Below are 1,105,097 nucleotides of genomic sequence, written 5' to 3' on the forward strand. Positions count from 1 at the left end.
GCTGATGTCTATGGGGTCGCATAGAGTAGGACATGACTGAAGCAACTTGAGCACTGTTCATGGGGTTCTCAAGGCAAGAATATTGAAGCAGCTTGCCATTCCCTTCTCCAGTGGACCACATTCTGTCAGACCTCTCCACCATCACCCGCCCGTCTTGGGTTGCCCCGCGGGCATGGCTTAGTTTCATTGAGTTAGACAAGGCTGTGGTCCTAGTGTGATTAGATTGACTAGTTTTCCATGAGTGTGGTTTCAGTGTGTCTACCCTCTGATGCCCTCTTGCAGCACCTACCATCTTACTTGGGTTTCTCTTACCTTGGGCATGGGGTATCTCTTCATGGCTGCTCCAGCAAAGTGAAGCAGCTGCTCCTTATCTTGGATGAGAGGTATCTGCTCACTGCTGCCCTTCCTGACCTTCAACGTGGGATAGCTCCTGTAGGCCCTCCTGCGCCCGCGCAACCACTGCTCCTTCAATGTGGGGTTGCTCCTTCCAGCCACGGCCCCTGGCCTCAGGCATGGGGTGCCTCCTCCCAGCCGCCACCTGTGGCCTCAGGTGCGGGTGGCTTCTCTCGGCCATTCCTGTGCCGTGGCAGCCTGGCACTCTCAGCCGCTGCCCCTGACCTCCGATGTGGGGCAACTTCTCTTGGCTGCCACCCTTCGGGCATGGGGTCCTCCCGGCTTCTGCCCCTGACCTCCGACTGAGGTAGCTCCTCTCGCCCGCGTTTAGTGCACTGGTCGCAGCCGCCTGCGCTTAGTGCACTGGTCCTGAACAGTATGAAAAGGCAAAATGATAGGATAATGAAAGAGGAACTCCAGAGGTCTGTAAGTGCCCAATATGCTACTGGAGATCAGTGGAAGAATAACTTCAGAAAGAATTAAAGGATGGAGCCAAAGCAAAGCAATACCCAGTTGTGGATGTGACTGGTGATAGAAGCAAGGTCCAATGGCATAAAGCGCAATATTGCATAGGATCCTGGAATGTCAGGTCCATGAATCAAGGCAAATTAGAAGTGGTCAAACAGGAGATGGCAAGATTGAACGTCGACATTCTAGGAATCATTGAACTAAAATGGACTGGAATGGGTGAATTCAACTCAGGTGACCACTATATCTACTACTGCGGGCAGGAATCCCTCAGAAGAAATGGAGTAGCCATCATGGTCAACAAAAGAGTCTGAAATGCAGTATTGAATGCAATCTCAAAATGACAGAATGATCTCAGTTCGTTTCCAAGGCAAACCATTCAATATCACAGTAATCCAAGCCTATGCCCCAACCAGTAACACTGAAGAAGCTGAAGTTGAACGGTTCTATGAAGACCTACAACACCTTTTAGAACTAACACCCCCAAAATATGTCCTTTTCATTATAGGGGACTGGAATGCAAAAGTAGGAAGCCAAGAAACACCTGGAGTAACAGGCAAATTTGACCTTGAAGTACAGAACAAGGCAGGGCAAAGGCTAATAGTTTTGTCAAGAGAACGCACTGGTCATAGCAAACACCCTCTTCCAACAACACAAGAGAAGACTCTACACATGAATATCACCAGATGGTCAACACCAAAATCAGATTGATATATTCTTTGCAGCCAAAGATGGAGAAGCTCTATACAGTCAACAAAAACAAGACCAGGAGCTGACTGTGGCTCAGATCATGAATTCCTTACTGCCAAATTCAGACTGAAATTGAAGAAAGTAGGGAAAACCGCTAGACCATTCAGGTATGACCTAAATCAAATCCCTTATGATTATACAATGGAAGTGAGAAATATATTTAAGGGACTAGATCTGATAGACAGAGTGCCTGATGAACTATGGATGGAGGTTCATGACATTGTACAGGAGACAGGGATGAAGACCATCCCCAAGATAAAGAAATGCAAAAAAGCAAAATGGCTGTCTGGGGAGGCCGTACAAATAGCTGTGAAAAGAAGAAAAGTAAAGTAAAAGGAGAAAAGTAAAGATATAAGCATCTGAATGCAGATTTCCAAAAAATAGCAAGGAGAGATAAGAAAGCCTTCCTCAGTGATCAATGCAAAGAAATAGAGGAAAACAACAGAATAGGAAATACTAGAGATGTCTTCAAGAAAATTAGAGATACCAAGGGAACATTTCATGCAAAGATGGGCTCGATAAAGGACAGAAATTGTATGGACCTAAGAGAAGCACCACTCTAATGACAGAAAGTGAAGAGGAACTAAAAGGCCTCTTGATGAAAGTGAAAGTGGAGAGTGAAAAAAAAAAAAAAGTTTGTTGTTGACAAGGTCTTTGACGTTCTCCTTAGGCAATGTCAGCTTGTACACAAACGCAAGCTATTTTAAATAAACCTGAAGAACTTGGATTAAAAAAAAAAAAGTTGGCTTAAAGCTCAACATTCAGAAAATGAAGATCATGGTATCTGGTCCCATCACTTCATGGGAAATAGACGGGGAAATAGTGGAAACAGTGTCAAACTTTGTTTTTTGGGGCTCCAAAATCACTGCAGATGGTGACTGCAGCCATGAAATTAAAAGATGCTTACTCCTTGGAAGAAAAGCTATGACCAACCTAAATAGCATATTGAAAAGCAGAGACATTACTTTGCCAACAAAGGTCTGTCTAGTCAAGGCTATGGTTTTTCCTGTGGTCATGTATGGATTTGAGTGTTGAACTATGAAGAAAGCTGAGCGCCAAAGAATTGATGCTTTTGAACTGTGGTGTTGGAGAAGACTCTTGCAAGTCCCTTGGATTGCAAGGAGATCCAACCAGTCCATCCCAAAGGAGATCAGTCCTGGGTGTTCATTGGAAGGACTGATGCTAAAGCTGAAACTCCAATACTTTGGCCACTTCATGTGAAGATTTGACTGATTAGAAAAGACCCTGATGCTAGGAAGGATTGAGGGCAGGAGGAGAAGGGGATGACAGAGGATGAGATGGCTGGATGGCATCACTGATTCAATGGACATGAGTTTAAGTAAACTCTGGGAGTTGGTGATGGACAGGGAGGCCTGGTGTGCTGCGATTTATGGGGTTGCAAAGAGTCGGACAGGACTGAGCGACTGAACTGAACTGAACTGATAGAAAATACTGCATGGGGGCTTCCTTGGTGGCTCAGTGGGAAACAATCTGCCTACTGCACAAGAGATAGGTTTGATCCCTGATCTGGGAAGATCCCACACACAGCAGAACAATGAAGCCTATGCACCCCAGCTACTTAGCCTGTGTTCTTGAGCTCAAGGACTCACAATTACTTTAGACTGTGTGCCCTAGAGGCCATGCTCCACAAAAGAAGCCACCACAATGAGAAGCACCACAGCTAGAGAGTAGCCCCTATTCACAGCAACTAGAGAAATCCTGTGTGCTGCATTGAAGACCCAGCATGGCCAAAAATAGATAGGCTTTTTTTTTTTTTTAAGAAAACTGTGTGGACTGTTATTCGCAGCTCCACTGAACTCTCTGGAGTCATCTGAAGGCCAAGCACACCTGCCTGCTGGCAGATCAGCTCTGACCTAGTCGTATCTGCTGCTTCTTCAAAAGACAGGATGTTGGTGAAGGCCCTTCTGGGTGAAGTGTGGATGTGGTGGTTCATTTCTGCCTTTATGTCTGGAACAAGCTGTCCTTGGTGTCTGCTGAAAGTACAAGAGATAAAGAAGCATGTCTTCTGTCCACCTCCCAACCTAACTCATCTTTACAACTTACTTAAAAGAGGGCACTTGGGAAGGTTCTCAGGATTTCCTCCAGGCAAATGTGCTAGTACAGCCAGTGCTGAAAGATGTCTCACTCCAAATATGAACTTAGCATCAAATAGAAAAGTGCTTCTTAACTTTCCACTCCATGCAAAATTATATTCCAAACTCCATGAACCTTACTGGGATTTTTCATTTCTTTTTTCTTTCTTTCACTTTAACACAGTACATTCCCACTAAATTGACTGCCAGTGAATTAAAGAGAGGATGGCCAGAATGGGCAGTTTCCTCCTTCAGTCATTCATCTCATTCTCACATTTCCCGACCCTCTGTTTTGGCCTTCCTACTAGAAAAAAACCCAGGTCAGGAATTCTGTCTGCTAGGGCCCAGAGCAGAATGAACTGCTTCTCGAAGAATCCAGGGCCTGTGGCCTGAGCAGCAGCCTGCAGGGAAAAGGGTGGGGGCAGGAAGAGGGGCTGGGAAATGTAGCAGAAAAGTGGGTTAGGAAGGCGTCTTTAGAGTTCTCTTAGAAGCTAAAGTGCTGGAAATTGAATGTCAGAGCCCAACCAGGTTTCCTTCCCCAAGGGCACCTTTTCTCATCTGGAGAAATATTAAGTTCATTTCGACACTGCTCTCTTGAATTCACAATTGATATCAGTTCAGGAAACAGTACAAACCCGGGACAGGTCCCTCCTCTTCAGGGTCTTCCCGGGCGCCTCTCCAGGCAGGGTGCATCCTGCTTTGTCTCCCTAGCACAGACTCCGACACATTCTTGAGCCCTCAAGGTGCGTCTACATTCCACCCTACCTTTCCGTGCTCGGCCATGCCTCTGGCTGGATTACAGAAGTCTGCTCATAAGAATATATATAGTCAATAATGCGGTGATACCTTTGTATGGTAACAGATGGTAACTAGACTTATCGTGGTGATCATTTTGTAGTGTATAGAGGTATCAAATCACTATATTGTTCACCAAGAACTAACATAGTGTTGTAGGTCAATTACACTGTAAAAGAAACAGCCAAACAAACTCACAGAAAAAGAGATCATAAAGTCAGCCACTGTTTCCACTCTTTCCCCATCTATTTGCCATGAAGTGATGGGACCAGATGCCATGATCTTCGTTTTCTGAATGTTGAGCTTTAAGCCAACTTTTTCACTCTCCTCTTTCACTTTCATCAAGAGGCTCTTTAGTTCTTCTTCACTTTCTGCCATAAGGGTAGTGTCATCTGCATATCTGAGGTGATTGATATTTCTCCTGGCAATCTTGATACCAGCTTGTGCTTCCTCCAGCCCAGTGTTTCTCATGATAGCAAATAGATGGGGAAAGAGTGGGAACAGTGACAGCTTTATTTCAGGGGGCTCCAAAATCACTGCAGATGGTAGCTTCAGCCATGAAATTCAAAGACACTTGCTCCTTAGAAGGAAAGTTATGACCAACCTAGACAACATATTAAAAAGCAGAGACATTACTTTGCCAACAGTGGTCCATCTAGTCAAGGCTATGTTTTTTCCAGTAGTCATGTATGGATGTGAGAGTTGGACTATAAAGAAAGCTGAGTGCAGAAGAATTGATGCTTTTGAGCTGTGGTGTTGGAGAAGACTCTTGGGAGTCCCTTGGACCACAAGGAGATCCAACCAGTCCATCCTAAAGGAGACCAGTCCTGGGTGTTAATTGGAAGGACTGATGCTGAAGCTGAAATTCAGTACTTTGGCTACCCTGATGTGAAGAACTCCATTTGAAAAGACCCTGATGCTGAGAAAGATTGAAGACAGGAGGAGAAGGGGATGACAGAGTATGAGATGGTTGGATGGCATCACCAACTCAATGGACATGAGTTTGGGTGATGACACCACTCTGGGAGTTAGTGGTGGACAGGGAGTTCTGGTGTGTTGCAGTCCATGGGGTCGCAAAGAGTTGGACATGACTGAACTGAACTGATAATTGAATTTAAGCCAGTGAAATGCTGACAATTTTACCTCTGTTGTCTCGTGTGTTCCATATAGGAAACTGTATCTTATGAAGTAACTTTCTGTGGCTACTTAATCATTATGTAAGAGAGAAGAGATGTAACTCCAAGTCTCTGAGGCAGATCCTCTGAGTTTAACCATTATCAACTGCCTGGATATCAACTGTCTATAACCATTCTCTATAGAGTAGCCCCAATCAACCACAATAGAGTTCTTAGGGAGAGAATACAGGTTTCAAGTCTTGTTAATACTAGGTCTGATTTTCTTTTTAGTTTCTTCATGCAGAGGGGCATAAAAGAGAGAACAGTGAGGAAGATTTGGGGGTATGTAGAACTCAGTCTCAATTGTACAGGTCTTGAAATGAAGGCTAGTTCATCACCTCCTTAATTTGGGAAACAAAATCCATAATAATTCATTGCAGGCTCCCAAGGTGTTAAAATCCAGAGTAACATCTAAAATAATAATAATAATAATAATAAAAGATTCAAGCAACTGTTTTCCACCAGCTTCATTGCCAAAACAATGGTAGGGATACAAACAACTAGTAAGGGAGAGTTAAGTTGTCATTGTTCAGTGTTGTTCAGTTGCTGTGCCATGTCTGACTCTTTATGATCCCATGGACGGCAGCACAACAGGCTTCCCTGTCCTTTACTATCTCCCAGAGTTTGCTCAAACTCATGTCCATAGAGTCAGTGATGCCATCCAGTCGTCTCATCCTCTGCCATCCCCTTGTCCTCCTGCCCTTGATCTTTCCCATCATCAAAGTCTTTTCCAATGAGTCGGCTCTTCACACCAGGTGGCCAAAGTGTGATCTATTAAATTGATACAGTGTCATACAACCATGAAAACAGTAATTATGAAAACTAGGAAAAGGCACAAGAGACCATATAATGTTAGCTGATAAAATACCATGTCACGTGTACCTTATAATAACATCTGCTTAAAATATAAATATACATGCAAGTGAAATGCAAACGTTAATGTAAAATGAGTTAAATATTTGTGCTCTGTGTGATGGTAGGATTCTGGGTGATATTCCATAGATTTTTTTTTAAAGTCCTATTATTTTGACTGTCAAACTACAGAGTTAAATGTCCAAATACACTCTGGACACTGTCCTGGGGGAATTCCATGGAAGAAAAGGCAATGACTAAGCCTAGATAGCATACTTTAAAGCAGAGATATTACTTTGCTAACAAAGGTCCGTCTAGTCAAGGCTATGGTTTTTCCAGTAGTCATGTATGGATATGAGAGTTAGACTGTGAAGAAAGCTGAGCACTGAAGAATTGATGCTTTTGAACTGTGGTGTTGGAGAAGACTCTTGAGAGTCCCTTGGACCACAAGGAGATCCAACCAGTCCATCCTGAAGGAGATCAGTCCTGGGTGTTCATTGGAAGGACTGATGCTGAAGCTGAAACTCCAATACTTTGGCCATCTCATGCAAAGAGTTGACTCATTGGAAAAGACCCTGATGCTGGGAGGGATTGGGGGCAGGAGGAGAAGGGGATGACAGAGGATGAGATGGCTAGATGGCTTCACCAACTCAATGGACATGAGCTTGGGTGGACTCCAGGAGTTGGTGAGGGACAGGGAGGCCTGGTGTGCTGTGATTCATGGGGTTGCAAAGAGTCAGACACGACTGAGCAACTGAACTGAACTGAAGCACATGTATTTTTCCTCACCATTATTTCCCTACCCCATAGACACAAGGAAGACTAACAAAGAAAATCAGCACATGTAGTATTCAGAATAGGTTGCTCTGCTGCCCACATGACATATCTATATATTACGTTTATCTGATGCTTTCATAAGGCAGGCATGTGCTATATGTATCCTCACAACACTACTTTTCAAGACAAATGCAGATGACACAGGAGATGCAGGCTCAATTCCTGGGTTTTGAAGATCCCCTGGAGTAAGAAATGGCAACCCATTCCATGGACAGAGGAGCCTGGCAGGCTACAGTCCACAGGGTCACAAGGAGTTGGGCATGACTAAGCATACTCACACACATATTTAGGAATCTCTTGTTCACTGGGACAGGAACATAAAATTTGATGGGTCCCTGACTTGAACCAGACTCTTCACAGCTAGCCCAGCGTTCTTCTCACTGTACCAAACACTGTCTATACCCTGATGATAGCAAATACCAGCTTGTGCAATTGAAGCTATGACAAACCTAGACAACGTATGAAAAACGCAGACATTGCTTTGACTACAAGGGTCTGTATAGTCAAGGCTATGGTTTTTCCAGTAGTCATGTATGGATGTCAGAGTTGGACTGTAAAGAAAGCTGAGCACCGAAGAATTGATGTTTTGGAATTGTGGTGTTGGAGAAAACTTTTGAGAGTCCCTTGGACTGCCAGGAGATCAAACCAATCAATCCTAAGGAAATCAGTCCTGAATATTCATTGGAAGCACTGATGCTGAAGCTGAAACTCCAATACTTTGGCCACCTGATGTGAAGAGCCAACTCATTGGAAACGCCTCTGATGGTGGGAAAGATTGAAGGCAGGAAGAGAAGGGGGTGACAGAGGATGAGATGGTTGGATGACATTGTTGACTTGATGGACATGAGCTTGAGCAAGCTCCAGGAAGTAGTGAAGGACAGGAAAATCTGAAGTGCTGCAGTTCATGGGACCTCAAAGAGTCAGACATGACTTAGCAATTGAATAACAGCAGTCTGAAAAAAGGATGCCATCGGGGGACTTCTCTGGTACTCCAGTGGCTAAGACCCTGTGCTCCCAATGCAGGGGGCCCAGGTTCAATCCCTGCTCAGGGAACTAGATCCCACATGCGGCAAGTGATGATCCCATATGCCACAGAATATTGAAGATCCCGTGAGCAACAACTAAGATCCAGTGAAGTGAAATAAATAATAATAAAAAAGATGCTATCAGAAATGGGGAGGCATTTAGGGCAGAAATTATTTCCTTATTTACTGAGAGTTTTTTTCACTGAAACCACTTCTAAGCTGGCCCCAGTAAAGCCAAAGAGGATGCCCAGTTGTCACTTCCCTTCCTTTCTGCTGCACCTGCATCTACAGCCACCCTCTGTTCCTTTAAGCCCTTTCCCTTTTTCCCAGTGTCTCTCCTATTCCTCTGTCAGCCTCCTGTCTCTGAGCTAGGGAAGTTGGTCCTGATGCTCTCTCTCAGGCTGACTCAGATCTTTAGCCCTGATCTCTCTACAAAATTAAAGGCTTAAACTTCTGCATCAGAAAGTCGGACTGGGAAAAACATTTGGGAAATCATAAATTTACACACTTTTGTTCAATAGCCAAAACATCACTGCTCTCACCCTTACTGTCTGTGTACTTCTGGTCCTCAGAAGCAAAGGACCACAAGAGGGTGAGAGGGACACTTGATTTGTGCACAGCCCTGGGATAGACAGCTCTGAGAGGGAGGCTCTCTGCTTGATGTCTTCATAGCTTCACTGAGAGTAATAGATGCTCTATGTGATGGGGCCAACAGTGCATGCTACATGCTTCTTCATGACAGTACTGTTGCAAGATGGTGTGTGTGTGTGTTTGTGAGAGAGAGAGAGAGAGAATAATTCTGGGAAGTCCAGTTTGGGCCTTTTGAAATGTATCAAACATCTATGTCCACAGTAACCTAGGATTTAATTTTCCTGCCCCAGCCTCTCTTTTTAACAAAGGAAGAGCCTGCCTATCTCACAGAACTTTTCCTTTTATTCAAGTTAAGTCTTCCCTCCTGCTATGGTTGTAGGTCATGACCTTGGTTGCTCCCTGCAGATTGAAAAGTTTGACTCCTAGATCTATACGTGACCAGCTTAATTTTAGAGAGACTGTCTGAAGTACTTCACCGTGGTTGAGTTTCCACGTCATTTATCACCGACATCGTCTCATGCATGAAAGTGCAAGGAGATTTAAGGAGCTGGCATTTGCTCACAAGGTCTTCTTTGCAGGAATGGTCCCTAACATGCTACTTAACTCGCTTTGTCACTGAAACATAACTCCTCTCCCCAGCATTTCTGTCTTCCCACTGAATAGCAAAACCCTGAGTAAGTGGGGAGCTTTACTCAGAACTCGTAAGTCCTATTGTACTAAAATGTGCATGACACCCAAGGGGCAAGGTCACCACCTGTCTTTGCACTCTAAATCCCATGCCTCAAAAACAGCCAGAAAGAGCCTGGTTTTGTAAGAGCATGTTGCCTGAATAACCAAGAAGCCCTCTGACACCACCTAGAAGATAAATCAAGAAAACATCACTTTTCTGAGTTTGAAGAGAACTGGGTTTTGTTTTGATATCATCTGGAGTTTTGCTTCTTTGATTTATTTTCATTTTCCAAACCCACACCTTACTTTACTCTATTAAAACTGAAAAAAAAATTAAAATCAAGATAAAATCTTGATGAGTCTATAACTAATTTTATGGGATTCTTCATTTTAGCACTTTGGCCACTTGATGTGAAGAGCCGACTCATCGGAGAAGACCTTGATGATGGGAAGGATTGAGGGCAGGAGGCGAAGGGGGTGACAGAGGTTGAGATGGTTGAATGGCATCACTTACTCAATGAACATGAGTTTGAGAAAACTCCAGGAGATAGAGAGGGACAGGGAAGCCTGGTGTGTTGCAGTCCTTGGGGTCACAAAGAGTCAGACATGACTTAGTGACTAAACAACAAAATTTTAGAAATAGAATTTCTAGTTTCACAAAAACAAGCGACTATAATAGGAGAAACATTTTCTGGTAAGGGAGTCAATATTTAGGATTGTACAAGTGCAAGGAGTCAAACTGAGCTTGCAAAATCAGAAGTCACTCAGAATCGACATTTTCTCCAAAAAAACAGACACTGCATTCTGAAATATTAATACTCTATTCAGTTAACAGAATATCCTCTCACAGGTTCTGTACTCAGAGTTTGAAAGATCTAATATAGATCTACCCTGTTATATAGGCACTCCAAGGACCAGTCCCAACACACACACAGCCACACATACCCACACACATCCACAAATACCCACACACCCACACACCCACCCACCCACCTACATGCACACACACAGGCACACATACACACAGACAGATGGTTTCTGACATATGGTCCTACATTGCCTCAACTGAAGACATTTATTTATTTGAAAATTAGTATACTCTGAAGTTTTGATTAGTCCTTGAGAATGAGCCCCTCTCAGGAAAGGACATGTATTAAACTAGTATGAAAAGGCAAAAACTAGTAACAGAACAACTTATACCCTAGAGATAAAGCTTCTGTGACATTTATGTATTAGACTTACTGGATTATTTGAAAGCTTCTTGATGATTATAAGTGAAGATACATCCCATTTAATCTATTTGTATCTTAGCTACAGAGAACTAATGAGTCATTATTCAGTTTTGCCATATACTTAGATTTGTATTGCTGTTTGTTTCACAGTAGACCTGCTCATTTTGGTCAATGTGTAGTAGTAATATTGGTGAACATATAATGAGCGCTTACTAAGTTCTAGGTTCTTTACAAGAACTGTCTCATTTAATAGCAATGCTTTATTTTCCTCATTCACAGATGAGGAAAGTAAAACAAAGAGAGCCTAGGTTACCTGCCCAGGTGATACAGAGTCCGGGAGGTCTGACTCTCGATTTTCCAGACTTCACTAGTCTACTTTTTTGCCTTGCTGCTGGTATGGGAGCTAGCTAACCAAGCCTTGTCCTCAATGTCTGACCTTAAAGCAAATACTCCAGCAAATGTACATAAGGTGAGCCACAGGGAGGGACATCCTGTGCAGTTCCCTCCCCTTGAGTGCAGGCAGAACTTGAGATGGCTTCTAGATGATAGAATATAGCAAAGGTGATGGGATAGTCCCCCATGGTGATATTATGTTATATATGATTCTGTTATATAGTGAGCTGCCATGTTATGAGGGCCTGTGAGAAGGCCATGAGGTAAGGACTGTAGGCAGCCTCTTAAACTGAAAACTATCCCCACGAGACAGCCAGTAAGACAACGGGGACCTCAGTCTGAATTCTGATCTGAATCCTGCCAATAACCACTTTGGACAAAAACTCTGAGCTTTGGATGAGAACAGAGCCTGGCCAATACCTTGATTTCAGCTTATGAGTTGCAGAGCAAAGGGTTCAGCTAAAGCCTTGCCCAGACTCCTGACTCATGTTTTAAGTCACTGAATAGGGTAACTTGTTGACATTCCTGTTGTCCTGGACAGTGATCTGTTTCTCACTTACTGCAAACAAAAAACTCCTTAGAGCTCATTGGGTCTCCAGTTCTGGCTTCCTCCAAATTTGCCTGCTTTTTGGATAGCTTTTGAAAATGTGTAACTTGATATGTAATTCTTCATTATCAAATGTAGTATTAGCATCTAAAAATCTACAGAATGAAGTCATGGGATACTGTAAAAAGCCCTCCCCGGTTTGGTTCCGAATTACATATGTTCTAATCTCTTGCCACCCACTTCATGCACTATTCATTAATCTGTTTTTTCAATCAACCCACAGTTACATGCTGCCTATCTCTTATCAGAAAGTGTTCTATACACTGTGAATATAAAACCTAAATAACATTTCTTCTAAAATAGGCCTCTAAAATAGTTTAAGAAACAGACAACTTAATCAACTATCCATTCAACACAAAAAGGCCATATCTTGAAGAAATCAAATGGTATAACTCAACTCTATCACTTAGTATTGATGAGAATTTGGAGAAGTCAATGTTTGTCTCTGAACTTCAGTGTTCTCACTTGCAAATATTGGAAATAACACCTAACATCCCACAGCAAAATGGAGGGGGATAAAACTTGATGATACCAATAAATCTATTAGCATAAAACTAAATACAGAGAGAAGATCTAATAGGTATTTATTAAATTTTGATATTCAGTTTTGTTGTATTTGGTGTCACTTATCTTTCACATGAAGTAGAATAGGCCAAGGGTCAGGGCCGGGAGGTGGGAGAGACAGGATGTTCAGAGGAAACACGCCTTGGGGTGAGTCTAGAAGGATGGAGGACTTACCTCCAAACAAGGAAACTTTCCAGGTCAGGAGGACAACATGTGTGTGAAAACACAGATGCCTCAAACAGCAGGATGTGTTGCAGACGCAGTAGTTGGGCTTGTCTAAGAAAAAGATGCATGTAGGAGAGTTAATTTATAATCTCTCTCATTTATTTTTCCCAGTACCCATCTTTACTCCCTCACAAAACAAAAAGAAGAAAAATGTATCTGGCACTCATGAAGTACCAGACATTGCTTTAAGGACTTTATACTTAAGAAGCCCCTTTCTCTTCTGAACAATAGGTTGTGTAACTAGTAAATCATAGATCTGAGATCTGAACCCGAGGATGGGTGGTTCTGCACTCCAGTATGTATATATCTCCAAAGTCTAGCAAAACTAACAGAAGCAAGGAAACAAATGAGGAAAACACCTGGGTACACCAAATCATTAAAGCTTACCAAGTTTACCTTTTTTAGCACAAATGAGAAAAATGAAACTCAGGAGGCTAAGTGACTCTTCCTTCAATATTGAATGCAGTAAATGTAAGTTATAATGTTAGAATCCATATACCTTCAGCAACATAAAATTCCTACCATGTCCGTGAATGCATATCATGCATATATACATGTTTGTTGCATAGATTTATATGTATGCATGCATGTATGTTGGGAGTATCTGTTTAGTAGAGTGAGTAATTTAATGGTCTTAGCTCCATGAACTGTGTGCTTTGTGTTTAAAATCAATCAAATATTGACTGATTGACCTTCCAGTTGAAAACAGCACTGAGAAAGCAGCTTTTCATACCACTTTAGAACATGCACAAATAATATCAGATACAGAATTTCTTACAAGTATCTTAAGGTCTTTCTGGGAAAGGGGGTATTTCAAATGAATAAAATAGAAACTCCTAATGTACAAAAAAAAAAAAAACTACTCTTTTTAGAATGTGCTGTGTTCAGTCACTTTAATTGCATCCAACTCTATGCAACAGTCATAGTGTTTGCTGTAGCCAACCAGGCTTCTCAGTTCATGGGATTCTCCAGGCAAGAAAACTGGAATGTATTGCCATGCCCCCTCCAGGGAATCTTCCCCACCCTGGGATCAAACTCCAACCGCTTCTGTCTCCTGCATTGGCAGGCGGGTTCTCTACCACTAGCACCACCTGGGAAGCATTTTTAGAATTCAGGTTCAGTTCAGTTCAGTTCAGTTCAGTCGCTCAGTCGTGTCTGACATTTTGCGACCCCATGAATCGCAGCACACCAGGCCTCCCTGTCCATCACAATCTCCCGGAGTTCACTCAGACTCATGTCCATCGAGTCCGTGATGCCATCCAGCCATCGCATCCTCGGTTGTCCCCTTCTCCTCCTGCCCCCAATCCTTCCCAGAATCAGAGTCTTTTCCAATGAGTCAACTCTTCACATGAGGTGGCCAAAGTACTGGAGCTTCAGCTTTAGCATTATTCCTTCCAAAGAAATCCCAGGGCTGATCTCCTTTAGAATGGACTGGTTGGATCTCCTTGCAGTCCAAGGGACTCTCAAGAGTCTTCTCCAACACCACAGTTCAAAAGCATCAATTCTTCGGTGCTCAGCTTTCTTCACAGTCCAACTCTCACATCCATACATGACCACTGGAAAAACCATAGCCTTGACTAGATGGACGTTTGTTGGCAAAGTAATGTCTCTGCTTTTCAATATGCTATCTAGGTTGGTCATAACTTTTCATCCAAGGAGTAAGCGTCTTTTAATTTCATGGCTGCAGTCACCATCTGCAGTGATTTTGGAGCCCAAAAAATAAAGTCTGACACTGTTTCCACTGTTTCCCCATCTATTTCCCATGAAGGGATGGGACCGGATGCCATGATCTTCGTTTTCTGAATGTTGAGCTTTAAGCCAACTTTTTCATGCTCCTCTTTCACTTTCTTCAAGAGGCTTTTTAGCTCCTCTTCACTTTCTGCCATAAGGGTGGTGTCATCTGCATATCTGAGGTTACTGATATTTCTCCTGGCAATCTTCATTCCAGCCTGTGCTTCTTCCAACCCAGCGTTTCTCATAATGTACTCTGCATATAAGTTAAATAAGCAAGGTAACAATATACAGCCTTGACGTACTACTTTTCCTGTTTAGAGCCAGTCTGTTGTTCCATGTCCAGTTCTAACTGTTGCTTCCTGACCTGCATACAGATTCCTCAAGAAACTGGTTAAGTGGTCTGGTATTCCCATCTCTTTCAGAATTTTCCACAGTTTACTGTGGTCCACACAGTCAAAGGCTTTGGCTTAGTCAACAAAGCAGAAATAGATGTTTTTCAGGAACTCTCTTGCTTTTTCCATGATCCAACGGATGTTGGCAATTTGATCTCTGGTTCCTCTGCCTTTTCTAAAACCAGCTTGAACATCAGGGAGTTCACAGTTCACGTATTGCTGAAGCCTGGCTTGGAGAATTTTGAGCATTACTTTACTAGCACGTGAGCTGAGTGCAATTGTGCAGTAGTTTGAGCATTCTTTGGCATTGCCTTTCTTTGGAATTGGAATGAAAACTGCCCTTTTCCAGTCCTGTGGCCACTGCTGAGTTTTCCAAATTTGCTGTCATATTGAGTGCAGCACTTTCACAGCATCATCTTTCAGGATTTGAAACCCCTTAACTGGAATTCCATCACCTCCACTAGCTTTGTTCATAGTGATGCTTCCTAAGGCCCACTTGACTTCACATTCCAAGATGTCTGGCTCTAGATTAGTGATCACATTATCATGATTATCTTGGTTGTGAAGATCGTTTTTGTACAGTTCTTCCATGTATTCTTGCCACCTCTTCTTAATATCTTCTGCTTCTGTTAGGTCCATACCATTTCTGTCCTTCATCGAGCCCATCTTTGCATGAAATGTTCCCTTGGTATCTCTAATTTTCTTGAAGAGATCTATAGTCTTTCCCATTCTGTTGTTTTCCTCTATTTCTTTGCATTGATCGCTGAAGAAGGCTTTCTTATCTCTTCTTGGTATTCTCTGGAACTCTGCATTCAGATGCTTATATCTTTCCTTTTCTCCTTTGCTTTACACCTCTCTTCTTTTCATAGCTATTTGTGAGGCCTCCCCAGACAGCCATTTTGCTTTTTTGCATTTCTTTTCCATGGGGATGGTCTTGATCCCTGTCTCCTGTACAATGTCACGAACCTCATTCCATAGTTCATCAGGCACTCTATCTATCAGATCTAGACCCTTAAATCTATTTCTCACTTCCATTGTATAATCATAAGGCATTTGATTTAGGTCATACCTGAATGGTCTAGCGGTTTTCCCTACTTTCTTCAATTTCAGTCTGAATTTGGCAGTAAGGAGTTCATGATCTGAGCCACAGTCAGCTCCTGGTCTTGTTTTTGTTGACTGTATAGAGCTTCTCCATCTTTGGCTGCAAAGAATATAATCAATCTGATTTCGGTGTTGACCATCTGGTGATGTTCATGTATAGAGTCTTCTCTTGTGTTGTGGGAAGAGGGTGTTTGCTATGACCAGTGCATTTTCTTGGCTAAACTCTATTAGTCTTTGCCATGCTTCATTCTGCATTCCAAGGCCAAATTTGCCTGTTACTCCAGGTGTTTCTTGACTTCCTACTTTTGCATTCCAGTCCCCTATAATGAAAAGGACATCTTTTTTGGGTGTTAGTTCTAAAAGGTTTTGTAGGTCTTCATAAAACCATTCAACTTCAGTTTCTTCAGCGTTACTGGTTGGGGCATAGACTTGGATAACTGTGATATTGAATGGTTTGCCTTGGAAACGAACAGAGATCATTCTGTCATTTTTGAGATTGCATCCAAGTACTGCATTTCGGACTCTTGTTGACCATGATGGCTACTCCATTTCTTCTGAGGGACTCCTGCCTGCAGTAGTAGATATAATGTGGTCCACTGGAGAAGGGAATGGCAAGCCACTTCAGGATTCTTGCCTTGAGAACCCCATGAACAGTATGAAAAGGTAAAATGATACGATACCAAAAGAGGAACTCCCCAGGTCATTAGGTGCCCAATATGCTACTGGAGATCAGTGGAGAAATAACTCCAGAAAGAATGAAGGGATGGAGCCAAAGCAAAAACAATACCCAGCTGTGGATGTGACTGGTGATAGAAGCAAGATCTGATGCTGTAAAGAGCAATATTGCATAGGAACCTGGAATGTCAGGTCCATGAATCAAGGCAAATTGGAAGTGGTCAAACGAGATGGCAAGGGTGAACGTCGACATTCTAGGAATCAGCGAACTAAAATGGACTGGAATGGGTGAATTTAACTCAGAATACAGGTAATTCACTTAAACCTCCATGGTAGCTCAGATGGTACAGTGTCTGCCTACAATGCGGGAGACCTTATGGCAGAAAGTGAAGAGGAACTAAAAAGCCTCTTGTAGAAAGTGAAAGAGAAGAGTGAAAAAAGTTGGCTTAAAGCTCAACATTCAGAAAATTAAGATCATGAAATCTGGTCCCATCACTTCATGGGAAATACATGGGGAAACAGTGGAAACAGTGTCAGACTTTATCTTTTGGGGCTCCAAAGTCACTGCAGATGGTGACTGCAGCCATGAAATTAAAAGACGCTTACTTCTTGGAAGGAAAGTTATGACCAATCTAGATAGCATATTCAAAAGCAGAGACATTACTTTACCAACAAAGGTCTGTCTAGTCAAGGCTATGGTTTTTCCAATGGTCATGTATGGATGTGAGAGTTGGATGGTGAAGAAAGCTGAGCACCGAAGAATTGATGCTTTTGAACTATAGTGTTGGAGAAGACTCTTGAGAGTCCCTTGGACTGCAAGGAGATCCAACCAGTCCATTCTAAAGGAGATTAGTCCTGGGTGTTCTTTGGAAGGAATGATGCTGAAGCTGAAACTCTAATACTTTGGCCACCTCATGTGAAGTGTTGACTCAATGGAAAAGACTTTGATGCTGGGAGGGATTGGGGGCAGGAGGAGAAGGGGACAACAGAGGATGCGATGGCTGGATGGCATCACTGACTCAGTGGACATGAGTTTGGGTGAACTCCGGGAGTTGGTGATGGACAGGGAGGCCTGGCGTGCTGCAATTTATGGGGTTGCAGAGTCAGACACGATTGAGTGACTGAACTGAACTGAACTGAACTGAACTGAATTCATTCAAAAGACCCAAGGTCACCTAACAATTTTTTCTTAAAATACACTTCTAAATGTATCTAGTTTTTGTGCATAATTTCATTTCATTTAACAAATATTTCTTGAATGCTTACTGAATGTGATGTTCTATTCCTGGGATACAACACAGACATGACCCCAACCCTGGTGAAACTTCTGCTACAGCAGAGGAAAACAAACAATACATAAGATATTTAAGAAAAGCTATATAATATGTGATATAGTGGTAAGTTCCAGGGGAGAAGAGAATACAGATTCAGTTAAAGGAGAGCTAGAGGTAAGGGCTACAGTATTAAATACAGGAGTCAGATTAACCCTTTTAAAAAGATGACAATGGAAAAAACTTAAAAATGGTGAGAGAAGACAGATATCTGGAGAAGAGCTTTCCAGGCTGAGGAAATAACAAGAGCAAAGGCCCTGAGGCAGGAGTGTGTCTGGCTTAAGAAATGCCAGGGAGTCCTGCTGCTGCTGCTGCAAAGTCGCTTCAGTCGTGTCCGACTCTGTGCGACGCCACAGATGGCAGCCCACCAGGCTCCCCCGTCCATGGGATTTTCCAGGCAAGAGTACTGGAGGGGGTTGCCATTTCCTTCTCTAACCAGGGAGTCCAGTGGGATTCAAACAGCATGACTAAGGGTAGGACATAACAGAAGAGGTAACGGAGCCAGACCATGAGGAGAGTCCACTCTGCAATGGAAACCCACAAGGGATTTGAGCTGACACTCTCACTGTCTGACAAATGTTTAAAATGTTTCTTAGGGAGACTGTATAAAAACGACATAGTTATCCAAATGAGAATGCTGGTGACATGCTGTACAATGTTTCTGTCTCAGGGGACTTCCAACACAGTGCCATCAAGCAGTATGTTTCCTATAGATTTTTTTGAAACCTAATGACCTAACAATAGATTCTATTATTTTTCATTTTAACTATAAATTCCATTCCTAATCCCCTAAGTTATTGTAAAAATCATGTGTAAAGTTTATAATATGCCACTTTTGAGTCATGATTAATCGTCTTTAGTTTATATAATACATTACACTAACTGTTTTTCAAATGTTAGAATAATTTTGCATGCCTGTGGAAAATCCTCATGATGTTTTCTTTCTCTGATGCTTGGTTACTTCTGACTAGGTGCTGATTTTTTTCATGAAAAAAATTATTTGTAGTAATTATTTCAGTCCTAGAACAAATCTTTTTTCAAAGAAATTCTATGTTTGCTTGCCAACATTTGATATTGTCAAATTTCTGATTTTTTGACACTAATATAGTTTCTAATAGTGAGGTGGCCTCATGTTATTGACATAAAATCTATTTTGTCATAGTTTGTTATTAATTAGGATACAACTGAAGTTTATTTCTTGGCATTTATTTCAGATTTTTGGATCTCTAATCACTTCATGGGAAATAGATGGGGAAACAGTGGAAACAGTGGCAGACTTTATCTTTTGGGGCTCCAAAATTACTGCAGATGGTGACTGCAGCCATGAAATTAAAAGATGCTTACTCCTTGGAAGAAAAGTTATGACCAACCTAGATAGCATATTCAAAAGCAGAGACATTACTTTGCCAACAAAGGTCTGTCTAGTCAAGGCTATGGTTTTTCCAGTGGTCACGTATGGACGTGAGAGTTGGACTGTGAAGAAAGCTGAGCGCCGAAGAATTGATGCTTTTGAACTATGGTGTTGGAGAAGACTCTTGAGAGTCCCTTGGACTGCAAGGAGATCCAACCAGTCCATTCTAAAGGAGATCAGTCCTGTCTGTTCTTTGGAAGGACTGATACTAAAGCTGAAACTTCAGTACTTAGGCCACCTCATGCGAAGAGTTGACTCATTGGAAAAGACTGATGCTGGGAGGGATTGGGGGCAGGAGGAGAAGGGGACGACAGAGGATGAGATGGCTGGATGGCACAACCACCTCGATGGACATGAGTTTGAGTGAACTCCAGGAGTTGGTGATGGACCGGGAGGCCTGGCGTGCTGCCATTCATGGGGTCGCAAAGAGTCTGACATGACTGAGTGACTGAATTGAACTGAACTGAACTGAGCTGAACTGAATGAAAAGTGAAATTAGTCTATTTCTTTCTTTTTTTTTTTTTTTTTGTATTAGCCTTTCCTTGTTTTGGTATAATAGTTACAAAATTCTCATAGACATGTGAATTTTTCTTTTTTAATTTTCTTAAGTAAATTACATATTTATCATTGGAAACTTTTAAATTGAGTCATCATTTCTCTGTTTTATTTTTCCTGATTTCTGTTGCACTAATAAAGATTTATATAATCCATTTTATGAAGTCGCTCAGTTGTGTCTGACTCTTTGTGACCCGTGGACTCTAGCCCACCAAGCTCCTCTGTCCATGGGATTTTCCAGGCAAGAATACTGGAGTGTGTTGTCATTTCCTTCTCCAGGGGATCTTTCCGACCCAGGGATCGAACCCAGTCTCCCACATTGCAGGCAGACGCTTTAACCTCTGCACCACCAGGGAAGCCCTTTTCTCTACTGATATGAAGCTGTAAATTATATTATCAATCTTCAAATACTTTACCCAAATTTAACAACACATTTTTCTACTAAAGCTAAAGTTATTCAATGTTTTTTCCTGCCTTGCAAAACTTATCAAAAGTCTTAGCATGCCTTAAAAATTTATAGCACTCCCATTATGTTATTGCTGTCTGTATTTTTAGATTTACCTTTATACATTTGAAAAATTATTTTTACTTACAGACATAATTTTATTTTTCCTGTGTTCACTTGTTTCCATGCTCTGAATTCACATCTCCTCTACCTGAAGAGCATGCTGCAATAAATTTTTTTATATTATTCTGTAAATGGTTTAACAGTTTTTATGTAACTGAAAAATGTCTGTACTTTACCCTCACTCAGGAATGGAGATTTAGCTGAGTGTAAAGATCTAAGTTAACCGTGAGTTTCCCTCAGGATTTTGAATATATGATTCAATTGTCTTCTGGAAATTCTTCAGGGTGATATCTGTTCCCAGTCAAATTACAATTTATGTGTAGGTAATCTGTATTTTCTCTCTGCTAGCTTTTAAGATGTTTCACCTTCTCTGTAATGGTTTTCAATTTCACTCTTGCATGTCACAGTGTGAATCTGTTTTTGTTCTTCCAATATGGCATTTGTTGCATATTTTCTGAATGAGGAATCAGAATTTTTTGAAATCTGAAAAATCTCATTGCTTCTCTACCATCCCACCTTATCTTTTCTTCCAGAATTTGTACTAGATGTATGGTGGGGCTTATCCATCTACCATTCACTTAATGATTTTCCAGTTCTCACTTTTCTTTGTCACTGCTTAATTCTGCAATACAATCTTCTAATGGATCTTATTTCTTTGGGTCCATTCCACATGTCCTCTAACCTATTAAGCTCTTTAACTTCAACTTTCATAAATTCCAAGATTTCAATTGCACTTTGTTTTTTTCAGTTTACTTTTTCATAATCTCTTCATGTAATGGGTATTATCAAATTATTTACCATTTGAAATCCTAAACATATTTGAATTAATTATTTAGAATAATATTAAATCACTTCACAAGAGTGAATTGACACTGGAACCAATAGTTACGTTAGCCTTCTTTCTTAACACATGAGTCTTCATGTCCTTGAGAGTGGTATTTGCAGTCTCCTTTGAAATACAGGGACCCTCTCCCCTGTACTCAGTTTTCTCAGTGTAGAAGGTCAGACTTTGTCTCTTTCCAGGCCCCAGATCTAGATTTTGAGTGCTGTGCCTGGGCTTTGCCTCAGTGATTCTTGAGAGTATTACAGATTGAGCTGGTGTTCTTGCCATGAGGTTCTTTCTTTTTTCCCCTCTTAGCTCTAGCTCATAGTGTCCTCTAAAACCATGGGTCAAGCAGATTTTCTGCAGAACATTTTTATCCTCCCTTCACTGGCTGTGAAGGAGATACTGAGCCTGCCTTCTGTCTCTAATCTAACATGGAACACTTTTCCCCATGGTTAGTCCTCTGAACTGAACTTCCATCTATCACATCTTGCTTTCACATCAGCTTGGAGGATTAAGGCTTCAAACTATGAAAGGCCCATATTCTGATCAAGAACAGTTAGAAATAGCTGCTGCTGCTGCTGCTAAGTCACTTCAGTCGTGTCCGACTCTGTGCGACCCCATAGACGGCAGCCCACCAGGCTCCCCCATCCCTGGGATTCTCCAGGCAAGAACACTGGAGTGGGTTGCCAGTTCCTTCTCCAATGCATGAAAGTGAAAAGTGAAAGTGAAGTCACTCAGTCATGTCCGACTCTTAGCGACCCCATGGACTGCAGCCCACCAGGCTCCTCCGTCCATGGGATTTTCCAGGCAAGAGTACTGGAGTGGGGTGCCATTGCCTTCTCTAGATAAAAATTTTAAAACTTTGTTTTAGGCTTTGGAGTTATAAGAGGGCTGCTTGGACTTGAGGAACCTGATCCTACAGAAAAGGAGGCACATATATGTGGTCACAGTGTTCTGGAAGCCTTGTTTACCCCCGGGGATTTGCCTATTCTTGGCACAGGAGGTGAAGCTGAGATGCTTGGCAGAGACTAACTACTACAAGACAGAAAACTAGCAAAACTATTTAATACCTCCTGAGACTGAAAATTTAAAAAAAAAATAGGAAGTTTTGCAGCTGCCAAGGCAATCAAGTCTGGAGGAAATATGATCTATGAGAGATGAGAGAGAGGAAAGTAAACTGGACACTCAGTGCTATAGATCAGGGTTTCTCAACACACTATTGATGTGTGTTGCATGAGATAATTCTTTATGGTGGGAGGCTGTCCTGTGCATTACAGAATGTTGTGGGTAGAGGCTAAGCAACATCCTTAGCCTCTACCTACAAGATGTCAGTAGGAACCCACCCCCTACCCCCACCCCTAGAGTTGTGAACCTAAAATTTCTTCAGATATGGCCCAATATCTGCTGAGGAGAAAAATCATCCTGATTGATAATCAAGAATTTAGACTCTTCAAATATTTGCCAAATCCTTAAAGTTCACAGAGTAAGAGGTTAAGAAACCAAACAGGAAAAAAATAAAATCTGAAAACAGCAAAATGTTCACATCACAATGTACAGAGATTGAAAATTAGAATTTCTTTAGGGGGAAAGATCCTATCAAATGGTCCTACGTTGCAACTTTGATGGTACCTTCTAGTCTGAACTTGACAACAATGGTGACTCAGCCTTTAATAAGCTCAGTTCCTAATTAGAGATGATCTATTCTATGATAGTTATCTGACAGACAACAAAGGAATCATCACTGGAAGAAGATAATATCAATGAGAAATCGTATAATTTTTTAACACACAATGCCTTGTGCTCAATCAAAACTTTCTATACATAACAAGAAGTAGAGTCAGCCAATAGGAAATGAAACAGGTAATAAAGTAGATCCATAGTGATCAAGGTATTTGGGTTATCAAGTATGGATTCTGAATATTATTCAATAACCCAATATTATAAGGTCAAAAAATAGATGAAAAGATAAAAAATATAAAGTTTAAGTCTTCAAACAAATTTCTAAATGTAACTTTGAGAACTAAAATCTGTAATTATTAAAGAGAAGTTAAAACAGGGCTTTATAGTAGATACAATATATCTTGGCATGTGACCCTTCATCACATTTACCACTGCTTTCCTTGTCTCATCTTTTTCTCTCATACTTATAAATACCCTTGTGAGAACACCAGGCCCATGAAGCATAAACTTCTCTCTCTAGCTTTTTAATCTAATCATATCTGCAAAATTTAATAAGATTTTTTTAATTTAAGAAAAAAAGTGCAAAACTATACATTGAAAACTACAAAATGTCACTGGGAGAAACTAAAGGCTTCCAAAAATGGAGAGACATACCATGTTCATGGATCAGATGACTCAATATCTTTAAGATGTCAATTCTCCCTAAATTGGTCTAGAGTTTTTTGGCTTTTGCTTGGTTATTTTACTTTTGTGTGTGTGGAAATTGACTGTGGATTCTAATGCTTCCACAGAAATGCAAAGAACCTAGAATGGCCAAAACAATTTTGAAAAATGACAAGTTTGGAGAACCTAACTTGATTTAAAAATTTTCCATATAGCTAATATAATCAAGAGAGTGTTATCAGTTCAGTTCAGTTCAGTAGCTCAGTCATGTCCAACTCTTTGCGACCCCATGAGTCGCAGCACGCCAGGCCTCCCTGTCCATCACCAACTCCTGGAGTTCACTCAGACTCATGTCCATCGAGTCTGTGATGCCATCCAGCCATCTCATCCTCTGTCATCCCCTTCTCCTCCTGCCCCCAATCCCTCCCAGCATCAGAGTCTTTTCCAATGGGTCAACTCTTCCCATGAGGTGGCCAAAGTACTGGAGTTTCAGCTTTAGCATCATTCCCTCCAAAGAAATCCCAAGGTTGATCTCCTTCAGAATGGACTGGTTGGATCTCCTTGCAGTGCAACGGACTCTCAAGGGTCTTCTCCGACACCACAGTTCAAAAGCATCAATTCTTCCGCACTCAGCCTTCTTCACAGTCCAACTCTCACATCCATACATGACCACAGGAAAAACCATAGCCTTGACTAGACGGACCTTAGTCGGCAAAGTAATGTCTCTGCTTTTGAATATGCCATCTAGGTTGGTCATAACTTTTCTTCCAAGGAGTAAGTGTCTTTTAATTTCATGGCTGCAGTTACCATCTGCAGTGATTTTGGAGTGCCCAAAAATAAAGTCTGCCACTGTTTCCCCATCTATTTCCCATGAAGTGATGGGACCGGATGCCATGATCTTCGTTTTCTGAATGTTGAGCTTTAAGCCAACTTTTTCACTCTCCTCTTTCACTTTCATCAAGAGGCTTTTTAGCTCCTCTTCACTTTCTGCCACAAGGGTGGTGTCATCTGCATATCTGAGGTTATTGATATTTCTCCCGGCAATCTTGATTCCAGCTTGTGTTTCTTCCAGTCCAGCGTTTCTCATGATGTACTCTGCACAGAAGTTAAATAAGCAGGGTGACAATATACAGCCTTGAGAGTGTTATACTGGTGTGATTATATGTATATAATCTCTGGAAGAGAATAGAGCCCAGAAATGGAGCAATACATATACAGTTGATAAATTTTTAACAAAGGTACTAAGTTAATTATATGTGGGAAATAATTCTGAAACAATTAGATATGCAAAAAAATGAACTTTGACTCATTTCACATAATATACAAACATTAGGCTGAATGTGAACTATAGAACTATAAGAGCTAAAAATATAGCATTCTAGAGAATACATAAGATAAAAATCTTTGTAACCTTGAAGGTAAAGTTTCCTTAGATAGCAAACAAAAGGAAAAACACACACACGTAAATGATAGATTGGATGTTATCAAAATGAAAACCTTTTGCTGTTTTAAAGATACGTTTAAGAAAATAAAAAGACAAGTCAAAGATTAGAAGAAAATATTTCAAAACATAGGCCTCACATAGTATTGTATACAGAATATATCAAAAATTCAACTCAATAATAAAAATCCAAATAATTCAATGTTTAACTAAGCAAAATATTTGAACAGAAACTTTACCAAAGGTATATGAGTGATAAATAAGCACTTACATAGATATATAATGTCATTAGTCACCAGGAAGACACAAATTCAAAATCACCATGAGACACTGCTACACATATATTAAGGTAGATAAAATTATAAAGACTAACAATAGAAGGAGCTAGGAAATATCTGGGGAAACTATACTCTCACATATTGCTTACGGGTATACAAATAAAATAATCACATTGGAAAGTAGTTCAGCAATTCTTAACTATTTAAGCATATTTTAACCATATGACTCAGTACATTTACCAGTAGGCACATAAACAAGTATATGTGCCCACGCCAAGATTTTTACTGGAATGTTTACAGCAGGTTGTTTCTAAATAATCAAAAATTGGAAATAACCTATACATGTACATCTACTGGCGAAATAAGAAATTGTATCATATGCTTATAATTGAATGCATATGTAATTAAAAGGAACAAATTATTAATACATGTGACAATTGGGATGAATCAACGGCAAAATAACATAGTAAAAGGCATCAGATACTAATAATCACATGCTGTCAATATTAATGACATTCTAGAAAAGCTAAAAATATAAAAACAGGAAACAAGTTTGCCTGGGGTCCTGTGGGTGGTTTTGACTAGACAGGGTCACAAAGGTGATACCAGGTCACGAGTGTTTTACATATGTATTTACATATATATAGGCTTACCCAGTGGCTCAGTGATAAGGAATCTGCCTGAAATTCAGGAGACGCGGGAGAAACGAGTTCCATCCCTGGGCCGGGAAGATCCCCTCAGGAGGAAATGGCAACCCACTTCAGTATGCTTGACTGGGAAATCCCATGGACAGAGAAGCCTGACAGGCTACAGTCTGTGGGGTCGCAAAGAGACAGACATGACTGGGCAACTGAGGACATATATGCATGTATATATACTGACTGTGACTAATTACATGGTTAAATAGTATAAAACTTAATATAAAGTAAATCAAATTGTATGTTTTAATATAGTAAGTTTTATTATATAAAAATTGTTCAGTTCAGTTCAGTCGCTTAGTCATGTCCGACTCCTTGTGACCCCATGGACTGCAGCACGCCAGGCCTTTCTGTCCATCACCAACTCCTGGGCTTCCTCAAACTCATGTCTATTGAGTCAGTGATGACATCCAACCATCTCATCCTCTGTTGTCCCCTTCTCCTCTTGCCTTCATTCTGGCCCAGCATCAGGGTCTTTTCTAGTGAGTCAGTTCTTCGAATCAGGTAGCCAGAGTATTGGAGTTTCAGTTTCAGCATCAGTCCTTCCAATGAACATTCAGGACTGATTTCCTCCAGGACAGACTGGTTGGATCTCCTTGCAGTCCAAGGGACTTTCAAGAGTCTTCTCCAACACCACAGTTCAAAAGCATCAATTTTTCAGCGCTCAGCTTTCTTTACAGGCCAACTCTCACATCCATACATGACTACTGGAAAAACCATAGCTTTGACTAGATGGACCTTTGTTGGCAAAGTAATGTCTCTGCTCTTTAATATGTTTTCTAGGTTGGTCATAGCTTTTCTTCCAAGGAGCAAGCATCTTTTAATTTCATGGCTGCAGTCACCATCTGCAGTGATTTTGGAGCCCCCCAAAATAAATGTGTTAGTTGCTTAGTCGTGCCCAACTCTTGGCAACTCCATGGACTGCAGCCCACCAGGCTCCTCTTTCCATGAGATTTTCCAGGCAAGGATATTGGAGTAGGTTGCCATTTCCTTCTCCAGGGAATCTTTCCAACCCAGGGATCAAACCCGGGTCTCCTGCACTGCAGGCAGATTCTTTACCAACTGAGCTACAAGGGAAGCCCACAAAATAAATAAAGCCCACAAAAATAAAGTCTGTCACTATTTCCACTGTTTCCCCATCTATTTGCCATGAAGTGATGGGACCAGATGCCATGATCTTCGTTTTCTGAATGTTGAGCTTTAAGCCAACTTTTTCACTCTCCTCTTTCATTTTCATCAAGAGGCTCTTTAGTTCTTCTTGACTTTCTCATAAGGGTGGTGTCATCTGCATATCTGAGGTGATTGATATTTCTCCTGGCAATCTTGATTCCAACTTGTGCTTCATCCAGCCCAGCATTTCTCATGATGTACCCTGCATATAAGTTAGATAAGCAGGGTGACAATATACAACCTTGACATACTCCTTTTCCTATTTGGAACCAGCCTGTCGTTCCATGTCCAGTTCTAACTGTTGCTTCCTGACCTGCATACAGGTTTCTCAAAAGGCAGATCAGGTGGTCTGGTATTCCCAGCTCTTTAAGAATCTTTCACTGTTTGTTGTGATCCACACAGGCAAAGGCTTTTGCATAGCCAATAAAGCAGAAATAGATGTTTTCTGGAACTGTCTTGCTTTTTCAATGATCCAATGGAAGTTGACAATTTGATCTCTGGTTCCTCTCCCTTTTCTAAAACCAGCTTGAACATCTGGAAATTCACGGTTCATGTACTGTTGGAGCCTGGCCTGGACAGTTTTGAACATTACTTTGCTAGCGTGTGAGATGAGTGCAATTGTGTGGTAGTTTGAGCATTCTTTGGCATTGCTGTTCTTTGGGACTGGAAAAAAAACTAACCTTTTCCAGTCCTGTGGCCACTGCTGAGTTCTCCAAAGTTGCTGACGTTTTATTATATATAAATTGTACCATAATTTTTTTTAATGGAGAGGAAGTAAGTAGGTATTCATAGGGTAGTGCCCAATGCTATTCTTAAAATCCAGACAGATGAACTTGAACTTAGTGCTATGAATAATATCCATGCAAGATTAACACATTTGTGTGTCATAAATAGATGATTTTCTGAAATTTACAAAGAATTTGGATTGCTTTCTATACAAATCCCTTTTTTCTCTTCTAGTTGTAAGAAGTCCTAGGTAATTCCCTAGCAAAGGGAGCTATAAAAACATACTTATTCTACTTCTATAGTAAAACTCCGGTTGGTAACGCCAAGGGATGGAAGCAGGTGGAGGTAATTTTCCAAGGCTCATTGTGAGTTAATAGATTCCCTTAAAGGTGAAGTAAACTGTCTAAATTTTTACATCTGACATTCAAATAAGAGTAAAAGGAAAACGAACCAGCAAATATAATAGATATTCTCTGACTTAGTAGTCTGAAACAAATATTAGGTGAAAATTTTCAGCCTTGTACATTACGCTTAAGAGAATCTACTTGTAGTAGAATAATGAGGGTTCTGCTCATGCTAGATCAGATGCAGGCACAATTTGCAGGTGTGCAGCTTCTCTCCTGAAAGAAGTTGTTAAACCGTGAAGGGCATGTCAGAATCACTATCCTGATTTCAGAACACCATGGAGTTCACCAGGAGGAAAGCACCACATGCATATCATATCAGCCCAACCCAGAACACAATTTCATCAAATATTCAGCATCATGAGGAATTCCTTGTTTTACATATAGGATTTTATTCCCTTTGGGATACTGAGGTGGTGTGAAATCTTTGCTGCATAGCACAGTTGGGGATTGGAAGACCCTGGCTAATTCTTGTTGACACAGAAGTACCGTGCAAGGGACACACAACTATAAAGAACTTAGATTACATTGCCCAGTGGATCTTTATAAGAATTTTATCCAAAATCCTACTAAGTGATTGGGAGAAATAATTTACTTCATATACAATAGATGCAGAGTTAAAAATCTTTAATATAGCATGAAACAACTATGAATATAACAAGCACAAAGAAATTCCAAGAAATGATGATATGTATAAAATTATATTCTAGCTCACTGGTTATCTTATAAATAAAAATAAAAAAGTTTTTAATTCATAAAATTGACCCAAAAGAAAAGTTGAGATTGAAAATGTTCTATGTTGCCAATGGTAAGGGAAATGTCTATGATTGTGGAAGGCATTCTGGAAGGATCTATCAAAAGGTTAAAGCACATTTGCTTGGATCCATCAATTCTTCTTCTAAAAATTAGTTCTACATAAATATTGACTCATGTGTGCAAAGATATTTTTGAGCTAGTCTCTGAAAAGGAAAATATTGGAAACCATTTTAATATCAATTGACAGAAAAGTGAAAATTTAATTTATGCTCCACCCACACTACAGAATGATTTCCTGCTTTGGAAAAATAAATAGATCTATTGCATGACACCTTGCATATATTTTAAAGTAGAAAGACCAGAACATAATCCCATTTTTCTAAATTTTAATTCTGTATAATTCTGTTGATTATTTTATAATAATCATTTTTTCTTACTTTTATATTGTTTTAAATCCAAATAAAAAAGAAAGCTAGGAAAAATTACTCAACATGATTTGACCAAAAGATGATTTTCTTGCTTTTTCTCTTTTTCTTTGTTTCTTAGTCCTTTTGTCTCTTTTTCTCTCCCTTTCTTCTTTCAGATTTTATTGGATGGTTTTTGTAAACCAGTCGTTGTGCCAGGCAGTGAATACATATATGTTTACTGCATATTGGAAATACATAGAACAAATAAACAATAACAGTAGGTTATTATAGTGCCATAGTAGACGTCAAGCCTGTATATCATCATCCTGCTTGTTTAACTTACATGCAGAGTTCAGTTCAGTTCAGTTCAGTCTCTCAGTCATGTCTGACTCTTTGTGACCCGATGAACAGCAGCACGCCAGGCCTCCCTGTCCATCAGCAACTCCCAGAGTCTACCCAAACCCATGTCCATTGAGTTGGTGATGCCATCCAACCATCTCATACTCTGTCGTCCCCTTCTCCTCCTGCCCTCAATCTTTCCCAGCATCACAGTCTTTTCAAATGAGTCAGCTCTTCACATCAGGTGGCCAAAGTTTTGCAGTTTCAGCTTCGACATCAGTCCTTCCAATGAACACCCAGGACTGATCTCCTTTAGGATGGACTGGTTGGATCTCCTTGCAGTCCAAGGGACTCTCAAGAGTCTTTTCAAACACACAGTTCCAAACTAATACAGGCTGGTTGCAGCGACAACATGATCTCAAAAGAAGAGCAGAAGTCTGTGAAGAAAATGCTACTTTCCCTACTTACAGGTGAGAAAAAAAGACATCGTAAGTGGTTTGTCCAACATGAAACCATTCATGGTCTGAACTGAACTATTACCTGTGTGCCTGTGTGCTTTTTTGCCATCTCTGAGTGACCAGGAGTTCTTTAAAGCTCAAGATGGTGTCTTTTTCTGTTGTGAGGACAGGATCCATGTCCAAGATGTTTAACAGCACAAAGGAGAAAAATAATTCTTTACTGAATAAGTGGCAGTGACCACTGGTCACCAGTTAAGCCTACAATTATATTGGAATGGTTTTAAAATTATTTCTCTGCTCAAATACTGATGCAGTCTTTATGTTAAAGATGATTTTCTTAAAATGAGTTTAATAGGCAAGCATAAATAAGAGAACTGAAAACATTACCCTTTACCTCAAAAAAGAATGAAATATTAATTGCCCTCCTCCATATTTTAAGTATCACCCTTTTGGCATTTGACATACTCAACTTTATTCTTACTTCTGTGCTGTTTCTTGTTATATAGTCCAATAACTGCTTATGTCACCAACTTCATATTACTTAGCATCATGCCTTACCCTATGTATAATAATAACTTATAGAGTGAATTAGTGGAGGATTACATATCAAGGAATTTAACAAGCTAGACTTTCATACTAGATGTAAGGCAGGCTTGGAGGAACTCAGACGTACTTGTTGACTTCTGAAGAAAATTATGTTTTTATGTAATTAAATAAACACAATATTCATCTGTAATATCAAACTAAGTCTACATCAAAGGGACATGGAAAAACCTGGGGCAGTACAAGAACACAGACACACAATTATCTCAAGAAAAGAGAAAAGGATGGAAAAGTATTTGATACCCGGGGGGGGGGGCGGAATAAATGAGGAGCTACTCTCAGCAAAATATTTTAACATATGTTAAGTATTTATTTTGTAGTTAAAAACATGAAAAATCATAGTTCAAAATATTTTAAGACAATTGGCATCCGTCTCTGCAATCTTGTAGAGTTGCAGAGTTACTGAACTCACAGGGAAATCTCTTACACGGAGAATAAAAAGCTGACGCAGGATAAAGAGGCAATGAATGAATGTGGATCCAGCTTAACCTTGCTAGATACTGGGACTGACAGACAACCCGGGGACAGCAGTTCTAGAAAAACAGATTGGAAGCAGAATCCAGAATTTTGGATCCATTTTCACTTTCCCCTCGCCAGATGGGGCTCCTGCCTGTAGAACCAAGGTAGGGGATGAACCAGGAGTGGTGCTGGCATTTCGAATGATATGTCTGTAGGTCACTGGATCACAATCTGCCCAAGAATAGGTTGCCAGGAAGATGACACTGCCATTTGACATCCCAATAATTTCCTTGGTAACATATGCAATCAGTTCACAAACCCAGCCCAGCACAGTTGGCCAGAGTTGGGGAAATGGGTGGAGACTTATTGGCACTCCCAGGAAGACAGGTGGAAAAACTGAGGATTAAGCTGTTTTCTCAGCCAACAAAGAGAGACAGGTGTCAGAAGCTTCCACAGCCCTTCTCACACTGACCTAGATATATTACCTATTAAAGAGCCCTAGCCAACTATAGAAGAATGATCATTGTTTCACCTCTGTCTTTATCCTACCAAAGAGGAAACTTCTTGAAGGGGGAAAATCAATTTATTTTTATCTCCCTCCAATGAAGCTTTCTGAGCTATAGATGTGTGAACAATAGATTATGGCAATTATACTCCAATAAAAAAATTTTTTAATGAAAATAAAATTTAAATAACTATATATTACAAATAATATAAAGCTATTTAAATGTTTTTGTTTTATTAGAAAGAAATTAAGGGAGAAAAAAATGCAAGTTTTAAATTTAAAAAATTTTAAAAGGGAATTTCAGAATATCAATGTCATATCCCAGAAGTAAAGTTTTATACTCCATGATCATTCTTAATGCCCTCATGTTTTTCTGAGTACTCTCTTTTACCATTTTTTTAAATAAAAATTAAGTATGCCTTAGTGCTCTTGAGTCCTCTTGGGAACATATCTAGACTACAAGAGCCGTCATCAGGAGATCATGAAAATGTGAAATGGAAAAAAACGAATAGTGCATTGTTATTATCGTGAATGAATCCCAACATGTGGGAAGGCTCACAGCATACTTCATAAGCACAGGGTTAAAAGGATCCCACTCAGCTTTATGGAAATGCAAATCCATCAGAGTGATTTAGGTTCCCACAGAGCAGAAATGTGGAACAAAGCCAGCAGACCCAGGCTGGGTGAAGCACTTACATCTGCTTCTGTTAGAAAGTAAAGAGGAAGCTGGACTTATCAAGACATACCCAGGATTTAGTATACCTTCTAACTGGTCCAAGAAAACACCTACAGGCAAAGAATTATTGGATGTTCTCCCTGTCCTAGACAGAGGGCTAGAGCTGAGAAAGGGAACTGCACCCAGAGCTGGACAGAGGGGAAGAAATAGATACTACAAGAGTAATTTAGCAAGCAGGGCCTGGCAGGCCAGGAGCTGGCAAGGCTCCGGCAGCCTCTCTGGACAGGTTATTGGCTAAAAAGAAAAGACAGAAGCAGAGAAAATGGGAGGTGGGAAAGAACAAAGGATGGGAAAGAGATATTAGGAAAACTGTAAATAGATACTAAGATCTAACAAGTATTCCTCAGAGTTGGGTATGATTGGCCTGGGTTCACGATCTAGGAAATAAGCAGGTAGAGGCTTCTTAACTGACCTAGGAACCTTCAATTAAAACAAAAGGCTACTCACAAATATTAGAGAGAGAGAGAAGTTACCTGCCGGGAGGAAGAACAGGGAAGCTGGAATCCACTGATGCTGTAGGAAAAGAACTTGGGATGTAAGTATAGCAGTAATAGACTGTTTCAGAAGCTGAGAAAGCAGGCGTCAGAGAAGAAGAGTTAGAAGATGCTAAGCCTTCACTGAGGACTCAGAAAAGTATACACACAACAATAGGAATAAGAATATTTTTAATATAACAGCTAGTGAATTTTGCTTATATACCAGTCGCTGCACTAAGAGCTTTTCATAAACGTATTTAATCTTCACAACAAATCTAGGAGATGGATGCTACTCTTATTTCCATTTTATCAATAAAGACACTGAGGCTAAAGGAAGTTCAGTCACTTATATCTTGAATCAGGATTCAGTTAGGACTGTCTATCACCAAGTTCACTTGCTTTTTCTTTATAGAACAATGTAGCTTTGGGCCTGAGAAGAGAAGAGGACATTTGGAAGTCATGAGACTATCTTGCTGTGTGTAAGATTTTGAGGAGCTGGAGAAGTTTAAAATATTTGCAGTAACTAATTTTGGCTTTCCTAAGAGAATCATCATAACATACATCCAAATTCAGCTGACTTTTCCACCTCCATTATTTCAACCTGACGTAAGCTGTGATCATCTGGCTCCTAGGTTATTGCATTAGTCTCCCAGCTTCCTGCCTTACCCTTATTTGGTCTATTCTTATCTCAGTAGCTACAGTGATTCTTTTAAAATGAAACTCAGATTATGTCACCCTTTGTCTCAAAACCCATCCAGGGGCTTCATACATCACTTGCTGTAAAAGCTCAAGCCCTCATAATGGTCCACAAGATCCTACATGATCTAGCTTTCTACCTGGCCTCACCTTCAACCTTGCTCTCCTTTGTTCATCCCCCGCAGCCATGCTAACCTCCTACCTGTTCTCAGGCCCTTTATACTTGCTGTTCCTTCTGCCAGGGACACTCTTCCCCCAGATCCCTCTCACCTCCTTCAAGTTCCTGCTCAAGTGTCATAAGTGAGCAGATCATTCTAGATCATTCAAAATAAAATGCCACCTCCTCCCAGAACCTCCATCCCTCTGTCCCTATATTATTCTTTCCTAGAGCACTTATCACAGTCTGACCTTCTAATTATTTATGTTTGTTATCTGAACCCACCCCAGGAACATGAGCTTCACAAAAGCCTTTTCCATCAGTGATTTATTCCCATTGCCTGTAACAATGCCTAGTGTGGGTTCAATAAACATTTGTTTAATGAATCAATGCAAAATGGGTTCCGCTTCAGTGTTGGCATATCCTTGATAGTTTATTATGAATAATGAAAAGCCTAACTAATGACTGTGAGAGAAGGAAGCAGGACCTCTGGTGGGAAAGCAGAGAAGAGGATTCTAAGTTAGGAAACTGAAGGACAGCAGCAGATGGAGCAGGTTGATAAGCAACGAAGGAGATGCTAAAATCATTTTGTTCCATCATAAGAAGCTGAAAGCATAACTCTCAGGAAAAAGAGAGAAGCTGGGAGTGTAACTCTTAGGCCTCTTAGGGGTCTCTTCCGTCGGCTACTGACGTATGGAAGCCTAGAGACGTACTTTCCGAGAAAAATCGTATAACCCATCACTGTTCAATCAATTGGACCTTTGAGTAGAGGGAGGTGATAAAAAATCTGAACAATCCTGGGTTAGAAGTTATCCAATGATATTGCCAGGCACTGGGAAAAGGCGTGATGGCCCGGCACAGGCACTTATGTTAATGAATCTCATCATTTCTAGGTGTGTATTGGGAACATACACTTTCAGAAAATTGCTGCGTTACTTCTGAGAATTTAGCCATTTTTTCAATCTCCTTCAGTGAACCATATCAGCACGCGCTATCTGATGTAAGTTTTCACAAAGGTACTTCTCACAACTTCGAGGTGATTTTTAGGTTAAATATAACATGGTTAAGTATTAAAGTCCAATGATTGAAGTCCAATTTAAATCCAACAAAAAAGCTTTTTTTTTTTTTTTTCAAGAATACCAGGTGTGCTTTTTATAGTATTCATTGTACTAGAAGGCCCTGCTATTTTGGGGGAATCTCATTTTAGAGGTGTTGATTGTTTGCAGATGCTGAAGGTGAGACAACAGAAAAAAAGTTTTCAGAAGTTTTCTTTTTTTTTAAGTACTACTTTAAAAAAGTTTTTAAAGTATGAATAAAAAATTCAGGGACTTTCCTGGTGGCTCAGTGGTAGAGAATCCACCTGTCAATGCAGGAGACACAAGTTTAATCCCTGGTCCAGGAAGATCCCGCATGTTGCATAGCAACTGAGCCCATGCATCACAACTACTGAGCCCGTGCTCTAGAGCCCGGGAATTGTAACTACTGAGCCTACATGCTGCAACTATTGAAGCCCATCTGCCTCACAGCCTGTGCTGTGCAACAAAAGAAGCCACCACAATGAGAAGCCTGCACACCACAACCAGAGAGTACCCCTGCTTGCAGCAACTAGTGAAAACACTGTGCAGCAACCAAGACCCAGCACAGCCAAAAATAAATAAAATTATTCTAAAAAAGGATCCAAAGCTATGTAAGGACACAGAGTCTTATAAAGTTTGGATGTGTTTAAGAAAATGGGATTCTGGATTCAAAATTCAAAAGCTGATTCAGTTCCGTTCAGTTCAGTCTCTCAGTCGTGTCCGACTCTTTGTGACCCCATGGACTGCAGCACGCCAGGCCTCCCTGGCCATCACCAACTCCTGGAGCTTCCTCAAACTCATGTCCATTGAGTCAGTGATGCCATCCAACCATCTCATCCTCTGCCGTCCCCTTCTCCTGCCTTCACTCTTTCCCAGCATCAGAGTCTTTTCAAATGAGTCAGTTCTTCAAATCAGGTGGCCAAAGTGGGTTGGAGTTTCAGCTGCGGCATTAGTCCTTCCAATAAATATTCAGGACTGATTTCCTTTAGGATGGACTGGTTGGATCTCCTTGCAGTCCAAGGGACTTTCAAGAGTCTTCTCAACACCACACTTCAAAAGCTTATTGTGCAACATCATCTGGGGCAAATGATCCATCTCTCCAAGCTTCTACTTCTTCATCTTTAAAGATGAGAAATGACTCCCCAATTTAGAGACTAATTGTAAGCAGTGAATAAGATGGCTCATGAAAGGCAAGGCCATACATTGGCAAACACTCCATAGATGTTAATGCCCATCACCTGTTCCTTCTGCATATTTCCCCTAGTCATCTATCTGGCTTTTTCAGCTTTGTCAAAACTTAGTGGCAACCCACTCCAGTATTCTTACCTGGGAAATCCCATGGACAAAGGAGCCTGGCAGGCTACAGTCCCTGGGATGGCAAAAGAGTTGGACATGATTTAGTGACTAAAAAACAATAGTAATAGGTCTCATGCATCAAACATTTGCTATCAAGCACCCTGTACTGCTGGCCAATGCAGTGGGCTGAACTTTTGGGCTTCCCAGGTGGCCCTGGTGGTAAAGAACCCATCTGCCAACACAAGAAACATGAGACACGAGTTCGATCCCTGGGTGGGGAAGATGCCTTGACAAAGAGCATGGCAACCCTCTCCAGTATTCTTGCCTGGAGAATCCCATGGACAGAGGAGCCTGGCAGGCTATAGTCCATAGGGTCACAAAGAGTTGGACGCAACTAAAGTGACTTTGAGCCCACACATCCAGTAAAAGGAATCTTCAGACCTTGACTATCCAGTTTGGTTCTTTATTTATAAAAGGTATCAATTGCTTTAAAAATTGACTGAACTCTTAACACTTTAAAGTTCTTCCTTCACAGTCTATGTTTTACCAAGTATGTTTTCATGATCCCAAGGATCTGGCATCTCTATGCCAAATTCCTCCTACAATGACTGTCAAAATAAGCAAGCAACTGTAGACTCCCTCCAAAAAGATTCCAATTTTTTGTTTTTAATTTGTTTCTGGTGTCTATTATGGTATTATGGCCTCTGAATACACACTATCTTCTCCAGTTTAAATAAAACAAGTGGTGAAACCATGTAGCCTGGAAGGAAAAAAAAAAAGATTCCAGAACCATTTAATAGCATTTTTAATTTGATAAAACTTAACATATTAATGATATGTAATTTAACTTATGCAAACTGGGCCACTAGATAATCATATCTTGAATAATCCTTCTCCTTTATTAAAAAAATTAATAAAGTGAGAGTGTTATGAAGCCTAAAGCCTTCTTTTTCCCCTCCCAAATTATAACTGTGCTGCAACTGAAACATGTTTGGAAATAAAATCAATCCAACTCAGCTTTATCAAGGACAAATTGTACCTCTCGGAGGACTGATGTCGGCTCACCGGCAGAGGGTAGACAGCCCAAGCCTGACCCACAGAGAGTGTGTCTTTAGAAATCCTGACTGCAGAGGTCAGAGGCTCAGAGAAATGGAACAGTTGGCTTCTCATTGCCTCCCCAGTGTTTTCTCATCTTAGCTTATTTCATTTTCTTGGCAAATGTTAGTAGCATATCACTAAGTCTTTTTAACACTTCTTCATTCCTTATTATTTCAGTTTCAAGATCATTAATAAAACAGCAGCTTGAGAAGGCAGCACCCCAGGCAATCCACAGTGAGAGCAGGTAGGGTGGCTGCCTGATTTTCACATCCATTAGCATAGATGAAGTTGAATTTCATAAATAGGGTATAAACTTCATGGAAGGATAACTAAGGATAAATACTACCCTTTGCCCATATTGAATGCCAAACCAAAAATAAATTTATAAAAATTCCAGTTTCTTCTATTTTCATTAGCTTACTTTCCTGTTATCAAAGCAATTCAACTCATGTCAGAAAAAAAAATGGGAAAATATGGAAATTGTAGAGAAGACATTAACTAGCTTGCTGTTTCCTTTACTGACATTTTTATATATGGACTTTTAAAACTTTTTTTTTCTTGCTTTATGTCTTATATTTAAAATAATTTTGTATCCTGTTTTTCTCAAAATGCTTCTATATTTTCCCCTTTTGCTTTTTCCCCAACCTGACTATTTGGCTAGTGATATTTTTGTGACACAGAGTAAGTCCTCCAATGATCAAATTAATCATTGAATTTCTTCCCAAAACAGATTGCTCAGTGACAATCAGAATTTGTTTTCTTTAGTCATCCTTAAGTTTTCCTGAGCTGACAGGAATCCTCTCCTGTGAATTGCCTCCAGAAACAGCCCTCGTTGGAGGTACCTAATGTTTTCAGAATCCACAGTCCATCTGGGACACCAGCCCGAGATGGTGGGTATGAGACAACTCTTTCCATCTCTGCTGAAATTGAAGCATGTTTGGGAATTCAGTCAATCAAACCAAACTTTGTCAAGTATCAGGCATACCTCCCTGGAGTGAGTGAAAGTCGCTCAATCAGGTCTGACTCCTTGTGACCCCATGGACTACATAGTCCATGGAGTTCTCCATGCCAGAATACTGGAGTGGGTAGCCGTTCCTTCTCCAGGGGATCTTCCCAACCCAAGGATCGAACCCAGGTCTCCCCAGCTGCGGGAGGATTCTTTATCAGCTGAGCCACAAGGGAAGCCCTTTTGGAAATGAAACTAAATGCTCAAACTTTTCAGCCATTCTTATGTCATTTCCAGATACAAATATCTGGTTTCATTTTAGCCAGCACAAATGCCTCCAAGACACTGATGTTATTTTCAAATGCTGGAAATCATTGCTTAATAATCTATAGAAAATCCCAAAGCCTTTTAGCTGTAGTAATAAGGGATATTAGATATTAGTCTATTTGATACTAACTTTTAACCTTGCTTTTAAATTATTTTGTATTATTTAGGTATTCATTTGTATTGATTAGTCTTTAGATATTAATTTTTTTCTTGGATTCTGAGCCACTGTTCTCTCTTCTCTCTCCTCTTATCTCGCCAGCCACAAGCTTCCACACTTGGGGTTCCTGATAGCTCCATCTTTGAACCTCTCCTCTTCTGTCTCTACTGCTCTTTGGGTCTCATTTAGTCTCAGGACTCTAAATGCTTCCCTTAGGCTGACTATTCTGAAATATCCTAATCCAATCTTGAACTCCAGATTACTAATAGTTAGCTGCTGAACTGAAAATTCAACATTTATTTTTTAGGGTCCAAGCTTATTCTCAAAGTCTTTATTTGAATATCTAACTAATTTTTTAATTCACCTGCTCCAACCACTGACTCCTAAAATTCCAAGAGGCTTGTTGCCACTTTCTCCATGTTGTTAATACAATTGTTAGTTTACCAGAAAGGTCTTCCTGCTAAGGAGTAGCTATTTCCCTAATGCTCAAATCCTCTGCCCTTACCCTGGCCTGTTGTTCTGTGTAGGTGTTTTCATTATTTGATGTACTGTATAGTCACTTGTTTATTTGATATTGTTCTCCTCTGGAACACAAACTCTAGGAACAGGCACCATGTCAGGTCTGTTTAGTGCTGCATCCTGGTCCCTAGAGCAGCACCTCGTCCATGTAGGCCTGAATTAATGAAAGAATGTGAGACAATCCTATAGCAGCTATTTACACACATATTCCAACTCTGTCCCAGTGAAGCCAGCATGACTTAAGCTGCTTTTCTTTTTGTCACACTCTGGATCATTCTTCATGAAATTGTTTAAAGTCAAGCAGAGACAGATCATGGTCTTCCCTGCCAGCTCAGTGGTAGAGAATCTGCCTGTCAATGTAGGAGACACCTGGGTTGGGAAGCTCCCCTGGAAAAGCAAATGGCAACCCACTCTAGTATTCTTGCCTAGGAAGTCCCATGAACAGAGGAGCCTGGCAGGCTACAGTCCATAGGGTCACAAAAGAGTCAGACGTGACTTAGTAACTAAACAACAACAAAACAACAAACATAGACCAGCTAAAGCTTGAACCCCAATCACCAGCACTTCAGTCCACTAACATCATGGTTTTATACTCTAAGGAGAAGGCACCAGGGAAAATGAATCCAGGCATCTGTATGGTGGTATGGGTTTTACTTCTTAGTTCAAATGGGGAACTTTAAAAAGAAATCTAAGAAAAGTTCCAAAAGTCTTAATGTATTTCTTTTATTGATTCATTCTTTCACAAGAATGTCACAAGCACCTTCTACCGTCAAAGCTCCATAGCTGTGATCTTAGTGAAGCAGGTTAAACATTAAACAAACTTGTCCAAGCTCAAAAATGTTGATGTAAGGACAAGAACCCAGATTGTCTATCTCCTGTGTCCTTTATCTCTGGTTTCTTTCCAACAATACCAATATTTTCTTCATAGCTTCAGTCTTGACAGTTGTCTCCCTATGTCTGGCACTGTGCTCACCCCTGGGTCCTGTGTGAATGTAAGACATGGTGCCTATTCTCAAAGAATCACAGTTTTCCTAGAGAGGTAAAAATAACAGGAGTGAAAGAATTTGAGTTTTCTACCTTTTAAGGTAGGAGAATTTAGAAATCGGAGGGCTGGGACAGAAAGAGGATTCCTGGGAACAAGCGAGGTGCTTCTTATCTGTTTTTGTCTCACAGTCCCATCCTATATTTTCAGTATTTGATTTCCTTGCCAGAAATCACTCTGTGAGTATATACTGCTCTTTTGAAGTCATCAGCTGCAAGATAATGAAGTCACTAGGAAAGGTTAAACCAGCTGGAGAAAGGGTTGCCTGCAGGTCAAGTCTTGGACACTTCTGAGTACAGTATGAACTATTTTGCAAACGTGGACCCTTGTTTCCTAAACAGGGTTCCTCTGGGTTCTTTTCAGGCTTCCCTTGTGGCTCAGCTGGTAAAGAATCTTCCTGCAATGCAGGAGACCTGGGTTTGATCCCTGGGTTGGGAAGATCCCCTGGAGAAGGGAAAGGCTACCCACTCCTGTATTCTGGCCTGGAGAATTCCATGGACTGTATAGTCCATGGGGTCACAAAGAGTCATAGATGACTGAGCAACTTTCACTTTCACTGGGTTCTTTTCAAGCCTAGAGTTATGTTCGTTGTTTAAGAATCAATATGTATGAATGAAAGGCTTAAGAGACACCTTTCTGAAATTTGTAAGGTCACTGTTTCTTTAATGTACTGGCAAATATAAAAGCAATCCTTTCCCATAGCCTCATAACCACCCAGTTCATGAAATTACATTTTCCAATATTGTCAGTTTTAATATTGCCAGTTTCTGAATACCCTAAAGCAAGATGAGTCATTGAACTAAGAGAAGGAATAATAATAATAATAGACAATTTTATTAAGCACTTACTATGTATGAGGTCTGTTTGCAGATGCTTCATATGTTTTAAATCATCTAATCTTCACAATATATTAGAGCAGACTTGTCTGGAGCTTGCAAGTTTGGGTGTATATGAAAAACTCTTTTAACCCTCCCTAAAGTCTCATTCATCATAGGCTGCCTTCCAAACACACTGACATCTAAGAATTTTAGGGAAAATTTCTAACATTCTAATTGTCAAGAATATTTTGGACCACACTTAACAGAAGAATGCCTCCAGTCAGCCATTAATTATTTCAAATGCACTAATTTTTAGACCAGCTGTGATCCCAAAGTACAACATGTAAACTGAAATTTCTGTATCTCTTTTCAACAAATAGGGTGTGCTCCTGGGAGAAAACATTTACTGTTGAGTGCGTTTAGATGAAAACTGACATTTCTTATGGGAGTTCGTTAGCCTGGGCTAGTATGGTGTGAAACAAGACCACAAATTCATAATTTAACAGTTCTGTTTTCAGGAGAGGTGGTGACATGAACACTGAACGTTCATACTCAAAATCATTTCCAGCTCCATAAAGTGTTGCCTAAGATGGAGAACAGATTAGTTCAGAAGGAATAATGACAAGGGAATATAGCTTTGAAGGGGAGAAAAGAAAAATTAGAACTGAATAAAAGAAAAAAACAGAAATGTCTGTCCTTTAGAATAAGCATCTCTTTAACAGACAATGTTTCAAGCACATAACAACTTTAATTTTATGCAGATTACATATTTACACGCTAATAAAATGGAAACTAGCTTGGTAAAGACATTTAGTGCCTATGATAGAATTATTAATCAATATGTCTGTCTAAAGCTGTCACATCAATTACTTAAAGTCATGTAGGAAGTCAGATTTGCCCATTGTCATCCAAATTCTCTTCAGGACTATGCTTTACAATCAAAAAAATGAATGCGGTATAGCCAAACCCAGTAGTCAAGAGGGAAGGAAGAGGAAGAAGGAAAAGGAGAGAAGAAAGAATTCTCTGTATTTCTTCATGGAGTAGATACACAAACACATGCTCCTGGAACTATATCTGTCCACAGTATTGTGAGCACAACCTGCCTCAGAGTTTTGGAGGGCTGGCTTGACTTGTCATCGAAGACAATGCCCCCAGCAGGCAAATTTGGAGTGGCATTTTCTTACACCCTGATTGATTTTGATCCATCAAAGCCCCGTTCTGACCTTTCTTTTTTCTGTTAGCATAAGACAGATCACCAAAAAGAGCAGGATGTCTCTTGTGCACCTGTGGTCAGCTGTTCAGTCATGCCCGACTCTTTGTGACCCCATGGACTACAGCCTGCCTGGCTTCTCTGTTTATGGGATTTTCCAGACAAGAATACTGAAGCAGGTTGCCATTTCCTACTCCAGGGGATCTTCCTGACCCTAGGATCACACCTGAGTCTCTGGCATCTCCTGCACTGGCAGGCAGATTCTTTGCACTGTGCTACCTGGGAAGCTCTCAGGATGTCTATTACACCTTAACAAGTTTTAAAACTAATTTGGCTTTGAAGGTTTATCTATGACACCACTCTCAGCACTGATAAGTTGCTACCAAGCCCCTCCTCCCACTTCACACCTTTCTTGGGCTTTTCTTCTTTTTTCTTAAGACTTTATCTATACATTTAGGTAAAAGGAGGAAAGAATTGACCTCTAAATATCCTTGAAACTCTCAGACTTGGAATCAAGTTCTCTTTAGTTCATCTTCACAGAAGCTAGAATTTCCCTGTCTTGCACAGGAACTTGACCCTTTTTACACATGAGATGTGGTACCTTCATTACCAATTTCTCTCAGATATACGTTTTCTCCATGCCCCAACCCTAATAAGAAAAGACAAATCTCAAAGGAAGCTTAAAATATTTAATGACTTTGACTTTTAAACATAACCCAGATTAGATAATAATGTCAAGTGATAATTCAATACACCATAATATATGACGGAACAAAAACTTACTCTTTTAGAAAGTTTAACTCTAGTAAACTCACAGATTTAGGACATTCACAGTGAGAATGGAAAAGAGACTGTACAATTTGAGATTATGTTCAAATAAATACAATGCATAAATACAATTCTACCAAGTGAAATGTAATAAAAATGCATTAATTTAAAACTATATTAAATATTTAAGAATGCTTATCATGTAAATGGATAAAAACCACATGTGTGGAAGAATTGATCTAAATTATATAAATTGACCAAAATGGCCAAGAGATCTTTTTTTACCAATATAGTATACTAACGCATATATATGGAATTTAGAAAGATGTTCACAATAACCCTGTATGCGAGACAGCAAAAGAGACACAGATGTATAGAACAGTCTTTTGGTCTCTGTGGGAGAGGGAGAGGGATGGTTTGGGAGAATGGCATTGAAACATGTATAATATCATATATGAAATGAATCACCAGTCCAGGTTTGATCCATGATACTGGATGCTTGGAGCTGGTGCACTGGGATGATCCACAGGGGTGGTACGGGGAGGGAGGAGGGAGGGGGGTTCAGGATGGGGAACACGTGTATACCTGTGGCAGATTCATGTTGATGTATGGCAAAACCAATACAATATTGTAAAGTAATTAACCTCCAATTAAAATAAATAAATTTGTATTTAAAATAAATAAATAATTTTTCTGAGCTAAATTAAGAGAGTAGACAGGGCAAAAGTCAAGCCATAGGGAAAATATGGTTAGTATCCCACTGACTGACACCAGTGCCCTTCTCTTGCTGACAATGGATGTCACCACCACTAAAAAGAATTCTCAACAGTCGTTGTATCTCTGTGTCTTTGGGGCAGGGGCAGCCAACTGGTAAAAGTGTTAGTCTTATCTGACTATGTGACTCCATGGTCTATAGCCCACCAGTCCATCCATGGAATTCTCCAGGTAAAAACACTGGAGTGGTTAGCCATTCCCTTCCCCAGGGGATATTCTTGACCCAGGGATCAAACCTGGGTCTCTGGCATTACAGGCAGATTCTTTACCATCTGAGCCACCAGGGAAGTCCCAGCCAACTGGGAAAGCCTAGGACTTAAGATTGCACATTTTCAGCAGAGAGAATGGGGAAATGGAGCCTCTAGCTGCCTTTAAATTCCAGCCTTCTATCAAGATTCACAAAAGTGAAATACTCTCCAAAAAAGAAGGGTTTGAGATATTTAGGCAGACTAAATCTAACAAATGCCCCTACTTGAAATGAGCTTAAGTGCTCAGTGTGAAATTTTAGATTATTTAGAAGAGAAATTTCAATATATTCAAGTGGAGACAACTCATGAAAAGGGTCGCCTAGCAGAAACTTACTTGAACTTGCGTTAAGGAATATGAAAAATACACCTACTTGGCATACACAGATAATTTAGTCTAAGTCCTTGAAATTAATCTTGTCTTAGTCTGTTTTGGGTTCACACTAATCTAATTGTGATGCTAGATTTGTAAGACAAACTTTCAAGACTTGTACAAAGAAAACTACAAACAAGTTAAGATGAAATTACTTACTGTAGATTTTAGGGATGTATGTTGTGTGTATATGTGTATAAGAGAGAGAGATGCAGGGAAGAATAGCTTTCATTTGAGAATAAATGCAGTGGTTAGTCATGCCTGCATCAATGAATATGATTGTAAGGCAACTAACTTTACATGCTTTTGTTAGAATGTTTTAAGAGTTACCCCCAATACTAGACACTTTATTTTCTGCTTTGTTTTTGATGGATATAACTTCTGAATCTTGATTCAATCCAATACCTTACTTGATTTGATCTAAATGTTAATGAAAATCCTTAAATCAAGGATAGGTACTATATACAATATCTGAATAGAGTCAGAATCTCTGTCTTCAAGGGTACTAGGGTTGGGGATAAAGAAATAATAGAGAATTAAGATCATTTTATTTTTTATATTTATAATATTTTCAATAAAATTTTTTGGATCTCCCTGGTGGCTCAGACAGTAAAGCATCTGCCTGCCATGCAGGAGACCCAGGTTCGATCCCTGAGTTGGGAAGATCCACTGGAGAAGGAAATGGCAACCCACTCCAGTAATCTTGCCTGGAAAATTCCATGGACTGAGGATCCTGGTAGGCTACAGTCCATGGGGTCACAAAGAGTAGGACATGAGTCAGAATCTCTGTCTTCAAGGGTACTAGGGTTGGGGTGTAAAGAAATAATAGAGAATTAAGATCATTTTATTTTTTATATTTATAATATTTTCAATAAAATTTTTATTTTTACTTTTTCCCAAAATAGTTTAAAAATTATAACTGACATTAAAGGCACATGGATTGATGTGTGTTGCAGGAATCATGTATGTTTTAATATAGAGATGCTATCAGAAGCCAACTGGTCTTTACCACAGGTAGGACTCAAAGGAGAAATTTGAGCAAAGATTCACACCTGGACAGCAATCAACAGGACAGAAATAATTTGAAAGCAACAAGTTGTTTCTTATTTTCTCAAGGGAAATTTTTCCCCTGAAAATTCCAGTAGCTCCCAATACCAAATAGCTTCCCCACCTTATCACAAAGGCTCCAGGAGGCCCTACTCCCTCATATTTAATCCACATGCCTGCTTGCAAAGGAGCAGGTTCATCCCTAATTCCCTGGCCCTTCAGATAGCAAGCCATGCCTTTGCATTTGTACTTGAGTCTCACTGGCCTTTCCTATAAGTAGACCTCAACTCCTATTCTCAAAACAATCCTGGACACCAAACTGAGCTCATCTCTTGGAAATTAACCGTGACAATTTATGTAAAGCATCTTGATCCTGCCTCACATAAAGAAAGGAAACCATCAAAGGCCCTACTCATTGGTGAAAGATGTGGAATTTCTGGTCACTGTACTCTAACAACAGGTTACTTAGCCATAGTTTCATCAGCAAATAAGCTGATGCTCATTGATACAACACTCATGTCCATTAATTGGAGAAATTTACTCCACCGAAAGAAACTGAGAATTACTAAAATCTAGGTGCTGATCGATTTGTATTTATTTTTTTTTCATGTAGAAGCAAAACTCCTTATGTATTCTTGGCCTAACTGCTGAGTTCTAGTTGGTAAATACTGGGGAAGTATGTGTAGAATCAATATGCCTATAAAGGCATGAAATACAATTTAGGGAAGGTCACTAGACAGAATGATTCTAAGGGAATAATCCTTCCTTCAAAGGTGTAACAACATTTAGTCATATATTCTCTTGAAATAACAGATTCTGTTGCTGTCCCTCTAGGAAATGAGTTTATGTAAACTAGAGCATTCTGCTTTGTGCTGTTGAAGTCACAGAGTGCACCAGATGTTCACCATCGCAAAGCTCAGCTGCATAATGTTGGTGAGTATTTCATAAACCCTGATATTGGAAGGACTCAGCACCTACTGTTTTCTTTTCTCCCTCTGGGAAAAAAATTTATATATTTCATTGTACCAATTCTACTTAAAAAATGTAGCTGCCTTTATTTAAATGCCACAATTCATCTTATAATGGTATTTAAGGGGCTTTTGTGGCACTGTGCCAGATTTATATTATTAGAACCTAGGCGTTTGCAAATGAACCTCTTTCAATTAGTGTTTCAGGAAGCAATTAAACTGTCTAAAGTGTATTAATGAATACACTGGAATTGGGAAGCCGATCCTCCTAATACCCCCATTATTAATGCACCATCTGCTTTGCTGCCTTAGGAGCATCCAGGATCTCTAACCTCAGGTCCACAAAACCCAATCATTTATTCAGAAAGGTCACAGAAGCATAAGTTTGTATTCAGGCTCAATATTCTGTACAATATATAATATTATATTAAGTACTTATATTTTTCTTGGATTTTTTTTTACAGATGCATATGAGTTTTTTGTTTTTCTTTTATTCTGCGTTATGTGTCAAAACACAAATAGCTCTATGAATAAAATCCTGGATCTGCTATTCCTGTTCAAAGCATGATTCTGTACATACCCTCTATGATTTTTAAGGATATCATTAGGATCTCTGATGAGATAGTCTTTTTTTCATTAATGAAGGATGTTGAGACTTGCTACCTGCTACTGTGTTGCAGCCTTTTTCACAGGAGGTGGTCCAGATGCGGAGACATTTGCTGGTGCCTCTTTCCAAGGCTCTCCTCAGAGTCCCTGCTGCAGGACAAGGTTCTGGAGGAGCTCTGCTTCCTGAGATACTTCCTATTGGCTTTATGACCATGAGAAACCCAGGGCTACAGGAGATAGACTAGTGAGAAGACAGAAGTGCAGGCAGGGAAAGCTGGTGTTTGGCACCACTCTGCTCCATGCTGGAAAGGCACCAAGTCACCAATTCCAAAAAGCATGCTGGCTTTGGTGATTAATTGCTGTGGAGGCAGTCAAAAGGGGAGGAGAAGACACATTCTCAGCTTTTTCATAATTCAGAATCGAGTAGAGGAAAGAGAACAGAGGACCAAGGAGGGCTCGAGGGCTGAAGTGGGAAGGTTGCGGTGGAGTGGAGGAGTCTGGAAGGAGTCTGGGGAGGAGAAGGACCCTATGGAATATGTAGGATTTAGGAAAGGAGAGAGAAAAGAGAACTTTCCCACAGCACCTTGGACTTCTCCTACCTTGATTTTCACCTAGCATTGTTATGGATGAAAGTGTGTCCCCTCGAACTGATATGTTGAAGTCCCAGTACTTCAGAATGCACCATTTGGAAAAAGGGTTGTGCAGGTATAGTCGAATTAAAATGAGGTCATACTGGAGTAAGTGGGCCCCTGATCCAATATGACTGATGTCCTTATAAAATGGGGGAAATTTAGAGGTGCGCACACACAGGGAAAATCTTGTGTGAGGATGAAGGCAGAGATAGGGTGATGCAGCAGAAGTCAAGGGACAGCAGAGACTGCAGAAGCCACCAGAAGCTAGGCGAGAGCCATGGAACAGATCCTCCCCTAACACCATCAGAGGAGCGTGGCCCTTGACAACACCTGGACCTCACCCTTAGAGCCTGCAGAATTGTGAGTCACATTTCTGTTGCTTACACCACTCCATTTGTGTTATTTTGTTCCAGCAGCCCTAGAAATTAATGTGAGTGCTATCATGTATGTGTGTGTGTGTGCACTCGTGCATGTGTGTGTACGCTCAGTCATGTCCGTGCTCTTTGCAACCCCATAGACTGTAGTCCACCAGGCTCCTCTGTCCCTGGAATTTTCCAGGCAAGAATACTGAAGTGGGATGCCATTTCCTACTCCAAAGGAATCTTCTGACCCAGAGATTGAATCCACGTCTCTTGTGTCTCCTGCATTGGCAAGCAGGTTCTTTACCAGCTGAGCCACCAGGGAAGCCCCAAGTGCTATCACAATAAGTTATAAAATGTCTGACGCCCCTCTTGGATGATCAGCTCTTTGAAAATAAGAACAATGTTGGTTTTGTTTATATTTTTGTTGCAAGGACCTTATATAATACATCACTGGGTGTATAATGGGTTCAATAATTCTAGTTGAATGACTGAATTAGGATGAGCAAGTCATGGGGAAATTTGGAAAGTTTGTGGCAGAGAGAAATAGCCAGAGTCAGAAGGGCAGTCCTAACAACTCCCTGGATGGGAGTGAAGGGCCTTTAGAAGCATCTGTGGAATCTTGAAACTCTGTATTGGCTTCTTCAGTAGGGAAGAGGGAGGAAATAGGAAGGAAATAATCTGGTCACAGATCACCACCCATGTCCTCTGTGGGACATGACCTGTGGTCATGATGACCCTGTGGTCACATTACTCCTCCTCCCCCAGGGCAGGCTCTGTAAGACCTTATTCATGGGACATAGGAAGCACAATCACACACACACACACACACACACACACACACACACACACAAACACACATTCAGGTCCAGCTCTGCTAACCCATAAATATAATCAGGTCTCTGACATTTCTTCACCCACTGATGGCTCTTTCACTCAGTCAAGGGAGTTCCCTTAATACAAGAGATCTGCTTCCTTATTCACTTGTTCTTTTAGAACTGCACGTTTCTATCTTGGAAATGTGCAGTTCTACTTCCAAGAGTGGGCAAGAATGATGAAGTGAAAAAGCAGGTAGGAAGAAAAGCTCATTTGCTAAGCTGAAATCCTATTATGTGTTGGGCTCTGTGCTGGGAACCTCAACTCCATAAACTCACCTGGGTGGATATCATAAACCCCAGTTTATAAAGGAGAGAGGGAGGCTCAGAGAGGTACAATTATCTGCTCCAAGTTGTGCATCTAATAAGTAAGGTGGCGGAGGTTTCACCCAGGTCTATTTGATTCCAAAGCCTCTGTTCCTTTTCTACTTCATTAAATTGCCTCTTTTTTCTGGAAGCAGTATAAAATCAACACTCCTTTCTGTGCTCGTGCGTGTTCTCCTTTCATTCTTGTCTGTGCCAGGCTGGCCCTTTAAATGAGCTGGCCCATTCTTCCTCTGCCGAGCAGCCAGCACACACACACACAAATGCTGGCTTCAGACAATAGTGGCTTGCCAAGCAATTTCCCAGGTTATTTCTGTCTTGTATATTATCTATTAATCTGATTACTGTTCCCTGGTCCCTCACATTTTTGGCTGAGGTCCCTCAGCTCAACCCTATTCGAACTGGTTTACAGCCCATGGGCTCCCCACACTCCCTGGCCCTCCACTCGCTCTTCTAGATTTTGTGTTCCCTGCAGTCACAGAATAGAGATCCCCTTCTTCAACTCCATTCCTAGTTTCAGTGAATAATCCACCTCCATCCTCAACAACTAAACCTATTGTCTTCCCTTGAATGGATGAAGGACATTCAAAGGCTGCCCATCGATACGATGCTATGTGAGAGGAGAAGGATCCTAGAACATGACCCAGGTGAACTCACATTTAATACTGGCCTTATCACCAACCAGATATAGAGTGTGGAGAAAGGTACTAGTTTTCTGTTATAAAAATGAGGGTGTTACACAAAGGACTTATGAGGTTCCTTCTGGAGTTAACAATCTATAAGTCTGTTAAAACAAAGATAACACCATAACAGTTGTGTTTGCCCTTGGTCATCATTTTTTAAAAAGACATTGGTGACTTATAAAAGGAAAGCATCTCTTTTATATACTTGCTTGAACATTTAACAATCAACTTTAGGGAAGTAAATCATACTGCTCTGATAATTACAAGTCTGTACATTAGGAAATATAGTCTATCCTGGAAGCATTAAAGAGAAGAACAGGTAATGTAATACCGAGGCAATTCCTTCGAGAAGGAAACGGGAACCCGCTCCAGTATTCTTGCCTGGAAGATCCCATGGACAGAGGGGCCTGGTGGGCTATAGTCCATGGGGTCACAAAAAGCCAGATACCACTGAGCACACACACATATTTATTCATGTGCAAATAAATATCTCATTTCTTAAAAGTCAGATAGCTAATTCGTTATATAATATTTTGTCTTATAGGTTTATAGCATTTTTGCAGAAAATGTTTATTCTTTTTTAATAGTACTGGTCTGGAGAAAAGGTAGATAAAGAGTAAGTAAAATATATTCCACTTCTTCAACTTCAGTAAAACCAGTTCTCCAGTTATCAGTTTAGAAATTCCCCTTGGAATATCCAAACAGCCTGATATAACAGTTCAGTCATTGTCTGTGGAAGGCCTTGGGGAAAGTATACATAACCGCTTTGGGGTTATATCCTAATAGTTTCTCATTAATAGACTTGAAGGGATTAATGTCCCTGGTAATCTGCCTGGCAACTTGTATCACATCATATTCCCAATTCAATGTTGTTCTCAATTATTTTTTATCTCTAAAAAAAATCATTGCAATTATACTTCTTCCATAAGACTTTGCCTGAATAATAGGGAAAAAGTGACTTCCCTTCCATGTGAGGTGAACAACCATCTTGCTTTGCCAGGACCTTCCCAATGTTATCACTAAAAGCCCATGTTCTGGGAAACTTTTCAGTCTTGGGAACTGTTCATCACTGATAGGGACTGAATTGTGTCCCCTCCAAATCCTTATGTTGAAGCTGAACTCCCAATGTAATGATATTTGGAGATGGGGACTTAGGAGGTAATTAGGGCTAGAAGAGGTCATGAGGGTAGGGCTCTCACAATGGGATTAGTGTTCCGTATGCAGAGAGACACCAGGGAGCACTCGTGCCCTGGTCGGTGCATGGTCTCTCTCTCTTTGCTAAGTGAGGATACAGCAGGGTGCCTGCAAACCAGGGAAAGAGCCTTCATCAGGACCTGACCAGGCTTGTACACTGATCTTAGATTTCCAGCTTTGAGAATTGGAAGACATACATTTCAGGGGTTCAAGCTGCCCAGTCCGTGGTACTGTGTCGTGGCCTCTGAGCTGACTAATGTAGTTGCCCTACCTCCACGTCCCCCTATGAACATAAAACTTATAAGAAATATTCTTTCTGTATGAATTTTTATTACCACAAATACACTTGGCATCACATGTTCAGGAGTGTATCCTGAAAGCTGGAGAGGGGATTAGTTGTTTGCCTGTTCCTCTAAACAGTTTTAGATCCCAGGGTCCCTTGTCCTTTGGTTATGTTGGCCAGAGCACTTCTGACACACTCTGTACATTTTGCTAATCCAGAGACAGGTGCTTGTATTGGGTGGACCCAAGTGGAAGTGAAAGTCACTCAGTCCTGTTCCACTCTTTGGACCCCTATGCAGTCCATGGAATTCTCCAGGCCAGAATGCTGGAGTGGGTAGCCATTCCCTTGTCCAGGGGACCTTCCCATCTCAGGGATTGAACCCAGTCTCCTGCACAGCAGGTGGATTATTCACCAGCTGAGCTACCAGGGAAGCCCTGATGGACCAAAGAATGAGGCTTATTTCACAGCTACAGATTAGAAAAATGAAAAATCAGCAATATTTTCTAATTCTCAGACATTTCATTTATCTGGCATCAATCAAAAAACAAGTATTTACTGCAATTCCTTCGGTTGGCTTTTATAGTCAGGAGCTCAGGATTAATATTTTTTTTAAAGAATGGTTTCTAATCCAGCTTTGGCACTTCCTAGCTGTCTGAGCTGAATATTTGCTTAATCCCTCTGAGTTTCAGTTTCTTTATCTCTAAAATGGATATAATCATATCTTCATTACAAGAAAGCTATAAAAATTAAACAAGGACTGATGATTAGTGCATAGTGTTTTGTAAATATTAACTAAAGTATTATTAAATAAATAAAAAACATTGTAGAAGTAGCTATAGACAAGCATAGTATCTTGAAAATACTAATTAAACTTAATGAATGAAAGGCTTGTGCTCAGTATAATGAAGGGCACAGAAGGAGAATAGAAACCTCAAGGTCTAGTTAGACCTATAAACATTTCACCCTCCTTCCTAGGCATTGTTATCCACATCTGGATTCAGTTACCTTCTGCACATCTAAGCTTCCAACATGGATAACTCTGACCCATATGTTGAACTCCACTTGCGTGACTGAAAAATCTCAGCTGGTAAAGAATCCACCTGCAATGTGGGAGACCTGGGTTCAATCCCTGAGTTGGGAAGATCCCCTAGAGAAAGGAAAGGCTACCCACTCCAGTATTCTGGCCTGAAGAATTCCATGGACTGTATAGTCCATGGGGCCGAAAAGAGTCAGAAATGACTGAGCTACCTTCACTTTCACTTGCAACAGTATCAAGACCAAATCCATTACCCTTCCTCTCCAATATGGTTCTCTTTCGGTCTCTTCAGTGAATGACATCTCCTTCCAACTTGCTGCTGCTGCTGTCACTTCAGTCATGTCCAATTCTGTGTGACCTCATAGATGGCAGCCCACCAGGCTCCTCTGTCCCTGGGATTCTCCAGGCAAGAATACTGGAGTGGGTTGCCATTTCCTTCTCTAATGCATGCGTGCATGCCAAGTCACTTCAGTCATGTCCGACTCTGTGTGACCCTATGGACAGCAGCCCACCAGGCTCTTCTGTCCATGGGATTATAGAGGCAAGAATACTGGAGTGGGTTGCCATTTCCTTCTCCAACCTTCCAAATTGTGTGCATGCCAAACCCCTTGGAGCTACCCTTACCTGACTCTCCTTAAGCCCCATAGCCATGCTACAACAGTCTTGCTTATCTCACTTCCTACATCGTTCCACCCCCTCCATTGCCACTACTATCACCTTACCTGGAGCTGTCAACATTTCTTCCATGGACTACTGCTATAACTTTCTAAATGATTTTTATCCTTCAATTTGTTAATGTGGTATATCACATTGATTGATTTGTGAATACTAAAGAATCCTTGCATCCCTGGGATAAAGCCCACTTGGTTATGATGTATGATCTTTTTAATATATTGTTGAATTCTATTTGTAAGAATTGTGTGGAGGATTTTTGCACCTCTGTTCATCAGTGATATTGGCCTGTAGTTTTCTTTTTTTGTAGCATCTTTGTTTTGTTTTGCAGAGAAAGCCTTTGAAAAAATTCAACACCCATTTATGATAAAAAAAAAAAAAATACTTTCCAGAAAGTGGGGATAGAAGGAACACACCTCAACATAATAAAAGCCATCTATGATAAACCTACAGCAAACATCTTCAATGGTGAAAATTTGAAAGCATTTCCCCTAAAGTCAGGAAAAAGACAAGGGTGCCCACTCTCACCACTACTATTCAACATAGTTTTGGAAATTTCAGCCATAGCAATTAGAGAAAAAAAAAAAGAAATAAAAGGAATCCAAATTGGAAAAGAAGAAGTAAAACTCTCACTGTTTGCAGATGACATGATTCTCTACATAGAAAACCCTAAAGACACCACCAGAAAATTACTAAAGCTAATCAATGAATATAGTTGCAGGACATAAAATTAATGCACAGAAATCCCTTGCATTCCTATACACTAACAATGAGAAGACAAAAGAGAAATTAAGGAAGCAACCCCATTCACCATTGTGATGAAAAGAATAAAATACTTAGGAATAAATCTGCCTAAAGAAACAAAAGATCTGTCTATAGGAAACTATAAAAAACTGATAAAAGAAATCAAAGATGACATAAATAGATGGAGAAAAATACCATGTTCATGGATAGGAAAAATCAATATAGTGAAAATGAGTGTACTACCCAAAGCAACCTATAGATTCAATGTAAGCCATAGATTCAATGCAATCCATATCAACAGTATTTTTCACAGAACCAGAACAAATAATTTCACAATTTGTATGGAAATACAAAAAACTTCTAATAGCCAAAGCAATCTTGAGAAAGAACAGACTTGGAATGAAGCTGCCTGACTTCAGACTATACTGCAAAGCTACAGTCATCAGGAGAGGATGGTACTGGCACAAAAACAGAAATATAGATTAATGGAACAAGATAGGAAAACCAGAGATAAATCCATGCACCTATTGGCACCTTGGAGAAGGCAATGGCACCCCACTCCAGTACTCTTTCCTGGAAAATCCCATGGACAGAGGAGCCTGGTAGGCTGCAGTCCATGGGGTCACCAAGAGTCGGACATGACTGAGTGACTTCACTTTCACTTTTCACTTTCATACATTGGAGAAGGAAATGGCAGCCCCCTCCAGTGTTCTTGCTTGGAGAATCCCGGGAACAGGGGAGCCTGGTGGGCTGCCATCTATGGGGTTGCACAGAGTCAGACACGACTAAAGTGGCTTAGCAGTAGCAGTAGCAGTATGGGCACCTTATCTTTGACAAAGGAGGCAAAAATATGCAATGGAGAAAAGACAATCTCTTTAACAAGTGATGTTGGGAAAACTGGTCAACCACATGTAAAAGAATGAAACTAGAATACTTTCTAACACTATACACAAAAATAAACTTAAAATGGATTAAAGATATAAGAGCAGAAACTATAAAACTCCTAGAGGAAAACATAGACAAAACACTATCTGACATAAATCACAGCAAGATCCTCTATGATCCACCTCCTAGAGTAATAGAAATAAAAGCAAAAATTTTAAAAATGAGACCTAATTAAACTTAAAAGCTTTTGCACAACAAAGGAAACTACAACAAGGTGAAAATACAGCCTTCAGAGTGGGAGAAAATAATAGCAAAAGAAGCAACTGATGAATTAATTTCAACAATATACAAACCACTCATGCAGCTCAATACCAGAAAAATAAATGGCCCAATCAAAAAAAATGGGCCAAAGAACTAAACAGACATTTCTCCAAAGAAGACATACAGATGGCTAAGAAACACATGAAAGAAAATGCTCAAAATCACTCATTATCACAGAAATGCAAATCAAAACCACAATGACGTACCATCTCACACCGGTCAAAATGGCTGCTAGCAAAAAGTCTACAAACAATAAATGCTGGAGAGGGTGTAGAGAAAAGGGAACCCTTTCACATTGTTGGTGTAAATGCAAACTACTACAGCCACTATGGAGAACAGAGTGGAGATTCCTTTAAAGACTGAAAATAGAAGTGCCATATGACCCAGGAATCCCCCTGCTGGGCATACACACTGAGGAAACAGAGTTGAAAAAGACATGTGTACCCCAATGTTCATAACAGCACTGTTTACAATAGCTAGGACATGGAAGTAACCTAGATGTCCATCAGCAGATGAATGGATAAGAAAGTTGCGGTACATACACACAGTGGAATATTCAGTTCAGTTCAGTCTCTCAGTTGTGTCTGACTCTTTGCAACCCCATGAACTGCAGCTCTCCAGGCCTCCCTGTCCATCACCAACTCCTGGAATTTACTCAAACTCATGTCCATCAAGCTGGTGATTTCATCCAGTCATCTCATCCTCTGTTGTCCCCTTCTCCTCCTGCCCCCAATTCCTCCCAACATCAGAGTATTTTCCAATGAGTCAACTCTTCACATGAGGTGGCCAAAGTATTGGAGTTTCAGCATTAGCATCAGTCCTTCCAATGAACACCCAGGACTGATCTCCTTTAGGATGGACTGGATGGATCTCCTTGCAGTCCAAGGGACTCTCTCAAGAGTCTTCTCCAACACCATAGTTCAAAAGCATCAATTCTTCAGCACTCAGCTTTCTTCACAGTCCAACTCTCACATCCATACATTCCCACTGGAAAAACCATAGCCTTGACTAGACAGACCTTTGTTGGCAAAGTAATGTCTCTGCTTTTTAATATGCTGTCTAGGTTGGTCATAACTTTCCTTCCAAGGAGTAAGCATCTTTTAATTTCATGGCTGCAATCACCAGCTGCAGTGATTTTGGAGCCCAATATTACTCAGATATTAAAAAGAACACATTTGAATCAGTTCTAATGAGGTAGATGAAACTGCAGCCTATTATACAGAGTGAAGTAAGTCAGAAAGAAAAACACCAATACACTATATTAACGCATATATATGGAACTTAGATGGTAATAACAACCCTATATGCAAGATAGCAAAAAAGACACAGATATAAAGAACAGACTTTTGGACTCTGTGGGAGAAGGTGAGAGTGGGATGATTTGAAAGAACAGCATTGAAACATATATATTACCATATGTGAAACAAATCACCAGTCCAAGCTCAATGCATGGAACAGGACACTCAAAGCCAGTACACTTGGACAATCCAGAGGGATGGGATGGGGAAGGAGGTGGAAGGGGGTTTGGGGATGGAGGACACATGTACACTCATGGCTGATTCATGTCAATATATGGCAAAACCCACCACAATATTGTAAAGTTATTAGCCTCCAATTTAAATAAATAAATTATTTTTTAATTTAAAAAATAAAATAAAAAGCTTTCTAAATGACCTTCCTAAACTCTTCTCTTATTTGATCTTTTCTCAGATAGCCCCTCAGTAGCATTTACAAAATAAAACTAAGGCCAAGGGCTTGCCTGCTACAAGGCCTTTAATGGTTTCCTGTTGCTCATCGACTAAAGACCAAAATTGCTCACTCAGTCAACAAAACATGATCTGCTTGAGCCCTGCCATCTTTGCAGCCTTGTCTCACAGCTGCCCACACCCTACTCTCCAAATCACATTGATATTCTAGTTTCCATCATGAAATTTCATGTGTTTGCTGCTCCCCATAAGAATAGTCTACCTCTCCTCTACCCCTTCCTAAATAATTCTTGATCATCCTTTCAATTTCAACTCAAAAATTACTTTGTTAGGAAAAAAAATCCTATAAATACTTGAAGTAGTCACCATTTATCCTTGGAAAAGCATTTAAAATAGTTTTCGATTTTATACCACTCTCAATTACTTATGTCAGTGTCCTTCACTGGACCATAAGTTCTATGAGGGCAAGAGAACATTTGTTTTTGCTTCACTTTGTGACCCTATTCCAATCTATGACACATAGTAGAAGGCAATGGCAACCCACTCCAGTACTCTTGCCTGGAAAATCCCATGGACGGAGGAGCCTAGTAGGCTGCAGTCCATGGGGTCACTAAGAGTCGACACGACTGAGCGATTTCACTTTGACTTTCACTTTCATGCATTGGAGAAGGAACTGGCAACCCACACCAGTATTCTTGCCTGGAGAATCCCAGGGACGGGGGAGCCTGGTGGGCTGCCGTCTATGGGGTCGCACAGAGTCGGACATGACTGAAGCGACGCAGCAGCAGCAGCAGGTGTTCAATAATGATCTTTTGATGAGAGAGTGAACAGATGAGTGAGTGAATAAACAAAATAAATATTACAGCCAGATCATCACTAAGTGTCCTAGTACCTGGCAAAAGAGAATAAGAAAAAAGCTACGGAGGATGAAAGTATTTCCCAGAAAGTCAATGATCAGAGGAGGGAATGATAAGGAGGGTAGGATCAGAAACAGAACTGAGATAACTAAAGAAGTGTGGATGGGGAGATTGTTTTCCAGGTATTGACATCAAAGGTCAAAAGTCTTAGAGGCTGGAATAAGCCTTTCATATACAGAGAAGAGTGAAGAGATCCATAGCCAACCACAGGAGATGGAGTGTGTTAGTTAAAGGGACCAGAGCACAGGCAGGGTGCCCATTTCAAAGTCTGAGGAATGCACATCATTTGTCTTTATTTCCAGCTATGATTGGTGTTTCAAATGGATGGTTTAAATTAAAGCAAAAACTGAAAGTTTTCTGGATAGACAGGAATGAGCAAAAGTTTTTTTGCAGGGAAAGACTGTCATCTGTTTGTTTGGGTTGATACGGGCTTTTGTCTCACTCTATGGAGACAAATGACTCCATGTCTTTCCGCCAGTTACATTATTAACTGTACTGGCATTTTATTTCTAAGTCAAGGAATAATCTGAGGCCAAACAAAGAGGAAGCACTGAGAAGAGGGCTTGCCACGGTTGCTGACTACCTGACATTTCAGAATGAAGAATCATTGCCTCGAAAATATTCTGAGTGCTTCTTCTATACCCCAATCAGGGGACTGTTATAGTGAGACTCAAGGGTAAGTTTGTTCAATCTCCTATCCCACCACAGGTTTAAGGAATTACATCCAAGCATCTAAAATAATTAAAACCTACTCCTCTCATGATCACTGACAAAGATGCTCTGGTACATGGATGGACATCAAAATAGTATCTTATGCTGCCCTCCAAATGAACTTTAGGGGCTACATTTTAGGATATGAAGAGCACTATGAATTGAGTAGGAAGAAAAGTTACGGTGGAAACAGTCATGGCTAGAAATCATAAGATATCAAAGACAAGATGCAGAAGTTTTACTGTCAACATGGTCCACAGCACAAATTGCCAATGAAGAAAAAGACCCAATTAATTGAGGAGGATAAGAATGAAGGATCATAGGCTACAGTGAGAGTGATGGGGAGCAAGTGACATGTTCAAAAGGGGGAAATTAGGAGTTTGCTTTACACCAGTTTTAGTGACATTTGAAGTTCTCAGTGTAAGGAAAATTCACACGCGCTGGAGGCCTGACTCTGAGAAGAAAATATGAGTTCAATTAACAGAATTGCTTGGGTCAAAAATGTTACTGTAAATACCCATGCCTTTGTCCCAGAGTATGACAGGACTCAATATCTTTATTGTCTGTTCAATATCTTCACTGATGGTTGAGATGAAGGAATCGACAAGTGCTCATCAAATTTGCAGACTATACTAATTTGGGCAGATCTGCTAATACTTCCAAAGACAGGAATAAAATTCAAACTGATCTTAGCAAGGTGGAGTGACTCTACAGAGGGTCACTGTGGGGCAAGGAAAAACAAACAAGGGTTCCAAGATGCCCACAAGCTAAATACAAACCTCCCAGGCTCAGAAGTCACATTCCTCTCACCCTTTCTCTTTTCCAGAACTTCTTGAAAGCTCTAGATTACACTTTGAACACAAAAATCTTAAAAGGTATGTGAGTAAACCAGAAATGTTTAGAAAAGCACATTATACACTTAATCAAAGGGAAATGACCAGTTACAGCTAAGCATACAGGAGGTGCTTAGTAATTATGTGTTCGATGAATGAAGCAGGAAGAAGGAAGTGAAGGGAGGAGGGGAAAGGAAAGAAAGAAGTAGCACGGAAGAGAACAGTTGAGATTGCTATGGGTAAAAATCTCTGTAACCTTGAAGAGAAGAATCATTGCTGGGCACCGGAAAGAGTGGATATTCATCAGATGAAAGAGGAACCGCACCAACTGTTGTCTCTGAGTCCTTCTCAGCCCAGAAATGTTATGATGTCTGACTTTAGAGCTGGTATTGGTGGCACTGGGTATAAATGAGAATTGCACTCAGGATAGGCAACCCCAGTTAAGGAGAAGCACTAGGATCAGGTTTCTCCCCCTCTCCCTATGCTCCCCACATGTGCCTCCCCACTCCTACACTGCGTTTCTTTCTTCCAACAATTTCACATGCTGGCCACACCTTCTCCACATTCTGAACATTACTTCAGAGTTAAGAAAAACACAAATAAGGAGTCAAAAGTCTCACCTATGATCTGACTCAGAACTGAGAGCAGCCAATGTTCCACTGATGGCATTGGTTTCCAACCTTGGCTGCATAATATATTCATCTGCAAAGGCTGGAAACTTCTCTAAAACCAGACTAGAAATAAGACCATCAAAACTGGATTACCAGGCAGCAGGTCCTCTGTGGGGGCTCTGTGCTTTCCAAAGTCTGGTTTTCCTGGCTAAAACCAGGCTTTTCCATTGATGATGTCCAACTCCCTCAAAAGATACCAAAACAAGACTGAGAATGTCATAATAAAATTATATAACCCAACTCTCAAAGAGGAAGTTGCCATACACACTACTGGGGGATTATTTAATTAGAATTACACAGTTATACTCAATAAATAGCACTTACTGCAATTTTTTCTCATTGTTGTTATTGCTAAAAGTTAGATATTTTGGCCTCCAGGTTAAAATGTTTGTGGTGAGGATGTGAGTGCTGACAGATGAACCACACAGACTAGCTTATGGTCTTGGCAACCCCTCAGCATTCCCCTTGGTCACAAGAAGGCTTCTTGATGACACCTAGCTGAAGCCAATATGAACGAAGGCTCATAATACTGTCAGCAGTGTTTATTTGTCATTCATCACAGCATAAGTCATCAGAGAGTCAGGATCCAAGAATTGGTCAGAAGGGGCTCACGCAGAAGAAATCATGGTCCCAGGCTGCCAGTGAGACTAGCTGGCCTCAGCAGCTGTATTTCTCAGGCGCCAGAGAAGAACACACTGTTTGTGACGTCTCGATTGTTAATCACACAGCATGGGGAGCCTGTGCAACATGTAATGAGTTTAGTAACTGAGATTTGTGGTGACGACCCTAAACTAAAGCAGAAAATATCAAAGGCGGGTCAATAGTATAGATTTCTCCCTTTTTAACATTGTCTTAATGATCACAAAGCGGGCTGTTCTATTTTGATTTTTTTGTGTTACATTCCAGTTGGTGTTTCATGTTGACCTCAGAACAATTTATTTAATAGGAACATCCCTAGAAGTACAGATAATAAGTACAAGGGCTGATGTCCTCACAGGCTATTTCCAAAGGAGATGGAGGGGGTGTGTAAAGAAGTGACGGCCTCTCATCTTTTTCAGAAAAACAACCCATTGATTTTTGTCCCGAGTCAAATCAACATAATTCTGTCACAATGCTCTTGAAAATGTTTCATAGTCGCTCAGAAAAGAGAACAAATGCTTCTTTGTTCCAACTTTGGAATGCAAGCTGTGTGCTTAGGCACCACTGCACCCTGGGGTATATAAACACAAGAGGCTTCGGTTGGCTTTTCCACTTAAATTATTTCGTCTAAACTGAATGAAGTATGGCAAGTTCCTGGGAAGGAACTTAGAATGGGGAGGTCAAAGGTCATACCAAAGTCATCTTGTGTCCTTTTGGAAAAATGTAACCAGGAAGTTGGGAAGAATTCCCAAACGATCTCATCTTCCCCCAAGCCACTGCCCCCACCCCATGCAGCAAAATGCAGTTAGAAGAGGACTGGGGATCCAAGGGCCGTGGCCTCACTGTTTACCACATACTTAATTATGAAGCTCTTATTTTGTTGCGCAGTCAGGGAAAGCAAAACATCATTGACAAGAGACACTACCCAAAATGGTCATCCCAGAAAATGGATTGATGCATTCCCATGAGAAGACTCTCATTCCAAGCCTGTGGTTGATAAACACACTTATCTCACTCCCCATGGTGGAAACACACAGATTTCTGGACTCAGAGAAGTACCACAAACCAGGAGTGGGCTCCCCGAGGCCATGGACATGGCCAGTGGCACCGGGCAGAAGCCAAGCCTCCAGGTAGGGCTGCAGCCATTGCATCACAGGCCCATTAGGAAACTTGTCAGTGCTGTCACAGGGTGAGTGTCCTCAGAGGGACTGACACTCTCAGTCGCAGCCCCACACACAGACACACATGGTTCTGCCAGCACCCAGGGACCCCAGGTCAGAGGTGACAGCAGTGGAAACACCAGGACACTTCAAACCACCTTCCAGATTCAAGGAGTCATCCGTGCATTGAGGGGCTGATGGGAAAAACAGGGCTCCCTGCCCCTGCAGTTCTGTTTACAGAGTTTGAAACACTCTCATCTCTGCAAAATTCTTTGGCAAGATCAGGACCCAGCAGAATTATAGTAAGGATAAACCACCTCAGGCAGCTCTCTCTCCTCTGTGCCTGGGTCCCTGGTACTTGCAATTCCAAACTACAGGCTATGCAGCAGGAGGACTGAGCAGTCTGCTCAGTCAGTCTCCTCCTTTGCTGCAAACCCTTTAATGACTCCATGTCAGGGAAGTTTCTCAGGCTTAAGATTTTTAGTGCAACTGAACACAGCATCCCCAAAAACATTAAAAAGGCAACCAACTAACCCACAGTGAGCTAAGTATCTACCCTGAGAGCCTATATTTGCTTGTCTATGTGTTGTTAGTAGTTCATTCATGTCTGACTCTGTGTGACCCCATGGACTGTAGCCAGTCAGGCTCCTCTGTCCATGGGATTCTCAAGGCAAGGATACTGGAGTCTGTTGTCATTCCCTTCTCCAGAGGATCTTCCTAACCCAGAGATTGAACACACATCTCTTGTGTCTCCTGGATTGTAGGCAGATTCTTTACCATTTGAGCCATCTCCTATATTGAGAGATGAAAGGAGGGTAGAAGGAGAAAGACTATTCCAAAGTGTGGTCCAGCATCTCACACTCTAAAATGGAAGATGACAGTTTAGTCAATGAAATAATTTGGCCACTGATTCCCCTCTGGTTCCCACAGACATCATATCCAGTATGATCTCAATCATTCAATAAACACTTATTAGGCACCAGGTAATCAAATCAGAATAAAACAAACATTCTTCATCTACCAGTCAGGGCTCTTGGTTAATGACAACAAAAGTGACGGCTTATTAGAATACTAGGCAATCTGAACATGTAGATGAAGAGCCAGCCTTAGGAAATGGGCAGGAACCAGAACCAGAGGCAAGAGCACAGTACAGGGACAATCTAGACAGGACACTACTGATGTCACCAATGGAATTCAGAGGCCACTACCAAACCAGAGCAATGGTCCCACCATTCGATGGCCCCTATCATCACTATGGCTAGAACCAATCTCAACAGTCCCTACTAATGCTCCAAATTAAGGATATAAGTAGGATCATGCAATCAGGAATTTACATCATGTGTCCATGTCCCAGTGTTAGGAGCAGGAAAGGACGGTTTTCTATATATTTTGGCCTGTGTAGTCAGAAGCAGGACCTCTTGTGACATACATAATGATATATTCTACCAGAGAAAGAGTGTTAAGATTTCCAATGGTCAAGGAAAAAAAAAAAAAAAAGGAAAAGAGATGTCTGCTCAAAGCTTGAGAATGGAGTTGGAATTGGGGATGGAAACCTGATTATGTATAAATACACATAACTGTGACACCAGCAAAGTGCATGCTACACATGCAACATGCTCACATGATACAGGTGAGGTTCTAGGGACAGATCTTGGCACCTAAAGAAAAAATATACTACTCTGGGTAAGGGCTAGTAATTTGAATTATTTCAAATTTCACATTGAAATAATTTTTACCTGAAACTTGAATGAAAGATGGGCATTCAAAAGATTTAAAAAGATATTCCAGGGAAGAAATATCTCCTTGTAGTATTAGAATATAAAATAAAATTTTGTTGGGGAGAGGTGTGGATGAGTGGACAGATGCATTGTCTAGAGGTTGAGAGCTTCTGCCAACTTAACTTTTCAATAAATCAATGGTCTTTCTAAAACAACAGATTCGCATGATACTCAGGGAAAGTGATATTCATCATCAGGGCAAAAATAGAACGGGAAAAGTTATGCCTCATCAGGTTCATCTTAACTTCATTCATATCACAAACAGGACGTTAATAGAGGCAGAATACCTAGCCTCTTTGCTTTGCAACACACTAGGCACTTGTTTTGTCACCAGGAATAAACACAGATTGAACCAAATGCAAAAATGTTGCTTCCTGACTGAGTTTGGTTTCTAGGATGTTGAACAGGGTTGAGAAACTGCATACGATCAATTAAGTTGGAGTAATTAATCAATTTCACTAGGGCTGAAGGAAGATCTATTATAGAACTTTTCTGTGAAGGAAAGAAACTCTTTCCATAATGTGCCAAAATACATAACATGGCCATCAGCACTGGCATCTAATTGATTTTTTTCATCACATTTCTGTCTATAACTACTGTTAGAAGGGATCTGAAAATTCAAATTCAAGGCCAGGAACTTTCCTTACATAGAAATGTAAGAATTTCCCTGTCCTTGTCTAAAAGAGGGTGACCTAATGGCAAAAAGTAAAACATCAGGCACAAGAAATGTGTGGGGAACAGTATATGAAGAGTGAGATTACAAGGGCTAGAAGCTATGACTCAAGGGGAACATGGAATTTTTTTTCAAATAGCTGATGGATTATAAGATAAAACTGGCAGAAATTAAAATAATCCAGTAATGGATTCAGCTGTAAATAAGAATTGGGACCATTCAAGCAGAATTTGGATAATGATCTGTTGTTATGGTGATGACTACTGAAGTTCTTCAAATTTCAAAGCTGAAATGACCAGATGGGATGGCTACATGTCGCTTTGTCTAAATGTAAAGGTCAGCACAAGAACATTTATATAAATAATTTTGAAGAAAATAACTACTAGTTGACTAAATGAATGGATGACTCCTGTATAAAGAGCAGGCGAAAAGAGAGCAAAATCTGAGTTTCTTCTGATTTAACCATAGCTGTAAAAGTGTTTGTTGTCATTGTTTAGTTGCTAAGTCATGTCCCACTCTGCAACCCCATGGACTGTAGCCCGCTAAGTTCATCTGTCCATGGGATTTCCCAGGAAAGAATACCGGAGTGAGTTGCCATTTCCTTCTCCAGGAGATCTTCCTGACCCAGGGATTGAACCTGTGTCTCCTGCATTGGGAGGCAGATTCTTTACCACGGAGCCACCAGGCTCAAGGACCTAAAAGATCCTATGCTTTTGGGTCATGTGATTATTCCTAGAGGTCAAAATAAGGTCATTTCTATAAACAATTTCTGAAGAATAAAATGTTCTTTAGATAATTCTGCCATGAAGACCAGATACATATGCATCAAGATCTTTGTTTCCCTGGCTGTTATCTAAGCGGCATTAACTATCCTCTCTCATCTGCTCTTCTGCCTGCCCAGCCCTCAGTCACTCTTTCATAGTCACCTCAGCCTCTGAAGATACGTCAGGCACCATATTGCCTCAGAAATTTTGCACTGGATGTTCCCTTTGACAAGAAGCTCTCCCCCAGAGAAGAATCCCTTTTCTCTTAATCTCACCTTCTTGGGATGGCTTTCTCTGATCACTCTATTTAAAACTCCACACACACAACACATTCAACACATACACACACCTGCCACACCTCCCAAATATACATACACAGCAGAAACCAATCTCCTTATCTGCTTCTTAATTTACATATACTTCCCACCCTTTACTTTTACAAACTACAAATTGCATTGACTACTTCTCTCCCCAGTTTAGAATATAAGCTAATATAATTGAATATATTAAGAGTTTCTCTAGTTTATACATTAATGAAATCCTCACATCTGAAAGAATACCTTGGACACAGTAAACCTCAATAAATAATCATTGAATAAATTGACACATACAGATTTGATGATAATTTACTGAAGTGAGGATTTGATATCAGCATAATATCTGTAAAATACACTTGGGTAGCATGCATTAAAAGAATTATAATGAAAAGTAGACATGAGAAGTCAAAAACTGAAAGAAAGAAACTACTTGTTAAATGTAAAAGGAAAAGCTAGCACCGTGTTTAGAGAGAAGTGTATACCCTTACATTAGATAAGAGGAAAGGCTGAAAATGAATAGTCTAAATATTCATCTCAAGAAAGAAGATTAACATATTACAATAAGCTCAAATAACTTAGAAAAGAAATAATAGAAATAGAATTAGTCAAAACAGAAGATGAATATAGTTTTAGCAACATTAAAATTGGTTCTTTGAAAACACTAAATGTATTTTTTAAAGAAAAAAGAAATGTCTTTATTCAAAGTGATCAAGAAACCAAGGGAGAAGATACTAAAAATCAATATTCAATGAGGAGTACAGAATTCAATATGAAAGATGAAAAAGGGGAAGACTGAATAAACCTATACTAAAAAATCAAAGTTAGGCAAAATAACTATTTCCTTCAAAATACTATAAGAAATAGGAGCTAAAAATATGAACGACATAGACCAAAACTAAAAGATAAAATGTAAGTGAAGGCAAAGAAAGGAAATAAATTCAAAATAGAAAAGCAGAATTGAAATCCACCCAGAAGGCAGTAAAAAGCAGGATTGATTTTGTGAAAAATCAAATCAGACATTTAGAATCTGAGAATTTCCCTGATAATGAGGAGAAAAATAGAAAGGAGATGGAAAATAATGAAGAAATCGGTAGAAATACAGATTCACTATACCCAAATATGTATTCTAATTTTAAAAAGAATGTATTATAGTGAAGTCATAGTTAAAGTGATTTTTTTTTTAAGTCTTGAGTTGAAACTGATGATGTGTATTGATTAACAGGGCTCAGACTAAATTCTTGGTAAAAATCAATGAAAGGAAAGAGCCACATCTAGTAACCTGCTGGTAATGATCTTAAACTGGTAGAAAAAAAAAATTACTAAATTTTTAAGCAAATACATAGGAAAATGTATGTTACAAAGGGAGAGAAATCTGTTGATCTCTAACATTTTTTATGCTATGTCAAAAATATAAAATACCTCAAGTTTTCAGGAAAAAATATTGAAACCTAATGATTACATGCTAAGCTGTCTTTCATGTCTTAAAGAAATAGATAGAGGCAAATATTTGAGAGATTCAAATATACAGCACTGATGGGCCGAATCCCTTGGAAACAATTATGTAAAGACATACCTTAGTGACGCAAGGGAAAATCCAAATGAATAAATCTCAACTGAATGTGTACGTGTGCACTCAGTCATGTCTGACTCTTTGTGACCTCCATGGGCTGTAGCCCACCAGGCTCCTCTGTCCATGGGATTTCCCAGGCCAGAATCCTGGAGTGGGTTGCCATATCCTTTTCCAGGGGATCTTCCTGACCCAGCGATCAAACCAGCGTCTCTTGCAGTCAGGTTCTTTACCAGCCGAGCCACAAGGGAAGCTCCAAAACTAGGAAGGTTATAATATTTTTCAAAATGGCCACTTTTTGTTGCTTAGTTGGACCTCCATTTCAGAATCAGTTTATTTATGTGTCTAGATTTTGTATCCCATGTACAAAGCTGAACCTGCTTTGCTTCGTGGAACTACTCCTCAGCAGATTTCTTTCTTTTCCAAGAACCAGGTAATTTTCTGGAGACATACCCTTTCTAATGGTGACAAAGACCACTAACAATGGTTATGGTACTTAGGTTTTTCATCTACTACCAAGATAATTACAAGTCTTTCTCTTCCATCTGCAAAATCTTCCAACTACAAAGTCAGAGAAGCAGTTTTAATATCAAGATAATTAAATAACTGATTTTTATAATTTAAACTTCAGTTTAATAGCTAAAGTAATTTTTTAATATTATGACAGAGCAATAAAAACTAACCAGCAATCAATATTATACCAAGGTTCTCTTCATTTCCCCTTTGTTCTATGAATTATAACTGATCTGTATTCACCATGCTTTAAAATCACCACATAGTGTAAAGTAGAAGCTATATTAAACTCCAAAGAAAGAAAGATTTTTAAGAAAACACACAAAAAATTTCCAAGCTTGTCTTTAAGTAATAGAACTTTTGATTTTGTTGTCCTTTGTATTTTTTACATTCCAAATTTTTCTTTTTATATAAGAAATATTAATGTTTTAAAATATCACAAGGAGACTAAAATTATTCAAATAAAAGAATGGATATATGTATATGCATAACTGATTCACTTTACTGTATACCAGAAACTAACACAACACTGCAAATCAACTATAACCCAATAAAAATATCTTTAAATTTTTTTTTTTACATCTCACCAAAATGTTCCAGCAATTATTTAGTAGCACTGGGATTAAGAATGAACATTTTTCTTCCTTCAAGACTTTGTAGTTCCTAAATTTCTGTGAATAATGCATTCCATAAATTTATTTTCATAATGTGCAATTAATTTAATATTTATTTTAATAACAAAAGAATAATTCTATTTATGTGAGGAAGGGTCCCTGAAGGAAATAAGGGACACTTTCAAAAAGATTTACCTGAAAAACCTTTTTATGAAGAAAAGTGAAAAGTGAAAATCACCTAGTCATGTCTGACTCTTTGAGATCTGTATGTAGTCCATGGAATTCTCCAGGCCAGAATACTGGAGTGGATAGCCTTTCCCTTCTCCAGGGGATCTTTTCAACCCAGGGATCAAACCCAGGTCTCCCACATTGCAGGAGGATTCTTTACCAGCTGAGCCACAAGGGCAGCCCAAGAATATGGAGTGGGTAGCCTATCCCTTCTCCAGTGTATCTTTCTGACCCAGGAATAGAACCAGTCTCCTGCACTGCAGGCAGATTCTTTACCAACTGAGCTATTATAGGTTTATCTTAAAAGAGATTTTTTTCATAGGGATTATTTAAAGAGGTTTGGGCAGTTTTAGGAACATGGTAAAAATAGATGAAGGAACCACATCTAGTAACCCGCTGGAAATTACATTAAACTGTCAGTAAAAAAAAAAAGAACCCCCAAAATTTTAGCGAATATGCAGGAAAATATGTGTTACTCATCAAGGGACAAGAATCTGCTGATCTCTAACATCTTTTTTATGCTATGTCTAAAATATAAGATACCTAAAGTTTTGAAGACAAAAGAATATTGAAACCTAATGATTATAATGAATGCCGAGATACCCAGGGGTGGGGAACAGAAGAAAGCTGTTCACACTCATGATCCTGAGGGAGCAAGGAGAAGAAACAGTGTTTCTTAAACCCAGGGAGAGCTGAAACCAGGCAGTAAAGACAATTTGACATGTGCTGTGGATGGAGCAAAGTCACCACCAGTTGTGTAGTGGGGACGGGGAGTGCAGAAAAGACTCTGCCTACCCTCTCTTCACTTTGAGATCCTGCCCATGTTTCTGATTGCTTGAACCCACACAGAACAATGGGCAAGAAAGCCTACAAGATGCAAAGCATAGAAGTCAGGCTTCTGGAGTGCAGAGCAGGACACAGAGAGTGGAGAATGAACCTGGATGGGCAGGTGGGCAGAGGGAGCAAAATAACTGCTACAGTCCTCTGTGTCTACAGCACACCCACTGAGAGCATCCTGTACTTTTCACTTCATCCTCAGACCCCTAACTCAAAAACTAAATTAACTTTTGAACTCTAATCTCTTTTATCTCTATTGCACATAGACCTAGCTATTCTCTGCTGTTCAAAGAATAAGCTGCATTACAATTATCCAGATTCAAGCTAATGGCTTGACCAGAATGGCAGCAGTGGCATGGGTGAGAAGTAAACCAGCCCTGCATCTATTTCAGAAGTAGAGTCCATAGGGTTTGCTAACGGAAAGATGAAGACTATGAAACAGGAATGAGCCAAGGATGACAGCAAGCTCTGATGGCCTAAGCCATAGGGAAAACAGTCCCAGCACTAAAGGAGAGGAAGAGAAGATCACAAGCTTAGTCTTGAACATACTGGGATTTCTATTAGACATCCAAGTGGGAATATTGAGTAGTCAGATGGATATTTACATATACAAGTGTGGAACTCAGGGAGAAGGTCTGTGCTTGGAGTATAAATTTGGAAGTCACATTTTGTACTTGGTGTGTGAAAAAATGGAGTTGAATAAGATCATGAAGAACTTAAGCGGAAGACTGCCAAACCCTGCAACATTCTAACGTTAAGAAGGCAGGGAGAGGGACTTCCCTGGTGGTCCAGTGGCTAAGAATTCACCTTCCAATGCAAGGACGCAGGTTCAATCCCTGGTCAGAGATCTAAGATCCCACATGTCTCGACACAAACAAGACCATGCATCACAAATACTGAGTCACTTGCTCTGGAGCCTGCATGCTACAATGAAGATCCTGCATGCCACAGCTAAGATCTGACCCAGCCAATAAATAAATATTAAGAAAAAAAGAAGAAGAAGGCAGAGAGATAAGAACCAATAGTAAAGACTAAAAAGGAGCAGCTTGTGAGACTGGAGAAAAACTGGGAGGATGTGTTTTACATGGAAGCCAGTTTAAGAAAGGAATTATTCAGAATCCAGGAGGAAGGGGTAAATAACTGTAGATGTTGTTTTAAGTTCAGCAGGCTGAGGACTAGGAAGTAATTGTTGGATTTATTAAACAGAGGTTCTTCTTGAGCTTGTCAAGATCATTGCATTGCATTGATGAATGTGGGCTCAAAGAAGAACAGGAAGAGAAAAATTGGGGGTAGTGTATATCACAGACAATTCTTTTGAGATTTACTTTAAAAGGCTGTTGATGTGGAAAGTGGAAGGGCGGGGTCAAGGTTTACATGTTTATTTGTTCTAAAGGTGGAAAAAATAATGGGATGTTGGTCTATGGTTTGAAAATACCCCATTCTCTAGAGGGGTATATTCCTCAGGGTATCTGATATCTGACAGCATTTTCTGTGGAAAAAATATGTATACATACACATATTTATGCATAAATTCCCTTAAGATTTTGAGAGCTGGTCTGCAAGGAGCTGATTTTAATCTTTGCCATCTACAAATTAGACCTTAGAGGGTAGAGAGATAAATAATATCTCTGATGTCTTACAGCATCAATTGATGTTGGCCAGCACTGACAGTTCCTAGTAATTGAAGAAGCCGTGATTGACTTACTTCTGCCTCCTCTAACACTCTGTTTCTGAAACATGAGGGACTCCTGGAGCGAAGGAGGCTGAGCAGAGAGAGATGGGAGCGGAGGCCAAACATGACTTCCAGACAATTCCTACTTCAATGTCAAGTTGACTGCATTTTTTTGCTTTTGATGTGATCACTTTCCTACTTCCCAGTGAACATCTCCACTTCGTCTTCATGCAATGAGAATAAGAGGAAATGCAGTAAATCATGGTGGCTTCGGTTTCCCTCTATTTTTCTGAATTTTTTCATCACTGTCTGGGGATCAGGGGAAGAAAAAATCTTCCCTGCTTTCTGTCAGAGCCCCAGCTCCTTGTTCTCGACTGTGCTGCCCCTTTTTGACACCCCTCTAGCTGAATAGATTCTCTCCATTTCTCTACACAGCTACATTTCCTGGCGAAACACTAACTGAATCAGGAGCAAAATTGCAAGGAAGACATGGAGCTCAGTTTGGACAATGATTAAACTCAGATGTAATAACCAAGGAACCATGTAAGCCACGGGCAGGGAAACGAGGAGTTGATTAGTATGGTCCCAGGGTTAACAACGAGGGAAAATGAGAAAAATGATTAACAACAAGAAATCCTTGAGCAGTGCCATTCCCTGCTGGGTCCTGCCAGTCAACTAGCCCAGGAGCCTTCCCAGATTCCACTTTTCTCGGCGTCCTGCTTTCAGCCTGCCTCCAAATGTTGAAGCCGACAACCTCTGACTTTCCTTGAAACAGGTTTCTTTGGTATTTCTGCAGTCTTAGGAAAGCTGAGGACCTTTGAGCCCCATAGTTTAGTGCCTGTCTTTGCCTGGTGTCTGACTCTCACTCTCCAGATGACCTCCATCAAAGAAGTCTCTGCACTGCAGCAAGAATGAGCATTTATAATTTACTCTATTTCCAATGCTTCCAAAATCAAATTCAGAGTTCTGGTCTTACAGCTTTTGGATTCCCTGTCACTCTTTGTCCTTGTCATCAAGTTCCCTTTTAAAAACCCTTTCTCTTAACCCATTACTTGACCCCTACACCCACCTCCTCTCTTTTGGGGCTCCCATCTCAATGCTGACTATCTATATAGTATTCTTAGAGACCAGGTTCTTTTTCAACTTCAGTTTATATGAGTCTGTGATCATTTGATAATAACTCAATAAATGCTGAACACGCTAAGAAGACAGCAACCACTTCAGGAAAAAACATAATCCATAGGGTTTATCATTACAGCAAATTAATGGGTGGAACACGTTAGACATGACTCACCCACACAGGAGTGTGTCTTTATAAACCTTAGCACATCAGCATGCTGGGTTAAGGAGCTTAGTCTTAAGGAAAGAAACCTTAATCCCCTCTGCATAATAATAGAACAGCACTTGCCTTGGCTCAGTGAGAAAATTTATAGACTGTCTAGCGGGGAGTGAGCTGATGTGTTTTATAAGATCTGTTTAATCAAACACTCATTCTCTTGGCTGCATTTGTAGCAACTTTACAACATGGTGGGGGATTTCCTCCCTAGCCTGTCTCCTGACTACCTCTCCCTTCTCCCCACCCCGCTCAGAACTCCCCCACACTCAAACCAGCTCCCCAGGCTCTATGATCCTTCTAAATTGGTCACAGAGTTCTCTGTGCCTTGTTTTCCTTTAGACTCCTTTTTCACTTGGTAAACAACTATACCACTTTCAAATTTAAACTCAAATGTCTCTTCTGACTGCACATCTCCCAGCAAAGTAGCAAGTACCCACAACAGGCATCGAGTAGAGACTTACGGATTGACTGATTATATTTTAGACTTCGTTCCATTTATTTTTTCCCTAGGCCTCCAAGCTACAAAGGTTTTTTATTTCCCCCCCCCCGCAGAATTTATTCGAAACCAACTCCAAAATCAAAGTCCCAAACTAAATATATAGCAACAAATTTGACATTGTTTTGTGCAGGTATAAGAGCAACTTAGACCCATCACTGTGCACATAGACCTGGGTATTGGGACAAAAATCCAACTGTTAACTCGTGTTCTAATATTATTCAGTTCAGTTCAGTTCAGTCGCTCAGTCGTGTCCGACTCTTTGCGACCCCATGAATCGCAGCATGCCAGGCCTCCCTGTCCATCACCATCTCCCGGAGTAGGTAGGTATATTTCAACTTGTGCAATAGCTATATTTCTAAGACATCAAATCATGCTTTAAACGCACTGTTTGCCCCTACCAGTTTAAGAAAGTTAAATAAAAAAAAGACTTTTCTAAAATAAAACACTTCTGGTAGCTCATTTGGTAAAGTGTCTGCCTACAATGCAGGAGTCCCAGGTTCGATCCCTGGGTCTGGAAGATCCCCTGGAGAAGGAAATGGCAACCCACTTCAGTATTCTTGCCTGGAGAATTCCATGGACCGAGGAGCCTGGTAGACTACAATCCACGGGGTCGCAAAGAGTCGGACACTACTGAGCAACTTCACTCACTCACTCATATATAGTTAGCAAATTTAAAGTCTGACAAATCCCCCTTCTCCACGTTAGGACCAACCATCATTATTCCTTATCATTCAAAACAGAAATCTAAGTGTGCAAATTTACAAAAGATAAGAAAACAGGATAATCTGTAAGAAGATGTAAAACTTGGCAAAATATCCCTAGTTATTCTCATTTTTTCCCCTTAAAAACAAGAAAGCAAGAAAACATACATACAATTAAAGTATTAAAGCCCTCTCATATCATATACTACATAAATACTACAAATAAGCAAGGACATTTTTATAATTATAACTGTTTCATAAATGCAAAAGGTAGAGTCCAGAGAGAGGCAAAACAAAAATATCCCAAGTTATATTCTGTCTAAGCTAAAACTAAGTCAGGCCTAGGTACTTCCAGTCCTGTGCTCTTTGGAACTCTTCTATAGAGAAAAACAGCCAAGTCCTATAGTATAGCTAAAACATTTACAATTTGAGTTGATTTCTGAAGTCTTCATCACAATGAGTTTCAGTGCGTAAAAGTTTAATCTGTTAGTGGGAGAGAACTGTTTACCTGGGAAACCTTGATAAGAATAACATTATTATGAAAAGTGAAAGTGAAAGTCGCTCAGTCGTGTCCAACTCTCTGTACAGTCCATGGAATTCTCCAGGCCAGAATACTGGAGTGAGTAACCTTTCCTTTCTCCAGGGAATCTTCCCAACCCAAGGATCTAACCTAGGTCTCCTGCATTGAGGGAGGATTACTTACCAGCTGAACCACAAGGGAAGCCCAACATTATTGTAAGTCATTGTAAATATGTAGACTTCACTTAAAAAAAAGAAACTCATGGAACATGCAAATAGGATATTTTTCACATAATTATAATTCAAGATTTTTTAAAAAATTGATATATGCCAGAAACTGTATCCTTATTTCAACCTTCATGACAACTTGCACAGAGAGTAGTATCATTCATATTTTATAGATGAGAAATTGAGGCTGAGAGAAGTTACTAAATTATCCAGATTGCCATAGAAAATTCAAACTTGGCATTATGCCTGGGACAGGGAATGCTTTAGATAAATATTTTTGAATAAATGAATGGCTGAATAAATGAACAAATGAAGTGATAAAGCCATGGTGTGATTCAGATGTGTCTGCATCTGAAGGTCAAACGTTCTTCTTTGCGGCACACTCTTCACTTTATAAACAAATGTATTGCTGGGTCCTTTAAAAGAGAGAATGTCACATAAAAATTTTCAGATGATCTGCTATGTGGAGTCAGGGAGGCCTGGATGATAAGATGCACTCCATACTAGCAGCATTGAGACCTGCCAGGTCTGAGTTCCCCTCCTGCCTTTAATCACTGGGTTGGCTCATCTAGTTATGGATAAAACTTGGTTGGTAAGTTGGTAAGGCTGGTTGGTGAGTCACTCTAGCCCCTCCTTTCCTTCAGCTCCCCAGACTCTATCACACTCTCCAGAGCTCTACTTAACATTCAAATTAATGCATATGAGGACACCATGTCTATAGGCATCTCTGAAAGGAACATAGGCAGCTTCAACCAGATGGCTATTTCCAGCAAGGAGAGGTGGCCGGTGACAGATGAATGCAACTTCTTCGATCACATGAAGGACTAAAGATGCATACTTGTCATGAATGGAACAAAGATGGAAATGAAAAGTCTTTTCCAAATCATGAATTCCCAAAAGAAGATTGAGAGGTAAGCTTAAAGAGTAGCCTGCCTTTTTGGAGGCAAAAAAGATAAACAACCAGGACCTACTGTGTAGCACAGGGAGCTATATTCAGTATCTTGCAATAACTATAACGGAAAAGAATCTGAAAAAGAATATATATATATATATATATATATATATATATATATATATACACACACACACACATACAACTAAATCACGTTGCTATACACCTGAAACTAACATAACAATGTGAATTAACTATATTTCAATTTTTTTAAAATACCCAGCTATAGATTTTTTCAAAGTTGTTCTTGAATCACAATATACACATGCTGTCAGGGTACAGCTCAATGAGTTTTCACAAACTAAAAGCACTTATGCAATCAGCACCCAGGTCAAGAAGGAGAACCTGACTTGCATTCTAGCTCTCCGGGGTGTGCCTTCCAGTCACTATTTATCACCCCAGTCCCTCAATCATTATCCTTATTTCTAACAATAAAGGTTAGATTGTCTTGTTTCTATACTTTATAAAAATGGAATCATGCAGTAAAGTAAATAAATAATAAAGTCAGGAAATTTTCTTCCACATCCCTGGGCCCTTTGTTACAAATTATCAGTAAGCGATCAAAGACAAGTCCACAAACCAAGAGAAAATGGTGAGGGGGGCTGGAGACCATTGAAACATGTCAACATTGACCCTCACGGGGACAGTTTTCCCTCCTGCCAGCCTGTCCAGCAGGTAACCCTGCCTCCTCCCCATTTTCAGCAAGACTTTTCAAGTCTATTATTGTAAAGTACTCTCTGACTCTGCCTCCGAACCACACATGCTGTCAGAAGACAAAGAACCCCATGTGTTGGGAAGGCTCAGCTGAGGGGGCACAATTTAAAAAGACCAAGAGAGGCAAATGGGGACACAGGGCAAGGCTAACGAGGTAAAGAGAAGAGACATTCTGGCAGAGCAGCAGCTCAGCGGAAGACACACCAGAGACAACAGGTCATGAGTAGATAAAGTCACAGCACACAGCTGCATCCCCTAAGCCTTTTGGCTTCACACTCTTGCCGCAAAGCTTTTGCACCATAGACCATCTCTGACAGCCTGAAAGCACAGCCTATCCCATCACCATCATGACTTGGGTTTTCTCCAGAAAGAAGGCTGTAGCCATGCAATCTGGTGTTTGTATAGAAAACCCAACAGCAGAGGAAACGGGATGCACACCGCAGAACATCTGCTCAGAGACACTGCCTGAGAAGCAGTGGAGTGCTCGCAGGATGGAAACATCTGTACACAGCTCCACATTCCAGGAGCCTTAAGTTGCAGGAGAGGGTGATCTAGAGAGAGAAGAGGCTCCAACAAAAAGGAACTCAGAAATTAATAAATGATTAGGACAACATGGAGGCATAGGTTGAGAATAAAGACACAGAAGGTTGGGAAAGAGAAGTATCTCTGGACACAGGATTGGTAGTCTTCCAGCACAAAAGATGGATATGGCTTCTAAAGAGAAAGAGACATCACCCAGTGCCCTACAGAGCAACCATAAGGAGCAACCGAGACCCACAGTTTTCCTGCTAAATGGTTAGATAATTTGCCCAAAGTCATAGGTTGTAAGCAGTGTATGTATGCTAAGTTGCTTCAGTCATGTCCAACTCTTCACAAAGTAGAAACTAGGGTACATCCAGGTATCTCAGACCTAGAAACCAGAGCTTGAGCTCTTTGTAGCATTTACAGTAATTTTCTAATCCCTGAAAAGTTCTTCTCCATTGGCCTCCAGGGCTCTTCCCTCTCTAGGTTCTCCTTGTACACCTGACCAATTCTCCTCAGGATCCTTCTCCGTCTCTTCTTTATCCCTTAGGTATTCCCTGGTGACACAGTTGGTAAAGCACCTGCCTGCAATGCAGGAGACCCAGGTTCGATCTCTCGGTTGGGAAGATTTCCTGGAGAAGGAAATGGCAACCCACTCCAATATTCCTGCCTGGAGAATTCCATGGACAGAGGAGCCTGGTGGGCTGAAGTCCGTGGGGTTGCAAGAGTTGGACATAGCTTAGAGACTAAACCACCGCTACCACCACGTATTCCCTAGTTCTCTACACTTCCAATTTTTCCCGCATGTATATGAGTCAGACAGTTAATATTCTTGCTAGATGATATATCTCATCCACTTCTGCTTATACCTCCAGGCAGATAGCTCCTAAACTCCTCTATGAGATCAAACCTTTTCTTAGACCTCAATATATATAACCAACACCATTTCCAACTTCCTCACAGGAATTACAATCAGTATTTCCCAAACTAAGACCAGTTGGTCTACATCTCCAGAGGCACCACTTCCCATTTTACTCAAGCTGCATGAAATGCGCCATTGTGTTCCCATAATTTCCAAAGCATCACATTGTTACAGTTCTCATCACAGAACATTTTAGCTGTGTATTTGCCACTCTTCCCAAAGGACTTGAGCTGGTCAAGACGTGGGACTGTCTCATTCATATGGATCTAAATATCAGGTAGGCAGCTAATGCCTCTTCACAGAGTCCAGTCAGAGACACCACCATAGCATGTCGCACAAGAAGTCATTCTAAGCGTCTCCTTCCTTCCCACTCTGATATTCAGGTGACCAAGGTGTCCATTTACTTGCGTTCCATTAATACATGACTTGTAAACAATGTTCATTTCCATTTCTAACCAGTCTCTCCTCAACCCTACCCATCCTTTCACTAATCCCCACCCTGTTTCAACTTGGCAAGATCTAGAGGCAGTTAGTGAGTGGAAAAAGTGAATTAAAAATAATAATTGTAAAATATATAAAACCTCTCTTTCTATACAAGCCAACAGCCCAGAAAAGTCCCATGATGACAAGTCGTTCAGTTGTGTCCAACTCTTTGTGACCCCATAGACAGTAACATACCAGGCTCCTCTGTCCATGTGATTTCCCAAGCAAGAATACTGAGATGGGTTGCCATTTGTTTCTCTAAGGGATCTTCCCAATCCAGGAATTGAACCTAAATCTCCTGCATTTGTAAGCAAATTCTTTACTGCTGAGCCACCAGGGAAACCCACAGGTGTACAATATATAGTGATTCATATTTTTTAAGGGTTTACCCTATTTATAGTTATTATAAAATATCATCTATATTCTTTGTGTTGTACAATATATTCTTGTAGCTTATTTTATATCTAACAGCTTGTACCTCTTAACCTCCTACCTCTATACTATGCCTTCTCACTTTCCTCTCCCCACTGGTAACCAGTCATTTTTTTCTCTATATAAAGTTGCTTCTTTTCTTTTATATTCACTAGTTTGTTGTATTTTTTAGATTACACATATAAGTGATATCAAATTACATTTGCCTTTCACTGGTTGATTTATTTCACTTGCATAATGCCCTGCAGGCCCATCCAAGTGGCTGAAAATGACAAACTTTCTTTCTTTTTATGGCTGAGTAGTATTTCATTGTATGTGTACACACACATAATATATTTGTGTGTGTGCACACACATATACACATACCATCTTCTTTATCTATTCATCTATTGATGGACACATATGCCGGTTCCATATCTTGGCAACTGTAAATAACGCTGCTAAGGATTGGGGGTGCATGTATTTTTTCAAATTAGTGTTTTTGTATAAATACACACTCAGGTGTGGAATTGTGGGGTCATATGGTAGTTTTATTCTTACTTTGAGGGGAACTTAAATACTGTTTTCCACAGGGACTGCACCAGTTTACATTCCCACCAACAGTGTTCAAGGGTTTTCTTTTCACTACATCCTCGCCAACATTTGTGTGTTCTTTTCAATGATAACCATTCTGGCAAGAGTGAGATGACATCTCATCCTTGTTTTGAGTTGCATTTCCCTGATAATTAGCAATGTTGAGCATCTTTTCTTGTGCCTGTTGACCAGCTGCAACTCCTCTTTGGGTAAAATCTCTATTCAATTCTTTTGCCAATTTTTTATTGTGTTGTCTGTGTTCTGGTGTTGAGTTGTGTGAGCTGTGCATATATGATATTATCAGTTATATCAAATGCATATAGTTTCTCCCATTTCATAGTTTTCTTTTCATTTTGTCAATAGTTTCTTTCACTGTGCAAAACCTTTTAACCATTTGTTTAACTTTACTTTCATTTCCTTTGCTTTAAAAGACACATCCCCAAAATGCTACAATTTATGTCAAAAAGTGATCTTTCTAGGTTTTCTTCTAGGAATTTTATGATGCATGTCCTTACCAAGGCAGTCTAGAGATTCAAAGCAATCACTATCAAAATACCAATGGCATTTTTCATAGAACTAGAGCAAATAATTTTAAAATTTATATGAAAACATTAAAGACCTTGAATAGTGAAAACACTCTTGAGAAAGAAAAGGGATAAAGCAATCAGGTGCCCTAACTTCAGACTACATCACAATGCTACAATAATCAAGACAGTATGGTACTGGCACAAAAACAGACACACCGATCAGTGGAATGGAATGGAGAGCCCAGAAATACACTCACACACTTATGGTCAATTATTCTATGACAAAGGAGACAAGAATATACAGTAGAGAAAAGACAGTCTCTTCATTAAGTGGTGCTGGGAAAATGGGAAGCTACATGTAACAGAATATGATTAGAACATTCTCTAACACCATACATGAAAATGCAGTATTAGTAATAGTACTGGGCATTCTAGTTATTGAGCAAAAGCTGTTAGAGGGACTAGACCAACCATAAGAACTTTAGTTCCTAAAGAGTGACTGCAGAAGTCATAGGATTTTCCTCATATTGATACTTTTATCTAAAGAGAGACAGAAAGAACTCACCCACAGACTAGATTTGCAGGGAGAGTTCAGTTCAGTTCAGTCGCTCAGTCGTGTCCAACTCTTTGCAACCCCATGAATCGCAGCACACTAGGCCTCCCTGTCCATCACCATCTCCTGGAGTTCACTCAGACTCATGTCCATCGAGTCCATGATGCCATCCAGCCATCTCATCCTCGGTCGTCCCCTTCTCCTCCTGCCCCCAATCCTTCCCAGCATCAGAGTCTTTTCCAATGAGTCAGCTCTTCTCATGAGGTGGCCAAAGTTCTGGAACTTCAGCTTTAGCATCATTCCTTCCAAAGAAATCCCAAGGTTGATCTCCTTCAGAATGGACTGGTTGGATCTCCTTGCGAGGGGGAGCCTGCTGCTGCTGCTGCTGCTGCTGCTAAGTTGCTTCAGTCGTGTCTGACTCTGTGTGACCCCATAGACGGCAGCCCACCAGGCTCCCCCATCCCTGGGATTCTCCAGGCAAGAGTATTGGAGTGGGGTGCCATTGCCTTCTCCAGAGGGGGAGCCTAAATTCACCTTATTGTTGTGTTCTACAAGTTCTGCTTATTTGACACAACATTTCTCCAATTTGTATGAAAATATTTGAGTTTGAGCTGAAGTTAACATAATTCCATAGTTTATAGGCATTTAATCAAAATAATTTTTATTTCGACTTGGCAGTTTTCCAACTATGAAGCTAAGGTGTCTCCTCTCCCATGTCTCTCACAATTTGAGGACCCTCGTGTAGCTCCTGAGCCCTACATATCATGCCTGCAGAGTCAAAACAATAAAGCTGCGCTGACTCATTATACTCACTCAAGTGAAAGTGCACTTTTAAAACTGTAAATTGGATCATGTGTTTCCTCTATCTAAAATCCTTCCATTAATCCTAATCATCTACAGGACAAAGTCCAAATTCCTCAATGAGCCAGTATGATCTTTACAGCCTGACCTCAGTTTCCTGTCCAGCCTCATCTATTGCCACTACCTGCCACCATGTTTAACCATTGCGGGAATTTACGAAAATGCACACATGCAGCTACTTTGTACATGATTTACATTGTCGGAAATATTCTTTTCTGTATCATGCATCAAGTTCAAGTCTTTACCATTTTTTTAAGAGTTTAAGAATACCAGAAACTCTGAGCCCTTCCTGAATCTCCTTCCCCAGCCCTTTTCATAGCTTATCAGCCAGCTCTAGTCATAGCTTATTAACTATTCTCCTATTATTTTTTTATCACATGCACCTGGCTAAATACCTGTTACACGTCTGCCTTAGCATCCGGACTGGGGAGCAGAGGCTAAATTTTACCCAAGCTTGTTTCTCAAGGTTCAAACCTAAAACTTGACACATTAGTTATGAAAAAACTTTTCTTGAACTAATACATCAAACAATGTAGTAATATTGTAAATTATAATTATTTGGAGGCTATAAAGAAAAAACACATTAAAAGAAGGAAGCTTAGGCCAAATTAGGTAAAGAGACTTTAAGAAAAAAAGGACTTCAAGCATGTGATTATGTTATGTATTTGTTAACATAACGAGAACATGAAGAAGACACAGAAAAATCATAGAGAGCAAATATTACTTCAGGTTAAAGAGGAATAAGACTGATCCTGGAATCTAGAGATGGCTTGTCTTGACATCAACTCAAGATTCCATAAACTATTATTGAATTGATTATATATTATTCAATTAAATCTACAGAGGAAACATTACTATGAGCCAGTACTCTTCTTCTAGAAAAATAATCATGTCTAAAATCACAATTTTTGCTTTCTCAAAGTTATTAGTCTGATAATTCAGGACAATGATGTAGCTATAAATTTTAAAAATTGTCTAAAAATTCATTTGGATCATTACAGCATTTTCTTAAATAAGAAAAAGATGTACAAAAATATGAGCTAATGCAAGTACTTTGACATAAGAGAACCCATTCAACATCATAAATCTAACTTCAAGCAACAAGTATTCTACCACCTGGGCAAGATAAGGAGAGAGATAACCTCATGTAATGTGCTTGTATTAAGACCACTGAAAGCTGAAGGCTGAACAAGAGCACTGAGAAAAAAAAATCTTTCAACACCATTTTCTACCCAAAACACACAAAAAAGCAACTTATCACTAGATGATTTAAAAAGCTCCATTATACCAGAGGTAATTGTAGTATGAATAATTTCCAAAAACAAAACTTCAGTTGAAATATTACCAGACTGATTCAGTCCTTTGCACTAATGGCCTAACAGAAGATGTGCCTGTTTCCTTTAGTAAATAATATTTACTTTAGTTACTTCTGTTCTTCCATATACCATCTCTGCTAGTTAATCAAAAATGATGAGACAATGACCCAGCAATCCCACTCCTAGGCATATACACTGAGGAAACCGAAACTGAAAAAGACACATGTATCCCATTGTTCACTGCAGCACTATTTACAATAGCTAGAACATGGAAGCACCCTAGATGTCCATCAACAGATGAATGGATAAAGAAGTTGTGGTACATATATACAATGGAATATTACTCAGCCATAAAAAAGAACACATTTGAGTCAGTTCTAATGAGGTGGATGAACCTAGAACCTATTATACAGAGTGAAAGTGAAAGAAAGAAAAGAAAGTGAAGTTGCTCAGTCATGTCCAACTCTTTGTGACCTCATAGACTGCAGCCTACCAGGCTCCTCAGTCCATGGGATTCTCCAGGCAAGAATACTGGAGTGGGTTGCCATTTCCTTCTCCAGGGGATCTTCCCGACCCAGGGATCGAACCTAGGTCTCCCACATTGCAGGCAGACGCTTTAACCTCTGAGCCACCAGGAAAGCCCTATACAGAGTGAAGTGAGTCAGAAAGAGAAAGATGAATATCATATTCTAATTCACATATACAGAATCTAGAAAAATGGTACTGAAAAATCTATGTACAGGGAAACAATGAAGAAACAGGCATAGAGAATAGACTTAGGGACATGGGGAGAGGGGAGGAGAGGGAGGAGAGATGTATGGAAAGAGTAACATGGAAACTTACATTACCATATGCAAAATAGATAGCCAGTGGGAATTTGCTGTATGGCTCAGGAAACTCAAACAGGGGCTCTGTATCAACCCAGAGGGGTGGGATGGGAAGGGAGATGGGAGGGAGTTTCAAAAGGGAGGGGATATATGTATATCTGTGGCTGGTTCATGTTGAGGATTTGACAGAAAACAATAAAATTCTGTAAAACAATTTCCTTCAATAAAAAAAATAAATTAAAGAGGAAAAAAATGATGAGGCAAACAAAAAAAGCAAGGTAAATAACTCATTGTCAATTGATTAAGCAGTCAACATAAGCAGACTTAGGGACGATCAGAACTATCAGATAGGTTTATTAGAATAGCTATAATTAATACTTCAAATAATCTAGAGCAGGGGGTCAGCAAACCCTGGCCTTCAGGAAAAATTCAGCTTCTTCTTACCTTTGTAAAAAAAATTTAATTAACACAACCACATTCATTTATAATTATTGAGGGACAATTTTACACTAAAATGGCAGAGCTGTATAGTTGTGAGAGAGTTTGTAGATCCTACAAAGCTTAAAATATTTACTTTCTGCCCTTTGACCAAAAAACAATTTAAAATTTGCTGATCTTGAGCCTAATGGAAAAAAGTTGACAATAAGCATAAACAAATACAGAATACCAACAGAGAGATGAAAACTATAAAAGTCAAATAGAAATTCTGCCAATAGAAACTACATCAGAGATGAAGAATTTCTCTGATAGGCTCATCAGTAGCGTGAAAACAGCATAGCAATAAATTAGCTACTTGACAATGTGTCAGTGCCAGTAGAAACTATCCCAGTTGAGACACAAAGATGAAAAAGGGAAGGAAAAAATGAACAGAAAATATAAAAGGAGCGGGACATATCAAATATTCAGTGGAAATGTAGTTGAAGTCCCAGAAAGAGATAGAACAGAACAGAGGAAATATATAAAGTGATAATGAATAAGAATTTACCAAGCACTGTCACCTAAACCTGTGGTTGGTTAAATGACCAGTAATCTGGAGAGTTGAATTATGTTCTGACAGAACTTGGATTTCCTGGTGACTCAGATGGTAAAGAACCCACGTTCAGTGCAGAAGACTTGGGTTCAATTCCTCAGTCAGGAAGACTTCCTAGAGAAGAGAATGGCTACCCACTCCAATATTCTTGCCTGGAAAATTCCATGGACAGAGGAGCCTGGTGGACTATAGTCCATGAGTCCCAAAGAGTCGGGCATGACTGAGCAACTAACATGAACAGAACAGATTTATAATATAAAACATAGTTCTAACCTTCATCCTGTACTTTATATACTTCTGCTGATACTAATGTGAAAATACAGGTTTAGCACTCAAATTTTGGATGACATTGATTTAAGACACAAAACAAATAAAAATGGAAGAAGAGGAATTAATACCATCCAGATTAGCTTACTTGTACAAGGGCTAAACTATAAATATAACCACAAACTTCAAATACATAATATTACAAACCAGTAAAACAAGATGAAAGAGGCTTGGCTTAATTGCATATCCAAGGTATAAATGGATATACATGAAAGTGAGTCTTGTACAAACCAGTGTCTGTGTTTGATGAGACTCCTCAACAAATGGACATACTCCCAAGCGGCATTAGCAGAGGTGCAGAATTTAATGTGACCAAAGAAAGAACCGGACATGGAACAACAAACTGGTTCCAAGTTGGGAAAAGAGTATTTTGTCACCTTGCTTATTTATACATACTTAATGTATTTACACAGTATTTATACAAAATACATCAAGGCTGTAATTTGTCACCTTGCTTATTTAACTTATATGCAGAGTACATCATGTGAAATGCTGAGCTGGGTGAAGCACAAGCTGGAATCAAGATTGCCTGGAGAAATATCAATAACCTCAGCTACGTAGATGATACCACCCTTATGGCAGAAAGCAAAGAACTAAAGAGCCTCTTGATGAAAGTGAAATAGGAGAGTGAAAAAGCTGGTTTAAAACTCAACATTCAAAAAACTAAGATCATGGAAACTGATCCCATTACTGCATGGCAAATAGATGGGGAAACAATGGAAACAGTGACAGACTTTATTTTCGGGGGCTACAAAATCACTGCAGATGGTGACTACAGCCATGAAATTAAAAGACTCTTGCTCCTTGGAAGAAAAACTATGACAAACATAGACAGCATATTAAAAAGCAGACACATTACTTTGCTTACAAAGGGCTATCTAGTCAAAGCTATGGTTTTTCCAGTAGTCACATATGCAACTGAGAGTTGGACTATGAAGAAAGCTGAGCACCAAAGAATTGATGCTTCTGAACTGTGGTGTTGGAGAAGACTCTTGAGAGTCCCTTGTACTGCAAAGTGATCAAACCAGCCAATCCTAAAGGAAATCAGTTCTGAATATTCATTGGAAGGGCAGATGCTGAAGCTGAAACTCCAATACTTTGGCCACCTGATGCAAAGTACTGACTCATTGGAAAAGACCCTGATGCTGGAAAAGATTGAAGGCAGGAGGAGACGGGGACGACAGAGGATGAGGTGGTTGGATGACATCACTGACTCAATGAACATGAGTTTGAGTAGGCTCTGGGAGTTGGTGATGGACAGGGAAACCTGGCAAGCTGCAGTCCATGGGGTTGCAAAGGGTTGGACATGACTGAGCAACTGAACTGAACTGAACTGAAAGAAAGAACTCCTTTCCAGAAGTCTTCAGCTAGCCTATTGAAATCAGTGGACCATTTGACAACTACATTATTAATAAGTAGAAAAACAATACTGTATTCAAATGTAAGTGGCAAGAATGACTGAGAAGACCTGAAACCACAGCCCCTGAACAAGAAATGTTTAACTCAAGAAAAGTCAATGTAGTCAAGACATGAAACAATTCTCACAAGTAGAAAGGGAGTTAAACTTGTTTTGTATGGCTTCAGGAGACAGAAATAAAACATGATTAGAAATTCTGAGAAATCCAATTGTAGTGTGATATATTGGGAAACTTTCTAACAGAGCTGTCTACAATGAAATGTGCTGCCTTATAAGGAAATGAGCTTCCACTCACTACAGATGCCCACATAGAAATTTTATAATGCAGAGAAGACTTAACCATAGGATTGGCGGTCATGTGTAATACCTGGTCTTCCTACCTGGACATTCTACATGTCTATAATGCTTGAAGAAGGAAGCCATGTGGAGAAAAGAAAAAGGAAGTGTCACTAAAACAGGACTGGATTTAGGAGGAAAAATAAATCTCACCTTTCATGTTTCTTTTGAAACTCTTGTCAGATAACCTTGGGAAATGTTAAGTTGGAAATTAGTTACGTGGTCTGGAGTTTAAAGAAATCTGAGCTGGAGATAACTTCAGGTATGTTCATTGTACAAGTTTGGGTATGTTCATTGCACACCACTGGACAGAAACATAAAGTGAAACTTTTTAAATAGTATATTTTGCTTAATACAATGTATTCAAATATTACTGTTTTAGCAAGGATCAATATAAAAATTGTTAATGAGATAAAAATATTATTTTGTTGTTTGTAATAAGTCTCTGAAATCTGTTGTGTGTTTTACACTTCTATTGCATCTTAATTCAGATACCCACATTCCAAATGCTCAGTAGCCACAGCTGGTTAGTGATTATTTACCATAGTGGACAATATAGACAGAGATGATCATTAAATTCTTTAAAATCGATAAATACAAGGAAAAATGGCTGCAGTCACCAGCCATGAAATTAAGTGACTGCAGCCATGAAATTAAAAGACTCTTGCTTCTTGAAAGAAAAGCTATGACAATCCTAGATAGCATATTAAAAAGAAGAGACATTATTTTACCAACAAAGGTCCATCTAGTCAAAGCTATGGTTTTTCCAGTAGTCATGTTTGGATATGAGAATTGGACTATAAAGAAAACTGAGCACCAAAGAATTGATGCTTTTGAACTGTGGTGTTGGAGAAGACTCTTGAGAGTCCCTTGGATTGCAGGGAGATCTAACCAGTCAATCCTAAAGGAAATCAGTCCTGAATATTCATTGGAAGGACTGATGTTGAAGCTGAAACTCCAATACTTTGGCCACCTGATGTGAAGAACTGACTCATTTGCAAAGACCCTGATACTGGGAAGGATTGAAGGCAGGAGGAAAAGGGGACAACAGAGGATGAGATGGTTGGATGGCATCACCGACTCAATAGACATGAGTTTGAGTAGGCTCTGGGAGTTGGTGATGGACAGGGAAGCCTGGTGTGCTGCAGTTCATGGGGTTTCAAAGAGTTGGACCCAACTGTGTGACTGAACTGAGGGGAAAATGCTTTAGAATTAAGCGTTGAGAAAATCCAAATAAGGAAAGTAAGATATAGCCAACAGAGAGGACAAATCTGGGAAACTTTACTGATATGAGAGCCATGAATAAGGTGAAGGTGTGTGAGATCAGTTACGCTAAATTCTGCTTCAAATTCAGACTTTTTTTTTTTAATCTGTTAAATTTAAATTATGCAGCAGAACTAGGTGCCATTAGTGCCCTATAGACAGGGCTTAGAGCAGCTATATGGCAGTGGGTTGAATAAGGACAATTTGAACTCAGCTATTCTCAGAATAAGTAGTAATGTGCTCAGACACTGTGGTTCTCTGCCCAGTCAGCCAAGGGCTTTAGCTCTCTGTTGGTTGATCCATTAAAGGAAAAGAACAATGGGCATGCTTCAGGGCACCATCTCAGGAGACTCCTATGCAAAGCACAAAAATGAAACAGCTGCAATACCTCCCTTCTGTGCACTTCCCCTTCTTTTGTAGTGGATTCTTTCAGAAGATGTAAGCTTTCTTCCTATTCTTCGGTCACAGTCTGGGATTAAAATTGCTCAAAGCAAAAAATAAGGCATTTCCTCCTTTAAAGGAAGGATTCCCTGGATATCTTTGGGCAAGGAAGGGATGGAGAACATCTTCACACGTGGAGCTGAGATACTGATGGTAACTTCAGAACTGACAGGTAGGCACCAGGTGTGTGAGGCCCCTGTGGTGGCCACCAGGGAACAAAGCCATGTGTTTATATGACCTGGTCTCAGCTCCATTCAGGCAGATCTGCTCTAAGACCTGTCTATAAGGTGCCATTCAATAAACTGTACCTGCATGCTCTGCCAACCACAGCAAGAACAAAGCTAGGTCCCACAATACCCTCACTTAGGGGGCAAATCCAACATTCTTTATCATTGCTATCTACAGAGCTGCCTCCATTGGCCAGAGACTCCCAAACTACCGCTATTACAAGTGAGCATATTCCCTGGAAAAGAAATGGGACAGTTAATCAGCTATACTCTAATACAAAATAAAAAGCTTTTTCTTAAAAAAAAAAAAAGAAAGAAAGAAATGGGATGGGAAAAAATGATATTTTCAGAGACAACATGTCTTAGACCCAGATGCAGTCTCAGTCCTGAAGCATCAGACTATATCAACAAAACTTCACATTCAGGCCAATGGGCTCAAACGAAGAACACATAAAGGTCCTGTTATATGGCCTGTTTGCCTTCAGTTGACACATGGCAAGTCTGTGCTCATTCATTTACTTGTACATCATGGTACAGGAATAAAAGAGGGCTGAGTTCTAGCTCTGTGTGATGTTGAGCAAAGCCAGTCCCTTTTCTGGGCCTCAGTCATTTCATCCTTTTCGGTTCCGATATGATAAGATCCTGCTTCCATCTGTTCAATGCTCTCAGATTTCTCTGCTACTCCAGGTCCCCCTAGAATCTCTGTTCTCTTGAAAGCTGTTTTCTCCTGCCTGCTCACTCAGAGGATTCATGATGACTGTGGTTGCCATAGGAATGATTCATCTATCATAAAGGTGGCTGCATGAGCTCACAAATACTCAAAAGAGAGCTAGAAGGAGGGAGAGTGATATTCAGAACTAGGAAATAGATCCACACTGAACGTGGATGACAGCTTAATGAGAGGGGGAGAGAAAGTTCGTGCATCTTCTATAACTCTCTTGTGTGTTTGAACTTCTCTGAGAGCATAAGTGCAGATCCACTGTCTGATGTGTCTCCCATGACCCCTCCCATGCCCACTTGAGACACTTCCTCCACAAAAAATAGAATGAAGTGTGTAAGCTGCAAAGAGGCAGCCCCCAACGCCCACCAGCCACCTGATGAAAAGGGAAGGTCAGGATAGCCTGGGGTGATGCTTGACACCATGCCCTGGGCATCCACCTCTGGCTGCTTGTTTATGATCATTCACTTGTCATTTACAAGGAAGGGCTGAAGATGATTTTGAAAAGATTTAGTTTTCTACATAGGCTGTGTAATATTTGAACTCATTATTCTTGAGATAGACCATTTGTATTATATTATCCAGCTGCCAGGACTTGAGTGGTCATTTCCTTCTTGCCTCTCCTTAAAAGGACTTCACAACAGCCTACACTCTAATTCCCACCCCAGAATGAGTATTGAAACTCAGCTGCGAATTGAACATCCTCCCAATCCTGGTCATTGACTGAGCCCCCTGTTCCAGCCACAGACAGCCATCCTTCTAAGCCCAGCCATGGACAGACCCCTCATTCAGGCCACAGACAATCCTATGGCGGGCCAGGGAGTGGACACCTTTAACCTGAGCCAGTTATCTCACCATGACCCTGGAAGGGAGCAGAGGAGAGGAGAGGGGGTGGTCACTGCTGGCCAGTTCCACACGAGGCCACATCTGATTGCGCATGTCTCACCAAGGATGGGTTACAGGCATCTTTATTATGAAATACAACACATTCAATTTACAGTTTCCTAGCAACAGGATACCAATCAGGTGACTGTAATTCGAGGGTTCTAGGTCTTTGGTAGGAAGGAGCTGGGAGAAGCAGCGTAGGGAAGGAGGACTTCCCAGCAGGAGAAACAATTGACAGTGCAGTTTCAGGATGAGGAAACCAAGCCTGCAGAAAAAGGGACCTCAGAGAGTTTGCCTTTCTTCCTTCAGACTCTTTGAAGCAGGAATTTGCCCTACTGCTGCTGTTGCTGGCTTCTCACTTCTGCGTTCATCACTAGTATTGATGCATCCAATTCCAAATCATAAGGCATGTTCTCGAATTACACACGGAGCTTGCTCCACACACAAAACATTGGCAGTAGAAGACAAATCAGAAGAGGAACAATAAACTTTCTCAGGCTACTACCCCTAGCAAGTTGGCTAAGCTTTGGAAACGCTGCAGTCACCAAGTCAGGTGGTTAGGTCCTGAAACATTATCCTGTGGTTCATTCCCACTCTTTTTAGCACCTGCAAATTTATTACATAAGATATTATTTTGTACTCAATTTAATTAGTTATAACTATTTGTAGTCATTTGAAATACACTCCATGTTGATTAAAATAATTAGTGTAGGGCTACTAAATATTTACCTAAGATATGAACCCAAGGGGAATTTGATAAATTTAATTAGCAAGAACTAATTATTGTTATGATAGGAGTTAGGGTTTAATAAATATAATTACAGAGTACAAATGATGGTTTCTTAATTAATAGATACTAGTTGCAAACACAAGAGCCATTATCATATTTTCATGCAGGACATGCTATTCAGCACACCTTCCAGATGTCAACTCTAGCAGCCATGGTGACTTACAATAAGAGGAGCTAACACTCGTAAAGTGCTTCCACTGTCAGGCACAGTTCTAAGAGCTGTTACCACATAAGTTCATTTCATCCTTAAAACAACCCTACTGTTGTCCACACTGTAAGTATAGAAACTGAAGCACAGAAAAGTTAAGCAACTTGCCTAAGATTGCGTAGCTAGGAATTGGCAGGGCTGGCACTGAATCCCATGTGGTTTAGCTCTAGGGTTCATGCTGTTTTCTAGTGACAGTACCTAAGCCAACCAAACAACAAAAATAAAAATAAAAAGTGTGACTGTTCAAAAGACCAAGAACCAAAATCCTCAAGTCCGCTTTGCTAGTCAAATATGAGAGATGTGTGCTATTTGCTGATATCATTTACACAATAGTGGAGACTTTAAAGAGACCCTGAAGGCATCTGGCCTTGGGTCGTTTATGATTTTCCTGAGGCTCAGATATGGAATGGTTGAGGTGCTGAAATTGATGAAAATAAGAGAGCCAAGCTGCATGTTCAGAGCTGCATTCCAAGAATACTCTGTAGTGCTTCTTTGGCTCATTTAGCACATGCATTCTATTGGGAAACTTTCTAACCATCACGGCATTTGCAAGTTTGGAGAATTCAGATGGTATCAGGGATCTGCTGTTGTTCACTGTTGTTCAATCACTAATTATGTCCAACTCTTTGCAACCCCATTGTGGCAACACACCAGGCTTCCCTGTCTTTCATTATCTCCCAGAGTTTGCTCAAATTCATAGTCCATTGAGTTGGTGATGCTATCTAACCATCTCATCCTCTGCCGCCCTCTTCTTTTGCCTTCAATCTTTCCCAGCATCACTCTTTTCCAATGAGTTGACTCTTCACATCAGGTGGCCAAAGTATTGGAGCTTCAGCTTCAGCATCAGTCCTTCCATTGAATATTCAGGGTTGATTTCCTTTAGGATTGACTGATTTTATCTCCTTGTAGTCCAAGGGATTCTCATGAGTCATTTCCAGCACCACAGTTAGAAAGTATCAATTCTTCGGCACTCAGCCTTCTTTATGGTCCAACTCTCACATCCACACATGATTATAGGAGAAACCATAGCTTTGACTTTAGGGGCCTTTGTTGGCAAAGTGATGTCTCTGTTTTTTAATACTATTTTTTGGGGGCTCCAAAATCACTGCAGATAGTGATTGCAGCCATGAAATTAAAAGATGCTTACTCCTTGGAAGAAAAGTTATGACCAATATAGATAGCATATTCAAAAGCAGAGACATTACTTTGCCAACTAAGGTCCATCTAGTCAAGGCTATGGTTTTTCCAGTAGTCATGTATGGATGTGAGAGTTAAACTGTGAAGAAGGCTGAGCACTGAAGAACTGATGCTTTTGAACTGTGGTGTTTGAGAAGACTCTTGAGAGTCCCTTGGACTGCAAGGAGATCCAACCAGTCCATTCTGAAGGAGATCAGCCCTGGGATTTCTTTGGCAGGAATGATGCTAAAGCTGAAACTCCAGTACTTTGGCCACCTCATGCGAAGAGTTGACTCATTGGAAAAGACTCTGATGCTGGGAGGGATTGGGGGCAGGAGGAGAACGGGACGACTGAGGATGAGATGGCTGGATGGCATCACTGACTCGATGGACGTGAATCTGACCAGGGAGGCCTGGCATGCTGCGATTCATGGGGTTGCAAAGAGTCGGACATGACTGAGTGACTGAACTGAACTGAACTGAACTGAATAACTTTGTATTCCAACAACTCATGGACGTGTACCTCATTCAGTTGAGGATCTTTAAAGTCAAGAGTCATTTAGTTAAGGGCTTGGTTTGTTAATTTTTATTGGAGTATAGTTGCTTCTTTACACTGTTGTGTTAGTTTTTGCTGTGCAACAAAGTGAATCAGCCTTATGCATATGTAGATTTCATTGGATAAAGGGGAATGTGTGAGAGACAGCTAAAGAAGTATAATGAGTCAAAAAAGAGATTCTACCAAATGCTCTTTTGCATGATAGCTAAATCATGTGATACCTGGTGGGACATAAAAATAAAACTTTTTGTTGCTAGATGATAAAAATTTTTTTAAATTTTGAATAAAGTCAAGAGTCCTTTTACAGTTATCAAAATGGTCCTGAATCGCTGCTGCCTATATAACCACAGAGACGGCAGGTTCCACAGGATCAGGCCCTGAGCATTTATGCTCCTTATCAGGAAATGCCTTTCTTCAAGAGGGTCTGGCTTATCAGTGATATGATATCAGCATAGGACTCTGGTAATGTCCCTGCTGATGAATTCACAGGGAAAGTGCAGACCCATTATACTCCCCTTGGTGCCAAGGGTATTCTGTAAGGACAATGACTTTTGCCTGGGGACAATTACGTAAGGTAATCCATGTCAATGAGCTCACTACAGCCCTTGAGCTGTATCCAGTATGGGTTGTATATTTTCCTTTATTTGTAAGAAATGAAAATGTGAAGACTTTCAGAGTCAGTATCCAGGATCCCATTATAACAGACAAGTGTTTCAGGAAGCCCAGTGGAATAGCCTCGTGTGTGCTTATCCTTACCTATGGTTGGATGAGCTCCAAGTGAGCTAGATATGAAAATTATTGATCGCCAATCCCAGATGAAAGCCATGACGGGAGGAAATACAGAGCAGGGATTCCTCCCCGGCACATGCTCTGTGTGAGGAGCTGAAACTCATTGCTATGCCCACCTGTCTCTCAGTATTTCACAGAATGGTGCTGAGGATCCCTTGACTTGGCCTGTAAGGAAAGTCCTTGCTTTGCTCTTGAGACCAGGGACCTGACACAGTGTACACATCACTTGGGCCTCTGAGGACAGCCTGGCTTGCAGAGATCAGTTTCCTAAGTAGATTTGTTGACAGCAAGGTATATGGAGAGGAAGGCAAACAAGCAATGTTTGCCAGGTAGAGACATCACCTGCAAGTTTCATGCACTGCCCCTCTGCCCTCTGATCTGGTAGCAGCCTTCTGAATCAAGAGCTCCCTCAGAAGGTAGACCACATTTAGGGATAGATTGCTCCCCAAATGAATCCCTCAGAAATATCCAGGTTACATCTGTAGCTCACCTTACTTATAATTGAGAGACATGGCTATAAACTTCCCCTTGGTTCTGTGCCGAGTCATGCAGCAGTGACATTTTCCGTTGGTCACATGTTTCTGGGGCTTCCCTGGTGGAGATGGCTCAGTGGTAAAAAATCTGCTTGCCAATGCAGGTGATGCAGAAAATGCGGGCTTGATCCCTGGATTGGGGAGATCCCCTGGAGAAGGAAATAGCAACCCATTCCAGTATTCTAGCCTGGGAAATCCCATGGACAGAGGAGCCTGGCGGGCTAGAGTCCATGAGGTCACAGAGTTGGACATGACTTAGTGAGTAAACAGCAACAACATGCTTCTGGATTCTGTCCACTGTTCAGTGAGAGCTCTACTTAGAGAATGAGATCCTAGTGTGTCCCAGAATTGAGCTCATCACATTTTAATAGATAACTCTTCCTGCCCTTCATACTTGTTACATAACAGGTGACAAGTCAGTGCCTTATTCTGTGCCCCACTACACAGATGTTTTAGCCATCAAATATGACCCAAGAGTTTATCAAAATCGGTCATTTTGTTGTAATCAGAGAAACCACTGGGTATCAGTAAAGTGAGAACCAAGTGAGATCTGCACTGGGAACTTGACACTAACAGGGGCAGGCCTAGAACTCAAGCCTTCTGATCCCAGTTCAGTGCCCCTTGCACTGTGTGCAAAATGATGCCGAATGTCGTTCCAAGAACTCCTGTCCTATAGGCCTCACTATCTGCCATTTTGAAATCTGGACAGTGTTTGAAATGCAAGGTCTAACTTCTTCCAAAATGACTGAGTTATTCACATTAGCAATATGAAGCAAGACCATTAGATTCAACAAGTGCTTCTGAGAGCTTTTCTCTAGGAAGAAGATTGACTGGCTACTATCATAGACACCAATCCCCAGATCCCAGCTCATATTCTCGCCCAGCATCCATCCCATCAAGAATTCTTTCACCTATGCCTTTGGGACACTGGAGAGTGTCAGGGCTTCATTCATGGAGTAAATGGGTAATTGTTATCAATAATGCGAAAGGATGGCATTAAGAGGGGGTTGTAAAAACCCAGATTGTCTAAGGCCCAGGGCTTTCTATTCAGAGTGGAGCTCTGGAAGGTTTGGGTTGGTGCCAAAGAGCAAAACCAGCCTGGAGATCACCTCTCTTGGGCTCAGCTTTGTTTTGAAGAAATGGCATCTCTCCCTCCGGTCAATCCTGAAACACAGTTTAATCTAAGGGGAGCAACACGGGAGAGGGGAAAACAAGAAGATGAGAAAAACCAATAAATAGTAATAACAGGAAGCAGGAAAAGACAGGCCTGGATGTGCAATTCTTTTTGTGCCTGTTAAATGAACTCTGGTGGGGATGAGGAAAGAGAATTATCCTATTTATATATTGAAAGGAATTTTAAATATGCATAGGCAGGGAGAGAGGATCCACAGAGATTGAAATGCAAAACACAGCATGATCGGTGCATCTCCCCTTCTATCTCCCAGTACCACTAGCAAGTTCCTTGCACCAATTTCTGGAAAGCTCCTAAAACTCAGAGCTGTCCTTCTGCTTATTCAGCATTTCTGTCTTAGAAAAGCAATTCTGTTTTTATAAAGAAATGGGCCTTCACTTGCAAAACACCCTGCAAAGGAATTCAGACAGGAAAGGAGCTCATAATTATACACTGATGCACACAGGTCCAAGCAACCCATTCACACACAGAGACACAAGTACTCAAACATATATAACACACATACACACCTCCTTCTGCACCATAATCTCCTGGCTACTTGGCACTAAGGTTTTAGACATTGTAGGTTCGTAACATGCACATGGAAAAAACCCTTTTTGTCATCATGCAAGGAAACACAGGGGAGCATGGATTAAAGGGCAGGCGAATGTCACTATTGAACTGAGCAGTCATTTGGGGAACATGTAAAAGACAGAAAACTGGTCATAGTTCCTCATTAATATACTTCATCCACACTGCAAAAGCAATCCTTTGACCGACACAAATCTCTCCTACCTTACGAAAGCTTCCCACTCACCATCCCCACCAAGCACATGCTGCCTCTCCTAAAATAGCAGGAGCTACTGTCCTCACAGGCAAATAAATCCTAGAGTAGCTGCTCTGGCTTCACTTCCATGGACTAACACACCCTAAGTCCCAAACCAAAGCCCTTAAAGAAAGAGGAATGGCTAAATAAAAATCAGACCTTTGTCAACCATCTTACTAATTCCCCACCCACAATCTCCCCCTTCCTCTCTGTGTCTCACAAGTTCATACAATATGCCTGGCTGGCCCTGTTCAGGTCTGTAGACTTATAGAATTTATTCACTGACCTGGGTATTACTTTGGGAAAGTTGCCACTCTCTGGTTGCTTAGGACAGAATATTTTAAAACTAGGAAGTTTGCTGACAGAAAGTCAAGACCTTCAAGTTTTTATAATAGGCTTCCAATCAATAATTAAAACACAGAGAAGAAAGGGAAGAGAAGGAGGATGAATTGTGAGGGCACATTCAACAACCCAGTGTTGGCTCTCTGCTGGTTCTGCATGGATTCTTCCAGGAGGAGGACATCTTGAATGATTAGCCATGTAGCTTGACCATCCACCCAAGACCCAGGAAGGAGCCCTTTACCAAATGCCTGACCTACTTGCAGGCCCAATCACATTCTGCAGAGTTTGCCTGGCTAATATCTCTATACTTTACATTTAGCATCACTTCCTCTAGAAATCTGTCTCAGAATGCTTCCCCTTTGACATCTGAATCATTGCAGTTTGGAGAGAGAGTGCTGTGAGCATAGGAAAGAGGACTAATTCCATACTCAGGTACTGAGACCTCAGGATTTTGATTTCTATGGAGAGGCCAGGTGATGAGAAGCAGTGAACTGCTGGCTTTCTGGGCCTGGATATCAGAGCAGAAGACTGGTTCCAGAAGCAACCAGGAAGCACCCAGCATATGAATTGTCCTGAAGGCCTTGGTGTGAGGGTAGTCCCCAAGGGTAGCTGAGGCTCGAGGCCTCCCCCAGCAGCCTCCATGTAGAATGGAGATGTCAAACTTAGAGGAAAGAGATGAAGTCGGAGCTCTATGTGAAGAGTTTTCTGTAGGCCCAGATTCGTGATACCAGGGCCACGTGAATCATCATTGCTGTAATTGCGTTAATGTAACATCTCTCACTGAGAATCCAGGAAAGTGCTTACATCTACATTAAGCTTTCAGGCAATCAAAGACCAGATTTTTTTTTAAGCCTGAAAATGGTATTAATGTCTGAAAAACACTTAAAAAAAAACAAACCCACCAATATCTTATGAACAACTGGGAAGCATGTTTCACCAGGCTATCTACAATTCACAGCTCCAGCCTGAGCACAGGCTAGTAAAGACAGATAACAAAGGTGCCGCTCTCTCTGAGGAATTAGCACCTGAACATCCACCACCTTCAAGCATGACACCTACATAGAAGCAACTCACCCTTTGATTGCCATTAAAGGTCAGCATTTCTTAGTGTTGATGTGCAAGTGAGGGGCTGAGCGAACCCAGAACCAGGTCTCCCATTAGGCCTCATTACCACTAAGTGTGGATGAATGAAAACTACAACAGCCATCCCTCTGGGTGCCTTGATGCCTGTATCTTCCACCTTCCCTGTAGCCTTCCCTAAAGTGATCCAGGCTGAGATCGTGGTGCTAGGGGATCTCTTCTCCAATGGAAACAGAACTAGCACTTGGCGAAACATAAAACCATAGATGGCCAGTAAGAGGGAGGGAAGCTATGTAGGCTTTAAGCCTCTTCCCCCTAATTCCCATCATAAGGACATCTGTAGAGCGTTGCAGGCATCTGCTTCTGAGTTTTTGTGTCTGATGGTACTATCACAACCTTCTTGTACCTTTACATGCTGTCAGCCTGCCTATGGCTTTCCATCCTGCTCATTTTCCATGGTACAGATTAAGGACTACCTCTCCTATGATGGCTGACAATGTCAGTGAACTAGCACCACCTATTCATGAATGGGACTCTGCCTAGACTCTTCCTGTGGCCTCCCATCCAGGTACCATGTGTGTCCTAGAGGATACCACCCTTGACACATCACCCATAGCCCACCCTACTCTAGCTCAGAGCACTATCCTTTCTCATCAGAATGTGAAATTTCTTTGTCTTAGTTAATTCTCCCTTCAATCCTTCTCACATACAGAAAACAAAAGGAGCTTTCTCTAATAAGCATCAGACTTCTCCATTTCTCTGTTAAAAACTCTTTAGCTCCATCACTGGCTTCCCATGCATATAGTATCAAGTCCAAACTCCTGCCCATGGCTGGCAAGGCCCCCACAATCTAGCCCCTTCCCTTTCTTGCCAGATGTAACCCCCGTGCAGGACAAAATGTGCCAGACAACGAAGGAGGTGATTTTATTCAGGCCTCACAATAGGAAGAATGAATGAGAAACATATCAAAGAATAGGAAGGGGCCTTGAATCTGATAATAGACACAGGTAAACCAGGGAGTCATGGGTAAGGCAGAGAGAAGTCATGAAGAAGAAATGAGACTGCCCTATCTAGGCATATGAGAGATCAGGGTAGTGGTCTTTATAGTTAGATTTTATTGGAACACAGAAGGGTGGGAAGATCTCTTAACATTTACTGCCTCCAGGAACAGAGCGCTCAGGTAAATTGCATGTCTTCCCATTCCACTCCACCATGATGACCTCCAGCATAGACACACTCACCCGAGCTATGGTCACATGCCTGGGACAGGGCTCAATTTGCCCTCTGTGGATGAAAACCCCTTCTCTATCTTCTATGCCTAACCAGTTTTCAAGGTTCAGTTCAATATTTAGTTACCTTCCACATAAAATTTTAATCAGAAACCACTTTGTTATGGTAAATATTAAATAGGGTGATGTAATTGAAGTCCTCTGCACGGGGGACCCAGTGAGCCCTGAAATACAGACTTCTAAACATCTTTCCAGGCTGGGCCCTTCAGGTGGGGTTGCCTCCACTGTACCCCACTCAACTCATCTATCTTCACACCTGAGACTCCAGGACTCAGTGACTGCCGTGAGCTCCTTCTCACGCTTTCAACAAACATTTATTAATCCTCACTGGGTGAGCAAGACAGCCCCACTACCAGCTCATATGGAGATCACAGCCCCTGAGGCTACAATGAGTAAGTGAACAACTGCAGTGCAAAGGGGTGTGCAGGCACAAAAAAAAGCTACTAGGTACTCATGCTCTGGGGGCTAAAAGTAGATAGTTGACCCAGATCGGGGTTGGATGCAGGTGGGTTTCTGGGAGGATGTGATCAGTAAGCTTGGATGAGGGAAGGACTTCAAAACATAATTTGTAAAAGATCTAGACATGGGGAGGGGAAAGGAAGCTAGGAAGGGGGAAATGCTTCACTTAGGACAAGAGAACATGTCACAGCTTTCTTCACCATCCTAATCTACACACACACACACAAATAGACACAGGCTTTCACACACAGGCACACACGGACACTTCCCTCATGGTTTATCTTTGTTCTGCCTTTAAGCATCAAGGTGTGAAGAATGAACCTTTTATCCTACATTTTGGATGGATTGTTTGTGTCTGAATTTTTTTGTTTTGGTGCTGATAGTAATCTAAGTCATTAACCCCAATAAGCACCCTTTAATTTTTGTTTTTTTTTTTCCTTAAAAGGTAAATGGGACTAGAACTTTACTCAGAGGAAGAGCTAGGGAAGAGAGGAAGGAGGTCACATGATAAGCACTCCACAAACATCTCCTTCCCTTGTTCCTGAGCCAAACCTTTCCAGCAGCAAGTGGGATGAAACCTGTGCACTGTGTGTGTCGTGGCACTAGATATTGCCTCAAAGAAACCACCGTTTTAGAAAGCTTCTTCCAGGCAGCACACATGAGGATCCACTCCTGGGACTCTCAAGTGCTGGGAGCAGGGCTGCTGGTAGGTAAGTGGGGGTGGAGACCAGGGCCAAAGAAGCGGGTGGGGCAGTCAGTACAGTCCCAAATTGCCTCTCTGGGAGAAATGAATTCATTAACTTCAACTTCGAGTCCTCATTTGTATCCTGCATGGAGGGATTGCTGTAGATGGGCCGCTTAGTGACAACACCTACAACACCGGTGGCAGGCTGGGGACATGGCTGTTGCCAAGAGCCAGTTGCAGTTTGCATGCGACACCACCCTGAGCCACTGCAAGCTCTCCGTGAGCTCCGCTTCACCAGCCATTCATCTCCCCCTGTAGACACATCATGGACCCTCATCACCAGCCAGAAACACCCCTCTCTATGAAGCTCATTGCAATCCATTGCTCCATCACCCCTGCAGAAGGCAGTTCCAAGGCCAAGAACGCACAGAGAATTGTCAAGGATCTATAACGGAGCTGAGAAAAAAATGCATTGTCACAACAAGAAGAGCCCTTGGGAGACAAGATCAGCTTTATTTTACAGGGTGAAAAATGAAAACATGTGGCTCCTTGTTCGAAAATTATTAGCAATTTCAAGGTGGCAACAGCAGAGCATGAAACCAAACCTCAGACACTTCTGATCCCAGGGCCCTGTTTGACTGCACAGGTTGGACAAACAAAGTCAGCCCTGCTGAGAGGTCACATCATTCAAACCCCTTATTTTATGGGTGAGAAAATTAAAGCCTAGAAGCAGAAACCCTTCTCTTTTTCCAGTCCCCTGTCATTTACATGCGGTAGAAGGCCTCCGCACTGGCATTCCGTAGTCATGAATTGTTCATTTACAAATTGTGCAATCCCAGACAAATTACTTAATCTCTTTCTCTCTCAGGATCCTCATCGGTAAAATGGGGGTAATAATAGTACCAACCTCAAAGATCATTCCATAGACTTAAACACAATAAGATGCAGAGAATTTAGAACAGTTTATGATCTATGTGTGTGCTCAGTCGCTTCAGTTGTGTCCAACTCTTTGCAACGCTATGGACTGTAGCCCACCAGGCTCCTCTGTCCATGGGATTCTCCAGGTAAGAATACTGGAGTGGGTTGCTGTGCCCTCCTTCAGGGGATCTTCCCAAGCCAGGGATTGAACCCATGTCTCCTGCATCTCCTGCATTGCAGGCAGATTCTTTACCCACTGAGCCACCTGAGATGCCCATATGACCTATTGTGGCTCCCAGTAAACAACTGCAATGTTAAATATTGGTAATAGCAATAACGATGGTAGTATTTCAGTAGGCTCCTAGTTTTGTTTCCTTTGGGTGGCTTTACTTTTCTGTATCAGGGAGAGGACTCCTTTGACAACAGTAACTATGAACTACCTCACCACGGTTTGTAGGCCTAAGGAATTCAGGCCAGAGTAGGTACATCAGGTCTAGAGAAAGGCTGCTGCTGCTGCTTAAGTCGCTTCAGTCATGTCCGACTCTGTGCGACCCCATAGACGGCAGCCCACCAGGCCCCCCCGTCCCTGGGATTCTCCAGGCAAGAATATCGGAGTGGGTTGCCGTTCTAGAGAAAGGCTAGGCTCTATAAAAAGCTGACTCAAGCAGTCCTGCTCCTGGAACCATGTAGCATTTTCTCCCATCAAAGACTGGGCTGTCTAAAAAGAAGGAGAAAATTTGTGACAACATGGATAGATCTGGAGGGCATTATGCTGAGTGAAACACACAAGACACATACAGGAAAATACTGCATGGTCTCAGTTATATGTGCAATCCTAAACAAACTCATAGAACCAGAGCATAAAGTGGTGGCTGCCAGAAGTTGTGAGGAGTAGGTAATGGGAGATGATGGTTAGATGATACAAAGTATCAGTTATGTAGGATAAATAATTTCAGAGATCTGCTCTACAGCACAATGCCTATAGTTAACAATGCTGTATTGTGTGCCTAAAATCTGCTCGGTGGATAGATCTTAAGCATTCTCACCCAGAAATAAAAATAATCAATAAAAAAGGGGGTAGAAGGAGACTTTGGGAGGTGATACGGTTCTGGCCTTGGTGGTGATGGTATCACAGATGTATGCATGCGTGGCAAGACGCTTCCGTCGTGTCCAACTATCTGTGACTGCACGGACTGTAGCCCACCAGGTTCCTCTGTCCACAGGATTCGATAGGCAAGAATACTAGAGTGGGTTGCCATGCCCTCCACCAGGGGATCTTCCTGACCCAGGGATCAAACCCACGTCTGTATGTCTCCTGCATTGGCAGGCGGGTTCTTTACTACTAGCACCACCTGGGAAACCCCTATACATTAAATGTGTACAACATTTTATGTATCAATCTTATCTCAATAAAGTGGTTTTAAAAAGTAAAGTTCTTAGTAGATTAAAAGAAAAAAAATATAAGCTTGAGCTGCATAAATGCAGGGTTTCTCAAGCTGGCTTTATCTACTTACCAGCAGAATGTCCGGGTGTGCTTGCCAAAAGTTCACATTTCTAGATCCCAACTTGGACCCCATAATCCAAAATCTCCCAGGCTGGGATCCCGGAACTCAGTCTAACAAGAACCTGTAGAAACTCTTATTTCACATCAAGAGTGAGAACCACTGGCCAAGGCCAGCTGCAGGCACACTGTCACCCACAAAACTTCCAGGGTGCTGTGCCGGCATCAGGCATGGCATCGCCCTGGCTGCTTTGGGTTGTCTGTCCCCATGGTGATCTTGCACGGGCAGGGCACCCAGCAGGCACCAATTAGAGCATGTGGGTTGGCTGTCAGATGGTTCACTGAACACATCTCACATCTAACACACAAGAAAGGCAACCGCTGTGCCAGCTGGTCAGGCTGTTCCATCTGGGCCTGGTCCAGGGGAAGTCTGGCTGGGGTCCTGAGTGTGACCCAGAGAGGCCGAGCATGTCACTGCATACAGTGTCTTGCTCTTTGCAGCCTCCAACTGTGGGACATCTCGCCCAATTCTGAAATATCCGCAAGCCTCACAGCTTACTGCTAAAGCTCTTGAGCTATATAAAAAAAGAACAAGGGCCATTTTAAGCCTCCCTTTAAACAGACTTCAAAAGGATAAGGAGGTCAAAAGGTACAAACTTCCAATTATAAGATAAATAAGTTCTGGGGATGAAATTACAGCATGGTAACTGTAGTTAGCAATAATATTTTGTATATTTGAATGTTGCTAAAATAGTAGACCTTAAAAGTTCTCAACACACACGCCAAAAGTGTAATTAGCTGATATGATGGATGTTAACTAGATTTATCGTGGTGTTTATTTGTTGCTAAATGAATATACAGGGCTTCCTTGGTGACTCAGCCAGTAAAGAATCTGTCTGCAACCAGGTTCAATCTCTGGGTTGGGAAGATCCCCTGGAGAAGAGAATGGCTATCCGGCTATCTGCTCCAGTATTCTTGCCTGGAGAATTCCATGAACAGAGGAACCTGGCAGGCTACTGTCTATGGGATTGCAGAGTTAGACATGACTGAGCATGTCTGACTAACACATAACACACACACACACACACACACACAGACACACACACACACGCGCCATAATGCTATGCACTTTAACTAATACAAAGTTATATGTCAATTATAGCTCAATAAAATTGAAAAAAAAATGTCTGCCACCAGACACAAAAGGTCTTAAATAGCTTTAATATGATCAGTTATCTATCACACCAACTAGAGCAAGCAAATGGCAAACATGCCTCACTGCTCAAGATACCCTGCCTGGCCCTCTCTGTAGTCCCTCAGGAAAAGAGAGAGAAATTCATTTGAAATCAGGCTTGGGTCATCATGGGGATAGCAGGGGATTGCTTTATCATCCTGCCCTCAGCCTTCCTTTCTCTAGCACCCAAATTTACCTTCTTTCAAAGCACATAACTTGGACTTTCAGTTTATACCTCTTTGTCCAAAATTAAAGCTGACTTGCTCACTGTTTTGACTGGAAATGTAATGACCCCAAACACCGCTCACGGGGTGTTGCCTTTACCAGGAAAGCACAGGAGAAGCTCGAGGGCGTCCAGTACACCCAGGAGGAGCCCACCCTGCAGGGAAGGGAGAAGGGCTCTGAGCCGGTGAAGTGTGTACCCCGGGGGGGACCCTCACAGGGCCCTGGATGCCGAGGCGCCTGCCTCAGGGCACCCTTGAGAGTTGATATCTACTCAGCAAGCCTCTCAAAGAGCAGATTCAACCTTGTGCCCATCACCCATCCCCAACACAGCCCCCTACTGTGGTTCACAGCCACTCCTATAAGCCCATGTACTAACCCACCAGCACCACGTCTCCCCTACAGACCCTGGAGGCAGCCAACAAACACACTGATGGAAACAAGCACAGCACAAGAAAAGAAAAACCATAGGCCCACCCTCCCCAAAGCTGTATTTTTCATTATTTTGGTTCATAGCGCTTCTTACCAGATTTTGTTTTTAACTGTTGGTTTATACTGTCACTAAGCTCCATGAAGAAAGGACTGTGTGTTGTTTTTGTTGTTGCTGCTCACATTTTAAGAACTATAAAACATACAGGTACTTAAAATGTGGTTATTAAGCAAACGAATGAAGGAATGAGCTCACTTAGCCTAACAGTCTTGATGGACATCCCTCCCCCAGAGTCATATCATGTTATCTAGTTGAAATTTGTTGAAATTATTCTTTTTAAAAAAGTCAAAATATCCATAAGCCCATTCTTTAATTGTTCCATTGAAGAGACAGGCAAGAGTCTAAAATAGCAAACATAACAACAAAAAGAAATAAGCGTAACAACAACAAAAAATATTAGAAGAAACACACACAGGAGAATACAATGCAGTCATGAAAAAGAAGAAAATCATATTATTTGCAACAACACGTGTGGACCTTGAGGACATTATGCTAAGTGAAGTAAGTCTACAGAGAAAGACAAACACCACATGATCTCATGTGTGAAATCTAAAACAAACATGGGATTTCCCTGCTGGCCCAGTGGGTAAGACTTCAGTTTCCAGTGCAGGGCAAGTAGGTTCAATCCCTGGTTGGGGAGTTAAGATCTCACATGTCTTGCAGCCAAAACTGCAAAGAATGTAATGCCAAAATCATATTGTAACAAATTCAATTAAGATTTTAAAAATGGTCCACATCAAAAAAAATCTTCATTTAAAAAAATAATTTTAATAAACAAAAAACCACTCATGAGGGACAAGTGGCAACGTTCAGAGGAAGAAGACACAGGATCAAGGGAGAAGTGCTGAATGTGGATGGACTTGGAAGGAGGACAGCTCCTAAGTAATTAACTGAGAAGCTATCCTCTCTTCTAAGACTTCCTGACCTCACAGGTTGGGTGTCCACATAGCCCTGAAGACCATGCCAATCACGGCACTTGCCACCAGGTATTTTAACACCTGTGTACTTGTCCACGCACTCTTGAAAGACTACATTTTATTTGTCTCTGAATCCTTGGGCTCTAGCACCCAGTAGGTTTTCATTAAATGTTGGCTGAACAAATGTCTGAACAAATGAATTGGCAGACTTTTCTAGGTGGAAAGAATGGATTGAACAAAATCTTGTGGAAAGGAATGGTTTCAAAGTGTTAGATGCTCAGTCATGTCTGATTTCTTGTGATTCCATGGACTGTAGACCATCAGGCCCCTCCATCCATGGAATTCTCCAGGCAAGAATATTGGAGTGGGTTGCCATTCCCTTCTCCAGGGGATCTTCCTGACCCAGGGATCGAATCTGGGTCTCCTGCACTGCGGGCAGATCCTTTACTGTCTGAGCCACCAGGGAAGCCCGTAAGTAGAACAGGAGTGCATATTTGCTTGGTGCTAAAATCGTGGAGCTCTGGACAATTCAAAGTTACAGGAACAAATGCACTGAAGTCAGTAGTCTAAGCAAAAAGCTGCATTTAAAAACCATTCCTTCCAGCCTGAAGGTATCCTTGTTGTTGCACCCAGATCATTAAGCCATTCAGGCATTACTGTTTCCTCAGTGGTTTTGTAGGAAAAAAAAAATGAGTACCCAATGTCTCCCTCTCCCTCCCTGGGGCTTTCTCTACAGGTAGAAATAAAAGAGGGTTCCAGCTACAGGGAGGGGAAGAAAGATCCCACTTCAGATAATGAGATTCTTAGATGCATGTACACACCCTGTGTGTGTCTTAGTGCTCAGTCCTGCCCAACTCTTTGTGACCCTATGGGATGTAGCCCACTAGGCTCCTCTGTCCATGGGATTTTCCAGGGAAGAATACAGGAGTGAGTTGCCATTTCCTTCTCCAGGGGATCTTCCTGACCCACGGACTGAACCCAGGTCTCCTGCACTGCAGGCAGATTCTTTACCGTCTGAGTTACCAGGGAAGAGAATTACTACCAGCATGTCAGGTCAGGGATGGGGTGCTCACGGCACCTGCTCTTCCTCCTGCTCGCTCTTCCTCACAGGATTTCCAGAAGCATCAGACTCTTGTGCTTTCTAACAATAATCTAAACCAGAGGCATCTGCTTTCATTTTTCTCAGCTGAAAGGCCTTTTAAGCTCCCCACTGTTTGTTTTGGTTTATTACTGAAAGGCTAAAACCATAAAAAAAAATTATTGTTGTGGGTATTTTCCAGTTGAGATGAAATATTTAACAAGGGCAAGGTGGGGAGGAGGAAGTTTGCTGAAAATACCATTTTTTAAAGGTCAAAAAATGCATAAAGCCATTACTTTAATATTGTTTTTTCCCACGAGAGACAAAGTGTTTGCAGCCCTCCCCGCTTCCTCCCCCCAGACTTCTGTGCAGAAATGCACACACATTTCAGGTCCGTCCTCCAAAAGCACAGCTATGATCCTCTTACGGCTCTGCTTAGAATCTTCCTTGGCTCCACCCAGCCAAGAAAATGAGATATAGTCTCCTAGTCTAGCACAAAAATCCTACCACCATCTAGCTTGACCTAGTTGTGGATGCTCACAGCTCACAGGGTCCTTGCAGCCCCTCCCCACTACAGCCTGTCAAAAAGATACATCTTTGCACATATTTTCAGTGTATGGTTTTACCTCTCTGTGTCATCGAATCACGCCAGTCTCCGAAATAATCTCCGGCCTCTCCCTTCTCATCCATGGTGACACATCAAAACCCGACCCACGCTTTCCATACTTAGCCCGACTTCGCCTCCTCCAAGATGTCTCCCCATCGCCCCAGTTAGAGCCCTCGTGGAAGCACGTGGCCACGCTGAGCATCTTCTCCGGGCTCACCTCCCCTTTTGAGTTGTGAGTTTCCCGAGAACAGGAGCCAGGGTCCGTGCAACTTTGTGTCCCCCTTCACATAAAATTCTGCCACATATCCAGTGCTCTGTATGTCTTTTTTGAGTGACTGAATACATGAAGAAAGAAGCCAGCCCCTTCCTGTCTGCAGCATTTGCTCCACTATTTGTGCAAAAATTAAATTCTTAGAATATGCCAAAGCACTCTACATAATGGATGCATCTTCTGATTGGATTATAATTAAAATAAGATTTTTTTTTTTTTGGTAATAACATAGTTACCTCGATTGGCAGAAGGGAGATGGCAGATGTAATGGATAATTGATGAACAGTTTGAATGTTGCCATAATGTATATCCTATTATGTTTCCTGTTTCAAAAGAGAGCTTTAGAGGAGCATCCTGAGAACCTGCTGCTGAATTAACATCCCCAAGTGTAACCGGATTATATAGCATGAGAAAGCTGGAGGATTGAGAAGAACTGACGGAGGAGGAGGGCACAGAACAGGAAGACTCCAGGACCAAAAGGATGGGGCAGTTCACCAGGAGGCTGCAAAGTGGCATGAAGGTTGTTCCTAAGCAGCCTGAGAGGCAGGAGCTGCTCCACGTACATTCTAGACCAGCCTCGTCCAACAGAGCAGCCATCAAGCACTTGAAACATGGGTGGAGTGAACTAAGATGTAAGTGCAATAAAACCCATGCGTGTGTGCATGCTAAGTCGCTTCAGTTGTGTCTGACTGTTTGTGACCCATGGACTGTAGCCCACCAGGCTCCTCTGTCCATGGGATTCTCCAGGCAAGAATAGTAGAGTGGGTTCCCAGGGAATAAAACCCATACTGAATCTTAAAAGATTTAATATGAAAAAAATGGAAACTATTTCATTAATGAATTTTATATTGATTGCATATTGAAGTAATAAGACAGTAGATATATTGGGCTACATAAAATATATTTTTAATATTAAATTCAGCAGTTTCTTTTTACTTTTCAGTGTTGCTACTAGAATATTTAAAGTTACATATGGGGTGAGGAAATCATTCCTGAATATTCATTGGAAGGACTGATGCTGAAGCTGAAGCTCCAATACTTTAGCCACTTGATGCAAAGAAATGACTCATTTGAAAAGACCCTGATGCCGGGAAAGATTGAACATGGGAGGAGAAGGGGACGACAGAGGATGAGATGGCTGGATGGCATCACCAACTTGATGGACATGAGTTTGCACAAGCTCTGGGAGCTGGTGATGGACAGGGACGCCTGGTGTGATGCAGTCCATGGGGTCCCGAAGAGTCGGACATGACTGATTGGTTGAACTGAACTGAACTGATGGTGTGAGGGTTTGTGGCTTGGATATTTTTAATGGACAGCACAATTCTAGGCTGTTTTCTAGACTAAGTAGGATGTCAGTTTCTTCACCTCCAAGACAGAGAAAGAGCATCATTGATACTCAGAAAAAGAAAAAAAAGAAGGAAAGGAAAAGCAGGCACCAGAATCAGCTAGCTTTGTGGTAGCAGGAGGGTCATTTTCTATCGAGATGTCCACACAAATTTTTCCAGAGCTCCAAGGCCTGGGACTGCCATCTGAGTATAAAGAGTAATAAATTAACAGTATGACTATTACCACGGCCTCAGGATAGCTAACCATTCTAAGCCCTAAGCAGGAAAACTGCCAAGAAGTATTTATTATATTTGGATGTGGGAACAAAAAGAAAAGGTTCTTTAAAAAGGAGCTGTTATGCTTTCACTTGTATTTATTTCTTTCGTTGCAGGGCTCATTCATATTAGTGTCTTATTTAACCTGATGTTCCTAAATGTGATGGTAAGTGTGGCTTAGCTGATTCTTTATCAGCTTTGGGTACCGTTCACAGTAATGAAGTATGAAGTGAAAGTTGTTCGGTGTTGTCCGACTCTTTGCAACCGCATGGACTGTAGCCTGCCAGGCTCCTCTGATTATGGGATTTTTCTAAGCAAGAATACTGAAGTAGGTAGCCATTCCTTTCTCCAGGGGATCTTCCTAACCCAGGGATCAAATCCAGGTCTCCTGAACTGCAGCCAGATTCTTTACCATCTGAGCCTCAAGGGGAGCCCATTCACTGTAATAATTAGGCCTAATTTCTTACCAAAAAAACAGGTTTAAAATTAATGTATAATCAAAGGAGTCTTTAAAATCAATAACTTTAACCATTACTTTATCTCTTCAACCTCAGTAAACTAAGATGTGGCATAACAAACTGTCAGGGGCCATATGCAACCCTGGGCAGGTGAGGATGGGATGGGAAATGAGTTTGAATGTGAATATTTCTGGTGTCAACAGAAATCTCTTTGCTGTCACTGGCTTAGTCCCCAGCTGTAGTTATGCTTATCCAAAATCTTAGATGATATGTTAGTTATCCACTGATGTACAATAGGTCTTCCCTGGTAGTTCCACTGGTAGGTAATCTGCCTGCAATGCAAGAGACCCTGGTTTGATTCCTGGGTTGGGAAGATCCCCTGGAGAAGAGATAGTCTATCTACTCCAGTATTCTTGGGCTTCCTTGGTGGCTCAGATGGTAAAAAATCCATCTGCAATGCAGGAGACCTGGGTTCAATCCCTGGGTTGGGAAGACACCCTGGAGGAGAGCATGGCAACCCACTCCACTACAGTCCATAGGGTCACAAAGAGTCAGACACAACTGAAGCAAGTTAGCACACACCACGCACACACAGACAAATGACTTACCCTGCATTCATACCTGCCCACCACTCCTCCACCTTCTCTCCCTGCTCCCACCCCCTCCCCACATAGGCCATTAATCAAGGACAAATTTATTTCACAAAAGCAGCTTATCTAGAACCAGTCTCCCAGGTTCATATATAAGTTTTACCAAAAAATGGCTACAGTGCAATTCTTCGTGAGTTTTCACTTGCAATTGTACTAACAGATTAAAGACTAAAGAGGGAAAAGTCCCTTGCACAGCAGAATGCCAATGGCTTCTCAAAACCAAGCCATCTGTCTCTCAACAAACAGACATCCACCTTTTTGCCAACCAATTCGTCTTGCCCAAGAGACCACCTGAAGAGTAACTGGCCTGAACGTGACGTTGCAGCTTTTCAAATAACAAGGAAAGGCAAAGCCTCTTATGACAGGATGTGTTTCTGTTTGTTGAGACTCATCTATCCCCCACCTGCACCAGCCAGTGGACTGTGGGGGTGCGGCAGGGAAACTGCAGGGAGGAAAGCAAACAATGGCGGCAGCACCATTCAGGGCAGACCCTCTGCAGCTCGGCCCCTCACCTGGCAGGAGCCACAGGAGGCAGAAGGGCTACTCACAGAGGTCTGGGGCCCCAGCATGTGTGGTAGTCTTCCTCCCGTCCCCCCGCCCCCATTCCGGCCCCTTCGTCCAATCATGAGGGGACTCCAGTCAACATTTTCACTCCCCTGACAATGGCATCACAACGGAGTTTTACTGCAAACCTCTTTTATATCCTGATGATTTCCAAAACCGACCTATTAGGTCTCCACCTAATTAAACAACAGACCCGACCACCACATGTAACTTTTTAACCGATGACTCAGATAGCAGAGCTTCCCTGATAGCTCAGCTGGTAAAGAATCCACCTGCAATGCGGGAGAGCCTGCTTCAATCCCTGGGTTGGGAAGATCCCCTGGAGAAGGGAAAGGATACCCACTCCAGTATTCTGGCCTAGAGAATTCCATGGACTATATAGTACATGGGGTCGCAAAGAGTCAGTGACTTTCAGTTTCACAGATATCACATGCCAAGGACATCAAGACCACTGAGTGTGTCTGCTTTCTCTCGGTCAAAATGGCCCCAAATCTGTGTGCCTTTAAGTTCATATTTCCTATAGATTTACTCTCTCTCTTCCCTCAGAACTTGGCTTTAACAGTCATCTTTACATATGATTAACTGCCTGGCTGGAACTCTCCCTTGTGCATAAGTCAGAGCTCACCCTTATATACTCCTATTCCCCTCTAATGCAGGGTTTCTCATCCCGTGTGGGCTGGGGGAGAAAAATACAAGACAAAAGAATAGGATCTCTTTGTTTTCTGTAGGAAGAGAATGAGAATGAGGGAAAATGGAAAGGAGGATGCATAACATTTTTATATACATTGTTGGATTGTATCACTTGTTAAATGGGCATGTGTTCATCTCAAAATTTTTAAAAATGATTAAAAATGTTTAAATGACAAAAAATAACATCTATGCAAAATGAGCTAACTGGGTTCTGAGTTCAGTACATCATTTTTACCTTTATTATTAGTCTGCATAGGTCCAGTTTAACAGCTTTGTTCCTAATAGCTGCAAAGAATTGTGAACTCTGGGTAGATGATTACAGTTCAATTTATCCCTTAACTTTTATATATACATAATAGAAGTTGGTGTGTGTGTGTGTGTGTGTGTGTGTGTGTGTGTGCATTACGTTCCTCCTGCACATCACCCGCTCCATCATCTGGTGTAGGAATAACGAAAATATTATTGATGCATCATTCTTCTTTACTCCTCACATCTGATCAGTCAACCAAGTCCTTATAATTCCATATAAAATACTTCACGAATCCATCTGCTCTCATGCATTCCATTGGCTATTGCTATGTGTAACAGTTTGCTAGGATTGCTATGATGACTGATTCTACGTGTCAACACGACTGTGCCATAAGATGCCCACATATTTTGGCCAAACATTATTTTGGGGGTATCTGTGAGAGTGTTTTTGGATGAGACTAACCTGAATCATTAGACTCAGTAAAATGAATTGCCCTCCTTAAGGTGAGCTACCCTCATCCAATCAGCGGAAGGCCCAAATAGAACAGAGAGGCTGGCCCTTTCTCAAGTAAGAAGAAACTCATACCTGACTGCTTGAGCTGGGATATCAGTCTTTTTCTGCCTTTGATTTTGAACAAAAGCAGGTTCTTCTTGGGTCTCAAGCATGCCAGTTTTATGATTGGAACTTTACCTGGTCCTCTGGCCTCCAGACACAGAGTGGGACTATGCCGCGGGCTCTCCTGTGTCTCCAGGTTGACAGCTATAAGGACTTCTTAGTTTCCATAATTATCTGACCCAATTCCTTACAATAAATTGATAGATAAACAGGCAGATAGACATACCTGTTGGTTCTGTTTCTTGGGAAACTCTAATACAGTTACCATAGACCACAGATTGGGTGGCTTAACCAGCAGAAATTTATTCTGTCATAGCTCTGGAGGCTGGAAGCCCAAGATCAAGGTGTCAGCAAGTGTGGTTTCTTCTGGGGCCTCTTTCTTTGATTCACAGATGGCTTCCTTCTCTCTGTGTCCTCACATGTCCTTTTCTCTGTGCATGAACATCCCTGGTGTTTATCTTGTGTCCTGATCTCCTCTTTTTCTAAAGACACAAGTCAGATTGGACTGAACCCCACCCTAACAGCCTCATTTTAAGTTAATTACCTATCTAGAGGTTGCATCTCTAAATTCAGTCACATTCTGAGGTGCTAGGAGATAGGGCTTTAGGATAAGAATGTTTAGGAGACACAGTTAAATCCTTAACACTATGGCCATTGCCTTAGCTTATGGAAATATTCTATCATTTTTCTCCTTCCTCTACTATTGCCACTTTCCATTCCATCAATGATTGTTAAAGGAATTTTTCTAAAATCCAAATATGATCAGGCATTATCTATTTCATTTGGCCTCTTAAGTTCTTAATGCTTCATTGCTTATAGAACTGAAATTCTAGCCAGAAAATATCCAGATATTCTGGTTGTCACCCTTGACTATCCATCTCTAGCTTCCTCTCTCATTGTTCTTTCTCCTTTGCCCAACACCCTATTTGTAGCCATTCCAGACAACTCTCTGCAGAGATCATCCATCTTTTTGTTCAATTCAGAGGCTTTCTTAACCATATCCTTTGAGCTGTGCAGCCTCTTCTGAACACATACCTTCTGGCCATGGCTGCATAATTATCAGTGGGTCTGCATCTTCCTTTCCAGACAGAATAAAACTTCAGCACTTTGTGTCCAAATAAAAAGTGAATTAGTTAACCCATTAAATACCTGCTTTAGGTCCAGTCATTTCTTAGGGACCAAACTTCCTAGTCTGTGTTGGGAGGCGAGAAGTGTACATGACGTAAAAGAACAATCTAATCCATATTCTCTTGGCCTTCTCCCAAAGATGGCCAACACAGATAATTCATCTGCATCTATTGCTGAGGATTTGGTAGAATCAATGGTTTAAAATAAATTGAAACACATTGTCTAACAGAATAGCAGCTCTTCTTCTGGCATAACATATACAACAAACCAGTAATAGCCTGCTCCTGCACTCTAAGATTTGCCACCTAGAAATAGTCATATCCAGTCCAGAAATAACATAAGTATGACAGTCTAGACTCAGACCATCTATCAGGACAGTGATTTCAAAAGCTTAGTGCAGGTGGATTTATAAGACTAATAAGCCACCACTGCCATAATCTGTAATAAAGTAATATAGACCCCAGGGAAGCCTGGGTAGCTGAGGACGTTGCATGCACATGGTTGTGTAGGTAGGGGTGATGTGCTTGGGGCTACCCATTAGCTGAAGTCTACACACTGAAACTTACCGTACAACTTCAATACCTTAAGTTAAACTAGGCAGTTAAATGCCATCAGTCAATTTCTCCTTCCCTGTCAAAACAACAAGCCCCAGTATCACTGTTGTTAATTGTCCGAACAAGCTGCTTACATGAAGAAATCACACCATCACAAAAGAGATCCACAATGCCTTCCTTAGATTTCCAATTTTAATTTTTTTAAGATGTTAAGGTCAGGCGAGTAACATTTCATCAAAAGGAAACAGTCTTTTCTGGGTGTTAACTGACCTAAATAGAGCAAGCAAGCACAGGAAAGGGGAATCTATAGGGAGAAAATATGCAAAAAGATTTAAAGAGGTGCTATTGGTTGGCTAAACACTCAATCAGCCTGCAAATGAGGGAGACCTGGATTCAATCCCTGGGTTGGGAAGACCCCCTGGAGAAGGGAACAGCTACCCACTCCGTTATTCTGGCCTGGAGAATTCCATGGACAAAGGAGCCTGGCAAGCTATAGTCAATGGGGTCGCCAAGAGTTGGACACGACTGAGAGATTTTCACTTATAAGGTGCAGAGAAGTGATGAAGTCATGGGAGGAAAAAATCTTAATAATAATTCCCAAGCTGTCAGCACAGAGCCCATAACTACCATATACAGAGAAAGTATGCAGACATGATATATTAATTTCTAGACGAATGGCCAGATCACATAGCTCTGTGTGTCCTAAAATGTGAAGGCAGTTGTCGTCATAGCATTCTTGAAGTGGTAAGTCATGTAATGTCGCCCTGTTCAGGTGACGTTGGTGGCGGCTAAAATGGGAATAACATCTCCAGAAAGTCCCCCATGGTCCAGATGATGGCAGTACCTGTGACTTTTTCTGGTCTCTGGCTCAGCTATGGGGTCATTGTATTAAGCCTTCTGTTTTGAATGCATCCAGCCTTGAATATGAAATGATGGATCTCCTTAGATTTTAAGCCCCTAACACTCTATTCTATTAATAAATATTCATTTTCCTTTTCTCCCTCCAGTAGCATTTTCTCATCAATCATGACTGAAGTTGTAGCTCTGAAAGCCCTTTATCCATTATTGCACGTCTCTACATGATGCCGTGCATCCTTACAAAATTATGAAATTATTGAAGATTGGGCCCGAACCTTTTGTTTGGTGTTGTTTTTAATCGTCACCGCATCTGTGTTTATTCCCTGAATGAAACCACGTTGTTATTTTTTTCTTCATTTTCTTCTAGTACATGTATAAATCACTCCATTGGCTTCTACTGTCTTGTAAAAATAAAAACGATCCCCAGATGTTCAAGAATTACTCAGGGACTATTCAGTGTTCAATATGTCAAAGCAGCCAAGACAGACAGTCAGGAAGAAGATTAGAATCAATGAAGAAAAATCCATCCTGGGCACAAGTTGTCCTGCTGCCAGCACTGTCGGGGAAGGCCTGCTCACTCTACACTCTCATTACTGGGAGAAAAAGTCTTCAAGCCTGAGACCAGGGAGGAGGCTGCAATCTCTGCTGCCTGAGTTCTCAGGACAAATCCACAGTTTGCCAAAATGGATACTCCTATGGAGTGGCTGTCTGCTCTAAAGATCTCCTTTACCCCCCTGCTGCCTCCAGATGAGAACAGTTAGCAGGGTCACACCAAGGGGCTCGGAATAACCCCCAAAGCTGGGATGCTGCGATCTCCACTTATTTCCTGCTGATCTACCGACGTCAGAAGCTCTCTGCCTGTGACAGGCTTTCTGCTCAGTTCAGCCACACTTCTCATCCTTCCATCCAGAGCTGAATATCATCCTGTCTCCTCCAAATTCATTCCCAGCTGGGGGACTTGAAAAGGTTTGACATCTGCCTGGATTTCAAATATGAAAAGTTGCCCAGGTGTTGATAGAGTTGATAATAATAGATGATGATGGCAAAAATGGAATTGATGAGCACCTCACAAACTAATAGTCTGGGAGCTCCTTCTGCAGGCCTGGCTCCATACTGGGCTGGACATTTGCAAAAGCATCTCTGAAAACCACTGGGTGCCTATAAGCATTGACAGCAAGAAAGAAGAAGGGCAAAGAAATTGAGGCAAATGACCCAACTTCATTCCTTTCTATGGAAAGATTGAAGGCAAAAGGAGAAAGAGGGGGCAGAAGATGAGATCACTGGATAGCATCACCAACTCAATGGACATAAATTTGAGCAAACTCTAGGAGATAGTGGAAGATAGAGGAGGCTGGCGTGCTGCTGCCCATGGAGTCACAAAAAGTCAGACATGACTCAGCAACTGAACAACAACCAAGTATTCCATTGTATACATGTATCACAACCTCTTTACTCATTCATCTGTCTGTGGACAGCGAGGCTGCTTCCATGTCCTGGCTGTTGTAAATAGTGCTGCAGTGAGCATTAGGGTGCATGTGTCTTTCTGAATTATGGTTTTCTCACGGTATATACCTAGTAGTGGGATTTCTGGGTCATATGGTGGCTCTATTTTTAGGCTTTTTAAGAAACCTCTATTCTGTTCTCTTAGTGATTGTATCAATTTACATTCCCATTAACAGTGCAAGAGGGTTCTGTGGATAGATCTAGAGTTTGACACACAGAGTGAAATCAGTCAGAAAGAGAAAAAAAATTCATATATTAAAGCACATGTATAGAACCTAAAAAAAATGATACAGATAAACCTATCTGCAGGTCAGGGATGGAAATGCAGACACAGAGAATGGACGTGCGGACACAGAGAGGGGAACGGAGGGTGGGATGAATCGGGAGATTAGGATTGACATATACACACTGCTGTGTGTAAACCAGCTAGCTAGTGGGAAGCTGCAGGATAGCATAAGAAGCTCAGCTTGGTGCACTGCAATGACCTAGAGGGATGGGATGGGGGTGTGTGGGGGGGGGGAGGAGGGAGACCATGAGGGAGGGGACATATATATATATACACACATACGTTTGGCTAACTCACTTCATTGTACAGCAGAAACTAACACAACATTGTAAACCAACTATCACCCAATAAATAAAAAAGAGAAGTTGGGCAGACTGGCTCTGACAACAGTGAACACTTGGAGCAAACAGACTTTGTCCTTCTTTTCCATGGAAGATCTAGGAACATGCTGGAAAAGATGTCTACTAATGCATGGCTAGACTCACGTAATTGCAAAAGGAATCCCAGCCTCGGCATCTGTCTACATTGTCTCTAAAGGCCCTTCCAAACCACTGATGCTGAGACCTCCTGGTCTGGAAGGGAAGTAAATCCAGTTCTTCACGATGGAATATGGGGTCTGCTTGAACCTCCAACCCCAATCACAAACTCCAAATTTTTTAGAGCTGAGTGGAAAGGGAAATGTGTCAAGTCAACCTCCTCATTCATATTAGGAAACCTGTGGCCCAGGCATGAGAAACTGGCCCAAAGTCACGCATTCAGGTGGACATGTGACCAGGGCTGGAAGCCATGCCTAAGGGTTTCCATATCCAGACTCTTCCTTCACACACCTTAAGCGGCGGTGATATGGGCAGTGGGTTCCTCCTTCCTACTGAAAGCTGAATGTTGAGTATAGCTTCCATCAGCTTGAGAAATAGAGCCAGGATGGTCTTAGGACCCAATTAGAAGACCCTGTGGTATACAGTCACTGAGGCACAAGGCTTTTAACAAAGATCTCCACAGCTGTGTCTCAGGAAGTATCATCAATATCTACTGTGGTTTTGACTATCTGACTGGCAATCTTACCCTAGTTTCTTCATTTGTAAAATAATACAGAGACCCTCTGCTCTTGCAAAGATGTTGGAAGATCAAATTAATGATTATGAGCACATAGACTTTCACAAAAATTACTTTTCAATTTCACATTATGATTTTCAAAAAAACTGTTGTTATAATAACATGTCCAACAAATAAGACTAAATATTGGGAGAGCTTTTTTAAAAGATGACAAATTCAATATGAATAAAACAATTTAATACAGTAAAAGTTCAAAAAGCATTCCACAATTATGTTTGACATGCACAAATCTCCAATACCAGATGCCCTCTGTGACAAATTTCTGACATGCTTCCAGTCCACTATATCATGGCCAACAAGTACAAGGAGTTGGTACCCTCCCCAACCAATTATGAAGATGCCAGAAGAAAAAAAAAAAGGAAGCTTGCATATTTAAGAGAGGTACTCAAAAGCTAAGCAAAATGTGTATGAAATTTCTGGGGAGAGAGAACAGTGATGGTTAAGTTTGGGCTGTGGCCTAAAGTGGGCAGACCAGGGTTCAGTTGGGAGGTAGCTGGTATACCACTCTCAGTTCCAATATGGCCCCAACATATTATTTTTTGGCTTGCTTTAACCAAGGGCAGGAATGCAACTGTTTACATCTCCCCAACCACCCTATTCCCATTATCACAGAGGGGGATACACTGGAAGGGAGTATTGGGGAAATCTCTGGAAAAGGTACAAAAAATGCTTGAGCATTAATATCAACACCAGCATTTCCACATCACCAACAGGAAAAATCGAGGATCTAAGTTTTGCTTCTCCATTCTGATGGAACTAATCAGCCAAGACAGCTGGTTGTCCAGAGGGTATAAAAGGGAATTTCACAGGGAAAAGTAAGGCACCTGAAGTCAACATGGGCTATTTAAAAAAAAAAAAAAAAAGACAAATGAAATAGAGACAGAGGACAGACTATATACCAAAAGGAAGACAGTTAGGTCTTCAACCTGTGTAGAGTTTATTTTCTTAAAATATAAAAATGAGCTAATTTGTCTCCAAACTTGATTAATGGTCTATTCCTTCTACCCCTGATTTGTGATCTTGTGTCTGTCATATACAAAATTTAGATGTATTAAAAAGAAACATATTGTGAAAGGCAATACTATTAACAGAGGAAATATGGACAGGTGTTTACCTTATAGTGAGAGAGATTTATTAAACAAAATTCAAAATTTATAAATCATGAGAGAAAAAAATGAAACCAAAAAAGATTCCTGTGCCTCAAATGCCACTCAGTGTGAAGGCAATAATAAGAACAGCTTGGAAAATATTAATAAGGAATTACTACCTGGATATATGAAGCATTTCTGTAAATCATCTAGAAAAGATGAGAAACCCAATACAATATAGATAAAGGATAAGAATAGGTACCTCAGAGGGAATCCAAAAGGCTAATAATAGATGCTCAGAATTAGTAATCATTATTGCCATCATCTTATAAGCAAAATTAGAAAGTAGCCAAAACTAATGTTGGAAATAGAAGTGGTCGTAACTGCAGGGGCCTTTCTGGGAAGAATCTGGTAAAACTTAATGAAATTAAACATACACATAGAGATTCCCAGTCATCCCATTCATTAGAAAAGCCCCTCTCCTGGGCCCATAGGAGACATTTGTGAGGGTTTCTGCTGCTGCTGCTGCTGCTGCTAAGTCGCTTCAGTCGTGTCCGACTCTGTGCGACCCCATAGACAGCAGCAGGCTCCCCCGTCCCTGGGATTCTCCAGGCACGAACACTGGAGTGGGTTGCCATGTCCTTCTCCAATGCATGAAAGTGAAAAGTGAAAGTGAAGTCGCTCAGTCGTGCCCGACTCTTAGCGACCCCATGGACTGCAGCCCACCAGGCTTCTCCGTCCGTTGGATTTTCCAGGCAAGAGTACTGGAGTGGGGTGCCATTGCCTTCTCCGGTGAGGGTTTCTACATCCACATTATTGTGACAGCACGAAGCTGGACCCAACCTAGTTGCCCACACCTACAGAATAGAAACACAAAATGTGCTGTAAGTCTAACCCGAAACATCCCGCAGCAATTAGAAATCATCAACCAGTTTTGCAAAGAATAACAGGAACCTGTAAAGAGAGAAAGATTTAATCGCCCTCTCAATTGAAAGGACATCCTTTATATACACTGGTGAGAGTACCTAGGCAAGAAAGGAAATGGGGATTGCAGTTCTAAAGGAAAATAACTAAAATTAAATGAAACAAAAGAGGCACCTCGCATGAATACTGATGATATTACATATTCATTTCTGCACGCATTCACTTATTCATCTGGTAAATATATGCTGAGTGCCTGGCAAGCACACTAGGATTGCCAAGGTAAATTCCTGCCCTCAGGCAACTTCGTAAGAGTGAACTGAAAATAGAACTGATGATTGTGAGTAAATCAACTCTGGATTTCCATGATTCTAACAGAAATTGGAAATCTCCTCGGAAGAAAAGCTATGACAAACCTAGACAGCATATTAAAAAGCAGAGACATTATCTTGCTGGCAAAGTTCCGTCTAATCAAAGCGATGGCTTTTCCAGTAGTCATGTATGGGTGTGAGAGTTGGACTATAAAGAAGGCTGAGCACCAAAGAAGTGATGCTTTTGAACTGTGGTATTGGAGAAGACTCTTGAGAGTCCCTTGGACTGCAAGGAGATCCAACCAATCAATCCTAAAGGAAATCAGTCCTGAATATTCATTGGAAGGACTGATGCTGAAGATGAAATGCCAATACTTTGGTCCCCTGATGTGAAGAACTGACTCATTGGAAAAACCCTGATGCTGGGAAAGATTGAAGGCAGGAGGAGAAAGGGATGACAGAGGATGAGATGGTTGGATGGCATCACCAACTTGATGGACATGAGTTTGAGCAAGCTCCGGGAGTTGGTGATCCACAGGGAAGCCTGATGTGCTGCACCCATGGGGTTGCAGAGTCGGACATGACTGAGCAACTAAACTGAACTGAATAGAAATTGAAATGGCAGTGAAAATTATGACATGATGGTACCAACATTATATTTGAAGAGACATAGCCTAAGTTTAACGATTCCCAAACCTCACTAGCATATCGCTTAAAGGAAGTGAATTTAGGCAAACTGTATTTTAGTGCTTGGTGTTTCCTCTGGAAGACATTTGAGACTGCCTGGGCTTCCCAGGCAGCTCAGAGGTAAAGAAACTGCGTGCCAATACAGGAGACACAAAAGATGCAGGTTTGATCCTGGGTCGGGAAGATCCCCTGGAGGAGAAAATGGCAACCCACACCAGTATTCTTGCCTGGAGAATCCCATGGACAGAGGAGCCTGGTTGGCTACAGTCTATGGGGTCGCAAAGAGTCAGACATGACTGAGCAACTGGGCACACACTCGTGCATCATAGCAAAGAAATTCTCTGTGGGAGGACCTCAAGTTATCTGGTGCCCGGCAGCATTTCTCATGCCCTGCTCTGTCCCCTAGATGCACAAAGCACTCATATGGCAGATTTAGAAAAGAAACAAAACACCATCTGATTAGTCCTATTTTCTTAGTTTATCACTCATTGAGCTTTTCTCCTGGAGCCTAAATACAGCCCAGCCTCCAGTGCTGTACTGGATTCTGTTTCCTGTGAAAGGATCTGCCTCTAATCCAGGTGGCCAAAGGCAAAAAGCTGCTTCTGTCTGAAAAGCGAGAGTGCTGGTCGGTGCAAACTGGGTGCTTCACTCAAGTTCTTCCTACCCTGGGTCCTTCCTTCAACGTTAATCAGAAGAAATGAGTTTTGATGAAATCTTATTACGCAATCTGCATTTTCAGGGCAAAGCAATAGCTTTGTAGCCTCAGAAAGTAGCACAGAACTGTGGCGTTGTGTGCTTACAAGCAGTGGAGGTAGTGGGGTTGAGGGATAAAGAGGAAATTGCAATATCCCCCAGAGACAGCACCTAACCTCAAGTTCAGGGATCAGATATTTCAGCCTTACAGATCCTTCTCAGAAATTCAATTTCCCATGGAAAGGACTTATTTCCTTTAAGACTGTGCCACTTGCCATTTTTTAAACACTAAACAGCCTAGATCCCTTGTTCATCTGAGGCTCTTACTTTCTCTTCCCAGCACATCTTTCTGCTTCATCTGGATAGGAGACACAATCAAATACACTCAAATTATGGATGATAGCTGAGGCTGGAGGGAGGGAGAAATTTCCGGAACAAGACACGGATGCTTTCTCAGGGTCAGAGCACTTAAAAACCTTCAGACACAAGGTTTTTGAAACATCATAATACTCTCCAGTGTTGGCAAAGGTACAAGGAAATGAGCCCTGTCACAGCACTTGGCAATGCATTTCAAGGACTTTCTATATGTCCATAACCTCTGACCAGTAATTGCTCTTCTGGGAATTTATACATAGGGATTATCAGAAATATGGGCAAAGACTGACATTTAGGAATACTTAATGCAACATTTTGCTTGTGACCCACATTGGAGGACTTTCCGTCTTCTGAAAATTAAATAAAATTATCCTAAAACTCTGTCTTATATGCTATGGAAATTCCAAAGTCTTCCTCAAGATTTCTGATAATTTTCAGGGCTTAAGTTTTAAGCTCCTATGATGACTGAACCCCAAATCTTCCCAATATTAATCTAAATTCAGAGCTTTATGCCAACTGAGGTTGGAGATTCAGTCCTTTTTTCTTTTTTTTAACTTTCACAAACAAACATGTGGAATTTGTACATGTTTCAGTGTTTAGAGAGGAATCAGGAATATTGAGAGAATACAGACCCAGGAATACAAAGATTTAAAGTCTGAAAATTTAAAAATTTTATATTCTCAAAAAGTTCCTTCAGCCTTCCAGACTTTTGATTCAATGCCACCCTTTGCAATATTGCTCAGCTCACTGTCTTTTCTTGTTTTAATAATTTTATTTCTCTACTTGCCCCAAGCCCAAATTTTATCTAACATCATAAACAGAGCAATGTCGTCTCTCTATTTTCAGATAGATCTTGTTCTTGCCATCTTCAGATAGATCATGTTCTCATGACCACACCAAAAGGGTTATTGAGATATTTCCTAAAGAGAGCCAGTTATAAAGAATTTCTTTCTTAATAAGGACATGCAGAGAGTAAGCTCCCCTCTCTGTCAGCTGATAGCATCATGCTTTCATGTGATGTCTGGAACCATGGCAGTCATTTTATAGCCATGAGGAGAAAATATAAGGGCCAGAATGGAAGAGTGGGAAGGGTCTGGGGCTCTAATAATATTACTGAGCTGCAAAATTAGCCCTCAAAGGAATTACCACGAAAATCTTCTTGCAAGAAATAGTAAACATTCCTTTCCTATTGAAAACATTTTTATACAAGTGTATCAACTCAGTTTTGACACTATTCACCCAAAGATAGTTTAAGATCCCACAATCTAAGGACTCAGCCCCGCAAGACTGTTCCTATTACCCCAGTACTGCCATTTCAGACACCAGTTTCAATCCCTGGTTATCACCTGTGCTTCTGACCAACTGGCTACAGATAGAAGGTTCCAACCACCTCATCCTTCAGTTTGATTAATTTGCGAGAACAGCTCCAAGAACTTAGAGAAACACTTCAACTTAGGAGCTCTCCAAAACCCCTACTATGTGGCAGAAAGCAAAGAGGAACTAAAGAGCCTCTTGATGAAACTGTAAGAGAAGAGTGAAAAAGCTGGTTTAAAAGCCAGCATTCAAAAAACTAAGATCATGGCATCCAGTCCCATCAATTTATGGCAAATAAATGGGGAAACAATGGAAACAGTGAGAGACTTTATTTTCTTGGGCTCCAAAATCACTATAGCCATGAAATTAAAAGACTCTTCCTCCTTGAAAGAAAAGTTATGACAAACCTAGACAGCATAATAAAAAGCAGAGACATTACTTTTCCAACAAAGGTCCATCTAGTCAAAGCTATGGTTTTTCCAGTAGTCATGTATGGATGTGAGATTTGGAGTATAAAGAGAGCTGAGTGCCAAAGAATCGATGCTTTTGAACTGTGGTGTTTAAGACTCTTGAGAGTCCCTTGGAATGAAAGGTAATCAAACCAGTCCATCCTAAAGGAAATCAGTCCTGAATATTCCTTGGAAGGACTGATGCTGAAGCTGAAGCTCCAATACTTTGGCCACCTGATGCAAAAAACTGGCTCATTAGAAAAGACCCTGATGCTGAGAAAGACTGAAGGCAGGAGGAGAGGGGGATGACAGAGGATGAGATGGTTGGATGGCATCACCGACTTGATGGACATGAGTTTGAGCAAGCTCCAGCAGTTGTTGATGGACAGGGAAGCCTGGCCTGCAGCAGTCTATGGGGTCGCGAAGAGTCAGACACAACTGAGCAACTGAATTGAATTGATAGGCTTACTCACACAGGCATGATCAATTATGACTCCATTTGCAGCCCCTCCACTCTCTCTGGATAAGCTGGGAGTGAAGCTACAGCTAAAACCCTGGGGCATATAGACAGATAGATGATAGATAGATATAGATTTATTTCCTATTATCTCTCAACAAGTATGTTTTCACTTATAGCCAAAGTCATCTTTAACACATAGTACATCAAACTCTTAGCATCTCTACACCTCAGTTTTCCCATCTTTACTATTGATATAATAATAGCAATTTATTATATTGAATTCATGTAGAGATATAATAATCTAATGCATACATATAGAAAATAATTATACATATTATATATAACTATAAATATACATATGTATGTATATTCATTCTTCCCTGAATAATGACTAGGTGTCTAGTAAAAGAAATTCTGAAATGGAAAATATAGGTTTAAGTTTCTCTTTGTCTAGCAGTCTTTAAAAATCTGACCTTATCAGCCATAGTTTGTGTCAAATCCCACCTACAGCCTTTGCTCTGGATCCACTGTATTCACGTTGTATTCATATGTTATTTGCCTAGGAGGCTATTCTCCTTCCAGACTGTATTTGCTGTTTCTTCTGCCCAACTGCTTCCTCCCATGCTCAGGACCTAGAGAACTCATCTTTTCCTGATTTATCTACCTGCAGAATATATTGATCATTTTGTTTTCCTCGGTGACCCATAAAATGTGTGTGTGCGCTTCCATCGGCATGTTTTTTGAATACTGATGGAAATTTGATGATATTAAGGCAAGAATCCAAAAAAGAAAAAATTGAATCCTACTAATCAATGCTTCTCCCTGATGAGATTCTGATGAATCTAGTCTCAAGGAATAGTAGCCAAATGGGATACACATTACTATTCTGCTTTTAGTTCCAAGACTGTACCAGCGCTGAACCCTCCTAAAAATTGGGTGAGAGGAGTGGATTTGGCTCAGGGTCTAAATAGGGCCTCCTAATTCCTCCCTCCCACTGTGCATGAAGTCTAGAATTGGCCTTTCTCCACCACTTTAGTGCCCACATAGAAACAGGCAGACCAGAGCAAGGAGAAAAAGGAATAGTCAGGAACAAAAGGAGCTCTCTTGGAGTGCCAACTCTATCAAATACTGCAGAATATTTACCAAGGTGCGTGTGCATAGTTGATTCTGACTTTTTGAAACCCTATGGACTGTAGCCTGCCATGCTCCTCTGTCCATGGAATTCTCCAGACAAGAATACTAGAGGGGTTGCCATCTCCTCCTCCAGGGGATTTTCCCAACCCAGGGATTGAACTGGAATCTCCTGTGTCTCCGGCATTGGCAGGCAGACTCCCTCACCACTGAGCCATCTGAGAAGTCCATATACAGAGGGGCATGAACTAACTCTTTCCTAAGGGCAAGCACTATCCAGGTCTGTCTACCTCAGGGCAGCAGGAAGTGCCAAAGAGCACAATTAGTGCCTTAAACAACGATTAGTCGTATTAGCAAGCTTTTCTTGGGACATTTCTAATGAAGGGAGCTGAGACTAAAGTGTCCTTTCCCAGTGGTATGTGTATGATAAACTTCACATATTATGTGATAAACTACACTACTACTCAACATGCCCCCAACTACTACACCCTGCCCCTATACCTTCCCACTTTCCTATTTGTGACCCAGTGACTCTCTGGCCAATGAAGAACACATTTCTACCCAGGTGACAACACTTGTGGTCAGAAGCTTTAAGAGAAAGCCCTTTCTTCACCAGACTCTATTAATCTACTGCCCAGGTAGCCACCAAATTTCCAGAAAGTAGCCGCTCTATCATCCTGGGTCCCAAGATGAGAAAGGGGATGACTCAGAGCAGAGCCCCTGGCTAACATCAGCAGGTGAGTGGGGCATGTGAGTAATAACATGTGTTCTTTTGAAGTGACTGAGATGTTCCAGGTGCTTGTTACAGCAGCAGAGCCTGGTCTAATCCTGATGACCCTGGAAGTTCCTCTAGGAATGGATCCTTCCCTATATCATCAGTATAAGTACAGAGTCCAGCACAAATGCATGCTCAACAGATCTGCAAAAGAAACTGATGAATGTTCGTAATCAAAGCTATCACTTTCTTCACTGAGAGGCAATGTGGTTTAACAGAATAAATTAGACTTTGGAGTCACAGAGACCCGTTTAAGGGGCTTCCCTGGTAGCTCAGCTGGTAGAGAAGCCGCCTACCATGCAGGAGACCCCAGTTCAATTTCTGGGTCAGGAAGATCTTCTGGAGAAGGGATAGGCTACCCACTCCAGTATTCTTAGGCTTTCCTGCTGGCTCAACTGGTAAAGAATCTGCCTGGGTTTGATCCCTGGGTTGGGAAAAAAAACCCTGGAGAATGGGATGACTACTTACTCTAGAATTCTGTCCTGGAAAATCCCATGAATGGAGGAAACTGCGGGGCCACAGTTCATGGGGTCAAAAAGAATCGGACACAACTGAGCGGCTTTCACTTTCAGACCCATCTAAATACCATTTTGCCACTTACTAAGCGTGACATTTTAGGAAGTTCCAGTTTCTAAGACTCAGTCACCTGATTTAAGACAAATTTTGCTTGAAATGCTGTCCTTAGAAGGATTCTTGTTAGTGTTAAATGAGAAAACATCTACAAAGAACTTCTATGTTGTCAGAATTTGTATACACTTAATCCATTGAGTTTATTGTTAACAACATTGGCCACTTTTTTGTTTTATCCAAAAAACTGCACTCATACACTAGAGGTAAAGAAAAGGAGCAATATATTACAGCTATTTCTGCAGTGTAATCAACAGTACTGAATAATTGATCGGTTGAGCAGGATGGAGGGAAACAGTAAAGTGAAAGTGTTGCTCAGTCGTGTCCGACTCTTTGCAACCCCGTGGACTGTGGCCCACCAGGCTCCTGTGTTTATGGAATTTCCCAGGCAAGAACACTGGAGTGGGCTGCCATTTCCTTCTCCAGGGGATCTTCCTGACTCTGGGATTAGAACCCGGGTCTCCTGCATGGCAGGCAGATTCTTTACCATCTGAGCCACCAGGGAAGCCCCAGGAAGTAGAGGGGAAAGTAAAGTAGAGGATAATTACCAAGACTTGTGAAGGAGATGGTGTGAGCACTGCTATTTGGTTCATACTGAGTAGATGAACAGGTGTTGCTTTACATGGTTGCCCAGGGTTATGGGATTATAATTTCAGTTTTAGGTATCTTGAGTCCCAGGGGATTATGGGTCATCCACATGTGGTTTTTGAGTTGATAATGAATGTATATGTCTGAAAATTAGGAAAGATCTATATCTGTACATAAAAATGTTTATTGACTAAATGAATAGTTAAATTCAGGTCAAGAGGGGTAAGTTAACACTTGAGTTTTTGGTAAGCATATTTCATATTTCATGTGTACATTTTTGTATAACCACCAATTGCAGATAAAGGAAGTAGCCTACTTTGACCCTTATCTATGTATGTCCTATTCTGATGCAAAAATTTTGAAACTATTTTGAAATTTTAAATTTACATTAAGGAGAACCAGGTTTATTTACAGGCTTCCCTAGTGACTCATCTGGTAAAGAATCTGCCTGCAATGTGGGAGATCTGGGGTTCATCCCTGGGTCTGGAAGATCCTCTGGAGAAGGAAATGGCAACTCACTCCAGTGTTCTTCCCTGGAGAATCCCATGGACAGAAGCACCTGGCAGGCTACAGTCCTTGGGATCTAAGAGTCAGACCCAACTGAGAGACTAACACTTTCATTTTTCATGTTTATTTAACCAAATATTAAACCATTTGGGAAGTATAAAAATAATTAGCCTCATTAAGCAAAATCTTCAGAAAGCTTGCCATTTAGCACCAATTTTTGTGTCTCAAAAGTTTAGTCATTATTCTCTTAATTAGTACTAGTTTTTAGGCTCAGACAGTAAAATGTCTACCTACAATGCAGGAGAACCGGTTTCAATCCCTGGGTTGAGAAGATCCCTGGAGAAGGAAATGGCAACCAACTTCATTACCCTTGTCTGGAAAATCCCATGGAGGAGGAGCCTGGTGGGCTACAGTCCGTGGGGTCGCAAAGAGTCAGACACAACTGAGCGACTTCACTTTCACTTTCATTAACCACAGGTGGAGATGGTAGTTTGAAGACGATGGAGTGACTTTCCCCAAATCATTATTTTAAAAACTTATTTTCTTTTTTTAAAAGCATAAACTCTGAGAAAGGTACTGCCCTGGACAAATTGTGAGATGATAAAATCACAAGAGACCACAGCTTTAGACAAGGCAATGGTGAAAGGATTTGGCAAGGGGATGCCCAGGTTAGGTGCCATGGATGGCGGACTGGGGAGTGATAACTTCCATCTGTGCAGGTCAGGTGAGTTTGTGGGGAGTCTGTGATTTTTTAGATAGTTCTTAAAAATTAAGCAGATTATATAGGTGTGGGGTAAATGGTTTGAGGACAGCACTATAAAGAGGAGAATTATGGGAGTAAAGGTATAGAGGTAGGAAAGTGTTGGGTACATCCGAGTAAAACTTCAATTTGATTATAACTGAATATTTATAAAGTGGTGAGCAATGGGACTGAAAATGTAGATTAGGGCCAGGCCACGAGGGATACTGAATACAGGGCTAAGGAATGGGATCTTTATTCTGTAATAGATCCTAGGACTCCATTGAAAGAACTTAAGCAGAAGAGAGATTGACTCTTATAGGGAATTTCAAAAGAATGATATTTGGGGGCTTTCCTGGGGATAAATTTTCTCATTATAAAGGCAGGGAAATAATATTTACTGCACAAGGATGGTTTTAAATGAGATAACCTCTATAATGCCTTGGCTGGTAATAGGTTCCCTTCCCGGCCTCTTCCCTGAAAGTGACCTGATAATATCCACCTGCTCCTCATTAAGACCCCAAGGGCAGCAACTGCAACAATGAGGAGATATTAACATGGGCAGGTGCTATAAAGGCAGCTGGAGACCCACAAGCAGGGATTTAGCAGATAAAGTAAAGGCAAGCAATAAAAAGAAAAAGGGGGAAGAAATGTTTGCCAAGGGCTGTTGAAAAGAAATAAATTGGAAACCTGTTATGCATGTATCTGGGACACTGCTGTTAACTCAGGAAGGGAGGGAGGGCTCACAGAGGGAGCTCCAGTGGGTCCTAGAGCGCCAAGGAAACCAGACCCTCGGGCTGTGTGGGTGTGTGTGTATGTGTGTCTGCGTGTGTGTCTGCGTGCGTGTGGATACCACAGCCCATCCCAGCTGTACTGGCTGGCAGAAGGGAGCCGGAGCTAAATCACCAGAATTGTTTCAGTTAGGAAAATTGCTCTCATCAAGTCGCAATTGTGACACCACAGTAGTGTCTGCAGGCAAACTGGCACATACAAAGTTCCAGCAGAAAAATCTACAGGGAAGGGAGTGACAGTCCTCAGGGCACCACTAGGAACTACACATGGAGTGGAAACAGCTGAAGATGGGCCTCACTGCTGCTGGGGCTAAATTCTTACCTGGATAGCAAGCCCTAAAGGGAAGCTCAGGGTGTGAGCCAACAAGAGATGTCTGGCCAGCCATTTAAGTATCAAGAAGTCATCAGTGCCTTTGAAAAAATGCATTTACTATTGAATAGGAAGGGAGGGACTGCACTTGATGCTCTCCAACGAGGAGTCTAGCAGAAACCATATGCCTTCTATGAACTACGAAGCCCTCCAGGCCGCCATGAAATGTGCAGACAGATACTAATGGACAGAGATGCTCAGAGAGGCCATACATAGTCTGCTATAATCAAGGAGTATTCTGGAAGAGGCGCACGTGAGCTGAAGCTTGAAGAATGAGTAACAGGGAAACACAAGGGAAGTTAGCCAGGGTTGACCACACAGGGTAAATTACAAGGGTAGTTGCTAATGGCAAAACTAACTCAAAGACACAGTGACTATTCCTTCTGCTCAGTGCTTTCACACGTATTTGGCTGCGACCTACAAAACATCTACAGACAAGATTTAAAATGTCATGAATTATTGCCCTTCCTCCTAACATACCTCCTCCAGAGCAAACACTGACAGCCGTGCTTCTGGAAGACCCTGGGGGGCAAACCTCCACCTGCCTCTAGGAAGAGTTTACAGCTTAGGTTGTGTCCTAAGCAGTCACAAATCACCCCAGCTCCACACCTCTGACCCTGGGCAAAGAATCGTTAGTTCTTCTCTCCTAAAGGGTCTTGTATAAGAATGCAGGCTCCATAGGGCAGGAATGTTATTGAATCAATAAATGAGTGAACAAACAGGATAGGTAAATTGTCCAAAAGAACTTAAAGGGAGGGCTCCATACCTATCCTAGAAAGAAGGGTTGGCAGACTGTTTACACATATAAATATCTGTTGAATTACTGAATTAAATAATGCAAGAATCAGTGAATAAATGGATATGCTACTTTAGAAGTGATCAGAATTTTGATCCCTGAGAGAAGTCTTCCCCAAAGGTGTGCACTGGGCAAGTTTTATGACATTGTACACAGCATCATTTACCATAACAGCAGAAATGAAGTTTCCAGTTCCCCCTTCAGGGCCCTACAGGACACCAACCCCCATGCATACCCCACCCCAACTGCCCATGTACACCAAGCCCACCTTGTACAATGTCATAAGTTCCTATGACCACAAAACCTACTAAGTTAGCTAGTGAGCCCTTAGAGATGACAAATCAGTGCGCATTTTAGATGAGAAAAACAATATACCGATCCAGACGGCCTGAGCTGCAATAATTCGGCAGTTCTGTGATTTGGCAGGGGTGTGCGTTCTTCCTTGGTCAGAAGACTCGTGCCAAGACAGGGAGCAGTTTCAGTGTTACTATCCCCACCATCACTGGCAAAGCCCACGAACAATTTCCAGAAAACCAGAATAGAATCTGGGTAATAAAATAAAGTCAAACCTTTTGTTTTTCTTCTTCCATTGTGCTAGTCTACTTTTACTTGCTCACAGCATGCCACGTGCAGAGGACTTGTATCCTGCAGTCTTGGGATCAGAGTTTCCAGGGCCAATGGCTGCTCCCGACACTTAGGCTCAGCACCCGAACACGTGCAGAACCACTTCTCTTTATACCATGATTCCGCTGTGTGCCTGCTGTGCCGGGATATTCTGCACTGCCCAGTCGCCTTGCCGCCAACTCTCCAGAGCTGCACCAGCCCGGAGAACTCTGCCCCTCCCCAGACAGAACCCTGTAAAGCAGCCCCGCCCTTGGAGAGCCCTCCTACTTGAACCTAGGCTCGCACCACTCTAGTCTTTGGTCAAAGGGTAATACTTTTGCTTCTGAACCAAACTCCATTTCATTCTATCAGCCTGAATAGCATCAGGCAGAAAGATCCTTGTTGAGTACTTGGAAGGGTCAGTAATACTACTACCGCTTGGCTTAGATCACTTGTGATCTCCTTCCTAAACAGACCTAAGATGCTTTATTCTTACCCATGTAGGTCACCAAGTCCTCTGCGTTTATCCTTGTCATCAAGGTGTCATGGCCCCCAGTCTATGCATGCTCTGTGCACCTCATGTTGTTGTTGTTTAGTTGCTAAGTCAAGTCCAGCTCTTTGCAATCCCATGGACTATAGCCTGCCAGGCTCCTCTGTCCATGGGATTCTCCAGGCAAGAATACTGGAGTGGGTTGCCATTTTCTTCTCCAGGGGATCTTCCCAAACTCTCGTCTCCTGCATTGGCAGGCAGATTCTTTACCACTGAACCATCACGGTATACTTGACAGATTTCAGCCATGTGCTAGGAAGCAGAGTTCTCTGAGGGTGGCAAACATTTATTAAATTTTCTTTATAAACCTTCATATCCTAAGAACACACAAGTGGCTCCCCAAAGACAATTTGTAGACAGATTGAAGCTCCTATGAGAGCTTCAATTCTGAGACCCTAGGCAGATGGCAACTCTGTGCCCATCACCAAAATGTTAATGGATTTCTCCACAGTGACCCTGCCCAAATTCCCAGGGAATTACTTTCAGCTCAAACAACCAGCTCACCAGCAACATGGACAAGCTCAAGCTCTTTGTGGCATTTCATTTATTTAAGCTACATAAATTACTCGCTTTGATTTGGCTCCCAGTTGGTAGGTAGTTATCCTCCTTCACTCATAAACCAGTATTTAAAATGCTGAGGACTCACACTGTCTTCAGTGTCCTTAAGTTTCTGGCTGAATTGAGAGTTTTGTTTAGCTCAAAACTCTCGAGCCTTAGTCTTTGTCTTTTGAATATGGGTAGACTCTTTACCAGTGGAGATCTGTAGCTCTCTGAGAAATAAGCACAGATCCATGCTGCTGCTGCTGCTGCTGCTGCTAAGTCACTTCAGTCGTGTCCGACTCTGTGTGACCCCATAGACGGCAGCCCACTAGGCTCCCCCATCCCTGGGATCCTCCAGGCAAGAACACTGGAATGGGTTGCCATTTCCTTCTCCAATGCATAAAAGTGAAAAGTGAAAGTGAAGTCACTCAGTCATGTCTGACTCTTAGCGACCCCAATGACTGCAGCCTACCAGGCTCCTCCGTCCATGGGATTTTCCAGGCGAGAGTACTGGAGTGGGGTGCCATTGCCTTCTCCCCAGATCCATGCTAGGGAGTCATAAAAAACTCTCATCCCAGCAGAGAAAGACATTCCCATGAAATATTCTTCTCAGCCTTGGTGGCAGGCAGAGCTGGCAGCAAGCAGGGTACCAACTGCTATTGAAGGGAATGATGAGACATGATGGTTGTGACCAGAAGGTAATCTGGGTGAGGCAGTGGGTACCAGGAGAGCTGGGAGGTGGGCTGGCAGCCTGGAGCGCTCAGGCCTAATCCCCTCTACCTTCATGCTGTCACTCTTAGCCCTTTATGTAGCACCAATGTCATGCCACATCAGCTGCACCTGTGCCCGTGTGATGACTTTCAGACTCAGATAAATACCATCAACAGATGTCGGGATGATGGGCATCACGGAACATGCCGGTGATTGATCTGTTTGTTTCCATCCCAGAGCTCTGGGTCTATTAAATAAACACTGGTATTTTGAAGGAAAAGCAGGAGAAATGACGCTGAGGAGTGGCCTTTAAATTTCTTGTTTGCTTTGGATGTTGTTTGCTCTTCAGATTTTTTTTTTTTTTTGGTGGGATGGACTTTATTTATTTATTTATTTTTTTGATAAATAGATCTGGACACAAGCAGCAGGACTTCATTTGCCAGTCTCAGTTCCTCACTGAATATACTCCGCAGCTAGCAAGTTGTCAGTGATGAGCTGATTTCCCTGCTCTTTTGCAAAATTCTGTCCTATGGCCAGATTAGACACGAGAAATAGAGGGGCTTTGTGATATTTCTCAGAGGCCTTCCCCCCTGAATACTCCCAAGGCCAGTCCTCTTATTCCAGGCTGGGAGACAGAATCTGTGTGACACAAAAGACTCTTTTTCTCATTTTGCATGAAGCAAGTTTGGTTGTAAGGGCAATATTCCACCTGTCTGCTGCATGATCCATTGCATTTCTGGACCCTCTGTCCATGGAATCCTCCAGGCAAGAATACTGGAGTAGGTTGCCATTCCCTTCTCCAGGGGATCTTCCTGATCCCAGGGATCGAACCCCAGACTCCTGCACTGCAGTAGATTCTTTACCACCTGAGCCACCTGGGAAGCCCATATTTAATTTTAAAGAGAAATTATTTATAAGAAAAATATTTATAATTAGAATTGTTAAGAAATTCTAGGTCATGAAAAGTGACCCTCCTGCAAACCTTGAAACTAATTTTGTTTTCCAGTTTTTCAAATCCTGGGAAAAATATTCAAAATTTATATTTCTTTTCTTATCTGTTTACCCAAGAGAGTCCTTTACTTAGTATGCTACCATTTCTTTACCTGTAAAATTCAGATGCTATCACTGGGAATTTCGTAAGTGGAATAATGTAAAGCTATTTTGAGTCACTTTGTTCCTTGTACCCTCCTGGGTGGATACTCAACCTTAAAGAATCAGGATATCAGTATTAGGTACCTAAGAGCTTAGAATATTGCATGTTAACTCTGTCTGCATTTAGGGTCCTGAACTGGATAATCCTGGAACAATGTGAAAGAAGTCTGTATATCCTTGTGGAAGCAGCTAGACTCAAAGCGGTAAGGTGATATCTCCCAGTTTACCTTCTTAGCACTCCTATATCAACCTGGAATTAAAAAATAAGATGAGAGGGTGGGATGAATTGAGAAAGCAGCATTGAGATAGATAGATAGATAGATAGATAGATAGATAGATAGATAGATAGATAGATAGATAGATAGATATACACTACCATGTATAAAGCAGATGGCTAGTGGAAGAGGCTGTTTTAGCACAGGAAGCTCAGCTCGGTGCTCTGTGATGACATAGATGGGTCAGATGGGGGTGGAAAGGTGAAAGAGGGTAGCTCAAGATGGAGGGAATACATGTATATATATAGCTGATTTACTTCATTGTATGGCAGAAACTAACACAACATTGGAAAGCAATTATACTCCAATTAAAAACAAATTTTAAAAAATTAAAAATTAGAAGATAGAACATAAGAGTCATTTTGTGAAAAGATTCCTTCCTACTTTCTGTTTTTTGTGGGGTTTTTTTGAGAAATATGTGAAGAAGAGCAACTGACAACATGATATCCTCTTGTACTATTTCTCTATAGTTGTGTTACTCAAAGTGTGGTCTGTGGTCCAGGGCTAGATGGTGAACTATTTGTCAGTAATCGGCAGTGAGAGGAACAGGGACATTAAAAGCAAATATGTCACGACTTCCCTGATGGCCCAGTGGCTAAGACTCTGAGCTCCCAATGTAGGTGGCCTGGGTTTGATCCTGCATCAGGTAAGTAGACCCCACATGCTGCAACTAAGACCCAATGCAACCAAATGAATAATTTTTTTTTTTTAAGAAAAGCAAATATGTCAGTTCTTGAATAGCAATTTGACATTCCACAATTTCCATCCAATAACCTGTGGACTCAGCTTTTGTGAACAGCATACAAACTAGTCTGGGTATTATCAGATTTGGTGGTAAATCACAATGGCTCAAATTGTACTCAGTCATGTGAATAGGATATATCTATCTGTGACAGATGAGAAACCAAAAATGCTAGATAGGTGACTCATAGATAGAACTAACAGGTCCTTTACCACAGACAGTGAGAAGCACAGTATTATTTTAATCACCAAACTCATAAACTACCCACTCATTGTCCATCCTACTAGGTTGAATGAGGGCAGGAACTGTGCCTACCTTCTTCTGTGCTCTGTTTCCAGAACCTAATACTACAATCCCTGGTTTGTTGAATGAATTAATGAGGGATGTTTAGGGTTCCACCTTCCTCTCAGGTTTGGCAGCCATAAGATATCACAGCAACTACATTTCTATGTCAAGTCTAGAAAGGATTACTCAGACCTCTCACTCTCCTTACTTATCCACTCGTTAATGTCAAAATGTGACAGAAGATTCTGGAATACACCTCCAAATGCATAAGTCAGGTCTCTAGATAAATAGGATTTCCTCCATAGAATTCATCTTAACACCACCTTTTCAGGGTCACTGCTGTTCCAAAAGCACAGCGCAACTGATATTTCTTATTATAAGCACTTGCTGTTTGGAAGTCATCAGTGTCTCATAAACATGCCATGGTTCCTAATAAAATTTAGAGAGTAAACAAGGCTAAAGTTTTAGGATTCCTGGCAATATCCAAAAAACCATAGAAGGCATGGCCTTGCTCCCCTAGAGGACGGAGGAAAGACAGACAACACTCACCATCATCAAAAGTATCATAATATTTTGACTTAAAATACATTTTGTTGAAGAAATATATTTTGTAGTAGAAAGTGAAAAGCATTAGGCCAGAATCCATAGCGGCTCCCACTTGAGGGTGCTACAGCCCCTCAGCGGGACATGGAAAGGTATGGATGTTCCCATTATCACTGTATACAGTCCCACCAAGTGGAAATGCCACAAAACCACCATTTTATTATGCTCAAAGATTGTGTGGGTCAACAAGACAGAAGGAGGACAGTTTTGGTGTGTGTTCCACAACATCGAGGATCTCTGCTAGGAAGATTCAAGTAGCTGAAAAGTTCTCAAATATCTGTGGGCTGGAATCACTTGGCGACTTCTTCATTCACGAAATGTTTGGTATCTGGGCCAAAAGGACTCAAAGGCTGGGATTGTTGACCAACCCAACTATATATATATATTATACCGCTTCTCTATAAATTGATTGGGTCTCACCTCATAGCACCCCTTGGGGAAGTCACATGTTGTCTCAAGCCTCCAAGATGAAGATTTCCTGCAAACAAGGGGGAAGCTACATGGCCTTTTAGGACCACACCTCAGAAGTCACACAGTATCACTTTTCCTGTACTATATTGGTCAAATAGCTCAGTTGGTAAAGAGTCTGCCTGCAGTGCAGGAGACCCGGGTTTGATCCCTGTGTTGGGAAGATCCCCTGGAGAAGGAAATGGCAACTCATTCCAGTATCCTTGCCTGGAAATTCCTTGCCAAGAGTGACTAACATACACACACGCATTGGTCAAATTGGGCTCAGGTACATCCAGATTCAAGGGGAGGTAACATATGCCCCACCTCTTGTTAGGAGAGGTGTGAAAAAATGAACAGCCATATCTTAAAACCTTTCCAGTGCAGAAAACTTCTGGAGCCAGGGATGCTAAGGATCGTACAAAGCATCTGAGAACTTTGCATCTCTACAAACTGTCCTTCTGAAGATGCCAGCAGTACCCCTGTCTATAAACACTAGATCCTTGGATTCAGAGAAATCAGAAAGAAGTCATTTAGTCCAAGAATAAGATTATCTATAAAAAAAAAAAAAGTGGTGGGGATGGGTGGGGAAATCAAGGAGTGGGTTTGAAGGACTGAAATTAGACTCCAGATCTCTTTCTTCCAAGGTAGATAGTCCTAAGCATCTTCTTACGACAACATGCTTTCTTCAAGTAAATCTGTGCTAAAATTCCTAGTGTGTAAAATTTAACAACAGATGTTAAAACCGGTAGCAAAAAGCATGATGAGTAATAGGATACTGACATGGTCCCATAGTCTCTGCCCACACATTCACTAATTAATAGAGAAAAAGTATAACCTTGCATTGGAAAACGCTGGTGGATAACACCTTTATCCAATGATCCAAGCAACAAATGGGTATCACTAGACTCCTGATATAAGGCACTAAGAAGGCACAGCATCACTTTTACGACATTCCTGCTCAGATATATTACATAACCTGAATCAAATCACATTTTAGGAACATCCTATAAATAACTGGGCTATGTTTTTCCCAAAAGTGCAAAATCATAAAAGATAGTATCCTTACTCTCAAATAATTCAGATAAAAAGATTATATTCATAGACATACACATAATAGAGGAGAATGAGAAAATAAATGGACACAGCAGTCAGTAAATCTGGAAAGGGGGTTTGCAGAAGTTCCTGTACTACTCTTGTGACTTCTTTATAAGTTTTGTATAATTTTTAAATCATATCAAAATCAAAAGTTACACAATCAGCAACAATAACAAAACATTTAAGGGTGAACTTGTTGATAGTGTGTTCTCCCAGCTACTGCAATGAATTCTGTTTCTTAACTTTCCAAGGAGTCATAGTTTAAACAGACATGCAGCTCTGTCTAGTCTTCAGGGAGTAGATCGAGGCTTTGTGGGGAGATGTCAACCAGAATGTTTCAGGGCACAAATTGGCCTTTTGGTTAGGTTGTAGGAAAGCTGGTATAACAAAGAGACCCAAAATCCAGAAGTTTCAGTAAAAGAGAACTTCATTTCTCTCTCATTCAACAGTCCAGGGAGTTGAAGTAACTCTGCCATCCTCAATCAGAAGCTTCCATTTCTGGGTTCAAGGGAGCAGCTTTGATGGCCACTTCCTAATCAGATGGGAGGGGGAAAGAAGGAGAGAAAAGGACAGAGTTTCATTATAAAACTCAGTTTGGAAGTTTGCCTACATCACTTCTATCATCATCACTTTCTTGATCAAAGTTTAATCATAGGCCACAGCTAGACCATAGGGAAGCTGAGTAATCAGTCTCTGTCTCTGTAGATGTGGACATACTCCCAGCTAAAACTCAGAGTAGGGTAATGTTCTATTATTAAGAAGCAGAGAGTGAGAAGGGATCATGGTAGGTAATTTGATCCCCTGCCCATGGAACAGAGACTGGGGGCTTCTACAGGACAAGGAGAATATCTCAGTCATGTTTCCAACAGGGGTATGAGTTTCAGGAGTAGGTGGGAAATTCACGGATGAAATTGGTCTCCCAAAATAGAGATTGTCCAGTTTGGTGTCCATCTGAGACACTGTTATTTGAGTAGCTGTTAGATTTCCAGACTCAAGATGCTTTATTCTAGAGACAAAGACCAACATTTTTCTAGCCAAAGAGAGCATTGTCTTATCAAATTTATTTTCATTCTGTGGACAAAATAAAATATTTTTATACAAAGTGGACTTCATCCAAGCCCACATTCATATCCACATGCACACACACACACACACACACACACACGTGTACACTTGCAGACATGGTAGATGAAGTCACTCTGGAGTGCTCCCTGAGTCCTCCCTTAGTGACTCCATTGATTGGGAATGTGAGGTTTATTTACACTGTCAACTCTCACTTACATTTTATGGTCACTAAATGGCTGTCATAAAATAACTGGCAAATTATCCAACATTGCTTCTGAAGGGACCATGTCTTGACTTGTCAAATTTATCAGTGGCTGAACTGCTTTACGGGTATCTGAAAAAATAATGTATCCCAGAACAGGCAGGCTAACACATCTGTATTCTAGTTGATTAAAGCTCTGTTTAATTTTTGAGGGTTTTCCCTCAAAGTCGCATTCAAAATGTCACTTTCTCTTCCCTCCTTTCCTCTCACGTCTCCGTCGGACGCAGACATGTACATGGGCAGACTGCAATGTGCTCTGCTTTTTCTTTTCAGCTTCACTGTGCCCCTAGGGAGGCAGAGAGGAAGTTAACAAGGGTGTATGAGGATACCGTCTGATTTATTAGAACAGCCAGTTTGCCATGTTAAGCCAAGTTCTGAAGATATGAGGACCACCAACATTATTAGGCATTTATCTTCATCGCAAAGCCTGAAGACAGGAACACATGTGTATCAGGAAACCACAGATCCTAAAGCTCCCAAAGTGCCACAAAGAGGTTTTGAAATTCACCCCAGTTTCCCCAGAACCTCCCTCCTAACCCTGCCTATGCTGAAGATCTGGAGGAACTGACCCCTCCTTCCTCCTGGTGACTCACCCAAATGCCCAGCTAGGATCTCCTTGGCTCCCATTACAGTCTCTTCAGCCATCCCTTCCATACCTGCCTGGTCACAGCCCCAGACCAAAGACTCTCAGAAAGGCTGCCAACCTTGGCTCATTGGCAAACCTCTCAATACCAAGAGCAGGAGCATTCTCAGACTTTATTGCAACTCCACCGCTTTAACAACCCACAGTCACTTGGCTTTTCAATCCCCCATCTGCAACCAGGGACTGTCACTGAAAGCAATATCCAGGGACTTGCCTGATGGTTCATTGGTTAAGACTTTGCCTTCCAATGCAGGGATGTGGATTCAATTCCTGATCGGGGAGCTAAGATCCCACATGCCTCCTGGCAGAAGCAACAAAACATAAAAAAGGAAACAATATTGTAACAAATACAATAAAGACTTTAAAAATGGCCCCACATCAAAAATGCATAGATAAATAAAAAGAAATAATAAAAAAGAAAATAATATCCATATCTAGAGGGCCTCATCTAAATGTCATAGGTAGCTCAACCTGACGATTACAAGTGTACATTTGAGTATGAGTTCCTGGGTTTGTGTCTTGTCTCTGTTGCTTATAAATCTTGACCCAGGCAAGGGATAACTCTCTCTGCTGCAGTTTCCATACAGTTTCCATCTGTGTCGACCTGATGGATACTACTACCTATATCACAGGATAAAGTTAAGTGAGTTAATACAAATAAGTCACTTAGAAACATGCCTGACATAATGAAGGCTCAATAAACGTTAGCTATTCCCATTACTATTATTGTTACTATCATATAATCTGACAATTAGAAGATCATTAGTGGCCTTGCCAAAGTAATTTCAGTAAACCAATGAAGATGTATAAACCAGTGTGATGGGGAAAGATGAGTGAACGGGCTGGAGAGAAAGTGGAAACATGGGATTTTTGTCAAGAGAAGGAGAAGAGGTATGAGGTGGCAACTAAGAAAGATGGCAGGGTCAATAAAAAATCGATCCATACTTTAACCATAAAATACCTTGGCAGAAAAATTGTTATAAAGCTTTGATAATTCTGATAAATTGGTACAAATTACTGTCAATCTATTAACAAGAGTGAAACAAGCAAAGTACTTAAAAGTTTACCAAGCATTCTGTGTTTATCTCACTTGATTCTTAAGTCTGAGAATACAGAGTCCACCCTTGACCCCACTTTATACAAGAAGATTCAAGTCTCAGGTGAAATACCTTGTCCCAAGCCATATATCCATTCTGGCCACCCTTGTCTCTCATATCTAAATTCTTAATATTTCAGAAATGCTATTTATTATCCCTATTCTCATGTAGCTCAGAGAATCTCTATTAATGAGACCAAGTATATTTTCTTAGCTCAAAATTAGAGAGCTGCTATAAACTGCTGAGAGCCTGCTTGCCCAAGCTTCTCACTCAGGATAAGCCTTATAACAGAATCTTCTGCATTATTCCTTTTTGGTCAACCAGGGGTCAATTGAGCAAGTGTACGTGCTGACACTCAGACACCTGTCCAGAACCCTGAACATCTTCCTCTTCTGCTGATCTCCTTCCTTAACACTGGGCCACCAACATACACACACACAGATACACACACACATGCACATACTCACACACACACACACACACACACACACACATCCCTGAGCCAAGGGTGAAACTCCCTCCTTTAACTCCAAAACACTAACCACAAGGGTGCTCACTCAGGACTGAATTTCCACCACTGGTAAGTTGCTAGTCGCACACATATCTCATCTCTCTTGTATGTTGAGTTGAGGATAGCTCCACCTCTTTGCAGTCCTCAACAGGCCTTGCACCTGCCCTAAGATGTTTTGCTCCCTCCTTCTGGCTCCTCTGCTGGTTTGTATAAAGCCCCAGTGACTTAACAGTGGGTGTTCTCTTTACGTGTGTGTCTTCAGTCGTGTCTGACTCCTTGTGACCCCACGAACTGTAGCCTACCAGGTTCCTCTGTCCATGGGATTTCCCAGGCAAAAATTCTGGATGGGTTGACATTTCCTACTCCAGAGGATCTTCCAGACCCAGGATCAAACTCAGATCTCCTGTATCGGCAGGCAGATTCTTTACCATTAGCTCCACCTGGGAAACCTGTGTTCTTTTTTGGTGTTGCTTTTTCTTGCGACTCCCTGGAGCCTCACTGTCTAAATGGAAGAGGTTCTGTGCTGATAGACAGCACTGACCAAGATAAAGTTGGCCGTGACCGGTGTTTGCAAGGTCACTCTGGGGACCAATCCAGCTGAGCACAGCAGGGGATGCCAGCTGCCCTAGAGGCCCTCCCATCTCCAAACGGGGCCTGACACTCGCTCACCCAGGACTCTGGCTCATCAATCGTTGCACGTCACAGAGCACTTCATGCTCCCTGCTCTTCCTCCATCCATGACAGAGCTGCTATTTCAAAGTTCTCCTTGGATAGTCAAAGCGTTTCAAACATTTTGTTGCGAAGAGGTTTGGCCCTTTATTTTACATTCCTCTAGTCACAAGTAGCAGCTTTTGAACTGCTTTTAAACATAGTGGAGAGCAGGAAGGTTTGTAAAATGCAGAACTTACATTAAACAAATCCTGTAAATGTAATTTCCTTTATTAGGAAAGGGAAAGATGTCACAGAGGTAAGAAGACAGATGTACCAATCACCTATGCTGCTATAACAAAGAATGACAAATGTAGTGGCTTAAAAAAATGCAAACCAGGGACTTCCCTGGTGATCCAGTGGTTAAGAGTTCACCTTCCAATGCAGGGAGTGTGGGTTCAGCCCCTGGTCAGGAAGATCACACATGCCTCATGGCCAAAAAACCAAAATATAAAACAGAGGCAATATTGTAGTAAATTCAGTAAAGACTTTAAAAAGGATCCACATCCAAAAACAACAACAACAACAACAACAAACTTGAAAAGAACCACACAAACTTATTATCTTACAGTTTGGAGGTCAGAAGTCTGAGGCATGTCTCTCAAGGCCAAAATCAAGGTGTAGGCAGGACTGCATTTCTTTATACAGAGAATTCCTTTTTCTTGCCTTTTCTAGCTTCTAGAGGATACTCACAGTTCTTCGCTTATGGTCCTTTCCATACTCAGAGTTGACAATGGCAGGTTGAATCCTTCTGACTGAATTACTCTGAGCTTCTCCAGGTTTACAATTCCTTTCAACTCACTCTCTCCCACTTTTAAGGACACTTCTGGTTGCAACAGGCCCACCAGGATAATCTTCCTATTATTTTTAAGATACAGTGATGAGCAACATTAATTTCATTTGCAACCTTAACTTCCCTTTGTAACCTAATATATTCACAAGTTCTAAGGATTAGGATACAGACATTTATAGGGGAGGGGAAGCATTAGTAAACCCACCACAACAGATATCATTGGCGCTATGCTCAGTTCACAGTTTAGTGATGCTGGTATTGAACTCTGAAATTTGGAAAACAATTTTAGGGTAGTCTGAACCATCCCCACAACCTGCCAGCCTCCCACATCCAAAATGGATCTGCCGAGGTGCTAGCCACACACAGGCTAGTTAAGACTCAGGTCCCCGGGAGGCAAGCAGTGTCCTCTGTGATGCAGGGTTCTAATGACTCATCTTTGTAGAATTCATGGAAGTGCAAGCTCTCTGAGCTGCTCTCCATTAACCAACTGTTTAATAAATCCCCTCCATGTCTTTGGTGAATCATATTGACTGATGACACAGCATGCTGAAGCTCTCAGCTAGTTGGCTAATTTCTGATATATATTAACACTGTCACTTCCAACAATCGAGTGGGATGTGCAGCCACGTCAGCTGTGATTGTGTCCCAACTATTCATGCCTGAATGTAAGCTCTTGTAATGATGTAGTTTAATTAAACGTCACATAAACCAATGGAAGACAAACATGAAAAGAGAGGGTTGGTTTTTTTTTTAATGTATACCAAGTAGAATGCCTTACAAAGACTGGATAAAGATGAGTCATTTCAAAAAAAGAAGAGACAGGCAATTAGATGGTAAAACAACTGTTAGAGAGAGAAAATATAATCACAAAAATCAAGGATTTTGCGGAAAAGCAGAAGTGGAGCCAAAAGTGAGAACTAGCTACAGTCTTATAAGAAGGAGGCGGAAGTGGAATATGGTAAAGACAAGGTGGGAGAAAGCCTTGCTGATAAAAAGGCAGTGTTCAGTGAAGCTGAAGAGTGGGTGAGTTAGGGGAAGCACACTGACTGAAACCGCCCGCCCTGGCCAGGCACCATAGTAACCACTTGCATGAGCTGTTTTACAACAGGAGGTCCTGGTAAGGAACATGGAACTAATAAGCCACCACCTAACAGAAGAGTTTGGGAAAGGTAAAAAGGAGACACCACATGTCCAACCACCTCTCAGAATCCTTCTTGCTGGCATCCATCTTGGCTGAGCAATGTGTATGCCACCAGGAAGGACTCTGTGTCAGAGTGATTGGCCAAAGACAACCTGGAAACTAATCTTATCATCATAAAACCCGAGACTGTGAGTCACGTGGCAGAGTGGTTCTCCTGGGTTCCCTTACCTTACCGGTCTCTGCTCAGGCACCCTTTGCAAGTAAATCTCTTGTTTTGTCAGCTTCTGTGTCTCCTCAGACAATTCATTTCTGAGTGTTAGACAAGAGCCCACTCTTGGGTCCTGGAAGGGGGCCCCTTCCTGCAATAGGTGGGTTAGGTCTGACTAATGTGAACTTCCTATGTCATCGACCTGAAGATGGATTTGAGGATGATTCGAGAAGGGCTGTGCAGATATGAGGATTACTTCTGTAAGGGTGAAGAGGACAGCAGCTTCTCCATCACAATAGTTGCTGTTTCCCCCAAATCCTCCTGCCTTTCTGCCCAGAACTAGTAGGAGTATAGGAAAATCATTCTGTCTGAATAAAATCTGTCAACCTCTGCATGATCCCAGGCTGACAGATCAAGCCATTGAAATAATGCTTCTCTGAAAAACTACTTCCAGCAAGTCCCAGCCCTTTGCTTGGTGACCTTACCCTTTGGAAGACAGTTATTAATTGGGGAAATATTGAAGTGCATCTGATGACAGATCTTCTGACCTCATCCTCTGTCTTGCTCTTGAGCACATCTAAAGAAAAGGATAAATACTTTATTTATTCACCATCTTAAAGCCTCCATGGGCCTTGTGCCTGTACATGCAAATCTGGGTTCTAAATGAATTCAAGACAGTGGAAGGAGACAATCCAGGAGCCCTGGCTTACACATTTCTTCTGCTTTTCCTTTTCTGTGGGTTTTCTACCAGTTAGAACGCAGAGTCTGCTTTCAGTGACACTAGGGTCTATGGCTGCTCTAAAAGGAAGAGTTGAGTCATGGAATGAGTGAGAATCCTGGTCCATGTGTGCAAATACCATGCAAAACATATGGAACCTAGGTTCCTAACCCTTGGTCACCCCTAGCCCTCAAGGTGCAAAGCAATGTAATTGTATGTAGATGGGTCAAGAAGCAGATATTTATGGTAATGACAACCCTATATGTGAGACAGCAAAAGAGACACAGATATAAAGAACACAGTTGTGGACTCTGTGGGAGAAGGCAACGGGGGGGATAATTTGAGAAAACAGCATTGAAACATGTATATTACCATATGTGAAATAGATGGCCAGTACAGGTTCAATGCATGAAACAGGGCACTCAAAGCCAGTGTACTGGGACAACCCAGACGGATGGGATGGGGAGGGAGGTGAGAGGGGGATTTGGGATGGGGGACACATGTATACCTGTGGCTGATTCATGTCAATGTATGGCAAAAACCACCATAGTATTATAACGTAATTAGCCACCAGTTAAAATAAATAATTTTTTTAAAAAAAGAAACAGATATTTAATATAGTTTCAAAAGAAAATAAACCAATAGACAAAACTAAAATAAGATAATTGAAGATTGAAGGGAAAAGGAAGTTGTGTGACAGAAATATATCATACACTAAGCAAATCAACAAATGGTATTTTAAGTTGATAAATCATACCTAAATTATTAATACTATGAGAAGTATTAAAAAATGAAAGAGTTAAAAGAAGGTGTGGGACAGGGAAAGAACTGTTTCTTTCCATTGGATATTCCATTGGATACTTTGCAGAAAGTGAAGAAGAACTAAAGAGCTTCTTGATGAAAGTGAAGGAGGAGAGTAAAAAAGTTGGCTTTAAACTCAACATTCAAAAGAAGTATCAGGTCAGCTTGTGTACACTTCAAACTTACAAGATTATGGCTCAATGATTGCTCAATAAATTTTTTTTTCAAAAAAAAATAAATAAATAAACTCAACATTCAGAAAATTAAGATCATGGCATCCAGTCCCATCACGTCATGGCAAATAGATGGGGAACAATGGAAACAGGGAGAGACTTTAATTTGGGGGGGCTCCAAAATCACTGTAGTTGTTGACTGCAGCCATGAAATTAAAAGATGCTTGCTCCTTGGAAGAAAAGCTATGACCAAACTAGATAGCATATTAAGAAGCAGACACATTACTTTGCCAACAAAGGTTTGTCTAGTCAAAGCTATGGTTTTTCCAATAGTCATGTATGGATGTGAGAGTTGGACTATAAAGAAAGCTGAGCGCCAAAGAATTGATGCTTTTAAACTGTGGTGTTTGTTAGAGGAGACTCTTGAGAGTCCCTTGGACTGCAAGGAGAGCCAACTGGTCAATCCTAAAGGAAACCAGTCCTGAATATTCATTGGAAGGACTGATGCTGAATCTGAAACTTCAATATTTTGTCCATTTGATGAGAAGAATTGACTTACTGGAAAAGACCCTGATGCTGGGAAAGATTGAAGGTGGGAGGAGAAGGGGACGACAGAGGATGAGATGGTTGGATGGCATCACCGACTCGATGGACATAAGTTTGAGTAGGCTCTGAGAGTTGGTAAAGGACAGGGAAGCCTGGCGTGCTGCAGTCCATGGGGTTGCAAAGAGTTGGACACAACTAAGTAACTGAACTGAACTGATTGGATACTCTCTCGTACCATTTGAATATGTATGTAAACACTAAAATGTCTAGAAAAATGTACCATTAAACTTTTTAAAAATGTGTTCATTTAGAGAAGCAGAAAGTGAGAAGAGAATCCATTTACTTTTCAACCTCATGTTTGTATTATTCCCAATGAATCTGAAACTTGACAGTGACTGGTTATATAAAGCGGGATATTATAAAACTATTTAAAATATTGTTGCTGTGGAAGACACATGGCAAGGAAAATTGCTCATAATATATGACCAAACTGTTAAGAAGAGTCTTAATGTTATTCCCACGTGACCAAAATGAACTGACCATATTCAGAGCTTGTTTGATTTGGAGCTTAAAATATATTTTAGATTGCTTGTTCTGTCAGTTATAAAAATTTCAACTTGCTAGCAATAATCAAGCTAAGATAATAAAAGTACAAAAATTACAGCAAAATACTCATGTTGTCTATTCCCTAGAGAACATTCTAATGTAGAGTCTTTGGATTTTTTTCTATGAATTTAGAAATTTTTACTTTGTACATATATACCTATAGACACATACACATATATGATTTCATTAAACAAAATGGGATAACTCCTACTGTCCTACTAAAGTAATACAGAAGGTTAAAAAATAAGTGTATCATTAATGAATAGCCCCCTGTTAAATTAGTAATATGTTTGTTCTTTCACAAATAAATTTTCCCAGGAAAAAAAATGTGTATCATTCTTACACAAGGGCCTCGTTAGTTTTTTTCTGTATCCTTCTATATAGTATAGTATGAACTGCTACAACAAGGATAGCATTTAAAATATTATCAAAATTATAAAGACTTTGAATTTAAAATGAGTTCAAAGACAATTAGCTTAAAAAGCCCAAAAGGCTTTATTGAGTTAACAGTACATTTAAAAAATGAAATTAATTTTAAAGCATTGATTTTTTCTAAAAGAGGGAGACATTTAAATTGTTTTTTAATTCAGTGTTTCAACTCAAGAAATTGAAATTAACTCAATTTAGGTTTTCTATAGCATTTGCAAATAGGTCTTGGTATTCATATGGTCTAAATATCACTGCATGCCAACTTCTGGTAATTTGCCGTTTCCCAGAAAGCTGGATTCAGCAGTCAGCATGCTTGCACTGAACAACACTGCTTGGAAAATGGGGCTGGGAGAAACACCATTTAGTTCTAGAGTCTGTCAGAGAATCATTAAATGTGATGGTTCTATGCATGCAGCCTATGAAACAATGGCATTGAAGTTTTAGGCTAACCCTTGTGCTACAGAAATCTAGTTTGGAAAAGCTTAATTCACTAATTATTGTCATTCTCTGGAAAGTTCCCCCCCTGACCTTCATATCTGCTATCTTTTTCTTATTGCTTCCTCTTCGAGCCATACTACATGTCCATAATCCCTGTGACGAAGGCAAATGGAAAGACTGCTTTCACTGAAAACTGGAATTAGACGGCACTTCTTGAGTCCAGTGCCCTCTTTATCACACCAACACATCATGGTCTTGTATGACAAGAGGAAGGGCCAGACGCCTAAATGAGGCCACAGAGTGGGGAACTCAGGCTTCAGATTGGGTAGTATGATTCATGGAAGAATTTATTAACGCTCCCTTATATGTAAGGTAATGAACTGGGAGCATATCCATCAGCAAATCAGATTTTTGTGTTCTAACCCTAGGGGCCCTCTAGGAAATAATTAGATGAGCTTGGGTAAATGATCTAACCCTAATGTGACCCAGTTTCCTAAAGTAAAATGGGGACGATAAATAATACCTCTGTAAATTAGCTTTTAAGCACTTTCTTGACCCAATTTTGAGCACCTGACTAGAGGCCAGCCAGTTCCCCTTCTTGAGTAGCCAAGTAAGTCTACACTGCCAGCTACCTCCCTTATCAAATCCTCATACTTCAGGCCTCTATAAACCCATCTTAATCATCCTAGGGCCAAGTAACAGAATTCTTGACAGCCCTTATGGCGCAGAGTCTACTAAGATTATCCAAGTTAGCCAATTCTGCATCTGTTGGCCCTGCCTTGCTCTTTCCTTCCTGTGGAAACCCCAATGAAGGTGCTTACCCACAGTGTTCCCTTTGCTTCATTATCAACCCTGATGCTTCCCCTAGTGGCCCGGCATGGCATGCTGCATTTTCCCCGGGGAACTGTGGGAACAACAAAACTGTATCTTTCTGTTCTCTTTCTCTTGATCTGTGTTTGGCCTCACAAGATCTATCAAGGTTAAAATGACCTGCCCTGCACCACTCACAGATTGATTTGGAGACATATTAAGACAATGGATATGAAAGCCCTTCGAACGGTTTGGAGGCATTACAGACATGTGATGTGGTCAGAAGCACCCTGTTCAGTACTGGAGAGAAGCAAAAATAGCAGACGACAGACACATTGCGGTACCCATCACTGCATGTGGGCTCACTCAGTCATGTCCAGCTCTTTGTGGCCCCATGGACTGTAGCCTGTCAGGATGATAGTCTACAATAATATATTTGCAATACATACATCTGAAAAATGACTTGCATGTAGAATGTATACTGTAACTCCTACAACTCAATGACATGAAGACACAACCCTGGAGGGGGTCAAGGAAACCCACTCCAGTATTCTTGCTTGGAGAATCCCTTGGACAGAGGAGCCTGGTGGACTACAGACCATGAGGACTCAGTCGGACATGGCTGAAGCAACTTAGCTCACAGGAAATGTGAAAGTGAAAGCTAGTCACCCAGTCGTGTCCGACTCACTGTGAGCCTATGGACTACAGCCCGCCAGGCTCCTCTGTCCATGGAATTATCCAGGCAAGAATACTGGAGTGGATTGCCACTCCCTTCTCCAGGGGCTCTTCCTGACCCAGGGATCAAACTTGGGTCTCCTGCATCGCAGGCAGTGTTTTTTACCATCTGAGCCACCAGGGAAGCCTTAGCACACATGCTAAGACACAGTCCAGTTTTCCAAATGGATAGAATATTTAAAATGAAACATCAAAAAAGTTATATAAGCTCCTGAAAATATGCTTCAATAAATATCATCAGGAAATGCAAATAAAAATGATTGCACGCACTGGGATGGCCAATATTTTAAAAAACTGGCAATACTAAAAGTTGGTCAGATTAGTGAGAAACTGGAGCTCCACACAGGAGTGTATGAGAGATGCTGGTAAGAATATGCCCTTTGGCAAATAGCTGATAAGTTTCCTATAAGTTAGACATACCTTTATCATATTAACCAGCAATCCTATTTTGAAATATTTACTCCAGAGAAATAAAAGCACCTATTACAAAAATATATATTCAAAATATTCATAATAGCCCCAGAAGAAAATCCACCTCAATATCTACCAACAGGAGAATAGATAAATTGTGTTTGTGTGTATACAATATATACCACCCTCCTATAAAAAGAACCATGTATGATGGACACATGCATCAAAAAAGGTGTGTCTTGATGGATGGATAAAGAAGATATTTTATATATATATATCTTATATATATATATATTAGATAGATAGATAGGAATGTTACTCAGCCATAAAAAGAATAGAATGCTGCCAATTATAGCAATATAGAAGGACCTAGAGAATATTCTGCTTAATGAAATAAATCAGACAGGGACAGACAAATACTGTATGCTATCACTTATATGTGGAATCTAAAAAAAATACAAATACAAATGAATATGTAAAACAGAAGCAGGCAAAGATATAGACAACAAACCTGTGATTACCAAAGGGGCGAGAGAAAGGGGGAGAGATAAATTAGGATTATGGAATTAAAAGATATAATACAAACTACCATGTATATAATAGATAAGCAACAAGAGTTTACTGTATAGCATGGGGAATTATAGCCATTTTCTTGTAATAACTTATAATGGCATAAAACATGCAAAAATATTGAATCACTATGCTGTACATCTGAAACTAATATAATATTGAAAATCAACTATACTTCAATTTTTAAAAGGTAGAGTCTCAAAAATATTATTCTGAGAAGAAAAAAAAGGAGCACAAAGAGTATATTATGATTCCATTATATAAATTTCTTAACATGCAAATCTACTGTACAGTCACATAAAGAAGATGACTTGTCATGAGCTAAATATGCAATTATAGGGATGGACTATATACAGATTGGAAGGAACTTTCCAGAATGATGGAAATTTCTATCTTTGTTCCAGATTGGGAAAGGAGTATGTAAAAGCTGTATATTGTTACCCTGTTTATGTAACTTATATGCAGAGCACATCATGTGAAATGCTGGGTTGGATGAAGCACAAGCTGGAATCAAGATTGCCTGAAGAAATATCAATAACCTCAGATATGCAGATAACACCACCCTTATGGCTGAAACCAAGAAGAACTAAAGAGCTTCTTGAAGAAGGTGAAAGAAGAGCGTGAAAAAGCTGGCTTAAAACTCAACATTCAAAAACGAAGATCATGTCATCTAGTCCCAATGCTTCATGGCAAATAGATGGGGAAACAATGAAAACAGTGAGAGACATTATTTCGGGGGGCTCCAAAATCACTGCAGATGGTGACTGCAGCCATAAAGTGAAAAGACACTTGCTCCTTGGAAGAAAAGCTATGACAAACCTAGACAGCACATAAAAGGCAGAGACATTACTTTGCTGACAAAGGTATGTATAGTCCAGACTATGGTTTTTCCATTAGTCATGTATGGATGTGAGAGTTGGACCATGAAGAAGGCTGAGCACCGAAGAACTGATGCTTTTGAACTGTGGTGTTGGATAAAATTCTTGAGTCCCTTGGACTGCATGGAGGTCCAACCAGTCAATCTTAAAGGAAATCAGTCCTGAATATTCATTGGAAGGACTGATGCTGAAGCTGAAACTCCAACACTTTGGACACCTGATGTGAAGAACTGACTCATTGGAAAAGACCCTGATGCTGGGAAAGACTGAAGGCAAGAGGAGATGGGGACAGCAGAGGATGAGATGGTTGGATGGCATCACCGACTCGATGGACATGAGCTTGAGCAAGCTCTAAGAGCTGGTGATGGACAGGGAAGCCTGGTGTGCTACAGTCCATGGGGTTGCAGAGAGTTAGACACAACTGAGCAACTGAACAACAACAACTGTTTTTGTGGTTACATGGGTATGCATATTAACCCAAACTCAATGAATTGTACAGTTATAATGGGTTCATTTAAATGTATGTCAACTACATATCAATAAAGTTTATTTAATTTTTTAGGAAGGTAAATCAGTGAAAGGTCTAGAAGGTTTGACAATACAAAAACAAACAGGACCTGAAACGCATTTTAAATTTCTATTTCATGGTAGAAATACAGAGATAAAAGGATTCTAATCATGTTCAGATGCGTGTATCCATCTCTGAGTACTGTGTGTATAGAACCAAGTTAGTATGTGTGCCCTAGCCATCCCTTTAAAAGAATCATCTGAAATCGAAATATCAAAGACATCTATGAAACAAAAGCTTGAGCATATTCTTTTACCTAATCAACACAGACTTTCTGGAAGCAACAAAGAACTTGAAGAAGTTTTTTCACTGGCACCACCCAACCCCTTCAATAAAAAACAAACAGAAGAAATCAAAAGATGAGAATAGAGAGGCTTGTGTTTGAGACCCAGCTTTTCTACTTACCAGCATTGTGATTTTGGCAAGGTACTTAACCTTTTTCAGACTTGCTTTCCTTATCTGTTAAATGAGGACAGAAAATATAACTCACAAATTCTTTGTAAATATTAATAGAATACCATATGGAAAATGCTTAGCAAGGCTTGAAATATAATATACTTTCAGTAAATAATGGCTAGGGAAAAAAAGGTAGCTCTTGTTACATGAAGTTTTTGTCATGTATTCCTTTTTATTTTTTATCAGCATGTGTTCCCCAGAATTCCTGGGGCTTCAATAGCCTTTAAGGCACCAAAATTTCCACAGTTAGAATATATTCAAATTCCTTAGGAATAAGATAATATGTAAATGTTTTATATATTGTGTTATCATTTTTCTCTTGTTTGTTTCTTCTATAGGAAAATTTATGGAAATGCAAAAGGAATGTACAGATGACTAATTTCAGAAACCTAGGGAAATCAGAGGGGACAAATATGGCAGTTAAAATGTAGTCTGAATTTATTCTGCAAAGCATGGAAGGAAATGATGTCATCACTTGGAGTGTGGGAAAGTAGGAAATTCTTATCTGATGTGTGGATGAGGAGACATCTCAAAGTCATAAATGTCATGGCTGACTATCCTCAATGTTTAAATCTTACCCATCTTTCAGGCTTATTCAACTATTTATTTACAATTTCTAAATTTATTGAAATCTGTTCAACTGTTTTCAGGCAACAAACAGATGGAGTTTAGGATTGGTGAATTCAAATCATCAGGCTCACAAACAGAGAGAATGGACTCAGTCTAAGAACAGACTGCATTGTTGAAGATAAAATGAAAAGGTAACCTTTACACACCAGCATTTAACTGCTGGGAAGTTCCAAACACTGATGAAAACAGTTGGCTGTCCATCTGGAAGAGATACTTAAAATTAAGTTAAACACAGAGTGCTGTTTTAAGGTAACAATTGCTTCCTATAGATTCCCATTCTACTAAAGCCTCAAAGTCACAAAATATAACCTTGGAATCTGTTAAAGTATAAAACAAGGCATATTAAAATGTTTTTGAGCAAAAGTTGGTTTCAGTCAAGTAATGCCAAACCAGAAGTTCTCCAGCTAAAGCATAGATTTTTATGAAGTAAAGGCGGAAGCAAAGTAGAGAAATCATTGATTGGCTTGAGTTTAAATTCTAGTTGGATGTTTGCAATTGGTTGCCCTTCGGGTTCACTTTTGCAACCTTGAAGTCATGCTGACCTAAGGTTAGATTTGGGTTTGCTTACATACGTCACCATGACTTTAGAGCAATATTGGTCTAATGATCTCCTTGTTTAATTAACTTAAATGTTAGAAAGCATCACCAACTCAATGGACATGAATCTGTGCTCACTCCAGGAGATAGTAAAGGACAGGGGAGCCTGATGTGCTGCAGTGCTTGGGATTGAGAAGAGTTGGACACAACTTAGCAACTGAACAACAACAACAAAAATCTCAACAATCTCCATGCTGGGATATCTTCTGGAACTCTAAAAGTTACCATTGAATTACTCTAGTTTTTATATTTATTTATTTGGCTGTGCCAGGTCTTTGCATTTTCATTGTGATGGGTAGGATAGGTAAAGGAATCTATAGTTGCAGCAATATAGGATCCAGTTCCCTAATGAGGGAACCAACCCGGGCCCCTTGCACTGGGAGTGCAGAGTCCAAGCCACTGGATCACCAGGGAAGTCCCTGAATCACTTTAAAATTGAGAAAGGATGAAGGTAGTAACTAATGTCAGTAATTGATGATGAATTCAAACTCTGAAAATGCCAGATGTTAGGTTATAAGATATACATGATTGCATTTAACAAGTTTTTCTATTCACACAGTGATTCAAGGATTTTAATAAAGTGCTATTTTAATCAATAGCAAAATGCCTGACCAAAGCTATTAGCCTCAGCATTAGAAGGCTAAAAGGTAATGCTGTCCCAACTCTATCATAGCTACTGAGATAGTATGGCAGCAATTAGCCTGGAAATATGGTTAAATTACTTAAGTGTTACCCAGAATAAATAGGGAGCCGATACATCACTTTTCAGAATTAAAATCACAGTGGACCCACACAGCTCTACAGCTGGTTGGTAAGGTCCTTGGGGAATCTCGTCCTGCCCCCAGCTATGCAAGTCCATAATCCTGGCCACAGGCTTAGAGGGCACTGGAGCAGCATCGCAGCAGTCTACTCTCTTGCCTGACTACAAGGATCCCCTGTGTATTCATTAGCTGCTACTAACTTTATGAAAGGAGAGACAGACACAGACTCACCAAGATGTCTATGGACTCCTCCACAGGTCACAGCCTCCCTTGCCATTGGATAAAGGCCATGAAACGGGTTCTGAACAATGGAAAAGAGCAGAAGTGATAAACCTTTTGGTGGTCTTACTATTAAAAACATCTCATCATGGGATCCAGCCCTTTCTTCCCCTACTATGGCAATGCGAGAAGTCACAGAAGCCCCCCAGGACTCAGAACTCACTGTGTGGAATACAGACACAGGAGGAAAGCCCAAAACACAATAGGCCTTGCCTCAGAATGATATGAACATCCTCTTTTCTGCTACTGTTATGAAGCCAGTGGGATTGCTGGGTTTCTTTGTTATTGCATCATAGCCAACAATATGCTGACTAATATAAAATGACAAAAAGAATCTTTCTGTTTTGACTATAACACAGAAGAAAATACCTTTGATTCGTCTTATGCCTCATAGGTCCCTGGGAGATTTCTGTTACAAAAGATAGCTTTGTTTGATAATAAACCAGTAAGAAGGCTTAGATGTATAAAACAGTAATTTCAGCCACTTTCCAAAATTAAGAATCATATAACCTTCCATTTGTACAGCAATAGTAAATTTTTTCATAATGCTTTCATGCATACATCTTCACAACAGCCCTAGAACTTTTTTAAGTGTATAAAATCACAACTTTACAATTGAACAAAGTGAGTAATAGCAGGATTTTCAGTAAGATGTCCAGGAACTCAGTTAGTGAGAGCACAGACGAGATAGGCTGCCACCTTTGGTCCTTCTGTAATCAAGAAATGCTCCAAGCTTTCAGCCTTGTCGCAGATTTTTACAAGCTCTTCTTTTAATAACCGTTCTCCATTGTGTTCCTGACTTATTACCTCCCTGGCTCCCAGCACTCTTATTTATATGCAGACTCATTCCAGCTGAACATCTCAGTGTTTATGTTGTGTTTACTGTGTTGTTTCCTAACTAGAGTCCATTATCTGCTGAAACAAGAAGGATGTTCACAAATAAAACACAGCTTGCCTATGGCTGCCAGACCAGCCAAGCCCATCACAGGGGGCAAGGATGTATCTTTCCTGATGGGGAGAAACCTGCTGTTTTCATATGAGCTTCCCCTTGGGCGGTTCCAACGAGAGGAGAAGGACTAGAGAGCTGAACCAAACCAAGTGCCATTTCAAAATCTCACTTCCAGGCAAGCTTTGCCCTCTGACCGGGAACCAGGGTGCAGGGTAGACGGGCCACAGTCAGAGCTGCTGATGGACTGGAGGTCAGATAGGTGGCATCTGTAGTCAAATGGACTTAGAAGAAAGAAAGGCTATAGGAAGGTAGCTGGGAAATACTTGACCTAAATAGACTACTTGGAGTAGTGAACATAGCTCAAAGCCAGCTTCAAAAGCTGTTTCTATGCCTCTTGTCTGGATCACCCATCTGGCCTGTATACAGAACTAATAATTAGAGGTACCTAGCTTAGGTGGTGTCGGGAGGCCTGCAGGGAGGGGCTGAGCACTCTTACCGAGTGCCACAGGCCCCTCACTCCTCCCTTCTGCCTAGTACTAATGGCCATTATGGCAGGTGGTAAAATGTAGACTAATGTAGGTGCAATGTACTGCCTGCTGGCTTTGAAGTCAGACCATTATATTTTCAAAATCTGGCTCAGCCCTTAAGAGCTGAGTGACTTTGGTCAAGTGATTTCACCTGTCTGTGACTTGGTTTTCTGATACATAAAATAGGAAGAAAGAATAGCTACCTTTGTTAAGTTGTAAAGATTGGGAATTACATATATATATATATATATATATATATATATATATATATACAAACATTCATCTACACATATAATGTTTGGTGTGGCATAAGCCCTGGCATATGATCACCCCTCAGTAAATGGTAGCTTTTGTGTTGCTTTCATAACTGTGATTATTAAATGCAAAACTGCTTATTTGTGCTCTTGCTCTGATCTACCTCTCACCACCTCTACGAAAACCATCTGTGTCATATCAACCCCTAAAAGCAAACAAGCCCCTTTTGTATGAAAGAGAAAGCTGGCACAATGCCCAACACTTAGTACATACTCAATATACACTTCTTGAATTGAACTGAATTGTGTCCCAGATTTTAAATCCATAGGCAGGTTCCTTGGTTTGCTTTATTGGCTTCAATATTCCTTGAAAAATGAAGCTTGGCTTATTCCTGCCTGGAGCCTCTGAGTGTTTTGGCTGAAGTCAAGAAATATGTATGACTTTTTGTGTATGAAGAGCTTTATATCTGATCATGTGCTTTCACATAATTACATTAATACTCTGGTGCAATTAAATGAAAAAGAACAAAACTGATGGATCACATTTCTATCTGTATACCATCTATTTTGGACTGGTCTTCTAAAAATAAAGTAGAAGAGACCTACAAATAGGCTTTAGAATTATGGCTAGGGATGAGAGTTTAATATTGCAGAATATTAGTGTCATGGCTTCTAAGGCTGTGGCAGGGACTTAAGATTAGAAGGGAATATAGAGGTCATCTAGTCCTACCCCCACACCAGGCTACGTCTGCCAGCTCATATCTTGGAAACTGCGAACAGCACTGGCTCCACAGGCCCTGGCACCAACCCCAGTTCACACTGCCAGGCCCTGGGGCACCAGATGCCCACAGCTAAGAAGGGGCTAATAGGCCTGTGAGGATTGTGCTGACCACTGTATATCAAAGATTCTTGACTAGTGGTCTCCATCTTATGAAATTAAACAGGAATATGCAAGGTTTATTGAACCGAATATGCTTTGAAGGCGTAGAGCTCCAGAGTGTCAGTGTGTTCATGGGGGCACATATGCACATTTCAAGATCTAGATGTAGTTAATACTCAAGATGAGGACACACAGTGGGCACAAAGGACAGTGTGGTTCACACACAACCTTTTACTCCTGGAAGTCACGTATTACTTCTTAAAGAACATCTGATTTGCTTATTAACTGAGATTTCACTTAGTGCACACTTCCTTCATAAAACTGTATCAGGGTTTTCATTTGTAGTGCTTCCTTTATATCCCTGGGAGACAGGAGTGGAGGTGGAGTCTCAACCTGCAAATTTAGGTAAAGACCAGCCCATTCGTGCTATTTTTCCATTCTTCTATATTCCATATATATGCATTGACATACATCTTTTTCCTCTTTGACTTTCTTTACTCTGTAAAACAGGCAGGAGTAGAGACACAGATATGGGGAATGGACTTGTGGACACAGCAGGGGAAAGAAAGGATGGGAAGAAATGAGACGGTAGCGCTGACATATAGACACTATCACGTGCAAAACAGATAGCTAGTGGAAAGCTGCTCTGTAGCAAAGGGTGCTCAGCCTGGAGGGGTGGAATGGGGGAGGGGTCGGAAGGAGCTCAAAAGGTCAGGCGTGTGTGTGTGTGTGTGTGTGTGTGTGTGTGTGTGTATACATACACACACTTATAGCTGATTCACATCGTTGTATGGCAGAAACCAACACAACATTGTAAAGCAATTATCATCCAATTAAAAAAAGATGAAAGTGAAATTGGCTCATTCTTGTCCAACTCTTGGTGACTCCATGGACTATACAGTCCATGGAATTCTCCAGGCCAGAATACTGGAGTGGGTAGCCTTTCCCTTCTCCAGGGGATCTTCCCAACCCAGAAATCGAACCCAAGTCTCCCGCATTGCAGGCGGATTTTTTACCATCTGAGCCACAGACAATACCAAAAAGATTCAGTCCAAGCAGTACCCAGATGAGCTCATGAACCCCCTTCCTGTCCCTGCAAGGGCTAAGGTTCTACTGAGCTAGGCTTGGGTGGAGTTGGCTGGTCCCTTATCTGCATGCCCAAAGATCTAGTTGCATTTTAAATCACTGCTGTGTCCTTGGGTTACATTTTGATGGCTGCCAAGTAGTTAAGTTCAGAATTATCCCTTGGAACAGTAAACAGTTTACTTTTCAAATAGCATCATTTTTGAAGCTTTTATTCCTCACCATCACTGTGTTAAGAAAGCTGTCAAGTTTTGGAATTTCATGGAGAAATGTGAAGTGGCCTTTGTAAGTGCCAGATGAACCCTCTGAGGCCTGACATTCTCAATGTGATCGCTCTATTTACATATATATTGTCCTTCCTAGGAAATGCTGGAGGTTTGGATTTGGGATTACTGTATCTACAGTTCTGGCTGCCATAGGGGCCTCGTCTTTCTTATTTCATGTATGCATGCATGCATTCACTCAATCATTTATTTATTCACTCAAAAAAAATTTATCATTTCATCTTGGATATCTGGGGAGGTCTGGGCTCTTGCTCTGCCTTTAAGGAGGGTGACAGGAGTCAGGAATCATGCCCCTAGGTAGAGAACCCAAACACTCAGATTGATAAGAACATCAATCCTTAGCAATGTTTATCTTGCCCAAATAATTTTCAGTCAAATAAAGAAATTGTATTGCTGTTCCCCTATGGTTTGTTTGACTTCAACTATGAGTATCTGAGATCCTTCTAGAGGCCTTCTTAAGGAAACCAACTTGTATTTATCCTTTCATTAGACTAGTTTTCCCTTTGCTTCCCCTCTCCTTGACTTGAGTTTTCTGGAATTGGCTCATTAAGTCTTGCTGAGAAGGCAAATAAAGCTCCAGGCAGATTGTTCTTGCCCTTCAAAAATGGTTAAGGAAAGAGCAGAATTTCAGGGAGTACCACTCCTGTGAAGAAAAATTTATACCAGCTCCAGTACCTACGATGGTTGCTAATAACTCTTGCAAGACCAGCAGCCATGACATTAAATGCAATGAATGAGCTGAGCTGAGCTGTAATGACACTGCAGGCCCTGGGCTAAGAGCACACATATCTCAGTCCTCCAGTGGGATGCTCACCACCCTGAGAAGCAGACTCAGTGTCCCCTATTTGCTGATGGTAAAACCAAGAGAGCACAAAGGTCACAAAGGCTACCGAAGTCCCTCCTCAGTTATCAGGGGGCTGAGCTGGGATTCAAAGCAATCAATGTGCTACACTGCCTCCCTCAGCCAGGTACCATACTAAGAAGCCAAGGAATGGAATGGCAGACCTGGCTGGGCTTTCCTCGTGGCTCAGATGGTAAAGAAACTGCCTGCAGTGCAGGAGACCTGGGTTCCATCCCCCTGGGTTAGGAAGGTCCCCGGAGGAGGGAATAACAACCCACTCCAATAATCTTCCCTGGAGAATCCCCATAGACAGAGGAGCTTGGCGGGCTATAGTCCATGGGGTCATAAAGAATCGGACATGAGTGAGCTTCTAAGCACAGTGTGGCACATAATATCTCCATATTTATTATCTGTTTCCTCATTTCTCCTGTAGTGATAATCAGTAAGAGTCAAATGTTGTGGGAGAGATTATGCCTCTCACACTGAAGAACTGAAGAATTCCAGGAGATATCGGGGGAGGGAGGGTTTGATAAAAATGATTTATTCAGAGGAATAAAGGCTATACACATGTGTGTCAGGCATGGGAGACACAGGCAGTGGCCAAAATCTCATTAAGGCCATATTTATCCTGGGTGACCGAAGAGTAAGCACCCATCTTTGGCTTGGCAATGTGGTTCTCACACAAAGGAATGGAGAAAGCCAGAATACCTCCACCTGGGAGGAAGAGCTAGGGAGAGATGCTCAGAGCTTGCACCTGTCCCTGACAATGAGAAAGCAGCATGGAAGGCCGCCTCCAGACAAGCCACAGGGCCACAGATGTGGAAAGACGGAAATTCACACAACAGTAAGGTTATACATGTATTGGGCAATTGTGCTAACCTTTACACTTGTGTTCTCATTTTAAACAGCATAGAGTGACAATGGACGGGTGAGGTCTGGCAAGGGGTCAATAGAGTGATGATTGTTATTGTTGTTTCATTGCTAAGTCATGTCCAACTCTTTGCAACCCCATGGAGTACAGCCTGCCAGGGTCCTCTGTCCATAGGATTTCCCAGGCAAGAATACCAGAGTGGGTTGCCATTTCCTTCTCAAGGGAATCTTCCTGACCCAGGGACCGAACCCATGTTTCCTGCATTGGCAGGTGGATTCTTTACTCCTGAGCCACCAGAGCTTCCCAGGGTGATAATATTTGATATTAATATTAAAGGCTGGGAAAGAGTACATCAAGAGAAAAGGAAAAGCAGGGAATTCCAAATGTATGAAACAGTGTTTGCAAAGGTGAGGGGGAGCAGGGTGATTTGTCCTTCTGATGATGAGGGGTGGGCCTTTCTTCCACTTAGGGTCACTACAGGGAGGGAAAGATTCCAGCAGGAGTTGGTACCTTAAGGTATGTCCCCCACAGTTATATAGATAATAAAAGGCACATTATTTTTCTTTTGCATAGGACTGTATCCCAACCATCTAGTACCCAAAGGTGAAATTTAGACCAGTTATTTTTTAAATATTTATGGATGATATAAATGGGCCCTATGTCCATAAAAATTGATATAAGAGGGTGAAAATCTGGATGGGGCTCACAAAACTGATGTTATACTTTACAAGGTATCAAGTTAATGGTCCAGTAATATAGGCAGAAGGCACTCATATTTCTGAAAACACAGCAGCAGCTAACAGATATGAAGAGGTTAAAACAAGCCAGGTCCTTGAAGAGAGCAGGCCTTGAAGGAGAAAGATGCACTCTTTCTTTGCCAAATGAACTGAATGGCTGACAGGCAAGGAAGAGGTTATTGGGCATCCCAGGAACAGAGCATTATTACGTAGTAATGCAAAGAGCCACAAGTGTGGTATAAATTGGGGAATGATAAAAATTAAGTATATATTAGGGACTCCCAGAAAAGAAAAAAAATTAGAGCCAGATTCTAGACAGCCTTAAAAGCCAGGCTAAGCTGAACTTTTAGTGGACAATGGGGGACCCTTGAATTTTCTGAATCAAGACATATGACTTAAGAAGATAAACCTCCTGTGGAGCATGGAATAACTGGTGTCCAAGGAGCAGAGATTTCTAGTCTTTCCCATTCTGTTGTTTTCCTCTATTTCTTTGCATTGATCACTGAGGAAGGCTTTCTTATCTCTCCTTGCCATTCTTTGGAACTCTGCATTCAGATGCTTATATCTTTTCTTTTCTCCTTTGCTTTTCGCTTCTCTTCTTTTCACAGCTATTTGTAAAGCCTCCTCAGACAGCCATTTTGCTTTTTTGCATTTCTTTTCCATGGGGATGGTCTTGATCCCTGTCTCCTATACAATAGCAAGGGAACATTTCATGCAAAGATGGGCTTGATAAAGGACAGAAATGGTATGGACCTAACAGAAGCAGAAGATATTAAGAAGAGGTGGCAAGAATACACAGAAGAACTGTACAAAAAAGAGCTTCATGACCCAGATAATCACGATGGTGTGGTCACTCACCTAGAGCCAGACATCTTGGAATGTGAAGTCACATGGGCCTTAGAAAGCATCACTATGAACAAAGCTAGTGGAGGTGATGGAATTCCAGTTGAGCTATTTCAAATCCTAAAAGATGATGCTGTGAAAGTGCTGCACTCAATATGCCAGCAAATTTGGAAAACTCAGCAGTGGCCACAGGACTGGAAAAGGTCCATTTTCATTCCAATCCCAAAGAAAGGCAATGCCAACAAATGCTCAAACTACCACACAATTGCACTGACCTCACCCTCTAGTAAAGTAATGCTCAAAATTCTCCAAGCCAGGCTTCAGCAATACGTGAACTGTGAACTTCCAGATGTTCAAGCTGGTTTTAGAAAAGGCAGAGGAGCCAGAGATCAAATTGCCAATATCCGCTGGATCATCGAAAAAGCAAGAGAGTTCCAGAAAAACATCTATTTCTGCTTGATTGACTATGCCAAAGCCTTTGACTGTGTGGATCACAATAAACTGTGGAAAATTCTTCAAGAGATGGGAATACCAGACCACTTGATCTGCCTCTTGAGAAATCTGTATGCAGGTCAGGAAGCAACAGTTAGAACGGACATGGAACAACAGACTGGTTCCAAATAGGAAAAGGAGTACGTCAAGGCTGTATATTGTCACCCTGCCTCTTTAACTTCTATGCAGAGTACATCATGAGAAACGCTGGGCTGGAAGAAGCACAAGCTGGAATCAAGATTGCCGGGAGAAATGTCAATAACCTCAGATATGCAGATGACACCACCCTTATGGCAGGAAGTGAAGAGGAAATAAAAAGCCTCTTGATGAAAGTGGAAGAGGAGAGTGAAAAAGTTGCCTTAAAGCTCAACATTCAGAAAACAAAGATCATGGCATCTGGTCCCATCACTTCATGGGAAATAGATGGTGAAACAGTGGAAACAGTGTCAGACTTCATCTTTTTGGGCTTGAAAATCACTGCAGGTGGTGACTGCAGCCATGAAATTAAAAGACGCTTACTCCTTGGAAGAAAAGTTATGACCACCCTAGATAGTATATTGAAAAGCAGAGACATTACTTTGCCACAAAGGTCTGTCTAGTCAAGGCTATGGTTTTTCCTGTGGTCACATATGGATGTGAGAGTTGGAATGTGAAGAAAGCTGAGCATGGAAGAATTGATGCTTTTGAACTGTGGTGTTGGAGAAGACTCTTGAGAGTCCCTTGGACTGCAAGGAGATCCAAACAGTCCATCCTAAAGGAGATCAGTCCTGGGTGTTCATTGGAAGGACTGATGCTGAAGCTGAAACTCCAATACTTTGGCCACCTCAGGCGAAGAGTTGACTCATTGGAAAAGACCCTGATGCTGGGAGGGATTAGGGGCAGGAGGAGAAGGTGATAACAGAGGATAAGATGGCTGGATGGCATCACCGACTCAATGGACATGAGTCTGAGTGAACTCTGGGAGTTGGTAATGAATAGGGAGGCCTGGCGTGCTGCAATTCATGGGGTCACAAAGAGTCGGACATGACTGAGTGACTGAACTGAACCAAACTGAAGGAGCAGTGTGGAGAAGGAAATGGCAATACTCCAGTATTCTTGCCTGGGACATCCCATGGACACAGAAGCCTGATGGGCTATAGTCCATGGGGTCACAAAGAGTCAGACATGACTTATCCACTAAACAATAACAAGGAGAAAAGAGACAGAGTGTCCAGTTGAACCCCCATCATCTGAGTGTAAACAGATGACAACCATGTCTGCTGGTTGACATGGAGACAAGGGAAACAAATGGAGAGATGATTTGAGGTGGTGATTTACACTGTGCTTGAAACATTTAATCAAATAAAATGTGTGAAGAAAGGCATAATGTTATGGAGAAGGTGCTGAGGTGTAACATGGAAAAGGATACTCCCAACAATGGCTCACAATACTAAACAAGCGTGCGCTAAACAAGTTACGGAGAACGTGATTTTAGAAGCACTGGGAAAGCCACTCAGAAGTACACACAGCAACCCCAGGACAACCAGCACAGGGTGGCCACTGCTTTTCTACCAGGACACTTGCCACTTCCTCTTTCCTGACCTTATCCTTTCATCTTCTTTCCTACATACCTCCCAAGCCAGAAGGCGAAAAAAAAAGGCTAAACATGGGTATTCCCTGATAGTAAGGTGGTTAAGAATCCATGTGCCAATGCAGGCAGACATGGGTTAGATCCCTGGTCTAGGAAGATTCCACATGCTCGCGGGGTAACTAAGCCTGTGTGCCACAATTATTAAGCCTGCTTACTTAGAGCCTGTGATCTGCAACAAGAGAACCCACCCACCACAATGAGAAAGAAGCCTGCACGGCACAACAAAGAGTAGCCCCTGCTTGCCACAACTGGAGAAAGCCCGCACAGCAGCAAAGACCCAGCACAGCCATACAAAAATAAACAGAAAAGCTAAGCAATTAGTAGGATGTTTTCCATGGATAGCTTATTCAGGGTGCCCAGGAGAGTATGAGATGATATACCAGCTCATCCCAAACCTGCCCCTGAAATGGAAGAAAGAAAAAAACCCTCAGGCTATCCAGGGTTCTATGTGAAAGCAGGTAGGAAATACTTTGAGAAGTGAGGAACGGAGGGTAGGGGGTTGAAGTGTTAACCTCGCACCTGCTTCCTGGTGATTCATCTTCCTTATTATGGCTCTTTGGAGCCCTACTGAGGATCACAGAGATGGGCGGGGAGCCAGTGCTCCAGACAGAGTGCTCTGGGAAAGCAGAGCAGGTTGATGCGGTTCTGTTCTTTCTAAGAAAAGTAGGTTCCATCATCCATCACCCTTCCCCTGCCTCCTTTCCAAAGGCTAACCCCCCAAAACAATAATAGCCCACAGGAAGACTTGCAAAAGACCCTGCCCCTTTAAATTGAGTTCATCTCCTTGTGCTGAGCCAGCCACACGCTTGGAGTTAAATTCTGGTCCCTATTTTCAGCGGGAGCAGCATGCATCTGCCTTGCAGAGACCTAGTCCACCGCAGTCCACCTCAGTCCACTGCAGGAAGCAGCCTCCTATCTCCTTGTAAGTCAGGGAGATTCACTGACTTGAGGAGGATTCCTTGAAGATATTCTGAAGTCAATGAACCTGAGGACCTAAATAGTCAAATAATAGAGAAGGTTTTGTAAGTGGTTCTTTGCTGGGTCCCTCAAGTGATAATAAGACATCGGTCTTCAAATTGTCTCTCCATTACCTGGCATGGTGTATCTGCAGAGTCTTCATTGTAAATAAGTGGTTGCCTCTCTGAAGACCAGACTAGGAAGCAAAGGTTAAGAAGATCACATCAAGAGCCACACATTCTTGGAGGCTGATGCTTCTCTATGGACTATTGATATTTAAATCCCACAAAGTCTGTGGCCTATTTTAACTGAATCACCCCAGTTAATGAGTGCAACTGTTCATTTATTTAGGAGATGGTTTTCTTTAAACAATGACATTCAATTTCCCCTGAGGTGCACCATTCCGAAATCAATGAAGACCTGTGACATATTTATAAGCAATTCAGTAGGAGAGAGATTTTTGAATCTTTGTGGTCATGGATGTAATACTAGGTATCTTCAAGTCATTAATTGATTGTTCACATTAAATGGATGCTTATTATCTGCAGTATACTAATTGAAATGCCATGGAATTAAAATACATATTACTACTAGTTGATAAGTATTAATAATGTGTTTATATTAATAATATTATTTATATATTATATATATATACACACACAACCAATCTTTAAGAGGAGTAGATAAGCCTGCAATCTTGCAGGATATAATGATTAGGCAAAGAAAGAAGAACTGACTCAACAACAATAGGAGAGGAGAATTTGAAGTCATGCTAATAATAGCAATAATAACAATAAAATGTATAAACAGCATACAGCATAAGTCAAGCACTCTTCTAAGCATTCTGGATATCATAATTCAATTAATCATCTCAACAGCCCTGTGAGGTAGGTGAAATATTTATCTCCATTTTACAGACACGAAAACTTAGCTTATGGAAGTTAAGTAACTAACTTAAGGTGATAAAGCTAGTAAGTGGCAGGGCTGGGTTTGGAACCAGGTGTATACAGTTTAATTCCAAATGCCATGCTCTGAAACACTGAGTTATTGGAGTATGCTGCAGAATATTCAGGAAGGCTTCCTGTGGGGACCAGGTTGTAAGTTAGTCTTGAAAGATGAGCTAGGATTTAGAAGGTAAAGAAGAGGAAAAACAGCATTCCAGAGAGTACAAACCATCTGAGGCTAGTTTTGGGCACAGGAGTAACAGCACAGTGATTAAGTATGTGGTCCCTGGAACCAGAATTTGCAACTTCAAATCCTGGTGTCACCACTTACTAGCTGTGTGACTTTAGCCAAGTTCCCTGAGCTCTCTGTTGTCCTACGTTTTTTATGGTAAAATAGTTATAAAAAACAGAGCGTGTGTTCAGTCAGCTGGTCATATCCAACTTTTTGCAACCCCATGGACTGTAGCCCACCAGGCTCCTCTGTCCATGGGATTTCCCAGGCTAGAATACTGGAGTGGGTTGTCATTTCCTTCTCCAGGGGATCTTCTCAACCCAGGGATAGAACCTGCCTCTCCTGCATCTGCTGCAGGTGGATTCTTTACCACTGAGCCACTAGGGAAGCCTAGTACAGAATGGTAAAGTAATACAAAATGCTAAGTAGGTAAACATTTAGAAACCACTTAGAACCACCCCTCATGCATAGTAAGTCTCATATCAGGCCTTCTTGAGTGAGTAAATGTAAATCTGGGGCACTGAGAGACAGACCTGGCTAAAAAGTTAAATGATATTCAACTGCCTGTTGCTATGTGTCTTTCTTCATTTCCCTCATTTTTCAAGGACCATTTCCTTGGCATCCCAGCATAATGTTTTGCCTGGGGATAGGATTAGAGAAAGCTCTTGGCCAAACCCTGTGATAAAGGACACCAGTGCACATGACATCAAAATAACCACAAACGTTTACCCAGAGCCTACATGTGCAAGGGACTTTAAGGTGCAGTTGGTAATTTGAAAAAGAAAGAAAGAAGAAATTGCTGTTTGCATGCTTCCGGATGGAACCAGTTGCATGGAAAGCCGTGGCTGTATCTGGCCCATGGCTGGCTGCAGTACAGAGCTGATGCGGCTAGTTCCAATGTTCAGAGTGAGAGGAGTGAGAGGAGTGAGAGGCTGAGTCAAGGGGGTCAGCAGCCCTTACTAGCTCATTAGTGCTATCTGGATTTAAAAGAGAGATCCCCAAATCCCAGGAGGTGGCTCACTGCTTGGAACAAAACCCAGTGCATTAACATTGTCGTATTCCAAAATGATCCCCAAAGCCCTGCAGTTACGCTGATAGAATATGATTTATACCAAAGCAAGTGATGCCAAGGCAGCTGAGCAAAGGGATAATTGAGAATCTACAAATTTCTCTATCTGTGAATGTCCCAATTAAATAGAAGAAGTGCATCTCACATGTCCTGGGCCCCCAGCCCTAGACCCTACTGGCCTCTCTGCCATGTGCCTGTGGGCTGCAGACCTAGTCTGTCATCACAGATTTCTGCATCTCAGCTGAGCTCTGGGCATCCCAGAAGGGTTTGCAAAGTGCCACAGAGGCCATCTCTAAAAGCCTCCTCTCTTTGAGTTTGCTGCCTTCAGTCCAATGGTTACCCAGGAGATGATCCGAGATCCAGCCTCAAGGCTGCTTTCGTTTCTTCAGGGAAGATAGAGGATGAGACGGGAACATGCTGGTGAAATAAGGAGGGACACGATTTACACAGTGCAATGAAAATGGCTGTATGCACGTTTGATCATTTTTCTCGAGCTTAGGAATAGCACGAGTTAGGTTTTCTCTTACAGTCTTGCATAGCACCTGATGGTTTACACTGCAGCCCAGCCAGAGAATGTTCAAGAAGAAACAGATTGGGAGCATACTCTCTGGAGTCAGACAGGCCACGTTTTGCGTGCATAACTCTACTGTATTAGAAAATTGTCTACACATGTTCACAAGCTCCTATCTGAGGCCATGTTCAATTAGAGATCCAATGACTATTAGTTTCAACTTTGAGAGTCAGTGTACTAGTCTAGACAGGCAATTGTTGTAACAAAAACTTCCAGTTCTCAGTGACTTCACCACAATACAAGTTTATTTCTTACTCTTCTCACTGTCTAATGCAGTAGTGGGAAGAGGGGGCTCTGCTCCACGTACTCACTAAGGGATCCAGGCTTTTCAGATAGAGCAGATTCCACCATCTCCCAGGACCTTGGCATCTTACACTTTCTCCCTCTCCCACTGGCAGACAGGCAAAAGGTGAAAGCGTTAGAAGCCAAGTTTGGAAATGACATACATCACTCCCACCCACGTTTCATTGTCACATGGACCACATTGCCACAAAGGGGAGGTAGGAAAATGTAGTCTATCTTTATATGCAGGAGGAAAGAGAATTAATAGGGCTTAGTGAACACTTCCATTGTCTGAAATCAGGGAGGCTTCCTGGAGGGAGCAAGACCTGAGAGTTTTGAGGAAGAACATCCTTCCACCCTGTCTCTCAAGTTGGAAGTGACCGCAGAGGTCATTGCAGTCGCTATCTCGCCGTTCAGCAAAGCGTGGAGCTGAGTGCACAGTAATTGCTTGGACAACATTCGGTGTTTGATCTTAAATGGGATCTAAAGGAAAAGGCAGCAGACAGAGGGGCTGAGGGTGGAAGCTGGACCCGGGATCCAGAACTTGGCTGCTGATACGGCCTGAGTGGTAGTCAGAGAAACGTTGGGAGGATCCCTGGAAATTAACTCTGCTAATGGTGGGCAGGAGGGTGGACGAGGGAATTTGTCTGATGCTTTGCAGCTGTTGTACATATTAGAACTCTCTCCTCTGCAGTGAAAATATCTTGACAATTTCTGCTGAACATTGTGTATATTGACAGTTGCCTGATTTGGTTTCACTGAACAGTATCTGGAATATATAATCTGAGACAGGTAAATACTCATTGATAATTAGCCCATTTTTGCTCCTCTCTCTGGAAGTAAAAGATTTCTAATCTTGCAGTTTAAAAATCCCACTAAAACACATTCAATGATGAATCACTGTGTGTGTCCTTCCTATAGGTAGAGTCCCATGGCTACAAAGGCCGTCAGCGGTCCTTTTACCACCTTCCTGGAAAGACCCCAGCTAATGACGGGAAAATGTCTTGTTTTCAGGACCTCAGAACAGGATAAAGCACAGAATATCAGTGTGTGAAGAGCCCAGGGCTGTGCCATTCTGCTGAGACTCACAGATAGAGGCTACATGCCCCTCTGGAGTTTGCAACAAGAATCCAAGCCCCCTTTGCTTGGGCAATGCCCAAACTCTTTCTGCTCTTCCCTGGTTTGAGACTTCCAGCTCTATTCCTCTGCTCAGACTGTCATAACAAAACATCACAGACTGGGAGCCCTGAATGACAGAAATTTATTTTCTTACAGTTCTGGAGGCTAAAAGCCCAACATCAAGTGCCAGCAGCTTCCGCGTGATGCTCGTCTCCTTGGCTTTCTTATGATGTCTTGTGTCTGCACACGCTCTCTTCTCTGGGTGCATGTGTAGAGAGAGAACTCTGGTGTCACTATCCTTTCTCATAAGGACACTAGTCCAATCAGATTACAGCCCCATCCTTATGACCTCATTTAACCTTAATTACCTCTTGAAAGGACTTATCTCCAAATACAGGTTCAAGCTTCAGTGTATGACATTCAGAAAGGTGCAATCCTGCCTATGACCGCCACGCACTCGTGAACACCACCTCAAATCCTGATGCTGATGTGCAGAGCCAGGCGGAGCTAAGCATCACAGGTGGGAGGACTGCTCTGCCTCGGCATCCGGGCCCTGCCTGAGATCCTCAGGTTGTCTCTCAGTGGTCATCATCCCCTCAGTTAGTCCTAGATCCCTTCCTCTTTCCTCCCAAACTAATTGTAATCCCCTGGCTGTCCAAAGGCAGTCTTACCTGAGGAATCGATACTTCTCTGTTCTAGACACCCTCGATGGCAGCCTGCTTCCTGTCTTCTCCTCCACGATAGGCTCTGGCCCGGGAAAACAGGGCTGCAGCTCCCAGCTTCAGTCCACTTCGGGATTCTCACTGCAGCTCAGCGCTCCCTGGAGCGAACATCATCCATGGTCAGGTGGAAGGCCATGAATGTCATTGCTGAGTCCTGGTCTTCTTCACCACCTGGCAGAGGTCGTTTATTCCTCAACAGATTTTGGCTGATACTCACGGAACCCCCAGCTTGTGTCCGTGGCGTGGAGCCTGCTTTTGCTGTGGGCAGAAACGGAAGGGGAAGACAAGGCTTTGATCCTCCAGAGGAGTGTAAAGCCACTTCATAGGTGATGGAGGAATTGAAGATGCTTAGAGGTCATCCCAGGACTGTGGAATGAGAGACAAAGGAGGAAGGAGCTTGGAACAGGAGGCCAGGCTTCTGTTACCTGCTCCATCAGTTATTCTGTGTGGCTAGGTAACCGGCAGCCCCTGTTTGAGCCTCAGTCCCCTGAATAGTTGACCAGGAGCCTGAAGGTACTAGTAGTAAAGAGTCCACCTGCCAGTGCAGCAGATGCAAGAGGCCAGGGTTCGATCCCTGGGTTGGAAAGATCTCCTGGAGAAGGAAATGGCAACCCACTCCAATATTCTTGCCTAGAAAAATCCCATGGACAGCGGAGCCTGGTGGGCTACAGTCCATGGGGTGGCAGGGAGTTGGACATGACTGAGTACTAGCAGTTAGCAGCAACCAGTCCCCTCAGATGTGGCATGCCCTGCTGTTGCAACGTGCTCTCAGGTCCTCTGTCCTTTGCTTCCTGGCCTGAGACACCCAGGAGGATCTATTCTGGAAGGTTTAGTGGACTCCATGCAGATTCCTTGGGCCTCTCCTAATCAGACTCAGGGGCCTAGATTTCCCTGGATGGAACTGTGGCCCACCTACTTCATGCCAACGGCCTGTCTCATTTTCCAGGTCCAAGAAGATGAATGCTCAGCGTTTTCACCAAGAGAATGGAGTATTTCTTTTAGGAAGTTAATAAGATTGTATATTTTAGCCTTGGGGCACCAGAGAAGGGAAAAGAAAAATTCCCTGAAACAACATGTCTCTTGTTTAATAAAGTTTTATTATTATTATTATATATGAGTGTGCACGAACGAGAAATCTATATCTGTTCTTCGCCGTCACAGCTTTATTGGTTCTGAGCTTAAAAAAAAAATCAGTTTGGTGAATAACAAAATAAAGAACTGACTGACCAGTGATTTTTAATATTTGGCTCTTCCAAGAAGCAATCTAATATAGCAAGAGCTTATTGGAAAGTGTAGATGATGTGGGAATGAGCTATGCAGAAGGGTGGGCTGTCCTGGCTTGCACCTTGGGAAGGACAGGCAGATATGACAGGTGACAGGGCCTCTTTGATTGCTGGCTCTGCTAGCTCAGTGCAACACCTCTGTTTGGGGCAGTAAAATAAAGCTGAGGGTTTTGTTTTCCTCTGATTCTTATTGTCCTTGGTTGTTATTGTTTTGTTTTGTTTTTTAGTAAAATAAGTAAAATATTTATTGGGCTTCCCAAGTGGTGCTAGTGGTAAAGAATCTGCCTGCCACTGCAGGAGACATAATGAGACACAGGTTTGATCCCTGGGTTGGGAAGATCCACTGGAGGAGGGCATGGCAACCCACTCCAGTATTCTTGTCTGGAGAATTCCATGGACAGAGGAGCTTGGCAGGCTACAGTCCACAGGGTTGCAAAGAGCTGGACATGACTGAATAACTGAGCACGTGCACAGAAAGTATCAAGAGGAGAAAGAGTATAGTATGTTTGGATAGAGACATGGGCAGGCTCAGAGAAAGAGAGCGGCTGAGTCGCACCCTCGTAGCAGTTTCAATTACTCTTATGGGGCATTTCTTCCGGGTTTCCTTGGGCCAATCATTTTGATTTTCCTAATCCTGAGGCCGTGTTTGGTATATCTCAGGAACCTCCCATGTGTACTTGCTCATCCCTTAGCCAAGATGGAATATAGTGAAGAGGCCTATGGGCAGTTGCATCACATATTATGAGGTGACACCTCCTCCCTTTTGACTTCCAAGGAGTCTTTCTTCACATATTTAGTCAGTGAGGTATCCTTAAATTCAAGAATGAACTATATATGGCCTTTTATCTCTTATCTGGGCAGTGCCCAGCCTCCTCCATCATTCTGCTTTTATGAACCCTCCTTCCCCGGAGAGAATTTTTCTCCCCTGGGAAACCCTTTCGTTTAGACAGGTCTCAATCTTCCACCATTGTGTGTGTGTGTGTGTGTGTGTGTGTGCGTGTGTGTGTGTGTACCTATACTGAGCCTCTGTGCCCATCCACTAGGCTTTATCATCTCAGTCTGGACTTTCCCTGGGAGATAGTACACCTTACTTCCTGCTGGGTCAACTAAACCTGGGCCATCCTCAGAACTCTAGAATTCCTTATATTATATCCCAGATCTAGACTGAGTCTCTTCTCTGGCCTAGGAATGGGGGTAAATGACTCTTTAAGAAACGTCAAAAGCTGTTTCTGTTTTCCATAGTGGCTGCACCAGTTTACAATCCCACCAACAGTGTACTAGGCCTCCCTTTTCTCCACATCCTCACTAACATTTATTATTTGCAGTTGTTTTTTTTTTTCCACATGATTCAGCAGTTCCTCTGCTGAGTATATCCAAAACAAAAAAAAAGGGAAACACTAATTCAAAAAGATATATGCACCCCAGTGTTCATAGCTACACTGTTTATAATAACCAAAATATGGAAGCAAGCTAAGTGCCCATCAAATGGATAAAGAAGATGCATATATACACAACAGAATATTACTCAGCTATAAAAAAGAATGAAATTCTGTCATTTGCAACAACATGGATGGACAGAGAGTAGGCTTAGGGAAATATGTCAGAGAAACACAAATACTGCATTTTATCACTATCATGTGGAATCTAAATACAAAACAAAAGAATGAATATAACAAAACAAAAATAGATTCACAGTTATAGAGAAGAAACTAGTGTCTACCAGTGGAGAGAGGAAAGGGGGAGGGGCGTGATAGGGGTAGAAGATCACAACATATATACTACTATGTAAGCAATGCAGGGGACGCAGGTTCAATGCCCGGCCAGGGAACTAAGAGCCCACCTGCTGTGGAGCAACTAAGCCCCAGTGCCGCAACTACTGAGCCCCTGCACCACAGCTAGAGAGTCCACGCACCTCAACGAAAGATCCTGCAGGATGAAATGACAATCTGGCATGCAACTAAGATCTGATGCAGCCAAACAAACAAATAAATATTTTAGATAAATAAATAAGCTACAAGGACTTATTGTACGGCACTGGGAAGTACATCCATTATTTTATAACAACTTTAAATGAAGCATGTTATAAAAATATTGAATCACTATGTGCTATACTTGAAGCTAATATGATACTGTAAGCCAAGTATAGTTCCATGAAAAAAAAAAAAGCAAAATGTAAAACAAACAAACAAAAAACTGTGTCTGGAGCCTCCACTCTGGGGTCAGCCACTCTTCCCTTAATTTCTTGAGAGTCCTTGTTACTAGTCACAGCAATTGGCTTTTAAATGCCTGGACTAGATAAAACCTAATATATTTTAACTTTGGCTTTTCTGAGTAGAACAGCAGATATGAGTTTTTTTAGATGTTAAAGTAGTAAGTACTCTGAGATCAGGTGGCATATGGTAAACCAAACTCAGTGACCTTACTCCCCGCTAGAGACCATGATACCAGTTGCCTGGGTTGATGAGGGAGGGGGACTGGGCAGAAGTGAGATTCTGCATAGCATATTAGTCTCCTAGGGCCATGATAACAAAGTACCCCAGACTGGTGGTTTAAACAACAAAAGTGTGTTTTCGATCAGCTCTGGAGACTAGGAGTCTGACACCAAGGTGTAGGCATGGTGGCTTCTTCTAAAGCCTCTCTCCTTGGCCTGTAGATGGCCGTCTTCTCCCTGCATCATCTCACGGTCTTCCTTCTGCACGTGTTTATGTCCTAATCGCCTCTTCTCCTAAGGACTCTAGTCAGATGGAAGTAAGGCTCATTCTAATGACCTAATTTTAACTTCAGTACTGCTCCAAACACTATCTCCAAAAGAATCACATTCCGCATCACTGGGATGTAGGACCTCAACCCATGAATTTGGAGGGACACAACTCAGTTCATAACACACGGGGTAAAGGCATGGAACCCGAGTGAGACACGCATCAGAAACTGAGAATTAAACTGTGTCTGCTGGCATCAGCATTCCTCCTGCACTGGGGACTGCCTTCCTAGTTCTTAGTGCCAAGGGTCCCCATCTCCCCTACAACCCCTCCCTTTGTACATCTTTTCCCAGCACATGAACAGTGCCATGATTGCTGAGTTATATAAAGGTGAACCCAGCCAGGCAGCAGGAGAATAATCCTCTAGCTTATATGTGCTGTGTGCTGTGCTTAGTCACTCAGTCATGTCCAACTCTTTGAACATGAGGAAGTCATAAATACTAACCACAGAAAATAAACATGTATTTCATAAAGATGTCCATGTACCTGAGATCATGCACCAGAAGTAGAAGAAGCCACTCTCCCCACCTCTGCCCAAGATCCAGATGATAAGATTTATTTGGTTCCTGAATATTTGAACCAGTTACTCATGGCCTTATAGTCTTTTTCTCTCCAGCAGCAGAGAGTGAGAAACCAGCACTCCAAAAGCACAGAGGTGCTAAGAGGAGTCAACATAGGGCTGTTTAGACCCAGTGGCTGTCTTTCCTGCCTGGATATCAGAGACCAAAGTTTCACCTCCCAGAGAAAGTGAGTGTCCAGTTAGTGACATTCTGGGAGGGGCACCAAAAGTTATCAAGGAAATGCAAACCTGGATCTCTTTGGGGAAGGACACACAAAAATGCATCACAGTGACTGTCCCCAGTCTCAGAGCTATTCTGCTCAGTAGAGGGTTTAGGTAAGAGAGTGGACTGACCCTCTGAAGGGGAAGTGGCCCTCCTTCCATCAGGAGCCTTTATCCCCACCCCCCCAGAAGCTCTTCTACCTTCCAGGTTGAGTTTCCTGCAGGGACACCCATGATGCAGGACAACAAAGCGGTGGAGGGGGCCTCATCCATCTTTTCTTCCTCTGTTTTAGAATTGGTGTGTCCTGAGGATAACTATGAAAAGCTCCAACTCTTCTAACTTTTTCCACTGAGTTTTCATTACACTTTATACATTGCCATGGATGGAATTAATGAACAGAAACCTACTGGATATGCAGCCAGAATTCTCAGACCCCAGCAGTCTTGACTCTGAGAGCTCAGCACCACTTGGCACATAAAGTGAAAGAGAAATGAAATCGTTCAAGTTGTGTCCGACTCTTTGCGACCCCATGGACTGTAGCCCACCAGACTCCTCCATCCATGGGATTCTCCAGGCAAGAATACTGGAGTGGGGTGCCATTTCCTTCTCCAGGGGGAACTTCCTGACCCAGGGATCGAACCCAGGTCTCCCGCATTAGAGGCAGACGCTTTAACCTCTGAGCCACCAGGGAAGCTTAAATGATTGGCACTTGGCACTTAAATGATTGCTAATTTTGTTTCTGATTAGTACCAAGTGGCACCCCACTCCAGTACTCTTGACTGGAAAATCCCCTGGATGGAGGAGCCTGGTAGGCTGCAGTCCATGGGGTCGCTAAGAGTCAGGCACAACTGAGCAACTTCACTTTCACTTTTCACTTTCTTGCATTGGAGAAGGAAATGGCAACCCACTCCAGTGTTCTTGCCTGGAGAATCCCAGGGACGGCGGAGCCTGGTGGGCTGCCATCTCTGGGGTTGCACAGAGTCAGACACGACTGAAGTGACTTACCACCAGCACCAGCAGCAGCAGTACCTCAGTTACTCTGTGGACCATTTCACCTTCTGCTCAGCCAGGAGCATGTTTGACTCACTCTGCTATTTGTCCCCTGGACATGGTTCAGGCCCAGAGGGTCCCTCAGAGGTGGGAGTTGATGACTCCCAAGGACACGAGCTACTGCGACGATCACCCCTTTTACAGGACTATCTTCACACAAAGAAAAGCCCGGATGGTCTCTGCATGGATAACCAGAAAACATCCTCTGGCCCCTAAAATTTTCCTCCTGTGTTCTTAGTGTCTAGAATTATATTACCAGAACTCGACTCCCTTAGTATTATAAGACATTTTGGTCTTTTAAAGTCTTTTATAAAAATGCAAAGACATCTAGGAAGGATGAAAACTTGTAATATCAACAAGAATTTGAATTTGAAGTCGTTGAGGACAGAAAAGATGACTTAAGTGCCTTTCTTTATCTATTAGAGTCTTAGCTGCCCAGAACTCTCAGAAGGTTAAGTCATTCCATATAATCAAGGTGTTCAGCTTACTGAAGATTTACCTATTATATGTCTAATTTAAGGAATATGAAGTGTCTAGGATAGAGATGTGATCGAAAATGATCCATGCTACCCTAACTTCTTAAATGCAACCTACCAAATGCAAGGAAACATTTTCCTGATAATTCAAGGTCATCATTATGAACTCCCAATACTGCCCTCTGCATGGATTTTCTACACCAGGCTGGCTTGTTTGTACTTGCACGGCAATTCTTACATTTCTTTTTAAGCTTTCTGCCTTTTCCTCTCATGTAAGCTACTTTCGCTGCTTGCTCATGCTGAAGTGTTTGCCTTAGGCATTCTTTCTCTTTCTAACCTATCCTTTTAATCACCTGTGGGTAGGAAATAAGATACCCAAGCTTTTGGGGGTCTGTGAGTAAAAGAAGAGAAGATAGGCTTTGAATAAGAATGTTTCCCATAGACAAAGGCAAGAATTTTATTATAGGACCCATTAATTTTTACTACACACTTTTTTTTTTTTTTTTTTTTTTGCTTTTTCTCTGAGCCTTAGCTATTACTTGCATTAGTGAGGTGACCAAGATATCTTGTTACATGATCAGGCAGGTGAGATTTTTTATAAAGTTAGGGACAGAGGTGCCTGTTCTGTAGTGTAAGGGAAAGGACAGGAGTTGGTCATCTCATTGCTCAAACTTGCCTCAGTCTCATCAACAATCCCTGTCTAGTCTGACAGATTTCCTCAAAGTTAATTATTTTCCAAAGTGGGACACTTTTGAGAATGAAAGGATGCAATATCAATAGTTACTTCAAGACAACGGGCATACAGCAGGACTGTCCTGGGCAAATCAAGACCAAGGGTCTCCCTATTTCTAGGAAACTCTGCAGCCACAACAGCTGGTACAAAGGACTGAAGATGCTGTGGACTACAAGGACAACAAAGGGCTACTGCAAAGTTGGGTGTTCATCATGGAAGCAGGCATAGACTTTTCTTGGGCAAGCTCTCCATTTGGATTTATGCTTACAGATCATGGACTTTGACAAACAGCTAAGACTCACATCTTAGCAAGGCCAAAACCAGGATTTTATTATTGCTCTCATATTTTATGGGCTTCCCTGGTGGTGCAGTGGTAAAGAATCTGCCTGCAATACAGGCGACGTGGGTTTGATCCCTGGGTCAGGAAGATCCCCTGGAGAAGGAAATGGTAACCCACACCAGTATTCTTGCCTGGGAAATCCCATAGACAGAGGAGCCTGGTGGGCTACAGGCCATAGGGTCGAAGTGTCAGACATGACTTAGTAACTGAGCACACACGCATAGTTTCTAGGTTTGCCCTTCTGCTTCCACTAAGGCTCTTGGGTTGGCAAATAAAATGTGGTTCTGGATTAGTTTTCTTAAAGTATCTGCTCTAATAAGTATATGACTTCAGCTGAATCTGAGGCATTACAATCACTGAATCACATAATGTACCTAAAGGACTTAATCTAATACCTGGAGTATAGTAAGGGCTCAATTAATATTTAGTCAAAGCACATGTGCGTGTGTGAGTGTATACGCACACACATATAACTCTATTTTTCAACTAAAGCACAATCTGGCAATGGGTATCAATATTTAAAATATTTCTTCGCCTAGATATCCAACTTCTAAGAATTTGTCCTAAAGGAGAAGCACATTTATCACAATGTTGTTTATAAATTAGAATAATCCAAATCCATCAGTAGGATATTGGCTAAAATAATAACAGAGCATCTATACAATAGAATATGACATACAGCACTCAAAAATGATAAAGTAGAATTTTATTTATGATATGAAAAATACATACTATCAAATGAAAATGCAAACCAAAGTATATATTTTTTAAAAAATTAGTCATTTTCTCTGAATTATGGGATAACTGTTAATTTAGTTTTTTCCAAGGGGAGAGAGAAAGCCATCATTTTTATTTGTCGGCCTATTTGCCTGTAATTAGAAAGGTAGGAGGAAGCCTAACATTTCGCTAGTTATCACTGAATGAATACCTGTGATGCATTAGATCAAAATTCCCCAAACACCCACCTCCAGGCATCATATATTACTGTGTCCTGTATGCTAAGTCACTATGGTCGTGTCTCACTCTCTGCAACCCTATGGACTGTGGCCCGCCAGGCTCCTTTGTCCATGGGATTCTCCAGGCAAGGATACTAGAGTGGGTTGCCATGCTCTCCTCCAGGGATCTTCCTGACACAGGGATTGAATCCATGTCTCATGTTTCCTGCACTGGCAGGAGGGTTCTTTACCACTAGCGCCACCTAAGAAGCTCCATGTTACTACAGCTTTGCTAATTTACTCAGGGTAAATCAAGGAAAAAAAGAATAGTGATGAGAAATTCCTCAATTTATGGGATAATTGTTAACCTTTACTTTCTATTTTGACTGTTCTGAATTTTGTTTCATACAAATGTATTTTGCAATTATATATACATAATATATCCCATACATACATATGTATATATACAACTTTCATAAGCAGGATAAAGTAATACTATTTAAAAATAACTCTCACCTCAGCTCCCGGGCCCTCTGAGAGGTGTTCATTGGCTCCCTGGTCAGTGTTCAAAGATGCTGCCCCTTTGTGCTCTCAGTTCCCCGCACATGTAAAGTTATTTGCGTTGGTTTCTCTGGACTATAGTTTTCCTATAATATATCAGTCTCATCGACAAAACCATGTGAATCTGAGGGCAATCCCTTGACCTGATTCAACTTTGATTTTCCCTTAGATGCCACCTGGCTTATAGTTTATGCTCAGTCAATGTTTGTTGGATGAATAAATGCATAAATGAATAGGTCTCCTGGCTTCTAGAACTAAGGCAGTCTTCAAAGTTGAGTGAGAAAGAAGAGATACCCAACCTGCCCTTTGTCATCTGGCTGCTGCAGCACACAAGACCCACAGTCTGGCAACCCCTGAAGTGGTTCCCTTGCATGCACAGCATGTGCTTGATATTTTGGTTGAAAGGAAGAATAAAGAATTGAATGGACAATGAACAGAAGAGATTATAACAGAACCAGGTCTGGCAGAAGCAGAAGATCTAATAAGGACTGGCACCAAGATCTGAAAATCACTCTGAAATTCAAAGTCAGAGAAGTAAAAGAATCTTAGGGACCAAATAATCCATCTTCCTTATTTCACAGGTGAAGACAATGGCCCAAAGAGGAGAGATGATGTCCCAGAGACACAGGTTCCCAGCTGAACCTAGGCGGGACCCAGGGCTCTCACCACTCCCTGCAAAGCTGCCTCTATCTTCAACCAGCACCTGAGGTTTCTGTATATTTCAGCAGGCTCTGCTTTTCCAGTTGGACAAACAGAAGGCAAAATCAGGATGTTCCCTATTCATCTCTGTTTGTCTCTTTTCCCTTCTTCCATCCACTCTGTATGCTGTTTGAACCGAACCCTTTCTCAGAGCAACTAGCCCTCTGTCAGCAATCTGCATACATCCAGAGACCTAGCTGCCCTATGGGGTGAATCTCACCTACCAGGGTTTTGTTCTGTTGAATAAAAGCAAATCCTGCATCAGGCAACAAATACTTTCCGATTCTTGAATAATTGAAAGGCTGGGCCCCAAGCCGCAGCAGGCGAGGAACTGATTAGAAATGGAGAACGGGAGAACCAGCAGCCAGCATCACCCGGGTGAGTTTGGGCACTCCACAGGGACACTGCCTCCCTCAGGGCCCGCTGCCGGGGCTCAGGCCTGTTTGTGGGACAGCAGGAAGAACTTTGCAAGCATTAGCATCTTCATAATTCCATAGCAACCCTCTGTTTCTACTACCAAATTAATCTATATGGTGAGAGCAAGAAAGCAGGGATCACCATGCCTGTGAAAACTGATCAAAGGAATTGAAAGTATGACTCAAACAAATGTCTTTATATTATTTCCAGATGGATTATCAGGGAGAATAAGCCCATTTCTCAGCTCACATATGAGTACTGAGACAATGCAGGCCTTCTCCTCATTTCGAGGCTCTCCTTTCCCAGGTCAGGTGAAAAATATAAAACACACCTCACATTAACAGCATTTTGCAGCTGCCCTATAACCATGGCACCAGGCTTCACTGGTGGCTCAGTGGTAAAGAATCCACCTACAATGCAGGAGATGCAGGTTCAATCCCTGGGTTGGGAAGACCCCCTTGGGTTGGGAGAAGGAAATGGTAACCCACTCCAGTATTCTTGCCTGGGAAATCCCATGGACAGAGGAGCCTGGCGGTCTACAGTCCATGGGGTCATAAAGAGTCAGACACAGCTTGCCGCTAAACACAAACACAAAAGCATGGCACCTCTTAAATACACTTAATGAGGCAGACAGAATGGGGGTTGGACCCAGGTGCTGCAGCCTAAGCTTGTGTTACCCTCTGGGACCAGCTGTCTCCAGTCTTACATGCTTCCTGCCTACACTCTACATGGAACCAAAGCCCTTCCACAAATCTCAAGTATGACCAGATCACTTTTCTGTTTACATCTACATTTTTCAATAATTTCCGATCACCCTCAAGAGACCCAAGTGATATCTCAACCAGTCTGTCTTCTTCCACGTTCTCAGCATGCACTGTGCCCCCCTGCAATGGGCATGCCCCCAACCACAGCCACTTTGGCCCTCCTTCTATCCTCAGAAGTGCCAGAGTCTTGGCTCTGGTCCTTCATGTGTGTGTCTGCAAGGCCTGGAACATTCCTCACCCCCCAAGTCTTTGATTCCTGAGGATAGCTAATCCCTAAGCAGGAGAAAGTAGAAAGTAGTAAAGTCACTCAGTCATGTCCGACTCTTTGCGAACCCATGAACTAGCCCACCAGGCTCCTCCATCCATGGAATTTTCCAGGCAAGAGTACTGGATTGGGATGTCATTTCCTTCTCCTGGGGCTCTTCCCGACCCAGGGATTGAACCTGGGTCTCCTGCATTGCAGGCAGACGCTCCACCATCTGAGCCACCAGGGAAGCAGGGGAAGCCCTTGTGTAATACATCCCTACAGCTCCCTCCCCTCCCCTTTCATTCCCCTCATGATTCCCACTCCAGGGCCCTCTTTCCCATCAGACTGTGCGCCCCATATGATACTACAGGATCATGACTGCCTGGGCCACATCTTCGGAATAGCACCTATTGCAATGCCTGGTTCAAAGCAGGGCTTAGTCAACATGTGCTTAATAGACAATTTTTTTAAGGCAAATAAAAAGCAAAAACCAAAACAGAATCAAAATTAGGCTACTAAAAAGTCCTTACTGAGCATCTTTTCATTCTTTTTTTCTTCTTTTTTTGGTAATTGTTTAATGAATATTTATTTAGTATCTGCCATGTGGCAGGAACTGCTCTAGGCACAGGAAGACAACACTGAAGATCACAGGCAAAAATCCTTGCACTCAGGGGTGGCTTCTGTTAAAGGAGGCAAATAATGAAAAAAATAAACAAAAGGTATAGTTTGCTAAATGGCACTTATAATCATTGGAGAGGTGATATAGAGGAAAAGGGGATGTATAAACACAGGTGCTGACCACAGGTAGCTAAAGCTAATTCTCAAGCTACCTAAGAGGTCTCCCAAGTCTGTATTCCACTAAATTTCTTTTCCTTTTTATCCAATTCCCCTAATGGTGTACATTTAATTAGCTTTCTATTTTAATGCTATTTTAGCTCATTCTGGGATGATATATGGGTCAGGCATCATTTTTCTCCCATCAAATTATTTCCTTTGGATAAATTCCTAAATGGAGAATTATTTAATCAAATGTACATTTTTCAGATCTCGCAATGTACTTCCATTTTGTTACTGCAAATAATTTCAGAAATGTCTAAGGCCATGTGAGCAAAAAATTGATGTACCTATTTCTTCTTAGCATCCGCCTGACCGAGAACTGCTATTGTCTGTTTACATTTGTTACTTTAGTAGGTGTGGAGATGCTGTTTCAAGGTTCTTTTCATTTTTCTTCTTTGATTCTCTTATTTTTCCTTTTTAAATCTGATTGCCTAAACATTGGGTTGGCCAAAAAATTCTTTTGGGTTTTTCCATAAGATGTTACAGAAAAACCTGAATAAACCTTATCAACACAATACAAAGCAAGGTTTCTCTACCTTGTGCACAAACATGACTTTGTTCTCTAAACTCAGGATCTTTTCATTTTCAATGAGAGAACAGAGATGCCGCAAAAGGCCAAGACAGGGAAAGAGATTCCACAGAATGACCAGGCTTTCCCACTAGATCATGAAAACTACTAGAAATGAAATACAGCAAAGGTTGATAGGGCTCTGAGAGCAAACCTACCATGTTGGCACTGTGTCAAATATTTATGTATCAAACACTTTAGGCAAATAAGCCACAACCATATACATTATCAAGAACTGAAGTTGTGATGGGTCCCCAGGTTCACAGGGCATCTACTCCTTTTGACCAGTTAAAGAATAGCTTTCAAAGGTAATGGTTTTTGTTCTCTACTTGCCTTTTGTTGAGTAAAGATTTTCCAATTTACATCCTGGAGGCTTGTTTATTCAGATAATTTCTGTATAGCCAAATAAATGAGTAAGTTAAAGCTTTCACGGCTAATGATTTCATTTGAAATTAAATAGCTATGTAGATCACTCGTTGTTCTATTTCTTCCTTAGGTTATCATTAACATGTAGTTTTCAAAATTGTACACAGACTCTAACCAATCAGATGTTTGGTTCATTTTCACTTTCAAAGGTAGTAACTGGACATTTCAACTGCTAATTTAAGTTTACTGTCAAAAGATTCTGAGGACAATTTGAGTTTTTCTTATTGTCTGGCATATTTTATTTTTGACATCAACTAGTTTCATGTCTGACTTCAATAAGTTTTTATGGATTTACATTCCTTTTTAACACGGCTTACTTTACATATAACATTGGCCATTTATGATGTGCAATTCTAAGAGTTTGACACATAGATTACAACATAACAGCTACCAGGGTCAAGATGTAGATCTATTCCATCTCCTTGGGAAAATGTCCTTATGCCCCTTGGCAGCCAAGCTCTCCCTCTACTTTCAGCCCCTGGCAGAGACTGATTTGTTTTTGCATTTTTTCAGATTATTATATAAATAGAATCATAAAGTATGCAGCCTTCTGAGCTGGCTTCTTTCATTTGGCAGAATGCATTTGAGATTCATCCAGGGTATTACATGCTTCAGTGCTTTTCACTGCAGAATACTATTCCTTTATATGGATGTACCACAGTTTGTTTATCCACTTGCTAAAGTGCATTTTGAGTTGTTTTCAGTTTAAAGAAACTGTGAATAAAGCTGCTACTGAAATCCAGGCAAAGGCTCTTATGTGATCATATTTTCATTTCTGTTGGGTACATATACAGGAGTGGCATTTCCGGGCTATGCAGTGATTTGTTAATTTATTACTTTTGCATTCTCACCAGGAGGAAATGAGAATTCCAGTCATTTAACATGCTAATCATCTCTTGAAATATCAAGATATTTTTACTGATATTTGATATCAAATATCTGATATTTTTATTTAGCATTTGTATTAGGTGTGTGGGCTTCCAAGTTTGCTCAGCGGTATAGAATCTACCTGCAATATAGGAGATGCAAGATATGCAAGTTTGATCCCTGGGTTGGGAAGATCCCCCAGAGAATGGCATGGCAACCCACTCAAGTATGCTTGCCTGGAGAATCCCAAGGACAGAGGAATCGGGCAGGCTATAGTCCATAGGATCTCAAAGAGTTGGACACAACTGAAGTGACTAAGCATTAGGTGTGTAGTCGTATCTCATTGTAGTTTTCATTTGCATTTTTTGATGACTAATGAAGATGAGAAACTTCACCTGAGCTTATTTGTCATCCATATTTTTTGGTTAAGTGTCTTCAAATATTTTTCCATTGGTTGGATGTTAACCTATTAATGAATTTGGAGAGCATTTGAATACAAGTCCTTTCTATTTCACCATTATTTCCTGTTAGTCCATGGCTTGCCATTTCATTTTCTTGCAAGTGTCTTTTGCCAGACAGAAGTTTTAAATTGTGAAGAATTCCAATTTACATTCCTTTTTAACAGTGTGTGTGTGATTTAATCCTACCCTTTTTTCTCCGTGTACCACCATCGGTGATCATTGTACAATAGCTCTGTTTCGGTCTATCTCACAAAGCAGATGCAGTTCCCACTTTCTGTGCTTAGCATAAAGGGAACAAGCATGAGGACATGGGATGAACAGTGAACCGAGTGTCAGAATGTCTAGATTCCTATTTTGTCGTTGGTTTGCTATCAACTGTGAGTTTATTATTTAAATTCCTTTAGACTTCCATTTTTTCATCTCATATTAGAAAACTCTACTCGCTTAATTTCAGGAATGATGAGAATAAAATGAGATGAAAGGTACAGAAGTGCCTGTAAAGTGCTGGAAGGACGCTGCTGCTGCTGCAAGCTCTATATTTTCCTCTTCTAAGAACCTCCCATCAACTCTGACAGTCATGCTGGACTCCACATTACAAAGGTACTTCTGTAACTACAAATACAAAGCCCTAATAGATTTTGTGTATCTAGCACTTCTCTCTTTCCCTCCAGAATATCCTTCAGCAACTTCAAATGTTCTTTTCATGTGCTTATAACAATTTTTAAAATTCCATATATTTAATACTGGATAATCTTCAGATTTCATTTCAGAAACTTGCAATTTTTAATTTTTTCAAAAAGAAATGCTCTAACCAACAATAGAATTGAGTAAGATTCCTTCCCTTGGACATTTGGCAGAAACATCTTCTTTCATGAAATAGTAGTGTTATTCAACAATGGAGTGTGATTTTTTTTTCCTTCTCCCTCTCAAGGGAGGAAATTGAAACATAGCAGAAGATTAAACATTCTCTAGGACATACACAGTCCGTTTTCCAGGAAAACTAGATAAAGAAAAGGATATTTCTACGGACAGGAATATTTGTGGTTAGGAATTATAGCTGTAAGCTTCTTTTTAGAAGTATCTAGGAAAGGAATAAATTTGTTTAAAAGGTTTAGTCTATATAACCATAGAGAATTGAAATTTTTAAATATATTTAATAGATATTTAACACTTTGAATTTAAAAAATTTTAAAGGCTTCTTTATTAGTTATGTACTTTTGGTAAAATTGTTACTAGTTGATCTTTTGGAAATAGGTAAATCTTACACTGAACTTGTAATAACCAAAAAGGGCAAATCCAGGAAAAGTGCTTTAAAATGAAGGTCAGATTATGTCACCACTCTGGTCAATGGCTTTGCTATCTTACTCAGTTGTTCTTCAGTCACTAAGCCACATCCAACTCTTTGCAACCCCTTGGACTGCAGCACGCCAGGCTTCCCTGCCCTTCACTATCTCCTGTATTTTGCTCAAGCTCATCTCCACTGAGTTGGTGTTGCTGTCAAACCAGCTTATCCTCTGCTGCCCCCTTCTCGTTTTGCCTTTAATCTTTCCCAGCATCAGGTTTTTTTCCCAATGAGTCAGCTCTTTGCATCAGGTAGCCAAAGTATTGGAGCTTCAGCACCAGCCCTTCCAATGAATACTCAGGGTTGATTTCCTTTAGGATTATTCAGAGTGACAGCCAAGTACTTCCAAGGGGGTCCACCCTCCCCACCTCCCAGATGTCAGCTTCTGTCACTCTCCCCTCTTGCCTGCCCCACCCCAGCTGACTGGTCTTCTGTTCCTTGTTCATTTCAGTTGTTGTCACTGAGTCCTCCGCCTGAAGTGCTCTTCTCCCAACTATCACATGGCTCATTCTTAGTCCAGAACCAGCTACATAATTTGTCGGGCCCACTATAAAATGAAAATCTATTATGTTAAAAATTATTAAGAATCTCAAGATGGCAACAGCAGAGCATTAAATCAAGTGTGGCTATATAGGTAAGTACCTCCATAAAGCCTACCCTGCCTGGCTCCTTGATTCCTTCATATCTCTGTTTCAAAGTTGTCTTGTATTAGAGAAGTTGCCCCTCTGTCCATTCCTTCCTTGGCCCTTTTATTTTGATTGTATTTATTGATTAATTGGCTGACTACCTTTTCCTAGTGGGCTACAAACTACTTACATGCTATATCACCCACAGCATAAAACATGCCCAGCAAATATCATAGTAGCCACTCAAATATTTGTCAATTGAATAAAGGAGTAAATGAAAAATAAGAAAAATCCAAAGCCATATGAATAAAAAATCAAGAGATAAGTCAGATTTTAAAATAGTAAACACAGAAACTGTGTTTGCATGAGTGGGGAGAGGCTCAGATTTGGAAATTCCAATTTAGGAATAAGGAGAATGGATTCTGCCTCAGCCCTTACACTGACTTGCTCTGTGACTTTGGAAAGGTCTCTTGATCCCTCTGAATTCCAGACTGTCACATGTGCAGTAAGGGTCTTTCAGCACTTCATTCTGTGCCCTTATGGAACAGTCTCAAATGTGACACTGTGTATAGTAATCTAATTAGTTGATATTTTCTATACAGTTGGGTTTATAGAAACAAAAATGAGGTGCTCTTTGGATTACCAGTCTGGCATGTATCCAGTCTGCTCCTTCAATGTGACAGTCTACTTGCAGATATATATGGTATACAATATACACACATAGTCTATGATATATTGCGGCCTCACAAAACCATTTTTGTTGAGGCAAAAATAGCTCTGCTTTGAGAAGTAGCTAGAATTCTTATAAGTAGCTTATTATCCATCAGAGTTTGATTGTCTTGACCATTTAAACTCTACAGTTGGTCATATTCATGTGCTATTTGAACTCACAGACTGTCATATGTTACTTCTTTTTAAAAAAGGATGGAAATCTAAGTGTAGAGACTCCTGAATCCCTACAATTTTCCTCGCAGCTTTTTAGGATATCCTAGGGTATCTTGCTGAATCCATTGTGGGAAACAGAATCTTCATTTAATATGCCAAGCTCCTTTTTGATATTATTCATTTCAAAAATCATGAAGAAATGTTGTGATCATAAATTTTCTTGGCATAGATGATATTAAAAAAAAACTCACAAAACATTAAAATGCCTTCTGGCTCTGTATGTGTCTGTGTTGAAAAATATTTGTTTTCCAAATCTCGGCCTCTTTCCTTTTTGGTCAATAATTGTGCACAGCACTTGCTTTGCAGTTTGTTTTTCATGTCCATTTTGCTTGAGATAATGTCCTGTGTCTTTTTTATTCTTCTGATTCATTTTTCCTCTACTTATGGCGCTTTTTGAGCAAAGAAGCAAACTGATTTCTTCCCCCAGAATCTACATTAATCCTACCCACTGAAAGATTTCTGATGTGCTTTTATCACTGTTTTTAAATAATCCCCATATTCTAACTGATAGAATGAGAGCAAGATGGACCCCCATCACATAAGAATAGACAGAAGCAAAATGAACCAAAAGTGAAAGGCAATACAGATGCTGAGAGCACAGCTGTAAACTTGGTCAACTGAATAAGGAAGGGCTTAAGAGTTCTATAAAGCTCAGTACAAGGTTAGGATAGAACTTACTACCAGGCTCCACTGACACTGAAGCCTTGATATCCTCTTGATTATGAATCCTCTATCTAGGGGCAAGGATTATAGCTCCTTATTGGGCAGCCCAAGTTATAACAGTTAGGGATGTATGAATACAGGAAATTTGCTTCATCACCAGGAAAGCAGGTTAGGCAGAGAAGAGCTAAATGAATTAAATATGTTATAATTCAATACCTTGTTTCTTAGATAGCAAAGACAAAGTAAGAATGAAAAGCACTGTATGTACATATGATTCTCAGTTGTGCTACTAGCATGCAAGGAGCATCTGAGAAGCATGGAAGTCTGGAACACCCCATGGAGATCCCATGAATGAATCTACACAAATAGGTTCAGGGGTATCAGGTATGATTTGCTTACTATGACAGAAAACTCCTCCTTCTCTTCTACCCAAAGGTTTGGATAAAAGTATAAGAAATCTTTCCACAACTAAAAATTAAAAGATGAATCTGGCCACCTGAGATAATAGAAAAGACCTCTGTGGTAGGAACTGGAAGATCTGTTTCCAGTCCCAACCATTTTACTAACCAGCATGAGGAAGTTTCCCTCCATACCAACCTTTCTGTCAGCTAAATGCCATGGGTGGCACGGACCCAGGTGACGTCATGCGGAAGAGAAGCCTCACTCAGCTAAGCGCTTCTCAAATCTGTGAAGCACAACACTGTTTCAAAATTATACAATGATATATTCTATAATTATTATACATAAAAAGAGTTGCTGTTTGAAGCTACCAAATTTTGGAGTAACCTGTCACACAGTAATAGGTAGCTGAAACTGAATTTTATACTGGACGTAGGGGCTATGAGAACACAATCATAAAGCACATGGCACTGGCTTTGGAGTGGAGACTGGGTAAGAGGTAGAAGAGCTTGGAGGAGATCGCTGATAGTGTCAAGGGACAAAGGGAGAATGATTCCCTAGCCTGGAGGAAAGAGGTACTGGTAGAAATTTAGTGAAACTATTGCCTATAGTACTGTAGAAAATAGAAATATATATATAATGAACTGTTAGATATGGCTAAAGAGATTTCCAGACAACATCAAAAGTAGCAACTGGTCTACTTCGACTTTGTGTGATAGAAATGCCCATAGAGAGAAATCAGATTAAATGAGAAAATGCACAATTTTCCAACAGATTTTAGAGGTCATACAAAGAGGCCAAGACTTCCTGCTTTCAAAACAAAAAATGTTTCCCAGTCTCAGAATCTCTGGATGGTAAAATAATCTCAAAGTAAGAAAGGGGAAAGATTTTAAGGGTATTGCTTCTGAGATCTCTGTTGTGACTCAGAAAGATTTAAGGGTGTGCCTAGTAGGACTGATAAAAATCTTAAGGGATGCGTAGTGGATTCTCTTTGGTAAGAAAGGAGGCTTTAAGAATCTAAGGGTAAAATGTAAAATCTCTCACTAGATAAAAGGGCCTCAAGAATCTTGAAGGCTTTGTCCCATACCACTTCTGTGTCACCCATAAGTCAGAGAGGAGCTTACCTGGAAGATAATTTTGAGTGTGATTTTTATCTAATGGGATTGACCCCCAAAAAGAGGCCTGCAAAAACAGTAAGTTTTAAGGGAATTGTTCCACAGAAGCAGTTAGCTGAATAGTGACAGCCCAGAATGAAAAAAGACCTTTGTACCCATCAAGGAAGCAGACTGAGAAAGCCACTCAGCAGCAAGCATAGGCCATTTGTTACAGAAAAGAAAAGGACTCAGAGGGTAAAACCAAGAGCCCAAAGCAGACAGACAGGAGCCAAGGAGAGTCATTCCCAGGGAGAAAGATTGGGCCTAATCAATGAAGTGGCAACAGATGCCCAGGTCTATTTTATACATAGCTGGAGTTCTGAATTGGTGTGGACCAGTGATGGCTATCTGCCTCCTATTTCCACCTGTTTGGATGAGAATGTCTGTTATACTTGTCATCTTCCTATCACACCATTGTCTGTTGGCTGTGAAGGGGCAGATAACACGTCTCTTTACTCAACATACTAAAAACACAATAAACTTCTCAGTTCAGTTCAGTTCAGTCGCTCAGTCGTGTCCGACTCTCCGCGACCCCATGAATCTCAGCATGCCAGGCCTCCCTGTCCATCACCAACTCCCGGAGTTCACTCAGACTCTCGTCCATCGAGTCAGTGATGCCATCCAGCCATCTCATCCTCTGTCGTCCCCTTCTCCTCCTGCCCCCAATCCCTCCCAGCATCAAAGTCTTTTCCAATGAGTCAACTCTTCACATGAGGTGGCCAAAGTACTGAAGTTTCAGCTTTAGCATCATTCCTTCCAAAGAAATCCCAGGGTTGATCTCCTTCAGAATGGACTGGTTGGATCTCCTTGCAGTCCAAGGGACTCTCAAGAGTCTTCTCCAACACCACAGTTCAAACGCATCAATTCTTCAGTGCTCAGCCTTCTTCACAGTCCAACTCTCACATCCATACATGACCACTGGAAAAACCATAGCCTTGACTAGACGGACCTTAGTCGGCAAAGTAATGTCTCTGCTTTTGAATATACTATCTAGGTTGGTCATAACTTTTCTTCCAAGGAGTAAGCGTCTTTTAATTTCATGGCTGCAATCACCATCTGCAGTAATTTTGGAGCCCCCAAAAATAAAGTCTGACACTGTTTCCACTGTTTCCCCATCTATTTCCCATGAAGTGATGGGACCGGAAGCCATGATCTTCGTTTTCTGAATGTTGAGCTTTAAGCCAACTTTTTCACTCTCCTCTTTCACTTTCATCAAGAGGCTTTTTAGTTCCTCTTCACTTTCTGCCATAAGGGTGGTGTCATCTGCATATCTGAGGTTATTGATATTTCTCCCAGCAATCTTGATTCCAGCTTGTGTTTCTTCCAGCCCAGTATTTCTTATGATGTACTCTGCATAGAAGTTAAAGAAGCAGGGTGACAATATACAGCCTTGACGTGCTCCTTTTCCTATTTGGAACCAGTCTGTTGTTCCATGTCCAGTTCTAACTGTTGCTTCCTGGCCTGCATACAGATTTCTCAAGAGGCAGGTCAGGTGGTCTGGTATTCCCATCTCTTTCAGAATTTTCCACAGTTTATTGTGATCCACACAGTCAAAGGCTTTGGCATAGTCAATAAAGCAGAAATAGATGTTTTTCTGGAACTTTCTTGCTTTTTCCATAATTTACTTATAAAACAAGATGCTCAACTTCAGCTTGAGCCTGAAGCAAGAATGAGGTGAGAATTTTGCAGGTCTTGGGAGATGGTAAATGTTTTTGTGTGTGGAAGAAATATAAATGGTTTGCGGCCCAAAGGTGGACTGTGATAAATAAAAGATGGTCAGAATTTCTTTGATACCCTGGAAGGGTTGAGTCTAATATTCCTCCCTTCTAATCTGAGACAGCCTCCTTGACTTGTTTGATAGAATGCAGCAGAACTGACATTCTGGGATTTTGAGACTAGATCATAAAAAGTTTTGAAGCTTTCATCTGGGTGGCCTCTTGGGACACTTCCTGGGAAGCTGGAACCACCAGGCTGGAGAGCACACATGTAGGCCTCCAGGTGACACCTCCACTCAGCACAGTCCCCCATCTTCACACATTAAGGATCAGACATAGTATGGAGCTCTCGTGGACCTGTGGACCAGTTCATCCACCAACTGTGTATTACAGAGTGACTCCAGTCAGTGCTCTGTGGAATAGAAGAATCACCCAGCCAAGCCTTATTTGAATGTCTGACACGCAAAATTGTGAGAAAAAATAAAAATATTTTTAAATTTAAGCTGTTATGTTGTTGGGGGTGGGGGGAATGTTTTACAGCAGTAGATAAGAGGACAAGGTCTCTTTCTACTTCTGGGTCTTGGTTTCCTCACCAACAAAATGTGAGATTTGAATCAGATCTCTAAGTTTCTTCAAATTCTAAGAAAAATAGCAAAATAACACACAATAATTTTATTAAAATCCTATGATTTAACTTATAAAACCATTTACAGATAGTAAGCATTGCAAATTATGTCACTTCTGACTAAAATATCAGAGCTGGAGTTAAAACACTGGGGAATTATTGTCAATACATACTAAACACCATTCTAGCTGAAGATAGATTAGCAAGGTTAATGTTTTTATAGAGAGACAAACTGATTTCTTTTCAATGACTCTCCACAGGGGCTAGCTAAATGCACCCAAATTATTTAATATATAAAACAGCTAAGTCTTTCAAACAAAATTTCCCTTGAACAAGACATAAGGAAATTATCTAGAAAATTAATTCCTATGTGCAAACATATTGGTGACTATGTATATATGGGTAAATGCATATACTTCTATCTATTTAGTACAGGAGGCCTTAACTCAGAGTCTACGTACCCTCAAGTAGTCAATGGATAGAGTTCAGGTGGTTCATATACTTTCATGGGAAAAGAAAATGTTATTTATTTTCCCTGACCTTTAACTGAATTTAGCATTAACTTCAATTATGCATGCAGGTAGAAAGCCAGAGAAGTATTAGCAGGATCTGTGATTTTTGTCACTAGTAGCAATCACCAGTATTTTCATATCACATAACAGTTGTTGCAGATTTCTCAAATTATCATCTACATTCATCACAACTTTGAATGTAGGGTTATTAATCCCATGGAGAGAGTCATTATTTAATGCATTAATAAGAAACTAACACAACTATATGCCAATAAAAAAGCAACTATACTCCAATAAAAATTAATAAAATAAATAAACATTTAAAGGAAAAATATATGTTGTTAATATACAAATCCTACTATATTAAAATTCGCTTTTGATATTTTGATAATTTATCATAATTGGTTTCCTTTTTAATACTATGTTTTTAAATTCAAGTGTATTTAAGAAAACTATTCTGGAAAACGATCCATAGCCTTCTCTAAATCTAGAAAAGGGGTCCATGGCACCAAAAGGTTGCAAACCCCTTCCTAGACTCTCCAGCCAGCCAACGCACACCAAGTCTCTGCCACAGGCCCAGCGAGGTCCCAGAATTCAACATGCTAATACATTAGTTCTTTCTCACACTCTGCTTCCTCTTCCTGTCTCCTACCTTAATTGCTCTCATATCAGCCCCTCACATAGGCCCCCAATCTCACTTCTGACATCTTTGGTCACAGATGATTCTGCTGCATACTCCCTTACAGAGAAGCTGGAACTTCCTCCTTTTATCTGTGTCCAAAGATTCTACAGCTACCTATATGCTGTTCCCCCTCAAATGCATACATTTACAAATCTCATGCCACTTTTGAAATGGAAAGTCTAAATTTCCAACCGCCTCCTCATACTAAATATCCTCCACACACTTGAAATTAAACAGGATCGTTCTTTCCCTGTTCCTACCGTCAGCTGCTCTGACTCACTAACGCCAAGGAACACACAGTGACAGCACTTCTGTGCATCGGAATCTTTGGTGCCTCGTCTGGATTTAACTCCCTCTAGCTCATCCCCAAATTATCATATTTATATTGCCCTTTTAAATATTTCTGAAATCCATTTCTCTTACTTGACTCAGGGTCTGCTCAATTCTTGTCCTGACCATGAGAATAATCTTTTAGAGAATCTTCTAGTTTCTAGCATCTCATTGTCTTCCACTGGAATTATCCTTCTAGAACTCAAATTAGACCTTCTCAATTTCCACATGAGAAGCTATAATGACTAGACCCATGAGCCTCCCCTGGGTGATTTGTTAAAGCACAGATTGCTGGGCCTCCCTCTCAGGGTATCTGATTCAGGAAGTCTGTAGAGGGGCCTGGCAGTTTGCATTTCTAACCTGTTCCCAGGTGATGCTGATGCTGGTTAGGATATCACAGTGGAAAATTCCTGGCCTAGATCACTAGTCTAATCTACTTGTAAAATTTTTTATATGTTAAAAATTTTTTGGCTGTGCTGGATCTTCGTTGCTTTTGTTCAGGCTTTGTCTTGTTGCAGTGAGTGGGGGCTACTCTTTGTTGTGGTGCAAGGACTTCTCGTTGAAGTGGCTTCTCTTGTTGCAGAGCACAGGCTCTAGGCACACAAGTTTCATTAGTTGTGGCACTCAGGCTCGGTAGTTGTGACTCACAGGCTTAGTTGCTCCAAGACATGTGGAGTGTTCCTGGACCAGGGATCGAACCCCTGCTCCCTGCATGGGCAGGCAGATTCTTACCCACTACACCACCAGGGAAGTCCCAGACCACTAATCTTTAAACCTGCTTTATTTGTATCTCTTCCAGGAAAAATATTTCAGTGCAACTCCCTGAAATATATATGCCTATTTATTTATAACTGATATATTATGAAACATATTATATATTTATATCAATGGCACATGAGCATAGCAGCTGTGACAGCGTGGCCAAGAGGAGCTACCCCAATCCAAGGTCAGGAGCAGTGGCTGAGAGGAGTTACCCCACAACCAAGGTAAGGAGTGGCAGCTGCAGTTTGCTGGAGCAGCCGTGAAGAGAAACCCCACGTCCAAGGTAAGAGAAACCCAAGTAAGATGGTAGCTGCTAAGAGAGGGCATCAGAGGGCAAACAGACTGAAACCACAATCACAGACAATTAGCCAATCTGATCACACAAATCACAGCCTTGTCTAACTCAATGAAACTAAGCTATGCCATGTGGGGCCACCCAAGACGGACAGGTCATGGTGGAGAGGTCTAACAGAATGTGGTCCACTGGAGAAGGGAATGAAAAACCACTTCAGTATTCTTGCCTCGAGAACCCCATGAACAGTATGAAAAGGCAAAAAGATAGGACACTGAAAGATGAACTCCCCAGGTCGTAGGTGCCCAGTATGCTACTGGAGATCAGTGGAGAAATAACTCCAGAAAGAAGGAAGGGATGAAGCCAAAGCAAAAACACCACCCAGTTGTGGATGGGACTGGTAATAGAAGAAAGATTCAATGCTATAAAGAGCAATATGGCATAGGAACCTGGAATGTTAGGTCCATGAATCAAGGAAAATTGGAAGTGGTCACACAGGAGATGGCAAGAGTGAACATCAACATTCTAGGAATCAGCGAAAAAAGATAGACTGGAATGGGGGAATTTAACTCAGATGACCATTATATCTACTACTGTGAGCAGGAATCCCTTAGAAGAAATGGAGTAATCATCATAGTCAATGAAAGAGTCTGAAATGCAGTACTTGGATGCAATCTCAAAAACAACAGAATGATCTCTGTTTGTTACCAAAGCAAACCATTCAGTATCATGGTAATCCAAGTCTATGCCCCAACCAGGAATGCTGAAGAAGCTGAAGTTGAATGGTTCTATGAAGACCTACAAGACCTGCTAGAACTAAGGCCTGAAAAAGATGTCCTTTTCATTACAGGGGACTGGAATGCAAAAGTAGGAAGTCAAGAAACACCTGGAGTAACAGGCACATTTGGTCTTGGAATACAGAATGAATCAGGGCAAAGGCTAGCAGAATTCTTCCAAGAGAATGCACTGGTCATAGCAAACACCCTCTTCCAACAACACAGGAGAAGACTCTACACATGGACATCACCAGATGGTCAACACCAAAGTCAGATTGATTATATCCTTTGCAGCCAAAGATGGAGAAGCTCTATATAGTCAGCAAAAACAAGATTGGGAGCTGGCTGTGGCTCAGATCATGAATTCCTTATTGCCAAATTCAGATTTAAATTGAAGAAAGTGGGGAAAACTTTGGTTTTCCCCAACTAGACCATTCAGGTATGACCTAAATCAAATCACTTATGACTATACAGTGGAAATGAGAAATAGATTTAAGGGACTAGATCTGATAGATAGAGTGCCTGATGAACTATGGATGGAGGTTCATGACATCGTACAGGTGACAGGGAGCAAGACCATCCCCAAAGAAATGCAAAACAGCAAATGGCTGTCTGAGGTGGCCTTACAAACAGCTGTGAAAAGAAGAGAGGCAAAAAGCAAAGGAGGAAAGGAAACATATAAGCATCTGAATGCAGAGTTCCAAAGAATAGCAAGAAGAGATGAGAAAGCCTTCATTAGTGATCAATGCAATAAAATAGAGGAAAAGAACAGAATGGGAAAGACTAGAGATCTCTTCAAGAAAATTAGAGATAATGGGAACATTTCATGCAAAGATGGGCTCGATAAAGGACAGAAATGGTATGGACCTAACAGAAGCAGAAGATATTAACAAGAGGTGGCAAGAATACACAGAAGAACTATACAAAACAGATCTTCACGACCCAGATAATCATGAAGGTGTGATCACTCACACTCACCTAGAACCAGACATCCTGGAATGTGAAGTCAGGTGGGCCTTAAGAAGTATCACTATGAACAAAGCTAGTGGAGGTGATGGAATTCCAGTTGAGCTATTTCAAATTCTAAAAGATGATGCTGTGAAAGTGCTGCACTCAATATGCCAACAAGTTTGGAAAACTCAGCAGTGGCCACAGGACTGGAAAAGGTCCATTTTCATTCTAATCCCAAAGAAAGGTAATGCCAAAGAATGCTCAAACTACCGCACAATTGCACTCATCTCACATGCTAGTAAAGTAATGCTCAAAATTCTCCAAGCCAGGCTTCAGCAATACATGAACTGTGAACTTCCTGATGTTCAAGCTGGTTTTAGAGAAGGCAGAGGAACCAGAGATCGAATTGCCAACATTCATCAGCGAAAAAGCAAGAGAGCTCCAGAAAAACATCTATTTCTGCTTTATTGACTATGCCAAAGCCTTTGACTGTGTGGATCACAATAAACTGTGGAAGATTCTGAAAGAGATGGGAATACCAGACCACCTGACCTGCCTCTTGAGAAACCTATATGCAGGTCAGGAAGCAACAGTTAGAACTGGACATGAAACAACAGACTGGTTCCAAATAGGAAAAGGAGTACATCAAGGCTGTATATTGTCACCCTGCCTCTTTAACTTCTATGCAGAGTACATCATGAGAAATGCTGGGGTGGAAGAAGCACAAGCTGGAATCAAGATTGCCGGGAGAAATGTCAATAACCTCAGATATGCAGATGACACCACCCTTATGGCAGAAAGTGAAGAAGAACTAAAGAGCTTCTTGATGAAACTGAAAGAAGAGAGTGAAAAAGTTGGCTTAAAGCTCAACATTCAGAAAACGAAGATCATGGCATCTGGTCCCACACTTCATGGGAAATAGATGGGGAAACTGTGGAAACAGTATCAGACTTTATTTTTCTGGGCTCCAAAATTACTGCAGATGGTGATTGCAGCCATGAAATTACAAGACACTTACTCCTTGGAAGGAAAGTTATGACCAACCTAGACAGCATATTGAAAAGCAGAGACATTACTTTGCCAACAAAGGTCCGTCTAGTTAAGGCTATGGTTTTTCCAGTGGTCATGTATGGATGTGAGAGTTGGACTATAAAGAAAGCTAAGCGCCAAAGAATTGATGCTTTTGAACTGTGGTATTGGAGAAGACTCTTGGGAGTCCCTTGGACTGCAAGGAGATCCAGTCAGTCCATCCTAAAGGAGATCAGTCCTGGGTGATCATTGGAGGGACTGATGTTCAAGCTTAAAATCCAGTACTTTGGCCACCTGATGCAGAGAGCTGACTCATTTGAAAAGACCCTGATGCTGGGAAAGATTGAGGGCAGGAGGAGAAGGGGATGACAGAGGATGAGATGGTTTGATGGCATCACTGACTCAATGGACAGGGGTTTGGGTGGACTCTGGGAATTGGTGATGGACAGGAAGGCCTGGCAAGCTGTGGTTCATGGGGTCGCAAAGAGTTGGACACGACTGAGCTGAACAGAACTGATACATTAATACATGTTCTAATGTACTAACATAGTGGGTACATCATGAAACATACTAAAAATCATAAAAAGATGAGATAAAAATGAACAGAAAGTTCAAGGCTATTCTTCCTGCATCCAAGTGGACTGTGATGTATACCTTGCATTAGAGGACTCTGGGAGGGACAAAGATTAAGAAAGAGTGCATTACCTAAGATATACAGTCCTACTGTAATTTTCTAATCAATTACAGCCAGGCTGTGTGCTCTCTAATCCTGGCTCCAGGCCATAGGTTACAACCTTAAGAAATTTCCTTAACTTCTCTAAATTTTCTTAACCTCTCTCTGTCTTCCTTTTCTCCGGAAAGTGGAGATAACATTAGTAACTACCTCATGGGATTGTTCTTAGGATTAAATAAATTCACATGCATAAAAAAGCCCCTAGCATATAATAAATGTTTGATTAATGCTGACTATTATGATTGCTCCCTGTTAGACATCTTATGCCATAACCATACTGATCAAATTCACTGTTCCCTGAGTAAACATCTACAACTCAATGTCTCTGCTCATGTTGTATTCTCTACCTAGAACATACTTTCTTTGCCTCCAGTTGATAATATCTTTCTCATCTTTCACAGCCCAGCTGAAAATGTTATGTCCCCTGTGACAACTTACCCGAACCTCCTGGCATAATTAATTGCTCTCTCCTCTGTGTTCCTTTAGCACTTTTACAAGCTTCTGAATGTGGCTCTCCTCAATGTATCATGTAGAGTTGCTTACAAGCCATTACCTCCAATATTGTGGGGTCCTTGGTAATATGAACACTGTCTGGCTGCCCTCTATATCCATCATGCCACCCTCAGAAAGTGCTTGGCACATGGCAGATGGTAGATACTGATTGTGAAGGAGGGTGAGGACATGAGGGTGACAGTCTTATTCTAGCACCACATCCCGCCTGTGACCTTGTGTTCAGATGCAGATGGTATTTTCCCCAAGTGCCTCCCCACTTCAGCCTTACTTCCCCTGGTCCATAGGCTAATGAGGCTATGATATAACAAAAATGAATATGTGATCTTTGTCTAGCTTCCTGGCATACATCTAAAACCCTCAAAACCTTCAGAGTGATGAGTATCTTCTGCATATTAATGAGATGACTGGCTCTGGGGGTTCCTGGGCAGCATCAGAATGGGGATGTTCATTAGAAAGATAAACTCTTAATTAGAAACTTGGAACTTTTAGTCCCTTCCCCTACTTTATCAGGAGGGGAGAAGGGCTGGAGATTGAGTCCAATCACCAGTGGCCAGTGATTTAACCAACCATGCCTGCCTAGGGTAACTTTCATGAAAACCCTGAATAGTAGGGTTGAAAGGGATTCTGAATTGACAGATGCATTCATATTCTAGGGAAATCAGTTCACTTCAGTTCAGTTCAGTTCAGTCGCTCAGTCGTGTCCAACTCTGCGACCCCATGAATTGCAGCAGGTCAGGCCTCCCTGTCCATCACCAACTCCCGGAGTTCACTCAGACTCACGTCCATCAAGTCCGTGATGCCATCCAGCCATCTCCTCCTCTGTCGTCCCCTTCTCCTCCTGCCCCCAATCCCTCCCAGCACTAGAGTCTTTTCCAATGAGTCAACTCTTTGCATGAGGTGGCCAAAGTACTGAAGTTTCAGCTTTAGCATCATTCCTTCCAAAGAAATTCCAGGGCTATTCTCCTTCAGAATGGGCTGTTTGGATCTCCTTGCAGTCCAAGGGACCCTCAAGAGTCTTCTCCAACACCACAGTTCAAATGCATCAATTCTTCAGTGCTCAGCCTTCTTCACAGTCCAACTCTCACATCCATACATGACCACTGGAAAAACCATAGCCTTGACTAGACAGACCTTAGTCGGCAAAGTAATGTCTCTGCTTTTGAATATGCTATCTAGGTTGGTCATAACTTTTCTTCCAAGGAGTAAGCATCTTTTAATTTCATGGCTGCAGTCACCATCTGCAGTAATTTTGGAGCCCCAAAAGATAAAGTCTGACACTGTTTCCACTGTTTCCCCATCTATTTGCCATGAAGTGATGAGACCAGATGCCATGATCTTCATTTTCTGAATGTTGAGCTTTAAGCCAGCTTTTTCACTCTCCTCTTTCACTTTCATCAAGAGGCTTTTTAGTTCCTCTTCACTTTCTGCCAAAAGGGTGGTGTCATCTGCATATCTGAGGTTATTGGTATTTCTCCTGGCAATCTTGATTCCAGCTTGTGCTTCTTCCAGTCCAGCGTTTCTCATGATGTACTCTGCATAGAAGTTAAAGAAGCAGGGTGACAATATACAGCCTTGATGTACTCCTTTTCCTATTTGGAACCAGTCTGTCGTTCCATGTCCAGTTCTAACTGTTGCTTCCTGGCCTGCATACAGATTTCTCAAGAGGCAGGTCATGTGGTCTGGTATTCCCATCTCTTTCAGAATTTTCCACAGTTTATTGTGATCCACACAGTCAAAGGCTTTGGCATAGTCAATCAAGCAGAAATAGATGTTTTTCTGGAACTCTCTTGCTTTTTCCCTGATCCAGTGGATGTTGGCAATTTGATCTCTGGCTCCTCTGCCTTTTCTAAAACCAGCTTGAACATCAGGAAGTTCTTGGTTCACGTATTGCTTAAGCCTGTAGTGCATCCCAATTCCACAGGACAGAAGTTCCTGCACTCGGGACCTTTCTGGATCTCACCCTATGTACCTCTTCATTTGGCCATTCATTTCTATCTTTTATAATACTCTTTCAGATAAACCAGAAAACATAATAAGGCTTTTAAACTGTTATGGCTACTAATCGAATCTGAGCAGAAATTTGCAGGAATCTCAGATTTATAAGCAGTTGGTGTTGATCTGAGCTTGCAGCTGGCAAGGAGGCAGTCTTATGAGTGTGTGTACGTGTCTTATGAGTGTGTGTACGTGAAGCACAGGTGTCAATCTGAGCTTGCAACTGGAAAGAAGGCAGTCTTATGAGTGTGTGTATGTGCTTAGTTGCTGAGTTGTGTTCAACTCTTGCCACGCCCATGGACTATAGACCACCAGGCTCCTCTGTCCATAGAATTTGCCAAGCAAGAATCCTACAACAGGTTGATATTTCCTCCTCCAGGAGATCTTCCTGACCCAGGGATCAAACTTGCATCTCTTGAGTCTCCTGCATTGGCAGGCAGATTCTTTACCACTAGTGCCACCTGGGAAGCTCTATGGGACTGTGCCCTTAACTGGGCTGTTCGTGTCAGATTGAATTGAATTGTAGGCTAATCAGTTGATGTCCAGAGAGTTGAAGAATTGGTTGGTATGGAGAAAAATACAAAAAACACCCATTTGGTGGAGTGTGAGTAAAACCAGTTCAGAGAGGTCGATTAGGTTCATATGGAAATCTGCAGCCATCTACTAGAAATATGCTAGCTAAGAGGTACCATACATCAAACTATACCCTCACCAGTCTTGCATCCCATCCATTTGAATAGTATGTCCACAAAATGGTGACAGAAAAAAAAAACCTATTCAAATTGATATCTCAGTTCTTTTCCCTGGTTTCTATAATTTCACAGCCTTGGATATAAAAAATTGAATGCCTGTCCTCCCCAACTCCATTAATAAGGAAGTCCTGAAGGTTCTGGATTATGTTTCCCTTGACTCAACACTGGACCCTGTGTTACAGCATGTCCCGGTGCAGAGCCATATCCATTTGAACTGCAAGTCAAAAGTGTTAGAGGCTGTATTCCATGCTTATCAACATTGCCCTGGTGTCTGCAGTGCTCGTCTTCAAATCTTTCAGAATTGCTGCATGCTTCTCTGAGTAGACTCACTCTTTGTAAATCCCTGTTGCCCACTCCATGAAAAAAAATGGAATTAAATTACGCTAACATTTTAATAAACCATTCAAAGCCCATCTGCCATGCCATGCTAAGTCACTTCAGTTGTGTCTGATTCTTTGGGTCTGCCAGGCTCCTCTGTCCATGGTTTCTTCAAGCAAGAATACTGGAGTGGCTTGCTGTGCCATCCTTCAGGGATTGAATTGCCTCTATTATGTCTCCCTGCATTGGCAGGCAGATTCTTTACTGGATGGCATCACTGACTCACTGACTCAATGGACATGAGTTTGAGTAAACTCTGGGAGTTGGTGATGGACAGGGAGGCCTGGTGTACTGTAGTCCATGGGGTCGCAAAGAGTCAGACACAACTGGGCAATTGAACTGAACTGAAGTGCCACCTAGGCAGCCCCCAAAGCCTACATACCACCTGTTAATTAGGGTAACATTGTCACCTTCCCTCTGCCCAGGTTTGATGGAGCTCTGTTTACATGTAGCCCTGATATTGGGCTATTTTATTGTGAAAGAAAAGCTAGCTTCATGTCACAGAAAATATATTTTTAAACAATAGCACACAGCATAAGAGAGCCAGATATGTCCCTGTCAACCCTAATGAAAAAAGAATATCAGACCCATTAAAAGGCTAAAGTCCAATCACCCTTCAGTGATTTTTCTTCTCATCAGCAAAAATGCTCATTAATTCTAATATCTTTGCTTTCAGGCATGAACTATGAGATCTGAACAGAAATTTCATTTGTAATGAATACATTTTGACAGAAGTAGAATTATGATGATTCTATGGATGATAATAATAATAAACATATCACAGGAACCAGAGGATTCTCTGAGCTGGCAGGGGACCTGTGAGACCTCCCTGTCTGTGACATAGTCTTGTGATGCTCCAGAAGCATCTGTATAAATAGCATGACTATAAAATCATGAGGCTGATTCTTCTAGCCAATAGACCAGAATGCATATGTCCAGACAGTAACCATCCGTTACTGAATTAATCAACCATTGAGGATATGGACTGCTCTTTTGAAAAATCCTGAAAGCCTATTTGTTAGCCTGGATTTGGTGAATCTACAGGGATGCCTTTTCTGGGATGGGAGATTATTACAAGGATACTTGTATGTAGAAGGCCACAGAGTCACCTTGGAACCCAAACATTCCAAGTCTGGATTTTCCTAAAAGAGGAATACTCATTCTGTATGATTTAGACATCAATGAAATAAGATCTTCTTACTTGATATAGCAGGTATATTTCCCATCAGAAAAAAAAATCATTCTGCATACAGCAGGTACTTACAGATATTTGTTCAATGAGTACAAGAATAGGTTCATATCTGCCACTATCCACCACTGTCCAATTACTTCTCTAGTTTTTAAGGAATAAACCTGTCCAATCCTATAACCTAATCCCACAACCTCACCCCACAGCTACACTGAAGGCAGGGGAAAAGCCTCATGGAACAGCTCTACCAGTCCTAGGTTCCTCCCCCACAACATAATTTAACATACAAAAAAGAAAAAATAGACTATTACTTTTTTAAGCTCCTACTTGGGTTTCTGCTACCAATGGCCAAATGGAGTTTCTAATCCATCCTAGCATAATCTGCTGCTCCCATTTTGTAGGTAACCAAACTAGTTCAGAGAGATTAAGATTCTTGCACCAAATGACAGCTAGAAAGCATGAAGCCAGGCTTTCTCTCATAGCAAAATCTTGTTCTTCCTAATGTGCCCACCACTGTAGTGGCCATGAATCAATAGAGCAATTAGAATTGTTATGTCTATTGTAATATGGAGTCAGGAAAAGGATTTGGTTTCAATAGATCAAAGAGAAAAGAAATTAGAAAGAGAGCCTGTGGGGAAATGTGTATGTGGAGAGTTGCCAGAAGAGAGGCCAGCCAAAAAAGGATTTAACACAATTGCTTATCAAATGGGCAAAGGACAGGACAAGGAATTCACGAGTGAGGACACATAATTAGAAGACAAATGGGGAAAGCATTTAATTTCTGTAGATATCAAGGAAAGGCAAATTAAAACAGCAGCTTTATGCGTCCTAAAATAACAAAGAATGGTGGTGCTCAATGTTACCCATGTGGTGTGAAGGCTATACACAAATAGACCCTGGTGAAAATATAAAACACCTATTTGAAACGAATTTACCTGTGATTGTCAAGAGTCATGCAGTTGTTTATGCCCTTTATCTTAAAGCAAAATATCTAAGAGAAAGAAATGTATTTATATAGCTAAAGATGCAAACCATAGCAACATTCAAAACAGCAATAGTTTAAAATTAAGTAAATGCCCATAAACAAGAGGATGTTTGTGTTACATGGTGGATGGAATATTATGGCATTAGCTCAGTCTATCCCCTCTGGCCTGGACCACTGCAATAGACTTGTTCCTTGCCACCAGCATTGGTTGTCCTCTCCAATCCAGGCTCCACTCTGCCACCAGATGGGTCTTCTGAGTATGGCACTCCCATCACCAACCTGGTGAAGTTCCAAGTTCTGATATAGTCCCCTGGGGCCTCTACATGCTTTGTTCCACCTGCCTGACCAACTTCATTTCTCACACCTACCCCACCTGCAGGCTTGTGTTCCTAGTGTATTCAATACAATATAAACACATTCACTCCTGAATAAACATCTATAATCCAGTGGCCTTGCTTATGCTGTAGCCTCTACCTGGAATATCCTTCCCTTCATTTCCACTTGGTAAAATCCCTCACATACTTCACAACCCAGCCAAGAATGTTAGCTGGGCTTTGCTCACGTGTCTTTAGAATGAACAGGGCTATATTTGTGCAGTAATTCAACTTTGTCTTCAAGACTGAGCTAACTAACTGCCTCTTTGAAAATAATTTCTTAATTGTCTACACCATCATTGCCAGGTGAAATCAACCATGCTTTCCTTGGGACCTCAATGGATGGTTTGTCGTGATTAGATGGGTGTTTATCATGGCACCTATAGTTCCTCGTTGCATGTATGTTTATATATGTCTCTCTCTATTAAATTCCTTGAGGACATGGCATACCTAGTCAATCAGATCAACATCTTACTCATCAGCATTTACTTAATGCTTGTTATATGCCAAGAGCTGTGACATGCATTTTGCATTTAATCTCCATATCTCATTAAAATTTTATAACTTTGATAAAGTATGTTGTTTATTAGTGTCAATTCAAAATAATAATGGAAACTAAGGCTCAAAGAAGTTGAGTAACTTGCCCAGTGCACAGGATGAGCACAGCCAAGACGTGAACTCTCATCTAATATATTCCACCCACCATACTGTCTCATTCTCTTTTTTGATATGGTGAGTAAAAGTCACTCAGTCGTGTCTGACTCATTGAAACTCATGGACTATACAGTCCATGGAATTCTCCAGGCCAGAACACTGGAATGGGTAGCCTTTCCCTTCTCCAGGGGATCTTCCCAACCCAGGGATCAAACCCAGGTCTCCTGTATTGCAGGCGTAGCTGACACAGAATAGCCGCTCAATGATTGTCATAAAAAGAAAATTACCGTGGTAGCTGAATAAACGTTTACAACAGATAAACTAAAGTTAGAATATAGAAATGGATCTACTCACTGATTACAATCCAATAACAACTGTATGTGCATATTTGACAAAGACCTGTGAACCTGATAGCAGCAAAGGTCAGTTTATTAGAGAAATAGAATTCTGGCAATTTTAAAATTGATTTTTTCCCTTGCATGGTATTTTTAAATTGCTTACGAAGACTTTTGTTCATGAAAGACTAGCTTCATCACTGTTCCACCATCAGAGCTCCAGAAAACACAAAGGTATCAATTGACTAGAACACAGAAACCAGGGGTCTTAACTGGTTAGCTACTGAACATTTCTGGTGTAAACTGTACACATATCAGCAGGCTGGAAAAATGGATATACAAAAAGGGAGAAGAAATGCCAATTTCCTTTTGCTGAACTGCCAAACATAAAAAAGACTTGCACAAAACCTTGATTTTGCCTGGAAAGAAAATAAAAGCAGAAGTTGCCCGCACCATTTCATAGAAATGAATTCCAGAGATGGATCTTTTAAGTAAGTTCTCCACTTTATGCAAAGAATGTGTTGAAAGGGTAGAAGAGAAAGGGAAGAGAAAGGAGAAAAGAAAGGAAAGTGAGAGTCGAAGAAACAACATGAAATTTGACCAAGGGGAAAAAAAGAGGCAATTAAAACTCAAATACATCTACGTACTGGTTCTCTTAAAACTCCTTTCCCGAATTCTTGCATTTCACAATGTGATGTTGTTTAATTTCATCTAAGGAACAGAAAAAAAGAGGGTGCCGGTAACAGAAATGGGGAATCACAAGAAGGAGAGGCTTTGGGAAGGAGCAGAATTCTGTAAAGAGAACTCAATAAATGTTTGCATGCAGGCCATTAAAGCATCTTATTCGTTGTGTTTCAGTTTCCAATAGGACATCTTTCATGGCCTGCCAAAATAGGAACACCTCCTCTCAGGGGGCAAGACTACATTTCAGTTAATTTTCTATTTCAATAAGAGAAACTGCAAGTCAGCAAGAAAGAGAGACAGGCTGCATCATTCCCTTAGTCTTGTATTCCCAATCACACACAGGGCCCAGAAATAACCAGGATAGGCCTCATCACTCTTTTCTCTTTGCCTGAAAGTGACTAAAGATGAGGGTAAGCTGGGTGGTGGTGGTGGACGAAGAGCAGGTGAGGCTCCCCTGGGATTGAGGACCCCCTGAGGGCTGACAACACACACCCCTTTGCCAGGAGTGTAAGGGAACAGCATAGCTATTTCTTCCAAGCAGAGACTGACACTGAACCCATCCCTCAGCAAACACCACCTCTTCTTTTTCCTCCCTCTATAAGTCAACAGGAAAAATTACATTCCCCAAATAAGAGATTCATTTCTCATCAAAATAGAACCTTCTTTTATGTAGCTGCACAGAAGCTTCCTTACTGAAGCACCAAATTCAAAAGCAGCTATAAGTAAAAAGAATTTGCTCTTATCATAAATAAAAGATTGTATATGCGAACTTATTTGCAGTAAAATCTTACTATAAAAAATATAATTTATACCCTAGTTTCTCCTGTGTATTTTATGTAATATCCTAGTAAAATATTTCCATTTTACAACATGTACCTATTAAAACCATTCCTTATAAAACTGTCGGCATAAAATAAAATACAAAAACTGGAAGGAAAAGCAGAGGAAAAGAATATATATCAAAAAAAGAGGTGATGAAAGGAACAGAAAGATGCTTGTGGAAACCCTCCCAGCAAGACATAAATAACAGTAATATGGAGATAGTGGAGGCGCTAATAATTAAGTAGGATCTTTTAAGGTGAGAAATACTTAAATCCCCTTTGAATCCCATTCATTTCTCCGTGCTAACAAGGAATTCTCTCACACTAAAATCTGGAGACAGGACCTAAATAGTGAGATAGAATGAGTCTACAAAATAAGTCAATTAAAAAGAAAGTGTCCTGGAAGTGACAAATATTGTCTGTGAAAATGCAGCCCAATACGTGACTGAAGTTTACACTCAATTCAACAGATATGCCTCCCACCTATACAGGTGGACTTGCTGTCTGTGAGCCAGAGTCCTTAAAATCAACTAATCAAATCCATCAATCTTCGGGTGGTTGTCAGCACTTATTTTGAAATTGTTTCAAATATACAGAAAACTTGCAAGAATAATAAAAAGAACTTCAGATTCCTTTTTCTAGATTTTCTACAGCTGTTACATTATTACTTTTTCATATATCTATCTATATAAATTATATACATTCAAATTCCACATATAATTAAATATATATATGTATTTGATCATTTGAGAGTAAGTCGCCGATTTATTATACCCATTCACTCCTGAAACGTCAGTGTATATTATTTGGGGGCACTCTTTCACAAAATAGGGGAACATAAAAATCAGGAAAATAATGTTTAATATTATCTAATTTATAGACCTTATTCAAATTGGTTCAACTGCCCCAACAACAGCCCTTATATGTTTAAAAAATGAGATAGCTAAAAAAGGAAGAGAAATCAAAAGAAAATTTTAGTCCAGGGTGCAAGTCAGGATCACACATTGCATTTAGCTGTCATATCTCTTCCGTCTCCCTTAATCTGGAAGAGAACCACTATCTTTGTTTTCTTCTGACCTTCACTTTTTGAAAACAAGCCAGTATTTTGTAGAGTAGCTTAGTTTTGTCTCTATTTCCTCATGACTATGTTCAGATTGCACATTTTTGGCAGGAATGCCATGGAGGTGATCTGTCTTGGTATCAGGAGCATATGCTCATTTGTCTCATAAATGGTGATAATAACTTCGATCATCTCACTAAAGTGGCATCCATTGAAAAGTTACTATTTTTCCCTTTGTAATTCATAAGTGGAGATACTTTGAAATTAACCAAACATCCTCTTCCTCATCGAATTTTCACTCACCAGTTTCAACATCTGTTGATGACTCTTGTCTAAATTAATTATTATTGTGAATGGTTCGAAATGAGAAGGGATTCATGATCTATAGAAGGGGTGACTAGCAGCATCTCTGGGCAGTCAGATGGTTTAAGTTGTAACTTAGAAAAGAAAACAGTACCTATTTTTACTACAATCTCCCAGGTGGTTCTAGTGGTAAAGAACCCACCTGACCATGCATGAGACTTAAGAGACATGGGTTCGATCCCTGAGTCGGGAAGATCCCCTGGAGCACAGTAACCCACTTCAGTATTCTTGCTTGGAGAATTCCATGGACAGAGGACCCTGGTGGGCTACAGTCCATAGTGTTGCACAGAGTCGGACATGACTGAAGCAACTTAGTGCTCCCATAGAAAGTAAAGATCACAAAATTTTCCAAGTTGGTGGTGCATCCATTTCCTGTGCATCAATAATTCACAACAGAAGGCTATCAAACAAGTCACAGGTACAAAAGTTGAAAAATACTGTACTAGATGCTCTTCTTTCAAGAGAAATTAACCTCCAATTTAGAAAATGGAATGGCTGTTTTGCTCCTAAGTAATTTTTTTTCTTTTTATGCAAAGGCATTTTGAATTATGTAACTAACCAAGTTTTTCTTTTTGACAATACCTGCTAGAAAAGTTAGAACTTAAATAGTGTGTAGTTCATGGTGATTACCCTTTTAAGTTTGCATTTTGGAGTTTCATTTACTGTTTCCAACTTGTTTTGCTTTCTTCTTTTGCTCCAATTTGTTATCTATGCATCTTATTTTATTAGGTATTTTTGGTAGCCAAATTGAAACTCTGTGGACTGAGATAAGCATGCACACTAATTAATAAAATTGTCTATACTTTCTTTTTTCATCTAGCGCTCTGTCTCAAATCTCCAGATCAAATTTCTTATCAACTGGGGCTATCTTACTTTGTTCCACTTGACATGATATGTTGGAGAAGGAGAGTTGGTGAAAGAACCCATGAAAAACTTTAATTCAGTGTTATCAGTTAATTCAGTGACTTTTTGCTTTTCATTGCCCTGGAGATTGGTTACTGCTTGTCACATGAAATGGATCCTTCTCCGTGCAGGGAAAAGAGCAATGAACCAGGCATCAGAAGGCCCATCCACGGTATAATTCTATCTCGGCCATAGATGCGGTGTGACCTTGAATAAATCAATTCCAATCTCTGAACTTCAGCATCCTTGGGAAATAACTAGGAATAAAAGCACCTAAACTGCCTATCCCACCAACTTGTTGGAAAATCCCATAGGAAGGGCTTCAAGAACTGCAAGATCCAAGAATTCCATATCATCCTACCATCTGGTAAGAACATCAGACTGCAAACAGGCGGACAAATGTACAAATAATTTCAAATAAAGGTAAAATGCTATGAAAACAAAATATAAGAAAAGATTCAAGAAAGAAGGTGGGGAGGGTGATTTGAGATCAGATGGCTAAAGGGAGCTCTCTGTAAAGAGTGGATATTTAATCAGAGATTTGAAAAAGGGGAAGCAGAAAGTTATGCAGAGAAGACAAGAGCATTTGAAGCAGGGATAAAAACTTGAAGACAGGAAGGCGCTCGGTGGGCTCTAGTAACTACAAGAAACCAGTGTGTGGAGGGAAGAGTTACACACAGTGGGTGTGGCAGAGGAGAGATTAAAGATAGAGGTGCAGCCTTTGTAAACCAATCTCTCTGCAGCTTCAATGTTAAAAGCATGGGTTCTGCAAACCAACACATCTGGGTGCACCTCCTGGGTCTGACTCTCGCATTGTGATGGAGTTTTCTGCCACAGTTTTCTTTGTATGAGATGCTTAGTTGTTCAGTCATGTTCAACTCTTTGACCCCAAGGACTGCAGCCCATCAAGGTCCTCCGTCTATGAGTTTCCCCAGGCAAGAATACTGAAGTGGGTAGCCATTCCCTTCTCCGGGGGATTTTCCCGACCCAAGAATTGAACCCAGGTGTCCTGCATTGCAGGCAGATTCTTTACCATCTTAGCCACCAGGGAAGCCTTTCTTTGTATATAAAACAGAGATTATAGTAGCAGCTCCTTTATAAAATGGTATAAGAATCAAGTGGGCTGATGCTTAGCACCATGTTTAGTACAGGTGAACGCTTAGGAAGTTTCAGCTGTTACTTTCCAGTCCACTCCATCAATGGAATATCCATGGCCCTTACAGAAAAAATTGCACAATTCAGGGTTCAAGGATACAGGATAAAACTTTGTGTTAAGACGAATAGTAAACGTCTCAAGGACAGAGAGCCTGTCTGCTTCAGCTCCTCAGCTCCTGGCACAGAGCTGCATGCAGTAGGTGCTCAATAAGATATCTACCCTGAGTAAATATTTGTGAAAGGCAATTCCTGAGAGTAGTAGCAAGCCAGCCATGAAACACAGGCTGCAAATCATGCTCCTCTGTGCCCAATTCCGTACAAAATTCACAACAGGCACAACTTGTTTTTAAACTCAAGTTATGTGGACTGTTGTTAGATCATCCTAACATATTTGGAGGCATGCTCACCTTAAGTAATGGGTTGTTTCAGGTGTGAGTCCCTGGCTTGGCCATACTAGCTGATTCCTATCAACAATTAGGAAAAGAGGCATTTGTCTGATTACTCGGCCAATTGCTGAACAAATGGCTCCTTAGCCAACCATTGTGAATACGTCCCACCACCACCAGCATTTCCAGGTTCAGATTTCTCATTCTGATCATGCTAGGAATGTAATCAAGTCCCTCTGTGGAGATAAGTTAATTATGTCCTCAGGCTGTGAACAAACACAGGGGTTTGGTTTCTGACCATGTTGCCTAATGAGAGGGCACCCCCACAGGAGCCAGAGGGCTTGTCGGCTGCCACCCCAGGGCCCTTGATGGCATCTGGGAGTCCTGGTTCAAAATGGTCTGGCCTTTGGCCCCCGGGTCCCCCATCACACATGCTTCTAGCAATACAGCACTGAGCACAGAAACTGGCTCTCTCCAGTCTCCTCCGGCCAGCCCGGCCGTGCCCTGATGGCTAAGGGCTGGGCTCCCAGAGCTCCCCGGCACCTCCTGCAGCCCAGCACAGCCCCCAGCTCAGGTTGTCCCCCTGGAAAGCTGATCCGGCTTCGCTGAGCCTCCTGAGATAGATAAGGGAGCAAATCAGCTTTTCTGTCCTCCATCACTGGGCTGCCAGGGACAGCAGGACCCAAAGACTCAAACATAAATCACCTGCCTATCTCCATGTTTTAAACTTCAGCTTTAATCCAGCTCAGAGTGGGATTAGCTGCCTCAGAGACTGCTAATTGCCAGATGGCCGCTGATAGCCGACCAGGGAAACGTGTGTGTCAGAGCCTGCCATGAAGCCCTAGGAAGTCAGAACTGGAAGGGATCTTGGGGAGGCCAGCCAATCCTTCACTTCTTCACCATCGCAATGGGGACACAGGCAAGGTGGCTCACTCCTGGATGCACAGTGAGTTAACAGCACGTGTGGGGACCTTTCGCTGGGTTCTGTCTGGATTAAAGGGAGCAAGAGAGACAAGCACTGAGATACAGCAGTGCATCACTAGCTGATTATGTCCTGCAGCTCCTAGGCAGGGGCAGAAGCAAGAGGAAGGAAAAATCACATTACTGAATACCTCTTGTATTCCAGTTGTGATGTCAGCTGTCTTCATATCTAACACCTGGGTTCTAATCCCTGGTCTGCCACTGACCCTACACGGAATCTTGGGTAAATCGCTCTCCCTCTGGGGGAGTCGGAGAAGGCGATGGCACCCCACTCCAGTACTCTTGCCTGGAAAATCCCATGCATGGAAGAGCCTGGTGGGCTGCCATCTATGGGGTCGCACAGAGTCGGATATGACTGAAGTGACTTAGCAGCAGCAGCAGCAGCAGCTCTGGGGGAGTCTTAGTGCCTCAAGTGCAGGCTGAGAAAGGTAGAGAGGATTATCTTTAAGGCAGAGGTTCCCTTTCTTTAATGTCCCCTGGGGGATTTGTTAAAACACAGATTGCTGGGTGCTACCCTCAGTTTCTGATTCATGTCACTTGAGAATATGCATGTCAAACAAGCTCCCCAATGGGGCTGAGGCTGCTCGTCTGTGGACCACACCTAAAAGTGCATCGCTCTAAGATGCAGCCGCCAACTCTCCAGTTAAATAGCAGGCATGAGCTCATGAAAAAGAAATGCCATGCATACACACACACTCTCTCTTTCTCTCAGCACAAAGAGTAAGCATGAAGGACCCCCAAGCTAGGATCCAAGCCTATAACTTTTCTTAAATTCTTGAAAACAACTCAAACATTAACATGTAGTGAGTCAAATCTGAACTCAAGTTTATGTCTTGTGGCTCAAGTCCTTTCTCTGGGGAAAAATAAAGTGCTGCCTTACCCCTCAAGAAGCCTTCAAGACTGAATGAGAGGAGCTCATTAACACAGTCACACTCGGATGGAGGCCCGGATGGCATCCCTGGGAAGCATCTGAATGTCTTCAGTATCTGGTACATCCACACATTTTCTGGGTCCTCTACAAGGACTGCAACCAGCAGGGTTACCACTGGGATAGAGACAATGTAGAATGTTGGCTATCACTTCTGTGTCCACAGCCCTGAAATCCCTACCCAGAGCACTGCCAACCTCCCATCTGCAGATTGTTTCTGGGAAATTTCTCAAACATGTATCAACCCTATGAAAGGTGGGAAAGCATCCTGGATGCTCCCAGGAAAATGTTTTGACCTTTGACAAATTACACTCATAAGCCAAATATCTAAGCCCAAAGCTATGTTGGAAGGGTATTATGGTTTGTATAGAACAACAACAAAAATGGGCAGGAAGGAAACCCAGAGCAAGAGAGCCGGAGAACTTCCATGGGGCTCTGCCTCTCAGAAAAGATGTCTGATATGGCTACAATCCGGGAAAGCCATCCAATATTGGTATCATTTTTTACCTCTGGTACTATAGGCAGGTCCATTATCATTGCAGGCAGGGTAAGTGAAGTGGTCAAGGATGGGCGATGGGATGAAAGAAGAAATCTTTCCCAAGTCCCCAGTGAGCACCCAACAGGCTTAACAGTGGACTGAAGCCGGGTCTCTCACCCAGAATACCATCTAATGTTTTCTCTCCAGCCCTTTCCTTCCTGCCTTTCAACTGGAGGCACTAAAAGCATTTACACTAAAAAGCAATTCTATATAATGAGTTACTTTTACAAATGTGGTCACAAAACAGAATGCAAATGTCATAGTTAATCCTTCCAGCAGAATATACATAATGTTAAAAAAAATTCAATTTAGCTATAAGAAATTCAGTCAAAAGTAACAGTTTATCAGCACAAGCCCAGAGTGGTGATGGAGGGCCAGGTGCAGGGGAAACTGAAGAGAGGAGGGTAGAGTTAAAAATAAGAATCTCTCTTCATCTTAGACAACAGAGAGACATTCATAGATATACCTGGCACTGATAATAAGTGACATATAAGCTATTTAATGTAACCATGAATAGAATGTAAAAGGCTTTATAGCTCACAGAAACTGCCAAGAGGAAATCAGAAAACAAACCACATGGAAGAAGCAAGAAAATAGCAAAAAACCACCACCAACAACAAAACACCACCACCCCTTCAAAAAGGAGGGGGAAAAAAGAGAAAATAGAAAATAAGAGAGGAGGATTAAGACACACCATGCTTTCCTAAGGGGTTCCCTCATGGCTCAGACGGTAAAGAATCTGCCTGCAATGCAGGAGACCCAGGTTCGATCCCCGGGTTGGGAAGATCCCCTGGAGAAGGGAATGGCAACCCACTCCAGTAATCTTGCCAGGAGAATTCCATAGACAGAACAGCCCAGAGGCCTACAGTCCAAGGGGTCACAAAGAATCAGACACAACTGAGCCGCTAACACACACATGCTTTCCTAAAGGGCAAACCAAATGGAAAACAGCCACTGCTTCTGATGAATGTGTGGTGCATCATGCCCACTCCCTCTGGGCCCCAGGTCCCTTCATTTCTTCGCCTCGTCCTCTTCATCTCACTGACTTCTCTCTCCTCAGCTGCCATGGACACTATCACTCATTAGACCCTGTGATCCCTGCAGGCATCCCACCTCCGGGAGCAACCTAACCAATCACTGTGCTCACATCTCCTGACATTTCATCTGCAAAAGGAGGGAGGACAGGTTCAAGAGAAGGCTTTGGCTTCTTTGGGCTTTTAATAGAAGAAAATTAGATTCTGTTCCTTTTGTTTAAAAGAAAAGGCCATCTAGGTTGCATCCATGTCCTGGCTATTATAAACAGCGCTGCAATGAACATTGGGGTACATGTGTCTCTTTCAATTCTGGTTTCCTCGGTGTGTATGCCCAGCAGTGGGATTGCGGATTCATGTTGATATATGGTGAAACCAATACACTATTGTAAAGTAATTGGCCCCTAATTAAAATAAATAAATTTGTATTTTTAAAAAGGCCAATGGAAAGAGTCACAAAGTAAGAGGATGGACGAATAGGAAAGAAAAGGGAAATCAATAGTGGCAAGTTTTGAGGAGGACAGTTTTGAAGTTTTGAGGGAGAGACAGGATCAGGAAGCATGGAGCCACTGGCCTCAGCTGCTTCCTCAGCTGCATACCAAAGGATGGAATGAGACTGAAGTAGCACTCAGAGAAAAACTCTGAGACTCAATTTACTTGCTTCATAAAGAAATAAAATAGAGAAGCTAAGCATCTACCTCAAGGTGTCAGAAAGAGAACATAATAGGAGGAAAGGTTGTGTAAGAATGTGATAAAGATAATATTATAAATTATGTTTATTAGAAAGAAATCTCCAACAATGGGTAAATTACTCCAAGTACTGACTTAAAAGAAGCAGAAAAATATATAGTGGATACAATTAAGTGGAAAATGGTTAAGAATAAAAATGTGATTTAACCATAAATATGAAGTTTACTTTTTTAAGAGCTAAATGAGTACTATGTCAGCCCTGTTAGTATATTTGAAAATCACTAGGAGAGTTTCTAGAAAATCTATAAATCACCAAAATTGATTCATTAAACAAACAGTCCAAATAGTTCAATAATTATAAGCAAATCTTAAAGCGTTCAATAGGTTATATATATGTGTGTGTGTATATATGTATGCTGCTAAGTTGCTTCAATCGTGTCTGACTCTGTGCAACCCCACAGATGGCAGCCCACCAGGCTCCCCCATCCCTGGGATTCTCTAGGCAAGAATACTGGAGTGGGTGGCCATTTCCTTCTCCAATGCATGAAAGTGAAAAATCAAAGTGAAGTCGCTCAGTCATGTCCGACTCTTTGCGACCCCATGGACTGCAGCCCACCAGGCTCCTCCGTCCATGGGATTTTCCAGGCAAGAGTACTGGAATGGGGTGCCATTGCCTTCTCCAACATACATGTATATAATAATCATTCCAATTACTGTTTTCATGTCATGGTATGAAGTAGTACACGTGCTTTATTATGCTCTGATATCCCAGATCCCACTGGGTGTGACATGCAATACATGGAATATGTCATTTATCACCTTTCTAAAAAGCCAAAGGTTCTGAATTCTGAAATATATCTGGTCCCAAGGGTTTCAGAGCATTCCTTGTGGGCCTGTACAAACTAGTACACAGCATATTAAAAAAGATGAAAGTTTCTCAACTATTTGAAGAAGTTTGTTAACACTGATCTAAACTTTGGCAAAGGAGAATTCACTCAAAAAGAAAACTACAGTCTGATTTCATTTGACTATGGAAGCCAAAGGCTTTGATAAATGATTTTTTTTATGTTTTCAACTTGGTGATTAAAAAAAAAATAGTCTTGTTATATGCTGATGTGTCCCTCCAAATTCATATGTTGGAACCCTCAATACCTCAGAATTTGACTGTATTTGGACACAGGGTCTTTAAAGAGGTAATTAAGTTAAAATAAGGTTACAAGCGTGGGCCCTGATCCAAGATGACTGGTGTTCTGATAAGTACTGGGCTGGCCAAAAAGTTTGTTTAGGATTTTCCATCATGTCTTATGAAAATCCCAAATGAATTTTCTGGCCAACCAAGTATAAGACAAGAAGGTGTGAACACACAAACACACAGAGTAAAGTTTGCATGAGAACACAGTGAGGAGGGAGCCAAGGAAAGAAATCAGCTCTGCCAACACCTGGGTCTGAGACTGAGAACCTACACAACCGTAAGATAAATTTCTTTTGTTCTATCTACCCAGATGTGGGATTTGTTCTGACAGCCCTAGCAAACTAATACAGTTATGTTTCAATAGTCAAGGTTGAATCATTACTAAGTATTTATCCCCTCATGATAAAAATATCTCTTTTTCTTTCTCTCTGGGCAATACGTTCATGAAAATTCCAAGAAGCTTAAGGATACTTACTCCGTGCAAAGAGTCCTGGTTACTAGCTTTACAGAAAAAGTGCTAGGAAATCTGACCAGTCCACCAGAGGGCCAAGTGTACTGCTATTATTCTCAGATCACACAGATACAGAATTTGGCGGAAATGTGACCCAGAAACAGTTTATCCTTGGCCATGGACCAGAGCTCATCAATGGTCCAGATACCAACTAGTTGGTCCAGGAGCACCAACTGGTCCAAGCTCCTGGGCCACTGTCACAAGCATGGAAGTGCATGAGGCATGCACCACCCAGGCTAGTCCCCCAGGACTTCTCAGGATGCAGAGAAGGAAGGGGACACGGCTCTATCCCAGTATGATGTTTGCAGTTGTGGTTCCACATCATTCAACACTGAGCTCCCAAGGCTGCCATTTCTTTACGTGGTACGTTTCTCCTGCACTTGCTACTTTCCCTAAGGAACTTGCATGGGGCCCAGGTGACTGAGTCCAGGAGCCTCCAGACTCAGCTGCACACCCTGCCTGGACATCCTGCCCCACACACTCAGCTTCCTGGCCCTCAGGAGAAAAAGCAGTCCTTCTCTCACTCAGTCCGAGGCCCACCTGTGTCTGTCTACTATTATTAGTCATTCTGTTTTTCAAGGGAAAGTCTGACTTTGTGAAATGCAAGATGACCTGATGAAGTGAAACCAAAGCAAACCAAATCCTGCCAAGTAAAAAGAAGTGTGTTCCATCACTAAGTAATGATTATTTCAGGAATGCAGAGATAGCTAAATATTAGGGGAAATTTTAAAGCATCATATCACTAAACCAAAGGAGAAAAAATAACATAGCTTCTTAAAAAATGAGTAGGTGACTTCAATAGCATTTCTAATGTATATCACCAACCACCACAACAAAAATATTTCATAAGCTAGAAGTGGATGATTGTTCTTGATATGATAAAAAAAAATCGTCCCAAGCCAAATGGCAATGTGTGCATGTGTGATGTCATTCAGTCATACCCAACTCTTTTCGACTCCATAGCCTAGCCCACCAGGCTCCTCTGCCATGGGATTTTCCTGGCAAGAATACTGGAGTGGGTTTCCACTCCCTCCTCCAGGGCACCTTCCTAATTCAGGGATCGAATTCACTTCCACTGTGTCGCAGGCAGACTCTTTACCAGTGAGCCACCAGGGAACCCCAAGCCAAATGGCAATAATAGATAGTTATTAATAAATGATATTCCTATTCAACAGGAAATAATAAGACAAGGCTGCTTGCAACCGTGGTCACTGTTTATCATATTCTAGAAGTTCTAGACCGATCCAAAATGACAGCCATTAGCCACATATGGTTACTGAGCACTTGAAATAGGGCTCATCTGAATTGAGGTATTTTGTAACTATAAAATACATGCCAGAATTTGAACACTTAGTATTTTTTAAAGAGTGTAAAATAGCTAATTTTTAATTTTTATATTTATTTAGGTTTAAATTTTATTCTGGGTCGAAGAAACTGACAAGAAATTAATCTCTAAAACATAGAAATAGCTCATGCTGTTTAAGAACAACAAAAAAACCCTCAACAGCCCAATCAAATGGGTGGAAGATCTAAGTGGACATTTCTCCAAAGAACATACACAGATGGTTAAAAGTACATGAGGAGATGTTAAAATCACTTATTATTAAGAAGTGCAAATCAAAACTACAACGAGGTATCACTCCATACTGGTCAGAATGGCCGTCATCAAAAATCTACAAACAATGAATGCTGGAGAGGGTGTGGAGAAAAGGGAACCCTCCTACACTGTTGGTGGAAATGTAAACTGGTACAGCCACTATGGAGAACTGTATGGAGGTGCCTTCAAAAACTAAAAGTAGAACTACCATATGATCCAGCAATCCCAATCCTGGGCATATATCCAGAAAAAAACATACTGTGAAAAGATACATGCACCCCAGTGTTCACTGAAGCACTATTTGCAATACAATAGCCAGGACATGAAAGCAACCTAAATGACCATCAACAGAAGGATGGATAATTAGCCATTCTTACACAATGGAATCTTAGCCACAAAAAGAATGAAATAATACCATTCACAGCAACATAGACAGAACTAGGTTGTCATACTGAGTGAAGTAAGTCAGAGAGAGAAAGACAAATATCATGCGACATCACATATATAGAATCTGAGAAAAAAGGGTACAAATGAACTTATCTAATACAAAACAAACAGAGCTACAGATGTAGAAAATGAATTTATGATTATGAAGGGGTAAGGGTAAGGGGGGAACGATACATTGGGAGATTGGGATTGACATATATGCACTAATATATATAAATAGATCACTAATAAGGACTTAATAAGCACAGGGATCTCTACTCAATAATCTATAACAGTCTATGTTGGAAAAGAATCTTAAAAAATTGGATATACATGTAACAGATTCACTTTGCTGTACATCTGAAACTAATGCAACATTGTGAATCAACTATACCTCAACAAAACTTTTTTAAAAAAATAATGTATTATTGAAGTAATTTTTCATGTTTCTGTTTACTTTCTTTTACGAAGTGTTATATTTCTATTCGGTAGTGCTCTTCTAGACAGTGTAATATGGTAAAAGAAAAGAAAAAATCTTTAGTCACAAGAAATAAGACGGTGCAATTATTACTGTCTGAGGATTAGATGACTGTGTAGATGAGAAGTTATTAGACATTTTTAAAAATAATTATTTAGAAATTAATGACTACTTTCTATGCCAGCATCAGACAGAGAATAAAATGGGAAAATAAATCTCAAATGTCCACAAAATATATAATATACTCAAGAATAAATTGCACATAAAATGTAAGACATTTTTATAAACAAATAGTTTAAAGTGGTTTTAGCTTCTCCTTTGACAACCATTTAGGAAAGAAGCAAAGATGTTCTCAGAGAACACGGGTTTGCACTGGTGCCCATCTTGTCCATAACTAAACAAGTTGCAGGACTCACCAGACTGCTGGTCTGCAGTGGCTGCCGAGGACCCAATATCCACATCCATCAAGAATGGTGGAGCTCACAGCATAGAGGTTCAGCAATGACCTTGCTTCTGGCTCCATCTTAGGTTTCCTATCCTGATGTTTCTTTGCTTAATCATCCAAGCACTGAATTCAGTTCAGAAGTTCAGTCACTCAGTCATGTCTGACTGCAGCATGCCAGGCCTCCCTATCCATCGCCAACTCCTGGAGTTTACTCAAACTCATCTCAATTGAGTCGGTGATGCCGTCCAACGATCTCATCCTCTGGCGTCCCCTTATCCTCCTGCTTTCAATCCTTCCCAACATCAGGGTCTTTTCCAGTGACTCAGTTCTTTGCATCAGGTAGCCAAAGGATTGGAGTTTCAGCTTCAACATCAGTCCTTCCAAGGAACACTCAGGACTGACCTCCTTTAGGATGGACTGGTTGGATCTCCTTGCAGTCCAAGGGAATCTCAAGAGACTTCTCCAACACCACGGTTCAAAAGCATCAATTCTTCGGCACTCAGCTTTTTTTATAGTGCAACTCTCACATCCATACATGACTCCTGGAAAAACCATAGCCTTGACTAGACAGACCTTAGTTGGCAAAGTAATGTCTCTGCTTTTGAATACACTATCTAGGTTGGTCATAACTTTTCTTCCAAGGAGTAAGCGTCTTTTATTTCATGGCTGCAGTCACCATCTGCAGGGATTTTGGAGCCCAAAAAAACAAAGTCTGACACTGTTTCCACTGTTTCCCCATCTATTTCCCATGAAGTGATGATACCAGATGCCATGATCTTCATTTTCTAAATGTTGAGCTTTAAGCCAACTTTTTCACTCTCCTCTTTCACTTTCATCAAGAGGCTTTTTAGTTCCTCTTCACTTTCTGCCATGAGGGTGGTGTCATCTGCATATCTGAGGTGATTGATATTTCTCCCGGGAATCTTGATTCCAGCTTGTGTTTCTTCCACCCCAGCGTTTCTCATGATGTACTCTGCATATAAGTTAGATAAGCAGGGTGACAATATACAGCCTTGACGTACTCCTTTTCCTATTTGGAACCAGTCTGTTGTTCCATGTCCAGTACTAACTGTTGCTTCCTGACCTGCATACAGATTTCTCAAGAGGCAGGTTACGTGGTCTGGTATTCCCATCTCTTTCAGAATCTTCCACAGTTTATTGTGATCCACACAGTCAAAGGCTTTGGCATAGTCAATAAAGCAGAAATAGATGTTTTTCTGGAACTCTCTTGCTTTTTCCATGATCCAGCAGATGTTGGCAATTTGATCTCTGGTTCCTCTGCCTTTTCTAAAACCAGCTTGAACATCAGGGAGTTCACGGTTCACATATTGCTGAAGCCTGGCTTGGAGAATTTTGAGCATTACTTTACAAGCGTGTGAGATGAGTGCAATTGTGCAGTAGTTTGAGCATTCTTTGGCATTACCTTTCTTTGGAATTGGAATGAAAACTCACCTTTTCCAGTCCTGTGGCCACTGCTGAGTTTTCCAAACTTGCTGGCATATTGAGTGCAGCACTTTCACAGCATCATCTTTCAGGATTTGAAACAGCTCAACTGGAATTCCATCACCTCCACTAGCTTTGTTCGTAGTGATGCTTTCTAAGGCCCACTTGACTTCACATTCCAGGATGTCTGGTTCTAGATTAGTGATCACATCATCATGATTATCTGGGTCATGAAGATCTTTTTTGTACAGTTCTTCCGTGTATTCTTGCCACCTCTTCTTAATATCTTCTGCTTCTGTTAGGTCCATACCATTTTTGTCCTTTATCGAGCCCATCTTTGCATGAAATGTTCCCTTGGTATCTCTAACTTTCTTAAAGAGATCTCTAGTCTTTCCCATTCTGTTGTTTTCCTCTATTTCTTTGCATTGATCTCTGAAGAAGGCTTTCTTATCTCTTCCTGCTATTCTTTGGAACTCTGCATTCAGATGCTTATATCTTTCCTTTTCTCCTTTGCTTTTCGCCTCTCTTCTTTTCACAGCCATTTGTAAGCCCCCCCAGACAGCCATTTTGCGTTTTTGCATTTCTTTTTCATGGGGATGGTCTTGATCCCTGTCTCCTGTACAATGTCACGAACCTCATTCCATAGTTCATCAGGCACTCTATCTATCAGATCTAGACCCTTAAATCTATTTCTCACTTCCACTGTATAATTATAAGGGATTTGACTTAGGTCATACCTGAATGGTCTAGCAGTTTTCCCTGCTTTCTTCAATTTAAGTCTGAATTTGGCAATAAGGAGTTCATGATCTGAGCCACAGTCAGCTCCCAGTCTTGTTTTTGTTGACTGTATAGAGCTTCTCCATCTTTGGCTGCAAAGAATATATAAGGGTGGTGTTATCTGCATATCTTAGGTTACTGATATTTCTCCCAGCAATCTTGACTCCAACTTGTGCTTCATCCAGCCCAGCATTTTTCATGATGTACTCTGCATATAAGTTAAATAAGCAGGGTGACAATATACAGCCTTGACGTACTCCTTTTCCTATTTGGAACCAGTCTGTTGTTCCATGTCCAGTTACTCTTGCTTCCTGACCTGCATACAGATTTCTCAAGAGGCAGGTCAGGTGGCATTATAAAACACAATGCATGCATCCACTATAATTACACACTGACTTCATGATTTGTTTTTCTTCCATTTCTTTACCTTTTTAATGTAGAGCTGGTCCTTCCCCTTCTCTCAGATGACATTTCTCAGTCATCTTGTATCACTCTTGCAGGGAAATGCACGGCGTCTGTTTCTGCACCTCTGCCTTTTCATATCTGAAAAGATATACCCTTTTCATTAGAAGCATTTGACAATGCAACTGGTAGGACTCTTCATCTTGACAAATATTGCTGAGACAGAGGGGCATGTTAACCTATACCTGTCAAGGATGGTTGCACCTACACTGAGACTTTAAGGATGTGAGAATGTTCCCTATCAAATAAATCTTTTGGTAACTTTGGATGTTAACTTTAGTGTCATTTAATATAGGATGAAATTTGTATATAGTTTCTCTGAATTCTTAATAGCTTATAGATTTAATAGACTGGAAAGGCAAGGAAGGGAGTCACATATACCTGGCAGAGAATATAGGACTGCTTGGAACAAACCTGAGAAAAACCCTGAGAGCCTCCAGGACTCAATGCCTTTTCAATTTGTCTGGTTTATTATCCTGGCCTGGAGCTTCGGACTTTTTGCCTTCCAGATGAAAGAAGCATTTTGGCCCTGGAGATGAGGACAATGCCTCCACCACCCACCCACACCCCTGGAAGCCCAAGGGACAATTTACAAAGGCCCAGAGATTACAGATCCTTGCATTGTCTCTCTGCCCCAAACATAAAGTTGGGACTCTGATCTGAGGGCCATGCCAAGGGAACTTTTGGGAAGATGTGAGGATCTACAGTGATGAGGGTGGTGTGCCTTTTCTTAAGGCAAAAAAGAAGCAGTGGAGAAGTAGAAAATTATTTGGAAGATGAAGAGTTGAGTTTGGGACATTTTTATTTTGAAGGGTAACTACCAAGTAAAGATATATGAGCAGGCATTAGGGTCTGGAATTCCAGAAAGACATCAGCTATAGACACAGATGTTAACAACTATCAACCTAAGTCCAGGGGTATTTGTTGTTACTCTCCGGGAAATCACCTAGTTCTCATTTTCAAGAGTGCACAGAGGTCATGTCTCAGATGACAGACAGGAGGTTTCAGAGGAACAGCACTGAATTGCTCTCACAATGCATGTGGCCAGGAAATTCTGAGTGTGAGATATCCATTTTTAACAACTGCATAACATTATCACAAACTTGGCAACTTTAAACAGTATACATTTATTATCTGACTATTGCTGCAGGTCAAGAGTCTGGGTGTGGCTTAGCTGAGTCATCTGCTCAGGATCTCATAAGGCTGCATTTGAGGTTTTAACCAGGCAGTGTTCTCATCCAAAAGTTTGAATGGGGAAGAACCTGACTCCACGCTCAGATTACTAGGAGAATTTATTTCCTGTGGCTGTAGGACTGAGAGCCCCAATTTTTGATGGCTAATGGTTGGAGGCTGCCCTGAGCTCTTAAAGGTCGCCCACCATACAGAGAAGCCCATGAGGACTTTCCCAACATGACCACTTCCTTGATCAAAACAGTGAATGAATTCACTAGTAAGACAAAGTCTGGTATAATGCGATGTCATCATAGGAATTACATTCCTTATTTTGCCATATTCAATTGGTTAGAAGCTACTCTGGTCCCCCCACACTCAAAGGGAAGGTACAATACAGGACATGAATAGGAGACAGGGACCATGGAGGGTCATTTACCTCAGAATATGTCTTCCACATGCTGTGTGCATGGGAGAGGCATGGACACAGAGTTGAAAAGCCATCTATCTCCAAGCAGCTAACATACAGCAGAGTAGGGCACACTCACCACATATTCTGCCATGGCAAGCCACAAAAAAGATGCAAAAGACCACAGACTTTGGCAGTACAGTGAGGCAAGTAAGTGTACCAGCTGTGCATAGTAACCACTTATACATTCATTGGCATAATCCTGTTAGGAGGGTCCCTCTCCTGTATTTCAGAAGGGTTGAGAGTGAGAGACGGAGAAGGAAAACAGTGAGGCTGACAGTAACCCTCCAAATGCATTACCTGGGATATTCTTGGGACATCTAGTCACCGAATGGGCCACAGTGATTGGTCAAAGAATATTTTGGTTAATTTATTTCTCTACTTTCCCACCAGGAAGAATGAAGTTAATAAGACTCTACAAAGAGGAAATATTTGAAAACTTCTCAAGTCAGTAATAAAAACCCTCAAGAGGGAGGGGATACATATATACTTATCACTGATTCACACTGCTGTACAGCAGAAACTAACGCAATACTGTAAAGCAATTATACTCTAATTTTTAAAAATTAAAAAAATGACCAAAACCCACATGAAATATCAGATATATGCTAGGTGCCAGAAATCGGATCACAGATAACCAATTTATCCACAACCTGCTGAACACATGAAGCTCTGGCCTGGGTTGTTCTTCCTGTGCCCTAAGTGACCTCCCACCCCAGCACCTTCTCTGGAAGAGCTGGCAGAGACTTTCCAAAGCTGTCAAAATGAGGGGGTATGCGGTTTTATCTCCATCTTTTCTCCACCAGAAGCATGCCTGTGACACTGCCATCTGCTCAGCAATACGGCATCCCAGGCACCAGGGACCCTGGTTCGGGACATGAAACTGGGTACAGGGCCATTTCCTCTGAATACCTGAGAACTCCCCTCCCTTCTGAAACAATATGGACAGACATGCCTGATTTATCAGGGATCCAGAGAGCATGGCTGCAAATCTTTGTTCTCAGTAATTCTGAGACTTCAAGTGTATTTGGTAGCAACTGAACCTAGTCTGCCTGAGCAACTGTTTCTGTGACACTGAACTCCATGGGGTAGTTAATGGTGAGAAGGGACCCTTGCTTCATTGTAAACCAGCATAGGACATGTCAATTTCTGCTTCCCCCACAAAAAAACCCAAACAAATGTGGGAAATACAGCTCACCCAAAAGGGCATACAGGCAGCTTCTCACCTCTCCTGTCCCCACCGTTACCCCATCATAGACAAAGAGGACAGAGCCACAGGAGAAAACATTCAACCAGCCAGGGCAGGGGAGGTGATACATGGAGAGTTGGATAAAAATTTCATTTCTGACTTTGACGATGGACCCTTTGGGTGCTCCTTGTCCCTTGGTTTTGTTTGTTTGTGGGGTTGGTTTCTGAACGCACAGGTGTTTGTGGAAGCACGATGCCCTTTTTGCAAAAAAAAGACAGTATGGGATTTCTGAAAAGACGGCCTAGGTCTAAATGCTAGCTTTTCCACTTACTCTCTGCCCACCTTTCAATAGGACAGTCTAATCCCCTTAAATCTGTTTCCTCATCTTCTTAGAAGGGAACATTTAAAAGGCACTTAATCTCCCTGAGTTATTGCCACGGGAGCATGTTGGGACCTGGCATCACACAGAAGCATCCTGCACTCTAGAAGTGCAGAACTGAAGACAGCCCAGACCCATCACACCTATATTAAAACTCTGCACACCTGGAAACTAAAGCCCATGGTTCGATAGGGACTTGACCAAGGTCTCTCTGCCAGAAACACGCCATGTGGGGTACTGCCTCCTGCCCAGCCAGCCAGACAAGGGAGATGGAGATGAAAACTCAACTTCTCTGCCTTCCCCTGGGTGGGCCTGAAGAGGGTGGGGCTTAGAGCCAGCACACGACTAGCTGGGTGGTGAACCCCCCGCCCCAGTCGATGAGAGCTCCAATCTGGCCTGCAGCTACCCTAGGTCTGTTTGTGACTTCAGCGATGCCCCTGCTGCTGGGCATCCATCGTGCGATTGGCCCATCATCCCAGTCTCTCAGACTCTGTTCTGAAGGAGAGAGACGGTGACAGAGCCGGCTGAGCGGCAGTTTGAGCAGCTCCCACGCAGACCGGGGGGTCTGCATCTCTGTTCTGGGACAGGCCCATCTCTCCCAGCCCCGTCTCTCCACGCATCGGGAGGCTCCATGGACATATTTGTTTACTCCATTTGCCGATATGCAGTTTGCATAATATTGAATCTGGAAAGGACACTGCATCCACTGACAGGAGTTTTCCCAGCTGGAAAGAAAAAAAGAAAGAAAGAAACCAGCTTTACATTTTTTACATTTTGGAGTAGAAATAAAGACACTATACCATGCGCCAGGCTTCCTGATGGATGGTTCTCAGGGTGGGGAAGGCCACGTCTGTGGTCAGGCCACGCTCCCAGATCCAAAGTATTGTTGGATAGCTTTCTCGTAAACACTGTTGGCAGCTCCAGGGACCGCTCTTTTGGTAAAAAGGATGTGCTGGAACGAAACGTGGGCCTCCAGCCAAGACACATTTCTTCCTATAAAACAGAAAACATGCACGTGTCAGGATACAAGAAGCCAAGCCTCTTCAAGGGTGGAGGCCTCCTCCTCCTCTGTATCCCAAGAGGATGAGGAGGACCAGGCTGAGCTAGGCTTTGACCTGAGATGCCTGGTAGGGAGCAAAGGGCTGAGGATGTACTCCAGCCCCCTACCCCGCAGCTGGGCTTTCTATCAGATGCCTTCTGCCAGTTTGCTTATACTCTCAGATTGGTCTAAATGCCTAGCTCAGATGTGAGGTATAATGAGGCCCCTCCAGGGCTTCCCTGGTGGCTCAGAAGGTAAACAATCCACCTGCAATACAGACCCAGTTTGATTCCTGGGTGGGGAATATCCCCTCAAGAAGGGAATGGCAACCCACTCCAGTATTCTTGCGGGGAGAATTACATGGACAGAGGAGCCTGGTGGATCACAGTCCAGGGTATCACAAAGAGCTGACTGAGCTACTAACACTTGTACTTTTTCCTAATTTGTAAAAGCAAAGATGGAAAGCACAAAGTCAAGGTAAATAGATGGAGGCCCAAGAAGGGTGTTCTTCGCAGGCCCCGGGCAACCATCCTCCCGGACATTTTCTTCTTCCTGAGACGACACTCAGACCCTTCTCATCACAGATTCTTCCAGCCTCCATGGCAGGCTCTAGGGAGCTGCACAGAAGCACTGTTTGTCCAAATATCACTCCACTGGTGGCATGACCCATCGGACCCTCCTACTCAGGTGGGGTCCTCCGGGCAGCATCAACCTCACCAGGAGTTTAGTTAGAAATGCAGGATCTTTGGGCTTCCCTGGTGGCCAGTGGCAAAGAATCTGCCTGTCAGTGCAGGAGACATGGGTTCAATCCTTGATCTAAGAAGATCCCATACACCATGGAACAACTAAACCTGGGAACCACAACTACTGAGCCTGAGCTCCAGAGCCTGGGAGCCACAGCTACTGAGCTATGTGCTGCAACTACTGAAGCCCAAGTACCTAGAGCCCCTGCTCTGCAACAAGAGAAGCCACTGCAATGAGATGTCCACGCACTGCAAGAGCCCTTGCTCACCACAACTAGAGAAAAGCCCACCAACAGGGAAGATCCAGCATAGCCAATAAGTAAATAAATAGATTTTTTTAATATAAAAAGAAAGAAAGGCAGAATCTTGATACCCAGGTGTTTCATAGGTACATGGAAAGTTTTACAGGCACTGCCTGACAACTTCCTGGAGCATCCTCATAATTGGACACGTGTGTCTTCATGGTCCTGCCAGCAGAGAAGGATAGATGGACAGTGAATTACGAAGTGACAAAGGCCCTCTGTCTCATAGTAGCCCCCAGTCACAGCCTGGGTTTGGGTAAAAGGCACTTGGACTACAGATCCCACAGCCCCCAGGACTCAAGTTTTGCAGCCACCCAACCTCTACAGTGAGAGAGCATCTTCTCATATTCTCACTTCACCTTTTTTGGAAGAGCAAAATTGTAGAGCTCGATTCCAGGATGATTTAAGACACTGAAGTGAAGTAAAGGTCAGTCAGTCATATCTGACTCTTTGCAACCCCACAGATTGTAGACAGGTCAGCCTCCTCTGTCCAAGGAATTCTCCAGGCCAGAATACTGGAGTGGGTAGCACTTCCCTTCTTCAGGGGGTCTTCCCAACGTAGGAATTGAACACTAGTCTCCTGCATTGCAGGCAGATTCTTTACCATGAATCACCAAGGAAGCCCAAGACATCAATTGAGAGTAAATAAATAAATCAGATCTGGTTTCTTCATTGTGAATTTTTCACCCTTTAGCCAGGGTTTGGCTTTACCTGCTATAGGCACAAAGGAGCCAGGTCCCATGCAGCCTGGGTGAAGTTGGAAATTCAGGGTATCTGTGTCCCTTGGGTGGTGGCTACACAGGCTACACTGCGGGAGCACTGGCCCAAGTGAGGAGCCCAGACCTGTCTCAGCACTTGGTTCTCTCAATGCTGTTGGTCTGGTCACTAATCTAGAGCCATTATGAGCTCATTCCTGGGCAAATCACCAAGCTGTGCAGATGACTCATCACTAAAGACCCATCAGGAAGAAAGTTGCCATGCACACCATCCAGGCTCACAAACCTGGATTCTCCCGCAACATCTATCGTGATGGTGACATAACCACCCAGCCCCCATGATCTCTGAGTGCAACTGCAGACCTGTAGTTCTTCTCCAGGAGAATCAGGGACTACCCTTTCCTCCTGGCTTTGTCCCCCAGGACTTGGTCCATAAATATTACAAGTGTCTTACCTTATACAATGGACTTCCCAGGCGGCTTGTGGTAAAGCATCTGCCTGCAATGCAAGAATCATGGTTGAGAAGATCCTGTAGAGGAAATGGCAACCTACTCCAGAATTCTTACCTGAAAAATCCCATGGACAAAAGAGCTGGGTGGGCTACAGTCCATGGGGTAGCAAGAGCCGGACATGAAGTAGCAACTAAACCACCAACCGCCTTGGGTGATGTGTGTGGCACCTGGAAATGTTTGTTCTGCCACTATATCTGGTGCTTAGTGCTTACACCATGTAAGAACAATGGGGACAGAATTATAGTTCCTGTCGACATGCTACAGATGTGTGCATCAGAGAGTTTTTGTTTGGCGTTGTACACATAGATGATAAATTGCAGTTCTGGCCCACCACATACAGTTGTCATTGGTCATGCCTGCAAACTAGAGCCCAGAGTGAGAAGGAGACTTGGCCAAGGTGACTGTCCAAGTTCTGTTTTGTTTACAAGGGCTGCAGCAGTCAAAGGGTTATATAGCTGTTTAAATTTTTTTTCAGGTTAAAATTACAACAGATTACACTGTATGAAATCGTGCGGCCTTGGTTACCATTTTCACTGTGTGCTAAGGCAGATCCAAAGTGACTTTCTGAGGAGAATCTTGGTCTTACACACAGGTACATCCTGGCTTATCTCCAAAAAGAGATACAAGAGCTTTCTATTCAGGCAGGAGTTCTTGTAAGGTGACACAATTTTGACAAGAGTGTGTTCATCTTACTCCCACCTTGGGTGACTATTAAAACATAAGGTTTTACACCTACCCACTTCCCCGCAACAGAGAATATTTGCACTCTTAGTAGTTGTCAGGGAACATAACCTTGAACTTGGTGTCACTCAAACATTTCAACTCCTCTTGGTGCAGTGGAATTGTATTTAGAGAGCATTTCCCAAGGAGAACTGTTTTAGTTCAAATAATGCTAGTGACTCTAACAGACAAATCCAGACATCTTAGCGCCTTGACACAAGAGAAGTTGGTTCCTTGTGCAGATCACAGTCCAGGGAAGGTGTTCCGGTTGGGTGTCTTCCACCAGACCCTCAGTAGCCTGGGCTTCTTCCTCCCTGTGGCTCCATCTTCCTCTGGGCCCTTGTAGCCTTCATTTTTCAGCCAGCAGATGAGGATTATGGAAAGAATGCATTTACTTCCCAACCATTTCAGCTCAGAAGTGACGAATATCACTTTTGCTCAAGCTCAGGGTCAAGACAATGCCTGGCTGCAGAGAAGTCTGGGAAAAGTACCCATGCACCCAGGAGGGAAGGAAACATCCACTGATGAACCTTCCCTGCTGTGGAATGTGTGGCTCTCTCTAATCTCTTAAACAGACCCAAATTAAGCAGTCCATCTGACAGCCCAGTGTCAGGAGAGCATAAGGCGGGCTCTGCAGAATGGCTTCTCTGGAAAAGCAAGGAGGTGCGCCCTTAGTCTAACAGAGACAGAAGAGCAACACTTGGATTTACCCCCTTGAGTATGAGATGCTCCTGCTGAGGGTGGAAGCTCGGGCCTGATGAAGCTTCGTTTCAGGAATTCAGGAGAAACATGGCTCTGAGGATGTGACAGGATTTTGGTGTCACCGGTATGGTTTCCACTGTGCTCTGTCCTATGTCCTCACATTCTTGCCCAACAGTGTGACTTTGTGCCAACTCAGGCCCTGTTTGTTTTCATTTCCTGTGCTGTGATTCATGTCACTTACTGTGCCTTCCTTTGCCTTGACTGTTGAAAAGCTGAGGCTCAGATCAATATAGCCCATCTCTAGCAAATAGGTGAGCCATTCAGGGATGTATATTTTGAACCAACCTCACACCTAGTTCCATTCATCTTTCCTATCTTCCATCTATTATGCTTCGTTTTTTGTCATTTTTATGTCAACATGCCATAATCCAACTATCTTTGTGAACTGCGTCTAGTCTACTTGAGGAACACAGTGGAATACAAGCAAATAGGTAAACAACAGGATTATCAACCCAATACATGAGGAGCAATGACCCAGAAACTATTAGAGAAAGTTGGAGACACTGGCTTTTCCCTTCCCTGCCAAGGTCTTGGCATCATAGGTATGGCTGCTTCACCCACAGTATCTAAGAACGAGCAGATCTCTTGCCTGTGCTCCGGGCAGCCCTGTATGTGTCAGCCTTCAGGAAGACACCTTTCCAGGTCTCAGAGCATCTGAGCATCTCCAGGAGAAGCATCTCCGGGAGAAGCATCTTCCAATTCCTCAAGGGGATGGTAATCTCAAGTCACTCTCTTTTGTGAAAAAGGATTCATGCCATGGATGCTTCTGCCTTCCCGGGTCCTTGCATCGCACTGCACCTTTGTCTGGAGCCACTGTTCTAACAGGACGGATAACACCACCGATTCAATGGACTCGAACTTGGGCAAACTCCAGGAGACAGTGAGAGACAGGGAGGCCTGGCATGCTGTAGTCCATGGGGTTGCAAAGAGTTGGACACTACTTAGTGACCAAACTACAACAACAACATTGCTCTAACAGATAAACCTCTGAGACCCACAGACAGATTAGCCAGGGAGCGGCACACACAGCTCATGGTGAAAAGCAAGTCCCAGAGAAGAGCTCCCCACAGAACAGACAAACAGATTCTTAGCTACAGAGGACACGCTGGTGGATGCCAGAATGGAGGTGGGTAATAGGAGAAAATAGGCAAGGGGGATTTTGAGGCACAAACCTCCAGTTATATAAAAAGTAAGTCATGCTCAGTTGCTCAGTGATGTCCGACTCTTTGCAACCCCACAGACTGTGGCCTGCTAGGCTCCTCTGTCCATGGGATTTCCCCAGCAAGAACTCTGGAGTGGGTTGCCATTTCCTCCTGCAGGGGATCTTCCCGACCCAGGGATCAAATCCACATCTGCATTGGCAGGTGGATTCTTTACCACTGAGCCCCCTGGGAATCCCGTAAGTCACAGGGATGTAATATACATAAGGAATGTGGCCAATGGGCTTCCCTGGTGACTGAGGTGGTAAAGAATCTGCCTGCAACACAGGAGACCTGGGTTCAATCCCTAGGTCAGGAACATCCCCTGAAGAAGGGAATGGCTACCCACTCCAATATTCTTGCCTGGAGAAATCCATGGACAGAGGAGCCTGGCAGGCTACAGTCCAAAGGGTCACAAAGAGTCGGACATGACTGAGCAACTAACATTTTCACTTTTCACTATATGGTCAATAAAATTGTAATAACTTTGTACAGGGACAGTCGGATTACTAGACTTATTGTAATGGTCATTATGTAGTGTATACAGACGTCAAATCATTATGCGGTATACCTGAAACTAACATAATATTGTTATAATAATTTTATTACAGAGAGAGAAAGAGAGAGAGAGAGAAGCAGTATCCAGTGTGGCAGCCACTAACTACACATGACCACAAAACACTTGAAATGAGGCAAATCTCAACTAGGATGTGCTGTAAGTATAAAATGCATACCAAATTTTGAAGACTTTGTACAAAAATAATACAATATAACTAACATTCATTTTTTTCTGGCTGCGCGGGGGTCTTCATTGCTGCAAGCAGGCTTTTCTAGTTACAGCAAGCAGGTGCTACCCTCTAGTTGCAGTGCACAGGCTTCTCATTGGTCTCATTGCAGTGGTCTCTCTTGTGGAGCACAGGCCAAGTAGGTGCAGCACACTGATTTTAGTTTCTCTGCGGCGTGTATCTTCCCGGGTCAAGGATCAAACCCCTGTCCCCTGCGTTGGCAGTCGATTCTTAACCATTGACTACCAGGGAAGTCACAATAGTTTTTAATATGCAACAGGGATTCTCATCTATTCTCATCTCTCACCATGAGGTCTCCAGAGGGGCGCTTGATTGGCCTGGTATCTAGAAGAGCCTAGATTCATGTTAAAAGGTAGAGATTGGGATTCTATACCTCTGCCTACAAGTTTTAGCACCCTGTCTGATGCATTCAGCTCTGAGACTCAGCCCAGAGAACAAAGACTTCAAGGTATTATTCACCTGTATTGTGTCGGCTTTGTTTTCAAGGACAAAAACTATTAACTTAAGGGGAAAAGTCATTTTGGGATTTTTTCTTTAGTAAAATTAAACATTACCTGGAGCAACTTATCTTTCTCAAGTACAGAAGTTCAATGGCCTACCCCAGGCCCTCTGAATAGCAACTAAGACAGATAAAAATATTTTCCTGTTCAGAGATGATTTCAGTTATCATAGCACTGAATAGATGGCAAATGAGCAACCAGCTTACAAATGTTTGTTCATGAAGCCTGAATCTGGAAAAAGCTGCGGAGGAAGTCAATGACCTGTAGGTGAAAATGATTTATGTACACGTGATAATGCTGAAACCTGGCTCGTGGAGACCTTATGGAAGAGCAGGACTTCAAACCATGTGATTAGGTGCATCTGAGAGTCCATCTGCCTGCAACACGAGTCTACGTCCGTTATCCTGATGAGCTTAAGAGAGCCCCCAGTTTCCCACATCCCAAAGAGGTAGCCTACCTTGAAGAGCCAAGACCCACTCCCTGCACCCTGTCTAGCCTCACGCTACCTCCCTTTTGCCAATTCACCCCTTAAGCATCCAGGCTTCCCCTCTGGGAAGCATGTGCTCCTGCACCCTTCCTCGGCCATGCGCACGTCCACCCTCACCCCTCTGCTCACAGCACAGGCCACCAACCCAGCAATTCTTAACATGCACAAGTCATAGTGATGTTTCCCTTATCATCTCTGTCTTTTTGCTTCTCCAAGTCCTTAGCAACAACCCTCAGTGACACCTGACTCCAAGAAATCAATCCTTCATTTCCCCTTCAGAGAGGGACAAAGGACCCCCACAAGCAGAGGAATTTACAGGAGGACTCAATAGATGTCACCAATGTTTCCATCATTTTCCTAAGAAACCCATTTTTTCATCAGCAGAAACTCATCCAAAGGCCCATGGACAGAAGTCAGAAGGTCAATGAACTCAGATGGCGAAAATGTCTGTCTTCTTTTTCACTAGCCTCTAGTTGAACTACAGCATTTCCTTCAATGACAAAAGTGGGCAATAAACCACAGTTATTTTAGCAACGCTATGATTTGTGAACAGGTTTCCCAGGTGGTGCTAGCGGTAAAGAATCCACCTGCCAATGCAGGGGATGCAAGAGACTCAGGTTTGATCCCTGGGTCAGGAAGATGCCCTGGGGAAGGAAATGGCAACCCACTCCAGTCTTCTTGCCTGGGAAATCCCATGGACAGAGGAGCCTGGCAGACTGTAATCCATGGGGTCACAAAGAGTCAGACACGACTGAGGACACAAACACATGCACACAATTTGTCAACAGAAGAAATCAGTTATTTTAGTATGAGTGTTGCAGATTTCTCAAAATATTATTTATTTCTGACATGTCAGTTATTCAACCCATCAATAGATCTTGCTTTTCAATGAGTTAATAACAAAGAAGCACATATATGACTATACAACATATTTGTTTTATTTGCATTTTGATAACTGTATGTCATTATTATTCATTGCCTTTGTAATCCTATATATTTCATTTTGTGCATTTAAAAACACTCTGAGGATGAGTCCTGTCTTAGTCTGGGTTGTTATGACAAAATACCACAGACTGAATGGCTTAAACAACAGACACAGGTTTCTCACAGTTCTGCAGCCTGGAAGCTCAAGATCAAGGTCAGTGTCTAGTAAGGAAATGCTTGCAGATAGCTAACTTCCTGTTTTACACTCAGGTGGCAGAGAGAGATCATCTGGCTCATATCTCTTCTTTTTAAGGCACTAATTCCATTTGTGAGGGCTCCACCCTTGTGACCTAATTACCTCTCAAAGGCCTGTCTGCAAATGCCATTACACTGAGAATTAGGGTTAACGAATTTGGGAGACAAAAACATTCAGTCTATAGCAAGTCCACTGGCCTTACTAGATGCTGAAAGAGTGTATGGAAAAAAGGGAAAAGGTGGTTAGCCAACCTCTGCAATGACCCCCATGAAGCATGCCCCCACCATAAAGGTTCCTGTGACAATATCAGCCACAGAGTCTTCAAATACAGCCCTGCAACCCCTTTACATAGTTCCTCAAGAGGTGATAAATATCCACATTCATGTCAAAACTGGGAAATTGGTTTTTTGAATTCTATTCCCATATAGGCCACTACAGGGTATTGAGTAGAGTCCCCTGTGCTATACAGTAAGTCCTAATTAGTTATCTAATTATATACAATAATATGGATACATCAATCCCAATCTCCCAATTTATCCCTCCTTCACTCCTTATACCCTGGTAACCGTAAGTTTGTTTTCTACATTTTAACTCTATTTCTATTTTGTAGATAAGTTCATAAGTAGCCTTTTTTAAATGTTTAATTTTTTTTAATTGTGGTGGAAGTCACATAATACAAAACAGACTATTTTAACCATATTTGCACAGTGCAGTGGAACTAAGTACACTCAATTATTCTGTATCTCTCACCATCATCCATCACCTGAATTTTTCACCTTCCTGAGCTGCAACTCTGTCCCCATTAGACACTAACTCTCCATTCCCCCTCTTTTTCAGATTCAATATGTAAATGATATTGTATGATTATTTGTCTTTCTCTGTCTGACTTACTTCAACTTGTTTAGTTGCTAAATTATGTCTGACTCTTTGTGACCCCATGGACTACAGCATGCCAGGCTTCCCTGTCCTTCACTATCTCCCAGAGTTTGCTCAAACTCAAGTCCATTGAGTCAGTGATGCCATCTCATATTCTGTTATTCCCCTCTCCTCCTGCCTTCAGTCTTTACCAGCATCAACTTTACTCAGGATGAGAATCTTAAAAAGAGTGGATATACATATATCTATGGGCTTCCCTGGTAGCTCAGCTGGTAATCCTCCTGCAGTGCAGGAAACCTGGGTTCGACCCCTGGGTTGGGAAGATCCACTGGAGGAGGGCATGGCAACCCACTCCAGTATCCTTGCCTGGAGACTCCCCATGGACAGAGGAGCCTGCACTCCACGGGATCGCAAAGATTTGGACCTGACTGATCGACTAAGCACAGCATAAACATATATGTATAAGTGATTAACTTTGCTGCACACTTGAAACTAACACAACATTGTAAATCAACCCAAAAAAAACATTAAAAAAGAAAAGAAAGCAAGAACTCAGAGTTTAGATGCAGCGCATGGGCAGAAGGGTCTCCTCAGGGTCCATTTCTCCAGGAGAAGAACTGACTGGCCTCCCCCTCTTTCTGTAACGGCCCAGCTATGCCATGTACAAAGGTAGACATCGGGGGATGCAGCCGTAAGACCCCCTCCTCACAGGCAAAACCCCAGTCCCAAATGTGTCTCCAGCCGTGAGGCCCCTGCTGGTTCCAGACCAATGGGGTGACTCTCTCAAGTCTCTCGGGAAAGGAAGAGAAAATTCTTTCGCAAACGTAATGCCGCACTGGGTGAGGGATATTGTGAGCTGCTCAATTCCCTACCCCGCACACTAATTACACAGCGCTCTGGGTTAATTAATTTGTAGGAGCAGACCATATTGCTGAATGCACATTTTTTCTGGGTTTCAGCCGCTCTACTTCTCAAGTTGAAATTACTTTGCAGCAACTTTTCTTCCTTTCTCTCACCTTTAACTCTAAGTCTGTTTGCATGTTTTCCTTTTGCAGTTTGGGGGGAAAAAAATTAAAAGGGAGGAAAAAAAAGAAGGGTTATTTGATCCTTTGAAGAGAGAAATCCTGCTCATGGATTTTCTGCATTGAATTCATTGGAGAGAAAAGGAGCGATTGAGTGAACAGAATGGGAAAAAAAGGACGAGGAAGGACACAGGCAGCCTTGATCTCATCCGGGTGGAGGCAAGGCAGGAGCCCCCAGTATCCCAGAGCCATCATCCCCTCACCAAGCCCTTGGAGACCCTTCTGCAGCTAGGCCACCACACCCACCTGATTGGAGAACTCTGGGCTACAGGTTCTTCAAACAATGCTGAAGAGGGGCTCACGAGACTGGGCCAGAAATGCTCGGGCTCCCCTCCTGGTGCTCACCACCTCGGGCACTTTGATCAGAGGAAGAAAAGCTGAGAACTAAGAAATCACTCTGAGCGTGGGCTGAGAGAGGGAGAGCTGATAAACCAGAGAAATATTCTTTGTAACATGAGCTTGTATTTCTTCCCTCATCTCCAGGCACAAGGTGGAGAGGTGGAATACGTGGTCATCGATACTCAGTGATAAATGCTCAGAACTTCTGGGTCAGCTCAAGGGCTCACCCCAGTCTGAGAAAAAAGAAAACTCCTAACACCTAACTCACGGCAGGCATCAAGTTAAAAACAGACTTACTGCCGCTCCCCACTGTAGAGTCCTCTGGGGTGGGCTGTCACGTGTACAGAGTCAGGTGTACTCCTGACTCTGGGCAGATCCATGATGTCAAGGGATTGTGAGCACCACAGGGCAATCATTAGGACTCAGTTCCACTTAAAGAACAAAATCCTCAGCACTCAATAAGTGCTGGGCAGCATGCTAGAAAAATTTGGAGCCAAAAGATGAACGGGAGTTGGGGTGCTCGCTGTTTATCACAGTAAACTGATAATAACTAACTGAGAAGCACTATCAAAACGGCCTTCACAAGATCAGGGATAGAAAAGAGGGATTGGCGAGGATTCATCAGCTGGGACAAGTGATGTCTGGGAAGGCTTCTTCAGAGAGGTGAGAGGCAAGTTGGGTTTTAAGGAATGACTTGGAAGAAACCGTGGCATGAGAGCGATCTTCTAGACCAGAGCAAGGACTCATGGAAAGACGCAGAAAAGGTATGCTCAGCAGTCAGGGCTGGCTGGGGTCCAGTGTCTGGGGAGGCAGGAGTCTTGATAGATGTGCCTACCATCAGGTCTCAAAAGACCTATGCCCCACAACGTCTAGCTCTCCAGAGATTTTATCCTGGTGGAGTGGTTTTAAGAAAGTAACAGGATCCAGAAGGATGTGAGTGTGTGAATGTGTGGTGCACATATATCCGGCAGCAGGTGAACCGGGGGGTGTACAATACAGCAACTACTTCCCTCTTGCGTGTGCTGATTTTAAGGCACCTCCGGAGACACACGCAGAGAGCAGTGGGAGATGTGTTTCCATTGCTCAGGCAGGGAACCTGTGCTGAAGATGCAGATCTGTGAGCTGCCAGGAGAGAGGTGGTGGCTGAAGTCAAGAAGAGGAAGAAACAGATACAAGGCTGCCACCTCGGGACCCTGGTTCTGCCAAGTGGTTCCCTGCTTTAGAAATTCCTAGAACGTCAGACCTGAAGGGGTCAGAGATGAGCCCTCATCCCTCATTCTGCAGGTGAGGAAGCTGAAGATGGGAGACAGCTATGGCCCTAAGTTCTCTCGTCTCCAGATTCCCACCTCTTCGTCAGCATTGACCAGCTGGCCCACTGTGTCTAAAATGGGCCAGAGGTGGATGGAGAAGAGGGAGATGTGAAGGACTGAGATGGTAAAGGTCGGATTTAGAGGGAATCAATCCGTGACCAAGAAGGTGTGTGGGAGACCAGGATATTAGCAATAGAATGAGAAAGGGGCTGCAGGTTCCAGCGAGGTGCCTCCCTTCTCCCCACCTGGTGACTTTCTCCCAGCTCAAAGGCTGTCTCTTCCATGAAGCATCCCAACAAGCAGAGCCCAGGGTGACCTCTCCCTTCCCTCCTTGCATGGTGCACCCATATTTAGCCTTAAATCAGAACCATCCGTGGACAGGTCTCACGCCGCTCTGGACTGTGATGGGTGGATGGGTATCACTGTCTGAACCCCCAGAACTGAGCTGGGGCAGGCCTGTCACACAGTGGGGTCTCCAGAAACAGGGACTGGAGGAATCGAGGCTCACAGGGAGAACATAAGAGAGCAAGGCCAGCAGAACCAGATGCATGGATGAAAACCTGAGTAGATAGATGAGGAAAAGGAGAGCAGAGCTCAAGAGAAAGCAGAGGGGCTGCCAGCCTTCAGGAGGCCCGCCCAGCCCCCATCCCTTCCTGAGTCGCAAGCAGGAGAAAAGCACGTGTGATCTGACACGCGTCTGGCAGAGGCAGGACGGGACGATCTAATAGATACTTTGCAGCCTTTGTGCGTATTATCCCCAAACAAAATGACATGTGCTTCCCAGCAGCTCCTCTCTAGTTATGAGCACTATAATTAAGTACAAAGTACACACCCACCTCAGTCTGCACAGAGAGGGTGGGGAAGCCAATTACAGCCCAGCTCAGCTGCCTGGCTGAGGCAGAGGAGAATCCCAGCCTCAGATGGCTGGCCCTCAGTCTGGACAGTCCCATGCTGGCCTCGGTGAGCTCATAGTTCACTTAAGACCCCAGGGAGTCAAGGAAGAGGCAGTGGGCTGGAAGAGAGTGGCAGAAGTCTCTCCCCTGTGCTGCATTAAATGTGGGTCACTTTTCATTTTCAGTCTCCAGTTTTCCATCTAGCCTCCCCATCACAAGAGTCTAGGTCCCACCTTAGGGCTCTCCCAGCCAAGGTGAGTCCGGAGGCCTCACCAGCTACAACTCAGACAGCAGCCATGGCTCTAACAGGCCTGGGATGTTCCTTGAGGATTCTGGCTGTCCCCAGAGCCCCCATCACAGCCAGCCCAGTTCTGTTCAGTGGTGGCTTTGGTTATACCTGTCTGGATTCCACCAGGGGCATTAAGTAAGCTTGGAATCACAAGCAAGATTCCCCTACCAGACCCAGAGTCTGGTGCAGGCTAACGGCAAAGACTCTTGGGATGGACCACCAAGCACTGGGTTGCGTCTTATACACTCCCAAATTTTAGGGGCCCCTGAAGTATGACAGGGACTCCTAAAGTTTGGGGGTAACAGGGGCTTCCTTGGTGGCTCAGTTGTAAAGAATCTGCCTGCCAAACAAGAGACACAGCTTTGATCCCTAGATTGGGAAGATCCCCTGGAGAAGAAAATGGTAACCCACTCCAGTATTCTTGCCTGGAGAATCCCACGGACAGAGGGACCTGGCAGGCTACAGTCACACACAATTCTGGCTAGAGTCAGACATGACTGAGCGACTAAACAATGACAATAAAAAGCCAGATGGCAACAAGCCAAGGGACCCAGGCTAGTCAGATCCTTCCCTGGTGTCCTAGCCTACCCAAGCTGAACCTGTTGACTAGCAGGGCCTCAGACCTGCCCTGGGGCTTCTTTGCGGCACTGTAACTAGACCCCACATATAAAAAGCCTCCAAAGTCCTTTCTTGGCTGGTTTTCTAGAAATAGATCGCATGCATCTCCTATAGCCCCGGACTGACCCCAGATTTTCCTGCCAACGGACTGCCCCCGACTTCCCCAGGTCTGCTGGATCTGAGCTGTCCAAGTCTAAGCCAGACTCAGTGAAGGTGGAAATAGAAGCAGAGACTGGGAGGTGTATATGGCAGGCAGAGCACAAGACTCGACATCTGGAGAAATCCCCTGGGCACTCAGGTCTCTCCTCCCATCTTGGAGAGTTGCCACCTGCGCAGAGCAGTGAAACAGGATCCTGCAGGTCTTGCCAAAACCTAGACAATCAGCCTTGCCTGGAGGAAGCTGGAGCTCAGGCATCCAGTCCTGTGGTCCTTCCTCCCACTCTGCATCCAACCCCTCTCTCCATCCCACCATCACTGCCCTAGATCGTAGATGACTTCTTGCTCCAACACAACTCTCCTGTACCTGGCAGAAGGACCCTTTTATTTTCATTTTTTTTAAGAAATGTGCAAGTGGATACAGGCATCTTCTTTTAAACTTTTTATTTTCTATTGCAGTATAGCCAATTAACAATTTTGTGATAGTTTTAGGCAAACAGCTAAGGGACTCAGCCATAATATACATGTATCCATTCTCCCCAGAACTCCCTTCCCATCTAGGCTGCAGAGTTCCCTGTGCTACGCAATAGGTCCGTGTTGCTTATCCATTTTAAATGCAGCAGTGTGTACATGACTTTCCCAAACTCCCTAACTATTCCTTTCCCTCATTCTTCCTCCCAGGAACCATACATTTGTTCTCTAAGTCTGTGAGTCTCTTTCTGTTTTATAAATTCATTTGTATCATTTCTTTTTAGATTCCACATATAAAGGATGTCATATGATATTTCTCCTTCTCTGTCTGACTTACTTTACTCAGCATGACAATCTCTAGGTCCATCCACGTTTTTGCAAATGGCATTATTTCATTCTTTTTAGTGGGGCAATCTAAGTAGCTCAGACAGTAAAGAATATGCTTACAATGCAGCAGACCCAGGTTTGATCCCTGGGTCAGGAATATGCCCTGGAGAAGGGAATGGCTACCCACTCCAGTATTATTGCCTGAAGAATTCCATGGACAAAGGAACCTGGTAGGCTACAGTCCAAGGAGTCACACAGAGTCCTTCACAACTGATCATTAACAGCAAACTAAAGTAGTTCTTTTTAATGGATAAGTAATATTCCATTGTATTTATGTGCCGACATTCTGTAACTATTCAGAGGAACCTTTTTAAAGGTGGTTTCTTCCTGATATCATCCCCCAGCAGTAAACACAGGAAGCTCTCCATGCCTGGGAGATAAAGCCTGCTTAGTGGGTTCTTCATTGTGCCCCAACACTGCTTCTCAACTTCACCTTCTGTCTCATCCCTTTTTTCCTCCCCTCCCCCGTGCTGCTCCCTAGCCAACCAGGACTGTCTTTTTCAGCCTTCCTTCTGCCCTTTCCCCGAGGCCACATCCTCAGTGCCCAGCCCAGCCTTCCCTCTGTGGGGAGCTTTCCTTCCCCTGCCAAGCTTGCTCTGACCTCCCCAGCTCACGCCACAGCCCAGGCCTGGCCCCCAGGACCCTGCCTCTTGGGTACCTTTCACATGGTCTTGTGAACTGCAGTCCCCAACTCCATCCTCCTTCCACTTCACAGGGGGGTGGGGGGAGCAGGGGAAGGCTGGTGTGAGGGGTTGGCCCCGGGGAATCTTGTCACTGATCTTACAACTGCCCAAGAGTTCCTACCACTCTCTGACCAGAGAGAGCCCTGCACCCTCCTGTCTGCATTTTCTCCACTGCCCTTACCACTTTCTGACACAATATTTAATGTGTGTTCAATTTATGTTTCCTCCCCCTGCCAAAAGAAATATACACCAATAATAACTCTGTGAGGGGAGGTTTGTTTTTCTGGTTTTGTTCACAGCTCTATCCTATGTCCAGAACACTCGCTGGCCCATGGGAGGCACTCTATAACATGTGTTGAACAAATGAATGATGGGTGAATGAATGCTGTCATAAGTACCAACCACAGAGCATCCCTCTATAGGTAGATCCTTGCAATATAAACCCCTTGGAGAAGTCTGAGCTGAGGTAGAGGGATCCCCAGGCTGGGGCTTAGGTCCCGCAAGACCCAGCGGGGAGCAACTTTCCTGTCCACGACCTCGGTTTTCTCATGTGTAAAATGACAGGGCCAAGTGGTGCCCGCGGCCCAATCTGTCGCCTGGCACCTGCTGCCCACGTGCTGAGATCCCTCAGACCTCTCTCAAAAACTGCCTGTAGGCCTTGCCTGGAGCCCCACAGGCTCTAATTAAGAGCTGGTCTTATCATTTTTATCATTTAATTCTCTCTGGTCAACACCACTCTAATGACAAGCCTCTCAGTCCACATTGTGAAGGGCGAAGGCAATGGCTGGTGAGGCAGGGGCTCGGTGCCCGAGGATTGAGGGGTGTCCTGTATTCAGTGCGGCCACGGCACCACGTGGAAGCCCTGCCTCTCCAGGGACACAGCAGAGCACCCCCTCCAACCCTGACCCGTCTCCTGCCCTGGCCCCGACCCCCCACAACACTCACTTCTCCCCACGGCTCTCCCTTCTCACCCAGAACAGTGTTGGCCCTTTCTTGTCTGCCCTGTTGAAGGGACTTTAAGTGAGGCCTAGGCCCCAAAGGGGCCACCTGACCTGCCTTCTGAGAAATCTGTGTGCAGGTCAGGAAGCAACAGTTAGAACTGGATATGGAACAACAGACTGGTTCCAAATCAGGAAAGGAGTACGTCAAGGCTATTTATTGTCACCCTGCTTATTTAACTTCTATGCAGAGTACATTATAAGAAACACTGGTCTGGGTAAAGCACAAGCTAGAATCAAGATTGCCGGGAGAAATATCAATAACCTCAGATATGCAGATGACACCATGACACCACACTTACAGCAGAAAGCAAAGAAGAACTAAAGAACCTCTTGATGAAAGTGAAAGAGGAGAGTGAAAAAGTTGGCTTAAAGCTCAACATTCAGAAAACGAAGATCATGGCATCTAGTCCCATCCCTTCATGGCAAATAGATGGAGAAACAATGAAAACAGTGACAGACTTTATTTTTGAGGGCTCCCAAATCACTGCAGATGGTGATTACACCCATGAAATTAAAAGACGCTTGCTCCTTGAAAGAAAAGTTATGACCAGCCTAGACAACATATTAAAAAGCAGAGACACTACTTTGCCAACAAAGGTCCATCTAGTCAAAGCTATGGTTTTTCCAGTGGTCATGTATGGATGTGAGAGTTGGACTATAAAGAAAGCTGAGCACTGAAGAATTGATGCTTTTGAACTGCAGTGTTGGAAAAGACTCTTGAGAGTCCCTTGGACAGCAAAGAGATCCAAGCAGTCCATCCTAAAGGAAATCAGTTCTGAATATTCACTGGAAGGACTGATGCTGAATCTGAAATTCCAATACTTTGGCCACCTGATGTGAATAACTGACTCATTTGAAAAGACCCCAGTGCTGGAAAAGATTGAAGGTGGGAGGAGAAGCAAATGACAGAGGATGAGATGGTTGGATGACATCACTGATTCAATGGACATGAGTCTGAGTAAACTCCGGGAGTTGGTGATGGACAGGGAGGCCTGGCGTGCTGCAGTCCATGGTGTCACAAAGAGTCAGACCCGACTGAGTGACTGAACTGAACTGAGGCCCCAGAGGTGGGTTTGCCCTCACAAGGCTGCAGGGAGGATTCAAGACCGGCCCTCAGAAGTTGGTGTCTCTCCAGGTCTTCTCAGGGGACACGGACATCCCACCCACTTGTGGGACTGGAAGAGTTTTTTCATCTAGACTTGAGGTTTATGTTGTGATGACTACTGTGAATTCAGAGTCCTCTCCAGATCAAACTGAATCTTATTCCCAGAGCACCATCCTAGGAGGAGCTAGTCTTCCTCTCACTATCTTGCTGAGTCAGGGGGACAGGAGCTGAGCCTCCAAGGCCAGGAGGCAGGATCTGACTTGGCAAGAGGAGAGAGGTTGAAGGGCACTTGGGTAGGATGAAAGGTTTGAACAAGGCGCTGGGGAAACATCTTACGGAGATGGACGATCCTTGACACTGAGCTGCAGCAGCCTCCTAGAAAGTCTGTACTGGTATATATAGGACTGTGGGAAGCAGGGGTGGGGCTGGACCGCACTTTAGCCTGGAGAAAAGGACACAGTGTCAAGGCCCAGAGGCAGCTTAGGGACAGTGTCAGCATGAGCATGCGTGTATGCCTGCATGCTCAGACGTGTCCAACCCTTTGCAACCCCATGGACTATAGCCCAACAGGCTCCTCTGTCCATGGGATTTCCCAGGCAAGAGTACTGGAGTCGGTTGCCATTTCCTTCTCCAGAGGATCTTCCCGACCCAGGGATTGAACCTGCGTCTCTTATGTCCCCTACATTAGCAGGCAGACTCTTTACCACTCAGATCATCAATTTCCTCTCCGTCTCTCCCCGGGCCACATCTTCCTCCTTTTCAGAAACTGAGGTTAGAGCTCACCCAGAGCACCAGTAGTCTGTCCAGACCAATCAAGAATATGCCTCTTCCAGGGAAGACCAACTCCCCATCTCCAACCTCTAGTTCAGACAATGATTTCCACTGCCAAGAAAAAAAAAAAATTATCATGCAAATCGGGCCAAATTGAAAATCTGTTCATCACTTCTTCTGGTGTCTAGGGTCTCTCGTTGGGGAATTTTTAAATGGCTCAGCTCATCTGAAGCCAAAGAAGAGAGAGGAGACAGATGGAGTCATGCATTTTTACGGAGATTCTTAAGACTTGTCCTTGTGGAAATCCCCCCTGCCCATCCACACTGCAGTGGGGAAGTCTCATTCCGTGACCTACTCTTACTAAAGACATTTCTCCCCGCACCTGACAGCGCAGGCATGTTTCTGCGGGGACTCACTTGCACAGTGGGCTTCAGGAGGGTTGTTTCTCACACAGCTAGCTCAGAAAAATCCAAGGCCTGCTTGCCAAAAAAAAAGCAATCTTTTTGCTGCACAACAGAATGCAAGTGTCGGTTTTAACAAGAAAACGTCCACTGGTAGTGGGACTTTTTGTCAGTTAAAACCAACTCCATGCAAGAAGTGAAAAAACTGGGAGTGAGCCAGGCTCCACCCAGAATCCTTGTCACATTTCTGCATGGAAGCTCCAATTTAGAGTCCTTGGGATTCCCTTGTGTGAGCTCCTCTGGGCAGAGTCTCGTGGCCATGGAACCTGGTTGCAGAATCTGACTCAGTATCTAGTCCTCAAATACCTGGCAAATGGAGCCTGGCTCTCCAAAACTGCCCTTGGACTACAATCACTCCGCCAAGCCTGGCTCTGATTGGGGTGGTAGCCAGGGTGCTACAGAAAAACAAAAGGATCTAAGTGCATATATGGAGGGAAAGATTTATTTTAAGCAACTGGCTCATGGGACTGTGGGGAGGGCGGCTGGCAAGTCTGAAATTTGTAAGGCAGCCTGGTAGGCTGGTAATTAAGAATGGGTGCTTCAGTCTTGAGTCTGAATTCTGCAGGGCAGCAGGCTGGAAACACTGGCAGGCTGTCAGTGTGATGGTCTTGAGGAGAATCCCTTCTAAAAACTTTGGTCTTCACACTTAAAGCCTCAGCTGATTGGGTGAGGGTCATCCAATCAGTAATGGACAGTAATCTGCTTTACCAAAAATTTACTGATTAAAATAGTATCTAAAAATTACCTTGACAGCAGCATCTCCAGTGATGTTTGACCAAATAATTCGGCACCATAGCTTAGCCAGGATGACACATAAATGAACCATCATACTCAGCATACTCTGCTCTCCGACCATCACATTTAAGCCTGCCCACCTATACCTCTGGCAGTACCTGCTCCTTCTCCTTGGGCTTACTTACTCATCATCAGCTCTGTGCTCTGTCAAGCTACCCATCCCAGTGCTCTCCAAAGCATCCCTACCCCAGCTCTCTTCAAATCCTTCCTTCCTCCTTCAAGACCCAATTCCAGTCCCAATGCCTTGATAGAAGTCTTCCTAGCCTTTCTAGGCCACATGTGTCTCCCTCAGGACTCTTGAATCCCCAGGTGTCCACAGCACAAACCCAGCCTTGATCACATACTTCCTGAACTCCTCTTTTCCCTAGCCTCATTTTTTAGTTACAAGACCTCCACCTCCCACATAGCGGAGGGCTGGGAAAATTGCAATGGATACAAATATCCATCTGTTGGGGATTTTCTCTACAAAGAAGGTAGAGCAATGGTAAAGCATTGGGTTAAAACACAAAGCTAAAACAAAACAGAAAAGGCAGAGAAAACGTGGAAGTCTTTCTCTTTGAAGTGAGTCAAAACCAAAAATTGAAGGGGGGTGGGTAGGTTGAAGAAGGTGATGTCATTATAGATAAACACACCCTCTGGCTCTGGCCCCTGGCAACCTGTGAAAACTCAGGGTATTCTGGCCCTGCCACGGAGCTGCTCCTGAGCTGCAGATGGGGTCTCTGGCAGGCATCTGGACTGCATTAAAGGAGGACTGAGTGATTCACTCTACAGAGACCTCTCCAAACAGACAAGTTCAAAGTTCTGCTTTTAATCGATTCAGTGTGTGATATCACTGGGCAGCATTTCCTCCCAAGATAAGGGCAGCATTGATTATCAGATATGAAGTACAGCAGCCTTGAACAGCCAGGAGCCCCCTGCCAGAGCAAAAGGGCTGAAACCAGCTTCAGGAGGGGGCTGCAGGCTCCTACTTTGCCTGTATGAGTACAACTCCCAGCTCAGCTCCAAGCCTGGAGGTGGGAGGGGCCCAGAGCCTCCCCACTGTGAGTCAGGTCCCAGCCTCCCCACTGTGAGTCAGGCCCCAGCCTCCCCACTGTGAGTCAGGTCCCAGCTTGTGAGGAGAGAAGAGGAAGGGAGGCATAGAGAACTGAGTCTGCTGGTCACCCCCAGCAGTTGTAACTGGGCATTTCTGAAAGGCGAAGCGTGGCAAATCTCAATGCCTGCTCCATCTCACTTAATGTATTAATATCAGTTCAGTTCAATTCAGTCGCTAAGTCTGACTCTTTGCAACCCCATGGACTGCAGCATGCCAGCCTTCCCTGTCCTTTACTATCTCCCGGAGCTTGCTCAAACTCATGTCCATTGAGTCGGTGATGCCATCCAATCATCTCATCCTGTCATCCCTTCTCCTCCTGCCTTCAATCTTTCCCAGCATCAGGGTCTTTTCCAATGAGTCAGATCTTTACATCAGATGGCCAAAGTATTAAAATTAACAATGGCACCCCACTCCAGTACTCTTGCCTGGAAAATCCCATGGATGGAGAAGCCTGGTGGGCTGCAGTCCATGGGGTCGCTAAGACTCCGATACGACTGAGCGACTTCACTTTCACTTTTCACTTTCATGCATTGAAGAAGGAAATGGCAACCCACTCCAGTGTTCTTGCCTGGAGAATCCCAGGGACGGGGAAGCCTGGTGGGCTGCCGTCTATGGGATCGCACAGAGTCGGACACGACTGAAGTGACTTAGCAACTTAGCACGCCAAGTGCTATGGAGTAACTGACAGCCCTGAGCCCTGCCTATAGGGGGTGCCCATTTCAGCAGGGAAGAAAGATGACAATCACTAAGGGAAATTAGGCTGATCAATTTTTAAAAGGCAGAGTGACATCATGGGAGTGGAAGGTTTTTCTGGTTGGCCAGAGTTAGGGGAGTGTGAAGATTTTACCTCTAATTGCTCAGCTATAACCAAGGCTTCCAACACTGCCTTTACTCCTTAGCCTGTCCTGTCCTGGTCAGCTTCTAGAGGCTTGGCTCAGCCTGGGGAGGGCCAGTACCCAGATCTTAGACTGGATTAGAAGCCCTTCCTATATGCTCATCCTATGATCAGTGATACTTAGACATTGTATTAAAAAGCAGAGACATCCTTTTGCCTACAAAAGTCCGTATAGTCAAAGCTATGGTTTTTCCAGTAGTCATGTACGGATGTAAGAGTTGTACCATAAAGAATTGATGATTTTGAATTATGGTGTTAGAGAAGACTCTTAAGAGTCCCTTGGACTGTAAGGAGATCAAACCCATCAATCCTAAAGGAAATCAACCCTGAATATTCATTGGAAGGACTGATGCTGAAGCTGAAGCTCCAATACTTTGGCCACCTGATGTGAAGAGCCGACTACTGGAAGAGACCCCAGTGCAGGGAAAGACTGTGGGCATAAGAATAAGGGAATGACAAAGGACGAGATGGTTGGATGGCATCACTGAGTCAATGCACATGAGTTTGAGCAAGCTCCGGAGATGGTGAGGGACAGTGAGGCCTGGCGTCTATGATGTCACAAAGCATACGTGGTGTCTATGTCATGTCTGTGTCGCAAAGCAGATGTGACTGAGTGACTGAACAACAATGATCAGTGATCACCACCACCACCCACGTTACTTCTCATGCTGTATTTTAATTGCCTGTTTCACTTCCAGTCTCATCTGCTGAACTCTAAGTTCTTTGCTTTCATTGGAGCATTCATTGGAAGGACTGAGCCTGAAGCTGAAACTCCAATACTTTGGCCAGCTGACGCAAATAACTGACTCATTTGAAAAGACCCTGATACTGGGAAAGATTGAAGGCAGGAGGAGAAGGGGACAACAAAGGATGAGATGGTTGGATGGCATCACTGACTCAATGGATGTGTATCTGAGTAAACTCCAGAAGTTGGTAATGGACAGGGAGGTCTGGCATGCTGAGGTCCATGGGGTCACAAAGAGTTGGAAATGACTGAGCAACTGAATTGAACTGAAGTTCCTTGCAGGCAGGGGCATCTCAGTTTCACTCACCGTTTTACTCGTAGAGCCTACAGTTAACAGGGCACATAGCTGGCTACAGCTATAAGTACCCCCTGCTTAATAAGAATTTATGAAAACTTTGCTAATAATCATAGCTGGCATTGTTTGAACAGGCATTATGTGTCAGACACTGCTAAGCACTTGGCAAACATGGGCTCATTTAGTCCTTGCAATAATCTTTTGAGTGTGGCATTATTATCCCCCTCATGCAAATAAGGGGCCCGAAACCCAGAGAAACTAAGTAATCTGTCCAAGGTCACACAGCTTGGCTAGATTCAAACTCAGAGCTGTCTCTGGTCCCCACGGGTGCTGGCCTGAGTTCCCCTGGAGTGGAAGTGTGTTCTCTAAGTGTATAAGGAGCAGTAAGTGCTTCTAGCCAGATGTGGAAAAGATCCACAGTTTTGAGTGCCTGACAGACACATCCATGGATCTGCAGTTATCAGGATCTAAAGCTCCAGGGATGGTGCTCCTAAGCCCACAGCATCCTCAGTAAGGAGGTGAAAGCAGATACCAGACTCTACGAGGTTTCTCCCAGAAGAAGATAGAAGCCAAAGGCAGGTCCTAGGAAAGCGATGGGAGTGTCAAGCATCATTGCCCCCTGAGGTTCTTGGCTTCTCTCTCAGGATCATCTAGGCTTTCCCTGAAACTTGGGGTCTGATGCATGCAGGAAGCCTCAGAGCCAGTCTCAGACTGAGCTGGATCTGCGGCAAGAAGCAGAGGGATACAAAGAAAGCTTGTTGTCACTGTGAGGGTCAGGGCACCAACTAACACAGACAAGAAGTGCAGGCACAACCATGCCAGTGATTCACCTGCTGTCACAGGGCAAGCCCTAAGTGGGACGTGCTGAAACATCATAGACCGATCTGACTGCGGAGGTGTGCTTCTCCCCAAAGAGCTCCTTCCGCCTGCTGCTACTCCCTTGTGGAAAATTAAGACAGGAGCTTGTCATCACCGAAGGAAAGAAATGCAGCCTGCTCGTTTCATCACAAAACTCCTGCAAGCCTGTAGCAAATGGCCTCTATTCTTTCCTTCCACCTGATTTATACGGAAGCCATTGTTCACCCTGATGGTGCTCAATATATCACCAGAATGAACACTGTGCATCTCGGTATCTCACCCTCCAAAGCCTCATAGAAAAATGGATGCTAATGAAGAGACCTTCCATGTTTTCCTAAGAAGGCCATCACCTCTGATAATACAGAGGACTTCGGCAGTTCAATAAAGGCAATAAATCAACACAATTTATTAAACACAACAAGCACTTTCCTGGGCAAGTGCTCAGAAAGAGTCCAGAACAGCATGTCACCAGCCCTCAGAATGGGAAAAGGTTCTGGTAGCTACTTAGTATGAACAAAGTTTCAACAAATGCCTCAAGAGAGAGTTCAAACCAGGAACAGTGACGCTCATAATCACCCCATCCCAATCTCTAGCAGAGCTCTCCCTGTGGGATCCTCATCTGTGCTCTTTAGACAGAATCCAATTTACCATCCTTTCTACAGAAACACCCAGATCAGCTCCTGGGACAGAGCTAGAAAATGTTCAAGTGAACAAGGGCAAATTCTGCTGTGCAAATGAAAGCGTGAGTGAAGCGAGATCAAATGCAACGGGTCTCAAGGACACAGGAACCAGTTCTTGAATCTGCCCATTGTCTTCCTAGATACAGAACAGTGAATGGTCCCCCATCCGTGGCATGAAAGCACCCCAGAGGAGAGCCCACATCCCAAGTCTGAACATGTAGATAGAGCTGGTATAACAACCCATCAGAGCAGGCAGACCACAAGTATCTGCTTCCTCTGTGAGCAAGAGTTCCTAAAAGAACCCCTGCATTGATAAAGATGTGATCACACTTCTCCCCAGCAAAGGCAAGGCTGGGACTGCCACACCCTCACCTCAGCTCCAGTTCTGTTCTTATCTTTTCCCCCGAAGGCCATTGAAAGAGAGAAGGGCCATGGCAGGGCTGCTGTGGGGTGACGGCAGGGCCTGGCCTGAGAATGGACTCCTCCCTGGGCAGGGAGATTTTGTGAAAACACTGACTCTCGACATCATCCATCCTTCCATTCACCCATTCACCCATCTACCAACTCATTCATCCACGTATTCATCTATCCACCCATCTATTCATTTACCCCCAAATGTTTGCTGAAGGCCTCACTGCAGTCAGGATTCTGGAAATGCAGTGGGTCTCTCGAGGATTCAGGGCATATAAGAGAAGATAAAATAGCCTGCTGATCAGTGATATGATAGAAACAATATGAGCTCTGCAAGCACTATCCCTGGCCCTCATGTCAGCTGTGTCTTTGGGTAAATTTTGACACCTTCCTGCCTCCAATGCCAAACCTAGAAGACAGGGGTTACCAGGGTACCTACCTAATAGATTCTTTGTGAGGACTAAATGAAATCATCGATGTTTCCTAAAGAATGATAAGGCATACCATCAGGAGTAGAGAAAATTATTTTAGTTGGAGCAGGGGAAAACTTTGATCTAATATACATATATCTTTCAGTAAAAAATAATGTCAAATTCAATTTCACAAAGAAGATAAATCTTAAGTTTTATCCTTAAGATAAACCTAAAGTTTTTATCTTAAAATAAACCTAACATTTAAGTCTACACAGATCACGAAAGGTCTTTGCCATACATGTTACTGACAAAGGGACAAATGAGCTTGTATACAGAATATATAAAGAATTTCTACAAATCAATAAAAAGATTACAAAACAGATGAAATGGCACAATCATTGGAAGGCTGATTTGACACTATCTCCTGCAACTGAATGTCACAGTGCATAACCCAGCAATTATACTCCTAAATGTATCTTCAGCATACAGGTGTTTTAACAAGTATGTACAAAGAGATTACTACTACCATTATTTGCAATAGAAATTGGAAACAACACAAAAAAGGTTCACAAATAGCAGAATAAATAAATAAATAATAACAGCAGAATAAATACATAATGGTGCTGTACTCATGCAATGGGATCCTAGGCAGTAAGGAAAATGAAAGATTCCCAGTTGTACGCAATCACAGAGCCATGCTCTGAAATACCACACTGAATTAGAGCAATCAGAGGCACACAGGGCTTCCCCGGTGGTTCACTGGTTGAGAGTATGCTTGCCAATGCAGGGGACACAGGCTTGATCCCTGCTCCAGGAAGATTCGACACGCTTCGAGGCAACTAAGCCCGTGAGCCACAGCTACTGAGCCCTAGGTCTAGAGCCCGTGCTCTGCAATGAGAGAAGCCGCCGTGACGAGAAGCCTGCGCACTGCAACCAGAGAAGCACCCGCTTGCTGCAATTAGAAAAAGCCCATACCAATGAAGACTTAGCACAGCCAAAAATTCAATTAATAAAAGAAATCAGATACACACAAACACAGCGCACTCTCGGATTCCATATGTGTAACGAGCAAGCTAAACAAAAGAGTGAGAGTCGGAATAGACGTACCTCTGGCCAAACAGTCAGGGAGCATGAGGAGAGTGTCCGAGGCCCTTGCCCTGTTCTGCTTCTTGACATTTCGTGATTATTTCTTGATTTATGCTGTTTACACTTTTCAATATGTTATTTTCATAATTTTTAATATAAATTTATTTATTTTAATTGGAGGTTAATTACTTTACAATATTGTATTGGTTTTGCCATACATCAACATGAATCCGCCACAGGTATACACGTGTTCCCCATCCTGAACCCCCCCTCCCACCTCCCTCCCCGTACCATCCCTCTGGGTCATCCCAGCGCACCAGCCCCAAGCATCCAGTATCATGCATCGAACCTGGACTGGCGATTCATTTCATATATGATATTATGCATGTTTCAATGCCATTCTCCCAAATTATCCTACCCTCTCCCTCTCCCACAGAGTCCAAAAGACTGTTCTATACATCTGCGTCTCTTTTGCTATCTCTTCTACAGGGTTATCATTACCATCTTCCTAAATTCCATATTTATGCATTAGTATACTGTATGGGTGTTTTTCTTTCTGGCTTACTTCACTCTGTATAATAGGCTCCAGTTTCATCCACCTCATTAGAACTGATTCAAATGTATTCTTTTTAATGGCTGAGTAATACTCCATTGTGTATATGTACCACAGCTTTCTTATCCATTCATCTGCTGATGGACATCTAGGTTGCTTCCATGTCCTGGCTGTTATCAAGTAAATACATGGGTGTATGATTCTAGCAAAATTGTGAAGATAATGACGCTTAAAGATGGGGACATACTGAGGTGACAAAACTCACTAATCTTCCCAAGATACAGATCCTATTCTGTTTGCTTCACATAAATCGTGTCGCTTAGTTGCCACAGCAATCCCAGGGAGGAGGCAATACTGTTAGCCCCCATTTTACAGATGCAGGATCTCAGGCACAGGAAAGGTCAGCAACTTGCTCAAGGTCAGCCTACTAAGCTAGCAGCAAAGCTAAGCTTCAAAGCCAGGCCATCAAGCACCGAGTGATGATGGTCGTGCTCTCTACTGTCTCCCCATGCTGCCCTCACCAAAGGACCAGCACAACTAACACACAGTCATGCTCATTCTGTATTGACTCATGTTACTACAATTGACAGCCTTTCCTTTTGATTCCCTGCCATCTGCCCAGGGAACCTTCCCATCATCCATCATTCCTCTCCCAATTTATTCTGTGTTAAGGTTTTGATACTCTCCCCCATTCCCCAAATTTTGTGTCCACATTTCAAGAAGCCTAGTGAAACACTGCCTATGTGGAGCGCCTGCTTGTGCTGCTGCTAAGTCGCTTCAGTCGTGTCCGACTCTGTGCGACCCCATAGACAGCAGCCCACCAGGCTCCCCCGCCCCTGGGATTCTCCAGGCAAGAACACTGGAGTGGGTTGCCATTTCCTTCTCCAAGGCATAAAAGTGAAAAGTGAGAGGGAAGTCACTCAGTCGTGTCTGACTCTTAGCGACCCCATGGACTACAGCCTACCAGGCTCCTCCATCCTAAGGGATATCAAAGGCATAACAACCCAGCCTTCTGAAACATAAAAGCAAATAGCCAGGTGGGTATCCATGATATAATATGTTCACCACAAGCACACAAAATGGAATTTAGCCTCACCTGAGATGGCTGGCTGGTAAGACCACCAAAAGCAGTCCAGCATAAGGGCTGAGGTGTCCACGTGGGCTCTTCCTTGGGACCCTGCAGGAGTGTGGGCACTGATGGTGGCCGATCACAGGGAAATTCTACTGTGAACAGCAGGCCTCTTTACCTCCTAGAAAGAAGTCAGAGATGGATGATGCAAATGCATTCAGAAAGAAGCCGGGGGGAAATGGCTCACAAATAGAAAAAGCAAGGAGAGGCTCCCAGGGTCCCAGGGCTTGAGGATGTTGTCTGAAATAGACTCAAGATCCAGCTGTTCTCAGGAAGCATCGCCTTTTGAAAATGTGAGGTCATCCACCCGGGAGGAGACACCCCTCCCCTGAGCCCCCTCCAGAGCTGGAAAGCCTGGTGGATTTGTCGTCTGAAGGCCACCATTCTGGCTCTGAATATCCACACAGTCCTTTTGGTGCTAAATTTATTTGTCATCACTGCCGCAGCCTGTTTAACTATAACTAATGGGTGTACTCATACTAAGTGACATGCCATTGGAAATCCCCCTCCTCCAACTGGAAATATCTATAAAGATGCTGGGCCAGGAAGCAACAACGCTTAGGGAGAGCAAGCTATTATGGTTGAGGCCCCACTCGGATGGAGAAACTTCACTCAAGAAATGTCCCCCAGGACACTTGTGTGGACAGCCCCAGCCTTCAGGCAGTGGGGAGGGGATGTCCTATTTGTGAGCTCCATTTCTGAAAGCTTGATGACAGGGGCAGAGTCTCCCCCTCTCCTGGCCTCCTGGAGAGATGTGATTTCTCATGCACATTATTAATGAGCTTCATCCTCAAGTTATTCTGGCTGCATGTGGAGTTTAGAGGACTTGGGAGCACAGCTTGGCAGGCAAGAGAGGCTTTAAAATGCAGTACTTCCCCAGCCTGTTTTTTTAAAAAATGCAATATCAAAGAAGAAATCAGAGAGTATGGGGTGGGGGGGGGTGGGGAGGGGGCAGTAGCAAAAATGGGTTGAAAAGAGTAAAATGAGGAAAAAAACTAAAGAAGTTTTTAAAAGAAATATGTATGTATATTTGTATACATACATATCCAGCTCCCTTTCTGTTCTTCCCTGTTCCTCCCAGCCTTGGGGTCAGTCCTTTCTGGCCAGGAAAGCCCTCCTCTCTTCTCTGTCTGCTCATTCCCTGCAGGTCTTACAGGGCTACCCAATCATCAAATATTCTCTGTTGACTTTCCCAGATCTCAGAGCACTTTTCCTCCTGGAAATTCCTTCCTAGCAGCCATGTGGAACTTCTTTCATTTAATCATTCATCAAAATAGGTATGGATGCCTTGCTGTGAAGTAATTGTGGCAGACGCGAATCCTAGGTCTTAGATAAGGCAGTTTTCCCTGTGGGTATCCTGTCTTGTTAGAGAGGCTGAGAACCTGAAAGTAGGAAGCACGGTGGGTTCGTGGCCACGAAGCCCAGCGCCCGGCACATGTTGGCCCCTCAGGGAATGCCTGCTGGATAGCCAGTTGAACTCAGCATGATGGAGAGTGGCTTTGCTTGCTCTTTTCCAGAGACCCCCGAGAGGATGCTGTCAATAGCATCTTGGCTCATCTTCCCAGAGGGCAGCTTGGAGCAAGCACCCAGTCCCTCGAGAGGAAGGTTCTTGGATGTTAACTCAGCTTTGGCTTGTGGAAAGATAGAACCTCTGAAACCCCAAACATCATCCTACCCCCTCAGGTCTCCTGTCCAAAGACTCCGCATGCAAAGAACAGAGACAGTCATAGTGATGGGAGGGGAGGGGAGGAGCTATGCCTACCTGTGAGCTAAGTTGCTTCAGTTGTGTCCAACTCTGTGCAATCCTACGGACTGTAGCCTGCTAGGCTCCTCTGTCCGTGGGATTCTCCAGGCAAGAATACTAGAGTGGGTTGCCATGCCCTCCTCCAGGGCATCTTCCCGATCCAGGGATCAAACCCTGGTGTCTTATGTCTCCTGCATTGAAGGGGCGTTCTTTACCACTAGTGCCACCCAGGAAGTCCCTGATGGCCAAAGAAAGCTGGTTGCTTTCAGAAAGGACTAGACGCTTACCAGTGAAAAAGTAAGGACCACAAAGACTCCGATGAATGGGGAGCAGCTATATGGGAAGACGGGAGGGAGGCAGAGGTAGAAACCTGGGCTCTGCTCTACATGGGAAGTAGAGCAATGGAAGAAAAATCAATGTCCTGACCTCATTAGAAATGACATAGTTACCCCAACTCAAATTCAGGGAAGAATTCTGAAACCCCACTTCCCACTTGTTCCCCAAGGAGCCTGGTCTCACACAGTCATGGTCCACCCCAGTTCCCCTCCACATGCAAAAGCATTTTTAGCTAAGCCCCATCTTGGGTTATAGACACAAGAAAAAGGAAATCCTGTCATTTTTAAAGGTTCACACCACCATGATTGTGATGCTTCAGCTACTAAAAGATCTCACATTAGTACATATAAAATCAATTTTCCAAGATCAGAATATTTTCCAGAAGTTTCCAGGATGCATCAGTTATTCCCCAAGCTGCAAGGAGAGGCAGGCTAAATCAGCAGTCGCTTGCCTGGAATTTAGGATGCTGACCCTGGCTCGCCAGGTGCTCTAACAACAGAGGCTTTGGCCTCTGCTGCTCTTGAGACAGTCTGAGCTCCTGGGGTGTCTCCTGGCAGAAAAGCAAGTCAGAAGATCTCCTTGATCAGAGTCAAGGCGACACCATTGGCAACTTAATCACAAAAGAATGAAGTAAAATACAGATAGTCTAAATGTCTCACCACCTCAAGGAACAGGCCAGGCTTTGAGATTCTGGATGATGAGAAACTCTTTCCTATAAGCTCCCTGCTGTACCCAGATTTCCACAGTGCTCACTTCCCCACCTCAGGAGGGAGGGGCCAGCTAGCCATGTTCCTATGCCGAGATGTGCAAAACAGCAGTTTTCCAGCACCAACTGGGAGACCTCAGGCCATGATCCTCATTCCCTCCTCAATCACTGTATGGATCTGCGAGGGATGCCTCCCCCATTGAAAGACACCTTGTTCCCAACCCCAAGACAAAGTGACTTTCTCCAAGAGAAAATTTTGCCACACACATCACTGCATCAGGAAGTGCATCGAAATGAGACTCACCCCAGGGTTCATCTGTCTTGAGTCAGGATCTCCTAACTACACTCAACAAAAAATTTCTCTACATCACCCCCTGAGTTGGCTTAGGTCTAGATTCTTACATCCAGCAAAAACACCACTCTCCCTTTTTTTTTACGAAAATCTTCCTGTGTGCCCAGTACCACACTGTGTGATGAAGAGTCTTGCCATTCTCTCCTGTTCTTTCCCTACATGGAGAGATAGCACAATGGCTCAGATCTGCCAACTGGTCCTCTTTTTTTCCTGGAAAGTTTCCAGTCGAGGTTAAATAACAAGTGGTTATAAAGCAGCTTTCTCATTGAAATGAGAATTAATATTAATGCAATTATGCATTGATGGCTTCGGTGTTCTGTTGACATGGATCAACATTTAAACACTGTCACTTAACAAAAGTAAAACCATCCTACAAAGACTTCAACAGTAAAGCTAAGAGGCAGGAATGCACAAAGGACTCTACTGGGTACCATTTTTGCAGGACTTTTCTAAGAATTAGAGTAGAGGGGGAAGAACCACAATTCTCCCACTTGAAAATGTTTGTTCCCATAAAAGGTAAAAGTTGATTTATTTTTATGAAATACTACCAATACGCTCTTAAATTCACTGCGTTCCTCAGCTGCTTCACCCCAAATCATTGCTTTATGGGGCTTTTAGGGCTTTCAAAATACAGCACTGTAGCTAATAAACAGGATGTTAGAGGAAGAAAGGATTCTTTCAGAACCATGGAAAATTGCTGTCCATTTCCTGCAACCCAGATGGTGTGATCTGAGGGCAACTGAACAGCATAAGCCCCTCTGCTCAGAAACCCCTTTCCCCCCACCACTGTCTGAGCCTCACATTTAGAATCTCTGCCAGTTCACCATGAAAACTAATGGGCCACTCAAACCACAGAACCCTAGAGTAGAAGGGACCTCTGTGGCCATTCAGGTCAATATACCCACGTGACAGTGGGGAAAATACAGGTCCAGAAACTCAGGCAGCATCATACAACTGGTCATCAGTAGAACTTAGACCTAAGCCTCCGCCCTCAGTTGGCCAGCCTGGTGAAGTGAAAAAAGTGAAAGTGTTAGTTGCTCAGTCCCATCTGACTCTTTGTGACCCCATGGACTGTAGCCCACCAGGCTCCATGGTTCATGGGATTCTCCAGGCATGAATATTGGAGTGGGTTGCCATTCTCTTCTCCAGGGGATCTTCCTGACCCAGAGATCAAACCCTCATCTCCTGTGTTGGCAAGCAGATTCTTTATCACTGAGCCAGGTATTTGGTTTTTGTTTCACAATTTAGGTAACTCTAAACCTTGACTTCTTTAAAAGTGAAAAGACACAATTTCTCTGAAACGAACTTTTATCAATGCTGGCCTCTAAAAGGCACAACCTTGGTCAAAACCCAAGGCTAGGCCAACAACCCTGAAAGTGAAAGTGAAAGTTGCTCAGTCATGTCCGACTCTTTGCCACCCCATGGACTTTACAGTCCATGGAATTTTCCAGGCCAGAATACTGGAGTGGGTAGCCTTTCCCTTCTCCAGGGGATCTTCCCAACCCAGGGATCGAACCCAGGTCTCCCGCATTGCAGGCGGATTCTTTACCAGCTGACCCAGAAGGGAAGCCCAAGAATACTGGAATGGGTAGGCTATCCCTTATCCAGTGGATCTTCCTGACCCAGGAATTGAACCGAGGTCACCTGCATTGCAGGCAGATTCTTTACCAACTGAGCTATTAGGGAAGCCCTAACTAGATACTATGAGTAACTCCATTTTCGGATGAAGGCCCTCAGAGAGGTTGAAAAACTGCCAAAAATAAAAAATAAAAAACCCAACCAATGAGTAAGCAGCAGAGTAGACTTCAAACCCAACCCATTTAGTTCCAGAGCACAAGTTCCTGAGTAGTACACAGTACACAAGGTAGTGAGTATTCCATCACCAGAAGTGTTCAAGCAGAAGCAGAAGGCTACCAGTGAGAGATACTTTCCAAGGAATCCCTTCCCTTGAAGAAGAGTGAAGGTGAAGTGAACCTTAACCTCTTTTAAGGTTCCACCAGGCTTGAGCTGCCCTGATTACAATCCTATAGTTAACTGTTGGTTTGAGGATTCAAGAGAAGTTTCAAAGAGGAATGAAGATAAGAATGTGAATCAGGATTAGTATAGACAGAAAGGGAATTAGTGCTTTAAGGATGGGAGTGGAAGACTTCAGTAAACAGGAGGAGATTAGGAAGAATAGCAAGGGAGGCCTTAACGAGATTCATGTTCTAGGGCTTTCCTAGTTAGAATCTGCCCAGGTCTCCAGCCTCACCGATGTTTATGCTGCGTGTGGGATCACCAAAGCCTCTCAGTTGAGCCTCCATCCTGTGTGCAGCTGATTAAACTGAAGCGAACCCTTGCATCTTTAAAAGTCTCACAGTATTAAAAATTATGTTCTGAGCTCTTCATTTACCATTATTTGCAGCCCAAAGTTAACCACATACACACGCATAATGCTTCCACCAAGCTATGAGTTAAATTCTGCTGGTGTCCAAGTGCCCACGTATCTTATATCACCCTTAATGTCAGGCACCTGCACATGCAGTGGAAAGAGAGCTGGTCCTGGACCCCTCAGCTTCCAGGGCAGCTCCCAAAATTTATGCAGAGTCGGTTTTATTTATGCACAGGCGTTTGAAGGATGGCTTTCTCTCTCTGCCAGAGTTCAGGCAGCAGACGCGGGCTTCTGATGCAGCCGTCGCAGAACATAAAACTTGCATTTTCAAGCTAAGTTTTTATTTTCTCTGGTTTCAACAGGTTGCCGTGCAGAAGATCCACTCAGTAGGTGACATTTTCTCAGCTTGCTTCAGAAGAGGAAAGGCAGACTCTCAAAACCCTCAGAAAGGTTTTTCTAGGTCAGTGGGAGAGAAGAGTGGTTCAGAAGCCTGGGGCTGGCTCCCTGGAGGGGCTGTTAAGGGAGCCACTTAGAGTGGGGAAAGGAGCGTCTATCTTCAGGCTGTGAGGCATCAGTTAGGAAAAGCTGGACCAGAAGAGTCTCCAAGCTCACATGCAGTGTGGGTGCCCCAGAGCCAGGGGCTCAACACCTCCAGAAAGAAGGCACATGCTTTACATCCACCCCTACAGAGAGGAGACCCTGCTTACTTCTCCCACCTTCTAGAAAATGCTCAATGCAGACTTTAGTTCTATCAACCTTCATCAGTTTGTGAGACAGAGCTGTTCATTTCTGCCAAAAGAGAGAGGACTCTATGAGAGCAAAAATAAAGCCACAAGTAGAGTAACTTCAGTATCTTGCATCTTTACAGAAGTGTTGTTGGTGTTTGGTATTTTTAAATGCTCACTGCACCTCTTATGTAGGTGCCAGCAAACACCCACTCCCCAATCATGAAGGGCTCCTTCTGAGCATTGGATGGGGCTTTCCTTCTCTCAGGCAGCCAGGCAACTCAAAACTCTCCTTTGGTACTTCCCTGAAAAAGCTATTTTCTTCCTAGGTTTCTGGTGTATTTTTCACCCCAACACCGCCACCTATCAAATGACATTTGATCATTAATTGCCTTTTAATGACCATCTTGACCGCATCTCATATGGTAAGCTGACTCAAATCCTCTTTGGAAATAGCTGGTCATAAATAATAAGCACCATCACAAAGTATTTAAGACAAAATGGGCGGAAGGACTCAGACTTCAAGGAAAACACTTCCAGTGTTTTAGAGCAAAAAGAGAATGTCTGGCTCAATGTCTCATTCCTCCGACAGGAACACTGAGGTCAAGAAGGGGAATGAGACTTGCTCAAAGTCACACAGCTCATCAGCGGACAAATGGACTGAAACAGAGGCGCCTGATGACGACTCAGTGCTACCTCCCTCACAGTCACTGATCAGGGACATGTGGGGCTCTGGCCACCTCTACAGATTCTGTTGTGGCCACACCCACTGTGTCCAGCAAGACTAAGCAAGAGGAGTTTCTTTTTCCCCCTTTATTCTCTTTGTTTTCCTGCAGCCCTTGGTTAGACTGCAATGGAGTCTACTTTGCTTCTGAGAGTTACTATCGAGGGAGGGGGTGTAGCATCCTCAGAGTTAGTTGGAGTTGTGCAGCCTCGGACTTGCTGTGACCTCAACATTTTCCACGAAAACACGCAGGATGTAATTAAGCAAGAAGAGGACACCCATATGCCCTGCAGCAACATGCGGAATACACTGTTTGTCCCCAAAGTCCCAAATATCTTGATGTCAAGTTTCTTTCCTCCCACTCTGCAAGCAACACTTTGGGCAAAGCACAGATTTCCCTTGAGAATTTGTTGTTCTGCTTGTTCTCGGCTTGAAGTGACAATTCCTTGAGTGAAAATCCTGCGGCTGCGTGGAAATAAGGAGACAGAGCGTGTGCACCTGCCAACAGGGAACAAGGGCAATGAACCTTCGATGAACCGTGGCATGTCCCCACCTGACACCCTGCAAGACTTGCCATCCCCACCCGCTCAAAGGGTCAAGTTCAAACACCTTGCCTGGTCCACAGGGGCTTCCCTGGTCTGCCACTGCCCAGCTCTCCAGCCTCACCCCATCATGTTACTGCCTCCCCTTCATTCCACACCCCAGAAACACTCAGCTGGTTGTAGCAGCCCAAACACACAGAGTTTGGACTTAACCCCAGAACTCTGCTCAGTAGCCCCTCCTCTGTTCCTCCATCCTCTGATTTCTCCCTGATCCTCAACCTGGGCCCCAAGGGGCCACTTCCTCTCTTACCCACATGGCTTTTTTTTCCTTCTTGCAGTAGAATATTGTCCCAACCTTTAGGACGATCCATTTCACCCTAGACCCTTCATGTTCCCCTCAAAGTTCAGGGGTCCCAGAAACCACCCAAAAGGTTGACTCTTCCCTATAGGTCATGTGCTCTAGGGTCATCCCTGGTTTCCAAGGTCATGTCCTTTGTGGTCCCAGCAGGGAAGCTATTTAAATCCTCCTTCATCCTCAGGGGTGTGAGCCACTGGTCCTCTTTTTCTGCAACCACGGTGACCAGTAAAACACTTCACTTCTCTGGTGCTTGGGAAATATCCCATAATCATCAGTGCATACATCTTTCTCCTCCATCCTAGGAACTTTGGAGCCTCTTAAGTTCCTGAGGGGTCAGCTGGTCACAGCAAAACTAGAATGTGGATAAGAGGCAGAACTCAGGAGCCCCAAGAGTTCCTCCAAGTGTTAAGATAAACAAACATAAGTGGGAGGACATGACCCAGACATCTCCACGGACTGAGTCAAAATTCAAGGGTTACACTTGGTTCAGATGATCTTCACATGAATCACCTGAGAAGTATTTATTTAAAAATGCTGTGGCATAACTCTTTATGTAAGTATAGAATCACTGCTGTTGATTGATGCTAGGATACACAAGATCTTCAATCCGCCCAGCTTTTTCAGATGGGGTGACCAGGGCCAAGAGGGGAAAATTAAGGAATTTGAGTTTCTTTGCTGGGGCCAAGCCCCCTGTCCCCCAGCCCTACCTAGAGTCGCCTCACCCAGGGACCTCTTTCATAGGTCTGTAGATTGCACACAGGGAAGGAATCTCTGGCCCTGCCACATGCTCTGAGAGCAGCTTCACATCTCCCAACTGTGGCTGCTACAGTGTATGCCGTTATGAGCAAGTCTGCCTGACAACATCAATAGCAAAGTCTCCCTCTCTCCCCAAGGGACTAAGTGACTAGACACAGGTGTCCCGTTGTCTGTAAGGCTCTTGTCCCCATTCTTTCTCTGTCTTTGAGCCCATCTCCTGAAGCCAGACAAGAAGAGAGGGTCCTAGGGATCCTTCTTCTACTGTTTCCTGGTGGACAATCTCTTATAAATAGAGTCTTCTTTGGGATTAAAAGTCCATTGTGTATACAAAACCATACGTCAGACAGACAGCTAGTGGGGAGCTGCAGTCTAGCACAAGGAGCTCAGCAGGGTGCTCTGCGATGACCTAGAGGGGTGGGATAGGGGTCCAAGAGGGAGGGGATATACGTACATATAGAGCTGATTCACTTCACTGTACAGCAGACACCAACACAGCATTGTAAAGTAACTAGACCCCTATTTTTTTTTCAGTCTATCACATACAGCAATTTGGAAGTTTTTATAGTTCTACACAAGTTCCAGATTTGCTTCCCTTCATGTATAGTTGTCTCCCAACCTTGGATTCCTGAGACTCACTATGACTTCCCAGGGGCCCAGCACATTTTTCCGAGATTTTTTTAAGAGTAGTTTTAGGTTCAGAGCAAAATTGAGAGGAAGGTACAGAGACTTCCCATGTCCCACCACCCCCATACATGCACAGACCCTCCATTACTAACATCCCCAACAGAGTGGTATATTTGTTACAGTTGATGAACCTACATGATATAGCATCATCTAAAATTTAAGCTCCGGTATTTTGATCTTCTGATGTGAACAGATTCATTGGAAAAGTCCCTGATGCTAGGAGAGACTGAGGGCAGGAGAAGAAGGCATCAGAGAACGAGATGGCTTGATGGCATCACCAATGCAATGAGCACAAACTTGAGCAAACTCCAGGAGATGGTGAGGGACAGGGAGGCCTGGTATGCTTCAGTCCATGAGGTCACAAACAGTCAGACATGACTGGGCAATTGAACAACAACAAAATTTACACCAGGGTTCACTCTTGGTGTTATACATTCTACAGATTTGAATAAATGTGTAAGGACACGTATCCACTATTACAGTATGATACAGTCTTTTCACTATCCTAAAAATCTTCTGGGCTCTGCCTGTTCAGCCCCTTCCCCACCCACTCCTGGCAACCACTGATCTTTTTACCCTCTTCATAGTTTTACCTTTTCCAGAATGTCATATAATTGGAATCACATAGCATGGAGTCTTTTTACACTGGCTTCTTTAACTTAGTAATATGTATTTCAGATTTTCCCATATCTTTTTGTGACTTGACAGCTCATTTATTTTTAGTGCTGAATAATATTCAATTATCTGAATGTCCCAGTTTATTTATCCACTCATCTACAGAGGACATGGTGATTGCTTCCAAGTTTTTGGCAATTGTGAACAAAGCTGCTATAAACACCCATGTGCAGGTTTCTGTAGGACATAAATTTTCAACTTCTTTGGGTAAAGAGCAAGGAATGCAACTGCTAGATGCTACGATAAGAGTGTGTTAAAGTCTTCCAAAGTAGCCCTGCCATTCTGCATTCCCATCAACAATGAATGAAAGCTACTGTTGCTCTGCATTCTCTACAGTATTCGGGATGGTCAGTGTTCTGGATTTTGGCCATTCTAATAGGTATGTAGTGGTATCTTATTGTTGTTTTGATGCTGTTAGGGTTTGTTTTTGTTTTGTTTTTGTCTGCAAGGCATGCTGGATTCTAGTTCCCTGGCCAGGGACTGAACCCATGCCCTCTGCAGTGGAAGCTCGGAGTCTTAACCATTGGACCACCATGGAAGTCCCCTCATTGTTGTTTTAATTTGCATTTCCCTCATGGCCTATGATATAGCATCTTTTCTTATGTTTATTTGCCATCTATACATCTTCTTTGGTGAAGTGTCTGTTAAAGCCTTTGGCCCTTCTAAACTTGGGCTGGTGGTTTTCTTATTGCTGAATTGTAAGAGTTCTTTGTATATTTTGGATGACAGTCTTTTATCAGGTGTGTCTTTTGTGACCCAGAACTTTTAATTCTGTAATTCAGAGACAATTAAGACCCCTGTGATAGACTGGAGCTTTAGGATTCAGATTCCCAAAGAGATGGGTCTGAGCAAAGTGGAACCCCAGAGAGGACTCTAGTGAAGAGGAGTCTGATGAGCGGCTCTATTCCTACTGGGAAAAGGCAGTTCATTCTTAGGAGGCAACACCAATGAGACTTTAGGAGTCAGACATGTACAGTTCCCAGATGTCCACAGGGCACTCACTCTGTTCTAGGTACTAAATCTAACCATAGGCACAGGCATCACTGGTAGGAACAACAGAAATATCTAATATCTTTGGGTGCCAACCACTGCTTTCTGTGAAATATCTCATTTTATCTTCAAAATAATCTAATGAGGTAGTATGGTTGTGTGACTGCATAATACCTGAAATGTCCACAATGTGAACCCTGGAATCTATGAATATGCTACCATTTATGGCAAAAGGGACTTGGCAGTGTGATAAAGTTAAAGATCTTGGAGTGAGGAGATAATTCTGGATTATCTGGATGGGCCTAACATCATACAAGGATTCTTAAAGGAGGCAGGCAAGAGGGTCGGAGGCAGGATGGTCAGAGTCAGAGGAGATGAGATGATAGAAACAGAGGTCAGAGTGGTACAGAAGATGGATGATAATAAAGATGAGAGGGGATCATGAACCAAGGAATGCAGGTACCCCCAGCAGCCAGAGACAGCAAGGAAACAGACTCTCCTAAAGCCTCCAGAAGGAATGTAGCCCTGCCACAATGGATGTTAACCCAGTGAGACCCATTTCAGAGTCCTGATCTCCAGAACTCTAAGATGACACGTGCACAATGTTAAGCCACAAAGAATGTGGTAATTGCCACAGCAACAACATGAAACTAATCCAACTATCATCACTCCCATTTTACAAATGAAAAAAACAAAGATACAGGGAAGTAAAATAACTTGTCCTAAATTGTACATCTATTAAATAGCAACTGGCAGATACAGGACTTGAACCCTGGTAGTTTGATTCTGGAGCTAGGATTCTTAGTACTAAACTATAATGCTAACTACTAATTGAATGCATGAGTTAACAAAGAAATAAATAATGAAGATACATCCTTGAGGTGATAGAGCTTAGAATTAAGTTAAAAGATGATGTAGAGACAAAAATAGAGAACCCAGAAGGCATCTAACACAGATAAAACACACCAAAATTTTCTTTGTAGAAGAGTTCCTATGAGAAAAAACAATCAAGTTTTGCTGGTGGGAATGCAAAACAGTTTAACTGTTGGGGGAAAATAATTTACTGGATCCTCAAAAAGCTAAACATAAAACCATACAACCCAGGAGTTCTACTCCTACACTTACATCCAAAAGAAGATTAAAAAAAAAATTTACTGAAACAAATATTTGAGCAGATGTGTTAATGGCAGCACTGTTAACAATAGTCAAAAGTGAGAAATAATCCAAATGCCCCAGTAGATAAATGAATTGCAGTATGTACATATAATGGAAGGTTCAGTTCAGTTCAGTCGCTCAGTCGTGTCCGACTCTTTGCGACCCCATGAATCGCAGCACACCAGGCCTTCCTGTCCATCACCAACTCCCGGAGTTCACTCAGACTCACGTCCATCGCGTCAGTGATGCCATCCAGCCATCTCATCCTCTGTTGTCCCCTTCTCCTCCTGCCCCCAATCCCTCCCAGCATCAGAGTCTTTTCCAATGAGTCAACTCTTTGCATCAGGTGGCCAAAGTACAGGAGTTTCAGCTTTAGCATCATTCCTTCCAAAGAAATCCCAGGGCTGATCTCCTTTAGAATGGACTGGTTGGATCTCCTTGCAGTCCAAGGGACTCTCAAGAGTCTTCTCCAACACCACAGTTTAAAAGCATCAATTCTTTGGCGCTCAGCCTTCTTCACAGGTTATTCAACCATAAAAAAGGAATAAAGTACCAATACATGTAACATATATGAACTGAGAAAACATCATGCTAATTGAAAGATCGTGGCATCCGATTCCATCACTTCATGGCAAATAGATGGGGAAACAATGGAAACAGTGACAGACTTTATTTTCTCAGGTTCCAAAATCACTGCAGATGGTGACTGTAGCCATGAAATTAAAAGACACTTGCTCCTTGGGAGAAAAGTTATGAGCAACCTGCTAAGTCACTTCAGTCGTGTCCGACTCTGTGCGACCCCATAGATGGCAGCCCGCCAGGCTCCCCCGTCCCTGGGATTCTCCAGGCAGGAACACTGGAGTGGGTTGCCATTTCCTTCTCCAATGCATGAAAGTGAAAAGTGAAAGTGAAGTCGCTCAGTCGTGTCTGATGCTTAGTGACCCCATGGACTGCAGCCTACCAGGCTCCTCCGTCCATGGGATTTTCCAGGCAAGAGTACTGGAGTGGGTTGCATTGCCTTCTCTGATGATCAACCTAGACAGCATATTAAAAAGCAGAGATGTTACTTTGCCAACAAAGGTCGATCTAATCAAAGCTATGGTTTTTCCAGCAGTCATGTATGGATGTGAGAGTTGGACTATAAAGAAAGCTGAGCGCCAAAAAATTGATGCTTTTGAACTGTGGTGTTGGAGAAGACTCTTGAGAGTCCCTTGGACTGCAAGGAGATCCAAGCAGTCAATCCTAAAGGAAATCAACCCTGACTATTCATTGAAAGGACTGATGCTGAAGCTGAAGCTCCAATACTTTGGCCATCTGATGCAAAGAGCTGACTAATTAGAAAAAAAGCCCTGATGGTGGGAAAGATTGAAGGCAGGAGGAAAAGGGGGTGACAGAGGACAAGATGGTTGGATGGCATCACCGACTCGATGGACATGAGTTTGAGTAAGCTCTGGGAGTTGGTGAAGGACAGGGAAGCCTGGCGTGCTGCAGTCCATGAGGTCGCAAAGAGTTGGACACGACTGAGCAATTGAAGGGAACTGAATTGAAAGAAGCCAGGCACATACATTGCATGACTCTACTGATATGAAATAGCCAGAATAGGTAAATCCTTAGAGAGAAAAAGCAGACTGGTGGTTGCCAGCCTGAGAGGGGCGAGTATGTGTGTTAAGTCGTTTCAGTCGTGTCTGACTCATTGTGACCCTAGGGACTGTAGTCTTCCGAGTTCCTCTGTCCATGGGATTCTCCAGGCAAGAATACTGGAGTGGGTTGCCATGCCCTCCTCCAAGGGCTCTTCCCAACCCAGGGATCAAACTCGTGTCTCTTAGGCTCCTGCATTGGCAGTGCTAACTGGGAAGCCCCAGACTGAGAGGCAGTGGAAAATAACTGCTGAAAGAATACAGAGCTTCATCTGGGGGAGGGGTGATAAAAATGTTTTGAAACTAAATAGAGGTGGCACTTGCACAATGCTGTGAATCTATTAAATGCCAATAATGTTTAATTTTACATTACATAAATTTTGCCCCAATAAAAAATAAAAGAACACAGCCAAAAAAAAAAAAAAAAAAAGGCAAAACAAAGATCAAGGAATGCTTTCTAGAAGATGCAGAACTTAATCCAGGCCTTGAGAGATGACTGGGATTAGGCAAACTAGGAGAAGATGGAATAGTAAGCAGGGTGGAGTGTGGGGAGTGTCGGGGGTGTGGGGGTGGAGAACAATTTCCCATTAATTCCACACAGTAGACATTCTTGCAAATCTGCAAGTTCCTGCTCAGTCTTCCCCAGGCTTAGCTCACTTAATGCTTTCAAAGACTCCACCCAGCATGTGGAGATTCTGCAGGAATTACCAAGGGCACTCCACACATTTGCAGACAGTTTTATACAAATTGTGTGAAAAAGAAGCCTTACTGGAGAGCAATGTGCTAATGTCAGATAAACCGGAGTGAATTCAAAGTGATGTAGAAAGCTATAGAGCACCCTAGGTTAGTCCAAAGGCTTGTGGCCAGGAGGTCTGAGTGACTGACTGTGCATCACGTGATCCACCCTTTAACCCCAAAGGCACCAGCAGCTGTCAGGCAGCCCACCAGCCATGACCTACTTGGCCCTTCCCCACCATTACCTGCCCCCTCCCAGGATTCCTGCCAAAGGCACAGGTCAGGTGTCCCCAAAAATCTGCAGAATAAAAAGAAGCCCAGCTTTTCTCAGTCATCAGTCACACAGCCTAAGGGCAAAGAAAATGCCTATGGCCTCCCTGAAGGCAGAAGGCTGGATCTACCTTTCTTAGGAAGCAGAGCAGTTCAAGGACCCACATAAAGGAGGCTTGCTTTCACTGCCTGTCTCTCTAGGGGAGGATTTGAGGAGCTGCTTTGAAGAACTCCAGGAAGAACCCACATCCACACCCTGTGTTCTAACTCTGAGCTCTTGGTCACTTCTGTGGGAGTTTCCCAATGCTGTCTTCGGTCACACGTGGTCCTGTGGTTTCTCCCCTCATGCCCAGCTGTAGGGTGCAACAGGATGGGAGGTTGGTGAGGAGGAGAAATGAGATACATTTAGTTCCAAGTGCAAATGGCTTCAGCCCTCGAAAAAGAGAGTGCGTCTAAATATGAAGTGTTACTGCCATGCAAGGAGGATATGTGATTAACTGTTGCTGTTCAGTTGCTAAGTCGTTTTCTACTTTTTGTGACCCCATGGACTGCAGCACATCAGGCTTCCCTGTCCTTCACTATCTCCCAAAGTGTGCTCAAATTCCTGTTCATTGAGTTGTTGATACTGTCTACCCATTTCATCCTCTGCTGCCTGCTTTGCCTTTTGTCTTCACTCTTTCCTAGCATCAGGGTCTTTTCTAATGAGTTAGCCATTTGCATCAGGTGGCCAAAGTATTGGAGCTTCAGCTTCAGCTTCCTATGAATATTCAGGGTTGATTTCCTTCAGGATAGACTGGTTTGATCTTGCAGTCCAAGGGACTCCCAAGAATCTTCTCCAGCACCACAATACAAAAGCGTCAATTCTTTGGCATTCAGCTTTCTTTATGGCCCAATGCTCACATCTGTACATGAGTTCTGGAAAAACCATAGCTTTGAATAGATGGCCCTTTGTTGGCAAAGTGGGGCTGACAGCTTTGCCTGACACCTACCGAAGGTCAAGGCAAAGCCGCTGTCTCTGCCTGAGACCCCAGTTCCTCATGCAGAAACAGAGATGCTGGCCACAGACACTCTCATCTCCAGGCAAACACATCATCCTATCCAAGCCCAGAGATCTCTCCTCTGAACTCCTTCAATTCTCCCTATGCGCACACTCGCTGGGTATGGTATGTCATAGACAGCCTCATTCATTACCTTTTCATAGGTATGCCTTTCCTCTAGTACCAGCCTGGCAGTTCACTCAGGAGTGGTCTTCCTCCTGAACTCTCACTGAATGTGTCTTGGTGCCTGTGCATATATACGCTGGCTGACCAAATATCATGCATTTATATCTCTGCTCCTCTGTCACCTATACTTCAGACCTTTACGATCTCAAGATTTATGCAGACAAGTAGTAAAATTGTTAACACTTATCACATGCCTATTGTGTGCTAAGCACGATGGTGTGTGCTTTATACACACTGTCTCTCCAAACCCGGTAACTACCTGCAAATATTCTATCCTCAGGGGACAGTTAAGGGCAACGCCATCTTGACATCCTCAGCTCTTTCTCCCTGAGCCACGCCAACTAGTGTCCACTCCTAGCTTCTTGCCAATCCACCAAAACTGCCTTTAACCAATGTTCCCTGTCACCCCTGTGTTGCCATATCCGATGGCTACTCTTTGGAGCTCATCTTGTTGGACCTAAGCAACATGCATCCAGGCTGACCACTCCACCTGGAAACATTCTGCTCTTAGTTTCTAGGCATCATGCTGCTCGTTTTCCTTCTATCTCCTGATATCTCTGACTACTCTGTCTCAGGCTCCATGTGGGTTAAGGGAAAAGTTCTGATGCCAGACTGCTGGGTTCCTCCCTAAACTCTTCCAATGACTAACTGTGACCTTGGACATCTCAGTCAACTTCATAGGGTTATGGTGGAAATAAATAAATCCATGCAGCATGTTTAGAACAATGCCTAACCCACTGTAAGCCCTCCATGAATGCTAGGGCTTTGTAGGATCACTATGATAATCCATTATTATACTATCTCTAAATTTTGAAGTTCACAGAGCCATTCTGGGTCCTTGTCTCTTCTCACTCTTGCCTAAGGCAGCTTCATTCATCTCTGTGATTTCTGATGACATCTGTATGCTGGCATCTCCAAGTTCATATCTCCGACCCAGATCTCACTCAAGCTCCAGACTCATTTATCCAATCATGTACTTGACACATCCATTTGGACATCGTGTAGTCAGCTCAATTGACATGTCGAAAATTGTACATTCCTCTTCCACTTGGCCTTTCTGCTATCATCCTCATGCACCAATGGTGACTGAAGTCAGAGGCCACAGGATCGTCCCTGCCACTTCTCTTTCTCTCACCTCCCACACCCAATTCATTGTTGCAAGCTTCCAATTTCACCTTCAAATATCTCAACTCCCTTGTCTACGTTTCAATTGCCATCACCCTCCTCCAAGGTGCAAATCTCCCTGTTTTATCTCTACCAACCCAATATTCCTTTGCTCACTTGCAACAATGAGGAAGTTATTGGTGGTGGTGGTATCCTCATAATGCTTTAATGTAAGTCAAATCATGAAGTTGATCTGTGTTTAAAACTTTCTAATTGGTTCCCACATTGTCCAAATGCTTCAATGTGACCCTCAAGGCCCTTTGATCTTGTCACCTTGCCATCCTCTTCCTGGCTGACTCCACCCCTGCTCCACTGGTGCCTCCCTTCCCTTCCCATCTCAGAGCTTCAGGAGGCTGTGCCTGCTGCATTCTGCTCTCTTAACCCCTTCATGCTCTCGACTGCTTTGGCAGCCTGGGGAAGCCTCTGGGCCCCAGCTTGGGATGTTTGTCAGCGTATAAAATAAAACACAAAGGATTACCAAGGGAGCCAATTATATCAAAATATATTGGAATATTATTTTAAAAACTCATAAAATAATATTTTGAAATATAAAAACTCATTTGTGACATACCACTCCTGGTGAGGGATTTTGGTATGGGGGAAGCTGTGTGGATAAGGAGGAAGGGCAGAAGGTTTATGAAAAATCTAGCTTCTGCTCAGTTTTGCTGTCAACTTAAAAGCTGTTTAAAAAAAAAAAAGCTCTAAAAAATTCACTTGTGATGTAGCAGTAATACATGTTGTTCTTCATCAAGGCATTAACTAACAAGATCTAGCAATGGGTCTAGTAACTGCCATCATTTCAACATGATAAAATAGCTGCAATTTTCACTGGTGACAAAGTCACACACAGTTACCACTAACACTGCTGTGAAATAAGGCCAAATTCCCCTGCAGTTAAGAGCCTTATTCTTCGACTGAGTAACCCCTACTCATCTTTCAGCTCCAGAATTCCCTTCCTTGAATCCCATCAAACTGAGAACCCTCTTATGTCACCTTCTCTCTATACCCTATTTTTCATTTCAAAATTATAGTTTTATCTTAAATTATACTTGCGAATACACTTGCTTTCATGCTTACTACACGTGTCGCTAGATTGATAGCCCTGTGAGGACTGAATGATGCCTCCTCTGGTCAGTGATGGAGACGCAGGAGGGAAGGAATCAATGAGGGGAGGAATAAGTGGGCAACTCCTAACTGGTAGACAGTGGAGCAAGGATATAATAACTCTGAAGGGTTTCTTCTTTCCTTGTGCCATATTAAAACATGTTAAGAGATGCATTCTGATTCACACACATGTACCTTTTTTTATCATCTTCCACTGATCTCTCTGCTCAACAGAACAGTTTCCTGTGTCAGCCTTCAGAGAGGTTCTCTTTACCGAAAATATTTGTATCTCCAATGGTAGTTTTTGCTGAGAAGACCGCCAAAAAGTGGGTTTGTGATTTTAAGTTATTTTTGTGAAAATGTAAATGATTTCAGATCTATTCAGTTACTGAGAAATAGAATTGTGGTGATGATAATGATGAACATCTTCTGAGCATTCTAGGCACTTTTCATATATCTCCTGTGTGTTCAGTCGTATCTGACTCTTTCCAATCCCATGGACTGTAGCCCACCAGACCCCTCTGTCCATGGGATTTTCCAGGCAAGAATACTGGAGTGTGTTGCCATTTCCTACTCCAGGGGATCTTCCTGACCTAAGGATCGAACCTGTGTCTTCTGTGTCTCTTGCATTGCCAGGCAGATTCTTTACCACTGAGCCACCTGAGAAGTCCTTTCATGTATTAGCTCACTTAATCTTGACTGTATGTATCCCTACTTCACAGTTTAGAGAAGGGAGACAAAGAGACGTGACGAGCCCAGGCCAAAAGCTATACCTTGTTCCCCCTCCACCACCACATGTTTACAATTTTTCTCTCCATCCTCAAAGCCTGAGGCTTCATAACAGAGATTCTTAATGCAAATAGAGTTTGGAAGGGGTGGTACCTTAACCTAATGATCTCAGCTAATATACTACCCAGGACTAGTCTATCATCAATCAAGTCAGCAAGTCTTTCACCTTGGGAATCAAAAAGCAATGCCATGAGTTCAAAATTCAAGGCTCGAAACCCTGCCTGGAGGATAGAGGTCATCATATTAGGGATGCCCAGAGCAATAGATATGTGAATGGAAGGGTAAGTGGGGGAAGTATGCATAGGAAAACAGAACATGACACCCCAAAATAACCACTCTGACATAAGGATTATTTTGAGCTGAAAACAATCGAGAAAAAGTGAACACAAGATGAGCCCTCTACCATACCTGTGTCTACCTGAAATTAGATCCTAACATCCCCCTGGGAGGGTGTTCTCCCCAATCTACTTCCCATACCAGGAAAAGAATAACAGTCTTACCACCAGTGATGTGATGGCACAAAAAACAGTCTACAAGTCTGCCCACATCTTACTAATCTGTCTTTAACTACCATCTTTTGATTTTCAGTCACTCAGTGGTATCTGACTCTTTTTGACCCCATGGACTACAGCACACCAGGTTTCCCTATCCTTCACCATCTCTGGAGCTTTCTCAAACTCATGTCCATCGAGTTGGTGATGCCATCCAACCATCTTGTCCTCTGTTATCACCTTCTCCTCCTGCCTTCAATCTTTCCCAGTATCGGGGTCTTTTCTAATGAGTCAGCTCTTCGCATCAGGTAGCCAAAGTATTGGAGCTTCAGCTTCAGCATCAGTCCTTCCAGTGAATATTCAGGGTTGATTTCCTTTAGGATTGACTGGTTTGATCTCCTTGCAGTCCAAGGGACTCTAGAGAGTCTTCTCCAACACCACATTTCAAGCATCAACTCATTGGCACTCAGCCTTCTTTATGGTCCCACTCTCACAACCATACATGACTACTGGAAAAACCATAGCTTTGACTACATGGACCAGTTTCCCCATATATTTTCCTGCCTACAACTTGCTGACCCTCAAATCTCAAAATCCCCTTCCTTTGTCTTATCACTTCTCTTTAAATTTATCCTCTTTTCCCCAAATGGTTTTAAAGCCTTCGAGCCTAGCTTTTTCTTTGGGAGTTTTCTTTCTATGAAGCCCTCCTATGCAACATAAAACTTTTAATATCAAACACATTTGCACAGCTTTTCTCCTGCTAATCTGCCTGTTGCCAGGTTTTCCTTTTTTTGTTTTTGTTTTTGTTTTTTTCACAGACGTAGCCAGAAAAGAGAAGAGGATAGAGGAAAATTTTTCTCCTCTACAAGTGACAGATGAAAGTACCAAATTCCAGCTCAGAAGAGCCAGACCTTACAACCATTTTCTCACTGGGTTAGATTTTAAATTAGTATTTGAACCTACAGTGGAAAGTTTAGTTATAGGCAATGTCTAGACCAAGGTAAGGGTTGAAGTGAAAATGAGAGTGTTAGTTGCTTAATCCTATCTGACTCTTTTGACCCCATGGACACTAGCCTGTTAGGCTCCTCTGTCCATGAAATTCTCCAGGCAAGAATACTGGAATGGGTGGCCATGCCCTTCTCCAGGTGATCTTCTTGACCCAGGGATTGAACCTGAGTCTCCTGCATTGCAGGTGGATTCTTTACTGTCTGAGCCAGTAGGTAAGGGTTAGGATCAGTCTGTATGTTAGGAGGAGAACTTTGCTTCAAGTGAAGTTAGGTTCAGGCAGGGCAGAGCTATGACCTAGATTTTAGTGTTAGATAATGTAGTAGAAGTTGTTGAGATCTGGTTTGGGGTCAGTGTTAACAGTTTATTGTCAGAGTCCAAATCTCCACCAGGAAAAGAGCTTGGAGTTAGTAGTTAGGTCTGAATTCTGATCTTCAAGAATATTATCCTTCAGGTTGCTGATAATGCCCAGAGAAAGGATGTGCAACCAGCCCATGTTTTGGGTAGAGATATGAGACCAGTTTTTGCATGCTGGCAAGTGCAGATGACAGTCTGGGACTGCATCTGGTGTAGACACTTCCACACTCTAGAAGGTGTATGTTAGACATTACCACTGCCCACAGCAGCTTTGCCCCAGGTCCCTGGTGTTGCTGTCCCCATGAACAAGAATCCTAGGGTTCCATACCTCTCCCCACTGAGAGCCACTGCCAAACTAGCCCTCCGACCCTGTCTTACTAACACTTCCTACCCTCAAAACAGCAGCCCACATTCCTCAGGGAAAGTGTGGGATGCCTGAAGCCCCACAGCACAGCCCCAGTCCCAAACAGCCCTGATCATCCCTCATTCAAGCCTCTTCTCTCAGGCAGCTGAACTTGGAGCTGAACAAGTCAACCTGAAGGAAATGTGGGGGACAGTAAATAGCACTGAGTCCCCAACAAAAGCAATGAGCACATCAGATTCACGGAAGATTCTCAAGACAGAGCTAGCCTCACCCAGATATAACAACTGTCTCCACTCCAATGGCGATGGGTAAACTTCGTCCTGTGGAGAGACCATGGGAGCCTCATAAGTAGAACCAAAATGTGGAGTTTGATTCTGATCATCTAGCTGCTAATAACCACCAGGGGTTTGTTTCAGTCATTAGTGTAATAACAATGAGGAGACGTGGCCCCCATTAGGAAAGGACACGAAAAACAGCTACAATTTACAACACAGCTATGATACACAATACAGCAAAGATCGCAGAGAAATGCAGATCCTTTCAGGAGACCTCAAGCTTGCAGAAGCTCTTTTCCACTCCTTCCTGGGACACCAGGATCTGACTTGCACACCAATACCCACACTCTTTACAAAGCTACCCTGGGAACCATTTGAAAAAGCAATCAGAAAAGAAATCACCTTTTTCCATTGGGAAAACATTATAATTGGAGGTATGTTCCTCCCTCAAAGCCAGTACAAGACAAGAAGGAGGGTGAGGGGACCTGGGTTCTAACCGAGAAAATGTCACTCACCGGGCCACATTGAGAGACTGGCTCCTTGAGGACTTGGGCTGGCATCTGTAAAATGGGAGTTGCTCTGTGACCTCACCTCCTGGGGTACGGTGGCTACATTGGAAAGGAACAACACTGAAAAAGCCAGAGAGCTCAAGCAAACACATCTGTTACCTTCCGAGACTGCACGTGTGAAATGCTCAAAGAGCAATGACCTGGGGAAATAGCAGAGTGCAAACAAATCGGCAGCATGCCCTGGTCCTGCAGGAACAGCTCTGGAGGGGTGGGCCTCCTCCGAGGGGGGCTCCTTCCACTAATTGACCCCCCAGTCACCAAGTGCTCTCACCACGCGGACTGCATGTGTCCTTCCCTAATTTGGGGCCATTTCTCCTTGTTGTTCCTACACTGATGACTGAAATTAATCCCTGGCATTTCCCAACAGCTAAATCATCATAATCAAACTCTGCAGCTGCCAGATCCGCTGACTCAAACCCCCTATGTATTCATATGATATTTGCCGGGTAATTACAGAATAGAGGTAATTATATTCATGACTCCATTACTTTCATAATTTCAGAGACCCAGAAATCACTAAAAAAAATATTCTCATAGGACCCAGAAAAGAAATTCCTTCAATAACTACCCCCAATCCAGCTCTTATCGTGTTTGTCTCCTTGTAGAATTCCTTCTATAAAATCTTTCCACTCAACCATAATACCTCCTGAGCACCTCAATGAAGAGAGGAACTAGGAAGATCACTGCAGACCAGGACAGGGTGGCCCAGGCTTGGTTAAACCAAGAAGACTTAGAGTTGACAAGACCAATGTGTATTAGTTCTCGTAACATTAGCTATTACACTAGTTAAATTCTCGAGAGTTCTCACAGGTTAACACAATAAAAATGTACTTCCTGTTCATGACACAGTCCAATTCCAGTGCTTCTTGTCAAACCCCTCAGTGACCCAGGCTCCATCTATATTGTGGCTCTGCCCACTCTAAGTCCTTCAAAGGTTTCTCCAATTAGCTGACAAGTGGGAAGAGACTTTTGAACTTCCTTGGTCCAGAGATGACACGCAGTAACTCCGCTAACATTCCTATTGGCAACAGCTCATCACATCACTATCAAACACAAGGATGGTGAGTGTCGCCCTCACTGGGCAGCTCCTCCCAGTAACAGCTCTGTGCCATATCCTTGGTGATCAGTTGACCACTTCTGCCAGTGATGATCTTAACAGGGCACAGGTGAGAGAGGCCAAGGTGCTTGTGAAATGATGGACCTCTGCACGCTGCCATGAGATGCAAATTAAAACCATGAAACAAATAACCTAAAGAGACGGCAAAGAAAATTCACTGTCTTCTCCTGTTAGTGTAACATCTGGAAACTATCCTTCGGCTATTGTTTCCAAGTGGGACCCTGCAGCCCTTTCTGGGCATTTAGTGTCCCCTCTCCCTGGTGGTTCAGATGATAAAGAGTCCACCTGCAGTGCAGGAGATGCAGGTTCGAGCCCTGGGTCGGGAAGATCCCTGGAGAAGGAAATGGCAACTGCTCCAGTATTCTTGCCTGGAGGATTCCATGGACAGAATCCTCTGGCAGGCCATAGTCCACGGGGTCACAAAGAATGGGACAGAGCTGAGCAACATTCACTCTCACTTTCTCATCGCTCACTCCCCACCCTGCCTCTCTTGTATACTGTCACAGATGGCTTGATGGTGCAGCACCTCAACCAAGGATTCTGGAAACCGCTCAAGGGGCAGGCAGGATGACCCATGGAGCCTAGTGAGACTGGAGAAGGAGGCAGGCTGTGAAGCCGAAACTCAGGAGTCAGGATGCAGTCTTGTCTCACAGAGGTACCCCAAGGCTGTCCCTGGGAACATGTGGCCCAAGTTCGACGGCAGCCCAAGAGACCCAGAAGCAGAGACACAAGAGAGCAGAGGAGACTGACTAGGCCCTGGGCCCTGGAAAGCCACAGGAGGGGCCTTACAGCTGCTCGCAGACTAGGAGGGGATTCCCCCAGGACTGAGCCCGTGGGGGCAGCTGCAGGGAACTCACCTTTGAGCAGCTTGGGGTGGGGCCAGAGGGTGCTGGAATGAAGTCAGGACTGGCAACGAGGCCAAACAAAAGAGAAGTTCATGCAAAGAGCCTGTCACTCATGTCAGAACAGCCTGTGAGACCTCAGTCCATTGCCCAGCAGATGGGTGGCCCCCCGCCCTCTGTGCAAGCACATGGGACACTCGCAGGAATTCTTTCTCCTGTTTGAAACGCCGACCTAATGACTACCTTATATTTCCCATTCTGAATTTTCCACTTCAGCAGTTTTCTTTTTGTTTGTTCCAGAAAAAGGATAGAATTAAGTTTACTGGGCTTTTTACACTTGAAAACCTCTACTACAAAATATAGCTTTTCCCCAGAATTGCTCTTGTGACTGGTCAGAGAAACCCATCAACTGGGGCACCCCGTCAGCTTTCCAACCTGACAGCACCAAGCCCCATCTCCCAAGAGTCAAGGGTGAGCCCCTCTCCTCCACAGAGTCCTTCTCTGTGGGCAACAATGACTAGAGCAAGAATAAGAATCTTCCAATTAATAAGCCATCCTCCAAGGCCGTGAGTTGCCCCTGACAATTTTCTCACCTGGGATTTCCAAAACACTGGTGGGAAGCATACTGTGTGTGGTAGGTATCACAATATTTTTTTTAAGATGTCACATGTAGAAGCATGTATTAATCAGCAATCACAAAGAATAGGTGAGTTTCTTTGTGTTTTTTTAATCCTCTTCAAGTAGAAGGAGATGGACTGTCCACCACCCTCTTTTCTCTGGAGTCTCACCCTGTATGGACCACCTGTTTCTGCACTTACATTATGTGTCTTCATCCAGAACTCAAGTGTCCTAACCTCAGCCATTTGGAGCACAGCTGAGGAAAGAAAGGCATTAAAAGGGCAGCTAAGCGCCCAGGTGAGAGGCTCCACTATCCATGCAGACACACACGGGAGCCCTTCAGTCTCCTTGTCACACCTACGTTTTAGTAGCTCCGTGAGTTTCGCCTGTAGCCCATGGCACACACAGCAGCTAAACGGTAAGGGAACAGTAATTACCACAAAAGAGGTGGGAATATTGGGAGCATGGAGGTGAACAGTCTAAAAGCAGGTGACAAAAGCTCTAAAAGCACAGGCAGCTGGGTCTCTGATGCCTGAGCAAACAAGCCAAGCCTTGGCAGGAGCTGGAAGGTCCTGGAGGAGGGAGTCCTGCCTGAAGGGACAGAGGCAAGCAATCCAGTCTGGCAAAAAAAAAAAAAAAAAAAAGTGGAAGGAGCAGGTACTTATGTTAGGAGAAAAGGCAGAGGGAAAAGGCAAGGGTGAACAGCACACCTGGAAGGCAATGCACGGAGTTCAGGCCCCACTGGCCTCACATGGTCTGAACAGGGAGCCATCAGACCAAGCGGTACGTATAGAGGATGCGTGTGGGCCTGGGCCTGGGAATGGAGGTAGTGATGGGGGGACATACATATGGGCCATGAAGAGAGCTTCTGGGAGATGGGAGGTGTGGGCATTCCACAAGGACCAGGGAGCAGCCTGGGTTCTTCTGAGAAGGTATATCAAGGAGAGATACCAGGTTGGCCTGGGGAGTCCGGAATGTCAGATCCATCATCACACAGAACAGCAGAGCTGGGGAGGGGCTGCGGAACCTGACGCCTCATCAGATTTCCATCCCTGTCTTGCAGGCTCTAACTCTGAGACCCGGATGGGGGTGGTAACTGGTCCACGCTTTGACAATAGACCAGTGGGACACCTGGGGCTGGTCTGAGACCCCTGCCTCTCTGCCCAGTGTCCCCAGGTGGCCCAGAGCTCCCTCCCGGCCCCCATCCAAGCAGGGCTCCTAGTGTCTGTCCCTGTCCTACGCTGGGGTCAGCAGAATCTCCCATTACCCTGAGCTCACCCAGAGAGCTGGCCTCAACCATTTAGCCTTGACAGAAGCTGGCGGTGGGGCGTCTGCCCGGCTGGGGAGTTGGGAAGCTTCCTTAATCATGCTTTCAGAGCACTTTGCGATGCAGAGATGAAAGACGTCTGAACAGAGCAAAGTACAGCCATTACCATCTCCATCTTTCTAATTGAGGAAAATGAGGTTATTTCCAAGCCCTCGGTGATGCGATGGGAAAAGTACTCGATAGGCCTCGCTCTGCCAGCCTCCCCGCCACAGCTCCTAGGGGCGCAGAGCACCCAGCCACCCCGCTCCAAGTGAGGGCCCCACCGCGTGGACGCACCTCAGCTGCCCAGAACTGCTCCTGATGCATCAGCCCAGGGAAGGGCAGCCTCTATACAACATCAAAGTCAGCGCCTTTGTGCGGCGTCAAGTCCTCCTCCTCTGCACTGAGTAATTGGAACAAAACGACCCAGGTAGTCTTGCTGTAACATCAAAGCTGCGTATAATAACCTCACAGATGAATTCAAGAGTGAATACATTCACAGCCACTGCTCAAGTTTGAAGTATGCTGTGATTTTTTTTTTTTTCAGCTTCAAAACTGAGCAAGAGGGAAAGGAAAAATCACCAGCCTAGCTTTCTTTGTGAACCGGCTGCCTCCCCTTTCAGGGTGTGGTGACAGGTATGGGCTTATAGCCTTTAAGGAATGAAGAGTCAGTCCAGGAACACCAATAATGATGGGGAGACCAAGAAGAGGACTGGAGGTCAGGTGAGAGATCCGAGGTGGTACACAAATGCAAACCCTGGCCCACCAGCAAGGCCCCCCTGGCCACGGAGGGATGAGCAAGGTCAGAGGGATGAGCAAGGGTCCAGCACCTGCGATGACTTGACCATTAAGGTCACGGCGGAGGGGCTAGACATCCTATTGCCTCCAAGGAGTCATTTCCTTTCTTTAGGCTAGTACACTAGAGATTTATTTATAAATAACAGAGCCACAAAGAAAGGAATCCACACTTAGTAAACAGAGCTAATACAGGAAGCCTCAGAGGCTGAGCAGCTGAAGTCCTGGGACTTTCCAGAAGCAAGGCACATGCCTTCCCCCCATTCTGGGAGGGATCTCAGAGATCACAGCCAATGTGACCCAAGGACAGGACGGTGGCAGGCACTATGGCTGTAAAATAGCATGTGCAATATAATAGAAGATATATATTGGTCTCTGCCTCCAGTTCCTGGCACAGAGTTCCTGAAACTGTTGACATTTCCCAAGAAATAAGATTGTCAGGAGCATCTGTTGTTCTAATACAGGTCATTGACCTCTTTTCCCAACACAGGGTTCCTAAAACCCTTGTAACTGAGTAACTGACCTATGTTTCCAACATGGGGCTCCTAAAACCCTTGTAACTGAGTAATAGGAGCATCTTTTATTCTAATGAGGGAATGCTGGGTGGGCTTTTAGATGGGGACTGGTCACCAGAAACAACCAGCCATGATTAGAAGGTTGTGATTTTTAACTGCAACCCCTGTTCTCTTGAGAAAGGAGAAAGAATGAAAATGGAATGAATGATAAATCACGCCTACATGATGAAGCCTCCACAGTGTCAGAGTTGAGTTGAATCATAGGACACCCAGCTGGTGTCAGAGATTTGTTTGGTGGGGGTGAAAAACCCACACACCAGAACTAGTTGGCATCAGAATCCAGCATCATATGTTGTTTGGCTGCTGTCATGTCCAACCCTTTGCAACCCCATGAACTGCAGTACACCAGGCATCGTCTGGAATACAGCTGAAGGCAAGCTTATCTCCTGACTCCCTTCTGCTGCTCTCTGCCCAGCCTGAACCCCTCTATTCTGTGCCACCTCCCTTTCCTCACAGCCTAACCAAATCCCCTGAGGCTTCTATGCCTTGTTGATCTTAACTCCCCACCCCTCGTTCCAGACATGGCCTGCAGCCAACATGCGCATGGCCACCCTTTTCATAACTGCCATGTGGCAGGATTATGAGACCCACTGAATGCACTATTTATTCAACCCATTTCACAGCTGAGCAAACAAGGGGACTAAGAATAGAACCACCCTCTTCAGAGAGGAAACATATGGGTGGCACATTATTGCCCTAACAACTGACAAGTGCATGATCTCCAAATATCAAGGGGTCTTTAGACCCATTATCATCCTTACACCAACTTGGTGATACAGCATCTGGAAATTCTGATTTTACAACTAAGGACAAGCCCTGAATGACCCATCCAGCCCACAGGCTACAGGGCTGTCCCCTAGCCCATTCCTTAAACACATATCATCCCCAGATTTGGGGTTGACCAAAAAGTTCATTTGGATTTTATCATTATAACCATTGGAAAAACCCAAACAAATGTATTGGCCAACACAATATCTTATAGTCTAGGGGGCACCCTTGCCCCCTGCTATGGGTTGACTTCTGTCTTCTCAGAAAGATGCTTAAGTTCTAAACCCCAGTACCTGTGAATGTGACCTTCTTGGGAACAAATATTTGCAGATGATCAAGTCAAGATGAGGTCACTAGGGTAGGGCCTATTCCAGTATGACTGTATCCTATGAAAAGGAGAAATGTGGACACAGGGACAAATGTTGTCACCCTGGGGGAGCAGCAAGTGAAGAGTCAGAGACCTGGGTGATGCAGCGGCAAGCCCAGAAACAACAAAGATAACAGCATGCTAGGAAATGCTGGGGTACTCAAGGAGCAGACTCCCCCTCACAGCCTGTGAAAGGAGCTAGCCCTGCCAACACCTTGATCTTGGACCTCTAGCCTCCAGAATTGGGAGGCAACATGTTTCTGCTGTTTTAATTGTACAGTTTGTGGTTCTTTGTTCAGACAGCTATAGATGAATACAACCCAGTTATATCCATTTCAACCTTTGTGTTCTTATCACTGATGTGGATGCAACAGGCCTTCCTGAGCACAGGGCAGAATCAGGAGGAAAATGATAGCCTCCCTTATACTGAAAATGGGTGAGAAGTGATCAGGTTTCCAGGACTCTCATATATGCCCTCTTATTCCAAGTTCTGCCCATCCTCCCCTACCACCCGCCACACACACAGCAGCCTCCCCAGGCACACAGCAGAATCGAAGGGCCTAAGCTAACCTCAGCACATTGGGCAGAAGGTGGAATGACCAAGAGGCGTGCCCACTGCTACTTGAAGCCTCCGCCTCCCCTCTGCTGCTGAGCTCAGCAACCTCCAGGACAGGGCTGGCTCACACTCCTCAATCCCCTTACCTGCCCATCAAGGTGATGAACTGCTCCTGCCTGCCAAGGCTGACCATGGCCCCAGAGCCGCTGTATTGAGTGCGCGATGCTAGCTGACCCCAGCGGGCACTGACTTCCTGGTCCTCCTGTTCTTCAGAGGACCCATAGAGCATTGGCTCACACTCCTCAATCCCCTTACCTGCCCATCAAGGTGATGAACTGCTCCTGCCTGCCAAGGCTGAGCATGGCCCCAGAGCCATTGTATTGAGTGCCCAATGCTAGCTGACCCCAGAGAGCACTGACCTCCTGGTCCTCCTAGTCTTCAGAGGACCCACCAGCCATTTCCTGACTCCTGGCTCCTCTCCTGGAAACTCACTACTTCCCATGCCAGTGTTTTACAGAAGCTCATGGTTACTTTTAACCACAATTTTGCCTTCTCTGTACCCCAGAATTGGAGAATGCATGGGAACACCTGAGTCTCCCTCTATTCTGACCCTTCCTCTTTGCCAAGCAACACTGTGATGTCCTGACAGCTCCCAACCAGGCCCTCAGTGCATCAAGTGAAGAAGTGGTCACAATGGGGATGGGAGTTTTCACTGGCACAGCTCAGGATGGCTTATCAGACTAACTCTAGTGACTCCCACACCAGGACTGCCTCCCCTGGGTCCAAGCTTCTGAACACTCTCTGCAGGGTCTTCTGGGCTCTGGGCAGAGACAGGGGTGGAGGCTGGTAAACTCAAACAATGGAAAATCGCCTTTGACATAAAGTTACGACTCGGGAAACAATCAGGCAGAACGATTTCTACAAAAGTCCCTGACTCACCATGATTTTGACCTAGATGTTCAATTTTGGAATTTCCCTCTTGGTTCAAATTTTGTAACTTATTGTGAATAGCATAGCCTTATTGATATGATTTTATGTCACTATTATTTTCCCCATAAGGGGTGACTCTTTTAAACGTTCGCCAGTTAGGTAGGCTGATATTCTACATAAACCATAGTTACCTTTCATTTTTCCTCTGCTAATCCATATCTGATCTTATAGCACACTTAGTAGAAATTCCTGCATAGCTTACTCATCTTTCTGGGAAGTGAAGATTGGAGTTTTATTCGCATGGTGTTCCGTCAGTTCCTGCCCCCTGCACATGGGGTGTCAACATGCACATACACAGGAATTAAGTGAATTAAATGTAGGGGCGGATGATAGAAAAGCTCCTTCACTAGATGAAGTATTTGGAGATTTATCAGCATCTCCAGGGCACTCTGAGCCTCTCCGGGTTACCTCTGAAATGCACAGGATTTGAGAGGGATTAGGAGAAACTTGAAAATCTCTAAGAATGCAAGAAAACAATTAACAACTTGGAAAATAGGACTCCTTAAGGTAGGTTAGGAATGTGGGCATGCAGTTTGAACAAGAGCTGATTGAAGAGATAAGAATGGTTTAAGGAGCCTTTGAGTCCAGCAAGAAATCACCCACATCTAATCTACCTTTTCATTCTTTTATTATTAAAGTAAAGCAACTACTTCTTTCCCTTTGGCCTCCTCTTCCTTGATCTCTACTCAACGACCCCCATCCCTATCTTTGTCTACTTAGTATCTATCAGCTCTGAAAGATAATATTTTCGATAGCTTCTCAGTGGCTCTTTGGCTTATTTATCATAGCAAAGTACAAGTGGGAGGAGAAAGAGTTCAGGGGAACATGATCCAGTAATCAGGTGATAACTGTCCACCCACCCACCACTCAGGCTTCCCTCGTAACTCAGTCAGTAAAGAATCTGCCTGCAATGCAGGAAACTCAGGTTCAATTCCTGGGTCGGGAAGATCCACTGGAGAAGGAACTGGCAACCCACTCCAATAAGCTTGCCTGAGAAATCCCATGGACAGAGGAGCCTGGCAGGCTACAGTCCATGGAGTCGCAAGAGTCAGACATGACTTAGTGACTAAACCACCACCAACACTCCCCACCACTCACCCACACTTCCACCCAGTGCCTTCTAAGTGTCATGTTCTTATCATACAGCATCTGCAACACCCTCCCCATTGCAAACCCTGCAGTCAGGCCTCATGTATCACTGCTCTTTCACCACTCACCATAATATATAGTGCATCTGCCCAGAGGCATTACCTCTACCAAGGCCCCACCTCTATAAACATCCCCGTCCTGTAAGGCTTTGCTCAAGTCCCGGCTCTCCATGGATCCAGCCTCTTTCCAGCACATGTGGAACAATCTTTCCTCTAAGAGCCTGCCCAGATAGGCAACAGACTGGTGGCAAAGCATTTAGATGTATGTCAGTTCAGTTTAGTTCAGTTGCTCAGTCGTGTCCGACTCTTTGCGACCCCATGAATCGCAGCACGCCAGGTCTTCCTGTCCATCACCAACTCCTGGAGTTCACTCAAACTCACATCCATCGAGTCGGTGATGCCATCCAGCCATCTCATCCTCTGTTGTCCCCTTCTCCTCCTGCCCCCAATCCCTCCCAACATCAAAGTCTTTTCCAATGAGTCAACTCTTCGCATGAGGTGGCCAAAGTACTGGAGTTTCAGCTTTAGCATCATTCCTTCCAAAGAACACCCAGGGCTGATCTCCTTTAGGATGGACTGGTTGGATCTCCTTGCAGTCCAAGGGACTCTCAAGAGTCTTCTCCAACACCACAGTTCAAAAACATCAATTCTTCGGTGCTCAGGAACTCATATTTTCACATGGACATACTTATCCTCACAATTCGACTATAGGCTTCCCAGAAGTCCATGTTACATCTAGTTAACATTCAATAAGAATTATAGCCAAGGCGGAGATTTAGCCGCTAAGTGGGATATTACTCTTTGTGACGCCATGGACTGTAGCCTGCCAGGCTCCTCTGTCCATGGGATTTCTCGGGCAAGCATATTGGAGTGGGTTACCATTTCCTTCTCCAGGGGATCTTCCCAACCCAGGGATCAAATCCAGGTCTCCTGCATTGCAGGAGAAGTCATTAGGGTGGGCCCTGATCCAATATGACTGGTGGTCTTACAAGAAGAGGGAATTTGGACACAGACACACACAGAGAGAAGACCACGTAAAGCCGTAGGGAGAAGATGGCCATGGGTAAGCCAAGGAGAGAGGTCTCAGAAGAAACCAAGCCTGCTGATGCCTGGATCTTGGACTTCCAGCTTTCACAACTGTGAGGAAATTCTGTTGCTAACACTCCCCAGTCTGTGCTGCTTTCTTATGGCAGCCCCTGTCCATGAATACAAGTCCCTTCTAAGAGTCCAAGACCACAAAAAGACTTACACTGAGTTAATGACAAGACTTCAAGGTAGATCCTGACTACAGGAAATTGTGGAGACTTTTTTCCAGACCTAAGAGCACACAGGTATCTCTTTTCCTATCAGGAACACATTAGTTGGAGTCTCACTAGAAGGGAAAAAAAAAATTGTTTCTAAGAGCCCCCAGGTCACGTACATCCCCAGGGCCCTAAGAACACTAACTCTGTCCCCAAAGGGCCTTCCAGTTCCCTCCGAAGGACCAAGCTGTCCCTGGACCTTGATCTGCGTTCCCTGCCTGCCAGAGCCATCCCTCTTACTCTCAGAGCCGGTTTCCCATTCAGATTGTATTCTGAAGCTCCCTGTGTGGGGCGGAAAGTGCATGAATGCTCTCAAAGCAGAGTCTTTATCCCAGAGCCTGAAGCTGTGACAAAGAGGGCATCTTCACCTGTGAATTAGCTTGATTTTTCCAGCTGCCACTGCTGACTCCTCCATCAGAGGACCCATCCTCTACACCAATGACGTCTCTGAAACCTGGAGCAACATTTTCTAGATAATAGCAGGCTTCATTTTTTTTTTTTTTTCACCCAGCCAGGAAATGTCCTTTTTTAGCAGGCAGCTTGAAAAATACTCTTCTAAAGAACTGAGTTGTCAGTATAAACGTCTAAATGAACCTTTATTAGAACTATAAAAAAAGGCTGCTTAACATGTAATTGGAGCATTCTTCATGCTTAAACACATTGTTAAAATCATGTCAATAGCTAAGTTAGAAACCCACAGTAAAAACATTTTATCTGCAAGCTCCATTTTATAGCCTGGTAAGATGATATCACATCCACCTCTGTGCCTTTCAAGATGATAGAAAATTTGCCCAGGTACCTCTATGCCATTCAATCTTTTCTCTCAGATTTACTGAAATTAGCTAATGGAAAAGTCACTCTAACAAGCTCATTCCACCAAGGCTGCTCCAAGCTGGATGGAGAGATGAACTCAAGTCCCTCACACACCAGTGTGGTTCCATTTCCATTTCCTTCCCTAATCCTAATGTTCATAGGGTTGTTTATTATCAACCATTTTATAGATCTCTAGTTAATATTTGCTCAGGGCTTATGTTGATTTCTCAATACATGCAATTTTCTGGTTTCATCTTTATCTTTAAGGATTAGATTGGATCGAGCCGCCTTGTAGTAATTTAGTTTTTATCTTATGCCTTACAGTTTTATGTTCTTGTAATAGCACTTGCTTCTCCCTTTTTATTTAATTAAATATATCTTCTTTCATAACTACAGCATTTTTGTTTTGAGTTTATTTATTTAACAGCTGGCAGGGTGCTGGTGTTTTGTAGAGGGAACCACTCTGGGTATTTTTAGAAATTCAGAAGTTGGGGAATGCACCAGCTGAGAAGATGGAAGGAAAATCTGAACTTGGGAGATGAATGCTTAGAGATTAAACTTGGATCGCTTTGGTTGCATGATGGAGCACCATAGATTAAGTCCTTAAAACAAAAACAGAAACGAAAACAAACAACAACACAAATGGATTTAAAAGTTCGCTCAAGAAAAACACTCTAAGACTCTCGCCTTGTCCTTCTAGAGAACAGCTGGCTCCATTCATCAGCTCAGCTGGTACGGAATACAGGCCCTGGTAACACCTGAGGGCCACCTCCCCCAGCTGGAGAGGGTGGTAGAGATTTGCGAGGCTTTCCAGCCATATTTGTCTTCACTGACCAGCTCCATGCAAGTCCAGCAGACAGAAAATTTGGGTCCATACAAGACTGGGGTTAAGCCAGGTTTTACAACCCTGAGTCATACCACCTTTGATTTCGTGTTTTCCAGGAATAACATCCACGTGCTCAGTAACCATAGTGTTCTGTTGAAAGCATGCCCACAGCAGTGTTCAGAATCCTGAGAATGAGTTAACCATGAAAGAATAGTGAACAAGGCTGGAGTGGAAGAGGGATAACCATATGTTGAGAGCATGCCACTGGCCAACCCTGTTGATTAATTCCCTTACAATGTCTCATTGAACACTCACCAAAAGCCAAAACCAAACAAATAAAACACAAAACAAACAAACAAAAATAACCTGTGAAGGACTGATGAAAGCTGGGAGACCAGTGTGTCCAGGCCAAGAGTCTCTGGGGTAGAAAGTCCCCAGGGAATGTAGCCCCCAAGCTCCTCTGTCCATGAGATTTCCCAGGCAAGAATACTGGAATGGGTTGCCATTTCCTTCTCTAGAAGATTTTCCCAGCCAAGAGATAGAACCCGAGTCTCCTGTACTGCAGGCAGATTCTTTACCACTGTGCTATCAAGGAAGCTCTTACTCATACTAAGCCCAGTCCAAAGGCCAAAGTCTTCCTTCAGTGCCTTTCTAGGACACAAGCACCCAACAGCCAGTTAGGGCTCATCTTATAAATTCTTCATGCATTTCCTTTCCTTGCTGACTGTTGCTGAAACAAGAAGGAATGCTTGTCTTTGGCCCTTGATCTGAAGACCCTGATGCACCATTTGTGTTGAGTCAGGACAAGCAGAACTAGCCTCAGAAAGAACACAGGAGACATTAGGGCTGGCAGGATGTTGGGAGCATTGATGCTGGGAGCCCAGGTTCCCCAGCCACAGTTCTGCCCCTCATTCATCCTGTGACTTTACTTGAGGCAAAGTCCCACCTCAGGCACTGCTAGACCTAGGGACTAGCTTCTGTTTTGCTGAGTTTGCATGTAACCAGGTCACTGAATTAGCCTCTAAGGGCCCAAATGACGCTAGAGTCGGTGTCCAGCATATTGGTCAGGCAAATGCCCCCTGCCTCCAGGCATAATGAAGTGGTCAGCTGAAGATGCCGTAGCTACAGAAAAGCTGCCATTAAACCAACTTTCATATCCCAAGCCCGGCCAGGTGCCACCATCTGCTGCCAGAGTCTCTGCTGGAGCCTGGCATGAACCTTGCATCTCGGGTCAGCATGAGGAGGGGGCTGCTTTTGGATTTTTTGTTCTCATCATCTGAGGCTTTCAAGGGTATTTTGCCTTCCAGATTTATTTCAGCAAGTTGCTGTTAATTGTGTTTTCAATTAGTTATGCTTAAAACATCTTGAGGTTTGGGCAACTGAAATTGCAGTGCATTAATAATTATTAAACAGAGGTTCTAATCCATTATTTATTGAATAAATTTTTAATACTAATGCAGAATCCATTGTCACTGCCACCATGAGTTTGGCCATTAAGGAAAAAGCTGACGGAAGAAAACTGAAGCTCCAGGATCCTTAAACAAAGGCCCGTGGAGCAGAGCTTCCTGGAGTAAAGATTGGCAGCTGTTTCTCTTTCATGTCTGTTTAATCAAGGCTTTGTTGCCTAGAGAGAGAGAGCGAGTTCCCACGTAGTAGGTACTTAGTAAATGTTTGCGCAAGGAGCGAATGAATGAATGAGTAAATAAATGAATTTAAGAGGAATTAAACTAGGAGAGACTCTTTAAGATCTTTTTCTATTTTAACCATTAACAAACACTTAGAGCATTCAGCTAGGCAATGAAGTGTCCATGATGGATAAGACAGTAATCCCTTCCCTCTCAGTCTGACAGATCATCATAATACAAATTTAAATACAGTGATAATAAAATGTAGTAACCCCACGTGGCACGAAAACCCACGTGGGGGATGACCCTTGCTGGAGCAGTTAAAGAAGGCTTCAGTAAAGAGAGGGTGTGAGGCCCAGATGCTGAGTTTTCCAGATGTGGAAATGAGGAAAAGATACCATAGCCAGCATACTTTTGGGTACATGCAAAGACATGGATGTGGGTGAAGTCAAGACCATGAGGAGTTTTTGAGGAGCATAGGAAGTAAGACTGAGGAGGATGGAGGGGGAAATAAACCACACTGGGAAGCTGGTTTTCACTTGCAGACAAACCCGCAGGTGGGTGTCAAGCAATGGACTGCCTGGTCATATTTGCATTTCAGGGTAACTCATGCTCTACTGAATAATCTAAGCTCTATGCAGAGAGATCGTGGCTAAAACTGAGGGATAGATGAGGAGAAGGGGTGGGATGAAGAGCGATCTAGCAGCCTCGAGTGTAGAACCGAGACACCACCTCGTAGAAAGGGTGAGGGGGTAAGAGATGAATCCAGTGTTTTGGCTGTAGAGGTTTTGAGGAAGAAAGTCTAGGTTGAGCAGGTGCTCAGGGTGGGCCTGATAAAATACACCAGAAAGCTTCAGAAATGCTAACTCTGAAGTCTCTACAGGATATTCAGGTGGAAATCCAGCAAGTGAGTAGATACAGAGGTCTGGAAATCAGCAAAAGGTATGGGTTGAACTCTAGATGGAGATTCACATATATAAGGCGGCAGTTTGAAGCATTTGTTCAGAATATACTACATCCAACACTTGGCGAGATAAACCATTTGCTGAGGAGAGTCATTAAGAAGGATTATCTCTAGAATGCTTTAGTAAAATTAATGAAACATAAGGAGAGTCTAGCGTCCCTGTGTAGGGCAAAGAAAAGAAATATAGTAAGAAAGCAAAGCAGTGGAATGAAAAGAAATCTTTTTCAGAATTCACACCAGTCTTAGACTCAATTGAAAATGAATGGATCCATCAGTTAATATTACAAAGCAACACCTCTTACCTTAACCTTTAGGAATCCAGCAATACAAAGATGACATCATGCAGTCCCCTCCCACCCTTGCCAAAATCCCTCAGACACTTTGAGCCTCATCTTCACCTGTCTGCCCCACCTGCTTTCCAGAATCTTCTCTGACCACTGAAGACTAGAGAGCTTCAACATTTGAGCACCTTTAGCTTTGTCAACCTCTAATCCTCTGGAGGCTCTGAGCACGCACTGAACCTGTACACCTAAGGCTCCTGCAAGATCACAACCCATCTCACCCCTACCCACAGATTCCAACAAGACCCAGCACAGGGCTGAACATGTAACATTTTGTCCTGGTAATTTTTGGTCTCGCAGCAACACTGCCAGCCCTACAAGGTCTCTACTCTCCCACCTCTGCCCCACCTCTAGGGTGGTTCCATTTGGTCAACCACAGAGATGAGCTCCCATTAAACACCTCACATTAGGTGTTTAGGGAGAACTTGGGTGTAATGACCCATTGGATCTGGGTCCTCACACCTCCTCAGGCAATTTCCAGCACCAGCAGAACTCTGAGCCCCTGGCTTCTGCAACCTCACCAGCTGGAGGGAAGGGAGATGGAGACAGAGGGAGGTGAGATGGGTTAGATCCAGTCACCCTCTGCCCTCCTTCTCACTTAAATTCCTTCCTGGAAATACTTTAGAAGCCCTCAAGGCATGTGTGGTGCTCCGTCACTTCAGCTGTGTCCAGCTCTTTGTGACTCTATGGACCATCGCCCGCCAGGCTCCCCTGTCCATGGGATTCTCCAGGCAAGACTACTGGAGTGGGTTGCCACGCCCTCCTCTAGGGGATCTTCCCAACCCAGGGCTCCAACCTGGGTCTCCTGTACTACAAGCAGGTTCTTTGTCACTGAGCCCCTGGGGAAGCCCAGAATTCCTCAGTACTGATATCCAAAGGATATAAGACACAGTTCCTGTGACAGGGAAAGTGCAAATGAGAGGTACAACGTCAGAATGTAAGAGTGGCCAAGCCTACCTTCAGATGACATGAGCACAGGCAAGCAACCTCTGAAGTGAGGTCTATAAGTACTGCCAGAATCAGAGGTGTGGAAACAGAGCCCATGCAGGATGTGGAGCAGTGAGAAGTGAGCAAAGCCCAGAAGCCATCCCCATCCTTCCAGGCTAAACCCCTGACTCCTTCCTTCATCTTCTCACATTTTTTTATCTTTCTAGTCATTTTCCTACCCCCATCCTAGATATGAGCTCCTTGAGACCGGGAACATGAATTTCTCGCTTTTGTCTTCTCTACAATGTCTAGCAATGACTTGGCACATTGTAAACCCTCAAGAAATGGTTGATGCCTACAGGAATAAGTGAGCCCTATTTTTAAGAAAGTTTATTTACTATGCAAGAGTTGAGAATTTCATAAATGAGCTTCAGTTCCTTCTAATCCATCATCAAGTTGGCAAGAAAATATAAAACAATACAGTGTCAAACTCTACTACTAAATACTGTAATGTGACTTTCTGAATACATTCTGCATATCCAAGAGGAACAGAAAAAGCAGAGAGAAGTCGAAGGCCATTACATGACTGTGTGGGGTTTCAAACTGGGTCAGTGTCTTCCAGAAGGGACTGAAGATCCATTAATAACATTTGGATTTTAGGGGAAATCTTTTTAAAGGAAAATGTTGTGCCTTGCAAATATTCTGTGTCCTCAGGGAAAAGAAACCCAAGGAAAGAAAAACTGCAACCAGCCCACTCAGGAGGAATTGGGTTGAGGCCAGGAAATCAAAATGAGAATGAATTTAGCATTGGTGTTGCTGGAACTAATTATCAGGAAGATTCTTTATATACATATTTTTAAGGGCAGGAGGGAAGAAGGAGCAGTACTCTTCATTAAGATGACAGCCAATAAAAGGCAGGAGTGGGATATTCCTTTTTTAGCCACTGGATGTAGTATGATCATGCTACTGAGAGAGGCAGGCCACTGTCATATTCGACATATAAATCCAATGACTTTTTCAATAACAATGGCAACAACATAAGTAATAAAACATATTATGATCTCAAAGATTACATGATCTAATTTCTAAATACTACCTTCTAAATACAGCTACTACTGTCCCTTGTCCACAGGTGAGAAATTGAAAGTCCCAAAGTTAACCAGTGATAGATCTGAGACTCAAATGGATTTTTTCTGACTTCTATCTCTATGTGCTTTTTCCCCTATGTTTGGCTTGGAGAACTTCCCAAAAGCAAATTCCCTCTAGGTCCAGGAAATGGTGGTAGTTTTTAATTCCACATGAGAGCTGCAATGACTGAGGTCCCAGCTTACCCAGAAAACTGGAGCCATGGAGGCCCTGAGGTTTCTCCACCCAGTAGGACTTGAATTTCATAATTAGTCGCATGACATGTCCATTTTTCCCAGGCATGGATTCAGGATGGAGCCGGCCCCGCTTAGTAGCCTCAGAAGGTTTAGTTTAAAACAAGGCTGCCTAATGGCCCTATCAGAGGGCTGTTCATAGTTGAAACCCAAGGATCAGAGCAAGAAAGACACTTCAGAAATCATGAAACCTACAAGGGGGCGGCAGCTTCGGTGGCTTGTCCTTAGATTACACTTCCAACCCTGAGACCCCAGCTCCCCTAGCCTGCTGCTTCACCAGCACACTCACTGTGAAATAGGAATGGAAAGAGTTCACACATGGGCTTGTTGTGAGTATACACTAGAAAAAAAAGAGCATGAATGAGCTCTTGTTAATATACCCCATCCTAGCTGAGGAAGAGAAGTCTAGAGATGGGCACAACCAGCCTCTTTCTCCTTACTGCTCACCTTGACCCCAAGGACCAAATATGAGAGAAGACAGAGATTCAGGACTCAGTATACTGGTTAGGGTTCTCCAGAGAGACAGAACCAATAGGATTTATATAGAGAGATCTATCAGAGGAGACTGATTGTGGGGACTAGATAAGGTGGTCATAGAGATGGAGAAGCCCCACCACCTGCCTTCCATAAGATGGAAAATTAGGAAATCCAGTGTCATTATGAGTCCAAGGCCAAAAGCCTGAGGGCCAGGAGCTCCAGTGTCTGAGGGCTGGAGAAGATACAAGTCCCAGCTCAAAAGAAAAAAATGGTCGGGGAGAGAATTCACCATCCCTTACCTTTTTAATTCTATTTGGGTCCCCAACAGATCGGATTGGTGAGTGAGTGAGTGCGGATCTTCTTTACTCCATTCATAGAATCTAATGCTAGTCTCTTCCAGAAACATTCGCACAAACAAACCCAGGAACAACGTTTTACCAGCTACCTGAGCATCCCTTAAGCTAATCAAGTTGACACATATACTTAACCATCCCATTCAGGATACACTACAGCCTCAGAACAGAAGTCCAGCCTGGCTCTGTCCCCTGAGTGTGGTTCTGAAATAGAGAAGCATACCTGCTCACTGGTGCCGATGGCACAGTGTTCCAGGGCTAATTGTGCCCACCCTGCCCTATGCAGACAATGAAAACGTATCTTAAATGCAAACCCATCCCTTTTCCCTTGACCACACTAAACCTCCTAATTTCTCTTTCCCTCCTCTCCAGTTAGCAACTTAAGTCTGCTTGGAGCTAAATGACCCAGTTAATACAGCCTGGCTGGGAACATGGCTAACTGTCAAAGCACCATCCTGCCCTCACTGGGGAGGGACCCTCACAGCACAGGGGCTCATGCACACGCCACCATTTTCTATTCCATTCCAAGCTTAAGTTTCTAGGTCGAGAACTCAAGGGGCTAGCAGGTTCTGGACCCTCCCAAAGAGAGCCAACATCACCTAAATCTGACCTTGCCTGTCACACGGTTCATCTCCCACCAGGTCTGGATGGATGAGCACAGGGTTTATTTTGTTTATTAAAGGGGCAATGCTTTCTCTTTTAGAGAAATACACTGAGATATTTATGTAGAGGAAATGTGATTTATAAGATTTCCTTCAAAACAGCCTGGGGCGGGGCGGGGGGGGGTGGTAAAGAGGCTCCTGAAATAAGCTTTTGGGGGCCTCCAAGCCAGAGAAAGTCCTGTGTTCCCACTGAAGGGGTCAGATTACTCTTTCCAAGCTAAGTCACAGCAACCATGGTGAGCACTCCCACAGCTCTGTCGCTATGCACTAAACCAGCTTCCTCTGAAGCAAGCAAATCTCCTCATCCCCTCCAGATAATACAAAGCCACTCCAGGCTGCTGCTCTGCGGGCGTGGGACATGTACATAATACAATGGGTAACTGACTCTTACTACACTTCCTAAAGAAGGTGAGGGCCGGCATGACTACAAGAAAGAGCCAACTAGTGCATCTGAGACATGGCTTGAGATCATCCCCTGCTCCCAAGGCAGCTTGATCTAAATGAGCAGGAGGTTGGACTTTTTCCCCTGACTGTAAAAAATAAATAAATAAATTTCATTGGAGAAGAGTTGCTGGAGAAATAACCACAACCTCAGATGATACCATTCTAATGGCAAATTCAAAGAGGAACTAAAAAGCTGACTTAATGGACATGAGTTTAAGCAAACTCCAGGAAATAGTGAAGGACAGAGAAATCTGGCATGCTGCAGTCTATGGTGTTGCAAAGAGTGGGACATGACTTAGTGACTGAACAACAGTTGTTTTACAATGCTGTGTTACTTTCTACTGCACAGCAAAATGAATCAGCTCTATGTTATACACATATCCCCTGCTTTGGATTTCATTCTCATTTAGGTCACCAGGGAGCACTGAGTAGAGTTCCCTGAGCTATACAGCAGGTTCTCATTAGTTATCTATTTTATCCATAGTATCAACAGTGTGTATATATATCCATCCCAATCTCCCAATTCATCATACTTTCCCTTCCCCTCCTTGGTGCTCATATGTTTGTTCTCTCCATCTGTGTCTCTACTTCTGTTTTTCAAACATCTATACCATTTTTTCTAGATTCTACATATATGTGTTAATAACAAAACTTGTTTTTCTGACTTAGTTCACTCTGAATGACAGTCTCTAGGTCCATTCATGTCCTTGAATTTTTAGTGATATGGAGGCTGAGATTCAACCAATTAAATCATTTTAAATATTTTAAAAATAGTAGGTATTCAATAAATATTTACTTCAGTTCAGTCGCTCAGTCGTGTCCGACTCTTTTCGACCCCATGAATCGCAGCACGCACACCAACTTAACAAGTGAAAATAATCAGACTGATACATCAGACTGCAGCTTCTTCTTTCTTCTCCTCCAAGAGCCTCAACCTCTAGAGGTAAGGTAAGATCACAAAGAAATTACGTCACTGCACTGATTTCATTTAATCCTAAGAGAGGTTCTCCTTCTCCAAAGAAAAGACTCTGATATTGTGAAAGATTGAAGGCAGGAAGAGAAGGGGATGACAGAGGATGAGATGGTTGGATGGCATCACCGACTCGATGGACACGAGTTTGAGCAAGCTCCAGGAGATGGTGATGGACAGGAAAGCCCGGCGTGCTGCAGTCCATGGGGTCCCAAAGAGTCGTACATGACTGAGTGACTGAACTGAACTGAGGTACTACTTGTTTTTGAGAACTGTCACGTGTGTTCAGATTGAATCATAGATAGGGCTTCCCCATTCTCAGAGCTACTGGCTGGAGACACCCCCTTAAAAGTAGGATCCTAAGTTCCTGGTAGGGATGAATCCTTTCATTCTCACCTTCTTCTAATGAACCACCAAACCAGCTGCACAGGCAAGTTTTCTGCACATTTCTCCCACCTAATGGAACTGGGCTTAATAGAGAACAGACAGCAGCCACATCTGTTGTACTCAGAGGGGCAAACTATAGGTGTATCGCTAAACTGGAGATTAAGTGTGGGCCTATAAGTTATTAAAATTATTAAATTGGGCACTGATTCCAACTTAGCCCCAGCCTCACCAAGGTCTTCCACTGTGGTGCTGAGGAGTGACCCAAGAGATGAGAAACCTGGTCATTTCTGATGATCAGAATCTCGGTGTCACTTTGTGCATCTTAGTAAGACAGCTGGAATGTCATCTCAAATGTCACACAGTGTTCTTACATTTTTTCAAGGAGCTTTGTATCATGTTAATAGATCCTCAGGACAACTCCATGAGAACGGTGGGGTAGGGATTAGTATCCTCACTGTGTATAGGGCAATATACATCATTCAGCATCATTCAATAAGTCACCTGCTGTCAGACAGGAGTCACTGACAGAGTTGGGTCCAAATCCTGGGGGTGGCCTCCAACTCTCCCTACTGGTGACAGCAGTCACGCACTGTCACCATTTCTGGTGCTCAGAACACTCCTCTGGGCCCTCGACACACTGAGAGATCAGAAAGATATCTACCAGAAAATGTCTATCTTCCTCAACTTTTCTCTCTTTACCATCCTTCTCCTGAACATGGTGTGGAGCTCACAGGAATGAGGCCAGGTCTGCAAACATCAGCTCTTCCTTGAACCTTCTGGGGAGAGTGCCATATAACATATTCCCAGATTAATTTGGGGAAGGTATGACCTAAATCAAATCCCTTATGATTATATAGTGGAAGTGAGAAATAGATTTGAGGGCCTAGATCTGATACATAGAGTGGCTGATGAATTATGGATGGAGGTTCGTGATATTGTACAGGACACAGGGATCAAGACCATCCCCGTGGAAAAGAAATGCAAAAAAAGCAAAATGGCTGTCTGGGGAGGCCTTACAAAGCTGTGAAAAGAAGAGAAGTGAAAAGCAAAGGAGAAAAGGAAAGATATAAGCATCTGAATGCAGAGTTCCAAAGAATAGCAAGCAGAGATTTAAAAAAAAAAAGCCTTCCTCAGCAATCAATGCAAAGAAATAGAGGAAAACAACAGAATGGGAAAGACTAGAGATCTCTTCAAGAAAATTAGAGATAAAAAGGGAACATTTCTTGCAAAGACGGGCTCAATAAAGGACAGAAATGGTATGGACCTAACAGAAGAAGATATTAAGAAGAGGTGGCAAGAATATACAGAAGAACTGTACAAAAAAGATCTTCATGACCAAGATAATCACTATGGTGTGATCACTCTCCTAGAGGCAGACATCCCGGAATGTGAAGTCAAGTGGGCCTTAGAAAGCATCACTATGAACAAAGCTAGTGGAGGTGATGGAATTCCAGTTGAGCTGTTTCAAATCCTGAAAGATGATGCTGTGAAAGGGCTGCACTCAATATGCCAGCAAATTTGGAAAACTCAGCAGTGGCCACAGGACTGGAAAAGGTCCATTTTTATTTCAATCCCAAAGAAAGGCAATGCCAAAGAATGCTCAAACTACCGCACAATTGCACTAATCTCACATGCTAGTAAACTAATGCTCAAAATTCTCCAAGCCAGGCTTCAGCAATACATGAACTGTGAACTTCCAGATGTTCAAGCTGACTTTAGAAAAGGCAGAGGGACCAGAGATCAAATTGCCAACATCTGCTGGATCATCAAAAAAGCAAGAGAGTTCCAGGAAAACATCTATTTCTGCTTTATTGACTATGCCAAAGCCTTTGACTGTGTGGATCACAATAAACTGTGGAAAATTCTGAAAGAGATGGGAATACTAGACCATCTGACCTGCCTCTTGAGAAACCTATATGCAGGTCAGGAAGCAATAGTTAGAACAGGACATGGAACAACAGACTGGTTCCAAATAGGAAAAGGAGTACGTCAAGGCTGTATATTGTCACCCTGCTTCCTTAACTTCTATGCAGAGTACATCATGAGAAACGCTGGACTGGAAGAAGCACAAGCTGGAATCAAGATTGCTGGGAGAAATATCAATAACCTCAGATATGCAGATGACACCACCCTTATGGCAGAAAGTGAAGAGGAACTAAAAAGCCTCTTGATGAAAGTAAAAGAGGAGAGTGAAAAAGTTGGCTTAAAGCTCAACATTCAGAAAACGAAGATCATGGCATCTGGTCCCATCACTTCATGGGAAATAGATGGGGAAACAGTGGAAACAGTGGCAGACTATACTTTTGGGGGCTCAAAATCACTGCAGATGGTGATTGCAGTGATGAAATTAAAAGACGCTTACTCCTTGGAAGAAAAGTTATGACCAACCTAGATAGCATATTCAAAAGCAGAGATATTACTTTGCCGACAAAGGTCAGTCTAGTCAAGGCTATGGTTTTTCCAGGTGTCACATATGGATGTGAGAGTTGGACTGTGAAGAGAGCCGAGCATGGAAGAATTGATGCTTTTGAATTGTGGTGTTGGAGAAGACTCTTGAGAGTCCCTTGGACTGCAAGGAGATCCAACCAGTCCATTCTGAAGGAGATCAACCCTGGGATTTCTTTGGAAGGAATGATGCTAAAGCTGAAGCTCCAGTACTTTGGCCACCTCATGCGAAGACTTGACTCATTGGAAAAGACTCTGATGCTGGGAGGGATTGGGGCAGGAGGAGAAGGGGACGACAGAGGATGAGATGGCTGGATGGCATCACGGACTCGATGGACGTGAGTCTGAGTGAATTCCGGGAGTTGGTGATGGACAGGGAGGCCTGACCTGCTGCGATTCATGGGGTCGCAAAGAGTCGGACAAGACTGAGCGACTGAACTGAACTGGACTGTCATGAATGTCCTACTCATAAACAGAGCATATTTTTTTCTTTTTTAAAGGCTTAAATGTCCTTTAATATAGTATTTTCTACTTGTGTTTTATACATTCTTCATTAGATTGATCCTTACATATCCTGCAGGGTTTTCTTGATATTGTGAACGGCATTTTATACTCAGTTATGTCTTCAATTTTGTTACTTCTGATGTAGAGAGACACTATATACTTTTACATCATCTTGTTTCATAACTGAACTCTCCTACTCGTTCTAACAGTTTGTTGATTCTGATGGTTTTTATAAGAAGATAGTACCAGTCTTGTATCATCTTTTATAATTGTGTGTGTGTGTTTGTGTGTGTGTGTCTTTTTGTGTATGTGTTACTTCATTGACCAGGATCTCCATAATTCTGTGACTTAGAGTGATTTTTGTATTTTAAGTCATTATTTTTGCCTGGTCAGTTTAGCTAAAGGTTTGTCAATTATGTTGGTATTTTCAAAGAAACAACTTTTGCTTTTTTATATTCTCTATCATTTTCTATACTTCTATAATTTATGCTGAAATCTTGTTTCCTTCCTTCTGTTGGCTTTTTTATTAAATAGGAAAAAACTTGATCCTGGGAAAGATTGAAGGCAAGAGAAGGGGTTGACAGAGGATGAGATGGTTGGATAGCATCACTGACTCAATGGATATGAGTTTGAGCAAACTCTGGGAGATGGTGAAGGACAGGGAAGCCTGACATGCTGTGGTCCACAGGGTTGCAAAGAATTGGACATGACTGAGCGACTGAACAACAACAAAGGATAAATCTATTTCAGATTTTCACCAGTTTAGTTATACTGTGACATAGCAATGTTACTCCTATATAAACTTATACTTTCTTCTCCCCTGTTGTGCTATTATTGATATATGTATTGTATGTACATATTGTATATTGAGCTACAAACCTCAAAATATACTCTCATGGTATGACTTTATATAATTTTATGTCTGTTAAAGAAGTTTAGGCAATAGAGGAGAATTAATATTTATTTATAAAGTTTGTTGTATTTACCATCTTGTTTGCCATTTCTGGTTCTTTGTTCCTGTAAAAATTCAAGTTACCAACCAGTGTCATTTCTTTGTTCCAATACAGTTTTCTCCCAATATCTCCTGGTACTTGTATTGTCAAAAAATATCATTTCTCTTTGTTAAAATCCCAAACAATAGAATTTACACATATTGCTCAATAAATTAATTTTTAAACCATTTGAGAAAAAAAAAGAATATACTTTTATACTATCTTTTATAATAACATAATTATCTTTTAGTCTTTCTTTTTTTAATATGGTTTCAAATTACTGTCTGGAGTCATTTTTTTTTTAATCCTGAGAATTTCCTTTAGTATTTCTTGCAGACCTGCCAGCAATAAAAGCTCTCAGATTTTGTTTATATGGGAATGTTTTTATTTTATCTTCATTTTGAAAAGATTGTTGTGCTGGGTATATGAATCTTGGTTTGACAAGTTTGGGTTTTTTGTTGTTGTTGTTTATCCAGCACTTTGAGTATGTCAACACATTGCTTTCTGGGCTCTATTGTTTCCAATAAAAATTAGTTCACAATACTATTGAAGTCTCCTCATATATTATGAGTCACAGTCTCTTGCTGCTTGCAGCTCTTTTAAAGTGATATATCTGGGCATAAATCTGTTTATGGTCATCATTTGGAATTTGTTGAGCTTTCTGGTTGTGTAAATGAATGGCTTTCATCAAATTTAGAAAGCTTTCAGCCATAATTTCGTCAAATACATTTTTTTGCCCTTTTATCTTCTCCTTATGGTATTCTCATTACACATATGTAGCCCATATTTCTCTGAGTCTGCTCATTTTTCTTCATTTTTTTCTGTTATTCAGATTGCATAGTTTCTAATTGTGCCATTAAGTTCACTGATTCTTTCTTCTCCCAAATTAAACTTACAAGTAAGCCCCTCTAGTAAAATTTTAATTTTGGGTATTGTACTTTTCACCTTCATCATTTCCATCTTGTTCTTTATCATTTCTATTTCTTCATTATTATTCTCTATTTTATTAGACATAGTGATTATACTTCCCTTCCTCCCTTTACTTTAAAAACTGCATTTTCCTTTAGTTCTTTGAATAGATTTATAATACTGGCAGACTTCATTTTATTGCACTATACTTTATTGAACTTCAGAAACACTGCACTTTTTACAAATAGAAGGTTTGTATCAACCCTGCATCAATTAAGTTCATCAGCACTATTTCTTGACAGGATTTGCTTACTTCATGTCTCTGTGTCACATTTTGGTAATTCTCAATATTTTCCATAATTAAATTAATAACTTCTAAATTATTGTTATATTTATTATAGTGATCTTATCTGTGATCAGTGATCTTTAATGTTATTACTATAGTTGTTTGGGCATTTTTTAGCAATAAAGTATTTTTAAATTAAGATATGTATGCTTTTTAGACATAATGCTATTTCACACTCAACAGACTATCAGTTCTGTTCAGTCGCTCAGTCATGTCCGACTCTTTGCGACCCCGTGAATCACAGAACGCCAGGCCTCCCTGTCCATCACCAACTCCCGGAATTCACTCAGACTCATGTCCATTGAGTCAGTGATACCATCCAGCCATCTCATCTTCTATCATCCCCTTCTCCTTCTGCCCCCAATCCCTCCCAGCATCAGAGTCTTTTCCAATGAGTCAACTCTTTGCATGAGGTGGCCAAAGTACTGGAGTTTCAGCTTTAGCATCACTCCTTCCAAAGAAATCCCAGGACTTATCTCCTTCAGAATGGATTGGTTAGATCTCCTAGACTTTAGTACAGTGTAAACACAGCTTATATACACATTGTGAAATCAAAAACTTAGTGAGTCAGTTTGTTGTGATACATGCTTTATTGAAGTTGCCTGGAACCAGACCATTGCCTGGAACCAAACCTGCAATATCTCTGATGTATGCTGATAGTTGGGGCTTCCCTGGTGGCTCAGGGGTAAAGAATCTGCTTGCCAATGTATGGGTTCAATCCTTGGGTCAGGAAGAGCCTCCGGAGAGGAAATGGCAATTCACTCCAGTATCCTTCCCTGGGAAATCCCATTGACAGAGGAGCCTGGTGGACTACAGTACATGGGGTCGCAAAGAGTCAGACATGATTTAGCGACTTAACAACAACGCCTATAATTACTTTAAAGTCTCTGTCTGCTAAATCTGACATTTGATCCTTGACTGACAGTTCCTGTGGCCTGCTTTTTTCCCATCTGGGTCACCTTCTATTTCTTTGCATGTCTCATAATTATTGAAAACTGGACATTTTAGATAATGTACCTCTGTATGCTGATCTCCTCCTCTGGGGTTTGTTGTTGTTTGCTATTTGTTTGATGAGCTGGCTGGATTATTTTGTAGCTTATTTCTCCCTAAGAAAGCAGCCTCTGATATCCCTGCTCAGAGGGTTCAGCCTTGGGCATGCATATCGTCACTCTGGGATGGCAGTGATTTTATTAGTGATCTTTCTGTCTCTTTTGCTGATCTCTCTGTTGTCTGCCTCCATTGATACTGTGCCCAGCTATTAGCCTCCACTAATTGCTGACTGATTATTCTATTATTTTGACAATGCCCTGGGGCATAAATTGTTCCACAGTCTGTTGCAATTAAATGCAGGTCCCTTTGCAGGGGTAATCTTTGAGGACAGTCTTGGAGGTTTGTTTTAACCCCAGGAGGGTTCTTGTTAGCGATCTCTTTCTATAGTTCTCTCTGGTAAATTTGTATATGGTCTAATTTCTATATGGTTTAGCTTGTTGGTCCCATAGTACTACCAATTTCCTCTTAATTGGTTGTCACTATAATGTCCATTGGTTTGAAGAATACTCCTGGGTTTGAACTTCCTCGTACCATGGTACAAATAAAGTCAGTTCTCTCAGGGATAGCTTTAGAGCTCTAATTCTTATGGCCTGCCTCTCCTCTTGAGCAGCAAATCTGTACCATTGCTCCATAGCTGGGAGCAGGGACAATGACCTACTTCTCTCAGAGTCACCCCCCTGATCCTTGACCTTTAACAGTATCATGGGCTAGGACAGCAGCCTCATCTTTGCAGCTTGCATTTCCTGGAAAGGAGCCTTTGCCTTATAACCAAGCTAGGGTGAGGTGACTGGGTCCCTCTATATCTGGCCTTCCATGCCTGAAATATATTTTCCACCTTATAAGTGGGGACTGGGTAGAGGAAGAAAGCCCCAGACCTCTTAGTTATTCTTGCCAGGAATAAAGCCTCTGAAACACAGAGATGGGAGGGCTGGTAGGGTGAGACGTGCTGATGGCCTGTCCTTCCCTAAGAGACATCACAGCCCTTATCAGGGAACTGAGTGAAAAGGGAGTCCTGTGATCCTGGTTGCATTTGCCTGGAGTGGGTGTTATAGTAGCTGGGAGAGTGAGAAGGGAGGGACATGAATTGTAGCACAAATGTTTCACACTGTTAATGCTCTTATTGAGATTCAGTAAACTATCTTGAGTAAATATTTCATTTGCTGTATACCCTGAAGACAATTTCCAGAGACTCTGAATGGAGAGGGTCCATGGAGCACCTTATACCACCATTCCAGAAACTGTGTCACCACAAGTCATTTGGGGGGTGGTACTGGTGGTAAAGAACCCACCTGTCAATGCAGGAAACTAAGAGACATGAATTTGATGCCTGGGTTGGTAAGATCCCCTGGAGGAGGGCATAGCAACCCATTCCAGTATTTTTGCCTGGAGAATGCCATGGACAGAGGAGACTGGCAGGCTACAGTCCACAGAGTTGCAAAGAGTCAGACACGACTGACTTAGCACACATGCACAGAAGGTAATATGCACTGCAAGACACTGGTGGCAACTTGGATCCTGGACCAGTGAGAATGGAGACAAAAAGTAGAAGAGATAAAAAATGTAGAGTGTTGGGGAAGAGAGAGATAAAAAGGTGGAAGAGATGTCAAATCGTAAGTTTGAGCATATTGTAAGAACAAATAAAAATGAATCTAACTTCAGCCAGTGGCAACTCTGGACACAACTTGGAGGTGTGCATACATGGTCTTCGGCAGCTCTGCCTTCCATCTGTGAGCTTCTCCCCATTCTAGTAGCCTCCAGGTGAGGGGATTTGTATTCTGGACTTTTTTCTCCTTCATATGGTCTCTTTCCAGCTCTGCGTTTAAGTTCTAGAGGAAGTTGCCAGCTTTAATTCACACTAAGGGAGGTGTCACTGTCTGGGAACTGCTTAATGTGAGATCCTGCTATTGGAATTTGCCTTTTAACAGAGAAAAATCCTACTCATCCCAAATGCATAATCATCTAATTGGGAAATTTAAGGATTCATCACTAGATCAGCCCAGGAGAGATTAGGCCAGAGAAAAAGGGGTTTTTCTGGAACATTAACTGAGGCATGTTCACACTTTCCTGAGGCCTCTTGAGCCAGACATTCTGTCTGTGGAATTTCTAGCATGTCCACAAATCTGAGGAAGCACACTTTCTCAGTAAGCACAGCTGCTCTCCATTTGGTTAATGATAGCCTGTCTCAAATTTGGTGTATGCAAACAAAAGAGCTAGCAAGCCTAGCTCTATATAGGTTGCCCAGAAAGGCCTCTGTGCCTTAGGCTGCCACACAGTGTCTGGCAGAGACAGAAGTGTCTGTGTTGTGTCCAGTGCATCAAGGCTGGACTGTGTCAGGTGAGTGACAGGGATGAACACTGGGATATACTGTGATCTGCCAGCATTCAGTAGCAGACAGGGCAGTGAAGGGACTGCAGAAAGATATCAAGGGCTATGCTAGTAGCAATGACAAGAAGTTTCTAAGGGTAGTAGATTCCCAAATCTACACAAAAAGAAACTTGTTCTCAGAGAAGGTATCAGTCCAAAGTCATACACTTAGTAAATATTTAAAAAGTTAGAATTCAAGTTTTGATATTTTGATTCCAAATAACATGCTCTGTGTTTTGTGTTTTCTTTTTAACTGATTATTTTACTTTGGATGATTGTTTAGGGCAGCAAATGTGTCCTTAGTGAAGTTTCTGAACTCACAATGCATGTGTCTTTAAATAAAGTCATCCCTAAGAATTAAAAGTGGTCCCTTTGTGCCCTGCTAAACTTCCCCAGAGTGAGTTTTGCTCCAACCAGTCCCTGAGCTAATCGCCCCTGTCCATGGTGCTGACTTTAAAGAACCGCATAGTTGGCATAAAGCAAAAACAAAGTTATCTGAATCTGGGTTGTAAGGGACCTTGAATACTACTCTGAACCTGGCCATTGAAAATCAATAAAGGCTTTTCCAAATCCTCTGCTTTAGCCCACAAGTCTTTCCTTTTTTTCCCCAAATCATCAGGTTGAACTGGAGAGAATACGTGAGGCTTTCAATTAACAAGAATTGTTCAAACCAGTTATCTTTTCAGTTCCATAATTCCAAAGATTCTATTATCTGGGAATAAACTGATGAAAAGAGAACATGAGAAAATCTATTTCATAAACATCAACACAGATCTAACCAGAGTTCAAATGAAAAGAATCAGAAACTAGAAACCATCAAGTAGGACTGAAGCCACAGCACTGAGCTAACACAGGGTGCTGAAGCTGGTACTGAGAACAAAGGCTGGAGACAGAGTATGTCTTTATATCTGGTACAGAATTGATTTTCAAGCCATAAAAATGTTAGTTAAGGGACACTGACATGAACTAGGGCAGGGTGGGGGGAAAAAGTTGGAAAATAGCAAGTGCAATTTCAGGCTTATGAGAAACAGAATTAAAGTTAAGGGAAGGAAGGCAATCTATTGTTGTCCAGAAACTGGCAAACAGCACAGCCACTGCATCATTATAGTGGCAACAACCTGCTGTGTTCATTTGTCTCTGAGCTGTCTGACCTAGGAGCTGAGTGATTTATCTACTTTCCACAGCTTCAGCTGGACCAGGCCAAGAGGATAACTTGGAGAAAGGGGTGGTAGTGGGGGTGCTGACACTCAAGCACCAAGCCAATGAACTCCATATGTCTTGTGTTAGAGAGCATGCTCATAAATCAACCAATATCACACATTTATTTCACACCTACTATAAACAAATCTCTGTGCTAGAAAGATGCTGGTCATACAAAGATTGAAAAGGGCAGAGTCATTGGCCTTGGAGAGCTTAGAATCTAGTGGCAAAGATTAAACACTCAGAAAATAAATTAGTAACGTACATTAGGTCATGGCTAGAGACGACAAGAGCTATTAGAATACAGAGGAGGACTGTTCACTTTGATATCGTGGAAGGCTTCTGAGAAGAGATAGCACCTGGATTGAATTTAAAGAGCAGGAAGAATATGCATAGGCAGGGAAAATGGGGATGAGAACTTGAGAATAAAGTAATTATCAAAGCCTCAGAGGCAGGAATGAGTTGATTATGTTTGAAGAAGGGTCACACTGCTCATCCAAAGACAAATTCATCACCTATAATTTAGATACAAGACAGACAGTACCCAAGTTCTTCACAACAAGGCAGAGGGATGAGGCAGCAATGAATACTCAAGTCTCTGTACACTAATACTGGGCTGAAACACTTCGTCAAAAAGTGAATGACATCCAGTATGAAAATTAAATGTCTAGGTTTCTGGGCACAAGATATTCTGCTAAAGTATAGAAAAGCATCCAGACCAAGCATTGTTTCACCCCACGATCCTCCCAAAAGTTATCTGCAACCAGAATAGTGTATCTACCTCAAGCTAGTGTGCTTTTATCCTGGTAAATAAGAAAATTCAGTAATGAGGCTTAATTCTAGCAGGAAGAATAGAGAATCCATAAGAATTGTTAGAAGTTAAACAAATAACATTACGTTCACCTGTCTTGGGTTCAGCGACCTCATTGCAGACTTGCAACACCAGTTAAATATATCACATCCTCATTAGAAGTTGACGATCTCAAAGAGCAGCCATCACAGCATGACAATTTAGAGAGTCAGCAAACGGATTCGAGGGAGGAAGGAAGGCTGTGGAACCCTCAAGGTACAAGGAAGAAAATGTCATTTCTAATTCTAGACATATTTCTAGAACATACCTAATTTTTAATTCTAGCCCATGGAAGGAAAGGGAAGAAAGTCAAGATGAAAATTAAGATGCCAAATCTCAGAGATAGTGGTTTTAAAATAATAGTCTTGTTTGCATTACAACAAAGGGGACCTGGGTGTGTGAAGGGGGAGGCCAGAGCAAACATGTACTTTGGAGTTGCAAACAAATCTGCTACAGAGGACTCATCCTGAGGAAAGATCAAAGATATATGTCTTCAGGCAAAGAGAATTCAAACAAACAAAAGCAAATAAAAAGGTATCTAGCAATTTGGTGTTATTCAACTAATGGAAATTCTAGAGAAAAAAATACAAACCGCATTCAGAGAGAGTAGTTCACCTGGACAACTGAGGCCTGACCACACTATAGCACTGAGAACAGGCTCTAGAACATGCTCAGTGATCTCCCAATTGCCAACTTCTGCGCACTCACACGCATCAAGCCATCAGCTCCCTTGATGAGTTCACCTCTTGAGGCTCCCTGGTCCATTGACTTCTGCCACCAGCAACTTCTTAGTTCTCCTTCAGTGTTTCCTAGCAATCCAATTCAGCCTCCTTTTCAGGACACTCTTTCTTTTCTCTCCTCTGGATTGACGGTGTTCACCCTGAAATTCTTTCTCTACTTCTTTCCCATATTAAACTCAATGCCAGGAAGAGAAGGGCAAAAGGCTTAGAATTTAATCTTGAAGCGAAGTGAAGTGAAGTCACTCAGTCATGTCTGACTCTTTGCGACCCCATGGACTGTAGCCCACCAGGCTCCTCCGACCATGGGATTCTCCAGGCAAGAATACTGGAGTGGGTTGCCATTTCCTTCTCCAGGGGATCTTCCCAGCCCGGGGATCGAACCCCAGTCTCCCGCATTGCAGGCAGACGCTTTAACCACTGAGCTACCAGGGAAGCCCATAGAATTTAATCTTATGGATCTCCATGACTAGCTTTCCAATGTTGGCCAATATACTTCACCACTCTCAACTGGTTTCCTTACCAATAAAACACAGATAATAATCTCTTCTCAGTTTATGTCCATTGACTGTTTCAGAAATCACATGAGATGATCAAAGGGAGAGTGTTTTGAAGACTGTAAAGACTTTGTAAGTTGTTCACCTCTAAGATAAGATGGGTGATGAAAATTGTAGTGACTCCACTCTCATCTAGACTGCCTCTCCTACAGCTCCTTCACAGTTTCTCTTCCCACTAACTTGCTTTCAAACACAACCCTCAAGGTGTGCCCCAAACACGCTGATTGCTCCCCTCCCTTCCTTCTACCTCCATTTTATCACTCTTAAGACAATCACTTAAGAAAAAAAAAAAACCCTTAGTTTAGGACATGGATTAGGGAGAGAAGTGGGATCAACTTGGACAAGCCAGCAGCTGGTGTAACTGTAAAACACATTGTTGTTCTACCAAGAAACAGTATTGTGTTTAACCATGAGACTCTGAAGTTATACTTTCTGGGTTCAAATTCCAACTTCACCAATATGACTTGCTCTTTGACCTTGGGTCAACTGCTTGACCTTTCTGTGCCTCAAATTCTTCAGCTATAAAACAGGGATGTTATCTACCTCATGGGGCTCTTGTAATTTTTACATGAAATAAGACACATGTACTATCTGAGACATCATAAATATGGAATAAATACTCAGTCTAATTTCATATAGTTAGAGGGGGTAACAAGAACTTAATCATTCAACAAATATTCAAGGATTAATTAGAAATCTGTTTGCTGCAGGAACTGAAAATACAGGGAGAACAAAGCAGAGTTCTACTCAGATTTATGAGTCTAATGTGAAATATAAACAAGTAAATAAGAAATTGAAGCAGTGATAAGTGCTTTGATGGAAATATACAAGATGCTGTGAAAACACACAGAAAGGGCTTCTTGGAAGGACAGAAATGGGGGAAAAGCAATAAGGTGCTGTGGGCTAAATTTTGTCATCCTGAAAGTCATATTTTGAATTTCTAACTCCCAGTACTTCCCAATGTGAATGTACTGAGAAATAAGGATTTAAAGAGAAAATTAAGGTTAAATAAAGTCATTAGATCTGGTCCTAATGCAATGATGTCTTTATAGGAGGAAAAACCTTGGACACACACATAAAGGGCAGACCATGAAGACACGGGAGAAGATGGCCATCTATTAGCCAAAAAAGTGAGGCCTTCACAGGAAATCAACCCTGACAACATCGTCATCTTGGACTTTCAGCCTCCAGAACTGTGAGGACATAAACTTCTGCCACTGAAGCCACACAGTGGCCATACTTAGTTACAGCTGCCCTAGTGTACACAGTGAATTCTTGCCACCTCTGCTTAATATCTTCTGCTTCTGTTACATTCATACCGTTTCTGTCCTTTACTGAGCCCATCTTTGCATGAAATGTTCCCTTGGTATCTCTAACTTTCTTGAAGAGATCACTAGTCTTTCCCATTTTATTGTCTTCCTCTATTTCTTTGCATTGTTCCTTTAGGAAGGCTTTCTTGTCTCCCCTTGCTATTCTTTGGAACACTGCATTCAGATGGGTATATCTTTCCTAGACCTTTGCCTTTTGCTTCTCTTCTTTTCTCAACTATTTGTAAGGCCTCCTCAGACAAACATTTTGCCTTTTTGCTTTTCTTTTTCTTGGGGATGGTTTTGATCACCACTTCCCTGTATAAAATTACGAACCTCCATCCATAGTTCTTCAGGCAATTTGTCTATCAGAGTTAATCCCTTTAATCTGCTTGTCACTTCCACTGAATAATCGTAAGGAATTTGATTTAGGTCATACCCAAATAGTCTAGTGGTTTTCCCTACTTTCTTCAACTTAAGTCTGAATTTTGCAATAATGAGTTGATAATCTGAGCCACAGTCAGCTCCGGGTCTTGTTTTTGCTGACTGTATAGAGTTTCTCCTTCTTCAGCTGCAAAGAATATAATCAATATGATCTTGGTACTGACCATTTGGTGATGTCCATGTGTAGAGTCATCTCTTGTGTGTTAGAAGAGGGTATTTGCTATGACCAGTGTGTCTGTTAGCTTTTGCCCTGCTTCATTTTGTACTCCAAGGCCAAACTTCCCTGCTACTTCAGGTATCTCTTAACTTCCTACTTTTGCATTCCAGTCCCCTATGATGAAAAGGACATCTTTCTTTTCTTTTCTTTTCTTTTCTTTTTTTTTTTTTTTTTTTGGTGCTAGTTCTAGAAAATATCGTAGGTCTTCACAGAACCATTCAACTTTAGCTTCTTTGGCATTAGTGGTTGGGGCATAGATTTGGATTACTGTGATATTGAATGGTTTGCCTTGGAAATGAACTGAGACAAAGGTCCACATAGTTAAAGCTATGTTTTTTCTAGTAGTCATGTATGGATATGAGAGTAGGACCATAAAGAAGACTGAGCACTGAAGAATTGATGCTTTTGAAATGTGGTGTTGGAGAAGACTCAAGAGTCTCCAAGTCTGCAAGGAATTCAAAGCAGTCAGTCCTAAAAGAAATCAATCCTGAATATTCATTGGAAGGACTAATGCTGAAGCTGAAGCTCCAATACTTTGGCCGCCTGATGTGAAGAGCTGACTCATTGGAAAAGGCCCTGATGCTGGGAAAGATTGAAGGCAGGAGGAGAAGGGGATGGTAGAAGATGAGATGGTTGGATGGCATCACTGACTCAGTGGACATGAGTTTGAGCAAGCTTCGAGAGATGCAGGACAGGGAAGCCTGGCGTGCTGCAGTCCATAGGGCCACAGAGTCAGAGAGGACTGAGTCACTGAACAACAACAAGTGTACACAGGGTGTTTCAATGGGATCTTCAGAGAGACGTGACAACACATCTGAGACTGAGTATGCATAGGAGAGGGCCAGGGCAGAAGACATGAGAGAAAGGTCAATGCCACAACTGCTCATACTACCACCTTTCATCTCTATATATACCAATGAATATATATATACTCATATATATTTCAAGTACTTTGGAGCATATTATTAACTTCTTTTGTCCTCACAACAGCCTTGAGGTGGTTGGACACATATGATTCATAACTATCACTGATTTCCAGAGATCAAAACTAAGGTTCAGACAGACACATGATAAAGGCAGGCATGGGGCTGAACTTGACTCCCCCAAACTAGAGAAGCGCAAAACTGTAGGTCTTAGTAAAGAAATAGCAAAGCTTTCTCTTCCTTGTATTTGGTACTGAATATAGTTTATCTTTATTGATGTCATGGAGCAGGAAAAAATTTAATTCCAAGTATAATCTTATTCAGAAACAGCTAAATAATGTAAGATAATCAGTTTGGAGGCAGATAACAAGAAAACAATTTGAAAAAGAAAGAATGGTTGAAGATGGGCTTACAGATGAATTAGGCCAACAGATAAAAAGGGAAACTGAACACAACAAATGTTTTACAGGGGTTGTGGGCACTGGGTAAATTTGGTGAAATCTGTGTGCTATTCATTGAAGAAGAGAGGTGAATAGTGAATCAAAACTCCCCTAGTCCTCAAACATCTTCAGTGGTGATTTAAACAGTCTGCTCCCCACACCTAGCACATCTTCCTTGAGGTTAACAAACCTGAGTTTAGTGCTTTCAGATGAATCTGCACTGCATGAGGACTTCTAAAAAGTAACACAGTGGGACTTCCCTGGGGGCATAGTGGATGAGAATCCGGCTAATGCAAGGGATATGGGCTTACCCCACTTTGCACAGAGCAACTAAAGCCCATGCACCACAACTACTGAGCCTGCACTCTGCATTCCGTGAACCACAGCTACTGAGCCCAAGCGCTGCAACTACCGAAGCTCAAGAACCCTAGAGCCTTTGCTTTGCAAGAAAGGAGAAGTCACTGCAGTGAGAAGCCCACCCACTGCAATGAAGAGTAGCCCCTGCTCACTGCAACTGGAAAGCCCACACACAGCAACGAAGACCCAGCACAACCAGAAAATATTAATTAATTTAAAAAATTTAAAAAGTAGCAAAGGGAGGTGAACTTGGTGTTTCCACTGTTCTGACACAGTCCAGTGATGGGACGTTGACTGAGTCAACTAAGAAAGCATTCTTAAAGCATCCCCTCAGTTTCCTCACCTGTAAGATGTGTGCTAAGTCATGTCCGACTCTTTGCAACCCCATGGACTGTAGCCTGCCAGGCTCCTCTGTCCATGGGATTTTCCAGGAAAGAATGCTGGAGTTGCCATGCCCTCCTCCAGGGGATCTTCCCAATGCAGGCATCAAACCTGCATCTCCCGCATTTCCTGCATTGGCAGGCAGATACTTTACCACTAGCACCACCTGGGAATGGGGCCTCATTGAATGCGAGAGCTAAATGAAAGAATTAGGGGGGAGATCTAATGCTTGGTCTAAAGCATTGTGCCTGGTACAGAATAACAGTGCCAGGATAAACAGTAGGTCCTTATATAAAATTTTAGGAGAGAAAAGGAGCTGCTTCTAACTTGAGACTGAAGAATGTTTTAGATAGCACTAAGCTCCTTTCCATTCTGAACTTGACACTATTAAAATGCATCAGTTAAGGATTAACACTTCCATGGCCATGAGATCCCCAGAGCAGACAAACAACAACAGCTGACAGCACCCAGCATCACCTTCCTACTTTCTGAGATGAGCAAGCTAGAGTCAAAAGAACCTAGTGATGTCAAGTAAATATATGGGAGCCTGTCATTGAAAAGTTCCTAATAAGGTTTCCAGGTGATTCATTGGGTGACGGGAGGCGTCTGACTCACCCAGGCTGCCCTTCCTCACATCCGCAGATGTGATGGACACCTGGGCTCAGACAGTGCTTTTTCAGAGCAATCCAAGGTGTTCTTCAGGGGACATTGAAAATACAATTATTCCCCTGAGAAATGATGAGAACCAAAAATATCAACTATATTATCTTCACCAAGGTATGAGCACTGGAAAGATGAGAACCAAAATTTTCCAGGGAGAGTTGTTGTTCAGTGGCTAAGTTCTGTCTGACCCTTTGTGACCCCCATGAACTGCAGCACACCAGGCCTCCCTATCCTTCACTATCTCCCTGAGTTTGCTCAGACTCAGGTCCATTGAGTCAGTGACGCTATCCAACCATCTCATCTTCTGTAGCCCCTTTCTCCTCTTGCCCTTAGCCTTTCCTAGCATCAGGGTCTTTTTCAATGAGTCAGCTCTTCGCATCACGTGGAAAGAGAGGTGCTCTTTTTCAAGCCTATAAGGGGTCAACACGAGAACCGTCTGATTACCCCTGGAGCTCATGGTGGGCTGCACGTGTCTGTATAGTCACAAAGTGCCATATTATAGAAATGTCACTAAGCCAAAGGACTTCTAAGCTGAGCATCCCATAAATTCTGAGCAATGAATGAGGTCTCATCTGGCTGGACTCCAAAAGCAGAGCGTTGGGAATATGACCTTGCTACACAGAGCCTCCAGATAGTGAATGGAGGACAGCCTGCCAATCACCACTGAAAGATACTCCTGGACAGCCCTCTGCAAGTGTAAAACCTTCCGACCACATCCTCTTTGCTTCTCTCTACTCTCACACAATCTCCTGCACCCTTCAAGAATTCCTGATATGGATGTGTTATTTGATTTCTGCTAAAATAATGCTTTTAACATTGTTCAAATGTTCCACCTCCTCTCCTTAATCTTAACTTCTTCAAGGGCGACAAGAAGCCAGTCTCCAATTTTTCATGTTCCTGTTCTTTCTCCAAACCCTGCCTGCCCCAGACCTCACTTCAGCCCTAACCTCAGCACAGGCCCCACACTAATGCCTGTGCTATGACTTAAAGAACAGAACCCTGTTTGCTTCAACCTCAAAACACATAGAAATCCCAGGATACAGAATTCATATATGACATTGGTCAAGACAACTGCCATGTACCAGCATCATCACAGTGTTCATTCTTGCATAGCAAACTCCTTCTTAGACTAATTTTTAAGTTCCTTACAATGGCTTGTAATTTGCTTTCTAAACTATGCTATGTCTGTGATGGTTTGCAAGACATTATGAACAGGAAAACTCGGAAGATAGAATTGGTTTTCATCAGGGGCAGGTATTGAAGATGGTCATGATGGATTGGTGCTCTCTGTACATTTCCCTTCTCACTTAACACTGGCTTTGCTGAATGCAGAAGATTATGAGACTCTGAATGGGGAGGTAGAGGGATCTTTATAAAGATGCACAGCTTTCCTACCCACAATCAGACCCTGGAAAATTGTATAGACTCGGGCCTCTAAAAGGTTTAGAAACCAGGTTTTAAAGACCTCTGCACCTTAAGGCTCTGACCACTGCTTCTAATGTGTTTTCAGAATAGTGCTGTCCACAGGAAACGTCTTATGACCCAGGACACCCCTGTGCCCCTCCTAAGATATCCAGGAGGACCTGGAGACACATACGAAGAAAGATATCTTTTCTTCTCTCTTGCTTTCCATCTCTTCTAGCTAATTTCTCCTTTTCAAGCTCCACATACATATTCACATTCAATGCCCAGTTGGAAAGAATGAGAAATATCTCACCAACTGTGACCTTATTTTTGAATTATTTGCCCAAACAGAATAAAAGGCAGTAAACATCAGAAATTTTACATGTTAACATAAAATGAGTATCTATGAATTAACTATGATTTAGTTAACAATAAAATTAGTAAGTACTCTTAAAAAAATTAGAACAATTCAAACTGGAAAGTAAAAGTTTCCACATATATATGGTTTACAAAGATTATACAAATGAAAAAATCAACATTCCTGTTAGCATTTTGAGCTACAAGCTCTGATTTATCTTCTGAAAGATAGTATATGATTAGAACATTTGTGGAAAATCATACCAGAAAATGATAACTATAATTACTTCTTGAAATGGAGAAAAACTTACTTTTCATAACCTTTTATACTGTTTGAATTTTTCACTCTAAGCATGCATTGCCTTCTAACAGCAAAGATAAACAAATCAGACAATTAATCAATTGGCTAATTTTTAAAATTTGTTCTTGTTAAGAAGTCATCAAACCCAGTCCCTCAAATTAAAGTTCTTTTCTGGTTTGAGGATCTGAAAATAGAAGCTTTAGTCCCAGCCCTCTCCTTAATGTTTCTCATGACTGTGTTTCCAGTCCACGAACACAGAATTATTCCATTTATTGATTTCCATCTATTTCTTTTGTAAGTTTTGTAGTTTTCCCCATATATACCTTGTACATATTTGTTAAATTTATACCTAAACATTTCGGCTTCTGGTGCCATTGTAATTCTTTTAATTTCAATTGCTTATTACTGGTATATAAGAAAACATTTGACTTTTGAATATTAGGCTTTTGTCCTATGACCTTGCTATGTTCACTGATTAGTTCCTTGAGAGTTGTTTGTTTCTCAGTTCTTGGGGTTTTAGATAATCTTGTCATCTGTAAACAAAAAAAATTGTTTTCTAAATTATTTTTTGTTTATATGGGTGTTTTCAAAAACAGAAGTATAGTTAATTTACAATCTCTTATTAGTTTCAAGTGTACAGCAAAGTATTCATTATACACACACATATATATATACAGTTATATATATATATAATATACATATATAATACATATATACAGTTTCAGATTATTTTTTCCATTATAGATTATCATAAAATATTGACTATAGTTCCCTATGCTATATAGTAAGTTCTTGTCATTTACCTATTTTATATCTAGTAGAAGTGACTTAGCAGCAGCAGTGTGTATATGTTAATTCCAAACTCCTAATTTATCCCCCTACGACCACCAGCTATACCTCTTGGTAACTGTAAGTTTATTTTCTATGACTGTGAGTCCATTTCTGCTTTGTAAATAAGTTCACTCATACCTTTTTTGCAGATTCCACATATAAGTAGTATTAATATTATATATTTGTCTTTCTCAGACTTACTTCACTTTATACCATAATCTCTGTGTCCATCCATGTTGCTGTAAATGGTATTATTCCATTTTTTTTTATTGCTAGGCAATAGTCCATTGTATATACATATACATACATATATATGTGTGTCATACATATATATGTGTGTGTGTGTGTGTGTATACCATATCTTCTTTATCCATTCATCTGTCTATGGACATTTAGGTTGCTTCCAAGTCTTGGCTATTGTAAATAGTGCTGCAATAAACACTGGAATACATGTATCATATTGAATTAGAGTTTTCTCTGGATACATTGCCAGGAATTGGATTGCAGGATCATATGGTAACTATATTTTCAGTTTTTTAGGAACCTCCATACTGTCCTCCATAGTGGCTGTACCAATTTCCATTCCATCAACAGTGTAAGAGGGTTTCTTTTTCTCCACACCCTCTCTAGCATTTCTATACACTCATACTGAAACATCAGAAAGAGAAATTAAGGAAACAACCCCATTTGCCATGTATCAAAAGAATAAAATGCCTAAGAATAAATCTACCTAAGGAGGTAAAAGACCCATAATCCAAAAACTATAAGATGCTGGTGAAAGAAATTGAAGATGACATAGATGGAAAAATATACCATGTTTTTGGATTGGAATAATTAATATTGTTAAAGTGACTACACTACTCAAGTCAATCTATACATTCACTGAAATCCATATCAAACTACCAGTAGTATTTCTCACAGAAATAGAGAAAAAAAATTTTAAATTTGTATGGAAACACAGAAGACCCCTAATACCCAAGTAGCCAAAACACTCCTAAAGAAGAATGGAGCTGGAGGAATCATGCTCTCTGACTTCAGACTATAGTACAAAGCTATAGTAACAAAATCAGTATGGTAGTGGCACAAAAACAGACATATATTACATGAATGGAGGGAGATAGAAACCCCAGAAATAAATATATACACTTATGGTCAATTAATCTATGGCAAAGGAGGCAAGAATACACAATGAAAAAAAGACAGCCTCTTCAATAAGTTGTGCTGGAAAAATTGAACAGCTATATATAAAAGAATGACATTAGAACACTTCATAACATCATACACAAAAATAAACTTAAAAAAGGTTAAAGACCCAAATGTAAGACCAGATACTATAAACCTACTACAGAAAAACATAGGCCGAACACTCTGACATAAATCACAGCAATATTTTTTTGGCCACCTCCTAGAGTAATACAAAGAAAAACAAAGATAAATAAATGGAACCTAATTAAACTTAAAAGCTTTTTCACAGCAAAGGAAACCATGAACAAAATAAAAAGACAATTTACAGTCTAGGGAGAAAATATTTGCAAATGATGCTATCAACAAGGGATTAATTTTCAAAATAAACAAATAGCTCATTCAGCTCAATATAAAAAAGCAAATAAAATAAAATAAAAAAACAATTAAAAAATGAGCAGAAGACCTAAATAAACATTTATTTCTTCAAAGAAAACATACAGGTGGCCAACATGAAAAGATGCTCAATATTGCTAATTACTAGAGAAATGCAAATCAAAACTGCAATAAGATATCATCTCACAACAGTCAGAATGGCCATTATTTAAAAATATACAAATTACAAAGACAGTTTTATTTATTCCTGCCCAATTTGTATAATTGTTTTTATTATCTTTTTGCATTAGCTGGGACTCCAGCGTGATGGTGAATAGGAGTGGCAGGAGAGGGCATCTGAGACTTGTTCCCAATCTTAAGGAGTAAGTTCCTCATCACTAAACATAAAGTCAACTGGAGATTTTCTGTAGGTGTTCTTTATAAAACTAAGGAACTTCCCCTCTAATCCTAGTTTCCTGAGAGTTTTTATCATGAATGTATTTTGTCAAATGCCTTCTCTATACCGATTTCTATTATCATATGACTTTTCTTTTTAACATGTTAATGTGGTGGATTATACTGATTGATTTTCTGATGTTGAACTAGCCTTGCATACCTGGGATAAATTCTATTTGATTGTGCTGTATAATACTTTTGATATCATGTTTGACTCCATTAGTTAATATTTGTTGAAAACTTTTGCTTCTATGTTGATGTAGTTTTCCCTTCTTATAATGTCTTTATCTGATGTTTTTATCAGGTCAATGCTGGCTTCATAGAATGAATCAGGAAGTATTCCATCTGCTTCTCTTTTGCTGGAGGAGATTGTTGAAAATTAGTATCATTTCTTCTGTAAATACACAGCACAATCAACCAGTGAACTATCTGGGATTGATGCTTTCTTCTTTTGAAAGGTTAATTAATAATTAATTATTGATTTTACCTCTTTAATATATATTAAAGAGATTCATATAGGCTATTCATATAACCTATTTGAATATAATATAATATAATATAATATATACTATATAATATAACCTATTATCCTTGGGAGAGTTTGGCAGGTCATGTGTTTCAAGGAAGTGATCCATAAATCTAAATTATCAATTTATTGAGCATAGAATTATACATGGCATTCCTTTATTATCTTTTTACTGTCCACTGACTCAGTGGAGACATTCTTTCTTTATCTGGAAAGTTTTGTGTCTTCTCTCTTTTTTCCTTGGTTAGCCTGACTAAATGTTTATCAATTTTATTTTTATTTTCAAAGAATGAGATATTTGTCTTATTGACTTTCCCTATGACTTTATTTTCAGCTTCATTGACATTTGCTCTTATTTGTATTATATTTTGACTTGCTTTGGGCTTAAATTGCACTTCTTTCTCTAGTTTCCTAAGGTGGAAGGTAGGTTATTGATTTAAGATATTTTTTTTTTCCTATCATATGCACTAAACACATTAATTTCCTTCTAAGCACTGCACTTTCACTGCATTCCACAAATTTTGATGTTTTATTTTCATTTAGTTCAAAATAATGTTTAATTTCTCTTGAGATTTTTTTCTTTTATTCAAGTATTATTTAGAAGCGTTGTGTTCAATTTCCAAATATTTGAGTATCTTCCAGTTATCTTTTTGTTACTGATTTCTAGTTAATTTATGGTCTGAGAATATACTTAATAGGATTTCCATTATTTTTAATTTGTTAAGATGTGTTTTATGGCCCAGAATGTCACTATACCATGTGAACTTGAGAAAAATGTATATTCTGTTGTCATGGAATGGAATGTTGTACAAATGTAAATGAGGTCAAGTTGATTGATAATGCTATTTAGATCAAGTATATCATTTCTGATTCTGAAACTACTTATCTATCAATGACTGAAAGAAGTATTAAAGTCTGCAACCATAGCATGGATTTTTCTATTTCTCCTTGTAGTCCTGTCAGTTTTGTCTCATGTATTTTGGCACTCTTTTATTAGTTTGTTGTTTAGTGGCTAAGTCAAGTTCAACTCTTTTGCAACCCCATGGGCTGTAGCCCATCAGGCTCCTCTGTCTATGGGATTTCCCAGGGAAGAATATAGGAGTCAGTCGCCATGTTCTTCCCCAGGGACCTTCCCAACCCAGGAGTCAAACTCATATTTCCTGGATTGGCAGGCAGATTCTTTACCACTGAGCCACCAAGGAAGCCCTCATATACCCCCATATTTTAGGGGCCCCTGCCAGACTGAAGGGACTTCTAAAATTTAGGGGTGTACAAGACCCAACCCAGAGCTAGGTGTTCCCATCCCAAGAGTCTTTGCCTGTAGCCTGGGCAGGGCTCTGAGTCTGGGAGGGGAATCTTGCTGTGATTCAAAGCTTACTAAATGTCCCTGGTGGAATCCAGACAGGTGTAACCAAAGCTACCACTAAGCAGACCTGGACTGGCTGTGACGTGTTAGCTGCACATACATTAAGGATTATTATGTCTTCTTGGATAATTGATTCCTATGTTAATATATAATTATGACCCCAATATTATTATATAATTTCTTTATTCCTAATAATTTTCCTTGTCCTGAAGTCTGCTTTGTCTGAAATTAATACAGTAACTCCAGCTTTCTTTTGATTAATGTTAGCATTGTATATCTTTCACCATCCCTTTACTTTGAAAATATCTAAAACATTACATTTAAAGTGGTTTTCTTGTAGACAAAATATAATTGGCTCTTATATTTTTATTCCACTCTTACAATTTCTCTCTTTTAATTGGTGTATTTAGACTATTTGCATTAAAGGGATTACATATAGTTGGATTCAGTTCAGTTCAGTTGCTCAGTCGTGTCTGACTCTTTGTGACCCCATGAATCACAGCACACCAAACCTCCCTGTCCATCACCAACTCCCGAAGTTCACTCAGACTCGCCTCCATCGAGTCAGTGATACCATCCAGCTATCTCATCCTCTGTCGTCCCCTTCTCCTCCTGCTCCCAATCCCTCCCAGTATCAGAGTCTTTTCCAATGAGTCAATTCTTTAAAAAAAAAAAAAATTAGTGGTTGCCCTAGAGCTTGAAATATACATTTTAAATTAATCTGGGCCTACGTTCTGGAGAAGGCAATGGCGACCCACTCTAGTATTCTTGCCTGGAAAATCCATGGGTGGAGGAGCCTGATAGGCTGCAGTCCATGGGGTCGCTAAGAGTCAGACACGACTGAGCGACTTCCCTTTCACTTTTCACTTTCATGCATTGGAGAAGGACATGGCAACCGACTCCAGTGTTCTTGCCTGGAGAATCTCAGGGATGGAGGAGCCTGGTGGGCTGCCGTCTATGGGGTCGCACAGAGTTGGACACAACTGAAGCAACTTAGCAGCAGCAGCAGCAGTCCTACCTTGAAGTAAAGGCATACTGTTTCACATTTAGTAAAAGTGCCTTATAACAGAGTTTTCCCAATTCCTCCTCCCGGTCCCTTATGACACTTCTGTTAGTCATTTCACTTATCCATAAACCAAATAAAATAATTACATTATACAAGTAAATTATTACTATGATTACCTCAACAGTTATCTTTTAGATGAATTAAGAGTAAGAAATGTTAAAAAAAAAAAAACCTGTTTTACTTTTGTTCTCCAGGTAAGCATATTTCAGTGTGACTTTTCTATATTCACCTGTCTCTCTAGATTTCAAAGTGCTGGTTTGCTCCACAATATAATTCTCTGCTGGTCCAAGAAAAAGTTGGTTTTCAATTTGCTCAGCTTTTTTCTTTTTGTAAGAATGGCAGTGATGACTTCCAAGCTCTTCAAATGTAGGATTTAAAATTGAGAGTTCCTTTAGGCTTGTGTTTTAATATTCTCACCTACACAATGGAAATGATTCTGCCCTGAAGGCTTCAAGGTATTGAATCATACAAGGAGGGAGACTTTCCGGATAATCACAAACCAGGACATTCTGGTAGGAGATAATTTTTATCTTTTTATTTTTTGGCCTACTGTGTGGCATATGCCAGGATGTTCTATTTGATCTATCAGCCTGTCTTTCATTTTATCAATGTTGATTACTTTTTCATTCTACTCATTCAGAATTTCACAGACTTCGTGTATTTTTCCCCACAGGGATTTCTGAATTGTCATAAAATACTAGATTATGTATTCCTCTTAGCCTCTATATCCCTAACATTTTGCCCTACTCTGCATTTTCACAGTATAGACTCTACCAAAAATAGAATCAGACTCAAGTTAGGAATAACAATGGAGGAACTCAGGTGAGTTATAGATTTTGGATTTAGAGATTGTTGTACTAAGTGAAATAAGTGAAATAAGTCAGACAGAGAAAGACAAATATCATGTACCATTTATATGTGGAATCTATAAAAAGGGCTACAAATGAACTTATCTAATATAAACTGGAAACAAAGGTAGAGATGTAGAAAATAAACTTATGGTTTGTTTTGCTATATACCTGAAAATAACACAACATTGTAAATCAACTATACTCCATTAAAATTTTTTAAAAATTGTAATAGCCACTTTTTCTAGAATTCTAAAATACTCAGTATACAAGGAAGATGAGAATTCATGCAGTTCAGTCATCCATCCAAAGCAAGAATCTCTCCAAGCCCACTTACATTACTAAGATAGTAGTTCTTGCCCTCAGCCAAAACTCATCTTACAATTTTTTTTTCTCAATTTATTGTTCAAGACTTCAACTTCTGAAGGAATTATCAGAATCCCCCAGTTGAGAACCACCTGAAGGCTTCATTAACATTAAGGATTTACTCCCCACCTTACTATGAGCGGAATAAACTGCTGCCTGTCTCCTCCTCTGCTTTGGTCTTCTGGCCACTCTTAATCCATGTGACAAGGGCCCACAGAGCCAAGGTAGCTCAGCTTTGAAATAAATGATGTGAACCCCGGCGCCAAATGTGTAAGTAAAGTTCAAAGATTTATGCTATCTTTTAAAATTCGGCCAATTCCAGCACACAAGAAAAAAAATCAATTGTTGGGCCTGCTTTGTTCTTGAAAAAAATCAATCATGGTTCTTGCCAAGGATCCCATTACCCTCTGGATGCTGGGGTCCCTCCTTCACATCCCCCATTGTGTGTTGACATCAGCTCTATTGAACCGCATTTCCATAAGGTTTCTGTCTCGGTTTAAGATTGAAACCAACTTTTATACTCCCTTCTCCTCCAAGTATCCTTAGATCCCTATTACTTTTCCCCAGAATAGCTGTAAGTGTGTGAACTAATTAGCTTAGAGAGTGCAAGCTCCCTTAATGCCTTAGGAACCCTGCCATCCCACACTGATTTCTCTATATTCTGAGATACAAAATAGCCCCTCACTCGGTTTTGGCTTAATTATTCTTCAAGGTCATCGCTGTGTCACTCCTGTCCATGTTCCTTTTCTTCTCTGCTTCTGTTTTTAAGAGGATTTTTAAATAGGTTCAGCAGCTCAGCCGTTTTTGAGTCATTACTAGCTTCAATCCCCTTTTCCACTTATGACTTGTCCTATTTTTCTCTTGCCTCACCTCCTTCTCTGCTATATTTGCAAGAGTGTTTCTGATTCCCTCTGACCCCTTTGCAGGCTGGAATTGTTCTGTGTTTTTGTGGCCTGTACTTTCCCCCCGCACTTTGAACTAATCTCACATGGCCTTGATTTGGGAACTGGCCCTCCCCTTCCCTGTTTATAGCACAGACAGATCTTTCCTGTCACCTTTCAGTTGCTCCTTCAAGAAGAGGGACTGAATGTTCCCTCAATCATCAGGATGCCCACAGGACAGGCAAAAGCTCTAAGAAGACAACTTGCCTGTCCACGGTGGTTCAACAGCACCCCAGCCTTCTGGGTTTACAATCCACCTACCAATTTATATGTTCACCTTTGACAGAAACCAGAATCCTGAGGTGAGAATAATAAAAACAAATGCAACAATTATAATAATAATGCCACCTCCCACTGGAGAGCATGGAAGACTTTTCAAACACTTTCTTACAAATTATCCCATCCAGAAGACACATTACATAAGAGACTTTTTTTATTTCTTGCTTTCTCCTCATTATGATTCTGATTATTTTCTATTTTCCTCTAACCTCCTATTGTAATTTCTCTTTCCCACTCACTTTGCATTATCAAGCATCACCTTAAAGAACCGTGGAAGGCACTTCAGAGCTAAGTCTACACCAAGGAATTTTGAACTTTGTGAAGTAGCAGAACCCAAAGTTGACACTGAAGCCAGAGCTCACATCCTACAAGGAATGTGGAAGGATGATCAGAAAACCAATGATTAAAACCTCACAGCCAAGCACACCCAACAGAAACAGGACAGAAGACCCAAGCATCACTCAGTAACCCCAACCGCAGGTTCTGGGCAGCACCTCATTCTGGGTTTCACAGATCACATTGATAGAAATGGGTTCTTAAATGAGACTGAATCTGGTTGTCAAGTAGAACTAAGTCTGCAAGGTATGGGCCTCTGTGGATAGAAAGTCTGGGCAAGTAAGCAGAATAGTGTGCTAGGTAGAGACGTAAGAAAAAGAAATACCCAGCAACAAAGCAAGGCAGTAAACACAAAGACCAGGAAAACAGATCTTCAGAAGTCCACAGTGATGGCCCAAACTGGAGATAGGCCTTTAAAGAGGTGGTTAAGCTAAAATGCAAAAAAGCAAAATGGCTGTCTGGGGAGGCCTTACAAATTGCTGTGAAAAGAAGAGAACCGAAAAGCAAAGGAGGAAAGGAAAGATATAAGCATCTGAATGCAGAGTTTCAAAGAATAGCAAGAAGAGATAAGAAAGCCTTCCTCAGCGATCAATGCAAAGAAATAGAGGAAAACAACAGAATGGGAAAGACTAGAGATCTCTTCAAGAAAATTAGAGATAACAAGGGAACATTTCATGCAAAGATGGGCTCAATAAAGGACAGAAATGGTATGAATCTAACAGAAGCAGAAGATATTAGGAAGAGGTGGCAAGAATACACAGAACTGTACAAAAAAGACCTTCACGACCAAGGTAATCACGATGGTGTGATCACTCACCTAAAGCCAGACATCCTGGAATGTGAAGTCAAGTGGGCCTTAGAAAGTATCACTATGAACAAAGCTAGTGGAGGTGATGGAGTTCCAGTAGAGCTATCTCAAATCCTGAAAGATGATGCTGTGAAAGTGCTGCACTCAATATGCCAGCAAATTTTGAAAACTCAGCAGTGGCCACAGGACTGGAAAAGGTCAATTTTCATCCCAATCCCAAAGAAAGGCAATGCTAAAGAATGCTCAAACTACCGCACAATTGCACTCACATCACACGCTAGTAAAGTAAAGTCGCTCAGTCATGTCCGACTCTTTGTGACCTGATGACTGTAGCCCACCAAGCTCCTCCGTCCAAGGGATTCTCCAGGCAAGAATACTGGAGTGGCTAGTAAAGTAATGCTCAAAATTCTCCAAGCCAGGCTTCAACAATACGTGAACCATGAGCTTCCAGATGTTCAAGCTGGTTTTAGAAAAGGCAGAGGAACCAGAGATCAAATTGCCAACATCCGCTAGATCATGGAAAAAGCAAGAGAGTTCCAGAAAAACATCTATTTCTGCTTTATTGACTATGCCAAAGCCTTTGACTGTGTGGATCACAATAAACCGTGGAAAATTCTGAGACAGATGGGAATACCAGACCACCTGACCTGCCTCTTGAGAAACCTGTATGCAGGTCAGGAAGCAATAGTTAGAACTGGACATGGAACAACAGACTGGTTCCAAATAGGAAAAGGAGCACGTCAAGGCTGTATATTGTCACCCTGCTTATTTAACTTATATGCAGAGTACATCATGAGAAACGCTGGACTGGAAGAAACACAAGCTGGAATCAAGATTGCCAGGAGAAATATCAATAACCTCAGATATGCAGATGACACCACCCTTATGGCAGAAAGTGAAGAGGAACTAAAAAGCCTCTTGATGAACATGAAAGAGGAGAGTGAAAAAGTTGGCTTAAAGCTCAGCATTCAGAAAACGAAGATCATGGCATCTGGTCCCATCACTTCATGGCAAATAGATGGGGAAACAGTGGAAACAGTGGCAGACTTTATTTTTCTGGGCTCCAAAATCACTGCGGATGGTGACTGCAGCCATGATATTAAAAGATGCTTACTCCTTGGAAGAAAAGTTATGACCAACCTAGGTAGCATATCCAAAAGCAGAGACATTACTTTGCCAACAACAGTCAGTCTAGTCAAGGCTATGGTTTTTCCAGTGGTCATATATGGATGTGAGAGTTGGACTGTGAAGAAAGCTGAGTGCCGAAGAATTGATGCTTTTGAATTGTGGTGTTGGAGAAGACTCTTGAGAGTCCTTTGGACTGCAAGGAGATCCAACCGGTCCACTCTGAAGGAGATCAGCCCTGAGATTTCTTTGGAAGGAATGATGCTAAAGCTGAAACTCCAGTGTTTTGGCCACCTCATGCGAAGAGTTGACTCATTGGAAAAGACTCTGATGCTGGGAGGGATTGGGGACAGGAGGAGAAGGGGACGACAGAGGATGAGATGGCTGGATGGTATCACTGCCTCGATGGACGTGAGTCTGAGTGAACTCTGGGAGTTGGTGCTGGACAGGGAGGCCTGACCTGCTGCGATTCATGGCGTCGCAAAGAGTCAAACACGACTGAGCGACTGAACTGAACTGACTGAAGCTAAAATGAGGAGGCCATTAGTTTGCGCCCTAATCCAATCAGATTGATGCTATCACAAAAAGAGGAGATCTGGACACACGAAGAGAAAATAGGAGTGTATACACATTGAAGAAGGACCAGGTGAGGACACAGCAAGAAGGAGGCATTCTGCAGGCCAAGGAGAGAGGCTTCAGAAGACACCAAACCTACCCACACCTTGATGTTGGAATTCTAGCCTAAAAAAATAAATTCGTTACCTAACGAGCCAGGCAACTTGTACTGTTATGACAACCAAAGCAAACTAACATGGTCACCCATAGGATAAATTAAGCAGAAGACCCTCAAGTCAGATTCCGGGTTCAGATCTCACCTGACCACTTACTAGCTATGTGACCTTGGCCAACCAATCTGTGCCTCAGTTCTTTCATTCGTTTAACAAGGATGATAATGGTACCTAACTCACAAAGTTGTCATAAGGGTTAAATAAATTAGTCCTTGTGATGTACTTGGAAAACTATCTGGCACATGCTATATAAGTATTTGTTGCTACTAGTATTATTATTACTATTGTTGTCATCATCATCTAATGTGGTAGATTTTTCACGGATCTCCAAAAGGTAGAAGAAAATTGATGAGGGACTTCCTTAGTGGGCCAGTGGCTAAGATTTCTTGCTCCCAGTGCAGGGGTCCCAAGTTAGATCCCTAGTCGGGGAACTAGATCCCACAAGCCACAACTAAGAACCCACATGCTGCAACTAAAGATCCTGCAGGCCGCAACTGAAGAAAGATCCCACATGCCACGAGTAAAGATCCCATGTGCCACAACTAAGACTAGCACAGTCAAATACATAAATACACATTAAAGAAAAAAAAGAAAATTGATGAGCATAAAGAAAACATGTAAACAAATGGATTTTTGAGGCAGAAAGTTTGTGACCTTAAGCTTCTACCCGGCAAATATCAATAGCTAATTCTGGGAAGTAAAGACACGTCCAGAAGATGGAGTATGTCTCCCCTTTAATTCACACTCATTGTTGGAAGCCTGGGCTTCCCAGAGTTCAGAAGCATTTCAGCAATAAACATTAGCACCAACATTTTCATTAATATGAAGAAAAAACAACAATAAAGACAAATATCATCAGTGCTTATGTGCTGGGGGGCAGACTTTATGCCACCACAGTTCAAAATCAGAGTAAGAAATCTTCTGGAGTCACATCAGTTTCTGATGTTAAATTTCTGCATGCTTGAGTTTGTGCTAAGTCACTTCAGCTGTGTCCAACACTATGCAACCCTGTGGATTGTAGCCCACCAAGCTCTTCTGTCAATGGGATTCTCCAGGCAAGAATACTGGACTGGGTTGCCATGCCCTCCTCCAGGGAATCTTCCAGACCCAGGGATCGAACTCGCATCTCATGTTTCCTGTATTGGTAGGTGGATTCTTTACCACTAGCGCCACCTGGGAAGCCCAAATTTCTGCATACTCTTCTTTTATCTCATTGCATATGAGCAAACATAAATACTCCCTTTCCTTGATACAAAGATCCCCCTGTGACAAAAATGAGGTGGACAAGAGATAGAGTTCAAATAGTTTGATAGTGTTAGAGTCTTTTTTATGAATAAGCAATAATATCCACGTTTTTAGATGAAAAAATTGTCTGAAAAAGTAAGCACAGGCTTTGTGATGTGGTCATAACATGGAAAACTAAATATTTGGCCCTTTCAGGTTCTTTGGTCATCATTTCAGCCTGCCTAGGAAAAAGGAGATTGAAGCCACATTCCCAGAAATGTCATGTTTACTGACAATGATAAATTTCTCAGAATCTGAGGGACTCATCTGCACTTAGCAGCAAAGACTCAGAAAATGGGCAATCACTTCTCCAGCATGAAAAAAGTATCCAAGAGTTGAGCAATTGATTGGAAAAAATGAGCCTAAATTCAAAGATGAGAACTCTGGGAGATCATCCACGATCAGAGAAAGGATCCCAAGCATGGCTAAGAAAGGCAAGCTGACTAGTACAATGGAAGGGACTGGGTAGTGGCTGCTATTACAAACACAGGGAGTATAATTATGGTGAAACTGTTATTTTTTTCCATCACTTAGAAGACTGAGACCAAACTGCTTATCTCTGAGTTCTACTGGTCTACAAATCCATCTCAGAATCCCTGGTTTTAGTTTTGTTTTTCTAAGGCTCAAGAAAGACCACTGTTGGTTTCAAAAGAGATTATTTCAAACTATTTTATTCTGATCCCCTGAGAAATCAGATTTTTTTAAATATTTCAATTAGATTTGTACCCTCATGACCCTTCATCCCACAGCAACATCTCTAACAATGAAGTCCATGAGCTATAATTTCTGTGTCTGCCAAACAAAAAAGAGTGTTAATAAGACCAAATAAAGACTGAGCTCTTGGTAAGGCAGGTAGGGAAGAGAATGCATAGGCTGTTCATTGGTTTAGAGAGATTTTGAGGATAGTTGCCCTCGTAGCTGTGAATGACCGACCCCGTGAGCATCTTATTCTACTTACTGTATGATAGATTGGCGACTTCTAATCTATACAAACCTGGCTATCTGATGTAGCTAACACAACCTCTGTAGATGCTGAGGGCTGTTGGCATTACTTTTTTGCCCTTGTTTATTATTATGTGTTGACGTCCAAACAGATTCTCAGGCAGGTCCTGTAGATTTCAGATTTTCACAATATTACAATTTCAGCAAGCTGAATGTTAAAAAATGGAAATTGGACAGACTGTTATCAACTTTAATCGACCATTAGAGCATCGGAGCCTGAAGGCACAGTATTTAACGGTTGGAATGGGGTGGTCAAGTAAAATGCTGTCTCTTTCATTTGGAATCTGGGAATAAAGCCAACCCAGATAAAAAGGGGGGAAAAAGCCATTACTCTGACAGCTGTGGCAGAGCACAAGGATCAGTGTTGCAAAGGAGGCCAAGATGCAAATATTGCAGTACACTTGGGTGAGGTTTGTCTACGAATTCTGGTGTGCAGCTTTCATACATAATGCAGATAAATAAGCCAAGGAATGAGATGCTGACCTACCAGAATGAAGGCTATTATCTAATATCAAAAATGGATCCTGTGACATCATATTATATTGCCAGGCTTGGCCTCAATATGTCATCACCTTTCTGTGCAGAAATGGCTGTCTTCTCAGAAAGGCAAATAATTTGCTTCCTTGGTTAGGCTTCTCTGCCTCAGCCTCTGGGCATGGTACACTGTGAATGCTTCAGAGAATCAATCCAGAATTAAAGTTTTTAATTACACCTGACATTAGTGAGCTCTCACCTGTTGTCAGCCATTTTCTTAAAACCACCCATGGGACAAAATTATTTTGCTAGAAGTTAAGGTTCTTTTCTACTTTATGCCTCTGTTGGCCATGCCAGATTCCTTCCTGACACCATTTACTCTGCTAATGTGGTTTTGCCCATTATGAACTTTCAGAATGTTAAAGTGAGCACAGTTTTCTTTTAAACAAAATATATTGTTTATGTAAAGAGTCTAATGGCCCATAGCAATCCAATTTACATGTAAAGTACAAGATTTCATATTGAATCAGTTTTATTACTTCACATATAAAAGATATTGAGCAGTGGTAGGTATATTGTATTTGTATCAGAAAAATACAAGGGCAGATTTACTGGGTTTATGCTTAATAATATTAGAATTGATTAACTCAATGAGAAGTGAGACATCTGTTCATTATGGGAAGAAACATCATTTCCACCTCACCTCTGCTGTCCAATGAACCCTTTCCCCTCTTCACTCAATGAAATAACCATACTTAAAGGGTTAATAAAGCTTCCCAAAGTGATAACACTAACTGTTTCTCAGTAGCAAGGGAATATTGTTGATATCATTTAAAATTTATTAAGCATATTTGGTTTGCTGGGCATTGTACCAAACTGATAAAACATAAGATACTTGATCACTGGTTGCTTTTGTTATGATAACAATGTTGATTCTCTTGACCTCTCAAAAACTGGATTTAATTTTTTCCATATTTTCTACATTATGGAAACCCCACAACCTAGTTTTCTTTGTATTTTAACTTTTCTTCCTGTGAACTCCGGTCATTAGACAATCTCTTTGCAGAGTAAACTGTACTCTCATAAACTATAAGCTGTTTGAAATATTTTGGGAGAGAGCTAATCTTTTTTTTATTAAGCTGGAAGGTTGTTCTGTAAGTACTGCTGTTGAGACAGAAAGGTGAACCCTTTCGAATGTTCCTAATAAACAGATTCTCTAGATGACTCCTCTCCTTTTACCACAATAAATTTCCATTTGATGTAATTGAAAGCCTCAATTAATATTACTTAAATCAGAAGGGGTGAGAGCATATTCTTGAGTTAATAATAACTGAAACTAGCAGCCAACTAGCGACACACAATAACTTGAAATGGAACCAATAGAATAGGAAATTTGCTCATAATGTTCTTCTGGAAGTTTCGTTATATTTTTGGATACAAGATTTTGTTGTATAAATTTTCACTTGCAAACATTTTTTTTTTTTCCTTTCCATCATTTCAGGGTAGAAAGAACTTTCTTTTCCACCCCTATTTGCTTCCAGGAGTAAAAGATGGTCCTGACGGTCCATGTCTGAATTGATGTGATGTGCTTTGGGATTTAGTTAGAATGCATGCCTTTGCCCATGTCCCTCTAGCCTCCAGGCAAGCAGCAAAGTTCAAACACAACACTTTAAGTAAACAAAACTAAATTGAACAGCTAAAGCCTTCCTTCAAGGAAAGACATACAGATTAGTGAAGGCCAGACCACAGGGTGACTCTTGCTTATACCCCAGCAATAACTCAACCACACTCTGGAGAGAGAAAAAAAAGTGCATCTGCTGTGTGAGTGTGTGTGTGAATCCACACACAGTTTGCACTTCCTGTGCTCTGCACAACATGGCCTGTGGTACAGATTCGATCTAAGACCATCACACTGTGGACGTCAGTGCACTAGCCCTGCCTTCCTTCAGCAGAAAAAGAACTCTTCGCCAAAATACTGAGTTTACATTAAAAAAATGTTTTCTCCACAAGAAATCTTCCTCCCTGCAGGTTCTCAAGTCTAGACTTAGCTGCAAAATCCAACCTTTGCCAGCAGGAGTGTGCATCAAGCCGTGAGGGAGTTAAAGCAGGCGAACCTCTGTTCAGACAAGAAGCAGGCACCCAGGTGGGGCATGACTGCATGATGTCTGGGCTCCAAGGGTCACCAATAATATGCACCTGTCGAGTAAAGGAGCCCTCAGGTGCTCCTGTCTCCTCAGATCTCAGAGACTAGGATGCCAATGGGAGAAAACACACATTTATTAATAATCAGCTAATAAACTTACTTTTAAGAGGCTGTCCTAATGTCTGGACAGAGAACTTCTACCTTTTATGTGTTGCAATTTCTACTCTTAACCCCTTAGCTCCACCCTCTTTCACTGATGCATATATGCACACTAAGTCATTTCAGCCATGTCCAACTCTTTGCGATCCTACAGACTATAGCCCACCATGCTCATCTGTCCATGGGGATTCTCCAGGCAAGAATACTGGTGGTGGGCGGGGGGGATTGCCATGCTCTCCTCCAGGGGATCTTCCAGACCCGGGAATTGATCCCACATCTCTTACATCTCCTGTATTGGCAGGCATGTTCTTTACCACAAGCGCCACCTGGGAAGCCCCTTTCACTGATATGCATCCCTTATCTCAGGTGCCACTGGTGGTAAAGAATCCACCTGCCAATGCGGGAGACATAAGAGATGAGGGTTCGATTCCTGGATTGGGAAGATCCCCTGGAGAAGGAAATGGCAACACACTCCAGTATTCTTGCCTGGAGAATCCCATGGACAGAGAAGCCTGGTGGGCTACAGTCTATGGGGTTGCAAAGAGTCAGACACAACTGAAGCAACTTAGCACATTAAGCAAGCATCCATAGTACCTCACTCAACAGGAAATGGAAACGGCTGTCTTAGTCTGTTTGAACTGCTATAAGGAAATATCACAGACAGGGAAGCTTATGAACAGAAATTTGCTTCTCACAGTTCTGGAGGCGGGAAGTCCAGGATCATGCTGCCAGTATGATCAGGTGAGGGCCATCTTCTGGGCTGCAGACTTTTTGTGGCCTCACAATGTGAAAGGGACCAGGGAGCTCTCTAGTATCTCTTTTATAAGGGCACTGGTTCCATTCATGAGGACTCCACCCTCATGACTTAACCATCCCCCTAAAGGCCCCACCTTCTGATACCATCACCTTTGAGGCTAGCATTTCAACATTAATTCTGGAGGAATACAGATTTCAGACCATAGCAACTCCCAAAGGACTGGAGTTTCTTGATCAGTCCAGTTCTATTCACAGCTCTTCACAGGCTAATGTCCAAGCCAAGTGGCCAGGTTTTGTAGGAAAGATGAAGATTTAGGAAATATGTTCTGTTCTTTTAGAAATTCATAGACTCTGGAGAGTGTCTTAGTCCATTCAGGGGACTATAAGAAAGATAGCATGAACTGAATGGCTTGATAAGCCACCAGCATTTATTACTTATAGTTCCAGGGGCTGGGAAGTCCAAGATCATTGCACCAGTAGATTTGCTGTCTACTGAGACCACTTTTTGGTGCATAAATTATACTATTTTGCTGTGTGCTCGCATAATTCCAATCGTGAGGACTCTCCCTTGTGATCTAATCACCTCCCAAAGTACTCACCTCCTAATGCAATTATCTTGGGGGTTAAGATTTCAATATATAAATTAGGGGGAAGAGGGTAGAAACATTCAGAATATAACAGGGAGATAAGATTCTTATGTGATATAATTATTTTATATATCACAAAGAAATATGTGATTAAAACATTAAAATGTGAACTTGTTGAGGTTCAGGGAAACAAATACTCTGTTATTTCCACTATGCTCTATTACCAAGGCAAGAAAGTAGATTAACATATTCTTGAAATATTTCCAGTAGTAATTGAAATAATGAGTTCTCCTTTTGTTGCCTATAAGCAGACAAGTCAAGTAACCATATCACGTTGCTACTCTGTCATTCCATTTACTTAGTGAAGCAAAGGAAAAGCATCAACAATGCCACTATTTTTATAGAAATTGAAACGTCTTTGGTTCTACCTTACTTCCTTTCTTAATACAGAATGCATTTTTCCAGAGAGACAATGAAATGCATATGGCAATTAGTATTGCTTCTAGTCCAGACCTTTAAATGTACTTGCCAAACCCATGTCAGCTGTTAGGAGAAGCCATAAAAAAGTATTCCTTCCAGAACATCTCCAAGTCCCCTCCAGCCAACCAGTTCCAATTGTTCCCATACCATAGTTCTCAACCCTCTTCCACTGTCTTTGATACGGATTTGGGCTGTCAAACTCTATCAAGTTCGTTGACTTGGCTTTATCACCCCTTTGGAACATGACATACCTGCCTCTGTGCTCCACGTGTAGAAAGACCCTTTATCCCCTCACTCTACTCATGCCTCACCAGAACACACCCCTTCAAGACTTCAAGAGTGATGGTTGGTGCCGAAGGATCACCGTAAGAGCCAAAAGTATGAGCGTAAAAGACTATGTGCTGAAAAGAAGCAGAGCTCTCTCTGCCTAGAGAGCAGTATTATAAAATGTTTGTATATACCCCCCACTGGTGGATGAGTTCTTCAAAGCTGGGACAAGGCCTTCCTTATCTCTTCATTCTAACACCCTGAATAGAAAAATAACACACACATGGTTTTTTAATTAATTAATCCATGCTCCAAGGTTAATTAACTCCCCCAAACAAAGCTTCTATTTATTCAGTAGTCTCAACTAGAGTTTGGGAGGCAAGTGATCTAATTGAATTAATTCACTCTAGGGCTTCCCTGGTGGCTCAGAGGTTAAAGTGTCTGCCTCTAATGCGGGAGACCCAGGTTCGGTCCCTGGGTGGGGAAGATTCCCTGGAAAAGGAAATGGTAACCCACTCCACTATTCTTGCCTGGAGAATCCCATGGACGGAGAAGCCTGATGGGCTACAGTCCACGGGGTTGCAAAGAGTCGGACATGACTGAGTGACTTCACTTTCACTTTCAAGGCATAAATTATTAAAAATACGTCATTCTGATATGGGACTTGATGGCAAAGGTATTTTTTAATCTCCCCAGAAGATTTTCATGAGCAGCCTGTCTTGAGAGTTGACATAAAATGTCCTCAGTGCTCTGGCCCCAGCTTCTCCCGTCATGCACTGCCTGCAAGTGCCTCTCTGGCTGCACTGAAACAGCTGTCCTTCTTCATGAACACCATGTATACCCAGACCCCCAGATCTCTTTCACCATACTTGGAAAAATCTCAAACTACAGATGATGTTAGTGTTTCTTCTTCCAAGATCTCCCTATCTCTATTATTTGCCTCCTATGGTCTGAATGCTTATGTCCCTCTCCCACTCCAAATTCATACACTGAAATCCTAACCCCAAAAGATGATCATATTAAGAGATAGAGTCTTTGGGAGGTTCTTAGGTCATGAGTGTGGTGCACTCATGAATGGGATTAGCACCTTATAAAAGGCTCCAGAGAGATCCCTTGTTTCTCCCTCCATGTGAGGACACAGGGAGAAGGTGTCTACTGTGAATCAGGAAGAGATCCCTAACCAAATGCAACCACCTTGGTGCCTCCATCCTGGACTTCACAACCTCCATAATTGTGAGACACACATTTCTGCTATTTATAAGATTATCAATCTGTGGTATTTTGTTGTGAAAGTTGCTCAGTTGTATCCAACTCTGCGACCCCATGGAATTCAGACAGTCCGTGGAATTCTCCAGGCCAGACTACTAGAGGGGGTAGCTGTTCCCTTCTCCAGGGGATCTTCCTAACCCAGGGATTGAACCCAGGTCTCCCGTATCGCAGGTGGATTCTTTACCAGCTGAGCCACAAGGGAAGCCCGACAAAAACGTATTTTGTTATAGCAGCCCAAATAAACTAAGATATTGCCTTGCAAATCAGATTTTTGTTGCTGTTGTTGTTGTTGTTGTTGTTGTTCCTGGAAATGGATGTCAGAACTAATGTTTCATTTTGAACAAGAGTTAAATCACCAGAGTAAGGAAACCAAATCAAAAGCTACTATTGGGTTTGTGGGAAATTTGATGAATCTAAATGAGAAGAAAATACAGAGTGAAGATCTTTAAGATTCATCTGCAGCAGCTCATCTCCATGGTGGATAGATTGTGTTAGCATTGGTTTTCTTCATCTTAAGAGTAAAAGCCATTGTCTAACTACAGAAGAAGATTTATTGCAGTTGCCAGAGCTATGAAAGGGAATCATAATTCCTGACACCTCTTCCTATTCTTTCCTCATCCTCAGCATAAAATATCCAGACAATTTGTTTATGACTTAGTAGGTACTGATGGTAGAACTTAGAGTTTTATTTTGATGGATTCAAACCCAACCCATCCTGCAGGTCTTCAGTAATAATAGAGAAGATCTCAGAGACCACAGTGAGTTCAGGGCAGTTCTAAAGTACGTAAAAATGGGTGTTTCTCTTGAAGTCAACCTAGTCATATTAGGATGATGAATCTGCTACACTCGTGACTCCATCTGAAATATTTAGGGCTTGTTCTTTTAAGATGATCCTAAAACACCTCCTCCAGCTTGTCTTCCACAAACACATCTTTTCTGAGCAATTTAGATGTAGCAGGAGGGAAAAAAAAGGTAGGGGGATTTATCAGGATTAATTAATACACAAGAGGAAAGAGATGTATCTGATTAAACTAACCTCTCAGGTTCATTATAAATATTTTATGCACTTATGTGATTCTGAATTCTGTCTTTGTCATTTAGAAAATAGCCCTAAATATGAGACTTGAAGGCTCCTATGAGCAAAAATAAGGTGCTAGGATACTTATACCAGTCCTGCAGTTGGAAAGACTGAAAGAAAGAGCAGTAAGACTTCTGTCAGAAGGGGTAACACTGCCCAGGAAATAGGAAGGGACACACCATCACTGCCTGCCCTGTCTAACTCTGATTCTCTGGAGACCATATATGTAGGAAATACAGGGCAAAGCTTTGGTGAATGAAGGACAGCTCCCAAAGAAGTAGATGGCGGGGGCAACATCCGCAAACTCTCCTTTGCACCGGCCTCTCTACTGACCTCTGGAGATGCCCTGAGCTTTCCCTCCTCAGCACCTTACTATGGTTTTCTCCACACCACCCCCTAGGCCGCCTCCATGCAATGGCCTCCCTTTACTCTTCTGTCTGCCTGGCTTTTCATACTCAACCCTGGAAATGAGGCCCCAGTTCACTTCCATCATGAAGGCTACCATGACATTACACGTTCAGCATGATCTCCAATCCCCTAAACCAGAGGTTCTATTTCAGAGTGGGGCTGATTTCAAGAAGTTAAATTTGAACCACCCAAAGTAATTAAAAAGGAATTTCACTCTCTGCTCATATTTCTCAAAAGAGGTGAGAGAGTCTCCAAAAGCATAGTTTATAGTTATATTTATTAAACTCTTTCATCATTGTCCTTGCTATCCCCAAGCTACTCCCACAGTGGTCTTCATGATGGGGGAGGAGGATTGAAGTAGAGGACACGTGATTCTCTTTGTTGTTCTTGGGGAAGGGCAATGACTTTGAACATGTAGACCTCATGAATTTGTATCCTATCATATACTTATCACATATCCTTATGTTTTAGGCATTTTATCCTGTGAACCGATTTTCTCTTCCCAAATAAGCTGTGGCTCCTTTAAGAACTATATTTTAATCACCTTTGTATTTTAATACAATGTAGGTTATCAATAATAGTTTTAGGATGAGTGAAAGAATTAAAATATATGAAAGTAGAAGATTAAATTTCATATTTCACTAATACCTTCTGCAAATATCACACACTACATACTCAATTACTATTTGCTGATGATAATAAAATAGGAAGCAGTCCACTCAGGGTGCAGGGAGGGGGCTAAGGGCCAGCCCAACCCTGGAGTCTTTCATCCATAATGAGCTCAGTCAACCAAACCTCCAGGGTTTCTCCACCCTGGTACCTGTTATTCAGCCTCTTCTACCACAGACTTGCCCAATTCATTATATCAATGTTTTTCTTTTTTCTCTTAAAAAGAATTTGCTTTGATTTCATCTCTGCTAAAATTCATCTTATTAGATATGAATGTCCTTTCAGCTCTTTGCAACCTGTTTGGGTTTGCTACACACCATGATCTCTACTCTCTCAGGACTAACCCACATGGCTCTAGAGTCACCTTTTTATTTTTAGTTATTAATCACATCATGAGAGAAACTTATCTCCAGCACAAGGAACTGGAGGTTGTAATTTGAGCACCAGGTACACACATTCAGATGCATATTTATACACAACACACAGGGGAAGGTGCCCACCCCTCCCACTCCCAGCGGAGGCAAGAACTGTGTCCTTTTTCTGACAAACACCTCAATACAACATCAAAACGGGTCCAGAGCACAGGGTCAGCAGGAAGTAGTCTGCACTAGGTACTGCCTAGTTGGAGCTGAGAACACTTGCTGGGGCCATAAAGAGCAGGGTACAGGCCACAGTGAGGCAGGAGGAGGTATAGCTTCCCAAGGCGTGGCTTGAGCATCCTTGCCCTCAGGGAGACTCATGCACAAAAAGTTCTCAGGAGGAAAAGTAGGGCCCGTCTGCTGAGCTCTGATTAATATTACAGGCCAGTGCCTTCAGGTGCCTTTGCTTTTACTGTTACCAAATCAGTGACACAAATCTTCCACAAAAAATGTGAAATCATTAATTTGCAAAATATTATGTACAAAAAGGAACAGGAAATTACTTGCCAAATATTTAAACTACTGACAGGATGCTTCCTCACTATTTGCATTTAAATCTGCTGGCATTTCTGGAGAGTGAAATAAGTCAAAAGAAAGAATACAAAACAAACAACAGAAACACAAAAAATAAAATGTTAATGATTTGAAGACATTTTATGTGATTATCTAGAAAATTTAATATATTCTATGAACTCTTAGTTAATAAATGAATTGAGCAAGGTTCTCAGATGCAAAATTATTAAACATAAAATTAAGACTCAACTCAAATAGGCAATGTGTTATAAGGTCAGTAAGCACCAAAACCAGAACCAAAAGGTGATCTGATCCAGCAGCAACTGCTTGCTGCTCTGATCCAAGGCTCGTGCGTGTGTGCTCAGTCTTTGCAACCCTGTGGACTGTAGCCTGCCAGGCTCCTCTGTCCATGGGATTTTCCAGGCAAGAAATACTGGAGTGGGTTGCCATTTCCTCCTCCAGGGACCTTCCTGACCCAGGGATCAAAATCATGTCTCTTGCACCTCCTGTAATGGCAGGTGGAGTCTTTACCATTTGTACTACCTGGGAATAAGATACCTGTTGGTAAACCCACAACTTGCATCAACCCAGACCTCAGCAGTGGCCCCCTGCCACACGCGGCTGCGTCCATCGAGAGGAAAGCCCATAGCTTATAGAAGCGTCCATGCAAGTGTTTCCTCCTCACCTAGACCACAGGGCAAAGCCACTTCCTGCCCACAGTCAGCTCCCACTTCCTCTCCCACAGTGACAATGCCAGGTTTCCATCCTCCTCCTTAGGAAGCCCTACCTCACCCTGCCCCCTTTCCTACCAGAGGAGGAACCGAACTTCTTATTTACTTGGTTCACTTTTTACCAGCAACTTATGAATGGTGTTGTGGTTACAGAGCCCAACTGAGTCCAAAGTTGGATCCCCCTCCTTTCCAGTTGTATCATTTCAAGCACATTAGTTAGTCTCTCTGAGTCTCAGTTTCCTTATCTGTCAAGGAGGATAAGAAGAGTGTCTACTTACTGGGCAATCCCTGGGCAGTTTGAGCAAACTGATGAATACAAAGCAGTGAGAACAATGCACCCGGTGAGCACGAGATGCATTCTGGGTGACATACCTGTCAGCTCTGGGAGCCATGAAGATAAGATGGGCACAGCCCCTGCTATAACCCCAGCACTGGAGTCAGTGCTGAGCACGTTTTGGACAAATGATTCATTAGAACTGAGATGCGAGCTCTAAAGGAAAAGAACAAAGGGCAATAAGAGCATTTACAGAGGGTCAGGCTGAGTAGGAATCAGGGAGCTCAGGGGCCTGCAAACTATGGCTGGACAGTTTTAGTAAACAGAGTTTATTGGCACACAGCCTCTCCCCTCCATGGATGGACTGTCTGCGGCTACTTTGCACCACAGTTCTAGAGTCTAGGCAGAGACTGCGTGGCCCACAATGCCGAAACTAATGACTATCTGGCCCTTTAAGGAAAAAGTTTGCTGAATCCTTTGCTACCTGATGAGGGAAAGAGAGAGATGATCCCTACCAAGGATGTAGGCAGGCTGGCCTGGGGCTCAAGGACCTCCTGCTGTGCCTTCTTGCCTGTGGGAGAACTCTGACCTTCCCCATACCCCCATCTTTCAGGACTGAAGCTGCCAGTGCTCAAGATTTCCTCTCCTCTTCTAACCTGCCCTCCCAGGTTCATTGTTTCTTTCTCTCTCTCCTGCCACTTCCACTTTCCCCTCCCTCTCCACTCTCCCTCCAAATCCCCTCCTCTCTAAGTCTAGTCTTCCTACTTCCAGCCCTAATCTTTCCCACCATCCTCCCCACTCTGCCTTCAGGGTTATCAATCTAAAATGCAAATTGTACTATGTCACTCCCCTGCCTAAAACTCACTAGGGGCTCCCAACTGTCTATGGATAGGAGTCCAGACTTTAAAACAAGACATACAAATATCTATCTGCTCTTATCATATCTATAATTTTATCCCTGGCACATGAGGACCACCTATCTTATTGTAACCATCATCTTTCTTTCTTCTATACCACCTAACACCTTGGGATGCCCTCCCAACGTTTCACAAATTCCTCACCTCATTGGTTTTTTGAGAAGAGAACACAAACCAAATGCTCAGTTCCCAGCTTCCCTTGCAGCTACCGTCCATGTTGCCTGAGGTCACCTCAACTTCCCCAGTCAGATGAATGCAAGCCAGATTCTGAATGTGAGGCCAGAAGCATGAAGGAGGATGCAGAGCACTGAATTCATCCTGCTAAGGGTGGGGACAGCAATATCCAGGCTCTAGCGACAGCACTGTGGTATCAGTAATGAAAGCCACTATGGCTGTGTCCAGCAAAGGGGTAAAGACACCTCCTGTACTAAATACCAGACACTGCTCTAGTTCTGGAAATAGAGCAGAGGACAAGACAGAAAAGTTCTCCACCTTCATTGGGATTATATTTATAATAGCAATTATATTTATATTTAAGTAGCATCTGACTTGTATTTCTCTTCAGTGCCCCTCATAGTGCTGGACACAGACAATGTACTCAGTTCATGTTTGTCTTTTATGTTTCAAGCCACTCCCCTGGTTTCAGTTCAGCCCTCTGGCTAAGACCTCCTGGTGCCCGTGAACTTCATCCTGAAGGTTGTTGCCTCACCACCAGCACCATGGCTGTGGAAGTGGGGCAGACTCCACAATGGGCTCTGATCTTGTTGGCTTTTCACGAAATCCCGGGCATAACTATTGTATTCTGTTTAAGTGGCATGAAGCCGAAAGATGGCTCATTGCATGTTCCTATTGTTTGACCTATAGATCACTAAAGCTTTTTTTCTTTTTTTTTCCTCTTCCTCATGTCCCCATTAGCCTAAGCCATCCCAGGACTAGGAACACAGTAGGTGTATTCAACGAATTTAAGTTGAACCTGACTGAGTTGTTAAATGTGTGTGTATATGTTCTCCCAAACAGAGCCTGTGCAGAAACTCACAGAGTCTAATTTTTGCAGGAAAAATTCAGAACAGCTTCTGATTAGTGAGTTTGTTCCATTTCCCAAGAAATCATTTTAACCTTTAAACACAGAAGGTCAGTCTCTCATCTCTCTGTTCATGCATAATTCCCCCTGCCCTCTGCTCTTGGTGCCTCGGCAACCCACCTGAGAGAGAGGCTGAGTTGGCGGGAGGGAGAATAAGGGTGCTTGGAGGCTTGGGTGGCCTCTCTGGGACCAGCTAAGCCAACAGAATACGTGGCCTTACTTGCTACATTATTAATAAAATTGCAAGAAGTTTGGAAGAAAACTTTTTTCCCCCACCTAGAAAAATTAGCATTGATGCCACACGAGATGCAAACTCGGGAAGATGAACATCAATAAAACAGAAAATGTTCCCTTTGAATGTTTTTCTGGAGCTAGTGCCAATAGAGCACTTTGAAAGGGTAAAGGGACTGGGAGAGCTCAGGGTGAATAAATCAGGGTTGCCAGTTCTCTGGGCACCGAGGGTGGCCCCACATTCAGGCGAGAGGGGGCAGGGGAGTCCAGTTTGTCCCAAGTGTCTGCAACATTAATCACAAATCCTGGATGGCAGCATTGGAAATGGTCGGTGGTAGGATGGCCTGCCATGGGTAATGGTTCACAAGAGCCCAGATGATCCAGATTAACCAAAAAGAAGCCAAGATCAGGCAAGCTGGCTTGGTGATTTTCTGAAAACCCTGAACTGACCTTCAGGGCTGATGCTGCAGCTGGAGGAAGTCATGGGATCATAAGTAGGCTGAGGATTCCAAGCAGGTCACACTAATTAGTGGGAATAATTAGTCATAGAACCAGGGCTTTCAGTAGCTTTTTAGCAACCGTGTCAAACAGCTAACAGGCCAAGTGTTACCTCCTTGTAGGAGTCTTCCTTGCCCCTCATTTGAAACAGAACCCCATCATTCTATTTCCCATTGCTCAGCTTTCTCCTTTCCTCTCACCATCCTTTGCCAGCCTGTATCATATAACCTACTTATTTGTACCGCATATTGTGTATTATGCATTACGTTTTAATACCAGAATGTAAGCCATATGAGGATGATGTCATCTTGTTCGCTGCTGTGTCCCCAGCTCCTGGATCAGTGCCTGGTATCCAATTAATATTTATTGAACTCATAAATATATCCTGAACTAAAACTCTGAAGTATTTTCACTTGAACTGTTCATTGACTAGGTTTCTCTCATCTGTATTTGTACAAGTGCTAGTTTTTAATTTCAAAAATGCGGCACTTTATCTTTTGGGTTTTGGTTCATTTATTCAGCCTTTCAAGTTTAGTAAGTCTTGATTCCAACACAGTGATGGGTCCCCTTAATCTCATTTCAATGCCTCCAAAAGCCGAGCAGCATGCCATTGTCCTTCCATCCAAGTTGACATGCCAGTAGACACATCCCCTCAGCCTGGATTAATTGTTTTTTCACCATTTGCACCAGGAATCATTGAGATAGAGGCTCTCTGCTCTGGAAAGGGCCTTCGGGATCAAGTGATCAGAAGCTTTGATTTTACAGACTAGGGTTCCAGGACCACATGGGGAAGTGCGTGACAAATGGACAGCCTCTCTATGACATCAGAAAAAGTGCACTGATAGGTTCATAAAGCCTCAGCCACCCTGCATTGAGAAGGCACTTCCATAGCAACAAGCTCCCAGGGTGGCCTTGGACTGGCACCTGAACTCTCCATCATTCATGGAAGGCTGGTGGGATCCTTCCACAAAGCCTGTCTCTTCTTTATCTATTTCCATCCTGAGGGTGGTCCATGAGCGACAGCTGGAAGGACTCAGAAGCCAACCCAGGGCCCTGGCTTCTCCCCTCTTCACCCTGGCCTCCCTTCTCCCTCCTCCTGAGGTGGCAATGCTCTTCTTTTCTCTTCCTTTTCCACCCCATTGTGACATTTAAACTTATTTAGATGGGGTACAGTTGCTGAGAATACACTGATGAGCTACAGCCGACAGAAAGTCAAAGACAAAAGAGAGGTTTCTTGGCACATCCGAGAGCACAAAATTCTTTGGCTCTCAGTGACTAGTGCAGCATTTAAAACAAAATATGTCCTGAGACAGTCAGCAATACAAGAGTAGAGGGAAGAGCTGCTGTATATATTTGTTGAATGAATGAGTGAATGAATGAATGAATGAATGACTTCAGTATACGAAGTAAAGTAAATGGTCATAGTAACAGAACCACTGGTGACAACCCACTCCAATATTCTTGCCTAGAGCATCCCATGGACAGAGGAGCCTGGCAGGTCTACAGTCCAAGGGGTCGCAAAGAGTCCGACACAACTGAGCGGCTTAGCATTACACAGTCTGGCGACTTCTCAGACTTACTTTGGTCTAAGTGGGAAAATCACAAGGAATCAGAGCCGGTGCCCCCTGCCACTGCCTGGGAAAGGGCAGGCAAGACAAGTCCAACACTGGGGTTCAGTGAACCCTACAGAGGTCATTGTATGCACACCTGAGACCACATCCTTCTTTGGCCTCTATCCCTGCTCCATCCTTCTCTCAGTTCCTGACCTTCAGAGCCTTTCATCCATAAACCACTTTCTCAAGAATCCCCATTACAGGCTCTGCTTTGAGGAATGTAACCTAAGACACTGTATTTCTATAACACATGATAGAGTATTTTGAATTGAATCTGGCCCCTAAGAGGACTTTAAATTCCTCCCACCTGACTCCCCGCCCCACATCACTGGTTCCCAGAACTTTGTATCACCAGACTCTGACTTCAGCAGCCAGTTTGGGCTTATGGCTGTGACATTAATGGCGCTCATCACAACACAAAGACGCTCAGCAGTAAACTGTCTGGAGCCACAATTTTAGACACAAGGTGAGCAGTTCAGCTTGCAAAGTTTCAGAGTTGCCAAAAGGTGTCTTCAGTTATGGGAACAGAACCCGCTGTCACAGTCATTAATTATTTATGGAACAGACTTGGGGAGGAGGCAGGGGCAGGTGGCGAGGCAGGCAATACAGAAATGGAGACAGAAAGGTTTGCTTATCTTAAAAACTCCCGGGTGGGCTCCTCCCAACCTTTCACCCAGGAAAGCTGTAACTCAGGCTGTCCTCTGCCACGGCCACCTCTCCTCCCTCCCTCCCTTCTGGGAGGCTGAGAAGGAGGCAGGTGCCTTGGAGGAGACAGCTCTGATCTGCCCAGCCTGCTCAGTTTTAGATTTGGAAAAACTTCAAATTACAGGCCCAAGCTGGCCACGTGGTGCGGTCTGGAGGTGTCCCCTTGGTGCTGTGGCCTGTGCACAGAGACTCCCCAAGGCCACCGGAGAGGCTCCTGGCCAGCTCGCCCCTTCCCTCTCCTCGGGGCTCCTTCAGGCATCCCCCACTCACTCACCTGTTTCCCACCTTCCTCCTTCTCACACGAGCTTGCCTTCGACTTCACAGGAAATGCAGAGGCAGCAATGTGTGAAGTGCGGAACCTCTGGTTTCCACACACACACAACACAGACAACACAAAACAACACACAATTCACATGTAGCAGACACACAACACACAATGCACACACACACACCTGCTTCTCTACCCGCCCTTTCTTCCTGAAAGGTTAGAGGAATCCTGCTCCTCACATACCCCCAATCCACTGCTTCCTCTTCTCCCCCAGAACTTCAACCCCTCTCATTCTGCAGCCCTTTCCCATGAGCATTTACTGAGCTGCACTTGCATTTCTTAAAAAAAAAAAATGGGAAGAGTCATAAGCAACAGATTACCTCCCCTCCTACCTGCAGTGAAAATAGAAGCATCAGATGTGTGCCTCCCTTTCCCTCCACGTCTGCACACCTAGTGGGGGCCCCTGGGTGGCAGCCAGGCCCTCCCACCACAGCATCACCTGCGCTCCAGGCCCGCCCCTTCCCGCCTTACCAGCCAAGACACAGTTCCCTGAGTCAAACCTTCTCCTGAATATGCAACTTCTTCCATCGCCAGCTCCTTTCCTACTTGAAGCCCTGCCCTTCCGTGGGTTCCTTCACTTCCCAGCTTCTAGCGTCTGGGTGACAAATGATAACTCCACACCCACGTGTCCAGCCCAGCTCTCCTGCCTGGTTGGCCACAGGGGTGACAAGTTCCTAGCGGACAAGAGCCTCGAACAAAGCACGTCTAAACTTCTCAGAGCTCACCTCCCCACCCCACCGCCCCTTCTCTTGCTCCTTATCACTAATGTCTCATTTCAATAAAGCCCGTCAGTTGAACAAACCATTGCCCAAACTAGAGACCCGTATGTGGTCCTGAACCTTGGCCTTTAACCTCCTTCTCCCTTAACCAGTAATCTTTCATGACCTATCTCCATGTCCCCTAAGTCCATCTCCTTTCCCTGTTTCCTAACTGACCCCCTCCTATCACACCCTCTGACAATGGAAGAGCCTCTGTCCTTCGCATGGCCCACCTACCCCACCGACTGCAGCCACTGCTCTAAGAGGCAGACTGGAGCTTGCCACTCTCCCTTTAAGCCTTTTCCTGAATATCTGCCCTCCTTTACAGATCTCCTCCCAGAAGAAACAGACTCAGAGAAGAGATATTGAGCCGAATATAGCAAATCCAGGGGCCAGGAGATTATTGATTTGTGCATTTGTTCGTTCATTAAATTATACCTTCAGAACCTGGACTTAGTCCTTCTGGGCGTCTCTGGGCTGAAGCATTTAGTTTTCTTGTTTATTTCCTTCATAGCACTTGCCTCCATTTTGTTTTTAATTCACTACTTTTATACTTAAAAAAAAAACTATCTCCCCTTTTAATAAGTTCCTTACGTAAAAGGTACTCTCAGTCTGTTTGATACAGTATCCACAGCCCCTAGTCCCAGGCAGGGCATACGGTAGTCACTTAATAAATGTGTATGGGATAAATGATGGGATAAATGAATGACCACAATGACACGTGGTAGTTTCTGTCTAGAGTCAGTTCCGTCAACACTAGTTTGAGAACCAAATTCCCATCACCTGTCACCAAGCCTTCACCAAGTACCCGCCTTGTACAGGCGGAATGGAGTGGACGCCAGGGGCACAGAGACAGAAAGTATGATTTCCACACTCAGGTGCCTCTAAGAGAAGGATGAACTGGGTACAGCAGGCTAACTGTCAGCAATGCAGGAGCAGGACTCTCCCCCAGCTACTGGCCTCGCCTGGGGTGATGAACACAGACACCAGTCTTAGAGCAGGGACCGTTCCAGGCTGTCGAGGTGGGCCCTGGGGACTGTTTTCACTCCTCTGCCTTCTGTTTACCCAGATTCCAGACATGCATTCCATGTGCTTGGTCCCCAGCAGGAGGATGAATGGGCCGTCCATTCTGGTCCCGTGGGGCCAGAGCTAGAGAAGGGTGGGCAAATTTATCAAGAGAGAAGGAAGAAGAACAGGAACGGGTTTAAAAAAAAAAAAAAAAAAACAGGAAATGAGAAGGAAGGAAGTTGGGAAAAGGAAAGAGAAAAAGCCCAGTCAACACCTCTCGTATCTCCTGTGCACTCCTGGCCCCAGGTCCCAGCTGAACACACCCACCGCAGCTTCCAGGGAAATCCGAGCTCCAGCCAGGATCTGGAGTGAGCTTTTATAAACATTAAATCAGACTGCAGGTGTGTCACTCACTGCTTAAAGTCCTCCTTGGCTTCCCTCATGTTGAAAATATAATCCAAATTCCATGTTCAGCCACGGAAAGCCCTGCATGATTTGGTATCTCTCCCTGTAGACCGCGTGCAGCCACAAGAACCTGCGTTTTGCTGCACCTGAAAACACCAGGCTTATTGAAGCCACAGGGCCTTTACCTAGCTGTTCCCTCCTCCTGAACTGCTCGGGCCCCTGATCTCCAGCAAACCGGGTCCTCGATGACATTCACCTTAAACACCACCTCAGCGAACAGATGGTCCCTTGACTCCCCCTCCCGAAATAACGACAGGGTCCCCTCTCCATTACACATCTAGGGGTTATTCTTCTGCACAATCTTTGCTGTTGTTTAGTCGCTAAGTTGTGTCGGACTCTTTGAGACCCCATGGAGTGCGGCATGCCAAGCTCCTCTGTTATCCACTGTCTACTGGAGTTTGCTTAAATTCATGTTCGTTGAGTTGGTGATGCCATCCAACCATCTCATCCTCTGCCACTCCCTTCTCCTTGTGCCTTCAATCTTTCCCAGAGTTCCAATGAGTCGGCCCTTTGCATCAGGTGGCCAAAGTATTGGAGCCTCAGCTTCAGCATCAGTCCTTCCAACAATTATTCAGGATTGATTTCCTTTAAGATTGACTGGTTTGATCTTGCTGCAGTCCAAGAGACTCTCAAGAGTCTTTTCCAACACCACAGTTCAAAAGCATCAATTCTTTGGTGTTCAGCCTTCTTTATGGTCCAACTCTCACATCCATACATGACTACTGGAAAAACCATAGCTTTGACTAGACAGAGCAAAGATGCATAAACTGATGCGAAGAACTGACTCATTTGAAAAGACCCTGATGCTGGGAAATATTGAAGGTGGGAGGAGAAGGGGATGACAGAGGATGAGATGGTTGGATGGCATCAACCACCAACTCAATGGACATGAGTTTGAATAAGCTCTGGGAGTTGGTGATGGCCAGGGGAGTCTGGCATGCTGCAGTCCATGGGGTCGCAAAGAGTCAGACACAACTAAGTGATTGAACTGAACTGACTATACGGGACCTTTGTCAGCGAAGCGATGCCTCTGCTTTTTAATATGCTATCTAGGTTTGTCATAGGACAACAGTTACCGCTATTTGAATATTTTCCTGGACACATTTTTCTGCATTCCCCCATCTATTCATCTTGTACTGCTGCTTCTACTGATGCATATTCGTCTTCTACAAATTGCCACTTTTTTTTAAATTTAAATTTATTTATCTTAACTGGAGGCTAATTACTTTACAATATTGTATTGGTTTTGCCATACATCAACATGAATCCGCCACAGGTATACTTGTGTTCCCCATCCTGAACCCCCCTCCCTGTACCATCCCTCTGGGTCATCCCAGTGCACCAGCCCCAAGCATCCTGTATCCTGCATCAAACCTAGACTGGTGATTCATTTCATATATGATATTATACATGTTTCAATGCCATTCTCCCAAATCATTCCACCTTCTCCCTCTCCCACAGAGTCCAAAAGACTGTTCTATACATCTGTGTCTCTTTTGCTGTCTCGCATATAGGGTTATCATTACCATCTTTCTAAATTCCATATATATGCGTTAGTATACTGTATTGGTGTTTTACTTTCTGGCTTACTTCACTCTTTATAATCGGCTCCAGTTTCATCCACCTCATTAGAACTGATTCAAATGTATTCTTTTTAATGGCTGAGTAATACTCCATTGTGTATATGTACCACAGCTTTCTTATCCATTCATCTGCTGATGGACATCTAGGTTGCTTCCATGTCCTGGCTATTATAAACAGTGCTTCGATGAACATTGGGGTACACGTGTCCCTTTCAATTCTGATTTCCTCAGTGTGTATGCCCAGCAGTGGGATTGCTGGGTCATAAGGCAGTTCCATTTGCAGTTTTTTAAGGAATCTCCACACTGTTCTCCATAGTGGCTGTACTAGTTTGCATTTCCACCAACAGTGTAAGAGGGTTCCCTTTTCTCCACACCCTCTCCAGCATTTATTGCTTGTAGACTTTTGGATCACAGCCATTATCTCAACAGACGCAGAGAAAGCCTTTGACAAAATTCAACATCCATTTATGATTAAAAAAATAAAAACTCTCCAGAAAGCAGGAATAGAAGGAACATACCTCAACATAATAAAAGCTATATATGACAAACCTACAAATTACCATAGTCTTAAAAGCTTTTAAATCATTCCCCCCACCCCCCCGCCCCCACCACCATGTATTAGCTCACAGCCCTGTGGGTCTAAAGTCTAGGCACAGATGGACTGAGTTCTCTGCCCAGGGTCTCCCAAGGCTAAAATAGAGATGTCTGCCAGGCTGTGTTCTCATCGAGAGCTTGGGGTCCTTTTCCAGGCTTGTGTGGTTGTGTCAGGATTCAGGTCCTTCAATTGTAGGCTTACAGGTTCCATTTCCTTGCTGGCCACAAACCAAGCCCTGAGCTCCTGAAGGCTGCCCACATTCCTTGCCCTGGACCCCTCCAACTTCAAAGTCAGAAACAGTCTTCCTCACATTGAAACCCCCTCATGCTACAAATCTCTCCCATCAGGAAAAGCCCAGTCCCCATGAAGAGCTCACTGACTGAGTCAGGTGACCATCAACTCCACCTGTAACATAACCTAGTCCAGGGAAGGACAGCCCCATCACATTCATGGTCCACATCCGCACTCCAGGGGAGGGTGTTCCACAGGGCAGGAACGCCAGGGCGCAGGCATTTGGGAACTTAGAATCCTGCCTACCCTGCCTCACTTGAGCAGGACCTTGCCTGCTTTATCTCTGCACCCTATGGCCTAGGACAGGTCTTCCAACCACACAGAGAACAATGAAGACAGTGAAAACACTACACAGCACAATGTAGGAAAGCAACAGCATTGCTCAGAACTTAGAGGTGCCCAGGGCCCAGGAGCCCTGACCATCCCAGTCCTGCCCCTCCAGCCCAGGGACAAGTAAATCAGAATCCCACACCCTTGAACAAAGTCACGGCCACTAATATGCCACTGTATATAATAGATGCTCATTAATTTGTTTTTCATTTACTAATGGACTGAAAGGAAGAGGATTCTCTCTCCTGGAAACTAGTGTTAGTCACTCAGTCATGTCCGACTCTTTGTGACCCCATGGACTGTAGCCCGTCAGGCCCCTCTGTCCATGGGATTCTCCAGGTAAGAATACTGGAGTGAGTAGCTGTTCCCTTCTCAGGGGGATCTTCCCGACTCAGGGATTGAACCCAGGGCTCTTATACTGCAGGCAAATTCTTAACTATCTGTGCCACCAGAGAAGCCCTCTTGGAAACTAGAGATGCAAAGAACTGAAAGAACTGGGGTGCCGGGGAGCAAAGCAGAAGTCAGGAGCCAATTGAGTGCTTCCTATTTGCCTCTACTCTTCGCCTGTTCCTCACCCAGCTCACCTCCAACCCCCTTCTCCCCCAGGAAGCCTTCTCTGCCCCAGCCTGATGTCCTGTGCACTGAGTACCTTCCTACTTCATTAGACCCTTTTTTGAGGGTTGTCTTTGACCCCTTCTCTCCTGTTGTGGATACACAGGAGGTCAAGTCCTGCGTGCTATTTGCAATTCACCACACCTGTGTCTCAGGTCCTTGTCTCCCCTTCACTCTCCTTGAGGAAGGTGGCCATCTCACCCACCTTTGTTTCCACCCAGTGCAGAGGGAGTGTGTTTAGGCTGTGCAGACCCCTGGGACCACTTTCAGTTCAGTCGCTCAATCGTGTCTGATTCTGCGACCCCACGGACTGCAGCACGCCAGGCTTCCCTGTTCATCAACTCCTAGAGCTTACTCAAACTCATGTTCATTGAGTTGGTGATGCCATCCAACCATCTCATCCTCTGTTGTCCCCTTCTCCTCCCACCTTCCATCTTTCCCAGCATTGGGGTCTTTTCAAATGAGTCAGTTCTTCACATCAGGTGGCCAAAGGATTCAAGTTTCAGCTTCAGCATCAGTCCTTCCAGTGAACACCCAGGACTGATCTCCTTTGGGATCTCCTTGAAGTCCAAGGGACTCTTAAGAGTTTTCTCCAACACCATAGTTCAAAAGCATCAATTCTTCTGCGCTCAGCTTTCTTTATAATCCAACTCTCACATCCATACATGAGTACTGAAAAAACCATAGCTTTGAGACCTGCTGTGAACAGGAAATAGGAGATGGCCTGGGGAGGGGCAGTTGTAGGGTGAAGCATGCTGTGTGTGGGGGTGGGGGAGATCAGGCCCCAGGAACACAGTGGGAGGCCCTGGCATCTGTGAAAAGGTGACAGAGGTCAGGGAGAACACAGAAAAGGGGAGGAAGGAAAGCAACCAGACTGAGAGAGCCGGTCAACATCAGACTGGTATGAGGACCCGCATGCAACCAACAGACGTCTCTGCAGATACAGGCTACTTGTTTGTCTGATCCACCAGAAGAGCCAAAGGCACTGAGAATCGTCTGCATTCTCCTTTCTCCTTGCTTCCAGTAGTGGTCAGTTTTGGTGCAAGTAAAATGATGCAGTGATGCCCGTGTTGAACATGATATGCATGTGTGAATGCTGTCGCTTCAGTCGTGTCCGACTCTTTGTGACCCTGTGGACAGTAGCCCACAAGACTCTCCTTCCCATGGGGATCCTCCAGGCAAGAATGCTGGCTGGAGTGGGTTGCCATGCCCTCCTCCAGGGGATCTTCCCGACTCAGAGATTGAACCCATATACTCTGCAGGCAGATTCTTTACTGCTAAGCTACTGGGGAAGCCCAGGTGTGATATATTTTGCCCTTAACATCCAAGGAAGAAGAGAAAAATGATCTGGTACACTAGTATGCTGAAAGGTGACCATAAACCCATGAGTGAGACCATCACCAGCATGCAAGCCCCACTGGGGTACATGAACAGGAAGGTAACATTCATGCCACACGTTCAAGGAAGACTCTCATTGGAAGTAAGATAGGTCAGAACTTACTGGACTCCAAGTCCTGGATCTGGGCTCTTCTCCAGGGAGCCTGGCACTTAGCAAGGGATCAGAGGGCAGCCTCAGAGGTGATAAGCAGACCGGGCAGCAGGGCCTGGGAGGAAAAGCAGCTGGGATTATTCATTGGGGGAAGACAGGCAGGCGGGATTTAATACAATCTTCGGGTATCAGAAGAATTCTTAGGCAGTGCAGGCTGAGTCTTGGCAGTGGCTACTGAGGATAGAATGAGGAGAGAAACTTAATCCCCAGCATAAGGGATTTAGGATAGCTAAGGGGGAGAATTTCCTGATGGTGAAGGTTGTTAAAAGTTGCAATGAATGGTCTGGGGAGAGACTGGGGCCTGCTCTGGAAGCTTTTACAAGTAGAAGAGATTATCCTCTGGCAGGGCAGCTTATCTCTAATCCTGCCTGAAGGCAGGGGAATGGACGCAATGACCTCAGGGTCTCCTTCAGACTTGGAAAGCAGGCCTTCCCATCAGCAGGCCAGCCAACACTGCTGAGCAGGAGATGTGCTTTGAGGCAGGCCCAGAGTGTTCCCTGAAATAAGAAGAAGCCATGTGAGATCGCCTTCCCTTTGTCTATTTTTTAGCCATGGCTGCCTCATGGCAATGCCCAGGTACCTCTATAATCTCAGGTCTAATCAAGGGCACCTTAGACAAGAAAGCCAAGTACAGTCACAGGCTACACTGAGACAGATGACTCTCCACTCAACAGAGCACCCCATAGGGCAGAGCCTTGCTGTGGTCTTCTCCATGGAGGGCTTCACCTTCTAATGCAGGGGGGTGTGGGTTTGATCCCACCTGCCTTATGGGCAAAAAACCAAAACATAAAACAGAAGCAATATTGTAGCAAATTCAGGAAAGACTTTAAAATTGGTCCACATCAAAAAAGAAAAAAAAGTCGTGAAAAGTTTGCTGGCTCCCAGAAGTCACAACAGGGCATTCTCAGCTTGCTGCTACCAGATGAATGACCAAAAGGGGCTGCACTAGCTCTGGCTTTCCCTAAATCACACTTTCACTTCCTGCCTGTAAATAGACAAGCCTTCTGAGAACAATGGGCTATGCCCAGCTGTTCACCTTGGGGGCCAGGGAAGAAGAGCCCAAGACCCTGAGTGCACGGAGCCTCCATACAGGTTGAGAACAATGACAGGAACTCAGAGCACAAGCCAGAATGGCCTCAGAAGCCTTCTGTGCTTGGGGAAATCTCGAAGGAAGGGCGAGACTTGGGCAGAGAGGAGAACCCCGACATCTTCTGAAGTGGTTTTCCAAAGTGCCGCGCAGATACCTGAACAACACCCAGGGCCGTAGTTGATTCAATGTTTGCTGAAACCCAGAAAGCCAAAGACAAGATGACCTTTGGCTTTCTAGAACCTGGGGGGGATCTAACTCTGCCCAGTAGTCAGATAAATTTGGAAGTTGATATATATTTTATTTTCAGTTCTATTTCCCCAGTGAAGAAAGAATTATTTAGCCCTTAACCCTATACCTCCGCAGAACTGGATTCTTCATTCTTGCTATTTCCTTCTCACAAGTTAGCTGATGTCATTCCAGGGCTTTTCCTTTGTCTTCCCTATCTCTGATCCAACTCTTTTATAGGATTTACACCAGGCCCCTCTCTGTTTTCCACCTCTCAACACTTGATAAGTCAATCTATCCATCCCCTCCCACACACACAGAGCCCTGGGGCCAGTGTCTGCCCTTCAAGGACACCTTTCCTTCTGGAGGAGTAAACACCAGCCTTCCAGACTGTATCACCTTCAGTTAACACAGGTACAGGACTGGAACAAATGGTCCAGTATACTTAGGAGAAATAAGCATGTAAATGTATTATTCTGCCCATTGCACATGCCAGACACAGGCAGGAGCTGGTTGCAAAAAGCATATTAAGCATGCAGTCAGCTGCATCCTCATGCCCAAATAAAGCTATTTTCATTTCATAAAGCAAGAGAGCAAGTCAAGTCATTAGGGAAATAGAAATGGGGAGCTTAAACGCCTAATTGGAAGCTCTATTGCACTTGCAAAGTACCTTTGGTTTTTCTAAAAATTTAAGGGGAACACATTGAGCTTAGAATTGCAGATAGATCGATGCCACATCCATTCCTGCACTAGCACAGAAGGAACACCCCTTCCTGTGGGCTCATCCCAACCCCAGTCACACTGTGTAATTAGCAGTGAGGACCCAGAAGGAAGCAACGCGCTCCGAAAAGCAGGAAAATTGAAGGGACAGAGAAAGTCCTCTTGCTGTCCGTGGAGGGCAGAATCTCACGACCACAGCGCCTCTCTGGCTGCTTTAGTTTAACTCTTCCATCTCTCAGCTAGAATTTTAATGAATCTGATGTATTTCCTGGACATTTCCTATGTGCCTGGTGCAAACTGCAACTTCTCTGGAACTTCAGGGACCTCTTCCGTCAACATGCTTGGTGATTTAGCCCTGGAATTCCAAAGAAGTACCTGGAAGCCATGGAGGAGAGGGCTTCACACGGGAGATGTACAGACAAGGAGAAATCTACTCCCTCACATCCATGCCCACTTGTATCTGCTTAATATTTGGGGATTCTATATAGGATATTAGGTTGGCCAAAAAGTTCTTTCAGGATCATTCATAAGCTAAACTGAATGAACTTTTTGGCCAACCCAATAACATTTGGTGAGGGTGGGGGAGCAGGGTTTCTGTTGCTTAAATACACACACACACACACACACACACACACACAATCCACAATTGAGAGACTGCAGTCTCCTAATCTCACCACGCAGATGAGGGAAGTCCTCATTGACAAGATGGGTAGCTCAGTAATAGAATATAGTGGCTCATGGATTCTCTGGAGCATGTATTCCGGGAACTTAGAGCCCAAGAAAACAAGGATTGTGTTTCCTGCAAAGGTTAGGCTTGATCTGTTGGGTGATCTTGCCCATGTGGCTCCTACGTTACACACTTTTTCATAGAGAATTCATCTAAACCCATCTTTTGCCAACTCATCTAAACCATGTCTCTTACGAGGTGGAGAAACCAGGACACTAAGATTAACCCAGATGCCCATTTGGTCCTGGAGTCTTCTTATAGATAAGGTCTTTTTATCCAGGAAGTCTCTGGCTCAGGAGGATTGGGGTGTTTATCAACACAGATCTCTTCAATCAAGAGGAGCATGCAGGATCCACAGAAACACGGGAGGAATAGTCTTCTCAAGCCAACACCATCATGTTTCTGAAAATTTCCACAGAGCCCTGAACTGCAAAGGAATAAACTCTAACAGTTGAACATTGGGTACTCTTGAGTGCACATCAGTTCAGTTCAACCGCTCAGTCGTGTCCGACTCTTTGCGACCCCATGGACTGCAGCACGCCAGGCTTCCCTGGCCATCACCAACTCCCGGAGCCTACTCAAACTCATGACCATCGTGTCGGTGATGCCATCCAATCATCTCATCCTCTGTCATCCCCTTCTCCTCTCGCCTTCAATCTTTCCCAGCATCAGGGTATTGTCTAATGAGTCAGCTGTTCGCATCAGGTGGCCAAAGGATTGGAGCTTCAGTTTCAGCATCAGTCCTTCCAATGAATATTCAGGACTGATCTCCTTTAGGATTGACTGGTTGGATCTCCTTGGAGTCTAAGGGACTTTCAAGAGTCTTCTCCCCTCTGGGACAACTAACTGCCATGTCCCTTCAAGAGGCCAGCCCTGCCAACACATAAAGACTCAGTCCTTACTGTTTTCTTCTGATCTCTAAAACAGGCTCACACTGCAGTCTGATGGGCACCTCTCCAGCCCATGGAATGTCTGCTTGACACACACACAGCATGACAAGTGTGATTAGATTAGGTCATTACCTGCACTGGAAATGAAACCACAGGCATGTAACAGAGGACCTGCATCCAGGTATACCCAATCTTTCTGTGACATCACCAAGAGGGCACCCACTTCTGTCCTTCAGCACAGAGTTCACTAGGAGCCTCACAGAGCATGAAAGTCAACAGCTTTCCCAACTGAAGAAGCAGTTGGATTTTCACAGGCAGCAGGGACCATAAATACCAAACCTCTAGGTTCTCCCCAGATTCTAACCCCAAAGAGAAACAAGGTGTCCCTGGAGAAATGGAAGGATGTGGAAAGAGAAAGAGGAGAAGAGAGGAAATTGCAGAGAGAGTGATGAATGGCCAGTCTGCATTGCTGAACTAGTTATTACTGAGTTGTTTGCCATTTGGCCCCATGTATTTTTAAAGCGTATAGTTAAGGAGCATTTATTAAAATGTTTTCAAGTTGTCCTTCTAAAGAAGAGACCCTGACAGGCCACTCAGTATATTGCAAAGGTGGGTTAAATACTATTATCCGCGCTGCAGAGATAGGAAGACAACAGTATAATGGATTACCTTAATTTCCCAGAGACACGCAGTGCATTCATTACTGGCAGGGGGAAAAAAAAGAAAAAGACAATCAGATTAAAGAATCCTGAAACCTGGGCCGCCTTGCCAAGAAAGCCAACTGGTTTGAGGCAAGGAGAGGCGAGCCCCACACCTCCAAGGGAGCTGCTCCAAAAAACGGCAGTCCTTAGAAACACAGACACCTTCACCTTCCGGAGCTCTGAATTAAAATGCGCGACAGAAACAGATTCGCCATGCGCAGAACCGCGAGGGCTCACCAATCTGCCGTGTGAGGCAGATCGGGAGAGGAGGAAAAAATAATCCAGATCCTAATTTAGTTCGGGAGCTTGTTTTCTTACACCGACAAATCCTTCTAAAAATGATTTCCTGATTAGAGTCAAACGTTGGAGGCCCAAGCTCTCAGAGATTGTTGCGTCGTCAGCGTGTTAATGTGTTCCTTAGCAACTCTCTCCCTCCTCTTATAGGAAGAAACAACACCTCTGCCAGTAACTCAAAGCGGGAGAAGACTCAGCACCTCTGATGATTCACAGCCGGGGAGGGAGGCCCAGATACCTGAGGTCTCTGTGAGGGTGGGACTCTGGTCAGTAGCCAGACTCAGACAGCAAATGCCAACGCAGGTGCCAGGCTGTGTGGGGAAACTGCAAAAGGCGAGAAGAGGGGACTGCTGCATCTCTGTGTCTCTATGTACTTGCAGCCATCGACTGCCATCTCATAACTTGAAATGTGAATCCCAGTGCTTCCACAGAGCTAATATCTTTCTCTCACCAGGCTTAAAGATGCAGAAAGCCTCTAAGGAGAAGTCAAGTCAGTGAAGGTTAAGGAATAGGGTTTTCTGAACTGATTTTATCTTAAACTTTGGAATTTTCAGGATCAGCTCAGAAAGAACTGAAGATCAAAACTTTATTTATCCATTGATTAAGTATTTATTACTCATTGACAGTATGCCAGCTCTTGTTCTCTGTGATTTCAGATCAGTTCTTTTGGCAATGAACGCTATCAATGAACCCTGAAGCTAGCAGGGACCATCAACTCTAACCATCTCATTTTCCAGATGAGAAAACTGAGACCTCGTGAGGTTCTCCTCCCTGAGATATGAGTAATTTATTGACAAAGCTAGAGCATAAATACAAGTATTCCCACCATGACTACTAATTCTCAGACCAGATGCTTCAAAACCGGACTTGGATAGTCTCTGCCTGAGAAGGGGAGACGCGATATTCAATTTGCCAATATTCACAACCTTGGAGGAAGTGATATTCATCCTAAGCCAAAACATATTGGTAAATTCTCTAATTTAGTCAGATGATGTCTCACTTTACATGATAAATGTTTCTAAAAAGTTGCATGCAAATCAAATTTTTGTAAATTGAATTACTTCTTTAAAAGCACAAGACAGATTGCTTTGTAAAGGAACCCTGGGCTGAAAATGAGAAATATTTCTGCAATTTAAATAATAACTACCTCCATAATTTATCTCTTCTGTAATTCATAATTTAATATTTCTTGGTTTTGTTTAGCATCACTTGCTTAAAACAAGCAAGATCTATATTTATGCAGCTACTGTCACCAAGAAGTTTGTAGTACATTAATAATAACTAGTATTCAATACTTTCCTTCTACATACTCTTAAGAACTAATAAGGATTTGGTATTCCCATTTGGCAGACGGGAAAGAAGTTAAGGCATGCAGTAAGGATAGATCTAAGATCGCGGAGAAAGTCAATCAGGTAAACAGGATGTCTGCACGTTCTTGGCTATAAATCCTGCATTTTTGTCTACTGGGTTAGGACACTGTAGGCAACTATTGTGTTCAAGCTCTCCAGAGAAATAGACCCAATAGGATACATATGGATCTATAAGAGGAGTTTTATGGGAATTGGTTGATGTGACTGTGGAAACTGAGATATGCCATCATGGGCTGTCTGCATGCTGGAGAACCAAGAAACCCAGTGAAATAATTCAAGTTCAATGGTCTGAAAGGGGGGAGGGGCAATAGAAATGGAAGAGGGGCCACTGGTGTAACTCTCAGAATCCGAAGGCCAGAGAACCAGGAGCTCTGATATCTGAAAGTAAGAGAAGACAGATGTCCCAGCTGAAGATGAAACAGCGAAATGCCCATGTTCCACCTTTTTTTCCCATTCACACCCCCAGTGCACTGAATGGATGCAATGGTAAGGGAGGGTCTTCTTCACTCAGTCAGCTGATTCAAATGCTAATCTCTTCTGCAAACATCCTCACAGATAAGACTCAGAAATAACATTTCACTAGTTATCTGGGCAATCCCTTAGCCCAGTAAGTTGAAAGATTAACCATCACAACTACTGTCTCCCAGGGAGACATTCTCCACATCTCAGATATGTGGACTCCCAAGAAATTCATGAAGCATCTCAAAGATATATACTCTAGGAATCCAGGAGAGCCTCCTACCTTTCTCTCTACCCAATCACTCGACTCACCCAGGGCAACATGGAGACCAAAAAAGAGTCTCAATCAATTCATAACAATGTGTCTTACTGATTCCCCATCACAATGCATCCCTTTGACTGTTCAAAAGAAAACTGGAGAATGTACAGGCTCTGCCCCCAAGAACACTCATTCCACTGAAAGAGGCAAAATTCACACACAAAACTACATTCTAGTCTAAATGCACATGGGTCTCCTCCACTAAATGACAGAACCTTAAGGAGAGGGACCATCTTCATCTTTGCCTTGTTAGCACCTTGCCTTGGAAAATGTCAGTACCCAGTTGAATTTTTCATCATATTCCATTATGAAAACGCAGATGGATTGGGAAGGGTGTTATCTGCAAATATCAGGAGAGACGATATAGAAGGTATAAAATCAACATATTGTTTGTATCCCCAGAATGACTTCACCTCTTCTGTGGGAAGAATAATAATAACGCCAGCCTCAGAGAGTGGTGGTGACACTTGAGTGGCAAGATAGATCTAAAGCATTTAGCAAGTCTCAGGCATGCACTGAGCACTTAATAAGCACCGCCTATCATTTATATCGTAAGGATCACAGATGGTGGTGACAAAGGAATGGATGACAGATCCATGCAGGGAAGAATTTTCCCACAGTATCAAGGGCTGTTCACTCGTGGAAGCTGCTACGTGGATGAAGAGGCTGGACAGTCATCTCTCAATGATGTCACGAAAAGTCCTGCACTAGGTAGAAGCTGGCTGAAAGCACTGGTTCATTAACCTGGCTGGGAATTAGAACAATGTAGGCAGATTGCCAGGAGAAATATCAATAACCTCAGATATGCAGATGACACCACCCTTATGGCACAGAGAGAAGAACTAAAGAGCCTCTTGATGAAAATGAAAGAGGAGAGTGAAAAAGTTGGCTTAAAACTCAACATTCAGAAAACTAAGATCATGACATCTGGTCCCGTCATTTCATGGCAAATAGATGGAGAAACAATGGAAATAGTGACAGACTTTATTTTGGGGGGCTCCAAAATCACTGCAGATGGTGATTGAAGCCATGAAATTAAAAGATGCTTGCTCCTTGGAAGAAAAGTCATGACCAACCTAAACAACATATTAAAAAGCAGAGACATTACTTTGCCAACAAAGGTCCATCTAATCAAGGCTATGGTTTTTCCAGTAGTCATGTATGGATGTGAGAGTTGGACTATAAAGAGAGCTGAGTGCTGAAGAATTGATGCTTTTAAACTATGGTGTTGGAGAAGACTCTTGAGAGTCCCTTGGACTGCAAGGAGATCAAACCAGTCTTCCTTGAAGGAAATCAGTCCTGAATATTCATTGGAAGGACAGATGCTGAAGCTGAAACTCGAATCCTTTGGCCACCTGACGCGAAAACTAACTCATTGGAAAAGGCCCTGATACTGAGAAAGATTGAAGGCAGGAGGAGAAGGGGACAACAGAGGATGAGATGGTTGGATGGCATCACCAACTTGATGGACATGAGTTTGAGCAAGCTTCAGGAGTAGGTGATGGACAGGGAAGCCTGGCCTGCTGCAGTCCATGGGGTCACAAACAGTCTGACATTATTGAGCAACTGAACTGAACTGACTGAGTCAGTGATTAAAATACACACAGCTTTAGGCCCATCCAGACATCTTTAACAACTGTGGGAAGCACCAGGAATTTATATTTAAATAAGCATCCAAAGTGACTTTTAGGTAGTTCATCAAGCATGGATCTAATTATCTAAGTTTTGAGAACCACCTGTAGAAAGTTTATGATCCCATCTGGATTCTGAGGCTCTAGGAGTTCCTTCATCCATCCTTGATCTCCTTCAGGATAATGTCATGGAAAATCACACAGGTTGACACAGTCAGAAAGGTTGGCTTCAAATCCCTGTTCTGCCATTTCCTAGCTGTATGACTTAACACATATTCATTATTCTCCCAAAGCCTCAACTTCTCGTCTGTAAAATAGAGATAAAGATGACTACCTTGCATGGATGTCCTAGGAGGGGTTTCTGGCACATAGTAAGTGCTTGACAAATGTTTTATAAGAAAAGCACCTCTCATTGTACAAAAAAAATAAAAAGGACATAATAAACACCAATTCCTCTTCTCACTACCATCCCAAACTTACACATTATGTAGAGGAAATAGAGTTCACATAAACCAAGCAGACAACAAAAGATGAAAAAGTGAGACTGGAACATAGATGGAGATGCCAGAAGAACAGGAAAACAGCTTCAGTCCGTTTCAGTTCAGTCACTCAGTCGTGTCCGACTCTTTGCAACCCCATGCATGCCAGGCCTCCCTGTCCATCACCAACTCCCGGAGTTCACCCAAACTCATGTCCATCGAGTCAGTGATGCCATCCAGCCATCTCATCCTCTGTTGTCCCCTTCTCCTCCTGCCCTCAATCCCTCCCAGCATCAGAGTCTTTTCCAATGAGTCTAGTCTTCACATAAGCTAGCCAAAGTACTGGAGTTTCAGCTTTAGCATCATTCCTTCCAAAGAACACCCAGGGCTGATATCCTTTAAAATGGACTGGTTGGATCTCCTTGCAGTCCAAGGGACTCACAAGAGTCTTCTCTAGCACCACAGTTCAAAAGCATCAATTCTTCGGCGCTCAGCGTTCTTCACAGTACAACTCTCACATCCATACATGACCACTGGAAAAACCATAGCTTAGGAGATTCCAAAAGCCAAGTGGATTCTCAAAATCTGAAGTAAAGCAGGGAGAGAAAAAGCACAATGCATTACATTTCGGTGGGAAAGTAAAGGAGAGTGAAAGTGTCATAGATCTTTCTGGATTTTGTTGGGTGTTCTCAATCATTAAATCTGCATTTAGAAATATTTATATTTGCTGAAAACCAGGAGCCTTGGCGCACAGGGAGAATGAAAAGAGCAAGGGACAGGTCTAATTAATCATCAGGGGGCTGTCACATTGACAACTAGAAGAATTGGAAAGTTACAAAGTACCAGCACCAAACAGCATCAATCACCCAACGATGGTAAATAAATTAATCAAAAATCATTGGGTACCAAAAGGTCTGGGGGAAAAATAAAAGGCAGAAGAGAAAAAATGATCAGGAGCAGCTAGCAAGCAAAACAGCAGAGCCTGACCCTGTTAAAGCTAAAGCCATGTACCCTGGCAGATTGCCAGCTACTCTGCCTTCAAAGCCCTACCCACCCCCAAGCATGGTGCCAAGCACAACTGGGCACAAAAGCAGCTATGGATGCTGTTGTCTTTGTATCTATTACCCCTTTCATATTTAATGGGAGATTCGCTTAGGCTGCCTACTCTCTGAGCGAAGTTACTCAGTCGTGTCCGACTCTTTGCGACCCCATGGACTGTAGCCTACCAGGCTCCTCTGTCCATGGGATTTTCCAGGCAATAGTACTGGAATGGATTGCCATTTCCTTCTCCAGGGGAATCTTCCCGACCCAGGGATTGAACCCAGGTCTCCCTCATTGTAGACAGACGCTTTACCGCCTGAGCCACCAGGGAAGTAAAGGGGAAATACTGTCCTTGATAGGGCTTCCCAGGTGGCGATAGTGGTAAAGAATCTGCCTGCTGATACAGGAGACAAGGTAAGCAGGTTCGATCTCTGGGTGGGGAAGATCCCCTGGACTAGGAAATGGCAACCTGCTCCAGGATTCTTGCCTAGACAATTCCATGGACAGCAGAGCCTGGCGGGCTACAGTCCATGCAGTCATAAAGAGTCGGACATGACTGAGCAACTGTGCAGTCATGTCCAACTCTCTGCAACCCCATGGACTCTTGCTCACCAGGCTCCTTTACAAGTGTGTGTGCTCAGTGGCTTCAGTCATGTCCAAATCTTTGTGACCCCACAGACCTTAGCCTGCCAGGCTCCTCTGTTGATGGAATTTTCCAGGTAAGAACACTAGAGTGGGTTGCCATGCCCTCCTCCAGGGGATCTTCCAGACCCCATGTCTCTTGCATTGTAGGTGGATTCTTTACCACTGAACCACCAGGGAAGCCCCCCTTGATAAGTAGGTCACTCGAAATACTGCTTTGCTCAAAGCCATTCCCTGACTCATTACTGAGCTACCATATTTGTGTGTTTGAGTTCTCACAGCCCCAGGACTTGGGAGAATTCATGACTCTCTCCTTTGAAATAATATTGTATGTATGTATGCTTAGTTGCCCAGAGGTGTCTGACTCTTTGTGACCCCATGGACTGTAGCCTACCAGGTTCTTCTGTCCATGGGGATCCTCCAGGCAAGAATACTGGCTGTCATGCCCTTCTCCAGGGGATCTTCCCAACCCAGGGATCAAACCCAGGTCTCCCACATTGCAGGCAGATTCTTTACCATCTGAGCCACCAGGGAATAATATTAGGGGCCCTCTTTGACCTAGGGTTATATAACACCAGGCCCACTTTCCTCACCTGGGCCTCTAATCTGTTCATGTCCTCCCATCAGTTCATTTTTTTCTTCACGTGGCAAAAGAGTTGTTATGGAGGATATTAACCAGATCACCAACTTTCCCATTCTTTTCTAATCAGGATGCACACACCTACCCCTCTAGGTTCACACAGTCTTAGTGGTGAATTAAGAGAAATGAACACTTGGATTTTCTATGGATCCACACTGGTCACGAAATATTTCAGTAGAATTTAACATCTGCTAGGGCCTAAGCTCAACCTTTCTTTAAAATACATTTTTGACTTGCTAGATCACACATTCTTTATTTACAATTCCCTCACAAGTGATCATCTGCAATTTAATTCCACTTAACAGATATTTAGTGAGCACCCATATGGTTCTAGCAAAGATATAGAAATGAGGGGAGCCATGTCTCTGAGAACTCATAGATAAGTAAGAGAGACAAAACTATCATTAATGACATGCTCTAGGAACTATGACCACAGAGACATAAACCACGCACAGTAAGACTAAGGACAGAATTAACTCTCATACAAGACGATGGGAAAGACTTGCTAGGAGTGGGGAGTTCAGAAAGACAGGATCTGATATGACTTGGAAGAAGGTCAAGTCCTGGACGATGGAGAAGAGAGGATACTAAGGGCAGTGACAAACTTGAGAAAGGTCTTAGAAATATGTAAATGCAAAATGTAGGAGAGGAGTCGTGGAGAGGCGACCTTGCTGCACAGAGACAGTAGGGTCCTGAGTGGGAGAGAGTGGTGATGAGGGTCAGGAAGGGTCCTAAAAGTACAGGAGCAACCGCTGAACAATTCTGACTGTCTGTGTACACCATGCTCTCCCTTCTCCAGACATCCAGAGACATCACAAGGGTGTCCCCTGGATCTTGGGGGCTAGAGTCTCCAAATCTGAGAGCAGCAGCAGAAAACACCAGATGCTCCAAGGAACTAGTCCCCAGAAGGCGGTGCCCACGTGTGAGGCTCTGCACAGGAAATAGCAGCGCTTCCCAGATGGTACAGTGGTAAAGAAAGAATCTGCCTGCCACTGCAGGAGATGCAGGAGGTGTGGGTTCGATCCCTGGGTTGGGAAGATCCCCTGGAGTAGGCAATGGCAAACCACCCCACTATTCTTGCCTGGAAAATTCCATGAACAGAGAAGCCTGGTGGGCTACAGTCCATGGGGCCACAAAGAGTCAGACACAACTGAGCAACTGACACACAGACACACACAAAGGAAATAGCACATAAATAATGTCTGAGTACAAATAGGTTATATACCAATCACATGCACTCAACCAGGTGATAGACAGGTAGGTATCAAATTGATAATTTGATGGATGGATATATTTTCGGAAGTGAGACAATATACACGTGTGACTGATTCACTGAATGAACCAGACTCAATAGGTCCCAAGCCACAAGAATTGAATTTTTTGGTCACTTTTCAACCTGTGCTATGGGATCATGACTCCCTGCTCCTAAATTAATATCCAACAGTTTCATAATGTTTTTTGTTAACTTTCAAATAAAAATCACATTAGAAAGCTCCCAGTGCTAGGGAGCTCAGCTCAGTCCTCTATGATGACCTAAACGGGTGGGATGGGGAAGGGGTGGACAGGAGGGAGGCTCAAGGGGATATGTGTATACATATGAGTGATTCACACTGACGTACAGCAGAAACTAACACAAGATTGTAAAGCAATTATCATTGTTAGTGCTTAGTTGCTCAGTCATGTCCGACTCTTTGAGACCCCATGGACTGTAGCCCACCAGGCTCCTCTGTCCGTGGAATTTCCCAGGCAAGAATACTGGGGTGGGTTGCCATTTCCTCCTCCAGAGGATCTTCCTGACCCAGGGATTGAACCCACGTGTCCTGCATCTCGTGTACTGCAGGTGCATTCTTAACAGCTGAGTCACTGGAGAAGCCCAGACTCCAATAAATAAATATAAGTCCAGGGTTGTATAATATTAAAACTGTAAAAATCTCCTTTAATTTATGATTTCAGTGGTCAGGCCCATCACAGTCATGGAGGCCTGAGGGAAGAAGCAGAAAGAAAGAGAGTGAAGTCACTCAACTGTGTCTTTACTCTTAGCGACCCCATGGACTGCAGCCTACCAGGCTCCTCCGTCCATGGGATTTTCCAGACAAGAGTACTGGAGTGGGGTGCCATCATCTTCTCCAGGAGATCTTGAAGCAGAGCCTGTGTTCTGTTCTTCTGCTCCCTCCTCGCCACTCCGTAAGCTCTGACTTGTGGCTTCCCAGGGCTGAGTGGGGAGAGCCCTCCAGAATGGTGCAGAAACAATCCAGCATTAGTGCTCTTGGAACCCAGGGAATGTCATCCAACATTAATTATTTTCTTTATGGGGCGCTTTTATAAGAACCCCCATCTTGCATTTCTTGCCAAAACAATGCTTCCTATGGCCCACAGCCCTCCCTCAGTCCCTGGCACCTTGCAGTCCCCCACTCAACCCCTCATCTCTCCAGAGGGTCTCATGGGCAGCTGGACCCTGAGCCACTATCTTCCTCAGAGCATCCTCCACTCTACAAGAGGTACACATCCTAAATAAGCCTGGCTACAGCCCAGAAGGCCAGGCTATTCCCAGGGCAGTTCTGCTTCTTCCCTCTCTGCTGCAAGCTGACCAACAAAGTCCAGCCTCTGTGTCCACTAAAAGCCTGAGAACACAAGTAAGGCTTCTGAGCAGCCCCCTTGATGAGAGAGAGAGATTGCACTTCTCTTTCTGACTTGGGGTGTGGGAGGAACCCATCACCACCTGTTGACAACTTTCCCCAGAGGGATCCTTAATCCTCGCCTCCTACCTTCCACCTTTATACCCTGGAGGAGGCTGATGAGGTAATGCTGACAGTGAAGTATGGGGTCAATTCCTTTTAAAGTACTTTACATATGGGCTAGGCTACCAGTTTAAAATATGAGTGCACTTGGCAGATATTTTTCTCAGACTTTGGGCATCAGCTGAAATTTCAAGCAACCAAAAAAGTTTTGTGTAACATCTCCATACGTGACTATAAACCACAGACTTAGAGAGGTTCAAGAACCTTAGAGAAAACACAATATCCCTCCCTTAACTTCTACAGTAAAAAACTAACATTCTTTCCCTCACCTATCCTTGTATGTTTGTCTCCTATGGAGGGGGATACTGAGGCTGGAAAAAGACTGTACTTCACCCAGCAGAAATGGATCCTTCCATCTGCTCAGACAACATCTCTCAAAACCTGAACAGTCTTCTTTTTCCCAAGGGAAAGAGCCAGTGAGCAGAAAAGGCCACAGGGCAAGCTGAGACAGGCAAGCCTATGTATTGATCAGGGGAGGTTCATTTTTGCTGCAGTAACAAATGATCCCTGAAATCTCAACAACTTAACCACACAGTATAAGTTTATCTCTAACCCACTTCAAGTTCTGTGGAGATTGGTGGTGCTTTTGACCCACTCTCCTCTCTTCCACATAGTGATTCAGGGCCCCAGGTTGCTCATCCCTTTTGCTTCTCACTTATCATGAGTTTCAGATTGCCCTTCAAGTTTGTCCACAAGCTAGCAGATGGTGGAAAGGGAGCATAGGAAATCACACGATTATTTAACCGCCTTGGTCCATATTACTTCTGCTCACAGTTTCACCAGCTCTCAGAATTGGTTATGTAATGAATGTAAATCAAAGGAGACTGAGCGAGAAGTCCACAGAAATTTCCATCGGATCAAATCTGTACCACCTACTGAGCATCCACTTCATTCTGGGGACAAAGGTATTTCTCCTCTTTATTGTGTGCTGATCTCCACACTCGGCTCGTCTCATGTCTCTCCACGTTGTGATTTGATGAAGAAGAGGAATTTCACAATCAGAGGCTGAAGATCAATGAGATTCAGAGCACAGACTTGAGTCAGAATATTAGGGTTTAACTCCAAGCTCCACAACTGGCTCTCTCAGTGATTTGCAGTAAGTTACTTAACTTCTCTCACCAGTACCATGTATGCATGTGCTAAGTTGCTTAGTCATGTCTGACTCTTTGCAACCCTATGGACTATAGCCCTTCAGGTTCCTCTGTCCATGGGATTCTCCAGACAAGAATACTGGAGTGGGTTGCCATGCCCTTCTCCAGGGGATCTTCCCTACTCAGGGATTGAACCCATGTCTCTTACACATCCTTCATTGGCAGGTGGGTTCTTTTCCACTAGCACCACCTGGGAAACCCCCAGCAGTACCACAGGGATAATAATAATAATATATATTTCAAAAGATTGTTCAAGAAGTTAATATATCTAAAGAACTTAGAACATCCCTGACTTACAGTGACCCCTATAAAAAAAAGTTTGCTCTTAATATTGTTATTTTTATCCTCAATATTTATTTTCTTTGCCCTGTTAATTATAGTTGCTCTTGGTTAGACATAATTCCCTATTAGCAGACACCACCTCTCTGAAAGATGCCAGAGCACTGTAGCTCATTGCTTTAGAAAAGAAGAAAGATCCCATTGTCCACAAGGCTTCCTGGTCATTTTTTCAAAGCAATTTTCTAGGACCTGGCACAGTCAGAATAAAGTCTTCACAGTCACTTTCCAGACTAGTAGAAATGCGCCATGCTTCAGCAGCTCAATGGCCTCACACCAGCTCTCAGTGGCCTGCAGCCTCTGAAGAAGGAAGTACGTCCTAAGGGTGAAAAGTTATTTAGTTTCCCTGCCTGATATTCTAGCTGCAGGCCTTCTAGAAACAGAGAAGCTGTTGTCACGGTGCCAGGATGTGACAAATGACGTGGAGGGAGTGTGATGATACAGCCATCCATCCACCGTCAGAGGCCAGGACCACAAGGGGACAGAAAAGGGACAGGGAAACTGTTAATTGTGTAGCATTAAAGCTTCCCAAGAGAAGCGTCAGAGGGAAGTATGTTTTGCCTCCATCTAGAGAGGCTTCCCCAACGGCTCAGTGGTAAGGAATCTGCCTGCACTGCAGGAGTCGCAGGAGATGTGGGTTCGATCCCCTGAAGGAGGGCATGGCAACCCACTCCAGTATTCAGTATTCTTGCCTGGAGAATCTCATGGACAGAGGAGCCCAAGGGGCTACAGTCCACAGGGTCTCATCAAAGAGTCAGACACAACTGAAGCAGCTTAGCATGCAGAGAGGCATAATATGCTGAAAGGATTTAGATGACATGCTACCAGCTAGGGAGGAGACTAGCGGAGCTGGGGGTGGGGGGCAGGGGTAGGAAACCACCCCAGAGTCAGCGAAGAGCAAGAGAGGAACACTACAGAAAGAATCGTTGGAAACGCAGGTGTCTATTACAGGGAGAGAACTAGGGTTACTTTTTACATCACCCTGGATAAGTTACTTAACAGTCAGTGTTGGCAGAATTTATAAAGTGCAGAAGATATAGATTTTACTCACCTTAAGGCAGGTTTCTACTCTTGAGAACCCTCCAGAGTCTAAGATTGACTATGTGGTTCTTTAAGCATGGGATGTCCTTTCTTCTCTCCAATTTCTTTGCCTTTAGTATAGCATTATTTATTTGATAAGTGTAAAATGGAGGATTCCATGGCCCTACATTTAGTCTCACTTACAAAAAGATATAAGTGGAATGGAGACTAAATACAATATAACAAAAACTCCATTGCACAAATCACCTTCTCTTTCTGGAGAGTGGGTTCCACCATCACATACAAGTATCTGTGAGGTTCTAGTATATGGGCTGAATCTTTATGAAGAGAAATATGTAGTATATGTCCCATAGCCTTGATGTTTTCATTCCTCCAGTCCACAACAGAGACTCTCTTGAAAGGATTACACTTTGAATCCAACACGAAGCCTGCAGAATCCACATTAAAATGACAATGTGGAATTTCTGCTTTGCCCAAGATGGAGGAAGAGGAACCAGATTTACCTCCTGTTATGTTCGGTTACTAAGTTGTGTCCGACTCTTTATCCTCCCACCTGAAACCAAAGAAAAACTAGCAACATATATGAAGCAATAGTTTTCAGGACTCAGTGCATCAGAGAATGAAGGATGACGATCCCTGAAAGAGAAGATACAAATGAGAAGAGACTCAGAAGTGCCCCAGTTTACTGCTCTGAGAGAGTCCCCCATCCATGACCCAAGGAGAAGAAGCTTAGAATGAGCCCAGCACACAGCCTGAGTCAAGCAAGTAAAGTTGAAAGTCCGATGCCAGCTAACTTCTTGCCGAGATGAGTAAACAAAGGTCAGGGAGATCACGTGGGCAGTTTTGGGTTACTTGCTGGACCTTGCTTCTTTATTCTTACTTCCTTTGTGTTTGAGGTTTTTCTCAAGTGAAGGATCATAACAGAAACAGAAAGGACAGACCTTCCAACCCCTGATACTTGACGCGACAGGGAAAGGATCAACACAAGTTTTCCATGTTCTTCTACAGATGGTTTATGATCAAATTTCTCATCATTTGGTTAAAAATAATTTCTTCTTCACCACACACTCCCATCAACTGGGTTCTTTAAAAAATAAATAAATAAATAAAGTCAATAGGCTGACAGCCTGAAGTAGATAAAGATATTAGCTGGAGGCCTGCTGGTTCCAATGAGCAATAGACAAATAATGATCAATAGTTTTTATCTCCTAATGACTGGATGGCTGTTGGGTAGTTTCCAGCTAAGAACTTCATTGACAACTGCAGTGTTGCTTCTAAGAGGGAGAGGAAACCAATTTTTATGAGACCCAAGTAGAAGTGTACCTTTCAGCAACACCTGGATCTCAGTCACCATAATCCTAGCAGTCAAGCTGAACCAGATTCTTCCATCTACATCTCATAATCATCAAGTTCCTCTCTCAGACTACCCCCTTCATGCCCCTGCAGCCTCCACTCAGACCAGGTTGTTGTTGTTCAAGTCATGTCCAGCTCTTTGCGACTCCACAGACTGCAGCACACCAGGCTTCCCTATCTTTCACTGGCTCCCGGAGTTTGCTCCAATTCATGTCCATTGAGTCAGTGATGCTATTCATCTCATCCTCTGTTGCCCCCTTTTCCTCCTGGCCTCAGCATTTCCCAGTCTTTTCCCATAAGTCAGCTCTTCACATCAGGTGGCCAAAGTATTGGAGCTTCAGCATCAGTTCTTCCAGTGAATAATCAGGGTTGATTTCCTTTAGGATTGACCAGTTTGATCTCCTTACAGCCCAAGGGACTCAGGCCAGGAATCATCTCAAATACATCTGACAGCGGACAAAGGGGTCTTGGTCCATGAAAATTATTTGCATCCTATTTCCTCCCTGCAGATCTTTATGGGCGTCCCTAACATCACTCATGTCTACTTCAAACTCTGCAGTTTGGACTGAGTGCCCTTCATTAATTGTCCTCTGAGTTCTCCATCTCTGCCAGCAATCTCCCTCATGCATCAGCCAAGACATGAGCATATTTGCTGTCCACATGCTTTTAGTCCTGAATCCCTTTCACCTTGTCTTTGCCGAACTGCCTTCCTCTGGCTCATACGCTCTTTTCTAGTGACCCACATTAGCCATTTTCATAAATTTTCACTCAAAACCTCTCTAATACAGCATGATGATTAACTTCACCTAATCTTGATGCTATCTTTCCTTCCTGTTCTTCCCCATCTCCTGAAACAAACATCAGTGCCATCTCACTCGGGGACCACACTGCTATGGGGTTGGTGATATTCCCTGTGGAATGAATTCTCAAATTAATTCCCCAATGAGAGGCAAGAAAATGTCTCTTGGACAGCAGAGGCACATGATAGGATCTGGTGCATTTGTGAGTGAAAGCAAGAAGCATATTCATGAGGACGCCACATTGCTTAGCGAAAGCACTTCCTATTGTATGTCAAACAGAAGGCCAGTTCTTCAGGATGTTAATGGGAATGGTTTTCTTTACATGCAGTTCCATGAACAAATAAGCATGGTCAATGTTACATTAAAGCAAGTTGAAAAGACTGCTTTACTGCTGAAAGTCTCACAGTCTGCCACATCATCAGATGAAAAGTTCTCCCCAAGAGGGAGGCACATTATATATATATATATATCATGCTCAAATATACGATCATGGAGCCCTTTATCCCCAGAGCATTCCACAAAGTTACAGCATTCCATGAAGCAATCTTTGGAAATCATTTCCCTAAAACATTCAGTACACAGGCTCACTTAGTTCAGCTGAATGAGAATCTATTTTTTCCAGAGCCTCAGTTTGACAATTCAGACCAGCTTTTCTTTACCTAATTCTCACATGGCCCCAATGTACCATGTCAATCTGTTCCAGAGGCAGAAGAAGAAGAACGAGAAGGAGGAAAAGAAAGGGGGAGGAGGAGGAAATGAAACTCAAAACTACTGCAAGCACTGAAATCAGAATTATCCCACACCAAGATTATTGCATGAAACACCTTCCAGCAACAAGCCGAAAGGCAGAAAACGGAATTATATCTAAAACTTATATCTAAAAGCTGCACCCCTACCACCTGTTCAGCAATCAATACGCCATTACCCTGTCTGCAGAAGTGGTTTGCAAGTAACCATTCCCAGGCTACAAGAGATAAAAGCAGGATAGCAGATCTGCCTTGTATTGTTTAACATCCCAAGGCAGAAACTTAGGATTCAGACACAGACCTGGGGGAAGCCTGGGCTGCATTACCCATGCTGTAAGTAAATGTAATCACAGCATCCAATTAGACCATGAGAGCCAACTGAATCCTTTTCACAGCTGAGGGGAGCTGGGGACCAAGAAACCAAACTAGACCCTCCTCTTATATCTTTTGAAAATTATAGAGTTGCCAGTTCCTTTACATAAGAACTCTAGTCCAAATAAATGGCCGAGAAAACACACACTTATCAAGAGGTGGCCATAGAATAATGAGATATCTGTGTTACAGGCAAGAGTGCTATAGGAAATAGGAGGAGTTAGCCCCGAGAAGTGGAGAAGGCAATGGCACCCCACTCTAGTACTCTTGCCTGGAAAATCCCATGGACAGAGGAGCCTGGTGGGCTGCAGTCCATGGGGTCACTGAGAGTTGGACACGACTCAGTGACTTTACTTTCGCTTTTCACTTTCATGCATTGGAAAAGGAAATGGCAATCCACTCCAGTGTTCTTGCCTGGAGAATCCCAGGGATGGGGGAGCCTGGTGGGCTGCCGTCTATGGGGTTGCACAGAGTCAGACATGACTGAAGCGACTTAGCAGCAGCAGCAGCCCCAAGAAGAGAAAACTCAGAGCATAAAACTGAATGTCTTTCCACGTCTGAACAGCTATCATGTCAGAAGTATCATTTGTGTCATTATGGTGTCAGTTACAAGGAGGTCAATTTGGACTTGATAGTAAGAAAACTTTCTAACTGTGCAGATGTCAGCAAGGGTCATATTGCTCTTAGGATCTATCAAGATTGCCTTGGGCAACCATTCAGTGGGTTTTGAAAAATCCAATTGCCTTTCCAAGAATCACTAATGTGTATGCCCATGGGGGAAGGGAGGCTGGATTTAGACATCTCTGAGTTTCCTTCTGAAACTAAGACTACATGTGTCAATTGTGCCCTTTGTGCTCCAGCAAGAGAGGGAAATATACCAGAGAAGATTTTTACATGTGTGAAGTGCACTGAGAGGCATCCATAGGCATCAACTCACCTTGGAAAGTCTCCTGCATGGAGAGACAGGCAAGGTCTGACTTAGTCATGCATATGGGACTCTGCTATTCAGAGAGGGTGAAGACAAACATTCCGGGAAGCTCTGACCTGAGAATATACACCAGCAGCTTCTAGAAGTTCAGAAGTATCCCACTGGCATGTGACTTCTGTTTAATGGAAGGAAGAAACTTTCAATCAAAATAGCTCAGCAAGTTCACACTTGACAATACAACCCTGGTAATGTCAAACATGCAGCAGTGATCTACTTAAAACAACACAAAAACAGCACTGGGCTCAGAAACAAGTAAATGTCTTCATGGATGAGAAACAACAGCAATTCCAAAACAACAGTTCTGAAGTCACAGACCCAGACTAAGGCAATGGTAACCAGGAGTTCAGTGCCTCTGGGACAACAGAGAGCTAGAAGCAAACTCACATTTAAAGCTAAAGGGTAGACTGCCCCCCACATGCCCTGCAACACACAGCCTCATCACTTGAGAAAGGGAACTGCCTCCCAAATGCTACAGGAGGTATAGTAATACACATGCAAGATCAGAAACTAAGCAAGACAGCCACCAGCTTAGGAATAAATAATAATTTCCCTGATTGTACAACTGGGCTGGAAATAAGCATCACCCTTACAGGATCTGTTCAGGCTAAGATTAGGCTTTGGGGATGGTTACCACATAACCACTCAGACAGGAGTGAGCGTTAGCAGGAGAAAAGAGAGAGAATAACAAAGAATAAATAAGATCTCCTTTCAAAAGGAAGCTATAAACCTTGGGGACGGAGTTGGGAGGGGTTTCAAGATAGAGGAGACACATGTCTACCTATGGCTGATTCATATTTATATATGGCAAAAAACATCACAACATTGTAAACTGATTATCCTTCAATTAAAGTAAATAAATAATTTTTGAAAAAAAATATGCCAACTAGGTAAAGAAATATAACACTAGAGAAGAAAACAAACTTAAGGAGCCATTGAGACCAAAAAAAAAAAAGACCTATACCCCTTTGTTGAAGCAAGACAATAACTATGTTTAGGTGGATTAATGAAAGAATAATACCCATTAAATGAGCCAAAATCTATAGTAAAAGGCAAAAATGAAATAAGAAAAAGACGTGAAAATGAATGGGTGAGAAGTTTTAAAAATGAAAATTTACAATAATGGATATAAATGAATTTTTAAAGTAATAAATGAGATAAAATCCAGCCTGAAACAGACGAACGCAAGTTACTGAAGGAGAAGATGGTGCTGAGAGGTTATCTCAAAGCTGTGCAGAGAGAAAAAGGTGTAGGGAAGATCCATTAGGAAAGACAGAGTAAAAGTAAGAGGCACACACATGGGTTAAAAGATTCTTCCAGAAGAAAAGATGGAGGGAATGGCTCAGCAACAATATTTGAAAGCTGAGAATTTTCCAGAATTAGAGAAAGACAGAAATCTTGAGAATAAAGTTTCCCTGCCCTCCACTTAATCAGGAGGGGAAAAATAAAAATATTGGGTTAGCCAAAATGCTCGTTCGGGTTTCTTCATAACACCTCTATGGAAAAACCCAAATGAAATTTATTTGTTGTTGTTCAGTCCCCCAGCTGTGTCCAACTCTTTGAGACCCCACAGACTATAGCATGTCAGGCCTCCCCGTCCTTCACCATCTCTTGGAGCCTGTTCAAACTCATGTACAAGCAGCAATTCTTCGGTGCTCAGCCTCCTTTTTGCTCAAACTCTCACATTCATACATGACAACTGGAAAAACCATGGCTTTGACTATATGGAGCTTTGTTGGCAAAGTAATGTCTCTGTTTTTTAATATGCTGTCTAGGTTGGTCATAGCATTTCTTCCAAGGAGTTGCTGCTGCTGCTGCTAAGTCACATCAGTTGTGTCCGACTCTGTGCAACCCCACAGACGGCAGCCCACCAGGCTCCTCTGTCCCTGGGATTCTCCAAGCAAGAATACTGGAGTGGGTGTTGCCATTTCCTTCTCCCTTCAAGGAGCAAGTGTCTTTTAATTTCAGGGCTGCAGTCACTATATGCAGTGATTTTGGAGCATAAGAGAATAAAGTCTGTCACTGTTACCATTGTTTCCCCATCTATTTGCCCTGAAGTGATGGGCCCAAATGCCATGATCTTAGTTTTCTGAATGTTGAGTTTTAAGCCAGCTTTTTCACTCTCCTCTTTCACCTTCATCAAGGGGCTCTTTAGTTCCTCTTCACTTTCTGCCATCTGCATATCTGAGGTTATTGATATTTCTCCCCTCAATCTTGCTTCCAGTTTGTGCTTCATCGAGCCTAGCATTTTGCATGATGTACTCTGCATATAAGTTAAATAAGCAGGGTGATAATACACAGCCTTGACGTACTCCTTTCCCAATTTGGAACCAGTCTATTGTTCCATGTCTGGTTTGAACTGTTGTTTCTTGACCTGCATACAGGATTCTCAGGAGGCAGGTGAGGTGGTCTGGTATTCCTATCACTTTAAGAATTTTCCAGTTTGTTGTGATCCACATGTCAAAGGCTTTAGCATAGTCAGTGTAGCAGAAGATGATGTATTTCTGGAATTCTCTTGCTTTTTCTATGATCCAGTGGATGTTGGCAATATGGTCTCTTGTTCCTCTGCCTTTTCTAAATCCAGCTTTAACATCTGGAAGTTCTTGGTTCATGTACTGTTGAACCCTTGCTTGGAGAATTTGGAGCATTACTTTGCTATCATGTGAAACAAGTGCAATTGTTCAGTAGTTTCTCTAGTGGAGGCGATGGAATTCTAGCTGAGCTATTTCAAATCCTAAAAGATGATGCTGTTAAAGTGCTGCACTCAATACACTAGCAAATCTGGAAAACTCAGCAGTGGCCACAGGACTGGAAAAGGTCAGTTTCCATTCTAATCCCAAAGAATGAACTTTATGGCCAACCCAAGAAGTCTGTACCTAGACATATCACAGTGAAACTGCATTAAAGCTAATAAGAAGAATTTTTAAATCTACCTTCAAAAAGATAGCATCATTTTTTTTTAACAAGAGAAATATATACTCCTAACCATAAGTAGGACTCTTGAGAGTCACTTGGACTGCAAGGAGATCCAACCAGTCCATTCTAAAGATCAGCCCTGGGTGTTCTTTGGAAGGAATGATGCTAAAGCTGAAACTCCAGTACTTTGGACACCTTATGCGAAGAGTTGACTCATTGGAAAATACTCTGATGTTGGGAGGGATTGGGGGGAGGAGGAAAAGTGGATGACAGAGGATGAGATGTCTGGATGGCATCACCAACTTGATGGACATGAGTTTGAGTGAACTCCGGGAGTTGGTGATGGACAGGGAGGCGTGGTGTGCTGCAATTCATGGGGTTGCAAAGAGTCAGACACGACTGAGTAACTGAACTGAACTGAACTGTAAGTAAACAGAGAGGTTAAAGTAAATAATCCACAATAAAATACATAACTCAATATGTAAGGGATCATGCCTACACTGGAAGACATAAAGACATGAGATGCTCATACCCAGATCTGAAACAATCATCATCATGAAGGTGACACCTAAAAATACAGGCTGATTCAAGTGTTTTTATTTATGACATATTCTCTGAGCGCTGTTCTTATCAGTGAGTTTGTTTTTCAAAATGGTGAGCAATTCCTGGTAAAGGTTCTGAGCAAAACAAAGTACACGTTGACTTCATTTTACAATAGAATTGTTTTCTTAGGGGAAAAAAAGCAGCAGCAATTTAAACCATGCAAAGTGCTCAGTTGCTCAGTTGAGTCTGTCTTTGCCACCCATGGACTGTAGCCCACTAGACTCCTCTGTCCTTGCAATTTTCCAGGCAAGAAACTGGGTTGTCATTTCCTTCTCCAAAAACATGCAAAGGCAAACGCTCACACAATGCACTAACTAGAATGTCGTGGAAAAATACACAGGGAAGAATGTACAAAATAGCACTTCTTTCAATCTGTAAATGCTCAAGAGGATGACTAACTAGAAGACAGTGAAATGGCCAGATGCTTGCGTCTTTACATAGACTCACTGGGAATAAGAGAGCTGGGGCACAGATTGCTTACAGGTGTGTTAGGACAATTCTAACACCATGAGAGGCGTTGCCATTGGTGGTAATGATTTTCCCATGATGGGAAGGATGTGAATAGTTCCTGGTCAATTTTTGAACATCATAAAGTACAACCTTTTCTCAATTTTACATAGGAGATATAGAGAATCCCTGGGAAAGTCAGTACAGATCAGAGTTATGCACAGCACATTGGGTCATATGGAGAACAGCTAAGATCTAGGCACAACAAATTATCAAAAGGTTTTTCATCTACATCAACATTCATTGAAATATTTACAATTCACTTAGGACATGGGACAATGGGACACATAGGACAATGACTCAGGTACAGGATCCATGCTCCTCCTTTTGACCACATCACTGGATCAAACAGGGGCCCTTCATTCATTTCCAAATGCCCCTCAGAGGCAGAACTTCTCCAAAGGTCAAGGGGGCTTCATTAACAACCAACTAGGTGGGAACAGAATTATGAGTATGTGGTCTACAGGTTTTTAGACCCCCTGTTCCAGGTGATGCCAAGGCTAAGGGAGGCTGGACATCTGAGCTCAGAGCATTTGCTTTAAGCCCCTTCTGCAGTGATGCATCTACCACAGGCAACTGATAAAACTTTGTGAATGACTGAGCAGGTCACTGTTCTGATTTGTTGTAACAAGCAATACAGATGTTGTCTGCAAAGAGGTCAGCAGGATCAAGGAAAGCCAAGTGTAAATAAAAAAGGGAACATGCCCTTGGATGCACAGTTAGAAACAGCCGAGTGCCCCAAGTAGGGAGCAGAGCCAAGATTCAAAGGCCTCCTTGGAAGCTGTTGCAGTCACTTCTCTGCTATTAGGCAGCTCCAACATTCTCAGGTTTGAGGGTCAGTGCCAATTTTGCTGGCTTGCTGGAATGAGGTCCTCAGAACCTCTCTGTTTCAGCCATAAATAAAAAATTAAAGGTATTACAGGATTCTCCTCAAGGCAGGAAGGGGGGTGGTGAGGGGAGATCTTTCTGGAACTTTCTTCTAACTTAGCTGGATGGGCTTCAATGAGCACTGTAAGTGGTCACAGAGATTAGGCCCTTGGACTCAGAGTCGACAGGAACAGAAACACAGATTTGTTCGTCTTTGTCTTCTGAATTTGATGTCAAATCCTGAGTGCCTGACGTATTGTAGGTGTTCAAAAATTCATCACTGTGATTATTTCTTTTATTTTCTGTTCGTGGGCAAGCAAAAAATTAACAGCCTCTCAGCTATTTCCTGGGCCACTAGATTCAGTATTTACAAGGATGAACCTGGGTTTGGGGATGTGTGAAAATTATTTTCACCTGATACATATTTTACTGTCATCCTTCCACATATTTCTTCCCAGATTTTTAAAATGCAGAAAACCCACAGCAATTTAAGCAATTAAGTGTACTGAATAGAAGTAATTTCCCAAAGATAGAGCCAAACAGATTATGAGCATGAATAAAAGATCACAAACCAGGTACCCCTTCGAGATCCACCTCCAGTTGGGGAAGGGGAGATTCTTCGCTTCCTCTTCTACGACACTTGGATCCATCAAAACCACAGTCCATACAATTGGTCTCTTTTCTTTCCTATTTTTCAAATATCCTCCTCCCTCTGATGGAGCATGAGGGCCAGTGGAAAAGGCCCCAAATTGAAGTTACTTTTTCCTGATCACCTGGTGTGACTCAACCTGAGCTGAGGTTCAGTGAGAGACCATTGCCTCTCACACCAGACAAACATGTCTTTATGAATCAATGGGTGCTGAGTGCTGAGTCACTTCAGTTGTGTCCAACTGGAGGTTTGTGACCCTATGGACTTGTAGCCCACCAGGTTCCCCTGTCCATAGGATTCTCCAAGCAAGAATACTAGAGTGGGTGGCCATCTCCTCCTCCAGGGGATCTCCCCAACCCAGTGATCGAACACACATCTCCTGTGGCTCCTGCACTGCAGGCGGATTCTTCATGGCTGAGCCACCAGGGAAGCCCTCACAAATCAATAATAGATTTCAATTCAGTCCTCTGAGTAAGTCTCTCCTTCCTGACACCTCCCCACCTGTTAGTATCCCCACCAGGTGCAATCTGGGTAGAGCTGGGGCCTCTTTCAAATCCCTCCAAAGGTGGAGTCATTGGACACTGAGTACACAGATCTATTGCTTTTATTTCTGAAAAAAAAAAATGTTTATTTGCAGCAAATGCATCTCTTTTGGAGCCAGACCCTCAGAAACTACAGGAAAACATTCAAAAGGCATTTGACAAAGCATGTCTGGATCTTGTAACACTGATGCAAAACAAATGGGCCCCCATTTTCTCCATTCCATTCAGTATAAGCCAGGAGCAGCTCTTTTCTTTTGAGCAGATTTCAGCTCTCAGGTAGACCAGTTAGTCTTGTGAATGAATACTCTATCATGAGCTGGAGATTCTATCCTGGCAGTAGCCGGGGGTCAGTTTTTCAGACTTACAGCCCCCTGCCCCCAGCCTAATGAGCATCTGGGGTTGTGTGTCCCTCTCTCACGTCACTATTTTACTCTGAGGTGTGGGTGTGTTCCCAGACTTAAGAGCAGGGATGTTTTATAAAAATCTGTCTTCCCTACCCCCACAGCTCTCAAAATCAGGAATGACACACATTAGCAACTTAAATCATGTTAAACAAAGGAATGAATGAAATAAAGTACTTCTGGCTCCATTCCCAACCCTGGAAAAATAACTCCAAGCATATGTCCTCCCAGCACACTTGCTGAAACATCGCCATGAGCTTCAGATGCTCTCTGCTGAGCCCACAACCCTTGTGCCTCTCTCTCTCTCTGTACTGAATGGGAAGAAACCAGGTGTCCTCACTAATTGCCTCCAGCACCAGGAGACAAGGTGTGTGGTCTCCACAGATGTGCCCATTGACCCTGAGAGAGGGAGGAGAAACTGCTGAAATAAATGCCAGTTTTGAAAAGCATCCCACAAATGCAAAAATATTCTTATGTTACCCAGCAGGCTTCTGGGATATAGCAGGTGGCATACACTGTAATTACTGCAGACCACACACACACACACACACACACACACACACACACATCCATGATGCCAGGACAAATGATGAGCCTTGATACTATGGCCACATTAGTCCAAAATGAGTCACAAAGAGACTGGGAGACTGTATCTGGGATATGTCTTACTAAACCTGTTAGCTAGAGCAGGAAGTAATCTAAACAGTGTGTTGTGGGATGTTTCAGAGGGAACTATTGTGAGGAAGATACATCTATGGCTGCTGCTGCTAAGTTGCTTCAGTCATGTCTGACTCTGTGCGATCCCATAGACGGCAGCCCACCAGGCTCCCCCATCCCTGGGATTCTCCAGGCAAGAGTACTGGAGTGGGGTGCCATTTCCTTCTCCAATGCATGAAAGTGAAAAGTGAAAGTGAAGTCGCTCAGTCGTGTCCGACTCTTAGCGACCCCATGGACTGCAGCCCACCAGGCTTCTCCATCCATGGGATTTTCCAGGCAAGAGTACTGGAGTGGGGTGCCATTGCCTTCTCCTACATCTATGGCTACTTAGCATGAAACTTCCCATCAGAAGGGCACCCCATGGCTTGATCAACAGTCAGACCAAAGCCCAGGGAACACTCAGAGGCACTCCTCTCCCAGTTCTCACTTCACTACCACTTTCTATTCTGACCATGAGAAGAAAAGGGCTTGGAGCTCTAAGTGTTCAGCGATCCCAAGACGGGGCATGACTCCCAGAATCAGAGACCACAGAAAGAAATGAACAAATCTAGGGAAGAAGACAAGTTAAAAAGCATTCAAGCAGTCAGCCATCCAAAAGTAGCCAATAAACCAGAGAGGGCTTCTGTTTGACCCACCCTACCCATCAACCATGCATGCACAACAGCCTTGAATTCCACTGGTGAACACAGATGGTGCTCAAATCCCACCACACACCACAGTGCAACACTGGCTGTTGGGCACTGACCTGTAGCACCCAAACATCAGGCGCTCCACAGATACAAAATCATCCAAGTATGAATTGAGCTAAGACATTTGTAACAGGTGCAACTGACATTATAAGGTGCCTTAGTCACTGTTAACAACGAGCCGGCAAGTCAAGCCAACTATTGAGTTTATGCCAAATGACTGATTAGAAGTGAGATTTAAAGGGTAGAAGGTAAGGCTGGAAATGAAGTACAGTGAAGCCTGAAGTCTGTATCTGTGAGGAAATAGTGTTCAGCACCAACAGAACAATACTATCAAGACTGGTGTTTTGTTTTCCTGTTTGTTTTTTCACAAACCTGAGCAAGGCATCTTAGGAAACAGGTACCAAAGAATAGATGCGTCCTGAAGCAAACTCACTCATTACAGCCCATAGAGACCCTATGTGCTCTGAAGAGCAACTAAGCATGGGAGAGATTTAAATAGACCCTGGGAAGCCAGAGACCTGGTAAATAATGCTCAGAATTTCTATCAAACTCCAACATATAAAAGAACAACAGAAATGAAATGGAAGCATTCCATTAAAACTGCAACTAACCTGGAAGTTTCCCAGAGTTGATCAGGCTGCAAGAATGACCATTACTACAGCAATCCCAACACAGGAAGAGATATACGTGGGTAGATGTAGTCATGGATATGCAGGGCCTGTCTAGATGCATGCATGCATGAGAAACAAATGTAACCGGGATTGTGTCTGTTGCAAATAGGAATTCCATCCTTGAGTTCTAAGTGCTGCTAGCTCTTTTCCACAATTAGAACCACCAGATCCCCAGAAGGATTTGACAACCCCCCACAGAGATATCTGTTGGCAAAGAAGGGAACAGTTGAGGGCAGCGCAGGAAGGAACCCAGTGTGTACTATTTAATGAAGTGTGAACTACAGTGTCACTGCTAAATCACGTTTATCTTTTTCTTACTCTATTTTTAATTGGAGAATAATTGCTTTACAATGTTGTGTTGGTTTCTGCCGTACAATAACATGAATCAGCATATGTGTAATATATATATATATTATTATTATTATTATTTCACCCCTCTAGGTCATCACAGAGCACCAGGCTGAGCTCCCGGTGTTATAGCAACTTCTCACGAGCTATCTATTTTCTACAGGGCAATTTATATATGAATGACATTTATCTTTATCACCCAAGCCCTAAATACAATATGTCCACCAATGAAGTGTTTTACACAGAAATTCTCCCCCCGCCCCCACCACCCAGTGCCTCCTCAGGTTAGTTCTGGATATTTGGTTCTAAACGTTCACTTCTGTTGATTCCTGACACCCTCACCTCAAAAAATGAACCCTCTCCCAAGACATTGATAGGTCCCCCACACAAATAGATTTCTTGTTAATTGTGTCTCACCAGTCCACCACACCTCAAGCATATAGAATAAACCCCAACTTCATTGGTGAGCGCAGACCAAACTCAATCTACAGCTTGCCACATAGTATTTACTAAAGCTTGCTGAGTTCAGATCTGGGGCACAAGAAGAGGGGTAGATGAATGTGTCCTGAAGCAAGTCTGGGAAGGATAACCCACAGAGCCCAGATGTGTCCAGGAGAGACATAAGGTACAAGAGAAAGAAGTAGGAGAGGGGGTAGGGCCTCTGAACCATAAGAAATTCACAGAGCAATTAGGGGGGAAAGATGCACTCAAGTGACCAAAACAATTCAATGCTGAATACATGGTATAAAGAGGGGCTCTCTGCCTGGGCTGTACATTAGAGTCGTCAGAGAGCATTTAGAAAGTAGTTATCCTGGTCTCACCCTCAAAGATTCTATTTCAACTGTTCTGGGTGTTCTACTTCAACAGTATCATCGCACAGCTCTCTGGGTGTTTCTCACATGCAGCCGTGGTTGAAATGTATCGATGTTGACTACAGAATCTGTAAGAGCTCAGATGAGAAGGAGAATTTGGAGAGTAGCAGCCATCAGGAAAGCTTCCCAGAGGGATAGGTGGGGAAGGAAAAAAGAACCAGGCTTGCAGGGTAACAAGGGGTGGGGAGGTTTCAGTTCAGTCCTTCAGTCAGGTGGGGAGGTTTGGAACGTACCTAGTTATGAAAACCTTGAACACCAAACGTGATTTAATAGACAACAGAAAGAAGTGAGGGTCCCTAAGATGGGCTGTATATACATCCACATATACATGAAACGCTTTCTGTTTACAGGGCATGTTTCCATCCATGGGCTTGTTTGGCCTTTAATCAACAACACAAGGTAGAGAAGCAGGGAAAACATAAACATATCCATTTTACCAATGAGGAAATGGAGACTCAGAGAGCTTGAGTGACTCAATAAGAGTAGTATTTTCAGAAAATTAGTCCAGTGATGGCATGCAGTGTGAATTACAGTGCGGGAGAGAGAATTACAGGCGATCCTGGAGAACATGGATGGCCTTCCCATAAATGGGAGGTAATACCAGTCTGCCGCGGGACAGAAGCCTGGGGAAACACAGCAGAGAGGCAGTCTAAGAGCCGCCTTACTGCCAGACATCCTTCTATTTGTGTTTGGTGCATGGGCACTAATCTTCAACACAGTAGGTTAAAGCTGGAACAACTGCGTCTGCATTAAGAATGAGGGAAGTTGCGGAGCAGAGGTGATGGACTATGCTTGGGCAGACATGGTCGAGAACTTGGCCCCCAGGCAGACGAGCATTCCTACACGAGCTGACTTTCAAGACAGAGAAATCTTTTTCTCCATTCCTGAAGTTTCCTTTCAAATGGAGAGAACCCTACTGACAGAGAACTCTCTTTACAGACTCGGATCTGTCCCCATCTTCCAAAGCATCATTTATTTGACTGGTGAGTTGGAGAAAACTAAGTAAAGATGCTCACTCGAACTCTAACCTCACTACTTGTGGGAACCAGCCAGTCCAGCAGGGACAGGAGTTCTCCCAAAAATCTAGACTGGTCAGGCCTTTCCTGATGAAATGCTTCATTCTGTTTAGTGCTATCTGAGCTGAGTGGGTGGGCCTGTTCCATTCTGGGGCTTAGAAGTAACAAGTCCACTCAGCTAACAGAACTGTAAGGATGACCTCTATCTTAGCTGTTCTCAGTGATGTGTTTGGAGCCCATTCTTACTCTTCATTCAGTTCATAACTTCTTCAGAGTCAGGAAAGACAAGAGGAGAGGAGTATTCCTCAAAGGTAGCTTGCTCAGAAATCCCAGCAGTTGACAACATGACTGGAGCAAGAAAACAAAGACTCTTGGACCCCATGATAATGGCCACCCCAGGGTGGGTTTTCACCCCTTAATAGCCTTGAGAAGGAAGAGACTGCTGATGACATCTCAGAGGAGCCCAGAAACTTAATTGGTCCACCCACCTGCCTGGTGGAGGAAGCTACTTTTGGTTCTGTTCTTGAATCCACTCTGGGAAATACCATCAGGTCACCAGGGAGCCTAAATTTTGCAGACATCTTGTTTAGTTACAGACTGTTGCCTCCATCAAACTCCTTCATCCAAACAGCCAACCAGATGACTGACAGGCTCTATTCTCTGATTTTTACAACACTGACAAAATGCAGGAGCCAAGACAAATACTTTAATATTCTTTACCTCGTTAAACAGCCTGACAAGCCAGCTGATTATACAGTTTACCTTTAAAGGACAAGAATGGTATAAAGGATTTTTTTTTTTTCCTGAGATGAGATAATTTTGTAATTTTAGTTCCTTCAATAAGGCTAAAGTCTGTAACTTTCAGGGAGCGAGAGCCAATATTCATTCTCTATTTTTATAGGTCTTAGGATTAACTGATTAAGGTTCAATTATAAATATATGTATTATTTAAAGTGCAAGCTTTTTAGAAAGTCTTAGACTAAGTTGACCCTGATCATCTAAGAGCTGCAGGAAATATGTCCTCTGAGTTACAAGCTCCTTATCAATACTATCTCCTGTAAAAGGAGATCATTTTCTGCCCTGTAGAAGATATGTAATAAGTATACATCTTCAGCCCAAAATATAGTTAACTGATGCAATAAGTAGACAAAAAAGAAGTTTGAATTTTGGGGTTTGGTGAGGTTATTTTTTTACATTTGTTTCAGAATTTGCTTCCATTTACCCCAATTACATTTCTAAGACTCCATGTTATTAGCCTACATTGGTTACATAGCTAAATATGCTCTGCCATGATTCAAATTTATGACAATTTGTCAATTTCAGGTCCTTCTCTCCCTTCTTACTCCTTGGGGCAGGAAGCTGGGAGGGGTCGACGGATGCAAGGTTTTGGCAGAAGACTGAAATGTGGGCAGGAATTAGTGTTTACTAGACGTGTATTCTGAGAAGTGACACCTGAGTGGCTGTCCCTGTGAAGCGAGCGAGTTCACAAGACACTCAGTGCCAAGTAGAGGGTTGTTGTTGTTTAGTCACTAAGTCATGACCAACTCTTTTGCACCCCCACGGACTGTAGCCCACCAGGCTCCTCTGTCCATGGGACTTCCCAGGCAAGAACACTGGAGTGGGTTGTCACTTCCTTCTCCAGGGGATCTTCCCAACCCAGGGATCAAACCCAAGTCTCCTGTATCCTCTTTACCACTGAGCCACCAGGGAAGCCCAAGTAGAGGGGAGCTGCTGTCAATTTCCCCGCTTCTTACGTAAAATGAGACCTTCAGTTCAGTTCAGTTCAGTTCAGTTGCTCAGTCATGTCTGACTCTTTGCGACCCCATGAATTGCAGCACGCCAGGCCTCCCTGCCCATCACCATCTCCCGGAGTTCACTCAGACTCACGTCCATCGAGCCGTGATGCCATCCAGCCATCTCATCCTCTGTCGTCCCCTTCTCCTCCTGCCCCCAATCCCTCCCAACATCAGAGTCTTTTCCAATGAGTCAATTCTTCGCATGAGCTGGCCAAAGTACTTGAGTTTCAGCTTCAGCATCATTCCTTCCAAAGAAATACCAGAGCTGATCTCCTTGCAGTCCAAGGGACTCTCAAGAGTTTTCTCCAACGCCACAGTTCAAATGCATCAATTCTTCAGCACTCAGCTTTCTTCACAGTCCAACTCTCATATCCATACATGACCACTGGAAAAACCATAGCCTTGACTAGACGGACCTTTGTTGGCAAAGTAATGTCTCTGCTTTTAAATATGCTGTCTAGGTTGGTCATAACTTTTCTTCCAAGGAGTAAGTGTCTTTTAATTTCATGGCTGCAATCACCATCTGCAGTGATTTTGGAGCCCCCCAAAATAAAATCTGACACTGTTTCCACTGTTTCCCCATCTATTTCCCATGAGACCTTAAAGAGAGGATTTCCTTCATTGCAGGAAAGGTAGGAGGGAGTTATTGCCATTTCCAGGGTTCAGGTCCTTTGGCTGGTGCTATTACACTTAAATTTACTCCTTTCCTCTCTTTCCAAGTTTATCTCTTTGTCAATGTCATTTAAGTCTTGTCCCCTCCAGGAAGCCTTCCCTGACTACACCAGCTAAAAGCAATCACTTCTTCAAAAATAAAATCCAGGGACTTCCCTGGCAGCCCAGGAGTTACGAATCTGCCTGCCAATGCAGGGGACACAGGTTCCAACCCTGGTCTAGGAACTAAGATCCCACATGCGACAGGGTAACGAAGCCACAACTACTGAGCCCACACTCTAGAGCCCAGCTCTGCAGCAACAGAAGCCACTGCAATGAAAAGCCCACAAATCACAACTAGAGAGTAACCCCCACTTGTTGCAACTAGAGAAAGCCTGTATGCCACAATGAAGAGCCTGTGTGCTGCAGGACAGACCCAGCACAGCCCAAAATAGATAAATAATAATTCTAAAAAAGAATCAAGTCCAACCCAGCCAAGAAGCATTTACCACCAGTTCAGAGTCCAGAAGATCCCCTGGAGAAGGAAATGGCAATCCACTCCAGTATTCTTGCCTGGAAAATCCCATGGCAATCTACTCCAGTACTCTTGCCTGGAAAATCCCATGGACAGAGGAGCCTGGCAGACTACAGTCCATGGGGTCGCAAAAATTGGACCCGACTTAGTGACTGAACCACCACCACCACCAGCCCTATAGGTAAGCCAATATCTGATTTCGCTGTTTGGAGACCCTGTGTGTATTGGCATAAATAATACAAGAGTATTAAAAAAAAAAAAAAAGAACAAGAAGCAACGTGAGTTCAAACTGTGCTGCTTTCAGATGAAAATGAGGGACTAGATATGGCTGAGAACTGCAGAGGGACCTGCAGGTTCATCAGGGTTCATCTAACTCTGACTAAAAAACAAAAATATTTCCAATAAACTCTAACAAGACCCCCATACTGGTCCTACTTGAAATCTTGAAGAGGCAGGGAATACATTTCCTCTCCTTAGCTCACGGAGGCAACATCTCTGAAAACTGAGATCAATCCATGTGGGTTATGGTCTATTTCCTTGCGTGATAATGGAAATTATTAAGATGGACTCTTTCATTCTTTCTCTCACACTAACTCTGTCCATTATCAGTACAGGGTACCAGTACACTGATTCTATCAACTATCTATCTATCGCTCTACCTTTCTAGCACGTACTTAGTACAAATGCTCAACCGACTGGATGAAATTTCAGCGAGCTAAGTACCCCCAACACATTGCATGTAGCCTTATAATCAGACATGGAGGCTATTCATTCATTCACTCAACACTCTATTTGATAATGTCTATAATACATCAGAGGTCTTCCTGGTGGCTCAGTCGTAAAGAATCCGCCTGCAATGCAGGAGACACATTTGGGAAGATCCCCTGGAGAAGGAAATGGCAACCCACTCCAGTATTCTTGGACACAACTTCGCAACTAAATAACAATACACCAGGCACTGTTCTTAAAACTGAGTGTACAGCAGAAAACAAAACAAGCGAAGTTACCACCCTTTCAGAGTCTATGTTCTAATGAGGGAGATAAACTAACAAGAAATCATAACTATATGTATAAGATAATGTAGTGATAAGTGCTATGGAGAAAAATAAAGCGGTATCAAGGGATAGATGATGACTGAGGATGTGTTTTCAGGTGATAAAAGAAAGTCTGAGGAGGTGACATTTGGGCAGAGACTTAAATAAAGTGAAGAAATGAGCTGTGTTAATGTCTGAAAGAAGTTTCCATGGGGGTGGGGGAACACACAGAGCCAACACTGAGGTTAGATGAAGAACGAAGGCCGGTGCTGCTGGGACCATCAGCAAGGAGGAGGCGGGGAGGAACGACGCCAAGGACTAGACAGTGCTCCATCACGGGTGGTAAGCATGTCAGCACCACTCTTGATTCAATAGGAAGCTGTGGGAAAGTTTTGAGGAAAGTCACAGTCTGATGTAAGCCTTACAGTGTTCTTACTGGCTGCTCTTGGAGAACAGAACAGATGGTTCAGGGCCCAGAGGGGAGGCTGGGAACCCAGGCAGGAGTCTATCTTGTTCCTGCTGCTTCCCGTGTGTCGTCTTCCCAGCCCAGCTGCAATCTGTTCTAGGGCAGACTGTTCTGGTCTGTCTGAAAACCCCACTGTTTGACTCCAGGGAACCTTCCAGAGCACCAAACAGCTCCCTACATGCCCCTTAGGTGTTTTCCTTTCCTTTGCAAACCAACTAAATATGCCCATACCAGTTTCCCAGGCATCATACTCCTTCCCCAGATGCTCAATCTGCCCACATCCATGGCCACGTTCTGTTTCGATAGTGCTAGGGACCAACTAATAACCTCACACACTGGTTCTCTCTGGGGTGCAAATGGCCACTGAAATCTTAATGCAATGTCATCCAGGTCAGGTTGCATGCTCAGTGTGCTCAGGTGCTCAGTCATGTCTGACCCTTTATGACCTCATGGACTATAGCCCACAAGGTTCCTCTCTCCATGGGATTACCCAGGCAAGAACACTGGAGTGGGTTACCATTCCCTCCTCCGGGGATCTTCCTGACCCAGGGGTCAAGCCCACGTCTCCTATGTCTTCTGCACTGGCAGGTGGATTCTTTACCACTGAACCGCCTGGAAAGCCCCTGTGTCATATTACCTGGTGACATTTAAGAAAATATGTATTTTCTCAAAAGCAGCAGAGAAAGAGGGGAAACCTCCTTACTTTCCATTCCCTGGGATCAGGTATAGTTTGGGTGCTAGCTTTTCAAAGAACCCTGGTCACCTCCGAGAATTCTATTCTTCCAAACAGGGAAAGAAGAGTCCTATAGTCTAAAATCTGAGTGATGGTGACACCATTGAAGCAGCAGCTTAAATATTTTTGTGATGCCATAAGCAGAACACAAACTGCTCAGTGAATGACAGGCAGTGCACAGATGCCACCTATTAAATAATTAAAATAAAGTAGAAATTAAAAATAAACAGTGGGAAATGATTTAAAACACACACAAATGAAAGAAAGCAGAAAAAGTAACTTGGGAATGAAGAAGTAAGTAAAATTAGATTTGAGTAATTTCTAAATTCAGTTGCAGTTAGATTAACTGCCTGTCTTTCCCCCACTGTCAGTATGAAATAAACAATAGCTTAAACTGACAAATCCTAGAAGCAAGTGCAGTACGGAATGCAGGGGCCATGGTGCCTCTTTTGATGAGCAGAAAACTGCCCAGATTTTGCTGTTAAGGACAGAATGTGTAGATATAAAGTGAGATTCAATGGAAATGAAGAGAAAATAGAATTTGTAGTGGTCAGCAAATGCTGTGTAAGGAGCATTTACAAAACATTTGTAACACACAGAGGGAACATTTACCTTTCTCAGACTTGTGAGCCCACTGTGAATTTGCTGATCTATACTGATCTTGACTAGGTGGCTCTACCTCAAGCTGAAATTCAGGCTGGGGTTGTACCTCAATTCAAGTTTGTTCTCTGGTCTGTTCCACAGTGGTTAGTCTGGGAACCAGGTTGAAATAGCAACAGCTACCCAGAGGAAGCTGGTTCCATGACAGAAATTTCAAGAATGTAGGTGTAAACTCACAATTCCTCTGAAGCTACAACCTGAAATTCACCATTCCTACCTATATCCCACTACCCAGTACAAGTCTTATGGTCAAGCCCATGGTCAATGAGATGAGAAAATAGACTCTTTCCATCCTACTAACTGATTCTGCTAAGTCATATGGGAAAGGGTGTGAATGAGGAATTCTAATGCAGGAAGTCAGGAAGAACTGGAAACAATGGATCAGCCTACCAGGTGTTTTATTAGACAGGATATTTTTCAAAACCAGTTGTTTCTCAGGTCCTTCCAAATGATGTTCTAGACCATGGTTTGACAAACAGTGGTACACACCCAAATTCAGTCTCCCACCTGTTTTTGGAGGTTCTGCAAACTAAAAATGGTTTTTATTTATTTAAATGATGGGGGAGAAATAGTCAAATAATAATGTTTTGGGATGCATTAAAATTTTGTGACCTTCAAATATCAGTGTCTATAAATAAAGCTTTATTGTAACATTTTCATACTCTTCCATATATGTATTATTGATGCTGTGTTTGCACTAACACGGCAGAGTTGTGTAGCTGCAGCAGAGACCCTGTGACCTACATGTCCTACAATATTCATTAGCTGACCCTTTAAAGAAAATGTTTACTGACCTTTGGTCTAGATCACTTTTGTCCAGCAGAAAAATAACCTGACCTATATAAGTAATTTTACACTTTTTAATAAGTACATTGTAGCATTGTGATTTATAATAAGAACTATTTCCTCTCATCTTCCTCTCATTTCTAACACCAAGCTCCTAAAACCCTTGGAATTTCCTAAGTGATGAGAGCAATAAAGGTGACTTGATTTTCATAACAGACCCCTTTCAACCATACCTGAGTTTATGCTAATGAGGTAACCTCTGGAAAGAACTGTGGTGGTTAGTTGCCAGGGGAACCAGCTGTGTGATTGGAGGGTTGGAACCTTCCTTCCCACTCCCCTGACCTCTGGGGAGGAGAGAGGGCTTGGAGATGGAATTTATGGCCAGTGGCCAATGATTTAATCAATTGTTCCCATATAATGAAGCATCCACAAAAACCCAAAAGGACAGGGTTTAGAGAGCATCCAGGTTGGTGAACATATAGAGATTCTGGGAGAACAGGGACTCTCCCCACCATTTCTATATACTTTGCCCTATGAATCTCTTCCGCTTGGCTATTCCTAGGTTATAACATTTTATAATAATCTGGTAATCTATTAAGTAAAATGTTTCTCTGTTTTGTGAGTTACTGTAACAAATTAACTGACTCTAAAAAGGGGGTGATGGAAACCTCCAATCTACAGACGGTTGGTCAAAAGCACAAGTGACAACCTGGACTTCTGGTTAGCATCTGAATTGGGGTCAGTCTTGTGGCACTGAGCCTTTGACCCGTGGGATCTGCTGGTATCCAGATCGTGTCAGAATTGAATTAAATGTGTGGGACACCCAGCTTGTGTCAGAACTGTACATATGAAAAACTAAAAAGAAACAGGTGAAAGTAATTATAATTTTATCTATGTAACCAAATATATCCAAAAGAGTACATTATGGAAAAGTATTAATGAGATATTTCACATTTTTTCATACTGAGTTTAATGAGATCTGATGTGCATTTTATGCTTAAGGCACATTTCATTTCAGATTAATCACAATTCAAGTGGTCAATAGCCATCTGGACTAGTGAAGATCATACAGGAAAGCAAAAATGTACACAATTTTTATCTCTCCTTTGAAAAGCCTAATCCTGGGGTGGGAGGCAGGGGTGGGAGGGGGAGTTGTTTTCAGATCTCTTCTTGAATCAACTTATTCTAAATAATCTCTATTAGCTTGAATGACTATGCAGTGTGTATCTGTGACTATGGAATGTGTATCTACAGTCAACATTATGTTATCCTGTGCCAGGAGAAGAGCTCTGCCCACAATGGATGCTCAAAAATTTTTTGCTGGATAAACAAATACGAGAGTGAATGATGTACTTGCCCATATCATGTTTCTGGAGTCATTCTCTGGCTTCTCTCTGTGTCGCATTCCTGTCCCTCTTGTTAAGTGTGATGACCAGGTATCTCCTATTAGAGCAGCCCTCCTGTGGATAACAGCTATAAACAGTGGAGAATATTTTTAAAACAGCTACATGCACGTGTCAAAAACAAGAGGAAACTAAAGAGGAGACCACAATTGGAAGAAAGAAATGGCTCTCTGTTATTTCTCCATTTTCACATTTTGTTTTTAACCTAAAGGCAGACTTCAGTCAGCAGCAAGTGAACAGCTAGTGAACAGCAAGCGAACTGGATAGAAATCCAACTGTCTTACCAGCTTGCAGAGGCAGAAGACAGAATTCATAGTGCCTACAGTTGTTGAGAAACAGAGGGAATAATCTAAAAGGGAATAAGCCCAGGTGGGGGAGCCCTATATTCTGCTTGTAAATTCTGTCTAAATCTCTGGCTGTCCCCTGGAAAAAAACACGTGTGAGACAGACAGGAACCCGCCCAGCTGAGACTGAAAGAACAGAACAGAGAACTTTACTGCTCCTATAGTAAAGGAGACAGAATTCAGATTTTCAGTCCAGCCAACACTTTGCTGAGGAATATAACTGAATGACCCAGAGTATCTACAAAGTGTCATTTAGAACATGCCAGATATAACGTTAAATGACTAAACACTTCATTCATGCATATCTTCCTGAAGAATTCCTTCAAGACCCAAATACCAGTTTTATTAAGAAGCTCTTCCTGCCTGCATCCTCATCACTTCTTTGTCTGCCCAATCTCTGAACCTAGGCATTCCTCTCTGTCATACTATGCATTGCAGTTTAGGATAATTTAGTCCTTTTTTAATGAACTCATTATGCTACGAGCTGTGCAAAGGCATAAACCTAACTTAGTTCCTCTTGGTCTCTCCAAACCCCATAATAAAGGTCCCATAAATGTGACTCTCATTGGGATAACACAAAAATGCTTTTTTCCTGAAAATTAAAGGTCTGGGTGAGAGGGGTAAATTGGAAGGTTGAGACTGACATATACACACAACTATATACAAAACAGATAATTAATAAGAACCTACTTACTGTATAGCACAGGGAACTCTATTCAATACTCTGTAATGACCTAATGGGAACAGAATCTAAAAAAGAGTAGATATATGTGTGTATACATATATATGTAGGTATGTATAACTGGCTGACTGTGCTTTACAGCAGAAATGAACACAACATGGCAAATCAACTATACTCCAATAAAAATTTAATTAAAAAATAAAGGTCCAAAAATTGGACAAAATCCTTTTGATTCAGATGCAAGCTTTTTGTATGACTCACAAGACTAGAGTTTGAGATAACAATAACAGCTCTTCACATTTCTATAACATTTATAATTTACACAGCACCAGACATAATCTCACTTAATCCTTTTTGACAACCTGATTATGCATTCAGTTCAGTTCAGTTCAGTTCAGTCGCTCAGTCGTGTCTGACTCTCTGCAACCCCATGAATTGCAGCATGCCAGGCCTCCCTGTCTATCACCAACTCCCGGAGTTTACCCAAACTCATGTCTATCGAGTCAGTGCTGCCATCCAGACATCTCATCTTCTGGCGTCCCTTTCTCCTCCTACCCCAATCCCTCCCAGCATCAGAGTCTTTTCCAATGAGTCAACTCTTCACATGAGGTGGCCAAAGTACTGGAGTTTCAGCTTTAGCATCATTCCTTCCAAAGAACACTCAGGGCTGATCTCCTTTAGAATGGACTGGCTGGATCTCCTTGCAATCCAAGGGACTCTCAAGAGTCTTCTCCAACACCACAGTTCAAAAGCATCAATTCTTCAGGGCTCAGCTTTCTTCACAGTCCAACTCTCACATCCAGACATGACCACAGGAAAAACCATAGCCTTGACTAGACAGACCTTTGTTGGCAAAGTAATATCTCTGCTTTTGAATATGCTATCTAGGTTGGTCATAATTTTCCTTCCAAGGAGTAAGCGTCTTTTAATTTCATGGCTGCAGTCACCATCTACAGTGATTTTGGAGCCCCAAAAAAATAAAGTCTGACACCGTTTCCCCATCTATTTCCCATGAAGTGATGGGACCAGATGTCCCATTCTTTATTTTCTGAATGTTGAGCTTTAAGCCAACTTTTTCACTCTCCTCTTTCACTTTCATCAAGAGGCTTTTTAGTTCCTCTTCACTTTCTGCCAGAAGGGTGGTGTCATCTGCATATCTGACGTGATTGATATTTCTCCCGGCCATCTTGATTCCAGCTTGTGCTTCTTCCAGCCCAGCATTTCTCATGATGTACTCTGCATATAAGTTAAATAAGCAGGGTGGCAATATACAGCCTTGGCATACTCCTGTTCCTATTTAGAACCAGTCTGTTGTTCTATGTCCAGTTCTAACTGTTGCTTCCTGACCTGCATACAGGTTTCTCAAGAGGCAGGTCAGGTGGTCAGGTATTCCCATCTCTTTCAGAATTTTCCACAGTTTATTGTTATCCACACAGTCAAAGGCTTTGGCATAATCAATAAAGCAGAAATAGATGTTTTTCTGGAACTCTCTTGTTTTTTCAATGATCCAGCAGATGTTGGCAATTTGATCTCTGGTTCCTCCGCCTTTTCTAAAATCAGCTTGAACATGTGGAAGTTCAGGGTTCACGTGTTGCTGAAGCCTGGCTTAGAGAATTTTGAGCATTACTTTACTAAGCATGTGAGATGAGTGCAATTGTGCGGTAGTTTGAGCATTCTTTGGCATTGCCTTTCTTTAGGATTGGAATGAAAATGGACCTTTTCCAGTCCTGTGGCCACTGCCAAGTTTTCCAAATTTGCTGGCATATTGAGTGCAGCCCTTTCACAGCATCATCTTTTAGGAGTTGAAATAGCTCAACTGGAATTCCATCACCTCCACTAGCTTTGTTTGTAGTGATGCTTTCTAAGGCCCACTTGACTTCACATTCCAGGATGTCTGGCTCTAGGTGAGTGATCACACCATTGTGATTATCCTGGTCGTGAAGATCTTTTTTGTACCGTTCTTCTTTGTATTCTTGCCACCTCTTGTTAATATCTTCTGCTTCTGTTAGGTCCATACCATTTCTGTCCTTTTTTGAGTCCGTTTTTGCATGAAATGTTCCCTTGTTATCTCTAATTTTCTTGAAGAGATCTCTAGTCTTTCCCATTCTGTTGTTTTCCTCTATTTCTTTACATTGACTATGCATTAGTACTCAAATATTGCAGCTAAGAAGATAAAAAACATTGACTTCTCCAGCATCTCTGGCATATGACTGAAATTGAGCAGAACTCTGACCCAAACTTAACTCTTTGGATTTAAGGTTTGTTTTATTGTTTTTTTCATGACATACAATCCCTGAGGATAAATTAACATCCCCTCTTACCCCATCTCCTAGTGCAGGAGGAGCCTTAGTCACTCCCAGGGACATGCTAGTCATCGTCAGAGCTGAACACTCTACCAAGGCCAGCAGGGATGAGGGTACACGTGGGGGCATCCAGAGGTCCCAGTACCACCAGCTCCTAGCCTAAATCCAAAACCCGATAAAGACCAGCTACCATCTCCTGGGGCCCATACTGTCCTCAGGCTCAGCTATGCAGAGATGCCTGCTAATTTCCCTCTGACTCTTTCCACCACCCAGCTCCACACCTGATAGGGTTGCAAAAGGAAGCTTCATTGAAGATAGACTGGGAGATAAGCCTTCATGGAGGGCAAAATGGATACAGAGAGGGATGTGCAAAGTGCTTGATGCAGGAAGATTAAGTAAAACAACATTGCCAAAGCAAACACGTCTACAGTTTACTCCCAGAGTTTATAGAGATGGACACAAGAGGGGCTCTCATGGGTTGAAGAAGCCCCTACCACCACTGCCAACTCCACCATGGCTGCTTTCTTTCCAACCATATCTTCCAGTCACATTGGACATGAATCTGAACATGGCTTAACATTAGGCAGACAGCTGTGGGGAACACAGTGGCTGATCCAAAGGTAGACGTGGGCTTTGAGATCGCCCAGTCAGTCCCCTCCCACCCTTGAGCAAGAAGCTTCCTGTCACACCTGCACATATGCCTGTGGGAGGCCCCCAGTGAGTGCCAGTGTGCTTAATCGCAGGGAGCACCCCAAATACAATGCAGCATTTTGAAATGGCCAGCTGTTTTTGAAAATGTCTGAGTACTGGGACCTGTCTCCATTTGAACCACTGTGGGCAGCTTTTTAAAATAAATTTCCCCAATTCTCCTATGGTAATTCTGATGCCTAGGTATAGAATGGGTCTTTAACCATGATTCCTAGACCCTATGCCAGACCATCTAAATCAAAATTACCTAGGGAAGGCTGCGGGCACTGGTTCTTTAAAAAGAAAAAAAAAAAAAACTTCCCAAATAGTTGTTTAAAAATTCCTTCTCAAATGGATCTATAGCCAGGCTGGTTGGGAACTGCTGAATCGGAGTATTCTAATTTCCAGCCCAAATCTCCATCGGGTCCCTCTGCCTGTCTCCCCCTGCTCTGTCCCCTGCAGCCACCAAAGCTTTCAGGGCTTCCTCCTCGAGACACCTGCTCAGTGTTTAAAAAATAAAAGCCATCATCTTCCCCTAAGTCTTTTCTTTTTAAGACTAAAAAGAACATCACAGCAAGAAAAAGAGTGATTTGCCTGCTAGGAGCCTCCAGAAATTAGTCTCAAAATAGTATTTGCTTCAGGGACTTTTTTTTATTATTCAGAAACAAAGTGTTGAAAGTGTAGGGAAAATTCACACTGATTTGTTTCACCTATGTATCAATGTATTCAAAATGCTGAGGAATTTCTTTTCTCAGAGTCAGTTTTGTTACGGCAAGTGACCACATGGAAAATTAAAGGGAAGAATGATTCGGGCAGATCCTTGAATTGCCCCCACGTAAGGCCATCATACGAAGGGCTCTGGCCCCTGGCTCCTCTCAGCAGAGAAGGGACTCCATCCTTTGGAGGCAGCCTCCATGCAGAACCCCATGCGGCAAGAAGAGATGTCCAGCTTCATCGGGGTTGGACTCTGGTCTGAGAAAGGAACACCTGTAGATTCATGTCCTGGGAACCCAACTGAAGTGGAAAGCAGAGACGGACAGCCAGAGGCTGCAATGCACAAATCTCATGCCCCCATCAGAGCCCTGGCCTGTGAGAATTAGCTGGTTCTGGGAAGGGGGACTTAAAGGGCATAGTTGTCAAATGCAGTAGTGCAACATTAAGCACAGATGCTAAAACCTTAGACTGAATTTATCTTTTCACTGGTCACACATTGGTCCAGCCAGCCCCAGCTGGTGGGTGGGTTTCTCCAGTGGACATCATTTTTGCATGCTGACCATGTTTCTTCATGAAAAGTTTGATGTTTAGCAGAGGCTTACTACCAAATGTTGGAGAAATAAAGAAGGGTGCTGAAATGAATGCCCAAATGTAACTAATGTTGATCTATTCTTGGCAGGGACATTGGTCCAAAACTGCTGGGCCTCACAACAATGTTACTGCCTGAGATGAGGGGAAGGGATAGTTTCAAGAGTCCTGCCATGGAGGTAAATATCTTTCACCTAATATTTTCACAGCCCTCAAAAGTCCTTCTCATGATTTAATCCAGCTTTAGTGTCAAAAAAAAAAAAATCCAACTCAGTAAGCAATGTACCTACTATTATCCCGTTTTACAGAGTAAAAAGTTGAGGTTCAAAATTTATATCTCTACCAAAGGTAAAAGAGTAGAAAGTAGCAGAACTGGGACTCAACTTCTACTTCCAAGTCTAAGATCTTTCCAAAATATGACTTTCTTCATTGGAGGCTAAAGGAACTACATGCAGGACCTAGTAGAACCCAGGAGCCTCTGCCCTCAGCACTCAAGATGCCCATTCTAAAAATATTTCCTGTTTGGGGCATGGCTTTGTTAAGAACTCCCTTGAATTAGAAGGGTAGAGTCTAGGTGGGGCTTCCCTGGTGGCCCAGATGGTAAAGAATCCGCCTGTAATGCAGGAGACTTGGGTTCGATCCCTGGGTTGGGAGGATCCCCTGGAGGAGGGCATGGCAACCCACTCCAGTATTCTTCCCTGGAGAATCTCCATGGACAGAGGATCCTGGCAGGCTGCAGTCAATGGAATTGTAAAGAGTCAGACATGACTGAGCAACTAAGCACAGAGCCTAGATGATGGCAGAGTCCTAAAGAGAAAGAAGCTGGTGCTTCCTCTTGCCATCAGCCAATCTCCTCCAACATGTTTGGATCCACCGACCCAGCAAGAGGACTTACACAGTGAGAGTGCCACCCTCTCCTCTGCTGTCAGGGATAAGAGCTGCTGTACTACATAAGGAGATTGTGGGAGAGGAGACTAAGGTCCTTCAACTCCAGGAATATTTGACAATCAAGACTGGACAGGCAGGAAGCAGCGCTGGCTCCAAGAAACAAAAAGAGAGGGTTGCTAGTGAAAGCTATCAAGGAAGGGGCTCAGCCCACCTAACCCGGGAGGAAAATTGAGATGGGCACGTATTATAGCTACTTTGAGCTGTGTAGCCGCCTCCTGGCTGTTAATTTGTACCTGATTCCTGCAATTACTAAGTGAAAATCTCAGGGGTAAAATCAAGAGTAGGGGAGGAGGGAGGAGGAAAGATAATGTGGCTGGGGACCTGGAAGGGGGACACACGGAAGGCTGGAGAACAGATGGAGGCAGCAGAAGAGATGGAGAATCACAGACCCTTTAGTAACTAACATGGTGATCTTGCACACATTACAGAAGAAGAAATAGACCTTGCTTTCTCAAGACACGTTATGGCCATCTGCTGGAAAACTGGTCATGACAGTGCTATAAACTTAGGAGGACTAGGAATGCGAATGGTGTTCCCCAGGGTTATACACAGGCATGTGCATAACCAAGAAAGGACCCTTTACCTCTGTACCCTGCAGGGGTAAGGCACCACTGTCTTAATAATTAAGGGGACAGCACCCAGACCTGGGGAAGCTCCCCCTCCCCCTCTGCGGATTCCTCCAGTCCTCACTCAGATAAGGACACATGAACCACAGCAAAGAAGGGGATCCTGAGTCCTTCTCTCTTGCTGTTTTCCTTGGTTCTTGCCAACATCTTCCTCCCTCTGGCCTGGGCTGCTGATCAGACCCTTGCCTCTATGTTCACACTCAGCTTCTGCCACAAAGGGAGAGCACAGAGATGCTCTGAAGACTGGACACGCCATTGATATGAGATTCCCCGGGGCACACACCATGCAGTCACTCTTTCCTGGAGGCATATTCTTCTATACTAGAAGAATGGAAGAGACGGAGTCTCTGGGGTCCACAGTGGTAAGGAAAGTACAGACAAGAGAGACCCGAGATGCATAAGAACTTAGAAATCACGGCACCAACCTGTAGCAGAGCTGGGCGGGGATCTGAGTTTCATCCAGCCCAGCCAGAGAAGTCAGGATTAATTCAAGCCTCTTAGCTCAACCGGAGCTGCATTTCCAGGCTTCAGAGTACACCGTGTAGCCCAGTTGTTCCAAGAGAGACAGAAGCTGCGCTCAAAAGTTCATGGGAGCCATGAACAGGACCTGGCCAATTAAGCCTTCCCCGACCAGCCCTCAGGCACCTGCCCACAGACACATGTGCCATCCTCCAAATGCTCATAAAACACAAACAGACCAAAACCTAACTACCTGGATGCAAACAGCACGCAGGCAGGTCCACACAACACATATTCACATGGGTAAGTTAAAATAACACTAGTTCCCATTTACTGAACTTTTTCAATGTGTCAGCCTCTGTACTGGGTAATTTATATTCATTATCTCATTATCCTCCCAACAATGCCACTTGTTAACCTCACTCCACAGAACAAAAAATGAGGCTCAGAGACACTAAGTAACTCGCCAAAAATCCCACAAATGATGCCATATATAAATAGGTACACACATATTATAAACTATAGTATGTGAATTTTAGACTAATAATATCATGTAATGTTAGTAGAGATACTGATAATAAAAATGGGTAATATTAAAGATACTGTTGTTCAGTCGGTCAGTCATGTCCGACTCTGCGATCCCATGTACTGGAGCTCGCCAAGCCCTACTCTGTCCCTCACCAGCTCCTGAAGTTTGTCCAAGTTCGTGTCCATTGCATCGATGATGCCATCTAGCTGTCTCATCCTCTGATGCCCTCTTCTCCTGCCCTCAATCGTTCCCAGCATCAGGCACTTTTCCAATTGTAATACTGTATAAAAGGACAATATTAATGGTGGTGGTAATAATAATAGCTAACTGTGTTAGGTGCTGTTCTAAACCACTCATCGGCCCAAGCCCTTTCCACAAATTAGCTCGCTTCATCTTCTCAGTAACACTCTCAATTAGGTACCATTTTCTAGATGAGAAAACGACAGCGCTGGGAAACTAAGTGGATTTCCCGAGGCCCCCTAGCTGGTGAGCAGGAGAATCTGAATGTGAAGGCAGTCGCAGGCCTTTGTGCGGGTGAGGAGGGGAGGCTGGGGCCAGGTCCAGCCTGGCCCTGGATTCAGCCCTGAGGCTGACCCCTTTATCCTCCCAGGCGGGTGCCCTTGGAAGGAACCAGTCCCATCAGCCCGCTGTTGTCGGCCCCGGCTCACCTCTGCTGAATTGGCAGCTCCGGTCCGCCAGCTTCAGGGCTGAGCTCTGGGTCTCCTGGGAAAAGAGCGGTGAAGGCGGGCATCGAGGCCAGCCTGGAGGCTCAGCATCCCCAGGGGAGGGAATCAGGCTGCTTGTTCAACAGCTGGGAGCGCAGGCACCCCTGAGCACCAGGACACGAGGCCCTTTTCCAGGCGGCTACATCCAGGGCGGAGGGAAAACTGCGCTACTGACCCTGCGCGGCACCCGGGGCCGCCTCTCCCTCTCGCCCACCCTGGCTCGCACCTGGCCTCCCGAGCTGACTGTTCTCACGTGCTCCCTTTCCCACCAGAGTCGGCCCCTCTTCTAGCCCCTGTCTTTCAGCAGACCAATCCATTCTGTAAGAGCAGAAGAGTGAGGAAGAGATCAGGCTACAGAGACTGAATGCACGGCCCCGATAAGGAAGCGAAGAGCCTCCATCTGTGGCACAAGGGGCCAAGGAGGGGATAATAGCCCAGACCCTGTGTTCTGTTCTGCCGCACAATGGGCAGCTTTCAGCAAGCGCCCTCCTGGTCTCTAATCTAGCAGGAAGGGCATGTGTGCAGTCTATTAGCATTTATTTTCCCTTTCTGCATTATACTGATAACCCAGTTTCTGACCCAACCTCTAGCTTTCTTTTCATTCCACATTATAATTCTGCTTTCTTAAAATCCTATTCAGCTATATTAAAAAAAAGAAAGAAAGAAAGAAAAACCCTCTAACTCTCTCTACTTTTCTACCATTTGAAAGCACGTCAGTGTTTTTTTTTTTTTTTTTTTCCTCTGCTGAACCAAGGTGACTCCTACAAAGGATTTACCATTCTGGATGGTAATGATGGTTCAAAAGCTAAGGGACAGGTAGCATTCTTGAGGCTGTATTTATGAATTCACTAATAGACATAAAGGATGAACCTCAGAGGTAAAACACACAGCTGTCACAGAAACCGGACACCCAGGACAGGTAAAGGGTCTCCAACTCAGCTCTGCCATGCAAAGAGCCCGCAGTGAGACCAACGCAAGTAGACTCAGGGCATGCTACCCTGCGATCGCCCCGTGGACGACCCTGTTACTCACCCGGCTATTTGTTTTAAGCAAAATTCTTCCAAAGTAAAATTTAATCAATGGCTAGTGATTCTGAAAGCAGATATTTCGTGAAACTGTCTTGAGCTTGTCTTCTGAGAAAACTAGCAAATTGCCTGTGATCATGGAAAGTGGCACCTTTTGTAGCCAGTGCCTTTTGTTCATCACTGGGGCCTCCCTCTGAGACAGGAGTTAAACTTATGGATCATTGGAATGTCCCAAAACAACAACAGGATAAGTGGGAAGACTGCTGGGATGTGATCACCATGAGGAATGCAGAGGTCTGAGCCGGAGGTTTATGCCGCGCGTGTGCTGGTGTGGTGCTGTCTATTGTTATTTCTTCTGTGACTTAAAAATAACCCACCAACATAACAAAATGATTAGGCATTTCTAACCCAGGGGAAATCTCCTGGACTCCACGCTGATGCTGCCTGGTTGTGTAAATATTAAGAGAAATTCTGATTCACAACTTAATCTAAGGGAGTAATTTCTCACAGAAGCCTGACCTCCTGCCACCCTTGAAAAATATAAAACTCTCCAGAAAATTGGCCACATATACAAGGGGACAAGAACAGTGACACCCTGATTCTCACCCAGGCAGGCTCTTTCCTTTCCTGGAAGGACCACAGCTTGCTCAGCACAAGTGTGAGGAAGATGAAGGACTGGACTCCAAAGAATCTTCTGACTAACAGGAGTGCTGTGTTGTTCAAGATGAAGTGAAAGATAACACATTCCAATCGTGGGTGACAAGAAGGGCATGGCACTCAGATCAGGTCTGTAGGCGGATGACCCTACAGTCCAGATTCCAGCAGGACTTGAATTCTGAGTCATTTCCAAAGGAGTGGAGGCTCTGACTGACACGAGTACTCACCCTGTCTTTACCATGCTTTTACGAAAATGTCTGGGAAATAGCCAGAGAACAAGGAAGATGCTGGGTTGTGGAATGACACGACCAGGTCCAATTGGGGACCAGGCACTGACCCTCAAATCTCCTTGTGTCCATTAAGGGCTGGAGGCCAGTCCCAGGCTGGTGATAAGTGAAGGATGCTAGGGAAGTGTCGTCACCACATGTCTCCTCAGAAGGACAGTTTGTAGAAATCCAGAGTGGACAAGCTCTCAAACTCAGAGGCCTGCAGAGGCCAGGCAGGTGGTGCAAATGAGGGAAATGGGCTGAGAAAAAAACTTCTGTGGCATGCATGGAGAGCTTGCATCCTGTTTCAAGGACAGTCACTTCTCAGTTCAGTCTTATCAGTGTCTTGACCAGGAATGCAAGTCCTACCTTGACAGACAACCCAGACTTTCAAGACACACAGAAAATTGATTTCATTTTATGTTGTCAACTAATTCAAAAATTTTATAATATTATGCTGGCCAGATCTGGACCTCAGGCCATCAGTGGGCAACCTTGTTCTAAAGAACATTGAATCCATCATTTTTATCATTACCAGGCATCTCCCCACTATGTGTTTTTACCAAGAACTTGTTTCTCCAGTGAAATTCGATAAATAATCCTGCCTCTCTGGAGTTTGGTACCCTCTCAGTGTGGAAGATATTTTAATTTCTGACTGAAATTTCAGATGTTTTCTTTCAGGGTTCATTCGGGTATTTGGAGTGTACTTTGCCTGGAGAATCCCAGGGATGGGGGAGCCTGGTGAGCTGCCATCTATGGGGTCACACAGAGTCGGACACGACTGAAGTGACTTAGCAGCAGCAGCAAGCACAAAGGATGGAGAAGGCAATGGCACCCCACTCCAGTACTCTTGCCTGGAAAATCCCATGGATGGAGGAGCCTGGTGGGCTGCAGTCCATGGGGTCGCTAAGAGTCGGACACGACTGAGTGACTTCAGTTTCACTTTTCACTTTCACGCATTGGAGAAGGAAATGGCAACCCACTCCAGTGTTCTTGCCTGGAGAATCCCAGGGACAACGGAGCCTGGTGGGCTGCCGTCTATGGGGTCACACAGAGTTGGACACGACTGAACACGACTGAAGCGACTTAGCAGCAGCAGCAGCAGCAGCAAGCACAAAGGATACAAAAGTGATAGTCAAGATATTTTGTCTCCTGCAGCTCACATGCTAATTGGGAAGGTGGAAGAGAGGCAACATACATGTATATGCACACATGCATACATAAATGCAAATACACATATGTGCGTGCACACACGTACATGTATATACACATATACATTCACATTATAGATAGATATGTATTATAGATAAAGGCAATAGCATTTGCAATGATTTGAATATAGAGAATTTTAAAAAGAGAACATCAAAGATGGTGCTTAGATTTGTGGCTTTAAAAGAGATGGATAAGGAGGATTGAGGTGTGAGATTTACAGAAAAACCAAGAGTTCTGTAATTGAAGTTGTCAAATCTGAATCGCATATTAGACACCCAGGGGCAATATCCTGTATGACTCTGCAGACTAGAGCTGTGAAAAAAGAAACTTGCTTGATGGTTTCCTCAAGAACTCTCAGAAAGTCTGATGGAAGGAGATTGAAATCTACAAAGCTGCTTTGCATGATAATAACACTGACCATCACCACATTTAATGGTAACATTGACCTAGGAATCAGGGTCTACACTCAATATCACAAGGATCTTCATCATATTGCACACAACAGTTCCAGAACAAATATTTTCTTACAATTTTACACTAAAGTCATGAGAAACGTGCCACTTCAAGCTCTGATAAATCTGCTTAGATATCTTCCTAAAGATAGTGTTTCTATCCTTCACTAGAAACATGCCTTGCATTGTCATGGGCCAAACCCAAGCCACAGAGAGTGACCTTGACACTTGATGGAGCAGGAAAGTGTAAAGAGGGGCCTTTCCAGCCTGCCTGCCCCTAGACACACACGCTCCCAAGTGCATCAGGTCGTATGACCGCCTGTGAGCGTGGAGAACCATCTTCATTAATTAAACTTATTATTACCATACTTGGAGAAAATGGCTCATCAGCTCTGGTGCTGTAACCATGCCTACATTGTTTCCACCTACTGGAGCCCAGGGATTTACAGCAACTGCAGTACTCTGTGCAGTAGCTGTGATTTTTGACAAAGTGCACACTCACCACCTCCCCCCAACTGACTGAGCCCTTTTGCCCTCCAAGATTCCTTGTCAGCCTCTAGTGGTTTCTCAGCATTCCTTACAAGGGATGCTCTGGGATGTCAAGGTACCAGGAGGAGGAGGAGAGCCCTAGACCCAAAGCAAAGGCAGATTGAGCCTTGGGAAGATATTAGACCCAGGACAGAGCAGAAGGTGTTCTTTATGTCTAGCAGGTGGTGAATACTAGGGACCATTCAGAGCAGTCCTCCCTAATCACAGGAAAAATGAAAGCAGAGGAGGAACTGGATGGCTTGTCTACCTTGAGAGACTCCTCCTTTGCCCCCAGGCAACAGGCCTAGATCTAGCAGAGGGTGGGGCAGGGGTTGCAGGGGAGGCTCTGATCACTATTGTGCTGCAGAAGGTTGGAACCACTGCTCAAAGTCACAGAGAAAATATTTACTTTATTAAACCCCCCTAACAGAAACCAGCCCATTCAGATTAATATTGCTTCCCGATATTGCTTTCCAAATGTTAGGGGCAGTGACCTGGAAAAGTGAAAAGCTTTATTTAAGAGCGTCGATGTCTGCATCTAAATGGATGGGTCTTCGGATGTCAGAAGAACAAAACAGCCATTGGTTGGAGTCTAATAATCTTTGGCTGTCCAGATATGAAACTTGCTGTTGCCCCCAGTGAAGACTTGCAGAGAGCACAGCTATAAAACATGGATGTTTGCTTTCGAAAGCAGAAAGTCACAAGGGAGTGTCGCTTCCATGTTACCCTTAGAAGAAGCCAGATAAGCTGTAAAATTATAGCTTTTAAACTCATCAGAGAGCTGAGGATATCAATAAGCCTAAATGAATTAAATTCCAGAGAGCAATGAGCCCTTCCTTGGAGAGTAGAGACTCAGAGCTCCTGGCATCCTTGGTGGAGAGGTGAAAAAGGAATTCAATAGAGACAAAGGCATGGAGAAACCAGCCGAACAGTTCATAAATCTCCCACGGTCTGTGTGAGCTGGTGAGATAGAAAGCCCGTGGTAATCCTTCCAGAGAACAACTCAGCACCCCTGCTCCTATCTTTCCCATAGCCCTTCACTACAGGCGTGGTATATTAAAGGCTGGGGGCAGGGCAGAGACCTGATGGAGAGCCTCCCTCCCACAGTATATGAGACCTTCCCAAAGTGCAAGACAGGGACCCACTGCAAGAGAGCTGAGAAAGTCTCCCTGAGATCCCATGGGCTCATAGTAGGTGCCCGGGTACAACCCCTGAAGTCTGGCACTCGGGTGAGCAGAGGAGCCAGGAGCCAACCCTTCAAGGCTCTGAAGGTCTGTGTTGAATGCACTGGAGAAGCCCTCCAAAGGCTGGGAGCAGGGGAACAGGATGGAGAGAAGCTTCCCGAGGAATAGAAAATCAGGGAAATGCAGAAATAGAAAATCAGGGCATTGTTTCCTCATGCGAGATTTTAAAGCAAAACAAGGTCATAAGAGGGTATGAGTTGATCTGAGTAAAAGTGGGCCCCACATATCCCCTAGGCCTCACCTACCTGGTGCAGAACCTTGGACACCATTTCTCAAGCATCCCAAACACCTGCAGGGGTGAGGATATGCAGGGATGCCGGGGGGGGGGGGGGGGGGGGGGGGGGGGGGGGGGGCGCGGGGGGGGAGGGCGGCGCAGTAGTGGTAAAGCAGCACTGAAGAAAATAGAGAAGTCTCCAGGATAAAAAAAAGAAAACTGGCAGGTGGGCGATTAGAACAGAGCCTTCAATTGTCCAGAAAGCTATAAATCTTAAAGATCTCTTTAATCTCACCTCTGTTCAGATCCCTGGCCCTGCTGAAAGGGCAGTCTTGAGCATACACTCCGAATATTTAAAGCTAGAAGTGAACTGAATCTAACCCAAGACACCACAAAGCTCAGGCCCAGCTCAAAATACTGGATTAGCTCATCCTTCCGAATTACCAGCTTGACAGAGAAAGGGAGCTTTTTCATTTCTAGAGGTAAAGTGTATTTACTTCTCCCACGTTAGTCCTTTTCATATGTCTGATGTGGCACACAGTTTAAAAAAAAAAAAGGAAACACACAAAGAAGCAAGAAAATGTGACACATGGTCAAAAGAGAAAAAGAGCAATGGAATCAGAATAAGAGAAGATCCAAACATTGAATTTATCATACAGGGAACTCGCAGGGAAAAAAAGTCTATGATAAATATGCTAAAGGCAGTATGTGTGAAAAGATGAGGGATTTTATTAGAGAGTTGGAAATTACAAAAGAGAACAAAATGGAAATGCTATAAATAAGAAATACAATATCAGAAGTGAATAATTCATTTGACAGGGTTAAAGCAAACTGGACAAAGTAGAAAAGAGGATAAGTGAACTTCAAAACAGGATAATAGGAATTACTTTGAATGAGGGAAGTTTCTGGAAACATAGAGATGTTTTACATATTGTTTCAGTGGCAATTACACAAGTATATACAACTCTTGTGCGTGCCCAGTCGCTTAGTCTTGTGTGACTCTCTGTAACCCTATGGACTGCAGCCCGCCAGGCTCCTGTGTTCATGGGATTTCCCAGCCAAGAATACTGGGGTGGGTTGTCATTTCCTCCTCCAGGGGATCTTCCTCACCCAGGGATCGAACCTGCATCTCTTGCATTGGCCTACAGATTCTTTACCACTAGCATCACCTGAGAAGCCCATACAATTGTCAAAATTTGTCAAATTGAACTTCTAGGATCTGTTCATTTATGTAAATAATATCAATAAAACATGAATGGATGAAAATATGGAGGGACATTACACAGCATCTCTACTGAGCCTCTGTGTGTGTAGATCCTTTGGCACTAGGTGGGAATAAGATTGGATTCTCAGGGCAGCTCTTGCCTTTATAGGGTTTCCAGGCCCTGAAGGAGTCAAACAGCACCTTCCCTTCCAGGGAAAAAGCCAGGCGATTGCTTCTTCACATGTTTAAAACAAAAAAAGGTCATGGGAGGGTATGAGTTGACCTGAGTGACACTGGGCCACACGTATCCCCCAGGCCCCAACTACATGATCAGTAGGGAACCTTGGCCACCATTTCCCCAGCATCCTAAACACCTACTGGTGTGGGGGTGGTTGGGGATGGGGGTTGGTACAGCCTCCTGTTCACTGCCCAGGACAGAAGGCTCCAGAGCTCCAGCACCCAGCCCTAGAATGAGGAAAACACACAGGCCCTGATTCCCCACAGCTGCCAGGAGGGGCTGCATAACCTGGCCCAGAAATTCCAGGGACACAATGCCTCATGGCATTGGCTTCGGGGTGAACCTGAAGCAATCAGAGATAGGAGCTAGGAAGAATCCATAAATGAAGTCCTTCCCTTCCTCCTGCCCCCAACCCCAATCTCCAACACCCGCCCCTCGGACTTTTCACAAGTGTAGTCATTCCATGTAGTCCCCTGGAGAAATATGTTTTGGTGAAGATGGGGCAAGCTGGAGTCCCCACAAAAGGCCCCCTGGCATTTTCTCCCCTCCCTTCCCTGCCTCACTCCTCTTTACCCCTCACTCTTGACCTGGGATTAACGCTCCCTTCTTCCCAATAAACCAGGAGCACAGGAGCTTGGCCCCCGTCTCTATATTTTAGGTAGCCAGACTCATACAAACACAAATGTTTCAGAAAAAGAATAATACTAGTAATTTTAAATGAGTTTTAACATGTATGGACCTTCCCACTGCTGGTGGCTCAGACAGTAAAGCGTCTGTCTACAGTACAGGAGACCCAGGTTCGAGCCCTGGGTTGGAAAGATCCCTGGAGAAGGAAATGGCAATCTATTCCAGTACTATTGCCTGGAAAATCCCATGGACAGAGGAGCCTGGTAGGCTACAGTCCATGGGATCGCAAAAAGTCGGACACGACTGAGCAACTTCACTTCACTCACTTTAACCATGTACATTTTTTCCTCTTTTTTGAAGTCCAGTTGATTTACATATCAAGTTAGTTTCAGGTATACAGCAATGTGATTCAGTTGAACATATATATGTATGTATGGGCTTCCATGCTGGCGCAGTGGTAAAGAATCCACCTGCCAGTGCAGGAGACGCAGGAGACGTGGGTTCGATCCCTGGGTTGGGAAGACCCCTGGACAAGGAAATGGCAACCCACTCCAGCATTCTTGCCTGGGAAATCCTAGGGACAGAGGAGTCTGGTGGGCTGTAGTCTCCTGGGGTCGCAAAGAGTCATACATGACTTAGCAACTAAACAAAAATATACATATATATACACATATATTCTTTCCTTAATTCTTTTTCATAGCATGTGCTTTTTACATGCTTTACTTAACTCAACCCTGTCTAATCCTCACAATAACCCTAAGCAGAAATATTTCTTATGATCCTTATATTACAGATGAGAAAACAGAGACACAGATGAGTTAGTAACTTACCCAAGGCTATGCACTAAGTGGAAGAATGACTAAACTAATCCAAGCAACCTGGTTCACAAGCCCACTTCTTAACCACCATGTTACACTTCCTCCCTCCCAGTAAATGAACAGTGAACATGTCTGGGATGATACCTGTGACTGTGTGAGCTTATTAGAATCCAAACGTCTGCTAGGAAGCCAGAAATACAAATCTGCAGCTTGAACCAGGCCTGCGTATTCCAGCCAGGGGCCTGGAAGCATTTCACCTCATTTAAAGCAGCTTCATTAGACCCTGTGCAGGGGTGCGTACACACCCACGCACACTCTCGTGTGTGCAAGAGATTCAGTGAGGCACACCTGCCACGCGGGAGATGGAAACATAGGACACTTGTCCTCTGCTCACTCTCTACCCCTCCCCCGTCCCTGCAGTCCTTGCAAATGCTCTAAGAGACTTGTCACACGATAATGAAAACCTGAAATGTGACGGATTCAATTACAATTTATATTTTCACTTAACAATCAATTACCTTCCCGTTATTGGAGGAACATCATTAAGCCATGATACCAGGTCTGGAGAGAAAGGCTCTCAGGGAAAGAAGCCACTGGCCCAAGGAGATCTGAACAGGGCTGTTAGTCTCCCAGGAACCAAGGGAGGAGGGAGGAGAGGCCCTGAGCAGGAAGCGAGGGTGGGGAAGGGCTGGCTGGCTTCCCAGGCTGCACAGGTGTGAGCAGGGAGGCGTTCTCTGCCTGTCTGTGCTGAGAGAGGAAGATAAGGGGATGCCCTCCTTCCTCCTCCCCTGGTTCATGTGGGTGTTTCTAAAATGAACTAGAAAGATGAAGCCCCCTTTGCCTGTCACCGAGGAGCAGCTGATCTCTGAACTTCGATGTTTGCAAAGAAAGGGATGAAGGATGTGACTAGCAGCCAGCGCTGAGCAAGACAGACCAGCCAAGGACCAGGCCACGGTGCGTGGGGCAGAGGCACTTCTGCTGTGCAGCCTCTGCTAAGATCCTTTAAGAGGTTTGGGGCGATCGATGTGTGCTGGCTCCCCAGGTGGGCTTTGTAGAACTTAAGAGGCTCCCTGGGGTTCTGCGTCTTGGCAAGCCTCTGCGATAAGTCCTGCACAGATGCGGCGGCCTCCGAACAGCAGCCGTGCAGGAGGATAAAAATTGAAATCCCAGCTTTCCTTCGGGGAGAGGTAAAGAAGGGAAGGAATCCCAATGCAGCCTTCTTTCTCTTCCCCACAGGGCTGGAACCCAGATGGGGAAGGGTCTCTCTGCTTCCGGGGCTCTCCTCTTCTCAATCCCTCCCCACACTGCAGCCAGAAGGAGTTCTCAAGCACACAGATATGAACATGTTGCTTAAGGCTTGAAACCTCTCATCGGATAAAATAAAGCCCAAATTCTCAAGAGTGGCTTTTGAAGGGGATCAGAATATGCTACCCCCAAATATGCCACTTTGGAATAAGGATTATTGTGAATGTAAGGCAGCTGAGAATCAACAGATGTAGGGAGGGTTCGCTGGCCTCCCCTTATCTGCCTAAAAACAGGGCATACATTTCCCTTTGTGAAGGTGTTTTCCTCGGTACCAGGAAGGGAAGAGAAACTCTTATCGCTGGAGACGAAAGTCAACACTAAGATGAGTTTGCATAAACAGACCTCACTATAATAATCCTTATCTTCCATGAGTCGCCTCCTGTATTTCCTAGTTACTTCCCCACGATTTATTGTTCCTCGAAGCCCAAGCCCTCTTTCTGTTGCTAAAATGGTATATAAGCATCTAAGTCTAACCACTTCTTCGAGTTTAGCATCTTTCTATGAACTTCTATGCATATAAATATTAATAAAAATGATATGCCTTTTCCTCTATTAATCTGTCTTTTGTTAGTTTAATACACACACCCTCAGGAACTGAACATAACAGGTTACATTCAAAGTCCTTCCCAATCTTGCCTCTATTTCACACACCTTCCAGCTCCCCTGCCTAAACTTGGCCTGGTTCCCAAACCATTATTAGCTTGTAAGTGCCTCCTAGAATTTATATATACTCTTGCTTTTTCCCAGCTTCTCCATGTGACCCAACTCCTATGAAAACATTGAAATGTCTTCAAATAATTTCCTCTTCTGAAGCCTTCTTTCAGCATCATGAGGCAGTGGATGGCCCATTTGTCTTGCTCTCAAAACACTTTGCCCACGCTATTAGTTAACGAGCTTTTGTGATAATTATGATGTAACCATAGTAAGGAGAGACAGCATGAGAGCCCCAGGGGAAAACTGCTTGGATTCAAAGGACTTGCCTCTTCCTAGCTGAGGGCTCTCAGGCAAACTGGTTACCCGTTTAGTTCCTCAGTTTCCTCACTTGTAAAATGGAATTTATGTGAGCTACCTCATGAATAAGGGGGTTGGAAGGATTGAGCGCTGTATAACCGCCTCTGGATCAATGCATGACAGCTAGTAAGTGCTCAGTTGGGTTTCCCCAGTGGCACTAGTGGTAAAGAACCCATCTAGCAATGCAGGAGACTTAAGAGATAATGGGTTCAATCCCTAGGTTGGGAAGATCCCCCAGAAAAGGAAATGGCAACCCACTCCAGTATTTGTGCCTGAGAAATCTCATGGATAGAGGAGACTGGCTAGCTATACCTCAGGGTGCTGCAAAGAGTCAGACGCGACTGAGCGACTGAACTGAACTGAACTGAGAGATTGAGCACGCATAAATGCACGCAAGTGCTCAAAAAATGCTGGTTACATGCTAATTGATTTTTTGGTAAACTAAAAGATTTTTAGGAAAGTGTCAGTTAAATCTCAATCATCTTTGTAACCAATGTCAGCAAATGCCTATCACAGAGCCTGGTGTTTCATAAATTCTCAAAAAAAGAAAAAGCGTGCTGAATGAGCAGTCACTACACAGAGCTATTGTGAACACAGTAGCTGCTGGTATTCGAAACCATGAATACACAGTTTTGTGAAACATTTCAACTGCTGATCCTGTCAAATGTGCATACATGGAAGGATTGTGAAAACATTTTAAGGGCTGATACTGTCAATGCATTGAGGAACCACTGCGAATGTTGACACTGTCAAGTGGGGTGTCAAATATGGTTGTATGAAAACAATGCAACTGCAATATATATGACATATGGATCTATATTAAAGATGTTGTACCAAGAACGAGGTTAAACCAAAGCACAGTCGAAATAAAACACTAAGTCCTACCTTTTAGCTCATTGTCTTAAAACCATGATGGAGCCAGAAATCCATCACATGCTAATTCTTTTAAAAACACTATGTTTAACTTCCCTTCAAGGTCAGTGATTAAGAATCCACCTGCCAATGCCAGGGACACAGGTTCCATCCCTTGTCCGGGAAGACTGTACATGCCGCAGAGCAGCTAAATCCATGTGCTACAGCTACTGAGCCTGTGAATGTAGAGCCTGTGCTCTGCAACAAGAGAAGCCACCCCAGTGAGAAGCCCTCACATCTCAAAGAAGAGTAGCTCCCACTCGCCACAACTAGAGAAGGCACGTTCATAGCAACAAAGACCAAATGCAGCGCCCCCCCTACTCAAATTGTTTTAATTAAAAAAACATTATGTTGTCCTGAATGAGGGAGTGACACAACATGAAGGACCCCCTAAGGGAAAACGTCTCAGGAGGAGAAGCAAAAGGCATGCCTCTCCCACCCCCCACAGAGAGGAAAGCCTTTCCTAAGCCAGACTCCTGCACAGTCTTCTGCCTGATTTCCTGGAGCGAGAGGCAGTGTAAACCATGGTACAGGCGTGGCCAAGAAGCTCAGACTGCAAGCTCTTGGGTCCTAAATGTTGGAGTCTCGCATTACTCAAGCCGGCCCTGGTGAGGGTCGAAGATGAGATGCCCTCTGTCTCCATGGGGTCCTGACCTGGCAGGGACAGTGGGGCTCCTGTACAATGGGCTGCATGATACAGCCCAGACCCACACCTCACCCAGAGTTGCACTGCAATGCCATCGCATGTTCCCAGGAAATGGAACTGCCCCTTGCACATCACACCACTTCTGTTTCTGAAAGGTAGCCATTACCTTCTAGCTTAAAATCAAAACAAACACAAAATGATAAAAATACCTCTGTGTTTCTACTGCATTAACTTGTCTATTGTATCCTGGAAAGAGAAATCATAATTTTATTTCACATCTGCTGGTCACATCAGATCTGGAATTGAGTGTCCAGTTAAGGAAAGGGAATAATAGCATTACCCCAAGGTTTTCACACAGTGTCTCAAGAATCATAAAAATGGTAAATATGTTTTCATCCTTTGCTTCACTAGTTACAAATCTGGGAATCATGCACAATTTCTCACATTTTGACATTTTTGAAATTTGGATGCACACTTGCATTTGATATACACATGTAATGAAGTGTTTCTTTTTCTCTCCCCACCAAAGTGCTATTAAATTGATGGTGTGTCTTAAGTCAGTTGCATTCATAGGCTCGGTTGCCATAACAAAAATACCACGGACATGGTGGCTTAAACAACAGAAATTTATTTTCTCATAGTTTTGGAAGCTGGAATTTCAAGATCAAGGTGTGAGCAGGTCTGGTTTCTTCTGAGGCCTCTCTGCTTGGCTTGTTGATGATGCCTTCTCACTGCATCCTTCCACGGCCTTTTCTCTTGCACCCTTAACCCTTGGTCACTCTTCCCCTTCTTACAAAGACTCCAGTCACGTTGGATTAGGGCCCACCCCTCATGACCTCATTTAACCTTCATTACCTCTTCAAAGGTCCTATCTCCAAAGACAGTCACCCTGGGGCTTAGAGCTTTCACCTATGGATTTGGGAGGCACACCATTTTGTCCATAACATAGTATCTTAGGATCAAGGAAATACAGCATAACTTTCATCATACAAAAACAAGAAATGAGTGTTTATTGAAGTAAACAAGAGAATATCTCCATACCTTCTCTGGAAGCAGGAATGTTTTGGCAGTATGTCTGACCCATTGCTGACCACCTCAGAGGCCTGGGCTCAGCCACCTCGGAGAAGACAGGCCCTGCATCCTTCTCCACCCACACACTCATCCCCTGATTCAGGAGTGGCTCCTGCCACGCTCTCTACTGTCTCAATGATATTTTGGCCCCTCAAGCTGACACTGACAATTCCCACATGTTGGCAGGGTCTCACATTTTGTGCTGACCTTAACAAGCCTTATATTATAATTTAATCTTTCCTGAGTAAATCTTTTCCTTCTTTAACTACAGAATGAAGACCTACAAGACCTTCTAGAACTAACATCAAAAAAGATGTTCTTTTCATTGTAATGGATTGGAATGCAAGACTAGGAAGTCAGGGGATACCTGGGGTAACAAGCAAGTTTGGCCTTGGAGTACAAAATGAAGCAGAGCAAAGGCTAACAGAGTTTTTGTCAAGAGAACACATCGGTCATAGCAAACACCCTTTCCCAACAACACAAGAGATAACTCTACATACAGACATCACCAGATGGTCAATACCAAAATCAGATTAATGAATCTGATTGATTATGTTCTTTACAGCCGAAGATGGAGAAATTCTGTACTGTCAGCCAAAACAAGACCAGGAGCTTACTGTGGCTCAGATTGTGAACTCCTTATTGCAAAATCCAGACTTAAATTGAAAAAAGTAGGGAAAACCACTAGGCCATTCAGGTATGACCTAAATCAAATCCCTTATGATTATACAATAAAGATATAAAATGAAAAGATTCAGGAGACTAGATATGCCTGAAGAAGAAGTAGACATAATGCCTGAAAAACTATGGACCAAGGTTCATAACATTGTGCAGGAGGTAATGACCAAAACCATCCCAAAGAAAAAGAAATGCAAGAAGGCAAAGTGGTTGTCTGAGAAGGCTTTACAAATAGCTAAGGAAAGAAGAGAAGCAAAAAGCAAGAGAGAAAGGGGAAGATAGACCCAATTTAATGTAGAGTTCCAGAGAATAGCAAGGAAAGACAGGGTGTTCTTCAATAAACAATGGAAAGAAGTAGAGGAAAATAACAGAATGGGAAAGACTAGAGATCTCTTCAAGAAAATCTGAGATATCAAGAGAACATTTCATGCAAGGATGGCCATGATAAAGGACAGAAACAATAAGGAAATCAGAGAAGCAGAAGGGATTAAGGAGAAGTGGCAAGAAAACACAGAAGAACTCTACAAAAAAATATCTTGATGATCCAGATAACCACGATGGTGTGGTTACTCACCTACAGCAAGACATCCTGGAGTATAAAATCGAGCGGACCTTAGGAAATGTTACTACAAACAAAGATAGAGGAGGTAATGAAATTCCAGCTGAGCTACTTCAAATCTTTAAAAATGATGCTGTTAAAGTGCTGCACTCAATATGTCAGCATATTTGGAAAACTCAGCAGTGGCCACAGCACTGGAAAAGGTCAGTTTTCATTCCAATTGCAAAGAAGGGCAATGACAAAGAATGTGCAAACTTTAGGACAATTGTGGTCACTTCAGAGGCACATAAGGTTATGCTCAAAATCCTTCAAGCTAGGTTTCAGCAGTATGAGAATTGGGAAATTTCAGATGTATAAGTTGGGTTTAGAAAAGGCAGAGAAACCAGAGATCAAATTGCCAACATCTGTTGGCTCAAAAAAAAAAAAAAGCTAGAGAATTCCAGAAAAACATCTACTTCTGCTTCATTGACTCTGCTAAAGCCTTCAGCTGTATGGATGACAACAAACTGTGGAAAATTCTTAAAGAGACAGGAATACCAGATCACCTTACCAGTCTCCTGAGAAACGGGTATGTGGGTCAGGAAGCAACAGTTAGAACTGAACATGGAACAATGGACTGGTTCAAAATTGGAAAAGGAGTACATCAAGGCTGTATATTGTCACCCTACTTATTTAACTCATATGCAGAGTACATCATGTGAAATGCCAGGCTGGATGAAACACATGCTGGAAGCAAGGTTGCCAGGAGAAATATCAGCAACCTCAGATATGCATTTGATACCACCCTTCTGGCAGAAAGTGAAGAGGAACTAAAGAGCCTCTTGATGAGGGTGAAAGAGGAGAGTGAAAAAGCTGGCTTAAAACTCAACATTCAAAAAACAGAGATGATGGCATCTGGTCCCATCACTTCATGGCAAATAGAAGGGGAACAAGTAGATACAGTGACAGATTTTCTTTTCCTGGGCTCAAAAATCACCGTGGATGGTGACTGCAGCCGTGAAATTAAAAGACGCTTGCTCCTTGAAAGGAAAACTATGACAAACCTAGAGAACATATTAAAAAAGCAAAGACATCATTTTGCTGCCAAAGTCCATCTAGTCAAAGCTATGGTTTTTCCAGTAGTCATGTATGCATGTAAGAGTTGGACCATATAGAAGGCTGAGCACAGAAGAATTGTGCATATGAGAGTTGGTCCATAAAGAAGGCTGAGCACAGAAGAATTGGTTCTTTTGAACTGTGGAGTTGGAGAAGACTCTTGAGAGTCCCTTGGACTGCAGGGAGATCAAACCAGTAAATCCTAAAAAAAAAAAAAATCAACCCTGAATATTCATTGGAAGGACAGATGCTGAAGCTCCAATACTTTCGCCACCTGATGCAAAGAGCCAACTCACTGAAAAAGACTCTGATGCTGGGAAAGATTGAAGGCAGAAGGAGCAGGGGGTGACAGTGGATGAGATGGATTGACAGCATCACTGATTCAATGGACATGAATTTGAGCATTCTCTGGGAGACAATGAAGGACAGGGAAGCCTGGCACGCAGTCCATGGGATTGCAAAGAGTTGGACACAACTTAGTGACTGAGCAACAACAATCTCCTATTTACCTCCTATTCCTCCTTTCTTTCTCCACGTGCCACATCAAGCATGGGGTAGGTATCTCCTTCTGAGCTTTTGGTGCCACTACAAGGTTTGTCCAATCTATGTACCATCATATCACACACACATGCACAAACACACTCACACACATAGAGTGAGCCCCTTAGTGCTGGAATCTCTGTCTTAGTCAGCTCTCCACCTTCATGGCCCAATACAGTCACTTACTAGCTACATGCCCTCTATGCCTGGGTTTCTATCTCTGTAATTAGGAACAGTCAGCTAGGATTGATGTGAAGGTGAATGAGATGGTGAAATATAGACAGTGCTTGGCTCAGAGTCAGTGTTCATATGTGACTGATGATGAGAAGGGTTTTTACAATAGAGCAGCCCTCAGAGAATGTCAAGAGGAAGAAAGGGAGCTTTGTCTGAGTCATGGTTATGTGTTCTCCACGTTTCCTCCCCATGAGACCTAGCCATCTAAGTTTAGGCATAGGGTCCCTTCTTAAACTAGATTTAAGGTGAATAAATGACTTGGTACTGTCTAACCTGGGGCCATTAGGGTTTACAGTGACAAATAGTAAGTAGACTCTCAAGAGTTTAACCCATAATAATCATGGGTATAGGGTTAAACTCTTGAAAGCCTGCTTACTGTTTGTCAGACCAGATGAATAAGGCACAAAAAGTGAACTCAATCCCTTCAGTGCTCTTTATCCTGGTTCACAGGTTGCCTGCAAATATTCTAGCATTTCCTTCTCCTGTTGCATGTGGCTCTGCTTTGAGGTGTCCCTCATGGGGCAAACTGCTCACATCTCCAGGGAACACCCTAGTTAAACAGTGCGCCAGGTGTAAGTCAGGACCACCCACAGGAAAACATCACCAAAGGAAACCACAGCCACTCAATCTGATTCTGAAAGCCCACCTCTAGGAAGATCTCTCCAGACCATGATTCAAGAGGACAAAACTATCCGTATGAAGCTGTTCATATGCAGGAGCATATAAGACCTTAAAAATACTAATAAGCATATAAGAACAGTCCAATGTGCCCACACAGTGACTATAAAATATTCTATATCTTTGAAGAGGAATAGTTGGAAATCTCTGCTTACAGTTAAAGAACAGACCCAAGTTCCATCTGCACTACGATTACAGCTGTGTAAAAATATATATGTTGTGGCCAAAACACAACATATGCCATGAAGAAGGCAGATATTCTGTTAGGAAGGAAGGAATTGGGGGAATTATGAATGGGTTTTCCAAATGCATGAAAAAGTCCTCAGTGCTTATATAGGAAGGTTTATTCATAAGAATGCCCTTCATTAGCGAGTTCTCAGCTGTTGGGAATGCTCCCTGACTCAGGAGGATTAAGAATTCAGGCAGTCCCAGTGACTGTCATTGTTCCAAATAGTCCATAAAATTCACGATTGGGAAAAGTTGGCCAAGAACATTCTCAGCGTGGATGAGGCTTGTCTCAGATGGTGGCTGCCTGCTGCCTCCTTGGGGTTTTCCCAATTGCAAGATGTTTAGTAGAGACTTCCTTTTGTTTCCTCCTTGTTGTATATACTTTATTCATGCAATCAATTGGTGCTCACTAAATGTTTTTAAAGAGCTTCTGCGCTTGTTTCTGTGACATGGGTGGTGTTCAGTTCTTCACTTTGGCCAGAGAACTCCAGGGGCTCCACGTAGCCCACCCAGATGAGGGAATCCAGGCATGGCTGCCACATAGGTCGTTTGGCAGGGGTATGTTTGAATAACTGCTGGTGTTCTGATATTAGTTCTACTGTGATGAGATTTTTAAGTGTGTGCAACTCATTTATCGAGCAATCTCAACATGATGAGATATGAGTTTTCTCCATTCACTGCCTTTGATCATATCTCATCCAATCTCCCATTCCCATCCCTTAACAACACCCTCCTCAAATTTCATGACCCTCTGATCATTATTGATTATTAAAAGTCAGGTATGTTTAAAACTTCCATGTCAAATTTAATCTCATCTGCTCCTCTCCTTACAAGCAAGGCTGACAGGGGCCTTGATTGCTCACAATAGGGGGCTCTGGCTCCTTTGTCCTTCCAGCCCTTCAAGGTCTGGCTATCTGGTGCTGGAATGGGAAGACAGTAGATGAAGAATGCAAGCATCACTACTTCACTCTGCTGGTGAAACCAGAGCCCTACACTTGGACTTCTTTGAGATTACCCCCTCCCCTGAACACTTCTCGGTTCTAGCTCTTATCTCTCATGTGTGCTAAGGACTGAATGTCTGTATCGCCCCTTAAATTATACATGTTGAAACCCAACCCCTAATGGGAAGGTATTAGGAGATAAGCCATTGGGAGGTGATTAGATCATAGGATGGAGCCCTCATGAATGGGACTAGCGCTTTATAAAAGAGCACCCTCCCCCAAAAAATCTCCTTCATCCCTGCTATCACGTGAGGCCACAGGAAGAAGATAGCATCTATGGCTCTTCAGCAGACACCAAACCTGCCGGAGGACTTGATCTTGCATTTCCCGGGCTCCAGAACTGACAGAAATAAATGTTTGTTGTTTAAGCTGCCCAGCCCATCATGATTTTGTTATAGCAGCACTTATGGACGGAGACACTATACCACCACATACCACAGTTTCTGCTGTTGGGGGCTGCCACCCATCAGGCAACAGGCACAACAGGCAGAGTGTGGTCAACCCAGCCCTCTGCACCCTGTCTCCAGACTCAGGAAGAACTCAGACCCTCCTTGTATGAGGGTGTACACACAAGTACACTCAAGCAGGCTAGTTAGTCCCTGTCTGGCTCTGTGTTCATGCTGCGCTCTCTCCCTTGTATTCTCTTCTCCTGCTTTTCCAGGTATCAGGCAATCCAAGCAGATGTGTAATCTGGAGTTAGAATATGGGCTTCATCTTCTTATTGTAAGAGCTCCCTCTTTCAACTCCAGAAGTCAAGAATTCTCTTGACTTCCCACTCATTTGACTTGCAGATCATGTGGAAGGTGAGAGATTCACTTCTCGCAGTGACCCATGCGTGACAATAATCTCAGCCATGGTTTCCTTTCTTCTCAAACTGAGGAGATTCCCAGCCCAGAGCTGATGGCAGCAGTACTAGTGTTGATCCCAGATGTTACTGGTTCTCTCTTAGCCAAAACTTTATCCTTTGTTTCAGCCTTGGTCACCAATTTCTGGGTCAGTAGAAAAATCCATTCAATTTCCTATTGTGTGCACAAGTTTAGATTTGGGTCCAAACTGGGCTTCTATTTCTTTTGGACTTAATTCATAAAGGCTAGAATTGGGTTTTACTTGGTCCAGGCTTTGGTTAAAAAGTGAAGTTCAAGGGCCAGCCAAAACTACTACCAGGCAAACGAAGGCTGCTCAGGACACAGCTGCAGAGGGTGGGCCCAGCCCGAGTCCTGCAGGGAGTGAAGATAAGCACCAGGGGAATCCCCAGGCTGCTCCCTCACCCCAAACCATCTGCAGAACCACCTGATGTGGACATAACAGGAGACTTCCAGGGCTCTGTGAAGGCTCCATCTTTCAGACACTCCCAGCTGAGTCACAGCTAATGCTGACCTCATTCAGGCAAAGCACCAACACCATTCACTAGAACTGGAAATTGCCAAGCCTTCTTCAGTTTGGGGGAGGGAGAGGAGATCATTGCCAACAGGACACCCACTTCAGCCTTTTATATGCATTGTGGGCCAGTTAGTCACATCTTCAGGCTCTGACATCTTCCTTACAATAAGGCAAATCCCATCGACCTCATCAGGATGGCAGGGGATTAATGAGATGATGCTGTATGTGAAGCGCATATGACACTGTTGGCACAGAGCAGGGAGAATAAATTCCCAATCTACCCACCCTTCAGTGAGACCACAGTGACCAGAAGATACATGGTCCCTCCACCTTCAGGATGTGGAGAGATCCACAGTCCAGGCACTTCTCACCATGACCACTGCCTCACTCTGGTCCAAGCCATTATTGCCTCTTACCTGAGCCACTGCAGCAGCCCCAGAAGTGAACCCCTGCTCTCACCCTTGCTTCCTACAGTCTATCAGAATGATCCTAATAAAAGGTAAATGGATCATGATACTACGGAAACCCCTGCAATGACTCTTGTCCTCATTAGCGTGAACGTTAGTCCCCACGGTCACCTACAAGGCCTTCCACGTCCACCCCCAGTTGCTCTCCTGGCCTATCTCCAACCCCCTGGCCGACTCCCTGTTCTTCTGACACAGGTGGCCTGTTTCTGCCTCGGGGTCATTGTACTGAAGAGGAATATTCTTCCCCTTGACAGCCACATTACTGTTTCTTTCTTTCAGGTCCTGAATCAAATGTCACTCTCTCAGTGGTCTTCTCTGACCACTCTGTTTAACATGGCATCATTCCCCCATGTGCCTCAATCAATGGCTGTCCTGCCCCACTCCCCAGAGCATTTTATCTCCTAACATACCAGGTAATTTACTGATTTATATTACTGTCCATTTCCCCTTCCCCCTACACACACCAGAATGTAAATACCACACATGCAAGAATTAGTGTCTGCCCTGCTCATTGATGCACCTCAGGATCTAAGACAGTGCCTAGTACATGTGAGGTGCTCAGAAGTCCATTGAATGAATGACTAAGTGACTAAAAGGATAGGAGCACTCAGGAGGAGGAAGGGTAAGACCCAGTTAATGACTCAAAACTCAGGCTGCAGTCTAAGCTCAGTGTAGGGTAATGCTGAGAATGAATCAGAGGAAGGATGAAGTCAGCTCAGAAGAGGGTGTCCAGACTGACGAAGTGAGCTCCACCCCTGCCTCATCTCATTTGGGACCTAACACTGGAAACACATTTTGAAAGCATCCTCTTTAGTCATTCCAATCACTTGTTTCCTCTAAACTCCAACTTGTCTAGGGACCAAAGTCTGAAACTTTTGCAAGTAGAAGCTGTGTTAAGCAGAAGAAAAAAAAAAAAAAAAAGTTCAATGGCACTGTAACCATTTTGACTTCAGAGAGTGAGCCTGATGCCTCAAAGCCTCCCAGCTGCTCCCTGCAGCTCATCTCTCTCAGGTGCCTGCAGTCTCAGACTCTCTTTGCCCAGAACGTTGATTCACACCTTGAATTGAGGGACACGAGCCTTTCATGTGTGGGAATCTCTTCTTTTCACATGAATTGCAAGTAAAACAAAAACTAGGCATAGGACAGCTATAACTCACTGGCAAGCACTTGGCTCCATCTAAAGGCATTCAGACATGAATGAATGAATGAATGAATAATACCAGTCAAGTCAAACAAAACACTTAAGATCTGCAAACTGCCAGTCTGCAGTTCCAGTCTGGACTGCAAGCTTAGCCCCACAGCAGTGCAGAAATATAGTAGGCACTCAATAAATAGCTGATGACTGATCAATGCAGACGGTGACTGCAGCCATGAAATTAAAAGACACTTGCTCTTTGGAAGAAAAGTTATGACCAACCTAGACAGTATATTAAAAAGCAGAGACATTACTTTGCCAACAAAGGTCCTTCTAGTCAAAGCTTTGGTTTTTCCAGTAGTCATGTATGGATGTGAGAGTTGGACTGTAAATTAAGCTGAGCACTGAAGAATTTATGATTTTGAACTGTGGTGCTGGAGAAGACTCTTGAGAGTCCCTTGGACTGCAAGGGGATCCAACCAGTCCATCCTAAAAGAAATCAATCCTGAATATTCATTAGAAGGACTGATTCTTAAACTACAATACTTTGGCCACCTGATGCGAAGAACTGACTCATTTGAAAAGACTCTGATGCTGGGAAAGACTGAAGGCAGGAGGAGAAGGGGATGACAGAGGATGAGATGGTTGGATGTCATCACCAGTTCAATAGACATGAGTTTGAGTAAGCTCTGGGAGTTGGTGATGAAAGCCTGGCATGCTGCAGTCCATGGGGTCGCAAAGAGTTGGGCACAACTGAGTGATTGACTGAACTGCTGGCTGACTCTCGGTATAAAGCATGTGCATGCATGCTAAGACACTTCAGTTCAGGTCAGTCACTCAGTCATGTCCGACTCTTTGCAACCCCAATGACCTCAGCATGCCAGGCCTCCCTGTCCATCACCAACTCCCAGAGTTTACTCAAACTCATGTTCATTGAGTCAGTTATGTTATCCAATCATCTCATTCCTCTGTCGTCCCCTTCTCCTCCCGCCTTCAATCTTTCCCAGCATCAGGGTCTTTTCAGATAAGTCAGTTCTTCACATGAGGTGGCCAAAGTATTGGAGCTTCAGCTTCAACATCAGTCCTTCCAATGAACACCCAGGACTGATTTCCTTTAGGATGGACTGGCTGGATCCCCTTGCAGTCCAAGGAACTCTCAAGAGTCTTCTCCAACACTACAGTTCAAAAGCATAAATTCTTTGCTGCTCAGCTTTCTTTATAGTTCAGCTCTCACATTCATACACGACTACTGGAAAAACCATAGCTTTGACTAGACGGACCTTTGTTGGCAAAGCAATGTCTCTGCTTTTGAATATGCTATCTAGGTTGGTCATAATTTTCCTTCCGAGAAGTAAGCGTCTTTTAATTTCATGGCTGCAATCACCTTCTGCTGTGATTTGGGAGCCCAAAAAAATAGTCAGCCGCTGTTTTCACTGTTTCCCTGTCTATTTCCCATGAAGTGATGGGACCAGATGCCATGATCTTCGTTTTCTGAATGTTGAGCTTTAAGCCAACTTTTTCACTCTCCTCTTTCACTTTCATCAAGAGGCTTTTTAGTTCCTCTTCACTTTCTGCCAGAAGGGTGGTGTCATCTGCATATCTGAGGTTATTGATATTTCTCCCAGCAATCTTGATTCCAGCTTGTGCTTCATCCAGCCCAGCATATCTCATGATGTACTCTGCATATAAGTTAAATAAGCAGGGTGATGATATAATATAAACACTTCAGTCGTGTCCAGCTCTTTGTGGCCCCATGGCCCACGCTCTGCCAGGCTCCTCTGTCCATAGGGCTCTCCAAGCAAGAACACTGGAGTGGTTTCTGTGCCTTCCTCTGGCGGGTCTTCCCAACCCAGGGATCAAACCTGTATCCCTTACAATCTCCTGCATTGGCAGGCAGGTTCTTTAACACTAGTGCCACCTGGGAAGCCCATGTATAAATTACCAAATTCTAAGTCATAGAAAGTAATCTAGACCTGTATTAGAGAGTCTTCTTTCAGGCAGTGATTCTCTCCATTGGTAGAGGGAATATATGGAGTGTTCCATTTCTCATCCCTCTCTCTCCGTGGTCTCTGATCCAGAGCACATGTGTGGTATCAGTGGGGAGAAGCTCATACTCTCCGCACAGAGGCAATGCCAAACAAAAGGGTACAGAGGAGAGAACTGCTGGTGGGGAGAGAGAGTTGGGCAGGGACAAGACAGTGGTCCTTGCTCCGTTGTAGCCTCTGTGATATGCTGGGCTTTTAATTGGTGCTCAAAGCACTTCCACAAAGTCTGTCCAATCCACGCTTCCCACATTCATACACACACCCTCCCACTATCCTCTCTGACCCGCCTTCCCCCTCTCCTTTCCTAACTGCACTTTTGCTTAACCTACTCAGTAGCCTTTAGAAATCCTCAGGACATGTGCAGCGTTAAAACAAGTGTATCTCCATTTTATTGCACCTGTATTTCTTGTAAAGAGCAATTTCATTTTGTGTCTCCATTGTATTCAATCTGACTTTTGCACTCTGAAACTTCTTCAAACAAAGCTCTCCTTGTGAAGCAGGAAACACAGCTGACAGCCTCCTGCTCTCCCAGTATTTTTTCAGAATGAGGAAAAAAGAAAAAAAAAAGCACAGGGCTCAGCCCAGAGCATGCCAGCCGAGGAGCTGCTTCATCCCAGTGAAGAGAACAGAGAAGAGCCTTCACCAGCTATCAGCAGAAGCTACGAAGGCGCCGCAACCCCTCGCTCATTCCACCTACTCCCTACAGACCCAGGGAGGACACTTAGGAACTCGTGAGTGAGTGAGTGAATATTTGCATTATTGTAATAGCCCCTTAAATTGTCTTTTGACTCTAATCTCACCTCTATCCAAATCATTTTCCACATCCTTCCAGAGTAATCTTTCATGTCACTCTTGTTGACCTTAAACAAATAGGCTGCCAGTTATTTCTCCAGCAAAAATGGGTTTACTCAGGATCAGTAAAGAACTGCAACTGGGGGACCACAGCCATGGCAAGCCACATGCAAGTCTCATGCAACAAGGAGTGGAGAACTTTTTTATAGCGGGGTGAAAAATTGGGGGAGGCCTGCAGTTAACAAGCACCTATTGGAGGAGTGGAGAGTCTGAAGCTTTTCATTGGCTGAGCCCTTCCAGACATCTTCGAAGGGCATGAGAGCTCCCCCTTCCGGCCTCCCAACTCTATTCCGATTGAGGGTTTTATTAATTTTCACACTCGTATTTTAAGACCAGTGAAGGCAATGGCACCCCACTCCAGTACTCTTGCCTGGAAAATCCCATGGACGGAGGAGCCTGGTGGGCTACAGTCCATGGGGTCGCTAAGAGTCGGACACAACTGAGCGACTTCACTTTCACTTTTCACTCTCACGCATTGGAGAAGGAAATGGCAACCCACTCCAGTGTTCTTGCCTGGAGAATCCCAGGGATGGGGGAACCTGGTGGGCTGCCGTCTATGGGGTCGCACAGAGTCGGACACGACTGAAGCGACTTAGCAGCAGTAGCAGCAGCAGCAGCTCTCAGGATAATCCAATCGTCCCCCTGGAAGCTTTCCTGATGTGAGCGCCGACTATTTCTCCATTTGTTCTCTTACACTCACTCCCCTTCACCCTCCCCTCCAGCCAGATCCACCTTCTTTCATTTAAGCACAGGCCACATTCTCTATCACCTTTGACCTTTTGGCCATTTGTCTCTATGCCCAGAGCACTCTCACCTCCTCCACTCTACCTGTTTCACCCGTTTAAGCCAATCTTCTCCTTGGTGGAATGAAAAAAATGGTGAATAAATGATGAGATCAAATGGAAATAGAGTTTGAGAGTTCAGGAGAAATATCTGGGTCTCGGACTGAGTTTGGGGAATCACCTAAGACTTTCAGCCCACAACTGAAAAAAGCAGCCATTGCTGCTGGGTAGGGGAGACTCTGGAGGGTCCTCCAGGACCTAAAGCGTGTGTCCCAGAAAGAGGACATGGTGAGCACACAGTCAAGGGGAGCAGTGCTGGGGGCTAAGCACCTTCCCCTGTATCTCCTCCCTCTCCCACCCATCTTGTAGCCCATCCACTTGGGGAATAGGCAGCCTCAATTCTCCCAACAAAGCTTATCTTCCTTTCTCTCAGTAGTCACATCCCACCTAAGTCTGGGAAGAACATTTATTCCATCCAGGGGACCACATTACTTAGAGTAAAGCTTCTAATAGACCAATCAGCAGCAGCACTAGTTTGGCCAGAACTAGTCAAAGCATATCATCCATGCTGAGTGTTCTACCTGCAGAGTGCAGAAGATTCAGAACATTCTAATCAAAATAAAACCCACTAGAGAAGAAAACTCTGGGATCTGGTGGGAAGCACCTCAGATCACTAGGAAAGGAAAAGCACAGCCCCTGCCTGTGGTTTCCCTCCATCCAAAGGACAAGTCCTGGAGAAGCCCTTGGGATTGGAGGAAGATGTACCCAGTGGCTAGGGAGTTGCTTTCAATGATGATTAGGAGACAAGTCAGTTCAGAGGAGCGAGCACATGTCCACTTCATCTGGACCAGAAGTTGCAATACAGAAAAAAAGTCTTATAGCAAGAAACAGAAACAACAGAGATCTCCCTTAGACAGCTTTTCTCAGTTTCAAGGCTAGTATGAACACACTTGGTTATGGGTTGAATCTCATACCCCCACAAAATTCATAAGCTGAATTCTGAACACCCAGCACCCTACCACAGCAAGATGTGACCTAATTTGGAAGCAGGATTAATGAAGTTATAGTTAGTTAAGGTGAGGTAATCCAGGTGAGTCCTAATCCAATATGACTGGTGTCCTTATAAAAAAGAGAGAGTTGGACACCAAAAAATGTCCACAGGGAGTGTGCGTGTGTGCATGCTAAGTCACTTCAGTCATATCTAACTCTTTGTGACCCGATGGACTATAGCCCACTAGGCTCCTCTGTCCATGGGATTCTCCAGGCAAGGACACTGGAGTGGGTTTCCATGCCTTCCTCAGGAAGTCTTCCCAACCCAGGGACTGAACCCATGTCTCATACATCCCCTGCATTGGCAGGCAGGTTCTTGACCACTAGCGCCACCTGGGAAGCCCACAGGGAGAATGCCATATAAAGGTGAAGACAGTGATCTGGGTGATAATTTTACAAGCCAAGGAAGAGCGAAGATGGCCAGCAAGCCGCCAGAAGCTAGGATAGAAGCCTGGAACAGAATCTGCCTCACATCACTAAGGAGGGTACACCCCACTGACTACTGAATCTTGGACTTCAAGCCTCTGGAACCATGAAACAATAAATCTGTATTGTTTAAGCCAGCCAGTTTGTAGTATTTGTTATAGCAGCTCTAGTCAACTAATTCAAAAAGCAAGCAATATAGCTAGACAATAATATTGGGTTGGCCAAAAACTTGATTCAGGTTTTTCCACCACATCAAATGAACTTACTGACCAACCCAATATTTTTCCTATTCAATGTCTGTTTGCAAACACAGTGAACCCCCTCTGAAAGTTCTATGCCAATGCTACCACTGCACTGGCTACTAAATTCTTCTGAACCCTGCAGGTGCTTCACTCCTGGCCATCATGGAAATCCCTTGCCTGTCCCAGAGACAGAGGGACAATGCAAGACTGCTGTTATGAGCCAGGGCTTTGAAACCAAGCCGACCTGTGTTTGGATCCCTCTCTTGCCACCTGCGAGGTGTGTGGCTGGGTCACCCTTCCTTGTCAGTGGCCTGGAGCTAGCAGCCCTGCCAGTTTTGAGGGGCCATTGTGAAAAGCACCTGAGATCATTAGAGGTGCATCACAGGTCCTGGCGTGTAGTGAGCACCCAGAAATGGAAGCTGGTATGATGCTCGCCAAAGAGAATGGCATTCCATTAGCGGTCATTCCTTAGATCAGCTGATCCCTTAAAGTAAAAAGAAAAGATACCCAGATGCATCCAGGGCTGGTTCCTGACATGGCCCAGTGGACTCCTTGGCAGCGTATGCTGACCCAGCAGAGGGTCCGCACTGAGAGCAAGGAGGAGGAAGGAGCAGATGGCGGTGATCAGCTTCAGGGCCTGGATGGAGGAAAGAACAAGAGGAGCTGGAGGTCAGAGCAGCTCAGCACGTGTGTCTGACAAGCAGCACCAAGAGGAATCGCAGCCGTCATCTGAAGGTTGACCAGCTCTCTCCTGGCTGGCGGGACACAGAGTTCCTACCCTGCAGGGCGCACGGTGGCCGCCTGCTGCACACCTGTCAGAGCAGAGAGAAAAGAGACCCTTAGGTCACACCAAAGCTGGAGAGAGGTTGCCTGGAAGTCACTGATAGGAAACGTGTAAGTCACAGTACAGTCTGGGCATGTCAGCATCGGACAAAGAGAACACACCTTCTGGGGCGCCCTGTGGAGTGATGCACTGGTGTTTCACACCTGGGTGGAGTATGGTCAGTTTTCTCAATGTAAAAATTCCCACCATAGCCAATTGGAAACTATCAGGAAGATCTCAATCAATTCACCAAATTCCTGAAAATTGAACAACTGGCTCTCACCAGCCCAGAAGCTGACTGCGGCACACTGAGCCCAAAGTGACATCAGAGGGGACCCTTAATCCTAGATCAGCGTAAGTCAAGAGGCTATTCTCTGGCTGCCTTCCACACCTGCCCTCTCATCCCCAGCAGGTCTGCAGCAGCCTTTCTCTTCTGCTTGCTTTGGATCTGCTCCAGAACCTGGGAGTGCTACTCTCAGTCGTGTCTGACTCTTTGTGACCCCATGGACTGTGTAGCCTGCCAGGCTCCTCTGCCCATGGGATTTCCCAGGCAAGAATGGGAACTCTGGAGTGGGTTGCCACACCCTCCTCCAGGGGATCTTCCCAACCCAGGGAATGAACCTTGGTCTCCCACAATGCAGGCAGGTTCTTTACCATCTGAGCCACCAGGGAAGCTGGAATATGTATGTGTTGCTAAACAAGACCCCTCTATTTACTCCAGAAGGGGACTTGGTAGCTTGGGGTAAGGGACAGAGCCATTTCAGGCGTGCAAGTGGGTCCCAGCACTGCCACCCCCGGACACAGCCCTTCCCCACCACCACCTTCTAATAGGTCATGGGCTAGGACTCTAGCGCAGCACCCTACATGCTTCAAGCCAGTTCTGAGGATGCACATGAATGCAATGTGTTCTTCCATTCATTTCCACACTAGACATGTGGCCCAGGGGTGGAGCAATGCCCTCCAGCCGCCCCTGTCCGTCAGCCCATCTGGAGGTGCCCTGATATCACTGCACAAACTATACAGGCTGGAAGGTGCTGCTCTCTGGATTCATGAGAAACATACAGAACCCATATTCTGGCCCCACCCCATCAGCATCAGGTCATGCTTCATCAGACCATCCACCAGCACTTGGATTTTCCCCTCCTGGGGTAAGACCCAGCCTCATTGTACATCTGCCGGCAGGCTGCTTAGAGGGGAGTTCGAGGAATTTCCAAGAAATGTTCTTTTCTTCTCAGGTAATTAGGTCCAGAGGAACATGTGATCACCCGCCAGCCTGCCCAGACAGCAGGTGGAGAAAGCCTTTAGCTCTGACAAGGTTAAACAACCTGCAGTTGCCTGCAACCCACCCACTGGTTAGCGCTCATCAGCTGAGCAGGAGGCCCGGAGCCAGGTCAGGTACACCTCCAAGCCCTGAGTTAACTGAGGCGCTGGAGACCATGCCAGTGAGGGGCAAATGTCCCAGGTCAGAGCTGAGAGACTGGGATCCATCTGTGTCCACCCAACTCACGGCAACCTTCGTCCAGTCACCTGAATTCTCTGGGCTTCCTCTGGCACAAAGAGCCTGTCTTGCCTCCCATTAAAAAAAAAATTATTAGGGAGAGCAAATGGCATGAGGGATGTAAAGGTGCATTGGAGATGATTTACAATCAGCATCGCTTAAGATGTTGTTTACAAAGGCAAAGTAACGCTGGGAATTTGCTGGAGGCAAAAAATGGAGTTTTCTCTGAAATGCTTTATTGATCATCTGACCGTTGCTGACCTCAGTAAATCCCCAGCCCATACAGATGGAGCTGAAATGTTGAAGTAGCGAAGGCTTCCCCAAGTGCATCTCTCTGCTCAGTAATACCATGAGGACTACTACAAACGCCCTGGCGTGCCTGACACATCCCAACAGAAGCCTGGCAGTGAGTAAAAGTGGGGCGTGATGTAAAGTCCAAGTGAAGTCCTCCCACCCCAGCTCAGCCACTTAAGTAGAAAATGGCCACTCGACAGTCTTACAGGCAGGGAAACAGCTGAGCTCCATAGGAACGAGTGTTGTTTAAGAGGAGGCAGGATGCTTCACTCCTTTGATTTTAGGAATGAGCTTGGCAAGGACCAAATCCCTGTTATCTCTGTGCTGGAAGGTGAAGAATCCAGGGAAGCTGCCGCCTGGCCTCTGCAGACACACCGCCCAGATCCTACCCCATGGAGGCCACTGGTCCACCCAGGGCCCTGGCTGGCACAGCCTGACCATCAGACATTTGCATAGTGGGAATACCTCCTGTGCCCACTGCCAGGGGCACAAGCCAAGTCTCAAACCTGTGGACAGCTAGGACCACAGAAAATAATCATGCAGTCCCAGTCCCTCCACTCACCTGAATTTTCTTTGAGCCAGGTTACATAAAAGCTTTACCTTAATAGCTTGGTCCCAGCTGCTCTCTATAAGTTAGGAGGGGAAACTGTGTTGAAGCAAAAAGTCTTTCTCTCATAACAGAGCTCAGGCAGATGGCAATTACTTATTCTAATTAACAGTAAGAATAGATAAGCTTAGCAAGAATGTTCTATGGGCTAGACACCGTCCTAAGTGCTTTATGTGGATTGATCTTGTTTATCCATTATTACAACCCCATAAGATAATAAGTTTTATTCTCCCCCAATTTGTAGATGAAGAAACTGATGCCAGAATGGGTTAAGTGATTTCCTAAGATTATACAGTTAAAAAGTGATTATCTTCGTTAAGTAATACTAGTTGCTGTCATCAATAAACCTTGAAATCTTACAGCCTTAATATATTAAAAACTTGTGTCTTACTCATGAGAAGTCTGGAAAAGGAAATGGCAACCTACTCCAGTATTCTTGCTTGGGAAATCCCACAAACAGAGGAGCCCGGGGCTACAGTCCATGGGATGGCAAAGAGTCAGACACGACTTGGTGACTGAGCACAGAGGCAAGTACATGGAACGTCTCACTGGTGGGAGAAGTGGATGGTCAGCCCCACAGAGGCATTCAGGACCCACTGACAGAGGTGGCACCTGCCATCCTCGCCATGTGACATCCAGTGTTTCTCTGAACATTCACCTCCAGCCAGCAGATGGGGGATAGCAGACATGGAGAGTCATGGGTGGGCCATGCCCATCAACATGGGTCATATATCATCAACAAGGGTCATATATCACTTCTATCCACCTTCTAGGATCCAAGCTCAGACACACGGACCCACCTGGAGGCAAGTAAAGATGGAGATATATTGACCCTGGCTGGGCAGCCACTTCTGATCACCATTCTGCACTATAAGAGGGAAACACAAGCCTAAGTCAGCAAGACTCCTCTGCCATGGAGCTGAGATTCAAACCCAAGTAGTTTGGCTTCAGAATCTGTCCTCTTTATCATTCTGCTACCTGATTAGGAGCTTCTGAGGAGGTGATCACTGGTGGACCTGGGCTAAGATTGGAAAAAAGGAGGTGGCAGTCATCTCTCAGGTGTCCATCACTTAACTGCCTTCCTCCAGAATCTCCTCCCCACTCCTATCATAGGGTCTGAAATCCCATCATTAGCATGATGAGTCTCTGGGTCATGGGCTCATCAATATTTAGGAGTTCCTACAAAAAGGTAGGCTTCCCTGGTGGCTTAGACAGTAAAGAATCTGCCCATGATGTGGGTTGATCCCTGAGTCAGGGAGATCCCCTGGAGAAGGAAGTAGAAACCCACTCCAGTATTCTTGCCTGGAGAATTCCATGGACAGAGGAGCCTGGCAGGCTATAGTCCCTGGGGTTGCAAAGAGTCAGACATGACTGAGAGACACACACACACACGCACACACACACACGCACACTTACACACACACACTTACACACACGCACACAGTGGCAGATATCTCTAGGAAGGGCCACACTCCAGACCTTTTTCTTTTTTAATTTTATTTTACAAGTTCCCTGAGTGAGTTTATCAGATCTTTTCCAAAGGGGACCCATGGGTAAGTTGATAGTTCAGTGGAAATTGGAAGTCTGGAAGATGGAGTGAAAGTACTATGGGAAAGAGGGGTGGGGGAGTTCAAAATCTGGGAATATGCCTCAAGCAGCAGTGAAATTTCGATGTATTAACACAAAAAATGATTTGTTTTTCATTCATATCAAAATCCAGTGGGATCTTAGGAGGCTCTCCTTCAAGAAGTAACCCAACCTACCAAGGCCACTTCCATCTACTGTTCTTTCATCTTGCATTGGCTTTCTCTGGTAGCAGGTGGTAGAGGGAGAGAAATGAGACTCACACATGGAGATTTTACAACAAGATTTTATAACTTTATAATCTTGGAAATGCCTACATGCTATTGGCCAGAACAAGTCAAATGTTCCCATCTAACTGCAAGAGAGACTGGGAAACATAATCCAACCATAAGCCTGTGAAGATGAGAAAAGTGAACATAGGTAGCACGGGCAACATCTGTTCTCTGATATAACCCTGACTTTTCCTCTTTTAAGGCCCAATATTCAGGACCCAGACCTGGTGCAAGTCCACTGGTACAATCCCAGGAGAATCCATCATCAAAGAAACAGGCATTGTCTGGGGTCACTGGCTGATCATCAGGAAGAAGATGGAAGACAACACAGGACCCTTATCCATTATTTTTGCCTCTACAGTCAGCTATACAGGAGGCCTCATTACTCTTTGGTTCAGGAAAATAATTGAAGACCTAATGCTCCAACCACAGACCCAAATTAGTTAAGTTCCATTTACTAAAAGAACTCTATCAACCGCACTTGATCATGACTTTGTATCTCGGTTCTCGATTCCACATGAAAGATATTTTAACTTTAGATATTGTTCCAAAATGAGAAGCAAATCTGAAAGTTACTGCGTAAGTCAGCCGTCTCGAGTCCCTTTTGCCCTTAGCACTGGAATATTGTGTAGTGCCTTATAGCTCAGCTCAAAAGAAGGTATGTCTGAGCCCATGTAAAAGCTGAAAGCTCAGTCATTTGATTCAAAGGAGAAGCTCCAAAGGCGGGGGTTAAAGCTAAAAACAGAGTTCAACCGCACATCATTTATATACATATCTTTGACTACATATTTCATTGAAGATTTTTTTAACAGCCAATTCTATTTTCCCAATTTAAAATAGTCAAGTAAACACTACATTCTTGGGATAAAAATGAAGGCAGATCCATTTGACATGTGCCCTAAATGGAATCAAATCACCCCAGCCCAATTCTTGCCAGACTCTGTTCATGAAGTTTGAGTCAGGTTTCTTTTTCTCTGTTCCTCTCAGGCCTGAGAAGCCGCCCTCCCTGCTAGCTGTCACCCTGTGGGTGTGCTCTGTAATCCTGTCGAGCATTCTGGAATGCAGTTTCCATATAAGATGCTACAGGTAATAAAGTTTATCAGAATGGCTTGTCATTATTTTTGCATCATTATACAATTACTGGAGCTTTGGAAGGTAATAAATCATTACACAGGTGACAAATTGAGAAGCTATTGGACAGTTATTCTCATAGATAAAGCAACTGCTGCCACTAACGAGAAGTGGTGACTTGGTGCTCAACCTTTTAAAAAATGTCCTGTGATCCTGCAAGGTGCCAGTGGGAAAGCCATCCACATCTGAAAGCAGGCCAAACCCATTGCCAAGACCGCCAAAGAGCTTGACACTCCCAACAGCTCCAAAAATGAGGGTCCCAGAGGGAGCACCGTAAGACTGAGAACCAAACTCCTGCAAGACTACATTTCACTGGCTCAGCTGTAAATGCCCAGACAACCCACTCACTCATTATTCACTTTTTCTCTGAAAAAGCCTGTCATCATATGTGCATACGTGTGTATGAGCACACATGCTTTAAATTGTCTAAGCATTAAACTCTCTCTGCATAATTTCCTAGTACACTGTTTTGTTTTATTTTTCACACTTAGGTAACAAAAAAAATAGCAAAGCATATTTTCCACAGACTATAAAAAATAGATCTCTAGATTAAAATCAAGCAGGTGACATCTGAGTCCAAGAAAAAAATATTCTAGGAGACAATTATGAAGGCTATGAGGGGTTTAGAAAAGGAGAAATGGTTCAGCCCCACTCTGATGCTGATGGCTGAGCAGGTTCAGAGCTGCAGACCCACCACATTTATCAGTGGACCTGCAGAGGACAGGGAACTGCCGAGAAAAGAGCTAGAGGGACCCTCTTCCAGAAAGTTCCAGTAAGGCCAACTACTGGGGACCAACCTACACTGCTAAAATAAGAAAGCATCTTTGGTTTTAATGAACAATTCAGGTAATTAGTGCCTGGAGGAGGGAAAATCTGGGTACCATGATATAGTACCCAAACCAAGGGCATCATCACTTAGGAACTTATTAGAAATCCAATTTCTCGGGTCCCCACCTCAGACCTACTAACTCAGAAGCTCTAAACCACTAACCATAAATTACTAAATCAGAAACGATGCCCAGGCTAAGGCATTCTTCTGAAGCACTGGGTCACTCTATTATTATGTATTTTTCCTTCAATCAGGGCTGCCACATTTGGATGTACAAGTTGGGCACTGCACAAATTCTCCCTGATTGAGAGATAATCAGGGCTTAAAAATGGGCCATACTTGCTCCTAAGCCATGAGTTTAAAGTGCTACATATGCCAGGAAAGGGTACTTTTCTCTAATATATGTGAAGGCATCATATAGTCTAGCAGTTTATATTGCCTTCCTCTCTTTATTCAAATAAACCTAAACCTTCAGGAGATAAAAAAGATAAGCAGCAAGTGAAAATCAGAATCTTACTCTTCCAGATGGATAAATAAGTTAACCAAAATGGTGACTCCATTCCCCATAGTGACTTGAACTCATGAAAGCCAAGTTCTCATGCCCAATCTCAACTGAAACTAAAATGAGCTGCAAAGCAAAATCCTGAAGCTCAGAGCTTGCAAGACATTCTCTAACCTGCACTCATCCTATAGTCAAGGTTCTCCAAATAATTGAAGTAAATTTGGTTCTAATGAAACCAGCTAATTCCAGTATCAGGACCACTACAACGATGGGAACACGTAGGGTTTACCCAGAGCACATGTCAAAAGGTCCTTCCTCACATGGGGAAAGGCAACATGACATATTTTATAAGCCTTTGATATAAAGCATCAATCTTTTCACTCATACAGCTTCCCAAGGTCCCAGCATCTCCCAGGACAGGCAATTGTGGTTGTTCAGTTGCTAAGTCATATCCAATTCTTTGTGGCCCCATGGACTATAGCATGCCATGCTCCTCTGTCCTCTGCTATCTCCAGATTAAACCAGGTAAGTGCACACACTGAAAAGGGGCTGATCTTCCTCTGCCACCAACCCTTTCAGGGAAAAAGGCCACTGGGAGGTGGCCCAGTTTGTGCCTGTCACCTCTATGACTCCATAACATCACTGAGAAAACCCCATCAGATTAGGGGGATTGGAATAGATGGTTACTTCACTCCTATTGTTCACTATGTGCAGAAAAATTATGGTTTTGTATGTTACACGCTGGGTAATCAATTCCAGTCCCCTGGAGATTTCCTGGGTCTGCTAAGCACATTTATTCTCCTGTTTCTAATCTATTCCTCTGATTTGCACAACTTGAACCTACTGTCATCATTTTAAAGGAGAGGAGAGAAGAGGAAATGAGAAAGCAAGGGCAAAGAGAGGAGGAAAGAGGGAGGGAGAAGGGACTTGATCCTGTCATTCCTCAGCTGGAAATTCCCCTATGTCTACAGGACAAAATGCCTATACCCCCTATTCAAAACCTCAACAGTCGAGCCCCAGAGCTTGCCTGTGTATGTCTAGGCTGTTTTCAATGTTAAGTTTAATGACAATGACAATATAACAATATCATCATATCAGCAGAGCTGGGCAATCCAGACTAAATACTAGAATGAGCCTGACATTCAGCTTGAAGACTCACAATAATCACATGAGGTGAGTGGCTATAACAATCATTATCTCATTAGCCAATATGTGGAAAATCTTGGATTTTGGCCCCAGCTATCTGACCCCACATCCCCAGGTTCCTGGTCACTATGCTCAATGTTAAACTTTTCTTTATGTGGGACTCCTGGGCCCTTCTGTGCCCTGTTGCTCCTGGCAGCAGGAGGTCAAATGAAGCTTCAATTCATGAATGAAATTTCCTCCTGCAAGCCATGTCCGGTTACCCTCTTTCTCAGAAGAGACCTTGTATGTATAGAAACTGGATATAAACTGATCAAGAGATACACCCGCATACACAATCTCTGCTCCCAAGAATTCCCTGAATCCTGGCACCTACCATAAGGTTTCACAAACTAATTGTTCAGTAAATGATGTCTGTTGAATGAGTGTGTTCTCAGATTCGTGTTCTATAAATCACTACACAATCACATGGCAGGCAATATGCAAGATGATTTCTTGGAGCTACCTCACAGGAACTCAAGGAGGTATGTGCACCTCTGTTTTCAGATGAGAGCACTAGGCTACAGAAAGGTAAGTGGCTTCCATCTTGCCTGGAGGTTAAGACAATCTATGGGTTCATAACCAGAGGAAGGAAAGAGCTTGTGAAACACAGGACCTACTACTGAAGGAAGCCAGACTCTTGGTCAAAGTTAAGCTAATTACTTAAACCTCAAATGTCTCTCTCATTACCCAAAATTTTACTTCACTGCTGAATTTCAATTCTGCAAATGGAAATAACTTAAAAGGAAATACAGCCAGGATGTGTATAAGATGTTTTAGTGATATTGCTGCAAAATAAAACCACCCCCTCCAAAAAAAAATTAAAGACTCAAAATAACCATTTTATTTTACTAGCCATTCCATGGGTCAGGAAAGGACTTTCCAGGTGGCGCTAGTGGTAAAGAACCTGCCTGCCAATGCAGGAGGCACAAGAGACATGGATTCATTCCCTGGGTCGGGAAGATTCCCTAGAGTAGGAAATGGCAACCCACTCCAGTATTCTTGCCTGGGAAATCTCATGGACAGAGGAGCCTGGCAGGCTACAGCCCGTAGGATAGCAAAGAGTCAGACATGACTGAAAAAAGATAGCAAGCAAGCCATGGGTCAGGATTTGGGAAGGGCTTTTCTGAGGGATTCTCACTTGGGATCTCTCAGAAGGTTCAAGTTTGGGGTTGTAGAGAGATGTTGGTTAGGTTATCATATGAAAGCTCACTGGACTGAACAACAACAGCCAGACCTTTTACTAACGGCAAAGCCATCACATTCTTGAGACTGCTGCTGCTAAGTCGCTTCAGTCGTGTCCAACTCTGTGCATCCCCATAGACGGCAGCCCACCAGGATCCCCCGTCCCTGGGATTCTCCAGGCAAGAACACTGGAGTGGGTGGCCATTTCCTTCTCCAATGCATGAAAGTGAAAAGTGAAAGGGAAGTCGCTCAGTCGTGTCCGATTCTTAGCGACCTCATGGACTGCAGCCTACCAGGCTCCTCCATCCATGGGATTCTCCAGGCAAGAGTACTGGAGTGGGGTGCCATTGCCTTCTCCGATTCTCACGACTAGATATTTGCAAATGAACAGGTATCTTCCCAGCCGGTGCAGTGGTAAAGAGTCTTCCTGCCAATGAAGGAGATACTGAAGATATTTTCCATCCCTGGCTTGGAAAGGTCCTCTAGAGGAGGAAATGACAACCCGCTCTGTATTCTTGTGTGGAAAATTCCACGGACAGAGGAGCCTGGTGGGCTACAGTCCATGGGGTTGCAAAGAGTCAGACACAGCTGAGCGGCAGAGTGCGCGTGCGCATGCGCACACACACACGTACCTGATAGAAACAGCGCAGTGTGACCCACAGCAGGAGCGTCATTACGAGAGATGTTATGAGGCCTCTGGGATCTTCCATTGGCACCTCCAGATTCTCTCTCCATTCTCCTCTCCCTGGGAGGCTGAACTACGTGGATTATAAGAGGACTGCCTTGCTTCTAGCTTTCTATTGGGTTTGATCAGTGAGGGAACACCCACAGAAGATGAGAGAAGGGAGGAGAATGCAGTTCTGGTGTTTATCCTCTGGTACCCTCCCTGTGGAATCACTACCAACCAAAGCCTGAACTCCCACTAGACAGCAGTTCACACAGCCCTGCCTTTCCAAGGGTGAGGAACAGCTCCCCACCCTTGCTTTTTCAGGCCTGGGAGAGGTAAGGAGCCCCACTGTTCCTGCATTGGGAATCTGCATTATCCCTGTGCGTCCCCTTCATCCTGCCTCCACCTTTGCATAGTGAGTCTGTTAAAGTCCCATCTGATTGTCTCACTTGAGAATCCATCCTATTCCTGCTGGGAAAGTAACAACGCAGAAGGAAAGGAAAACCTCTTGGCACCCCACAACTCTTGCCACATCCCCTTTCTTGGACAGACGGACCCAGCTGGGAGCCACCAGTGACACAGGCAGAGTAGCCCTGTCTCCTGCCTGATCCAGGGATACACTCCTGAGGCCATTGCCAGCTTCACGTGCCCGGAGCCCTCTGCCCTTGGCTAGACCAGGTGTGAATGGTAAGCTGGGGGCTGCAAGTGAAGATACCCCCACATGCCTGGTCCCACCAAATGAAGTCACCCCTAATTCTGAGCACTTCTTCTAAGCTTTATGCTTCTTCATAAAAGGATAGGACGTATTATAAGCAAAATAGACTTGCTAAATATAGGCTATTCAGCCTGGGGAAGGCTAAATTATTCATAACCAGACCAGGATATACAATGCGCGCTAAACAGAAATCCATTTTTTATTTTGGTATTTTTTCTGGGGCCTGTATATTCAGCGCCCCAGCATTGATCTATAACCGCCCCCCTGATGCCTGCATTTGCTCAGGATGAAGATCTCAGCATCGGGGCCAATTACCAAGCTGTGAATAACCCCAGTCTCGCCCTCTGCAGGACAGCAGTGACCACAAGGTCATCGATTGTCCATCCTGTGCCACGGTCCTGGAGGCATGCGCATCCCGTGAAAGGATCATCAGCTCCCCGCAGAGGCCCAAGGATAAACAATCCCTAAAAGAGACATCATCGAAGCCAGCACAGCTCAGCGTCCATCGCACCATGAAAGGCAAGACGGGACAGTGTGACCGTGACAATTAAAACCACCGAGTCCTCAAAAATGATCAATGCCCAGGAAACAATGCACACGTCCCCTCCAAAGCAGAAGGCTCAGCCTGGGCTCCAGCTTTTCAAATTACTTTCAACCTGAGCTCTCTTCACACAGAAGCTGCTGATTAGATTTTTCTGTGCTATAAGAATCATTGTTGAAAATACAGTTGTCTCTGAGACATTCTTCTTTTCACTAGCAGTGTTTTCCAAATAAGACAAAGTAGAGCCATAAAAGAAAACATAAAAATCTCAGCTGTTTCTTCTGAGTGTCGCTCCAGGAGCTGAAGACTTAGGCAGCTGACCATGACCCTAGAGGCTTCCTGGACACCTCAGAATGTTCCATGGAAAAGTCGGGGAGGGTACAATGGAAAAGCTATAAGGAGGAATCCCTAGGCAACAATCTGCCAAGATATGGCATTTCTGTTCTAACAGAAAAGAGAAATCTGTCATAAATACATTATCTCTCTACTAAAATGGATACAGATTTTATGAACAGTACTTAGGAAGAAAGAGCTTTTATCTGAGGACAGAAACTGAAGTTTGGATTGTGATGAACAGTGATCTTGTAATTCATCTATTCCCAGGTACCCGCCATGACCTAAGGCCCATGGAGAGGGCAGTGACTTCTCCTTCCTGGATGAGGGCACAGCTGTATAGATTTAAAGGACAAACCTGCTGCAGCTGGATTCATGGGGCTGATTTGAGTGGCAGCTCTTGGTCTTCCTGAACCTGAGGTCAGGGAGATGTCACTGGTCAAGCGGCAGTGAGCAACAGCAAAACTCAGTAGGCCTCTTTGCTTTCCTGACATCACAGCTGCTGCTAACCACCCCAGAGACAGGCCCAAACTTCAGGGTATTTCACCTTGCAGATGATTGCCCGATTCAGTTTCCCATGTGAGAAGAGTATGCTTTATCGATCAAAGAAAGAGCCTGGGATGAGGGACTGCAAAACTAGTGGAGCAATCAGCCCTTCTGGAAGCCAGTGAACGTTTTGTTCCATCGTCTGCATCAATGGATGAAGAGTTCCTTGAAGATTCAAACCAACAGAACAAATTCCATCCAAAGAGAAAGTGCTTAGAGGCACTGGTGTGTGTAGGGAAGAGGCTGGGGCTCAAATCCCAGGTCCCCAGTTGTCAGCAGGGGGCCATCACTCAACCTCTCTATGATTAGAAATGGAACAACACCAATCCAGTCCCTTGCCTGGGGACTGGAATGAAAGAATGAAAGAATTTACAAGAAAGCATTTTGTAAAGCACTTACAGCTATAGGAGATAACTATCATCTTCACGTTGGAAGCCATCAGTCTCAAAACCATGACAGGCCCATATGATCTTTCCTTAAGCCAAAGTATAGTGCCCTCACGAGCATCACCTAGAAACTTGTTATCGACTACGAATGTGACAGTGCAAACGATGGAAGACCCAGACTCACTGAATCAGAAATCCAGGGGGGTGGGAGGGGGAGAGGAGGAAGGTGGAGAAGGCAGTGTTTAACCAGCCCTGCAGATGATTGTAATGGACCCTCAAGTGGGAGAACCACTGCTCAATGGAACTTGTAATTTGTCTGAAGTAGGTGTGTTTTCATCCCAAGATGATGGCTACTGCCTTGCTTAGCCTAGCAGGCCCTCTTTGACCTAGGACAGGCAAGAGGATGGCTGAGATAGAGAAAAGAGAAGAGCCCATCCTCTGACCTGGCCTTGGGGGAGTTCAAGTTAAACAGGAGCAAGAACGGCATCCACAAACATTTGGCAAAGGGTCAGAGATGACCAGAATGTGTGACTGGTTTTCTTGGCTCAGTGACTGGCACTGTGGGGATGGGAGAGCATGGGGCAGAAAGCAGTGGGTCTCCAGGGACCTAAGCTGGATATGAAAAGACAGAGGAGGAAGGGCATTCCTGTGTGTGGTTGGAGTGGGCAGTGGATCATAGGATGAGCACCCAAGCGGGAAGCAGGGTAGCTGTGAGGGGGCTGAAGAAGGACCAGCTCACTTGGTCCAGGTGATTCTCTTAAGGGTCCCCCGAACCCAAAGCTAGATTTCCCTATTCAGTTCAAATGAAGACTCTCTTAAATTAGTAAACCACAGGCCCTTCCAAGTTACACACTGTGCTTAATCCCCAAGCCTCTCCTAAATCTATCTTTTCCCCCCTGCCAACCACATCAGGGCTATAAATAGAGAAGCTTCATGTGAAGAAGTGGCTGAAATTGCATGGTTTATTAGGATGATTATATATTATTTATGTAATAATTACATACATGATTATATAGCATTATAATCATGCCTATATTCTAGCTTTATTAACCATAAAATATCATTTTTGCTAAAGGTTTTTTAAAAGATTTTAATTATTTGTAATTTTATTCAAATGCACCCTGAGGTTTTAGAATGAAGAATGCTACTCTAAAAATCTAACAGATAAGTAAATGTTTAGTCTCTACCATCATTTGAAGAGATTTAACCTAATATTAAAAGGTTTGGTAGTCCCAATGTGTGACTGAGAAGTGTATGGCTTGAGACCATCATGGATAAAATCATTCATTTGATCAGCAAAACCATATTGTCTCCACCATATGGCAGACACTGTGCAAAGAGTATCCTGGGATACACTTTCTTTGTACCCATGACAGACTGGGAGAGGCTCTGGGAAATGTTTCCAGAGGAGGAATTCTGGATTTCAGACGGGACTCTATCACTAGCTCTCTGTAGATTGTATTCTTTCTCCTCACACTAAAATAAGTGTGTTGTTAGGGTAAACTATGAGAATTTGCCCTCTTTATGAGAACTATATCAGTAACAGGTACTCTAATGTAGGTCACAAAACACAGCATAGAAATAGAAACTTAGATCAAGGGATTTGCCTCCTCTGACCCCTATCTGTGCAGGGACAGAAGCTCAGCCCCAGAGGTCTAAAATTCAAGGCCAGTGACTCCATATTGGGACCATCAGTGAAATTTTTCACTGTCTCCTCTGGACATTTCTCTCCCTCAATCCCCCTCCCATTTCATGCTTCACAGCCCTGATAAAACATCTATTAGCCAGTCTAAGCCAAAATCAAGGCACTGACAAAATAGAAGCACCAAATATATGTTCAAACAAATTTGATACTTGAAATACTTTGAAAATCATTCAAATAATCATTTGGTTGGAAATAAGCATTCTCCTACACTTTCTTATATTAAATATTTGCTTCATGGTTAACTGTTGATGCTTATTTCATTTTTAATTATATATTGAGGGTTCTCTTATCTATTAATATTTAGCATTTAGTATCCTAAAGGTATGGGCTTTCCAGGTGGCTCAGTGATAAAGAATCCGCCTGCCAATGCAGCAGATGCAGGAGATGTGAGTTCAGTCCCTGGGTTGGGAAGACCCCTTGGAGTAGGAAATAGTAACCTGCTCCAGTATGCTTGCCCGGAAAATTCCATGGGCAGAGGAGCCGGGCAGGCTACAGTCCGTGCAGTCACAAAGAGTCGAATACGACTAAGCAACTAAGCACACACATGTGCACACATGCATACACACCCCTGAAGGTTGCCTTGGAAGGAGAAAAGAACACAGCAACCTAACTCACACTAAGGTGTTCACGACTTCCTCCAGCTTAGGCCTCTGTCAAGCACAACTCTACTGAAAACAATGCCTATATTGTGGGACTCTGGGATACTTACAGAAAACCAATGGCAAAGATGGTCTTCATAGGAAGGTTGTCAGAATTACCCTCAAACATACCTTGGTGACAACTGCCTGTCTCATCCACCCAGGAGGCAGGAAGGGTATTTGGGTCAATGATTTCTGTGCCAAGGAAGAAAACTTTTCAAACCCACCCAACATGGAAGTTACTCTCCTCCCAAAATAATTGAGGGTCATCTGCACAACTTTTGTTTCTGCTGCAGCAAAACAAGAGATTCAGCAAATTAGAGGGTCAAAAGTCACTTCTAACTTATACAGCAGACACTATGATAGGTGTTTTACTGATCACTTACTGGAAAAAAGGAAACTTGGCTAGTGCCACCTGAATAGGACTAGTGTCTCTAGAGTTAACCAAGAGTAGCCAATAATGACAGAGTCCAGATATAACCCTGATATCATCACATAACAAAGGATGATAGCAAGGGAAGAAAAATGGGGAAAAAAAAAGAGCAAAACAGGAAATTATTAATGAAATTGCAATAGTTTAATCTTCATCTATTAATAATTATCTTACACATAAGTAGATTAAACTCCCTAATCAAAAGGTTTAGAGTGGCTGAATAGATAAAAGAGCAAGTCTAACAATTTGTTGCCCATAAATGCCCCGCTTTAGACTTAAGGACATATATAGGCTAAAAGCAAAGGGATGGAAAAGGTACTCTGTGCAAATGGTAATCAAAAGAAAGCAGGGATGGGTTTACCTATGCCAGAAAAACAGACTTTAGGTCAAAAACTGTCTAGAGATGAAGAAGGTCATTAATGATAAAAAGGTCAATTCAACAGGAAGATCAAACAATTACAAATGTATACACACCCAACATGAGAGCACCTAAATATTAAAACATATACTGACAGATCTAAAGGGAGAAATTGACAGCAATACAGTAGTAGCAGGAGACATGTATATCTACTTGCGATAAAAGATAAAACATCCAGACAGAAAATCAGTTAAAAAAAAAAAAAAGCAGCTGACTTGAACAGCAGTACAGACTGAGTGAGCCTAAAAGATATATTAAGAAGTTTCCACCCAACAGCAGAATGCATATTCTTCTCAAGTGCATTCAAAACATTCTCCTAGCTAAATTATAAGTTAAGTCACGAAACAAGTCTTAACAAGTTTAAGAAGATTGAATAAGTCCAACCTTTTCAGACCACAGTAGAATAAAACTAGAAATCAATAACAGTGAGAAAATGGGAAAATGCATAAATGCACAGAAACACACTCTTAAATAACCATTGAGTCACAGAGGAAATCAAAAGTAATTTTTTAAACATCTTGAGATAAATAAAGACAAAAAAAAATAACATACCAGAACTCATGGCATGTAGTAAAAGAAGTACTAAGGAAGTTTTATACAAAAAAAGAAAAAAAATGCATCTAAAAAAAAAAAGAAAAGGTTTTAAATAAATGGTCTAACTTTATACCTCAAGGAACTGGAAAAAGAAGAACTACTAAGTGCAAAAAAAAAATTTTAGAAAGAAGGAAGGAAATAATACAAGTTAGAGCAGAAATAAATCAAATAGAAAAACAGAGAAACAATAGGGAAAAAATTAAGAAAACTGATTTCATTTTTTAAAAAAATAAAACTAAATTGAAAGCCCTTAGCTAGACCGAGAAAAAAGAAAGCAGACTCATACTGAGTGAAGTAAGTCAAAGACAAATATCATATGATATTGCTTAAATGTGGAATCTAAAAAAAAAAATAGTGTTACACATGAACCTATTTACAAATAGAGTCACAGATATAGAAAACAAACACAGTTACCAAGGGGGATCTGCTGTGCTGAGTCCCTCAGTTGCATCCAACTCTTTGTGTCCCTATGGAATATAGCCCACCATGCTCCTTCACGCGTGGGAATTCTCCAGGCAAGAATACTGGAGTGGACTGCCATGCCCTCCTCCAGGGGATCTTCCTGACCCAGGAATGGAACCGGGGTCTCCTGAATTGCAGGCAGATTCTTTACCAGCTGAGCTACCAGGGCAGCCTCAAGGAGGAAAGGGGGAATAAACTGGGAGATTGAGATTGACATATACACACTACTGTAAGCAAAATAGGTAACTAATAAGAACCTATTGTATAGCACTGGTCCTGGAGAAAACTCTTGAGAGTTCCTTGGACTGCAAGGAGACCAAACAAGTCAATCCTAAAGGAAATCAACCCTGAATATTCATTGGAAGGACTGTTGCTGAAGCTGAAATTCCAATACTTTGGCTACCTGCTGCAAAGAGCTGTCTCACTGGAAAAGACCCTGATGAGGGGAAAGATTGAGTGCAGGAGGAGAAGGCAGCAGCAGAGGATGAGATGGTTAGATAGCATCACTGACTCAATGGACACGAATTTGAGCAAACTCCAGGAGATAGTGGAGGACAGAGAAGCCTGATGTGCTACAGTGCATGAGGTCACAAGAATCAGACACAACTTAGCAGCTGAACAGCAACAACAATTGTATAGTACAGAGAACTCAGCTAAATACTATGAAGTACCCTCTAAAAAGAGTGGATGGCAATGGCAACCCACTCCAGTACTCGTGCCTGGAAAACCCCATGGATGGAGGACCCTGGTAGGCTGCAGTCCATGGGGTCGCTGAGGGTCGGACACGACTGAGCGACTTCCCTTTCACTTTTCACTTTCATGCATTGGAGAAGGAAGTGGCAACCCACTCGTGTTCTTGCCTGGAGAATCCCAGGGACGGGGAGCCTGGTGGGCTGCCGTCTATGGGGTCGCACTGAGTTGGACACAACTGAAGCAACTTAGCAGCAGCAGCATGTATGTGTAACTGATTCACTTTGCTGTACGCCTGAAAATACCACAACATTGTAAATCAACTATACTCCAATTAAAATTAATAAGAAAAAAAGAAGACAAAGAAAATCAGAAATGAAAGAGGAGACATTACAAAGCTGCCTCAGAAGTAAAAAGGATCATAAAACACTATAAGAACAGTTATACATCAAGTTGGATAACCTAAAAGAAAGGGATAACCATCTGGAAACAGATAACCTATCAAACTAAATCAAGAAAAAGTAGAAAGCCTGAACAAACCAACAACAAATAAGGAGATTTAATCAGTATTTTAGAGTCTCTCCAAAATGAAAAACCCAGGACCAATATAATTGGCAGATTCAATACAGTCACTATCAAAACTGCAGTATTTCTGTAAAGATAGAAACCTCCCTGGTGGCTCAGACAGTCAAGAATCTGCCTGAATGTGGGAGGTCTTGTTTCGATCCCTGGGCAAAAGCAATCCTAAAATTCATTAAGAACCAAAAAGACTCTGAATAGTCAAAGCAGTCTTAAGAAAGAGGAACAAAGTTGACTGTATCACTGATTTCAAATTAACTACAGTAATCAAAATAGTATAGTACCAGCATAAAAACAGACACACAGGACAATGAAACAGGATTTAGAGCCTAGAAATAAACGCCTACACATACAGTCAACTAATCTTCAACAAAGGCATCAAAAAATAAACAATAGGAAAAGGATAGATTTTTTAATAAATAATTTGGGGAAGACTGAATATTCACATGCAAGCAAATGAAACTGGACTCTTACCTTACACCATATACAGGGATTAAATACTTAAATGTATGACCTGAAACTAAAAGTCTCCTAGAAGAAAACAAAAGGAAAAAGCTCCTTGATGTGGGTCTTGGCCATGATATATATATATTTTAATACGACACCAAATGCGCAAGCAACAGAAGCAAACCAAACAAGTGGGATTGTCTCGCTTGGACTTCAGACAGCAGTTGAAAGTCAAAGTCATTACCTCTACTTCTGACCAACTCTCTGTAAACCAGAGGTTCCTAAAACTCCCTCCTTGGGTTCAATTAACTTGCTAGAGCACCTGAGAAGTCAGAAACATTTTACTTGCTAGATTGCCATTTTATTGTAAAAGGATACAATTCAGGAACTGCCATCTGGAAGAGATGCCTGGGGCAAATTACCGGGAAATGGTAAGCTGCTCTCCCCAAATTCCCACATGTTAGCTAACCCGGAAGGTCTCTGGACCCTGTCCTCTTGGGTTTTATTGAGGCTTCATTCACAGTCATGACTGCTTATATCACTGGCCATAGGCAGTTGATTCAACCTCCAGGTCCTCCTCTTTCCAGGAGGTCAGGGGGTGAGGGCTGAAATTTCCAACCCTCCAATCACAAGGTTGGCTCCTCTGGCAACCAGCCCTCATCCTTAACTGCTTTTCCAAAAGTCACCTCATTAATACAACAAAAGATATCTGTATCACTCTCAACATTTAGGAAATTCCAAAGACTTTGGGAGCTCTGAGATAGGAACAGTGGAAGAAGATCAAATATATATGAAAAATATATTTTGGTAACCTGAATGATCAAACATATAGTTCGTATAAATCACAGGATTAATATCCAAAATTCATATATTTTAACCCAATTTAAAAATGGGCAAAGGATCTGAATATACATTTCTCAAAAGAAGACTTACAAACAGGCAATATATACATAAAAAGATGCTCAATATAACTAATTATCAGGAAAATGCAAATCAAAATTATATTGAGAAATCACATCACACCTGTTGGGATGGCGTTATCAGAAAGACAAAAGAGGTCGGCAATGAAGTGGACAAAAGAGAATCCTTGTGCACTGTTGGCAGGAATGTAAATTGGTACAATCATTATGGAAAATAATATGGAGGTTCCTCAAAAATTAAAAATAGTACTATATGATGCAGTCAGAGTAGGCGATGGCACCCCACTCCAGTCCTCTTGCCTGGAAAATCCCATGGACAGAGGAGCCTGGTGGGCTGCAGTCCATGGGGTCGCTAGGAGTCAGACACGACTGAATGACTTCCATTTCACTTTTCACTTTCACGCATTGGAGAAGGAAATGGCCACCCACTCCAGTGTTCTTGCCTGGAGAATCCCAGGGACGGGGGAGCCTGGTGGGCTGCCGTCTATGGGGTTGCACAGAGTCGGACACGACTGAGGCACCTTAGCAGCAGCAGCAGCATGTGATGCAGCAGTTCCACTTCTGGGTGTACATCCAAAGGAAATGAAATCAGCATCTCAAAGAGACGTTTGCATCCCCACACTCACTGCAGCATTAGTCACAATACCCAAAATAAGGAACAGCCCAAGTATCCGTCAACAGATGAGTAAAAAAATATTGCATCCATTTTATATATATATATACATGTTTATATATATATATATATATATATAATATACATGTATACACTTGCACACAGACACACATTCACTCTCAAAAAAAAGAAGAAAATTCTGACATTTGTGAGAGTATACAATGCTGGAGGACACTATGCTAAGTGAAAAAAGCCAGACACAGAAAGAAACATACTGCATTATAATTCACAGAAGCAGAGAGTGGAATAGTGGTTACCAGGGGCAAGGGTAGCAGTTGGGGGAAATGGGGAGATATTGGTCAAGAAATATAAAGGTTCAGTTTTGTAGGATGAATAAGTTCTAGAGATCAAACGTGTAACACAGGGACTATGGTTAATATTGTACCGTATGCTTGGAATTTGCTAGGAGAGTAGATCCTGTGTTCTCATCACACCCTCACGAAAAGGTAACTGTGAGATGATGAATATGTTAATGAGCTTGACTATAGAAATGATTTCACAGTGTATATGTAAACATTATGTATTTTTAAATATATATCATGTATACTTTTATTAAAACAAGAAAAACTTCAAGTAAAAAATTATAAACATTAAACAGGTGAAAGAGAGGAGAAAGTGCAAGCTGACTGAAATAATATGAAGCCTACTGGTAATTACATGCAATATAAATGCACACATTTTTAATTACTTTTTAATGGTTATGTGATGCATTCCATAGAATTGGTAATGCATTTTTTAACATTCCTTGACTGATGAACATTTAAACTGCTTCTAATTTTCCTTATTAAAACCAATGCAGGGAGTTCCCTGGTGGTTCAGGGGTTTAGGACTCAGCACTTTTACTTCCATGGCCCGAGTTCAATCCCTGGTCAGGGGACTAAGATCCCACAAGTTGTGCAGTGCAGCCAAAAATTTTTTTTTAATAAAATTTTTTTAAAAACCAATGTATCATTAGGATAAATACATAAAGAATTATATATAATTATAACAAGCTTATAGAGTAAACAATGTAATGATGAAACATTTAATTCAAATATAATAAAATATTATATATAATAGAATATATAATAATAAAATATCTAACTCAAACGTTTGAATTAAATGTACATATATCCCTAACAAATCATATTTGTTGACACCAAGAAGTTTAAGATGACTTTTCTGGCACAGACAAGCACAGAACATGGAGGAATAAAACCATGGCCCCAAAAGACAAAGTTGGAACCCTATGGGAGAGAGTTCACCTCATCAGATGTTTCCAAGAGAGTCATCAATTCCACCCCAAAAAGAAATGGAACGCTGTTGTCAAATCAGACCCCAAAGTGTACAGTAAATAGCATTACTTGCATGTGCTCAGGCTTGTGAACTCTACCTAGTTCTATACCATAGTGTGAGTATCCTCAATTAATCATTTTGTGGTCTTTATCTAGTTGGAGCTAAAGAACTGCTTTGGGAATTTCTATGAAAACAGAGAAACTCGGCAACTAGTCAAAATAATGAAGCCCCAAGCAGGCAGATCAACTAACTTAACTTGATTCTGTCCCTGAACAGGGTCTAAAGAAGGTCCAATTCTGCCTGAAAATGTCTGCTTCATACTTACTAGCCCCAGATCTTAAAGAAGGATTGAGATTCTAAGGGAAATCTCACCTCCGTTGTTTTTAGGAAAAGTTACCGAAAGATATTTATCGCCCCCAAAATATGCCACTTGCCTGCAAGGGCCCCATCCAGTTCTTCAGATCTGATGCTAGTTCAAGGCCATCCCTGTGTCCCGTCACCCTCACTGTTCTTAGAGGACATAGACCAGCACTGACCAATAGGAGAAGAAAGCAAGCCACATACAACTTTAAATTTTCTAGTAACCACACTAAAAAGGGGCTTCCCAAGTGGTGCTAGTGGTAAAGAACCTACCTGCCAATGAGATGTAAGAGATATGAGTTCAGTCCCTGGGTTGGGAAGATCCTCTGGAGGAGGGCATGTCAACCCACTCCAGTATTCTTGCCTAGAGGAGCCTGGCAAGCTACAGTTCACAGGGTTGCAAAGAGTCGGACAGGACTGAAGCAACTTAGCACGCACATTTTAAAAAGTTAAATGAAACAGGGGAAATTAATTTCAACAGTATGTTAGGGACTTCCTTGGTGGACCCATGGTTAGGACTGCATGCTTTCACTGCAGGAGGCGCATGTTCAATCCCTGGTTTAGGAACAAAGATCCCATATGTCATGGGATGCAGTCAAAAAAATAACTTTTTAAAAAAGATAGTATGTTTTGTTTAACCCAATATATCTAAAATATGATCATCTCAACATGTAATCAACATAAAAATTATTCAAGTGAATAATTATTCAATTATTCCGTAAACCAAGTCTTAGAAATCTGGTGTGTATGCATGCGTGTCTCAGTCTGTACCAGCCATGGGTCATATGCTCATCAGCCACACTTGGCTCCTGACCTTCCTTTGGAACATTGCAAATGAAATGACCACATTGAAAGTCCTCCATCCCCAAACATGATGTCCAAGACTAGGACCAGGAATCCAGCCTGGATGCTGGTACCCATCAGGGCATTTGTCCACGTGCTTTCACTCTCGAGTCTGAAATGTCCCAGAGAGAGCCAGCCTCTGTGTCCACAGAACCTGGCTGAGCATCAGGTACCAACTCTCCCCTAATCCCAGGAAGCCAGACCTCCCTTCTTATCTAGGCTCTACTCTCTGAGCAGCCACTCTGAATCCTGATGAAATAGTTAACTCCTTTTACAAAATTTCTGAGAGGATGCTTTACCTCTTCATGTGAATTAGGAAAGGCTATTTTTAAAATCAGAGAGAACAGTCTTTGGGGGGGGGGGGCGGGGAAGCGGATTCCTCTCCAGGGACCTGTGTGTGCTTCACCCTTAAGGAGCACTGGCCTCCAGAAGGAAAGTTCATCACTACCCGGGAAGGTGAATGTCAAGCCCTCTTGCAGCCAGCTAGCCATCCCCGGTCAGCGGGGGGGGCCACCAGAGAGCAAGGAGATGAAAGTGGGCTCCTGGAGGGGAATGTGGGAAAATGTGCTACAGACATTTCTTTAAAAATCTAATCCAAAAAAGTTAAGAATTTTTTTTAAAAGAAAATCTAATCCAGGCTGTGCAGGAGGCTCAGAACCTCCTAGACCAGGAAGCGATAAGGAGATAACACGTGGAATGATTTAGGGACCCCCATCACCTCCTCACAGTGCTCAGTAATGCCACTATTAGCACTCCCGCCTGACACTTCAGACACTCAGGAAAAGACAGTCATTGTCACCCCAGAGTGAGGAAAGAACCTGGGTGCAGATCCTGAAAAAAGAAAATCTAGGAAAGAATACAGAATGCCGACAGTGTGGGAGGCAAATGCCAGGCCCAATGCTCAGGACAAGACGTGTAAGAAAGGAACAGAGGGCTAAGGCAGTGACTTGGGCACTAATTCATTTTATGGGACTCTCTGGGCTCTCGCAGGGCAGGCTGCCAGCCAGCATTGGCTTGACCTCTCCAGCAGCCACCTCCTTAAGGCCAGCAGTGGATGCTAAGGGACACAGTGCTGATGGAGAGGTGAGCAAATCCTAGGGTTACTGGAGAGGTGAGCAAATCCTAGGGTTACCAGTCAAGCCATGCATTCTTCTGTTCAACAGATGTGTATTAAACACCAGGGTCCTCAAAAGCTTCTTAAAAAGATCATCTCAACGTGTAAACAACCCAAATGCTCATCAACAGGTGATTGGTTCAAGATGTGGTCAACATATACAATGGAATATTACTCAGCCATAAAAAAAGAGTAAAGTAACGCCATCTGCAACTACATGGATGGGCCTAGGGATTATCATACCGAGTGAAGTAAGTCAGACAGAGAAAGACAGTTATTTTATGATATATCTTATAATGTGGAATCTACAAAATAATGCAAATGAATCTATATACAAAACAGAAACAGACATGCAGACATAGAAAACAAGCTTAAAGTTACCAAAAGGGAAGGGGAGGGCAGGAGGGATAAATTAGGAGTATGAAATTAATAGATTAAAAACTACATTAAATAGATAAGCATCAAGGATTTACTACATAATACGGAGAACTATATTCAATATCATGTAATAATATAATGGAAAATAACCTGAAAAAATATTGTGTGTATATATATAACTTCACTTGCACACATCTGACTTCACATTACTTTTTTTTTAGACAAGCACAAAAATAATCTTTAAATTTGACATGCCCAGAGCTTCCTAACATCCCTAAGTCTGTGAACTATCCTTACAAACAACATAAGTGACTTCAACATTTCCCACCAACACAGCTGTAGCACTTTTAATGTTTACAATCCTGTATCACCCAGGGTCTGAGATACTCTTCCAATTAAACCCTGGTTACACTTCTCTTTCCAAGTGCGAAAGAATCCAATTAAAGTTAATGAAAGCGATCAGTCTGCAAGTCCCGGGGTGTTCTGCCCCATTTGTGAATACAGGTATTAACACCCACTGACCCTGAGGAGGGAGAGGAGGCACCATCGTTCTCTGCAGATGAGCCAGACCTGAGCCAGCCAGGGAAACCTGGAATTTAGGAGGTCAGCCTGTTTGGACTCCCATACAAGTTCAAGATTCCATTAAGCATTAACTGTAGGAATCTGTCCTTTAAGGAACTTCAGACTCATTTGGCTGCCATATGGCTGGGGTTTAGCAGTGCCTCCCATAAGCCTGAAATCCTGGGACACCCAACACTTATTTTCAAGAAGCTGTTCACTGCATTCCTCTTGATTTTCTATCTGGCTTCCAAGAGGCAGCTCCCAGTGAATAACACAGAGCAACAGAAGCCCGTGAGATGAAATCCGCTCAAGTCCTCCACCTGAGCTTGTATGACCTTCTCCAGCCACTGACTCTCAGAGCACCAGATGGACCTGCTGGGTGTCAGCTCAGAGGGTCAGCCTAGGACTCTTCAGGAAGCATCAGTGGGACTTGTATCCTCACGTCAGGGAAGCTGTGAGGACACCCCTTCCGACACTGGAGACTTGTCATGGGTGTTACTTGTCACCATTCATTCCCTCGGCACGCCTTCTGTTCATGTTCAGTTGAAAAACCGCACACCCACCGAAGCTGCATTTGTCCCTCACTGTCCTGCAATTGTTTAGAAGTCCCCATGCTTCCCGTACCTCAGATCACTGTTCTCAGATGTGAAAATCTGACCCCAGCCCTTTCTGACACCAGTGAAGCAGCCTGTCTCTGTTCTTGGGGAGGTTCTGCTCCGGCTGGGGAAACAAAGCTGGCACTTGTGAGCAGTTGGAAAACTGAACAAGGCAGTAAATAATTAAGTGCTACTCCATTACATAATTGATTAATTATAACTAATTGCTACTTAAATGAACTGCTCTAGTCCACATTGATCTTCCTTGGCTCTGACCTCATAGGGGCGGCCATGGTATAAACCGCTTACTTGGGCACTTACACACCACCCAGAACATTCCTCCCACCCCCTCATGGATGAGTCTCCTCTATCATGACTGGTAGTGTTCCCAAGGGCAGAACCAGGTCTTTTGAGATAAGAGCAGGCCCCAGGAGACTTCCTTGGTGGTCCAGTGATTAGGAGTCCACTGACTGATACAGGGGACATGGGTTCTATCCCTCGTCTGGGAAGATCCCATATGCCTCAGGAATCGGGCCCGTGAGACACAGCTACTGAGTCCACGTGCCACAGCTACTGAAGCCTGTGAGCCTAGAGCCTATGCTTGGCAACAAGGGAAGCCACCGCAGTAAGAAGCCTGTGCACCACAATGAAGAGTAGCCCCTGCTCACTGCAATTAGAGAAAAGCCCACAGCAGCAACAAAGACTTAGTACAGCCAAAAAACTGATTTTTAAAAAACTCTAAAAAAACGATTATCTATCATTAAAAAAAAGACCAGGCCCCGGTTTCTTCCTTCTGTCTCCCACAGCAGAGTCAGCCCATTCCAAGCAAGCATAAGGTTCTTTATTTAATAAACACTTGGTGACTGATGTCAAAAATGTGGACCAGTGTTCACACAACCAATGTGCCCCAGCTTCGTGCACCTGTGAGTATTAACTCAGGTCACAGAACCATAATCAACTTTGCTTCAGTAGCTTAGCCCCCTAAGCATGTCCTTGGGAATGTGCCACCTTACATTACTCTACTCTGCTTCATGAAGCCATCAGGACAGTGCGCAGTCCCTGGCCACGGCATCCTGCTGGGATCCAGCCTATAGCCACCACTCTGAAAGATGATGCAAGGGAGCTGCCCACCTACCTCCTTACACCTGTGCTCCTTTGGGGTTCCACATCCCCCGCTAGGCTCTGAGCAGCTTGAGGAGTCTGTGCATCACTGGGTCTCCACTACCTGGAAGAGACACAGTAATAGTCCGTGAGCGCTGCTGGAACAAAATACCACAGATAGGGCTACTTAACCAACAGAAGTATATTTTTACACAGTCCCAGAGTCTAGAAGTCCAAGATTAAAGTGTTTGATTTGGTTTGATCTCAATCTGAGGCCTCTCTTGTTGGCTAGCAGGTGAATGTCTTCTTGCATGGGTCTCCCTCTTCACCTGCTTCTGTCCTGATCTCCTCTTCTTATAAGGATTGGATTAAAGTCCACCCATATGAACCCTCTTTGCCTTAATTCTTTAAAGGCCCTGTCTCCAAAAACAGTCCCATCTGAGCTACAAGGGTTAAGACATCCACCTGTGAGTTGTGTGGAGGACACGATTCATCCCCAAACACCCACTGATAACCTAAGTGCTTAATAAATGCTTTATGCTTGATGGAACAGGGAGAGATAACAGATGGGCAGATGGATGGATAGAAAACAGAAAGACTGCTCAAAAGGTGTTTGATTCTGAGAAAAGTTGAGATTAACAGGTCGAGAGAGTCTCTCCTATCCTGGACCCTTTCTACTCCATCACATCTTTTCCTTTCTCCCAGGAAGAGATGGGCTGTCCAAGATGATAATTCCTCTGTCCCCTCCCCAGCCATAGGACAGGAACTCCACATTGTCTTGATGTAAATACATTGCAGGGTTGGGGGGGGGGGGGTGTCTGCTGTCCCCACACACACCCCTAGAGAGCCTTCTGGCTCTCTTTTGGGGGACAGAGCTCAGGCCATGGCTTCCCAAAGGATCTCAGAAATGCCAACTCACCACTGAAATGAAGACTCTGTAAACAACCAACATCTAAAAGGGAGACAAGACCCTGGAATCAGGGCCTTTTTCTTTTCATGTGCAGCGAAATCGTTATTGTTGTTGAACAGGAGCCGTGCTCCCAGAGGCGGGAGCTGTTGGATAATTACGGTGGGGCCAGGGGCACTCAGGGTCAGCAAAACAAAGAAGAGGAAATTGCCTGCACAGATTGGCTCAAATATCAGGTTCAACGAAGAAGAAAACACAATTTGTTCATTTGGAAAATGACTCTGGTGACGTGAAGGCCCTACACGTTGCTGGAATTCAGGGGGAAAGAGGACAAGAGTGAGAGGGCAGCCCCCTCCTTCCCCTGGAAGAAGAGACAGCTTGCCGCTTTTAGACCCCCAAACAATTTTGTGGGCCGAGCAAGCGGACAGCAGGAGAGACCCGCTGTAGCATGTATGAGTTTAGACGTTCAGGTCCAACATCAGCAGGGCTCCAAGGGGCTCTGGTCCGTGTCTGGGGCCAGTGTCTTGAAAAGTGCCTGGCCTGAGCTCCTAGAACAGACAGCACTGTCCGACGTGTCCAGGAAACAGGACCCTTTGAAGGAGAGGTGTGGGGTGTCACCAGTGGGGCCCCCTCACCACTAAGGTGGGGCCATGGGTGTGACCTCACAGCTGCATCTGCATCCATCAACCATTCCAGGTCCCTCTTGCAAGTTCCAATGCACAGTGTGGTACTGACACCCACAGCGACCCAGTACAGAGGACCCAGAGAGAGGCTGTGGATGGCATCACGCTAGGTGGCTTCTGGGTCAGGGGGCCACCCACCTAGCTTGTCCAGGACAGTCCAAGTTTACACCTCTGATCGCAGTATAATTGTTGCAGGAAGGGGGACCCCTTCCAGGGCCCCAAACTGGGCTCTTGTCTACCACTCAGAAATGAACTGTCCGAGGAGGCACACATGCTGACAAAGCAAGAGATTTTATTGGGAAAGGGTGCCCCAGCGGAGAGCAGTCGGGCAAGGGAAGCCAGGAGAACTGCCCTGCCACGTGGCTCACAATCTCAGGTTTTATGGTAATGGGATTTGTTTCCGGGTTGTCTTTAGCCAATCATTCTGACTCAGAGTCCTTCCTGGTGGTGCATGCCTTGTTCAGTCGAGATGGATGCCAGCAAGAAGGATTCTGGGAAGTGGTCAGACATGTGGTGTCTCCTTTTGACCTTTCCTGAACTCTTCCAGTTAGTGGACCTCCCATCATGAAACAGCTCATGCAAGTGGTTACTGTGGTGCCCGGCCAGGGTGGGCAGTGTCAGTGTGCTTCCCCTAACATAATCATTAACATCCAAAGTGTCCCCGCCTGAATACTAAATTAAACAGATTTCCTAACATACTGGAATTTCACAGCACCAGGTCCCCACCCTTCCATGACTTTCAGCCTGGACTCTCGTGATGGGTCCGAACTCCACCTGGATAAGACTTTCTGGATCAGAGGCCTTCACATAGTGAAAGGAGGCGTTCCCCCCCGGCCCCCCAGGAGTTATGAATAGAGGGCCAAGTAGGAGCTTATCATGGGTGTTGAACATCACTCAGCCTCCCATTGCTGTGCAACCAGTCACCCATACCAAGCACGTCTGCCACTGTCTCCATGGTCTGGGGTCCACTAGACTCCCAGCAACCCCTCACCCTCCCCATCAAGGCAGGGCCCAGCCAGCTTTCTGGAAATGAGCCCTGTCCTCTTTCTCCTAAGGTTTCCAAGAATTTGGGCAATTAAGTCCAACCTCAGAGGTAATCCTGACATGTCTCTACCTTTAAATCCTGCCTGGCCTGGGACTTAACAGATCCACCCTCAGATATAGAAATAAATCACTATTTCCAAAGTAAAATTGGGTTCTTATCATCACTGGGAGCTAGCAACCAGCAGGGGATAGGAGAAGGTTTGTGGGGGAATGTGATCTAGGCTCAAACTTAAAGAACAAGAAGATTTTAGATCTATGAGATGAGCAAGGGGTAGGCCCTAGGACGTTACAGCACTGATGTGGGCATGAGTGAGGAACTGGTTGTCGCCACCCAGGCAGTGGAGGACAGGAGAACAGGGGTCTCAGGCCGGACTCTGACCACACCTCCAAGGAGCCCAGGCCACCTCACGCCCGCTCTCCAGCTCCCGCAGATCCTGCTCTCTGCGCTACTGCTTTTAATGACACTGTCGGGCATTTAATTGACTCAAACATAATGCTAGCTATTGTGGACAAAGTTTAGTTGTTGCTAATTAAGTCATTGAAAATTAAAATAAAGAGCAAAGGCTTAACTGTTTGCAATAATCCAAGAAACAGAATGACTTTGTAATCTGTTTAAAAAAAAAAAAAATGGGATGCCCTTAGTCTCCTACCAGGTATTTCTCACCAGCCAGGCTGGGCGATTAATGGGTGCATGGGCTTTGCAGAGCTCAGCGAGGCCCATGATATCCAGTCCTGGGATCCTTCACTCATATATTTGACCTCACGGTTTCTGCTGTTTTCTCTTTGTTCAGAAACTGTGTGTTTGGGCCTTTAAAATTCCAATTTTTATTCTAATTCCCATTTTGTTTGTGAAAGGGTGCTTGCCAGCATAAAAATGAAGTTAGCTAAAGACAGTGTTTCTTTAGCCTACCTGGAGAAAGCACTAAAAAGTGTGTAATACCTACCACTTTAGAAATAGGAAGAAAACATAAAGGATTTTTTTTTTAATCCCAGCAGCTATTTAAAAGATAAACAATAAACACAAGTGGAATTATACCAACTAACCATATTACCAGCAGTCAATTGCTGGAGAATAAACATTCTTATTTCCAGGGCGTTCTAATATATTCAAAGACATGGAGAATGGCACCAGAAGAATTTATCACTGACATTTGCTAAATTAGATATTCTCGAGGTTTGCCTATATGGATGACAACATTTTTAGCACTTCAAGGTCCTTGCAAGAAAAAAGTCTCTATAAAAATTCAGGACGGTATTGTTATCATCAACACTTTCAAATTGACTGTGATTGTTATAGCAGTTTTAAAATCAAAGAGACCTAGAAAGAAGGGGAAAATTATATGTGTACTCTATATTTGAATTTTTATACATGAGATTTAAAGCATAATATTGTGATGTTTATTTCAGATAAATTTGTTTTCACCAAAGGTTTTTTTTTTTTTTTTTTTCTGAGCCAAAGTCAATGCAGAGTTTATCGGAGACCCACCAGCCAGGTAATAACCATCAATAACCCGCCATTAACCAGGGCGTCATGTTTGACAGTTCAGCTCTCAACCTGTTCAACTGCACTTTTCATTTTGGCTGCTGTCCTAATTAATGACTAATCTATAAAACAGGGATAATAAAACATACCTCATACATGCCACATACCTAATTATAAGGAGTGAATCATATCACACATGGTACCCGGCACAGTAGGGGCTTGGTAAATGTTTGAATTTTATGTTTCTCTTTACTTTTTCCTGGCATTTTGTTAACGTTTATGCTCTTTAGTCTGGGTTGCCAAGGCTATTTAGAAAGGAATAACAACAAAATAAAAGAGATCTTTTTGTACGATACAATCTCCTGATGTGGATCTTTCCCAGAGGCCGCTCAGAGAAAACAGAAGCTTTGGGTGTCAGTTTGAGGCTGTTTGGCTGAACCTTCTTCAGTGGCTCAAGACCAGACTTCCATGATCACCATGGTCCAGCCATATCCCAGAGGATAAGCAGATTCAAATCTAGAAATGAACTGAACTGCAAACACTTTTAAACTATTTTGCTAGACATACTTTTGTACTCCTGCATCATTTTTGCTTCTTTCCCTATTTTGGATTCTCAATCTTCCACTTTAGGAAAGTTCTCAAAATGATGATGGATGCCCCTAGCCTCCCTGCAGCACAGGTCTGGGCTTCCTGGTCATCTGTTCCTCACTCTTTCTCTCCCCTTCCTCCTCTAATGATTCATCAGCTGTACTTATTTCTCAACTGAGTCTGCTTACTGAAACTGTGCAACCTTCAGAATTCAGAAACAATAAAGTCCTTAGGTCAAGGGCTACAGCTGGCATTTGTTTCAAATCCTCTATATGTGCTCTCAGCTGCTGGTTCTCAACCAATAATCTATGAATGGCATTGATCTTTTCTGTTAACAGCAATCCTGCCAGCAGACAATAACAGAACTGAGATTTAGGGTCTAGATATGATGCTGGTGCCTCCAGTCAAGCTCACTTTCTGAAGATGAGCCTTGTTCAGACCATCTAGCTCCAGCCACAACTGGCCCTTCCAGTGCCATATGCAAACATGAGCCTGGGGCAGGGCATATGTAGCTTTAGGCAATGATCCAACCCTCCAGGGGTCAGGGACTACTGTTAAGGGGGACACAGTGAAATTTGTAAACCTGCTATAAAGCTTAAATAAGACCTTCAACCTTCTTTGTGTTTGAAGTTTTTTTTTTTCTCTCCCAAGTTTCATTGTATTTGCACTTACCATAAATATTTGTGTATACACATATACATGCCAACTTATATTACCTAGCATTTTGTAGACAGATGGAACCAGCTTGTATATAATTTTATTCTACATAACATTAAATATAAGGCACAGACATGGCCTTAGAACAACATGCGATAAACATATCACTCATATCCATCAAAGCTCCATTCATCAGGACACAGGGTAATTAGAATCATCAGTTAATGTTCTGATCTGTGGGTAATTCCTAACCACAATTTAAGTTTAACCAACCCCATAACTTCTTCAGCTTTCTTCAGCGGAAGACCCACAATGCATAAAAATAAAGTACCTCATCTTGGGTTTTCTCCTCTAGGGCATCTTTTATGTGAGGAGACAGTATATGCTTAGACCCATGAAAAATAGTAGAATTAGATTTCTGTGATCATTTTATGGGTTGAGGCCACAGATGCATCCTGAGAGGCCAAACTTTCTCCCGGCAAAATCTTGGGCTCTGACTGTGCTCACCATGTCAGGTTCTCGTCTTCCATGTCTTCCATCTCTCATGCTGTGATATCTCGCCACCTGCCCACCAGGCATGAATATGAAATTCTCTGTATGCTGTGGGTACTGGCCCTGAGTGCACCTTCGTAACTGTCTGTTGCAAACCAGACCTCCCAATAAAAAAGAAACCACAACCTGGCTCAGAAAGACTCCCCTGCTGAGTCTCCTCTGAAAATGAAAGTTGCTCAGTTGAGTCCGACTCTTTGCGATCCCATGGACCGTCCATGGAATTGTTCAGGCCAGAATACTGGAGTGGGTAGATTTTCCCTTCTCCAGGGGATCTTCCCAACCCAGGGATCGAACCCAGGTCCCCTGCATTGCAAGCAGATTCTTTACCAGCTGAGCCACAAGGGAAGCCCCAGTCTCTTACCCTCAACCATTTACCTATGGTATCTTGAATCACCTGTATCGTTTTTTCTCTTCTGCTCATTAATCCTCTTTCTAGCTGTGAACTTATTTTTGTATATAGTGAATAAAATAAATATGGCATTATTTTTTTCTGAAAAAAAAAAAAACAAAAAGAAAGAAACTATAAATCTCAGACACCTCACCACCCAATACTTCCTTTGGATTCTCAACTCTGGTGGTAGTTTAGTAGCTAAGTCGTGTCCGACTCTTGTGACACTATGAGCTGTAGCATACCAGGCTCCTTTGTCCATGAGATTCTCCAGGTAAGAATACTGGAGTGAGTTGCCATTTCCTTCTCCAGGGGATCTTCCCAACCCAGGGATCAGAACTGGGTCTCCTGAGTTGCAGGCAGATTCTTTACCGACTGAGCTACGAGGGAAGCCGTAGTTGTGGTTATTATACAAAGGCAATGTGTGACTTACCGTGTCTCACCATGATGAAATCATACCAGGGGAACCAAATACTTCAATTAAGTTTTCTTGAGTCACAAATATTATGCCTAGAAGAGCCTTTGGAGATCACCCAGGCAACCCCCTCACTTGACACAGAAGGACATGAAGGCACAAGTGTTTAAGAGACCTTTATGCTGCAGTACTATTTCCTGGACTCCTCCCCAGGAGGTCTCACACACCCGCCCCAATGCCAGTCACCCATGTAATCGATACATGCTCAAAGCTCTAATGTGCCAAAGTGATCTTTCAACACTGAGTCTCTTTTTTGCTTTGCCCAGCTCACTTCCCACCTCCCTTGATGAGTAGACATATATTAGAATTCTACGGTGCTAACTCTTTTATAAATTAATGCCTTTGTTAGATACTTCAAAATAGATGCTGGCAACATAACCACGAGGAACCCTCTACATTGTGCATTGCTCTGCATTTTACAAAACACTTCCACTGCCATTATCTCACTCGACCAAGTAAACAAACAAAAGGTTTCTTTGTATAAGGGAGAGAGGAATGGAAAATGCAGAGAGTGTTGAATGACAGATGGGTCCATAAAAAGAGACATGGGTTTCAGTGAAATATATATTTTTTCCTTTTTGGAGCTGGGAGCTGAAAGCCTACTTCCTTATCATGATCTCCCATTTGAGGAGCTCAAGCCTGAGAATCTGTCTGAAATAGAAATCACCTGACCTCTGGGTGAGGCACTGACCTCAGATCCATCAATATTCCCAGAGCTGGAGTCTGCAAACCAAGTTCCCAAGAACCCTGCAACACTCCCAGTGGGGTCTGGGCAAGGCAGGGTGTGTGTTTAGGCAGAAAGTGATGATTCTGATCACCAAGGCTGGAATCCAAGCAGAGGTCTGCTCTGGCCAGAAGCTAATTCCAGCCTCTTCTCACCCAGCTGGACTGACTGCTCCCTCAGGGCTGATTGGAGCTCATGGATATAAAGTCAAGGCATTTTTTTTTGGTCATTGATGATGAAAACATATTTATAATGTCAGGGGAAATTATGACACCAAAATCCCACTATCTAATCATATAGTTTACATTTCTCCATAATTCCTGGTCCTCCTTATCCACAAATACACAGATTTTTTACAGCCATAAAAGGAGGTCCCATAATAATTGTGTATGCCCTTTTCATGGTATTATTATCCATTTTGTAATTTTTCCAAGTTTCCATAGTTTGCATGTCATAATGGTCTTGATTTGTATGATCCCGGAGGGGGAAAGTTCAGATTATCCTTAAATTTGTAAATAAAGAGAGCTTCTGGATATAAAACTAAGTCAGTTTGCCAAGAAAGAGCTGAGCCAGCAACAAAAGGAAGCCAAGATCCTATCTGTTAGATGGAAACTAAGATGCTGCAGATAACTGACTTGACTGAGTATAGCCTCAGGGAGCCAGGGCTATGGAATGACAGGTCAAAGATCAGGCCGTGTGTCCAGCAGTGCCTGAGAGGCAGGCCCAGCATCTGGGGCTTGAGCATTTCACCACCAGGGAGGTGCCCTCCTCTGTGAGCTGAGAGTGGCTCATTGGATCCCACCAGGGCCCACATCAAGTCTCCCCCTTGGCTCTAATTCCCTGGTCACACAGAAGTTTGGGGTGATATCCTTCCAGAAATGCTATCCAGAGATGGGACAATGGGACTGCCCTGAGTGATGAGCTGAAGCATTTCAGTCACCATCCAGGAATTCTCACTGTAAACACATGATCTGGTCTCCTCCTACACAAGAGCTTCACATGGTTAGTGTCTTCGCCTCCAAGGACCTGGCCATCTGGTGTCCAGACACACATAACTGAAAAGCAGTGACTACGTCATACTGTATGACCCCAGTAAGGCCCTAGTCAAGGGAAGGTTAGCAACTCTCCAGGGTCAAGCCTTCTATGTCTACCAACTGGACCACACCACAGAGAAACTTAACCAGAGTATGGTTCCCTGGGGCTTGTTGTCTTGCTTGTTCAAAGCTGTATGGTCATCTAGAGAAGATTGACTTAAATGCCTTTGTGCCTTTGGCTTTTGGCTTCAAGGCACTGTGAGGATGGCTGAAGATAACAGTTCCCTGTCTCAGGAGCTTTTTGCCCACAGGGCTAAAAAATTTCAGGGTGGTGATTTACAGTGTGCCAGAGGAATCCAACAGGGAGAGCAGAGAGGGTTCATTTTTAATTCAGAAACTCAACCCAGTTCCTTGGGCTGTGCCTATGGTATCATGGCATGGTGCAGAATCCCTCCAGAACGCCATCCAGGTGAACCCCCGTGTCCTATCCCCCTGCCCCCAGACATGGCTGGCCCTAGCTCACAAGAAAGCTTGAACTGATGTAGCACAAACTGTGGCAATGTCCCTCACATCTTCAAATCTCTATTCCCTGTTAAATTTGAACTTGAATTATGTATTTGACTTGCCTCCAGATAACATTGTCTTATGCAATATGAAATTAGATGGAGGTGACAGGAATGATTGCTGAGTTGTTTGAATTTCAATCATTAGACACACACAAAAGAATGGTAACTCAACTAACTCTTCGTTAAAAGTATTATATTTCATCCAAGATAGAACATACCAGAATAAAAGGTTCTTGGGCACGTTTTTATGGTGCATGTAAGAATTCAAATTTTCCCAGTATATGTCACCTTTTAATAATATTAAAACTAATATGGCTGATTGCCCCAAGGAAAAAGGCATTCTTTTATATATCAGAGGCCAGCAGCCCATGACCAACCTGTCAAAGGTGACTTGTATGGGGATTCAGAGAGAAGCCAGAGAACGCATGATGCATTGATTTTCCTGACTTGACTCTCAGCATTACTAAGACTTTGGCTTGCTCGTTGCTCTGGCTCTCCTTCTGCTCCTGGATAACTCACAGAAGAAGCTGGAATCTCTGAGGAGCAACTGTCTGTCCAAGACTCCTGGCCCAAGGGAAGTTTGCGGCTGCACATGTCTCCAGTTTAATATATCAAAAATGGAATGCATAATTTTCACAGTCCCCTCTACGCAACACATAAATTACATGTCACACACACAAACACACACACTTATGGTAAACACACATGCACTCCTCTCCCTGAATTCTTGACTCAATGAATGGCCTCAGAAGCCTCCTAGATGCTTAAGCCAAAACTTGGATAATTCTCGAATCTCCCCTCCTCCATTCCCCAGTAGCCATGAACTCTAAGTACACTATCTATGCTGACCCCTGAATACCTTATTCTCTGCCTCATGACTAGAGTTCTCATATCTCTCATCTGAACTAACAGCTCAGTATCAGGAGTTGCTATAACTAAAGAGAGTCCACAACACCTTGAAAATTCAGACTGTTTATCAGTCACCAGGTGCACCATGAGGAGCATCACAGAAACACTCCTAACCTTGTCATTCACAGGCTTAGATATGTGCTGCCTGACCATGAGAAAATAAGGGAAGGAAGCAGAGTCACGATAAAGTGACAACCAAACATAATAACCCCCAAACAAATTCCCTGATGGGGTAGGAGCGATCAGGAAGGTTTGTTGGAAGAAGTAGGAACTTGAGTTAAGCCCCCAAGAAGGAGCAGAACTTGAATCTGGGAAGCAGAGGAACAATGAAGCAAAGTCTTGAGAGCCAGGTGGGCTGCACAGAGACAGAGCAGAGTTGACTCCACACAGAGGGTGGTCGCAAAGGGTCAGATACGACGGAGGGACTAAGCAAAGCACAGGACGCACAGAGGGTGGTAAGAAATGGAAAGAGCAGGATGAGTCAAAAATAAGGAGGCAGGTGCTTCTGAGCATGGGTGTTGGCTGTTACAAGAGTTGTTTAGTTGCTAAGTCATGTCCGACTCTCCCATGGACTGTGGTCCCCTAGATTCCTCTGTCCGTGGGCTTTCCCAGGCAAGAATGCTATTTCCTCCTCCAGGGGGATCTTCCTGACCCAGGGATTGAACCATGTTTCCTGCACTTACAGGTAGATTCTTTATCACTGAGCCAACAGGGAAGCCCAGGGATGAAAAGGCAGGGAGGCTAAAGTTCCTGGAGAAAGGGGGGAATGAGTGTGAGCTCTCTTCCTTGCTGAGTTCCAATAAGACAAAGTGGATGAGTGGCCATGGGACTGAAACTATTGCTTTGGTCTAAAGCCACCTCTTGTGGCTGAGTCTCCAAGGTCTTATTCTGTCTGCTGCTCAATCATGCCAGGGGGGTGTAGCTCTATTCCCCACCAGTGGCCAGTTTCTTCAAGGATCCAGAAAAGTAGCCACTTGGACTTCTAAAATCTATAAATTTCAAAGTCAATGGGACCACATTGGACATATGTACGGTTAACAGTGGAGAGCTCAGAAAGGAATTTCCAATGGAAAAGCTCTTTATTCACTGAAGAGAGAAACATGTGCCTCTTGCTGCCCAGGGAAGCAGAGACCTGAGCAGGGCACAGCATACCCCTTTGGGCTTGGAAACCAACTAAACCAGGCCAGGACATTCCAGTTACCAGCAAGCAACAGCAGAGGGAAATTAAGAATTCACTTTCTGGGGCCTGGAGAGAGTGAGCCAGTAACAGAGGCCATGTTTGTTTTTCAGAAGCAGATTCTTCTAACCCACTGGGTAGATAAGCCATGGGGAAGCACTGATGGCCTTCAGAGTCGTGTGCGAATCTCCAACCCAGAAAACAAGCAGCCAGAGGCAGCCAGGACAAGCTGCTGAAATCAGACAAGAGGAGGAGGGACCAGGAGAGCTCAGGCTGGAAACCCAGGTTTCAGGACTATTCCCACAGCCTTCAAAACAGTAGAATGAATCATGGCTGGCATATCTTGGGATATCTGTATTTTAACCCCTGCTCTGCTAACTTGCTAGTTGTGGTATTCACGGAAGTTGCTTGCCCAGTCCAGGCCTCAGAACCCTTCCCTGTAAAGAGGTTCTCAGACCTCCTGCACTATCACCACCACTACCCCAGAAGGTTTGCTAAAGGGATGACTGAACCAGCAGCCAAGGAAGCTGTTTGTCACTGTGGTCCCACGCGCAAATGAGGGTGTGCTATCATCATGGTGTGCTCACCATGGCCCTGGGCCAGAGAGCGGGGAACAGGATCACAGAGAGTCTGGTGCTGCCCTCAAGAAGTTCATAATCAGACTGGGAAGAGAGACACAACACCCAAAGACCATCATCAGACTGGTTTAAACTCCTATCCATACAGGTATGTGCCACAGAAAAGTGGTGGTAGATATAACCAGGAAAGATTATCCCAGGAGACTTTGAACATAAACTGGACCACAAAGGACAGACTCAAACTGGAAAGATGGAAAAGATGAGAATGGGAAAAAAAAAAAAAGCTACAAACATCAGAAATGTAAGCCGAACGTCCAACTTTAGAAATCATTCATGGCTAACGTGGCCTTCCTTGGTGACTCAAGGTGAATAATCTGTCTGCAATACAGGGATACGTGGGTTTGATCCCTGGGTCCAGAAGATCCCCTGGAAAAGGAAATGGCAACCCACTCCAGGATTCTTGCCTGGAGAATTCCATAGACAGAGAAGCCTGCTGGGCTACAGTCCACAGGACATGACTGAGTAACTAACACTTCCACTTTCATGGCTAATGTACAAGCAAGCATCTGGGACTGCAATCCTTTTTATTTATTTATTTTTCTTTATGAACAAAAGCAAGAAATCTGAGAATTCTGAAGAAGGAAAACCAAGAAGAAAATTAAGATTAACCACAATTTCATAACACTGGGGATAACCAGTGTTATTTTGATTCCTTAAAATCTTTTTCAAATTTTCTTCTCCATGATCATTTTTAAATGCTTGCATAAATTTTATTACAAAAATGTGAAATGGTTAACTCACTTCCCTATTGAGAAGATTTTAAGATATTTCCAAATCATGCAAACAATTTATTTCAAAGCTTGAGATTAGGAATGTAGAATGCTAGAGTAAATGTACCCAGGTTCAAATTTTATCTCCATCATTTATTATCTGAGTTACTTTGGGTGAATTTAGCTCTCTAGATTCTGTTTCCTATTTATCTATGGTGGTTTTGGTTTAGTCAGTAAGAAGTGTCCGACTCTTGCGATCCCATGGACTGTAGCCCACCAGGCTCCTCTGTCCTCGGCATTTTCCAGGTGAGAATACTGGACAGGGTTGCCATTTCCTCCTCCAGGGGATCTTCCCAGTTCAGGGATCAAACCTGCATCTCCTGCATTGCAGGCGGGTTCTTTACCACTGAGCCATCAGGGACACTTCTTAGGTGGTGCAGTGGTAAAAAAAAAATACACCTGTCAACGCAGGAGACACGAGACACAGGGTTCCATCACTGAATCGGGAAGATCCTCCAAGAGGAAGAAATGGCAACCTACCCTAGTATTCTTGCCTGGGAAATTCGAGGGGTAGAGGACCCTGGTGGGCTATATAGTCCATGGAGCTGCAAAGAGTCGGACACAGCCGAGTGCACACACACAAACTTTCCTGTTTTTATAAATGGGGATAAAAACAGAACTAATATGCAAAGTTTTTTTAAAATTGTGATAATATCATGTAATGGAAGGCCACTCGGCTATAAAAAGGAATTAATTATAGGCACATGCAATAACATGGATGAATCTCAAAATAATCATGCTGAATGAAAGAAGCCAGAACAAAAAAAGAGGGTACACAGGGTATGGTTCCACTTGTACAAAATTCTAGAAAATGCAACCTACATTGACTGAGAGCAGCTCAGTGGATGCCTGGGATGGGGTAGGATGTGGAGGAGCAGGAGGAAAGAATCCCAAAGGGTTGGAGGACACTGTGGAGGGTGACGGGTACATTCGTTATCTTGACAGTTGTGATAGCTGCTTGTGTCTATACGGACATCAAATGTTTTCTAATCAGACACTTTAAATAGAGCACGCCTTCCTATGCTAAGCACAGTGTGCTATGTGCAGCTTTCTGTGTTAATTAGGCCCCAATAAAGTTGTAAACAAAGCTTTTTTAAAAATCTGCGCTAAAATAAACCTCCATCAGGAATGTACAGGCATGCCTCTTGCCTTCTCCCTTGTGAACACTGGGTATTCCTTTATTCTAAACATTTTTGCCAAACTGATCACCAAAAATAAAGGCATTTCATTATCATTTTACATTATGTGATTACAAAGGGAGTATAAAATATTCACTCATCTTTATGTATTTGTGTTTCTTTTCTATGAATTATATGTTGATGCGTTTCACTCACTTCTGTTGGTATGTTTATCCTTTTCCTTATTTATCTGTTATTGTGATTATGCAAGCATGTCTTTCCAGAATTTTCCCATCCAAATACATAAACGTTTTTAAAACAAAAATCAGATCATACTTTATATCCTTTTCTGTAACCCACTTTTTTACACTAACATAATGCGAATATCTCTCAATGTCGATAAATGGGAGGCTACATCATAGTTTTAATGGCTAGAGCAGCAATTCTTAATGCTGCTCCTTAAATCATATTTCAGTTTCAGAAAATGAAATGAGGTTCTTCCTCATTTCAAAGGGAGTTGAGAGTAACTTCACAAATCACTTTTTTATTTGCTACGGCTTCATAGAAACTACAGCAAATTTTTCGATGAATGACAACCAAGAATCCTCTTCACCCTGAAAGGGAACTTTATGAAACCGACTCTCACTAACTTTTTTTTTAACAGTTCCCCTAGAACAGTGCTGATAATGAAATTTTCAGCTAGCTGCACTTCACTTGACAAATTATGAAGAGATCAATTTGTTCCCATTAGTCTCTACTTCATTAATACCCAAGATGAAGTCCACTCTAGTAAATAGTGAACAACCTTTGGCTCAAGTAGAGATGTCTCTTTGTCAAGGTCTTAAGAGAAGCTCTTCCTTAAAGTTCAAAAGGAAATATTTTGGTTAAAATTAAAAAGCTGTTACTCTTAAAGGTCAGACAAAAAATTGGTAACGTCCTATGAGAAATACAATTATTATTCAATGGGATACATTGCTATGACATTGGGGTTAAGAATTTAAAAGCAACACAGCTTAAGAATGAAGAGTTATGGTTTACCAGCAATAGTAATCTATCTGCTTTGCAAGTTACCTTTGAGTGACACTTAATATCCAGGTTCTATCATCCAATGGGCTGAAAGAATTATTTAAATCGGGGTCAGTAGAACCTGACTTAAAAACCATCATTCCATTCCCTTTTGTATTGTGCTTCAAACAAGTCAACCATATAAATGAGGAAATATTCAGTCTGAAGGTCAGACTGGCTGACTGACCACACTGACTGATATTTTCTGTTTTAAAACCACTGGTCAGAAACAAAGCATTATTTCTGAAGGGAGAAAACCAGGAATTGGGTTGCAGTAACCAGTCTATGGCACCCCAGGCGTTTCAAAAGGGCTTTATTCTACCTGATGATTAGGAAGGCATTATTCAGTAAACACTGGGGCCTTCCCTGGGCCCCACATAATTCTGGGTGCCAGTAAGAATACCATAAGACAAGTGGATGAAGAGATAGGCAGGCAAACAGCTCACTTCCTGATGAGGCCAATGGGGCTGGGTGTAATCAGACAGAAAAAAGTTTGCTATGAGCATAAGAAACCAGTGACTGAGGCCAAAAGGACAGAAGGCTCCCTGAGACAGAGGGCACTTCTTTAAAAAAAAAAAAATTTAATTTTATATTGGAGTATAGCTAATTAAGGGCTCCCCTGGTGGCTCAGACAGTAAGAAATCTGCCTGCAATGCAGGAGACTGGAGTTCGATCCCTGGGTCAGGACAATCCCCTGGAGAAGGCAATGGCAACCCACTCCAGTACTCTTGCCTGGAAAATCCCATGGGCGGAGGAGCCTGATAGGCTGCAGTCCATAGGGTCGCTAAGAGTCGGACAGGACTGAGCGACTTCACTTTCACTTTTCACTTTTATGCATTGGAGAAGGAAAAGGCAACCCACTCCAATGTTCTTGCCTGGAGAATCCCAGGGATGGGGGAGCCTGGTGGGTGCCATCTCTGGGGTCGCACAGAGTCAGACACGACTTAAGCGACTTAGTAGCAGCAGCAGCAGCAGCGAGTATTCTTGCCTGGAGAATTCCATGGATGGAGTAGCCTGGAGGGCTACAGTCCATAGGGTCACAAAGAGTCGGAGATAACTGAGTGTCTAACACTAACTAACTAATTATAGCCAATTAAACAATGTTGTGATAGTTCAGGTGCATAGCAAAGGGCCTCAGCCATACATACACATGTATCCATTCTCCTCCAAACTCCCCTCCCATCCAGGCTGGCACATAACACAGAGCCAAGTTCCCTGTGCGATACAGTAGGCCCTTGTTGGTTATCCATTTTAAATATAGCAGTGTGTACATGTCCATCCCAAACTCCCTAACTATCCCTTCCTCCTATTCATCCCCTGACAACTGTAAGTTCATTCAAGGGAGAGTACTTCTACCTGAGGAGGGAAGAAAATATGACTTTCTAAGCCCACCCATCCTACTTCCTTTGGGTGCATAAAACCAATGCTGGCACTAACAATTGCCATTTCAAAATCTCAATGATCCTTAAAATAAATGGAAGGAGGAAAAGTACATTGCAAACCAGCCTAATGAGCACTTTTTCCATAAAGGTGATAAAAGCAATTACACCTTAACAGAAAAGCTCTCTGTCAGAGGATGTTTCCTCTCTCAACACAACACTTTACCTAGTTTCATACAATATTTGGTGTTTCCAATAAACTGGAAACTCACAGCTCATTTGCAAGTGACAGGACTCTTCCACAGAGCATTAGCCGCCTAAAAGGAAACACCCTGATGAGTGAGGAACCAGGCGCCCTTCAGAGCAGGTGCCAAGGTGCATGGGCGGGTAGGGAACAGAACAGCACTCCTGGAGGCTCCCACCTTGGATGACAAGGACAGGTGCTTCCCAGGAACCAGGGCCACAGGGGTTGAGACTGGAGATGCGAGACAAATAGACTGCAAGGAATTGGGACGATGAGCAAGTCTGACCACCCAACCAACACGTGGGTGCAGTCAGTGGGTCCAGGAAAACCCCTCAACTCACTACAGCTTGGTCTGAGATCTGCAAACCCAGGGAAGTTTGGGACCTAAGAAACTAGAAGTGCAGCTTGGGAAAAGGGGGGCTTGGTGGTCAAGTGCTCAGTCACTCAGTCGTGTCCAACTCTTCGTGACCCCACGGACTGTAGCCCACCAGCCTCCTTTGTCCATGGGATTTTTCCCAGCAAGCATACCAGATCCTGTTCTGAGATCTGAGTTGGTATGAAAGAGGACAGAGCCTACGAGAAAGAAGAGCTGAAATGAAGGACTGAGAGACAAAGGGAAACCTGGCCAAACCTAGAGTGAGACTGTTGCTGCTGGGACTCTAAGCTGGTCTTAGAGTCTGAGCTGGTTCCCAGGAGCAGGAGCAGAGGTCTTGCCACAGACATGGTGATGCCCAAGCAGGATCTGATGCTTCTGCAGATCATTCTGGTCTGCAAGGCCTCCTATCAGAGGCCCTAGAGCACATACTAGAGAGACAAGCAGAGAGCTGGCGCCTGGGTACTTAGGATAAATGCATTAAAATAATTGCAAGATAATAGACATCTAGTGATGACAGTAAACAAAGGATAGCTGGTATCCTTGAAGTAGAGACACAACATAGTGGCATAAAATAAATGAAAGATATAATGGGGGGGTACTTTCCCTTACGTGAAGGAAGAACTAAATCTCCATAATTAAAAGCACATTCCAAGTAGACCATGTTGTAGAAAATTTGAGACAGAATGAGCACTACCAAAATCAATGCTGGTAAATTACTGAACATTAAAAAAAAGAGAGAGAGAGAGAATTTGTTAGGCATCTGCAAAGAGGAAGCAATTTTTTTTTTTTTTACTTAAAAGGCTCGTAAATAAGGCTAGCCTCATGTTTCTATATAGCAATATTAAAATACAGGGGGAAAAGGGAACAGCATATGTGAGCTTCTGAAGGAAAAAAGTGCGATCCAAAAATTGTAGGCCCAACAAAATGGTGTTCGAGTGTAAAGGTGTCAGACAGACATTCACAGATTCACAAGAACTCAGGATATACGCACCCAGTAATCCCCTAGGAGAAAAAATTTGATGACAAAATCTACTCATATAAGAATGAATAGAGAAGTTGTGGTTAAAAAAAAAAAAAAGGTCTCTACTAGGCAGTGAATCTATACATTTAAATGGAAGCTAAACAATTTTATATACACATATCTTTACATATACACGTGCACACATATGTTACAAATTGCAGAATTACTATAAAGGAAATAAATAATGTGATGCATATGGTTAACAGTGGGTATCTCTGAAGACAGAAGCAGTCAAAGGAGATAGGGAGAAGCAATTTTATTTCATCTTTTCCTCCCATACTGTTTTTAATTGAAGTGTAATTTACATGTAATAAAATGCATACATTCTAATTGTAAAATTTGACCAATTTTGACAAATGTGTAAGCCCACATCATCACTACTACAATCAAAAAAAAAAAAAGTTTAACATTTCTTCCACCCACTGGTAGCTCAGCTGGTAAAGAATCCACCTGCAATGCAGGAGATCCTGGTTCCATCCCTGGATTGGGAAGATGCCCTGGAGAAGGGAACGGCTACCCACTCCAGTATTCTGGCTTGAAGAATTCCATGGATTGTGTAGTCCATGGGGTTGCAAAGAGCTGGACACGACTGAATGACTTTCACTTCACTTCACACCACCCCCAGAAAGTTCCCTCAGGTCTCTCTCAGCCAACTCTCCAGACCCTAGAGGCAACCACCATTCTGATTTCCATTGCCTGTTCTAGAGCTTTATGTAAGTGGAGTCATATGTGTTTGGTTTCTTTCACTCACATGTTTTTAAGATTCACCCATGTTGTTGAGTATATGAGCAGTTTACACTTTATTGTCAAGTAATATTCCATGACTATTCCATGGTGTGGGCTTCCCTGGGGGTTCAGTCTTATGGGGAGGCCCAGGTTCAATCCCTGGGTTGGGAAGATGCCCTGGAGAAGGGAACGGCAACCCACTCCAATATTCTAGCCTGGAGAATTCCATAGGTAGAGGAGCCTGGCAGGCTACAGTCCATAGCGTCGCAAAGAGTCGGACACAGCTGAGCAACTAACACGCACACACACATATATACCATGGCGTGCTTCTACGTTCTCCTGTTGATGGATATTCAAGTTGTCTCCAGTTTTTGCCTATTACAAGCAAAGCCACTATACAAGACTTCCCTGGTCTCGCAGTGGTTAAGAATCTGCCTGCCAATGCAGGAGACATTGGTTCAACCCCTGGACCAGGAAGATTCCACACGCCTCAGAGCAGCTAATCCCCCGCAACACAACTACTGAGCCGAGTGTCGCGACTACTGAAACCGCTGTGCCTAGAGTTTGTTCTCTGCAACGAGAGAAGCCACCAAAATGAGAAGCCCAAGCATCACAATGTAGAGTAGCCCCCATTCACTGCAACTAGAGAAAGATCACATATAGCAACAAAGACCCAAACAAATAAATAATAAATAAATTATTTTTAAAAAAACCAAAGCCACTATACACATTTTTGGATAGAGTATTGTCATTCCTCTTGCATAAATACCTAGTAATGGATTAGCTGAGATATAATTCAGTTGAATAAATAACTCTATAATAAATGGCCTAACAGCTTTGAAAGTGACATATCATTTTACCGCCGAGTGCCAGATGTTCTGCATCCTCTCCAACATTGTTAGACTTTTCATTTTAACCATCTAAGTGGGTGTAAGGTGGTATCTCTTTGTGGTTTTAATGAATGCTTATCCGATTACTCTGATGCTAAGCTTTTCAAAATGTGTCATTAGCATTTCATATAGGTTTCTTTGGAAAGGGTCTGTTCAAAATTGTTTTTGCAGATATTTTCACCAAGCTTACAGTTTGGCTTTGAACTTTCTGAAGAGTGCCTTTTGAAGAGCAAATGTTTTTTTCACTTTCATAAAGTCCAATTTATCAATTTTTTCTCTCTTAGAGGCAGTGATTTTTAATATTCTTTAAACAAATTTTGCTTACTGGTCAAGAAGATATTCTCCAGCGTTTTCTTCTAGAAGCTCGATAGTTTTACCTTGTATATTTAGGTATGTACAGATCTTGAAAAATTTTTGTGCATAGAATAAATTAGAATTGAAAGTTTATGGAGTTTTTAAATATATAGATATCTAATTTTCCCTATATTGTTTATTAAAAACATTTTCTCTCCCCATTAAATCACACTGTCATTATTGTTGAAAATAAGTTGACTGTATTTGTGTAGATTTATTTTGAGATTTTTAAATCTATACCACTGATCCATTTGTCTACCCTAAAAGACTAACACACGGCTTTGATTACTACACCCTTATAATAAGTCTTAAAATCAAGTAGATGTCTTCCAGCGTTCTTTTTTTTTTTCATAAAGTTTTGACTATTTTAGATCCTTGTGTTAGTCACTCAATCATGTCTAACTCTTTGTAACCCCAAAGACATTAGCCTGCCAGTCTCCTCCATCCATGCAATTCTCCAGACAAGAATACTGGAGTGGGTAGCCATTTCCTTCTCCAGGGGATCTTCCTAATCCAGGGATCTAACCTGGGGTTTCTGCATTGAAGGCAGATTCTTAACTGTCTGTCTGAGCCACCAGGGAAGCCCTTAACATTTCCTTACAATTTTTTAGAATCAGCTTCTCAACCTTTTTAAAAAAAAAATGTTGGTGTAATTTTGATTGGGTTTATGATGAATATACAGGCCAATATAATAAGCATGAATATCTTAATAATGCTGAGTCTTTCAATGTATTAACATGGCATATCTCTCCATTTATTAGGTCTTCCTTAATTTCTGTTTCATATTTTATAGTAGTCAAAGAGGTAGGACATCTGATATTAAATATATTCCCATGTATTTTATGTTTTTAATTTAATTTTATGTAAATGATACTTTCAGAGAAGGCAATGGCAACCCACTCCAGTACTCTTGTCTGGAAAATCCCGCAGGTGGAGGAGCCTGGTAGGCTGCAGTCCATGGGGTCGCTAAGAAGCTGACACGACTGAGTGACTTCATTTTCACTTTTCACTTTCATGCATTGGAGAAGGAAATGGCAACCCACTCCAGTGTTCTTGCCTGGAGAATCCCAGGGACTGGGGAGCCTGGTGGGCTGCCATCTATGGGGTCGCACAGAGTCGGACACGACTGAAGCGATTTAACAGCAGCAGCAGCAAATAATATTTTCATCCCGTTTCATTTTTCACTGTTTGTTGCTAAAATATGCAAGTACAACTAATTTCTGCATATTAAATTTTGATCCGCAAAATTGCTAAATTCACTTATTTGCCCTAGTAGGGCTTCTTTTTCCAGTAAATTTTTTAGGATTTTCAACACGTATCATCATGCCATCTGAAAAGAAAATTTTACTTCTTCCTTTCCAACCTTTCTATTTTCTTACTTTCTTCAACCTTTTCTTACTTTATTGTACAGACTAGAACCTCTGGCATAAAGTAGACTTGAAATGTTAAGGGTAGATATCCTCAACTTGTTTCTTGGAGGTAAGTTAAGTATTTAATGTTTCACTCCATGATGTCTAAAGTTTTGTGTAGAATGTTGGCTGCAGGTTTTACATAGATTTTTTTTATCAAACTGACAAAATGCTCTTTAGTTTCCAGTTTTCAGTAGTTTTTGTGATGAAATGGGTGCCATTGATTCTCTGCATCATTGAGAGGACCCTGCACAGTTCTTTTACTCTGATGACATCATGACCAATATTGGTTAATTTTCTAATGTTAAAGAAACTTTGCATTCTTGGAATAAAGCAAAATTGGCTCTTTTTAGTACTTAGTTTTGATTCACTGATAACTTGCTGATGATTTTTGTGTCCTTGTATAAGGATGTGAGAGTTGGACTGTGAAGAAAGCTGAGCACCGAAGAATTGATGCTTTTGAACGGTGGTGTTGGAGAAGACTCTTGAGGGTCCCTTGGACTGCAAGAAGATCCAACCAGTCTATTCTAAAGGAGATCAGTCCTGGGTATACTTTGGAAGGAATGATGCTGAAGCTGAAACTCCAGTACTTTGGCCATCTCATGCGAAGAATTGACTGATTGGAAAAGACTCTGATTCTGGGAGGGATTGGGGGAAGGAGGAGAAGGGGACGACAGAGGATGAGATGGTTGGATGGCATCACTGACTCGATGGACGTGGGTTTGAGTGAACTCCAGGAGTTGGTGATGGACAGGGAGGCCTGGCGCGCTGCAGTTCATGGGGTCACAGAGTCGGACACAACTGAGCAACTGAACTGAACTGAACTGATATAAAGACATTGAAATTTTCTCTTATCATATACTTGCCAGGTTTTAGCTCTTTGGATAGTCTTTATTATTTGTTTTTTGTTTTGTTGATTTCTGCTTTTATCTCTTTTATGTTCTTTCTTCTTAGTTTGATTTAAGTTTAGTCATTTTCTGGTTTCTTTAGATGGAAGCTTATATAATTGATTTCAAACATTTCTTCATTTCTAATATGTGCATGTTCAGTTGCCAAGTCATGTCCAACTCTTTGCACTCTATTTTGTTAGGTTATATTTCCTTGGTGATTTTGTTTCACATACTTGCTTATTTTTCTTGTGATTTCTCTTTTGATTCTTTGGTCATTTATAAATACAGTTTTATTTCAAAAACATAGAGGATTTTCTATATATTTACTTTCAATCCTTTGAAATTTACTGAAAACAAGGAAAAAAGTTATGACCAAACAAGACAGCATGTTAAAAAGCAGAGACATTACTTTCCCAACAAAGGTCTGTCTCATCAAAGCTATGGTTTTTCCAGTAGTCATGTATGGATGTGAGAGTTGGACTACAAAGAAAGTTGAGTGCCAAAGAATTGATGCTTTGAACTGTGATGTTGGAGAAGACTATTGAGAGTCCCTTGGACAGCAAGGAGATCCAACCAGTCCCATCCTAAAGGAAATCAGTCCTAAATATTCATCGGAAGGATTGATGCTGAAGCTGAAATGCCAATACTGTGGCCACCTGATGCGAAGAACTGACTCATTTGAAAAGACCCTGATGCTGGGAAAGGTTGAAGGCAGGAGGAGAAGGGGACAACAGAGGATGAGATGGTTGGATGGGATCACTGACTCAATGGACATGAGTTTGAGTAAGCTCCAGGAGTTGGCAATGGACAAGGAGGCCTGGCATGCTGCAGTCCATGGGTTCACAAACAGTTGGACATGACTGAGTGACTGAACTGAACTGAGCTGAATACAAAACAAATTTACCGAATTACTGAAATTTACTGAAAACAAAACAAAATTTTGTTTTATGATCCAGAATCTGATCTGTCTTAGTGAATATTCCATGTGCTCTCCAAGAAGATGCAAGGATTTTTCTATGACCATCAAATAGGTGAATTTGGATAATGTTGTTCTAGCATCCTATACCCTTACTGATTTTTTGTCTCTTTGTTGTATCAATGACTACGTTATGGACATTAAAATCTCAATTTATAACTGTTGATTTGTCTATATCACGCTTTAATTTTATCAATTTTGGCTCAGATATTTTGTTTTCAGTTTGCCAATAGTAACTTGTTTTATTTACATTTCTTTTATGGTATAACCAAAGTACAGTAAGCAGGATGTATTTAACGTGTACAATTTTATAACTTTTGACATATGTGTACACATGGGACATGATTACCAAAATCAATGTAATGAACATATCATCCCCAAAAGTTTCTTCATAATCTTTTGTAATCCAGGCTTGCCTCATCCTCTCCCTATCTCAAGTTATCTATTGACCCTCTATCACTATAAATTTTCTAGAATTTGATACACATGGGGACAAATAGCATGTATCCATTCTATCCTGATGCTTTTGCTCTGGAAAATTATTTTGAAATTCACTGGTATTTTTACATGTACCAGTAGTTTATTCCTTTCTATTACTGATTATATTCTATGTGGATATACAATTTAGTTATTCACCTGGTAATGGACATTTCCTGGAGGAGGAAATGGCAACCCACTCCAGTATTCTTGCCTGGAGAATCCCATGGACAGAGGAGCCTGGAAGGCTACAGTCTATGGGATCACAAAGAGTTGGACACGACTTAGCAATTACACAAAGGACATTTGGCTTGTTCCTAGGTTTGAGTTATAACACAGAAAGCTTTTGGAGAGTTTTCTTATAAGTCTGTGTGGATATATGCTTTCATTTCTCTTGAGAAAATACCTATGAATAGAGTGACTGGGTTGCATAATAGTTGTATACTTAATAATAAAAAATTGTCAGTTTTTTGCAAGGGATTGTACTAGTACTAGAAGTTTATAAGAATTCCAGTTGCTCCACAACTTTGGTGACAATTAGTAGTCAGTCTTTCTATCTTTAGCCATTGTTCTCTGTGTTGTGATTGTCATGTGGTTCTACTTGTGTTTTCCTAATGACCAGTGATGTTAAGCATCTTTTCCTGTGTTTATTTGTCATCTATATATCACCTTTGGTGACGACTACATGCAAAATTTTGCCCCTTTCTTAAAATGTGTCATTTACATTTTTACAATTGAATGGGAGGGGGTTTTAAAAAATCTTCATAAAAGTTGTTTGTAAGATACACGTTATACAAATATCTTCTTACAGTCTATGGCTCGTCTTTTATTTTGAAGAAGTTTTTAGTTTTGATGACTTTTCATTATTGAACTTTTACATTGATAGTTTGTTCTTTTCGGACAAAAAGATTTATAAAATCTTTGTCAACCCCAAGTGCCCTAAGATTTTCTCTTATGTTTTCACCTAAAAGGTTTGTAGTTAACTCTTGCACTTAGGTCTGTGATCCATGTCAAGCTAATTTTTGAATATGATGTAAGCCAAAAAGGGTCCTCCTTGTTGAAAGTGAAAGTGAAAATGAAATCATGTCCCACTCTTTGCAACCCCATGGACTGTAGCCTACCAGGCTCCTCTGTCCATGGGATTCTCCAGGCAAGAGTACTGGAGTGGGTTGCCATTTCCTTCTCCAGGGCCCACATTCCAGGCAGATGCTTTAACCGCTGAGCCACCAAGGAAGACCCTTGTTGGCTCAGATGGTAAAGAATATGCCTGCAATGCAGGAGACCCAGGTTCGGTCCCTGGGTCAGGAAATTCCCCTGGAGAAGGGAATAGCTACCCACTCCAGTGGACAGAGACCAGTGATATTAAGCATCTTTTCATGTGTTTATTTGTCATCCATATATCATGTTTGGTGTAGACCACAAGCAAAATTTTGCCCCTTTCTTAAAATGGGTCATTTACCTTTTAACAATTGAATGGGAGGGGGTTTTCAACATTCTTCATAAAAATTCTTTTAAGATAAATGTTATGCAAATATCTTCTTACATTATGGCTTACAATCTATGGTATTAGAGATACCAGGGGAACACTTCATGCAAAGATGGGCACAATAAAGGACAGAAATAGTATGGACCTAAAAGAAGCTGAAGATATTAAGAAGAAGTGGCAAAAATACACAGAAAAACTGTACAAAAAAGATCTTCACAACCCAGATAATTACAATAGTATGATCACTCACCTAGAGCCAGACATCCTGGAATGTGAAGTCAAGTGGGCCTTAGGAAGCATCACTATGAACAAAGCTAGTGGGAGTGATGGAATTCCAGTTGAGCTATTTCAAATCCTAAAAGATGATGCTGTGAAAGGGCTGCACTCAATATGTCAGCAAATTTGGAAAACTCAGCAGTGGCCTTGGGACTGGAAAAAGTCAGTTTTCATTCCAATCCCAAAGAAAGGCAATGCCAAAGATTGCTCAAACTACTGCACAATTGCACTCATCTCACACACTAGCAAAGTAATGCTCAAAATTCTCCAAGCTAGGCTTCAGCAATACATGAACCATGAACTTCCAGACGTTCAAGCCAGATTTAGAAAAGGCAGAGGAACCAGAGATCAAATTGCCAGCATCCACTGGATGATAGAAAAACCAAGACAGTTCCAGAAAACCATCTATTTCTGCTTTATTGACTATGCCAAAGCCTTTGACTGTGTGGATCACAATAAACTGTGGAAAATTTCTGAAAGAGATGGGAATACCGGACCACCTGAATTGTCTCTTGAGAAACCTGTATGCAGGTCAGGAAGCAACAGTTAGAACTGGACATGGAACAACAGACTGGTTCCAAAAAGGAAAAGGAGTGTGTCAAGGCTGCATATTGTCACCCTGCTTATTTAACTTATATGCAGAGTACATCATGAGAAACGCTAGGCTGGAGGAAGCACAAGCTGGAATCAAGATTGCTGGGAGAAATATCAATAACCTCAGATATGCAGATGACACCACCATTATGACAGAAAGTGAAGAAGAACTAAAGAGCCTCTTGATGAAAGTGAAAGAGGAGAGTGAAAAAGTTGGCTTAAAGCTCAACATTCAGAAAACGAAGATCATGGCATCTGGTCCTGTCACTCCATGGCAAATAGATGGGGAAACAGTGGAAACAGTATCCAACTTTATTTTGGGGGGCTCCAAAATCACTGCAGATGGTGATTGCAGCCATGAAATTAAAAGACGCTTGCTCCTTGGAAGGAAAGTCATGACCAACCTAGAAAGCATATTAAAAAGCAGAGACATTACTTTTCCAACAAAGGTCAGTCTAGTCAAGGCTATGGTTTTTCCAGCGGTCATGTATGGATGTGAGAGTTGGACTGTGAAGAAAGCTGAGCACCGAAGAATTGATGCTTTTGAACTGTGGTGTTGGAGAAGACTCTTGAGAGTCCCTTGGACTGCAAGGAGATCCAACCAGTCCATCCTAAAAGAGATCAGTCCTGGGTGTTCATTGGAAGGACTGATGTTGAAGCTGAAACTCCAATACTTTGGCCACCTGATGCGAAGATCTGACTCATTCGAAAAGACCGTGATGCTGGGAAAGATTGAAGGCAGGAAGAGAAGAGGACAACAGAGGATGAGATGGTTGGATGGGATCACTGACTCAATGGACATGAGTTTGGGTAAACTCTGGGAGTTGGTGATGGACAGGGAGGCCTGGCATGCTGCTGTCCATGGGGTCGCAAAGAGTCGGACACAATTGAGTGACTGAACTGAACTGAACCCACTCCAGTATTCTTGCCTGGAAAATCCCATGGACAGAGGAGCCTGTCTGGCTATAGTCCATAGCATTTCAAAGAGTCAGACACAACTGAGCAACTAACAAGTTAAGGGTCAAGATCCATTTTTCTGCATATTGTGATTCCTCCAACAAAACTGATTGAAAAAGTCATTTCAACTTTAAATTGCATTGAGCTTTATAGAAAATCAATAGGTCAAATAAAGGTGCATCTATATCTTCAGTCTCTATTCTGTTCAATTAAACTGCACACATATATGTATGCCAATATTACATTTCCTTCATACTGGCACTTCAAAGCTCTGAAATCAAATTCTATTCCTTTCTTTCAAAGTTGTTTTGGTTATTTTGGATCCTATGCATTCCTATATAGACTTTATAATCTGCTTATAAATTTATAGAAAAAGAAGATTGCTAGGATTTAACTGAAATCTATGCATCAGTTTGGAGAGAACTGACTTCTTGACATTATTGTTTGTTGACATCCATGAACATAGTTCACATCTTCAGTTATCTTTAATGTTTTCAACAAAGCTCTTTCACTTTCCTTTTTTTTTTTTTTTTTTTTTTGTGCACCCATGGCGGATTCATGTTGATGTATGGCAAAACCAATACAGTATTGTAAAATAAAGTAAAATAAAATTAAAAAAGAAAAGCTCTTTTATTTTCAGAGTATAGCCTATACACGTATTGTCAAATTCATCCCAATGTATTTCACATTTATCTATTTTTAACATGGTTGTTTTTTAAATTTTCATTCTCTGGTTGCTAATGCTGTATATATCAATGTATAGAGTATACAGAACTGATTTTTGTGTCAATCATCAATCAAACCCTGCAACTTTGCTAAGTTCACTAATTAGTTCTTATGTTTTTTTTGTTCTGCAAATTCCTTAGAATTTTTTTACAAATTCCTTACAAATTTTTTACATGACAGGATAATCATGTCACCTGAAAATAAAGTACATTTATTTCCAGTTTGGAAGTTTTTAAATTTTTTCTTGCATTAATGCAGTTGCTAGCTCGTCCCAAACAATGTTGAATAGAACTGGGCAAAGCAGACACTCTTGCTCTCTTTCTGATCCTGGGTGGAAAGCATTCATTCTCTCAGGATTAAGAACACTGTTTGTTAGAGGTTATTCTTAGGTGCACTGTATTAGGTTAAGGAAGTCTAATTCTATTTATAGTTTGCTATAAGTTTTTATCACAAATATCACATGCTTTTGCTGTATCAATTGAGGTGAGCAAGAGGGTTTTTTTAGCCTGTTGATATGGTGAATTACACTGATTTTTCAAATGGTGAACCAGTCTTGTACTTGGGAGTTTAACTTCTTTCGTCATGATTCTTTTTTTGTGGTGTTAAATATAATTAGCTAAAACTCAAATTTTTTCATCTATTTTTTATAAGGAACACTGGTCTGTCAATTTTTTTTCTTGTAATACCTATCCCTCATTTCGGTATCAGAGTAATTCTGGCTGCATAGAATGAGTTGGTTTTTTTAAATTTCATTTTCTGGTTTTCTGAAAGAGTGTGCAGAATTGGTATCATTTCTTTTAAGTATTTCTAGAAGTCACCAGTGAAGTCATTTGAACCTAGAGTTTATTTGTGAGAATTTCTTTCACCTATGAATTCAATTTCTTTAATAGACATAGAAATTTTCAGGTTATCTAATTCTTTTAGAATAAATCTTAGTAGTTTGTGTCTTTTGAAGAGCCTGTCCATTTTATCTAAATTATCAAACTCGCAGTCATAAAATTGTTCATAATATTCCTGTATTATATTTTCATGCTGTTAGGATCTTCAGTGATGTTTCCTTTCCTATTTCTGATATTGGCAATTTGTTTTTATTTCCTGCTCTGTATGACTTGGGTTATCAATTTTACTGATCTTCTCCAAGCACCATATATTAGTTTCATTGATTATTCTCATTGTTTTTATTTTTTTTTGTTTATTGATTTCTACTCTATTATTTCTTTTCTTATGTATACTTTATGTTTCATTTGTCCTTTTTCAGTTTCTAAACTGAAGCTGAGATCAATGGCCAGCAAAATTTTTTCATAAAGACTCAGAGAATAATTATTTAGGGTTTTGAGATTCATATGACCTCTGTTGCAACCAATCAATTCTACTGTTATTGCATGAAAGAAGCCATAGATGATACATAAGAGAAAAAACATGTCAATTTTGCTCACCTTCCATAATTTGACAATTATTGGTTTACATTATCCATGTGAGACCTTTCATCTTTCTAATATAGGCACTTGGTGTTGTACAAAGTCCCAGACACTATTTTAGATGCATTCCACAAATTCGACTTGTTATATTTTTATTGGAAAATGGAGATTGTTTGGATTTCTGACTATGAATCTGGTCTTTACTATTCTCACCCACCACCACCCTTGTGGGCTCAGAGTGACTCCTTCCTATGATGTCACTGAATGCAGGCTGGGCATGAAACCTCCACCACTGTTGTTGAAGCTTCTGTATCTTCCTGTCTCTGGGCCCTGCATGTGATGCAGAGTCAGTTTCTAAAATTTTCAAAGATGTGCAAACCCTAGACCCCTTTCCAGTCTCCCTTCTCCAATTATTGCTCCTCTACCTCTTGAATAGAATGGCTTGATCCTTCACACCAGCATCTCTTGGTTCCATTATCGTAAAACACAAAGATTGTAGGTTTACTTACTCCTGAGTATGGATAGATTGGGCAAAGGACTGCATTCAGTTAGGTCCCTGAGAAGGGGAAGTCAAAACAGGAGTAGACATTCAAGAGATTGGTTAGAGAAGGGAGCAGGGGAATGGAGGGAGCAAGGCTTCATATTATGGTGCAGAGCTGATATTTCTGAAAGGAGAGAGGGAAGGAAGGAGGACTTAGGGGGAAGCACCTTGGACTGCAACACAGTTTCAAGACAGATTCTGCGATGCCACTGCAAATACTCAAGCCAGGGACTTCCACAGTGGTCCAGTGGTTAAGACTCTGCACTCTCAATGCAGTAGACACGAGTTTGATCCCTGGTCAGGGAACTAAGATCCTGCATGCCACACAGCTCAGCAAAAATAAATAAATAAATACTCAAGCCAAATTCACCTGCTGGGGCCATCCTGCACCTTGCTGAAATGGTTCTGTCTTAGCACCTATGCTATGCTTAGTCACTGGTTAGAAGCAGCCTTCAGGAAGTATGACCCTTGGGTGAATACAGTGGTAGAATCTATAAAGACCTTGAAAAGAACTTTCAAATTATCTACAGCTTCTGAACTCTATCTCTTGTCAATAAAGGAAATGGATGGAAAAAAGCAGATGCCTTTATTTCTCATTGGTTTAGGACTGCTGCAGTCATCGAGATCTCAGTCCTCTCACCATGAGTTACCGAGGGAACCACACACCATTGAAAGGCCTTCCCCACACTGACGATACCTGCCCTCCACAGCAGTGACACCTGGCAAGACAACACTTCCCAGATTTAGCTTGCCTTCTTCTGAGCTGCATGAACCACAGAAAAATATACCTGCGCCAATAAAAGAGTCCAGTGATATTATGAAGGCCACTAAATGTACTTCTGGGCACTTTATCAGCAGAACGTCCTGGCATTGTTGTATACTGTTATGTGCATCATGGCAATGAATTTCTTGACTGTAGCCCAATGGTAAGAACCACTGAAGCACTCGAGGATGTGACCCACGCAGTGATGGGTGGGCACAAATTCTGTGACTGTGTAGATGGCAACCGAGATTAGGTGATGTGTCTTTGAAAGGAAAGCAGATTCAGCCCAGTGGGCCCTTGAATCTGCGCTAAAGGATTAGTGAAGCCAGAGCGGCAGAGACTACACCAGCCAGAACACAGTAAACCTTGTGCAACTTCTTCAGGAGCAATTTTCTCATACACTACAGACAATCTCCTAGAGCCTCACAGGCAAAATGCCCCACTGGGTAAACAGAGGCAGGGAAGTAAAACCAAAACTTAGCACCACACTCCCAACACCCCCTCCCCGTCATGTACAAGTTATTGGGCCCCATCACCTTCTGTTTCAGCAGAGCTGTTATTATTTAGCTATGGCCTGCAATATTTGTTGAAGACCTAATTGGTTTTCATTTCTGGAAATAAACACTGCCTCTTGGTCATTCCAGTGCCTCAGAAGCAGCTTATGATGAAGGCTGTATAGCTCCCCTGCTGTGCGCCTGCTCCCTGAAGTTGGGCTCTCTGTAGGTGAAGGGTGAGGCAGAACCCACTCACACAGAAGATCAGCCCAGGGCTCTGACCAGCTTCTGGCAGAGGCCAGATTGCAGATCTAATTGAATAATTCCCAGGGCTAATATCAGTGATATCCCAGGAAGGCAGTCTTTCTTAGTGACTCAGCAAACAATCTGCCTGCAGTACAGGAGACTCAGGTTCAGTCCCTAGGTCAGGAAGGTCCCCTGTAGAAAGGAATGGCTATCCACTCCAGTATTCTTGCCTGGAGAATGCCATGGACAGAGGAGCCTAGGGGGTTATGGTCCCTGGGGTTGCAAAGAGTCGGACACGACTCAGCGACTAACACATTCACATTCATTCCCAGAGGCACTTTACCAAAGCACTCTAACCTGCAGAACTGACGGCATGCTATGTTAAAGACTGTTTTTCATATTTTTATTTAATTCCTTCATTTATTCATCATATGTTAATACCTACTGAGGTCCTGCTCTATGAAAACCCTCTTCTAGGCACCTAGGATACAACAAGGGACTGTGGAAATTGTCCAAAGAAGAAGTATGGTCCTGGATGAAGGTCATGGAAACGGAAAGGAAGAGATATGGGTGGATTTGAGAGATACCGAAGAAGAATAAGACCGAACCAAACCTGAGCACCTATCAGAGAGAGGCATACAGTTTGTCTTCAGCAAAGTACAGTTTGCAGGGCTCATTGCAACATGAAAATACAGGAAACACAGGGCCACTTGTTCTGAAAACAGGAAAAGCTGTTCCCTTCTTCCTTACTCTCTCCATCTCTCTAGACTGTAGCATCCTTCCAGAAGTTCAGCAAGGCTAGCAGAAGGCCTCAAACCAAAGCTTTGTATAGGAGAAGACCTGCATCTTACTGGCATGAAGCTGCCTTAGAGATACTCCCAGGGGAAGTGCAGTCCATCACAGGCCCTGCTCTGTGACTCAGAGCCACACCCTTGCCCAGGTCCCTTCTGGGAGCAGAGGGTGGCTGAGATGCTGGTCAAGGCAGAGGAGTGAGCAGCTAAGAACCTGTCCTGGGGATGTGGTGTGGGTGTGGGACCCCCAGCGCATCTCCATTGTTTCACTGGACTTCACTTATAAAACACAAGCTCAAAGACAATATTGCTAAGACTAATCCTTAAATATTCTGTGTCTGACTCTTTGTGACCCCATGCGACCCTGCCAGGCGCCTTTGTCTATGGGGCTTCTCCAAGCAAGAATGCTGGAATGGGTTGCCATGTCCTCCTCCAGGGGAATCTTCCAACTTAGGGATCGAACCCATGCCTCTTGTGTCTCCTGCATTAGCAAGTCCATTTTTTACCATTGTGCCACCTGGGAAATTGTGTCTTAGAGTAACCACAATGGAAATGGAGTGAGGGAAATGAGATTGGAGGGGTAAATGGGTAAGGGATCATGACAAAGTTGTTCAGAATGATTTTCTAATTTATCCTAAAGGCAAGGGGAAACAACCTAAAGTGTTTTAAGCTGAGACATGATCTAATTTGTATCTGTGCTTCAGAAATAAAGCTCTGGAGGTTAAATTGGAGCAGACTAGGTCTAGGAGTGAGGAATCTATCTCAGGTTAGGTGTATGATGCCAGGTGTGGCAACAGTCCAGGTGAGAGAAGTCACGGTAGCCTAGAGTAGTCGTGTAGTGAAAACTAAAAAGGAAATGTATCAATGCAGTGCACTATGGTAATTCCACAGAGGAGAAAGCACAGAGTGTCATGGAGTCTGAGAAGAGGGATCCCAGGTTGGCAGGTCAGGAAGCCAAGTCTATCCTGCCTCACAAGAAATGAGTCAATGTTTGTCAGGAAATGGGAGTCGGCCAGAGATAAAGGGCTCCTGGCAGAGGAAACTGTAGAGGTGGGAAGATAAGCACAGGCTGTCTTCTGAGGACTAAGCGTCCATGTGCCTAGAAGGGAGAGTGAAAGCAAGACTGGCCAGAGATGAGTATGGAGAAGTCTCCAGCAGTAAGACAATGATTCAAGGTCGGTCTCGGTGCTGGAGACAATGGGAAGCAAAGGTTTATGCAGATTTCTAACTATGGAAAGGTCGCTTCGCCACAGGAATAGGGTTGGGCAAGCCTGGAGGTAAGGAGCTCGGTTAGGAAATGGGTAACATAATCCAGGTCAAACACCCCAGAAGCCTGAGTTAGGCAAGTGGTACCAGGATTGGAGAGAGATCAAGGGGGCAGCTTTATAAGAGCAGGTGGACAACTGAACATTAATAGGTGAGAGAAGACGGGGTCCCAGGGGATGCCCACATTTCTGGAGACTGTGTAGACAGTGTGGATGGTGGTCCCCTGACCCAGTGGGAGAAGCAACCCAGGGAGGAAGGAGAAGAGCTCAGTTTTTCCCATGTTCTGCTGGAGCTGCTCATTAGCCATTCAGGTGAGATGTTTAGTAGACATTGAGATGTGGGGATCTGGCATCAGGTAAGGGTTCTGAGCTTGGCCATGAGGTGGTTTTCAATGAAACCATGAGTGGGTGTGATATCTTTGCTACAATTCTAATTCCTAACAGAGGGAACAGCAGCCTCTCTGGATAAGAAGCACCATCATTCATGCTTTCAAGAAAGCACTGGGATCCTGTGGCTGAGGGGGGGCTGGAATGCAAGACGTCAAAAATCCCTTCAGTTGAGCCATTGAGTTATCAGCCTTTTCTAGCACCTAACATTTATTTTCCCTTTCACATCATAAGAAAGTTCAATTTAACTTTAGAGTCAGACTCACTAATGCTCAGACATCAAATTACATTTCCTAGAAGACCGTGTGCTATCTCCTACTATCTTCCAGGCTTCTCCTCCTCTTGGGAACACCCTCCCCCCCTTAGGACTTTTCTCATTTTCTTTGTACCCCCAAAGATCTTCCAGCTTCTTCTATCTCCCTTCCCCACTAGCCTGCCTGCCCTCTCTCCTGCCTGCCCTGGTAATTCCCATCATATATCTCTGTGACTGATGAATAGGAAGTTAATCAGAGTGCAGTCAGCTGTACCTTTGAATCATGGACTCATTTTGAGTTGTCTTAATTGAACCATCTCCCTTCGAAAGATGAACTGTAGATAACAATCAGGAAGGCTTGTGCAAAGGATAAAGAGACGAGTCTTCTAAAATGAATATATGTCAAAGTCAGATGACAAGAACCTTAGGTTCACCTAAAATCATTCAGTCAGCTAGTCATCACTCAATAGGTTTTTACCATGTACCCCACACCCTGTTGGGATCTCCAGGAATTCAGGTTCGTGGCTGCCTCTGCCCTCAAGCTATTTCTCAGCCTTTGCCTAGAGACAGCTGAAGATTATTCAGGAAAGTATGTGCTTGAAGGTCAGCTTCCTTGAGATGCCAAGCAAAGAGATGATGAGCTGAGAAAGTGGCCCAGGTGTGAAAATCCTCTTAGTATGGGCTGATTTCATCTACTAGAAAGAAGCAAAAGGGATTTCAGCAGCTATTGGCTAGTTATTTTCCAAACTATTTCTCTTCTTTTGCCAGACAGAGCTGCCAGGCTACATTTCCCACCCTCCCTTGCGGCTGGATACATGAGAGTTCGGGCCACTTGGTTCCACTGGTGTCAGGCCAATCCTCCTCCAGTTAGGATCATGTGACCGACTCAGCACTCTAGCCAGTGTCTCCCTCTTATTGGCAGAAGCAGCGTCCAAGTGAAGCCAAACTGATCTGCAAATTCCATTCCCAACTGTTTCAAGGAGTGAATGAGCCCATTCCACTTCCTAGATAAAGCAAAGTTAAAAAAGCAGAGTCTTCAGGCAGTAGAGCCAGGACATAATCTTGGCTTTTCTCTCAAAGTACTGCTCAGAACTCTGATTATTCAAAATCAGAAACAACAAAGGCCAAATTCAACTGAAACTAAATTCCGGTCAGTGACTGCACTCAGGAAGAATAATTAGCAAAGACAATCAGGCACTGTTTATCCTTCTGTTGCAAGGAAAAATCATTGGTTACCTTCAGCAAGTCTATGTATCACCATTCCAGATGTCAGTTCCAGAGAATACTAATTTAGCTTGGGCCCCTGCTATGAATTGCAGCCCAGCTGATATTCAAACATGCATAAACATCATCATTTGCTAATAGTGGCTAATGGCTTTAATCACAGAATAAAACAAATCAATAATTAACCTTAGCAGTAGAAGTGCAAGTTGGATTCAAAAGTAATGAATTCACTAATGGTTCTTGCTGCTATTAGTACATACACATAAAGGTAAATATGCAGAAATGTGCCCATTTCCAAGCAGCTAATCTATTCATAAATGTTCAGATTATGACACCAATTTGGACATGAAGGTGGGCAATAAATAATACATCCACCAAGTTTCCTCTAATTTATTAAGAAAGCTATAAGCTTACATGTCAAACCATTTATTTATACCACCCCTACCCCATTATATACCAGGTCTGGGCCAGAAGCAGGTAGTAGAGAACAGCAGAGAGATATTAAAAGAAAATTAATGCTAATCCTTCTCAAACTCTTTCCAAAAAAAGAAAAAACTGAAGAGGTAGGAACACTCCAAAAATGCATCTCATAAGCCTATCATTACCCTGATAACAAAGCCAGATAAGGACATTACATTAGCCAAATCCCTGATGAATACAGATGCAAAAACTCTCAACAAAATACTAGCAAGCCAAATTCAACAGCACATTAAAAGGATCACACATCATGATCAGATGGAGTTTACCACTGGGATGCAAGAATGCTTCAGCTATACAAATCAATAAATGGGCTACACCACATTAACAGAATAAAAGAAAAGTCATGATCATCTCAACAAATGCAGAAAAAGCATTTAATGAAATTCATTATTCTTTCATGATGAAAACTCCCAACAAACTGGGTATAAAAAGAAGCATATTTCAACATAATAAAGGCTGTATGACATGTCCAGAGCTAACACTATACTCAACGGTGAAAAGCTGAAAACTTTTTCTCTAAGATCAAGAACAAAAGAAGGGCGTCCACTCTCACCAGTACGATTCACAATAGTATTTGAAGTCCTAGCCAGAGTAATCAGGCAAGAAAAAGAAATAAAAAGCATCCAAATAGGAAAGGAAGGATTAAAATTATCTCTGTTTGCAGATGACACGTGTGTGTGTGTGTATATATATATATGTCACATAAGGAACATATATGTATATATAACATATATAAATATATTTCTATATTATATACAGAAAAGACTAAAAGATTCTATTTTAAAAACTGTTAGAACTAATAAATAAATTCAGTAAAGTTGCAGAATAAAAAAACAACATAAAATAATCAGTTGTGTTTCTACATACTAACAACAAACCATCTGAAAGTGAAATAAGGAAAATAATATCATTTACAATACCATAATAAACAATAAAATACTTAAGAATAAGTTCATCCAAGGAAGTTAAAAATCTGTACATTGGAAACTATAAAACATTAATGAAAGAAACTGAATAAGACACAAAACAATGGAAGGATATTCTGTGTTCATAGATTGTAAGAATTAAAATTGTTAAAATGTCCACACAACCCAAAGCCAACATAAATTCAGTGCAATCCCTATCAAAACTCCAAACGCATTTTTCACAGAAACAACAACAAAAAAAAGAAATCCCAAAATTCATATGGAGTCACGAAATAGCCTGAATAACCAAAGCAATCCTGTGAAAGAACAAAGACAGAGGTATCATATCTCCTTATTTCAAAGTATGTGTAACACAAACCCATATTAATCAAGATGGTGTGATACTGACATACTAACAAACACACAGAACAATGGAACGAAATAAAGAGCCCATAAATAAACTCATACAAATATAGCTAACTGATATTTGGTGAGGAAGCCAAGAATACTCAATGAAGAAAGGATAGTCTCTTCAATAAATGGTGCTGGGAAAACTGGATTTTCACAAGCACAAGAGGAAAATTGGCTCCCTATCTTACTTTACTTAAAACATTAACTCAACAGAGACTTAAAAATTAAGACCCAAGACTGCAAAACATAAGCTGAAATCTCCTTGGCATTAATCTTGGCAATGATCTTTTTGGATATGACGCTGAAGTACAAGCAACAAAAGCAAAAATAAACAAGTGGAACCACGTCACACTAAAGTCTTCTGCATAGTAAAAGAGATAGTCAGCAAAATGAAAAGCCAGCCTACAAAATGGGCCAACATATTTGCAAATCATTTATCTGATAAAGGGTTGATATCCAAAACTCATGCAACTCAATAGGAAAAAAAGTAATCCAATTTAAAAATGGGCAAAGGATCTGAATAAATATTTTTTTCAAAGAAGACTTACAAATGACCAACAGATACATGAAGAGGTACTCAATAACACTAATCACCTGGGAAATGCAAAGCAAAACCACGATGAGACATTAATCACCTCACAGCTGTGAAAATGACTATTCTCAAAAAGACACGAGAGACTAGGTCCTGGCAAGGATGCTGAGAAAAGGAAACCTTTATGCCTTGTCGATGCAAATGTAAATTGCTACAACAGCTACAGAAAACAGTACGGAGATTGCTAAAAGAAAAAATTGCATGATTGAATAAAGAAAATGCAGTGTCTGCGTGTGTGTGTGTGTGTGTGTGTGTATGTGTGTGTATACAATGGAATATTACTCAATAACAAAAAAGTAGGAAATTCTACCACTTGTAACAATGTGGATGGACCTTGAGGGCATGAAGATAAGTGAAGTAGGTCAAATAAAGAAAGATAAGTACTGGGTAATCTCACTTAAATGTGGAATCTTAAAAAAACCAAACTCATAAAATTAGAAAATAGATTGTTGGTTACCATAGGCTGGAAGGTGGGGAAAAAAATGGGAAAATATTAGTCATAAGGTACAAATTTCTAATTATAATATAAATAAGTTCTTGGAATCAAATGATAACTATAGATAACTTAATGACAACTATAGACAACAATATTGTATTGTATACTTGAAAGTTGCTAAGAAAGTAGCAATGTTCTCACCACAAAATTATAAACAAACAAACAAACAAAAACAATTACTATGTAAAGTGACGGATGTGTTAATAAACCTTTCTGTGGTAATCACTTTGCAAGATACACATATATCAAATCATCACATTGGACATCTTAAATTAAACAGTGCTGAGGAACTGATGCTTTTGAACTGTGGTGCTGGAGAAGACTCTTGAGAGTCCCTTGGACTGCAAGGAGATCAAACTAGTCAGTCCTAATGGAAATCGATCCTGAATATTCATTAGAAGGACTGATGCTGAAGCTGAAGTTCCAGTGCTTTGGCCACCTGATGGGAAGAGCCAACTCATGAGAAAAGACCCTGATACTGGAAAAGATGGAAGGCAGGAGGAGAAGGGGACACAGGGGATGAGATGGTTAGATGGCATCACCAACTCAACGTGAGTTTGAGCAAACTCTGGGAGGTGATGAAGAACGGGGAAGCCTGGCATGCTACAGCCCGTGGAGTCAAAAAGAGTTGAACAGGACTGAGCAACTGAACAACAACAAAAACCTAGGGAAAAATTGGTTCGAACCAAATCCTGGAGAACCTAGAATGAGAGTGTGAGAATTTATTGTATTTGGAAAATATGAAGTACACTTACCTATTTAGGTCTTAGGAAAATGGCTGACATTACCAATCTGTGTCAGAGTGATCTTTCTGATGTAGAGCTGAGAATGGATTAACCAGGAGTCAGGGAGTTCAGAACCATAACTGTAACAGAAGCTGTGGGGATGGAAAGGAGGGGTCGGGCTAGAAGACATTCAGGAAGTGATGCCGTAAGACTTGGTGACTCACTGGTTACAGGGAGTGAGAAGGGGAGGTGCTCCTTTCTATATATGATAAGCCTATATATATGACAGGTATACCAGGTCACCATACCCGACATGCACTGTCCTCACGATGGAAAAAGACTACAATGACATCTTGGCAGACAGGTATCTCATGTCATCATGACAGGCACCGTCCCTTATGGTGACACACAAGTATACCAATTAGTATGTCGTGGACACCATGTCATAGTGACAGATATGACCTTTTTTGCACTCTTTATAGACAACCTGGGGCTTCCCTGCTGGCTCAGATGGTAAAGAATCTGCCTACAATGCAAGAGACTCAGGTTCAACACTTGGGTTGGGAAGATCCCCTGGAGAAGGGCATGGCTACCCACTCCAGTATTCTTGCCTAGAGAATTCCATGGACAGAGGAGCCTGGAGGGCTGCAGTCCATGAAGCAGCAAAGAGTCAGACACCACTGAGAGACTAACACCAGTTAGACAACTTACCACGGCATGGCCATGGCACTCATCGGTCACGCCTTCATCACACAGGGGTATTGATACAATGGGCCAACCTGAGAGAGAGAAATGGGCTGTGGTATGCAAGCAATATCGTAAGAACCAGAGACGCAGAGTGACAGACCTACTGTACTACCGTCACAAGCTTAACAGCGTCCACTCTTGATGAAAGTGATACTAGTCGTTAGTACTCAGTAAAACTGTGTACTATTCATGTACACAGTTATAAAGCTAACTGATGGTCCTGACTGATGGAGAAGTTTTGCATTTTGCTCAAAAACTCCTTATAATAAATGCTGAGAATTCTTCACTGAGAAGGTACTATCATCAGGTTCCACCTCTCGACAGAGGTGGCACCCAGAAGGGCAACTAAGCTTCTCTAGAATGGACACCAAGTATTTTTCACTGCTTCCTTACTCTTCTTGTTTTTTAGACATTATGTGGCATTTACTGGGCTTCCCTGGTGGCTCAGAGGGTAAATGTGCTAAGCGCCATTTTAAGTGCTTTTATATTCTAACTTGATTCTTATAACAATCTTCAGAAGAAATATTATATCCATTTTACTGATAGATAAAATGAGGCATGATAAGGCCATTGAAACTACTGGGCGGTGAAACTGAGATTCAAACCAAAGCAGCTGGTTCAAGCTCTTTCTTATTTCAGAATCTGAGCTCTTAACCTCTACAATCAGGGGTCCCCAACATCCAGGCCACAGAATAGTACCTCCTGTCAGATCAGTGGCAGCAATAAATTAGAAGGAAAGTGCACAGTAAATGTAATGTGCTTGAATCTTCCTTAAATCATCCCCCTTCCCCAGTCTATGGAAAAATTATCTTCCATGGAACCGGTCCTTAAAAGGCTGGGGAATGCTGCCTGCTTCTGCATCTGTTAGGATGCTTTTAGCTGTAAGTAACAGAACCCATCTCAAACTGGCTTGAACATTAAAAGGGATTTATTGGCCCCCATAACTGAATTAGGTGTGGCTTCAGGCAAAACTTGATTCAAAGGCTCAAGGGACATGACCAGGTCCAGAGTTCTAACTCTCAAATGCTCAGCTAAAGTTTTTCGGCCTTGGCCCTAACATAGCAGGCTCTCCCTGATCATTACCAGATGGCTATTCACACTCTCTTCATGTGCTTCCAGGTTCTTATACAGAGGAAGAGAGAGGTCCATATAAGTGATATCTCAAGCAACCATCTTTGGGTTGACTCCTGATGGCCTTAGATAACCTTATAAGGCCGAGGAGCCCTCATTAAATTAATCATTGTGACTAGCTGCTGAGAGGATGGTGTGGTGTCAGTGTAGTTCACTGATCCAGTTAATCTGAGTTACACCTATACTTGGAGATGGGCAATCCCTTTTAAACTACTTCCATGAAAAATTTCTTTTTGGCAGAAGAAATGAGGGTATTAAATCCTGAGGAGGAAACCAGGAAGTGTCCATTATATCATCTTCTCCCTACCACCTAGATTAGCACATGGCATAGAATAAGTGTTCAGGGTATGTTTGCTACTTGGATGGAAGGGGTAGATGGATGGGTGGATGGGATAAATGGATGGATGGATGGATGGATGGATGGATGGATGGAGGAATGGATGGAGCAGTGGATGGATGAACTGATGGATGGAAAAACTCATGATTAGGACAGAAAAGTTATACTGCAAGCTCCAAATCAGTTACCAGGAAGAGTTACATGGATCATGGAACCAGAGGGCAGAAGGGCTGAGATGTGTTTTCCTCCCAGAAGTCACAACTTGCCCAGTGTCTCTTCTGCTGTTATGATGAGGCTATTGATTCGGGTGACTTTTTTTTACTCTTGAACTTAAGAAAGAAAGATTTATTCGCATCTCTTTGAGGTTCTTAGTAAATCCAGCTCTTCTGGGTTTCATGGATTACAATGTAAGTCTCAACTGTCTTTACCCTTGAGCAATCCTGGCCCTCAAGTACATTCTATGGAGAAACTATTGCATTCCAACTCTACTTGAAAATCTCCTGGATCTGGCTAAAGTGTGTTTTAAATAATTCATTCTGGAACATTCGGCATTTCACTGAGGAAGGAAAACATACTGCTCATTAAAGGAAAATGGCAGATTTCCTCTTTTCTAGCAAGGAATGTGAAAGGTCAGGACTCACTCCATTTTCCATCCTGAACGAAATCAGCCCATGTGTGCAAATTGAGCCTAGAAATAATTAAAGCTCCCTGCAGGTGTGGGCATTGGAGAAGGAAATGGCAACCCACTCCAGTGTTCTTGCCTGGAGAATCCCAGGGACGGGGGAGCCTGGTGGGCTGCGGTCTATGGGGTCGCACAGAGTCGGACACGACTGAAGCGACTTAGCAGCAGCAGCAGCAGGTATGGACACTATAGTGGCCCTGCCTCCTTGATGTCCCTCTCCCATGCCCCAGCCCAACGAGGTACTGCCATGGTTTCCTATGAGCTAACTGACAGACAGCACATTTAGACTTAGATGGCAGCTTTGGCTCCAACACCCCCTACAAGAGATGACTTACCATATTGACACTTCCATTTCCACTCCCACTCTAGACTCAGAAGGACCTGAGATCTGGTCTCTGTCAACAGCTAACCTTTGCCGTATCAGCAGAGGCCAATAAGATAGGGAGAAAGATCCTTAGGATCATAGTAAGCCCCTGAAGATTGTACTGTTGAACACCTAATAGTACAGTTGAGAAATGTAAGAGGCAAAACGGAAAAGCACTTGCTCAGAGCCACACCGGAATAAAAACCAGGACCAGAACTGAGGCCTCCCAATCTCCCAGCCAGGGCTTTGTCACAACACTGCATTGACTTTACAGACCTGATTTTGCAAAATAGCCATCACAGTACTGAAATTATGTGCTTCTGGACCAAATGTGTCTGCGTGTGTATCTGAGCGTGTGCATAGACATACAGGAGTAAGACATGATAAAAAGATAAGACATGAGGACTTTCAAAGGACATGTACAGGAGCATAGCACCCACATCCCTTCCACCTGGCAATTTCCCACAGCAAAACCATTCATGGGGAGAACCGAAAATATGGCAGCCCACTTCTGTGACAGGTGGTGGTGGTTTAGTCACTAAGTCATGTCTGACTCTTTGAGATCCCATGGATGGTAGCCTGTCCATGGGATTCTCCAGGCAAAAATACTAGAGTGGGTTGCCATTCCCTTTTCCAGGGAATCTTCCCAACCCAGGGATCAAACCCAGGTCTCCTGCATTGCAGGCAGATTCTATTTCAACTGTGCTATAAGGGAAGCCCTCTGTGACAGGGACACATAGCTATTCCTACTGAAAACTAAAGAAATTCAAAGGGGGCAGGCAGGGGTGGGGAATGGATGGATTGGGAGTTGGGATTAGAAGGTGCAAATTTTTATAGAGAGAGTGGATAAACAGCAAGGCCCTACTGTATAGCACAAGGAACTGTATTCAGTATTCTATAATAAACCATAATAGAAAGGAATATGAAAAAATTTTATATGTATACCTGAAATCACTTTGCTGTATAGCAGAAATTAACACAACATTGTAAATCAACTATACTTCAACAAAATAATTTAAAAAAAAAACTAAAGAAAGTCACACTCACAATGCAAATTCCTAAAGTCTTGTCCCCTCTTGTTGCAGACAGTGCCTCCCTGTGCCCCCAGCAGTACTCCAGCGATCAGGCAAGGAAGGACCCATGGTTAATGGCTAGGGAGAAAAGGTGAAAATCTGCCATGCCCTTTTCTCTAGTGTCTCTGCACTTATTTAAAAGCCATTTCATTAAACGTAAAGCCCAAGACACTTGTAACTATATTGAAAAATCAAAGTCACTTAGGAACCTGGAAAATGGAAATGGCTAGAATCTGGTTTGGAGAAAGATACAAGGATGGAAAATGGTCTCCAAAGCTAAGGTGATTCTCAGTTTTGCCTGGTTGTTCCAGCTAGGTGTGGCTGGAAAAGGAGATGCAAATCTTTCTGGAAGTATCGTCATTTCCAGGGATCATTTGCCCACCATGATGTGGGAGGAACAGAGGACTGGGGCTAATTGGACAGTGCCAGCCCAGCCACAGCTCACAGTCTCAGGATTCACAGTGCCCTGCATGCACCTCCTCCCCTTCAATTGACTGTAAGTTTCTTAAAGCAGGAGATACCTTTCTCTGTCTGCCTTGGGCTCTGCAGAAGCTTTACCTAGTTAGTGCCCAGGATACATTGTATATCATGTTTGTTTCATTCCAAGCCATACTTCCTCCTCCTTCCCATGAACCCAGACACTTTGCTTGTGATAACTCACAGTTGTATACTGTTGGGAAATAACTTTTCTGTGAGTATGCGCATCTTATTTCACCTTCAGTTGAGACATCTAAAAGGTAGACTGTCTGTTCTTATTACCCACTTACTCTCTACTGCAGTGCCAGGACATAGGACACCCAAAAAATGAATGAACAAATGAAACTTTTGTCTAAATCTAGGCTCCACTTTATGGGCAGTGGTCTTGGCAGACCACTTTTGAGTATCTTCCATTAGGCAGTTATCTAATGAATGTCTGCCTATGAAAATGTTGGACCAGCCCTTTCTTTGAGAAACTCATACAATGGATTAATGTGCTTCCTTGCTCAGAGGCACATAGTCTGTCTATGGAAATCCAGGGCAGGGATGAGCAAAGGCAATATGAAGCCCCTTGTCTGTAAGAGCCACAGTCTATGTGTCCACATGCAAGGAAAAGGAAGCAGTAATGTCTGATCAATTCTAAAGTAACAGCAGGCAATTAAACTCAGGGGACCTCGTGAAAGGTCAGAAGTCAGCAAAGCTGAATTTCCAAACGGAGTTGGAATACATTTGAAGAAGTGCTTCAAGTCTCGCAAGATGAAAATAGCTGAAGAATGATGTTTCAGGAACTCAGATTTAACTAAGCAAGTGACAGTTCAGCAAGATGAGATGTGAGCTGGGCAGTGAGACAAGGGGGTGAGCTCATGCTCTGGCCACCCACAGCCTGACCCAACCTGCTGCGGGCAAGTGTGGTGCAGGCTCAGGCCGGCTTTTTAAACAGTGGAGAGAAATGGATGTGACTTGCCTGACCCCAGGGTCCAGAGCAAAGACTTACTTGGACATCTAATGCGGCTGGTTCCGGATAAGACATGGTTCTGAGATGAGGGGGAGGAAGCGAAAGAGGATGGATAGAAATGCAATTTGTAAAATCTTTGTATTGTGATAAAAATCCAATACAGTTGGATGGAGTAAGGGCTTGAAATTGCATCAGTTCTATGAACCATCCCCCGAGTGCAAGGAAGGGTCTGGGTTTTACCATGTCAAAAAGTCAGCAATGAAAGAACTGTCCTGCAGTCCAAGCAGAGCCAAGCTGACATTTCAGTCCAACTTGCATTCCTTTTAAGGGCCAGGATTTTAAAGAATGTGCTTTTCAGCCGCTCCCATGAGCTTACACAGGCGAAGCCGAGGCAGAAGGAGCCGTGTGCGCAGTGAGACGTGTTTTTCTCATTACCCTTAGATGCCTTTCAAGCCTTGCTCACCGACTCCTCCCTCCTGGCACTTTTCCCAGACAGTCAGGGCTTGGGTGGAGGGCTGTCCAGGGGAACACACTTTGGAAGGAAGGGGAAAGGAAATGTTTTCAGGTCTAGCTATCCTGAGGACTCACTGAATATCTCTGATCAGTTTTATGATGAGTGTGTACATCAAGGGGAGGGTGCTGTCCTGCCTCAGAAATCCACAGATCTACCTTCTGATGTATAAGAAGCTCAAGTCTGAATGTTGTTTGCCATGACTTGGCAGGCATGCATGCATTCACTCATTTGCCAAATTCACTTAACAAATAGTTCTCGGAAAACTTCTGTTTACCCAAATGCACACAAAGAAAATAGTGTCAGTCCTAAAGCCACATCTCAATCACAGAGCAATCACTTGTGATGTTTCCCTGGTCATGGGCTGCAATGCTTTGCTAAACTCTGCAATACAATCTCTTCATGGAGTAAAAGAAGCAGACTGGGCATTTGGAAGACTACAGATGACCCAGTCCATATTTTAGTGCTCTCAGCCAATCAATCAATCAATAGAATTGAACACTGCATATGGGTCTACTAATCAGAATATATTTCTGGTTAAACTGGAAACATGGGTTAGGGAAATGAGACTTGACTTTACAGACAAGTTGGACTGGTGTGTCCCAGTGCAGAATACTTACTGGTCATCAAAAAGCCAAGGCCATTTCAAACCATCGGGGCACAATAGAATCTTCAGAATGAGTTTAGTGGTGAACATTTACTTTTATTGCTCAGTTAAAACTGAACTTTTGCTGTATAACATAAGGGTCCACTTTATTTCAAGTATTACAATATTCAACCATGGAGATGAAAAAATCTCCAGGTTATTTGACAAGTGATTTCTGCATAGATACCAAAAGTACATACAAAAGTAAAGACTAATAAAGCATTGCAGCTAGCCAGAATGTCTTAGAAGCTCTTAATCTACTCAGCAGAAGTTCTGAAGAGGGACAGCATCCCAAGTATATGCACTTTTCCAGTATTTAAGTTATTTCATAAACATCATTTGGGGTGCAACAACAGTTGATACCAATACAGTAGTCATTCTCACTCAAGTCACATGGCTTTTGAGGCAAATGGTATACATTCTTTTGGCCTTTGTAAAGAGAATTTTGGATACCAAAAGACATAAATCATGCTTATGAACACATGTATTCACTCACATGCAACAAAAAATATCAGTTCTTCATGAGAACTCTGAGCAGAAACTCACAGTATTAGGAAGAATATCCAATGCCCACTGTTTTAAAACAAGCTCCCACCCAAATCAAGCATGAGTTGTTTTCTAAGCTATACTGTGAAGATATTAAGAAGTAGGAGATATTAATAGGTGTTAAGATTTAAAAGATATTCTACGACAGAAAGGTTCCATGGCCAACTAACTTTAGAAAAATGGTTTATTAAACAAAATAACTTGGCATTCTGTTTGTTGCTTGTTCATTTATTCGTGTTTACTACTGATCTTGAAGGAACTTTAATATGCTAACACACACCATGAATTCCAAGATGTGAATGGAGTATGAACCATTTTCTAAACTTAATTAACCAAAAACTCTTTTTTAAGGGATACCAGTCTTCTGCAGGAAATACTTCTATAGAGGACAATTATCTCTGGCTTGGCTGTAAATATTTTAAGAATCATCTTGGCCCTGAGGAATTTTCTTTGATCCACCCATGGAGAGATGAACACTCGCTCATACCCTCATAGCACTCCAAATAAAGTACAGTGAATCCTAAATACTCTTCTATCTTACACAAGCCTTTACATGTTTATCTACTCAAAGATTAATTATGCATTATTTATCCACATATGGGGCTTCCCAGCCCCATAGCTCAGTTGGTAAAGAATCCGCGTGCAATTCAGAGACCCCTGTTCGATTCCTGGATCAGGAAGATCCCCTTGACAAGGGATAGGCTACCCAATCCCTTGTGGCTCAGCAGATAACAAATCTGCCTGCAATATGGAAGATCTGGGTTTGATCCCTAGGTTGGAAAGATCCCCTGGAGAGGGGAAAGGTTACCCACTCCAGTATGCTGGCCTGGAGAATTCCTTGGACTGTATAGTCCATGGGATCACAAAGAATCAGACACAACTGAGCGACGTTCCCATCACTTCATCCACATGCCCTCAGTGCCTGGTCTACAGTCACTGCATTAGTCTTAGTAGAATCTTTGAATAAATAAATAAATGTTACTATTAAAAATAGCCTCCTTGAACAGGTGTATCAGTTTCTCTATTTGGATAATCTTATCAGCTACATGGGTAATACTGATCAATTCATTTTGCCACATAAATTGTCATCTATGACTCAATATGCAGTACACGTAGGTGCTCCGAAATAGTCTTTGAATAGTTTTTGTTGGGTTCTGTGCTGCCCAATAAGCTTCCTCCTGGTGGTATCCCAAGCCCTGGCATCAGCCCCTCACTCATGCTCCAACTTCCCACTGCTCCCTATCCCATAGCCTCCACTTCAGGTCAAACAGGAAAACTCCATCCTCTCTAAACCTAGCTGATCTTGCCTGTCCCATCCTCTCCATCTTCAGTCTTTTGACAAATGTTCAGCCAAAGTCTACTGATGCCTAGGCACTGCTCCGGGCACTGGGTTGCAAAGAGGAATAGATACAGGTGCTGCTCTTAAAGGGGTCACAGCAGACACAAAGACGTGTTGTGACAGAGCCCAGCACAAGTTACCATGTTAGACAGAAAGGGGATTGGCTAAGGCTTCAGAAGCAGGAGCTAGTCAAGCCAGATCATTCCTTGAACTACATATTACCAATGGGTACTGCTGCTGCTGCTGCTAAGTTGCTTCAGTCGTGTCCGACTCTGTGCGACCCCATAGACGGCAGCCCACCAGGCTCTGCCGTACCTGGGATTCTCCAGGCAAGAACACTGGAGTGGGTTGTCATTTCCTTATCCAATGCATGAAAGTGAAAAGTGAAAGTGAAGTCACTCAGTCGTGTTTAACTCGTCACGACCCCATAAACTGCAGCCTACCAGGCTCCTCCATCCATGGGATTTTCCAGGCAAGAGTACTGGAGTGGGATGCCATCACCTCCAACCAATGGGTACAGTCCTACCTATTACCAATGGGTCCTCAATGGCAAGAATCTATGCTTCACCCTCTCTTTGACTTCTCATTTCCATGGAATGAACTCACAGGGCATGGCCATGTACGATATCAGGCATCCTCACTCATTGCATTGGGTGAGTTGTATATCTGAGACTGTCCTACAAATAAAGGCTGAGATTCAGCAGGAAGGAATAAGAAAGCAATTTGCCAGGCAGCCCTCATGATGTTGGTGGTGACACCTTATAACTGCTGCTGAACAAGGTGGGGATGGCGTCACTGTCACATGAGCACACTCGGCTGTCGTTCCAGTGGCCAAGTTCACATAACTGCAAACCTTAGCCTTTCAGTCAACAAACCGCTTAAGGACCCCTGGATTCCCACCTCTGCTAAGATGAAGGGAGCACTAGCTCTATAACTTGTAAATAGACATCTGGGTTAGAAAACATCAGAACAGTAAGGTAGTGCTCTGGGATAGAAAAGCTCATCATTACTGCTCTCAGTGCAAGGGAGGGAGGTATAGAGAACCACAGACAGCAGCAACCCTAAGTCAGAGAGAGAGTCATTTGGAAGAGCCCATCTTGTGAAGACAGGTTAGCAATACTGCAGCCAATGTATTCTGCTTATATTTTCCTTTTGCTGTGCGCACTTAAGCCTTAAAGAGCTCTTTCAACAAGTATAAAATTACAATTCTAAGTCATCAAGCAATGTGGCCATAGTTTAATTTGGCAGCACTTTTTCTCCTCAGAGGTACATAAAACAATGGTGCATCTTACAGTCAATAGTGTCTTAGATACTTCGAAATACAGAGGCTACTTGTTTATCCAGTTAACCCACTGAATCCTAACTGTAATTAAGTTTTCCCTTTATGTATCGCTCCAGTTGAGTTGAAAGCTTCTCCAGTCCATTAGCTATCCACCTGAGCTCCGGAAAATATGTCAGTGTTCTTTGTGTCCTCTGGAAGAGAGCAGCAAAATGTGAAAAACTTTAATATTTAATATTGGCCTATTATCCTCATTTTTGGTTTCAGGAATTAGATGGGGATGACTTCATAGCTCTGCAGGCAACTGTATTGATGGAATGGGCCCCATTCTGTGCAACAGATGTGCTCCTGGAGAAGATGTGCTTAATTTAGATTTTTTTTTTTAATTCAATTGTGCTCCCACAGAAAAACAGTTTGCTTAAGACATCTTTCACACACATACACACACACACACACACACACAATTTCACTTGAGAATCCACAAACAAGGATCACAAGACTAGTTAGGAGCAGAGTCCAGGTCTGCAAGCCAAGTTTCCTGACCCTGGTGGCTGCTCCCACTCTTTTGAAGGATAATTATCTCTGTAGATTTACAAACCCAGAAAAAATTGAAAACGCTTTCCACATTACCTCTTAAACATGGGGCAACACAGTGTTACTAACAGGTATGTAATTCATATATCTACACGCCTTTGCTATAGGCTTTTGTGTCAAAAAAAAAAAAAATAGGAAAGTTAAAAGCCAGATGCTCAGCCTCGAGGAAGGGATTGCAATTGATGGGATTTTCAAAACGAGAAAATGGTCCAGGTCCAGGGAAATGGTGTTCGGTCACAGTATCCGAAGAGTGTTCACTGGAAGGATTTTCTCCTCCTGTCACTCTGAAAATCTTAATGGGTTTGAATGGATTCACTGAGCCATGCTGCTGAAAAAGAAGGGACATGTCAAGCTTTCATGTCTCCAGTCATGCTTTTGGGGGGCCAGCCCAAAAGGCACCTCAGACTTTCTAGGTCCAAATGTGTTTTCATCAAGGAAAAAAAAAATCACTGGAAGTCTTCCCAAGCACCTATTGCATTTCCTGTCTTCCCTGGGTCCCTTCCCCTGGCTCTCACTCTAAAGCAGTTGATGTGGGGATGGGGGGTTGGCCCCACACCTAAGGATAGGAAAGAGTCACCTAAGCAGCTTTACTTTTCCAAGGGGCCTGGTTGTAGGTACCATGGGACAAATGCGTCAGGCCATCACACCACAGTCTACACCACAGTGGGGAGATGGAGTCAAATTGTAGGAAGAATGTGGCCAGAGGCTGGCAATGGTAAGAATGCTTCCAGTACCCCTTACAGAAGTGAAGACCTCCTTCCAGCAGCTCAGACTGGCACCTGGAGGTTATAGGAGAGACATCACCACCACCCTAAGAGCTCTCTGCTGCCTGACAGCTACCATCTGGGTGCTCTCACTTCACTACACAAATTGCCACCATTCTGGAGGCCTCTGAGTGCCACTGGCTTTCTCTGATCAATCCCAGTAAGAACCAGAAGCAGGGAACCAGGGAAGTGAGTAGGGAAGCGTCCTGCTCTACAGGATGAAGCATCATCCCACTGAGAACTCACAACAGCCCCGCGGGCAATACAAAATGGTGTCATGATGTGCTCTGGAACTGAAGCCAATGGGCCGTCAGTTAAATCATGCACCTCAATATAAAACCAGAGGAGGAACACTTTTCTCATCCATTCTGTCTACAACCCCAAAAGCCTCCCTTCTTTCTCCTTATGGAAGGTTTTGTCTAAATAACTACAAGGATCTCCATGCAGGGAGGAAAATATGCCTTTAAAGAGAGGAAAAATGTTAGTGATTTGGTGGGGTAGGGAGCATGTGTGTGTGGGTGGTGGGGGGTGTGGAAAGCAGTGAGGCATTCTTCCAAGGACTGGGGACCATGAGCTCAAGTTCCCACCAATTAAAAAGGATGTCACTTTCCCATCTGCCCTGGAACAGGAGTGGAGCCCACACAGCTGAGCCTCACTTGCACCAGCTCCACCTTCCCAAGAAGAAATGAGGAAAGGAGAGAATACTGTGCACACAGGTATCAAACCCTGACCCTCTCCAACATTTCAGAACAGAGCTGGACAGGCCACCCCTGCAAGTCCACAGCTGCTATTCTCACCTCTGATGAACCCCTGGGAAGTGCCTTGTTTAAGCCACTCAGGTTTCAGAGTAGCGTAGCCAGGCTGAGAGCTCAGCTCTGAACGTGCCCCTGAAGTACACAGATCTCTAAGCCAGAGATGCTCCTCTTCAATGCTGGCAGATAAGAAAGTGGAGATCATCTCACATTCCTGATTTATAGATTGCCCAGGGAGTGTCCCAAAGTTGGGATGCTGAGTTCTATTAATTGGTTCCTTGGTCTGAGGTCAAACTACCAGGGAATGCTTCCTGCTAAGATGTTGGATTCTTCAACATAGAATTACTTATTCATGAAGTTATTTAGACCTAAATACGATTCAAGCTTTTTATTCCTTTATTTCCTCTAATAATCTATCACTGGAATTATACATTTGATTCTCAATTATAAGCTAAGACTTACCTCCATGGCCCTGATATTGTCTTAGAAAATGCAGAGTCAAACCCAAAACAAGGCCAACAGAGAAGGCATCTAAAATTCCTTGGCACCACCATGCAGTTTGAGTCTTATTTAAAAGACTCAAAGTCTTATTTAAAAACTATTCATTTTAATGACTGTTCAAGTTTATTTTCATAAAAATGTGTTCTACATAAGCCCCAAAGTTTCTCATACAATTAATTCCCTGCACAAAGAAACTGTGTTTCAAACCCAAAATGGTCATGCTGGTCTCCATGACCATGGAGCTTGTTTCTTTCAATTGCAGTTGACTTTTCAACACTGTAATTAAGCTTAGGGAAAAAAACCATAATGCAAACCAAATAAACCTGCCCTTCATACAATTATTATGGTATGTGGCAAGGGAAAAAAAATGATCTAGGCTTTGTTCATCTTAAAACACACTTGGCAGCCACTTCATTTAATAAGCTCCTTTCTCTTTCTGAGAACAAGAAAGTCATGAAGTCCAAGCAGTAAGGGCGGAATGCTGGCACCTCAGGAGGGGACAACTCGCGGGAGAGACCTGCTTCCAGAGGCTCTGAATGCTGCTCTGATCTGGGTTCTTCAGGATTACAAGTTCGTCTTTAAGTCTGTCTCTCTGGGTTTTACTTTTCTTATTGTTTCCGCTTTGGTAGAACTGATTATTTTTTAATTCGAACTCTGTATTTTATCTGGGAGTATAGTCGATTAACAATGTTGTAATAGTTTCAGGTGGACAGCGAATGGACTCAGCCATACATTTTACATGTATCCTTTCTCCCCCAAACTCCCCTCCCATCCAGGCTGCCACAAAACATTGAGCAGAGTTCCATGTGCTATACAGTAGGTCCTTGTTGGCTATCCATTTTAATTCTAGCTGTGCGTACATCATCCCAAACTTTCTAATTATCTCTTTCTCCCCTCTTTTCCTCCCCCCACTGGTAATCATAAGTTCGATGGTAGAACGTAATTTTTATATGATGAGACAAGGCCCAACAGAGAGAACTTCCAAGCCCTCGTGTTCCTACAAGACCCACTGGCCTCACTGAGCACCAGCCCACCTGCTCCAGTGTCTTCTTCTCTTACCAACCCTTCCATTCCCCAATCACACAGGACATAGCCTGAGATCCTACCCTCGGGAACCTCACAGCTCTGTCCCCCTGGGGCCTGCCTTCCATAGCCATGAGCTTCCTCTGCACCTACCTTGATCAGATCCCATCATGAGTAAGCGGTCCCCTGACTTTTCTTCCTGTGTTCACAGGACTTGGAGCACTGCTGGGGTGACCCCTGGAATCTACCCACTTCTCTATTCTTGCTTCCAACGCTGATAATCAGAACTTCTACCATGGACTAGTCCAAAGCTACCCAATATTTCTGTCTCCAAGCTCTGTGCCCTGCAACCCAGACAGTGATTATTCTAAAATACCCAGGACATACCATGGTAACCCATTCCAGTATTCTTGCCTGAAGAACCCCATGGGCAGAGGAGCCTGGAGGGCTATAGGCCATAGGAGTTGTAAACAGTTGGACATGACTGAAGTGACTTAGTATGCACACACCCAATACTCCTACTCTCTCCAAGCTCTGAGCCCAGCAACCCAGGCAGTGATTATTCTAAAATGCCCAGGACATAGCTCCTGCTTAGCAAAACTGTTTTGTTTTGTTTTGTTTTATTTTGCTTTTTTAAACATTTTTATTTTATGTTGGAGCATAGTTGATTAGCAATGTCATGTTAGTTTCAGATGTACAGCACAGTGATTTGGTTATACACATGCATGTATCATTTTCAAATTCTTTTCCCATTTAGGTTGCTACAGTGTATTGAGCAGCATTCTCTGTGCTATACAATAGGTCTTTGTTGGTTAATCTATTTTAAATATCTGCTCAGCAACTCCCATCAGCACTTTGTTGATCAAAGTGTGGACAGACCCTTACACTAACCATCAGGAGTCTGGATCCCACTTCTTCATCAAAGTTGATTTTTCCAGCATCTTTTTTTAAATTTTTCTTTCATTGAAGGATAATGGTTTTACAGAATTTTGTTTTCTGTCAAACTTCAACATCAATCAGCCATAGGTATAAATATATCCCCTCCCTTTTGAACTTCCCTCCCATCTCCCTCCGCATACCACCCCTCTAGGTTGATACAGAGCCCCTGTTTGAGTTTCCTGAGATATACAGCATATTCCTGTTGACTATCTATTTTACATATGGTAATGTAAATTCCCATGTTACTCTCTCCATTCATCTTACCCTCTTCTCCCCTCTCCCCATGTCCATAAGTCTATTCTCTATGTCTGTTTCTCCACTGCTACCCTGTAAATAAATTCTTCAGTACCATTTTTCTAGATTCCGTATATATGTGTTAGAATACGACATTTATCTTTCTCTTTCTGACTTACTCCACTCTGTATAATAGACTCAAGATTCATCCACCTCATTAGAACTGACTCAAATGCATTCCTTCTTATGGCTGAGTAAATCACTGCAGATGGTGATTGCAGCCATGAAGTTAAGAGACGCTTACTCCTTGGAAGGAAAGTTATGACCAACTTAGATAGCATATTCAAAAGCAGAGACATTACTTTGCCAACAAAGGTCCATCTAGTCAAGGCTATGGTTTTTCCAGTGGTCATGTATGGATGTGAGAGTTGGACTGTGAAGAAAGCTGAGCGCTGAAGAATTGATGCTTTTGAACTGTGGTGTTGGAGAAGACTCTTGAGAGTCCCTTAGACTGCAAGGAGATCCAACCAGTCCATTCTAAAGGAAATCAGTCCTGGGTGATCATTGGAAGGAATGATGCTAAAGCTGAAACTCCGGTACTTTGGCTACCCTGATGCAAAGAGGGGACTCATTGGAAAAGACTCTGATGCTGGGAGGGATTGGGGGCAGGAGGAGAAGGGGATGACAGAGGATGAGATGATTGGATGGCATCACCGACTCGATGAACATGAGTTTGGGTAATCTCTGGGAGTTGGTGATGGATAGGGAGGCCTGGCATGCTGTGATTCATGGGGTTGCAAATAGTCGTACACGACTGAGTGACTGAACTGAACTGAACCGAATATTCCACTGTGTATATGTACCACAACTTCTTTATCCATTCATCTGTCAATTGACATCTAGGTTGCTTCCATGTTCTAGCTATTGTAAATAGTGCTGCAATGTACAATGGGATACATATGTCTTTTTCAATTTTGCTTTCCTCAGGGTATGTGCCTAGGAGTGGGATTGCTGGATCATATCGTGGTTTCCAGCATTTTTATTCTCAAATACTATATAGGATACACTGGACTATTTGCTGATCACTGCAAACATCCATCCTTTGATTACCTGCCCTGTGCCTTTATTGGTGGCTATTTCTTCCACTTGGAAGGCTAGGGTAATATCTGTTTCTATCTTATGCTCTATTCAAGGCTTGGCTCAAATATCACCTCTTCCTCTTTACAATAAGTTTCTTCTTCTCCACATGAACCCCACTGGAGCGGGTTGCCATTTCCTTCTCCAGGGGATCTTCCCGACCCAGGGATTGAACCCGGGTCTCCTGCATTGCAGACAGACGCTTTACCCTCTGAGCCAGCAGGGAAGTCCCTCACGTAGCTCAATTAGAGCTCTTATTTTGTTTCAACAAGTAACAAACATCCCAAACCCCAACATCCATGTCCACTGTCTATGAGGATCTTAGTTGGCATCCGATCCGAAACCTCCTGGAAGGCTGAAGCCCCATCCGATTAATCTTCCTAATTCTCCTGCCTGGTAAAGTGGCTTGCATTGAATAGGCATTTAATATATATTTGTTGACAGAATAACTGAATGAAACACTTCCCAGGAGTTTTATATTATTTAAAAAAAAAGAAGAAGAAGCTTAGAGAAGGAAGGAGAGAAGTAAATTTGTTTAATTTGTTCTCAACTCCATTTGGCACTTTATCACATCAAAGGAAGTAGCAATCCTGTAAGTTTCAGATTAAATGCTACTTCCTACATGAGGTGACGCCTTCCACGGCCCTATACTGGGTTCGGTTCCTTGGGTGTGCAACGTCTCTCACACACACACAAACACACCCCTCCTGTGAGTGACAGTGTGGAGCAGAGGTGGACAGGGGAGGAGCTTCTTGCCAGCTGCTGATCTCTCCCTCCATATGATGTGTGCTTGCATCAGCATCACAATCCCGGCCTCTCTCCTCGCCCCTCACTCATGATGCTGAGTTTACACTGATTCCTCTAAAGAGGAAGGGGAAGAGGCACCTGAGCCTGGGGAACCCAGCCCTCCACCTCCCCCTCCTTCTCAGAAGCACCACTGCTCCCACCAGAGTGGACTTCACCTGGATGCCCTGACCCTGGCCCAGGCTGCCTCTGCCTGGAGGCCATGCTGGGCAAACTCTGTAACTCAGTGTCGGGCAGCCCACATGCCTGAAGAGATGACCTGAATTTGCCAACAGCAATTTCCCCATGAATTTCAGTATTATTTTGCTTTCCCATCTGCCTTAACCTTTCATCTTACTTCTCAGTCAGCCCAGAAATTGGGTGAGAAAGAGGAGAGTTATTCACTGGACCTCTGTCTTGTAGCAATTACTTATTTAATCATCAGTGTTCCACTCTCAGCTCTGTGAGCATCACCTCTTCTTTTTCAGTATGTCCCTGGGTACCCGGTGTGTGTTGAATGCCAGACCCTAATACAGGTTAGTTTAAAGAAGTCAGTAATTATTAATGCTATGGAGAAAAATTAGGAGAAGAAAAGAATGAAAAGGGGAGAGGAAAAAGGGAGAAAAGAAAGAGGAAACGGAAGGCGTTTTTTACAAGAAAGAGACTAGAGAGGAAGAGAAAGAGGAGGAAACAGAGAAACAATGAAAGAAGGAGAGAAGAAAAGAAAGAGCGGGGAGCTGAGAAGGGAAAAAAGAGAGAAAAATAAAGCACCAAGGCCAGGACCCCCACACCACAGCCAGAATGCCCGCTGGGAACCAGAGCCTGACCTTGGCCAAGTCCTTAGCCCTCACCTGTCCTCCCCCCAACTCAGGGGCCTTCCAGTCCCTACTTCCAGCTTCACTTTCCCACCCCCCTTCCTACTTCTGGCTCCAGCTGCTTCACCTGAGACGTGAGCATTCACTTTCCTGCCTCTGTTCCCAGGGTGCCTGGGAGGCAGTGCTAGGGAGGGTACAGGTGATGGTGCCTCAGAAGGGAGAAGCCTCACCAGAGAGACAGGTGATAAGTGTTGAGAAGGTGTCTCCAGGACACCCCAACCCTGCAGAAGTTAGGCCCCACTCAGGAAATGGAGAGTGGCCTCCCCGGAACCCCCCTCATCACACCAGGGCACCCTGCTTTCCTCCCTCCTGCCCTCCCCCTTGCTGTTCAATTCTCATTATCCTTCTGCTAATCGAGTAGAGCTGGGCACTTGATCAAAACTATTGGTTCTGTAACTCACCCAGACGCATCATGAGCTGAGACATTTATGACTGTCCCGGGGTATATATCTCTGTGATTGATCTCCTCCTCCATGAGCTCTCTGGCTGCCCCTGGAGTCTAGAAACATCTCATTGCAAAGGATGAGAGAGGGGCTGTTATAGTGCTTCCTGCTGGCACTTTCAGCCTTGCCCCCATAGCAAGGGGCCAGGGCCTTTCTTAGAAGATAAGCAGGTAAACTGAGGTTAACTATTTTGTATTTATCTGATCTATAGATGAACTAGTATCACTAGGTAGCAACTCACAACTGAATACTCCCTGGAACTTCATCACAGCCGAGATTTTTTTTTTAATCCCACTCTATTGATAAAAAATATATTACCCCATTTATATCCAAGCTTCAGATGATTTGAATGACACCCTGGGTCAGTCAGTTAGGGCTCCCATAACAATGTCGCACAGACTGAGTGGCTTAAACAACAAAATTTGTTTTCTCACAGTCATGAAGTCTGAGCATCTGAGTTTAAGCTATCAGCAAGTTTGGTTTCTTCCAAGGCCTCTCTCCTTGGCAGGTAGATGGTCATTTTCTCCCTGTATATCACCCAGTCTCCCCTTGATGTGTCTCTTCTTATACCAGTCACACGGGATTAGGGCCCACCCTAATGACCTCATTTTCATTTCATGACTTCTTGAAATTCTCCAAGTACAGTCACATTCTGAGGTCCTGCGGGTTGGGGCTTGAACATACAAATCTGGAAGGGGATATAATTCAGGCCATAACACATCCTGTCCCAAATTTCTTTCCTCAAGTCAAACCAGAGTGGCCAGGACAGAAAAATAAAGACCCAGCTTCCATCTCTCCCAAGAACAGGGAAATTGATCACATATATCTCAGGGGCACCCGAGTGCCACAACCACAGCCCTTTAGGGCAACAGACTTGGAAGCAACTGTCCACCCAAATACAAGGATGCCCAGTTTCAAGACACTGAAAAGGGATAAACAGCCACCACCAGAGACATGAGCTCAGCTGTCCAGGGCTTGTGAGGCAATGTGTTAGATCTTCAGGCTTCCAAAAGGAAAAGTTAACCCTGGAGGAAATGGCCGTAGAACCTCAGTCTCACTAGCTAACGTCCCTGACCCTATATCTCTTCATCTGTACATGGAGGAAAGAACTGGATCTACTTCATTTAATGTATGGAAATTAAATGAGAATATCCGTGTTCCTCTTAACACAGTGCCTAGCACGTAGTGAGTGCTCGAAACATCCAAACATACTAGCCAGAGCAGCGGTGGAAGCAGTGCTGGGAATCAGGGGTCGGATTTTGTCGTCCCCCAATCAGCTCATGCATTCCCACTTCCATGACTTTCCTTGCGCATGCTGCAATCCCTCCTCTTCTCCACCATCAGCCCAAGGCCAGCTCCAGCCCCGCTTGCTTGCAGATGGTTTTCCAGAACTCTCTAGCACGGAGTCTCTCCACCTAGGACCTCCAGGAGCTCAGTCCAGCAGGGTTCTCATTCAGCCCCCAGCACAGTCTTGTGCTCTTCTTAACTCCCATGAAACCCCTCCTGGCGTGAAGGTCCCACAGCTTCACCTCTTTGTATTCTCCTTGGGGATGTCCCTCTAACACACCCTGCATTTCCAGTCCTCTGTGCCTTTGCTCACATGATGCTTCCAAGGGCACCTCAACAGTGCAACCCACTCTGTGAGCCTGGCTAAAGCCCTCCTTGATGTCAGGAACAGGAAGGGAGCTCTTCAGCTTCTGTCCACACGTGGCAACAAACACATGACCCTTATGTCCTTTTGTAATCATCACCGCTACCCACTGAATGTCACCACATGCCTGTCACCATGCCACAGTTTTCCCCCATGCTGGCTCCTATCCTCACACCATGAGATAAGTGCTATGACCCCCCATTCTGCAAGTGAGGAAACCCAGGCTCCAGGAGAACTGACTTGCTCTGGGTCACGTGAAAATCAAGAAAGGAAGTTGGGACTTTCAAAGTGTATCTGGCTACATGGGCAGCCCTTGTTCTATGATACCAGAGATTCTCAAATGAGGAGAAGGGACACATAAACCATGTGGGGGTCACATGATGGAACACTACCCAGCAATAAACAAGTATAAGCCACTGCCACCTGCACCAACATGGAATATCAGCAAAGCAGCCAGATACGAATCCCAGTTGTAGGACTCATTTATATGAAGTTCAAGAACAAGCAAAGCTAATCTATGCTGATAAAGTGAAAGCAGTGGTTACTTCTGGGTTAGTGGGGTGGAGGGACTGACAAGGAAGGGGCCCGAGGGAGCTTCCTGGAGTGCTGGAAACAACCACGTCTCTCTGGGTGGTATTCATACCAATGCATATGTATGTAAAAATTCATGTGCTACACTATATACGCATGTTATACCTCAATAAAAAATTTTTTGAAAAACATCTCAGGGAGGACATGTGTAGTTTTTTAAATATATTCAATATTATAATTTCATATTTGGAAACCAAAAAAAAAAAAAACCCTACTCTATTGCTTTTGAAACATAAACTTTAGAGGAATTTTCAAGATTTATATGTTTCTCCACAGGAGACATATGTTGAAAGGCTGAGACACACTGCAATACACTGTTCACATTCTGCCTCAGTTCCCTGCATGCTTCCAGCTCCCCCGCTGGATTCAGCGCACCCTCCAGGGAAGGCATCGTCTTAGTACGTGGACAAAAAAACAGTGCAGGGTTTGCTCCAGCACACTGGAGGGGGTTTAGTAAGAGATTATCCCCCTACTGGCCATAGTGGGTCCCCAAAACTGACTGGCTGGCCATCCCTGCCCTCAGAACCCATAATATGCTGAAGCATTGGGGAATTCAAGTCCCAGACTGCTCTTCCCCACTCTGACCACCATTCAGCCACATTTTGCAATTCAGAAAAAAAAAAAAAATAAGAGAGAGAGAGAGAAGAAAACAAACACTGTGGATAGCCTTGCTCTCAACCAAGGGGTGGCTGCCCAGCAGGCCTGGCAGGGCGCCGAGCCGCTGAGGGTTCTTACTCCACCTCTCTAATCATATGAAATTTCCCTGACCAATGTCTCTGCCTCCTGTGGGCAGTTTGCTCTGCATGCAGACTCCGGGCACAGAGAAGCTGCTGGAAGTTGCTCTTGGAGGCAACAGCCTATGCTGTTCTTAGAACAAAGCCTTTAATTTGTGTGGTGAGAAGCTTAGTGTATTTCATGCTGCCATTGTCATCAAGAACTCCCAGGGAGGAGGGTTGATGTGAACCTCCCTGTATTGAACATTGGGCACATCAAGCCCTTAGCATGGGTCCTAGAATGTGATGGGCAAATACAGGTAAATTCACTGCCCCCTTCCCTGGGTGTGGCTCATGAGAAGGATAGAATTCAGGAAGGTTGCTGTTATCAGTCAACCAAGGCACAAATGTTTCTCGAGGACCTACCCTATGCCATGTGGTTGTCAAGAGCGTGAAGTATCTTTGATGGTTGACAATGCCCCTTGAATAGCTAGGCCATGCTGAGCACTGGAAAGAGAAGTGTGGAAGTTACTTTGCTCTCTGTTAATGGGACACCTTCCTACAGTCCTTACTCTGTATCAGATCTCATAAAGTTCCTAGAAATTTCCTGCTTGGCTGTCAGTTTTGGATTACAAGTAGATGACAAAGCATCCCTGGGTTTAGCGAGGCCCCAGACAGCACACGGAGAAGGCAATGGCACCCCACTTCAGAACTCTTGCCTGGAAAATCCCACGGACAGGGGAGCCTAGTAGGCTGCAGTCCATGGGGTCGCAAAGAGTCAGACACAACTGAGTGACTTCACTTTCACTTTTCACTTTCATGCATTGGAGAAGGAAATGGCAACCCACTCCAGTGTTCTTGCCTGGAGAATCCCAGGGACAGGGGAGCCTGGTGGGCTGCTGTCTATGGGGTCGCACAGGGTCGGGCATGACTGAAGCAACTGAACAGCAGCAGACAGCACAGGCCTTCACTGCAGAGATATCGCCTTATCTTTGTCAGATTCTGGAACAATCTCAGGTTTCCACTCCTTTGTGTTACTCCTTTGGAGAAGTTAGAGAAACTTTAGAAACTGATTATAGATCCATGAATGTCCAGCCTCTTGGTCTTTCTTCACTGGTACCAAATGGAGAGATTAATCTGATCCTCTCTGAATACCCAAAGAGGTGACAAATACAATCAATGGATCAAGTAATGGGAGGAAAGGGAGATGAGAGACAAGGTCCTGTCTGGAAAGACCCCAGAGACTGCTGGAGTGGAACATCACTCAGAGATCTTCTAGTCCATTCCTTCTTTCCTGGTGTCTGTAGATGTCCCAGAGAAGGACCGTGGCCAAAAATATCCTCTGGGAAATCTCATGGTGGGAGGGGACCTTGGACTGGGTCAGGTCTTATTCTCAGGCCAAGTCATCTTGGTAACCAAATTCAGAGGCTTCTCTCTTTTGCCATGAAGCTACAGGATTGTTTTCCCAACTAAGTCTCTCACTCCTTCTCAGCTCCCCAAGTTTCCAAAATAAGTTCTGTGGCCACCCAGCACAGGGCCCATTCCCACCCTAGGATTCACAGACACTGTACAGTATGTGTCCCCTCTGTCACCTCTGGGGCAACCAAGTAGCAGAGACAATTCTCATAATCCTTGACAATTTTTATATCGATGTAGGTGAAAGTCTCATTCACGTTTGTTCATGACCATGTGGGGTATCACCAGTGCATGAGGTACACTGAGTCACAGAGGTGAATCAGACATGTTCTTAGTCTGAGAGAAGGAACTTGTTTTCAATAACAAAATACAAGGTAACCACTAGAAGGTCCCATGGCTCTATGGGGCCATAAAGGAAGCAGATCCCTCCTAGCTGAAGGAAACAAGAAAAGGGAATCAGAGAAGAGAAGAAATGCGAGTTGGACATTGAAAGAGAGACATCTGGATATATGAGAAAATGGGAAGGAACAAGCCTGCCAGGGAGAGAGGACCAAAAAAGGAGAAGATGAGAAAATCCAGGGCATATTCAGAAAACAGCAAGTAGATGAATTTCACTAGGCAGTGTATGAGAAAAGGAGGAGTGAGAAGATCATTTAGGACATGGTCTAATTTAAGAAAAGGCTAAGTCTCAGAGGACTCTGAGTGTACAGGAAGTTATTGAAGAACATGATCAGGGCCAAGGTTAGAGTGGGGAGATTGGAAATAGCTTGAGTGAACTTTGACTTCAGATGAAAGATATGAAGAATCCAAGGCAGAAAACAGAATCCTCATCCCAGAGGAAAAGAAATTCTGCTTCTTTGTCAAGCTCTCTGCAATCTCTGTTTACTATGTTCCCATCTCCACTTATATGTTCAGACTCCCCTCTCTTCTAGGTCTTTCTTCATAGATCACAAAATGCCAAGCCTATCGCTTATGTTAAGAATATCAAATCTATGTAAACTATCCCCTCCTCAGCCTTTTCTTTACAGGCAAGCTTTTAAAGTGATACCAAGCTTCTCAAAATTGATGCTTCTGTGTACACTCCGTTTTTAAAGCCACGTGGTATTCACAAAATGACCTATATAGGAAGTAAGAGTAAAATGTTAGAATCTTAACTCTTCTTTATTTCATTTAAAATTATGTAAGTAAAACTATGTTTCAGTAATTCAGTGGAACTCTGCCATAATTCACTAAGACAAGAAATTTGTTCAGTCATATAAAACTAAGGGTAATGCTCTTGGATAGTCAATAAAAATAGTATTTGGGGGTCAGTTTATACTGTCATGAGTCAGTGACAGATGAAAAGTTTATATTATCTGCAAAGAATATCAGAAAATATATTAATAATTCCAACAGAAGACAGAAGACAATAGAATATTATTTTCAAAGACCTAAGAAAAAAGTAATGTTCCACTTATAATTTTCATACCCTGCTAAGTTATCACTGAAGAATAAAAATGAAGACTAAAAGTATTTACCTTTAACAGACTTTTGCTGAAAGAATAATTTTCCTCCTCCATTTTAAAGAATGAAAATTAGGAAGATGGAAATGGAAACTAGAGAAGCAAGATGCAAAAAGAAATGTTGAGCAAGAAATGAATAAGCTTGTGTATAAACCTAAAAAATAACAATATAAATGATTTTTAAAAAATCGTAGTTAACTAGGGGATCATAAAAATCAAGTTGGAACTGCAAATAGTGCACAAAAGAAATGTAACATAGTAGGTTATGATCAGAATTAAAACTTTTTAAATTCTTTGTATTTCTTCAGAGGATGATAGAGCCATTAATTAATTAGGTAAAGTATACATAAAATCATTGTTTAAGTGACCATTAAAAGTGAGAAATGGGTATGTAACTTTCAAATGAGTAGAAGGGATAAGAATAAAGAAAATTCTGTCTATCCAAAGAACACAGGAAAGAAGAGGGGAAAATTATAGCAAAGAAAAACAATAGAATAAATCCAAATAAATAAGTAATAAGAAGAAGTTAAATGATAAGCTCAGCCATTAAAACCCTGATTGTCAGACTGGATAGAAAAACTAAATCTAGTTACATGCTGTTTACAAGAAACTTGCTTAAAACAAAAGAGAGTTACTGCCTGTAAAAAGACAGAGAAAAGATACACCAGACAAATACTAATCAAAAGAAGCCTGACAAAATGGAGTTTAGGGGAAAAGCATTGTTACAAAGATGTTCACTAACCATTGATTTAAAAAAGTTTCCCTGGAAGATATCTCAATTCTAACACTAGACATACTTAAGAATATAACTGCAAAATATACAAAGCAAAGACTGGCAGAATTGACATGTGAAACTGACAAATCCGCAATCACAGTGGGAGATGTTAGCCCCTGTCTCAATAATTAATGCATTAAGGGGAGCAAAAACTAGCAAACATATAGATCTGAATATAGATCTGAATTAAACACCTGATCTAATGAACATCTATGGAGAGCTCTCAAGATATTCTCTGTCTACATTTCCTCGCTTCCCATACTTCCCATCCATTCTTCAACCAACTGCCTCTACTCCCAGCCCTCCTCTGAAACAGTTGCCCCAAGAGTAACCTTCAGCCTCCCAATTACCAACTCCTTATGCTTCTGCTTTTAAAACCATTGGTTACATTCTCCTTGAAACTGATAACCATCCTTCTACGACTAGATTCTCGTTTCTCCTTCTGCTTATTTGCTGTTTTCTTTATGTGTTTGACTTCATCTGTTGATTTTCACAAGGTTCTGTCCTCATCTCTTCTCATTCTACTCCACCAATCTCCCTGACAATCTTACTTCACACCAAGGGTTTATGTCAGAAATGTGAATTTAGGAGGCATGTGTTTAGTGCAGGAGCCAGCTTGGATGTGGGCAGAGCCCACAGGGTTCCTTGATGAGAATCCTGATGAAGGCCAGGGCATGGCAGTAGATGAAGGCTGGGAGGCCTGGAAGGGTGACAGTCTCCTTCTAAATTTGGAGCAGGGACCATGTACATCCTATTACCTCTCCACCTAGCTCGGGGCCTAGCCCCTAACAGACATTTGATAAAAGTGTATTACTTGGTGGAGCACACACTGAACTTTGCACATTCTCTAGAGAGCTCCAGAAATACAGTATGTTGAGGGATGGAAAGTTATCATCAATCTCCAAGCTTCCTCAAGGGCTCTGACTCAGGCCAGGAGCGCTAGCCCAAACAATAGCCAAGATCACAGTCAAGAGATCAATCTAAGCCAACCCCCAGTGAGGTCACTTCTTAGATGTTTGTACGTATTGCTTCATAAAGTCAGACCATGTCTTAAATCATAAAACCCGTATCCCTGCTCATTTCTTCCTGTCCCTCTTTTTTCTCCTTCCAGATAGAGAACATCCCTCCCTCCACCACCCACAGAGCTGTGAATATGCCCTCAGTCCCTGAGAGAGAAAGGACAAGGGGCACCCTTTGTATTTATGCCTATGGACCAGGGAAAGAGACTTATGGCAAAGCAAAGTGGCCATTTTCACAGACTTTCCCTAAGCACATAAGTAAGCCCCAAGCTGCTGAAAAATCGGTCTTCTGTCCTTTCACATTTTTGCAGCAATAGAAGTTCATTTTCTCATCATATGCTGTAAATTACAGGCTGAAAAGGTGGGTAGCATCTGACTCCAGCCTATAAATAGCCGATCTTCCTTTGCCTTCTCTGAGGGGCCATTCTCAACAGTGGCTCAGCTCAGTGCATCCCCGGCAGAGGAACAAAAACGCAGAAACCAGAAATCAAATCACCCTCCAGTGAACCCAGGGCAGAACCTGGACTTCCTCACACCTCGAAATCAAAGACCCTGCCCAGCACACACGTATTTTTCTATGAGGTAACATCTAGGTAAATCCACTCCCAGTCTCTCTTCATCTCTCTTACGTACCCCTTCTGCAAATAGCTCCCAGCACTGCCCCAGCATCTTGTAAAATAAAAATCAAAGCTGAGCAAATAATTTAAGACTCATGTTTAAACCTTTCCCAGGTTCCTGAATTCATTGCCTCTTAAAGTGGAAGTGCCTTTGCTACAGGCTCCTGAAGCTGTTCCAGATGACAGCATACCCCCCATCCCCACTGAAGAAATATTTTATTTAGCATTTAAGGAGCGCCTCACAGGGCACATGGAAGGCAGTTTTTAATCCAGCGACAATATTATTTATCACCAGCTGCCTGCCTGGCATGAAATAGATGTAAAGGTGAATGAAAAACACGAGTTTCGTTCTTAAGGAACACATAGTCAAGTGGAAGAGACACACAACGCTGAAACAACAGAGAAAAGGAGAACATTGGGATTCAGTGTTCAGTCGAGTGGGCTAGATAGAAAGCATGTTAGGAGTGCAAGGAGAGTGGTTTGTGAGGACCGAAGTCTTCCTGGTAGAGGTGAGGACTGAGCTGGAGGTTTTGGACATACTGAGAAGATTAAGAGGAGAAACTTAAGATGGGAGAACAATGTGAGCAAAGGCAAAAAAGCCAAATAAAAGTTTCATTTGGGGACACATGACCTGCATGTGTCAAATCAGAAACAGTTTGTGTTACGGGCTGAACTTGTCCCCCACCCCTAACATTTGCATGTTGAAGTCCTAGTCACTAAGATTTCAGAATGTGACTGCATTTGGAAATAAACGTTAAAGAGGTACTTAAGGTAAAATGAAGTCACATGAGTGGGCCAGCATCTAAGAGGACTGATGTCGTGATAAGAAAAGGAGACTAGGACAGACAGGTGCAGGGGGAGGACTGTGTGAGGACATCTGCCAGCCAAGACAAGAAGCTTTAGAAGAAACCAACCCTGCCAAGCCCTTAATCTTGGACTCCTGGGCTCTAGAACCGGGAGAAAATTAATTTCTGTTGGTTAAGCCCCTCAGTCTGTGGTACAGATTTGTTACAGCAGCCCCAGCAGCCTGATATAGTCAGTTCTCTTGGCAAGATCTCTCCAGAAGCAGCTGGAGGCTGTCCCAAGAGTCCAAGTACAAGGCCATCTTGGCCTGATCCAAGGCAGAGGCAATGAGAATGGATGTAAGGAATTAGAAGGTAATAGAAACCAGCCTTGGCCACTGGCTGCATGCAGAGATGAAGGATGCCTTTAACATCTGAGGAAGAAGGACCCCAAGGAAGCAAGCTGCCATTTTGGTTCTCAAGGGTGACCCTCTCTATAGAAACCCAGTGTCCTCGCCCTGGTCTCTCTCCACTCTGGTCTCTATGTGGCAGGAGACCCCTTTAGTGTGCAGGATGCTAAGAAGAGAAACCCCCTCAACATCCAATGCTTCATGCTGACTAGAGCTTGAAGCAACTTGGCAGGAAAAACTTTAAATCCTAACTTATATCCTCTTCAGTAGTCATGTACAGATGTGAAAATTGGACCATAATGAAGGCTGAATGCAGAAGAATTGATGCTTTCAAATTGTGGTGCTAGAAAAGACACTTGAGAGTTCCTTGCACAGCAAGGAGATCAAACCAGTCAATCCTAAAGGAAATCAGTCCTGAATATTCATTGCAAGGACTGATGCTGAAGCTGAAGCTTCAATACTTTGGCCACCTGACTAGAAGAGCCGACTCATTAGAAAACATCCTGATGCTGGAAAGATTGAAGGCAAAAGGAGAAGAGGGCAGCAGGGATGAGATGGTTGGATGGCATCACCAATTCAATGGACATGAACTTCGGCAAACTCCAGGAGATGGTGACGGGCAGGGAGACCTGGCATGCCACAGTTTGTGGGATTGCAAAGAGTTGGACACAACTGAGCAACTGAATAACAACACCTTCTCCAGAATGCCCCTGCCCAGCTCTTAGCTGGAACCAGGTAGGTAGTCGGGAACAAAATCTCTCCTGGGGGGCACCAATCATTAAGAGACTCTAGAGAGCAAAGTGCCTGTCTTATCGTTCAGTCACTGGGGATCCCAGACTCCTCGATCACTCAGTTTGGAGAATCTCAGCTGCCATCACTGACAACCTCAAACTCCAGACACCACAGCTCATTATGGAAGAAGGAAATCAGGACGTGTGCACCGTGACTCCTCGGGGACACCCTTAACCTCATGACACCTAACGAGCTTGGGTGCACGATGGCTCGTGCTCACTCTGCACCAACACCAAGGGCCTTTCATGCATTGACATATATAATTGTGCAAACTGTACCCCTGGTGAAGCACCACTATGTACCCACCAGAAGACCTACTGTGAATATCGCCAGTGTGGATGTGGACATAGGGCAGCTGAAAATCCCCATTACTCCTGGTTGTACAGCCACTGTGGCAAGCTGCTCAATAGGGTCTACCCATGGCGAATATACATACATCTCATGGTCCAGCCATTCCATTCTTAGGTACAGAAATTGTGGGCTTCCCTGGTGGCTTAGTGGTGAAGAATCCACCTGCCAAGGCAGGAGACATGGGTTCTATTCTTGATCTGGGAAGATTTCGTATGTGCAAAGCAGCTAAGTCCATGCGCCGCAACTGTTGAGCCCATGCTCTGCCACAAAGGAAGCCACTGCAACGAGAAGCCCATGCACCACAATGAAGAGATGCCCCTGCTAGCCGCAACTAGATAAAAGTCCACGCAGCAACAAAGAGCCAGCGCAGGCAAAAATAAATCAGTAAAATTACTCTTAAAAATAGAAAGTGTGAATATGTGCACCAAAGATGTGCACAATCACAGCACTACTGTTACCGGAACCCACCCCACCCAAACTGAATGGGGATGAATAAGTACAGTGCCACACAACACCATGAAGGAGTCTCAGAAGCATAGTAAGAAAAGGAGAGAGCACAGAATACCACCTATTGTATGATTCAATCTACGCAAAGTTCACAAACAGGCACAACTCACCAGCCTATGGAGTCAGAAGTCAGCCTGATGGTTATCCTCTCCTGCTCTGAGGAAGCATGAGGGAGGTTTCCAAGGTGTGGGTGACATTAAATCTCTTGAACTTGATGCTTCTTTTATGAGTATCTTTGCTCCATGAAAATTCAATCTGCCATACACTTATGCAATTTTTGTATGTATGTTATATTTCAATTAAAAGTTTTTAAAAATTAAAGCCCCATATGGTAGGAAAATGACTCTTTGCATTGAGGAAAACAAGGCACAGAGGACGTCAGTAACTCTCTCAGGGACAGATGGCCAGCACGAGCCAGAGCCAGGACTTGAAGCCAAGACGTCTGGCTCTAGAGTGAGCTGCTCCATCACTCCTCCACGTCTCCTCTTAGGAGAAGAGGGGGTCTTAGCTCACGTCCTGAATTGACTGCCTGTGTAAACCCTGTAGAACCTTACGGATAGTGCTTGGTCCTTAACGGGTGGCCAATATATGTCTTACGTGGATATAAATCGACCCTACCAAAAAACACTTGCAGTGGGTAACATGACTTGCACAAGCCACAATACGGCCATTCTGTATGAGCCAGACCATAAGGACAGACAATTAAAGTTGACTTCATACCGTGGACCACAGAAATGAGTCTTTAGACCTGGCAGCCATTTCTCACCAAGTCCCCCCACCACCGCCATCCCTCCTAAAGACCTCATAGGAGGAACTGGTCCAAGCTTGGGTTTCTTCTGGGTTGAACACTTTGGGCAACAATTGATGTTGAACTCTCCCTCCAGGCATCTTTGAAAACTTATTTGATTCTGGCATTTAGAGAGATATCTCAGAGCTTCAATGATCAGCTCACAGATCAAGAGGCTGCTCAAGGATTTGAAATGCAGAACATGAGATGCAAAACCAGTGTAGATCAAATTGGACGATTTTTTTTCTAGAGAAGTGTTGGCGTTTGACTTCGGTCCCTTCACTCATACACTCATTCATTCAACAGGCAATCTCTTCTGCCTGAAGACCATCCCCTCCTGCATCAGCCCCCCACTTCAGGCCTCACACTTGCTTAGCCCACAGGAAACAAGGGAAGCCAGGCCTAAGGATATTCAGGACACCTCTGTGCGGACATTCAAGGTTCCAGCCCTTGAGATTCAATGCACTACTCTTCAGAGAGCGCTGGCCCCTGACCTCACTGCCACTGCCCAAATGCTCATCTCACATCCCATGCAGAGCCTGCCACTGCCGCTGCCCACTCTTCCCACCAGTTCCCTCTCCTCCCACAATTACTGTGACTTTGCAGAGTCAGACTTGGATTTCAACTGAGAAGCTGATGCTGACCACCCCATGGCGCTGAGAACCCATCTCTGCCTCCAACTCACTCTCCCATCACCGCTTCCTAGGAGCCCAGCCCTAGCTCTTGGGGTTCCCCAAGGTCTGGGGCTGGTCTCTGAGAAGCTTCCCTGAGCCCCAGCAAGGCTTCACACCAGGGCATAGCCCCAAGCAAAAGCAGAACATCTGGGGAGACTGTCTCTCCACTCCTGACATCCCAGGGGAGGAAAAAAAAATGGTGCCTGTCAGAAATGTGATAGAACTGTCAAAAGTACATCAAAACAGCCATATACATTGTGATCTCTAAGTCACAGTTCCATTTGTTCTGTGACAGTGTAAAAATAACAAAATTTCCATCAAGATGGAAAATAAAAATGAAAGAACCACTTCAATGGTATGTGAAAACAATGTCTAAACAAAAGTCCCTTTTTTCCCTCTCAGTGGTGGCCTCTATTTACTGACATCTGTATCCCTCCCATTCTCCCTCTCAGTACACCCCTTCCTTCTCAGCTCATCTGTTTCTTTCTCTTCTACCTGGCCTTTTCCCCACACTGGGCGCAGACAGGGAGCAGGAGATTACAACCATCAGGACAGGTCCAGACAGTGCCCCAGAGTCACTCCCAAATCAGTTCTGCCAGCTCACATTCCTAGGACACCAACTCAGGAGGACACCTGGACCCTCCAACCACAGGGTTTCATATTTAAGTTGGCCTGAATGAAGATTGGAGCTGGAGTGGTGCCTGCATGGCACTGGAGCGGCTGTTAGGAGATACTCCATGTCCAAGGGCAAAGGAGAAGCCCCAGTAAGATGGTAGGAGGGGCAAAATCGTGTTTAGAATCAAACCCCATATCCACCAGAGACGCTCAGAGGGCTCAAACAAACCTCATGCACACCAGGAGAGAGACAACTGAGAGAGAACTGTGTTTGAGTGTCTCCTGAGGAGGTATGGTTGAGCAGGGGACTGCTGCAGGGGCAGGGGATCTGGGTGCAGCAGACTTGGGCGTGGCATAAGTCTTCTTGGAGGAGGTCACCATTAACCCCACCATAGAGTCGCCAGAACTTACACAGGACTGGGGATACAGATTCCTGGAGGGCAAAAACAGAACCTTGTACACACCAGGACCAGGAGAAAGGAACAGTGAACCCACAAGAGACTGACCCAGACTTGCCCGTGAGTGTCCAGGGGTCTCTGGCAGAAGTGTGTGCTGGCGGCGGCCTGCTGCAGGGTTAGGGGCACTAAGTGCAGCAGGATGTGCATGGGACCTTTTGAAGGAGGTAGCCATTATCTTCATCACCTCAACCATAGTTTGGCCCCAGCTAAATAACAGGGAGGGAACTCAGCCCCACCCATCAACAGAATATTGGATTAAAGATTTACTGAGCATGGCCCTGCCCATCAGAACAAGACCCAGTTTCCCCCTCAGTCCCTATCTCCCATCAGGAAGCTTCCATAAGCCTATTATCCTGATCACATGGACCCCAGCCTTGTCAAACTCAACAAAACTATGAGCCATGCAGTGTAGGGCCACCCAAGATGGACGGGTCATGGTGGAGAGTTCTGACAAAGCGTGGTCCACTGGAGAAGGGAATGGCAAACCTTTTCAGTATTCTTACCTTGAGAACCCCAAGAACAGTATGAAAAGGCAAAAAGATAGGACACTGAAAGACGAACTCGCCAGGTCAGTAGATGCCCAATATGCTACTGGAGATGAGTGGAGAAACAACTCCAGAAAGAATGAGGGGACAGAGCCAGAGCAACAACACTCAGTTGTGGATGTGACTGATGATGGAATAAAGTCCGATGCTGTAAAGAGCAATGTTGCATAGGAACCTGGAATGTTAGGTCCATGAATCAAGGCAAACTGGAAGTGGTCAAACAGGAGATGGCAAGAGTGAACATCGACATTTTAGGAATCAGGGAACTAAAATGGACTGCAATGGGCGAATTTAACTCAGCTGACCATTATATCTACTGCTATGGGCAAGAATCCCTTAGAAGAAATGGAGCAGCCATCACAGCCAACAGAATAGTCCAAAATGCAGTACTTGGATGCAATCTCAAAAATGACAGAATAATCTCTGTTCATTTCCAATGCAAGCCATTCAATATTACAGTAATCCAAGTCTATGCTCCAACCAGTAATGCTGAAGAAGCTAAAGTTGAAAGGTTCTGTGAAGACCTACAAGACCTTCTAGAATTAACACCTAAAAATGATTTCCTTTTCATTACAGGGGACTGGAATGCAAAACATGAAGTCAAGAAATACCTGAGGTAACAGGCAAATTTGGCCTTGGAGTACAGAATGTCAAATAGGCCTTAGGAACCATCACTACGAACAAAGCTAGTAGAGGTGATGGAATTCCAGTTGAGTTATTTCAAAATCCTAAAAGATGATGCTATGAAAGTGCTGCACTCAATATGCCAGCAAATTTGGAAACCTCAGCAGTGGCCACAGGACTGGAAAAGGTCAGTTTTTATTCCAGTCCCAAAAATAGGCAATGTCAAAGAATGCTCAAACTACTGCACAATTGCACTCACATCACATGCTAGCAAACTAATGCTCGAAATTCTCCAAGCCAGACTTCAACAGTACATGAACTGTAAACTTCCAGATGTTCAAGCTGGATTTAGAAAAGGCAGAGGAACCAGAGATCAAATTACCAACATCCATTGGATCATCGAAAAAGCAAGAAAGTTTCAGAAAACATCTACTGCTGCTTTATTGACTATGCCAAAGCCTTGGACTGTGTGGATCACAATAAACTCTGGAAAATTCTTCAAGAGATGGGAATACCAGACCAGCTGACCTGCCTCCTGAGAAATCTGTACACAGGTCAGAAAGAAACAGAACTGGACATGGAAAAACAGACTGGTTCCAAATAGGAAAGGGAAGTACATCAAGGCTGTATAATTGTTACCCTGCTTATTTAACTTATATGCAGAGTACACCATGAAAAACACTGGGCTGGAAGAAGCACAAGCCAGAATCAAGAATGCCGGGAGTAATATCAACTATCTCAGATATGTAGATGACACCACCCTTACTGCAGAAAGTGAAGAAGAAGTAACGAGCCTCTTGATGAAAGTGAAAGAGGAGAGTGAAAAAGTTGGCATAGAAGTCAACATTCAGAAAACTAAGATCATGGCATCTGGTCCCATCATTTCATGGCAAACAGATGGGGAAACAATGGAAATGGTGACAGACTTTATTTGGGGGGGCTCCAAAATCACTGCAGATGGTGACTGCAACCTTGAAATTAAAACACACTTGTTCCTGGGAAGAAAAGTTATGACCAACCTAGACAGCATATTAAAATAAAGAAACATTACTTTGCCAACAAGGGTCCATGTAGTCAAAGCTATGGTTTTTTCCAGTAGTCATGTATGGATGTGAGAGTTGGACTATAAAGAAAGCTGAGCGTGGAAGAATTGATGCTTTTGAACTGTGGTGTTGCAGAAGACTCTTGAGAGTCCCTTGGACTGCAGGAGATCCAACCAGTCCATCCTAAAGGAAATCAGTCCTGTATATTCATTGGAAGGACTGATGCTGAAGCTGAAACTCCAATACTTTGGCCACCTGATGCAAAGTACTGACTCATTTGAAAAGATCCTGATGCTGGAAAGATTGAGGGAAGGAGGAGAAGGGGATGACAGAGGATGAGATTGTTGGATGGCATTACTGACATGATGGACATGAGTTTGAGAAAACTCCAGGAGTCGGTGATGGACATGGAGGCCTGGTGTGCTGCAGTCCATGGGGTTGCAAACAGTTGGACACAACTGAGTGACTAAACTGAACAGAATTGAATGAAGACTGGGGATGTGGTACTCTTCCAGAAGGCACCAAGGGAAAACTGCCCAGAGCCGCTTGCTCTATTCTCAGCACTGAGCATCCTGGGTTGTCTGTTCTGCAGTTAAGCCTCAACCTCCATGAAGGCAAGAGACCACAGTCCTTTGCTTTCCCCCCATGCCCCAGCCCCAGCCCAATTTCTGCCTCAGAGGAGGAAAGAGCTGAAGATTTATTGAATGACTGAATAAATGAATAAAGGCTGGACCTGAATACATGAATACATGAATGTCTAGATCATAAAGAAAAGTGATTATAATATTTACTTTTAATTATGCTTGTTTGTATCCAAATAATACATGCACATGGTCTAAATAAAACACACTATAGAACTAACACTTAAAAGGGAGATAGAAATTTCCTTCTCCATCTCTGCTGATCCGCTAGTCCTGATGTCAAGAGACAGCACTCCCATGTCTTTTACCTCTTTGTCCTGATAGGTACCTTCATATATCGTGATTGTTAGACAGGAGGGGAAAGACACTACGGGATGTTACTACACACTCCAACAGGGAAATTCCAGTGCAGTGCCTGCAGTTCTGGAGCAAGGCTACCGTGGGGAACTATACACTACTCAAGAAAGGAGCTTCTGGAAGAATACTGGGCCCCGGCAGAGACCAAATCTGATCCTGAGGCATCAGAAGACCATGTGAGCAAAACCACTCCCCATAGATTGGTTCTTGTCAGACTCATTAGGTCACAAGGTCAGGTGGGCCCAGCAGCAATAAGATCAAAGTGGTACATCTGGGACGGGGCACAAGCAGAGACATAAGGCCCCAATAAGCTGCATGAACTCAAATCCTGTCACCCACTACTGTTGCAATGGGCACCTCTCTGTCAGCCCACGTCCATCCCTTATGACCTGCTGATGGAGGCAGAACAAAGCCAAGCCCTGTTTATAGGCTGGTATCTTGATATGTGGGTACCAACTGAAAATGGATTACAGCTGCACTAGGTCTTCACTCAGGGCCACGGTCACCCAGAACCCACCTCCCTCTGGCTCCATAAATGTTAGATTTATGGAAAATAAGTACAATTATTGAATTGTGGTAAAACACATAAAACATGAAATGTACAAGTTCGGTTATTTTTAAGTACATAGTTCAGTGGCATTAAATACATTTACACTGCTGCGGAGTCATCACCATGCAGTCCATCTATCTCCAGAACAATTTTCATCTTGTCAAACTGAAACACTGTACTTAGTTAACACAAACCCCCCATTTCCTCCTCCCCCAGCCCCCGGCAACCACCATTCTCCTTTCTGACTCTGTTAATCTGATAACTCTAGATATCTCACATTAGTAGAAATCATAGCGTATTTTTCCTTTTGTGACTAGTTTATTTCACTGAGCATAATGTATTCAAAGTTCATTGGTGGTGAACCATATTTCAGACCGTTCCTCTTTCTAGCGTGCAAAGTCACTTCAGTCATGTCCAACTCTTTGCCACTCTATGGACTGTAGCCTGCCAGGCTCCTCTGTCCATGGGACTCTCCAGGCAAGAATACTGGAGTGGGTTGCCGTTTCCTCCTCCAGGAGATCTTCCCGGCCCAGGGATCAAACCCACGTCTCTTCCGTCTCCTGCTTTGGCAGGTGGGTTCTTTACCACTAGCGCCACCTGGGAAGCCCTCCATTGTAGATAGCGTTTTAATTTCCATCACGAGGGTATCAATTTCTCCACACCCTCACCAACACATGTTTTTATTATAGCTGCCCTGGTGTGTTTGACATGATATCTCACTGTGGTTTTGTTTTTTCTTTGGTTGGTTGGCTTTGGGGTTTGGGTTTTTTTGCCACACCATGGTAAGTGAAATCTTAGTTCCCCAACCAGTGACCTGGGCCACTGCAGTGAAAGCTCTGAGTCATAACCACTGGACAGCCAGGGAATTCCCTATGTGGTGTGGTTTGGATTTGCATTTCCTGGATGATTAGCCCTGTGGAACATCTTTCCCTGTGTTTATTAGCCAAATATCTTCAGTTACCGGAAAGACTCAAGTTTACCAACTGATAACCAAATAGCCCTGTTTTCATTGCAGAGTGCTCCGTGCAAGCAGCCGCAATGCACTCACTTTGGAAAATAAATAATCAAGGATGTCTTTTATTAACCATTAATTCATAGTATCAAGAAGAAAAGGTTTTTCCATTCTCAGTCATAGGAGGACTTGGTCAGTGAATGCTGATTCAATAGTGCAATGATATAAGAAAACACAAGCTCAGCAAAGATGGCCTTACACCATGACTGGACCTTCTAAAAGAAAAAAAACAAAATGGAGTTTGGATAGTGCACGGTGGCACTAATTTACCCAAAAGAAGGGAGAAATCTTAACCCTACACATGCTACAGGTAAAACAAGACCAGCAAACCCTTAAAACCTATCTCTACATTCTCACAGCCTTGAGAACACCATTTGGCAGGCTCAAAATGTCATTGTGTGAAACCCCGATTTCTCACAATGTGAAAAAAAAAATAGAAATGGGGTCAGAGGAGAGACATAAGCAAGGATTTATATACAATAGACATTTTGATCTCCTTTCCACTCCAGAAAAAAACAGTTCTCTCCCTTCTTCCCTGGAGCTTGGCAAAAAAACTTCCTCTCTTCATCACACTCAGCATCCAATTACTCCCACAGGCCAGTGGACTGCACATTTGACACACACTTTCCTCTCTTTCTGTTCCTTCCACCTTGTCCCTCTCTCCCCACATCACATGAAAAGGAGAAACCATCATGATTGCAAAGGAGAAATTGGCTAAATGTTCATTAATCTCATTTTTCCTTCCTAGATCCATGGGAAAACTATACTTCCCAGACTTCCTTGCAATCACACTGGGGCCAGGCAATGTGGACTGGGGGCAGATATTACATATTGGATTTTCAGACATGACCATAAAAATCCTGAACAATTATGCACACTGTCTCTTGCCCTTCCATGGCAACCATGGAGGCCATGGATTAAAATGGCAACATGGGAAGACAGAAGAAGTCTGGAGGCGTCAGTCATTGCCTCCCAACCCACATCAGATACTGACATGAGAGAAAAATAAACCTGTTTTAGGTCAAGTCACTGACAGTTAAGGGCTGGTCATCATCATAGCATAGCACAGCCTATCCTGACCGACACAGACTTTCCCATCTTTCCATAATGTTCAGCTCAGTTCAGTCTCTCAGTCATGTCTCTTTGCAACCCCAAGCATTGCAGCATGCCAGGCTTCCCTGTTCATCACCAGCTCTCAGAGTTTACTCAGACTCATGTCCATCGAGTTGGTAATGCCATCTAGCCATCTGTTGTCCCCTTCTCCTCCCACCTTCAAACCTTCCCAGCATCAGGGTCTTTTCCAATGAGTCAATTCTTCGCATCAGGTGGCCAAAGTATTGGAGTTTCAGCTTCAGTATCAGTCCTTCCAATGAATATTAAGGACTGATTTCCTTTAGGATGGACTGGTTGGATCTCCTGCAGTCCAAGGGACTCTCAAGAGTCTTCTCCAACACTAGAGTTCAAAAGCATCAATTCTTTGGTATCCAGCTTTCTTTATAATCCAACTCTCACATCTACACATGACTACTGGAAAAACCATAGCTTTGACTAGACAGACCTGTGTTAACAAAGTAATGTCTCTGCTTTTTAAAGTCGCTAACTGTTTCCATTGTTTCCCCATCTATTTGCCATGAAGTGATGGGACCAGATGCCATGATCTTAGTTTTCTGTGTATTGAGTGTTAAGCCAGGTTTTTCACTCTTTTCTTTCACTTTCATCAAGAGGCTGTTTATTTCTTCACTTTCTGCCATAATGGTGGTGTCATCTGCATATCTGAGGTTATTGATATTTCTCCCGGCAATCTTAATTCCAACTTGTGCTTCATCCAGTATGGCATTTTGCATGATGTATTCTAAATATGTTAAATAAGGACGTTGACAACATACAGCCTTGACATACTCCTTTCCCTTTTTTGAACCAGTCCGTCGTTTCACGTCCAGTTCTAACTGTTGCTTCTTGATCTGCATACAGATTTCTCAGGAGGCAGGTCAGGTGGTCTGACATTCCCATCTCTTTAACAATTTTCCACAGTTTGTTGAGATCCACACAATCAAAGGCTTTGGTGTAGTCAATAAAGCAGAAATAGATGTTTTTCTGGAATTCTCCTGCTTTTTCAATGATCCAACAGATGTTGGAAATTTGAACTCTGGTTCCTCTGCCTTTTCTAAATCCAGCTTGAACATCTGGAAGTTTACAGTTCATGTACTGTTGAAGCCTGGCTTGGAGAATTTTGAGCATTACTTTGCTAGCATGTGAAATGAGGGCAATTGTGTGATAGTATGAACATTCTTTGGCATTGCCTCTCTTTGGGACTGGAATGAAAACTGACCTTTTCCAGTCCTGTGGCAACTGCTGAGTTTTCCAAATTCGCTGGCATATTGAGTGCAGCACTTTCATAGCATTATCTTTTAGGATTTGAAAAAGCTGAACTGGAATTCCATCATCTCCACTAGCTTTGTTCATAGTGATGCTTCCAAAGGCCCATTGACTTCGCATTCCAGGATGTCTGGCTCTAGGTGAGTGATCACACCATCGTGATTATCTGGGTCATGAAGTTCTTTTGTGTACAGTTCCTCTGTGTATTCTTGCCACTTCCTCTTAATATCTTCAGCTTCTGTTAGGTCCATACCATTTCTGTCCTTTATTGTGCCCATCTTTGCGTGAAATGTTCCCTCGGTATCTCTAATTTTCCCATTCTATTGTTTCCCTCTATTTCTTTCCACTGATCACTGAGAAAGGCTTTCTTATTTCTCCTTGCTATTCTTTGGAACTCTGCATTCAAATGGGTATATCTTTCCTTTTCTCCTTTGCCTTTCACTTCTCTTCTTTTCTCAGCTATTTGTAAGGCCTCCTCAGACATTTGCCTTTTTGCATTTCTTTTTCTTGGGGATGGTCTTAATCCCCGTCTCCTGTACCATGTCACGAACTTCTGTCCATAGTTCTTCAGCCACTCTATCAGGTCCAGTCCCTTAAATCTATTTCCCACTTCTACTGTATAATCATAAGGGATATGATTTAGGTCACACCTGAATGGTCCAGTGGTTTTCCCTACTTTCTTCAATTCAAGTCTGAATTTGGCAATAAGGAGTTCATGATCTGAACCACAGTCAGCTCCCAGTCTTGTTTCTGCTGACTATATAGAGCTTCTCCATCTTTGGCTGCAAAGAATTATAATCAATCTGATTTTGGTACTGACCATCTGGTGATGTCTATGTGTAGAATCTTCTCTTGTGTTGTTAGAAGAGGGTGTTTGCTATCACCAGTATATTTTCTTGGCAAAACTCTGTTAGCCTTTGCCCTGCTTCATTCTGTACTCCAAGGCCAAATTTGCCTGTTACTACAGGTATCTCTTGACTTCTTATTTTTGCTTCCATATAATGAATCAAATGAAAAGGACATCTTTTTTTGAGTATTAGTTCTAGAAGGTTTTGTAGGCCTTCATAGAACTGTTCAACTTCAGCTTCTTCAGCATTACTGGTTGGGGCATAGACTTAGATTACTGTGATATTGAATGGTTTGCCTTGGAAACAAACAGACATCATTCTGTAGTCTTTGAGACTGCACCCAAGAACTGAATTTTGGACTCTTTTATTGACTATGATGGCTGCTCCATTTCTTCAAAGGGATTCTTGCACACAGTAGTAGATATAATGGTCAGCTGAGTTAAAATTGCCTATTCCAGTCCATTTTATTTCCCTGATTCCTAAAATGTTGATGTTCACTCTTGCCATCTCCTGTGTAACCACTTCCAATTTGCCTTGATTCATGGACCTAACATTCCAGGTTCCTATGCAATATTGTTCTTTACAGCATCAGACTGTACTTCACTTTTCTTACAGACTTTACTTTCATTATCAGTCACATCCACAACTGCGTGTGGTTTTCCATAATTTTAGTTACCAACAAAAATTCCATCTCAGCTGACTCTGGACATTGGCTGGCTATATCAAGTAGGATTCCAAGAACATATGAAGTTCTGCCATAAAGCTGCTGCTGCTGCTGCTGCTAAATCACTTTGGTCGTGTCCAACTCTGTGTGACCCCATAGATGGCAGCCCACCAGGCTCTGCCATCCCTCGGATTCTCCAGGCAAGAACACTGGAGTGGGTTGCCATTTCCTTCTCCAATGAATGAAAGTGAAAAGTGAAAGTGAAGTCACTCAGTCGTGTCAGACTCATAGCGACCCCATGTACTGCAGCCCACCAAGCTCCTCCATCCATGGGATTTTCCAGGCAAGAGTACTGGAGTGGGGTGCCATTGCCTTCTCCGGCCATAAAGCTAGACTTCCCTAAACACCCTCCTGGTGAGAGGGAAGGCTAGGGGTCTCCAAAGGGAGGAAATAGGCTGCAAGTGGATCACAATAAACTGTGGAAAATTCTGAAAGAGATGGGAATACCAGACCACCTAACCTGCCTCTTGAGAAATCTGTATGTAGGTCAGAAAGCAACAGTTAGAACTGGACATGGAACAACAGACTGGTTCCAAATAGGAAAAGGAGTGTGTCAAGGCTGCATATTGTCACCCTGCTTATTTAACTTCTATGCAGAGTACGTCATGAGAAACGCTGGACTGGAAGAAACACAAACTGGAATCAAGATTGCTGGGAGAAATATCAATAACCTCAGATATGCAGATGGCACCACCCTTATGGCAGAAAGTGAAGAGGAACTCAAAAGCCTCTTGATGAAAGTGAAAGAGGAGAGTGAAAAAGTTGGCTTAAAGCTCAACATTCAGAAAACAAAGATCATGGCATCTGGTCCCATCACTTCATGGGAAATAGATGGGGAAACAGTGGAAACAGTGTCAGACTTTATTTTTGGGGGCTCCAAAATCACTGCAGATGGTGACTGCAGCCATGAAATTAAAAGATGCTTACTCCTTAGAAGAAAAGTTATGACCAACCTAGATAGTATATTCAAAAACAGAGACATTACTTTGCCGACTAAGGTCCATCTAGTCAAGGCTATGGTTTTTCCTGTGGTCATGTATGGATGTGAGAGTTGGACTGTGAAGAAGGCTGAGTGCCGAAGAATTGAAGCTTTTGAATTGTGATGTTGGAGAAGACTCTTGACAGTCCCTTGGACTGCAAGGAGATCCAACCAGTCCATTCTGAAGATCAGCCCTGGGATTTATTTGGAAGGAATGATGCTAAAGCTGAAACTCCAATACTTTGGCCACCTCATGTGAAGAGTTGACTCATTGGAAAAGACTCTGATGCTGGGAGGGATTGGGGGCAGGAGGAGAAGGGGACGACAGAGGATGAGATGGCTGCATGGCATCACCGACTCGATGGACGCGAGTTTGAGTGAATTCCGGGAGATAGTGATGAACAGGGAGGCCTGGCGTGCTGTGATTCATGGGGTCTCAAAGAGTGGGACATGACTGAGCGACTGAACTGAACTGAACTAAGAGGCAGGAAGAAACAACAAGTGTTAGATTTTTTCCCCTTCTCTATATAAATTTAAAAAGAGGTTTCTTAAAATTATGTGTTGCCATAATGACACCTGGCCACCTGAACTTTTCTCAAACCTTGAGCTAACCAATGCATTTTTCTTATGGAAATGTTTGTCTTAATTTATGTTAATGTACTATGTATTTAGACTCTGTCTTCAAGTGGGTTCTGCCTAAAGGCTCAGAACAGACTTGACAAACCAGTATGTTTTACTCATACATTGTTCTCCTAATCTATGTTAATGAAACTACATTTGTTTGGAAATCTGTCTTTCTTCAAGATTCAAGTCAATTGCTTTTTGGCCCAGGATGACTCACCTGGTGCCAATGTTATCTCAATGCAGGTTGTGGGTGAGGGGCCTGGTGTCATTCTCTGAGTTTTGAGGCATTTCCTTTCTCTAATTAGCAGACTGCTAGTAGCTAAAGACTAGCAGGGGGGCACACTTTCTGCCCTCTTCTGATATCTACGTCAGAAGCTTTCTCCATCTCTTTCATACTTTAATAAAACTTTATTACACAGAAGCTCTGAGCAATCAAGCCTCATCACTGGCCCCAGACTGAATTCTTCTCCTCCAGAGGCCAAGAATCCTGGCATCTTTCATGTTTCAGCAACAGCCTTTCACTGGCTTGACTATAAAATAAGAACACTGAGATGTGAACCCACAGAAGCAGAAAGCAGAGTCCTGGTTGCCAGCGGCTGTGGGGTGGGAAAAGGAGAAAGGCTGACCAAAGGGAAGTGACATTCAGTTACAAGAGGAATATAAGTTTTAAAGGAGCTAAGGCGCAGCCTGGTGACATATATGAAAACATCAAAACCTTCGATATATGTAATTAACCAAAAGGAGGTCCACAAAAAACACACAATATTAACATTTTATTTTATGTTCGGTGGCATTCTCTCTTGAGGTGGACATGCTCAATAATTTACCTAGAAAAAAATTAACATTATTTTGTCTTACTTAACAAAGATAATGTGCCCCCTTGATTTCACCAGAAGAATGGTTGCTATAACTTGTCCCTTTATGAATGTGTCTCTCCAACTGATGTTAAAATCAATCAATCTCCATGGAAATTCAACCAGTCAGAATTGGGCAGTCGTGAACCATTCACATTCAGAGTCTTTGTTCACCCTTATTTTCACAATGCAATAGCTTGGCTATAGCGTTAATTAACGACACACTTTGTAAGCAGCAAAAATCAATTGAAAAATTACCCATAATTTGTGGCTAATAATCAAATGTAACTCATCACAAAAATGCCAAGAGCATTTGAAAGATCACAGTGAGCCCAGAAACATGGGTTCAGATAGAGGAGCCACGGGAGGGAGAGAGGAGTGTGGTCCAGAGTGGTCGGGGAGTGGTCATGGAGAAAGCCAACTGAGCTGGCACTGAGTCAGACAGCAGAACAAGCATGCCGCAAAAACAAAGAAATATAAAGAGCTGTATGTGCTGTCCTCTTAATGGTGGGGCAGCAGATGGTAAAGCTGTAGAGATCAGAGGCTGAAAAGATGAAAGATGGAGACCCATGATACGCAATGGCAAAACATTCAAAATTGTCACCTGCCATTTCTTGGGAAGCAGACCAAGTACCTACTAAGCTATGGTTTAGAGGAAGTGGCTGCAGAGAGAAAGAATGTTACTATGTATTGGTTATTCCTCCCTGCATTTTACAAGGTATAACAAAAAGATATGCACTCAGGAGAAATACTGGCTGGTTTACAAGTGAAAAATGAAAAGGAATACAGAGAAGCTCGATAATAGGGCCCACCTACTACACCCTCAAAGTGTAAGAGAGAAGACGGGAAAATTCACTGGGCTACTAAACCCATTAGCATTTCTCAGTTAAACAGGAGGACTCAATCCTGTAGCAAAGAGTAAATTAAGGATTCCCACCCAAGCCTATTGATTGAGATGGTCTCAAGATAGACTGATGGATGAAAAAAACTAAGAAAATTAATAAGGATGGCTTAATAATTATATCTAAGAAAGAATTTTGGTGAAGTTATGGTGTTGACATGCGACTGTAAAAAGCAAGTCAGTCAGAAGTCTATCAAGTTTTTGACAAGACTGTATTGTCAAAGGAACTATCAGTGTAATCCTGGACTTTTACAAAAAGCTTGTGTTTAATAAATAATCTTCAAGCCCTTTCACCTTGCACCAGGAAGAAGCAAGCAAGGAGGGAACACTCTCCGAGTGCCCACTTCAGATGTGTTCAGGTAAAGGATGGTAGACAGGGACATAGCTTCCAGGGAACAGAGCTAGCAACCGTGGGAAGAGCAGACAAGCCACAGGAGCAGAACTGGGGCTCATCAAGGGACCTCCCCACAGCTGGGCAGGAATTCTCACCAGGGACCAGTGTCTGCTGTGTCTTCCATTCCTCCCTCTTGTGAACATGAGAGGTTATTATGCTGCCCCAACCCGCACATGGGTAGGCAGAAGGAGGGGGCAGATGGCATGTCTTTTTGTTTAGGTCACAATAAGCCATATACACTCCTGATGGTTTAAATTCCAGGAATTTGAGCTGGGTGCATGGATTTAACTTTGGGGACCAGTGAGAACAGTTGAAATGTGAGAATGAGGCTTTGCACAGGCTTTTGGTATCCAGGCACAGTCAGTGGCAATGACAGTTACTCATACTGCCCACCCCAACCCGCCTCCCCCATACCCCCTCTCCCCGACCCCATCCCCTGGTATGTGGACCTATCTCTGGGAGAGTGCTGTGGAGTCAGGGGCTGCATTTCTCAGCTCCTGCCTTGCATTTAGATGTGTTCCCATTCTTCCGAAAGAATGTGCGTGGAAGAGAGGTATATCACTTTCAAGCTGGGGGCGGGTTTCACCTTCACTCTTCTTTCCTTTTCTGGAGCTGGAAGCAGAAGACTCTGTGATCTTAGACCTCAGTGGAGTCTAAAGATGGAAAATATCTGGATCCCTGAAGCATCATTTGGAGAAACATCACCTGCCAACCAGGAACATTCAACGTAGACTGTTACAGGAGGGAGGAAATAAGCTTTTCTTGTGTTAAGCTTTTGACATTTCCACAGTATATGTCAAAAGCTAGAGTTAGCCTAACTAATATATTAGCAGAATATTTGAAGCAATATTCTCTAACTTCTCCATTTATGGCACACTTTCAAATGTTGGAATTTTTGCCAGTGCACTTGAAGAGACTACATTCTGTACAGATTCTCACTCTACTCACTTCGGCACTGTGTCACTGCCTAAGTAGATCAATTTAGTTCCTCTTTTCCATGTAAAGGAGGCAAAGCACTTGCAGTTTGCAGTGAAAATGTGATAGCCCTGCGGCACAGATGAGTCCTGATGCTATCATTCTTCACTGTATTCTATCATCTATTCTATCGTCTCTACGCTTTGTCACCATTCCATTCAGCTCAACATTCCATTCTGAGTGGGTTGTTACAGAAGTTCATTTTATGCGCTGCTCAATATTCTGGCTACTCATCTATGCACGTCTGCTCAGTTGATTCGGTCGTGTCCGACTCTCTGCGACCCCATGGACTGTAGCCCACCAGGTTTCTATGTCCATGGAATCCTCCAGGCAAGAATATTGGAGTGGGTGACCATGCCCTCCTCCAGGAGATCTTCCTGACATCTCCTGCATTGCAGACAGATTCTTTTACCACTGAGCCACCAGGGAAGCCCCTACTCACCTATAAGGATCCATAATTCCCTTTCTAAGGTGCAAGGGCATGCTGGTTCAAAAGTTGGAAATATTCACACACAAGATGCTTCAGTATAAGCATCCCTTGTGAGTTTCTCCAAGTCCAAAGACAGGATCTCAAGAAGTAGTTTCAGCTGGGGTAACTCCAGCTTTCATTCACACACAGAAGTATTTCTGTGAAAGTCAAATTTGACTTTACAGTTCAAGGTCAAAGGGGGCTGAAATTTGTTTCTGTTTCAAACTGTTTGGTATCTTTCAGGTGGGGGAGGGGAGTGCACTGCTATGCTGACAGCTACTATGAAACCTACTGTAGCCTATGGTGATGCAAGTACAAAACCCATAAATATCTAAAGATGAATAAAAACTAACTACTGCATAAATAACTAGATGCATGCATGCTAAGAATCAAACCATCCACAAGATTCCATCCACATTAACATGACTTCACTTCTCCAGGAGAATCTTGCTCAGGTAGGTAAAAGTTGTTTAAACCAGGAACTTTCTAAAAGATTCAACTCTTGACCAGAAAGCATCAAATGGCAGTTTATCCCCCAAGACCCTTTGAACTCATCTCTCAAACTCCTCACCTTTGTGTGTTCATCAATCCTACACCACCGAAGCATGATTCTTACCTGCTTCTCACCAAGCTTCTGCATTGAAAGATCCACCTTAAACCAGACTTGAAATTCTCAGTAAACATTCTTTGCTCTTGCCCCAGTGAGACCCAACTAGACTCTGTCAAGCTGAGTCTCTCTTATGGTAGGCAATAAACTCCACTTTGCTTGTCTACAGGTTGTCATGGTGATATTTTGGGATTCAGCATTCAGCAACACACTCATAGGTACATTCTAGTCTTGTTTCTATAACTCATTCACTGGGTGTCTCAGGACAAGTATCTTAACCTCTCTGTTTGCTCACAATAAAGCTGGAGATGCCAGATAAACACATCTGCCTAGTTATTTTAGACAAGGCTAAGCATGACCTGCTGTGGCCGGAGGCAGAGAAAAGAAAAAGAATCCATCAACAACAGGCACTTGTATCATTGAGACCAATCACTAAATCCTTTGAGGATTCTTGTAAACATTGTTACAAAACAGACATATGCGTTAACTCTGGGCAAGGAGGAAACAAAACTCATTTAAACAAAGAAAATCAAAATTGGGAAGAGGACTGGAGAAAGGAAATGAAAAATCAAAAATTATACTAAGACCAGAAATCCAGAATGAAAGAGCTGGAGCAGAAACATTGTTTCCACAGCTTTGTAAACTGAGCCATCTTTTTTTCCCCATGGTCAACATACTGAAGCTAATGGTAAAAGCATTAATTTATCATGAGAGTTTAAAGATCTCTCTTGTCAGTAATGAAATAAACACGTGACAGGGTAGCCAGAGAGTTATTGTTTATAGGAAGGTTATTATAATAATTAAGATTAATAGCAATTACTTGTTATGTTTGTGGATTTTTTTTTTCCTTGGGAAAGAACCGGAGCCATATTAAATGACTAATTAACACATCCTTATGTCAGGTTACGAATGCATGGATTCACAAGGTTTCCCATATTCCCCAGCCAGCCATAACCACCTAAATAACAAGCACGGAGACTTCAGAATTGAACCCATCACCAGATTGGTGACAGTGTCTAAAACGGAAACCCAGGCTTTCTCCAAGTCACACGCCTGAGACCCTCATGGAGCCCACTGATGGCTGACAAAATGTAGATTCTGGATCTCACTGCCTTTTTGTGTGTTTCTATGTAAGTACATACATGAATATATCTCTTGAGTGTTATATATTTTATATAATAACATGAATAATTTTATCTTCATACAAAATGGGATTTTTCACTCTTCAGTCACAGCCCTATAAGAGAAATCTTAGGCCTTAAGTATTAAAGCCTTAAAGCTATTTTGATTGAACATTTTCCAGAGTAGCATGAAAATGGATAGGAATGTTTTCTCATATGCGAATGCTTTTTTTTTTAAAGGGGAGGGGTTGCCATTTATATGGCTCAGTACTGACGGAGGGAGGAGGGTCAAGGAAATCACTTTTCCTCGCCTGGAGAATGCTTACAGCCTGTCACTACTCAGAAGCAAAGCATGTTTGTAAACAAAGACAGACTTGGTGGGAATGGAGAGAAGAAGTGTCTGCCCCCTCCCAAAGCAACCTTCTTCCCCATGGCAGCCCAGCACTCACAGCTGAGTCAGGATCACAGACCAGAAATGCAGACCCAGACTGAGGGCTGGGATGTGTCTGAAGGAGAAAGACAAACTGGAGGGTGAAGATTGCTGTGGTTCAAGGCAGCTGTGCTCCTCTCATCCCTAAAGTCCTCTTTTCTACCCTGCATCCTTCACACACACACAGATGGACACACACATGCACACACACAAACATGCTCACATACCAACACACAGGCAGACAGTCATCAACTGTAAAAATACAGAGACTTCCCAGTCTCCCCGAACCTTCATTGTGAAACTGGTAAACGATATTCATCCCACAATAATGATGTGGATTTGTAGTGGGAGGAGGAAGGAAAGATGGGAAGAAAAGAGGTATTCACAGGATCTGCCCTGAGAGCAGACTAGTGCTCAGGCTCTGGGCTCAGTTAAGATCACAAGGACTCAGCTCCAGATCTTCAGGAGCCTACCTCGATTCTGCTGTAAGGGAGTCACCATCTTTGGAACATTGATACAACACCTAGCACTTTGTGAATTCTGCTCCCAGAAAGGATCTTGGGAGGGGGTTGGTGTGAGAGATCTGGACCACTCACCACCTCTACCCTCCTCTGGGATACATATCTGTATCTGGCTCTGGACACATATCTCCCAGCACCAAGAAGCTACAGGTGTCACCAGAGCAGCAAAGGCAAATGATGTCTCCAGGCAGAGATAAAAAAAAGGATAGCATGTAAGGGAGAGATGAGGGATGAACAGAGGGATGGTGGTAGAAATGCAAGCAATGTTATCAAGTTTAAGGATCCACAAAGAAGGGGGAAATTCATGCAAGCTGGATACATCACGAGAGGAGCAAAGATGGGGCATCTTTTAAAACCGGAGTAGGTTTATCATAAAGTAAAATACTGATTCCTCCAGGGTGGCTTATAGGTGTGGATCCTGCATCCCTGTCAGTGAGGTTCCACAAGACAGTGGGCCAGGTAAATGCACAGCTGGGTACCCAAACTGGTGCACTCAGAGCAAAGTCTGGGCAGGAGATGGTGTGCTGCATGTCAACAGCACAGAGATGGTCACTGTGGCTGTGAAAGTAGAGGAGATTGCCAGGGAGAGTGTGCAGAATAAGAACATGATTAATCAGAGGGCGGGCTTCCCTGTGGCTCAGCTGGTAAAAATCATCTCACCTCCAGTGTGGGAGACCTGGGTTGGGAAGATCCCCTGGATAAGTGAAAGGCTACCCACTCAAGTATTCTGGCCTGGAGAATTCCACGGACAGTCCAGGGGTCGCAAAGAGTCAGACAGGACTGAACAACTTTCACTTCGCTTCATTTCAATCAGAGGGCAGAATCCTGGAGAACACTGATTCATAAGGGGCAGGCTAAACAGGTGAAGGGGACCAGGAGTCTGAGTGATAGAAAAAGGAGAAAAACAGCAGGCGGAGGAGTTCAAAGACTAAGAAAGGAGAAAGCTCAAGGCAAGAATGTCACCGGGACGTGGATGGTTCCAGTGCCCCCTCCATCCATCCTCCAATCCACCATCATATTAATCCTCAGAAAGTGCATTTGTGGCCAGGACCTCTGCCTACTCTGAGTGCAACAAAGATGCTACCATCTTATACTGCTAAGGTTCTCCATGAAGCGGTTCTTGCAAAACTCTCCACCCACATCCAGTAATTGCTCCCAGATACCCAGGACCTAGCTAAATCATTTCCTTGCTATTTATTTCCTCTACTGTTTTGCCGCCATGTCTTTTTTCATGCTGTTCCACCTTCTGGAATGCCTTTCCTGCCTGGACCATCTTGCCTGCCAGTGAAGTTAGTGAACATCTTCCCTAAGTCTGTCTTATGACTCCATCAAGTCACTCTTATGGGAAGGAAGTCCAAAAGGGAGGGGATACATATGTGTGTGTGTGTGTGTGTGTGTGTGTGTATGGCTGGTTGACTTTGCTGTACAATGGAAATTAACACAACATCCTATAGCAACTATACTCCAATAAGAATTCATTTTAAAAATCAATAAATAAACAATGGGACTGAATCAAACTTACAGACTTCTGCACAGCAAAGGAAACCATGAAAAATAAATAATAAGTCACCCAGAAGCTGACACATGTGTACAAGAAGCCATGCTGTGGACAGGCAGAGCCAGGTGGACCTGTCTTTCCTCCATCACTGTGGGTAGACATTGGCCGGCTGATGGTCAGTAGCCGCAATGTGCAATAGCTCACCTACCTGGACACTGAAATGTGTGGGTGAGTGTGAGTTCATGCCTACCAACCAAGGGAACCTGTGATCCCCTTCAGCCCCTGAACAGTGGTCCCCCAGCAGCTATTAAAAACCCAGTTGTCCTCTCTCTGGGTCTCCATTGTCTCTCCGGGTAGAAGATGCCTGTTTGGCATTTGCGAGAGCTGGCTCCTGGCTCCCCCAGCTCTCACCTGGAGAAACCAGAGCACTCCTACAGAGTGCCTGGAGCTCTCCCAAGACGAGGCCCAGTCTCCAAAGTAATAAAGAACAGGTACGACTGTGTTGCTACAGCTCTGACATTGCCTGAGAATCCTTATCAAACAAACCCCAGCGTGGGAAGAGAGGTCACTGTAGATATTCCAGTGCTAACAGTTGAACGTTAATAACTTTACCGTGTAGATTAATTTTAAATGTCAGACCACGTTGCTGGGTAAAGCTAAGGAGCCTGGGAAAACCATACATTTTCAGGCTTCCTGATGCCACCAGCACATTCTGTGTTTGATCACAAGTGGGGTGGGCAGGATCAGAGAAGAGGGTGTTTCCTTAACAGTTGCTGCCCCTGCAATGCAAACACGGCAAATAAATGGCATTTGAATGCATCCACGGCCTAGTTTCTCAACCAGGAAAACGGCCGGAATGACAGTAATGAGATTTCACACACAACCACAAGGCTGTGCAAGGGCCGAGACCCAGCCCGGGATGCCAGGTTCCAAGCCCAAACAAATGCACGTAACTTGGTTAAGAGCCCCTGGAAAATAGCATCTGTAAAGGAAACAGTGGTGCACTAGCTGCTGATTCCGCCTGGGGCGGCAGGCAGAGCTGGGTCGGGACTGCTGGGCTGCTGGGGGGGCAGGAATGAGAGTCAAGGGGCAGCCCCAGTCCAAGAAAAAGCTTGAAAGGAAAAGGGATGCAAGGCAGAAACTGCAGGAGGAGCATGGAGGAAGGAACAGATGCCACACACAAAACCCACCCAGGGCTGCCAGGATTGCAATTAAAAATTCACATATTTTGGACTGAAATTCTCATATTTTAAGAGAACTTGGGCAAAACTCCTCCTCCCACCAATATTAGCAATGCAAAACCAGCAGTCAAGACAGACTCAAATTATCATCCATTTTACAAAAAGGATGAAAATTGTAGAGCACGGAGTCCAAAATTCTTCAGCAAAAACCATCATTAGAACACACCTGGCAGCCTTGGTCCCACCCCATCCCCAGGCCCCGGGACAGAACGCCCGCCTTCTCCCCGCACAGAGCCCTGGGCTCCAGATCTGCGCCAGTCACAGCGGCCCCCAGTCGCCAGGGTCCTCAGGATTCTCACACAGTTTGAGAGGCCACCTTTATGGGGATTGATGTGCATGCTGAAGTCAAGAGGCGTTAATACTGCAGCAGGAGAAAAAGCAAGGGCAACCACAGAGCACACCAGCAGTTCCAACACAAACACGGCCCCAGGCCTGGCGCCCCTGGATCGGGCTTCTAATGTTCAAGCCAGCAAGTGGGATGGGAGAGAAGGAACGAGGGGGCCACGGTGGAAACGCAAGTTCCCAGAGGCCCAAGTCAAGTGAAATCCTCAACTAGCGGGGTCTTGCGTGGAGCCAAGCAACCGACAGTCACTAAGTTTCTAGCTAAAACCTTTGTGGTTCTCAGCTAGTAGGTACCAGTGGCAGGGGTGAGGGAGCAATATAGGGGTCAGGGAGTGAGAGATACAAATACTGGGGGTAATATAAGCTCAAGGATGTATTGTACAATACAGGGAATACAGCCAATATTTTGTAATAAGTGTAAGTGGAAAGTAACCTTTAAAATTATATTTAAAAATGTAAAAAATAAATAGACACTATGTATAAAATAGATCTGGAGAAGGGCATGGCAATCCACTCCAGGATTCTTGCCTAGAGAATACCACAGACAGAGAAGCCTGGCAGGTTACAACCCATCGCAAAGAATCGGACACGACTGAAGGGACTTAGCAGCAGTAGCAGCATAAAATAGATAACTAATGAGAACATACTGTATAGCACAAGGAACCCTATTTAATGCACTGTGGTTACCTGAGCAGGAAGGAAGTCCAAAAGGGATGAGATACATGTATATATAGAGCTTCCCTGGTGGCTCACATGATAAAAAAATCTACCTGCAATGCAGGAGACTGGGTTTGATCCCTGCGTCAGGAAGATCCCCTGGAGAAGAGAATCACAACCCACTCCAGTATTTTTGCCTGGAGAATTCCATGGACAGAGGAGCCTAGCAGGCTACAGTCCATGGGATCGCAAAGAGTTGGACACGACTGGGCAACTAACACTTTCACTTTCAGAGCTAATTCACTTTGCTGTACAGTAGAAACTAACACAACATTGTAAAGAAACTATACGCCAATAAAAATTAGTTTTAAAAAATCACTTTCAATTCTGGTTTCCTCGGTGTGTATGCGTGGTGGATTCAAGTCAATGTATGGCAAAACCAATACAGTATTGCCAAGTAAAATAAAGTAAAAATAAAAATTAAAAAAAAAAAAACAGACACTTTCACAATCATAAAAAAAAATCAAAAAAGAAAAAAGAATACATGCAACTATTAGAGGAAACAAAGTTAAATGAAATTAAAATTAAATCTTTGAGGTTCTACCTCCAAAATGAGTCTCAAATACATTTCCTGCCTTCTTCCCCATGTTTACCTGCCCTATTCCAAACTTCTTCCACACTGCCTCCAGGAACACTCCATAAACACCCATCTCATTATGTCAAGTGGCCACCACTGCAAACAGGACCAGTTTTCACCCTGGCAAGGTTCTCTGGGGGCTGGTCCAAGGTGGCAGTCCACACCTGGCAGGCTAGAACACAAAAGGCAGAATAGCAAGAGGCATGATTGTGGGGGCGGGGGGTGGGCGACAGGCTTACCAAATAGTAAAAATGTTTATACCTATAAATATTATGTGATTAAGGGGCTATAAACAGAAGTATAATATAAATGTCGGTAGATTCTGAACTCCAGCAGCATGCTGTAAGCCTAACAGGAGTCTCCACCCACTAGGCTGGACCTTTGCTGTGTCCATGGACCTGACCCAGGAAGCAGAAGTTGCTCCAATAGCATCAAGATTGGCAGCAACCCTCTCTTACTAATTAGCAGGTCTCCCAGGATGGCTGAGGAGTGGAGAGCAGAGGACTTCAGAGGATTGGCTCTAAACTCATACATCTCGGGTTCAAACCCAGTCCCTGGTTTCCCAGTCATTAGAACTCAGACAACTCATGCAATATTTCTGAGCCCGTTTTCTTACTTGGTCTGAGGCTAGCATGTCATCCACAGGTTCATTGGGAGATTTCAGTGAGATGCTCCATCTAATGCATTTAGCCCACAGCACCATGACTCAGGAAAAGTTCTTTGTTGTTTTTAGAACTAGGAGACCAAGGAAGAGTAAAATTCTACCAAAGTTCACGCAGTGAGCTGGAGGCAGAACTGGAACCACACTCTGGCCTCCTGATGCCCCATCCTGGCTCCTTGACACCAGCCTCCTTTCCTTTGCTTCCAAGTCCGCAGCATAAACATTACATCTGGAGCCAGAAGATAATCAGCCTAATTGGGCCATTAGGACCAGTCACTTCCCTCTACATTGAGCCTTTGGGGGATATTATGGGTGATCAATATAATAAATAATGTTGCATAGTCTGGAGCACTTCTCAAGGGAGCATCTTGGAAACCAAGAGGAGAACGAGATCGAAATCATCACAGGACATTCAGAGAGAAAGCAGGATCTCCGAGTATCATGGAGCTTCTCTCTTGCCTACCTTGCCTTGTTCTGTACCAGCTGCAAGAGGAGGGAGGTGGTGGTGGTGGTTTAGTTGCTGAGTCGTGTCCGACTTTTTGCGAACCTATGGACGGTGGCCTCCAGGCTCCTCTATCCATGGGATTTTCCAGGCAATGATACTGGAGTCGGTTGTCATTTCCTTCTCCAGGGTAACTTACTGACCCAGGGATCAAACCAGGGTCTCCTGCATTGCAGGCACTCTCCTGCATTGCAAGCGGATTCTTTACTGACTGAGCCACTAGGGAAGCCGAAGGAGAAGGAGGAGGTGTGCCAGAGACAGACAGGCAGCTCAGGTGCTTCATTCAGGTTTTGTGGTTCCAGGTGTTTGTTATGCATCGCCTAGTCATGTCACCAATGCATAGATATGGATCTCAAGTGATAGTGGTGAGGCTTTGGTGATCTTGGCCATAAACAGAAGCTTTCTTCTCCCTCCACAGAACCTTAAATGCCTGAGAAGACCTCACAGAGCCCAGGCACACCTTCAGTGGTAGCCCTCACCCCCAAGGGCATTTACCAGCTCACTGACATTCAGAATCATGTAAAAACATCTGTCCTGGATAAATGTTTCTCTGGTTCCTTAGGATATCGAAGTGTTCAAAGGGCACAATTTAGACTTATAGAACCAGTATGAAGAGAAGTATCTTTGGGGGATCCCTAGCAAATCAAAGACTTGACCAATGTCCCAGAAAATCGGAAGCGTCCATACCCTTCTGGTGTATTTCACTTCAAATCATGGCCATGATCTAAGGATATGTAAGGGGGTTTCTGAGAAGCTGGTCCACAGATAAACCCCAGTGGACCTGCAACCCAGGTGGTACTGGAAATGAAGTGATTGGCTGGACCAAAAATCTTTGTGTGTTGGATGCTAGTGAAGACAGCCAGTATATATACAATTGCTACAATGACCTTGTCTGCCAAAGGAGGAATGTTGTATAAGCTTAAACTCCCATCAACAGCTTACTTGAGTGTAGACATTTATTCAGTGATCACAGAGCCTTCAGGTGTGAGGTGTTGCAATATCAAACTACCAGGCAAAGAAGCCACTGTCCAGTCCTGGACAAGGCAAATCACAGTCCCCCGTGGAGGGTACTCAAGGGATGCACAGCTCCTCAGCAAGGTAACGACAAAGATGCAGTCCCTTCAAGACCTCTGAGCAAGTGCAGAAGTAGGGACAGAAAATTCTCTCCAGGTCAGGACTTTTAAAACCAGAACTGCTGGACACAGCAAGAGACACCCAGGAGCAACGTAGAATCTTTACTGAACCAGAGCAGAGATGATTATCTAAGTGAGAAGGAATTACAAACTAGTAACAACCCACCATATTATGTGTTAGTAGTACTAAACATGCTTATATTCCTGTCTGGCCATCTTTTCTAGATCTTTCTCATTATATTCTGCTCAACTCACCTCTATTAACGTTGTCATCGAGATGACTCCTCCACACACACTGTTGACAGACGTGTGGTTTGAGTGAGCCCTGACATCACTTCTGGACACTGTTCCCAGACTGAGCAAAGCCAGGGACGGTGCCTCCTTCGAGAAGCCACTTGAGCACGGCGGCTTTTCGTCTGAGAGCTCTCCACCACCTACTTACTAGGAGCCTGCTCACACACGCAAGAGCGCCGACAGCATTGATAACCACAGACAAAACTCCTCCCCACCACGTCTCACCTGGGCCCCTGCCCCTCCAAAAAGCGCCTGCCACCCATAATCGCTTGTCTCTGAAATCTCCACGCCTCCACACCTGCTGGAGTAAACTTGACGGCCTCCTGGGAGTCGGATGAAGACAGGGAGCCAGGAACAAGAGGCGGACCTGAAAGTGCTAGGTTTCCTTTGTTATTCTCCAGAATATAAAAAGACTCATTCCTCTGAAATATCAGCTCCCAACAGCATCAGGCAGGGAAGGTCCAGGGCAGTTTGGTTTCTGTGTCTGAGATGGCATCCATGTGTGTCTGCCTCCAAGGCTTTGTTCCTGCCGTTCTTCCATGCCTGAGGGACCTGTCCTGTCTGTGAGCAGTCAGCCAAGCCTCCATCCATGCTCTGGACCTCGCTTGTGCCTCCGGGCCAGGACTATCCAAGACTGACCATATCCGTGATCCTTCCTGTGACTTCCCAGGTCCAGAGCTACTACATCTGTGCATAATGATTTTCTGTTCCTAGAATTAGGGTTGTTTGAGTATACTTGTAGTTGTTCTGATTGTAACTGTCTTGGTGAATGTTTCCTGCCATTGTGATTACATCTGATTATGGGGGTGATATTGTTCCTTGGAAGAAAAGCTATGACAAACCTAGACAGCATATTAAAAAAGTAGAGACATTACTTTGCCAACAAAGGTCTGCATAGTCAAAGTTATGGTTTTTCCAGTAGTCATGTACAGATATGAGAGGTGGACCATAAAGAAGGCCGAGAACTGAAAACTGATGCTTTTGAACTGTGGTGCTGAAGAAGACTCTTGACAGTCCCTTGGACTGCAAGGAGATCAAACCAGTCAATCCTAAAGGAAATCAATCCTGAATATTCACTGGAAGGACTGATGCTAAAGCTGAAGCTCCAATACTTTGGCCACCTGATGCGAAGAGTCAACTCATTAGAAAAAAAAACCTGATGGTGGGAAGGATTGCTGGCAAGAGGAGAAGGGGATGACAGAGGATAAGATGGTTGGGTGGCATCACTGACCCAATGGACATGAGTTTGAGCAAGCTCCAGGAGATGGTGAAAGACAGGGAAGCCTGGCGTGCTGCAGTCCATGGGGTCACAAAGGGTCGGACACAACTGAGCGGCTAAACAACACTCAGGATATTCAGACTTCTCTGGTGGCTCAGGCAGTAAAGAACCTGCCTGCAATGCAGGAGACCTGGGTTTGATCCCTTGGTCAGGAAGATCCCCTGGAGAAGGGAATGGGAACCCACTCCAGTATTCTTGCCCGGAGAATTCCATGGACAGAAGAGCCTGGCGGGCTACAGTCCATGGGGTCACAAAGAGTCAGACACAATGAGCAACTAACACACACACACACCACCAACCAGTTAGGATAGATGTCCTCCAGAAACAACCAGTATGGCTATGCCAAGGCGTTTCAGCCAGACCATACACAGTTCATTGAGCAGTCTCAATCCGGTGATGCATAATCGCAAAAGTGCTGTATTTGTTCCATCGCTGTCTTCAGTCATGCTCTATCAAAACCCTCCCCCATCACGTAAAGACTTCTTGAGTGGATCCCACTGCTCCCCGGTCACTCTCAGTTACTGGAAGCCTGGTCCAGCCCTCAGGGTATGTCTGGTTTAAAGCCAGAGAAGACAGGATGCCAGGACTAGGAGGGGAGAGGGCATGGCCTCTCTCTCTCTCTCCTCCTCTCATCCCCTGTCTGGAGACAGAGGTCAGGAGGGCAGATGGCAGATGCCTCTTCACAGGACTGGTCTTCTAGGAGCTTGGGGGTGCAGGGTTCCTGACTTTGCCCTGGCTCCATCTGGCTTCACCAGTCACTGGTTGTGGCTGTAGTATGTGTCAGGTAAATGTGCTCGCAGCGTTCCAGGGTGTGTGACCCGTGTCCCCACTGCTCCCTTTGGCCCCATCTGCAAACCCCAGCCCAACAGCCCCTCAGAGGGGATCAACCAGCCCTGCAGCACTGCACAGTCACCCTCATGCTTCTTCTCAGGGAGCCACGGGAATCCCTGGGGCCTCCTCCTTGTTTCCAGGAAACCCAAAGCCAAGAGCCCCCCATCTCATGGTCTTCCTCAAATTCACTTGCTCCCCAGGTCCCTTCTTAGAACTCGCTGATTCCAGAAATCTTCAGGGGGTAAGCAGGCATCAGCCACTATGGTCAGGCCAGACCCTGAAACTCAAAGGGTCAGGTTCTCCCAAGACCTCTCCTATACCCTCTATAGGAGGTCTGATGACCACAACATCAGTGTCTCCAAGCCACCCTGTGGAGGACTCTCACATGGTGCCAGGTGGGGGAGGGGGTGGGCCACAGAAGAGATGCCTTGTCACAAACCCTGCACTGCTGTCAACTTGAGCAAGGGACCCTCTCTCCCAATCTGTCCCCTTTCTCGGAAAAGGAAGCTGGAGGCAGAGGGTCAGGTGAGAGTGCTGCCTGCCAGCATCAGGGCTCTGGGATAGATGTCTGGTCCCTGTTTTTGGCAAACTCCATTTTTAGAAAGTGAGGTACTCGGCCCCTCTTCCTCAATTTTGGACTAAGCTGAAAATTCAGGGACAGAGAAAAGCCCATTCCCATCCAGTTCCCGATGTCTTTGTCCCTCTGCCTGGACAGCTTTTGAGAGTTGTGTCTATTGCCTGTTGCTAGCTCCAGGCTCCCTCTGTGATCACACACCCAGGATTCTGAGTCTTCACATTACGTGTCTACGACCATCTCTGTCTGTCTATCTATGGGATGAGGGACTCTCTTTGTGCCTGCATCCATGGCTCAGGGACCACGCACCACAGCATATCCGTGACCGTGTCTTAGTGACAGCATTGCTGTGCCCAGGCCTGCACCTAGCCTGGCTGGGGGGCTCTGCCTCTGCGGCACCTTCTTGATCTGTGACTCAGCCTCTGAGCCTATGTTTTCTGCTTTACAGACAGTGTCCCTGTGTCTGGGCTTGAGCAGCGTGACTCCCAGCTGTCACTCTTGCTGCCGTGTTGTCTGTCTGTGTTGTGGCAGTGGCCAGCCTCTGAGGTCATGCGGAGTTGTTAAAGAGTTAAGCAAATGAGAGATGAGTGATGCCTCAGAACAGATGCTTCAAAGAGATACTTTGATGATGATGGAGGTAGGGAGGCCAGGCACGAGATGATGTTGGTCTGAACCAGAACAGTGGAAGGATGGGCTGGGGGAAGAATCAGAGCCCAGACTCCAGCATGGAGCCACACCCCCTTACGGAGCAACACCTGCTTATGGACTGAAGTTCTCCCCTCAGTGACCTGCCTCATTCCCATCCACCTCTGTAGATTTCCCCCTGCACATCCCTCACCTGTAACGCCCCCCACCCCTTCTTTCCTGCCTTTTTTAAACCATTCCTATCTTTCAACGTTGACTTGAGGAGCAGCCTTTTCTAACTGATGTATATGTTCTGGCCACTATTCTCTGAACTCAGCCCCTTAGACTAAAAAATTTAGACCCCAAAGATGTCCTAGTTTCCCTTCCCACCTAGGATTTCATGATTTTGAGGGGAGTGGGCGCATATGCAGGCACTCACATGTACAGATGTATATGTTTGTGAGGGCTTCCCTGGTGGCTAAGTGGTAAAGAATCCACCTGCAATGCAGGAGACGTGGGTTAGATCCCTGGGTCAGGAAGATCCCCTGGAGAAGGAAATGACACACCACTCCAGTACACGCGCCTGGAAAGTTCTATGGACAGAGGAGCCTGGCAGACTACAGTCGATGGGGTCACAAAAGAGTCAGACACAACTTAGCGACTAAAAAGCATGTACTTGTATAGAGGCGCATGTTTATGGAGCCTTCCCGTAAGTTCTTGGTGGGCAGGGGTCCTACCGGTGTTCCATTGGAACCCATTGTGTGTGCACACCCTGCAGATACTTCGCCAATACTTGTCAATACACAGGATCTAAACTGACTCTGTAACAGCGGCCCTAGTCATCTCAGTCCTTTGTCAGGGCCAGATCATGTGGACACACGAAGGGACAGCAGTAAGCTGTAGGTCACACCGTGTACCAGTGACCAGGTCAGGGCGGGGGTAAAAGGCAGCCCTCCAACCCGCCAGCAGGTGCTTTTCTCCCATTTCTCTCTCTTGTTTCTAACTGTGAAGACCAAAGGGAAAGCTTTAAAAAAAAAAAAAATCAGGTCAATATAAGTAGATTTTCCATCCTCTTTCACTGCTTTTTTTTTTTTTAAGAACAGGTAATATGACCCTTCCTTTCCTTTAGTTTACAGAGATTTTATTCCTAAATGAATTATGAATAATTAAAACTCCACTCCATTTGCTCTATATTGTTGTTAATTGAAAAAATTAAAGATGCATGTGCTGCAATGGCCGGGTGGCCCTGGGAGAAGCTGGTGGACAGACAGCTCACAGGGAAGATGAACCAACTCCCTGCAGGCTTGCTGCCCATGCTGCCTCCAGAGGGGCATCTGATCGACTGCAGTGAGCACTCCCCTTGCCTGTTCTCACCACTTCCCACCAAGCACACCAAGGGTAGAATGTCATTCCTCTCCTTATCCACGTTTCTCTTTGCCAGTGCAAAAGCCAGGAGGTGAAAGGACTGTATTTATCATTCAAAACATGGGGAAGCCACACTCATTTCTCTCCAGCGACTTGCAGGGTGATCCAGGCCCCAGGTGGCAGGGTGACCCGCTGGGTGTGGGATATGACATCTTCCAAGGGCACTGTATAAAGTCTGAAGTCTGATGGCCAAGCTAAACACACCACCCGCCTCTACCCATAGCCCCCAGCTGACAAGTACAGACCTGGAGCTGAATACAGCAAGGTTAATGTCTTTTCCCTGGGACCCCGGCCGGGTGTGTGCTAAGCCAGCTTGATGGGTTTCAGCCCTGTGCTTTTACTCTGAAGTTCTGTTTCTGTCCGCTTAGGCTCATCAGGCCACCACCACTGCCTGTTTAGCCCACGGCTGGTGCTCAAAAAGTGTTTGTGGGCTGAATGAGTCCTGACCCTGGGCTGGGCTAATGCTCGCAAAGTCAGAGCAGAGTTAGGCATTGTTATCAGGCAGGACATGCTAACTGTTCTCCCAAACAGCCCCAAACACAGTGGCTTCATGCAGTAAAAATCTGTCTCCCATGAGCCCTCATGCAGCATTGCTCTCCAGGGGCCTCTCTTAAGCAGCAACTCAGAGACCCAGGGTCCCTCTTTCCAGCATCAAAGCCTGCTCCATGCAAGTTCCCTGGAGTGTTCTCCACTTGACGATGGATGAGGAAAGAAAATGGCAGATTCCCTCCAAGCCTTGCCATCACTCCTGCCCTCTCCTCCCTTGAGAAATGAGGTGAACTCACTCAGTCATGTCCAGCTCTTAGAGATCCCATAGACTGTAGCCAACCACGCTCCTCCATCCAGGAGATTTTCCAAGCAAGAGTACTGGAGTGGGTTGCCATTTCCTTCTCCAAAGAATCTTCCTGACTCAGGGATGGAAAGAGGTCCTTGATAAGACTCCAGGGACTCCTTCCTCCGGGTCTTTACCACCTAGTCTTCCCCACCTAAATTAGCATGAGCTCCTGGTCTTCTGGGAGTCCTCAAGGACAATCTCCCATGATTCCAGGCCCACTGGAAGGAGGGCCTCTCCTGCATGCTCCATCTTAATTAAGTTCCCCTTGACATAAGATAAGCTGCTGGGCTTTAAACAAGACCCCAGGCTAGCAGGAGAGAAACTGGCTGGGGTTCCAGTCCTCTTGGCTAGTGCCCCTTTACTTGGAGGGCAGAACCTCCCACCACCAAGGCCAAACTGAAGTGACACTGCCCAGGGGAGCAACCTCCTCCCAGGCAGACACACAACAGGTGAGGCCAGTAAACCTGGCTGGTTCCCTAGGACCGTTACCCAGTTGGAGCTCTGCTTCCCTCTAGGCAGTCCTGTGGGAGCAGGGGAGATGCACACCCAGGAGCCCCACGGAGAGCCACCTTCTAACAAGTTGCTTTCCTCCTTGGTTTCTGAGCACCGCTGGCTCAAAGCCATGCCTTGCTGTGAGCTCTGCTTTCGGCATGTCGCTCCCCCACCTTTAATGTTCCCCTGATCCAATTTCCTTTGCGATAAATAAAGTATTTTCGCTGAATACAAACCTACTCACTGCAAGGGATTTGGGTGGCACAGAAACTATGAAAGATTCCCTCTCTTCGTTAAAGCAGTCAGTCCTTAATCTCCGCACTTTCTTCTTTCCCACAGTCTGCCTTGATCACACGGAAGTAAAACCACAGCCTCCTCTCCTTCGGGAGGGTGCTCACTCCCAGGGGAACGGATGCTAATAAACTCTAGCGCCAGCAGACCTCACAGGGGTCAGGCATCGCAAGCATTAAGAGCCAGCCCGGGGGGTCCAGAGAAAAACAGGCGGGGTGGGTCAGGCAGCTTCCTCCTGGAGTCTGGTTTTCTGTGTGTCTTGGCAGCCCAGGAAGTCAGCTGGAAGATGTTCCATTGGGGAGCACGCTGGCCTGTAAAAGGGGCAGGAAGCATGATACCTCTAATGACCGGAATCTATCAGCGGGCCCTGGGCTCCCAGCACCTGCTCTCAGTGAGAGTCGTTGTGGCCCGGACATGCTGCTGTGAGCGTGCGCCACACTGGCCCCGCCCCCAGTGCGCCTTACGCAAGCTCTCAGTACTGCCTATCTGATTGCGGGGAGGGCGCTGCTGCCTCCGGAAGTCCTACCCCGGCTCGAAGACTGGCAGGGCCATCACTCACTGCCAGGCTGATTCGTGCACGGATGCCGCAGCTCTGAATGCAACACTCTTCAGAACAGCACTGGGACTGTCCCCTACTCATCCCCTTCAGGGGACTGAGACCTACCTGTGTGCCCTTTCAGGACCCTGTGGGGAGAGGAGAGGCAAAGAAAAGAAGAAAGTGAAGTCACTCAGTTGTGTCTGACTCTGCGACCCCATGGACTGTAGCCTGTAATCACTGTCCCGTTCTGTGCAAATCCACCAGGCTTGGTTAATCAGAGTTGAATAGGAACTACCTGCATGTCTTCTTTAAACAATTACATATGGAGAGGGTGTTTTCTTATTGGTTTGACTGTCAGCCCCGCTAGTGAGTCCAAATGGCACACCCAGTCCTGCTGAGAACAGTGGGCTGAGGATGGAGATGAAGACTGCACTGCCCTGCCCTCCAAGAGCTCCATGTAGTTGAGTCAACCCGAGACACACACCTGAAAAATGAGATGAAGTAAGAGCAATTTAAGGCCAAATGAGACTGTTAAAGAGAGGCAGAAAGTAAAATTACAAGATCTACTATTCTCAGAATGCACGCCCACTCTGTGCTTCAAAGATCTTTAATCTTCACAACAATTTACTGAAATAGGTATTATTATTAGCACTGGTTGGCAACGTGAAAACTCGTGCACAGAGAGGTTAAGTGATCTTCCTGAGGTCACACAGCCAGTAAATGAAACAGAGGAAATTTAAGCTCCACTCTGTTAATTCCTAGAAGCCTGTAGTTTTACTCACCATGCAATCCCAGAGGACACAAGCCAGTGGAGAGAAGACCCAGAGGCAGAGCTCAGCTCAACATAAAGAATATATTGCTACTAGCCCAGTGATGGGCTAGGCTGTGATGAGTAAATGAGCCCCTTGCCCACTGGAGGTTCATAGGCCAGAGGGTCCCCTGGCAAGTAAAAAAGAATCTGGGCTTCAAAGGAGATTGGATGAATACATTTCAGATGGGAAATACTATAACTGTTGGGGAAGTGGGATTTGGAAAGGCTAGGATTTAAGAGCTGAAGAATTGATGCTTTTGAACTGTGGTGTTGGAGAAGACTCTTGAGAGTCCCTTGGACTTCAAGGAGATCCAACCAGTCCATCCTAAAGGAGATCAGCCCTGGGTGTTCTTTGGAAGGAATGATGCTAAAGCTGAAACTCCAGTACTTTGGCCACCTCATGCGAAGAGTTGACTCATTGGAAAAGACTCTGATGCTGGGAGGGATTGGGGGCAGGAGGAAAAGGGGACGACAGAGGATGAGATGGCTGGATGGCATCACCGACTCAATGGATGTGAGTCTGAGTGAATTCCGGGAGTTGGTGATGGACAGGGAGGCCTGGCGTGCTGCAATTCATGAGGTCGCAAAGAGTCAGACACAACTGAGTGACTGAACTGAACTGAGGATTTAAGAGACGGAGAAGGCAATGGCAACCCACTCCAGTACTCTTGCCTGGAAAATCCCATGGATGGAGGAGCCTGGTAGGCTGCAGTCCATGGGGTCATGAAGAGTCGGACACGACTGAGCGATTTCACTTTCACTTTTCACTTTCATGCATTGGAGAAGGAAATGGCAACCCACTCCAGTGTTCTTGCCTGGAGAATCCCAGGGATGGGGGAGCCTGGTGGGCTGCTGCCTATGGGGTCGCACAGAGTCGGACACGACTGAGGCGACTTAGCAGCAGCAGCAGCAGCGGCAGCAGCAGGATTTAAGAGAAACATCAGGACGGTGATAAAACTGTCAACCAAGATGCAGAGGTAGAGCTGGAGGGCTGTGAAGAAAAGGGAACCTTCTTACACTGTTGATGGGAATGTAAATTGATACAGCCACGATGAAAACATTATGGAGGCTCCTTAAAAACCTAAACATAGAACTACCATATGACGCAGCAGTCCCACTACTGAGCATAGACCCTGTTGCTCCTGCTGCTAAGTCGCTTCAGTCGTGTCCGCCTCTGTGCAACCCCATAGACAGCAGCCCACCAGGCTCCTCTGTCCCTGGGATTCTCCAGGCAAGAATATTAGTGTGGGGTGCCATTTCCTTCTCCAATGCATGAAAGTGAAAAGTGAAAGTGAAGTCACTCAGTCATGCCCGGCTCTTAGCGACCCCGTGGACTGCAGCCCACCAGGCTCCTCCGCCCATGGGATTTTCCAGGCAAGAGTACTGGAGTGGCGTGCCATTGCCTTCTCATGTACCCTGAGAAAACCATAATACAAAAAGACACATGTACCTCAGTGTTCGCTGCAGCAGTTTCCAGGCCATTGAAGCAACCTAGATCTCCAGTGACTGAGGAGTGAATAAAGAACATGTGGTACATACGTACAACTCTGTCATAAAAAAGAATGAAAGTGAATCATCTGCTGTGATGTGGATGAATCTAGAGTCTGTCATACAGAAGAACATCAGAGAAGAACAAAATCATATTTTAACATATATATGGAATCTAGAAATAGGCACCAATGGACCTATTTACAGGGTAGGAATAATAGAGATACAGATGTAAGGAACAGACTTGTGGACCCAGTGAGGGAAGGAGCGGGTAGGACAAACTGAGAGAGCAGCATTGACGTATATACACTATCGTGTGTAAAACAGATAGCTAGTGGGAAGCTGCTGTATAGGGCAGGGAGCTCAGCTCGGTGCTCTGTGATGACCTAGATGGTTGGGATGGGGTGGATGGGAGGGAGGCTCAAGAGCTACATATATGTATATATATAGCTGATTCATGGTTTTGTACAGCAGAAATTAACAACATTATAAAGCAATTATGCTCCAAGTTAAATAAATAAATGAAAAGGGGCTAAGGTAGGGATCACAGGTGTATCTGGGGGTAGTAAGTGAAGCTGATTGGCTGAAGCCAAGACCCTCTGTTGGCCAAATCTCCCCTTGCCATGGGTAAGGCCTAGCAAGGCGCTAGGGTTGGGTTAAGAGGACCAATGAATAGAAGTGGTCAGGGAGATCTGAGGAGGTGGGAGAGCTGGGGGAAAATGAGTGCCACGTTCTCAGTAGAGTCATGGCACAAAGATAGAAAACTCAGTTTCTGCCTTCAAGAGCCAGGAGCTGGCTATTTGCATCCAGAGACAAGAGATCAGGACACCATAGGATCAGTAACTGGAAACAAGAGCCAAGCTGGGGGTTGTTGGAAATGCTTCTGGCTGCAGCACCCAGACCTGGCTTTGATCCCTGGGTCAGGAAGATCCCCTGGAAAGGGGGAATAGCAACCCACTTCAGTAATCTTGCCTGAGAAATCGCATGGAGAGAGGAGCCTGGAGGGCTACAGTCCATGGGGTCACCAGGAGCCAGACATGACTGAACGACTGGGTATACACACAGTGCCCATGTCACAAGTGGCCGCCCTGCAGCCACATGGGTGAATGGTGCTGGGGGTTGGAGGCAAATGGTGTTGGGAGGAGTGGACCCACTCCTACCCACTGGAGCTAGCTAGCCTCGCAGCCACAGGTGACCTACTCACCTGCAAAGGGCCCCCACCTGTGAGACTTCAGAGGCCTCGGGGGATGAATGGAAAATCAGCCCCTAAGACCAGAACAGCCCTTGCAGTCCAGAGCATGGTGACATGGCGCCTGGCCCAGAACATCCATCTGGGCAGCAGCAAGGAAATTGCAGGTCTGAATCTGCTCTTGGCCATTTTCTAGAAATGGCTTCACTGGTTTCACTTGTTGTTTTTTATGTGTTTTTTTTTTTTTTTTTTAAAAAGGAAAGGAAGGAATATGGCCAATTCTGAGGGCTAATTGCCTTTGCTCTCAACAAGAGCCCATGCTTTTTCCGGCAAACACGCTCTCTCCTGTTGCCGTGCCGCCAGGCCCACTCTCCGTTTCCAATCAGCCCTGAAAATAGCCCTTGATAGAGATAATAGGAAGAACAAAGAGAAATTTAGAGGAGCAGAGAGAGGAAAGGAAAGTCCTGCCTAACTGGCAGCCCTAAAGTTGTTTTCATAAAGAGCTCTTCAGTCAGTCCCTGGTTTGTCTCCAAACAGCGAGGTGTTTGATAAATCCCAAGAAACAGACTTGGACCAAGCCCAAGGGTTCTTTGACTTTTTTAGGTCATGGACTCTTTTGAGACTCTGGTAAAGCACAGACCCTCTCTCTCACCAGGAAAATGCACATATGCCATATATTAATTCAGGGGCTCAGAGACTGCACTGGAAGCTCCAACCACAGACCCTACAGACCCTAATTAAGAACCTATGACATAGGCCACCTATATTTTAAAGACGTTCCTACTTATTTCCATCTCTCTCCCTCCATCCCTGTCTCTCTGCTCCTCTAAGTATCTGTCTGTTTATAAGGAAAAGGTTGAGCGACATTTCTTCAGGCACAGTCTAAGGGATTTTTAAAAATTCCTCCATTTGAAATTTGGAAGCCTTTGTGCAAATAAGTGAGTGTAGGGTCCAGAGTGGTGCAGGGTGGGGAGGCGTGAGGGTTGTTCTCTGTGACCCACTCTCAGCAAAAACATCACCTAGTTTTAGGTGGTCAATAGTCAGCCCTGGGACTCTCCCCTGCAGGCCTCAGCAAGGACAGGTGTATCACCTAAATGGCTGATAATGACCTCAGGCACTGGAGGGGTGATGGGAGCCTGGAGCCTCACACCTGGGGAGAATGGGCTATGCCAGGGCTTTCCAAACTTTACTGTGGATCCAAATCACCTGGAGGCCTTGTTAAAATGCAGATTCTGAGTCAGCAGGCCTGGGATAGGACAGACATCCTCATGTCTAACACATAAGGTAATGTTGATGCCGTTTTGAATAATGTGAGTTTATACAATAACCAATTCCATGCTGGGCCTAGGAGCAGAGGCAGAAGAGGGGCTGAGGGATATGAAGGAACTAGAATATCAAAGAACGATCTCTTAGAAATATTATAGTTCAATCCTACTGTTTTACAGATGGGGATACTGAGTCCCAGAAAGACTTGTTCAAGATTGAACAGCTGGTTGACAGCAGAGCCAGAATGAAGTACAGGACCGCTGATCTCCTGCCCATCTCCACCTTGTCCTGGGATATAATGAGAGCCGGGTAGGCTTCCTCTCTGGATTCCCAGGTCATCCTGGGCAGTCCTCTGCCTCAGGCCTGCCCTCCAGGAGGCCCCTGCACAGCCTGGCATGGGCCCAGGCACATGCAGGTGTTGGGAGGCATCTGTGATTGGTCCACGAGGGGCAGAGAGTGGCTTACCTGGGAGCAACACTAAGTCAGGGCCGCTCCCAGCCCACTACAGCCTGTCAGCCTAATAGGCCTGCACGAGCGCCTGGGGGAAAGTCAGTTGCAATCAGGCCGTGCTCTGTGGCCACAGACAAATGCAGGGTGAAGGCGGGAGAGCTGGCCTCTGCAAGAAGCCAGCCTGGCCCTGCTGCTCTCTCAAAGAGAGCTCACTCCTGGAGAAGGGAGAGATGAAAACCAGACTTTCCCACTGCCAGCACCAGGCCCCTCTTCTATCTTTGTGTCCAAAAACACCATTAAAAAAGATACTGCAGGTCTGCAGAGAGCCTGAGCTGCAGATGCACAGAGGACTGGCAGTCCGTAGCCAATGTAGCTCAGCCTTGAACTCCTGGCCTCTGGTCTGTGGTCACAGCCACTGAGTAAATCTGACAGATCCTTGCTGAAGCAAGAATCTCTCCTCACCCCTGCCGATCCTAGATCACAAACATCCATTTAAAAGCATCACATGAGAGACAGTTGAGGCCACACCATGCCCGAGAACATGGGGGAGCCACGCTGTCCTTAGAAACATACACACAGGGAGGCAGGTGTGTATCCCTAAGCAGGGACTCAAATTAATTCCATAGACAAGTAAGCACCTACTGTGTGCTGCTCTGCACTCTTTGCAGGTTCAGGGCAGAGGCAGCTGGCCTGAGTGGTCTCATCTCACATAAAATGAAACCACAACTTCTTTGGTCCATTTTCTGCATCCAAAACCCATGGCAGGGGTTTGGGGAGTGATGCGGCTAAATGTAAAAGCAAGCGCCTTCAACAGCCTTTCAGAAAACATGTAAAAATCATTTGGAACTCTTCAGTTTCCTCTGTCCCCCTGGAGACCATCCTCTCCACCTCTGGTTGCTCCCAACCATGGAAAGAAAAAGACGAAAGATATCAGCCTCTAGGCCACACTTCACAGAATCAGACCTCCATGCCCCCTTCCCTGAGGTGCATGCAAGAGTGACGAGGTCACTCTGAGTCCTCAAGGAGCCTCAGTTCCCTCTGATGTTACTAGTACCTACTTCTTAGGATTGGTGTGAAAGCCATGAGATCATTCAGGTAATATACTCAGCACAGGGCTGGCACACGGGAGGCTCTCAGGAAATGGCAGCTATTATGGCTGGGATCCTGATGGAGGGAGTAGAAGGCAAACGCAAGGACCCAAGAGCCACCATTGTTTCTGGACTCTGCCAGCCCCGTATGGCCCACAGAGACAGGCTATATTGGTGAACCACCCACTGTAGGAGGCGGGGAGACAAGGTGTGAGTGATGCCATTTGGCTGCAAAGGCTGCTGGTATGGATGGTGTGCTCTGGTTCATTAAGGCACAATAGAAATTACTTTGTCAATCATCCCTGAGGGAGGGGGTCTGGCAGAAGCTTAATACTTCATTGGTGCTGCCACTGGAGCTTCGTTTTTTGTACAGACTATTTTTAGCATAAAAAATGTACACTCTGTTATACTGTCAAAACTGACAGATAAGCATTCTCGTGGCACCCATAGACCACGCATTCAATTGGGAAAATGTTAAAAACATGTTAGATGAGCTTCTCCCAACCATGGCACAAAAGAGCTGCTACATATCACACACCATGGCCACTGATCTTCATGAGAGCTGCCTCTGCCCTCTACCCTCTGTCTTAGGTGTGCTGACCTCTGAACTCTGCAGCCAGGATTCAGACTTGATTCCATTGTGGGCACCTCTTAGCTGAAGACTCAGCCAGGAGTAACTGAATCCAGGGAGTCCATTGTGGCAAGTATTTGCAAAAAGTATACTACAATTAAGTCTCCTACATATGAACAAGTTCCATTCTGAGAGCATGTTTTAAAGTCCTTTTTGTTTGTTAAGTCTAACAAAGTTAGCCTAGGTATCCAATTAACACAATCAGCTATAAACCTCATGAACAGTATGAAAAGGCCAAAAGAACACTGAAAGATAAACTCCCCCAGTTGGTAGGTGCCCAATATGCTACTGGAGATCAGTGGAGAAATAACGCCAGAAAGAATGAAGAGACGGAGCCAAAGAAAAAACAATACCCAGTTGTGGATGTGACTGGTAATAGAAGTCAAGTCCAATGCTGTGAAGAGCAACATTACATAGGAACCTGGAATGTTAGGTCAATGAATCAAGGCAAATTGGAAGTGGTCAAATAGGAGATGGCAAGAGTGAACATCAACATTATAGGAATCAGGGAACTAAAATGGACTGGAATAGATGAATTTAACTCAGATGACTATTGTATCTACTACTGTGGACAAGAATCCCTTAGGAGAAATGGAGTAGCCCTCACAGTCAACAAAAGAAATGCAGTACTTGGGTGCAGTCTCAAAGACGACAGAATGATCTCTGTTCATTTGCAAGGCAAACCATTCAAAATCACAGTAATCCAAGTCTATGCCCCAACCAGTAATGCTGAAGAAGCTGAAGTTAAACAGTTCTATGAAGACCTACAAGACCTTCTAGAACTAACACCCCCCCCCCCCCAAATTTCCTTTTCATTATAGGGGACTGGAATGCAAAGGTAGAAAGTCAAGAAATACTTGGAGTAATAGGCAAATTTGGCCTTGGAGTACACAATGAAGCAGGGCAAAGGTTAATAGAGTTTTGCCAAAAGAACACACAGGTTATAGCAAACACCCTTTTCCAACAACACTAGAGAAGATTCTATACATGGACATCACCAGATGGTCAGTACCAAAATCAGATTGATTATATTTTTTGCAGCCAAAGATGGAGAAGCTCTGTACAGTCAACAAAAACAAGACTGGGAGCTAACTGTGGATCAGATCATGAACCCCTTATTACCAAATTCAGAGTTAAATTGAAGAAAGTAGGGAAAACCACTAGACCATCCAGGTGTGACCTAAATCAAATCCCTTATGATTATACAGTGGAAGTGACAAAGAGATTCAAGGGATTAGATCTGATAGACAGAGGGCCTGAAGAACTATGGACAGAGGTTCATGACATTGTATAGGAGGCAGGGATTAAGACCATGCCCATGAAAAAGAAATGCAAAAACCAAAATGGTTGTCAGATGAGGCCTTACAAATAGCTGTGAAAAGAGAGAAGTGAAAGGCAAAGGAGAAAAGGAAAGATATACCCATTTGAATGCACAGTTTCAGAGACTAGCAAGGAGAGATAAGAAAGCCTTCCTCAGTGATCAATGGAAAGAAATAGAGGAAAACAATAGAATGGGAAATACTAGAGATTTCTTTAAGAAAATTAGAGATACCAAGAGAACATTTCATGCAAAGATAGGCTCAATAAAGGACAGAAATGGTATGGACCTAACAGAACCTGAAGATATTAAGAAATGGCAAGAATACACAGAGGAACTGGACACAAAAGATCTTCGTGACCCAGATAATCACGATGGTGTGATCACTCACCTAAAGCCAGGCATCCTGGAATGCGAAGTCAAGTGGGCCTTTGGAAGCATCACTACGAACAAAGCTAGTGGAGGTGACAGAATTCCAGTTGACCTATTTCAAATCCTAAAAGATAATGCTATGAAAGTGCTGCACTCAATATGCCAGCAAATTTGGAAAACTGAGCAGTTGCCATAGGACTGGAAAAGGTCAGTTTTCATTCCAGTCCCAAAGAAAGGCAATGCCAAAGAATGCTCAAACTACTGCACAGTGCACTCATATCACACACTAGCAAAGTAATGCTCAGATTTTTCCAAGCCAGGTTTCAACAGTACATGAACTGTGAACTTCCAGATGTTCAGGCTGGATTTAGAAAAGGCAGAGGAACCAGAGATCAAATTGCCAACATCCGTTGATTCATCAAAAAAGCAACAGAGTTCCAGAAAAACATCTACTGCTATTTTATTGACTATGCCAAAGCCATTGACTGTGTGGATTACAATTAACTATGGAAAATTCTTCAAGAGATGAGAATACCAGACCACCTAACTCGCCTCCTGAGAAATCTGTATACAGGTCAGGAAGCAACAGTTAGAACTGGGCATGGAACAACAGACTGGTTCCAAATAGGGAAAGGAGTACACCAAGGCTGTAAATTATCACCCTGTTTATTTAACTTCTATGCAGAGTACATCATGAGAAACGTGAGGCTGGATGAAGCACAAGCTGGAATCGAGATTGCCGGGAGAAATATCAATAACCTCAGATATGCAGATTATACCACCCTTATGGCAGAAAGTGAAGAAGAACTAAAGAGTCTCTTGATGAAGGTGAAAGAGGAGAGTGAATAAGTTGGCCTAAAGCCCAACATTCATAAAACTAAGATCATGGCATCTGGTCTCATCACTTCATGGCAAATAGATGGAGAACCAATGAAAACAGTGAGAGACTATTTTGGGGGGGGTTCCAAAATCACTGCAGATGGTGACTGCAGCCATTAAATTAAAAGACACTTGCTCCTTGGAAGAAAAGTTATGACCAACCTAGTTAGTATATTAAAAAGCAGAGACATTACTTTGCCAAAAAATAATAGTCAAAGCTATTACTGTCTGGTCAAAGCTATGGTTTTTCCAGTAGTCACGTATGAAGGTGAGAGTTGGACTATAAAGAGAGCTGAGTGTAGAAGAATTGAGGCTTTTGAACTTTGCTGTTGGAGAAGACTCTAGAGAGTCTCTTGGATTGCAAGGAGATCCAACCAGTCCACCCTAAAGGAAATCAGTCCTGAATATTCATTGGAAGGACTGATGCTGAAGCTGAAATTCCAATATTTTGGCCACCTGATAGGAAGAACTGACTCATTGGAAAAGACCCTGATTGGGAAAGATTGAAGGCAGGAGGAGAAGGGGACAACAGGGGATGAGATGGTTGGACGGCATCACCGACTCAATAGACATGAGTTTGAGTAAACTCCAGGAGTCGGTGATGGACAGAGAGGCCTGGAATGCTGCAGTCCGTGGGGTCACAAAGAATCAGACATGACTGAGCAACTGAACTGACAATAGATTTATAATACTTTTCACACAAATAATACAGAAAAAGACAAACAGAAAAAATAAAACATTTTTAATCTTATAGTACAGCACCTTGAACAGTACAATAGCTGGCATACATATATTCGCATCTTTGAATGTTTCCAACTTGAAGGATCATACGCAAAGGACTTACTATTCAGGTAAGAGATGTGTACTATAGGTAAGATGGGCGAGTGGTGGAACTCCGTAGTCTCTGGAGGCTTGGCCAAGGACCTGTGATTTCCCATCATCCAGTCTCACAGCCCTGACCGCCCGCCCCTTCCACCCCACCCCGCCCTTGGTCTCACCCCATAGGAGCCACTGTATAGGGCAAGAAACTCAGTTCTTCTATCAAACAAGAAGATCTGAATCAGCCCATTTCTCAGATCCACTTGACGCAAAGGAATTCTTTGTTTGGTTAATTGTCTTGACATTTTCATTTTTTTCCCTCTCTTCCTCCACTCAGTATGTTCCTGTGACAAATCCTGGCATTAATTCTGTATTTTGCCCAAAATGCTTTTTCCCTTCTCAGTGTCCAGTAAGTTCTACTCACTCTCCAGAGCTCTGCAGGAATGTCACTTCCACAGCCAGACTATCTCTGGCCACCCAGCTGAAGACAGTTCTTGTAGGATTCACACTCAGAGAGCCCTGCACTTTTCCTGCAGGGATGGCTTATTTGTCTCCCTTGTTAGCTTGCAAGGTCCCTGAGAGTGGGGATATGCCTCTTCTCTTTGCTTCTGCTTACAAGGTCTGCCACAGAGTCTAGCATAGCGATTCATTAAGCGATGATCACTGAGTCAAATGTACGAAGGAAGGATGGCTGGCTAGATGAATGCAAAATGAAAACTTAAAGGGGCCCAACAACGATCCGTAAGAGACATAGGTTCAATCTCTGGGTCAGGAAAATCCCCTAGAGGAGGGAATGGCTACCCACTCCAGTATTCTTGCCTGGAGAATCCTATGGACAAAGAAGCCTGGCGGGCTACAGCCCATAGGGTCACAAAGAGTCAGACACGACTGAAGCGACTTAGCGCCCACACAAGGATGATTTGGTTTTCCCTGGTGACTCAGCAATAGTCTATCTGCAATGCAGGAGACACAGGAGATGAGGGTTCAGTCCCTGGGTCGGAAAGATCCCCTGGAGGAGCAAACAGCAATCCACTCCAGTATTCTTGCCTGGGAAAACCTATGGGCAGAGGAACCTGTCCATAAGGTTGCAGAATCGGACAGGACTGAGCAACTGGAGAGGAGCAAGTAAGGATGGTCTAGGCTGAAAGCCTCCAAAATTCTTCACATTCCTTAATCCATTCCTTTCATGCTAAAAGAGAAAGAATCTTTTATCATTTAAAACAGGTGAAATGCATGCCTATTTGTGGGGGTGGGGGGGTAGGGGTGGGGATGAATAAATGCAATCATCTGCCCTTTGGAATGATTTAAAAAGGGCCCAGAGAAGGGGAGGACCCCAAAATATCTTTTCAGACATGGAGGGGGTACAAGCCAATCCATGAGAGGCCACCTTAAGTCTTGACAACCTAATTCCTAGGATTTGCAGTCTGCTCCCGGGACTTCCCTGGTGGCTTAGATGGTAAAGCGTCTGTCTATAATGTGGGAGACCTGGGTTCGATCCCTGGGTCAGGAAGATCCCTTGGAGAAGGAAATGGCAATCCGCTCCAGTACTATTGCTTGGAAAATCCCATGGACAGAGGAGCCTGGTAGGCTACAGTCCATGGGGTCGCAAAGAGTCGGACATGACTGAGAGACTGAGCGACTTCACTTTCCTGACAAATGACCAATGCTGAGGGCTAGGTGGGCCCAGCAGAAGCCTCCCTCTTCTGGGCTCCGTCACATGTCAGGTGACTGTCACAGAGGGGACCTTCCCTTGCTTTTCCTCCTCACTCCCCCGCGAGGTGAGCCCCCAGCTCTCTCTAGCATGACCCTAACCAGATCCATGACTGAGCATCCTCAGTCAAGGCTCCTCAGTGTTTTTCTTGGCCATGGATTATAGGAATAGCATTTTTCAATGAGAGGGCAGATTAAGAAAGGTACCATCACATCACATAGTGAGAAGAATAAAGACGTGAGGAAAAGCAGAGGAGAAATAGTGAGGGGCAGCTCCAGCTGCCTGCTGCAGACGGCTTTGGACCTGGGCCCATTTATTTGTTCATCTGCGTCACTTTGCCTCCCCAAAGGGACCGGGCACAGTGATAGGTACCGGCTGGGGAGGAGGAGAGCTGCATCCTGGCTGACACTCTAAGGCAGGCCCTCATGTTACTGCAACCTCTGGTCAGCTGGCCTCACACTTGGAGCTCTCCAGCAAGTCTACTCCCAGGCCTGGCACCCCTGGAACATTCTGCTCTCTGAGATGGGGAAATTGCCAAATATGAGTGCCGTCAGGCATGCTAGCAAGTGGACCATCAAGGACTGGATTAGAAAGAAGAGAAGAAGCACCAGGCCACACCCGTATGAGAACAAAACAGGGAAGAGATGGGAGGGGGTGGGGTGGGGGTAGGGGGCGAAGGTCCAGAAACCTTGACAGCAACTGCTCCTTGTAGAGCAGAGGACGTCAGAACTTGTTGGAACCCAGAGATCCATCTCCAGGGAAAGGAGTGGAGGGGGATAAACCCCCAGTTATCTCATAAGTCCCCAAGATGCAGAAAACCCTGACAGGAAAAGGTGAAGGGAGGCCAAGAGACAAAGCAGCAGAGAGAACAGAGCCAGAGAGAGTCCAACAAGCAAAAGCTGCCACGCAGGTCGTCATCAGGATGATACTGGCCTCCTCCGAGTGGACACAGCCTTGCCCCGGCCCTGCACAGTCACCAGTCTCCTCCTGTGAGGCATTCACTATGAAGAGCTATAGAGGGTCCCAGATTTCATCCTCTTGCAAACTCACAATTTAGCCACAGTTGTACAGTTGTGGGTAGGAGACTCTTGGGCCAGAAAGAAAACTCTTTATCCCTCACAGTCGTTGAGCAGGCAGCATCAGTATCGCATTTGCATTGGTGCCTCTGGTCCACCCAAGGGGACAATGTGGGGTGGGGGGCGTCCAGGGAATGTGGCGCACACTGTGGGTTTGCTTCACACCTGATGGAATCTAAGCTTAGGAAACTTGTACCTTTTAAAACAGGCATAAACTTACCTGAGGGAGATATTATCTTTACTGGAAGTAAAAACACCTGCCATCTGCTCCTTACCCCAGGGGGAGACACTGTCTGCTTCTTCCAGTGCTGCCTGCTATATGAAAATCCCCGAAGACAGGATCTAGAACAAAGGCTGTCAGAGCCTCTGCTGACAAGACTTGCAGCAATGCAAGAAACTTCCCAGAGAATGGTCCATCCACACTCACAAACTGCAGAGACACAGAGCCCTACCCTCCCAGGATAGCTCTCATCTCGTCCCTAGAGAGAGCAGAGGCTGGAGCAGGCAGGGATGACTCAGGAAGGGGAAGTCCTTGAGCCTGGTCTTGAGGGATGGCCTGATCCCATTCTCTGGGGTGGCTTGTCCTGGAGAATGCCTCCTCCATTTTCCACTCTAAAACATGGATCAGCCAAGGTCCAGAGAAGCAAGGAACCACGGGTGAGCAAATAGAATTTCCCCTGTCCTCCCCCAGAACAAGAGATGTTCTGCGTACTCAGTTGCTTCAGTCATATCTGACTCTTTTGCGATCCTGTGAACTGTAGCCCACCCCACTCCTCTGTCCATGGGATTCTCCAGGCAAGAATACTGGAGTGGGTTGTTACGCACTCCTCTAGGGATCTTCCCAACCCAGGGATCGAAACCATGTCTCCTGTGTCTGCTGCTTTGGCAGGCAGATTCTTTACCACTAGCGCCACCTGGGAAGCCCAAGAGATGCTCTAGTTTTTTTTTAACTTTTTAATTTTATAGTGGTATATAGCTGATACGGAGAAGGCAATGGCACCCCACTCCAGTACTCTTGCCTGGAAAATCCCATGGATGGAGGAGCCTGGTAGGCTGGAGTCCATGGGGTCACGAAGAGTCGGACATGACTGAGCGACTTCACTTTCACTTTTCACTTTTATGCATTGGAGAAGGAAATGGCAACCCACTCCAGTGTGTGCTTGCCTGGAGAATCCCAGGGATGGGGGAGCCTGGTGGGCTGCCGTCTATGGGGTCGCACAGAGTCGGACACGGCCGACTTAGCAGCAGTAGCAGCATATAGCTGATAAACAATGTTGTGATAGTTTCAGGTAGATAGCAAAAGGACTCAGCCGTGCATATACAAGTATCCATTCTCCCCCAAACTCTCCTCCCATCCAGGCTGCCACATGACATTGGGCCTGTTCCCTGTGTTACACAGTGGACCCTTGCTGGTTACCCATTTTAAATACAGCAGTGTGTACATGTCCATCCCAAACCCCCTAACTATCCCTTCCCCCCATCCTCCCCCACCCCTTGGCAACCATAGAATTGCCTAGAATCTGAATCACATTCAAGGCCATTCTCTCGCCACTGAATGAACACCCCTTTACAGCTCTCGATCTCCTTCCACTCTGTCTGTGGCATACGGCACTCCACTCCCGAGTAATAGCATCTCCAGAGTTCTCCAAATATGGCCCCAAGGCTCCTGCTCTCCAGGTTCACCCACAGAAGCAGAAAGAGGGGGAAGGGGGCCTGCAAATGTGCCTTTCTCTTCACCACAGGCAAATGGTGAAATGTTTAGAACTGGGTCACCTGGCTTATCTTCTGCCCTCACTGAGATTAATTCACAAATGTCGCATTCAGAAGGCCGGCCAGATGCCATTTCAGTGCCTCTTTGGATCATTTCGCCTTTTCCTTACAGGGCCCACCCAGCAGCCGGGACCGTCACAGTCACTTATCTGAATTTTAAATAAGTCACAGCTCATTGCACCACCTGCCCTTTCTCCCCGAATTCAGAGCAGGGGTGCACAGGCCACGGCACAGGATCCCCGTCTGACCTGCCTGCTCCTAGGAGCTCCCTAGAGGTTTCCACAAGCCCCTAATCTTCTGTCCCTTGCCCCAGGATCTCTTAAACAAATGTTATATGATCAATTATTTCATTGGCCTATTTAATTGATTTATATGCACTTTTAAAAGCTTTACACTGCACAGGGAAACACATCTATCATAATCCTTGACTGAACTGGAAAAAGGAGAAGGGAGAGAGGGAATTAAAACTTATTGAGTGCTTATTATGTGCCAGGTAATACACAAGCTACTTTGCATACATTACTGAGTTTAATCCTCACAACTGCCTTGTGAAGTGAGTATTTTTTTTCCCTACTCAGTAGATGAGGAGACTGAGCCCTGCAGAGGTGAAAGGGCCTGCCCAGAGTTACAGAGCATCAGCTGGAAGAAGCAGGATTCAACTGCAGTTCTGAGTCCAAGCCAATATCTACCTCAGGATTTAAATATCAAATGTTTCTGTAAAAAGTTATGAATAAGAAACTTCACCCATTGTCGTAGCATGGTTTCACTGAGGAAATAAGATCCAGTTGGCATTGCTTCCCTGAACTACATCTTTAACTACAACTGAAGGTGCCCAAGTGCACCATTTCACACCAGTGCGGGGAGGCGAGGCAGGAGGAAGGGACGGCTCAGGGATAAGGTGGGTTGCCATTTCCTTATCCAGGGAATCTTCCCGACCCAGGGATCGAACCTAGGTCTCCCGCATTGTAGACAGCCACTTTGCCGTCTGAGCCACCAGGGAAGACTCTAGAAGCTAAAGTGGGGCTCAGAGCCTGAAAACAGCCAGTTAGGCACTGCCCTGAGCTGGCAGAACAGACGCAAGTGCTGGTGTCTGGGCAGGGTCCAGGGGAAGGGACAGCCGACCTGAGGCCCGAGTGATAAGAGGAGAAGCCCTTTACCTTCCTTTCTTGACACAGGTGAGCATCGCCAGTCCAATCATGTGGAGCCCCAAGACCAAAGTAAGGCTTGGTCTCCTAGTCTGGGTTCTCCAGAGAAGCAGGACCAATAGACATAGAGATGATACATAGACAGACAGACAGACAGACAGATAGATAGGATATATCTACAGAGAGAGGTTAAAAGGAATTATAAGGAATTGCTTAGTGACATTATAGAGGCTGACAAGGCCCAAGAACTACAAATTTACAAGCTGGAGATCCAGAGGAAAGCAATAGTAAAGTTCCGTTTCAAGTTCAAAGGCCCAAGAAGCAGAAGAGCCAATGGTGTAAATTCCAGTCTAGTCGAAAGGCAAGAGAAGGCCAATGTCCCGATTCACAGGCAGTCAGGAAGAAAAGCATTCCTTCTTATTCACAGGGAGGTCAGCCTTTTTGTTCTATTCAGACCTTCAACTGATTGGATGAGGCCCATTCACATCAGGGAGGGCAATCTGCTTTACTCAGTCTATCAACTCAAATGTCAGTCTCATTCAAAACACCTTCACATACCCAGAACACATCCAGAATATGGTCTGACTGAATATCTAAGCACCTCGTGGTCCATCAAGTTAACACATAAAATTAAACATCACACTTGGGAGAGTATTTACCCTTTTACTAAGTAGAATCAAACTGCTGAGTTTTTTGATGTCTGCATCTATTTTGTAGTTTTTCTGTCTCTTATTACCAGACTGTCACTGCTGATACCCATGGCCCCGGCCCATGGAAGGACCTCTCCTCACTTCTAATGCACTCTGGGTTTGAAAACAAGAGGGCTGCTCTAGCTGGAATTTAAGAACTTGAATGAATACACAGACTTGGAGGTAAAATGCTTGAGATGTAGAGCAAATATTTTGTGACATCTCTTTTATCTTCTCAAAGGGAACTTTTTTTCTATTCTGATTCTTAAAGCTGTGATCTAGATAAGGCAAGTTACCAGATAATATGAAGACTTTCTGTATAAGGACTGAAATAATAATAGAGGGCAAGTCATAGACAGCAATGTTTTGACAACTTCAGGGGGCAATTTGGTATTCAGGAATCACAAAACACAACAAATGTGAAAACAGGCAGCTAAACAGAACTGATCCTCCCAGCTTTTTTTGGTCTCTTTAAATTATCCCAGGAAGAATAATGTCTTCCAAAGCCAACAGAATGAATCTTCACTGTGACTTCTCAGGCAATAAGCTAGTCAGGTCCTAACCAAAGAGTTTCTGGAAACAATGGGTTTTACTCTTAAAAATAATCAGAATATTTAATACTTAACACACACACAAGAAGTAGCAACCATTCAGCTTGGCACCATTTTATCAAGTGTGAGTGTCAAATTTTTTATAGCTTCAAATTAACAACAAGGAACTGTAATTTTTGTGTTTGTTTGTTTAAAAGACCAGTGGAGATTTTTCTTTTTGCTTGTTTAAGCTTCATTTAATTCAAGCTCCAATCTGCCCCTCTTTGATTGCATTTCCAAATCCTAAATAAAAGTGATAACTCTTTCTGCCAATTGTAACAAACTGCTGGTGCCAGTTATTGCTTTTTGAAAAAAAAAAAAAGGCAAAAGCAAAAAAAAAAAAAAAATCTCTTAATACTTAGCTGACAGCTTTATCCAAAAGGGGGGAGAAAACCCTGGCCTTTCAAAGCCACCCGATATATTTGTAACAACCTCTTTACTGAGTTCATGTATCTTCTTTATTGTTCTTCATAAACAGGCTATTGGATCTCTCTAGCTTGCAATGTGAAAAATGAAAGAATTTCCTCCCATCCATGCCTCTCTCATCTCATAATTGTTTTGTTCTGAGAGGTAGGGGAGACCCGTATAAATGTCTCTGCTATTTTATTTGTCCTCTCCAAGCCCATTCATGCTTTTCTCCAGGGCTTTTGACTCCTGTTCTGTTTCTGCCTGAACCTCCATCTGCTTACTGTTCTCCGCATCAAACCCCACTAAAGTGTTTGAGATTTCATTTCAGAGGGTGATGTAAGAGAGATAAGAGTCAAAGGCATTTGAAAAGCCACTTTCCAGCGTGTCTGTGCTGGGTAGGTTGGAGGGGGAGGCACAGCTCACCTGACATCACAGAGAACATCCTGGCTCAGGTGTGCAGCATCCACTTCTCTTCTCTGTTCTTTCCAGAGGGCCCTGCGGCTGTGCCTTCTGCTCCTGCTGTTGCAGCTTCAGAGGCTTCTCCATCCCTCTGAGCTCCAGCCTCATCGCCGTCCCCCTGAAACTTAGGTCCGCCCACGACAAGAACAGCCCTTGTCAGGAACAGGCAGGTCTGACAGCCTGTGGAGCGGCTTGCTGGGGAAAAGGCAAAATTTTTCAATGTGGTACATTGTCCTATAAAGGTAGGAGATGCCCACTCCAGGAAGAGGTTGTGGAAAGGAGTCTGGAGTGGGTGGAAGCTCTTCACTAAACTTTGATTCCTTAATGATAGGCATCAGAGTCAGCATCTCAGACTTGAGTACTGGAGCAGTCCTATGTAAAGGAGAAAAAACCAAAACAAAACAAAACATGAATACTCATTAGTCAGGCTTGGCTGTGATACTGCTGTGTAACAAATAATCCTCAAATCTCAGTGGCTTACAACAGACATTTCTTTCTTTTCATGCTTGGATCCATAGGTTAGCTAGACTCGGCTGGACTTGGATTAGGTCTGCTCCATGTATGTCTCCATCATGGAACTGTGAATTACACAGGATATATGGATCTCATGGTGCAGACAGGAGCAGCAGAGGGCAAACTCAAACGTTCAAGCCTGGGCACACCCCCACTTCTGTACACTGGTTACATGGCCACACTGGAAGTGAGTGAGGCAAATATACCAATATACACTATCCTAAGGAGGAAGAGACGGAGAAGGCGATGGCACCCCATTCCAGTACTGTTGCCTGGAAAATCCCATGGATGGAGGAGCCTGGTGGGCTGCAGTCCATGGGGTCGCTAAGAGTCGGACACGACTGAGCAACTTCACTCTCACTTTTCACTTTCATGCACTGGAGAAGGAAATGGCAACCCACTCCAGTGTTCTTGCCTGGAGAATCCCAGGGACAGGGGAGCCTGGTGGGCTGCCGTCTATGGGGTCGCACAGAGTCAGACACGACTGAAGCGACTTAGCAACAGTAGCAGCAACAAGGAGGAAGAGAAAGGGATCCTGAGTGATGATTTGTTCAACAACAGTCCTCTCACCACAAATACACACACATAGACACAGGGTCAGAGAGAACTTCTTTCCAGGGAGGCAATAAATCCTGCAGAACAGAAGTTGCTTGCTTTTCCTATCTACCCATGGCTATTAGCAGCAGCTCAACAAAGATATTTCTGGATGTGGGACTGAAAGTAACTTTAAATGCCACTTAGTCCTACATCTTCACCAAGGGAAGTTTTTAGTAACAGTTCCCATGATGGGAGGCCACGTCCTTCAAAGAAATCCATTCCAAGCACACAAAATGAGCCTCTACGGTATGACAATGCCTCAGATGTTAGTGGCCAGCTCTTAGGGTATCACCTAAGCCTTTCCTTTTCTGAGTGAAAAGCCCTGCGTTTCTTTCCCTCAAGGGCCGTGGTTTGCAGTCGGGCTCCTCCAGGCACGTGCTCTTTGTTAACGCCTTTCTTATATTAAGAACACAGCCCAGAACTGCAGAACCACAACACTGTGTTGGCAGAGTGGGGTGATCCTTTTCCCCTTCCCAAAGACGGACCACTCAGGTTGAACTTAAAATCATCTCAAGTCAAGACACTCTTACAAGTGTTGCTAAATCACTCACTGGTCAACTGCATATGGATCGCTCATGACACGACCTGCTTCTGCAAGGTGCTGGGGACACAGCGGTCAACAAAGTTGACATACATGGTCCTGGCTCTCATGGAGGCTATTTGGACAGACAGAGAAGAAATAAGCAAAGAGACACACACACACACAAAAAAAAGAAGTAGAAAATGGAATAGACAGTGGGAGGAAGGAAAAGGGAAAGCTGTGTGAGATAGAATGGCAGGGGAAGGCCCCTCCAAAAAGGCGGATCCTGAAGCCCAGGAAGAGGGCCAACAGGAAGAGGGCAAAGAGGACCCCCTGGAAGCTGCCTGGGCAGGAGGTTGAAAGATGGAGAGGCGAAGGCAGTTGGAGGCAATGTGGAAGGTCCTGGTTGAAAGATGGAGAGGCGAGGGCAGTTGGAGGCAATGTGGCAGGCCCTGGTGAACAGGGGAGAGGCGCAAAGAGCAGGCCGAGGGTCAGCAGGTCTGTTTGGCCGCGAAGGCAGCAGGGTTAATTCTGAGAGATTGATGCTTTAAGCAGCAAAGGGCATGATGCGACAGGGATCTTGAACGAGGTCCCTGGCATTCCGAGTGTGTGCATCTGAGTGTGTGTATCTGTGCACGTGGATCCATGCAGTCCTTGGTGGAAAGAGGGCACAGCTGGAAAACTTGATGCCATCCCAACTGAGTTTCTCTTTATAAATATGTGTCCCATGATCCAGCCTGTTGGTCAATAGCCAGCTTTTTCTCATGTCTCTGTGCCTCCAACATGGGTCAGGCCAGGAGGAAATGTGTCTCAGGTGAGCAGCAGAGACCCTCAGGCACATCACCTGAGGTAGAAAAAGTACAAAATCCTGACAGAAGAACTTTAAAGCGGAACCTTCAGCAGCCGTGATTTTCAGGAACAAATGGTTCGCTTCTTCCTAAACAGCCAGCCCAGTGTCGAGGAACATATCCTGGGTGATGAGCAACAGGGGTACAAACCACACCCTCAGGAAACAGAAAGGCAAAGCACTATCCTAACCAGATGAGCCGGAGCCCACCTGCAGTTACCAGACACCCCTGGAGTCTTGTCCAACGGGGAGGTGGAGGGCTCTGTGCCGTATTTCTGCCAGACTCACCAGCGCGTGCATGTGACCCCCACTTGGTGGGCTGGTGCTCTGCCCTCCAGGGTAGCCCTGCTCCCACCTTCTCCACCAGGCATCACCACGGGCCACCACACAGGTCTGGACCACAGGGACAGGATGGGAGGAGACCAGAGGACCAGTGAGGAAGTAGGGGGCCCTTTGAGCAGAGCCCAGGGTGCAAGGACACTTGAGAATCTGACCTATGGGGATAAAGGAGTAGCTGTCAGCACCGATGAGACAGGCAGAGGAAGTGCTATGGGCAATCAGAGGCTGAAAGTTACAAGAGCCCACATGTAGGAGGGTTCTTATATATGCAGGAGATACCTGCTGATCTGTTAGGAGGCCAGGAAGACCTGGCAAGGCTCACCTGACCAAAAAAATATATATAGATGGATAGAGATATCAATAGATATAGATTATACAGATAGATAGAGATACTGATACAGGTGTACTTACCCCAGAAAGCACCTATTTTTTCAGTGAGTGACCTTCCCCAAGGAGAAAGGTACTCTGGAAAAGAGGGTAACGACTGAGACCCACACCTGGGGGTGGGCACAGCTTTTGTGGAGAACAGAGGTAAGTTCAGTTCAGTTCAGTTCAGTCGCTCAGTCACGTCCAACTCTTTGCAACCCCATGGACTGCAGCACGCCAAGCTTCCCTGTCCATCACCAACTCCCAGAGCTTACTCAAACTCATGTCCATCGAGTAGGTGGTACCATCCAACCATCTCATCCTCTGTAGCCCCTTATTCTCTGCCTTCAATCTTTCCCAGCATCAATGTCTTTTTCCAATGAGTCAGTTCTTTGCATCAAGTGGCCAAAGTATTGGAGTTTCAGCTTCAGCATCAGTCCTTCCAATGAATATCCAGGGTTGATTTCCATTAGGATTGATTGGTTTGATCTCCTTGCAGTCCAAGGGATTCTCAAGAGTCTTCTCCAGCATCACAGAGGTAAAGAGAGGACCAAAAGATGCTCTGTCTTATCCCTTGCTTTTCTCTGCCTCCTCCACTCCCCCCCCGCCCCAACAGCCTCAGGAAGATTCTGCCTTCATCTTGTCATGTCCTTCTTTACTTCAGCCTCCTGATCTTGCCTGAGTAATACAAAGACTTCAAGGGTCAAATCCAAGTAATCAAGAAGGAGGTATTTCAAACTTCTTATCCTCATTACACTTTTCAGAGAGAAAACAGGTTTTAAAGCAATATGTATGGTATAATCCTATCTTTAAAAATATATTCAGCCCAGTTCAGTTCAGTCACTCAGTCATGTATGACTCTTTGTGACCCCATGAACCGCAGCATGCCAGGCCTCCTTGTCCATCACCAACTCCTGGAGTCCACCCACACCATGTTCATTGAGTCAGTGATGCCGTCCAACCGTCTCATCCTCTGTCATCCCCTTCTCCTCCTGCCCTCAATCTTTCCCAGCATCAGGGTCTTTTCAAATGAGTCAGCTCTTCGCATCAGGTAGCCAAAGTATTGGAGTTTCAGCTTCAACATCAGTCCTTCCAATGAACACTCAGGACTGATCTCCTTTCGAATCCACTGGTTGGATCTCTTTGCAGTCCAAGGGACTCTCAATAGTCTTCTCCAGCACCACAGTTCAAAAGCATCAATTCTTCTGCACTCAGCTTTCTTTATAGTCCAACTCTCACATCCATACATGACTACTGGAAAAACCATAGCCTTGACTAGATGGACCTTTGTTGAAAGTAATGTCTCTGCTTTTTAATATGCTGTCTAGGTTGGTCATAACTTTCCTTCCAAGGAGTAAGAGTCTTTTAATTTCATGGCTGCAGTCACCATCTGCAGTGATTTTGGAGCCCAGAAAAATAAAGTCAGCCACTGTTTCCGCATCTATTTGCCATGAAGTGATGAGACCAGATGCCATATTAGATTTCCAAATATTGAGCTTTAAGCCAACTTTTTCACTCTCCTTTTTCACTTTCATCAAGAGGCTCTTTAGTTCTTCTTCACTTTCTGCCATAAGGGTGGCGTCATCTGCATATCTGAGGTTATTGATATTTCTCCCAGCGATCTCAATTCCAGCTTGTGCTTGTTCCAGCCCAGTGTTTCTCATGATGTACTCCGCATATAAGTTAAATAACCAGGGTGACAATATACAGCCTTGACGTACTCCTTATCCTATTTGGAACCAGTCTGTTGTTCCATGTCCAGTTCTAACTGTTGCTTCCTGACCTGCATACAGATTTCTCAAGAGGCAGGTCAGGTGGTCTGGTATCCCCATCTCTTTTAGAATTTTCCACAGTTTATTGTGATCCACACAGTCCAAGGCTTTGGCATAGTCAATAAAGCAGCAGTAGATGTTTTCCTGGAACTCTCTTGTCTTTTTGATGATCCAACGGATGTTTGTAATTTGATCTCTGGTTCCTCTGCCTTTTCTACATTATTTATTACTAAAATGGGCAGAGCATTTCTATGTGCTTATATAGAGACAGGGATGGAGAAGGCAATGGCACCCCACTCCAGTACTCTTGCCTGGAAACTCCCATGGATGGAGGAGCCTGGTAGGCTGCAGTCCCTGGGGTCTCTGAGAGTTGGACCCAACTCAGTGACTTCACTTTCACTTTTCACTTTCATGCATTGGAGAAGGAAATGGCAACCCACTCCAGTGTTCTTGCCTGGAGAATCCCAGGGACGGCGGAGCCTGGTGGGCTGCCATCTATGGGGTCGCACAGAGTCGGACACAACTGAAGCGATGCAGCAGCAGCAGCAGCAGAGACAGGGAAAAAAGTCTGATAGAAAACAGAGGATTTTTAGGGCAGTGAAACTGTATGGTGCTAGAAGAGTGGGCGTGTGTCATTCCGTTGTTGTTTAGTCACTAAGGCATGTCTGATGCTTTGTGACCCCACGGACTGTAGCCTGCCAGGCTCCTCTGTCCATGGGATTTCCCAGGCAAGAATACTAGAGTGTCTCCTTCCCCAGAGGATCTTCCCCACCCAGGGATTGAACCCAAGTCTCCTGCTTGGCAGGTGGATTCTTTACCACTGAGTCACCAGGAAAGCCCTGCGTGTCATTATGCATGTTTCCAAATCCGTAGAGTATATACCAGAAGTGAACCCCGATGTAAGTGAACCCATGGGCTCTGAGTGATAATGATGCATCAGGGTAGGTTCATCAACAGTAACACCTGTCCCCTCGGGGAGGTTGATTATGGGGGAGGCTGTGCATGTGCGGGGAGGGGGGCATGGAATATGTGGGAGCTCTCCGTACCTTCCTCTCCATTTAAGAGTGAACCGAAAATCACAGTAGCTTTTTTCTTTAAAAGTATAACCTTTTACATGGAATCTAGAAAAATGGGCCCGATGGACCTATTTGCAGGGCAGGAATAGAGAATGGAAACGTGGGCTTGGGGGGCGGGGAGAGCAGAGTAGGATGAATGAAGAGAATAGCACTGCTATACACACACTACCATGCAAAGCTAGCGGGGAGATGCTGTGTAGTTCAGGGAGCCCAGCTCAGTGCTCTGTGATGACCTAGATGGGTGGGATGGGGGGCGGGCAGCCAGAGGCACACTCCCGAGGAAGGGGATATGTGTGTGTGTGTGTGTGAAAGTCACTCAGTCGTGTCCAAGTCTTTGTGACCAGATGGACTATACAACCCATGGAATTCTCTAAGCCAGAATACTGGAGTGGGTAGCTGTTCCCTTCTCCAGGGGATCGAACCCAGGTTTCCCACATTACAGGCAGATTCTTTAGCAGCTAAGCCACCAGAGAAGCCCCGGATATATGTATACATATAGCTGATTCACTTTACTGTACAACAGAAACTAACACAACATTGTAAAGCAACTATACTTCAATAAAAAATAAAAATTACCTTATGTATTTAATATATACATACATAATTTTTATATTTGTAGAAGCTTAGCAGATATTTATCAGACAGATCACAGTCTTCTGAGTTCATTCACTCCCTTGGATATTTACAGGGACCTCCTATGAGAGTCACTTAACCAAAAGTGAGCATTAGAATTTAATTAATTTAATATAAGTGATTTTCTTTCTTCATTCTCTCTTTTTTGCTTATCTCCATTTTCTCATTTTTTAAGTCAACATGCAGTGATAATGAAAGTGAAAGTGTTAGTCACTCCATTGTGTCCAACTCTTTGCGACCCCATGGACTGTAGCCCGGCAGGCTCCTCTGTCCATGGAATTCTCCAGGCAAAAATACTGGAGCGGGTTGCCATTTCCTCCTCCAGGGGATCTTCCCAACCCAGGGATCGAACCCGGGTCTCCTAGCAGTGCAAGCAGAGTCTTTACCATCTGAGCCACCAGGGAAGCCCAACAGTGATAATGAACCAAAGCAAAAGAGCTTCAGAATGGTTCTCCTCCACCCTCTGCTCCTGCTTCCTTCTCCAGCTCTCATAGCCCAGGCTAGGCACCTGGTGGAGAGGCCTCAGACTTCTGCTATAGTGTTTGAATGGGAAGTCCCTGCTCCGCTTTTGGCCCTAGAATCCCCTTGTAGCTCAGAGGAAGCCCCACTCAGCCTCCCCAGCCCCCTCCAGGAACACCGAGGGCTAGGATTTGGGTGGCTGTGCAGAGCCCTGTCATCTCACCACGGTAATATGGTTCTCAGTTCATGCAGCACTGGAGAGGCAACAAAGGAGATAAATGGAATTTCTGCTCAGTGAGTTGATGATAATAATAAATAAGGCCTTTTCTCCAAAGGCTTGAAATCTGTTGGCTCATTTCAATGCACAAAATTATTCATTTAAAAAATCCTCCCCACAGACTTGAAGTAGGTGAGGGATTAGTAATCATTAACCCCATTTTGCAGATGGAGAAATCAGGACCCAGCAGGAGCTGGAGCTCATAACCACCGGCAGAGCAGGTGTCCTGCCTCCCTGGCCAGCACCCTATGTGAAGAGGGGGCGATTGTAGCCTCGATCTGGCACTGGAACCCAGGCCCAGAAAGTGATCCTTGCATCCCCGAGAGTCCAGGCTGCATTCTCCACCTCATCCTCTAAAGGCATCCCTCCTCAGACCCAGAGCTCCCGGAGGACCCAAAAACCATCTCTTCCTATCTCTTTGTCCTCCCAAGACTGAACAGACACAGGGCAGAGTCAACACACCCCTTCTGCCGCCCTGACACTGACTGTGCTCAGGACTGGGCCCCCTAGGCTCCCGATGCTTGGTGACGGATGCTGCACAGATCAGCTGAACAGTGGCAGAATATCTTCTCTGGTCCCGGCTCTTATATTTGACAGAACACCGCCCAGGGAGGCCGAGGCCGTCATGTGGCTCTGAGCAGGGAGAGGACATCCTTCTCCAGCTCTGCCTTTGCCTGTCAGAGCTTCCAGCCTCAGGTAACCATGGTAATCACCAGTATTAACCACGGCAGAGACAGGAGCCTCAGCAGGCCGGCTCTGACCTGCTCCCACAGCAGACGGTGCGCCGGCTCCCGGCAGCACGTCGGGTGCCCGATCGCCCCTCTGCTGCAGGTGTGTCTACTAAACCCAGGAGTCAGGGCTGGAGGGAGAGAACAGGCCCTAAACCTCTCCCACCGCCAGCAGAGCCGGAGTCAGCCAAAGGTCGAGGATGTGGCCTGAGGATGCAGCCACGAAGGTGGTGGCCAAGGACCAGGCCTTTGTGCCCTGCACTTCCTGTCCTGTCCCAGCCCTGCCTCCAGAGATGGCAGCTACCAGCCGTCACCATGGGAGGCCAGTCTGACCTGAACTCGTGGGAGAGCTTCGTGGCCGGAAATGAGGGGCATGCACAAGTAACCTTTTGCTGCCCTCGACCTGAGGGCCATGCCAAAAAGGCCACGGCGGAGCCATTCTTGCGAAACGTGGGTGCTGCCTCTCTGACCCACCCCCACGGTGCTCATCAGCTCCAGGGGCATCGCGTTTGCGACATTAGGAGACCCTATCCCCAGGTCTCTAACACCAGCTACTACTCATCCTCCCAGCCCAGCCTCAGCTTTTTCCTAAACCTGCTCTTCATCCTTCCCTCCTATGAAGCACTAAACGTCCCCCCTCGCCCCCGCCCCAGGTGGCAGAGAGCTGAGAATCTGCGCAGAACACGGGGCCTGTCCCTTGCAGCTCCGAGGGCCAGGGCAAGCTCCCCGCGGGGGACACAGGAGGCCTTTGCTGGGTCCTGGGACACGGGGAGCAAAGGACAGCTGAGGAGATCCGCCAGAATCCCCGCTGCAGCCCCCGACCCCCCCTCCACCACCACCACCAGGGTTTGCAACAGGCCTGAGGCCGCATCCCGTATACTCAAGGGCTCTGCAAATTCGCGACAAACAACACTGAGGATGTTTGAGTCCAGCTGCTTCTGAGAAATCGTTACATGGGAAAGGTCCAAGGAGCGCGTTTCCCAAAAATCCCCAAGCCCCGGCGGCCGCCAGGTCCGGCTGCAGCTGGGAGCCCAGCGCGGTGGCGGAGAACGATGCGGCGCTCCCTCTAGCGGCGAGCATCCCGTACTGCGCCCGGGGCTCGCCGGCGAGCCTTCCCGCCGGCGGACGCTCCCGCCTGGACCGCGCGCCTCGCCGGAGGGAGAAGTGGTGACCTGCTCACTTCTGGGGAGCAGGGCGACCGCACCCGGGCGAGGGAAAAAACCGTGCCTCAGCGGAGGAGCCCCTCCGGTCTCAAGCCGCTCCCAGCCAGAAGTTCGCAGCAGATCCCCTGCCCCGGGGCGGGGAGGACGCCGCCAAGCTGCCTTGGGGCGGCCAGGAAGGCTGTGTGACCCGCCCCAAACTAAGCCCCTGCAAGGTCTCTGGGCAGCTCTGCCAAGACGAGCAGTCTCATCTTTCTGGCACTGACTGCGTAGGAAGCCACTCAGGACCACCACCCCACAACCCTGCCCCTATCCACAGCAGCCCACTCCCAGCCCCTACCACAGTTGGGTCACATGGCCCACCCACCCCTTGGGCGCAGTCTTATTGGTCTGTTTCCTGAGTACCAGGCACAGCGACTGCTGAATTGGCATACCAATGAAGAACTAGACCAGCGTTTGCTCTGACCAAAAGCGCTCCTCCTCACAAAGACATCTCTCTTGCCAGAATCCCCAGGACACTCTATCGGTGCCCAGGAAGTTAGGTTCAGTCTTGACTGCAGCTCACCATTTCCGTATCTTCTTTCCACCCTGCTCTGTCCCCAGACAAAGCTCTCTGAGGATGAAGGGTCTGTCTACCTTATCTCTGGGTTGGGGGTCTCTAGAAGAATGCTGAGAAAAGAGTTAAGTGAAGAAGGGAAGGAGGAAGGGATGAAGAGAGAAGGAGAGAGAGATGGAGGACTTTTCATTCACATCCAGCCAAAGCTAGCCTTTTATTCACACCCACTCTGAATGGCCTGTTCAGTCATGCCACCATCAGAGAGTCAGGGGTACTCTTACTCTCGTTTAACTAATCAGTGTTAATAGCTTTATTGAAATGTAATTCACATTCCACACAATTCACCCATTTAAAGTGCAAGTCAGCGATTTTTTCCTGTATTCATAGACTTGTACATCCATCATCACCACTGTTTTCCTGGCCCCACGTAGAAACTCTACCGCCACTCACCGTCACTCATTCCCTCCCAACCCCTCAGCCCTCAGCAACAATCAAGCTACTCTTTTCATCTCCATGGATTTGCCCATGCTGGACATCTCATGTAAAAGCAATCATACAATCTGTGGTCTTTAGCGACTGGCTTCTTTCTCTTAGCATCATGCTCTCAAGGTTCATTGACATTGTAGCATGCGTCAGTACTTAATTTCTTTTTATAATAACATTCCATGGTATGGATATATACATTTTATCTATTTTATCAGTTGATGGACATTTGGGCTCTTTCCACTTTGGGCTGTGATGAATAATTTTACCTTTATAGTAAAAAAAAAAAAAAAAAAAAAAAAACAGAACAAAACCGCTTGATGTTTTCCCTGCCTCCAAAGAAGACAGAAAGTAGTTTATTCTGAAAAATGGCAAAGATACAGTCAAATCCCAGATGATTCACCTATGACTGTTTAATTTTGAGCAGCTTCCATGTTTCAGGCAGGGTGCTAGGTACTTTCACAAAACATTATCTGTTTTTAACAGAACAATTTTGAGCTAATTTTTGCATGACAATAGTCCCAATTTAGCTGTAAGGTTCTTAACAGCCAAGGCAAAGAGGAATATACATTATATTGCTGTCCTACTGGCATCACTGTTGGGTTGGAACCAGCTCTCAGATTCACTCTTCTCTTAGAAGAGCAAAGCAACTCTTTGGTTTTCCATCAAGCATAGAGCCTTATTCCTACACCTCATGCTTGCTATCCATGTGCTCAGTTAACCATTGATATCACCCATGCCTCTATTCAGTTTGCCCAGATCACTTTCATACCCATGATCTCTTTCAACCCAGTGGGGCAGTGCCTGAGTGGTGTTACTACTAGCCCTGCTCCGCATGTCTTCAGGGTTTCTTCAGCAAATGTTTGTTTTAAGTTGAGTACTGTGGGTCCAGGTGAACAAGATAGCTACAGCACTGCCACCCAGAACTCAGCTGAGAGGAAACCAGACACTAAACAAGGAGACAGCTAAGTCATCCCCAAAGCTAAAGTGCTGGGAACAAAACTATAAGGGGGCAGTGATGGAGAACATCCAAGTAGGCAAAGAAAAAACTCACCTGAATAGTCAGGAGCATCCTCCCTAAGATGGGGTTTTCAGCTGCAATTCTAAGAAGGAGCCAAGCCACGTGGTCAGAGGGAGTCTCTTCCCTGCAGAAGGAATGGCCTGAGCAAAGACTTTGGGGAGGAAAAGCCTGGTATGGTCCAGGAAGGGGTGGTGGAGGGGGAAGAGAAGCCACTCTGGCTGGAATGCAGAGATGGGGAAGGGGTACCAGACAGGACTGCAGAGGTGCCCAGGGGCAGATCAGGAAGGGCCTAACCAACCAAGATAAGGAGTTTGGGTTTTATTTTCAGTGCAATTAAATTCAGTGAAAAGTTTTAGAAAGGAAAGTGGTGGAATCCAATTTAAGTTTTAAAAAGACTGCTGTGTAGAGGATGAATTGCAGAGCAAGAGAAGTGGCAGGAAACTCTACGGGGAGGCTCTCAGGGGGCCTGAGAGGAGATGCCCGTCATGGACAAGGTGAAGAGAGTCACTTTGCAGAGAAGGCATAAAGAAGAGGGCTACATCACAGATGGCTCCTAGATCTGGATTTGTGTAACTAGGGAAAGGACAGTGCCATCTACTGAGGTGGAAGGGCGGGGAAGAAACGGGTTAGGGGAAATGTCAAGAGCTCTGTTAGAGACACAGTTGGTTTAAGATGCTTGCGTAACCCCCACCTGGAAAGGTCAAACCAGCAACTGGATAGGGGCCTGGAGCTCTGAGAAGAGGCCTTCTTAAGATGCAAATTAGGGACTGTCAGCTTGGAGGTGGCATTTAAAGGCATGGGTATGGATGAGATCACCTGGGGAGATCTTTGAAGCTTCTGAAGCTTTTCTCTATATCTGTGCTTCCCAAGTGTCAAAACAAGTCAATTCTGTCAGTTTAGAGAGGGAAAAAACTCACAGATGATACTAGCCATTTGGTCCCATGTAAATAAAACTTTGATTAAGCAACTTTTCTTATAGTCAACCACGGGTTTGATTCTGTGCATGCAGATGCACAAACCTGAGTGTATCCCACTGGTCAGGTGAGAGCAAAGGAAACTGGGACAGCAGGCCAGACTCATGACAGCAAGTGGGCTCACCCCTAAAACAGGGAAACATCCTCCTTCAGGCAGTCAGACTTCACATCGCTAGGTCACTGCTGCAGCAGAAATGTTACAACAGAGCCATCACTGACCGGCAACAAGACTGGGATGATGCTCTCGGGGTTAAAAACAAGAAACAGAAGCTCCATGTGTCCACACTCAGGTACAAAGGGGAAGGAACAAGTCCACCCAGTTTTGACCATCCATATACACCTCCATCACCGTCTTCACCATCATCACTCTGCTGATAGAAGAGACATCTTTTGTCCAGTATATGTCTGCAGGAAAAAAAAAATCAGCTCGTACTAAAAATATTTGCTCTGGGCCCATTAAGAAAAGATGGTATATTCCTGTATTTCTGAGAAACAATCACATTGTTGTCATGATTTTTCAGGAAAAGCTGGGTGAAAACAAAAGGCTTCTCAAGAATCCCTTCCCGGAGGCCAAGGCAACTCTTAACTTGCGCTGTTTATGAATGAGGTGACTCACTCTCATCTGTCCGCCACAGGCCCCACCACGGCGGCTATGGGTGCTGACAGTCTCAGGAAAGCAAGAATTAGCATGGGTTTGTTCAGTTTGCTCACTTTGTTCAGAAGCAGCTTTGTCCTGTCATTCCTGAATGATAAGGGTGATTCAGATATAAATGAACTAGTGTCAAGAGGAACAGAAAAATGTCACCAATCACCCGGTCATCAGTTCTTGATCGTGACGAGGGGCTGAAACCCAAGGTGGATAACGTCAGAGAGAGGAGAGGAAAATCCAGCCCCAGGCCACCTGATGCAAAGAGCCGACTTGTTGGAAAAGACCCTGATACTAGGGAAGACTGGAGGCAGGAGGAGAAGGGGACGACAGAGGACAAGATGGTTGGATGGCATCACTGACTCAGTGGACATGAGTTTGAGCAAGCTCTGGGAGATAGTGGAGGACAGGGAAGCCTGGCATGCTGCAGTCCATGGGGTCGCAAAGAGTCACACACGACTTAGCGACTGAACAAAGTCTCAGGAAAACCAAAGACAGGGGCACAGGCAAAGTTCACAGGAAAGCTAGTCTGCGTGCATCAAAGGCCAGGTAACTCAGAACTCTACCTTGCAGAAGCTCATGGGGAGGCAGTGCTGTGCAGAGGTGGTGGGGACAAGCACAGAGAGGAGAAGACCTTGAGCAGGGAGGGTCCCAGGGGACTCAGAGAGCACAGCCGAGAATGGGCACAAGCGCAGCTCCAAGTCTGGCAGGGAGGATGTGTTTGGCACTGGGGAGACCAGTGTAGATAAGAGGCAGAGAAGAAGAGTGGGGACCCAGTAGGCAGAGCGATGGGTGCGCATTGGAAGGCCAGCAGGAGCAAAGACTGTCTTCAGGCAGAATCTCACCTGACCTGAGTCATGTGTGGACATCTGCCTACCCCATGATTCCATGAAACCCTGAACAAGATCCACTGAACTCTGTCCTGACTCCATGTTCACTGCAAACACGTGGACCAATCAGCTTAAAATCGTAACACCGTTTATCAGAATGCATGTCTTGCCCTCCTACGCCAAGCTTTGAACCATATAGATATTTGGGGACAACGAGAGAGCAGCTTTACAAATCGTCCAAAATAAAGCATCAGCCCCCTTTTCCCCACGCCAGTTCCCCAGGCTAGCTGATTCTCATAAAGTCGCAGCATTTACTACCCACCCCTCATCTTTATTTTAAAAGATCATAAGGGGTGCAAAAATTGCAGGGTACAGACTGCCTCTGGCTCTATCTGTTTAGTGAAAGGTTAGTCCCTGAATTAACAAAAATGTGTTATTTTATTTAAAAGCCTATCTGGAGGGTGAACTTTTCCTGGTTTGAGAGCATACAAAGAGAGACACAGAAATCAAGATGGTAAACCTTATCTGCTTGCTGAAATGTGATTCAGAGTAATTGCCAGCCCAATTTTTGGCAAATCAGTCTGTTTTAAGTAGGCTGGGCCCATAAGGAAACCTGCGGATGGGAAAGGCCTTGTGAAAAGAGGATAGGGCCTGGGCAGGTAGAGCTGGGCTGTAGGAACTTGACTCAAAGAAGGTGACTGAATTACAGTGTCCAAAGGGCTCGGCAATCCATGGCGACATTGGTATTATGAAGCACCGAAATTTTCTGGAAGTGACTCCCAGTGTAATTTTATGGATCTGATTATTTTCTTTTACCAGGCTAGACAACCAAGTTTGTTGTCCAGTAAAGAGGGAAGAAGGCTACAAAGAAAGTCACAGAACAGAGAGGCAGGGTATGATGTAAAGATGTCCCCACTACCTGAAAACTCAAGTATTTAGAATGCCTTTCACAGCTAATGCAGAAACCCATAGAGAGAGGACCAGTACAGAGATGAGGTCACTGGCTCCCTCTAGTGGTTGAATTCTCTGGGGGCAGAAGAAAAATCGGTAGGGTCTCCAGACAGGACTAAAAAGCCTCTTGATGAAAGTGAAAGAGGAGAGTGAAAGAGCTGGCTTAAAACTCAACATTCAGAAAACTAAGATCATGGCATCTGGTCCCATCACTTCATGGCAAATAGGTGGGGAAACAACAGAAACAGTGACAGACTTTATTTTCTTGGGTCCACAATGACTGTAGCCATGAAATTAAAAGACGCTTGCTCTTCGGAAGAAAAGCTATGACCAGCCTAGACAGCATATTAGAAAGCAGAGACATTAGTTGGCTGACAAAGGTCCATCTAACCAAAGCTATGGTTTTCCCAGTAGTCATGTATGGACGTGAGAGTTGGACTATAAAGAAAGCTGAGCACCAAAGAATTGATGCTTTTGAACTGTGGTGTTAGAGAAGACTCTTGAGAGTCTCTTGGACTGCAAGGAGATCCAACCAGTCCCTCCTAAAGAAAATCAGTCCTGAATATTCATTGGAAAGTCCTTCCAATGCCAAAGCTGAAACTCCAATACTTTGGCCACCTGATGCAAAGAACCAACTCATTGGAAAAGCCCCTGATGCTGGGGAAGATTGAAGGTGGGAGAAGGCGACAGCAGAGGATGAGATGGTTGGATGGCATCACTGACACGATGGACATGAGTTTGAGTAAGCTCTGGGAGTTGGTGATGGACAGGGAAGCCTGGCGTGCTGCAGTCTATGGGGTTACAAAGAATCGGACATGACTGAGTGTCTAAACTGAACTGAACCAGACAGGAGTGCAGGGGAACCCTAGTATGCCATAGCTTACTCCTGACTTCCCAAGGGGGTATCTCAGGAAATCAGAGTGTCTGCAGGAAAAAAACAAAAAACCATCTCTCAGGCAAGTGGTGCACCACAGTACAGGGTGGGAAGCTAGAAGTGAGGAGTAAGGAAAGGTCTAGCAGCCCAGGATGGCCCTCACTTCGCATCTCCATCCTAGGAATGTTGCATCAGGATCCGAGAGGCTCCCCTGCACCAAGCCCCAGGACCCACCATCACACACTGCCTGTGCCCAGAACACAGACCACAAGCCCCCGCCCCCAGCAGCAGAGGTTTCAGTGGTGGAAACGCTGAGGCCAGAGGCTGCCCCAGGACAAGCGGGCAAGTGGGTCAGCCAGATGACCGTGCGTGGACCAGGCAAGCCCATCAAAGAGGGAGACATGAGATGTCCTGAACCCAGGCATCCTCCCAGGAAAGTGAGCAGGAGAAGGAAAGGGGAAAAAAAGCCTTCTTTAGGGAAGTCACAGACCTGAAGGAGAATGTGATTATAATTGATTTATTTACTGGGGTGGAGGGGCACTCTTTCAACCAGAAGAAAAATAACGTTACCTTTTTTGTAAAGGTTAAAGATGGCTTTTGGTGGTGTTGGTGGTGGTGGTAGTGGAGCTTCCTCAATGGATCAGTGGTAAAGAATCCACCTGCCAACGCAGGAGACACAGGTTCGATCCCTGGGTTGGGAAGATCCCGTGGAGGAGGAAATGGTAACCCACTCAAGCATGCTTGCCTGAGAAATTCCATGGACAGAAGAGCCTGGCGGGCTACAGTCCATAGGGTCGCAAAGAGTTGGACACGCCTGAGCAACTAAGCGTACAGCACGGTGGTAGTGGCGATATTTGTATTTTTGTGACTGCTGTCTTCCCTGCCATCATCAAGAAAGCAAGATGAGACTAGTTCTGGAAACATTTTCAAAGCTGAATTTTCCAGCACATACTACCACTTGCCAGTTACATTTCAGCCCCTCCACAGGTCACAGGAGGCATTAGGAATCTGGGGACTGTGGTGCTTGACAAAGTCCAACCAGGAGTAACAACTCTGCCCCCGTGGGGGTCCAGCTTTGTTGAAGGAGGAATCTACCCACAGCTACAGGCACAAAGTCAGAGCCCAGACCTCCTCGGAGCCAGAAAGCGTGCCCAGTATACCAGCCAAGCATTCAACTCAAGGATAAATGAAGCCCCAGGGAGGACAAGTGGAAGAGACTCCAGTTTATGGTCTGGAGAGAAACAGCTGTTCCTTGGGGAAACACAAACTCAGGGGGGTCACCCTAGACCGGACGTTCAGAGCAAGAATAACTTCAGCATCCACCCACCCACTGCAATAGCACCCACCCACCTGCCAGGCTGGACTCCGAGGGAAACAAAGGCTGCTAATTCCCCAAGGATGCCAGCCCTCCTGCTCCCACTCCCCAGTCTCCCACAGACACGCCGAGATGAGATAATGGATTCAAAAGCACGTCGTCAACTGCAAAGTGCTGTACAAAAGCTGGCATAATTATTAATATTAGCGGTGGGATTTTTTTTCTTTTCGAGAGAGATGCCAGAATCTGTGCATTCATAAATCATAAAACACTTCCTGCCTGAGCCTTCTTCCAACTTCTCTCTCTTTGCCTTGTCAAACTTCCCACTTCTACCAAATGAGCCCTTAGGATGGAGAGATCATTCATGATAGTGGACCAGGAGTTCACAGCTATCTCAGCACCGGGGCCACAGGAAGGCTTTGTCAACACACCTGCCTGTACTGAATGGAACTGGAAGAGACGCCAACCATGGGCCAATGTGGAAAAGATGGGTGAGCAGCAAGACCACGACAAGCACTGAAGGAGACTGCATCTCATCATTTATGTGAAAACCTCACCCCTGGAGGTTTCACGTTTCCAGCGGGCAGGGCCCCTTCCTTTCTGCATCTCTCAAACCTGCCAGTGTCCATCCTGAGGCCGCAGAGTTGCTGAGTGAAGGAGCGCTCGGCCGAAGAGCTAGTGATCACTTAACTAATGACACGCTCGTCAAAATTCATAAATCAATGCCTGAAACCCAAAGCCAGATCTTGCAGGGGAGATGCCAAACTAAGGGGCAGAGGGCCTGAGTTCTCGTTCTTAGTGGCCTCACGTCTCGTGCACAGCTCTGAAACAGTCCTTTCCTTTCTTTGGACTTAATTGTCTTCATCTGTTAAAGTTAGGAACGTGGGTGAAAATTTTTTGGAGTGTGTAAACTCACATTCTATGACTCTATCTATGCCTCTGCTCTCCTGGGCAGCACAAACAAAACAAAACCAGACAAAATAATCATCAACAATTTAGTGAAAAGAGCAGCCCTATCCTTAATGAGATCCCAATGAGGTTAAGACTGGTTTTTATTAGATTTTGCAATTATTTAATGCTATTAGGATGTTGTTTGTAGAATGCTTAAAAATTGTGAGTAAAATGTAAGTAAGTGATTCATTTAAATCTGAATCTAAAGAGATGATTGAGCCACAAGGAGGCCTGAGAGCAGGTCAAGCAGGGGAGCCAAGAGAGAAGCAGGAAAAATGGGTCCAGAGCCACATGCAGCCTCAAGGATGAGAACAAAGTAACAAAGCCAGGCCCTTTGAACTCTGACTACAGCCAACACCTGTGTGCCTCTAACTGGTATGACATACAAATTTTTAAAAACTCACAATACAGTTACTTCTGGAACCATATTCAGCCTAGCTTAATGTGAATCTTTGATGATTTGATGTCCTCAAATTTAAATTATTGTGACAGACGCAGATTTACATACACACATACATAGTCAAAGCCATGGTTTTTCCAGTAGTCATGTTCAGGCGTGAGAGTTGGACCATAAAGAAGGCTGAGCACCGAAGAATGGATACTTTTGAATTGTGGTGTTGGAGAAGACTCTTGAGAGTCCCATGGACTTCAAGGAGATAAAACCATTCAATCCTAAAGGAAATCAACCCCGAATATTCATTGGAAGGACTGATGCTAAAGCTGAAGCTCCAGCACTTTGGCCACCTGATATGAAGAGCCCACTCAGTGGAAAAGACCCTGATGCTGGGAAAGACTGAGGGTGGAAGGAAAAGGGGACGACAGAGGGTGAGATGGCTGGATGGCATCACCGACTCAACAGACATGAGTTTGAGCAAACTCCAAGAGATAGTGAAGGACAGGGAAGCCTGGCGTGCTGCAGTCCATGAGGTCACAAAGGGTTGGACGCGACTGCACGACAACACATACCTTTTGTCCCCCTCTGGAAACCACTGGAGGTTTCGGTCTCAATGATGAGAACTAACAAAACCACTGGAACTGACCCAGACTCTGCCATGAGAAGCCATAGCAGAACATCAGGAACACAGCGGGTGTCCCACTCAGCACACGTTAGTGGTGGTGCAACGATGTGATAAAGACAGTGAGGATGGTCACGATCACACAATGATGGGAAAAGCACGGAGAGACCCAGCCCAGACTAGAAGTCAGCGAGCCCTCCTTGGAGGTAGTGACACCTCGGTCAAGCAGAGAGGAAAAAAGGAACTCACTTTCAGGCGCATGCAGACCCCTGCAGCTCTGGCTTGGCTGCCTGCAGAAATCACCAAGGAAACAATTCCCACCCTATGACTCAGTGTCCCTCCTCCCAGCAATTGTCTTTATCCAAGCTTTGGATTTTATGCCTCCTTGTCGCATTTCACCTTTCCAACCTGACTCTCTGCAGTGCTGAATGTATGCTCCATGGAAGCTGCTTTTAAACTAAACCTTGATATGAGTTTGCTTGCTGGGCCTCTGTCTCTTTCTCCAATAGCAACCCATTTCATCACAAACAATCCTGTGAAACTAGTAGCATCAGTGTCCCCATGGAACACGTCAAGTGACTGTGAACTGGATAACTGAGTGCTCTTTTAAAGAGGAAACTGGGAGGTAAGGAGTCCCTTGCCTGCCTCATACAGCCTAGAGTTGAGGTCTGAGCCCAATTCTGTTTGTCTCCTAAGTCTGTACATTACAATAGTGTCTTATTCTCAACACACTCTGTACTAAGGATTCAAGACTGTCTTGTCCCCAAAGTTGTGAGTGCTTCAAGGCCAGAGACATTGTCTGCTTTGTTCACAGCTGTGTCCCTGAGCAGAATCCTTGGCTAGGTATTGAGGAGTGTCCTAGTAAATATTTATCGAAGGAATGACTAAGTGAATTCTGTCTGCCTTAGGAGGTGCTCAAGGAAATGAAGGTGAATGTGTTTCAGTGGTTCTTAAATTAGATACATAGGCAAGAAAAAGATGTTTGAGGAGAGATTTAGCAACTCAGTTGGTAGTAGTAGTCTAATTGCTAGGTCATGTGGGACTCCTGTGACTCCATGGAGTATAGCACACCAGGCTCCTCTGTCCATGGGATTTCCTAGGGAAGAATACTGGAGTGGGTTGCCATTTCCTTTTCCAGGGGATCTTCCTGACCCAGGGACCAAACCTGGGTCTCCTGCATTGCCGGCAGTCTCCTGCATTGCAGGCAGATTCTTTACCAGCTGAGCCATCAGGGCTTCCCTTAACAACTCAATTAGTTAGGATCTAAACAGGAAAGCTGCAAGTCCTCCTCGTAGTCATACACTGGGGATTTGATGACACATATTAGTATCCCACGTGAGAAAAGAGAACAGGAAGACAACAGGGGGTGGTAAGGGACCCTAGAGATGAGTGCAGTGGAAACTACAGCCACTCTTCAGCTGGAGGGATAAAGAAAAGCCACAGAGCTACTGAGATGGGGTCCCCCAGTAGATGCTGAAAACCACACTGAGCCAATGCATGAAGAACTGGGGATATGGAACTTGCAGCTTTCACCAAGGACATAATCAATCCAAGGCACAGAGAAAAGGAGAGAAATATGCCTGCTTCTCCCTTCTTCTTGCCCTCAGTTTCCCTCCAGGGCTTCTCACTGGCCAGAACCAGCCAGGAGCCTGCCAACAAAGGAGCCTGGAAGAGCAGCCATCATCACTGTCCCATGCACTGAACAGGAGAAGGGAGGAAACAGGCTCAGGTGCAGCCCAGGGACTGAGTCTAAAGTGAAGATTCTTAAACTATTATTAGGCAATGGAGAGGTCAGTCTTTTTCAGACATTTCTTACAAAACAGCATATTCAGAAAGAACAGGGTAAGGAACATTATGAACAAGTTTGAGAAGCAGTCACCTATAGATTTGAAATTCCTGGCTGAGATGGTTGAATGATGCAGGGCTGGGGGAGCGGGGCAGGGTGCAGCATGAGATGTTGTCTCTCATTCTGTCATTTACACAGGGGTACAGCTCCCAGGGAGGCCTATGGCCCAGGGTACCTGCTTGACCAGGAACACAGCCCCAGCCCAGTCCACTCAGCCCTCATGTCCCAGAGGGGACTGGCCCCACAGTCAAGAGACTGGCTGACTTGGGGAGTGAGTTCTCCGGTCCAAGTGAGGATCCATATCACTCAGAGCAGTCTAAGTGTCTGATTGTTCCACCAAGGAGTCCTCAAAACAAGGCAGAAAAGACAGACTGACCATCAGAGCCAGAAGGACCCTGTGACCTTGCCTGGTCCCACCACATTCCCCATCCTGACCTCATGTTCCAAATGAAGAAGCTGAGGACCGGGGTTGAAAGAGGCCTGGCCATAGGCACATGACGCTGTAACAGCAGGCTCAGAATATCAGCTCAGGTTAAGGTTTCCAGAGGGGCGGGAAGAGAAATGGGGTGTGTGTGTGTGTGTGTGTGTGTGTGTGTGTGTGTGTGTGTGTGTGTGTGTGTGGTTATAAACTGAACCATGGGAAACTTTATTTCATAGAGAATCAGCATTATAGTAAACGGAGTGATCTGGTTGAGAAAGACGATGCTTGGCATATTAATCTCAACTTCAAAATACTTACAAAATAGTTAATAATTATAACATGTATTAAGTAGAACTTAATAATTTATTATCAATGGTGTTGAAGATGCCAAAAGACCTTGCCAGTCCTCTGCTGGGGATGCTTCAAAGTAAAGAGGGAGACAGAGTTAAATGTGCAGTGGCCTCAGGACATGTCCTGGAAACCACTTTTAAAAATAAATACCTGGAGATGTTGGCTTCTGTCTTTGACAGAGTAGCTTGTATCAGGTTAACCATCCTGCTGAGAGCAACTATAAAAGCTAAATATATTGCAGAAAACAGCTGTTTGGAGTCATAGGAGAGTAACGAAAGCAGCCAGGACTTTAGGGGCCAAGATTCTGGAGAAAAGGGAAACGCAGTGAGTAAACCCTAAATGTCCCCCATGTTTTCCCTACAGGGCATTTGCCAGTTCTCAAGGGGCATCGCTGAAACAGAGAAGAAATATAAGCCTAGAACCACAGCAGTCTTGCTGGTCTGAGAAGACAAAAATTGGAATTCAAATGCTACCTAGGAAGCCAGAACATAGAGAACCCTTTTCTGGAGAAAGGGCCCATATAGAAATAAGTCAGGCATTTTGCATTTGAATTCCCCTCAAGGGATTTTCTCTAAGCTTTCCATGAGATAGGCAAGAGGCCAAAAAACTAAGTAGTAAACAGTTTCTAAAAGGCTGGGAAACCCGTCAGAGTTTGAGCAATCTCAAAGTGTTAGAAAGAAAAAATATTGATGTTCAGAGCCCACCAAGGAGGAAAAGTTTTGGTAAATAACCTAGATTTTCATTGAGACAGCTCAAGGATTAAACACTAAGAGAAAAGACAAAGCAGAGAGGGACTAGCCCTCACAAAGCCCAAAATCCAGCCTCAGTTTCTGACAGGATCAAGGTGAATTTCCCACTCTTTAACCACCTGCTAGGGAAAAAAGAAAACTCCTCTCTAAAGGAAAGTAACATCATTCAGACCCTCAACATTTTTTCATTCACAATATCCAATATTTAATCAAAAATTATCCAGCATTGCAGGACACAGAAAATAAAGCCAACATGTAAAAAAGACAAAGCCTTTAGAAAGATACATATAAGTGACCAAGATACTATAATTATCTAAGACTTTATCAAACTAGGATTAATATGTTCAAATATGAAAAGATAGAAAACTACAATCTATTTCAAAAGAAACAAATGAAATTCTAGAACTGAAAGATATTATAACAAAAATTAAATATTCAATAAATAGGTTATTCGTTAGTTCAGTAGCACAGTCATGTCCTTGAGTCTGTGACACTTTGTGACCCCATGGACCACAGCATACCAGGCTTCCCTGTGCATCACCAACTCCCGGAGCTTGCTCAAACTTATGTCCACTAAGTCAGTGTTGCAATCCAAACATCTCGTCCTCTGTCATCCCCTTCCCCTCCTGCCTTCAATCCTTCCCAGCATCAGGGTCCCTCCCAATGAGTCAGCTCTTCGCATCAGGTGGCCAAAGTATTGGAGCTTCAGCTTCAGCATCAGTCCTTCCAATCAATATTCAGGACTGATTTCCTTTAGGATGGACTGTTTCGATCTCCTTGCAGTCCAAGAGACTCTCAAGAGTCTTCTCCAACATCACAGTTCAAAAGCATCAATTTTCAGTGCTTAGCTTTCTTTATGGTCCAACTCTCACATCCATACGTGACTACTGGAAAAACCATAGCTTTAAATAGGTGTAATAGTGGGACCTCCTTGGTGGCTCAGATGGTAAAGAATCTGCCTGTGATGTGGGAAAACCAGGTTCAATCCCTGGTTGGGAAGATCCCTTAGAGAAGGGAATGGTTACCCACTCCAGTATTCCTGCCTGGAGAATTTTATGGACAGAGAAGCAGATTAGACACAGCAGAAAAGACAATCAGTATACTAGAAAACAACCAAATTGATGCAGGAAAGAAAAGATTACACACACACGTAGATGTATATACTCACACAAAGAGAGAGAGAGAAAGAGAGAGAAGAACATAAGAGAGACAGTGAAAATAACCACTGTGAAATCTGAATCCCAGAGACAGGGAAGAGAAGAAATGGGGAAAACTGAGTATTTGAAGAAATAAAGACCAAGTATGACATCAGTATACAGACTCAAGTAACTAACAAAATCCAACACATAAAAACAAAGAAAACTACACAAAAACACATCATAGTAAATCTTCAAAAAGCAAAAGACAAAAAGCAAAATCCTAAAATAGCCAGAGAAGGAAAAGGCATACATTAGGAGCAACTATAAGACCCACTCAACACAGACAGTAGGAGCCTGAAAACTAGAATGACAAGGCTAAAATAGGGAGAGAAGTTGAGTGTGGGGGAAGATGTTAGCCTAGAATTGTTCGTCTATCCAGTAGAAAGAGCCTTTAAAATTAAGACAAACATGTTGAGCAAATAAAAATTAAGAAAATGGATCATCAACAGATACATACTCTAAAAGAAATAGTAAAGGAAGTTATTCAGACAAAATAATCCAAGTTGGAAGAACAGTAATACAAAATGCAATAAATAGCACCAGAAATGGGAAGTTTAAAAGTAAACCAAAATTAATTACTGTCTATTTCAAACAGTAAAAGTAACAGTGTCTTGTGGGATTTTAAAGACATAGAGAAGTAAAACACATGCTCAAAATAGCATGAAAGGAAGAAGAAAAGTGGGTAAATGGAATTAAAGTGTTGGAAAGCCCATTTATTGTCCAGGAATTTGTAAAATTATTAATTGAAGAGTAGATTATATTGAAGGCCTGGGGTAAATCTCGAGCAGAGTTTGGTAGCCTATGCACTCATGTCCAAATCTGTTCCACAGCCTATTTTGTTCAGCTGAGGAGCTGAGAATGGTTTTCAAGAATAGTTAAGGAGAAGGTAAAGAAGGAGGAGGAGGAAAGGGAGGAGGACAAGGGGGAGGGGGAACAGGCTGGGGAGAGGGGGAGAGTCAGAGACTTGTGGGTGGCCCTCAACACCTGAAGTATTTACTATCTGTCCTTTTACAGAACAAGTATGCCAGCTCCTACCCTAGGCTAACACTAAAGAAACAATAAAAGAATTTAAAATTAAAACCTAATAAAGGGAGGAAATAGAGTAACAAAAAAAAAAAAAAAAACAAACCTATTTAAATAGAAAAAGAGAACAAAAATCAGGAAAACCTAATACAAAACAAATAACAAGATGACAGAATTAACAGCAAAAAATCAGGAATTGGTAAGTAGACTCCATAATCCAATCAAAATTTAAAAATGGGAAAATGATACAAAATAAGACCTAACTCTGCGTTCCTTATAACAGATAGATACAAAAAGGGTTTATATAAAACATCAGTTCAGTAGTTCAGTTCAGTTGCTCAGCTGTGTCCGACTCTGCAACCCCATGGACTGCAACATGCCAGGCCTCCCTGTCCATCACCAGCTCCCGGAGTTCACTCAAACTCATGTCCATTGAGTTGGTGATGCCATCCAACCATCTCATCCTCTGTCAACCCCTTCTCCTTCCGCCTTCAATCTTTCCCAGCATCAGGATCTTTTCAAATGAGTCAGTTCTTCCCATCAGGTGGCCAAAGAATTGAAAGTATAAAACATAACAGTATAAAACAATATGCCCTGAAGACACTAACCAAAAAATTATTGGCTTAGCCATACTGATATCAAAGAACGCAAGACTTAAGGCAAGAAGTATTCATAGAGATAAAGTGAAACATCTCACAATGGCAAAAATTCAATTCACAACGGCAAAAATTCAATTCAGCAGGAATATCTAATAATCTGAAACCTGTATGCACCTAAAACCAAAACCTAAAACATGCAGAGAAAAAAAAAAAAAAAGAACTAAAAGGAAAAACAAATCCAGTACAGTAGCTGAAGATTTCAAATACATCTTTCAGCAACTGATGGAGCAATCAGACAATAAATCAGTTAAGATACAGAAGCTTTGAATAACATGATAAACAAACTTGACCTTGTCAGCATATACAGAACACTGAACCCCAAAACAGTAGGATTACATTATTTTCAACTATGCATGGGACATTAAACAAAATAACCATATTCTGAAACACACAGTAGATTTTAACAAATTGCAAAGGGTTGAAATTAAACAGATACATCCTCTTACCAGAGTGGGAAAAGCCTGGAAATCAATAGGAAATACTTCTAAAATACTCAAATGTTTGGAAATTACTAAGTAACATTTCTAAGTAACCTGTGATTAAAAACACAATTCAGAACTTAGAAATCTGCATGGGAATTAGAAAAGACTCTCAACCGAGGAATAATAAAAAACCAACATGTTAAAAACTTGTAGCACAGAGCTTAAACTAGGCTTAAGAGGAAAATGCATAGCCTTAAGTGTATATTTCAGAAAAACAGAAAATCAGTGATTCAAAGACTATCTCAAGAAATTAGTAAAGAACATCAAATTTAAGGCAAATGAAGAAATAATAAAAATATAAGAAAAAACAGAACTATAGAATAGAAAAATATCCATTAAGCCAAATATTGGTTCTTTGAAAAGACTAACAAAATTTACAGATCCCTATGAAGATTGCTCAAGGAGAAAAAAAAAAGAAGAAGGAACTACTGATATTAGAGATTTTTTTTAAAAAGGTGCAATCACAGAATTCACACAAACATCAAAGGGGCAATGAGAAGATGTTATGACAATAAATTTGACAATTTAGATGAATTTTAGATTTTGACAATTTAGATTTTTTTATTTAAAAAAATCACAATCAGAAAATATTGACACAAGAAGAATTAGTAAAGTCTTAATTATTTTCCCTACTAAAGCTGAACACAGCATTACCATGAACCAGCAATTCTACTCTAACAGAAATGCCTATCTAGGTGCATGGAAAGATAAGGAATGTTCATAAAGACACTATTTCTATCAGGTAAACACTAGAAGCCACCAAATGTCCATCAATAATAGGAAAACTGACCATGTCGTGGTACAGTCATGTGATCAGTTCAGTCACTCAGTCATGTCCGACTCTTCAACCCCATGGACTGCAGCATGCCAGGTTTCCCTGTCCATCACCAACTCCTGGAGCTTGCTCAAACTCATGTCCATCAAGTTGATGATGCCATCCAACCATCTCACCCTCTGGCATCCCCTTCTCTTCCTGCCTTCAATCTTTCCCAGCATCAGGATCTTTTCCAGTGAATCAGTTCTTCACATGAGGTGGCCAAAGTATTGGAGTTTCAGCTTCAGCATCAGTCCTTCCAGTCAATATTCAGGACTGATTTCCTTTAGGATGGACTGGTTGAATCTCCTTGCAGTTCAAGGGACTCTCAAGAGTCTTCTCCAACATCACAGTTCAAAACATCAATTCTTCAGCACTCAGCTTTCTTTTAGTCCAACTTTCACAACCATACATGACTACTGAAAAAACCATAGCTTTGATTAGATGGACCTTTGTCAGCCAAGTAACGTCTCTGCTTTCTAATATGCTGTCTAGGCTGGTCATAGCTTTTCTTCCAAGGAGAAAGCATCTTTTAATTTTATGGCTGCAGTCACCATCTGCAGTGATTTTGGAGCCCAAGAAAATAAGGTCTGTCACTATTTCCATTGTTTCCCCATCTGTTTGCCATGAAGTGATGTGACCAGAAAAGCTGACTGTGTCATGGTACAGCCATGAAATAGAATATTATATACAACAGTGTAAAAGCTGAACTCCTACCACAGGCAACAACATGGATGAATTTCATAGACACTAATGTTGAGTGAAAAATTCAGATACAAAAAATATATATACTATGTTATCCCATTCATATGGCATCAAAGACAGATGCTGATTACTTTGTGGACGTAAGGACTGGGAGGTTGTACAGGAGACCCTGGGGTTGTGGGCAGTGTTCCCTCTATCCTGGTTACAGTATGCTCGCTATGTAAAATTTATCAGAATTCTTGAGATCATGCACTTCACTTAATGTAAGATGACTTAATTTTTCCAACTTAAAAATAAATACTAAATAAATTTCTGATACAAGTTTGTTCCCAGGCACCTGTTTCTTTCTCATAAACAGTAGATAGCAATACAGTCAGCTCAGTTCAGTTGCTCAGTTGTGTACAACTCTTTGCAGACTCTTACAAGGGCCTCCCCAGGTGGTGCTAGTGGTAAAGAACCTGTCTGCCAATGCAGGAGACATAGGAGATGTGGGTTCAATTCCTGGGTAAAGAACCCGCCTGCCAGTGCAGGAGACATAAGAGGTGCAGATTCAGCCCCTGGGTAGGGAAGATCCCCTGGAGGAGGGCATAGAAAATCCACTCCAGTATTCTTGCCTAGAGAATTCCACAGACAGAGAAGCCTGGCAAGCTACAGTCCATAGGTTCACAAAGAGTTGGACACGATTGAAGAGACTTAGCATGCATGCATGCCTACTTTTACAAATAGAACTGGAGAGTATTTTAAGGTCTTTCAACCTAGGATCAAGCTTTTCTTATACTTTTTTTTTTTTTTTTTTTTTTTTGTGGGCTTAATTTTTAGACATGCCATGCAGCATGAGGGATCTTACGTCCCTAACCAGGAGTCAAATCCATGCTCTCAACACTGGACCACCACGGATATCTCTTTTTATTTTTTTAAAGAATGATTCCCCTTCTGTTTGGGAATGAATGATTCTCTGTATTTGATGGATCTACAGCATAAGTATAAACTGTGGAAAATTCTGAAAGGATGGGAATACCAGACCACCTGACCTGCCTCTTGAAAAACCTATATACAGGTCAGGAAGCAACAGTTAGAACTGGATATGGAACAACAGACTGGTTCCAAATAGGAAAAGGAGTACGTCAAGGCTGTATATTGTAACCCTGCTTATTTAACTTCTATGCAGAGTACATCATGAGAAATGCTGGGCTGGAACAAGCACAAGCTGGAATCAAGATTGCCGGAAGAAATATCAATAACCTCAGATATGCAGATGACACCACCCTTATGGCAGAAAGTGAAGAGGAGCTAAAAAGCTTCTTGATGAAAGTGAAAGAGGAGAGTGAAAACGGTGGCTTAAAGCTCAACATTCAGAAAACGAAGATCATAGCATCTGGTCCCATCACTTCATGGCAAATAGATGGCGAAACAGTGTCAGACTTTATTTACTGGGGCTCCAAAATCACTGCAGATGGTGATTGCAGCCATGAAATTAAAAGACGTTTACTCCTTGGAAGAAAAGTTATGACCAACCTAGATAGCATATTCAAAAGCAGAGACATTACTTTGCCGACTAAGGTCCGTCTAGTCAAGGCTACGGTTTTTCCTGTGGTCGTGTATGGATGTGAGAGTTGGACTGTGAAGAAAGCTGAGAGCCGAAGAATTGATGCTTTTGAACTGTGGTGTTGGAGAAGACTCTTGAGAGTCCCTTGGACTGCAAGGAGATCCAACCAGTCCATTCTGAAGGAGATCAGTCCTGGGTGTTCATTGGAAGGACTGATGCTGAAGCTGAAACTCCAATACTCTGGCCACCTCATGCGAAGAGTTGACTCTTTGGAAAAGACTCTGATGCTGGGAGGGATTGGGGGCAGGAGAAGGGGACGACAGAGGATGAGATGGCTGGATGGCATCACCGACTCGATGGACATGAGTTTGAGTGAACTCCGAGAGTTGGTGATGGACAGGGAGGCCTGGCGTGCTGTGATTCATGGGGTCGCAAAGAGTCGAACACAACTGAGCGACTGAACTGAAATGAACTGAACAGCATAAGGAGGATGAAATGTGAGATGAGAAGGAATAGGCGCTGACCCCACCGATGAGCCCTATCAGAGGGACCAGCCCACATAAGCAATGGCGTAACTAACAGAGGAGCCAGCAACAGCTTCTGAAGGTTTTATTGGCTATTCTCCAGTGGGTATTTACAACGGAAATCATTCGAGCATCTGTTATTCAGTGCATTCCACCCTCGATGGTTTACTGAATGGTACCTTTTTTGCCAGAAAGTGGCCACTTTTGCAAAAGGATGGGATTCCCTAGACAAGCCCTTCCACCAATCAGAGAGTTCTGGAGAAGAAAGAAAACCTGACTGGAAACAAATTGGAAAGGTAAAAAGGTAAAGCTAGTTTTGCCATGGTAACTAAGGTTTGCCCATACCTAGATTTATTTCTTTGACTGAAGTAGTTTTGTGGATGTAAGTGATTTTTGAAGAGCAAATTAAAAAGACTTTTTATAAGTCCCAGTAGACAACAATGTAGTATTAGCTAATGGCAGTTGCCATCTCTAAAATAATTACTTTTATAATAATCTGTTTATTAATGAAGTGATCTGCAAAATGGATAATGGTTTCTTAAGATTTAAAGCACAGGGCTTCTTCCTTCCACTTCATTTTGCTTTTATTTTTTTTTTTTTGCAAAAGTATACTGTGAAGTGACTCAAAATTTGCTGACAGATTTTACATACAATAATTTCAGAAATGCATGTTCAAGTGGGTTGAATAAACCCACATTTCTTGTATTGTGCCCTTAAATTATTCCCTCTGGTAAGAAAAATGTTCTAAAATTGATTGTGGTGAGGCTTGCACGTCTCTGGATATTTACTAAAATCGCACACTTAACATGGGTAAATGTTTTGGTCTGTAAATTATAACTCAATGAAAGTGTTTTGGAAAAAAAGACAAGAAATAAAATCAACTGAACATTTAAAAAATTATTTTCTGTGTTGCCCTGATCTTGTCACAGAAATGCTGAGTGTTGAAAAGGGAAATGGTGACAACTGCACAAAAGCGAGATGCTGGCATGGGGAAAGGACGATCCAAGTCCTCGTGGACCACAGACTGAACGATGGACACAAGTTAGCAGCGCAATGTTATTTTTAAGGAATCGAGACTATTGAGAAACGTTCTAGAAGCAGCATCTCTCCTGCCTTAGCATCAGAGTTCTAGCAGAAGAACAGACCCTGGGGACTCCCCAACCCAGCACTTTCTAACTTACCACCCCTGCTACTTCCTCTTATATTCATTAATTACCACTTTGTTCAGTCCTTGTGTTGACTAGTCATAGACCTGTGGACTATGACCTCCCCAAGGGCAAGAATTGTGTTGCATTCTCCTAGTACCCAGAATCAGTGAAAACCCCTGTGACGAGCAGAAAATAAGTGCATAGTAAGGGCAGTTACTGCCATTAGCTGAGTGCCTGGCATAAACAAGGTGTTCAAATGAGAGTTTCCTTCCTTTCTAGACTCTCAGGTGCTCAATCAATTCTGACCTTATGACATAGGCTTGGTGAAGGCTGCCACGGCACTGCTGTATGAACCATCCAGAAACCACCTGCCAGGAGGGTGAACCAGGTCCTAGCAATTGAACAGGCACTGAACCCAACAGACCCAAGACCCTTCCCCTCCACTCCTACCATCCAGCCACTGCTCAGCATCACAGTCAGATCATAGCCTCCACTCCCAGCCTAGCCCCTCCTGTGCCCTGTGGACTCTGTTGCTGACAACTACATCCTCGTGTCACCAGTGATCACTGCCTCCCCACCGCGCCCCACCAACATGTGCTCCAGACTTCTCTCCAGCCAGGCTGTGCTCAACCCACATCCAGGTCTGCTCTGAGCCAGAGCCCAACCCAGACAATTCTGACATACTGTGGTTCCAAACAGTCAAGAGAGAACACACTGGAAGGATGACCAGAGAAAAGACATGATGTGTTCATTGTCATGCTCATGGTTCCACTGCAGCGGTGAATGGCAGAGCAAAGACTGAAACCCGGGCCCTTGACTTTGGGCCCAGTCTCTGCCATGAGTTGGTCATGTGACCGTGAGCACAGCTCTGAGCTTCAGGGTTGCCATCTGTGAAATGGGATACTGGCTTGTCTCTCACTCAGCTTTACAGATGCTGGAAGCAATGTTCCAGCGCAGAGGGTCTGGGCAGGAGACTCCCCCCCTGCCCACCTCAGTAGGGCCTGAACTCCAGTCTCTGGGGATATGGGCTTCAACTGGATGCTACCACTTTCATATCTGCCCTGGGACCCAAATGCCACTGTCACCATGGGGCTCCTGTTGCCTCATTGAATTGCTAGGTTTTTAGCCTGCATTTCTGAGATCTTTTTATACGCTCTGCCTGACAACTCTGTTACTTTGGGTTAAAAACAAACTTATACGGCTGTGTAACCTTTGGTCTACAAAGATTGTCAGATCTGAATTCAGAAAATAACACTGTTCTAAACTCCTGTTGCTGAGAAGGTGCAAGGTGACAAAATCCAGGAGGGGCAAAAGCTGTGAGCTGAGGATGCTAAGTATGATCGCAGGGGGAGGCCACTTAAATTTCATAGGTAGCCAGAAATGTCTGACTCGTATGACATTTTAGAAAAAAACAAGCTGCAATAATGTCACCACTAAATTAACACCATTAAAGAAAAGCGATTATTAGTGCTTAGAATCATGGGCTCTAAGAATAATAATAAACACGTGCAGTACAGCATCAGAGTGGTGAGAGTCCCAGTTCTTAAGAGTCAGAACCCAGTTTGATCCCAGCCTCACCATTTTTCCTGGTGGTGTGCTGTGTTTCGTAATTGTTCCATGGCTTCAATTCTCCACCTGTTAAGTGGAAATAATGCCCAACTCTTCAAGACAGTGAGGGATCAAATTAAATAAGGCAATATATAAAGGGCTTGAAGTAGACAGAATAACAACCCTCCCAAAGATGTCATCACTTAGTCCTCAAAGCCTGTGAATATGATACCTTACATGGCAAAAGGAACTTTGCAGGTGTGATAAAACTAAGGACCTTGCTAATGGGGAGATGAATCTAGATGGTCGAACCCAGTATAATCACAAGAGTCCTTCTGAGAGGGAAGTCATGGGATCCATGGGATCAGAGGCAGAGGAGATGTGATAACAGAAGCAGAGAGAAAGAGAGAAGACAGACTTAAGATGTTGCACTGCTAACCTGGAAGACAGAGGTAGGGACCTAAAGCCAAGGTATGCAGGCAGCCTCTTGAAACTGAAAAAGGATATTCTGCTAGAGCTTCCAGAAGGAATATAGGCCTGCAGACCTCTTGGTTTTACATTTCTGGGCCCCAGAACAGTAAGAAAGTAACCTTGTATTGAGTTATGTCACTAATGTTATAGTAATTTGTGTTGTTGTTCAGTCATAAAGTCATGTACGACTCTTTGTGACCCCACGAACTGTAGCACGCCAGGTTTCCCTGTCCTTCATTATCTCTTGGAGTTTGCTCAAACTCATGTCCATTGAGTCAGTGATGCCATTCAACCATCTCATCCTCTGTCACCCCCTTCTCCTCTTGCCCTCAGTCTTTCCCAGCATCAGGGTCTTTTCCAGTGAGTCGGTTCTTCACATCAGGTGACCAAAGTATTGGAGCTGTAGAAATAGTCTTTCCAGTGAATATTCAGGGTTGATTTCCTTTAGGATTGCCTGGTTTGATCTCCTTGCTGCCCAAGGGACTCTCAAGAGTCTTCTCCAACACCACAGTTCAAAACCATCAAAACCTGAGCACAACTTCGGTGCTCAGCCTTCTTTATGGTCCAACTGTCGCATCTGTACATGACTACTGGAAAAACCATATCTTTGACTATCAGGACCTTTGTCAGCAAAGTGACGTCTCTGCTTTTTAATATGCTGTCTAGGTTTTCCATAGCTTTTCTTCTAAGTAATCAGTGACAGCAGCCAAAAAGCTAATATAGGACTTTGGAGCTTTAACACTAACACTATGGCTGGCACCTGTTAAGTTATCACTAAATGGTGCCCATCATATAGCTACTAATACTTGGAGGGACTGTAGTGGTTTCTTTGTGGCCAAATACCCATTCAGACGTCTTCACCTTTTTCTTGAAGTCCCAATGCGGGATCTTCTCTCTCCACTTGGTCATGTCAATTGACAGTGATCTCTAAGCAGCCTATCATCTTGGGAAGCCCTGAAATGGCTGAAGAAAGTTCATTCTTATGTAAACCTGAAATCTTCCCATCTGGCCCTTTGAAATCTGCCAGGGTCCCTCTGCTCCTGAGATGCCTTCAGACAACTGCATATACGTCTCAGCTAAACCCAAGGCTTCACAGCTAACCTCAGAATTCATACAGGGCTTTGGGCAACTGAACAACATCTTTGATGTCCTGTTCCTGCATTTTTCTCTCAGAACACAGCTACTGCCTCTTAGCCCTGGGTTTGTACAGGGGTGGGCGGAGCCAAGGGGGCACTGTTTGAATCCACCTGCTCAATCCTATTGTTTGTCTGTTTCACTTCACATCATTACATTTAGATTAATATTTGAGCCTTTTCTTTGGGCCTTATTATGCCAATAAATGTACTCTCTACACATCATCTCAAGATTTCAGGATTAACTAAGTCATTTATGTCTGCCTTACTAATAAAAATATCAGATGGAACTATGACTGTGGCCTTTCACTAGAAATGTACTTTCATGCTGACAGTGATTAGCATCTTTGGGTGTGTATTACCCAAATACTAGTCTGCAGTTGAAATTACTTATCTTGCACACAAATTTATCATGAGATTCCTTGACAAATACCAACCTGAGGTATGCTTTGCTTCTACACAGCTAACACAATTCCCTGACATAATAATCTAGCAAGCCTATCACAAAACTGGGAATACAGTTTCCTTGTTGTGGCTTGCTCTTAAAAGAAGCCACACAGGCTTCTAGAGAATTCTCCATTTTTCCTATGCTCACAAATCAGCCTTCAGTAATCAACTTCATGAGGGTGAATAGGATATCCCCATTCTTGTAGACTGCAGAATCTCTCCCCATCTTTATTAATAAAAACTATATTTTCCCATCTCTTGTGTTCCATTTTCTTTCCCACTCTCCATGCTCCTTAAAGATTATCAGCAGAGACTCTCCAGCACCGGTGGTAAGTTCTCTCTACTCCCTGGGGTGTAATTTGTCCTGGCCAAGAGACTTGAGCTCATTTACAGCAGGTTGCTGCTTGTTATAATCTCTTTATTCATCTTGAACTTCAATTTTCTCTTACCAGTTTTCCTTTTCTTTTTAGTAAGTAGATTGTTCTCTGTGGCAAAGAAAAAGGAGGTAAAAGTCTGCTTTCTTGCTGTCATTCTAAAATGCAACAGCATCACATTACTAAGTCTACTCTAAACCCATGAGTGACTGGTTCCCCTTCGACTCCAGCAGTGCTTCTCAAACTCCTCTAAGGTACTTGTTAAAAATGCAGATTCTCCAGAGAATTCACCTCTCAGAGGCTCAGTTGATTGCTATATTAGTTAGGGTAACACTAGTCACAAAAACAAACAAACCAACATTAATAAAACAGCTCAAATATAATAGAATTTTATTTCCTGTTTTTGGAAGTCCCAAAACGGGTGTTCCAGATCAGTGAATGGCCCCCTCCGAACAATAAGTTAGAGAGCCAGAGCTTCCTGGGTTTTGTTTCACTGTCATCTTTAATTTGCAGCTTCCAAGATCTCCATGTTTGCCTGCATCAACATGGAGAGAGGGAAAGGAGCATGCAAAGTACAAGGGCAGATTTTAATGGGTTAGGTCTGAAAATGGCATGTATTACTTCCATGCATATTTCATTAACATGAGTGCATCTAACTGAAAAAGAAACTATGCAATATAGCCTAACTGCAAAGGAGGCTGGGAGATACAGTTCAACTGCAGGGGTGCTGGGAGATGTAGTCTAGCCCAGGAAAAAGATTAAAAGGTTACGGTGCACAATCTGCTGATGTGGATGTTGTTATTATTGTTCAGTCTATAAGTCATGTCTGATTCTTTGCTACCCCATGAACAGCAGTAAGCCAGACTTCCCTGTCCTTCAATATCTCTGGGAGTTTGCTCAAACTGGCATCCATTGAGTCCCCTGAGTCCATAGTGATGTCATCCAACTATCTCATGCTCTGTCGTCCCATTCTCCTGCATTCAAATTTCCCAGCATGGAGGTCTTTTCCAATGAGTCAGTTCATCAGTCATCAGGTAGCCAAAGTATCAGGGCTTCAGCTTCAGCATCAGTCTTTCCAATGAATATTCAGGGTTGATTTCCTTTAGGACTGACTGGTTTCATTGATCTCCTTGCAGTCCAAGGCACTCTCAAGAGTCTTCTCCAACACCACAATTTGAAGGCATCAATTGTTCAGCAGACTCAACCTTCTTTTTGGTCCAGTTCTCACATCCATACATGACTACTTGAAAAACCACAGCTTTGACTATATAGACCTTTGTTGGTAAAGTGATGTCTCTGCTTTTTCAGACACTGTCTAGACGTGTCGTACCTTTTCTTCCAAGGAGCAGGTATCTTTTCATTTCATGGCTGTAGTCACTTTTGACAGTGATTTTAGAGCCCAAGAAAATAAAATCTGCCACTGCTTTCACTTTTTCCCCATCTATTTGCCATGAAGCGATGGGACCAGATGCCATGATCTTAATGTGTTGAATGATGAGTTTTAAACCAGCTTTTTCACTCTCCTCTTTCACCTTCATCAAGACACTCTTTAGTTCCTCTTCAACTTCTGCCATTAGGGTGGTACCATCTGCATATCTGAGGCTGTTGATATTTCTCCCAGCAATCTTGATTCCAGCTGGTGTTTCATCCAGCCCAGCATTTTGCATGATGTACTATTCATATAAATTAAATAAGAAAGATGATAGTATACACCTTGTTGTACTCCTTTCCCAATTTTGAACCAGTCCATTGTTCCATGTCCTGTTCTAACTGTTGCTTCTTGACCTGCATACAGGTTTCCCAGGAGACAGGTAAGGTGGTCGGGTATTCCAAGCCACATCTCTGCAAGAATTTTCCACAGCTTGTTGTGATCCACACAGTCAAAGGCTTTAGCGTAGTCAATGAATCAAAAGTAGATGTTTTCCTGGAATTCGTTTGTTTTTTCTATGATCCAACGAAAGTTGGCAATTTGATTTTTGGTTTTTCTCCCTTTTCTACACCCACCTTGTATATCTGAAAGTTCTCGGTTCACATATTGCTAAAGCCTAGCCTGAAAGATTTTGAATATAATCTTACTAGCAAAATCAGCACAACTGTACAGTAGTGTGAACATTTTTTGGTGTTGCCTTACTTCGGGACTGGAATGAAAACTGACCTTTTCCAGTCATGAGGCCACTGCTGAGTTTTCCAAATTTGTTGGTGTATTGAGTGCAGCACTTTAACAGCATCATCTTTTAGTATTTGAAATAGCGCAGCTAGAATTCCATCACCTCCACTAGCTTTGTTCATAGTAATGCTTCCTAAAGCCCACTTGACTTCACACTCCAGGATGTCTGCCTCTAAGTGAGTGGCCACACCATCGTGGTTATCCAAGTTACTAAGACCTTTTTTGTGCATTTCTTCTGTGTATTCTTGCCACCTCTTCTTAATCTCTTCTGCTTGTTAGGTCCTCACCATTTCTGTCCTTTATTATGTCTATCTTTGCATGAAATGTTCCCTTGATATCTCTAATTTTCCTGACCAGATCTCTAGTCTAGCATTCTAATGCTAAGTTCTGGTTATTTCTAATAAAATTTTACCTTAGCCAAAACTCTGGCTAACTTTGAAATTGACCTGAAACTACACTAAAATTATCAAGGGTTTAGAGTTAAGCTGGAAGATACACACCTGTTGCTTTCTAGGAAAATTCACAGCAGCCTAAATGAAATGTGACCAATTTCCAACCCTCTTCCTGAATGGGCAATAAGTAAACCTATAAGGAACCGAAAATTTTTAATGACATCATCCGGTAAACATTTTTTAATGGTTTAGACATAGTGAAAAATGTTAACATAAAAACCTGCAGTGTTACACTTGTTGAGGATTAGCATTTGTCTGCAAAGTCTAAAGGAGAAATCTTTTATCTCAAAAATACTACATTCTTCCATTTGTAATAGCCTCTGATTTTTTAAACAGTTTCTATTTGAGACATCTTTAATGACCTGATACAAATGCGCCTTTCTTTATACAATCAGGTAACCTGGCACATTTGCCCTGCTTTCCCTTAGAGATCCTATCTGTAGAACCCATTCATCTTGTGTGCTTAATGCCTCTAACCCAGCTCCTCCCTTTGGGTTCTGTCTGTTCTATTTCATTCCTAAATGTCTCCTTTTGCCCCATGTTTTAACCTGTAAATTGTTTGAGACATCTTGAAAGCAGACAGGTCACAAGCCTTAAATAAATAAAAATAAATTAATGTGTTTCTGCCCAGTTGTATATGAATGGAATATCTAATAATTCAGCCACAGATTAAATATCAAAGGGAAAAGCTTCACTTATGGGCAGTTCATGCATCCTTTTATAATGTGAACTTTCAAATCCTTCTGTTTTATCATTTTGAATTTTCATATATCATATTTTCTTATAGTAAGAGATGGACCAGACGGTTACTTTTATCACAGACTCAGGCAATTATTAAGACCCTTAGTAAATATCTAGTAAGTACCCTGAGTTCAGGCCCTACTGCTTTCTCTTCCTTGTTGCCTCTGATTCCGTGGGGACAGGGCCTCTGGGGCCAGCATGTTGACAGTCGTGTTTCCCCAGAGCATGACCTCACAAATTCTTCCTCCCAGACCCACCGAACAGAAAGTGCATGCAGTTGCACAAATTCACGTAGGGATAAGCATTGAAGATGAAATACAGGGATACATATTCCAAAGGACCCAAAATAGCTGAAGTAACTAGATACTTCACCTGCAAACTGAGATTTATCTCAGAATCTGAGAGTGCCTGAAGCTCGATTCCCAACAACTCTGTCTTTGGGGAGAAGAGTGAACTTGTTCCCTTGGAGGAGGGGCTGCCTTTTGCTTGTGAACATGACAGGTAGCCTCAATTTGGGGACTTGAAATAAATGGGCTTCCCTGGTTGCTCAGATGGTAAGGAATCTGCCTGCAATGCAGGAGACCCAGGTTGGATCCCTGGGTCAGAAAGATCCCCTGGAAAAGGAAATGACAACTCATTCCAGTGTTCTTGCCTGGAAAATCCCATGGACAGAGGAGTCTGGTGGGCTACAGTCCATGGGGTCGCAGAGAGTTGGACACGACTCAGTGACCAACACACACATGGAAATAAATCATAACTCCTGAGACAGAGCCTTGGACCTGGCTGTCTTCATGAAACAGCTAATGAAAATGAGATTTGTGGCCAACGGCTCTGCATGGTGGCCCCTCTGCCTCCCACTGTGTTTCCCCCGCCCGCCACTGCCCATGTGGACTGCCACACTCCAGCGCAGCCTGAGTCCAGGCAGAAGGCAGAGAGCACAAGGGTCTCTGTCGTAGGGACAGAGAGGCTAGTCACCTGCCCTGGATGGTCTTGTTCCACTTCTGGTCCAATATAGGGCTTCGAAATGACCACACCCGTGACATGGTTTTGGCCCCAAGTCCTACTGAAATCTCAGAGAAAGAGGAAAGACACTGGCACCAGTGCATTCTGGAGTCAAACAGGGAACTGGCAGGACTGTAACCTCTTTATTCTTAAAAACAGCTTAAAAAATATGTATGCAAAGAACTACAAGGATTCAATCTTCTCTCAAAAGTCTCTTGAATTTTCCCTTTCATGAAAGCCTGCTTCCATGATCGAAAGACTACTCTAACACTCCAATAAAATGTTCCTTACAACTATCCTCCCAATCATTTGGGTCTTCTTTTTACACTGTCTCATAGAAAAGCATCAGACCCTTCTTAAACACCAAAGAAGTAAAATGAAATTTTGGTCAATATCAACAATTCAGCACCCAATAAATATGTATTGAGCAACTAGGAAACCCACTCTTTTGACCACCGTGTTTGAAGAATCGCTTTATCAGCAGGGAAAGAAGAATCTGCTCTCTTAAAATGCCCAAGCAGTGTTTCCTGTCGGTTTGGGAGTCAGAACCATCCAGGAAAATTGCTACTGGCTCTGTCTAATTAGCACTCCTGCCACCTGCAAACAACTGGTACTAAAAAAAGGTGCTGAATTCCTGCCATTGAAAATGCCAAAAAAGACACCACCACTTTCACTCTGAATCTTAGAATCTAATAGTTCACTGATTTGGGCAAAGAAAGAAAATACATTTTCATTTTCATACAAAGGAAATGACTGTTAACAATAAGCCATGTCCCAAAAACTAGCACACCTGGATGAGTTCCCCAATCCAAGGATCCAGCATACTCTGTCCTCCTGGCCCAAGGCTCCTCTGCTTCCCATGGAAACCTCCTCTCTCCTCAGGTCCAGCCTGAGACCTGTCTTCTCCAGGAAGCCCTCCTGACCAGCCCAGCTCTTACAGATCATCCCCTGGACCCCACAACACTTGGAGTCTTTTCCCCACATCTGAGCACTAAGGTATGTTTCTTGATAACAATTGTTTTTACCTCAGCCTCTGTCAAGAACAAAAACCAAGTACAGTAGTCCCACCTTATCTGCAGGGAATACCTCCCAAGACCTCCAGTGGATGCATGAAGCAGGGGATAGTACCAGACCCTACAGGCATTGTGTTTTTCCCTGTACTAACAGGCAGGTGGTGGATATGCTGGACAAAGAGCTGATTCATATCATGGGCTTCCCTGACGGCTCAGATGGTAGAGAATCTGCCTGCAATGCAAGAGACCTGGGTTTAATCCTTGGGTCAGGAAGATCCCCTGGAGAAGGGACTGGCTACTCACTCCAGCATTCTTGCCAAGAGAATTCCATGGACAGGAAGGCTATAGTCTTCCTACAGTCTTCCTCTGGAGTTGCAAAGAGTTGGAAACAACTGAACAATTAACACTTTCACTTTCAATGGGCAGGTAGTGGATACACAGGACAAAGAGGTGATTCACATCCTGGGCAGGATAGCATGAGATTTCATCACGCTACTCAGAATGGCATGCAATTGAAAACCTATGAATTGTTTGTTTCTGGAATTTTCCATTTAATATTTTCAGAGGTTGACCACAAGTAACTAAAACTGCAGATAAGGGTGGGGTGTGGCGGGGAAATTCTATATTGCATTTGAAACAGGCAGGATGAAGCTGAGCAGTGTGAGGCACCTTGCACCTTCCCTGTATTCCTGAGAGCACCCACCAAAAGGCTGGGCAGGAGGCCCTCCGCAGACCGCTGATTGCGGGACTAGCATGTGTCTTCACCACAGAGCAGGGTGGCCACAGCGAAAATACAGCAGCTGTGACTTCTTACTTCCTGCTCTAATCAACACCATGGGGCTGAAATGCAGGACACACAGTAGGTGCTAAATAGATTTTTATGGATTGATTAACCACTGGAGGGACAGTGACTTATGTAGGATTTATTCATGCTTTTGATGCCAAATGAGGGTGATTTTAGCAGAGCAGAATGTTAGAAAAACAAAACAGCAAACACAAAACCCACCCAGCAGCGAGGCTGGCTCCTGCTCTATTTATACCCACTGCGCTCCTCGAAACAGATGTCCTCTCAGACCTGAGGGTTTCTGACGAGGGGTCCACTCTTCCTAGTGACCTGTGCGTTCAGTAATCAGAGACATGGCTTTCCTCTTCCACACCAGCCCTCTGTGTGGCCAAATCAGCCTCTACTGTGTCTTCTCCAAGGGAAAAGACCTGGGTTAATGACAAAGGAAACTACATTTGTGTGCTGAGTATGATGAAAAGGACAAAGGCTTTGGAAATAACCAACCAGACTCCGTTTCCAGTTCTGCCACTCACTGGCTGTGTGATTTCAGATCACCCACCCTCTCTGGGCTTCCCTGATAGCTCAGCTGACAAAAAATCTGCCTGCAATGCAGGAGACACCAGTTGATTCCTGGGTCGGGAAGATCCGCTGGAGAAGGGATAGGCTACTCCAGTATTCTTGGGCTTCCCTTGTGGCTCAGCTGGTAAAGAGTCTGCATGTAACGCGAGAGACCTGGGTTTGATCCCTGAGTTGGGAAAATCCCCTGGAGAAGAGAAAGGTTACCCACTCCAGTATTCTGACCTGGAGAATTCCACGGACTATACAGTCCATGAGGTCGCAAAGAGTCAGACACGACTGAGTGACTTTCACTTTCACTCACCCCTCTAGGACACAGTACTTGAGGCTGAGAACACTAATTCTACAGTTTGCTATGATCATTGACCAGGTATTGTGGCTAGACTACCTGGTACAGTGCTTGGCATACTGCAACCACTGAGCAAATGAACGTTTTGTTGTGGTTATGACTTAAACAAACAAGGAGAGAAGTCCATCTCAGCCACAGTGGGCACTCCCAGACAGTCCTGCTGTGGCTTCTTTGGGTGAGGGCAGTAGCTTTTCCAGCACAAAGTCCTCATCTGACAGACTGCACAAAGGATGGTCTATGTTCTGAGCCGGGAATGCATGTTCTGGTTTATTCCAGTCTACCTCTCTGGGGACCACAAGTCCACTCCTTCACAATCCAGCCACTTGGAGCATAGTCCTGACCTCAGAGCTCAGCTTGGGGCATCTCTGTCAGGACAGGCAGGGCTGACTTTGGAAGCTCACTCCACATAGCTAGATCTGTGTTTCACGGAGGAATCTTTAACGGGAGCTGAAGAAGCTCTCGCGTCTAACACCCAACAAATCCCATTTACCACGAAGAGAGATCCATGCTAACCATGGAGCTTATCCCAAAACCACAGAGTAGGGCCCTGAATAACCCAGAACAGATCCCAGCTGCAGGCAAGGTCTATGCAGAAAGACAGATCTCTTACACAACACAAACCAGATCCAGTCACCGAGACCCTGGGGAAACAGGAACAGATGACACTCCAGCTGAAGTGGGAGTTCATGTCTAGACCAGAGGGGACCTTCCTGAGTCCAAACCAAACAGTCCCTAGCTGGATGGAGCCCCAGTGCAGGGGAAGATCTGGGCTTCAGACTCTGGAAATTCTTACTTGCATGCAGGCTCTGGGGATGAGAGAAGGGTGGTGTGAGGACAGGGGAGACGAGCCCACTGTGATTCTAATTCACACAGCTTTTCTCGTTCTTCTGACAAGCCGGCACCCCCGGTGAGCTGTTATCAAGATCCAACGCTGAAGGCTTTGCAACACTCCAGCATGGGCACCCTGGGCATCACCTGGGTGGATGCAGATTCAGCAGAGCCTCTCTTCTCTGATAACGCCCTCAGGGAAACTGGGAGAATCGTTACACCTTCACCCAGAGATGTAGCTGAAGAAGGATTCTTAGAGTGCTTATTTCCTACTTTCATTTGAGGATCACTGAAAATGATTTGTCAGATGTTATGATCGCCTCAAATGGCCAGCTCAGCCATATTTCCATAATGTCTACACCTGTCCTGTGTAGCCTGGTGGATCTCACAGCTCACAGCGGGTGAACCCACATAGATCATTTCAGAGGACAGCTTCCTACCACATGAAAGAACACTGACTCACCTGTGCCTTCCTTCTCCTCTTCGCTCTCAGTGCTTGAGGTGTTAATTGAGTCCTTCTTAAAACTCCCAAGTAATCCTTTCTCCTTTCTCCTCTCTACATTACCCTTCAATCACTTTGCATGTACCATGTTAAGAACTTAGCATTCAGACCACAGCTCGCATTCCCCTTCAGGTTGTTGGAGGAGCTTTCTTGCACGGGCTCCGACCTGCTCCCCCTCCAAGGCACCCTCCTGTCGCCCTCTCTTAAAAACACCCCCCTTTTCCGGGCTGATCCCCACCATCAAGGGTGGACTCCTTTACTCTGCGTCCTCTCCCCTCCCCTAGGCTTCACACACCAAAACTTCATCCTATTTTCTTTTCTTCTTCTTTTCAGGAAACGCAGTTACTCCATTCAGGAAACACCAATGGGGCCATTTCCCCAGGGTCCTCACTCCCTTTCACTGACAGTCCTCCGGCTACCCTCAGTAGATTATTATTATTTATTATTTATCAGCCGCCACACTGTACTCTGCTTCCCACAAGATATTAAAGAAGACACAATCCCTGAACTGAGTTCACAGCAGAGGAGAGCAGAGGCCTGGATTCAGACATCACAGGAGTGAGCTGAGCGAGAGAGATTTACCAATCACCCCTCCCCCGGCCCCGGCAGCAGGCGGGCGGGACCTGCAGAGCCCGCCCGGAGCTGGCTCCTCCCAGTTTCAGCCAAAGAACAAGCAGGCCCCCTACCTTCCACACCCCCCTCCCCAATTTCCACCCAGGCCTCAGGCCTCTGCGGCTTCGCCCTGGGGAGTAGGGGGGCAGAGGCTGCAGCCCAACAAGACGTTACATTCAGGCTGGAGATGGGGGATGGGGGGGGGATACATTTCCTCTGAAATCAAAACCAAATGAAGGGGTAAGGTAGGGGAGGGAAAGAGGTCAGGGAATGAAAACCAGATCTAGATCTACCAAGAAAGGGGAGACTGGTGCTGAAATTAAATGCTCTGACACAGTGGATAAGCCCGCAAAGGGGCTGCCACGGGCCTCTAGCCAAACCTCTCCTATGAAGGTGGAAGTTAGGGTCCGTGGAGACCGCACGTGGAGAGAGAGAAGTGATGGAACTAAGAAAGTCTGTGTAGACAGAACGGGAGTCAGTGAAGACATGGAAGGCTGGGGTGGCCAGGGCAGGGGCTGTCGAAACAGAGAGGGGTCCTGCGGACTCAAGAGGGTCGGTGTAGACAGGAAAGTCCGTGGACACCGAGGGGAGTCGAGCCTGCACGGACTAGAGAGGGTGGGTGGTCAGGATTTACCGGGCCGGCCGAGGTTCTTCAGGGACCTGGACAATTCCTCCTCCTTACCGTGGCTGAAGTGTCATAGGGAGGGCGGAAGCTGAAAGACGATTGGACTTTTCGTTCTCAAACTTTTCCGCCAGTTTCCTCAGGTGTTGAGCGCGGCCGGGGAGCTCGCCTCGGTCCCGTCCGCCAGCCCGGGGCCGGCGGGGCCGGGAGGCCCGGGGCGCAGGAGGCCGGGACCAAGCACCGAGCATCTGCCGGGCGCGGCCGCCGAGCTGGGCTAGCAGGGAGCCACCGCAGGGGGCGGGCGGGGGCGGCGGATGGACGGATGGACACACCCGCGAGCACTCCGCCCCGGGCCCCAGCGCGCGGCTGCCCGGGATCCCTCGGGCCCGAGGAGCAGCGCCGGGTGCCCGGCCGGGGGCGCCCCGCCTCCCCCACCCTCCGCCCCCGCCCACTCGGGCGCCCGTGATTGGCTCCGCCCGCCCCTGGCTGCGCGCCGAAGCCCGCCTCCCTCGCAGCTAAAGCAGACGGTACCCGGAGCGGAGCGAGCCAGAAGGGAGCATGGTCCCCGCGCCGCGGCCGCGCCAGCCCCCGCCGCCGCCGCTGCCGCCGCCGCGGATCTAGCTGCAGCCCCGGCCCCGGCTCCGCAGGGCCCGCCCGCAGTCCCCGCGGCCGCCGCGCCTGAGCGCAGCCCCCGCCCGGAGCGCGAGCCCCGAGCCCGGAGCCAACCCCAGCCCGGCGGCCGCCGCGGCTGCGGGGAGAGCCGGGGGGGGCGGGGGGAGCGATGCTGCCGGAGCCGCCGCCGCCGCCTCGGTGAGAGCCGGGCCGCGCCGCGCGTAGCCGCACAGGCTGACAGGCAGAAGGACTGACTTCCCTCTCTCGGGCATCCTCCCTGGGCTGCCGGGAGGCGGCGGCGGAGGAGGAGGAGAAGGAAAAGGGGGGAGAAAGCGGAGAGCAGGAACGCGAGGAGGAGGTGGACCTGGATCCGTTTCTCCCGGCCAGGACCCGAGCGGCCCCAGCCACCGCTGCCCGCCGGCGCCGTCCCCTATCCATCAGCCCTCCTGCGCCCAGTCGCGACCCCAGACTCTCTGCGCGTCGGGCCGGGGCCAGAGCCGCGCGGCCGGAGGTAAGACGCAGGCTAGGGCGCCAAGGATGCGGCGCCGGGGACCCAGGGTGCTGGAGGCTGCGTGGGGCCGGGCCGGGCTTGGGAGCGGGGCCGGAGAACGCGGAACGCTGGGCTCGGCTCCCGCGGCGGCGGCGGCGGCGGCCGGAGCCTCCCGCGTCTGGACTCGCAAGGCTGCAGGAGCCCTTGCGCCTGCGCTGCTCCAGGGGGAAAAAGGGGGGAAAAAAAACTTCCTGCCCCCGGGCGTGGATGCCCCCGGGCTGCCCGGGGCCAATGTTGCGGTAGTAGTGGGTGCTGGAAGCGAGTGTGACCACCCCCCACCCCCCACCCCCGCCGAAGCAGCCCCTCTCAGCTGGGCCCGAGAGCTTGCGTCCCTCTCCAAGCCACCTCCCTGGAGCGGCCCAGGGCCCGGGCCGGGCTGGGGGCCAGGAGGAGGCACCGGAGGGCAGGACTCTGGGGGCGGCCACGCGCCCGACCCTTTGGGGAGGTGCGCGCCTCTGTGCGGCGCGAAGCCAGGTTGGGGTTTCTGCCCCCACCCGTCCTCAGACCCCGCATTTGGGGACCGGGTCTCTTCACTCAATCCCAAGTAACTTTCGAGGCAGAGGAACGTGAAAACCACAGGGAGGAAACCCGCACAGACCTTCTGTAACCCCCTCCCCTTCCCTTAGCACCTTGTGGGTGCCAACATGTTTGGGGGGCGCGGAAACGAGGGCGTACCGGAATGGTGGGGCGGCGAGGATGTGGGGTTGGGTGGGGAGGGGTTGTTTATGTGCGGGATAGTGTGGACTGGGAGATGTGTGGTGTGGGAGTGTGGGCTTGCGCCCTGACTGCCGCGGGAGGTGCCGGCTGGCAGAGGGCTCACGTCCGGGTCTCTGTGGCCTGAAGCGGGCCGAGAGCGCGAGGGTCATCTGCGATCGCGGCGCGGGTTCGGACTCTAGGCAGTGCGGGCCCCGGACCCCGAGGGAGGGGAGCGCTCCCCCGGGGTCGAGAGAGCAGAGTCGAGATCCCAGATAGGTCCGAGGCAGCTCCCAGGTCCGAGGCAGCTCCCGGGCAGGTCAGGTCTGCGTCGGCCGGGGAAGGCGGGGACGCGCCGCCTTGCCTGCTTGCCTGCCTGCAGCCAACTGTGATGGGGCCAAAGCGCAAGTCTCGGATGCCTGGGTCCGCCAGCGGAGAAGCCAGTTGTGGTTCCTGGGCTCTGAAACCCAATGGCAGACACAGGGTCAGTTGGCGGGTCCCTAGGGATGCTGATGGGTGAGGAGCCGCCGCCTTTGCCATCCCTGCCGCTCTGCAAACGCTGTCCTGGCTCGCTACGGTGCTTGCGCCGCGGCTAGCCCGGGGCGAATCGTGGACGCAGGTATTTATGTAGAATTAGGGGAGACCTCAGCGCTGGAGGGACCGGACCGCTGAGGACGCCCAGCTGCAGCTGCCCGTGAAACTTCCACTTCGGCTCAGGGACATTCAGGCTCCACTATTGCAGGCGCCAGCCTCTCACCAGCCGAGCTTCGCTGGGATTCGGACTCCTCTTGCGGTGATAAATCTGTCCTGGTTACAGCTGTATTTACCCTAATTTCAGTCTCTTTAAAGTCATCTGTCTAGTCACTTCAGAGTTCCTTTTCTTGTTGTGTGGTCTTTTCTCCAACTCAGCCCTGGGACGGCAGATTTAAGGAATTATTTCGGTTGAGGATGAATGACAGCAGATTTAATTAGCCCGCCTCATTCCTGATGTTTTTTAAAAATTACAATGGAAAGTGCAAAGCTGCTCTTCTGGAGTGGGCATGATGAACAAATTTATCGATTGTTCCTCCCGACTCTAGGCCAAAACATTGTTGGATAATTCACAGGTGAATACTTTAAAGGCTGGTTGGCATGCCTGTGTTTGAGTAGTCACATATTTCAGGCATTTATACAAATATGAAGCTATGTGCCACTGATGAATAAAGTCTCCGTCCTGTACACTCTTCTGAGTGCACTTGATTTATCATCCTGCTATAAATCAGAGAATTACTAGCATATGTGCCCTTAAACTCTATATAAATTTAATGGCATTTAAATTGGTTTATGGGCTGATGCATTTAACCAATTTTAATAACTTTTCTGCACAAGCATCTTATAAACCATATTCGTCCATGATTAAGAAAAACATTTTCTTCTGTTCAGTCTCTCCATTTGTAGCAGTTAACGAAAATTTATAGGTCTCCAACTTTCATTTGCAAGCAACAATCCAAAGGAAATACCTAGAGTTGTACTGAAATAAAATACCCTATGGTAGCCATGGTAACAAATAGATTAAGGGTTATTGGTTTTCATCTGTATGTGATGGGAGGGAGGAATCTAGGTTGTATCTTTTTAATTATGCTTCTAATGAGTGGTGGTCATACTTCAAGTACTCAGTGCAGGAGATAAGCCAAACTGAGAATTCAGTTCTGTGAGAGGTTTATTGGAACAAAGACTAGTAGAGCCCTGGAGAATGACTTCTGCTAACTGCAGCTCCTCATATCCAGGAAGCAAATAGGTAAAACCTTTTTTATTTTTCAAGTAGCTAGATGAGAATTGAGTTAGTCCCTTTAAGAGCAGAAAATTTATTTTCCTTATGAGCTCTTACCAAAGGAACCTTTCAATCTGGCCCATGTTTTCTAGGAATAAACATGTTAGAAGTGTGGATGTTGGTGTGGATTGAGTGTCACAGTTGTTATCAACACCTGTCAGTCTAAGTGAGGCATATCATTAGTCTATTCAAATCTTGCTTATTTCAATATTCATGCATTTCCATGGTGATCCATTCCATTTTTGTTTACTTAGTCAACCTTATAAATCTTTGGCATCAATTTCAGTTGTACCATCTTTTTTTCTTTTATTTATCAATTGATTTGGCTGCAAATCATTCCCATTTTAAAATGTTTCTTTTTTCCCCCTTCTGCTAGTTCCCAAAAGTTTACACTATTGCTGATTGCATACAGATAAAATAACACCACTGATGCTAATGTAGTTTTTTGCATCTCATTTGATATGTGTGTATGCATGGGTTTTTTCTTCTTTTTTCTTCCAGCAGGCTTACCTTAAAGCTTTCTCACTTTATGGCCTGGAGATGTCAATCCAACCCACCAGAATTGACTAAAGTTTTCCCTCCCTTCTTCTCTCCTTCCCTCCTTCCTTCTTTCCTTTCTACCTTTCTTCCCCTCCTATCCTATTATGGTTCAGGGATTCTTTATGTCTTCAGTTATATCTAGCTCAAACAGACTTTTGGACTTTGTACATTAGAACGAGCCCGTCGTCCTAGGATCTTGTCTCATTCAGTAGTAGCCAAAGACAGAATGTTCTGGAGCATCAGATTATTTTTCCAAATATAGTATATGTTTACTCACAACGTATAGTATCTCTGGGATCACATAACATTGTAAGTTCACTGCACAGGCAGCTTTGCTTAAATGCAAGCGATGATTTTGCTCACCCGCTTTCAACTTTGCTTTCTAATGATGCAGTCCCATGCTAATCACACCCTGTATATTTCAGAAATATCAAGGCAAGCATTAGCACGCCACTGACTTATTAGGATCAGGAGAAATAATTGGAGCACTTAAGTTCAAAGTCAGATGGAGAAACGGAATTATAACCAATCTTGTGATTCTATAATCGGTCAACTAAGTGCTTACTTGTGGGGTAGGGGTAGGAATAAATACCATGAATAAGAAATCCAGCCTTTGGTTGGAGTGGGTGAGGCTAAACCAAGGCAGAAACTGTGTAGGTTTTACTAGAGAGTAAGAGATCTGTTTGCGGGGAATTCCCTGGTGATCCAATGCTTAGAACTTGGTGCTCTGACTGCCAAGGGCCCAGGGTTTGATCCTGGTTGGGGGATTACAATCCCACAAGCAGTGCAGCAAAAAAAAAAAAAAAAAAAAAACGGAGAAAGAAAGAAAAGAAATCTCTTTGTGGACAGATAAATCACATATAGACCCAAATGTTTAGAAACTGGGAGAATGTAGTTTGTACAGATGGTCTTTTGTTATTACTTAGGAAATCAGGATTTATCTCCTAATATGCTAAAAAAAAAATAGTCTTAATAATTTGGTTAAGCAGAAAAATGTGTCAGAATTCTTTACCTGCCTTCTGAGATCAGGATCACACTGAAAGCAAACTGATTCTTCCTACAACGGCTACCAGCTTACTTTCCTGAAATCCTAGGTCAGAAGGGAAATCACTTGAAAATAGGGAAATTGAAACTGCAGAAAAAGATGAGGTTTGTTGATCATTGGAAGGAGCAATACAATTAATTATTTGCGAAATGAACTTTACAGCTTGGGGCATCTCCACCTTTAGGAAGGGAAAGGGAAGAGTTCTCATTTACCACCACAGAGGATATTTGCATGAAATTCACATGGTTCAGACACTGGACTCTGTAGCAGTTGATGATTCAGAAGCTAGAACAGGAATGGCAGAGCGTTGTATACGGGATCAGGTTTGGGCCAAGAGGTCAGCTCCCCAAACATTTAAAGGCTGCCATTGGCCCCACTGGCATCAATTTTTATAATTCTTTTCTAGAGTTTTGATATATTAAAATCACTGACTCTTTTAACAATATCTTAATATATGTGTGTATAGGCTTTCCTGGTGGCTCAGCGGTAAAGAACTTGCCTGCAATGCAAGAGATGTGGGTTCAATCCCTGGGTCTGGAAGATCCCCTGGACACGGGAATGATAACCTACTCCAGTATTCTTGCCTGGGAAATTCCATGGACGGGGGGCCTGGTGGGCTATGGCAGCAGAAGTCAGACACGACTTAGCAACTAAACAACAACGACAATGTTTATGTGTGTGTGTGTGTATATATATAAAAATATACACATACATATATACAAATATATATTGTATAAAATGTGTATGTATACACACATATACAAATAAATATTTTACTACTTTACTTTTTAAAATAGGGGTAAAAGGAAATACATAACATAAATTATATCATCTTACCATTTTTAAGTGTACATTTCAATAGTGTTAATATTGTTGTGCAATGGATATCTAGAACTTTTTCATCGTGCAAAACTGACTCTGTATACCCATGAAGCGTCAACTGCCCACTCTCCTCCCCTACTTTCTGTTCCTATACATTTGACTACTTTGATGGCTCATATAAGGAGAAATCCTGCAGTGCATGTCTGTGAACATGGGTGAGCACACACCTCTTCACGATCCAGCTTTCAATCCTTTGGCGTATATACCCAGACAAGGGAGTGGTGGTTCTTCTACTTTTTCACAGATGTGTGACATTGATCCTCTGTTGAAGAGAGATGGTGAAAATGCAGTCCCCAGAAGACAGTCAGAGGGAGAATACAGTAGATTTGTTCTTCCCTTTCTGTGTGTACATTTCCTCACAAGTCTCTCCAGTCTCTTTTCTGTTTTGCTTTTAGGGCTGGTGTAAGTTGCAGCGATATGACATAGTGGCTAAAGGAATGGACTTAGTGTCAGAGTTGTAGTGACTGGTGCTTACTAGCTGTGTGACCTTGGAAAGATCCTTAATCTCAGTAAACCTCCGTTTTCTTTTATGAAACTGGAGGGAATCATCGTGGCCGAGATAACTGCTAAAACCTGCCTCACAGTGTCTAACCTCGAGAAGTACGCTAGAAAGGAGAGTTTCGGTGACAGAGGCAGTCATGATAGAGAAGGCAGCAGCAACCCCTGGAGCTCTCAGAAACCATAGACAGCTCTCCTGTTAAATTTGATCATAAACATTTTCGTAATATGCCAGGGTATATATAAATATGTTGTATTCTGTGAGTCTCACTACCAGAACTTATTCTGAAAAGAGATTTGCATCACAATTACAATCGTTAAAAATATCCTTGAGTGGATTTGATATGTGAACTTTTAATTCCATTTTTAGTATCATAATTTTAGAGTTGATGTGGATTTTAGAGGTCAACTAATCTGCCTATTATTCAATCATCAAACCTGTATCAAGCCCCAATAATATAATAATAACAGCTTCCAGTTATGGCTGCCCACTGTATTTTAGTACTTTACATACATTACCTCTAATCCTCATATCAATGCTGCAAGATAGGGATTATCCACATTTTTACAAGTGAAGATGAGGCTCAGAAAGGTAATCAACTGGCCCAAGGCCATGAATCTGGCTGCACTGTACATCCAAGTTTGAGCCTAGATCTATCAATTGCCAATCTGTCTTGTCTTGTCTTTTCAAGGGATGTGTGTGTGTGTCTGTGTGTCTGTGTGTGTTTGTGTGTGTTGGAGACTCCAGACTGTGTCTCGATGATTCACACCACTATGTGCATGCTAAGTTGCTTCAGTCGTGTCCAGCTCTTTGTGACCCTATGGACTCTGGCCTGCCAAGCTCCTCTGTCCGCGGGATTCTCCAGGCAAGAATACTGCAGTGGGTTGCCATTTCTTCTTCCAGGAGATCTCTATCCAGGGATCAAACGCACATCTCTTATGTCTCTTGCATTGGCTGGTGGGTCCTTTATCATTAGTGCTACCTGGGAAGCTCATTTGCACCACAGCACACTGCCTGTTATGTACCAGGTACCTCGTTGTCTGTGCCAATTAGCATTTTAAATGAAATAATTCTACTAGAGGGATTGTGAGCTTTAATAAGAATATTGACCAGGTCCAACATTTACAGTACTTTGGGATTTGCCTACCTGCTTTCATTTACTCTTACTCCTGCAATGCTGAGAAAAACTTTTAGATGCTTTTGAATGGCATCTGTTTCCATGCTGATCCAGTGTAATAAATGGCAAATTGAGGAGCAGAAACAATGTAGAAAGGATTCAGTTCAGTTCAGTTCAGTCGCTCAGTCATGTCCGACTCTTTGTGACCCCATGCCAGGCCTCCCTGTCCATCACCAGCTCCCAGAGTTCACTCAGACTCATGTCCATCGAGTCAGTGATGCCATTCAGCCATCTCATCCTCTGTCATCCCCTTCTTCTCCTGCCCCCAATCCCTCCCAGCATCAAAGTCTTTTCCAATGAGTCAACTCTTTGCATGAGGTGGCCAAAGTACTGGAGTTTTAGCTTTAGCATCATTCCTTCCAAGGAAATCCCAGGGCTGATCTCCTTCAGAATGGACTGGTTGGATCTCCTTGCAGTCCAAGGGACTCTCAAGAGTCTTCTCCAACACATTTAGGACCACCAAAGATTGATCTGGGCATGTTTGTTTTGAGTCCCAGTACTGAATACAGTGCCTGGCACAAAACGTGATAGAAAAACTATTTGCCTGGATCAGTTTATGCCCAGAGAAGGTGTCAGGTAATAGACATCAAAGGCTGCTTTTTGGATTACCTTTCACTCAGTCGCTGTGTAGCTGTATCTCCACAGTTTTACGTTGTGTGGAATCTTAGATGCTATATTTGGACATCTATCTATTAAATATGTTTGTTGATGAATTATAACTAATCTAAATGGAATCTTTAAGGATTTATGACTTGAGACTTTGAAGACTAATTTTCTTGGAACTTCTTCTTTCCAGTGCTAACTTGAATTTATTTGGCACTTGTTAGAATTGATGCAGAGTCCGTCCTAGTCCATCCTTCATGATACACTTACCTGTGAGGTATTGTCCCCACTGAGATTTTTAGTTTGTGGCATTTCATAAAAGTGTTGTTTTAAGGAAAAACAAAATGCCTCACAATCATAGAGACCACTGTAAAAGGGCAATAACACTATATTTTCCAACTTTTTCTGGCCTATTTTAATTCTTTATTTTAGTGGGGGCAAGGGTGAAGGATTTTTTTGTTGTTTGTTTGTTTTGGAAATGGATGAGAAGATTTGAATACAACCTTGGGTGTACACCACAAAAATGTGTTTTCTCCCTGTTTGAACTCTTCTAACCCTCACCCAGGCAAGAAATGACTTCTCCAGTTAGAGATTCACTGTGAGAAGACGTGGCTGCCATGCCGCTGATCAAACCTGTAACTGAGGAATCAGCAGGAAATGACGCTGGATGAGGAAGAGGCAGCAGGTGTTCTGGAGTGGCTGGGTACCGGCCTGACCAGCTCCACCACCTCCCCCTGCCTCACTCCTGGGCTTGTTTCTACCCTCAAGGAAAAATCAGGCAGGAGGCTTTCTTTTTCTTCAGGCATCCCTGTAAAGCTCTTCGAAGCAGGGTCAGAAATGGGGACAATGAGGCAAGAGCAAACAGAAGGGCTTTCTCTGTCTTGCGAAAAGCAAAAGCTAGTCAAAGGCTTAGACCAAACAGTTGCCAGGTCATCCGTGTTTTCCTTTTGGATATTTATAAACATTTTGAGAAGTGGTGGGGAAAGGGGAAACATGAATTTTAAAACAAAACAAAAACTTACCTTTCTCTTTTATCTCCTCTTTTCATATTTCCAGCTTTAAGCATATGCTTTTGAATCAAAACTGCAGCTGAACTTAGCTTCGTAAGGAAGCTTCTAAATGAGCATAGACTCGGTCTATTTACTGAGCAGGTATGATGGAGAGAACCATGCCTTTCACACGGCATCTCATTTGTTGCTTACCTTGTGATTTAGGTAGCGTTATTCCCATTCTGCAGATTAGTTCTGGAGAGACAAAGCATTTGCCTAATGGGTGCAAATATGGGTGGCTGGATGGGTTACAGCAATGCACAAGCCTAGCCTCCAGGTGACTACCAACCTCTGAAGAAGGGAGAGAGCCTGTGTTCCCTTTCATACAGAATATAAACTGATTATTAAAATAACAGAATATACACACACTTAGCCACATTTCTCATATTATTATACCTCAGTTGACATAATAAAGTGAGGTCCAGCTAATTTTATGTTAAGGCTTGAAATAAACTTGGAAGTGAGACCCATTAGTACAATTTCAGATTCCTTCACACTTAACCTCACTGCCATCATCATTTGTAAAACTCAACAAGCATTTGATTCTCAGTTTATCTTGAAGGCTTAGATCTAACTGACTACTTTTCTATGTGGTCAAAGGCTTCTTAGGGTGCCCCTGACTTACATGGATAAGAATCAATTATGTGAGGTTTCAATGGCTTCCTGTTTACAGCGCTCAGAACAATATCAAGCATGTTATAACTGTAGTCCATGTGAACATGTGGGTTGGTTTCTGCTCCAGATCATGTGAACAAGTGGCTCTTTCTGGATTCACTTGGGAATCACGACCTCCTTTTGGCTTTGGACTTGGCACATGTTGGGTTCTCACTGTTTGGATGCCCTGAGACATGACCCCGGCCATAAGTTCCAGTCTAACTCAGAAGCCTGTGGCATGTGGAAAGCAGGTGGAGAAAGACCAGTGAGGGGACAGTCCAGCATTTCTTTCGGAAGAGAGAAATTCTGAAAGACCACAGGAGAAGAACCTGATCATGAAGGCTGCCGCAGGCATCCACAACACGATTCCACGCAGCCGCTTAGATTGGTTGCCTCTGCCACTGTCCAGGCTGTCCAAGCCAGTAGATAATGATGCTCCAGGCCTGGTCCTCTGATCGGTGCTAGGTCACAGATTGGTTACCAGTCTGAGGCAAGGTATAATGGGAAGAAGCATTTAGAAACTTCTGTCGCACTTGGCACTCCCTTGACAGCGTAGCCTTCAGCTTCTCTCCCTGAAGGTGTGGACCAGTCTGGAGCCATGTCAGACTCCCTCGTGTATTGCCAGGAGAGCAGTGTGTGGTGAGAGCTGTGGGTAACCATTGCATGCTAAGACTGCCTTTCAGTTCTTAACAGATTGGCGATGCAAATAAAACCCAACATCTGGGGTCTTTCACCAGAGATAGGGGTGGAGGGCAACATAAGAGCCTAGATGTAGTTGTCCTGCCAACCCACAGGCAGTGATTTTCTTCTAAAGCTCCCACCTATTCATCAGTGAGGCCAGCCTTGCCTCCTTTGGGACAACAGGCAGACTGAATTGTACCGGTCTGACCGTGCTCACCGTAGCAGGAACAGCTGCCTGGTCTGTTCTGTCCTGTCCAGGGAATGATTGCCGTGTCGGGGGGTGCTGTGACGAGGGGCTCCTCCTCTGTGTTTATGTGCATCTCTCATCAGCTCCCTGATGCTGAGTGAGAGCTTGAGGGTCTTAGCACAGGAATCTCATCCACACATTCATATGAAGCCCTTTTGTTGCGGTTCTGCACTATTCTGACTTCTAAAGCCGTGCATAGGTGATTTTGCCATTGAATTCACTGATTTGGTTGCGGTAGGCTATTTTGCCATTGAATTCACTTGTTTGGTTGACCTGAAGAAGTATAAGATGACCATGCTCTGATTCTGGCTGTCCGAACCAACAGGTCAGGGCCACGGCATCTGGGAAGTGTAAGTGTTGCATTTTGGAAGGCGTGTCAGTGAGACCCGGAGGCTGCAGGCAGCCTGTGTGTCTGGCTGATCTTGCTAGCGAAGAGCCTGCTGTACGCAGAGTACTGTAATCTATTCGGTTCATGCTGCTCCAGCCAGCTTTAATCATCAAAACTTAAATAATATTCAAACTGTGAAAGGAACTTTTTTCTTGCTGAAACCTGGGTGTGCCAAGTAGAAGCTCCGAAGCTTCTCAACTTACCGATCTATGGCAAGACATTGCAGGAAAAGAAAAAAAAAAAAAAGAGCACCGGGTGGCTTCATGCACTGTGGGAAAAAATGCCTTTCTCCACAATTAAATGGCACTAGGATCTAAAATTTCCTCCTTTACCCCCGAGGAGAAAAAAAATGATTTTTATGGAAACCGTGGTTCATGGAAGTCCCTTTTTCCCTCTCCACAAAAGCACCACCTCTCTTTTTCACTGGCCCCAGGTCTCTATGAGGATCTGCTCTGGGACCCCTGGGGCAGAAGTCAGGGGTTTTCAGGAAGGGAGGGACATGGGGTGTGTGACATGCTGAAAGACACCAGTGACTGGGACGTGAGGGAAGGTCACCGGCAGCAGTGGAGAGACTAGTAAGAAAACAGCTGGTGCTACTGCCATGCTGAGATAAAGCCGCACGAACCGAACCATCCTCTGGTGGCAAGAGTTTCAGCCCTGGGTTTCCAGATGGGCTGTGGTGACAGCCCTTGCCTCTCCCCTGCGCTCTCCCTCACATCCCCAAGCGAAAAGGGCATTCCAGAGCCACCACCCTGCTCAGGCTCCTACCTCAGAATTTAAAGCTTCTCTCCCAGATTCTGCAGAAACCACACAAAGCCCTCTTTGTTGAGGAAGGCTCCCGGGGAGGCTGCGTGGGACGGGTGGGTACTCATTGGACTGTGAAATCGCAATTGGAGAGCTGTAGCTGTCAGCTGTTTTTATTCTAGGTAAGCCTCCCTGGACGTCTGATCTTCAGAAGCATTTTTTGATATCTGGAAGAGACACCTAGGCCAGGTATGGTCTCCTTGGTCCTAGGGAAAGGGTCCTAGGAAAAGCAGTTTGGCTGTCTGACCCTTGGCTCCTGTGCTGTGTTACCTAGGGGCCACCGGGGACAGGGACAGGGACGTGAGATTGACCTCTAGGGACTGAGCATGTGACAGTGGGGAGGACGAGACTGAATTCTCAGTCCTGCGTGCATGTGTGCTAAGTCGCTTCAGTCGTGTCCGAATCTTTGAGAACCCATGGACTGTAGCCCGCCAGGCTCCTCTGTCCATGGGATTCTCCAGGCAAGAATATTGGAGTGGGTTGCCATGCCCTCCTCACTCAGTCCTGCACATAGTTACAAATAAAACTTACTTTCAACTCAACAACAAGCGAACAGCTTGATTTTTAAAATGGGCAAAGGACTTGAACAGACATTTCTCCAAAGAAGATATACCAATAGCCAACCAGCCCATGAAAAGATGCTCGATATCACTAATCATTAGGAAAATGCAAATCAAAACCATGATGAGATACCATCTCACACCCATTAAGACAACTATAATCCTTTAAAAAATAGAAAATAAAAAGCATTGGTGAGGATGTGGAGAAATCAGAACCCTTATGCTTTGGTGGTGGCAATATAATGGTGTGACCACCAAGGAAAACAGAATAGAGGTTCCTCAAAAAATTAAACATAAAGTTGTCATACAATTCTGTAATTCTGCTCCTGGGTAAATACCCAAAAGAAGTGAAAGCAAGGACTCAGATATTTGTACACCCACACTCATAGCAGCATTATTCACAGTGGCCAAAAGGCAGACGCAACCCAAGTATTCATCAGTGGGTGAATGGATAAATAAAATGTGTTACACAATGGAGTATTAATCAGCCTTAAAAAGGGAGAAAAGTCTGACGCTTGCTGTGACTTGGTTGAACCTTAAAGGCATTATGCCAAGTGAAATAAGCCAGTCATAAAAATAAAAATATTGTTTGAGGATGAGATGGTTAAATAGCATCTCATGGGCATAAACTCTCATGGACTCAATGAACATAAACTTGAGCAAACTCCAAGTGATAGTGGAGAATAGGGAAAGCCTGGCGTGCTGCAGTCCATGGGGTCGCAAAGAGTCTGACACAGCTTAGTGACTTAACAGCGAATTGTATGATTCTACATATATGAGGTACTTAGTAGTCAAATTTAGAAAGACAGGACAGAGAATGGTGGTTGCCAGTGGCTAGGGGAGAGAAGAATAAAGACCTGTTGTTTGGTGGGCACAGTTTTAGTTTGGGAAGATAACTAAGTTCTGGAAATGGATGGTGATAATATTTGGACAACAGTGTGACTGTATTTAATGCTGCCGAACTATACACCTTACTGGTTAAAATGGTAAATTTTATGTTATATGTTTTTACCACAATAAAAAGAAGACATTCTAAACTGGCTCTCCTAATAAATTCTTTAAATCATTTGCTTAGAGGCAAAAAGTCACTCGCTTTAACAGTTCAACAATTTGTATACCTTAGCCTTTGCCGGGCATTGTATGTATTATTATATATGTATGTGTTTTATTTGAGGTGTAACAGTTGAGGCAGCACAATAAAATCCACAGACCATACATGTTCAGTTCACTGAGTTTTGATAACTGTATATACCTCTGGAGCCACCATCCAAAGGAAAATGTAAAACATTTCATCACCCCAAAAAGTTCCCGTGTGCCTCCTCTAAGTAAACTCCCTTCTTCTCCTGACCATTTTTTGATGTCAGTCACCAGAGATGAGTTCCAACTGCTGTGTGACTCCGTGTGAATGGAAGCATGTAGTATATACCCTGGTACCCACTGGTTTCACTCAACCAACCCCAGGCGCCATTTATCCATGTTGACATTCACCTCAGTAGTTCTTTCTTTATTGCTCAATAGGGTTCCATGGCATGTACCAGAGTTGGTGTGTCCACTCTCCTGTGGATGAACATTGGGTGTTGCAGTGTCTGGGGACAGCTGGCAGTGAGTGAGGATGTTAGCTGGCCAACTGGGAATATCCCCACGAGTTGGGGTTGTCACACAAGTTTTCCATGCAGGGAGTTTTCTGCAGGACTGGCAGCTTCCCCAGAGTTGAACCATCTCCAGGTCATGGCATTTGGGTGATTTACACTGCAAGCGTGGCACCCGGTAGACCAGATGCTCCTGTGGCTGCTGGACAAATTTCTCCCTTAAAGGCACATCATGCAGGAAGTTGAGTATCAGGAAACTGTGTAGTGACTCTGCTGTGAAGACAGGAGATTGGTGGATGGCCTTAAAGGTCAGTGTCTTTGAGCCATGATTGTACCTTCCCAGCCCAAGCAGCCACCTGTAGAATTGACCGGACCCCAGGGGTAGGGACAGGGAATAGGGCTGGACTGATCGGTCCCCAGCTCAGCCCCTTCCTCTCTGGTTTGCAGCCTCAGGGCTAGTTGACATGTTCTTTCTGCCACAGTGCGAAGGCCTTTAGTCTGAGAATGTCCTTAGGGTGACCTTGCCCTCTCTGCTGTGACCCATTCTCAAGTGAGTGTGCAGTCTGACTCTGAGATCAGTGTCGTCCCCCACATCCACATTTCTGGGCAGCATCTCGGCTCTTGAAGTAGTAGTGAGACCTTGTGCTCGAGAGCTGTGGCCTTCACTTCCATGTGGGTCTGAGCTCAGCGTCTTAGCAGGGCCACCCAGGAATGATGAAATCTTGGGCAGGTTACTTCATCTCTTGGAATAGAGCCACCTCGTATAATAACACTAATAATAGCTTTGCTGCTCTACGTACTGCCTCTAACAGGCCTGTAAGTGGGGGGGCAGGGTCATTCCTGCTTTGCAGGAATTCAGACAAAGTTCATCTGTGTGAAAGCTGAGTTCATTTGTCTCCCCTACGTCCACATTCCTGGGCAGTGCCTCATTGCATGATGTAGACGATGCAAGGATGGTGTGTAGGTGGCAACCGGGGCTATCGCCTCCAGGAAAGCACTGTTGGGACACAGGGCTGATAAGGGTGAGCATGGTCACTAGGAAGCACCACCCCACTCCCCCACCCCTCCACCCCCAAGCAGGCAGCTGGAGGACCTCCCAGGGCAGGTGTGCAGATGACGGTCACCCTCCCTCTGTTCAAGTGCCTCCCTCTGAACACCCAGGACCCCCATTCCCAATCTACCAGCTTACAAGCCCAGTACAGCTAATGAACCTACTCTGCCCTGTGAGGAGTAAGCCTAGATGGCCAGCCTAGGTCTGCACTGTGATTCCTAAAGGATGCATTGCTCTGAATTCACCTCTGAGAGATGTTGCTGCCACAGCTATGGGGTGCTTGGGCCCTGTGACTCTGTGGTCGGCTCCTTAGCCAGAACCCACAGGGCTCATGCTCCTGGGACAAGGGAATGGGGCCTGGAGCCTATCGCAGCAGGTCAAGGCCTGATGAGTCGTGCCCACCTACCCGTGGGTGCAGGGAGCTAGTCCCCCACATGGCTGGGGAGTAGGAAGATGCGTTGGAGACAGAGGGACTGTCAGCTGGCTCCAAGGAGCCACTCTGCCAGCCTGAGGCTGCCCTTGGCTCCCCACTCCCCTCTTCCATCTCTGGAAGGTTTGCCCATCTCTGCCCAGTTCAGATCCTGCCCGTCCTTCACAGCTTCCTCTAGGAGGAGCCTATGGCCCAGGTTCTCCGTGTAACCCCCTCTGAAGGGTCTCCAGCTTACTGCTCCTGGGGGATTGAGCACCTCCCCTTCTGTTTATATCCCTCTGTTGATTTTCCTCTAAGAGTGTAGGGCAGTGCTGGACACATGTCACAGTTTGATCACGTGAGGCCCAGAAAAGAGGAGTACCGTCTAAGACATGCCAGTGAGAGGCAAAGCTGGGACTGGAGCCCCAAATCCTAGAGCATGGAAACAGCATCACGAGTGTGGGAGGAGGGGTGGGAGCCTCGGGTCTGGGGCAGAGATCCCCTCCTGTGAATCCCGTGCTGCTTCAAGCCATGCTGGGTGACAGAGTGCAAACCCCGGGGAATTTTCTGTTTTGGTTTTTGTCACAAGCAAGCAGAAATGACTTCCTAAAACATGTGACTAGATAAGGGATCCCTTCTCCGGGATGTGAAATGACTGTGCATTCAGATCTGAGCCACGAAAGATGATCTTTGCTCCCGTTTTTCTGCACACCACCCACAGACCTTCCAGGATGCTAACTCACGTGCTCATCTTGAGGCCTCGGGCCTTGGGGTCGCTGGTGAAAGCCCAGTGTTTCCTGGCTGTTGCCGTGCACCCCCGCCCCACCCTCTTTCTTCTCCCCCGACCCGGGCTTGTGTCTCCCCTCTGCCCAACTATGAACCCAGACAGCCTGCTTTGTCTCAGGGAATATCTGTCTTCACAGTACGTATTTGAGTGCTGGGGTAGGGTTGGCAAAGAGATGGCATTAAAAAACATTCCTTGTGTTCAGATCAGGAGACAAGGGAAAATACAGAACACTTCTTTGGGCTTTGAGAACAAAATTCTTTAAGCGACTTATCGTGAGTTTGTTTAGCGTGAAAATCATTTTTTAAAAGGAAACTTTGTTAATGAAAAAGAAACCAAGGACATATGATATATATATACTATGATGTCAAGTATGTTAAAAAAAATAAAGAACATAGAACAAATGACTGAAAATGTGCCATAATGTTAACAGTAGTCATCTTTCTGCTTTTAAAATTCTACTTAAAATTTTTCCAGTTTAAAAATAGATTTTTAAAAAACCTGTCAGCATATTTATCATAAAATAAAAGCTTATTTAACAGGGGGAAGAAATTTAACTATACAAATAAGGTTAATTTTTGCCACCTGCCACTGTGAGCAATGTGTTTGTGTACATGCCCACACAAATACTGATGAAAACATGAAAAGGACAGGCCACAATGTGGAAGAGATTTTTAAACAACCGGTTTTTTTAAAGGGAGGAAGGACCAAAATAATTTCATATAATTCCATATGTAATAATCTTCACAGTGAATCTCAGACTCATCTTAAATGAACAATTCCCTCAAGGTTCTATTCCATCTTGGGGCTCCGGCAGGACCCAGGATTGGGGGTCTCTCTTCTCAGAGACAGCTAAGCTAAAGCAGATGCTAAACCCCAAAAGCCTGTCTTGTTGCCTGCAAGCCGAGTGCCAGGCTTCTCAAATAACTGTGCCCCCAAGTGGTCACTTGTACCTGTAAATTACATCCAGCAAAAGGGTTGCAATTAACCAAATCCTGAACCACAGGGTTTGTAATTTAATAATAACGATGATGTCAGTAACACAGGACAAAAAGGAGTGAAAAAGGAAGAAGAAACCCAGAAAGAGAGAGAGTGGGTGTGTGCCTGTAGAGTAAAAGACAGGGAATGATTTTCTTTATGTTTATCCCACATCCTTCCAGAAAGAGGTGTGTGGGGGAGTGAGTGTGTGTGTGAGCACGTGTGTGTGTCCACTAGCAGAGGAGACTGCCCAGAGGGGTGAGGGCAGCTGTGGGTGGAACCCTCCCAGAATTTAGGAGACTGCCCGTTTCTCAGGATGCTCCTCTAGGCCTTTGACGGCCTGCTTCTCTACAGCAGTGGTTCCCTGATCGTCTCCTTGGCAGTCTGCCAGAGGCTCTAAGTGTACTGAGAATTGTGTTTTAATAGAAGGCTTTACCTCTGATACAGATTTAAAATGAGGAAGAAACTTTCTGTTCCTCAGCCAAAGCGAAATGCATTTTGCTGCTTGTGAAATGCTGGTGATTACAAGCTCATCTTACATAATTTTATTATTTTCAATTGCTGCCTGTCAATCTCAGGTGATGGTTTCCTGGGAGCAGAAAGGAGGCAGATTCTGGGCGACGGTAAAAAAAAAAAAAAAAGCCACCCTGTCATTAGCAGATCGTACAGAAGTTTAGAAAGGAAAATAATTATCTTTGTGATGATGCTGTTCAAGATAATCAGAACCTGCATTGCTAAGTTAGACACGCAGAAGTGAGTCGAGTACTGTTTAATGGCCTTTTAGAAAATGCATTTTCACTTTAACAAAGGGTTGATATTTGGAATTTTTTTAAAAAATCTTTTAAGTCTGATGAAGGAGCTCTCTTCAACAGTCACATTTTCAGAGACTATTGAGGTGGTGGTCCACTGTCACGCCCACAAGAGGGCATTTTCTCATCAACTACAGTAAAAAAAAAAAAAAGATTTGTTTTTGAAGAGAAGCTGAGAGGCATTGGGGAAGGAAAGTGTTAATCAGAAACTGGGGATGGAGAGCTGCTTGCAATTGAGTTGTATGTATGTTTCCACTAAATATGTCCTGCCAGTGCTACTGGCCAGGAATCCTGCTCAGTGTGTTTACTCTGATTTTAATGTCTTATTCCCAGAATGACTGGGCACCAGAGGAAACCTTTATAAGAGGTTTCTCCGGATACAAGATAACCACATGCTAATATATAGCTAGTATGTAGCTAGAACTAATTCCAGAACTGGTATTTTACTCATCAATAACTCTAATACTAAATTTGATTTTCTAATATTTTATAACTCTGACCAAAGTCCTCCTCCACCCTTTCCCGCTCCAAGGTTCTTCCTTTATGTGTTTAAAAAATATTTATTGAGTGCCTACTGCATGCATCAACAATGAACCAGGCCAAGACCTTGTCTTCATGAGACATACATTCTCCACAGTGGGACAGCATTAAAAAAAAAAAAAAAAGCAAATGAATACTGGAATATAATCTAGATAATTATAAATTATATGAGGGAAAATAATTGGGAAAAGGAAAGCTATGTGAGATTGGGTAGTTAGGAATCCTTCTCTAAAGGGCAACAAATAATATTCTAGTTCTAAGGGCAACAAATAATATTCTAGTTCTGCTCAATGGATGCCAACACTGTTTAGATTACAAACGTAATAAAAATAAACTCCCTTCTTCAAAAAAGTTAGTTGCAATGTTTAGTATCTTATGGACCGTGAAATGTGATGAAAATAGGGAAAGCAACATGAAGTTGCCGGTTATGAGATTGTTAAACAAGTTTTTACAGTTACCGTCTACTCTTTACCCCATCTTTTCAAAAAAAAATGATGAATGTTTTACCACTGAAGAGTAGGAAGGGTATAATCCCAAAAGATGGGAGAGTTGAATATGCTTAGTGTTTTAGAAAATTCACTCTTGAGTTTTCTCATTTTCCATGGACTGTGAGGACTTCATCATAGACTAGTCCTGCTCATGGTCATTGTCTACCCTGTGCCAGACCGGCCCAGGCTACAGAAGGTACAGTAATGGCAGCTCTGTTGGCACCAGTGAACACGTGGAAGACTCAGGAACAGAAGATAGTGATGGCTTCCCACCCAGGGATTCTAGAATACTTGATAGGGAATTAAGCTCAAAACCTGTGATGTCCCAAGAGACCCATGATAATTTCTAAACCCAGGAGTCAAAGATCTACTTTGAAGACATGTTTTAAAAGGTCAGAGCAGAATGGACTGGGCAAATCAAGGAGGACTTCATGGGGGAGGTGAGCCTTCAACTTGGCCTTAGTGGGTAGATTGGTATGAGGAAGGGAGCCATAATGGGTGGCATGTTCTTTTTTTGTTGTTGTTCAGTTAATATGGAACATTTTTGGTAATAACAGCAACACCCATTATGTAATATTTTCAGGTATGATGAAGTAGGTTGTTGTACAGTGGCTAAGTCATGTACAACTCTTTGTGACCCTATGGACTGCAGCACGCCAGGGTTCACTGTCCTTCACTGTCTCCTGGAGTTTGCTCAAGCTCATGTCCATTGGATGAAGTAGGTAATAATCTCTAAAATCCTATTGTCTAGAGAGAGCTATTTTATCATATTTTCTTCAAGTCTTCCTTTTGTTTTGAATTTTTACCATAGCTGGGGCTGTGTTGCCAATGAATTTTGCATCTTGCATTTTTAAACTTTATAAAGCATCTTTCCATGTCATGAAAAGTGATTCCCTAACATCAGAATACCCTATGTGGTATTCTGTCATGTCTGCAAACTGGTTTACACAGCCATTCCACCCAGCAGGTGTACTTTTTTCCTATTATAACCCTCTGTGTATCATCTTGGTTCATAATTTTGGTGTCAGATAGATCTGACAAAGCCCAGAGTAACATTGGGCTCATCACGTTTTTCACCCAGGCCTCACCCTGACGTTTTTCACTTGTCACATGGAGATAATAGTATCGACCTCATGGCGTGGTTGTGAGAGTTACATGAGAGAATGTTTGGGGTATGATTCTAGAAATAGAATTACTGAGGTTTAATCTTTTAAAATTATATAACGTTCTAATTAAAAGAATAATGTTCTTTATGGAAAATTTTAGCTAAAAGAAAAGCCATGCCTAATCTCATCACTAAAAGATAAAAACAATTAACATTTTAGAATCCATTATTTATCACTTTGAGTAGAATTGGGATGTACTCTCTCTCTCTCTCTCTCTCTCTCTCTCTATATATATATATATATATATATATATGTATACATATATATAACTTTCCAATTAAAAGAATTATACACACACACACACACACACACGTGTGCATGCTAAGTCACTTCAGTTGTGTCCAACTCTTTGTGACCCCACGGGCTATAGCCTACCAGGCTCCTCTGTCCATGGGATTTTCCAAGCAAGAATACTAGACTGGGTTGCCATGCCCTCGTCCAGAGGATCTCGACCCAGAGATCGAACCCTCATCATTGTGTCTCCTGCATAGACAAGCGGGTTCTTTACCACTAGCGCCACCTGGGAAGCGTATATTTATATTTATTTATTTCCTGCTTTTTCCCATCTTAACCTTGTATTGATTTTCCATCATCATTACATATTCAGAAACATCTTAAAAGGCTGCATTTCATTATGTTCCATTATATTAATGTGCCATATTTTATTTAACTAACTTCCACTCGTTGGATATTTAGATAATGATTTGCTATTATAAATAACATAAAAATCAGCTGTTGTTAAACATAAAGACATTTTGCAGACATTTTGAATTATTTCCTTAAGATTACTTCATAGAACAGGTCAGATCAGAGGTAGGAACATACAGAACACATTGATCTGCACGGCCACATCGCCCCTACAAAGCCTGTTTACTCTCCCGTAAATAGCACATGAACACCTATTTTACTCCACGCTTACCTATTACAATTTTTAAACTATCTCAGTCTCTTGGAGCTGTGAGTGATGGTATCTCGTGGTCTCAATTTGCACTCCCTTGATTACCTGTGGGCTGGAGCATTTGTTTCTGTGTTTATTGACATTCCTGTCCTTTGCCTGTTCTTCTATTTATATTCATCTTTTTCTTATTGATTTGTAAGAGCTCTTTATGCATAAGAGGATATTAACCTTTTGGTGTCATGTTAGAAATATTTTTCCCAGTTCGTCATTTGTCTTTTAAATTCATTTATGGTTTCTTGATTGTATAGAAGCCTTTAATTTGTTTGTTGTCCTATTTGTCAGCCTTTTTCACTTTGATGTTTCCTCTCATTTTTTATGCTTGAAAAATCCTTTCCTCTCCCTGCTTTAGATATCTATTCATTCACATTTTTTTCTACCTGTGTCATTATTTCATTTTATAGATTCAAATTTTATCTGGTTCTAAGTTATCTGCTTTTGTTGTAAGATATAAGGTAGAAATTTAACTTTTTTCTTAGTAGTTATGTAAACCTTTCAGTTCTGTTTATTGAATGAGCTTTCTTTTCTCCCAGTTTGAAATGCTATTTCTCTTAAAGACTGAATTCTTATATTAGCGAGGGCATGTTTCCAGGCTGTTTATTCTGTTCCATTCTCTCTCTGACCTAGAACTATACCATGTTGTTATAATTCAGCTGCTTTTATATTATGTTTTAAAATCTGGTATGCAATCAACTACATTATTATTATTTTCCAAAATATTTTTAGCTACTATCTCCAACACATCTACTAGCCCAGGTAAACTTTAGAATCATTTTTAACAGGCTAAAAAATCTCCTGTTGACTCTTTTTACATGATACCATATGAATTAGATGTTGTCTATAAGTTGATTTATAAAGAATTGACATCCTGACTGCAATATTGAGTCTGCTCATTCAAGAACGTGCTATTCCATTTACTTTCTCTCTTTCTGTTTATTTAAGTTTACTTTCATATCTCTCTGTAAACATTTGTGGTTTTCTTCATATGCGCTCTGCCCTGTTCTTTAAAACTTCATATTTAGAGGCTACATACAGAGTGAGATCTTTCTATATTTTTCTAATGAGTTATTTATTGCTAAGAAAGCTGTTAATTTCTATGTATTTATTTTGTATCTTGCCAGGTTATTGAATTTTTTTTAAGGCTTTCCAAACATGCTTATCATTTTACCAAAAGACTGTATCTACCACCAGTAGTGTCTGGCAGAATTTATATTGTGTCCTATCTACCATTTCAATGAAATTTCTTTCTCAGATGCTGAGTCTGAGTCCACAGCAGAATTTGTTTGGGGTATACCATCTCGGCATGCAATGCTTGTAAGCCTCTCCTGAAGGATGGACAGCTTTAGTGACTCGGATGTGCTGAAAAGTTCAATGTTCAGCTGGGAGTTTGGGGTTCACAGCCCTGCCTTGTAGGGGGTGGGAGGGACTTGCCATAAAGATCAATGTAGGAGCCAGCAATGGACGTATGTCTCAGACCAATTGGGTAGAGTCTGCTGTTACTGATGTTAGTTTTAATTTCACCCTGGCGTACGCTCAGAGCCAGACAAACTGGAGTGAAAGAAACAATCGACACTACTTGCCCCATTGTTGAGCCCTGAAGGACACTCAAGATCTCCATTCACAGCACACAGACTGCCCCTCCAAGTGGGCAAAAACAGAATAATGCCGACCAGAAATATAACCGTCACATCCAGGCACTTGGTTCTCAGTAGCCCTACTGAACTTAACATTGTCATCTTCTCCAAATTAAGGCTTTCTGTCAGCTATGGGCAAGGAAAGGGTTTCTCCTCCCCGGCTTCTCCCGAGCATATGGCCGGGGGTGGGGGCGGAATCTCCCCACATCCCCACACAGACGGCTTGTGAATGTTCCGATGGTGTGCATTTCCTCCGTTGGACAACTCTTCTTTTGCTCTTTGATTTCTATGCCAGTTCCACAAGGTTGTTTTTCTCCCACTTGAAGATCTCCCTCCGAAGGAATATGTTGCCGTGAATGAGTCCTATATGTTGTAACTGTCTCCTGTGAAGCCAGACTGTAAAGCTTCCACAATAAACCCAGACCCATTGTTTGTGCTGCAGCAAATATCCGAGTGCTTTCTGCATTCCGGGCATTGTACTTGGTGTTGAAATTCAATGAGGAGCAAAAACAGACCTGAATCTTCCCCTCAAAGAGCTTCCAGTCCAGTGGGGGAGCCTGACATTTACCGGTAGTTCAGGCAGAAGGCACACTGGGCTGTAACAGCAAGCCTCACTGCAATTTGGGTTCAGGGAGCCGGTGATGACTGAGCTGAGATTTACAGGGATGGTTGACCTCAGGATTTAAAGGGCAGTTGAGCTAGGAGATGGGGGAAGAGGCAATGCAAGCAGTGGAGTCAGGTAGAATGTAGCCAGAAGAGGTGAGAGTATGACACTTTCCAGGAAAAATAGGAAAGTCAGAGAGGCTGGAGCTGAGAAAGCAAGAGGAAATGTGGTCCAGGAGGAGCCCAGAGAATTAGGCAGGGAGAGAGCAGGCTGGGTCTTGCTGGCCATATATGCAATCTCTGTCTTTATTGCAAGAGTGCTGCCTGACTTTGGTGGTTCTTAAGCAAGAGAATGGCATTTTCTAAACACTGGCCCTGCTGCCATGCAGGAACCTGCTGAAGAGTGCTGAGGAAGATTATGGAGTTCAGGTCCGGGATGGTTGCCAGAGTCCGAGTGAGAGCTGATGGTGCAGGGGGACAGAAGTGAATGAGTCTAAGACACTTAAAAGGTGGAGGTGGGTGACCTTGGTGGTAAGTGGGATGTGGGAAAATAAAGGAAACGGATGTCTTAAGGGTGACACCAAAATTTCTGTTCCTCAGCTTGTATTGATGGCGTTGGGAACACTGGGAGAGGACAGGTATATTGGAGAAGATTGAGGGTTTTTTTATTTTTTTAAGTGTGGGGGCAGCTGAGACATGGCAATGGTGGCAGGTAGGCAGTTAAACCAGAGAAGGCGATGGCACCCCACTCCAGTACTCTTGCCTGGAAGATCCCATGGACGGAGGATCCTGGTAGGCTGCAGTCCATGGGGTCGTGAAGAGTCAGACACGACTGAGCGACTTCACTTTCACCTTTCACTTTCATGCATTGGAGAAGGAAATGGCAACTCACTCCAGTGTTCTTGCCTGGAGAATCCCAGGGATGGGGGAGCCTGGTGGGCTGCTGTCTATGGGGTCACACAGAGTCGGACACAACTTAGCAGCAGCAGCAGCAGCAGCAAGCAGTTAAACATGTGGGTCTGGCTTTTGCTCAGAGGAGAGATCAGGTTCAGAGATGTCCATTTGGAGGGATGATGTGAATTAGATTCAGGAAGAAAAATCTTAGACCTAAGGGACAAGCTTGTGGTCAGACCCAGTCCTCTTGGGCCCTCCTGCCACTCCCATGCTCTGGCTTTCAGAGATGGTGCTTTCCTGGAGAAGATTTCCTATGTATCCTCCACCATGTGTTGGCTGAGTCAACACTGGAGATAATAAAAGGAGATAAATACAGAGAATCCACACCTGTCCACAGTCTGTGAACTTCCTTGCCTTCCAGGCTGATCGGTCCTACCTTGCAGGGTGAGGCTCTGAGTAACAAGACGGAACCAGGGTCTCTCCCGTCCCCTCCCTTTTTTGTCCTAAGCCTTCCTTTCCTCCCTGAAGTCCCTCCTGTCTGAATGATGAGCCTTAAAATACCTTGCCTGATCATGTTGCTGCATGAGCCAAGAAGAACATTAAGTTTGCTTCAATTTAAGATCACTTATGTAATCATACGTTCAATAAATATTTATGAAACACCTACTACCGGCATCCTCAGAGATACAGCGGGTTCAATTCCAGACCATCACAATAAAGAGAAATTGTAATAGAGTGAGTCACACGAATTCTTTGGTTTTTCCAGCGCAAATAAAAGTTTTATGCCACTCTTCACTGTAGTCTATTAAGTGTACAATAGCATTTTGCCTAAAAAGACAATGCACTTACCTTCATAACAAAATACTTGATTGTTAAAAAACGTCAAAACAGTTTTAATAGTCACATCAAAAGTCACTGGTCACAGATCACCAAAACAAATACAAGGCAAACTTTTGAGATATTGCAAGAATTACCAAAACGTGACACAGGGACTGAAAGGAAGCGAATAATGTTGGAGAAATGATTCTGAGAGACTTGCTGGCTCAGGGTTGCCACACAAACCTTCAATTTCTGAAAAATAAAACAGGAAAAGCAAAACACAACAAAACCCCCAGCATTTGTGAAGCACAATAAAGTACAATAAACGAGTTATGCCTGTGTGTGCCAGGTGCTGTAGCATAAATAAAAATGGTGAATAAAACACAGTCATACCCCTCCAAAGGAACTTCTAGTCTCAGGGAGGAGAGAAAGACAGAAGAGATGGGATTATCAAGTTGATGTAACAAATGCTCAAATGGAAGGATGTCCCACATCTCATATGAGGTCAGGAGAGGGAGGAGTCTATTCCATGGAGCCAGAAAAGGACTAGGGTGAGTGTGACTTGGCTACTGGGGTAGCCGAGGGCAGGGGTAGGGCAGGATTTGGGACCAGAGGAGGTATTTGGGGAACGTGAAACGGTTTCCTTGATTCGAACATGCCATATTTGTGTTAGGGGTGTGTGTGTGATTGGGGTGTTTGGGCCCAGGGAGTGGGCGTAGGGCCCGGGAGATGTGGTGTGATGACTAAGCTGTCCAGGTAAGCAGCATCCAGGTAACAGAGACCCTGGGGAAGAGAGTGGCGAGGTCGGCTGGATTTCCTTTTGTTGTGTGTGGCAGAAGAGTTTTCTCAGCTTCATCCGTTCCTGCTGTCAGGAGATGAGATGAGACAAAAATATCCTTATTCTTCTCGCATTGGGAAATGAAAGCCTGCACTGGAATCTTAACAGGTACTGCTGGTTCTGCCTCCTCTACTTCCCGGATGTGAAAATGGCAGCTCCCAGCATCCCCAGCATTGAGTGGTTTGCTCTTAGGGTCTCCTTGGGCTTTTTTTTTTTTTGGCAAATTTGAGAAAGTGAAGTTCCTGTCTGAGTCAGTTAAGCCCTGCGTACAGGCCCGATCTAATAACAAATAACCTTCCAGAGGCACCAAAATTTAAGTCATGGATGTTTTCTGACTCACATTCTCATCGGAATGACCTTTAGTTCCCTTTAGGCGTGTCTCACTTCCAGGCTTCTTAGGAAATGTCAGCGGGTCCGGCTGGACTTCCTCCAGCACCTCTGAACAGATCCCAGGGATCAGGGTGTCACAGGGTCATGGAGCAGGCCAGCTCACACACGGATCTGCTCAGAGCTTGTCAATAGCTGAGGAATTTCAGAGAAGGGATAGAAACAAATCCCTGCCATTGCTCTGACTTCAGGTCCCAAGCAGTATTTATGACTCCTGGACCAGGCTCTCATCTGCTGTTTATTGAGCACCCAGCCCAGTTGGTTATGGACACCATGGGGCAGAGGAAGGTGAGGACAGGAGTCAAGAGGCTCGCTGGAGATAAGGCAGATGGGGTCAGCATCACCGGCCCGTGGACTGCAGAGCCCAAAGCTTGACCAGCATATATAAATGTGGCTGTGTGGACTGGCTGCGTGGACTGAATCTGAATTGCCCTCCAAGGCTGGACAGAGGCTGTAGGACAGGAAGATCATTGTCTTGGGGGAAAGAGGGCCTGAAACCCCTATAGCTGGGGACAGCCCTGTGAGAATCAGAAGGGGTGGAGATTATGGTGGAATAGAAGTATATCAAGCTCTTTTGAGCACCTGGGACTGAATGAAAGGATTTCACAGCTTCTTTTGGAAGATAAGCATCCTGCATTTGGTAGAGAGAGAAGGTGGTGGGTAAACAGCCCTGGGCCACTGCATAAGCACCTGCCCAGGTGTCTTCTGCTCAGAGGTCAAAGGCAGTGCTGCAGAACTCTTCTGCTAGGTCTGACAGGGCTGAACGGGTGCATGTATTGCTCCAAGGATTACTGATCTCCCCCTCAAGAAGCTCGAGGCTTCAGTGCCCTTTCACAAATGGGAAAATGGGCAGGTGTTGGGCCTGTCGAGGGAGATGGCTGGTTCGGACTGGTCCAGGCATCTTTCTCCCTCCACTTCTGACTGTATGACTGTTTCTGAGTCATCTTTAATGCTGTAAACCACTGCTTGTCACCTTGCCAAATTCCTGTGCTCTTACTTAAACGTGATTCATGCACTGGATGTTTTTGACATTTGAAGATTACTTGGTTCTTTGGGCAATTTTCTTGTTTGCCTTCAAGAAAATGCCTGCAGTTCTCTATTTCATTTGGGGAAAGGTGAGACCCAGGATGCATGTAATGAAGTGTCTGAACTGCCAGGTGTCAGGCCCAGTGAACTTTCTCTAAGGCTTTCGTTTCTAAACAGATGAAGGCAACTCCTCAACCCTGGGTGAAGAATCATTTGTGAGTAAAAATTATTCATCTGCAGAATCACTTTCACCCTGAGTTGACCATAGAGGCCATCTCCGTGCAGAAGCCAGCCATGGGACCAGCCTGTGGGTGGGGGAGGCACCTGGGTGGCACTCAGCCTACTGCTTCTCTCGTAACAGTGCCCTCGTTCTGTGTGATCTTTTCCTCGGTGGCAAGGACCAGTCACTGCAGACCCATGGACATGGTGGTTGCAATATAGTCTTTCCACTTCACTGAGCTAGAACTGCCATTACTGGGGAGAGGTTACTAATCTGATTTCATGTAATTATCCACTTCCTTATTAAGATCCACCTTCCTCCCCCACAAAAGATACCACTCTCTTTCCAATGTCAAAACTGAGTTTATACCACTGAGGGAGACAGAAATCAAAACAGCCTGGTCCCCAACTTGAAAGAAACCATTGGCCTACCAGGGGAAAGCACAGGTTCATGGTCATGTACTACTGCTTGTCCCTAGATGCTTGCTAATTTCCCTATAGTTCCTCATTTAAATTACCCATTGTCCTCCACCAAAACCCCTTGCTCTGAACCTGGCATTCAAAGCCCTCAGTTTGTCCTAGCGAGCCTCCCACCCTTTATGTGGCTTCCCACTTTCCCACCCGTCCTTGTGGGTTCCAGGTGAGGATTGGATGCTCTGCTGTGGGGTAGGATGGCATCGGCCAAAGAGATAAGGAGTGGAGACTCTAAATGGCCAGGTGAGTTTACTTTGCAAGTGATCTGAGAAGACGCTGCTGCTCTCATAGATGCCTCCAAACCCCACATCTGAGCCCCGCAGCCCTCCCAGCTGTGGTGTTCCTCAGATGGACTCCACTCCATTAAAGTACTGGAAAACAGGGCTCTTGAAAATGGGGTAAAGGATTAGGGATAATTTCATTTCAGAAGAAAGAGGCTGAGGAGGGACTTAATTGTCTTTGAAGGATGCTCCTGAGGAGCACGGAGATGAGTTTATTCTCCATCTTGCCAAGAGAGAGAAGACAAAGTGGATCTCAAAGGAAGGAGCAGAGTTGCCAAGTAGCCCCCCAGCCTGGAGGATGCAGGGAGACACTGTGCTGGAGGGTGGGCAGCTCTGGAGGGGATGATGCAGGAGAAGGCAATGTCCCAGCCCTCTCTTCGAAAGAAAATCTTAAAAAGCAAGAAATTAACAGAAACAATGAAACTGTAAGACCATGGGAGGAGGAAAGATCTCCAAGGGCTGGGAAGCCGAGCTGCAGGAGGGCTGGAAAGATGAGCAGAACTTTTAAAAGCAGGAAACAAAGGGTGGGGAGCAAATTGCAGTATGAGTAGAGCTGAGAAGTGGGGATAGGCTGACTGTATCCTGCAGGCTGGGTGGAAACCATCTCAGCATCTCTGGAGGGAGAGCAGGAGGTGGAGAGATGGGGCTGGAGAGGTCAGTTGTGAGCTTTCCCTGCAGGCAGCGGGGACACACTGGTGATGCCTCAACCAGAGAGTGACCATTATAGGGCTCCTGGTTCTCATGTATGACCCCTTGAGGAAGGGTGGGGACACAGAAGAGTGCAGTCCCAAAATCCAGTCTAGAGGTCCCTCTTGCCCATCACAGACTGGTCTGCAGCAGAATGAAAACACAGACACTGGGTAGTGAGCCTTTCGTGGAGCTAAATGCACTCCATTTAAAATGTTGTCCTTTATTCTAAGATTGTGTTCTCTTAGTCAAGAGTCCAAGTAGAGGGATAAATTAGAAGTTTGGGGTTGGCTTCCCTGGTGGCTCAGGCAGTAACTGGGCTTCCCTTGTGGCTCAGCTGGTAAAGAATCCTCCTGCAATGCAGAAGACCTGAGTTTGATCCCTGGGTTGGGAAGATCCCCTGGAGAAGGGAAAGGCTACCCACTCCAGTATTCTGGCCTGGAGAATTCCATGGACTGTATAGTCCGTGGGATCACAAAGATTCAGACATGACTGAGCAACTTTCCCTTTCGCTTTCCCTGGTGGCTCAGACAGTAAAGAGTCTGCCTGCAATGCAGGAGACCCGGGTTCAATCTCTGGGTTGGGAAGATCCCCTGGAGAAGGACGTGACAACCCAGTATTCCTACATGGAGAATTCCATGGACAGAGGAGCCTGGTGGGCTACAGTCCATGAGGTGGCCAAGAGTTGGACATGACATAATGGCTAACACTTTCACTTTTCACTTTCTTGGGATTACATATACACATTCCTATGTATAAAATGGGGTTTCCCTGGTGGCTCAGCAGTAAAGAATCCACCTGTAGTTCAGGAGACTCCGGTTCAATCCCTGGGTCAGGAAGATCCCTTGGAGGAAGAAACAGCAACACACTCAATATTCTTGCCTGAAAAATTCTATGGACAGAGAAGCCTGGTAGGCTATAGTCCATGGGGTCACAAAGTGTCGTACATGACTGAAGCAACTGAACACACGTGCATAGATAAAATAGATAACCAACAAGGACCTACCTTAGAGCACAGGGAATTATACTCAATATTTTGTAGTAAACTATAAGGGAAGAGAATATGAAAAAGAATATGTGTGTGTGTGTGTGTGTGTGTGTGTGTGTGTGTATTCCCTGGTGGCTCAGATGATAAAGAATCTGCCTGTAATGCAGGAGACCCAGGTTCAGTCCCAGTCGGAAAGATCCCCTGGAGAAGCCAATGACAACGTACTCCAGTATTCTTGCCTGGAAAATCCCATAAACAGAGGAGCCTCATGGGCTACAGTCCATGGGGTCACAAAGAGCAGGACAAGACTGAGCGACTTTCACTTTCATATATTTATATATGTACGTATAATTGAATCACTTTGCTATATACCTGAAACTAACAACACTGTAAATCAGCTTTACATCAGTAAAAAAATAATAACTTTTAAATGGATTAAAGACTTAAATGTAAGACACAAAACCATGCATCTTACTGCTAGAAGAAAGTGCTAGAAGAAAACAAAGGCAGTGTGCTCTTTGACATCTTGCTTGTGACTACTTATTTGTGTGATCTTTTTATGAAAAATTTGAAAACAATATTTCAGAAGTGTCAGGAGTAAAATCCTTAATTTCAAAAAAGTCTAAGCAGCAAGCAACAGATACCAATTCTGGCTAATTGAAGCAGAAAAGGAATTTATTAAAAGGATATTAGGCAGCCGAGTCTCCAGGAGGGTGGAGAACCCGATTCAGAGGCTGCATGACCAGAAATGGCAACCTCCCATGCCCAGATCTGACCCAGCAAGGATCCCAGCTTCGGATCAGACCTCCAGTTGATACCCTCAGGACTGCCAGCTCCGAATGATGAGCACGGCTACTGCCTTAATTCTGCACCATCCTCACTTCTTTGCTCACTGGCTTCTGGTTGAAAGTGGATGTCGTTAAGGGTCTGATTGGTGGACAAAGAGAGGTCAGTGTGCTCACCATTTTCAGCTGCGTCAGTGGGAGGTGAGTTTCATCTCCTTAGGAAGGGGTTCAAGTTGAGCACCAGACAGAATGACGGGAGTGTCTTCTGTGTCTCTTCCTTCCTTGAGTGTATGTGCCTGTCTGCTCACACATACGTTTGGTAAAACTGGTGTTTCTTTTGTGAAGTGAAGGTGATTCATTTGTTTGCTATTTAAAGTATTGTTAATTGGCTTGATATGAAGTTGGCAACCTATTACTTGTTCCCAAATGTTTTGGAAGCTCAGTAACCCATGAAACTCGAAAGACTGAGAACTACGGGTTTAGATGAAGCACTTGGGCGCCAGACAGCCTGGGTCCAAATCCCAGGGCTCATGTGAGTGGCATCAGATTTCTCAGGCCTCACTTTCTTATATGTACAATAAAAGATCGTAATCCTCACTTCGAAGGATTGTGGTGAGCAGTGAATAAGAAAACATGGATAGAGTGCATAGCTGGCCGCCAACAAGGGATTGGTAAATACTGCTGGGTTGAAAGTGACCAGAGCAGTTTTCTAGAGAAAGATCCAAAGTAACCCTGGACCCCTGAGAATCTGTGTGCCCATTGGAGGTTCACCGTCACAATGACAGGTGCCTGGGGACATCCTTAACCCTCATTTCTTTCTTCTCTGCTAACACCTGTAGGCTGGAAGGAAGCTGTTGTGTTCCAAACACAGAAGGAGCCCAGGTTCAGAAGCCCTAACCCCACGGAGTCCCACCACTGGCAACACAGCCAGAGCAACCCAACCCCACCCCGACTCAGGGATTTAGTGTTTTGGGACTGTGAGCATCCTCTCCCTTTGTCTCCTTCCCTCTCCTTTTCTAGCCCTTGCCAGGATGAGGGACAGGACAGGTTGTGTTGTCCTCTCCAGGTACATGCCTCCGTTTCCTCGTTTGGCAGAAAGGCAAAGGGCCAGCCGAGGTCACCTGGCCAGTGAGTTGGAGGCAGAGCCCAGAAGGAAGTCCAGGCTCTATTCCTGCAAATAAAAGTGATGCTGCATAGTTACAGTTCTGGGTTGCAGAGTTACAGTTCATAGTTACTACAGTTCTGGGTTGCAGAGTTACAGTTCATAGAGTTACTACAGTCCTCTGCTGCCTGTGAGGTTCATGGCCCTGTGTCCTCTGGGGTGTCCTAATCTCTCCATCAGTAATACTGCAGAGAGCCATCCATTTACTGAACTCTTCCTGGAGAGGCTGCTGTTTCATCCACTGTGGCCTCTTAGGAGTCACAAGTGTCTCAGTCCATGACCAACCATGCACACAGTGACCCTCCCTGCCAGGTTCACTCCCCCAACCATTCAAGGGCTCTGCCTTTGTTCTTTTCCTCACTCTGCATAGTCTCCTTGAGTCATCCTCTAAACTGCCAGACACAATGGTTCCCAAATCCACATCTTCAGTACAGACCCCACAGCTGACCATAAGGTCTATAAAATCAGCTCACTGGGAATCATCTGCCCTGGCCCTCTCACACTGCCACCTTCTGAAACGGACACCAGCCTCTCTCCCCAACTCCACTCTGAAATCTCTTCCCTCTGGGTCTCCGTGGCCATCCACCCTATATGGGATGGTATGGATGCAGACTCTTGGGAGGATGTGTCCCAAGGCTGGTGCTCCCCCGTCGGGCCCAGGGGCACATCCTTTCTCCCTCCTGTCCCTTCCAGCCAACCTGTGGCCTGCAGGGGGACAGCGCAGGAAGCAGATGGGATGCCATGGTTTGGAAATGTTAGCCTTCAGCATGATTTAGTGCCCTGGCATTTCTGAGCTAGTTTACAGTAATCAGGCATTTGTTAATGTTCACTTTCTCCTCCACGGATTGTTGCTGACACAGGAACTTTCTTTGTTGACTAGATTTCAGCCTGTGCTAAACAGTAACCAGTGCGGGGTGGCGGGTGAAGCTGCGCTCCAGCAGCTGCAGTCCCATCACGGACACCTTCACTGTCACTCATTAACTTTGTTAGCAACTTCACCCTCCGCCTCTGCTGTTTCAGCTGTGAGGTGGGATAACCGTACCTTTCCCTTAGGGGTTATTGTGAGGATTCAAAGAGAAAGAATGTAACACACTGTGCTTGACTCATGATATGAGTTTAATAAATATTTATCCCCTTTGGATTGTCCTTAGTACCGTGTGACGTCTGACTTGTTGTAACATTGGCTCCCAAAGGTGCCTGATGATACTTTTCCGTGTAAAGAAATAGCTGTGTCATGAATAGACTTTCTTCTCTCCTACTAAGGTGTTTCTGTCTTTACCTCCTGCTATGTCATATTCCCCAGGAATATTTCTTAGAGTCTAAAGCTATAGTCGTAGTGGTTCTACTGGGTTCCCCGATGGCTCAAGTGGTATCTCTGCAATGCAGAAGATACAGGAGATGTGGGTTCAGTCCCTAGTTCAGGAAGATCTCCTGGAGAAGGAAATGGCAACCCACTCCAGTATTCTGGCCTGGAAAATCCCATGGACAGAGGAGCCTGGTGGGCTATAGCCCATGGGGGCACAAAGAGTCAAACACGACTTAGCACACATGGACCAGCACCAGCAGTTCTACTGGTAGTGAACTGTCCCACTGGCTAAATTAAAATGAGTCGGGTCAGAAGAAATGAGGCTTCTAGATTCCCAGGCCAGTATTGTTCACCCCCAAAGAAGAGAAGAAGTTGAATTTGTGACTTGAAGTTTTGACCCCTGCTGCTACTGGGTGGACCTTCCAGCCGGCTCAGAACCATCTCGCTCTTTTTTCCCCATTTCTCTCCCATCACTTTTTGCCATGCCGGAGGTCAGTGAACGTAGAGGCCGGGTGCTCCCAGCCTGGTGGGACCTGGCTGGGGTGGGAACCACCACAGCATGGACTGCTGGGTGGTCTGCTCACCCATGCTTTCTGGGGGAACCTGGTTGGACCCATGCCACCAGTGTGGCCACGTGACCTTATGGTAGTAGGCCTCCCTCCCCGACCCTCACTCACTGTGCCAGCTCTGGGCATGAGTGTGAGGAGGCTGGCAGTGTCCCTGGGGGACCCCAGGGCCATCCTTCCTGCAAATCCAGCGAGTGGCCGATTAGAAGGACTACTCAGAGCAGGGCAGCTGATTTATCACTTTTTAATCACTGAATTCAGATGGTTTATGTTATTTTCAGGGCGTCTTCTCAATTTCATTCTAAAAATATGTCTTCCTTCTGTTCAGAATAGATTTTTTAATTGCCCTTTCCCTTGAAAACGATGAGCAGAATTAGTCTTTGGGACACCCAGGGCTTTAATGAGGAGTCCGGTTTTCACTCAGCACCTGAGGCTGTACCTTCAGGCAGGGCCAAGGCAGCTCCCAGGAAGGACTTGGGGCCAGTCTGTCATCCCAGGACTGGGCTCCAGTCCCAGTGGCTCTGGACTGGCTGGGTGACAGCATGGCTGCCCTCTCCTCTCTGAGCCTCAGGGGCATTCCCCCTTAACACATCACAGAGGCGAGGTCAGCACTCCCCCATGTGTTCACCCATGGAACACGGGCGGAACAAAAAGTTCAGGCCACCAGCGGTGACCCACCAGGGATAAGGGCCTCTCTGGAAGTACGTGGTAACTGTCGCCTCTATGGGGCCCTTCTCCCTGGTCCACCACCGGGACAAGCTGGGCCAGTCACCTCAAGGAGGCCACCAGCTCTGATCAGCTCTCCCACTACCATCCACCCTGCCCATCGACCCTCGTGGACTGCCCTCATCTGTCAAACAACCACTCCCTCCTCAGCTGTCGAGGCTGTCCCCAACATTTTGCTTGCCTCTCCATCCCCATTCTCCTGCCTTTGCTGCCCTGAAACTGACTACATTGTCATTGCCTCTCTCCCTTCTAGCTACAAGGGTCAGAGGCTCCCTGCAGGGCGGCAGAACCCCACGGGAACTGAGGGCCACTGGCTCCAAGGACCAGGTGGCCCTGCTGTGTGCTCCCCACCGGCCAGGGGGTCCACACGTCTTCATCTCAGCTCTGCCCCCAGTAACGGCTGCCCGCCCAGGCCTGGGCTTTTCCCTCCTGTCTTTCTTCTTTTCCTCCCTGCAATCAGATGGTGCATCGTGCTAGCTTTCTGGTGAGAATTCCAAAGGAATGACATTCCAGGGGGCTTAGGTAATTGGCATTGCCCCATTGAGCCATCTCTGCAGAACACGTGCTGGACTGAGTGTGGACTGCCTTTGGGCAAGAGCCCACCTCTAGTCCCAACTGTGTCACCATCCTGCCAGGAATGGCCCTGCTGGGGTCCCCTCCCTCAGAGGAGCTCTGGGCAGGAGGGCCTGGTGAAAGAGCGTCTTGGGGACCGAGGGCATGTATAGACACATTTGTTGTTGTTTAGTCGCTGAGTCATGTCTGACTCTGTGACTCCATGGACCGTAGCCCGCCAGGCTCCTCTGTCCATGGGATTTCCCAGGCAAGAATACTGGAGTGTGTTGCTAGTCCTCCTACCGAAGCCCTCCCTACCCAGCCTTCACATCCCAGCACAGACCCTGGGCCCTGCAAGAGGCCCCTCTGGGTCCCTCCTTCTCTTCTCCAGTTGACAGAGACCCTACAGAGGCAGGGCCAATCCTGATGCTTTTAGCTACACTCCCTCCCTTAGCTCACTGCCCACCACAGCCTTCTGGAAGCTGCCTTCCCCTTTACAGACAGAAACTGAGGCCCCGAAAGCTGCAGTGATGCAGCCCAGTCTCGACTCCACCCCGTGACCCCCGTCCCACATTCTTTCCATCCTGAGCCCTCGCCTCTGAGGGCCGATGGTTGGAGCCAGCCTTGTGGCATCTCTGGTTGCCCATGTTGTGGTGATCTCTGGTTAGTCCACTGCCCACGGTGTGTCCGCTCCTCCGCAGGTTAAACGGTCGGGTCAGCACTGAGAAGGCAGGGCAGGGCACCATCCAGGCTCACATGTGGAATGTGCTGAACAGAGGTTGGGTTCCTGGCAGTCTCGGCCTCTCCTTGTCCCCGGCCTGATGTCTTCTCCTTAAGGGAGGAGGCTCAGGGTTTCCAGTGCAAAGTCTCTTCTGCTTGTCCTAAAGTCAGGAAGAAAGTTTTACCTGAATGTGTGTGTGTGTCTGAGTACACGCGCGTGTGTGTCTGTATATGTGTGTCTCTCTGTGTTTCAGTGGGTCTGTGTATGTCTCTCTCTGTATTAGTGTCTCTGCGAGTGTGTCTGTGTGTGACTATGTCTCTGTGAGTGTGTCTGTGCGTTTCTCTGTATGAGTGTGCATGTCTCTGAGTATGTGTGTCTCTGTGTATGAGCATGTGTGCCTGTGTTTGGCCTGGCAGTGTGTGTCTCTCTGTGAGTATGTCTGTGTGTATCTCTGTGTGTTGGTGTTTCTGTGAATGTGTCTGTGTGTGAGTGTGTCTCTGTGAGTATGCCTGTGTGTTTCTCTGTATGAGAGAGTGTCTTTGTGTGTCTGAGTGCATGAGTGTATATCTCTTTGTATGAGCATGTGTGTCTGTGTGTATGTGTTTGGTGTATGAGTGTGTGTCTTTCTGTATGAGTGTGTGTGTGTGTGTGTGTGTCTGTTTCTCTGTGTTCATGTCTCTGTGACTGTGTGTCTCTGTGAGTGTGTCTGTGTGTTTCTCTGTGTGAGTGTGTGTGTCTCTGTGACTGTGTGTCTCTGTGAGTGTGTCTGTGTGTTTCTCTGTATGAGTGTGTGTGTCTCTGTGACTGTGTGTCTCTGTGAGTGTGTCTGTGTGTTTCTCTGTATGAGTGTGTGTGTCTCTGTGACTGTGCGTCTCTGTGAGTGTGTCTGTGTGTGAGTGTGTCTCTGTTTCTGTGTGTTTCTCTGTATGAGTGTGTGTGTCTCTGTGACTGTGTGTCTCTGTGAGTGTGTCTGTGTGTTTCTCTGTATGAGTGTGTGTGTCTCTGTGACTGTGTGTCTCTGTGTGTCTGAGTGCATGAGTGTATATCTCTTTGTATGAGCATGTGTGTCTGTGTGTATGTATTTGGTGTATGAGTGTGTGTCTTTCTGTATGAGTGTGTGTGTGTGTCTGATTCTCTGTGTTCATGTCTCTGTGACTGTGTGTCTCTGTGAGTGTCTGTGTGTTTCTCCGTATGAGTGTGTGTGTCTCTGTGACTGTGTGTCTCTGTGAGTGTGTCTGTGTGTTTCTCTGTATGAGTGTGTGTGTCTCTGTGACTGTGTGTCTCTGTGTGTCTGAGTGCATGAGTGTATATCTCTTTGTATGAGCATGTGTGTCTGTGTGTATGTATTTGGTGTATGAGTGTGTGTCTTTCTGTATGAGTGTGTGTGTGTGTCTGATTCTCTGTGTTCATGTCTCTGTGACTGTGTGTCTCTGTGAGTGTCTGTGTGTTTCTCCGTATGAGTGTGTGTGTCTCTGTGACTGTGTGTCTCTGTGAGTGTGTCTGTGTGTTTCTCTGTATAAGTGTGTGTGTCTCTGTGACTGTGCGTCTCTGTGAGTGTGTCTGTGTGTTTCTCCGTATGAGTGTGTGTGTCTCTGTGCCTGTGTGTCTCTGTGTGTCTGAGTGCAGGAGTGCATATCTGTACTGGGAGCTGTGTTTGAGCATGTGTGTCTGTGTGCCTGTGTTTGGTGTGGGAGTGTGTATGTCTGTGTGTGTCTGTGTCCATCTGTGTGTCTGGATGTGAGAGTGTGTGTGCGCACACAAAGGCAGATGACACTGCACCCCCTCTCAGAGCCTCCGATTTCCCGTTCAGCACCAAGTGAGGGATCCAGTCACTCGCCCACACCTCTGTCGCTAAAATGCCAACAAGCCATTTATGTCCCTGTTTCTTAGAAAATGAAAAACTCAAGTCATTGAAGTGAAGCAGCCTATGAATGAGCCTGGCAGAGTCACCTCTTGGGACCCGGGGGCTGGCCTCTGACACCCAGAGGCTCTGCCAGAGCCCTGGCTGGTGCCCGGTGAGACCACAGGAGCCCAGTGGTCCTGCAGGCTCACCCAGGAGTGAATGCGAACCTTTGATGAACATCACCCTTCCCAGTGCCTGGCTGGTGGTGTCAGTGCTAAAGGCCGGGCAGGGACGTGGAGAGGACTCGAGAAGGCTCCCCGCTGAGCTGAAATAGTCCTGCCGATGGAAAGATGTACAGGAAACTGGTGAGAATGCCCCTTGAAGGTGTGTTTGGGAGTCATGAGTGGCCCTTCTTAGGGTGTTACTGATGCGTTGTTCTGGCATCGTCCAGGGCAGGGGGTCTCGGGGTGTGTGCAGAGGCTTGGGCTCCATCGCCCCCTTGGTCCAGAGCCGCTGGCCCTGGCTGAGCTACTGGTCTGACGGGGGTCCTCAGGTGGTCCCCAGAGAAGCTGCTGACATCCTGGGAAGTGGTTTTTGCCCACCTGCTTCTTGTTTCTCTTCTCTCTAGGGGTGTAAAAGCCTGTGAGTCTCCTAAAATGCCATTTGGGCTGGGGTGAGCGGGCCTCTTCTGGGCCTGCTGCTCAGGTGGTGTTTGTCCGTGTGGTCACCTCGCTGATGAGCTTCTCTGGCTACAGCTCCCCAAGCCTGGAGTCACCTCCCTTCACAGAAGGGGCTCCTCCTGCCCTCCTGGAGGCCCTCCAGTGGTCTGCCGGCCCATGCACACAAACCCTCCTTGAGAATTTCTCAAGCAACTGCAGAGTCAATGCTTTTGCCTCTCAAATTTCCCGACAGCCTGAGGAAGAACTCTGGAGTCCCATTTCCCTTGTAGGGAAATGGTCTCCGTGACTTCTGGAGTGTCTGATTCCCCCGTGGCCTGGTGGGTCTGTCAGAGTTTCTTCTCCCCCCAGGCCATGGCCTGTGCTCAGGGCCACCCTCTGAGCTCCTGTTCCAATCCGGACTGTCCCAGGCAGGTAGACCAAGCATAGCTACGCCCACACCTGCCCGTGGTCCAGGCTCCAGGGGTGACGTGTGTGTGTGTGTATGTGTGTGAAACCACAGCAGTGTCTTTTTCCCTGAAGAATAATGCCAAGATTTGTTACAGGTTTTCTCTAAAGCTCTGCATGGCAACCCGCGTTCGCACCACCAAGGTACCTTCTCCAAATCCTGTTTGGAGCCTCTGCCCTCCTGGAAGTTTCCCAACCAGACCACTGCTCAGACTCTCCCCTCCCCACCACTGCACCTCGCGTCTTTACTGACAGGCCCTTTCTCCTCACTCACCTGCCTCCCAGCCGTCCACCTTCACCCCAAGGGCCTGACTTGCTGTCCCCTTCTCACACAGCTCCTCACAGGACAGTCGTTGTCACTCTGGCTACTTTTTTTTTAAATTGGGGTATAATTGCTTTGCAATGTTGTGTTAATTTCTACTATACAACAAAGTGAATCAGCTGTAAGTATACATATATCCCCTCTCTACTGAACCTCCCTGCCGCCCCCATCCCATCCCTCTAGGTCATCGCAGGGATTAAACCACCCCCAAGCTGATGAGAAGCCTAAGAGTGATAGTTCTGCAAATTTGCCTTGGTCATTTTTCCAGTTTCACAAGCTGTGATCATCTGATCCAAGTCCTTAAATATGTGTTCTGAATGTCTCTAGAGCACCAGGTTGGGCTCCCTGTGTTACGTAGCAGCTTCCCACTAGCTAGCTAATTCACACACGCATGCATGTGTGTTAAGTCGCTTCAGTCATGTTTGACTCTTTGTGACCCCGTGGACTGTAGCCCACCATGCTCCTCTCTAACCATAGGATTCTCCAGGCAAGAATACTGGAGTAGGTTGCCATGCCCTCCTCAGGGGGTCTTCCTGACCGGGGGATTGAACCTGCATCTCCTATGTCTCCTTCATTGGCAGGCGGATTCTTTAACCTCTAGCGCCACCTGGGAAGCCCATTTTACACAAAGTAGTGAAAGTGAAGGCACTCAGTCATGTCCGACTCTGTGACCCCATGGACAGTAGCCTGCACCAGGCTCCTCCGTCCATGGGATTTTCTAGCCAGAGTACCAGAGGGGTTGCCATTTCCTTTTCCAAGAAATCTTCCTGACCCAGGGATCGAACCCAGGTCTCCCGCATCGTAGACAGATGCTTTACCATCTGAGCCACCAGGGAAGTCCCTCCCCGTTCATCCCGCCCTCTCCATCCCTCTCTGGGTCCACATAGCTGCTTCCTGCATCTGCAGTCTCTATTCCTGCCCTGCAGATAGATTCCTCTGTACCATATTTCTATATTCCACATGTATGCATTAATTACAATGTTTTTTCTTATGATAAAGCACCGCCCCTACTCCTCCAACTATGGATGGGTAGAGCCAATACTCCTAGAGCAAATGCTAGAACAGAGGTTTGCTGTCACTGAAGTGGTAAATGCATCTGTTTCAAATCATGTGTTTTTTTTTTAAATCTGTAAATGACTACTTACATAATTTTCCCTGAAATGGACCTTTGGGGACCTCCGAATGTGTGTGTGCCTGTGTGTAAATGTGTGTGTGCCTGTGTGTGTATCATGTGAGAATGCATGGCTAGCAAAGATCAGATGATCATGCTCATTTCTCAGTCACCAAATAGCTTATCACTTTGGATCAATTTGACTGCTGTATGCTCTTTACTAATTTTTTTGACACCAAAAGCATTTTGTATTGGGGTATAGCAGATTAACAATGTTGTGGTAGTTTCAGGTGAACAGCAAAGAGACTCAGCCATACAAATACATGTATCCATTCTTCCCTAAATCCCCCTAAATTGTTTTTTATTTGTCATATGTGATTTCATTTATAACCAAAACGTGGCTAAAAAAAGTGGCAAAGACAGAAAACATAAAGAACATTTATATTAAACCACCCCCAAGCTGATGAGAAGCCTAAGAGTGATAGTTCTGCAAATTTGCCTTGGTCATTTTTCCAGTTTCACAAGCTGTGATCATCTGATCCAAGTCCTTAAATATGTGTTCTGAATGTCTTTAGTATGCCAAATGAAGGGACAGAAAAGGATGGGGGTCCATAGAATAGACAGAGAAAATTTAACTAGCTTGTCTTGTTATTGACTGGAAAAAAAATATTACCTGCAATGTGTTATTTTGAAGAACTTACAAATCTCTCTCTGAATCCGGCTTTATCTTGTCATTTAGATAACACGTGAACATTGTAAAAATAATGCAGTTGATTTTTCTTAAGCTCAAAAGGCAAGAATTCTAAAGATCAGGTCACAAAACACAGTTTTTATCTATTTTTGAAGCTAGTGCATATAATCAAGTTTCAATTATGTTTCAAATATGCGTTGGTCTCAGCACCAAAATGTTGTGTTTTATTTGTCAACAAATCAGTCTTTCCTTGCACAACTAATTTAAAAGAACTGAAATGCTGGGTATAAATTGTTAAATGGAAAAACGTTAAAATGTATCCTTAGATATAATGAACATTATTAAAAATTGTCTTTTAATGCTCATTTAATATAATCTTTGAATAATATACTCATATAAAATATTTAACTAAAAAATTTTTTACCGTAAACCATGCAAAATTGATAAAATGATTTTTTTTAATTGTAGGGGGTTTGTAAAATTATAGATTACCATGAATGGAGTTCATTAGTCAAAAATGGGATTACAAATGCCAGTCTAAAGACACAAAACCCAGGAACTCACAGCAGCAAGCTGGAAGGAAGAAAGCAAGGCGAGCTTTGGTGTTGAAGATAAGGAGGGGCCAGCCCCGCCCGGATCAGCCAGCCAGCTTCAGCTTCGGCACTGGCAAAGACCCCTGTCACCCCTCACCCACCAGTGACCATGCCCACTGCAAATTCCAAAGCCTAGTCAGAGGTGAGGACACTTATCAATGTTACCTTGACCTCTTGTTTCCTGAAACTGAGTCACAATGAAAAGTACATCCTTCAAAGATCGAAACCCCAGGAGGCAGCAGAACACAACCCTGTTCCCACAGCCACTGAGGAAATACATATCTCCCCAAACAGCAGCCCCGGAAGGTGCACCCCGAGGCTAATCTCCAGCTAAGCTGCTTTGCTGGCCTGCCGTAGATTAGACTGGGTGGGCAGGGTGCAGGTGACATCATTTCCAAGAACCGGCTGTCAGGTGACTTGGCAGGAGGATAGCAGGGAGGCAGGATTCCATGCCCTGCACCATTTGCGAGAGCTGGAAGGACCACAGGACGCTGGCCCTGCAGACCAGTTCTCTTTCTGTAGAGGGGCCCCACCGAGCCCGAGATGGGAGGAGGCTGACACACAGCTTCCTGGTGGCCCAGGAGGGTCTCATGAGTGTATTTTTTCAGGGAATCTTCAAGAGTGATCTAGTTCAAAAGGATGTGCAATTTCAAAGATGCTGATCACAGGAGGACCGCACCCTCTCTGAGCCCTGGGAGATGGCCTCAGGGTCATGGGGAAATGCTCTCATGCAGGAGGACAGCAGGGTTCCAGGAGTGGCATCCACTGGGGAGAAGGCATATGTTTTGGGGACAGATGATTACCTCAAGCAACAAAGAAACCATCTACTGTGGTCGGGGCTCCATAGGTATTTTGTGACCCATCCTGCGGGAACATTTATTTGTATCTATTCCAGTTGGTTGACTTGCCACAGCCCATCTTCAAATGTATCAATCCCAGGTACTGTTATTTATAGAGTCATTGACTCAAGAGCTCCCCGAGGGCTCCCCTGCCAAGTGACTTTCCAGTCGCGGCTGGTCTCCTCCCAGGGGCAGGAGTGCGCTGCCCGCATGGCTGTCCATCCCTCTGGGCACAGCCTGGCAGAGCGAAGGCCCTGCTCCTCAAGCTGTTTACCTCCACCTCTGGTTCTTTCTGCCCCTTGGGGTCACCCAGAGGGCACCTGGCTCACCAGCCACAGGACAGGTGCAGATGGTGACCACACCCTCCCTGTGGCTGCAGATAAACACCAAGGCAGCAATAACATCTCCATCTCTTGCTCTTCACAGGGACGTTTCACACCCTCTTAGCATCGTGCTCACGCATCTCTAAATGGGCTGCAGTTTGTCCACATCCATGAAAAGCACAGCCTGAGAGCCAAATGCAGCGCTTGGAGCGATGACCAGGCAGCAAAGGGCAGGGCTGCCAGCTCTTTGGCCAAGATCTCATTGAGCAGCTGGGCCCAGTTATAGCTGACAGCTCTTCTGGAAGCTTCTGTTCTAGTAGGGGCCATGCAGTTTGGCACGGGGCTGAGGCATGCAGGAGGGGCAGTGGAATTTCACCTCTATCTACAAGGGCCACACGTGTCATTCAGAAAGCACGTCTCTTTCTAAGCTCTTTTTCTGTTCTACAGAAAAGTACTGTCACTTTTACAGAGTGATACAGACCTGAGATGTTCAGCAATTCATTTAATGATGCCCAGGCCTCTTGACCTGGATTTTCAAGAGCCAGGTGACCACCAGAGGCACCTCCGGATGTCTCTACTCTCTTTCCTGAGAACCTCATTGGAGCTCAAGGTCCCCCAAAACTTCCCAAGAAATGTGTGTGCTAAGTCAGTTCAGTCATGTTCGATTCTTTGTGACCCTATGGACTGTAGCCTGCCAGGCTCTTCTGTTCATGGAATTCTTCAGGCAAGAATACTGGAGTGGGTTGCCATGTCCTCCTCCTGACCCAGGGATTGAGCCCACATCTTTTATGTCTCCTACATTGGCAGGCAGGTTCTTTACCACTAGTGCCAGAAATTTCCCAAGAAAGCCCCTGCTAATTACACAACAGGATAATCGTGCAAGGGCCCCTTCTAAGAAGAATGGTACATCCAGTTGATTCTAGGCTGAGTATTTTTACAGCGTTCTGTGTTTACATGAAAATGGAGATGAACTTCACAATATGGCCATGATCACAGGAAATGAATGAATGTGTCAGCAATCACTCTTTACTGAATGACTTCTTTAACCTGAGTTGCCAGCCAAGTCTATTGCAATGGGAAGCTGTGCTCTGAATGAAGTGTCCTGAAGAAAAATTGATATTGGTGGAAATAACATTTTTAAACATTCTAGGTATGAACAGTAACTTTGGGTTCTGCGTTAGGCGCAGAAGGCATCAGTTTCTACATGTACGCATGCATGTTTATGAGTTTGTAACTTTCAGCTGCGGTGTTCCACCATCACAGCAAAATTGCGACCCTTCAGTGACTACAGGCTGTCACGTTACAATGGCTTTGAAGAGAGATGGCTCATGCGGTCACGCATTTTGGTCTCACACTCAATTGGCTAAGCATAGTCATTTGGGGTTCTATTATTGACTAATTTAGGTAATTCACCTACTGGGAAGTATTTAAAGATAAAAATGTAAAATCCTGTTGGTTCATGAGCGAGATCCTTGGTGTCAGTTCTGTGACATATTTTTAAACACAGGAAGCTGTTCAGAAGGAATATTCTGGCGTGTTGTAGTTAGGTAAAGCGGTGTTGGGAGCCCATCAGCTGACTGTCTGCCCATCTTCCTGGGCTCATGGAGATTCCTACCTGGGCAGCTATTTTATACCTGGGCGGCTCTAGTTTAATAGAGAATGCCATTAATAAGCGTGCCGGACTGTATCCCAGTCTGGAGCTTTGATGAGCCATCAGCATGCTCACAAGTTCGTCTCTTGATTATTGTTGAAATATGTCACACCCTGATGGAGCATTGCAGGCTGTCGCTGCTGATGGATTAATGACAGAACACCTGCCTCACCCACCACGAGCCATGTGGGTTTAGGGCTTTAGCTATAAGAGGCGATGCCTCCCTGGGCAACCTGTAGAGCCCTGCATGGGCACAAGTGGAGGGGAGCAGTGACTGCTGGACAGGTTGCTGTGTCTGTCCCCTACAGGTGAGGTTTGGGAGTCTGGGGCCCATGCTCCCCTAGAAATGTTTCTGAGATGCTTAGGGTCTGACATGGGCTTAGGGTTTTACTGGTTTTAGCCAACTTGCATTCTTCATTCTTTGCGTCCTGTAATCACTTTCACCTGTCTAACATTATGAGGTTGTCTGTGTCTCATCTCTTACCTGCCCATGCCAACAGTGAGCACACACCCACTGTGTGTAGCCACGGTGGCCAGGGTGCATCTGGGTTATATTCTCTTGGGGTCAAGAAGGGGAACCCATCCTGCCCCCAGGCCCCTCACATGTATCATGTTGTGTCACCTGGGCTGACTTGGGGTTGATCCTCAGTGTAAGTGACCGAAACGTGTCAAACAGGAATGCAAGGCTGAGTTGTGAGAAAGGGCCTTTCTCTCATGTCTAAATCCCAGGGGTGTAATCATGGCTCAGCACACCCTGAGATTTCACATGATGGAAGGAGGGATCTGACAGCTTTAGCTCCCCCAACAGAACCATCTGGGCCTCCAAATACTTCTTTGATATTCGCTGTCCAAATGCCGTACTCTTTCTCTTTAAGGCACCTTCCTAGACAACCCCTGGAAAGTTCTGGCCTCCCTATCTCAGCCGAGGCTAAAGTGAAGCTGGGCTCTGGGCTCCCTTCCTGACTCCTGCTAACTCAGGGTGTGACCTCAACTGAGCAAGTGCCTTCTCTCTGGGCCTCAGCTTCCCCACATGCCCAAGGCGGGGGCTTGAAACGAACTACCAGCTCTGAGTTCTGGTTATAAACATTTGCTTCTCACCACACAAGCCTGCACTTGGACATGTGCATACACGCACACATGTGTGCATATGTGTTCAGTTGGGTCCTGATCCCTCACCAATGAGCCCAAGGTCTGTCCTCTCCATGTGAGTCCCTTCTGTGAAGCAGTGGTTGCTGGTGGGGGGAAGGGCAGGGAGCTGGGTAGCCACATGTCCAGGGAGGGGCTGCAGCATGCAGCTGCCCCGTGCTCCTTGCCATGTCAACCATATCAGCCACCATTCAACCCCGAAGGATATAGTAGTGCTCCCACTGTGGGTTCTCACTGTGTCGTATAAATATTTCTCTTTGGCTTTATAACTCACATAACTGCCCTACCAAAAGTTTAGAGACTGGAGATGAGGGGAAGGGAAGTCACCTACACACCACTTCTCCGAGAGACACCACTATCATTTTGTAAATTTCCTTCTTAATTTTTCAGATGTGTATTTTTTTTCATGCATGGCACTGAACTGGGACGTTACATATATCAATGAGTTGAATCTTCACAGCACTCCTGCTGGTTAGGGGTTAACGGACCCCATTTTATGGCAGAGAAAGTGCCTAGAGCTTGAATAGATTGCTGAAGGTATTTAGCTGCTGGGCTGGGATTTGAACCCCTCCCTGTCTGTGACCCAGAACCTCTCACCTTCCCCAAGCACAGTGGTCCTCATATGTCGACTATATAAAAATCCCCAGCTTGCTGGGCCCAGCTCGAGTTCCTCATTCGGTAGGTCTGGACCTCAGAGCCTGCGTTTGTAATAAACTCCTAGATGATGCTGATACTGCTGGCCTGGGAACCACACTTTGAGAACCACCCTGCTGGTCTATACTGGCTCCCTGTGCAGACCTATTTCTGTGGCCCGATTGCCCTCCTCATTCTGAGATCATTCCCCTATGTTGCCATTCGGCTTCACAAACATCACTTTCAGCTGCTACGTGGTATAGTACATGTTCTTTAAAAGAAATCTACAGATTATTTGGTGCTTTGGAATTCACAGACTGTGTCTTCAGTTGAGAGCCCGGAAAAACCACCCACAGTTACATCCCTTCCTGAGAAGGATTCTGTGGGCCCTCCAGCTGGTCCAGAAGTGACAGTACCTTGGATCATTGCATCAGTCCCAATACTGTTTCCAGAGGTTAAGTCTGTTCCATTCTTTAAGGTATGATTCAGCTTTCACCTCCACCAGGAAGCCCACCCAGCCTGCACCAGCCCTTCGGTATCTTCTGTGCTGAGCACAGTAACATGGGTGTTACTGTGGTTAATTGTCTCATTTAGAACTGGGAATTAATTTTGTCTCTTCTAGAAAGTAATCCTCAGAACACAGACTGTCAGCCCTGCAAGGCCCAAGGACAATTGGGCCAGTCCCTTTGGGGTCTAAATGATGAAACTAAGGCCAGAGATGAAGAGACGTGTCCCAAGCCACACAGAGCACTGTCCCTATAAACTCTGTTTTGAATTAATTCATGACAACCATAGATTTATTTTTTACTTTCTAGTTGATTTACACTTACTGTTTAAAATGACTTCCCAGATATCCCTACACTGAGAGCATACAGACTTGAGACAGATGGGGTACAGCAGCTGTCCCCACCTCACCCCCAGCCCACACTGCCCCCTGTCATGCAGCCTCTGGGCCCATTGCCTCCGTCTCACCCGAGGGCCCTCTAGCACCTGTGTGGGTAGCCTCTGGAGGAAACGCTGGATCCTGGATCCTATACCAGAATTTTTACAAGGGGTCCACTGGAGCCCAGGCACCCTCAACTCCTCTGACTCCCCAGGGGCTCGGGCTGAGTTTACAGGAGCCAGAGTTTGCAGCTGGGCCCTTCATCTGAAAGTATAACCTGTTTGCCGAGCTCAGGATTGAGTGAATAATGTGGAAGGGAGCCACAGCTGCTCTTTCTCTGTGGGAAGGAAATATGCCTGGAGGCTTCTGTTTTTATTATCTAACAAGTGTATTTTCTCTGAAGCAGGCTCAAAATGGGTCAAGAATAATTATTCCCTGCAGTCCCACCTCTACCTTCTCCTCTCGGGGGACCGTGTGACAGGCCCTGGGCTGGCTCTGCTCCCCTGGTCCCTCCACCTGGATGGCAGAAGGCTATTCTTCATTTCAGATTTGCTCTTATATTTCTCTTGTTACAGAAGCAATATATATGCTCATTATTTAAAAATCAGAAAATATGAGCCAAAAAGAAATGAATGAAAATACCTCATAATACCAGCCACCCCAAAGATAAACACAGTCTAAAACTGTGGGTATCATTCCAGATCATCTTTCCTTTCTTCATTCTTTCATGTAAGATTTTTATGTACCTATTTGGGCTTCCCAGGGGGCTCAGTGGTAAAAAATCCACTAGCCAATGCAGGAGGCACGGATTCAATCCCTGGGTCGGGAAGATCCCTGGAGGAGGAAATGGCAACCCACTCCAGTATTCTTACCTGGACAATCCCATGGACAGAGAAGCCTAACAGGCTACAGTTCATGGGGCTGCAAAGAGTTGGACATGACTGAGCGACTAAGCAAGCAAGAAAACATTTGGTATTATGTTTGGTATTATAGAGCTTTTTTTTTTTTTTCACCATAAATAAAATCATGATTACATATATTTTCTTTCATAGGTTTCCTAACTCTTCTGCTGGTGGAGACTCAGGCCCAGCACTGACATCCTTCCTGCAAGGGGCAGGAAAGAAAGTAACATGCTTTATTCACTTAGAGCATCTTGGACACCTTTGCATGTCAGTGCTGAAAGATCCAATTCACCCTGGTTAAATGGGTTCTAGTCAGTCAGTCGTGTCCGACTCTTTGCGACCCCATGGACTGTAGCCTGCCAGGCTCCTTTGTCCATGGAATTCTCCAGGCAAGAATACTAGTGGTTTGCTGCTGCTGCTGCTAGTTCACTTCAGTCGTGTCTCTGGTTAAATGGGTTCTAGTCACTCAGTCGTGTCCGACTCTTTGCGACCCCATAGACGGCAGCCCACCAGGCTCCCCTGTCCCTGGGATTCTCCAGGCAAGAACACTGGAGTGGGTTGCCATTTCCTTCTCCAATGCATGAAAGTGAAAAGTGAAAGTGAAGTAGCTCAGTCGTGTCAGACTCCTAGCTACCGCATGGACTGCAGCCTACCAGGCTCCTCCGTCCATGGGATTTTCCAGGCAAGAGTACTGGAGTGGGGTGCCATTGCCTTCTCTGACTAGAGTGAGTTAGTGTCCAATAATTAATAATGCTGAAGCACTGATTTACTCCATCCTCTTTTGTTGGCTATTTAAATTATTTTCAAACTTTGCCCTATGAACAATGCATATATCTTTGTGTACTGCCCAGTTACCGCCAGTTAATTCACTAGGCATTTTAAAATTTTTTTTCCATTGGGCATTTTTTAATGGTGAAGCTTATTTATTCATTCATTCTAACAGGTGTTTACCATGCTCCTGCTGTGTGCCAGCATTGTGTCACAGGCAAGGGCTGAGATAGCACCCAAGATCTCTATCCTAGAACTTCTAGAAAGGGGACATGATTCATAAAGAAAAAGTAAATTTACAAAGTCACTGCAGATTGGGAGACAGACTCTGAAATTAACATGTGATGTGATGGAGAGATAGAAGGAGAAGGTGGGTACATGGGAGGTCACAGGAGATCTTGCTGATCAGGCGTGTTTGAGTTGAGACCTGCAAGAGAAGAAACCGGGCTGAGCAAGATGAATGAGGGTTGAGGCAGGAGGGGCTGCAGTGGTCGAGGAAGGGAGAGGAGGATGGGCAGATGAAGCAGAGGATCCCTGATCCAAGAAGAGGCTGGAGCTGTTGGCAGAGTCAGAGTGCTTGGGAGCCAAAGTCTGCAGACACTGTGTAGATTTCCTTCTGGGGACAATGTGACAGGTCAGTGGCAGGGGGATGGGGAGGAAAGGAAGGAACTGAGATTTATTTTGGAGTTGGAACCTATAGGACACGCTGATGCATCCTGGAAGGAAGATCAGGGAGAAAAATCAAAGGAAACTTCCAGTCCATGGGGTCGCAAAGAGCCAGGCACGACTGAGCACAGACACACAAGCTTCATCCACGAGGAGCCTGATGCCGCCTCCTCTCTGATTTCCAGAGTCAGTGCCCTGGGTTGTCTAGACGATGCCAAGGGAAGGTCTCCTGAACTGACCTGACCAGCTCCCTTGCTGGGGTTTCAGAGGACCCTCTAGTCCACCAGGCTTTGCCCTCCTGTTGGTCTCTCTAGCCCCTTGCAGGAAGGATGTCAGTGCTGGGCCTGAGTCTCCACCAGCAGAAGAGTTAGGAAACCTATGAAACACATACTGAAATCTCTTTACAGAGTTACCAGGGCACCTGAATTATGGAGGCAAGAGACTTACCAGGATGTTGCCCAGACCCTGTTTTTCTAGGACTATGTGCAGGGCTGTCCCCAGGAGTGAGTGTGGGGTCAGCTTGGGGTGGGGGTGGCCACAGGCTCACACATCGCTATGCGGTGCTGTTCAGGTGTCCTGGCACCTGTGGGAGGTGGGACTGGGAAGAAACAGCACCCACTGCATCCCTGGGAAGATGCTGGTGGGAGGCCCATTACGTAGGTGAACAGATTCCCAACGAGACTTCACAGAGCAGTAACAATATCTTTCTAAAAGATGAAAAATGCAGTCTTTAAAGTGCAGTAAGTTTTCTCCCTCTTGGAGGTTGTGTTGTATAGTGGGATGTGTGTGAGTGTGTGGTCTTTTTAAAAAGCTAGGCCCATGGGGCATGGTCCAAAGCCAGGAACTCTACGCTTTGACAAAGAGCAGAACCATGGTTTTGTTTTCTCTGTGGGAGAGAAAGGCCTTGCCTGAACCCCCCATCGGGTGAAGGCACCAGTCAAGAATGCAATCCTAATTAAAACTTTAGGCAGTCAATAAATTACCCTTGCAGAGTGGACTGACGTTCTCCTGATTTCATGCCTGGGCCTTTGAGAAGGGAAGGAAGAAAGAAAGAAACAGAAGAGATTAAGATTCCTTCCCCCAGGCTATTTCTGGTGATCCAGTTCCTGGGGTTTTATATACATTTTCAACAAAGGACAGATATGTGGGACAGATGAAGTGGCTTTGCAGGGGGGCTGGGTCTAACATGCTGGAAGTGGTTGTCCTTAATGGGGCGAGACTGGCTGCACTGAGCCATTACCAGGATGGAATCGTCCTCTTCCTCCGGGCTGAGAGCAGGACACAAGCATTTTGCCGCTGTGGTCTGGGCAGCCTGTGCCAGTCATGGAAGGACTAGGGATGGGAGGGTGAGGGGAAATTGAGTGACCCACAGATTGGGCTATCTTCCCACCTGCCTGAGGGTGGATCTGGGAAATGGGGAGAAGGCAGGGGCTGGAGCTGGCTGAGGTGTTGCCGTAAAGAAGACTTCACAGAGCTGATGGAAACATCATTCCATACTGCAGTGCAGCCCGGTAAGGGACTAGTATGAGGCACAGACTGGGTGTGATGGTGGGGTGAGGGGATTAATTCACTGGGGTACCCACCCTAATGGGGGCAGCCTTCGAAGGTGGATTGAGGCATCTCAGCAGCTTTGGCAAGATGGTGAGGTGCATCCCGGGGTGTGGGAATCACGTGACCAAAGGCATAGACATGAAAATGCATGGTGCGTGTCAAAGGCACAAGGAGGGGCGTTGGGATATGACACGGGAGGCAGACTGGGTCGGCTTCTGAGTGTTCCTGCAGGCTCTCCTGGGGTCTGTCTTCTATGTGTGTGAGTGATGACATCATCAGAAAGATGGTCAGTCGGGGAGGTCAGAGCCAGGCTGGATGGGAAAGAAGCTCCAGGCCACTGGGAGCCACACTGCCCTGGTGGACATGTCAGTCCTCAACAGGACGATCCTGGTGGCCTTGGCATAGAATCAGCAGGCCGTGGGAATCAGTTTGGGTGACAAGGTCAAGGAGACATCAAGCTTAATTCCCAAGTTTGGGAAATGAGCTGCTGCCGCTCGTAAATCAATTTTCTACTCCACTAAGTTTCTTCATTTAAGCATCCAAACTTACATTAAGTCTTCAAGGAAGACTCTCTAAACAGTGACCACTGAACACCACCCTCTGCCTTTTTCAGCAAAGAACTAGAACTCCCCAAAGAGGGGAATGTTTCTATGAGTAGTTGCAACTGACCTCATTGTCACAGGCCCTCTGTGCCTGTTGAGGTGTTTGGGACCCTTTGCCCCATCACCCAACGGCCCCAGGCTAGTGTCCTTAGCTAGTTCTGTGTCTTACCCAAAAATGGAGGAGCGGGGGGATCCATTGTTTCCTCCCCAATTTTTCTTTCTGTCTTTGCTCCCAGATGTCATTTCTCATTTGTAGAGCATTTAAGACTCTCACGCTCCTACTTCTAATCTGCCCCCAGCTTTTCAAATCTACAAATCTTCATACAATAAAGTATATGGCCACTCTGATGGCTGTTTCCCTTGTTCACTGGCTGGTTCCCTCCAGTTTCTCCCAGCTCCATAGCTTGACTGGGGATGATGAGCCCCAAAACCACGGGGATGGTTTTGTAGTCCTTTAATGTGACCTGCTGTGCCTGGCACTGTGCTGAACACGTTGTCTGCACTCAGAAAACATCGATGGGTTTAAGAGAGGTAGATAGGCTTCTATTTTTCCATCACCAGGGGAGTTTCCTTTTGGTCTCTGGTAGGCCAGTGTTTCAAAGCCACACTGCAGAACCAGTTTCTTCTCCCTTCCGTGTCATGTTACTCGTGTGGCAATTGCCCACAGCCCTGTGGACGCCTGCGCTTCTGGAAGAGACTCACCCTGCGTTCTGCGTTCCCTCATTGTGGATCTCAGCACCCAGTGCCGCCCAGAGGAAAGCGGCTGAGTCACACATGTGGATCTGCGGGGCAGCTCCAGTCGTTAGCGAGACAAAGCCACAGGTGTGCCCTCAGCGCTGGGAAGCAGGAACAGGAGTCGTGATGATTTTCTGGGTCTCGGATCAAGTTAGTTATGTGCAGACTTGAAAATGTTTTGGAGATGTAGCCAGGCTTCCACAGCCGTGGAGCAAATGAGAATGATTTCTGCTATTTGCTGTGCAGGGGGATGGCACCATTTAAGCCCATGCCTTGCTAGGTCAACGCTTTCATGCCCAGAGCTATAAATTAAAAACATGCCTTAGACTTGGTTACCGTCTCTCTGATGAAAAGCTGGGTCTGTTTATTCTCTTGCAGTTGCTAGGAGCATTACAGACTAGAAGGAAGGGGATGGAGGATGAATTATTTTTAAGCATATTTTCCAAGAGGAATAAAACAGCAAACACAAATTCCCACAATCAGGACAGTAACTGGTTTCCACCCAGTGTAGCAAAAGCTCATCGCAAGATCAAGACTCTGAAAAATCAATCCCCCGTGCTATGGTTTAGCTGGGTCACTGGCTTGATTGAAAGCCCTAGTTCAGCGGAATGTGAGGGCAAGGTGTAGCAAGTAGGCCAAGTCTATGCGAACCAGCCTCTGAATCGGTTACTTAAAACAACAGACTTGAGTGACATCAACAATCATCCTACTGTAGTTCATCTGGGAGCAGCAGTTAATCTCAGAATCTCATTTAATGCCACAAGATGAAGGTTGTTTTCTTGATACATCAGGTCCCAATTGCAAAAATCCTGCAGCATCCTGGTATTCTTGCCCTCTTTCATTTCAACGTGGTCCTTAATGACTCATTCCCACTTCCGGATGGTGCGCAGGCTTCACTTCTACTAGCAATAACTAGGATGAAAGGCCTGATTGTTTATGTGGATGACAGGGCTTTGCTTTCACAGATCCAGAACGGATCTGATAGAGGACAGGCTCTGCTAATTGTTATCTTAAAGACAGCTGCTGAATAATTATTCTAGATCCAAAGTCAACACTTTTGGTATATATTCTTCAGTGTTTCACTGGCTTAGAGCAAACATCCTGTCTCAGTTTATATACATTGCTGAGCAAAAATCCGTCATTAAAAGATCAACAGTCATTAATTTGTTCAGGATACTGCAGTTTAGTAAGTCTCAGTTCATCACTGCCTTTCATGATGGCAACTAGGACCAAGGCTGGAAGGTGCGTTTCCAAGATGGTGCATGGAACTGGCTGCTGGATGGGAGCTCAGCTGGGCTACTGATGAGAGAGAGCCTCAGTTGTGGTCTCCCCAGGTGGCTAGGGTGGGTTTTTCACAGCATGGTGGTTGGGTTCTGAGAGGAAGTATCTTAAAAGTTTCCAGAGGACAAGCCCCACAGTGCAAATACCTCTCAAGCCTCTGCTTGTATCATGCTTGCTTGTATCTCATTAGCTAAAACCAGTCACATGGTATGGTAGGCAATATAATGACCATCCCTTCTCAAGATGTTCACATTCTAATCCCTAAAAATTGTGAATGTTGTCTTGTACATGGCAATAGGGTTTTGTAGATGTGATTAAGGATCTTGAGATGGAGAGGCTGCTGTTTAGTTGCTAAGTCGTGTCTGACTCTTTGCAACCCCATGGACTGCAGAATGCCAGGCTTTCCTGTCCTTCACTATCTCCCAGAATTTGCTCAAATCCGTGTCCATTGAGTTGGTGATGCCATCCAACCATCTCATCTTCTGTTGCCATCTTCTCCTCCTGCTTTCAATCTATCCCAGCATCACAGTCTTTTCCAGTAAGTCAGTTCTTCACATCAGGTGGCCAAAGTATTCAGCTTCAGCATCAGTCCTACCAGTGAATATCCAGGGTTGATTTCCTTTAGGATTGACTGGTTTGATCTTGCAGTCCAAGGGACTCTCAAGAGTCTGCTCCAGCACCACAATTCGAAAGCATCAGTTCTTTGGCATTCAGCCTTTTTTTCTTTCTTCTTTCTGGAGAGATTATCCTGGATCATATGAACATCCCAATCTAACCACAAGGGTCCTTTCAAGTGAAAGAGGGAGGCAGAAGAGTCAGCGTCGGAAAAGAAGATGTGAGGAGAGAAGCAGAATCTGAAGTAACACAGAGGTCAGCTTTGCAGATAGAGGAAGTGGCCACAGGCAAAGGCTTGCAGGCAGCCTGCCAAAGCTAAAAAGGCAAGGAAATGGTTTCTTACCTAGACCCTGCAGAAGCCCTGGCTGATACCTTCATTTTAGCCCAGTGAAATTCATATCAGACTTCTGACTTCCAGAACCATAAGATAATAAATTTGTGGGGTTTTTTTAAGCCACTAAGTTTGTGGTAATTTGTCACAACAACAATAGGAAACTACTGCCAAGCCCGGAGTCAGTGTGGGAGGGATGTACAAAGATCACATATGGGAGCCTTGGTTCACTGGAGGTTCACCAAGGGAACAGTCTACCCTTAAATCAAGATACACTTTTACAAACCAGAATATCCTTGGGTTTTCATCATGTAGTTATCTTGCTCAAAATTAAATATTTTTGTGGGTGTGTATATGCTCAGTTGCTAAGTCATGTCTGACTCTTTGCAACTCCATGGACTGTAGTCTGCCAGGCTTCTCTGTCCATGGGATTTTCCAGGCAAGAATACTGGAGTGGGTTACCATTTCCTCCTCCAGAGGATCTTCCCAACCCAGGGATTGAACCCGCATCTCCCGAGTCTCTGGCATCTCCTTCATTGGCAGGTGGATTCTTTACCACTGTGGATGCCTTATCAATTTTCCTGGTCAAGATGCACAGTTCGTTATCTATGTTCTATAGTTGTTTCAAGCTAAAATTGTTATTGCCATGCTGAATGGGACAGCACTTTTAGACCTTAACTTATTTTGGAATTAATGTAATATTCTTTTTCCTTTCCCCAATTTTTATTATGAAAAATTTAAGCATAGAGAAAAGTTTAAAAAAAAAATACAATGAATTTCTGGATACCTACCACCTAGATTCAATCATTGTTAATATGCTGCCATATTTGCTTGATTTATATGTATATGCATATTTATCTATCTGTAGATATATTGAGATAGATAGACAGATAATAGATAGGGAGAGAGGTGTGGGTTTTTTATGTGGAAGTTTCAAACATCCCAACTCTTCATCCCTAAGTACTTTAATTTTAGTATATGTGTCCTAACTGTTAGGACATTCTCTGATATTACCACATTACCATTATCAGATAGTGAAAGAAAGTGAAGTCGTTCAGTCGTGTCCGCCTCTTTGCAACCCTGTGGACTGTAGCCCACCAGGCTCCTCTGTCCGTGGGATTCTCCAGGCAAGAATACTGGAGTGGGTTGCCATTTCCTTCTCCAATTATCACAGATACGAAAATTATTAATTCCCCACTATCATCTAATATTTGGTATACATTCAAATTTCCCCGGTGGATAAAGCATATGTTTTTTTAATAGCTTTTTAAGAATCCATTCATTCAGATCATTTTCTTAATGTCTCTGGAGTCTCTTACTCTAAAACAGCCCTACACCTTTTTTCTCTTTTCAGGACACTGACTTTTTGAAGAGGCCAGGCACCTTGGGTGGGGAACGTCCCACATCCAAGTTTTGCCCAGTTATTTCTTTCTGATGTTGTCTAACTTGTCCTCAATCCACTGTATTTTCTGTAAATTAGAAGTTGTGTTTCAAGGTTTGATTGGCTTTGTTGACATTTTTGTCAAGAAAACTTCATAGATGACGTGTGTCCTTCACGTGTCCTCATACCCAGAGGTACATAATGTCAGGCATCTGCTATTGGTGAAGTTATGTTTAATCACTGGGTTAGAAGTGATGACCATCAGGTCACATCATTGCTGAAGTAAGTTTCTCCTCTGTGCACACATGCATACTCAGTCTTGTCCAATTCTTTGTGACCCCATGGACTGTAGCCCACCAGGCTCCTCTGTCCATGGGATTTTCCAGGCAAGAATCCTGGAGTGGGTTGCAATTTCCTCCTCCAGGAGATCTTCCAGACCTCAGGATCGAATCCATGTCTCCTGTGTTTCCTACATTGGCAGGTGGATTCTTTACCACTGAGCCCCCTGGGAAGCCTTTTTCCTCTGTAATTGCAAATAATCTTTGGGGTGATATTTTGGCACTGGGTAGATATGCTGTTTCCAATAACTTTTCACCTAGTGGCTTTTGCGTACCTCAAGAACCCTTCAGTTCAGTTCAGTCGCTCAGTCGTGTCTAACTGTTTGCGACCCCATGAATCACAGCACGCCAGACCTCCCTGTCCATCACCAACTCCTGGAGTTCACTCAGACTCACGTCCATCAAGTCAGTGATGCCTTACCTGAGCCAATTATTTCAGGTATAGAATATGGATTTTTCTAATTCTATCATTCTTTCTACGTTTATTAGCTGAAATCAGCCCCTTCCCAGTTTTAGGCACAATATGTCCCAGACAGATCTCATATCTTCCTTGTTCCAGACCTAGAATCAGCCATTTTCCTGAGGCACCCTGGTTCTTTTTAGTGTGAAATTTAAAACTAACATCTAGGCCCTAGGGATGCTCATTCTAAGGCCATTTAGTGGGTAGAGCTAGGAAACTTATTTATTTAACAAATTAAGTGTTCACATTTGTATTTCCAATTCAAATACTTGTCTTTTTCTTAGTTTTATTTGTTTGTATCTCCTCAAATGGAAATCTTCAATCCATTTTCAAAACATCAACATATTTACTTTTTTGTACTAACACACATGTGAAATATTTTTCAACTTACAAAACCCATATTGTTACTAACAATAAAACTGCTGAGTGAAGTTTCTCTTTACGCTTCTTTTGACTTTAGACTATATCCTATTATGAAAGCACAGTCAGAGTGCTGTGTTCAAAATTCATTCTTTGTGTAATTGTGTTATCAATTTGATAACCAGCTTCATTTATTGACATTTGTCTTGGATTATAGGGTTTAAATTAAATTGTTGTTGTTTAGTTGCTTAGTCGTATCTGATTCTTTCATGACCCCGTGGACTGTAGCCCACCAGGCTCCTCTGTCCATGGAGTTTTCCAGGCAAGAATACTGGAGTGGGTTGCCATTTCTTTCTCCAGAGGATCTTCCCAACTCAGGGATTGAATTCACATCTCCTGCATTGGCAGGTGGATTCTTTACCACTGAGCCACCAGGGAAGTCCATAAGTTAAATTAATCCTTCTTAAATTAATTTTTTGGGGAAATGCAAAGCATTTACATGGTTTAAAAGTCAAATTGCATGCTGCAGTCCATAGGGTCACAAAGAGTCGGACATGACTGAGCGACTGAACTGGAACTGGGCTTAATAATAAGGTTGTTGTTTAGTCACTAAGTTGTGTCCAACTCTTTTGCAATCCCATGGACTGTAACCCAGCAGGCTGCTCTGTCCACGGTATTTCCCAGGCAAGAATACTGGAGTGGGCAACCGTTTCCTTCTCCAAGGGATCTTTCCAACCCAGAAATCAAACTTGCATCTCCTGCGTTGGCAGGTGGATTCTTAGCCACTGAGCCACCAGGGAAGCCCATTTAATAAGGTAACCTCAGAGAAATCATGATTCCATATCTGTCTTCTCCATCACATCCCTCACATCCCCCACTCCAGTGTTCTTGCCTGGAGAATCCCAGGGACGGGGGAGCCTGGTGGGCTCTGTCTATGGGGTCGCACAGAGTCGGACACGACTGAAGCGACTTAGCAGCAGTAGCAGCAGCATTATGAGTAAGGTTGGGCATGTGATGGAACCCTTGGGCATGTGTAGGAAGCCCTTTTGTTAGCTTTAGGTTCCTCTTTTTCGTACTCACTCTCATTTCCCCATCTTTCTTAGACTACGGTAGCACAGTGTCTGTACTCTTCTTCTCCTTGCTTTGTCCGCTTTTCAGTGCAGCCGGGAAGTCCCTCCATCAGCCCGTCCTCCTTCTCCCTAGCCATGCTGCTCCTCCTCGTCTCAGTGGATTCAGCCAGTTTCTATCCGTAGGTTGTTTCTGAGCTCTTCTTTTACCAGCAATGCCATAATCAGTCATCTCTAGCATATGCTTTCTCACACATGAGAAGGTGGGATGAATGGGTCAAAAGATAAAAACATACGTAATTTTGCCAGGGATCTCTGAATTCTTCTCTCTGAGAGTTGTACCATTCTGTATTCTCCCAGTGATATATGAGAAGGCCTGGGTCTCCACAGCCTTAACCACAAAATGCTTGCCACACTTTTGGATATTTGCCAATATGAGTAAGAGATGGAATTCCAGTTTAGTTTCATTTATATTTATCTTATTCGTGGGCTGTCATCTATGGTGGAGAAGGCAATGGCAACCCACTCCAGTACTCTTGCCTGGAAAATCCATGGACGGAGGAGCCTGGTAGGCTGCAGTCCATGGGGTCACTAGGAGTCGGACACGACTGAGCAACTTCACTTTCACTTTTCACTTTCCTGCATTGGAGAAGGAAATGGCACCCCACTCCAGTGTTCTTGCCTGGAGAATCCCAGGGACAGGGGAGCCTGGTGGGCTGCCGTCTATGGGGTCGCACAGAGTCAGACACGACTGAAGCGACTTAGCAACAGCAGCAGAAGCAGCAGCAGCAGCAGCAGCAGCAGCAGCAGCAGCATTATGAGTAAGATTGGGCATTTTTTCAGGTCTAAAGACCATTTCCCTTTCTCTCTCTCTGAACTGTGTACACACTGTCAGGCATTTGGCCTTTTTATTCTCAATTTTAAGAGCCTTTCCTAATATTATCAGAGATAAAGTTATCTCTGATAAGAGTTGCAGATGGCTTCCTTTCTGGGTTTTATTATGTCTTTTGGCTCCACTTGTACTTTTGCCATCCGTCTGTCTTATGTTTATGTAGACAAGTTTATCAATCTTATATTGCCTCTGGATTTTGATCGTAAATTAGAAAGGTCTCTCCTCTGCCAGGCTATCGGGGAATTCATCCATGTCATCTTCTAGTTCTAGTGTAACTCCATTGTCTATTTAGATCATTCAGTCCATCTAGAGTTTATTCCAGGGAGTGGTATGCGATAATGGATTCAAATCTAGGTTTTTCCAAAAGCCCGTGCATCTTTCCTCCACAGGTTTGAGATGCTACCTTTATCACATGCCAAATTTCTACATGTACTTGGGTCTACTTGCCCATTTTCTGTTCTGTTCAAGGATCTATCAGACCTGAGATTCATGTAGATCATCTTGACCCGCCTTTGGGAGGAAAGACCATGTGTCTCTGTCATGTCCTTCCATTGTCCAGGGTCAGCCCAGCTCCAGAGGATGAAAGCTCTTGACTGATCACTTAACCTCAGCATGGAGTAGCTGTGGTCCATACAATCAGACTGTGATGGACATCACAGCAGACTCTCAGCAACCCAAATTGTACCAACAGCTTTGCTAAGGACAACAGTACTTAGAGAGAAGGTCTAGGGAATGGTCAGTGCATGTAGTCCTCAGGAGTGGATGCTCTAAGAGCTCTTCCTGGGTCATGCTGGACACTTAGGTAATGTGTTCTAGTCTATACTAGGCTTCCCAGGTGACACAGTGGTAAAGAATCTGCCTGCCAATATAGGAGATGTGGGAGACAGGGATTTGATCCCTGGGTTGGAAGATCCCCTGGAGTAGGAAATGGCAACTCAGTCCAGTATTCTTGCCTGGAAAACTCCATGGACAGAGGAGCCTGGTGGACTACAGCCCCTGGAATTGCAGTCAGACATGACTGACCGCGCACACATACTCACACCCCAGTCTATACTATGTTGGCTCCCTGTGGAACTGCTTTTGGTAAACAACCCTCTGTTGACTCATATGGTCCTGTGCTGAGAGCTGTGTTAAGGAAAAAAAACTGTGTGAAACTCAAAGGTATTGTTGAGCATTTACTATACCATTCTTTCCCTCCAGTTTTATCTTTTTTTTTTTTTTTTTTGGGTATTTATCCTGATTTCTTGATTCTTTTTAATTTTACTTGTATATTTTTTCAGTGCATTTTTGCAGACTGTTTTGAAGTAGAGGGATATATTTTCGAAGGAGAAGGGAGGGAATCAAACCGCAAAAAGGATGGTTTGGCTCTGCTAAAATATGTAAACAATGTACCGTCCTTGATTTCAGGCTAGATTTACTGCACTTTGCAAAGGAACTTCTCTTTGACAGGTTTACCTAATGCAGAAAAACACCTTTGCTTCCAGGTCAAGCAGCTTTCATCCTTTAAATCTTACCGTTTTAGAACAGAGAGGAAAAAATGCAGACGGATTTTAAAGGCTGATACAGGTTCAGACAAGTGTTTTAGTGACTAAAGTCAGCTTGAGGCATTTGTGTCTGACTTGACTGAACACGTGTGCACCCTGACTCACCTTTGCCATCGGTGGCCCACCCGGGGTAAAAGCTGCATTGCCAGGTGGAGCAGACGCAGACCTTTCTGTTGGCCTGCGTCACCACGCTGTCACTGTCTCTCTCACTTCCTGGTCCTCCTCATTTGGTCCAGCAGCCCCTTTGAACCTTTGTGGAGACCACACCACAGCTAGGAAGTCTTGGCTGCCTCATTCCCTTTCAGTTCCTTCACTCCAGTCTCCCCAGCTCTGGGCTCAGCTTGTACCGTAGGTGACAAAATTGGCCTTTCCTGCTTCATAAGTTCATTCACCTTTCTCACAAGTGTGCCCAGAACCCCAGCTCTAGGGCAGCCCCCCCTGAGCAGCCTGTGATATCAGTCCTGCGGGGAGGAGCCTGAGTGGGTAGGACATGTCTTGCCCTTCAGTGCTGCTGAGAGAGATGGCCTGGGCACCAGCACTCACGTTGCAGGCTCTGCAGGAGGCACAGTGAGGGGGCCGTGTCTTGAGACTGTTCCGTGGGGAGGCCCAGGGCCATAGGTAAAATAAACCTCAGAGAAAAACGTGGTCTGAAAGGATACATGCACCCCAGCGTCCATTGCAGCACTGTTTACAATAGCCAAGACACGGAAGCAACTTAAGTGTCCATCGACAGAGGAATGAAGAAAGAAGATATGGTACATATATGCAGTGGAATACTACTCAGCCATAAAAAAGAACAAAACAGTGTCATCTGCAGCAACATGGATAGACCCAGACAGTGACATACTTACTGAGTGAAATAAGTCAGGCCAAGAAAGTCAAATGTTGTATGTATAGCTAATGTGCAAAATCTAAAAAAAATTATACAAATGAAGTTATTTACAAACCAGACTCACAGTCTTAGAAAACAAACTCATGGTTACCAGAAGGGAAGGGGGAGGCATAGCTAGAGAGTTTGAGATTGACATGTACACACTACTATATTTACAGTGGATAACCCACAAGGATCTACTGTAAGCACAGGGAACTCTGCCCAACATTATATAGCAACCTAAATGGGGAAAGCATTTGAAAAAGAACAGAGACATGTATATGGATAGCTGAATCACTTTGCTGTGCGCCTGAAACTAACACAGCATTGTTAATCAACTATACTCCAATATAACATAAGAAGGTAAAAAACAAACCTCAGAATGAAACCCCTGCCACCTAATTGGCTTCTGAACACTGGGGATTGCTAGTTCAAATCATGTGACTTCTGCCAGTATTCTGCTACACTCTTCATCTTTTTCCCAAAGTGATGACACTGCCCTCTGCTCCCCCAGAGGTGTCTTCCTTTGGTGTCTTGTCTTCCTGTTCTTTTAAATGTTTGAAAAGAGAAAATAGCTTTTCTGGAATCATTGCTTGGGAGGTGCCTGCATTTGTTGCATTCAGTCAAACATCCTTGCAAATATTTTAAAAAATCGCACAGCAGCCTGCCATGTCTTCTGAACACTACCAGCTGCCTTGGCTCAGACCCCGCTGACCCTTTGTGGCTGGCCATGCACCCCTCAGTCTCAGTACTTAGGCCTTTGTCATGTCATTATTCCTTATGCAAAAGCCCATCTTTCTTATCTGAAAATCTGAAATAGGGAAAGCTCTGGAAACAAGAAATCATTTGACAGCAAGTTCAGTTCAGTTTAGTCTCTCAGTCGTGTCTGACTCTTTGCAACCCCGTGGACTGCAGCACGCCAGGCTTCCTGTCCATAACCAACTCCCGGAGCTTACTCAAACTCATGTCCATTGAGTCAGTGATACCATCCAACCATCTCATCCTCTGTCATCCCCTTCTCCTCCTGCCTTCAATCTTTCCCAGCATCAGGGTCTTTTCCAATGATCCAGTTCTTCACATCAGGTGGCCAAAGTATTGAAGTTTCAGCTTCAGCATCAGTCCTTCCAGTGAATATTCAGGACTGATTTCCTTTAGGATTTGACAGCAAAACCTGACCTAAACTGCCATGAGGCCACTTGGAGTCCTTATTTATCCCAGTAAATGTAAATAGTCCTATCTTTTACTATAGAAATGCTAATATACCTGATTCTGGAGTACCGTTTCAGAACCTCCTGGAAGTATCATGAGGTATGACATTCATATTCTGAACTCCAAAGCGGATCTGGTCTCAGGGACTTGGGATAAGGGACTGTGACCTGCATAAAACCAGAGACTCGAAATGCCTATAATTTCACTCCATGTGACTGACAAAGTAATTCATGGAGACAAGTGACCCACACCAGGAAGACTAAAAGTATATGATATCCAAGACTCTGAAAATATCCAATGCAATCAGTATGCTAAGAGCTTCTTCATCCCTGAAATGTCCACAAGACGTGCATAAGGTTTAGAAAAATGTGCCCAAATCAGATGTAACTAGATGTCACACAGTCCCCATAATTTGTCAACGCTGGGTTCCCTGACACCAGCAAGTTTCTAGAAATCTAATAGTAAAAAGATTTTAGATGCTTTCCACATGCCAGCACTGTTCTAATTGCCTGATATGGATTAGCTAATCAAACTCTTTTGACAACCCTTCGAACTTAAACTATCTCTCTCTCCCTTTACAGATAAGGAAACTGAGATCCAGAGAGATGAAATGTATCCACTGCAGTTCAGAAGCCAGAAAACAGAAACTCTCTGGCTATTTAAGCTAAGGTTACCAGAGGGGATTAGGAGTTTCCAGGATCATTAGAAGGCAGGATCTAGGCTCAGTCTCCAGAAATACTCACGCTATAGACTGGACCGCCAGGCCTGCTACTTCCACAAGTGGGAAGGTTGGGAATCAGGACCCTGTTATGAGAACTAGTGACCTTAGAAACACCCACCGCCACCCACAGGCCACAAGGGGTCACAGAGGCTGTTGCTTCAGCTTTCTACCTGCTCCGTAGGTAGTCTGCTTGCCAACACACCCACAAAGCCAGTGACTGGTCTCCTCCCCCCTGCCTGGCAGGAGAACAGCCAAATCTATGATCATATGACCTCCCCTCATTTCCTTGCCCTCTCAGATCACATTCAAGCACATTTGCTTGGTAGAACCAAAAACACATCTCATCCCCTGGAGGTGCAAGGGAGTAGGCCATTTTAGCATTCCTGCCTTTGAAATAGAGGAGGAAACTTGAATGGATGTCAGCTGAGCCAATCTATGGTTTCATGCATTGACTAGCTTCTCAAAGATGACACAGGAGTGGTGCAACCAGGATTTGAAGCCAGACTGTCTGGTTCCAGAGTTTAAGTTCTGTAAATTCTGCCGCCTCTCCATGAGCTAACGCCTGGCTCCACTGGCCCCCTCATGACCTATCTTCTCCATGCTCTCTTCCTTCAGCAGGTCTACAAGTGGTCCAGATGTCCATATGGTTCACAGGGGCCTCCAGCCCTAGACTATGAATTTGGGGGGGCTGTGATTGATGATCTCCATCTACCCTGGATTATCCCCATCTGTCCTATACTGGCTGGCTGAATCAGTTCCCTAGTGACCCAATAGTACCATGCAACAAACCACCCCAAACCTCAGTGACTGAAGACAATAAATACCGAGTGTTGCTTATTTAGTCTGTAGAATAACATTCTTCTGGTTTTAGCTGGGTTCATTCATGCCTCTGCGGTCAGCTGCAGGTCACTTAGGTGGCTCTGTTATCTTGGCTGGCCTCTCACACTTGGGGTAGGCTGACCTATCTTTGGCTGGATAGGCTGATCTCTCATCCTCCAGCATGATCTTACAGTGGCTCTCGAGAAGTGAGAGAGGAAGTGGGAAAGCACATGTACGTTTCCAAACCAAACCCCATGGCCATGCTCAGGGTCATGGCGGAAAGGGTACTATGGATACAAAGCTCCAGGGCAAAGGGTGTGGATACAGGGAAGCCATTATGTCAACCTTAGACACAACATCTAACCTCTCAGATGAGCCCATTCACCTGGTGCCACAGAAAACACTGCTTAGAGGCTTTCTAGGGGAGGCATGGAGGGCCAAGGCTTCTGGAACCCCACAGCATCCAATCCAAAGCAGAGCTCAGCCCCCAGGGGCTATCTGGCAAGGTCCTGCATAAACTGAATCGTCGGTTCTTTTGGCTGGTTCCATTCTGTGCTCAGGCCAGACTGGCAGCTGACTCGGAGACACAGCCCCTCGACTCAGGGCTTCTGCTTAACAGGGCTGCTGCTCAACAAAGACAGTCTCTTGACATCTCAAGCGGCGCGTCTGCTCGCTCGCCAATTAAAAGGCTCATGTCCTCAATGTGGCAAATGCCAGGGAAAACAATTCTGCAATTCAGAACACAAGTGGGGAGAACACGAGCGAGGTAATCCTGAACCAAGCGCCGGCCTTGTCCTCGGCGTTCGTCTGGCTTCTCAGCGAGACGGCATGACTCTCCCAAGATTTCCTAGGTCACGCCAGCCACTGTGCCCACACTGCAGGATCATGTGAAGGGTCAGAGTTGTTTTTCCGTAGCTTAGATTTCGGCAGGCAGATCTTACGTTTTCTTAATCCATATTTAATAGCCTGACAGTGCTGCCGGGTGGCTGTGCTGTGAGGACAAAGTAGAGATGAGGTCCCTGAGCAGCTAAGCCCTTCTCTGCCTATCACGACAGGCTGCCCCAGGCCCGGGTCTGAGGGTCAGAGAGCAGCTCTGATATTGGAAGCCCATAAGGAAAGCAGGTGTTCCTCCCAGATTTTCTTCTGGATCAATTGTTGCCCTAGGTTCCCCCAGTGAAAGCAGAGTTGTATATTCCTTCGTTTATATCCAGGCTCCTCAGACCATGGGATTCTTCAGACAACAGTACTGAAGTGGGTTGCCATTTCCTTCTCCAGGAGATCTTCCCAACCCAGGGACTGAACCCAGGTCTCCTGCATTGCAGGCAGACTCTTTACCATCTGAGCCACAAGGGAAGGTTTAAGTTAAAAAAGAAAAAAGTAACAGCTTTATCGAGATATAACTCACCTCCCATGCAATTCACCCATTTAAGGTATACAATTCAATGTTTTCTAAAATATATTCACAGATACATGCATCCATCACCATGGTCAATATGTCCATCACCTCGAAAAGAAACCCATACACATTAGCAGTCTCTCCTCATTCCCCCCTCCCCGCAGGCCCCTGGGAACCATGAATCTGCTTTCTGTCTCTGTAGGTTTCCTTATTCTGGACATATCAAATGAATGGCATCATATAATATGTGGTCTTTTGTTATTGGATTCTTTCACCTAGCTTTAACCAAGTACATTTTTTGAAGTTTCATCTTTGAAGGCAGATGAGTAGGTTTGGATCCTGGGTCCACAGCCAGTTGGCTGTGTGGGATTAGGCAAATGGCTTGACCTCTCTGAGCTTCAGTTTCTCCATCTTAATATGGGGAGCGTTCCAGTAATAACACACATAAAAGGCTTTGAGCTGTGCCTGATGTACAGGCTATGGTCAATGGGAGTTTTTAACCATCTTTCTCATCCTGGCTGTCCCTGAATTCTGTTTGGGAGGCGGGGGGGCCCACCTCCTGTTTTCATTCCCTCAACAAACAATTTCTGCAGCCTGCACCACTCTCCCACTCAGGCTGCACCTGTCACCCTGCGTATGCCTTTTAAGTCCTCACAAATGTTCAGAGCCTTCTGCACACCACCCCCTCTTCCCAAGGCAGTCTCATGGCCCCTGCTTGGGCTCCAGTGTTCACAGTAGTTCAGGGAACATCATCCGGAGGGCCTCTGCTTTGTATCCTCAGTGTTTCTACTTGGCAACTGGGAGAGGGTGTCATCGCAGCCCTGGTGGAAAGGAACCTCCCTCCCTTTGCTCCTACTTGTCCATATGCCATGATATATTAATATTAATATTATAAACCATAAAGTGACACAGACACCTTTAGAAAGGTCACAGGGTAAAAGGAAAGGAAATCTATCCCTGCAGCCTGAACATGTACTGACTTCCTTCTGGAGTCTTTCCATCTCCAGGTGGGTAGAATTTTATGAGACCAGCAAACTCCACTGGGGGGACTCTGAGAAGACAGAGTTCCCCCATCCCAGGGAATTCCCTGGCAGTCCAGTGTTTAGAACTCTGTGTTTTCAAGGCTGAGCATGTGGGTTCAATCCCTGGTTGGGGAACTAAGATCCCACAAGCTGCATGGCCCCCCAAAAATTTCTTTTAAAGATTTCTCCACCCCAGAGCACTAGAGCAGCATTTCTGTGTCATCACCCCATTTATATTGGGACTGTGGTTTCTTTGTGTGTTTTTATATCTTTTCCATGTCTGGGTTTGTCTCCCCTGAGAGCCTGTAAACTTTTAAAGAACAAGAACTGTGTTGTCTCCCTTTATGGGAGTCTCTGTTTCATAAGAAAAATAAGTAAAAGAAAAAAGTTTTAAGGTTTCTTATCTATGCACACAACCTCCTCTTATTGACATAAGGATCCAGTGTCTCTAGAAATTGTCTTGCAAACACTTCCCCCTGTCCCCATGTTCACCCAGCGGTGTCTTCTGCCCCAGAACTGTGTTGTCCGTGCTGTATAAGGCAACAGGAAAATTCAGCCAGGGCCAGTGCTGCGTCAAGAGGTAGGATGTCTCTGAAGCTTTAGGATTTTGTTTGCTTATACTGCATATCCATACTGAGACTTTTCAGAAATACTATTGAAAATAAAAGTTTCCTTCCTGCCATATGGGAACTCTGGGAAAGAACCCACCCTCTATTCTGGGCCTTTGCTTTATTTCAGACACTGAGAGGATGAAGAAGGAAGCTTTTGGTATAGTAACCAAGGCATCGTTATGGCCTGAGAGAAGGCTGTAGTAAATATTATAATCAAGTGGCTCGCTTTTAATGCGTGCCTACTGAGTGCCAGGCCCTTTTCTAAACACCATATTCTCTCCTCCCACCTTTGCAAAACTCTGTAAAGAAGAGTTGCTCACTTGCCAGTAGGGAAACTGGGGCATCGACAAGAAACAACCTCAAAGCCCCACACTAGTCAACATGGCACCAGGATTCCTGCCATACCAGCCACACCTGAAAACACAGAATAACGACCTCACAGCTCAGTCCTTCTGGTTTCAGCCATCCTCCATGATGGGCAAAGCACGTGGCCCCATTTTCCCACCAGAGTCTCATAAACATCCTTGTGAGGTCAGGAGCAGGGTGTGCTCATGTGTGTGTTTCTACCCCATGGACTGTAGCCCACCAGGCCCCTCTGTCCATGGGATTTCCCATGCAAGAATACTGGAGTGGGTTGCCATTTCCTTCTCTAGGGGATCTTCCCAACCCAAGGATTGAACTGGTGCATTGGCAGGCAGATTCTTTACCACTGAGCCACCAGGGAAGCCCCAGGAGCAGGTCACAGGGCCCAGATCTCCAGGGGGTATAGGTCCAGGCCTTGGGTGCACCCACTCCTAATCTCTCACATCAATTGCTTCTTTTTTAACAAACAAAAATAAAGGGAAGGAACCTATTCAATCTGCACAACAGTCCCATGGAGTTCAAGTGTTAACGTCCCCAGAAATGTTAAGAGATACTCCAGATTAAATCAGGCTGGGAAGTAGCGTCCCTCCCTCAGAGCATTGCAGGGCACATTTGTTATTTTTTATACTTGGTCAAGCACAGGACATCTGTGGTGTGAATAGGGGAATATGTGGCTTTATTTTCCCAGTGAAAGCCGGCGCTCCCTTCAATTCATGAACGTAGGCGACAAACCACAGTAGTATGTGGCTCTGTCACCCGTGGGGATCACAGATATTTTCCTCCTTGTTGCACATGTCTCTAAGTATCATTTATATTCACCACTACTTGGAAGTTACAGTAGTTTTAAACACGACTCTTAAGACTTCCCTGGCGGTCTAGTGGTTAAGACTCCATGCTTTGCAGTGGGCGGGGGGCGGGGTGGGGGCGAGGCCGGGATGGGTTGTGTGTGTTCCATCCCTGGTTAGGGAACTGAGATCCTACATGCTGTGCAGCACAGTCAAAAAACCCAATTTATAAAAAATGACTCTAGACTTTATTATTTAATGCATTGATAGAGAAGGACATTTATGACATTAACATTTTGTTTTTAACATTTTGATAACTATGTTTAAATGTAACAGGTTTCTTGAATCATCCTATGCAATTTATTTTATGTATTTAAAAGCATTATTCTGAAAAGGAGTCTACGGGCTTTTCACCAGGCTGCCAAAGGTGTCCATGGCACCTGGCTACCCTCTACTCACAGTACCCAGAAAAGCACTTTGGAAGGACTGAAGATGGGAAATTCAGGGGGAGTGCCTTACACACACACACACTATCCTTGATCCTCACTGACACAGGAGGGTCTTTGCCCTGGAACCAGAGCCCCTGCCAGCTCCTGGCAGCCCGGTTCTCTGAGCATCTCCAGGAATGGAAACCACTCCTGACTCGCAGCAAAACACCACTTCGTTCAAGCCAGAGAAACACGATTTATTATTACCAGCATGTTTTCAGTTTCAGCATGTTTCAAGGCGATGCCTTGAAAAGGTCAGCTTATATGAATATTTAGAAAAAGCAGATCATAAAATGAGAGAGACTTGGTATTTTGGTTTGGTTTTGTTTTGTTTTCCCTTTGATGAAGAAAATTCAGGCTTGCTCTTACTCTGGGCAAACCATTGTACTTGTTACTCGACCTGCATTTACTCTTTAAGGAGGAAGATGTCCTAGGACAGCATTTGGGGAAAAGATGTATGTCGTGGGAATTGTACAGCACGCCCTGAACACGGGACCTACTTGTTATCTACTGTCCGTGAAGGCAGCACATGAGGAGAACATGTCTGCTTTGAGGGGCCTGTTCAGTGCCTAATTGTTTTGTATTTGTTTCAGCTGATGGCCACTCTTTTCATTAGGGGCTTTTAACCTGTGAGTCATCTTTTGAAAACACAAATCTGATGGGGCCAGTTCTTCTTTTAAAATCTCTTGGCTCCCCCTTGCCGGAGGAGAAAGTACAAAATCCTTAACCTCGAGGCCAGGCCTTCATGCTCTGACTGCAGATTTCCTGTTAGCCTCATGCATGACTCCCCTCTCCCTTCCTCCCATCCCTTTGCCTCCCATCCTCTCCCATTCACGCAGTGATGATTTACTGGATTATATTGTACAGTGAGCTTTGTAAAAAAGTAAGCTAGTATTTGTATTCTTCATTTCATGTAGTAACTTTTAAAAATAACTTTATTTTTATGCTTAGTAGGATGGATTTTCTTTAAAGCCTCAGGTTTTCAATCAGCCTCTAAAATGTAGTCTTGATGTTTTATGTAACCTTGATAAACATTCTTTACAAAATTCTGGGTTTATTTTTTGAAAAGATGCAGATTATACATTTTAAAGCAGTTATTTGTTCAGCTTTTTCTGCTCCCTTTTCTAATTTTATCAGACAACTGAATAGTGATTTACTTAGTTCATTTGCACAATCTCTGATGATGGTTAGGAGGCTCAGCTCATAGTGTCCCTGATTTTTGCTATCCCTCGATTCTTGCTTGTTTCTAGTCTTCCCTCTTTCCCAGATCTCATCCACAGTGATTATGCTCTTCAGATTCCATACGAGCACTATCTCTTGGTTCCCTACGGCCCACCAGACTCTATGCTGAGTGCCAAGTGTAGAATGTGGAAAAAACAGCCAGGCTGCCTCCCCCTTGACATCTCATTCCACAGAGCCTGACACTTAAAAAGAATGAAGGCTTTTATGCAGAGTTTGACAACTTGTAGAAACAGAAGGTGGGGGCATGTTTGTTTATTTTCTCATGTCCATACCCCAACGTGCAATCAGTTTGTAGTCTCTGGAGAAAACTCACTGTGAATTTAATAAGACCTCCCTTTGATGCCTCCAAAATAGACACTTCTCAGGTCTGGCTCCTTTGGGTAGTGTTTGCCTTTAGCCTCTTAAATAATCAGTAATAGCATTTTGTTTCACCTCTAAAATTAGACCACTTCACAAAGTTTGGCCTTTTACGACTGATTTACAGTGCTCTGTAAAAGGGTTAGCTAAATATATATTTTATAAATGCCATGTTATTCAGAGTTACAGTTCAGGTCTAAAACAAAGCTTGTCAACTTAACTTATTTTAACTTAAAAGTGTTTGTAGCTTTGCTTGGTTGTCTTCATCACCAGTTTAATTCATCTGTTTTCAGTGAAGGCTTTTGTTAAAGTCAAATAAATAAGTAGAAATCCAGTGAATGTAAGGTATTTTTGGATATGAATTGTATTCGTCTTTCTGCTCAAGAACATCCTAGGAGAGCAGATAAGTTTGCCATTGCGTGAAGCATCCAGGGAGGAATGGTATCCTGTTTTCCTTAATTCTACCATGACATAGTCAAGCATGTTCTTTAGCTCATTATTAGCCACTGTCATACACTGAACTGTGTATCCCCAAAATTGATATGTCAAAGCCCTAACCCCGAGACCTCTGAATGTGTCTTTATTTGAAGACAGAGCTTTTAAAGATGCCATTAAAATTAAGTGAGGTCATATGGGTGGACCCTAATCCAATCTGACCGGTATCCTTAGAAAAAGAGGAACCTTAGACTCACAAAGACACACTAGGGATGTGTGTGCACACAGAGGAAAGACTGTGAGGACACGGCGAGAAGGCTGCCATCTGCAAGCCAGGAGAAACCGAAGCTGCCGCACCTTGACCTTGGACTTCCAGCCTCCAGAACCGCGAGAAAACTAATTTCTCCTGTTTGAGCATCCCTATCTGTGGCATTTTATCTTGGTGGCCCCAGCTGACTGAGACAGCCACCAAGCCTATTTCAAAGGATCCCACTTCAGAGCAGAGTCCTGTGAGATGACATGAGCTGGCATCCTCTCTGCCTTTGTCAGTGGGGAAGTCGAGGCAGAGGAGACTGCAGGCTCTTGATGCAGTGGGGCAGCGGCAGGGCTGAGGAGAGCCACCTCTGCTGGACCCCCTGGCAGGGTCCCTACCTGGGGACCCAGTGCACCTAGAGCTGTGCCAGGGACCCAGGAGGATTCAGGGAGGAGGGCCTTCTAGAATCCTTGGAGCAGTGATCTGGGCTTCACCCGGGAGTGTTCCTTCTCTTTCCCCTGGATCTTAACAAAGCATCTGAGCACTAAATCTGAAACTCTTTCTCTAGTAGAACCACGTGGTGCCTGCGTCTAGCACCCACGAGTGAAGAGCCGGAAACGTTCTCCCACGCCAGCTCTGCGGGTTGCTGGCTACTTGTGCTTGGGTGTAAATGCTCACATCGCGTCTTCTGTTCCTGCCACATTTAACGCTTCAGCCTGGATGCAGCTTTTTCTCTGCTTTGGGAATTTTCTACATCTTATTTATGAGTATTAAAATTCTGGAGTCAACCCCCACTGGGATGGCAGCACCTGAAGAAGCCTGCATGGAGTCCAGGAACCTCCAGGCTGGCCTCTGGAGGCACCTCGGCTGGTCTGAAATGTGCTGACAGGGCCCAGCTGAGTCAGCATTGGATGGAGGGAGGTGGGAGGCAGGAGGCACGGTCACTCTAGGTCATGCAAGACACACAAGAAGCAGGCCTGGGCGGGAGGGAGCTGGGCGGTGGCCATCAGCATCTCAGGTGTCATGGGTGGTGCAGCTGGGATCCAGAGTGTTCTGAGGCCCTTCTGCCTTTCTTAGGTGTTTGCAAGACCCTGTGTGCTTTGTGCTATGCGTTCCTGACCCAGGGGTTGGAGTTGGGAGGGGTGGTGACAGAGATGGGAGAGGGTAAAGCACCCCTCCTCTGCGATGGCGCAGGGTAGAGAGGAAGGAAGGGCCCTCATGCAAATGCAGTGAGCAGTATAGGATAATGTTGGATGAAAGGCTGAACTCAAAGTGAGCTCTGAATGAGAAATGGCCAGGTCTCCGGGGGCTGGAGTAGGGAAGGTAATCTTATTCTGGACGGAAGCTGCAGTCTCCTGGAGGCCTTGGCAAGGTGGCAGGAGGAACAGCCAGGGGTGACCAGGTCTGTCCTTGGGTCTATCATGTTAGGGGTTTTGGGCTTCTGGGCTCCTTCCCCACCTAAGACCCCACTGTGTAGTTGAGACTTCTCATGGAGTCCCCACAGTGTCCCTAAAGTTGGGGGGTGGCCAGGGGAGGCACTCTGAAATTCCCTCTTCCTTCTTTAGGGCTGTCACAGGATTGTGACAGGGTCAGGCAGGTATGGGATGGCCAGGGAGAGTTCCCCTGGCTCAGAAGCAGCCAGGAGCAGGGGCCCCCATCATCAGATCAAAGACCCTTTCCTTACCCGTGGTGACCTGTTGGCTGGGAACCCAAAGAAAACTCAAGGAGCCCCACTCCTGGGCAGAAGAGTAGGGGTCGGCACGTCGGTAACAGCCCCCAGTATTCTCATGCAGGCCTGCAGCGGCCAGCGCTGTCCTAGAGAGGGCTCATTTGAGCCACTGAGCAGACAGCAAGGCACCTATTAGAAACTCATTTATTCCTTGCCCGTTTACGCTCCACTTAGCGAATTTGTTTGGAATTTCTGCTTTCTGTTAGACACTAGTGCTCCAGCCTAGGGCAGGGGATGGCAGCCTTTTTCTTTTCCTTTTGAAGTATGGAACACTTCACGTATTTGTGTGTCATCCTTGTGCAGGGGCCATGCCAGTCTACTCCGTATTGTTCCAGTTTTAATTTATGTGCTGCCAAAGTGAGTACAGGCTTTTTCTATAGATTAAATATTTGGGGGATTCCCAGGTGACTCAGTGGTAAAGAATCCGCCTGCCAATTAAGAAAACTCAGGAGATGTGGGTTTCATCCCTGGGTTAGGAAGATCCTCTGGAGAAGGAAATGGCAACCCACTCCAGTATTCTTGCCTGGGAAATCCCAGGGACAGAGAAGCCTGGCTGGCTACAGTCCATGGAGTTGCAGAGTCAGACACGACTGAGCGACTAAACAATAACGGCAAAAATACTTGAGCTTGGAGGGCCATGTTGTCTCGGTTGTACTCACCTCTTCTGCAGCAGAAGCAGCCACAGACAATACACAAGTGCATGGGTGTAGCTTTGTTCCGGTAAAACTTCATGGACAGGCACCGGCCTGGATTTGGCCCAGAGAGCACAGTTAGCTCTCCACCCTGGACTGGAAACACAGAGGTAAAAAAAGTAGACATGGGCTCTGTCTGTATGGAGCTTACACTCTAGGCAAGGAAGACAGGCGTTAACTCTATAATTATAAGCATAAATTATCAGTATGAACCCAGGTACTTGAAAGAAGAGAGACCCTCTCTATAAATAGGAGGGTGATACAGCCTCAGGTCAAGGCAGGCTTCCCTTGGGAGCTGATACTTGACTTGGGCTCTGAATCAGCATTAACAGGTGAAGAGAGAGGAAACAGTGCATGGAAGGGCCCTGTGGCAGGAGTGTGGAATATTCTGGAAACTGAACCATGGCCAGTGTGCAGGAGCATACCAGAGGACCAGGAGCAGGGGGATGAGGCAGGATGGAAAGTAGTCACCAGTCCAGGCACAGCCTGGAGCGGGGAGGCTTAAAGCAGGGGAGGAAGAGGATCAGATGTGCATTTTGAGAAAAGTCTCTCGGCTGCATCGGAGAAAAGCAAGCGAGGACTGTTGCAAGAGAGGGAAGCAGCTATGGAGGTAAAGAGAGTTGGATGGAGATAAAGATTTCAGAAGGAGTGTTGATGGGGTGGCGACGGAGGGAGAGGCTCCTAGGTGTCAGGTTTATCCATTCGATGGTTAGCGGTGCTGTCTGTCTACCGCAGCCCTGGGAAAGTCCCTGATGCTTTGCCTTGTTTGGGTCAGAGGAAGAGGTGTGGCACGTTGAGCTGCCTTTGAGACATCAGATTAGAGGCGGTGGACAAGCAGTGAGATGGACAGATCTGGGAGGCAGAGGAAAGGTAGGGGCTGAGACCATGTGTTTTCAGGAGCCATCAGCATATGGAAGGTAAGAAATGCCCTGAGCATGGATCATGTGGGGAAAGGAATAGAGTTAAAAAAAAAAAAAAGGAAGAGAGCCTAGAGAAAATCCTCAAGGAACTCTGATATTTAATAGCCAGAGAGAGAGGTGTTCCTGCAAAATAGAATGAAACAGCAACCAAGGGAGTGGGGGGGAACGTATGAGACTGGGAAGGCAGTGTTAAAGGTTTATGTTCAGCTTGTACACACTGACCACTGATGCGCAGAGACTATTCTGACTGGTCAGTGCATCCACGTGGCCAGTGCCCGTGCCATCCCAGTAGTTTATATCACGATTGTCATCCCTGCTTTTAAGGAATGATCATCAGCATGGAAGTCTTCTGGGGTGGCAAACAGGATGAAAAGTAGAAACCTTCTATTGCATTCAGCACAAGTAGTATATACTGGTGGGGGCTTCCCTGGTGGTTCTAGGAAAGAACCTGCCTGCCGGTGCAGGAGACATAAGAGACACAGGTTTGATCCCTGGGTCAAGGAAGATCCTCTGCAGGAGGGTATGGCAACCCACTCCAGTATTCTTGCCTGGAGAAGCCCATGGACAGAGGAGCCTGGCGAGCTGTGGCCCATAGGTTTGCAGAAAGTCAGACACAATTGAAGTGACTCAGCCCGCAAACACATATCGTTGGTGACCTTAATAGGAGAACTTGAGGGGCAGTGATGGGCTGAGGAGCGAGCTGAAGAAGGAATGGGAGGTGAGCTACTAGACAGGAGGCCCAGGAAACCCCTGAAGAATTTTCACTGGAATGCAAGGAAGCTGAGCAGGACAGGTAGAGGAGAATCCAGAAGGGGATGGAGGTGGGAAGCTGAATTTTTTTTTATAAGATGTTAAATGATGAGATGGATTTATTGGTTCAACACACCCTCTGTGTACTTAGTCACTAACCAAACTTGTATCTGTTTCATTTGTTGATTCATTATTTGAGCCAACATTCTCATCTCATCCTTGGTGGAGATATTTACTATGTCATGAGCACCAAATTCATTTTATTTCCTTCTTTGCTTTTCCACAGGCATTTGTTGAGCACTTACTATCTGTCAAGTATGGGACAAGGTCCACTGATAGAAAGATGAGTAAGTTAGGATCTGTGTGTTCAAGGGACTTATAGTTTCATGCAGTGGTTATCAACCAGGGATAATTGTATCCCTTCCCTTGCCTGAGGAACACTGGGCAATGTCTGGAGATATATTTTGTTGTCATAACTTGGGGTGGGCATGTGAGAAGGAATCTAGGAATGCTACCAGCACCTGGTGGGCGGGGCCAAGGATGCTGCTAAATATCCTCTAGTGCACAGGACAGTCCCCCATCCCCAAAATTAGTATCCAGCCCAAAATGTGAATAAAGCAAAAAGCACCTCAGTAAATGGTAACTGCAGGAGCTCAGAGGACAGGTATGTAGGCACCACCATGGAACTGGCCAGGCAGGAGATGAGGGACAGACATGAGGGGGCAAGGTTCCTGCTTGGAAACTTCTAGTAACGCAGTATGGGGCCACCATGGCCAGAAAGGCTAAAGTCACTGGAGTAGGGCTGAGGCCACAAATACCTTACCGAGTATTTTGGCATTTTTGTCTATTCAGTAGGAAGCCTCTAAAGGGTTTTCAATGAGAGAAAACCAGATTTGGGTCTTAGGAAGATCATTTGGGGGGACAGACAAGAGCAAGCAATAAGCACTAATATTTATTAAGAACCTACTGTGTGTCAGTAGGCTTCTGAGTACTTTCTTGAATGCTTCATTTAATCTCCCAGTAGCCCTATGGGTAGGTCCTTGTGTGCCAATTATACAGCTGAGGAGACTGAGGCAGAAGGTCAAAATGCTGATGAATGGGGAGGCAGTCCTTGACTGAGACTGAGCTTGTGCACAAGCCTGAGCCAGCCTGCGGTTTCTCCCACCTTCTGCTTTGGGTCTGGGCTCCCGGACCAGACTGGAGCATCCACGGGGTCTCAATTCATAACTCGTATGTTCCAGCTCTCCCTGCAGCTGCTCCCAAAGTCCCACACCTGCAGCTTTGAGGAGTGTGGAATCAAGGTAGCCAGTTTAATTCTTCCTGAATAGGAGTTCTCATGGAGCTGTTAATTTTTTAGCGACTTTGTGGCTGAGATGCCCCCATGGAAAGAGAAACACTTGCTTCTGGGAAATCGTATTCACTCTTTGCTGCCTGAGACCTCTACGTGGACCCCATTGACCTCATGTAGCTTCACTGTTAGGACACCCTGCCTCACTATCAGATGCACCTTTTCTCCTCTATTTTTGCTGGGGGTAAGGAGGGGGAAAGCGGGTTTGCATGACTTATAAAATTTAAAGTACGTCTCAGGACCCAAAGCCACATCATTAGCCAGCACAGATCTTGCTTTCCTGGGTTTTAATTACAGTGGCTCCTCCTCGCATTATCTGGGCTTCCCTGGTGACTCAGACGGTAAAGCGCTGGCCTGCAATGCAGGAGACCCAGGTTCAATCGCTGGATCAGAAAGATCCCCCTGGAGAAGGAATGGCAACCCACTCCAGTTCCCTTGCCTGGAAAATGCCATGGACGAAGAAACCTGGTAGGCTACCATCCATGGGGTCACAAAGAGTCGGACACGACTGCGTGACTTCACTTTCCTTTCCTTTTCCTCCTCCCACTGCTGCTGCTGCTAAGTCACTTTAGTCGTGTCCAACTCTGTGTGACCCCATAGACGGAAGCCCACCAGGCTCCCCCTCTCACTAGGAGGGATGATCTAATGTAACGGCCCCTGGCCCAGGACTGACAGAGAGAAAGAGCTGGAGGCTGGATTTGCCAACCAGGGGGCAGGGAGTGCTCCCCAGACAGAGGTGGGACCAGAGCACTCCCGCCTGGCACCTTTCAGCAGGGCATTTCCCCATCTGGAAAGAAGACTGGAGATGGATTTTCATGTTTACATACACTTTTCGATAAAAGTGTCTTCACTTTTTTAAAACAATGGCAGCATTCTGGCAGGGCTGAAGAAAAGCAAACTAGTCTGGGATCCAGAAGGAATACCCAACAGAAGAGTAGGCAGGGGTCAGTGTAGAGAAATAACCCACTACCAGGGGATTCTTGAGGTTGGCTCTGACCAGAGAGTTCACAGCCCCAAATTATCCCCAGCTGACACATGCAAAGCCTAGGCCGTCCGCTGTCACCTGGCGTGTTCATGCGAGAAGCCATATTCTGCACTGTTGGTGGGAGTGTTAAACTGGCTCAACCACTATGGAAAACAGTATGGAGGTTCCTTAAAAAGTTAAAAATAGAGCCACATATGACCCAACAATCTTACTCCTGGGCATGTATCTGGAAAAAACAAAAACTCTAATTCAATAAGATACATGCACCCCAATGTTCAAAGCAGCGTTATTTACAACAGCCAAGATTTGGAAGAAACCTAAGTATCCATCAGCAGATGAATGGATAAAGATGTGGTTTATATATGTGTGTGTGTGTGTGTGTGTGTGTGTGTGTGTGTGTGTACGTGCGTGTGTATGTGTGTGTGGGTGTGAGTGTGGGTCTGTATGTATATATGTGTATGTATAGTTATGTATATTCCATTAAACACAATGGAATACTATTCAGCCATAAAAAGAATGAAATTTTGCCATTTGCAGCAACATGGATAGACCTAGAGATTTCATACTGAGTAAAGTAAGTCAGGCAGAGAAAGGCAAATGTTTACAGTATCACTTACATGTGGAATCTAAAAAATACTACTATTTACAAAACGGAAACAGATTCATAGACATAGAAAACAAACTTATGGTTACCAAAGGAGAGGGAGAAGAGGGATAAATTAAGAGCATAGGGTGAACAGATATACACTATTACATATAAATTAGACAAGCCACAAAGATTTACTGTATAGCACAAGGAACTATATTCAACATCTTGTAAAAACCTGTAATGAAAAATCTGAAAATATATATCACTGAATCATTTTATTATACACCTGAAACTTACGCAATCTTATAAATCAACAAAGTTCATTTTTTAAAAAGCCATGTTCTTATTTTCAGGCTTCCTTCTGTTTCACTTCTTCCTTTAAGGATTCTGTGGTAGGACAGAAAATTCTCTAGGCTTCAGATTTCCTACCCAATGAAAGGGCAGTTGCAGTAAAGACCTGCTCGTGTGTCTAAGTGGGTTTGGGTTGTAGAGTAAACCAAGGCTTTGCCAGTAGGACAACTATACACCTATGGTGCTAAGGAAACTAACTTTGCACCCAAATGTAACACAGTTCCCCACATTCCCAAATAAAAGGGCTCCAAAAAAAATTTTAGTCGACCTGAATATATGGATATTTTTGGAATACAGTATAAATGAAACAACAAACTGTTTACTTATAATATGTAATTAATTACTTTAGTTACACATCTTTAAAATCACAAAATAAGTAAACTGTTAATTTTTAAATACTACTTTCTCCCCCTTTTATTAGATGAGTCATTCTCCAAACCTGTCAGGTGCAGTTCTCACTGCAGAGTGTCTTTTGTTCCCAGCGTATTTTTTTATCCCTAGCCTAGAGCAGCTTCTCAAGTCCTCTGACAGTTTTACAGAGCTCATGAGCCTCACTTCCATCTACATTTTCAAGACAGCACTTTTAGAATCAGTGGATTATGCCTTCCTTCAAAATTTTATCCAAGTCACAGGTCCCAATTCCCATAAGTTGAGGCAGGTTGCTTTTTTCTTTTTCATTTGCCTTATAGGTGACTATTCATGATCTCTTGCAGCAATTAACCATTGTTGGGTTTCTGTTTAAAGTGACTTTTAAAAGTGTTGTTTACAACAACCTCCAAACACTAAAATTATGAAATCATAATCCCAAGAGTAATTACCACATCTCTGTTAACTAAATCAGGTGGGAGAGTACATCTGAGAGATGAGACTTTTTACTGATACAGAATCCATCAAATTGGATATTGGATATATTGAATTTAATATATTTAATATATTATTAAATATATATATTTATATAAATATATGTAAATACAATTTATTTATATTAAATAAATTTTGATAAATTTATTATATATAAATAAATTTTATATAATAAATATATTTAAATAAATATGTATTTATAAATTTATATAAACAAAATTTGTATATATTAATATATTTAATACATATGTTGAATTAAATTCAGTAATATATTGAATTTATAATATTTAATAATTTAATATATAATACCCTTTTATTGAAGTACAGTTGATTTACAATGTTGTGTTAATTTCTGCTGTACAACAAAGTCACTGTACATATTATTTTTATACTCTATTCCATTATGACTTACCCTTTTTTCTGAGGGTTAAGGGGAGATTCAAGGGAACAACGGCCATATATTTGGGTGTAGACAAAAAGTTTTAACTTCTCAATTCTCCTCTAACACCCATCAGCTTATTACATTGCACACAGGAGCATTTCTTTACTGGCTATTCAGTAGTTAATGTCTGTCCACATAGGTGGACACGTGCAATGAATCCAGAGCACAGAAAATGGTGCTGAGTCCACTGGGCCCCACCAAGAGCTCTGGCCACCACCTTTCCCCACTTCCTAAACACCAGTAACTGCAAACCCCTTCTGCCAACCTGCCGCTGGGCTTTTGTGTGGTTTAATGAACATAGAGTCATTTGGAAATATGCACTGTGCTCCACAAAAGGAAACAGTAATATAATCAGAAATCATTATATTCCAGTACTTCAGCACTATTGCTACTATTAATGTCCATTATCAGTATATTACCTGAAATGTGTTTAACAGTCACAGGCACTAATCAAGTTGCCTGTCCTAGAGAATGTATATTCTCTCCATCTGGATCACACCATGTATTGTGCTGTGACTGTTTTAAACTTTTTTTTTTTTTTCAGATAATTGGAACCTGCTACTTCATATTCTGAAAAGTAATGTAGTGGGTGAAGCCCTGAGAGGTTCAAAGCCTAGGCTTCCATCAGGGAAATAATGCAATTTCCATGCAGAATGATTATAATATTATTCAGTGATTACATGAAAGTGGGGGGGTCTGTTTTTGTTAGACTTTTGAAAGTGGCAAATTGAATTCCATCCAAGTAATCAGAGGTTATGAGTTTCCAGCACAGTATGTTTGCACATGTTGGAGGCTTATTTTCCCAGAGTCCTCCTAGCCTGCTGCCCCCTGAGCCTTTGCTGGCCTTGAGGGACAGACCTGAAGTGCCTGGGAGTGAATTCGCTGATGAGAGCTCTCAGCCGATGAGAACTGGGAGCTGGCGGCAGAAGCTCCAGCCTCCTCATACCCTGGGTGGGGTAACTCTAAAACGTGTCCTTCTCCTTCCTCCCAGAGGTCCCCGGGGACACTGGCCCAGGTGCCCCCAGTGGCATCCTGCTTATCTTGGGCAACCTCTGTTGGCTTCCTTCACTTACCTGCCTCCGTTCCCCACTCACCGGCCTGAGCTTTCTGGCCTCACTCTCCAAGTAAACCACTTGCCTCAAAGCCTTGTCTGGGTTCTAGTTCCCAAGAGAGGCACACTTAGGCCCCCTAACCCTCCCCCTTCCTGTTTGGAGAGCACCCAGAGCCCTCTCGGGCTTCCCCAATGACTCAGTGGTAAAGAATCTGCCTGCCAATGCAGGAGACACAGGTTCAATCCCTGGGCTGGGAAGATCCCCTGGAGGAGGAAATGGCAACCCACTCCAGTATTCTTGCCTGAAAAATTCCACGGACTGAGGAGCCTGGCGGGCTACAGTCCATGGGGGTCACACCGAGTCAGACACGACTGCGTGACTGAGCACACAGATGCCTCGCTGGAGCCCTCTGTCCTTTAAACTGGCAGCACCCAGAATCTTCATGTTTCAAAGCATCATCCTCCTGAAAAATGAAAATTCTGAACTTTTCTTTTTAATCAGGAAAGTGATGGATATAATTTATTTCTCCCTCTTCTCTTAATTATTATTACCCCATTCAAGTGAGACAAGATGATTTCATCCAGGTTGTATTTTAAATGCCCATAATCGATGTCCTCATTCTGAGCATGAATCTATGTGCTCTTAGATAATTTATGTATAATTTTAATAGATTTGTCAACGGCAGCCTTTCCTTGTCTAAACAGGCTGCTTGCAGACAGATCGCTTAATTTGCTCCTCGATGCTATTTTTCATACATGGTTGCTGCGCAGCCGACAGATAGCAGATGATCCCATTACAAACACATTTGACAGGGCATGGGCTGTGGGGATGAGCAAACTCAAGGTCTCCTATGGTGGCGAGCAATGTGTGTCTCCCTCTCACTCAGAAGGGGAAGTTCCAGGGCCCAAGGCAAGGTGCTGGGGCTGCAGTCACCTGCAGCCCTCGGGAGCTGACGAGCACTCCCGCTTACTTGCCCTAAGAGAGGTTGTTGGTGCCCAGCGCATTCCCCACCCTGGGGATCACCTGTTGACAGTTCCTGCTTCCTGCCTCTCTCTGTGTGGGGGTGCCCAGCCCATTCATGGGGCAGGCTGTAAGTCTTTGGGGAGTGATGTCTCAAAAGCATTTGTCAATATCACTCAGCTATTAAAAAGAATGCATTTGAATCCATTCTAATGAGGTGGATGAAACTGGAGCCTATTACACAAGGTGAAGTAAGTCAGAAAGAAAAATACCAATACAGTATATTAATGCATACGTATGGAATTTAGAAAGATGGTAACAGTGACCCTATATGTGAGACAGCAAAAGAGACATAGATATAAAGAACAGACTTTTGGACTCTGTGGGAGATGGCAAGGGTGGGATGATTTGAGAGAATAGCATTGAAACATGTGTATTACCATATGTGGAAAAGATCACCAGTCCGGGTTTGATGAATGAAACAGGGCACTCAAAGCCGGTGCGCTGGGACAACCCTGAGGGATGGGGTGGGGAGGAAGGTGGGAGGGGGGCTCAGGATGGGGGACACATGTGTACCCGTGGCTGATTCATGTTGATGTATGGCAAAACCCACACAATACTGTAAATTAGCCTCCAATTAAAATAAATTAATTTTTTTAAAAAAAGCACTTGTCAGCCAATGAGAGGTGGGAGATGATGAATAAACACTGCAGCTTCCTCCTATGTCTCTTGGGAGGACAACTTTGAGATGGGTTCTCCCCAGCCTCTTGGAGCATCCTCAGTAGGAATGAGCCCCAACTGCCCAGGCGGAAACTGGTTGATGCTTCCTCAATTGACTTTTCCCCATCTCCTACCTCACATTCCCACTTCCTCATGGTGATTCCTTGGATCAACTTAAAGAAAAACAACCCTACTCACATCCAAATTGCTGTTTCAAGGGCCACTTTGGAGGGGAACTCAAACTAAGATGCTTGTCCTTCTGAATGTCTTCAGGTTGATCTTTTAGGCATGCTTGGCAAGGAGCTTCCTGTACCCCAGGAATTCTCCCTCCTCTGACCGCCTTCAGCCTCACCAGCAGAGTTAACTTAGCCCTCACCGTCTGCAGCCCTGGGACCTCCCCTGTTTCTGCACATGGGCGAGTGATGGAGTAGACACCGAGTCTGCCAGCTCCTTGCTGACCTGAGCGTCTGTCCGAGAGGTGGTGGTGCTCCAGTCACATCCTCAGTCAGGAGTGAAGACCAGAGGTGCCCAGCAGGGCAGAAGATGGGGTAGCCAGACAACACTAAGAGTGTACCTTTTAGGGGAAAAAAGTACAGAAACCTTTCCTTCCAAAGACTGACGTGAGCCCTGATGGATTATTTGCACCATTTCTGTCTGCTGGGGTAATTGCAAAGGCGAGTGTGCTGTGTTCCAAGGGAAAAGTGTTCCCTAGACGCGGTAATCCTTGCCATGTCAGCTTGTGACAGAGAGAACCACATCAATTTCTAAATTTTCTCAATGGAGTGAGATGTGTGTAATGTGGAATAAAATATAAACAAGTCTTAAGAAGCATCTATGTGTTTCTTTTTATCAACCTTTAGATGCATTAAAGCCAACCACAATTTCCTATGAATTCTAGATGATATGTAGTATTTTTATTTGCTACTTCATTGCTAAATGTTTCGTATAAAACTGAAGAGGGGGAAAAAAAAAACACAGTCCCACATATAATAGAAGCAGCAGATGGCTAAATGTGACCGTGGGAGAAAAGTAGAGAATGGAGTGGGCTCAGAACAGAGGCTCCCCAGTTGGGTACAGGCCCGAGATGAGGTGGAGGGAAATTCAGGTATGAGGTTACCTGTGCTCCTCAGCCATTTGCTTCCACTGTGTTTTAAGTAGCCCATTAGTATTCAGAAGAATCTACAGGTATCTTTGTTACATTTTTTTTTATCTTTTAAATGTACATATAAATGAGTATGTGTTATTTATAGATGTCTTTGGATTTAGAAACATCAAGCTTGAAAACTAATGCAGCGGGGAATGTTTGATTTATTGCTCGCTGGAGAGCAAGGACAGGGGTGGGGGACTTTCTGCAGGAAGGAAGACTGGGTTGGGATAAGCTGTTTAACCTTTCTAGGGGACTTTCCTGGCAGCTTCAGTTACAGTTAAACTGTGGAGAGATGACTGGGTGGGGAAAAAAAGAGCAGCGGCCAGGGAGTTTACAAGCCAACGTTGTTTCCCCAGCTCTCCTGCTAATCAGCTGTGAAACCTTCAGCTTGTCACACACCAGCTCTTAGCTTTGGTTTCCTGCCCATATCTGGACATCAAGCCGTGCCAGGCTGTGGCCCAGCGATTTGGTGCATTTGTACTAATGGCTGTGGGCTCTGGCCGGACTCATAGGTTGCAGAAGTGCCATGCGTGTGGTGAGCCATGGTTCCTCGTTTTTCAGATGGAACGTGAACCTCTGGTGCGATCAAGCCACTTGCCGTCACACTTTGGTAGAGACCAGGAAAACAGAATTAGCTTCTACTTCTATTTTCGTTCCTAGGCTGTTTCTATATTGGCCAAGAAAAGCAGAGAACTTAGAGAAATTCCTGGTAATGACTGCTTTCTGCCTGGGTATGGAGAAACTTGCCTGTCTGTGGTTTATTTTTAAATGGATAACTCATCATAACTGGATAAAAAGTACTGTAATCTCCAAAGACTTTTCTTTCACAATTTTTTTTTTTTTCCTCTCTGAGAGTAGAGAAACAAGGCTCAGGTCTACTCAAATAAAATCACTTTCTGCTCGGTGAGGAAGTGACGCCTCTCAGATCCACTTGGGGCTGGGAAGGGGTTTTCAGCCACTGGCCCTAAGGCTTAGATTCAGAGAAGAAGTGGAACAAGTAGGGGTTGAAGTCATGAAGGCATCTGTCCTCAGGCTTGGCGTCTAGTAGTTGCTGGGGAGGAGGATGAGGGGCTGGTAAGGGCTGAAAGTGTCCTCCTGGAGGAAATTCAGGGAGATGCAGTGAAGGGAGCGGGAAGTGGGAGCTGACCGGCATCAGATACACCCAGGAAAACTACATAGGTGGTCAGCCCATTGATCCACTAGCTCCTAAGGAAGATCCCTTCCCATCCATTTGTCCTCTGCGTGCTCACCTCCGCGGAGAGGTGATGGGAAGAAATGCACCACCTCCCCCTGGGTGAGGTAGGTGTTCCAGCCATACCTAGTCTGTGCTTTAGTTGGCAGGCATGGTAATAACAATGTTAGAGCCACCAGTTAATCTGTGCCATGGGCTATGCCAAGTGCCTTCCTTACACCCAAATATTTAACTCTCAGAACAACCACAGATGTCCAATAATGTCATCCCCTCTGGACAGGGAGGAGATTGGGTCAGAGGGTGGGAGTAGGGTGGACAGTCTGCCATTTAGAAGCAGGTCTAATTAGAGATTTGGACCCAGATCTCTCAGACTATAAATATCCCATGCTTTCGACCACCCCACAGGCTGAGCCAACCCTGAACCAGGTGTGTCAGGGCCTAAGATGAAAATCCAAGGTGAGGCTTGGATTGTGCCTTATAGGCTATGAGTGAGGCTGCGGGGTTCGGTCCCGGGAGAAGGGGCTCCAGAACCTCTCTGCAACTCCACCAGGAAATCAAAACCCACCGAGTCTGAAAGCTCACCTTGTCTTACTCTGTGGAGCTGCTTTTCCCCATCCCTTCTCTCTAAAGCTGTCAAGAGGCCAAGACCCAAAGGGTCAGCGGATGCTGAGTGACCTCGACCCTGCAGCCGTGGTGTCGGCCAGGACAGGCTCAGTCCAGACCCTGGCAGTGAGCAGACGCTGGACCCGTGAGCTTCCTTGGCCGTTGTGTCCTGTTCTCATGCTGTCTCCACCCCCCGACACGTACAGCTGTGGGCCTGACAGAGAGCTGATGTGGTGGTGACTTGAGTGCCTTGAACACAGGTCAAAGGCTCCCTTGAAGCATTGAAGCAGCCAGCCCCAGAGTCTACCACCATGAAAGGGACAAGCCTCAGAGAAGAAACTGGAACAGAGAAGGTGGGAGGGAAGGGGGAAATCCCAGTCTCTCTGGGCTCTACTGAGTGTCCAGACTTGAGGTGGGTTCTTCCTTCGGTGTGAATTCCAGTGTGGTTGGTCCTAAGATGGGGGTTGCCCCACATAGCCAGGATGGACCCTCCTGGAAAACAGCTTGGGAGGCCGAATTCTACTTCCTCTTTCCCCTACTCTCAACCCCCTCCTGGCCTATAATTCTGTTTTACTCCCCAAGAGTCGAGATAAGTCTTGTTCAAATGTTACAGCCTGGCCGCGGGAGTGCAGGGGGAACCAAAGGAAGAGCCTTGTTCACATTTGGGTCAGAGTTCTCAGTGGGCAGCAGGGTCACACAGGTGGAGCCTCCACAGTTGATCCACCCACCTAGCCACCTGGACAGAGCTGGAGAGGAGAGAACCCCATCCCTCAGCACCAAGAAGGAGGGAAGCACCCATTCGCACCGCAATCCAGCTCAGCAACACCAGCAGCTGGCCCTCCTGTCTCTGAATTAGGATGCCAGCCCCTGCCCTGCCTCCCATGGGGTCTGCGTGGCCGTCTAATGAGGGAGAGAAGATGCAGAAAACACTCCACCAAGCCCATGGCACCAGGCAAATGTGAAGCGTCATCATGAAAAGCTTCAATTTATGGGTCTGAAGGAGAAGCAACATCTGGGAAAGAATTATTGCAATTTAAAGGGAGGATGCAGGCCTGGTTTATAAGAGCGAAATCTGGAAGCCACGTCTGATTTTTTTTCTCAAACTGGTTTGTATTCCAATCATGAAGCTGTGGTGTGAACGTCCAGATGTTCGAAGTGAAATTGTAGAAAATGAGTGGAGTCTTGGAGGCATTCTCCCTCCTTCAGCAGAGCCTTACTGAGCATCTACTACGTGCCAGGTGCCACACATTCTGGCCGCAGCTTCCTGCCGCCGCGGGCCAGTCGGTGGAACAGGTTTGCTGGCGTCTCTGCCCTTCTCTCCGCAGCCCTCCGGAACTGCACGGTCATCCTGGCCCTGGATCCAGGCACAGGAAGACCTCTGTTAACTTGTGCAGGACTCTAAGTGGTGGCGCTGACTCAGGGAGTCCTAGTTAGTTGAAGCGGGTCGGCCATGCAACAAGAAAGTAGTTCGTGTGGGAGCAGTTGATTTGCAACTTTCTTTTACTGAATCGTTTCAGTCTGGGTTTCTGGCGAGCCCTGTTGTAGCAAGACTTCAAACCCAGCCAGTGCCTGGGCACCCCCTTTTCCCCATCTCCCCATTCTCCTTGCTCAAACCAGCCAAGCGGGACAGAAGAGGGGCTGCTGAGAAGCCTCCATTGGTGACACCGAGTTCTTATCTAACATTCCCAGTAATTCACTCCAGGAGGGTCTGTTCTTCAAGAGTGCAAAAGACCTACTGCAGAGGAGTTTTCAGCAGAAAGGGTGAATGAAGGCAGGAGGAGGAGGGCCAGGAAGGAGGAGCAGGTGTAGGTCTGGTCACAGTGGTGGAGGAGAGCTGATGCCATCAAGGACATGAGGCTGGACACGGCAGGACACTGGGAAGAGTCCAGACTGGCCTGGGTTCTCCAGGGCCCCTGCCATGGAGGGCTGCTGGCCGGGGAGGAATGTGACCTGTTTGGGGTTGAGCACAGTCCCTCTGGCAGCAGCAGAGCCATGTTGTGGGGGGTAAGAGGGGGTGCTGTGGCTATGATCCAGGTGTGAGAAGGGAAGGCCTCACCCCAGGTAGCCATGATGGAGACTGGAGAGAACTGTTCTGAGCAGTGACAGGGCAAGTGGCGGTGCCAGGCCCTGAGATGAGGGTCTGGTAGCACCGAGTGTGGGGGACGGTGCACTATCAGGTGGGCTGGGGGGGACTGACTGCTGGAGTGGAAGCTGCAAGGAAACCTCCGTGCAGTGGCTGTGAGCTACCAAACTCCACTCTGCCCAACAGCATCCGCCTCTTCAGAATGGAATTTCTCTCATAGGAAAGAATTTAAATTTCCTCTTGGGATGGGGGAGACTGACAATGAAAAAGGTTGAGAAACTCTGAGTTAATAGTAGCAAGAATCTGGATGAGCTACCTTCCTATTGACTGGGGTTGGGGGCGGAGGAGGGGACGCGTCTGTGATCTCTCTGCTGTGGGAAGGGTCTGTGCAAGGTGAGGGGGGTCACTTGGGAACCTGACCACCTCGAAGCATCCGGCATTGGCTGACAAGCTGGCAACAGGGATCGGGGGAGAGACCAGTTGGGTCATGGGGTTGGTTTGGGCTCACCAGGACCTGATTGGAATGTGATGTCCATTGACACCTGTGCTTTTTTCAGCCCAGGGTGATGACTTCAGAGAAAACACAAAACAACTCTAGGCTCCTCATTGACTGGGGTCCAAGGAACAAGTGGGCTGAAATTCAGAACAAAGACGTAGGGTGGGAGGACAAACCTAGAGCTCTAGTTCTAGCTCCCTCCCGCTTCCACTTGCTATGTGACTTTAGAGGATTCTTATTTTCCATGAGCCTCAGCTTCCTCATCTATAAAATGGGAATACTAATAGTAACGTATTCATAAGCTTATTAAAATGTACACGATAAACTGTGAACAGCTAGACATTGTAAATGTCAAATGTTATGAAAATATTGTTATTATGCTTCGGTGAGGAGTCATGGCCTCTGAAGATCCTGTCTTTCTTTGAAGAATATGTGCCCACAGAGTAACTCGCCAGGCAATACATCCCCATCGTGGGGAATATGTAATGGGTCTCATCAGTGGCCAATTCTGGCCCTTAATGGCAACAAGAAGCCTCCACATTGTGCTACATCTTTGCATCTTAATTCTCTCCTTGAAAAAGCAGTGCCTTCCAGACCCCGGTCCATAAACTGTCGAGAACCTGATAGATAAACACTCAGAGAGAGTGTTTATTAGGAGATTGGCAACACGCCTGCAAGCTTTGGTGAGCCATGGTTGATATTATTAATGGATGGCCTATTTTTCCCTCTTCTCAAATGCAGGAGAATGTGAATGAGTGTTCCCCTTGCAGGATACATTCAGAACCGCCATCCAAGCCTGTGCCAGGGGTGCCCAAGGGTCCTTCTCCAGGACTGATGGGAGGGTGGGTGTGGGAGCTGGTTTTCTTGCTCTAGTTTACAGCCTCCAGTTACTTTGCTCTTTTCCTTCTAAGGAAGAATCCTCATTTCCCAGTTGGCTGAGGGGTGGTGAGCTGCCTGGACACTGGAGTTGTAATTGGATAGCATGGTCAAGACCCAGGCAGAGCTGCTCTCTGATCCTGTATCAAATGGGAGCCTCCCTAATTGGTTTCTCCTCTCTTAAGGCAGCTTCTCTCCCCTTAAAAAATTGGTATCTTTTATAGGGAAGTAAAAATGAAATCCTGGGGCCTTTGTTTATTATTCTCTTGGCTATCAATTTGGTTCATGTCAGAAACCATCTTTATTTATAGACTTAGAGTTAGAATGGGTCTCAAAAATATCTCTGAGTTTAATTTTGAGGATCTCCCAGCATTTAGACAGTTATGTAACCCAAACAGCCCATCCATGGGTCTTGGTTTTATATTGGCCTTTATGCTCTGTCAAACTCAATCAGCATCTCATAAGGGCCTTGAGCGGAGAAGGCAATGGCAACCCACGCCAGTACTCTTGCCTGGGAAATCCCACGGGTGGAGGAGCCTGGTAGGCTGCAGTCCATGGGGTTGCAAAGAGTCGGACGTGACTGAGCGACTTCACTTTCACTTTTCACTTTCATGCATTGGAGAAGGAAATGGCAACCCACTCCAGCGATCTTGCCTGAAGAATCCCAGGGACGGGGGACCCTGGTGGAGTGCACAGAGTCAGAAATGATTGAAGTGACTTAGCAGCAGCAGCAAGAGCCTTGAGAAGGTGAAGGACTTAAGACCAATTTCACAGACATTGACTTATTACTTATTTTTAAAACTTAAGTTAAAAAAGTCCCTCATCCTTTGGCTTTTTAAATTTTCTTTTCCATAGGCCTGGAAGCTGTCCTTTGAGGATGAGATTAGTGGGAGAGAAAAGGTTGGTTTGACCAGAGAGGTCAGAAGTCAAGTCCAGAGGTTGAACCTTCATCTCCCTCAGGGATGAAAACTCATACCTGCTTCCCTGGAATTCCTAGTTTCTTTCCTGAGATTCATTTCCCCAGGCCATGATCTTTGGAAACTGAAGATTTTACAGTGTTATCTTGGGAATTATATTGTTACTAGAAATCGGTTTCTAGTCATTTATTTAAAAATCATTTTAAGTACCATGCATCTCATTAGAGTAGAATATGTTTAGGTAGATGGATGGAACTTACAGGCTTTCTAAGAAGAAAACATAGTGCATAATGAAGGGTCTATACATACCCCCATGTGATGGGTGCTGTGGGCCAGAGATTCAGACATTAAGATAATGTCTGTTCTCAGGATGCTCAGGATGCAAGAATTAGTGGTTGGGTGGGAGAAAGAAGAGCTAGAAGAGTTAAGAGATGAAATTACTGAGACATCAACTAATGCTAAATATGAGCCGAGAACAGCTAGAAACCCCTCAAGGGAGGGGCCTCTGGTCAGGGTGGGCAGAGGTGTCATGACGGAGGTGTGACTTGCCCTGGGACTGTGAGCAGGTGATGGCAATAGTGAGATGCTGATGCTTTTGCTGTGGATGATAATTATGTACCAGTTTCTCTGATACATTAATAAAGAGAAATGAGAGTTCATAGAAATTAACTGATTTAGTCAGTGTCACAAAACTAAGGGCCATGTTAGAATTCTAATTCAGATGTCTGATTTCCACAGTCTTGCTTCTAACTGTCTCTGAGAATGTATTCATTAGGGTCTTGACAGAAAACAGACACATCCAAATGTGTAATCTGAAGAGAGTTCAATGAAAGGGCTATTCACAAAGGTGTAAACACAGTGGGAAGAGAGCATAAAACAGGGCAGTACCCCAGGGCTCATAATCAGGGCAAGGGGAGGGAGCTGTTACTGGAAGGCAGAGAGAGCTGTGTCCTCCTCAACACCAGCCACCAGCCATGACCTTCAGCAGAAGGTCCCAGCCATCTCATGAAGACTCTGCAAGGAAGAAGGAGAGAGGGCAAATAAACACCCAGGCCACCCCAACCCCGGGTCTCCTGCTGGTGTCTGCATTGGCTGAACATAACTGGAAGTCCCAGGGTCCCAGAGCTGGAGAGGTACTCTCCATGCTGACTGGGTGAGCCTCCCACGACACAGAAATGGACGGGGAGCTGACCTGGAGGAGCGGACAGAAGATACCCAGCACAGCCTGTGATGTCTAACGTCAGCTCGCGCTAGGATCTTTTCAGAAGCACATTAGGGAACAGTGCCAGAGAACTCCACTCTGCATGTGGTTTATTTTTGTTCAGAACTTTATTTCAGTTATCTCCTCTACAAGTTGGCCTCTGGGGACCACAAAGGAGGAAGGAAGAGGCCATTGTCACAGAACAGTGTAGACAGCCCTGCTGGCTCACCCCCTGAACTGCCCCTCAGCTCCTGTCTGCCATATCCATCTGGCACAGCCCAGAGAGTCGAGCCGTCTAAGATGGAGAAAAGGGAAGCCAATAAACCTGACATTGGCAACCAAGAGTTTGTCTCGAGAGTGAGAGCTCTTTCTAAAGCTTTGTGGCCAGCGTCTTGGGCTTTCAGTTAGTTAGTAGGCTTTACAGTGGCTCAGCAGTGGCTCCTGCTCTCCAATGCAGGAGATGTGACTTCGATCCTTGGGTGGGGAAGATCCTCTGCAGAAGAAAGTGGCAACCTGTTCCGGTATTCTTGCCTAGGAAATCCCATGGACAGAAGAGCCTGGCAGGTTACAGTCCATGGGGTCGCAAGAGTCAGACACAACTTAGCAACTAAAAGGCCCCCACTCTTCCAGTGGCCTGCAAGGCCCCACACAAACTGAATTCTCACCTTTCCAGCTTAATGTCCTATGTGGCTGTCCCATGTCCAGCCACAGCAGAGGGTCCTTGCAGATCCAGGAACACGAGTCACTGATTCTTCCTCTGCTCTGAATACTCCCCTTCCCTGGACACCTGCACGGCCCATACCTGCGTCACTTTCCAGCATGCTCAAATGTCATACTCTCACGGGGCCTGTTGCCCCAACCACCCTCTCTAATCTGTACCACACCCTGCACTCATCTCTTGCTCCACTTCTTCTCTAACAGATAGTCCTGACTGCCTTCTAATTTACTGTACAATTTGTACTTATTTCTTAAGCTTATTGCTTATTCTGTGTTTCCATCCACTAGAAGATGAGCTCCAGGAGGGCAGGATTTTTTTCTTCTGTTTCTTTGTATTCCTAGTGCCTAGACACTGCCTGACGCATAACAGGGACTCCATTATGTACCGAATGAATGAATGGGTAAATAAATGAATGAGATCCTCAAGGATCTTAAAATGGACTGACCGCTGTCCCCTAGTCCTCTCTCTTCCCCAACACATATCTGCCAACGATCTTTCCCAGAAATACATCGATCGTTTGTTGTCACCAGTACTGTCGATACTTTGTGGCCAAAGTGTTCGATTTAACCGTGAGCTTCACGGAAGCTTGGTAGAGGAAATGTGTTCACGACTTTGGCTCCATGTCAGAGTTTAATGGTGACCTTGGCTTACTTTGCTTCCCTACAGAGGTTATTTCTTAATCATAAAGGGAACACACTATCCTTAGAAAAAATACTATTTTTGCCACTTTCAGCTTTAAAGTGGCTATTCAATATGGCCCACATGTCTGTCCACAGCAGCTGAAAAAGCTTAAGGTGAGAGGCTCAGAGAAAGACCCATTGTGTCATTGGAGCGAAGCGCATCGTAAGATGAAATTAGTTTACAATAACTTATTTACCTGTCCACATCCTTCATATCACATTAAAGCTTTGCCCAGCTAGCCAGGACTCTGGAGTGCTAAGAGGAAAAGGGAAAATCAATTGATAATGATATATTCAATTTAGAAAAATATATTGATCCCTAGTAATGACAGTTTGTGCATTTATTGCAGTGGAGGGTGATGTTGCCTGTCGTGAAGATGGTATTCACATATATTATATGTGAAAGGGGAAACTAGGAATAACCCTGCCTCCCCTTAATAGATAGTCTCTTTCTATGAGGTATTAATCTATATATTTCATAAAAACCTTCCTTCCGGGAACCCATCGTTTGCGTCCTCAAGGTCTTCTAGTCTATTGTCTAAAAGTAATGATATGTTTTGGTGATTCTCAAGTCTGTGTCCTGTTCTCTTTTCAGCATTAAATTAAAGATGTATATTTTTTATTTTTTCCCATCTCTGGAATTTCTTGGTTTGGATTAGATGGAAAGGAACACCGTGATTCTCATTGTTATTGAGTGATTATGGCTTTGCTGTGGGGATTAGAGCTTTGTGCATTGGGGAGTGGGGAACTGAGATCTCGTATCTGCCCCGTGGGGTTCTCTGCTACCCACTCAGACCCTCTTATCTTGGTGGCCAGGGCAGAGTTTGGGCATGGCCTGTGCGTGGTCATCCACACCAGAAAATCCAAGGTAGGGACAAGCTCCCATTTAGGGTGGGGACCACCTAAGATGCTGGAATTCCAAAAAGAGCTTTTCAAAAAAGATGCTATCTTTTCCCCACCGCACCCTCACTCTTCTCTTGTCTCTTTTTAGACAGCCTGGCCTCCTGGTGATGCTCACGTTGTGCTAAGTGTTGGTGGCTATCGAGGATTTTGCATCCTGGGGACGAATCCTGAGCTTGCCAGAGACGGACGGTGCAAGGTAGGTCAGCTCACCTAAAAGTCAGAAAGACTTTTCTCTGACAGTGATTACTTCGGGGAAGTGAGGTATAATAGATGTAGCTGGTCCTCTTGCCATATTGTTCATGCGATTTTTACCACAGACCTGAGATTCACTGGTACCCAGAGCCAAGCTCAGCCCTCGGGGGCCCCACCCTTCTGGAATCAATGCACAAGTGTGACTGGTACTCTTGATCACTCACTTGGGGCTCTGGCCCTGTAGGAATTTGGGTCTGGGGGCAGCTAGAAGCTACGTGACCCTTAAGCTCCTCAAAAATTGTAATTCTTCCTTTATAATTTAACTTTCTCTTATTATTAAAATAGTATTAAGTGTCATTAAAATGTTATTGATATTGTTAATATTAAAATAAACAATATTATAGTATTTGCTCATTGTAAAAATATTTTTAAAGATAGCACCTAAAATTATATAAATTATTTATAAGCATAGTCCTGAGAAATAACCATTTCAGTGTCCCTTTCCTGGCTGTTTTCCTTTACATAGAGGGTACACACACACATGTACACACACAGATGAGGTCACATGGTGTGTACTACTTGGTAACTCATTATGTCGACTTCACAGTCTGTCCCAGGTACCTTTCCAAGCCACTAAATACAATTCTATAACATCTTTTTTGGGGGGCCACGCCCTGAGGCATGTGGGATTCTAGTTCCCTGACCACGGATCAAACCTGCACCCCCTGCATTGGGAACATGGAGTTCCAACCACTGGACCACCTGGCAAGCCCCTCTAGCATTTGTAAAGGCTTCATATCGTATGGCTATAATAAGCTGTAAAGTTTACTTGCATGTGTGTTAGTCGCTCAGTCGTGTCCAACTCTTTGTGACCCCATGGATTGTAGCCCGCCAGGCTTCTCTGTCCATGGGATTCTCCAGGCAAGAGAACTGGAGTGGGCAGCCATTCCCTTCTCCAGCACATCTTTCTGACGCAGGGATCAAACCGGGGTCTCCCACATTACAGGCAGATTCTTCACCATCTGAGCCACCAGGGAAAGCCCCACAGCTTATTTAACCAGTGCCTTAATAATGGAAATTTAGTGCATTTTTGATACATCGCTCTTACCAATAACACTACAACAAACATTTTTGCGTATGGGTCTTTACATAGTCATTTGATTATTTTCTTGGATTAAACTTATAGAGCTCAGGCTTGAAGTTTTGATTCAGGAGCCTCCAACCTAGATGGTGAAGACCAGGCAGTCAGGGGAGTTGGGGCGGGGGGCGGTTCCCAAAATAATGAAGGTGGGAGCTGGGGGCACAGGCAGTGAGATTCAGGCCTGTTGAAGCTGAATGGCCTAGGCTAGCACGTCTCGATGACACTTGAGCCTTTAGAGGTCCAGGGGCTAGTGTCACCCAGCATCACTCCTGGGGCCTGGTGCTGGGGAGCTCAGGTGTGTGCTCTCCACAGGACCACGCCCTGGTGCCCACCGACCAAGAGCCTCAGGGCCTCTGCCTGGGGCCAGCCTGGAGTCTGAACCCCAACTTCCTTCCACATCAGGGGCCTTGGCAGCAGACCAGCCAGCTTCCTCCATGTCCCCATTGTCCACTGGTCAGAGAGCTTTCTCTCTGGACTCAGAGGCAGTGGGGCTGGGGTGCCTTCCACTCCCAGGGCCCTCACAAACGGAAGGGATCCCAAGGTGCAGCAGCCATGGCAGTCAGCAGGAAGCTGGAGGGGGCTCCAGGCCAGGCCTGAATCAGCTGCTGAAACAGAAGAAACCTCCAAGTGCATCCAGCCTGCTGCCACCCAGCACCCCAGTAAGGGTGGCCAGCGGGGGCAGATGGGCTCCTGACCTTGAGAGTTGTTCTCAGAGCACCACTGGCTGGCTGGACAGTTATCCGGCTACTCATCTTGGACACTAGGGAATGCTTTGCTTCTGCAACTGCCGGGCCAGAGAGGAGAGTTGGAAAACTAGCTTCAGTCGGAAAACTGAGCCTGTTGGAGCAGTGGTAAAGGACCCACCTGCCAATGCAGGAGACGCGAGTTCAATGTCTGGGTTGGGAAGATCTCCCAGAGAAGGAAATGGCAACCCATTCCAGTATTCTTGCCTGGAAAATGTCATGGACAGAGGAGCCTGGTGGGCTCCAGTCCATGGGATTACAAAGAGTCAACACAACTTAAGGATCAAACAACAAGAACAAGAAGCTTGGATTTGGTGACCACGGCTTTCAGTGTTTGAGAAAAGATTCAGGAGACGCTCTTCACTGAAGTCAGCCTTCCAAGAATATGTCTTCAAAGTCTAGGGTGAGTGTGGGTGGCAGAGAGGGGACAGAGAGACCCAGGCAATGGTTCTGATGGCCCTTATTTGGGAGTCTTCTCCTCCCCACCTCTGTTGCAGGGTGACACACGGCTCTTATTCATCCCAGCCTTGGAGAAGCCCGTATTTTAAGACTGGGAGGGCACTGAAGGTGACCTCACCAGGCATATCTGATAGGATACACTCCCTGTGGGCCTCACATCTCTGTACCCACTGTGAACGCCTGGTGATCTTCCCCACCACCTGGCCAGCCCTGGAGGACGGGAATCACATTGATTCTCTCTGTGTTCCCTTCCCCCATCCCACCTAGTGCCTGCTGGGCTTTCAATAAATATTCACCGGATACTCAGTCATAACCATTCCTTGGAGCACCACCTCAGCACGTGGCCCAGTGCTGGGCTGTCCATTTCCTTCACATGCGGGACTCCCACTGGTTCCCCAGAAGACAGGAAGTTTCCACAGCCCACTTTGGCCCCTTGGTGACCAGTGGTTGAACCATCACCTTCCTGCGGAAACTGGATCAAATTGCTTTGCTCTGTGTTTCCTGCTACAAAGCAGCGTCTGCTCAGATAAAGAACGTGGAGAGCTGCTCTCTGCTTGGCAGTGGTTTGATGAGAATCATCTGCGTAACCGAGAGGACAGTACCAGAACCAGCCAGGGGGAGGGAGATCTGAGGCCAGCACTGATCACACTCAGTGTGTGATCCTGGCTGCGGCAAGTTGGGGGTCAAGCTAAGGACCCAGTTTGTGTAAGACTGAGGGTTGAGCCAAGAATGGCATTAATAGACACCTAGGCAGAACTGATCAGGGGTAGGAACGCCCCTGAGTAGCATCCCCAGGCTCCATCCTGGGACTCTCAGTGCTGCCCACCCAGGCCCCATGTCCCTCTGTGAGCCCGGCATCCTGGGAGGACATTGCAAATGTCCCCAGGTCTAACGAGACCTGGAGTTGTTCCAGAAAGGACACCATGTGTTGCGCCCTGGACATTTGCACTCACAGCAGCTTCACCCTGCAAAGCCATCCCAAAGGCGCCCTTGCTGACCACACACATCCTCTCCTGCCTTCACTCCCTTGCTCTGCACAGCCTCTCTTCTATGGATCCCCAGTCCCTCCTCCCTCCTTCCCTTACTCATCCATCCCCTTTTGGCTTCCACCCTGAACCAACGGGCTGGGGCACAGATCCTTCAGTAGAGCCTTAGCCAAATCCTGAGCCCTGGCCGGGCATCCTTCATGCATCACTGGCCCATTCCCGGCCTGGTCCCTGCAGCTGATCCCTTCCTTCCCTCTTGTCCTCAAGACCTCCTGCCCACCCTGGACTCCTCAGTCAGGGTCCTTTTCTTTTCATGGAGAAATGGAGCCTCCCACCTTCAGCTTGGGCGGGCTGTATCTCCCTGTCTTTCTGGCCACTCCAGACCGTCTTTCCGGCCACTCCAGACCGTCTTTCCTTCTGCCTGTAAACGAGGGTGTTTGGGCTGCTGCATTTTCCTCAGCTTTTCTGTCTCTCAGCGGCCCCCCTACCCTCTCTGCTTTGGCTGTCCCCGGGGCTTGATTCTCAGGAAACATCTCTGTCCCAAGTTCCTGACCTCGTCTTTGTAGTTCTGAGAATCCATTACCCACCTGTCTGATTGCATCACAGACTCGGCCTGGCCAAGAGAAGCCACCTCACGGCTATGAAGTATCGCCTCTCCCTCAGCTCTCTGTGAACCTCTGTCTCCTTTGCCTTGAGCCTCTCATCCTCCTTTCTGGACCATGAGCTTCTAGAGGACAGGGATCATTTTCTTATCTCCCTGTTATGACATCAGATGATGTTATTCAGTTCAGAGATCACAAGACTGCAGGACAGAGTGACCTCACAGACAATGTATTGGATGGGACCCTGGAAGGAGAGACCACTGGGCTCTCATCCCAAACCCACCACTAGCTCCTGACAAGCCCCATGCAACTTTCTGGAGGGCATGGCTTCCCACTCCAGTAGACTCTCTGGAGAATTCCATGGAGAGAGGAGCCTGGTGGGCTATAGTCCATAGAGTCACAAAGAGTTGGACACAACTGAGTGACTAATACACACAAGCTGTCACAAGACCTTTTTTCCTATGGAGCATATGGATATGCCCACATTTAGGATTTTGTGGCAGTCAATGTCCATCCTGTCACCGTGACCCCTTGGCTGGGACCTTTGGGAGAAGTGTCTGATTTCAGGGCACACATATTCTACTGAGCCTTCATCATAGTATTTCATACTGGATCATGTTGTAACAGATCAGCTCCTTGTTTGCCTTTTGCAAGTCCAAACCATGGCTTTCAAACCCAATGGCATATTAAAATCATCTAGGGAAATTTTTACAGGTCCGATATCCAGGCAACACAATAGGTCAATTAGACCAAAATTTCTCTGGCTGAGACCCAGACATTCATATTCTTGTGACACACCCCAGGCCATTCCAGTAGAAGGCCAAGGTCAGAGGCACCACCAAGCATGGAGGCAAATCTGTGACCCACTTGTAGCAAATGCATGGGACTTCCTACGTGTAGTTTCATGGAGGCAGCATGCCTTGCACCATTGCCTGCCCCTACACTTGTTTGTCTTACAGTATCCTTGTAAGTCACCTTCAATCCTTTCTGAACTCAGTGAGGTGAAAACAAACAGAATAGAAAGCTTCCTACTCTTCCCTGGCTGGGCCCTGGGCACAGCTCCTGCCTCATTGGACCTCCCAGGAAAGAGGATTGCAGACGCCCTCCCCTACCCACAAGTGCCAGGCTAGAACGTTTGGTGCTGGTGATCCCACAGTGGGGAATTGCAGCCAGTCTTCCTAGAGCTCTTCCTAGAGTTCTCTGGGGACTGACAGGGTCATCCACCAGAGCAGCACTGTGCCCAGGATGGTGGCTGCACCCTCCTTGTCTGCCCTCCTTGGCCTGTGAGACTCAGCCCCATGCTGAACCATTGACTATCAATCAGCCAAAGGCAGGCAATGCCCCGGGAGTGGAAACCCCGTTTCCGGAGCTGAGTTGCTGAGGAACAGAATGCACACAAGGGGTGCAGTTCCCCTTAGCTAACAGGGATGGGGCGGGGCGCACACGGCAGTTTTCACTCCAGCTGCAAAACCTCGTTTGGCACCTGGGCTAGAAATAGCTTATCTGTAAACCTCAGAGTTTATTTTTTGGCCAAGTCTGATTTTCCAGGCAACCTGTCTCCTTCCTTACATTGCACCTGCCCCAGAGACCAGGGCTGATGACTCACAGTTGTGAGTCTGTGCCCTACAGGAGGGCACCTGGCCTGGGGGCCTGGGAGTTGACACCCAGCTTGCACTCTGCCAGCTTCATTTTGTACTGTGAGGGCTCAGAGGGAGGGCACCTCTTACTGATTTGCAGGAAAATGCCAAATAGACTGGTAGTAGGCCCTGCCAGAGTCCTGCTATGGGAGAGAACCATGCACACGTTTGTCCAGTAACCATGGAAGGATGCTCCTGAATTTGTGGCTTCTGTCTCTTATTGATTGTCTCGTATATTCACAGGTCACTCAGAACTTTTCAGATTTATCTTCTAATCATAAATTCTGTGTGTCTGTGTGAGTGTGTCTTGCAACATGACAGACAGAGCCAGAAGCACTGAGGCTGTAGGAGGAATACCCAGCCTGTGGTAAAACAAATGGGTATTCCAACATCCACTCATTCATTCACTGAAGCACTCACTGGGAGCCACACTGTATATGGTTCAAGGTACAGGGTCCAGTGAGGTCAGACAAAAACCTGTCCTCAAGGAGCTGGCAGTCCAGTGGGGAGACCAGCAATAAATACTTTCATATAACATGTGACAAATACAACAACAGGAATATAGACAGGAACTTACACAATGTGCGATGCAAGAACTCATTCAGTCAACAACTGTTTCTTAAGAGTGCCTGCTCTAGGCCAGGTATTATTGCAGCATGGGGGATATAGCAGTGATCATATGAGACCAAGTCCATGACCCAGAGCTCACGTTTGAGGCCATGAGAGTACTCAGCCGCTAACTTACTCTGGTCAAACCACAGGCTTCCAAGAAGAGGAAGCTTCAAGCTGGAAGTGTGTGTGTGTGTGTGTGTGTGTGTGTGTGTCTGTGTGTGAGTGAGTGCAGGCAGCATTTCAGGCAATAGGAACAGCTTGTGCAAAGGCCTGAAGGTATAAAAGGACAGGGGAGCCCAGAGTATAAGTGCTAAAGGTGACCTAAGAGGTGGGTGATGTGGCTGGAAAGGTAATTGGATCTCTGCCGTGATGGGCATTGAGTGCCATGCCAAGCCCCCAGAAGCCACCCTCTCAGATAATGGAAACACGGCTGAAGGCTCACAGAGCACTGGTTAGAGACCACTGTCGCAGCCAAGCTTCCTGTGCCCTCCCTGACCCCAAGACTCTTTGGCAGCCCTGTGCCCTGGGCAGCTGCTACCGAGCCTCCCTTCATTAGAATACCCAAGGCTAAGGTCATATGACTTATTCTACTCTTCCCACAGCCCAGTGCCTTCAGTTTGCAAAGTGTTTTCACATAATTTCATCTACTTGGTCATGAGGGAGACCCTAGGAGGTAGACAGAGAGTGATGATTGTTGCCATTGTTTATGCCGAGCAGCAGGCCGAGGCTCAGAGAGGGTCGGTGTCTTGCTCGAGGTCATACAGCCAATCAAAGCAGAGTAGGAACTGGAGTCCTTGTCTCTTGATTCCTAATCCAGAGCTCTTATCTCCACGTGAACTGCTACTCCATCGATTGAAACCTAAGAGCCCTGAGCAAGTGTCAATCTGCACCTGCCTGTCTTCCACAAACATTACTTGACCACCTACTGTGTGTCAATCCAGCATCAAATAACCATCCTCTGGGCCTCAGTGTCATCCCACCCATGGTAACGCAAGAAGCCCAAAGATTCCTGTCCGAGGCTCAGGCATCACCCACCTTCATCAAAGTGAACAGTGAATGGAATTACCCCTGCTGGCTGGAGACCACTCCACTCACTCACCGCGTCCTCTCATCCAGGCCACTCGGAGGCGCGCTCGTTACAGCTGCTGATGTGTTTTTGCCCTTCCTTGTAAGGGAGCTGGTTGCTAAAATTATAGCGGAGACTTAAGCCTCATTCACAGAGCAGGAGCTTCCCTGTGTAAGACAGACGCAGCCTAGCAACCCTCACGGGCCGTCTTTTGATTTGTAGCAACTCATTTAGATAAAAGCATCTGGTCCATGAGGTAGCAACAACAACGAAAAATCATTAAAAGCATGTTTCTGCTTTTACAAAGTAACCTAGTAACAGCACAGGAGGTAACAATTAACCCAGCCCCCCTCCTCCAGGTACACAGGCAGGTGCAGAAAATGGGGAAAAAGTCAGGACAGGGAGAGGGTGCATCCAGGATCCCTTCTCAGATCACTGCCCACGCTCACGGGTGTGACCAAGGCAACCCCCGCCAGCCTGCCAGAGAGCCTCGTCCTCCCATTAGCACATACAGGAGCCATCCTGCTTCTCCAACCCAGAATAAACAGTGTGATTATTTATTTAGCACCAGCTCAGGGTTTTCTAAAATGCATTCAAAGTGCTCTGCACCTTGCACAGGTGAGCACAGATCTGCACTATTGGCTTTGGGAATCGGATAAAGGAAGTCTGACCCTAAAACAGATAGCCAAGCTCGCCTCCCATGACATCCACCCCGGAACCCATGTATACACGTACACACAGCCTCTGCTCCCATCCAGACAGAACTTGTGCTCCTAACTGACCCTGCTTCTGTGCACCGCATCTCCAGGCACTTGTCCTGCTAAGCCTGCATCTCCCAGCAGAGCCTCTCCCATCCCTACCTATCTCCCAGCAAAGTGCTCCCAGGCCACCCACTCCTGGTGAAAATTTTCTCTTCTCCTCTGATTTCCTGATGCTGTTCGTCTCCCTGGCACCCTTTGGTTCTTCTTGGATCAAGGGCAGTCCTTTCACTGTCCAGTGTGCTCAAGGCTCATCCCCAGACTGTGAGCTCGGAGCTGATCACATGCTAACGCTGTAAAAGGACTGATCACAAGAGGTCAACTCACACGGCCTCTGGGGTCCCTTAGCCCCTCTGTCTCCCTTCCATCACAGAACCCTCTCACCTGGCACCTGACTGTTTTCTTGTCTGCTCTGGGAGACAGCTAGGAGTCCCCTGGGGCCAGGGGACTGGGTCTCAGTCCCTAGGTCCCTCCTCAAAGCCTGACCCAAAGAAGGCTCTGGAATATTTATAGGATGAGTCAGTGGCATGTGTGCCTCACTCAGAAGACTCTCTTAACCTGCTCACCTGCTCAGGATCCTGCCACGCCCATCAGAGCAGCTCCCATCACCCACCTCAGAGCGGCAAAGGCCATGCACTGACCAACCCTTCCAAGGCCACTGTCCCTGGGGACACCATGCACCGCCCCCCCAGGCCAGAGCTCATCTTTCTACTGTTTCAAGCTCAGTCCCCAGTCCAAGAGAAAGACAGGTTCCCCGGACCCTGCATAAACACAGGGTCTCAGTATTCTCAATTTAACATTTAAAACATTTTTGGTAAAGCGTGTCCCGTATTCAAAATGACCTCACAGCATTCACTCGTTCGTTCATTCATTTAGGGATAGCTCAGTTGGTAAGGAATCCACCCGCAATGCAGGAAACCCCAGTTCGATTCCTGGGTTGGGAAGATTCACTGGAGAAGGGATGGGCTACCCACCCCAGTATTCTGGCCTGGAGAATTCCATGGACTGTATAGTCCATAGGGTGGCAAAGAGTCGGACAACTGAGCGACTTTCACTTTCACAATAGTAAGCAGTGTGGTATAGCAGTCAAGCGCACAGACGGTGGAAGCGGACTGCCTGGATCCTAATCCCAGCCCTGCCCTCACCAGCTGTGTGACTTCAGCACATTATTGAACCTCCTCATGCCTGTTTCTTCACCTGAGGATTATAATCCTTATTATGAATACACGTATCTGATTTGTTTTGTTGTTGTTTAGTCCTAAGTCGTGTCTGACTCTTTGCCACCCCATGGACTGCAGCCACCAGGCTCCTCTGTCCATGGGATGACCCAGGCAAGAATACTGGAGTGAATTGCCATTTCCTTCTCCAGGGGATCTTCCCAAACCAGGGATCAAACCTGGGTCTCTGCATTGGCAGGTGGATTCTTTACCCCTGAGCCATCAGGAAAATCACCTACCTCACAGGGTTCATTTAATAGATAATAGCTGATTAAACAGTACCACACCTAGACTAACTCATGAAACAGTTTAATGCAAGGACTTGCTCCTATTAGCCTAAGGGCCAGGGCCCTGGCTGAGTCAGGGACTTAATTCATACTCTCTTCAGGACCAAATGCACCTTCAGCGAAGGTGTTGGATAGTATAGTCCACCCCTGCTCCCACCCCCATGTTAGTCACCCTGTGGCCTTTGCTTGCTGGATACACCCAGTCAGCATGGGACTTCTGCTCCCAGGGAGGTGGCCCTCCTTAGCCCACAGGGATCCCAGCCATCCGCTAGAGATATAAACAGATTCTCCAAGGCAACAGCAGACATCCTGGGGTCCCTCCTGCCCACTGCTGGTGGGGGATCCCCCAGCCCCCATCACAGAGGACTTGAACTCCTGCTCAGCCCACAGCTGCCCTATCCGCCCAAACCCGGACAGTGGAAGCCTGACCATCAGGCACTGGGGCCTGCCCCACCCAGGGCTGCCGCTGGCCAGCTTCGGAACCAGGAAGCACGTCCCTGCCCCTCTGTGGATCTCAGTTTCTTTATCTGTGTCACGAGGCAGGTGGGTTCAAAACTGATCCCCGAGGGCCAATCAGGCAACATACCTAAGAGTGACACTCTGGCTGCGGCCACATGGGGGCTTCGGGGACTCCACAGTTAGCACTTGTGACAGCTTGTCCTTGGGGCATCTGTCATTAACAATTATGAAGTCATTATCTGGTAAATAATTCATAACCCGAGAGATGGGATAAGCCGCCAATAAACAATAATCCATTTAGAACCAAGCTTGGCAGGGGCACGTGCGAGCGTGGAGACACGGCTCCCTCTCACCGCCCATGTCCCGCTGAGGAGCCCTCCCCCCATTCCCTCCCCTGGCTCATCAGGGTTTAGTGTCTGGAATAACAAGGATGAATATCAAGTGTTGACCAAAGGCCAAGGGCTATTTCTCCTCAAATCCTCCCAACAGCCCTGTGGACAGATGTGGGTGCCGTTATTGTCCCGCTTTCCAGAGAGGTAAACTGAGTCTCAAAGGCCAAAGTGGGCGAATGGGGTGGTAGAGCTGCCATCCTCGGCGTCGTGACGCTCTGGTGGACCTCTCCGTCGGCCCCCACAGGCCTCGGAGAACTCTTGGGAGCACTGGCTGCAGTTCCCCACTGCAGTGTCACCAGAGCCGAGGGTGCTGGCCTGGCTTCTGTGGGTGGGGAGGGGAGCCTGCAGCTCTCTCTCCTGGGAGGTCAGGTGGGGCAGGAGCTGCGCCCAGGGCCCAGCCGCGGAAAAGCAGGACGCTTTCTGTTCTGTTTGTGTTCACCTTACTGAGTTCAGAAAGGATAGACAGTGACTTAAAAGGATACCGTAAGACAAACAAGTGGGGGCAGGCAATGGTGCAGGGCGCGCTGCCTCCATGAAACCACACCTAGGAAGTCTCATGGATTTGCTACAAGCGGGTCATAGATTTGCCTCCATGCTTGGTGGTGCCTCTGACCTTGGCCTCCTATTGGAATCACCAGGGGATCCCGGTGACTGATGTTAAGACATCTCCCTTTTGCTCATCCCCAAAGAGTGCTTCCCTTGCATTCAGGCCCTTGTTCTGTGTGGCTGGTACCTCCTCTCCCTCTGGCAGCTCCAACTTGAGACCCACTGTACCAGGGAGGTCCCAGAAGCCCCCTCTTCTGGACCGGTTCCCCAACCCCATCAGGACGAGACTTTCCATGCAGGTTGTGGACTGAGTGACAGAAAACAGAGCTATCGCTTAGGAAGTGGGAGGGGGAGTTCTTAGCCCGGGGCCATCAAAGGAGTGAGAGAATTTGGCTTTTGTCACGAGGCAGAAAGCGTGGCATTTCCGTGGGCTCTGACAGATAGCCAGGGACAACCTCCGACAGTTCTCAAGAAATGATGCTATTAGGTGTGCGCTCACATGTAATTGGTCTTCTTGTTCTCGGTAAGCGGGAGCTTCGGGGCTGCTAAGAGATGCGCACAAAGGAGGCAGAGCCCGGGGACCTGCCAGTGAGCCTCATCCTCCAGTGAGCCCTGGGGATGGCTCAGCCCTCACACGAAAGCCTGCCCCCAGGTCTCCAGGGCAGGAAATTCCATCAGCTCCCAGAGTCCCTGCTCTGCTGGCTCCTATAGACCTTTTTTTTATCTGACCTAAATCTCCCTTGCTGCACCTGAAGCCCACTTTCCTTTGTTTGGCTTTGAGTGGAAACAGAGAACAGCTAGAACCCAGATGCCTCCTCAGCTGGATAAATCAGAAGTCCTTCAAACCTCCTGTCACAAGGAAGTGTTCTCAGAACCCTGCCCTGTTGAATACTGCCGCTAAGTCTTGAGAGAACTGCTTGCACAGAGATGCACAAGACGAGGCTCCATTCCCGGGGGCCAGGGGCTTGGTGGTGGCAGAGCCCCTCCTCCTTCGGCACAACAGAGGGGACCCCTGAGGCTGCTGAGTGAACTGAATAAACGGAGGTGAGGGAGAGAAGCAGAGGGGAGATGGGCGAGCGTGCAAATGGATCAGCCCCACACAGTGAAAATTGCAAGGATGGAATCTGGCCAGGGAACTGGGGAAGCTTCCAGAAGGAGGTGATACCCACCCACATTAAATGCTGAAGGAGGGAAGGAGTCCGCCGGGAAGGAAGAGACTGGCTTTCAGGCGGGTTCTCCTGCCCTCCAAGTCCCCGGTTGGGGGTTGAAAGCGTAGTTCCCTTAGTTACATTCCTCTTTACATTGGTCACACAAAGCTTCCCTGCTGGCTCAGATGATAAAGCGTCTGCCTTCAATGTGGGAGACTCAGGTTTGATCCCTGGGTTGGGAAGATCCCCTGGTGAAGGAAATGGCAACCCACTCTGGTACCTTTGCCTGGAAAATCCCATGGACAGAGGAGCCTGGTAGGCTGCAGTCCATGGAGTTGCAAGAGTTGGACACGACTAAGCAACTTCACTTTCTTTCTTACTCCAGAGCTTGAGCAGACTTTCTCCAGCCTGCCTCAGCTGGTGGTGGGTCCAGATCCTCACAGAGTCCTTCACTTTTCAGTGAGCTTGCAGGCTGGGAATTAGGCCAGGCCCCCTGGACGCGGTCATCCATGCAAACACACACGTTCTGGAGCGGTTCTGTTGGCCTTGGCATCTCCTAGGCCTCTAGATTTCTGTCTCATTTTTGTGCCTTTTTACCTCTGAGAACAAGCCACCCCTACTTGTTCAGCTATTTTTCAGGCCATTGAAGCCAGTTCCTGGAAGAGTTGGGTTCATAATTTTTTTTTTAATCAAATTTGCTTGGAAAGCAGTGGGTCGCAGCTCAGTTCTGAGTTTAAAAACAGTGATGCTGAGTGTCCCTGACAGCACTCGGGCAGGGTGCAGTGAACGCAAGAGAAGAATTTTTATTTTTCCTAGGTCAGTGGAATTAAAACCTTTCTACTCTGTCAGATGAATGGAGAGAAACTGAATCCCTTTTTCCTAAGCAGTTATCTAACTGTGATCCTGAGATGTGAGCCAGGTCATTTGACTTTCTTTTTACCCCCCTAAAAGCCCCCTAGAAACTATTCCCCCTCAATACAAAGAGACCAAAAAAATAAAAATAAAAATGCATTGATTGGATTTAAATAATAGAATTGCCATTAATATCTTCCATAAAAGATGATTGATTCTGACTTGGATTTATGGGAAGTTAGGAGCTGTAAAAGTAAACAGAGTGGTAGGCATTCAATATTAATGTATTGCTGTCCCACCTCCATGTTGGTTACTTGGATGGGCTCCTGGCCAAACCACCCCCATGCCAGTGGCTGGGTCATGGGGACCTCTGGAGGGTGGGGAAGGTTGCCTGGGCCCAGTCCAGTTCCCAGCTGAACCCCCTAGGAAGCCAGGCTGCACCCTTCCTTCCTTCTTTCACGTTAAATTCTAAGATGATCTCTGCCTTTTTTGTCAAGAAGCTGTGGGTGAGACCAGCCACTCTCTGCATTGCTCTGCAAAACCCACTGCTCCTAATAGAACTGAGGACCCCCTGATGGCCCAGAAAGTCCCTCCCTCCCTATCCCTGCATTCCCAAGAGCTCCCACCCTTCTGCAGACACACTCCCAGCCCCTTGCAGGTTTGGGGGAGGTGGGGGTTATGAGACACTGCAGCCTCTAGCTCTGCCATTCCCAGGCCAGGGGCTCAAGACCTTTAAGCTCAGGGACATGTGGGCTGGGGTGTCAGAAGGAGCTGCCCCAGGGACTCTTTGCTCCTGCTCGGAGAAGGTGGGGCGGGGGGGGGAGGCCCAGGTCCTCCAGGAAAGTGGTGGCAGGGTCCCATGGAGCCTTGTTTGGAAGGTGGTATGGTGTCAGCTGCATCAGGATGCTGAAGGCTCCCACTCGTGCCGGCGTCCCACCTAGCCAGGCCATTAGAGCCCTTCTAATCCTCTCACTCTGCCTCTTTCATCCCCATCCAAGCAGTTTGAAACCCTTATCACTCTCCTCCAGCCCTCAAGGTGCTATTGATCTCCTGTCCCTTGGCTATAAACTGGCATCTCCCAGACACGCCCCCAGAGTCTGTATCCCATGTCCCCCTGCCTTCCCCAGGATGACCTCAGATGCCGCAAGACCTCACAGCACTCATCTTTCCTCCAGCCCACTCCCCTTTCCATGTTCCCCACTTCTGGGAATAGCCACACTATCTAAGTCAGAAGTATGGGTGTACCCTCTCCCCATCACTCCCCACCCCCACGCCCAGGCTCTTAGCTCTGTCTCCTAACCCCTCCCCACCTATCCTTCCCTCCATCCCCGCTGCTTTTGACTCAGTTCAGCAGGGCCTCACCACTTCCAACCTGCAGGACCCCATGATTTCCTGCCTCATTCTTGCCCCTCCCTTCTTCTTTGTCCCCTTCCAGTTCTTGCACACTGGCCTCCAGCATGATCCTCCAGGGTGTAAACTGCACCTCCAGTCTCCCCAGTCCATGTAGGATGAGTCCCAGACATCTGCCTTTGGAGCCCCCACCCCCATGCTAACACCACCACCATAATCACACTCTGGACTTTACACCACAGTGCCTTTTCCATGCCATTCCTTCTGCCTGGAATGCTGTTCCCATTGCCCTGTCTGGACTTGCCCACCTAGACCTCCTCCCAAGGCAGAATCAGCCACTCTCTCCCTATGCTCACATGACATGCTGTTTATACCTTAAGTGCAGGAAAGGAAACGAACATTTAAGGGCCTTCTGTATCATACATGTTAGGGGCTGCCTGCCTTGCCCATCCCACCTTCTGGAAACATCTGTACCCACCCACAATCCCTCCTGCTGATAGCAGGTCATGCAACCCCAACCCTCCAGCCTCAGTTTCCTGGACGAGGGGCAGAGTTCTGAATTCAAGGGTATCCTTCCATCAGCTGGCCAGGACTGATTGTTCCTGACTTTTAAAAATTCACTAGACTAATAGGATCTCTCTCCAAAGAACCGGAGAGAGTTCCATCTGAGGCTGGGCACTTCAGCCAAATGATAATTTTGATGCAACACAAGAGCAGTTCTTCCAGAGCTCAATGCATGACTTGGTTCAGTCTCAGAGGCAGTGGTCTGAGGGTGGAAGGCAGGAAAAGGGAGATGATGGCTCAGGAGAAGCAGAACCTTGAGCAAGAGACAGAGCTCATTGTGGCTGGCCTCTGAAGCTCTTCCTGTTTTTGCCCACCTGTTGGCTCCCACAAAACCTCAAATAATCTCACAAGAGTCCTGCCTTTCACATGAGCTGGTGTGGGTGGCTTCTCTTTGGTCCTAGAATGTCTACTTTGGAGGGCCTTGTCATAATCCTGCCAAGTAGATACTATTACGATTGTTGTTTCTGCAGATGAGTGCATGGAGGCTCAAACATTTTAGGTAATATACTCAATCAAGGTCAGGGTGAGGAAGTGAGAGAGCTGAGAGGAGGGCCAGTCTTTCTCACGTATGGTAGCACCGCTCCCCCAGCACTGGCCACCAGCTTGTCTCCCACTCAAGGCTATCTGTTAGCTCCTGGAAGTTAGGGGCTGGACCTCATTCGCCAGGGTGCCCCCACGCCCACCAGGGCTCCAGCACCATGCAGGCATCAAGGGTCTGGTGGGTATAATTTAATATCTGTACTGCCCAGGAGAAAAGCACAGGACTCTGAGCCCAAAAGCCAGAATTCAGGTCCTGCCTCCCTCCACGATGGCTGTGTGATCTTGGGCAAATCACTTTCCTTCCTCCGGTGCCTGCAACAGTGAAAGCAGTCTAAGGTGAACAGACAGACCTCATGTTGTTGTGCTTTGCTTTACTGAGCTTTCCAAACACTGCATTTTTAACAAATTGAAGGTTTGTGGCAATGTCATGTCGAGCAAGGCGATAGCAGCACTATTTGTTCAAACAGCATTTGCTCACTTCATGTCTCTGTCTAATGTTTTGGTCATTATCTCAATGTTTCACACTTTATCATATTTATTCTATTTGTTATGGCGATCTGTCACCCCTGATCTTTGACATGACTGTTGCAAAAAGACCATGACTCACTTAATGTTCAGATGACGATTAGCATTTTTTAGCAATAAAGCATCTAAAAAAATTTTTATTGGAGTATAGCTGCTTTACAATATAGTGCTAGTTTTTGCTGTACAGCACAGTGAATCAACTCTCTTTTTTGTAATTAAGGTATGTGCCCTTTTTTTTCTGATGTAATGCTATTGCACACTTAATAGACTACAGTGTAATTCGAACATAACTTTTATATTCACTGGGAAACCAAAGAATCTGTGTGACTCGCTGTACTGAGATATTCACATTATTGTAGTGGTCTGGCACCAAACGCGAAATATCTCCCAGGTATTCCCATAATGGGACAGTTGGATGATTCTGGACGATTTCTTCTTTAAAAATTTTCTTTGGGCTGTGTCCAGCTGCAGTCCTCTGGATCTTTTGTTCCGGCATACAGACTTCTCTCTAGTTGTGGCACGCAGGCTCAGTTCATCCTCGGCAAATGGGATCTTCCCTGACCGGGAATCGAACCTGAGTCCGCTGCATTGGCAGGCAGATACTTACCCAGTGGACCACCAGGGAAGTCCCTCTGGATGATTTCTGAGGGCCTTTCCGGCTCTGAAATCCCATGGCCTTGTTATCTCTGCCCCGCCTACCTCACAGGAATGACTTAAAGTAGAACACTCCGCACACCTGGCCAGCTGGCTGTTCGCCGAAACCTGTCCTTGCAAATAGTGCTGCCCTTTTCCACTCCATCCCCTGGAGGCCCCTCTCCTTTTCTTTCATTGCTTGCTGTTTGCAAGGGATTTGTGCCATGGCCACGTGGACCACAATTTTCACGAACCCCTGATAGCAGCTTTATCTAATGAGGATGAGATGCTTACACATATTTTCATTCTTTAAAAAAAAATTGACTATTAATTTGTCAGAATTATTCATATTTTACTGATGATATTTTCCATGTATCTAATCAGGGAGCTCATGAATAGAAATGAAACTATTTAAATACAGAGATGGTGTACATTGTAAGAGCTTGTTTTCTCAAGCTGTTTCATAATGCAGTGAATACATTTATTTCTTCTAAAAACAGATTTTGTAACCATCAAAAAAAGTTTTTTAAACCTTTGATGAAATATGACTCTATTCATATTTATATGAAAAAATATGCTCAGTTGGTGTGAGTGGCGTACATATGAGTGTGTTTGCACACATGTGTGTGTCTGAGATGTGTGCTCATTAAAAGTGTGTTTCCTTGTTTTTACCATGGGGATGGAAGATAGTTTTCAGTGACAAAAATGGAAAAACACATTTGGATCAAATCTTTAGGATGGATGGATGATGGTGAAAGTGCAAATTGAAACGGGGCTGAATAACATTTGAGATAATTATTTGTACCATGTAGACTTTTAAACTGCTCAGAATTCCAGGAACACTTACCTACATTGAAAGAGGCTTAGAATCATTAAACAAAGCCAGATATTAAATATACTACTGCTATCTCTCGAAACATTAGCAAGTAATGTAAAACACATGGCATCTACTCAATGGAAAATCTGAGAATACAAATTATAATAGTTGTCTTATAAGACCTCTGGGAAACTTGAACTAAATTGCTTAATTCCATTAATAACAAACTATTACTCTAGCTATTAAAGTAACATAAGGTAATAGAGATCATGTCAGGAGATTGCACTGAGGCTCTTTCTTCACCTAGCACAAATTTATTCAGGGGCATTGATAGATTTTAATTGACTATGGCAACTGAATAGCAACAAAGGAAATTGAATGTCTTTTGAAAAGCTCCACATTTTGTAGAAGCAAATAGCAACACCAAAGTGAGGATTTGGGGTTGCTGGGAGAGGCGAGAAGGACACCAGAGAACATCTGTACCAGAAACACTTGCCTGTGATTGCCAGAAGTTTCTCAGGAACAGGCATGTCACCAGCCCAAGTATCTTTTCAGCTCCTACAGTCCAAATTGAAACAAAACCAATCCATACTGCTGTAATCCACATGCTTTGTCATGGGGCACTCTTCTAAGATATAAGAATGGAGGGGCTGAAGGCTGCTGAGTCTTCTCTGGAGAGTTCTGAGCACAGAGTTAGTTTTAGCCTAAGGGACTGGCAATGCTGTGAGTGACCCCTGATCCTGGGCCAGCAATGTTGTGACTGACCTGTCACCATGACCCTGAATGTGAGGACCAGAAAAGACTCTCTCAGTTCCCATCAGGTCCAGGAGAGAGTCTGGTGATCTGTCACCTACTTTTCTCTTCCACTTTTTACTTCTCATTGCCATTAGGATGTCATTCCTGCATCTCATACAGGCCTTGCTTTGCATGAAGTTATTTTCTGTTATAAGTCAGCTCTGGCTGCCATAATGAAATACCATTGGCAGAGTACAACAGAAACTTTGTTTCTCACAGTTCTGGAGGGTGGAAGTCCAAAATCAGAGTGTGTGCATACTCAAGGTCTGGTGAGGGCTCTCTTCCTTGGCTTGCAGAAGGCCTCCTTCTTGTCATGTCCTTATATGGCAGAGTGAGGGAGGGAGAAGACTCAGGCTTTCACAAGAGTCTCTGCTTGTAAGGACACTAATCCTAATGGATCAGGGCCCCACCCTTATGATTTCATTTAACCGTAATTCCATAAAACCTCTATTTCCAAATACAGTCACATTAGGGGGTAGGGCTTCAACATATGGATTTGAGAGGGACACAATTCAGTCCATAGCATCTTGTTTCCTCATTTCATCTTGTCGGGCTAACCTCTTCTTCTCCACTCACCCCCCAGCCCCAAGTAGTGTCTTAGTGCTGCCTCCGTTCTCTGTTTGAAGGAAAACACATTTTTAAATGAAATTGTAAAAAGATGTGAGGGGCTCCTGGAAGCATCTTTGTGGTGGTATTCTAGGAGGTGGTAGAGAGGCCTAAGAGCAATAGAGGACTTGTCAGCAAGGTCACCGAGTGCCCCCCCAGTCACCCCCTCACCATGCTTTTTTTAAACTGAAGTATAATTGATGTTCTAAGATCATGGCATCCAGTCCCATCACTTCATGGCAAATAGATGGGAAAACAGTGGAAACAGTGACTTTATTTTTTTGAGCTCCAAAATCACTGCAGATGATGACTGCCACCATGAAATTAAAAGATGCTTGCTCCTTGGAAGGAAAGTTATGACTAACCTAGACAGCATATTAAAAAGCAAAGACATTACTTTACCAACAAAGGTCGATCTAGTCAAAGCTATGGTTTTTCCAGGAGTCATGTATGGATGTGAGAGTTGGACTATAAAGAAAGCTGAGCACCAAAGAATTGATGCTTTTAAACTGTGGTGTTGGAGAAGACTCTTGGGAGTCCCTTGGACTGCAAGGAGATCCAACCAGTCCATCCTAATGGAAATCAGTCCTGAATATTCATTGGGAGGACTGATGTTGAAGCTGAAACTCCAATACTTTGGCCACCTGATGAGAAGAACCAACTCATTGGAAAAGACCCTGGTGCTAGGAAAGACTGTAGGTGGGAGGAGAAGAACACAACAGAGGAGATGGTTGGATGGCATCACCAACGCTACGGACACCAATGCTCTGGGAGTTGGTGATAGACAGGGAGGCCTGGCACACTGCAGTCCATGGAGTCACAAAGAGTCGGACATGACTAAGCAACTGAACTGAACTGATATTGATGTACACTAATATTAAAGTTACAGGTGTACAATATAGTGATTCATGATTTTAAAAGGTTATTCTCCATTTATGTGAGGTAAAAGTCGCTCAGTTGTGTCTGACTCTTTGCAACCCCAATGGACTACAGAGTCCATGGAATTCTGTAGGTGAGAATACTGGAGTGGGTAGCCTTTCCCCTCTCCAGGGGATCTTCCCCACCCAGGGATCAAACCTAGGTCTCCCGTATTGCAGGTGGATTCTTTACAAGCTGAGCCACACGGGACGCCCAAGAATACTGGAGTGGGTAGCTTATCCCTTTTCCAGCAGGTCTTCCTGACCCAGGAATTGAACTAGGGTCTCCTGAATTGCAGGTGGATTCTTTACCACCTGAGCTATCAGGGAAGCCCATTCTCCATCTACAGTTATTATAAAATATTGGCCACATTCCCCATGTTGTACAATACATCTTTGTTGCTTATTGTATACCTGTTTGTAGCTCTTAACCCCGTAGCCCCTCCCCTCCACCCCCTTACCATGTTTTTGCTGAGTTGTGTCCAAATCATTGCACCGCCTGGCCTGAGGCACGTGATAATATCACTCCACAGGTGCTTGAAGCTGTGCCTTTTGATGTCTGGGCTTTCCCCAGGCTTTTGTGTATGTCCTGAACCTCACCCCACTTCAGCCTGCAGGATACTCATAATCGTCTTAGTGGCAGCAAGTATAACGGTTAGCCCTGCTGTATCCACTTGGATCAGGGACATTCTCTCTCCCCCTGCCCATTGGTCCCAGCTTCTCTCCAGGGCATCAGAGGAGCGTTGGGGACTGACATGCTCCGCAGTATTCACTCTGTGTTCACAGCGCCAGTGAGGGGACCGGCCCTTCTCGGGTCCTGTCAGAGCCAGGCCCTGGGTGTGGTGCCCAGGAATGGGCACCGGTCCCGGCTGCGGGCGCCTGGCTTTCTGGCGCGGGGAGAATCTAATCCCGCCGCAACTGCAGCACATGCTTCTGTTTGAAAACCTCCTTGGCAGGCAGGACCTCCTAATTTTTTCCACTTCTTGTGATTAGCGTTGCAGACTAATCCTAGCACCAGACTCAACACCAGCTGTTCTTCCCCCACTGCTTGTTTTCACTTATAAACCGAATCCTGGAGCCGCTGTCACATCGGCTGGCCCTGCTCCTCCTCCAGTCCGAGCTGCAGCCGGTCACCTGCGGCATGACCTCAGGTGCGTTACCTTTCTGCCTGGCCGCCTGGGTCCTTCCCACAGCCCGGGCAGCACTGGCAGGTCCCAGAGGGCCAGCGAAGGCCACGCTCAGTCCCAGAGACCTTTGCTCACCTGCCAAGATGGTTTGATACCAGCGGTTCCCAGAGTCAGGCTCGTCTTAGAGATTTCATTTGGCATCCAGAGACATTAGACATCCCTGGGTACCACATACAATGTTTGATGCAATCAGAGAGATTCAAAATAGTGCTTGCAACATTTAGATAAGTTTTTATGACCTGACAGTAAAATGAACATACATGATCCCTCCTCTGAATGTACGAACTAAGATAGTGCCAGACTATTGAGATGACCTGTTTTCTCATACAGTTCTCTCTGCTGCTGTTGCTAAGTTGCTTCAGTCACGTCCGACTCTGTGCAACCCCATAGATGGCAGCCCACCAGGCTCCCCCGTCCCTGGGATTCTCCTGGCAAGAACACTGGAGTGGGTTGCCATTTCCTTCTCCAATGCATGAAAATGAAAAGTGAAAGTGAAGTCGCTCAGTCATGTCCGACTCTTGGCGACCCCATGGACTGCAGCCTACCAGGCTCCTTCACCCATGGGATTCTCCAGGCAAGAGTACTGGAGTGGAGTGCCCTAGCACCCCTTAAATTTGGAAAAGTATCGTCAGGAAGAGCACCTCTCTCCTCCCCGCCACCACCTTGTCGCCATACAGAGAACAGGGACTTCCCCTCAGGGAACCCTGAGTCTGTGGCAGTAGCACTGTCATCCTTCAGCAGGGACCCGGGCAGGAAGCAAGGACTCAGTGACTTCCAGCCCAGCAGCAGTGACCAGAGCTGTCCTGTAGAGTCCAGGGAGGGTGACCGGGCAGGATCTTATTCAGCTTTGCTGAACTCTCTGGCAACTCCCCTTCTTCTGATGACTTCCATGGCCTTGTTGGGGGAAGATTATTTACAGCAGGCAGTCCCAGGAGCTCAGACTTGTGCCTCCATAGAGGCCATCAATTTGCATTTCTATGAGAGTTTCTTGTGTACCTAGAAGGCCCTAAAGACAAATCAGAGAGTGTGTGTATGGGACATCTGCCCTCATAACATTCTAGCATCAAAAAGAATTGTGACTGTCAGAAATATCATATTCCTGTCGAAAGCTCATGAAATCAGCTCTGTAAATTGGGAAACATAAGTCACGGTTCTATTTGTTCTGCCACCGTATAAGAATCACGAGTTTCTCCTAGGGTAGGAATCAAAACAAAACAAAACCATGAGCCCTTTTAGAATGACTTAATGTCCAATCATAGCCACCTCTACCCGGCCGGGTTGTTTCTCTTGGTATGAAATTTCTGACTCCCTTCAATCCACACATATTTGAGGCAGGTTGGCTTTTTTTTCTTGGCAATTGAAATTTACTTGAAAACAGGATTAAAGTAAATCACTCATTTTTCCTCTCTGGAAATCTCTCCATGGTTTTCCCTCTCGAGTGGCTGCTGTCCATTCTCATCTCTCTCCTTCCTCTTTTCTCTCCATTTCTCCTTCAGATGATTTCCTGGGATAGAGCCATGCTCAGCACCTCAGGCAGTACACATGTACACATGCTCCCCCTAGTCTAGCTCCCCAAACATTTTAGATACGCAGACCTGTTGGGGGAGTACAATGCAGCAATAGCTTAACCAGGATGAGCGGAGGTGGCAGAAACAGACCAAAACTCACTTGTGCCCGGAGAGATAGGGCCAGGCAGAAAGGTACCATAGAGATCTCAGAGCAGGGAAGCAGACAGCTGGAAGAGTCAGGGGAGGTTTGTTAGCACCGAGCATCTTCCACTGTTTCCTAAAACAATAGAGCCTTGAGGTCAATGGAGAAGAGAAGAAATGCCAGCTGGGTAGACAGAGAAGGCTGAGCCAAGCCTGGTGTGTGTGTGCATCTGACCTGAGCCTGACTGTGGTCAGGAGTGCAGGCCAGGGGCTGTTTTCCTCACTGCTGTGGAAAACCAGCCCTGAGGATGCCGTTCGGAAAAAGAAGTCTGTGTTATATGAGCCCTGAGCAGAGAATGTCCAGGGGACAAAGATGGTCTGGGGCAGGGCTCTCCAACCTCTGGGATCTAATGCCTAATGGTCTGAGGTGGAGCTAAAGCAATAATAAGAGGAATGAAGTGTACAGTCAGTGTAATGTGCTTGAATCATCCTGAAACCACCCCTCTACCAAACCCGGTCTTTGGAAAAGTCATCTTCCACGAAACTGGTTCCTGGTGCCAAAAAAGGTTGGCGACCACTTGAGTGGGGGAATAGTTAACTCCAGATTTCAGGCCAGAATCCTAGGATTTTATACACTGGCAGTGAAAACAAGATCCTATATATATATATATTTTAAAAAAAAGATCCTATGAGTGCTCAAACTCAAATGCCAGGCATGAGAGTGTCTTGTCACCGTGGTTGTTTCTTTGAATGGAAAGTCATTGTCTGGAGAGTGGGCAAGGATTCCCCTGACAATCCAGAAGTCTAAGGGTTTGTGCAGCAGTAAATCTCCTTTCTCTGAGATGCCCCCCTCCCATCGGCTCCATGCTTCCACCTCGACCTTGACCTCAATGCCAGATGGGCTGGGGGCTGGAGTGCCAGTGAGGTGTCCTGACATCCAGGTGGATGTGCCGAATCAGAGCAGATGCTCAGCCAGGCAGGAGGGCTGCTGCCTGGGGCCTCAGTGTGCCCTGCAGAGCAGGGAGCTCCCGGCTTCTGGGTGGGAGAAGCCCCTCTGGGCAGGGTCAGGAAGGGCTGGGGATGGGGGCTGGGAAGAGGAGAACGAGCAGGCTAGCAGGAGAGCTTGAGCCTGCTGTAGCCATCACCCAGCCACACCACTGCCCTCTTGCTTGTTGCCTCCATCAGGAAATAGAGCAAGGTTAGGGTGGCGACTCCCTAGAACAGTACTGCCCACTGCCCAGAACTTCTACAGCCGAAGAGATAGTCTATACTGTGCTATCTCGTGCTTTTGAGCACTGAGGATGTCGTTCATATGACTGAATTTTTAAATCTATCGAAGTAAAATATTGTAACTGAAACAACCGCATTAACTAGTAGCCACAGAGTTAGCAACATGACCCTAGAAGGCCCAAGGCAGAGCCTGGGTGAGATTGCCCCGCACCTCCCAAGACTCCAGCAGATCTTTGACATTAAAAAAAAATTTTTTTACTTTATGTGTTTCTTAATTGAAGGATAATTGCTTTACAGAATTATGTTGGTTTCTGCCAAACATCAACATGAATCAACCATAGGTATACACATGTCCCCTCCCTCCTGAACCTCCTTCCTACCTCCCCCAGCCATCCCACCCCTCTAGGTTATTACACAGCAGAAGATCTTTGATTCTGTCCCTTTCTATTCCTCAAAGTGGCAGAGCAAACAGAGCTCTCAGAGAGAAGTCACCCTGAAAATCTGAACGGGCAGAACGCTTACAGAGGCCCCTATGACTGAGGTCTCCTTTCGTGGTTAAAATTGTATTAGGCGCAGGAGAAGATCCTATAGGTTTCCCAAAGCCATGTCTTTCTTTCTGCATGAACTTTCCTCTGTCAAAGGAGATGGTTTTGCAAGGCTTTATTATTTTTGGATTTGGGGCATATTCACTGAAGTCATACCCAGGTTCCCACTTACCATTGGATTTCTGGCTGCTGGGCATTCTCTCCTACCCAGGGTGGGGGGACCAGTTAGAGTTGCCCCCACCCCTTGCTTCTTTAGGGGGTTATTAGAGAGGGAGTCGAGGGGCTGGCTGCCACCACTTACAGAAAATGGGCAGATGGGATCAATTTGATAAACATTCCACTGGAAATGCCTGCCTTCTTAGCGTGTAAGTTAAGAATGCCTAGACAGATATTTATTTTCCTGCTCTAAAACTGTCAGGCCCAAGTAGTGGCTAGATTTTTGGTGATTTGGTGAAGTGCCCTGGCTCTGGGGTAACTGATAGAGTTGTCATAATCCCTGCCAGATTTTAGCAATCTTACTTCCCAGAGTTGGGGCTTACCTTATAGCTCAGTTGGTAAAGAATATGCCTGCAGTGCCAGAGACTGGGGTTCGATCCCTGGGTCAGAAAGATCCCCTGGAGAAAGAAATGGCAACCCATTCCAGTATTCTTGCCTGGAGAATTCCTGGTAGGCTACCGTCCATGGAGTCTCAAAAATTGGACACGACTTAGTCACTAAACCACCACCAGCACCTCCCAGAGCTGGGCAAGGATGCTAAGGATAAAAGGCATAGCTGGAGCAGGTCAGAGGTGATACATGGAGGCAGTCCCTGATCTTTGCCAACCCCTTTCCCAGAAGAAGTAAATCGTGGGGGAGGAGTGGGTTGAGAGGAACAGGACTTGAAGATTCAGAATTTCTGGATCCATGTGTGGTCTCAGGAAATAATGGAGGGGGGAGGGAACTAGCTCAGCAACCTTGTGTTTATGTCTTGTCTTTTCTCCTTGGACTGTTTAGGATTCTAAAAACTTTTTCTGTGAAGCTCATTTGCTAGAAATAGAGGCTTGTCCACTGGCTGAGTGGCTCAACTGGTAAAGAATCCACCTGCAATGTGGGAGACCTGGGTTCGATCCCTGGGTTGGGAAGATCCCCTGGAGAAGGGAAAGGCTACCCACTCCAGTATTCTGGCCTAGAGAATTCCATGAACTGCATAGGCCATGGGATCACAAAGAGTCGGATGACTGAGCGACTTTTACTTTCACCACTGGCTGAGAAGGGTGAAAACAGATGGTTGCTCTTCCTAGGGTTGTAGGCTTCGTGGCTTAAGGGCACTTGCTTTGGGTTTAATACTGTAGAAGTAATTAATTTATATGGGACTCTCCTTTTACCCATAAATATATATTGATGCCAACTGTACGGCAGGCCCTGTGCTGTCCCCCAGCAAGGGAACACTGAATGAGATCATTTCTGCCCTAAAGCAGAGGTTCCTTCCAGCATGGTCTAGGGGAGGAGGAGCAGGATATTCAGATAGTGTCAGGAAAGACTCAGGGTGATGTGATCATGCCAGATACTGGTATACAGAAAACAGCAAGTCCAGGAGGACTGCCTGGCAAGGGGAGAAACTTGAACTGAGCCTTGAAATGAATAGCAGACTTCAAATGTCTGGAAAGAATGCAGGGGCTTCTTCAGTAGTTGGAACAAAGATGTGGTGGTGGGAAAAGAAAAAAAAAACAGGTAAGTGATGGGAAGCCACAGAAAAAATTGTATTATTATTATTTTCAGTTCTTTGGGTATATAGTAACACTTGCTCTGTTTAAATTTTGAATTTACAAACCACCTGGTATTTTTTTTTTAGTAGATCCTGGTTTGTGATTCTAGCTGCTGGGACCAATGTTAGGGGAAAACTCTGCCCTTACTACCTAGAAACGCCCCCTGGCCATCACATGCCTCCTCCCAGGCCAGAAAGGTGTGGAAACAGTCAGGAGTCTGATTGCAATCATGTCACTGTGATGTCAATGTGACAATGTTTTATGTGATGGTCAATCAACTGTGACTCTGAAGCCACTTAGAACACATTTTCTCTGATTTAAAAACCTGTTTGGAGCTTTGGACGTTGATCTCTAGGTTTGTAAAATAACTAATCTATTTCGAGTTTAGAAACATAACTATTTCCTAGAAAAGAGTTTTAAAATCTGATTACTTTCCCCATCTCCACACCTCCTTGAGGCTATTAAAAAAAAAATCAGATTTCAAATCATGCGCCTGGAATGAGTCGCTTTTTTGAGTTTAGTTGACGAAGCTGCACTTTGACATGCTTTTCAAGATTTGAATATTTTTATAAATCATGATTATGCTACTGTTTAATGAGAACAAAAGTAGAAAGAGCATCTGCTTGTCTGCAGCAGAGCGCCTCCCAGCCTGTGTGTGCTGTCTGGAAAAGTGGAGGCCCAGTCTAGAGAGCTGATGAGCGCCTTGATTAGCTGAAATTGCTTCCTGCGGTAGTTTGGGGGTGTCAGTGTTGTGATGAACTGGGTCATTTCAGGGATCTGGGATGTAGCGCTGCTCTGAGACTCAGAGGGGCTGGTGGACCAGAGGCAAGTCCAAAATCCCCAACTCTTCCCAACGTGGATGAGTAGCCAGCTTCCCTTCCAATGCAGGTTGGGATCTTGGGGTCCATCCTTTGTGAGACCGTGAACTTCTCCAGGGCGTGACTAGGGGCTGAGACAAGTTGAACTGAACTAACTGAGAGGCGCGGGAGTGACTGCTGGCTGTGGGGAAGGAGGTTACAGGCGAGGGAGGCTGGCGTGATGTGACGCAGTGGCCACCGCGCCGCTGTGTGGGCAGGAGGGTAGCTTCGGGGCCAAACACGGAGTCCCATCTTCATTCAGCCCCATCATTGGCGTTCAGGTTGAAGAGCTTGTATCAACAGGATTTTAAATAATTCGGTGTCCTTTGTTTTCTAAGTTTTAGAACTTTGCAACACGCTCGTTTTCTTTCCAAATTGCGAAACCAAAAATATCTTTTATTTTTAAATTGTGACCATTTTTTATCTGAAAAAGTCATTGATCTGGAGTTCCTTACCACTACACCCCAGAAGTTCCTCTCTAAACAATGGTTTAATGTAACTCTATACAAGGAAATGCCTAGATCTTGGGTGTACTGTCCAACGGGTTATGCTCAGATGTCCAGGTAACCCACATCTCTGTCAACAAAAGGAACATTTCCACCAGGAAGTTCTTTGAACCTCTTCCCACTCAAGCTCCTTACTCCAGGAGCAGCCACTGAATGGCTTGTTTTTAACATGTATTTTCATTTGATGTTTTAATTTAAAACATTACTTGCATTTGGAAACTGGAAAGGGCTCTTTCTTTAGAAGAAGGTGGGTTGCTGGCTCCTGGGCACACGGTATATGTACTGGAAGGTAGCCAGACCAGGGGGACACATTCTTCAGAGATCACAGTGCCCCAGGCTCAGAAGGTGTCTGCAGTCTCTTCTCAACCCCACACCTGGAATCTCAGACATTCGCAATACCTGGAGAACAATGGACGGCAAGCGTATTCATTCTGTGCTTTTTCCAGGATCGCTTGCATGCAATTGTGCCTGCTGAGCAGGAAGACTCCAGATTAGAGGGAGAGAGAGAGAGAGGCCTACTCATCGGCTGCATAATCAGCAGTGAACAGATTTCTGCCCCAACAAAGAGAACAGTGTGTTCCTGAGACATTGCTGTGAGGCTCCTCGGCTCACTGGTGGGCGGCTCTCCTGGAAGGGAGTCGGGTATTTCAGCAGCTCCCCCCACGCCCACCACCCCTCCGTTTTTTGGCCCCAGACTTTCTGGCTCCTGAGCAGGGGGTGACTCCCATGGGACCTGGCAGAGGCTAGAGGTGGCTCTGGCTTCTGTTCCCCTTCCTCCCTCTGACCCTCAGGAAACAGGACTCCTGCAAACTCACCTGTCTGCCAGGTGGGTTCCCCGTCTGTGTTCAGCCCTCCTGGCTCTGGTCACTAGCCTCCCTTCTGGCCACATTGGTGCCTCTTTAGAGGCAGTGTGTGTCTCATTCCCTGATGCTGATATGGCCACTCCCCATTCTTATGGGGGCTGTGCTGGGCTCCCCGAACACCCCCTACTGTGTCACTCTTCCAGTGAGTTGTCATCGGGCTCTGTGAGGCACAGTGGACACTTCTAGCTAGAAGCAATCAGGCTGCCGGCTTGCAAGACACCATTGAACAAATAGCTGGGCTGTGATGTTCAGGTCATGCCCTTCAAGGTCAGGATTCTCCCCTACTCTCCTCTACGGTGGAACCCATTGGTTCATTAAAACCCCATTAGGATTCAGGTCTTTCTGGGGTGACCAAGCCTGGACAAATTCTTCCTTGCTGTCTTCCTTTTTGTTTGTTTTTTGTTTTCTTCTCTTGCCTATAATTGTATTTTCCTCTTTAATCATGAGGCTTCAAATCAGGAGACCTAACCTGAGAATGGATGTGATTTGTTTGAATGTCGCAGTCATGCCCTTTGTGAAATGACCCCCAGGCCTAAGAATTAAAGATGTGAATAATTAAGGTGCATGGGACTGCAGCAGGTGAAGACACAGTGTACCTGGAGATGCTCCCTTGAGGGGGAGCACAGGGCACAGCCCTGGACTGGGGTGCAGACGCCATGGCCTGGTCCTCACTCCACTTCTGTTGTCACTCTGACCTTGACCAAGCATTTCCTGGCCCAGGGATCAGAGACCCCACTTGAGTGAGGGTTGGATTAAAAGGCCACTTCCAACATGACCCCCTGAGGCTCTGTAATTTCTTTGATATCAGTGGTCACCTACATGTTTGCCGTGATCACTGCCAATTAGACACGTGAATGTTTAGCAGGTTCTAGAGACTCAGACCAGAAAATACAGAGGAGGTTATAGAAGATAGCACTATCCTATCGATGGCCATGGTTCATGCAAACTCTTCCTACATCACCACCACCACTCAGCAGCCGCCACCAACCACGCTCAGACAGTGCGGCCTTGGAAAGCCCATGCCTCCCAGTGGAAGGCCCATGGCCACAGGGATCCTTCACTTTATTTTGTAGGAGTGGACCCCAACCACACAAGGACATGGGTTAAAAATGAGGGCCCCAGCCCCACAAAGCAGCCCATGCCAGTGAAGGAGGAAGAATAAGCAGACAGGAGATCTTGGAGCATCACAATCTTCAGTTCAGTTGCTCATTCATGTCTGACCCTTTGCAACTCCATGGACCCCCAGCACGCCAGGCTTCTCTGTCCATCGCCAACTCCTGGAGCTTGCTCAAACTCATGTCCATCAAGTCAGTGATGCCATCCAGCCATCTCATCCTCTGTCTTTCCCTTCTCTTTACTGCCTTCAATCTTTCCCAGCATCAGGGTCTTTTCTAATGAGTCAGTTCTTCCCATCAGGTGGCCATAGTATTGGAGCTTCCGTTTCAGCATCAGTCCTTCCAATGAGTATTCAGGACTGATTTTCTTTAGGATTAGAAATTAAGATTAGTTCTAATTTCCAATTGGAAATTAAGATTAGTCCTGCACATGTTGCTTTCTTTGTTTAAAAGAAGAAGGAGCCAGCCTTTGAGGCCGTGTGAATTATAAACACTTCTGTATGCCCAAATCCTTCCCCCTCCTCCCCTGGGAGCCTCCTGTTCCAGCCCAAAGGGGTCCACCAAACTGGGAGCATCTCAGAACAGTACCTTCTGAACCAGCCAGGGAAGTTCCCAAGAGCAGGACCAAGCTGTACTCCTGTGGACTATCCCTTAGGGTCTTAAGGCCAGAGGTGCTATGGGGAGACCCAGGGAGCTTCATCCGGTGACAGCTCAGGCCAGCAATGAGTCTTCTGGACAGCAACTCCAGGTCATGGAGGGGAAAGCATGCCATATTCCATGTAGTCTGTCCAGGGCCAGACAAGTTGATAATACATGTCACAGTGGGTTTTAGTTTTCAGTCTTTCTAGAATTAATATTTTGTGCTTAAAGGGACAAATATCATTTCTCTGTAAAATTCACTCAGTTGGAAAAAGTTCAGAGAGTGATGCTTTGACAGCCCACCAGCCTGAACTTCCGGAGGAGGGCCCTCTGAGGGGAGCTGCAGGTGAATGAGGCAGCCGGCGTGGGGCATCCACAGGGTGCTTCCACTGCTCGCTGGGGGCAGAGGCCGCTCCTTCAGTCCTCCTCCAGCCCCAGGGGTAAAAGGCCTGTTGCTGTAGGCAAGGACTCAAAGGTGAATTTGGCCAGCTGTGGCCTTGGGAGCCCCAAGGGCAATTCCTAGGATTTCAGTCTGGGGGCCACCAGGTCTAGAAGGAGAAGACCAGAGGCAGAAGCCCAGCTTTTCCAGAACCAGGCTCAGGGACCTCCCTGAAAGGGGCACAACTTAGGCAGGCCCTATTTGGGCAGCAACAAGGGACTGGGCTCTGAATTTCTTCTATTTCTAGCGCAGGCTGGGCTCGGATTCAGCCTGTCGTTCTGTGCTCCCTGAAGGAAGACTGCCCTTGGGTCAGCATGAGCTCTTGGGCCAGCGGGCAGCTGTGTTCCTGAGAGTCCCGGCCTGTGGCCTGAAGCTCTGGCCTGTGGGTGTGCCCCCAGCCCTGCCCTCAAGCCCCCCTCCCCCCCCCCCCCGCATCCCCTGATGATCTCGGTAACCTCATCTGCACCCAGGCATCTAACTCAAACTTCCAGGGGCACAGGGTGGCCTTGATCTACTGACCTATCCCTAAAAGGAGATCATTTCAGAAGGCCCTTTTGCCTTTAATCTTCCCACAGGGAACCCTGCAACCCGAAACATGCTCTTGAAATCCCAGCTTGGACGGGTGGTCCTGTGGTTAAGAATCCACCTGCCAAGGCAGGGGACGTGGGTTCAATCCCTGGTGCAGGAAGATCCCACATGCTGAAGAGTCACTGAGCCCATGGGCCATAGCTACTGAAGTCCCGCAAACACGGGCCACAGCTAGAGAGTAGCCCCCACTCACTGCAACTAGAGAAAGCCCACGCACAGCAATGAAGACCCAGCATAGCCAAAAATAAATAAATTTTTTTGAAAAATGAAAAAAAAAAACAGCTTGGATCTGTTAACAGGGCTCCGTCATCCACAAAGCAATTTTCCCCAAACAGCACTCCCCAACCCCGACCTACCAGACAGATCTCTCCCACAGAGAGACCCAGAGAACAGGCAGCCTGGGTGATGAGAAGGAGACTTTTCAAGGCTGCACGCGTGCCCATCTAGAAATCTGCAGGTTTGTGAGTGCAGACACCATTTGTAGCTAAGACGAAAGGGAGGCTGGGTGCTGGGGCTGGTTATGAACACCTCTTCAGCATTTCCCTGGAGCCTGGGCATCCAAGCACTCCTGACCCAGTCTGAGAATGGCCTCTCAGCCCTGGGGTCTCTGAAGAGGACATTCTGTCTGTCACTGCCAAGGCCAGGCAGCTCCCAGCCAAGCTAATTAGGTCGCCTCCCCCTCCCCACGCAGCCCAGCCAGGCGGCGACCATGGGTCTGGCTCAGGGACGAAATGGCTTCATTACTCAGCCTCGCCTGGCCCTTGAAAGCCACGGGAGCGCTCTGCATCCTTTCATCTCCTCTTTCGAGAAAATGATGAGAAAACAGGCAGGTTTCCCTGGGAGCGGTGGGCATTGTCCAGACGTATTCCAGGTGGGCGTGATTCAGAGTCTTCCCCCGCCTCTGGTGGTTCGTTTTCAACAGGCTGGGCAGCTGGCCTTGTTAACAGGTCGTTTGTTAGAAGACAGAGCTGCTCGTGCACTTGAAGGACTGGGGAGGAGCCCGTCCTGACCTTCCAGCCACATGTTCAAGGTAGACCTATCATCCCGGGTGCCTTTGTCATGAGATTCCACCTCCCTTAGTAAAATAAGCCACAGACTCTCCAACTGGAGGCTAGAGAGAGTCCCTGCAGGGAGGCGCGGTAGGACCCCACAGCCCCACCCGCATCCCCAAGTCATCTGTCTCAGGAGCATCTCTATCAGTGTTTATTGCCCCACCCCCTTGTCAGGAAAGGACCCCAGGTACTTAACACCCTTTGTGCCACTCCGACCTGACTGCGGGTGTTCAGGGCCATTCTCTTCTCTGTGGTCCCTGCAATTGTGCTAGAACCAGGGCCCTCACCTGGAGCCATGGGAGAGCAACCAAGGAGCGAGACAAAGAGAATCACCTCACTGGACCATCCGGGCCCCTCCCCAGCATCTGCTGCTCCTCCAAGAACCACCAGCAGCTCCTTTCCTGGGTCCAGCCAAATAGCAGACACCATCATCTCACGAGAGGTCAAACTGGAGAAGTCCTTCTCAAAGGACCCCCAGGAGTAGGCGAGACAGAGGCCAAGCTCCCTGGAGGCCCACGCTCTGCATCTGGTCCCCATGTGCACTGCACACGCCCCCAGCCCCTGCAGGAAGGGTGCTGAAGGATCTTCAAGAACTGCACGGGAGCCCCGGAGTGGGGTTTGGGGAAGGGAGGCTTCTGAGTTCATGTCAGAGAAGCTTCCACACTCAAGTCTTCTAGGTTCTTTGTATACAGTGCAGAAAAGTCGTGACCGGAGCCAGAATGGGCCGACCCTGGGGTTCTGAACCAGGCAGTGAAAGTGCCCTTGCTGGGTGGGTCTGCACAGATAGGCCAGCTGTCTGCACGCACAAGTGCTCCTGCACATAGGGTCCCAGGCTTCTTGGTTCAGGATCCAAGCCCATGAGCGCTATAAGTGTCAGGATCCTACGACATAAGGGGCAGCAAAATAGCCAAGACTCACAGACACTTACCGTGAGGAAGAAATAACCTGGGAAGGAAAAGTGCATCTCTCAGAGGCCTGATTGCATGCTCTGACCCGCCGGATAACAGGATTGCACATCCCTTATCTCCGCTGTGACTGACTCAGGGCCAGCCCAGGTCCAGAGCAGTGTGACGGCGGGACTCACAGCCTTCCTTTCCAGCTCCCCACCCTGAACAGCAGCAATAGGAACAAATAGGATCCATTTTGGGGATCTGATGTCACCAGGGACTCAGGTTTCTGACTTGGTAGAGCCCCTGGGAAAAGTTTACATTTTTAAGCCTAAGATTTTAGCATTTGCTCGGCGTGTGAATTCACTCGTCTGTTTCTTTATGGATATACTATTTTATTAACATTTAAACTTCACTAGGAGTTCAATTCTTTACTAGCCTTATGTTCAGAATGTTGAAGTGAAGATTAAAAATGGACAAAGCTTTAAGAGTGCAACGTATGGAACGCTGCACAATATATTAACTAGACAACCAGGGGTTGGTGTAACTGTGTATTTAGGAGCAAAAGTATAGGGACAAGCCCTGGAATTGGATGAAAACCCCACCATTCAGGACTGAACAGAGGTCCTTGGCTGCTGACAGATCTCCCCTTGACTTCAGACTTGAAACAAACCAAGGGAGTCTGCCAGTGCACACAAACCATTGAATTCAGGACCAGCAGCAAGAGGAAAGGCCAGATCCAGTTCTGATTGTGGGACCAGCCTGAAGCAAACAGGGGTGGCCAGAGGCTGGAAATGCTGCAATTGAAGTCCAGGATCCGTAGCCATGAGCAGCTGTCTTCTAAAAATCATTGATTTCAACCCTAAGGTGGTTTTCCCAAACAGGGTCACCCATCTACCGATTTGAGAAACCCAGGCTGAGGACCCAGGCTGAACATCTCTGAGGGCAGTTCAGAGAAGCCACCCCCCTCAGGCCTGGCCTTTGGAAATTCACTCAGAGTAGCGCATTTGCTCCTGTGGTGCTGTCTGTCCATCTGTCCACCAGTCAGTCCATCCTTCCCCTACCCTCAGCTCCCCAGCAAGGCTCTGGACCACTCCCATGTGGCCTGATGCTGAGCACAGGAGGGAGCAGGGAATGGCAGGGACCAGGGAGACTGGGTGACCTGGTACCTATTCCGGCCACTGTTGCCAGGTAACCACTCCCAGACCTCAAGGTGTAAACAGGAGTCTTGTCATGTTCACAGAGTCTGTGGGTCAGGGCTTCAGACAGGGCATGGCAGGAAGAGTGTTTCTCTGCAATGCCTAGGACCTTGGGTGGGAACACTCAGGCTGGGCTATTCTACTGTGGGCCCTGAAATCAGCCCGGGACATCTCTCTGTTGGCTGGCGTGGAGGCTGGCTGCCCACAAACTCTGCTGGGCAATTGCAGCCTTTGTGCGTGACTTCTCCTCTCACGGTGTGGTGGCCCAGGAGGGTGCATTTCTTACATGGAAGGTCAGGGCTGGGGGAAAGGGGTTAATCCCTTTGATAACTTAGCCTCAGAAGGCACACCTTGTCACTTCTGCTCCATTCTGCCAGTTACCAGGGAATCACAAAGTCGTCCTGGATTCCAGAGGAGGAAACAGGGGAGGCTTTTAATGGGGGAGGGGTGGCTCCAGGTTCTAGAAGGGCTTGAGATTACAATCTGCCACCGCTTCTCTGCTGCAGGTCCCTCCCATATGGCAGATGGAAACCCACAGCCTTGACAAGGTTCTCATGCATCTGTTCTGAGCAGATTCCTTGAGCCTGACCACATTTGGGATTTCCACCCTGGGCTCCCCGTGGCCTGTGGTTTAATACAAGCAACTCTGCAAGCCAGTTCCCAGTGACAATGGCTTTTTTGTGGGGCCATTTAACATAAATCACAGCCTAGCACAGTAAAAGGCAGCTTCCGTGTAGTGGTAAAAGCAGAGACTCAAACTAGACTGCTGGTTCCAGGGCTGGCTCTGTCACTTACTGTGTGACCTTGGGCAAATTACTTAAGCTCTCTGAGCCTTTGTTCCCTTATCTATGAAACGGGGACAATAAAAAGTGGTACTTTCTGTGTTAGCTGAGGCTGCCATAATAGAATACTATAGACTGAGCGGTTAAACAAGAGAAATTTATTTTCTCACAGTTCCAGAGGCTGGAAGTCCAAAATTGCAGTGTCCCCTGGTCAGTTTACAACTCCAGTACTCTTGCCTGAAAAATCCCATGGACGGAGGAGCCTGGTAGGCTGCAGTCCATGGGGTCGCTAAGAGTGGGACACGACTGAGCTACTTCGCTTTCACTTCTCACTTTCATGCATTGGAGAAGGAAATGGCCACCCACTCCAGTGTTCTTGCCTGGAGAATCCCAGGGACAGGAGAGCCTGGTGGGCTGCTGTCTATGGGGTTGCACAGAGTTGGACACGACTGAAGTGACTTAGCAGCTTAGCAGCTGGTCAGTTTCTGGTGAGACTTCTCTTCTAGGCTTAAAGATGGCAGCCTTTTCCCTTTGTCCTCTCATTGTAGCCTCATGTGGCTGTCTGGCGTCTCTTCTTACAAGGACACTAATCACATCATCTCATTCCAGATCTTCCCAACCCAGGGATAGAACCCAGGTCTCCCGCATTGCAGGTGGATTCTTTACCAGCTGAGCCACAAGGGAAGCCCAAGAATACTGGAGTGGGTAGCCTATCCCTTCTCCAGCATATCTTCCCAAACCAGGAATCGAACCAGGATCTCCTGCATTGCAGGTGGATTCTTTACCAACTGAGCTATGAGGGAAGAAGCCTCATCTCACTCCAGGAGGCTCGAATCTCATGACCTCATCTAAACCTAACCACCTCCCAAAGGCCCCACCTCTGAACATATCACCTTGGGAGTTAGGGCTTCAGCTCATGAATTTGAGGGTACACTATAGGCACCTTCTTGTAGGAATTCCATGAGAATTAAAGGAGCCACTGGGACATGTCTAAAATGGTATTTGACCTGTGGTGGTGGTTGTTCAATCGCTGTCATGTCAGAATCTTCGACCCCATAGACTGCAGCATGCCAAGCTTCCCTGTCCTTCACCATCTCCCTGAGTTTGCTTAGATTCATGTCCATTGAGTCGGTGATGCCATCCAACCATCTCATCCTCTGTCATCCCCTTCCCCTCCTGCCTTCAGTCTTTCCCAGCATTAGGGTCTTTTCCAGTGAGTCAGTTCTTGGCATCAGGTGGCCATAGTATTGGAGTTTCAGTTTCTGCATCAGTCCTTCCAGTGAATATTCAGGACTGATTTCCTTTAGGATTGACTGGTTGGATCTCCTTGCAGTCCAAGGGACCCTCAAGAGTCATCTCCAACACCGCAATTCGAAAGCATCAATTCTTTGCCTTGTGGTAGCCACTACAAAATACAATGAAAATGATCAGGAGAGAAGCCCAGGGCAGGAAGCCACTGCTCTGAGTGGCTAGAAGGACTGTGGCTTGTAGAGTCTTAGGGACACAGGGCAGTTTCTATCTCTGCCTTGCAAGGACTCACATCTTTGATGAGAAAGCTGAATCATATCCACGTGGGCTGGGGAGTACAGTGCAGGGCGATGGGCCGGCCGCCAAGCCCAAGGTCTTGCATTGAACTTCACTGTGGAGATTTCACCTTTCTTCACCTTTGCGTGCATGTGGCTTTCTTTTTTTTCCAAGTTCATAACTTATTCTCGTCCATGGTTTTGGGAGAGAGTAGGGGAGAGGAACCAAAGATGTCTTTAATTAAATATCTCCACTCCCTCCTCCTTAAGGTCATTCACAGTCAATAAGGGGGAGGAGAAATATCATTTCAGAAGGCCTTGCAAATGGAAAATAAAAATGAATGAATGCAAAAATATTCCTATCTAGCCCACATCCTTCCTTGGGTTGTGATTTAGAATGTGCAGAGGGATGTATAGAAATACAAAGCAGCTTGGGAAAAAGTCTCAGCCCTGAGAATCTTATAGTATTAAAACTCAAGTAATCCCACACGAGAGAAAAATATAGCAAAGCCTGCGCTTGGCCCTTGCCAACTGGTGGGCTCCACCCTCTGTGACCCGGGGGGGTTGCAGGAGGTCCCCGGAGAGCCCAGCGCAGGCTGCTTTTGACAGCTGAATTTTATTAACTGTTTTTTCATTACTCCTGATGGGCCTAGCAATGAACTCTTATCAGTGTATTGTGGCAAGTACAAGTCAATTAATTTCTTTTAAATAACTTCAACTGAAATCCTATTTGATTTATATTCCAAAAATGATTTCCATTCCATTCCTTCCTGAGATTATCGTCCCAGCTGAGTTAATCACACTGGCTGCACAGTCACCCATACCCCAGGGAGAAAACAGGATCAGGGAGGGAAGGAAATGAGAAGAGGGTGGATCTGAGAGCATTCTAAAGACCCTTTATTCAGTGTGAGGCCATGTGCTCCGTGACAGGAGAGCTCGTTTAAATCTTGCCTGCAGAAAGGCTTATTTCTAGTCGTTGTGGCAAGGCGTGAATTGAGAAGCATACGAGATGTCCAGAAGGGGGAGGAGTTTTAACCAAGACGCAGTACTGGTGGCCCACCGTGGCTGCCAAGGTTTGGGGGTGTACCACACCCTCCTAGGATGCAGAGTTTACCATAGTTCCTGGGACCGGTGTCCCAGGACCACCCCCTGTTGTGAGCATCCAAGCTCTATGTGGGCTGCTCTGTGGGACCACCCCAGACATGGTGTGGGTGACAGTGAGCAGAGCTTCCACAGGCCTTGCTGTCTGCCAGACAGAGGCTGGCACGAGCCGATGTGCCACCTTCCTGAGGGTCTGCCCACCTGCCCCGGTCTGTCACCAGCCCATCTCCCCAGGTGACAACTCTGGGCTTTTCTGGGTGGCAGGGAGGACAGTCACACCCTCTCAGAAGAAGTGGCATCTGGCCCCAGAGAGCAGAGCTTAGCAAGCATCTGTTGTGACAGTGACAAGGAGCTCCAGGGGAGGGTAACCCGCGTTCTGGGAGAGGTGCTGTGGCTCGGTCCCAAGGCCGGGCAGGCATGGGGTGGGTGAGAGAAGCCTTCTCAAGCCATGTCCTGCCCCGATGCCAGGATGCTGAGTCGGGCCTGGCAGATGGTCAGGCGACAGCAAGTCACTGCCCTGGGGCAGGAATAGCTGATGAAGAACTCAGGGCAGTTCAGAAGTTTGACAGAGATGAGTTTGGGCCCCCCAAAAAAATGTCTCTGCAAAATATGTGCTATGGAAGTGAAAGTAAGTTGCTCAGTCATGTCCGACTCTTGGCCACCCCATGGACTATAGCCCGCCAGGCTCCCCCGTCCTACGGAATTTCCCAGGCAAGAATACTGGAGTGGGTTTCCTCCTCCAGGGGATCTTCCCTATGGATCCTATATTACTAGTTTGCCGGGCTGCCCTAACAAAGTACCACAGACTGGGCAGCTTACAAAACAGAACTTTATTTTCTCATAGTTCTCAAGGTCGGAAGTCCAAGATTAAGGTTCCTGAAGGTTTGGTTCCTACTGAGGACTCTGAGCGAAGGCTCTGTTCCAGCCCTCTCTCCTCGGCTTGTAGACAGCCATGTTTACACACACTTGCGTCTTCACACCCTCCTCCCTCCACGTCTGTCTGTGTTGATTTCCTCTTCCGAAAAGAACGCCCATCTGTTAGTTGGAGCCCACCCTAATGGCCTCATTTTAATTGAATTACCTTTGTATAATCCCTGTCTCTAAATTGGGTCCCCTTCTGAGTCACTGAGGGGCTAGAACCTCACCATGTTCTTTTGGGGAGGACACAGTTCAGCCCGTACAGCTGCTGTCCTGGGGTAGCAAGATAGCCGCATTCCCCAAACCGTGAGCCTGCCAGCCAACTTCAGAAGCATCTAGGGCACGGGCTTAAGATGTGAGTTACAAGCCAGAGTCACTGAATCTAAATCTCTAGAGGTGTGTCTCGGGATTCAACATTAAAATAGGCTCAGTTAGCTCTCCAGTTGGTTCTGGTCCCCTCTGAAGTTGGGGTGTGTGTGTGTGTGTGTGTGTGCATGCATGTGTGTGTGTGTGTGTGTGTGTGCAGGCAGGAAGGAGAGAGTGCCCATAAGGATGACACAGCTCAGCCTTCAAGGAGCTCCCTAGGCAAAGAAACAAGCCCTACATGAAATAATCAGAGGAAACAGAACGCAATATACTTAAACCAGTGACCAACTGAACAGCACAAAGTGCCCTGGTGACGAGAAGGAAGGCGGTTCCCCGAAGCGGGGCATGTCAGGGAAGGAGTCGCAGAGGTGATGTTTGTCTTCCTGCGCACAGAAGCAATTCAAGGCCGAGGACCAGAGATATGAAAGGACAGGGATGCTGGAAGATGTGAGGATATGTAGAAAGACCCGCCTGTCTGTTAAGCATACGTTTGAGCTGTATCGCTTTTGTCTTTATCAAAAAGCAAATATGGGTTTTTTTCTGGAATTCCTGTTTGCTGTCTTGGATTGTGATTGTCCGTGTCTGACACATGGACGCTCAGCAGAGGGCTGCTGACTTCAAGGTTCGGGGCATTCTGTGTGGTTTGTGGCCTGATGGCTTCATCTCTGGAGGGAGATGTATGGCTGGTGGGGTGACTCAGCTAGTGAACAAGACGGTTTGGTGTTTCTGACTCCAGCAGGTGGGTGTGGATGGTGTTGCTCTAAGTGACATTCATCCCACCTGTCTTCCTGTTTGTGTACTGTTCCTGGTCCACGAACTCATGACAGGAAACCACATGGAAAGAAATATGTCAGGCCTGGAAAAGATAGGAAGCACAGAGAGTCCTGCAGACCTGAGGCTGTGTTCACACTTCCTGGCTGGGTCACCCTGCAAGTCACCCTTCTCCCTGGGTCTAGTGTCCCTCATCGGTACCATAGGGAGAATAATAATACTTCTGGCATAGTTCTGTGGTGAGCACTAAGTAGGTTAATTATGAAAGGACTTTCGAATTGTGCTTGGAATGTAAGGATGCAATAAATGGTAGCAATCAATATATATATATTTTCTACCTGGGTGAGTGATGTTCTGAGATTTACTTCAAACAAGATATCAGGGTTGTGCTCTGGGGACTGGCTAGTCACTAACAAATCCATTTCCTTATCATGATCTCTATAGCTCAGTGATTTTTCTGCTCTCTGCTCCAAACGGAGGCAAGAGAACTTCGCCGCCCGGACTGAAATGAAGCATCAGCCATCTGTGCAGGTCTCAGCCTTCCTGCAAGAGGCTGGCCATGGACTGTGTGCATGCGTGTGTGTGCGTGCACATGTATATGTGTGTGCACGTGTGTGCACGAGTGCACATACATCTTCAATCCCAAGGTCACTGTGTGTTGGTTAATACTCCTGTTGCTGGAGATTCTGGGAATGGACAGCCTGCTCAGATGACTGATCTGTTCCTGCAGTAGGTGCTCTGCTTCCTGTGAGGCAGTGGCCCTGGTACACACCACCAGCTTTGCCTCAACTACCTTTAGAACCAAGCCCCAGTGCATGGGCTGTGGGCACAGCCCAGGCGGCTCACTGCAGGCCACTGCCGCTCACCCTTGGCGGGCTACGTGTGTGATGGACTCCGCTGCTCCTCCTGGGAGCACAGTACTTCTCAAGCATCTCCCTGTGACACTGGAGCAATTCTTCCCTGTGCCTGCACTTTCAACTCATGATGAAATGTTGAATTTGAGGAAGGCGGGTAGGTCCAAGTGTCAGAACTCCTTTACTCTTATTTGTGGATGAATTCTCAGTTGCTCAGTTGTGTCCAACTCTTTGTGACCCTGTAGACTATAGTCCACTTGGCTCCACTGTCCATGGGATTTTTCAGGCAGGAATACTGGAATGGGTTGCCATTTTCTCCTCCAAGGGATCTTCCCAACCCAAGGATCAGACCTGTATCTCTTGCGTCTCCTCCATTAGCAGGTGGATTCTTTACCATCCAGCCAGTTGGGAAGTCTATTGTAGATTAATTCTCTAATCTGATTTTTTTTGTGTGCAAACAATCTTAGGGAAACCCACCAGAGAAGACTGATAAAAGCAGAGCTCCCTGGTTAAGGTGGGGCTGCCCTCCTTCCAGATCCTCTGAAATTCCCATTCAGAATCCTAGGATGTCTCCTAACCTCCTGATCCTGCTCTGATCTGGGCATCCTCCTTGCCTTCTGCACTGGTCCCCTGCCACTGGTCTCCAGACAGTATCCTCAGCCCCTTCCCTGCAGAGTGGACAGGACAGGGTCCAGATGAGAAGGGACCACTCCCACCAGAACAGGACCAATGTCCTTTTGGATAATCCTTACAGACCTCTCCGCTCAAATGCGTTGTTTGAACCTGATTTTTCTGCACTCTCCCAGTATCAGACTACCAGCGCTAACTGGAGGGCTTGAGCTGGGAAATTGAACATGTGTTTATCCAGACTGTTCTTTGTCCCACTCTGGTTACTAGTCTCCTCCTCCCTCCCACGTCACTCAGGGGACAGGAGGACAGTGGGAGAAATCAGCAGTGCTGGGCATCCGGAAGTGAGAAGGCAGGACCCACGGAGGATGCATGGGCTGTGGCGGGGGAGCCTGCGAAGCCCAAATGGCCCTGTCTTCAGACTTTCACATCAGCCTACAGCCACCCTGATTTTTCTATTATTATTATTCGAACACCGCCTTGGCCCTATTTTTAAAATCTGCTGCACTTGAGCAATATTTTCTGACGTCAGCTGGCTGCCGGCAACTCTGCTTGAAAACAAGAATAACCAAATCTTCTAAGGAGTAATGCTGAACCTGCTTCAAACGCAATAAATCACAAAAACCATTGTTTACGATAAGTGGTATCTGATTGCTGTTAGAACCTGTGTTTATTGCTTTTGTGCATTATGGTCTCTTGTAATTTGGACAGCCAGAAATTGTATTCCTTTATGCCGCGCGTAGGCAGGGTTTGTAAGGAGGGAGGCATCTGTAATTATGCTGCCAGGGAGTGGGTTTGGGGAGCCTCGGAGGAGTGTGAAATGCAATCACCTGTTTTTCATCTGAGGACCGGTGGGTGCACCAGGCTTCCCACTTTCCCTGGCCTTGGAACCCTCCAGGCTCCTTCAGAGACCAAAGCGGAGGGCAACAAGCAGCAGGGGCCTTGCAGCCATGGTGCCCCGGACCAGAGAGCCCGAAAGTGGCCTCCAGGAGCCAAGCGAGGGTGGGCAGGCGGCCGCAGCCCCGCAGGAAGCTGGGCAGATGGTTTTCCCTGGAAATTGCCTCAGACGCCCCGGCAGATTTCTTGCCTTAGTTTCGCCCATCCTGACAAGTGCCCACTCGGCGTCATCAATGAGGCCTGACAGCGGGGGTCCAGGGCCAGACGCCGGTAGAATTCTTGGCGCCTCTGTCTGCAAAATTGGAAAAGAAGCTACTCGACCACGAAGCCTGGATCTCGACATGCAAGACACGCAGCGAATCAGTCAATCAGTGGATCACTGATGTGTCTTGATTTCTTTGAGACCCTGTTGGGGAGAGAGGCCTTGTCTGGGGTATGGTGGGTGGTCTCTCGTCCTCATGACTCCAACATCTGGACTCCTGGAAGAGGGTCGAGTTTCTCCTTGGTTGGAATGGACTACACTCCATCTGTCCACACTGTGTTCAATCTGTTGGCTCCTCCATCTGGAAGGCTCCATCCTGCTCACCTCACCTGGGTACAACCCGCCCAGCCTTGACATGCCTCGGCTTGCATCAAAATCATCCTTGAACTGGTTCCTCCTCCAATGTTCTCAATCTCAGTAGAATTTCACCACCATCCCCCAGTCTTTCCAACCTAAAAACTGGGATTCATCCCAGACACCACGCCCCCCTCCACCCCAGCAGTAGCTCAGCCCACAGAGCACTCTCGTGAATGAACTCAACAGCCAGTCAGTTGCCAAGTCTTACCAAAATCTCACTCTATTTCTCCACTTTCTCCCTCTTCCGCAGCTCGACCGTCATTGCCCTTAGCTGTTCTCAGCAGGAGCCCCTGCCAGTCGCCTGGTGCTCTAGGACCCAGTTGGTGTTTGGGGGCTATGTCTAGGTTTCTGCCTCCCGCCTCACCTCCTCCCTCCCCCTTGTCTGTTTTGCACCATTTACCCCAAGACCACCTCCATTCTCAACACACTAAGCAGCTTCTTGCCTGTTTTCATAACTAAGGTGGTTTTCTCTGCCTAAAACATCCACCTCCCCCTGGCTTCCCCGATTTGGAAATAACTCAGACACCATCTCCCCTGGAAGACTTTCTCCAGTTGTGCCCATGGGCATTGGGGTTCCTCATGGCTCCCCGTGTTTTCCCCTGGAATAACTCGTATCACAGTTACAATAAACTATGATTGTCCCCACTTAAAGGGAGAAACACTGATCTGTCTAACATCCCCGGCACAACGTCTGGCCCATAGCAAGGGTCGTTCTACATCGAACTTGCACCAAAGCTCAAAGAGCATGGGAAGGGCAGACAGCTCAAGTTAAGCCCTGATTGTACATGACTGCAGTTAGAGCAAGTTCACAGATGGCTCCTCAATGACGCTGCACCTCCGCACAGTTCCTTGCACAGCCCAGGAGTCAGGTGTCTTGCCCGCCTATTCCCCCAGGACCTGAGCACTCGCATGGGGCAAGGACTCCAGCCGCAGTGGGATCTGAACACAGAGCAGGTGTTCTCATGGAGGCTCCAAGTGAGCCAGCTCAGACGCCTGGCCTCATGTTAAGGACTGATATTTATCCCCCAAAAGCATGCTTTCTTGACAAGGTAAACGATCAGTTGCAAGCCTCAAACTATAAGCTGTGGCCTGACTGCCCAAGCCCTGGCCTTAACAGACACAGAGCTGAACAACACGGAGCTGGTCCCCCGTCACCCTTAGTGTTTTTATTCTTAAAATCATTAATGAAGTACAGTTGTTGTAGAGTATTATATTTACAGGTGTACAGTATAGTGATTCACAATATTTAAAGGCATACTCCTTTAAATATACAGGCTATGCAATATTGGCTATATCCTCCCTGCTGTACAATGTATTCTTACAGCTGATCTATACCTACTAGTTTGTGTCTCTTAATCCCTAACCCCTCTTTTGCCCCGCCGCCTCCTCTCTTCTCACTGGTAACCGCTGGTTTGTTCTCTATATCTGTGAGTCTGCTTCTTTTTTGTTATGTCCAGTAGTTTGTGGCATTGTTTTAGATTCCACACATAAGTGATATCATGCAGTATTTGTCTTTCTCTGACTTATTTCCTTTATTATGGGTGTGGTTTTGTTGAGTACCATCTGTGAACTTGCTCTAACATGCAGTCATGTCAATCAGGGCTTAAATGAGCTCTCTGCCCTTCGCGTGCTCTTCATTTTCTTATGATCTTATTTCTTTGTTTATTTTTGACTGGGCTGGGTCTTCACGGCTGTGCAGGCTTTCCTCTCGCTGCAGCGAATAGGAGCTAAGCTCTAGTTGTGGTGTGTGGGCTTCTCATTGAGGTGGCTCCTCTTGTTGAGAAGGGCCTCTAGAGCACACACTCAACAGTTGAGGTGCACACAGGCCTAGTTGCTCTGTGGCCTGTGGGGTCTTCCTGGATCGGGGTAGAACCTGCATCTCCTGCATTGGCAGGCAGATTCTTTACCACTGGGCCATCTGGGAAGCCCCCAAGTGCTCTTTCGATCTGTGTTTATTTCATTTAGCATAACTCCAAGGCTCCTGGACTTGGATTCAAGGTAACATATGGATCCCTCCTGTCCTGGCCAGCCTGGCCAGCAAAACAGTAGAGGAAGTGGGCAGAGAAGCCAAGGCAGGGTCCGCCTTCTGGGAGACCCTTGCTTCTAGGGCCATGGGCCACTGGCTGACCGGGAGCTGCTGGTCACAAGGCACCCCCTGCATGCAGCCTGGCAATTGCACTTATGAAGGCCGAGTGTCACTGTTTTCAGATTTGTTGATTTCAACAAGTCTACCTGTAGTTCACTTACACACACACACATACACACACACGAATGCAAATCTGGCCAAACTCATCACCAGCACCAAGAAACAAGGGGGACCTCTTCCCTCTCTTCGTCCACCCACCCAGCCTCCCCAGCACCTCCCCCCGGGCAGACCTGGGCTTTGATTCCCTCAGCGAGCTAGATTATGATCTTGGCCTCCCTGGTGGAGCCAGACAGGCCCACGATCACAGACAGCTTTGACTCTGCAGGCAAATACAACGTGAGTTACCAAGCACAGATCCCCAGTGGACTTTTTAGGACTCAAGCTGTTTATAAGCCGGGGCCTGGGAAGTAGGTAGATCCTGGGTCAGTTGGCCAATTAGCAAATCCACCAGGACCCTGGTCGGGGCCTGGCTTGGGCCCTGGGCAAGCTGGGGAGGAATTAGTGCACAGGACCCCCGCTTCCCAGGCCTTTACAGTCTGGTCTCGGGTGAAGCAGCAGGGCCTGGTCTCCTGACCTACAACCATCCGCACCTATGGCTCTGAGCATAGCGGATGGTAGGGCTTTAGGGAGCAAGAGGCAGAGTGGGCTGGAGGTCTGGGGACTGCCATGCCTCTGTCCATCTCAGTTCAGCTGCCTCGTGGGTCTGAGGCCACTGGGCCCGCAGGGAGGAGACATGCAGAGTATGCTGGGCATGTCTCCTGTGCTCTGGTGTCCGAGGACCAGGACGAGTAGCACCCTTTCTTAGCTTGTCTCTTCTAGTCCAGGGGCCTGCCATCTGCAGACTTCTTTTTTCTTTAAACTTAGCAAGATGAGCAGACTGACAGAAATTTTTAAAAAGAACTCAATATATAGAAAATTTGAAATCATCAGCCTTTCCAAGTTCTCCTCGCATCTCTTCCACATGCAGAGTGGATACCAGACTCGTAGTTTCCATTTTCCTCCTAACGGGACTCCACTGCCTCTCTCCGTCTCCTCCATCCCTGGGTGGGCTCCCCTCAGACCCAGCCCCCAGCTCAGCCCTCCTGGAGTGCCGTGCTGTGCACTTTGGCACCTCTGGGCCTGCACCGGAGGCTGGAAATCCTCTTAGCCCGCACCAGGCACTGTCTGTGCCCTGCTCTCACGCCCAGCCAGAGCTGCCCACCCAACCCATGGCTGTGGTCCTGGGCCCTGGAAACAGACTGCCCTCCGCGGTCACTCCCAGCTCAGTCCCACCCCACCCACAGCTGTTCCCCTCTCCTCTCCTGCCCCCAGATCCTGGATCCAGCAACTGTGCCCCAAGAGAGTGACCCTGGGTGGTGTGTGGAGCTGAGATGCTAAGAGCAGGATGGAAATCAAAGTGTCCCATCCCCTTCAGCTCCAACAGCCACGTTTTCTTTGATTAGTGGCTCCTGGGTGCAGGGAGAAGCCTCGCCTGTGAGCCCAGCGAGGGTCAGTACCAGCAGACAGCAAGTGAACTAGGAGCTTATCTCGGGGGTCCTGCGCACAGTGCCCTGAGATGGGTTTTCAGGGCCCAGGGCTGTTTAGAGGCTCCCAGCATCCTGTGCGCAGAGGCTCTGGGGGGAGCTGCAGTTGCCCAGGGGGACGGATGGACCCCCGCCCTGGGTCAGCTGACCTCACGCCCTGCTCCTGCCCTGCCATCAGGCCTCTTCCATCCATTCCCAAAGCTCCATCCAGTACCCTGTTGTAGCAAGCTCCTGCTCGCACCTCCTCAGTCTTTGAGATCCTCAGGGACCCTGTCCCCTCACCTCTCCCCAAACCTCCCCCTCCTCCTGGCCTAGGGCATTCCCACCTTCTAGCTGAGCCCCAGAAAATGCCTTCTGTTAACTCCCTGATGACCAGGGGGTCATGGCCTCTGGACAGCTGCTCAGCACCCAGCCAGCCCAGGCCAGCCCCATGACAGGACCAGGGTGTAACCCTGCCTGAGGGCCAAACAAACTACATCAACTTTCAAGGGACTTCCCTGCTGGTCCAGTGGTTGAGACTCTGAGCTTCCAGTGCAAGATGGACGGGTTCGATCCCTGGTCAAGGAGCTAAGATCCCGCATGCCACAGCCAAGAAGGAAAAATTCAATAAATAAAATTTTAAAACCACCTCTCAATATCTCCCACCTGGGAGAAAAACCGGGTAAGGGAGATGCAGGATGGAGCTTAAGGCCTTTACGTCTCACTAAAGGGGATCAGCGGCCACTCCAGGGGAGGGCAAAGCTCTCCATCAAACACATGTCAGCCTAGGGAGTGCCAGACCCACCCCCCTCGGAACTGGGTACTGGGTGAGGCTGTGCATTGTGGTGACTTTCTCAGGCTCTGCCTCTGCAGTTCATGGCATCTAGGCCAAGGGCCTGTGCCTCCCAGGGCCTCGGAGCCCTAATCTGTGAAATGGAAGCCTGGGGGGAGAGAAGCCTGCGGGGGCCTTTCAGCCTGCCCTTCTCTGATTCAATGACCACGTAAAGCCTATTAAAGCGTTGGATGTGGGTGATGGGGAGAGGACAAAGCATGCCTGTTTGCATGTGCTAGAATCCAAAGAGTGCACTCTCTAGCATACCCCCCACCCCTTGCTGGCGGTCAAGGCCATGTCACTGCCCTGACCCTGGATCCTGAGGAGACCGTGAGGCCATCAAGAGTGCACTGGGAAGCGTAGACACTGGTGATTAATTACACATCTTTTCTTTCAGTGAGCTATTTACATACCTCCACTCTTAAGGGAAACAAATTTCTGTATTATAGAATATAAAAGTTTTCCCATGCTAGTAAGGTCAATTTCTCACACTTTTTTTTTTTCCTTAGGACAACACAAATCCTCATTATAGAGATTTTCGTATTTTAGCAAAAGGAACGGGACTCATAGAAATAAGATCCCCAAATAAAGTTCAGTTCATTTTCATCTCTCTTTCCTCCCCAAATATTATTGCTGGAAATGTTACATTATCATAAACTAGAGTTCAGGCTGTATATAGGTTTTCACAATTATTATTTTTCTCTGGATACAAATTTTGATCACTGCCAGCATTTTACAAAGGTTCCTCTCCCTCATGCCAGCATTTTCTTTGTAGGTATGTCTCTTTGCTGGGTACATAATCCAGGTGATGAGAATTAGAAGAGTTTATGATGGAGGATTCCATCTGTCCTCTTCTCTGTCAGCCATCTGGGTCAAGGATCCTGGGGCTGGGATGTGTAGTGAAGGAGGGGGCTAAGCACGGGGCTCTCCCAGGTGACCCTTCTTTCTACAACCCAGAAGGACCCCTGGAGAAGGCTGTGGGCCTGAGACTTCCTGTCTGGCCCTACCTGCAGGAGGAAGAGAAAGGGCTTTTATAGAGCAGCCTTGGAGCTAAGAGGTTCATGTGTTGAAAGTTTCCAAGTGGACTTGCTTTCCCCTCAAACATGTCACAGGACTTCCCTCGTGGTCCAGTGGTTAAGAATCCACCTGACAATGCAGGGGATACCAGTTCAATCCCTGCTGCAAGATTCCACATGCCACTAGGTAAGAGAAGCCACTGCAATGAGCAGCCTGCACACCGGCACTAAAGAAAGAGAAAGCCATTGTGCAGCAACAGAGACCCAGTGCAACCAAAAATAATTAATTAATTAATTTTACAAAAAGATCACAAACCTCGGGCAGGACTGACACTCAGACGTCACAGGAGTTTGAGGATCAGGCCTTCTCCCTGGTGCACTGCCGCTGTCCGTGCCGCCTGCCATTTTCGCCTGTCACCAGCTGGGTGGTGGACTCAGGCCCAGCGGCTGCTCCTCTCTGCCTCTACCTCCTCCTAGGTGTCGGCAAATGCCTCCCCCCGCCCCCCATAGGCTTTCTGTGAAGCTCAGCATCCTCCCACCCCACTTCCTCCCTGTGCCTGGTAGGGGTTGAGAAACTGGCTTTGCACCCAGATAAATCTGTATTTGAATCCCACTGACCCAGCTTCCTAAGTTAGGAAAGTGTCTTCACTCCTGTATGACCTCCTTCATCTGTAAAGTGGAGTTTTGTAAGAGATACAGCCCAGGTGGGAGGATGGAATCTGGTCACACGTCAAGCACCTTATGCAGGGCCTGGCACCCATAAGGGATGGACGCGGATGCCTGTCTTCACGCCCACCCATGCTTCCTCTTGCTGTCCTCTGGGGCTTCTCTTTGCCACTTTCACTCCCAGTGAAACCCTAACTTTCTTTTTATCTTAACCACGTTGGGTAAATCCTTCTGAAGGGCGGGCTCATGCACTCCCCTCTTCCCAGGCCTGTTGCACATCAGTGCACACTCTCTGCATGGCCCACGCAGGGTCCTCAAAGCACCGGGCAGCAGTCACCTCCCCACAGCTGAGGGTGGGTGCTCCCCCTGCTTAGGAGGAGACAGAGGCTCCAAGAGCTCAAGCCAACTGCTCAAGGATACATAGATGATAAATGTCAGAGTCAGGACGCAGGCTCTGTTGAATTCCAGACTCTATGGCTTTAAGAATATCATTTAGACTGCAGTGATGCCATGATGCTCTGGGGTCCAGCCCATGGAAGCAGTTAGGAGATTTGTGCCTGAACTGAAGGCCCCAAGGCTGCTGTGCTTGCCTAGGTTGTGCCCCTGTTCTCCACGTTTCTGCCTCTCTTCTCATTCTAACCCATTAAACTTGCTCTGCTCCCTGTCTTACCTGAGGCAGCAGCACCCCCTCACCTGCTGAGGATCTGCTTATTCAAACCGTGTGCAGAGGAAGCATTCATAGGCTACAAACAAGGATGCTGGGATTTCCTGTGACCAGGGAACTTCTGCATTACACAGCCATCCACTTTGCTTGTTCTAAGGTTCTTGACTTGTGGCTATGTTGGAGATAAAGGAAGAATGGTTCTTCCTCATTTCTGGGTGGACTGGAATTTTCATGGTTTTGAAATTTGATTTTAAAAAATGCTTTTTTGCAGAAAAAAGATATGCTTTTTTGCAGGCTTGGATAATCAACCAAGTGGGTGGTATGTGAAGGTGAGGCAAGCCTTTCAGGTCCCCCTGGAGAGTGGGCTGGCTGCTTCCAGCAAATCCAAGGTCCTGGAGTGCAAGAGGAGGAACCTGAAGCCCAGACCCTGGCGGGGGGGGGCGGGGTCTGGTCTCCTCCAACCCCAGCCTTAAATCTGGACCCTCAGCTGACTCCAGTGTCAGCTCTCTCTGGGTAGTACAAGCTACCATCTCTAAGCACCAGGCTGCACACCTGTTAAAGGGGTATGTGGCTCTGCCCCCACCACCACCCAGAGGCAGCTAGTGCCGCATAGATGTGAGGACTTGTGGTGTGGCCTTGACTTTGTCACTGTCCTGATCATGGTCCTTAAAGAGCTGACCCCATGGCAGGCATTAGAGCTGTCTCAGAGCCTAGTGTTAGAACCCGGGTACCTGCCCCTCAGCGGTGGTTATGGACACTTGGTGGGAAAGGAGGATGGTTTCCCGAGCGTAGGGCAGGAGAGAGAGGGCAGAGGCACTTCAGACTGCCTGGCATTCTAACTTCCACTTGTTCCCTCCCCAGCCCCAATGTGCATTTCATTCCACAAACTCCAAACTGGGAAAGCTTGTCGCCTGGATCCAGAGCTCAGGACATCTGGGGAGGACCAGGGGCAGAGGACTCGCATTCCTCTGGGAGAGCTAAAAGGGTGCATACAGTTATTCTCCGGAGCAAGTTTTCAAATCCCTCCCGTGATCCTTCCTCCATTCTAAAGCAGAGGACAGAAATGCTAAACTATGGTTCTTGCCAGCGCTGATAAGGAAAACTAGTGAATGCAGGAGTCTCATTAAGAAAATCCTAAATTTTAGTCTTATCACTGCTGCAACATAATACAGTAAGTATGTTAATTCCATCCTCCCCCACCCCCCAAAATCCCTTTCAGCTATACGGCTGCAGAATGAACGGCCCCACCCTCTACAGCCTCAAGTCCTGTCTGATTTCGGATTTTCCCCTTGCCTCGAGTTACCGAGTGAGTCTCCAATTTGAATGGACAAGGCTTCGCCCTCTCACACTTCCAGCTGCCTCTGCAGTAATCAGCTCAACAAACGTTGTCTGAATCCCTACTGTGAGCAGGGTGTGTAGTGGGAACTGTGAAACGTCAGAATCTAGCTGAGTCCATCTCCCTGCGAGAGCCAATGAGCTGATTCACTGTGCTGATTTTCGGGCCAAGCTGTCAGCCGAACCTTGTGCCCAACAAAGACTCATTTCAACAGGCTTCTCTCATCCAAGTGATTATTTGCTGTTTGTACTGCTTGGACTTGGCAAGGATCCTGCAATTCCTGTTAGCAAAGAGGGAGCAGGAACCTTGAAGTAAGTACTTATCTCATAAAGAAAGGATTCGCTGTCCCTTGGGGGAGCTGGCCTGGACACCTTCAGCCCTGCTCTGTAACGATAATGAACTTTTTGACTAGCACTCTTCCGAATTTCTTCCCCACCTGGCATTTCTTTGGCTCCCAGCAACACCTCCGTGAGGTAGGTAGAGTGGCTCCAATTCTTCCCATTTTGCAGAGAAGGAAGTGATGCCAGAGAGTGGGTGAGGTGACGTGACCTGCTCCCCATCTCATGCATATACCAGGGAGTGGCAGCACCTGCCCAAACACAGTGCCCAGCTCCTCAGTGCCCGGATCCTCATCTACATCTCTTTCCACTCCTCTGAGCCCCGAGCTGGCCAGGAAGACAGGGGACACTGAGGTGGCATGGGTGCCAGCCAGGCCCGTCTGTGCTCCGTGCAGAAATGGGTGATCAGGGGGGCTGAGGAAACAGGAGACACTGACCCACCCAGGACGCGTAAGAGGCGCCAAGGGGCACAGCGGGGCTGCCGCTAGAGTCAGAGTGATAGACGTTCACGGCTTGCGCGTGGGGGGTTGCGGGGCCCTGGTGAGAGGGTGGCCGAGGAGCTGGCAGGTCAATGGGCCAAGCATCACATTTCAGCAATATGATCTTGGTACGGAGAGTGAGGGGGAAGCATGCTTGTGGTCTTCAGCCAGGAGAGGGGGGGCTTAGGGTCAAAAGGGACTGGGGGCTGAGATGGGCTGGGGGCCATCAGGAGGACAGGCAGTGTCGAGAATCCCTCTGGTTCTATCTGCTCCATTCCTTTGCTGGCCTTGCCAATATTTTCAGAATAAGCAATGCTCTGTATCCTTCCCAAGACCCGGTAAGAAAATCGTGCTTAAAAGAGTCTCCGAAGGACTTCACAGGGAGAGGAGCACCCTGGTATGAAAATGTTCCAGGAAACCACAGGCCTCCCAGTTTCCTTGCCTCTCACTAAAAGGATTAGAAAGGTGGTATTCCAACTGTGTGGGGTCGGTGAGGGGGACAGTTTATATTCACCAGGGATCTTTCTTGGAAGTAATTTTAGTCCCTATAATGTTTCACGTTAACCTTCTCAGACTGGTTCTCAGCTGGGTGACTTAGTGATCGCCAAAATGTGCTGCTGGCATTCTGGGCTCTGAGAATCCACACTGTGCCTTTTAATGAGTGGGATTTTTTTAAATTAATTTTTATTGCAATATAGTTGATTTACAACTTTGTGTTAATTTCTGCTGTTCAGCAAAATGAACCAGTTATCCATATACATCTACTCACTCTTTTTTAGATTCTTTGGTGGGATTTGTTTTTAAAAGATTTCCCTGAGCCAGCAGAGCACCCAGGTGCAGCCACAGTGCTGGTCTTGGGAACCAGAGGCCAAATGCACGACTTAAGGCTGCCAGGAGTATTCCGTCTAGACACGGAGGAGGGGGGAGGGACCAGAGGAGACAGCGCTGAGGAAGTGCAGAAGGCGCAGCCTGCCCCTGAAAGAAAAGAGTGCTCCCTTTGTTCCTCTGCCCACCGCTCGCCCCTCTGCCTGGCCCCACAGAGGAGACCTCTGGGGCTCAGCCCAGAGAATTCCTCTCTTCTTTTCTTGCTTCCTCCTACGCCACGTGGCTTCAGACCATGACATTTCTGTTCGATGCTGTCAGCGCCTTGGTTTGAGGAGAATGTCTCTGTACCCGGGTCGCCTGGCCAAGAAGAAACGGTGCCCGGAGCCTGCTGGCATCTGCCCTGGCCGGTCCGCCTTCATCCTTCCCCAGGCAATGGGGCAGGGCTATGCAGGAGGTGATGGGCAAGCCCAGGACCCCAGGGCCAAGCTTGCATGTCTGGCTTCAGCCTGGCAGGGAGGGCAAGGTAAAAAACCAGCTGAAACTTGCCTCGCTCCTCTGAAGTTTAGTGATCAAATAGCCACCAGCCCCTGCCCCTGCCCCTACCCAGAGGCCAGCCTGCGAAGCCAGGGCCCACCGCCTATTTTTAGAAAGCTATCAGGTGTGCAGGACACCCAGTTGCCTTTTTCCACCTGTTTGGGGTCATTATAGGGATCTAGTGTCTCTGCCACAAGGCCCTGCCTGTTCTGCCACAAGAGTCTCTCTGCGGCCGGGGCAGCGACTAAGCTCCCTCCCTGTGGAACCCAGCCATCTCTCCGGCCTTGCCCGGCTGTGGCAAGTGAGTCTTTGGGCCCGTGGTCGTTTTGTCATTGGAAGCACAGACATTGGACACTAAGGCTCAGCCTCCTCTGCTTCCTTGAGAGGGAGTTTTCAAAGGTCAGAGACTAACATCAGGCAGGAAGAACCTTGAATCGGGAGCCCACCATGAGGAGTGCGGATCCACTGAGCAACAGCAAGCCCAGAGTCCTTGCTCCACCAGGAAGGTGCACAGTGAGTGCCATCAGGCCGGGGAGTGCTGGGTGCACTCGGGGTTCACTGCCAACAGATGCGGGGAGCTGGGGGCTATCAGAAGGAGAGCTCAGGCAGGGCTTGATCAGGGAGTGCAGCAGGGTGGGGATGGGAGGGAGGTGTGCCAGGCAGAGGGAACCTGGTGAGCAGGATCATCCCAGGTGTGACTGGGAACCATGAGGAGACAGCAAGGCTGGCTCAGGGGGGCTTTGTGGGGACAGAGGGACAAGAGCCTGGAGTGCATGTTGAGGTGATGCCTGGTGCAAAAAGCCCTGGATGCCAGGTGAGGTGCTTGGACGTGATCTGATGGATCAAAGCCACTGGGGATCAGAGTAGGGAGAGATAGGGAGCAGCGGTGTGCTGGCCAGCTCTGCTCCCTGCTGTGTGATGGCGTGAGGTCTTCCTGGTCACAGAGCAGCAGCCTTGGAGCAGTATCTTTGTGGCCCCACCCTCCACACCCCATCCAGTCTGGTGTGTGTGATGAGCTCCGGCAGGCTTGGTGACTCCCAAGAGCCCAGCTCTCCATTCAGTGACATCCTGTTGGTAGCTTGAAGTTGAAGTAGGAATGTTTATTCAACAGAGACTCACAAACGCTAGGAGCCAGGGTCTAGCTGGTTCTGTTGTTTTGTCCCCCACTGCTGCCAGAACCGGCAGTTAAACCTTAACCAGCACAGCCCTGAGTAATGGCAAGACCCTGAAGGGGTTTACACCGAGGAACGAGTGTGGGGTCAGCAGTCACCACACTGAACTGGGAGAGCACATTGGTGGATGTGAACTGTGCCCCCTTCTTTGTTGAGGAGGCTGGAGGGTGGGCTTGGGTGCAGCCCTGTGCCAGGAGAGTTGAGCTGTCTTCACTCTCCATTGGCTGATTCTGAATCAGACTCCTTAACATGGACTAGGGAATATTTGACTCTCCTCACCCAGAGGAAACCGCTTCCTCACCGGAATAGGCTCTGTACCAGCCACAGTGAACTGCTTTCAGCATCTCAAAAGCAGACTGCTTCTCCCCCATCCAAACCTGGCACTGAGGGTTTCTGTTCATAGGTCTGTTCATAGATCTTCTGCTGCACGCTGGCTGAGCGTGCAGGCCAGGATGTGGTGGGGACCCGGGAAAAGCCACCTGGCTTTTCCAGGTGGACAGAGGAGCTCGCTGGCAGAGGAAGCATCTGAGAGGGGCTTTCTTTCTTAATGGTGGGTCTGATTAGTCTCAGCTACATGGTGAAAGCAGTAGGATTTGTTCAATGCTTCAGTCACAAAGCACTTTGCCCAGAGGATCCTCCCAGCAAGTCTGTAAGATGTAAATGGAAAATGTAAACTCCCATCTCAGAGATGAGGAAACTGAGGGCCAACTGGTCAACCCCAGGCCTTGACCCTGATTCCTGAGACCCTCTGTCCTGAGTTGGCTCTCTGATCCAGGGGCTTCAAATGATTCATCCCAAGTGATCTCCGGTGTTAGGAGCAGCCCAGCCTCCTCCAAGAGATCAAAGCCCAAGGCCTGACCCCAGAGACTTTATCACCACTACCACTCAAGGACTTGCCTCTTAAAAACGGGCATTAGTGCTGGCAGTGAATGCACTGTTGCTTTTGTTGCTCTTTTGGGAAAAAGAAAAACCTGGCTTCTTCGAGCTGTTGTATTTTATTTTTCTGTAAAGAGGAAATTAATTTTAGTCTTTCTTTTTGGTTTAAAATGTTGTTCTTTGCTTTTTCTGCCCTACAATTTAAAAGGAAACATTTGTCTGTTGAGAAAAGAAATGATAATTATAGACTAAAAATTGTTTCTATTCTGATTTGAAAAAGTGACAAAAAAAAAATTCCATTGCACAGATGGGGCCTTGCTGACTGGGGGTGTTTAACAATGAAGCCCCAGGCCGGCTGGGGGCTCAGAATGGCATTCGAGGTGGATTTGGGCTCCAGTGTTGCCTGGGAGAGGGGCTTTCTCCGAGGCTGGTCTCCACTTCTGATGCTGGGTCGTAGTCTCTGTGGGGTTTGGACGCGCTGATCCTCCATGTGGTCCAACAGTGGACAGCAGTTTACCTGTGGATGGTGTGGCCTCTGTTGGGTCAGCTGTGTGCTGAGGCCAGGCACTCCCTTGTGTGGCCCCGTGAGCTTGAGAGCCTCCTAGCCTTATTCCCTCAGCCAAGAGTTTTACAAAATTGCAATTGCTCCAAGTCCTCCAATCAATAATGCAGGAAACTGATTAGACTGTGAAATTAAACTAATAATGTCATGCTATTAACCCTCGATCAATAAGGAAAGAGCTCAGAGTGAAGGCTATTTCCTCAACCCATATTGCAAATGGCCATACATGTATTTACTTTTCGGAAGAACTCCTAGGCTCACGTGCATTCCCAGGACCCCTCTCTTTCCCACAGATCTGGCGTGATTCCCCCCTGCAGTGTCCCATTTAAGGGAAGAACAAACTGAGGCTGAGTGATTAATGCTGCATTGTCTCACAGCTAAAAAACAGATGAGCCTGGCTCTGGAGCCCTGATCCAGAGCCGTCTGGTGTCTGGAGTCCTCTCCCAGGGGCTACTCTGGAATTAGTGACAGTCTTTGTCCTCCCGTGGCCTTGCCACCAAGAGGAGGAGCGAGAACACCCTTCCCGTTGTGCCTCCCACGGCTGGTCCTCCGCCGGGACCTGTCAGTTCCATCACAGTGGAACGTTGCCAGGGATCAGACCCTCTCTCTAAAAGTGGTGATGGTATTTAATAACTAATTACTCTAATGATCCTACAGAAATTCTGGAGACCTGTTTTAGGAGAGATGTCAATTAGAGCCATCTGCACGGTGAATAAAGGAACCCTACCCCAGCTGTACTGTTGAAACATGTTAGCGTGTTCCTACCAGCGGCCATATGGTACTTAACGAAAGTGAATTGTTCACACTGCACAACCCGCGCCTCCTGATGAATACCAGCATTTTGTTTTGGAAAATAGTTCCTCAATCGTGTGGAATATTTGTCAATGCAATAAGTAGCAAGTTGGAAGCCGGCAAGCCCTTGAATGCAAAAAGACTTGCCTCACCTCAAGATGTTCTTCCTCCATCCTGGTGCATCCCCTGCCCCTGCCAACAGCCAAGCCCCGCTCCACCCCGGTCCCACATCCCACTTGGGCCCAGTCCTCAGCATCTGCTTCCAAATCTGCTCGGGAGAGCCGAGGACACGCAGGGTGCTGGCCCCATCCCCACTTGGCCTCTCTTTCCGTGTGAGAAACAGCAGCATGATGTCTGAAGCTATGCAGACTGGGAGCACGGGGCCTCTAGCTGGAAAGGCATGATGCATGGGGCAGAAGTCACCCAGGAGTTGAGGAGTGGGTGCAGGACATTTAACTGGGTGCGTAGCTTCAGGGAAGGGTTCGCTCTATGTTTGCAGCCTGTTTCTTTCAAGAGGTACAAAGCTCAGGTTGGTACCTGGATGCTCAGAGAGGTGGCGGAGAATGGTTTCTGGGGCTCAGCAGAAGCCTGCCTGAAGCCCCTTCCTTGTCACCAGCATGCCAGGGCCTGCAATCGGTAGTGACTTCAAATGATTGCCACCTGGTGGCCACTCCTGACCTGCACCCAGACAGCTGGGTCCAAGGTGCAGCCACCCTGTGAGTTCTGTTACCCACAGGCAGGTTTCCAAAGAAGACCAGAGCCAGGACCAGACTGGTGAGGTGTTCTGAGAGTTCCACCCCCACAACCCGCTGCCATGTGCTGGGCAAGGGGACACCCCCCACACACACACTGCCTTTAGGGGCTTTGTGCCCCCGACGAGCTGAAGGTCCTGCCGCCAGCGCCATAGGAGGAGGTTGTTTTATTGTAGTTGGCTCTGAGACCAACAAGATTTCACTTGCCAGCAACATGTATCTCAGAATTTTCCCTAGAACCAAAGTCACTTATTAACACTTAATAAAAGACAAAATTGGCTGCGGTTCGTGATACAGAAGATCTGCTGCAAATCCTGAAATCCGAGATGTTCTTTACAAAACCGTGGTCCCTTCAGTCTCATTTATTTCCAGCTCAGCAGCAACAGATTTCCCAGTTACAACAGTGATCCGAAGTCCAGCTGAACACATCCTTGAAGGAAACCCTTCTGGGTGAAAAATAGCAGGAATAAGCTTCCATCTGTCCCGTCCAGCAGACTTCGCCATTTGCTTTCCACGTCTGTGCCCTGCATGTGGCCCCATTCTCCTGACACCTCCCCTATCGCAGACATGGGTCTGAAAGAACCATGTCACAGTGACACCCCAGTAGCCACCTCAGCCCGGTGACTATGGCCTAGGGCAGCCTCCATCATGCTTGACCATGAAAGGTGCCCAGAGCATCTCAGATAAGTCACTAGCCTTTCCATGGGCTAGTTCCAGAATGACCCTGGCAGACCGGAGCTCATACTGCTGCCTTTCCACCCCGCCCCCCGCCCCATCTGGGGACAGTGCCTGGCAGTTACCCTAAAGAGTTCACCTTTCCTCATTTGAGGGTGGGGGCGGTGGGCGGTGGAAAGGGTGGAGGAAAGCTTGGGCCAGTTTGACATATGTTGCCTGGTCTGAACATGAATGCTGTGCTCAGATGCTGAATTTGATGAATTGCGTTATAAAATTTAAAAACAAATTTAAAACTCTATTAACTCCCCGTAATGGCCTCCTCCTGGAATACACAGACAGCAACGGCTCACTGACAAGGAGGAAAAATACTCTCGTTTGCAATGTGCTTCGCTTGCAGCAGAATGGAGGCGGGTGGGAGGCGGAGGCCACACACCCTCTGCACCCTACCGGCTTCCTGCTCCTAGGTCAAGAGCGAGGCCCTGGTGAGCAGGCCCTCAGGGGATCCACACGGCCAAGGCTAGACTTCATCTGGCTCCTGTGTCAGAAGCCACATTGCGCTTGCTTTCGAGGCTAAAACATTTCTTTCAAGACTGAACCGTGACAGTGATGAGCTCCCAAGATGTGGGGCAACCTGGAGGGGCGGGGTGGGAAGCCTATGGTTTGGGGGTCAGAATGTGATGTGGGGCTGGAGGAGGTGTGTCCCCAAGGTCACCCACCCCACCCTCTGCCCCGGGAGAAGGGGCAAGGCAAGGAGGTTGCTCATTGGTCACTGCTGGCCTCTGCAAATCCAGGAGCATTCGGGACAAAGGGCCTGGCTCCAGAAACCCAACTGGAGAGAGATGGACTTTTGTCGAGAAAGGAGGCAGCCTCATAGCCGTGTGTGCACGTGGGCCAAGGGAGGAGCATAGCTGGCCGGGAGGAGTCCCAGGGGAGAGCTCCTTCCGTGTCTCTGCAACTCAGAGACCCCAAGCTCAGAGAGGAGGGTGAAGGGCAGTGCTGCCTGGTCTTTGAGGAGTTCAAGAGGCTTTTTGCCAACCGGGGGCTTCTCCGTGTGATGGCAGCTCTGTCCCTCGGTGCACTTCAAGGGGTTTGGAGGTGTTTGGGGAGAATGAAGCATGGTGTGCACATGTGAGAGCCCTGGGTGTCCAGAGGCAGTGAAGAAACCATGTGTGTATGTGTGTGTAGGTTGAGGGTGTGTGTGCACACGCATACAGATCTGTATGTGTGCAAGAAGGCTGTGCCTTGTGACATGCCTGCCCTGGGGCTGCAGAGTGTGCATCAGGGACTGTGTGTTTCTGGGAGCACACTGCAAGGCAGTAGGGAAACAAGACTCACCTAAGAAGCCTGAGCCTCCCCTGCCCTCCAAGACTGCTGGCTGTTTCACCCGCTTTGGGGCTGGACTGGGGCACTGAGGGGGCGCGGCTGGACTCTGAACCCACAGCCTGTCCCGGGAGCTCAGAATTGGATGCAATGCAAAGATCTCTAGGTTGCGGCTGCAGCTTCTGTGTGGCCTCTCGGGAAGTCTTGACAAGGATAAAGGCCAGGTAGACCCAGGAGTTCCTGGAAACTTGCCCCCGTGGCAGCTCCAGGTGGGGTGGGGCATTTAGGGTAAAGAGAAGGGAGATGACATTTGTAATACTTTGAGTACCCCCCTCTCTCTATGGACTAACAGTATAAGTAAGAATGGAGGCTTCACCATAATGAAGAGAGCAGAAATTCCTCCTGCCAGCGTACTCTCTAGAAGGCCTGCTCCTGGACAGTCATGTTAATTACAGGCTAACTGTGCCTGCAACCTTTGTGGGCCTGCTTTGGGCCATTTTGTATAAATAAGACTGTTCATAGAGAAAAAATAATATTGCTAATTAGCCTCCATTGTTTTAAGTAAATGAGATTTTCCTACAGCAGTAAAAGAAAACAGAGGTGTGTGAGGACAGAGTTTGCAGAGCTCTTTCTGTGACTGTAATATTGCTCCTGCCGTCTCGGTTCAAATCTGAACCAAGGGAGGAACCACCCAAGTTCCCAGTCTTTGAAACACCACTCAAAGCAACACTGGTTCCTTTCTCGTTTCCCCTCTGTGCATGCGGCAGCCTGTGCTTCCATTTTTGTGTGTTTCTTCCCATAGTACAGTGAACAGCAGAACAACATGGCTTCAGAAACATCCAGACTCGGGTTGAGTCCAGATGCAATGCTTTGTGAACCTGGGCAATCACTCAGCCGTCCTGCACCTGATAGAACTTTGCTCATTAGGTCCTCCTCATCATCATTCTTTTATTTTTGTCAAACAAAATCCTGCATGTGAAATACCAAGCCCAGTGGTTTATACATAGTAATAAATTACATCATGCACGCGTGTGCTAAGTCACTTGAGTCGTGTCCAACTCTGTGCAACCCATGGACTGTAGCCCACCAGGTTCCTCTGTCCATGGGTTTCTCCAGGCAACAATACTGGAGTGGATTGCCATGCCTTCCTCCAGGGGCTCTTCCCCTGGGTCAAACCTGTGTCTCTTCCATCTCAATTCCATCTGGCATTGGCAAGCAGGTTCTTTACGACTAGGACCACCTAAGAAGCCCAAATTACATCACAAATGATAGTTTTTCTGTTTCGGTGCCCTTATTAACACACAATGTCCCCCAGCCTGGAATTGTCTTCTCTTTCATGCCTTCTATTGAAAAGCTGTGCATCCTTAAAAAGGCTGGCCTGAACGTCCCTACTTCTAAGAAGCCTTCCTGGCAGTCCCCCACCAGAATGACGCATCTCTGTGAAATCCCAAGACACAAACCTTGTGTTTCTACCCAGATGTCTTTCTTTCCATCCTGTTCAGTGTCTCCGCATCTGCCTGTCTCCCCATTCCTACCCCTGACCTGCCATGGCCACACCCAGCCCCAGGCCTGGCCAAAAGTGTGTGCGCAGGACACACTTGTAGAATGAATGGGGTTTGAATTGTTGAGTGAATCCAAGGAAATACAGTGTGCTTTGGGCTCCTGTGGTTCAGAATTTCCCTTGCCAGACTACTGGGGGAGTCTTTAGGCTGCAAAATTAGAAAGGAAAATAAGTGCCTTTTATGGTGACTCAGAGCCAAGGACATCTGGGTTTCACAGCCTAGAACCACCAACCCCAGCCCCTCCCCCAAGGCTTTTTCTAAGTTCCCTAACCCTGTTGATGCTGCAGCAATTTGACTCTGAAAGAAGCTGCTAACTTGCAGTTTGGCATGAAGGAACTTTCTGGGCTGATGGAAACAGTCTGTATCTTGATTGGGGTGGTGGTTATGTGGATGCATACATTTGTCAGAACTTGTCAAACTGCACATTTAACATCGGAGCAGTTGCTTTATGGAAATTATACCTCCATCAAATTAGTTAGTTCTTTTAAAAATGCAACCCAACCAGAAAGGCCAGTTGGAAAGTCCTATTCTTTTTTGAGACTTGTGGCTAAAGCCAGGAGGTCCTGGGATTGCTCTGGGAGGAAAGGAACAGAACAGCCTCTGCCTCTGTGAGACTGTCATCCTTTCAGTCCAGAGCTCAGCCTCAGTGCATGGGTACCTCCCCGCCCTCTCCCCTGGACCTCACCCCAATCTGCCTGCCACCAAAGAACTGCCAAACACTAGCTCTCAGCTTTGCAGCCTCACTCAGTCCCAAACTGGAGTCTCCCACCTCCCATCAGAGGAAGAAGAGTTAACATTATTGTGAATCCAAAGGCACCTCCAATGGATAGTCCCACACCCATGTTTATAGCTGCATTGTTCACAATAGCCAAAAAGTGGAAGCAACCCAAGTGTCCATGGATGGATGAATGGATACACAAAATGTGGTATTACACACAGAGGAATAGTGCTCAACCTTTAATGAGAAGGAATTCCTACATCCATGGATCTACGTTATAACATAGGCTTCCCAGGCAGCTCGGTGGTAAAGCATCTGCCTGCCAATGCAGGAGACGAGGGTTCCACCCTGGGTCGGCAAGATCCCCTGGAGAAGGAAACAGCCACCCACTCCAACATTCTTGCCTGGAAAATCCCATGGACAGAGGAGCCTGGCAGGCAATGGTCTGTGGGGGTCACAAAAGAGTTGTACACAACTCAGCAACTTAGCAACAATACTACAACAACGGTGAGCCTTGAAGGCATAATGCTAAATGAACCAGACCTCAAAGGACAAATATGAAAGGACTTCACTTACAGGAAGGACATAGAGTAGCTAAATTCATAGAGACAGAAAGGAGGAAGGGTGATTACAAGAGGTTGGAGAGAGGGGGAAACAGGGAGTTCGAGTTTAATGGGTGCAGAATTCTAGTTGGAGTTGGAAAGCATTCTGGAGATGGATGGTGGTGATGGTTACACAACAGTGTGAAAGTACGTAATACCATTGAAGAACACACTTAAAATGGTCAATTTTATCCTGTATATTCTACCATGATAAAGAAAATCTTTTAAGAACAACAACAATCCAAGGCCTACACCTGCCTTCTGAACCCACAAATTTCGATATCTGAGATTTCAGAGGCAATGCTTTGCTGATGATTGCATTTCTGATCCTGAAAACAGAGCAGCAGGAAACAGGCCATCTGACGCCTACCCCTTTCTTAAAACTCAGGCGCACACCCTCTGAGTGACAAGCCGGGGTGCCTTTGTCGAGACGACAGGCTCACACCCCTGGGTTAAGTTGATTTTCTCTTGTTGACTCTCTCAGGCAACACCCAGCCCCAACCTGACAGCTGAGGGGTGAATTTTCCTTTATCGCTCTGGAAACCCCCAGCTCCGTAATTGAGGTGACCCGGTCCTCGAAACCCAGGGGGCCCCCAGCTGCAGAAATTAGAACACACTTCATGGAAGGAGCCTGGCTGTCAGGGCGGTTGGGTCCTGGCCTGTAATGTGGAGTGACACTCAGCACTTGTCACAGCGGGGAGCCGGGCCGCAGACTGCCACCGGCTGAGGACTTCAGGAGGCCGGCTTCCCGCCTCTGCCTGGAGGGCCAGATTGGAGTTGTCCCATGAATGTCATAACCCTGCAGCCGTCACCACCTCAAACTCAGTCAGAGCTCACACTTTGCAGGCTTCCAGGAGAGACCGTCTCCTCACAGCGGCATCCTGCACGGGCTGCTGACCTCTTTGTTTGCAAAACTCACCCGGAATGTGGAGCCCTGATTCTCTAGTCAGGCCTTGAGGGGAACAAAGGGAGGGTTTGTCCAAAATGCCTGAGTCCCCTGGGTGGAAAGAAGCCGTATGCTGTTTACTCCGGATTGATATAAATAAATACCAGCTCCACGGGGTAAACAAGGATGGCGACACTGAGACAAAACTTCGAGGCTCTCCTCCTGCCTGATGATTTAGCGGAAACTAAAACACTCCACACACAGATACACACACACACATTCACAGACACACACATTCACAGACACACACATTCACAGACACACACGCACACACTGTCTCACATACACACACACAAACTCACAGACACACACACACATACATGCTGACACATACTCACATATGCACATAAACACACACACAGACATACACACTCACACAGACAGACACACAATGACACATAGACACACACGCACACACTGACACACACTCTCTCTCACATACACACACACAAACTCACAGACACACACTCACAGACACACTGACACACTCACATACACACACAGACACACACACACACACTGACGCACACTCTCTCATATACACACACAAAAACTCACAGACACACACACACACATACTCTCTCACATACGTGCACACACACACACAGACATACACACTCAGACACACATACACTCTCTCACATACACACACACAGACACATACACTCACACACACACAGACACACCCACACACACACCCTTCTCCAGGGACGGTGGGAAGGACTATCTGGACCTGCCTGGCCTCCCCTCTGTCTGCTGGGCTCCTGTTCTCTACAAAGCCTGGAGGAATATGTGTCACGCCCCGACCCACACCAGCCTCACCCTGTGATCACTTTTCTGCGATCTGCTTCTGCATTTGTTCTAAGGGCCCTGTGGGTGCCGTCCATGCGCACCTGGACCCGTGGGCAGCCTGCAGCCTCAGTGAACACTCAGTGGACTCGAGGAGAGGGTGGTCTGCTTTCCCTCCTTTGCCCTCTCCATCATGCCTTTGAGAAGGGAAGGGCATTTAAAGTCCTTTAGGAAGGAAGAGTCACTTCTCAGTTGGCTTTGAGCTTTAGATTCCTGCAGTGGGCAGAGACATGGAGTCTATGATACTTTATGTGGAATACAATTTAACACACACACACACTCACCTATAGCAGATCAAAAGGAGGCATCCTCTTAAACCACACATAACCAATATTATGTCAGCTGCATTAGTGCTTGGAATGCAGTTGTTTTAACTATAAAATATACCAGGATTCATTTGTCGGCAGAGTTCAGTGCACAGAACTACAGGGACTGAAGGAAGCAGGATACCCCATCTGGGTATTTGGGAAGGGATGATCCATGGCCTTTTTGTTGGGATTCTGGGCATTTGGGGATTGGCCACCTCCAGGAACAGAGAAGGCAATGGCACCCCACTCCAGTACTCTTGCCTGGAAAATCCCATGGATGGAGGAGCCTGGTAGGCTGCAGTCCATGGGATTGCAAAGAGTTGGACACGACTGAGCGACTTCACTTTCACTTTTCACTTTCATGCACTGGAGAAGGAAATGGCAACTCACTCCAGTGTTCTTGCCTGGAGAATCCCAGGGACAGAGGAGCCTGGTGGGCTGCTGTCTATGGGATCGCACAGAGTCAGACATGACTGAAGCGACTTAGCAGCAGTAGCAGCACCTCCAGGAAACTGCACTTTGAGGGGAAGCTGGAATGGAAGGTGTCAAGCCGGCCCAGCCCCTACATACACCCCTGATCAGGTAGAAGGGCTGAACTCTAATGACGCTGGCTCAGTTCAATATTCAGGGACTGATGGAAGCTTTGGAATGTGTCCGGAGGATGTCAGGATTTACGCCATAGCCTTTGTGACAGTAAGAAATGCTTCCCAAACCCCATGATGACATATCCATGAGGCAGGAGGAGGCCCTGGTCTGTAAATCAAAGTGCCTCTGTTGACACAAAGGGTACCTACAGGTCTCGCTTTGATGTTAGAACACAACTGTGATGCTGAGCCCATTGGACTGGACCCCAAATAGCATTTAGGAAAACAGAGACCAGAAAGGAGAAAGGACTTGTGCAAATTTACACTGCCCATAAGTGGCAGAACTGGGGCTGGGACCCAGGTTTCTCCTGACTCTCCATTCAGTTCTTTGACCACCTAAATGGATTCTGGGCTGGGTAAGGCAGCACTCTCAGGATGCAGTCAGTACTCCTGAGGACTTGTTAAAGGGCAGATTCTGATTCAGTAGGCTGCGGTCCTCACTGCATTCTGCATTACTAACAAGTGATGCTGGTGCTGTTGGTCCTAGGACCACACTTGGGGAGATAAAGATGCTGAAGGTCAGCTCACCTGGCAAGGAGGCTAGTGGTTGGGTGTGCCAAGCTGGAGTTCCTAATTCTGCATCCTATCTGCTTGGCTCCATTCTTATTCCATGTTTTTGTTTTTGTTTTTGTTTTTTTACCAAGAGGTCTAAAACCTTTTGGCTAAGACCCCCAACAAGTAGGTTATGCATCACCCTTAGTCAGCTCCTTGCTACCCAGACCCCTGGCTCTCTCTGGCCCGCAGGAAGCTGAGGTCACATCTGAAAGGTACATTCTCGTCCCAGACACTGGGAAGAGAATGCCCGTGGCTTTGAGGGACTGGGGTGAGAAATGATCTCTGGTTTGTGGAGGGGGGACACTTTGTGAGATGCATCACTTTGTGAGTTGCCTGGGCTGTAGCTTGCCTTGCTCTACTGTGCAGTGTCTGTCCTCCACATTTGTGACAATATGACAGTGTGCACCACTGTTCTCTATCAGAATAAGAGGTCCTCAGTGGCAAGATTGTCAGGGCCTCGGCTCTTTCCACCAATTCTCTCTTATCAGGAAGCCTCCTGCCCAGAGCCTAGATTGAGAAAAAGCCAGAAAGCAGCTCTGAAGAGTTGACAAAGCAAGTAGGGATCAACAAATATGTGCACCCAAATCTTTTCCTTTTGTTCTTCAGCCATTCCTAGGGCTTTAATTCAAATTGTTCTTTAAAAATATATAAATTGATTGTAAGATTGATTATTTGCATTCAAATTTCAAAGCAAATGTTGCAGATTCCCAATCTGGCAAGAGTAAGGAAGAGAAGTTGGAAAGATAACAGAAGCAAGAAATGTTTGCTAGAAGCTAATCAGAGATGTGTGCTCAATCATTTCCAGCTCTTTGCAATGCCATGGACTGTACAGCCCGCCAGGCTTCTCTGTCCATGGGATTTTCCAGGCAAGAATCCTAGAGTGGGTTGCCATTTCCTTCTCCAGGGGATCTTCCCACCCCAGGGATTGAACGCAGGTCTCCTGTATCGCCTGCATTGGCATGCAGATTCTTTACCACTATGCCAGAGAAGCCCAATCAGAGATGAAGCAACTGGAAAACTCTGGAAGCCCATGTGCACAGTTAAGGAAATACTGCAGTATGGACCCATCATTGTGAGGGCACCGGGTCCCATGGCAGTCTTTTAGTCCTAAACATGATGCTGTTGAATAGTCCGGTGTTTCTGTTATGTCCAGTTCTGTTCAGCTTATTGGGAAGTATGTAGTGTATTTCAGAATACTTTTTCCTTACAATGGCTAAAATATTTTATTCTTGTTCAAGATTGAAAGGACTCAATTTCAGTTATCTCAAAATGTGTCTGGACATCAGAAAAGTAAGACTTTCACCAGTAATCCCAGTGAGTGTGATGTGGTGGTGTGCTACACCACACTTATTCCACCTCCTGCCGGTTATTTCCTCAATCTCTTCCTTTCTCTCTTTCTTCTGACCTCTTAATGAGCATATTCTCCATAGTTCTAGCCATCTATATTTTTAATTTAACCAGTTACTCCCTAATTTAACAGTTTCACCAGTTACTCCCTAAACCCTAATGACTCCAAAAACATGTCTCCAATCTCCAACTTTCTATTAAACGACCCTCAGCCTGATGTCCTCCCACCTGAGAGTCCATAGATCGCAAGCCCAAATCCTCACTTCCCTGAAAAACCTCCATCCTCTTCTGCATTCCTCACTTCAGTGAAGGATCTCGCCATCCCCCAGTCCTGGACACCGGCTCTGATGTCTCCCCCGCTTTGTCACTGCTCACTGCAGCACCTCCCTGACTCCTCTGCTAAAGCTTAGCCCCCATCCTCTCATGGGTCCTCCCCTGGGCTGTTCGTATGCCTGTTTCTAGCTTTCCACCCTCCACTCTGTCTCCCTCATATCTACCTCTAGTCCCTCAGAACTGCTTCCTCTTCCTCATACTTCCTCCCCAGAGACCACAGCTGTGCTGTCCCATACAATAGCCATAAGCAATACACTCTTTAAATTCAAGTTAAATAAAATTTAAGATACATCCCTGGTGCTTAAGAATTCACCTTGCAATTGTAGGGGACGTGGGTTTGATCCCTGATCAGTTCAGTTCAGTTCAGTCGCTTAGCCGTGTCTGACTCTTTGCAACCTCATGGACAGCAGCACACCAGGCCTCCCTGTGCATCACCAGCTCCTGCAACTTACTCAAACTCATGTCCATTGAGTCATTTATGCCATCCAGCCATCTCATCCTCTGTCATCCCCTTCTCCTCCTGCCTTCAATCTTTCCCAGCATCAGGGTCTTTTCTAGTGAGTCAGTTCTTCGCATCAGGTGGCCAAAGTATTGGAGTTTCAGCTTCAGCATCAGTCCTTCCAGTGAATATTCAGGACTGATTTCCTTTAGGATAGACTAGTTGGATCTTCTTGCAGTTCAAGGGACTCTCAAGAGTCTTCTCCAACAACACAGTTCAAAACCATTAATTCTTTGGTGCCCAGCTTTCTTTATAGTCCAACTCACATCCATACATGACCACTGGAAAAACCATAGCCTTGACTAGATGGACCTTTGTTGGAAAAGTAATGCCTCTGCTTTTTAATATGTTGTCTAGGTTGGTCATAGCTTTTCTGCCAAGGAGCGAGCATCTTAATTTCATGGCTGCAGTCACCATCTGCAGTGATTTTGGAGCCCAAAAAAGAAATAAAGTCAGCCACTGTTTCCACTGTTTCCCCATCTATTTCCCATGAAGTGATGGGACCAGATGCCATGATCTTAGTTTTCCGAATGTTGAGTTTTAAGCCAACTTTTTCACTCTCCTCTTTCACTTTCATCAAGAGGCTTTTTAGTCCTTCTTTGCTTTCTGCCATAAGGGTGGTGTCATCTGCATATCTGAGGTTATTGATCCCTGATGGAGGAACTAAGATCTCACATGCTGCAGAGCATCTAAGCCCATGAGCCACAACCAGAGAGCCCACGTGCCACAACCACTGAGGCCTCAGCTGCTGAGCCCTGGTGCCACTACTAGGGAATCCATGTGCCACAATAAAAGACCCCACGTGACACAGCGAAGACACTGAGTGCCACAACTGAGACCGGATGCACCCAAATGCATTCTTTTTTTTAATTTTCAAATCAGTGCCTCAGTCACAGTAGCCAGTTTTCAAGTACTCAGTAGCCACACTCGGCTAGTGGTTGCCATGTTGGATAACACAGATTATAGAACGCTTCCATCATTGCAGAAAATTCTGTTGGACAGGGCTGGTCTACACTATTCTTTCTACTACACTATTCTTGAGCATCTTTATTTCCCTCTCCTTCCCTCTGAATCCTCTGAAAGATCCTCACAAGGAAGTTTCCTTATATTCCAAGCCTCATCTGGAGCAGCCCAGAGCTTAGTTCTACTGAGAACATATAAGGGCACGTTAGAACCCCTTTGACTGCAGCAGACAGGCTCCCAACTCAAACTAATCTAAGCAAAAATGGGAATGTGTTGGCTCTTGTAACTGAAAATTTCAGCACCAGGTTCCATCACAGCAAGACCCAGGAGTTCACATAATATCAGAACTCTCGTCAGGCTCTCATCTCTGCTTCTCTCTGTGGCTGGCTTCATTCTCCACTGTGCACAGGGCTTCCTCCCCATGATGGGGAGAGGCAGCCGGGAGCTATCCCAGCTCACAACCACCATACTCTTCAGGATTCCGAGGAAAGAGAGGCCGCAGGTTTCTGAGTTCACACAGCAGATCTAAGATATTTGGGTCTGTTTGGACAGATGGACCCTGAGTCAGCAATCATGGCCGGGAGGATAGAATACACTGGCCTGGTCATGTGCTCACCCCAGTGGTGGGTCAGAACACCCAAACCATATCTAATGAGCTCCACATGGGAAATCTATTATCACCTGAAGGTGGAAATGGATATCAGACAACAAAATTCACTGCTGAACTCTGCTCAGAACCTATCTCCCCTTCTCCACTTGACAGTCATCTTTCTGATGCCTGGCAAACATCTAAACAGACGCTCGACAAAGAGTTGACGCGTTAATGGATAGATAAAGAAATCGAAGGATGGAGGGGTGGATGAGTGAAGGGATGAATGGATGGATTCATACATGATTAGCTAATGCGTGTGAAAGGCCAGGGGAGAACACCACGTCCTGGAACTCAACAGGTTTCACACTCATGTCTGGCAGAAGCACCACTCTCTGTCTGCTGGTCTAAGATCCCCTTGAGAACTGGTCCAGCCCCTCAAGATGGGGGCTTCTTGAGAGCATCTCTGTACCCCTCATAGCCCCTGGCAGAGTGCTGAGTGCCAGCCAGGGCTGGCTGAGGGGCTGTAAGTCTGACAGCCGTCTGCGCATCTTCTGTTTTAGAGGGAGAATAAGACAGGAGCTGGCCAGTCATGCAGGGTTCTTCCAGCTTCTGAGGCGGCAACTCTCCCCAGAATCCTGGTCTCAGACGCTGTATCTTCACCTTTCTTACACAAGAAGGTGTGTATTGGTCTCTGCCCCCAGTTTCTGGCACAGAGCTCCTGAAACCCTTGGAATTTCCTAAGAGGTAAGAACACTAGGAGCATCTCTTGTTCTAATACAGGTCATTGACCTGTTCCCAACACAGGGCTCCTGAAACCCTTATAATTTCCTGGGTGATAGGAGTGTCTTCTGTTCTAGAGGGCAACTCTGGGTGGGCTCCTGGATGAGGACTGGTCAGTGGAAAGATCAAGCCACATGAATAGAAGCTTGGAATTTTCAGCCCTACCCCTCATTCCCTTGAGAAGGAAGAGGAGCTAATAATTGATCATGCTTATATGAGGAAGCCTCCATAAAACCGCAATCATACAGCGTTTGGGAAGCTTTCAGGTGGGCAAACACATCCCCACCTGAAGAGGACTGCACCCCAGCTCCATGGGGAGCCTCCCAGACTTCCCCCTGTAATAGTATCATGTGGCTGTTCATCTATAGCCTTTATCGTGTCCTTGAATAAACTGGTGAGTAGAAATGAGTGTTTTCCTAAGGTTAATGGGCTGCTCTAGAAAATTAATCAAGCCCGAGGAGAAGGTCATGGGAAACTCCATCCATTGCTGGTCAGTCAGAAGCACAGGTAATGACCTGTACTTGCAGCTGGCATCTAAACTGGGAGTGGGAGGTCAGTCTTGTAGGACCAAACTCTTAACCTATGAGACTTAAGTCTATCTCAAGGTAGACAGTGTCAGAACTGAGTTGAACAATAAGACACGTGGCTGCTGTTGGAGACTTGTGGGGGGAAAACCCCACACATTTGGTGACCAGCAGTGTCAGAAGTAAGTACTCTATGTAAAAGTACAGGAGACCCACAGGATAAAGACCCACAGTAGGGAAGAACTAGGTTTACCTCTATCTGGAAAAAAAATCAGAGTTTTTCCTGTACAATGTGTTTTTCTAAGAAAGTCCAAGCCAAAAAAAATTCACATAATTGGTGCTCCCAGCAGATAGCAGCAGAGCTGGTGTTTTGTTTTTTTTTTTTTTTCCTTGTGCTAAAGGAGGTGTGGGTTTTGGCCCAAAGTCCAGCTCCTGGGAAACAGTAGGTGTACCTTCCATCCAGAGCTCTTGTTTCTGGCACGGCTGTGGGAACTGTCTAGTAAACTGAAGAATTAATCCTGGCAAGTAATTAGCACCCCTGGGAGTGGTTGGGGTGTGGGCCGTGTGTTGTCAATAATGTCACCATGCTGGTGGCCTTGGGCAGCAGCACTAAGGAGCCTGAAAAGCTCAACCAGGGCCAGGCGGTGTTCTGCTTTGCTCTATTTTAATTTCCATCCCTTTAATCTGGTTTAAAATAGCCTCTCTGAATTCAGATAATGCTCCTTCCCTGGTCAGTTAGTCCTTTTTCCATCCTTCAGTCGCATCTTTTTCTGTGCACATGTTTGGCAATCCCCTCCAGTATTCTTGCCTGGAGAATCCAATGAACAGAGGAGACTGGCAGGCTACAGTCCATAGTGTTGCAAAGAGTCGGAGACGACTGAAACAACTTAGCATACACCACATTCATTAAGGAACAAAAATTTGATGGGCATCTAGGATACATACTTCAGCCTCAATAGAGCCATTTGTCTGGAGGCATGCATACCCAGGGGTGCTCCTGCAGACAGTATGGCCCGTCGGCTATAATCAGGTCTGCAGGGGAGGCACCCCTACTCTGCTGATGTGATCTCCTTCTGTTTCCATGAGGCACCTGTGCTCTGATGGGGAGGGCTACTCAGGGTTTGGCTATTTGGAGATTTGCCAAGTCTTGCTTTCTGGAGCTGACCTTTCCTACAAAGCATGTGCCGTGCACAGGGCTTGCCGGCATTTGGAAGAAGATGGTCCTGGGGAAGCCAGGGTGCAGCCTGTTTCCTTCCTGCCTTCCCTCCCCAGGATGGAGGCAGGTAGGGACCATGTCCCAGAGACAGTCTCCTGCCAGGATCCTCAGGGATTCTGCCTCAGAATTGGGCGTTGAACCTGGAAGGTGGGCTCAGAGAAGCTTCCTAGGCCTCTCACCAGGGATACCTTGGGGAGGAACCAGGTCGAGTTAGTGTTAACTAGACTAGTTAATGGGCTTCTCCAGTAGCTCAGAGGTAGAGAATCCACCTGCAATGCAGGAGCCGCAGGAGACACAGGTTTGACCCCTGGATCAGGAAGATCCCCTGGAGAAGGGCATGGCAACACCCTCCAGTATTCTTGTCTGGAGACTCTCATGGACAGAGGAACCTGGTGGGCTAGAGTCCATGGGGTCACAAAGAGTTGGACACAACTGAAGCGACTTAGCGCGCATGCATCAGACTAATTAACAGCTCCTGCTTGGCTGGATCCAGGCTCTTGGGAACCTGGGGCAAGTCTCTTTCAATTCTCTGAGCCTTTGTTTCCTCATCTGTAAAGTTAAGATTGCATTAGGGCAGGCTGATGACTGACCAGCCCCCAAATCATAGTGGCTTAATCCCATAGGAGCTTCTTTTTCTCTTGGTCACAGTTGGATTGGGTCTCCAGGAAGAAGCTTTGCTTGGTGACCCCGGCAGGAACCCAGGCTCCTTCCGTGGTATGTCTCTGATGGTGGGTCCTTATCCTGCCCTGACAAGGACAGGGACAAGGGGAGAAGGCAGTCCAGCTCATAACCACCTAGTTCTGGGGGGACCCAAATCACTCCGAAGCCGCAAGTAGAATCATGCAGAAACAGGTGGTGTTGTCCCACTATGAACCCCAAGAAAGAGGGGGTCACAGACGTGGGGCGCACCTGTGGCCTTTGCCAGGGAGACAGCAGTAAAGTGTTTCTCCCGGGGCTGCCGACGAGGGTTAAACGTGAGAAGTCATGGCTCTCCAAGCACAGGGCCTGGCCCAGGAGACGCAGAGATCTTGTTATTTTCCTTCTCTTTCCTCTACAGGTTATTCCCTTGAGGCTTATGCAAATAGCAGACCCAGGCAAGAAATTAAGTGTGTGTCCCTCACCTCTGCAGCTGCTTATTTCCTTGTTTCCTCGCGGTGTAACATTTCATTAGCCCTTCCAGATGGGGAAAGAGCAGGCAGATTAAAAGTCGGATAGTGCCTAGAAGCCTGCTTCCTTGGTTTCAGGGATGGCTGGTGCTTCAAAGCTATTTGGTGTTTCCACTGCCGAAAAGGCCTCCTCGGGAGCAGTTGTGTTTTAATAAATGGCTGCCTGAGTAATTTTCCTCGAAGGAATTGCTTCATGGATGTGGCTGCCCCCGGGGAGCTCTGGCTGTTCCTGACTGGTGCTTCTAGGGCCGGTGCCTTATGACAGGATGCTGGGGGCCAGGACCCCGTCCATAGACCCACCCCGCTGTCAAAATGGGACACCTCAGGCCCCACCAGTAGGCTCTCCAGGGACCTGTGGAGGGCACCAGACAGGGGAGAGGCATGGGACCCAAGCTGTGCCAAGTGTGGGTCTCGGCCACAGATCTGATCCTTCCTGGCAGCCATGGGCAGAAGGGAGCACCTTTAAGATGAGGGAAGATTTGTTCCCTTCACTAAGCTTGACCGCCGTAGCCCCCATTGGGGGTGGGAGACAGGTGAATGGGGCAGCATAGGAGGGGACAACAGGGGTCCCCATTTGGGGGACCGTAGGAGCCACTCCTTCATGGAATTGCAGTGTTTATTCATTCATGGACTCATTCTTTACAAAGCACCTACAAAGAGGCTGGGGCAACATCTGAGCCAAGGCCCAGCAGTGAATAGATTGGTTAGAGGGGCTTGGTGGCTGAGAGTCTCACTGCCTGGGTTTCAATCCTGCCTCTGCAACTGCCCAGCACATCCTGCCTCTGCAACTGGGCACATTGCTTGTCCTGTCTGTGTCTCTGCTTCCTCACCTGGAAAGGGGTGATGGCCATCATTATAACTGATTGCTATGTGGATTAAATGAATCAACGTTTGTCAGTTCTAGTGAGGTGAATGAATAAACCTAGAGCCTATTATACAGAGTGAATTCCATCAGAAAGAGAAAAACAAATATCGTATACATGTATATGGAATCTAGAGAAATGGTACTGATAAACCTACTCACAAGGCAGGAACAGAGACACAGACATAGACAACACACTTGTGGACACAGAGGGAAAAGGAGAGGGTGGGACCAACTGAGAGAGTAACATTGAAACATATGTGCCACCAAAGGTGAAATAGATAGCGAGTGGGAAGTTGCTGTATGACACAGGGAGCTCAACCAGTGTTCTCACAGCGACAACCTTGAGGGGTGGGAGGTGGGAAGGAGGGGACTTATATATACTTATGGCTGATTCACACTGGTGTGCAGCAGCAACTAACACATTGTAAAGCAATTATCCAATTAACAATAAAATTTTTAAAAAATGAATCGACATTTGTAAGGCACTGCCTTTATAGAACTTATATTCCAACGTGGAGGAAACAGAGAAATCTAAGTAACTTATGTAGTCTAAAAGAAATCAATAAGAGCTATCGAAAAATAAAACAGGGAAAGAGCTTGGTGAATTAAAATAAGATGGTTAGAGAAAGTCTCACAGAGAAGGTAATATTTAAGAAGAGACCAGAAGGGAAGCAGAGCCCCCAACAATGGGGCTAGTGGGCAAGAGGTAGCAAGTGCAAAGATCCTGGGGCAGGTGGGGGCTAAGGTGCTGGAAGAGCAGAAAGGAGGCCAGAGCCCTAGAGCAGAGCCATCGGGGGTACGGTGGGGAGGAAGATAAAGTAAAAGAAGGAAGTGGACCCCAGGCTTCACAGACCTTATAAAGGTCTGCCTTTTTCTCAAGGTAAGATGCAGGCCATTGCAGGAGCTTGAGCAGAAGAGAAAGATGGTCTGGCTTGGGTTTCATCAAGATCACTCCAGCAGCTATATGGAGGATACGCTGAATGAAGCAAGGGGCAAAGGAGGCAGTTGAGCTAGGAGGGTCGGGCAGAAACCCAGGTGAAAGACGATGGTGGCTCAGCCCAGGGCGGCCAGAGTGGAGATGGGAAGAAGTAGGTGGGCTCAGGGGTGGCCCATGGCTGTCAATCAAGGGAGCTGGACATAGAAGAAGTATCGTGAGTTTGAGGCAGAGGATCTGCAGGGCCAGGCTGGCAGGGAAAGTAATTCCAGAAGTGAGGGGATGTGGAGAGAGCACCAGCCTCAAAGCCAAATACAAGAACCTTTATCTTGGCATCACTTCCTCCCTTTGTGGCCCTGAGCAAATCACCTAATATTGGAGTCTGTTTCCGCCTCCCCAAAACAAAGGCAGCGCTAGGACTCGGCTAAAGTGGCTTGCAGAGTGACAGGCATGCTGCAGGAGCTCAATCAATGCTCCCTGTCACTCCACCCTGCTGTCTCCTTGCAGCTGGGTGAGGAAGGCTCAGCAGCAGAGAGGGGTCCCCGGTCAAGAGGTCCCCAACAGAGGCTCAGAGGTGTAGAGAGTGATCCCCAGGAAAGAACCAGGGGTGTTGCCATCTGTCTCTACTTCATGGTGTGAGTTACTAGGCACTTCCAGTGGCTGGCAGCCTCAGGTGAACACACTTCTGGGCGTAGGTCTTTTTCTGGGCAGCCAGGGAGTGGATGCCAGGTCAGTCCTTTTCTCTGGCATAAGCAACACTGAGCTGCTTTTATTCTAGCTCCAGAAGTCCATTCTGATGGTGCCAGGCTGGTATCTGACACCAGAGTTCCCCCAACCTCAGGCAAGAAGATCTCCCCACCCTCGCCCCTTCCCTATCCAAGCCCAGACCTCTGCAGCATCCTTTGTTGAACTCCAGACAGTGGAGCATCCGCCCCACCCTGGGTGCCGCTGCAGCCAGCCCTCTGTAAATAGACTGCTTGTGCCTGCAGACTGGGCTGGGCAGAGCCAGGGCCAGATGGTCGTCTCACTCCCTCTCCTGGGGCTGCTGCAGCTGAGATCTGGCCCGCAGACAGCTCCATTCAGTGGCCCTGACCCTGTTGTCCCCAATTGTCCTCAAGATGCCCACTCTTTTGCCCTCAGTAAACCCTGAGACTGAGCCCCATGCAGCTGGGTTCTGCGCGGATGTGACTGGCAGCAAAGGATGTGACTGATGGGTGTAAGTAGGGATTCCACCCAGGCTGCTGATGGGATGTGGCGGATAACTAAGTTTTCAGAGCTCAATATGTTGACCAGGCACAGGGGACCCTGCAGAACGAGGGCTGGAAGGAAGCAAGGCCAAAGGGTGAGCCCTCAGAGAAACCTGGCATCATGAGGAAGGCTTCCTTTTGGAGACAAGAACTGAGCTGGAGAAGAACTGAATCAGTTATTGTAGGATGTTTGATTTGACGGTTCCTATGTCTTGGAGTCTCAGATGAGGCACAAAACTGAGCATGAAAGGTACTCAGGACCACACATTGAAAGAGGAGTTGGGTAGCCCCAGGATCACCTCCACCTCCCCCAGCCCAGAAATTAGAAGTCTTCTGATGACTTTTCTCAGGAAGGGAACATCCTTCCCGAGAAGAGCGTTATCCAAGGGAGGAGTGGTGAAGATGTTCCTCCACTCCTGGAGAGACATCGCCACCAGCCATCTGCCCAAGCCTTTCCTTCATGTGACCTGGCACCGTCCTGAGCCTGGGGCATTTGGGAGAATGTGACCAGGCACCAGCACCGTGCCTGACTCTGCAAGACCAGAGGTGGCCGGTCAGGGCAACCTCATGGCCACGCTCTCCAGGTGGACACTGCATGAGGGAGTCAGGCTTGAGCCATCCTGGGAGAGCCCACCCAGGAGGACAGCCCAATGGAAGGTGAGCCAGCAGAGCCCTTCAGGGACCTCGCTGAGTACAGTCTGATCATCCAGTCTACTCCTGCCAAAGAACGCATAACGGTGCCCACTGGGTCTCTGCCCCCCGAGAAGCCGCCTCCACAGTTTTGCCATGCTCTGGGCACACCATGCCTTTGTCTCAGCCTTTGTCCTGGGCGCTCTGGGGAAGCCAGGAGCAGCAGTTAGTGAGTGACAAAGAGGCAGTACCTGGGGAGTGTCAACATGCCCACCCACCCCCCAACCCCCGCTCCTGTTACTGAATCCTGAGACTGGGTGAGTGGGGACTAGGCCCAGGGGAGAAACTTGGAACTGGGCATGAGATCAAAGTTCCAATAAGACATCAAACTTGGCAAAGGAGAAGCTTCTGTTGTTGTTCAGCCACTAAATTATTTCCAACTCTTTGTGACCCCGTGGACTACAGCACGCCAGGCTTCCCTGTCCTTCAGCATCTCTTGGAGTTTGCTCAAGCTCATGTCTATGGAGTTGGTGATGCCATCCTACCATCTCATCCTCTGTGGTCCCCTTTCTCCTCCAGCCTTCAACCATTCCCAGCATCAGGGTCTTTTCCAATGAGTCGACGCTTTGCATTAGGTGGCCAAGAAGAAGATAAGCATAAGATTGTTTTTAGAGCTGACCTTGCCAATGACTAGGTCTGTGACTACACACCCTACTTGAACCTCTCCATGCTTCAGTTTAGTAAATGTACCCTCCTCAGAGGTTTAAGAGAGCTGATGCATGCAGCCCTGATGCTCAGTAAGCAGTAGCTCTCAGTAATAGAAGTATCTGCAGCAATAGTAATAATAATAGAAGTGGCTCCCAAAAGTGATCAAAAAAAAAAAAAAAGCTGTTTGGGTTCAACAGGGTAGGTTTGAAGGGAAGTAGTGGGAGAAAAAATAATCTGTTTGCTGCTGATATCCCACTGAGTTCAGCCTGTTTAGTCAGCCTTTTACACAACTATCATTTTGCAAAATCTATAATAAGAGCAGGGCTGAGTGTAGGGGGAATCCCAGAGCACTATCCATGCCACTTGGATGACCCAGGAAGTCTTATGGGGAGAGGTGGCACAGAGTAAGGCCTCATGCCATGCAGCGGGGATACACCATTGGAAGAAGAAAGTGGTCTCAGGACCCTTGTCAATTTTATGTCCTCTTTGCTCAGAACACAACCCTTGAGACAGCTCAGCCCAGTAAACATCAGTGAGTCCTGTTGCACCCAGCCCACGAGGAGGGTGCCTGGGTCAGTGAGATGAGGAGGAGGCAGGCTTTGCACTCAGGGAGCTGCCAATCTCCTGGGATGGCAAGACAAAAATCGTAGCGTGTGAAGCAAATGTGGCTGTTGGTAAGATGGAGGGATTCAGGGATGCTGCAGGGTTCAGAGGAGGAAAGCTTAGCTTAGCCCAGGCACTCTATCAGCACACACACAGACACATACACACACACACACCTCCTTGGCTGTCTTTCCCTCAAAACCAGTTCTTCTACTAAGCACATAATAGACTGCACTCCTCTACCTACTTAAAGTTAAACATGGCCATGTGGCTTGCTTTGGCCAATAACATGAGAGCAGGAAGGACATGTGTCCCTTTTAAGGGACAGTTTTAAGAACCAGTGTGTGTGATCCCCCAAACCCTCTTTTGCTCTGCAACCACAGCCAGCAGCACCCAGGCAAGGGGCAACACTCTGCCTGTGTCTTGAAGAAGAAACACATGGAGCAAGGTCCCCAAGTGACCAGTGGTGAACAGGTAGTATGAATGAAAAGCACGTAGTTGTAGTTAAACCACTGAGACTGACGGTTAAGTATATTCAAGTCGTGTCCGACTCTTTGTGACCCCATGGACGATAGCCCACCAGGCTCTTCTGTCCGTGGAATTCTCCAGGCAGGAATAGTGGAGTGAATTACCATTTCCTTCTCCAGGGGATCTTCCTGAGCCAGGGATTGAACTTGGGTCTCCCACATTGCAGGCAGACTCTTTACCGACTGATCCACCAGGGAAGACCACTGAGACTGGGGGCTGTTTATCATCGTAGCCTAACTCATCTAGCCAGGTGGAAGCAAGCATCATTTTTCTAAGTAGTCCAGATAGAAAACTAAACCCTGAGAGACTCTTCAGAAACTCCTTTCTGAGTCCTGTAACCCTTCCCTCGTTGGAGCCACCTTGCCCAAGGAATGGCAGGACTGGATTATAGTTCCATCTCTGCCCTGACACTCTATCCTCAGCTAACACCATTGTCCAAGGGGGTGGCTGACCCAGAGTGACTGTGAGAGTCCAACATTGTAAGGATACAGTCTTCAGGGACCTGGGGCTTAAGGAACAGCCAACAGAGAGCCTGCATCCATCAGCTTCTCAGCCTTGTGCCCTGAGGGTCACTGTGAAGGTCAAACCCAGAGTTAGACACGGGACAAACCCAAGGGAGGGGGAGGGAACATGGTGGTCTTTGCTGCTGGTGGGCATGGGGCCAAGGGTCCCAGGCTGCCCGACGGGGTGGAAGTGACAGCCTAGAAGCCAAGTGTCCCTGCTTGGCTAATCTAAAAATAAACAGAAAGGCAACAAAAAAATCCATGTTTCAATTACTGCACACAAGCTGTTCAAACAGCCAGCTCTGCACTGGAGATGTGAACTTGTCAACAGAGCCTGCCTCGTTTGCATGCTCGGGTGGTGATAAAACACACAATCTCGCAACAGGCTGCCCTCTGGTCTGGGTAGGCTTTTTCCTTTTTAATTAAATTAAATTAAAAATACAGACATAGAATAAAGAGTGAAAATCTGAAGCAAGTGCATCAAGATAGATGTGCTCAGTCATGTCTGACTCTACAGCCCCATGGACTGTAGCCCACCAGGCTCCTCTGTCCATGGGATTCTCTAGGCAAGAAGACTGCAGTGGGTTGCATGCCCTCCTCCAGGGGCTCTTCCAGACCCAGGGATTGAACCCCTGTCTCTTACGTCTCCTGCACTGGCAGGCAGGTTCTTTATCACTAGGACCACCTGGGGAGTCTGCACATTGGACAGCAGCCCCCAAAACAGAGGCAGAGGAGGTTCTGAGGGCTAAGGTAAGCCACACCCTTGGGAGAGAGGTAAGCAGGAGAGTGGCCAACACAAAGGGTCAGTGACAGGACCAGGGGACAGAAGTCTCTTTCGAGTGACCCAAAACACTTCTCCCCTCCCCAGCGCTGATCATGGTGAAAACCCCAGTGAGCAGTGTGGGCCCTCAGCTCCCAAAGCCGAGGCGAAGACTGTTTAGGGACCTCTCCGTGGGAGAGAGGTTGTTACAACCCACCTCTGGGGTGAGCTTAGCGGGCCGGATGCATGGCGGACAGAGCTGCGACCCCATCCTTGGCATTTCTTTCCTCTCCCACATACCCTTCCTCACTGTCCTTGTTCAAACACAGTCTGTCCTCTGACATGAATGAAGCCCCAGGAAGCTGAGCTCCAGGGCCACCCACACCCACCCTGCCAGCTCCAGCCCAGACCAGCCACTGCCTACCCTGAGCCCAGGGGTGCTTGTGTCTCTCTATTGGGATAGCCGTAAAGTTCATTCAGTTCAGTCACTCAGTCGTGTCTGATTCTTTGCAACCCCATGGATTGCAGCACGCCAGGCTTCCTTGCCCATCAACAATTCCCAGAGTTTACTCAAACTCATGTCCATTGAGTCAGTGATGCCATCCAACCAATGATGGCATCTCATCCTCTGTCGTCCCCTTCTCCTCCCACCTTCAATCTTTCCCAGCATCAGGGTCTTTTGAAATGAGTCAGCTTTTTGCATAAGGTGGCCAAAGTATTGGAGTTTCAGCTTCAACATCAGTCCTTCCAGTGAATATCCAGGACTGACTTCCTTTACGATGGACTGGTTGTATCTCCTTGCAGTCCAAGGGACTCTCAAGAGTTCGTTCAGGGGCTCCATAAGATCTTATGAGAAGCCCAAAAAAACACTTTGGCCATCGTAATGTATCCTTACTGTGTGCTTTTCTCTTGCCAGCACTACTTTCCCCAAAAGCCAGAACCTTGCCCCATCCTCAAATGGTTTCAGGATCTTGCACCGAGTCATGCATTATGGCACAAGAGGCAGTTAGTACTGTTGATAAGACCTGACAAGGAAAGGGCAGGACATGTGTTCATCCAAGGCATGCCCGGGGGGTTGCTTAGGAGGGAAAGGGGGGGCAGAGCCCTGGCCCATGATGGTGGAGCCCCAGAAGAGGAAGCCGGCTGCCTCTTAATTTCCCAGGGAGGGGTTCTGGATAAAGAAGAGCCCTCCCCCGGAGATGGAGACGAGAGAGCAGCGGGCTCATGCCAACGCCAGTGAAGGCGCCACAAATCCTGCCGCTGAAGTGGCTGTTGGTTGTGTATTCACTCTGGACAGGGATTTTAATGTCCCCAGCCCTCGGAGCAATTCTGCAGCCATCAGCCCAGACACTACTTACTCACTGAAATAAAAAAGCAGTCGAGTCTCTCCCAAGGAAGATAATATCCTGTCACAGGCAGTATGATCTGCCGGCCATGTGACGGCCGTTCCCTAATGTTTCCAAATAGACTTTTGAATAGACTCTTGTCTAGAAGAAAGCAAATTGCAAGAGCATTTTTGGCAGCCAAATAGAGAGCGCGTATTCGTCTTTCTTCTGTGCAACTCTAGCTGCTGGTCTGGCTCCAGGCACCGAGGAGGATTCATCCATCAACTTGGGTCACTGATGAACACCATTTGCTGTGAAGAGAAATCTCGTCGAATTAGTCAGTTCTGCAAGATTCGGAATAATGAGGCGTGCCAGAGGCAGTCTGCGAGAGAGCGGGAGGCCCGCTTGGAGAAGGGAGGTAACTGTGAAGTCTAGCTCCCAAGTCTGCGAGTGTGTGTCTGCAGGACGGTGGGAAAGCAGGCTCCAGACTGTAGTGTTGCCATCCTCGGTGGAGCCACCCAGCGCAGGGAGTCAGAAGGAACCAGAGATGGTTACTTGTCCCAATTACTCTGGGTAATGATCCTCCAGGACATCAAACCATACCCTCTGCCACAGCTGCCTCGTCAATCCTGATGTTTACGAGCCCCTAACTTATACACGCCTCCCTTCTTCCCTCCGTTTATGCTGATATTATGCTGCCAACTGTCATTTCCAATATCTTTTTTATTTTTCATTATCACCATTATAATGATTTACACCAAGAGCAATAGCACAAATGCCTAGTCAATTAGTCCCATGAGAAAAGTCTCTGAATCATGTGCGCCTTTTTGAAAAAAATTACTACATCAAAACAGCCAAAATGTCTCAAAGCAAAGGTGCACATGAGCAGGGACAGAAATGGGAGCCTTGTTCTTTTAATATCATTTATCGTTCCTCTAACGCATATGCTAGATACCACCTTTCCGAGGAAGGGAGATTGCTTTTTGCACCAGAAATTGTGCCCAGAAAAGGGATCAGTGGCATTTTTTCTGGAAATCTATCATCACAAAAGCATTCTGAGACATTTGTCTTTTTAGGTCATGTATTAAGCTTCCCAGGTGGCACTCGTGGTGAATAATCTGCCTGCCAGCGCAGGCAACTAAGAGATATGAGTTCGATCCCTGAGTCCAGAAGATCCCCTGGAGGAGGAAATGGCAACCCACTCCAGTATTCTTGCCTAGAGAATCCCAGGGACGAGGAGCCTAGCAGGCTACTGTCATGGGGTTGCAAAGAGTTGGACACAACTGAAGTGGCTTAGCATGCAGGAAGCCCTGTAATTATGGAATATGGATTTTCTCCAGACACCTTTGCCCCACCCCTCAGGGCCATCCAGGGCAATCACAGTGCACTGGCAAGCACTGTAGGAGCATCAGAATGCCGGGGTCCTCAGGCCAACTCTGATCCTGCTAACAGCTGATCTTAGGCTAACGTGTCTCAAGCTCTGCTGCTGCTGCTGCTGCTAAGTCACTTCAGTCGTGTCCGACTGTGCGACCCCATAGACAGCAGCCCCCCAGGCTCCTCCGTCCATGAGATTTTCCAGGCAAGAGTACTGGATTGGGGTGCCATTGCCTTTTCCAGTCTCAAGCTCTACTTGCATTCAAGTCCTCCTGAGGGATCTTGTGAAAACAGTAGATTCTGACTCAGTGGTGCTGGGGCAGGGCCTGGGATTCTGCAATCTACAAGCCCCAAGGTGGTGCCAACACCACAGACATACAAGCTGCCCTTGGGTAGGGGGTGCTTAGGCCACCACGCAAGCCCTCTTCTCCATCCTCTCCTTTTCATTTTCCCCACTTATAAAAGCCAATGCCAACACATCCACAGTAAGCACTGCAGCCCTAGAAAGCCATGCTGTGGTTGCCATGACCGCCACTGAACCTTTAATGCAGGGGCTCCCTCCCCGCCCTGCTCTGAGCCAGTCCCCCCACTGGTCTCGAATCTGCCAGATTGTGTCTCCCTCAAAGTTTTTGGATGAGCTAAGACCTAGGAAAAGCAGGCGGTTTAACTGGCAGTGGAAAAAGTCCCTCTCTTCCTTTAGAGATAAAGATGACACCCTCAAGCCTTCTGTTACAGAGCTTCATGCCCCCTAGGGTCAGACGTCACTGCCCTGGTTTCTAATCTGAGCTGTCGCATCCCTGACGCCCCTCTCCCCCCAGGCTCGAGGGTCTGGTAGAGGCTGCTCATTTGGGTCCAGACCCTGAAGCTGCCAGCAGCTAAGCAGCAGTGCTGGGACAAGCCACCCAAGCCTGGCACCAGGGCTGGGCAACCGTCACACTTGCCCTGCTGAGTGATCAGTGATGGCTGGAAGTAGGGGGTATAAATAGGAGAGCGGTGATCCCTCCTGGCTGGACAGGCAGGTGGAAGGAAAATTCCCTTTCAGAGCAGGGGTGAAACGTGACAGCAGTGTCTGTGCTCAGTTCTCTGGGGCCTTGGTGTTTGAAAGGAAAGGACCTAATCATAAAACCATACCTAGGTTAATCCTGTGGCTGAGGACAGGGAGAGACTGGCGTTAGCCTGGGGATGTTCCAGAAGTTGCTTGGCTTTTGAGCTGGTCAGAGGATTTGAAACAGGGCCCTGGATCCAGTCTGGCCCCACGACTGGCACATCTTATGTCCACTTGAAGTCCTAAACACCTGCCCCTGCTGAGGAACACTGCACCCCCAGGAGCAGGGTGTGGGCTGGAAAAGCCATGAGGAGGCCACGCTTTCAAGACCAGACCTGAGATGGTGGCCTCCTCACATTTTTCACCCTGGGCACCTGTCTGGCCTCAGAGTGTGTTCCAAGCTGGAAAGGGCTTGCTGCCTTGATCTGGGAGTGTTTCCTATGCTCTATCTCTAGGTGTCCAGCCTACAGAGGGGTGGCCGGGATTCAAACACAAACCTCTTGACTCCCCATTGAGGATGAGTCCTGGAGCAATCACCAGAAGCTGAGCTGGCAGAGCAGAGGAGGGCCAGGCCCAGCACTCAGACCCAGGCAGCTGTGCCCAGTCAGTTCCATGGAGGAAACAGAGGGGGCCCTGTCTTTAGGGAGCGCACCCTCATAGGAGCAGCATTCACGGGGGAGTAGAATGTGCCAGCCCATTCCTGGGTTGTCAGCTAGCCTCTGTGAGCTAGGAGAAGGGAGGGCTGGTGGGAGGAGGCCTCCTGCAGGAGGGCTGGAGTGGGCCCAGCCCCCCAGACTCAGCCAGAACCAAGTTGTCTGAGTCGGTGGGGCCTTGGTGGAGACGGGGGGTCCTGGGAGCCGAGGCAGCCCCAGGGAGGCGTTTCCCAGTGGCATCCCCAGCTCCTGCTGATATCGGTGCCAAGTCACAAGACCAGGCCAGCTTCCCCAGAAGCACCCAGAGAATTCCTTTGTGCTGCACTTGCCAAGATGGTGTTCCGGCTGCCGTTTATTATTTTGCTCCAGAAGAAACACTAAAGATGCGGAGAGGGAAACGAAAATAAGAAAGATGGGCAGGGACTGTTCCAACCGACTTGGCAGCACATCTCCCCCAAACGAGGCAATCATACATTTTCCGATCGGGCTGGACGGGCCGCGGCTCATTCCTCAGCCCCCTGTCTGGAGGCAGTGCGGGCTCCCCACCGTCCTGTGGATTAATCGTGCCTTCGGGCCCTCACAGCCGGCACCCACTCCTCTGCATGCCTTAATGATAGGAAGGAGGGAAGGGTCATTAGTCACCTGTGATCTTGGGGCCAGTGTGCACACGGAGCGTGTCAATAGTTGGGGACACAGAGCACATCCCAGGACACAGAGAACCAAAGTCCTGCAGTGAATTTGGGGGTGCACAGAGCCCAGGTCGGCGAGCGCAGGAGTCTCAGGGACCAGTGCCATGGGCTCCTCGACAGTGGCCCCTGGGCCCCAGTCCCGCATGGACAACACAAAGCAAAGGACTGTGACATTCACAATGATTGATTATTTATTCATGAATTATTCATGTCGAGGCAAGTCTGTGGGACAAGATGCTGCTCTGGTATCCAGCAGGCAGACATGACACCAGGTTATAGAGACACGGTCCGGCCAACAGGGCTGAACCTGGTCCCCTCTGGTCCCCGCCTCCAGGCCACCCTTGGGCCTGGACCTGGTCTGTCATGGCGTCCCTGAGCTGCTGCAGAAGCCCGTCTATCAGGGCAGGCTCTGGGGTTTGTGATAGGAGATCCCCTTGAACACAGACGTTCTGCTGAAAATGACCTTCCTTCCACTACGCTGTGTTGTCCCCAGTGGCCCTGAGTGACAGAGCACCCCGAAAGGTCCCAGCCACCCAGCACAGGGGGTCTCAGGGAGTCCATGAGACACAGACCCACACAGCTCCGTAGTTCCCAGCCGCCTCCTTCATCATCATCCCGGAAACCTGCCTGCTTCCTGTTGACCTTGGGGGCCTAGCCTTGTCCTCCCTGTAATTCAGATCTGGTTGTTATCCAGGGATGGGGCTCTTTCTCATGCACAGTGGGCTCACGAGGCTTACAGCTTGGTCCTCACAGAGGCCCTGGGGGCAGGCAGAGCTGTCCGTTGCTGCTTTCCAGATGAATAACCCGCAGTATCCCTGAGTTCCTGGGGCTCGTGAGGGGTGGCAAAGTGAAAGTGAAAGTTGCTCAGTCATGTCTGACTCTTTGAGACCCCACGGACTATATACTCCATGGAATTCTCCAGGCCAGGATACTGGAGTGGGTAGTCTTTCCCTTCTCCAGGGGATCTTCCCAACCCTGGGATCAAACCCAGGTTTCCCACTTTGCAGGCAGATTCTTTACCAGCTAAGCCACAAGGGAAGCCCAAGAATATTGGAGTGGGTAGGCTATCTGTTCTCCAGCGGATCTTCCCTACCCAGGAATCGAACAGGGGTCTCCTGCATTGAAGGTGGTTTTTAACCAACTGAGCCATCAGGGAAGCCCAAGAAGTGGTGCTGGGGTTCAAATACGACCCTCTTGACACCGCACTTGGCTCCCTTTCCATTGTCTGGGGGCCCCAGGATGAGTCCTGGAGTGGTCAGCTGGGGCTGAGCTAGCAGAGCAGAGAGGGGGCAGACCCAGCATTCAAACTCAGGCAGCTAGTGGGGTGTGGCTTCTCCAAACAGAACAAAGAGTGTGGACCTTTGCAAGGAGACCCTGGAACCCAGCAGCTCAATGTCGAGTTGGCGAGGCAGGGTCCGAGAGGTGCCGAACACCTGGGGCCTGCCCAGCTCCTGGGGTCTGACTAGAGCATTGAGCATGAAATGGTCCAGCTCTGTGCATGTTTTCCAGAGTCTGAACCAGACCTTAAGCCAGGCACTGACTGGGATGGAGCCCATATTTCCCAGTGGGGAAGGATGGGTAGGCTCCGTAGTACCAGACTGGTTCTTATACAACTCTAAAGTTAAGACATTCATTTTCCATCATTATAAAGGTAATCTAACCACAAGGGGCTTCCCAGGTGGTGGTAGTGGTAAAGAACCCTCCTGGCAACACAGAAGACATAAGAAATGCGGGTTCAATCCCTGGGTTGGGAAAATCCCCTGGTGGAGGGCAGCAGTCTGATCCTCCAGCCCATTCCAGTATTCTTGTCTGGAGAATCCCATGGACAGAGGAGCCTTGGTGGGCTACAGTCCAGAGTCGGACATGGCTGAAGGGACTTAGCATGCATGCAGGCAACCACGGCAGAGAAAATGTAAAAATAAAATAAACAGCACCTAAAACTTTTGGTCAAATTCCAGACGGGCAGAATCACTTCTTTCAGTGGCTGCAGCAAAACTAAGATAAGCGAGGCTTGGTGCAGAGTGAAGGCCCAAGGTGCACTTTCCATTTGGGCATCAGGAGCCCAGAGAAGGAGAGAGGCTGGGAGATGAGCGTTCTAGGGGCAGGGGTTTGGGGCAGGAGCTGGAAGTCAGGGGCTGGGGCAATTGCATCATTTTGTTTTCATCCCAGTTAGTAACCCACCTCTGACTCCTCCAAGGGAAGAGAAAGAGACCCAGGACAAGGTGATGTCGCCTGCATCCCAGCACACCTGGTGCTCAGTGGTGATGACCAGAATGAGGGCTTGGCCCCAGTGCCCTGTAGGCAGGGAAGCCGACTTCTGACTTCCACTCACTCCAACTGAAGGGGAGCCCAAGCGTGGAGCGTGTGTGTGGAGGTCCCGGACCGAGGCCCCTGCTGGGGGAGCCCATACCCTTTCTGGTGAGCAAGTGAGTCATCATGGGAGCCAGCACCTTATCCCTCAAGAGTTGGGGGGCAGCAGGGAGGAGTCCTGGATGAGGAAGAAGGTCTTCCTCACAAGGGGGCTTGGATGCTACGGGCACACCAGGCTGACCCTGTAATACTTCTGAGGGATCATCTCAGCCCTGAGTTAGTTGGGCTGGAGGGTCATTGTTCTCCCTGGAGCCGGTCAGTGTGGGCCTCCTCCCCCTTTAGGGTGCTGGGGGGCTCTTTCCTTAGGCTTGGCATCTGCCTGTGTGTACTGAGCTCTAGTCTGTGTGGCTCTGAACGGGGAGGTAGGGGCAGGGCGTGGGGGAGGGGTGGTGCAGGGCCAATGGTTGTGCATCCACAGCAGCCGTTGGGCCCTTCAGGAGTGTCCCAGGGTTATGTGCTCACCCCATTCTTCCCCTCCACTGCGATTCTGTGAGCAGGGCCTCCCCTACCCTCACTCTCCCCAGGAGAGGGGAGGCGTGTGCAGAGAGAAGGTACTGGGAACCAGAGTCAGGGACCAGCTTCCCCAGTGGTGTGCTGGGGCCAGGCTGTCTGAATCTAGGTCTGGTTCTGGAAGAGTGGAAACCCAGTGTCTGCACATGGGGCCACCATGCAAGCTGGTGGTGGTGCATGCCTTTAGGGAGTTGGGAGGTGTGAGGCTTCCACCCGCCCCAGCTGGGGGCCCCATCCCCCTCCCGTTGTCTCTGCCAGCCCAGCATCCCTGGGATGGTGCAGAGGTCAACGCCCCTGGTGAAGGAGTGGGTCCCCTCCCAGCACCCCAGCAGCCAGAGCCAAGCCTCCCACGTAAAACCCCCACCTCTGAGAGGCTCTTCAGACTGAGCCTGGGACCTGCCCCTTAGGATCCCCTGGAGGAGGGTATGGCAATTCACTCCAATATTCTTGCCTGGAGAATCCCATGGACAGAGGAGCCTGGTGGGCTACAGCAATGGGTTGCAAAGAGTCGAACACAATTGAGTGATTAACACTCCTGGGAGACTCTTCAGATTGAACCCAGGACCGCCCCCTAAACATCTCTACCCTGGACCTTGGGCTAACCTGCCCCCACCCACAAATTAAGCCTTTTTAGATCCTAGAGATCTTTCTTCACACTTGCGTGTAATTTAAAAGATGCTAGCCACACAATCACCCCACCCAGGGGCAAGCCTGCTCCCTGATTAAGAGCCCCAGACCTGGGAATGACTGTGGCCAGATTCCCTCCTCTCTCTCGTGCCTGGGCCCCTGAGCCAGGCTCTGCCCATTCACAGGCCGCCTGCCGGGTGTGCACCTTGACAAGGAAGCGTTTCTGCATGTTTTGCCTATAATTGCTTGACCAGTTTCATCTGAGATGCCTTGTGCGCCTGGGGCCTCCCCCTGCCCAGGCAAACGCTTCCTCCAGCCCCAGATGCACGTGGGGGCCCACAGGCCGCAGCCCAGCAGGAAACACTGACATGGCCACCTCTGGCGCTGGCCCTCTGCCGTCTCACCCGGGTACACCGGGCAGCATGCGCCTTTCATTCCGTTTTGAGAGGGGAAATTAAACTGAGGGATGAAGTCGAGCCCAAACCTGCCGTGCAAATAGCTGACCTTTGTTTTGAATACACTTAACGAGGCCGAGACCAGACTGTGGGGCCTCCAGCTGCCTGAGTGTCCGTCTCCTCTCTGGTGTTTTCAGGAGACTCACAGGGATGCGCAGCAGGGTGGGGATGGGTAGAGGAACAGCTGCTGGGCTGGCTTTGCTGCCATGCACCAGGACTGTGAGGAGGAGAGAGCCACAGTGTGGTCCAAGGGGCCCCTCTCCTCCAAAGTAGCAAGCTGAGAGGTGTGATCGGCATCTGAGGTGTTGTTGGGGCCCAGGAGGGCCCTGTGACAGGATCCCAAACATGCTGTGCCAGCTCTGGGCTTGTCTCAGGGGTGCAGGCCACCTGAATGCCAGCCCGCCTGATCTCCATCCTCAGCAGCTGGAAGGAGATGGTTCCTTGACAATATGGGAGGTTGTGTTGTTCTGTAGGAAGTTAGGGGCTGATTTAGTGCCAATTAGGCCAGGTTAGACTTAGGTTACAAATAAACTGCCAATCTCAGGGCCTTAAAGATAAAGATTTATGTACCAATTGTGCCGAGTCTGGCAATGGGGTTGAGATGGGGGGCAACCCTCTTCCATCAGATAATGGCACTGGCTAGGAGATATGGCCTCTGAGGTCACCAGGGCAATCAGAGGGTCACACCAGATGTTTTTAAAGAGAGAATTCTGGAGATGGCCTTCATCCCTTCCCCACTCATTCTGTCTGCCTGAATTCAGATGCATGATCCCAATCAACTATGAGGGAGGATTCAGGGGTCTTTCTGGATGGGCAGAAAGAGGACATTGTGTTTTAAACTCGGAGCATCATGTCTGCCCCACTTAGGATCCAGCCTAGGGAGGCAGTCACCCTAAGGGTGCTGGTAATTAGCAAGAGCCCTGCCCTGACGGGTGAGCTTCAGGAGACCAGAGTCTAGGCCCTGGGCTTCAGCTGCCCCTGGACATGTAGAGCCTCCCTTCAGAGCTATCTTCAGAGGCTCCAGGTCTGCTTTCTTAGAAAGGACAATCCCTAGCTCCAGTGCCTTCAGGGAATTTCCAGCTGGAAGACTCAGGGTTTTATGTCTAAGGTTCTCCTTTTGTACAAATGTGTTTGTCCTTTCCTTAAACATTGAGCAATTAAGAAGAAATAAACATGTGTTTATTTATCCAGCAAATATCTCCTGAACACTCTTCTAAGCCAGGCATTGCTAGGTGCTGGGATTATAGAAACAATAAAGCCTGGAGTTTACTCTCAAGGGTAGCAAATGTACAACAGCCATCCACAGATGCTGGAATGATAGTGGGTACAGATGTTCAGGGGGACAGAGGAACTCTCTCACCTGATCTTGGGAAAGGAGTGGTTAATACAACCTCTGAGAAGAGTCAATGGCTGAGTTGGATCGTAACAGATACACAGGACTTAGCCAGACTCAGGGGAAGCCAGTTCTGGCAGAGGAACAGGGTGGACTTGTCCGCAGGCAGAGAGAAGGCGAGATAACCTTCAGAAACTAATGTGTTTGGAATGATAGCACCTCATCCCCAGGATGGGAAGAATGAGAAATGAAAATGAAAGTCACTCCGTCTTTGCTACCGCAATACAGTCCATGGAATTCTCCAGGCCAGAATACTTGAGTATGTAGCTTATCCTTCTCCAACAGATCTTCCCTACCCAGGAATTGAACCTGGGTCTCCTGCATTGCAGGTGAATTCTTTACCAACTGAGCTATCAGGGAAGCCCATTAATGAATGAATGATGATGCCAAAAGAGAAAGCCAACCCAGATGCTCAAGAGTCCCCTGGCTACCCTTAGGTGTCTGGATTGTTATCAGATTGTATTTAAAGCAGGAGAGAAAAGGGTGGTGACCAGACCTGTGCTTTAAAAAACCATAAGGGAGGGATTCTCTGGCGGTCCAGTAGTTGAGACTGCACACCACCAATGCAAGGGACTTGGTTTCAGTCCCTGGTTGAGGAACTAAGATCCCACACGCTACAAGGCACAGCCAAAAGATTCAAAAGGCAGTACTAATAAAATAAACAAAGTTTATTTAAAAAGCCACAAGGGCTGTTGGTGGAGGAGGGACAAGAAGGATGAAGCTGGGGGCAGAGGACCGGTTGAGATAATGTATGTGGGAGGCATGATTTTGGGGTGGATGTGCAGATGGAGGGAGGCAGATTTTGAGAAACAACTAGAGCAACAGACGCAAAAGCCCTGCTGTGAGTTACGGGGACAAACGTGGGGACAGGCAGATGGCTTTCTCTGAAAGAGGGAATTCCTGAGAATTCATGTCTGGGCAAAAGAACAATGCGTTGATTTAAGGATGTACCATGTTTAGGTACCTTCAGGCAGCAGGATGGTGGGCGTGGTGCAAGGCGAGGGAGGCTTCAGGAAACGTGGCTGAATGAGGTCATCCAGGGACAGCGTGGAGGGTGGGAAATGAAGAGGAAATAGGGGCCCTTGAAAATGAGCCAAGAAAGAGGAGCCTGCCGCACAGACAGGAGGAGGGGTGGCAGAGGAAGGAGGAAAAGTGAGAGAACGTCATGTCACCCAGGCTGCACAGAGGAGCTTTCCAGAAGGTCGGCTGTGCCAGGGAGGGTGGGGAGGGGGTTTAAGGAAGACATGGGCATAAACTTCCTATTGGATGGACCAAATAGGTCCTTCTCGACCTCAGTGAGAATGGCCCCAGACGAGTGACCAGAGCCGCACGGGAGCAGATGACAGAGCAGGAGCGGGGAGCATGACCCCAGGCGTAGCCAGCTCTCCTGAGAACATCAGTAGGAAAAGTTCGTGAGGATAATCAAAGGGAGGTTCATTTTTGTTTTGATGATGTTACTATTGAGTAGATGAAAAAACAACTTTTGTCACTATTGAATACAATTTTTGTGGCATGGTGTAAGCTATGAAGCATAGCAATGAAATTAAGTGAGCCCACCGTCCAACTTAACAAGGACAGTCATCTCTGCTTCAGGTGGACCTGCAGGCTTAGCCCAGGCTGTGAGGGGTTGAGTATCCAGCAGAGGGGACAGTGCCAAGGTAGGGGACAGCTGCTACCAGGGCCCTGTCCATCACAGCCTGGATTGGGTTGGCCCAGGCTCTGGCTCTGTGGCACTAGAATTTGGCACCTAGGTCTGGATGAGAAAGGACCAGAGTGGTATCAGGCTTAATATAAGTTTGTAAAATAAAGCAGTCCATTTAGTAGCCAGCAATTCCAGAGCCCCCAGCCCAAGCTGAGCTGGACTGGCAGGTTAGGAAGGTGAGCCAGGAGCTGTCCTTGACCTCCAGGAGCTCACATCCTAGACAGAAAGTGTGTGGAGAAAGGAAAAGAATCAAAGAGAACCACATCGTGCCTGAGCCGGGAGCAGAGCTGGGGATGTGATGTGCAGGGGGACAACACCTCAATCTGCCCCTGGCACCCTAGCACCAACTTTTCCCCCTCTGCCTGTGCCTCACTGAAGCCTCGCCCACTGGGACAGGTTTTCTTATACATTTACATCCTTCCTGACTGAGGGTGACTGGTGCAGAGCCAGGCAGGTCACGGTCGTGCTGAGCAAAATTCGATCCCTGGTGATACAGGAGGCCCTCGGGGTATCTGGTGTGTCTAGGTCTCCATGACAACACGGAGGGCCTTATGTTCGGATACTCGGGAAAGCTGCATGGAGACGGTCTGGTTCACAGAGGCTGGGGAGCCCGGGGGACTCTGGTGCCAGCAACTGAGTCGCAGGTTATAAAAGAAAACTCCCAACTCCCTAAAGCTTAACACATCGGACTTGAGTCCTACACTGAGTCACAGTCTGGAGGCCGGAGATCCTGGCCACATTCTCACCTTCTAGCTTTTGGACCTTGAGGGAATCGCTTATTCTTAATGAGTTCCCTGGCATAAAGTGAGGATGACCTTGCCAACTCACAGGCCACTCTAAGGATCAAATGAGATCTGTTGTCAAGGTCCTCGTTCACCGCAAAGTGAGTCTCCCGACATGGCTGTTTCCCCGTACCATAGGGTTGAGGATAACAGGGCCTGAGGGGTCCACAGGATCTTGTTTTCACAGCAGGGATCGGGAGATGAGTCCTAGTCGTGATTATCAGGCACACGTCTGCATCGTCCAGGGCAATGTGATGCCACCGAACAGAAGCATCACTTTAAACCATGACTGGGTTCAAATCTCATTGACTACACTTCTGCCACGTGATCCTGGACAAATCATATTCCTCATCTGTGATGGGGCTAATGATCCATGCTTTGTGGGCTTGCTGTGAATATGAAATGAGCTAACAGTTTTGTGCCCAGAGAAGACGTTTAATGGGTACTGACGGCCATGGCTGTCCTCGCATCCTGGCAAGGCTGCCCTTTGTTTAAACTGCCCTCCTCTCCACTCTGCGCCTGCAGGTCCAGCCTCTGTTTCCCCGCGAGGAGCAGCCACGGCCCAGCGAGATGTCCCGGCACCACAGCCGCTTCGAAAGAGATTACCGGGTGGGCTGGGACCGCCGAGAGTGGAGTGCCAACGGGACGCATGGGACCACCAGCATCTGCAGTGCCACCGCTGGGGCAGGGGGCAGCTCCGCCAGCAGCCTCAGCGCCCGGCCTGGCCTCCTGCCGCTGCCCGTGGTGCCCTCCCGACTGCCCACACCTGCCACGGCCCCCACGCCCTGCACCACCGGCAGTGGAGAGGCCATCACCAGCCTCGTGGCCAGCTCCGCCCCCGCCACCACCACCAAGGTAAGACCCTTCTGGTGTCTGCTGCAAGCAGGAGCCGGGCAGGGGGGCCCTGCTCCCCCACAGTCCCTGGCCAGATGCTTCCTTCTCGAGAGTACGGGTGTCCCTGGGGCTGCGCCAGGCAACTGTTAAAGTTCACGTGGTTTTAGTTTCCATAAAGCCTCTCTCTCTGTGACTAACTTGTGGGAAGACAAGCAGGTGCTGAGGCCATGTGTTGTCCTCTGTCACATGGACAAAAGGCATTTAACCAGCAAAAGGGCTGTGAAACTCCAAGGTGGTGTGATACAGGGTCTCTAAGTGGGTGACTGTAGATGGGTAAGACCCCTGGGGGCTCCGGTGACAAGTTTGCAAAAAGATTCTGCCCAGTAGTTGGTCCTAAATGGTCATAAAACTGCTGCAACCAGCGTTCGTATCAAGCGTGCGCACACCCAGGGTCCCCTCCAAGCCCCAGACAGCCCAGTGACATCAGTACTTTTCTCCAGTTGAGGACACGGAGGAACCAAGTCTATGGGAGAGGTCCAAGGGGCACCTTCCTGGAGGAACCCAGGCCTCAGGGGCGTCAGTTTCAGGTCATCTTTGCGTCTTCCAGAAGTGGCTCCAGCCCCCAGAAGCAACAGCAGAAAACCGTCTGGGTTACCAACCACAATCATCGAAGTGAAAATGTCGCCAAGGCTCCTGCCTGGCTTCCGGCCAAGCTGGTGCCCCTCAGGCCACTCAGAGCCCCTGGAGGGACGGGACCCAGGCTGGTGGCAGGAAGCCCATTCACGGCCATCCGGTGTCCTGGGCAAGCATGCACTCTGCAGGTCTCTTCACCTCTGCCAGGCATTCAGAGCTGCCTCCTAGGTGCCATCTCTGGGCCAGCGTGTGTGTGTGTGTGTGTGTGTGTGTGTGTGTGTATGTGTGTGTGTCTAGTCTTTTGTGCTTTCATAAAAGTTGCAGGAAAAGTTAAAGGCAGGGGAGCCCCAGCCCCAGCCATTGTGAGGTGGCGGTGGTGTTGGAAAGTGGCGCTCCAGGTGTGCTGAGCCTTTGTCTCGGTGATTTTCAAAGCTCCCTTTCAGCCCCGCTTCCCATTAATAACTGTGAGTGCTGCCAGCGCAGTGCCCTGCAGAGGCCCGAGACAATGGAGCCGTTGGAGGCCAGCTTGGAGCGCACTGACATCTTCGGCAGTGCCTTATTGATTTTATTTTCCTGTTATGAAAACACCACCCCACTGAGGTGGAAAGGGAAGGAATGTTGGACAGGGGAGAGGAGACGGAAGCTTAATGTGGGCACGAGGCCCCTGGACCAGCCAAACACATTCCTCCCCAGGCGCCAGCCCCCAGGACGGCTCCAGGGGCAGTGACCTCGGCCCAGGGGACCTAGCCAGCCGCCCTGAAGGCCGCATCTGGCAGCCGCTCAGCTAAGCCAGCTGTTGGCCATGTGGAGGATGGCAGCGTCTGGAGCTGACGGCCGGGATTCCAGGTGGGGAGGGAGGAGCTGGGCCCGGGAGCCCTCTTGATGGTTTCCACCCTCTCAGGGATGGAGGCCTTTTTAGGGACAGCGTCAGGCTGGGCCTCAGGCCGGGGTTTGGGCTCTGCCAAGCCAGGGAAGTCGAGGGGAAACTCAGGGAGGGCCTGCCCTGCCCACACAGCTCCTGCTTTGCTCTCAAGCAGCTTGATATTCATCATCTCTATCTGGCTGGGCCCCAAACCACAGCATACAGAGGAAAGGAACCCGGCCTCAGACAGAAAACAACAGCTGGGCAAGAAAAAGCTGGGCGGCTAGGAGGGGAGAGGGGCCAAAAGTTTACGCCTGTGTGGACAGCCAGCTCCTTGGCACACCTTCCCCCATAACCATCTCCAGCCCAGTTTCACACCTGCAGAGGCTTGTCCAGTCAAGCAAAGGTGCCTGACTGCACCCAGGATTCCTGGGTGCTCAGAAGAATGGGGCAAGGGGAGTGGGGGCGGGCAGGGACGACAAAATACAGCAGTGGCTTCTGTCCAGGGCCTTGGGGCTGAACTTGGGCTCTGGTTCCATTCTGCCATTCTGGACTAACTGCCGACTCCCCAGACTCCTGTCCCCAGCCTAATTGTCTAAGCCAAGACGGGACCACATCAAGTGACAGGCAAGCCAGTAGGAGGTATCCGTGGTTTCCCTGGTTGACCAATTGCGTCTTCACTGAGCAGCCAAGGTTTGGCTCTTGCCCTCAGGGAACTCACGGGCCAGGATATAACAAATCTGCGGCCTGGATGGTGCAACCGAGTGACCTGAGGATGCCTCTCCCATTGAGGCTGTTGGCAGAGGCCGCTTTGTGGAGTGGAGGAAGACAGACTCTGGAGCCAGACTGCCTGGATTTGAATTCCATCCTATCTCGTGCTGGCTGAGTGACCCTGGGCCAGTTGCATAACCTCCCTGGGCCTCACTTCTGTAACACGGGAATAAGTGGTCGTACCTGCCTGTCAGAGTTGTGAGGATCATGTGAGTTAAAACTCGTGTAAAGAGTTCAGAATCACGTCAAGCCTGGCACATGTCCTATAGAGCACTATGGGCATCATCTTTGTCCCCGTCTCCCAGGAGAGGCCTACGGGACAAGGCCACGCCCCTGTAAGGAAAGGTGAACATTTTCTGGCCTCACCAAGAGGAAAAGGTAAGGCTTCAGATGAGAAAACAAGAGCTAGGCCCCAAGCAGGCAGGGACAGGAACTGAGTTTGTGAGTGGTTAAGCCTCAAGCTGGGGCTCCCCACCGGGCAGTATAGAACCCGCCTATAAATGCAGAAGATATAAGAGACGCAGGTTCAGTCCCTAGGTCAGGAAGGTCCCCTGGAGGAGGGCATGGCAACCCACTCCAGTGTTCTTGCCTGGAGAATCCCATGGATGGGGAGCCTGGTGGGCTACAGTCCATAAGGTCGCAAGGAGTCGGCACAACTGAAGCGACTTAGCAAGCACACAGGCCTAAGCTGACCTTGTGACATGACCATGGAGACATGTCAGCAAGACGGGCTGGAGGGAAGGGGCCATCCAGTGGGCCTCAAACAGAGACTGAGTTAGCACCTTTTGTCAGCCATGGGCCCTTTCCTCCAAGAAAGCCCAGTGACTTTTTTTTTTTTTTTTTGGCTGCATCCAGTCTTCACTGGGTCATGAGGGATCTTTCGTTGTGATGCATGGACTCTAGATGTAACACGCAGGCTCAGTAGTTGTGGTACACCCGTGTAGTTGCTCCGTGCTATGGGGGAAATCTTACTTCTTAAGGATTGAACTTAGGGATTGAACCCAAGTGCTCTGAATTGGAAGGTGGATTCTTAACCACTGGACCACCAGGAAGGTCCTGAAAACCCAGTGTCTACAAAGGGCAGAGGCCCCCTCTGGTGGACGACCTGGGGAGGCAGGTAGCTGCATGGAAGCCAGAGCAGAGCTGTGGGTTTCACTTCCTTTTGTGTATTCCTACTGCCCTGCCCCACATGTGGCTCAGACAGTGGCCTGCAGTGCAGGAGACCTGAGTTTGATCCCTGGGTCAAGAAGATCCCCTGGAGAAGGAAATGGCAACCCACTCCAGTATTCTTGCCTAGGAAATTCCGTGGACAGAGGAGCCTGGTGGGGTAGAGTCCACAGGGTTGCAAAGAGTCAGACACGACTGAGCAACTAACACTTTCACCACTCCACTTTCACTTTCACCACCCCATATTGGTAAACGTTGCTTGAATGTCCTGGCCTGGCTTCCTCGGTAGAGGGTCTAGTGCTGCCTGAGCCAGAACCACCCCTGAGATGACAAATGTTGGCACTGTCAGGCCTTAGCATCTGCAGTGGGCTGGACGTGGAGCAGGGGGAGTGTCACACAGTCTGCGGGCTGCAGGCACCCCCATATCCCAGGCTGTCACCACCCACGTAGAGACGGCAGCCCCTTCATCTGCCCTGCCCAGTGTGGGGCTGCTTCTGCCCAGCGTTAGGGGCAGTCCTGGCTCTCCAGGGCGAGGAAGGCTGGCTGTGCTCCCAGCGGCTGCTCAGAGAAATGATGACAATTTTTCTGTCACTGCAGCCTCCAGGCCTGAGTTGATCTTTTGGTTTCTTCCTTTTTCCAGGGCCTGAAGATTTCTTGCATGTTTTAGATGCAAGGCCGAAAGGCCAGTTGGACAAACACAACTCCTGGGTAACTGAAGCATGGGGAGGGCTTAGCCAGATACACACCACACATACACACACACATACACTCACTTACACCACACACACACACACACACACACACACACACACTCAGTCACACACACAGTCCAACACACACACACATTCCTTGCTCAGACCCATAAACTGCTTCCCTGGGGCACAGGTCAGCTCTTAATCCTCTAGGACACAAGTTTCCAGAGCCCAAGAGAAGTAAGCCTGCAACCCAATCCCTGTATTTTGTAGGTCAGAAGAGTGAGACTTTGAGAAAAAAAAAAAAAAGACTTGCAGAGGTCACCTAGGGAGTGAGAAACAGAACCAGCCTGGGCTTGTTCCTTCCCCAGCCCAGGCTGCCTGGCACAATGTGTTCACCATGGTAACCAACATTGCAGCATTGTTATGATAACTTTTCCCCATCCCCTCATCCACCTAGCTGACAGCGGATGCTGAATTTTGGCAAGAAAATGGGTATATTTACCTTTTGCATTATAGGTAGAAAAAATCTAGGCTAAAGATTGGGTCAACTGAACACTGCACAGCTGGTGAGAACTTCAAGCCCTTGAGTCCAACAGAAATGGGTTTGAATCCTGTGTTTACCACATAGGAGCCAAGGACCTCTCCAAGCTTCAGTTTCTTTGTCTGTAAAATGGGAATGATAATGGTGTTTCTCATGGAAGTGTTGTGAGAATTGGTTAAACTAATATGTGCAGAAAAGCATAGACTAGTACCTGCCACTTGTTAAACACTCAATAAAAGTTCATTTTGAAAAGGTAAATGAGAAACTGAGTTCAACAGAGTATTCATATATTTGGGGGAGACCAATCCCACTGTTGTTGGGAGCCAGTACTCTGGCTCTAGGCTCCAGGCAGTCAAGGGCCCTGGGGGAGAGTGCTGCTGAGAAGCACAAAGGCTACCAGGCCTGTTTATGGGATAGAAAGGAAGCTCCACGGCCCTACAGTTGCTGCTGCATGAAATTTAAATTATTCTCAACAAACCTGCTTGACAGATGAAACAGAAAAGGGACGGCTTCATAAAATGCAATTTTGTTCCTGAAAGAATGGACTTTGCAGGATCCTCGCTGATGTCTGTGAAATGTATCGGGGGCCTTTTCTCCAAGTGGTCAGGAGCACTCATGCTGAAACATTCCCATCATTCCTCAGAGCTAAACCCTTGAAAATAAATCTAGGCCGGGAAGAGAGAGACTTCGCCTGTGTCCCAGGCCTAGGGAAAACCAAAAGAGGCCATGGAATCTGCAGGCTCTGTCCTCAGATTTTTTGACATTTATGGGCATTTGAGGCTTTCAGGGGGGACCTAATGACCCCAGAGACAATGACTTCCTCACATGACCTAAATTCTTTGGAGAAATGTTCCTCTTGTCGGGGGGATGATCTGGGGTTTCTATGGGGAATCATGAGAATGACCACAAGACCACCAGCAGAGGGGGCACCCTCTCCTGTGGTTCTGGGGGTCCAAGAATGGATAGAAAGGCAGCTTTTGCACAGTTGCAGAATGAGAAGTAGTCGTCTCTCTCCTCCTGTTTCCACGTTGAAAACCAAGGGCTACCTACAGAGTGGGCTCAGTAAGTTGGGAGAACCACTCAAGCCCCTTTTACGGCACATTTCCAGACTGTGTGTGCTTCCCCAGAAGGCCGTTTCTTGCCCCATGAACAAGGATTTGTGATCTCCCTTGTGATGCATTACCAGGCACTGATAACGCATCGTGAGACGACTTGCGCCTGTTCGTGCCCAGCTAATGGGTTTCGCCTGCACTTTAAGTGGCAGCCACAGTTTGGGTTGTATCCTCACTGACTTAAAATCCATCCATCAGTCACGAAGTGTGTGCAAAATTGAAAAATGTCATGATTGCCCAAGCATCTGTTCCGAAGCCTATAGTTCGGGCAGGGTAGATTTGAGTGGCTTGATTTCTTAGACTTTTGATGAAAGGGATAAAGAGAAGGGAGAAGGTTATATGTGTTACCATATTCGTAAGGGATGAACCATATCTATATAGAAGGCAGCTGTGGATCCTGAAGGCAGGTTGTGAGATGGGCTTGACTGGAGACAGTTGTATATAGAAGTTAGCTTTTGCTTCGTAACAACCATCCCAATATTTAGTGGCATGAAACCATCCCAGTTCTGTGGGTTCGTCGTCAGCTCTGGACTGGGCTCTCTCATTTGCCTGTGGCCAGCTGCATGGTGGCTGCTTGCTGGTGGCTCATTCTAGGATGGCCTCACTCACACATCTGTGCTTAGCGGACTGTCGGCCGAGACATCTCAGTTCTTCGTGTGGCCTGTCATCCTCTGTACAGCTATTGCAGGCTTGCACACTGGAAGGTCTCAGACTTCCGGGAGCAGTAAGAAGCCAAGGCTCAGGGCACAAGTGCCTCTGCTTGAGGAACTTTTGCTAAAATCCTGTTGGTCAAAGCAGTCACAAGGCCAAGTCAAATTCAAGTGGGAAAAAGGTCCTGCCTCTGGTTAGAAAGTGCTTCACCACATTGCAAAGAGGCAGACACAAAAGGACAGGAAGGCTTCGTGTTAATTTTTGCAATATGCAACCCCCACCCCCGTGCTGCCAGCACACTTGCTTAAACACGGTTATTCACTCTCTAGCTTCTGGCCAAGGCTTGCATTCCTCAAACAGAAGGAAGAGGACCAGTCCGACAAACCAATCTATGTGGCCTGGTGGACAAAATCAACAGGGAACCGGCATGACTTACACACACCTGGGCGACGCCCACGCCATCCACACCGAGAGCTGCCCTAGGGAGATCTGAAAGGAGACACCTGGTGCGGATGGTGTTGCCATGGAGAAGACAGTGCAGCTGGCCCCCAGGGAGCCTTGCCCGATGCAGTTACCTTGAGAAGGCCCCACTGGCAGGTCTTGGACCTCAGTCCTCAAGGCTCCAGTGCGTAATCCCATCACTGCCTCAGAGCTGGTGCGACTGAGACACTGCTCTTCCCAGAATATTCTCAAAGACAGAGGCTAACCTACTAATTCAGAATCAAAAATTCACCCCCAAGGAGACCAACTTCGTGGACTTTGCCCAGTGAGAATCCACATAAGAAAACAAATTTAGACCAGAAGACTTTCTGAGGAGCCTAAAATCAGGAAAGGGAGCCAGTTACATGGTGCAAATATACAATAACTGCGGATCGGACAGAGTCCAGGCTCTTTCTCCCTAATAGGATAAATCCCGCGCCATTCCCAAAAAAGCCCTTGGAAAGACCTCTTCTTAAATTAAATTAGGTTTTCTGCAAACAGCATCATTCAAGATGAACATAAATCTACTTCTTATTCAGTTTTAATGGTTTTCCTTGTTTCATTTAATTACTCATGTTGCAATTAAACAATTCTTTTTCATTGTAGAAGGACAGTATTTTAGCTACATTATGGGTTAAATAGGCTTTGGAGAACTAGCCTGGGAATCTCATCACCATTTATAACATTGTTTTTTTATAGGGAAAGTATGTTCCAAAATCTAAACAGCCAAATTACAAATGAACTTTCAGAACCCAGCCCATTTGTTAACTGGAAACTGTCTGTAATGCTAAAAATAACTCAGGGAAGCAAGCATAAAAAGGAGAGCTGATTGCCCCTTGGTCTCACTTGTTCACCATCAGCATCTATGGATTCAGTTTTGTTTCAATGAGGAGAATCGCATCCAGACTCAGACAGACCCTACCCCTGCTTCACCCACTGTTGTGCCACCGGTGGCCGCTTGGTCTTGAGTCCTCCCAGAGCTTCATGCCACCGTGAAGGGCCATTGTGGAGTCCCGGCAGAGTAACGCTGAGGTAACATAGCAGATTATCCATTTCCACACCGTATTCGCTGCCCTAAAATGAAGGCTTAGGGGAACTCTCTGTGTGGCTCTGCTGCCACGTCCAGAGGTCCAGGCACATTCACTTGCACTGGCAATCTATGCCTCTAGAACTCGTAGGCAGGAAACCTCATTTTCCTCTGGCGAATAAAGAGCCATGACTGGGACTTCCCTGGTGGTCCAGCGATTGAAGCTATGCTTCCACTGCAGGGGGCACAGGTTTGATCCCTGGTTGGGGAACTAAGATCCCAGCATGTCTTGCAGTACAGTTATAAATACATAAATATAAAAAATAAAGAACCATGAGAACCCAGCAGAGCATCAGTCTACGTTCAGAGAAGCCTGCCACACACCTTTCTTGATGATCAGGGTAGGAGTCCGGCCTTCTCAGCCTCCCCTCTCCTGATGTCTCATGAGATGATGGATGGGTGTTCTGCTCTCCCTGACACCATACAGGAGTCCTGGGGGCCCAGAAGGAAGCAAGGTGCCCACTCGAATTACAGAAGGCCAGTCATCAGCACCTCTCTCTAAACTAGCTGATGCCTACTACAGTCCCTTGAGGAAAGCACTGTCTGTTACCGCATGACCCCTTCCTTGCCAGACCTGCTCGGAGGCCCAGGCAGCTGGGTTAAGCTTGCTGTCCTCTTTTGTTTCTAGAAGGCCACAGGGGTTTCCCCATGCCCCCACCCTGTGGGGCTGCCAGCAGAGTGCTCCATGCTCTGCCCAACTCAGCACCAGACTAGCATCAAATAAGAAGCAGATTCTTGACCTGCTCCTTAAAGAACTCCTTCGCCAGCTGAGAAGTGGCCCTAAAGCCAGCAGGCTAGGGGATAGGAGGTAGAAATAGGGAAGTAGAATGGCCAAGCCTGTGAGTGGGTCGGGTGGCCCTTGCTGTGAGGGTGCAGAAGGTGGAGATACACACCAGACTTGACAATGTGCCCTTTGAGGTCTGTGGTGGGGGTTGCTGGCTGTCTACCCAGCCTCAGTTCTGTTCAGGCAGCCACCACTTCCCATACTTTGGGAAAGCAAACCCTGGTCCACACTGGGATTATGGTGGTTCAACACCAGGCGTGGCAATCCCATTTCCCTTCCCCATCATTGGTTCAGGAAGGGTCATGGACCCAGTGCTGGCCAGCGGAACACGAGGGTAATCCTATCTGGGGGCTTTGGGAAAGGTTTTCTTGCCTCTAAGGAAGAGTCACAGAAAAAAGAAATCCTTCCCCTGGACACGGTCATGTCTGGACATGATGCCTAGAACTGCTATAATCATCATGCTACAAGCCTGAGGGTGAAGCCAAACATACAAGGAAGAGAAAAACAAGAGAATTCCAGAAATCTGGCACCAGAGCCCGAATGCTGCAGCCCTGCTTGCCTCTGGGCTTTTGTTACCTGAACTAATACCTATACTGGTTGTATTTTAAAAATAAATTATTTTTAATACTGTCTCCGCAGCATAGACAGTTCCCAAGCAACAGTATAGATGTCTTATTCCACCTCCCAGACCTCGCCTGCCACACTGGCTGCTAAAGATGGCCGCAGTGGCCTTTGTGATGCTCTCTGCCTATTACTCATTGATTTCAGCTCTCTGCTGTGCGCAGGGCCTCTGCTGTCTGCTGCTTCCCTGAATGCCAGCACCAGGGCACAGCTTGCCGCCCCTATACTTCATGAGGCCGTGTTTCTGTCTGGGTGGAACCCAGCACCTTGGGTGCCTGAGCCACGGGATCATTTGAGAGCATCACCCCTTTCACCCACTTCAGCCACATGAGAGGCGCTCTCAGGCTCCAGGGCCTCTGCCACTTGCCACTTCCTCTTACCAGAATTTTCATTCCCTCTCTTGCCTGCCCAGAAACACTCTTATTAATCCTGCAACTGACACCCTGAATGTTAACACCTCTGGTGAAAAAAAAAAATGCTATGATTTCTTATTTCCCATGACACTTTTGTTTATGTCCATATAAATACCTATAATATATGGTACCTATCCATTTATTAATTTATCTCCTTACTAGGCAGTGAACTCCATAGGAGTAAGGTCCACATGATACCCAGTATATAAAGGTTCTCAATAAATGTTTGAGGACAGAAAGAATTTAGGCATGTGAATATTTATTCTTTCTGTTGTTCAGCTGCTAAGTCATGTCTGATTCTTTGCAACCCCATGGACTGCAACACGCCAGCCTTCCCTGTCCTTCATTATCTCTCGGAGTTTGCTCAAATTCACGTCCATTGAGTCAGTGATGCCATCCAACCATCTCATCCTGTCGCCCCTTTCTCCTCCTGCCCTCAACCTTTCCCAGGAACAGGGTCTTTTCCAATGAGCAGGCTCTTCGCATCAGGTGGCCAAAGTATTGGAGCTTCAGCTGCAGCTTTCAATAAATATTCAGGTTGATTTCCTTTAGGATTGACTTGTTTGATCTCTTTGCTGTCCAAGGGACTCTCAAGAGTTTTCTCCAGCACCACAGTTAGAAGGTATCAATTCTTTGGCACTCACCCTTTTTTATGATCCAACTCTTATATTCATACATAACTACTGGAAAAACCATAGCTTTGACTATTCTGACCCTTGTTGGCAAAGTGATGTCTCTGCTTTTTAATATACTCTCTAGGTTTGTCATATCTTTTCTTCCAAGGAATAAGCATCTTTTAATTTCATGGCTGCAGTCACCATCCACAGTGATTTTGGAGTGATTTATTCTTTTAATTAGCACCTATTGTGGGGGTAGGTAGGAATACATGCCTTTGACCTCATCTTTACCCACATCAGATCATGAACTCCTTATTGCCAAATTCAGACTCAAATTGAAGAAAGTAGGGAAAACCGCTAGACCATTCAGGCATGACCTAAATCAAATGCCTTATGATTATACAGTGGAAGTGAGAAATAGATTTAAGGGTCTAGATCTGATAGATAGAGTGCCCGATGAACTATGGAATGAGGTTCGTGACATTGTACAGGAGACAGGGATCAAGACCATCCCCATGGAAAATAAATGCAAAAAAGCAAAATGGCTGTCTGGGGAGGTCTTACAAATAGCTGTGAAAAGAAGAGAGGCGAAAAGCAAAGGAGAAAAGGAAAGATATAGGCATCTGAATATATAGGCAAGAAAGGAAAGATATAGGCATCCAAAGAATAGCAAGAAGAGACAAGAAAGCCTTCTTCAGCGATCAATGCAAAGAAATAGAGGAAAACAACAGAATGGGAAAGACTAGAGATCTCTTCAAGAAAATTAGAGATACCAAGGGAACATTTCATGCAAAGATGGGCTCAATAAAGGACAGAAATGGTCTGGACCTAACAGAAGCAGAAGATATTAAGAAGAGGTGGCAAGGATATACGGAAGAACTGTACAAAAAAGAGCTTCACAACCCAGATAATCATGATGATGTGATCACTAATCTAGAGCCAGACATCTTGGAATGTGAAGTCAAGTGGGCCTTAGAAAGCATCACTATGAACAAAGCTAGTGGAGGTGATGGAATTCCAGTTGAGCTGTTTCAAATCCTGAAAGATGATGCTGTCAAAGTGCTGCATTCAATATGCCAGCAAATTTGGAAAATTCAGCAGTGGCCACAAGACTGGAAAAGGTCAGTTTTCATTCCAATTCCAAAGAAAGGCAATGGAAAAGAATGCTCAAACTACCCCACAATTGCACTCATCTCACACGCTAGTAAAGTAATGCTCAAAATTCCCCAAGCCAGGCTTCAGCAATACGTGAACCATGAACTCCCTGATGTTCAAGCTGGTTTTAGAAAAGGCAGAGGAACCAGAGATCAAATTGCCAACATCCCCTGGATCATGAAAAAAGCAAGAGAGTTCCAGAAAAACATCTATTTCTGCTTCATTGACTATGCCAAAGCCTTTGACTGTGTGGATCACAATAAACTGTGGAAAATTCTGAAAGAGATGGGAATACCAGACCACCTAACCTGCCTCTTGAGAAATCTGTATGCAGGTGAGGAAGCAACAGTTAGAAGTGGACATGGAACAACAGACTGGTTCCAAATAGGAAAAGGCGTACGTCAAGGCTGTATATTGTCACCCTGCTTATTTAACTTATATGCAGAGTACATCATGAGAAACGCTGGACTGGAAGAAACACAAGCTGGAATCAAGATTGTGAGGAGAAATCCCAATAACCTCAGATATGCAGATGACACCACCCTTATGTCAGAAAGTGAAGAGGAGCTAAAAAGCCTCTTGATGAAAGTGAAAGAGAGTGAAGAAGTTGGCTTCAAGCTCAACATTCAGAAAACGAAGATCATGGCATCTGGTCCCATCACTTCATGGGAAATAGATGGGGAAACAGTGGAAACAGTGCCAGACTTTATTTTGGGGGGCTCCAAAATCACTGCAGATGGTGACTGCAGCCATGAAATTAAAAGACGCTTACTCCTTGGAAGAAAAGTTATGACCAACCTAGATAGTATATTCAAAAGCAGAGACATTACTTTGCCGACCAATGTCCGTCTAGTCAAGGCTATGGTTTTTCCTGTGGTCATGTATGGATGTGAGAGTTGGACTGTGAAGAAGGCTGAGTGCCGAAGAATTGATGCTTTTGAAATGTGGTGTTGGAGAAGACTCTTGAGGGTCCCTTGGACTGCAAGGAGATCCAACCAGTCCATTCTGAAGGAGATCAACCCTGGGATTTCTTTGGAAGGAATGATGCTAAAGCTGAAGCTCCAGTACTTTGGCCACCTCATGTGAAGAGTTGACTCCTTGGAAAAGACTCTGATGCTGGGGGGGATTGGGGGCAGGAGGAGAAGGGGACGACCCAGGATGAGATGGCTGGATGGCATCACTGACTTGATGGACGTGAGTCTGAGTGAACTCCAGGAGATGGTGATGGACAGGGAGGCCTGGCGTTGCTGTGATTCATGGGGTCGCAAAGAGTCAGACACGACTGAGTGACTGAACTGACTGAACTGAACTGATCTACATGATGGATGAGTCTTCAAAGAGGAGTAATTTCAGTGTCTGCCTGTGATGGGGATGAAGATGAGACCTGCATGTGAGCCACACTGAGGGTTGTGTGGGCTCACTCTTGGTATTGCAACTACCAAAGCCATGCTGGCTGTACAGATTCTACGCATCAAGGTCTTCACCCTGGGTTCCACACCTCTTCCCTTCTCTCATTTGGAGTCCTGGGATCAAAACCTCTTCTCTCAAGTATTCATACCTCCTTGAGATTTTTCTCCCATTTACCTCTAATTCCCTGCAGTTTACATTTGTTTCATTTAAAGCATTTGTGCAGTCATTATTTTGTACCAGGCACTGCTCAACATTAACTTTTAATTTCTTTACTTATTTATGTATTCGGCCGAGTCGGGCCTTAGTTGCGGCATGCAGGATCATCACTGCCTCATGCGGGATCCTTCGTTGCAGCACATGGACTCTCTAGTTGTGACTCAGGGGCTCCAGAAGGGGCAATCTCAGTAGTTTCAGCGCGTAGGCTTAGTTGCCCCAGAGCGCATGGGATCTTAGTTCTCTGGCCAGGGATCAAATTCACGTCCCCTGAATGGCAAGTCAGATTCTTAACCCCTGGACCACCAGGGAAGTCCCCAGGGAACAGGAATTTTTTAAATTCTCGTCGCAGGCCTCTGAGGTCATTATGATGACCTTCACTTAGAATGAGAAAGACCAGGGGACTTGTCCAAGATCAGCAGGGCTGGGAGTCAGCCCTGGGCAGTCCAACTCCAGGATCCAGGCATCTAGCTCTATATGGGCCCCCTTCGCACAGTCCTCAGTGAAATCTGTTAACGTGAGTAATTGGCTGAACATCTTTCCATGAACGTCTTCCCTGGAGTCAGCAGCATCTCCTAAAGAAATAGCATGGGCTCCCCACTGAAGCAGGTAAGCTCATCAACAGCTTGAAACAACCAGGGATGTCAGGACAGAAGCATGTGTAGGACTGCATAGTCCAGCCCCACACCTCCCAGGGGTGACAAGCCAAGCTGAACCAAGCTATGTGGGAGGTGCAGACACAGCTTAGACGCAGGGTCCTGGGGAATACTGAGCCTCGAGACCACCTCTTCTCTTTCTCAGGGTTTCTGTGTTGGTCCATGACATTGCGCACAGCTGGTGTCCACATTCATGCCTGTGTTCAGATTGCTCTGGCCTATTCCATCCCAGAAGGCTAGTCTAGATCATCAAAACTACCCACAGGCATTGCCGGGTAGGCTTGGAGCAACACCAGCAATACCCAAGCTCAAGGGGGCGCTCTTTCTTGGTGCCTCAGCTGTTCCCATGGATTTAAACCTGGGCTGGGCCCTGGAGATGCCATGGAATCCTGGCCTTTAACTTCAGATGGGATTGAAGCAGCCGTGACTTATGACTGCCTTCCCTGTAGGGTCAGCACTGCTTTGGGGGAACAGAAAAAAGAGCAGGAAAAGTTAACTGTTACCATCTCCCTTCTGGGAGGCATTCTTCCCAAGAATGAGGGGAAGACCACAAGTCAAAGGGAGGAGTTTGGGTTCAAGGCCCAAGTCCACGTTTCACTGGATGAGTGACCTCAAGGTGGGACACTTAAGCTCCGTTTCCTTACCTATAAGGTGGACACAACAGTGCCCACCTCACTGGACTGTTGTGAAGTCCACAAGAAAGAGCAAAGCAAAAACACTTTACAAAAATAAATGCCCTCATTCATAGAGACGGAAAGGAGCTCAGTGGAGGACGGGGAGTTACTATTTAATGGGTACACTTTCTGTTTAGGGTCATGAAAAAGGATTAGAATAGTGGTGGTGTTTGCACGGCATTATGAATGTGATGACTGCCACTAATTGTGTACTATAAAATGGTAAAAATGGCCAATTATGTGTCATACATATGCGACCACAGCAAAAAAAAAAATAGAAATAAAAGTGTCTGGCCATCAAAAGAGAGAGGAAATATCTGTGCAAATCCGGGCAGAGCTGACTCATCATGGAATTTCCTTTATGCAGAGAAATGAGAGCACCAGTCACAGGGTCTAGAATGGTGGACAATCGAATGAAGGTGCCTGACACAGACCCACGCAGGCTTGATTGACACGTGGGGAAGAACGCCCGAGGAACGGGCGGGCGGGCGGCCGGGCCTCCAGGAGGGGGGCCTGGGCGATGGCAGGGTCGGTGTCACAGAGGAGTCCTGTTCTGACTCACGAGGTGGCCTCGCTGCCTTGGGAGGATGCTCAGCCTTCCCACTCTCAGCAGGTGACTGCCAAGCATGGCGGGGAGCCACACCCTGAGGAAGGAGGGTCCTGGGGGATGATGGAGCCATTGGAAAGTGTATTTGTGATCATTTTCTCCAGCACCTCAAGACCTGGGGCTGCAGGTGAAGCCTCAGCTGTGTCGCGTTCAACAGCAACTAAAAATCTCGCCAGCTGTGTATTCTGCACATGACACATGACCTCCCTGGCACAAGCCTGCACTTTCCTCGTGAACTCAGAAGCCATCCTAGGATGCAATTCAGGACTGCTGGCCAGCCAGGGCCCCAGACATGTCCTTGAGGTCGCTAACGTTTGTTGAATGCTCTCTACTAGGGCCGGCCAGGGTTCTAAGTGTATGCACTCACTGCCTCCCACAATGACTGTACAAGGTGGGCACCGTGCTCACCCTCTCCATATAACCCAGCCAGGAGGTGCAGCACCCAGGCTCACCTTGTGAGCACCCTTCCAGCCAGCTTGCTGACTCTTCGTGTTGCTGCCATGATGTGGAGACACGGGCCTGCCGTGGGGCGGGCGCAACCTGGATCTGACGGTGCCTGGGGTCCCGAGAAGAGAGCAGAGGTTGGGGAAGCCTCAAGCCCTGCAGCTTACTCACCTCGACTGAGCTCAGGGGCCAGGGACCCCCCTCCCCAGCTCTGGCACCTCCACCCCAGCAGGAGCAGACAGAGTCTGTACCGCCATCGCCTCGTGCGTCAAGAATATGCTGAATGTATGATTTTTTATTCGCCCACAACATTAGGCTGAGGAGAGAGAGAATATTGGGCAAAATATATTGTACCCATAATTCATATTAATGGGAATTCAATAGTGGCAACTTGTCACGTGCTGAGATGAGAAGGGAATATTGTGAATACTGTGTTACAAAGGCATTAAAGAGGCATTATGAATTAGATTCCATTCCACCACATCGTGTTCCTTGTAAATAATTGAGGAAGACACTGGTGCTCGGAATTTGGGTGCATCATTTCTGAGATCCCAGCGGTTCTCTCCCCAGGCTGACGGGGCCCCTTGATCTGACAGCTCACATGGCTGTGGGAAAAGCCTGTGCACGGCCGGTCCAAAGGTTCCCTAAAATTAGCATCAGGCTTCCAAGAAAACCCTCCTTCCCAGGAGAGATAAGGAACTGTCGCATCCAACACCAGATGCTGGGGTTTTCTAGCAAAGTCCCCCAGAGTCTGGATATTCTATGTTGCTTTCCTCTGGTCTGTGGAACCCTGGCTTTGCAGCCAGGACCAGGTGGGCTCTGCTTGGCATCACAGGGTCAGCAGCACCCTTCCCACTACTTCTCACACCCACCTTTGCCTGTCTTAGGGGCAGAGATCTAAACACCCATACATCCAGGGACCGGGAGCTGGTCATGCATCGGCTGCTTTGGCCCTGGTAAAGCAAGCCCTGGCCGATGACACCCGTCTCCAGTGGGTCTCTTGGTCCTGCTCGGTGGTCCCGAAAGATCTGTTACCTGCTGGCTGTGCCAGCCTCCAGTGTCTCCACATGGCCCTGGCTAATGCCAGGTTCCATCTTTTGTCTTTGAAGTCAAGAACTTGGCTTGAAGCCGTGGCCTGGCTGCCCCCAAGAAAAATCTGAAAGGAGAATATGAGAGGGAGCCCCGAGCCTTTTTTGCCCCAAGTGCAGAGCTGGACAAAGCAGGTGGACACTCAGTCCCTGCCCCTGGCCTTGTTCAGAAGCCCTTCTGTCTAGGGACTCCAGGGGCTGAAAATTTTCCTGTGACCACTGCTAAATTTATGGGGCGTTCTGAAGCAGCTGGTCACTGGTAAGTTAGTGATTCCCCTTTATTATTAGAGAGGTTGTTCCAGGATTGCAACTTTGACGTCTACTGGGGAGAGCTCCTGGGGTGACTAGAGAGGAGGCGGGTGGGCAGTGCAAGAGGCGGTCAGGGTCAGAAGGTTTTTCACGTGGACTGTGGGACAATCAGTAGGTTAGCTGACCACGTTCATTCACCCTAGTGGGGACACCCAATGTGTAAACACACCAGCTATGAAGTACCAGCACGCCTCCACCCCAGCACAGCGATGGTACGAGGAAAGTTGACTTCAGTGTCAGCCTCACTGCTTTTAAACCCTGATGCTTCAGCTCTGCGTGTATGCATGCTAAGCCGCTTCAGTCGTGTCCAACCCTTTGCGACCCCATGGACTATAGCCTGCCAGGCTCCTCTGTTCATGAGGTTCTCCAGGCAAGAATACTGGAGTGGGTTGCCATTCCCTCCTCCAATTCAGCTTTCTAGCTGTGTGATTTTTAGCAAGTTGCTTAGCCTCTCAGAGCCTGGTTTCCCCTTCTATTAAAGGGGATAATAATATAATCTTCTCTATTGGGTTGTGAGGGCAATTAAATGAACTAGTAATGAAACGTCTGGTGTCTAGTACACAATCCATAGGCGTGATCTGTTATGATGGCCACGGCCTTCAAAATGTGGCCTCCCTTCCCTTGAGACAAAAGATTCTGTCCTCAGGTTTTGCATTGGTAGCATCTCACACTGGCCTGCTGTGTGCTCAGTAAGTATGTGTTGAATTATTAAACTGAAGTGTTAGAAGAAGGTGGAAATTCACTCGCTTTACAATAAAAAAATAGCTGTGCACTTTTGAAAATCATATTCTACCTTTCCGTGGTCATATATTCTCATTTCAGAGAAGTGCTGTGACTGCCTCGAGTTCTTCATGTGCCTCTCCGTGATTGTAGTCAATAGCTACAAATAAATTCACTTTTTGAAATACACTAGTTCTTCACTGATTCAAGGAGCCCCAAAGTAGGGCATTTTGCAAAGCAATTACTGTGCTTCCATGAAATGAAAAATCATCTCCTGCATTCGATGATCTCAAATTCAGGACTTGTGTCCTGAACAGTCAGTCCTGGGCTCCAACCCACATTCTGCTTGTGAGTGGTTGTGATGGTAGTTGTGTTTTTGCTGTTGTTTTGCTTTTTAAACCATTTATGGAGACCCAGGCACCGTGCCAAGAGTTTGCCATGTTCTGTTTCAGTTCTTACAACAACCTCATGTGAGCCCACAATTAACCCCATTTCACACACGAGGAGATAGTTTCAGAGCCTGGGCAACTTGTTCATAAGAGCTAGAAATGGCACTTGAACTCAGACCTTTCTTACTCCAAAGCCCATGCCTCTGACTCCCAATTCTTTTGCTTGGATGTCTCCCCTTAGATATCTGCCAGGACCCTCAAATAGAAAATGCCCAGAATTAAACCCTGCCACCTCAGCCTCAAACTGCTTCCTCCTTCTGGAACTCCTGGCTCAGGGCCAGGTCCACCACCCACACAGCTGTGTAAGGGACCGGGACTCTCCTTCTCTGTCTTCATCCCATCACCTCTCCTCACCATCTCCATCACCTCTCCTCAGCACCCCCGTCACTGCCCATCAGGTCCACCTTCAGATGTTTCTCAAGTCTACCCATTTCCTTGTTTCCACGTGACTACCATGGTCCAGACCACATCACCTGGGAAACAGAGGAAGCCTCCCTGCCCATCTCCCTGCCTCCAGTCTGCCCGCTCTGTCTCATCCATTCTCCCCATCTCTGAAAAACTGATCTTGCCACACCTGCTTTTAAAAGTGCAATTACTCCAAACTGAACATAAAGCAGCTTAGGGCCCTCAGTGATCCCATCTCTGCTCACTTTGTGTCCCATACTTTAGCCCAACTTCAGCTCCAAGCCCCAACTCTGACACAGGTGAACTCAGCCAGGGCATGTGTGGGAGCCCGTGGTACCACGCAAGGCAGAACATGAATTGGGAAGGACACAGGTCTTAAAGACAGATAGCCTTGGGCTCACATCATTGGTAAGCTGCTTAATCGTTCCATAGCCTCATTTTCCTCTGCTGTGAAATGGGGGCAACAACAATACTACCTTACAGGGACTATGTAAGAATTTTGGAATTTCTGGTTAAAAATTATTGCCCATCCTTGGGCAAACAGGAAGTGCTCAGTAATGCTGGAGGTGGAGTGTCAATGTGTAAAATATGGGTTTAGTTGTTTTTTAATTTAATCTTTTTTACTGAAGTATGGTTGATCTACAGTGTTGTGTCCATCTCTGCTGCACAGCAAAGTGACTCAGCTGTACACACAGAGACATTATTTTTTTTATTCTCTTCCATGATGGTTTATACAGGATGTTGAATGTAGTTCCCTGCACTCTATTTATCCGTTCTATATACAAGAGTCTGCATCTGCTGATCCCGAACTCCCAGGCCTTCTTTCCCCCACCCCCTGCCCCTTGGCAAGCACAAATCTGTTCTCCATGTCTGTGCGTCTGATAATATGGATTTAGTTTTATAGAGAAATTCCCTGGGGGGTAATTTTTTTTTTCAGATAAATGGACTCTTATCAGAGAGAACGCGAAGTGTGAGCATTTAAACACTGACGCCTTGCTGGTTTCTGCCTTGTTCTTCAGAAGCCTCTTGCCTCGTGGGACAGCTCTAGTGAAACTCTGGCCTTCTAGTGTGTGTGCGTGGTCCTCTCCTGGCCCCCACCATCCCGCCTGCCTGCCCTTCCAGCGTGGGGCACATTGCTGGAATTCTCTTATCCTTTAGTCATTCTGCAAATGTACTCACTTTGTTTACTGAGAAGGTTCTCTGGCCCGTCTGTTTGGTGTGGATGCTTTTTTTTTTTCTTCAATTTTTGGCTGTGCTGGGCCTTCGCTGCGTGCAGGCTTTCTCTAATTGCAATGAGCGGGAGCTACCCTCTAGTTGTGGTGCCGGGGCCTCTTACTGCAGTAGCTTCTCTTGTTGCAGAGCACAGACTCTCGAGCGTGGCTCACAGGCTTGGTCGCCCCAAGGCACGTGGGATCCTCCCCGACCAGGGATCAAACCTGTGTCCCCAACATCAGCAGGCGGGTGCTTAACCACTGGACCATCAGGAAGTCCCAGTATGGACTTTTGTGAAGGCAGTGTCCCTCCCCATCGTAGGCATCTCATTTGTGGTGAAGGACAAGCCAGTCACAGGCAGTGCCCACACATCAACCTCACTCTACAGCCACCCCCACCTAGCTCAGTGCTGCGGAGCCAACAGCATCGCTATGTTTAAGCGCTGGGGTTCACCTTGGGAAAACCCTCCCAAGACACAAGCACTCATTAAGTGGGTTGCGTTCTGATGACCTGAATGGTAGCTTGTCCTGAAGCCTCCCCCATCTGAGTCCAGCCCTCTGGCCGCTACACCAGCCTTGCTTCCCTCAGACACCCAGTCAGAGTCAGGAAACCAGAGGTCCCACCCAGAGGTTAACACCGCTGCCCTGGGCTCCCACCTCCCGTAGTCTGCTCACCAGGGTGGGCCACAAAACAAGGAAGAAAAATCTTTTGCGACTGGAAAAATAGGGCTGCTGCTGTTTTATGGTGGTGTGGTTTATGGTTTTCAAACATTTTAATTAGTTTCATTTTTTAATATAAATGCACCCTGATGTTTTGTGCAGGAAGGGCACAGTTCTTAAAATCTCAGGAATAAAGTAGGAAAATGACAGATTGGCTATTAAAGCGTCACACTCAGACGTGTTATTATTATTATTGTTATTTAACATTTCTAAGCACCAGCCCAGAGCCGGGAAAGGTGGTGGAGGTGGAGGGCGAGAAGGCCTGGTGGTGTCTCAGGGCCATGACTTGGGGGGGCTTCCCGGGAATGGCAGCGGCTTTCACAGCTGCCTGAATGGCCCTGCCCTACAAGGGACTTCTTGGGGTTCCAGGCAGCCATCTGCTTTGTGGTCTGAGAACACAGCTGGGGGATCTGGGCTTCATGCCTCAAACCTGCCCTCTGCTTACTTGAGACTTTGCCAGAATTTCCCAACCCCACCAGCCACACCAGCCTCACCAGCCCCACCAGGTAGGAATCTGATCTGTATTTTAAGATGGAGCTCTGTGATGACCCAGATGGGTGGGGTGGGGGTTGGGATGCAATGAGAGGCACAAGAAGGAGGGAATGGATATATATATACATATAACTGATTCACTTTGTTGTATAGCAGAAACTAATACAATATTGTAAAGCAATTATATATACTCAAAAAAAAAAAAAAAGGACTTCCCTGGGGGCGCAGTGGATAAGAATCCGCCTGCCAGTACAGGGGACATGAGTCTGATCCCTGGTCTGGGAAGATTCCACATGCCGAGGAGCGAATAAGCCCATGGGCCACAACTATTGAGCTCACGGTGTCGGGCCCGCCAGCCACAGCTAATAAGCCTGTGAGCTGCAACTACTGAAGCCTGTGTGCCTGGAGCCTGTGCTCTGCAACAAGAGAAGCCACTGCAACGAGAAACCTGTGCTCCCCAACTAGAGCGTAACCCCTGCTCTCTGAAACTAGAGGAAGCCTGCTCACACAGCAACAAAACCCAGACCCAGCACACAGCCAAATAAACAAATTTTTAAAAAACAAAGTGATCAAATGTTAAAAAAAAGAAAAAAGGAAAGAATGGGCCTCCTCCGAAAATGCCCATCTCATCTTTAAAATTAATGAGAAAGCAGATTTAGGATTCAACATCAGGGCCCTGTCCGTGAAGTGAGTTGAACAGTAATCCTCCAAACCAAATGTCCACCCAGAAACTCTGAATGTGACCTTACTTGGAAATAGGGTCTTTGCAGGTGTAGTTAGAGTGAGGTTCTCAAAGTAAGATCATCCTGGATCGGAGTGAGCCCTAAAACTAGTGGTGAGCATCGTTCTGAGAGAACGGAAAGGGAGATTTGACACGCAGAGAGGACAGCCGTACGAAGACTGCAGACTGGAGTGATGCTGCCACAACCCAAGGAATGCCTGGGGCCTACAGAAGCTGGGAGATGACCCAGCATTCTGCCTAGGGCCCTCAGACAGGGTGTCGCCAGCTGACCCCTTGACTTTGGACTTTTGGCTCCAAAACTGAGGAAGGATACATTTCTATCACGTAAGCCCCTCAACTGGTGGCAATTTGCCAAGGCCACCCTAGGAAACTGCTACAGTGCAGGCAAATCCCTCTTCCCTGGATCTCCTTAAAGAAGGCCCACGCAAGCAGGAGCTGGGCGTTTGGGCCCTTGATGCTCGGAGTTTAATCCTGGGTCCAGATGGCCTGCTGACCTCCTCCTGGCTGAGGTGAGATGAAACACCATCACACCTTTTTCCTCCATGTCAAAAAATGTTTCCAAAAGCTGTCTATTGACCACCTGCCTGCTTCCTGTAACATAAGTGATCCAATTGAGAAAACTTTCAAACTGCAATTAAAGCGAGTTTCTCCAGCCCTCCCACACCCTTCTCACTACCTATGGCAGTAGGCCCAGAGGCTCATGGATGAGTGTTGTTGTCTGAAAAGAGAGGTATGAATTTCTGAGTGCCGGGCGAGCCTCCCACTGTGTTGTTAGTCACTCAGTCGTGTCCGACTCTTTGCAACCCCATGAACTGTAACCCACCAGGTTCCTCTGTCTATGGAATTTTCCAGGCAAGAATACTGGAGTGGGTTGCCATTCCCTTCTCCAGGGGATCTTCCCGACCCAGGGACTGAACTTGGATCATCTGCATTGCAGGCAGATTCTTTACCAGCTGAGCCACCACTGTGGCCTCCATGTAAAGTGAGCCTGTGCCAGGTCTCTTGTTTAGCTGGAGTAAGAAAATGGGAACAGACAGGTCCTATTGGTTATTCCTCTGCAGAAGCCTCTTGATCAAACTTAGAGAGCCATCAAGTAAATTCTTTAAATCAGAAAGCCGCACAAGTCAAATAAAAGCTCTGAGCACCAACCACTTCCCTCTTCTCAGCAACTTTCACTCAGAAGAAAATTCTCTTTGCAGCCTCCTCTGCCCCTAGTTATGTCATTGTAATTGAAAGGAGAAGAATTTGCCAGAGCCGTGGTCTCAGCCACTCCTCATCTTCAAAGGTGGCACTTGGACCCTGTTATTGCTAGCAGATTACAGAACCACAGGAATGTGCTGGCCCCAGGGATCCAAGGTTGGCCCTCCTTGGGCAGAAGGCCTCTCCAAACCCACATATCTGCCTAGACCCAAATGTGAGCTGGGGTTTCTGGGCCTATCTCAGAAGGCGACAGATCCCTAGGTCAACTCCATCAGCCCCGCTCAGTGTTTCTACCAGCTGTCCCTGAGAGTCTGGGAGTGAGATTAGTCTGCAGCCCAGTTGCTTGCCCAGCTGTTGCTGGCAGCCCGGAGGCCATCATGGGGCAGGCAGCAGTGCTGCTTCAAGAATACCTATTCTCCAGTCCCTCCACCAAGCAGAGCGGTGCACGGTGATCCTGGACAAAGGCCCCCTCCTCCTGGATTCGCCCCCTGGGGACTGGGGCAGTGGGAACTCTGGGAGTAGAGAACTGAGGTTTGGGGAGCATTGGCTCTGCCCAGTGGCGTACGCGCCGGTTACTTAGGTCTGGGAAGTGATTTCACGACATCGGGTTTAATTTATCTGGAGGAACAGCTGCATCATTTGGGCTAATCATGTCCATCCAAGCCTTTGGCAATTGAAGCAGTTTGAATCTGGCAGTGCTGGAGGCACAGAGACTCGGGGATGACTGTGGGGGACAGAGAAAGTCAGGGGCAATACCACTTGGAATGGAAAATTATGTACACGCATACGTGCTCCATTGCCTGTCGTGTCTGACTCTGCTTGACCCCATTGGACTGTAGCCCAGCAGGCTCCTCTGTCCATGGGATTCTCCAGGCAAGAATACTAGAGTGGGTTCCTGTGCCCTCCTCCAGGGGATCTCCCTGCCCCAGGGATCGAACCCGTATCTCCTGCATGGCAGGTGGATTCTTTATTATATTTGGCCTCAAACAAAGAGATTAAGTGGAAGATGCAGATGGCGATTCCAGACCCCACCAGAGGAAATGACCATCAGTGGGCACAAATGAGCAAGGGGACCTCAGGGGTCCTTGGTAAGGCCAAATAAAGGAATAGATGGGCTCTGTTGTCCTTGTCTGCCAGAGACTGCTGTAAAAAACAGGGCTGTTAAAGGTCAGGGTGTTTCTTTAAGCCCTCAGCAACATGGCAGCTGAAATCCGTATAAGAAAGAAGATAGGAGGTGGAATCTGTTACTGAAAGATTCTTGGAGTCTGGTGGTGGCTGCAGCTCACTGCTAACCGAGAGATTTATGTGACAAGATTATCAATGGTATTAAGCACATTTAGAAGAGAGGATTATACCTACTTCTGGGTCAGTTCCGTGTCACCAGGCCCCGGTCTGGCCAGCATATTAACAGATGGACTGCTGGCTGCACGAAGGGGAAGTAAATATTTGCACAGTCACAGGAGGAGGGGAGGCTCGGATGATGAGTTCAATGCTGGGTGGTTAGTTCAAACCCAAGAGAAGCATCTGCGTGGGGGGTCTCTGTCAAACCTGAGGAAGCTCCATTTCCACCTTCTCCCATTTCTACCCCCACCCCTGGTGGTTTCCCCAGATCTGTGCCTCAGCAAACTCCCTCACTGAGAGGAAAGGACCACTTGTAGCTGGAAACAGAAGGCCAGAGTCAGGAGGCATCTCGGGGTAACAGGAACGAGGCTGTACCCAGCCCACCATACATGTTCCGAGAAGTGGACTTGTATGCGCTGGCCAATTCCTCTTGAAGGAGGAAGACCACTTTACTGGCTCTGCCACAGGAGAGATTACAGTTAGACCAGGCAAAGCTCCAGGGAAGATGCTGCTGGGAGCAGCTTCTCAGTGGACTTTCAGAGGGAGGCTGTGATGTGGTATGACAGATTCTTCCCATCTCGGATGCCAGGAGGCAGGATTGTGCCTCTTGCTGGTGGGAGTCAAACCTCTGGGACGGCGTCACTGTCTAGGGGTTCTCCCCACTTCTTTCGGGATACCCCTCCATGCCCCACCTCATCATTGTTCAGTAACCCTTGAAGTACAACCCTTCAAGTAAACAGAGCTTAAATTGAATTGGACCTCAGAAAGCATTACTGTTTAAAAATTGTGCTAAAATATCCATAAGCATAAAATTCATCATTTTCAGGTGCACACAATTCAGCAGCGCTCAGAGCGGTCACGAGGCTTTGTGACCTTCACCTCTTCCACATCCAGAACCTTCTCAATACCCAGAAGGAAACCCAGGCCCAGTGAGTGGGCACTCCCATCCCCCACGCCCTGAATCCGTTAACTTTTTTAAAGTTAGGGTAGTAGGAGGGCCTCTTGGAAGATGCAGTATGCCAATGTGGTATGTACAAAAAGGGCCTCATACTTGGGTGACCCTCTGCTCCCAGGAGGCCACGTGCTCCAGTGACTTCACCCACACTGTATTTCAGTGGTCGACACTCTCTCCTGCCTTCTCCGACTCTGCTAGCATCTCTTTCCTCTCTGTGACCCCAGTGCCTGGCATAGCAGCTGGTACATAGCAAGGCACGGCAACATTTGTTGGACAGAAGGATATAAAAACCAGTCATTCAGTAGCCAATGTGCTGCTTTTTACTGTTTGGGGACATAACTCTTTGTCCTCGAGTTGTCAGACTTTTGAACCCTGCACAGAAAGAAAAAACACCCAGAGTACGAAGAAAAGGCCCTCCGTGTTGCTCCTTTTAATTAGACGCCCTGTTAAATTGCAGCAATTTTGCACTGTGGTTCCTGCTCAGCGTGTCTGAAGAAGCCCTTAACCAAGGAAGCCAGGAGTTCATTTTGTTCTTTTCTCTCGTTATTTTCTTTCGAAGGCCAATTACTTTTTTTAGACATCTTGCCTTTTGCCTATGCCATGCGTTGAGATCTGTGTCTTTAACAATGCTCCTATCACAAAGGAGGTTAGTGTGGTATAGTGAAACCCCTAGAGTCCCCCACTAATCACTTTTGATGGAGTAAGACCTGCAGAATCAATTATTTTGCCTCATAGTCTGAAGAAATGCACGGTTCTCTCACCCTCTTACAAGGAAATACAAGCCACCGGGAGAGAGCTCAGCTCCGGCCCCCTCCTCCACAGCCTCCCTGGGCCCCCAGTACCCCCCTCTGCTCTCTGGCGGGACCTGGAAAGATCAAAGGGACAGATGACAGTGCTTGGTGCCCATTTGTCACTCCATTGGAGGGAACCAGTTGCAGTGTTAACAGTCAGGCCTGGTCCCATGTTTCATGAATATTTTAGACTGTTTGCTGGCAGAATTCTAACTGTGCCGTGTCCTCCTCCATGTACGTGTCACCCATATTCCAGCCTTTAATCGGAGCTTAGGGGAAGGAAGCACCACTTCCCCATCCGTCGCCCTTATTATCCTAAAACTCACCGGCTAAGCCACTCCGTCCGTGTCCAGGGTCTAAAGTCTGCACGGTCTCTGGCACCGCGCCGAATCCAGACATGAGGGCAGGGAAAGTGGTTTTGTTTTCCTGGGCCGAGAATTTGGGGGCTAGGGAAGGACATTCCCCTCGGGCGTCTTCCTGCTTTGTCTTTCTGAGGCGGTTGTTTCTGAAACGCCCTCTCCCCCCAGCCCCACCCATCCTCCGACCCCACCTGCTGCCCACCCCTCCAGTCAAGCTGCCCAGAGATTTCGGATGATTCTAGTCCCCTCTGTGGGGACCCAATGGCCGGGCCTGCTCCTCCTTCAGGCAGATGCGGTCATCACAGAGCTGTTTTTTAGGAGTGATGGAGTCGCAGACTCTCTCTCCTTTGCTGGCGGGCACACAGACTCCTGCTTGCAAACAAAATGATACCAGGAGTATCTCCATGACCCTGAAATGGAGAAACACTCTGAATCTCAAATTCCTGATTGGCCTCCATGAAAGAGGCTCCTCCTGGCACCCCTCTGCCTCATGCCAGGCACACTGTGTGTGAGACCAGTCACCACGCACAGGGCCTGCAGGGTGCGGGCAGCCTGGGACCCAGTCCTTAGTGGGACTCTGTGCTGGGCACATCAGGGGTGCATCCAACATGGACCCTGCCCATTGCTATTGCCGTTCAGTCTCCAAAAGTCATATCCGACTCTTTGCGACCCCATGGATTGCATCACACCAGGCTTCCCTGTCTTTCACTACCTCCTGGAGTTTGCTCAAACTCATGCCCATTGAGCTGACGATTGCTATTAGTGGACCCAGATAGGAGTCAGCACAGGACAGTCGGCCAGCAGGTTTAACAACATACAGAAGTAAGAGAGCAAGTGGGAGAGGAGGGTTGGGTTGTATTCCTATCTTTGGGGCATGTGGAATTTGGATGCTTCGTGGACTCAGGGTCTTAAAAATCCTGTGTGTTGGGGTTGGCGGGGAGTGACAGGAGCTGAGAGGGAGATGAACACCCCTGGCCCCTGCCCACGGAGCCCATGGCCAGTCCCCAAGGTGCCTGTCTACCAGGCAGATTCCCAGATACCACCCTGCCCTCAACCAAAGGTTATCAGTGCTGCGTTTCTGGGGCTGCGGGCTCCATTTGCATTTTTAACAAGCTTTCTGTGGACTTTTTATGCACAGAGGGTGGAGGCTGAGGTTATTCCTGGCTGTCCTGGCAGGTGCATGGGAGGATATGGAGAGGGGACAGAGAGAAATTGAGCTCCTCCACCCCAGGAGGGGCTGCCTCACCCCAAGCTCTCCCATCAGGCCCGGCTGCCTCCACAAGGACCCCAGAGTCAGTCTCTCCATGCTCAGCTTGTACACCCTGGGGGGTCCACCCAGTCCGGTTCACCTTGTGGCTGACACCAACTGTGCCCACGATGGTTGGGTTCAGACACTGGTTCTCTCTGGCCCACTTACACATGCACCATAACTCTCCATACAGGGGTCTTTCCCCTTTAATACGCTCACTCCTCCCAGCCCCGGGCCCTCTCATTCTTCCTTCTCACCCTTCTTTGCCCAGCAGGGTTTGACATGTTGAAGGTGCTCCATAAATGTCTGTTAATTGAATGTAATCAAATCACTGAAGTGAGGCAGCCAGGGGCCTGGCAGCCTGTGTGCCCCCTCCTTGGACTCAACAGCGGAAACAGAGAGAGGCCCTGACCTGCCGTCGGAAGACCCTCCACCTCTCCCAGTGAAGAAAGTATTGATTCTGCTGTTTGTTTTGCAAGAAAGCCATCCCCATTGGGACAGCCAACCCAGGGCCAGCGAGATGGAAACTCGAAAGGAGCAGAGAGCTAGCAGCTGGGCTATTAATAGGGCGGCCCGGGCACATCCAGGCTTAGGAGAGGCCCCGCGCCTGTCGGGGGGCATGGTCCTGGAGCTGCGGGGCCTTGGGGGATACTCTGGAATCTTGCCCGCCCACCTCCCTCTGCTCTGCACTGCTGAGTCCACCCAGGCCGCTTGAAATGGGAGCCCAGTTCTGAGCAGCCCTGGTGCAAGGCTCCAGAGAACTTCTAAAACCCCACCTGGATGCAGCTCAAGGGTCAGCAGACAGGAGGCATATTTGAGAGGGAAACAAGCTTTTCCTTTTTCCTCCAGAGGAAAATTTGACTTAAGGATAGCAGGGCCAGCCCAACAGCCATCTGGATGCTACACAGCTCAGAAGCTAAATCCAGTACTCCCGTTTCCCAGAGCAGTTCTCAGAGGAGCCTTCCCAAATTTTGGGCCCTGATGGACTTTAAAAAGGGTGCTCGTGTCCGCAGTTCAGGACAAATGAACCTGCCACGCACAGCTGCACAGGCTGTGCACTGAACAACTGTGGACTTCCATTCTGGGTCTTGCCATATTGTGATAACTTGCAAGGGAACACAGCTGGCATTCTGGGATAGCCCAGCTGGCTGTTTTGAAGGAGGCTGCTAGAACACCAAGAAATGGAACAGCTAGCAGAGCCAGAAGGCCCACTGTTCAAACCTCTCACTTTATACACAAAAACAGAGGCCTAGGGAGGGAAGGGACTTAACCAAGATGGCACAGCACCTACAGAAGAGGTAACGGTATGGCTGCGCCTCCTGGCCCCCAGGCTCCTCCTGCCTCTTGTCACCTTTTCTGTTTGGTTTCTCTTAAAGTTAACCTTCCTTAGTACCAGTGAGGGATACAGCCTTGAAGAGAAAAGGCCGCATTCTGGAGTTCTCTGCCTTCCCAAGCAGTGTTCTAAACTGCGATTTTTCTCGAAGGCCTAGGCTGGGCTGGCCCTTCTGTCTGCTCTGTTTATTCAGGCTTTGGGGCCCATATGTTTTGTCCATTTCAGGCTCCCCCTCCTGCCTTCCCCAGATTGTTTCCTGTAGGTTTAGGGTTTTATTTTTTGCATCTGCCCCCGCCAAGCTATGTGTGTTGATGTGCAAGATCTGAAAACTCTGGGAGCCTTTGGAGCAATAAATTCCATCCAACTCCAGGCGCCCTGCCCAGGCTCTGCATTCTTCTCCAGACTGATGTGAGGCCCAAGGGTGGCCTAGCGTGCGCTAAGATCACCACCCACTGGCGGCCACTTTCCTTCCGACTCTGCAGAGCAGCATCTGAAGTCCAGGAGGGTCCTGAGTAGCCCTTCTAGACCGTGAGCCTTCAATTCCCAGTGCTGGAGCGAGGCCAGGAAGGGCACAGCCCTGAGTTAGCAGCAAATCAAGGTGTCCTGGATTCAGGGGTGGTGGGAGTGAGGCCAACCAGAGGAGACTAATTGATTCATCCTTTCATAAATATTTATTTAGCACCTACTGGGTGCCTAATCAAACCAAACATCCCTGCCTTTATGGAGCTTACACGCTAGTGAATGGATGGAGATCAACAAATGAACAAGTAACTGTCTGAGGGTGAAAGTGTTCCAGAGAAATAAAGCAGAGAAGGAAGTCCGAGAGTGTCTGGTGGAGAGGGAGGTTCGCTGCCGTTTTAAAAGCCTGTTTAGGTGAGCTTTGAACAAAGACCTGAAGAAGGTGGGCAGAGAGCCAGGGAGGGGGCAGGACTGTGGGGGAGAGGGTCAAGAACATTCCAGGCAGAGGGGTGAAAATGTAGAGGTGCCCCTGCACAGACCAGAACCCATGAGAGGCCCCGACTCGTGGGGCATTTGGACTGGTCCCCTCTGGTCACCTCATGAGGGAAGAGACCGAAAGGACCAGGGCAGAGCCAGGACCCGGCTCTAAGGCTCCGTGTGTCCCATCTCCAGGCCAGCCCTCTCTCTGGGTTCCCACTTCACACCGCTAGCTAATTTCTGGGCCAAGCCTTGGGTGCCATGGGCATCTTAGTGTCACTTCATGCAGCTTTTCAGCCCTCAGCCCCCTCAGTTGGGCTTCAGGACTCAGACCCCCACGTCTAGCCCAGGGTCATCCCTGACTCTTCCCTTGCCCTTTCCCCCACAGCCCATGGCTAATCACCATCAACCTCCTAGTTAAATCATCCCTGTTGTCCATCCCAAAGCCCACAGTGCCGATCTAGGCTCTCACCCAGACTCCCCTGATCACAGGCCTCCAAATGGTCTCCCAGCATCGCACCCTGCCCTCCAGCCTTCCCCTGGCCCTCACCCAGGGAAGAACTGCCTCCCTGGGGCTCCAGCCAGGTCTGCTGAGCCTCACCTTCCACCGCACCTGCTGGGCGGCCGCCCCGGAGGGAAACGGCAGCCTCTCAGTGCAAGTTCATCCCAGCCTCTGCCCCCACGTCTTCTTCTTCCTGCAGGGACCCCATCACCCCTCCCACCTGGGAAGCGCCGATCGTCTCCCAAAACCCAGCCCTGTCGTTCCTCCCCGAAGTCTTTCTGGCCAACTTCTCCCACCCCTGAAAGAGGACTGACTTTCCCCTCCTCTCTCTGTCTTGAGTCTGACACACCGAGGTCCTCGGTAAGGGTCGAATGGAGAAATGAGGACCCTTGACTGCCCCCCTAACTTCCTCCTTCAGCACCTGGCCACACGAGCCTCAGAGCTGTCCTGAGCCCACTGGACTGGGTGCTTGGCAGGTTTGCACAAACCGTGGGGTGGGTGAAGAGGCGTCTCATGAGCATCTTGCTCACTGCTATGGAAGGAGAGGGGTTTGAGTAGCCTCTAGGGACTGGGCCCCCTCCTCAGTGGGGACAGTGAGGCCAGTTGGTCAGTGGCAGCCGTGGTGTCACAAAAGGGAGACGGCCAGGAGGTCAGGAGGGTGTTAGAAGCCCATAGATTGCATGATGGCAGCTATGGGGACATAGAGGGGCAAGAATGGAGGGGAAGTGATCCCCACATTGAATCCCATGCTGCCCACCCAAAGACCCAGGAGTCCTGGAAGCTGAGCTCAATCATCTCTGAACTCAGCGCCCGGGAGTTATCATGGGCATCACAGGGCAGCTGCACAGTCTGCCCTCTGACCTAGGGGAGCAGGGCAGAGGCTGGTAGGTGAGCTCCCAGGGAGGGGCTCAGGTTCCACATGGCGACAGATTTGTAAGAAGCTCACCGCCCTGCCAGGCCAGCTGCAGCCAGTGCACCCCAAGGTCAGCCTGTGCTTTGGGGTCACATGGACATTTTAGCAGGAATAATCCATCCCCTGTCCAGAGTGAACATGCCAAGGATGTAGCTTATCTGCCCAGAAAACAGGGGACAGAGAACTCAAGGTGACCTTGCTGTGTCAAGGTGCTATGACACCTCTTCACTGTCAGGGACAGCCAAGAACAGATGACTCTTCACAAATCTGTTGGGAGAAGAGGACTGTCTTCTGGCCCCCAAAGAGTTTTGTGTGGGAGCCTCCCTGACCCCTGCAGATAAGCCCTCAGCCCCACCCACCTGGCACATTGGTCCAGGACTTCATATCTGACCTGGAAGCTGTTTTAAGGAAATACTCGCCATTTGATTTTTTAAGTTTTTTTTTTTTTTAAGCTATTTTTCCCCACTATCCCACTGGTCCCCTCAGGGTCCTCAGCTCGAGTGCTATGCTTTCTTTGTCTCTGCGTCCATCATGGAGTTAGATAGGCATTAGCAGGCAGGATCGGGGGGGATCTTGAAAGCCCTGGTTGAGCTGGGGTAGGCCACACATGTCTAGCGGGTGGGAGGGCCTCCCCAAGCTCCAGGTGGTAAACCTCTCAGTTATCAGGGTACCTGGTCTGGTGGCTTGTTGACAGTTTAGTGATTTCTAATGAGATTCAAAAGTGGGGGAAATCTGTCCTTATGCCAGTCCTTTGATTACAAAGCCTGGATGGTTTGGAGGCATTCAGACACTGAAGGGCTTGGGTTGGACTTTTCCTTCCTTTCTACCAGGAAGAGTATGTTGTATCAGAAGACTGAACGGGGGGTGGTCTGCGTTGAATAGTTCCACGGGGCTTTCACTCTCCTCCATGGCCCATCTTCTCAGGATGCTGATGACTCTGGGTCCCTCTTTCCCATGGGACAGCCTCTCCACCACTCTTTTGGGACAGCGGTGATCCCTCAGGGGACGTGGAGTCAGAACCAGGGTCCTGCTGGCAGGGCAGATCCAGAGAGCCTTCATTTCCATCTCCTCCCTCCCCCAGGGAGACCCCCCAGCTACACAGGAGCACCAGCCTAGAGCAGGATTCTGCCCCTTGCCCTGTTGCCACTTCTTCTGAGCTCTGGTGCCTCACTTTCCCTGCCTGCCCTGATGCAAAGAGCTGACATCCTGGAAAAGACCCTGATGGTGGGAAACACTGATGGCAAAAGGAGAAAGGGGGAGCAGAGAATGAGCTGGTTAGATAGCATCACTGACTCAATGGACATGAGTTTGAGCAAACTCCAGGGGATCATGAAGGACAGGGAAGCCTGGCATCTGCAGTCCATGGGGTCACAAAGAGTTGGACACAACTTAGCAGCTGAACCACAACACTCTGAATAACCATCGCTGCCCCACCCACCTCACTAGGTAGTTAGGAGCCCGAAATGACAGGCTGCATGTGGCAGGTCTTAGACATATGATAAAATGGAAAGGGTGTTTCTACATTTCTTACACAGCAGTGGTTGGAAGTTTCTGCCTGGCACATTGCCCTGCAGCTTCCTGGGCTGGCTGTATTTGGAGAGCCCGGGGAACCACAGGCTTCATGGACCGAGCAGCAATTTCACGGTAAAGTCAGGCACGGGGCTGTCGGGGGGCAGTGGCAGGGGGAGCGCACCATCTGGAACTGATCGGTGTTTTCCTGAAGTCTGAGGCCATCACACACTTCCTGCCCAGCTTCTCCAGGCCCTGGAATGGTTCCCACCTGGACGCAGGAGCAGGGGCATTTCATTCACCCTAGAAGACGTGTGCCCCCAAACCCTTGGGCACACAGCACCCCCAGGCAGCCCCGGCACCGCTCTGTGCCAACCCCTTTTCATCGTCTTTCTGTAAACACGTTAAAAATTGCCTTTCTGAAATTCCGTTTTCCACCCCTCCTGCAATTTTCTGGCCTCCCCTGATTTCAGCCTCCAGGATTGAAATTCTTTCTCCCAGTCTCCACGAGGAATTGGTGAAACAGAAAAAGCAGGAAATTAATGTCCCAGCCTCAAGGCTCCACACAGCATTAGATGGAATTAAAGGAGAATAATGAGTCGATACACACACAACTCTGTTGTTCTTTGATTTTCCTTTCAAAATTCATGTAGTGAACGCTTCCTCCATCCCACACCGTCTTAGGCTGGGAGACTCGCTAGCGTCCTGAATGAATTTACATACCAAATGGGTTTTAATTTTATATTTTCGCTTAAGGTCAGGACATTTATTTATTATCATTATTTATTACTGAAGCACGAGTGGTTTTAATTATTTTAGTGTTCCTCCTACAAAGCCGGATCGCTGCTAGCTACAGAACATTTTCCGTTTCCGCTCACATAAATAATATAGTTTTTAATTTCATGAAGATTTAGTATTCGTCTGCTTTGTAAATTAAAGTCATCGTTTACCACAACAGAGACAGAGTGTTTGGAACATCCTGATGGACTTTCTTGGCAGCATCTCCTTTGGCAATTGCTTTACCCGGTTTTGGTCATCCGGGGCAGGTGCCCAGAAAGGGGGACCCTCCACCGGGCCAGGAGGAAAGAAGGCAGTGAAGCGTGGAGGGCGAAGAATGGGAGGAAGGAGAAATGAGCCCCCCTCTCTCACGTGGCATCACTTGAGTTTACATGGATCACCCCATTTGGGCCCCCCTAAACCCTTCCCAAGCCCGTGTATGTGTCTATTACACTGGTCAGGAAACTGAGGTTCTTGCACATTAGCTAACTTACCTGATACCACTCAAATCCACACCACAGGTTCAGATCCACATGTGTCTGACTCCAAGGCTGAGCCCCTCTCCCTCCCTCCTATGAGGACATGCATCAGGACACCCCCTGGGCAGAGGCTGATGGAGGCTGCGGCCAGCATGAGTGGGAGCAGAAGCACAGAGGAGGAAGAAGCAGGCAGGACAGGTGGGGGGCGGCAGCCACCAGCCGGGCCATGGGTGTGGATGTGTGTATCCTCGTGGAGTAGAAGCATCCTGACTGTCTAGGGAGAGGGACAGAGGCCCCTCGTCTTGTGTAGAGGCAGTGTCCCCAACACACAGCCAGGATAATCCCTCTGGATACCCCAGAACCGCTGAATCCTGTGGGATCCCCTCCTCAGAGTCTCTTCCATCCCCACCACCTTTTCTTTCCACCTGGATCCCCTCCCTTTCAAGGATGCTATGTGTCAGTAAATTATGAGTTCCCCAGTGCAAGGAGCATCCCCCATCCATAACCCATGATGCCTTGTCTGTGAATCACTCTCCCTGGCCTCTCTGAGGCCATCTCTGGCCGTCCCTGGGCTGGCTTCCTTCCTGGAAGCCTCCCCAGCAGGCAGCCAATGGTCAATCAGGAACCATTTTCACACTGCCTGTCAAGAGGACACCACTCCATGGCACCAGGTCCACTTTTGCTGCCAGCAGAGCCTCTGGAATGAAGAGGTTGTTTGGGGTTGCCATGGAGAAGCTGGGCCCTTTGGTGGTTTGAGCTGTGCTACGTGTTAACAGGAGGCTCTCACCCAACAGCAGGGGCCAGGTAGGGCAGCAGCCGCACACCCTGGTGCCCTCCCCAGGAAGTCAATGCCCCCCACTTGGACCCAGCCAGCCAGCTGCATCCCCATCCCTTAGGGCTATTAGCAGGTTAAAAACATATTAAATTTAAATGGCAACAACTTCATTCTGCATGAGGTTTCTTGAGTTCTCATCCAGGCTCCAGCTACAAATCAGCCGCTTCAAGACTCGGTCTCCAGGCAGAGGTCTTTGTGTCCTGGTGGCTGTGTCCCTGGGGAGAGCAAGGAACCCATTTAGTAACCGCACTCATGTCGGCCCAGAACAGACAGAGTCGCTCGGATGCACCATGATTAATCAGGGGCTGTGCCACACTGTCCTTGCGCACAACGTGGCTTAGATCTGAGCAGAAAATAGAGCTCACACTGAGTCATCCTTCTCCATAAGAGAAGATGAAATTGCGTTAGCTACTTAGCTAGCAGGGATGCGGTGCGTTAGGGAAAGTCCCCTGCCGGAGCAGGAATATCCCTCTTTAGCACATCTTTAATCCCTCCCCTGTGAGCATCTCCCTCTAAATGGGTGAGATAGGAAGATTTCGATCCCGGGACGAAGCCACCTCCTACCTAGAATGGCAAAATGCTTTCCTCCATCTCAGACACAGGAGGACATAGATAAACAAGAGATGCCCAGTGCTTATGACACCCATTTTTCAGATTTTCTTCCCTCTTACTCATGGCACTAATGTAAGTGGTACTTCTGGATTGGTACCAGCCAGATAGGTGCCTGGGGACTCAGGAAGTTGCGGGGCCATGTTTAAACTCAAACAGAGCTAATGGCCAAGCCTCTCTGCACTGAAAAGGAAAATGAAATAGCTTTCAGAGCCGGGATTGCTCACTGCTGTATACCGGGGCTAGGGGCAGGGGTTTTGTTTTTGTTAGATGGGCTTCCCCTGAAATACAGGCCCTCACATGAAAAAGACGTTTGAGGGGAGGCTTTCTTTTAAAAATGTGCAATTAGATATTTGTTTAGCGTTTCCTCGATTTTATAGAGGAGGAGATGGAAGCCTGGAGACTGAGGAGCCTGCCTGAGGTCACACAGCCTCTGAGGGAGGTATTATTAGTCCTCTCAGCTCAGCATTTGGCCTCAGGAACCCTTGTTCTGCCTGCACAGGCAGAATGAGGCCAAGAGGAGGTCAGAAAACAAGGGGCGTTTGTAATTATGGCGGCCGTCTTGTAGGAGGTGGGGCATGATGAATTTGGGAGGCAGATACTTGGAAGGATCGAATGAGGGGCAGCAGGAAGGCTCAGAAGAAACCAGCCTGGCCTAGCAGGAGCAGACAGGACCCAGCAGAGGATGGGGAAAATGAGTCTGCATAAGGGAAAGGGGGAAGGAACTGGGACTCAGATGCCCAGATGAGAGTTGGGCTTGATCTGAGGGATGGAAGCAGTCCTGGAAATGAGGTTCAAAGCCCTGCCCGTTGTCCAAACTGTGCTGCAAGCCTGCTGTGTACCCCTCTGTGCGTGCATGCTGTCACTCCAGTCGTGTCCAACTCTTTGTAACCCCATAAACTGTAGCCCGCCAGGCTCCTCTGTCCATGGGATTCTCCAGGCAAGAATACTGGAGTGGGTTGCCGTGCCCTCCTCCAGGGGAACTTCCCAGCCCAGGGATTGAACCCACGTCTCTTAAGTCTCCTATATTGACAGATGGGTTCTTTACCACTAGGGCCACCTGGAATCCTCCAGGCTGTGCTACAAACCTGCTGTGTGCCCCTCCACCCATCTCTAAAATGAGCATCTGAAAGGGTCTTCTCTGGCCCTGACATGCTGCCAGTCCAGAGCAGGACATGGGGAGATGGTGGGGTTCTTCTAAAGAGAAGATTCAGGGGCTTCCATGGAGATGGGTCCCCTGGGTCCTTTCCCACCCTGCCCTGGAGTCCTGGGCCTTCGAGCTGAGAGAACAGCTCCTTCCCTGCGTGCTGGGGATGGGCCCGGGCTCCTTTCCAATCTGGGGATTACTTGGTTCCACAGAACTTAAGAGGCATCAGAAAGGCATCTGGGCAGCTCCGCAGGGCATGGGGAACTTCGAGAGGACAATAATAACCAGACTGAGTGCACGTGAGGTTGGTGATGAAAACAGTGGTGATGGTGGTTGGCATGTATTGAGTCTTTACTGCCTGCCAGGCGTAAGTGCCTTGCACACATTTTGCATCACACCCTGTAGGGCATCATCCCCACTTTACAATAACTAAAAACTGAGGTGCAGGGAATTTCATTTGCCAAGGTTATTTGCAAAGTAAGTAACCTTCCAAGATTCTGACCTCAGGATCGTCTGACTCCAGGACAGTGTGTAAGAGTTTACCTTCCCAGTGTTTGCCTCAAGCAAAAAATCAGAATTCTGGCGGCATTCATTGTACTACTTGCAGACACATGTGCACACACGCACGTGGTTTGTGCATGGGCACACCCAGCCCAGTCCTGGTTGCACCCAGCATCCCTGATGCCAGCTCCCTCTGCAGCCATGGATGGCTGCATGAGAGCCATCACTACCCAGCCACAGAAGAAATGATCGCCCCTCTCCAAGGACAGATCACTAACTCACAAGCACAGCAGGATCTGCAACAGAGAAAACTCCCAGCGTGCCAGCCTATGACCATGGAGGCCCCAAGAAGGGGAGGCTCCAGCAGAGGCCGGGGCGACAGTGTGCTTTGCCTGTGATAGGGAGTCTTCACTATGCTGGGTCCCTGGGCTGTCCTCGTGCCTGTGGTGCCAAGGGGAGCCTGGCAGCTCAAAATGGCCATGTTGAAATGAGGCTTGAGAATACAGAACTGCAGGGCTTCTGCCTGCTGGATCCCAGGTGACCATCCTCATACCCAGAAGGCCAAGGGAGAGGGATGGGCCAGGGAAAGCCAGGCCTGGTGTGGAGCCTTGTAGGAGCTGCCCATGCACTGGCCGGCTGGCCTGGGGAAAGGTCACAGGAAACCCCCGCATTCCTCTCCCAGCATTCTTTCCTATTTAAGGGGCATTTATGACGTAAGCAGCTACACTGGAACAGGCAGGGGCAAGAGAAGTAGAGAATGTCTCAGTTTCTCAAGGTCGGACAACAGGCAGGAGAAAAGGGCCTCGTGCAGAATCGTCCAAGGCTGGTGGTAAGGACTCTGGCTGAGCTAAAAGCTCTCGGTTCAAGGCCCAGGTGCACCCCTGGCCTTACCTGTCTCTTAGCTTGTCTTGGTGCTGTTCACTTACCTGTTAAGGGGGGAAAATACAACACCCCTGAATCCCTCGTAGGCAGCTGTAGAGAAAGTCAGGGCTTTCCCCATTAGTAATAACAAGACATTGAAGGTAATGTTGGTTTCTTTAGTTACCTTTTCAATTATCATCAACTCCTACAGTAGTGAAATATATTTAAATATTTGAATATATATCGAACATATACAACACAATATCTTATATACACTTAATATAGAAAATATTTTTATATTTACATGTAGAAATATTTATCTTCTCACACGTGTATACATGTAAATATACAAGCATGTATTTTGGAAAAGTGGGCTTCGCACAGAGTCGGACACGACTGAAGCCACTTAGCAGCAGCAGCAGCAGCAGCAGAGCAGCTTAGCAGTAAAGAATCAGCCTGCAACACAGAAGATGTGGGTTCTATCCCTGGGTTGGGAAGAGCCCCTGGAGAAGAAAATGGCAACCCGCCCCAGTACTCTTGCCTGGGAAAACCCATGGACAGAGGACCCTGAAGGGCTATGGTTCATGGGGTCACAAAAGAGTCAGATATGACTTAACAACTAAACAAATAACATTGTGGAAAAGTAAGAGTGTAAAACATTCTAAATGAGGAAACTGGTACTCACCCTTAATAGTATCCATGATATTTTTTCCTCCAGCATTTTCTGTTGTGTGGACAGAGAATGTGTGTATTACTGTTGGTAATTTTAAAACAAAGGGGAGGGACTTCCCTAGAAGTCCAGTGGTCAAGATTTTACCTTTCAATATGGGAGGTGCATGTTCAACCCCTGCTTGGGGAGTTAAGATTTCACATGTTTCATGGCCAAAAAATAAAATATAAAGCAGAAGCAATATTGTAACAAATTCAATAAATACTTTAAAAATGGTCTACATCCAAAAAAAAAATTAAAGTTAAAAAAAATGGGTGGCAGAGGCAGGGAATGAGCCCAGCCTCTTTGCAAGGTGCTACAAGGTGCCAGGTCCCTTCTCTGCGCTTCCTCCCATGCACTGGTTACATAGAGATACTCTGGCTTCAGCCACAGCCTTCTACTGCCTTCCTCAGGGTGTCCCCCCAAGGTCCCAGCCCTCCCTCATTCTGCAGCGAGTGGCTATATATATGTATATATATACACATATATATACCTCCACTTGAGGGGATCTGCCACATTATCCACAAGGTTTCAAGTGTAGGGCAGGGGTAAGAGCAAAGAGGAAATTCGTTCCCGCATATTAGCTGGAACACAGCCCAAACTGGAGGTTGGTGACACCAAAATAATTGGAGGTAAGAGCTGTGAGACCATTAAGATAAATTTTTGACATAAAAATGTAGGCTGGTTCATAAAAGGTTGCAGTGACAATAGGTTATAGTGACAGCTTTTCAACAACTGTATAAGTCTCCAGATGGAAAGGGATTCAACATTAATGAATTATGGGCAGTCTGGACAACACAGCAGCCTTCTATAGGTATAGATCTGAAGGAAGAATAAAGTTATTCAGACAGGCCCATATTAAATAGCATTATTGTTAAAACATGGGGCAGAGAAAGAGTGAAAGGGCTAGAGGCTTAAAGACTCAGCTACCAAGGTGGCAAGTCCTTGGTCTTCCAACCTGGGCACTGGGTGGGTGTGGTCCAGTCTCTTGTCTAACGAGAATCTGTGTCCCAGGATCCCAAGCTGACATCCACACTTACCTGGTAGGGCTCCCGGGACTTCCTTTGTAGGGAGCCTTGTCCCTCCACTGGCTCTGCTTTTACAGTTTTGCCCTTTTGATTACATTGCCTCCACCAACTCCTGGATGAGACCTTCTTAAATGGAATGTTCTCTGGAAGAGGGAGTCCTAGAGACTTACACAGTTGTTGAAAAGCGGTCACTATAACCCACTGTCACTGGCTCACACAGCACTCTCCCTGCCAGAGTCTGCTCAGGGCCACTGATCAAGTTCTTGCCCCTGAGTCAGAGAGCAGAAGAGGCCACCTTTGACCCTGTCCACCTCTATTTAGCTAAAAATAACGACAGCCACAATGATAAACATCATCACTGCGTGCTTGCAGTGTGTCTGATGCTGCGCTGAGCACACTGCATCATCTTATTTAAGGCTCAACAAACCCTATGACATAAGTACATTATTCCCATTTTACAGACAATGAAACAAAGTCCTAGGGAAGTTAATCTGAGGTTAGCTAATGTTCAAACTGCTTGGGATTTAAATCTGTTCTGTCTGACCCCCAAGGCTGGACCCCTGACCACTCAATGATACTGTTGTGCTGTGCTGGTCTCTCAGTTGTGTCCGACTCTTTTGCAACCCCATGGACTGTAACCCTCCAGGCTCCTCTCTCCATGGGATTTCCCAGGCAAGAATACTGGGGTTAGGTTGCCATTTCCTTCTCCAGGAGATCTTCCCAACCCTGGGATCAAACCCTAGTCTCCTGCATTGCAGGCAGATTCTTTACTGCTGAGCCACCAGGGAAGCCCCCCACTGTACTGTACCAATCCATGAATAATCATCTGCTCAAAAACTAGACAAAAAGCATCATTAAAAAGGGAAAAGGGCTTGTAAATGCCTGCAAGAGCCATTGAGAGGCTCAGCAAGCAGGGATGCAAGATTTGCTGGGCTGCTGAAATTCACACAACTTTAAATGGGCTTTGGTTGGAAGGAAAGCATCCTTGATAGTAAAATGTCTGAGTTCAGTGATTTCACTCTGGGTGTGTGAATTTAGATTAATAATTTGCTAATGGCAGTTAAATGAGATGAAGTAATTTATGTGGCTGTAAGGGAGCAAAACTCCACACTGGAACAAGCATCTATTTTCAAATCTCCGCTCTGGGTGGTTTTCCACAGGAAAGCACTGGCAGGTCTGCGTCTTATTAAATCATGCTGTGCTTATGAATGATGCCCTCAGATAAGGACAGACCCTTTAGGAACCACCTCGGTCCCCAGAGTGGGAAGGTAGGACCAAACGAGGCTCTATGAGAGCTAAGCTGTGTTCTCCATCTCATTGTGACTTCCTTCCAGCTTCCACAGTTCTGGAAAAAGAACAGAGTCCTTCAGGCAAAAGCACTGGAGTTGGGGAGAGAGGGATGCTCTTAGCTCCAAGATGCCCAGTAATTTAAAAACAAGGGAGCACCTCTGTCTCAGTTTTCATCGCTATAACAAATACACCAATAGGCTGGGTGGCTTATAAACAAGAGAAGTTTATTTCTCATAGTTCTGGGAACTGAAAGTCCAAGGTCAGGGTGCCAGCCTGGTCAGGCTCTGACAAGGGCTGTCTTCCAGCTTACAGCCTGCCCACTTCTTATTGTATCTTCACATGGCAGGGAGAGGGCTAGAGAACTCTCTGGGGTCTCTTTTATGAGGGCGCAAATCCCGTTTGTGAGGGTTCCACCCTCATGATCTAATTACCTCCCCAATACACTACCTTCTAATTCCGTCACATTGGGGGTTAGGACTTATAAATTCAGAGGGGACACAAACATTCAGTCCATAGCAACCTCCCCACTAAATAGAGTGTCTTTGGTCTTTCTCAGGCTAGCCCACAATACTGCCCAGATAGGTCTTGCCTGATGACTTTTTTATGATGTCAGGGATTTCTACCCATAATCCTAGCAGGTGATTTGTTTGTGGCCCAGCGTCTCATGGGACACACCAGATATTTACCTGAGCCTCTCTGGTATTGGACACATGTGGGGCTCAGATAACAGCTGCTGCTTCAAGGTCACCCAGAGAGGGAAGCCCTTGGGGCTCTGGGTCCAGAGAAGGGTGAATGGCCAGGCTGAGGCAGGAGCAATGAGCAGAGTCCCAGCAACCGTGGCAGTCACAGCCCTGGTCACCTGCTCACCCAGGGATGGGGGCTTCTGTAAGGGAGCCTGAGTGTGTCCCTGGTCCTCAACACCTCTGACAAGCACAGGATAGCCCCTCTGGGGGGCCCCTCTGACCAGGCCTAGTTTCTGCAGGATTTGGAGACAAGCAGAACACAGGGCTTCTTCCCCCTAACCAACAAGGGGGATGGCGTGCAGGACACCGACTCTGAGCCCCCTGGAGAAGCCCCTGAATCATCTGCCCCTCCTCCTCCCCCCAGGCCTGTGCCGGGCAGGCGTGTTAGGTTACCCTTTTTCCCTGGGCTTTTCTTAGTAACAGTGCTGGCTGCAGCAGCTACCCAGAAGGCTCCTGGAGACATTCTGTCCTGGTCAGCCCCCAGGCTGACCCTGAGTCAGTGCATCCACCCAACCCTGGAAGCTTCCTCCCCACCTGCTCCGGGTCCTGGGTGAGGTCAGTGGAGCACTTTGAGAGCCACCAGGGGGTGTCAGGAAAGCCATGATCATGGCATACAAGTAAGTGACTGTCCCTCCCAGCCAAGGAACAGCTCTAGGCAGCTGTTTGACAGAAAATGCTTGTTTAATCTCAGGTCCTGTCTCCAGAGAGTCTGATTCCTGGCAGTGTGTGAGGCTGGATCACGGGTGCTAATTCAGCCTGGGCCCAGGGGACTGCACCCTGCTGGCTCAGAGAGGTCAGGGCACAGAAGGGTCTGCCTTCCCACGCCAGCTTGGATTGGCCAGCGATTCTGCGGCATGTCGACCCCTGATTTCTGGGGAAATGACATCACGACTTTCGCCCATCGGCAGATGAGATCCTGGATATGGAGTGAGTGGCCCTCTGGGCCCCACTTGGTGGTGAGCAATCTGGGATGAGGTCATAGGTCAGGACAGTGCCTCACCTCAGTGTAGGCCAGCTTCAGGGCAGCATGTTCATTGGCTTTCCTTGACCCTAGCACCAGAGAGAGGACATGCCTCCCTGGCTACGCCTCATCCAGCCACCTCTTTCAAAAAACCATCCATGGGTTACTCTTCGTCCATGTACCCCAGGGCCTTTGAAAGGGCCTGGATTTCCAAGCCCACCTGTTCAGTGAGTGTCTGGGTGGGAGACCTTGAGGCGCCTTGAACTCTGCAATCCCAGATTTTCAATCTGAGACAACCAGATCTTGGGACCAGCCAGAGATCAACCCTGGGGAGCAGCCCTGATTGTAGAGCCCCCAGTGGAATCATTGCCAGAGGCACTGATGCAGCTGCAGTCAGGGGCCAGAGGGAAGAGGAGTCTGCACTCGGTTCACCATGGAACTCAGGGCAGGAAAGTGTCATGGGGAGGAGGAGGTGATCATCCAGCCCTGGACCCACATCCTCCAAAAAAGGATCTGCCCAGAGGAGGGGCCTAGAATTGCCGTGAGGAGGCCATAACACCAAGCAGTCATTTCTGTGGACTCAGGCTTCTGGGCCTGGCAGACAGACAGTCAGACTTATTGTGCTCCTGGTCCTCAGTGCCTGGGGCTGGAGCAGGCCCAGTGGGGCCCTGTTGCTATTCAACATGAGGCTTCTGGACCCAGGACCATTGGGCAGCTGGAAAAGCATTGCCCCTCCATAACTGAGGCAGCTGGTGCTGGTTACAAGGTCTGCTGATAAGTGGTCCCACTGGGACATGGATGTCACCAAAGGAAAGAATTGACGGTGATAAAAGTGGTAGATTTCCTGGGAGACAGCGTCCCTTCCAGGCAGCAGCAAGAGCCCTGGAGGTGGACACTGAGAACTTTTCCTTCTGGTTCTGACACTGAATGTGCCCTGAGGACTCGGGTCCCTGGAGCACTGAGTGCTCCTCTGAAAAAGGGAAAGACCATGTCACTTTGGCTCATTTGAGTTCATCAGAGAGAGAGAGAGGAATGAGAGCAGCTATGAGAACAGAACTTTAGAATATTCATGGAGGGACTTCCTTGGTGGTCAAGTGGCTAACACCCTGTGCTCCCCATGCATGGGCCCTCAGGCTCGATCCCTGGTCAGGGACCTAGATCGTGCATGCTGCAACAAGAGATTCCATATGCCACAGTGAAGATCAAAGATCCCGTGTGCCACGACTAAGAGCCGGCACAGCCAAATACATAAATAAAAGCAAATTTAAAATACAATCAAATAAGCATGGGTTCCATGGCACCCTCTGAAATGGGAGAGAATCCCATCCATGAGGCTGCCTCCCTCCACCCCTCTCCCACACCTCTTCCTCTGCACCCCTTGGCTGGCTGGGGACAAAGGTCTCATCCTGACTCAGTTCCCTACCCTCACCCAGGGCTGCACCCAAGGCTTAGAGGCAGCTAGATGTCTTCTTAACCTTTTTTGGAACCCAGGGCCAGACCCCTCTGATGGTGAAGCAAGAAGGTCCTTATGGAGGGTCAATCAAGAGTTCTTCCCTGCCTGCTAGAGTCAGGCCTGATCCAGCCTGACCTGACCTCCTTACTCTGTAAGACCCTGCATCAGTCCTCAACCCCCTAGAGGACAATATGGCCTTGTTTCTCACTGGGGACTGTGATGCTGCCCTGTGTCCCTGCTGGAAGAGACCCCCCAGGGTCCGTTAGGCCCTCCATGGAACACAGTCCCTGGCTTCAAAGGAACCACAGCCTGCGAGGGACATGGAGGAAGCCCTCACCCTCATCTTCCCTTCACTTTGTTGAGATATAAGGCAAATTCTGATCCTATTTCCAGAACATGTAAATCCTTGTCGATGTAAATGTCTATGCAAACATGTATATCCTAGCCTCTGGGTCTGAAAGAGGGATTCTAATGAAAGCAAGACAGTTATCCAGAACCCTCCTTTTTCTTCTTCTACCAGATCTTCAGGAACTTCAGGGAAAACTCTTGAAGGACAAGTTAGAGTATATAGAGGTAAGGGCTGGGTCAACTTTTGAGTGTATGTGTGAGTGTGTCGGGGGAGGCATGGAGGGAGGAGAGAATTCTACAACATCCGTTAGGTATTCAGGGAGGTGGTATAAGCAGAAGCTGTACAGTCAGCTGCACACCTGGGGCTTGTGCACAGTGGTTACTCAGAAAGGTGAAGCAGCCTGCTCCCCTGGCAGACTCTGCTGTGAGGTGTGGGGGTCTCTGTGAACTCATTGGTTCAGAATCCCCTTGCGGGGCTGCCTTTCCCATGACTTCCACTCTCATTAGCAGATTTTCGATTCCATCCAGCTGCGAGATCTAAATGCACCGTATTAGGCATTGCCTGACAGATTCTTAAGGGATCTGCCCAAAATTCTGTGTTCATCCTGACCAATTTAACAATGAAAGGTTCACTTTATGAAATTCCTCTTCTTATGAAATGCAATTAGCAGTTTTAACCTCTTGAGGGAACAAATCATTCACTGCTTGGAGTGAGTAGGTTTTATCAGACTTTTTTCCTCCCAAAGCTAAACGGAAGTAAGAGGGGAGGGGAAGAGGAGAGTCTCTCCCCAGGGGTTTGAGCACCCAGAGGGTGGGCACTGTGGGCACATCAGAGAAGGAAGGAGGCAGCCGGATACTTGCTAAGTCTCCACTAAATGGCAGACAGTCTCCTGGGACACATACCCTCAAAAGTTGACCCAGTGGTCTCCTGGTAGCTCACATGGTAAAGAGTCTGCCTGGCGTGCAGAACACCTGAGTTCGATCCCTGGGTCAAGTAGATCCCCTGGAGAATGAAAGGGCAAACCCACTCCAGTATTCTTATCTGCAAAAGCCCATGGACAGAGGAGCCTGGTGGGCTACAGTCCATGGGGTCACAAAGTGTCGGACACAACTGAGCGACTAGAACCTCTTGGGACTTTAGCCACTCAAGGAGTAGTTAGGGTGCTGCCGCTGGTGTCCTGCACCCAGAGAGGACCAGCCAATGGCTCAGAAGACACAGGGAACAGAGATCGGCGGGGGGCTTGGGAGGGGGTCCACTAATCCAAGACAAGAATCTTTTCCCCCTGCTCTATGCTAGATATCCCTAGAAGGATGAAAGGGGACGAGGAAATGATTGCAAAACATCAGGGGATGGAGAAAAGGAGGTGGGAGACCACCAGTGAGGCACTTTGGTTTTTTTCATCTTAAACCAAACGGGAAAGATGGGTTTTTAATATTCATTTATTTATTCTTGGCTGTGCTGGGTCTTCACTGGTGCGCATGGGCTTTCTCTAGTTTCAGAGAGCAGGGGCTACTCTCTAGTTGCAGTGTGCAGGCTTCTCATTGCAGTGGCTTCTCTTGTTGCAAAGCATGGGCTCAAGGGCATGTAGGCTTCAGTAACTGCAGAGCATGGGCTCAGTAGGTGCAGCTCACAGGTTCCAGAGCACAGGCTAAGTAGCTGTGGCACACAGACTTGGTTGCTCCTCGGCACGTGAGATCTTCCCCGACCAGGGATCAAACCAGTGCGCCTTGCATTGCAAGGTGGAATCTTAACCACTGGACCACCAGGAAAGCCCAGGAAAGTTGTTTTTAACTGAATATCTGAAATTGAATTATATCTGATTATATATAGACTTCATACCTCATTCTTTGTTTCTTTGATGAACAAGGCTCTGTCGCAATATGAACTGCCATTCCCCCAGTTTATAACTTAGTCAATTTAAATTCTCACACATCCCTCTTTCTCAGGGCCCTTGAATCCACCCAGAGGGGCTGAAAGTCTCCATCTTGGAGGTTATCAGTAATTGACTCAAAATGACACCTTTTGGTGTCCACACAAGAATACTGATATCCAGCTCTGTTCTTGCTCTGATGAGAGAGAAAAAGGCAATGCCCAGAAATAATTCGAAAGATGTTACCACATACAGAAGGGAGTAAAACTGGGTCTGTAAACATGAAAACAGCAGTATCCACTTAGTGAAGTTTTAGTCTTTTACTTTGTTTTCTCTTGAACATATCTCTAGCTTATCCTCTGTACCAGGAACACTCAAACGCAGTGTGATGATCACTCACCTATTGCCCCAAATCTCATTGACTGTTTTTGTTCTGTCCGCATCCTTCTCCCCAGCAACACTACAGTCTCCTTGGAGGTAGAGCCCAGCCTTTTTCCTCTTTGTCTTATCTTCAGTGCCTGGGATATCATAGGAGCTCAGAAAATGTTTGTTGTTTTGTGTTTATTCAAAGTTAGAGCTATAATTCACAAAACACACACCTCATATGTACTCTGGTAAATTCTTCCTTTAATTGAAATGCATTCATTTGAGAAAGTGATGCTGATAGGAAGCAGATAACTGGAGAACTGATGGTTTTCTAAGTGCCATGGGCCCCTCAGGATGTAAATTACAATATGGAGCATTTAGATACCAAACCCGCTGGGGGGAAGTACTGAGGATTATCCATTCTCACACAGAACATTCAATACAAACCCCAACTCATATTAATTAAAAATTCTAAATCACACAATTGTTTTCTTCTGGAAATATTTTTATGCTCTATTTGTCACTGTTAATAATAACAATAATGATAACAATAATAATAATAATAAAACTACTATGTGATTAAGGTGCAGATAAGCAATTAGGAAGCAAAATATTTACGGGTTTTTAGCAACCTTGCACTAGGAACAGGAAGAGAATAATTCCAAGGAGGTTTGTATGAGAGCTGGTTTCAGAAGATTCTTCAACTGGGAATTGAGATAGATCGCAGGGCTCTATTTTGTCTGTGATTCTGTTAACCTGTTCCTCTGATCAGCTGGTCACTCATTCACTTGACAAAATTTTATTAAGTGTATGCCAGGCAGAGTGCTAGATGCTGGGAATGCGGTGCTAACTAGAAGAGATCCCACTCTCGAAGCCTGGGGTTACTACAGACAACTGTAGCCATTACAATAGACACAACTGTACTGTGTCTATTACAGTTAAGTGTGGTATGGCCTTCCCAGGTGGTGCTAGTGGTAAAGAACCCATCTGCCAGTGGAGACGTAAGAGATGTGGGTTCAGTCCCCGGGTTGGGAAGATCCCTTGGAGAAGGGCGTGGCAACCCACTCCAGTATTCTTGCCTGGAGAATCCCATGGACAGAGGAGCCTGATGGGCTATAGAGAATCAAACATGACTGAAGCAAGTTAGCGCACAGCACGTGGTATGGCTGGCAATGGTGATGGTAGGTACTGCAGGCTCTGGGGGAGCCTTCCTGTGGGTATTTTGTCTAAGCTGAGACCTATGAAATGAGTTGGAGCTATCCAGGGGAAAGTTGGCCAGTGGGAAAGAGAGACCTCCCTGAAGAGTCCCAGTAACCAAAATCAGCATGGTAATTCAGAGAACTGAATGTGGTTCAATGGACAGAAGTAGCAGTCAGACCTGAGTTGCAGAGGTCAGTTTGGACCATATCCTGAAGGCAGTGGGGAGCCACTGAAGGGTTTATCAGAACAGTGATCAGCTGTGCGCTTCAGAAAGTTCACACTGGCTGCATTGTGGGGTGATAAGACAGGAAGCAGGACCACCAAGGCGGAGTCAGATGCAGAAATTCATGATGATGGTGGCCCAGATATGGGTAATAACAGTGGGAACAAGAGAAATGGGTGGGTTTGAGAAATTCAGAACAGGTAATAAAAATAACAATGATGAGTATTCAATTAGCTCTTACTCTACTCTTACTTTACTTTTCCCCAGACCCTATAGTAAATGCTTTACATGCTGATTTGATGTAAGCTTTAAACAAAACCTATGAGGTAGTGTTTATTATCTCCATTTTATAGGTGAGGAAGCTGAAACACAAAGAAGTTAAAAAATTGGCCCAAGACCGTGCGCACCAGTAATCTAAGTGTCATTGGTGAACCAGACTCCTGTTTGGACTTGAACCCAGACCCCTGTTTAATTTTGAAGCCCGTGGTTCCAACTACTAGTTGCATAGCAATGGGCAGTCCATCACTCAGGTAGGAAGGAGGGGCTGAGCAGATGAGTAGTAGTGTGACAAAGACATCAGACCACCCCTTGGGACTCACTTGATGCCAGAAGCAGCAGAGAACCCTCAGTGGCTGGACAGAGAGACACACATGAAGACAATATGAACAAAAATCAGTAGAAACAACAAAAAAATAAACTGAGACTCATAGGGGCTCCAGATATATTAGAGTTTACAGACACAGACACAAACTTTAAAATAACTATATCTTATCATGATCAAGGTGTCAACAGGCAAAATTGGAGTTTTCAGAAGAGAATGAAAAATATATATATATATAAAAGAAACAAATGTGAATAAATGCATAATACCCCAAATTAGGAACTCAATAATGAATTTAACAGATACAACCAAAAGGAGGAATATGAACTAAAAGATTGGTTAGAAAAGATATCCAGCTCTAAGTACAGAGAGACAGAGAAATACCCCAAGAAATTAAAAAGGTGAGAGACATTGAAGTTCCAGTGAAAAAGTCTAACACATGGGTACTTGAAATTCCAAAGAAAGTTCAGAGGAAATGAGCCAGAGGCAGTATTTCAAGAGAGAAGGGCAGAGAACATTCCTAAACTTTCAAAAGATATCAAGTCAGATTCAAGAAGCATTGCAAATTCTAAGCAGAATAAACAAAAAGTTTGCACTGAGACATTCATAGTAAAACTGCTGAAAACTAATGACAGAGACAAATCCAAAAAGCAGGGGAAGAAAGGATTACTTCCAAAGGTATAATAATTAAACACAAAATTTTGGAAGTCAGAAGACAATGGAAATATCTATAAAGTGCTGAAATAAACTGTCAGCTTAGAATTTTATACCCAGTGACAATACCCTTCAAGAACAAAAATGAGTTTTTTTTAATGTGCAGACAAACCAAAGCTGAGATAATTTATCACCAGAAAACCCACACTAAAGGAAATACCAAAGCATATTCCTCAGGCAGAAGGAAATTAATTCAAGATGAAAGGTTGGAGTTTTGGGAAGGAATGTAAGCAATACAAAACTGTAAAAATGTGTGTCTAAGTGGATACTAACTTATAAAACAATAAAAATACTTGCATATGGAGCTTAACACAGACAGAAAAAAAACAGATGCAAAAATGGCATAGGGAGGAGAGAGGGGATGGTAAATGGGGTTTAATTATTTTAAGGTCCTTGAATTTACAAGGAAGAGAAGATAAATATCAATAAATTTTAGACATCAATAAGCCAGGGATACAGGTAGTAATGTCTAAGGATATTACAATGAAATAATGCAAAATATTTAATCTGAAAGAAAGAAAAGGAAAAAAGAGAAAGAGTAATCTAGAACACCTGAGAACAATAGAAAGCGTTTTATAAAGTGATAAGTTTATACCCAAGTACATTAGTAAGTTCATCAAATAGATATGTTCTGACTAAAACAGAAAGTTTTCAAACTGAATTTAAAAATCCTGACTCTATGTTGTCTATAAAAACACATTCAAGGATAAAAGATATAGGAAGATTAAAAGTAAAAAGATGGGGGGGGGAAGAGTCCATGTGAAAATCAAGTGTAGCTGCATCAATATCAAACCAAGTAGACTTTAAGACAAAAAGCAGTATTTTTTGAGTTAAAAACAGAGTTAAAGGACATCTACTAATTATTAAAAAGCAAATCTTCATTTCACCAGGAAGATACAATAATTGCATACACAAAAGAATATAGCTCCAAAATGTATGAAGCAAAAATTGATAGAATTACAAGGAAAAAAGTAGAAAAATCCACAATCACAGTGGGAGACTTTCAGCACATCCTCTAAACAACCAATAGAAACAAAAGTGAGTGTATAGAAAATCTGAGAATGCAATTAGCATTCGTAATGGGCAAGTATAGAATACCGTGCACAAAAACTGGGGAATATACATTCTTTTGAATCAGACAATATTTTTTAAGCACCATGGAGAAAAATAAGTACGGAGTGTTGGGTGTGTTAAATAATGGGTTCGGGAAAGACCTCATTGAAGTGGCATTTCAACAGAGACCTAAAGGACTTAAGAGCATAAGTGACTCAGACACCCAAGGGAAGAACAAGCTTGGGGTGAGGATGCACATGGTATCGGGTCAGGAAGCAGCCAGGCCCCCACAGGGCTGGAGCAGAGGGAGCCAGGAGTGGGGAGGAGACAGTGCCCGGCCAGATGCGGCTGCCGGGAGTCAGGGGCTGCTTCTCCTTACAGAGCCAGACCATCTCTGCCTCCATCATGTCTATTCCAGACATCAGGTCTCTTCTTCCTGTCCATGTGTCTGCTTAACCCTCCAGTCTCCCATCACCTCTGGATCTTTACCGCCTTCACAGCTCAGCCTTCCTCTGCATCTTGTCAGCCATCTGTTAGGGGAAGGCACTCACCCCGGCATTTATGAAAAACACACTGCAGACCTGGGCAGTTTTTTGAGGAACCTCCGTGCTATTCTCCACAGTGGTTGCACCAGTTTATTGATATATTCCCACCAACAGTGTAGGAGGGTTTGGGGAGATTCTTTTAAACATAAATCTGATTTAGTCATTACCCTGCTCAAAAGCTTCCAATGGTTTCCTATGTCACTCAGAAAAAAAAGAAAAAAAACAGTTGCCGTATGATCCTGCAATCCAATTCTTAGGCATATATCTGGACAAAGCTATACTTCAAAACGGCACATGCTCCCCTGTGTTCATTGCAGCACTGTCTGCAAGAGCTATTGTAGACAGTGCTGCAGTGAACACGGAGGTGAGTGTCAGTGGCACAGTGGTAAAGAACAGCCTGCCAGTGCAGGAGACGCAAGAGACCCGGGTTCGATCCCTGGGTCAGGAAGATCCCTTGGAGGAGGAAATGGCAATCCACTCCAGTATTTTTGCCTGGAGAATTCTGTGGACAGAGGAGCTCACCAGGCTATAGTCCATGGGGTCACAAAGAGTCGAGCACGACGGAGCAACTGAGCATACAAAAGACAGGGAAACAACATCAGTGCTGGCTCTCCCCACATCCCTGAGCTTTGCACAATAGTTGAGCGTGGTTTGAAATCCTGTTATGCTTAATAAAATTAGCAGAATAGTCCAAGTATTTCTCTTGATCCTTTGTACTTGCAGCTGCTATGTTTTCAGCACCCTGATGGTCCATGATTGGAGACGACACCGACCCCTTCCCCTGACCCTGCCTTTGATTTCAGAGCCACTGGGACATTGTAGAAAGGTCCTTGCATGCTTGCTTGTGGCTCAAGGCCAGGAGCCCATGTGCCCAGAAGCCTCTCTCTACTGTGTTCCATGTTGAGAGCTACCTTGCTGAAAGTGGCGTCATTCCAGGGAGGAGGTCCTGGGCTCTTTGGAACTAGGCTTCATCCCAGGGTGGGCAGGTGTGGGCTGAGCACTTCTGCACAACAGCAGAGGGCTTGGCGGGAAGGAATGGTGCTGACATAGCATGTTGCGTGACCCTCACCTGGGAGAAAACGCATTATTCCAGTCTAGGTGACTTCACAACACCAACTTCACACCGGCACGCTCACTCTTGCAACCAGATGATTTACATGCTCTGGGGGTCACTGCATAGACGTGGCTGGCGCTGAAGGTTATGTTTTTAAATGAAGTGGCCGAGTCAGTCAGGTTGGGCTTCCCTGGCCTTCAGCAGAGTGATAACACCATCGCCCTTGTTCAGCACAAGCTCATTTCTGCCCCCTGTCAGCAAATGTTCCCTCCCCATCCCTGCTCCCCGGCCCACAGGACCTGCTTCTGCTTCTGTTTTTGGGAACCGGTTCACTGTGGCCTCTGGCCTGCTGGGCCTGGAGGCCTGGCTTCTTCCTCATGAGGGAGTCCAGAGTCCATCCCCTGGGGACTCAAGAGAAGGACCTCTCCAGGGCCTGTGGGTCCCAGCAGGGAGTGTGGCCCTCTGTGCTCCTGTCCATGCCTCCCCACGTGGCAGCATGTCCAGGGGTTACACCTCACTCCTTGCCATCCCCCCAGGCTCTCCCGCTGACACTCCGCCCCAGGCAGCCCCGCAGAGCCTTTCTTTTCTGACCCGGCTTCTCTCTTCCTACTGAGCCCTGCAGAGAGCTCACACTCAGCTTTCATCAGATTCCTTAATTCTGTGACAGGAAGGCTACGGAAGTGGGTGGAGCCTCATGACTCTCATTTTCCCTAAACTAACCTTTCTTAAATTGGGCGAAAGGGGGAATGACGAAAGGAGGAGAAACAAGACCCGGCAAATGAGTGCCAGAGAGAGAGATTTGCCGAGTATCGCAGTGTCGTCCTCGCCGCACTCCCTGTTCCGCTAAATAAAGAAACTAGAGGTGCCTTCGGGCCTTTTTTAAATCAAGATTTTATTAAAAAGAGACGTAGTTTCAATCACCAAGCAAACAATTCACAGAGACATTTTCTAGAATAATGAGAATAATAAAAGCTCTCATTTTGGAGGAGCTGAATCCATGCCAGGCCCTGGGCTGTGGGTTTGCCATCCATCATTCCCGCCCACCCCATGAACTGTAAGACTGATACCATCCCCTTTTTACAGATCAGGAAACAGGCTTGGAGGAGCCTGGAGGCCCGTCCAGAACACAGAGCACGTGAGAGGTGGTTCTGGGGTTCATACCCAGTCTGACGACTCCGGCCCTGTCCCCATTGTCCGTCACGACACAGCCCCACTCAGACGGGGGCACACAGCCAGAGGTCACACCGGAGGCCCGGTGGCCACAACCCTTTGACTCCCAAAGCTGAGGGAGCACCACGGGGGATGGGGAATACCTCTGTTTGGTTGCTACTTCCCCTTTCAGAGCTTTCTCTCCGGGCTAGGGCTGTGACCATGTCACAGTATGTTTGCCGGGCCCAGTTTGAACTGTAAGCTGGTGAAACAGAAATATCCTTGGGAAAACAGGAACACGCTTCTATTTACCAAAGGTAAACGAAACCTTTCACTGGTCTGAAGGGTTGCCATGTTTCTGCCTTCCGTCTCCCCCTCGCAGTTCGCTTTGATTGCCCATAACATTAACCTTCAGGAAAAAAAAAAACGAAAGTAAACAAGATGGCAAATCCACGTTATCTGATTTCCCGGCTGCATCCTCCGCGAACCGGATGGCGGGACCTGCCGAGGACCCCCTCAGGAGTTACCAGGCAGGAAGGCCTCCCTGGGGCTCACGTCCACCCCACACCTGCCCCTCATGCTCTCAAGGGAAGGGAGTTCCTTGCTGGCTTTTAGTCCTTGTGAAGCTTGCATACCTAACAATCCATTTAGCTTTCCCTCCCTCCAGCTGGTCTTGACAAGGCTCAGCCGCAGCTCCGTGTTCATGGCTCTGTGCCACTGGGCTGTGCTTAGTCGGGCTCTGTAACGCGGCGGGGGGGAAAAAGGAAGGAAAATGCGTTCCGTGCAGGACTTGTTTCTGCGGTAGAAATGGTCAGTCTGTTACTTTCAGGCATGTTGTGTTAATAGAGGAAGGTTTTTTCTTGGAAAATATCACCTGCAAATACCGTGAGTCTTTTTCCTGTTATATAAAAGGGCATTAGGCAGACACTTGGATATTCAGCATTTTCCTTTCTCGGGAGCACAAACTGTGGGTGGGTGGGCGGCTACAATGCACCTCTAGCAGCAGCCACGCGGCGTAAGAAGAGGCAGCAGTTACCTTCCTGATCAGCCTTCCGTCTGGATAGTATCAGCAATACTAAAGGTTACCGCTTTTTCTGTGATATATTGCTTCTTCAGAGAGTATTAAAGATGTTTTGAATCTATTTTTTAGGAATCTTGAAACCACCAGTGGAACATTTTTGATGTTGTGGGTAATGCATAAAGCAGCAGCTTGGGAAGGCTGGGCGGGAAAGGGTACCCAAGGGTGTTGGAAGCACAAAAGACACTGCCCGTTAAGAGTGTCAACAGTTCAGAAGCAAGCAAAGCGGGGCTGAGATGTGGGGAGCAGAGGGGCTGGGAAGTGGCGTTATTTCCTTTATTTGCAAGGAGATAGAGAAGAGGCAGACTGACCTTGCCTCTCCTGGGAGTGGGCAGTATTTATTGGGAAGGAAGAACCGGAGGAAAAATTCCGTAATTATGGAAGGAATTCTCGAGCCCTGCTTTACATTCTTATTGTTTTGGCTTTTTTTTTTTTTTTTTTTTTTGCTGCCTGGACTCTCCCTACCCAGAGGACAGATTCGTATAAAAATTGCAACAAGAAGTGACATCATTGTGGAAGTTGTAGTAGATGGTGAATTTTATGTGTCAACTTGACTTGGCCAAGGCAGAGCCGGCGAGATATTTAGCCAAATGTTATTCTGGGTGTGTCTGTGAGAGTGTTTCTAGATGAAATTAACATTTGCTTTTAGTTTTTGTCATTTTCCCTAGTGCGGGTCACACTTATTTTTATTTTGCCCATATTAAAAATGGTGTTTATACATGTACTATACATATTTTATGTATGGACTTTACATATATATTTTACGGGCGTTGTTTGACTTCTACAAATGTTTCTTGATTTTTTTACATGTCTTTTGCAGAATGTATACTTGTATGTCTTTAAAAAAAACACTTTAAACTTTTTATTTTGTATTGGGGTATAGTCGATTAACAATGTTGTGGTAGTTTCAGGTGAACAACAAAGAGACTCAACCATACGTATACATAAGTCCATCCTCCCCCAAACCCCCTTGCCATCCAGGCTGGCACATAACACTGAGTAGAGTTCCATGTGCTATGCAATAGGTCCTTGTTGGTTATCTATTTTGAATATAGCAGCGTGTATATCTCCCTCCCAAACTCCCTAACTATCCCGTCCCCCTGGCAACCATAAGTTTTCCAAGCCTGTGAGTCTCTTTCTGTTTTGTTAGTTCGTTTGTATCATTTATTTTTAGATTCCACATATAAAGGATGTCATACAATATGAAATCAACATTTGAATCAGTGGAGTGAGTAAAGCAGATGACCCTCCCTAAGGCCTCATCTAGTAGTTAAGTATCTGGACAGAAAGTCTGACCCTCCCACAAATAAGCAGGAACTCTTTCTGCCTGACCACTTGAGCTGTGACACAGGTTTTTTCCCTACCTCCGGACTTGAACTGAACCATCTGCTCTTCATAGACCCTGAGCCTGCCAGCTTTTGGACAAGAACTTACAGCTTTGGTTCTCCTGGGTTCCAGCTTGCCAACTGCAGGTCTTGGGGCTTCTAGGCCCCCCTAATCACATGAGCCAATTCCCTATAGTTAATTAATTAGTTAAATAATCTCCTATTGGCTCTGGTTTTCTGGAGAACACTGATTGACTGATACACATGTCATTAATAAAGCAGAGACTGAAATATTACAATCTTTCCTAAATCCATAACCTGACTAGATCAGCTGCGTCCTCCAGGAGAGGAAAGGGTCAATGAATCCCCAAAGTATTCAGTGTGTGGCCAGTGGCTTCAGAAAGCTGTCGGGCCACACCTCTGCCTTCTTGGCCGTGTACTCGGGCCCAGAGCCAGTCCCCCGACACAGTGTCCCCTTAAGTGAGACAGACAGATGAGAAAATCAGAAGCCGTGAATGGAAACGAGGAGAAGGTGACATGAGGGAGAGTGAAGCAGGCATAGCCCCATCCTCATCTGTCTGTCTCACCTAACATCTCCTGGCTCCTCCCACCTAGAATGCCCCTTAGGAAAGCAAAGGACTCATGCCACGTTAACCTCATACCCAAGCCCAGTCCTGTGTCCTCCACTCCCAGCCTGCCTGGCCTCCTAGGGTTAGGTATGGTCTTGCTGTGCTCCGGAAGGGGACACTGTGTCGGGGGACTGGCTCTGGGACCAAGCACACAGCCAAGAAAGCAGGTCTGGGCTGGAGAAGAAGACTCTGGAAATCCAACACTGAGTTGGAGCGGCAGGTGGACCATCAAAGTGGAGGTGTACAGGAGGCATCTGAGTATGTGGGGTGTTGGATTTAAAGGTGGCAAAGATTTGGCAACCAGGTGAAAATGAGAAGGGCATTCTAGAACACTGAGAAACACCAGCAGTTAAGAGAGAAGGCCAAGTCCACAAAAATGGACGTAGAGGCCGATGTATACCGTGCATAAAGAGAACTACCCTGTGGGCGAGCCTGGTCCTGACTATGGGTCCAGCATTCAGGGAGCTACCGCAACACTGTCTTTTTATTTTTTTTAATGTTCATGATTATATATTTTTTAATTTTAATTGGAGGCTAATTACTTTGCAATATTGTGGTGGTTTTTGCCATACATTCACATGAATTAGCCATGGGTGTACATGTGTTCCCCATCCTGACACTCCCACCTCCCTCCCCAACCCATCCCTCAGGGTCATCCCAGTGCACCAGCCCTGAGCACCCTGTCTCATGCCTTGAACCTGGACTGGCGATCTATTTCACGTATGATAATATACATGTTTCAATGCTATTCTCTCAAATCATCCCACCCTTGCCTTCTCCCACAGAGTCCAAAAGTCTATTCTTTGAGCTGCTGCAACACTGTCTTAATGGTGCTCAGCCTGGCAGCCCAAGGAACCCATAACCGCTGCAGGGACAGCTTTGGAGGAGGGACCAGAGTGCTCCAAGCCCCAGTCCCCAGCATTTGCCTGCAAAGGAGGCTGGCCCTGCAACGTGTCCGGTACGGGGGTCTCAGGCCTCCCCCAGCAGCAGCTGAGGCACCGGCTCAGCAACCCAGAGCCCCAGGCCACCCCGGCTCAGCGCACCAGAGTGAGCGAGCCCAGGTGAGAGAATGGAAAAGGCCTCCAGGCTAAGACATACTGCTATTTTCCAACTGCCCATTTTTTAAATGAGACCTAGAGGGAAGAACAGTCCTGTCCAGGTTGCCCAGACCAGCCTCCCACCCCCGCCCCCCAGGCTGCTGCCTTCCTGGGCCCAGGTCTGGAGCATCTGGGAGGAGAGAAGTGTGCAAGGCCCCGATATGGATGGGAGAGACTCCTCCAGGCAGAGAAATGGGCAGCCTGGAAAAAATGTGAGAATCCTGAGCCTCCAGAAGAATAAGGGGAGCATGGATATACTGATAGTTTAAATTAGAAGGAGCTGCCACCAAAATGTGAAGCAGGAAGTTGCCCCCTGCATTCGGGGAGTGCTCACCCAATACGCTGGCTGACACACGTCCGTGAGGAACAGGCCCTGGAGGGGGCCGGAAGGGGTAAGTCTACTCTCCTCCCCTTCATCCTGAAGCTTCCGCAGCCTCCCACCTGATGCTCAGAAGGAGCCCAGAATGATGTCAAGTGAGGGGGTTAAATGTAGCTTTGGCACGCAGGGCCCTGGTGCAGGGGTGGCCAGCGTACATCCCCAGAGACTAGGGCTCAGCGAGTCTGGGGGTGTGCTGCTCGGGGGGGTGGGAGCACATGTGGGGCATCAGTGCATGCCAGTTGCTGTCTCTTTGTACCCTGGAGTGTGAACCATGGGAGGTGCGTGTGTGTGTCTTAGCTCAGACGGCCCTAATGAAAAACCATAACCTGGACAGCTTATAAACAACAGGTATTTATTGCTCGTGGTTCTGCAGGCTGGAAGGCTCAGATCAGGAGGCCGGCACAATCAGGCTCTGGTGAGTACCTTCCTCAGGGTTGCCACCCGCTGACTCCTCCGTGGGTCCTCTCAGCAGAGAACAGAGGGAGGAGACGGCATCTCTCACCTTCTAAGGGCACCCAGGCCTTTCACAAGCGCTCCGCCTTCATGACCTAACCCACGCCGAAATGCCCACCTCGTAACACCATCACCTGGGTGTTAGGATCTGAACTCTGAGGGGATGCACACATTCAGTCCCCAGCCACGTGTGGGGAGTGTGGTAACCGCTGTGCTGGGGGTTGGGGGTGCTCGTGCCACTCGTGTGACCTGTGTGCACAAATGAGGCCAAAACAGCAGCCCCCTGCAGTCAGCACCTTGCTGTACAGGAGCCCCCTGGACACTTTTCATACATGTTCTGATATAGATCTCTCCTCGGGCCTGGGAAGTGGGGACAGCCATTCTCCTTGCAGGTGGAGAAACTGAGACTCAGAGCCACTCCATCCTTGCGGGGGGGACTTCAGCAATGAAAGAACAGGAACCCAAACCCTCACTCAGCATCCCCTCATGTTTTGACCCCAAGGGCATCATGTTCCCTATGCCCAGAATGGCACATCACCCCCTGCTTTCACCCCCACCATTCCCCTCTTCTGAGGCTCAGGACTCAGCCCCCTCCTCCAGGCAGCTTTCCTGGATCCACACAGCTAGGGCAGATGTTGCCCCCTCCCCCATCACAGCATGTGCTCTCTCCAGGTTGCACTTTTTTCCTTGCCTGTCTCTCCACCCACCTGATCAGCTGGAGGGTAGCATCCTTGTCGTACTCAAACCATAAAGGATGGACAAACAGTGGTCCTAGGGGATGGAGGACGTCAGATTCTAGCTCAGGACCATGGACCCGGCCATCTGCCCCCAGACCCTTGGGCACCGACCTCCAACACGGGCTTATCCTCTCATCCCTAACCGCAGTGCATGGCTTTCCCTGCCTGGGGTGTGCCCCACCTCTTCAGGACCCAGCTTCTGGCCTGCCTCCTCATCCCTCCGTTGGCAGCCCCTTCCCAGGCTATCTGGGTGCCAGACAAGAAGCCGGCTGTCTGCACAAGTGATGACAAGACAGCATCTACATACAGCACTCCTGTGTGTTAAGCAGGCTTCTAAGTCTTGCAATTATTAATTCGTAATCCCATGCTGAAGGTCTACACTTACCCTATTTGAGGGGTGAAAGGAGGGCAATGTGCAGAGAGGTCCATTAACTTGCCCCCATCTCACCCCACTTGGAAGTGGCAAGACTTACATTTGAACCCAGACACCCAGCTCTAACTACCACCCACCAGGAGGAACCCCATCCTGCCCCAAGGAGCTCACAGACTGGTAGTAGAAAGAGTGCCCCCTGTACAAGGGAAGGAGCCACCCCACACAGACCTCAGGCCTCAGACAGGGCATCAGAGGTAATGAGGTAGCCTGGAATGTGCTGGAATGTCTAGCCCTTCTTCGCTGGAGAACTGGCGGCCAGGTTACAGTGAGCCTGCCCTGTGGGGCCCGGAGGCCTTCGTGCCCGTCGCCCCATCCCCAGTGCTGGCTTATGCCCTGCAGTGGCAACGAGCCCTGGAGCCCTGTGTCCAGGTCTCCCCAGCAGTGGCCTGGGGACGACACACTGTCTGGGACCAGTCTGTTAGCCTGCCCCTTGAAGAGGGAACGGGCTGTTTTCTCCCTCCTGTAATTGTTACCATCTGTTTCCCTTCATCGTGTTTGTTGATGTTTTCTTGTTTTAAAACTGAAATGAGTCAGATTGGAAACTGATTTAGGAAAAAGTGTCTGGGAGGGAAGCTCAAAGTGGCCATGGGGGACTCTGTGCTTCAGAGCCATCGGAGAGAAAAGATTCCGTGGGGCACGCAAGGGGTGCCTGCCAGCATCACCTGCCCTGTGGGGGCTGGACTCCCCTGGCTGCCCGCGCAGGCTGGGGATGTTGGGGGTGTGCAGGCTTGTGGAAGGCGTGGGGGTGCGGATTTGGTGTGTAGGTAGGCAAGCGCACGTGTGCGCACACTTGTGCACCCACGTGAGCATCCAGCTGCCGTTCTGTCCAGGATTTTAAGTCAGTGTCTGTGCCTCTCCCTTCCTGTTCTCATCACCAGCCACCCTGGGCTCTTGTGTCCTCACTGCTGTTACATAAGCCAAAGAAAGGTGCCCAGGGACTCTGCCCTTGGCTCCCTGGGCAAGCCCAGCACAGCTCTGAGACCTTGTCCTGCAATCCAGACCAGCTGCCACCAGAGCTGGGAATACCGTGGCTTTGGTTTTATGGCCCAATAGCTAGGCTTTGGTAGACGTGGTGTGTGAATCACAATCCAGCCGGCTTTGCTTCTTTCTGTCCTTTCTTGATAATCCATAGCTTATAGAGGATTCTCTAGCTCCAGCAACCCAGGGGAAAATGGATGGAGAAGAAAGACTGCCTTGAGCATGCTTCTTGCAGGCTTGGGTTCCCAAAATAGTAATAGTAGCTGCCCTTGCTGTACCCTGCTTTGCCCCAGCTTCTGTGATAAGCTCTGAAAATGGGGAATTTCTACTCCTCACTGATATCAGCCTTCAGGAGAATCTTTTTAATTTATTTATTTACTTTATTTTGGCTCCACTGGCTCTTTGTTGCTGCATCCAGTCTTTCTCTAATTGCAGGGAGCAGGGGCTACTCTCTAATTGCGGTGCGCAGGCTTCTCACTGCGGTGGCCTCTCTTGTTGCAGAGTGTGGACTCTAGGGTGCGCAGGCTTCAGTAGTTGTGGCTCGTGGGCTCCAGAGTGCAGGCTCAGTAGTCGGGGGCCCACAGGCTTAGTTGCTCCATGGCATGTCGGATCTTCCTGGACCAGTGACTGAACCCATATCCCCTGCATTGGCAGGCAGATTCTTAACCACTGAACCACCAGGAAAGTCCTGGAAGGATCATCAGGGATGTTTCCTAGATGAAAAAGCAGGGGCTGTAAGAGGTGAGTTGACTTGTGCAAGGGCACAAGGCAAGCTGGAGGTGGTGCTGGCCTGGAGCCCAGACCTCCCACTTGCAGAGCCAGAGCTCTGGTCATTATGGAGATGGCAGGCACTGCAGGAGACCCTGTGCTGTGAGCTGGATGATGCCACAGGGAACCACCCAGGCTGGCCGGGTTTCCACCAGAAATTCTCAGATCCTGCTTCCATCCTTGTACCTCTGATTCCAAGCTCCTCCTTCCTGGGAAGCCACCTGGCGTGTGCACAGCCTCACTGCACAAGGCGGGGCGTGCATCTCACTCCACTTACTCTGATGTTTAGGAGCAAGCATAGGAAACTTCTCGTGTCTGCATATTTAAGCACTTTTATTAAGTGGAACAAGCTATTTCTGAACACGAGAGTGGCCAACAGCCTTAGAGGAAATTAAAATGAACCATGACAATGGAAAATTGCACAGGGGCACGGCGGATTCTCCGGAGATAAATACAACAAGGCTTTCAACAGCACTCGGGAAAGACTAGAGATCATGGAGATTATGTTGTGAGAGAAAAAAGCAAACCACCGGAAAATTAGAGCTCAGGCTGATGGGAGGACCAAGCAAACGCTAGTCAGGCCTGTAGGTGGCCAGCCCTCCATTAAACACCCCGGGGGTCTGGTGGACAAAGTGAGGCAGAGAAACAACAGTCAGACAGAGCTCAACTCAATACGGCAAGCCTTTTCTCAGTACCCACGGTGTGATGCTATGTGGGTGGAAGGACTGAACGGTGTTCCCTCCAAATTCCTAGAGTTGAATTCCTAGCCCCCACTGAGGTGGTATTTAATGATGGAGTTTTGGGGGGACTTCTCTTGTGGACCAGTTATGAAGACTCTGTGCTTCCACTGCAGGAGGCAAGGGTTCAATCTCTGGTCTGGGAGCTAAGATCTCACATGCTGTGTGGTATGGCCAAAAACAAAGCAAAAAAAGACCAAAAATAAATAAATAAATAAAGGTGGGGCCTTTGGGAGATTGTTTGGTTCAGGTCGAATCATGAGGATGGAGGCCCCCACGATGAGATTAGTGTTCTTATGAGAATAGGAAGAGACTAGAACTTTCTGTCTGACGCAGCTAGAAGGTGGCCATCTGCAAGCCAGGAACAGGGTCTTCAGCAGGACCCTGCCATGCTGGCCCCCAGACCTGTGAGGATTGCCATTGCTTTGTCACCCATCTAAGGTATTTCATTATGGTGACCCAAGCTGACTCATGCAGTGAGGAATGGAAGTGGACACACTGATCTTGATACCTCAAAGAACTCTTAGGCCTTGAGAGTTGTAAACGGGCACATCCAAGGGTGTAACAGATATTAGCTGTTATAATTGTGATTTCTCCTATAGCCCCCTAGGCCAGAGACTATTTATCATGGTCTCGAGTACACCATGGCTTCTCAGTAAAAGTGGGGTGAATGAATGGGTGAGTGAATGAATGATGCACCTGAGGCCAGGGCCCCCAGCACAGAACCGATGGAGCTGTGGTGTCCAGGCAGCTCTGTGAAGAGGGAAAGGAGGGGAGTGAGGGCCCAGGCAGTCTGCTAAGGAGGGAATGTCAGTGGAGGGGCTTTGTCTGGGACCCTCTCCCTCACCCAGGATCCACAGAAGCAGTCACAGGCAGAAAGCCTCTCAGGCCATCTCCAGGGTGGGTCAGGCCCAAGGGCTCAGGGTTGGGACAGTGCCTGCCCCATCTCCTTGCAGGGCAGGGCCGGGCCCTTTCCCTGCGCTGGTCACCAGAACCCCACTCCTCCTCACATGTCACCCCCGCTGGAGAAGTCCATCCGTTTACCCGCCCTAAGAGGGCCTCCTTCCCTGCCTCTCCCGCCCCACCACTTCTGAAGGATTTTTACCACTTTCCCTTTCGCACCTGGACCTCCAGTGAATTTAAATAGAATCTGTCTGTCCCAGCATGTTTTCTGAAGCCTGAAAAGATGGGCTAGAGCTGAATGACGCCATTTCCTTTAAAAAAAAAAAATGAAGGAAGGAAAGGAAAGAAAAAAGTCACTCGAACCGCCTCAATTCTGAACTAACGTAGCAGAGCTGGGCTGCCACAAGAGGGCACCCCACACCCCACCCCACTCCACCCCACCCCCAGGACCCTGCCTGGACACACACTGCTCTGTCAAAAAAAGCCCAGGCAGGAGACAGCAAAGAGAAAGCACCAGGTGGCAGAGGATGTCATTCCGGAAGATTCCACCGCAGACCTGGTCAACCCTTGGGGCTCCCAACCTCACACTGCGGCAGAACCCAGGCTCTGAGTTGCTTCAGTGAGTCTTGAAGTCCCGGCACTGAAACGATTCGAGCTCCCTCAGCTGCGCCACCCCGTCTGCGGAGTCGCCTCTATTTGTGAGACGTTGTTTGTTTCTTTGTCCTGCCTGGCCTCGGGGTGACCCTACCACAATCCTCTCTCTTATTAGGCTTCTAATGAGGTCGCTGAAGATGTCTGTGTCAGACCCGTCTTATCAGACGTGAGAGTCGAGTTCTCAGTCGACTTCTGCCCGGAGGGTCAGGTCAGGCAGACGGCGGAGGGCTCAGAACTCAGAACTGTTCCCTCTCCTGGGCAAGCCTTTGTCTGTAACAACAAACAAGGAACTCTCCATCCAGGCCCACGACTCAGAAGGTGGACGGTGGGTTTGAATAGGAGTGTCAGGGGTTCACTGAAGAAAGGACCCCAGAGGAGCCGCAGACAGCCGGCCAGTGAGTGTTCTTGGGGTTCTTTCTGGCTCCGGTGGGTCCTCCATACAAGAAAAGCACAGATGGTCCTAGAGTCCTGTCTGCAGAGAGGCTGGGAGGGCCTTGAGGGTTTGAGGGGCCCGGTCAGCCCCTGGCCAAGCTGTTCTTGAAAGCCTGCTGCTTCTCCAGCCTGGGGTGCTTCAGAGGCAACTCTGGGGAGGCCTGGTTCCAAATTAATATTGGGCACTCAGAGCGCAGGGGTCTGAGGGCCAGGCCAGGTCAGCCAGAGACCCCAGGCATGTCCCTGCACCCACTCTCAGCTCAGCCGCCCCGCACAGAGGACCATTCTTCACCAGATTCGCTGAGGATTTCCGATCTGAAGATAACAAAAGGCTCCCGGCCACTGGCCGTCTTGTGATGTGCGTCTGTGAATCCGGAGCCGACCAGAGGAGGGCGGGCGGGTCACAGGCTCTGAGGCTGGGAGGTCGAGGGGTGGTCCCCGAGTCACCACCTGCAGGGCCGGCCGTTTGGGAAACGTCTGTAAAGATCAGAGCGGGGCTGCCCCGGCCTCGCCTACCTTCCCGCCCACTCTGGGGACAAGAATGAAGATGGGTCGCCACGCTCCGGAGGGAGCTACGCTGTCGCCAGTGCAGAGACGAGTGGGAACAGGCAGGGCCGCCGGGCCTCTGAGCAGGCAGGGCCGGTTCCAAGGAACGCGGCTTTCGAGGGGAGCCTCGAGGGCCGATTGAAGGGGGGCGATGAAAGGCCCGGCCCAGCGCCGCGAGCAGGTGCCCCTCACGCTCCTCCTTGTCCCCCGTCCATCATCGTTGGTCTGGGCCACTGGCTCGCTTCACATCACAGGCATCTGCTGAGGGCCAGGTTGCCCTGCACCTTTCAGCAGAATGAAAGGGAACTGATATCAGAGGGGTGCTGAAGCTCAGGAAAGGCCTCTTTCTTTTCAAAGACTTTCGTTTGTGATGGGCTTTTTTTTTTTTTTTCCAGGTGATCTTATTTCAAAGCCCCTTTGAAAATTTTGTGGGTTTTTGTAATGGATGAAAAGTTACTTGGAAATGGGACTAAGAAGTTTCCCGTTGAAAGTTGTTAGAGGAAAGTTGAAAGCTTTGAGTTGTAATGTTCCGCCAGATATATCCTTTCTTTTGTCCACAAGTCCCATCCATTGGGAGGGGGTCTAGGGGAAGGGGCCGGGGAGGGGGGGCCTGGACAGGGTACTGGAGAGAGCAGGATGCAAAAACCAGCCCCCGCCGCCGCTGCTGTACCTGTGCAACGGAGGCCATCTGAGCCGAGCCTTCAGCAAAAGTGTTTCCACAGTATAGACTTTGATGTTGGAAAAGGGGAAAGCACATATACTTCTACTATACTATAGGAGGCTGGATTCTACCAGAGACAATGGCTATCACACAGACATTTCACATCAGAAAAATAACTATGAAAGAGGATATAGCGCCCAAACAGACCTGAGAGAAGGAAGGGGCCAGAGCAACACCGAGTGTGAGCTCTCAAGTGCATCCTCCGTGGAGAACTGGCAAGAGAAGGGGTCAGTGAGCAACAAGACAACCAGGAAAAGCACCACTACAGGAAACCCAAGGGAAGCGGCTCCAGAAGGAAGGAGGAGGAAGCTGGTGTTAGGGATCAGAGAGAGAACACGAGGAGATGCTAAGGGGCTTGGGATCAGGAGGTGACTGTCCATTGAAAGGGGGTGGTTTCAGGACCTCACTGGTGGTCTAGTCGTTAAGAATCCACCTTCCAGTGCAGGGGACATGGGTTCAATCCCTGGTTGGGGAACTAAGATCCTACATGCCGCGGGGCAACAAAGCCTGTGTGCTGCAACCACTGAGCCTTCTGGCTGTAACTAGAGAGAAGTCTGCAACCCCGCAGGCCGCAACTAAGACCCAATGCAGCCAAATAAGTATTTTTTTAAAGAGGAGGGAATGATTTCACTGAAGTGCAGGGCTGGGAAGAGGTAAGGGAGTGAAAACTGAGGGGTAACTGGAGTGAGTATCAGGTGTCCTGAATCCCAAGGAGTGGGTAACCGCAAAAGAGGATGGGGAAGGCAGATGGATGCTGAAATGGCAGGTGGAGTGGTAAACAAAGATTTTTCAGTGCTTGTGATGGAAAGCCAAGGGGAAGGGGCTGATGGAAAGGGAGGGAGAGGGGGAGTAGATGCTGAAGCAAGAGGAGATGTGAGGGAGGCTGTGCATTGACAGCTTTGGGAAAGGTTGGAGGTGTCGGTTTGTGCTGCCCTGGTCTGAGACGGAAGAACTGGCCTCATTGGAGGGGCCAGGACCTCACTGGCAGGGGTTGGCAGAACACATTGGTGGTGGGTTAGAGTCTAGGGTGTCTGACTGAGTGGGAGAGGTGATGGAAGGCTAGCTTCTGATTCAGAAGGGTGAGGGCAGGGGACCCCAAAATGTGGCTCTTTAACAAGCCTACCAGCTAATGCAGTCCATGGACTTCACTTTGCGAGGGCAAGGACAGTCCTAATGTTCAAGTTCACTGGCTCCCTGGCCCCAGGGTGTTGTCAGAGGAGGAGGCCCACTTGGGCTGGACACAGTGGGGGAAGGAGAAGCCACGGCTGGCATACCTGCAGACACCAGAGGAGGGATTCTAAGGGCAACCCCAACAGGGTGGTGCGGACACGGCCTTGATATGACTAAACCCATTCATGGAGCTGTCAACCGCAGCAGCGTCGGTCTGGAGAGAGGTGACCGAGGCACAGTCTGGCCATTGCACAGCACTGCTGAGGGACTTAGGACAGAACAGACATGGGTTTGTGCCCAAGCCTGGCAGGTTCTGCTGTCCCTGGAGTTCTCTGGGTCTTCTTACTCTCATCTGTAAAATGAACATGAGAACACAAATTTCCTCAGGAAAGAACTCACATCATGCACATGCCTGGCATGTAGGAGTGTGTGTTAGTGTTAGTTGCTTAGTGGTGTTCGACTCTTTGCAATCCTGTGGACTGTAGCCCATCAGGCTCCTCTGTCCAGGAGATTCTCCAGGCAGGAATACTGGAGTGGGTTCCCATTTCCTACTGCAGGAGATCTTCCTGACCCCAGGGATTGAACCCAGGTCTCCTGCATTGCAGACAGATTAGGCAGATGCCTTAACATCGGAGCCACCAGGAAGCACTCAATAAATGTGATCCAAGCCATTATGGTTGATTGGATCCTCAGGGTGGTCCAGCAAGAGACAGAGGGCACAGGAAGCAGTTGATGGTTTCAACGTAAGGTATTATCCTGGGATCATAAGGCCAGGTTGCAGTCTGACCACTGGCCTCTGCAGTTCTGTCTCCACCCCTGCACAAGGATGCCCTCACCCCAGTGGCCCCCGGGGTGACAACCTCCTTTCTCAGCTCCCTTCCCCCTTCCCCCGTGACGTCCTCTGCCTCCACCCAGCTCCTTGCAGCAATGCTTGCCCTCCAGAGACATCATCATATTCAGTAATATGATTGGAATCTGAATATATATTTAAAATGACAAGTTTGAAATTAAAATTTAAATAAAGAATTACTTTTCTGTAAGTTGCTCCGAAAGCAGTAATTTAGCAGCAAATTGATAGAGAAAGGTAAGCACTGGTCCTTTAAACCATCGTGCAGTTTCTGGCATGCGAGCCAGAAGTGTCTCAATTTAACACATCGTTGGTTAGTATTATTAGAAATTTCATCGGGCCCCAGAGCGCATTATGGCACTTCTCTGAGGGGGGTGCCGAGGGCACAGCCTGGGTTCAGGGGGCCAGAGAGGCCAACCTGGTTAATGAGGGCAGGAGGGGTTCAGGAGAGCCTCCTCTGGCCCCAAGAGGGGATTTAACTGTGATTATTTTCTTGTTTGTAGTGTGGTAGCGATCTTGAAATGAGAACTGAGAGACTCATAAGTGTCATTTGCTCTTCCCAGAGGTCACCAGCTTATAGCATTGATATCTGTCAATGTGTTTTTCTGATCCCTTGAAACCCAGGCTGTGAACAGCAGTCCATGAAAACAGTGTCACCTGTCTGGCTCCCTGAGCCGCATAAGCAAGACCCCAAAACCTATCCCAGTTGTGACCTGCCCAGCAGCACCAGCCCCTAAGTTCCCCACACTGGGGCATAGGGGTCTGGGAACTTGAACATCAAGACCGCTGTTGCCTCCACCAGAGTGAGGCCGACAGACCGCATCACCTGGCAGGCTTGTTAGGGAGCCACATTTGGGGGTCCTTCAGCCCAGACCTACGGAATCAGAAGCTCTGAAGGTGGGATCCAGAGGCCCGCATTCTCAATGCCCCCACATGCAGGATCCTCCTACCTGCACTCGCATAAGTCAGAGGGCCCCTGCCATCGAGGTGGTCGACGCTCCACCTGTCTGATCTTAGAAGCGGTGCTTTCATAAATAATCTGCAAATCCTAGAAAGCCAGCCATCTAGGTCTAAACCCCTGAACTATAATCTAAAAAATTCAGACACCAAATTATCTCTCCCCTGCCCCCAGCCTGAATTTCCACCATTAAGTAAGGATTGTCTTCCTGGGCACCTTTATAGTTCGAGGGCCCTGGGAAGTTCCCAACACCCCAGTCTGAATAAGTTTACCAAAAACCAGTCTCCAATTGTCCCCAGGGGTGGACCTGGGCACCAGGAAGCGCCTAAATGCCTTGCAGAGGGAGGGATGCTGAAAAGCAGGTGAAATGTCCACTCTTTGCAGGGAGCAGGCTGCCCAGCTATGCTGGATCCTGGAGCTGGCAGTCGGTGGGAGCTGATTCCCAGGACAACCTGGGCTTGGTGCTCAGGGATGCCCGAGCATTCACGTCTGCTAGCAGCCTGTGGGAACCCACACGAGGAGCCTGAGGACCCTCCCGAGGGAGAAGGAGAAGGAAATGAGAGCGTTCGTCACTGATGCTGGGCCCAGGACAACAGACCCGGTGTGCTCCCAGACCCGTGTGCCTCTGCCACCACCACTGCAGAGCGTGAACGCAGAGCTGAGTCGGCTTCCTCATACCGCCCAGCACCCCCAGACCGAAATCACACCCCAGGGTGTCTGAGCAGCCGGGCACAATTCTGTGCTCCAGCTCCAAGGGAAGCTGGCAGAGCATGTGTTCTGGCTTCCACCTCAAGATGGGGGCAAGATAGGGGTGTTCAAAAAGCAGTCAGGAAAAAAAAAAGAGTCAAAGGCCCACTGCAGGGCTCGGGCCACATCAGCAGTCCCTTGTCAGAAGGGGCCTTTGAATTCAGAACCAGGGGTTGTATGGGGGTCTCACCAAAGACTCTCCTTCCCAAATTAGGTGAGGATTATGGGGAGCCATGGGATAAAAGCTTCCCAGGTGGCGCTAGTGGTAAAGAACCCGCCTGCCAATGCAGGAGGCATAAGAGAGGGAGGCTGGATCCCTGAACAAACCTGGATGATCAGGAAGGTCCTGACCCTGGAAGAAGGTCAGGAAGATCCCTTGGAGGTAGAAATGGCAACCCACTCCAGTATTCGTGCCTGGAGAATCCCATGAACAGAGGAGCCTGGTGGGTTACAGTCCATGGGGTCACAGAGAGTCTGACACGACTGGGACGACTTAGCATGTGAGATTAAAAACGCAGCTGTGGGTGAAGCTCAGAGTGCGACCAGCGCAGGCTTCCCACTACTGTCCGCCTTGCCACTTCCGTTTTCACTGAGGCCATTTCCCACCCCCAATCCCCGCCCGGTTAGGGTGCACCTTGATGTCCAGTGGTGCTTCAGGCCCAGAGGGAGCACTGGAGTGTTGTCTGAGGGATTAAAGCGAGGTGAGGGCTGAGGGACACTGGGCTCCCCTGGGGGAATAGTCTCACTGCTGTGAAGATGGGGCGGCTGTTCTCAGGGACGCTCAGCAGATGGCAGTCCCTGCCCGCGCTGTCACAACACACAAGCGACAAGAGCATTGAGACTCACAGGTTCCAGTCTGTGGAGGCAGGTCCATGGGCAGGAGAAGGACTTGGACACTGGTACTGTCATTCCTCCGGGAGGAAGCCCACATGAGCCCCAGAAGTGGTCCCTGGAGCTCTGTCCACTGTATCTAGACTGGAAACGCACCTGCAGCTCTGGGCTCCTTTGGTGGCAAATTGAGCCAAAATTGTCAGCCTTGTTGAATTCCGCCTAGTTTTTATGGTCCAACATCAGCTCTCCCTAACTTCTAGGTTTCACTAGTTCACCCGCTCCTCATGTCCTTGGGTGAACAGTGGGAAAAACTGAGTTCTGGCTTTTTCCCCAGCCCCACGGGGGCAGGAGTCAACCTCAGCCCCCACATCTCCTATTATACTCAGGCATTGAGCCAGGAGGTCAGCAGACTGGGGCATTAGACCTTCCAAGCAGCAGCCAGGGCAAGTGTTGGGGTCATAGCGCAAGAGGCCCCTGCAGTCTGAAAACGACATCTCCGCAGTTAAATGTCCCAGTACCTCCCACTCTAAGCCATTCCACATCTCTTTTCTGTTATTCCCATTATTCTCTCTCCCAAAGTGTAAGCCAGGCCATACCTACGTGCATGTGTGAATCAACAGTGATAAACACTCCTACTGTTGGCCAACACTGTAGCTCAGAGACCCTGCCTTCCCTGGGCACCTACACCAGGCTGGCAGGAGCTGGGCCAGGCACCGTGTGGATCCCTGCCATTCTGGAGCCCACCTGCCAGTGCAGATCAGTATGGGCCCTGAAGGGCAGCATTTCGAGGCTGTGACCAGCATGTGTGCGGGGCAAGGGGTGAGAACAAGTGAGGCATGGCAAGGCCCCAGAGAGTCCCATTCCATCATCTTTCAAACTTCCTTGACCACCTGGGATGCTGCTGGCCTCTATGGCACCTTTGGGAAAAGCAGAAAAAAGGGCCCCCTTTGGATGGACAAATCAGCAGAGGCAGCCTGTTGAGACTGTTGTAGGTTCACAAGTGTACAGCCTGGTGAGCAAATGATGTTCCTGGAAGGAAAGGCATGGCTGCCCCTCCAGCGGGGTCAGCCCCTCGCCCACCCCCGCTACCAGGCATCTTCACCACCTGCAGCCCTTAGTGGAGCAAGGGCCCCAGGGCAGCTCTGTAGGCAACGCGTAACTGGTTTTCCCCCAAGCTGGAAGAGCACAACCCAAGGGCCTCAGGGTGGGGCGGGGGTGGGGGCAGCTTTGTCACAGGTGGAGGTTCCCAGCTCCCCAACCAGCGGGCACCTTAGCCCTCGATGCCCCTCACAGAGGATGGGGGTCCTCAGTGTTCTTCAGCCACTGAAAGAAGCAGGATGCTGTCAGCCACCGTAAAAATGTGACCTTTGAAAATTTACAAGAGCTCAGGGTTTAAAAGCTGCTGCGTTAATGATGCATCCCATTAGCATCTCATTAAAGAGAAGCAGAGAGAAGCCTGCTCGGCCAACGATGGGCAGGGAGGGCCACGTGGAGGCACCAGGCAGGAGGAGGGCTCTCCTTGCTCACCTCTGTGCCAAGGGCCGTCATGTCATGGGAGCAAGGCCGGGAACACTGGGGAAAGGTCGGCAATGTCCTCGGTGATGGCAGTGGGAGAGGGAGAAGGGAGGCTCCCTCACCCTGCCTTCCTCTCCCCCACGCTCACCCAGGCTGGTCTCCTGGCCGGTGTCTGTACCTTCTTGGGGTGGAGCCCCCTGGCGAGGAGAAACGAAACTCAAGGAGGCCTGGCCTTTGGAGTTCAGAGCTGGAGGTGCAGACCCGCACATGGTCCCCCTGAAACCTCCAGAGCCTGGGGACCTCGAGTCTACCTTGGGCCTGGAGCCCCACTGTAGGAGGACAGGGCTCCAGTCAGCCAAGCTGACTCACATCACCAGCTGCCACATTCTTCATCACCTGGGCATCCAGCCGCCTCCGCAAAGAGCCTCACCCGTGTGTATTTTTCTGGAGGGAGTGAAGGAGGGAATGTTCATTTATTCAATAAAATAAATAAAAAGCCCTGAACTGCACATTGCTCATAGCTTCAGAAGTTGCTAGTGCCAAGCAGAGTGAGTGTCCTTATTTGTCTTTCCTAAAGAAAAGAAAAAAAATAGGCTGTTTTCCTTCTCCAGCACAACCTCTTTCTTGTAGGTAGGAACTCGCTTGTGAGAGTCAGGAAAGACGCAGGCAGACAGCAGGCCTGTTGTAGCCACAGCTCAATTGTGCCTGTGCCCCGGGCCTGCCCCTGCACCCCCAGCTTCCTTCTGGAGTGCGTCTTGGGTCACAGATTGTGTAGCGGGGAGCAGACCCCCGAGGGCAGGGCTGAGCAAGTCTCGGCCACAGCGTGTCCCCAGTGCCTTGGGCAGGGCCGACCACAGAGCAGGGACCCAGTTAACTGAAGAGCAAACCAGATGACCAGCAAAGGCACAAGCGACCAGCAGGAACTCCTGAAGTTTCACAGTCTGGTTGCCTACTCCCTGGTGGCTCAGATGGTAAAGAATCTGCCTGCAATGGAGGAGAACCAGGTTTGATCCCTGGCTCGGGAAGATCCGTTGGAGAAGGGAATAGCAACCCACTGCAGTGTTTTGCCTGGAGAATTCCAAGGACAGAGGACCCAGGAGGGCTATGGGTTCGCGAAGACCTGATTGAGTGACTCACTTTTTCACTTACCCACTCTCAAGGAGAAGACCCCAGCCACCCCTCCTGGCAGCAGTGGCAGCCTCTAAGGACCAGGCCCAGGGCTCCAGGTCCACAAAGCCCTTCCCCATCCCATCGAGTTAACCAGGCTGGGGCCATGGATACTGATTCATTGGAGGACAAAGGGCGGCTGCAGGAGGACCTGGAAAACCAAACCTGCCTCTAGCCTGGGAGGCCTCCAGGAATTCCAGGCCTCACAGAGGAGCTGTGGCGCCCCCTACTGGCAGAAAGTGTTGTTGTATTGCCAGTGAAGGAGGGGACTGGTGAGAAGGCCAGGGGACTCCACATTCACATTTCAACCCAAAAACAGGGCCCCAAACAGGACATCACACTGGCTCCTTCCCCCCGCCCCGGTCCAGATGCCTCTTATTATGAGGGAAGCAACCTCTGCACCTCTGAGCCCACAGCACCCCGAGAGCCTGGAAATAGAGTGCTGCAGACAGGACACGCGGGAAAGCCGTCTATATAAAGACGCTGCAGATGCCAAGCTATTGTTTCCTAAATTCCCTAAGACTATTGGTGAGGGCGGCTAAACCCCGAAGCCCCTCGCCTACCCTAAGCTCCCATCTGTCCCGCAGACAGAAATGGGACAGAGGCCTCCCTCTGATAAGGAAGCTTGTCCGCAGAATTGTTCCTCCCTCGGGAGATTCACTCTTTTCCTTTGTTCCTGCGCTGTTCACAGAAGCGAAGCATCTGAAATGCAGCCCCGAGATAAAGTGCTGCCTAATGCAATTAGCTCAGCGCAGCCTACGGTCCTAATAGGATGCGCTCCGCTCCTCCCAGCAGGCCCTGATGCAGGCGCTGTTTGTCATCTGTATTAGGCATCAGAGCCCGGCTAAGTGCGTCCACCCTCCCACCGGCCGGGACTCTTCCCGGCTTCCTGGCGAGGAGAGTCCCGCTGCTCAGAGATGCCCTGCCCACAAGGGGGCGCTGCCTCCCTCCACCCCGCCAGCTGGGTCACTGAGTCAGCTTCCAGCAGGAGTCCAGAGCGCTGTGGCCTCACTGAGAGAGGCCTGCAAGTGTCCCTGGAGGCCCCTTGGGCCTCCTGTGACTGTCCCCAGTGGGTGACTGTCTGCCCAAACCCCACCTCACACTTTACCCCCAGCCTGGCTGGGCTCTGGCTACCCTCGTACAAGCTCTGGTCAGCCCTCCTGGAACCATCTCTGTTGAGACTCACCCGTCACGTCCCAGTACGAGGCTTTCCAATGCGTTTTCTGGTACTTCTTTTGTGTTTATTATAAATATTACAATTCGTAAATACTGGGAATGGCCATAGTAGACAATTTGGCCATTACAGAGGTGTAGACCAAAGGATCAAAGTGTCCCTTAATCCCTTCACCCAAGAATGACATTCCTGCTACTATTTTTCCACATTAATCCATTCCTGGATTTTTCCCTCCTGCACATACTATTTTACCCAGTGAGGTTATATGTGTGTCATTTATATCCTGCTTTTCTCATTCAACATTATTGTGTAAGCATTTTGCCATCTCCTTAGGGAGTAAGCATGATTTTTATCGACCATATAATATTCCAGGGTAAAGTGTTAGCTCAGGGAGACCAATGCTGTCCTAGCGTTTGTTTCTGCGTTGAGGTTGGTTTTCTCATTAAATACATGAATTAGTAAATGAGGTCCTGGGCAGAGAGCCTCCCTGCTTTCCATAGGGAGGAGCTGAGGGTCCCAGAGATGCTCTCTGCCTTCTGGCCTGGTGTCAGGACCTGCGCTGTCCTCCCAGGGGCCCCAGTCCTCACCTTTCCACACCTCCTCTGTGGAGTGGGACGCTGGGGGCCTTGAAGGCTGGCGTAGAGGCGGGATGGGGCCTGGCGGTAATGCCTCGGAGTCGTCCTCTCACAAGTCAGAGGCTGGGCACATGATGCTCCTGGGCCTGGACTGAGTACACAGTTGGTGCTCAACACCTGCCCATCCTTGGTTGACGTGGTTTATTAATGACCCAAGGACTGGGGGAACTTTACTTCTCACAATACAAGGCTCTCGTTCCTTTCTGGTAGCTCAGGGGATGGGGGAGGCACCAGGTTAGGTTGGGTGTTCCTGGAGGCCAGGAGCTTAGCTGAGGCCACGGCTGCTGCTACTGATCCAAGACACCCTGTGCTTCCCTTGAGGGACTGGATGCAGGGCTAGGTCTCTGCCTCTGGAGACTGCTGGAGGTTGGGCACCAGGGCAGGACTCTTGCCAGGCGGTGGGTGCTCACCCCCCTGCTCTGCTTCTTTCCAGGCCCCCGGAATCTCCAAAGCAGACAATCAGTCCCAGGGACTCACGACCAGCATCCGGTGGGGGCAGACGCCCATCAATCAGTCCACGCCTTGGGACACTGATGAGCCGCCCTCCAAACAGATGAGGGAGAGCGACAATCCAGGTGTGTACTGCAGGGTGGACAGAGACACCTACCCTCTGGCCAGGGTGGGGGGAGGTGTCTGAGACCTCCTGGGTGGCCCAGCTCCTCAGCAGGTCCTGAGCCATGGCCTGCAGCAGCCCAGACCTCAGGCTGTGTCAGGGACAGGGAGGAGGGGCAGGAGGTGTGTGACTGTGTGTAATTCCCTGGGCTGTGTCTCCATCCCTTTCTCTGCTGCTCAAGAAAATACTGGGAAGAACAAGGCAGAGAGAATGACATATGAGTGACTGAATCTGCTTTAAGTTATTTTGGTTAGTCATTCCCAAGCCTCAGTACTCTGATTCATAAATCTCCAAAGTCATCCATCCAGTGAGGTCTTGCTTTGCCAACAGTTATATGAGAACTGAGAGAGGTTCCACTCACTGGGAACTGGGGGTTTATCGCCTCCTATAGCATCTCAGGCCTTCTTTGGACAGCTCCAACCATAACAAAAACCTTCCTTGTTATCTCCCATTGATCCCAGGCCTCCCCTTGGGATACACAAAACATGTGAGCTTGGCCATTCACACCACAGCCTTACAGATATCTAAAGACCCCCATTCATCCCCCTCCAAGTCTTCTGCAGGAGGAAGACCCTGTATCCTTCAGCCATGCCCTCAAGCCCAGTCCCTTCACCTTCCTTGGCATTGTTCCTCTCTTTGCATCCCTCAGAACCCAACACACAGAAACCACGAGTGATCTGCTGCACCTTCTTCACTCAACCCCTCTACCTGGATGATTGCAGCCTCACCTCACTTCCGCTCTGCTGGTAACCACATTACATGATCTCTCAACAGTAAGACCCCAAAGCTGTCCAGGTGGCTACTCTATCTATTTCCTCCCAATCTGGCTTAAGCAGCTGGGTGTGGGGGACCCAAGAGCAAGACCACATCCATATCTTCCTGCATGACTCTTAGCATCTTTTCCTGCTTATATTGCTGACCTGTGCCTAGCCCTCCCAACATGTCACCTGCAGACTTGGTCATACATCTTCCATTCCATCATCCAAATCACTGATAGAAAAGGTGAGCACGTCACTAGAGACCTCCCTTTACACCTCCAGCACCCTCTGGGCCATTAGCCGGCTCATGAGTCAATTGCTTCTGTGGCTCTGCCTCCCTATATGTTCACCATGGAGTTATCCAAGGTTTCACCAACTGTGCTCTGAAGTTCTGATGTGTTTTTCCAGGCTTGCTTACTAGTCCTGCAGAGGACTGAGTGTCAGAAGGCATGCCTTATCCTTAAGACACCAGATTAGCTCACAGTGACACCACCTCCTATTCTACAGGCTTGGAAACAAGCCCCCTTAGCAGCCCATTCTAGAATTTTGCTGGCACTGCTTCACGGACACCTGTCAGCTTCTAGTTTTCTCCAGCCTCTCTCATTATCAAAATTGGGGGCCTCATTCTGTGTGTCATCTCATTGCTCACAGCAGCTCTGTGAAGTTGGCAGACGAGGAACCTACTCATGGAAGGCTTTGCCTAAGATCACTCAGCTAGTGAGGGCCGACCCAGCGGGGCTTCATCGAATCACGGATTCCTAGGCTGTGAGCTCCAAGGATGCAGGCTCCTTGCTCACCTCTCTGACCCCAGCACTCGGCCCAGGGCTGGAGGCAGTCGGTCGGTGTTTGGTGAGTGAATTGTGTAACTGGCAGATGACATCTCTCCCATTTCCCTTGCAGGCACAGGGCCATGGGTGACCACGGTGGCCGCCGGGAGCCAGCCTGCCCTGATTGCACACTCCTATGGAGTGGCCCAGCCTCCCACCTTCAGCCCGGCGGTGAACGTCCAGGCCCCGGTCATCGGGGTGACCCCCTCACTGCCTCCCCATGTGGGGCCCCAGCTCCCGCTGATGCCAGGCCACTACTCACTCCCACAGCCGCCCTCCCAGCCTCTGAGCAGCGTGGTGGTCAACATGCCCGCCCAGGCCCTGTACGCCAGCCCACAGCCCCTGGCTGTCTCCACACTGCCCGGCGTCGGGCAGGTGGCCCGCCCGGGACCCACCGCCGTGGGCAACGGCCACATGGCAGGGCCCCTGCTGCCTCCACCGCTGCCGGCCCAGCCGTCTGCCACTCTTCCCAGCGGTGCCCCGGCCACCAACGGGCCCCCCACGTCAGAATCGGCCCATGGGTTACAGATGCTGCGGACCATTGGCGTGGGGAAGTATGAGTTCACGGACCCTGGGCACCCCAAAGGTAAGTCCTGCTGCCCACGTACTCCCGTGTGCCTCACCCGTGCCCCCGTGTGTGGTCACCACCACAGCGTGCACAGGAGCCTGGCTCCTGGGGCCCTGCTCCCCGGCAGTCCTTCACTGCTTCAATCCAGGCTGCAGTGGGGCCTCCCTGCCCGGGACAGCTGGGTCTTAGACCGGGGAGGCAGAGGGGAAGGTGGAGGACAGGACAAGGAAGGCAGGGAAATGTGGGTAGACAAGCAGAGGAGGGCGGGGAGAGCCTGCCGAGTTCAGGGCCTTTCGTCTTCAGCCTGAGCCCTGGCCCATTCTCCCATCTGACCCAAGGCCAGGCCACAGGCAGCATGAGCAGGAAGCCTCCTCTTAGGTCCGGCTAGAACAGTCCCTTCGTGGGCCTTCTCCATTTTCCACTCATAAGGACAGTCAGAACATGAATTGGCTGTGTGCCCATCCCCCCACCCCCGGAAAAGTACCCATTGCTGAGCGTTGGATGAGAGCAGCTCAGGGGTCTGAAGTGAGGCCCAGAAGACCCCCACCACCACCTCCCCGGCCCATCCTGAGACAGCTAAATGTTTGGTTTTGAGAACCCATGGGTGGTTCCGTGAGACCCCAAGAAAGAGCACCTCCAGCCTTGGCCTTCATTTAACCCCCTTCCCCAGGACCCGTTTTCATTCCAGATCCTTGAGAACAGAGCTGGGGGAGGGAAGACACCAGGATATGGTTCTAGGCTGGGCCCCGGCCCGAGGCTTAGAGCAGAGGGTGTCAGCAAACCAGCCTCACTCTTGACCAGACTGAGGGGTCTGGCAGCTGGGATGCAGAGCATCTGGGAGAACCTGAGGCTGCAGCTGAGTCTGGGGGAACGGGGGGGTGGGGGGGAGAGCTTACATACCCCTAGACTCACCCATCCCCTCACGGTCCACTCCTGCTGAATGGAAAGGCAGGGAAGCCAGGCCTGGACGCACGTGTGGACAAGAGGGTGCATAATGGGTGGTCTGCCCTGCTGGGCTTCCAGGCTCCCTCTGAAAGAGGAGTAGATGGTCTAGAAGTGTGAACCTCGGGCGAGACACCTCAGCCTCCCAACTTACGAACCCTGAGATGGGGAGGAGGGCTGCAGACCAAAGTCTTAGCAGAGTAAGGGCTCCAACCAGCCATTCTCATCCAGCCTGCCCTCCTGAATCTCTATCTTTGTCCCTGTGAGCAATTTCTAGGCCTTGTCAAGCGTCCCAACAACAAAGCCATGTCTAGATCTCTGTCGGGTTTAATTCCCAATCTGATTGAGTCCTGACTGCCTTTGTTTTGAAAATCAGCACTAGTTTTAAATGAGAAAATTACATCTAAATTTTGGTAAACTCTTGCTTTGTTTAAGATCTTTTTTAAAAAACTGACTACATTATTTTTTGATTTGGTTTTTTTGTTTGTTTGTTTGAATTGTTTTGGTTAAGCTCCTTCTCCCTTTGGAAAAAAAAAGTACCCACAGTTTTTATGCCACCAACGGTGACACACTGGGTACTGGGTGTCCGGTTACTCCCAAGGCTGTGCCAAGGCCTGAGACACTGGGAGGGTTTCCATCTCTTCCCATCAGGTGGGGGGAAGAGGGTGTGTCCACCCCACCCTCACCCCATCCCAGGGAAGCTCCTAGAACCGATGAAGTTCTTGCTGCCTTGCCAGTTTCAGGCATCCCCCCAGGAAAAGGTGTTGGTTCTGTGCAAAAAGGTAACTGGCCCAGACAGGACCGGTTCCTGGTTTAGGTCTTAACATAGAGCTGGGATCCACCCCATACCCCGCCCCCTGAAGCTGCCAGGAGTAGGCACATCTGATCATAAGGCATCTGAGTTCATAAGATCATGAAGATGTAGGTGGTCAAGGCAGGTCCCTGCTGAGCTCCTGTTCATGCTGGGCCTGCAGGCCCTGCAGAGCCACGCCTGTAACATCTTGTGGGATCAGACAGCATGAACCATCCTCTATCGTGGGCCTGAGCCCACAGACAGGAAGGAGGAAACCCCTGGTGGGGTTTGCTCTTCCAGCCACTGGTGTGAATTCCGTGCCAGGCCTGGGGATGCTGTGGGCCTAGAAAGTGTTCACAGCCCCACCTTCTGGGGAGCCAACTAGATTCTCCCAGCTCCAGCTGCTGACCTGTCCATCACACCAACTTCCATAGTTCTCCAGTGAGCTGGCTGATCCCCCAGAAATTACATTGAACTCGCTTCTCTATTTACGGCCCTCGTCAGCTGATTTCTCCCCCCGGTATTTGCAGCAAAGAAAGACAATGAAGCCTGCACGCACAAATGCCTCCCAACTCAAGCCTGGGTGGGTTTTTTTCTTTCTTCCTTTTTTTTTAAGGTAATTTCTCCTTTCATTTCTAATCTTAAAAGCCTTTATTGCTAAAGCTATAATTTATCTGTCAGATCTAATGTCAAACAACTGCATATTTTTTAAAATAAGAAACCCAAATTTTGAAACCAAATCTTTGAAATTTGCTATGTGAGAATCATCTTCCTGACAAGCCCACGTGGGTTTGGATTTGGGTCACTTTTAATTTTGCCCCTAGGGATTTTACATCTCCGAAGTCCAATTGATTTCACACTCCTAAATGACAGGCAGCTGGCTCCAAGCAGGAACCAGGAGGCCCTGCATGAGAACATCAACACTAGTCAGAACTCTACTTTAAAAAAAAAGAACTTTCCTTTTCTCCTGTTCTCTGTCTGAAAGCTTGCCGGGTATTATAATAAGATCCACCATAGAACTCCTTGAGATCTAGCTCATTAAAGTCCCACGATTTTCCCTACTATTGTTTGACGTGACAACCTGGTCTCTCGCGGAACTGAGTAATTACGAAAAGATCTCCTCCATGAAGAACAGGTCTTGCCAACCAAAAGGATGGGCCACTGGTATTTTTAGACTTCATTAGTGCCCTGATTTTAAATTTCACATTTTGTTTCTTGTAATTATCTTTCCATCGACTGAGTTGAAATTTCAGTTGGGACTCTGTTAGTATGCCTTCCCAGAAAAGGTGTTGGGGCTTTCATTTAAAACTTCACCAGTTGAAAAATACAGGTGGTGTGGAAATGCATTTTGATTTGCAATAGGTCAAGCGATTGTCTCTCATCTCTGACTAGAGAAGCCAGTTTGCATGCAGCTCCCTGTAATGAATGTTATTTCAATGCATTGTGTGCCTATAGATTTTTTCTTAAGAAACTTGAGATAAACTTCCTTTCTTTCTCGAAGAACAATTTGGGGTGGGAGGAATCTGTAGGATTTCTTTTTTTCTTAAGATTATATATTGAAAGCTAATTAAATTTTATGTGTGCAAAGTGATAAAGGGGGGGATGAAGATTTAGTTCTACTCGAATCCTGTTAGAAAATACCTGAGCCGTTTGTTGGTCTTGTTGCTTTGCACCCCTGAGCTGGTCCACAGGCAGAGGTGGTGACCAGCATCAGACCTTGTGCACCAGCGAAGTCCAGTGTCTCTGCACCGGTACCGCATGAACCCAGCTATGTGTGTGTCACCGCAGAGGTGCAGGCTACTGCTATCATTCTTTCTAGCCCCTACCTTCCTCCATGAAGGACTTCCCATGGCCAGGAGGGTGACCAGAGGCCCTTGAATGCCCCAAACACTGGACCTAGTGGTGAGCTGCAGAAAGGCTGCTGTAATTTCATCTGCATGTCCAGGGAGAGAGAAGCCAGGCTGCAACTGTCCCCTCTGGCTTCTGGACCAAAAAGAAAGTCCAAGTTGATCAGAAGTGAAGAGGCTTATCTCTTTTGGCTTTAGATTTCATAGGCCCCAGGTGAAGGGCCATGAGGGTTCTCAGGGCTGGGGAGTCCTGTAGTAGGTGTGTGGGAAGCCCCTTCCTATGGGTTTTGCATCTCCTCCCATTTCACCCTTGCCTCCGAACCTCCACACCATGGAGCTCTGTCTATCCTCTGCCATCTTCTATTTGGACAGCAGTTGCCCCAGCCTCCACAAGGGGCAAAGACAGGATCCAGGAAAGGGACTTGGAGGCAGAGTGGACAGCTGTGTGACTGCAGCAAGACTTCTAACCTCCCTGAGCCTTCCTTGCCTCATCTTGAAAATGGGATGACAGTGCCACAATCATCAGGCAGAGAGAAGAAGTGAATGAGATCACAGGCTTGACCGTACTGTGCAGAGCACTGTGCCCACTTATCACCAACCCGGTTGCTCCTGCTAACAGAGGCCCCAGGTTTGGGGATTTTAGCAGAGAGAGAAGCTGGCAAAGACACAGAAAGCAGGGCCTCTGCCCCAGTGCAGAGGAGATGGGAGGAGCCCAAGCTTGTTCATGGGGCTGCCAGCCCCTGGTCAAGCTGCCTAACAGGAATGCTGTGTCCCCATCCCTAAGAGGGAGTCGGATGAGTCACCTTCCTCGCCCCCAGCCCTGGTGTTCAGCATCAATCTCATCTCTCCCTGCGTCAGCCTCTAACACACTAGGGCAACTGACTCCCTTAATAACAGATTCTAGAAGAAGCTGGGTATGCAGGATAAAGCTGTCTGCCCACACACAGTTAGCCCAGAGGCACAAATGTCCCAACTGACATCACCTTGCCGCAGACCTGCTCTTCCTATCTCTGTCTCAGAAATGATACTTTGAATCCATGCCGGAGTTTAGACTCCAAACCCATGGTCTTCCTTATACCCTTATGCGCTGAGTCTGGAAACTCCTTTGATTCTGCCTCCTCTAAATTGATCCTCTCCTCTCAGTCTCCATGCCCTCCTTTCAGACCAGCATCACTCCAGGCCTGCGTCAATGGCCTCAACAGTACAACCCCTCCCGTCCAGGGTCCATGCTGCAGCCAGAGTGATCATTTCAAAACACAGGTCTGGTTCTGTTACTCCCTGCCGAATGCCTCTAACGGCCCCATTGCTCTTAGGACAGAGTCCAACCCTTAACACGGTGCTCCAGCATCCAGTTCCTGCCTGCCTGTCTCCCAGCTTCATCTCTCACCGTCTCTCATCACTCTGCTAGCAAGCTGCCCTGTAGCCATTCCTCAGTCTGGGTTCTCTCCTGTCCAGCTCTGCTCTGGGCCTTGGCTGAGCACTTATGATAAAGTTTGCCTGTTCTGGGTCATTCTCCCAACTAGACTGTGAGGTCCTGGGTTGGGGGCCGGCACAGACTCCACCCCATTCCACCCCACTTTCCAAGCCAGTACCTGGCACTAAACGGTGAAGAGTTAGAGGAATGAAGGCATAGAACACTGGGGTGGGAATTATCCAGTGAGGTTCTGTGACTTCTCTGCAGCTGCCTCCTCCCTTTGTATGGTGAAAACAGGTTAGTACTTGAGGGTCAAGACATGCAGTCTATGTGAGACTATGTGAGACAAGTCTATGTGAGACTTCCTTTTGTAGCTTCCTGGTCCCCCCATCCCTGCCCCATACTTCTGGGAACAGAAGTCCATCTGTTTCAAAACTCCTCCTGTAGCCAAGCATCTCCACCAAAATATTAATCCTTACCCCCAGAGCATATGGGAACTGAAACTCTGCCTCAGTTTCTTCATCTGTAAAAGGGGGGTAAAAAATAGAATCTGCTTCTTACAGTTGTGAGGATTAAGCAATTTATTTTACATAAAGCCCTTAGGATAGTGCCTAGCCCTTTGTAATTACATATAAAAGTGTTTCCTATGATGATGGTACAGGACCATCCTTCAATGTCCATGGCCTTTTAGAAACCCAGGGGAATGTGAAAAAGTAAAGACCAGTTTGCCTTCCGGAGTCTTAGGAGATTGTGTTAACATCATGATGTTTGAAGCACCTAGTTCCCAGAGGTCCACTTTGTACAAGAGAAAATTACCTTCTCTCATTGTAACATTTTACAATCCCCTACCATCACCATAACAACCAGCCCGTTGCTGGGAACCTCCTCCTAATTCCAGGAGCTATTTGTCTTGGGAGGACTCCTCCTAATGACCCATAGGGGCTCTCAGCATCCTTTGATGTTCAGCTTGATATTGGGGGTGCCCAAAGCACTGCAGGGGTCCTCCCCCATGGCCATACCAATAGATGGGACAAATAGAATTATGTCACTCCTGCAGACAAAACAACCAAGGCTGTAGGTGAAGGGTGTGAGGAGCATGTGGCTGGCAGCATGAAAGGTGGCCAGAAGCCCAGGTCCTGCACCAGACTGCTTGGGTGGAATTCAAATTCCACTACCCACTAATCCAATGAACTTGGCTAGAAACCTGGCATCTCTAAGCCTCTAAGTTATCTGTAACACAGAGATAGTAATAGTGCCATCTTCTTAGACCTGCTTTAAGGATTTAACAGTGTATGTGGAGTCTAACCATGGTGCCTGGCACATAGTATGCTTGCAATAACGTTAGCTGTTGTTATCACTACCACTACTATAAAGTCTAAAGAATGCTGGGTCGTGGGGCAGGGAATACTGTCTGAAGCACCGTTAGCTCAGGATCTCCATTATTATTAAAGCAAAGTTGTCCAAAACATTCTCCCAGCTCTGACTGACACAACACTCAACACAGACCTGGAACCAAACCCACAGTCCTGCCATCATGATGACTTTCCCCTTTCCAGCCCCCACCCCAACACACACGCTCCCCCAGGAAATAAGTGTCTCAGAGCCTATGGAATCTGAAAGTCCATCTCATCTCCATGAGGTCCTTCCCCCTCTCCTGCCCCCAGCCTGCCACAGAAGGCCCTCCTGTCTTCATAGGGCTCTGTCCTCAAGGGATTTGTGAATCATTAATTGGAGGATTGTCCAGGGCTTAACGGTTTTGTTAACTGATCATTTGACAATGAATGAACCAGGCAAGTGGAGAATGCAGCACCGCGGTCAGACCACCTAGCGATGGTGTCAAGCTTGGAGCAGGCAGTGGGCCCTGAGCCCCAGCCTGCATTTGTCCCTCTCGGGGCCCCGCTGCTCAACAGAGCGCCGGCAGAGCGATGTGCCCTAGGCCCCTTCTCAGTGAGCCAGGAGTGGTACATGGGCTTTCAGCCCCAAATCTCCACTGAGCATCTTCCAGTTCAGAAATCCCACTCTGGCCCTAACTGCCTGACAGGCAGGGCGAGAGGAGTCCAGACACCGACTGGAATGGGGTGGTGGGGGAGGCTCTTCAAGTGGGAGCCAAGGGAGAAAACGTTTCCAGTCCTGGGATTTCAGAAAAGGATGGTGATCCACAGCAGGAAGCCAGCTGCCAGGGTCCCGAGCCCTGTCTTCTCTCAGAAGTTGTGACCCAAGCAGACAGCAAGCAGGAATGACCACTAGGTTCTGCATCACTGACTCTCAGAAGCCACTGACAGGCTCCAGCCACGTTACTTCCCTCCCTACTGCAACACGAGGTGTTCACTGAGCAACTAGGGGGATTCCCCGGTGGCTCAGTGGTGAAGAACCCTCCCGCCAGTGCAGGAGACTCACCCTTGGGTCAGAAGGATCCCCTGGAGAAGGAAACAGCAACCCTCTCCAGTATTCTGGGGAATGCCCTGGACAGAGAAGTCTGGCGGGCTACTGTCCACGGGGTCGCAAAAGAGTCAGACGGGACTTAGTGACTGAACAACTATGTGTGTGTAGTATTAGGTACCTACTGTGTGCTGAGTCCACACTTGGCTTCTCCCAGGCACAAGAGGCATGCCCCATGCAGGTCTCAGCTCCTGCTGAGCCTGAGGTCCTGTGATCATGTCCGCAAGGTTTCAAACACCATGTTGGGTGCTGGGAGGGATGGAGTTCTCCCTGGAAGAGCCTGAATTCCACTTGGAGGGGGATAGAGGGGTAGTAATAAGAGCTAAGGGGCTGGAAAAGAGAGGTCAGTGTGGACTGAGCCTTTAAAGGCAGTTGAAATGATTCAGAGAAGGAAGCGGAAGGCAGGTAGTTCCACAGACACCAGCTCTTAGGAAGAAGGCCTGAGATAAGAGCCAGGGACCCAGAATCATCACTTCAGTTCCACAGAGTTACACACACACACACACATCTACCCAAATGGTCCTCAGTGCCCATCCTGATCAAGGACATGTTCAACTAGTGGTTTATGCTGATTCACACCCATGAAATTCATTCTCTGAACCCTTGACACATAAGGTCCAGAAAGCCTGGGCTTTGCTTGGGCTTCCCAGAAGTTCTCTTTACCTCTCGCCGTCAGTGATAGCACAGTAAGGGTCCATGATCTTGGGCAAGTTCAATTCCTCAGTCCCCATGCCATTCTGGTCTTATAAGGTGAAGACCTCTTGGTCTCCGGGGGCTTTCCTCTGGGAAGGAAGCACTTCAGGGTCATTAGCTTCCAACTGGGAAATTGATGCACACTCAGGATCCAGGAAGTCTTGGTAAACATCTTTCTCCTATCGTAACAGATGTTAATGGCAAGTTTCCTGTGGCCTGATTACTATTCAAACAACCAACATGTGCCATCTTGCTAGGAAAGGCATGTCCTGTCGGGCTGGCCCCTAGGGCTTTTTAGTTCAGTTTTCAAGGTTAGAGATGAGTTTCAAAAGGGGGAGAGCTGGGCAGGTCTGGCGTGCCTGCTGCCTCTTCCCCAGGCACAGGAAGGCAGCAGTACCCCAAACTGTGAGACTGTGGCACACACCTGGCTCAACAACAAATGACTCAGTTACAACTACATTCCATTCAGGAGCATGCTTACTATTCTAGAAACTGAAAATGTGAAAATAATACAGGCATAGTAGGTTAGGAACACAAAACATCATGTCAGTTGCTTGAAGCAAACAATGGCCAAAAGGTTGCCATCTATTGAAACTGTTGTCATTGCCTATTTTCTTAGTGTAACTCTCTTTAAAACCTGTATCTTAGAGGGAAGCCCAAGCATTTTCAGTGCAGCACCAGAATGTTCTTTGCCTTGTAGCTCTCCCTGCAGGGTTTTGGGTGACCCAGTACAGCACCGTTGACCGTCTTGTTTTGCCCACTGGCTTCTCACTGCCTTTTCCTCCCCTCTTCCCAGTGACCACTCAATGCTCTCATGGATCAGTGTCTCAGACCCAGGCCCAACACACACCCTAGGCAAACACCAATTAGTTTTTACCACTTTCTGCAGGACCAATGTCATGGGCTATATGTTAGTCAGATACTACAGACTGACTCAACAGAAGTTAATTTTCCCACAGTTCCGAAGGCTGAAAATACAAAATCAGGGTGCCCACAGGTTTTCTAGCGAAACCTCTCCCCTTGGCTTGCAGATGGCCGTCTTCTCAGTGTCCACATGTGGCCTTTCCTCTGTGCATGGGCTCCTGGAATCTCTTCTTATAAAGTCATATTCAATTAGAGCCCTATCCTATGCTCTCACTTAACCTTAAATCCCTCCTCAAAGGCCCTGTCTCTAAATATAGTCACACTGAGGGTTAGGGTTTCAACATAACAATTTGGGGAAGACTGACCTTCCCAGGTGGCGCTAGTGGTGAAGAACCTGCCTGCCATTGCAGGAGATGTAAGAGACTCGGGTTTAATCCCAGAGTCAGGAAGATCCCCTGGAGGAGAACATGGCAACCCACTCCAGTATTCTTACCTGGAGAATGCCATGAACAGAGGAGTCTGGCGGGCCACAGTCCACAGGGTTGCATAGACTTGGATATGACTGAGGCAACCTAGGAGCAGCAGGACACGATTCAGTCTGTAGCAGGCTATATATATATCAGTCGAGCTGGCAAATGGAAAGGGTAGCCCCTCACCACAGCAAAGTTACTTACATGACAGTTACAATGTAACCGCATGTATTTTCAATGCTTGACACTCATTTGAACTTTTTAATCTATTTACAATTATCATTTTTACCAGTTTAACTTTAAGCCACTCACTCTATTCTTTATCCACTGAGCACTGTCTGTATTTTCCACTGTTAGAATCATCCATATTTGGGGTTAATTTTTTATTTGTGTAGAACCTTCATGCTGGGAGGGATCTCAGAGCCATCCAGCAGAAGCAAGAATCTGCCCTCCACCGCTGGGGACTAAGCCAGGCCACTTACAGCTAGATGGTTTATTAAATGGTCAAGAGCTGTCTTCCTGTAACTTCCATGCTCTGCCCTCTGGGCCCATCAGAGCAAAGCTGGCTCCTGTTCTCCATGACAGCCCTTCAGATTCGTGATGGTGGCAGAATTTCCTTTTCTACAAATATCTCCAGTGACCTCAGCAGTTCATCCTAGGTGTCCTTTGGTCCTTTACCATGCTGGAGTCCTCCCTAATCATGCTTCAGCTTGTCAAAGCACCTCTTAAAGGGACACCAGGCAACGGTCTCCCCCTTGGACCTGAGCATCACACTGCACATAGTCTAACTTTTCTATCAAAATCATGATTTATTTGTATAAAACACACTCATACACACCCAGGCACACACACACCCTCCAACTTCCAAGTTAAGAGAAAAGAAAAAAACACCTCACAAAAATCCTCCTGTCCACTCCACCAAATCTTGAGGGTCTCTTCCCTCCTCTTTCTCATCAAGGTTGGGGTTACAGATCATTACTCTTTATAGAGCTCCCCTTTCCTATACCCTTTGCCCCCCAGTCTTGGCCGTAGCAGAAAGCTGACCTTTCCACTGAGTTTTCAAAATTATTTCCTCTGGAGACTAGGGGTTAGATGTATCTCAGCCCAGCCTCTCCACACCTACCTCACAGCTGTGCTTTCCCCCAAGCGCTCATCACCTGCCCCTCCTTTAGTGGGAATTTACTCCCAAGCAACACTATCCCCCTCCTTTCCACCCGCTGCCCCTCCCCCAGGATGGTGAATGTCAGCGTAGAATATTATCTTAAAGGTCATTTAGAGACCCGCCACTCCCTCAGTTACAGGTGGGGAAACTCAGGTTCAGAGGTGTCACCGAGATATGACAAGGCACCGCCTCTAGCAAATTTCCTGTGACCACCCCCAGTCACTAGGAACCTCTGCTGCTAGGAGTTCTCTCTAGAAGTTTCTCTCTCCCTGCAGACTGAACACCGCTTGGAGTCAGGCCCAGCGTCTGCCTGGATGCACTGGGCTGGAACACCGTGCCTCTCCAGAACCCACCTGGGGGGTACACACTGCCTGGCACACACAGCCCACAGGAGTGCTGTGCTGGCTGGCAGCTCCACCAGGCCGGAATGAGAGGAAGGGGAGGGACAAGTTGCCACATGCTTAAAGGGGGGGCCAAATCATGACGCCAGCATGTGGGCAAGGCCTGTGGTGGCCCTAGGAATGTGCACTGATGGGGAGGAAACATTGACCAACAAGCAGAGGGGCAAATTCTGTAATGTAGGCTCCAGGGCCCTCATCCCATCACTCCCGTGGCTGAGGCTTGTCCTAGAAGTGCCTGCTTAATGTTCCCCTAAGCAGAGACCCATCCTCCAGGTCTCTACAAATATTGGGTGGTTTGGGGCTTTGCTTTTAACTTGGGGGCTTTCAAAACTGCCGTTATATTGTGGTTATTTCAGTAAGTCGAGGCGCATTTAAAGAGCGCAGCTCCCTCCTAGAAACATGAACATCTTTAGTGGCCAGCCATGTTGGTCCATTAGAGTCCAGAGAATCTTTAAGAGCCAAAATAGTGGCCCAGTTCACACACCCAGGATGTTTTCCTTTTGTTCAAACCCCAGGACCTGTTGCCAAGGACCTCACAGGCCCCCATATTTAGGAACCACCAAGTGGTGACTCTGAAGGCTCTCAGACCATCTGGCCATTTGAACAGACAGCTTTCAGAAATTCTGATTGATGCAAAAATAAACCCTGTATTTTCAGTCTTTCTTCTATATGGAGATATTCATTATCTTCTTAGACCCACCAACAGTTATTTATGAGCTGAGGTTTTTTTGGTGTGAGCAGGGACTCCAGAATTCCTAATTTCATGTCATTCATCCCAGAAGGCAGAGAAGTAGCCATGTGCCCTCCCTCTGGGTGTTTGCAGTAATGACACCAACCCAGGCCGCAAGGCTGGACCTGCCAGGCGCTCTCAGGCTGTGTGTCAGGGACCACCATTCCAGCGGGCTGGTGGCCACTGCTGATGGAGGTACCCTTGTCTTCTGGAAGGGCACAGAGTGGGGAGCCAACATTTTATTATCTATTCACTCTGTGTTTATGTAATTCTTGCAGTGGTCCTGTGAAGTAGATCACAGGTGGAAAATCAAAGTCTGGGTATATAATCAAGACCCAAGCATAAGTGGTAGAACAAGAAGGAAGTCGACCAAAACTACCTGCCTCTGACGCCCACCCCATTCCAACACACCACACCTTGAAGCTTCGGGTTGCAACCTATACTGTCACTAGGTATGTTTGGAGTAAGGATGGGCAAGTCCCACAGTGGCTGCCTTATGTCTCTAAGAGTCATGCGTCTGATATTTCTCAATATAGACTGATGATTCTTGGGTTCTTTCCTCATCTCCAAAAGTGTCATGTAATGGATGGGTGACTGGACGGGTGGACTTAAGTCCCAAAGTTAATCCTTGTGACACGTGGGCATTTTAGGGAAGCCACAGTCAGGGCATTCGCTGACCACCACCGAGGCCACTGGAGCTTGGGAGTCAGGCAGACTTTCCTGTCGCTACATCTCCCACGCCTTATACAAAGCATTGCCAGCGCAATAAAGTTAATGGAGCCCGTCATCCTATGAAAGAACCAATTCTGGCCAAAGATGATACATCTTTGAAGTTAACGAGGTCTATTAATTGAGCTTATGCCCTTTTAAATGAGCAAAATTTTTGAAATCTACTAAATAGCAGCACATCCATCTAGATGTAGTTTTACTGACACCTCATATCTCTGTCCCTGGTGGTTCAGATGGTAAAGAATCTACCTGCACTGCAGGAGACCTGGGTTCAATCCCTGGGTCTGGAAGATCCCCTGGAGAAGGGAATGGCAACCCATTCTAGTATGCTTCCCTGGAGAATTCCATGGACAGAGGAGCATCGTGGGCTACAGTTTGCGGGGTCGCAGAGTTGGACACGATTGAGCAGCTAACACTTTTCATATCTCTGTCACCGATGGACAAGGAGCCACCAGGGTAGAGCTCTGGGAACTGGCTTTCAGCCAACATCTAGCACAGCCACCAGCTCCTCAGGAGTTCAACAGATATGTCTGACCAGCCATTCTGGCCTGAATCAGCCCAGTGCAGCCATGGGGATCAGACAACCATATGGTAAATCGCTCAAAGGAAAAAAGCGATCAAACTGAAGCATGCTCTCTTGAAGAGCACCCACCCCAACCCACACCCTCTGAACCCTTTAGTCCTGGCCTCAGGATTAGGGGGGAGAGCTGCACAGGACTCAGCTAGTCGGCCAGCCCTTCAGAAACAACCACCGCACAGGTGGCTCTAGGGCTGGGTGGTCCTTGGGCTCCGGGAAGGGGAGCAGACACCATTCCCAGGAAGTCGAGACCTGGAACTGGCCGAGCATAAGGACGAGGTCCAGACCAAAGAGGGCCCATCATGCCAGGGCCTCCAGGCCCCTGAACACATACTGACGCTCTGCCCAATTTCAGTCTCCCCTCAGCTACCACCGCTCACAGTTGCTAAAGAGCACAAAGTGATGCTTGTTGTGCCCACAGAACATCTGCTGAAGGCAAAACTTGTGTTTATAGTTCTTCACTTCAAAAGACTGGCCATGTTATAAAAAGAAAGGGACCATCTGTCCCGCTTCTGGACCCCAGAGCCTCTTGGAAAAGATTTCTGTGCAAGAAGACACTGAGAAGTCAACACTGACTTCAGGAAACTATTTTGAGGCCGGAAAAGAATGGTGCCTCCCCGCCAAGGGGAAGTCGAGGCAACAGATGAAAACCAGCTTTGTGGAGGTCAGGAGATGGCAGGCACCACGGGAGAAGGCGGGCAGTGGCCCAGATGTGCTGGCTATGCCGAGGACCAGCTGGGAGGACAGAGGGGTGTGAGGAGTGGGCCAGGGGCCCTGGGGCCCCAGGAGAAGGCAAGAAAAAGTCAGCACCAGTTGGCAGTTACACGAAATCCAAAATCGTCTCTCTGCATCTATTCACTCCAGCTTGTCCAGCCTTTCTTATCCAAAACGCCCTTTAGGACAGCATCCCTTTCTGCATCTTGGGGACCACCTTAGGCTCAATGATTCCCTTCCAGAGGTTGGCAACTGAGGCATTCTTCCAGAGTGCACAAGGGTCCAACCTGTCTGTGAGGCCTGCTGGGCAACTGTCTGCCTTAAGTTTTTGGGCACCAGTACGGAAAAGTCACAGAAGGGGCCAGGAAAGGCGGAGTGGGCGCTGAGGTGAGCATGGGGTAGGACTTGAGACGAGGGGTCCCCAGCCTCCCAGTCACACTCTCCCAGGCTGGGGCCCCTCCAACCACAGCTCCCCAACAAGGCTCTTCCCTCCCTATCTCATTGGCTCAAGTCTCAGCTCATTGGCTCTGGAACAGCTCCTCCCTCCCTCCTCCCCACCCCAGGAAAAAGTTGGGTTTCTACCAGATTCCAATCTGATTCCAAAAAGCCTTGGTCTGTGCACCTCCAGCTTGAGGCTTCTTTTGTTTCAGATCAAAATCTGCTTTCTTTCTGAGGGTCTGTCCCTGGGGTAGGCATGGGGAGAGAGGAGCTGGAGGTCAGGAGTGGGGTCCTCTGAGAACACTCCTTGTTCTCTTCCTGCTTGTCTCTGAAGGAGCATCCCCACCGGCTTATCGGGATAAATGAATTGAGAGCTTCGCCTCCAAGATGGAGAAGATTCACAAGTTCTCATCCACGGTCTCAAACTTACTGAATTCCCCCCTACTACCCCGACTTGGTGACACGCATTTAGATTCCAAGGATGAAGGCAGTTCCTGGAATAGCATATTCAAGGCTCCCAGAATCCTGAAAGGTCACCCTGTTTTATTCTTGCCTTCTTTTACGTCTTTTCTGTTCTTATTGATTTCTTCGGGCACATAAGAAAACACAGTAGGCAGAGCCTGCTACTTCCATTGAAATAAACTATTCTGCAGTCAGACCACACACCATAAAGAAATAATTGCAGTCTGTATATATTGCTAATGGACATCTCTCAGCAATTCTCTGTCTCATAAGCTTTAAACACAGACATTAGTACAAATATGCAGAAATCCCCACTCGGGCAAATTACTCTGCATTTCTGAACGGAGGGAAGATTAACCATGTGCTGATATCTTTGAAGGAGCTCAGCACAGCCGGAAAAATTCTCTGGCCCTCTCTGGGAGGGAGTTTGGAACTCTGTGAAGCTTTGAGGACAGAGCTGCAGGCTGGGCTGGCCTCTCCTTTCCCCGTGACCCCCACCCCTAAGCCCGGGGCTCCCCTGGAGCAGCCTCTCCTGAGCTGGTTGGTCACCTGCTTCTGGAGTCAGAGGCTGAAGATGCATTTTTCTCCCCTGGCCTCTCAGCTGCCTGACAGAAGCCCTCAGGGACCATCAGGCCTTGAGGTAAAAGGCCCCTGAGGAGCCCTGAGGAGGTTTACAGAAGCAGCATCACCCCTGGAACAGGGCCTACAGGCCCCCTTTCTCTGGCCCTTCACACTTGGCTCCTCCTACTCAGCCAACTCTCCCTGAGGGTCCCACACTGCCCCCACAAAGGCCAGCACAGGGGCAAGTGTCTCTGTCTTCCAGGGCTCCACAGCCTGTGCCACCAGAGCTGAACCTCAGCTCAGCCTCAAGTGTCTGTGAGGAAAGCCTGCTCCTCTTTCAGAAATCACCCCTCACCCCTGCTCATGACGGTGGGGAAGACGCCCCCCATCAGCACAAGAAGATGCTATGTCTGAGGGTGAGGGGGTCAACTGATGGCTGATTAGAGGAGGCAACAGATGTCGGGGGTGGGGTGCCGCCACACACACACACACACACACACCGTGTTCTCAGCACAGGCATGGATCCTCTCTACAGAGGCTAGGAGCTCGCTTTTCCCTGGGCTGGGAACAGGGGAGGTGGGCCAGGCAGGAGGGCCACCTGGGGGACTGTGGGAGGTGAATTATGAGCTAGTCAGGAATCACCGCAAAGCCGGGGGAGCCCGGGGCACAGAGGTCTTCCCGGTTATTTATTCTGCATTCACCTGCCTTTGCCACAGCAGAACTGAATGCGTCAGGAGAGGAACACTTATGGTTCTGAGGCAGAGGAGAGGGAGTTGGGCCTCTCAGAGCTAGAGCCGCAGCCCCGCAGCCTCACCTGCGGCAGGAACGTCTGGACAGGATGGTCAGTCAGAGGGCCTGGGAACAAGGCTGTCTGCACCCCAGGCTTCCCATGAACCTGGGGTTCCTATAACACCCGGTCTTCAAGGCACCAGGGTCTGAGGCACCAGCCTCGGCAAGAAGCAGGGGAGCTCAGGACCAACAGATCCTCTCCTTAGCCGACCCCCATGCATGGCATACTTCACTCACCCAGCTCACCAGCGAGCATCTTGATGGTCTATTTTCAAGCCTGTCTCCCCCACTCGACTGTGAATGACTTTAGAACACCCCCGCCAGTGGCCGATTTAGCAACTTTATGTGAAATTTTTAAAGATACCCTTTTCTCAAGACCCTTGCCTGCCACCTACCAGAAAACTGTCACAATCACTAAAAAAAATCTATGATAATACCAGATGCATGGCACCCCCTGGAGGTGTGCCATGAGCATTTGTGAGAGGCCTGTTAGGAACTTGCAGAGGGTGTTACCTCCCCTCACCTTTAGAAGGCGCTCTTCTGAGCACATTACTCTCGCTGACACCTTTAATTCTCACAACAACCTACGATGTGGTTTGCAGTTATGACTTCCATTTTACAGACGAGGAAACCAGGGTTCAGAAACATGAAGTAACTTCCTCGTGTTTACCCACCTGCTCAGGGACACAGTTGGGATGAAAACCCAGACAGTCTGGCCCCAGAGCCTTGCCCTTCACCCCATATGCACCGTTACATCCTTGGCACCAAGTTCTGGGTCAGGCCACAAGGATGCTCAGCAAGTGTGTGTTTTCTGGAACAACACAGAAGAGGCCTGGCTTCCGGTCCAGTTCAGCCTCCCTCCATTCCCCGCACACAACCCTGAATCTCTGCCTGACTCTAAACCTCTAGTTTCAGAGGCTCTGGGACACTGACTCCCTACAGAGGCTGAGACAGGTTACCACGCAGCCAGACTGAAGGAGATGTCCAGACATGCGCCCAAGCTGGGGAGGACTGGGGAAGGGTCTTCCCCAGGAAGACCCTGGGCCTGTGAGCTCTTCACCAGGGCCTTTCAGCCTCACCCACCCGACCCGCCACATCCCCTCCCTCATCCAGGCCCTCCTGCCCACCCAGTCAGCCTCCATGTGGTCTTTCTACCTTCCACCCTCTGCTCTGCCTTCCATCCCTCGGGGCTCCCTGGCTGGCCATGCAGCCTCCCCATCTCCTCCTGCCCCTCCAGGCCTGCCCCTTCTCTCCCACTCTCCAATCCACACTTAGAGCATCACTAAAGTGCTCATCTGACCAGGTCCTGCCCTAGTCAAAATCCTTCAGTGGGCCTCATTTCTCACTAAGCACCCTCACCTGTCTCTGGAGGCTGCTGCCCCTCCAGCCAGCCTAGCTAGGTATGACTCTGGCCAGTGCCAGCTCCTGCTACCTCCTGCCCCAAATGATATTCACCCCTGTCTCTTCTGATTCATGCAGGTGCCTCCACCTGAGCTGAGGCAACTGGTGCTCCCTGGGGAGAGTCAGGGGTGGCCTCATCAGGGTTTCCTAGCCACCATCTTCAGACACCCCCCACACCCCACCCTGTGGCTGCCAATCAGAAATGAGAGAGCCCTCCTGAGGAACTATAGAGACAGAGTGTGTCTGTGGCTACCTGAGAGTTCCCAAAGGGTAGGGAATTCCAGGAAAGAGGAGCACCCACCCTAACAAGAGCTGGTTCTTGCAGCCAAAAATGGGGGAGAGGGACTCAGGTTACTGTCCCCCAGCCCCAACCCTTGAGGCTCCAGCCCCCTGGGAATCCAGATCCCTTCCTGCGGGGCAGGGAATATTAGAATGAGAGCTGGAGGTTGATCAGGAATTCCAGCCAGGTTCTGCCCTGGTCAGTCAGTAGGAAGCAGAGAAGGCCAAGCTCTGAATGTTGTATACATCCAGAAGAAGGCCCCACCCGTCCAGACACACCTGCGCACGCACACACGTGTGCATGGCCTACACTGCGTTCATCACAGGGTCAGTCCTCTGCCCTGCCAGGCTCTAGCTGGGACTAGGCGTGGAATGCACCTGGCACCGAAGCAGGGGGAAAGGAGAACATGGATGTATAATCCCCATTCCAGGACTAGGTGATTTATCTGGAAGGATATGGTCTTATCCACCTGGGAGTAGAGACTTCCCCTGCCCCCACAACATACACACTGATTTGGAGCCTGAAAAGGATCTCCAAAAAAAATGAACAACCTCCCCAGCCGCCTAGGAGAGATGATGAGTCAGTGCAGCTTGAGGCTCTGAAGAGCCATTTGCTGGGAGCTCTGGGACCAACTGCAGCCAAACGCATGAGTGAGGATGTTTCTCTGCATGACTGTGCTGCCCAGTCCTCACGAGCCCACTGAGCCACACCTGCCCTTGAGAAGAGGGAACAGAGAGGCCAGCAAACATCCTCCAGGATCTATGTTCCACAGGGGCAGGGCTTCGGGTCTGTTTCATTCACTGCTGCACCCCAGTGCCTGGAACATCGTAGGTGCTCAGTAAATATTTGCTGAATGTAGGAGTGAATAGAGTAAGTGGATGAACAAATGAGCGCAGCTGAAAGTGGTCGATTCTGCCCCCAGTGCTGAAGCATAAACCTCAGCCCAGTGCTGTGGACACAAGGTGAGAATGCGGCAGCAATGAGAGTAGACACGGGGTACGAAACCAGGGCTTGGGCAAGGGCTCAAGATGGCGCCAGAGTTAGCATGTCTTTAAGACAGAAGTCATTAGCTGTCCTCTTTCACTCATCTTCCGTTTTATATAACTTAAGTCAAATATTCTGTCTTCTGTCACATTTTCTCTTGTGCAGACACTTTTGCAGGGTTTAACCTTATTATTTTATTGTTGCCCACTGATCATAGGTAACTCACGCTCGGATGGGTCCTTGCCATGGGCAGGACCATGTCACACTCCTGGGCAATGAGCAGAGAGCCTCTTTCTCCTAAGGGGTAGTTGTGATCTTAGGGGCTTGGACCATATAAGACCTTGGACCATATAAGACCATTCGAGGCATTGGCCATTACTAGGGTCATCTGGGGGTAGTAAAGCTTCTGGTCTATGGCCACTGAGTTCACCAGAACCACCTGCAGTCCCAGCCCCTCCCCCAGGGTCCAATCTGCCTTCCTTCCCATCCTGGAGGCCTGAGGTCCCCTCACCACCTCAAGTCCAGATCCAAGGCCTGGTCTTAGCCTTGGCTTCTTCCATCCCGCCCCAGGGGACCCTTCCCAAGGACCTCACCCATCAGGCCCCACCACTCAGCCCTCCAGCTTGCCTCCCCAGTCAGCCCTACCCAGCCCCACCACCCACATCCTCCTTTCTCTGTCTACATTGTGACCGTTTATGGTGTTTCTTGGACCCTGAGCCTCACTAAATGACCCCTAAATCTCTCTAGGCCCCTGGGCCAACCCTGCCCCACCCTGAAGAAAGCAGTGAGGGCAGGTAGGAAGCAGCGAACTATAGCAACTGAAAATTATAAAAGCAAGGCTTCGAATTAAACAGAGCTTGATTCAAATCTTGCTCTGACACTGTGTGGCTGGGGATTCTCTCTGAGCCTCATTTTCCTCATACGTGAAATAGGGACCTTCGATCATAAAGTTGTTAGGAGAATAAAAAAGAGATCATGTAACCTGTGGATCTCAGCGGGGTGGCAGAAAACACGCACTTTGGGGCCTTTTCAAAGTATGGCTGCATCCTCTTATCCTCCCAACCCGAAGGCAGGGTTCGGGGTTGGCCATTGGGCACATATGACAAGGAGTCAGAGAGATGGAAACGGCACCCCACTCCAGTCCTCTTGCCTGGAAAATCCCATGGACGGAGGAGCCTGGTAGGCTACCGTCCATGGGGTCGCAAAGAGTAGGACACGACTGAGCGACTTCACTTCACTCACTTCGCTCACTTCTTCCTTTATCACTGGAGAAGGAAATGGCAGCCCACTCCAGTATTCTTGCCTGGAGAATCCCATGGACAGAGGAGCCTGGAGGGCCATGGTCCATGGGGTCGCAGAGGGTCGGACACGACTGAAGTGACTCAGCAGCAGAAAGATGGCTGGGGCAGCGAATGTTAAGTGCCCCTGGCCCAGCACCTGACACGTCATAAACAACCCAGAAAGGCGCTAGTTCCGTACGTTGGGTTTTAAGCTTGGGTCCCGACTCCTCGCCGGCCTTAAAGCGCCTCATCGCACCCACAGCTAGCAAGTCCCTCTGGTTGGGGCGCGGGTGCCGGCGTGGGGCTGGGCGCGCGTCCTCGGGAGACGGAGGCCCCGCCTCCCAGTGACGTAGCCGGGCCCGCCCCCCGCACGTGCGGGCGGGGAGGGAGGGACCGCAGGAGGTTCCCGGCTCGCCGGGCGGTGGCGCGTCTGCAAACGCCTATTTGCATATGCTCAGGCTGGATATTTATAACTTCTCTTCAGCCAGTTCCAAGTTATTGATGTCTTAAAGTGACTTTAATCTGAGCCTTCTTTTTCTCAAATGGGCTTTTGATTTCCGGAGTGATATTATACATGGCTGTAAGCTATTGACTGAGCGATCGCCGTTGTGTTCTCAATGTGCTGATGCTGAAAATCTGCGATATAAATAAACTTCCTCTGGTAGAATCATTATAAAGCACAAGCAGCAGAAATTTATGGAAAGAGCAGATTAAATGCTTAGACTTAAATTCTTCAGTGTGCTGCTTGCCCTAAACTGCTGTGTCTGGAGTTTGGGCTGCTGATTCAGGTGGAAAAAATCAAACGGACACATCGCTTGTCGGTGCATTTTTACTATGATCTATTGTGTTGCCAAAAGAGAAAGCTCAAAAGCTGCCATTGATAATCCTGGTTAAAACTTGGAGCATAAATTATTAAGACGTGTAGTTTCTTTTCGGAGTGGTTGGGGACTGGGGCGTGCAGCACTATAAAGAAATATAACATCAATATGTGCTTATGCATTGTAATGTGGGACATTTTTATGCCCATAATAAAACATTCTGCCTACAACTATGTTTATGAAAGCAACAGATAGGAAGATCCATAATGCCACTTAATAGAGTTAATCACCTCCCCTCTGAATGGTTTAAAAGGCTTTTTATTGCACATTGAAAGGCTCTGACCATAATTAATACTCCACACACTGTCAGGTGCCAATCAGAGGGCTGGAGGCAGCGAAGGGAGCTTTCTAGCACACTTGTGCTGGGAAGGTTCTCAGAACCAGGTCCAGTTGTCTGAACTTAAGGGATTTTTGTGTTGTTTTTTTAAACATGGACTGAGTCCACTCTGTGGCATGTGGGATCTTGGCGGATCAGGGATTGAATCTGTATCTCCTTCACTGGCAGGTGGATTGTTTACCACTGAGCCACCAGGGAAGTCCTAAACTTCAGATTTTAAACCAGAAATCTAGCTTCTGTATCAAACACTGGGCTCTGACTGGAGCTTGAGGTTCTAAATTTTAAGCTCTGAATGTGAATTCTAAGTTTGTTCCAGATCCGGGGCTCTGGACTAGCTCTACCCTCTCTACCATAGGCCTGGGTGACCCACTCTGGGCCCCTGGGCCCTGAGTGAGATGGTCCCACAGCACATCTGTACCCAGAGCTGAGAGAAGGGAATGGATGCTTTCCAGCAGTCTTGGTTTAATTTGCTGTCAGCTTGGTGGATCAGGTTGAGCACAGAAATTTATGCTGTTTGCCCTCCCTTCACCTCTGACCATTGCAGCCAGTTTTCATCAAAGAGGAGGGGAGCCATGGCTGGCCTGCTCCAAGGTCAGCATATGGGTGAAGGCTGGCCCCTATAGACAACAGCCTGCCCTGGAACAGACCCAGACTCATCGACCAGGTCCATAGTCAACCAACCATGGAGGCTCCCGGGCTAATCTCTCCCCTCTTCTTCCAAAGGAGATGGCTTTATCTCCTTTGTCCCTTATCACACAGTCACCAAGTGACTGGAGCCACAGGGAATCTCCCAAACAGCCTAGAAAAGCTGAGGAGGTGAAGGGTTAGCCTGAAATAATTAAAGAATAGAATCGCCCTTTAGAAGCTTGGTTCAAGCCAGCAAGAGTGAGACAGGCGGCAGGGAGATAGTGCTCTCAGGATGGGGGCAGGGAGTGGGGGTGGTTGGCTCTCTCAGTGCCTGGCAGCTGCTCTGGAGAGGCTGGTAGCTTAGCTGAGGTGAATACAGTCAGTACTCTAGCCAAGATTTTCCTGGGTGAAAGCTCTTTTTCCTCTTGGAGAGTTGGGCCAACTAGAACTAAGAGTGCCCCCCAAGGGCAGGAAGTGGAGGGAAGATGGAGAGGAGGGCTGTGTGCTCTCTCCCAACACCACATGACTGACTTCTCTTCACTGGACTGGACTCCTGGGGCACAGGAGCGCTTGGCTGGGTGGGTTGTCACCAAGGGCTCAGAGATTTTTGTACTTGCTGAGGAGGCTGTTGTAAGAGCTCTTTGTTAAGACAAAATCACACCTGAATCGCCTTCTGGCAGGGCTTCCCAGATGGCTCACTGGTAAAGAATCCACCTGTCAATGCAGGAGACATGGGTTCAATCCCTGGATTGGGAAGATGCCCTGGAGAAGAAAATGGCAACCCACTCTGGTATTCTTGCCTGGGAAATCCCATGGACAGAAGAGCCTGGTGGGATCACAAAAGAGTCAGACATGACTTAGCAACTAAACAACAGCCCACCTGGAGCTCCAGTCCTTGGGTTTCCATCATGGCCTAAAAGAATTGATACCCCTCTGCTACCTCCTCACCACCAGCACCACCCAAAATGAGAGCTGCAGTCAGAAGAACTAGCCTTTCAATTCAGGAGGGCTTTACTGACCTGATCCATGCGCTGGGTCCACAAGGGATACAGTCTACAGTGGCCCTCCCAGAGGTGAGCACCCTCTGGGGAACAGGCCACAGTTCCCCCATCCCAGATAGTACACGTCATAAGGACAACTGGGAAGATCGTGTCGTGCATGGGTGTTGTAGGGGTAAGGAACAAAAAAACAGAAATGTAGTAAGCACCTGCCATGAATAACCAACAGAACTGTCTGCCCTCACAGAGCCCACATTCTGGCTCCCCAAAGCCTCCCACTCTCTAGATTCGACAGCAAGAGAAACAGGGTTGTGGCAGCAGGCTGAGCTGAGATGCCAAGGGCCTGGTTCTCAGGTGAATCTTCAGGCTCACGTCCCAGCCCCCTTGGGAAACTCCCTGCACCCCAGGCAGCCAGTGGGGAAGCATGCCCAGCTTGGGGAGGGCACCCTGGTGAGAGCTGAGCTTGCAGGAAGGAAGCACTGGGGTTTCAGTCTCTCAGTCCTTCTCAGGGAACAGAGCCAGCAGCCAGCAGGCTGTCAACCCAGCTCATCCTTGAGGCAGCAGAGCAAAGAGACTGGTGTTACAGAGGCCACGATGATCTGACAAGTCCTGGGAGGGGGGCTGCGCACCGGTGCTGGGGGCAGTTAACATTCACTGAGGGGGGTGAGTGGGGATGCCAGTCTCTCATCTTGACCCAGCACGTTGTCTTCCGAAGTCCAGCATCTCGCACTGGGCTTATGTGAGTGAGCTGTGGGACCTAGTCTGGCAAACAGCACACACATGGGGCACGCACTGACAGGGCGGGGCTGAGTGCCCAGCCACAAGCCAGCCCTCCTAGGCTGGCACAGTCCCCCTAGACCAGCCAGGCCCTTGGCTGTTCTCCAGTCACTCTCGGGCCCGCAGTCTCTCTGCCCACAGCCCTGGTGGCCTTGAAGTTCCCACCCAACAGCTGTTCCTGGTCCCTTCTGGTCTGTGGCCTTAAGGGAACCCTGAGGTCTGAGCAAGGAGGGGAGGGGGTTTCGGTGCATAGAGCTGGGCTCAGTGAGGGGTTCCTTGGGGGACTTCTGGGATGAGTTTGCTAATAGAGATATATCTTCTGGGAGGTCGTGATACCACCTGTCATTAACAGGAGCACTCTGCACGGGTTCTCACTAAGAAATCACAGGCAGCTGCTTGCAGGCGGGTGAGCGATTTGCAAGGACCACGAGAATATTTGCATAAACATATGTATGGAAGTGTGTGTTTATTTGCATTCATTTGCATAAATTGCTGGCTCTTAGAACTGTCGTTCCTTAATTATATTTTTTTTTCACTGAATTTCTTTGAGCTCTGAGCACAGATCTGGACATTTCAGGAGTGGGAACAAAAAGCCAAAAACAACAACAGCACTGGGGCTGGAGACCAGAGGTTCTCAAACTTTGTTGCACGTTAAAATTTCCTGGGGAGCAGCTTAAAATCCTAGTGCCTAGATCACCACCCACCTCACCCCACCCCCATACTACTGAATAGAAACTTTAGGGTTGGGGCCCAGGGAATCAATATTTTTTTTTAAGCTTCCAGATGAGTTTGAGGCACAGAACAAGTTTGAGAACTGATGTCTTAGGCAGGGCAGCCCCAGGTCAGATCAAATCAGTCTCAGCCTCCAGTTGGAGACACTGGGCACTCAGCTCACATAAGACATTCAAGACACTCAAGAGCAGTTAAGTGTGTGAAGGGCCATGTCAGCACACACGGGCTCTCAGTAGACGGTCACCATGGCCTTCATCACCATCTCGGTGCAATGTCATCACTGCAAAAGCAGAGCATCTGGGGAGTGGGCTGCTCCTCCTGGCCCCGCCACCCAGGTCACCCTGGACTCCACCTGGGCCTCCGATCAGCCCCTAGGAGTATCGAGTGCTCCAGGGTGGGTGGGGGTCTCTTCTGGCTGAAGTCCTTTGTTGTCCGAGATGACTTCCAGCCTGGTGGTCCCATCACTGCCCAGACGCCTAGGGATTGGGTGCTTGCAAGGGAGACAGTGTGTTCCCAAGTGAGCCCGTGCAGCCCAGCTGGCCTCCCTCTGTTCCTCTCTCCAGGCTGGGAGAGAGCCAAGTGCTGGGGATGGCAGGCTTTCTCTTTCCCTGGTGGGTGCTCCCTGGAGAAGAAGAATGCTGGCGATCTGGCAACACCAACTGTACTCGGGATGGTTGTTCCTGGGGTTCTGTAGCTTCTCACTCTCCTGTCCAACTGGCCCGCAGCCTCCATGGGATCTTTGCTCCCTCCACATGATTTTCTGCCTTTGCTTATGCCCTGCACACACTCTGGGGGCAGCCCTTCCTCCAAGGAAGGACTCTCAGGATTGGTTGGCTCAAATCCAATCCATTCAAGACCCACTCAGCGCCTCCTGTTCCAAGACGCCTTCTCCAGTCCAGTAACCATTCATTCATTCCCACCGTCACTCATTCAAACGTTTACCTGAAATTTGCTCCAGGCCAGGAGCTGTGCCAGGTACAGGGGTACAGAAACAAGTCAGATCCAGGCTCTGCTTTTGAGAGCTCTTCTGAGCAGTGAGAGCTTTTCTGAGCACTGATCAAAGACCATTGCATTCTCCTCCCCAGCACCTACCAGAGATGGAAGCTCCTGTCTCCTCCTGCTGTGTAGACGTTCCATGTTAGCAGATGCTGCTCGGAGTGGACAATGTAGATCTTGCTCACAGAGGACAGGCATGGCTGTACCTTGGCCTGCAGAGGCCGAGGAAGGAGGGAAGAGTTGGTTTCAGAGCCTCCAGGAAGCACGTGGGAGCTGAGAGAGCAGCTTCTGGTGGCAGCCAGCTCACTCCTCTCCTGGACACGTGAGGTCACTCCCAGGGCCTCAGAGAACTCTGTGGCTTGACTCACAGACCTTCCCAAGTCCAAATCAGCTGTGCTGGGGAAAGCCTTCCTCCCAGGCTGCCCCAGGATGCTTCCCCCTGGGGTTGGAGCTGTAGCTACCCACCCAGACCTTCTTATTCCATGGAGTCCCTCTCACCCCCACACACCCAAGGCAACACTCACCCCAAGAGGGAGCTGGCCCACACCATCACAGGAGAGTTATAGAAGCTCCAGACCTACAGATGGCTAAGGTGGCTCCCAGGGCAGGCCCAGCGTCATCCCTGGGCCCAGACTGGAGGCTGTGGCTGGAGCCAAGGAGGACTGTCCATCAGACTTGGTGTCACAGCTGGGGAGCCCTCCAGGTCAGGAACCCTCATGTGGCCAGGCTGCAGTCTCAACATCTTCGAATTTCAGAGGATTCTCCTTTCTTTCCTTCCGCTTTTGGTCAAAGCCATCAGCAAACACCCTCCCTGCCCCTCTTGACTCCCCACACCAGGATCCTGTCTGTGGACACACAGTCCAAGGGCCTAAGAGATAAGGAAATAACTTTGGCTCTGTGGTGAGCCAGGTGCAGTGGGATGGGAGGTGGAATTTGAACTTGGTCTCATGGGACAGGTTGACGAGGTCTGCAGGATGAAGGGGAGGGCATCCCAGATGAAGGGAAGGGCTGGCCCGTCCAGAGAGGGATGGGAGCTGCCCCTCCACATCCATACCATGCCCTTCATGTCCCATCACAGCCATCATCTCCCCCAGTGAGTGTACAGTGGCGCCTCGTGGCAGGAAGGCTCATGAGGGCAGAAAGTAGGATGGTGGGGTCCCCTTAGTTTCCTCCCCACCTGCACAGAGTGACACTCCATTCCCATAGGCTGACTTCTCCTGTACTCGGCCTCTAGGGGAGACTGGGCTGGGGCTTCTCAACCTTTGAGCCATGCAGGGGGTGGAGCTGCCCCACATGCCGACCCCTAGTCAGCCTCTGAGCATAGTGGCAGGCGCCCGGCATGCCTACCCGTGGCATCCAGCCCACCCAGAGCAGGGGGACACCAGAACCCAAGGCTGTAGCCCAGACACTGGCCCAGCCCCGACCGGAGCAGGACAGTTTCTCTTGGGCTGTTGTTTAGTTGCTAAGTCATGTCCAACTCTTTTGCAACCCCATGGATTGTAGCCCACCAGGCGCCTCTGTCCATGGGATTTCCCAGGCAAGAATACTGGAGTGGCTTTCCACTTCCTTCTCCAGGGGATCTTTCCAAACCAGGGATCCAACCCACATCTCCTACATTGGCAGGCAAATTCTTTACCACTGAGCCACTAGGGAAGCCCTCCTCCTGGGTAATTACTTCCAATAAGAGTTTGTAAAAACAGTACTCTGGCTTTATTATAGAGTCTATTAGGTTCCACTTCTCAAGAAAAATAGACTGTCAGGCTAAATACCTGTGGGGAAGTGACTGGGCAGAGAAGGGTATCATTAAAGTTGGCAGCTCCCATATGACCCAGCAATCCCACTGCTGGGCATACACACCAAGGAAACCAGAATTGAAAGAGACACGTGTACCCCAATGTTCACCGCAGCACTGTTTATAATAGCCAGGACATGGAAGCAACCTAGATGTCCATCAGCAGATGAATGGATAAGAAAGCTGTGGTACATATGCACAAAGGAGTATTACTCAGCCATTAAAAAGAATACATTTGAATCAGTTCTAATGAGGTAGATGAAACTGGAACCTATTATACAGAGTGAAGTAAGTCAGAAAAAAAAAAAAACCAATACGGTATACTAACGCATATATATGGAATTTAGAAAGATGGTAACAATAACCCTATATTCGAGACAGCAAAAGAGACACAGATGTATAGAACAGTCTTTTGGAATCTGTGGGAGAAGGCAAGGGTGGGATGATTTGAGAGAATAGCATTGAAACCTGTATATTATCGTATGTGAAATAGATCGCCAGTCCAGGTTCGATGCATGAGACAGGGTGCTCAGGGCTGGTGCACTGGGATGACCCTGAGGGATGGAATGGGGAGGGAGGTGGGAGGGGGATTCAGGATGGGGAACACATGTACACCCATGGCGGATTCATGTCAATGCACGGCAAAAACCACTACAATATTGTAAAGTAATTAGCCTCTAATTAAAACAAATAAATTTTAAAAATAAATAAAATACCTGATGAAAAAATAAAATAAAATAAAGCCAGCAGCTCCGTTGAGACAACGACAATGGTGCGAAATGTCCCATGTCAGGGAAATCCACCCAGAAGGTCAAGGAGCATGGCCCGCATGCATGCCGAGACGGGCCTGTCCTTCTTGCAATAGGGTCTTGGCCGTCAGGCCTGAAGCAGCCCCAGGAAGTTGTCCTGTGGGTTCCAGGAAGAGGAGAGGAGAGTGAGGGGGCCCCAGACTCTGGGAAGTCAGGGAATGAAAGGCGGCATCTCTACCTGACCAGAGCTCACAGTCTAACCAGAGAAAGACTTCAGTGGGTGAAGATCACTACCGAAGAGGGAGGGACTGGCAAGGGAGAAGCCTGAGCTAGCAAGAAGGAAGTGGGGTCAAAGCAGGTGTCAGGAGGGCCCATCTGGAGACCCTTCTGGGGACCCTCTGGGCTGGGGTGCACCCAGGACCCTGCCAGCCAGTGTGAGGGACAGGTGTGCAGGACACATGGCTGGTAGACAGGGCACCAAGAGTGGGCCCACCTGAGGCAGGACCGGGAGCTCTCTCCTCCCCAGTGGCCATGGTGCCTCCCAGGTGTGACACCTGGGCTAGCTCGGGCACCCTAAGGCAGACCTGACCCTCTGGCCCTGCAACTGGCACTTGCTCACCTGGAGGGCACTGCCCCACTTTCTGCTTTTAGGTTTATTTCCTAATTTTCCTAGAATGATGGTGGCAATTAAAGACCATTTGCAATAGGAGAAGCTGAACTATGGCTTAGGCTTTCACCTCCCCTGAGATGACAGGCTTGTGGTGTTGCCCCAGACCTGACCCTGGCCAGGCCCTCGGGATGGGTGAGCACAGATGGAGACCCAGGGGCAGATGGCCACAGAGGGACACCCCTGCAACAAAATTGTACAGGACACACTTGGGGCAGAGAGGGGTCCCCATCCCCCTACACACACACACACACACACGTGCACACTCACTCCTCCCCTGCCTCCTCGCCCCAAGTCCTCCATGGCTGTGAATTCTCTTCTCCTGTGATGTGATTTACAGAGCTCTGAGCTGTCATTAGCCCCTGGCATCTGGGGTTTCCGTTTCATTTCCTTCTTTACCTGGGTAACTGAACTGATTGTGCTCCCAGCTCCGGTTCACTAATTCTCACAAATCCTTTTAAACTATTGATTTATTTGCTGGGACTGTGGCTCTCAGAATTCTTGGGAAATACTGGCTTTTGCTAAAGCATGTGAGGGAGGGCTGTCTGTCCCTTTCTCCTGACCGGTGCCCCGTGCTCCCCAGTACCTCCTCCCACCCCTTCTCTGTGCCATCCTGTCCCTTCCTCGGGCAGGTGGCCAACTATCCCAAAGCCCAAGCTGGCTGGACCTTCCTGAAGAATCGCCTCCAGGAAGCTTACAGCCGAGTGAGGTTCTCTGGGATGTCCCCACACATGATAATGTAGGCCTTGGGACTGTTGTCTGGTTGTTGGGCTCTACATTCCTTATTTGAGATCTCATTTCCTCACTCAGGTCCACTCTTCTGTTTGCAAATCATGCCCTCCCCTAGGGTCTGCAGTGTTGAGTGCAGAAGCTCTGGGGCCCCCTCACTCTCCTCTCCACCCTCCCGCCAGCCCCTTTGCTCACCCACACTAACAGCTGTCTCACCCAGGCTTCCCTGGAGCCTGGTGGAAGGCAGGTCAGCGGGGTCTCTGGGTAAAAGAGGATGGGGCCATCATGGTGGCCAGTCATGGTGGCCAGTCAAGGTGAAGAGGCGAGGCCCTTCTGAGAGTCCAGGGCAGTGAAGCAGGGAAGCAGGGCTCCTTGTAGGCCCTCCTGCCCTGGGCTGCCCACTGGGTCGACAGCACTCCTCACTTTTGCCCCAGTTGAGGAAATCTGGCGTGCATGGTAGTGCATTTTTCAGACCTGGCACCTGGAGTCGCATCTTCTTTGCTGGAGGCTGAGCTGTGTTGGAGGGTGTGGTGGCTGCTGCCATCAGCTCCCCGGGTGCCTTAGTTGAGCTCTGAGTTCATATCTATTTGGGGACATGTTCAGTATTGACATCTTTTTATTCAAATTCTCTGGCATGGCCCTGCTCTAGGTTCTCACAGGTATTCAGAGATTGCCCCTAAAATAATGAATGGTAAATCAGGAAGCTGTAAAATGGTAGCAGAGCCCAGAAGAGAGCACAGGCTGGTGGCTTCTCCTCAGAAGAGGGTCTCTGTCCTTGGAGCCCCAGAGGCAAGGCCTGGGGACCCACTGTTTGAGGGGTTGGTCTAACGATGCAGAAGGAACGGAAGCAGCAGCCAGCCCCTGGTTTCTGAATGTCATGTCCCAGGCCTCGCCCGGAGGCAGGGAACCGTAGAGCACCAAAGGCAGGGCCTGTACTCAGAAACCCTCTCCTGGGCCCCAGCCCGCCATGGACTCTCCAAGTCCTGTGATTCTGCTTCCCCTGCAGACCTCAGGGCCTCTCCACCGTCCTCCAGGCTCTAGGCCGGGCCTCACCCTCCACTCACCCACAGCAGCATGCCTCGGGGCAGGGTCTCCAGTCATTTGTCCCCTTCCATCTCAACCCTCTGTGCCCCAGGTGACTGGGGTCACTTTTTGAAATTTCCCTCCCAGACCCACAGTCTACAGGTTCTAAGCACAATTTATCAAGCCTGTCATGGGAACTGTGGCTGCACTGCGCTCCAGCCTCCATCCTGCCTGTCCCCAACCCCTGCTCCAGCCCCACTTGACTGCCAGCTGCCCCTGCATGCACTAATACAGGGCTCCAGGCCCCTGCACAGACAGATCCCCTCCCCGCTGGTACCCCATGCTCCCCACACACCCCGGGGAGCTCAGTGGAAGGAGCGTTCACCACACAGTGTAACACAGATGCATTCATGTCTGTCCCACCTGGGGTCCTGGGACACCAGCCACAGACTGCAGCTCTGATGGAGTTCAGCAGAGCAGGGATTCATTCAAGGCTGAGCAGTCATCCCGCCACTCTGCTTGGAACTCTGCACTGGCATCATCTCGCCTACCCCCGGTGCTCAAATGCCCCTGACCCACCAGCCCAAACAGTCACCACCACTATAGTCATGGCTGGCAGGCCCTACATGCCTCTTTGGAACCGCCAAGTCCAGGGCACGAGCCTCAGACCGGCCGAGCCCAGGACTCATGGTGACATGCCAGCTGCCAGGCACCCACCTCCACTCCACTCCCACGGGGACAAGGTCCAGTTCCCCACCTAGGGTGGGGCTCTCCCCAGTAGAAAGGGGGCTCCGATGCCAAGCAACCAAACTGACATATGTCCACTGCAACGTCTCCCACCCCTATCCTTGGCAATGGAAACTTGTTTCATCTTCATAGTCCAGGGTCTGGCACATAGTAGTTTCTCTGTAAATGTGTGTTAGACTGTGAGCTAGCAGGTTAAGAGTAATACCCCTCCTCGTGTGCCTTTGGTTCTCCACAATGACATAGCCAGCCATCACCCACCACGCCCTGCTCTGTCTGGTCGTCCTGGGGGCGCCCAGCTCTCCCTCCTCAGTCAGCCTTCAGCACCAGGGCTGTGTGTATGGAGCTCTTCTCCAGCTCCTCACCATGGGTGCCTTGTGTCCCCACTGAGTCGCACTCTCCCCCAAGACAGGGATAGTCTGGCTCAGCTACTGCCTCACCCACTCAGCTACTGCAGCACCCACCCCTGAGCCTGGCCCTCAGCCTAGTACCCTGCACCTTGAAGGTACCTGACCAGTGTGCTTTGGCCAGTTGACTATGTGCCTGGGGAAATTCGGGGGAAGGGCATCAGAAAGTGTTGGAAGAGCAGAGTGGCTGTCAGGAAGAAGGGAAAGGCTGCTGGTGGGCAAAAGGCCAGGGGTGACAGGGGCGGGCACATTGTGAAGTAGGTGGGCCCAAAGGTGAGGGGCAAGACCCCTCCTGGTTGAGTCTGAGCAGCCTTTTTAAGTGTAGGAGACAAGGCTGATGCTCTCATTCCCTCTCGTAAAACCCACCATGGCATCCAGACTTCTCTGGGATAAAGACCTGGGGAGGCTTTATTTCTTTCACAGCCTGGTACAGGCCTGCCTGCTTCTCACACTGCATACTCAAACATACACATTCACACACACACATATGCTCGTACACATGCAGGCATGCTCATACACACATCATATGCTCACACACACCACACATTCATGTCCACATACTTAACACACTTAAACACACACATACATATCCCTGTGGTTCACACCTTGCCCCTGCAGCCCACCTGGTCAGCTCCTTCACCATCACCGGCCCCATGGAAGCCTTTCTGCTCTCCACGGAGCAGAGTCAGCCCCCTCCTATGTGTCCCCTGCCCAGTGCTTTCCCCTCTAAGCCTTCTCACCCAGAATTACAGTTATTTAGTGTGTCCCCTGTTACAGTGAGCTCCCCAGATCTGCAAACATGTGCATTCACATATGTCCTGGGGACCCCACCAAGTGACCACCCCACGGGAGACAAACACCTGTTTAATGGATAAATAAGTAAGCCAAAAAGACACAAGGTATCTGAAGTTCCCAGAGTCTGCCTCCAAAAGGGACATCCATGTCTCAGCCTCATTCAACTGTGGACCCAGTCTCCTGCTCCAGGGTGCCCCTAACCTCTCTAAAGCCCTGCCCACTACTGCCTGCACCCCCGGGCACTTGGAGCTCTCCAAGGTGCTGAACTTGGTTCGTTCACTTGGTCCCTATCTGTCCTGGCCTCTTGACTCTAGTTTCTGTAGCCGAGACCCACCCCCACCTTCCAGGAATCTACTCTCTGATGGAAAAGAAGCTGTCTCTAAATACACTATAGGCAGAACCCAGCTCACAGGGACACAGAGAACTATAAGAGTACCGAGAGAGGAGAGTGTTCCCCAGCCCCAGCCCCAGACATCTGTTTCAACTGCGTCCCTGCTGCCAGACCCAGTCTTGTCCTCCCCTAGTCCCAAGGACCAAGGCTCCTCCCAGTTCCCACATCCCTAAGGGAATTCTAACCAAGTTCTAGCTCCTTGAGGGGGCCACCTTCCCTCCAAAACCCCTGACCCCTGGCTGCTCTCAGATCATCTGCCTTGGGCTCCCACCAGGCCCTTGGGAACCCCACTTTCAGCATCCTGACTTGACTCACATGGATCTTAATTCACTGCACATCGGCCGTCCTTGCTCCAGCTCCCGGCCGAGCTCTCTGCACTCTGCTCTTGACCTCATTTCTCACCCAACCCTCCTAAGCCCTGGCCTCCATCCAAGGTCTCTCTGACTCCTCCCTCCTTCCATGACCTTTTCATCCTCTCCTGCTCAGAGTATTCCCATCGCCCCCTTGGCTTCCTTGAAGCAGGGGAAGGAGCCAGGTAGAACCTTCTTTAGCAGGACAAGAAGAATTAACAGCTGCCAGTGTCAACCTAACCAAGCACCTTCCTCCAAATGCAGCCTCAGGGTTTGCCTAGTGGCCTTCCCTGCTCAGCCAAAGCTCTGCCCCCACTTCTGCAGCCTTCTGGCAAGTCTCCTCAAGCTCGTGCTGGGATTCTAACACTCTGCTCCCCACCCTGCCTTCCTTCATCCCTCCCCAAACAAAATGCCATTCCCTTTGACTCTTACCCCCAGGTCTCAGGCCAGAGCAGTTAGTGAAGTTATTGGCCTACATGTGGGCAGATGGGACCCTGGAATGTTGAGAGGGGACTCCTCTCTCTGACCACTGTGTGTGAAAGCCCCTGTTCTGAGGATTCCAGGCTGCACCTGTGCTCAACAGAGCTGGTAGGCTAGTCCAGTGTTTCCTAGGAGAGCCTTTAAGGCTCTTCAAAGCCATAGGAGCTGGACAGAAAAAATTAACCCTTCCCTGAGGAGGAACTAGTGAGTGCAGTCATGCTTGTGCAGCCAGAGATGCCATACAAACTGTGGGGTCATCACCATTATTATTAACACTCATGTCTCCTGAAGTTAGAAGGGGCTTGGTTTTCACATTCTTTCCCTTTGATTCCACAGAAATGTGACATTTCAAATGGTTCTTTTGGATCATGTTTTGGGGAAGCTATTCTTACCACCCAGAACATGTCTGCATCTGGTCTATAACATGCCCTGAATTCCAATCAGAAAGGAACTTTTCGTGCAAAACGTGGTGTCAAATGTTCAGGGGGTATAGGGGCTGCAGAGAAACAAGCACTCTGGGAGATCACACCCTAGAAAGTAGACAGACAGGCAGACATTCCTCTGGAATTAGGCAGCCAGGAATCTCTACTGCAATTGAGTCACCAATAAAGTCTCCTGGAGAGGTCTGTTATCAGAGAACTGGGTTAGAATTCTTAAGGAAAGGAAGTTAAGCTGAGGCTTAAGGGGTGGATGAAACCTTAAGAAAACAAGTGTTGGGGGACACTTGGCCAAAGGGGCAGAAAGAAACAACCAAAATGAAGGAACAGGACATAGTGGGCATGAATTCAGAGAGAGAGCTGAGGGCTGTGGGGAACATAAATAAAAGAGAGTGCTGCTATAAACAAAGATTAAGAACAGGTCCTAGAAGGCTCTGGGAGTCACTGGGAGGAGTTTAGCAATGAGGGATCAGGCATTCCTTGCCTAGGTGGGTCTCTAGATGAGGAAAGAGCCCTTCCTCAAGGTCACAGGGCAGTGGTGATTCTGTGGCTTGACCTAAGTCTCCCAGTCATGCTTCCCCCACAGCCAGGCTGGCAGCTGCCTCTGGTCAGTCCTCGAATCTGAGAGACAGAGGAAGAGAAGGGGATGTCCCTGTCAGCTTTAGGAGGGCTTCCGGAAATTTTAAGGGGAAAAGTTTTGATGATTTTTACATCTTCTTAGAGGCCATGAGGATGTTCCAACAGGAAGGTAACCTTCATTCTGCCCAGTAAAGGCTTAATCAACACCCACTGGTGCGCAGCCTTGGGGCAGGGGCTGTAGGGACAGAAAGGACCTTGGGTGCCTTTGTCACTGCTTGAGAAATAGGTCTGTCACCCAGGGTTAGACAACTTGGAAAAGGCAGGCTGCTGGGAGGTGGTGACTGCTCTTAGGGCTTTTGTTCCCTTTCAGGTAAATGGCAGGAATTTCCATTTGGACAACCAGACAACCTGGCTAAAACAGTGAGTCAGGCAGGAAGCCTTCTCTAGAGAACCCCGTTTCCTGGGAGGGGTTGCCCTCGGGATGGTGGGGCTAAGATGGCGTGACTCCCCAGGAGAAGGCCTATCCTTCCGACTCAGGCTGGGCGTGCAGTCCACAGGTTTTATTCCATCTTACCAGGAAGCTGAAGCCCAGCTGGCTCTCAAGACTGATTCTGAGCCCAGTTCTTCTTTGTAAAAGAAGGCGGAGATGTGTATATGTGATGGTGGGGGAGGGAGGAAGTGAAAGAGCAGTGTCCCGCTTGGCAGCCCAGCCACTCCCTGACTGCCTGTGAAAGAAGCAGCAGGAGGCTGTGTTTGTGTAAAGCCACCATTTGTCCCCACGGTGTCAACATTTGTCGGGCTCCTGCTCCTGAATAAATTATCCGCTGGGTGTGTGTGACACAGCCTTTGCTGGGCTTTCTCAGTATATTTCACAACTGCTCTGAGTTTATAATTGTTTCAGATCCTTTATCAAATACGTGTCATAAAGACCAATGGGATTGGGTGTATTTATCACCTAGCTGGGTTCTTACTTGAGCTCTGAAAAAAATTATTTGGCTTCACAACCTTTCTCGGGGCTCTGAGTTAATGGACTTCTCTGCTGCAAAGCCACTGAAATTCGTTGCCTTTTAATATTTGACATCTCTTCCTCCTTATTGCCACCTCAGACAGCCCTTCCAGTCCAGCTGGAACGAGCCCATTCATCTCTGACAAATAACTTGTGTCGTTTGGTGAAAAATATGCAGAAGTTTGGCTGCAACTTCATCTCCAGTCTTGGTTCTGTTTGTGGCTTCACTCTCCTCTAAGCAAAGCATCCAGGGAATTCCCTGGTGATTCAGTGGCTAGGACTCCAAGCTCTCACTGCTGACGGCCTGAGTTCAATCCTTGGTCAGGGAACTAAGATCCCACAAGTCGTGCAGTGCGACATATAAATTAAAGAAATAAATAAAGCTCCCTCCGTTACAAAAAACACACACAAACAAGCAAAGCCTCCAGCTCCAGGCAGACCCTTCCCAGGGTCTGCAGTCTCCTTTCTCTCTGATGCCACTGGCTGCTGGATTCATAGAGTTGGGTTACCCTAATCAAGTTAAATGAAGTTTGAGACAAGGAATTTAGAGATGTCTGTGACTAGGTATCTTAAATTAATTATTTTTTTAAGTTTAAAAATAAATAAATGCTTGGTTTCCAAAAAAAAAAAAAAAGAATTAGCCTCACAGTAGTACTTTTCACAGCAGTTCAAAGAAAGGAGCAACGCAGAGGTCCATTGACAGATGGATGGATAAGCAAAAGGTGGTCAGTTCATACAATGATTCAATACCTAGTTAGGGAACTAAGATCCCACAGGCCAAGAGGCACAGTCAAAAAAAAAAAAAAATTTAAAAGGAAGAAAAGAAGACTCTCTGTTCTTCCCATAGAAAGGAAGGACATTTTCACACATGCCACAACATGGATGAGCTCTGAGGACACTGTGCTAAGTGAAATAAGTCAGCCACAAAAAGACAGATACTGCACGATTCCATTTATAGGAGATACCTACGATAGTCAAGTTTGTAGAGACAGAAGGATGTGGAAAGAGGAGAACAGGAAGTTGTTGTTTAAGGGGTACAGAATTTCAGTTTAGCGGGATAAAACTTGCACAGCAGTAAAATGTATAATATATAACAGTAAGCGTAGAATGTAGAGTAATAAAATGTATTTAACACGGCTGAACTTAAAAATGGTTAAGATGGTAATTTTACAGCAACAGTGGAAAGAATGAACTTCACACTGAACCAGCAAAGGAGAAACGGACACAAAGGAAGTTCTCTGAGCATTTGAGTTCATCATCTATTCATGCCTCCATATCAGTTAGGTGTGTTGCTGCATAACAAATAATTCTAAGATTTAGTGGCTTAAAACAACAACCACTTCCCTGGTGGCTCAGACAGTAAAGAATTCACCTGCAATTCGGGAAACCTGGATTTGATCCCTGGGAGGAGGGCAGGACAACCCACTCCAGTATTCTTGCCTGGAGAATCCCCATGGACAGAGGAGCCTGGTGGGCTGCAGTCCATGGAGTTGCAAAGGGTCAGACATGACCGATCGACTAAGCACAATAAGCACAGCGCTGTTTGGGTTGGGCTCAGGTGTCCTGGGTCAGACTCAGCTGATCTTGACAGGGGCTGGCTGGTCTAAATGGCTCATCTGCGAGGGCTCACCTCTGCTGCACGCATTCTCTCATCCTCCAATAAAAGTAGCCCAGGAGTGATCAAATGGTGGTGGGGACGTGAATTCCCAAAAAACATAAGCAAAGCCCCTTGAGGCTGTGGCTCACCCTCACAGAGTGTCCTTTCAACCAAGTTTTCGGGTCTGAAACAAGTCACAAGTCCAGTCAAGATTCAAAGGGTGGGGCAAATAACTCTACCCTTTGATGGAAGGGGCTGCAAAGAATTTTTGCAGTCTAGCACACTGGCTGTACACATATGTCAGGCCGTGTGCTAAGTGTTGAAGATAAGATACAATCCTGTGCAGGAGACATCCAAGTAAATAAATAATTACAACACATACTGTGCTCTAAAGAAGTAAGCACAGGATGCCAAGGACAGTGGAGGGCCAAGAAATCTGGATGGAATAGGGGAAAGAGGTAATGAGGCCTGGGACAAAAATAATGCCTTAACTGGTATTGCAAGATAAAATGATGATTAGCCCAAAGAAGCAGGGAGGAAGAAAGACCTGAGCAGAGAGGCAAAGAGATGAGTAAAGAATGGAGGGGGACCTGCCTGGAGTTCACTGAGGCTTCAGTGGGGAGTGAAGGGCTCATGGAGAGGGGAGGAGCTGGGTGTGGGCCAGGGAGACATCACAGAGGGTCTGGCTCCCACGGTTAAGCCATGAAAATTTTACTTAAGCAGAGGCTGATTGTCAGGCTGCTGTGTGGAGGGGGCTTGGAGGCGGAACAGGTCAGAAAAGAGTAGACAGACTTGGAGGCTGTTGCAGGGGCTCAGGTAAGAGAGGATGGCAGCTCCGATAGGGCGCTGATGTGAATGGGACAAGAAGTGAATCAGTGCAGAGATTTCTGGGTGGTAAAAGAGGCAGGACTGGGTGGGAGGGGAAGGGAGGAGTGAGGGAGAAGCCTAGTGAACGGGTGGGCCTGTGCTTTCTTCTGGGTGGTCTGAGCTGAGGGAGTTTCCCAAGGAGGGGCAAGGTGGAGGGCACAGGGGAGCTACTTGGGTGGTCAAAGCAAGGGCGTGGGGTCCCCACTCAAAGCCAAGAAGACCAGGAAACAATTTCCTGATGCCAGCCTGAACCTTGAGGTCAAGGCCTGTCCTCCTTCACAAGTCGAGGCATATTCTGCTTGCCATCCTCAGAATCCAATTTGAAGACATACCCCATGGCAGGCTCTGCCCTGAGGCCTGCAGACCACCCAAGGTGGGCACCATGTGGCTGGTCTGAAGGCTTCTCCAGGAACTCACAGGCCTCCAAGCCCCTCAGACATGAAGGGGTTTCCTTTACCAAGACAGGGTGGGCAGGGGGGCAGCTTGTGCCCAGAGCCCATGCTGGCTTCCTCCCGTGGATCCTCAGTCACCATGTCCCCAGATGCCCGCTCTTCAGCTGGGCACTCAGCCAGCAGCAGTAAGCACGTACTGACTGATCAATACTTCCAACGCACTCGGGGCCCTGCTGTGAGAAGGACTCCCCTAGTGAGCCCTTTCATAAATTGAAAAATTCTCCTGAAACTGAGTAATCTTGCCCAGCTATTAAAACCAGATTTCCACAAAGCAAGGGTAGGAAGCGCCCACAGTTCCAAGGACCTGGCTCTCCAAGCACCTCCCAGATCCAGCCTGGGGAGCAGGCATCGCTGCTGGGGCCGGGGCTGCAGATGAAATCATCCCTGGGAACTTAGTTTGAAGGAAAATTTTCCAAAACAATCAGAATGCTTTGGGCCCAGGAGGCGTGGCATTCCGTGCAGCTAGCCCTGCATTCTCCCCGTCGCCTGAGCGCAGTTAACTCAGCAGGCGTCTGGGCCGTATCCATCTCTCTATGCAGTGACCACTGGAGCCACCAGAGCACGTGCCCACGGTGCTTGGGGGAACTGAGTGCCAAAAGCTAGAGCAACTGGCCCAGGGTCACCAGCCAATTAGTGGCAAAGCTGGAACAAGAACCGGAAATTCCACCCCAGAGCTCTTTCTCCCCCCACACCCCCCTACCCCATCTCCCCATGGGATTTCACTCCGAAAGGTGACATCATCCATCTGGTTCACAGTTTGGGAATGAATTCAGCTGGGGCTCCTTTGTGGAGCTAATGTGAGATGCGAACATAGCAGTTCAGCCTTAACCCAGCCCAACCCTGCAGGTTCTCCCTGAGTCTGGTCCACCCCCGCAGGCTGTGTGATTCAGGTCCCCACTGCCAACTCTCCCCAGGTGTCCCATGGCCCTAACCTTATCCCCACAGCTGAATTCATCACCCTCTCCCTTCCCGAGGTCCCCCCAGCAGCGGGAAGTGGTCTTCATGCCCCCCAACCCCGTTATGGTTCCTGCAGAACTGATAGCCGTGGTGGTTGTTCAGGCACCCAGTCATGTCCGATTCTTTGAGACCCCCATGGATGGCAGCATGCCAGGCTTCCGTGTCCCTCATCTCCTGGAGTTTGCCCAAGTCTGTGTTCATTGCATCGCTGATGCTATCCAGCCATCTCATCCTCTGACTCCTTCTTCTTCTGCCCTCGATCTTTCCCAGCATCAGGAACTTTTCCAGTGAGTCATCTGTTCGTGTCAGATGACCAAAATACTGGAGCCAGGGTACCCATGGCCGAAATACTTGTGTTTTTTTCCAGTCCTTCTGTCACCATTGCAGCTCAGGCCTTTGTCACTTCTCACTTGGATTGCAGAGTGATCACCACCATCAACAAAAACATCGAACTTACCACCATTGAGTGTTTAGCATGTGCTGAGCACAGGGCTAACAGCTGACCATGGGATAGTGCCATTAATCTTCACCAGACAGGGACATGGAAGCTTTGGGGAGTCTGGGTAACTTTCTCAAGATCACACACCAATAAGAGAGTTCAGGGTCTCCCCTAGTCTTGGCTCTGAAGCCCAGCTCTCTCTCCACAGGGTGCTTTCTTGCCCTGCACCCTGCCTCTGCCATGACTGTTGGAGTCCACCCTGGCCACCCCCCTGCACAGAACCCCTACTGACTTCCTTTTGCCCAGAGCATTAAGCTGGCTCACAGGGTTTTGAGATCTGACCCCCTCCTGTCCTCCCGTCACATCTCTGTCTCTCCCCAGGCCTTGTGTCTGTCCCCTGCATCCACCTCACTGTGTCCCCCTTGCCCTCCACCTGGGGCTTTGCGCCCTGCTGGTTTCCCTTGCCCCAGGTTGGAGCACACCCATGGGAGCCTCTAGAGTCCCCAGCAAATGAACGCCCTTCCCAATACACACACGCTCCTGTAGGTGCCCTGCAGTGACCCCAGCTCAGCGTGATGTTGGTTTGGTGAGGGACAGTGATTTGGCATTGCCCGAGCACCTCAGTACCCACCGCATGAGTTCCCAGTGTGTCCTCTCGAAGGGTCTGGCTGACCTCAAAGCCCACAAACTCTTGCCCATCTCTGATTGTGAGCATCTGATCTTCACCAAGTTCTGGGACTAGAACAGAGGGAGTCTCCATCCCCATTTTACAGACATAGAAACAGAGGCTCAGGAAGCACAGGGCCTTGGCCACAGACAGGAGTGTCAGAAGTGGAGCTGGGCTCGGCAGGTATCTTGGCAGGCAGTTGATGATGGCCCAGGAGGACAGAGATGAGTGGTCAGGCTGGAGCAGGGCCCACCGGAGGGTAATTCCAGAACACCAGCCAGGGTGCTACAAAGACCCACCCATGGGGCTCGAGGTTCCAGTGGGGGACTTAGAGCATGGGGCTCAGTTCTGCAGACCATCCTTTCCCATTCAGCTGCTGAATAGTCCAGGTCATTCTAGCCCAAGAATCTGGACCTCTGATGTCCAGCAACCAGGAAAGCTACAGGCAGGCTCTATCCAGGAGGAGATCGGGTCAGGGGGGCAGGCAGGCTGGGCAAGGCTGGTGGGAGTGTTGCTCCTCTGAAGGCTTTAACTTTGCAAGTGAGAGTGTTTGTATAAACTAAGCAGGATAGTTGTCAGGCTCTCCTCCTTCCCTCCTCTGAGCCTTGAAGTGGGTCTGGGAGAAGCTTCTGACATGCCCACGTTCGGAGCCCAAGCACCTGGGGCGCTTTCTGTGCTGGCCCCAGGTGGCCAAGACACCAGGCAAAGGTAGGTGTGCGTCAGGCTGGAAGGCCACTTCTTGGAACCTCCTGGGGCTGCAAGCCAGGCTCTCCTGTGCTGAAGACCCAGATGAGGGGAGGGGGTCCTGAGAGGATGACTCAGGAAGTGGGAGGAGGTATCAACTATCGTTGCCCCTGGCTTGCTTCCCCACCCTCACCCCCAAACCCCCACATCAGTCCCGGAAGTGTGAAAAGGAGGTGCTCATCAGGCCCCCACTCCACCCCTCCTTTCTTGGGGACCCCTCCCCAAGAAGCCCGCCCCAGCCATGGCTGTGAGTATCTAACGTAAGGGACGCTGTTTTTGCAGGTTTTGTGGTTTTTATTCCTTTGAACCATATCCAGCCCATCTTACATCACAATGCCATGCTTTACTTGGTATCAGATACATCGGCACTCATTGGCATTTGGAGAACTTGTTCTGTAGCTAAATCCCAGTTTTCAGTTGTCTATGATGATGTATTCTCTGTGTTTCCAATTGTCGGTATGGGAAACTTTTCTCCCAGTCTTTCAAGTCTGGGTTTGTTTTTTTTTTAGTTTCTGGGTTTCTTTTGTTGTTGTTTTGTGTTGGGGACTTTTTTTTTTTTCGCTTTTGAAAGCCAAATTCCTTTGATTATGTAACCCCTCCCAGTTGCTGCTTGTTTACGCATTGTTTGTGACTTCTTTTGACTGTCAGTGTTTGAGCCAGTCTTGCCAAGAAACAGTATCAAGTATTTTCCTATTTCTCTACTTCTTGAAAAAAAAATTTTAATTAAAAAAAAAAAAAAACTCTTAATGGGAACCTGGCCCTGTCTGTCTTCTCTGTTCTGCAGAAATGTTGAAGGAATTGAACCAGCAGCGCAGAGCGAAAGCGTTTACAGACCTGAAAATTGTTGTTGAAGGCAGAGAGTTTGAAGTCCACCAAAATGTTCTAGCTTCCTGCAGCTTGTATTTCAAGGACCTGATTCAAAGGTTTGCCTTCCTTCCAGCTGTGGTCGGGTCTGTTCCTTTGTAGGACGCTTTTGTGTCGCTTTTCTCCTCCCCTCTCTTACAGGTTCCTGAAGCGTGACTCCCTGTCACAGAGCCAGTAGCCATCTCTCCTCCCCCTCCTCCTCCCAGTGCCCTCTCACACACAGCCTCAGAGCAGCCACTGTCCCCAGCCCATCCCACACAGCTTTGCTGGTCCCTGGGGTGGGGGGCCTCTGCCAGCAGTGGGCAACATTCCACCCCACCCTTGAGGGTCCTGCGTTCTCAGTGGCTCGCGAGCCCTCGCTGAGGTTAGGAGGACTGCAGACTCCACTCTAAGGGACTGCTGCACACTGCTCCCACTGGGCCAGCACAGGCCCCCAGCACCATCACCGCTGCTGTCGACAGTGAATTAATGCTAGGACAGCTCATCGACCAGACTGTCCCCCACTGAGGAGCACGAGGCACCCACGAGGCCACTCTTCCGACAGCCCAAGTCAGGGAGAACTGACCTGTAGCCAAAGCCTCATTCATGCTGCATGTCTCGATACTTGTACACTGAGCCTAAGCCAGCCCTTCTGAGCACAGACCAGGTGTGTCCTAAACACGGTCTCTCTCAGCCTTTGCTCCCCTCCCCTCCTACCCTCTGCCCCGGCTATTTCTACCTGAATGAGTCTTAATGGTGCATGAGCATCTTTTTTTTTTCCATTATGTTGATTTTTTTTTTTTTTTTTACTTTGTCTGCTTCATACCCTTGCAAAGAAGTCAGGGGCCACCTTCTAGCGCCTTAGTGAGGGAGAGCAGACGTGGGGGCCAGCCCAGGGTAACGCTCCTGTTTCTCTCACCCATCAGCAGATTAATGCCGCTGCTCATTTTGCCTTGCAGCCTCTCCGGGGCGGACGCTGAGCCAGGACTGTGCTCAGAGTGGGAGGACAGACCTCTGCTTGCTTCCCACTGCTGTGTTTGGACTTGCCAACTAACCCCAGAGTGACTGTGTTTTGTTCCAGGATGGCACACTGGCCGGCATCTCCTTTCCAATCTGTTGTGTCCTTTCACTTCGAGCTGAGCTGCCCGGCGTGCGAGCCCTGCGCAGCCGCACTGGCCCCAGCCATGCAGGAACGGGCAGGCTCTTTGTGACTTCCAGTCCCATGGATAGCTTGGCTCTCCCGCCCCCGGTGCTTGGGTTCTCTCTGACCGAGCACAGGGGTTGGGGCACGAGCTCTGGGGTGAAGGGGCACGGCCAGTGGCTTCTTCGGGCCAAAGGAGGTCTTTGTGCTGCCACTCTTGGCAAATTCTCAACCGACAGTGGCCGGCACCCAGCCGCTGGATTGCAGAACCGGCATCCTCGGCCTTGGTCCCTGCTCCAGATCGCTGGAGAGCACAGAGTGGGCAGGATACAGGGGCAGCTTGGTACTGAGCGATGGCCCAGCCCTGGGCTAGAAAGATGTGGGCGAGGGGAGTGCAGGAGCTCTTTGACTATTGTCAGAGACCATACATGTAAAGCCAGAAGCTCACACACAACAGAGAAGAGACACGGCTAGGTGGGAACCCAAAGTAGTGAAGGCTTCTTGGACAGACCAAAAAGAAGGAAGAAGAACATTCCAGGCAAAGGATGGGTTGCTTGGAATGTTCTGGAATGCAAAGAATGTTCTACAATGTTTTAAAATGTTTCAGGCAAAGGATGGGTTGCCTGGAATAACAAGCTGAGGAGAGACAGTCATGAGCAGTGGGGATGAAGAGATGGCCCTCCCAGAGAGAAGTGTGAGCTAGGGTGAGACGGCATGGCGTGGGACGGCATGGCAGGCCCTGACCTCCAGGCCAGGGCCCTGGGCTCGCTCTGAGGGTGTGGAGCCCGTCAGGGTAAGCGGAACAGAGATGCCCACTCTCAGATGGGAGAACTGCAGGACGGGCCTCAGTGACCCTAACCAGAAAGGCTGGGTGCGGGGCTGAGCAGAGCTGGGAGCCGGGAGACCTGGGTTCTACCCCTGACTCTGTCCTGTGACCCCAGTCAGGTCATGTCCTCTCCCTCAGGCCTCAGGGTTTTCTCATCTGTAAAACAGGAGGTTGGTTCAAATAATGTTCAGGTTTCCTTTCTGCTCTCACAGGGTGATGGTGAGGGGATGGGCAGGGCTTCCTGAGTGCAAGCACAGACAGACAGGTCCACGGACCAAGGTCAGGGGCGAGCTGGGATAGGTGATGCATTGAGTGTTTGGCCTGTCAAGTTTCAGCAGCTTGAAGATACCCAAGTAGAGATGACTGGTAGGCACCCAGAGATCTGAGGTCTGGGGAGACAGGGCTGAGTCTTCAGCATACAGGATGGTCACTCAGCAGGAGAGGAGGCCACAGCAGAATCCAGAAATGCCCTGCAGTTCAAAATCATGCCAGAAAATTCCAAGGTCATCTGGCTCAGGTGGTAAAGAATCTGCCTGTAAAACAGGAGACTTGGGTTCTTTGATCCCCGGGTCAGGAAGATCCCCTGGAGAAAGGAATGGCAACCTACTCCAGTATTATTGCCTGGAGAATTCCATGGGCAGAGGCTATAGTCCAAGAAGTCGCAAAGAGTCAAACACAACTAATCAAGTCAAACAGGACTAAGTAATGAACACCTTCACTTTCTAGTGGTTAGGACTTGGCACTTTTACTGCAGAGACCCAGATTCAACCCCTGGTGGGGGAACTAAGATCCTGCAAGAGGCAAGATGCAGCCAAGAAAAAAAAAATTCCCTCGTCCTAACCGTGGGCACACGTCACTATTTCTGCTCACAGGGGCCAGAAGATGCCTTCAGGGGAGGAAAGCAGACTCTATAGAAAGATAATTTCCTTCCGAGCCATATAAAATCCTCGAGTATCTCACGTTCTTAGTGGTCAGGGAGCATCTGCCATTGCCATGTCACTTCTGCCTCCTTGAGTCTGTGACCCCGAGACTTAGTGTGCAGTAGACAGAATGACCCAGCAGGAGAGCAAGGCCCTACCCGCCAAACCCCACGCAGGGTCTTTCCTCTCAGACAGCTGCACTAACACAAGCAGAGGTGTGGGGGCCATCTGTGGGCCGTGACACCCGGGCCCTGCCCTTCCCCAGGGCCTAGGTAAGCCCTGTCAGGGGCAGAGGCCCTCCCTCTGCTGTCTGGGACCCCAGGCCTGGGGGCTCTGGCTGGCCTCCTTCCGGCCTCTAGCCTGGCACAGGTGATGCAGTCCTTGCTCTGAACCCACTGAGGACCCATCTCAGCATCAGCCCCAACCCCAGTACGACGCCCTCACCTGGAGCCACAGACCAGACATGGGGAGCCCAGTCATTCCCTACTCTTCACCCAGCAAGCAAGCAGGAGCCCCTCCTGGGTTCAGGGAACCACTGGATGAGATGGGCGCTGGCCCTTGGGGAGACCATGGTCTGGGGAGGAGGAAACTGTAAAGTGCGACTGGGAGTGCAGGGTGAAGGCAGCAGAGGAGGGTTGCTGGCTCCCAGGCCAATTGCCTGACTCCACAAGGGAGGGAAGTTTGGAGATGGCCCCTGGGATAGGGGTGGCATCTGGCCTGGGTTTTGAACCCAGAGAGGAACTGGCCAGGCAGACAAGCTCAGGGCCTCAGGATGGCAGGGGGTGATGGTAGCACAGGTGAGCAGGGATCCCTGCAACATCAAGTGCAAGGTGAAGACGGAGGGGACGAGGCAGTGCAGAAGACGGGAGTCAGCTTACAGGGCTTGTTCTAAACCTGGGGGTGTCATGTTCAGGCTTGCAGTTAATAAAGATGACAGTTGGACCAGGAGTGGGACAGCCACGTATCAGAGTGTCCTCTGGACCAGCCTTCTCAGCTCAGAGCCCCGTCAGCGACCCCCCAGCAGCCCCCAGCCCAGAGCCCCAGGCTGGATCCACCTGTTCCTCCTTCACCTGGGTTTATACCTTTGCTGAGGCTGCAGCAGCCTTTTGCCCTTCATCTTCCCTTATTTAGTTTCAAACTCTAGTCCTTCCTCTGACAAGGGCAAGACCCAGCCCACAGGGAGACCTGCTGAGATGTTTAATGTTACCCTGCAAGCCCCACCCCCATTGAACCTGATGAGCAGGTGCCCCCATTCTACAGATGAAGGGATTGAGGCAAGGGAATTCTAAGTAACCAGTAGATCTGGCATTCAAACTGAGGCCCTCATGCTCTTCAGTTCAGTTCAGTTACTCAGTCGTGTCCAACTCTTTGCGACCCCATGAATCACAGCATGCCAGGCCTCCCTGTCCATCATCAACCCCCAGAGTTCACGAAAACTCATGTCCATTGAGTCAGTGATGCCATCCAGCCATCTCATCCTCTGTCATCCCCTCCTCCTCCTGCCCCCAATCCCTCCCAGCATCAGGGTCTTTTCCAATGAGTCAAATCTTTGCATGAGGTGGCCAAAGTACTGGAGGTTCAGTTTCAGCATCTTCCAGTGAACACCCAGAACTGATCTCCTTTAGAATGGACTGGTTGGATCTCCTTGCAGTCCAAGGGACTCTCAAGAGTCTTCTCCAACACCACAGTTCAAAAGGATCAATTCTTCGGCGCTCAGCTTTCTTCACAGTCCAACTTTCACATCCATACATGACCACAGGAAAAACCATAGCCTTGACTAGACAGACCTTTGTTGGCAAAGTAATAGGTTGGTCATAACTTTCCTTCCAAGGAGTAAGCGTCTTTTAATTTCATGGCTGCAGTCACCATCTGCAGTGATTTTGGAGCCCCAAAAAATAAAGTCTGACACTGTTTCCACTGTTTCTCCATCTATTTCCCATGAAGTGATGGGACCAGATGCCATGATCTTCGTTTTCTGAATGTTGAGCTTTAAGCCAACTTTTTCACTCTCCTCTTTCACTTTCATCAAGAGGCTTTTTACCTCCTCTTCACCCTCTGCCATAAGGGTGGTGTCATCTGCATATCTGAGGTTATTGGTATTTCTCCTGGCAATCCTGATTCCAGCTTGTGCTTCTTCCAGCCCAGCGTTTCTCATGATGTACTCTGCATATAAGTTAAGTAAGCAGGGTGACAATATACAGCCTTGACGTACTCCTTTTCCTATTTGGAACCAGTCTGTTGTTCCATGTCCAGTTCTAACTGTTGCTTCCTGACCTGCATATAGGTTTCTCAAGAGGCACGTCAGGTGGTCTGGTATTCCCGTCTCTTTCAGAATTTTGCACAGTTTATTGTGATCCACACAGTCAAAAGCTTTGGCATAGTCAATAAAGCAGAAATAGATGTTTTTCTGGAACTCTCTTGCTTTTTTGATGATCCAGCAGATGTTGGCAATTTGATCTCTGGTTCCTCTGCCTTTTCTAAAACCAGCTTGAACATCTGGAAGTTCATGGTTCATGTATTGCTGAAGCTTAGCTTGGAGAATTTTGAGCATTACTTTACCAGCGTATGCAATTGTGCAATAGATTGAGCATTCTTTGGCATTGCCTTTCTTTGGGATTGGAATGAAAACTGACCTTTTCCAGTCCTGTGGCCACTGCTGAGTGTTCCAAATTTGCTGGCATATGGAGTGCAACACTTTCACAGCATCATCTTTCAGATTTGAGATAGCTCCACTGGAATTCCATCACCTCCACTAGCTTTGTTCAGTGATGCTTCCTAAGGCCCACTTGACTTCACATTCCAGAATGTCTGGCTCTAGGTTATCACTATTGTGATTATCTGGGTCGTGAAGCTCTTTTTTGTACAGTTCTCCTGTGTATTCTTGCCACCTCATCTTAATACCTTCTGCTTCTGTTAGGTCCATACCATTTCTGTCCTTTATCGAGCCCATCTTTGCATAAAATGTCCCCTTGGTATCTCTAATTTTCTTGAAGAGATCTCTATTCTCTCCCATTTTGTTGTTTTCCTCTATTTCTTTGCATTGATAGCTGAGGAAGGCCTCTTATCTCTCCTTGCTATTCTTTGGAACTCTGCATTCAGATGCTTATATCTTTCCTTTTCTCCTTTGCTTTTCACTCCTCTTCTTTTCACAGCTATTTGTAAGGCCTCCTCAGACAGCCATTTTGCTTTTTCACATTTCTGTTCCATGAGTATGGTCTTGATCCCTGTCTCCTATACAATGTTATGAACCTCCATCCATAGTTCATCAGGCACTCTATCAGATCTGGTCCCTTAAATTTATTTTTCACTTCCACTGTACAATCATAAGGGATTTGATTTAGGTCATACCTGAATGGTCTAATGGTTTTTCCCTACTTTCTTCAATTTAAGTCTGAATTTGGCAATAAGGAGTTCAGGATCTGAACCACAATCAGCTCCCGGTCTTGTTTTTGCTGACTGTATAGAGCTTCTCCATCTTTGGCTGCAAAGAATATAATCAGCCTGATTTCAGTGTTGACCATCTGGTGATGTCCATGTGTAGAGTCTTCTCTTGTGTTGTTGGAAGAGGGTGAACACCCATTTTCTGACCCAGGGAAGAACGAAACCGTCCTTTCTACTCCTGCACAAAGTTTGTATGGAAGGGGGAAGTAAAATCTCAGTGTTGACAGTGTAGAAGTATGCAAGAAAAGGGGACACAGAGCTTGTGTGTGTGTGTGTGTGTGTGTGTGCACATATATTATAAATGCTTGTAAACTGGCCACAGAATCCACCCAAGAAAAGATGTAACCCTTGCCCCCATGAGACAAGCCCTCTCCCCCGTACCCAGGAGAGGCCGTGTCCACTGGAGTGAAGGCTGGAGGAGGCTCAGAGGGGCTGGGAAAAGAGCACATGAGGCCATGGGGAAGTTCAGCACAAAGCCCAGGATAAGATGGCAAGGCTGCCGAATCATCCTTCTATGCCTACTCTGAGTCCCCCTGACAATCAGGTGAAAGCCCAGCAGGAAACGGAGCTGCAGCCCTGTCTTTGGATAACATGAAGCCTAGTGCTGCATAACAACCAGGCCCTACCTGCACCCAGGCTGGAGGGTGAACACCAGCAGGACTGAGTGGAGAGGAGGACAGGGGCTCACTGGACTGAGCCCCAGGTGTCAGGAAGGAAGGAGGATGTTTTGAGCAGACTAGACCTAGACATAAACTTGGTCAAACTCCGGGAGATGGTGAGGGACAGGGAAGCTTGGCGTCCTGCAGACATGACTTGGCAACTGAACAAGACCTAGTGGGGTCCTGGGGAGGCAGGCTTCTGAGTCAAGGGTCACTTCTCAACCCCAGTGAGCAGGACTGAGGTCTGCCTTTCATGAAGAAGTCCCTTCACTTTTCCCCCAGGAGCCAAGGAGCTCTGGGGGACAATTGGTCCCCCATTGGTGCCAATAGGGGCACTGGCTGCACTCACTGGCCTGGTGGGCTGCAGGCCCCTTCAGAGGGGACCGGTCTGTTCTTCTTTAGAGACAGCAGGGGCCCTGCCTGCCTGCCACAAGTGTGGGAGACAACGCCTAGCCCCAAAGGAGCATTGCCCCCGCATCTCACCAAATGGGACAGAGACCTAGCATTCTACCTTCTCTCTCCTCTCACTAAGCCTGCTGGAGCCACAGCACATTTGAGCTCTATCCTCTTTTCATAGTAAATGAAAACAGATGGACAAATTTTCTGCAGGTTGATTTTCACAAGCCCCATGTGTAGACGCTGGACTTCTCACTCCAGCCCCCTCTCCAGGGGGAAACTAAAAGGATCTCTGTAATTGAGTGGCACAGACCTGGCGTGCAGGGGAGCCCTGTAGAGTTAATGCAGTAGTCTAGCCATGTGCCTTTCTCCCTCCTTCCCTGAGAAGCTGGGCACTTGTGGGTGGCAGGCTAACCCTTTCTTGGGAGAACAGAGCAGAAGAGAGAGAGAGAATCACACATCCCAAGTCCTGGGTGGGGTCACCCTCCTGAGTGGAGCAGGGTGCCATCCACATTCATCCCTGCTCCATGTTTACCCCCACTCCCCCCTGCCCCAACAGTTCCAGATCCAGCTTGCAGAGTGAATGCATCTGATCTCTGAGGTGTGTGGGGGTGGATGAGATTCTGTCCTGAATTCTGAAGAGGGCAGTTTTTATCCCACAAGAGTGAATTGCTAATGGTGGGGTCACAAAAATCCTAACACTGGGGTAAGCCATTCCCAGCACATCTGCCAAGATCTGCCAGACCTGCCAAGCAGAGCCTACGTCCCATACGCTGGGGACATACCCCTGATTGGGAGGAGGTGACCCCAGGAAGTTTTAGTCTCCTGAGAGAACCTGCGGGCCCTGCGTGCACTGGACAGCTCCAGCCTGCCTCTCACTCCCATGCTCCTGCCCTCAGTGTCAGGCCATAGCCCCACCCTGTCAAGGCTGTCATTCCTGCCCTGCTGCCCTTCTCTCCAAGGTCACATCGTGACCCCGATTATCCGGCAGCTCCCCAGATACTCTGTGGGGCTGAGGGGAATGGGACTCTCAGAGCCCATGAGCCAGCTTAGGACAGGGACAGAACTGTCATCAAGGGAGGACACAGCTCCCCACTGGTGATCAGGACCACCCTTCAAGGGTAATGCCTCCCAGGGGCTCCTTGCTCAGAGGGAAGAGGCCGACGGAGCTCAGAGGTCCTGTCCCAAGATAGTCTGATGGTCAGGGAAGGAGAGTGACCACTTGCCTCCCTCTGACCCCACAGCTGCCTGGGCCACCCAGGAATGCCACTGTGGACTATGAACCTGCTGTGCAAGGGAGCTGCAGGAGACTTCACTGTCAGGGGCCTCGCCACCTCCAGATCTTGAACTCCACCACCCAAAAAAGCCTCCATGACATCCCCATGTGCTCCTCTGTGGCCAGGGGGTATGGTTGTTCAGCTCACATCAGGCATCTGGCCCCAGGGACCTCCAGCCACTCCCCACAGATCCTTTGCTCAGTGGCTGACTCCCCTCCATAGGTGGCCCCAGTAGTGGGGGAGTGGGGGATGTGGGGGAACAGAGCCCCAGCTGAGCATCGCAGGAGCAGCAGTCCTGGGACAGCCCCTGCCGTGGTCAACAGCCCCCTGTGCCCCTCTGGGCAACCCTTGGCTCCTCGGCCATGAGGCAGCACCATGTCCCCAGGACCTATCCTTGGCTCAGACTCCGGGCAAGACAAGCATCTCCCCACAAGTTTAACCACACAGGTCCCACCAGACCAGTCACCTGGGGCCGTGGGCTCCACTGGCCTTCCATCTGCCCAACACCCCTCCCCACGGGGTGACTCCATGGTCCTCAGGGTCACGGGTCACATGCATGTCAGAGCATGTGTGTGCACGTGTGTGTGTACATCCTAAAGTCCCACCTCAGCTCCTCTCTGATTTTGTGCTGAGAGTTTGCAGGGAGACAGGGGAGCTGGCCAGATGGAGCTAGGCAGCAGGGGCTGGGAGCCTTGGGAGAAGGGGAGCAGCCCTACTTTGGCCTCATGAGCCCTGCCCTGGCTGTGGCCCAGCATGACCTCCCCAGAGCATGAAGGACTGTGGTGGGGGTGGCGGGGGGCAGAAAGTGGCAGGTAGGAATGAAAGCAGAGTAGAGTAAGAGGTTGACCAGATAGCTCCTGAGGCCTGGGATGTTCAGAATGTCTGTGGTTTCAAGTGATTCCATAATAAACCATTTTTATACTTAACAAAGTCACCCAAGCATGGAAATCCATCCTGACAGCTGAAGACTAGGTGTGTTAAGACACTTTAAAACTCACACAAACTGTGTGTATCTCTGGGCTTGAGAAGGAGCTCTGCTCAGACGCTCTGTCTAGCCTGCACCTTCCCACTCAGCTTTCTGGGCCTGCCCAGGACTTGTGGCAGAATAGACCCTTCAGGCTCCTGGAGGGGGATCAGCGAGGTAACATGGGATGGGGGCCTGGATGCAGACTCACAGCTTCACCTGCTCCCCGGCAGGTCATATTTGTGTTGTAAAGGCCCTGTGAGGCCAGTGCCTAACCAGAGAGAATGTTGTGCTAATGGTGGCATTTCTGTCATGTAGAGCAGAGTCTCTTGGGAAGGCATTTTCCAGCCTCTGTCACAGAAATGCTCCACAGGACTCTAGACCTCATCCAGTCCAGTCTTCTTGTTTTGCAGAAGAGGAGCCTGAGGGCCAGAGAGGCCAAGGCTGCCTGGCTGCGGGTGGCAGAGCTGAGGCACCCAGGTTCCCTTACACCCAGCTCATACAGGAGTTGGCCTCTCTGGGGCTAGCCTGCTTGCGTGTCTGACACCTCCACACCCCCACTGCCAGCCACAGGGGCATCCAAGGGACCTGTCACAGGAATCTGGGCCCCTGGCCTCCTCAGGGTGGGGTGAGGGACAGGGAGAATGCAGCGGTCATTTCCCAGTCACGTGGCTGAACACAGCCCCGGGCAGGACCAGGCTCAGTGTGGGAACCAGGACAGGTCAGAGCAGCCAAGACCGGGTGCCAAGCCGATTCACTTCTGATTACCCTGCCTCCTGACTCTTAACATTCTGGGTGTTTCTCCTCCTGGTCACTTCTCGATTGGTGTTATTTTTGCTTCATCTTATCTGTTTCCTTCCAGGTCCAGCTTTAGGGTGCGGCTGCCAAGCCTTAGGAGCCTTTGCAATGGTTTTGTATTTCTGTAGACACCAGATATAAACATATTTATATATTTGTGTCCCTCCCCCGCTCCCCCCAGTTCACAAGCCCGATGCACACTCTACACGCAGGCCACTCTGACCTCTGACCCCGTGTTCCATGTGGCAGGAGGGCCCCGCCCCGGGCCAGGTCCTAGGTCATGGCTGCTGGCTGTCTGTGGCGGAAGTCCTTGGTTGTTCCCTTCCCCTCCTCCCGGCTCTAACCATTCTGTCCGTCTATCTCGTCTCGTCCTCAGTTTCAAAGCAATGTCATGAAGGGCTTCCTTTCCATGCCTAAAAGGAAACAATATGCTTTTGGGGAAAGAGGTGGGGTTGGAGTTGGGGTTCCAGGACAGCTTGGGGTCCTCAGTCTTTGGGGTGATCAAGGGGTCGGCTGTGATCACGGCCGGTCGGGAGCCTCAGTCATTCTGGAGACTCTCCCATCCGAGGCAGACCAGGCCCCTGGGGCCCCGGGCCTGCTGACCGTGTTTGGCGGAGATGCCGGGGCCAGCAGCAGCAGAGCTGAACCGTATTGTTTCCCTTTGAGGCCAGTCCTAGTCCTCGTCCCCATCCACAGCTCATGCTTTTTGATTTGCATCTTTTTTTTGCATGGACATGCCGAGTAGTGATAAGCAGGGTTTTCTGTTCTTCTGGGCGTCTCTGGTCAGACTCTTCTCTTTCAGATCCCGTGTCAGGTCGCTAGGTTCAGGTGTGTCATTGGCCGTGTCCCTTGAGTCCTAAAATGAAGGGCTGTGAGCGAGGTGTGCAGGGAGACCCAGCCCTGTGAGGAGGCGGCGCCCTGGCCGCTGGCCGGCAGGTAAGGACACCCTGGTCTCTGTGCCTAGGTCGGTGCAAGACGGCAGCCAGTGCGGCCGGGAGAAGCTGGAACTGGTCCTGTCCAACCTGCAGGCTGACGTCCTGGAGCTGCTGCTGGAGTTTGTGTACACGGGCTCCCTGGTCATCGACTCGGCCAACGCCAAGACCCTGCTGGAGGCGGCCAGCAAGTTCCAGTTCCACACCTTCTGCAAAGTCTGCGTGTCCTTTCTCGGTGAGCCATGGGGAGCGGCACCAATGAACGAAATATTCAAGGACCGAGTGGGGACTGAGTGCATGCCCAGCCAGGTCGTCTGGGGCTGCAGCTGAATTTCCCAGCAGATTTAAGATGATCATTCGGATAAATGTGGGCAAAGGCCTTTGCTCACCGGTGGACAGAAGGGTTCTCTGCCTTGCTCCCCCGGGGGCCAGAGGTGCCATGCTGGGCCCCCCAGGCAGTCCTGTGAGAACAAATGGGCTGAGAGGCCCGTGTGAATGGTCTGTTCATGGGAGCCCCATGCCCTGGCTGCACAGCCCTCTTATCTAAACACTAAACCAAGTTGCTTCCATCAAGGCCTCAACCCAGAGAACGTGCTCACTTTACACTTTGGAGCTGCCCAGTCTGGGTGAGAGCAGGGAGAGGGAAGGGCAGAGATGGGAGTCACCAGAAGCAGCCTGGGGGTGGAGTGAGAGAGATGGGGGTGGGGCAGGTCAGGGGATGGCCAGGGGCCTAAGATGTGACTTTGAGGCAATGGACCATTTAGAAGAGTCAGGAACTATGACTCTAGAGTTAAGTCCACAAAGGTGAAGGGCCTCCTGGGACCCAGCCATGTCTAGATTAGAATCACCAGTAGTCGGATCTCAGGAGCCCTGGCCAGACTGACCCCAGGTCTGGAGGTCAGGTTGGGTGAGGCCGAGTCCCTGTGGGAGATGGTGGGTGGGCTTATGCGGGGTATTCCTGCTGTCATGACGCTAAAGTAGAAGTCTGTGACCCCAGACTTGTCTGTCACAGTTATGGAAGACACCCTAAGCCTCAGTGTGACCCCTGCCCCCAGCCCAGGCCTCCTTCATGCCCTGGCAGTGAGGAAGCTCTAAGCCTGGTGCTGACACCCCATACTTCAGCCTCCGTCCTTCTGCTGAGGGAGGCCTCAGGAAAGTCAGTTTGAGACGGGGCAGAGGAAAATGCAGAAAACGGGTGTGAAGTTCCAGGGACACAGGAAATGGGCTTATGGGGACTCTGCTGAAGGCAGGTCACAAGGACATGGGCTCAGAGAGGGGTCCGGAGAGCCGGGGGATGAGCATGGGCGGGGACCCCTCCCCTGCAGTCAGCGGTGCTGTCCTGTGCTCCTGCCCCCAGAGAAGCAGCTGACGGCCAGCAACTGCCTGGGGGTGCTGGCCATGGCCGAGGCCATGCAGTGCAGCGAGCTCTACCACATGGCCAAGGCCTTCGCGCTGCAGATCTTTCCCGAGGTGGCAGCCCAGGAGGAGATCCTCAGCATCTCCAAGGACGACTTCATCGCCTACATCTCCAATGACAGCCTCAACACCAAGGCCGAGGAGCTAGTGTATGAGACCGTCATCAAGTGGATCAAGAAGGACCCCGTGTCCCGTGCTCAGGTAGGGCCCAACCCACCTGCCCCGGTTCCCACCCCTCTGCCTCTTGGTGAGGGAGGTCTAGAGCAGGGAGTTGGGGCTGCCTGGTCTAACCAGCAGTGGGAGCATGCGAGAACTGGCGGGCCTTGCAGAGGGAAGCCGGACCAGCTCACACAGTGCAGAGGGGTAAAGGCGGATGAGAGAAGAGAAATCAGGCACCAGAGGATTCTCAAGGGCTGGCATTGTACCTGCAGGAGACCCAAGCTGACCGAGAGTCCACAGGGTCAAGGGGGCATCACCAGGGCCCTGCGGAGAGAAGGGCTCCCTCAAATGCAGCAGCAGGAGTCCCAGCCAGGCTCTGGCATTTGAGAGGGGAGGGAGCACCTGGACTGAGTGGAAACCAGGCTGGAGCTGGGGAACCAACGTTCACCTGTCAGGAGGGAAGGCAAGTCCCTTGGAAGGGACAGGTAGAGGAAATGAGAGCCAGGGTCCAGAGCAGAAGAAAGCCTCTGAGTCGCAGGAGGTCAAGCATAGCCCCAGGGATCTCCAGCTGACTAGGGAATTCCTTCATGGGGGTTTTAAACAGAGAAACCACAGGAAAAAACATTCCTAGGAAGACCAGCAGGCTGCAGGAATGGGAATGAATTTGGGATCCTTGCTTTGGGCTGGACTGCCTGGATTCTAAAGTGCTAGGAGCCCCCCGCAGTTAGTGCAGACACGCAGGTGACTCTTAGGAGAGCTCAGAGTCCACCCAGAAAGCATGGATGGGAAAATGGGGCAGGGAGACGGGAGCCCAGCAAGAGCTGAGGCAGCTGAGTGACAGATGACAGGGCTACTTTGCTGCACATGAAGCAATAAGAGGCACAAGGGAAGGAGGGATGGGGCAGGGACTGGATCCACAGCATCAAGTGTACACAGGACACAGAGACGGCCTGCCCCAGCCACTGGGCCAGGAGAAGGCAGTCCTCTGACCTACCAGATGGGGATGGAGCAAGATTCATTTTCAGAGGAAGGAAGTCAAGTTAGGCCACTGTAATAGTGACCACCACCATCTACCACAACCCCCAGATCTGCCTCCAGCCCAGACCTCTGCCTTTGATTGTCTACAGGACCCCTCCAGCCAGTGTCTCCCAAGCCCTTCTCATTCATAAACCCCGCGACCTACCCATCTTCTTGGGTTCCTTATTGTAGCTCTGCCCACTAACCACGGCAGAAGCCGAGTCCTCCCACGCCTTCCACCTCCATGTGGCCACACATTGCTGCCATGGTTGCCTCCTCTTATGAGGGCCAAGTTCTCTCTCTTCATTCCAGGCCCCCTGATCTCTCCAGGATGACCACAGTTGTCTCCTGAGAGGGTTTCCTGCCTTCAGTCTCCTCCTTCCAAATTCATTCCCATCCCTGAAGGCTGCTGGTCTTCCTAGGAACATGTTTGGTCCTGTGGTTTCTCTGTTTAAAATCCCCATGAGGGAATCCCCTAATGATCCAGCGGTTGGGACTCCACGTTTCCACTGCAAGAGATGCAGGGCTATCCCTCATCCGAGAACTAAGATTCCACATGCCAAGCAGTGTGGCCAAAAAAAATTTTTAATAAAATTTTTTAAAATTAAAAAAAATAAACTCCTCATGAGTGCCCTCATCCACTCTGCAGGAAGCACTACACAGCCCTTAGCAAGCCAGGCCTGAGGTCAGCAGAGGCCAGAACCCAGCTCACCTCTCCAGTCTTATTTCTTCCTGTCTGCTACCCAACCCCTCAACGGAAGCCTTCTGCATCCAACAGGAAAAAACTCCATGTGTGTGCTGAGTTGCTTTAGTCGTGTCTGACTCTGCTAGACACTTATGGACTGTAGCCTGCCAGGCTCCTCTGTCCATGGGATTTTCCAGGCAAGAATACTAGAGTGGGTTGCCATGCCCTCCTCCAGGGGATCTTCCAGACCCAGGGATCGAACTCACATGTCCTGCATTGCAGGTGGATTCTTTACTGCTGAGGCACCAGGGGAGTTCCAATAAGCTCCAAAGGTCTCTCCAAATGCACCACCATGCTCTCTCAGACTCCAGTGCCTCTGTGTGTGCTTTGAATAGCCTCCCTCTCCTTTACCTTAGGCCTGGAGAAGTCAGCAATCCTTCCACAGCAGGCTCAGACATTACCCACTCTAGAGAGCCTCCTCTCCCACATCCCCACCACCCCTCACTAGACTCTTCTTTGGGAAGAGTCCTTTGATGTGATGGATCCTCTCCCCGCCATGAAACTGTGTACACCTAGAGGTCAGAGACGGGGTCGTACTGGCCTTTGCACCCCCAAAAACACATTCAGTGAATGGCATAGAGTGGTCACCAATACTTGTTTGTTGAAACTACAGCGACGAGCAAAGAGTTTGCCAGACAAGAGGGGGATTCAAATCAATCAGCGAAAAGCCTTCAGTTCAGGGGTGGGGTCCAATGGGTGCCACTCCAGGGGTTTGCTGGTAAGGGGGGGAGGCACAGGTTGGAATGGTCATGACTTCCAAGCTTAATGATCACAATCAGCTCTCTCGGGCCCTCCCACCCGTCCCTGAGTTTCTGCCCCCACGCACACCTTTTTGAGGATCAGAATCCTCATTCGGTCCCCTGTAGCCTGGTATGAAACAGAGGCCCGTGACCTGGGAGGAAGAGGCAGGAAGAAGGTGCTCAAGAGACCGAAGGGTGGTCCACCCCAGGGTCAGCCCCAGCACGGAGACCTCTCCCTGGGTTCCCTTCTTGCCTCCTGCTGCTGGGAGCTCCCATGATCTCTATCTCAGCTGGGGCGAGCAGGATCGGCACTCCCAAGCCAAATGCAGATGAGAATTATCCCTGCACTCAGCCCCACATCCCTCCTTTCTCCCTTCTCAATACCACTCACATGAGGCGGTGCCGCCTTAGGATCTAAGAAGATCCCGTGTCTCCTTGAACCCACAGTATGCAGCGGAGCTGCTGGCGGTGGTTCGCCTCCCGTTCATTCACCCCAGCTACCTGCTCAATGTGGTGGACAACGAGGAGCTGATCAAGTCATCAGAAGCATGTCGGGACCTGGTCAACGAGGCCAAACGCTACCACATGCTGCCCCACGCCCGCCAGGAGATGCAGACGCCCCGAACGCGGCCCCGCCTCTCCGCAGGTATGGCAGGACCTGCCCCAAACCCCCCAAGGCAGGTGCCCTGTCGTCAGCCCGACTCTGGGTGGGTCCCCCCAGGAGGCAACAGGCACAGATGCTGACACCGCGTCAGGCTATCCCAAGGGTGCCCCTCCGTGTCCCTGCAGGTGTGGCCGAGGTCATCGTTTTGGTGGGGGGCCGTCAGATGGTGGGGATGACCCAGCGCTCGCTGGTGGCTGTCACCTGCTGGAACCCACAGAACAACAAGTGGTACCCGCTGGCCTCACTGCCTTTCTATGACCGCGAGTTCTTCAGTGTAGTGAGTGCTGGGGACAACATCTACCTCTCAGGTGAGGCCCCCTCAGGGCTGGGCTGGGCACAGGGCACAGACTTCCCTGGGGGTCCTCTCCCCACACCATGGCTAAGGAAGACACAAGGCCCAGAAGTGTCTACTTTGCACATGAAGCTTCCTCCTGCCCCCGGGGCTGGGCCTCCCGGCCGTGGGCCTTTCCTCACTCCCTGCCCACTCTCTGGACCTCCCTCCCGTACTGCCCACAGGTGGGATGGAATCAGGGGTGACGCTGGCCGATGTCTGGTGCTACATGTCCCTGCTCGATAACTGGAACCTCGTCTCCAGGATGACGGTCCCCCGCTGTCGGCACAACAGCCTTGTATATGACGGGAAGATTTACACCCTCGGGGGACTCGGCGTGGCAGGCAACGTGGACCACGTGGAGAGGTAATGAGGCCACGGTCATGACAGGGGCACCTTCTAATGTCCCCCAAGAGTTATAAAGCCCATTGCTTCTCCTCCTCAACCCCTACCCAATTAAGACCCACTGGAGGCCGGACATTTAAAGCCCATCGTCCAGGCTCTTCCTGCCCAGCAGAGGGAGAAGAATTGGGATGGTGGGGTGGAAGCAAGAAGAGTGGCAAACTGCCCAGTCACTGAGACGGGGCACTCTTGTCCCAATCAGGGGGACAGACAAGCTGGAGGCATGAGATCCAGTGGTGAAAAAGCTCAGGGTGGGCCTGCTGCTGTCCTGACCAGGCAATTAGGGAGCTTACTAGGACTGGAAGCAGCAGCCCAGAGATGTGCTGGGATGTCGGGCTAAGCAAGGGGCTTCCCAGGTGGCTCAGTGGGTAAACAATCTGCCTATAGCACACAATCTCCTGCCTGCAGGAGATGCGGGCAGATGCAAGTTCAGTCTCTGGATCAGGAAGATCCCCTGGAGGAGGGCATGGCAAGCCACTCCAGTGTTCTTGCCTGGAGAACGCTATGGACAGAGGAGCCTGGTGGGCTACCGTCCATAGGGTCACAAACAGTCAGACATGACTGAGCATGCATGCAGGGCTAAGCTGGAGCCATCATCCAAATGTGACCGTCATGTCCCTACCAAGCGGAGGTGACACCCCAGGGACACTCCCTTCCTCCCTCTATCCCACACATCCTGTGAAATCTGCTTGTAGTAATAACACAGGAAAGGGTCACTGCACACAGGCCTGGCCAATTCTCTAGAACTCTCTATGGAAATTGTGTGTATAAAGCCTGCCCTCTGCTGGAAGTCCTGGGCTGGCTTCTTCATGACAGCCCTCAAATCTGACCTCACCTAGAATAAGGATCTGGAGGGCCAGAGGCTGAAGGGCAGTTTTCTGGGTAGAAACAGTCTTTGCTTTTGAGCAACAGATACCTTGGAGAGAAGCTGCAGGAAGAGCTCCAACAGCTTTGTGAGTCAGCAGCAGTCAGCGGTGCAGACCTGCTTTCCCAGGATCTAGTGACCCAGAGAGTGGCAAGTTAGTCTGAGCTGGCCTCCAGTTTCAACCCAGGGTGGGTCACAGCTAAGATTACTGGAGTCCTTTTCCCATGTTCTTCCCACACCGTAGGGGTTTCTAAAACGGCTCAGCAGGTAACGAATCTGTCTGCAATGCAAGAGCCTCAGGAGACTTGGGTTTGATCCTTTAGTCAGGAAGATTCCCCTGGAGGAGGGCATGGCAACCCACTCCAGTATTCTTGCTTGGAGAATCCCATGGACAGAGGAGCCTAAGGGCTACAGTCCAAAGGGTTGCAAAGAGTTGGACACGACTGAGCACGCTCACAGGATCCCACAGCCTAGTCCACCACCCTGGCCTACAACATCGACTCCCACAGAAAGCACAGCTTCCCCCCTGTGACAGCGTATTGCTTGTGGAGACACACATACCCCTCAATTTGTCTTTTTCCCCTCGGTGGCTAATTGGACATTTGACAAATGTTACAGCAGAAATGGATTCAGAGTGACACAGGCTCTGGCTGTTCACTGTGGGCTTTTAACTCCCCCAAGTGGAGCCCAGAGATGGCTCAGTAACATTTAATTGTCATATTGATTTGGAGATAATGGGGAATCCCTGTGTGATTATGAAGATATTAATACTGCTGTTGAACCTGGGTCAGCCCTGGTGCTGACAGCCTTCTGTGGGACCCACTGCACGCCCGTCAAGCCCCAAGCTTTCTGGAAGCACCAGCTTCCAGTCATTTGTCATCCACTATGAACACATGAAAAGGAGACATTTTCTATGTAGGAGTGAACTGAGCTAGATCTGTCATCCTGTCTTGCTTTTGTCAGCTATTTTTAATCTCCTAAGACGCTGATTACTCATTTTGCAAACTTACACTTGTTGATAAATACAGGGATTTGTTCAAGGATCAGATGCACCAAGAGTGGGGACAGGCTCCACTCCCACTGGGCCCAGGAGCAGTGCTCCAATGCTCGGGAGCAGCCGATATCAGACCGCCTCGGTGGCTGGCTCAGCCTTTGTTCTGCTATGAAACATCAGCTGGGGCACAGAAGGAGCAAGACTCCCCTGGGACCCGTGGAGATTGAGGAGCAGTCCAGGGCATGGTGCCCTGAGCCCCTTCCCCAGCCCACTGGTATCTGTCAACTGTCCTTGTTGGGACAGGATGCAGACCTGAAGACCCCTGGGAGGAGGGTGCATGGAGGGATGCCTACGGCTTCCCAGGGAACAGAGCTGGATCTCCTTTGGTCAATTTCTGTGCCACACAGTGGCGATGATGGAAACTTCTGGGTGACAGGAGGGTCAGGGGAACGGGGACAGACATGAAGACGCTTTGTTCCCCAGGAAGCACTAATGGTACAAATCGCTCTTCTATTGATAATGAGTGAAATGTATGGCGCATGATAATTACATTACATTACGGCATTACAGGACTCGAGCAAGATTATATAATTATAGATTAAAACAACAGTGTCATAGACAAACCTGCATTATATCATTATATAAATAACCGGGTCTAATACTTTATGGCCATATATTGCGGTAGCTGTGGTTACTGGATAAATGATAGCCGAGTGCCTCACTCCGCGGGGTCATTTGCATGCCATTAGCATATCCTTCCCAAGCAGGAAGCTGACAGATTGAGCTGATGGAGGGCTGGTGGCTTGGCAATCAGCCACCTGGAATAACGAGAACATTGCGTTTGGCGGAAGGTGCCATTGTACCGAAAGCCTGAAGACTAACAGCCACATAACCTTCCACAATCTTCCAGCTCCTTGTCCAGGAGCTCTTTGGATCTCTGCCACATTGACTTAAAAAACAGATATCCAAACTTCTGACACTGTCTCAAAAGGCATATCTCCTATTTATTCCATCTCCTATTAGCCACATATCGTTTGTTTGGGGCTTCGTTGAATCAGCTCCTGCTGCCCTGCAAGAATCCCAGGGATGGCAGAGCCTGGTGGGCTGCCATCTATGGGGTCGCACAGAGTCGGACACGACTGAAGTGACTTAGCAATGCTTAAATCTTCAGGAACTCTGCATGTCAATTGTTAGCTACAAATATTATTAAAAATTAAGTCATATAGGGAATTCCCTGGTGGTCCAGTTGTTAGGACTCCATGCTTTCACTGCTGAGGGCACAGGTTCAATCCCTGGTCAGAGAACTAAGATCCCGCAAACCCACAAGCCATGTGGCAAATAAATAAAATTTAAAAAATAAAACTTGTCTTATAAACTTAGGACTAATTTTAAAACAAAGGCAATTCATACTCAAAACTCACCACTATCTAATTTTTTACTCCGTTTTACCACTGCCTGTACTCTGCGTGTCCACTGCATCTGCATGTGAAGGAGATTCTGTGTCCTGGGGTGCTTCTGGGTCTCTCTTCCCAGCCTCACAGTCAGTGATGTCCTATTGGTAGCCTGAAATCGGTCATGAATTTACATCACAGAAATCAGCAAAGGCTACACACCAGGACTTTCTTCCCTGGAGAACTGTTTTTTTACAGTTTACCAGCATATCACGGACAATACCTCTTAGCAGTACCTTCTAAGTCCCACATTCTTGGCCCATCTTCCCACTGAAGTTTCACCCAAGAGATGTCTCCACCATCCATTTCTACTGCCTGGCTTCCCGCTTCGTCCTCCATACACAAATAACCCTGCACTTCCTGTTTCACATGATGTGCCCTTGACACACCACCAGTGACCTGCTGGGGACTTCCTGACTTCCCATCACATCTTCCATGCTGCAGCTCTGTCTCCTGTCATACCACTGCTCCTCTCAGACCCCTCTCAGCTCCCCTCTATAGGCCGGCATCTCCCCAGTGCCCTCGGCCCATCTTCACCGCACATATTTCCTATGAACCCCCTTGCCTTCAATTTCCAGCTACATGCTGATGATCCCAAAGCTGAATATTTAATCCAGACCAAAATACCGACTGCCCCTACACATCCAATGGAGAAGGCAATGGCACCCCACTCCAGTACTGTTGCCTGGAAAATCCCATGGACAGAGGAGCCTGGTGGGCTGTAGTCCAGGGGGTCACTAAGAGTCGGACACGACTGAGCGACTTCACTTTCACTTTTCACTTTCATGCACTGGAGAAGGAAATGGCAACCCACTCCAGTATTCTTGCCTGGAGAATCCCAGGGATGGGGGAGCCTGGTGGGCTGCCGTCTATGGGGTCGCACAGAGTTGGACATGACTGAAGTGACTTAGCAGCAGCAGCAGCAGATACTTTACACTCCTCAGGAATAAAAGCCAACTCATCCTCCTTCCCAAACCTTCCCAACTTTGATTGCCTGTCCCATGAGTAGTGCCCCCTCTGCCCAGACACCCTGAGGCATCCTAGGCAACTCCCCAAACTAAGACAGCGATTCATGCTGCACCATCTCAGTTCACCTCTCCTTCTGTTCCCACCTCCTTCTTTGGGCCAGGCCACTATTTCCCCAGTTTTCAGTCCATCAGTTCAGTTCAGTTCACTCACTCAGTCATGTCCAACTCTTTGCAACCCCATAAACTGCAGCATGCCAGGCCTCCCTGTCCATCACCAACTCCCAGAGTTACTCAACCTCATGTCCATCGAGTCGGTGATGCCATCCCGCCATCTCATCCTCTGTTGTCCTACCCGCAGTCCCTCCCAGCATCAGGTCATAGGTGGGTATATTTCAGCCCATGGGAGATGCCCAGTGCAGGACTGGGGAAGAAAAGAGCAGGACTGAGCTGGACAGAGAGGACTGCGGGCCTGGAAGCTGGGGAGCCCAGTGTGAGTAAAGGAAGGAGGACAAAAGTCTGCACAGAGGTTTCAACAGACAGACAAGAGCTCCCTGAGGTTCAGGAGCCTGGGTGGTCTTGCGTGACTCATCCCAAGTGCCCCTAATTCTGTGATCTCCAGTTACACCCAGGGCAGAAAGAAGACAGTGGGGCTTCCCCATGTCTGCTGCCTTGGTTGGGGCCCCTGCCCTGCACAAGGCCCATCTCTGATTCTGGGCGCCTATTCTCCTCTCTCAACAGGTACGACACCATCACCAACCAATGGGAGGCGGTAGCCCCTCTGCCCAAGGCAGTGCATTCAGCAGCAGCCACCGTGTGTGGTGGGAAGATCTATGTGTTTGGGGGCGTGAACGAGGCAGGCCGAGCTGCGGGTGTCCTCCAGTCTTATGTCCCACAGACCAACACGTGGAGTTTCATCGAGTCCCCGATGATTGGTGAGAACCAATTGTCTCCTCGGCCCAGGACCAGGGCAGCAGCCCCACTCCACTGATTTATTCAGTCTCACTATCCCAAGCCCAGATATCCAGCTGAGCCCAAGGGTTCTGCAGACCCAAGTCTGGGCTGGGGGGCAGAAGGGGAATGTGGGGAGGTGAACCCCCAGCCTAGGTGCAGCTGCAACTCCCACTACCCAGACAAAGGGCCAGTTGCTCTGTGCCAGGTGCTTCCTGGCCCCAGCTCAGTCCTCAGGCTACCCAGTGATGCTGGAGGTCTCTGCAGGCCCAGCAGAGGACCCTGACCTGTCCCTTGCCCTGCTCTCCCGGCAGACAACAAGTACGCTCCAGCTGTCACCCTCAACGGCTTCGTTTTCATCCTGGGTGGGGCTTATGCCAGAGCCACCACCATCTACGACCCAGACAAAGGGAACATCAAGGCCGGCCCCAACATGAATCACTCTCGCCAGTTCTGCAGGTGAGGGGGCAGGAAGCAAGGAAGTCAGGGGGAGGGACAGCAGGAGGGGTTGGCGCAGATGATGGACCACCATCCCGTGACCAAGGCGGTGTCCAGGCCAGAGCAGCACCGTGGGTGTGGGTGTTCATGCAGAGCAGAGCGGGAAGCGCCCCAGGGCAGCCCCTGGCCCAGAAGCCCAACCCTTGGGCTCCAGCAGACCACCCCCCTCAAAGCTGCACAGGAAAGGCTTCCAACAGCCCTGGGTCCTTAAGGCCTCACCTTCTCTCAGCGGGAGGAGAGGGTGGTGTTGTGAGGTTTTCCCTCCCCAGGCCTGCCTGCTGGGTCACAGATGAGAGGTTGTGCTCACCCCAAGCTATGGATACCCTACATGGGATGATGGTGGTTTATGCCCTGACGACACGTATGATCCTGATGGATCTTCGGAGCTGGACCCGGTGAGGCACAAGGCACGGCTGCTCTGGAGCCCCGAAGCTGCCTGGGCAGAAGCACACCCAGACCAGACCACCCACAGGAAGAGAGAGGTAGAGGTCAGAGTGTGGCCTGGTTTCTAGGATGCTCTGGTCCCAAACCTTAACCACTCTGGGCAGTGAGGTGCACACTGTGCTCTTCCAGCCCCATCCTTTCCTGGACTAAGAGGAATAAGGAAACTAAAGGGGTCCCAGAGACTCCATTTGCAGCCTTTCCGTACAAAGCCTTCCTGAAGACCCCTAGAGGTGACCCCTGGCCCTCAGTGTGGGAAAAGCATTTACTGAGTGCCCACTGTTTGTTGGCATGGCCGGGAAAGCGACAATCCACTACTAACATGTCACATGACCTCAGGGAAATAATGTCCTCTCTCTGGGGAAGTTCTAGCTATAAATGGGCCCTTGGACCAGATGAGTGCCAGGTTCCTGTTAGTATGACGGTGTCACGGTTCTTGAGCCCTCTTTTACATGGTGCCCATGTCCATGGTAACTCTGACAATATTGTCCTGTGACCAAGACAACCTGGGTGTGGGCACCCCTTGTGGCTGGGGGGACTCCCATGCCCCACGTGAGAGTAAAAGTGAGTGCGGGGAGACGATGCCTGAGGGGAGATTTAAGCCGAGTCTTGCACTGGAAGCAAGGACAGGATATGCCACAGCGGGAGAAGCATGAAGGGCCCAGACAGCACGGAGCTGTGAGAGAGAAGGCTGGGAGCTTTAGAATCTGGGAAGAAACCTAGACACACAGGTTGTGTCAAGGCTCTCAGGCTTTCAGAAATGGGTGGTGATTTAGGAAGTGCATCTGCTCGATGTCAGGGGATGGCCAAGAGCAATAGCCACTAGCTGAGATGAGAGAACTCGGACTGGAAGCACAGGGGTAGCCATCCGTGTGAAGGGGTAGCTGAGATTCGCAGTTAGGGAGTCAGTGCAGGAGAGCAGGGAGCCGCCCGAGACAGCAGGACCAGCCAGTGAGTGTGGTACAGGGTAGGCACCCAGGCCACTTGGTGATGCTGGGAGCATACTGGGCCCTGATGGCCACTTGCAGGCAGCAGCAGAAGGTCACATGTGTGAAGGAATCACAGCAGCAAGCTTTGACTCTGAGCCCCTTGGCCGGGGTGAAATTCCTGTTCGAGTAGCCCATACTCAATTATGGTTTAGCTCCTTACACCCTGTCTGCTACCATTCTGGTGAGTCATGTTTCCAGCTGGACTTGAGTGGTAGGAAGGCTCTGTCCTGGCAACACCAACAAGATGCTGTGTAGAGACCCGTGACCTGAGCTAAGCGCCTGCACATAGAGTCTCCCAGCCAATCTGAGTCAGATGCATAGGCCCCAGGCTGCCCAGTAGGCATCAGTGTCACCCGCAGCCGAAGGGTAGTATAGCATGGCGTCCTGATTGGTCCTGGAGGAGAGGTGTTTTTCTTACACCAGCTTAGGTCAGAGGGCAAAGAAGAGCAGCAAGATCCCATAGGACTTTTTTCTTCTTAAAATTTATTTTTACTTATTTATTTGGCTGCACCGGGTCTTACTTGCAGCATGTAAGGATCTTCAGTCATCCTTGAGTCATGCAGGGTCTTCAGTTGCAGTATGTGGAATCTAGTTCCCTGGCCAGGGATTGAAACTGGGTCCCCCGCATTTGGGAGCATGAAGCCTTAGCCGCTGGACCACCAGGGAAGTCCTCAAGATCCCATAGGACTTTTGCGAAGGGGAGAGGCAGCCAGCAACAGGACAGGGCTCTGTCTCTTTGTCCCAGGGGGGATCCCCAGTGGCTAAGTCTCTCCCTGCTTTCTCTGACAGCGCCGTGGTGCTCGACGGCAAGATTTATGCAACCGGAGGCATTGTTAGCAGTGAAGGGCCAGCCCTGGGCAACATGGAAGCCTATGAGCCTGCAACCAACACGTGGACCCTCCTCCCCCACATGCCCTGCCCTGTGTTCAGACACGGCTGTGTCGTGATAAAGAAATATATCCAAAGCGGCTGACATCAGCAGAAAGCCCACACCGAGACTGTGGACACGTCTGGTGAGGGAAATGCTACTCACAAAGATCGACTTTCAGCAACACCGATAAGAGGCCAACCAACCCAATCAAGGAACTCACTGCGCTGGACATTTTGAATACTCTCTACATTGAATGTAGGAAATCATCCTCGCCTTTGGGGGAACAAGAAGGAGTGGCCTCCAGGCAGCGGGAACCACAGCCCTCCCAGGAGCGAGCCGGGCCTCAGCGCTCCTGCAGGGGCACTTGCTCTGAACAGAGGCGCTCGCTTGGCCCCATGCAATGGAGTTTCACATAACTTTCCAGCTGGGAGACAGCAGCTGTTTTTTCCTTCCTGCAGAGCAAGCTTGACCCCCAGCCAACCATAGATCAGTCATCCTCTGACAATATTAGACGTCAGGCTCTTTTGGAATAAGATCAAAGTGTCCTTACCACTTTGATTCCTACTTTTGTTTTCAACCAATCTACACTTTCAGTGGCCGAGGGAAAACAAGGGACAATACTACGTTATGGGGACATGAGGCCAAGGAGGCCGCCAGTCCCCACTGGGTCGATAAGTCCAGCCACCACGTGGAGCCTGATGTGACTGGGGCAGGGCCACCGTGGGGAGAGCTGGGGACAGCCGTCTGTCCCTTCACAGGGTTTTCTACCGTGTTTTTGCTGGAGAAGGACAAGGTGATTGTGCTAGCTTTCTCTTATCCAATATGAATTATTTAGATTTCCAAGGCATTTTCTTGATAAACAAAAAGGCTATTTTTAAGTACCGAGAGAAGGAGGCGGCCTCAAGAGGGATAATGTGGGAATTCCCAAAGCTCTTTGTAGGTAGTGCCAGAGTGGGGCATTTGCTCCAATTTTTCTATGTGCAGAATAGAGGATCTCTCCTGGGGGGCTGGGGTGGTGAAAGCCCCCATTTTATTTTTAGAAAAAGTAACTCCCAGACAGCCCTGTAAAAGCCGTGCCTCGTGGAGGCATTGTCAAGGAAAGATGACTGTTCCGGAAGGTAACCGGTTCTGGCTCTCAACACCAGGCCAGCTCCCTCCATGAGGTAAAGCTGAGGACCCAGGCCAGGCTGGAAGGGAAGGAGGGAGAATACATGTCTACAAAGCACAGGAGACTATTTTTGATATTTATAGCTATATATTAAGGCACCTGCCACAAAGAGCTCTCAGGATGGGGACAGCCTTCTCAGACGAGCCATGCCAGGCAAAGCCTGACGGGTAAGAGCAGAACTGCTCTTCTAGTAGCATCTTAACCCAAGCAAGGGGAGCCCTGGGGGGAGGCCACCCCGTGGCTCACAGAGAAAGGCCTTCCCGCCAATCCTCAGACCCTCAAACCTCACACGGTGACCAGTTTCCATTCCAGGGCACGAAGGATGTGGCTGCCACTGCTGCGCTGTTGAGTTGAAGTTGGTACCAAATACACATTTACCATTGTTATATCTGGGAAGTCGACTTGCCGTCATCTCATCGTGAAAACCATTTCTAAGGAGAAAAGGACAGGACACGCGTTCCATCTTTCAGTATTTGATGACACAAGGTCCCAGTGTTGGGCATCAACTTCTCACACTACAAGTGTGGCTACCACTTGGACAAGATACCAAGCTTCGTTATGCAGTTTTTAATATTATTTATTCTTTTAAAAAAGTAATAAGCACAAAACTACATACGTTGTATGTCATTTAAAGTATTTATGTCAAACAGGGTGCAAGTGTGAACCCAAGGACTGGAGCACAAGTGTCTAACTGCCTGGGGCAGGGCGGATGTCAGCGTTGGTGTGCGTCTGCCTCCAAAGGAGGTGTAGTGGTCAGCGAGACTCAACACAGATGACATTGAAATCCCGTTTCTCTCCTCATCTATCACACTGGAGCAAAACTGGCTATTTCTGTGAATGATATAAAACAGGGTTCTCTGTAATGGTATTGTACATAGTATATGTTTATTGTTAAGTTCTTGTTATATTATAATAAATATATTTATAGATCTAGACTCGGAAGCCAATGGAATGCCTCTGTGTGCCACCGTCCTTGACCCCAAGATGAGCAACCCGGTGTAGGCCTGTGTTGCCTCTCCTATCAGCTGTCTGGGCTCTGCTGCAGACTCAAATGCAGATCTTGGTGCATTCTGCATCAAATGCAGAAAAGACAGGACTCCTTAGCAAGGGAATGTATAGAGCTGAAAGTCAAGAATCAAGAACAATTAAAGTCAAAGTTGAAAGGGACTTGCAAACACTCTGGCACTGACTCTCAGGATCTCCCTTCAGTTTAAATGCTTTCTTTTTTTTGGCTGTACTCCATGCAGGGTCCTTAATTTTCTGACCAGAGATTGAACCCATGGCCTCTGCACTGAGAGCAGGTTATCTTAACCACTGGACCACCACAAAAGTCCCCAGTTTAAGTGCTCTTATGATACTTGTGCAACTGAAAGCTTCAAGGTTAGCTTTCCCCTGGTCTGACTCCGGTGCCCAAGACCTTTTTGGAGGACTGTGCCAAACCCACATGGCAACTCCACTTCATCAGCCTGAGATACAACACACCTCCTCCAGGAAGAACAAGCTGTGCCTTCCATCCTAAAATCTAGTCAGGGCGGCCTCCCTGTCTTCTTCAGTCCTACCATAGGCTGTTCTCTAATCTGTTGAATAGATTGACTTTGCTCTACTAAGGACACCCACACAAAGCCAAGAGCAAAAGTATAGAGCACCAGATGAGTTTGCTCCCTCTCTTACAAGGAAAACATTTAGATTTAATGGATTCACAGGAGAAGGCAGATTTACCAGTATTTCAGCCACAGGAAGAACCCCATACCCTTAATCCCCAAATCTCACCAAGACCTAAAGTCTCCTTGCAAGGAAAAAAAAAATTGGAAGAAGGTGGGCTGGGATAGGGGATCTGGGAATCCTCAAAGAACTCAACTGACAGATTATGATGAGTGGACCATATATTTGCCAAAAATACCTGCCCTGGTCCCTCAGCAACATCAGTCCTAGAGGAAAGGATGGAGAATATCTGGCAGATATCAATCAAGAAGAGCTGAAATGATAATCCATTATAAAAACCAAGCAATAGTTTGCTACCTCTTTCCTTCTCTACTCTATTTGCCTAAATCAAAGGGAATATTTTCTCTGGGTCTGTGCAGAGTTTGTGCTTACCATGAAAGACATGTGTATCTGCTGTATCAGGCGTCCGTGTAACCATGGGGAGAGGCTCTTACCATCAGACCTGGCATGGATGGTGAGGAAATTTACTGTGACAGCCACAGACAGGAAATGGATCACAGTGTGTGTGTGTGTGTGTGTGCATGAGAACTTTAAAAAATTCAAAGCTGAAATAAGAAAACAGGAAAAATATTTGTAGTCCATACGACAAAGGATTAATATCTTTATTTAAAAACCTGTGTGATTCAATTAGAAACTGTTAAGTGATTCCAACTGTTAAACACGTCATGAATAGACCCTTCAAAGAGGAAACATATAATAAAAATGTTCAACATTGATAATTATTAAATAATGAAACTTAAATAATGAGGTCACATCTTTACTTACTAAATTAGCTTCTCAAACCTTAAAAAAAAAAAAAAAAAAGGCAGGGGTGAGGAGGGCGTGTGAAGAGCAGTGAAACTCCTGGGTAGCACCAAGGGCTTTGTAACCTAAAATGGCTTTTAGAAAGTAGCATGGCTGATGACATGTATCAAGAGCCTAAAGAGTACCTGACCCGTAAATCCATTTCTGGGCATCCGTCAGGAAATAACGTGAACCATGGAAAAGGTCATGTAACAACTAGCTCTCATTTATTGATGCTAACTGTATGCCAGACACCATACTGAGCACTTTAAGCACTGAATCCTCATAATTCACTAGACAGCAGCTGCAATATAGAAAACACTAGAAGGGGGGGGGAAGTGAAAGTGAAATTTGCTCAGTCATGTCCAGCTCTTTGTGACTCCATGGACTTTACAATCCATGGTATCCTCCAGGTCAGAATACTGGAGTGGGTAGCCTTTCCCCTCTCCAAGAGTCTTCCCAACCCAGGGATTGAACTCAGGTCTCCCTCATTGCAGGTGGATTCTTTACCAGCTGAGCCACAAGGGAAGCCCAAGAATACTGGAGTGGGTAGCCTATCCCTTCTCCAGTGGGCCTTCCCAGCGCAGGAATCGAACCAGGTATCCTGCATTTCAGGCGGATTCTTTACCAACTGAGCTATGAGGGAAGCCTTATAGAAGGTGGGGAGCAAGATTCATATTTGTATATGACTATTGTTATATAAGATATGTATATAATAATAATATATAAGCTATATACATATACACAAAAATATGTAAAATATGTATATTAAAATGACCAGATGTATAGTCATAAAACTACTATTCACTGAGCTGATGGAATTGTGGACAATGTTCTTTCTCTTTTCCAAAATGTATATAAAGTGATGACTTTATTTTTATAATAAAGATATAGATATACATGTATATTTTTAATGAGGAATGAAGGACAGAAAATAATCTTTTCCCTATATTTAGCCTGAGAAATTCTCAAAGATCATTCCTATCTTGGACACCATAAACAGTGGAGAAATTAGAAAGGGTTCAGAACAATGTAACAAAGAATTATAAATAAGAAAATAGAGTTCCAGTAATAATCAAGATTGTTTTGTTTTTTTTCAAACCTAAAGTCTAAAGGTGAATGGATTATATCTTCCTGTATATGAAGATTTTCATAAAACTAATGAACACCAATACTTCTCTATGTTCTTGGAAGGTCAAGGAAGATGAAAAAGACAATAATAAAGAAGAAAAACTTCTAGTTCAACAAAAGAAAACATCTATTTGTGCAAAACTCTGGAATAGGTTACCAAGGTCCTTGTGAAGATCTTCTCTAATTATGTATTTTATAACATAACTGCATCCATTATCTCATGTTATCCTCTCATTTACCCAAAAAGGCACAGGGCTTCATCTTCACTCTTTAAGAGGAAACGATCTCAAAAAATTTGATTGACTTGTGCAGTAACAGTTAGACCCCAGGTGTTCTTCATACACTATTATATTTGACACTCATCACAGTCCTACAGAGGATGGTTATCCCTGCTGACAGAGAGACCACAGGTTCCAGACATGATGCAGAGTCAGTCTAAGGCACATCAGTATTCAAACCCTGCTCAGAAGGCCTCCAGAGAGGTTGTGCGACACCACACTGCCTCCTCAAGGCTGTCTGTAACTGTGTGGCTCTTATTGCTCTAAGACTAAGGCTCCTTCCTCCTTCCCAAGCCACCTCAGAAACCTGTGTTAAGAAAACAGAGAATTCTGTGAATATGATAGGCATTTAAGTCTGTGCTGGATCCAGTCCTCTTTAGAAGCAATTGTTTTCTGAAATGGCTGGTAAGATTCTCGTAACACACTGGCTTCTTCCACAGAAGACTATGGTTTCACACAGGAAACTTGAGTTTAGGGGAAGAAAAAAGGTCACTGACTAAGACGCTATTGCTGCTCACTTAAAACTCCTCCTGTGAGCCTTTACTCTGTGTGAACTCTTAAGGAGTTCCAACCCCAATCAGGGAGAGTAAAGCAAAGTGGAGAACAATGCTAGTACTGGCTGCACCATCCTCCACCCCAGAGGGCACACCATGACCTTGTCACCCAAGGAGTAGAAGGTCAAACTGCTAAATGGGGACTTCAGGACCTAAAATGAGGACCAAGAAGCCCACCTTTTCCATACGATGGCAAAAACTAGACAACCCAAAAATCTAGTGTCATCTTCTAAAATTTACAATCCATGTGCTCTGCTGCCCTCTAGGTAACATTTGGCAAGTCCCTTGGGCATCCATCCTCATGAAAAGTGAGCACAGCCTTTGAGTGGATCACACCAGGTCAATAACACTATGCTCTCTACAGGCAGAGACCATGTCCTCCTATTCCCCCAACAGGACACATAACCTTGATGAGTAGTGGAGGCAGATTCTATTGACAGCATGAAAAAAGTTTTGAGTTATGAAAAGTATAAAGGCAAGGCCACAATTTTATGCTCTGCTTTATCCATCCCTGTTTACAGATGACTGAAGAAGCAATAGTTTTGTTAAAAGGTTTTTACTTACCACGTTATAGAATTCCATCACTCTTGGAGAAGCTAGACACTGCTAGTGCAAACCTAGACACCATAGAGTTCATCAGCCCTGTCCCCTTAGCATTTAAGCCCTGGAGACTTTGCATTCCTGGCAGTAAAAATCAGTCTTTCAAGCCCTTCAGTTCAACCCCTACATTCCCTGGTGAAAGTGTTTGTCGCTCAGTTGTGTCTATTTGCAACCCCGTGGACTGCAGCTCACCAGGCCCCTCTGTCCATGGAATTCTCCAGGCAAGAATACTGAAGTGGGTTGCCATTCCTTTCTTCAGGGGATCTTCCCAACTCAGGGATCCAACTCTGGTCTCCCACATGGCAGGCAGATTCTTTACCATCTGAGCCACCAGGGAAGCCCTACCTCTCTATTACTACTACTGCCCTATTTTAAGCCTTTACTTCTTAGTTGTTGCTATTATAGCCTCTTTTATGGTTATTTTTTTAAATAACAGCTTTGTTGACATGTAATTCACATGTGAAAAACATCGCCCTTTTAAAGTATACAATTCAGCGGTTTTGGGAATAGTCACAGAGTTAAGCAACCATCACCACTATCTATTTGCAGAACATTTTCATCATCTCAAAAAGAAGCCTGGGAGTTTGGGGTTTGGGGGCATACGCCACCTGTCTCCTTGCATGGTCTGGCAATAAATCTTTCTCTGTTCCCCCTGCCAAAAAACCATATCCATTAGCAACCACTCTCTGTTACCCCCACCCCCAGCACATGGCAACTACAAACCTACCTTCTGTTTCTATGGATTTGCCTATTATGGACATTTCATACAAATCAAATCACATAATACATGGTCTTTTATTTCTGGCTTCTTTCACTTACCAATGAGTTATCAAGATTCACCCATGTTGTGGTAGGTACTAGTACTTCATTCCTTTTTATGTCCAAGTAATATTCCAAATAATGAATATAAAAATAAGTATATTTTGTTTAACCATTTATCAAGTGATGAGCATTTGTTTTCCTTCCTCATTTTAACCATTAATAATGCAACTATAAACAAACATGCAAGGTTCTGAGATTACATAAATTTGAAAAATGCTGGGTTTAACAAAGTTAAACAGGTTTCTTTATGACAGAACTTCTATGTCAAGAACACAGGGACAGTCATTATAATTTTACTGAAGTAGATACATGAAGTAGTGGTTTTCAAGCTTATTTGGCCACAAACTACCCCCTACCACATAAATCTGGAAAACTTTTTCTCTACTAAACTATGGCAAAAGCTCAAATAGTTACATGGGATGTTGAGGTAAATACATTCTGCCTTTCATCTTTGAGAGAAGCACATCAGAAAGCAAAGGAATTATTATGAAAAATTCTAAAGCAAATTCTAGTTTAGAACTCTCAAAATATTTAAGAAAAATTGATATACCTTTATATGGTGGTAGAAGCAGTGAGATCAGTATTCTTTGAAATCAAGAAAACCCTTTTTCTGAATACAGTAAAATGTTTTACTGTAATTTTCTAAGTTCCAAAAAGACTTTCGCATCTCTTACACTGCACTGTAAAAACACTGAAAAAATGAAAATAATTTCACAATAATCATTCTACACAACTAAAATACCCAACCCTTATATCCAGTGACAGTTGTAAAAACGTGATCTGACAATTTCTGGGAAATACTCTCGGGTATTTTGTACTTTATTAATCTTGAACAGTTTGACAATCTTCTCAACGAGTGAGCTACAGCAGAGAATAAAGATATCCATTATTTGTCCCATCAACATTTAAAATTCAAAACTTTCACCTTAATTCTAGTATTCTCATTCGATTCAGTTCATTTCAGTCGCTCAGTCGTGTCTCTTTGTGACCCCATGAATTGCAGGACGCCAGGCCTCCCTGTCCATCACCAACTCCTGGAGTTTACCTAAACTCATGTCCATCAAGTCAGTGATGCCATCCAGCCACCTAATCCTCTGTTGTCCCCTTCCCTTCCTGCCCCCAATCCCTCCCAGCATCAGAGTCTTTTCTAATGAGTCAACTCATTGCATGAGGTGGCCAAAGTATTGGAGCTTCAGCTTTAGCATCAGTCCTTCCAATGAACACCCAGGACTGATCTCCTTTAGAATGGACTGGTTGGATCTCGTTATAGTCCAAGGGACTCTCAAGAGTCTTCTCCAACACCAAAGTTCAAAAGTATTCTCATTATATTAAAACATAAAAATATTCTATTTAATATCTGTTTAGATTAACATTTGTGTTAATAGTGAGACAAGTTTCATCCAATTCTAGTTATAAAATCTTGAACATATCTGGAAGAAAAAAGAGGTTTTTGAAGATCTTTTGCTTTTTTGTTTCTGTGGATATATATTTAAGTTCAAATAATGTGGAAATTATTTGTAAAGAACCATTCCAAAGAAGTGAAACTGATTTTTTACAGTGTGATAAGCAATTATTTCTTTCTTTGCTACAAACTCCATTTAAAACAAGCTTATTAAAGAAATGTCTTTATTAAGCCATGGTAAACTACTGAACTGACAGCTTACTGATGTTTCCTCTAAATATATGAAGTAATTTGAGGCTTTCCACCACAAATAACCTTTATTTCATAACATTTTAAGTATAATATTACTTGTGGATTGTCACATCTCCTTTTAAAAGAACATTCTGTTTGCAAAGTCTTGTTAAAATACTTCGCACTTATTAAAATGCTAAAATAGAAATTTATAACTATTTCCAATACTTTCCTAAGGAAATTTAAGCTATAAACAAAGTAACTATATACAATGTTTAGAAATGATGCTATTTCATATCAAAATTAATTTTGCTTCATTGACATAATGAGAACATTAGAAAGTTCTATATAGATAGCCACAGACATATGACTCGGGCTATTCATGTGTTTGTTTTGTTTTGTTTTGTTTTTATTAATAGTTCCAGAGTCTCTTACGCCTGTGGTTTTACTGGTGGCTCTTAAGCTACTATGACAACATATGATTTGGGAGTGATGTTACTGATTTGCCATTGTTTAAGAAGTTGGAAATTCAAGAGCATAGCCAGTCAGGCTCCTCTGTCCATGGGATTCTCCAGGCAAGAATACTGGAGTGGGTTGCCATTTCCTCCTCCAGGGGATCTTCCCAACCCAAGGATTGAGCCCATGTCTCTTCTGTCTCCTGCACTGGCAGGAGGGATCCTTACCACTAGGGCCACCTGGGAAGCCCAATAACTTATTAGGGATCAAATATATTAAACCACTCCTGATATTAGAGCTTTTTAAAAACACCTATTCCCTTATAGCTAAGTTGGTAAAGAATCTGCCTGCAGTGCAGGAGACCTAGGTTTGATCCATGGGTTGGGAAGATCCCCTGGAGAAGGAAATGGCAACCCACTCCAGTATCCTTGCCTGGAAAATCTCATGGACACGGGAGCCTGGTGGGCTGCAGTCCATGGGGTCACAAAGAGTCGGGCATGACTGAGCAACTAACACTTACTTACTTATTCTACCTAAGAAATCTTAAGCCCTGTGCTCTGACAAAAGTCTCCCTGTAGTACATTCACATAGCTCCTCCCACTGTATTTCTCTTTAGATTCATTACAGACATTAAGTCCGTAGATCCTTTCCATTGTCTCCCAATTTAGCAACCTCACTCTGGTTTCATTTGCATTCATACCCAGGAATGGAATTCCTCTCCGCGAAGTTATCTCAGCCCCCTAATATTCTGATCCTTCAGTTGGACAAACAAGCCTAATTACAGTCTCCATCCAACTATGAGCCTCCTCTGAGGCTTCATCTGGGGTGACACCTACAAAGCTGGGGAAAGCCTGCATTCACGTAGGCTGGCACCACTGCTAATACACGGCCCCTACCCTCACTCGGGCCCTCACCGGCTCCTGAAGAGCTCCCTTTCCTCTTTTCATCAGCGACTTCTAAACCTTCATTTCTCTGCCTCAAATCTCTTATTCAGAACTCCTCATTCTTATCAGAAGAGTATAACTTTACATCACAGTAACTAACACAGAGGACAGTGGCAAGTGACAGCACGGTTTTTTAAATCTTCCTGAATTGAACATTAAAAACAGAGAAGCCAGGGTGAAACATTCAAAGACTCAGGAGATAACATCTAAAACAAAACTAAGTAAAAAAGAATCTCCAGAACTCCAAATCCCAAGTGAGGGGGATCAAACCACTAACAGCTATGAGACTGTGGGGCATGTGTGAGGACGAAAGGAGAGGACAGTCACCGACACCTAATGAAAGTGAAAATCCCCATGAGTGCTCACTAAAAGAAAAGCTCGGTGGTGGAGTGGGACTGGGAGGGGGCGCGGGCACTGAGGAGAGCACCTGCCACTGAGGAGTCTTGCGTCCTGCACTTCTCATGTGAGTGCTGGGTTCTGAGCCTTGTGCAAATTCTCAGAATGAATCAGCCAATGCCCCATTTCAGGACCAAGCCCCATACTAAGACAAAACTACTAGGGATGGAATCTAAACTGAACAGCATAGGGACAAAACAGAAATCCAGATAAAAGCAGGAGAGAGGAACAAAGTAAGGGGGATTCACAAAGGAACCATCATATACTTCACCACTTCACAAAAATAATAGAAGAGAGAGCTCTAGAACTGTAAAATTCAGGCTTCCCTGTAAAAATTCAAGAAAAGTAACATTCATATATAAGAACAAAAAGATTGAGGAAAAATCTCACATAAATACATTCCGAGAAAAAAAAAACAACTTTAAAACAAGAAAGCTACCCCTACAGGCAATAAAAGCCCTCCACCAAAACATGCCTACAAATTACACGAAAACTTTACTATTTCAAAACAAGCCAGAGGACAAAAACCATAATAGAAGAATGAAAGAACAATGTAGACCAAAAATCAGAAAAACTCACAGAGGATGTGAAATAACTCAGAAAGAGGGGAGATATCATGTTAGAAATGTACACTAAAGCAGAAAGAACATAAGAGTTAATAAAAAAAAAAAAAGATAATGCCTTAAGATAAACAGAAAGTGGGGAAAAGGCAGGGAGTTTTTCAGATAAAAAAGAAATGAAGAAACTCCTGGTTCTGGTTAAGACTGAGTAAGTATACTCAACTCTATCCCTCCCACTGATCACAACTGAAAGTCCTGAACAACAGATATGTTAAAAAAATAGAACAATATAATTAATCGCTAAAGGTTTTGGAAAAAAAAAAAAAATAAAGCATGTGAACTCAGTAGGAAATTCAAACCTCAAACGCTCTCCCACATCGTGGTGAGTGCCGTGGTTTGCCTTTTATCACCTACATTCCCCAGCTTACGCTCTAGGGCAGTCAGAATCTGAGAAGAAAAATGCTCTCTGTACACCCTCCAGACCCAAATCCAGATGAGCCTCAGTAATGAATCGGCCTCCTCATGGCAGCGGTAGCAGTGAAAACAGGTGTAACCTTGAATATTTTTTTTCTTTCTACCCAGACAACCAGAAGTGGGGGCTAGATCACAAAGAATAGGGAGTAGAGAACGAGGCCCTTTAAATTACTGCATGAAATCCAGAGCTGCACGTGCATAGAACTGACCAGGATCAGCTGAGCAAAGCCTATACAACTATGGTGAACAACCCAAGGTCCTCCTAGACTGGCCTCTGGGTGGTACAGATAGTTCAGTTCAGTCATGTCAAACTCTTTGCAATCCCACGGACTGAGGCACACCAGGCCTCCCTGTCCATAACTAACACCTAGAGCTTGCTCAAACTCATGCCCATCGAGTCGGTGATGCCATCCAACCATCTCATCCTCTGTCGCCCCCTTCTCCTCCTGCCTTTAACCTTTCCCAGCATCAGGGTCTTTTCCAATGAGTCACTTCTTCCCATCAGGTGGCCAAAGTATTGGAGCTTCAGCTTCAGCATCAGTCCTTCCAATGAATATTCAGGACTGATTTCTTTTAGGATGGACGGGTTAGATCTCCTTGCAGTCCAAGGGACTCTCAAGAGTGTTCTCCAACACTACATTTCAAAGGCATCAGTTCTTTGGAATTCAGCTTTCTTTATGGTCCAAGTCTCACATCCATACATGACTACTGGAAAAATCATAGCTTTGATTAGGTGGACCTTGTCGCAAAGGAATATCTCTGCTTTTTAATATGCTCTCTAGGTTGGTTATAACTCTTCTTCCAAGGAGCAAGTGTCTTTTAATTTCATCGCTGCAGTCACTATCTGCAGTGATTTTGGAGCCCCCAAAAATAAAGTCTCATTGTTTCCATTGTTTCCGCATCTATTTGCCATGGTACACATAGGGAACTGCATCAGTTTCCTATCGCTGCTATTAAAAATTACTACAGGTTAAGTGGCTTCAGTTCAGTTCAGCTCAGTCGCTCAGTCGTGTCTGACTCTTTGCAACCCCATGAATCGCAGTACACCAGGCCTCCCTGTCCATCACCAACTCCCGGAGTTCACTCAGACTCACATCCATCGAGTCAGTGATGCCATCCAGCCATCTCATCCTCTGTCGTCCCCTTCTCCTCCTGCCCCCAGTCCCTCCCAGCATCAGGGTCTTTTCCAGTGAGTCAACTCTTCTCATGAGGTGGCCAAAGAACTGGAGCTTCAGCTTTAGCATCATTCCTTCCAAAGAAATCCCAGGGCTGATCTCCTTCAGAATGGACTGGTTGGATCTCCTTGCAGTCCAAGGGACTCTAAAGAGTCTTCTCCAACACCACAGTTCAAAAGCATCAATTCTTCGGCGCTCTGCCTTCTTCACAGTCCAACTTTCACATCCATACATGACCACTGGAAAAACCATAGCCTTGACTAGACGGACCTTAGTCGGCAAAGTAATGTCTCTGCTTTTGAATATACTATCTAGGTTGGTCATAACTTTTCTTCCAAGGAGTAAGCGTCTTTTAATTTCATGGCTGCAGTCACTATCTGCAGCGATTTTGGAGCCCCCAAAAATAAAGTCTGACACTGTTTCCACTGTTTCCCCATCTACCTCCCATGAAGTGATAGGACTTAGGGCAATGCAAACCTGTTATTTTTCAGTTCTGGAGATCAGAAGTCTAAATGGATCTTATGAGCCAAAACTGAGGTGTGAATAGATACATATTAATTCCTGGAGCTCTGTAAAAAAGTCTGTTTTCCTTGTCTTTTCCAGCTTCTAGGAACTGCTTGCATTCCTTGGCTCAGGGACCCTTCCTCCATTTTCAAAGCTATCACTCCAAATATCAGCAGTTGTCAGGACAGAGAGCAAGGAATGAACAGGTAGAGCACAAGAGACTTTTAGGGCAGTGAAGTTAGTCTTAATAATATGCAATGATGGATACATGTCATTATATACTTATATACTCACATATATATATGTATATAAGTATATAAGGACATGTATATACATTATATACTTCTCAAAACTCATAGAAAGTGCAATGCCCTAATGTAAACTATGAGCTTTAGCTAATAATATCAATGTTTGCCCATAAATTGTAACAAATGTACCACAGTAATGTAAAATGTTAATAATGGGAAAATGGTGAAGTGGTGCAGAGGTAAGGGGGGGTAAGGGAACTCTGCATTACACACTGAATTTTTCTGTAAACCTAAAATGCACAAAAGAGTCTGAAATGCAATACTTGGAGGCAATCTCAAAAACAATAGAATGATCTGTGTGTTTCCAAGGCAAAACATTCAATATCACAGTAATCCAGGTCTATGCCCCTGACCAGTAACGCTGAAGAAGCTAAAGTTGAACAGTTCTTTGAATACCTACAAGACCTTTTAGAACTAACACCCAAAAAAGATGTCCTTTTCATTATAGGGGACTGGAATGCAAAAGTAGGAAGTCAAGAAATATCTGGAGTAACAGGCAAATTTGGCCTTGGAATGCAGAATGAAGCAGGGCAAAGACTAATAGAGTTTTGTCAAGAGAAGGCACTGGTCATAGCAAACACCCTCTTCTAACAACACAAGAGAAGACTCTACACATGGACATCACCAGATGGCCAACACCTAAATCAGATTGATTATATTCTTTGCACCAAAGGATGGAGAAGCTCTATACAGTCAGCAAAAACAAGACTGGGAGCTGACTGTGGCTCAGATCATGAACTCCTTATTGCCAAATTAAGACAAATTGAAGAAAGTGGAGAAAACCACTAGACCATTCAGATATGACCTAAATCAAATCCACTATGATTATACAGTGGAAGTGAGAAATAGATCTAAGGGACTAGATCTGATAGACAAAGTGCCTGATGAACTATGGACGGAGGTTCGTGACATTGTACAGGAGACAAGGATCAAGACCATCCCCAAGAAAAAGAAATGTAAAAAAGCAAAATGGCTGTCTGAGGAGGCCTTACAAATAGCTGGGAAAGAAGAGAAGAGAAAAGCAAAGAAGAAAAGAAAATATATACCCATTTGAATGCAGAGTTCCAAAGGATAGCAAGGAGAGATAAGAAAGCCTTCCTCAGCGATCAATGTAAAGAAATAGAGGAAAACAATAGAATGGGAAACGACTAGAGATCTCTTCAAGAAAATTAGAGATACCAAGGGAACATTTCATGCAAAGATGGGCTCAATAAAGGATTGAAATGGTATGGACCTAACAGAAACAGAAGATATTAAGAAGAGGTGGCAAGAATACACAGAACTGTATAAAAAAGAGCTTCATGACCCAGATAATCACGATGGTGTGATCACTCACCTAGAGCCAGACATCCTGGAATGTGAAGTCACGTGGGCCTTAGGAAGCATCACTATGAACAAAGCTAGTGGAGGTGATGGAATTCCAGTGGAGCTATTTCAAATCCTGAAAGATGATGCTGTGAAAGTGCTGCACTCAGTATGCCAGCAAATTTGGAAAACTCAGCAGTGGCCACAGGAGGACTGGAACAGGTCAGTTTTCATTTCAATCCCAAAGAAAGGCAATGCCAAAGAATGCTCAATCTACTACACAACTGCACTCATCTCACACGCTAGTAAAGTAATGCTCAAAATTCTCCAAGCCAGGCTTCAACACTACATGAATCATGAACTTCCAGATGTTCAAGCTGGATTTAGAAAAGGCAGAGGGATCAGAGATCAAATTGCCAACATCTTCTGGATCATCAAAAAAGCAAGAGAGTTCCAGAAAAACATCTATTTCTGCTTTATTGACTATGCCAAAGCCTTTGACTGTGTGGCTCACAACAAACTGTGGAAAATTCTTCAAGAGATGGGAATACCAGACCACCTGACGTGCCTCTTGAGAAACCTGTATGCAGGTCAGGAAGCAGCAGTTAGAACTGGACATGGAACAACAGACTGGTTCCAAATAGTACGCTAAGGCTGTATATTGTCACTCTGCTTATTTAATTTATATGCAGAGTACATCAAGAGAAATGCTGGGCTGGAAGAAGCACAAGCTGGAATCAAGATTGCTGGGAGAAATATCAATAACCTCAGATATGCAGATGACACCACCCTTATGGCAGAAAGTGAAGAACTGAAGACCCTCTTGATGAAAGTGAAAGAGGAGAGTGAAAAAGTTGGCTTAAAGAACACTAAGGTCATGTCATCCGGTCCCATTACTTCATGGCAAATAGATGGGAAACAGTGCAAACAGTGGCAGACTTTGTGGTTTTGGGCTCCCAAATCACTGCAGATGGTGACTGCAGCCATGAAATTAAAAGACACTTACTTCTTGGAAGGAAAGTTATGACCAACCTAGACAGCATATTCAAAAGGAGAGACATTACTTTGCCAACAAAGGTCCGACTAATCAAGACTTTGGTTTTTCCAGTAGTCATGTACAGATGTGAGAGTTGGACTATAAGGAAAGCTGAGCACCGAAGAATTGATGTTTTTGAACTGTGGTGTTGGAGAAGACTCTTGAGAGTCCCTTGGACTGCAAGGAGATCCAACCAGTCCATTCTAAAGGAGATCAGTCCTGGGTGTTGGAAGGACTGATGTTGAAGCTGAAACTCCAATACTTTGGCCACTTGATGCAAAGAGCTGATTCATTTGAAAAGACCCTGATGCTGAGAAAGATTGAGGGTGGGAGGAGAAGGGGATGACAGAGGATGAGATGGTTGGATGGCATCACCAACTCAATGGACATGAGTTTGGGTAAACTCGGGAAGTTAGTGATGGACAGGCTGGCCTGGCGTGCTGTCGTTCATGGAGTTGCAAAGAGTCAGACACCACTGAGTGACTGAACTGAAATGAACTGAAAATGCACACACACAAAACTCTATTCATTTTTTTAAAGCAATGTGCCAAAGAATATCTATGATAACTCCTTTCTGTGTAAGACTAAAGGTAGAAAATAATAAAATATACTTGCAACTGTTTATGTTAGCAAAAGAAATACCAGGCAGGTAACAACAAACTAATGAGATTCTTACCTTCCACAGTTTAAGGGATGAGGGCAATAACACTTCTCTAAGGCTAAATATTTTGCACAGTCATGACTCTTACAAATATGTTTTACATACTAAAACCCATACACAACAAGAATGAGAGGGACGTTAAAACTGATTGAACTTACATCTCTTGCTTGGCAGGTGGACTCTACCACTGCACCACCTGGAGGCCCATGTGGGCATAGAGGAGAAGATTAACCCAAGTAAATTTTGAACACAGTATTTAGACTAAACAACCTCAGACTAATGACAAAAAGCACTGAAAATAGAATTTGAACTCTACCTAGTACATTTGAGGTTTTCTGGTAGTATGGGCTATCTTATCTAACTACTTTACGCAATTAAAAATTTAGAAAATACATACATATATTCAGGATGAAGGAAGCTATCTTTCTAATTGAAGAAGAAAGTTACATATATGGAACGATGAAAGGCTAGGGCACAAGAATGCTAAATGATGGGAAAAGATGTGCCATGCAAACACTAATTTTAGAAAACTAAGTAGCCATATTAATAACAGACAAAGAAGACTCTGAACAAAGACAATTACAGGGATGAAGAGGAGCATTACCTAATGACAAGTGGTCCAATTCACCAAGAATATGTAACTTTAAAGGTGTATATAACTAACAACAAAGGTTCAAGCACAAGAAGCAAAAACTAAGAACTAAAAGGAGAAATACCCAAATTCACAATTATGGTTGGAGAGTTTCAACACTCCTCTCTTAGTAATTAATACAAATAGACAAAAAATCATCAAGAATACAGATTATCTAAAAAACATAAGCAACCAATGTTATCTAACTTTTATACAATCCTCCATCCAAGGACAACAGAATATACTTTTTCCCTCCCGGTTGACAAAAAACACAAACCAAGGCAGATCACATGCTAGGTAACAAAACAAACCAGAGTAAATTTTTAAAAATTAAAACCATGCTATGCTGACTGCACCAGAATTAAGTGAGAATTCAATGACACACAATCTGAGAAATTCCAAATATATGAAAACTATATAACACATATTTAAATAATCCAGGAGTCAAGAGGAAATTTCAAGGTAAAGTAGAAAATATTTTAAAATAAATGAAAAGGAAAATACAACATTTCAAAAATGCATGGCAATATAGCTAAAGAAATGCTTATAAATTTTTAACATTAAATGATTATAGTAGAAAAGGAAGTCTCAAATCAATAATCTAAAGTTTCAGTTTAAGAAACTAAACACAAAACATGAAGAAGGAAGAAAATAAACTCAAGAGCAGAAATCAGAAAAATGAAAGAAAAAATAGGAAAAATCCATGAACCCTATAACTAGTTTTTTTAAATGACGCATAAAAACAGACTGATTAAGCAAGGAAAAAAAGAGAGAGAAAAGACATGAATTGCTGGTATCAGGAACAAAAGAGGAGAGAGCACTACAGACACAACAGAGGTTAAAAGCTAACAAAGACTGTAATAGGATTGTGTCAAAAGGACCCAGGAACCAACTTGAGAAGGTTCCCACAGGCCAGAGACTGGACCATTTTGGCATCAATAAGCATAATTATGGCAGGGAATTGACTATATGCAGGTCAAAAAGCAACAGTTAGAACTGGACATGGAACAACAGACTGGTTCCAAATAGGAAAAGGAGTACATCAAGGCTGTATATTGTCACGCTGCTTATTTAACTTATATGCAGAGTACATCATGAGAAACGCTGGGCTGGAAGAAGCACAAGCTGGAATCAAGATTGCCAGGAGAAATATCAAAACCTCAGATATGCAAATAACACCACCCTTATGGAAGAAAGTGAAGAGGAACTAAAAAGCCTCTTGATGAAAGTGAAAGAGGAGAGTGAAAACATTGGCTTCAAGCTCACCATTCAGAAAACTAAGATCATGGCATCTGGTCCCATCAGTTCATGGGAAATAGATGGGGAAACAGTGGAAACAGTGTCAGACTTTATTCTGGGGGGCTCCAAAATCACTGCAGATGGTGACTGCAGCCATGAAATTAAAAGACACTTACTCCTTGGAAGGAAAGTTATGACCAACCTAGATAGCATATTCAAAAGCAGAGACATTACTTTGCCAACAAAGGTCCGTCTAGTCAAGGCTATGGTTTTTCCAGTGGTCATGTATGGACGTGAGAGTTGGACTGTGAAGAAAGCTAAGTGCCGAAGAATTGATGCTTTTGAACTGTGTTGTTAGAGAAGACTCTTGAGAGTTCCTTGGACTGCAAGGAGATCCAACCACTCCATTCTAAAGGTGATCAGTCCTCGGTATTCTTTGGAAGGACTGATGTTGAAGCTGAAACTCCAATACTTTGGCCACCTCATGTGATGAGCTGACTCATTGGAAAAGACCCTGATGCTGGGAGGGATTGGGGGCAGGAGGGAAAGGGGACGACAGAGGATGAGATGGCTGGATGGCATCACCAACTTGATGGACATGAGTTTGGGTAAACTCCGGGAGTTGGTGATGGACAGGGAGGCATGGCGTGCTGCAATTCATAGGGTCTCAAAGAGTCAGACATGACTGAATGACTGAACTGAACTGAACTGAAATATGTTTAAGTCTATGAATTCATAATGACATCAAGAAAACAAATTCATCACCTGACGATAGGGACATCATTCATTGTTAAAACTTGTTAATAATGGTAAAGAATCAAACATTAATCCTACCTTTCCTATAATGACTTGCATCACTGAATAACCAGATAATAGACAAGGCAAATAAATTAGTAAGGAGTGATTTCATTAAAACTCAATCATTTGCAAATTTTTAATGAATTAAGGTATCTAGGCATTGAGTATCAGTTACTACAACATCACAAGAAGAACGATAGCCAGATACTATGTGCTTTCTAGCAGAACACATTCATTATCACTTATAAAGTGTGCCTGCATATGCTCAGTTGCTCAGTAGTCTTGTACAAAATAATTAAAATAAAACAAGAATCTGACTAGGCTCTAGATTAGTGTTATCCAATAGAAATATACTGCAAGCCACATGTGTTTTCTTTTTTTTCCCCCTTGGGGGCGTGTGGGGTGGGGAATGGGCAGCACTGCACAGAATGAGGAATCCTAGTTCCCTAGTTAGGGATCAAACCCCATGCCTCTTGCGGTAGAACCAGATTCGCCACTCTCTCCTGTTCATGCTCAGTTAATGGCATTACTAATCTATCTGGTTACCCAGGCAGAAACCTAAGAGCAATTTCAGGCTTCTCCTTATCCTCAGTCCCAAAATACAATCACTAAGTCCTAATGCTCTTACCTCTACATTTTCTAGAAACTGTCCCTTTCTCACCATCACTACTACAGCTTCCCTAGTTCAGGCCTGTGCATCTCTTACCTGGATATAAGAAAATCATGTAAAGTTCCTGTTAACCTCTAATACCATTTTTCCTTTTGCTTTAGAATACAGCAAATCAGAAATGTCCATAGTTGCCTGATTAACATGTTTGCCTCTGTTTCTATACGCTTGTTATACTGTTTACTCTTCCTGTAATATTCACCCCCAACTTTTTACTACATAGATCCCTTCACTTTTTGAGATGCTGTTAAGATATCACATCCGCCTGAAAAACCTTTTTAGGAATTTCTAGGTGAGCAATTCCCTTCTTTGTTCCAACAGAACCTCAGCTAAACCATTATCATCACACTTACCTAATTTAAAACACTTTTTTTCTTTTACTATGTCATCTTCTACTGAATATTTATTTCTAAGGGCAGAGACTGTTTCAGGTAGCTTTTTAACTCCCATGGCTAGCACATAGGTGGCATATGACAGGTAGTCAATATACCTTGAGGAAAAAATTTTCAATTTTGTATATATCTGTCAAATTAAAATTTCTAAAGTTCCATTTTCAACATGCCATGGTGCTGTTCAAAAAGACTCAAGGACTGTCATGTGATAAAGTACAACTATCTTAAGCCTGATCCTCTATAACAAGACCCAAAACTACATACAAAGCTTTATCTTCCACTGTCCTCCCTTATACACATATCTTTAATTTTAAACATGTCTACTCACAGTCTTTCAAACTGAGTGACCTTTACCTCTCAAAATCATTACAACCCATACAAATGTTGACCTATTAAATTAGAAACTTACTTAGCAACTCACCAGCAATTAAACTGTAACGCTACATGATATTAAAAAGCACTGTTGTAGTGATACCTGGATAGGATGGCTACATCCACACTTCATGATCTCCAGCAAATGACTAGTAGGCAAAGGCCAAGATAACTTTTTAACTTGTAAAAGACATCACATATATGAGAAAAACATTAAACTTTTTTCTGCTTTACTCACCTTTTTTGCCCCCCAGTCCAGGGTTCGTTCATCTTTCTTGGCTTGAAGCTCATCAGGGATGAGGAGGAGAGGATTAGCTAGTATGGGACTTCTTTCCCTGAAGCTATGCTTCTTCTGTTAATCAAAATACTGACTCGAAAAAGTTCTAGATAGCAAGAATTTCAGAAAGAAATAAAAATTTCAGTAAGAAAATCAGGATGTCTTATAACCTTTAGTGCTTGGCCATTCAGGCCTGCCACGTTAGCCTGCCACTAACAGTGGACTATTAGCCCAAAAGGCCCTACACACACCAGTTGTTTCTGATTCTGGAACAAGATATACTATCAGGAAAACAGTGGCATTAATGGAAGTCAAAAAAAAAAAAAGAAGAAGAAGAAGAAAGCCTGATCCCATCACCTCTAAGCACTCATTCTGAAGATAAACTCTTGCTCCTGAAGCAGGAAATTCTAGTGCAAAATCTTTCAATGAACACTTTAACTCCGTCTGAGTTTTATATCTAATACACTGACCTAACAAAAGGAAAATGAGGTTAGGAGGAGTATATGAGACTATTCAAAAACCTCAAAATCATCGGTCCAGATAATCTAAAAATGAAGGCATTCCTTCTAAGAGACTTGTGTTGACATAACCAACCAAGCCACAACTTTTCAAGATCAGTTCTTGAAAGAATAGAGAGGGACTTCCCTGATGGTCCAGTGGTTAAGAATCCACTGTGTAATGCAGTCCCGCTTCTGGGAACAAAGATCCTACATGCTGCAGGGCAGCTAAGCCTGTCCACCACGACTACTGAGCCCATGCACCACAACTAGAGAATCTGTGTGTGGAAACAAAAGATCCTGCAAGGCACAAGGAATAACCCACGTGCCGCAACTAACCCAGTGAAACAAAATAAATAAATATTTTTAAAAAGGCAGAAGAGAGACTATTAAGGTAGGCTCAGATCAATTCAGTTCAGTCATTCAGTTGTGTCCGACTCTTTGCGACCCCAGACTGCAGCACTCCAGGCCTTCCTGTCCATCACCAACTCCTGGAGTTTACCCAAACTCATGTCCACTGAGTTGGTGATGCCATCCAACCATCTCATCCTCTGTCGTTCCCTTCTCCCGCCCTCAATCTTTCCCAGCATCAGGGTCTTTTCAAATGAGTCAGTTCTTCGCATCAGGTGGCCGAAGTATTGGAGTTTCAGCTTCAACATCAGTCCTTCCAACAAACACCCAAGCCTGATCTCCTTTAAGATGGACTGGTTGGATCTCCTTGCAGTCCAAGAGACTCGCAAGAGTCTTTTCCAACACCACAGTTCAAAAGCATCAATTCTTTAGTGCTCAGCTTTCCTTATAGTCCAACTCTCACATCCATACATGACTACTGGAAAAACCATAGCCTTGACTAATTGGACCTTTGTTGGCAAAATAATGTCTCTGGTTTTTAATATGCTGTCTAGGTTGGTCATAACTTTCCTTCCAAGGAGTGTCTTTTAATTTCATGGCTGCAGTCACCATCTGCAGTGATTTTAGAAAACCACAAAGTCTGTCACTGTTTGCACTGTTTCCCCATCTATTTCCCATGAACTGATGGGACCAGATGCCATGATCTTAGTTTTCTGAATGGTGAGCTTTAAGCCAACTGTTTTACTCTCCTCTTTCGTCAAGAGGCTCTTATTTCTTCACTTTCTGCCATAAGGGTGGTGTCATCTGCATATCTGAGGTTATTGATATTTCTCCTGGCAATCTTGATTCCAGCTTGTGCTTCTTCCAGCCCAGCGTTTCTCATGATGTACTCTGTGTATAAATTAAATAAGCAGGGTGACAATATACAGCCTTGATGTATTCCTTTTCCTGTTTGGAACCAGTCTGTTGTTCCATGTCCAGTTCTAACTGCTGCTTCCTGACCTGCATACAGGTTTCTCAAGAGGCAGGTCAGGTGGTCTGATATTCCCGTCTCTTGAAGAATTTTCCACAGTTTGTTGTGATCTACACAGTCAAAGGCTTTGGCATAGTCAATAAAGCAGAAATAGATGTTTTTCTGGAACTCTCTTGCTTTTTGGATGATCCAGCGGATGTTGGCAATTTGATCTCTGGTTCCTCTGCCTTTTCTAAATCTAGCTTGAACATCTGGAAATTCATGGTTGAACTTTCAGAAGTAGGGAAGCCTACTTGGAGGGTTGAAGCCTACTTGGAAGTAGGGTTGAAGCCTAGCTTGGAGAATTTTGAGCATTACTTTACTAGCATGTGAGATGAATGCAATTGTGCAGTAGATTGAGCATTCTTTTCCATTGCCTTTCTTTGGGATTGGAACGAAAACTGACCTGTTCCAGTCTTGTGGCCACTGCTGAGTTTTCCAAATTTGCTGGCATATTGAGTGCAGCACTTTCACAGCATCATCTTTTAGGATTTGAAATAGCTCAACTGGAATTCCATCACCTCCGCTAGCTTTGTTTGTAGTGATGCTTCCTAAGGCCCACTTGACTTCACATTCCAGGGTATCTGGGTTTGAGGTGAGTGATCACACCATCGTGATTATCTGGGTCATGAAGATCTTTTTTGTACAGTTCTTCTGTGTATTCTTGCCAACTCTTTGTTATACCTCCTGTTTCTGTTAGGTCCATACCATTTCAATCCTTTATTGAGCCCATCTTAACATGTAATGTTGTCTGCTGCTGCTCCTGCTAAGTCACTTCAGTCATGTCCGATTCTGTGTGACCCCATAGATGGCAGCCCACCAGGCTCCCCCATCCCTGCGATTTTCCAGGCAAGAACACTGGAGTGGGTTGCCATTTCCTTTTCCAATGCAGAAAAGTGAAAAGTGAAAGTGAAGTCGCTCAGTCGTGCCTCGTAACAACCCCATGAACTGCAGCCCACCAGGCTCCTCCATCCATGGAATTTTCCAGGCAAGAATACTGGAGTGGGCTGCCATTGCCTTTTCCGAATGTTCCCTTGGTATCCCTAATTTTCTTGAAGAGATCTCTAGTCTTTTCTCATTCTGTTGCTTTCCTCTATTTCTTTGCACTGATCAATGAGGAAGGCTTTCTTATTTCTCCTTGCTATTTGGAACTCTGCATTCAAATAGTAGCCTACATTTACCCAAGTTTGTATTTACTGTTGCTAATGTATACAACTCTATTGGGAGCACTGGCTGAGTGGTTTCATAAGAGAACCCCAGATGTTATTATCATTAGCTTTTTTCCTGTTGGGCTGATGGTATTTCCCAGAGAAGGTTCTGTTATACTCCTACCTGGAGAGACTTTCCCAATGTTTAAAAAGCAGCTTTTTAGTCTCCCACTCTTAAATATGAGCAGATAGCAGAGAATTACCAAACCTTTGAAAAAAGGCTATACTACTAAAGAGGAGCTAAAACAAAGAAGAAAAGCAACTTGGAGGAAAGAGTCTGCTCAGGTAGAAGAAAAAGTAATCTCCACAGGGAGATGAGCTGATATTGCATCCATGAAACAAGAACAAAGTGATACTTTTGAAAAATCATGGAAACCAAAATAGTTTTAAAAAATTAAATATAGAAATTAAAATGTGAAAGAAAATTACAGAAAGTTTAAAGAAATTTTAGAAATTACAGAAATTTAAAGAAAATTAAACAGCAGTCTAGGCAGGCCAATATCTGGGTAACAGTATTTCTAGAGATGGAAAACAAAGAACACAAAGGTGAGCAAAAAGAGACAACTCAGGAAAAGTTCTCAGAAGGATGAGTTTCCAGATAAAGAGGCTCACAGACACCAACTTGGACATGTCTGTGAAATTCTAGCACATTAGGGAAAAATGACTCTAAAAGCTTTGGGAAAGGAAAACAGTATCAGGAAAATGGGTCAAGGATCAGAATAGCACTGTACTTCTCAACAGCAACTTATAAATGATAAGAAGAGAAAAGGCGAGGATGGTTGTAAAGGAGGGCCCAATAAAATAGCTATGCAAGACCTTGGTAGACGCCAACGCAAAATTGGAAAAGGAGATGAAGTTCTCAAGAAGATGAAATGCTAGCATACCTTCTATGTTTGAAGATACTAAGAAGAGAGTTGGTTTGCTGGGGATGAATTTAGGGACCAGTAGCAGTTAATACATAGAAAACTAGGCAAATTAACAACAAAGACTTATTAACCAAAAAAATAACATAGTTCAGCTATAAATAGCTTTTACATACTCTCAATAAGGCAAATACTGAATAATGATCTAATGAGAATTATAACCACCTAGGAGGATAAGAAAATAAGAAGCATAGGTTTGTGTTGGAGACAGGTGTGACTATACTCTTCCACAGTGGGAAATCAAAAGATAATGGTAAAAAAAACCAACAACAAAAAAAGATAATGGTAAGAACTGGACACAAAAACAGCAGCCATATAAGAATATTACTTAGAAATACAGAGATGCATACCAAAATAGTTTCAGGTGTTGAAAACAATTGGCTCTAGGGAAACTATTTCTTCTTATGGGGAAATCAGGGGATTGGCAGTTTGTACAATAAGCAGTTTAGAACCTAAATACTTTATTCTTTAAACCACCTACTTGCATGTAAGTTTAAAAATTAATTTTAAAGATATAAAATAATTCCATTTATATACATTTGAAAAATTCAAGGAACCAGAGATCAAATTGCCAACATCCACTGGATCAGCGAAAAGGCAAGAAGAGTTCCAGAAAAACAGCTATTTCTGCTTTATTGACTATGCCAAAGCCTTTGACTGTGTGGCTCACAACAAACTGTGGAAAATTCTTCAAGAGATGGGAATACCAGACCACCTGACCTGCCTCTTGAGAAACCTGTATGCAGGTCAGGAAGCAGCAGTTAGAACTGGACATGGAACAACAGACTGGTTCCAAATAGGAAAAGGAATACATCAAGGCTGTATATTGTCACCCTGCTTATTTAACTTCTATGCAGAGCACATCATGAGAAACACTGGGCTGGAAGAAGCACAAGCTGGAATCAAGATTGCCAGGAGAAATATCAATAACCTCAGATATGCAGATGACACCACCCTTATGGAAGAAAGCTAAGAAGAACTAAAAAACATCTTGATGAAAGTGAAAGAGGAGAGTGAAAAAGTTGGCTTAAAGCTCACCATTCAGAAAACTAAGATCATGGCATCTGGTCCCATCAGTTCATGGGAAATAGATGGGGAAACAGTGGAAACAGTGTCAGACTTTATTTTGGGGGGCTCCAGAATCACTGCAGATGGTGACTGCAGCCATGAAATTAAAAGACACTTACTCCTTGGAAGGAAAGTTATGACCAACCTAGACAGCATATTCAAAAGCAGAGACATTACTTTGCCAACAAAGGTCCGTCTAGTTAAGGCTATGGTTTTTCCAGTGGTCATGTATGGATGTGAAAGTTGGACTGTGAAGAAAGCTGAGCGCCAAAGAATTGATGCCTTTCAACTGTGGTGTTGGAGAAGACTCTTGAGAGTCCCTTGGACTTCAAGGAGATCCAACCAGTCCATCCTAAAGGTGATCCATCCTCGATGTTCACTGGAAGGACTGATGCTGAAGCTGAAACTCCAATCCTTTGTCCACCTCATTCGACGAGCTGACTCATTTGAAAAGACCCTGATGCTGGGAAAGATTGGGGGCAGGAGGAAAAGGGGACGACAGAGGATGAGATGGCTGGATGGTATCACTGACTCAATGGACATGAGTTTGTGTAAACTCCGGGAGTTGGTGATGGACAGGGAGGCCTGGCGTGCTGCGATTCATGGGGTGGCGAAGAGTCAGACACAACTGAGCGACTGAACTGACTGAAAAAATTCAAATCACTTTTATGGATACATAAAAATATACTACTTGTATAATTAGAGTTGTAATGATTAAAAATTACTGAACACTTCCTATGTGCCTGGTACTGTCCCACGTGCTTCACATTGGCTGACTCAAATACATAACCCTCACAGTAACCATCATGGGCTGAGCATTACCATTATCCCCCATCTAAAACATAGACTGATGTGCAGACAGGTGAAATAACTTGCAGAATGTTGCATAGCCAAGAAGGGATTCAACTAGGATTCAAACTCAGTCAGCCTGGCTTCAGCACCCCACACTATCACCTTCTCAAATAACAAGTTAAAACACAGACAAGAAAGATGTTCACTGAAGGCATCAGAGTGTCTCCCTCTGCTGAAGAAAGAAAAAGAAATGGGACCGGGGAAGGAAGAGAAAGGGACCTTCATCCTCATCTAGAATTAAAGAACAAAATCAATTATGACAAACTGTTAGCATTTAATTCTGGCTGGTGGGAATATGCACGTTATATTATTCTCCACAGTATTCTTTAATTTTGAAAGTATTTATGAATAGGGGAGAAAAACTTGCATAAAATGAATTTCTCTTCCACCTTAATGATAGATCAGTAAGAATCCAAGCTCTGAAGCCACACAAGCCAGAAACCCCAGCTAACACTCATTAACTGTGTAACCTTGGGCAATTTCCTCAACCAACTCCTTATTTCAGTTTTCCCTTAAGTGACAGTTCTTACCTCATATAGTGCTGTGGTAATTAAATGGTTAATTCTTAAAATGGGGCCTAATATGCAGATGTCTGCTATTACTACTACCATCCTTACTGTTACCCAGACATCCGCCACTACCAGATGACATCTTGTTTGTTCCTTGCCCACTGAACTGTAAGCTCTAAGAGAAGCAGGAAAGGTCCTGCCTGTCCTGTCCTCAGCTGTAACTCTAATGCCAAGAACTGGGCTTGGCAAGTGGCAGTCACTCAAATAAATTTGTTAAATAAATTTTGACCTGTGGTGACACAGAACTGCTTGTACTATCCCCTGCAGCTGTCATGCTATTTCACTTCTCAATCTGTGCTCCTGTTGTTCCTTCTGCCTGGAAGGCCTTTCCTAGCCTAATGCCTCAGCTCAGGCATGGGGTTTCTCAGGAAGGCTTCTCTGAGGCTGGCCACATGCTCCTCCTCTGTACACCTATAGTGCCTTATGCAGAACTCAGTTGCAACACATGACTTATAATACTGAAATGATGTATGTGTGTGTCTGTCTACCCACACAAGAAGTCAAGCATAGCGATTAAGAGCATCCACTTGAGTCAGACTGCCAGCATTTGAATCCTGGCTGTGTGACCTTGGGCAAATTACTTTATGTCTCAGTTTCCTGGCCTGTAAAATGAGGATAATAATAACACTTATCTCATAAGGCTCTCATAGGATTAAAATGGTTTCTATTTATATTTATAAAACATTCACAACAGTCCCCGGCAGCTAGTAAACGCTGTATAAGTAAGCTGTAACAATCTCCTTGAACATAGACACAAGTTCTTGCCCATGTTTACATTCCCTCAAACTGATGACTTTTACACTAGTCCAAACAAAAGAATTAGTGCCCAAACTAAGTCAGCTGCAATAAAGATGGAGAAGGGGTGATGGAGAAGGCGTGATGGATATGAGACAAGTTTGGAATGAGGGGAAAAAAAAAATCAACAGAACACACCACATGATTACAATGAGATTCATCCTAAGGAAGAGAAAATTTAGGATGACAGGATTTGGATTCTTGATGGACCAGGTTTTATTCACAAGATGAAAAATATAAGAAAAGGAAAAAGGAGACTTCTTGGCAAATTTTTAACAACAAAATGCTTCATTCAATGCTTAAACAAAGAAGAACACTTAAAAAGAACAGTTGAACTCTGATTAACCATGCCAGAAATCTGGTACATTATATCTAAAAGAACTTAAGCTCCATGAGGACAAGGACTTTTTCTGTTTTGTTGGGTGCTTTATTTCTAGCTCCTGTAACATACAGTAGGCACTTATTATATATTTGTTGAATCTGTGAAAGGATGATTTAGGTAAGTTTCAGCTTTCTATGTCAATTAAACCAAAAAATAAGTTAAAGATTTACTATATGTCCAGCATTGTTTTAAATTCCTACAGGGAATATAAATTAGGATACTTCCTTTATATCCCCTTTCCCACATGAATAAATTACTAAGTTTTACATAACATTAGTAATCTACTATGTCACACAATACAAAATACAGCTAAATTCTGAGGAGGAACAATACCATAAGGGATATCTATTGGTATAGAATGGGCATGAATAAAGTGATACAATATTAATAAGAAGGGTCACAAGAAACTAAGAAAAAGTTTTGGTAAAGTAAGGTTAGACTCTAGAAAAGTCAAAGAGAGGCAAAGGGCAAATATTAATAAATATTTCTATTATTTACATTTGCCAATATTTATTTATATTGGCAAATATTAATAAAATGCCAACTCTCTCTGAAGACCTTCCTCATTGTCCCATTCCTAAACAGAACTGATTCCCTTCTTGGAACTATGAACAGCACTGTGATCCTCTGTTACAGTCCTTAATCCACTCAGTTACTTCTACTAGCATTTGTACCAACTTCCCCTAGCAGACTATAAGCTTCTAAAGGACAGAGAATGTCACCTGTATCATGTCATGTATTTCTGACCCAGTGCCTAGCATATAACAGACATGACTGTGTGGGAAAGAGAGAGAATTTGTATTCTAAAACAGAGCCAAGAGACAACTTTTCAGGTATTCGGGAATGAGGACTAAATGAAGCAGATACTTAAAGATTAGTCTCTCACTTTACTGTAGTTTTGAGTCCAGCGGAAAACTAAAACTGGATATATAAACCCAACTTCATCCCTGGGGCCCTCAAAACTTGATTGAGACTCAAATTCAATTATAAACTCCTTATCTAAACATTCAGATAACACTTTCAAAAGTCTGTTTCCCAGGTTTATCAATATCAGTCTTCTGATACATACAACAATCAAAAGTAAAAATTAATCTGCAAAACCAAGAAAAACAAATTCAAATAGTTCCTTTTTATGATCTTTAAAAATGAGGGGGGGCGGAATTAAAGATTTATGTAGAGGAAGATTAGTATACTAACCTTGGAACATATATATATACTAGACAACAGAAATATAGGCAATCTAAAGCCAAGTACATTCTATTCGCTTAAAGCAATAAACCCCATAAAATTCTGGGGTTTAAATTCTATTTATTGTTCAAAATACATGATAACTACGTGATCAGAGAGAAGAGCACTATAAAATAAGTGAACCATACTACCTGATTGTCTATTGAAGCACAGCCTTCCAATGAGAAAAACAAATCACACAAGTAATCCATTTGATTCTAAACAACTTTTAGACAATCTTCATGTGAAGTTAAAACTACACTTGTTCAACAGAAAAACTTTAAGCTAAAAAATACCTAGGGCGACTAAATCTCAAAGAATCATAGAACAAGATTTTCAGGGCGCTTAATAAACATCAACATGCCCTAGCTGCAAAATAGATGAGTTCAGCTAGAAACAAAGCATTGCATTTGCAGCCAATAGTAATGATGATTAAGCTGAAGAAAGATATGTTTTTCTTGTCATCTTTATTCAAGTATTTCACAGCAGTTATATTACAAATTACAGTAAATGTTCAAAATTCCAGAATTCAAAAATTAAATAATTTACTTCAAACTAATGTAAAATGAAGTCAAATGTAAAACATCAACTTAACACAATTCTAAATTAAACTACAAACCCAAAATAGACCATAGTTGAGGAGGTCTACTTACTCTACAAAGTAGACATACGTGAATGAAACCAAAGAGGACTCCCAAAGTCTAAATAACCGAATGTACAAAATACAAAAGATGTTGGTACAAGTCCAAATTCAAGCTTACAATGTGATTACAAATAATAATTATAATAACAATGGCATTCAGCTACGGGACCTGACACTGAAGATACCTACCGAATAGCACCATAGCTGAACCAACTTAATCAAAAAATGGGAAGATATTACCACCCCACTCCCTAAAAAATAAAATCCAGTAAATCTACAAATACATTGGCATATGAGAAAAATCAAGTCCTGAAAGAATGTACTGAAAGGACAACAAAACTAAACAAAAAAAAAATTAATCACAGGTGAGATTCAAGCTCAAAAACACAATTAACTCCACAGCCATCAGTTTCAACCCTAGTGCGGTTCCATCATCTTCAAAAGCTCCTATGGTCCCCACAGCTGAGCATTAACTATTGTTGGGCTGGGCCGTGATACACATTTTAGTCATCTGGGAGCAAGGTTTTACACAGGAGCTAATGTATAATGCTCACAATAGGAAATAAGAACAGAGGTCAATTTGTACATATTTTTGCCAATGCTATACAGCAAAAATCAAGAACTTACAGAAAGGTAAACAAAATTGAGTCTGCTTGGATAATTTTACAAGCTGCTTTAAATTATAGAACCACCAGATAGCTGTAAAGTAAGCAAAACTGGTATAGCGTGTTTCTTTTGCAGAGGGAAAGGGGCCAGAGGAGTTAGTACAATTTCAGCTCATTTTTCTCCCCTTGACATTAGATTGGCTTTCTCTTTAAGACCTAAACTGTTCAGAGTGGCAGATCCTATCATACTGAGGTTGCCTCCTATTTCTCCTATCTCTATCAAGGTTAAAATTAAAAAACTTGATCTTTTGGAAGCATTTTAATGCTGAACATAAATAAATTTCCCTTGTCAAACTCACTGATGGCTAAAACCTTAACCTGTACAAATTTAGTAACTTACTAAGAACATGTGCATTTTTTTTCCATTCACAAGTGCTGCTGTTACTTGAACAGAATGCTTCTGAATTAGAGTAACTGGAATAAATATTTAAAGAAAAATAGTGCAGCAAGAACCTGAGACTTGCAAAAAACCCTTTTACCAGAAACTTGCTACAAAAAATCTGCTACATTTATTTCATCAAATCTTTAAATTCTGTAACAATTTCCATCAAAATACAAAATGCTAATGTATTAGACAGTAAAATAGCTTGAACTGGTATGATGGTAATAAATACTAAAGAAAGCATGAAAATCCTCCCAATAATCAAATTAGAGGTTTCAAATGACCTCCCCTTTAAAATTGGTTCATCGTTAATCGCACTTGCCCACCTTAAAAATACAGTGTGTCTACACGGGTAGCATCTTGAATTATATGACTAACTGAATATCATGAAAAGTTCATAGGTATAAAGAAAATAAGTGGCATTATTTTAAAATTAAACTAGAGTTAGAAAGCGTAAAATGTTCATGTAAATGCAAAGAAGCACTTAAGATTACTGCAGTAGCCTTGGCCAAAGTGTGCTTTCTGCACTGGCATCCAGCACCCTACAAAGCCAGAGACGAGGAGACAAGTACCTTAGCTTCAGCATGTAAACGGTGGCAAAGTGAATACAGAACTCTGTAGACACCGTTGTTAACTAAAATACAAAAAGCTGAGGTAGCTCAGTATCTCTGCAGTAGTCCAAGACCATTTGCTCTAATTAAAACCCAAACTACCATGTGTTGCATATATTGGAAAGACACACCTGTGCAGCTAACGGCTATAATGAATGAAGGTATCAAGCCAACTTGTCAAAATTTTCTACTTTTTTGTTTAAAAATCATCTGATAAAAAAGTCACTGCACTCCTTTTGCCACTTTGCAACTGCCCAGACTGTGTCTCTGAATTTGTAGAAAGTTTTTGTAAAACTAGTAATCCATAATTAATTTTAGATAAGTACAAGTCACAGAAATCGCTCAACAAGATCCAAAATGGGTTCCGATCAAAATGAAGTTAGTTGTGAAGGTAAGCTTACGATGAGGGATTTAAATATTAATACTGTTATTCAAGGACCATACCAGAGTTCACTTGCAACTATGCATATTGAAAAAGAATTTTATGGAGCTCTTAGACAAAAATTGCTCTTTTCTTTCCATTTGGCAAGTCCTGGCTTTAAACCAAAACAGTAATAATCTGCTATACATGAAAATCATTCTTCTCTGGGAACTCAAACATGAATGTCCATTCAATTACCACTGACAGAAGAAAATAGAAGGCAGTTCTATTTCCTGACCATCATTGTCATCAATGCCAAAAAGAGTGTTTGTTTGTTTTTTTAAGGATTGTATATTATTTTTTGTTGTTGTTGCTTCATCACATGTTTCTTAAACAGAAACGAACCATACAGGAAAACTTACCATTTTTAGTATATTTTGTAGCTTAACAACTTTCTTGATTGAGTTTTAAAAGCAGTATAGGCATTTCATACCAAATCACTGGCTGCCTCTTAATGATACAGAGTATCAAAACTTATTTTCAGGGTTGTGACCAAAGAAAACATTCTAATTCATTTGCTACAAACAAGCCCATCCTTGTGTTTAGCCTTATCCTTTCTCAAATGAATAAAAAGGCACATTAAAGGCAGTTCTAAAGAGCCTAATCTAATTTCATCCAGTTTCTTCAGTTTCCCACCAGAATATACCATAGCCAATTTCAAAACAGGCTTTAGTCCATTACCCAGAGAAAAAAATAAAACAAATATGATAAAAGGGGTAGAAAGGAGAGGGAAAGGAACAGGTTGCCCATTTTTTAAACAATTCAACACAGTAAGAACTGCCCCATCCAGTTTCCTCAAATTTGCTGGTCTGCTCCCTAAGAGAGAAGTCTCCAAAAGAGAGTGCACAAAAAGAGGAGCAGAAGTGAGAGCAGTTTCTGTAGCACCAAAATCTCCAATCTGTGGGGTTGTATTTTTTATTTGTGGAAAATACAACATGTTTCTGAAGTTCTGTTTGGTTCTTGTAGGCTGGTTGGTTTCAGGTACCTGAGACAATAGCACCAAATTCAACAGAGAGAAAGAATGAGTGAGAGAGCACTTTACACCAAGGCTCTGCACGTTAATTGGTGCAATTTGAAATTGAATGGCTCAGAAGACTGCTCTGTCAGGAGCAGATTGGAGGGGATAAACCACTCTTCTTGAAAGGTTCATAGGAATGTCTCAAACATATGAACTGTTCTTTCCATCTCCTATAAGGGGGAGGAAAAAAGTACAAGTTACCTATTAAAGGAAATACAAAAGCATTACGGAAAAATTCACTTCAAATCAACTTTCTCAAGAAAGAATTTTAGATACAAAGTTAAGCTTTAAATATATTCCTGATTATAATACTATAGTTACTGTGTAAGACTATCTGCTCTAGACATTTCCAAATGCCTCCTATTTTACATTTAGGCTAAGGAGGATGACACTAGCAATGAGTTCTTATTATACCAGATATTTTATTAAGAAATTTGCATATATAAATAATTTGCCAGGTAGTAAATAGCAGAGTCAAGATTTGAATACAGAGTCAGGATTTGAATACAGGTAGCCTCACTCCAAAGCCTACACCCTTCCCTACTCATTATGGAGTGGGTTGCCATTTCCTTCTCCAAGGGACCTTTTCGACCCAAGAATTGAACCTGAGTCTCCAGCATTCCAGGCAGATTCTTTACCATCTGAGCCACCAGGGAAGTCCTCATTATATTCAACTCCCAAAGCAAAATGAATGTATTCCATATAGTAAAACTTGTACCCAAAGTAGAATGCACCTTGTACCCAATGCTGTTCACTTCAATTAGAGTTGAAATTTAGAAAGGAAAAAAAAGCCAGGAAGAGTCAATGCCACCACCACCAGGAATGCCTCTCACTGGTGATTCTGCTATAGATTTCCTTTCCTCCTAAATGAGGCCCCAAGATTATACGGTTCTAAGACCCAGACTGAAAAATGTTTCACTGCTGAAGAGTATTCAGTCCATTCAGTCCATTCATGATAATCAAATATCATCATGTAAACAAAGAAGTTCTAGAATTTAAAAAAAGTAAAGAACTCTACCCCACACATTACATTCAGATAGGCAAATGCCAAATACATCTAAGACATCTGGTTTTCTTTCCCCTCTTTATGAAAAATAAATGTGTGTGTGCTCAGTCATGTCTGACTCTGCGATCCCATGGACTATAGCCCATCAGGCTTCTATGTCCATGGGATTTCCCAGCCAAGAATTCTAGAGCAGGTTGCAACTTCCTACTCCAGGGATCTTCCCGACCCAGGGATCAAACCCCCATCTCTTGTGCCTCTGCTTTGGCAGGTGGATTCTTTACCACCGTGCCACCCAAAACACCTCCAAAGAAATTATATCCTACATCTCTACAGAACTAATAAGGTAAACTAACAGATTATCATCTAATTAAAAGGTTATATAAATGATCAATCAAAATTACTCATGCTAAATGTTTCATCATATACTACTGAGTAAGAGAAAAGTCCAGTTATGAAACAGAATATACAATACTATCCCAACTTTTAAACACACATTCATGCTTATATACATGTTATATACATCTAGACATTTTTAAAGGATGGAAGATATTCTAAGAGATTAACAATGATTAGTTTCCTCCAGATGGTGGTATGTGGGTGATGTTTTTATTTTTTCATTTTTGCTTTCCTGTAATTTCTACATTATTATATAAGGTTGGTACAGATTCATAAAAACGTGACAGAAAAATATGATTATAAAGTAAGTTTTAAGTGCACCCTTGCTTTGATTCAAGTATAATACAAGCATTGTTGTTGTTGTTTAGTTGCTGAGTCGTATCTGACTCATTTTTGACCCCATGGATGGTGTAGCCCACCATCCATGGGGTTTTCCAGACAAGAAGACTGGAGTGAGTTGCCATTTCCTTCTCCAAAGGAACTTCCTGACACAGGGATTGGACCTGCATCTCTTGCACTGCAGGCAGATTCTTTACCACTGAGCCACCTGGGAAACCCAATACAGGCATACCCTGGAGACACTGCCTTCCAGACAAAAAACAAAGGCAGTTATATAAATTTTTTAGTTTCCCAGTGCAAATAAAAGTTGTGTTTACACTACACTGTGTAATGGCATTATGTCTAAAACACAATGTACACACCTTAATTTTTTTTTAACATTTTAAAGTTTGTGGGAAAAAAATGCTAACCATCATCTGAGCCTTCAGAAAGTCATAATCTTTTTGCAATAATATCAAAGATCACTAATCACAGATTAGCAGAATATAATAATGAAAATGTTTGAAATACTGCAACTATTATCAAAATGTAACACAGAAGCACAAAGTGAGCAAATGCTGTTGAAAATTGCCACAAATCTTCAACTTGCAGAAACTTCAGTATGTGCAAAGGACAATAAAGCAAGATATGCCTGTATTCCTCATTACACATGCAAAATAGGCACATCCTCTACACATGAATCTTTAGCATACTAAAAATGTTCCTTGAGAACAGAGACTTTGGTCTTATTCATTTTTTTGCATTCACATTTGCTCAGATGACCTCAAAAAGCAGAAGAGTGACTTAATGATATAAATTATATGAAAAAAGATATAAGCTTGTATTTATACAAAATTTTCTTATGGCCCAGAGTTGTCTAGAAGGGGAATGGCTCACTTCTATGGTATCCAAGCATAAGAACAACCACTCAGGTGGCTGTTTCACTAAGACTAGATCTGATTAAATGAGATGACTTTTAAGTTCTCTTCCAGTCATTACTAGGGTGGCCAATAGGTCTCAAGGCCCATACCAGCTCCGTTTAACCAGCAGTGGCTGCCTAGAGAGTAGTGGTAACATGGACTGTGAGGTCATGCTCACATTCAACAGGCCCAAGTGATATGCATCATCTGTGAAGTCGCCGAGAAGCAAGGGAGGGGAGAACTGCACCATGCTATTCCGTGTGTCTGCCAACCATGGATTTCTGTGTTTTGATAAACAAAGAAACCCAGATTACTTCTGTTCTGAGACAAAAGGGTACAAAGAGGTTATTTTTATAACTCTTCATGACTCTTTGTAATCTTAAATCTTCAAATCACTCTTCAGCTACTTGGTGAAAAATTCAAAATAAAATAACTTTGTTTTCTCTTTACTTTGTGACAAGCAACAGCACATATTTATTTATTCTCCAAATGAACTAGACACTTACCTCTACAAGTTGTGATTTGTCATAATCTTTACGGTGACGGTAGATGCACTGACTAAGAAGAGAATATAATCTCTCAAGTTGATCAACTGCCAGATTGTTGCTTTTATCTACCAACAAATCAAGCAATTTCTGAGGAAAATTAAAAGAATAAAAAGAAGTTTGATTTCATTGTTCAGACTGAAACAGTACTACTCAAATACTAGGCAACATATACCACATTCTATGGTATAAACCTGACCCCTTAGTTTTGAAGATTTCAGGGCTTAGTTTATTACCAAGAACATTCTCATACTTCTAAACCCCTCAAATCACAAACAACTCTTTTTCATGAGAAGCCCTAGAGTACTCATATTCCAAGGTTTAAGGAAAAAATTACTAAAACTTATTTCCATTCATTTAAAATTTCCCAGGAAGAGCTAAGCTTACCTTCAATCTCTCATGATCAACTATAAGAGGCGGCACAGGCTCAGATGGCTCTTCTGGTACCAGTTCCAGGCTTGTTGTTTTCGCCTGTTCTAAAATTAACTTACGATATTTTTTTACTTTAGAAGCACCTACAATTGAAACAAAAAAAATGCACTGCAGCAAATAAAAGTTAATAAAAATCAGGCTTAAACTATTATAAATTCTTTTATCCACCACAAATCCTTTTTGGAATAAGGATATTATTCTTCAAGTAATAAATGGTTTTTTGAGGTAAGACTAAGAAACCCAAGTTAAAGAGGAGTAAACCACAACTATGAAAGCCAAGTCACACCAGAATATCATCTAACAAATGTATCCACTGAAAGGGAGATAAAAGCGATCTTCACCTCTAAGAAGTAACTTATAAACTATCTTCACTCTCTGTATGATAATCATTTTAAAATGTGGAGCTTTCAGAACTAGAAGAAAAGGAAGCAACATAGAAAAGCAGATGCTAACACAAAGTAAGTCCAACCTGCTTCATATCTGCCTCCCAAAGCAAAACATTTTCCTCAACATTGCCTGAAATTTCTTATTTTTCTCAGTTATACTGCCTGTGTTACACAATATTTTCTCATAAAAATATAAGCCCATTAAAAATGCAAAAGGTCTAGTGTCTTTTCCTACTACCTTCGAGTAAATTAATATAATTTAATTACTTTCCTCCCAACATTCTCCTAAGACCAACCATACTGAAAAAAACAGAAATTTGAAGGCAGCTAAGTATAATTTGACTGCACCAGGCACTCTGACGGGTAGGGAGGGTAGGCAGACCATCAAGCCCTATGCACTCTGAGTAGGAGTACTCTTAAGAAGAGACAGGCAGGGGTAGGGGCCACAAGGACAAACTTGGACCATTTCTTATACAGGACCTGGCCCATGTTCTGGGAAACTAAGGAGACTCTTTCTCCTCCCTCCTGCATTAATCCTCTTATTCCCAAGTCTTTAAACAATTCTTTCTCATCAATGCCTGCTATATAAATAATAAAAGAACCAAGATGTTGCCTTCAAAAACATATACCCTGATGTATCAGAGAAATGTTATATTAAAGACAGCCTTTAGATTGAAAACTGAGTTCAATTAACATATGAAAAACCAGTTCAATTAACATATGCTAGGAGTTTTGTTAAGACCATACAAATTCTCATTATTATACCCATGGGCGTCTAGGGGGTCCAAGAACCTGAGTTAGGAACCACTGCACTCGGTTACATTGCCCTGGACAGTTACAAATGAAAACTTCAGGTGAGGCTTTTACACAGCAAATACTTTTAAAGCTGTTAGCTGAACATAATATTCATTTAAACCTTTTCTGTAACCTTACTAAAATCTCATAGTGAAGTAGCATTACAAAGACTCCCCCACCCACTCACCCATTCGGCCTCATAACAGGAGTCTCTCCCTTTTCCCCACATTGTCCCATTCATTACTTAATTCTAGCTTCAACACATTTTTTAAGTTCTGTCTATATGATAGCCCAGATAAATAATGCTTCTAAAACTGCTTTCTACTATTAAATATTAAAAATTTTCAAGAGGCAGCATAAATCTGTACCTTTCTCTTTATCCATTAAAAGAATTCTAAGACTTTGAACAATACCATCCTACTCTAATTCTTCTGGATAGCTCTAATAAACTGGCATTAAAAAATTTGGGCTCTTTTCTCACAGAGCCCAAATCCCAGGCTAACATCATATACTCCACACAATTTAGCACAATACAATTTCGAGATAATCGAGGGCAAGACTAGCTACCTGCTTAGGAAGGAAATGCACACTGAACAAGGTAGGTCTGTCTCTTAATACACCCCACCCCACCACAGGCTAAAGAATCATGATAAAAAGCAAAGCAGGGCCAGAAACCCTCAACTCCCCCTCCACTGCTTCGTCAGGAATCACATATCCAAGGGAAGTCAGGAGTGGGCAGAGAGCTCTGACTCAGCAAGAATCAAGTCACTTTGACAGTGAGGATTTTGCTGCTTTCTTCTACCACTGGTTTATAAAGCAACAGTGTCTCTAGATTAACACCCCTCAGATTCAACTGACAGTGACTGCCTGGCATAAATATACCTTAGGATGTGCCAGGTACCAGGAGAAGGCAATTAACATACAAGACTTATTTAATCCCTGCAGTGACACCACCCTGAAGTTTAATTCAGAAGATGGAAAGACACAGGGCCAGAGAATACAAACAACTAACTCAGAGTCACATGATTATAATAAACAATAGTGGAAATATAATGTGGGTTTATATGACTCTGATATACCATACTGCCATAGCATCCAAGTCTTCTCACCTACCTCTCACCCCATCCCAATAATCTTTCTGTCAGAAATCCCATCCTCTTAACAAGTGTGGATTTATTCAGCTTTTAGTCATAAATTCATTAGGAAAGGGACAACAATCAGACAGGAGCACGAAGAGGAAGCAGCCAGGAAAGCAATGCCTTCTGGACAATAAACCCTCTAAAACATACACCAAAATGTATTATGTGTGTGTACACTTTTCTAGGAAAAGGGGTGAAAACTGCAATAAATTCTCAAAGGGATATAATTATTCATCAACTATTGCTACTGGGGACCAGATAAAATATGCATGTAATTAACTCTGCAGTTTAAAACCTCAGGAAAAATTTTAGAACATTAGCTCTACCTTCTTTGTCCAGTTCTGCATCTTTAACCTCCACATCAGGGCCAAGCTCTAACTTCTCGTTAGTGCTACATTCCAGTGCCTCTAGTTTCTCAGGATCATCTCCATGATTTTCATTTGAAGTTTCTGGTTTTCCTTTTGACTGATCTTCCAAGAGAGTTTTTTGCTCAGAACTACATTTATCTCCACTGCCATAGCAAGAAACTACTTCAGCTTTGCCATTCTGACACTCCAGAACAGGTATTCCTTCAAAACTGTCCGTGGAGGCCTCACCATTTAGACAGCCTTCTTTAAGGAAAGGCTCTTTCCGAGATGTCTGTTCTGGATTTAGAGAACTGCTGCTGTTGATGAGTAGAGACTCATTTGAACTTTCCTCTTCGGTAGAAGCAAAGTTCTCTTTTGTGCTTGCTCCGCTGTTAAGCCTCTGCCCCTGGTCCATGTCCATGATGTCACAGGATGACTCATCATTGGTCATAGATAAGTCTCCAGTCTCTTCTCCATTTTCTTCATGGCAGTCAGTGCTTACCTCAAACTCTCCATTTTCGAGCAATTTCCTGTCCTCCATATGATTCTCATAGTCAGTAAATTTGGTGTCCTCCTCATCTTTTTTTAAATTATTGACTTTTCTTTTCTTAATAATTCCTTTACCCCACTGTGATCGCCGCCGTGATTTTCTCCGAACTCGAACTATTTTACAAAGAAGGGAAAAAGATATATAGAACTTGTAGGTACAATGCTTGTTTCACAAATGTTTATTAAATAAGATCCAAAAGAAAGTAAACCCACACTACCGTAACACAGAGACAAAAACTACTTAGCTCTTGGCACCCATGCTGACTAATCTTCACACCTACAAAATGGATATGATGTCAGGGATGAGCTCTGACAAATGAAAATATTCTTAATTTATTTCCTGTATGAGTTGACTAAGCACTCACTCTTTATGACTGCCCTAGATCCTGCTTTATTGCTTTTCCTAATTCTTAACACCCGAAGGCCAAGCACACTATACATTTAGGAAATGGTCATATTACCAGGCTGCCTGGAAGGTTTGGGACTACAGCCCTGGATTTCCATCAGGAAAATGAGTGCTTTGCCAGCAAGATCCCCCAAAAGCTCTTAAACCATAAAAGAAATTAAGATATGATCAAATATGCGAAGAGACAAAAGTTACAGGGATCTCTACTGCCTCTCCTTTCCTAAGAAATAGAAGCCCTATGAACTTAAGACAGACAATGTAGTTAGCCACCTGTTAGCCTTCTATCACAAATGTTTCTCCTAGCAGGATCAATTTCTTGCAAAGTTGTTATTGGAAAATATGCAGAAAACAAGCCCTCTGCTATCAAGGCAACAATAACAACATTAATAAACACTGAAAATAAATATTTGGTCAGTTATATAAAGTGAGAGACCTACAAAAGTTGCAGGGACTATACTCTTCGGTGTTAGAAACTATCAAGAGTTTTATCAGTAGATAGCTGGTACTTCCAGGTCATGAAGGACATAGGGATATTTATTTCCCATATTATGCATCAAAGGTAGCTGGTTGTGCAAGTTGATCCCATTGTCCCTAAAATGAAAACTTAACTTTTATTTTGTAATGTGGGACACTTGCACGAAGAAATTTAAATATAAAAGTTATCAAAGCTAACTAGTTAAGCTAGAGACCTATTACTTCTGACGTCTACCACTGGATTCTGAATATTAGTTGAAAGCCATCAGAGTAAAATTAATTCATTTTTTTCCAAGGCTATAAAAATAATGTCAAATCTGGCTTAGTTTAAAAAGAGATAATAATATTTTTAATATGTCAATGTTGAAAGCTTTCTGGGCAAAGACATTTTAAAAAGAAAATGCAAATATGGGCCACTAAGTGGAAAATGTTTAATTCACAGTTTTAAAATTACTTTTGAACGACAAACAGAAGGGAATACAGTCTTAAAACAATCCTCATTTCTTTACGTCAGCACTTAATATGAACTTGTGATCTTTATCCATTAAAAGAATCCTAAAACATTATTACGTATGTGTACACTTTCCTAGGAAAAAAAATGGATAAAGATCTTTTAATGGATAAAGATCATAATGTATCAACAGCACATAGTGTGTTCACATACTTTTTTCACCCTTTCATCTTTAATCCTTACTAAGTCTTATAAAGACACCAAAGTAAGATATATGACAAATTGTCATAAATGTCACTCTTCTTTCTGATCTAAGAATAAATCTACCAAAGGTTTCTAAAATCATTTCCAAAATTCAACTTATTTAGTGACTTGGCTCAAAATTTATTTTGCCCTCAAAACTGTACTATCATTACAATCATCTCCCCATTCCTTTCCCCCCCTATTTCTATTTTTATAATTTACAGTTACAGGGTAATTGGAGATGAAATTTCTATATTAGTCTACTTTTAAAAGCACAGGCTAAAGTGATGAGCATTCATAAGCATTCCATTACTTATATGAAAGATTAACCCAGTCCATATTAAAAGTGAAAGAAAAGTATTCAGCTTGCTCTTTCTCTAAAATGTAGAACTATTAGGCTTTTCTACCTGACCAGTCAGTCCTGACATTGTGTCCTTGCTTATTCTCCAACAACCAAAGTGACAAGAGGTTCCCTTTTCCTTTCTTCACTAAGTCATGTAGCACTAAAGCCAGGAGGCTGGACCCTGCTCGATCAAGAGCCAGCTCAATTATTTGATATGTACTCGTACCCTAAGCAAAAGCTAGGAACCTTTCTGAAGCAAGTGTGCTTCTAATGCTTTCATCCCAGATAAGAGAAAATGTTCTTATTTTCGGGGAGGTCAAACTGGAGATAGTTTCCCATCTTTTTATAATCACTTCTAATGCTTAGCGAGATTTTGGTCAAATAAGAGAAATTGGTTATATATGTGCCACAAGAGTCAAGGGTTTTGTTTCAGTCACTGCTCTATCACCTTTTTCAGGGGAAAAGCCTTTTTGTGTGAAAAGCCCATTTAGAGGCACAGTCTTTAAAATCAAGTTTTATAGCATCTCTGAGCTTATTCCCAAAACAACTCTTCCATAGGGAGATTTAGACATACTGATTAAAGTAATGTAAAATAATGTAAAACAGCCAAATGATGAGTCACATATGCCATCTACTGGTCAGAGAACACAAAACTCACATTTGTAGATTAAAAAACATTTTAACACTTAAAGAAAATTAAAACTGCTGAAGCAATGTTCAATGTATTTTAGTGGGTAAATATTTTTATCAGTTGCAGAGAATGTAAGGATTTCAACATTTAAATCAGAGTGTTATGTTAGTTAATCCAGGTCACGATTCAAGGTACAACCAGTACAAATAGCTTAATCAGCTTCCTAGGACGAAATGCACCATTAACTCCTTCAAATTTTCTCACACATGAATGCCATTTATCACAAAGAGGACAAGAGTTAAAAAAAAAAAAACTGAGTCTGGTTCATTCATTCAACTTCAATGCCACTGGTGGAAGAACTTATTATGGCCATCTTTACTGACAGCTGGAGCAGAATTACCACCTTTCTATCAGAAGAATAGCACACACAGTCCAAAGATGGCCATCTTTAGCGAGACATTAAGATTACATCAGGAAGATGCTGTGTTTATTAACATTTGTCTTTTAGAAATTTTTACAGATCACCATGAATAAGGAAAAGTGAAGAAAACATAGAACACTGAATTTTCCCCTTCTAAATACACCTCACTTACAAAACAAACAAAAAAGAACGAAACAAACAAAAGAAAAATAAATACATCTCACTTAAACAAAACCAGAAAAAGAAGGCTGAAGATTTTTCTCAGAAAAATCAACTTCCTGCTGTCAATTCAGGCACTCTCTTAAGCCAGTTTCCATTTCCCACCATAATGAGAGCACCCTGCATAATATACAGCAAGGGGTTGAAGGTGGGGTGGATAAAAATCTATTGGCTCCATATCTCTTTCCAAAACCCAAAGTTTAAAGCGGAAAATATTTAAATCTAGTCCAATTACAACAGCAAGCACCGAACAGAGATAGAAAAAAAGCAAATAAGGTTAAAGAAATATACTGATTCAGCATCTTACCCCACAAGCTCCTGGCAGCCCTTTGGTGTGTGTGCCCAATTCCTAACACTTCTGCCTCATTCACAGTTGTTCCCACTGCTGGATAATAAGATCTCAAATACTCACATGCACATTTATTTGCAGAACTGTGCCAGACATCCATTGGATTTCTTTGTTTGTGCCGAAATGCCTCTTCAACTCTAGTTTCTGTCTTTCGAGCTCCAGTACCATGAGGATTTATTTGTTCTGCTGTTACCGATAAGCCTGCAAGCAGAAGATAAGCGATACCTATTTAAATATTCCCAGCTACATAAACCAACAAGGTTAAAAAAAAAAGTCTGAAATACTGAGTTTTAAAGTCATTAATTATATTTGGACAGTTTGTAATTTGGATGAAAACAGTACCTTTTGTTTTAAGATGGGAAAGAAACTAGATATCATATCATAAAAATAAAATGGTAGGCCATGCTTATTTACACTTAATCCCCAAAGGGCTCCATGTTGACTCACTTTATTTTGCAAAGGGATACATTTCACATTTTTATGACTATAAGACAATAAGATCATTTTGCCAAAAAGTCATGATTTCTGCCATCTTAGAAAGTATAAGCATATTACTAGGCTATTGAACTCCATTCATATAAACCATTTCCATCTGATATAAGCTGGCTGTTACACCACACTGTGTAAGTTTGGCTTTTCTGCATTGATCTTCATAGAAATAACTGTTCCATCTCAATTTTCTTTACTAGATCTCTTTCTTCTATGCTATCTTTAGTGTTATCATCCAAGTTTCTAAGGACTATCTCTAGAATCTCTTTTCTTCTCACTTTAATCTACATCTTCCACCACAAGTATCATTCATGTCTTCAGCTTCTACTGACATTATATAATTATTCCCAAATCACATTTTAGTCCAAAACTCTCTTGAGCTCCTGATTTATATCAGCTGCCTACTTGATATCACCAACTGCATATCCTAAAGATAGATCAAATTAAAAATAACTGGTTTCTCTTTTTCCCACAAAAAGACCTGTCCTTATATATTCCCTCTCTCTACTGGTAGTTATTAGCATCTCTTTAAATCATTAAATCAGCAATGTGGCAGCTAAATTTTGCCTCTTTCTTTCCTTCCCAATACCTTCCACCCCTGCTGCCACAACTCTCTCATGTTAATCCTACCTTCATTCCCACTTCACTAATTAAAACTCTGGACTACTCCAACAGCCCCCCACCCTCCAACAGTTTAACCAAGGTACAGTTAACACAACATAAAAATCATTCATTTCAAGGGTAGAATTAAGTGATTTTTAGTGGATTTACAGAGCTGTGTAATCACACAGCAATCCAATTTAAGAAACTGTTCCAGGCAATCACTAATCCACTTTTTGTCTCTATAATAGACCGGCTTTTTGTGAGCATTTCATATGAATGGAATCATACAATATGTGGTCTTTGGTGACTGTTTTCTCTCACTTAGCGTAAGATTTCTAAAGTTCATCCATGTAGCACCTTGTTCCTTTTTATAGCTGAGCAGTATGTTGTTGTACAATACACCCTGTTTTGCTTACCCATTCATCAGCTGAAAGACATTTGGGTTGTTTCTAGTTTTTAGATGCTGTGAATAATACTGCTATGAACATTCATGTACAAGTCTTTATATGGACATATGTTTTCATTTCTCTTGGGAAGATCCCTAGGAGTAGAATCGCTGGGTCATATGGTAAACGTTATGCTTAACTTTTTTAGAAACGGCTAAAATGTTTGCAAAACTGGCTCCGACAGCTTTTTAACTAGTCTCTCATCCTCCCACCCTGCCACAGTGAGACCTTGCTATTTCCTGCTGCCAAAACAATTTACCAATCCATTCCACTGCTTCAGATACTTCAATGACTCCTACTGCCTATGACAATTGTCCTCAAACTTCAGTCTACATAAAAACCACTGTTAAAGCACAGATTTCTCAAGCTTCTCTCAGAGAACCTAGTTTCCCAGTTCTAAGCTGATGTGGGTAATTAACACACATTTTAGCACTGTTTATAATAGCCAGGACATGGAAACAACCTAGATGTCCATCAGCAGATGAATGGATAAGAAAGCTGTGGTACATACACACAATGGAGTATTACTCAGCCATTAAAAAGAATACATTTGAATCAGTTCTAATGAGATGGATGAAACTGGAGCCAATTATACAGAGTGAAGTAACCCCGAAGGAAAAATACAATACAGTATACTAACACATATATATGGAATTTAGAAAGATGGCGATGACCCTGTATGCAAGACAGCAAAAGAGACACAGATGTGTAGAGTGGACTTTTGGACTCTGAGGGAGAGGGAGAGGGTGGGATGATTTGGGAGAATGGCACTGAAACATGTATACTATCATGTAAGAAACGAATCGCCAGTCTATGTCCAATGCAGGATACAGGATGCTTGGGGCTGGCGCACGGGGATGACCCAGAGAGATGTTATGGGGAGGGAGGTGGGAGGGGGGCTCATATTTGGGAACTCATGTACACCCATGGTGGATTCATGTCAATGTATGGCAAAACCAATACAGTATTGTAAAGTAAAATAAAGCAAAAATTAAAAATTAATTAAAAAAAATAAAAAACACAGACCTACAGAATAAAGTCCATGACATTGATTCACTCAATTACTTGCACTTATATTCTAGACAAGGAGGAGAGAGACAACAAGAACAAAATGACAAAAGCGATGGTGACCAGAGCCTATATTAGATTAAGTGGCCAGGGAAGGCCTCTCTAATGCAGTAGAAGAAAAGCATATTCACAACTCCAATGTCCTCAACCCAGCTCACCTTCTGAGCTCTATTTCTCACCTGTCTGTACATCTTTAGCAATGCCAAACAGTTGGCAGTTCTTCAGATAGGCCACGTTATTTCATGTCTCTGCGATTTTATGCACTGTGCGTTCTGCCTACAATACTTTCTCCTTCCCTGTCACTGCCTCCTCCTTCCCTCTACTTCACTACAGACCACACTTGTACATTCATTCCCCAAACTCTGATCAAAATGTCAGGTTTCCTACCAGGAGGTCTATCCTCTGTGATGAATATGCTGCAGTTAGTGCATATGCCACCCTGCACTTGATTTGTTTTACACTTACTCTCTCCTGCTAAACCATGAGTTCCACAAGGACAGGATTATATACTGAACAAACAAAACACATGTGTTATATGTTTATATGAACAAAAATGCACATAAAACTCCAATAGGTTAAAAAAAAGTATTCCTAAATTTTTAAGAATTAATATTATGTCTGATGCAGGATACAGCATGCTTGGGGCTGGTGCATGGGGATGACCCAGAGAGATGTTATGGGGAGGGAGGTGGGAGGGGGGTTCATGTTTGGGAACGCATGTAAGAATTAAAGATTTTAAAATTTAAAAAAAATTTAAAAAATTTTTAAAAAAAGAATTAATATTAGATATTACCTGTTGAAAATAAAACTCTTCAAATATGAAAACCTATCTAAATCCTTTAAGAACAGAAATCCTTAATGATGTGGATTAACAAAGATGTGTTCCTACAAAAGAAATTTCACTAAGTACTGCTTATTTCTATAATTGGCACTAAAGGTGTCACAGAAAGTAAATTTTTAAAACATCTTTGAGAATTTACATGACACATATCCGTATCAGAAAGTAAGTAAAGGCTGGGCCTCAAGATACACTTTCATTATACCAGCAACTATAAATAAACACCAACCAGTGACACTCAGTGACCTCTTAGTCTTCAATAGCATGTTCACTTCTATAACTTACCTCTTTTGATTCTTGCTTCCTTAATTTCTTCACAGAGTTTATTAAATTCTGGATCCAGCTCAGCTGCAATGATGGCATGTGCAGTATCCTTCAGAGTACAAGCCCTGTGCCTAATTATTTTGTCTGTTAAAAAGTTGGTATACATTTATTAAACACACAAATGAAATAACATGAAAAAAGGGCATCCTAAGAAGAAAAGTAAAAGAACAAACATTTAAATAAAACTGTAAAAAGCATTTGTGGATAAGAAACAAATTCATTTTAAGTGATGAGTGAAAAATAAATATGGGCTTCCCTGGTGGCTCAGTGGTAAAGAATTCACCTGCCAATGCAGGAGAGATGGGTTCAATCCCTGGGTTGGGAAGATCCCCTGCAGAAGGAAATGACAACCCACTCTAGCATTCTTGCCTGGGAAGTCATATGGACAGAGGAGCCTGGAGGGCTATAGTCCATGGGCTCACAAAAGAGTCAGACATGACTTGGGGACTAAACAACAACAACAAAATATACAATAAACTACTCAATTAAGTTGACAATCCTCTGAGAATGATACTTTTAGAACTTCAAAGTACTAAGCCTACTTAACAAATCATTACCTCAAAGATATGGCTTTATTTGATAATTTTGAAAAGTGTATTACTTTAAATAAAAATTCTTTAAAGATATAAAGAATATTCAACATACATCCAGCACCAGAGTTGCCATGCATAGACACTGAGGTTTCAGAAAACCATACACAATTTTCTCCATAAGAGAAAACTGGTCAAAATTATGTTAAAGAATATAATGTATGCTAAAGCAAGGGTGACCTATTAAAAAACTGTGACAGAAACAATTATGATAAGGCACTCTAAGAATGCAAGATGATATAAACTATAGGTAGTTCTAGGAGAAAAGTACATACTCTGTTCTAGGTAAACTATACCTAAAACTGGTAATAAAAGAAGAGTCTCTCTGCTTTACACTAACAGAGAAGTCCTCATTCATTAACAACATAACTGTGCTCCCTAGAGCTGGCAACTCCAAGACGTTATGAGTCACATAAATGCATTAAAGTCACTTAATTGGTAACAGTATTTAGAACTAGAATCCAAGTCACAAAATAATATCTGCCTTTTCATCTCTAGCAAAGACAAAAAGTATAAAAATGTATTTTACATACAACTTTTCTTAGAACATCTAATAGTTCATTGTGAAAAATCTTACAAAAACAAACATGCAGCACTCAAAAAGGCAGTCCACTAGTATATTTCCTTCAATATATTTTCTCTAAACTGTCCCTCAATAAACATTGATTGTCAACTGTACCAGGAACTGAGTCAGGTGATGGCTACACGTAGTGAACAAAACAGGTCTCCACTTTCAAGGAGCTTTTCAGACTAGTATAGGAAAGAGGTATTTAACCAAATAATCTCATATGCACATAGAAACACCTCTGCCTACCCTTTCCTCACCCGTCAAAAAACCTGTAACAGCTATGATCAAAATCTACAGAATACTGAATGGGCAAGTCAGGAGAGAATTCTCTAAATTAGGGGCATTTAAGGTGAGCCAGACATCCTAGAACATGAAGCCAAGTGGGCCTTAGGAAGCATCACTATGAACAAAGCTAGTGGAGGTGATGGAATTCCAGTTGAGCTATCTCAAATCCTGAAAGATGATGCTGTGAAAGTGCTGCACTCAATATGCCAGCAAATTTGGAAAACTCAGCAGTGGCCACAGGACTGGAAAAGGTCAGTTTTGATTCCAATCCCAAAGAAAGGCAATGGAAAAAAATGCTCAAACTACCACACAATTGCACTCATCTCACATACTAGTAAAGTAATGCTCAAAATTCTGCAAGCCAGGCTTCAGCAGTACGTGAACCGTGAAGATCCAGATGTTCAAGCTGGTTTTAGAAAAGGCAGAGGAACCAGAGATCAAATTGCCAGCATCCGCTGGATCATGGAAAAAGCAAGAGAGTTCCAGAAAAACATCTATTTCTGCTTTATTGACTATGCCAAAGCCTTTGACTGTGTGAATCACAATAAACTGTGGAAAATTCTGAAAGAGATGGGAATACCAGACCACCTGACCTGCCTCTTGAGAAACCTATATGCAGGTCAGAAAGCAAGAGTTAAAACTGGACATGGAACCACAGACTGGTTCCAAATAGAAAAAGGAGTACACCAAGGCTGTATATTGTCATCCTGCTTATTTAACTTCTATGCACAGTACATCATGAGAAACACTGGGCTGGAAGAAGCAGAAGCTGGAATCAAGATTGCCAGGAGAAATATCAATAACCTCAGATATGCAGATGACACCACCCTTATGGCAGAAAGTGAAGAGGAACTAAAAACCGTCTTGATGAAAGTGAAACAGGACAGTGAAAGAGTTGGCTTAAAGCTCAACGTTCAGAAAACTAAGATCATGGCATCTGGTCCCATCACTTCATCAGAAATAGATGAGGAAACAGTGGAAACAGTGTCAGACTTTTTCTGGGCTCCAAAATCACTGCAGATGGTGACTGCAGCCATGAAATTAAAAGACGCTTACTCCTTGGAAGGAAAGTTATGACCAACCTAGATAGCATATTGAAAAGTAGAGACATTACTTTGCCAACAAAGGTCCGTCTAGTCAAGGCTATGGTTTTTCCAGTGGTCATGTATGGATGTGAGAGTTGGACTGTGAAGAAAGATGAGAGCCAAAGAATTGATGCTTTTGAACTGTGGTGTTGGAGAAGACTCTTGAGAGTCCCTTGGACTGCAAGGAGATCCAACCAGTCCATTCTAAGGGAGATCAGTCCGGGGTGTTCTTTGGAAGGAATGATACTAAAGCTGAAACTCCAGTACTTTGGCCACCTCATGAGAAGAGTTGACTCATTGGAAAAGACTCTGATGCTGAGAGGGATTAGGGGCAGGAGGAGAAGGGGACGACAGAGGATGAGAGGATCACCGACTCGATGGACGTGAGTTTGAGTGAACTCTGGGAGTTGGTGATGGACAGGTAGGCCTGGCGTACTGCGATTCATGGGGTAGCAGAGTCGTACATGACTGAGTGACTGAACTGAAACAGGCATTAGGATAGCCACTGACAATGGGAAAAACCAGTACAGGTTCAGAAAATACCATGTGAAAAAGTTCTGAAGTAAAAAGATCTTGGAGATTTCTAGAAACTGAAAGGGAGCCTATGTGACTAGTACACAGTAAGCAAGTGGCAAATGAGAATCTGACCACATTAAGGACTTTAGATCTTATCCTAAGAGCAATGAAAAGGCCCAAGCAGGGAAACAACACGATTTAATTCTCGAGATAAGGGGCCACTGGGTGGTTTTCAGACAGAAAGTGATTTGATTTGATTTGTATTTAAGAGTATAGTAATACAGGCAGTACCAGAGGTCAAGGGAATTGTAAGATGGAGGTTGGAAGCCCAATTAAGACTCGCAGGGAATTCTCTGGCAGTCCAGTAGTTAGGACTTGGTGCTTTTCACTGCTAGAATCCAGGACCTAAGCTTAATCCCTGGCTGGGGAATTAAGATCCCACAAGCTGCATGGTGTGACCAAAAAAAATGTTTTTTAGGCTAAGAAAAGTAGTCTACAAAGGTATAGAAAAAGAGGATATGGGTGAAAAAATAGAGTGTGGAGAGGAGGGAAATTCATTCACTTGTCTACTCACTGAATCTCCATTTATTGAGCATCTATTTATGAAACATTTCCTACATATAAACTGTGTCAGTGCTGGAGATATGCAGCCCTGGCCTGAGAGATGCCTAAAATGAATGCCCCTTTAAATCCTGTTCATCTCCAGGTAATATCTTCTCCTCTGTGCCCTGCTCACACTGTACATGTACCTAATACACACCTGATGAAATTGCATCATCATCAGCTGCTGCTGCCACAAGACAAAATTCAAACCTGCCACCTCTGTGCTACCTTAACCATCTAGTATAATCACCAGTAATCAGGAGGGACTGTGGTGTATTCATAAACTGTTATGGGTTAAACTGTGTTCCTCCCCCAAATTCACATGTTGATACTGTACTCCCCAATATACCAGAATGTGACTATATTTGGAGTAGAGCCTTTAAAGAAGTAATCAAAGTAAAAGGTCCTACGAGTAGGCCCTACTCTAATCAGACTTGGGTCCTTAGGAGGAGAGGAAATTTGGAGACACACAAGAAATACCAGGGGTGCATAGACACAGAGAAAAGATGACCATCTGAGGACACAGCAAGAAGGTTGTCATCTGAAGGCAAAGGAAAGCGACTTCAGAAGAAACCAAATCTGCCGACACCTTGATTCTGGACTTTTAGCCCCCAAAACTATGAGAAAATCAATGTCTGCTGTTTAAGCCATGCAGTCTGTGGCATTTTGTTAAGGAAGTGCTTACAAGTTAATATCATAAGATATAGCATAATGTCTGTCACACAGTAATTACTCAATATGTATTACTCTATCTTAAGAGGCAAAGACTATCACAGTATTCTAAACACTCAGCTCAGTAACAGCACATGGTACTTACAAATAATAACAGAAAATGTGAATGAGTTTAACTGAAGTATAACCCATAGAGGGCTCCAAACACCAGAGTGAATCAGTGAGCTTTATTCCTAAGCATCTAGTACAAAACAGAAGATTTCGAGAATACTATAAGACTAAGGTTGAAATTTCAGCAAAATTTGCTAAATGATGGTATGTATGTGAATACACTTAAGGGCTAGAGGAGACATTAAGTATAGAACAAACAGTGGGGAACAGTTAAACATAAAACATATCACATATTTATGAGATAATAATTAGGGTCAAATATCTGACCTGGTCTCATTTAGAACCTACAAGTTAAAATTCTTCTAGTTAATATATTTAATTTTTGTCCACGTTATCCTCAAGGGAGAATCCGGGTAAACACTTAGGTAATACATATAGCTTCCAAAATGCTGGCTTTTGTCTTCTATGTATATGCTAGCTTTTTCCCAAAATGGCCAAGTGTTCTGTAAAACAGAGCACTGTAAGCTTTCAAATACTCATGGGAGCTTGTAAAAGTAATACAAAATTCATGTAATTTCCACTTGCTACACAATAGACCCTGAGGTTGTTTTTCCAATACATAACAAGTTGTTCTATTGCTAAGAAAGAAAACAGGGCTCTTGACTAAAGATATGAAAAAATATAAACAGAGCCAAAATCATGCTTTTGAATTATATGATACTTTTTGCATCTAAAACAGTAAAGGAATAAAGTTACAAGTATACCATGTCAATTCTGTGAGACAGAGCCATATCCTTTGATTATACAACTACATTCTATAATAAAAGGTTATTATGCACCAGAAATCAATGCTTCTTTCATGAAAGTAGTATTATTTTGATGTGATTATAATTAAGTCACACAGAAGAGGGGGAAAGGATCTGGACTGATCCTTTCTACTGGCTTTTTCTAACCACTCAAATTCATTTATCACTAGCAGTTCTTAGATTTTTTCCAAAATAGAATTCAATTTTAAATGTGGTCCAGGGAATACAGTAAAGGGTCATTCTAAAGTAAATGTATAGGTACCCACTAAGGAAACAATTATGACAAATTAAGGCACAGTTTAAATAATAATGATAACAAAAACAAATATATGAACTACTAACCTTTATGGAACACTTATCACATCCCAGGCACTATACTAAGGACTAACATATTCAAGTTGAACCATATGAAAATGACAATTTCATAAGGTAGGGCCTAATATATTTTCTCATCTAATCCTTACAGCTACCCCAAGAGAAGAGTAATTTTCCATATTTGCAGATAAGGAAACTAAAACTTAGAGGACTTAACTTTATTTCCTAAAGAACTAGGAAATAAAATGGGGACTGAAGCCTAGGTGCACATCCAAAGCCCAGGGCCTCATTACCTACTGCACAATGTCAGTAACCTCTATTTCTTGAAAACCTAACAGGATGAGACTGTAGGTGCTCAAGTACTCTCACACACTGCTTAAGGCCACCATATAGACACTTGTGCAGTTGTACCTTCACCCAGAACCCAGCAAGGGAATCAAAGGAGACTGACATCCAGCCCATTCTTTACTAGGCAAACTGTGGCCCTGTTACAGATGCCATCTACACTGCAAAGGAGATTCTCTCAGTCACACAAAACTGCTATATTGGTTAACAAGTGCCCCTGATGCTGCTAGAAGATGATTTTTTAAATTGTGAAAAAGCTTTAACAACACAGATTTAAAGCCCTAAAAGAGATTACACACTCTATGATACAGAAGTTTCACCTTAAGGAATTTATCTTAAGGAAATAATTAAGGACATACACAAAATTTATCCTATATTCATCAATATTATAATAGAGAAAAAAGCTAAAAACTTTAATATGCCCAACAATAGGGTATTAGCTATAATACACTCATGTGATAAAAATTACATGGTAGAAATACATTAACTCAAACTTTTCACAAAATATTATATGAATAAAAGTTTACAAAAGTTATATTTTCATTTTAGTAAAAATATTATGCATGTATGCATTTCACATATAGTATTTGTGCATATGTGTGAGAGAGAGAGAAAAGGAGGGAAGAAGGGAGGCAGGGGGAGAAAGAGAAAGAAAAAAATACTAGGTAACAGGGTAACAGGATTATAGGTTATAGGTTACTTTTTCTTCATTTTTATCCTCATAAATTTTATCCTAATAAATGATATATAATAAAAAGTCAAAATAAAACCTAAAAAAACAACAAAAACTACAAGAGATAAATGTCCTAAAACAAAGCTTAAAAACTATTAAAAGCAGTAAGATACCAAAAGCAGCTATATAAAATTTTATTCTGCCACTTAACTTGGAACTAAAATATGTGATTTACTGCAGTCTAAATTTAGACAAGAAATAATTAATTTGTGTAGAAATGAGAAATCCAGGTCATTCTAACAAGTGAACTGAGTTAAGAACCACTGCCCATAAATACAGACATAAAGTAGAAACTATACTCTAAATATCTTTAGATAACTGAAAGTTTAAGTGAATTTTCTAAAATAAAAAGCACCTTATTTTTATATCACCTGTTGAAAAAACAGAATTCTTAACAGAGTGAGAAAAATAATGACCCCTGCCAGATGGGAACTGGCCTCGGTGTACTTACATTAAACATAAACAACCTTACTGAATACCACCACTCTGTGACCATGATGGATCAAGATAAAAACAAGACCACTCCATAATCAGATCTGAACACGGACAAAAGTATGAACACTGCCCTACAAAAATAACCAAATATAATTCTATCCTGTGTAAAATGAATGCTGCTTCTTTACCAATCACAACTTTAGTCTGGTTCCATTCTTTTTACTTTCCAGGTTCTTAAAATACCTACTCCCCAAATTACTCCCACTTCCTAAAAGCATCTATTCCACTGCAAAGCTCTACTCCCTTAAATTTTCCTCAAAATCACTTGACACAAGCTCAAATCCTGTATGATTTCCCATGATGTACATTCTCCTTTATTACAATGTACCAATAAATTCAACTTGTTTAACTACAGATTATTCCTGGAGGTCTCCCCTCGGAGGCATTAACAGAACTGAGACTACAGATTTGAGTACAGGGTGGGATTAAGAGTAAAATAATAAATTATATTGGGTTGGCCAAAAAGTTCATTTAGGTTTTCCATAAGATGTTATGAAAACATTCATAAGATGTTTGCTTGCATATGTAAACATAAGTACAGTCTATAGAACAGATAATGTCCATCTACCCAAAGGGGTCTTTTAATTAATAAACTTAACTATAATACATTTCCAGAAATCCAAAATGCCCAGTGTTTATCAGCACTGGTAATGGAGACTAAACAAATCAATCTTAAATTCTCAATTATTTAGTTTTCCATCTGACCTGCAAAAAATTAGAATCTAAGTATAAAAAGTGAAAAGCAAATCAAGAAACTAAATCTTGAACATAATAATAAAATCCTTGAATTTAAATATATTATCTAATAATTTAATAAATGAATTAGCAAATATAAACTATCATATACAGGATGGATAAAAAAATAAGGTCCTACTGTACAACCCAGGGAACTATACTCAATATCCTGTGGTAAACCATAATGGAAAAGAATATGAAGAAGAATATATGCATATACAACTGGGTCATTCTGCTGTACAGCAGAAATTAAACACAACACTGTAAATCAACTATACTTTGATAAAAATTATTTTAAAGAATAAAATCCTCTAATTTAAATATATTTTTTAGTACTTTAACAAATGAATTTAATAATTAAATTTAATATTTAAGCATATACTTAGTTCTTCAATAAGAAATTTCTAATATGTCTTTAAGACTAATTTTTCTATCTGAAATATGGGGCAGGTTTTATTTACATTTTAAACTGTCTTCTCTTTGATCACCAAAGTCACCCTTGCCCAGTGCATTCTTACCTCCTGGGTCCTTATCTGGATTGTACTCCAAAGCATTGCTACAGATGAGGTCAATATCTTTTAGGAAATCCTTAGCAGTCAGGTAATTATGCTTATCAATTTTAGTTATTACTGTTGATAAGTCCATTGGTTCCTTGATTACTTCAAGATAATCTGAAACCTAAAACAAACACGGTATTTTAATGAAAATTACTTCTGGTATTTCATATAATCTACTCATAAAAACACAAAACAAAAATCAAAATTATTTTAAAACTAAATCTAGATATCTAGGAAATAATTACATATAAGGATAAAATTATAGAGCACTTTATGCCACTAAAGATACTATGTCATACTTTCCATGAAAAGCTTCAGTTTCAAGTCATATTTAATCAACTCTGAAGAGTTTCTCATCTCGAAATATGAAACCAACTGTGTCAGCTTTTGTTTTTTTTTAATCCTTTGGATATACCTGAGAAGAAAATGTATGGGTAAAAGTACCCAATAAGCATCAATAAATGTTACCTAAGCAAAAAAACTGTAAAGGAAAATAAAAAGAAACAGATTTGTTTTCATATTATTAGAGAAGTTCTTGGGTAGATCTCTTTAAAATCTTTAAACAAAAACATTTTTTCTTTTTTAGTTTTCCAAGGTGAATCGTTTCATGGAAAGAGTTTTCTACTCCTTTGGAGTCATTACAAACATTTTGAGTCAATTATATAACAAAAGTAGGTATTGCTTCTATGACTAATAGACGATTTGCTGGCCTTGTCCCTAAGTATAAGCAAATCTAGAAGCAAAATATAAATTTTGCTCTGTGTGATTTTTCTGGGAGATAACCCAAAATAGAGATATTAGTCATGACTGTCCACTAAATTTTATGTTTTATCACTTGACCAATTAGAAAGCTCTTCCACCTATATATCTACAGGCATACCTTGTTTTATTGCACTTCCTTTTATTGCACTTTGCAGATACTACATTTTTTAAAAACTGAAGGTTTGTGGCAACCCTGCATTTTTTAGCAATGAAGCACTTTTTAATTATGCTAGGCTTTGTAGACATAATTACTAGGGCTTCCCTGATAACTCAGTTGGTAAAGAATCCGCCTGCAAGGCAGGAGACCCTAGTTCAATTCCTGAGTCGGACAGGCTGGAGAAGGGATAGGCTGGAGAAGAGACAGAGTGCCCACTCCAGTATTCTGGGGCTTCACTTGTGGCTTAGCTGGTAAAGAATCTGCCTGCAATGTGGGAAACCTGGGTTGGATCCCTGGGCTGGGAAGATCCCCTAGAGAAGGGAAAGGCTACCCACTCCAGTATTCTGGCCTGAAGAATTCCATGGAATCACGAAAAGTCAGGCACAACTGAGCAACTATCACTTCAAGATCCCCTGGAGAAGGGAAAGGGTACCCACTCCAGTATTCTGGCCTGGAGATTGCCATGGAATCGCCAAGAGTCAGACACGACTGAGTGACTTTCACTTCACTTCACTTCAGTGCCATTACATAGTGTAAAGATAACTTTTATATATGCTGGGAAACCAAAGAATTCATATAACTTCACTTTATTGCAATATTCACTGTACTGCCATGGCCGAGAACTGAACCTACAACATCTCCCAGGTGTGTGTGCCTGGACTGTCTTCCCCAACACAAACCTCAAATCAAGTAATTAGTTCTGACATAAACACGGTCTTAGAAATGTTTAATCAGTCCAGGACAAAATTCTGGGAATATGGTAATTTCTGCTCTAGGAAATTAAAGGCTAGTTTTCTTCACTGTAGATAGGACAGATGCCTTTTAAATTTGTATATATAATATATATTTACATGTACAAATACACCTATATGCCTATGCCTATAGAACAATATAAGCATATATATATACACATATTATTTATGTTTTTAAAATTTTAAGTAGCTATGTGTGCATGTTTTAATTTATTTTTCATCCTCTAGGAGCTAAAAAGCCAGCCAATCTCCTTACAGGGGAGTAGTGGAGCTTTACCCAACAAGCAATAGTTCAGAAGGTATTAGTTGGATTCTTGGCTCTGACACTTGATGTGTATTGTGTACATGTGGAAAACATTTTATAAACCTTTGTACTATAAACATTTATATTACTAAAGACCATAACATTTCAGCACCTATGTCTAACTTTAAATTCACTGCTTATTTTCTAAACATTTTTTTTCTCTGCAATTTGCTTTGGAATTCAATGTTTTTAGACATTTCAAATTCATATGTTTTTGTGTTTTTAGGTTATCTAAATGTTATTATTTTAGTTTCCCTTCTCTGTCCTTCCCAGAGACTCCTATGTTTTCAGCCTTAAAAGCAAACAAAGAAGTAAGGAAATTGAGGAGGGAAAAAAAGAGGAAAAAGAGAAAACATAACTCTAAAATAAAAGTTTTAACTGACCAACATTTTCTATCCCCTTCTACTGCCTTACCACCATTTATATAACTTTTACTCTATCACAGATGGCATGTGAAATCTGACAATCTCTTCTGGTTAGACAGAAAATGTTTTCCTGGGCAAAGACCAAGGTGGTTCATTCTCAACCTGGGAGACTGACTTGGGGGCAAGTCCCTACCAATTAAGTGTCAGCATTCCCATAACCAATTTGAAATAAACATTTTTAACAACTTTTAAAGGTGGCTTATAGTTTTAAGATTTTCTGAAAGCATCATGAGATTAAAAGCTATGCTTCACAAATATAGAATCATATATATTAATTGTAAAAGCAAATAGGCAAGCCTTGTCATTCCAGCAGAAAAAAAATGGAAGATAGCTGTGATATAAAGAACATGGGCTTCAAATTTTAAGAAATGTTTCTCTTGGTGTGTCACTTGACAATGAGCCTCAATTTCTTCAACTGCAAACATAATAATGATCTCTGCGGTGGTGCTGAAAGGATCAAATAGCAAAAACTATGTGTTGTGAATAAATATACAAATAAAATTAGACCGTCCCTTTATTCCCCAAGGACTTCCCTGGTGGCTTAGACGGTAAAGTGTCTGTCTAGAATGCAGGAGACCTGAGTTCGATCCCTGGGTTGGGAAGATCCCCTGGAGAAGGAAATGGCAATCTACTCTAGTACTATTGCTTGGAAGATCCCATGTACAAAGGAGCCTGGTAGGCTACAGTCCATGGGGTCGCAAAGAGTCGGACATGACTGAGCGACTTCACTTCACTTTATTCCCCAAAAGGGAGATGTGGAAGAATAGATATATTCAGGCTTTCCAAGAGGAAAAAACACAACACTAGCTCCCAGGCACAGACAAGGTAATGGTTCCAAAGGAATCTGCTCAGATCCAAGAGTACAGATTTCACAACAAGGACACAACATTAAACTCTGAACCACTTCATAATTCAAATTTTTAAAAAAAGAATAAAAAATTAAAACACCAAAGTTGTTCAAACATGGAGTCTGAACTATAAGAAGAAGGCTAGTAAAGATTGCATTGTGTTCATCCACACACTACATTATCCCAGGATAAAATAAAATAAAATGTATTCTACAGTATTATAGTAGATTCCAAATGGAAAATTTCTTTTTTCATCATCACAAATCATGCTCCCACAAGGACACAAAACAATACACATAGAAAGTGAGAAATTTTCCACTGGGAGCAGAGAAAATTCTTACAGAGAAAACTAATAGGTTGTGCTTAACTTCATATAGCATCTTAGTCAGAGGCATTTCCAAAATAATGAAAGACAAACTTCAGGTTTCTTAGCTACCTCTTTCAGTAAGATATACACACAATTTGGGAAACCGGTATTAACTGATTAATACCAATATTCTTTTGGAAAGCAGGATTTATCCTGGAATAAAAATAGTCTAGTATGGACAATTCACTAAAGTAACTTTTAATCCTCTTCTTAAGTTGAAGAATAAGAGATTGCAAATATCAGTACTAATTAAGAGGACATATACAAACTGTCACTAATTTCATCCAAAGTCACCAGATGTTTGCTGATGACACTGGTAGTTACACATGGATTAAAATTTTACAGGCTAGGGGTAATATTCATCCATGCCTTTGCTTTTTTTCCTTCCAAAAAAAGATGTCAATATTTTTTTCTTTTAGCCAGTTCAACTTCATTGTTTGCACACTACTGAAACAAGACCTCTTCAATATCCACCGGTTTGCTGAAGATGTTAAAGCGTTTATCTGTCGCCAGCCTCTTGGTTACATCCCTGAGAAACAACCGCAACTCTCTTAAAGTATTTTCCTCTTGGTCCTCCATCCGAATTTTCTCTGATTCTGATAACTGACGAGGTGGAGAAGGTAATGCAAGTGGAAGTACCTCCATTGCACAAAGACCTGAAGAAAGTAGAAGAAAATGTTAAGATTCCAACATGGCAGGTCCATGACCTACCTCAATTATTTTTCTGGCACTCCCTTGAAATGTTCTTTTAAGAAGAGAATTCCAAATATACATGAACCATGCAAATCCAGCAGGTAAAGATTTGAATGGGAACAAAAGTACATAAGGGAATTATTTATAAAATAACTTATAACAGGACTTCATTAAAGGGCACATGATATAATTTTGAATAATTTTATCTTGAGATTATTATTTATATACAACTTTAAGAGAAATATTTCAAATCAACATAAATATCTTCAGGTGAAGTACTTGTAGATGGTTTGCTGAAGTCAACTTTATTTAAAGACTGTTTCTCAAAACAAGGTTGCTTTATATGCATGAAAGTTAAACAGGCGAGTAATAATCCTTTGGTCCCTCCCATTCCCAAACACTTCTGATTTTACACACGTCTGCTACTCTCAAATTCTTAATACAACACAGTTAGGAGAGTAAATGCCACCTGCAGGGCATGGGGGTGGGGGGAGCAGTAACTAAAAAAATCCCAAAGACATAGGGAAGATGGAAAACCCAGTGTTAAGTTTTATATATAAAGTCTATGGTATTCACTATATACTGTAAAACAAACAAACATCTTCTTAGAAGGTAAAGTATTAACTTGCCTAATCATAATGCTCTCTAATTCCTTAAAAGATTTTCCTGGTATCACACTGAAGCTCAGGATTAAAATTCTAAGTATTCTTGCTGATTTCTAAATAGCCCCTAAGATGAAAAATGAAAGTCAACAGGAGGAACAACTCAAAAAAATAATAATGTTAATCCTTAACATAGAAAATTCAGATCTACAGGACTTTAATATATCTAGGAACATGCAAGATACTTCATTAAAATGAATCACTTTAATAATAAAATATTTTAAATGCTGTTATTTAGATTAGCAGAAGGCAACAACTAATAACCAGAAGGTGTAACTTCCATGTTGAATTTCCCAAGGTTTCTGGGGGGAAAACTACACAGCTATATTCATTGATAGATGTCCATTTTATAAACACTGAGAAAAATGTGAAAAGGAGCCACTAAAGGGCCACAGATTTATTAAAGTATTGGATAATATAACCACTGAAAAACAAAGAAGTATTTAATAACATAACCAATGAAAAACAAAGAAGTATGAAACAGTAAGGAGTTGGCAGAAATGGGAAATGTATTTAAATATCCCATAAGAACAGCCATGAGAAACACAAAAAGATAGAACAAAAGATAAGAGGCTTAAATTTTTTCTAATAAATAGGACTGCTATTTTTTCAAAGACACTGAAAGACAGATTAATCAAGAGGATCTTATCTTTTACCACCTTTAAGATTTAGGCGGTAAAAATCTTTCCACCTTTAAGATTAGGAAGAGAAATTACTGAATAACTTAGAATGCAGCCCTTTCTTAAGTCAGGGGACTGAGTAATTTTAAGGCCCCTCTTAAGGCCAAGAAAACTCTAATGCTTAAAGAGAGCCATGACAGACTTTTAAGTGCCTAGCATAATATATTTAACAAAACAGGTGTTCAATAAATACTTTAAAAATCAATTAATAAATAAAATAAACCAGAAAAGGCAATTGTTCTAATCAGGCCCAACAAAACAACCCTGACCCAGAAAGCAATCAACACAACACCTGTTGTTCACAACCTGCTAGTTCAAGCCCTCAGTACTAAAAATGACTAAAACAGAGCAGAACTAAAGACTTTTTCTATGACTTTTTGAGTCTCATAAATCTACTAGAGCAACTGGATTGAAGTGATAAAGAGATTACTTCATTAACAGTCATCCATTAGAAAAACTTTAACGATGAGGCTGTACTTTCCAATTTCAAGTCAGTTAAACACAATGGCCACTTCCATGAGTCCATCTAAAGTTATACAAAACTTAAAAAACTGTCTTCCACAAAGAACTGTTTTGTTTTAATGACTCCAAGAAAGGATATTTCTTAACTCCAACACCTTCCCCACCCCCATTTTCCTAAAGACTTTAGGAACTTTACCAGTGTGTTTCCTTCGTGGTGGAGCCATTGAGGCCTGATTGAGAATCAGTTCTTGGAAAAATTTTCTTCTGTCCTCTTCAATAGGCCTTTGAATATACAAGACCTCTTCGTACTGTATTCTAAAGATACATTTAACCTACACACATACACACACACACACAAAGACATTAAATATTAAAAGAATTAAAAGCTTATATATTATACCAAATTATAATTTCTTCAACTTCCATACCATTTTCAATGTTCACTGAATATTCATGAGAGATTAAAGTAGTCTTAGGCTATGCTGTTGAGAGGTTCAACCTCATGGAATAAACAAGAATGAAATAATGATTCAGTTCAAGTCATTAATAAATTATGATATAAAAAAGGACGGTTGATTACCATAGTCAGATGGGGACAATCTCGAAGAGCTGTTACATGAGCTGAAAAGTAATTATCTACAATCTGTCAACACAATAGAGAGCAAGGAGGATGCTAACAGCATCGCCTTCTCTTAAGATGTTTTTGTGTGCTTCCTATCCACTGACTTCCCCTCCTGGGTTCTTTCCCTACTGAGTCTATCCCACTGGATCCTCTGGAATCCTGGTTTCAGAGCAAACAAACTATACCTTCAATCTCATCAAAGGATGCTACACAGTGACATCACCTTCCATGCAAAACTCCCAAGGAAAATTAAGCCTGTCATACTTATATCCCAATCCCTTCCAGTTTAGGGACTGCCACCTCTCCTTTGTTCACCTACTCTATAAAGACTCTGACCCCAGATGTCCCCTTTTTAAAATATGCTCTTTAAATCCTCTTTACATCATTCACATTTGTCTATACACTTCATTTGATTTTTTTTAAGAAGGTCTATTTTCTACTTCTAGACACCAAACTTTCTGAGAACAGAATTCATCTATTTTCCTATACCTACCACTATACCTGGTACCTAGCAATGCTTAATAAGCATGTACTGAATAAGTAAAGCTTGTGGTTTTGTTTCCCAGCCCACATCCAATTGGAAACTGCAAATAAAACAAGGAAAAAGGTCACTAATATGGAAAGAAGTCCCCACCATGACAGTGTGGAAATACTGGATTAAAATTTAAGACATCAGATTCTAGCCCAAATTCAGGCATATATTTCTTATAAACTTTAGATAGTCCATTCAGTTTGTCACTATGAATTACAGAAATTTTAAAAAATTATTTTAACCTATCTTTGTAACAAGGAGGTACATGAAGTCCTTCATTTTATAGATGAGAAAACTTAGGCTTGGAAAGGTTTATGTGATTGGCCTGAGGTCATAAAATGAATAAACAGAGAAGACTATTTAGCTGTAAAGGCCATTTTTAACTTTAAAATTCTAAGACAGAGAAGAGACAATTAATGAAAAATAGCCATCAGAATTCAGCATATGGATGGGAAATTACCTCAACTCAAAGCCAAATCCTTCAAGAGTTAATATAAAATTTCACCTTGTGCCCATCCAATATTTTCTTTGAAGACTACCTTCATGTAAAAATCCTTTAAACCCTTCAATCTATGCTATGCAAGGCTTTTCTTGAAAAGTTCTGACAAACAAATTTACTAGTTAACATCCATTATGTGCCAAATTTCATGCCAGACACTGTAGTTATAAACCTGAAGAAAAGAGGCTTACTTCCTGCTCTCAAGTCCCAAGTCTCACAAGAAAGTACTATGATGCCATGCCAGAAGTGTTATAACAGAGCTAGTGAAACAGAGGAGACCCTACAAGGGGCAAAGATGAAGATATAGCAAATATACAGAGAAGACATAGCAGAAAATGCTAACATTAACTGGTTCTTTAAAAATAAACAGAATTCAATACCTTGGAAATAACAAGATTTTGTTCAAGTGTTTTGTTCAAAGCAAAACATTTAAGTTCAGTTTTAAATATTCTTCCTTCTGATCATTTTTCAACATTGTGTTGAACTTCATGAATATAAAAACAAACCAAAAGCAAGTCTACAATAATCCCCCTGATTTGCCTGTCTGATTACTATCAACAGCTTTTTTTTCTTTAAATTCACTCCTAACTATCTTCTGATGTTCCCAGACTCAAACTTCATGTTGCAACAAGACGAAACTCATACTAATTCCCTGAACGAATCATGTTCTTTCACACTGGTTCACAATGTGGTTTTTATATATGCTATTCACTCTTTCCTAAACTTTTTTTAACTCTCCACTCAAGCCAATATTTTTTGGAAGCTTTCTCTGACTTTCCCAGATAAACTTAGACATACCTTCTACTTTCTCTCTGAAACTTTAAGTTCCATAATTACTAGTAAATTAATTCAGCTGTGCAACTATCACAAGTCAGTTTTACTAAAAAAATATTTCCATTACTTCCCAAAAGTTCCCCTGTTCCCATCTGAAGTCTATCCACACTTCACTCCCAGCTGACAACCACTGGTTTGGTTTTTGCATCTAGAGATTTCATTTCTTCTGGAAATCACATATCATAGAACTGGTAGTCTTCTGTGCCTAGCTTCTCTCACTTTTAGAATAATATCTTGAGGTTCACTCATGCTGGACAATGTATCAGCAGTTTACTCCACTTATTGCTGAATAATATTTCACTCTGTATGTATGACATTTTGCTTCACTAATCACCAATTAATGAATACTTGGGTTATTTCCACTATGAAGAATAATTCTAGTAGGAACACTGGTGTACAAGTCTCTGGGTGAATGTATGTTTATATTTCTCTGGAGTAGTTACCTAGGAGTGAAAATGCTGAATCATATCGTAACATTTTAAGAACTGCCAACTTTTCAATGTGGCTACATCATTTTACAATCCTCCAGCAATATATAAGAAGTCAAGTTTCAACTTCTATCTGCGTCCTTGTTTAAAAATCCCTTTTCTTTTCTTTGTTCAACCCTGGACTCTTTTTTCCTAATTCTCCTAAATAGAAATAACTTGTAATTCTCATATATCTCAACTAAAATTCTCCAACTGTTCTCAGAAAAAATCTTCAGGGTCCACAGAAGTATATTACTTACACTAGAATTTTGCAAAAAAAGAAGAAAAAAAAAGGAATGAGGTTAGGCAGGACTTTCGTAAAGCCTTTGTGGTAATTCAATGGTCAATTTCTTTTTCCATGTAACAAACATTTACTAAGCAATTCCAGTGTATTAGGAAGTGAAGGACTATAAGACAGTCCCCTCCTCTCAAAAAGCTTGTGGTAGCGGTTAGAGACTCAAATGTTTTGGTATCCACACGTCATTAAACTCTTAAAAATTACTCAAGAACCCAAAAGAGCTTTTGTTTATCTGGGTTATACTGGCCAATATCTATGTACTAAAAATTACAACTAAGAACCTTCCAAATAATGTATTCATTTAAAACATATTATTTGTCAACACTAAAATATATTTTTCTGATGAAATTATTTATGAAACAGACACAGAATCACAGACCTAGAGAATAGACTTGTGGTTGCCAAGGGGGAGGGTTATATTGGGAGTTTGGGATTAACAGAAACAAACTATTACACACAAAATGAATAATAGAAGAGAATATGAATGTATGTATAACTGAATCACTTTGCTGCACAGTAGAAATTAACAATGCTGTAAATCAATGATACTTTAATAAGATAAATTTAAAAACATATATTCTGTTGAATATCATTATTGACTCAATGGACATGAACTTCAGCAAACTCCAGGATATAGTGGAGGACAGGGAAGTGCTGTGGTCCATAAGGTAGCAAGAGTCAAACATGATTTAGCGACTGAACAACAAAACACTGTTTTTGAAAGACATATTTTTTTCAAAATATAAAATATTATATATGTAAAATAAAATTCAGTGAGAAAAGTGGCACTATTTTACATTTCTTCAAATCTCTTTAATGTCTGGCTTAATGAAAGACAACTGGATTCTCATTTTCTGCTTCTGCATTCAATCTACTACAATAATGTGGTGAGTGCTTTACATTAAGAAAACCCATATTCAAGAAGATACAGGGCTTCCCAGGTGGTGCAGTCATAGAAAATCCGCCTGCCAATTCAGGAGACATGTGTTGAACCCCTGGTCTGGGAAGATCCCACATGATGCAAAGCAACTAACCCCGCGCACCATAACCACTGAGACTGCTCTAGAGCCCAGGAACCACAACTACTGACCCCATGTGGCACAGCTACTGAAGTCCATTGTGCCCTAAAGCCCACACTTCACATTAAGAGAAGCCATAGCAATGAGAAGCCCACACACTGCAACTAGAGAGTACCCTCACTCCCTGCAACTAGAAAACAGCCAGCATAGCAACAAAGACTCAGCACAGCCAAAACAAACAAGATACACAGCTTAAACAACAACAAAGAGGAATGTGACAAATCTCTGAATGTCCTTTGAGGCCCACAGGGGTCCATGGATCACAATTTGATAACAGTCAGTCTAGAACGATGATTTCCAATTTTTTTTTTTTTGATGAAATGCCTCATCGGTAAAAAAAAAATTGAAAATATTCCCTCCAGTACATGCATAAACATATTAAACATAGTATTCTACTAATATTACCATTTCTACTATGAAACATACTCACTGCAATATTTAAGATAATGCGAAAAATAAAGTCCGTCTAGTCAAGGCTACGGAGAAGGCCATGGCAACCCACTCCAGTACTCTTGCCTGGAAAATCCCATGGATGGAGGAGCCTGGTAGGCTGCAGTCCATGGGGTCGCTAAGAGTAAGACACAACTGAGCGACTTCACTTTCACTTTTCACTTTCATGCACTGGAGAAGAAAATGCAACCCACTCCAGTGTTCTTGCCTGGAAAATCCCAGGGATAGGGGAGCCTGGTGGGCTGCCGTCTATGGGTCACACAGGGCTGGACACGACTGAAGCAACTTAGCAGCAGCAACAGCAGCAGTCAAGGCTATAGTTTTTCCAGTAGTCATGTATGGATGTGAGAATTGGACTATAAAGAAAGCTGAGCACAGAAGAATTGATGCTTTTGAACTGTGGTGTTGGAGAAGACTCTTGAGGGTCCCTTGGACTGCAATGAGATCCAACCAGTCCATCCTAAAGGAGATCTGTCCTGGGTGTTCATTGGGAGGACTGATGTTGAAGCTGAAACTCCAATATTTTGACCACCTGATATGAAGAGCTGATTTATTTGAAAAGACCCCGAGGCTGGGAAAGATTGAGGGCGGGAGGAGAAGGGGACGACAGAGGATGAGATGGTTGGATGGCATCACCGATTCAATGGACATGAGTTTGGCTGGTGGAGTTGGTGATGGACATGAGTTTGGCTCGGGGAGTTGGTGATGAACAGGGTGGCCAGGCGTGCTGTGGTTCATGAGGTCGCAAACAGTCGGACATGACAGAGTGACTGAACTGAACTGAACTGACCTCTGGACTTAGAAAAGAGGGAAAGATACAAAGACACATTTACAAGAGAATTTTTAAAGGGCTCTAAAGGATGAAATTGTCACTTTGTCCCACAGAAAGAAAACATTTTTGTATCCCTATTAGTCCCATGATGACTAATTCTTTTTTGTTTTGCTTTGCTTTTAAAAATTTAGTAGAGAACCTTTTCTTTTCATCTCTGAATGAGTTTATTTCCTGATGAGAACAGTAAGTAGCATTTATTATAGAAGATTTAGAAAACAGATAACAAAAATAACTAAAATCTTAAGACCCAGTGATAATTACTATTATTCATAGTTACACATAGTTTTATTTATATATATATGACTATATAATACATAATTATTTCTATATAAACCCAGATAATGCCATACATACTAATATAATGTCTATAATTTTTGGCAATATATTCAAGCATCTTTCCATGACACTGTTTTTCTACATCAATATTTTTAATGGTCTCACTGTATTTCATGGAAGGAATCTACCATGACCTAACCAATCCCCTGCTGCTGCTGCTGCTGCTGCTGCTGCTGCTGCTGTCGCTTCAGTTGTGTCCGACTCTGTGCAACCCACAGACGGCAGCCCACCAGGCTCCGCCGTCCCTGGGATTCTCCAGGCAAGAACACTGGAGTGGGTTGCCATTTCCTTCTCCAATGCATGAAAGTGAAAAGTCAAAGTGAAATCGCTCAGTCGTGTCTGACTCTTAGCGACCCCATGGACTGCAGCCTACCGGGCTCCTCCATCCATGGGGTTTTCCAGGCAAGAGCACTGGAGTGGGGTGTCATTGCCTTCTCCGAACCAATCCCCTACTATAGGATATTTAGTTTCCAATCTATGAAGAAAACCTCTGATAAATACTCTTGTATTTTTTATTTTGCCTGTGCCGTATCTTTCTGTTTGTCCCTAAAAAACTCTGTCCGTGAAGAAAGGCTATGGTAACTTTTTGTGCTGTTTGTGTTCTCTTTTTTGTTTATCTATGAAAAACTACTTATCTATAAATGGCATTGCTGAACTTAAATGAATGTTTTTTAATTAAATCTATTACTATGAACTGTCCTGAAGAGAGTTTATGAAACATTTCTTTTTTCATCTGTATCTTATTGTTATTTTAATTTACCATTGAGTTTTCTTAAATACACTATAGTAACTGGCCGTTTCTTTCTTTTAGAATCAGTTCGGTTTTTGCTACTCACTGTGTACTTCAATTCTTCTTCCATTAATCTGGCACCTTGCTAACCTAGTTACTCAGTTGGCAACTCTCTATGCTTTTTATTTATTAACCAAATATTTATCAATAAGCACTAAGTATGACCAAAACAGAGCAATATACTAACGGCAAAGCTGAAATTAAAATGAAAGGCTTGGGGCAGAGGAGACTTTTCTAAGGACAATTAATATAAATTAATATAAAATATATAATGTAATCAGTAGTCTAACAAAATCTCCATAATCTTCACCTGTGTCACTTTGTTCCACAGTGGCTATCCTTAATAACTTTAGTAACTATTTGGTATAACAAGGGTGAAGAATACAGAAGATGGGAGGGTGGGTGCTGAAATTTTGGGATTCAATGCTAGTAAATTTCTAGTATTTTAGCTATTAATTAAGGATATTGGAATTCACAAAAAAAGTATAACAATATAGCAACACTGAAAATGTATATGATGCAATGTTAGCTTTTATAAAACTAAACTAACAATAAAATCACATATGCAAATAAACAAGAATATGCAAAATTAAAACTGTTGTATCACACAGATAGGTTTAGTAATACTTTTATTTACAAATTTTTTAACAATATAGGGACACTTTAGGCAAATATATATTTCTGCCTAGAACCCTTAATTATTCTAATTTTCTTTAATTTTTATAAAATTATAATAATAAAACTAGTTGAGAGGATCAAATTTTAAGATGTGGCTCCTAGGTTCAGTTATGTGGTTCACTCCATTCTCCTAAATCATTTCAAAAGCATTCCTACTTTATAATACTAATATAATACCAAATATTTTGTAGCTCTGTATTTTCCAAAATAAATTCACATATATTATCTCACACCAACAAGTATATTTTTCTGACTATTACTGCACACATCTTTCCACTAAACTTTACCACTCCCTGTGATTAAAGAAAAAAAAAATCTGATTAATGGTCTCAAGAATATCAGATTCTGAATAAAAAAAGAGAAATATTCTACATTTAATATACTTTTCTTACAAGAGCAGTAAGTTGTACAAATTCACTTTAGCAAGATATGTAAAAAGAGCTGAAACAGAACAAAAGAACTTGGTAAAAAAAAATCTGAATCATAAAATTCTAGGTAATCAAGATTTAGACTATAAAATTTGAAATACATAAAGCTTTTATAAGAACTGTGTTGCTTGGGCAAAATATTTCTAAGCACTTCTAAAGGAGATTATTTCAAAACCTGGTATGCTTAGAATGTTAAAATAATTTCTTAAAAAGCAATTTCATTCATGAGCTGATCTCATTTTTTTTCTGAAACAACTGTGATTTTTACCTTATTCTCTACTATTGAGTTGGATTTGAATTCAAATGCTAAATATCAGGTTTTAAAAATATGCACAACATGATGCTACCAATGAAAGAGAGGAAAGGTCAAATCCCATCAAATAATCTAACAGATGGTAAGAAGGAGAAGGATAATTATAATGGCACTGATGACAATACAGCTAAGGTGTTCTTAGTAGTGACTATATAGTTACTATATACATCATAGTCCAGTCTAAGCATGAATTATCTCATAATTCACAATACTGAGGAATATATCAAAATATATATCAAAAAACAACAAAGCGAAACTTAAAAAGTTAATTCACAAGTCACATGGCTAATACTTGGTACAACCAAGGCATGAGCCTTGACAGTACTGATTTTACAGTAACTATGTCAAATTACAAGGAAAACTATTTTAAACCATAAGAAAACATAAATATTTAGTCAGTTCTTACCTCTTCAGGCAGTTCACTGTACATGGTTTCAGAGGTAGACAACAGAAATATGGGTGAAAATGACGGTATATCTTGTAGCAGAGTCAGAAAAGTTGCTCTCACAGTTTCACTGACAGCTTCCCACCAATCACCAATGTGAGGCATGTAAACAATACTAGGTACTGTTCTTCGAGCTTCACGAAAAATCTAATCAAGGAAAGAACTGGCATTAAACATTCAAATAGAAATTATTCTAAAGTCTACATAGTAACTTCCCAATACATTAAATGTGTCAAGCCTGTTACTATAATTACAGTCAGCCTCAATATTCAAGTTGTTCAAGACATAATGCACAAACCATACATACAACTTCTATCTACCCTTATCCCACCTAAGAAAAGGAGAATATTTTGTTATTATTCCTACTCAATATGTATTAATAGTATAAAGGTTATCATATTGCTCCATTTCTCTATCACATAAAGTAAAACACCACTATAATGCTGCAAATAAAGAGATAAGCATGCACCTATATGTCACCTACGTAAGAGTGATTATCAGGAAGCACAAAAAAGAAAAAGAGGACACAGTTCACATGTTCGTGCACACTGCCTAAAATCACTCAACATATGGATTAAATATTTTAACCAAGATATGCCACCCTAAAGCTTAAAATTAATGAACTATTCGGCTGAACCACTTGTTTACCTCCCATTACCTTAATTCAATCTTCTATAAAATAGTCACAAAACACCTTTAATCTCTAAAAAGCAATAAATAAATTAGCAAAAAACTATGAGATACTCCCACTTCAGAAAGTAGAAAATAAAGTTTCCCCAGGTGTTAAAGAGTCTTAACCATAGCTTCAGTCACAGTCTGCCAACACATGCAAATAAAGACCAGGCTGGCAATTAAGAAGTTGCCAGACAGAACTACAGCCCTTTTACATAAAAGTCAACATCAACTCAATAGTCCATCAACAAATTCTTATAGGTTAATATGACATCTCTTCAGTACCTTTAACAAGTGTATGAGTAAGTTAAAAATCTGACTATCAGGGACTTCCCTGGCTGTCCAGTGGTTAAGACTTCATGCTTCAAATGCAGGGCACAGGTTTGATCCCTGGTTGGGGACTAAGATCCACATGCCATGCAGTGCAGCCAGGAAAAAATAAATAAACCTGTCTCTCTCTCTTCAATATGAGAATTCTACTTCTAAAATTCTCTATTTTCTCTTAAACACATTTCAATTAGCCTATGTAATGTGCAAGATACAGAAATGAGAATCAAATAGTTTATATGATTATCAAAACATTCCTAAGATTCAAAAGGATTATTTTTCTTTAATGAGTTAGCCTACCACTTGTATGAATTTTTCAAATATTATATTTTACATAGTTTTAAATCTCCTGGGTAAAATAAAATATACTGCCAATTTAATAATAAGCCAGATGAAAGACGCTAAAATAAAAATTTCCCCCTAATTGGAAATGCAGATGTTATGATCACTCACATCAAAAGTAATATTTGTTCCTTCCCTTCCTTTAACATTTGCATATCCACCAATCCAGAACAGTTGTACAGTACAACTCCTTCAGGACCTTCAATTTTTGACCTTTTCTGCAAATACACACCCTCTTATCCTGGATCTTGAAATCCAAGGGTTATTATTTTCCAAAGTTCACATAGAACATTCACAAGAGAAAAACAAGCATAAATGTTGGCAAAAGGAAGGAACCACACAGGAGCACAAAGGCAAGAGAGGTATTTGATTCCAAAAAAATGTTTTTAATTTTACTACATGCCACCTAAATCAGGCATGGTATGTAGAAGACAGTGACCAATGGCTGTTGCTGATAAAACAAGGGTAAGCCAGCAGGAAGAAAAAGGTGATTATATGAAAAAGACTAACAAACTTCACAGCTTACTAAGAAACCTCACAAAACTACCTACCTAATTCAGCCATGCAGGTTACAACATGCCCAGGGAAAGATGAAAAAACATGCCTTTTTTAAAAAATGAAATTTGCCTTGCTAATTCTAGTATCTGTAGGTTAGATTTTCTATTAATACATGGATTGAGAACATCTACCTGCTAGCAAAGATACGAGAGTACAGGCAAAGCAACAGACAGTTTTAATGATAATAAACAATTTTCCAGAGCCATAAGTTAAACAGTGCAATAATGCAGGTATTTCAAACATATCTGCAACGTTGAACTACATATATAAATTTTTACCAACTGTAAAAGAGTGGAAGGATATTTCTATTTCTTTCCTTTTCTCATCCAAACCTCTCAAAATTAGCACACTGAATAAGATAATAATATTTCATTACCCTTTTTATTTCCAAAGACTTTAGGAAAGCATCTTTATTAGAACTTTTTGAAATTATATTTGAAAACCTAGAGGGCAAAAAATGATCAGGAAAAAGTCTAAGATAAATATAGAAAAATAAAAAGGCTCAGACTTTCTGGTCCATGAATATATAATTACATGAATCAAGAATTAATCTAATTATATGCAATATCAATAATCAGGGAATAGTTTTCTCTGAAACTTTTAAAGGAAAAACATCCTTAATTTCCAGAAAAATTTAAAAATGCTACTAAAACAAATTTCCTTTTTAACTCCTTATTCTATTTTATCTCTGAATGTTAAAATAAACTTTTATATTTTCCTTAAATAGTCAACCTATCCTAATTCTCCTGTTTTGGAACGAAATTTCAAAAAGAACAGACTCTGAGGATAGTATTTAAAAACTGATTTAAAAGTTTAATCATATTGTGTGTGTGTGGTTTTTTTTTAAATGTAAAGTCAGCTCTTCAGCAGTTTCCAGGTAATTTTAGAAGTTGTAGAATAAAATAGTTGTGGTGGTTTAGTCGCTAAGCCATGTCTGACTCTTTTGTGACCCCATGGACTAAAGCCCTCCAGGCTCCTTTGTCCATGGGATTTCCCAGGCAACAATACTGGAGTAGGTTGCCATTTCCTTCTCCAGGGGATCTTCCCAACCCAGTGATCCAACCCGGGTCTCCTGCATTGGCAGGCGGATTCTTTACCACTGAGTCACAAGGGAAGCCCCATGGAATAAGATACACTCTGTGAAATCAATTAATTAAATATTTCATAGGAGAAAAATAAAGCCTAGTTTTAGTGAAGCGGCAACTGTCTTGGGAACAAGTGATGCCATTTGATAACTAGAAAAATACTCACCTACAGGGTGTCTTGGATTGGTGGATGTGCAAGGTGTAGTAGAAAACAGAAAAACTGTTATAGAGAAAAAAAGACAGTAGGCCAAATTACTGAACCAACCGTTTCAAAATACCTCTGACATGACCACCACTCTTGCACAAACAAATGAACGAACACCGGTGTATGTGAATGTTCATTTTGATTCTTTAAACAATATACTTCTGGCCTCTTCCTCTCCCAGACATCATAGTCCTGTATATAACTTTTTAAATTTCTTTATTTGAAAAAAAAACCACAAACTATTTTCTCTGAGTATTGATGATATGAAAGGCAAAAATTGGGCCTTTCATGCAAGGAAGCACTAACAATATAAACTGTACTTGTATTTATGAGTCCTTAGTTCAAAAACTAAATTTCAAATCAGTACACTAGATACCAAATTAAAATGTTCAGTGCATGAAAATTTACTGTATCTTTAAAAAATTAAGAATATACAGCCTATAACAAGCCACTTTAAAAACTGAAAACTAGAGTAATTTTAAATGCAAAGGTACATGAAGCAGAAAGCTCCAAGCCAGTACAGTTTCCACTTTTCTAAAAGGGGCTACATGAGAAAAACAACTTTGTATCATCAATAAATTTCCAGAATTTGTCTTGGTCACTTTACAATATTATGAATGTACTAAAATTATAAGACATAAGTAAAAGAAAAATCTTGGTGGCTAATTTATTCTCAATTTTTATAAAAATTAAAAAGTACTATTTAAATAAGTTTAATTCCTTAAACCACGATATCCAAAAAAAGTTAAAATAATACTATGTCTCCATTATCAATAACTTTATTCCATATATGTCACTTATTCCATTTTGAGCATCTCTGTGAAAATAAGGCACTGCCTGAGGTTTGAAGATTCAGGATTCAAGAAATAAAAAGCCCAATTTCTTTGCAAGCATATAAAATCAGCCTGTTAAAAAACCCAGCTATACTAGAGTTTCTGAACAATGGGTTTAATACAAATCAACATTTCTTGAAAATTAAAACACCCAAGTTCCTTTTCTGATATTTTCATTGCTAAAAACTTCAATAATTTCAGTAAATGTGACACAATCTGGGCCAGGATAATTTAATTGGTTTACAACTCCAAGAAAAAAAAAGTGCTATGGCAAAACACAGATGTGTTAGCCATGTACACAAACACAAGAGCTTCCCCAGCATACACAGAACGTTATAGAGAAACCTAGAAATCCTCTTTCGCAAACACAAGGGCATCCAAAGTATACACACAGGTAAGTATATTAATTCCTTAATGCCACATAACCAAAACAGATTTTCCCTGAGAATTTCCAGATATAATTTCTTTCTGGGGAAAAATAAATACTAAAATTTTTACCCTCCAAAAAACCTTACTGACCATGTGAAATTACTCGTAACAACATACAGTACCCAAACTCCAAAGCTTTTGACAGGTTATATTTAAATTTATCGACTCAGTTATACCTCGATAGTAATGAAAGCAATTAAGTAACACATTCATCAGTCACTTTTTCCCTAAATCAGCAATGGAAATAATACAAGAGGGAAAAAAAAAAAACATCTGAAAAAGTCAGTAAAAGGGACTCAGAGTTGTTGCAATTTTTAAAACATTTTATTTTTAATTGGAGGATAATTACTTTAATATACTGTGATGGTTTCTGGCATACATCAACAACATGAATCAGTCATAGGTACACATGTTTTCTCCCTCTTAAACCTCCCTCCCACCTCCCTCCACATTCCACCCCCTAGGTTGTCACAGAGCACCAGCTTTGAGTTCCCTGAATCATATGCAAATTCCCAATGGCTATCTATTTTACATATGGTAGTCTCTATGTTTCAATGGTACAGTCTCAAATCATCCCATCTTCTCTCCCAGCTTCTGAAAGTTCTCTATGTCTATTTCTTCACTGCTGCCCTGTAGATAGATTCATCAGTACCATCATTCTAGATTTCATATGTATGCATTAATATACGATATTTGTCTTTCTCTTTCTGATTTACTTCACTCTGTATAATAGGCTCTAGATTTGTCCACCTCATTAGAGCTGCTATTTTTTAGAGAGTGTTAACACAGTAAATCTTTTACTGCGGATACTGACATCTCCAGCCTTGCTGTAGGGGCTCAATAATTACTTGTGAACTGACTGGGACAACCACAAATCTTCCAGGCTACATCAGTTTCCATTCTCCTACCCTCAGAATCTTTGGAAGACTATGAAATGCTAAGTAAAATACATACAGACATGCTCACACACAGAGCTACTCTGGCAATTGTTTCAGTTATAAATGTCAAACTACTGTCCAGTAATCAGCAAAAACAGCAGTCCCCAACTTTTCTTCAAACCTTTTTTTTGGCACCAGGGACTTTTTTGGCACAATTTTTCCATGGTGGGGGCAGGCGGCGGGCCACGGATATCGAGATGATTCAAGTGCATTACATTTACTATGCACCTGCTGATCTGACAAGAGGCTTAGCTTAGGCAGTAATGCCAGCAATGGGGAGCAACCGTAAATACAGATGAAATTTTACTCACCTCCTGCTGTGCAGCCTGGTTCCTAACAGGCCACAGACTGGTACCAGCTATGGCCCTGGGGTTGGGAACCCCTGAGCTAAAACTATATTTCTAAGTGTTTATTTACTGAAGACTTAAAATAGTAACAACTGGGATGCACATTTAAAGCGCAGGTTTCTGGGCTCATCTCAAATTTCATGAATCAGAATCAGCCAGAGAATCAGAAATTTTAATAAGCACCCCCAGGAGATTCTCATTCTCATTAAACTTTAAGAAACAATGAGAAAACCCTCCAGCAGAAACTAACTCCTCTACCACTTTTCATGCAACTGATAAAATTAATCAATAGCTGAGGCATTTGGAAGAAGAAAAAGTTTTGTCATTTATCTGCTGTGTGTGGATGTTCTAAAGAACAAGCATAAAACTTAACATGATCCTCATGGCATTAAGAAATATGAAGTAGGGCTCTTCTGCCCCTTCCATCTTAACACACATAAAAACAAACCTTTAAAGGTGATTTAAGACTTCTTTCCTTTAAAGCTACCTGTCACATTCATGTTGCAATATTAAACAACCCAATTTAATTTGCATTACACATCTCAGAGGCAGAGGTAAAGAAAATCACAGAATAACTTGCCACAGATCAAACCCTTATATTCCACATCTATTTAGAGATAATCTTGTTTACAGAAGGTCCAGCTACCAAGAGAAGTAAACCAAAAGGGAAGAAAAGAAAGTGAATATAGGTAAGAGAAGGATAGAGAAAAGGGATTTTTTGTTTCTCTTTCCTCAGTATTCTGGCACTTAGGTGCTCTTTCTCCATAAGGTTTTTTTACCTACTTATACCCAGGCTTGTCAATCTCTTAATTTCTCAAATTAAGAAAAAACTCTTCAGTTCCATTATATAATAGTCTATTTTTGAAAAGTTTTCTGGAAAAGACTGTAGTATATTTTATTATCATAAATAAAATATGTACTTAAAATTCAAAGTCAGGGATTAACTGGGACAGTTTATGTGGTCTCTGGTCAATATTCAATGAAAGTCTCAGCTTCAGCTACCAGGACTATAAAATTGAACCAGTGTCTGGGCAGATTAGACATCCATGTGTTGGTCACTCAAGAAGAGGCTGCACTTCCAACCCAAAAGCTCATAGGTGAAAGCAGAGATGAGCTGTCTTGACCCACTAGATGCAATGGAACATAACCCCAAACCCAGTGGGTTTTGTTGTTTTCCACTACCAAGTGACACTTCTCTCCACCCTCCTCACCAACATGAAAAAAAAAGTATCAAAAGCCAAGATATGTGAACGAGATCAAAGAACATGCGATTAGAATTCAAATTTAGCCCAATGATGCCAAGCAGGATTCAGGAAAAAAAAAAACCTGAGGATCCCATAAGATCAACATACAGTTTACTATGTATTTCCTAAGTATTTCCTTACCTAACATGAAGCCAGTATTATGGCTGTGAATATACACACACGTTAGCCATAAGGAACAACTAACTAGACAGAGAATACCCTCTTCACTTTGAAAATGTTCTACCTTCAAAGTGATTTTATCTTTCAGTTTGCCTGAAACTTTCAAATACCCAAGTAAAAAGAAAAAAATTTCTAAACTATACAGCAGAGTGTAAACCAAAATGACAAAGTTTACGCATTCCCCTAATCCTCCAAATTCCTTCCCCCAAACCAAAACAATTATTTAACAGGTTTTTTTGGGGGGGGAGGGGGAGTGTAATTCTTGGATGAAATTTCTACTTATATATAAACATGGACATATATTTTTTAAGTTTTTTTTTTAACACAAAGAAGATCATACTTAGATTGATTTATAATATCTAACAATAAGGAGACCACTAATATCTCCTTCATCTTTCCACATCAGCCTATATAAATCTTTTACCTCACTCTTGTTAGACTTCTTAGTATTTCTGTTACTATACTTTAGCCAGTCCACCATAAAAAGGACATTTAGTTTGCTTCTTTTTGTCTTATTATTTGCTAATTCTACACAATACTTTGATGAATACCCCTGTACATTCAAGAGTGAATACTTATAGCTAATGTATCTTTAGGAAATGTTTCTTAATGTAAATTTCCTGGGTCAAAAAATAAATTTACATTTCCACTCACCAAGTATGAGTGCTCACATATCCAACATTAAGTTTATCAAGCTTTTCATTTTCACAAGTCTATAGTTGTTTAAAATAGCATCTTTCTGCTTTAACATGCTTTTTTTCCACTTATAGGTAAGACAAAGAATCTTTTCAAAATTTTATTGGTTGCATTTGCCACTTTTTTCTCCCTATAAATGGCATGCTCCTATTTTCCCAATTCTTATTAGGTTGTTATCCTTTCTTCTTCCTGATTTTAATATGTTTTTGTACAGCTAGGAAACTTGTTCTTGACAGGTGTTACAAATACAAATCTTTGCCAGGTTATATCTATTAATTTTATTTAAAGAAACGTTTTTTGTCATGAGTAATTTAAAAATTTTATAAAGTCAATTTTGTTCTTATTTTTCTTGGCTTCTATATATTGCTTTGAAATTACTTTCCCATATCCAAGATAATATACTACTCTTGTGAATTATCCTAACACTTTAATAGTTTCATTAACAATCTAGAATTTACTGGGCCTAAATTTTAGGCAGAAAATCCAGTTTTTCTTTTTCCTTCATAGAGCCAGCCAGTTTTCTAAGACTATTTATTAAATAATCTATCTATTCTAAGATACAGAGCTTCCCTCGTAACTCAGTCGGTAGAGTCTGCCTGCAATGCAAGAGACCTGGGCTTGATTCCTGGATGGGGAAGATACCCTGGAGAAGGAAATGGCAACCCACTCCAGTATTCTTGCCTGGACAATCTCACTGACAGAGGAGCCTGGCAGGCTATAGTCTATGGGGTGGCAAGAGTTAGACATGACTGAGTGACTAAGTACACACACATTCTAAGAAATCAAATGTCATCATCATCATATACTTAACATCATCAGACACTAAATTCTATTTCTACACAGGCCTAAGCATGATTTCTCACTTTTGTTCCATTGTTTGTCAGTCTACTCCTGCACAGGTACAAGTACTGTATTATCACAGTTCTACTACATCTGTTGGAGAAGGAAATGGTAACCCACTACAGTATTCTTGCCTGGAAGATCCCGTGGACGGAGAAGCCTGGTAGGCTACAGTCCATGGGGTCGCAAAGAGTCTGACACGACTGAATGACTTCACTTCACTACATCTGTAAACATCTGGTAGGGATATCTCATTACAGTTTCTCCTTTAGAATTCTCCTTGCTATGCTCATATTTATTTTCTAGAGAAAAAAAAAGAGCCTTTTTTTTTAAATGTCTCCTCTTAAATGTTGGGGGGGGGGATTATTATTGAGATTGCACTTAATTTAGAAAAGAACTCATGGCTCTCCAATGTTGAGTCTTACCAGTCACTAGCTGTATGTAGCAGTAGAGATAAACAGGATGGTAGCTGTCATTGTTGGGTACTGTATGTCAAGACTATTGGATGAGCTTGTTTCAATAATCAAAATAACCTTACGTGGTACCATTATCTTTGTTTCATAGATGAGACAATTGAGGCTCACAGAGGTTAAGCAACGTATCTGCTGCTGCTGCTGCTGCTAAGTCACTTCAGTCGTGTCCGACTCTGTGCAACCCAATAGACAGCAGCCCACCAGGCTTCCCCGTCCCTGGGATTCTCCAGGCAAGCACACTGGAGTGGGTTGCCATTTCCTTCTCCAATGCATGAAAGTGAAAAGTGAAAGTGAAGTCGCTCAGTCGTGTCTGACTCTAGTGACCCCACAGACCGCAGCCTACCAGGCTCCTCCGTCCATGAGATTTTCCAGGCAAAAGTACAGGAGTGGGGTGCCATTGCCTTCTCCAAAGCAACATATCTAAGGCCACAAAAATACAAATACATTGAGATTTTAATCTGTGCAATATGATTTGAGTATACACTTTGAATCATAGTAAATATAAATGAGGTATGCCTTTTCACTTATACAGCTGTCCTCAAGTGACTTTTAAGCTTTCTTCTTTTAGGCCATACAAATTAATTGTTAATTCCTATGTAAAATTAGTTGCTATTAATATTTTAAATGGGACCTCTCCTTTTATTATGCAGTTGACCCTTGAACAGGTAGGGGTTAATCTGTGAATAATTTATAGTCAGGCCCTCTGGATTTACAGTTTCTCCACATCCACAGATTCAACCAACCACAGACTTTGTCGTTTTGTAGTTACTGCTGAAGAATATCTGTCTATAAGTGGACCCATGCAGTTCAACATTAACTTTGAAATTATCCACCTTACAGAATTCCCTTATTGGCCCTAATTGTTTTTTTGTTAATACTATAATCATATCATTGGCAAAAAAAAATTTTTTTTGGTCCACACATATACATGTAGCTCCATCTTTATTTTAATATACTTACAACTGTTTAGAACTGTTAAGTAAAAGAGAAGTAAATCTGACACTATTGGCCACCTGATACGAAGAGCTGACTCATTTGAAAAGACGCTGATGCTGGGAAAGATTGAAGGCAGGAGGAGAAGGGGACGACAGACGATGAGATGGTTGGATGGCATCACCGACTCAATTGACATGAGTTTGAGTAAACTCTAGGAGTTGGAAATGGACAGGAAGGCCTGACATGCTGCAGTCCACGGGTTTGCAAAGAATCGGACATGACTGAGTGACTGAACTGAACTATGAACTATTTTTAAAAATCTATCTTGCTACAAGGTGCAGAATGGTTGTCAGTTAGATACTATATGCATTAAATATATATGAACTATAACTGGAGGGAAAAAAAAAGTGTGCAATGCTCTTAAGTGTTACTACTCAAGTAGTTTAATCTCTAAAAATAGGCTAAATGTCAAAGAAGAAGATGACACTCAAACATTTAATGAGTACTTACTATGAGGTGGGCACTGTGTCAGAGACACAGAAATGGTGAAGACATGGTCCCTTGGTTCAAAAAACTTATTCCCTTAGCCCCTAGTTCCAACATGACACACTTGTAATAAATTCACAGTTATATATTAAAACGTCAAATTGCTTCATAAGCTAGCAAAGATAAAGTATTGGAAAATTAAATTGATTATTGATTGAAATTGACACTTGATTATTAAAACAAATACAAATTTAAATTGCTATCAGTTTTCTAAACTAATTTTAAATCTTGGCTTTCTCAAACTTGATATTATCTCCCTTACTATGATAAGACTCCTAAGTACAGACAGAAGTTTAAAAAGTCTCTGTAAAAAGGATCAAAAAAAGGCAAAAAGAAGTTCCCTTTCTATACTGTTTAATACAGCTTTAATACAAGAAATAGGATTATTAAAATGTCAGAAAAAAATGAAGTATCATGGGAAAAACTGATCTCATTTTAAAAAACCAAAAGGATCTTTTGCCTTAATATTAGAATGCTAACAACCAACAAAAAGTTAATATTTATATTACTGTTCTTTGAAAAAAATTTATCTATCAAACACTACTGTGATATAAATAATAAGAAAGTTGGAAATACTCTGATATAGTGCAAACCTACCTGTGCACATGATTCTTCAGGTGTTTTGGCACTAACTGAATAAAGTGCTGGGAGATCTAGTCTATGCACAGAGAATTTTTCTAGAGTGTGCAAAAGTGCTGGAGCAAGGTGAGAAGTTTGACCTGAGCCTCGTTCTCCAGACAGCAATAATCTTGGCCTGTAAGAGGTTGGCTGATGATATGGTGACCTGCAATACACATAAGATATAATTATTATTTCAAAACCATACACTCTGAAGATCAATATGAAATATTAGGAAAATATTTACATAAAAGAACGTAATGCCAAATTAATAGAGCTTTTTCTTCTCTCTCACTTTTTAAGTACAGTGAATCATTTTCTCATTAATTACAGTTTTAAAATATTGATCTCTCTGACCATATTAACAACAAAGACATAAAAGTATAAAAATCCATTCTGAAAGAAAGTCAGAATACCTGGGTATTCATCTTCTCATACCACATATATTAACTTGGAAAATGCTTCAGATACTAAGTATGATCCAGTTATTAATTATCCAAGGTCAAATGTTAAGAATTCTACTTCTCCAACAGAGATACACATCTAAAGATTATTCCAAATGTAGGGCTTTCTTTATTAATGGTTTCTTTCTTTATTAATGGTAGACTTCATACATATTTTACAATTTTTAAAATAGAAAAAAAAAAGAGCAGGACTTCTTCAGTGGCAGCAATTTTGTTTCTAGGCCAATAAAAACTGTTCTTAACTTAGTAGATAACATCTAAAGCCCTACACCAGAAAAGGCCAATTTAGGATAACATATTAAACCAAAATCAACTTGTATTTTCAAGATTCTACAGCACCACTAAAAAGATAAATGAAACAAGTTTATCTAATATCACTGTACATAATGCAGGAAATTCTAAGCAATGCAATAATAATAAAGCAAATTTTAAAATGGAACTAATGGAAAGAAATAGGACAAACACTGTTACTTGTAAAGAACATGATTATACACTAGAAAATCCAAGAGGATCAACTAATCAATGCCATCGCCTACCACCAACAAAATAACAAGACTGAAGATGGAAACAATTTTCCTAAACACCATCAATAACCAATATAAAAAAGGAAAGAAGATTCTATTCACAACTGTAAAAATACAAATGATAAACAATACTAAATACACAAATCATAAACAACAATAAAAAATCTAAACAAGAGAGATGCAGAACTACTTGGAATACATCATGGGCCTGAATACAGATGTCAAATCTTCCTATGCATTTACACCTAGCTATTGTTAACTACAAGGCAAAGGCTACCCACTCCAGTGTTCTGGCCTGGAGAATTCCATGGACTGTAGAGAATACAGTGGATTGTAGAGAATACTATACAGTGACTGTATAGTCCATGGGGTCACAAAGAGTCGGACATGACTGAGCGACTTTCACTTTCACTATTGTTAACTATGGTTAGTTTATGGTATTTTATAGATTTTTTAAAATGCAAATCAAAAATCCCAAAATAAAATTTGATGCAGGAGATTTAAAACTTCCTTGCAACATTATCTGAAAAAATAATCAAGTAAAAATATCAAGTGGAAAAGTGTGCAAGCTTCAATTTCAGAACATTTAAACCTATTTTAGTAACTAGCACTTCATACAGATTTCTTGTTTAATTTTCTTAACAATTCTATGAAATACATAAGTCTCCTCTTACTAAATAGTAACAAACCCAAGGCTCAGAGAAGTTCGCTATAAGATTATACAACTTGGTGTCCATATAACTGCAAAGCCCAGGTTCTAAAACAGTACATTAAGATGTGCCTTACTTTATACTGACACATAGTACAGAACAGAATAACAGAATGTATAATACACCAGAGAAAAGAAACCCTGATTAATGGAACTTAATAGCAGCCCAGAAAACAAATCACAGTAATTGAGAGAATTTTATATAAGATAATAAGCATAAAGATAAATGTAACAAACATGAACCATAACACAAATATTGTTTTAAAATAGGAAGGATACAGATCCTCATTTCACAGAACAAAATGAATTCTAACATAGAATTAAAAAAACAAAAGATTCATGTATTTTTAATTCATAAAAATCTAAACACATTTGTTATTCAAAAATTACATCTGAACTACAATCAGACATCACCTCACACTGGTCAGAATGGCCATCATCCAAAAGTCTACAAACAATAAATGCTGGGGAGGGTGTGGAGAAAAGGGAATGCTCTTGCATTGTTGGTGGGAATGTAAATTGATACAGCCACTATGGAAGATGGTATGGAGATTCCTCAAGAAAACTAGGAATAAAATCACCATATGACCCAGCGATCCCACTCCTAGGCATATACCCTGAGGAAACCAAAACTGAAAAAGACACATGTATCTCATTGTTCATTGCAGCACTATTTACAATAGCTAGAACAGAGAAGCAACCCAAATGTCCATCGACAGATGAATGGATAAAGAAGTTGTGGTATATATAAACAATGGAATATTACTCAGTCATAAAAGGAATGCATTTGAGTCAGTTCTGATGAGGTGGATGAACTTAGAACCTATTATACAGAGTGAAGTGAGTCAGAAAAAGAAAGATAAATATTGTATTTTAATGCATATATATGGAATCTAGAAAAGTGGTACTGAAGAATTTATGTACAGGGCAGCAATGGAGAAATAGGCATAGAGAACAGACTTAGGGACTTCAGGAAAGGGGAGGAGAGGGGAGGAGAGGGTGAGATGTATGGAAAGTATAACATGGAAACTTACATTACCATATGTAAAATGGATAGCCAACGGGAATTTGTTGTATAGCTCAGGAAACTCAAACAGAGGCTCAGTATCAATCTAGAGGGGTGGGATGGGGTGGGAGATGAGAGACTGATTCAAAAGCGAGGGGATATACATGTGCCTATGGCTGATTGATGTTGAGGTTTGACAGAAAACAAAATTCTGTAAAGCAATTATCCTTCAATAAATTTTTTAAAATTACAATCTGAACCAAACAGCAAACAATCAAATAAGATAATTAAATTTGCCATTAACAGGACTGATTTTAATGCATAAAGAGCTTATATGCACAGTATTTTAACCAAAAATACCTTCTTATACAAAGGACATAGACAATTCAAAAAGAAAACAGAAAGAAGTAACTTTTAAAAAATGATCATTCATTTAACAATTTTTGACTGCTTCCTATGTTGAATGCCTTGGCCTAAAGTATCCACCAATACACTGTTACTACAGAGATCATGACTCAGTGTATTTATTGGAAAAAGGAAATAAATTAATAAGTAACAACCTTTTAGTACATGGTGCTATTAGAGACCCACAGATAGCTTTCCTGAAAAAGCGCTACATAGCACAAAACTCCAACAGATCAAAGGCAGAAAGCATGAATTTCAAGAAATACAAACAGGATGTACAAAGGAACAGAGGCCAAAAAAATCTCTTGGCTCTTTGGGGTAGTGGATATAGTTCATTACAGCCAGCTTCTTTCAAGGTTTTAGGACAATGTAGGGGTAAAGATATTGAGGTAAGGGAGGGGAATTGGGAAAGAGAATCAGACTGCAAAGGGCTATGATAGGTTCTCTAAGCCATGTTAAAAGCCATGTCCTCACTGAAGACAATGAGGAAACATTAAGATGCTTATGTAGGGCTTTCCTGGTGGGTCAATAGTAAAGAATCTGCCTGCCAATGCAGGAGACACGTGTTCAGTCTCTGATCCTCGAAGATCCCACATGCCATGGAGCAACTAAGCCCCTGGGCCACAACTGTTGAGCCTGTGCTCTAGAGCCCAAGAGCCGCAATTGCTAAGCCCATGTGCAGCAACCACTGAAGCCTGTGCGCCAAGAGCCCATGCTCTGCAACAAGAAGTCTGCACACTGCAACTAGAGAATAGCCCCCATGCAGTGCAACAGAGAAAAAGCCTGCCCAGCAATGAAGACCCAGCACAGCCAAAATAAGTAAATATATAAAATTATTTTTTTTAAAAAAAGATGCTCAAGCAGGGGAAGTTACGTAAGCATACATATGTTTTTGGATGGTAACTCTAACTCAGCGTATCAGTAGAGGAAAGAGTTTTTGAAAGAAGGTAAACAGTAGGAGTAAGGTAAGGAGCAGCAGCTGCACTTTGCTGGAGCAGCTGTGAAGAGATACCCCACGCCCAAGGTAAGAGAAACCCAAGTAAAATGGTAGGTGTTGCAACAGGGCATCAGAGGGTAGACACACTGAAACCATGCTCACAGAAATCTAGTCAATCTAATCACACTAGGACCACAGCCTTGTCAATGAAATGAAACTCAATGAAACTAAGCCATGCCCGCGGGGCAACCCAAGATGGGCGGGTCATGGTGGAGAGGTCTGACAGAATGTGGTCCATTGGAGAAAGGAATGGCAAACCACTTCAGTATTCTTGCCTTGAGAACCCCATGAACAGTAGGAAATGGCAAAATGATAGGATACTGAAAGAGGTACTCCCCAGGTCAGTAGGTGCCCATATGCTACTGGAGGTCAGTGGAGAAATAACTCCAGAAAGAATGAAGGGATGGAGCCAAAGCAAAAACAATACCCAGCTGTGGATGTGACTGGTGATAGAAGCAAGGTCCGATGCTGTAAAGAGCAATATTGCATAGGAACCTGGAATGTCAGGTCCATGAATCAAGGCAAATTGGAAGTAGTCAATCAGGAGATGGCAAGAGTGAACATCAACATTCTAGGAATCAGTGAACTAAAATGGACTGGAATGGGTGAATTTAACTCAGATGACCATTATATCTACTACTGCAGGCAGGAATCCCTCAAAAGAAATGGAGTAGCCATCATGGTCAACAAAAGAGTCCGAAATGCAGTAAGTGGATGCAATCTCAAAAATGACAGAATGATCTCTGTTTGTTTCCAAGGCAAACCATTTAATATCACAGTAATCCAAGTCTATGCCCCAACCAGTAATGCTGAAGAAGCTGCAGTTGAACGGTTCTATGAAGACCTACAAGACCTTTTAGAACTAACACACAAAAAAGATGCCCTTTTCATCATAGGGGACTAGAATGCAAAAGTAGGAAGTCAAGAAACACCTGGAGTAACAGGCAAATTTGGCCTTGGAATGCGGAATGAAGCAGGGCAAAGCCTAATAGAGTTTTGCCAAGAAAATGCACTGGTCATAGCAAACACCCTCTTCCAACAACACAAGAGAAGACTCTACACATGGACATCACCAGATGGTCAACACCGAAATCAGATTGATTATATTCTCTGCAGCAAAAGATGGAGAAGCTCTATACAGTCAACAAAAACAAGACCGGGAGCTGACTGTGGCTCAGATCATGAACTCCTTATTACCAAATTCAGAGTGAAATTGAAGAAAGCAGGGAAAACCGCTAGACCATTCAGGTATGACCTAAATCAAATCCCTTATGATTATACAGTAGAAGTGAGAAATAGATTTAAGGGCCTAGATCTGATAGATAGAGTGCCTGATGAACTATGGAATGAGGTTCGTGACACTGTACAGGAGACAGGGATCAAGACCATCCCCATGGAAAAGAAATGCAAAAAAGCAAAATGGCTGTCTGGGGAAGCCTTACAAATAGCTATGAAAACAAGAGAAGTGAAAAGCCAAGGAGAAAAGGGAAGATATAAGCATCTGAATGCAGAGTTCCAAAAAATAGCAAGAAGAGATAAGAAAGCCTTCTTCAGCAATCAATGCAAAGAAATAGAGAAAGAACAGAATCGGAAAGACTAGAGATCTCCTCAAGAAAATTAGAGATGCCAAGGGAACATTTCATGTAAAGATGGGCTCGATAAAGGACAGAAATGGTATGGACGTAACAGAAGTAGAAGATATTAAGAAGAGATGGCAAGAATACACAGAAGAACTGTACAAAAAGGATCTTCACGACCCAGATAATCATGATGGTGTGATCACTCATCTAGAGCCAGACATCTTGGAATGTGAAGTCAAGTGGGCCTTAGAAAGCATCACTACGAACAAAGCTAGTGGAGGTGACGGAATTCCAGTTAAGCTATTTCAAATCCTGAAAGATGATGCTGTGAAAGTACTGCACTCAATATGCCAGCAAATTTGGAAAACTCAGCAGCGGCCACAGGACTGGAAAAGGTCAGTTTTCATTCCAATCCCAAAGAAAGGCAATGCCAAAGAATGCTCAAACTACCGCACAATTGCACTCATCTCACACGCTAGTAAAGTAATGCTCAAAATTCTGCAAGCCAGGCTTCAGCAATACGTGAACCGTGAACTTCCTGATGTTCAAGCTGGTTTTAGAAAAGGCAGAGGAACCAGAGATCAAATTGCCAACATCCGCTGGATCATGGAAAAAGCAAGAGAGTTCCAGAAAAACATCTATTTCTGCTTTATTGACTATGCCAAAGCCTTTGACTGTGTGGATCACAATAAACTGTGGAAAATTCTGAAAGAGATGGGAATACCAGACCACCTGACCTGCCTCTTGAGAAATCTGTATGCAGGCCACGAAGCAACAGTTAGAACTGCACATGGAACAACAGACTGGTTCCAAATAGGAAAAGGAGTACGTTAAGGCTGTATATTGTCACCCTGCTTATTTAACTTATATGCAGAGTACATCATGAGAAACGCTGGACTGGAAGAAACACTAGCTGGAATCAAGATTGCCAGGAGAAATATCAATAACCTCAGATATGCAGATGACAACACCCTTATGGCAGAAAGTAAAGAGGAACTAAAAAGCCTCTTGATAAAAGTAAAAGAGAAGAGTGAAAAGGTTGGCTTAAAACTCAACATTCAGAAAACGAAGATCATGACATTTGGTCCCATCACTCCATGGTAAATAGAAGGGGAAACAGTGGAAACAGTGTCAGACTTTATCTTTTTGGGCTCCAAAATCACTGCAGATGGTGATTAGAGCCATGAAATTAAAAGATGCTTACTCCTTGGAAGGAAAGTTATGACCAACCTAGATAGCATATTGAAAAGCAGAGACATTACTTTGCCGACTAAGGTCCGTCTAGTCAAGGCTATGGTTTTTCCAGTGGTCATGTATGGATGTGAGAGTTGGACTGTGAAGAAGGCTGAGCGCCGAAGAATTGATGCTTTTGAACTGTGGTGTTGGAGAAGACTCTTGAGAGTCCCTTGGACTGCAAGGATATCCAACCAGTCCATTCTGAAGGAGATCAACCCTGGGATTTCTTTGGAAGGAATGATACTAAAGCTGAAACTCCAGTACTTTGGCCACCTCATGCAAAGAGTTGACTCATTGGAAAAGACTTTGATGTTGGTAGGGGTTGGGGGCAGGAGAAGAAGGGGACGACAGAGGATGAGATGGCTGGATGGGATCACTGACTCGATGGACACAAGTCTGAGTGAACTCCAGGAGTTGGTGATGAACAGGGAGGCCTGGCGTGCTGCAATTCATGGGGTCGCAAAGACTCAGACACGACTAAGCGACTGAACTGAACTGAACTGAAACAGTAGGAAAGATGATCAGTTAGAGGTATGCTATATAATAACTCTGGCATGAGATGTTAATAACAGTGTAGACAAGAACAGTAGCAGAGGAGGTAGAAGGAAGAGCTTGAGATTAGACTTATTTAGTAAGAAGAACCTATAGGACTGGGTCATTTACTGGATATAGAAGGGAAGAAAGAGAAAGAGTTGAGAATGGTGTCCAATTTCAGTCAGGACAACTGAATGGATAGTAGCTCAGAGGACTGATGGGAAGAGAAGGAGAGAAACAAGCAAGCACACACCGAAAGATCTGTGACACAACACAGGGTGACAGGCAGCTGGACAAAGCTTAAAACTCAAAAGTGATGGAGGCTTGAGAAAGACTTGGTAGTTACTGTCAAAGGTGACAAATAATGAAAATACTCAGAAACATCATTTCTCTATCAGATTGGTAAACTGAAGATTATAATACTCTTATTAGTAAGTAGATGGTGAAAAATTGGTATTCTCATGAATAGTGACAATGGAAAAGAGCACAACTTCCTGAAGTTAAATATGGCAAATATATGCCAAAATGTAATATATCCAAGGATATTCTGTAATGCATCCTACTCCCAAAGATTCCCTTATCTCTGAGTGCTCTCTACATTTTTTCCCACAGTAGTTATCTTCTAACATTTTATCTAGCATGCTTACTGTTTTACTGTCTGTCTCCATCTAAAATGTAAGTTGAATAAGGGCAGGCATTTTAACATGGATCCAATTACCTGGAGCATCTGGCATACAATAAGCACTTTGACAAAAAATCTGCATGAGTGAAAGCCTATATGAAAGAACGAATGATTCATATAAATAAAAAGGTATTATTTTCATCTATCTAGTTGGTAAAGATTTTAAAAGACAAACAGCGCTCAGAAATGAAAAGAGAATAGAAACATAACCCTTTCATACATTAGTGATGTATGAAAAGTTACATTAACAGTCTTACAGAAGAATATAAATTATATAAAGTAATATATGGTTCTGTCTATATGGATAGCAAGAATACCGAAGTGTGGTCACCAAAATGTTAACAAATATTACCTTCAGGTGCTTGGGCTTTAATTTTACTTTCTTCTTTAAGCTCTTTTTTACTTGAATTCTCCACAGAGTATATCATCTTTCTAATCAGAAAAAACAAAGCTATTCTCATTTGGAAAACCTCAGAAAGTTCTGTTTCTAATCCCTTTATGGTAATATACAGTAAGAAAGAAAACTTATTTTCCATCATAAGCGTTCTTTACCAGGCCTTAAAAACTTTGACTTCTATTTCATCGTAAATCTAAAGAAAAGATTTCAACAGTTTTAGGAAACTATTCCTTAAACAGAAATGCACCACCAATGCCTGCGCTAGTGTTACTGACACCAGCATTCAAGTCATGCTTTCTACTTGTCCAGCATCTTTTCTGTATTAATCTGGCATGCTGACACATGTTGCTCAAACAAAAAAGCCAAACCAAACCAAATCAACAAAAACAAAATATGTGTGCAACCCTTATTAAAGGCTTATATTCTAAAGTAAATACTTCTTGGAAAGTGTGAAAAATCGTATCATCCAACCTACCCATAAAAACCTATTAAGCTTAGAAATCAATTTGGAAACCACATAGTACAACAGAAGGAATATGATCCCAGGAAACAAATAGTACCAAGTCTGCCCCCTGCTAGCAGCATGATCTTGGGCAATTTACTTAACTTCTTTGTACTTCAGTTTCCTCATCTATAAAATGATGATACCACAAATGCTAAATGACTGTTGAGAGGCCTATATGTATTACCATATATGAAGCCCCAGCTTTATACACCTACCACATGTCTAGTTTGTAATAAACAACAAATGCTAACTCCTATACTCAAAAGGACAGCAAATGTCACCATTTTTTCTATAAAGCATTTCTGGACTTCCCTATGCAAGCCTGTTAGTTCTGTTTTCAAAACACCAGCCATATCCTAATGCTTGTCAACTGCAAGAACAAGAACTTTTCCAGAATAAGAACTATATCTCATTCATGTTTCTAGTAGCTAGTATGGTGCCTGACACAGGGTTTTTTTAAAAAATGGCAGAATGAGTGAATAAACAAACTAATTTTATCAAAACATCTCTTTAAAAAGATCATCCTAGGATACAGCTGTCTCACTATTAAATCAAAGTCAAACCAATGAATTGGAAAAGCTTATGCAAAAGAGCAATTTCTTCAGAAAGGCTAAGTCAAACAAAATAAACCATGGCACTGATATACATGAAGTCAGGGACAGAATATTCTTAATATAAAATTGAAAAACTTGTCGTTTGATAGTTTCTTGGCTTCTACTATGTATTTCAAATTCAAACAACTAAAACTGTTAAAACAAATAGCACACACACAGCTAACCAGGTGAAAGTCAGGAAAAAATGATCATTTGGTTTTCCCTTAATAAACAGATTTGTAAAATTACTGAAATAGTGTAAGAAAACTTCCCGGAGAGCATAAAAGAAAGGCTTTGCCAGTAGAAGACAAAAGTTTCTAACAGGATAGTTTGCCTTTAAAGAGTAAATTAAAGTGATGTAGTCTAATTTTAAAAACTGAAAAACAAGGAAGGGTTATCAATGCAAATAATCAAATTAACATTTCACCAAAATCTACATGAGAGAAACTTCATTAGTGTTGAAGACTTAAATTCATTCAAAATCTCTCTAAAGAAACATTACTTAAAAAAATACACACAATGTCTTCTAATAAAAGTCCTATTAGACCTACCTGACTGGAGCATTATGGTTCTTCAACTATCCTGATAATTATGTAAATGCAAGCGATGATGCTGTTACTATTTGAAAACTATTTAATCACTTACTTTAAAATTACATTAGCACTAAAATTGTTTACCTACTGAAGTGTATAGCAAAAGCTGCTTTACTATAAGTAAAGGTAAATAGAAAAAACATAATCTAAATTAGAATGTGTAAACTAATGAGGTTTTTGACAATCAGAAAGTTGTTGAGTTAATTACTAAGCAATTTCTAACTCAAAATCTCTAGTACCCTAGAGTCTTAAATTATCATGTGAAACTTATTACAATCAAAATACTCTAGATCACAGTAAATATTTCATTTCTGTTCAGTTGAAACGAAAAGCAAGAATACTGGGGACATGGATTGACTTCCTTCTACCCTACTTAAAAAAAAAAAGAATCCCACAATCAGTTTAAGGGAAAATATCTTTAGTTGACCAATAAGCCAAATTACTACCACACAAAAACAAAAGCACAATATAAATTTTCCAGAATTATGTCCAAACAACAGAAAAAAAAAGTCCTTAAGGTTATAACCATAAGTAAAAATATACTGCAATTCTAACCATAAAGTAGTAAAAATCACTCTAAGTTGAAAGAAATTTGATATATATTGCTTACATTGTAAAATGAAGGTAAGGTTTATGTACAGCAGCAGCTGATGACTGTTTCTTTGGTGATCCTGAGTGACAACTTGTCTCAAAAATTGATAAAGCATTCTCATCATCACTGTCATCTAAAATCAAAGTTTCTATATCTGTTTTAAAAAGAACACAAAGATTATGAGGCTTAAGAAGTCATTTAATATTACTGACCTACCAAAGCTAAGGAAAACTGATTAAAAAAACAAGTGGCAGTAACAAGTTATCCATCAAATAACACAAACTGACCAGGCAAATTGACAAACTACAGTATTCTGAGTAAGTTATAAATGGAACCAATGTAATTATTTCACCTTTACAGACTACTTAAGTATTATGAGATACATTTTTGGAGAATAACTATAAGAAGTCTGGAAAAGACATGGCACTCTCATAAAGTTCTCACCTGCTTACTAAGAATCTCTAAGTTAATTTTTACCAAAACCAGTACATTTAATATAAAATGGTTTAATTAATAGAGTAATTGAAGTATGGCCCAGTTCTTACAAAAGCAACAAGGAATAAATTGACCTTTATTTTTCTCACATGGCATACACACACATATTTCAAGGAAAATCTAGTCTAGTTAAGAAGGGACTCAGGAATTTAGTGGCAAAAAAGCCAATCTTAGAAAACGCACTCATTCAAATAACATTAGTCTCTTTATGGGTCTTAAGTTACTGCTCAATGAACAACTGGAACTAAAATTCCTATTGAGAGTGCCATACTTAAAAATTTACCTAGTCTACAACCTAAAGTATTATAGCTGTAATTCATACATACTTAACAAAAGTGTCAATTCATTCAACAAAAAGCAATGCTACACGTATAGGAGAAATGGGAGGAAATTAAAATTGACAGAAATCATATCCTTCCCCAAAGAAAACAAGGAAAAAAAGAAGTATGCTTTCTAAAATGAGATCGTGAATTGTGCTGGCAGAGCACAATTCAGTGGCTTTTAAAAGTCAAATATTGAACATGACTAATACTATAAAAATTAATCAAATAATTAAGTACAATTTGGTTGATAATTCATATACAAGGACACTTACTAAGAAAAATATTAAAGACCAAAATACTCCAGAATAATATACCTAAATAACTAAAAAATATTGTTAATAATCAAAGTGATTTATTCCTTCCACTGGCATATGAAGAAAAAAAAGGATCTAAAGCATACTTAATACTTATGGGGAAAAAAAGCGGTAAGAAAACATAGCTAATAATGTCATAAAAAAATTTCTCAAATGGACATAAAGAAGTTATAATCTCTCAGAAGAGAAGGTAGATTTTTATGACTTTCTAAAGGCAACATAGTTTTTTTTTAATTTAAAAAAGTTAGGGAAAATATACAGATTCTAGATTACAAAAATCAGAGACAAGAAATGTACAGTTCATGGCAGAGTAGATGGCTCATACATAGTATCTATTCTCCTCATTTGACAAACTTAAGAAATCAAGTAATCAATGTGATATTTCAAGAGAATCTACCCTAAAAAATAAAGTTTCTGAAAAATATATTTATAACAGCAAAATTCATTGATTACTGATGATATTTACTCTATATAACAGTTATAATGTTAACATAATTCACAATTTTCTATACAGTGAAAACTACATGCTAAACAAAAAAAAATTAAGACAATTTTTAAAAATTACTGTCTTCAAAGTTCATGGGCTTTACTTTGATTAGCATACAAACCTAAAGTTTTCCTATAAATGAGTAACATTTTTTAAAGTAGCTTTCTATTTTTTTCTCAAATCCAAATACAATCATGAGGCCAGAATTCAAGACCATCTATAATCAGGTTCTACTTTACTCCCTCACTGATAAACTATACTCCATTAGCACACACTACGGAGTGCTGTGCCAATAATAGCAATATGATGAGCTGAATCCAGAGGGACATTATAACAACATGGTTAAGAGCACTGCCTCTGGAGTTGGGCTCCCTGGATTTGAGAAAGACCTAGAACTTACTAAGTGACCCTATATAAGTGAATATCTTCATTTTTGATAGAGTAAGAGTACCTACCCCACAGGATTGTTATGAGGATTAATAAATGACAATTTATATAATCACTTTATAATAATAAGAGAAATGTAAACCAATACTATTACAGTCAACTTTCCTAAAGATGGTAACACTCCTATATTAAGATAGTCAGATAGTCCCAAGAGTGAATAAACAAAACAAATATTCAGAACAAATATCCATTCATTATTCTTATACATACTGAGTAGGCAACTACTGTATGCTAGGTCTAGAATACAGTGGCAAATGAAATAGATATATCTCCTATATTCATGGCAAATATAAAAGAGTAACACACAAATACTTTTATAGGGATATTCAATTTATTTACTTATGCCCATACTTATCATTTTAACAATATGAAAAGAGAATTTATACTACCTTCTTTCTTGTCACTCTGGCTAATCTCAGCATGAGGAAACACTTTTTGCAGGACGGCTAGGATGTTGTTGAAGCTTCTTTCCAGCAGTGGTTTTATGATGGGAGACAGTGCATGTCCCGAAGACATGACAGCACGCTGGGAAGCAGGCACAATATTCTGCATTGCATGGTAAAAATCTTGGGCGTTGAGCACGATTGAGGAAACATCTAGCTGCAGTTTATGACTGCTAGCATAGATCTGGGGATAGCGCCTCCGCAGGGCAATCAGGGCAGCTTCAGTGCACAGGGCCTTGATATCAGCTCCGCAATAGCCTAATGCACAAAAGGAAAAGGATAACAAAGGTAAGTCCAGTTTTCCAAGTATCAATTATATTTTGCAAATATGTATATCTTTATCCAAAAAACTAATACTAAATCAGTTATTATGGGCAATTTTACTATCAAAATGAAAAATGACCCTTTAAAAACATTTAATAAAACCGTTTATTTATTAACTAAAAATGCTTTGAATATGTTAACAAATACATAAACTAATGACATTAAAAGAAGTCATATATTTTTGTGCCAAAACCACTGATTATAATATACCTCTTTCTTCAAGAAAGGTTTTAAGAAAAATAACATTATATCAATCCTTCATCAATATTCCTAATCATCAGTTTAGTCCTTAAGGCATTAGTTTTCCATAAATTTTTCTAATATTACTAATTTCAAACATATATAATGGAGCAGTACAAAGCAGAATATATAAGCAGAAACTTCGAAATCAGAGCTATTCTACTACCAACTCTGAATGCAAGGTAGAAGCAGGTTAATATCTAAATATCCCCAAAACTATAAAGTTGTAAGCATCTCTGATAATTCCAAACGTATTAAAAGGAATGAGAATTCTTCAATTTTTCACATTAATTTCCTTTTTATATTTACTTTTAGCTTAAAGTGATTGATAATCTAGTTCAAAGGGCTACAGAGACATGAGGCACCATCCATTACCCATATTTAAGTGATCATCAAGTTAAATAACTGATCGAGCTGCCAGTGAAGTCAGTCATTTGATTCATTTGAGCAACAAATACATAGAAAAATATATGAACTGTTAGATCTTTAACACAAAACAAAGGAGAAAAACTCAAACTAGTCATGGTTGGTTTTTTACATTACGGATTAAATCTACATTTGGCCACCTTTGTCAATTACGCCAGCAGGGGGAACCACTCAAACAAGTTACAGAACATTAGTCCCTAAGCTCTTCCAGGAGTGTTATCAGATTTAGTTCATTTTATATCTTACAATGACCTTGTAGAACACTTAAGTACTGAAATTAAAATGGTGATTAGACAGGAACACTAAAAGCAGAGAAGAAATAGTCCCAGGTTAACTGGCAGAAAAAGAACATTAAGGAACAAAACCATATAAATCAAACTGACTCACACATCTATAATAAACTACATCCCTATTATCAGTAAAGATCACCTTAATTAAGTCCTACACACAACAGAAAACTCTTTACCCTGCTCTCCTTTTTCCACAGCACTTATCACTTTATCATTTACCTAATATTTTTATTATGTGCCTTCTCCAACTAGAAAATGACCTCTAGATTATTTGTCTTGTTCACTAACTGTTTATCTATCTCAAATACCAAGAACAATGTCTGGCCTGGCATTCAATAGATATCCAATAATTTCCTGAGTGAAAGAATGAATGAAAAGAGAAAAGAGTAACAGCAAGGTTATAACCTGGAAATATAAAACTGTTAAGTTACCATGTATTACAGGAAAGGGGGAATGATGAATATCTACTAGGCTTCTTTTTTTTTTTTTCCCCAAGAAATTTAAGCTCTTTTAGTATTAAACCAATGTACTGGGAGTAAAATTTTCAACTAAAATTATTAAGTATTATATTATTAAAACAAATATTTATTAGGAGGTAGAGGAAAACTGACTATGTCCTATGAGAATTTAATTAAGAAAAGGGTAAGCAGATGAAGCTTTGACATTGTCCCATGGCAGCAATCAATTTCCCAAAAATTCCTCAGAAAAAAACAAGTTTTCTATTTAATTCAGTTCAGTCGCTCAGTAGTGTCATTGCAACCCCATGGACTGCAGCACGCCAGCTTCCCTGTCCTTCACCAACTCCTGGAGCTTGCTCAAACTCATATCCATCGACTCGGTGATGCCTTCCAATCATCTCATCCTCTATCGTCCCCTTCTCCTTCCGCCTTCAGTCTTTGGCAGCATCAGAGTCTTTTCCAATGAGGCAGTTCTTCGCATCAGGTGGCGAAAGTATTGAAGGTTCAGCTTCAGCATCAGTCCTTCCAATGAAGATTCAGTTCCTTTAGGATTGATTGGTTTGATCTCCTTGCAGTCCAAGGGACTCTCAAGAGTCTTCTCCAGCACCACAGTTCAAAAGCATCAATTCTTTGGCACTCAGCTTTCTTTATGGTCCAACTCTCACATCCATACATGATTACTGGATAAACCATAGCTTTGACTATATGAACCTTTGTAAGCAAAGTAATATCTCTGCTTTTTAATATGCTGTCTAGGTTGGTCATAGCTTTTCTTTCAAGGAGCAAGTGTCTTTTAATTTCATAGCTGCAGTCACCATCTGCAGTGATTTTGGAGCCCAAGAAAATAAAGTCTGTCACGGTTTCCATTGTTTCCCCATCTATTTGCAATGAAGTGACAGAACCAGATGCCATGATCTTTGTTTTTTGAATGTTGAGTTTTAAGCCAGTTTTTTCACTTTCCTCTTTCACTTTCATCAAGAGGCTCTTTAGTTCCTCTTCACTTTCTGCCATAAGGGTGGTCTGAGGTTACTGATATTTCTCCCAGCAATCTTGATTTCAGCTTGTGCTTCACCCAGCCCAGCATTTCACACGATGTACTCTGCATAGAAGTTAAATAAGCAGGGTGACAATATATTAGCCTTGACACACTCCTTTCCCAATTTGGAACCAGTCTGTTGTTCCATGTCCAGTTCTAACTGCTGCCTCTTGACCTGCATACAAGTTTCTCAAGAGGCAGGTAAGGTGGTCTATTCCCATCTCTTGAAGAATTTTCCACACTTTGTTGTGATCCACACAGTCAAAGACTTTAGTGTAGTCAATGAAGCAGAAACAGATGTTTTTCTGGAACTTTCTTGCTTTTTCTATGATCCAACGGATGTTGGCAATTTGATCTCTGGTTCCTCTGCCTTTTCTAAATCCAGCCTGAACATCTGGAAGTTCTCAGTTCACATACTGTTGAAGCCTCATTTGGAGAATTTTGAGCATTACTTTACTAGCGTGTGAGATGAGTGCAATTGTGCGGTAGTTTGAGTATTCTTTGGCGTTGCCTGTCTTTGGGATTGGCATGAAAACTGACCTTTTCGGGTCCTGTGGCCACTGCTGAGTTTTCCAAATTTGCTGGCATATTGAGTGCAGTGCTTCCACAGCATCATCTTTTAGCATTTGAAATAGCTCAGTTGGAATTCTACAACCTCCACTAGCTTTGTTTATAGTGATGCTTCCTAAGGCATCACTTGACTTCACACTCCAGGATGTCTAGCTGTAAGTGAGTGATCACACCATCACTCTCTCATTTTATTTTCTACTTCTTAAAGAATGAACACCATCCCCCCAAAAAACTATCTTTTCCTGTTCCATACATATCTGTAACATTAGTTCAACAAAGTAACTGTAGAACACTAGCTCAGACATAAAGTTAATCGAACAATCCATTTCAGAGGAAGTAAAGAATAAACAACCACCTTCAAAAAATATAAACCACACTCCTTTTACTTCTTTAAAAGTATGTACAGTTACTGAACATCCTATATGATCCAATTTTTAAGTGCTAAAAGTCTAAGTTAAAAAAGAAAAAAAATGCTCGTAACAATGCAGAACAGAAAAAAGTCACTAAAAGTTATTTTATACAGTAAATGTTGTCCATAACATTTGTGTGTGACATAATATGTTAATAATATAATTAGCAATCTACTGTTCATTTTTCTTAACTTATTAAAGATAACTTTAGAGTTTATCAACTAAAATAGATTCCATGTAAAGAAGTAAATTTTCTTCCCTAAATTATATGGTTGTTTTTATACTGACACATTTTATTAACAATACCAAAAATCACATTTGTTAATATCACCACACTATAGTCTCATCACTATAGTCTTTTAAGTGTTAGCAAGCTGTCAGCTCACAGTGACAAATATAAGTCATACAGCACCCTTTGAGAACTGCTGTGTGGCTTATAATCCATTTTGTTAAAAAAAAAATTCTAATTTTTTTCTTGAAAGTTTGAATTTCATCATTAGTAATAAAGTTTTACTTGAAAAAAACAAATTTACACATGGATTATCATAACCAATAGACTATAAATTATAGGATTTATTTTCATCATATTTGTTCATGAATGAGAATTACTAGTTTATATCTGTGGTTGTCAACCTTGACTAGTCTTCTGAATAAACAATGAAAATGAATCAAAAATAGGTTACCAACAAACTTAGTGAATCAGAATCACTAAGTGGTGGTTTAATATCATAAACCAGTAATATCATACCAGTCATTCTGATAAACAAAAAAATTGAGAACTACTGAGTTAATAATGTATTTTCCTTTTGTTTAGTCACTAAGTCATGTCTGACTGTTTTGCAACCCCATGGACTGTAGCAATACTTTATACACTTCCCTTACTAGACTCTAAAACATCATAACTAGGCTAAATAGGTTATATTAAGTGTGATCACATGTCCTGGTTTAGGCCGCTTGCCTAAACAGCATATTTTTTCACTCTCAAAGGGTCTTGGTTTAGAAAATAGATGATATGACTATTCTAGAAATACTGAAATATAGCCTCTTTTGAAAGTTAAAAGTTGGTATTAGAGAAAATATCAATATTCCTTCCATAAAGAATTCCGTAACTATACCAGTTCTACCATTATAATTCTAATATTCTGATAAACACACATATCTTAGACACACACAAAGAAAGCATTATGAGTACTGTTAAGATGGAGATTTGTCTGAAAGACTGAAAGTATAAACTATTCAAAGAGGCTATAAACTAGGAAAGGCAATAAAATTTTATGAAGCTACTTTTTAAGTAAAATACCAAACAGTGAAGGTTCACAAGCTAAGATGCCTCATTGACAGATACCCTTTCATTGCTTAAACCTTCTTAGTGAAAATGAATAGACAAATATGATTAGATAGAAGATCTTCATTAACTTTAAGCTTCTACTATTTATGCACATGTTCTAGAAGCCAAAATTACTTGAAGACTACTAAAAATCACACCTATGAAGCATGCAAACCTCCAAGTACTTGGGAATTCATTTCAAGATAAAAGTTACCAAATCCATAACCTCTAACAAAAGGTCAACTATGTTTTCGGTTCTTCATCAAAACCCTGCTTACTCTTTTGTTAGGCATAAATTTCACTCTACTGAACCCATACATGTTAAAACATCTTTGGGATACATAAGTGGTAACTTCATAATGAATTTAAAGTGTATTGCTATTTCATTCCTGTTTGAAGACTTGCATTTGATTTTTTTTAATGTGAATTGGTTTCTTAAATGAAATAAATGTCACAAACAAATTAGAAGTCAGTTAATTATAATTAATTATCATTTTTATGTCACTCTCCAGGAAGAAAATAGTATATATATATAAGCAGATTCTAAACCAGCAACGCCACCCCCAAAAAAGGCAAGAGAAGTTTTTCAGTCCTATAACAAAGTATTTCTTAAAATTTTTTTAACTTAAGAAACTGACTAAAAGCTAAAATAAATAACCTGGTAAAATGAGAAGTAGTGGCCTTTGGAAATTAAAAAGAAAACTGAGAATCTAATATTTAGGATGACGAATTAGAGTATATAATATTTCAGATGGTAGATAGGGTAATAAAAAGTAATTTTTAGATTACTCAGGGAATTTCCAAGATTATCTGAAGACTTCTGCTTATTTCAGTTAAGGATCATTCTGTGACAAATTCACAGACCAATCAACAAAGACTTTCCATTCTGATCTGTACTCTAACACAATATCATAAAAGTAGCAGGAAATAAAAGGGGTCAAATTTTCAAAAAGGGCAAAGACTGGATTTTGTACCAAATACCACCCTCTCCCATAAAGCAGCACAAGGCTTTGCAAAGGTCAAGCCAAATTTACATGAAATGGGTTTGGCGCATGCTCTCTTATACCAGGCAAAGCTTAAACTGGAGTAGTGCTGGAGAGATTTACGTTTTCTCCTCACCAGAAGATGTCGAGGTCTTTGTGGTTCAAAAGCTGAGGTATGCTGCTTCGGAGATGGAGGTCCCTGTGGATGAAGAGGATAATTCGGATGTAGCTAACTGAATGGACTAATGTTCTATTTAAGTTTTAATTATTTGATGGTGGACCACAATGATTTTTTAACTAAGTTGTTCTTTTTGGTTTTGGTAACTTTAAACTCTTCCCAAGTAGACTGCTGATTGTTAGTGGACTTATTAGGGGAACTTCTTCATAATACTTAAAAAATTCATGGAGAGATTTTTTAATCTATATTTTTGAGAGAATGAGAGAAAAATAGACAAAAGACAGAAAAAGAATGAAAGAAAAATACCTGCGTGTATATTCAGCTGCTTAATACTATATTCATTTTTATTTCAGACCTAATTAGTGCCAAACTCCTGAATTCTAAAACCTATGCATTCCATCTCCTATGTATGCACATAAAATACTCTCACCGTATCCTTTTAGGGCAATAGTGTTCATTCACTCTGTAGAAGATCTTCTACTCTGTGAATAATTTAACATTAACTTGGAGAGTTTAACATTTAGGGAAATACAGCAGATGTCATTAAGTATTTTCTTTGAAGACTCCTCTCACTCAACTTCTTTCTACACCACCAGAATGAAGATGAGTCCATCATGTAATCTGCAAAGTAAAAGACTACAGTCCTGCCCTATACATGGATCTTTACCTCTTGTTTAAGCTTATTTTTCTCAGTAAAATTTCTGAAAGGGAACAGTTCCTAAAAGGAGACACTGTAATAAGATTGGAAATCCAGCATTCAATGAAAGGCATTATTACTACGGAGCTTTGTTAATCGAAACACCTAATGGCAGCTAAAATTCTAATTTAGAAGTGTTCAAACTTCAAGTGAAATGTTTAAAATAATTTTTTACATTTGAAGGCAAAGCCATCTACTGCACAAAAATATAACTATACTCATTCACATTCCAAATATAACGGGAAAGGGAGGCTGAGCAGAACAAACAATGACAATCAAAAATTCAAATAGTAGCACTCACCAACACATTTTTCAGCCAATTCACCTAAAAAAGCATCTGACAATTTTGGATTCCAGTCCCTGGTATGGATCTGTAAAATGTGTTTTCTTGCCTAAGAAGAAAAGCACAGATAAATAAAATCTTGCCTAAGGAAAAAAATACAAATAAAATATCATCAACCCCAAAATGTATCAGATGGAACAAATTCATCAACTAACCATATCCCAGAAAAGCAACTGTTTATTTTAAAAGAAGCATAAACAGCTTGGCATCCGTGTTAACTCTGATTCCCATAATAACCCTGTGAGCTATGTAGTAGAGATCCTTGTTTCACAAACTAGGACATGTATTAGTCTGAGAGGTAAAAGAACTTGATCTAGGACTAGAACTCAAAACTAAATTTCACTTTCCTCCACATCATTTTTACCATCTGAAAATGCATAAACAAAAAACTTCAATGTATTATAATAACCATAACTTTTAAACAAACTATATATTTAGATTTCTCAGGTCCTTTTAGTTCTAATATGCATAAAGTGTCATTAGAAGGTGAAGTTTTTGATTAAGTAAAAAGATATAATATACACTGTCATATAAGTTCATGAATGCTTTCACACTTAATACATAACAAGATAATCTCCATGAATAGTAATTGAATTCACTGAAAAAAACAAAGGTTTTAACAATTTTACCTTGATTTTTTTCTTTCAAAATAGCATTCTCTACCTTAAATCTAACTGTATAACACAATAAAAATTTTAACATCTTGGTCCCAAATTAAATTTCTTTTTCTCCCACAGTAAAAAAAGAAACACTTAAGTATAAGAATCCATAATCAGCTGAAAAGTCACATCAGAATGTTTTTTTCACATTTGCCTTCTTTCAGGGGAAAAACAACACTTTCTAAAATTGAATGTCCTTATTGCCTCAACACTGCTACTTGAGTTTCTTAAGACTATGAAAAAGCAAATTATGACCAAGATAAAATTATTATTGGCTTGGTGAAGAATCTGGGATCTAGCACCAAGACAAAAAGAACTTGGAAGTTATCAGGATAAATTTTGCTCAAAAGTTGACAAAATCTGGAATCAGTAGCTATTGCTTCAATTCCAAGGTCTAAGCTGGCCGTTCAGCTACCAAAAATAAACCAATGCTATAACAAATATTTTCTTTCATATATATAGGACTTGACATATGTGAGTTTGAGCAAGCTCTGGGAGATGGTGAAAAACAGGGAAGCCTGGTGTGTACACACACATACTTCATAATCAAATGAGAAATAAATCTTAGTATATTGAAAACAGAAACTGTTACCTTTTGATCTGGAAGGTTGAAAAGAAATTCTCTGTCAAAACGACCAGGTCTCCTAAGAGCAGGATCTATAGAATCAAGTCTATTTGTAGCACCAATAACAACAATTTCGCCCCTATTGTCTAATCCATCCATAAGAGCAAGGAGGGTTGACACTATAGAGCTGTAAGAAAATTTTAAAGAGGAAAGAAAGAAAAAGTTGCAAAACCTGCTGCTTATACTAACTTTTATCAGTCTTAAAGATTTTTATATCCATGTTCAAAAGTGAAACTAAGTTCCAATTAACTTTCTCATATTGTTCTAAACAGGTTTAAGTCTTCTGAAGATATGACTGACATATAATACACTGGATATGTTTAAAGAACACAAATTGCTGAATTTTGAGTATGTGAAACTATCACCATTAAGGAAAAAAGTAATATTTATCATGCTCCTCTTTGCACCCTTCGTAATCCATCCTCACTGCTCCTCCTTGACCTCTACCCAATCCCTTGGAAACTACTGATCCAAGTTCTGTCACTATACATTAGCTTGCAATACCTAAAATTTTATATAAATGGGATCACATGGTAAATACTTTTTTCTTCTGGATTCATTCCCTCAGCTTGATTATTTGAAATTTATCACACTGTTGGTTTATTTTTGTTGTTGTTCAGTAGCTCAATCTTGTCTGACTTTTCGAGACCCCATGGACTGCAGCACATCAGGCTTCCCTGTTCTTCACCATCTCCTGGAGCTTGCTCAAACTCACATACATCAAGTCAGTGATGTCATCCAACCATCTCATTCTCTGTTGTCCCCTTCTCCTCCTGCCTTCAATCTTTCCCAGCATCAGGTTCTTATCTAACGAGTCAGCTCTTCATATCAGGTGGCCAAAGTACTGGAGCTTCAGCTTCAAACATCAGTCCTTCCAATGAATATTCAGGATTGATTTCCTTTAGGATTGACCGGTTTGATCTCCTTGCAATCCAAGGGACTCTCTAGAGTCTTCTCCCAACACCACAGCCCAAAGGCATCAATTGTTCAGCAGTCAGCCTTTTTTATTGTCCAAATCTGACATCCACACATGACTACTTTGACTATACGGACCTTTGTAGGCAAAGTAATGTCTCTGCTTTTCAATATGCTATCTAGGTTGGTCATAGCTTTTCTTCCAGGGAGCAAGCATCTTTTAATTTCATGGCTGCAGTCACCATCTGCAATAATTTTGGAGCCCAAGAAACTAAAGTCTGTCACTGTTTCCATTGTTTCCCCATCTATTTGCATGAAGTGATGGGACCAGATGCCATGATCTTTGTTTTCTGAATGTTGAGTTTTAAGCCAGTTTTTTCACTCTCCTCTTTCACCTTCATCAAGAGGCTCTTTAATTTCTCTTCGCTTTCTGCCATAAGGGTTGTATCATCTGCATATTTGAGGTTATTGATATTTGTCCCAGCAATCTTTATTCCACTTTCTGCTTCATCCAGCCTGGCATTTCACAAGATGTACTCTGCATACAAGTTAAATTAGCAGGGTGACAATATACAGCCTTGATGTACTCCTTTCCCAATTTAGAACCAGTCCATTGTTCTCATATCCAGTTCTAATTGTTGCCTCTTGACCTGCATACAGGTTTCTCAGGAGGCAGGTAAGGCGGTCTATTCCCATCTCTTGAAGAATTTTCCAGTTTGTTGTGACCCACAGTCAAAGGCTTTGGCATAGTCAATAAAGCAGAAGTAGATGTTTTTCTGGAATTCTCTTGCTTTTTCCATGATCCAATGGATGTTGGCAATTTGATCTCTGGTTCCTCTGCCTTTTCTAAATCCAGCTTGAACATCTGGAGGTTCTTGGTTCACATACTTAGCTTGAAGGATTTTGAGCATTACTTTGCTAACATGTGAAATTGTTTGTTTAACAAGAGTTTATTCCTTTTCATTGCTAAAACAATATTCCATTTTATGATATATCCCAAATTGTTGATATACATGTTGATGAACATTTAGACTGTTTCCAATTTTTGGCTATTACCCAAAAATACTGTGCACATTCACATACAGGTTATGAAAATTTTCCCACAGGTTTTTTCCTAAAAGTTTTATACTTTAACCTCTTGAGCTTAAGCTTTTATCCTCTTAATCTTTAATGTTTACAAAATCTAAAACAACATCATATTTTGTATTCCTAAATACTGCTTTATCAATGTCTTTTTTATCATGGCCAATTATGCCAGAGGTTGGTTTCAATTTTATTTTTTTCAAAAAAGCAACTTTTTAATTTCTTGATTTCTGTATATCTTTGTTTACAGTTCATATACTATTAGTTTTAATTTTTATTTCACTAGTACCATAGATTATTTAGAATTATAGCAATAGCTGTTGATAACAGATATAAAATTTTCTGCTTGTCTTCTTGTTATCTCTTACATTTTGTATATTACTAAAGTTTGGAAATTAGTTGTGATTTAAGGCATAATATATGATAAGTTTTTATAAATGATGTTTAAAACTAGTGTTCATTCTATATTACCTTAAATAAGTATGCACACAAGATCAGATTCTTATAACACAGCTGCTCAAATAATCTACAGAGAATTTATTTTATGCTCCTTTATTCTATTAATTACCAAGAAGTTCATGATCTCTTTCACAATGATGATCAGTTTGACTCTTTCTTTGCAGTTCTGTCAATTTTTGTTTTATACAGTTTGAAATATAGTAATTAGGGAATTACAGATTTTAAACAATTACATCTTTTAATAAGTTGAAGCTTTTATCATTATAAGGGGGTCCTCTTTATATTTATAATAATGCTTTCCATCTTACAGACAATTTTGCCTAATATAGCAATAGTAGCTTTCTGTTAGTATTTACTTGATAAATTTTGCACCATTTATGAATTTGATTATTTCAGGCATTTTATATAAACGAAGGTTCCAAATGGTGGGGGAAAGGCAAGCAAAAGCTTAGTCACAAATATTCACAGGGACAAGAAAAACAAAAATATATTTTAAGAAATAAAATATTATAAAAACATTACAGCTATGATGAAAATTAGAAGCTCACAAATTTAAGCAGCTCAATTCAGAATAGGAAAATCCTACCTACAAACATCAGACGACAGAGGAGGCTGGCAGGTAATAGACCATAGGGTCACAAAGAGTTAGACACAACAGAGTGACTGAGCACACACATGTGCATACACACACACACACACACTCATGCACACACATGTTATAAGAAAGAAGTCTTCCTCAAGGAAACAGTTCGCATCTTACAAGCCTCACAGCACTAATTCAAGGGTTAAGTCTTAGTACTATGTCAACATATGAACTCAACATAATCAGATTAGGAAATATTACCTGTGGATCTGATCTTGCCTGCTAGAGCGCACTGGAGCTAATCCATCTATTTCATCAAAAAATATTATAGAAGGTCTCATCAAATATGCCTAGGATAAAAAGAAAGCAAGTATTGTATTAGTTTTCATTTTTAATTTAATTACTATGTTTTTTAAGAAGTAACAGAAGTAAATAGGTAATATAAGCAAATGGTATAACATGCAGCAGGTAAGAAAGATTATAGAGGAAAAAGAAAAGCTCCTATCTTCTCAGTCTCCAATCACAAGGTAGTGATTAAAGTTACCTACCCAGTAGGTAACTACTGTTTTCAATGTGTTTATTCTGCCATACATGTCATTTACACACATACACATACATGTATTTTTAAATATACTATTTTATTAAACACACTTAAACACACTATTCATATTGCTTTTATCATATAACACAGACTATTTTATGTGAATGACATTTTAATTAGCTTCCATGTAAGGATATAAGAAAAGCATTCCTATAAATTCTAATATAATTTAAGAAAAAGCAAGGTCATTCTATGAAAACTTAAAGCAAAAGGAAGGTGAAGAATCTAAACCTGAAGAAATTAATACCAACAAAGGATGACAATAATTTTAGAGAGAGGTTTGGCTTAAAATGTCCAGGTGGACTGGAGAGGGCTCACTGAACCCCAATCCTTGAAGCTAGATCACCGGACCCCAATCCTTGAAGCTAGATCACTGGATTCAAATCATATGTGCACAGGATAGGGAGGGTGAATTACAAGGATTCATGGAGTGGCATCAGATGACCAAGAATACAAGAGTGGATTCCTGCCCCAACCCTTCCGCATTCATGTGGATTTTTTAAATTCAACTTGATTGGCTATTCCGAAGATTTTTTTCCCCCTATTTTTGATGACTGGAGCCCTAAAGACACACAATGGAATTGTGTTTTGCATTTTTTGGTAAAAGGAACAAAGCGAGGACCTGGAAATACACACTGGAGCAATCTTCTGGGAAGGATTCAGCATGAGTAGATGGTAAACTTTAAAAGTGAAAGTGGGAGTTTGTTTAAAACAATAAATCACTAAGTCATTTCTAGGGCTTCCCTGGTGGTTCAGAGGTCAAGAATCTGCCTGCAATTCAAGAGACACATTCAATCCCTGAATCAGGAAGCTCCCCTGGAGGGAAATGGTAACGCACTCCAGTATTCTTGCCTGGGAAATCCCATGGACAGAGAAGTCTAGCAGGTTATAGTCTATGGGGTCACAAAGAGTCAGATAAGACTTAGCAACTAAAACAACAAAAGTCACTTCTAAGTTTAAAGAATACAAAATTGGAGTTGAAGATTAAGTAGTTTTGCAACTGGCTATGCCATTTTTCCTCTGAAAAAACTATATTTTAAAAACTAAAAATCATAATCAAGGTAATAGAAGAAGTACCTTCTTCTGACCAAGAGGTAGCAGACAAGTTTCCAGACACCATTAAGAAAACCACTGATGAGAAAGAATATCTGTCTGAACAGGTTTTTAATGCAGACAACAGTGCCCCATTCACATTTATTAGTAAAGAAGAGAAATGAGCACCAGGATTTGTTTCTTTGTTATCAACACATGAATCGTGATACCTAATAAACATGAATTTCTTTTTCATATTATTTTTTCATTTTTGATGTATACTATAGTATGTATAACATCTACAGTATTTTGTATTATAGAAGACAACATTGACATAGGTTGAGAGAGAATTCAACTTATATTCAGGCAATGTAAAACTTTGGTTTTGGTAAATATAGTACAGTATTGCAAATCTCATGATTTTTCTTAACATTTTCTTCTCTCTAGCTTACTTTACTATAAGAATGCAGAATATAATACATAATACAAAATATGCATGTTACCTGTTTTATATTATTGGTAAGGCTTCCTATCAACATTAGGCAGTTAGTAGTTAAGTTTGGGGGGAGTCAAAAATCATATGCCAATTTTCAACTGCATGGAAGTTGGTGCCCCTAACCCCTGTATGGTTCAAGAGTCAACTATACACACTTCCTTTCAGGAAAAATTTACATTAGTCCAATTAGATAGGCATTATTTACTCCATTTTATAGAAGAGGCAATAAGGATCAGATGCTTTCAGTTACTTAAAGTTATATACTTAATAGGGCTTCCCTGGGGGCTCAAATGGAAAAGAATCTGCCTGCAATGCAGGAGACCCATGTTCAATCCCTGGGTCAGGAAGATCCCCTAGAAAAGGGAATGGCTACCCACTCCAGTATTCCTGCCTGGAGAATTCTATGGACAGAGGAGCCTGGTGGGCTATGGTCCATGGGGTCACAAAGAATCAGACATGACTGAGAGACTAACACTTCCACCTTCACATATACTTAATAGTAAAGTCAGATATGAACTAACATTTTTCTGACACCAAAGGCCAAACTCTTAGCCAATACATTGTATAATCAACCCTCAGTATCTGCTGGGGGGGCATTGGTTCCAAGACTCCCCAGAGATACCAAAATACAAGGATAGTTAAGTTCCTTATATAAAATAGCATAGTACTATCAGCCCTATATATTGACAAATTCCACATCTGTGAACTCAACCAATATGAGATTAAATTGTTGCCTGAATCTGTGGATGCAGAACCCGCAGATATGGAAGGCCAACTGCACCTCCTTCATCTCATTTAGAGTACAGATTATATCCTTAATTTAGGAATGTAGATTCTTGTCATTTAAAAAGACATATAATGACTACAAGCAGTTTTTTAAAAAAAGAAAGAAAACATTTCAAATCTATTGCCCACAAAGAAACAGAAATGAAACACGAATAAAGTAAATACAGATTTAAAAAGCAGCATGGAGACTCCCTGGTGGTCCAGTGGTTAAGATTTCACTTTCCAATGAAGGGGGTGTGGCTTTTATCCCTGGTAAGGGAGTTAAAGATCCCACATGCCTCGCAGCCAAAATAACCAAAACATAAAACAAAAGCAATACTATAAAAAGCAGCATGATTTATGCTATGGTTTTTAATAAAACCAAGAAACATTCCTACACCCAGTATCAAGTTGCAAAAAGTATAACACTGTCAAAAACTTTAAAAGTCATGGGACAATTTGCCAGTATTCCCCAAGCTGCTGTTGCTACTGCTAAGTCGCTTCAGTCATGTTCGACTCTGTGCGACCCCACGGACGGCAGCCCACCAAGCTCCCCCATCCCTGGGATTCTCTAGGCAAGAACACTGGAGTGGGTTGCCATTTCCTTCTCCAGTGCATGAAAGTGAAAAGTCAAAGTGAAGTCGCTCAGTCGTGTCCAACTCTTCGCGACCCCATGGACTGCAGCCTACCAGGCTCCTCTGTCCATGGGATTTTCTAGGCAAGAGTCCTGGAGTGGGGTGCCATTGCCCTCTCCAATACCCGAGCTGATTCTCCCCAAATCCACCAATGTTATTTTACATTATTTTCTAATTATTATGAAATCCTCTTGAAACATGAAGACTGCATATGTTTGACTTCTCAATAGACACTGAACACCTTGAAGTTAACAATTTTACTTTATCCTTCTATCTAGACCCACTATCTAGAACATAGCAGTCTTTAACATGGATACCAATAGCAACTAAAAATAATATTTGAAATGCTTTACCAATTAGGTAGAACTTTGATACACATCAACTCAGTAATGGGTAGTCAACAAATGCTTGCTCTAAGCACTTTTAAAGTGTCATGTGAATCTCCTTAGACATAACAAGATATAAGTTGCATTACAATGTATGTATGACTTCCTTCAGTATCCCAAATAATTAAAAAGTGAATTTATATCAGGACTAATTTTTATAAGTATTAGGAAATGGTATTCTAAAAGTTAGTTATAAATAAAGATAGCCCAAATGATATTCACTTACCTTACTCAGTCTTTTAAAAGCATTCATTTAATACTGAATTCTTCTAGCATATTTGTAACTCATGAAAATAACTAATATACTGCTTTGTGATATTTCTTGCACAGATATTTAACTTTCTATGCTTGTTCTAGTCCCTCTGTTAGATTATAATCTATATGGGATATCTAGGGATCTTAAAAGCACTTAACATGGTATTTATTATATGTCAAGTTGCCACCTCAATAAATATTTTGTAAATCATCTTAAATTAGTACTAGTGAAACTGCTATTAAATACCTCTAAGACATACAAATTCTAATTACTGATCCTAATTTTAACATACTGATTGGTAAATATGACTTGTTATGAACAGTTTGTATAATATTTAGAGACCAAGTATATTAAGTATTAAGAAGATATTCTCACATTAGTTGACTTCACTTACCTGATCAAATAGAAGCCTAAGCTGCCGCTCAGATTCACCAACCCACTTACTCAGACAATCCGCTCCTTTTCGCATAAAAAAAGCCACCTTTTTTTCTCCCTGACTGCACTCGTTAGCTAATGCTCTGGCGACCAAGGTTTTACCTGTGCCAGGAGGACCATAAAACAAACAGCCTCTAGAGGAACAGAGAGTCAATAAAAGTAAATTAGTGTTACCGTTAGCACTAATAATCAATTTAAAAGTATGCACCTCCCGTGTAAGTTTGAATTAATGTATATTGATTATTATTAGACACCAACAAAGCCTTTTGTAGTCCACAGACAAAAGTCTCACTTCGCTGAGAGTTTTCAAGGATATTCTCAAACAATCAAGCTTCAGGATGCAAGAAACAGCTCAATCAGGGTACACAGTAATTTGGCAAAATATTAAAGGCATTTGCCCTGTGACCCAGAAATTTCATATTTTTTACAAAATCATGTAGAAATACTCAAAAGAATGTTATAGACTTTCTTACAAAGTCTAAATGCTCTCTATTAGTAAGGGACAAATACACCACTATATTTATAAATTAAACACTAGTATGATGTCAAATAGAATAATACACACAATATTTATTAACATGAGGTATCTATATTATAGAGTGAAAAATAAAGTTACATAGGGGCATTATTGAGTAATCTCATTTATATTAAATGTTTAAATGCACACAATACAGGCAAAATCATAAACTTAATATATGTATATACATATAAAAGAAAGTTATAAAGAATATAAAGATTGTTCATCTCTAAAGAGGAGGATTACTTTTAGCTTATAACACATTTTGTTTATAACTCCATTATTTAAAGTTTCTTATTAATGGTTTCTTTTAAATTTACTATTTTTTAATAGTAACTGAATCCAATGAATATGATTAATATTGATTATATTCATTGGATCATATCACATAAAAAGTAAATAAATTTTATTATGATTCATAAGAGCCACTGTAGAATTACAGGCCAACATTTAACTCACTCAAATAGAAGATGACCCTTTAAAAGATTTTTTACATCCTTAAAAGCATGAATAACAAATTAGAACCAAATCTCTTAAATAAAAAAGGATATTTAGCAGTTTAAATTGAAGTCTATGTGTACATCTTCAGAATATTTTATTCTACCCAATTTCCTGACATAATTTCTCAGTCTTTTCTAATAGTTAACTAGCTAACCACCTCATGATCAGACACAATTAATCTGATCATAAAAATAAATTATCAAGTTTACCATTTCAAAAATACCACATCACTGAGTCAAAGAAACACTTCACTGAAACTGTGCTTTCAAAGACTAAACAACATACAGTATCAAACTCAATGCTATTAGGAGACCAAATTAAGCAAAATCTAGTTGGGCAAGCCACTTGTATATTCAAGGCCTGCATAAAGAATCTCTCATCCTACCTCTGAGTCTTAAATGCTGAAATATAAACTTCAAGTACCACAGCTTTTGAGCTCTAAATAATAAACTTTCATTCCTAATTCTCATTGATAGAACATATCAAATAAATATACATGAAACATTTATAAATAATATTTAGATTTATAATTACTTACTAATTGAAATTTGATAAATTAACAATAACAATAATAAACATCTAGCATTACTAACCTTGGAGGCTGAATTTTAAATTTTTCAAAAATTTCTGGATACAAAAGTGGGAATACCACCATTTCCTTTAGTGCATGAATATGATGACTCAATCCACCTATGCTATCAAACCGCACCTTGGAAAGAAGGGGAAATGTTTAGTACAAAATAATTTTAATTGTATATAGGTTTCTTTTTAATTTATGAGATAATGATTGCAAAATACATGCCTTCAGCAGGAACTGAAGTTTAAATATAAAGTTCATATATAAACAGAATTCAAAAAATTACACTTTAGGGAATCCCTTGGCAGTATGGTGGTTAGGACGCCACACTTCCACTGCAGGGAGCATGGATTCAATCCTTGATGGGGGAACTAAGACCCCACAAGCTGCGTGACAAAAAAAAAAGAGGTATTTCTAGAAAACCATTTACAAAACTTACTGATTTATCAATATTCATTGGATCAACATCAGCCAAGCTTGCACCCACTTTAACACGTTCTCGGAGAATACCACCAGCTAAATCTTCTGCTCTTAAGTTCATAGGCAAACACCTGAAATTCATAAACATTTAAGTAGATAGCATTAAAAAGTTACATGTTTTTAATATCATAAACAAGTTTTAAAGCTTTGACACATTTTTAAATTTTTTTTATTGAAGGATAATTGCTTTACAGAATTTTGTTGTTTTCTGTCAAACCTCAACATCAATCAGCCATCAGTTCAGTTCAGTCGCTCAGTAGTGTCCGACTCTTTGCGACCCCATGAATTGCAGCACGCCAGGCCTCCCTGTCCATCACCAACTCCTGGAGTTCACTCAGACTCGCGTCCATCAAGTCAGTGATCCCATCCAGCCATCTCATCCTCTGTCGTCCCCTTCTCCTGCCCCCAATCCCTCCCAGCCTCAGAGTCTTTTCCAATGAGTCAACTCTTCACATGAGGTGGCCAAAGTACTGGAGTTTCAGCTTTAGCATCATTCCTTCCAAAGAAATCTCAGGGCTGATCTTCAGAATGGACTGGTTGGATCTCCTTGCAGTCCAAGGGACTCAAGAGTCTTCTCCAACACCGCAGTTCAAAAGCATCAATTCTTCGGTGCTCAGCCTTCTTCACAGTCCTACCAACTCTCACATCCATACATGACTACTGAAAAACCATAGCCTTGACTAGACGGACCTTAGTCGGCAAAGTAATGTCTCTGCTTTGGAATATGCTATCTAGATTGGTCATAACTTTTCTTCCAAGGAGTAAGTGTCTTTTAATTTCATGGCTCTAATCACCATCTGCAATGATTTTGGAGCCCCAAAAAATAAAGTCTGACACTGTTTCCACTGTTTCCCCTTCTATTTCCCATGAAGTGATGGGACTGGATGCCATGATCTTCCTTTTCTGAATGTTGAGTTTTAAGCCAACTTTTTCACTCTTCTCTTTTACTTTCATCAAGAGGCTTTTTAGTTCCTCTTCACTTTCTGCCATAAGGGTGTTGTCATCTGCATATCTGAGGTTATTGATATTTCTCCCGGCAATCTTGATTCCAGCTTCTGCTTCTTCCAGTCCAGCCTTTCTCATGATGTACTCTGCATAGAAGTTAAATAAGCAGGGTGACAATATACAGCCTTGACGTACGCCTTTTCCTATTTGGAACCAGTCTGTTGTTCCATGTCCACTTCTAACTGTTGCTTCGTGGCCTGCATACAGATTTCTCAAGAGGCAGGTCAGGTGGTCTGGTATTCCCGTCTCTTTCAGAATTTTCCACAGTTTATTGTGATCCACACAGTCAAAGGCTTTGGCATAGTCAATCAAGCAGAAATAGATGTTTTTCTGGAACTCTCTTGCTTTTTCCATGATCCAGTGGATGTTGGCAATTTGATCTCTGGTTCCTCTGCCTTTTCTAAAACCAGCTTGAACATCAGGAAGTTCACGGTTCACGTATTGCTGAAGCCTGGCTTGCAGAATTTTGAGCATTACTTTACTAGCGTGTGAGATGAGTGCAATTGTGCGGTAGTTTGAGCATTCTTTGGCATTGCCTTTCTTTGGGATTGGAATCAAAACTGACCTTTTCCAGTCCTGTGGCCACTGATGAGTTTTCCAAATTTGCTGGCATAGTGAGTGCAGCACTTTCACAGCATCATCCTTCAGGATTTGAAATAGCTCAGCTGGAATTCCATCACCTCCACTAGCTTTGTTCATAGTGATGCTTTCTAAGGCCCACTTGACTTCACATTCCAGGATGTCTGGCTCTAGATGAGTGATCACACCATCATGATTATCTGGGTCGTGAGTATCTTTTTTGTACAGTTCTGTGTATTCTCGCCATCTCTTCTTAATATCTTCTGCTTCTGTTAGGTCCATACCATTTCTGTCCTTTATCGAGCCCATCTTTGCATGAAATGTTCTCTCGGTATCTCTAATTTTCTTGAAGAGCTCTCTAGTCTTTCCCATTCTGTTCTTTTCCTCTATTTCTTTGCATTGAGTGCTGAAGAAGGCTTTCTTATCTCTTCTTGCTATTTTTTGGAACTCTGCATTCAGATGCTTATATCTTCCCTTTTCTCCTTGGCTTTTCACTTCTCTTGTTTTCATAGCTATTTGTAAGGCTTCCCCAGACAGCCATTTTGCTTTTTTGCATTTCTTTTCCATGGGGATGGTCTTGATCCCTGTCTCCTGTACAGTGTCACGAACCTCATTCCATAGTTCATCAGGCACTCTATCTATCAGATCTAGGCCCTTAAATCTATTTCTCACTTCCACTGTATAATCATAAGGGATTTGATTTAGGTCATACCTGAATGGTCTAGCGGTTTTCCCTGCTTTCTTCAATTTCAGTCTGAATTTGGTAATAAGGAGTTCATGATCTGAGCCACAGTCAGCTCCCGGTCTTGTTTTTGTTGACTGTATAGAGCTTCTCCATCTTTTGCTACAGAGAATATAATCAATCTGATTTCGGTGTTGACCATCTGGTGATGTCCATGTGTAGAGTCTTCTCTTGTGTTGTTGGAAGAGGGTGTTTGCTATGACCAGTGCATTTTCTTGGCAAAACTCTATTAGGCTTTGCCCTGCTTCATTCCGCATTCCAAGGCCAAATTTGCCTGTTACTCCAGGTGTTTTTTGACTCCCTACTTTTGCATTCTAGTCCCCTATAATGAAAAGGGCATCTTTTTTGTGTGTTAGTTCTAAAAGGTCTTGTAGGTCTAGGTATACATATATCCCCTCCTTTTTGAACCTCCCTCCCATCTCCCTCCCCATCCCAACCCTCTAAGTTGATACAGAGCCCCTGTTCCCTGAGCCATACAGGAAATTCCCACTGGCTATCTATTTTACATATGGTAATATAAGTTTCTGTGTTATTCTTTCCATACATCTCATCCTCTCCTCCTCTCTCCCCATGTCCATAAGTCTCTTCTCTGTCTGTGTTTCTCTGTCGCTGCCCTGTAAGTAAATTCTTCAGTACCATTCTTCTAGATTCCATATATATGTGCTGCTGCTGCTGCTGCTGCTGCTGCTGCTAATCGCTTCAGTCATGTCCAACTCTGTACAAACCAATAGATGGCAGCATGTTAGAATACGATATTTATCTTTCTCTTTCTGACTCACTTCACTCTGTATAATAGGTTCTAGGTTCATCCACATCATCAGAACTGACTCAAATGTGTTCCTTTTATGGCTGAGTAATATTCCATTGTGTATATGCACCACAACTTCTTTATCCATTCATCTGTCAATGGACATCTAGGTTGCTTCCATGTTCTAGCTATTGTAAATAGTGCTGCCTTGAACAATGGAATACACGTGTCTTTTTCAATTTTGGTCTCCTCAGGGTATATGCCTAGGAGTGAGATTGCTGGGTCATATGGTGGTTTTATTCCTAGTTTTTTAAGGAATCTCCATACCATCTTCCATAGTGGCTGTATCAATTTACATTCCCACCAACAGTGCAAGAGAGTTCCCTTTTCTCCACACCCCCTCCAGCATTTATTGTTTGTACACTTTTTGATGATAGCTATTCTGACTGGTGTGAGGTGATACCTCATTGTACTTTTGATTTGCTTTCTCTCATAACGACCGATGTTGAGCATCTTTTCATATGTTTGTTAGCCATCTATATGTCTTCTTTGGAGAAATGTCTGTTTAGGTCTTTTTCCCACTTTTTGATAGAGTTTTTTTTTTTTTTTCTGGCATTGAGTTATATGAGCTGCTTGTATATTTTGGAAATTAATCCTTTGTCAGTTGTTTCATTTGCTATTATTTTCTCCCATTCTGAGGGTTGTCTTTTCACCTTGCTTATAGTTTCCTTTGCTGTGCAAAAGCTTTTAAGTTTAATCAGCTCCCACTTGCTTACTTTTGTTTTTAGTTCCGTTACTCTCGGAGGTAGGTAATAGAGGATCTTGCTTTGATTTATGTCGTCGAGTGTTCTGCCTATGTTTTCCTCTAAGAGTTTTATAGTTTCTGGTCTTACATTTAGGTCTTTAATCCATTTTGAGTTTATCTTTGTGTATGGTGTTAGAAAGCATTGTAATTTCATTATTTTACATGTAGCTGTCCAGTTTTCCCAGCACCATTTATTGAAGAGGCTGTCTTTACCCCATTACATAGTCTTGCCTTCTTTGTCAAAAATAAGGTACCCACAGGTGCATGGGTTTATTTCTGGGCTTTCTATCTTGTTCCACTGGTCTACATTTCTGGTTTTATGCCAGTACCATACTGTCTTGATGAGTGTAGCTTTGTAGTATAATCTGAAGTCAGGAAGGTTGATTCCTCCAGCTCCATTCTTCTTTCTCAAGACTGCTTTGGCTATGGGGAGGTCTTCTGTGTTTCCATATGAATTGTAAAATTTTTTTGTTCTAGTTCTATGAAAGATGCTATTGGTAATATGATAGGGATAGCACTGAATCTGTAGACTGCATTTGGTAGTATAGCCATTTTCACAATATTGATTCTTCCTACCCAGGAACATGGAATATACCTCCATCTGTTTATATCATCTGCTTTGACACATTTTTATCTTTCTCCCTTTTCTCATAACCCAGAAAATGACAAGAGATTTCATATATTCAATCTACTTTTCCTAAATTCTTTTCAACAGATCAGAAATAAATTTATTCACAAGACAAAGCAATTAAGATCATAAATCTATTTGTCCAAAGAGTCTAACCTAGTCTAAATAAGAAAACTTAACAAACCTGATATTCTATAAGCATAAAATAAAAATAGACCTACTATATATACACTATTATATATGACATTAAGTAAACTCAAGCTTTATTATGATATTTAAATTTATCCTTAGTTATTATGTATGTCAATCAGAATACATGATTGAAGAAATAAGTTTCCTTTCTTTTAATTCAAGAGAAAGCAATTTTCAAAACTGTTTTGAAAATTAAGCCTTATTTTTTGTGTAGGTACCTTAGAATACATCTTTAGCTACTTAAAATCCTATATGATATTAATTATCCCTAAGAAAATACAATCTACTCCCTCTTTTAATATTGCATAAACACCAAAAGATGACATAAATAGTCTCAAAAAAGTATAGGTTCTATAATGAATGTAACTTCACTGATATTTCTAAATCTGAACTTACTTTAAGAACTTCCAAAGCAGGTATCAGAATAGCTCAAATTAAAGAGGCATTACACTCTTTTATTTAAACTTGGATTTTCATTACATTTTCTTTCTGTCATCCAAACAAGGAACTCTTTCTAGCAAATAATCTACACCAATCCAAACTTGTTTCCAAGACCAGCTAACTGAAAACTTGGTATTTCTACAGTAAATATATAATGCTAAAGTATAGAAATGCTTTGTTAAATATAAAATTTCTAAATATAATTTATCTTAAATATTATACATATAAGCTAGAACATTAACTTAAATTTTAAAGGATAAATTATAATTTGATGCTCTACTGGGCAAAATAATGATTCTCTCCCCCACTGAAAACTCTCAAGATTTTAGTGAGCCATGTAATAATGAGTCACTCTACTTAAGCAAAGATCACCAGAGGCATTCACTAAACCAAAACTATAACAAGGTTTCCAATAAAACCCAAGCACTCCTGAAACAATTCTATTTAAAATCAAGTCTTACTCTTGAGTGCTATGATCATTTTAACCATCTAAAATCAGCCTCATTAAATGGATTTGGATTAGAGGAGTGGGCTTCCCTGGTGGCTCAGAGGTTAAACCATCTGCCTGCAAGGTGGGAGACCCAGGTTCAATCCCTGGGTCAGGAAGCTCCCCTGGAGACAGAAATGGCAACCCACTCCAGTATTCTTGCCTGGAGAATCCCATGGACGGAGGAGTCTGGTAGGTTCTAGTCCACAGGGTCTCAAAGAGTCGGACACGACTGGGTGACTTCACTTTCACTTTCTTTCTTTACTGAAGAAGAGACTGTCATAGAGGTTGGACTCTTCCCCTGGTTCTATCTTTATCTTTCCACACTGTTTTATTGAGTACTAACACAGTTAAGTAATTTATAGGAAGTTTCCCATGGTTAGATTTCTACTCTAAAAATTACTATGTAAAAACCAAGTTAGTGTATTACTCTAATGTGTTGAGTATCACTGTGAGCAAAATACTGGTACAGGTAAGAATCACAAAGTTTAAACTGTTATTCCTTTTTTCTACCATGGAAGAAACAATTAAAAATTTACTAACCTATTTCTTGCTCTTGCCATGCTCTTTGATTTCCTTCTTTCAAATCGTTCTTCATCAGAAGAAGTTGTGTCACTACTGTGAATAGCATGCTTCTTTCTCCTATTTAGAGAGTAAAATCCTCAAAATCATTACAGCAGCAAAGGGCTTTTAAAAAGCACCATTCTGAGCACTGTTTTATTTTATACTGTTAGCTCAGTATAAAATACACACATTCACTCATTCATCTGGCAAATATTTATTAAGATCCTTATACTCATGCAATTTACAACAGAAGGAAAGAAAAGGAGGAGAATGAGGTTATAATTTTTTAAATAGGGTAGTTTAGAAAGCCATCAAACAACAAATTTAATTTGCATCCAAATTTAGGGAATGTCTATCACTGACTGATAAATAGTATCAAAATCTTAGAAAAGGAACGCTTATCCTTTTCTCTTATTTTCCCATTTCCCAAACAATCATAAACAGTACAGACGCTAAAAAAAAATAATACATCAGTTTATGGGAAGACAAGAGTTTCCACTTTTGACTTAAGATACTTATATCCTGTCTGAATTTCTTGTAAAACATACTTTTGAAGAAAAGTTTACAATCATAACTACTATGGAATGAAAGTATCAAAGTAAAATCCTTGAGGAAAAACAATACTCAATAAATCTAATTATTAAAATAATTGATGACATCTCTAAGATACCTAGAAAATATGGTATCATACAAAATGGAATCACTATAAATTAATTTACTTGAAACTTAGAATGGCCTTCAAGAATGGTGTACACCCTGTGCAACTCTATTCAACTCCAATTCCCTCAGTAGCAAACCCAGATTTTCCCCAGCTCATTAAGACTTTTAACCTGTCTAATATTCCTTCTCCTGATTAACAGGAGTCTTTTCATTTCATCCTGTATCAGATTTTAATGTTTCCCAAGACCCTAGGAAGATTGTTGCAATAGTTACCTACTCAATCTTTGCAATTTTGATTTTACTTTCTCTCTGACTTCTTTCTCTCCTTAAGAAAAAATGCCTGTTTTCAAGTTCATTTACTCTATGTGTGTGTGTTGTGAGCCTAATATATAAAAATATAATATATCAGCTCTAATGAAGTGATCAGAAGCAATAGTGTACATACTGGGCTAAGGCAATGACTCCAGATGATAACTTGAATTCACAAGAATAAACAAAGAGACCCAGAATAATAAAATAAAAGTTATTATCCAAAAGCTATAAGCATACACTTGATTGCCTTTCTTCTCTCAACTTTTTAAATAAAACAGAATTATAAAAATAATTCTAATAACATATTGCTAGGTTTATTAAATGTATCAGAATACCACAAAAGGCAGAATGGACCATAAAGGGAAGGGCCCACTTCATACACAAAATAAAGTCAAAATGGATTAAAGACCGAAACATAGAGCTAAATCTATAAAACTCTTAGAAGAAAACACAGGAATAAATCTTCATGATCACAAATTTGGCAATGGATTCTTAGATATGACATCAAAAACATGAACATAACAAAGATAAATAAAACCTCATCAAAATTAAAGTTCTTTTTGCTCCAGAGAACATCATCAAGAAAGCAAGACAATCCACAAAACAGTATAAAATATTTACAAATCAAATATCTGATAAGGAATTTGAATACAGAATATATAAAGAGCCCTTAAAAGTCAGTAAGAAAAAGACAACCCAATTTTTAAACAGGCACAGGACACAAAGACAGTTCTCAAAGGAAAGTATTAAAATGGCCAATAAGCACTTGAAAAGATGCCTCATATCATCAAAAATTATAATGAGATACATTTTATATTCATCAAGATGACCAGAATCAAAAAGTGAGACAATACTAAGCTTTGAAGAGAACTGGAAAGGCTATACACTGATGGAGAGAATGTAAAATGGTATAGTCACTTTGGAAAACATTGAAGCAGTTCTTAAATGATTAAGCATAAAGTTATCACATGGCCCAGTAATTCTACCCCAAGGGATATACTCAAGAGAAATAAAAACATACATCCAGGAATTCCTGGCAGGCCAGTGGTTAGGACTCTGAGATTTCACTGCCAAGGATGCAGGCTCAATCCCTTGTCAGGGAACTAAGATCCTACAAACCATGCGGCATAGTCAAAAACAACCACAAAAAAAACAAAACAAAACAAAAATCCTCTAAGCCTCAATGACAAGATTATTAACAACCACAAACTGTCTAAGATATAAAATATATCTTTCTTAAGCATCAATCTTACAGACGACATGCTAGAGGCATTCCCAATAAAGAAGTGGGGTACAATTAATATACAAAAATTAACTGTTTGCATATATACAAACAGCCATCTGAGAAAAAAATATAAGAATAAAAAAAAAAGGACAAGGACATCTTTTATGTAATATAATATTTATACATTGTACATAATTTGGTAATAAATGGGGCAACTGTAATCAATGGAGAAAACACAGATTCACTCAATAAATGAGGTTGGAAAAACTCATTTTCCACCTGGGAAAAAAGCTGGATCCATACTACAAATCTCACACAAGAATAAAATTCAGATGGGTCAAAATTAGAGTAAAATATGAAACATTAAAAATAAACAAAGGAGCTATATGCATAACTGATTCACTCTGCTATACACCTGAAACTAACACAACACTGTAATCAACTATACTCCAATAAAAATTTTAAAAAAGAAAACCATCAGTATTCTAAACCAAATAAAAATAAACAAAGGTGAACTTCCTTAACACTCTGGATTTGGGAAGGCTTTTCTAACTATGATTCAAAATCTAAAAATATTGTAATCGTTGTTCAGTCACTCAGTCATGTCCAACCCTTTGCAACCCCCTGGACTATAGCACACCAGGCTCCTCTAAACAGGAGCCCACTGGGTTCCTCTGTCCATGGGATTTCCCAGGCAAGAATACTGGAGGGGGTTGCCATTTCCTCCTCCAGGGCATCTTCCTGATCCAGAAATTGAACCTGCACCTTCTGCTTGGCAAGCAGGTTGTTTACCACTGAGTCAACTGGGAAGCCCCTCTAAAAAAACATAGTAGGCTGATAAATTTGACTACATAAAAATAAAAACTTTCTGGTAAAGACAATCAAAAGCAAAGTTAAAACACAAACTAAGAACTGAGAAAAAAGACTGGCAATTTGTGACAAAGGACTACTATACTACACAAAGAAAGAACTACTTGTTCAGTCACTCAGTTGTGTCTGGCTTTTTGCAACCCCAGGGACGGCAGCACACCAGGCTTCCCTGTCCTACACCAACTCCTGGAGCTTGCTCAAACTCATGTCCATTGAGTCAGTGATGCCATCCAACTATTTCATCCTCTGTCATCCCCTTATCCTCCTGCCTTCAATCTTTCCCAGCACCAGGGTCTTTTCTAATTAGTTGGCTCTTCACATCAGGTGGCCAAAGTATTGGAACTTCAGTTTTAGCATCAGTCCTTCTGATGGATATTCAGACTTGATCTCCTTTAGGATTGACTGGTTTGATCTCCTTGTAGTCCAAAGGACTCTCAAGAGTCTTCTCCAGCACCACAGTTCAAAAGCATCAATTCTTAGGCATTCAGCCTTCTTCATGGTCCAACTGTCAGACCCATACATGACTATTGGATAAACCATAGCTTTGACCATAGGGACCTTTTTCAGCAAAGTAATGTCTCTACTTTTTAATACTCTGTCTAGGTTTGTCATAGCTTTTCTTCCAAGGAGCAATGGCCTTGATTTCATGGCTGCAGTCACCATCTGCAGTGATTTTGGAGCCCAAGAAAATAAAGTCTGTCATGGTTCCCATTGATGCCCCATCTATTTGCCAGAAAGCGATGGGACTAAATGCCATGATCATTGTTTTTTTGAATGTTTAGTCTTAAGCCAGCTTTTTCACTCTCCTCTCACCTTCATCAAGAAGCTCTTTAGTTCCTCTTCACTTTCTACCATAACAGTATTGTCATCTGCATATCTGAGGTTACTGAAAGTGATTCCACCTTCTGCTTCATCCAGCTCGGCATTTCACATGATACATTCTGCCTATAAGTTAAATTAGCATGGTGACAATATACAGCTTTGATGTACTCCTTCCCCAGTTTTGAACCAGTCCATTGTTCCATGTCCAGTTCTAACTGTTTCTTCTTGACCTGCATACAGGTTTCTCAGGAGGCAGGTAAGGTGATCTGGTATTCCCATCTCTTGAAGAATTTTCCACAGTTTGTTGTGATCCAAACAAAGGCTTTAGGGTAGTCAATGAAACAGAAGTAGATGTTTTTCTGTAATTCTCTTGCTTTTTTGATGATCCAACGGATTTGGCAATTTTTTATCTCTGATTCCTCTGCCTTTTCTAAATCCAGCCTGAACATCTGGAAATTCTCGGTTCATGTACTGCTAAAAGCCTCACTTGGAGAATTGTGAGCATTACTTTGCTAGTGTGTGAGATGAATGCAATTGTGTGGTAGTTTGAACATTCTTTGGCATTGCCTTTCTTTGGGATTGGAATGAAAACTGACCTTTTCCAGTCCAGTGGTCACTGCTAAGTCTTCTAAATTTGCTGGCATATTGAGTGCAACACTTTAACAGCATCATCTTTTAGGATTTGAAGTAGCTCAGCTTGAATTCCACAACCTCCACTAGCTTTGTTCACAATGATGCTTCCTAAGACCCACTTGACTTCACACTCCAGGATATCTGGCTCTAGGTCACTGATCACACCATCATGGTTATCTGGCATTAAAGTCTTTTTTGTATAGCTCTGTATATTTACCACCTCTTCTTAATATCTTCTGTTTCTGTTAGGTCCATAATGTTTCTGTCCTTTATGGTGTCCATCTTTGCATGAAATGTTCCCTTGGTATCTCTAATTTTCTTGAAGAGATCTTTAGTCTTCCCATTCTATTGTTTTCTCTATTTCTTTGCATTGTTCACTTAGGAAGGCTTTCTCATGTATCCTTGCTCTTCTTTGGAACTCTGCATTCAAATGGATGTATCTTTCCTTTTCTCCTTTGCCTTTCACTTCTCTTCTCTCAGCTATTTCTAAGGCCTCCTCAGACAGCCATTTTGCCTTTTTGCATTTCTTTTTCTTGAGGATGGTTGTGATCACTGCCCCCTGTATAATGTCACAAACCTTCGTCCATAGTTCTTCAGGCACTCTGTCTATCAAATCTAATCCCTTGAATCTATCTGTCACTTAGACTGTATAATCATAAGGGATTTGATTTAGGTCATACCTACTAAAAGCAGATTAAAAGCAAGCAGATTCACATGGTCCTATAATTTTATAAATTGGCAATAGTTTAAAAAAAAAGAGCAAGAATCTATTATAAAATAGGCAAACTTTACAGACATTTCAGGGGAAAAAAAGTAAATGCCTTTTAAAAATACAGGAAAAAATACTCTTGTAAGAGATTCAAAAATAAACCAAGATTTCCTTCTCAATTCTCAGACTGGCAAAAATCCAAAAGTTTGAGAATGCATTTTGCTGGCAGAAATACAGAGAAGTAGGGACTTTCATACATTGCAGGGTGGACCACAAGCTGATTCAACAGCATTGAAGGTCATCAAATTACAATTTCACATTCTCTTTAACTCAGAGATTCCACTTCTATAAGTTTATCCTACAGACATATTTGTACACATGTAAAAGATGATTATGCAAGGGTATGCATTATAAACCATACATTGTAATAGCAAAACAGTGAAAACAACCTGATTCTCAATAAAGAAATAATTTTAAAATTACAGTATATCTATATTAAATACAGTAATGTTATAGAACTATAAATGTAAAATGTTGCTATGCTTAAATGAAAAGACAGTGAAAACAAATCCAGTGAAAAAACAAGGTATGAACAATGTGCACAGTATATTTTGGGTAAAAAGAAGGGATAACAATCAATATATGTATTTGTACACACATATATGTATGAACATATTCTCTAAGGACATACAATCTAATAAAAATGTTTCTGAGAGGCTACTGAGACTAGAAAACAGCTTTTAATGTTTATTTATTTATTTTTGAGCCATGGGAAATCGATTACCTTTTCAGAAAACACAGTAGAGAAGACAGTCTTTCAAAATCAAAACGCCTCTTTGTACATCTAATTGAAAGGGCAAAAGGAAACTAAAAGTAGCAAAGACTAACTGAATCAATTCTTCCAATGATAGCAATGTGAGTCTCTAGACTCAACTTACTAAGAGACCAGAAAGCTGTGCAGCTTTCGGGAACATAATTGTTAAAACAATAATCATTTCTGGCAAACTGAATCAGGAAGATAACAGTCACACTTAGGGTAAAACTATTAGTGACTAATTAAAGAAGATGCTATTTAGTTTTCACAGGCATTAACGACATTAAAACCTATATCCTCAATGTAATGCATTATACTACATAGTACTTAAGGAGATATCTAAATGAGAGATGGAAATATTTCCTCCTTTCAAAAACTAACAAAACATACCTGATATGACTTCTTCTTGCTGGAGATCTATGAATATCAAAAAGGGTATTTTCCCTCTTTTTTTGATGAGCTGGTACTTAAAGGAAAAAAAAGACAACACAGAAATAACTAATAATAAATTGATAAACTGATGTATTAAAGAAGCAGAAATCACTCCTGTTAATTTCCTGAATAGAAGCTGTCTTCAAGTTCTAAATGCTGTCTAAAGGAAGCACAACACAAATAAATACTCTGTGGTAAATACTATAAGCTGCAAATAAACATTAAAAAAAAAAATGTTAAACTAAATCTTTGTGACTTTAGGTTAAGCAAAGATTTCTTTGACACACCACCAAAACCCTAATCTATTAAAATGTTTTGATAAACTAAATCCATCAAAATTACAAATTCTGCTCTTTGAATGATAGTATTAAGAGAATTTTTTTCAAGAAGCTATCAACTGAGAAAATATTTGTAAATCACAATGACTGATATCCAGAGTACATAAGGAATTCTCAAAACTTCAGTAATAAAAAACCAAACAATTGAATTGAAAAAATTGGCAAAAGATTTGAATACTTCATAATCTTGGCAAATCAGCACATAAAAATATGCCAAACTTCACTAGTCATTAGCGAAATGTAAACTAAAACTATAATAAATATACATTTAAATTAATTTTTTTTAATGCCAAACCTAATGCCAGCAAATTTGGAAAACTCAGCAGTGACCAAGGACTGGAAAAAGTCAGTTTTCATTCCAGTCTCTAAGAAAGGCAATTCCAAATAACGCTCAAACTACCGCACAACTGCACTCATCTCACACACTAGTAAAGTAACGCTCAAAATTCTCCAAGCCAGGCTTCAGCAATATGTGAACTGTGAACTTCCAGATGTTCAAGCTGGTTTTAGAAAAGGCAGAGATCAAATTGCCAACATCCGCTGGATCATGGAAAAAGCAAGAGAGTTCCAGAAAAACATCTATTTCTGCTTTATTGACTATGCCAAAGCCTTTGACTGTGTGGATCACAATAAACTGTGGAAAATTCTGAAAGAGATGGGAATACTAGACCACCTGACCTGCCTCTTGAGAAATCTGTATGCAGATCAGGAAGCAACAGTTAGAAGTGGACATGGAACAACAGACTGGTTCCAAATAGGAAAAGGAGTACGTCAAGGCTATATATTGTCACCCTGCTTATTTAACTTATATGCAGAATACATCATGAGAAACGCTGGGCTGGAAGAAGCACAGCTGGAATCAAGATTGCCAGGAGAAATACCAATAACCACAGATATGCAGATGACACCACCCTTATGGCAGAAAGTGAAGAGGAACTAAAAAGCCTCTTGATGAAAGTGAAAGAGGAGAGTGAAAAAGTTGGCTTAAAGCTCAACATTCAGAAAACTAAGATCATGGCATCTGGTCCCATCAGTTTATGGGAAATAGATGGGGAAACAGTGGAAACAGTGTCAGACTTTATTTTTCTGGGCTCCAAAATCACTGCAGATGGTGACTGGAGCCATGAAATTAAAAGACGTTTACTCCTTGGAAGGAAAATTATGACCAACCTAGATAGCATATTCAAAAGCAGAGACATTACTTTGCCAACAAAGGTCCAATTAGTCAAGGCTATGGTTTTTCCAGTAGTCGTGTATGGATGTGAGAGTTGGACTGTGAAGAAGGCTGAGCGCTGAAGAATTGATGCCTTTGAACTGTGGTGTTGGAGAAGACTCTTGAGAGTCCCATGGACTGCAAGGAGATCCAACCAGTCCATTCTGAAGGAGATCAGTCCTGGGTGTTCTTTGGAAGGAATGATGCTAAAGCTGAAACTCCAGTACTTTGGCCACCTCATGTGATGAGCTGACTCACTGGAAAAGACTCTGATGCTGGGAGGGATTGGGGGCAGGAGGAGAAGGGGACAACAGAGGATGAAATGGCTGGATGGCATCACGGACTCGATGGACGCGAGTTTGAGTGAACTCCGGGAGTTGGTGATGGACAGGGAGGCCTGACGTGCTGCAATTCATGGGGTGGCAAAGAGTCAGACACAACTGAGTGACTGAACTGAAGTGAACTGAATGTTGACAAGAATATGAAGCAACTGATACTCATACACTGCTGGTGTTAATTGCTCAGTCGTGCCTGTCTCTTTGCAACCCCATGGACTGTATGTAGCCCACCAGGCTCCTCTGTCCATGGGATTCTCCAGGCAAGAATATTGGAGTGGGTTGCCATGCCCTTCCCCAAAAGATATTCACAACCCAGGAATCAAATCTAGGTCTCTCACATTGCAGGCAGATTCTTTACCATATGAACTACTGCCAAGGGATTCCATACACTGTTACTGAGAATGTAAATGGTATAATTACTTTGGAAGAGTTTTGTAATTCTTAGTAAGTTAAACATACACCTAATTTAAAAACCCAGCCTTCTACTTCTAGGTATTTATAAGAAAAATGAAAACATATGTCCAAACAAAGACTTGCAAACATATGTTCATAACAACTTATGTATTTATAATACCCAGACACCAGAAATGTCAACAATCCAAACGTCATCAACAAATGAATGGGTAAACAAATTATGATATACCCATACAATGGAATGCTACTTAGCAATAAAAAGAAAAATACTACTGTCATAGTCAACAACATGGATGAGTCTTACCGTTATCTTACTGAGTGAAATAAGTCAGACAAAAAGGAGTATATACTATATATAAAATTTGAGAAAATGTAAATTCATCCATGGTGACACAAAGCAGGTAAGATAAGTCACTGCCTGAGGGTTGGGAGAGGGAGGCAAAAGAAGGTTGAAATGAAATGAAAGTCAGTCAGTCGTGTCTAACTCTTTGCAACCCCATGGATTAGTCCATGGAATTCTCCAGGCCAGAATACTGGAGTGGGTATCCTTTCCCTTCTCCAGGGGATCTTCCCAACCCAGGATCAAACCCAGGTCTCCCGCATTGCAGGCAGATTCTTTGCCAGCTGAGCCACAAGGGTTAGGAGTACATTATAAACAGGCAGAAAGAAATTTGAGGGTGGAGAGGTTGATGAAAATGCTCATTATCTTGACTGTGGTGACAGTTCATAAGTAAATCCCTAAGGTATTCCCAACTTGCCAAATTGTACACATGAAGCATATGCAATGGCAATGGATTACATATATAACTCGTACCTCAAGAAAGCTTTAAAAAAAAAAAAACACTAGAAAAATGCCTCACAATCTTTTCTCTGTCCTAACACACCTGTCCTATTATTATCAGGGCTATCTGTGACAGTGATTCCTAACTGGAGTAGAATAATGTCTACATACTTGGGCGAGCTTCTAGTGAGGTAACTTTGATATTTCCAGAGAATCAATCACTGCTTTAGAGCATGAGAGTTTGAATCAAATGATCCATTATGCTAAATGAAAGTAGCAAGACACAAAAGGTCACATATAGGCAAATCGATGGAGACAGAAAGTGCATTAGTGATTGCCAAGGGCTGGGGGAATGGAAGTATAGAAGTAAGAAAATATTCCAGAATTAGACAGCGGTGATGACTGCATACCCTTGTAAATATACTAAAAACTCATAAATTGTACAGATAAAAAATAAGGAAAGCCTGGCAAAAATGGCAAATTTCATGATACGTGAACTAAATTTCAATATTCTAAAAACTGGAAGAAATCAATCATGATGGAATTTCCCAAGAGCTGGGGAAATAGTCAATAAAATAGAACCTATGGAACTGAATACTTGTCATCATATTTAAAAGTGTTAGGATAAACTGTTTCCTTCTCAAAACTAAAACAAAACACAAACCTAGCTTACCAGCTAAGCTGCCCTTTTGAGACTTTAGCTTAAATTACTTAACCACTTGGAACACAGAGAGGCTTGCCCTAAAGAACTGCTGCAAATCAAAGTACTCAATGAACAACAAAGTAATACAAAAGTATGAGCAGTATTTATTTTTAAATTTAGGATTATTTAAATAAAATGTGCATGCACTATGTAATTCTATATTGCAGTTGTATCCTCCAACATTCAGTCATGGTGTGAATAGAAGCATACATAAGGAAAGATATATGGAATCTGTAAAAGATTTTGTTCTTTTAAATTCAACAACACTAATTTTTTTCAAGGAACAGAGCAGAATAAGCTAATCTACCACAAAAAGGAAAGAAGTTATTTAGAGTCTCTTACCTATTGGAGGTGCTTGGTATCGGTCCACTGTTTTCCTTTGTCTCAAATTATATGGCCTATCATTTTCTTCTCCTTCTGCCTCTTCAACCTCTATATCTCCATCTTCCTCTTGAGATTCTATTTTCCCACACACAAAAGAAAAAAAAACTGCTTTAATCTACAAGGATTGGTCTACTCTAAAACTGAATATTTATATTTTATCTTTTACTCTTTCTACACAGGTGACATTTAAAAGTGTCAACACGGTATGATACAGCATAAATCAATGCAATTAAAAATGAAACTAGATGTAAAAGAAAATGTCCTTCCTACAAATAATATAGTTCTCTAATAAACATATCAATATTATCACAATTGAGCTCTTGATTCACCTATGACTTTTCAATCTTTTGTATTATCTTTTTGGACATACAAAGCAATAATAGAATATGATTCAAAACTTTATTACAACAAACTTCATTCAATGCCCAATCAACCACTGAATACAGTTAGCATTCAGATACTACTTGATAGTTCAAAAAAAAATGCTTAAAAGATAATTACTAATGTTACAACAAGAGTAATTTTTGTTGGCAGTGTTTATTAGGCCCACTGATAACAGGTAAACACAGATTAGTTACATTTTTGGTAGAAAAATTCAGGCAGAGATTGGGAGAGAGTATGAAAGCAGATTTCTAGGGTATTGGTAATAGTTTATTTCTTGATCAGTTTATAATTTACCTGGCTATACATTTAAAAAATAAAATTATAATGTACATAAATCCTTTATTTTTAAAAAGTGATATTGCTATAGCTATGATGTGACATCTATTTACAGTTTAAAAGTCTGGCGAAACACTACTATATTTAAAATGGATAACCAAAAAGGACTTATTGTATAGCACATGGAACTCTGCTCAACATTATGTGGCAGCCTGGATGGCAGGGCAGTTTGGAAGAGAATGGATACATGTATATGTATGGCTGAGTACCTTTGCTATCCACATAAAACTATCACAACATTGTTAAATGGCTATACTTCAATATAAAATTAAAAGTTGAAAAGAGAGTCTGATGAAAATGTTTAAGCTTACGGTCCTCAAAGGCAATAATGTACTTCATGATTAACTTTTTAACCACAGGAATTGTCAATATAACACAATCATATTAAAACACTGGAAAAAATTTTAAACTGTCAGTGATGCTCAGTGAAATAGGAGACTAAAAATGCAAAGGACTTTACATTTTACTCATGAGAAAATTAGCAAATGCAATATTACTTAACTAAATAACACTTTAAATTACTTGTGCCCAAATAAGTTTCCTTAAAACTTCAAAAATTACCTTTTGAAAAAAAAAAAAACCTGCATTATTTATTATGAGAAAAAATTCTAAACATGGGAAGTCCTCAGGGAAATCTACAAAGATGTTCAGTTAATAATAAGACAAAAATCACATTATAAATCTGTCTCACCTATACTGATTTTCTCCAAAGGAAGCAATATAGAGGTTCTAGCTGTAACAACAATAATATTTGCTCAATAAAATACCTTCATTAAAAATATCAACTCTTCAAAACTTACTAATAATATATTAATTACAGAATTTGAGAAATAAACCCATTCTTATCCATCTAAGCTACACAAATAGTAGGAACTAATAAGATTTCCCAATGAAAAACAACTATACTGCATTTAAAATATACCAAATCTTCTAAAAATCTAATTTAATAAGGAAAGTTAACACGTACAGAATTAAACCCTATAAATGTAAATCCTATAGATTTTACTAGTCATCAATTTATAATCCTCAAATGTGCTTTCATCTACTCCCAAATCCAGCCTGACAAATTCAGTCACAATTCTTCAAATCAGAACTCAGATAGATAGGCCTCAGAAAAAAGCAGTACCGCTTTCTCCAGTGGTATTAGCAGTCTTTCCTTCTCTTAACTTCACCATCCTCTGTCCATAACTAAATTTGAGATCCAAATAATCATAGATTTAGGTGGCTATGGACAGAGATTTCCAGTTAAAAAGTACCTAAATACAAAAGAGGTCTTGCCTACTAACAAGCAAATCAGCCCATGGCAAATGTTACGTCAGATTAGGTCACTTAAGGACTATCCAACAGCTTACTAATAAGATATATCAATACTACACAACAATGCATAATGTACAGCAAAGGCATTTTTCCAAATGAAGGAATTAAATTATCAGAAATGCCAATGGAACAAAAATTATTCCGAATTATATAATATAGACCTCTAAAATAAAAAAATCACCCATCCAGCAATATACTATATATATACACACACATATATATGTAGTTTGTATATGTTTTTCTTTCCTCCCACCTGAACTTTGTAGCATTTATTTCATAAAGGTGCTTTACAAACCTTCTTCTTCACCCTCAGTAGAGACTTCATGATGATTTTGTATCCCGTAACTATTTCTTCTCAGTGACTTTCTTCGCCTTTTCACTCTTGAATACATATCCATGTTTTCCTTTTAAAGAGAGAAATCTGTCAAATATTAACATGAAATTTATTCCCAGCCATCAGTATCACTAGCCCAATGGGACATGCCTACTTGATAAAATTTATTGAGGATCTATTTTTAAGGCACAGATCAATGAAAATGGACCTTACTGAATTTAATAAATGTATGAAACAAGAAAAATAAAACTTATAAGATACTTGAAAACTAGGCAGGGAGAAGGGAAATGTGCCTAGGGGAGTGGGGGAGGAAGCACTTGAAATGAGCCTTGAAACAAAGATAGAATTGCATTAAGTCCTCAGCCAGAAGTATTAACAAGAGTAAAAGATAGGAAAGGAAGAATGATGTGTTTGTATTTGGACAATGATGTGTGAGAAGATAAAGTTTGAAACCATATTTTGCCAGTTGAGGTGTTTTGGGGTTTTTTTCATTTATTTATTTTTAATTGGAGAATAATTGCTTTACAATGTTGTACTGGTTTCTGCCATACATCAACATGAATCAGCCATAGGTATACATATGTCCCCTTCCTCCTGAGACTTCCTCCTACTCTATTCCACCCCTCTAGGTCATCACAGAGAGCTGGGTTTGAGCTCCCTGTGTCATATAGTAAATACCCAATGGCTATCTAAGGTGATTTTAATTAATTCAGCACACATTAAAAAACCATTAAAGGGACTTCCCTGGTGGTTCAGTGGTTAAGACTCCATACTCCTAATGCAGGGGATATAGGTTCGATCCCTGGTTGGGGAACTAAGATCTCACATGCCACATAGTGCAGCCAAAAAAAAAAAAAAAAAAACCTTAATAGTTGACAACAGAATCAGAGTTGTACTTTAAGATGTTGTTGTTTAGTCACTAAGCTGCATCCAACTCTTTAGCCATCCCATGGACTGTAGCCCACCAGGCTCCCCTGTCCATGGGATTTCTCAGGCAAGAATCTGGAGTGAGTTGCCATTTCCTTCTCCAGGAGATCTCTCTGGCAAAAGGGTAGAGGGTCTTTTGAGGAAGCTTGTGGCAAGCAAGGTATGGATAAAAGAAAAAAGAAAACAATAAAATCTCAGATTAAATTGGAAACGAAAAAGGAACAATTTTATTAATTCAAGAAAATCCAAATGCTGCTCTCTCTCTTTGAATTCCTCAATCAAAATAAAAACTACTTGCAATGGTTGCTGTTGTCATTGCATTAGCCTCTCAGTCATGTCCGACTCTTTACCACCCCATGAACTGTAGCCCGCCAGGCTCCTCTGTCCATGGGATTTCCCAGGCAAGAACACTGGAGTGAGTTACCATTTCCTCCTCCAGGGGATCTTCCTGACCCAGATATCAAACCTGGGTCTCCCATACTGCAGGCAGATTCTGTACCCTTTGAGCCACCAGGGACAGTTGTTAAGGTTAACATACTCACAAATTCTGTATCTGTCCACATTCGAAGCCGTTCTACTTCTCCTGATCGACGATTCCGTCTAATGTTTATGTTGTCCATTTCCTGGAGTACAGCTTCAGCAGTACTACAATTACATAATAAAACTAGGGTTTAGACAATTGCAGGATCAAACTCTATATCATACAGGTAAAAGAGCTCACCATCAAAGCATAATTAAGCCATCTAATTTCTAACTGTACCTAATATCCCAATTAATATCTTCTTCTGAACTAGCATCCATTAGAAGATAATGCCTCAAAACAGATGGAAACAGGGAATGCCCTAGGCAGTCCAGTGGTTAGGACTCAGTGATTTCACTGCTAGGGCCTGGGTTCTATCCCTGGTCCAGGGAACTAAGATCCCACAAGCCATGCAGCATGGCCAAAAAAGAAAAGACAGACAGAAACAGAACATCTTCTGTCATGATATATTAAAATAAAACTTACAAATAGAAGACCTTTGTTTACACAGCTTCAAATATTTAAATTCATAATACTACTACAAATAACTATCAGATCCACGGAACCAAAAAAAAAAAAAAAAACTAATTCAAATCTTTTTATTTGAAAATGGTATTAAAAATTGTATAGAATAAAGAATTTGTAAAAATTTTAGAGCCAGCATAAGGTTAACTGAACTGATACATTTTTTCTTTTTCAAAAATTTTACTTATTTTTAATTGAAGGATAATTGCTTTACAATATTGTGCTGGTTTCTGCCATACATCAACATAAATCAGCATAAATACATATGTCCCCTTCCTCTTAAACCTCTCTCCCACCTCCCACTCCAAGGGCAGATTATTTAGAAATTAGAGGAAACGGACATCCACAAAATATATACTGACATTGACTTTTTTTTTTTTGACATTGACATTTTAAACACACACAGCACTTCCTATGTGTTCAGATACTGATCTAGGTACTTAACAAATAATAACTAATACTCAAATCTGACACTACCACAATAAAATATAATTTCCTCCCCTTTCAAATAGGAATTACACTCATCTCCCTTCTCCAGGCTATTGCAAGGATTAAGTAGGAATGATTTATTATTTGAGAAGAATACAGTTTCATTGCACATAGATGCTGAGGAGTCAGCTAGGCTATATCCAACATGTGCAGTCTCCAAAGACTTTCAATTCAGAATCTTGACTAAGTAAAATTATACCTATTATATATCAGTAATGGAACTTAATGTTTCTTGAAAACTGTCAAAACATCAATGTTAAATGAGCAAATATTAAAGGACTATAGTAGTGAAGTTAAAATTACTTTTTGTATTATCTAACTATGCACAAGAGCTTAAAAACTATGAGAAAAAAAGATGCTATCACATAAATTGCATTAAATCTAGTAAAGTGACTAAAGCTAACCAAGGTTAATTCAAATTAAATTTTTAAATACTGATTGCTAAGTCAGTGCCTAAGTTATTTTTTAAAACATAACTGGCTTGAAAAAAAAAACAATTACATGAAACTGCTTACTGCAAAAACATTCATACCTATTTACCAGTTGATCAAATAACAAACTCTGGTTCACACTTTCAAATCTGTTTTTCCTGGAACGACAGCTTTTTCTGACTTCCATGTCACCATTTATACAAGAAAGTTCCCCATCTCCTTTCTTTTCCCCTCGATGGGGATGGCTTCGAAGGGCTACAAGGAGAGAGAAATTTCCATTTCAAAGTACAGAGTATACAAAGAAAGAAAAAAATCAAAAATTACTTTAAAAAGACTATAAGGAACTTACTATAACCTCTTAAACGGCTCTAATACCCAATAATGTAAAATTTCTAAAACTGTTTATAATCTGCCATGTTAACTTAAATTATTTCAATTGTACTAATTTCTCAATGTTTAACAATTATATACATATTTACCATGACTGTAATCCAGTCACTTCCAACAGTATGCTGAGCATACTAGTAAATTATGCTATTTTACCCCACTTTAGAACTCTAACAACATTATAAGTATTTCAATACTAACCAGTTTCATAACAGAATACTCACATAAGCTACTATGTCCGTTTGGTAATGTAGCACCAGGCTGAGAAGTTAACCTAGAACACAATTATATTTAATATGCAAACACATCAACATTCATTTAAAGAAACAAAAATGCAATGCTGGTGGAATCACTTTAATCTTTAAAATGTCACTAATGCAATATTACTTTTTTAAAAGGAAAGAAAACATTTTTTTACCTTAAGATTGATAATATACAAATTAATAAAATACATTAGTGAAAAGTCATTTCATTACTTCAAGAAAAGCTTTAATAACAAGTTATAAACTGAACTCACTCTGTCTTCAACTCTATAAATTAAAATCCAATGGAAAGGCTTAAGCTTTGTATGTATCATAAAGTTAACTAATGCCATAAATAGCAATGGTCACAGACCTTTACTACTTGTTTCCATTGACAACCTAAGATTCAAACAAAGTTATTCAAGCAATAAATTGTAAGAAGAAAAAAGTACTTGAATACCAACAAAGTTTAATAATTTCTTCAAAGTATTATATTACACATTCTAAACTAATACATGAAAACTCAGTTAATCTCTCAAAAGTCACTGTACCTACTCTCCCTTTTGGTGGAGGGACAGAAATGTTCAGTCACTAGAAAGATACTTAAAGTGTCATCAAAATATGAAAACTTAATGGAAGAAAGTTGCAGTATACCTTACTATAATTAAAATTCAAAAACTAAAAATTGTTACATAATAAAAGAGCTGTCAACATAAACTTATTTTTTGAAACACCCAACAATTATTATTTCCAAATATTAAAAAAGGGAGAGAAGACATTCAAAAAATAGTATATATGACTTTCTTCTGCTTATCTATGTGGTTTGCACAACATTTTTTAAGTAAAATATTCTAACATTTTTGGTTACTCTAGCATGCTTTATGTTAATTATAGATATTAAATGTTATAAATATTAATTATAAATGTCCCTGTCTAGTAAAAGTCACAAACGGAATGACTACATGATATAAACAAAAACTGTTACGTATCAAGAACACAAAAACAAAAAACTCCATCCCCCCTTTCCCCAGGTAAACAACACAACCATCTTGTTCTAAAATACTACTTCTTGGAAAGTATTTCATTTTTAGAATCTTTATTACACAATTCTCCTGGTATATGAGCTTGACTATAAAGCAATAAAATTGATGTTATTAGGTTATTCCTTAAAACATTATACATGCGGAATTTCCTAGAATCACTCTTAAAATCCACTTAAAACCACATAGAAAAAGCATAAATACACTTTGGCTTTGGATCCAACATAACATTAACTCAGTTTAATCAGTTAATTCACAACTCTTGGCTTCAAATGAATTTTAGCTGTATGTAAGACCAAATGGCTGGAATTTCACATATATTATTCAAAAGAAGAGATGCTAACCCTAAAATCATTCTACATAAGAAATCTAAAACTCTGTTGAAAAAATAACATCACTAGGATGAAAGCACAGTAACAATTTTTGTTCCTCTAAAGAAGACAGTGCTTACTTGCCTTTATTTCATTGCTAATGAAAGATCTGATTTAAGGTGGGAGAAAAAAGAAAACTTCTTCAGTCAATCCCATTATCTTACAATCATAGCTTATTGTCATCATTGTACCATTATCATTTCTCTTTATAAAAAGGAGAAAGAAAAAAAAAGGAGATAGAACATGAATACTCGGGTATAAAAAGATAATATTGGTATTTCAAGAGTTGGTCTGCCTATACAATTCTATAAGTGCTTAAAAAGTCTTTTGAATCAATGTTCCCAAAAATTAATCACTTAAAATGTAACCATGCAGTTTCACTGATTAAATGAATCCTCTAATAAATCCTTTATGATTATGAAGTCCCCTTTGTTTGTTTTTAAAATGGGGAGTAAGTGAGGGATATTTACCTTTATCTCTTTACCCTAAATTTTTTAAATGGAGACACTATCACTGCCTTCAGTAATTATTACATTAAAAGTTTCTACATCTTTAATTATGTGGAACATTCTACCAGTTCAATACCAGACTCAAAAATCATTATTTATTCACCCACATAAACCCAAGGTATTCAATGATTTATGAGAATTTTAAACCTCAATTCAGCAAAAGCATTCATTTGGAAAAACTTTAACCACTACCAGCCTTCAATTCTAATGAGCCTCAGCAGTGGTGATTATACTTCTGCCTAACCTCACTACTCCTTAATCATCTGACCACAAAACAAAATTTTCACACATATTACACTTTAGTGCAGTTAGGCTTTTCAAAGATTTAATTTCATGTGTTCCTCAGAGTATGTCTCTCTATTATTCTACAGATTTATCAAATGCATGCCATGTTCTCCATATTGACTCTCCCAACCACCTACTCCCCAACACACAGCCTCCAAATTAGATAAATATCTAGTGGCTAAATAAATGTCAAGTGACAAAAGTCAATGAAATGGGATTCTGAACTCAAAATATTTGTAAGCTGCAACAGCTATCTAGGTTAGCAAGTATAATTATGAGTTTCTACATATAAGCTAAAGAAGAAAAGATGTAATACAGTAAAAGATTTTTACCAAGAAAATCCTCATTTTACAAAAATATTATCAATCACTGTAACTATACTGATACACTTGGGGCTTTAAATACATAAACCCAGATTCTTCCCCCAAAGAAAACTTATACTCTATCTCAAATCATTTATGAAGATGACAAAGTTCTAGTTCCATTTTAATCTCTATCTTCATCTCTAAAAGTTATTCCTAAATGTTATTTTACCAATCAACAGTAGTTTCTTTACAGAATTTAATGGTTGTTAAAGTCCTTTAAGATTCATCATTTTTCATAGCTAATACTAATTTTTATCTTTATTCAATTTTCCTCCAAATGAACTGTATTTTAAAAAATCATTTTCCTGAAAGGACTTCAGTCATTTTACCTTAGATGCTCTTAGGACTTTAGATTACCAAAATAAAGGAATTAGGATTCTCAGGTTCATGACATAAAAACTAATATAAGCACTCATATAAATCTTGATTTTTGTATTAATATTATCTCAAAATCTACAATATTTTTAACTACAAGTTTCCCCAAAATTCAATTCTGTTGAATCTGACAGACCAAATGGCATTTTCTTTTCAGGTCATCTGAAATACTAAAAGACTGTAGCAGTGTAGCACTTAATCACAGTCCTCGATGAAAGTTTAACCCAAAAACCTTTAAAATTGTGTGAACTGCTAAACATTATTCTCCTGCCAAAACAGAAGCAGTAAATTCTATTAGTATTCATTATTTCTTAAGTTTCTTATTCAAAATGTACTTAAAGTTTTTTGAAAGGAATATCAAACTCTTCAGGTATCTAAATGGAAGCAAAACTCCTTCTTTTTACATGAAAGACATGATTAAGATTAATTTATACAGATCTATGAGTGGATAAGGTGTGGCAAATCTACTGTACTAGAGAGGCTCATACATGAGTTATACTGTTAAAATTATCTCACAATTAAAGGCAAAACTTTTAACAGTAAAAGAATACTTTTTAGAAACATTTGTTAGAAAAAGAAGCCTGATTCACTCATCTAATAAACACAGGATACAGATTACAACCCATAAATCAGGTGTAGAAGTATAATTAGAGGGAAGTACTTATTTTAAGTGACATCATTATAGTGATCTGGATCTGTTTCATCTCAGATGAATGAGTATGGGAAAGTTGGGAAAGTTAAAAAAAAAATCAATAGACTGATTCACATAATTTTCAACTTAGCTCTCAGACAATGCAAAATTAAAAATTTTAAATAAAGTGGTACATATTAAATTAGGCACAGACTTTAGAGACTAGTAAATGTATGCTGCTGCTACTGCTACGTGTTTGACTCTGCGACCCCATAATGGCAGCCCACCAGGTTCCCCCGTCCCTGGGATTCTCCAGGCAAGAACACTGGAGTGGATTGCCATTTCCTTCTCCAGTGCATGAAAGTGAAAAGTCAAAGTGAAGTCGCTCAGTCATGTCCGACTCTTAGCAACCCCATGGACTGCAGCCTACCAGGCTCCTCCGTCCATGGGATTTTCCAGGCAAGAGTACTGGAGTGGGGTGCCATTGCCTTCTCCAAGTAAATGTATAATGCCTATCAAAATCTATATAACTCCAAAGATTATTTTCATTAAAGACTAATAACAGTGTTCAAAATTTACCTACAGACATAAAATAAAAATACTGTCAAAAAGGAATTCCCTTTTACTTTTGTTCACATTTGGCATATCATCAGCACTTTTACATCAAAGACTTTGGAAAAAAGAGAAGCTAAGGATTCTAAGCTGAAAATTTAAATCTCTTCTGAGTGTGTGTACAGCTATCCTATCTACATTACATTACCACTTACTTTGGTGAGTAAAATTATGTTTATAATACATATCAAAACAGACAGAGAAAATTTAAGTTGAAAACAATCAGATACATGAAAAGATTTATTAGAAATTAATTTAGATTTTATTACATTTTAGCATACCAATTCAAGTGGAATATTTAATAATTTTAGGAAGAAGAGGTTGTATTTTCAAATAAAAAATATACTTCTAACCACTGTTTTTATTTAAATTTTCAGGAGTATAAACATGTATGCACATTCAAGACCTATCAAAATTCTTAATGTTTTAAGTAATAATAGTTTCTATTACATACTAAATGTATTTTTGGTATATTTAGAGAAAATAAAATTACATACAAAAATTATAAAATAAGCTTAATACAATTTATAAGTATTCCTAGACAGGTGGTTTTATAATTTAAGAAAATTAGCATTAATATCAGCCCTGAATCCCATTAAAAAAATTATGAAAGAACAATGGGTGAGTTCTCCCTTCTCACCTGGCCTGTCCACTTGATATATTCCATTCTTCTCGCTGACCAGTAGTTCGTGATTTTGATTTGTCTTTGCAAACAGAGTCAGGTTGTTTCAAAGTGCGTTTGGCTGGAGGAGACACATGGCTATCACTTAAACTACCATCAGCTTCAGCTTTCTGAAAGAAAACGTTTAAAATGCATTTTTTATTAAAATTCATAGAATTCTTAAATTCCTGGATAGTGGATATTCAACCAAAAACTATCTACAGAAGGAACCCTTCTACAAGTGTAGCAAAATGTAATCATCTGCAAATACAAAAACAAAAAAGTTAGAAAGATAAATTTATGCTCAAAAAAGTATGTATGGTTTTTATTTTAAAATAATTTCAGGCCTACAGAAAAGATGTGTAGATATATCTTTTTATGACATGATTCATCATTCCTCTCTGAAATACTCCAGTGTGTAACTTACAAAGTAAGAAAATTCTGCTACATTAATATCATTCAATCCTCCCAATTTGGAAATCATCATTGATATAACACAGAGCTAATTTGCAGATACATTCAAATGTTATCATATGTCCCAACATGATCTCTCTTTCCTTTCTGATTCAGAATTATATCCAGGAACATATACTGTATATAGTTATCAGACCTCCTCTGTCTCCTATCTGGAACAGTCCCCTCAGTTCCTCGTTTTCATGCCCTTGACTGTAAAGAATATAAGCTTTTTAATTCTCTGGAATGATCATCAGTCTGGGTCTACCTGATGTTCCCCATAACCCAATTCAGGCCATAACATTCACGGAAGAATATACAGACAGGATACTATGCATGTTGTACCTACCCATCACTAAGAATAACCTTGATCACCTAATCAAGTTGGTGTCTGCCAGGTTTTCCCACTATAAAGTCACTATTTTTCCCTTTGTATTTGATTAGTTTATGTGAAATCATTCTTAAAATTAACCAATACTCTGTTCTTCATCAAACTCACTAGCCACAGCATTCACTGACTGCTACTTGCCTTTATCCAATACTATCATGGTGGTAATTATCTAATCCAATCACTCCTATATAGTTTAGTTGGCATCCTACTAAGAATTTTCCCTCCCCAACCCTCCTTACTCAATTCATTCACTCATTTCCTAACTGGGAGGAAAGAAAAAGCAAAATTTCCTCAAGTTTGTTCAGTAAATTAATAGAAATTGCTAGGAGAAAGAAAGGAAAGGTCACAGTCAAATAAATTTCAGAAAACAATGAGGTCCAAGGTTTTTTGCTTCAGGACTTGTAAGAGTCTTTAGTATGTTAACACGCAGTGACTTTCCTGGCAGTCCAATGGTTAAGACTCTCTACTTTCAGTGCAAGGGGCACAAGTTCCATCACTGGTAGAGGAACTAAGATCCCACAGGCCACACAGTGATACAGAAAAAAAAGTTAATATGCAATATAAATCTCCAAGTAGGGATGACAGTATATAACAATTCCCAAACTTATTTAATCAAGCTCTTTTTTCATGGGGCATCTGTCAGTTCAGTTGCTCAGTCACGTCCGACTCTGTGGGACCCCATGGACTGCAGCACAACAGGCTTCCTTGTCCATCACCAACTGGAGTCATCTGTAGGTACTAAAGTTTCACAAATACACTCTAGGAATAAGTACTATGTACTTATTGAATTAAAGGAAAAATAGTAAAAGTATTTGAAGTTAAGCCATTTTTAAAATATAAGAGTTATTATATAACTCTGTGAATATTATATAACTAATGACTTTGAATATCATAAGTGATATGAGTTTATATGTTTATTTACTAGTCATTCTCTCATATTCTATAGGCTTTTTACAGCTTCATTCAGGAGTATCTCTCAAAGTGTTGTTCACATACTGACTGAATCAGAAAGCACCTGATTTGTCATTAAGAAATATAACCTGCTAAACTAGAACCCTGGGTGGAGGTGGGGTATTTTCAATGAGGGCCTCCAAAGGATTCTCAGCACACACAAGTCTAAGGATCTCTGGCATATAAAAGATTTAAGTATAGCATGATACACATCATCTTAAATGCTTCACTATACTACTCCTACAGTGAAAAGACTTCAATCATGAGTCGGCTTATAAACAGCATTACAAAGGCTTCCTTCCCTCCAAAGAACTCTAGGGATTTAAGTAAAGCAAAAAAAACAAGATGCAAATACTACAAAATAATTATTTCAACACCATCTAATTAAACTTCAAGCTTTGGGAAAGCTTTACCTACAAACCTGATACCAACAGTTCACCTTTAATAGGATGATCATAATGCTCAACTTTAACTTCTTCAAAGCATTTTACTAGTTAATTATAACCTAACCCTTTGAGGGAAGGCGTTGCTAGTTTCAGGATAAAAATATTTAGGAGAGATTATGCAATCTACCCACAGTCATTTAGCAATATGTCAGAGTGATTACAATCCATGAGCAGGAAAGGCATTTCAAACAAAGGGAATAATTTCATTTAACAAACATTTGTTGAGGACCTACTGTGCACATAAGACATGGCGGGGAGGACTAGATAATAGTTTTAAAAAAAGACTAAAATCTTCTTAAACCTTATACACAATCTATTAAATTGACAACTACAGTAATAATATATAGCAAATTATAGTAAGTACTATAATAGGAATAGGATTCCCTGGTGGCTCAGATGGTAAAGAATCTAGAAATACACAATTCTCTGAAAGCAAAAAATGGTAACTGCAGGCTGAGATGAAGGAAGACATCATAAATCATGTGGACTTTATTTTATAACAATAATGAAACACCTAGAATTGTCAGAGGAACATGATTCAATGATGTGATACATTCCAAGAGAGGAATAATAGTAATAATGTCAAGTCATACAAAAAGTACAATAAGAAGTTGTCCTTCCCACCTAAGTGACTTTTTGCTAAACTCTAACCTTCTAAAATAGGTAGAAAAGCTTTCTAGTTTGTAAAAGTGAATTCCCTGAGTTTCTTAAACCATACTCATCAGGTACCACAAATATTAAATACTATTCTACCATAAATCTCCTAAAACTAGGTAAAAGAACTTGAGAATAATGAAACAGAAGAATTGTATGCTGCCCTGGTTTTCAGGGAAGGCTTCCTGTCCAGATTAGAATTTGTTCAGAAATCTAGAACCTGGACTTAAAAAACAAAAAGAATGTACCCAAGCACAGCATTAAAAAAGGAAAAACTCGAGGCAGTAAGTGAATTAGTAAACCAAGAGATTGATTCAAGTCCTGATGATGGATTCATACAGCATTATAAATGTAGAAAATAAGAAATTGATTCCAGAAAGTGGAATAACTAAGAGATTAGTAACACCAATATTAAATGTAAAGACAGGGTGGGCATAAAAAGTGGTTGCTGTGTTTTAGGAGCTGTGGAGTAAGGTGGAGGGCTGTGGCGGGGGGGGGGGGGGGGGGGGGCGGGGACAGGTAGTGTGCAGATGTTGATGGGAGAAATGTAACAGTGAGTTATGACTTTGAAAGTCAGGTTTAGAATTCTAGCCAGAAATCTAGGGAGATGTCTATCAGACTGTCTCACAATTCTGAGACAGAGTGATGTGAGGACTATAGATAGATATGAAATTGTACTAAAAGGGTCATAGGTAACATACAGAGTGAAAAAAACAAGAGAATTAAAGTAAAAAACCTTTTAAAAATGCCTACATTACAGAGATGAGCAGAGGATCTCACATAAACTAGTGAAAAACATAGTGTCTCACTCAAACAAGGGGAGTAGAGGTTGGTTATAGAAGATCAGATGGTATAAAAGCTGGTAAATGTGTGGACTGTTAATTAGGAGGTCACTGTAACTTTTTTTTTCCACTGTAACTTCTGATAGGGCAATTTCTGCAAAATGCTGAGGTGGAAATCACTAAGTGAAGAATTGAGTGAGTGGTGAGAATGTACAGGTGATAAACCACAAAGCTACTCTTGAAAGTGTCAGAATTAAGAAAAATAAGACAATAGTCTTAAAGAGGTTACAAAGTCAAAGAAGTCAGTGAAGAAACTTTTTTTTTAAAGAGACCTGGATTCTTGTAAATAGCAGAAAAGGGACCACAGAAGAGAATAAGCTATAATAAAAATTTAAAGAGGGGAATTCCCTGGTAGTCCAGTGGTTAAGACTTGGTGCTTTCACTGTTGGGGTCCATCCCTGGTTGGAGAACTCAGTTCGGTTCAGTCGCTCAGCTGTGTCTTTTGAACTGTGGTGTTGGAGAAGACTCTTTGCGACCCCATGGACTGCAGCACACCAGGCCTCTCTGTCCCTCGCCAACTCCCAGAGTTTATTCAAACTCGTGTCCATTGAGTTGGTGATGCCATCCAATCATCTCATCCTCTGTTGTCCCCTTCTCCTGTCTTCAATCTTTCCCAGCATCAGGGTCTTTTCAACTAAGTCAGTTCTTTGCATCAGATGGCCGAAGTATTGGAGTTTCAGCTTCAGCATCAGTCCTTCCAATGAATATTCAAGACTGATTTCCTTTAGGGATGGACTGGTTGGATCTCCTTGCAGTCCAAGGGACTCTCAAGAGTCTTCTCCAACACCACAGTTCAAAAGAAAAAACTAAGATCCCACAAACCATGCAGCAAGCCCTTTCCCCCCTAAAAAGAGCACAATAACTGATGAGGAAAAGATCCTCAAACAGAAAAGAAAAAACAGAACAGGAACAGCCCCTGTTAGAAAGTATATTGGTGCCATCAATCTGTTCCAGTTTCCTTTATAAGACAGCTTTTTCTTTCACCTTTTGAAAAAATGGGTACTCCTGTTTTCATGAGAAAGCTTAAAAGTGCAATTTCTTTTTCTTTCATTTGTAAAAAGAATTCACAGAGGCAGCAGTTACCATGACTTCAGAAAACCAAACTCACACTGCTATTTATTTTCTTAGAGCCAATACTATTCTACTATTCTACAAAGTCCTAAAACTTCAGGCACACAAAATATCCTAAAATTTCCTCAAATATCCCAAGAGCAACAGCTTACTAGTTTAATATTTCTAAACAATCGTCATGAAAGACTATAGAAAGGGGGGAAAAATATGAGTGAGCTGAGGAGTTATAAAAAGACAAAAATAGTTTATATCTCTTACAGTTTAAACTGAAATTTTCTTCCTAGAAGATAATATCTTTTTATCTGAAAATATTACATGATTTAAAATGACAAAGAGACAACGGGCAGGCTAAAACATGCCAGACTTAAAAGAGAGAGCAGTCTCCTGTTGTAGCACGGCCACCGTAACTCAAAAACCACTGCTTACTTCACGTGCTGTGCTTAGCCACTCAGTCTGACTCTCTGCGGCCCCATGGACTGGAGCCCACCAGGCTCCTCTGTCCATGGAATTCTCCAGGCAAGAATACTGGAATGGGTTGCCATTCCCTTCTCCAGGGGATCTTCCCAACCCAAGGAATGATCCCAGGTCTCCCACAGTGCAGATGGATTCTTTACCATCTGAGACACCAGGGCATAAGATTGTTAAAACCAGATTGAGGAAGTATTCGGCTGGCCAAAAACTTTCTTCGGTCTTTAAGTGAAAGACACATTTTTCACTTTCACCAAGAACTTTATTGAACAATGTATTCACCATTTTGTTCCATTACCTTCTATTACTTTTCAGGCAATTTCATAATTCCACCTTCCCAAAACTTTTTATCTTACTGAGCAAAGAACTGTTCTAGGTACCTTTTATAGTCTTTTGAAATTTTTCCATTAAGAGAATTTTTGTAAAGACTGAAATAAATGAAAACCTGAAGGTGCAATGTCTGGTAAATACGGTGGATGAGCCAGAACTTCCCAAGCAAGCTCTAACAGTTTTTGCCCGGTCATCAGAGAAATGTGCAGTCTCACTAAAGGTCTTCATGATAAAAGAATATGCATTTTCTGTTGACTAATTCCAGACAATTTTCATCGAGCACTGCTTTTAGTTGCTCTAACTAGGAGCAGTACTTGTTGGAATTAATTGTTTGGAATCTGCTCCTGCTCATAGTAGAGGACTCCCTTCCAATCCTACCATATACACAACATCACCTTCTTGGGATGAAGATCGGCCTTTGCCGTGGTAGGTGGTGGTTCATTTCACTTGCCCTACAATCTCTTCCATTCCACATTATTGTATGGTATCCACTTTTCATCACCCATCACATTGTTAAAATGGAACATTTTCATTACATTTAAGTAAAGAATTACATGCAGAAATGCAGTCAAGGTTTTTCCTAACTAACTTATGTGGAACCCGATCACCACAGCAATGAACATAACCGAGCTGGTGAAAATGATTTTCAGCACTTGATTTGGATGTTTTGAGTATGTAGGCTCTCTTCCACATAGTATAACATAAATTGTTCTCAATTACTATTTCACTTTGATTGGCATCAACTTCAACTGGTCTACTCCACCATGAAGCATCGTCCAGTGATAAACTCTAGCATGCAAACTTCCCAAACCACTTTTGACACGTTCCATCAGTCAAAGCACTGACTCTACATGTTATACAAATGTTTCTGTGCATTTCAGTTGCATTTTTACCTTTCTTGAAACAACAAAGCATAATTTGCTGAAAATATTGCTTCTTTCTTCCATCTTCAATATTATAATGGCTACACAAAGATTCAACAATGTTGTAAGTTTGTTTAATGAATGCTGATGTGACAGCTGTCACCATACAGTCTAACAGAATTGTTTCAAATGGAGTTAAAGACAACTAAGTGCTATTAGGAAAAAACCAAACCATTTGCCCAAGCACTAAAAGTAACAAGTGTCTACAACTGCAGCCTGACGGTAGATAGTGTCAAGGACGGATACTTGCTTGACTCTGTAGTAGTAAGATAACTTCATAAGCTTATTATCTTCAGTGATCCATTCCTTCCACAAACAAAATTTACTAACACCTATTACTGTGTTACCTTGTTCCCAGGTGGCACAAGTGGTAAAGAATGCACCTATCAATGCACGAGATGCAAGAGACACGGGTTTGATCCCTGGGTCAGGAAGATCCCCTGGAGGAGGAAATGGCAACCTACTCCAGTATTTCTTTGCTAGAAAATTCCACAAACAGAAGAGCCTTGCGGGTACAGTTCATGGGGTCGGAAAGAGTTGGGTATGACTGAGCACACAAGTACATACATATTACTTTGCTAGATACTAAATATACTTGATGATTAAACAGTCTGTCCCTAAAGAAACTTAATTCCTAACTCCTTAAATTAGCCAGTAAAAAGTATATACGATGCTTGCTCCTTAGAAGAAAAGCTATGACAAACCTAGACAGTGTATTAAAAAGCAGAAACATCACTTTGCTGACAAAGGTCCATATAGTCAAAGCTATGGTTTTTCCAGTAGTCATGTACAGATGCAACAGTTAGACCATCAAGAAGGCTGAGCATGGAAGAATTGATGCTCTCAAACTGTGGTGCCAGAGAACACTCTTGAGAGTCCCTTGGACTGCAAGGAGATCAAACCAGTCAATCCTAAAGGAAATCAACCCTGAATATATTCATTGAAAGGACTGACGCTGAAGCTGAAGCTCCAATACTTTAGCCACCTGATGCGAAGAGCCAACTCACTGGAAAAGACCCTGATGCTGGAAAAGACTGAGGGCAAGAACAGAAGAGGGCGACAGAGGGATGAGATGGTTAGATGGCATCACTGACTCAGAGGACATGAGTCTGAGCAAACTCCAGGAGACAGTGAAGGGGACAGGGAAGCCTGGTGTGCTGCAGTCCATGGGGTTGCAAAGAGTCGGACTTGACCTAGCAACTGAACAGCAACAACTGCCAAAAATGTTGCTTTTTCCCTTCCATCTTCAATATTAAAATATCTACACAAAAGTTCACCAATTTAGTAAGCTTTTTCTTTAAAGCACAGCTGATGTGACACTTGTCACACTATAATCTAACAAAATTGTTTCAAATGGAGTTAAAGATAACTAAGTGCTGCTGCTGCTACTGCTGCTGCTAAATTGCTTCAGTCATGTCCGACTCTGTGCGACCCCATAGACGGCAGCCCACCAGGCTCCTCCATCCCTGGGATTCTCCAGGCAAGAACACTGGAGTGGGTTGCCATGTCCTTCTCCAATGCATGAAAGTGAAAAGTGAAAGTGAAGTCCCTCAGTCGTGTCCGACTCTTAGCAACCCCATGGACTGCAGCCCACCAGGCTCCTCCGTCCATGGGATTTTCCAGGCCAGAGTACTGGAGTGGGGTGCCATTGCCTTCTCCAACTAAATGCTACTAAGAAAAAAAAACAAACAATTTGGCCAACCACTAAAAGTAACAAATGTGTACAGTTAGTTTCAGCCTAACAGTGGATACAGTCTCAAGTAAGGATACTTGCTTGGCTTTGTAGTATTAACGTAACTTCATAAGTTTATTATCTTCAGTGATCCATTCCTTCCACAAACAAAATTTATTAACATCTATTACTGTGTGTTAGGAGAAGGCAATGGCACCCCACTCCAGTCCTCTTGCCTGGAAAACCCCATGGATGGAGGAGCCTGGTGGGCTGCAGTCCATGGGGTCGCTAAGAGTCGGACACAACTGAGGGACTTCACTTTCACTTTTCACTTTCATGGATTGGAGAAGGACATGGCAACCCACTCAAGTGTTCTTGCCTGGAGAATCCCAGGGACGGGGAAGCCTGATGGGCTACCGTCTATGGGGTCGCACAGACTCAGACACGACAGAAGTGACTTAGCAGCAGCATTACTGTGTTAGATACTAAACATACTTGATGATTAAACAGTCTCCCCTTCAAGAAACTTAACTCCTAACTCCTTTCATCAGCCAGTAAAAGATACAAAAACGTAAGTGCAGAGAGTTTTGGGGAGTGGGGTGTATATTGCTTTAGCCTATTTATAGAACAATTTGGCAAAAACTATAAAAATTTAAAGTATAATATACCTCTGACTCAATATTTCCACTTTGCCTAAAAGGAAAAGGTCATTTTATGTGACATTATTTATAATACTAAAAACATGGAGAAAACTAACTGTGTATCAACAGGGAAAAGTTAAAGAAGTGAGGTGTAAAGACACAACAAAATGTTAAAAAGCTAGCAAGAAGGACAAATATGAAAGAATGCATATGATACATAGTTAAAGAGAACAAATAATTATCGTAAGGAGTATAAATAACCCATACTTACATGTGCAATGGTCTGCAAAGATATACACCAGCTTTAACAGTGGTTATCCCTGGGAAGAGCGAACTAAAGGAATCATGGGAGTGGGGAAAGTCCTTTAACTTTTTTCTGCGCATTTCCATATTATTTGAAATACTGATTTCATGACTTTAAATAAATATTTTGTCTAAGAGCTGAGGTAAAGAGTCTTGTGCGCTTCTTTCCCTTCAGTGTCTGACACATCAAGTCACTCAATAGATACTGAAAATTAAAGAAAGAAACTTCCATTTCCTGTTGAACTATTGCTTTTAAAATCATATGGCCTTAGGCAACTATCACTTCTCAATTCTCCCATCTAATAAACTTGGAGACTTAATTAGAAGAGTAAAAACTAAAACATGAAAATTAAGTTACATTTTTTAATTCATTTAAAATACTTCCAAAATTTTCATACAGAAACTACCCCAGTTTCTCTCATGTTTGTACACATCTCTCAAAGACATTTCCCCTGTTTCTGTATACATATTTAAAATTATTACAATGTGACACTGATTAAGAAGGTACAGTGTGCTGGGGCTTGATTTTGTTTTTTAAAATTGGATTCCCTTAACTTGCACAATCAAGAATACAACTGCAACACCCACCCTAAGTGTGAGCACTGAAGTATACTTGAGATAAAGGATGTTAGTAAGCTATAAGGGAAATGAACTTTCATCAAGCAACTTCAAGGTCCCTAACAAGTAAGCCACTTAACAGAGGTACCAAAATGCTCAACAGAGGTCTGCAACAAGAAGCATTGAGTCTTATTTACTCAAATTGTTGTTCAGTTGCCAAGCTGTGTCTGACTCTTTGCGACGCCATGGATTGTGGCATGCCAGGCTTCCCTGTCCTTCACTATTTCCCAGACAGTGAACTCATGTCCATTGAGTCAGAGATACCATCTAACCATCTCGTCTTCTGTCACCTCCTTTTCCTCCTGCCTTCAATCTTTCCCAGCATCATGGTCTTTTCCAGTGAGTCAACTCTTCACATTAGGTGCCCAAAGTATTGGAGCTTCAGCATCAGACTTTCCAATGAATATTCAGGGTTGATTTCCTTTAGGATTAACTGGTTTGATCGCCTTGCAGTCCTAGGGACTCTCAAGAGTCTTCTCCAGCACTACACTTCAGTTGGACTTCCCTGGTGGCTCAGATGGTAAAGTGTCTGCCTACAATGCGGGAGCCCCAGGTTCAATCCCTGGGTTGGGAAGATCTCCTGGAGAAGGAAATGGCAAACCACTCCAGTATTCTTGCCTGGGAAATCCCCTGGACGGAGGAACCTGGTGGGCTACAGTCCATGGGGTCACAAAGAGACGGACATAACTGATCAAATTCATTTTCACTTTCACAATTCAAAAGCATAAATTCTTTGGCACTCAGCCTTCTTTATGGTCCAACTTTCACATATCACAAGTTCCCGACTTGGTCTTTTTATAGGGATTTTTTTTCCCAAACCAGCTTTAAAATAGTAGGAAACAAAAATATTGCCAAAATATTATCTTCACATTATATGCCTGCTCCTCTCCCTACATCCACCCCCTGAAAATCAGGCAGCAAGCAATTACTGAAAAAAATCACTGTCTTGCATTTCATATCCCCACAGGCTACTGTTCATTCTTCTAATCTCAATACTAAACACTACAACTCCAGATAGCCTAGTAAAAATCTGCCTACATACAGTTATTTTCTGACTGTACAATGGCAGCCTTCTTCACTTTTTCAGATATTTGTGAAAACTGAATGAACAGCATCAAACAGTAGTGATAAATACAGATGAGACAGTAAGAAACAGATGTGTAAAAGATGACTAGACTTAAATATCACCCTATTACTAATGCCTATTAGGCCTTCTACAGGCCACTTAACCTCTTCACCAATTCAATTTCCTCAGCTGTAAAATAAGGATACCATCACCTGCCTCATGGGGTCATTGCAGGGGTTGAATAAGACAGCATTCAACATCTGGTATGAGATGCTAAGTAAACCTTAGTTTACCCCTCTCCTTCTTATTAGAATACCACCAAATGGGCCAAATTGTTGGGCAAATTGCAACATGTAAATACAGCAAAACTGAAGACCACTAATATGAAAATAATTTCAAATGAAGCTACTTTCCATTCATTCATTCAAAAACTCTTTACTGGCAGTCCAGGGGCTAGGACTTGGTGCTTTCATTGCAGTGACCCAGGTTCAATCCCTGGTCAGGGAACTGAGATCCTGCAATCTGAGTGGTGGAGAGGGGAGAAGAGGAGACTGTTTACTGAGCACTACATCTGGAAGGCACTGTTGCAGGCACTCAGGATATAGGTATGAACACGACAGTCTCTATCCTTAAAGAACATCAAAGAGTTCCACTCAAAACACGCAGTGAGTAAAGGATCAGAACTCTTATCACACTGAGAATCCATGTCATCTGGCCTCTACCTTGAATTGATTTTTTCTGTTAACAATTTCTCAGGTATATTCCACATGCATACTTAGAGCCATGAAGGTGGGGACTGTGTTTTATTTACCCTCTATTCTCAGAGTTCAATCCTCACAATTTTTACCCACTAGATTGGTTACTTATTATGCTATCCATTCACTCACTTAACAAGTATTTATTAAGCATCTTCTATATGTCAGATGATGTACTAGGCCCTGGGAATACAGCAGTTGTGGGGAAAATGAAATATAGTGCCTGGTCCCAGGGAGCTTATAGACTACTCTAATAGAAGAGTCTAGGAAAGAAAGACTTTAACCAAAGGTATATATTCTACCTACAGATTAAACACTCTAAAAATGAAAATTTAAAAAATCTTATGCCAAAATACAGCTCAAAAGCATCTGAAGTTTAGAATCTTACAGCATATACTCAAAATATCTAAAAGCTAAAACAAATCACGACCTATTAATTTTAACATGGCTTTTCTATTGTTTGATATAAGCAACAAACAACACTTGTCTCTCTAAAAATTGTCTAATGCATATTTAAATAAAGTTAGCACATTTTACATATGGTTTTCCCCCTACTTTTGTACTTCCATAGAACTTTTTACCCAAAATTCTATATGTTTTCTACTCAATGACTCATTTTTCACAAAATTCTCCCCCAGAGCAGACACATAACAGAAACATAAAACATTCCTAGTACAAGATCAAAAACCCAAATATCAAGAAACCACTCAGGAACGTACACAAATGAAACCTCATTATGTGTGTCCAAAAGGAAATGCCAAACACATAACTCAAAATAATGCGGCACTCTCCTAACGTGGAACCTTAAAGAGACAGGATCACTCTCCACTCAGGTGCAGACACTGGCTGGGCTCCTTACTTCTCATAACACATGTTAATCCTATCACCTATCCACTGAGCTTTCAGAGGTTACAGGTTTACCTATAATCAGTATTTAGAAGACATGTAATCAAGGATGTATCCAAGGATGGTTAAAAAGATTATCCGCCAAGGAAAATGACTTGAAGAACTAGTATGCATTCACTTCTACAAGTGTAAATTTCATCCGTGACCTAAAAAACTGCAAGTCTATATATCTGGACTACCAGAAATGGCCAACAAATGAATTTTTTTTAAGTTTCATTTTTAGTTCAATCCTGGAGATAAGCCTATGAACTTTATAGCTGCTTTCAGTTCAAAACTGTGACAGGAGAAATTGTTTTACAACATTACACAATACCACCTATATGGTGCTCCATATGAATTTGACATAAGGAAAAATTTGCTCTACTCTGAGGAACTTGTATTTTTCTCTACTTATCTGAGAGTTATATATATTGTTATATTTCCCTCTCAGGCTTCTTTTCCACGTTTAACCCTCAACTTCCACCATGCAGCTTCTATTACACTGGCAAATGAATGAATGTTGGAAAAGAAAAAGTACAGAATGATAAAAGAGCCTATTAAAGAAGGCCTGAGAGATTTTTTCCTAAAAAATAAAAATCAAGCAGATTTACCTATAAAGTTACTCAAGATATGTATTTTGATTCTCTCAACTAAGATTCAAAAAGCACAAAAAGCTAGTGACAAGCCAAAAGTACCAACAAATAGGCCTAAAAGAGACTAAAAAAAGGGGGGAGGGGAGTTGAAATATTTTTTAAAAACTGCTTTCCGTTTCTGACTGCAGCATGAGTTTGCTGCAAGTGACTCTTAGCAAATAAATGCTAATTAACTGACCTAAAAGAGGTCAAGTTTTATACATGTTAAACAAGCAAACAAAGCCAAGTATATAGGAGAAATTATTACATAAGAAACTGCAGAGCACAAGTCAATTTGACATTAAAATAGTGTAGGCACAAAAAAATCATTCCAATAACCTACAATATGTATCATGTTTATTTCACCATCTTACATACACTGGGGAAAAGGCAAAGCTATGACAGCTCATGGTCCTAAGGCTTTTTAGAGCAAATAAAATGTCTCTAGACACAGCGGATCAAATAGTCTAAAATGAGAGAGGACAGACTGGGTGGGAGGTGAAATCAGCATCACCTATAAAGTGAAGAACATCACACAAAAATAGAGAAAGGGGAATCTCTTCATTTCATATCATATTAAGCGGACTACCTCTCTTACCACAAAAATAAGTCTCCTAAAGCAACAGCACAAGCAACCCCATTTTCCACCAAATAAGTCTTTATAGATATTAGCAAATGTCTAAGACACACAGACATAGAGGGTGCCTTTTAAGTACACCAGAAAGGGTGAGTCAAGAATGCTAAATTCTTGCAACAGAAAACAAACTTGAAAGGAAGAGCTTACCAAACCCAAATCAACCCATTTCAGAAATATACAGCAAAGAAATATACTGCATGCTTCATAAATATACAGTCTATAAACTTAAATTTAGAATTATAACTTATCCTCTTCTAAAGGACAATACAGGATTAGTAAATATCTTAATTTCTCAGCAAAAGCAACTAGATCATTCCAGCATCTACTCGGATCAGAATACAAATCTTCTTAAAGCGGGGGGAAAAAAATATTCAAAGTAAATATTCATTGGCCTGTTGTTCATGGTCTTTTTAAACCATTTTGAAAGGACCTTTGAAACAGTTTCATTAGTATCTCTCTGGAAAGAGCTCTAACATCTTTCATTCTTCTAGCAATTTAAAAGCTACCACATGTTCATTTCCACCTTAGATTATTGATTCCTTGCCTTTTAACATCTCCATAACAGCTGCCTGACAAATTACCTCACCTCATTCCTCAGGGGGTAAGGACAGCATAATATCCATGAATTCAAAAATGGGACCACAAAATGATCAGTGACAGATGAGCTAATTGCTTCAGATTGAGACACTGCTCTAGAATAGACGAGGCATTCATAGCATGATACAATTAAATGCTTACACTCTAAATATTTTATTTGTACTTAAGGGTACAGAGAAAACCTATCTTGCTTTTATTTTAAAATAGATGTTAGCATCAGAAAGTCAGTAAACTTGTACGTGTTTGGAATAATTTCAACAGAAAGTCGAGAATAATTATTCTGAATAGTATGCACAACTTTCAGACTCAGCTTTCTTATTTCCACCTAAGAGAGCTATAAGACCCAAAACAGTCTACTCATAGGGCAGTTTAAAAAATATTTCCAGATTTTACCAAAGTAAAGGCCAAACATATTTTCAAAGATACAACATATTTCAGAAAAGTAAAATAAAATGTGTCTATTGTATTTGCCTTAGTTCATTCTGATTAGTGTCAGAACAGTATGAGATACAGAGAAAAAGCATACACAAACATAATCTTGTAAACACTTATATAAAATATTGCTTTTCTCCCCTAAGAATAATAAAACGGTGTGGATTTAAAGGAGTTATTTTAAATGAACAATGTCCAGTCAAACTACTCTTAGAAAATTAGTCTCTCTCTAGACAGAAGCAACACTTTCTTTCCTAAACTCATAACCAATCTCATAACACAACCTTATCGAGTCCTTTAAAGTGATAAAACATACGTACTAACTTCGAGCTTTACCTTGTAATAAATTTCGGTATCTACCACTTTAAAAAAAAAATACTAAATCATCACCGGTATTCTTCAAATGTCACTTTCGCAGTAATGGGACAACGGTGGTGTTAACTCATCTTTTATAAACTATTCGTATTACCCAGACGAAGACATCCAAGAAACCAAACAATCTGGAGATGATAGTGCCTACTACCAATAATATTCGACAAGTTTCTTTCGACGTGCCCCTTTTGCGACCTGAAGGCTCTACTAGCAAACTCTACCGAGTCCCTTCTAGAACCCCGGTTAGCGGGCTGGCTGATTCTAAACGTCACGTTTGATCGCTCCTGCCTGGAGAGGCGATAGTGTTGATTTTGTTTTTAAAGTTGCTGTCAGAGCAGCTACAAACTTTTTTCAGCATCCCTGCCTGGCTGCCAACTGGAGCTCTCCGCTCACTTCCTCACCAACTTGAACCACCCCCAAACAGTTTGAGAGTAAACGGGAGTTAGACACCGGCAAGAGCTGACACACTTCACAAGAAGGGTTTGACACCGCAGAAAACTTTCACTTCTCCTCTCCAGCCCTTCCAAACGGGGACTCTGGCCCCTCGCTCATGCTCCCCTAGAATTCCTCTCTCAGGCCGGACAAGGACACAGAAAGGAGGCTGTTCTGATGTCCCCGAAAAGACAAACACCCCACCCCCCCCACCCCGCAATAACCCTCACCCCTGGACTCAAGTCCCGTTCTTCACACAAAAGAGCGCGGCCAGCAGAGCTGTCGCGGCCCTACCTAGCCGGCTGCCACCCTCCACCGCACCCGCAGACCGGGTCTCAGCCGCCCGATCGGTCCCCACCGGAGGCTTCCTGCTCCGACCCGGCCAGACAAAGCCCGGGCGGCCGGGCGGACCTGCCAGCCTCCGGACTCGGGCCGCCGCGCTCTTACCCGGGCCTCATCCAGAGCGACGCCGGCGCCGCCGCTTCCCCCGGCCTTGGCGGCGGGGCAGCTGGCAGCACGGGTCTTGGAGGAGCGGGTCCGAGAGGAGATGAAATGGCTGCTGCCTCCGGTCGCCCCGGGCTCTACTCCGGCCCCAGGCCCAGGCCCAGGCCCGGGCGACTTAGATCCGAGAAGGCGCAGAGAGCTCTTCCGGGTGTTCACCATGGTCCAGCCAGGAGGACGGGGTCCACGCCGCGCTAGCGGCGCCGGCCGCGGCGGGGAGACCCAAGGAAGGCCGGCCCGCTGGCCGGGCAGTCAGGGCCAGTGGAGCCGGGCCGGGAAAGACAAGCCGAACCAGACTCCGCGGAGCGCAGACGAAGACAGGCGAGAGCAGGGCAGAAGAAGGGAAGTCGGCGTGCGAAGACAGGTAGCGGGAGACGGGAGCGATGCTCCGGGCCGACGGCTCAGACTCTGCCGGCTTCGCCCTCCTCAGCGGGAGCCGAGCGGAGCCGCCATTTCTGCCCCTTTCTCTCCCGTTCTCGCTCTCGAGCTCCGTGCGTCAGGGCTCCAGCGCCGCAGGGCCGACGAGACCGCTTCCGGCCTGGCCGCTGCGGGGCGCTGCAAGGCCGGCCAGCCCTTCTCTTGCCGGCTTTTCCCTCCTCTTCCCCCGCCCCTCCAGTAGGCCCCTCCCAGCGGCGCGCTGTCAGCGCTCGGCGGCCACGGAAGGGACGCTCTGGGCTGTTAGCTCTATGGTTTCCAGGTCTGGCCAGCGGCCGAGGAAGTGAGGATGAGAAAAACCAGAATGTGCTCGGGATGAGCTAGCGCGCTGGAGTCGGTCGTGGAACCTTCATACCCGGCCAGGCCTGGCTACATCAGCATCCCCACCATCACCCCCAGGTGCCCTGGATGGAGCCAGAAAGGACTGGCAAAGGCCGAGGATAGAGGGGGACCGGTGCAGAAGAGGGCGTGGTGACCTGAGTGGGAATCCCAGGGATACCCAGGGACCCCAAGCCAAGACACTGAACTTGAGTCGTACTTTTCAGGGCTAGAAAAATCTGAATGATAATTGTGATAAAAACAGATCTGTGCCGTATCTGGCACATGGTTAAGCTTAAGAAATAACTAACACTAGAACCCTGCGTCTTTAAACAAAGCAAGGCACTGTCGTTTTCTGCAACCTTAGCCAGACCTAAGGCGGAGTCCACGAAGAATGAATTCTTCTAAGAGCTTCCACTGCTTTCTGCCCGGGCAACAATTAAAAATACAAAAAGCTGAACACAAAGATACAAAATGTGCCATTTAACTTTCATAGAAAAAGATTAAGGGACACAATATGAAAAGCTATTCTGTAAATAAGAATTATGTTCAATTCCAAAAATTATGTTCATTACCTAGAAAAATTGAAGACTCAGGAAAAGTCTTGTAAAAATCAACAAGCTGCAACAAAATTAGAGAATTCCAGCCATCCAAGCTACTAATTGATCAACAAAACTGTATAATGCACTGGGAATGGAAGTGGTTTTTCTGTTGGAGAAGCAGTACAGATTCCAGGAAAGCAAACAAGTCCCTCTTACACTAATTTGCATACCACACCCTCCCCAAAACACTTCACCCACTATTTAAAGCCAGCCTCTTGGGTATGGAGACCTCATAATACAAGACTTCAGTTTTCCTGTGTCAATTAGCTATGAGATCATTGAACAAAAGAAACAGATTCATTTCCTGCAGAAAGAAGCTGGCTTTATTATTCAAAGCACCCTGAAAAGGTGTATGGTATGCAAATTAGCAGGCAAAGGACTTGCTTCTGTATTTGTTTTTGTAGACCTAAACTGAGAAAGCCAGATTGTTATTTGAGTTACCACAACCTAGATCAAGCCAATCAATCCTAAAGGAAATCAACCCTGAATATTCATTGGAAAGACCGGTGCTGAAGCTGAAGCTCCAACGATCTGTCCACCTGATTCGAAGAGTTGAATCATTGAAAAACACCCAGACGCTGGGAAAGACTGAGGGCAGAAGGAAAGGGAGCAAGAGAGGATGAGATGGTTGGATGGGATAACTAATCCAATGGACATGAATTAGAACAAATGCTGGAAGTTAGTGAAGGATAGGGAAGACTGGCCAGCTGCAGTCCATGGGGTCACAGAGTCAGACATAGCTTAGATAGAGAACATCTGAAAATGCCAACAATGTTGGCTTTTTCCTTCCATCTTCAATATTGGCTACACAAATATTATCA

The 1,105,097-nt window shown here is 44.4% G+C and overlaps 2 protein-coding genes, 1 long non-coding RNA gene and 1 other non-coding gene across 14 annotated transcripts; 1 reads left to right on the forward strand and 3 right to left on the reverse strand.

Annotated features, from left to right (window-relative positions):
- Positions 1-134,847: 134,847 nt before the first annotated feature.
- Positions 134,848-615,008, reverse strand: LOC138436702 (uncharacterized). 8 transcript variants are annotated; one of them, XR_011255536.1, is made up of 18 exons: positions 614,671-615,008; positions 570,583-570,990; positions 451,703-451,792; positions 354,009-354,042; positions 349,640-349,742; positions 251,885-252,038; positions 226,811-226,854; positions 224,357-224,549; positions 220,315-220,430; positions 219,848-219,979; positions 168,515-168,823; positions 153,231-153,300; positions 150,961-151,014; positions 143,358-143,449; positions 141,424-141,588; positions 138,629-138,715; positions 137,726-138,057; positions 134,848-136,976 (listed from the first exon to the last, which is right to left on the reverse strand). It is a non-coding gene; the product is annotated as an uncharacterized lncRNA (long non-coding RNA). The 8 variants fall into 8 exon arrangements; XR_011255534.1 differs by lacking the exon at positions 354,009-354,042; XR_011255535.1 differs by lacking the exons at positions 349,640-349,742; positions 354,009-354,042.
- Positions 615,009-615,143: 135 nt separating this feature from the next.
- On the forward strand, positions 615,144-947,718 carry KLHL29 (kelch like family member 29). The gene is made up of 14 exons (XM_069582659.1): positions 615,144-615,733; positions 708,369-708,476; positions 801,403-801,732; positions 876,393-876,534; positions 878,231-878,743; positions 920,697-920,835; positions 932,142-932,344; positions 933,467-933,726; positions 936,634-936,832; positions 936,976-937,158; positions 937,367-937,547; positions 942,600-942,793; positions 943,124-943,268; positions 945,527-947,718. The coding sequence occupies exons 3-14, from the start codon at positions 801,448-801,450 to the stop codon at positions 945,708-945,710; spliced, it is 2,628 nt and encodes an 875-aa protein (XP_069438760.1). The 5' UTR covers positions 615,144-615,733; positions 708,369-708,476; positions 801,403-801,447; the 3' UTR covers positions 945,711-947,718.
- Positions 688,053-688,159, reverse strand: LOC138438408 (U6 spliceosomal RNA). Its single transcript, XR_011256344.1, has one exon. It is a non-coding gene; the product is annotated as a U6 spliceosomal RNA (small nuclear RNA).
- A 28,110-nt stretch (positions 947,719-975,828) lies between the features above and the next one.
- Positions 975,829-1,103,538, reverse strand: ATAD2B (ATPase family AAA domain containing 2B). 4 transcript variants are annotated; one of them, XM_069582662.1, is made up of 29 exons: positions 1,102,868-1,103,525; positions 1,086,829-1,086,980; positions 1,081,983-1,082,032; positions 1,081,473-1,081,626; positions 1,079,949-1,080,051; positions 1,078,441-1,078,549; positions 1,077,520-1,077,561; positions 1,076,067-1,076,183; positions 1,071,896-1,071,971; positions 1,065,440-1,065,538; positions 1,059,229-1,059,340; positions 1,058,806-1,058,921; positions 1,057,154-1,057,328; positions 1,052,850-1,052,938; positions 1,049,516-1,049,675; positions 1,048,223-1,048,313; positions 1,040,929-1,041,240; positions 1,038,492-1,038,627; positions 1,027,636-1,027,822; positions 1,016,349-1,016,534; positions 1,007,981-1,008,116; positions 1,005,762-1,005,943; positions 1,001,634-1,001,793; positions 993,218-993,340; positions 989,552-989,689; positions 985,382-986,065; positions 982,691-982,818; positions 982,265-982,393; positions 975,829-979,288 (listed from the first exon to the last, which is right to left on the reverse strand). In XM_069582662.1, the coding sequence occupies exons 1-29, from the start codon at positions 1,103,081-1,103,083 to the stop codon at positions 979,247-979,249; spliced, it is 4,404 nt and encodes a 1,467-aa protein (XP_069438763.1). In that variant the 5' UTR covers positions 1,103,084-1,103,525; the 3' UTR covers positions 975,829-979,246. The 4 variants fall into 4 exon arrangements, with proteins under 4 accessions (XP_069438763.1, XP_069438762.1, XP_069438764.1 ...); XM_069582661.1 differs by having other exon boundaries at positions 1,005,747-1,005,943; XM_069582663.1 differs by lacking the exon at positions 1,077,520-1,077,561 and having other exon boundaries at positions 1,005,747-1,005,943; positions 1,102,868-1,103,538.
- Positions 1,103,539-1,105,097: the final 1,559 nt, after the last annotated feature.

Source organism: Ovis canadensis, chromosome 3, assembly GCF_042477335.2.
Source record: "Ovis canadensis isolate MfBH-ARS-UI-01 breed Bighorn chromosome 3, ARS-UI_OviCan_v2, whole genome shotgun sequence".
NCBI lineage: Eukaryota > Metazoa > Chordata > Mammalia > Artiodactyla > Bovidae > Ovis > Ovis canadensis.

Excerpts from the sequence above, each read along its gene's own strand:
- KLHL29 (XM_069582659.1), top strand. The coding sequence starts at position 801,448 with ATGTCCCGGCACCACAGCCGCTTCGAAAGAGATTACCGGGTGGGCTGG. Across the intron at positions 878,744-920,696 it reads GGACCCTGGGCACCCCAAAG|AAATGTTGAAGGAATTGAAC; the intron begins GTAAGTCCTGCT and ends TCTGTTCTGCAG. Across the intron at positions 942,794-943,123 it reads CATCGAGTCCCCGATGATTG|ACAACAAGTACGCTCCAGCT; the intron begins GTGAGAACCAAT and ends CTCTCCCGGCAG.
- ATAD2B (XM_069582661.1), bottom strand. The coding sequence starts at position 1,103,083 with ATGGTGAACACCCGGAAGAGCTCTCTGCGCCTTCTCGGATCTAAGTCG. Across the intron at positions 1,059,341-1,065,439 it reads ATGGCAAGAGCAAGAAATAG|GTGTTTGCCTATGAACTTAA; the intron begins GTTAGTAAATTT and ends TATGAATTTCAG. Across the intron at positions 993,341-1,001,633 it reads TCCAGATAAGGACCCAGGAG|ACAAAATAATTAGGCACAGG; the intron begins GTAAGAATGCAC and ends ACTTTTTAACAG.